General features: G+C 36.0%; 1 protein-coding gene and 3 pseudogenes across 3 annotated transcripts; 2 read left to right on the forward strand and 2 right to left on the reverse strand.

Annotated features, from left to right (window-relative positions):
- The first annotated feature begins 18,236 nt into the window (after window positions 1–18,236).
- Window positions 18,237–19,116, forward strand: LOC104677410 (annotated as a pseudogene). The gene has a single exon (XR_750043.2). The product of XR_750043.2 is annotated as a cleavage and polyadenylation specificity factor subunit 5 pseudogene (transcript).
- A 110,373-nt stretch (window positions 19,117–129,489) lies between these two features.
- On the forward strand, window positions 129,490–710,655 carry CNBD1 (cyclic nucleotide binding domain containing 1). 2 transcript variants are annotated; one of them, XM_030937986.1, is made up of 12 exons: window positions 129,532–129,619; window positions 152,018–152,087; window positions 167,235–167,348; window positions 199,473–199,631; window positions 469,638–469,783; window positions 493,359–493,552; window positions 547,668–547,805; window positions 549,503–549,635; window positions 623,131–623,240; window positions 625,112–625,262; window positions 683,603–683,670; window positions 710,464–710,655. In XM_030937986.1, the coding sequence occupies exons 1-12, from the start codon at window positions 129,532–129,534 to the stop codon at window positions 710,653–710,655; spliced, it is 1,563 nt and encodes a 520-aa protein (XP_030793846.1). The 2 variants fall into 2 exon arrangements, with proteins under 2 accessions (XP_030793847.1, XP_030793846.1); XM_030937987.1 differs by lacking the exons at window positions 683,603–683,670; window positions 710,464–710,655 and adding an exon at window positions 650,434–650,457 and having other exon boundaries at window positions 129,490–129,619.
- A 129,369-nt stretch (window positions 710,656–840,024) lies between these two features.
- LOC104668899 lies at window positions 840,025–840,863 on the reverse strand (annotated as a pseudogene).
- Window positions 840,864–1,065,475: 224,612 nt separating this feature from the next.
- Window positions 1,065,476–1,066,612, reverse strand: LOC104668897 (annotated as a pseudogene).
- Window positions 1,066,613–1,135,276: the final 68,664 nt, after the last annotated feature.

The raw sequence follows: 1,135,276 nt of genomic DNA on the forward strand, positions 1-1,135,276 counted from the left end.
TTCATAGCTGATTTGAATGATTTAACTGTGATCACACAACACATTGGTTTTTCTTTTTTTTTCCTCCTAATACCTATCTTTATCTATCTAACTTTATGCAAAGTAATATGGAAATGATTAAAAAAAACACCCATGAGGGCTTATGATATGAAGCAAATCATTCACTCCTCAAAATCTCCTTCTCTGGTCCTTCAATGTTAGGTCACTATTTTTAAGTTCTCTTTCTCTGTTCTTCTGGTGGTTGATTTCCACATGGCTAAACAACAAAAAAAATCTGCTTTTTCTACTCTCCCTCTGTGTGTGTGTGTGTGTGTGTAAATTTGACCCCAAACCCGTGTGAGGTATAGGTACAAGACTAAGAATTGTTAAAGAGAACTTTTCTTCCCCTCTACCCAGAGCCCAAACTTTGTTGATGTTCTATGCCGTTGGATGAGATTTTTAGTGTACCGAAGATGCACATTTTTCCAAAAGGGGTTCTGTTTTTGTTTTTGTTTTTAATGAGAGCACTTATCTTCTGCAGTTTCAAATTAAAACCAAAGCCTTTATGCAACAAGCCACATACCTACACCCAGGGCAGCCTAAGTCAACCCATCAAATACTTCTTGCCCTCTGTATTTTTGCAATCTGGAAATTTCCTTGAGATGCTAGTTACGTATTTTAAGATACGTTCATTACAATTAATACAGAAAAAAACTTTATGTATTTATGAAGAAAACATTTTAATTTAGATTTCATGTTACCAAAATTGCAGTTCCCTTATGGATTTTTAAAATAAATTAGAAGTTTTAATTTTAGATTCAACCATTTTATCAAAAATAAACTTACCTAATAAATAACGTAATTGAATACATGATTTGACTTATATGGCCTGGAAACACAAAGCTATTTTTGTTAAAAAATGGTGGGGGGTGTTTTGGTTCCATTATTGCTTCAGAAATAATTCTGAATAGATTAGCAAATATGTGTAGGGCCATTTCAGGAACTTTTCAGATAATCTTGTAATCCTATAATTGATTACATTTTGAACCTCGGATATAAGCATAGAAGCTGAGCCAAAAGAAGGGAAGGTATTAACAGCCAGCCTGTGACTATTTTTTTCCCTTCCTAAGACCCACAGAGGAAAAAATGACCTCACCAGACTTTCTTATAAAGCTCATAGTATTGATCAGTGGAAATATACCAGGGAGTCCCTATTTATGAAATTTTTTTTAGCAGGACATTTCTGGTCTGTCTAGATTGCTTATTGTAAATAAGCCTGGAATTTAGCAGGCTGGCTGGAGAATGGAGAGAGAGGTGCCATGTAAGCTCTGTAAGAGAAGGTGGAACGAAGATGTCCCCAAACCAAACTGCCTTCCTTTTGTGAGAAATGTTTTTGCAGACAATTCTCAAAAATAACTTGTAAAATGCAAAACCAAAATGTGCCGACTGCAGGAGAAAATGGTCTGTTTTGGATGCTGTGTCTGATGATTTGGGGTTTTTCCCAAAATGAATGTTTTGTTTATTCCTGATGGTGGCTTGTATTAACAAAGTTTGGTACTAGGTAAGATCTGTGATTCTGGGTAGTCTCTTTTGACAATTTAACCCTTTAGGTTTATCACAGGTCAGAATAAATGGAATAGAGATATTTTTAAATAATTCAAGCACCTTTAAAATGATTTAAAATGCCTCCAACAACCTGATTTTTGACAATAGAGTGGCATTAACATGGCCATTAAAATTGTAAATGACAACTTTCATTTTGTCTAGATCAGAGGTCTCGAATTTTGGAAAATGGACAACTAGAAAGAATTCTGGACTGAAGGACATGAATTTTGAATCATTCTTTTTCACTTTAGTAACTCTGTGGACTAAGGTAAATCTCTTGCCTTAATCTGGAAATAACTAGGTTGAGAAAAAATAATGTTTGTTTTCTTCTGATTTTAAAATCCGTGATTTGTGGTCTTCCACAGAAGAGCACTTCTAATCAGCAAGAAGACAAGGGAAGAAGGAGAGTTACTTATTCTGGGTGAAATGGCTTACTAGAATTTCACCAATAACAATTTAATTTTTTTTGTACCAAGTTGCCATATTGCTGAGGTAGTGTATGTCCAGCCATGTCCAGGTCTGTTTTCTCTATTGGAGCATAAGCTCCTGCAGGCAGACACTAAGCTTTGGCCACCTTCAGATTCCTATGCCCAGTTCAGTGCTTGACATAGTCTAGGTACTCCGTGAAAGTTTGTTGGAAAAAAACAAGAAGAAGATAGCATAGACTATCTCTTAGTTCTGGATTAATGGTAAAGAGATTCTCTGTGGTAGATACAGTAGGTAAGAAAGAAGTGGAAAAAATCTTTCTGGAAGAATGCAAATGTTATAACCTCGTTGTTTTTTATTAGTAGTCATTGCAGGCTGAGGTTGGGATAGGCTAAGAGAAGCATGCATAAAATAATGGTATGTTTTACAACAAATGGTGTCTTAGATACCATAGATGGTATACAAATGGCACATAGGAATATAACATATAAAATATAAATCAGATGGTAATAAAGTTATGCTAAAACAAGAAGATTATCATCATTAGCAAACAGTTCCATGTTCTTGTTGTGACTAGTAATTTTATTTTCAGCAGAGCATTAGCCATCATATAGACATTGTTTTAATGTTATTGATTTTTAAGTTTTATGTTAAAATTTCGAATAAGTTTTAGCTTTATGGTTCTATAAAAATTATAAGCAAATGAAGATTATATCTAGTTTCAGGTTTGAACATATTTAAGTATTATTCTTATGAATTATTCAGATAGGATCTGTAATAAAGTTTTCACTTACTAGGAGTCAGTTTTGGGAAATGCTATCTTTCTTTGAGGGAATCTTTAATGATGGAATTTCAGACATACCCACTGTGGGTAATTTTGAAGGAGGAGGACTTTTTTCTGGTAATTCTCAAATGACAGTCTCCTCTGCTTCTGGACAGGTTCATGGGTTGAAGACTTGTTTTTATCTGGCAAATTACTGGAAATAAATTAAGGTTAGAAAACCAACTAAGGTTATATTTTCCCCTATGCCTACTAGAAAGAAACATTGAGGCAATTTTCCAAGATCTTTCCGAATTAAGTTCAAATAGTCTGAATATTATTTCAATAAGGGAAGAGCAACCACTGAATATAAGGGGAATAGCTGGTTTACAGTAGATAACCTAAAACAGTAATTGAAGGGAAGCTCCCAGAAGTCTTCTCCCATCTCAGGTTCGGGGCTGTGTATTTTTAGGAGAAGATCATAACCTGGTAACAAACCTGAACACTGACCAAGTCCTGAAAAATTAACTACACTGAATATACTTAATAAGGAAGGAAACCGGTGAGTAAATTATGAGCTTTTTTTAAAAAAAATTATAAGACTTTAGAGAAAAAAGTTGCTAGCAATGTTTGGTTACCTGCGAACAAGGTTTAGGTGCTCATCAGCAAAATGGAAGCTAGAATAACAAGCTAGATTACACAAGCCAATGAATAAGATGACAGATAAAAATTACCTACTATAAGTTAAATTCTCAACAAATATTTGCCAATTAATTGAATAAAACAAATTGTGTTTTTGGAAGCACTAAAACTTAAAATACTTTGTATGTTAAAGCATGTAATTTTATTGAGTGGTGAACATTTGGGTTCTTAGTGTGTGTTAGGTGCTTGGCTAGCTGCTGTGGGGTATACAGAGATGACCAAAATATGGCACCTGCCTGCACACACTCACCTTTTGAGACGGAAAGATGGGAGGTTTATAGACAATCGCAAGACAACTTCCATAATGGCAGTGTATGAGCCATGCTACCTAAGCAGAGAAGAGCAGGTGATCAAGTCTGCCTTTGTGTGAATGGACTGTGAAATGGAGAGTAGCTCCGCGGAGGAGCTAATGCTCACGACAGGTTTCGAAAGATGAGAGCTATTCCAGGCAGATGTTGAAAGGTCCAGACATTAGAAACAACATCCAGTGAATTAAGGTATTATAATAGTTAGCAGTTTATGTGGCCAGCACAGTGCGCTTAATATAATAGATACATAACAAAGTGTTGTTAAACTACTGTTGAATATTAACAATAAACATGAAACATATACAATTTTCTTTATATATAGGATGTAGACCACATCAGTTTTGAAAGAGACTGATGGCACTGATTTCATGTTCTTTTAATTATTGTAGGATTAGCAAAACATTAACTTTGCATTCAAAAAATAAATATTCAAAGAACATTTCTGAATATATTTATTTTTCTTGAGTTGATGACATTGACTAATGATCTTACGAAGTGGAATTATAGCAACTGATACTTAGAGGAAGTTTTCCCTCATAAAATATGTATGACATTATTTAGAAATATTTACCAGTGTGATTTTATGTGATGACAAATTTAGAGTATTTAGGATTTTTTTCAGTCATCTGCAGGTGTAATATGACTAGATGATGCAACTTAAAAATTTCTGAAACCAAAGTGATTTTAAATATGGTATTGCAACAGGTAGAAATGTTGTTTCTTTGATTATAGTATTTGCATTGCTTTTAACTTATAATTAAAATTCACGAGCAGTGAATGTAACAGATATTAAGGGTAAAAATGCCTTCAGGAAATTGTTAATAACTAGTAGCATCTGTGACTAATGAATGCTGTATTGGTTTAGTCTGTGACTAATAGAATAAATGTTTTGAAAAAAATCCTTATGTTAGTATTTTATAAACAGTAATCAGGCCATGACGAATTTGTTCTGTGAATATGGATGGGGTAACTATGAAGTTTCCTTATTCTTTTACATTTTTTTTTTAACATGGTTGATTAGCCTGTTTCAGTACTTGGTTCCAATTATGGACTATCATTGCTTATTTATTTATTTTTTATTATTTAGTGAACTAACTGAAAGCACTTCAGCTAATTGAACATCATGATCTACTGTTATGTAAGGAGATTAATTGTGCCATTTGGAAAGAAGATTGTCTATATACAATTAGCTTTCTAGCTAAGCTGCTTTTAACTGCATTTTTTTTCTGTATTCTAAATTTATCAATGATCTGAATCTAATGTTGTGGGAATTTTTGAGCTATACCAGAATATTCTTAGTTCTAACAAAAAATACATCCATCTGTTATTGAAAGTGGTTGTTGGTTTATGAATAATAGCTGTTGGTTACTTCAGTAATAAAAGCCAATATATGTTTTAAATATGTTAATCCTTGACCCAACACAAAGATGTTATTCCTTTTTGACAATTTGAAATTTCAAATTTACCAATGGTAAAACTTTATTGGTGCCTTAAATTTGAGAGATGAATATATTTAGCAATTTAAAGATTTTGAGGGTGATTATTAGTTTTTTATTTAGAAGTCAGAATCTATTTTATCCTTGGGTTTCAGCCTTATGGTTCCTACTGGAAATTTAATTCAGAATGTCTTATAATCACTTTACAATCAACCTGTTTAAAAATAAATTTATCTTCCTTACTACCAATCTAGCAGCTTCTTCTGACTTTCTTTTTTGTTCATGACATGATCATTTGTTTAATTCTCTCCCTTACCTTTATTATATGAATTTGGTACTTGTTTCTTTGAGTCTTCCTTTACAAAACTTCAGCTCCTTATCCCTTCTTCTTTATACCCATTTTCACCACCATATTTAAACACCTAGAGAATGCTGCACTATTGTAATAACTTCTGGGTTGACCAGAGGAAGCCTGAGAAATGCATATGGAATCCAGATGGCTAGCCCATATGTGTGGGAAGAGGTAGAAGCCCACCCCTGAGAGGCATTGAGGAATCCAGCAGAGCACTTGTTTGAGCAATGTTGTCCATATTTTTCTGTAATGGGAGGAAGTCACTGGTTTCATTGAGTACAAGTTCTGAAATTGATGTATAAATGTCAGGTTGAACCTACTGATGCACTTGTTAGAAATTAAAAAAAAAAAAATGCAAGCATACCTCAGAGATACTTCAAGTTCAGTTCCAGACCACCACAATAAAGAAAACATGGCAAAAAAGTGAGTCACATGAATTTTTTAGTTCCAGTACATATCAAAGTTATGTTTACACTATACTATAGTCTAGTAAGTGTGCAATGGCATTATGTCTAAAAAAACCAATGTACCTATCTTAGTTAAAAAATACTTGGTTGACCCCGTCTCTACTAAAAATACAAAAAATTAGCTGAGTATGGTGGCATGCGCCTGCAGTCCCAGCTACTCGGGAGGCTGCGGCAGGAGAATCACTTGAACCTGGGAGGTGGAGGTTGTAGTGAGCAGAGATCGCGCCACCGCACTCCACCCTGGGGGACAGAACGAGACTCCTTCACAAAACAAAACAAAACAAAACAAAACAAAACAAAACAAAAAACAAAAACTGTTGATAAAAAATGGTACCATTCACTGAGCCTTCTGCAAGTCATAATCTTTTTGCTGGTAGAGAGCAGCCTTAGTGTTCATGGCTGGGGACTGACCAGGGCAGCTGTTGCTGAAGGTTGGGGGAATGTGGCAATTTCTTAAAATAAGATAACAATGGAGTTCTCCTCATCAACTGACTTTTCCTTCCACAAAAGATTTTTCTGTAGCATGCAATGCTGTTTGATGGCATTTTACTTCATATTAGAACTTCTTTCAAAATTGGAGACAATCCTTTCACACCCTGCTGCTGCTTTATCAACTAAATTTGTATCATATTCTTAACCTTTTGTTGTCATTTCAACAATATCCACAGCATCTTCACCAGGAGTAGTTTCCATCTCAATTAACCATTATTATTATTATTATTATTATTATTTTCTCATCTAGAAGAAGCAACTCCTTATCTGTTCAAATGTTATCATGAGATTGCAGCAATTCAGTCACATCTTCAGGATCCGCTTCTAATTCTAGTTCTTTTATTAATTCCACCCCATCTGCTGTTATTTCCTCCACTGAGTCTTGAATTTCTTAGTCATCTGTGAGGGCTGTGATCAACTTCTTTCAAATTCCTATTATGTTGATATTTTGACCTCTCATGTTCTGATTAGCATTCAGAATGGTGAATCCTTTCCAGAAGATTTCCAATTTACTTTGCTTAGATCCATCAGAGGAATCACTATCTATGGCAGCTATAGTCTTATAAATGTATTTCTTAAATAATGAGACTTGAATGTTGAAATTACGCCTTGATCTACGCGTGGACTGCAGAATGACTGCTGTGTTAGCAGATGTGAAAACAATATTCATCTCCTTGTATAGCTCTATCAGAGCTCTTAAGCGACCAGGTGCATTGTCAATGAGCAGTAATATTTTGAAAGAGATCTTTTTTTTTTTTTTTTTTTTTTTTTTTTTCTGATCAGTAGGTCTCAACGTAAGCTTCAAATATTCAGGAAACCATGCTGTAAATAGATGTGCTGTCATCCAGGCTTTGTTGTTCCATTTGTAGATCACAGGCATAGTAGATTTAACATCATTCTTAAGGGCCCTAGGAATTTTGGAGTGGTGAATGAGCACTGGTCTCAACATAAAGTTACCAGCAGCATTAGCCCTTAACAAGAGAGTCAGCCTGTTCTTTGAAACTTTGAAGCCAGGCATTGATTTCTGCTCTTTATCTATGAAAGTCCTAGATGACATCTTCTTCCAGTAGAAGACTGTTTTGTCGTCACTGAAAATCTGTTGTTTAGTGTGGCCAATTTAATCAGTGATCTCAGCTAGATCTTCTGGATAACATGACACAGCTTCTACATCAGCAGTTGCAGCTACACCTTGCATTTTTTGTGGTATGGAGATGGCTTTTTTCCCTTAAACCACATGAACCAAATTCTGTTAGCTTCAAACTTTTCTTCTGCAGCTTCCTCACCTCTCTCAGCCTTCATAGCATTGTGGAGAGTTAGGGCTTTAATCTGTATTAGACTTTGGTTTAAGGGAATACTGTGACTGGTTTGATATATTCAGACCACTGAAACTTTTTTCATATCAGGAGTAAGTCTGTTTTGCTTTCTTATCATTGTGTGTTCATTAGAGTGACACTTTTAATTTCCTTCCATAATTTTTCTTTTGCATTCAGAACTTGGCAAACTGATGCAAGACGCCTAGCTTTCCTCCTTTCTTGGCTTTTGATATGCCTTCCTTACAGAGCTTAATCATTTCTAGCTTTTGATTTTAAGTGAGAGACATGTGACTTTGCATTCACTTGAATATGTAGAGGCCATCACAGGGTTATTAATTCACCAATATTGTTGCATCTCAGGGAATAGGGAGGCGCAAGGAAAGGGAGAGAGATGGGAAATGGCAGTTTGGTGGAACAGTCAGAACACACACATTTAGCTATTAAGTTCGCCATCTTATATGGGCATAGTTTGTGGCAGCCTAAAATAATTAAATTAGGTTACATCAAAGATTGCTTATCATGATTACCATCACAAATATAACAATGAAAGTTTGAAATATTGAGAGAATTACCAAAATGTGACACAGAGACACAAAGTTAGCACATACTGTTGGAAAAACAGTGCCCATAGACTTGCTCAACACATCTTCAATTTATACATGATGTCTGCGAAGCACAATAAAATGAAGTATGCCTATCCTTTGAAGTAGTTTAATATTTATGAGAAAGTTGCAAGAACACTACAATCAGTATCTGCTTCATCAGGATTTTCTAGTTTGATAACATTTTACATTTTACTGTATTTGTGCACTCCCTCTCACTCTCTTTTTATATACCAATTATCATCAATCTTTTCCTGAACCATCTGAGAGCAGGTTGCAAACATGATGTCCCATCACTCTCAAGTATTCCAGTGTGATATAATCATCATTCAACCCCCAAATCAGGAAATCAACATTGATATAACACTACCATGCAATCCACAGACTTTGTTTAGATTTTGCCAACTGTCTCAAAAATGTTCCCTTTTCCTTTCTGATCTAGGATCCAATATAAGATCAGTTCTTCTGTTCCTTGGTATCCACAGGGGACTGGTTCCAGGACCCCTGCAGATACTAAAATCATGAATGCTCAAGCTTCTTATAAAACATGCTGTATTACTTGCGTATAACCTGTGTGCATTCTTCCACATACTTTAAATCATCTTTAGATTACTTATAATACCCGCTACAATGTAAATGCTGTGTAAGTAGTTGTTATACTGCATTTAAAAATGTATTACTTTTACTGTTGTATTGTTATTCTTTATTTTTATTTTTTTTAGAATATTTTCAATCCGTGGTTGGTTGAATCTGCAGATACAGAATGCATGGATATAGAAGTATTGTATTGCAAATGAAATGGAGTACTGACTCTATTTTATTTGGCTGCTATGCCTCTTTAGTGTCTTTCAATCTGGAATGGATCCTCTGTCTTTTCCTGTCTTTCATGACGGTTTTAAAAAGTACCAGCCTCTCTTTCTACAGGATGACATCATCTATTTTATATATTGTGTCAAAGTAATATTTCTAAAAAGGTGAATTACATTTTTGAAATAGGCTCAGGTAGGTCTCACACTGGCTCTCTAATACCTACAGTTTAATTTGGAGGCCAATAAGTTTCCAAACATTGCTTCTGTTACTCCTATGACATTTATTATGTATTGCTACATATTATTCTTGTGTTTATTTGTTGATTTATGGATGCATTTATTTAGTATTAAATGATTCAGTAAACATAATAATCAATTATGTTGAAGACCAGACACATTACATATGTTATTTCACTTAATACCTTCTCAGATTTTATTATTACCCTCAATATGCAGATATAAAAATTAAAACTTAAGGGAATTAAGTAATTTGCCCAAAGTTACACAATGAATAAACAGCAAAGCTGAAACTCTAATATCAAAGCTCTATTGCTTTTGAAAACCTATCTATTGAGCATCAGAGATATAAAAATTGAGACAACCTGATTTTCTTATTTTTAACTTTTAAAATATAATGGAATGTATAATAACTTTTCTCATGGGTTTTCTGTAAATACAGGGAGAAATCAGAATTATATAAAGAAATTTACAAATTCACTTTTTCTTTACTTCTCCAAATTGATTATGTTGGGTAATACTTTTATTTTCTTTTTCTTTTTTTTTTAATTTTACTTTAAGTTCCAGGATACATGTGCAGAACACGTGCAGGTTTGTTACATACATATACATGTGTCATGGTGGTTTGCTGCACCCATCGACCCTTCATCTAGGTTTTAAGCCTTGCATGCATTAGATATTTGTCCCGATACTCTCCCTCCCCTATTCCCCCACCTGCACAACAGGCCCTAGTGTGTGATGCTCCGCTCCCTGTGTCCATGTGTTCTCATTGTTCATCTCCCACTTACGAAAGAAAATATGTGGTGTTTGGTTTTCTGTTCCTACGTTAGTTTGCTTAGGATGATGGTTTCCAGCTTCATCCGTGTCCTTACAAAGGACATGAACTCATCTTTTTTTTATGGCTGCATAGTATTCCATGGAGACACCCTGTTTTTCAAGAGGTCACAGTTTAGCGGAGGATATAGGCATGCTGATGAACAATATAAGCATCAAGATGGAGGGAATATCATCCATCCATTTTCAGCCCTTGCAGTCAGTGCCTTTTAATATGTAGGCAAATGATATGTACTGTTAAATAAGTGTATTAATGAAAAGGAGTTTAAAAGCATTCTAATTAGTTACTTAATTATACCTAACATTTGCAAATGTGTTTTAATCTGAAGCATACTTTAATCTGAATATTCAGTGAAAATAGCCTCCACTTGAAACTATGTATAATTCTAAAATAATTGACATTTTTCCTATTGGTTGTAGACTGAACCTACCTAAGGAGATAAATGCAGAGAATTTTGATGGTTATAGTAAATCTTTATAACAAATTTTTAAGTTAATCTTCTTGTGGGGCCTATAATACCTGAGCTCAATTACTGCAATTAATTTATAATATATTTTTAAAATGTATTCACCTCATACTTTTCATAGGGTATAACCAATTATGTAATTCAATTTATGCAACGTTTCTGTTGTGTCTATTTGTGATTTTACAGGATACTGGTAACTAAAGGGTTTATGACTATCAACTCGTTCATCCCTTGGTCTCTAGGTAATGTCCCAGGAAGAAACTTGTGTATGTTATTATGGAAATCTATAACAACGAGCTCACTTTCTCTTCTTAGCATTTTAATACTTAATATATTTTTTATTTGGATTAAAGTTGAAACATAATATGAGTCACTAGAAGGAGAAACTTGACCTAGCAGTGAAAATAGAGGACTTCATATTAGAGAATGTTTCATAAAGAGCCAGTTTAAGCATTAATTAACTGTAAATTTTGGCAACTCACAACTTATATAAACTGTAGTCTTTTCCCTTACATAAAAGAGATAGGCATGTCTCCTTTATAGTATACTCCCTCTGTAATTAAATCTCTTGATACTTAATAAAATGCTATGTTTGTGATACTGATCTACAACTTTGAAAATGCTTGATAATAGAATTTTAATCATAATTATGAATAATAGGTTAAAAACAAAAATTAGCACATATTGAACACCTTATAGCAGGAACACTAAAAATAAATTATTCTGGTCCATTTGCATGTATATAACTAACTGATTAACAAGAAAGTTGTCTTGTTAAACTTTGTTATGATACATCAAGATATTATTTTAACATCATTTTCATCAAGCATTTGCTGAGTATTTATTATAGAGGAGCTCAAGCTTATTCTACAAGTACATATTGAAACCACGAGATATCACTAACTACCCACCAGAATTGCTATACAAATGGGAATGTAAATCTTACAGCCACTTTCAGAGACTGGCAGTTTCTAATACAGTAAAACACACGGCTATTCTGTTGCTTAGCAATTCCACTCCTAGAAACACACCCAAGGTAAATGAAAGCTTAGGTCCACATAAAGATGTATGTTCAGAGTAGATTTTATAAATGATTAGTTCCAAAATGGAAATAATACAAATGTTCATCGTCATGAAAATAGTTAAAATTGTGGTCTATTTATACAAAGAAGTATCTTGAAACAATCAAAAGCAACAGACAACAGATACATGCAACAACAGGAATACATCTTTAAGACATTTTATTGTGAGAAAGAAGCCAGACACAAAATAATATACTCTTAATGATTTCATTTATGTGAAGTAAAAGAATAGATAAAGCTCATCTTTGCTGATAAAAATGAGAATACAAGTTGCCTTTACATGATGGGATGGAGTTGAGGCTATGGGGGGAACACTGAGCAGAAGGAAGCAGGAATGAACTTTCTGGGGTGGTGGAAATGTTCTATATCTTGATTTGAGTGATAATAAAATGGGTGTATTATGTTTGTCAAAATTCAGTGAAGTCTACACTTAAGATTTATGCATTTTGTTGCATATTAATTTTAATTCAATAAAGTACTGTGAGCACTAAAGTATTTATTTTAATTGCTTTCTACTGCTAGACATTATTCTGTGTCTGGATTAATCAGATAGAGTCCTGGACTTGAGAAGATCACATCCCAGTGGAGGTGGGGAGTGAAAGAGTAAGTATAGATACATAATTATATTAAAACTATAAGAGAGATATGTATACTGCACATGGCTAGCACAAAATATGGCACAATTTATTTATTTGTTGCGTGGTGTTTCAGAAGGCTTCCAGAAGCTGATTCTTGAGTGCTGAGTAGAAACTTGGGTGGAAGTCTCATATTGACAAGGGAAGTAGAGAGAAACTCACTTGTATGGGTCTGTTGAGGGGAGCAGTGCAGGCAAGAAAAAGATGACTATAAATTGTAAGAGATTGAGTTGAATTTGCATAAATCTTAGTTTATCTTCCAGAATTTGTTTTTTTGTGGAGTAAATTTCGTTTGTTTTCTGTTTGGTCAAATTAAGGGAAACAACTTAAATCTCTGAGTTGCTTATTTATTTCTTTATTTTAAAAAATCACCTTAACACTTAGTACCTCAAAAGCACAATCATTTAATTTATCTAACAATTCTGTGGACCAGCTTGGCTAATCTCTGGGTTCTCTTGTGCATTCGTGGCCAGCAGGCAGGTCAGCTGGGACTGGCAGCTGGTTAGTTTAGGGCAACACTACTCACAGACGAGTAGTTGTCAGGCTTTGGACCTGGCTTCCTGATTCTCTTTCATGTGGCCTGGCACTCTCCAACTGGCTTGGGTTCTTTTACATGGTGGGCTCAGGGTATCACATGCAGCAAGAAATCAAGCCTCTATATCCAAGTTCTTTTCATGTCTTTTACAGCACGTTTGTTAATATTCCATTTTGCCAAAGCAAGTCATATCCTCAAACCATGTTCAAAATTAGAAAGGTAGACTCTGTCTTTGGAGGGAAGGGAAACATTTAATAGAATTTTTTTGGTAACCTATATAAAAATTTCCATTGAAGGATTTACTTTATGTATTTACTTTCCTAAAAGTGTTATTTTTTTTCTGAAAACACTTTTTAATAGGAACTTCTAGGCAAGGTAATTTGTAAAGAGGTAGCTAAGTAATAGCATCAAACTGTGCTATAGAATTTGTAACGGTTTCAGCTTAAAAAAAGAGAAGACTAGCTGGATTGAGTAACTTTTCAGAAAATTTTTGCAAACTGGAGATAAACCTATTTTGAGCATATTGGAAACTTTTTCCATTCTTATGTTAATTAAGGTTCTTTTTATTTCAGATAAGATAATCCCAGTTCAAACTAGATTAACCAAAAGGGGGAATGTATTAAAGGGATATAAGAGTGACTCATGGATCCCAGGGAGAGTGCTATCTTGCCGCTGGGTGACTTAAAGGCTTCTATCTTCTCTAATTCTCATCTGGTAAATTTTTCTTTCTTTTGCTTCTCAATCTACATGACAGAAATGGCTGCCAACAATACCTAGCAGATAGCATGCGTATAATTCAGATTCCTAGAGAGAGAAAAAATGTAACATGAAAACTATAAAATGATGTTACAAGATTATACCTGTAGCCCGTCAATTGGAGCTTTATTTTATTATGATTGAATCAATATTTGAAAAATTCTTTATACATAGTAAATAATACTGCATTTAATTTTAGCTATAAACCAAGAGCCAGAAATTTCTTTCTTTTTTTATCAGCATTTTATTATCATTACTATTATTATACTGTAAGTTCTAGGGTACATGTGCACAACGTGCAGGTTTGTTACATATGTATACATGTGCCATGTTGATGTGCTGCACCCATTAACTTGTCATTTACATTAGGTGTATCTCCTAATGCTATCCCTCCCCCCCACAATAGAAATTTCAAACAATATGGAAATATAGATTGTAGATATTGAAAAGTCTCCAGGTTCTATTCTCTTCCCATTTCAATCATTTGGCACATATTTTCTCAATTCACATATATATAGTTATATATGTTATACATGTTATACATATGTTATATATATGTAGTAGGAAGAGAAGGAAGAATAATGACAGCAATATTAAAAAGAAACATAAGAGCTATCATTGGACAAGGTTTGACAAATGTCTAGGAAATTTTTCTACATTAGCACTGATTCTTACAAAACAACAGTGAAGGCAGTTATTATTGTCTTTATTTTGCCTTTGAGGAAACAGACTAGGAGTGAGCGAATAACTTATTTAAAATCACAACAAAGGAAGAGAGCCAGGAACTGAAGTTAGGTCTGTCTGATTCAAAACTTCTGCCCTTTCCACAATGATAAGAGTAATAGTCATCACTAATGAACCCTTACTATGTATCCAAACTTTAAAAGTTTTTTTTTTTTTTTTTTTACAAAAACTCACTGAGGTAACAATAATCCTTCCTCTTTTAAAGAGGAGGTGAGGTTTGCTAATGACAGAGCCATGATTCATACCCAGGACTTTAAGTTTCCAAAGCTTCTGCTTTATTCTCTACATTCTTATACTGTAGTATTTTAGTAAAGTAGCATTCTGTATCTCAACACATTATTATGCATTGCATATTCTTTAAGAAATGGTTTGAATAGTCATTTAGTGGGTTTCCACTCCCGTGCTCACTCTGATAGATGGATGGTGGTTAAGAAGGATTCTTGGGACAGCTCTGGTTCAGAGCAATGAGATGTGATAGACCAGTGACATCTGTCCTGTGTATGGAAGGAGAGGAGTTGTGGCCTCAGTCTCCAGATTTGCCATCCGTGCATGATTACCTTAAGGTGACATAAGATTACTAATTATTAATTATACTTCTACAATGATTGTTTTTATTCAAATGACCTAATAAAAGAACATTTAAAACTCTAGTTATAATAAAAGAAAGAATCATCTACAAAGACAAAGGAAGAGAGCCAGGATTTGAATTTAACCATATGATAATTCTCAGACAGAATTCCGTATATAGCCATTTTTAATATTATATATACTAAAGACAAAAATTATTCAGTATAATTAGACCAACAGCTTTATTCACACAGCCTGCTTCATTTCATTGTAGTGTTATGCTTTATAGAAAGATAGAAAATTATCACCTTCTGCTCTATTAATTTTCTGCCCCTCAGTCTGATTTTTGTGCTGCCAGATTATCTTAACTGTTTGTATGTCTTTAAGTTAGGAATTAATTTATAGTTAAAAAACTAACTTTAATCAGTATTTCAATTGGGTAGAATATTTGATCTTGTTTTAATTTGGTTTGATCTTGTTTTATTTTCGGACTTGGGCCTTGTGAGTGTAGATAGGTCTGGGAAATAGAAGGAAGTTGGCATGAATACATGAGAGGGATGACAGTCCAGTATTAAAGACCAGGTAATTGCCTTCACACGGTCCTCTCCTTGGTGTCTAGAGGGAATTGCTTTAGTTGTACTAGGAATTTCAATAATTGCTTCAAGCAAAACAAGGGGAAGTTAACCATGTTTTCCACTTGACTACTTTGTGCAAAATAACTGACACGGATTGCTAGAAAAAGTTTGATTTTAGGGGGAACAATTTAACGATTTCACTTTAGGGAAAAGCACAGGAAAGAGTTTGGGAATTAGAATGCGTAGGTTATGGTCCTAGTTCAATAAGTTAATGCCATTGATCTTTGTAAGTCATTTATATTTTCTTAGCCTCAATCTTTCCTTGTCTTCTTTAATGTAAACTGTAATATATATGTGTGTAATATATTTAAATGCATAAAAGAAATTTTCAACCTGACAAATAAGTTTAAAGATCTGAAACTACTAACAAGGTCAACAAATAAATGTCAACAGCACCCCAGAAGAACTTGCTCTTATTTGTCCCTTCCAGACAACCATTTACTCCCCCACCATTTCACCAGGAGTGACCACTGTCCTAACTTTTATCATAATCCCTGTCTGACTTTTCTTGGTAGTTTTACCACTCATACATGCATTTATAAATAAGAATTTTGCTGTGTTCGAACATTATGTAAATGGAATCATATGCACTATGATATTTATTTGTTGAATACAATTATATATATATATATATATATATATATATATATATATATATATATATATGAGATCAATTTTGTTAATCATGTTGTTCAAGTCCCCAATATTCTTAGATTCGGTTATGCTGAGATTTGTTGGGTTTTGTAAATCTGTGACTTGGTGTCTGTGACAGACAGCCTCCAAATGGTTCCCAGTGATCCCTGCCTCTTGGAGTTCACACCTTTAGGCACTTGCCTCTGACATTTGCAAGGGCTGGTTGGGCAATCAATAGAATATGGCAGAATCACTTCTGAGATTAGGTCTTGGCTCCTCTGTTGATCTTACTCCTGCTCTCTTGGATCATTTTCTCTGGATAAGTTGGTTGCCATGTTGTGAGCAGCCCCCCTGAAAGGCCATGTGATGATGAATTGAAACCCCCTGTCAACAGCCATGCGAGTGACCTAGGAAGCAGATCCCGCAGCCCAGTCATGCTTCAGATGACTGCAGCCCCAGCCACTATCTTGCCTGAAACCTCATAACGGGCTCTGAGCTAAAACCACCCAGCTAAGTCACTTCTGGCTTCCTGATCTTATCTTTGTAAAATAGTAAATGTTCACTGTTTTAGTCACTATGTTTTGTTATGCAATAATGGATAACTCATACAGTATTTTTCATAATTTCTGGAAAATTTCCAACCATATCAATTCTAGTATTGCCCCTGCTCTGTTCTATTTTCTTTTTTGGTTCTTCTCATTAAAAAAAAAAACAAAAACAAAATCTCGGCTGGGCGCAGTGGCTCACGCCTGTAATCCCAGCACTTTGGGCGACTGAGGCGGAGGAATCGCGAGGTCAGGAGATTGAGACCATCCTGGCTAACACAGTGAAACACTGTCTCTACTAAACATACAAAAAAATTAGCCAGGCGTGGTGGCACATGCCTGTAGTCTCAGCTACTTGGGAGGCAGAGGCAGGAGAATCGCTTGAACCCAGGAGACAGAGGTTGCCATGAGCCGAGATCAAGCCACTGCACTCCAGCCTGGGTGACAGAGCAAGACTCCATTAAAAAAAATAAAATAAAATAAAATAAAATAAAATTATAGGTTAGTTACTTTCCTTCTTTATTTTTCATTTTGTTTTGTCCCTTTGTGCTCTAGTCTATTAGTTTGGTGCAAAAGTAATTGCGATTTTTGCCATTATGTTTAATAGATAATTTCTTCTGACTTACTGAACTTCATCAAATCTAAGACATCATTGAGTTTAAGAAAAATAAACTAAGACAAAATGTTTTCTTATCACATTGATGCAAAATAAAATGTATACAATTTTAAAGATATTGAGATAAAAATAGTTTTAAAATCAATTAGTCTGTCATTCAGTTCATAAATTTCATCTCAGCTGTGTCTTCTCTGTTTTTAAACCAAGTGCAATTTTAGTTTTTAATTTTGTTTATTAAAAATTAATTTTAAAATACTAACTTTTAAAATTTAATATTATTAAAAGTTAATATTATTCTTTTTTTCAACTATCATTGGTCGCTTTTTACATTTCCCTTTTTCCTGGAGAGTTCTTCAGTTTTATATTTTTTACATGTTATAATTATAAGTGTAGTTGTTTTATAGTCTGTGTTGGAGTGTCCCCAAGACCACCTCCAGGTTCAGTGATTTGCTAGGAGTCACAGCATTCATTATACAGTCATACTCATGATTAAGGCTTATTACAGTAAAAGAATACACCACAAAATCAGCAAAGGGGAAAAGGTACTTGAGTAGTCTGGAAGAAAACGAGAACAAGGTTCCAAGGGTTTTCTCCCAGTGGAGAAACATGGGACACATTTCTCATAGCAATGAGTCATGACCACACATATGAAGGTTGAATGTTACTAACAAAGGAAGTTCTTTAGAAACTCAGTGCTCTGTTAATGGCGGGCGGTAGCCGCTGAGGGGGTTGCAGATAACCGCTTTCCGCACTGGGAAAGTCTCCCCTGCCTCCCACTTTCTGCTCGCTGCCAGCGCCGGAGCTTGCCAGCATGTCTATGGTACCGCCCAATCGCTCGCAGACCGGCTGGCCACGGGGGGTCACTCAGTTGGGCAACAAGTACATCCAGCAGACCAAGCCCCTCACCCTGGAGCGCACCATCAATCTGTACCCTCTTACCAATTATACTTTTGGTACAAAAGAGCCCCTCTATGAGGACAGCTCTGTGGCAGCCAGATTTCAGCGCATGAGGGAAGAATTTGATAAAATTGGAATGAGGAGGACTGTAGAAGGGGTTCTGATTGTACATGAGCACCGGCTACCCCATGTGTTACTGCTACAGCTGGGAACAACTGTCTTCAAACTACCTGGTGGTGAACTTAACCCAGGAGAAGATGAAGTTGAAGGACTAAAACGCTTAATGACAGAGATACTGGGTCGTCAGGATGGAGTTTTGCAAGACTGGGTCATTGATGACTGCATTGGTAACTGGTGGAGACCAAATTTTGAACCTCCTCAGTATCCATATATTCCTGCACATATTACAAAGCCTAAGGAACATAAGAAGTTGTTTCTGGTTCAGCTTCAAGAAAAAGCCTTGTTTGCAGTCCCTAAAAATTACAAGCTGGTAGCTGCACCATTGTTTGAATTGTATGACAATGCACCAGGATATGGACCCATCATTTCTAGTCTCCCTCAGCTGTTGAGCAGGTTCAATTTTATGTACAACTGAATTCCTGAGCAGTGGAGAAGTAAAAGAAGCCGCTTGTCTCTGTGAGCACAGCTATATACAGTGTAGAATAAATGTGGTAGAAAAGTTTTTTTGGTTTTATCTCTTTTGCGATCCCTAAATTGCCACCTACTTTCTTTTGTTTGAATAGTAAAATTAATATGAAGAACTAGATGGTGGTGTAAACAAATGTGATAATGTTTATTTACTTTTGGTTCTACTCATACTTTTTGTACAACATTAAAGAAAATTGACTTCTTTTTTTATTTTAATTTCTCATTAAACTTCTAAAATTCTTGTAGGTGAGGATCATTTTTCCCTCCACTTTAGGATGGTGAATGTTACAACACAGTGACAGGTTTAGGTCAGTCAAGTTTATTGAACCCTTGCTTTGATACCATTCTTGGGCACATACTCCAAGACTGTATTAGATTTTTATGATGAAGAGCTTCCATTACTTTTGAAAACTGTGTTTGTCTGATTGAGTCCAAGGTGCAACTCCTAAATGAATTGTGTTGCAGAGAACTCCCAATATAATTCACTGACCAGTGCATTTTATAACCATCCAGGCCTTGGTTTGCAAGCAACAGACCTTAAACATACAGGAAACTATTAAAATTGGCTTGATCAGCAATCATAGGGATTGGTATAAGAAGAGACTCATTTAGAGCTCAGAGTTTTCTTCACATAATGGGGGTATTAATTATTTGTGCTGTTGCAAAATTATGTGTCTTATTCTTAAAGCCATGGTAAAAATAGTGATCTGTGAAGGAAATTTCTAAAACTGGACGTATTAGGTTTTGAACTCTGAGATTGCACAAATATTCAATTAACTTGAAGTTATATACATATAGAAGAAAATTTGGTTTTAGCAAATGACGGAGCCTTCGAAAATATTTTTGGAATAATGTGAATCAACCAAAAACTGGGGGCAAGGCAGAGGACAGGTTTTGTCAGGTTAAGAGAAAAATATGAAATTTTAAAAACTTTAAAAAGTACTGACAAATTCAGATCAAATTTGAGGGAATAAAAAATATCAGAGCAAAGAAAGAAAAAAAAAAGAAACTCAGTGCTTAAGATTTTAACTGGGTGTTATCATATGGGCAACCTCTGGCTGGCACATATATGACTCTCAGAAGGAGGACAGGAGTTCAGCATAAACCATACTGTTTGCACAAACAGTTTAGGTACAATGAGCTACTCTTACCAATGAGGGATGGTGGGAACCCTCCCAAAGTACAAGTTCCCATACACCAGCTAAGAGCTAGCCTTGTAAGTAGGCCTTTCAGAGAATAGCTGTAACTATAATAGGTTTATCACTCCATGCACACAGCAAGTCAATATGCTGAGATTCCAGGTTGGAGCAGAGAAGCAGGTTTAATTGTAGGGTCACCAAATGAGGAGATGGGAGGATACCATAAATCCATCTCCCCAAGGAATTTGAGGTTAGAGTTTTTAAGGACTTTGGAGTGAGTGGAAGTACAGAAACCACTGACTGATTAAAGAACGCAGGATGAAGACATGTGACAGGCGGGTGAAGAAGCTGTACTCTCATGCTGATCCTTCTGTGTAAGTTTTCTATCCTCCTGTGTAAGGTTTCAAACAGGATGCTGAAATTCAGGGTCTGAAAAACATCTTAAGCAATCCTTAAACAAAGGCCTTAATGATTCTAATATCAGAGGTCCTGTCTATAGGAACAATGGGAATGTAAACCAATTTTTAAATGTTCTTGTGACCCTAATGTCAGAAATTCTATATATAGGCACACACTGGGGATGCAATTGGTCAGAATCTAGTGTTAAGTGACTTTTAGCAGCAAAGAAGTCAGCCAAAGTGCAGCCTGATTAATGCTTAATCGTATCTATATTTCTGTCCAGAACCTGGCATACAATTCTTGTCAGTCTTGTGGGGATGGCTTCATAGCAGTCAGCCCTGTTATGTTAATTATTTTTGCACGTAGTCCATGTCTGAAGTCTGTGTAAGTCTGATTTTGTATGTTGTTTCTTAAATTTTATGCTAATCTTGTCCATACAATCTAGTTTTCTGGTTATCTGTGTGTTGCTCCTGGTTATCTGTATGCTGTTAATTGTATTTGAACAATAGTTTGAAGGAATAATTTTGAAGCTCAGAATAAAGTTATTTTCACTTAGAAGGAATTTGTTTTCACGTTACTTCTGTTTTGGATCATCTTAAACTAAGTTGAGAGCTTGAAAGTCTTTGGATAATTCTGGTGATTAGAAACTAAGCTGAAATCCTGGACAAGAGCAGCCTCACTTCTGGTTCATGCTTACACCCAGGGCAAATTCTTATTGTATCCCAGTTTATTGTGGCTCCTGCTTAACTAACGATCCTCTGTGGTCCCTGGGTTCATACCTTGAATCCCTACAGAAGTCATCCAAATGGAATTGCAAGTTTTCTTGGCTAGGTAAATGCCTCCAAGGCAAAAGGATCTTCTGAGCTTGTTTACTTCTCTGGATTCCCATTTTCTCTTCAGCTTTGGCCTGGCAATTTCCCACAGTTTGTCAGTTATTTTTCAACACTTCTAAGAAAGTACTTTTAATACTTTAATCAGCCAGATTTGGTAGGGTTTGCTTGCTTACCCTCATTGTTCTCTCCTACGAAATGGAAACAAGATTTTTTTTTTTGAGACGGAGTCTCGCTCTGCTGCCTAGGCTGGAGTGCAGTGGTGCACAGTCTCTGCTCACTGCAAGCTCCGCCTCCTGGGTTCACACCATTCTCCTGCCTCAGCCTCCCAAGTAGCTGGGACTACAGGAACCCGCCACCACACCCAGCTAATTTTTTGTATTTTTTTTTAGTAGAGACGGGGTTTCACCATGTTAGCCAGGATGGTCTCGATCTCCTGACCTCGTGATCCACCCGCCTCAGCCTCCCAAAGTGCTGGGATTACAGGCGTGAGCCACCGTGCCTAGCCGGAAACAATAATATTAATGGCACTTTTGCAATGATGTAATGATAATGAGTTAACGTGATAACAAAAGAAAATATTTTACAGGCTCTTAAGCTAATCTTACTAGTGTAGACAGCCTATCAACTCCTCCCCTAACTGCATCACAGGGTATTTATTAACTTGGCTTCTGTTCAGATGCATAAAAAGATGTATAAGAAGTTTTTTTTTTCAAATGCATAAGGAGAGACTAGAATTGTGTTTAAGAGAGAGCTCTTCTGACTCCTCTCCTCCATGATAATAGAAGGACAAGAAAAAAGTGGGAATGTGGGGGCAGATGTAGGAAAGTCTCCTGGTCTCGCCCTATGGAGTGAAAGTGATCATCTGTGGTTGACCAGGAGAAACAGAATCTGCTCTGTGCAAGAGGCTCTGTCTGACACTAGCACAAAAGCTATGCTGAAGCCCAGGGAACAGCATGCCTAACTCCATATGTGAATTTTCTTTCTTGAGAATCCAGAGTCCATTTGTATTGGAGGCATGGGCAGTGTAGTGGTTACCAATTGTAATGGTGGAAATTAGGTTTCTGTAAGCACTTTTTGTAGGCAATATTTTTTGTATGGACAAGGGAGACTCAGAGCACGGAGGGACTTACAAGAAGGAAGAAGGCAAATTACTTCTGCAGACAGTCTTGTGTATGATTTGGGGACAATCAGAGATCAATGAAAGACACCTCAAGAGGGGCCGAGATCCTACTATAATACTAGAGGGGCCTTTTGAGTTTCCAAAGTTGAGATGATGATAATAATACCAAGTGTTTCCTTGGCATTGGCCAGATACTGCTGGCTGTTTCACCCCATTGTATGAGACAGGTGCTATTATTATTTTCGTTTTACAGATGAGGCATATCTGAGGCACAGAAAGGTTGAGTTGGGGACTGAAATGTGGCTCCAGAGTCTAAGCTTCTAACTGCCATGCTATGGTAATTGAGATTAGTAAGTGCATATGAGGAACTCATGAGCCTCAAAGTCATTTTCAATGCAGCATTCCATGATGGCTTACATGCAGGTGTTGAGGTAGGCTCATCACTTTTACCCAAACTCAAAAATACTGAGTTTTTATTAAGAAAGAAGAAAGCATGAAAGATGGGCACCACCCTTCATAAATGGTCATTTAATTGGTTTGGGGTGCATCCCAGGAAATCTAATTTCAAAAGCTCCCTAGGTGATTCCAATGTGCAGTTAGTGTTAACAAACACTGTCGTAAGACTTTTTCTTTTTATATTAATTGAAATATCCCTTGAAAGATAAGAACAGTTGAAAACGCCTTTTAAAAATGATTACAGTAAGAAATCTGATATAGTTGGCTCCATCTTGCTTCTGACCTCCTTTGGTCATTCCTGGATGTAGTCCAAGCTAACTTTGGGAGGAATTTAGTTTATAGTTTAACTTTGAAGCAAGGATGATAATCGTCTCTCCCTAAAACTACTCCCCTCCTTATTCAGGGGCTGAAAATGCCTTTATAAAACTAATAAAAGGCCACAAGATTAGGATTATGGGAGGGGCCTGAGTTCTGCTAAAATGTGGGCATAGTTTTCATAATCCCTTTCTGCTCAGGAGTCATGTGGTCAGAGGTCACAATGTTTCTGACTTCCCCAATTGCTTCTGTAGATAACATCACATTGTGGAACCTAAGATTGTTCTTTTGAGATGTTTTTCAGACTGACCCCACTGGACTCATGACTCATGACTCAGCTGGTTCTGTGGCCCTACCCAGAGGTGGACTCAGCACACGAGGACCATTTTCCACACTCCTGTGATTTTATCCCCAACCATTCAGCAGTACCCTTTCCATAGCCCCTTGCCCAACAAGTTGTCCATAAAAACCCTAACCTCTGAGCCTTCGGGGAGATGGATTTGAGTAATAATTCCATCTCCTGCATGGCTGGCCTAGTATCAATTAAACTTTTTTCTTTACTGCAATAACATGGTCTCAGTGAACTGATTTTGTTCGTGCAGGAGGCAGGAAGAACCCCTTGGGTGATTACACAGTGGTTCTCAAAGTATGGACCTCCGACCAGCAGCATCAGCAGCATCTGGATACTTGCTAGAAATGCAAATTCTCTGGTCCTATCCCAGGCCTTCCAATTTGGAAACTTTGAGACGGGGCCCCGCACTCTGTGTTTTAACAAGCCCTCTAGATAATTCTGATGCATGTTAAGGTTTGAGAACCACTGATTTTAGACAATTACCACAACTCACTTGTATATAAGAAAGTTTTATTTTGATGTCATTTTGTTTAATATTAGATTGCTAGCACAATTTACAGTTGCAAAGACATGGACCCACCCAAGTGCCCATCAGCTGGAGAGTGGATAAAGAAAATGTGTTATATATGCAGCATGGAATACCACTCAGCTGTAAAAAATAGTTAAGTAATGTCTTTTGCAACAACTTGGATGGAGCTGGAGGCTATTATTCTAAGTGAGGTAACTCAGGAATGAAAAACCAAATACCATATGTTCTCACTTACAAGTGGGAGCTAAGCTACGAGTGCACAAAGGCATACAGAATGATAAAATGAACTTTGGAGACTCAGAAGTGGGGATGGTGGGAGACAGGTGAGGGATAAAAAACTACATATTGGGTACAACGTACACTACTTGGTTGATGGGTGCACTAAAATCTCAGAATTCACCACTATATAATTCATTCATGTCATCAAAACTACTTGTACTCCAAAAACAATTGAAATAAAAATTAGCAGGGAACAACACACTCTGGGGCCTACTGGAGGGTGGAGCGTGGGAGGAGGGAGAGCATCAGGAAAAATAACTAATGGATACTAGGTTTAATACCTGGGTGATGAAATAATCTGTACAACAACCCCCCATGATACAAGTTTATCTACATAACAAACCTTCACATGTACCTTTGAACTTAAATAAAAGTTAAAAAAAAAAGAAAAAAAGATTTAAAAATATATATATTAAAAAATAAAAAATGAAACAAAACAAAACATTATTAGATTGTCTAAATGGTTATTTTCCACCTTTGAAAACCAGTATTGGTGTGTTTATCTTTGGTATTTATTTCTTTATTTTACCCATCTAATTTGCCTCATTTTTAGTTAATTTCTCACTTTATCCCTGGTAAGTCCATACTGATGGATTCAGTCTAAATGAGATTGTGTAGTAAACTTTATGCTGCATTTTTGCTCTATGAGACTCAAATAGAAATTATGAATAATTTGTCATCTACCAATGGACTGATAATATTTTGGTTAATAAGCCAGAAATGCAGGAAAACAGAGTAGCTTTTAATTAAGAAACTACATATGCCTCTGAGGAATAAATCAAGAGTTGGAAAGTGGTATATAAAACCTAGTCTGTAACTTTTCTGAATTTTTTTTGTTATGTGAATTGTAGTAATTGTTGCAGTTAGGGAGGTACACACTTGGGAAGCCAGCTGGTGACTTAGACAAGGTCAGAATTATTATTTGATAAAGTTATCACATTCCTGGATCTGGTTCTCAGCTCTCTAGGCCCAGAAATTAATTTTTCAAGCTTGCCTTGGGGTGACATCCTCTGGGCATTCTTACCAAACCAAATCCCTAAGAGGCTGATGTATTGTCCAGAGTTCTAATTTATTAACTTATCATTTTAAATATTTAACTTTCAGGGAGAGTAGAATGTGTGTATTGTGATACATGAATTCTCTTCCTTCTCAGTAAAATTACATAAAAAGACAAATTATAATCAGACGTTTTCTTGGTGAGCATGGAGTCAATCCAGGGAGAATGAATTGGATGATCAAATGTCTATTACATCCATCTTCGCTTGGGGCACATTTGTAAGAGGGATTGGATACTTATTTCTGGGGTCGGGACATGTCCTTTCCTGGGCTGTCCTGGGTTCTTTCTTCTCAGAGACTCTTTACTCTCTTTCCTCTAGATCATTCCCTTTTCATTAATATATTCTTTCTTTACAATGAAGACAATGCAATTTATCTGATTATATGTTCTAATAGTCCTTGTCTGTTGAGGCTGTGTCTTAATAAATACAATCCAAATATTACCAAACTCCCCAGTCAACAATTTATAGGATTTTTTTAGGGTAGATGATTTCCTTATTTTTTATAGAAAACCATTCTAAGTTGCTTCCTATTGATTTCCTATACTTTTATTTACTTTCAAAGTATAATTTGAATGCTATGTGTGTGTATGTGTGTGTGTGTGTGTGTTGCCTGTAGGAGTGGAGGTAAGATGTTTGGCTGTCATTCTGATGTATTTTTTCAAATCTAGGACACCATTACTCATGAGAAAAAGTGTATTTTAGAACTAAGAAAAAAACCTCTTCTGGTTATGATACAATGCTTTAGTACTTGGACTCTTTATTTTACACTTATAGGAAGAGCAGTTTTAGACTCTCTTGCACATAGATTTTTAAAAAATCACATATCATTCCTCTTCATACTTAAAAAGGAAATAATAAGAAACATAAATTTATTGAAGTATTTCTTAAATGTCATTACGTACAGAATCCTATTCTTCTGAATCATTTCTCGACTTAGAGTTATTGACAGGCATGTTTTCAATACAATGTCACTATTAGTGCCCTTAAAAGCATTTATGAAGCTGTGTTTATTTAGAAGTGCTCTATCACTGATAACCGTTTTACAAATTTTGATGACAGTCCATTTTGATTTGACTACTCATTTTTTTTCCTCCATTGAAGCAAAGGTAGCTGAGCAGTAAGAACTTACCTTTAAAGTCATCAGGAAGTTTCTGACTAATGGTAGTCCTGTGTAAAATCTGAATTGATCACACCAGACAATCAGAGCTTTGAAATTTTTTTCCCATTTATTTTGAAAAAAATTGACAATTTATCTCACCCTTAGCTGCATTGCTTGATGTAGAGAAGTAATTCTTCAGTGCCTTAAAACATTGGCATGACCTGGGAGCCCATTAGAAATGCAGAGTCTTTGGTTCCTCCTCAAATTTACTGAATCAGAATCTGCAAATTTAGCATGATCCCCAGGTGATTCAAGTTACAAAAGCATTACTGTGCATCATAGTTGTATCCACTTGTGGGATTTTTCCTTTACTAATTGCTATAATGTTCCTGGTTGCTCCTTTGCAGGAAAATTTGGATTTGTTGTTATCTCTCCAATAATTACTATTTAATCATTTCCAGCACCCTTCTATTTCTGTGTCTTTCTGCATACATAATTACTTGATTTTGATGAATCACCGTCTATTTTTTAAGACATTGTAAAAGATCGTTACATTCCTTATGCCAACAAGTGCACATAATTCAATTGAAGTGATATAATATAAACAGTATGAACAATAGCAGTTAGGATCCCTGTTAATAGTGACTGTAAAATGACGTGACTCAATTTTAAAGCTATTAAAATATAAACAAAATATGTATGCTTTAGAATTGATGAAATATATGCCAATCGTTATGTTAAGTACTGGGCTGTTTCCTACTCTTTGCTTCAGCCCTTTTGTCCTGCAAGGAAGGAAATATCAGTAGGGTTGGGATTTTATTTCTAGCCTTAAGTTTAAGGAATGAGAGCTTTCAGGCTGCAGAGATGGAAATAGTGAACAGAGCTGGGAGAATCATGCAGGAGGGCAGACCAAGGCTGTGTCTGCAGAGTCAGTCATCCCCTTTTGTGAAAATATTTATTTCTTTGAGTGTTCATCCTCAACACAGCAATAACAGCTTTCCTGACTGTGTACAACAAATAGGTTTCCCTTCTCCAGAATCTACATGGCTCTCTGAGTGGCCTTCTTAAATTGGATATGTGCATTACTACAAATTTAATCAGGTATAGTCAGTTGCACGTCCCACAGAGTGGCTCAGGTGTAAGGACAGGGATAAAAATCTGGTCAAATTAACTTGGCTCGTGTAAAATAGGGATATATATTCACTTTAATCCAGAATTGCTGGATTGCTCACTCCATAATTTTTCCTTGGCATATTCTCAAATGGTTCAGGCCTGTTGTGTACTCAAAGCATTAAAAAGTTGGAATATTGAGCATAGAACAATCCAAGTTTATCCACAACAAAGCTTTCAGATCTTAAATGACTCCATATTTGATTTTCATAGAGTCATTTTTTTTTCTCTTTCTGTTACCAAACATCCTCTTCGGTGACTTACACTATTCAGAGCTTACACTATTTACTAGATTTAATTTTCCTAAATAGAATGTATGATCTTTATCAGAAGTACAAGTATATTCTTGGCTTTATGCCAGCATCATAGAATGGTCATTCAAATGAAAGATAATAAAATAAAATAAAGCTTTATTTTCCAAATCATTATTCTTTCATTTGAATGAAATCTTACTTACTTATTATGAGGACTCTATTTTGATATTATTTGCTTACTTTAATGAGTGTCTTCTTCTACTGTATTCACCTGGTTCTATTGAAAGATGTCTGTAAACTCTTTCTGTTGTACAATTACAAGGTTATAGGACACCAGACCATTCTACGATGCTGGCATAAAGCCAAGAATATACTAGTACTTCTGTTTCATCACTGTATTTTGAAACTAAATTAACATGTAAAAAACTTGATAGCTATTTACAAAATATAAAGTGGGTAGCTTTGCAATATGGCTTTTAAAATAAATATTTAAAGTGCATTCAAAAGCATGTTTAGTGCAGAAATATGTGAGAAGTATTAGAAATACAGGCAAGTAGAAAGGACTATAACTGATTCAAACTTCTACTGTTCAGAGAGAAGCACTGTGAAAACCAGTTTTCTTATCTTCTCGCTCTCTCTTCATATGGGTAGATATGAACATAAATATCTACTGATAAATACATATAATATTTAGAATTAACTGTACACACCGTACTGCTTTTTTATTTAATAATAACATATCATAAACCTGGTTTCATGTCAGTAAATATTATAACATTACTTCTAAGGTGGTATTCATGGGGTGGATTTAACATCGTTAATTAAGCAAATTCCTTAATGTTGGACAATGGAACATGAAGTGGACACTTACTAAAAGAGGTTCTGGTCACCTTGAACTTTGAGTATGAGGTTGTGCTTACATACACAAGTGATTAGAAAGTGCAAAGGAAAATAGGGTTCAGGAGTGAATTATATGTTGCATATATGCAAGATATGCAAGAAAATAAATTGTACTCAACTTTAAAGTTAAGGAGTGGGAACAATATGCATATAAAATATAATAAGATAGAATTTTCTTTGTCATTCTTATGGACTTAAGGAAAACAACTCTGAGGACTCTTGTCACAGACTTGAAATTCTCATCTGTGCTTGGACAAGACTCTGAAACATACCAACTGTGTATTTTCCTGCCTTTGGTAAATCTGGAGTTATTAACCAATTCTAAAGAACATTAGACTTAAAAAGACTATGTAAAGCCCAAAGAATAAAGGTAAAATTTTAAAAGTTGTTCAGCCTTGAAGCAGTATAATAATAGGTGATTGTCAACAAACAGTTCATACCATAGCAATTATGATGTGGCATAAGTAGATACTAAAATGCTTTTTGCTTCCTGGTGTCATAATAAAGTTTCATATTTACTAAAGGATAATATTTTTCTCTGAATAATTTCAACTTTTATTCAATATCCTACATATGCTATTTTAATAACACATTTTAAAATGATTGGATTTAAATATACTCTATAGTATTTCCTCACCTAAAGATGTACAGATGCTTCTTGAAAGCTCTTCATGATGCTTTCACACACACACATACACATACACACATATACATGCATGCTGTCTTATTTAATGTCATATACGACTACGCTTTTAGAAAGCTGTACTATTCCATTCAATTATTTCTCTTCCCCCCCACTTATGTACACATTCTTCAACTTGTTGCCCTACTATAATTATAAACAAGACATAATTGTTTTCTTTCAGGGCCTTATAATTTATGTCCTAGGGTTATACTCATGTAAACATAGAAAATACTAATAAAAAGGCAGTTTATATAAGGAAAAATTATTTAAAAGTACTCTGGGAATATTGGGGTGATAAGATAAATTTAGTTTCAATTAGCCAAAGTTTCTTGAAGAAATCAAGATTCAAACTATGTCTTAAAGGAAGAGCAGAACTTCAATAGGAAGAGAAGTATCAGGAGGAGAGGTCTTGTAAGTGCCCATGGCCACACTCCTGTGACACTATCTTCTGTCTCCCTGATGCACTTATGGCCTCACTGGCAGTTCCATATAATCAGTTGACAAGGAAGAGGAGATGACTTGTTTACAGATGATTCTCTGTACGATATGCAGACACCACCTGAAAGTGGACAGCTGCAGTACTATAGCCCTTCTCAGGGACAGCCCTGCAGGACAATGGTGAAGGGAAATCCTGTTACCTAGAGATTTTAGTTCCAGAAGAAGGAATACTTTCCCCCAGGAGTCACAATGATTCAGTTGAACTGGAAGTTAAGACTGGCACCCTGAGCTTTGGGCTTCTCATACCTCTGAATCAATAGACAAGGAAGGGAATTATGGTGTTTGCTGGGGTGCTAGATCCTGACCACCACAGTGGAGGTAAGGAAGAGTATGCCTGGCATACAGGATATCCTTTAGTGCATCTCTTAGTATTGCCTTAGTAACTAAAATTAAAGGAAAATTACAACAATCCAATCCAGGCAGGAGTGTGAATGGCCTTGTGGAATAAAGTTTTGTGTCACCCCACCAGGTAAAAAACCATGATCATCTGAGGTGCTTGCTAAAGGCCAAGGGAAATCAGAATTAGTAGTAGAACAAGGTAGTGATAAATACCAGCTATGATCAGTTACAGAAAGGAGTACTGTAATCATTATGTGTATTTCCACTTTATTAAGTTATGAATTCATTTCTGAGTATATAGACCTAGATCAAGCATATATCTTTGTATTCTTTCCTCTCTTATCCCCCATCATGTAATGTAAGATGTGTTGACTTTATATCAGTATTTAAATATTGCTAATTTTACATCATAGTGTCAAATTATGGGCTATCAGGAGGAAAGTAAATACCACTCAAAGCTTTTATCTCCTCTTCTGGGGAAGGGGTTAGTGTGTTTTTCGTTATATGCAGGATATTTGTATTATGGTAGGTAGATTGTTACTGTCTTCATCTGAACATCAAGTATGGCTTAAAGAGCTGCGTATGGGTGCCAAGTTGACAGGCATGGATTTGTAATGGTTAATTTTATGTGTCAATTTGACTGGATTTAGGGATGTGCAGACAGCTGGGAAAACATTATTCCTGAGTGTGTTTGTGAGTATGTTTCTGGAGGAGATTGGCATTTGAATTAATAGACTGAGTAAAGAAGATACACTTTCACAATTTGATTGAGCATTAATTGGTTGAGGGCCTGAATAAAACAAAAAGACAGAGGAACAGCAAATTTGCTCTCTCTGCTTGAGCTGGGTCATCCATCTTCCCCTTTTCTCAGACCTTAACATTACTGGTTCTCAGGCCTTTGAGCTGAGACCACGACACTACCTGCCCTCTTGGGTCTCAGGACTATGAGTTTGGACTAGAATGACATAACTGGCTTTCCTGGGCTTCCAGTTTGCAGACAGCAGATTGTGGGACTTCTCAGCCTATATAGCTGCATGAACCAATTCCTCATAAAAATCTCTTCTATGGGCCGGGCGCGGTGGCTCAAGCCTGTAATCCCAGCACTTTGGGAGGCCGAGACGGGCGGATCACCAGGTCAGGAGATCGAGACCATCCTGGCTAACACAGTGAAACCCCGTCTCTACTAAAAAACACAAAAAACTAGCCGGGCGAGGTGGCGGGCTCCTGTAGTCCCAGCTACTCGGGAGGCTGAGGCAGGAGAATGGCGTAAACCCGGGAGGCGGAGCTTGCAGTGAGCTGAGATTCCGGCCACTGCACTCCAGCCTGGGCGACAGAGCGAGACTCCGTCTCAAAATAAATAAATAAATAAATAAAAAATAATAATCTCTTCTATGTCTATAACCTATGGGATATATAATACCTATATCCCATTGGTTCTGTTTCTCTGAAAAACTCTGACTAATACAATAGGATTAAGCGTGAGGATTTTGGATTCAGACAAAACAGGCTCAAATTTAGCTTTTCTCTGTTCTGACAATGGCCTAAAATCATACGCTCTTTAAATCTGTTTCTTCACATAAAGAATAGAAAAATACAGTGGATACTATCTAACTCATAGCCTTTTTGAGAAGATTAGTGGGACAACATTTGTACCAAAATAAACATTCAATCAATTTCAATGGTGACTTATTGAATCCAAGCTCTAGCACCTGAGACACAGGGCTGACACATAATAGTGGCTCAACAAGTATTTCTTTTTTTTTTTTTTTGAGATGGAGTCTCGCTCTGTCACCCAGGCTGGAGTGCAGTGGCCAGATCTCAGCTCACTGCAAGCTCCGCCTCCCGGGTTTACGCCATTCTCCTGCCTCAGCCTCCCAAGTAGCTGGGACTACAGGCGCCCGCCTCCTCGCCCGGCTAGTTTTTTGTATTTTTAGTAGAGACAGGGTTTCACCGTGTTAGCCAGGATGGTCTCGATCTCCTGACCTCGTGATCCACCCGTCTCGGCCTCCCAAAGTGCTGGGATTACAGGCTTGAGCCACCGCGCCCGGCCACAAGTATTTCTTAAATGAATGAGTTATGCTAGAAAGATCAGCTGGAGCAAAAAAATAGAGTTATACATAGGGTAAGCTAGGGGAATGGTGACAAAATTTGTATGACTGACCATAGGGAGAGCAGTGATGATGTGGATCAGGTGAGTTTTGTTTGTATGAATAGGTGGCCTTGAGGGAGGTAATGAGGGAATGGGCCGGGTCAATGTCAGTGGAGTCAGAAGGAATCAGACATGAGACTATGAAAACTATTTAAAGAAATTTATGATTGTTTGGATATGGTGTGAGAGAGAGGTATAAAATGACTCTGATATTCATATGAGAAATTTTCCAAAGGGTAGAGTTGATCCATTCTGTTTAGATATCACACATTTGACATCTTTTGGGGCAGCTTATTTACCGTAGAATAAAGGCACAAATGCTGAGATTGGAGGCAGAAACCTTAATGCTTCTTATTTTGCTCTTCCACTTAATGTATGTGCTGCTTTAGGGAAGTTAATACACCTCTTTAAGCCTCATTTTCTCAATTTCTAAAATAGGAATGATTATTGTTATGAACTGAATATTTTCCTGTCTTAAAGTTTATATGTTGGAATCTAGCTCCCAATGTGATGGTATTTGAGGTGGGCCTTTGGGAGGTAACTAGGTAATGAGGATGGAGCCATACCACAAAAGGCATTAGTGCCCCTATAAGAAGGGGCCAAAGAGGTAGTAGCTCACTCTTTTTCTGACATGTGAGGTCATAACAAAAAGTCATTCGTCTGCAACTCAGAAAAGGACCTTCACCGTAACTTGACCATGCTGGCACCCTGATCTCAGACTTCTGTCCTCCAGAATTGTGAGAAATATATTTCTGTTGTTTATAAGCCACCCAGCCTATGGTACTTTGTTGTAGAAGCCCAAACTGACGGAAACAATAGTATTCATAGTTTTTGTTTGTAAAGAATGAAATGTTATACAGAATTAATTGCTCTTGCTTGATTTTGGTCCAGATATTTTGAAACAAGGTAAAATAAGAGGCAGACTTTAGAATATTAGAGATAATTGATTTGGCAATAGGAATTGTTAGGAAAAAAATTTAGGTAGTTACAGCTACATTTAAGTGAAGTTGTAAACCAAATGATTAGGAGAATGTAAGCTCTGCTAGTGCAGGGCCTTTATTTTCTTTGCTGTGTGTTTCTAGTACCCAAAAGAGTGTTAAACACATACAGTTTGAGTATACCTATTCAAAATCCAAAACATTTTTTCAACCAAATTTTTTGAATTTATTATAATCTTGCTTCTCTACAACTAATGATTCTCGTGGTTTGCAAACCATGTCTGCCTTTATTTACCTACACAAACACAGAATAGCATTTCCAATAGGGGAAGCTCACACAGAAAACAAAGTATAGAGTGTGTGACCTCAATAAGGCATTCGGGAAAGGTTTAAGCCTTCTTTCCCTCTGACTAGATTCCCTTAGGATGCTCTGATGTTGATGTTGCATTCTTCTAAAAGCAGAATCAAATCTCCAATCAGGCTGTGTTCTCTGCCATGTGTCACTCTCATAATATCAGAAGAGAGTCTTCGATTCTTTATTGCTTGGGGAAACATTCTTTGAGGTAACTGCAGTTTGCCAACTTGCCATCTAGAAGTGTTTTGGATTATTTTCAGATTTTGGAATACATGCATTACATTTACCAGTTGAGTATCCCTACTTCAAAAATCTCCAATGTGTGTTTTCTTTGAATGTCATGTCAGTGTTCAAAAATCTTAAGATTTTGGAGCATTTCAGATTCTAGACATTTAGATTGGGGTGCTCAACCTGTAGGAGGCTCTCAATAAAGATTCATTGTAAGAATAAACAAACAATAGCCATGGAGCTGCAGTTCTGAGGAAGCCAGGAAAGAATACTTAGTTTGGATACTAAATAGAAGCTGGAGAGTGTAGTCAATAGAATTGGAGATAAAAACATTGGTGATGCTTAGATATATAAATTTTTTCAGACTAAGGTGGAGGAGAGCACAAGAAAGAAAAACAGAATAAATAAGAACTGACTACTCATGAATCAGGTTTGTAGGAAAATAAAGGTTAGAACTAGAAATATAAAGGGGGGATGCAGTTAATGTTGGCCCCGTGCCCTTCTCATCTGTACACATTGGATAATATCATCTATTTCAGACCTTTAAAGCACATCTATTGGAGCATGACTCTTGAATCTCATTCTAAATCTGAAATCTCTTTTAAGGTCTCAACCTATATAACCAATGACCTGTTACTAAATACCACCACTTGGATTCCACAAAAAAAAAAAAAAAAAAAAAAAAAAAAAAACCCAGGCTCAAGTGTAAAAACCTGTACTTGTTTTCCTTCCCCAAATCACTCCTTATATATTTTCTATCCTTGTGACTGGCACCTCCGTCTATCTACTATTCATGTCAGAAAATTAGCATTTCCCGCCACATTAAAAAATCCAACCATTCACTCAGGTTATAAAGGACAGAATCCCACTCAATGAATGTAGCTCTAAAATATATGGGGCTTAAGGATATAAAGAGAGATTTTTTATCCACGCACAGAAAAATTAATGACAATTCAAATGTTTTCTTACAAATAAGATGTTTACGAAAGGCCAGGTGGTATGCTAGATGAGATATTATAGATTTAACACTTTGAGATAAAAAAACTCTGCTTATATTTGACATTATTATTTTCCCAGTGCTTAGCACAGTGCCTGGCATATAGGAAGGGCTCAATGAACTTAACTGGGACTCAGAAGATGCCTGGTGATCACAGAATGGGAGGAAAAGAAAATAGATAAGCTAATGAAACATGTACTAACAAGAGGAATTATCTTTAAAGAGCAAGGGGGCCCTATTGACCAAAATCTTAATATCCTGAAGACAGAGTTGGTATCTATATTAGTCTGTTCTCACACTGCTATAAAGAAGTATCTGACACTGGGTAATCCATAAAGAAAAGAGGCTTAATTGGTTCACGATTATGCAGGTTGTACAGGAAGCATGGCTTCTGAGGCCTCAGGAAACTTAAAATCATGGCAAAGGTAAAGGGGAAGCAGGCACGTCTTATATGGCTGGAGCAGGAAGAAGAGAGAGATATTAATATTACATTAATATTTGACTGTTCATGATAAGGTATGGGAGATATCTTGCATATTTTCAGACTCTGACTGGCGTATTCTCTGCCCAGAGGCAAGATCCACAGGAAGATACATTATACCATTTTTTTTTTTTTTTTTTTTTTTTTTGCCTTGTAAGAGGTAGTCACAGCAGTAGTACAAAGGAAGGTAGGTGATAGTGATTTATAGCTTTAAAAAATATTATCCGAAAATGAGAAAGATTAAAAACAAACTGGCTACACATTCAATTTACAAAGTTAGGAATAGAGAATTGAACAGACCCAAATAAGCAGGCAAGAAATAAATTATAAAGGGCACAGATCTGTGAAATACAATACAAAATAATAGGGACATGTAACTAAACTCCAGACATATTCTTGAGATGATTAATGATATAATGAGATTTCTGACAAGACTGACAAACAGAAAAAAAGAAAAATGACATGCAAATAGGCAAAACAGAATGTAAAAAGAAAAATTATCATTCACAACACATTAATAAATAATAGACTATTAAGATAATTATACTTTAATTAATTTAAAATTTAGTATGAAACATATGCCTACTTGAAAAAACATAAAAGACCATAAAATTAAAGGAAATAAAAAATTAAAGACTAATAAATGTGTGTAAATAATTTGAAATCATGTTCAAAGTCTCCCTTTCTGGAACTTCTGGGCCAAAATTCTAGCAAAGTTTGAAGCTGTTATTCCAAACATAAAAATTCTTCTAGAAAATGAAAACCTAGCAAAATGTGCCAATGTATTTTATGTTGTTAGATTAAGCCTGATTTCAAACTAGATGGAGAGAGCACAAGAGAAAATGTCTACTTGCAAACACAGATGTGAATCTCCTTAATAAAATATTAATCAACAGAATTAAAAAGTGTATCAAAAATAATACATCATGAGAAATAGTTTATCTATTACAGTAAATTGATACCAGTAGAATGGGGTGCTGCTGAAAAGATACCCGAAACTGTGGAAGCGACTTTGGAACTGGGTAACAGGCAGAGGTTGGAACAGTTTGGAGGGCTCAGAAAAAGACAGGAAAATGTGGAAAAGTTTGGAACTCCCTAGAGGCTTGTTGAATGGCTTTGACCAAAATGCTGATAATTATACCGACAATGAAATCCAGGCTGAGGCGGTCTCAAATGGAGATGAGGAACTTGTTGGGAACTGGAGCAAAGGTGACTCTTATTATGTTTTAGCAAAGAGACTGGCGACATTTTGCTCCTGCCCTAGAAATTTGTGGAACTTTGAACTTGAAAGAGATGATGTAGGGTATCTAGTGGATAAAATTTCTAAGCAGCAAAGCATTCAAGAAGTGACTTGGGTGCTGTTAAAGGCATTCAGTTTCAAAAGGGAAATAGCACAAAAGCTTGGAAAATTTGCAGCCTGACAATGCAATAGAAAAGAAAATCCCATTTTCTGAGGAGAAATTCAAGATGGCTGCAGAAATTTGCATTAAGTAATGAGCTGAATGTTAATCACAAGACCATGAGGAAAATATCACCAGGGCATGTCAGAGACCTTTGCTGCAGCCCCTCCCATCACAGTCTCAGAGGCCTAGGAGGAAAAAGTGGTTTTGTGGGCTGGGCCCAGGGTCCCTGTGCTGTGTGCAGCCTAGGAACTTGGTGCCCTGAGTCCCAGTCGCTCCAGCCATGGCTGAAAGGGGCCAATGTAGAACTCGGGCCGTGGCTTTAGAGGATGCAACTCCCAAGCCTTGGCAACTTCCACTTGGTATTGAGCCCGCAAGTGGGCAAACGTCAATAATTGAGGTTTGGGAACCTCTGCCTAGATTTCAAAGGATGGATGGAAATGCCTGGATGCCCAGGCAGAAGTTTGCTGTAGGGGGCAGGGCCCTCATGGAGAACCTCTGCTAGGACAGTGCGGAAAGGGAAATGTGGGGTCAGAGCCCCCACACTGGGCCACTGCTTCTCTAGTGGAGCCATGAGAAGAGGGCTACCATCCTCCAGACCCCAGAATGGTAGATCTACTGACAGCTTGTACTGTGCGCCTGGAAAAGCCACAGACACTCTGTGCCAACTGTGAAAGTAGCCAGGAGAGGGGCTATACCCTGCAAAGCCACAGGGGTGGAGCTTCCCAAGACTATGGGAACCTACCTCTTGCATCAGCATAACCTGGATGTGAGACATGGAGTCAAAGGAGATCATTTTGGAGCTTTAAGATTTGACTGGTCTACTGGGTTTCAGACTTGCATGGGGCCTGTAGCCCCTTTGTTTTGACCAATTTCTCCCATTTGGAAGGGCTGTATTTATTCAACGCCTATACCTGCATTGCATCTAGGAAGTAACTAATTTGCTTTTGATTTTATAGGCTCATAGGTGGAAGGGACTTGCCTTGTCTCAGATGAAACTTTGGACTGTGGACTTTTGAGTTTATGCTGAAATGAGTTGAGAGTTTGGGGGACTGTTGGGAAGGTATGATTCATTTTGAAATGTGAAGATATGAGATCTGGGAGGGGCCAGGGGTGGAATGATATGGTTTGGCTCTGTGTCCCCACCAAAACCTTGTCTTGTAGCTCCCATAATTCCCACATGTTGTGGTAGAGACTTGGTGGCAGATGACTGAATTATGGGGGTGGGCCTTTCTCATGCTGATCTCATGATAGTGAATGGGTCTCATGAGATCTGATGGTTTTAAAACTAGGAGTTGCCTTGCACAAGCTCTCTCTTTGCCTGCTGCCATCCGCGTAAAACATGACTTGCTACTTCTTGCCTTCCACCATGATTGTGAGGCCTCCCAGCCATGTGGAACTGTAAGTCCAGTACACCTCTTTATTTTTTAATTTGCCCAATCTCAGGTGTGTCTTTATCAGCAGTGTGAAAATGTACTAATACAACAGGTATACTTAATGTAAAAATGACATATTTTCTTCAAGATCAGAAATAAGACAAGAGTTTCCACTGTCAGTGTCCATGTTTTACACAATACTGGCTGTTTTGGCAAATACCGTAAGTAAAGCAAAGAATAAAAGAGGTATAAGAATTAGTAGGAGAGAGAAGTATCTGTTATTTGCAGATATTGTGAATATCTACTACAGGCTGAGTACCTCTCATCCAAAATGGTTGAGACTAGAAGTGTTTCAGATTTTACTTTATTTTGGAATATTTGCATATACCTAATAAGGTATCTTGGGGATGGGACCCCAAATCAAGACAAGAAATTTATTTCATGTACACTTCATACACATAGCCTGAAGTTTTATATTTTATATAATATTTTAAATAACTTTGTGCACAAAAAGTTTTGACTGTGACCTCTCACATGAGGTCAGGTGTGGAATTTTCCACTTGTTATGTCATATTTGTGCTCAAAAGGTTTTGGATTTGGGAGCATTTCAGATTTTGGATTTTTGGATTAGGGATTCTTTTTTTTCTTTTTTTTTTTTTTTTGAGACGGAGTCTCACTCTGTTGCCCAGGCTGGAGTGCAGTGGCCGGATCTCAGCTCACTGCAAGCTCTGCCTCCCGGGTTTACGCCATTCTCCTGCCTCAGCCTCCTGAGTAGCTGGGACTACAGGTGCCCCCCACCTCGCCCAGCTAGTTTTTTGTATTTTTTAGTAGAGACGGGGTTTCACTGTGTTAGTCAGGATGGTCTCGATCTCCTGACCTCGTGATCCGCCCGTCTCGGCCTCCCAAAGTGCTGGGATTACAGGCTTGAACCACCGCGCCCGGCCAGGATTAGGGATTCTTAACCTGTATGTCAGTTTCCTAGGAATGACATAACAAATTCCACAAATTGAGTGACTTGAAACAATAGAAATTAATTCTGTCATTATTTCATGAGACTGGAAGTCCAATGTCAAGGTGTCAGCAGGGTTCCTTCAGGAGGTTCTGAGGGGGAATCTATTCTGTGCCTCTTTCCTAGTTTTGGTGGTTTCTGGGAATTCTTGACATTCTTGGCTTGTTGACACAACACTCCAGTCACTGTCTTCATTACCACGCGGCTGAATTCTTCATCCGTGTGTCTTTACATGGCCTTCTTATAAGGACACCAGTCACCGGATTTAAGGCCCGTCTTAATCCACTATGACCTCATTTTCACTAATTACATTGGCAAAGACCCCATTTCAAAAAACAATGACTGTCTTAAGGACAGGGTGATTATAAATTTTAGGGGGACACTATTCAACCCAGTACACCTACGTAGGAAAAAATATCCAACAGAATCAAGAGAAAAATTCATAATACATATGCAAAATTGCCAGACACAACATCATCGTTTAACAATCAATAACATTTCTACATACTATAACCATCTAGAAAATACAACCAGAAATAAAGTATTTACAATAACAAAATTCATAGAGTTTATAGGAATAAACATATTAAAAATATATAAAATATCTATAAAGAAAATTGAAAGCTATATTGAAGTCTATTTTAAAATTTGAATAAAATGAAAGAATAATAAATAAATAATAAATAAATTTGGATAAAAAGAAAGAATAAGCCTCAATGGGATGGCTTAATATGATAAAGATTTATATGTACATTATCTTATTAATTATAAATTCTATGCAATTCCAATCAAAACTTATCTTTTATAAGGAGCATGATCAACTTATTCTAAAATTGATATGAAAGAATAGAGAGCAATAAATACGAAAGATAATTTTGAAGGAGAGTAGTAGGAGAGAAAAAGCTGAATTTTTAAAAGGATACATGTAAATAAAAAGATAAGCATCAAACATATTAGAACAGATGCCTATAGGAGGTGAGGGAAATGGGAATAGAGACCAAAGGTAATAAATCCACACAAAAAGGAAGGCCTTTGCTCTGACCAATGGTAGAGAGTATGAATGAACTGAAGCTTAAAATAAGTTGCTCCGTGAGCACAGAATCAGAAAAATGCCATTTCTTAAATGATTTCCATCTCAATAGATGGGATAGAACACTTAACAGCATTTCCAAATATTAGAGATCTGTGTGCCAGGTCTCCGTATCTCTACAATGTTATCTAACTATTGTCTATGTAGTTCAGTTTTCTAGTGCTGCCATTAACAAATGACCACAAACTTGGTGGCTTAAAACCACAATTTTTTTTTTCTCCCAGTCTGGAGACCAAAAGCCTGAAATGAAAGTGAGGTCAGGGTTGGTTCTTTCTTAAGGCTCTGAGGGCAAAACCATTTTACACCTCTCCTAGCTTCTGGTGGGTGCCAGGAATCCTTTGTGTTTCTTGAGTAATAGACACATCACTCCAATCTCTGTCTCTATCTTCAAATTACCTTCTTACCCATGTTTCATCTATTCTAAGGACACTTGTCACTGGACTGAAGGTATATTCTAATTTAGGACAATGTCTTGAGATCTTTATAACTTAATTACATTTGCAAAGACCCAATTTCCAAGTAACTGGAACATCCCTAAGTTCCAGTTAAACATGACTTTTGTGGGAAGCAACCATTCAATTCATGGAACCATCTTTATACCTTATTTAAGCACTACATCATCCTTACATGTGGGGTATTGTCTGCATTTTTTTTTTTTTTTTTTTTTTTTTTTTAATTGAGACGGAGTCTCGCTGTGTCACCCAGGCTGGAGTGCAGTGGCCGGATCTCAGCTCACTGCAAGCTCCGCCTCCCGGGTTTATGCCATTCTCCTGCCTCAGCCTCCCAAGTAGCTGGGACTACAAGCACCCGCCACCTCGCCTGACTAGTTTTTTGTATTTTTTAGTAGAGACGGGGTTTCACCGTGTTAGCCAGGATGGACTCGATCTCCTGACCTCGTGATCCGTCCGTCTCGGCCTCCCAAAGTGCTAGGATTACAGGCTTGAACCACTGCGCCCGCCCCCGCTCTGCATTTAATAGATAATTAATTCATGCCCAAGGAAATCTGTATCAGCTTGTTTGCTTTTCTTCCTCACTCCTCACTTAAATCTGATATGATTTCTGCTTCCTTTTTTTTACTGCAACTGTTAGTTATCTTGTCCAAGTAGACAAGATTAAAAGATTTTTTAAAGAATCTTAAAAAAAGATTTAAATCTTAAAGAAAAAGATTTAAATCTTAAGAAAAAAATCTCAAAAGATTCTTAAAGTATCTTTACATTTAAAATCGAACAAGCATTAATAAATGCCAAAAGGAAAACATATATCACTGTCACTGATTATAATTTAATATAATTAGAAATTAATTTTAAGAAATTTAAACAAAAAATGCCAAACCATTTTGAAATTTGTAAAAGGTATACTCCTAAAGTAATCTTAAATGGAAGAGCTATGTAACAGCTATTGAATACAACTCCAAAAAAAGTTAACTCCAATAATATACACTCAAAGCTATATTCTTAGTAACATTCCTAGTAGAAAATAATTATAATTTTGAATGGAACAACAGGGAATGGAAGCATATGGAGAATTCAGCATCAGAAGATAGACAAATAAGACAAATCTCAATGAAGCAGAAACAAAATATAACAGATAAAAGTAATGAATTATATTCATAAGTACTTTATTATTATCATGCTACTGATTTGTGTACATTGATTTTGTATCCTGAAACTTTATTGAATTTATTTATCAGATCTAGGTGCTTTTTAGGATCTTTATGGTTTTCTAGGTATATGATCATATCATTAGCAAACAGCAACAGTTTGACTTCCTCTTTTCCAATTTGGATGCCCTTTATTTCTTTCTCTTGCCTGATTGCTCTGGAAAGAGGAAAAAGATCTCTGTAAGAAAAACTACAAAACATTGCTGATTATAGATGACACAAACAAAGAGAAACAGCTACCATGCTCTGGATGGGTAGAATCAATATTGTGTAAATGACCATACTGCCAAAAGCAATCTACAGATTCAGTGCAATTCCAATCAAAATACTATCATCATTCTTCACAGAACTAAAAAAAAAAAAAAAAAAAAAATCCTGAAATTCATATGGAACCAAAAAAGAGCCTGCATAGCCAAAGCAAGACTAAGCAAAAAGAACAAATCTGGAAGCATCACATTACCTGGCTTTGAACTACAAACTACAAGGCTATAGTTATCAAAATAGCATGGCACTGGTATAAAAATAGGCATGTAGACCAATGGAATTGAATAGAGAACCCAGAAATAAAGCCAAATACTTACAGCCAAGTGATCTTTGATGAAGCAAACAAAAACATAAAATGGATAAAGGACACTCTATTCAACAAATGTTGCTGGGATAATTGCCAAGCTACATGTAGAAGAATGAAACTGGAGCCCCATCTCTCACCTTATGTAAGAATCAACTCAAGATGGATCAAAGATTTAAATCTAAGACCTGAAACCTAGAAGATAACGTCAGAAAAACTCTTCTAGACATAGGCTTAGGTAAAGATTTCATGACCAAGAACCCAAAAGAAATGCAACCAAACCAAAACTAAATAAATGGGACCTAATTAAACTAAAATGCTTCTGCTCAGCAAAAGAAATAATCAGCAGAATAAATAGGCAACCCACAGAGAAGGAGAAAATATGTGCAAACTATACATTAGACAAAGGACTAATATCCAGAATCCACAGGGAACACAAATCAGCAAGAAAAAAACAATCCCATCAAAAAGTGGGCAAAGGACATGAATAAACAATTCTAAAAAGAAGATAGACAAACAGGCAACAAACATATGAAAAAATGCTTAGCATAACTAATTATCATGGAAATGCAAATTAAAACCACAATGTGGTACCACGTTACTCATGCAAGAATGGCCATTATTAAAAAGTCAAAAAACAACAGATGTTGGTGTGAATGTGGTGAAAAGGGAACACTTTTACACTGCTGGTGGGAATGTAAACCAGTGTAACCACTATGGAAAACAGTATGGAAGTTCCTTAAATAACTAAAAGTAGAACTACTATTTGAGCTAGCAATCCCACTACTGGGTATCTACCCAAAGGAAAATAATTCATTATATGGGCCAGGCACGGTGGCTCACGCCTGTAATCCCAGCACTTTGGGAGGCTGAGGTGCGTAGATCATGAGGTCAGGAGTTCAAGACCAGCCTGGCCAACATTGTGAAACCCTGTCTCTACTGAAAAAAATACAAAAATTAGCTGGGCGTGATGGCAGGCACCTGTAATCCCCACTACTTGGAAGGCTGAGGCAGGAGAATCATTTGAACCTAGGTGGTAGAGGTTGCCGTGAGCCAAGATTGCTCCACTGCTCTCCAGCCTGGGTGACAGAGTGAGAATCCATATCAAAAAAAACAAAACAAACAAAAAAAAGAATTCATTGTATGAAAAATACACATGTGCACGCATGTTTATAGCAGCACAACTGTCAACTGCAAAAATATGGAACCCACCTAAATGCCCATCAACCAATAAGTAGATAAAGAAAATATGCTATATACACATCATGGAATACTACTCAGCAACAAAATGTAACAAAATAATGGCATTTGCAGCAACTTGGATGGAGTTGGAGATTATTTTTTTGAGTGAAGTAACTCAGGAATGGAAAACCAAGTATCATACATTCTCACTTATAAGTGGGAGCTAAGCTGTGAGGATGCAAAGGCATAAGTGTGATATAATGGACTTTGGAGACTTGCAGGGAAGGATGGGAGTGGGTGAAGGATAAAAGACTACATATTGGGTACATTGTACACTGATCATATGACAAGTGCACCAAAATCTCAGAAATCACCACTAAAGAACTTATCTATGTAACCAAAAGCCACCTGTTCCCCAAAAACTATTGAAATAAAAATTTTAAAAAATGAATTTAAAAATATTTGGCCAGGTGCAGAGGCTTATGCCTATAATCCCAGCACTTTGTGAGGCTGAGGCAGGCTCCCTTGAGCCCAGGCAACATAGTAAGACTCTGTCTCTATAAAATTTTTTTAAATGTTAAAAAGTCAATGACAATGGTAGTCTTTATAGACAAACCCAAGAGTGATTTCTTTCTTTATTTAAATTTTTTTTTTTTTTTTTTTTTGAAATAGGGTCTCACTCTGTCACACAGGCTAGAGTGCTGTGGCATGATCATTACTCACTGCAGCCTCAACCTCCTGGGTTCAACCTATCCTCCCATTTCAGTTTCCAAAGTAGCTGGGACTGTAGGCATGGGCCACCGTGCTTGGCTAATTTAATTTAATTTAATTTAATTAATTGTTATTTTTATTTTTATTTTATTTTATTTTTGGTAGAGACACAGCCTCACTATGTTACACAGGCTGGTCTCTGACTCCCAGCTTCCTGTCGTGGCCTCTCAAAGTGCTGAGATTACAGGTGTGAGCCACTGTGCCCAACCTGTTTATAAAACTTTATTCATGTCTTCTAACTTACCCTATTTGTTGGTGTACAACTGTTTATAGTAGTACCTTGTGATCCTTTTTTATTGCTGTGGCATCAGTCTAATCTCTCTTCTTTCATTTCGGATTTTTGTTATTTGAATCTTTTCTCTCTTTTTCTTGGTTAATCTAGTAGGTGGTTTGTTAATTTGTTGATCTTTTAAAAATACCAACACTCAGTTTCACTGACTTTTTCTATTCTCTATTTTATTTATTTCTGCTTTGATCATTGCTATTTCCTTCCTTCCTTTAACCTTTGATTTATCTTGTTCTATTTTTTTCTAGTTTCTTGAGGTGTAAATTAGGTTGTTTATTTGATATCATTTTTCTTTTTTAGTATAGGTATAATACTGCTATAAATTGTCTTTTTGTATTGCTTTTGCTGCATCCTACAAGTTTTAGTATGTTGTGTTTTCATTTTCATTTGTTTGAAATTATTTTCTAATTTTTCTTGTGACTTCTTTTTTGATTCATTGGTTGTTTAAAAGTGTGCTGACTTTCACATATTTTTGAATTTTCCAGTTTTCCTTTTGCTGTTGATTTATAATTTTATTCCATCGTACTTAGACAAGACACTTCATATGACTTTTAAAATTTGTTAAGACTTGTTTTGTGGCCCAACACATGAGCTATTCTGAAGAATTTTCCCTGTGTGCTTGAGAAGAATGTGTATTCTGCTGTTGTTGGGTGGAGTGTTCTGTATATTTTTGTTAGGTACATTTGGTGTATAATATTGTTCAAATCCTATGCTTCCTTATTGATCTCCTGTGTGGTTTATCTACCTATTGTTGAAAGTGAGGTTTTGAAACCTCTTACTATTATTGTGTTATTGCCTATTCCTTCCTTCACTTCTGTCAATGATACTTTATATCTTAGTGTGCTCTGTTATCACATGGACATATATTTATAATTATTGTATCTTCTTAGTGAATTGATTCTTTTGTCATTATATAATGTCCTTTTTTATGACAGTTTTGGACAGAAAGTCTATTTTGACTAATACAAATATGGCTGTTCTTGCTCTCTTTTGTTTACCATTTGCATGGAATATATATATTCATTCTTTTACTTTCGGCCTATGCATGTCCTTATAGCTGCAGTAAGTCTCTTGTAGACAACATATAGTTGGATCTTGTTTTTTTTTAAATACATTTAGCCACTGTTTTGATTGGGGAGTTTAATCTATTACCACTTAAAGTAATTACTTTAGGAAAGACTTACTGATGTCATTTTATATTTTATTTATTTCTTGGTGTTATTTCACCCATTTTCCTTTCTTACTGTCTTTCTTTGTGTTTTACTGATTGTAGTAAATTGCATTGATTGCTTTCTCACTTTCTTTGGTGCATCTTGTATAGGTTTTTTTTTTTTTGTGGTTAACACAAAGATTACATTAAAAAACTTAGTTATAACACTATAGTTTAAACTGATAAGTGAATTTCAACCATATATAAAACTCTACTCCTTTACATCTTCCCTTCCCATTTTATGTTATTGCTGTCACAATTACATTTTAAACTATTACATATCCATTAAAAACTTTATTGTTATACTCATTTTCATGCTTTGTCTTTTAAATTCTATACTAGAATTGAAAATGATTTATGCATCTATATTACAGTATTACAAGTTTCTGTATTTTTTTTATGTTTACCTTTACCAAAGTACATTTTTGTATTTTTATATTTATCTTGTTTTGAAATGGAGTCTTGCTCTGTCACCCAGGCTGGAATGCAGTGGCACAATCTCAGCTCACTGCAAGCTCTGCCTCCCAGGTTCATGCCATTCTCCTGCCTCAGTCTCCCGAGGAGATGGGACTGCAGGCGCCTACCATCACGCCTGGCTAATTTTTTGTATTTCTAGTAGAGATGGGGTTTCACCGTGTTAGCCAGGATGGTTTCGATCTCCTGACCTCATAATCTGCCCGCCTCGGCCTCCCAAAGTGCTTGGATTACAGGCATGAGCCACCATGCCCAGCCCAAAGTGTATTATATTTTTAAATGTTTTTGTGTTGCTGTCTAGCATACTTTCACTTCAACTTGAAGGATTCCCTTTAGTAATTCCTTTAAGGCAGGTCTAGTGGTGATGAACTTCCTCAGCTTTTATTTATCTAGGAATGTCTTTATTTCTTTTTCATTTTTAGAAGATAGTTTTGCCAAATATTTTGCTCTTGATAGGCCTTTTTTTTTTTTTTTTTTTTTTTTTTTTTTTTTTTTTTAGCACTTGAGTATATAACCTCACTGCCTTCTGGCACATAATGTTTCTGCTGAGAAGTCTCATAAGATTATGGGCATCCTTTGGTACAGAATAAACCTCTTTTTATTATTTCTGCTCTCAATATTCTTTTTCTTTGACTTGTGACAGTTTGATTATAATGTGCCCTGGTGTGGGTCCCTTTGAGTTCATCTTAGGTGGAATTTTTTAAGCATCTTGAATTTGAGTATCCATTTCCTTCTTCAGATTTGGGGACCTTTTGGCTATTACTTTTTCAAATATGCTTTCTGTTCTTTATTCTTCTTCCAGAACCCTCATAATGTGTATACCAGTCTGCTTGAGAGTGTCTCATAAGTTTCTTAGACTTTGTTCACTTTTTTCTTTCCTTTTTTCATGTTCTTCTGACTTGGTAATTTAAAATACACTGTCTTCAGTTTTCTTGATTCTTTCTTCTGCTTGATCAATTCTTCTATTAATCCCCTCTAGTGAATTTTTTAAATCAATTGTTGTTTTATTCATATCCAGAATTTTTGTTTGGTTCTTTTTCTTCTTTTCTTTGTAGTTTCCATCTCTTTGTTGATGCTCTTTGTTATTTATGCATTGCTCTAGTGATTTTTGTTTAGTTGCTTATCTGTATTTTCTTATAGTGCAATGATCTTTGAGACAATTATTTTAAATTTTTTGGTGGTTCGTAGATCTTTGTTTCTCTGGTGCTGGTTTCTTGAGATTTATTTTGTTCCCTGATTGGGCAATGGTTTCCTGTTTCTTTCTGAGCCTTGTTAATTTTTCATTGTGATATTTACATTTAAAAAATAGCCATGTCCGCCAGTCTTTATGAACTGGCTTTATACAGAGGAAGACCTTAGCCATTCAGCATGGCTAGAGATTCTGGGGGCCTCTCAATTACTTTCATGAAGATGCTTCCTCTCTGGACTTGGGAAATAGGTAATTTCCCTATTAGAGAAGTTTTCTCAGTTCTTTTTCCAGAACTTGAGTCTCTTGCTTCCTCTGTTTTCTGTCTATGGTACTGTAACAAGCTGATGAGCTCTCTTTTGTTTTCTGAGGTTCTAGGCATCTAAAATATGCCAGTTCTGTAAGTAATCTGAATCAGTCAAGACAGAAACCAGTTTGTTGAACAGCCCTTCAGAAAGCTGGAACATTGAATACTTGTTCCACGCTTCTCTTTTGTTCCCAAGGGAGAAGCTACTAGCTGGGTAATTTCTCCTGATCTCAGTGAGCTGTTCCATCTTCTATCTGTGGCATTACAATTTCTCTGGTAGTGCCATAAGCTGCTGATTTCTGTATTGTTTTCAGCAGCCCCAGGCATCCCAAGTTATAACAATTCCTTGTAATTGCTGAGTCAGGCAAGACAGAAACCCCGCACCTCAAGCACCCCCTTGAAAATTAATTTCTGCTCTTCCTTCCTCTCTCAAGGAGAAGTTTCAAATTGGGATTTTATTCCCATTGCCCTGTGCTACCTTGGGGAAGGGGCTGGCATGGCTGAAATAAAATGACTGTTCTTATCCACGTTAATGCAGCTATTCTTGGCTTTGGGCTTGTCTGGGGTACTGTGACTTCCTAACTCGTTTCTGCAGTTCTCATAGAGGATTTTTGGAGCATACATTGTTGTTAATTTAGTGTCTGTACGAAGGAATGAGGGCTTGGGTTTCTTATTCTTTCACGTTACTCACTTTGTTCTTATATTTTTTTCAACTCAAATCTTAGTAGATATATTTGGTTCTCTTTATGTTTCTTTTCTGAGATTCTCATTTCCTTTCTTGCTTGACACTACAAACTCCTAGGTGTCATACTTCTCTAAGAAATACTTGTTTCCCTTGTAGAATTCCCTTGATCTTTTAAAATCTTAACTGTTGGTATTGTCTAACTCTTTATACTCTCCTTCTTTTGGATTTGGACATTTATGCTTGAAATCTTAGTAGTTCAGCTAGATACAGAGATTTGGTGGTTATAATTCTTCTTATAGGCTTTGTTCTTTCTTGCCATCATGACACAGTTTATTCTATCTCAGCCTGAAATGCGATTTCCCTTCAAGTCTCTCTACTTAGTGTTCCCTCTCTTCCCCACCATATGCACTTTCCCTTTTGCCACTAGCCAAATTCTTGGCTCAAAGTAGCATTTTACAAATATGAGTCAAACGAAGAAAGGAAAGAAAAACAAGGAAAAGAAAAGAGAGAAGAAAGAAAAGCAGAGAGCACAGGTAGAAAATGGCAGAGTTCAAGTTTAAATCTAGATCTTCCAAATACAAATATTGCTCTTTCCAATATGCTATTCGTTTCCTAGCCCAAATATGCCTCCCTGGGGAGGGGTGTTACTTTTTATATTTCTAATATCATTCAAGGTATATAGTTCATTATTGACTTTAGTTTTGCAGGGAGACATTTTCTAACCTCATCCTGAAAGTCTGAGATTATATCTTACCTGAATTTTTAAAATCTTCTATCAACTAAATAAATTGAATGCCTCAACAAATTTTGTTGACTATACCCCTTAATTATAGTAAACATTTCTTAGTAATTCTAGGCAGATCAGTTACCATATTGTGCATCAGTATAGTCAGTTAGTTCTTCTTTCTTTCATCAATTAATTCGTTCAGCTGATACTGTGTACTTTCTAAGTGATAGGGAGATAATGAACACTGAGTGTCACAGGAAATGAAACAGATCCAATGTCAACATTTAAGGACTTAAGATTGGAGTTTGGTAGAAAGTCAGGCAAGCCATTTTTAAAAATATGATATATTACCAGAGGGTAGTATCTGCTATGGAGCAAAAAGACTAGAACTTGGAAATAGAGTGTGAGGTTGGAAACAGGAGGCTGCTAACTGAGATGGGAAAGTCCGAAGACCTATCTGAAGCTAATATTTGAACGAGGGTTTGCGTGAAGTGAGGGAGGGAACTCTGTGGATTTCATCATGCAGGAGAAATAGTGAATGCAGTTCATTAGTATGCTTGGTATGCCTGAAGATCTGGAAGAGACCAGGGTGTCTTGAATGCAGTAAATAAAGGACAGTGGAAGTTGAGGGATAACCAAGAGCTGGAGCAAGCAGTAAATGGTAAGCCTCTTAAGGGCTTTGGATATTTCCAGCATATCAATTTTCCCTCCCTATTGGATGATTTTTATTGGCATACAAATATCTTCCTCTTGAACAAAGAAGTGAAACAAACAAATGACTTTCCATTGACCTCACAGTTTTCTTTCTACTTTTTTCTCATATTTTAGTTACCATTTAGTACAACATTTGTTTAATATACTTGCCACCATCTCCATTAATACGCCACAGGTCAAGCCACCATATGTCTTACCTAGTTGGACTACTACAATAGTTTCAGTCTGGTCTTCCTGACTCCATTCTTCCCAAAACATTGGCCTGAACCATCACCTTCTCCTATTCTCTACAAAGCAGCCAGATTAATCGTATCAATTTTCTAGTCCTGCTGTAACAAATCAACACAAACTTAGTAGCTTGAGACAATACAAGCTTATTATCTTATAGTTCAATGTTTTAGAAGTCTAAAGTGGGTCTCACCAAGATGGTAAAAAGACTTTGTTCAATTTCTCTGCATTTTCCAGCTTCTAGAGCTCACCTGCATTCCTTGGGTCCTGGCCCCCTTTCTCCATCTTCAAGGCTACCAATGGTGAATGAAATCCTTCTCATGTCAAATTACTTTGACCTCCTTTTCTGCCTCCTTGCAGTTTCAGAGATCCTGTAATAACACTGGACATCCCTGGATAATCCAGGATAATCTCCCTATCTTGAAGTCATCTGATTAGCAGCTTTAATTCCTTTATACCATGTAAGATAACATATTCATAGGTTGTAGGAGTTAATGTGTGGACATCTTCAGAAGCCATATTCAGCCTACCACATTAATCATATTTATTTATTTTTTTGAGACAGGGTCTTGCTCTGTTGCCCAGGCTGGCATGCAGTGACATGATCTCAGTTTACTGCGGCCTCTACCTCCTGAGTTTAGGTTATCCTCCCACCTTTACCTCTCAAGTAGCTGGGAATACAGGTGCTACACCAGCATGCCCAGATAATTTTTGGGTTTTTTTTGTTGAGACAGGTTTCACCATGTTGCTCAGACTGGTGTCCAACTCCCGGACTCAAGTGATCCACCTGCCTTGTCCTCCTAAAGTGTTAGGATTACAGGCATGAGCCACGGCACCTGGCCCACATTTAATTCTTTGAAATGTAAGATACATCATAACACTTCCCTGCTCAAACCCCTGAGAACTTCGTATAAACTCACAAGTCTTACAATGGTTTAGAAGGTTCAACATGACCTGGCCTCCTTGGCTGCAGGGCGGGGACCAGGGTGAGGTGAAGGAGGTATGTAGGGCACAAATTTGCAGCCAGTTCCACAGATCACCTTATGTCAGACTGGACTTCTCACCTCATCTGCTGTGTCTTCCCTCGAGCTAACTCTACTCTATCCATAATGGCCAGTATGTTGCTCCTTGAGCAACTAAGCACACTCTTGCTTCAGTGCCTTTACATTGCTATTTCTTCAGCGCTCTGGGACATTCTGCTCCTAGGCATTGGGCATAGCTTAATTTCTCACTTCATTTAAATCTCTTGTCAAATGTCACCTTCTCCGAAAGGCCTTTTTTGACAATTCCATTTGAAGTACAGCCACATCACTTTCTAACCCCTTTCATTTTTTTTCCCTCTTAGTGCTTATCACTCTGGGTATCATATTATTCTTTATTTGTTTTTCATTTTTTCTACTAGAACAGAAGTGCCGGGAAGACAGTCTCTGCCCTACTTACTGTTTTAAAATTACCAGAGTCTGGGACGGTGTCTGGCATATAGAAGATGCTTACTAAATATTTGTTAAATGAAAACAAAGATATGGCAAATTTATTTCTGTGAATGACAATGGAAACATTCAAGTGCTTTCTGTGAGCCAGGCACTGTTCTAAAAACTCTAAGTATATTAACTGATTTTATCTTCTTAATATTTTCAGATGAGAAAACGGGTGTGGAAAGACCAAGTAACTTGACAAACTCACACAACTAGTAGTTACGGCCTTACCTGAATCTAGATAATGTGGCTCTAGCAGCCAACGCTTGTACATGTGTATGTTCTGATTGTATTTTTACTCTTTATGGTTACTGTAGGATGTTAAAAATGAATACGTACTGCAGTATACTATTACATTTTACAATTTGATGACTGCTCTAAACATGTTAACAACTTATTTACTTGAATAATCTTAAATATTATCGAAAGTTTTATTAGGAATTTCTGGGTAAAAGTATGGGAAAGGGAAAATTTACTAAGCATTTATTAATTTGTCTAGCTCAGGTTGTTAACACAGATTAAATATTGCTTTCATTCGGGTGCATTAATTGGAAACGTACTTTTAAACTGTCTATTCTTTTTTTCCTATAAGTTTAGAATTAGGGAATAGTAGGAACCACTCATGTAGATAAGCTGTGTAAGGTGGCACAGGTGGCAAAACAGGCAAGGGCTAATTTTATAAATCCTTAAAAATATGAAATAAAATTATTCTCAATAAGTAAGAGTGTTGAATTTAAAGAGATGTGTGCCAGATGGCCTGATGGAAATTCAACACCATTTTCCCTCTCCTGTATTTTCTTGTGAATTCTTGGTAATAACATTTTCCCAAATCTGTGCCAGTAGGGTTCTGGATTAGATTCCACCTAGGGGAAGCTCTTGAGCAAGATTTGGAAGGCAGAAGAGCACCAGAAGCCATGAATTCTCCTGCAGGCAGGTTCATGGGTCTCAGCAGATGGGATATGTGACGTTCTGCCAGCAGCTTCCCAGCATCCTCTGGTGCATCTCAAACTTGGAGGCTGCAGGCAGCTGAGCTCACTGGTGGTGGTGGTCTGTGAGCCTGTACCTCCTCATTTCCGGAAAATCAGTGGAGGCTTTTTCTGACTTTTGCTGTCCCAAACCTGTAATGGATTTTGTAAACCTCTAACTTACTTTATTAAATTTAATTCTGCATGAACTACCTACAGTGGCTTCCGTTTTCATGACCTGAATGCTGATTGCAACACACACATTTTCTTAGGAAAAATATTTTATTTGACATGTGTTTTATAATTTTTCTTCCATCAAATATTAATTTTTTTCAGAAAATGAGTGGAACCATTAGTGTCGATTATAGACTTAAAATATTCCACTGGGGCTGTCAAAACAGGTAAATCAAATCAGTTATTCAATAATTAATATTTATTATTAATATTTAAACTTGTTTAGTACTCTTAGCTTGTGAAATAAAGATGAGGGAGATTTCCTTAGCAGGTAAGCATTGGCAGATTTGCAACCCAAAGAAGTGGAAGGGCCTTTCAAGTACTCTTCAGAATTATTTGGATACAAATAATCTCTTCTTCAAACACAGATATCTGCTCTGTCTCCCAATTCTTCTGGCCACTCCTATTTTACCATGTTCTATGCTAGTCAACTAAGGATAGAACCATACAGACTCATCTTTGTATAGGGCTTCAGTTTACAAGGCGTGCTCACATTGCGTCATTGGATCCCCACAAATTTAAGCTCAATTCCTGTGGGTTTCCACGATTTCCTGTGCTTTCCCTTATTATAGCACTTATGCATTACATTTAACAATTTCATGTCTCTTCTACCACCCCTAGATTTCACATTCTTTGAGACCAGGAATTGTGTCCTTTAAATCAATTTTCAGTTTTTTGTTGTTGGTATAGATCATGTCCTAATGATCATTGTTAGCCCTATCTTAGGGCCAAGCTCCTAGCAGATGGTCAGAAAGGATATATTTAATGGATGAATGTAAGTGGCTGAGACTGAGTTGTTTGAAACATTTTGGATTCTGAAACCTATGACTTTTTAATGATGCCACTTTACTTCTCATTCAAAATACATTTATGATACCCAAAAGAATGGGTAAAATAATCGAAGAAAAAATAAACTCCATAACATATTTTATGTAAACTACTTGGCATAACCAATAAAAGCAGAGGGAGAAATCTGGTTTTATTATTGTTTAACATGTATTAACCCTAGTATACCTTTTCTGCCACATGTTCCTTACCTCCCCAAGTATTCCATGCTATCCAATCACTTAATTATAGGCAAATGAGTAACAAAAATAATTCATGTTCTATGCCTGGAAAACTTGACACAAGCTTTGTTTTAAACGGTTTGTCTGAAAAATTCAAGGAAGCATAGAAAAAGCGGTGGCAGATGGAGTGGTTTATTTTGAGCCGAATTTTAGGCAATCTTTGTGTTGATGAATAAGAGTTATTTATTCTGGAACACTACTATGTGAAAAGAGCCATACTAGTATTGAGGAGACGAATATGCATTAGATATGGTTTTTATCCTCAAGGAGTGCACCCCCTTGTGGAATAGTCTGTTATTCAACAGGTACGAGAAGTTGTGAAAAGTGTTGAAGAGCGAACAAAGTAAATGATGGATTTTGATATTTAAAAATGCTCTTTATAATAAGATTGTTCTGGGAGAAATATCCCCTGGATGTCAGGCCAACAGAGACAGAATCAAGGAATAGAAGGGAATGATGGTCCTTTTACCAATCACCTGCTTCTAGGTATAAAGTGCAGTTTACTGTGGAGGTCATTGCCTTCAGAGTTAGGCATCAATTCTGAAAATTGAAGACTCAGAGGTGAAACGGTGAAGTGATAAACAAAAAGTCAGATATAAGTAGCAGAAAAAAGATTAAAATCCCAGTTTCCAGAGTCTCAGTTTAATGTCATTTCTGATACTTTGCACTCTTTGGACTTTTTTAGACTTCAGCCGTTAAGAATTTCAATTCCCACATCTACGTTTCCCCCAAGCAAGATTAGCAAGATTATTCCATGTACAGAGAAATTCATTACTAAGTCATCTGCCCAACTTCTTTTTAAGGTGAAGATAAATTAATGTAAATCTTCCTGTCCTTCTTATTGCAGATAAGAATGAATGTATGTGAAAAGTATGTTTATTCATTTAAATGTTTAGTTTGTAGGGAGAGTGTCCAAGAACGGGTATTGGAGTGGGTGGGAAATGTGTTAAAATAAAGGTGACTTGGATTCAGGACTAAGATTCCTTCATGAATGCAAGGCAATTTGATATTTTTCTCTTATACTGAAATGAATTCATGCAGGTGTGTATGCTAATATTACATATTTTGGTTTATATATCTAAAGTATAGACATTTTAAAAATTAGACATCTTAATTATACCAGTCAAATTTTTTTGCCTAATTTAAGCCAGTATATTTTTTTTTTCCAAAGCAGAGTGACTTTTTATTTTGGTAGACGTTTCTTACCAGATAAATCACACATTCATCAAGAATTGTTGTGATTGCCTCACAGAGATGAAAAAAAGAAAAAACTTGTCCTAAATTAAAATAAAATCCATCTACTTTAATTATAAAATGGGAATGATTACTACTATTTACTGATTACTTAAATATTCATGAGAAAGAGTCTCCAAATTTAGATGGCTGTATATTTAAAGATAAGGGTGTGCTCATATTTCTTATAAGGAGATAGAGTTAATTCTTATCTCCATGGTGGAGCTCCCAGAGAGCATGGCAGATGCCTTTGTTGATTTCTGTACATTTAAAAGGTAGTGAGTAGCAGTGAGGGAGTTTCTCTCTGAGTCAAATGAGTGAATCAGGATGATTTGCCTTGGATGCACAGAAATAATTTATTCTGTTACTCCTTTTCATCAGACATGACACCTCAAATATTGAATGTATGAATTCTGAAAATTGATATATCTACTTGGGCTTTAAAAAATCTCCACATAGAGAAGAACTGAACACTGCCAGACACCTGGGGGAAATTCTGGTATTACTTGGAAAATATTGGAAGGAAGGGCAGAAAGATCTCCTTCTACCTGACACACTATGGATGGCTTGTTGTTTCGATGCCTGAGTGTCAGAGCTGGAGTGAAATCTAAGGATAATCAAATCCAAGCCATAATTTTACTGATAATGAATTGAAGACTCAGAGAGGTGAAGTGGTGAAGTGATAAGCAAAAAGTCAGGCATAATTAGCAGAAATAAGATCAAAATCCAGGTGTCCAGAGTCCCGTTTAATGTCATTTCGAATACTTTGCACTCTTTGGACCGTTTTCGACTTTAGGCATAATAACTTCAGCTTCCACATCTAGCTTTCCCCCAAGCAAGATGAGAAGATGTGTCTCTGCTCACAGAATCCCCTCCTATGACCTTTACCCCAGTCTACTCTCTGATCCTGTTGGCTTATTCCTCTTTCCCTTGGAAAAACAAAACAAAAATGCCCTGCCACCTCACTATCAATTTGCCTTAGAGATTGCCACTTAGTTTATTTATAAATAAGATGGGATGGGATGAGAGGGATGGAAAGCTGAAAAGGAGAGAAGGCCACTCATCCTCTTACTGACATGGATATTTTGTCATTTTTTAGTCAGTACTTTTTTTTTCTGCATATTGCTCTCACTTCTCCTAGGTTTTGTGCATTTGGAGGGCAATAGTGATGGCATTTTGTCTGTTTTCTGTTTATTTGGCAGAGCACCATGAATATACTAAGTTTCAATACATTTTGGGGTAGTTCCTGCAATTGAGGCAGCAGGCAGAAGATATAACACTGCTAAGACAAGCTCAGTATGATTCTGTGGTCTAACCAAGTCATAAAGCAAAGGACACATTTTCATTAGTCTACCTTCCAGCTGATAAAATCTGCTAATAAGATATGTGCCATCTCAGAAAATTATAGCATGTATGGTCCAAAATTTGATCAGGAGCACAAAAAGATCACTCAACATATATTAAACAGAAAAGGACTCAATACAGGTAACTAGATGCTTTCAAAACCATTGGCAGGGTTAGAGGCATGAAAGAGAATGTGACCACTTACTCTCAAGTGTTTTAGTTTCCAGAAAGTCTCTGGAATCATAAGAAGCTATTGATTATGTTCTGAGCTGCCTCCACAATTGAGCTAGGTGATTCTTGAAAAACCACCCAGAGACCGATGCAAAATATCCCATTTGCTGAAGCCCACAAGTTTGTGGTTGTCTTTTCTAACAGAGAAACAACAATACAGTTTCTGTTTCTTTTGGCTCTCAAACTTCATGCAAGCGCTTCTGGCTGGCACATTCTAACCTGGAACACTGATGATTAGAATTTTGAAAAATGCTGCTTCCAGGCTTCTAGTATCTAGAAATAGAGATGAGCATTGGGAAAGGTGGGTAGAAATGGTGTCATTTCTAAAGACAGTCCAATACATAAACATTTCTTCAGCTTTTAATTCTTTTGCTTTCACCAATTTTTTTATCTACTAATTAAAAAGAAAAACCTTCCATGTGTGTTACTTATTTATTCATCTGATGATTTCAGTATGTAACTGACATACACATGACATAGTTCTGTTTTTTTTTTCAAGAAGAGTAGTTTGAGAAATTATTTATCAGAATACTGTATAAGAGTGAACATGGTATTTGAGTAATAGAACAAATTCTTCAAATAAAAAAATGTTATGACTATACTCTGACAAAAACTTACCTCAGGGATATATTTTGACTTGAGAAAATTTTATTTTTAAAAGGAAAGTGTGAAGAATGCAAATCATTTTTTAAGCTATTGAATTTGCTTTGGGGAGAGACTGACTTTGGGCCAAAGTTTTGGAATAACTTAGTAGTATGCTTATAGGTATATGATCTTTCTTTGCCTATACCAATGATAATTATCTAAACATGATCCATACCTGAAACACTTAGTAATAAATAACTACTGATACTTGAGGAAAAGTAAAGGTTCTTTTTTGTAGAAATAATACTATTTTTCACTCACTGATCATTACCTTCCTTTGCAAATATTTAGAAATTTACATATTTCAGTATTATCAACATATGAAAGTTAAACATGTTTTATTTCCTAGAGAATATATCATTTTGGACAGAGATAGTGGCTCATGTTTGTAGTCCCAGAACTTTTGGGAGGCTGAAGCAGAAGGATTGCTTGAGCCCAAGAGTTTGAGACTGGCCTGGGCAATGTAGTGAGATCTTGTCTCTACAAAAAATAAAAAATTATCCAGATATGGTGGCACATGCCTGTGGTTTCAGCTACTCAGGAGGCTGAGGTGGGTGGATCACACGAGCCTACGAGGTCTAAGATGCAGTGAGCCGTGATCGCACCATGCACTCCAGCCTGGGTAACAAAGCAAGACTATGTCTCAAAAAAACAGAAAAAAAAAAAAAAAGAAGACAGAATATACCATTTCATAATGGATTTAGGAAGAGAATCACCAAGAAAGGTGAGACTACCTTTATGAATAACAATTATCTATAAATAGGGAGGGAAATAAAAAAATGATATCCTTCTATCATTTGTTATTCTTGGAAAAATTTTACATTTATAGGTGTGATAGGATAAAATTTATTGATATTTTACTGATCACAGTACGTCACATTGTCTGACCTCTAATTGTCAGTAACAGGTTAGGAAGATTGTATCTATAAATACTGCATAGAAGGTCTAGATACAAGTTCAATAAATGGTGCTGGGATAACAGGCTAGCTGTATGTAGAAGATTGAAGCTGGACCCCTTCTTTATACCACATATAAAAATAATCTCAAGATGAATTAAAGACTTAAATGTAAAGCCCAAAACTATAAAAACCCCAGAAGACGACCTAGACAACACCATCCTAGACTTAGGAACAGGCAAAGATTTCATGACAAAGACGCCAACAGCAATCACAACAAATGCAAAAATTGACAAGTGGGATCTAATTAAACTTAAAAGCTTCTGCGCAGCAAGGGGAACTATCAACAGAGTAAACAGACAACCTATAGAAAGGGAGAGAAAATTTTTGCAAACTATGCATCTGATAAGGAACTTACTAGAGAAAAACAAGGAACCTCATTAAAAAGTCGGAAAAGGACATGAAGAGAGGCTTCTCAAAAGAAGACATTACATGGCCGGGTGCAGTGGCTCGCGCCTGTAATCCCAGCACTTTGGGAGGCCAAGCTGGAAGGATCACAAGTCAAGAGTTGGAGACAATCCTGGCCAACATGGTGAAACCCCATCTCTGCTAAAAATACAAAAATTAGCTGGGCGTGGTGGTGCGCTCCTGTAGTCCCAGCCACTCAGGAGGCTGAGGCAAGAGAATCACTTGAACCCGGGAGGCGAAAGTTGCAGTGAGCTGAGATTGCAACACTGCACTGCAGCCTGGAAACAGAGCCAAACTCCGTCTTAATAATAATAATAATAATAATAATAATAATAATAATAAAACATACATGCGACCAACAAGCATATGACAAAAAGCTCAATATCACTATCATCGTCAGAGAGAAGCAAATCAAAATGACAATGAGATGTCATCTCATATCAGCCAGGTTTGCAATTATTAAAAAGTAAAAAAAAAAAAAAAAAGTGATGATAGCAAGGTTGCAGAGAAAAGGGAACACTTATGCACTGTGGTGGAAATGTAAATGAGTTCAGACATCGTGGAAAGCAGTATGGCGATTCCTCAAAGAGCTAAAAGCAGAACTATCATTGGACTCAGCAATCCCATTAGTGAGTACATACCCAGAGGAATACACATCATTCTACCATAAAGACACTTGCATGAAAATGTTCATTGCAGCACTGTTCACAATAGCAAAGACGTGGAATCAGCCTAAATGCTCATCAGTGACAGATTGGATAAAGAAATATACACCATGTAATACTATGCAGCCATAGATAAGAACAAGATTATATCTTTTGTGGGAGCATGGATGGAGCGGGAGGCTATTACCTTCAGCAAACTAACACAGGAACAGAAAAATAAATAATGCATGTTCTCACTTTTAAGTGTGAGATAAATGATAAGAACTTATGAACCCAAAGAAGGAAACAACAGACACTGGAGTCTACTTGAGGGAGGAGTGTGGGAAGAGAGAGAGGATCAAAAAAGATAACTATTTGGTACTGGGCTTGATAGCTGAGTGATGAAACAATCTGTACAACAAACCCCCATGACACGAGTTTGCCTATATAAGAAACCTGCACATGTACCCCGAACCTAAAATAAAAGTTAAAAATAAATAAAAAAAAAGTAAAAAGATAGCCTGTGATTATTTTAAAGATAGCAATAGTAAGTGGTACTATATAGAGGAAATATATTTAAAAGAGAATTTTCCTGGAAAGAGGCAAGAATTACCAAACTGGTTATTGAAATTGGTAGTTGCAATTAACATCGATTTCTTCATCAGATCAAAGTTTCAGTCAGTTTTCTTTTGTAAAAGGCAAAATCCCCAGTTTCATTATCTATACATTTGTAATAATAATAGCTCCACCTAACCTGTGGAGCTACTGTTAGGATTAAATGCATGTGAAGTAATGGCACATAGTGAATAAAAGCCATCATGACAGACACAGAGAAACAAGAAGAAAGGAAAAAGTCTTATGTTTTAGTACTTTTGCTGACACTTTTTTTTTTTCTGCTCTTTGAACAAGCAGCCCCAGATTTCCATTTTGCACTGAGACCCACCAGTCCCGCTTATACCCACTCTTTCTCTTCCATTGCCATTGCCACTCTCCCTACATCCAGGTCTTTGTAGCAGGTTTCCACCTGGCCTCTCTGCTACCATATTCTTCCCTATCTCCATGGTGTACGTCACTTGTCATTTGCCATTAATATAAGTGGATATTATTAATATAACTACTAATAGGACTTTCAATAATATAACAAAATAAGTAGCATTAATAGTGTGAGTTGCCACAAATAAGTATGACTTATGTGAATGACCACTATAGCAAAAATAAGTTAAATATTATGATGCTGATGTGTTAATGAAGGGTTTAGAATGAATTTCTGTGCGAATTTGTAAGTATATGTAATAATGTATGAGTGAGGAGTATTCTGAATAAAAGTACTGATATTAAAAACATGACATGTGCCCTCAAAGTGCTTTGGATGTTGCTTGGTTGTTAGGCCTCTTAAATCAACATACAAACCAAGAAGATAACTTGAGGTCCAAGGAGAGCCAGTGCAATATGGTAAGAAACAGAGTTCAGGATAGGAAAGGTTAGTGCTTAAATCCCCTGCTCCACCAGTACCACATGATAACTTTGGAGGAATTGCTTAATCTCTGAATGTCAATTCTTTCTTAAATTTTTTTTCCAAAAAAAAAAAAAAAAAAAAACTTCCTAAAAATTCCTACCATCTCCCTCATAGAGCTATTTTAAGTGCTGTGTTAGATAACACATGCAAATTTACAAATATGTTGCCTGGGAAAGAGAAAATGCAATAAACTGTAGTTTTTGCCACAGCAACAATGATGTAAAAAATAACTGGTAAAATTTTGACATTTTCCTGGACTTTGGGATATTAAACCATCCATATAAAATCATATTTTTAAAACAGCTAAGCAAAGAAAAGGTTTTTGCAAGATGATAGATCATCTTTACATGCAAGAAGGAATGTATGTCACATCTCTGGATTATGAACAAAGATCCTGGAAATGGAATTTGTTGAGAGCATGCTATTGAAACCATAAGTGGAATTTTCTTTCCTTTCCCTTTCTAAAATACCTAGTCATTTCAGTGAATCCACCAATCTGGACAACTTATGAATTGAATGTAGCAATGGGTATATATAAATGAGGAAGGGGTATATATAAGTTTACATGCGTGTTTGTGAGCAATAGTATTTCTCCAATTGGCCCTTCCACCTTCCCCTGATGATTCTTCACTCTTCTCTGTCCCATCGGGGATGCCTGAATTCAGCTCCAAGTACAATATGCCTGAGCTTCTTTCCCTCCAGTTTTCATTTGGTTCAGTCAATGGTCTCCTGTGGCAGGAGGTGGAAGAGTGGGAGAAGAGTGAGGTTGAAGTACTGATTTTCTCCCACCCTTCTCTTCCTAAAGACACTCTCTTTGGTCCGTTTGGCTGTGGCTACTTTCCTTTACTTATGGACACAACTCCCATTAGCCCCATTCCTACTCTAACAGATATCACCAAGTTCAAATAGCACAGATTCTCATTTTGCCCCTTCAGGAGTAAGGTGGTTAATGACTTTCTTCAGTTGCTGGTCCCTGGGTTCCCTATAATCTGCACTGGTAATTTGTCCCTTTGAAGACTATTTATACCCTAAATCTGTCATCTGTTTTCTACTAGGTCCCTAACTGTTAAAGTGTTTGTGTGTGTTTATTTGCCTGTATTTCAGAAGGAAAGAGAGGGGAACAGGATGATGATTAACTTATCTGTAACCAGTTGAAGCCTGTGGCCTTTTGAGACTTTCATTAATCACTTCTTACCAATATGTCACATTGCAAAGGCTATCAGTAAAGAACAGAGAAGAAAGAAACAGAAATATAGAAAAGAGAAATCAAACAGAAAAAGGAAGAGAGAATGTCTTAAATTTTAATTAAATTAAAAAAAAACCCACTCACTATTTGACTTTTTTTCTTGAGTTGCAGAAATTCTTTACATATGTTTCAGATATGTGCTGGATACAAAGTCTTGGTAAGATATATGTTATGTGAATATTTTCTCCAAGTGTATAGTTTGTCTAGTCATTTACTATTTTGTTTTATTTTATTCTATTCAAGGGGTACATGTGCAGGTTTGTGACATGGGTATATTTTGTGATGCTGAGGTTTGGTCTTCTGATGATCCTATTATCCATGTAGTGAACATAGTACCTGATAGGTAGTTTTTCAATCCTTACCCCTGCCTTCTTCCCCACTTTTGGAATCCCCAGTGTTTATTATTCCCATCTTTGTGACCATGTGTACCCAAAGTTTAGCTCCTACTTATAAATGAGAACATCTGATATTTAGTTGTCTGTTCCTGTGTTCACTTAGGATAATGGCCTCCAGCTGTATCTATGTTGTGCAAAGGACATGATTTCATATTTTTATGGCTGTGTAGCATTCCATGGCATATATGCACTACATTTCTTTTATCCAGTCCATTGTTGATGGTCACTTAGGTCCATATCTTTGCTATTGTGAATAGTGCTGTAATGAACATGGAGTACCTGTGTCTTTTTGGGAGAACAATTTATTTTCCTTTGGGTATATATCCAGTAATCGGATTGCTGGATCAAATGGTAATTCTATTTTTAGTTTTATGAGAACTCTCCGACGAACTGCTTTTCATAGGAGCTGAACTAATTTTTATTCCCACCAACAATGCGTAAGTGTTCCTTTTTCTCCATAACCTTGCTAACATCTGTTATTTTTTTGACAGATGTTAAAAAATAATAGCCATTCTGACTGATGTGAGATGATATCTCACTGCGGTTTTGATTTGCATCTCTCTGATGATTAATGATGCTGAGCATTTTTTCATGTTTGTTGACTGCTTGTATGCCTTCTTTTGAGAAGTGACATTTCATATTTTTTCCACAATTTTGATGGAGTTATTTGAAAAAAAAATTACAATTCTAATAGTGAGATCATTAATAGTTAAAGCAACAATATAAAGATGTTAGATTGGAAAAACACTAGGTCTGTTCATTGTTAGAGAAGTCTCAAGAAGAAGTTGTGAATTGCTATCTTTTTCAAGAGATTTTTCAGTAGCAAACAGCATCTTTAAAAAAAAGTTAATCTTTCCCATGCTTTCCAATCTTTCCATGATTGAAGAGTCGTGAATGAGAACAGTAGTAATCTTTAGTCATTTAACTTCTGGAAACAGCAGGAAAAATCTGGATATAACTCTTCAGGTCAAGGTGGTCTCTATTTGTTTTGAAATACATTAACTGACATAACTGAGCTCAGATTAATAAGTGATTTCTAAATAGTAGAGGCTCCGTTTGTTAGAGAATCATGGAAACAAAAATATCTTTAATACATTTCGCCTCTACCCTGCTGCCAGAGGCTGATTAGAAAAACCTAAATGATAATATAAATACAAATGAAGAAGTAAGCATACCTTGCCTATCCATATCACATCTCATGAGGGAAAATGTATATTCTGTGTAGGAATACTTTCTGAGAAGAACAGACTAGGAAAATTTATGTAAACAGAATCAGATTTTCCTTTCAGGACACTATAAAAGATGGTTGATTTACATAAAATATTTTTGGTCCAAAATAAAAAAGATATTTTAGAATACAGACTTCGAATATAGCAACAAATGCTATGCAGAGATTATTTTTCCTTAAGTCTAGATGTTTTGTATGGGTAAATGGGACTGTGGGTATGTAAGATCTTTCATTACCAAACTTCAAGTCTTTCTCTGCGCCAAGGAAATGATCCCTAGCCTTAAAATATTTCTGCTTGAAATGTTCATTTTAAGCGATATTTTCTAAGATGTGAACCCTACTTAGTCCTGGATAAGGCTATACAGTGACTACTGATTTGTTTTTGTTTCATCTTTGATAAAGACTGTTTTAGAAAAGCGGAAAATATACCATTAAAAGGAGAGATAACTTTGTTACAAAAGATGCTTTGTTGCATAGAATCAATCTCTCTCTCTCTCTCTCAAAATGAGTAGGAAGGTAAAATTTGGTTTCAAACACCTCTTTCTCTCCTTAATGGTCCACGACGATTTAGCCTCTAAATTTCTGTTGATCAAATTTTAGCTGTACCAAATTTTTTTGGAAATGGAGTCTTCAATATGGCACTTGATTAACTATTTTTCCCAAAACTTTGTCTTTCAGTCTTGGTAGAGTTTGGAGGAGGAGAGTTTACCAGTGTTGGAGTACCTTAGAATTTGGAAAGTCAACAGTCACCCTACCTACCTCCTTTATGATTTTATAGATTTCTACTACATTGCTTTTGGCTTTCATTTGTCTAAATTGAAAGCACTCATTTTTTAAAAAATATAAATTTTGCAGAGTAATTTTTATCATTCACCTGAATATTTTATTTGATCTTCTCTTTATTCAATTTATTAATACCCTACTTATACAGTATTATAGGGTGTTTTATGTTTCTTTCTGATTATTACAGTTTTTGAAGGCTTAGATTTCTGCTTGGTTGTCTTTTGCTGATTAGAAGAATATTTACATATGAGATATTTTTCATCATGCATTAATTGAACATTATGCGCTATGTATATTTTTAATATATTGAAAATTTCCATAATATAATAATATATACTTTGTATTATAATCCACTAAAAGTCAGAAAGAATTCTTATTTACCTCTAAATATACATTTTGTGCAAGTATATAGTTTTACCTACATGTTTAACAGATTTTTTTGGATGGTAATATTGTATTGTAATGTGGATATGAAAGTATATTTCTACAACTGAAAGGAACTAATTTGAAGACATTTTCTACAATGATTCAGTTAAAATTTACCTCTAGTTTGATTGTTTTAAAAAGTCTCTTGCATATTTCTTCAGTTTTGTCTGTGTAAACATAGCTTCAGTTTAAGAATTTGATTTTACTTTTCCTACACTTTTCATAATGTGTATAAAAGCAGCACTGCAAAGAAGTTACAAAAATATTTTCTTCTTACGAGCCTAATAAAAAAGTAGAAATAATCCCAAGAGTCTGATTTTCAGAGCCCGTGTTACAAGGTGTTTTTTCTTATTTGAACATAAATTAGATTGTATGTGTAAAATATTTTCTAAACCTCTATTTCATTCCCCCCCCCCCTTTTTTACCTTGAAAATGTTTGTTTTTACAGTTTCAGGTGCTTTTAGCCTAGTTACCAAACGATATGAGATTTTCCTAAAATTTATTATATTTACAAAGTGCATATCTTGAAGATGTAGAAAACAGACCTTACAGGCACTTTAAAAAAGAGTTGCTTTATCACATCCTTTAAAGAAGAAACTTCTCATTTTTAAAAGATTGAGAACATAGCAAACTCTTGAAATATTTCAGTTTAATTATCTTATTTTTCATTTAATTCACATAAAATTATAATTCTAAAATTATTTTAATTTGATGTTCAGTTATATTTAACCATCTGTAGTATGTTTTAATTCATATTGGATAAATCATGTAACCTTAATTTTATTTATCTTATAACATTTTCATTAAAAATAACACTCATTAATTGTAGAAAATTTGAAAATAAAGGATACTGGGAAAAATAGATAAAAGGTTGATAACATTTAAAAGTGATTAATAAAGTGAACATTTATTTTAAAGAAAAATCTTTATGCAATGGATGATAGATGGATGCAGATCTAGGCTTTTTAAGATAAATGGACATGACCGAGTTAAGAACACAGGTGACCTTTTTGATTTTGCATTTTTCTAATGTGTCTTATAATGGCAGTTACACAAACTAAAATGTTTTAGCCTTGGTTTGATGCAACTATAATTAAGTAAACTCGATTTAAGAAAGCTTATATAATTAAAGAAAAGATCTTTTAAAAACCTTTATTGTGTTGGCAAAGAAATCATGGGCTTTACTGGTTCAACACCTTTGATATTCTAACTCAAGGAAAACTCTAAATTATATCATTTATAGACCATTATGCAAATGAAAGTAAATATTTTGTAGTAGGTTCTTAGAAAGCAGATGAGGACACGTATTAAACAGAAAAATTAAAAAAAAAAAAACAAATCCATTCACTTATCTAATAAAGGAAAAAATAAGGCTTCTCTTATGTTGTAGATTTTGGTGGGCTTGTGCTGAAGTTTAAAGCTTCATTCAAAAACCAAAAAATGTCGAAGTCAATTCTGACATGATACATAAAAATAAGAATGGAACAGTGGAAGACTGCTAGGAAGACTCCCATCTATTAATATTATAAGTTCTAATTTCTGTATATAAAAATGTGTACATAGCTAACAAGATGACTAATAACTAATTATTTTTAATTTGCTTATGAGGATTTGCTAGAAAAAAATTAAACTCCAACATAAGTTCGACAAATTTTCTCCATAACAAAGACAATGAGCCAAAGAATAAAGCTGTGGTCAGTAACTTATTAATTAATGGAGTGATTGTTCAGTATGGTTGTAAATGTTCAATATGATACTAAAGACAAAATATGAAGGTACTATATTCTCTTAAAAACTCAAGAAAAGCTACATAGATAGAAAGTAGTTACATCGTTACTGGTGTTAATTTCCTCTTCAGTTGTCTTCACTAGAGAGGAAAGAAATAATTTCTTGAGGGACAAAAAATAACAAGTTAAAAGAATGTCTTTGGTGATTCATAATTATGGTTATCTATAAGGAATGAATATTAAATTATTTAAAAAATTAAAAATGAATCTTTAATAATTTCCAAATATATTTTGTTGGAACATTGGATGTTCCAACAATACTTTATGAATTTTCTGTACCAGTCTCATGACTACACTATGAAATGTCAAGCCAAAGAATTACACCCTAATTGTGAACATTTTCAGTAACAGCCCATCTAAGATAAGAAATCCTAATGATTTTCTTCTTTTACCCTCTTTGATTAGTTTGGAGTTGGGGGAGAAAGTGGCTCTTTCTCATTGCCAATTTTAAAAAGTAAAATTCCCTATTTTGCCAATGGAGAACATTAAGAATAATTGTGTGTTTTCTTATTTTTTCTTTCACATAGTGGCTGTGATTTTTTTGTTTGCTTGTTTTGATCTGTTGGTGTACTTTCAAAAGATTGATTTTGGTCATTTGTTCTCCAGAGATTCAGGAGAGGCAAAATAATTCTTTAAAAATCTTCATAGGAAATCATATATGCATAAACTTTTGAAGTTGGATAAAAACATATTACAAAGCTCGTCACTAAGTATTTAAGTCCTCTCCAAAAGTTTCCATTAATTCATATAGTTATTGAAAAATACTGATTAAGTATTTCAGATGACCTAGGTGCTGATGAGTCAGTTAGAATACCATCCCTATTCTAAATGAGGAGTTTCCAGTCCAGTGGAAGGACAGATAGTTACTGCAAATGTAAAAGTGTGCAAAAATGATTAGAATTAATTCCAGGGTATTATGATGGCATTAAGAAAATTACCTAATCCTGTTTGTCTGGTGATGGGAGGGCTTCTGCATTCAGTTTTCAATAGAAATATTTAAGGCTGTGAATCTTCCTCTCAGCATTACTTTAGCTTTATTACATAATTTCTAAAGCAAGTTATTTTCATTGTTATTTTCTAGATGGCTTGCAGTTTATTTTTTATGTACATTTTGACTCAACAGTTTTCAAGTGGCATGTTTTTCTTTTCTAGTTTTTTTTTATTAATTTCTAGTTTTATTGTTTTGTGATAAAGCGTATATTGCCTTTACTATTTCTACTTTTCAGAATTTGAGCTTTTGCCTAATAAATGAACAAATTTTATAGCTATTTCATAGCTATGTAATAAGTAGGCATTGTCTCTCTTCAATATATAAAGGTTGAACACACAGGGATTCCATACTACATTTTTAACCATGTTTTTTAGTATTCCTATTTCTTTTTTTTTATACTTTAAGTTCTAGGGTACATGTGCATAACGTGCAGGTTTGTTCCATATGTATACTTGTGCCATGTTGGTGTGCTGCACCCATCAACTCGTCAGCACCCATCAACTCGTCATTTACATCAGGTATAACTCCCAGTGCAATCCCTCCTCCCTCCGCCCTCCCCATGATAGGCCCCAGTGTGTGATGTTCCCCTTCCCGAGTCCAAGTGATCTCATTGTTCAGTTCCCACCTATGAGTGAGAACATGCGGTGTTTGGTTTTCTGTTCTTGTGATAGTTTGCTAAGAATGATGGTTTCCAGCTGCATCCATGTCCCTACAAAGGACACAAACTCATCCTTTTTTATGGCTGCATAGTATTCCATGGTGTATATGTGCCACATTTTCTTAATCCAGACTGTCACAGATGGACATTTGGGTTGATTCCAAGTCTTTGCTATTGTGAATAGTGCCGCAATAAACATACGTGTGCATGTGTCCTTATAGCAGCATGATTTATAATCCTTTGGGTATATACCCAGTAATGGGATGGCTGGGTCATATGGTACATCTAGTTCTAGATCCTTGAGGAATTGCCATACTGTTTTCCATAATGGTTGAACTAGTTTACAATCCTACCAACAGTGTAAAAGTGTTCCTATTTCTCCACATCCTCTCCAGCACCTGTTGTTTCCTGACTTTTTAATGATTACCATTCTAACTGGTGTGAGATGGTATCTCATTGTGGTTTTGATTTGCATTTCTCTGATGGCCAGTGATAATGAGCATTTTTTCATGTGTCTGTTGGCTGTATGAATGTCTTCTTTTGAGAAATGTCTGTTCATATCCCTTGCCCACTTTTTCATGGGGTTGTTTGTTTTTTTCTTGTAAATTTGTCTGAGTTCTTTGTAGGTTCTGGATATTAGCCCTTTGTCAGATGAGTAGATTGCAAAAATTTTCTCCCATTCTGTAGGTTGCCTGTTCACTCTGATGATAGTTTCTTTTGCTGTGCAGAAGCTCTTTAGTTTAATTAGATCCCATTTGTCAATTTTTGCTTTTGTTGCTGTTGCTTTAGGTGTTTTAGACATGAAGTCCTTGCCCATGCCTATGTCCTGAATGGTACTACCTAGGTTTTCTTCTAGGGTTTTTATGGTATTAGGTCTAACATTTGAGTCTCTAATCCATCTTGAATTACTTTTCATATAAGGAGTAAGGAAAGGATCAGTTTCAGCCTTCTACTTATGGCTAGCCAATTTTCCCAGCACCATTTATTAAATAGGGAATCCTTTCCCCATTTCTTGTTCCTCTCAGGTTTGTCAAAGATCAGATGGCTGTAGATGTGTGGTATTATTTCTGAGGACTCTGTTCTGTTCCATTGGTCTATATCTCTGTTTTGGTACCAGTACTATGCTGTTTTGGTTACTGTAGCCTTGTAGTATAGTTTGAAGTCAGGTAGCGTGATGCCTCCAGGCAGAGTTGTTTGTGTCTGCAGGTTTCTGCTGCTTTTTTTGTTGTTGTTGTTTAGCTGTGCCCTGTCCCCAGAGGTGGAGTCTACAGAGACAGGCAGGTTTCCTTGAGCTGCTGTGAGCTCCACCCAGTTGGGCTTTGTTTACCTACTTAAGCCTCAGCGATGGCGGGCGCCCCTCCCCCAGCCTCACTGCTGCTGCCTTGCAGTTAGATCGCAGACTGCTGTGCTAGCAATGAGGGATGCTCTGTGGGAGTGGGACCCTCCCGGCCAGGTGTGGGGTACAATCTCCTGGTGTGCCCGTTTGCTTAAAGCGCAGTATTGGGGTGGGAGTTACCCGATTTTCCAGGTGTTGTGTGTCTCAGTTCCCCTGGCTAGGAAAAGGGATTCCCTTCCCCCTTGCGCTTCCCAGGTGAGGTGATGCCTCGCCCTGCTTCAGCTCTTGCTGGTCGGGCTGCAGCAGCTAACCAGCACCGATTGTCCGGCACTCCCTAGTGAGATGACCCCAGTACCTCAGTTGAAAATGCAGAAATCACTGGTCTTCTGTGTTGCTCGCGCTGGGAGTTGGAGACTGGAGCTGTTCCTATTTGGCCATCTTGCTCCGCCATCCGAGGATTCCTATATTTTTACTTATTTTTGTCCACTTGATATATCAAGAATGAGAGAGGTAAATTCCTATTCCTTACTAATGAGGCATTTGGCTATTTCTCTTTATATATTTTATACTTATTGTGTGTATATTGTTGCTATGTTATTTAATCATAAATGTAATTCTGAGTTGTGGATTGCACACATTTTGTTATTGAACATACTTCTTTGTATAGTTTATGCTTTTTATGTTTGTGTTTCAAAAAAAAGATCATGATAACTTTTCTTTTTGTTTTCATTTGCCTTGTATGTATTTGTTCATCTTTTTAATTTTTACCTCTCTGATTCATCTTAGGAGTCTTTGTGAACCAAACTAATAAGTCGTCTTAGCCACTGGTGTAAAAGATATATTTGGTGCTATGTATTTCATCATATTATTGTAATTAAAAAATATTTTTGTCTTTTTATTTATTTTTGTAACTATTTTTATAATTCTTGCAGTATGGCTTGAATTTATTCTTTGCTGCTTTCTTGTTTTGTGTAATTTATAACTAATTTATAATAATTTATTTGTAATTATTGTAATTTTTCTCCTAATAGTTACATTTCTAGCTGTACACTTATATAATGCAATTAGTTTGCTATTTCTTAGTAGTGTCTATTGACTCCTTTCTGTGATCAATAATAACATAATAATAAAACAATAAAATTATATTTCAACATTTTCCCACCTTAGCTCTTTCCTTTCTACATTGATTTTCAGTAATAATATTACTTTTCTTTGTTTTTATATTAGTATTCTTAATTATTTTCAAACTTCAGGTATAAGTACTGGGTTTATCTGTTTTAAATGACTCTGTCTTTCCCCACCCTAGCTACAAAAGATATGAAGATCATCTTGATATTAGCTTGATTAGTTTAAGAAATGCCTAGGTGTTGGATGTATTGTCTTTATTTTATTTCCCCTGGGACACCTTGTGTTGTGTGACTTCATAGATTTAAACCTTTTTAAATTTTGGGGTAATTTTCTTAAATACATTTAATTTTTGTTGTTGTTATGTTGAATTTCTTCTTCAATATACATTTCTTTTCCACATCAATTTTGTGTGTATTGGGATAGCATTTCTCTTTCATGTGTTATGATTTTTCTGTCTAATCACTTAACTGTACTTACTTTCTCATTTCGCTTCCTTTTCCTGATCCTGTTTTCCACGTCCTTTAGTGTGTTTGTCGCAGCATTTACTGCTTTTGTCTGCTTCGCACGTGGACCTCATTTCTATGATAGAATTGCCTTTTTCCCTTGCTAAGTTTTACCTTTTAGTGTTTTTTTCACAATTTGTCCCCAGAGTTCATTTCTCTGTTTTGAGTTTTTGTTTATTTTTATTTATTTATTTATTTATTTATTTATTTTTGAGACAAAATCTTGCTCTGTCACCAGGCTAGAGTGCGGTGGCGCGATTTTGGCTCACTGCAGCCTCTGCCTCCCGGGTTTGAGTGATTCTCCTGCCTCAGCCTCCTGTGTAGCTGGGATTACAGGCACCTGCCACCACACCTGGCTAATTTTTGTATTTTTAGTAGAGACAGAGTTTCACCATGTTGGCCAGGATGGTCTCAATCTCTTGACCTCGTGATCCACCCGCCTTGGCCTCCCAAAGTGCTGGGATTAAAAAGCGTGAGTCACCGCACCTGACCATGTTTTGATTTTTTTGGAGCTATTTATTTATTGCATTAAGAAATTCATAGTGAAACTTAGAATTTTCATTTTGTTCTCATCCATATTTTCTGGTACATTACTCATTTTTCTTGTTCTTTCAGTTTTTAAATTTTCTTTTGGTATGTTAGTAAAGATCTTGTACAAAGTCCTTGCATATGACTACTCATTTATTTATAGAGGTAGGTTCTACTTGGGCTACATATTTTCCAAGGGTTCATATGAGAGAGACCAAGGTAATCTTGTAGGCTGGTAGAGCTTCTCATTATAACATCACATGTGTGTGAGCAAGGTATTTTATGGTCGACTTCTTCCCAGTTATCTAAGATTGGCAGCTTCAGAGTGACTTAAGATACAGTCTCTTTTCTTTCAACCTTTCTCAGCAGGTTTTTCAACCTTTCTTTTTCAGGCAGACTCTGCCTCCTGAAAATACAGTCTGCCTGTGCAATTCCTCACTCATCTCTGCTTCCAGCCTCTCTTCAATGACAAACCATTTTGGAGACACTCCCACAGTATTCTATGTGCTCTGTTTTTGTAGCCCCCAGATTTCTCTTGCTTTCAGACAGAAGGAGTTGTCTTTCAAGATTATTTTTCCTCTTTGTTTTTGAGTAATTTCTGAGAAGAGAGGGGGTCAGCACCATTTTAAAATCAGAAGTCCCATGTTCACTGTGGACCTTCCTTATCTAAACCTCCTGCTTTACTTTTCGCAAATCTGATGCCATGATTACTTGTCCACACTTATTGATCCATCAATGTATGCAGAGTGTTGTATTGTGAAGCAGTTATTAGGTTGATGCATAAGTAAACGCTGTTTTTGCCATCACTTTTAATGGCAAAGCGTAAACCTTTAGAGTGTTTACAACTGTGCCTGGAACATAGTAGATATTTGACAAATGTAGCTAGCATCATGATCATCGTCATCATCATTAACATCATCATTTCACTCTTGCTATGTGTGTTTGCTTCGTTAATAATGAGTATAAATACTAATAGGAACCTCTGTGCACTGGGAAAGCTTTTGAAGAGAGTTAAATCGGGGGTGATCAAATTATAAATTCATCAAATTCTAAAAGGTTAACATTTATGAATCTTTTTAACACTATTTAAAGGCCTTCACAACTCCTGAAATAACAAGATCTATGCAGTGGTCTTTGTGCTTCAGTCTTAGTCTAGTTCTACCTGGGGCTTATATCTAACTGTCAATGCTTCCTTATTGTTTTCTGTTTTTCATTTTCATTTTGAGAAAGCATAGGTACATGTGGAAATCTGAGGCCAATTGTGAGAGGTTACTGATTACTTTGATTACTTAATCAAAAGAGGAAAACAAATATGAAAGTGTGTTGCTTGGAAGAACTATTTTATAATTGCTACAGAAGTGAAGTCTAAAATTGTCATATTGCATTTTAAAATCTAATTCTTCCTCCTAATAACTTTAGTTTATTTAAAATAGCTAACTCATAGGAATGGTGCAAGATATAATTGAGAGGTAATTAAAATCAAGTTTTAATGTAAGGTTTTGAAGAAATGATATTTAATACTGATTTGTTATAGAATATTCTGAGCATTTAAAAGATGCTTAAGAAAGCCAAATGTTTCTAATTTACCCTTGATATTATAATGTTGAAATGGAATATATCAACAAAGAGGATTTTTAAGTAAGGAGTGACAGGGAAATTTCAAAAATAAAATGATTACTATAAAGACAATCATATTAGATGAATATCCAAGCATTTTAGAGTAGAAGTTATATTATGTATTATTTTTGAAATGATTTTATTACACATCTCCTTGTACAGGGATCATCAATGTTTATTGTGAGTTCAGTAATCACATTACTTATTGAAGAAAGTCATGGATTAACTGACTCTTAAAGTTATAAAGATCCTTAAAATCATCCAGTACAATAATTCTCCTTACAATACTCCTAGCAGGCAGTAATTTAGCCTTTGTTTAAATTTCCATCTGCAAAGCAGACCAGTCTAATTTAAGGCGTTTGTAATTGTTACAGAAATTCATTGGATTAAAGTTTGTGTCCCTATTACTTAAACCTTTGTAATCAATCTTTTCCTCTTCTGCCACATTAAGTACAGTCACTTTCCCACTGACACAAGAGACATTACTACGTAATGAACATGAATTCTGGGTCACTCAGTCCTGAATTAATACGTTCTATGTTCTGTTCGCTAGTGGCATAACGGTTCATTAATTTTTCTCAGTGTCATATGACTCTGTGGCTATCTTTGATTGGAGTATGTTGTTCTTATTATGCCACAGTGGAAACATGGCTATTTTTGCTCAGAGCTATGTGCAAAGTGGTGAGCATAGTACTTGGCAAAATGTAGGGTACTAATGTAATGTCTGTCCACAGTAGATGATCAATTGATTCATTATTAGTTCATGAGAATCATTTGAAGTTATTTTATGTACAACTTGACTTCAACCTGAAATCTTTATCTAGAAATATTTGCCATGATATGCAATACAGATGCATTATGAGACAACCTTATTTTTGCCACTTTCCTAACTTGTAATAACCATCTCCTTCTCTCTACCTTCTCAGATACTGTCTTTCTTCAAGGCCCAATTCAAATTCCATTATTTTCTCAGGCCTGTCTTTAGTGCTGTCATTCTTAGAGCTCTCCAAACTTTGATAGCACTTTTCTGGATTTGTTCTCTAATTCTTCATAAACTAGCTTTTTACATTTAATATTCTAAGTGTATTTGTTTTCTTTCATCTTTCAAGTGAGAGATTTTGTGTGATATAGCATCTTAATCTTCAACACTGGAAGGTCCTGAAGTATCATCTTATTTATTAAAGAATATTTCAAGAATATTCAATTTAGTTTTCATTTAACTATGAGTAAAGATAGCAACACTAACCACATCTCACCTTAGCAGGCTCAAGCTTGGGCAGCTGAGCCCCTTCTGATGCCTGTGTAGACTTGTCTAGGTTTACAGAACAGTTGCACCTTTGGGCTTAACAGTTTTTTAGGGCATTGTGGAGGCTGATCATATGGCATGATTAGACCAGGATCAAATGAAGTCTTGTCATATACAGTGCCACGCTGATGGGCAGCCAGTAACTGAGGTGCTGCCTGGAGATAGAGTGAAGTCTTCTCCAGCACTGATGGTTGGATCACCTGGTTTTGATCCTGAGGGTGCAGGTGGCAGGACGTTTTGGGTGAGTGAATTCCCAACAGGCAATATGTAAGAACTGAGCAATTGAAATAGGGACTGTTTCTTGGCCCACAAACCAGACTCTTTCCTAGTAGTAGGTACTTTTCCTTTTTAGGCATCTTCTCTGGAGTGAATTCTGTGGTTTACATGGCTCCTTGTGGTGAATCCCAATACTTGCACTCTCCCTCCATTCCCATTCCCTGTCATCTCAATTTTTCTCTTCTTTTATTATTTCCCCAGTAGATAATGAAGTCCCCAGTAATTATTAGCAAATGACAACTGGATATTAAGAAGGGCAAAATCTTCAACCTTATCAGGAGGTGAGGGGAAATAATTATGCTCTATTATTATAATGCAGTAGACAGAAGAACAACTAAAGCAATTAAGTTTTCATCTTACTGCAAATTGAATAAGATACCACCATATTTTTTATATGTTTATAAATTAAGAAAATAAATTCATGAGTGTTATATACTTGTTATCTAACTCTATGTATCTATGTATCTCTCTATCATCTACCTATGTATCTAAACTACTGTCTTTTAGTATCTATCCTCTGATCATGCATCATAAAAGTGTACCCTATGTATTTTTGGATTATAATTTTTAGATTATTTTCACTAGCATTATTAGCTTCTGCCTGTCAAGGAAACTGGGAATTTTGGCATAGAAAAATATCTTAGAAAGCACTTTATAACTGTTTTACATACATAATGCATATTAGTAACAACTGTTCCCAATGGCCATCCAGAATAATTTGGGTCGGTTATTTATAATTTTAATGAAACAGACATTATTTTTAAAGAATACAGTCTGTTTAGATATCCTTGAATCATCTTGATTTCCTAAGATTGTATATATGGGATTCAAACAATTTTTCGTTTGAGTTACTTATCTGGAGCATATCTTCAACTTGTAACTATCAGTTACTGAAGACAACACAAACCTTTGTGTTTTGACCTGGTTAATGTGGTGGCCCCAGACTCACATCTTAAGAACCTGAGAAGATAAACTTTCTGTGATCAGGCCACAGCTTTCACACTTTCTCTGGCTTCAATAAACTATTTCTCTATGAACTTCTGGACATAAAAGAAGATACTATATATGATATGCATATATAATATTATATATTACTTATATATATTATATATTACTTATATAATAATACTATTTATATAGTACTATTGTCTATATAATAGTACTAATATAGTATATAGTATACTAACTATATGCTAATGCTATTTATTATACAATTACATATTACATGATATATAATATTTTACATATTATATATTTACTTTGGAATTCAGTCATGGTTGATTAAAATTGTGTTATTTTATTTGGGATTTAGATTTCTATTTCTTTTTATATTTTCTTAAGGCTTTCATCAGTGAACATTTTAAAATAAAATTTGTATTCAAGCTTAAGCAAAGACTGATACATACTTAAAAAATTAAATATTGGATTTGAATGATCTAACCTAATGTTTCCTTTTCCAGAAAGAGTTTATGTAAAAATATACCACATAGAATAACTAAAAAAAAAAAAAAAACAAGTGATACCTTATCGGAGCTCAAAGAATCTGTTTCTTTGCAAATGGATAAAGGATTTATTATGTAAGTTTGGTGGGTTTGGGGGCACAGAACTCAAAAAGTGTTTTTTTTTTTTTTTTTTTTTTTTTTTTTTTTTTTTTAAATATCAGAAGGCAATACTGTTTCTGAAAACTGTAGGAAAAGGATTTATAATGCCTTGCCAGAAAGCCTTTTCCCTGAATGTGCACTTATGTGCTTTGTTGTACAGCAAATCTCCAAGAGTGTCTCTTAATGCTCATTGACCAGTTCTCAACAGCTCAGGCATATTTATCATGTTTTTTGAGTAAAACCTTGATTTTATATCTAAAACCAAATGTATGTCCTCATGATGACTTGCAGTGGCTTATCTGTAGTGATTGCATTTTTTTCTTGTAAAAAATATCATTTTGGGCTGGGCGTGGTGCCTCATGTCTGTAATCCCAGCACTTCGGGAGGCCAAGGTGGGCTGATCACCTGAGATCAGGAGTTCGAGACCAGCCTGGCCAACACAGCAATACCCTGTCTCTACTAAAAATACAAAAATTAGCTGGGTGTGGTGGTGGGTGCCTGTAATTTCAGCTACTCAGGAGGCTGAGGTAGGAGAATCGCCTGAAACCCGGGCAGCAGAGGTTGCAGTGAGCTGAGATAGCGCCAGTGCACTCCAGCCTGGGTGACAAAGCGAGACTCCATCTCAAAAAGAAAAAAAAAAAAAATTTGTGAATCTTTAATATATTTATGCTACGTGTTAGTTCTTGTTTTTGAAGTATAATGCACATTTGTGAGCAAATATATTTTAAAATGCCCTTAGAATGAATGGTAAGCTCATTCCCAAAATGCCTATTTGTAAGGTTTGATATAGTCTTTAAAATTTGTGTCTATAGAAATGTGAGGATAAAAATATATTTTAATACTCTTTTCTTTATTTTTGACCTTTAAAAATTCTCAATGAATAAGCTGATGAGACATAAATTAAAGGTTTTGTTGGCATATAGCAATGAATGAGCAGATGTGTAACCTAAAATAGGGAGTGACATTGTTGGGTCCATTTAGTCACCATGGAAAAACAGATTTACATATTTAACTTCCCCAAATAGAGCAAATTCCTTCTTCTCTTACTGTAACTTTTAATTATTAGATTCCAGCTCCATTTTCACTGACATTGGGCTCCGCTTAGGGCACTGTCCCTACAAATGCCTGAGAGGATTGGAAGCTTGGGAGTTATTATAGTCATTGATCAATGTAGTCAAGAGTTTTTCCATAAAAGAGCAGCTTTTGACCGGTTTCATTATTAAACTTCGTTTCTATGTAGGGGCAATGCCCTAATCCTTTTCTTTCATTGTCACTTTGAAACACTCACATTGACTGAAAAAAATTTTTTGGAGTCCCTCCATGTTATAGAATTTATCTATATGGATAAGGATCAAGGAAGGGAATGATGGTATGGGGAAACCCCAAGTTGAAAAGGGTGATTTTCCTCCTTTTTATGGATCTCACAGGATGCAGGGGAGACAAGGCTAAATGAATAGTTGCCATGCACTGCAACTGATAAGTGCTATAATAATAACTTGCTACAAGTGACCTCTGCCTGAGGGAGAGAAGAGAGGATCCATAGGGGGAGTTTTTCCTGGAAAAGTTTTGTATTAATAGTAATTTAAAAGTGAGTCAAAAGCAAATTGAGTCCACGAGAGAAGACACAGAATCTTCTACACAATTTAACAAGAAATGTATTGGCAACAGTTACTAATAATAGGTGAAAAATAATAGATTGGGATATGATCTATTTCTCTTTTTTAAACTTTACAGTGTTTTACCCATTTAATATGGTGCTTGCCTATCCCTGTGTCTTTTGATTTCTGTTTGTTTTCTTTCTCTTATACATTATAGCGCCTTGAAGACAGAGACTTTATGTTTCTAACTACCCATTCCAGCATCATCTAGTTCATTCCTATGCTGAACAGACCCTAATACATTGTCGCAATAAATACTAACATTGTATGTGTGCAATGAAGTATTCTGTTGCTTAAAGCAAAACTTTAATATGGTCTTACAATAAGCCACTTGTAAGACCAGTTTTAAGTAATCACTGATACAAATGCTGCCACTGCCCCCAAAGAAACCTGAATAAAATTAAGTTAGGCCGCACTAATTTCAGTGTCAAGCCATTTAACTCTGCTGATAATCATTTTTAAAAAAGTCTTTTGATCTTTAAATTGAGAGAGTTGAACTAAATAATCTTTTAGATATCTTCTACTTTAATATTCTATGATTCTAGTAAATATATTGTATTTGGCCGGGGGTGGTGGCTCATGCCTGTAATTCCAACATTTTTGGAGGCCGAGGTGGGCGGATCACTTGAGGTCAGGAGTTCAAGGCCAGCCTGGCCACCATGGTGAAACTCCGTCTCTACTAAAAATACAAAATTAGCTGGGCATGATTGTGGACGCTTGTAATCACAGCTACTAGGGAAAGTAAGGCAGGAGAATCACTTGAACTCTGGTGGCAGAGGTTGCAGTGAGCCGAGATTATGCCATTGCACTCCAGCCTGGGCGAGAGAGTGAAACTCCGTCTCAAAACAAAAAGCAAAAAAAAAAAAAAAAAAAAAGCCAAAACAAACAAACGAAAACAAAAAAACCTTCTATATCTATCTATCTATCTATCTATCTATCTATCTATCTATCTATCTATCTATCTATCTTTCTATTATCTATCTATCTCCATATATATATATGGATCCATACGGGGAGATTTTCCTGGAAAAGTTTTGTATTAATAGTAACTTAAAAGTGAGACAAAAGCAAATTGCAAAAAGTGAGTCAAAAGCAAAATACTATATATTATATGTAGTATTTGCTTTGTGAAATTTAAATTATAGCTTAAAATATAATGTGAAAATAACATACAGATTTGTATTTTCTGGTGTTTATAAGAGAAGTGTGATTGAATCATCTTAGAAACTAATATCTATAGTATTTTTATGAATTACTTTCACAAAAGTGACTTTATTTCTCATTGATGTAGACATTGTTATTAAGTGTGGCTTTATATGTTAAGTAACTCATACAAGCTTTCTCTGAGAAAGCAGACAGGTTTTTTTCTGTCAAACCAATGCTGGTGCCTCAGATGACTAAACCCTAAAGATACTGTAAGTCTGCCCTTACTGTCACTTGAAAACTCTTGTTTTCCCTTCGACTTCTTTTTTCTCTTATCCAAAGTGAATATTCTGTTGTGAAGAATGTTGTAGCTCCCATGGTGATTTCTAAATGCAGTGTCTGCTGCACTGATGTGGCTGGATGCACACAGGATAGAGGATGCTATCAAGAGCTGATAAAACCCTTTCTAGAAATAGAGAAGAAATATTTATAAGCTTCTGGGGATATCATCAGGATATTCTTCTAGGGCAGGGAATTAGGTCATTGGTGAAGAACAGATTTTGCCAAGAAACAGTTTACTGCAGGGTGGGGCACTGATAACAATATTCTGAAAAATTATAAATTCTTTTCCCTAGAAAAGAACTGTATAGTTTAACAGATTGTTGGAGCAGATGGAGATATGACATTCACTACTATAATTTACATTAACATGCTACAAGACAGATTTGCTTTAATCAAAAAAAGTCTAAACCACTTCAAAGATTCAGAAACAGCTTTTCATCAGTTCATTTCATCTCATTGAAACTTGATTTAATTTAGTCAATTTTGAAAAAAAAACACACTATAAATTTACACCAGGTACAATGATATACTGTAGCAAAATCCTTTGAAATGTTTCATCTTCTAAAAATTTAATTCATAAAAATGATGATGTCTTGTTGCCAAATGTGTCTGTTTATTTCATGATGATGTTGCCTGCTTACTGAAATAGAACAGTGAATGATGTATTGCATCTGCTTCAGGAAACAGTAACATTTAAACATCTGTCTAGTATTGTAACGTATGTTTACACTTGTACTATTTTTTTAATTTAATCCTGTGTCCTCATTTTAATGGAGTTAAAATGTTTGTTTTGTATATACTCCATCAATTAAACACAGAACTTTCTATACTTGACTTTGATTATGTATGTCTCACCTTGAAAACCCAATCTAATTCAAGCAAATTATTTGGCCAGCATTAGTAGCCTGTTTAGACCATAATTAGCTGTTCTATATAATTGTGTTTCTTATAATACATTCTCAATACATATTAGTTGATTTTAGTTTACTTCTTATTGATTAGACATATTACCTAAAGTTTAGCTAAATGAAGTTTCTTGGGCTTTAGAGTTCCTGATGGGCTAAGAATACATTTCTCAGTTTAAACTTAGAATATAGTACACACAATATTTGGGGGGTCTCAGAAATATGTAGCTGTTTCATAGTGTAGTTTTAATTGCTGTTTCACAATGACCTTAAATTAATTTGCACAATAATGAACTCTGGAATTTATTAAGTTGAAATATGAAAATCCATTTGCAGTAGTTTATTACTATCAAAAGAAAATGTATATCCAAAAATCACATGCACTTTTATTCTCTATTGCATACAAACTTATTTTTATTCAATCAGTTGAATCTTGTATATGCATTATCTTTTCTAAAACAAAGCAAGATTTGTGAACTTTGATGCAAACAATGACATGTGGTGAGTCAGAATAAGACTAAGTAAATTAGTGTGGCCAAGTCAATTTCACATATGGTCTGAGCTTTTATGAAGCTGTGTATAGCTCCAGGATAATATGTAAAAACTTCTAGCACTTTATGTAAGGAAGCTATTAATTATCACCAACCACAGGAAAATGTTTTCATGAAACAAAGAATTAACAAGATGACAAAACTCACAATTCTTTCAAGGAGTTGGATAGAAAATGAGGTATATTCTGGATAATCTTTAGGAGATAAAGAAACATGGTTTTTCTGCCTAGAGTCATGGAATATTTCTGCTTAAGAAGTCATATTTTAAATGAGTGAAAGAGAAAAATCCCTGAAATATCAATTAGGGTAGCAACATTACTTTTTATGGCATATGCTAATAAACTATTTTTAAGTGCATTTTTTTAAGTATAACCAGGACATCAAGGATTGGAGTCAAACAAAAATCTGTTTTCTAAGCAGTGGAACCTAGAATATGATCAAAGAAAATATGGAAGGGGATTATTTGGGGCTTTATAAGGAAATATGGACCAGTGTAAGGATGATTAAAGAAAGCTGGAAGGCAGAATCCCCAATTAAATCCTTTAATTTAAAGCAGAAAGGTCTGAGTTAATGTTATAATGTGATTGTGGTGAGACCCCGCCACACAGACAGTGAATTAAGAAAGTCTAGAGAAAGGAGCAAAAACAATTTAGTGAATTTAGTGGTACAACCTGGTGCTTCCATTGGCTAATCCTCTCCCATTGCATTTATTAAGCACAGTACAAATTGTAGCCATTATTATTGTTAAATAAAAATAAATAAAAATAACACTTCATATAGAGATTGTATGATGATTACAGATAAATGGGTAAAATTTTTGCACCATATGTAATGTGCGTCCATATGGGTGCATGGGGTGTATGTGGGAAACAGGTGGGTTGGAAAGAAAAAGGGGTGGAGGTTTGATATGGTTTGGCTGTGTCCCCACCCACATCTCATTAACAATTGTAATTGGACCTACGTGTGGAGGGAGGGGATTGGATTATGGGGCAGTTTCCTACATGCCGTTCTCGTAATATTAAGTTCTCACGAGATTTGATGGTTTCATAAGACGCCCTTTCTGTTTCGCTTCCTCCTCTCTCTCTTGCAACCTTCTGAAGAAGACGCTTGCTTCCCCTTCATCTCACACCATGATTGTAAGTTTCCTCAGGTCTCCCTAGCCATGTGAAACTGTGAGTCAATTAAACCTCTTAAACCTAATTTTGTAAACTACCCAGTCTCTGGTATTTCTTTGTAGCAGTGTGAGAAAGGACTAATACAAGTTAAAGGGTGAGCACCCTGGGGCTCTATCTGCTATAATATTTGGGGTAAATGAGAGCTATGGTGGATGTTATATGATAATCATTCTCTTCCCAATGCACAAGTCCTCTTTCTGTACAGAGCCAGAGACTGAAGATGCATTTATGCTGTTACCTCCTTATTGGCATCTCTGCAACTTCTCCATTTTTTCATTGACTGATGTCGGACATGATAAAAATTTTTTGTAAAATGCTTACCATTTCTTCTTCTATAGTCACTTTAATGTTTGGCTAAAGGTAGTTATTTGGTTATTCCCGGAAGAGTAATACATAACTCTAAACTGGGCATATGTCACTTAGCCAAGAATTGTTTCCAACTCACAACAAAATACAGACTGATTTAGGTATACTGTTTCTTTAAAGTGTTTGTCACAGCACATAGAATATCTAAATTGTTACTTATTTTATTGCATAAATATTCTGAATTTTTAGTTTTTGGTCTGAAATATTTGGTTTAGTCCTTCATTGTCGATTTCTCCTCCAAAGCCACTAATGCTAACATTACAATAGTAGGCTATCCAAATGGTGATGGTGATCTATTTATCTATCTACCTATCACCTACCTATCTAATACTTAATGTGAAGGAATCCACACAAATGTCACTATAAATTAATGCATGAGCTGTCCATGATAAAGAATATTAATATTGATTAATAAGAAAGCAACAGTCAAACATCCTGCATTTAACTAGTTTGTAGCTTTGTGTTCTTGGGAAAATTGCTAACCCTTTGTGGGCTTTGGTTTTAAGAATCTAAGAAGGTACAAGATAGTAGAATTATGATGGTGTGGAAATGGGAAAAAGATGACTTAAGGAAGGTTTGGTAAATCAGATTGACTATGATTTAAAGATGTTAGATAAGGAATAGTTCACGGGAGGTGTGTGTTTCTGTGTGTGTCTGTGTATTTCCATGTGAACATGGATAGGGTTGGGATGGAGAGAGGGCCCATGGGAATGGACATAACTCTCTTCAAATATTTGAAAAACTGGTACCTGGATGAGGGATTAGATTGTTCTGTGTAGCAGGAAAAAACAACACAACTTTTCCCAGTAGGTAGAATTTACAGAGATAACTCTTTTGTTTTGTTGTTGTTCAATATAAACACTGACAGACTTATTGTTATCCTAAGATGGAATGTTCAGATATAAGCTGGACAACCACTTGAATCATTGATAGTGGGGCACTTGTGAGTATGGACTTTCATTTAGACAGACATCAATTTGAATACTAGCTCTAACTACTCACTAGTTTTGTGACTTTTGGCAAATTCTTTAGTAAGCTCTCAGGTTTATTTTCCAATTTTATTACATGGGGGATAACATATATTAACCACTGGACTTTCAGTGAGATTTAAAAGAGGTAATTACTCAGCAAAGCAAGTACTCAATATGTTTTTATATTTAGGAATGAGCGACTTAAGGATGGCATGGGAGGGTGTTTGGATATCATGTAAATAAATAAGAATAAAACCCAAATATGGCCAATTTCATTACCCTAAGGACTCCTATCAATATGAAAAAAGTAATTTAATGCATATTGTTAGATAACTCAAACAATATGAAAAGACATAAAATAAAAAATAAGTTTCCCACCTCTTCGATTCTTTTGCCTATGGTACCCACTAACATGAATCCTCCCAGAAGACTTTTAGGTTTTGCATAGGAAGTTTAGGATGCTTTTGGATGCCTTTGGTTACAAGCAACAGAAAGCTCAGCTGAAACTGGCTTAAAGAATAAAGAAACCTTACCAATGTTTAAACTAAAATATTTAGAAGAAGGAGACGTTTAAGGCAAGGGTTTAAAATTAGGGCCCTGGGTCTGAGCTTTTGGGGTTCTCAACTCTCTTCTTCACATGTTGGCCCTGTTTTGGCTTTGACTTCCCTTATGGTTAAAAATTCAAACAACTGCAGCAGCTCAGAATTGTTCAGAGAAAACACCTTTCACAGAGAACTCTGAGCAAAGTTGTAATATTCACCCTGATTTCTAGAGTCTGTTTTAGTTCAGATATCCCTACATGAACTAGTCTCTGTGACCAGGGGATTGGCATTGCTCATTGGATGACACTAAATTATCTATTGTACCCATGAAGTTGGCAGACAACGCAGCTTTTCCAGAACAACATGAGCCCCACATGAACTGGGGACATTTGGAAGGTGGAAAGTAGGATATTGAAGATGGTAAGGTGTTCTAGTTATATATTACTGCATACAAAACCGCCCCAAATTTATGTGGTTTTAAACAACCACCACTTAATCAGCCTCACTGATTCTGTGTGTCAGGAATCTGGAAAAGACACAGTGAGAATAGCTTTTCTTTCTAATGTCTGTGGTGTCATCTGGGAATATTTAAAAGGCTGGAGGATGAAATCTTTCAAAGGTTTCTTCACTTAATGTTTCTGGAACCTGGGCTGGAGAGAAAGAATTACGAGGAACCAAGTAGACACTTCATGACCTTTTCTGACTGAGTCACACAAGTCACAGTCACTTCCATTGCATCATTGCAGTGACTTCTGTTGGTCACTAGCAAATCACTAAGGAGCTCAGATTTAAGGGGAAGGGGATTAGACTCCAATTCTTGATGAGAGATGGCAAGGTCACATGTCAGAAGAATAAGTAGGATGGAAGGTATTATGAAAACTTTAGAAAATAAATCTGCCACCAGAAACAACCAACTAATGAACATTACATGCATATGCTATTCTTTAAAAAGCTTACCAAAGCAACAATGCTGCACATTGTGCTTTTTTCCCTCTTAATGTTTAATCTTAGAAATTTCTCCCATATTTACTCTAGATCAACCTTATTCATTCTAATGACTTCGGGGCATTCTATTATATAAATCTATCTTTTTTTTTTTTTTTTGAGACAGAGTCTCATTCTGTCATCCAGGCTAGAGTGCAATGGTGCAGTCTCGGCTCACTTCAACCTCTGCCTCCCTGGTTCAAGCAATTCTTCAGCCTCAACCTCCCTAGTAGCTGGGATTACAGGCACATGTCACCCCTCCTGGCTAATTTTTGTAATTTTAGTAGAGACAGGGTTTTGCTATGTTGGCCAGGCTTGTTTTGAACTCCTGACCTCAGGTCATCCACCTGCCTCGGCCTCCCAAAATGCTGGGATTACAGACCTGAACCAAATCTATCTTTTTTTTAAAACTACTTTCACACTGATGAACATTTAGATTATTATAATATTTTGCTACTGGAAACAGTGCTGCGATGAAGATCCTTTCAGATATTTTTATACACTTCTGCAAAATTAACCTTAGGATAAATTCTTAGAAATGTAATTGTTGAGTCAAAACATATGTGCTTTTAAATTTGTGGTAGATATTGCCAAATTGCCTTTCCAAAGGCTGTGTTAATTTACATTTTCATCAACAGTGAATGAAAGTCCCTTGTCCACTTTGATCTATGTTTGGTATCATTCAACTTTAACATTTTTACCAATCATATAGATGGAAAATAGTATCTTATTGTTCTTTTGATTTAAATTTCTCTATAGTCGAGTGAGGCTGAGAATTGTTCCCTGAGTTTATTGGCCTTTAAAGTTTTCTTTTTGTTGGGCAGTGGGGAGATGATTATCTGTTCATATTATATTTTCTTCTTATTAATGTAAGAACCTTTTTCAAAATAAAAAGAATTTAATCTTTGGTCTGTTGTATATTTCACAGTTTCATCCATTTTGTCGTCTGCTTAAGGTATTTATTTGCCATAAAATTCTTTTAATATCCTATAATTTAAGTGATTAATTTTATACATTTTAATGTATGGGTTATGTTTTAGATGTTTCTCTTATTAAAATTATATATATATATATATATATATATATATATATACTCCCATTTCCTCTCTAGAGCATTAATGACTTCATTTCTATGTTTAAATTTTGATATATCTACAATTTGTTTCTACTACTAATTCATTGATGAGGAAAACATAGCCCAGTGAAGATAATTGACTACCTTCAGTTACACAGTTAGTGAGTGGCAGAGCCAGAAGAGGAACCACACATATCTAGAGTCTAACAGAAAAGACAGAGTCCATTTTGGACAGTTTAAGTGGCAAAGGAATATATTAATGAAGCTTTCATAGCTCACAGAATCTCTAGAAGAAACACTGAGGTGCCATGGAAAGCTGGTGGTCATGATTGCCCAACCGTACCTTGGGGCTTCTGTAATGATGACAACATTGCTATTGCTGCTCTTTGCAGGTGACAACCTGGGGCTGGACACCACAGGCTCTTTTACTAATGCTCCTAGGAACCAAATGCTTTTGCTACATCACCATCCAGAAGATCTGTTCCCTAGAGTGCAGCCTCTGTCTTCCCTTGCTTAATTGCAAATCTAACTCCATATGGTGCATTTGATTGGCAAAACCTAGGCCACATGGTAATACATTAGGTGCAAGAGAGCCTGAAAATGCAGAAAGTTGGACTTAAAATATGGGAAAATACCAAAATGCAACAAGGGTGTTAAAAGATTTTTGGCTGTTGCCTCTAGGATGCAGATGAGACAAATAGTCCTCATGATAGACTTTTTGAGCTGAATAACTTGTCTGAGGTTATGATTTTAGAATTCAACATAAGGAGAGTTAATTCACATGTGATTTAGTTGTTTTTACCCAAAGCTAAATATTTGAAACTTGGATCCAATTTAATACACCCTTGGTAAACATCTATTATGAAGCAAGTCCTGTGATGCTCTCCACATTCACTGGAGTTGAAAGAATTCTTTTAATCCTGTAACAAAATTTTCAAGTTATATAGTTTAGTATTCAGGGAGAAGATGAGAAAACACAATTATTCATATTAGAAGCATCTAATTTTGTCAATTTCCTAATGGTCCTTTGAACCAAAGTATATTTACTTGCTGCCATAAAATGATTGAAAACAGCCATAAAGAGCGAAATTACACATATAAAATGAAATAGAAATGATGAATCTCTAAAAGCACGCTACCTGTATATTGAATTATTGAATGAAAAAATTACTGACAGTATACATAACACCTTTAAACTATACTTTGTAGAGCTTTGTAGAACTACTGAACATGAAATATTTTTGAGAATTTTTAGCTCACAGGTCTTGCTTCAGCCATTCAGTTGGCATATGAGGTTTTTAACCTTATATTTATTACTTTGATTACTTTCATTTGTTACTTTGAGTACTTTTCTGTAAACATGAACAGTTTTTAAAGGGCGTCACATCCAGGTACATGGAAATAGAAATAGTCTTAATGCAACAAGAAGCTCTAGTCACCTTTGGCTTTCCTTAATCTTCATGAAAAGCTATTTCAGAATTGAATATCTTTTGATTAAAATGATTCTAATCAACTCTATTACCAACTCTAACATAGGAGTATTTCAAAGTAGGTGAAATAAAACAAAGTAAATCTTATCTCCTTAATTTCCAGTTGTATATATTTTTAAGGGGAAAGTATGCAGATGTGGATCTGTAATGATCAGATACACAGCTGGATATAGAGGAAGGGGAGGAGGAGAGGAAACAGAATTAAGTTACAACATGTGACTATAAAAATCACATTCTACTTTTAACATCAAATCATTATCTTAATAAGGATTCTGGCAGGGTTCAGCGACTCATGCCTACAATTCCAGGTCTTTGGGAGGCCAAAGTGGAAGGATTGCTTGAGGTCAGGAGTTTGAGACCAGCCTGGGCTACAAAGGGAGACCTTGTCTCTAAAAAATAATTTGAAAAATATTTTAAAGCTGTTAGAGTGTCCCAGGTAGGAAGTGGATGCCACACAAGCCAAGCAGGGCTGTGTATTCATCCAGCCTTGTGACTTACATTCCGGAGAGATGTGTCAGACAAAATGGTAACTAAGGGTCCAGAATTACTAGTAAGACTGCTGAAATGGTTTTGGACCTTGTCCATAGCACAATCATTGTGGTGGTATTCCCACATAATGGCCTGTGATGAAAGTATTCCAGACACTGAGAGCACCTATTTGAAATGACTAAGGTTGGGGAAAAGGGAAGAGTGAGTCTACATGCTCCAAATACATTAATCATTCAGAAGGATAGGCTAGAACTGGATAGTTCCAATTGCATTCCACTGCATAGCTCTCAGAAGAGTGATAACACATAGTTGTAGATAAAATGGACTGGTGCTTTTTGCATTCTAGATTCTGTGGCCCATTTTTAGATCCATCTACTCATTCAGTCCTCATAGTGACCTTATGAGAATGGTGCTTTTATTATTCTTGTTAAAGAGATGGGGAAACACATTATTCAAGAGTTTAAAAACACATGATCTTAGTTCGTTCCTTCTGCTGTGACAAAACACCACAGACTGGGTAATTTAGAAATACTAAATTTATTTCTCACAGTTCTGGATGCTGGGAAGTCCAAAATCAAGGTGCTGGCAGGTTGGGTGTCTGTTAAGGTCTAAGATGCTTATTATCTCTGCTTCCAAGATGGCACCTTAAATGCTGTGTCTTCATATGGCAGAAGGTCGAAAAGACCTTAGGGTGGCCAAGTGCGGTGGCTTACGCCTGTAATCCCAGGACTCTGGGAGGCCGAGGCGGGCGGACCACAAGGTCAAGAGATCGAGACCATCCTTGCTAACATGGTGAAACCCTGTCTCTACTAAAAATACAAAAATTAGCTGGGCGTAGTGGCATGCACCTGTAGTCCCAGCTACTTGGGAGGCTGAGGCAGGAGAATTGCTTGAACCCGGGAGGTGGAGGTTGCAGTGAGCTGAGATTGCACCACTGCACTCCAGCCTGGCAACAGAGGAGTGAGACTCTGTCTCAAAAAAAAAAAAAAAAAAAAAAAAAAAAAAGGCTCCTTCAACCTATTTTACAAGGTTGCTATCCCTTTCATTAGGGCTCTGCTGGGATTTAAATCCAGCTTTATAAAACTGCAGAACCCTAGCTTCAAGCTACTGAACTTCACTGCTCTTTCAAAAGCATCCTTTTATGTAATAAATATATCATTACTCTAAATCCCAAAAAGTAGGACAGAAAAAATAAATAAATAAATAAAGTATTTCCACTTGGAAAGCTAAAAACTCAGTCCCTGGAAAGAATAGACTACTCTAAATAAACTATCTTCGGTACTGAGTATTTATTTATTCATTCATTCATTTAATTAATATTTGCTAAACATATGCTATATGCCAGACCCTCTGCATAAATTTGATCATATTTTTTTATGGCTTAAAAATCACTAGTGGCTCTTTTTATTATAAATATTAAGATCTAAAAGTCTTGGTTTTCATTGCAGGTTTTTCTTTCTGTAACACTTTTCTGTTTTTTACCTTTTAAAACAACTAGTTCCTGGATATTACAGTTCCCATAACATTTACTGCTCTTCCATTCCTCCACACATTTTCAGATTCAACTTCCTCTGCCCAGTCCCTTTTCTCAAAGAGATTATAGTCTAATAGACATAAAAACAAATAACTATGATTGAATGTCATAGATAACATAATGCAGGTCTAATCAGAGAAAAATGAAACCAAAAGTAAAAAGTAGTCATAAGTATCAGAATATGAGTAATAAGGGCTGGGGATGAGGTTGGCATTTCCTGAAAAGAAAATCTTCATGAGATAGAAGCTTGAAATGAGTCTTCAAAGGCAAATAGATCCTTCTCAGGAAGACTGACAGTAGAGAATGTGCGGAGACACTAAGTAGTGCTTCTGTGGGATATGGACAGGGCGAGGGACAAGGTCCTGGGCAGAGGAAGCTGGATCTGAAAATGTGCAGAGGCATGGAAGATCACTCAGTGTTATGGGAACTGTGAAATCAAGGAACTGGTCATTTTAAAAGGTTAAAAAAACAAACCAAAAAAAAAAAAAAAAAAAAAAAAACAAGGAAAGACTGAAAGATAAACCTATAAAGGAAACGAAGAGTTTGGAGCTTAATCTGTATGATAAAAAGAGCCACTGCTGAGTTTTAAGCCATGAAAAAATATGATTAAATTTATCTTCCAGGAATATCACTGATATATGAAGGATGAATTTGAATTGTTGGAGAAGTAGTATGGAAATTTAGCCTAGAAAGGAGAGGACAGATGGGAGAAATATTCACTAAGCATAAAAATAAATGGACAAACTCACTCTCCCCATGCTCTTCCCTGCCAAACCAAACCAAACCAAAGCATGTGACTATTCCTTACCTAACTATAATTAATTAATGCAGCACGATGCCTGGCAAATAATATATGCTCAGTTTGGCTCAGAATTATGACCTTGGGGGTAATTTGAAGGAAAAAAATAATTGTTTGGTGGAATGAATTTTAAAATAATTTTGAGGCACAGTGAAAACCTTAACATATTATTCTGTACAATCTTTATTACTTATTCCTGAGAAGTATAGTATCAAGATGAAAGAGCACAAAATAACAAACAAATATATTATATTGGTTTTCCAAATGTCACTATAGGTGTCCAATAGGAAGAAATAGAAAGGAACTTAAAGTAATCAATTTGTGACTTTGTTTGCAAAAAACATCCCTTTGAAAATAGCTTTTGAGTAAATAACCTTTTATAGCTAACCACTTTGGGAAATATTGTTTTCTATTACAAAATCACTTTTGGACCCGAGAGAAATAAAAGATTTAACCTATCTTAGAATCATAGTTGTAAGTCTTCACATGGTACTAGTTGTGTTCTCGAAATGTATCCCCCAGCTATATCGAAAATTGTATTTGTTTTAGAAGTGAAAAATGCTTCTGAATTACAATGGAAAATCTAATTCCAATTCTCACTTGTAAATGCCTGCATATCTGTTATTGTATTGTTGTTTATCAGTGAGAATGATATTGCATTGTGGGAAAATAGGTCAGGGTTTTTAGTGAGTACGTAACAGCTACAAAAGAATAAAGTTTACTAATTGTTATCTACATTTAAGTTATGCTAGCAAATAATCATTGCTTGGAGTAAATACATGACTCCCTCTGGACTCAAAGGGTATAGCCTTTCAACAAGTAGGAACTTGAGCTCTTAGGTCTGCTTTCATATAATGCATAATGGAACCAAGAAGCAGCAGTATTCCTGCCTCAGTCCTTCCTGAAATCACCTCAAAATTCTAATAATTCATGATTTGAAAATAATGGTCGGTTCAGGGTGTGACCTTTTCCCTATGTTGCAAGCAGATAAAAAAGTTCATTGTAAGAAATTAGACATATTTCCATAACAAAAAAAACCACATATTTATATAGTCACCTGACCAGGCTAAAGACATTTTCTCAGTGCTTATCAAGGTTGGGATTTTCTCTTGCTTTTCCTTTAGGACTTTATGTTAACAGATTGCATTTTGAATTTTCATCTTTAATCATTCTTTCTTACCTGACCTACAGATATACTCATGTTTTACCTGTCTCAAATTTCCTTCCCCAAAGATTTTTCTTCTATTACCTCAGTTAATATTGCCCCCTCTCTCTTTTTTCCTTTATTGCCACAATTTTTCCCTCTGACTCCTTATTTCTGGGAGAAATAAGAGTTACCTGTCTTTGAAACATCAAAACAGAGTCATTTCAACTGCTTCACTTTCAAGATTTACTTCCAATGAGTCACATAGTTTATACATTTTTACGTATCAAATTTTTCATGCCTGTCCCCTTATTTTTAATCTTGCCATCCAAGAGGCAACATTCATAATGTCAGATCTGGATTATTGTAATTGTCTTCTAACTGGTTTCTTTTCAGAAACCTTTTCCTTTAATCCTTTCTAAACAGAGCTGCAGTAATAATCCTCCTAAAGGTCAGCTTTGAGAATGTAATCTCTATGTTAATAATACTGCTACTCAACAACAAAATCTAATCGATTCTTATTTACTAAGCATTCACAACCCTTCAAATTCTGACCCAAACTACATGCACTGCTGTTTCTCTGACTTTTCTCCTTTCTACTCCTATGTGCTAGTTTTTTCATGTTATTCACTCCATCCCACACCACAGGCTTTTCCATCTCTATGCTTTTCTGTATGTTCTTTTGTTTATCAGAAATCCCATCAACTCCAGTCTTTGCCAGTAGAAATCTCATCTATTATTTAAGGCTCAAACTAAATCCCATCTTCTCTATAATTCTTTCTTTAATTCCTTGATAAGTCACCTCTCTCCTATGAAGTGAGTTTTTAAAGTGTTTTTTTTTTTTTTGTTTGCTTTTTGTAAAGACAAGGGTATCTGAACAAAAAATATCTTCTGGTTCAGTTATTTTCTTATGTATAAGTTCATTAACTCTTAATGTTAATGCTCATTAAAGTTCATTGATATTTATTTGTAGAGACAGGCTGATTGCATTTGGTTGGACTAAAAAATTTAGTTGCAAATGACATTTTTTGGATATATTATAATCATTGATCTACATAAGGTCCTGACTTGTTTTCTTTATTAGCCTTCATCCCCATTTCCTTTTGCCATTTTCCTCTTCTCCTGTAATGAGTGCAAAGTATATCTTTACTAATGTCTTCTTAGAAGATATGTACTGCTGCTCATGTGCAAATATATTTAATTTTAATAGATTTCTGCTCTACTTCTTTTCTTATGTTTTCATCTATATTGCTCTGTGAACATATAGTTCATTTGTTCTAACTAATTATTAGTACCCCATGCAGGGTTGCTTTTCAGTTGCTATGCCTGCGTATGGTCATACAAGTTGCTCAACTGTATAACTGATTTCATATGGATTGGCAAATATCTCCGCTTAGGGTCTCCTAAAGCCTCCTCCAGGAGATCTCTGGATCTCTCCACAATCCAGCATCTACAGGGTTAACACTAAACCCTCCCCCACTTTTCTTTTTGGAAGGGAAGGTGAAAGGTGTCCAGGCCCTTGCTTCAGTGCCAAGGCTGGTATTCATTTCGATTGCTTTGAGCATCATCCCTGACTGCTGTGAATCCACCACATTTTGATGATTTGTTCTTCTAGTGGCAGACAGCTAGATTGCCTCCAGCTGTATGCCACCTCAACCTTCTGCCACCACCAACTTTCTGCCTGATGAACATCTTTGTGCATATCCCTCTGGACATGTGTGAGAATTTGGGATATATCATTAGATACGGAATTTCTGGGTCATATATTATACTTATCCTTAATTTGATCAAATAATGTCAAGTACTTTGGAGGTATAAGGATGTAGGAACCCTATGTACTACTGATGGGGATGGAGATTAAAAGTTTATTTCTCTCTCAGCTAGCAATCTTGTAGCTCGGCTCCCCAAGGCTCTTCAGGAATACATTTTTATTTCATTTCAGTGCTCAGTCACCAACTAGGGACAGCGTAGTTGAAACAGGGTTGCGGACCCATCTGCATTCTCATGAGAATAAGGAAACGAAGGCAGCCCAGGAAAAGCAGCGTTCTTTTCAGCAGTGCAGTGGAGTTTTTACATACATTCATGCATTGCTTAATGACAGGAATAGGTTCCGAGAAATGTGTTGTTAGGCAATTTTGTCATTGTGCAAACATCATAGAGAGGACTTTCGTAAACCTATATGGTATAGCCTACCACACATCTAGCCCATGGCTCCTAGGCTACAAACCTGCACAGCATGCTACTGTACCTAATAATGTGGGCAATTGTAACACAATGGTAAGTATTTGTGTATCTAAGGACATCGAAACATAGAAAAGATATGGTTACAATAAAAATACAGGATAAATAATAAGAAAAAGGTACACCTGTAGATGGCACTTACCATGAATGGAGCTTGCAGGACTGAAAGTTGCTCTGGTGAGTCAGTGAGTGAATGGTGAGTGAATGTGAAGCCCTAGAACATTACAGTATGCTACTGTAGACTATATAAATGCTGTACACTTAAGTTACACTTACTTATTAAATTTTTTCAATAATAAATTGACCTTCTCTTACTGTAACTTTACAAACTTTTGAATTTTTTTAACTTTTTCACTCTTTTGTAATAACCCCTAGCTTAAAAAACAAACACATCGTGTAGCTGTACAAAAGTATTTTTTCTTTCTATCCTTATTCTGTAAGCTTTTTTTCCTACTTAAACACTTTAAAATTTACCATTTGCTTTTTAAACTATTCATGAGAAACTAAGACACAAACACAGACATTAACCTAGGTCTCTGCAGGGCCAGGATCATCCGTGTCACTGTCTTCCAGCTCCATGTCTTATCCCACTGGAAGGTCTTCAGGGGCAATACCCATGGAGCTGTCATCTCCTATTATAACAATGCCTTCTTCTAGAATGCCTCTTGAAGGAACTGCTTGAGGCTGTTTTACGGTTAACTCTTCTTTTAATAAGCAGTTTTACAGTTAATTCTTCTTTTAATAAGTAGAAGGAGTACACTCTGAAATAATAATATAGTATAGTAAATACACAAACCAGTAACATAGTCACTTATTATCATAACTCCATTTATTATATACTATACATGATTGTATGTGCTATATTTTTATATGACTGGCAGCACTGTAGGTTTGTTAACACAAACATTACCATAAACATGAGAGTAATCCATTGCACTACAATATTATGATGGCTACACCACCACCAGGTGATAAAAATTCTTCACCTCCATTATAATCTTATGGGACCACCGTCATATGTGTGGTCCCTCATTGCTCCAATTGTTTTGCAGCTCATGACTGTGTATTCTAATGGAAAGAACTTAGTCACATTGTCACAATTAACTGCAAAAGAGGATAAGAAATGTAGTCTCTAATTGTCTTGCCATGTGCCCAGCTAAAACTATACTATATTTAAAAAGGAAGTAGACTTTATATATTAATTAGAAATCTGCATGCCAATTTAAAAATTGAAGTTTCTCTTTCTTGCTGATTTTCAGAAGTTATTTATATATTAAGTGGGTGGATACTTTATAAGACAATGCTGAATGAGCTTTAGTTGTAGAAAGTTGGTAAGTCTCTTATGAAGAAATATAGTGCAGGAAAGAGCTAACTCAGCAGGCCAGAGTGGCTCACACCTTGCACATTCCCAAGAAAAGCTGGTTTCTAGGAAAAACCTTTGGTTAGCTCTAAGGAGATGAGTTCAGAGCCCTTGGAATAAACTGCTGGATATGAGTGTTTTTGTATTCCTGAGGCCTTGGGCCATGAGATACTAGTTTGATCAGATAATTTATGCAAAAATATGATTTATGGTGAACATTTGTGGTCACTCTGTTGGGTACTACAGTCTGAGTAGCTGAGGTCAGTTATACAAGTATTGCGTGCCTGTGTTACTGACTCCCTCTAAAAATCCTGTATACTGGCTGGGTGTAGTGGCTCACGTCTGTAATCCCAGCACTTTGGGAGGCTGAGGCGGGTGGATCACCTGAGGTCGGGAGTTCGAGACCAGCCTGACCAACATGGAGAAACCCCATCTCTACTAAAAATACAAAATCAGCTGGGAGTGGTGGTGCATGCCTGTAATCCCAGCTACTCGGGAGGCTGAGGCAGTAGAATTGCTTGAACCCGGGAGGCAGAGGTTGTAGTGAGCCAAGATTGCACCATTGCACTCCAGCTTGGGTAACAAGAGTGAAACTCTGTCTCAAAAAAAAAAAAAAAAAAAAAAAAAAAAAAAAAAAAAAAAAAAAATTACTGTACACGAAGACTTGAGTGAGCTTCCCTGATTGGAAGCAGTGAATACATGTTGTCACACATTGCTGCCAGGAGAATTAAATGCATCTGTCAACTTTACTGAGAGAAGACACTTGTAAGCTTGTGTTTTATTTCTCCTAGAGTTTGCTTCATAAGCCTTTTTCTTTTGTTGATTTCAACTGATGTCCTTTTGCTCTAATAAAGAATAACTGAGTATGACATCCTTTCTGAGTCTAGTGATCTTCCTACTGAATCATCAAGCCTGAGGGCCATCTTGGGAACACCTGACACAGACCCAGATTTCATCCCCGAAATAAAAGAAGTTCAGTACTTTAAAATACTTACAACCAAATGCATAAATGTATATGTTTTCAGAAAAAAACTCCGCCCCCATCCTTTCAAAAAAGTTTCTGAGAATAAATTGGGTATCTGAGAAAGTTGCATTAAGTCTTTCAAGACACAAGAATACTCTGTAACTCAGTGAATCTGTCATTGAGTCACATTTAAAATATTTACAGCATTAAATATATCAATTGATCTTGTTTAGAGTCAAATTGGTCAAGATTCAGCAACTGAGGTTGTGGGAGTTGGGGGCGTACACTGTCAAGCACCACTTTGCCATACTTGATAAGGCCCACTGTTCCCTGCTTGAGAGAGCTGCCTCAAGGAAAGAATTGGAAAAATAACACCCTTTTACTATGACAAGTAGAGTTGGCATGGAAACATTGTTAAAATATGTTGGCATGGTAACCATCCTCTTCATGGTCCTGAAGGACCAGAGGAGTAGGGTTTGACATTTTGGCACATTGCTTAGGAGGTTGCCAATCCCTGATTCAATACTTTTATTTTGGATTCTTATTTATTTTTCTATTTATATTATCCTGAAAAAAATCTGCTTATGGATATTACTCTAACTTGATCATCTAGTATAATCATTTTTCCATGAAAATCGTCTTAGAAGCCATTGAATTTATATAGTGGTTGTAAAAAGTTTTTCTCTTGAAATAATTCCCATTGGCCAAATAGTCTACTTTCTATTATCCATGTTTATGTTTACTCCATTAAAATGTACTCATTTTAATGATATCAGATATAAAGCACACTGCACAATTATTTTGTTTTTAACTTCCAGGTACCATTGAAATTTTATTATTTAGGTAGCAGAAATAAAGCTGAATGCTTGGGTAAATAGAGGCCAGTACTGACAAACACTGCACACTCAGTTTATCATAACTATTATAAATTTGGGAGGAATGGAGGGAAATAAAAACAGAATATAAGCTGCCTATTAACCTTCAAGATGATAATTTAATGATTTGTTAGCTGTTTAGTCTATTTTAGATTGAGCCACATAAAATTGCCATTTTTATAAGTAAAAAATGAGTGATTATTAGCAATTACAAACAGTTCAACCCAATATTTTTCTGATCCTTTTTAAAGTATAGTGGTACAGTGTGATTCTTAAGCAATTAATTCATCTGAATGACAGAAATTATATCTGAGTAATCTTTGATACCTATACTATGTCTTGAATATGGTGTTGCATGTAATACATATTTGTAGAAAATATTTGTGATTTATCTGGCTGTCAAACATGAGTTTCCTTTTCTAATGGCACCCTGTCTTGTTTTGCAAAATCACCTCTCTCTCATCATGGTCAATCTTGATGGGAGGTAATACTGGTGATGACTGCACACAATGAAGCTGAAGTATTGAGAATCTCCTTCTCCTTGTTAGTTAATGGGCCCATGACATAAGCCAGGTCAAATGAATGCTTGGAAAACTAAAAATCTTGATAATAATGTAGCAGTTGGAAGAGTGGTCAGGTTAGCAACAAAGTAATCACCAGACTGTTTTTATGCTCTGACTGAACCTTTGGTTTCTGCCTCTTGTTCCTCTTTAGCTCCTTGGTACCTGCACACTTCTCGGCATGACCGTCTAGCAATTCTGTGAGCTTTCTAATATACTTCCTATGAGTTACTTTTACTTTATTTTTTTAATTTTTTTATGTTGTTAGGATAAATCTTGATTTTATTCTTTTTATTTTTTTTATTATACTTTAAGTTCTAGGGTACATGTGCATAACGTGCAGGTTTGTTACATATGTATATTTGTGCCATGTTGGTGTGCTGCACCCATCAACTCGTCAGCACCCATCAATTCATCATTTATATCATGTATAACTCCCCAATGCAATCCCTCCCCCCTCCCCCCTCCCCATGATAGGCCCCAGTGTGTGATGTTCCCCTTCCCGAGTCCAAGTGATCTCATTGTTCAGTTCCCACCTATGAGTGAGAACATGCGGTGTTTGGTTTTCTGTTCTTGTGATAGTTTGCTAAGAATGATGGTTTCCAGCTGCATCCATGTCCCTACAAAGGATGCAAACTCATCCTTTTTTATGGCTGCATAGTATTCCATGGTGTATATGTGCCACATTTTCTTAATCCAGTCTGTCACAGATGGACATTTGGGTTGATTCCAAGTCTTTGCTATTGTGAATAGTGCTGCAATAAACATACGTGTGCATGTGTCTTTGTAGTAGAATAATTTATAATCCTTTGGGTATATACCCAGTAGTGGGATTGCTGGGTCATATGGTACATCTAGTTCTAGATCCTTGAGGAATTGCCATACTGTTTTCCATAATGGTTGAACTAGTTTACAATCCCACCAACAGTGTAAAAGTGTTCCTATTTCTCCACATCCTCTCCAACAACTGTTGTTTCCTGATTTTTTAATGATTGCCATTCTAACTGGAGTGAGATGGTATCTCATTGTGGTTTTGATTTGCATTTCTCTGATGGCAAGTGATGATGAGCATTTTTTCATGTGTCTGTTGGCTGTATGAATGTCTTCTTTTGAGAAATGTCTGTTCATATCCTTTGCCCACTTTTTGATGGGGTTGTTTGTTTTTTTCTTGTATATTTGTTTGAGTTCTTTGTAGATTCTGGATATTAGCCCTTTGTCAGATGAGTAGATTGCAAAAATTTTCTCCCATTCTGTAGGTTGCCTGTTCACTCTGATGGTAGTTTCTTTTGCTGTGCAGAAGCTCTTTAGTTTAATTAGATCCCATTTGTCAATTTTGGCTTTTGCTGCCATTGCTTTTGGTGTTTTAGACATGAATTCCTTGCCCATGCCTATCTCCTGAATGGTACTACCTAGATTTTCTTCTAGGGTTTTTATGGTATTAGGTCTAACATTTAAGTCTCTAATCCATCTTGAATTAATCTTCGTATAAGGAGTAAGGAAAGGATCCAGTTTCAGCTTTCTACTTATGGCTAGCCAATTTTCCCAGCACCATTTATTAAATAGGGAATCCTTTCCCCATTTCTTGTTTCTCTCAGGTTTGTCAAAGATCAGATGGCTGTAGATGTGTGGCATTATTTCTGAGGACTCTGTCCTGTTCCATTGGTCCATAGCTCTGTTTTGGTACCAGTACCATGCTGTTTTGGTTACTGTAGCCTTGTAGTATAGTTTGAAGTCAGGTAGCGTGACGCCTCCAGGTTTGTCCTTTTGACTTAGGATTTTCTTGGCAATGCGGGCTCTTTTTTGGTTCCATATGAACTTTAAAGCAGTTTTTTCCAATTCTGTGAAGAAACTCATTGGTAGCTTGATGGGGATGGCATTGAATCTATAAATAACCTTGGGCAGTATGGCCATTTTCACGGTAATGATTCTTCCTATCCATGAGCATGGTATGTTCTTCCATTTGTTTGTGTCCTCTTTTATTTCACTGAGCAGTGGTTTGTAGTTCTCCTTGAAGAGGTCCTTTACATCCCTTGTAAGTTGGATTCCTAGGTATTTTATTCTCTTTGAAGCAATTGTGAATGGAAGTTCATTCCTGATTTGGCTCTCTGCTTGTCTGTTACTGGTGTATAAGAATGCTTGTGATTTTTGCACATTAATTTTGTATCCTGAGACTTTGCTGAAATTTCTTATCAGCTTAAGGAGATTTTGGGCTGAGATGATGGGGTTTTCTAATATACAATCATGTTAGAGTGTCCATTTTAGATCTTTCCAGCTTTCTCTTGTGGGCATTTAGTGCTATAAATTTCTCTCTACACACTGCTTTAAATGTGTCCCAGAGATTCTGGTATGTTGTATCTTTGTTCTCATTGGTTTCAAAGAACATCTTTATTTCTGCCTTCATTTCATTATGTACCCAGTAGTCATTCAGGAGCAGGTTGTTCAGTTTCCATGTAGTTGAGCGGTTTTGATTGAGTTTCTTAGTCCTGAGTTCTAGTTTGATTGCACTGTGGTTTGAGAGACAGTTTGTTATAATTTCTGTTCTTTTACATTTGCTGAGGAGTGCTTTACTTCCAATTATGTGGTCAATTTTGGAATAAGTGCAATGTGGTGCTGAGAAGAAAGTATATTCTGATTTGGGGTGGAGAATTCTATAGATGTCTATTAGGTCCGCTTGGTGCAGAGATGAGTTCAATTCCTGGATATCCTTGTTAACTTTCTGTCTCGTTGATCTGTCTAATGTTGACAGTGGAGTGTTGAAGTCTCCCATTATTATTGTATGGGAGTCTAAGTCTCTTTGTAAGTCTCTAAGGACTTGCTTTATGAATCTGGGTGCTCCTGTATTGGGTGCATATATATTTAGGAGGGTTAGCTCTTCCTGTTGAATTGATCCCTTTACCATTATGTAATGGCCTTCTTTGTCTCTTTTGATCTTTGATGGTATAAGTCTGTTTTATCAGAGACTAGGATTGCAACGCCTGCTTTTTTTTGTTCTCCATTTGCTTGGTAGATCTTCCTCCATCCCTTTATTTTGAGCCTATGTATGTCTCTGCATGTGAGATGGGTCTCCTGAATACAGCAGACTGATGGGTCTTGACTCTTTATCCAGTTTGCCAGTCTGTGTCTTTTAATTGGGGCATTTAGTCCATTTACATTTAAGGTTAATATTGTTATGTGTGAACTTGATCCTGCCATTATGATATTAACTGGTTATTTTGCTCGTTAGTTGATGCAGTTTCTTCCTAGCCTCGATGGTCTTTACATTTTGGCATGTTTTTGCAATGGCTGGTACCGGTTGTTCCTTTCCATGTTTAGGGCTTCCTTCAGGGTCTCTTGTAAGGCAGGCCTGGTGGTGACAAAATCGCTAAGCATTTGCTTATCTGTAAAGGATTTTATTTCTCCTTCACTTATGAAACTTAGTTTGGCTGGATATGAAATTCTGGGTTGAAAATTCTTTTCTTTAAGATTGTTGAATATTGGCCCCCACTCTCTTCTGGCTTGTAGAGTTTCTGCCGAGAGATCTGCTGTTAGTCTGATGGGTTTCCCTTTGTGGGTAACCCGACCTTTCTCTCTGGCTGCCCTTAAGATTTTTTCCTTCATTTCAACTTTGGTGAATCTGGCAATTATGTGTCTTGGAGTTGCTCTTCTCGAGGAGTATCTTTGTGGCATTCTCTGTATTTCCTGAATTTGAATGTTGGCCTGCCCTACTAGGTTGGGGAAGTTCTCCTGGATGATATCCTGAAAAGTGTTTTCCAACTTGGATCCATTTTCCCCCTCACTTTCAGGCACCCCAATCAGACGTAGATTTGGTCTTTTTACATAATCCCATACTTCTTGCAGGCTTTGTTCATTTCTTTTTCTTCTTTTTTCTTTTGGTTTCTCTTCTCACTTCATTTCATTCATTTGATCCTCAATCGCTGATACTCTTTCTTCCAGTTGATTGAGTCGGTTACTGAAGCTTGTGGATTTGTCACGTATTTCTCGTGTCATGGTTTTCATCTCTGTCATTTCGTTTATGATCTTCTCTGCATTAATTAGTCTAGCTGTCAGTTCTTCCACTCTTTTTTCAAGATTTTTAGTTTCTTTGCACTGGGTACGTAATTCCTCCTTTAGCTCTGAGAAGTTTGATGGACTGAAGCCTTCTTCTCTCATCTCGTCAAAGTCATTCTCTGACCAGCTTCGATCCGTTGCTGGCGATGGGCTGCGCTCCTTTGCAGGGGGAGATGCGCTCTTATTTTTTGAATTTCCAGCTTTTCTGCCCTGCTTTTTCCCCATCTTTGTGGTTTTATCTGTCTCTGGTCTTTGATGATGGTGACGTACTGATGGGGTTTTGGTATAGGTGTCCTTCCTGTTTGATAGTTTTCCTTCTGACAGTCAGGACCCTCAGCTATAGGTCTGTTGGAGATTGCTTGAGGTCCACTCCAGACCCTGTTTGCCTGGGTATCAGCAGCAGAGGTTGCAGAAGATAGAATATTGCTGAACAGCGAGTGTACCTGTCTGATTCTTACTTTGGAAGCTTCCTCTCAGGGGTGTACTCCACCCTGTGAGGTGTGGGGTGTCAGACTGCCCCTAGTGGGGGATGTCTCCCAGTTAGGCTACTCAGGGGTCAGTGACCCACTTGAGCAGGCAGTCTGTCCGTTCTCAAATCTCAACCTCCATGTTGGGAGATCCACTGCTCTCTTCAAAGCTGTCAGACAGAGTCGTTCGCGTCTGCTCAGGCCTTTGCTGCTTCCCCTGTTGTTTTTTTAGCTGAGCCATGCCCCCAGAGGTGGAGTCTACAGAGACAGGCAGGTTTCCTTGAGCTGCTGTGAGCTCCACCCAGTTCGAGCTTCCCAGCAGCTTTGTTTACCTACTTAAGCCTCAGCAATGGCGGGCGCCCCTCCCCCAGCCTCGCTGCTGCCTTGCGGTTAGATCGCGACAGACTGCTGTGTTAACAATGAGGGAGGCTCCGTGGGCGTGGGACCCTCCTGGCCAGGTGAGGGATATATTCTTCTGGTGTGCCCGTTTGCTTGAAGCGCGGTATTGGGGTGGGAGTTACCCGATGTTCCAGGTGTTGTGTGTCTCAGTTCCCCTGGCTAGGAAAAGGGATTCCCTTCCCCCTTGCACTTCCCAGGTGAGGCGATGCCTCGTCCTGCTTCAGCTCTCGCTGGTCAGGCTGCAGCAGCTGACCAGCACCGATTGTCCGGCACTTCCTAGTGAGATGACCCCAGTACCTCAGTTGAAAATGCAGAAATCACCGGTCTTCTGTGTCACTCATGCTGGGAGTTGGAGACTGGAGCTATTCCTATTCAGCCATCTTGCTCCGCCCCCTCTGATCCTCTTTAAAACACCTTTTCTCTTCGAATCTTTCAGCAAATGCTTATATTCATTTCACTTTCTGCTTTCTTTTGCTAGGCCATTCTTGTTTGTGCTTTGCATTATACTACATGTTGGAAGACATGGTCTCTGTTTGAGAAGAAGCTGCATCAGTTGAATGATGATTATAATTAACATTTACTTCAGAATGACTATGAAGATAGAATAGGTTAATGTTGGTGGAAGCACTTTGTAAATTGTCAGGTGTTATATACAGATGGTTCCCAGTTTATGATGGCTTGACTTTACATGGGTTTGTTTGATCATAACCCCATTATAAGTAAAGGAACATGTATGCATGTAAAACAGTACTGCTACATTATTGAATAAAGTCCTGTTGATATTAACAATGATTTTTTGGATATAATTTCAAAAGTATAGGCAAAAAAAGTAAAAGTGGACAAGTGGGATTACATTAAACTAAAAAGCTTCTAAGTAACATAGGAAACAATCAACAGGGCAAAAAGACAACCTATGAAGTGGGAGAGTATGTTTACAAACCATACATCTGATAAAGAGTTTATAGTCAAAATAAATAAGGAGCTCAGACATTTCAATAGTAAGAAACAAACAAACAAACAAACAAAAAAAAAAAACAATTAAAATATGGGCAGGATGGGCAGAGCAAGATAGCCAAATGGAAGACTCCACTGATCATCCCCCTTGAAGAAACACCAAATTTAACAACTATTTGCATGTAAAAAATTACCATCATAAGAACCAAACTCAGGTGAGCTGTCACAGTATCTGGTTTTAACTTCATATTGTTGAAAAAGGCACTGAAGAATGTAGGAAAGACAGTCTTGAATCACAAATGTCATCTCTCTCCCATTCCTTGGCAGTGGATGTGTGGCATGGAGAGAGAAACTGTGTTTCAGAGAAGGAGAGTGCGGCAATTGTGAGATGTTGCATTGAACTCAGTGCTGCCCAATCACAACAGAAAGTGAAACTGAGCTGAACTCAGTTGATGCATGTCCACAGAGGGCATATTTAAAACAGCCCTACCCAGAAGAGAATCCTCCATCCCAGTGGTCAGAATGTGAGTTCCAGCAAGCCTTGCCACTTCAAACTAAAGTACTCTGGGGCCATAAATAAACTTGAAAGGTAGTCTAGGACACAAGGCCTGCAACTCCTAGGTTAGTCCTAGTACTGAACTGGGCTCAGAGCCAGTGGACCTGGGAGTGTCACATGACCTACTGAGACACCAGCTAGGCTGGCTAAGGGAGTGCTTGCAACCCCCCTCTTCCAGCCTCAGGCTGCACAGCTTGTGGCTCCAAAAGAGATCCCTTCTTCCGCTGAGCAGAGGAGAGGGAGAGTAAAGAGGACTTTGTCTTGCATCTTGGATACTGGCTCCACTAGAGTAGGATACGGCACCAGTCAGAGTTGTGAGGTCCCCTTCCCAGGTTCTAGTTCCAAGATGACATTTCTAGATACTCCCTGAGCCAGAAGAGAACCTGCTGCCTTAAAGGGAAGGATCTGCTCCTAGCAGGACTCAACATCTGCTGACTAAAGAGCCCTTGGGCCCTCAATAACCAGCAGTGATACTGAAGTAGTACTCAGTGGACATTGTATGAGTCTCTGAGACTCACTGGCTTCAGGTGAGACTCAACTGTTGTGACTATGAGGAGAGACTTCTTCTGCTTGAGTAAAGTAGAAGGAAAAGTAAAAGGGGATTTTTGTCTTGTACCTTATGCACCAGCTTGGTCACAGAGGTGTACAGTATCAAGCAGGCTCTTGGGGTCCCTAATTCTAGGCCTTGGCTTGTAGATGGCATTTCTGGACCTGCCCTGGGCCAGAGGGGAGCCTACTTCCCTGAAGAGTGAGTCCCAGTCAAGGCACCATTCATGATAATCAGACTGAAAAGCCATTAGGCTTAAGTAAACTTTGACAGTAGCCTGGCAGTATGCCCTGTGGGCTTGTGGTGGTGGTGGCCATAGATGAGGCTCCTCTGCCTATCGAAAGGGAAGGGAAAGACTGCATGCATCTTGTGATTTGAATGCCAGCTCAGCTGCAGTTCAATATAGAACATGAGGTAGACTTTTAAGATTTTGACTCCAGTCTCTGGCTTCTTGAGGGCACATCTGGACCTACCCAGGGTGTGGGGGAACTTGGCTCCCTGAAAGGAAGGACACAAGCATGGCTGGCTTCACCATCTACTGATTATAGAGACATAGTACCCTGAGCAAACATAGGCAGTAGCCCAAGTGGTGTTCACAACAGGCCTTGGGTGAGACTTAGTGCCATGCTGGCTCAGGTCTCACACAGTAAAGTCCCAGTGTTGATGACCACAGAGATACTTCTGTATCTCTCCCCAAGCTCCAGGCAGCTCAGCACAGAAAGAGAGACTCCATACGTTTTGGAGAAAGTAAAACAAGAGAACAAGAGACTCTGACTGGTAATCCAGAGAATTCTTCCATATATTATCCAAGACCACAAAGGTGGTAACTCTATGAGTCTGCAAGAACCACAGCACTACTGGGCTTGGGGTGCCGCATAAGGCATATATGGCTTAGATCACAATACTCAAGTCCTTTTTGAATACGTGGAAATCCTTTTCAAGAAGGACAGGTATAAAGAAGCCTAGACTATGAAGACTACAATAAATACCTAATTCTTCAATGCCCAGACACAGATGAACATCCACAAGCATCAGGACCATCTGGGACTATATAACCTCACTCAATGAAGTAAATAAGCCACCAGAGGCCAATTCTAGAGAAAGAAATATGTGACACTTCCTATAAAGAATTCAAGTAGCTCTGTTGAGGAAACTCAAAGAAATTGAAGATAACACAGAGAAGGATTTCAGAATTCTATCAAATAAATGTAGCAAAGAGATTGAAATAATTAAAAAGACTTAAGTAGAAATTCTTGAGTTGAAAAATGCAGTTGACATAATAAAGAATGCATCAAGAACTTTTTAATAGCAGAATGAATATGCAGAAGAAATAATTTAGTGTGTTTGATGACAGACTATTTGAAAATACAGAGGAGACAAAAAAAAAAAAAAACAAAGAAGCACGCCTATAGAATCTAGAAATATTCTCAAAGGGTAAATCATTTTTTATTATTATACTTTAAGTTCTAGGGTACATGTGCACAATGTGCAGGTTTGATACATAGGTATACATGTGCCATGTTGGTTTGCTGCACCCATCAACTCATCATTTACATTAGGTATTTCTCCTAATGCTATCCCTCTCCCAGCCCCCCACCCCCTGACAGGCCCCTGTGTGTGATGTTCTCCGCCCTGTGTCCAAGTGTTCTCATTGTTCAATTCCCACCTATGAGTTGAGAACATGTGGTGTTTGGTTTTCTGTCCTTATGACAGTTTGCTGAGAATGATGGTTTCCAGCTTCATCCATGTCCCTGCAAAGGACATGAACTCATCCTCTTAAAGGATGAATCTAAGAGCTATTGGCCTTAAAGAGGAGATAGAGAAAGAGATAGGGGTAGGAACTTTATTCAAAGGTATAATAACAGATAGCTTCCTAAACTTAGGGAGATATATCAATATCCAAGTTCAAGAGGTTATAGAACACCAGCAGATTTAACCCAAAGAAGACTACCTCAAGGCATTAAATAATCAAACTCCCAAAGGTCAAGGTTAAAGAAAGGATCTTAAAAGTAGCAGAGAAAAATAGATAACACACAATGGGACCCCAATATGTCTGGCAGCTGAATTTTCAGTGGAAACCTTACAGGCTGGGAGAGTGTGGGATGACATATTGAAAGTGCTGAAGGGAGAAAAAAAAAAAAAAAACCTTCACCCTAGAGTAGTGTATCCAGTGAAAATATCCTTCAAATGTGAGAGAGAAATCAGACTTTCCCAGACAATGAAAAGCTGAGGGATTTCATCAATACCAGACCTATCCTACAAGAAATGCTAAAGGGAGCCATTCAGTCTGAAAGAAAAGGATGTTAACGAGTGATAAATCATCTGAAGGCACAAAACTCACTGGTGATAGTGAGCACACAGAAAAACACAAAAAAATAATTGTAACTGTAGTGTGTAAACTCTTCTTAAGTAGAAAGACAAAAAGGTGAAGCAATCAAAACTAACTGCAGCAACTCTTCAATATATGTACAGTACAGTAAGATATAAATAGAAACAACAAAATGTTAAAAAGCTGGGGGACAAAGTTCAGATGTAGAGTTTTAATTAGTTTTTCTTTTTGTTTGTTTATGCAAACAGTATTAAGCTGTTATCAACCTAAAATAATGGGTTATAAGATAATAGCAAGTCTCATGAGAACCTTAAATCAAAAAGTATATAATGGATACACGAAAAATAAAAAGCAAGAAATTAAATTATACCACCAGGAATAAAACACCTTCACTAAAAGGAAGACAGGAAGAAACAAAGGAAGAAAGAGAAAACCAGAAAACAAATAAGAAAATGGCAGGAGTAAGCTCTTACTTATCAATAATAATAATGTAGATTGACAAACTTCCCAATAAAAAGACATTGAGTAGCTGAACGAATTAGAAAACAAGGCCTGACAATCTGTTGCCTACAAGAAACACACTTCATCTCTAAAGTCACACACAGACTGAAAATAAAGGAATGGAAAGAGATATTCTAAGCAAATGAAAACCAAAAGGAGTAGCTATACTTATATCAGACGGAATAGATTTCAAAACAAAGAATTAGAAGAGATAAAGGCTGTTATATAATGATAAGCAGGTCAATTCAGCAAGAGAATATAATTGTCAATATACATGCACCCAACACTAGATGACCCAGATATATAAAGTAAATATTATTAGAGCTAAAGAGAAAGATAGGCTGTAATACAGTAACAGCTGGAGATTTCAACATCCCACTTTCAGCATTGGAAAGATCTTCCAGACAGAAAAATCAACAAAGAAACATCAGATTTAATTTACACTATAGATCAAATGGACCTAATAGATATTTACAGGACATTTCATTCAATGGCTGCAGAATACACAATCTTATCCTCAGCACATGGATTATTCTCAAGGACAGACTATATGTTACATTACAAACAAGCCTTAAAATATTCAAAACATTGAAATATTATCAAGTACCTTCTCTGTCCATAATGAAATACAACTGGAAATCAACAAGAGGAATTTAAATGAGAGGAATTTTGAAACAATAAAAACACATGGAAATTAAACAATATGCTCCAAGAATAACCAGTCAGTCAATGCAGAAATTAAGAAGGAAATTGAACAATTTCTTGAAATGAAAGATAATAGAAGCACAGCATACCAAATCCTGTGGGATACAGTGAAGGCAGTACTAAGAGGGAAGCTTATAGCTATAAGTGTCTACATCAAAAAAGAGGGAAAACTTCAAATAAACAACCTAATGATGCATCTTAAAGAACTAGAAAAGCAAGAGCAAACCAAACTCAAAATTAGAATAAAGATCAGAACAAAAATAAATGAATTTTAAATGAAGAAAACTATACCAAAGATCAATGAAACAAAAAGCTGGTTTTTTAGAAAGGTAAACAAAATTGATAAACCTTTAGCCAGACTAAGAAAGATAGAAGACCCAAATAAATAAAATCAGGGATGAAAAAGGAGACATTACAACTGATACTGCAGGCATTCAAAGGATCATTAGTAGCTACTGCGAGCAACTATATGCCAATAAATTGAAAAATCTAAAAGAAATGGACAAATTCCTAGACACATGCAACCTAAGATTGTTTCATGAAGAAACCAAAAACCTGAATAGAACAGTAACAAGTAAAGAGATGGAAGCTGTAATAAAAAGTCTCCCAGCAAAGAAAAGCCTGGGAACCGATGGCTTCACTGCTGAATTTTACCAAACATTTAAAGAAGAACCAATACAAATCCTACTCAAAGTATTATGAAAAATAGAGGAGGAGGAAATACCTTCGAACTCATTCTTGAGGCCAGTATTCTCCTGATACCAAAATGAGGCAAAGACACATAGGAAGGAAGGAAGGAAGGAAGGAAGGAAGGAAGGAAGGAAGGAAGGAAGGAAGGAAGGAAGGAAGGAAGGAAGGAAGGAAGGAAGGAAAAGTGAAAGCAAGCAAGCTTAGGCTAATAATATCTGAGAGAGAGAGAGAGAGAGAGAGAGAGAAGAAAGAAAGAAGGAAGGAAGGAAAGGAAAGAAGGAAGGGAAGAAGGAAGGAAAAAGGAAAGAAAAGGAAGAAAAAGGAAGAGGAATGAGGGGAGGGAGGGAGGGCTAATATCTCTGATGAATATTTATTCAAAGATCTGGCTGAGTGCGTTGGCTCACGCCTGTAATCCCAGCACTTTGGGAGGCTGAGGTGGGAGGATCACCTGAGGTCAAGAGTTCTAGATTAGTCTGGCCAACATAGCAAAACCCCATCTCTACTAAAAATACAAAAATTAGCTGGGCTTGATGGTGGACGCCTGTAATTCCAGCTACTCAGGAGGCTGAAGCAGGAAAATCGCTTGGCCCCAGGAAGTGGAGATTGCAGTGAGTTGAGATCACTGCCACTGTGCTCCAGCCTTGGTGACAAGAGCAAAACTCTGTCTCAAAAAAAAAAAAAAAAATTTGATGCACAGATCCCCAACAAAATACTATCAAATCACAATCAACTACAAGATAAAATCATGACCAAGTGAGATTTATCCCAAGGATACAAGAATGATTCCACATATGCAAATCAATCAATGTGATACATTATATCAAGAGAATAAAGGACAAAAACCACATGATCATTTCAATTGATGCTGTAAAAGCATTTGATAAAATTCAACATCCCTTCATAATAAAAACCCTGAAAAAACTGGGTCTACAAGGAATACACCTCAACATAATAAAAGGCATAAATGATAGAACTGCAGCTAATATACTGAATGGGGAAAAAAATGAAAGCCTTTCCTCTAAGATCTGGAACATGACAAGGATGCCCACTGTCAACGATGCTGTCATTCAAGGTAGTACTGGAGGTCCTAGCTAGAGCAATCAGACAAGACAAAAGTATAAAGGGCATCCAAATTGGAAAGGAAGAAGTCAGATTATCCATGTTTGCAGATTATATGATCTTGTACTTGGAAAAAACCTAAAGACTCCACCAAAAAACTACTAGAACTGATAAATAAATTCATTAAAGTTATAGGATAGAAAATCAAGATACAAAAATCAGTATCATTTCTATTTGCCGGCGGGGAACGATCTGAGTAGGTGGATTGGGGAGATGCTGATAAAAGGATTCAAAATTTTAGTTAGAAGAAATACATTCAAGAAATCTATTATATAGCATAACTAGAGTTAATAATTATCTGTATATTTGAAAATTCCTAAGAGAGTAGATTTTGTCTTCTCACCGCAAATAAATGTAAGGTAGTACATAGGTTAACTAGTTTGATTCAGCCATTCTACAATGTATGCATATTTCAAAACATTTTGTACACCATAAATATAGATAATTTTTATTTTTCAATTAAATGAATACATAATAACAAAAAGCCAATTTTGAATAAAATTTTACAGTTTTGAACCCTTGGGAGCAAAGTTATCTCTGGTCTGTAGATGCATTCTAGATGGGTTGAGAATTTTTTTTTTTTTTTTTTTCATTTTAGAGACAGGGTCTCACTCTGTTGCCCAGGCTGCAGTGAAGTGGTGCAATCATGGCTTACTGAAACCTCAAACTCCTGGGTTCAAGTGATACTCCTGCCTCAGCCTCCTAAAGTGCTGGGATTAAAGGCATGAGCCACCATGCCTGGCCAAGGGAAAATATTTTTAAAGTGTCCATTATGTGTCATGCTTTGTTTTATGGACTAGAGACATAATAAGAAATAAGAAATACCTTCAAATAGTTTTAGGCAAGATGATGTGGCCCTAACTGTCTATAACGTATTGGAAGTGATTCTCTTGTCCCATAGGAGTCCTCCACAGAGAGGGATCAGTTCAATTAGGGCCTCTGAAAATAGCGATCATAGTCTATTCTCATCATTTCAGAACAGATATTGTCCCAGAGACAAGCTAACATCCTACATTTTCCTGTGACCTTGTTTTGTACCTAACTTGGTTTTTGGGTAGCATTGAAATTGTTCTCCTGACTACAATACTAGCCCTTTCTCTATGCCTTATCTGCTTTTGATTCTCTCTCATGTCAGTTGCATACTTTTGTCTGCTAATTATTTGGCTGTAATTAACAACTAAGTTATTTTTTCTGATTTATGCCACAACTGACTTTCACCACATGCCCCACCCCCATCATCCCAGAGACCTAACCTTGTTCCCAATCTTACAATAATGAGTGGATTGCAAATTCACTATCATTTTTTCCTTGGTAGTGCTTAGGTCAGCAGTTCAGTTCTTGACCCAAAGCATCAGATCACCCAAAGAACAATTGTAACTGTGGGGATAACACATACTCATGTATTTAGGTAGTGATGGTTCCTGGAATAGTTGAGCACAATTTTATTTTCTTCACTTTACTGTGTCATAAGATTATAATTTAAATAGGTACAAATATTAACAGGTAGCCAGATTATATACAGAAAAGAGTGATATTACATCTTTTCTTTAATTACGTTATTCTGAAAGTTCAGATGCCTATTTGTGTTTTGTTATGTTTATATTCACTTATGAAAATAATCATATAGTAATTGGCATAAGAAATATATTTTTTAAGAAATACATTCTTTATCAAATTCTTTGAGGACATGCGTAACCAGCTCTGAATAATAGCATTTTTACCTGAAATTTATTCCAGCCTTCTACTCCTACAAGAAGAATGTTGCTTAGAATTGGAGGAAGGCTGATCTGTCTTCCAGGATAAGAATCATACATTGAAAACATAAAAGAAGAAAGAGACATATTTAAAGTGATGGGCATTGTTGATACACTTAGTTAATTAGAGCTATCATTCTTTTGGATACTTTCAGTCACTCCAACAGTAGTCATAGATGACATCATAAAATCAAATATTTTCAATAGTCCATTACACAAATGATAGGGAGTATGTCAGTGTGTGAGTCAGCCTCATTTGGGCTGGCGTGTAACTACTACACAGAGAGCAGTGTGAACTTGGCTATAAGAAGTTCCTTCAGAAGTCTTGGGTTCCATTGGTGGAAACTAGTGCTAGTAAATAAATCTATTTGACTTGTTTTGAGTCCTTGTGGTGCAAACTCTTGTCTGGATACCCATTCCCTTATAGCCTGCTCATCCTGCAAGTTTCCATGTCTTTCTACCTCAACCTGTGGAAAGAACTTGTGATGACTATTCTCCTCATTTAACAACTTGCCTGCTATAATGCTCCCTGGATTGTACTGAGAAAAATGAGACTTACTTATCGTATTTAATGTTTTTTTCCATCTGTATAATTTCAATTCAAAATTAAGTACTTCTTAGGTACATCTTTGTTATGAAGATATTCCAGGGCTGAAGAGCGCTGCAATGTCTGTTAAATCAGTTTGTCCATAAGCAGTAATTCTAAAACCATTAAGTCTTATAATATAATCTCTTTTAATCTAAAATTATACATTGGTTGGATTCTCATTTGCCTCAAATATTTGTTCTCATGCTTTCAACCCATTCTGAACCTTGCTGTTACTGTAGTGAGTATAATACTGACAATTCACTGAAACTGTAAATGCTCTTGGGAAAGAAAAAATATACAATGGCTTCTTTTTGATAAGAGCTCAAATTCAATGGCCTAAGTTTATTGGTAGATTTTTGTTTTTTAACTCTCCATGAATAGACAGATATGGCTGGAACCTAACAGCAATTCCAGACAGTTTTGACAATTTACCAGAAGACTGTAGAATGACTTTGATGCTTTTGAAAATATAGCTAAGAACAGGTATCTCAACTGGGGTCATCATCAGTCAACTATTCAGTTTGACAGTCTTTTTCAATGTTTAGTCAAGACAGTATTGAACTAGTTTTTTTCTTTGAAAAATTTTTATGATATTTTCCCAGAGCACCTGCTTTTAAAACTTAAAAATATATGTGGTATTCTAAATTTGGGGCTCAAAACATGTCTTAGATTTGATTTCAGTTCAATAAGTTTAATTTAATATGAAGTAAGTGAGTATAAAATTGAGAATCTGTTTAAGATTTTAAATGATTCATATAGTAATACATTCTTAGCAATGACTGGTGCTAATACAGGCTCACTTATTTTTTCTTTGCTATGTAGCTCTCTCAGAACACTTATAACCATCCTCATCATGATCATCATCATCATCATCATCATACCCAAGAAACTTTAAGATCTAATTACATGCCGCTGTATGTAAAACTTTTAGAAGCAAGTGAGGTTAGACACAGTGGCTCATGCATGTAGTCCCAGCACTTTGGGAGGCTGGGGCAGACGGATCACTTGAGGCAATTTCGAGACCAGCCTGGGCAACATGGTAAAACCCTATCTCTCCTAAAAACACAAAAATTAGCTGGGCATGGTGGTGTGTCCCTGTAGTCCCAGATACTCAGGAGGTTGAAGCACGAGAATCACTTGAACTCAGGAGGTGGAGGTTGCTGTGAGCCAAGATCACACTACTGCACTCCAGCCTGGGTGACAAGAGTGAGACTCTGTATCCAAAAATAAAAAATAAAAAAAAAATAACAAGTGATTTCTCGTTTTTTGAGCAGTTAACAATCTAAGGAAAACATTGGTGTAGGTTATTTTAATGCATCTGCATTGCAATAGGACAACAGTGATGGGTGCCAAGTGTCTTCCTCCATTTCATTATGAAGCCACAGCATGGCTAAGTGGAAGACAGCAAGTTTCAGTACACAATTCATTTTCGTTGTTCAAGAAAGAAGTGCATTCAAGTTTAAAGATAAATCTCATAACCTTAGTTACTCATTAAAAAGGCATAATAGAATATTACTTACATCCTTTGAATTTGCTAAGAAGCACATCACGCAAAAGCAAATTGTGATGAAAATACATACAAAAATCATAGTTACTATCTTTGAAAAGATAGATTTCATCAAGTATGATAAAATACAGCAAGAGTTCTGGTGAGATTTTGGGATCCTTAGGAAAGCTTTCTTCTTAAACAACTAACCAACCATTTGGAATGATGATATGTCATATCTCACACACATATATATGATTTACATACATACATGTATCCATATATAGTAGTCCCCCCTAATTCATGGAGTGTCGGGGGGGGACTACTGTGTATGGATTCCAAGATCCCCGGTGGATCAAACCACTGGTAGTAACCAGTATATACTAAGTTTTTTCCTATACATACTTACTTATGATAAAGTTAAATTTATAAACTAGGTATAGTAAGAGATTAACAACAATAAGTAATACTTAAAACAATTATGCTATAATGCAAAGTTATGTCAATGTGGTCTCTCTCTCAAAGTATCTTATTATATAGTACTTTACCCTTCTTCTTTTTGTGACTGTCTATCTGATAACCAAGATGGCTACTAAATGACCATTGGGTAGGTAGTTTATACAGCAGAGATATGTTGGGCAAAGGGATGCTTCATGTCCCAGATGGAACGGAGTGGGATGATGTGAGATTTCATCACTCTATGCAGAAATACATACAATTTAAAATATATAAATTGTTTATTTTAGAGTTCTGGAATTTTTCATTTAATATTTTCATACCACAGTTGCCCATGGATAAATGAAACCATGAAAAACGAAAGTACAGATAAGGGTGGACCACTCTGTGTGTGTATGTGTGTGTGTGTGTTTGTGTGTGTGTGTCATTGGACATAAGCTTCAGGAGGACAGTATGCCCTTGGGAAAGGCAGCATTTTTTGTCACTAGACTAAACCTGTTGCTGGAGCAACAGGTCTTCCCTTGAAGGAGGATTGCGTTTGTGCATCTTCATGTTCACAAATGTAATGCTAGTGAGACAATTTAGCTGATTATCTTTGGACAGTGCTGATTAGAAGAAACAAATGAGAAGGGAAGAGTTGCTGCATTAACAATGCCATATAATCACTGGCCAAAAGTTTTTTTAAATACTAAAATCAGACAGAATTATCTCAAATTAAAGAATTAGTCCATTTGATAAATTCTGACAGCTGTATACACCTTAAGAGCTTCCTAAGGTACTATTGTAGCCCTGTAGTATAATGTTCTTAATAATCCTGAATCAACAAGTCAAAAACATCTATTCAGCAGCAACTCCCCTCAACTAATTGATTAATTAGGTAATATTTTAGAAAGACTTCCATTTAAAATTGTGAAATATTTAGAAATGTTTTGGGGATTTTAAATGTAAGTTAAATTATCTAGATAAGTTTCATATTGGGGTCTTTCTGTCTCCTTATGATACTATTTTCTGGACTAGGTGTCCCAGATTTGTGGTACACGGAATCAGTGGACAAACACAAAGTAGCCTGTCCTTAAGAAGGGAGCAAGAATCCAGGGCTAGGGTAAGATTCCAGAGCTGAGCTACTTGTGAAAGTGTCAAATTCAGACTGAGAGTCTAGTAAGGGGAAAAAATAGAGAAGGAGAGAGACAGCGATCACACAGAACTGATGAAGAAAGGGATGGGTGCTCATAGGGGCCTTTGGTGCAGTTTGCATACCAAGCTTGCATAGAGTGCAGAATACATTAACAAGAGCTGGATTAAGAACATATTATAGGCCGGGCTCGGTGGCTCAAGCCTGTAATCCCAGCACTTTGGGAGGCCGAGACGGGCGGATCACGAGGTCAGGAGATCGAGACCATCCTGGCTAACACGGTGAAACCCCGTCTCTACTAAAAAATACAAAAAAACTAGCTGGGCGAGGTGGCGGGCGCCTGTAGTCCCAGCTACTCGGGAGGCTGAGGCAGGAGAATGGTGTGAACCTGGGAGGCGGAGCTTGCAGTGAGCTGAGATCCGGCCACTGCACCGCAGCTCGGGCGACACAGTGAGACTCCGTCTCAAAAAAAAAAAAAAAAAAAAAAAAAAAGAAAAAGAACATATTATAAATTATGCTATGAAATGAAGCAAAAGTAGTATATTAATGTTTTAGGGGTGCTATAACCAAGTACCAAAAGTCAGAGGGCTTAAAACAACAGATGTTGGCTGTTTTATAGTACTGGAGATTAGAAGTCTGAAATCAAGGTGTAGGCAGTGCCATGCTCTCTCTGAGAGAGAGTCTCTTTTTGCTTCTTCTGGCTTCTGGTGTTTGCTAGCAATCCTTGATGTATCTTGGCATATAGTTACATCACTCTAGCTGCATGGTTAATTTTCCCCATCTATCTTTTTTTTTTTTTTTGAGACAGGGTCTCACTCTGTCATTCAGGCTGGAGTGCAGTGGTGTGATCATAACTTACTGCAGCCTCACACTCCTGGGCTGAAGTGAGGACTGCAGGTGTGCATTACCTTGCCTGGCTAATTTTTAAAAAACTGTAGAGATGAGGTCTTGCCCATACTGATCTCAAACTCCTGGCCTCAGGCGATCCTGCCACGTTGGTCTCCCCAGGTGCTGGGATTATAGGCATGAGCCACCACACCTGGCCATACCTGTGTGTCTTCACATCATCTTTCTTCTGTGACTGTCTCTATATCTAAATTTCCCCTTTTTATAATGACACCAGTCATATTAGATTAGGGACCACATGACAGACCTCATTTTAACTTGAATATCTCGTTAAATGCCTTATTTACAAACAAGGAGGTCATATTCTGAAGTACCAGGGGTTAGGACTCAATAGGATTCTCATCAGTCCTATGCCATATGCTTTAAATTTTGCACAGAATACTCTCAGATTTTGCCATTATGTTGTCTATCACTCTCAATTTTTGATACTAAACATTTTGTCTTTTAAAATATTTTTATGACTCTTTTACTGAGAATTTGGAAGAAATATACAGGAGTTGGTATTCAGATACTATTTTGAATGGTGTTATTTTTCTATTTTCCTGAATGTGTCTTGGATGGTGATTTGGTAGTTTCCCCTAATATGTTTAGGGAGTCTATTTAGAAAAAAAGTGGAAATTGGATAAGTTAAAAGATCAGCAATGGGATGATGAGATGGATTTGTATTGTGTTACCGTATAAGCTCAAATCCCTATAATAAATCTCTTATTCCATGTATCTCCTAGTGGTTTTGCTTCTCTGATCAAACCCTGACTAATGTGGATAGAGGAAGCAGCAGTTCAAGCTTTGAAAAACAGATAGATTTCTTTTTCAGAATCATGCACAATTTTGAAGGCCAATTTGATATATCACAGAAAATAGATAAAGCATCGGAGTTGATGTGTTCCTAAGCTATGTTTCAGCCAGATTTCTCTGAGTAGCTCTTCCTCTATTTGACCTAATAAAGTCAGAGATTTGCTTCAACTAAGCCATTTGCCATTGCCTATAAATCTGTCCTATGTTTGTTGCAGATACTATCTAACAAAATGATTAACAAAAATATTCAGGCCGGGCGCGGTGGCTCACGCCTGTAATTCCAGCACTTTGGGAGTCCAAAGTGGGCGGATCACGAGGTCAGGAGATCGAGACCATCCTGGCTAACAAGGTGAAACCCCTGTCTCTTAAAGAATACCAAAAATTAGCCAGGCGTGGTGGCAGGTGCCTTTAGTCCCAGCTACTTGGGAGGCTGAGGCAGGAGAATGGCATGAACCCGGGAGATGGAGGTTGCAGTGAGACGAGATCGCGCTACTGCACTCCAGCCTGGGTGATAGAGCGAGACTCTGTCTCAAAAAAAAAAAAAAAAAAAAAAAAAAAAAAAAAAAAAAAAAAAAATTCAAATGATCATTAGTGATCTTTTACCACTGGTATGTGACCTATGGTTTACTAACACATAAACACACAGGCATGTTTTTTTGTTCAAAGATGTTGCATCTAACAAGTACTAAAATAGAGTTTCAAATAACAGCAGTAAACAACAACAAGAAACCTGGAAAAGTATAACGTAACAGGCTTTTCTTCTGAACCATAAAAATGTAACTAGTAGTTCTCTGGTGAAAAAATACACTACAATAGATATTTACCTAAGTAACATTTTATGCCAAAACAGCACAACGATTTATAACATTATAGGCCATCTCTGAAGTTGTCACAGGGCATCTCGTGCAGATAGTGTACCGTGTGGTACAAATTATAGTGATTTGTGGAAGTGTAGAGAAGAAGACTAGAGCAATAAAGAAAGAAGAATAGTGTTCTTCCTTGAATCATGGGGAAAAAGCACAGCTCAGCACTTGTCCCCAGGCAACTTTGAGTAACAGTACAGTGCACTGAAGTTCAAGACTCTGAAATGTCGCATCTAAATGACAATGGATTACATTAGAAAAAAAAATCAAGATGACAAATGACTCATTTAATGTTGTGAATGGTATCTTCATAAAAGTCACTTATGGTGTAAACTGGGAAGCACTGCAAGTGGTTGGGTGAAGAGGGAAATAATATTCACTCATGAAATAAGTGAGGAAAAGGATACTAATCAAGAGGCAGAAAAAGGATTTGTGATCAGGACTTCAATCATGACTCTTATACTAATTTACTATTTGACTTTCAGAAAATTGAACCTTGGTCGGATGAAGTAGTGAGTCCAATTCTGTTTGTTGCACAGGAGAAAATGAGAATTATATTCAGAAAACAGAAGGCACACAGTAGTTTCACCCGAAGAAGGAGAAAATGCCTTATGCCATTTCCAAGCTCTGCAAATGCTGCCACGTCTGTATCTTACTTCTCTGGCTACATGCTCCCACAAACTACAAAGTGAGGATCCACAAAGTGAAGATATGTAAGGAATGGGTAGGATTGTACAAAAAGATTACATGTCATGCACACCTGTGTGATACTTCTAAGACACATATTTAGGCAGTTGTGAATATAGTTAAGTGCATCTTTGAGAATGTCTATGTCATATTAAAGAAAATGCAAGAAAGGGAGAAATGAAAGAGAAAGGGACATTAATTTTTGTCCTTGTATGGTTCACATCTTCCCAGTTATAAAGCAGATATTGTGTTTTAAATTTAAATGAATTTTAAGCACTTGCAGAGCAAAATGTTGTGAATTCAAAGTAACGTATCTGTGGAAATGTTGAAGGAGAAAATAGATTGTGAATCTAAAGAACGCATGCTAGTCAGTATTCACAGCATAAAAGGGGCAATCAGCTAATGTACTTCTTTGTAAGAACACATACTTGCTTAAATAGGGGCTTCCTTCTAACAAGAGACAGTGACATTTAAAGTAGGTCTGAGAAAATAATTGTTGAACATGTTTTCCATTGCTTGAACTAATGCTGAACCAACAGGCTGTGGAGTCAGCCCAAGTTTGAATGCTGAAACTGCATTTCAATGCAGCTGGAAGATCTGAGAAATTATTTTAACATCACCAAGACTTTATTTCCAAATTTATAAAATGGGAATAGTATCAATTTCTGCCTCATAGACTTTTGTGAAGATTAAATTAAAAGATAATGCATGGAAATCACTTGGCTTGGCAATTAGGTTATAGTCTACAGATGTTATTGATCATTTGGTTATTACTCTTGTGAGAAGGAAAATTTGAAGAGAAATGCTATGAATGAGCTTTCTCTCAGCATATTCTTAAGGTTAATTTTGATCAAATATGCTCAAGGAACTTGGTTATAAGTAGAGCCCAAACGGGTTCGTGACTTTCTGAGTGAATTTTGAACACACATTAAAATACTAGGACACTTCAGAATCTAGTAAAATGCATGGCTTAATGTACCATCATGGTTAAAATTCTTGGTAATACAAACATTTGTACTCTTTATTTTGTTTAGGAAAAAGCTGATTTCAATAAGGAGACTCCATCTGTTTGTGAGTGTCTATAGAGGGAAAGAATTTTAAAAGTTGGGAAGAGAAGATATTTTAAAAGTTTTGTGATATATTGAATGGTTTCAAATAATTTTATCCAGAAACCAGCATGGGAACTGCTAATGCCATCAAATCTGACAAGAGTTTTTAATCTCAGTAGTTACCCCAACTACATAATTGTTATAATGTTTGATTATTTCCTTGAACAGTAGATTTCATTTGGATGTTGTTTTCGTTTACAAACATCTACAGTTGATAACATCCTGAACATTTTGAACAGCCATCCTCTGGTATTAATATACTCTTCCTTTCCTGCTGAATACATTTCTCATAGAAAGAGCTTATCAAAATATTATTTTGATTCCGTTGGTTAAGACTACTAAGAGTCACTTAAGAAAGATAGTTTATTTGCATGTTGTAAGAAAGCATTTGGTATTATCACATCTTTTGGGAACTACCCTCAGTTTTAAAAAATCACATTGCATCTGGCTACATTTTCATGGCACTTTTTATATTAAAATAACACTCTTACTTATAAATGAGACTTCAAAATTCTGGGTACTTCCTAAAGGATACACACAGGGAAACCAATTGTTGGGATTCATAGGTAAAACACAGCTTAAATTAATTTTGAGGAAGGAGAGATGAGCAGATATCCTATTTCTTGTCCTTTCCTAATCTATTTTCGTGAACTCCCAAGAATCCCTTTTCACATCCTCTTTTGGTCCATTTGTTACAGGTTAAAAGTAAGACCTTCTCTGCCCTTTATGATATTTTCAAGTTTTACCTCATTGTACCCCAATTTTCTTATCTATAAAATAGGAGTAATAAATTGTACCTGCTTTATAGGATTGTGAGGGCTAAATACGTGTGGAGTATCTGAATCAGAGCCTTGCAAAAATCTACCCAATAAATATTGGCTGAATTCTTATCATCATTATCATCATCATCATTAGGGTCTCTGTTTTGGTTAGTGTATCTGCAGCTATTCCAACACAGAAGGCAGCACCTAAGGAATCTTATAACTTGTTCTTCTCTCAGCCTCCACTGTTCATCAACTATTCCCTCTTGTTCTTTCCTATTACCCAGCCCTAGTTGAGACCGTCATCATAACACCCTTGAACTATTCTAACAGCCCCTGGAAGGGTCCACTTTCTTTCTTCAATTTATGCTTCACTTTGTACCAGAGTTCCAGCTCTGAAACACACTATATGATCCTTTCATAAGATCTGGGCAGGCACCACCTCACTGGTCACCTTCCTTTACATATGTATATAAATCTTTGCATAGTTTAGATAATTATTTCCCAATGGCTTAACCTGGAGTCTTTAAAACACAGACAAATGAATTAATGCAGCTCTGATCCTCCACATGTATTCATTACTGGGAAGACCAGATCTCACCATCTGAAAATGTTATTTTCATTCAGAGAATTTCTTTACTATAATGCAGGGCACATAGTGTCATTTTCAGCAACATGAGTGGAACATGAGGAACATCATCTCAGTGAAACAACTCAGAAAGACAAATACTGCATATTTTCACTTATAAATGGTAGCTAAATAATGTGTATACATGGACATAGAGTGCAAACTAATAGACACTGGATACTTGGAAGGGTGGAAGGGAAGTGGATGATGAGAAATTACTTAGTGAGTACGATGTTTATAATTCAGGTGATGGAAAATATATAATTAAGGTGATGGATATGCTAAAAGACCTGACTTCATACTATGCAAAACAATACATGTAACAATATTACACTAGTATTCCTTAAATTTGTACAAATAAAAATGAAGATGATTGCACATCTTTAAATCAAGGAATCAGTGTGACCAGGACAAACTTTGGTTCAAATTCTAGTTTTACTGCATTCCAACTCTATAGTTTTCATTTTCAGAGTCTCATTTTCCTCATCTGTAAAGTGGGATCATATTAGCTATCTTCTAAATTATTGTGAAAAGTATCTGAAAATTTGAAATTGCATAAGCCATTAGCAAATGCAAAAATGTATTGTTAAGCAGACAGTGTCTCAGAAAATATTGACAAAACTGCTAAACAAATTAGGAGAATTTGTAATGAGGATTTCTGTAATTTTGTAATAAGAACGAGGATTTGTCTAAGTATGCAATAGAAATCAGAAGGTATGAAAGGAAAAAGTTGATAAATGTAACTACAAAATAATTTTTTAAATAACCACAAATAAAAAAGCATAGATCCAGAGGTCAAAGGCAGGACTTGGAAAAACTGTTAGCAACCTACAAGGGGTTCATTTCTTTACTGTGTAAAGGCTTGACAATCAGTAAGAAAAAACTAACAATTCGAGAAAAAGTGGGCAAAAGTTATGCATGATAGTAAACAGACAAAATAGAAATGGCTCTTAAACATTTAAGGCATTCATTCTTACTCCTAACAAGATAAAATACAAATTAAAGTCACAAGTTGCTTGGTTGCAGTGGCTATAATCCCAACACTTTGGGAGGCTGAGGCTGGAGGATCACTTGAGCCTAGTTCGAGACAAGCCTGGCCAACATGGAAAAACCCTATTTTTATAAAAAATAGAAAAATTAGCCAGGTGTGGTGGCATGCACCTGTAGTCTCAGCTACTCAGGAGGCTGAGGTAGGAGGATTGCTTAAGTCCAGGAGGTCGAGGCAGCAGTGATTCGAAATCATGCCCCTGCACTCCAGCCTGGGCAACAGTTGGATCCTGCCTCCAAAAAAAAAAAAAAAAGGAATGTAAGTCACAAGTTGGATACCAAGGATTAATAAGGTGGCTATTGGTCTAGTGTTGAAGATGTAGATAAAAAGGCACTCTCACACAATTTAACCTTTGGGATAAATTGATACACCTTATAGAGAGAAATGTGGTAATATTGATCAAAATTTACAATGCACATTTACTTTGATCCAGCAATCTCACTGCTAGAAATATGACCTATAGATATATCTATACACATACAAAGTAAAATAAATACACAGATAAATATTAACTGTCACACTATTAACAATTTGTAAACAACTTGAATATCCATCACAATGGGATTGATACCTCATGATACAGATAAATGTAACTATTTTATAATAGCACTTAACTAAGAAGAGCACAATGATGAGCATAATAGCACTTAACTAAGATGAGCACTTAACTAAGATGAGCACAAATAAGTATAATAGGACTTAACTAAGATGAGGCAGGCCTATACATACTGCTGTGAAAAAACTGTTCAAGATATATTAACTATGTGTGTGTGTGTGTGTATATATATATATATATATATATATATCAATGTGTGGAATTTGTAAAAAGAGAAGTATGCAGGTTTATGGTTCAATATGCATAGATTATATCTGAGGAATGAATTTATATAGCAGAATAATAAGAATATAAAGACTTTTTACTATGTATAAATATCATTTTTAAACTCAGATTTGTATTATATGCATGTATTGCCTACTCAAAACATAAATAACAATAATTTAAAAGCAACTTAAATGTTACAAAAACTCGTCAACAGTCCATCTGAGGCCCGGGGGCGGTGGCTCAAGCCTGTAATCCCAGCACTTTGGGAGGCCGAGACAGGCGGATCACGAGGTCAGGAGATCGAGACCATCCTGGCTAACACGGTGACACCCCGTCTCTACTAAAAAAATACAAAAAATTAGCCGGGCGAGGTGGCGGGCGCCTGTAGTCCCAGCAACTCGGGAGGCTGAGGCAGAAGAATGGCGTAAACCTGGGAGGCGGAGCTTGCAGTGAGCTGAGATCCGGCCACAGCACTCCAGCCTGGGCAGCAGAGCGAGACTCCGTCTCAAAAAAACAAAACAAAACAAACAAATAAAAAAACAGTCCATCTGAGGAAATGTGTGTCCTGCTAGTACTTTTTGGTAAAGTTTGCTGATGTAATATGTCTGCTTGTGTCTTCTGGATACTTCATAGGATAATAACATACATGTCAAAATACTGTGGAGTCTGCTATGCTCAATTAATTGTATCACATCAGTTGTTGCTGAAACCCTTAGTCAAGAATATCTGACATATTTTCTATGTCCTGGCTATTATTTTTTTGTTCCTTTTTTCTAGTTTCTGAGTCATATGCTGAGCCACTTCAGTGTTCCAAGTGAGTACTCATCTCATTTTGGTGTACGCCAGTCCTCGTTGGACTGACTGCTTTCTTGTACCTTAGCTTGACATGCCATTGCAGAAAGAAAGGAAAGGAACTGTAATTCTTTTTGGAATGTATATTATATGTCAAGCACTATATTAAATGTTTTGCATGTTTAATATAATGTAACGTTTATAATCATCATCATAATTAAGTAGTCACTTTGCTTATTTACAATTCTCTCAATAATCCTATGAAGTTACTCTCAGTCTTATAATTTTACAAACAAACAAACAAACAAAAAAACCCAGGGCTTATTTAAATTAAATGACTTAACCAAGGGGTCACACCAAAGAGGTTTGGGTCAATATGGCTTCAAAGCCTGTCAGCTCTGTCCTGTACTGTGCTGTCTTAAGTACTGACATACTTGAAATTCCATTTTAAAAATACAGTGACTTTCTAGTATCATATTTCAGGCTTTTATCAAATATATTTTATATAGCTAATTCTATGTAAAATTTCATGGCTTTATGAAAAGCAAGGATATCAAAAAATGTAATTTTCCTTGGATGTGAATATACTCTGAAATTATTCTTTCAAAATGTCTTCTGTGTGTGAATATCTTCTCCATTAACCTCAAAGTGACCAAAACCCTCTTGCTTTTGCTAGGACTTTTTGAAGCCAGTCTTAAAATGTTCTTGTACTCTCCCCAAAACTTAAATTTAACTAACACATAATTTTTACTGAAAAAAGTCTGTATTTTTAGAGTGATGGAGAGTGATTTTTTATATTGCAAAAATTGCTAAAAATCCTCTCTAAATAATTTCTATTTCTTCCCCTAAAAGCCTATCTATGATTACTGCCCACTTTTCCTCTCACTGTCTTCTCCTACTCCTCTTATTCTCTAGGCTGACCTGTCTTTTATATTATTTCTAAAAAGTATCTCAATTTGTCTACCCTACTTCACAAACTAAAACTGTAGTGTGTACAACTTCAGCAAACTAAAAGCCTCCATTTTATACATTTTTTTCTCCTGCAGACCCCAGAATGATCTAAATTTACCTTACTCCATATGTATTGATTATATTGTGAGATTGTTTTCTATTAATAGATTTCCACAGTTTTAGGATTCTAAAATATCTTTTGGGATATGTGTCTTGAGAGCCTATCTGCCAGCGCTCAGGAGCAGTTTTGGACTTTTGCTTGTTGCCTCTTTGGACTTTGCCATTTAATCGTTACATGCATCAGCTACAGGGTTATAAAAGCACTGGAAATATGCTTAGTTAAAATTTATCCAATGAAATGACTTGGGTATAACATATGTTACACTTGCGTATCTTCAGTCCAACAGACATCGTTTTGGAAAATCTTTTGAGATCTCTTAATAAAATTATGCCAGTTATCTTAATTTGACTTATCTTTTCTAATAAATAGTGTTAAAATATAATAACAGAATTAAACACTCAAAATCAAAATAGAGCATATTTGATATATTAAATATGTTAATAGTGTCCAGAAATGTTAATAGACACTAGAATAGTATCTAGAAATAGTGTCATGGTAAATTTGATTATTATTATTGGTTTTTGCAACACAGAATGAATACTTAAGGTACATCCTGAAAAATGAACCTGTAATACACTACTGCTGACTGTGTAGCAGGAATAAATGGAACCCATATTAAATAATGTACTTTTATTTATTTATTTATTTTTTTGAGATGGAGTCTCGCTCTGTCACCCAGGCTGGAGTGCAGTGGCCGGATCTCAGCTCACTGCAAGCTCCGCCTCCCGGGTTCCTGCCATTCTCCTGCCTCAGCCTCCCGAGTAGCTGGGACTACAGGCGCCCGCCACCTCGCCCGGCTAGTTTTTTGTACTTTTTAGTAGAGACGGGGTGTCACCGTGTTAGCCAGGATGGTCTCGATCTCCTGACCTGGTGATCCGCCCGTCTCGGCCTCCAAAGTGCTGGGATTACAGGCTTGAGCCACCACGCCCGCAACTTTTAAAAAAGTATTTAAAGTATTAAAAATATTTATGTTCTGGTTTCTCTTCAGAATGACTATATCTTTTTGCCTTTTACTAAAGTATTAAAAATATTTAATCCTTATGAATTTTTCAAAGTTTACTTCAGCAATAGTAATATTATTACTAATAAAAATGGAGTTATTACTGTAGGTACTGTGCTAGGACCTTTTTTTCATTATTTTATTTAATATTCATAATATTTGTATGAGGTATTATCATATCATTTTCCCTGCATAGATCAGGATATTGAGGCCAAGGCAGATTAAGTGACTTGTCCAAGATAATTTTGTAAGTAAGTGGTTGGGAAACAATTAGACTTTACTGTCCAGGCATTGGTAAACAATGTAATACAGCTATCTCTCAAAGACAAATTGTGTGATTATGTTATTATTCTTTGAATGAATTTCAAAAGAATTCAGAATACATTGAAAAGACTAACAAGAAACATTTAGGGGAGCTGAATTTGTGATTTGATGGATTTTCTCTGGACATATATCAGCAGATACTAGCAGATGCTCACCCACAATTATGAATATTACAGAGACTTAGATAAAATTCAGTAAGCTATTTTAGTTGTTTATTTTGCTATTTACTCCATAATGTTCTTGTTTACTTGCATTGTCACTTCTCATATTTTCTTTCTTTAAAATTGTTTTCAAGCAACGTCCAGGTTGATGTGAACTATGATATTATATGACTTTCAGTGTGTAAGGTTTATCACATATGACATACAGAAAAGAGAAAGGGGAAATTATGGAAAGGAAGGAAAATAACTAGAAAATGAACAAAAATAAGAACTGCTCACTTGGAGTCAGAGAGGAAATTGGTCATCACAAATTTAGGACCTTAGAAAACTTCCTCTCCTACATTTGTTTGATTAGAACTGTGTGTCAGAGAAAACAGCATTTTATATAGCCCCATCTGCTTAACATCCATGAAAAATTCACGTCCTCAGCTCTTTGGGTTTTAAATGTGAGACTGGGAAGAGAATGGATCTAGAAAACCTGTGGAATGATGGCAGTAGGGATTACCAATGAGGGGACCGTTGGAATGGCAAGGAACCATTCTGAAGTGGGAGCTAGGCAGGTGGCTAGCGTGGAAAGAATGCAAGATCAAGAAGAGTGATGAGCCAGGGTGCGGTGGCTCATGCCTGTAATCCCAGCACTTTGGGATGCCGAGGCAGGCAGATCACCAGAGGTTGGGAGTTCGAGATCAGCCTGGCTAACATGGTGAAACCCCGTCTCCACTAAATATACAAAATTCACTGGGCGTGGCAGCACTTGCCTGTAATCCCAGCTAACTTGGGAGGCTGAGGCAGGATAATTGCTTGAACCTGGGAGATGGAGGTTGGAGTGAGCTGGGATTGAGCCACTGCACTCCAGCCTGGGTGACAGAGTGAGACTTGATCTCCAAAAAAAAAAAAAAAAAAAAAAGAATAGTGATGAGACTCAATGACAAAATTGAGTCTATGGTGAGTTTGGAGTTTGTAAAACTGGAAGTAGGAAAATATACTCAATTGAAAAGTTATACCAAAATAAATTTGTTGTGCAGATATAATTTAATAGAAACTATTGCAAAATGAATTTGTTACTTTTGTAACATAATTAATGTTTTCTATTCTAGTTATTAATGTTATCTAGATGAAGTTGCTCAAGAAATGGTTGGTTAACACTCTACTAGTCCAGCTTAGGTGTCAGAGAGTCACAGTCCTTTTGTATAGTACCTGATGAAATGGGAGAGTTCCCTGATTCCCCTCACAGGATGTGTGACAGGATTGTGGTTTGCCTGCTTGACTGATAGTCGCTGCTGCTCAAACCCTGCGGGGAAGGGGAGCACACAGACAGACAGGTGCAGGAGTCCAAGTGGGCATGTGTCACAGTGTGCCCTTGTAGCCCTGCCCTCCACGGATGGCTTGATGTTAACAAGCTCAACGGACCCTCTGCCTTTTCACAAGGGTAGAGGGCCAGTGTGACAGCTTTCTGTATCCTGAATTCTTGCCCAGCATCCCAGAAGTACTGGGTCACACATGGGCTTGAAGGAAGAACTCAGGGTTTTATTGAGTGGTGGAGGTGGCTCTCAGTAGGAGAGATGGGGAGCTGGAAAGGGGTTGGAGTGGGAAAATGATCTTCCCCTGGAGTTTGATCGTCCAGCGACTGAACTCCTCTCAGTGTTTGGATGTTCCTCCTCTTCTCACTTTCTCTGCCATGTCATTCTGCCGTTCATCTATTTGTCTCATCTCTTCATCTGCTTCTGGAGCCTGGGATTCAGGCTTTATACGGGTACAGGATAGGGTGTGTGGCGGGCAAAAGGCAACTTTTTAGGTGCAAAAACAGGAATGCCTGTCCCCATCTAAGGCTGCAGGTCTCCAGGCTTGAGGGTGGGGCCTTTACCAGGGAACTGCCCTCTTCTACCCAGTGTTTCCCTGTCTCCTGTCCATATCACTATAACAGTTATGAAACCAGGAACATATTTTTAAAGGCCTTGGAAGATAATACACAGCATCAAAAGATACATTAGTTAGGATTCTAAATCCTAGCCATTGTAACTATTCTTAATTATTGTGAAGTAGCAGAAAATAACAAAAAAATATACCACACTCTAGCAGAATATGGTTAAATGTAAGCAGGGGTGGGTTTATTGGTGTATGATAATTAGAAGGGATGGTTTACCCTATGTATGTAGCCATGAAGAACAGTATAAATATGCTATCCCTGTTACTGCTTGTTCAAAAAGGGCCTGTGATACCCAGTGTAAACATTTGGTAGGTAGGAAAAGGGCTCTGGACTATGGAAGACCAAGGAAGTGAACACTTTCATTTCACTTAGACTCATGAGTGCTGTTGCTTCTGCTGTATCGGCCTTGTCTGCTACAATTTCCTTCTTCATTACTGCTACTCTCTATAGCTCATAAAGTCCTACTCATGATTTCCACTGGACTAAAATATAGCATAGTTCTTCCTGGTCTAGATTCTACTCTTGGAAATGCACAAACAATGGATAAGAACTGTGAACAAGAACATTCCATAGGATTCAGCCTATCAGAGAGGACCTTGAAGTTCTGCTTTATGAGCCTGCAGGCAGAGTGATCATTTACCTCTCAAGCAGCCTCTGGTCCTCTGCCTTTGAGCCATCAAGATGCCTATGTCTTCTCTTCCAGCAGCAATTTTGTCTCATATGACAGCTATTAACAATGTGCCTCCTCCTCCACTTCACAGTATACCAAGTGAGTGGGAAATACTTTGGTGTTCTCATTCATCTACCATTGTTTTCAGTGGTTCTTACCCCAGATATGACAACTGGGGTTATTTCAGGGTTGATAGCGATATTGGCAATCTTATTGACAGTGCTGAGGAATGGAAAGAGCATAGATGTGTAAATCCTGCTTGGTCTACTTAAAGTCATTTCAGTACTCTAGGTCTTAAGTACTTTTTCTTTGTAAAATGAGGATCTTTATGAACTCTTAGAGCTTCAGATACATTGAAAGGTTTCTAAAGATGAAAGATAACAAAGGCTCAGAGAGGCCACATGTTCCACCAGCTATCACGTTCCTTTTTCTAGCAGATCTTCTACTCCCTACCAAGAGTTGGTCCTACTACCCTTAATGGGATAATTAATACTTAATATTCTCTAGGAGAATTCTCATTTCAATTTGACAAGGAAAAAAAGATAATTCCTACTATTCTGACTGTGAAATTTATTCCTATTTAACTTTTTAGTTTTCTAGTCTTTTACTTATAAGAATTAAGTATAGAACTAGATATTTCAAAGTTTATACAATTGACAGTATTTTCTCATTTTATGTAATTGGTCTAAACCTATAACATTTTCTTAAGATTGTAAACACTTCTTATGGCCATAGAATTTATAGATCTATTATTTGATCTGATAGTCGCTGGATTGCCCCTTACCATTCTGGATTGCCCCTTACCTCCTGCCCTGAATTTCTTTCCCATTTGGCTTCTTAGATGCTATTAATGTATGGGAGGCAACATGTCACACATCTTCAAACACTCCTTCACTGACTTATGAACACCATCATTCTGACTTATGTATGAGTCCCCAGTGTTAGTTAAGATTTTTTAAAAATATCTGGATAACAGAGGTAATGCTTGTGACCCTTTTCAACTTCAATAAAGCATTAACTCTTATTTTGTTATTCATCAGGCAGATTTATAGTATTGATTTGAAGAAGCTAAGCCATGCATCCTTTTCCCTTCCTGTGAGAGTTAATTTCTCCAAATACATTTTAAAAAATTAATGTTCATAGTCTCCAGGTTAAAAGGTATCACAGGTGGCAGTTGATACTCCTTGAACAGGTACACTGATGTCTTGAATCATGTTAGATAAAATCCTTATGGTAAACAAAATTAATTCCATTTGTACATTTGTATTATCATGAAAACATTCTTGCATCTGGTCAAAGTTTTCTAGTTCTACTTGAGTGGAAATAAGAATTAAGTGCAATTTTGCTGAAGAAACACAGCTTCTACTATTCAGGTTTCATTTGTGAAAAAGAAAATAAAAGTCACCATAAAATAATATTTTTTAAAAGCCCAGGAAACTCAGTAGCTGGGAGTTAAAAGATCAAATTAATTTAGAATCAATGAGATGAGATTTGTGCTACCCTCTGTAGTGCCTCCCAAGGACACTTAACTTCTGTGAAGTGATTAAAAGATGAAAAATCAGCAGCAATTTAGATCTCAGAACTGAATAGAGCATAATGGAAAGCGGTGGAGCTCCCAGTGTTCTCTTTAGAGGCTCCCACTTGATGTTTCTATGTCTGAGACTTCTCTTTGAGGATGTGCCCTGCTTGCCTTAATAACTGTGTCTTTTTGCTAACTGTAGCAAGGCAACAATTTCCCTTAGCAAACACTGATTGTCTTGCTGCTGAAACAATGATCTCATGGAAGCCAATGTGTGGTGAATGCTTTCAATTTATGAAATGACTGAACCTGCATTACAAAGGATATATAAATGAGTTTAAAAGGCAATGGGCATAAATAGGAATGCACATTTACATACCTAAAGAGAAAATTCAGCCATTATACACATCCTCGATACTTTGTATTTGTTGAGTTAGGTTGGATTTAGTGACTCATTCACCTTCTCTGTAAGTATTTATTTATTTATTTATTTAATTTTATTTATTTTTTGAGACGAAGTCTTGCTCTGTTGCCCAGGCTGGAGTGCACTGGTGCGATCTCCGTTTACCACAACGGAGGTTCAAGCAATTCTCCTGCCTCAACCTCCTGAGTAGTTGGGACTACAGGCGTGCCTGGCTAATTTTTATATTTTTAGTAGAGATCGGGTTTCACTATGTTGGCCAGGCTGGTCTCCATCTCCTGACTTCGCGATCTGCCTGCCTCAGCCTCCCAAAATGCTGGGATTTACAGACGTGAGCTACCGTGCCCCAGCTCTCTGTATTTATATGTGAATATTGTTAATTGACTGCTTTCTATAGTTAGTATGTAAACATTTAGCATGTTACGTTATTTCATGTATTTTTTACAATAACTCTGTGTCTTCGGTGGATAGAATAATGGTCCCAGTGATATCCATGCCTTAATTCACAAAACTTATGAATAGGTTATACTACATGTCAGGGGGAATTGAGGCTGCACATGCAATTAAAGCAGCTAATCGGCTCACCTTGAGATGGGAGAATATTCCGGATTGTCTAGGTGCCTGCCACAGTTGTAAGAGCCCTTATAAGCGAAAGAGGAAGGCAAGAGAGTCACTCAGAAAGATATGTGAGAAAGATGAGAAAGACTAGACTGGCCATTGCTGGCTTTGAAGATGGAGGGGGGACAAAAGCCAACGAATTCAGGCAGCCTCTAGAAGAGGGAAAAGCAAAGAAATGGATTCTTCCCTAGCGCCTCCAGAAGGATTGCAGTCCTGCTGATGTGATTTTAGCCCAGTGAAATCGGTTTCAGAGTTCTCACTTCCAGAACTGTTAGATAATACATTTTTATTGTTTTAAGCCACTAAGGCAGTGGCAATCTTTTGCAGCAGCAATAGAAAATTAATACGTGTTCCAGTTTACACTTAAGGATAATAAGGCTTAGGTTTCATACTAAGGTTCACACAGATATTAAGTAGCAGAGGCTCCTCATAGCATCCTCCGTGTAAACGAACTCTCTCTACTCACAACAGCAAAGCTAGCAGCATTCTGGATTGCCCCTTACCTCCTGCCCTGAATTTCTTTCCCATTTGGCTTCTTAGATGCTATTAATGTATGGGAGGCAACATGTCACACATCTTCAAACACTCCTTCACTGCTATCTTGTTGACTCTGAAATTCAGACTTAGACACTTCAAGTAGTTAAGCTTCTTGAGCTAGTTTACTGCTTATGGTTCTTTCTTCTTTGAAACTTTCAAGTCTTCTCCTTTTCTGGTCTCTTTGACTTCTGTCTCAGGATTCTTCACAGTTTGCTAACCTTAGGGGAAGAATGAATGCTCTCAAAAGCAAGAGTTGTTCCACTTTTCATTCTGGATGAGATTTATTTTAAAAACATTATAGCTAGCAAACTGTACAATTTTACCACATAAGTGAAATGGCATCTGGTTTAAGTATATATATGACCCATTATTATTATAAGTTGTTTTCCTGAAGAGGCAGAAAAAAAGGAAAAAAATAAGTCTTATAAGTCTTATATTAAAAAAGTTTTAATGGAAGGCAAGAAGCTGTTCTTCACTATTTGGTTTATGGTCCAGTTAACTTCCTTTGTTTGGGTAAATTTGCTGCTACTCTATTTTCTTCACACTAATTAGGCTTATTCTTCTGAGGAAGAATGGGTTTAAAAATATGCTTTCCATTTTGACTACTGGTTGACTTGAAAAAAAATTTTTGTGCTTTTCCAGTTCCAAAAGTGTTTTAAGTTCACCAGACGTTTCTAGATACCTTTCATTTGTTCCAACATATGAGTTGGAGGAAATAAAAAAAAAAAAGCATTCAAGATAAGACCAGAGACACATCAAGAAATTTGGAAACAAGATAGTACTCTTAAGCGAATGTTTTTCTTTGCTCTTTTTCATTTTATGGCTTTACATTTACTGCAAATCTGAAAAGATTGTGTCATCATTCCTAAGAGTTCAAAGGCATTTTCTATACTTTGAGAGTTTTTCAGTTCTTTGGTAGCCAAGGATTAAAGGTATATATTTGAAAAAGTGAATATTGTACCATTTAAAAGTTTTAAACCATTCAAATCTTAGGAATGCAGGTAAGAAAAAAAGGAGGCTTGTCAGTGAAGAAGAAAAACAGGGAAGTGGACTGTGTAATGTATAAAGAAACCAAGTTTAAGAAAAAGAAAGAACTAAAATAAATAAGAATGAAAATTCCAAGAAGAAATAAAAGGTGGGAAACAGGTTGAATGTGTCCATTTCTGTATCTGTATAATCAATGATAGTCGCAATGGGATGTGCCATCACAAAATTCAGAAGTATTGAAAAATTTTTTCCTTGCCTTAATTTTTTAGTATAAAAGCCAAATTTTTAATTCCAAGGAGAAAAGATGGATATTTTATTGTAAAGCAAACATTTAGTCTTTTTTTCCTACTACTGTTATAACTATTTTGATGTACTTTGTGTCAAAACATTTCAAGTGGTCTTTAGAAATTAAGCTGTGAGAACTTAAATGTGAGCTAGATGGTACCTGGGAGTTCAGGCAGGAAACAGGAAATGGGGAAGTCAATTGCAATGCCTTGCAAATCACATCTCTCCACTAGATGTCAGGCTAGGTCTCCCCTGCGTCTCAGGCTACTACTCTATCAGTCTATTTCAGAAATTAGTCCTGTTATTAGTTCCATGTTACCAATCCTTCAGCCAACTGAAGATGCTGGTTCTGCAGCATCTTTCACGGAACTGATCTCTTCCATTGATGTAACTCTCCTCTACAGCTAAAACACTTTAATTGTTATTCCTTAAGCTTATCTGCCAATACTGATTAGAGGTATAGGAAGATTTCAAAGGTTAAATTAAACATTCAGATGGACACACTTGGCACATATGTAGAGTAAAGTTACAGCCTTCCATAAGGACACTGTTAGGGTTTCCCCTTCTGTGGAAGAAGTCCCCAGATGCCTAGGCTGCAGCCCACACAGCCAGCCCTCTTTGGCTACTTACATAGTAGCTCAGGTTCAAGGCAGTGGGAGTCACATAGGGCAGATGCTGAATTGCCCTGGCTTAAAACTCTCATAAACCATCGTTTTTAATAAAAATTCCGAAGGCACTGCTTCCAACTTTCCTGTAAGAAAACTCTCAATTACAAGAGTTAAGGTACTCAAGGGTAGCTCATTTCAGTGACTGCTCATCAGGTATTCATACATCATCTGTAGTGCTTCCCAGTCCAAATGCAAGTCATCAATCCAAGATCATTGTTATCATAAGCAATGTTGCCTAGCAACACTGTTAACTGTACCTTAATCTGGCCTATAAGGAACAGAGCTGGAGAGTTCCCATGCTGATAGGAAAACCATTCCTTTAATTACACCATCATAATCTTCACCATACTGTCATGCCTTAGCTCATGTTTCCTGTGTTTGGGGTTCCCTTTGCTCTTCTTCTGTTTGTTCTTATTTCAGTTCTTCAGAGTTTTTGTAAATTACTTTAGTCTCCACAAAGACTCTCCTGGCTTTTCCAGTATGAAGAAACTATATATACTATTTTAATATAATTGTATTTATTAATCACATTTTATATAATCACATTTATATAATTTTTATGAGTCACTATAGAGCCAGAAGTAGGATTATTGGATCATATGGTAATTCCATTTTTAATATTTTTGAGGAACTTTCATACTGCTTTCCAAAATGACTATTAATTTACATTCTCACCAACAGTATATCAGGGTTCCCTTTCCTCCACTTTCTAACACTTATCTTTCGTTTTTTTGATAGTAGCCATGTTAACAGGTGTGAGGTAGTATCTTGATGTGGATTTAATTTGTATTTCCCTGATGATTAGAGATATTGACCATTTTTTTGTTGGCCAGTCATAGGTCTTATTTTGAAACATGTCTGTTCAGGCCCTTTGCCCATTTTTCAAGTTGGACTATGTGTTTTCTTGTTATTGAATTGTTTGAGTTGGATATTACCCCTTTATCATAGGTTAGTTTGCAAATATGTTCTCCATTCTGTGGGAAGAACTCTGTTAAATGTTTCCTTTTCTGTGCAGAAGCTTTGTAGAGTGACGTAATCTCATTTATCTACATTGACTTTTGTTGCCTGTGCGTTTGAGAAAGCTGAGGCAGGAGGAACGCTTGCGCCCAGGAATTTGAGGATTCAGTGGGCTATGATCATGCCACTGTACTCCAGCCTGAGCAACAGCACAAGACTGTTGTTTTTTTTTTTTTTTTTTTTTTTTTTTTTTTGAGATGGAGTTTCGCTCTTGTTGCCCAGACTGGAGTGCAGTGGCATGATCGTGATTCACTGTAACCTCTGCCTCCTAGGTTCAAGTGATTCACCTGTCTCAGCCTCCCAGGTAACTGGGATTACAGGTATATACCACCACGCCTGGCTAATTTTGTAATTTTAGTAGAGATGGAGTTTCTCCATGTTGATCAGGCTGGTCTCAAACTCCCAGTCTCAGGTGATCTGCCCACCTTGGCCTCCCAAATTGCTGGGATTACAGGTGTGAGCCACCACACCTGGCCAAGACCCTGTTTTTTTTCTTTTTAAAAAAGGATTAATTTGTGGAGAATTGACATTTATAATATTCAGTCTTCCTACTCAATAACTGGTATCTTTACAATGCTCAGTCTGCCTCCTTCTCAGGCTCAATGGCTCACACCTGTAATTCCAGCACTTTGGGAGGCTGAGATGGGAGGATCCCTGGAGGCCGGGAGTTTGAGACTAGCCTTGGCAACATAGTGAGATCCTGTGTCTACCAAACAATAAATCCATAAATAAATACATCTTCCTGCTTCAAACTTATGTAAGTGTTCTTGTATGTCACTAAATAAAATTTATTCCTGGGTATTTTATCTTTTTTCTATTATGAATGATATCTTTTTCTAATTGTAAAGTCGGTATGTGAGAAATATTAAATTTAAATTTTTAGAATCTTTAGAAATAATCTTACAGATGTTGGAAGTTCAGATTGAAGGAACTTATTTTTCTAGAGCAATTTGACATTCCATCATCCCCATATTTTAGTGTGTATTGTTAAAAAACATTGTTGCATAATTACAATACAACTATCAAGATCGGGAAAATTAACATTGATACATTACTGTAATCTAATCCTTGGACCCCATTCAAATTTGGTCAGTTGTTCTGATAATGGCCTTTCTAGTAAAACAATCCAATTCAAAATCTCATGTCTTTCTGATCAATGTGTCTGTTTTATGCCAGTACCATACTATTTTGATAGCTTTATATTTTGAAATCAGACAGTATGATACTTTTAGCTTTGTTCTTTTTGCTTGAGATTGCTTTGACTCTTCAGGATCTTGCTGTCTTATCTCTTCAATTTCTTTCAGTCTGGAATAGTTTCTCAGTTTTCCTTGACTTTCATGACCTTAATAGTAGGAGACTACAAAGTAGTTATTTTATAGAATGTCTTTCAATTTGGTTTGTTTGATATTTCCTCATGATTAGATTTGAGGTAGATATCTTTGTCAGAAATATCACGGGAGCGATTTCATGTTCTCCTTCCATCTTATCCGGGACCATATGATCTCAGTTTGTCCCACTCTTGATGATATTCACTTTAGTAATGATTAAGGTGATATATGGAGAACTTTCCAGCTGTAAATGTACTCTTTTCTCTTTTTAAATTAATATGTTTTGTGAAGGTGTATTTTAAGGTGTATAAATATTCCATTTCTCATGAAATATTAAATTAACATTAAATAGATACATTGACCATTTTTTATTTGGGTTAAAAAATAAAAATTAGATATATGAACTGTGGGGTTTCTGTTTTATTCAAAGAGTTTTAAGGAGTTACTTTAATTATATATTTGGATCACATTGTTCACAGTTTAGACAGTGGGAGCCACTTTAAGTTGGTTTGAGCATTTCTTTGCTTCTGACACAGTGAGATTTTTCAAGCTCTTTTCATACTTTATTTATCTGATCCCTGGAATCAGCCATTTTCCCTAAGATCCCTGTCTTATTTTAATGAAAATTTAAGATGTGGGTGCTCTGTGTGTCTTGATCTTAGGATGCCGTTGCTCCCAGGCCCTCTCAGTGGACAGATCTAGGGAATACAAAGTCACATTTATATTTGTTTGTATATCAGTATATATATATATATATTAAAAATTATGAGTTTACACTGATTTCTTTAATCCTAATGCAGCACCACAGGCTCATTCTTATCTTCTCTCTTTCTGTATTTCTAACTCCCATCTCTGAAGTGATAAAGCTTTCTCCTATTAGCTTTATCATAATACCTTTGAGCAGTTTCCTTGTTTGTAATCTGTCTTCCATATTCACTGCCATCCATTCTGACATTTAGCTCTGGGACACTCCCTCTGCCTCACACCTCACAACTGCCGTCCTCACCTGGTTGTTCTGAGATTCTGCACAGGCCCACCTTAACGTGGATGCCCTCCACACCCTGGTCTTGGATGCTGTGATACCTTACCTTTCACCTCACCTACTCCTGGCATAGATGTCTACCATCTGCTGCTGTCCCATTGGTCTTAGGACTCACTGTTCAAGGAAAAGGGCCAGCTGTTGAATTAGTTACTTCTGGAATAAGCCACTTCAGCAAGTACTCTAATGTGTTTCTGGTTTATGTATTTGTTTTTTATCTATATAATTATAATAATAGCAAAAACTGATTTGTATCTTTCTAATTTCTGTATCTTATGCATTTCTTTTATTAAATTGTGTCCTTTGGTACTTTCAGAAATTTGTAGCACTAGTGTATATCTTTATCTCGTTCCTGAATTTAATGCTATTGCTTCTGGTGTTTCAACATTAAACATGATTCTATCTTTTGGTTTGATCTACCTACCAACTTTAAAAAAATAAACTGTTTTCAACTTAAGCTGCTAAGAACTATGTTGAATTTTACTGAATACTTTTTCTGTATTTGGGGAGATTATAATTTTAAAAATTTCAACTTGTGGAAAATTATATTGCTATATTCACTAATTGAATTTTCTTTGATTACTTGCATAAATCTTACTTTGTTGTATGATCTTGGTTAATATGTTGCTGGGCACTATATCCTTATATATATTTTTGGAAAATATTCATGTGTATTTGTGAGATTAATCTCTGGTTTCCTTTTTCATGTTTTGTCATATTTGCATCTAATTGTTTTGCTTGCTTCATCAAATAAATTTGAAAACTTTTCTATGTTCTGAAATATTTAACAAGCAAAAGTATTGTCTCTTCCATGAAGATCTGATGGAATCCACTGTGATAATGCCTTGTTTGATGCCTCTGTATGTGTGTATGTGTGTGTGTGTCTGTTTGTGGTGGAGGAAAATTGCTTTGAGATTATTCCCAGCTTTTCAAGGCAATTAATTTACTTAGGCTTTTCTCTCTCTTCTAATGTCAAATATAAGATACATTTTCCTTAAAAAATCATTTTTGTTTAGTTTCAGTTTTTTTGACCTTATATCTTTGTGTAAAACATTATTTTTAAATTTCTTTTGTTTTTGTTTTTTTTTTTTTTTTTGAGACGGAGTCTCGCGCTGTCACCCAGGCTGGAGTGCAGTGGCCGGATCTCAGCTCACTGCAAGCTCCGCCTCCCGGGTTTACGCCATTCTCCTGTCTCAGCCTCCCGAGTAGCTGGGACTACAGGCGCAGCCACCTCGCCCGGCTAGTTTTTTGTAGTTTTTAGTAGAGACGGGGTTTCACCGTGTTAGCCAGGATGGTCTCGATCTCCTGACCTCGCGATCCGCCCGTCTCGGCCTCCCAAAGTGCTAGGATTACAGGCTTGAGCCACCGCGCCCGGCCTTAAATTTCTTTTTAATGATATATATACTGTTAGTTAGTTCCCAATTTTCTTATGTTGGGTACTTATGCCATTCTTTTTTAGATATGCCTGTGATTTACTTTTTTCTTTCCAAATAACCAGCTCTTGATTTTTATTTTCTGTATTTTTTGTTTTATAAATTTATTAATTGCTTTTGTTTTCTCCTTTCCATTTTTCTTATGTATTTTAATTTTCTTATATTAACTACTTGAGTTAAAAGCTAATTTTTTACTTTATTCTATCTTTCTTCTTATAATATCATTTTTTTCTTCAGAGAAATACTTTAACTATACTCTGTAGGTTCATGAAAGGATTCACTATTTTTACTTTATGTTTCATAGTTTTAGTTTTAATATCCTCTTTTGATTTAAGAATAAAATTTGGTACATGATTAATATATGTAAAATCTCCTACATCCTTAGCGATTCATTTTCTATTTGATTTTTGTTGGATGACTAACGGAAGTTATTGGGGTTTATTTTGCCTCCATTTATACCTTCAATTTTTGCTTTATGAATTTTGATGGTATATAATTTGGAACAAAAATGTTTAGTAGTTTGATTCTATACCTAAATCAAATCTCTGTTTCTTAATTTATCAACTTTAGACAATGCATATGTATAACCTAGTATGAAATGAGAAAAATTTCCCTCTTCACATATTGATTTTGTTACAACAAATATTTATGTCTTTGGTCGGTTATATTCATATCTTTAAATATTAAGCCTTTATTATTTTTAATATTTGTTAAACTGTAACTATTAATTATCTACTTTGTAAGGGAATATGTACAGATATATATTACATGTTCTCCTCTGCTGAAACTTCACAGTTGTTACTCATTATTTATACTAGCTCCATCATAACCTATGAATAATTTATTTATGTTAATGTTTACAAAATTTGCCTACACTTTATTAGTATAGTTTGCATCCTATTTAAGTCTTAGTTGAATGGGTATGTGATTTCTTCACCCAGTGCTTACTAGGCTAAATTTGATATCCAAATAATATCTCTGAGGTTTCATATTTATTAGTTGGGGAATAATATTCATGGGTCATATTTTTTTCTTCCCTGAGGTTGCCCTACTCTTTGCCAGGACACTGCTGTGGAGAAGTCTGTGACCAAAGTTTTTCACACTTGTAGAAGGCTTCCTCTTTTGGCTTGCTGCTAAAATAATTATTTCTTTATCTTTGAAATATAGTAACAATTAGTTGCTAATCGAGTAACACCTAGAACATCTAATCTTTTATGTAAATCATGTATCATGATTTCTCTTTGCCTTTCTGGGTCATGGTATTATATTTAATTCTCCAGATTCAAGTGTTTATATAAGTATTCTTGCATTATATCTTTGAGCATTTTTTGTCTACTCTTACTTCTGTTTTCTTATTCAGAAATCATTTTTACATATAGTATCTGCTCCCTATTTTCATTTGTTATTTTCTCCTTTGTTTATATTTTTCCTATTTATTTGAGTGTATTAGCCTCTGTGTCTATGACTATATTTTCTTAAATCTTTGTCATTTTTTCAGTTTCCAATGTGGATTTTATTTCTGCCATAATTTTATGTTATCTTCCTCTTATTTCCTGAATATTGCCTGCCTGTAATTTCTTTCTGTTTTCTTATTTATGGTTAATGCCTTATAATTTTGTTTTTCTTTCATCAAAGCTGTGTGTGTGTGTGTGTGTGTGTGTGTGTGTGTGTGAGAGAGAGAGAGAGAGAGATGGAAAAGCACGGATTTTTACTTACTTCCTGGCATAATTATTACTCTGGTGCGTACTATTTGATTTTTATTTGCTATTATAAATTAATCATTTTTACCTTATCCCTTAGAGCATATTGTGCTTAGGTTCCAGGATTATTAAATAGTGGTTATTTTTTGAAGGTAGATTACTTGTTGGAAAATAAACGGTGGTGGAGAGTGCACTGGTTCAGCAGACAGATTGAATTTTCTTGTATGTTAATGTTGAACACTTTTCATCAACTCTGTTCTGTTCTCTTCACTAAACAACATGCCCCTAATTCGTGCTGTCATCATTTATATTCCAAAGGTTCTGTGTAGTTATTTGGCCATAATCTATTTCTTTTCAGTGACTGAGATCAGCTGCTTCTATTTGGATTGCCACTTACATTGTCCTCTGTATTATCACAACAACTTTATTCTAAAAAAAAATGACTGTTATGTGGGACCTTTGTTTAACCCCGCCTTTCATGAATGTCATTGGTTCAAGGGTATCCCTTTAGTCTGTCCATGTCGGAACATCTTCCCATTTCCAGTAAGGTTTAATGACTGCATCCTTCAGAGCTGTATCAGCTTCCCCTGGAAAACTCTTCCCTTTTTCCTCAAACAAGAGAAGTATGCATTTTCTCTTGTATCTCTTTTACAGTTTATTGATGTTTCACTATTTGGTTGATATTCTTCAGAATTCATAGTTAGAAAATATGGTTAATCTTCAGTTTTACTGAAGACCAGGCTCCTTCCCCCTACTTCTATTTTTTACTCTTTATGTTATTTAGTGGGCTGTCTGTCATGATGAATAGATTTTTAATGCCAAAAAAAGAGATTGACTTGATGTTCAATCTCATGTAGATTGGAGATGAAATAATGAAATATGATCTTCTGCAAGAAACAGGGTGGTTCTAGAGTTTTGAAAGTATTCTTTTAATAACATTTTTATTTCCACTTACCTGCCTTTGTTATTTTTCCTTGGTTTGATTTTCATTGCACGGAACTGACTCTCACCTGACAAATTAGAGTCACATTATTATTATTTATTCATTATAATTTACTAAATGGTATTTAAATCCAATCATTATGATAAGTTCTAGTGTTTTAGTTCAAGATGAATAGAAAATGGACCCTGTCCTCAGGGGATCGTCATAAATCTGAAGAAATATAGATATAAATTAAAAAGTCGTAAAGAAAGATTTTCTATTCATAAACTGCAACTATTCTTGTGGTGCTACAAGAGCACAATGGAAAATACATTTACCTTTTTCTATGGAAGACGGGTTTCAAAAATTGTCACTGGTTAACTTCTGAGGTGGATCTGAAAGTATGGATGAGATTTTTAAGTTGAGTAATGATCCAAAGAGAATATAATATCAAAAGGACAAGATATGTTCATGGAGCACTCAGAACATGCGTTGTTGAAAGATAGCGAGAATGAGGCCGGGCGCGGTGACTCACGCCTGTAATCCCAGCACTTTGGAAGGCCAAGGTGGGCGGATCACGAGGTCAGGAAATTGAGACCATCCTGGCTAACACGGAGAAACCCCATCTCTACTAAAAATACAAAAAATTAGCCAGGCATGGTGGCGGGTACCTGTAGTCCCAGCTACTTGGGAGGCTGAGGCAGGAGAATGGCTTTAACCCAGGAGGCGGAGGTTGCAGTGAGCTGAGATTGTGCCACTGCACTCCAGCCTGGGTGACAGAGTGAGACTCCGGAAAAAAAAAAAAAAAAAAAACCTAAACGGAGAATTGGGGAGGAACTTAAAGGGTAGTCTTCAATGAGGTCACAGAAGTTAATTTAGGTACAATTATAAAAATCATGATTACATACAAAGGGATTTAAAGTAAGAAAGTTTAACAATCACATTAGAATTTTAGAAAGTACTGTGAGAGTAGCCTGGAGGATGTGTTGGGGAGGAAGAAGCTGAAGTCAGGGACATTAGTTAGGAGATTATTGCAGTATTACAGGTGAGATTCAAAGAGAACCTGAAATAAGATATTGAACTGTGGCAAGCATGTGAATAGTACTACTTCACAACGTACACATCACATGGCCCTACTTTGTGACTTCTGTTTAACGACAATCCTTATTGTCATTGGGATAAGACGAGACACACGGTCAGTCCTTTGTATCTGAGGTTTCCCTGTGCAGACTCAACTTGGGATCCAACATATTAGAAAAAAATAAAAAATAATACTACTACAATGAAAATAATATAAAATACAAAACAATGCAGTATAACACTATTTAAATAGGATTTATACTGTATTAGGCATGAAAAGTAATCTAGAGAAGATTTAAACTATATGGGAAGATGTGCATAGGTTATCTGAAAATATACCATTTTACATGAAAGACTTGAGCATTTATGGATTTTTGTGTTGGAGGGGTGAAAGAGGTGTCCTAGAACCAACACCCTATGGATATTGATGGACAATTGTATTTTGAAAATATTTAGGATATATTTAAAAAGAGGTAGAATTGACAGTCTTTGTAACACTTTGGTCCTGAAGAGGAAAGGGCAGAATAAGATCTCAAGATTGGTTATAGATACAACAACAACAAAAGAAAACCTCAGGTCAATAACCTTAATGAACGTCAATGAAAAAGTCCTCAACAAAATATCAGGAAACCAAATCCAGCAGCACATCAAAAGCTTATCCACCATGATCAAGTAGGCTACATCTCTGGGATGCAAGGTTGGTTCAACATATGCAAATCAAGAAATATGATTCATCACATAAACAGAACTAAAGACAAAAATCACATGATTATCTCAATAGATGCAGAAAAGGCTTTTGATAAAATTCAACATTCTCTCATGTTAAAAACTCTCAATAAACTAGATATTGAAGGAACGTACCTCAAAATAATAAGAACCATATATGAAAAACCCACAGCCAACATCATACTGAATGGGCAAAAGCTGGCAGCATTCTTCTTGAATGTCAGCACAAGACAAGGATGCCATCTCTCACCACTCCTATTCAACACAGTTTTGGAAGTTCTGGTCAGGGCAATCAGGCAAGAGAAGGAAATAAAGGGTATTCAAATAGTAACAGAGGAAGTAAAACTATCCCTGTTTGCGGATGACATGATTCTATATCTAGAAAATCCCATTTTCTCAGTTTCAAAGCTTCTCAAGATGATAAGCAACTTCAGCAAAGTCTCAGGATACAGAATCAATGTGCCAAAATCGCTAGCATTCCTATACGCCAACAACAGACAAGCGGAGAACCAAATCATGAGTGAATTCCCATTCATAATTGCCACAGAAAGAATAAAATAACTAGGAATACAGCTAACAAGGGAGGTGAAAAATCTCTACAATGAGAACTATAAATGACTGCTCAAATAAATCAGATATGACACAGACAAATGGAAAACCATTCCATGCTCATGGATAGGAAGGATCAATATGATTAAAATGGCCATCTGCCCAAAGCAATTTATAAATTCAATGCTATTGCCATTAAACTGTCATTCACATTCTTCACAGTATTAGAAAAAACTATTTTAAAATTCATATGGAATCAAAAAGAGCCTCAATAGCCAGGCAATCTTAAACAAAAAGAAAAAAGCTGGAGCCATCACGCTACATGACTTTAAACTACACTGCAGGGCTACAGTAACCAAAACAGCATGGTACCAGCATAAGAACAGACACATAGACCAATGCAACAGAGTAGTGAACCCCAAAATCAGTCCACATATCTACAATTATCTGATCTTCAACAAACCTGGCAAAAATAGGTAATGGAGAAAAGATTCCCTATTCAATAAATGGTACTGGGAAAACTGGCTAACCATAAGCAGAAAATTGAAACTGGACCCCTTTTTTACACCATATTCAAAACTTAAGATGGGTTAAAGATTTAAAAGTAAAACTCCAAACTATAAAAACCCTGGGGCCAGGCGTGGTGGCTCAAGCCTGTAATCCCAGCACTTTGGGAGGCCGAGACGGGCAGATTACGAGGTCAGGAGATCGAGACCATCCTGGCTAACACGGTGAAACCCTGTCTCTACTAAAAATACAAAAACTAGCCGGGCGAGGTGGCGGGCGCCTGTAGTCCCAGCTACTCGGGAGGCTGAGGCAGGAGAATGGCGTATACCCGGGAGGCGGAGCTTGCAGTGAGCTGAGATCTGGCCACTGCACTCCAGTCGGGGCGACAGAGCGAGACTCGGCCTCAAAAAAAAAAAAAAAAAAAAAAAAAAAAAAAAAAAACCCTGGAAGACAACCTAGGCAATACCATTCAGAGGCGTGGACAAAGATTTCATGATGAAGATGCCAAAAGCAATTGCAACAAAAGCAAAATTGACAAATGAGAGCCAATTAAACTAGAGTTTCTTCACAGCAAAAGAAACTATCAGCAGAATAGACACACAACCTACAGAATGGAAAAAAATTTTGCAAATTATGCATCTGACATAGGTCTAAGATCTAGCATCTATAAAGAACTTAAAACAAATTTACAAGAAAACCCCATTAAAAAGTGGGCAAAGGACATGAACAGGCATTTCTCAACAGAAGACATAAACATGGTCAACAATCATATGGAAAAAAGCTCAACATCCCTGATCATTAGAGAAATGCAAATCAAACCACTAAGACACCATCTCACACCAGTCAGAATAGCTGTTACCAAAAAGTCAAAAAATTACAGATGCTAGTGAGATTGTGGAGAAAAAAGAACACTTACACCCTGTTGTTGGGACTGTAAATCAGTTCAACCATTGTGGAAGACAGTGTGGCAATTCTTCAAAGACCTAAACACAGAAATACCACTGAACCCAGCAATCCCATTACTGGGTATATACCAAAATGAATATAAATCGTTCTATTATAAAGACACATGCACACTTATGTTCACTGCAGCACTATTCGCAATAGCAAAGACATGGACTCAACCTAAACACCCACCAATGATAGACTGGATAAAGAAAATGTGGTACATAAACACCATACAATACTATGCAGCCATAAAAAAGAATAAGATTATGTCCTTTGGAAGGACATGGATGGTGCTGGAGGCCATCTTCCTTAGCAAACAAACTCAAGAACAGAACACCAAATACCATATGTTCTCACTTGTAAGTGGGAGCTAAGAGATGAGAACACATGGACACATAGAGGGGAACAACATACACTGAGGCCTACTAGAGGGTGGAAGGTAGGAGGAAGGAGAGAATCAGAAAAAAATAACTAATGGATACTAGGCTTAATACCTGGGTGATGAAATAATGCATACAACAAACCACCATGACACCCGTTTACCTATATAACAAACCTGCACACCCTGCACATTCCCTGGAACTTAAAAGTTAACAAAAGATAGATTGGTGACAAAGTTATTATAAGTGGTAGGGATTTTCTTAATCCAGACAAAATTCAGGCGAGGATCATGTTTTATGTGGCAAAATAAACATGGGAGAAATTTTGAGTGAAGTTTTGGTTATCTTGAGTTTGATTTTCCTGGGCAACATTCACGTGAATATTAGTGGAGCACTGGTTAGAGATCTGGTCTAGAGAGTTTGATTTGAGTATCTTAAAATCAATGTGATCATTGAAGACATGAATGCAGATAAGATTATTCAAAAAGAGGATCTAAGCTGAGAAGAGAAGACAAGGGTAATGAGAATGGATTCTTGGCCAACATCAATGTTTGAGGGAAGAAGACAGCATTCAATGGAGCAGTCTAATAAGGGGAAAGCAAGAAAGGAGAGAATGGTGTTGTGTCTGGAATTTGTGGGTTCTTGGTCTCACTGACTTCAAGAATGAAGCCACGGACTCTCGCGGTGAGCGTTACAGTTCTTAAAGATGGTGTGTCCGGAGTTTGTTTCTTCAGACGTTCAGATGTGTCTGGAGCTTCTTCCTTCCGGTGGGTTCGTGGTCTCACTGTCAGGAGTGAAGCTGCAGACCTTCATGGTGAGTGTTACAGTTCTTAAAGGCAGCGTGTCTGGAGTTGTTCCTTCTTCCCAGTGGATTCGTGGTCTCACTGGCTTCAGGAATGAAGCCGCAGGCCTTAGCGGTGAGTGTTACAGCTCATAAAGGCAGCGTGGACCCAAAGAGTGAGCAGCAGCAAGATTTATTGCAAAGAGCAAAAGAACAAAGCTTCCACAGTGTGGAAGGGGACCAGAGCCGGTTGCTGCTGGCTGACTTGGGCAACCTGCTTTCATTCTCTTATCTCACCCCACCCACATCCTGCTGATTGGTTCATTTTACAGAGAACTGATTGGTCCACTTTACAGAGAGCTGATTGATCCGTTTTGACAGAGTGCTGATTGGTGCATTTTCAATCCTTGAGCCGGACACAGAGTGCTAGACAGAAAAGTTCTCCAAGTCCCCACTAGGTTAGCTAGATACAGAGTACCAATTGGTGTATTTACAAACCTTGAGCTGGACACAGAGTACTAATTGGTGTATTTACAAACCTTGAGCTAGACAGAGAGTGCTGATTGGTCCGTTTACAATCCTTGAGCTAGACACAGAGTGCTAGATAGAAAAGTTCTCCAAGTCCCCACTAGGTTAGCTAGACACAGAGTACTGACTGGTGTATTTACAAACCCTGAGCTGGACACAGAGTACTGATTGGTGTATTTAGGATCCTCTAGCTAGGCATAAAACTTCTCCTAGTCCCCACCAGATTAGCTAGATACAGAGTGCTGATTGGTGCACATACAATCTCGGGCTAGATATAAAAGTTCTCCAAGTCCCCATCCCGCTCAGGAGCCCAGCTGGCTTCACCTAGTGGATCCTGCACTGGGGCTGCAGGCGGAACTGCCATCGCCAGTCTAGAGTCGCGCCTGCACTCCTCAGCCCTTGGATGGTTGATGGGACCGGGCGCCACGGAGCAAGGGCGCCCCTGGGGGAGGCTGCCCCCTGCGGGGGCCCACCACAGTGGGGGAGCTCAGACATGGTGGGCTGCAGGTCCAGAGCCCTATCCCGCGGGGAGGCAGCTAAGACCCGGCCAGAATTTGAGTGCAGCACCAGTCGGCCGGCACTGCTGGGGGACCCGGCGCAACCTCCGCAGCTGCTGGCATGGGTGCTAAGCTCCCCACTAGGCTGGGCCTGCTGGGCCAGCCGGCCGCTCTGTGTGTAGGGCCCGCGGAGGCCGCGCTCGCCTGCACTCGGACTGGCCTGTGAGCGCCGCGCAGGCGCAGCCCGGCTTCCCGCCGGCACCTCTCCCTCCACACCTCCCGGCAAGCAGAGGGAGGCAGTTCCGGCCTCAGCCAGCCCAGAGAGGAATCCCACTGTGCCCTAGTGGGCTGAAGGGCTCCTCAAGCGCCGCCAGAGTGGACACCCAGGCCGAGGAGGCGCTGAGAATGAGGGCTGCTAGCACATTGTCACCTCTCAGTGTCACAAAAACCAATAAGAACTTTTAGTGTCAAACATCACACAGGGTAAGATGTAGACTGAAAAGAGGTTATTTGACTAGAATCTACAAGGTCTCTGATGATCTTAATGAAAGCAATTTCGAAAAATAATGAAGGCAGACGATTAATTATAGTAGATGGAGGAGTGAATTTGGGTTGGGGAAATAGAAAAGATAAATGTAGATTATTTTTTCCAAAAATGCTGGGTATAAAGAGAAGTTATTTTGATAATTTGTTGTAAAACATTGCCCCTTTCCCTTTTGTGTGTTCCCCACCACTCCCCTGCTGCCCCCATTTTCTCTTCTCGGGTAATGCAGTTCTATTTTAACATCTTAACCCACCCAATGAACAGGGATAATCTAGGCACACTTGGGAATTGTCCCTGTCAGTGTACCAGCGTTTATTAATAGAAGACTTTGATTCGGCATTATTCTTTGGCCGCTGAATGGTTTATTTATTAACCCTTTTTTGGGTGCCTCATTCGTATCTAATATTATGTTATTTTAAAAAAAGTTAGCTTTGAGATTTTTGAAAACAAAAACTAGTTGAAAAATGAGTAGATACACTATGAACCGTTAACATACGTATGTTTAGTGACCTCACTAGATAGGTTTAGACTTATTTTAAACATACTCCTTCCCGTAATTAAGTCACTAATCCAAGTATATATGAAGACTTAGTTATGCTTATTGTCTCTGAAGGATCCTTTTCTTTATTTTCTGCCATCCAGCTTCGTGTTCAGTACTTTGGTCCTATGCTAGAATTCACCTTCTGCTTATTATTGTGTAAGGGCTGCTATTCTTACTACAAAAAGTTTGTTGCCAGTATTTCTGTTGCTATGGCTGCTGAACTGCTGCTTGTGCTCTAAAAATCATATTAAGCAAGGTTCCATTTATCGTTGGATTAATTATTAGAGTATGTATTCTAACTACTTTGAAGGCATTTTACGCTGTTTTCCCACTAACTCTGCTCTGACATTTCCACAGGATCAATGTGATATTTTTTTCTATGGCTATACTGTCCATCTCTTTCTTGCCTCCTAGCCACTCAGATAAGCCTGGTCTCTGAGTAAATTGTGGCTATGTATTTACAGAATTTCTAAGGCTTCACTTATTCTATTGCTTCCTCTCAGCTTTTTGTAAAGGGTAGTTATATACCTCTTAAAGGAAAACTTGTTGGGGAAAAATAATTTAGTTACATTTAAAACAAAAACCATTTCTAACTTCCATCACATGCATACTTAATTTACTACATGCACACATATGAAGATATATCTACCTTAAATAATCATTAACACATATAAATGATCACCAATATAACACTCACATAAGACATTGCAATTTAGCTTTTCTATTCCAATAATATACAGTGGGCCTTATATCAATAAAGATAATTGGTTTTTTAATTGCACAGTGGGTTTCTAGTTAAAGATTAATATTCTAACCCTCTTTCAAATATACTCTGGTCTAAACCCTTGATTTTAACTCTGTTATAGGGTTAAGTCTTCTCTGCTTCTGTCAAAAGCCAGGCTAAGGCAAATTCATCAGGGAAAAACAAGACTGGAAAACAAATGTAAACTTTGTACTCTTTGAACCTCTTTAAACTTTATCCCTGTATTAAATTTGATCGCAAGAAAAGCTCAACATCTGCTCTTTACAAAGTTACAATTTCATGGTGAAGCCTTTGGCTTTTTTTCTTTTTAATGAAACTGCTTTCAAAGGCAACATCCATTATGTTGCTCAACACCCTCCGCAAAAAAAGCCTTGCGACAAATACCTCTCAGAACTGAGGATCAGCAAAGAGATGTTTTGATGAATTAAAGTGTTCTTCTACTAGGCTGTGAGTGCTATCCAGCCCATTCTATTTTTGAGTTTACTTCGCTGTTCCAAGCCTACTATGAAGCCTTGACCTGTACTGCTATAGCTTTTCTCAGGCAATGTTACTGTTAGATAAAAAGCAAAGTAGTAGTTCAATCTTTCTATTCTTTGCTAGCAGTTCTTAATCTTATTTTTTCCATTCTATAATTCTTATTTTTTTGGTCACCTGCTTTAAATGAAGAATAAAGAATATTTACCTTTTTAAAGCCTCCCATTTGTAGTTAGAATTTCTCAAACCCTGACTTTTTTCCGAATGTCTGTGGCATCATCTCCCTTTCCTGTCCTGACACTATTCTTGAACACCATTAGAAAAATAGGCTAAAAGAATATTTCATAAAAGTTCCTTCCTAATATGTATATATAAAAATCTATGATTAAGATTTTATGTATCAGAAATATTAGTAGACTAAAAGGTAGTTTAGATATATTTAAGCTGATAGCTTGGTTCATTTAAAATAAATTATTCCATATGATGCTAATACACAATTTGGTATTTTTTTTTGTTTTGTTTTTTAAGGCTTTACCTGAGTAATGTGGGTAAGAAAATGCCTAAATCATGTAATCAGTATTTCCAAGTTTATTAAATGATATGATTTATATGGATAGCAATCAGTTGTCTGCTTAAATTTCCCTTATTTCAATTTCTAATTTAGAAAAGCAGTGTTTGTTATTGGTGATTAATAACCAATTTGTTATTGGTGATTAATTTAAAGGATCACAACATTTTTAAGCGAAGTCAAGTTTTATGAGTCAGAAAACTAAAAGTTTTTAAAACAGATAAATGTGGATGTCAAATTCCAATTCTTCATAATTAGAATGCGGTCAATGAATGCATTTTTTAACGTTTGAGAAATGCATTAAACCACTGATTTTCTCAATAACTTTTCACTAAAGAAAGAAGTAATATGCCTAAGTGAGTATTTATTATTGCTTTTTTTTTTTTTTTAACAACAGTTCTAACAGCACTCATTCTTCTGCAGTAACCAGAAGGCCTGTAATGTGACTGCCCATCATTGTAAAGATGCTATAATACTAAATACTCTATCTTCCTTTCCATCTAATTTGAAGGATGTCAGCCCGTTCTGGCACTGAAGAAGAATGACAATTAGTTTGCTTTTTGACTATGATTACTATCTTTCTGCTCTTAAAGACTCCTTTATGATTTACTTACATTTGATCTTTAGAAGGAATTGCAAACAATCCAGACACTGGAAGGTGCTCTGAAGAGGGGGAACCAAAGATGGGGACCTGCATAGGACTGAATAGGCCGGCATATGTAGGACTGAATCAAAGGGCAAGAGTGAAAGTGAGAGACAAATTAAGAAAACTCTTACTCAAATTGTCATGTCTGAAGTTCTGGAACCAGTTCACCTTCTAACAGTATTGGATAGGGCTTCTGCATGGCTTGCTTTAAGAGAAGTGACATTATATGAACACAGACAAACTTCAGCATTTACTGGAAATAAAAAAAATGCCAGAACAGATTTGACATCAATAAAAAACATTAAATTCTTTCCTCACTTGAATCACCCTATTCAGTTCGACTTGTGTATCAAAGACTGTTAATACCTCACTTCCATAGTCACTGAATTCTTTCACTATGATGAATGTTTGCAGTTAAACTCTATTTATATACTTGCTTAATAAGATTATGGAAAATTACTCAATTTTTTAATTGATTTTTTTTTTTTCAGACTTGAAGAAGTCTAAGCACATTAATTATGGCCAGTTGAATGCATTATGCCACATTAGAGGACAACACAGGTAAGCTATTCATGCATTTCTTTTTCTGTCATTCAAATGAATATGAGTATTTTTGTTTTAGGGATAAAGTATAGTAATAAACCATTGCTAGTTCTCACAGGTACCTGATTTATCACACAGATAAAAACAGTTGAAAACCTGGAGGCTATTTCTTCAGATTGAAGGGGCAGAATATATATGTCACACCTTAAGGAAACAATTTAGTGTGAAACAAACATAACTCATCCCTAGCTGGCCCTTTCTAGTACTTAAAAAGCAGTCATAAGGGGAAAAGCCTTAAGTGGTTGAAAACACACATACTGAGTGAAATAAGTACCTGAGCAGTGAATAGGGAATGCCTCCTTGAAATATACTGGAACCAGAGAACTAGGAAATATCACTGTTCAAAGCTCAGGATTCCTAAGATGTGTGATACTTGAAGATTTAAAAGATCTATTTCCTTGACAACTCCTTTCTCCAAGTGGGGTTTTCGGAATTATAAAACTGGTTGTTTCCTTCCATATCCATCAGTGTCCACCCACCCTCTTATCTTCCTTCACTCATCCTTCATGGGACTGCTGAGGAATGCCTTAGGTTTGCAGAGTTTTCTCTCTCTACTTTAAAACATCTCCAAGTCACATCCTTGTACTTTGCAATCCATTTCAAATTATTTTTATATTGTTGTATGTCTTCTCATTTCTTCTTTCTCAGAGAGAGAGAGAAGAAGGCATTCAACTTTGATATTGCTTGGATTTCTGTCAAGAGGGATCATTTTCCCCTGTGCATTGCTGCCTCCTCCTCGCTCCCAGTGCCTTTCGACATGGAGTAAAGAATGAAGTCCACTCACTCCTGAGACCTATTGCCTGGTGTGAATCCTGTCTCAGCCTCTTACCCTCTGTGTGACTTTATACTGCTTACTACATTTCTCTGCCTTGGTTTTTTCATTTGTAAAATGGAGATAACAATAGTACTCACTTTAAAGGGTTACTAGGATGATTAATGAGCCTAATATATGTAAATAGTGTCTGGTACGTAGGGTTCCAAAAGTGTTAGTTTTTTTTTTATTATTGTTATTCAGAAAAGCTCATCCAATATTTTAAGTGTCTTGAAAAATGTTAACATCCAAGCTTTGAATCTATCTTATGTGTTGGTCCCTTTTCTAATGCATGAGAAGCTTTTGGAACTAAATGGCCTTTTTGCTTTCATTTTCCTTTTGCTTTCTGGCCCAGACTCATTTCACTTTCAAAATACTTCTAGATTTTTTTCTCTTGGGGGATCATAATAAGAGAGATTGAATCATCTAGATCTAGTTCTGTCAAAGTATCCCCTCTACATAAATGTGATCAGCCTTCCTCTTCCTGGATTGAATCATTCCTCTTGGGCAGTGTCCTCTCATGAGACAGTTATCTCATTCAGGTCTAGTCTGGCTGTACTGCCTGACTCCCTCTAGTAAGTCTTATGTTTACTGTGTCTTCTGTTAGAAACCCAAATCCTGAAATTGTTGGATGTGTTCTTTTGGAGCACTGGTACACACTAGGGGCCTGGGGGAACAGGTTTTAAGGTATGTGCATATAGGTTTTGCATCATTCTGTTAGAAATACAATATATAGTTACAAATACAAAATCAGATATGAAGATGAATATTTACTTGGAATGAGAATAAAATTACAACAAATTAATAAAAGCTTGGAAGTCCGGTCCTTTTCCTCCCTTGACATTTCTTTAGACAGTTTACCAGAAATACATTCACAGGATTTATTTAAAAACTTCAGAATTCAAGTGATTTCAACAAATTGAGAGGAAATTTAGGAAAAATGTATTTATCAATATTATTAGTTCTTTATGTATTATAGATGAAAAGTGACCAATAAACTACTCTTTTACCCTATAATAAAAATAGGAAGGCTGAGAATTAAATGATTCAAGGTTTTACATTTTTGTACATGAAACTCACAAAAGGCATTAATTTTGATTCTAAAAAAGTTTCTTTTATTAGAATAAGGGCAGTAGGTTGATATATTATCCTAGGATTTTTTAATTGAAGATAAAATAAAAAATTAATAACAAAGGGAGGATGATATCACTTCGGATTTTTTAATTTTTGAGTGCAAGATTTTTCATCCTAGTAGACTACAAGCTCCATGAAGGCAGATTTGTTTTATTTATATTAGTGTTTCCTACTCCTTGACATTTGGCATAGAGTTCAATGTTTTGCACTGGATTTTATTTTGATGTTCAGTAGAAATAAATATCTTCTGATGATTCAAAAAAAATGTACAAGACTTTTCTGTGTTGATTATAAATAAGTTAGGATAGATTTGGACTTACAGTTTTTCTTTTTAGTATTGTCTAGAGAGCAGATTATTTTTAAATATTACTTTCAATCAAGAAATCTTAATTATATGCATATCTGTGGAAAAATGTTTTCATATATGTACACAATATGAAATAATTAAATCAAGATGATTAACATATCCATCACTTCTCTTACTTTTTTTGTGATGAGACATTTGAAATTTGCTCTCCTGGCTATTATATAAACAATATATTATTATTTACTGTAGTCACCCTGTTGTGCAATACATCTTAAAAACCTTTTACTCCTGTCTAATTGAATCTTTATACCCTTTCATCAACATCTCCACATTCCTCCCCAGCAACCTAGCTCCTAGTAACCACCATTCTACTCTCTGCTTCCATGACTTTCATGTTTTCAGATTCCACCTCTATGTGAGATCATATGGTATATGTCTTTTGGTGCCTGCTTTATCTTACTTAGCATAATGTCCTTGATGTTATTCATGGTGTTGCAGAAGAATTTCCTTCTTTTAAAGACTGAACAGTATTCCACTGTGCATAAGTACTACATTTTTTTAAAGCCATTTGTTCATTGATGGACATTTAGGTTGATTTCACATTTTGGCTCTTGTGAAAAGTGCTGCAATAAACATGGGAATGTAGATATCTCTTCAACATATTGATTTCAGTTTCTTTGGATAGATACCCAGAAGTGAGGTTTCTGCATCATATGTTAATTCTATTTTTAGTCTTTCTGACGAAACTCCATACTGTTTTCCATAATGGCTGTACTAATTTACATTCCCACTAACAGTGTACCTGTATGAGGGTTCCTTTTTGTTCAGGTCCTCATTCTAACAGATATTAGGTAATATCTCACTGTGGCTTTAGTTTTCATTTCCCCATTGATTACTGCTATTGAGCATTTGTTATTTTTTTCATGAACACATTTGCTATACATATGTCTTCTTTGGCAAAGTAGGTGTTCAAAAAAACTGTCCATTTTTAATCATTTCTTTTTCCTTGCCACTGAGTGGTTTGAGTTCCTTGTATATTTGGATATTAATTCCTTATTAGATATATAGTTTGCAAATATTTTTCCCATTCTGTAGGTTGTTTCTTCACTTCGTTGATTGTTTCCTTGGTTGTGCAGAAGCTTTTAGTTTGATGTAATCTCATTTGATTGTTTTTGCTTTTGTTGCCTATGCTTTCAGATCATACTCAAGAAATCTTTGCTCAGACCAATGTCATGGAGATTTTCCTCTATGTTTTATCCTAGCAGTTCTATGTTTAAGTTTTAGATCTTTTGTATTTAATCCATTTTGAGTTTATTTTTGTATATGGTGAGAGGTAATTGTCTAATTTCATTCTCTGCTGTGGACATCCAGTGTTTTAAAGCACCACTTCTTAGAGAGACTGTCCTTTTTCCATTGTGTGTTCTTGGCAATTTTGTCAATAATCAATTTATTATAACTGTGTGTGTTTTTTTCTGGGTTTTCTATCCTGTTCAATTGATCAATATGTCTGTTTTTATGCCAGCACCATACTCTTTTGATTATACTAGCTTTATAATATATTTTGAATTCAGGGAGTGAGATGCCTTTGGCTTTGCTCTTTTTGCTCGAGACTCTTTTTGCTCAAGACTCTTTGGTTATTTGGGGTCTTTAGTGGTTCCATACAAATTTTAGAATTGTTTTTTCTATTTTTGTGAAGATGGCATTGGAACTGTGATACAGTTTGCCTTGAATCTGTACATCACTTTTGGTAGGATGGACATTTTAACCATATTAATTGTTCTAATCAGTGAACATGGATATCCTTCTATTTGTGTTTTCAATTTCTTTCATTAGTGTTTCAGTATACAGATCTTTAAACTTTTTTGGTTAAATTCACACTAAGTAGTCTACTTTGTTGTTGCTATCGTAAATAGAATTATTTTTCTAGGATTTGTTTGGGTGGTTTGTGTATAGAAGCATGACTAACTTTTGTACATTCATTTTGTATATCCTATAACTTTACTATATTTATTTATTCTAATAGCTTTTGGTGGAGTCTCTAGGCTTTCATACTTATAAGATCCATTTTGTCTGCAACTGGAGACAGTTTCCCTGCTTCCTTCCCCATTGGGCTGTATTTTTTTTTTTTTTCTTTCTTTTGCCTAATTGCTCTGGCTACGACTTTCAATACTATGTTGAAAAGAAGTAATGAAAGTGGGCATACTTGTCTTGTTCTTGATCTTAGATGAAAAAATGTCAACTTTTCACCTTTGAGTAAAGTGTTAGCTGTTGGTTTATCATATATGGCCTTTATTGTGTTTATGTACATTCCTTCTATTGAGAGTTTTTATTATAAAAAAGGTCGAATACTTATAAAAGCTGTAACCCATGAATACTTGAATACTTATAAAAACTATCACCCATGAACAGCTTTTAGTCCAAAGTTCATTTATAAATTAACTGTCAAGCATTCAGAATTTTCCAAAGACACAATATTATTGAATCACAGAATTGTAGAACAGGAAGTCAACTCAATCCTCTAGTGGAAACTCTTTAATCTAAATATGATTGTTAATCATTGTTCTTCAAAACAAAAAAGCTAACTGACAAAGTCATAGAGTACCCAATTTTCCCTAATTTGCTCAAAATATATCGAAATGTTATGCTTTTATAATAAAGAAGAAAATAACATTTTAAAATTTATAGTAATTAATGAAAAATTAAAAAATTGAGTAATTGTTTCTTTCTCACTGTTTCAGTACCTTTAATTAGAAAAGTATTAAGAGTTTGATACAGATAATTATGATAATTTTAAGGAGGTTCCTGGAAAACCATAAGGCCTTTAGAGTATATTCATTATTAATTTTTGTTTCAAAAATATCTTACTTTCCTCTTTCTTCTCTTTTTTCACTCACAGGATGTTGGTGAGAACCTTTCTTTTTCTTAATGAGAATGTTTTGATAATTCTGTTGGCTTTCCAGACATAATTAGACATGTATTTTTGTCTTCAAAAATAAAGAAATGAAGAAATAGGGGACTTTTGTTTTTATGGATATGAAGTTTGAAAGAGAAAGGAAAGGGAGGAGAGCTTTAAAAAGATGGTTTACGTACACATAAAAGAAATGATCTGAGCTTTGAGCCATTAAACATTGCTTTGTCTGGAATGAAGCCATTTTTTATTTTGAGGTTTCCTCTGATGACCACTAGCTGGCACTGTCAATCCAGAACAGCCCTGTCTTTTGGGATGGCTGAAAATGTGGGCAGATATTGGTGGGATCTTACATTTATTCAATAGGTTGTTAACATTTATTCAATAGGTTGTTAATTCAAGGCATGCCTATTAATAATGTTTTACCTAACGTGTACACTCTTATAGGCAATTGTTTAGGCAAGGTTTTCTACCTAGGGCGGTACCTTCACTAGGGGGCATTTGAAATGTACACATATTTATAGTTATTACCATGACTCAAAGGAAGTAGGGGATTTTAAACCTTTAGTAATGTGCAGTAAAATCTTGCACATTGTCCCAACCAAAATGTCGATAGTTCTCCTTCTCCCGTCTTCCCTTCCTCTTAAGGAACACTGGTCTAGATGATATTATCTTAAACTTTCTCAAATTAGAGGAGTTGCTATAGATAATTGCTAAGATTTCATTAACCTTCAGATTTCCCTAGATCTTGATTTCAGAAACAAACTCATTCTTTCCTGAAAACTCGCTTTCTTTCTCTATTTCTATACATATCACTACAGTTAGACTATAAATTCCTGGGGGAAAAAAGCAACACTATTTGTTTGGTGCACCTGAGAATTTTTACTGCTTATTTCAGTGCATGATACATAGTTGACATTCAAGAAATACTTGTGGAAGGCCTGCATTTACCCAGTAATTAAAGCATGAAAATCTTGCAGGCATGTTTTGTTACCTTTTCTCTTTATTTCTCCATGTGTTATAATTAGATTCTACTGTTCCATTGTATCTCTACTGTTTATCACTCATTTTTTAATGTACTACTCCACTCTAGCTTTTATTACCTGAATCCAGGACTACCAAACTTCTAAGTGGAATTACATTCTCAAATCTCTTCTCATCTTAATTCCACATAATGTACTACAACAAGTTAAATCTATTTTGTTCATATGTTTTAATATATTAATTTTTGAATACTTTTGGCTTTACAGAAAATTTGAGTAGAAGGTATAACTTCCACATATACCTTGACCCCTCCTTCCTAGTTTCGCATATTATCAATATCTTGCAGAAGCATCGTATGTGTGTTGCAATTTTTAGCCAGTGTTGATATATTACTATTAACTAAAACCCATTTACATTAGGGATTACTGCTGGTGTTGAACATTGTAGGGCTTTTGACAAGTATATAATGACTGTGGGTCAACCATTCCATGTAATGATGTGTGTTCAACATCACGGAATAGTTTTACTACTCAAAATCTTCTGCTCCATCTCCTCTCCCTCCCTTCTCCCTACCCTCAACCCCTGACAACCACTGATTTTTTCCTCTGTCTCCATAATTTTGCCTTTTTTAGAATGTCATATAGTTGGAATAATACTGTATATATTATTTTCAGATTGCCTTCTGTCTTAGTCTGTTTTCTGTTGCTGTAAAAGAATATCAGAGATTGGATAATTTATAAAGAAAATAAATGTATTTCTCACACCTCTGGGGGCTGCGAAGTCAAAGGGCATGAGACTGGCATCTGGCAAGAGTCATCTTATGGTATAAGGGTGGAAGGCAAAAGCAAGCTTTTGAAAGATAGAGAAGATAGAGAAAGACACCAAGGACTAGACTTGCTTTGTATCAACTCTCATGATAATTAACCTGCTAATGTGATAATGGCATTAATTCATGAGTCGTACCCTCATGATTCAGTCACCTTTATTAAGCCCCACCTTACAACACTGTGGCACTGGGGATTAAGTTTCAAAAGCGTGAATTTTGGGTGGCACATTTAAACCACAGCAGCTTCCTTCACTAAACAATATGTATTTAAGTTTTTTTCTCTGTGTGTGTGTGCGTGTGTGTATTTGGCTTGATAGCTCATTCCTTTTAATGCTGAATAATATTTATTGTATGGATATACTAATCTACATATATTTGTGTTTCATGCTTAATTTTTATTTCATGAATTTATTCTGTGGATCTACATATATATATATAGTGTGTGTGTGTATGTGTGTGTATTTGGCTTGATAGCTTATTCCTTTTATTGCTGAATAGTATTTATTGTATGCATATACCACTGAGTATACCACATATTGTATTCAAATACAATATGATATATCTTTTATATACAAAGACCACACACTTAAACATAAATCTATAAATTAAATATCTACTGGTTCACTGAAATGTATATAAAGACACGAAAAAGGCTAAAATGATATTCACTGATTTAATATGGGTTTTCTCTGAGGGTGGTGAAAAAGTTCAGTGTCAAGTGATGGTCAGAATAGTGGTCAAAATAAAATTCAAAATAACTTATGTTGTTTTCAATTTTACAAGAGATTTTTCTGTTGCATGTCTACTCTTTGAATTACTAATTTCAAAAGAAATGAATACACAGATTCAAGACTTACTATAAAGCTACAGCAATCAAGACAATGTGGTATTAGCAAAATAGACAAATGGATCAATGAAACAGAATACAGAGGTCATGAGTAGACCCACACAAATATGTCAACTGATCTTTAACAAAAGAGCAAGTCAATTCAATGGAGAAAGTATGGATTTTCAATAAATGATACTAAAACAACTGGATATCCATATCCCCCCCCCAAAAAATTTATGTGTCTAGACAGAGACCTTACATTATTCACAAAATTAACTCAAAATGGATCATAGACGTAAATTTAAAATGTAAAAGTATAAAACCATATAAGATAACAACGGAAAAAATCTAGGTAACGTTGGGTTTGGTGATGACTTCTTAGGTAATACACCAAAAGCATGACTGATGAAAAATGAAATGATTAAGCTAAACTTCCTTAAAATTCAAATCTTCTCCTCTGCTGAAGACACTGTTAGAATAAAAAAAAAGGCAATGCAATTTACTTATGTAACAAACCTGCATGTGTACCCCTGAAACTGAAATAAAAGTGAAAAATAAAAAATAAAATATCTGGTTTATATACCCAATGGACTACTATTCAGCCCTAAGGAAGAATGAGATCTTGCCATTTGCCACAACATAGATGAACCCAGAGGCCCTTACGTTAAGTTAAATAAGCCAGACACAGAAAGTAAAATACTTCTTGATCTCACTTATATGTGAAATTTAAAAAAAATGCAAATACAGAGATAGATAACAGTGGTTACTAGGGGCAAGGGTGAAGGGAGGAAATGGGGAGATGTAGATCAGAGGACACAAAGTAGAATATATGTAGGATGAACAAGTGAAGAGATCTAATACACAATATGAGGACTATAGGCAATAACATTGCACTGTATTTGGGATTCATGCTAAATGAGTAGATTTGAGCTGTTCTTGCCACACACAAAAAAATGGGTAACTATATGAAATGATGGATATGTTAATTTGCTTCCCTATAGAAATCTTTTTATTATCTGTGTGTATTCTATAACATCATATTGTACACTTAAATTATACAGTAAAAATAAAATTTAAAGATACTAAAAATATATGTAATTTTCAATTTGAGATTTTCCACTTTGTTCTTCAAGTTTGATTGGCTATTCCTGATAGTCTCTTGTTATTAATCATCATTGTGATTCCCTCCTTTATTTTCATAAAGATCTTATATATAACTCTTTTATATTTTATGTCTAACATAGGGTAATTTATAGACTTAGGGATATAAATCTGATACTGTTGCTGCTGGCTTGCACTTATGGCAGCTTGTCTTTCCAGGTGATCTTTCTGTGAAAGATTTGCTTATTAACATGTAGTAGTAACATGTGGCCTAAATTATGAAAAATTCTTCAACAGAAAATTTATATCTATCTCTTCCTAGACTCAGTGTTCACCATCAAGCTAAGCTACTCCATTCTCCTTCAAGAGTCCTTCCACAAAGATGGCTGGGCTCCCCTCCTTGTTCCTCAGTCATGGCTCAGTTCCTCCCACCCATGCTCCTTCGTATCAGTGACTGCCTTTAGAACACCGTACCACTCCTCTCTGCCCATTGCTCACATCTCAAGTATCAACTCACTTTCCCCCTTCTTTTCTTGCAATGTGGTAGGTCTTGGAGACCTAGGTCACCTTTCATAAGACCAGCAATGCACCAGAAATTTGTTATGCAGGATATGTGCAACAACAGGGCTCTTTAGAGAATCAAGACTGCCATGCTGCAAAAACCTTGAAGATTTTTTTTCTTCTTTTGCATTTTGGCATGTGTGAGTATAAGGTATGTTCTCAGGTGTGTTAGAAGGTGTGTTCTTCTAAGGTATAAGATAGGTTCTACCCTACCAGTATATGAGTGCCAGATATTTCCTTTTAAATAGTTCTGTTCTAATGATCAATGTTTTTCCTGAGTCTGTGTCTAGGTACTTTTTAATAAAGAAATCTTTCTCATAACTAGATTTTTATTTTTCTTTTCTTTTCTTTTTTTTTTTTTTTGAGACGGAGTCTCGCTCTGTCGCCCAGGCTGGAGTGCAGTGGCCGGATCTCAGCTCACTGCACGCTCCACCTCCGGGGTTTACGCCATTCTCCTGCCTCAGCCTCCTGAGTAGCTGGGACTACAGGCGCCCGCCAGCTCGCCCGGCTAGTTTTTTTGTATTTTTTTTTAGTAGAGACGGGGTTTCACCATGTTAGCCAGGATGGTCTCGATCTCCTGACCTTGTGATCCAGCCCGTCTCGGCCTCCCAAAGTGCTGGGATTACAGGCTTGAGCCACCGCGCCCGGCCATAACTAGATTTTTCTAGTCTTAATAGCATTTAACATGACAAGCACTGCATTTATATGTATTGCTCCAGGAAGATTTGATGGTGACTCACATTCTTGTCCTTTTTTCCATTAAAAGTGAGGTTTCTAGCCCTGTGATTTTAATAAAAATTTAAAAACTGATATCTAAATGCTGTACATTGTGTACCTGGATTTACATTAACAATTAACATTTTTATATGCCTAATATACTATAAACAGTGGATCTGAAGTTTTACTTTTATTATTTCTAGCTACTATAAAAATCCTAAAGATAGGAAGTCCCTTTCTAAAGATAAAAAAATAAATGAAAGGTTTAAATACTTCACATAAGCTTACAGGACTTCAATTTTATGTGCAAATCATATATTGATTCTCAAAATAGGGAGAACTTTAGTTAGTTATTTCAGGGGAAGTAAACTTTCATGACTGATCAATATCTCTCTAAGAGGTTTACATTCAATCTTACAGTTAATTTTGTCAAACAGATCTTTAAATTTTCTTTCAGTACTTTATGAAAATGAAAAGTTTGAGATTAATCTTAATGTTTAATTGCAATAGCATGTGGAACTTCTTTGAAAAAATATAATTTTGAAGGCATAAAGTCATTGGCTAATGAGCTTTGTCCATGAATAAGGCTAGAAACTCACATTTCCAAAAAAAATTTAAATAAGAAGAGAAGACATTGAATAGCGTGAAACTTTGTAGTGGCCTAATGTTAAATACCCTGACATTTTTATGGAATGTTAATTTTTCAACTCATATGGTAATAAAAGAATGACATGCATTATGAAAATGTGTTTATATATGCAGTATAGAATCAGCTTAATTCTTATCAAATGTACCTGCCTCCTTTATCAGGATATCACTTATATTGTTTTTAATTTTCATCAAATACGTGTGTAGATGCTATGATATTTGTAAGACAAATTCAGGAGGAAACAATCTATAAGTGATTGAATATATTCAACTTTTATGACTTGCCTTAGTTAACTTAAAATGAAAAATGTGAATTGCCTTAGGGCAAACACATAAATATAATTAATCAATAAGCATCTTATTAAAAGCTTATTATGTTTTCAGACCTGTGAGCAAAACTGAATGAGATGCAGAAGAAATATTGCATTAGGGCATTTCTGGCTGCTATAGATAAACACTAAATCTCAGTAGCTTTACATAATATAATTTTATTTCTTTCCCACATAATGCTGTAAAGGGGTGCTTTTCATTGACAGTTTGTTCTTTTAGTTTAGAAACTCAGGCCTCTACCAAACATTTGCTCTTCAGTCTTTATTGTGTGGCTTCCAAGGCCACCTTGTTCCTCTGCATCAAGCTGGAAGGGAAAAGGACCTTGAGAATCTTCTGTGGAAGAATCTTTTTTGGCGCATCCTTCTGCCTTCTCTTTTCTATTCCACTGGGTAGAACTCAGCCATGAGAACACCGAGTAGATTAGCCTAGAACAGGGGAAGGGTGATCACTTAAAGCCCTTGGTAGTATTCCCTGACAGTACGACGTGTTCCTTCCTTCCTTCTCTACTAGATTGTGCCTATGATGAGAAATGGAAGACCCTTAATCTTAGAGCAAGATGATTGGAATGTGTTCACTCATTTTGCTACTTTATATAAGCATAGGCAGGTAATTTAAACTTTATGTTCATCATTTCCTTATCTGTAAAATGACAAACACATTTCTAAATAATAATACATCCAAATCTAATATAGTCAGTGATTTTATATCTACTTTAAAGGCTTCCGTATGCTCCTCCAAACTTTATCTTCTTTTTGGGCACAGGGCTAGACTACATTTACCAATCTCCCTTGTAGTTAGGGAGACTGCGTTTATCTTCAAATATAGTCACACTGGGTGTTAGAGATTTAATATATGCCTTTTTGGGAGAGGGGGAACCATACAATCCATAGCAGTTATTAACATTTAAAAATAAGACATTTTTACATGAGAGTACAGATTTCTGACTTCTGTAGAAAACTACAGGATCTGAACACATTGAACTTCTATTAATACATGATAAAAATGGTCTTAAGGGCGAGGTCACAGGTCCCTCCATGAGGACATGGTCTTTTCAGGTTACCTGCAGTTCCCACCTTATGATACTTGCTTGGATACGATAAGCATTTAATTTTGTAATCCCTGTATATAGAGAATCCTGAGAGTGCTCTAGAGTTCTGCTGTGTAAACCTATATATTTTGAATGTATTTCCCTTTCATCTGCTTGAGGAAGTTGGAGTTATTTTCTTATTGATGAGTTCATTGCAGGTAAGCTTCAATGAAGTGGCAACTTCTTTGTCCATGGGTAGTATTTACTCATAGCCTGGTAAATCACGAAAAACATCTTCAGGACAGAATTGAAGGGTCAGATAGGTATTTAGGTCCATGATCTACTCTCCAACTCTACCATAATTCTAAACATTTCTTTGTCTCTGGCATGCTAATTATTTTATGTTTCCCCTCAGCTACTTCTGTATTCCATATTTAGATACATTTATTTACAGATTTCACATGGTTTTAGACAATAATACTTTTCTACTGAACACACAGACATATGTTGTTGTTTCAACAAGAGATTCAGAAGTAGGAATATGTTCTACATTACATTTTTGGGACATAGAATATACATTATAGCATTACAGGTCATTTAGGGGCTCAGTCTGAAAATCATGTCATCTCCAGCTCTAGCATTTGACTCTTCCGTTTCAACCTTCCACGTATTTCACTTTTTGGACATACTACTTTTGGAGACCCAGATCCTAGACACTGAATCCATGTACGTTACCAACCACATCTTGGAAATTCTCAAGAATTAGGTGAAGGAGGCAGCTAACTAAGGTTATATACATAAAGTATGTAAGTGTAACTAAGGTTATACACATAAAAAATGACTTGGGTAAAAGTCTTAGTATTTGGGAAGAAATTTTTTAGCCACTCCAAAGATGATATAACCAGATCACAGATTGGAATAGGATTCCAAGTTTTGTAGCATAGGCTGCATATGTCTACACTTTTTTTTTTTGAGGCGGAGTCTCGCTTTGTCGCCCGAGCTGGAGTGCAGTGGCCGGATCTCAGCTCCCTGCAAGCTCCGCCTCCTGGGTTTACGCCATTCTCCTGCCTCAGCCTCCTGAGTAGCTGGGACTACAGGCGCCCGCCAGCTCGCCCGGCTAGTTTTTTGTATTTTTTAGTAGAGACGGGGTTTCACCTTGTTAGCCAGGATGGTCTCGATCTGCTGACCTGGTGATCCGCCCGTCTCGGCCTCCCAAAGTGCTGGGATTACAGGCTTGAGCCACTGCGCCCGGCCCATATGTCTACACTTTTGTACTCTTTGAACCTCAGCATCTTTTTGGGAACAAAATGGATAGGAGTATCTAGTTAATATAGTCAAGTAAGATACATATACATTTCTTAGAAGAGTGCCTGGCACATAGCAAGAACTAACGTGTTTTATTAATTGGGGGGTAGAATATCCCAGAAGTTAAAACAATAGGTTTTGGAGTAAATTTAGTTTTCATTTGTATCCTGTATCCTCCACTTCTTAGTTATATGAATTAGGCAAACTATTAAGGTTGCAGTTTCTTTTTGTGCAGAAGGGTCAATAAAGTAACTCAAATAAAACATATTGTCAGGTTATATAAATGTGCAATAATACAAAACAATGTAAAAGATCTTAGTACAATGATTGAAATATAACAAGTATCCAGTGAAAAACAGGTAGATGTGTAAAATAGATGATTGTAGAATGTGAGTTCCAAACAAAAAAAAATTTTTTTCTGGGAAGCCTCCAATAAATCAGTGGTCAGATTTTAGAAAGGTTTAATGCTTGGTGAATGTATCTATACCCTGTGAGAAAATGAATAAAAATGCCTAATATAGAAAATCACATCATATTGTGTTGTTTGAATCAATTAAGTTACATTAAATAAGATTTTTAAAGTGTGTAGAATTTGTCTTGTGTAAAGCATCAATATGGTGTTTTAGGAACATATCCAGAGAAGAAAAAGCTGTTATAAATATTTTAGAATGTGTCATTATTATTTACAATAAAAATGAAAAAGACTTTTTAAAAAGCCTTCTCTTGAGGATTTTTATGTTCATTGTCATGCGGCAACTATTGGCTAAGATGTTTGTCAATGTTAAATTTGAAGTATGAGAATTTTTTATACTTATTGAAATAAGCTCTCAAGATGAATGTTTAGCATTTTTAAAAAAATTGACAAACTTTTCATGGTGTTGTCAATTTAAAATGGAATGTGGTGGATTTTCCAGAAACAAATATCATTACCTAACATTTAATGACAATTTGCTATTCTCTGGATCTTGCTTATTGGCATTTTTGGTATTTGCCATGGATCAAGCTGTAGCCGCATATAACAGTCATCCTGAGGAATATATTTAAAAAAGAGAAGCCCACCCAGGGCTCTACTGTTGGAGTTTATGATTATCAATAAATGGATCAGAAATTTTTACTTACAAAAAGCATCTTAGGTAATTTCAGTGATCTGAATTTGGAAAATGCTGATCTTTTGTTGTAACACATCTTTACTCTAGACCTAAAAAATACTGCATGAGATTTTACTACAAGATGGCAACGATTCAGATAAATATTCTCTCTAGTAATGTAGATGTAAACTATTTTAAATAATTTTAGGGGGATTTTAATTCTGTAGTACATTATATAAAACTTTAATCAATTATAGAAATATGAGTTTTAAGAAGACAACTTCAAAAATTAAATTTTTGACGTTGACATTATCATATATTATCATACATTTTGTATTTCTTAAAATGTTTCTCACTGAGATTTGGATATTTTTAAAGCACAAAATATTGATATTTTATAGTTTTGTTTGTTGCTTCTTAGACTAAATATTCAGTATAGAATTGATACGTATATATTGAGTTAAAAATCTTTCTCTTGGAAGCTGTTATCCTATGACACTTACAATTTAATTTCTCTCTTCTTTTTAAGCCGGAGTATAAGCAATACCTTATCACCTCACAATACATTTATGAAGCAATATCCTAAAGTATTCCTGCATCAAAAAACCAGACTTCCTAAACTTTTCAAACAGGAGGAACAAAGGTAATGATACCTTCTTTTGAAAGCAAGGTTGATGAGTGTGTATGAGTGTGCTTGTGCTCACATAAGTGGAACTCCAAACTGAAAATATTTGACCAGTTTCCAGCCCTCTACACTAGGGAGCAGCCAAGGAAATAGAAATTAGTTTGTAAGGGTAAAATCATTTTTTGTTCAGCAAAAATATGTGTCCACTGCTAAGGATCATATTTATTTAAACTTTTTGTCAAAGAATTGTTGCCTTTTACTAATGAATAGCAGTTTTTACGAAAGGGATTAAAATATTCTACAAGGTTTCATGAGAAACTTCCCAATGGAAAGGATTAGAGTGTTTGTGGGTGGAGGGTATTCGGAGGTGTGTCGTGTATCAAGGTATAAATGACAAAGTCGTGGGGCACTAAAAGGCATTTGTGAAGCCTTTTTTACTTGGCTTCTGCTTCTAGGTGGACCTGTATTTAGATGTGCTTTATGTATTTTTAAAGTCAAAGAATGAGATTACTTAAGGGTGTTGCAGAAGGTGTAACTGCCCTCTCAGTAAAGGATGAAGATAGATTTCCAGATCACATTGTGATGCAGCTCCTCTCAAATTGTCCCTGGGCCCAGTGGAACTGTAAGGTTCTTATATCAGTGCAGTACCAGATCTAGAAAGGCATTCTCACTTCTCTTTGTTGTTCCTTAAGTATCTTACAGCGGATATGGAAACCTCCTACCCCATACTATCCAAGTAGAGTTGACCTCTTCACATCCTTGGCTACTCCACTGCCATACTCCCTAATAACTTGTATTGCCATATCTGTAAGACTGTATTTTGCTTGTGTGTTTACTAGTCAATATTTTTATTTCTAATATTTAACAGAGGGACTGACCCATAATTGTGAGTAGTAGGTATGTGTTGCCCCATGGGCAAACTGCTTACTGGCTGTGTAAGGGAGTTGATCAAGAATATGTTTTCATTTATTTATATCAACAATACAAATGTAAAAATTCAAACAAAATTATTGTAACAAATATGTTTCCAGGGGTTGGAAGATATCATCATGAGAGACATAGATCTATTTCATTATCCCATACCTTTCTTTTCTTTATAGCCATAGGGCAGTATTATGTAAAACATATCATATTAGTTGACTGGGAAAAATCTCTGGGAGATGGAGTTACTCTGCCTTTTCAAGAACAATTCTGTTAAATTAATAAAATCTTATAAAAACAGAAATTCAAATGTAACTTTTTCAAACACTGTATCTGTCACATAGATTAAACTACATCCCTAGATAGTAAGCCTGCCTGGAATGATCACACAATGCTTATACTGTGATTTATCAAATTAACATCACTCTAGAAATAGCTAATAAAAATATTTTGTACTTTTTGATTCCAAGTATACTCAATTTCTATTCTATATTCTAATCTTGTTGATTAGAAAGAGACCTGTAAATGTAGCTCTGTCTATAGAATAAGGGACCAAGAGCTTTTATAGATAGCTGATATGTTCATCTTGCCCCCATATTTATTCATTAATCTACCAGCAGTGATCTGCTTCTTTAGTTAAAACATTAAACTTTGAGAGGACTACAGGGAGGCACCCAGTGGCTGTCAACATACTTGGTAATGAAATACCATCTTCATATTTTTAAGAAAAGAGACAGACCCCAAATGTGTTTTAACAGTGAAAGTGTGGTTTAAATGTGAAAATAAAGAGTGGACTGCCAAATACACAAGAACTAGGAAGATACAGTATACTAATTAAGATTTGTTTAAGTGTCTGAAAAGCCAATAAAATTAGCTTAAGAATCAAGGGGAATTTTAAGAATCACACTTTAGAAATGTTTTGCTGTAGAGCTAACTTCACCATTAAATGATGACATCGGGACTCAGTTTTCTCTGTATCTCTGCCTCCTCTTTGCTGGGTTGATTTCATCTTCACATATCATGTAATAGGTCTGAGAAGACCACATTCATTTATCCTATTATTCAGGTGAGAATGGAGGTGTTCTGAAACAGGCCCAGCAGGAGATTCATTGAAATCTCTAATTAAATTATATCATATCCCTGGATTGTCACTGTGCTGAATTTGCCAATCTTGAATTTCATGTCCACCTGAAGAGTGGGAAATATTGTTAACTCTATATGAAGCGCATGGGATAAGATTAGAAGAGAAAAAGTGGAAGCTCAGAAGAAAATTAGGGGCTGGGCGTGGTGGCTCACACTTGTAATCCCAGCACTTTGGTAGGCCAAGGCAGGCAGATCACCTGAGGTTGGGAGTTTGAGACCATCCTGGCCAACATGGTCAAACCCTGCCTCTATTAAAATACAAAAAATTAGCCAGGCATAGTGGTGCACACCTGTAATCCCAGTTACTTGGGAGGCTGAGGCAGGGGAATCGCTTGAACCTGGGGGGAGGAGGTTGTAGTGAGCCAAGATTGTACCACTGCACTCCAGCCTGGAGACAGAGCATGACTCTATAAAAAAAGCAAATAAAAAAACCCCAAAAAACAAAACAAAACGAAACAAAAACACAACTTAAATTGAATTAAATAGAATATCCTAAAATATATTAAGAAAATTGTGAATTTTCTTCTAAGCTTAGTATACATGGGTCCCTCATTCAGTGTGATATATCTATAGATGCCCTGATGATGGAAACTGAGCTTAGGTAAATCCAAGAATCTTTTAAAGGAATAAAACTGATGAGGAAACTTGCAAGTTAGCAGACACTAAATACCTACACTGTCAACATTTACACTATTACAATTATTCATCAATAATATTTACCTATTATCATTGTCATATTTAACACTATAATTCATTTAACACAAATATTATGTGATAGCTACAACAGCAAATAAGGCACCTGCCTGGCTGTGGGTAGCTGGTGATGCCAGGTCATTTAGTAAATATTGAAGGAAGACAGCCATGTTCAAGGAGATTAGGAGAAATGCTACATAGAAACATTAAGTCCATGTGGAGCAAGGCACACAAATGAAAATAAGCAGAAGACCTGGCTGAGACATTGAGAAACAATTCTATTTGAACAAAACTTGAAGAATAGGATAAGAAGAGGAAGTACTGCTATTTTATTCATGGATTTATAAGAAGGTAAATTTTTGGCATATTCACATATGTAGGAAATCAAATAGAGAGGAAGCTGTGTTGTTTTAAAAAGAACACTCAGTTTTGACCCAAAAGACTTGGTTTTGTGTCTTTGTTTCACTCAACAGCAGAAACATGACTTTGAAGAAAGAAGTCTGTTAACTCACACTCAGTTTTTACTCAGAAAAGGAGAACAGACAATATTGATCCCCTACTTCAGAGTTATGCATTGAAAACACTTTTAAATTGTACTCGTTTTCATTATTATCATGCACTATTGATGGCAATGATGTTTTATGTACATTATACCATCTGTCAAGAAATCTACCGTTTTTCAAATAGATTAAACAACAGCAACAAAAAGATGGAAACTTCACTTTATATAAAGTACCAGTATGTTTAAAGGGGGCTGTGAAATGAAATGATTTCCATATTCCAATGGCTAGATGAAATGAACAATGTTGCGATTATCATCCTAAGAATTCTATTTTTTTTTTTTTTTTTTTTTGAGAGGGAGTCTTGCCCTGTTGCCCAGGCAGGAGTGCAGTGGCCGGATCTCGGCTCACTGCAACTTCTGCCTCCCAGGTTCAAGTAATTCTCCAGCCTCAGTCTCCCAGGACTACAGGCTCCCACCACCACGCCCAGCTAATTTTTGTATTTTTAGTAGAGACGAGATTTCACCATGCTGGCCAGGACCATCTGGATCTCTTGACCTCGTGATCTGCCCACCTTGGCCTCTCAAAGTGCTGGGATTACAGGCGTGAGCCACAGCGCAGGGCCAATAATTCTTTTTGATGATACTGTACAATAATTGACTTACCTGTTCCCAATAAACATAATGGTCGTCTTTTTTAAACAATAACAACAACAAAATGTGAATTGCCATTTTGAGCCATCTTAACTCATTACAGAAAGATGGAGCATAATCTCAGATTTACATCTATATCTTATATTTAGAATACATAATTATAAATGTACTAATTTAAAAAAAATGCTAGGGAGTCCTTTTGCTTTCAACCTATTCTATGCTTATTTTAGAACTGTCTTTTTCACAAAAATTATAACTTTACTGTTTTGATATTTTCATTTACTTTTTAATGACAGTTTTGGAAGTATTGTAGAACTAGATGGTTTCCTGAGAATAGTGCCGTTAAAGTGAATTTAGTAAATAGTTTACATTTTTTAAATGTAATTGTAACTTTCTACACTTGAAAAATTCCTAAATAAATATTGCAGTGATTTTTACCCAGAATATGTAAACTACAGCTCAATCTGTTTGCCTTTGAACATTTACTCAAATTTATACTCTCCAAACTGTATTCTCAGTACTATGATGAGAAATATTTTTAAAATCTGAGAACCCTGGCTTAAGATAGAAAGTCATGATGTTTGTGATTTAAATACATAGAAGAGAAACATTCTGGCGTCAAGAAATCTTCCGATTTTGTGTTAAATTGGACAGTATAACCACCCTTTTCTATATTGACATTCAACTCTTTTATTAATTTATCCAATTATTTAGCAAGTAGCTATTATATAGCAGGCACTGTGCTAGTGTAGAGTAAGATGAATATGGTCCTTGCTCCTCTAGAGTTTATGAGTCAGATCTTCTCAAGGGAGATAGCCTTAAGCAATAATCCTGCTAATAATTATTTAAGCACAATTTATCTTCATGAATTCATCTTTCAGTTTTTAGATTAGATCATGAATTAGTCCAGACTTTTAATTGTAATAGAAATTTTAAAAAGTTGCCTATTGATTCACCTAACCTACTGAAGGATGGGAAAAGCCAGCCTTAGAGAAAAGGGTTACAAGATCTGGAGTGCTTGTCAGACTCTCTACTTCTCATCCCTGCTCATATTTGTAGATTATCCCAGTTCTCTCTTGGTGATTGTGACCTTTCTCTGTGTGGCGGGGAACATGGTTACCAGGAGCTTTGAACTTGTAACACCTCTAACACTGGAGAGAAAAAGGAATTTTTTTCAGCCAGAATAATCCTGAAAAAGGATTGAGATTGGCTGCCCAGTGGCATAGAACCTGTTAGCAAAAGAAATGGGGGAGGGGGAGCATCCTGCACAAAGAAGATAGCCACTGTAAACAATGACTGCTTTCCTAGGTGTAAGATACATTAATACGTAGAGTCACAGTGATTTAAAAAATTGCTACATTGTTTACTTCAATAAATTTAATATCTACCCTTTAAGCAATAAGAAAAGACCTAGATTTTTAATCAATGTGTGTTTAGGTCAGTTTATGTCAGGAGTGAAAAAGAAATGAAGTGGTCTCATTGTCTGGGATAATACCCAAGGTTTGTTGTTCCACGGCCACAGAAAACTAGGACGTGGACACAAGAGAGTGAGGTTAAGAGCAGAGGTTTAATAGACAAAAGAAAGGGAAAAGTTCTCTCCTGCAGAGAGAAGGGGTCTCAAGTGGGTCTTCTGGTCCCCAGTAATGTGCAGGAGGTTTTATAGATGAGCTTGAGGAGGTGGTGGTTGATTTACATAGGCCACAAAAAATTGGTCAGACCAGGTATGCCATTTGCATAGCTCAAAGAACTGGTTAGGATTAGGTGTGTTGTTTGCATAGCCCAGGAAGAAGCTGGCTACCTCACCCTAATCTTTTATTATGCAGAAGGGTTCTCTACCTCACCATGTTGCCTGCTTTTCTGCTGTACATGTGGTGACAAAGAAAAGGGAAGATGAAGCCTCCATGTTGAACATACTTGGTTTCCAGTAGCCCTTTTCTATTGGCACAGCTGTTGGCATTCACCCTGCAAGCTTTTAGCTTGCTTATCTATTTTTGCAGCTGGATTTTTCAGGCTGCTCTTTGTTAGAAAAGAAATTATTTGGGGACTGCTTTTTGTTAAAAGGCGAGCCTTGCCGAGGACTCCTTCACCCTCACTATCTGCCTTAATAATTTATTTTTAGCTCCTATATCAAAAGTTTAAGGAAACGTTTGTAATTGAGGAAACAAATAATAAGCATCCAAAGAATTATGGAAACCTTTGTTAAAAATATATTTATTCAAAATGTGACTTTTTATTGATACATAATAGATGTATGTATTTTTGGACATGTGATATTTTGATAAGTTTATATTATGTATAATCATCAAATCATGGTAGTTGAAATATTTATTATCTTAAACATTTATCTATGCTGGGAACGTTTGAATTATTCTCTACTAGCTATTTTGAAATATACAATAGATTATTGTTTACTGTAGTTGCAAAGAAAGAAGTGATATTATCCTTGTTCATAAATGACATGAGCTTGTATTTAGAAAACCTTAAAGATTCCACCAAAAACTTTTAGAAATGATAAAATAATTCAGTAAATTGCAGGATACAACAGCAACATAAAAAATCAGTAGCATTTATATATGCCAACAGCAAACAATCTGGAAAAGAAATCAAGAAAGCAATCCCATTTACAATATACACAAAAATTGTAAAATACTTACAAAAAAATTTAACCAAAGAACTTAAAGGTCTCTACAAGGAAAACTGTAAATTTTAATGCTGATGAAAAAATTAAAGAGGACACAAAAAAGTAAGAAGATATTCCATGCCCCGGACTGGAAGAATAATATTATTAAAATGTCAATATTATGCAAAACGTGACATTTTTACGGGGGTGGAAATTGAAGTATTTACAAAGAAGGCTGCTCACTTGTTATACTTTTATTTGACTTTTATAAAAATGTTACCAGATTTTGACCATTTTAGTTCCAGAAGGGGTTAGTCAGCACTAAAATATGAAAAAAATTTTAAAAATTCTGATTAACTTTAACAATGTATAGTATTTGTATTAGATTGATAGATATTAGGCAAAATGTTTATGAATGAGGGGTACATTTTTCTAGAAGGTGTAGAACAAAAATAATGTGGCAGAAGCTAAGGGGAAACCAATGATGTATTTGAATTATTAGCTATAATATTTCTTCCAATATGCAGTCATGCACTGCATGCATTTCAGTCAACAATGGATCACATATACCATGGTGGTCCCATAAAATTAAAATGAGACTGAAAAATTACCTATCACTCAGGGACTTCATAGCTGCCTGTAATGTCATACTTTAACATATTACTTATGTTTTTATGATGATGTTGATGTAAACAAATCTATTGTGCTACCAGTTATATAAAAACATAGCATATACAATTATGTATAGTACATAATACTTGATAATGATGATAAATGACTATGTTATTGATTATGTATTTACTATAACTTTTATTGTGATTTTAGAGTGTATTTATTCTATTTATATATAAAAAAAGGTTAATTGTAAAACAACCTCAGGCAGTCCCTTCAGGAGGGATTCCAGAAGAAGGCATTGTTATCATAGGAAATGACAGCTCCGTGTGTGTTATTGTCCCTGAAGACCTTCCAGGGGGACAAGACATGGGTGTGGAAGACAGTGATATCGATGATCCTGACCCTATATAGGCCTAGGCTAATGTTTGTAATTGTGTATTTGTAACCAAAAAAGAAGTTTAAAAAGTAAAAATAAAAATAAAAAATTGTAAAAATAGAAAAATGCTATAGGATAAAGATAGAAACAAAGAATGTATTTTTGTACAGCTGTACCATGTGTTTGTGTTTTAAGCTAACTGTTGTTGCAAGAGTAAAGACATTAAAAACAATGAAAAATCTTATAAAGTCAAAATGTTACCATAATCAAAGGGTAATTTATTATTGAAGAAAGAAAAATATTTTACAAGTAAATTCAGTATAGCCTAAGTACACAGTGTGTATAAAGTCTATATGTATGTACAATAATGTCCTACTCACTCACTGACTCACCCAAAGCAACTTCCAGTCCTGGAGGCTCCATTCAAGGGAAGTGCCCTCTACAGGTATACCATTTTACATCTTTAATCCTGTATTTTAATTTAACTCTACCTTTTTTGTGTTTGGATATGCTTACATACATAAATACTTACCATTGTATTACAATTTGCTTATAATATTTGGTACAGTAACATGTTGTACAGGTTTGTAGCCTGGAAGTCATAGGCTATACCATATTAGCTTTGGTGTGTAGCAGGATATACCATTTATGTTTGGTTATGCACACTCTATGATGTTTACCCAATGACAGAATTTCCAAATGATACATTTCTCAGAAAGTATCTCTATCATTAATCAACATATGACTGTATTCAGATTACTCAATTAATCAAAATGAAAGCTAATTTTGAAGAAAATGTTAAACTAAAAGTCAGATATATAATATTAAGTGAAGAAGTTTCTTCTTATAAAGAGTTCAAATGAATAAAAATGAAAAAAACTTGGATGATATCTAACTAATCTACACTTTCCTTAAGCTATATACGTCACAAAATCAATATTATTTTATCTAAAGTGCACTCTCAGAAAAAAGAGCAGAATAGTTGATTCATATGAATTGAATGCTTGAGCAAATGTATCAAATGGAATAGTAAAGAAGAAAGATGCTTAACTCAAAATGGCACATGTCTAGTATAGAAAAAAGATTATAATTATAGCCGTCCAATGGGTTCTACTTGCCTGTTGACCAGATAGAGCTGATTTATCAAGGCAGGGAAATTGCAGTAGAGAGTTTACTTCATGCAGAGCCACCTGAACAGGGAACTAGAGTTTTATTATTACTCAAATCAGTTTCTCAGAGAATTTGGGGGCTAGGGTTTCTCAAAGGTAGTTTGGGGGAAGGGTTATGGGTGGTTAGGAAATTAGTGCTTGCTACTTATTAATTGTGGGTGCAACCATAGGAATGTGGGAAATGGTCCTCCTGCGTGCTGAATGGCTTCTGGGTGGGGCCATAGGAGCAGTTGGTGGGTCCTGGTAGAGCCATAGTGTCATTAGACATGCAAAAAGCCTGAAAAGACATATCAAAAAGCCAATTTTAGATTCTACAATAATGATGTTAACCTTCAGGTATAATTGGAGAAGTTGCATGTCTTGTGATCTCCAGCATAATGGCTGGCAATTGTTTATGTCTACACCTTAGCTGAATTCAGGCTCCTCTATCCTCCTAGGCTTGTGGTCTTCCATTAGCTTTACAAATGCAGTTGAGTTTTGGGGGAGGGCTATTATCATTTAAACTATAAGCTAAATATCTCCCAAAGGTAGCTTGTCCCATGCCCAGGGACAATTAAGGGCAGCTTGAAAGTCAAAGGCAAGATGAGGGTTGGCCAGATCAAACCTCCTTCGTTGCCATAATTTTCTCATTGTTATAAATTTTGCAGTGGTGGTTTCATAATGATATATTCATATACAATTAACTTTCCAGACAAGATGTATAAGAACTCTTTGGAAATTCAGATGAGTACTAGAATCCAGCTAATAATTAAGAGTACATTAGAGTGAATGTGCATTGCCTTGACATATAGTGTCTATGTTGCCACTCAGTAACTGTATGACTTTGGAGAAGTCAGTCTATCTGGACATTAGTTACCTTATATCTAAAATAAAATGCTCAGGTAGATGACAGTCAGTTCTCCTTTTAGCTCTATTAATCTAAGGTTCCATTTTCTAGTTGATGTTACAGATACTGTAGGGAGATAAATATATGTTATGAAGATAATATTTTTGTATTAACTTTTGATATATATTCCCTTATGACTGTTTCCTTCCTTGTATCCCATCTGCCATCATGGTCTCAGAGAATAGAGCAGGAAAAATATTACTTTAAGTAAGAGGAAGATATAAAATGGAGGTGTTACTGGTGGCAAATTTGTCCGGGTCTGCAGCAACCTCAATGCTTGTCTCCTTAGGAGAGAGAATTTAACTAAGGGGCATAAGGCAGAAGGAGAGACTGAGGCAAGTTTTAGAGCGGGAGTGAAAGTTTATTAAAAAGTTTCAGAGCAGGAATGAAAAGACATAAAGTACACCTAGAAGAGGTCCAAGTGGGCAACAGGAGAGATCAAGTGTGCTGTTTGACCTTTGACTTGAGGTTTAATACGCTGGCATACTTCTGGGGTCTTGTATTCCTTCTCCCCTGGTTCCTCCCTTGGGGTGGGCTGTCTGCATCCACAGTGGCCTGCTGACACTTGAGAGGTGAGCATGAACAGTGTGTTTACTAGAGTTGTATGCATGCTCACTTGAGGTTTCCCTTACCAGTTGAATGTCCCTAGAAGGTCCTGTTAAACTCTGCCATTTTACCTCATAATGTGTATGTGTAAGTCCACTTCACCCAATTACTGGAATCTTATTAGAAAACTGCTGATTACTAGTTTCAGGTGTTTTCTGTCATTTGGGAGCCTGCCTTTCTCTGGTGCTGGGCTGCGACCATTATTATGTTATTTTTTTTTTTAAATGGAGTCTCACTCTGTCACCCAAGCTGGAGTGCCGTGGTGCAAACTTGGCTCACTGCAACCTCTGCTTCCTGGGTTCAAGCCATTCTCCTGCCTCATCCTCCTGAGTAGCTGGGATTACAGGCACCCACCACCATGCCCAGCTAACTTTATTTATTTATTTATTTGTTTAGAGACAAGGTCTCACTCTGTCACCCAGGCTGGAGTACAGTGGCACAATCTTGGCTCACTGCACCCTCCACCTCCTGGGTTGTAGCGATTCTCATGCCCCAGCCTCTCAAGTAGCTGGGACTACAGGCACGCACCACCATGCCCAGATGATTGTTTTTGTATTTTTAGTAGAGACAGGGTTTCACCATGTTGGCAAGACTGGTCTTGAACTCCTGACCTTAAGTGGTCCACCTGTCTTGGCCTCCGAAAATGCTGGAATTACAGGTGTGAGCTACCATGCCCAGCCCCAATAACAATTTTAGAGAGATAGTTAACAACTGCCTATCACCTGATAGTTACCTGGCATTCTTGGGTTGGGGAGGGTCTCCTGCCCTGTTCATGCCTTACTAGCTACCTACTGGAACAGAGGCATATAGGAAAGAAGAGAGCTATAGAGATAAAGTGAGATAAACTAAAGAATTGCTTATCTTTATCCACTCCCGTCCTTGGTATGAATCTTTACAGTCAGGAGTGTAGAATATCTAGATAGTTGGGCCAGAGGTGGTGGCTCATGCCTGTAATCCTAGCACTTTGGGAGGCCAAGTCAGGCAGATCACGAGGTCAAGAGACCACAACCAGCCTGGCCAACAGGGTGAAACCCCGTCTCTACTAAAAAAATATAAAAATTAGCTGGGCATGGTGGCACGCACCTGTAGTCCCAGCTACTCAGGAAGTTGATGCAGGAGGATCTCTTGAACCTGGGAGGTGGAGGTTGCAGTGAGCCAAGATCGTGCCACCGTACTTCAACCTGGTGACAGAGCGAGACTCTGTTTCAAAAAAGAAAAAAGAAAGACTATCTAGATAGTTATTGAGGAAGGTGTATCTTCTAGGACAATGATAATCAGCTTGAACTATACATTAGTATCACCTTAAGAGTTTTGAAAAATACTAATGCCAGATATGTCCACTGACATTATGTAAATTGGAGTCCCTGGCTTCAGGCTAGGACCTTAGTAATTAAAACATAACTTGTAGTTGATTTTTGAAAATTACTGCTGTACAGGAAGACCTAAATTGGGCTCAACAGAACATTCAACAGGAAGAGAGAATAGTACAGAACTGGTGGAGACAGATGTCTTGTGATCTACCTCAAGTTAGTGCCATTAGATCCCCATGGTCTGTGTCTAGCATGCAGGGAGGGGGTCCAGAATTTCCCATGAACACTGGTAAGAGTAGAATGACTTGCCAGTAGGACTGATGGGTGGTAGGACTCTGGGGAGGGGAAAACCAAGCTGCTGAGTCAGGAATCTGATGACATGAGGGGAAGATAGTTAAGAGTGGATGCAGAAGCAGAAAAAGCCAGTCATTCCTAAGTGAATACCAATCCAGAGCCAACCTGCTGGCCACTCTGCAACAGGAACATGATGATGATCAGCTGATAGCTTCCTCTCCCCAACCACAATCGTGTAAACAATCCAACCCACCCCCAACACACACCCAAATCAAGTCCAAAAAAAAATATGAAATTGACAGAAAATTGTTAAAATAACCTTATTTACCTGACAGAAACAAAGTTCTTCTAATTATACTTTTTCAAATTAATGAGACTGAGATACCATAAAATGGTATTGGAGGAAGAGGATTTGTCAGCTCATGAGAAAGGTTTAGATTCTTTATAGAAAATAAACTTTTTCTTTGTACATCTTAGCATTTAAGTAAATTTTCAATACCACTAATCTATTTAGCTATTAAAATATTTATTTAAACTATATTCATATAAAGGGGAATCATAATAAAATGCCTTTTAAATATGAGAAGTTGCAGAGGATCCTGTCTCTTTAAAACATGCAATCCTAATTACCCACCTCTCAGGATATATGACGGTTGTAGCATATTCAGCATGGATTCTGTCATGACTTAAAAAAAAATTATTTGTAAACATGCTTTCTTAAAGAGGCATCATACACTCTTCTTTTAGTGAATAGAAGTGTCTGATAGAAAAACACTTGTGTAAGTAAACCTTTAGAATATGTTATTAGAACATGTTTCTTTCCTCACTGGTTCATATTACACAGGTTTACATATGCTGCTACAAAAGGTAAGTATAAGCGTGCTGATATGATTTGGTTCTGTCCCCACCCAAATCTCATCTTGAATTGTAGCTCCCACAATTCCCATGTGTTGTGGGGAGGACCTGGTGGGAGATTATTGAATCATGGGAGCCATTTCCCCCATACTGTTCTCATGGTAATGAATAAGTCTCATGAGATCTGATGGTTTTATAAGGGGTTTCCCCTTTTGCTTGGCTCTAATTCTCTCGTGTGCTGCCACATAAGACAAGCCTTTTGCCTTCTGCCATGATTGTGAGGCCTTCCCAGTCACATGGAACTGTGAGTCCATCAAATCTCTTCTTATTTATAAATTACCCAGTCTTGGGTATATCTTTATCAGCAGTGTGAAAACGAACTATTAGACATGTTTTCTTTCTTTAAAAAAAAAAAAAAAAGATTTAGGGAGTAAAAGTGCAATTTTGTGCAGTCATAACCCAATTAGTGTACATTGTACCTATTAAGTAGTTTCTTTTTCCTAGCCCCAACGTTCTGAGTCTCCAGTGACTATTATTTCACTCTATGTTCATGTGAACGCATTATTTAGCTTCCACTTGCAGGAAATGTGGTATTTGATTTTCTGTTTCTGAAAATATCATTTTTTTTTTTTTAAAAAGAGAAAGGCAATTGGAACTTTAATTATGCCCCTATAAAATGAAATGTCATGAATCAACAAGACTGAAAAATAAACAATCCTCTCAGGCCCTCAGCAGTTAACTCTAACTGTAGAAGACAAAACAATGTAAACAAAGAAATACACACAGGATTCATTCACATTGGGATCCAGAAATATATATTGTGGATGATAGTGGCATACACACTCCTTATGGTGCTAAAAGGAAATCTTTAGACAAATTAAATATGTAACAGTTTATTTGAGCAAAGACTGATTCATGAATCAGGCAGTACTCAAAACTAGAAGAGGTTTGGAGAATTCCAACTAGCCATGTGAGCAGTGAGTTCATATAGGCCAAACAAGGGAGCAAAGTATAGAAATTACCTGACTGACCAGTAAGATATCTGCCTTATTTGCAAATGGTGTGATAAAACATCTGCTCTATTTGAGCAGGATTCAATCAGTTGACTACCTGTGATTGGCTGAAGCTTAGCTGTTTGTGATTGGCTAAAATCCAGCTATTTGTTACAAAACATATACTCCTGAGTTGGGTTTCTGTTTGTTTACATACTAAGTTAAGTTGTGGTTTGTTGATTAGGAACTCAAAGTACTGAGACAGCCTCAGGCTAGTGGCCTTCTGCTTGTTTAATTTAACAATGGGAATTTATTATTAAAAGGTAATTATTAACTGTTTACAGAGGTAGAATTACTAGGCAGTCAATGACAGAAAGCTGACTTTGCTGTCAAAGTGACTTTCAATAAACTTCAGATTAGTGTTCTTCAAACTTTAATATGTGCACAGATCTCTTGGGGAGGTTATTAAAATGCAGATTCCAATTCAGAGGGTCTTGAGTGTGGCCTGAGATTCTGTATTTCTAACAAGCTACCAGTTGATGCTAATGCTGCTAGTTCATGGACCACAATTTGAACAGCAAGCTTACTATTTCATGTGTTTCTTCTTCTTTGAGAAAGTGAAAAAAAGAATCCCTAAACTGTAACTTTTCTATTGGGAAAAGTTTCTACTGGGAGAATTTAGCCCACATTTTAAAGTATGAATTCATTCATCTAGGGGCTTATTTCAATTAGATAAACTACAACGCTGTGTATGGTCTTTGGTCATAATATACTTGATTTATTAAATTTAGCAACCAATCGCATGTTGCACTTAATGTGCACAGCATGCCTGTTTGGAATTTTTTGGGTATATTTTAATTTAGGATCTTTTAATGAAGTCCAACCAGTATCTATTATCTTAAAAAGTTCCATTTTAATTAGGTACTAAATCAGATAAGAAAAAGAGAGAAAGAGGTAGCTTGCTAAGTTTAGGAGTTGCCAGGCTTATAACTTATCCAGGTAATGGTAGTATTTTATAAAATCATTTTCTCTTAGTTTGTGTTATGTAACTTACAGTAATTTGGAAGGCAGCTATGGTCACCACTATACCACCAACACACAACTTAATAATTTGAACAGGGGAGAGCACAATAATTTTGGTTGGCACTAGCCCCAGGACTCCACTGGCTACTCTCTAATATGCCAAAGGCAGCCTGGCCCAAGGAGGTCTGTTGGGAATGTTTCTCATGGACTCAGAATGTTTCTCATGGTTGGTATACTCAGTCAGTCAAATTGCCAGTCACACCAAAAGCTGTCAAAGTATGTTTTATGCAAAGAATTGATACATAAGTTTGAATTTTAGATTCTAAAGAGGCTAGGATATACCAGCTGCTTGAATTAAAGAATTTTACTGAGAATTTTACTTCTAAATCTAAAAGCAGTAAACATGTAGCTTTAATCTGGGTTAAAATGATGAAGGGCTTCTCTGTAATACTCATTTTTTTTCCCAAACACATTTTAAGACAATCATTGGTATAGTGTATGCATAGTCTAGATGGATTATAAATTCTCTCTAAATGTGTGAGAGCAGAAAATGTTCAAAAGTAAAGATGAATATTTGGAGATGAAGCAACTGAAAACCTAGAGCAAATGGATTCTGATAGACTTAAAAAAAAGGTCTCTGCAAAATTGCATTTTGAACTTGTGAATTCCTTTTGAGTTTTTGAGTTTTTGGACTTAATTTCTTTCTCTAGCATAGCTGAAATTACCCATATGATACAGCTACGTCTAAGTGTACTTATTTCATGCTAGTGTGGATCTGGCCTCAGATTAAATAATAAATGTTTGAACCATAGGCTATTTGAAAGTACGTATTTAACATTAGAATAAATGAAATTATTCTTGTTATGACTATAAAACCCATATTTTCTCTGAGTTCCAAAATCTGTTGAATGAGGTACTCTTGTTTTCTTTTTAAGTCAGTCCTATAGTTATTCTAGTGTACCAATTTATTATAAAAATAAAAATAAAACTTATACTATCTGAAAATAAACCTCACAATAATACTGTATTAGCCTGTTCTCACATTGCTAATAAAGACACAACTGAGACTAGGTAATTTTTAAAGCAAAGAGTTTCCATTGACTCACAGTTCCACATGGCTGAGGAGGCCTCATGATCATGGCAGATCAAGGGATGTCTTACATGGCAGGAGGCAAGAGAGAATGAGAGCAAAGTAAAAGGGGAAATGTCTTATAAAACCATCAGATCTCCTGACACTTATTCACTACCACAAGAACAGTAGGGGGGAAACTACCCCCGTGATTCAATTATCTCCCACCAGGTCGCTCCTACAACACATGGGAATTATGGGAGCTACAATTCAAGATGAGATTTGGGTGAGGATTCAGCCAAACTATGTCAAATAACTTGTCATTTGTTTATTCAGTTAGACAATATATACTGAGCACCAACTGTGTGCTAAGTGCAAGTCAGAGAGGACTTCTGTGCTCAGAGCTTCGTGGTGCTGACAGGGTCTGAGTAAAAGGTGGTAAGTGCAGTGCAGGGGTGTCAGAGGAAGGCTTCAGGGCAGGGGAGGTTGCATTGAGAGTGCTTACATTGAGGACAGATGGTGTACTGGAAGATCAGAGAAGCAGAGGAGGCTTTCTTGAGGAAGAAATGTTTAAGTTGAAGGATAAGAGTTGTCCAGAAGAAGAGAAAGATTATCTGAGGCAAAGAGAACCACATCTGATAATTCTTCACATTATTGATTATCTAAATGCTGTCGAAGCCATCTTAGCTGATACTCTAATTGCCCAAGTTGGTAGTTGTCACCAGAAACTTGTTGAGAAAATTTTTTTCAAAACCTTAAATGATCTCCCCCATGGGTGTCAAGATGGGAGTGATGGCTTGAGGTGGGAAAGGAGACAGAAAGGAAGAAAGTAAGAGAAAGAGAAGAAAGAGAAATAAAAAAGGCAAGGCAAGGGAGAAGTGGACATGCCAGGTCATAGGAGCAATAGTTGGAACTTTTGGAAGTTTTATGAAGGAAGAAGAAAGTTTATATTAATGGAAATCTAACATTGTCTCTGCCATGCTTTGGTCTTGTCCTTTGTATCCCAAATCAACCCCTCTACCATGACATAAAAGGAAAGCCTGGATGGCTTGGGGAATTATTGTAGCCAAGTGATGACAATTTGTACAAATTGGCTACACGCATAAGATTTGCTTGCAGTAAAGTAGAAAGTTACAAGAAAGTTTCAAGTCTGCGTTAAAAAAAAAATCCACTTATGATGATAACTGCCACTGAGTAATGGCAGATTATGCTAAAAGGAAGGTCCTTTTGTTTTATGCTTCCTTCCTGATTGCTTTGGTTTGAAGCATCTGGGTATAGGTGCCGAGAAGGGGTGAATTGCTCTGCCTGGTAAAGATGTTCTAATTTAGAGTTATGGAGCAACCAGGAATGAAGAAATTCAGAGACAAAGGGGACAGGAAAGAAGCAAGAGGAGCCAGGAAATGATTGAAGGAAGGTGTGCACGAAATAAGGAGAAACTACAATGCTGGGGATGGAGGTGAGGACATTTAAGAAAAGAAATAACTATTAATGTATTTCAAGTAGATTGTCATATGTGATACTGTTACCAGAAGGAGGGCCTTGAGAGTGAGTTGTCCAGGTCCTTGGCGTTTTTAACAAAGAATTGGACAAAACACACAAATAAGGTAACAAAGGAACAAAACACAGGAACAAAGCAGGGATTTAATTAAGGAAAGAAAACACTCCACAGGGTGGGAGTGGGCCCGAGCAAGCGGCTTAAAGGCCCAGTTACAAAGTTTTCTAAGTTTTAAGTACTCCTTTTGAAGTCCCTATCAGTTACCCTTGTCTCAATGAAGGTCTTGGTCTGTGGCTAATTAAAGGCTGAGGTGAATTGGAGTCCTATGCAGATGAAGGGATGGTCCCCGCTTGGCCCACAGCCATTCCAGGGCACCTTCCCTTTCTATCTGAGACGTGGTGGAAGGGAGGGTTGTAGGGAAAGTAGCCTTTGATCCTTACTACTCGGCGAGATACGGTTTTTCCCTTTGGTTTAGCTTTTGGAAATTGGTGTTAATTGGTCTTAGGGGCCCTGCCCCTAGACCCAGGTGTTTTCCTTTTGACCCAGCTTTGGGAAATCAGCACAAATTGCATTCAGATTCCCTACCCCCAGCCTTTGGTGTTTTCTCTTTTAAGAAGTCAGCACAAATAGGCCGTAGATTCCCTGCCTCCAGACCCTGTTCTCCTGCCTCAATGCAACATCTCTTAAGATATCCTCAGTATTTGGTAAGTTCTAATTTCAAGTGCTCTGCATGGTTGCTTTCATTTAGTTCAGTTTTGTTGAGAAAATGTTAGGAAAAATTGGATTCATTTCTGAAAATAAGCCATAGAATAAAGAGAGCATTTAAAGAAGAATCATAGAAGGAGAGGTGACATCCGAACAGAATCTTCTGGGGAACTGCTGAAATCTTAGGGAGAGCTTTACACTTTCATGGATTTCCATGGGACCGTATGAAGACCCTAAGGGACCAATGGGTCCCAGCTGGCATGACCATATGCAACGTAGGGAGAAAAGCCCAACTTTGATTTAAAAGGGGTATGTTCCATTCAATTCAATTCAAAAGGATATAGTTGAAAGTTTGGGGCATTTTTCAGGTTGTGTTACTATTGGTAGCAGGAAATGTACCTCCCTATGTCCTTACATTGGAGTTTCTATTTTCACAATTAGATGCCCCATTCATTACTTAGCACTATGGGACTAAAATCTGCTTGAGAAGGTTACAATGAAAGGAAAAAGAAATTCTGAAAATTCACAGGCCACATTTTCCGTTAAGTCTTGCTTGAGTGACGGTATACCTGAATGACTAGAATGAAATTTTCTCATTATTTCTCAATGATTAGTAATAATTGTAGGTAGAGAGCGTTTGAACCAAGACAAGTTGTCTGCAGAATGTGAAAATGGGGTTGAAAAAGGAGCTAGATGAGAGTCATCAAGATGAGGGTGTAGGAACTTCACAAACAGCTAATTTAGGAATGCTAAACAAAATCAAAGATCCATTAAAATTAGATAATGTAGATTTGTAATTATCCAGGTGTGTGACTAGTTCAGCAGTGTTCTGTGGGTGGAAAAAGTAGAGTGGTTAAAGCAGAAAATGGAAATGATTCATACCTGGGAGCTGAGACAGTGAAGACAATATTGTTTTTGCCTGACTTAGGAGTTCAACAAATGTTTCTTGAATTGAATTATAAATAGAAGGAATTTAGGCTATGAGTGAAGATGGAACATGATATTTGATGATTATTTTATAAATGCATATTAATATATTGCTATATATTAAAGCTTATCTTAAGGTATCCCAACTTTTTAATTTGCTTCTTTAATTTGAATTTGTACTTAGGAAGTAAATCTGTATAATAATCTCTGAATAAATTGACTTTCTTATATGTTTCTGTAGCTTCTATATATTCTGGAAAATGTATTGCTACTTTAGCCTAAAGAATACGTGTAAGTCCAACTGTTGATTTTTAGCTGCATATTTTTCTATTGCATTTTTGGAAATGGAAAGAGAAGACCTTGAGTTTGGCACAGACATTACTTTAGTAGAAATCAGGGAAATATTGCTTACCTCTCTCTAACCTTAAAATATTCTTTCTTATATTATAAGAGATGACAGGATTCCAATATTGACTGTCAAGAGTTTATGATGGAACTTGCCTTGGACTCCTCAATTTTAACTTTGGATATGTTTGGCAACATGTGGAACGAAGTCAGCACTCTTGGTTAGCACAAGATAAAGCCTGGAATTTGCCAACTTATATCCTGGAGTGAGAATTTACCCATAGTTATTTCCCTCGTTTGGTACTAGTGATAATTAAGCTAAGCTTAACAGATGGAGTTAACTTAGTGTACTTGGTGTACTGAATTTAATTAGTATTTTTATGAGTGAGGCTGACTTCAGTTTTTATTTTAAAAAATGATGGAAGAATCTTATAGCAAACATCTTAAGAAACAGTCTGTATATTATTCTGGCTCTAATTACTACCTAGTAAAATATATATGGGCTCACCAAAAAGTAAGTGTGTGTGTGTGTGTGTGTGTGTGTGTGTGTGTCTGTGTGTGATGATAGGACTGGGGGTAAAGGCAGTAAAGAAAGATTTTGGGAACTGATAAAGGAAAAAAGTTTGTAAGAGCTATAATACAAGAATATATGCACTTTGGGAGGCCAAGGTGGGTGGATCACTTGAGGTCATGAGTTTGTGACCAGCCTTGCTAACATGGTGAAACACCATCTCTACTGAAAATATTAAAAAAAATAAAAATAAAAAAGAATTAGCCAGGTGTGGTAGAGGGTGCCTGTAATCCTGTGTCTAGAGTTGGTTCCTGCTGATAGGGTCGTATTCTTGCTGACTTCAAGAATGGAGCTGCGGACCTTCACGATGAGTGTTACAGCTCTTAAAGATGGCATGGTAGTAAGGTTTATTGTGAAGAGTGAAAGGACAAAGCTTCCACAGGGTGGAAGGGAACCCGAGTGGGTTGCCACTGCTGGCTGGGGTGGCCAACTTTTATTCCCTTATTGTCCCCTCCCATGTTCCATTTCTGTCTTATTAGAGTGCACTTTTTTCATTCTTCCCCGTGATTGGCTACTTTTAGAATCCTGCTGATTGGTGCGTTTCACTGTGCGCTCATTGGTGCATTTTACAATCCTTTTGTAAGACAGGAAAGTTAACCAAGTCGCCACTTGACCCAGGAAGTCCAGCTGGCCTCACCTCTCAATCTCCCCTCTAAACAGGATGCCAACTACTGTTGGGAACTGGGTGATGACTATTCTAGCTACTTCCTGCTGGATAGAGGTTAAGAAGGGGCCCTGCAGTTGTAGTGTCCTCCAAAGGAGAACTCTCTAGGCCAAAGGGCCAGTGGGTTGGTCCAAGTATCCTCAGTGGAAGTTGTGAGTTGAGCTCATTTGGGGATCCACTTGTAAGACCATCTGTAGCTTGATGGCCTTGACCTGGAGGAAACAAATTTGACAAGGAGGTTAAAAATACAGGGCCTAAAGGTGAGTAATAGCAAGATGGCTGTCACGGGAGCTAGAAAGGGGAGAAGCCATGTCGCCCAACTCCAGAGGTTGCTATAAGAGTTTGAAAGGCATTGTCTGATTTCAGAAGCCTTTTCCTGTAAACACCGGGTGGTGTCTCATACTATCCCTGACTGATTGGTGTAAAAACAACACTCTTTCCCTAAGAAGGTGCAGAGTACTCCCCTCTCAGCAGTGAGGAAGTCCAGGCCCCAGCAGTCTTGGAGAGTCACCGCTGGCAAAGAGTCCACCTGGGATTGCAGAGTAAGGACAGACCCTGTCATTTCCCACAAACTGTCCGAGAAATCCTTTGAGAGTGTGTGGGTAATAGGATAATGAAGTAGATAAACTGGCTATTCTGGCTCCTGTAGCAGTGGTCATTCATAACCCTATAAGAAGGGGTATTAGTTGTATGGCCCTTTGCTGATAGACTTGAGCTTTGAGCAGCACTGATAAGGTCTGATTTCCTGGGGCAATGTCAATGTTGGGACTTAGGAAGACTAAGGTTCAGGTGCCTGTCCAGTTGGTGGGGAGGAAGATATAGACCGGAGTTCTACATAAGAAGAATATGCCTTGGCTGGGTAGACAGAACTGGTTGTGTATGTTAAAAAGTTGTGTGAGTTTGTTGTTTTCATTTTCCCATACTCCTAGAGTACTTGCCAAGGTAGCTTTAGTGAGTGATTGGAAAGGGGTGTTGGGAGCAAACTGAGTGGCTCCCTGTGTTCTATTTTCCCATTGGAGAAAAAACTATTTTGTATCTACTAGGAACCATTCAAGAGAGTAACTGAAAGAGGGGATAAGAAGGCATTCATTAGTGTTGGGGACACTGCTGCAGTGGGTCCAGAGTTGAATGGTCATGCAGGGAGTATATTTGCCATTACAAAACCCAGACTGTTAAGCAGGGAGAAGGTGATGATTTTGGGGGGCCCTGAGAAGCAGACAAGTGGTTTGAATGGACCTGTTTAGGTGACTCAGAAGTTACTATGATCAGTTGGGGCTTGAAGTTGTAGGGTGTAATTACACTGATGGAATAGTAGGTGCCCCAGGGGCAGGCCTGATAACGGGTTGTGTTGGTTGCATAAAGGGGCTTGGAAAGTTAAGACAGTAAAAAAGGTTGATGTGATTAGGATTTTCATCCTGGCAGGAGCTACATTATATATTCCCACTGCAAAGAGTATGGTTAGTATACTGCTTAATAATGTGATGAAACAGTAAAAGGATTCCATTAAAGGGGCAAGGAGAGGTGTTAAAGATTAAATAGGTTTTCACTTATCTTTTTTAAGTAGGAAGGGGTTTTTCCTCAGGATCAGCCTTTTTAGTCTGGGATATTTCCTTCTGAAATAGGAGATGCAAGTCCTCCAATAATTCAAAGCTGGTATGGCTGATCTTGGGACTCCTGAGCTGACGGTCTCACAGGTTCCTCACGGGGTGTCCAAAGTTTAACTCTGGTATGGTGAATCCAAGATTCCACTCTTGCCACCTTAACTGCAGTGGGAGTAGAGAGGATTACTGAGTATGGTCCTTCCCACAAGTAATCCATAGATGGGGAAGTAGAGGGAACGGACTTGACCAACACTAGATCTCCTTGTTGGAACAACTCTGTCCCCTTGTCCCTGACATTCTTCAGGTAGGTTTTTAAGGTTTTGTTAATATCTTGCCAAAGAAGTTATATCCTTGACCAAGTTGGCCTTTTCCTGATCAAGTAGGAAGTATTTGTGAGAAAAGATAATCCATACAGCATTTCATTTGGACTGAGCCCCATTTTGTGAGGAGAATTTCGGATTCTCAACGAGGCCATGGGCAAGAGAGTAGGACATGGGAGATGAGTTTCTTGTCTTTTCGACCTTCCCTGAGGATTGTGGCCTCCAGGCACAGTGAAGGTTATATTGTATCCCTAGCACCCTGGAAATTCCCTGAGTTACCGTGGCTTTAAAAGCCAGACCATTGTCGCTTTGTAAGCTTTGAGGAAGCCTAAATCTAGGAATTATTTCATGAATTAGGACTTTAACCACTTCCTGAGCCTTCTCTGTTTGCAGGCTTCTATCCAATTTGTGAAGGTATCAACACAGACCAACAAGTATTGAAATCCCCTTGACTTAGGCATATGGGTGAAGTCTAACTGCCAGTCATCTCTAGGATAGTGCCTTATTTTTTGTTCCCTTAGAGGGGCTTTATGATGAACCAAGCAATTATTCTCTTGGCACACATCACAGGCTTTGACTACTTGTCAGATGGTCTGTAGGAGATTTGGTCCTGTAAATAGGGATTTGGCCATTTGATGAGTGTTCTCAATACCCATATGAAAAGTTTGGTGGAGGGTCTTAAGTATTTTCCACTGGCTGGCTTTGGGTATGAGTACCTTTTCCTCTTCTGTCGTTCACCACCCCGAGGGGAGAAAACTATGCTCCTGCGAAAGTCCCCATTCTGTTTCAGTCAGGGAATACGGGGACTTCATCTCTTGGAGAGGGTTGTTCCATACCAAGGGTCCTTTCATAGGCATTTCTAATGGGAGGTTCTGCCTGGCAGCAATTGTGGTCTCAGTGTCTGCCCAACAGTTTTCTTCTGCCTTTCTCCTTTACCTTTTTGATGGCTCCGGCAGTGTAAGACTGCCACCTCTTTGGGTTTTTGCATTGCATGCCAATAACTCCATGATTTCTTTGTGGTATTTAATAGGGGTTCCCCCAGAGGTTAGGAACTCCCTTTCCACATTGCAGCATGGACATGTAGGATTATATTAGCATATTTGCTATCTGTATACACATTTATTCTTTTTTCCCTTCCCAGTTCTAAGGCTCAGGTAAGCACCACTAGTTCTGCTAACTGGGCACTGGTCCCTGGGGGAAGAGGCTTACTTTCAAGTACTGTTACATCACTAACTATGGCATAACCTGCCCTTCATATCCCATTCTCCACAAATGAACTTCCATTGGTACATAGGTTAAGGTCAGGATTAGCTAAGGGGACTTCTAAGAGATTCTCTCAGGCAGCATAGGTCTTGGCAACAATTTGTTGGCAGTCATGCTCGATTGGTTCCCCATCCTCTGGGAGAAAAATAGCAGGGTTGAGGGCTGCACACATGTGAATTTGAAGCACCGGTCCCTCAAGGAGTAGTGCCTGGTATCTAAGCAGGCAGTTGTCTAATAGCCATAAGTTTCCTTTGGCAACTAGTATGCCATTTATATCATGAGTAATCTAAACGGTGAGATCCTTTCCTTGAATTATTTTGATAGCCTTTGATACTAAGATGGCCACCACTGCAACTATCAGTAAACAGTGAGGCCAGCGGTTTGCTACTTTATCAGTTTCCTTACTTAGGTATGCAACTGGTTGTGGGGTTGTCACATGAGTCTGAGTAAGGACTCCAAGAGCTATTCCTGCTCTCTCTGTGACATATAAAGGGAAATTTTGTCCTCTGGGAAGGCTTAAGGCTGGAGCTTATACTAGGGCCTGCTTTAAGGTTTTGAAGGCTGTTTCTACCTCTGGTTCCCATTCTGCTAGATGAGTATTTGCCCCCTGGGTCTCCTTGATTAGAGTATAGAGTGGCCTGGCCATCTTGCTGTATCCAGGGATCCATAGTCGGCAAAAACCGGTGATCCCAAGGAACCCCCGCAACTGTTTTAATGTCTTAGGGCAAGGACAAGCCAGTATAGGCTGTATTTGTTCTTTGCTGAGGGCCCTGCTTCCTCTGGCTAAGATTAGGCCTAGATATTTGACTTGTTGTAGGCAGAGCTGGGCCTTCGATTTAGATGCCTTGTACCTTTTGATTAGCTAGAAAGGTTAAGAGATCTAGAGTAGCCTGCTGGCAGGAGGCTTCCGAACTGGTAGCCAAAAGTAATTCATCCACATACTGAAGGACCAGAATGCCTGGACTTGAGAAATGGCCTAGATCTTGAGCCAGTGCATGACCAAGCAGATGAGGGCTATCCCTGAACCCCTGGGACAAGACCGTCCACGTAAGTTGGAACATGTGGTCTGTGGGATCCTCAAAGGCAAAGGGAAACTGGGGATCAGAGTGCATTCGCAGAAGAAAGCATCCTTGAGGTCCAGAACAGTGGACCGTTCTGCTTCCTCTGGTATTTGAGAGAGCAGGGTATAGGGGTTGGTTACATCTGGATATAGAGGAATTACTGCCTCGTTGATGAGTCTAAGATTTTGCACTAGTCTCCACTGACCGTTCAGTTTTTGTACTCCTAGAATTGGGGTGTTGCAGGGACTGCTGCATTTTCTTATTAACCTTAAACTTTTAAATGTCTAACAATATCCTGTAATCCTTTATGAGTTTCAGGCCTTAAGGGATATTGCCTTTGATAAGGAAAAGTGGTGGGGTCTTCTAGTCTGATTTGGACTGGGTGGGCATTTTTTGCCCTTCTGAATTGTCCTTCCAAGGCCTAGACTTCAGGATTCTTTCCTTCCTCAAGTAGGGGACAACAGATGGGTAACTTGCTCCCTACATTCATGTAGATAATAGCTCCAGCTTTGGCTAATATGTCCCTCCCTAATAAGGGTGTGGGACTTTCAGGCATAACAAGAAAGGCATGTGAAAAGAGCAAAGTCTCCTTACAACTGAGGAGGTGGGAGAAATACCTGGTTACAGGCTGTCCCAGGATTCCTCGGATGGTAACTGACCTTGAGGACAGCTGTGCAGGGCAAGAGATTAATGTTGAGAAGGCTATGCCAGTGTCCTGGAAGAAGTCAATTTCCTGGGCCTCAATGGTTAAACTTACCCAGAGCTCAGTGAGGGTAATGACGTGAGTTGGCGCTTGCCCTGGGGACCCTCAGTCCTGTTGTTGGATCATCTGGTTGGGGGCTTCTGGCCCAGAGAACTTTTGTCCTTTTGGGCTGTGCACCTTCCAGTGATTGCCTCAGCAAGGTGGACATGGGCGAGGGGGTGGCTTGTTTCTCATTGCACAATTTTTTTTTAAAGTGTCCTTGCAAACCACACTGACAACAAGCTCTCCTGGGTGATTGGCCTACTCCGTTTTCTGTCCTTTCTGAACCACCAAGGTTCGTTTGTCTGAGGGCCATGACCGAGGCTGTGGCCTTTCTCTTATCTCGCTTTTCCTTTTCAGCTTGTTTCTTCCTCTTGGTCCCTATCATAGAACACCAAGGCTGCCAGGTTTAATAATGCCTCCAAATTTTGTTCAGGGCCCAGGGCTAGCTTTTGGAGCTTTCTCCTGATATCTGCAGCTGATTGGGTAATAGACTTATCTTTTAGGATCAATTGACCCTCAAGGGAGTCGGGTGACATGGGAGTATATTTTCTGAAGGCCTCCCATAACTGCTTGAGGAAGGCAGTAGGATTTTCTTCCTTTCCCTGAGTTATGGTGGACATCATTGAATAATTCATGGGCTTTTTCCTAATTCTCCTTAGTCCTTCTGGAACACAGGTCAACAGATGTTTGAGACTCCAGTCCCCATGATCTGAGTCGAGGTCCCGGTGGGGATCCATACTGGGGACGGCTTGCTGACTGCTAGGGAATTTGTCCCTTTCTTCGGCTGTCATTCTATCATTTACTTGAGTAAAGATACCAGGTATCTCCAAACTCTTGGGTTGTGGCTAAAGCCGCATTCTTTTCATTAAAGGCCAGGGTTTGATCTGATAATAGCATGAGACTTCTCCAAGTGAGGTCGCAGGTTTGCCCTAGACCTTGTAGGACATCTATATACCTATCAGGATCATCTGAAAACTTCTCCAGGTCTACCTTGATCTGCTTTAAGTCAGAGAGGGAGAAGGGGACATGTGCCCAGGTTGGGCCAAATTCCCCTCCCCCTGCAGCTTGAAGGGGACATAACTGATAGCCCGGGAGGGTTTGTGGTCCCTTGTAGATTTCTTTGCTTGTTTCCTTCTGGGTGGGGAAATTAGAGGAGGCTTATCACTAATAGGAAGGGGAGCTGTAGGGAGGCTAGGATATGATGGTAAGCTGACAGGTTCTCCTGTGGGACATAGATTGCAAGTTGTGCATAGTTGTGGATTACCCTTCAATGAAAGGAAAGCTTGGACATAAGGTATTTCACTCCATTTGCCTTCCCTCTTACAGAAAAGGTCAAGCTGCAGGATAGTATTGTAATTTATACTTCCCTCATGTGGCCATTTTGTCCCATCAGAGAGAGAATATTGGGGCCAGGCCATAGTGCAGAAAAAAATAAGCAGCTTCTTTTTCAGGGTTTGAGGGTCAGATTGGTTCCAATGGCTTCATTTCAAGGGAGAGCTTGTTGAGGCCTGAGTGTTTCCCATCTGAAAGAAAAAAACCACCCACGGTTTTAGTCTGTTTTATTTTTCCCCCACCCAATAACCTGCAATGGTCCCTGGACTCTGCTGTTCGGAATAGTTGCGCTCACCGAAGCAGCAGCAGAAACACTTGTTTTCCTCTTAGACCACAAAGAGGATGGAGGAAGGTCGTATTGAGTGGCCCTTACTGACATTCTTGAAAACCTGCACCCTTGCCTTTCCTCTTAGACTACAAAGAGAACGGAGAGAGGTCAGAGTGGAGGGCCATACCCTGAGGGAAGGATGGGATCTCCAGCGTTGGAAGAGTGATGCCTTTTGTCCTCACTTCTCATCATATGAATAGGAAGAATATCCCCCCCAGTTTTGGAGTCTATAATTTCTGAGGCTCCTCATATCCTAGCTTCAGAAATAGCCTTTTACTCTTGGGCATATCTGTTGGAGAAGTCTTACTTATATAAGACTGGTAATAGTAGCCACGCTTGTATACAAAACAAAAAAAACCAAACAAACAACAAAAATCCAATTTCCTACAGACTAGAAAAATGGAAAAACAAAACACAGAAACTCCCCCCAAAGCCTTTGTGGTACATACCTATAATGAAATCTCATAAAGCGGTAAAATCAATGAATCAGTCATTGAATCTCATGTACACAATGTTGAATGCAACAAGAAAAGCAAGTTACAGAATCCATAAGAATAACTTCTTTTTATAAAGTTTAAAATATAAAAAATTAAAATGATTTTTTTAAATGAATACATATATCTTTGATAAATCTATAATGAAAACCAACAGAATACTAGAAACAAAATTCAGGATGGTGGTTACTTGTCTCCTTTTCCATTTCGGACATAATTTACATCTGCCTTTTCTGTTTTTGTTCTCAAAAATTTTTTTGCCAAGTTTATTAGACCTTATTTTTGCAAGTTTATTAGATTTCTAAATAACTAAGTTTTGGTTTTATTGCTCTAACAGTTTTTCTCCTTTATTGTATATTTCCTTATTTTGAGTATAACTTGCTCTTTCTTTTTCTCATTTTTTGAGATCAAACCTTAGCTCATGAATTATCAGTTTTTCTTTTTTAAAAAACATGCATTCGGGGTCTGAGCATAGTGACTCATGCCTGTAATCATAGCACTTTGGGAGGTTGAGGCAGGAGTGCATCACTTTGAGCTCAGGAGTTTGAGACCAGCCTGGCCAACATGGCAAAAACCATTTCTTAAAAAAAAGTAGCTGGGCACTGGTGGTTTGCACCTGTAGTACCAGCTACTTGGGAGGCTGAGATGGGAGGACTGCATGAGCTGGGAGGCAGAGGTTGCAGTAAGCCGAGATCATGCCATTGCACTCCAGCCTGGGTGACAAAGATCCCTTCTCAAAAAAAAAAAAAAAAAAAAAAAAAAAAAAAAAAAAAAATTCATTTAAAGCAATGTATTTCTTTCTAATTTATTTTATCTGTGCCTCTTTTTATTACTACCTGAAAAATCCTTAAGATAACCAACTGAAAAGGGAGAGCTCAGTAATGTAGCTGATTACTAAAGAAAAAGGGGGCCGGGCGCGGTGGCTCAAGCCTGTAATCCCAGCACTTTGGGAGGCCGAGACAGGCGGATCACGAGGTCAGGAGATCGAGACCATCCTGGCTAACATGGTGAAACCCCGTCTCTACTAAAAAATACAAAAAAAAAAAACTAGCCGGGCGACGTGGCGGGCGCCTGTAGTCCCAGCTACTCGGGAGGCTGAGGCAGGAGAATGGCGTAAACCCGGGAGGCAGAGCTTGCAGTGAGCTGAGATCCGGCCACTGCACTCCAGACTGGGTGGCAGAGTGAGACTCCGTCTCAAAAAAAAAAAAAAAAAAAAAAAAAAAAAAGAAAAAGGGAAAAACAGTTTTACTCTACAACCACAGTGATCATTCAAATTATAAAATTAAAAACTCCTAATTACATTAGATACGGAAATATCACACATATACAAGTAATATGATAATACAAATGTTATGTATTTTGTAAAAATCTTATGGAACATGTAGAATTTGTTTGGAAGAAAAATATGTAGGGATTGAGGCCAGGCATGGTGGCTCACACCTATAATCCCAGCACTTCGGGAGGCAGAGGCAGGTGGATCATGAGGTCAGGAGAACGAAACTATCCTGGCTAACACCATGAGTCCTTGTCTCTACATAAAAATACAAAAAAGTTAGCCAGGTGTGGTGGTGGGCTCCTGTAGTCCCAGCTACTCAGGAAGATGAGGCAGGAGAATCGTGTGAACCCAGGAAGTGGAGCTTGCAGTGAGCTGAGATTGCACCACCGCACTCCAGCCTGGGCAACAGGGCAAGACTCTGTCTCAGGAAAAAAAAAAAAAAAAAAGACTATAGGGATTGAGAATAATATAAAGAAGTAGGTTACCAAATTAGACTTCTAAGAATCAGATTTTACCCAGTATCAAGCTTTATTAAAAATTCAAAGGTACAGGTAATTGTGAAAAGCAGAAGGATGAAAAACGTCTTTCCAACTCTACTAGCTGTGAGAGTTTAGAAAATTTATATAAACTCTTTTAGTTACAGTTTCCTTATTTTATAAACTGAGGATAATATTGCCTACTCACATGGTGTATTGTGTATTCATCTGTTCTCACACTGCTAATAAAGACATACCTGAGACTGAATAATTTATAAAGGAAAGAGGTTTAGTTGACTAACAGTTCCACATGGCTGGGGTAGGCCTCACAATCGTGGTAGAAGGTGGAGGAGGGGCAAAGTCACATCTTACATGGCAGCAGGCAAAGAGAGAGCTTGTGTAGGGAAACTTTCCTTTATAAAACCATCAGATCTCATGAGACTTACTATTGTGAGAACAGCATGGGAAAGACCTACCCCCATGAGTCAATTACCTCCCACTGGGTCCCTCCCACAACATATGGGAATTAAGGAGCTACAATTCAAGATGGGATTTGGGTGGGGGACACAGCTAAACCATATCATTGTGACCCTGGCCCCTCCAAAATCTCATGTCCTCACATTTCAAAACTAATTGTGTCTTCCCAACAGTCCCCTAAAGTCTTAACTCATTTCAGCATTAACTCAAAAGTCCACGGTCCAAAGTGTTATCTGAGCCAAGGCAGGTCTCATCTGCCTATGAGACTCTGAAATCTAGGCAGAGGTTCCCAAACCTCAATTTTTGACTTCTGTGCACCTGCAGGCTCAACACCATGTGTAGACTTGTACCTTCTGAAGCAATGGCCTGACCTCTACGTTGGCCCCTTTTTAGCCATGGCTGGGACATGGGGCACCGAGTCCTGAGACTGTACAAAGCAGCAAGGCTCTGGGTGAGACCCATGAAACCATTTTTTCCTCCTAGGCCGTGTGGCTTGTGATGGTAGGGGCTGCCATGAAGGTCTCTGACATGGCCTGGAGACATTTTCCCCATTGTTTTGGAGATTACCATTTGGCTCCTTGTTACTTATGCAAATTTCTACAACCAGCTTGAATTTCTCCTCAGAAAATAGATTTTTATTTTCTGCTCCATCATCAGGCTGCAAATTTTCTGAACTTTTATGCTCTGCTTCCCTTTTAAACATAAGTTCCAATTCCAAACCATATCTTTCTGAATACATAAAGCTGAATGCATTTTATAGCACCCAAGTCACCTCTTGAACACTTTGCAGCTTGGAAATTTCTTCTGCTAGATACGCTAAATCATCTCCCTCAAGTTCAAAGTGCCACAGATCACTAGGGCAGGTGCAAAATGCTGCCAGTCTCTGCTAAAACATAGCAAGAGTCACCTTTATTTAAGTTTCCAACAAGTTCCTCATCTCCATCTGAGACCAACTCAGCCTGGACTTTTTTGCCGATATCTCTATAAGCATTTTGGTCAAAGCCATTCATCAGGTCTCTCGGAAGTTACAAAATTTCCCACATCTTCCTGTCTTCTTCTGAGCCTTCCAAACTGTTGCAATCTCTGCCTGTTGCCCAGTTCCAAAGTCACTTCCACACTTTACTGGTACCAATTTTCTGTATTCATCTGTTCTCACACGGCTAATAAAGACATACCCAACACTAGGTAATTTATCAAGGAAAGAGGTTTAATAGACTCACAGTGCCACTTGACTGGGGAGACCTCACAATCATGTCGGAAAGCAAATGAGGAGCAAAGTCATGTCTTACATGGGAGCAGGCAAATAGAGAGCTTGTGTAGTAGAACTCTCCTTTATAAAACCATCAGATCTTGTGAGACATTCTTGCTATCATAAGAACAGCCCAGGAAAGATCTTCCCCCATGATTCCATTATCTCCCACTGGGTCCCTCCAGTGAGACATGGGAATTATGGGAGCTACAATTCAAGATGAGATTTAGGTGGGGACACAGACAAATGGTATCACATGGTTAGTGTTAATGAGATGATGTGCACATAATGGTTAGCAGAGTAGCCAGCACATTTAAGAATGCAACAAGGTATATGTTAATGTGATAATTTACTATTGCTGTTATGATTCCACATAATATCTTATATTTAATTTTTAATCTTCCTATGTATATAATTAAAGGTCTGTTATCAAGATGTAATCCAGATTCATTTCTGCAACCTGCCTTACTATTTTTTTCTTAAAGATAGACAGCAGTGGCTGGATTTCTCACCCATAAGTTTTCAATGGCCTTTTAATAGAAATGCTTGATCCTAGAAATATGAATGGGAAACGGTCATTTATTTGTACATCTCTTAGGGACTTAGGTATTGAACATACCATAGCACAAGAGTAAGATATGGTGGCTATCTTCCAAGATGTTTATAGATTACCAGGGGTAAATAAAAGTTAAATAATAAAATTATATCCTTGGTGCTAAAACAACACTGAAAAACAAGTGTGTGGGTATAAAGGATGTTAGCCATTGGCTTGAAATATTTTCCTAAATTATGTAAGCCTAATATATTATTAAAGGTGTTTCATTTGCTCAGAACAGTTATAATACATGTAATCAAATTCTATACATTGAAAATATTTCATATATTCTAAGTTCTACATTTAACAGAATGACATACATAACTGTGCTATCATGATTGAAACATTCTAATGCATTTAAAAAGAATATGTTCTTAAATTGACAAATTTTCTCAAAACAGTGCATTTATACTCCTGGTAATATAGTAAAAGTCCCTGTAAATAATTTTTGTGCAGTATACAACAGCATAAAATACTTTATTTTCTTGTTCAGGGAACTCAGTGAAGGCAAAGAGGAAAGTCAACATCAACAACCTGATGATTCTCACAATGTAGCTGTCTATGTTGAGAGAGCACATGGTGGCCATAATTTATATAGACCAAAAAGAGCCATAGAGAACTTTGAAGAATTCCTAGCTATCTTAAAGAAATTGTAAGTATTTAAATTATACTCCTTCTTTTAGTTGAGTAATTCTTTGGAATATCTTTATTTTTTAAAGTTTATTATTGTTGGATAAGTGTACTTTAGTTATGATATAGCACTTGTGGTTGATTCAGAAGAGATGGACACACTGGAGATTTTGTTTCTATATAAATACAATCTTCATGAATTCAGTCTTCATGGTGTGTCATGGATATAATGCTAAACCTGTGACCCATTATTTTAAAATTAAGCTGCAAGCATAATACATATTATTTACTGATATTTCAAAATTATGTTAAAGATGTCCTTAGCTTATGGTTATCTGAAGGTTTTTCACAGAATTTAAGCTGTCTTCCTTATCCAGGAGTCTTTTAATAAACTTACCACACATTCCTTTTTTTTTTTTTTTTTTTGAGACTTAAGTCTTGCTCTTGTGCCCCAGGCTGGAGTGCAATGGCATGATCTCGGCTCACTGCAACCTCCGCCTCAATGGCATGATCTGGGCTTATTGCAACCTCCTGGGTTCAAGTGATTCTCCTGCCTCAGCTGGGATTACAGGCACTTGCCACCACACCTGGCTAATTTTTGTGTTTTTAGTAGAGATGGGGTTTCACCATGTTGGCCAGGCTGGTCTCGAACTCCTGACCTCAGGTGATCCTCGGCCTCCCGCGGCCTGGGATTATAGGTGTTAGCCACTGCACCTGTCCCCATTGCCTTTAATTTCCTAGAATACTTTGTGCTCTAATAGGGACACAACTGCCTGGAGAAGGAACGGTGGGTAGGAGAAGATTAAATCTGAGTGGAAGCTGATTACCAAAGATGGTATTGGATTTGTGAATAAAATTAAAGTTAAACGAGGACCATGAAAATTATAGAAGAAAATCTTTACCACCTGTCATAGGGGAGTAAAATTAAACTTGTAAGCTGGAAAAAAGAAATTCAACTAGAATATGTGATATTGGAGTTGAGATTGATAATAGGAACAAAATCAAAAGTGTCAAGACTAGAATTGTTTTCATAAAAAATTCAATAGCAGGGAATGAGTAATTAAAAATTTGACATTTATGTTCTGAAGAATGAACTTTTTCTTTGTTTAGATACACAAATACCATTATGGTATAACTGCCTACAGTATACAGTGCAGTAACATGCTGTACAGGTTTGTAGCCTAGGAGCAACAGGCTAGACCAGCTGGCCTAGGTGTGTAGTAGACTACACTATCTAGGTTTGTTTAAGTGTACTCTGTGATATTTACAGAATGACAAAATCGCATGACAAATTTCTCAGAATGTGTCCCCGTTGTTAAGTGACACATGACTATGATTGCAAATTTGAGGAAATATGATCAGAGCTTCCAGGAAAGTTGAGAATGGTCAGATTTTTGATGCTCTTAACTTATAATAACAAAAAGGAAACAATGAATACTAGTCACGTTTCAGTAAAGCAGGTACGAGGGAATTATAGAAGGAAATCTTAACCACCTGTCATAGAAGAATAAAATTAAACTTGTAAGCTGAAAAAATTAGAAAATTCAACTAGAATATGCACAGGAAATTTGTTAAAAATATTCTTTAACTGGTAGAAAATCACTAAAACACTGAAAGTGATTGAAGATATACTATGCTACAATCACTTTAATTCCATTAAACTCTAATGTTGATTAATATTGCATTATATTCCAAAATTTTAGTTTCCAGAAACCCATGAATCACTCTGCTGATTTCAGATTGTGCTGGGCTGTAAGAGTTTTAATGGCAGCGGTAATTCCTATCTTTTTTACTATAATGAGATAGCAGTTTCCAGATAACAAAGTTTCTGATCTGAGATGCAGGAGGTCAGTAACAGGGACTTCCAAGCAGCTATGATTCTGCACTGCAATGTCAAAATACCGGGAGGTAAATCCAGGTCAATGTCAGAATGGAAACTGCAAATGGGTAAGAAGCCTAGTACCTTCTTAACAGTGGAGTACCGTGAAAAGCAGGAACCACGGTAGAAGGCTATCCGAGTACAGTGAAGAATAGACAAGTTACTTTGCTGCATTCTTTTGTGGACCTCCATGGGTGCTATTTAATGGCCTGTTTCCAAATATCTAGGACAATAGATGTTGTATCAGTGTCAGTTTCCAGAACCCACTTCCTCACTCATGTGTGAGAAAATGGATAAGTAGAGAAGATCCTGAAGTATATACATCCCCATTTTCAGTGTCTCAGAATTGGGCAGCCAGGACTTTGACATGGCAAAACTCACTGCTGTGACAGCCACCAAATTACAGTGGGAGAGTAAATGAGAAGGAAACTCACTTTTATGAGATGTTTAATATTAACACAAAGCCTTAAACTCTATATATAACATTTCTGATTTAATCCTCACATTGATGCTTTGAAGTAGCTATGACAAGCTATTAATAGTAAGTAAAAGGGCAATGTATGCACTAAATCCACAATTTATGTTCTATAGTACATGCCTTTTCTCTCCTCTTCTTGGGACACTATGTATTAGCTTCGTATTGTTCTGTAATTAATTAACATAAACTTAGTGGCTTACAAAAACATACATTTATTATCTCTCAGGGTGAGGTTTAGCTGGTCCTCTGCTCAGTGTCTCACAAATCTTCATCAGAGTGTCCACTGGGCTGTGACCATTTCTGGAGCATGGAATCCTCTTCCAAGCTCGAGTGGTTGTTGGCAGGATTCAGCTCCTTGTGGTTGTAGGACTGACATTCCCACTTTCATGATGACATTCAGCAGGAGCCCCTCTTTGTACTAGATACTCCCTAGATCCTTGCCATGTGGCACTGTCTCAAGCTCTCTCACAACACAAAAGCTTAATTTTCAAAGCTAGCAAGGGAGAGTCTCTGTTTTTCTCTCTGTTATTCTGCCTAGGTGAAGTATGATATAACCTTATCAAGGGCCTATATATCCCATCGCTTTTGCAGTATTCCCAAACCACAGATTCTGCCCCCACCCCCAACATTTAAGGAAAGGGGATTGGGTGTTCCCTTAGTCACATTTAGTAACATCATCAATCTATTTGTGACTCTGTTAATCACATTCACAATGGGGTTGTATGCTTTATAAACACAACACTAAAGTAATTCAATTAAAATCTATTTATTGATGGATAAGTTGTCAGGTCTGTAGCCTTTGATTTATCTCTGACTAATTCAACCATGATCAGATTGATGGGCTGCTTAAGTGATGTTATCTAATGAAATATTGAAAATGTTACCTTCTATACTTTAAAACTTTTCACTTTGTCATCCTGACTAAAATTTAAAAAAAAAAAATTGAGTCACAGTAGCTTTTTAAATAAATGCAGGCTGGGTGCGGTGGCTCACACCTGTAATCCCAGCACTTTGGGAGGCCAAGGTGGGTGAATCATGAGGTTAAGAGATGGCCAACCTGGTGAAACTCCATCTCTATTAAAAATACAAAAATTACCTGGGTGTGGTGGCATGTGCCTGTAGTCCCAGCTACTTGGGAGGCTGAGGCAAGAGAATTGCTTGAACCTGGAAGGTGAGCCAAGATCGGGCCACTGCACTCCAGCCTGGTGACAGAGCAAGACTCCATCTCAAAAAAAAAAAAAAAAAAAAAAAAAGAAATGCAAATATGTCTGATAAGATTAAGATACTATTAATTATTAATAACTCAGTGTGGTATAGCTTAATCATGTTAATTACATCTTAACTTCCACTTCATGTCAGCAGCTCTGAGTAAATACTGATAGATGGGAAAAATAATAATTTTGAAACATTAAAGTCATGGTGGTGGTGCCACCATAAAGGAGAGATTTGAGCAACCAGAGGATTGTTGCAGTGAGAGGGAGAGAGGAGACAGAGTGAGAAAAAGAGAGTTGGGAGGCCCCTTTTTAAAATTTTGTATTTTAAGGCATATCAGATTGAATATAAGTTTATCATGTGTATTCATTAGGATTTTGGATCATAAGCAACAGAAACTGACTCTGATTCATTAAAACAATCACAACAAACAAAAAGGGAAGGGGGGATTGATGGAAGAATATCAGGTAGCTTTCAGAATGGAAGAACAACAATAAGATGCTGGAGATGATACAAACTCGAAGGCAACTCTGGAAGTCTCTTCAAGGTACAACACTGGAATCAATCAGCTATAACTACTTGCATTTGGGAGTCACTAGGCTCACAGCTTAATTTCAGGGATAGGGAGTCAGGTTGTTGTAGTTTATTTTTGTACCCACCCTTAAATAAATACTGAGGGAGAAGTACACTTTGACAAGCAGTTTTACTGAGTTTACATGCAATTGGCAAAGGGGCAGCATTTCAAAAGAGAAAGTATTTCAGAAGAAGGGGGAAATGATAATAAGTAAATAATATTAAAATCTAGGAGCTGAAACATAACTTAGAATTTTAGTTTCTAAATAATTTTGACTCATTTTAGTTTTCATCCATTAATTAATGAATCCAACATACACTTTTGAACTCTTCTATGTTTCTGTCAGTATTCCTGGTATTGGGACAATACCTTTGCCCTCATGGAGCTAACATTCTAATGTAAGAGATACTAAACACATATGTGTTCTGTCAGTTAGTGATAAGTGCCAGCAAGAAAAGCTAATGCGGAATAAGGGGTTAGAGAATGATGGAAATGATCAGAGAAGTCAGATTTTATGAAACAGGAGAAAGAGAAGAGAGAGAGAGAGAGACAATTAAATACCTTGAAAAAGTGCGTTCTAGGGAAAGAAAACACAAGTGCAAGAGCCCAGGTATTGCAACATGGTCGGCAAATAGAAAAACAAATTAACAAAAACCACAATAATTAGCAAGAAGGTCATTGTTGTGAAAGTGCATGAGTCAGATGGGAGACTTGGTGGAAATAGGGCTTCAGAAGTAGCCAGGGACCAGATTATCATTTAGTGTCTCATGGGCCATGAAGGGATTTTAACCTTGGTATGATTGGCACGTTATGATTTACGTGGCAAAAGGTCACGTGTGGATGGTTGACTGTGGATGCCAAAAGGAGATTCAGGGTGACCTGTTAGAATGCTGTAAAATTTGTCTAGGTGCAAGATGAAAGTGGCCCATATTCTGTGTTAGGGATTTAGATTTGACATGATTTGATTTTCTCTCTCTGTTTAAGACATGAGCAGGGTTGAATAGATAGTCCTTGAAGCAAATCAGGTTCATTGCTCAATTTAAGCACTAACATGATGGAGAATGCTGGGCGGATCATCTGATGCTCTCACATGTTGGTATTTGATTGCAGTGCCTATAACAACACTGGCTTTTAAAATGCAATTATAAAATACTATGGTAAAAATAATTAGTTTCTTTATAAATGACTAATTTCTGGGGAAAAAAGTTATGTTTGTGTGTATTTGTGGGAGTTGTGGAAAGGGTAGGAGAAGAGAGGGACTTATAAATGAGCTGTGAAATGCAGATTAAGATCCTCTGAGAAAACTTGGCCCGATTGTTTTTTCTTCTACTGTCTCCAGTTAATGATGTTTCCTTTGAGTGAGGGAATGAGGCAGCTGAAGATCATTATGTTTCAGTAGAGCAGTGATGCAAAGCCACTTCTCAGGAATGACTCAGAGGAATTACTCCCTGGAAGAACATCAGGATTTTTGCCTTTTAGATTCAGGCTGTTTAAAATCCAAATGCAATATGGTTCTTATGCTGTCGTCCTCTGGTGAAATGGCACATAAGATGAGGAATTGCAGTCTCAAACTATATTTAAGGGTTGCATGCTGATCAAAGAAAAACACTTTGTGGGGCTATTAATTGGTGAAAAATACAGTATTTTGGAGGAAAACTGCACTGCAATGGAGTGGAAGGGGGGTTCACATCTAGAAAAGAAAATTTCTCTTTGAAGTTAAAAGGTAACAGGTTTATAAAGAATAGTGTGGATACTGAAAGTAATTTAGATTTCTGACACAAATGGTGATCATTTATGACAGAAGAATGGGAAATAATGGAAGATAATTATTTGTGTTAAAATGAGTTAGCAAAGGACAGAAATTAAAAACTTATTGGCAGTAGATTGGTATTCTAAAAGCGTGTCACACTGAATCTTGTTTTGTCTGTGGCAGCTGGATTGAAAGTTACATTTGGGATGTACATGTTGCAAAATGCCCGGCCTGCAGGGTCAGAAAGAACTGTGTTCTCAACTGGACTCCTCTAATCATTAGTTGTATGATCTTGAGCAAATTTCTCCCTCTAAAAATTTAATGCACTAATCTATAAAATGGGCACTATTATTAATCTCATAGAGTCATCATTGTTGTGAAGCCTAAACACAGTTAGAATGTAAAGCCCCAAACATTACTTGGTCCGTTTTAGGCCCTGTGTGAATGTCAATCTCCCCCCTCCCAAAGAATGTTACATATTGTGATTGCTTTTTAACAAAAGACTTGGCTATGTTCTTGCCATAGTTGAATTTTAAAGGGGTTCCTTGTGTCTCTGAATAATAATGTATTTCATTTTTAATTTCTTCAAGAAAGAATATTCAAATTTCTCCCACAACTTATGAATAAATAACAGATATTACTTATTTATCATATATTTGCATTCGTTTACAAAGTTGCTAGGAAAATTTTCATACAGGAGTTTAAGAAACTACTGTTTGATCATATATTAACTAGTATTCAAAAACAATTGTATCTTGATACCTTTGTTCTATTGTTTGGACATAAGCAAACATCTATTATAATATTTCTTATAAAAAGTTATTTTTTCACTGTATAGATGTATTATTTCAGCATGGATGTGACTATTAAAGCTGAGGCTTCTTGTTTTGGGTGACATAGTTTTGCATTTTATTTTTCCGTAGAAATGTCTTAGTAAGTATTTAGTGTAAGTTCTTTCTTATTAATATTAGGTTTTTAAGTGTAACAGAAAGTGCTTGTCATGCACTGAGACATGAGAACCTTATGACTTTATTGGGAATTTTTATCATGTGTTGTATTATAGATTTAATAACACAATGGAACAGAAAGTCTTTTAAGAATATTTCTGGTAACAATTATCTGTTGAACTATCACAAAAATCCATGATTTCATTAAAAGATTTAATGTCTGACTATTCAAAAATATTACTTGCCTTCCTCATGCAGTTATTCTTATAGACTATTAAAATCATCTTGAATGTTAGTCCTACATTTATCAAAATGACTTAGTTTCACATACATGCCATTGTGCTTTATATGTATGAGTAGAATGCTTTTGTACTCGAGGAGTTACTTCATGGTATGAAGAACCATTTTAGAGAAACATAGATAATTAAGTTCAGGCTCAACTCATACAATATCTAGAAAATTTTGGGAAGATTTGGTTGTTTCTAGCAGAGTGTGGGTCTGCATGGTCGCTGTTGTCAGTCAAAACCTGGGTCTATCTGTGGAGAAGTAATAAACTACTTGGCAGTCTTTAAAAACCTGGAACATAATTCTTATTTGTCTCTCCTCTTTCATCCACTGAACATTTAGTCTAAGAAAATGGTGGTTTAGTTGGTTTAATATTCAAAGGTGATATTATAATAGGCTTGGTTTGGCTAAAGAGATGAAAAATGTGGTCAGATGTCCTTAGTATGTTTGCAGTATCCATTTGTGGTTTTAAGGAGGTGTGTGTGTGACTCTACCTATTGGATGGCTTACATAAAATTTGGTTTCCAAATGAGCCACTAAATTGGGCTTGTTGTACAGCAAGGTCCATCAGTGTATGGTTAAATGTTCTTTCTTCTTCATTAGATATTTGTCAACTAGACTGATGTGAAATCTACATTGGACAAAAATTCTTCCCTGGAGCATTCATGCTCAATTTCATTTTTTTTTGTAATCTGATAATTATGACCATATTCTTGTTAAAAATTTCCAAACACTACTTTTCACTTTTTATTTTTTTATTTTTGTGGGTACATACTAGATGTATATATGGGGCACACAAGATGTTTTGATACAGGCCATGCTATGAATAATAATGACATCGTGGAGAATGGGGTGTTCGTGCCCTCAGGCATTTATCCTTTGTGTTACAAACATTCCAATTATACTATTTTATGTATTTTAAAATGCACAATTAAATTATTGACTATAGTCATCCTGTTGTGCTATCAAATAGTGGGTCTTATTTATTCTATTTTTTTGTTATCCTTTAGCCATCCCTACCTCCTCCCAACCACCCTACTACCCTTCCCAGCCTCTGGCAACCATACTTCTACACTCTATGTTCATGAGTTCAATTGTTTTGATTTTTATATCCCACACATAAGTGAGACCATGTGATGTTTGTCTTTCTCTGCCTGATTTCATTTAATATAATGACCTCCAGTTCCATACATGTTGTTGCAAATGACAGGAGCTCATTATTATGTATGGCTGACTGGTACTCCATTGTGTATATGTACCACGTTTTCTTTATCCATTCCTCTGTTGATGGACACTTAGGCTGCTTCCAAATCTTGGCTACTGGGAACATTGCTACAATAAATGTGGGAGTAGAGATATCTCTTCAATATACTGATTTCTTTTCTTTTGGGTATATACACAGCAGTGTGATTGCTGGATAATATACCTCTAATTTTAGTTTTTGTGGAACCTTAATATTGTTATTTGTTATTTGTTATTGTATACTAATTTACATTCCCACCAACAGTGTACAGGTGTTCCCTTTTCTCTGCATCCTCACCAGCATTTGTTATTGCCTGTCTTTTGGATATAAACCACTTAAACTAGGGTGAGATGATACCTTATTGTAGTTTTGATTTGCATTTCTCTGATGATCAGTGATGTTGAGCATCTTTTCATATGCCTATTTGCCATTTGTATGTCATTTTTTTGAGAAACATCTATTCAGATCTTTCGCCTGATTTTAAATCAGATTATTAAATTCTTTCTTACAGTTTTTTGAGCTTCTTATCTATTCTGGTTATTAATCCTTTGTCAGAGGGGTAGTTTGCAAATATTTTATTCCATTCTGTTGATTGTCTCTTCATTTTGTTGATTGTTTCCTTCACTGTGCATAAACTTTACAACTTGATGTGATCTCATTTCTCCATTTTTGCTTTGGTTGCCTGTGCTTGCGGGTTATTACTCAATAATTTTTTGTCCAAACCAATGTCCTAGAGATGTTTTCCAATGTTTCATAGTAATTTCATAGTTTGTGTTCTTAGATTTAAGACTTTAATCTATTTTTATTTGTTTTTTTATATGGGGAGAAATAGGGGTCTAGTCGTTCTGCATGTGAATATCCAGTTTTCCCAGCACATTTTGTTGCAGAGATTGTCCTTTCAGCAATGTATTTCTTGGTTCCTTTGTCAAAAATGAGCTCACTGTATATATATGGATTTATATGTGGGTTCTCTATTCTGTTCCATTGGTCTATGTTTCTGTTTTTATGCCAGTAACATGCCATTTTGGTTACTATAGCTCTGTAGTATAATTTAAAGTCAAGTAATGTGATTCCTCTGGTTTTGTTCTTTTTGCTTAGGATAACTTTGGCTATGCTGGGTCTTTTGTGGTTCCATATACATTTTAGTATTATGTTTTCTATTTCTGTGAAGAATGCCATTGGAATTTTGATGGGATTGCATTGAATCTGTAGATTGCTTTGGGTATTAAGGACATCTTAACAATGTTGATTCTGCTAATACATGAACATGGAATATCTTTCCATTTTTGGTGTCCTCTTCAATTTCTTTCATCAGTGTTATATAGTTTTCTTTTTAGATATATTTCACATATTAGTTAATTCCTAGGCATTTAATTGTACTTATGGCTATTGTAAATGGTATTAGTTTTTTTATTTCTCTTTCAAATTGTGGATTTTTGTATTTGGTTTTGTATCCTGCATTTTGCTGAATTTGTTTATCAGTTCTAATCATTTTAGGGGGGAGTCTTCAGGTTTTTCCAAATATAAGATCATATTGTCTACAAATAAAAATAATTTGACTTTTTCATCTCCAAGTTCGATGCCCTTTATTTTTTTTCTTTTGTGTGATTGCTCTTGCTAGGACTTCCAGTACTATGTTGAGTAACAGTGGTGAAAGTGGAGATCTTTGTCATGTTTCAGATCTTAGAGAAAAAGCTTCAGTTTTTATCCCATTCAGTATGATTCCAGTGTGGGTCTTATATTATGTTGAGATATGTTTCTTTTACACCCAGTTTTTTGAAGGTTTTCATTACAAAGAGATGTTATATTTTATCAAATGCTTTTTTTTTTTGAGATGGAGTCTCACTCTGTCACCCAGGCTGGAGTGCAGTGGTGTGATCTCAGCTCACTGAAACCTCCTTCTCCTGGGTTTAAGCAGTTCTGTGCCTCAGCCTCCCGAGTAGCTGGGATGTCATTGTTTCCTTGCATGCCACCACGTCCTGCTAATTTTTGTATTTTTAGTAGAGACGTGTTTCACCATCTTGGCCAAGCTGGTCTTAATCTCCTGACCTCATGATTCACCTTCCTCAGCCTCCCAAAGTGCTGAGATTACAGGCATGAGTCACCGCACCCAGCCTATCAACTGCTTTTTAGGTATCAATTAAAACAATTATGTGGTTTTTGCCCTTCATTCTGTTGATATGGTGTATCACATTGATTGATTTGCATATGTTGAACTATCCTTGCATCCCTGAGATAAGTCTCACTTGGTCATGATGAATGATATTTTTAATGCATTGTTGTGTTTAGTTTGCTAGTGTTTTGTTGAGGATTTTTACAGCAATATTAATCAGTGACATTGGCTTGTAGTTTTCTTTCTTTTTTTTTTTTTTTTTTGAGATGGAGTCTCGCTTTGTCTCCCAGGCTAGAGTACAGTGGCTCAATCTCAGCTCACTGCAAGCTCCGCCCCCAGGTTCATGCCATTCTCCTGCCTCAGCCTCCCTGGTAGCTGGGACTACAGGCACTTGCCACCATGCCCGGCTAATTTTTTTTGTATTTTTTCAATAGAGACAGGGTTTCACTGTGTTAGCCAGGAGAGTCTCGATCTCCTGACCTCGTGATCCACCTGCTTCGGCCTCCCGAAGTGCTGGGATTACAGGCATGAGCCACCACACCCGGCCAGTTTTCTTTTTTTTAATGTGTCTTTGGTTTTGGTGTCAGAGTACTACTGGCTTTGAGAATGAGTTTGAAAGTGTGCCAGTGTCCCCTGTTTTTCAGAATAGTTTGAGTAGGATTGGTACTAGTGCTTCTTTAAATGTTTGATATAATTCAGCAGTGAAGTCTGTCCTGAGCTTTTCTTTCCTGGGTGACTTTTTATTACAGGTTCTATCTTTTTACTTATTATCGATCTGTTCAGTTTTTGGATTTCTTCCTGTTTCAATCTTGGTAAGTTTTATGTGTCTAGGAATGTGTTCATTTCTCCCAGATTTTCCGATGTATTTTATGTGTTAATTTATTCTGAGTTCATTTATTCTATATATTCCAAAGGATCATAGTAGCTACTAATAATCCTTTGAATTTCTGCATTATCAGATGCAATGTCCCCTATTTCATCTCTGATTAAACATTACTTTTCTACTGTTTGCTTTTTGATATCAGAAAGTTAATAACTTTACAGTAAATTCTTGCTTTTCAGTTTTCAGCACTTAGGATTCTTATTTGAAAGCAATAGAAGCTGATTCTTAAGCTAAAAGAAAAAATATTAAATTTCTTGTTATTTAGAATGATTTTCTTAAAACAGATTCAATATCAGGTAAAAGTACAGATAATGTAACTATTCCTGATCTTTTTAGCTACATTCACTTTTGTCAAGAATATAATAGATAGGCAGGGCATGGTGGCTCACGCCTGTAATCCCAGCACTTTGGGAGGCTGAGGCAGGAAGATCACCTGAGGTTAGGAGTTTAAGACCAGCCTGGCCGACATAGTGAAACCCCATCTCTACTAAAATTAGCTGGGTGTGGTTGTGGGCACCTGCAATCCCAGCTATTCGGGAGGCTGAGGCAGGAGAATCACTTGAACCTGGGAGGCGGAGGTTGCAGTGAGCCAAGATCGTGCCACTGCACTCCAGCTTGGGTGACTGAGCGAGACTTTGTCGCAAAAACAAAAAACAAAAAAACAGAAAACAAAAAACAAAACAAAACAAAATTGCCCCTAGCAGTAAATATTAGCTTTTAAATTATTTTTAATTTTATAGAATAACAAAAGACATTTTGTTAAACGTACAGTTATTTTAATTTGCCTTTCTTTGTTTCCTTGTTAAGCTAAATTTTCTTTAATCATTTACTAGCCATTTGTATTTATTCATGTTGGTGTTGTGAAAAAAAATAAATCTTGGAATTCCCAAATCACTAAGACAAAGGAAAAATCAAGCTAGGAACTGCATAGGGCAAACCTGCCCCATTGTATTCCTAAAAAAGATAGCTACTAAGATTAAAAAGCTGCATACCTCCCTCACAGTTGGTCCACAAAGAAATTCCTTGCAGACAAAGGACAAACAGAACTCAGGAGAAACCCTTTGCTCACTGAGATAAATGCGTATCTAATTGCTTCCTTTGGAAAGGAATCAGAAACTCAAAATATAACCGTTTGTCTTCTATCTACCTATGACCTGGAAGCCCCCCCTCCCCACTTTGAGTTGTTCCACTTTTCCGCACCAAACCAATGTACATTTTTACACATATTGATTGATGTCTCATATCTCCCTTTAGCATATAAAACCAAGCTGTTCCCTGACCACCTTGGGCACATGTTGTCAAGACTTCCTGAGACTGTGCCACAGGTGCATCCTTAACCTTGGCAAAATAAACTTTCTAAATTGACTGAGACCTGTCTCAGATATTTCAGGTTCACAGTGTGAATTATCTGATAATGGATTTTGCCCATATTTTCTACTGTGCTTTAATTATGTACTGCTGATATGAAGAGCTATCTATATTTTATATAGATATGACAGTATAGACATAATGCCATTTATGGAATGGAGAATAAAATTTTTTAGAAAAATATTGTACATAATATATTTATCCTATATATTTGCTGGTCATGTGAAAAATTTAACAAACATCAAATGAAAAAGAAGGAATATATGTATGTGTGTACATATATATCATATATAGCATATGCTATTAAATATATAAACATTTTTATTAAAGTATAATTTACATATAATAAAAATGTATATTTTAAACTGTGCAATGTGATAACTTTTGACAAATGTATAAAGCTGTGATATAAACCATCACCACAATTTAGATAATGAACATATTCATTGCTCCCAAGAGTTTCCTTGCAACTTTTGTCGTTCTTTCCTCTTGTGTGTCCTTGTGCCCACCCTCTGTTCCAAGCAACCACTTATCTGCTTTCTGTCAGTAAGTTTATTTTACATTTTGGCGGGGGGGAATTAAATAGCACTAACTAATACATGGAATTAAATAGTATTATTATTTTTTAGTCTAGCCTTTTTCACTCAGCATAATTATTTGGAACTTGATGCATGTTGTTTTTCATAACAATAGTTATTCCTTTTTATTTCTGAATAGCAATCCACTGTATGAATATACCATAGTTTATCTAAGTATATGTTGATGAACATTTGTGGCTACTATGAATGAGGCTGCCATGAACATTTATTTATAAGTCTTAGTGTGAGCATGTGCCTTCATTTCTCTTGAGTAAATACTTAGAATAAGAAACAACTTAATCATAGGGTAGGAACAATTTAATCATATGTTGAACTTCTTAAGTAACTGCCAAACTATTTTTCAAAATGGTCGTATCATTTGGTGTAGATAATAATTGTCTATGAATGTCAAAATGTCCTATGGTAGTCACAGTGAAAAACACAATTGACAAATTTGGTCACCTCTGTGATTTACAATAACCGAACACAATAACCCTAATTATGATTGATAACACAGTCTCAGACATCAGAACTCTGGAAATCCCATACAATTCTGGAACACATGTTAACATTTTTTGTTAAAATATGGCCTGAAGATCAAACACTACCTTATTCCAACAATCCTATGCAGGCCGGGCACAGTGACTCACGCCTGTAATCCCAGCACTTTGGGAGGCCGAGGTGGGCAGATCGCCTCAGGTCTGGAGTTCAAGACTAGCCTGGCCAACATAGTGAGACCCCTGTCTCTACAAAAATATAAAAATTATCCAGGCATGATGTCGGGTGCCTGTAATCCCAGCTACTTGGGAGGTTGAGGCGGAAGAATCACTTCAACCCAGGAGGTGGAGGTTACAGTGAATCGACATCCTGCTACTACACTCCATCCTAGGTGACAGAGTGATACTCTGTCTCAGAAAAAAAAAAGTCCTATGTAACTAAACATGTTAAATAATTCTGTTTATCACTCCTTTGGACACTCCAGGGGGTCTCTTTAGCATCAAAATGCTAGGGGTTAGGAAAGACAATTTTGAAGCTGTAAAGGCTCAACACACTTAATAGAATTTCAGGTTATTTTAAGTCATCCATTTAAATCATGACTCAAAGCGAAAAACTTTGTTCACTAAGAGGGAGGACCTAGTCTTCCAAACAATCTGTCTCTTGTCCTTCCCTTCTTTTGTCAGTATTTTATTCACAAAGCAAACAAAAATCTTTCATTGCATGAAAATCTTGTTAAAGAGAAAGCAAAATTTCACCCTTGCATTAGTCTATTAATGTCAACCCCAATTCTTTAAAAAATAAAACCTTACGGATAAATCTATTTAATCTTAATCAGTTTGGCCATGAACTGAGAGTCTTATAAATCTTTTACAACACTTCATAAATTTTTTTTAAAGAGCATATTAGTGCCTCAGGAAAACCTTGTTGTGTTTTTATTTTAATATTCAATTTACAGAAAAACCAAATAATACTCTTTTGAATTTAGTCAATATGTTCACAGATTTTCTCTTTAAAAGATTAATTTTTACAAACCTTCCATAACTTGTTTTAGCCATTAGCTTTATCTTATCTAATTTAAAATAATCCTTTAATCCTCTGAACTAGATGAAAATTTACATTCCCATGCATTCTTATATTCTTTTACTAAAGATACATTTTACTCTCCTTACACACTTTGTATTTAAATCTATTTTCAGTAGACTCCACTACATGTTATAATGGTAGCTCTTAGCAATTTTTAATTTTGAAATACCTGGTAAGTTATTTTAGTTACATACCTAGGTGCCGATAAGGCCTAACTATTTCCGGTATAGCTAGGAGCATGGTATCTGTCCCCAGGCCTTACCAAACTATAAAGCAGGAAAGTTGAACAATTTGCTTTTTTTCTTTTTTTTTCTTTAATTATACTTTAAGTTCTACGGTACATGTGCACAACGTGCATGTTTGTTACATATGTATACATGTGCCACGTTGGTGTGCTGCACCCATTAACTCATCATTTACAGTGGGTATATCTCCTAATGCTATCCCTCCCCACTCCCCCCAACCCACGACAGGCCCTGGTGTGTGATATTCCGCACTGTGTCCAAGTGTTCTCATTGTCCAGTTTCCACCTGTGAGTGAGAAAATGCGATATTTGGTTTTCTGTCCTTGCAATAGTTTGCTGAGAATGATGGTTTCCAGCTTCATCCATGTCCCTACAAAGGACATGAACTCATCCTTTTTTATGGCTGCGTAGCATTCCCTGGTGAATATGTGCCACATTTTCTTAATCCAGTCTATCATTGATGGACGTTTGGGTTGGTTCCAAGTCTTTGCTATTGTGAATATGGCTGCAATAAACATGTGTATGCGTGTCTTTATAGCAGCATGATTTATAATCCTTCAGGTATGTACCCAGTAAAGTAATGGGATGACTGGGTCAAATGGTATTTCTAGTTCTAGATCTTTGAGGAATCACCACACTGTCTTCCACAATGGTAGAACTAGTTTACAGTCCCACCAACGGTGTAAAAGATTTCCTATTTCTCCACATCCTCTCCAGCACCTGTTGTTTCCTGACTTTTTAATGATTGCCATTCTAACTGGTGTGAGATGGTGTCTCATTGTGGTTTTGATTTGCATTTCTCTGATGGCCAGTGATGATGAGCATTCTTTCATGTGTCTGTTGGCTGCATAAATGTCTTCTTTTGAGAAGGGTCTGTTCATATCTTTGCCCACTTTTTGATAGGGTTGTTTGATTTTTTTCTTGTACATTTGTTTAAATTCTATGTAGATTCTGGATATTAGCCCTTTGTCAGATGGGTAGATTGTAAAAATATTCTCCCATTCTGTAGGTTGCCTGTTCACACTGATGGTAGTTTCTTTTGCTGTGCAGAAGCTCTTTAGTTTAATTAGATTTCATTTGTCAATTTTGGCTTTTGTTGGCATTGCTATTGGCGTTTTAGTCATGAAGTCCTTTCTCGTGCCTATGTCCTGAATGATATTGCCTAGGTTTTCTTCTAGGGTTTTTATGGTTTTAGGTCTAACATTTAAGTCTTTAATCCATCTTGAGTTAATATTCATATAAGGTGTAAGGAAAGGATCCAGTTTCAGCTTTCTACATATGGCTAGCCAGTTTTCCCAGCACCATTTATTAAAAAGGGAATCCTTTCCCTATTTCTTGTTTTTGTCAGGTTTGTCAAAGATCAGATGGTTGTAGATGTGTGCTATTATTTCTGAGGGCTCTGTTCTGTTCCATTGGTCTATATCTCTGTTTTGGTACCAGTACCGTGCTGTTTTGGTTATGGTAGCCTTGTAGTACAGTTTGAAGTCAGGTAGCATGATGCCTCCAGATTTGTTCTTTTGGCTTAGGATTGTCTTGGCAATGCAGGCTCTTTTTTTGGTTCTATATGAACTTTAAAGTAGTTTTTTTTTCCAATTCTGTGAAGAAAGTCATTGGTAGCTTGATGGGCTGGCACTGAATCTATAAATTACCTTGGGCAGTATCGCCATTTTCACGATATTGATTCTTCCTCTTTTATTTCGTTGAGCAGTGGTTTGTAGTTCTCCTTGAAGAAGTCCTTCACATCCCTTGTAAGTTGTATTCCTAGGTATTTTATTCTCTTTGAAGCAATTGTGAATGCGAGTTCAGTCATGATTTGGCTGTTTGTCTGTTATTAGTGTATAGGAATGCTTGTGATTTTTGCACATTGATTTTGTATCCTGAGACTTTGCTGAAGTTGCTTATCAGCTTAAGGAGATTTTGAGCTGAGATGATGGGGTTTTCTAAATATACAATCATGTCATCTGCACACAGGGACAATTTGACTTCCTCTTTTCCTAATTGAATACGCTTTATTTCTTTCTCTTGCATGATTGCCCTGGCCAGAACTTCCAACACTTTGTTGAATAGGAGTGGTGAGAGAGGTCATCCCTGCCTTGTCCCAGTTTTCAAAGGGAATGCTTCCAGGTTTTGCCCATTCAGTATGATGTTGGCTGTGAGTTTGTCATAAATAACTCATTATTTTGAGATACATCCCATCAATACCTAGTTTATTGAGAGTTTTAGGATGAAGGGCTGTTGAATTTTGTCAAAGGCTTTTTCCGCATCTATTGAGATAATCATGTGGTTTTTGTCTTTGATTCTATTTATATGACGGATTATGTTTATTGATTTGTGTATGTTGAACTAGCCTTGCATCCCAGCGATGAAGCCCACTTGATCATGGTGGATCATGGTGGATCATGGTGGATCATGGTGGATCATGGTGGATCATGGTGGATAAGCTTGATCATGGTGGATAAGCTTTTTGATATTTTTGATATTTTGCTGGATTCTGTTTGCCACTATTTTATTGAAGATTTTTGCATCAATGTTCATCAGGGATATTGTTCTAAAATTCTCTTTTTTTGTTGTGTCTCTGCCAGACTTTGGTATCAGGATAATACTGTCCTCATAAAATGAGTTAGGGAGGGTTCCCTCTTTTTCTATTCATTGGGATAGTTTCAGAAGGAATGGGAACAGCTCCTCTTTGTACTTCTGGTAGAATTCGGCTGTGAATCTGTCTGGCCCTGGACTTTTTTTTGGTTGGTAGGCTATTAATTATTGCCTCAATTTCAGAGCCTGTTATTGGTCTATTCAGGGATTCAACTTCTTGCTGTTTTAGTCTTGGGAGAGTCTATGTGTCCAGGAATTTATCCATTTCTTCTAGATTTTCTAGTTTATTTGCATAGAGGTGTCTATAGCATTCTCTGATGGTAGTTGTGTTTCTGTGGGGTCAGTGGTGACATCCCCTTTATCATTTTTTATTGCATCTATTTGATTCTTCTCTCTTTTCTTCTTTATTAGTCTTGTTAGCGGTCTATCAATTTTGTTGATCTTTTCAAAAAAAACCAGCTCCTGGATTCACTGATTTTTTGAAGGGTTTTTTGTGTTTCTATCTCCTTCAGTTCTGCTCTGATTTTACCACAAATTTACATACAGATATCAAGACACACTTTTCTTTGTGCTACTCTTAACCTTATATCTTATACTTTCAAGAACAAGGGCTAGGAAAACATGCAGTTTCTATGGCCTAATAAGTAGGAATAGCTGGAAGACAAAAACAGATTTTGAGAGGGATACATCCACCTCTAATCCCTGGTGCTCCATGAGGAAAACAGAGATTTTTTCAAAAATGAGTCAGTAGTGCCTCCTTTGTTTTCCCAAGAAGTCGCAGGACTTCAGGGGTTATTTTGGGGCCCTTCATGTGTGCAATAGGATTGGTAAGACAAAAATGGAGACCAGTTCAGTCGACTGATAAAACCTTTTTCCAGAAAAACAAGATCCATGATAAGAAAAGACATAAAGGCCTTTTAAATATACCTATAGCTTGGATAACCATGGACATCTACTTTTAAATAAGCTAACTTTTAACTGTAGCACACCTTTTTAAAGTCATTTTAAATCTCTTATCTCTTAACTTTAGCCATGCCAAATGGCCATTTGAATTCTTGAAGGGGCAGAGAGTACAGTGATTTTTATCCTTCCTGCTACCAGTTTGCACGAAAAAAGAGAAGCCAGAGGCTTGGCGCAGTGGCTCACACCTGTAATCCCAGCACTTTGGGAGGCTGAGGCAGGCAGATCACGAAGTCAGGAGATGGAGACCATCCTGGCTAACACGGTATAACCCCGTCTCTACTAAAAATACAAAAAAAAAAAAAAAAAAAAAAAAAAAAAAAGCTGGGCGTGGTGGCAGGCGCCTGCAGTCCCAGCTACTCAGGAGGCTGAGGCAGGAGAATGACATGAACCCAGGAGGCAGAGCTTGCAGTGAACTGAGATTGCACCACCGCACTCCAGCCTGGGCAACAGAGCAAGATTCTATCTCAAAAAAACAAAAAACAAACAAACAAAAAACAGAGAAGCCAGAAATCTGAGTGGCAAGAACCTTTGCCCTTTTGCCAGCATGTCAGGCTTCTGGGTTCCCTTCCCCTGAGACATGGAGCCCTTTGACCCTGGAGTCTGTGAAGGGGAAAAAGCTATTTTCTTTCTTCAGACCCTGAGGGTCAAACGAGTCCAGCAATTTAGGATTCACTTGAGGAGTGCAGGCTGGAAATGATTTGTTGGTTACCCATCTGGAAAGAGGGATAAAAGGCTTCCCTTTGTTCCGCTGTCTTCCTAGCAAATACTTGGAGTACATGACAGAGAGAAGAAAAGGCATCCCTGTTAATTCTTTTGACCTTATATCCCCGAGTTCAGGTGATCTGCACAGGTGCTGACCATGGGTGCAAGTGCAACCTTCACCCATGAAGTTGGAGGCATAGCTGACAGGCACTCACCTGAGCAGAGCCTAAGCCTCCCACTTTCAGTCACATTTGAGTTCCCTAAACCCTATCCATGCCATGAAGGTGAGCATGATCTTCCCATCCATGAAGCAGGAGGGCCTCATTGGCAGGAATTAGTCATGCTCACCTGCACTGTGCCCTTTGACTCCCACTGTCATCTGCCTCAGGTCTATTATTCCATTTCAGGGCTTCAAACTGAAGCTTTGGACAAAAAGGTGCCTCGGGGGTGTATGAACCCATTAAATTAGTTCCAGATAGCCCTCACCAAATTGCGGCTAGTAAGTGGCAGGGGCTGCTCCACCATTGCCTCCCTATCACAAGCAGATGAAGCTGTGGGGCCAAGTACAAGGGAGAGAGAAAGGGAGTCCCAGTAAGTGGGGACCTGACCTAAGAAGGTGACAACTAAGAGGTTGGGTTTTTCCTGAGATGCCCTTCACGGTCATGCTAAGAGACAAGGCAGAGGTTGGAGAGGAAAACTTAAAGGCCCACTCAAGCCCAGGAGGAGATCCAACCTCCTTCCCTTGATCCCTAGAATCACCCGGGCTCCTGGATGGCAATGACAGTCTGAACCACCAGAGTCAGTGAAAGGAACCCTGGGACCAGTCAGTCTGGCTGCACCATTTGGGAGATAGCAAGCTAGACCTTGCAACCCATGTCTCAGGGACAGTCTGCCTTCCAATGATGCACATTTGCAGCAGTCGACAGGTATATCATATCATGAGGACTCTGGGGCTTGTGAGCCTGCAAGGTGGCTATTAGAGGTTCCGCCTTTTTCTTGTGTCTCCTTCCCTCTCTTGGGCCTCCTGATCCCTATTTTAAAAGGCCAAGGTGGCCATTTCAGGAGGTCCTCTAAAGTACTATCTGGTCCTATGGTCTGTTTCTGCAGCTTCCTCCTGCTATCAGGGGCAGCCTGAGTAATAAACTCATCCCCTAAAACCAGCTGTTCCTCTATTGAATCTGGAGATTGAGTGGTGTGTTTCACCAAGTCCCCTCTTAGATTTCCCAGGAAGGCAGTGGGACTCTCATCCAATCCCTGGTCTACCACTGCAATCAAGAGGTCTAGTCTCAGTCCCTTGCAAGCCATCCAATATGTAAGGCTTGCATCCAATATGTACATCCAATATGTAATAACCTGTAAGGGCTTCCTTTTCCATTCTCCCATTTCATCATTGGACTCTCATTTAGGGTCCTCCAATGGTACTGCTATTCTTCCAACTGGAAAAGGTTCCTCCCTTTCCCAGGTCCTATATAAGATGTAAAGCTCATTCTAAAAATTCTCTGCCACTTGCAGAGTGGCCTGCTTTTCAGCAGTGGTTTGGGTTTGATCCAAAAGTAACACAACACCCTTCCACGAGAGTTCAAATACTTAGGTTAAGTTCTGGAAGGCCCATATATGCCTGTCAGGGCCATCTGAAAACCTGCTAGGATCCCTGTTAATTTGCTGTAAGCCCTGAAGATAAAGGGGCACCTGAATCTAAATGGGACCATATTTACTACACGTCTGTTGTAGGAGCAGGAGGGAGACTGGGACCTTCCTAAAATGACTTCTAGGATGAGGCAAGCTTGGAGGAGAACCTGGATAGGGAGGAGTGGAGGGAGTTGATTCCCCTGCTGGAGGTACCACTGGGGTTTGTTTCCCCAGTTCCCTGGGATTGACCCTTGCAGCCTCTCCTGAGATGGCCACTAGGAAGGTTGAATTGCAATCCTACAATGTTGGCAAAGGTCTGGGTTACCCTAGAAGGCAAAGAAGGCCTTCACATAAGGGACCTTGGACTATTTGCCCTCATGTTTATGAGAAAGCTTTCTTCTTGAGGCAATGCTTCTTTTCTGTGCCTCATGGTGCTTGGCCCTAAGTTGGCAACCAAATAAATTACAAGAACATTTTTACCACAAATTTACATACAGATATCAAGACACACTTTTCTTTGTGCTACTCTTAACCTTATATCTTATACTTTCAGTGACTACGCCGAATGCTCATTCTACACAGTAGTATCTCTGTTTGGCAACATTCTTGACATTTTAATATTGTATATAAAAGAAGAACCATGACGGCATGAAAGAAACAATGATAGGAAAGACTAAGGTCCTAGCATGGGCACCCTAATGGGTAGTCAGGGACTGGAATTAGTCCAGGAAACTTTGGATAACAGCGAGGTGTAGCCTTAGTCAGATACCCTCAGTTGCTCCAGGACCTCTGTCCACTCCCATGTGACTGCAAGATCATGAAGTGAAACTGGGTTGGCACAAAACCAACATTCCCAACACCAGAGAATGATGGGGGATTGACAGTGTCCTCCCCAGCAAGCCTGTCCTCTTTGTCTTCAGTCTGGCAGCCATGTTAGTCATTTTTAACTGACTGAGAGTGTTTTTTCTTCATTTTGACTATTACGGAGTTTAGAGACTCCAAAAGAAAAGGACAGAAAGCAGATTCACTTTTACTCACCCTTCCTACAGATCCCAGATGAGCCCCCAACATGTTATGAGATCTTTGGGGAGTGGATTTTCTGGCCAGAAACCTCTGTGGCTGTGGGTGGTTTTACCTGAGTTCTTGTCCTGTATGCAGGAAAAATGAGGTATGCAGACAAGTGAAGAGTGAACAAGATGAAGATGAGCTTTATTGAGTGTTATAACAACTCAGAGGAGACCCACAGTCAGTAGCTCCTCTCGTAGGCAGGTCATCCATGGAGCCTTCAATTCTCAGCAGAGAGGAGGCCCTGGAGAGGGTGGCTCCTCTCTGCATCTGGTCATCCCATCATCTCCAGCTATCAGCAGAGAGGATACCTCCTCTACCTCCTCTCTGCTGCTGGTCCTCCTGTCCCCTCTCTGCCTTCCTTGTCCTCTGATTGTCCTCTGCCCTGCTCTAACTGAGCCCAGGGCTTTTATGGACCTCAGAGGGGAGGAAGTGCCTGTCAATTGGTCCATGGGTGGCTATGAGTGGGCCCAGAAGAGATATAATGAGTCCCCTCTCTGGTCAGTGGGATTGACAGCCTGGCCTCCAGCCTTTAGGACCTCCCTGGCTTGAAGGTGGGGATTTACTGGGAACCTGCCCCACTCTACCCAGGAATCAATCTGCCTCCCGGGGCCAGGCCATGAATTAATCAGCCTCCTGCTGTCAATCATGGCCTGGGGGCTCTTCCTCAACTCCCGCTCCAAGGTTGGAGCAGGTGCCAGGAGTGGAGAGAGGCCAGGCAGCCAGAGCAGACACCCTTGAGTCTGCAGAAAAAGTGTGTGTGGGGGGTCCTTCCTGGGTCTCTCGAGGTTATAGGCTGCAGAGACACCCTGGTCCTGTGCATGGGAGGGTGGCTGAAGCAGCACCCAGGAAGACAGATCCTGCCTGCTCCTGGCCCTACCCAAAGAGCACAGGAAGGCTCAGATACACAGCTGCAGTTTGGATGGCTGTAGCCCTGCCTGGGAGGGCCAGGCTCCTGCCTGCTTCATAGAGCAGGAGACTTGGGTCTGCAGCTGTGGTTTGGGTGCAACTGGGGAACTCCTGTCCCAACCCAGAAGGGGTGGGGCTCCCACCAGCTTCATGGAGTGTGCAGCTCCAGCTGAGCCTCCCTCTTGCAGCCAGTATGATGGCCTCTGCCATCAATATCTTCTATCTCAGAGATTCTTTCCTCAGCCGTCTACTAATGAGCCCATCAAAAGCATTCTTTATTTCTGTTAGTGTTTATTTCTAAAATTTTAAAATTCTTTCTCAGAATTTTTATCTCTTCTTGTATTTTCCATCTGTTCTTGCATGTTGTCTACTCTTTTTTATTGAAGCTATTAGCATGTTAATCATAGTTTAAAAAAATTCCTGGTCTGATAATTCCAACATTCCTGTTATATCTGACTCTGATTCTGTTGCTTGTTCAGTTTTTTTAACCTGCAGTTTGGTTGTTATTATTTTTGCCTGCTAGTAGCTCTGTAATTTTTTGTTGAAAGGTAGGTATTGATATACTGAGTAAAGGAAACTGCAGTAAATAGGCCTTTGGTAATAGTGGTTAGGTGTAGGGAGAAAGAAAGTGGTTTACAGCCCTATGATTAAGTCTCAGTCTTTGGTGAGCTTGTGGGCCTGGACTGTGAATGTTACATGTGCTTCTGAGTATTTTTTTCCCCTCCCCTTAGGTGGGACAGAATGACTGGAGTGGGTTGAAGTTGAGCATTTGCCTTCCTCCTGGCAGGTTTGGCTCTGACAAAACCCTAGTCTGTTAGGCTTTTGTAAAATAGTTTATTTTGAAGACACACCTTGTTAAGAAAATCATATTACTCTATCTTATTTCTTATTTCAAATCTTTTGTTTTGTTTTTTTACTGCTAACCCTGTTGGAAGCTTGAGACGATTATTCTCCTATCTTCATCATGAGGACCTCATAAGTTGCTGGGGAAAAATTCACAAAAGTGTGAATTGCCCCCACCCTTCCTCAAGCATGAGTGGGTCCTCTGGAGTTTCTAACACCTAAAGAAAGAGTAAACACAGAATAAAAATGTATTTTCTCTTTTAGAGACAAGACAATCAAAATCTGAATTTTACTTTGTAAATCAAAGAAAATGACTAAGGCAAGTCTCAATCATCGTAGGAGGTTTATTTGCCAAAGTTAAGGACATGCACCAGGGAGGCACGTCTATGCCTTTCTCCAAAGATGATTTTGACGGCTTCAATGTTTAAAGGAGAAGGGCAGATATTTGGGGAAGAGAAATATTTTTTACAAGATTCAGTAGATAAAAGGACAAAATGGTTGCATCGTTTTGAGTCTTTGATCAGCCTTTCACTTAATATACAGTTTTCCTGTGAGAGGGTGGTAGAGGAAATAGTCACTCATAATTTAATGTGGCTCAGCGAATCTGCATTTTTTGTAGGACAACATAGACAATAGGGCAGAGGAAGCAATCAGATATGCATTTATCTCAGGTGAGTGAAGGAATGACTTTGAGTTCTATCTTTTGTCCTGCACCTGTGAAGATAAGCTATCAATTTACATTGCTAAGGTGAAACTCAGCAGAACTCTTTGAGGGTGCAGATCTTGGCGCCCACAAGGAATTTTCTTGTGGGCAAATTGTGAGGGAAGTATGTAACTTTTCATTTTTTTAGCTATCTTATTTAGGAACAAAATGGGAGACAGGTTTGTGTGATCCAGTTCCCAGCTTGAATTTTCCCTTTGGTTTAAGTGAGTTTGGGGAAAATAAGATTTATTTTCCTTTCACAACTTACTGGTTTTTTTTTTCTCCGCATTTTCTCATTTGCTTTTAAATGTTATGTTTGCTTTATGTTAACTGAATCTATTGAGTCTTACTGTGTTTTTAAAAAATCTAATTATAAAGCTCATTTAAAAACAACTTTTCCACAGGTAAATAATATGTTAAACAAATAAGAGCACAGATATTTTAATTGAAGAGATGGAATCTGTAAACTTTTCTATTCTGTTTTTTCCCCATTATCTGCAGTGTCTTTATAAACACTCCGTCAGAACCTTCTTTGAAAACCACTGCCACTGGCAAATCCATCAATACTTTTCTTTGGAATTTTGTCCCATGTTTTAATGTTTAGGAACTTTTACTTAACAGTGAACTAATTGGTACTACTGATAAGCTTTTCCTTATACCTCTGAATGCTTGATACTTTGAGCCTATGAAATAAACTGAGAGTGGACAGATTACCAGTAGAAAAGGCATACATATTAATTATGAGCATACACATGGAGTCTCACAAACTATAAGGCTCAATATTATAGTATAATATTACATATTACAATCTGTATTTTTGAGTTATTGTCTAATACAAATTAATAATGTGGAGTACAGTCATCTAACATTTTTCTCCCATTCAACTAAGGACTAGTGTTTTTTATATATATATAGTTTTATATATACACACACACATATATAGTGTTATCTATGTACATGTAGTTATATATAGTTATATATGTATATATAGTTATATATATAGTGTTTTATATATATACTGTGTGTGCACGTACATGTGTATAAATCCTACAATCAATATCACTAGTACTTTAAACAATCATTTTTAACTTAGATTTACTCCCATTTTAAACTTGCATTTCTTTTCATTTTTTTCTGCCTGAAATATATTAATGTTTTCATTATTGTGGTCTACTGATGGCAAATTCTTTCAGGTTTTATTCAGAAAATGCCTATTTCCTTTTCATTCTTAAAGAATGTTTTTGCTGAATATAGAATTCTAGATTGGCAGTCATTTTTATTTACAACTATATGGCTTTGTTTCAACTACAAACTCAGTTATCAGTCTTACTGTTATTCCATTGAAAATAATAAGACTCTTTAACCTCGCTCATTTTTAACCCAGGTGTTTTGGAAAATTCTTAACCATTTACTTACTAAATATCCCTCTAATAAGCTATCTTAGCACTTCTAATTATGTCCTACATGTCTTACTATTTTTTCTGTTCTTATGATTTTGTCTCATCATTCTTCAGTTTGTGTTTTCTTTTGTTCTAATTTCTTGTTCACCAATTTTTCATTTAGCTGAGACTTATCTGGGGTGTTAATCTCCTTCACAGAGTTCTTTTTTTCAATTTTTATTTTAGATTCAGGGGTACATGTGCAGGTTTGTTACATGGGTATATTGTGTAGTGCTGAGGTTTGAGGTATGAATGATCTGTCACCCAGTTTTACTAAGCATAATAATCAACAGGTTTTCAACCCTTCCCTTCTTCTCTCCCTCCCACCTCTAGTAGTCCACAGTGTCTATTGTTGCCATCTTTAAATTCCTACGTATGCAGTGTTTAGCGTCCACTTACAATTGAGAACATGCAGCATTTCATTTTCTGTTCCTGCCTTAATTCACTTAGAATTTATGACCTCCATCTGCATCCATGTTGCTGCAAAGGACATGATTTCATTCTTTTTTATGGCTGTGTGGCATTTCATTGTTTACACATACCACCTTTTCTTTATCCAATCCACCACTGAAGGGCACCTAGGTTGATTCTATGTCTTGGCTCTTGTTGTGCACAGAATTATTAATTTCAGTTATACATTTATCATTTCTCAAGGCTTTCGATGGATTCTTTTTTACAGATTATAGTTCTTTGCCAAAAATCTTCATGTTATCTTTTATGTCCTTGGACATTTCAATTATAATTATCAATTTGTGATGCAATTTTATCACATTTTAAACTTATATATTTTATTCTGTGTATTAATTTGTTTTCACACTGCTATAAAGAACTATCTGAGACTGGGCAATTTATAAAGAAAATAGGTTTAATTGTCTCACACTTCCACATGGCTGGGGAGGCCTCGAAAAACTTATACTCATGGCAGAAGGCGAAGGGGAAGTAAGGCACATGTTACATGGCGGTGGGTAAGGGGCCAGGGAGTGGACTGCCAAACGTTTTTATGCCATCAGATCTTGTGAGAATTCACTCACTATTATGAGAAGAGTGTGGGGAAACCATGCTCATTATTCAATTGCCTCCCACCAGGTACCTCAACACGTGGGGATTACAATTTGAGATGAGATTTGGGTGGAGATGCAAAGCCAAATCATATCATTCTGTTTCATTGAACTTTGTTTAGTCTTATGCTGATTTCATATTGATCTAAAAATAGCTTTAGTTTTATGGTATGCTTTTTTTTTGAGACAGGGTCTCTCGTTCTGTTGCCCAGGCTGGAATGCAGTGGTGCAATCTCGGCTCACTGCAACCTCTGCCTCCTGGCTTCAAGCAATTCTTTGCCTCAGCCTTTCAAGTAACTGGGATTACAGGTGCCCACCACCATGCCTGGATAATTTTTGTATTTTTAGTAGAGATGGAGTTTCACCATCTTGGCCAGGCTGGTCTCGAACTCCTGACCTTGTGATCCACCCGCCTCGGCCTCCCAAAGTCTGGGATTACAGGCTTGAGCCACCGTGCCTGGCCCAAATAGAACATTTCTAAACATAATATTAAATATGACAAAAGTGAGCAGTTTTTAAATGTATTTTGTTTTAATAGTATGCTTCTAGTGATTTACCATATTGTGTGATGTAGGCTCTTGGTTTAAGGGAAGAAAAATGTAAGAGTAGAAGCATACTTGTCAAAAAGTCTTCAGTTGAAAATCTAACTTGCAACTTTGTAGATATAGCATCATGAATAATTTATCTAACCTAGATTTATTCATTTTTGAAAAGGTGAAACATTTAGCTAGTTCTTAGGATGCTTATGAAACTTCAGGAGATAGTGCATATGAAGTACATAAATGCACAAAATTATGCACGTAATAGGTAAGATACACACACACATACACACACACACACACACACACACACACACACACACACACACACACATCTTCACCATTTTTCACTCTGCTTTATGCCTCAACCAGGTGACTTTTATAAACAGCATTAGCTGTACTTTCTGACCATCTAGTTTCTGGTTGGATTTATTAATACAATGGAAGACACCAGAACATATTAAAGGGTGAAAGGAGGGTGAGGTCTGAGTTATTATTCCCGGGTTCCTTTCTTGCCAGTTACACAAGGTTGGCTGTTACCCAATTGCAAATGCCATAGTAATCCCTCTTCTACAACTGTAGCTCTCTCAGGACATTAAGGACCCATCTTTTCCCTTGTACCTTCAGGCTTACAGACAACTTCTTGCTGTCTCCTTATCGCCTGGTTGACTTCCCTCACCCCTGCCTATTTACTTTTTAAAATAAGTTCTTCATTAAAAATCCACTTAATTGTCCCTTCTGAGGGTGTAATCATCTTGTTTGATGAATCTATGAAAGCATATATAACATTTCCAAACAACCTAGAGTGCTAAACCAGATCCCTACTATTTGGCTCCTACCTACTCTAGAATTATATTCTAAACACCGGCTTTGACAAATCATCTGTAGTTTTCTGATTGGGCTGCTGTTTCGTGTGCCTGTGCTGATGCTCTTTCCTTTGCTTTGAATGTCTCTTCTATCCACTTTTCAATTTCTTCTCTGAAGCCTTTTCTGATACACTAGGTAAAAGTCTACAGTTATCTTTTAAACATCTATCTATACATGGAATTTTATATAGACTTCTATCATAGTAGTGCAGGAATTTATTTTGTTTTTGCATGATCAAAAGCTGTAATTTTGTTACTAAACTGGAATCTTTGTAAAGGATGGGGCCTTGTCTTTTTATCATTGTTTATACCATGGCTTACATATAATTCCTGGCACAATAGATACTGAAGAAATATTTACATAATAAATGAATCTAGCTATTATTATTAGGAGTTAGCTCATACAATTTATGTTAGAATTGAAATATCGTAAGAAAGGTTGTAAGGTTCATGATGCAGAAGTTGTGTTTAGTGTGAAAGTAGGCCTTGTGTATTTTCAATGTTTTGACATGTTTTTGTAGCAATTTGACACATTGCTTTTGAACTACCAGGTGAAATTCCATAGAGCTTAAACCAGACAGGGATTAACAACAGTTTGAGCAGTCTGAGAGAGCTATTGACTGCTTTTCCAGTAGCACTGAAACGAGAAAAGGAGGGGGTAGAAGAAAATTCAATTATTGCACTATTTTAAAAGCAGTCTTCTCCTGATTTCTGAAAGTGACTTGATACCATGAAATTTTTATTTTCTCCAGTGCTCACCTAGAAAAGAGTAAGGCATTAATAAATATTTATTGACTATTGTACCAATAAAAACTTAATTCTCTAGGAGGATTTTTTTACAACGTACAATGAAAATGTACCCCAAACAGTTACTAAGAGGATGGGGAATGTTTTGTCCTGTAATTATGATAAATGTTCAAAGATAAAATTACAGTTTTATTTTATGGAAGAGGAAATAATTATGACAAATGTACATATGAATAAATATTCAACTTCATAAGTAGTCAAGGAAATACAAATTAAAACTATCATGAAATATGATTATATGCCCACCAAGTTGAAAAAATTCAAAAGTTGGAAAATACCAATTTTTGTTAAGGATATGGTGCTATGTGTGTTCTTACATGCTAATTTTGGGAGTATAAATCCATACAATTACTTTGAAAAACAACATTACCTAATATAGACAAACATTCCCATAGTTATAGTTCACTCCTAGGCATGTAGTACTACAGAGCAACTATGTATGTAGTTGCATATATGTGCTATACAATACTTGTGCATATATGTACCAAGAGAGACAAGATTATTCACAATAGCATTGTTTATGATAAATGGCTACTCACAATAGAATGGTTATAAATTGTAGCCTATCCACACAATAGAATGCTCTTATTATGATGAATGTACTAAGACAACAATCCATGCCTATCATCATGGTTGAACCTCAGAATATTACATTTAAATGTTAAAGATGAGAAGCAAATTATGGTTAATAATATACAACATTCCATTTGTATCAAATTTGAAAATAAGTAATACCAAATATGATATTATTTAGGAATATAAATATACATGATAAAATATAAAGAAAATCAAATTTCTTGGAAATGTTCTATTCTTAAGCTGGATAATGAATGTTTATGTTCAGTTTCTTTTTAGTTTATTATTTAAAATTTACATGTGCATTATGTTTTGTCCATATCTTTTACATGTCATATAGGATTTTTAAAAATTATGTAAACCACCTTAAACTAAGTCTATTCCCATTTACAAATGCAAACACTAAAAATCCATTAAAGGCAGGGCTAATATGTTTGGAAAAAAATCTATTGGGAAAACTCCTGTAGGCACAGATAAAATGAAAATATTCTCTGTGTTCAACAAAATTACTTTAGTGTATACAGCAGATTTTCTTGTTTACATTTTTAAAAGTATTTTATTTTATTTTTAATTGGCAAATAATAGTTGTATTTTGTATGGCTTATGGCATGATGTTTTGAAGCATGTATACATTGTGGAATGATTGAATTAGGCAAATTAATATATCTGTCATCTCACATACTTATCATTTCTTTGTGATGAAACATTTAAAACCATTCTTTTTAGCAATTTTAAAATGTAAAATACATTATTATTAACTATAGTCAACATGCTATGCAATAGCCCACCAGAACTTACTCTTCCTGTCTAATAAAATTTTGTACGCTTTGATCAATATCTCTTCTTTTCCTGTCTACCACTGTTTTCATCCCCTCCTTCAGCTTCCAGTGACCATCATTCTACTATCTACTTATATGTTTGACTTTTTTAGATTTTGCATGTAAGTGAGATCATTGAGTATTTAACTTTTTGTGTCTGGTTTATTTCACTTAGAACAATGCACTCCAGATTCATCTATGTTGTTACAAACGATAGAATTTTCTTCTTTTTAAAGGCATAATAGTATTCCATTTTGTATATATACCACTTTAAAAATATTTGTTTATCCATTGATGAGCACTTTAGTTGTTTCTATATTTTGACTATCGTGAATAATGCTGCAACGAACATGGGAGTGCAGTTATCTCTTTGACGTGCTGTTTTCAATTCCTTTGGAGATATACTCAGAAGTGGGATTGCTGGATCAAATAATAATTCTATTTTTAGTTTTTTTGGAAAACCCTCATCTGTTTTATAAAATGACTGTCATAATATTACCACCAGCAGTGTAGAAGGAGTTCTCTTTTTTCCCCGTTCTTACTGACACTTGGCTATCATTTTTCTTTTTGATAATAACCATTCTAACAGGTGTGAGGTGATATTTCATTGTGGTTTTAATTTGCATTTTTCTGATGATTAGGGATGCTGAACATTTTTTTCATACCTGTTGACCATGCATATTTTTTTGAAAAATGTCTAGTCCACTCCTTTGTCTGTTGTTTAAATGGGGATACTTGTTTTCTTATTGAGTAGTTTACGTTTCTTATATATTTGCATATTAGCTCCTTATCTGATTTATGATTTGGAAATATTTTCTCTCAGTTTGTGGGTTGTCCATTGAGGTTTTTTTTTTTTTTTTTTTTTTTTTTTTTTTTTTTTTTTTGCTGTGGAGAAGCTTTTTAGTTTGACGCAAGCTCATTTGTCTATTTTTGCTTCTGTTGTCTAGACTTTTTGGGTCACATTAAGGAAATCACTATCCAGACCAATGTTATGGAGCTTTTCCCCTATATTTTTTTCTTATAATTTTATAGTCTTAGTTCTTACTTTTCAGTCTTTAATCCACTTTGAGTTCATTTTTGTATAAGGGATGAGATAAGGGTTCAATTTTATTATTCTACTATGAGGATATCCAGTTTTCTAAAGACCATTTATTAAAGAGACCTACGCTTCTCCAAGATTGCTTTGGCTGTTGGAGATCTTTTGTAATTCCATATAAATATTAGAATAGTTTTTTCTATCTCTGTGAAGAATGGCATTGGAATTTTGATAGGAATTGAATTTAATCACTAGATTGCTTTGGGTAGTAAGGATACTCTCACAATATTCTTTGCATTCATGAACATAGAATATCTTTCCATTTATTTGTGTTTTCTTCATTTTCTTTCACCAATGTTCTGTAGTTTTCAGTATATAGATCTTTCATATCCTTGGTTAAATTTACTTCCAAATATTTTGTTTTATTTTCTGATGCTTTTATAAATGCTATTGCTTTCTTAAGTTCTTTTATAAAGAGTTCGTTGTTAGCAAATAGAAATGATACTGATTGCTTTATGTTGGTTTTGTGACCTACTAATTTACTAAATTTGCTTATGAGTTTTAACAACTTTTTTGTTGGAATCCTTAGGATTATCCATAAGATCATTCCATCAGCAAACAGAAACAATTTTACTTTTTCCTTTCCTATTTCGATGTCTTTCATTTCTTTCTCTTGCAAAATTGTGCTGGCTGGAATTTCCATTACTACGTTAAACAGAAGTGGTGAGAGTGGATATCCTTGTTTTATTCCTAATCTTAGGGGAAAAGTCTTCAACTGTTCACCCTTGAGAATAGTATTAGCTGTTGACTTCTCACCTATGGCCTTTATTTTGTTGGGGAACATTTCTTTAAAAATCCAACAAGTTCTTTGGGCTTCCTGGATCTGAATTTCTATTTCCTTCCCCAGGCTAGTGAAGTTTTCTGCCATTATTTCTTTCAATATAATTTTTGTGTCATCCAATCTTTCTTCTCATTCTGATACACTAATTATGCATATGTCATTCCACTTGGTGGTTTCCCATAAGTTTCTTTCCCGTTTTCACTCTTTTTATTCTTTTTCTCTTCTTTGCTCCGCATATTGGAAGATTTCCAGTGCCCTATCTTTGAATTGACTGATTATTTCTTCTGCAACTGACAAACTTTTAACTAGGTTAGCTAAGAAGCAATGAGAGAAGACTCAAATAAGTAAAATCAGAAATCAAAGAGGAGACATTACAACTGATAACACAGAAGCAAAGAGAATTATGAGACTAGTATAAAATTATACAACAAAAAATTGGATAACCTAGAACAAAATTCACAAGATAAATTCCTGGAAAATATATAACCTATATAGACTGAATCATGAGTAAATCAGAAAACTGAACAGACCAGTAATGAGTAAGCACATTGAAACATGAATAAAAGGTCTCCTGTCAAAGAAAAACTTAGGACCAGATGGCTTCATGGCTGAATTCTATCAAACATTTGAAGACCTAATACCAATCATTCTCATACTCTTTCGAAAACTAAAAAGAAGTTAATACTTCCAAACCATTTTAAGAGATGAGTATTATCATGATACCAAATCCAGACAAAAACACAATAATAAAAGAAAGCTACAGGCAAATATCCCTGATGAATATAGATGCAAAAATACTCAACAATATACTAGTAAACTAAACTCAGCAGTACATTAAAGAGATAATTCACCATGGCCTCTTTATATTAAAGTAATCTGTACTGCTTATCAACAACATTTTAATGTCTATTTTCAAAAGATTGGAATGTACTGTATCATTCTCCTTATTTTCTTGCCATTTGACCTATGCTTATCACTTATGTGCTTTTTCTTATAATTCAGTAAATAATTTATAGGAAAAAATTCACTTTTCACTAAAATCTACTTCAAACCATTAATCTTGTTTACAGAAAGCCAATTTCTATGTTGACTTTTACGTGTCAATGTGGGTGAGCTTTCCATTGAGAAAACAACAACAATATTATTCAGAATAAGGAGCACTCTTTAATCTTACCCTCTAAACACAAAGATAAAATGAGATAGATAATTTAGGCAGTCTGTTTGAAAAAAAAATTTTCTCTAATTTAAAGTTAAGATTGACCACAGCTTTTATGTGAAATTTGATTTATAAAATATTATGGATTTGATACTCCTAGTTTTTTTTTACATTTGTAAAGGACATGCTATACATAAATATATATATTTATATATCTATATTTTGTTTGTTTGTTTGTTTTGAGGCAGAGTTTCACTCTTGTTGTCCAGGCTGGAGTGTAGTGGCATGATCTCAGCTCACTGCAACCTTCGCCTCCCGGGTTCAAGCAATTCTCCTCCCTCAGCCTCCTGAGTAGCTGGGATAACGGGCATGCGCCACCGCGCCCAGCTAATTTTTGTATTTTTAGTAGAGATGGGGTTTCTCAATGTTGGTCAGGCTGGTCTCGAACTGCTGACCTTAGGTGACCCACCTGCCTCAGCCTCCCAGAGTGCTGGGATTACAGGCATGAACCACTGTCTCCGGCTGTACATGCTTTATATTTTAATAACTGATTATAATACACAATGTAGCAAATTAATGATTTTTTTTCCTGGAAAATAGTATATGCCACAGTCTAGGCATATTTTGAAGTTGACTGTATACAGCTGAACATTCTAAGTAATGAGTTATGCAATGTAACTTTTCATTGTAGTAATGTTAAGATTATGTTGTAATGTTAAGATTATGACTTGTTAAGACTAGTAATGTTAAGATTATGGCTTCAAAAAATTTACATTTTGAGTCAATCAGGGAGTTAGTCACAAAATCAAATTTTTAAAAAAGGCTGTATTTTCCCTTTGTAGTCTCCATTTTCCTTATTAGTCACTGAAGAACAAGAGTATTTGTCTTCTTGTGTAGATTTATTATGGGCAATGTATTTTTCCTTCTTTTAAATTAGAAAAGTCAGAATAAAGACTATAATAAATAACACTGAGGGCTGGGTGTGGTGGCTCGTGCTTGTTATCCTAGCTGTTTGGGAGGCCCAAGTGGGCAGATCACTTGAGCCCAAGTGTTTGAGACCAGCCTGGGCAACATGGAGAGAAATCATCTCTACAAAAAAAATTTAGCCCGCCATGTTGGCACTCACCAGTAGTGCCAGCTAATTGAGAGGCTGAGGTGGGAGGATCACCTTAGCCTGGCAAAGTTGAGATTGTAGTGAGCTGTGATCTACTTCAGCCTAGGTGGCAGAGTAAGACCCCATCTCCAAAAAATAAAAAAATTAAAACTCACACTATGTAATTCCAAATGATTACTCCCCAAGAAATATTTCTGGATAAATAAATATTACAGACAAATTAGCTGTTCAGTATAAAAAACAGATTTTTATTTAGACATAATTTGTCCCCATATAAGAAGTCCCATAAAATATGTTCTTCTGCAAACATTATGTCAAAGGCTACCTGTGATCTCAAAACATCAGCTTGACCACTTGCCTTTTGTTTCTCAGGTTAAATGCTGTTTTATGGAGAAATGGTGATATAAGAGCAATATGATAACATCAGAGATCCTTTCAATGTTGTTGAAAAATGTGACAATTTATGGTGCTTGACAGAAAAAAAAATTTAGATTGAATTACTTTACTTATAATAAATAATTGAACTTCTACAAATGCATATTAATCAGTTTTTGCTAATTTAAGTGATTTTGTTACTTTTAAATTTTAAAAGGCAGATTTATCAACAGCTCTCAAATACTTGCTTTCTTCTGTTATGACTACTTTCTTTTGGTCATCTTCATGCATGCTTGAAGTTTTAGGATTCATAACATTTGGAAATGTATCACTTTAAAGAATGAGAGAAGTCACACCATGTACCATAATTCTTTTTGGTGCTTCAGTGACTAATATGGTGAGTGTTTCCCGGACCTCCAAGGTGCTCATTTCCTTGACTGGGAGAAGTATTGCTTGCTGCTGGCTTTCAGCTACCAGCTGTGAGCAAGAGTACTATCCAGCCAAGCTTATTCCCTCTCTGGCATCTAATGACTGGGTCACAAGGTGAGTGGTATTTTATGCCATATTTACCGTATACATTTCTCCAATTCCTTAGTGAATATCTGGCTCACTGCTCTATATTTACACCTCAATGTGGCTTTATTTCTAGATGTTAAACATATTTCGAGAAAGCATACAAATACACAGTTTGGTAGAATGTATTTTAGAGATAAAGTTTATTTTGATAGCTTTGAAAATGAGTTCACTAATATACTGTAGAATCATTAAGAGTCAAAGAGATTGCTTACATTTTTTTGGTTACACTTTGCTGTGTTTTAGGAAGCAAATTATTTGCTGTAGTGGTATTAAGGGATTTGCAAAAATCTCAGGATGTAGACTAATCATAAAAGCTGACATTTATTGAGCTTTACATTTATTGCATTTAATATTCATAATCATGTAATTAGGTAGACATTATTATTTTTCCCATTTTAACAGATGAGTAAACCAGAGTTTGCTAATATTTACTTGGGACTTAGATCTGGAGCACAAACTTAGGATATTCTGGTAGCAAACACTCTTCTCTCAACCACTGCTTCTTAAATAATAGTGATCTGCAGAACTTTAATACACATATGCCCATAACCTCCCACATACCCACACAAGGAGACAGACTTTCATAGTGTGTGTACAAGAGGGGTGTGGTTATAGCAATTTGGTTGGAAAATGGGGCAAGCTTTGGAAGCTTTACAGAAAGTTAAGAAACATCAACATTCTATTTAAAAGTAGAGAATATAATTTGGATATGACACAGACTCTGGAAAGACTCTGGCATTATTCTGTATGTGTGTGTGTGTGTGCATTGTGTACTCACACACATTCAAGAATGCCCAAATGATATGGCAGAGATTCCTAGTTACATGGGTTTTAGATACCACTGAACCTATAACACCGTTATATTTTTCTCAGGAAGCCCTCTGTGGCCTTCATTTGCTATATTTTCCCCAAATTTCTGGTTTTTCCCTCTCTCTAATTTCTAGAGTTTTAAGTTTCCTGTTTACCATGTTCTCTTGGTAACATCACAATTCTCTTATTACCCAGATTCTGTTTTTTAACCTAAGATTTACTCAGCTATAATTTCTATAAAGTGAAATCCCCCTTTAAAGTGTCCAGTTTGATGGATTTGGGCAATGTATACAATTATATAACCATCACCACACTCAAGAGACAGAGTTTTATGCCCCTTTGCAGTACATCTTCTTGAAACCTTGGCCCTTTTTGTCATCAGAGTTTGACCTTCACTAGAATTTCGTTTAAACAGAATCATATAGTCTGAAGTTTTATGTGCTTAACTTCATTTTAATTATAATATTTAAATTTATTCCTGTTGCATGCCTCAATATTTCATTCCTTTTTTTTTTTTTTTTGAGACGGACTCTGGCTCTGTCGCTCAGGCTGGAGTGCAGTGGCCAGATCTCAGCTCACTGAAAGCTCCGCCTCCCGGGTTTAGGCCATTCTCCTGCCTCAGCCTCCCGAGTAGCTGGGACTACAGGCACCCACCACTTCACCTGGCTAGTTTTTTGTATTTTTTTTTTTAGTGGAGACAGGGTTTCACCGTGTTAGCCAGGATGGTCTCGATCTCCTGACCTCGTGATCCGCCCGTCTCGGCCTCCCAAAGTGCTGGGATTACAGGCTTGAGCCACCGCGCCCGGCCTATTTCATTCCTTTTTATTGCTTAGTAGCATTCCATAGTATGGATATGCTGTAATTTGTTCATCCATTAGACAAGTTATGGTCATTTGAATTGTTTCTAGTTTCTGACTATTGTGAATAATGATTTTATGAACATTCTTGTTTAATTTTATGTGGATGTCTGCTGTCTGTTCACAGTTCAACTCTGGGTTAACACACAGAAGTGGGATTGCTGGGTAATGCTATGTTATGTTTTACTTAATAAGGAACTGACTTACCATTTTCTAAAGGAGGTGTACCAAGTTTCACTACTATTGGCAATGTATGAAAATTGCGGTTACTTCACATCCTCACCGAAACAGATTACCAGTCCATTAAATTTTACCCATTCCTGTGAATGGATATGTTATTTTACTACAGATTTAGTTTTCATTTCTTTAATAATTAATGATGTTGAACATGTTTTATGGGCTTATTTGCCACATATTTCTTTCGTGTGCATTAAAAACTTTTTTGTATATCTTATTATTGACCTTTATGAATTGTTTTACGTACTCTGGAAACAAGCAATCATGCATTTTCTGCAAATATTTTCTATCAGTTTGTGGCTTGTCTTTTTATTTTCTTGTGTCTTTCGAAAAGCAAAAGGTTTTAATATGTCACAAAATTTTCTCTTATATTTTATTCTAGAGATTTTAGGGTTTTAGCTCTTCATGTAAGCCTGTGATCCATTTTAATTTGCTATTTAATTTTTGTGCATGGTGTGGATAAATGTTGAGGTTCCTTTATTTCCATGCAAATAGGCAGTATGATTTGTTGGAAAGTCTGTTTTTCCCATTGAATTATCTTTGTAAGTTTGTCAAAAATCGATTCATAAAAGAACTATGAGTCTATTTCTGAATTTTATTTTATGTAGATCCAAATGTTGATTCCTATGCCAATGTAACATTTTGTTATGATTGCAGAGGCTTTTATTAAGCCTTAAAATTAGGGAGTGTGAGTTCTGCCACCTAACCTTCTTTTCAAAATTGTCTTGCCTTTTCTAAGTCCCTTCTGTCTATGTAAGTACTAGAATCATCTTGATGATTAGTACACAACAAGCCTGCTGAGGTTTTGATTGAGATTATGTAAAATTGGGATTAATTTTTGGAGAATTGACATTCTAACAAAACGAATCCATTGGCATATTATATTCCTCCATTTATTTAGATATTATTTAATTTTATGTTTTACAACTTTAAAAGTATGAGTTTCTTTAAAAAGTAATTTTGACATTTATTTTAGATTCAGGGAGCACATGTTCAGGTTTGTTACATGGGCATATTATATTGTGTGATGCTGAGTGATATGGTTTGGCTGTGTCTACACCCAAATCTCATCTTGAATTCCCACATGTTATGAGAGGGACTCCGTAGGGGGGTAATTGTATCATGGGGGCAGGCTTTTCCTGTACTGTTCTCATGATAGTGCATAAGTCTCGCAAGATCTGATGGTTTTAAAAAGGGGAGTTTTCCTGCACAAGCTCTCTTCTCTTGTCTGCTGCCATGTCAGATGTACCTTTCACCTTCTGCCATGATTGAGGCCATGTGGAAATTTAAGTCCATTAAACCTCTTTGTTTTGTAAATTGCCCAGTCTTAGATATGTCTTTATCAGCAGCATGATGCAGTAAATTGGTACCAGTAGAGTGGGGCACTACTGAAAAGATACCCAAAAAAGGGAAAGCAACTTTGAAACTGGGTAACAGGCAGAGGTTGAAACAGTTTGGAGGACTCAGAATAAGACAGAAAAATGTGAGAAAGTTTGGAACTTCCTAAAGACTTGTAGAATGGCTTTTCCCAAAATGCTGATAGTGATATGGACAATAAAGTCCAGGTTAAGGTGGTCTTAGACAGAAATGAGGAACTTTTTGGGAACTAGAGCAAAGACAACTCTTGTTATGTTTTAACAAAGAGACTGGTGACATTTTGCCCCTGCCCTAGAGATCTGTGGAACTTTGAAGTTGAGAGAGATGATTTTGGGTATCTGGCGGAAGAAATTTCTAAGCAGCAAAGCATTCAAGAGGTGAATTGGGTGCTGTTAAAAGCATTCAGTTTTATAAGGAAAGAAGAGCATAAAAGTTTGAAAAATTTGCAGCCTGACAATTTGATAGAAAAGAAAATCCCATTTTCTGAGGAGAAAATCAAGCCAGTTGCAGAAATGTGCATAGTAATGAGAGGTTTAACATTTGTTAATCACCAAAACAATGGGGAGAATGTTTCCAGGGCATGTCAGAGACTTGTGTGTCAGCCCCTCCCATCACAGGCCCAGAGGACTGAGAGAAAAACATGGTTTCATGGGCTGGGCCCAGGGTCCCTCTGCTGTGTTCAGTCTAGGGTCTTGGCTCCCTGCATCCCATCCTCTCCAGTCATGACTAAAAGTGGCAAACATAGAGCTTGGGCTGTAGCTTCAGAGGGTAAAAGCCCCAAGCCTTGGCAGCTTCCACGTGATGTTGAGCCTGTGAGTGCACAGAAGTCAAGAATCGAGGTTTGGAAACCTCTGCCTAGATTTCAGAGGATGTGTAGAAACATCTAGATGCCCAGACAGAAGTTTGCCACAGGGATGGGGCCCTTATGGAGAATCTGTGCTAGGGAAGTGGAAGGGAAATGTGGGGTTGTAGCCCCAACACAGAGTCCCTACTGGGGCACAAACTAGTGGAGCTGTGAGAAGAGGGCCACCATCCTGCAGGCCCCAGAATGGTAGATCCACCAACATCTTGCACTGTGTGTCTGGAAAAGCTGCAGACACTCAATGCCAGCCTGTGAAAGCATCTAGGAGGGGGATTATACCCTGCAAAGCCACAGAGATGGAGCTGCCCAAGGCTGTGGGAGCCCATCTCTTGCATCAGTGTGGCCTGTATGTGAGACATGGAGTCAAAGAAGATCATTTTAAAGCTTTAGGATTTGACTGCCCCACTGGACTTTGGACTTGCATGGGGCCTGCAGCACCTTTATTTTGGCCAATTTCTCCTATTTGGAATGGGTGTATTTACCCAAGGCCCATACCCCCATTGTATCTAGGAAGTAACTAACTAGATTTTGATTTTACAGGCTCATAGGCAGAAGGGACTTTCCTTGTCTCAGGTGAGACTTTGGACTGTGAACTTTTGAGTTAAAGGTGAAAGTAGTTAAGACTTTGGGGGACTGTTGGGAAGGCATGATTGATTTTGAAATCATTGGTGAGGACATGAGATTTGTTAGGGGTCAGGGGTGCAATGACATGGTTTCCCTGTGTCCCCATCCAAATCTCATATTGAATTCCCATATGTTTTGGGAGGGACCCATTGGGAAGTAATTGAATCATGGGGGCAGGTCTTTCCTGTGCTGTTCTTATGATAGTGAATAAGTCTCACAAGATCTGATAGTTTTACAAAGCGGATTTTCCCTTCCCAAGCTCTCTTGTCTGCTGCCAAGTGAGACATGGCTTTCACCTTGTGCCATGATTATGAGGCCTCCTCAGCCATGTGGAACTTTAAGTCCATTAAACCTTTCTTTTGTAAACTGCCCAGTCTTGGGTATGTCTTTGTCAGCAGTCTGAAAGCAGGCTAATACACTAAGGTTTGGGTTATTGATCTCATCACACAGGTAGTGAGCATATTACCCAATAGCCAGTTTTTCAACCTATGGTCCCTTCCCTTCCTCCTGCCTAGTAGTTGATAGTTGTTTTCATCTTTATGTCCATGTATACTCAGTGTGTAGTTTCCATTTATAAGTGAGAACATGCAGTATTTTATTTTCCGTTCTTGCATCAATTCACTTAGGATTATGGGCTCCAGCTACATCCACGTTGCTACAAATGACACGGTTTTATTGTTTCTTTATAGATGCATAGTATTCCATGGTGTGTGTGTGTACTACATTTCCTTTATCCAGTACACCATTGAATAACACTGCAATGAACGTGTAAGTGCATGTGTCTTTTTGGTAGAATAATTTGTTTTCTTTTGGGTATATACTCAGAAATAGGTTTGCTAGATTGAATGGTAGCTGTCTTTTAAGTTCTTTGAGATATCTCCAAACTGCATTCAACAGTGAGTGAACTGATTTGCATTCCCACCAACAATGGTTAAGCCTTCCCCTTTTTCCACAGCATCACCAGTATCTGTTATTTTGGTACTTTTATAATAGCCATTATGACTGGTGTAAGATATCACCTCATTGTTTTTTGTTTGTTTGTTTGTTTGTTTTTTCCTGAGATGGGAGTCTTGTTCTGTCGCCCAGGCTGGAGTGCTGTGGTGCAATATTGGCTCACTGCAACCTCTGCCCCTCTGCCTCCTGAGTTCAAGCAATTCTCCTGCCTCAGCCTCCCAAGTAGCTGGGATTACAGGTACACACCAACACGCTCAGCTAATTTTCCTATTTTTAGTAGAGACAGGGTTTCACCATGTTGGCTAGTCTGATCTCAAACTCCTGACTTAGTGATCTGCCTGCCTCGACCTTCCAAAGTGCTGGGATTACAGGCATGATCCACCACGCCCAGCCCTCACTGTGGTTTTGATTTGTATTTCTCTGATAATTTGTGATGACGAGCAGTTTTACATGTTTATTGGCCATTTGTATGTCTTCTTTTGAGAAGTATCTGTTCATGTCCTCTGCCCATTTTCTAATGGGGTTGTTTTTTTGCTTGTTGAATTGTTTAAGTTCCTTATAGATTCTGGATATTAGAACTTTGATGGATGCATAGTTTGCAAATATTTTTTCCCATTCTGTAGGTTCCGTTTACTCTTTCAGTAGTTTCTTATACTGTGCAGAAGCTTTTTAATTAGGTCCCAGTTGAGAATTTTTGTTTTTGTCATAATTGCTTTTGGGGGGCTTATTCAAAAACTCTTTGCCAAAGCTAGTATCAAAAAGGGTATTTCCTAAATTTTCTGCTAGGATTTTTATAGTTTGAGGTATTACATTTAAATCTTTAATCCATCTTGAGTTTATTTTTGTATGTGGTGATTGGTAAGGGTCCAACTTTGTTCTTCTTATGGATAGCGAGTTATTCCAGCACCATGTGTTGAATAGGATGTCCTTACCCATTGCTTGTTTTTGTCCACTCTGTTGAAGATCACATGGTTGTAGATGTACAACTATTTCTGAGTTCTCTATTCTGTTCCATTGGTTGATGTTTCTGTTTTTGTGTAGTACCATGCTGTTTTGATTATTTTAGCCTTATAGTATAGCTTGAAGTTGGGTAGTATGATACCTCCAGCTTTGTTCTTTTTGCTTAGGATTGCTTTGGCTATTCCACTTTATTTTTGGTTGCATATAAATTCTAGAATAGTGTTTTTCTATTTCTATGAAAAATGACGTAAGTAGTTTGATAGGAATAGCATTGAATCTGTAAATTACTCTGGGTAGTGTGGCCATTTTAATAACATTGATTCTTCTAATGCATGAACATGGAATGTTTTTCCATTTATTTGCTTCACCTCTGATTTCTTTCATCAGTGTTTAGTTTTCCTTGTAGAGATCTTTTACATCCTTGGTTAGCTGCATTCCCACATATTTCATTTTCTTTGTGGTAACTGTAAATGAGATTGTGTTTTTTATTTTGACTCTCAGCTTGAACCTTATTGGACATAGAAATGCTACTAATTTTTGCAGATTGATTTTGTATACTGAGACTACTGAAGTTGTTTATCAGTTCTAGGGGTCTTTTGGCAGCCTTTAGCATTTTCTAGGTATAGAATCATAATGTCAATAAAGAGAGACAGTTAGGCTTCCTTTCCTATTTAGGTGCATATTCTTTCTTTCTCTTGTCCAATTGCTTTGACTAGGACTTCCAGTACTATGTTGAATAGGAGTGGTGAGAGTGGGCTTCCTTGTCTTGTTCCAGTTCTCAAGAGAAATGGTTTCAGTTTTTGCCAGTTCTGTATGATGTTGGCTGTGGGTTTGTCATAGATGCCTCTTATTATTTTGAAGTATGTGCCTTCAATTTCTCATCTGTTGAGAGTTTGTATCATAATCGAGAATTGAGTTTTATCCAAAGATTTTCTGTGTCTATTGAGATAATTCTTGCTTTTAATTCTGTTTATATTGTGAGTCACATTTATTAATTTGTGTATGTTAAACCAGCACTGTATCCCAGAAATAAAGCCTACTTACTTGATCATGGTGTATTAACTTTCTCATTTACTGCTGGATTTGGTTTGCTAATATTTTGTTCAGAATTTTTGTGTCTATGTTCATCAGAGATATTGACCTGAAGTTTCCATTTGTGTTGTCAGTCTTCCCAGTTTTGGTATCAGGCTGATGCTGGCTTCATATAATGAGCTAGGAAGGAACCTCTCTTCCATTTTTTGTAATAGTCTCAAGAGGATTGGTACCAGTTCTTCTTTGTACATCTGGTAGAATTTGGCTGTGAATCAATCTAGCCCATGGCATTTTTGGTTGATTGTTTTTTTTTTTTTTTTATTATTACTGATTCAATTATGAAATTCACTATTGGTCTACTTAGGTTTTCACTTTCTTCCTGATTCAATCTCCAGAGGTTGTATGTTTCCAGGAACTTACCTATTTCCACTAGGTTTTCTAATTCGTGTGTATTAAATTGGTCATAATAGTCTCTGAGGATCTTTTGTGTTTTTTGGGATCAGTTCTAATGTCACTTTTGTCATTTCTATTAAAATTATTTTTATTTTTTGTGGGTACAGGGTGTATATATTTATGGGGTACATGAGATATTTTGATATAGGCACAAAATGCATAATAATCATATCAGAGGTATCCATGATGTGGGGAATGCATCACCTCAAGCATTTATTCTTTCTCTGTGTTACAGACAATCCATTCCAATTACACTGTTTTAATTATTTTAAAATGTACAATAAAATTTTGTTGACTGTGGCCACCCTGTTGCACTATGAAATACTAACTCTTATTCATTCCATCTAACTATATTTTCGTATCCTTTAATCATCCCACATCCCCTCCCTTCCCAGCCTCTGATACTCATCATTCTGCTCTCTAACTCCGTGGATGCAATTGTCTTAATTTTTAGCTTCCACAAATAAGTGAGAACATGTGACGTTTGTTTTTCTGTGCCTGGCTTATTTCACTGAATATAATGACTTCCAATTCCATCCAAGTTGCAAATGACAGGATCTCATCCTTTTTTATGGTTGAATAGTACTCCATTGTGTCCAGGTATCACATTTTCTTTATTCATTTTTCTGTTGATGTATAATTAGATTGCTTCAAAATCTTGACTATTGTGAACAGTGCTGCAATAAACATGAGATCACAGGGAATGATGGCTCATACCTGTAATCCCAGCACTTTGGGAGGCTGAGGTGGGTAGGATTGCTTGAACTAAGAATTTGAGACAAGCCCAGGCAACATAGTGAGATCGTGACTCTACTAAACATTAAAAAAATTAGCTAGGCATGGCGATGTGTGCCTGTAGTGCCAACTACTCAGGAAGCTGAAGTGAGATGATCACTTAAGACTGGGAGATCAAAGCTGCAGTGATCTCAGATCAAGGCTGCAGTGAACTGTGATCATGCCATTGCACTCCAGCCTGGGAGACAGAGCAAGACAGCATCTCAAAATAAATACATACATACATACATACATACATACATAGGTATGCAGATATCTCTTTGATAGACTGACTTCCTTTATTTTGGGTATATACCTAGGTGTGGGACTGCTAGAAATAGAATGGTGGTTTCTAGTTTTAGTTTTTATTTTATTTTATTTTTTAATTTTTTTCAGATGGAAGTCTTGCTCTGTTACCCAGGCTGGAGTGCAGTGGCATGATATCAGCTCACTGCAATCTTTGCCTCCCAGGTTCAAGTGATTCTCCTGTCTCAGCCTCCCAAGTAGCTGGGATTACAGGCACATGCCACCATGCCCGGCTAATTTTTGTATTTTAGTACAGATGGAGTTTCACTGTGTTGTCCAGGCTGATCTCTAACTCCTGAGCTCAGGCAATCCACCCACCTCGGCCTCCCAAAGTGTTGGGAATATAGGCATGAGCCACCATACCTGGCTAGTTTTCGTTTTTATACTGTTCTTTATAGTGCTTGTACTAATTTACAATTCCCATCAACAGTGTATGAGGGTTCCCTTTTCTCCACATCCTTGCCAGCATTCAGCATTTCTTATTGCCTGTCCTTTAGATAAAAGCCATTTTAGCTGGGATGATAGGATAGCTCATTGTAATTTTGATTTGCATTTCTCTGATGACCAATGATGTTGAGCATTTTTTCATACACCTGTTTGCCATTTGTATGTCTTCTTATGATAAATATCTAATCTGATCTTTTGCTAGTCTTAAAATCAGATTATTAGGTTCTTTCCTATAGAATTGTTTGAGCTTCTTATATATTTTGGTTATTAATCCCATGTCAGATGGATAGTTTGCAAATATTTTATTCCATTCTGTGGGTTGTCTTTTCACTTTGCTGATTGTTTCCTTTGCTGTGCAGAAGCTTTATAACTTGACATTATTTCATTTGTCCATTTTGCTTCAGTTGCCTGTGTTTGTGGAATATTACTTAAGAAATCTTTGCCTAGACCAGTGTCCTAGATAGTTTCTCCAATGCTTTCCTGTAGTAGTTCCATGGTTTATGTTCTTAGATTTAAGTCTTTAATTCATTTTGATTTGGTTTTTGTTTATAGTGAGAAGAGTCAGTTTCATTCTTTTGCATATGGACACCCAATTTTCCCAGTACCTTTTAATGAAGAGATTGTCCTTTCCCCAATGTATGTTTTTGGCATCTGTATCAAAAATGAGTTCAGTGTAGGTGTGTGGATTTGCTTCTCAGTTGTCTATTCTGTTCCATTGGTCTATGTGTCTGCTTTTATGCCAGTACCAGGCTGTTTTGGTTACTGTAGCTCTGTAGTATAATCTGAAGTCAGGTAATGTGATTCCTTCAGTTTTGTTCTTTTCACTCAGGATGTCTTTCACTATTCTGGGTCTCTTGTTGTTTCATATAAATTTTCTGATTGCTTCTTCTATTTTTGTGAATAATTCAATATGTGTTTTGATAGAAATCACATTGAATCTATAGATTGCTTTAGGTAGTATGACATTTGAACAATAATGGTTCTTCCAATCCATGAACATGGAATATCTTTTTCATTTTTGGTGTCCTCTTCAATTTCTTTTAACACTGTTTTATAGTTTTCATTTTAGAGATCTTTTACTTCTTTGGTTAATTTCTAAGTATTTAGTTTTATGTGTGGCTCTTGTACTTTGGATTACTTTTTTGATTTCTTTTTCGGATTGTTTACTGTTGTTATGTAGAAATGCTACAAAATTTTGTTCATTTTGCATCCTGCAACTTTAACGAATTTATTAGTTCTAATAATTTGGGTGGGGGTAGTCTTTAGGTTTTTCCAAATATAAGATTATATCATCTGCAAACAATGATAATTTGACTTCTTCCTTTGCAAATTGGATGCCCTTTATTTCTTTCTCTTGTGTAATTGCTCTATTTAGGATTCCTTGTATTATGTTGAATGACAATGGTGAAAGTGGGCATCCTTGCATATTCCAGATCTTAGAGGAAAGGATTTCAGTTTTTCCTGATTCAATATGATACCAGCTGTGTGTCTGTCATATATGGTTTTTATTTTTGTTATTTATGATTGTACTTATTCTGATATACTCTCTCTGACACACAGCTCTCTCTGCTTCTTTCTCTCTCTCTGTCTCTCTCTGTCTCTCTCGGTAATCTAGTTAGTGCTCTGCCAATCTTATTTATTCTGTTGAAGAACCACCCTTGGTTTCATTGATATTTGTGTGGAATTTTGTGTCTCAATATTGTTCAGTTCTTTTCCAATTTTAGTTATTTCTTTTCTTCTGCTAGCTTTGGAATTGTTCTGCTATTTTCCCACTCCAGTTCTTCTAGGTGCATAAAGTTAGATTGTTACTTTGAAATCTTTCTAACTTCTTGATTAAGGTGTTTAGTTCTGTAAACTTCTCTTAACACTGCTTGAGCTGCATCCCAAAGATTTGGTAAGTTGTGTCTCTACTTTCATTAGATTCAATGATTTTTTTTATTTCTGCCTTGGTTTTGTTGTTCAGCCAGAAGTTATTCAGGAGCAATTGTTCAAGTTCCATGCATTTGTGTAGTTTTGAGAGATCTTCTTCATATTGATTCTATTTTTATTGCACTGTTGTTCAAGAGTGTGCTTAGTATGATTTCAATTTTCTTGAATTTATTGAGACTTGCTTTATGACTGAGCATGGAGTTGATCTTAGAATATGTTCTGTGTGCAGATGAGAAGAATGTATATTATGTGATTGTTGGTGAATTATTCTGTAGATATCTATTTGGTCCAATTGATTGAGTGTAAATTTTAAGTTTAGATGTTCTTTGTTAGTTTTCTGCCTCTGTGTTCTGTGCAACAGTCAGTGGAGTGTTGAAGTCTCCCACTATTATTGTGTGGCTGCCTAAGTCTTTTCATAGGTCAAGTTATCCTTGTTTCATAAGCTTCATAAGCTCAAGCTATCCTTGACCTATGAAATTTATTTTATTACTCTGGGTGTTCCAGTGTTGGGTGCATATATGTTTAGTACGGTTAAGTCTTTTTTCTTTTTTTAATTATACCCCTTATCGTTATGTAATGTCCTTTTTTGTCCTTTTAATTTTTGTTGGTTTAAGATCTGTTTTATCTGACATAATAATACCAACTCCTGCTATTTTTTTGTTTTTGCCTGTGGGTATCATTAAATATAACATGGGCCTTTTGAAGATAGCAAACAGTTGGGTCTTGTCTTTTTATCCAGGTTGCCACTCTGTCTTAAACGAAGCATTTAGACCATTTTCATTCATAGTATTGATATATGAAATGTTGAGCCTATCATCATGTTGTTGGTTGTTTTGTAAATTTGATTGTGTAGATTTTTTAAAGTGTCTGTGGCCTGTGCTTAAGTGTGTCCTTGTGGTAGCAAGTGTCATTCTTCTGAATCCATGCTTAACATTCCCTTAAGAGCTTCTCATAAGGCTAATCTAGTTGTTAGGAATTCTCTTAGACTTTGCTTGTCTGAGAAGGATTATCTCACCTTCACTTATGAAACTTACTTTGGCAGGATATGAAATTCCCATTTGGAATTTCTTTTCTTTAAGGATGCCGAAAATAGGGTCACAATTTCTGGCCTGTAGGTCTGCTGCTAGTCTGATTGGGTCCCCTTTGTATGTGCCTTGACCCTTCTTTCTAGATGTGTTTAAGATTTTTATTTTCACATTTGCTTTGGTGAATCTGAAAGGCACTATATGCCTTGGTGATAGTCATCTTATATAGTACCTACCAGAGGTTCTTTGTGTTTCTTGAATTTGCATGCCAACCTCTTTAGTGAGATTATGGAGATTTTCATGGACCATGTCTTCAAATATATTTTCCAAGTAGCTTATTCTCTCTCCTTCTCTCTTTGGAATGCCAATGAGTTGTAGGTTTGGTTTCTTTATATAATCCAATATTTCTTGGATATTTTATTCATTTTTTAAAGTTCTTTTTTCTTTATTTTTGTCTGAATGCACTGATTTGAAGAACCAGTCTTCAAGCTCTCAGATTTTTTTTTCAGCTTAGTCTATTTTTCTGTTAATGCTTTTGAATATATTATGAACATTTTTATTGAATTTTTTCAGTTCCAGAAGAGCAATTTGGTTCTTCCTTAAAATGGCTTTCTTTCATCTCTTTCATCTTATGGATTGTTTTACTAGAGTCCTTGGATTGGGTTTCAGCTTTCTCTTGAATCTCAGTGGGCTTCCTTTTCTTCCTGATTCTGAATTCTATTTTTGTCATTTCAGTCATTTCAGTCTGGTTAAGAACAGTTGCTGGGGAGCTAGTGAGCTGATTGGGAGATAAGGGGGCATTATAACTGTTTAAATTGCCAGAGTTCTTGTGCTGCTTATTTCTCATCTGAGAAGGCTGGTGTTCTTTACTGTGGTGTAATTTGAGTAGGGTCAATTGGCTTCATTTCTGGATGCTTTCAGAGGGTCAAGGCTCCGTATAGAATCTTTATTTGTGGCTGGATTCTAGCCTTTGGTATCACAGGGGTGTGTATTAAAAGAATATTTTTGGTGTTGCAGCTTGGGCTATGATCCAGTGGATGCTGTTTTAGAGTAGTGACCAGCAGATAGGCTGTTACTCAGCCACACGGCTCTTGTGTATTTCCTTGCATTAACAGCCATGCTTTTTGGTGGAGGAAGAGAGAGAAGCCCTCATCACTATGTCTGCTCCTAGACCTTGAGGGATCCCTCTCTGATCACTGGTGCTGTACCTGTGCACTTCCTTTGTTAGGTGTCCTGGGCTACAGGACTCTATTGGGTAGAGGCCATGGAAGGGAGGTAGGCCACACCTTTTCCAGCCCAGCCCTGTAGAGGGAGGTCCATCCTGCTCCTGCACCAGTCCATGATCCTGCATGTTTCATCTCTCTCAGTACTCTGACAGTGGAGGCTCCTCCCCAACTCTGGTGCCAGCCACAGATCTTTGCTCAGCATTCCCAAGATGCCTGTCACAGCCCTGGGGCAATGGGATCAGGCCATAGCTCCATCCTTCAGACCCTTGGAGTTGAGCTGCAACTGTGTTGAGGAATCTGAAGTGCTCCTAGGTCGCTGGGCAACTACTTATAGAAAGCAAATCGCCCAGGCTAGGCAGCAAAGTCTGTGATATGCACAAAAGACCCTAGTAGGGACTGGTGGGCAGGAGGGCCTGCAGAACAGACGTGCCATGGTCCTTGGGTAAGCCAGTCCCACTGTCTCCTGGCTAGGTGGATAGCTGGGGCTAGAGGTAATTGGAGAGAGATGTGGAATCCTGGAGGACGGGGTGTCTATGGGCACAAAGGCCCCTGGCTCCGTCTGTCTCTGCCTACTCTCTGGGCAGATTAGCCTGCTATTTCAAATGTCCATGAGGGACATTGGTTGCCTTGTAGCTAGCATCCCAGCCATCCACAGCAAGAGTGGGTTCTTTCTCTGTCCCTTGACCCACTCTTTTCCCAGGATCCATTCAGGCTGGAAACTAGCTCTAACATTTGAGTACCCCAGCAGGGTCCCCAACTTCCTTTCTTTTCAGCCTCAATGTGTGTGTCGCTTCTCCATCAACTCTCAGTGTTTTCTGTCTGAAGATCTGCTCAAAATAGGTTGGTTTTGTTGATATTTTGGTCACTCTCAGTGGGCGTGGCACTTCCTGGCTTTTGTTAAGTGCCATGAATAAAATAAGCCACATGCTTTGATAGAGAATAATAATAGGAGTGGAAGATATGGGTTGTGTGCTACGTATGGGTCAAGGAAGAGGCCTTTTTGGGGCTGTGGTAATTAAGCTGAAATCTGAAGGGGGACAAAGAGCCCTCCTCATGAATAGAAAAATGAAGGAACAGCTTGTATCAGGATCTTTAGATGAGGATGCTTTTAGAGGCATCAAATAACTGAGAAGAGGCTTATAAAGCTTGGTGGGGATGCAGGTGGAACAAAATAAGTTTGAAGAACTAGGCAGGATTTAGGTCAAGTAGGGATTTGTGGACAATTGTAGGAAACACAATTTCTGGCTTAATGGATCAGATAAGAATACATAAATAAATATTTATGAAACAAATGGGAAGTTCTACAATGGAGGCAGAAACCATGAACCAGGGGCAGGCATGCTTTTAATTTAAATGTTGAGATAGTAAATGTCTGTTGCAACTACTCAACTCTGCATTATACTGCAGAAACCGCCATAGTAAATAAACAAATGAGAGCGACTGTGTTCCCAACAAACTAGTTACAAAAACAGTCAGCAGCTGGATTTGGCCTGTAGGCCATAGATTCCCAACCCCTGACATAAACCAAGAGTTCTTGCCTCTAATTCTGACTCAGCATAAAAATCACAGAGTTGGAAGTTCGGGTAGAGTTTTGAAGGGTAAGAAAGATTAAGGGGATTATATACCAGATAGAGCAAAGCACAAGGACATTAAAGGGAATATACTATTGCTGGGGTAGTAAAACGAGCATATTTGCACAGCATTGTGTGTATGGGTGATGTGTGTGTGTGAGACAGAGACAGACAGGGTCAAAAACACAATGGAATGATAAAAAATGAGACTGGCGAGGCTGGCATTCTGAGAAACATGCAAAGGCATTGGACTTAACTGAAAAGCAGATTCCTAAAGTATTTCATTACCATGCTTACATTTGCTTACATTTAAATGTTGAGTGATATTCATGTGAAAGATGAATTGAAATTGGACAAAAGTAGAAGTATTTTTCTTGTCAAAAATCCCCAATGGCTTTCTATTTCTTGCCATATTACTCTAAATCCCTATCAGTATTAACATCTGCTATAATTTCCACTTATACTCCCAGTCTAATTTTGTTTGCTCTCATTTTCCCAAGAGAGTAAGCCCCTTCCTGGCTGATTTCCACCTGGTAATTTGGCTTCTGTTATCTAAAGGATCACCTTCCCTGTTTTTTATCTTATTTTTTTAAATTAATTCAGAAAGCATTTCTGGATGTTTCCTATGGCTATTTTTTCCCACTCTGGATCTCTTTTGTTGACTGTGACTCATGTTTTGGGCACCTTGCTATGCAAGGTCTTATTTGTGCTTCTGTTGTATGTTTCATATGTCTCACCAGGATTGTAAACTTCTTGAGGAAAGAAATCATTGTTTCCTATAAAAAGGGCTTGTTTTAATGCTGAGAATGCTGAGAATTCTCAAAAACACATTAATTGATGTAAACATCAATAATGTTGAAAATTCTATCTGAGCACAAACTAACGCAAAACTAGTTTATAAACCTGATCAATGTTTTCATTAGGATTTCTAAAACATTCCTCACATTGCTATTTAATATTTATATATAAATTATTTGTACCTTACAACATTATAGCAGCAGACTGAATATTAAGTTTTACACTTTCTGTTTTCAGTTTTTGAAATTAACATTTTTTTACCTTTGGGCAGAAAGTGTTCTGTCTTAATAGTGATGAAGTTATAGTGGGAGAGGATATTAAACAGAATAGCAAGTGTCACAAAGTTGATACAATGAAAGCACAATGAGTTCAGAGTTTAAACAATTATGTATTTACTACTTTAGCCCATTTGGGCTGCTATAACAAAGTACTATAGATTGGGTTGCAGATAAACAATGAAAATGTATTTATTACTACAGTTCTGGAAGCTGGGAAGTCCAAGACTAAAGCACTTGCAGATTTGGTATCTGGTGAGGACCAGCTTTATAATTCATAGACGGTACCTTTTTGGTTGTGTCCTTACGTGATAGAAAGGGCAAGACAGTTCTTCTATAAGGACATTAATCCCATTTATAAAGACTCTGCCCTCTGACCTAATCATCTCTAGAAAGCCCTACCTTCTAATCCCATCACCTTGAAGATTAGGTTTCAGATTATTAATTTGGAGGGAGTCACAAACATTCAGACCATAGCAAAATTTACAGCTGAGATATTTGTTCTAGGACCCTAAATTACTTACTTGCTACCTTTAGAATGGAGTACATATTGTGTAATTAAGAGACATGAACAGTGTTGTTTCTTTTTACCTTTGTGGGGATTGCAATGCCATATTTAGAGAAGACAGATTTAAGCAGAAAATTATGAAGACTCCTTTCAGAACACTTAAAAAATTCCAGAAATACAAGTTGAACCTCTTGAGCATCATTGCTGTTTTCATCTTGCTCTTCAGTCCTCTAGGGTGTACACTAGGAGGAAGTTGTCTTCTATCATTGCCTTGGAAAGGTAATTAGATCACGATCAATTTGTCAGTATTCACAATCCTTTGGTTTGATATTTCAGACTTTTAGTCCTCCTTGAAAAGGATTAAGCCATTAGTCACCAATGGGTCCTCATTTATCTGAGAAATAGTGTTCACAGAAATATCACCTCTGAGACTGTTTACCTACTCGACATGAATTAGAGCCTGTAAAAGCGGGGAACATTCACTGACTTGATTACCTTTCCCAAGGCCCAATGTGGCAAGGCTTGCAAAAGCCACAGGAGACAGCAGATGTCTTCTGATACGGACTTTGTTGCAGTAGCCTTGAGGCTCCTAAGGAGTTACCACTAGGAGGATTAACAGTATTTTCCCAGCTTATTTGACTTCCTGAGTCACAAATTTCCTTCAGACCCAGGGGGGTGGCTGTTCTCTTAGTAGGGCCTAATATTTCTTGGTAGGAAGGTTATGCTTTCCTTACAGTATGAATTCTCCACTATAAGAAGCTCCCACTATGTGCAGCTCAGAGTAAACTGGGACAATATAGTTTAATGTTCCTTGTTAAACACATTTCTGTCCTTTAAGTGCTGAGGGCAAGCCCATAGTGTACTCGGGATTCCTTTCTTACATGCCCATGTTATAGCACAAAGGCAAATATATTTCATAAAATACTGGTCTGTTGCAGTTGATTCTTGTTACTTGCAACCATTCTGTTCTATAAAATCACTGGTGATACTAACCATTGCCCCTAAGGAAAATACAGGGTTAGGTCCCTTACAAACCTTTACTCACAATGTTCTCATAACTATATAACCAGTTTTGTGTGTATTTCTGTTTTATTTTATTTAACATATGTATGTGTATATATATATATATATATATATATATATATATATATATATGGCTGATGTATTAACATTGAACTCACAGCTGGCAACACCATAATTCATGCCTGAATTAAGTTTATGTAATGCACGTACTTTCTCCATAAGGCACATCACTGTCTTCTTGTGCTAGGGAACACTAGGTAGGACTTCAGCACTATGCTAGGGCCATTTTAACACAGTGAAATCACCAGCAAAAAGCACAAAAATGCAAAAAACATGTCAGCAAATAGACCATGAAAAAGACACTTGTTTATGATAAATGAAGAAGAAGTCACAATGTTTTATTTTCAGCCTCAGTTGGGGTCCTGTGCATTGGGCAATTCAAAGTTTTTCCCTTCTACCTATGTCCACAAATCACTGTGAAAATACATTGTGTATTGATTATGAGGCTACAAATAAATTTTAGAAAATAGGTGAATTCATGAATACAGAATCTGAAAATAATGAGGATCAACTGTATATCACTGGCCCCATGTTTGATTTTAAATTTATAGCACTCTAAACCTTTTGAATGATTTGTAAATATGTGTTTTTAGAATTGCTCAGCCCTGAAACAGATCAACCAGTGGGTCTGTCCCATCTGGTTTTTATGCCCTTCCATCCACATTTTACAGCCAGGCAGATTTACATCTACAAATGAGTCTTGCCTTATGCTGGACCCTCAAAGCATCCCACAATCCACCTCTGTGTAACTGTGTTTTATTGGAATCCGATTCAATGAATTCATTATAAAATGGGAAACAAATTCCTCATCCCAGTTTTGACCTTTATGCCCACTATCTATGTGGACTTTGGTCAATTTTAATCACAAGAGCCATCTGCTATCAATATTTAAATGTCCATGCCATTGATATCATCAACTTTCTGAACATTCTGAGTTAAAGTCAGCTTTTGGAAGAGTGACTGAAGGGCAGGGAAGGTTGACGTTCAGGACTTATTTTTGCTTTGATTTTCCAGCCCTTTTGCCTCTTCTCTCTCACCCAATAGCTAAGGTTCTTCCCCTCTTGGGGTCCAGGAGGAGAGTAGATTAAGAGAAAAGGCAGTCTTGGGCAGGTAGGATCTAGTGACCTGGACTTGTCCTCTGGTTATGGCAGCTTCCTATGTTACTTGTTTTCTTCTAGGGCCTCTCTGGGTCTCTCAGATATTTCCCTACTGGGAACCTCCATGCACAGTTACAATAATGTGAGCAATGCATCTACCAGCTGCTGTTGTTGCTTTTAAACTTCAGTCAAATTTTCCTACCTTGCCCATCCATTCCAGACAGTTCTCTTGGCTCCTGGCTGATTTTGTCCTGAAAGAACACCCACTCTGTGCGGGGGGGTGGGGGGGTGGGGGGGCATTATTTCAAAGGGCAGCTTACTTCCCAAAGCAGTTCAATCTCTTTCCTTCTGTCCTTCCCCTGGTTGAGAGCCCACCATTTTGCCTTTAGATTTCCTAAGCTTATAGCAGACACTAATCCCTTATTTCCTCAAACTTCAGAGGATACATACAAAACTCTAAAGTTTATCTTTTGAATTCCTTTTCACTTGGCTTGAGATAAAATTGGATATTTCTTTCCTTTTCCTGCAGGGAGGAGAAAGCTGAAAATACTTCAGTGATGCCTTCAAAGCATCAGTGTTATGCCTTTATTGATTACAGAGGGACATTGGCCCATGGGGCAAAACCAGGGGCCCAGTTGCTTAGCATGTTGTACCTGCATATTCTGCAACCTTGTTTTGCAATATGGCAACCATTATTTTGCTGGCCTTAGACTGAATTTTATCAATATTCTTTTTTATTTTTGTTTCCTGGGAAAAGGACATGGGTTCTGTATTTATCGGATATTCTTTAAGTTCTTAATTTTTGATTTTCCATAAGTAAAGTAGTAAGGCATTGATATGGTTTGGCTCTGTGTCCCCACCCAAATCTTGTCTTGAATTGTAATCTAATAACCACCATGTGCTGAAATCACCTCCCACCAATCGCCAGGTGGGAGGTGATTGGATCATGGGGGCATTTTTTCCCCATGATGTTCTCATAATACTGAGTTTTTATGAGATCTGATGGTTTTATAAGGCAATTTTCCCTGTTCTTGTACACTGTTTGTAGCCTGCCACCGTGTAAGATGTGCCTTTTCCCCTTCTGCTATGATTATGTTACTTGAGGCCTCCCAGCCATGTGGGACTGTGAATCAATTAAACCTATTTTCTTTATAAATTACCCAGTCTTGGGTATTACTTTATAGCAGTATGAGAACAGACTAATACAAGTATCGTCTCTGGAACCAGATAGCCTAGATGCAAATGAGACTTAGAGCAAATTATATAATCTCATTATACCTTAGTTTTCTCATATGTAAAGTTAAGTGAATAACAGAATCTCGCTTGTATTATTGTTGTGAAGATAACACTTAAAAAAATCACTTAGAATAGGTTTGGCCAATGATAGCATTAAATGTTAGATATTATGCCTGGGAATATATTCTGGTTGTTTGCATAATTGAATAGCATCTTAACTAGATCTGAGTTAATTCTTGGATCTCACTTTCATTCTTTTAGAACTTTTTAATATTGTTCCATCATCTTATGGCATTTATTGTTACATTATAGATTTGATGGCACCCTGACTATTTCTCTCCTTTGGGGGTAATTTGCTTTTGCTACCTATATACTTGAAGAATTTTTATCTTTGAAGTTTATCCATATAATAGGTCTTAATATTGAGCATTTTAAAATCAAAATTTCCTGTTATCTGGTGTTTTTTTAATCTATTGTTTTCAGTCTTCATAATTAACTCTTCACTTTAGAAACATTTTTCTACATCTTATCTTTGAATATGTTTCCTCTTCCATTTATTGAATTATCCCATTGTGAACAAATAATTATCATTATACTGAACAATCCTTGCCTTCTGTTATTCTCTATCTTATGTCTTCATTCTTTTTCTTTTTCTCAAGGCTTTCATGTGTCATTATTCAATTTTTACTTATGTCTGTTCTGTTATTGCTTTTATTTTATTTATAGAGATGCTGATTTGGTGATTAATTTGTTTTCTTAGGTCTGCAGTGTCTCCATCTCATTCTCTTTTTTATGGAATCTGGTGTCTTAGGTTGTATTAAAGTGTAAGTTAATAAGTAGGACTCTTCTCCAGTTCTTGGTGTTATATGTTCTTCCTGGTTGAATTATTCATATTTATTTAAGTTTTACTTATGCTTTATTTTTTGGAAGAGGATATGTGCCTCTCCACTCTCTAGAAAAGATAACTAGATAACTTACTGTTTCTTTTCCTTTTGACCATATATGTGCATATCAGATAAGGTAGTGTATTTGTGTTCTAATGGAGCCTCTGTGACTTTTTTTGGTCTTTTTACACTGTATTTGAGGCCAGTTGTTCTTTCTAATGAGCTAAAGTTGAATACATGGTTACTTAATTAATTCAATCATTCATTTATGTACTAATTCATTTTTTTACTTTTACAATAGCCCTGGGATCATGAATAATTAAGGATGAACTCAACTTAGGGAATGCTCAGTTTTTTTCTTTGAATATTTCAATGTGTTTTACCTTCTGAGATTCTTTATTAATATCTTTAACTGGGGTGCATTTCAATTCAGTTGGGAGGGTATTTCCCATTGTGACATATCACAGGTTTTTTCCCTCTCTGTATGTTTCAATCTAATGAGTATCAATGAAGTGTTCACTACTTTAGGAAGTCAGCTTGGTCTTTCATTTCTCTGTTTAAACTTATTGTTCTCAGTAGTGATTTCAAAATGTTCTTTCTTTAATTTTTTCATTTGTTGATACCACTCTTGGAGGCTGAAGTCAGAGGTAGGAACCTCCTATATGTGCCATTGTACTTTGCTATAGAAATGTTATTTACTTTAATGGAAATTCACGTACAAATTGTTTAGGACCCAAGTCCTTGACTCTTTTCTCTCATACCTTATATCTAACCTAATAGGAATCCAAGCTGGGAAGACCTTCAAAACAGTGTGCCCAGAATCTAATCCAGTCACTTCTATTTACCTCCACTGACAAAAATTTGGGCAGGGTCACCAGCATCTCTCTCATAGTTCATTTTCATAGGCTCCTAATTGGTCCTGGCTTTTATTCTTTATCCTCTATAGATTGTTCTTAGCATAGTGGCCAGGGTGGTTTTTTACAACAATTAATCAGATTATATCTGTCTTCTGTTCCAAAGCCTAGGAGAATAAAAGCCAGAGTCCTTTTGATATCCCACAATGTGGTACATGTTTTTCCCTCCTACATGACTTCACACCTAATACTCTAGCAATAACCCAGCCCTTCATTCTGTTCCAGGTATGTGGTCTTCTTGCTGTTTCTCAAAAATGCAAAATGTACCATCTCCTTTGCACTTATTCTTACTCATGCTGAAACCTTTTTTTTTTTTAATTCAGATATCCCATGCTAAGTCCTCAATAAAGGTTTTAATCAAACATCATCTTTTCAGTAAGGCCAATTAAACTTTCAACCTGTTCTTTCAACTCTGCCTTCTTCATCCCTCTTACCTTTATCATTTTTTTCTTTTTCCTTATCACTTATTAATAACATACTTATGTAATTTATTTATGTTTCTTGTTTATCTGTCTCCTTTATCTAAAATGTAAATTCTGTGAGCTCAAGTCTCTATGTCTTTCTTGTTGACTGTTATATTTCTGGTGACTAGAAAAGTTTCTGGCATGTATTATTTGTGTAAAAAAAAATTTATTGACTATTTTAAGTAATTAGTCATTTCTTCCCTAGGAAAGATAAGAAAATTATACTCAAACACCTTTTCCCTTGAAGCAGTGACTACCAGTTCATGCCCATGAAACTTGGCAGAGGGCACAATTCTCTTTTTCTGATTTTTATTTTGAAAGAAGTCCAGATCTGTTGGAATGCTTGAAAATAAAAGGAATACTTTTACAGCAGAGATCTGAAAAACAATATTAAAAATCTCATTGATTAATATTATCTTTTGTAGATATGAAGGGATATATTAAAAAATATTTTGTGATTGTTCCATATTTTATGGTTCTTGGTATTTTAAAATATTTGTCTCACAGGTTTTAAAAAAGAATGATAATACATTGATTAAAAGGACAGAATGATTCCTGATTTTGCAATATCCTAAAATACCTAGATTATTAGAATATGTGATTACTTGTTATTTCATCATTATGATAATAAAAGGGAGAGAGGGTAGCATGGAAAGAACAGTTTAGGACTTGGATAGGTCTTAGCAAAAAATGTCATCTGCTACTTAATCACTATGTGTGTTACCCTTGGCATGTTACTTAAATATTGTGAATTTTGTCAGTCCTTCTTTGTCAAGTAGGAGATAACAAAACTTTGTCAGTCAAATAGAAAAGGAGAAACCACTTTATGAAGAAAAGAGAAATCCCTTTTTTTTTTTTTTTTAAAAGACGGAGATTAACCTAGGGCATTGAGAACACAGGTACTAGAGGATATGAGAAGACAAATAACAAAAAGTTAGCTAACCCAGAAATTACAATAAGAAAGACAAAGGGAGAAGAGGAAATAGCAGAGTCTGTGAACTAGGGTCACCTGCTGGCAGTGGGCTGGATCACACCGGACTAACTAGAAGACCAACCACTGCAGGAGATGGTGCCCAAGGAAAAGTGTGGGCAGAAATACTCTGGATTCTCCTTTCTCTTGTATTCTAGTCTCCTTCCAGGACCTTTAAAAGTCCAATCCTAGTCAGAAGTCTGCTGACAGCGAGAACCACAGGGGAAGAACAAGGAATGAATCTATTAACACACAGGTCAAGAATCAGCAAAAAAAAAAAAAGTTAAGAATTAAATGTGACATACTATATATATGAAGTCTATTACTGTGCTTTTTACATAGTAAATGATCAATAAACTATTAGTGCAATGATTTATAAATTACTGGAGACCACATAATTTATAAACAAAAGAGGTTTATTTGGCTCACAGTTCTGTACAGAAAATAGTGCCAGCATCTGCTCAGCTTCTGGGGAGGCCTCAGGAAGCTTTTATTCATGGGGGATGCTGAAGTGGGAGCAGGCACTTCTCACGGTGAAGGCAGGAGTAATATGCACTCATAGTTATAGTTTGTTGATCACCTACTGTGTGAAAACCACAGTAATGTGCATTGTCTTTTCCTTTGTGTTTGCATGCATCAATTTTAAACACAATTTTAAACTTTAAAAAAGTGTAACTTATTTATAAAATTTCTCGTGTAAATATAAACATTTTATATTACTCATTATTGCTACTCACACCCTTACTTTGTCCTAGTCAATTCTGTTTTTGCAAATTAGTATTTATCTAAAAACAAAACCCTGTAATTTTACTTTAAAATCACAGAGCACGAAAATCTAAGTGCTTATTTTACCAAATATAATTAAAGACAATACCAAGAACCAATCCATATACTCTACCAACAAAAGCACAGGATAGATATGCTATCTAGGAGTTGTTTCTGGCAGAAAAATACCATGTGCTACATGAAGGGGTAAGAAGGAATCTAAAACTAAGACCATACCAGTTTTAATTCAAATAGTATAATGAATTGTCTTAAATGTTATTTAAACAAGGCTGCTCTTTGTAATTCATACCACTCTCAAGACTGAGCCTTTTGAAATTCAAACCATTCATTGTTGAACTTTGATACTTTAAAATACAACTGAAGTTAAAAAACAAAAAATGGGTGCTGATAAAATAAAAATCTGTTTTATTTGGGCAGGCATCACAAAAATTGTCTTGGATAATTCAAACCCAAGACATATTCCAAAATGCAATAGTTTGCTGCATGATTTAATTCATGTAATATGAGATACTTGTTGAAGATTTTTTTAAAAAATCGTTAAGTCTTAAATATTGAAAAAGAAAGCCTCAGGTCACCAAATCTATATTTTGTGATAAGGAGAAGCAAGATTTGAAATAATTTAACTTAATATTTCTCCTAGTTAAAACACAGTAGAAATCATGGTTGATAGTGTATTGACTGCTATCACTCACATCAGAAATGAAACATAATTTGTTTCCATGTTTTTGTACTTCTGCTTGCCTATTTATTAAGAAATATATATATTTCTTTTGACTGAGGAATTCAGTAGGATTACCATGCCAAAAATTGTGCCAGACATGTTAAACAAGCAAGGAAGACTTTATTCAAGATTATTGCAACAAGGGAAAGAAATTGAACTCAACTCTATTGAAACAGAAAGTGGGAGAGTTTTTAAGTTCTGGAGTGAGCTACTGGAAAAGGACTAAAGATCATTAGGGAGGAGGGCCCATATGATTACGTTATCTGTGTTTGCTAATTGGTACTTATGAAAGAGCCTGGGCGATGAGGGGGCTCTATCTTTCCTGATGAATATAATTCAAAGGGATCACTCCCAGGTGTTTGAAAAATACATTTCTGGGTTATAAAACTGAAAGAGACTGGGAGATGATTTGTATCTCAGGGGGCAGAGAAAGGATTTATGGTTGCAAGTTTTCTAGAGTAAATGCTGTAAGAAAAGGGAGGAAATCTGTCTAAAGTTCAGTCATGCTGAGGAACACTGAGGCCATCTTGGTCAACAGATTCTACAGGCGCCATTTTGGAGTTGAGATGTATGTTAAAGGCAAGATTGAGCAAGCATCTATTTTCCCTAAATTCTGTCTGGTTTCTGATTGATCATTTTTACTTTATCACTCTAAATCAGGGTGACAAATGTGTCTTCCTCTCCTAAGATCTCTCTCTTCTCTGTCCCTTCAGCCCTTACTTTAGTTCTAGGTGACCTTTATGGAGGGTGATAATATTTCCAAAACAGAAGGCATCACTTGTCCCATTTTCCTATAATTATAACAAGTATAAAATAAATTAACCGAGGGAAGGATGTGTTAGGACATTTTTGCATTGCTATAAAGAAATTCCTGAGACTGGGTAATTTATAAAGAAAAGAGGTTTAGTTGGCTTCTAGTTCTGCAGGCTATACAGGAAACATAGTGCCAGCATCTGCTCAGCTTCTGGGGTGGCCTCAGGAAGCTTTTATTTATGGGGGAAAGTGAAGTGGGTGCAGACACTCCTCATGGTTAAAGCAGGAGTAAGAGAGAGACTAGGGGGTAAGAGGTAGGTGCCACACATTTTTTAAAAAACAGGTATCACAAGAATTCAGCAGTTATCATGAAGACAGCACCATACCAGGCCTCACTTCCGTCAGTAGAGATTACAATTCAACATGAGATTTGGGCAGGGACAGGCATTCAAACTATATCAGATGACAACTCCTCCTCTTTAATCTCCTCCTCTTCTTGCCTAGAATGTTTCTCTCTATAATGTAAGTTAATGTTTATCTAAGGTAAGATAAAGCTATTTAAACATTATGACTTTCTTATGTCAGTACCTAATTAAACATTGTACAATATATCTTCTTATTGGCCGGTTGCTGCGGCTCATGATTGTAATCCCAGCACTTTGGGAGGCCGAGGCAGGTGGATCACCTGAGGTCAGGAGTTCAAGACCAGCCTGACCAATATGGCAAAACTCCATCCCTACTAAAAATACAAAAATTAGCTGGGTGTAGTAGTGGGCACTTGTAATCCTAGCTACTCGGGAGGCTGAGGCAGAAGAATCTCTTGAACCCAGGAGGCGGAGGTTGCAGTGAGCCAAGATCATGTCATTGCATTCCAGCCTGGGCGACAAGAGTGAAATTCCTTCTTGGGAAAAAAAGAATTAAAACTTATTACTGATTTTCCTAAATGTATTTTCCCCATTTATTTTCATCTTTTCATACTGTAGAGAATGCCAAAATATTAATCTCATTGGAGATTTGATCCGCAACAAACTGGAAGGTATTTACAGTACTTAAAAAATCCATAAGCTCAGGGCCAGGCGCGGTGGCTCAAGCCTGTAATCCCAGCACTTTGGGAGGCCGAGACGGGCAGATCACGAGGTCAGGAGATCAAGACCATCCTGGCTAACCTGGTGAAACCCTATCTCTACTGAAAAATACAAAAAAACTAGCTGGGCGGGGTGGCAGGCGCCTGTAGTCCCAGCTACTGGGGAGGCTGAGGCAGGAGAATGGCGTCAACCCGGGAGGCGGAGCTTGCAGTGAGCCAAGATCCGGCCACTGCACTCCAGCCTGGGTCACAGAGCGAGACTCCGTCTCAAAAAAAAAAAAAAAAAAAAAAAAAAAAATCCATAAGCTCTTATTTTTATATTTTTTAACTAGTCCATACTTTTGTATTATGTGATCCAATTTTCCATTGGTTTATATTTTATCTTTCAGATGTAAAAAGTATATTTTGAGCCTTCAGTGCTATGTTTTAGCAGTTGAAGTATGAACTTTGCCCTTTTTGAAATGGTAATTCTGTTTTTTTTCCACTAAGTAAGTTTTCTTTGTTTCTTTTCTATGTTACTGATGGTATTTCATCACCTGAATAAATGCTTCCCATCTTGATTTTAATTTTCTTTAAAATTAAAGTCAAGGTGAAATTAAGTCTCTTACTATACTTCAGTGGAATTAGGACGTGTTTATTACAGACAAATGTATTTTAGATAACATTCTTAAAGTTTTCCTTAAAAATTTACAAAAGAATGTTTAGATTTCTATTGAGACGTTTGTCATACATGTTTTTTTACTAAATTTACTGTGTATTTATTAAATTTTCAAACATCTAGATAAGATGTTGAGCAGATTTTTTTTCCTTTATAGGACATTGCTCACAAGATCATTAAATGACTCTAAAAACATAATTCATGTATGGGTAATTATAAATGATATTTGAGGTGAGGGATGAAAAAATAACTGGTCCTCACAAATTAATATTTTTATCTGCACACTCATTGTTTTCATACAGATTTTAAAATTACTCAGGTTTGACATTTTGCATTGAGGTTTTGGAATTTTATCTATACTGACTACTTCTATGAAATTGAGATATTTCTCTTACTAAATACTGGTTTGAAATCTATATCATTAATTTATTGTTTTTTCAAATGCCAATTCACGGCTAATATAATGAGTGGCTATTAAGTCCAATATGTGCTCTGAGGTTCTCCCAGTTGTTTTTAACGTAATCTTTATCTGAATCTATTTACAATAGTTTCTAAGCATATGCTTTAGTGTTCTCTAAGTTTGATGAGTTCCTTGTTATATGCTTAATTTAGGTTTAGAAACACTAAATATGGGAATCTGAAGGTGAACGTCACAGCACTGATTTTCTTAGATGTTTTACACGGTAATTACTGTTTTTAACTATAACCTTTGTGTTTTTTGGCCGAGGCAGGGGAGGGGTGGATGTTCTAATTCTACTGAAGTATAGTAAGTGACTTAGAAGTCTTTTCTGTAGAATTTATCCAGTAAAAGTTAGTTTTTGGATAGGCTGGGGTTTACTTTTAATGCATGTCTGAATGCTCAGTGTTGGTAAGTCAAATACATCCTTGCATCTAAGTCCCTGCTGAGTGAAAGGTTTTGCTACAGCTAAAAGTCTGAGAAGAAAAGCAGAAATCATCAGGGAGTTAGCTTTATGCATGAAAGACCCACAGGAAACAAAACTGAGTTGATGTTACCAACAGGAGCAATTAATAAATAATGGTTTTGTGCCAGAATGTTCCTGTAAGCTTATTTGAGGAATCTGTATTTCTTTGCTTTACCAAACAACCTTTATTCATCTTCCTTATAAATAAAACTTCCTATTCATATTGCTAAAAAAACGGTTTGCTTGGATACAAAAAAGGAGTTTTTGCTCACATTTTGAATACACTTAGATACTTTCTTATTCAGTCTGATAATCTTTGTCTTTTCATTGGGACATTTATTCAGTTTATTATTTAATATAATTTAAGTTGAAATTTTCCATATAACTATTGTTTTTCTATTTGAACTAGCCATTATTGTTCTTTTTTACTTTACCATTTTCTTGGTTTCTTTCCTGATCATTTTCTGGCTAGCTACATATTTTTTTTTATTTCCCCAGAAATTCCTACGTATCTCTTTAATTTACTAGAGTCTATGATAAATTAGTGCTTTTATATTTCTAGAAAATTATAATAAGCTTAAAATAATCTAATGTCATTCAGTTCTCTTTGCCTTCTGCTCTTTTTCTGTCATTTAATTTAATTCTACATATATTTTCATACTCCCAAAACATTGTTTTTTACTTTATTTTATTTTTATTTTTTTGAGACTGAATCTCATTCTGTCACTCAGGCCAGAGTACAGTAACGTGATCTCAGCTCACTGCAACCTCTGCCTCCTGGGTTCAAGGGATTCTGCTGCCTCAGCCTCCTGAGTAGCTGAGACTACAGGCATGTGCCACCACACCGGCTAATTTTTTGTATTTTTAGTAGAGACAGGGTTTCACCGTATTAGCCAGGATGGTCTTGATCTCCTGACCTCGTGATCCGCCCACCTTGGCCTCCCAAAGTGTGCTGGGATTACAGGCATGAGCCACCACACCTGGCCCCCCAAAACATTATTACTTTTATTTTATACAGTTGATATTCATTTAAATTCACCTATACATTTACCCTTTCTGGTACTCTCCATTTCCTCCTGCATTTCTATGACATAATATGGGGTCAATTTTCTTCTGCAGGAAGAACTTTCAGTATTTCTTTATAGCTTACATCTTCTGGTGACAAATTCTCTTGGCTTTTGTTTATCTTAAGCATCTTCATTTTATCTTTATTTCTGGAGTATATTAGAGAATTCTAAGATGCAATAATTTTGTTAAGTTCATTAAAGATGTCAGCCTACCATCTTCAGGTAGCCTTTGCTGCTGCTTCTCTTTCTTCTCTTCCTCCTATTCCTCATCCTTCTTTTGTCTTCTTTTTTTGAAATGTCACCTAATAGTTTTATTTGTGTATTTGAAAGGAATACCCTCTCCTATCTCTGTGTCTACTTTTAGGTTTTTCTCCTTATCTTTAATTTTTGGAATTATTTTTTCCTAAAATTTGTTGGTTTTTGATACTTCAGGTTAATAAAATTCAATGAAGTTGCAGCTTGTGGTCTTTCATTAGTTCTGAGGAAGAAAATGAGACGTAGGCTGCTCTAATATTCTTCCTACCTTTCCCCCCCACTTCTCTTAGTACTAGAAATGCATGAGTTAGATGTATAGACAATGGTTCATGCGTTCCTGACACAATTTTTTTTCTTATTGTTTCATCTCTCCAGCTTCAGTCTGACATTGATCTCTCTTCCAATTCTCTAATGCTCTGTTTTATATCTAATCTGTGGTTAAATCCATCTACTAGGTTCTTTTTTTCTGTGCTTGTATTTTTATTTCTAGAATTTACATTTTACTCTTTAAAAACGTGAACTCCAGGTCAGGCGCGGTGGCTCACGCCTGTAATGCCAGCACTTTGGGAGTTCCAGGTGGGTGGATCACCTGAATTCAGGAGTTTGAGACTAGACTAGCCAACATGGTGAAATCCTATCTCTACTAAAAATACAAAAATCCAGGAATAGTGGTGCATGCCTGTTATCCCAGCTGCTTGGGAGGCTGAGGCAGGAGAATTGCTTGAACCCGGGAGGTAGAGGTTACAGTGAGCCATGATCACACCACTGTACTGCAGCCTGGGCAACAGAGTGAGACTCTGCTCAAAAACAAAAAACAAAAAACTCCCATTCTGTGGTGAAATTCTCCATGTTTTCATTTGTTTTCTTGAACACTGAAAATATTATTTTTTTTTAATTGATGTCTGAAACTTCCAATGTCTGACTTCCTCATAGGTGTGTTTCCAGTCTGGGTTTTTTTCTTTATATTTGATGACTTGTTTTGTTCTCCTACTAGTATTTGTTTGTAAACTGGACATTGAGTGTGAAATGTTGTAGAGACTCTGGATGATGGTATCTTCTTTTGGAGAGGATTTAATTCTTTTCTGACAGAGAGAATAGAAATGTGTCATCTTGTTGCCATCATAGTTGGAGAATCTATGGCTCATTGAGTCTTTCTAGGGGCTTGCTCTGTTTGTTTTGTCTCTAAAGTAGTTTTGTAGGGTTTTCAGTTTAAAAACATGGATGTTTATTACAGTCTTTTTTTTTTTTTTGCAGTCCCTAAATTCCAATATTTACTCTTACAGCAGTGTGCAACTAAAGAATTCTCTGCTTAGATTGTATCCTCTTAGGTTTATTTTCTGCTTGACTCTTTGGCCTCTGCCCTTGTATATAGCTTATTAATCATCAAATGGGGCTTGAGGGGAAAAGTGGCAAAGATAATTGGGGTTGCCTCTGTCATTTTCCACTTGGCAGAATTTTGACCCATTTTCTATCTTGGTTGTGTTTGATACATTCAAAATATTGTCTTTTGTTTATTTGTTCTTGTTGCAAAATCATAAAACTTGGATAATTTTATTTTTTCTTCATTTGGAGATAGTGATGTGGGGCTGTTACCTGAGACAAGTTACTTTATCATAACCAGGAATGGAAGTACTTATTAAAATCTTCATCTAAACATTTTGTAAATAAAAATCTTTATAGATGAATTAAATCTTTATTTTATTCTCATTTCATTAATAAAAAAAGCATTTTAACTTAAGAAAAACATTATGTAGCAAGGACGCATTTTCTTCTTTTCTATTTTAGGAGTTTTAAGATTAGATATTGTCAGCTTGTTCCAGTACACTAATTTAAAAAACAAACATGAGACTCATTTTGTTTTTATGGAAGAATAATTGAAACTCTGGATAAGATAAACAAAAATATTAGAAAAATAGCTCAGATAATTGACACTAAGAATAATTTTAGATGGAATAATTTGTGCTTGAAGGGGAAAAACAGATTAATTTGGAATTCAAGAGCTAAGAACATCTGGGAACTTTGTTTTGTATTTATACAAAAGAATTTACATTATTCTACAGAACACAGAAATTCCTACTGTAAATAAAGTGATGAAGGTGAAATTCTCTAGGGGACATGTAGCTCTGTTGTAGGACAAGTTCATTGTGGTCTGAATTTACAAGAGAGAAAGGACTAGAAAGTCACTAAATTAACTTTGAAAAATGCCTTCTTTAAGAGCAGATAAATGAGTAGGAAATTTTTGTCCATTTGATAGTAGAGGTCATTGGTTGCAGAAATGTTGGCAATTTTGTTGGTTGTTCTTGTGGTTGTTGACTTTTGTGGGAGCAGGGTTGTGACTAATACATATAACATGTTGAAGACTAAGGTCTGATTTTTTATCTTACCCAAATTCCTGCCTAAGTGGTCTAGGGAGTCATGCCTACAAATCACAAATTCTCATCAGATGGGTTTTATTTAACCCTATATATTGTGACTTACTTTTCAACCTAACTCTGGCATAACATTATGAGACAAGGAAAAAAATATTTAACCCAAAATATATTGCCTTACCATACCTTAACATTGCCCTGCAAAGTCTCTGGTGGGAAGAATCCACATTCTATAGAGAATCCCCTACCCCTTTTGTTTTCCTTCCTTCCTTCGCAGATCTAGGAGATAACCAACTAAGTGCCAGGAACCCTTTTAAGTCCTACAAAGAAATAATTTACAACCTGCTCTTTCTAAAGTCTGCTATCTAAGAATTTCCTCTGAACAATAAAACTTGATCTCCATAGTCCTTTACCTTTAATCTGAACATTCCTTTCTATCAATCCCAGGTCTTCAGACAACTTCAACCAATTACCAACCAGAAAATGTTCAAATTTACCTATAGCCTAGAAGCCCCCGCTTTGAGTTGTCTTGCCTTTCCAAACCAAACCAGTGTATTTCTTAAATGTATTTGATTGATGTCTCATGCATCCTAAAATACATAAAACCAAGGTGTACCCCAATCACCTTGGGCACATGTTCTCAGGACCTTCTGAGGGCTATGTCATAGGCCATGGTCACTCATATTTGGCTCAGAATAAATTCCTTCAAGTATTTTACAGAGTTTGACTATTTTTGTCAACAATATAAAGAGAGACTGGCGCCCAATATGGGGCCTCAGAGAAGACTCAAGACCCCAAAGGAGTTGCCTGAAAGTGGAACTAAGGTACCAGCAGGGGCACATTGAAGCCTCACTGAATTCAATCTTCTCCTCCAGTAGAACTGGTAAGTCCTCCTGAGCCCAGGACCTCCCTTAGGTTAATCGTCCTTGATTTATTCTAAGCTGGTTTTTCCTAGGAAGTTGTTGTTAAAAGATCCTAATGCAAGTTTGGAGGTGCATTTCTAAAGGGTCTTCTCAATTGTTTTTCTCTCAGAATTAACTAAGAATAACGAGAAAACAAATAGAATGAGCCTCTTTTGAGCACTTCTCGAAAGGGGTTCTCAAAAGAGGTTTTATGGCACCTCTACTTGAACCTCTACTTTTTGTGCAGTTTACTTTAAGAATAAAAAGTCCTAGGGTTGACCTGCAAACGATAGAGTTTCTATTCTAAGTTCTCTTTCTCTTTTTTCTTTTCTGCTTGCTTTACATCTGCTGTTACTTTTCTATTGAGATTAAAAAAAAATAACTGCTGTTTGGATCTAACAGTTTTTTTTTTTTTTTTGCTAGAAAATTTATATTCATCTCATGGCTAAAGTACTAAAGTAAAGCTATAGGATCTTTGTGTTTGTATGTATATGCATGTGTATATTTAAAGGTTTTATAAATTCTATAACGTTATGTTTAATTGGCAGTTAAATGTTTTAATTTCCCTCTGGCACACCAAACTTTTCCTCCCTGTACCTTATAATGTAAATTTTGCTATCTAATCTTCACCTGAGTTATTTCCTTTAATATGCAAATTTAGGGCTATTTAGCTAACCACTGCCTAGGGTGATGCAACATATTACCAAAAATATAAAAGTCTAAAATAGAAAAAAAAAGGAAAACACAAGTCTTTTATAAATCTATAAAATACTTGTATCAGAATGCCTAAATACATCTACATATTAAGTGTGTGTATACAATATTTTCACTACTAAAAATATATAGAGAGCTCTAATCCATTGGCTTAAAAATAGCACTCAAAATACTAAAAAACAAAACAGAAGAGTAGTCAAATGCTTTTTCAAGTTCATGTGATTTAAGTAAAATCTTTACTAAATAAGCCAGCATTAAAATTATCAATATATAATATCAGCAATGTCTTTGGAATTGTTAGCAGTTTTTTTTTTTTTTTTTTGCATCTGTTGATCAAGTAGTTTCATGTTTATTCCTGTAGAATACTATAAGATTTGCCATAAGGGTTATAAACTATAAAACCCAGCCCAAGACAGAATGATCTTTGCTTGTATATGCTTATAAAATATTGTTGGCTTCAATGAAAACAGCTAAATACTGAGTTATTGGTATAAATAACTAAAAACTAACCATAAGCTTTAATACTAAAGTAAATATCTGAAATTGGTATAAATACCCTAAAAACTAACCATAAGCTTTATTACTAAAGTAAATATCTGAAATTCACTGCTATAAAAATGGTTTATAGAAAAATACCATAAATATTTGCTATCACAGTTTTTGTAAATAATCTAGATAAACTACAAGATTAATCGGGTAAGTGTAATGAAATAAATGCTTGTAAACAAACTTGTCATAATTTAGGATCTAAGGTTATTATTTGATATAAGTATCTGGGTAATTTATAATTTAAAAATTATAGGAAAACATTTTTTAACATTCTTATTACAGGTAAAATATCTTTGTTTAATCCAGACCTTATTTAAGTGTTAGGTTTAAAACAAGGTAAAAAAAAAATCAGGAAATAATAGATGTAAAGAAAGTTAAAGATGTAAAAAGCTATTTTTGGTAAAGAATGTAAAAAGAAAAATTATTTTATATAAAAAAGAATCTCATATGGTGAATTTTTGCCCTAAAATAAAATAACTGTGTTTTTCAAAGAAGAAAGATATTTAGGGTAAAATGAAAAGTCTAACCATTGTGAATGATCTATGTACGTCATAATAAGGTTAGTAAAATGAATTTATAAGGGGGCTGTATAATTCAGTTGGCTATAATTAAAAAGAAATCATAATCTTTCTAGAAATGGGTATCTAATACTAAAAAACATACACTAATACAAAACTAAATAATTGGTTAAAACAAGATTTTATTACAAATACTGACTTTTTTTTTTTTTTTTTTTGAGATAGAGTCTTGCTCTGTTGCCCAGGCTTAGAGGCTGGAGTGCAATGGCACGATCTTGGCTCACTGCAAGCTCCACCTCCCAGGTTCATACCATTCTCTTGCATCAGCCTCCCAAGTAGCTGGGACTACAGGCACCTGCCACCACACCCAGCTAATTTTTTTCTATTTTTAGTAGAGACAGGGTTTCATCATGTTAGCCAAGATGGTCTCCATCTCCTGACCTCATGATCCACCTGCCTCAGCCTCCCAAAGTGCTGGAATTACAGGCATGAGCCACCATGCCCAGCCAAATATTGACTTATTTTTAATGCAAAAAGTTTTTAAGTTTTTAAATTCTATAATTTGTTTATTTGACATTCTTCAAATTGGTATCTTTAAAATACCACTCTTTCTCTTTTAAAAAGACCTTAAATGATGACTTTCTCCTTCACCTTTTGTTGGCTCCTGTAACTTTTACTAATCTAAGTAAGGGAAAAAATTGTTTTTGAAAACAGACAAATATAGCATCTTTTAAACATGCTTTTTAGCTCACGCCTATAATCCCAGCACTTTGGGAGGCTGAGGCGGGTGGATCGCTTGAGGTCAGGAGTTTGAGACCAGCCTAACCAACATAGTGAAACCACATCTCTACTAAAAGTACAAAAATTAGCCTGATGTGGTGGCAGGCACCTATCATCCCAGCTACTTGGAAGGCTGAGGCAGGAGAATCGCTTGAACCCAGGAGGCAGAGGTTGCAGCAAGGTGAGATTGCACCACTGCACTTAGCCTGGGCAATAGAGTGAGACTCTGTCTCAAAAAAAAAAAAAAAAAATCTTTTATTCTGTATAGCTGTTATACCTCCATTCTATCTTTATATGTGATGTGTCATGTGGAAGTAATATTTCACTTTCAAACTACATAAAATAGCTCTAATCGAATAACTTAAAAATGTTAGTGATTATCAGATTGGTAAAAGCTAGCTCAGAAGCCTTATAATTTACATAACCTTAGTAGTCTTTAATAAAAATTAATTTGGTACATTTAATCTCAAAACTCTGACAATTTAAAATTCTTAAAGTCATGTTTAAACCCTCAGGATTTTTCCTACCACTGGAAATTTGGGTTACTAAAAAGTTAAAATAATAAAAGCATAAAACTAAGGTTTTGTTAAAATTTTATAAAATAACAAGGATATCAATTTTCAATAAATGTAAGGTTTTCAGTTAAGAAGCTGTTTAAAACTTGCTTTAAAATAAAGAAAATTATACAGATGAAATTAAAAAAAAATATCTAGGGCAACAAAACCCTAAGTCCTATGGTTACCAAGAAAATAGTCGATATAGGGAAAGGGCAAAACCAAGTAACTATTTAAAAACCAAAGGGTGTAATGTTAAGGAATTGTTTCATTTTGTAGATTAGTATCATTCAGCTTCTTAAAAAAAAGAAAAAAAAAAACCTTAGTGGGTTATAGAAATAACTACTTTAAAAATAAACTTCTTAATTTTAAATGGTACAAAATGTAAGCGCTTGTTTGAATTAATGCACGACCCACAGCTCATTACTGAACAATCACTGATGCACAGGGAGCTATTCCTAAAAAAGCAATCAGCCTAGTAGGCCAGATAATGCCATTATAAGGTCTGTTTGCCCTGAGAAGGGGACTGCCCAACTCTCCTTATAAAATACCAAGTAAAGTACCCCAGATGAAGCCATTAATATGTTCCATATGCAAGCCATGTTGGACTAGCTTTATGATAACTGGGATATCCTCCCACCTAATATGTCTATTACTCAGGTCATTGTAAATGTGGGGACTAAAGGGGCCCCTTTTACATAGGTACCCCTCCCACAGAATCATAGGTTTATTTAAGAAGCCTTATCAAATCTGCTATCCCTCATAGGTCATGCAGATGCAACCTCCTGCCGGGAATCCAGAACCTTTTCACCAGAAAAGGTAAAACGGTCTGGGGGTAAAACAGCTTTCTGGAACCAGAACACAAAAACATACAGGTTAATAGAATTATAAAATGTAAGATGTTTAAACAAGCTTTATGTAAGCTAGCCATAACCACTTTTACTTAAATGCCTAATAAAAATAGGTACTCTATCTAGCTGGGAATGTTTTCCCTTTCTAACACTATAAAACCGAAGACATGTAAATCTGCTCATATAAATTCTCCACTGCATAGCCTTTTGTGTGGAGCATTTATCGGGGCTAATGGCAAAAACTGTAAGTATTTTTCAGTAACAATGACTGAGCTAGAGAATTTCTACTTGATGGGGCATTTACTGCTTTGCTATGGAATATTAACTAAAGCTATCCCTATATTAATGGAAGTAATGTTTCTTAAAAAGTTCCATAATGAAATCAAAATGGTTTACATGAAATCTTGCTACCTAATAAGCAAAAAGCCTCTTTTCTAAAACTAATTGTAAGGAGTTGCTAAATTCCACAGTGCCTAATAGTTCTAGTGAGCTGTTTGGTCTGTAAATGGCATTTCCAAGGTAAACAAACATCTTGTTTCAAAAGCTGCTGCTCTGGTTAAAGAAGGATATATGTGTGTGTGTGTGTGTGTGTGTATGTGTGTGTGTATATATATATTTTTTTCTCTTTTACTTGGGGAAAGTATGTTTTTATAGGCAAATTTACCTAAGTCCTCCAGAATTCAGATTATGGTTTTATGGCAATATAGTTGTCTGCATAAGTTCAATAATACTTTTTTAAAAAACAAAGACACTGGTTATTTTACCAAGACTGAAACTAAAATAACTTATTTTTAGGTAAAGTTTGAGTAAAACCAACTTTAAAAAAATTCTGGCCGGGCACAGTGGCTCATGCCTATAATCTCAGCACTTTGGGAGACCGAGGCAGGCAGATCACCTGAGGTCAGGAGTTCGAGACCAGCCTGACCAACATGGAGAAACCCCATCTCTACTAAAAATACAAAATTAGCCCAGTGTGGTGGCACATGCCTGTAATCCCAGCTACTCAGGAGGCTGAGGCAGGAGAATCTCTTGAACCTGGGAAGCAGAGGTTGCAGTGAGCCAAGATAGCACCATTGCACTCTAGCCTGGGCACCAAGAGCAAAACTCTGTCTCAAAAAAAAAAAAAAAAAAAAAAAATTATATATTGCCAATCAATTTCTTACTCCATTTTCTGCAAATAATCAGGCAAACATAATAAGCCTAAAACTTACCTTGCACAAATTGGCCTTGCTATAATATTCTCTTTAATAAAAAAGGTGGCTAAAAAAAATTGTTTCAAAGGCAAAGCATAACATTTAGTACTCGATTTCAATTGTTTCAAAGGCAAAGCATAACATTTAATACTGGATTTCAGCCCTGACTTTTTAAGTACAAATTAAGTCATTATTTCTTGGCTATAATAATCCTCTAAAAAGTACTAAATTATAATTTTTTTTCATATTTTTATTTGGTACCCTAAAGGAGTAGCTTCCTTTTTCTGTTCTAACAAACAAATTACTATTATGTCAAACTATAAATGTTATTTATGTCTTTTTGTTTTACTTCCAAAAAAAACCAAAATCATGGTATTTTAAAGACCAGAGATATAAATCTCCCTCATTTGGCATCCCACTGGGCCCAGATCTGTTTCACTGCTAATGCTCTGCTGCTAAAACTATATAAGCTGCCTCCCTCTAGGCCCAGGGACTATTGTGGAAGAGGTAGGCATGTAAGATTGTAAGGGCCAGTTTTAAGGGATAAAATTAAAATAAAATCAAACCCTCTAAATCAAAAAGGGGGTAGAAAAAATGCCTAAACAGCTGGAAAACAATTTGGTTGCCTTCTAAACTATTATGTGTCACTTTTGCATCCACCCCAACCATAAAAATTTTCTGCTTACTATAAAATTAAAGGAAAATATTTACTAACAGGATAAAATACCTTGTAACAAAGTCTCCTGGGTATAGTACCCCCAATTATGAGTTGTAAAAACATATCTATACATATTTAATTTTTCAGAACAATGCTTATGTTTGTATGGCTAATTGCTATAAGTCTGTAACAAAAACCAAGCTCACAAAAGCTCAACACATAAAAGTTAAAGTAAGTCTGTCTCATAGCTTTTCCTTTTGGTTTTTCTATCTACCTCTTTACTTAAAACAATCATTTTAAAAAGTAACAGATGCCTGTCCACATCCGTTTTTATCTGGCCTAAAACAATTAATTGGCTGTAAGTCTTTTAACTCTTAAGGCCTCAGCTATAAGAAGTCCTTCCAAGAAAAAAATAACACTGTAGATTTATATAACTTTCCCTGTAACAAAACCTTTTCTCTCCCAAATACCAGTATATAGTGAATACAAATTTGGGGAGAAAAATAGATTTGTCTACTGTTAGTTAACACGTCTACAACAATTTAAACACCAAGAACCAGGCATTTCTTGCATTTAATTTATACCCTCCTCAGGATCCTATATCTATAAAGATAAATTAGCCAGAAAAAGATTAAATTTGGCTGGGTGCAGTGGCTCACACTTGTAATCCCAGCACTTTGGGAGGCCAAGGTGGGTGGGCCACCTAACATCGGGAGTTCGAGACCAGCCTGGCCAGCATGATGAAACCCTGTCTCTACTAAAAATACAAAATTAGCCAGACGTGGTGGCAGGTGCCTGTAATGCCAGCTACTCTGGAAGCTGAAGCAGGAGAATCGCTTGAACCCAGGAGGCAGAGGTTGCAGTGAGCCAAGATTGTGCCACTGCACTCCATTCTGGGCAATAGAGCGAGACTCCATCTCAAAAAAAACCAAAAGATTAAATTTATTAAATTCTAATTTAATGTTGGTCCTACAATTCTCAAGTAAGATTTATCACAAGGTTCAAATAACCCTTAATAAGGAAGGGAAACATATTGTAAGTCTAATCAAAAGTCTAATCAAAAATATAATAATGCATATGGGTTTTTTTCTGGCTAATTAGTTTGTTTACTGCCCTCTATTTCTACTTGTAACCTTGGATGCCCAAACCTTCACTATCTTTATCATATTATTATTATATTAACATGAAATATTTTCTTATAAAAGTTATGCCAAATATGCAGAAGAAAAGGCACAATTAAAGACTCGAATCATAATAGCTCAAAAAATCTGATCTAGGATTTTTTTTTTTAAACAAACCTGAGGCCTAACTCCATCTCACCCCTTAAACAATTGGCTATTATATCAGGTCAAACCATGTCCTCCCCCATTATCCAAATCACTAATATTTAAAACTATTGCCACCAATCAGACTACACTGGGAATAGGCATTCCTAGTGCTGTGAAACCTCGCTAAATGACCAAATCAGACACCCCTAGGAATAAGCCTCTTAGTGCTGTGGGAACTGATGCTGTTTTGTTGACCTGTAGGTGCATTCTGTGGAATGCTTTTTGGCCAAGAGTGGGGACTAAGGACTAAGCTCTGATTTTTTTATCTTACCCAAATTCCTACCTAAGGGGTCTAGGGAGTCATGTCCTACAAACCATAAATTGTCATCAGATAGGGTTTTATTTAACCCTATATATTGTGACTTACTTTTTAATCTAACTCTGGCATAACATGAGACAAGGAAAAAAAAAGGTTTAACCCCAAAATATATTTCCTTGCCATACCTTAAAATTGCCCTGCAAAGTCTCTTGTGGGAAGAATCCACATTCTATAGAGAATCCTCTTGCCCCTTTGTTTTTTTTCCTTCCTTCCCAGATCCAGGAGATAATCAACTAAGATCCAGACAGGCTTTTAAGTCCAACAAAAAATCATTACAACCTGCTCTCTCTAAAGTCTGCTCTCTAAAAAGCTTCCTCTGCACAGTAAAAACTGGCCTCCACAATCCTGTATCTTTAACCTGAACATTCCTCTCTGTCAATCACAGGTCTTCAGACAACCTCAACCAATTGTCAACCAGAAAATGTTCAAATTTTTCTATAGCCTGGAAGCTCTCGCTTTGAATTGTCCTGCCTTTCTAAACTTGTGTATTTCTTAAATGTATTTGATTGATGTCTCATGCATCCTAAAATACATAAAACCAAACTGTACCCCAATCACCTCAGGCACATGTCTCAGAACCTCCTGAGGGCTGTGTCACTGGCCATGGTCACTCATATTTGGTTCAGAATAAATCTCTTCAAATATTTTAGAGTTTCACTCTTTTCATCAACAATGTTATTATTATTATTTTTATTCTGTCCAAGTACTTGTATAAATGTTTGTTCAGTAAATTTTCTTATTGTCTGGGAATACTTTTGTATCAATTGTATTATTATCCTATTATATTTCAGTGCATTGTTCATATTATACAGATACAAGAAATGTGTATGAATAATAAGATGTTATTTGGGAGCAATCTTTCTTCCCAATTTGAACTAATTTGAATTACCGACATACCTTTTAGTTATTTAGTATTCTGTTGGCTACATTTGCTTATCAAAGGTTAAAATTTAGATTTGTTGATTTAAACCAGTAGTTCTCAGCTATTGACCCAGTGCCTCCAGGACACATTTCACAATAAGCGGAGACACTTTTCCTTGTTTGCACAAAGGAGAAGGTCCCATTGACACCTGTAGTGTAGAGGCCAGATGCTGTTTTGTACTTAAAAGCACACAGGGGAGCCCATTACAACAAAGCTTTATCCTGCTCAAAATATCAGTTATGTCAGGGTTGAGAAACTAATCTAAAGATAAAAAAATATGAATAAAAATGTAAAGAAAATACACATAAATCCATTGTTACTGAAATTAGTAAGCATTATGAGTATCTAATATTTACCAGATTTGTGCTTATTCAAAAGCAAATGTAGATCTATGTGAGAGATAAAACACACAAAAATACATTTTTAATAGATGAGAGTCAGTATTTTTTTATGAAGAATAATTTGTATCAGAAATGACAGTAACAGGCAAGGAATTTGTGCATGTAAATGGCATACCCATGTCTGAACTTACAGATTAAGCATAAAATGCATCTCACGGAATGTCATGGCTGGAGATGGATAGAGGCCTGCATCATGGTTAGTAAAAGAATTTACTTAAACAGCAGTGAGTTAAATAAAACAAGTTTATTAGAAAGTACTTTGCAAGGAAGCAACCAGCAACACAGCGGAGAAGGGGATGTCTGCAAAGAGGCAGGGGCTGGAGGAAAGTTTTACAGGGTCATGGTGCTAGGACTACTTGCATGAAGTGAGGCATTTGGGAACAGGATATTGTGCCTCTTGGTTTTTTGTGGTTAGCTGTCTCAGAATAATTGTTCTCCCCGACCTGGAGTCCCTTCCTCTTTGTTGTTAACTTATCAGGACTCCACATGAAATATTTAGCAGTCATTAGTAATATAATTTACTGTGGAGAGCTGTGAAATAGGAAAGTTATATTTTTCTGTTGGTGAAAAGAGAAATAGGAGATTGCTTCAAAATGAGGTAGCCTACCATAAAGAAATGAAAATACTGGAAGCTTTATGCTTTCAAGTGTGTGCTTGACACTTCAGATGACCTTGATTACATTTTGTTTACTCTGCCCTTAAATTTATTAAATCTACAAATTTCCAATTGAGTACGCATTTATACTCTAGCTTTTCTGTAACCACTAATTCTGAAACCATGGTAATGAAATCATCTTTGTTAGAATTCTGTAGATTGTCAAATAAACTTCAGAAAAAGTGAGTTTAATTGCAAGTTGATTCTCAAATATCACCTGACAATGGTTGCTGGAAGCCTTTTAATATTTTATTAGATGGAGACAGTTTGAAACGTAAAGACAACTTGAACTTGCTTGCTTGAAGTCACAAAATTTGCATTCCAAATTTGAAAGAACGGAGGTAAGGAAGGAGGCAGTTTAGGAAGAGAATACTATCATGAACCCAGGTGCTTTCCAATATTTATTTAAACCTTACTGTAACTATTTTAAGTGGATATTATTATCATTATGTAAAAGGAAATGAGACTAATTATTCTCAGTGTCCTTCAGCTCCTAATTAAGGAGGTAGCTTGAATTCAGTTCCTTTGAAATAAAAGGTACTGGTCTTTCCTCATATGCTCCTTCTTTTTGACAGAATTTATACTAATATTCCTGACTTCATTGAATCTATTTTGCATGAGCGATTTTGCTGAAGGTAACAGATGAAAAATACACACACATTGCTGATGAGGGGCTCCTAAAGCAAACTTGATGATTGCAGAAGATGGAACACAGTGACATGTTAAGAATAAACGTAGAATATTCCATTAAAATATACCTTTAAATTTGAAATATGTAAAATAATATCCTAGTGTAATTAGATAATTTAAAATCTTTATTTTTATTTTATTTACCTTGGTGAAGCTTTTGGAATCTGAAAAGTGTATCACATCCAAATAGTATTTTACATTTTGACTTTTTGCATTATTTCCTTATCTGTAGAGACCCTCAATACTATTTTTTCCAAATGTATAATTGTGTCATATATTTCTTTAGGTCAAATTTTAATTCAAGTATCAAATTATCACTTTAACCAACTCTTCCTTGTGTTCCTGGATACCCATCTGGCTTAATCACACTGAGTTAGAATCCCTAACCACTGTCTTAATGAGTGAACCTGCTTTGTTAGTGTGACTGGATGTCTTGGCTTGCCAGAAGACCTTGGCTTTTTCACTTTAAAAGTTTGTTCTGACTTCTTAGAAAGTGTTATTTGAGTTACGTGGTTTGATTGTTCATTAAAACAGTACTATAAATGCAGTTTAGCTTCAAATTATACATTTTCTTTGTGTTAAACACTAGAATACCTCTGACTCATTTCGTATAAAAAGTGAGCTGAGCTATCCGGCGCGGTGAGGTGGCTCACGCCTGTAATCCCAACACATTGGGAGGCCAAGGCGGGCGGATCACAAGGTCTGGAGATTGAGACCATCCTGACTAACACAGTGAAACCCCGTCTCTACTAAAAATAGAAAAATTAGTCGGCCGTGGTGGCAGGCGCCTGTAATCCCAGATACTCAGGAGGCTGAGGCAGGAGAATGGCATGAACCCAGGAGGCGGTGCTTGCAGTGGGCCTAGATTGTGTCACTGCACTCCACCTGGGTGACAGAGCAAGACTCTGTCTCCAAAAAAATAAATAAATAAATAAAAAACTATCCAGGAATCATTACAGTATACAAAATATAGGGATTTTAAAAATTTATTTTATTTATTTATGTTTTGAGAGGGAGTCTCACTCCGTCTCCCAGGCTGGAGTGCAGTGGCATGATCTTGGCTCACTGCAACCTTTGCCTCCCAGGTTCAAGCAATTCTCATGCCTCAGCCTCCTGAGTAGCTGGGATTACAGGTGTGTGCCACCATGCCCAAGTAATTTTTTATATTTTTGGTAGAGACTGGGTTTCACCATATTGGCCAGGGTGGTCTGGATGATGATTCACCCACCTTGGCCTCCCAAACTGCTAGGATTATAGTCATGAGCCACCATGCCCAGCCAGGAATAACTTTTTAGAGTAAAAAAAAGTAATTTATTATTTTTGGTTTTTGTAGAAGTAATAAGACATTTTGATACTTTAAAGTTCATGTATTTTCTGTGTTGTTTTAAAGACTTCTTCTCCTAGATAACAATGAGAGATAATTTTGTAACTTTGCTGATTCTGCATCAATTGCCATGGTTTTTGAATGGTGGCTTACTACCTAAGACTGTACAAATAAGAATAACCCCAAAAAACTGTTTTATGAGAATAAAGTTTTATGAAATCCAAGTTAAAGCATTTAAAAATGATAACTTTCCTGAGTGCATAGACAGTGACTGAGAAACACAAAGAGGCTAACATCTTTCTATGTATATTAAGCCAAATTGTTGGGTGAGATGAATGAAGTTCAGAATAAAGAAGATTGAGAGGTGAAGCCAGCTGGGCTTCTGGGTCGGTGGGGACTTGGAGAACTTTTGTGTCTAGCTAAAGGCTTGTAAATGCACCAATCAGCATTCTGTGTTGAGCTAAAGGATTGTAAATGCACCAATCAGCACTCTGTAAAAATGCACCAATCAGCACTCTGTAAAATGGACCAGTCAACACTCTGAAAAATGGACTAATCAGCACTCTGTAAACTGGACCAATCATCAGGATGTGGGTGGGGCCAAATAAGGAAATAAAAGCTGGCCACTCCCAGTCAGCAGTGGCAACCCACTTTGATCCCATTTCCTGCTGTGGGAGCTTTCTTGTTTTGCATTTTGCAGTAAGTCTTGCTGCTCACTCATTGGTTCTGCATGACTTTTTTGAGCTGTAACACTCACTGCGAAGGTCTGTGGCTTCACTCCTGAAGTCAGTGAGAACACAAACCCACCAGAAGGAACTCTGGACACCATCTTTAAGAACTGTAATACTCGCCACTGCACTCCAGCCTGGGTGACAGAGCAAGACTCCGTCTCAAAAAACAAACAAACAAAAAACTGTAATACTCATTGGAAGGGTCCATAGCTTCATTCTTGAAGTCAGCGAGACAAAGAACCCACCAGAAGGAACCAATTCCATACACCGGATGAATTCATGAGGATGGAGGAAAGAAAAATAGTTAAACTCTGTGACCTCAGGTTATAACTGGTATGTGTTATTCTACAGGAAACATTTTCTACATTCTCTAAGAGGAATGCCATTATGGTTTAAAATAGATTTATGGGATGTTAACTTTTTTCTTCCAAGTCGCCCTGTATTTAAGGTTAAATGTTTTGCTTGTCTTTTAAATTAGAAGAAATAAATGCCACAAAAGCATTCTTTTTAAAAGGGTCTTTTCAATAGCATACAAATCAAAGAGATCTACACATACTGTGTAATGGGAGGACCAAATTCTGTCTTTATACTGATGACTACCTTATAATCAATAGAGCTAAAATGGTTATAACTGAAGAGTTTTTTCTTTTCTTCTCTCTCCCTTTCTCCCCCTTTCCTCCCTGCTCCTTGCTTCCTTCCCTTGTTGCTTCCTTCCCTTCTCCCTTCCTCCTCCTCTCCCTCCCTCCTTTCTTCCCTTTCTTTCCTATTGCTAAGAATACAAAGAACCCCTACTTGTTAACAGTTACTTTGAGGGAAAAATGCGATATTTCTATTCTTAAAAAAAGTAGGTAAGCAAAATCTATTCTAAATTCTGTCTAATCTCCAGATTATTGGTTTATATTTCAAAATGAAATATGGGAATATTTCATGATTTTTTTCTTTTTAAAAAATAACCATTTTACTTTAGAATAAAAATTCAAACAAGATCCTTTCTCATAAAAATTTTCTTTTCTTTATAACCTTCATTATCAAAAAGACATTTTCATTTTCATAACTTCCTTTAAATCTCTCTCCCCTACTTACTGGTTCCTCACTATCTTGTTTCATGAATAACCTTTTCAAGCTGATAATCTGAATTATACATAGGTATTTTCCCAAATAACTCAGGAAATTCAGCAAACAACATTAAATTAGTCTCATTTGTCAAAGAAGACACACAAACCAGGATCATTTCATTTTGGCTGGGTTTCTATGCCAAACCTTGATACCTCAAAATATCCAGCAGAGACAAACATAAAACCCAGACAAAAAAAGTATGCTGACAGTTCTGAAGAAGTTTCTATTTTTATTGTATCAATAATTTTAAAGCCAGCTTGTTTGTTAAAAATTTCCTTAAGTCACGTGAACGTCACAAATACTTTGGGCTTAACTTATGAGTGCTTTTTTTTTTTAATAAGCCGATTTGGTAGACACAATATATAACCTAATCAATGTACATACATAAATACTTCTAGACGTGTACATACACTTAAACAAAAATCCGATAGTTTTACCCCAGAACTCTAGCCATGTGATAGTAATACAAACTCACCAGTTTAGAGGCTACATTCTGTTTGCTCAAATAGGTAATGCAATGAAGACTGTGAACCAACATTTTGGGTAAAAGAGTTCCCATGGCAGTTTGGTTTTTATTTTTATTTATTCCATTTTTTTGAGATGGAGTCTTGCTCTGTCACCAGGCTGGAGTGCAGTGGCGTGATCTTGGCTCACTGCAACCACTGCCTCCTGGCTTCAAGCGATTTTCCTGCCTCAGCCTCCTGAGTAGCTGGGACTACAGGCAGGCTCCACCACGTCCAGTTTATACATATATATATATATATATATATATATAGAGAGAGAGAGAGAGAGAGAGAGAGAGAGAGAGAGAGAGAGAGAGAGACAGAAGGAGGGAGGGAGAAGGGAAGGAAGCAACAAGGGAAGGAAGAGAGGAGCCAGAAGGAAAGGGGGAGAAAGGGAGAGAGAAGAAAAGAAAATCTATTACCAAAACACCAGGAGTTCAGTATAGGTCCTGCTGCTCACCGCACAGAAGGCCAATCACTGAGACAACGAGTATTGGCAAGGAGAAAGGCTTTAATCAGGTGCTGCAGCTGCAAAGATAGGAGAACAGTCTCAAATCCATCTCCCTAAGTGACTAAAAATAGGGGTTTATATAGCAAGTGAGAAATATAAATATAAGTATATATAAGTTAAATATATAAATATATGTGAATATATAAAAATATATAATCTATAGAAAATATAAGTACTATATATATATATAGAGAGAGAGATGGAGTCTCACTCTGTTGCCCAGGCTGGAGTGCTGTGGCCGGATCTCAGCTCACTGCAAGCTCCGCCTCCCAGGTTTACGCCATTCTCCTGCCTCAGCCTCCTGAGTAGCTGGGACTACAGGTGCCCGCCACCTTGCCCGGCTAATTTTTTGTATTTTTTTTTTTTTTTTTTTTTAGTAGAGATGGGGTTTCACCATATTCACCAGGTTGGTCTTGATCTCTTGACCTCATGATCCATCCACCTTGGCCTCCCAAAGTGCTGAGATTACAGACGTGGGCCACTGTGCCTGGCCTGGCAGTTTGATTTTTAAAGGCCAAACCTCCTCAGATTCCAAAGACCACTGGGTCCAAAAAGTACCACAGAAGAACATCACCTGGAATCTATTAACCAGGCCCAACCCTGTTTAGTATAGCAACATAAAAGCCTAAATACACAGGACTCCGTCCCACTTTCTCATTCAACAGCAATCTCCAGATTCCAAAGAATATTGGGACCAAACACTATTGCAAAGAACATCAGTTTACCAAATTCTAATTTCCCATGACTATGTCAAACATAAACAGTCATCAAAACATAATCCAACTGCTGCAGCAACAAACAAGCTCCAGGTGCATCCAAACTGAAACAGTCAGTATGCTTCCTCTGTCAGTTGGGCTTGATCAACAGCAAACAAAAATTCCTTAGGAATTTCTCAATTGAGAGGAGCCCATCCCAGTGTCTGGTACCCACAAAAGACATTCACTTCCCTGGACACACACACACAACACACAATTACAAGCATGTCCTCAAGTGTATCCATACTGAAACAGCCAGGGTGCTTTCCTCTCTCAGTTAGGCTTGTTCAACTTGCAAATGGGAATTCCTTTAAAAATTTCCCAAATTGAGAGGAGCAGATCCTGCTATCTGGGCCCACAAAGGACACACAGTTATCCAGATGCAGGTACCAAATTTTAAAGGCAGCTCTTCTGAGGCAATCAGGAATGTGGTTGGGGCCACATGCAATGGGGCCGGAGAGAGACAGAAACTTACCTCCAGCCAAAATTGGGCAGGCATCTAGTTAGGAGGTCTTCTGAGACTCCCAGTCCATGGCAGCTGAACCATGAGCAATGGTTTTCAAGTCAGGGAATGAAATTTATTACCAGGAGTTCAGTATAGGTCCTGCTGCTCACTGCACAGAAGGCCAATCACTGAGACAACGAGTATTGGCAAGGAGAAAGGCTTTAATTAGGTGCTGCAGCTGCAAAGATGGGAGAACAGTCTCAAATCCATCTCCCTAAGTGACTAAAAATATGGGTTTATATAGCAAGTGAGAGATGTAACAATGTGTAAGAAAAAAGGAACTAGGGAGGACTAAGAAAGTAATTATGATAAATGGGGGGCCTGGTATCTCATTGTCTGGATGTGGTGATCTGATGAGTTTCAATTATTTGATACTTTTTTTTTTTGAAAAGCCAAGGGTTATTTCCTAAGGAAGGAACTCAGGTAAAACGAATGTAAGTTTCAAGCTTTAAGACCAAAAGGGTCAATTTCTGTTCATCTACAAAAACTATTTATAGGACCATTGACTTGGTTTCACCAATGTATTTTCTCTGCAACAAGATGTACAAGGGTTCCCTTTTCTCTACATTCTTTCTAACACTTGTTACATTTGAGTTTGATATTAGCCATCCTAACAAATGTGAGGTGATATCTCATTGCTTTGGATTGACACACTTAAAAAGGCTTTTAGCATTATTTAGACTTATATTTATTCTAACTTCCTACATTAGCAAAACATTTAGTCTTCAACAGAAGGTGATTTGGGAGAAAAAAGGAATTCTTTGTCCCAAGATTGTTTTCTTAATAATGTGTTTCTACTCCAATTTCACAATCTTCCTCATTTTTTCTCTCCATTTGAAATCCGTGTATGTTCCAATTAAAAGTATTCTTTCAGACCGATATACATGAAAAGTGGAGCATAGTGCAGTATTATGTAGGAGAAGCCAAACAAGCAAACAAGTAAACAACAAAGGAATCACAGTCATGGTAATTTTCAACACTTAGTTGTAAGTAATATTTTTAAAGGCATGCTAATTTAGATACTGAATATAGAGTAAACCAAACTTATTCCAATTTTCATGTGGTTATCATTTTGTGTAGTTATGTCACATAGACACATTGGGAAATGGGGAGGTAAAGCAGTGTAGAAAAGACAAAATCCCTCATGTGCTCTCACAGAAAGGTAATAAAATCTAAAATTGATAAATTGCAAGATAATAAATTATGTATATAATTTAGATAATTTCTGGTAAGGCCAGAAACCAAAGCAGATAAAACAATAAAAAGTGGTTGCCCTATATGAGAGAGACCAGAGGAGTGAGAAAGGGCCTCACACTGTTTTGTTGAAATACTTTAATACTATTTGAGGAAAAAATATGGATCACTGGGAGAAAAGATATTTATGGGAAATAATTTTTATGCTATTGTTCTACATCTTTATTTGTTAATTTTTTGGTGCAATTATCAATATTTATAAGCTTCTGAGGTTTTGCTTTTAATATGTATTTTTATTTTGAGGGATTAATTTCCTAAAATGCAAAGTCTAGACCCACGTTTTAAAAGCCAAATAGTTATAATCTATTGAAATATAAAGATCTCATCTATGACATGTTCACTATTCTGTGTGCCTATGACAGGCACATATATGTGTGTTCAGCAGTTTATATAGTAATGAAGTCACAAATATAGTCAATGGAAAAAAAAATGAAATAAATTTAGATACGCTTTTTTAAAGTGAATTCTGTACTCTGTTCATTGAATTTAATACATCTGCTGAGTTTTCAAAATAATTGTAATCACACAACATAAATGATTAGTAAAGATAAACATTTCAAAAATTTTATTTTAAAATGCTTGATGGCACTAATTTTTTTTTTAAAGCAGCTTGGTAAAGGTTTTATGGCTGCTGGATTTAATAGTAGTCACCATGGAAACTGTCTCACAATGCTTTGCAGTTGAATGAGATATAAAATATCCATTTAAAAACATAAACACTTTGACAGCTGTAAGAATATTTACATTTTCTCAAATTATGATGTAATGGTATTGCTAGGGGAACTGGGAGAAATAAGCATTAAAACAGAAGATATTCTTGGAATTCTTATGAACTACTCAGGAACTTTGGTTTATCTTTATAGATTTTCCTTCTTTTTGAAAGATAGTGAAAGATTAGGAAAAATCATAAAATTCAAGACATCCTGTCCAAGTATATAGAAATCACTTGCTACTTTTCACTCCTTTATCTCCATACTACATATCCTTTTGCTCTTTTTAAATCTTTTCTTCCTAATCTACCTGACACTTTATATCTTCTAAAATTTTTTTAAATTAAAAATAGTGTATTTTAATGTTCTTCAGGATTTTTTCGGGGATGCACTATATTATTACTGTTCTTAATAAAAATTGACATGTTTGCTTCATTATCTGAAGCAGGATGTTGCAGTGATTCAGCTAGAACTCAGGATAAGATGGAGGGAAACACAGCTCCAGCCATAACATCTGTGTTCAAGGTAGAAAGGGAAAGGGTGATGACAGCCATGCCTCCTCCTCCCCTTCCCCCTCCCCTCCCCTCTCCCCCCTCCTCACCCCCTCCTCCCCCTTCTCCCCCTCTTCTTCTCCCCTCCTTTCTCCTTTTTTTGTAATCTGGAAAAAAAAACATAATTTTTCCAGATGCCCTCTTGACCAAACAGATTTCTGATTATGTTCCACAGTTGGGTTTTATAGATGCTCCCAAATTAAAGAAGTTAAAAAAATTAAACATCCCCTTTTCAGCACCAATATATAATAAAAAATGGCAAGGGAATAGGGAGTTAGAAATGGCATTTATATAGTCAATCTGAAGTGTCTTTCTCAGGGAATTAAGGATGGAAAAGTGGTGAAGGCAGTGTGTCTTAAGCACACATTGTAACATTTTCACAAAAAGCACTTAATTATTGCCTTAGAATATACCACATCATGGAAATGTTGCACATAACTGGTATATGCAACATTGCCTTCATAGTAAGGCAAGTAGAGCATCAGACTGAGCTGCAGAGATATCAGTGGAGTTGTTGCTACACTTCAGCCTGTTTATCATGCCTCCATATCAGTAGGGCTCATTTTGATTAGTGGCTAGAATTGAGAAAGCCTATGCAAGCATTTTCCACTATTTTTCAGAATTGTAATTTAATTCTGGATGATCTCATCCATTCCCATTGCTTTAAATTTAGCATCTGTATTCTGCAATTAAACCTGTTCCTTTTCTGGGGTTCTCTGTCTCAGTGAATGACAACATTCCTGCTTACTGGTCCCAGACAGAAAAGTTAATACACTCTTAAATCTCATTCCTCCATTAATATTGACATCCAGTTAGTCACTAAACCCTTCACGTTTTTATTATTTATTTATTTATTTATTTTTGAGATGCAGTCTCGCTCTATCACCCAGGCTGGAGTTCAGTGGCACCATCTTGGTTCACCGTAGCCTCCACCTCCCGGGTTCAAGCCATTCTCTAGACTTAGCCTCCTGAGTAGCTGGAATTACAGGCATGCACCACCACATCCAGCTAATTTTTGTATTTTTAATAGAGATAGAGTTTCATCATGTTGGCCAGACTGGTTTTGAACTCCTGAAGTAAGGTGATCCTCCCCCCTCAGCCTCCCGCAGTACTGGGATTATAGGCATAAGCCACAGTGCCCGGTCTAAATCCTTCCTTTAAATATCTCTAAACAAAATTTTTTTTCAACATTGCTTGAAGGCAACATCTTTCTCTTTGAAAGAAGGTTCTTAATAGCTGCATACATTTAATGGTATGGATCTTGCCTAATCTAATCAGTTTTTTAAAGTTTTGTTGGAATCCAAAATTATATGCCATTCACTCTTAAACAAAGTGGGGGGTAGGGGCATTGACCATCTGTGCACTTGAAAATCGGCATATAACTTTTAACTTTCCTCAAATTTAATTACTAAGAGCCTATTGTTGATCAGAAGCCTTACTAATTATATAAACAGTCAACAAACACATATTTTTATGTTACATGTGTTATATTCTAGATTCTTACCATAAAGTAAGCTAGAGAAAAGAAAATGCTATTAAGAAGATCATAAGGAAGAAAAAAATATATTTACTATTAAGTGGAAGTGGATTATCATAAAATGTCTTCATTCCTACTGTTTTCACACTGAGTGTACTGAGGAAGAGGAGAAAGAGGAGGGGTTACTTTTGCTGTCTCAGGGGTGGCACAGGCAGAAAAGGTGGAGGATGTGGAAGGGGAGGCAGAAGAGGCAGGAATGCTCTGTAACTTCACAGAAATACATTGTAAATTTTGTCTTCCTGTTTTCTCTAAAAATGTTTCTATATGGTACCAATTGTTCTTCCACCATTTGCTTTAGTTTCATTGCCCATATTGTAGAAAGATCAATGTCATAAAAGAGTAAAAATCAGTCTTGAGTAAATCAGAATCCTTCTGCCAGATTGTCTCATGTTAACTTGTTTTCTGGCACTGCTTCTTTTACATCTTCCTCATTGTCTGTCACTGATTTGGAAGCACTTATCTCCCTCTAGTCATCTTCCATTAATTCCTCTGGTGTGGTGTCTACTAGCTCTTGGTTTTCTTCAGGATTCATATCTTGAAACCCTTTATCCCACCCTCCTCTTTTCCATATCGACAATCTCTTTCACAATTTCCTTGATTGACTCTGTCATAAACCTGTGAACTCATGCACAACATCTGTACACAGTTTTTTCCAGCAGGAATTTATTGTTTCAGGCTTGATGGCCTTTGCAGCTTTTTATATAACAATGATGGCATCTTCAGTAGTGTAATTTCCCCAGACTTTCCAACATTCTTTACATCAGGGTTTTCTTTCACAGTATTGACAATTTCTTATGTAGAGTACCATGTGTAATAAGCCTTAAAGGTCCTGATGAACCCCTTGTTCTAAAGGCTGAATTAGAGACATTGTGTTTGGGGGAAGTAGACCACTTCAGTGCCTTTGGTATAGAACTCATGAAGTTCTGGGTCACCAAGGTCATTGTTCAATAAAAAAAGAGCTTTAAAAGGCAATTTCTTACTGACAAGGTAATTCTTGACAAGGTATTGATGAAATCAATCCAGAAAAAGTGTTCTTGTTGTCCAGGCCTTCTTTTTGTACAACCACAGCTGGTAGCTGGTGTTTATCTTTTCCCATCAGGGATCAGAGATTCGCAGGTTTATAGATAAAGGCAATACTGATTATAAACCCAAATGCATTTGCACAAAACTGTAGAGTTAGCCTGCCCCTTTCTGCCTTAAATCATGCTGCTTGTTTATCTTCCTTACTAATAAATATCCTTTGTGACATTTTCTCCCAACATAGGGCACTTTTGTCTTAAAATCTTTTTCGGGTATATATATCATTTCTCCTCAATGCTTTTTTAAATGACTTCTGGGAATTTGTCTGTTGTCTCTTGGTCAGCAGAAGCTGTTTCTCCTGTTATCTTGACTTTTTAAGCCAAACCTCTTTCTAAAATATCAAACCATCCTTTGCTGGCATTACATTTATTAGTTTTTTCCTTCACCTTTCTTTTGCTTTAGGTTGTCATATAGTGACTTAGCTTTTTATTGAAACATATTAGAGCCTATAGGTATACTTTTCTTATGGCTGTCCTGCATCCACAAAAAAAAAGCTGTGTTTTTAATATGTTATAAAAAGGTATTTTGTAAAAAGGGCAAGGTTTTCATGTTGTGTGGCTGCAGTGAGAGCTTCAGTAATTTTCTTTTTCCCATTTATTTATGTATTTATTTACAATGATCCTTATGTTGTATTCATTTATCTTGAAATGTCAGGCAACTGTAGTTATAGACTTCATTTTGATTACACATTGAGCAATCCTACTTTTTATTGTAATAATTTAACTTTTCTCTGCTTCTTGGGAGTGCTCCCAAAGTATCATAATATCATTCAAGGTTTACAGTATTGCACTAAACATGAAAAATGTGCAAGAACTATGAGAGACCACTTTTTACTGCGATAAGCAGCCTACTGCAGGGAACTGCCCATGAGGAGATGGTTAGCATCACCTGGTGTTTTAAGCTAATATTGGCAACTCTTGAGCTCATCTCAACAGCAACAGGTGGCAGCTACACAATTATTACAGTAGCATGGTGTGTACTACAGTTAATTTTATACAGTTAAAATTTAATACTGAATCTTTATATTTATTTACATGTCTATTAACTGTGATGGTGCCATGTAGGTATGGTCTGTTCATGTGTGTGAGTAAGTTTTGGTAAATTTCAGCATTTTATAATTTGTGTATATTTTGTGGTAGTAAATGACAACATAGACTAGTATCTAATATCTACATATATTGTTTGCATTCATGACATACTTAAACTTTCTTAAATTTTTTATGTTCCTAAGCTACATAGTTCAACTGCTTTTTGATTTATCACAAATCTCCAGATAAATTTAGTATATTTGTTTTTTAAAACTCATGTACAAGTGGATCTGCACAGTTTAAATTCATGTTGTTCAAGGATTAACTGCATACATATATACAGATTTGGATGTGACCTTTTAATTCAGATATGTACAATTCAAGTTCTTAGATGGTCAATGTACATCTCTGGATACTTTTTTTTTCCTGGAATTTATGTGGATGGTTTAGTTTTTATTTTTTTTTTTACTTTTTTTGCTGTTGTGTTTACATTTGAACAACTTGACTGGAATAGAATTTGGGAGGGGAGTTGTCACAGTTTTTAACCAAATGTTCATTTTTTTATAGATAGTATTTTATTGTCTTTTGGCAAGTTATGTTTGAAACCAGACTAATTTTTTTAAAGTTTGTGCCATCTTTATTTCCTTAATTAAGTGAATTATTTAATGTTTATGTTTTTATTTTAAATGCAGGGGGTGCACATGCATGTTTGTTACATGGGTATATTGTGTAATAATGGAGATTGGGCTTCTAGTGTAAATGTAACCCAAATATTAAACGTTGGATACAATGTTCATTTGGATAGTTTTACATTTCCTTTCTCATTGGATACAATGTTCAATATTAGATTGGATATTTTTGGAGTCCCCCATGATGTTAGCCTTATAAAATAAATTAGGAAGCTTTTAGTCATTTGTAATGCTTTAGAATAGTTTAAATAACAAACTTTCTCAAATTTTATTACATATACTTTAATTTTTATTAAAGTATTCTTGTGCATAGCTTAAAATGAAAATAGTAGTACATGGTTCAAAGCAGATACAATCTTTTGATCATATTCCCAAGGGCAACTTCTCAGATGCCAACTCTATTAATGCTGTCTTCTTTATATTCTGTGTTTCTACATAAAATACTTGAATGTGTTTGTGGCAGTTATGATGAGGTTTGGCTTTAATACAGATCACAAATGACAGTGGCTTATGTAAAACAGAACTTTGCTTCTCTCTCATATAAATGTCTGGAGGGTAGATAGTCCAGGTAATGTATAGCAGCCTGGATCCACGGAGTTCTCCCTGGATGTTTCTATATTGTGGCTCAGACAGAACATGTCCTTCATTGCTAATGTTACCTTATAGACCAAGTAGCTGCTTCAGCTCTAGATGTTGCATTCCAGCTAGCAGAAAGACGAATGAGATAATTCCCTGACTGCGTTTTAAGGAAGATGCTGGGAAACTAACACATGACATATCTACTGACCAGAACTCAGTCATGTGACTGTAAATACCTAGGAGCAAGAGAAGTAGGGAAACGCAACCATGCACCTCCATAGCCCATTGCTGTGGAGAAGGGGAGATAGCGATTAGAGGGGAGGGAGTGGTTTTTCCATTTTTATTTCTTGATTTTTCTATTCTAGACATTTTCTGTTAACATGTTATGAAAATGTAGGATTGGGATCTCTTACATCCATTAAATCCCAAGTCTTGATCCTTCTCCTCACCATTTATGTTTCTTCCTCGTATTTTTAAAAATTAAATTATTTATTGTTCACTATTATTTTTACAGAGTAAAGATTGGTCACAGGTGTTCCATATAGTTTTACATTTCCTTTCTCATACAATTTTTGTTTTTCCTGGAGATAATAAAATACTTTTCATTTATTCACTTGTTTCTATATCTATCATTGATTTGTTTTTCAATTGTTAAATAAATTACAACTCTAATAATAAAGTCCAGTATATCAGATAATATATCATTTTTTTTCCCTAGGAGCCACCTGGAGACCTCGGCCCTCTTGCTTTTACACTAGATGTTCTCTAGGCCTGTTACACAGCTGTCATCCTAAGATTTTATTTGCTTTCATCCTGTGAAGTCCCTTCCAGTTTTACTTGTGAAGGCAAACCTTTTCAGCAAATGCTGTTTCTTCTGGCTTCATTTACCTCTTAATATTGAGGGTAGCATTTCTCTATAAACTTCTAGGAATTTGTAAATTTTTTGAGACCTTGAATATAAAAATATGTCGTTATTTTACCTCTCACATTTAATTATTAGCTTGGCTGGTCATAGAATTCTAGAGTTCAAAATAATTTTATCTTGAAATTTTGTTTCCTTATTTTTTAGGTTTCAGTTTGCTTTTCTGGAGTTTGATGCCATTGTGATTGACAATTCTTTAAAAGTGACTATTTTTTTAAAAACAGTATTTATTCTGGAAGCTTTTAGGATTTATTTTCTAGAGTTCTGAAACTTTACAGTGATATACTTCTATATAAACTTTTCAATTCATTTTCTTGAACATTTGATTGTCTTCATCATTGTCTAAGACATATCCATGGGTATAAAAACATTATTATGTTATTTCAGTGATAATCACCTTGCTTTCCATTTTTCAGAAACTCATATTAATTACACGTTAGCACTCTTCTTCGGGAACACATAATAGTTAAACATTGGCTCTCCTTAATTATCTGATTTTTTTCTTATATTTTCCAGTTTATCCTTTTTTGGTTTTCCTTTTTAGGAAGATAATTTTTTCAGCTTTGTCTTCCAACTCCTCTATTGAATTTATACTTCTTTTACCAAAATTTTAAGTTCCAATAAATTTTTGTTATTAAAGTATTTATTAGTGTCCTTTTATTATTTTAAGAATTTAATATTTTGGTTTTTTGGGAGCTACTGATAATTAAAACTTTGTATCCTAACCCTTTATGTAACATTTCTGATTCTTCAAAAATTTTGTTTTGATGTTTGTGTTTTTGTTGCTTTCTTTCACAGTGGAAACTTTTCCAGACTGTATGCTGTCTTCATATTTAAGAGTGAGACAATAAAATGTTCATTCAAAATTGTGTTTTTAGGCCTCATATAGGATGAAATAAGTGGTTACTGAGGAATTTCAGTGTCTGTGTCATTTTCTAAAGCTTAGTATAAACTTTCGGTCTCCCATCTGATGGTGGAAGGGGTCAAAGTCTCATAGCCAGCGTTCGTGGGGACTCATGATAGAGAGGTGAATGACGATCTCACAATTTGAATTACACTTAAATCTCTGTCTTCAGTAACATGCCTCACTTTGTCTTCTGCCGTCCATAGCCTCCACAAATTGTAAATATCTTAGTGTCATTTACTATTGAAAAGGAGGTAGCCATGTTGATATGTGGGTTTGGAGAGGGACTTTAGAGATCTAATATTTAGGCTCAAGTTAATCAATATCTTTTTTATTCAGCAGGCTGTAACCGCCTGATGGCTTCTTCCTGCCCCGCACAGACAAAGCCAAATCACTGAGTTTAATTGATGCAAGACTGGCTACATTATATGGGAGACAGAGTTATTACACAAATCAATTTTTCCAAAAATTCAGAGGCTAGGGTTTTTCAAGGATACTTTGGTGAGCAAAGGGATGATGATGTGGAAAACTGGTCCTCTTCTGGGTGGGGCCACAGGACAGTTGGTGGGTCTGGGTGGAGCCATCTCTCCAGACATGCAAAAACCTGCAAAAGACAGCTCAAGAGACCAATTTTAGGTTCTGCAATAGTGTTGTTATCTGCAGGAGTAATTGTCGGAGATACAAATCTTGCAACCTCCAGAATCATGGCTGGTAATTGTATTCAGTCTCCTCACATCCTCCTAATGTATTGGCCATTCATTAGCTTTATAAAGGTAGTTTAGTTTTGAGGAAGGGCTATTATTATTTAAACTATAAACTAAATGTCTTCCCAAGTTAGCTTGGCCCAAGCCCTATAGTAATTAAGAAGAGTTTGGAGGTTAAAGGCAAGATGGGGGTTGGTCAGATCAGATCTCTTTCAGTATCATCATTTTCTCACTGTTGTAATGTTTTTAAAGGTGTTTTCAAGGCCACTCCACTTTCCATTGTTGCCTTCAGTGATACTCTCTGATTCTTAAGCTTCCCTGGCCCTTTGAGTTGCAAATCTTTTACTCTTGCAGGCTTCTTCCCCACTATAGGCCCTTAGGAGAACTGCGAAAGCTGAAGCATTCAATTATTATTATCCATCAAAAGATGGATAATGGATAATTACCCATTTTCCAAAACTATATTGACCTATTTTGTCTGCTATTAATGTCTCTTCTATTATCTCTGTGTGTTTGGCTTAATATATATTTAAAATTATTTGCCTTTTATTTTAGTAAATTTCGGGAGGAATGAAGATAACACATTTCTTTAACCTATGTTTAATTGGAAATTGATTATACCTTAAATATGCAAACTTTAATACTCTATGGTTTTTATGGGTATAAAATATTTTAGAATTTAGAAGTGTATTTTCTATTCAAGTTTACTACCTCTTCCTATATTTGCCTTCCTAATTTACTCAGTGGATCACATATTTATTCGATATGTTTCTACTCAAAAGTTTTGATCTTTTCCTTAGCTATCATTATAGCCTTTTTACATTACTGTTTCTGATGATATATTATTTCCCCATGGTTTTTTGGGGGGTTGGATTTACTAGAAATTTATCTATTTTTTTGTCCTTTTCTAAGAAACTGCTTTTTGGTTTTATTTCTCACTTCTAGTTTCTTTTGTTAGAAAAATGTACGTGTAGCCACCCAACAGTTCACCTTGCCAGCTGCTTAGATAGAGCCAATTTATTGAGATAGGGTAATTGCAATAGAGAATGAGTTATTCATGCTGGGCTGGCTGTGCTGGAGACCAGAGTTTTATGATTACTCAAATTAGTCTCCTGGAGAATTTGGGGACTGAGATTTTTAAGGACAATTTGGTGGATAGGGGCCAGTGAATTGGGAGTACTGACTGGTTGGGTTGGACATGACTCCCTATGGAGCTGGAGTCTCCATAGGATTGGAGATGATGGGTTGGGTTGGAGATAACTCCCTATGGATATCAATCCCTATGATTTCACAGGGAGTCAATGCTGTCTTCTTGCACTGAGTCAGTTCTTCGGTGGGGAGCCACAAGACCAGATGAGCCAGTTTACTGATCTGGGTGGTGACAGCTGATCCATCAAATGCATGGTCTGCAAAATATCTCAAACACTGATCTTTGGTTGCAAAATACTGATGTTATCTCCAGGAGCAATTTGGGGAAGGTCAAAATCTTGTAACCTCCAAATGCATGACTCCTAAACCATAATCTCTAATCTTGTGGGTAATTTGTTAGTTCTACAAAGGCAGTCTAGTCCCCAGGAAGAAGGGTATTTGTTTGAGATAGACTTTTATTGTCTTTGTTTCAAACTGTAAACTAAGTTCCTGCCATAGTTAATTTGGGCTATGCCCAGGCATGGACAAGGACAGCTTGGAGGTTAAAAGTAAGATGGAGTTGGTTAGGTCAGATTTCTTTCACTGTAATACTTTTTTCAGTTATAATTTTGCAACGGTGAATTAATATGTATTTACAAATGCATTTACTTTTTTTCTTTGTTGTAATGAATTCTTTTTTTGTTTTTTTTTTGAGATAGAGTCTTGCTCTGTTGCCCAGTCTGGAGTGCAGTGGCATGATCTTGGCTCACTGCAATCTCTGCCTCCCAGGTTAATGCCATTCTCCTGCCTCAGCCTCCCGAGCAGCTGGGATTACAGGCGCCTGCCACCATGCCTGGCTAATTTGTTTGTATTTTTAGTATAGATGAGGTTTCACCAGTGTTATCCAGGATGGTCTCAATCTCCTGACCTCGTGATCCACCCTCCTCGGCCTCCCAAAGTGCTGGGATTACAGGTGTGAGCCACCGCATCCGGCCTGTAATGAATTCTTAACATGAATTTTTCTTACGTTTATTTTGTGTGTTTTTTTTTTAATTATTGAGTTGAATATTTAATTTATTTTTAATATTTATTATTCAATAATAAATAATAAAACCTTTAAATTTTCTACTAGTATATGAATCAATAAGTGTTTCATTAGGAAGCATTCCTCCCATTATTAATTTATATATTGTATATCATTATACTTTCCAGTTAAAATAATTTATTGCCTCAGATTACAAAAGTAATGCAAACTTGTTTTTAAATACTTAGAGAAATGATTATATTAGTTTGGTACAATAGTAATTGCAGTTTTTGCCATTTAAAAGTAATAGCAATAACTGCAATTACTTTTCACCAGCCTAATATATTTTTAGGGAGATTCCAAGCAATAAAAGGTATATAAATAGAAAATAGTATAGCCTGAAGCTGTAAGAACTACTATGAAGCCAGATAAAGAAAGATAAAGGGTTAGGGAATGACAGGAGGGGTAGGGAAGATATATTTAGCTATGGTGTTCAGAAAAGACCCAGGTGTTTGAAAAGATAACTTATGGATATCCCTGAGCAATGTGAGCACTTGGGTGTAGGGGGTTGTGGGGCAGAACTAAGGGAATGGCCGGTGTCAAAGTCTCAGGCAGAAATTAGGTTATTTGCACAAAAGCAACCACATTGGTGTGAAATAAGTACAGTGAGGGAGGAGAAAAATGTTCTTAGATGAGCGATAAAAGATGATTGGGGGCAGATTATTTGACAATCCATAGAAAGCTGAACTTCAAAATCATCTATGGATATTGAGCAGGAGAGGGAATGCTCTGACCTAAGTATAGTAAGTGTTGTGTTTGTTACTAGAGATCATGCTGGAGGAATAAAGGAAGCAGGGACACCAGGTAGGAGAATATTCCAGTAATCTAGGAGAGTGACAATGGTGACTTTATCAAATTTGAACCTACACTAGAGATGGTGAGAAGTAGTCAGGTTTACCATCTGATTTGTAGGTAGAGAGGATTTGCTAATAAATTGAATTTGGGGCCTATGCGAAAGAGAGTTAAAGTTACTGCTCAACTTTTCGGCCTGTGCTATGGTGCTTTTGTTTACTAAGAGGAAGATGGGTTGGCCAAAGGCAGAGTTTTGAGTGTCAGATAAATCAATAAATCTGTCTTAGATACTAACTTTGAATTTGTCTGTTAAATATATCCCAGTGGAGAAATTGCTTTGACCGTGGAATATAAGCATCTGGAGCTCAGGTGAGGGCCTGAGGCAAAGATACAAATGAGCCATCAGCCCAGGGATAGTGTTTAAAACCACAGTCTTGAATAGAACTCCCTGCAGATATTTTGTAGTGGTGTCTGCCTTTCTGTAGGTAAAAAAGGCAGAACCGGGCTAAGTAATAAACTATATACAGTGATGATGTGAGTGTGAATTGATTGCCATTTGGGGATTGATAATTATATTTGGAAAGATGAAGTAGTTGGTTATTTCAACAAAAGTTAAATGATGGGGAAGAAATATTGACCAGAATAGATTAAAGAGAGACTGGACAATCATGAGTCAGCAAGACCACTTTTGGAGCGTTTTCGGTGAAATAATACTTATAAATATTTTATGGTCAACAGACTGTGTTGTATTCATCTGTTTTTAGAGCAAACAGTTGGAAGTAGATAATTGGTTGTATGTTTTCACTAACAATTATGTGTTATAAATAATTATACAATAAACATGTAAATATATAAATTCAATAATATATAAAATAGAGTAGATTGGATTATTAATTTGCTTGATATATTTTTATAAATTCCCCTAAATTTTATAGATATAATTTTAATCTTAGAAATTATATCTATATACAGAGATATAATACACATAAATATACCTATATACAGATGTGCATGTGTGCTGTGTGTGTTATTGTGGGTGGAACTAGCTGGGGCTGATGTTATGGGCAATAAAGGAATTTGCCAAGATAACTGTAGGTAAGGAAAGGCAGATTTATTAGAAAAAGTATGAAGATATGTTGCAATGTTGCAACAGGCAGCACAACAGAGAAAGGGCTGTCTACAGAAGCAGGGGCCGGTGGGAAATTGTACAGGGTCATGCTGGAGGGGGTTATGTATGGAACAGGTTATTGTGCCAGTGGAATGAGGTGGTTGTACCTGTAGGTTGTTTGCAATTAGCCTTCTCTCAGAGCAATTGTTCATTGTTTTCCCCAACCTAGGACCCTCCCTGACCTGGGCTTCCTTCCTCATAGTTGCTTACTCATCAGGACTCCATGTGTGTATAACACATATCTATAAAATCTGATATAATGAGAGAGATTAATTACAATTATTCACAATAATTTTGGTTATATTAATTTATCCTTATGTTTTGCTATATATATAGAATTCTCGATTCAACACATTTTGTCTGTAAACCATATACATGTTCCACTAATGTTTCCTAATTTTTGATATTTTAGTTCTGATATCAAATATCAGTCTCACTCCCTTTACTCAGTGACCTTTGGGCTCTGATATTAGGTCAGTCCCCTGGAACTCAGAGCTCCTTTGTTTCCCTCAGCAGGGTGGGAAACAGCTCTGCTACATGTTCATCACATAGGAGCTGTAGCTAACCAGCAGTATCCAAAGTCGGAAGACTCATCACTGTCTTTGCCCAATCATTCCTTAATCACCCAGGTAACCCAGTTGTCTGCATTCTTTCCTACTCTCTGCCAGTCCCCGGTTAATGTTCTCAGGCTCCCTCTTAGCTCTCTGATGTTTCTAAAAACTCCTTATCTCTTTTGCATAGCAGCAGCGAGAAATCTGGCATTTCAGTTCTTTGCTATTTCATCCCTGCCCTTGTCATATTTCCTCCCCATCCCACTGTCAGAAAGAAGTTGGTTTCAGACTTTCCCCTTCTACTCTGTGTTATTTTACTTGTACCTTGGACACAAAATTTATTGCTTCAATGTCTTTGGTAGAAAAAGCCACACATGGTGAAATAATCTCTATGATCTGAGTAACATTATTTGTGTCCTTTATATGTTAATGCAAGGTAGATAGCTTTAGAAAGGACTTTAGTTTTATTTTCAAGACTTAATATTTCTTCAAAATTTTATTTTGATTTTCTACAGAAGCATATTTACATTGAATATTGAGCTTCAGGGTCACTCACTTGAATGGACCTAGATGGAGCTCTAACAATCTGTTCACATGATCGTATGTTTTTGTGTTTTTTTTTTTTTTTCAAAAGTGCATTATTTTTGTATTATTTTTATTAAAGAGAGATAATGTCATGTAAGTGTCAGATTCAACAAAATCTGGATATATCCTTGAATAACTTAAATGGTTGTTTTTTCCCTCCCTCCCTCCTTCCCTCCCTCCTTTCCTTCCTTCCTTCCTCCCTTCCTTTTGAAACAGTTTAGCGTCATTGGTCATGTTGTCTGGGGTGTTATCTGAGTTCATGGTCTCATGACTGAGAATATGAAGGAGCATGGACACAGACACCAGAGTGAGGTTAGAGCAAAAGTTTAATAAGCGAAAGTAGAGAGCTCTCCACAGCAGGGGGTCCTGGACAAGTTGACATTTTACAGTGGAATGCAAACTTTTATAAGAAACTCCTCTCATCTCTGTAGCTGTTTGAGTAACTTTTCTTATGTGAAAAGCTGTCTGTACAACTCTCCTCATCTTTACAGCTGTGGGATGTCTCTAGGTAAGCACAAGCATAACTTTTCTTGTTTATGTAATTGTGGGTTTGTTTTAGGTCAGTCCCCCTCCCCTTCCTGTGCAAGTTACTACGAAGCCTGCCATATTCATGTCTGAAAAAGGGAGGAACCTTTTTCCTGGGAGCCCACTAATCACAAAAAGAACAACAGGCTTCTATGCTGGACCTTGCCTGCCTGGCCTACTTATCTGTACAGCTGCAGCCTGAGTTTCCTTCAGGCTGCTGTATTTTTGCCTGTAATTATGATTTTTCAGAGCTGCTTCTCCGACTAGCCTTAGTTGTCTGCCTATCTGATTTTTCCTTTTCTTCTCCCTCATTAACCTCCTTTAGGAGAAGAGACCCTAACTGCTGTTAGGAAGGTTAGACAGTGGTCTTTCTAGATTCTTCCTGATGGAGAGGGGTGTTGTGTCGAGAACACCAGCTAGGGTTTCTTCTGGGCTTAGTTCAAAGGTCCGTGGAAGAATGGCATGTCCATGTGGGTTCCATTTGCAACACCACTTGGAGTTTACTAGCCTCTAGGTGAGAGGAAACAATTCGGGTTATAGCATTGAGTATACAGGGTCCAAACTTAACAGAAGACATACAAGAAAAAGGGGTCCCAGTAAAGGAGCCAACCAGGTCCAAAAAGAAGACTGGAATCTTTCAAGAAGGGATTGTAGCCACCTGGGACTGAAGCCTGCTCTTTCTCTTAATGTGTCAATGATTCTAATTTGATTCTTAAGCACCTGTAAGTTTTCTTCCAATTGGCGAGAAGTGTTGATCCAAAAGGAACATGCTTCATTTAAGAGTGCACAGGTTCCGGCCAGGCATGGTGGCTCACGCGCGTCATGAGGTCAGGAGATTGAGACCATTCTGGCCAACATGGTGAAGCCCTGTCTCTACTGAAAATACAAAAAATTAGCCGGGTGTGGTGGTGCATGCCTGTAGTCCCAGCTATTCAGGAAGCTGAGGCAGGGGAATCACTTGAATCCGGGAGGCGGAGGTTGCAGCGAGCCGAGGTCATGCCACTGCACTTCAGCCCGGGTGACAGAACAAGATTCCCTCTCAAAAAAAAAAAATAAAATAAATAAATAAATAAATAAATAAAAATAAGTGCACAGATACCCTCTTACTTTAGGCTGTAAAAACATCTAGGACTCATCTATTTTGCCTTAGCATTGCCACTGAGGCTACAGAGTTTATGGATTGTTGTTGTGCCTCTTTGGCTCCTACTGTTGCCTTCTACCCTTGTTGTATCATAATAGATATATTAAGTACTGATCTATCAAAAAGAGAAATACCAGCAAATCAAAATAGGCCTTTGGCTATAGCATGTCCCATTCCTGTTTTTTCTAGTATAGTATATTTGTGTGCATGTCCTCCCCAGTCCTCTCTCAGTTAGAGCTCCATATGATGGCATGGACATAATCGACCTATGTGTTTAGTGTGCCTGATACAGGGCACTTTCTAGAAAGGAGCGCAGATTGTGAATTCCACCAGATTATGTTGCCATGTCAGTGGAGTTTGAAAATAATAGGTCGAGGACCACAGCCACTATAGTGCATGTTCCCCTCCAATGCCTAAGGAGAATTAAGTGTAACCAGGAACTACAGAGAAAATAAATCCCTGTCCCTTGAAGGGAGGATTCTAGGTTGTGATGTATGAGAGATGCAACTTGTCTTTGCCTCGGCTTCATAAAGAGGTTCCCCTTATATCTAATGGGAGCATCTTCGATATAGAGATAAAAATGCAAAGTATAGTCATTTTAGGTGCCATTTGGGACTATACACACTAGGTGGGAAGGATCCTGTTGACAGATGGAACTTTGGAAGATAATATGTCCTGACCAGTATCTCAGTTGATTCTTACTGCAGGGGCTCTCAGTCCAGACATCTTCTTTTCGCCCACAAATGTGTAGGTTATTCCTAGTATCAAATATCTTACAGGGGTCTGAGATTCCCTGAGATGGCATAGTTGGGAAGGACCATGTGTTATTTGTTATTCTGATGTAATACTGGTAGGAAGAGTTACCCAGGGGCCGCCACTCAAATTTAGAATTACAGTTAGGAGGTGGGGATGGGATTTTTAAGTTTTTCAACCTTTTATCTCACATGTTAGATTAGCTTTCTCCTTTTTTTACCCTCCATACCTCCTCACTTTTAGAGATTGTAAGTGTAATGTTGCAATATTTGAGATTTCCCAGGTATAGAACTTTTCCTCTGCTTTCAAAGCAGAGGGAGGCATTTGCTATTATTCTATCAACTCTACCTAGTCTGAAAACGTGTGTTACCCTAGGGGGATGTGTCTTCCTGGGTAGAATTAAAAGTGCTCCCATATCAAGTTCCATTTATACCTGACAAGTTCTTGATGATTAAGGGCAAAGCTATCAAAGGGAACCCCAGGACTATGAGTTAAGGATCATCAAGAAGCCTCCAAGTTTCAGTGTTATTAAACTGAGCAAATTGTTCAGGGAACACCCAGCAATTAGTCTTGCTGTATAGATGAGCAATGGCTGATACTGTTGGGGTCAAGGGCTAAGAAGCATTCCTGCCTCTAACAGTGAATGCTACTAAGCTTGACAGAAACAAATTTGTCTCTTATCTGTTACTGCCATCCCTGCAATGAGGATAATAACTAAGAAAAATATTACAGCAAGTGAGACTCTCTGTCTGGTATTCAACTCAGGAGGTGCCACAGTGTGTAACCCTGCTGCAAAAGCAAAGTAAGCAAGACAATTCCTACAAGTATGGTGTGGTTAATGATTCCATCTGAATTTCTACCTGCCAAAATATTGGATTTTCCTCTGTGGGGTCTATGGAGTTATGAATTTAGTCCCATGGATAATCAAAGTCCCCCTATAAATTTGCATTAAAAGAAGTTGCAATACCTGACAGCAGATCTCAAAAGGAAAAGGGGAAATAACTGAAAGAATCTGGTAGGTTAAAGGTGGGATTGAGTTAGATATGCAGTCCTCACTCATTTACTTATCTTTTGTAATCTTCACTTTAAGGTCCGTGACTTCTTCATGTTGGTACCTGGGATGCTCTTCTGGGATGTCAGAGGCTGCTTTCTCTGCTTTCCAGGCTTTGACTTGAGTGTGATAAATCCAAGAGTTGATACCTGCAACCTTAACCTTTGAGAGGGTAGAGAAGAGGACAGTGTAAGGTCTTTGCAAATTGGGGTCTAGAGAAGGGGAAAGAGAGGCAAGAGCCTTCACCAACACAAAATCTTCTGGGTTAAATAAGTGTGGTTGTATTTCTTGGGGTTTGGCTTCCAATGGTTGTTTTCATTCCTATTGGAAGTGGGCAAGGGAGGTTATATATTTAGCTAATTCAGAAGTTTCCTTGTCGAATAGAAAATCATTGGTAAGAAAAGGTCAACCACGCATTATTTCAAAAGGGCTTAAACCCAATTTGGAGGCAGTGTTTCTCACCCACTAGTAAAGTCATGGGAAGAAGAGTAACCTAAGGGAGGTGAGTTTCTTGAGATAGCTTCCTCAGGTACCTCTTAATGACATTTGTTTTTTCTACTTTTCATAAAGACTGTGGTCTCGTATTATATGCCCGGTGCTTTTGGGTAACAGACACATTAAATGAGGGGGCCATTGTCACTTTGGAGGTACTTGAGGAGTCCAAAGCAAGAAGTTATCTCATTAATTAGTACTCTTACCACCTGAGGGGACTTTTCTGTTTGACATGGAAATGCCTCCACCAGTTAGTCAAGGTATCTATCTATACTAAAAGATATGGAATGCCCCTTACTTTTGGCACATGGGTGAAGTCTATCCACTAGTCTTCTGCCAGATAACTTCCTATCCTTTGAATTTGGTGGGGAAGGAGCTGCCTGTTGAGGGGATTATTTTTAAGGCAAGTTTCATAAGCATTAACAAGCTGTTTGACCATTTTAGTAGGTTTCCCCCCCAAAACAATCTTTGGGTGCATAGATAAGTCTTATCCCTATGTAGGTGAAAGGTTTGGTGGAGGAGTTTAAGAACTTTTCACTGACTAGAGGCTTGCAAGTAGACTTTACTGTGCTCTGAGTGTAACCATCCCGGGGGCTGAAAAGTGTATCCTCGAGAGGTGGCTTATTCTATTTCTGCAGAAGAATACTGAGGTCTTACTTCTCTTATGGAGCCCTCCCAGATTAGAGGGGTCTCAAGTGTGTCAGATCTCTTGGGTATTTTTGCTGCTGATTTGGCTGCTTGATCTGAAGTCTATTTCCCTCAGTTATGTCATCCATACCCTTTTCATGTACTCTGGAATGCATTACTGCCACTTTCTACAGAATGAACTCTGAGGATAAAGTCTACCTATTTCCTGATGGTATTTAATGGAAGATCTATTAGCAGTGAGGAAATGTCTTTCCTTCCAGATAGCAGCATGGACATGGAGAACCGGGAAAGCATGTTTAGAGCCAGTATAAATATTAACTGCCTTTCCTTTGCTTTATCTGAGCATCCTTGTGAGAGCAACTAGCTCAACTAGTTGAGCAATGATGCCCAATGAGAGATGTGTGCTCTCAATAATGACATTCAGGGTGACTACTGAATACCCTGCCTTCTGAGTTTCTTGTTCTACAAAGGAACTTCCATCTGTAAAGAGAGTCCAGTCTGGATTTTCTAGGGGAGTTTCTCTGAGATCCTCTCTGGCTGCATAGGTTTGTACCACTATATGTTCACAATCATGTTCAGGTTCTCTGATTTCCTCTGAGAGGAAAGTGCAGGGTTTAGGCAAGGGCAGGTTTTTAACTGAACCTCAGAGCCCTCTAGCAGCAAGGCTTGATATTTGAGGAGGTGACTTTTTGTTAGCCAGAGACTCCCTTTAGAGGATAGCAGTCCTGCTGTATTATGTGGAGTGTAAAGAGTTAAATTATTCTCCATGGTTAACTTGGTGGCCTCTGTTACCAGCAAAGCCACTGTGGCAACTGCTCGAAGATAGGCTAGCCATCCTTTAGCCACCAAATCAAGCCCCTTGCTTAGGTAACTGACAGACTGCTGGGATAGACCTTGGGCCTGAGTTAAAACGCCCATTGCTATTTCTTTCTTTCTGAGACATAAAGATTGAATGTCTTTCCTACTGGAAGACTAAGGATCAGTGCTTTAAATAAGGCTTGCTTTAGCTGGTTAAAGGATTTTGGAGTCTCAGATTCCCAGAAAAGACAGTGAGTTTTAGCACTAGAGTGTCTTTCCTAAGCTGATATAAAGGGTGAACAATTTCACCATACCTGGGTATCCACAATCTACAGAGGCCTGTAGTACCCAAAAATATGCTTAGCTATTTGAGAATTTGGGAAAGAATTGGGAAGGATGTAATGGGCTTAATCTTCTCTTTGCCCAATGTTCTGGTTCCCTCTGACAGGACTAAACCTAGGTATTTCACTGAGGTTTGACAAAGCTGAGCCTTAGATTTTCAAACCTAGCTATCTACTCTGTTAGCTAGGAAATTAAGAAGAGCTTCAGTGCCTTCCTGAGAAGTCTTCTCCGATGAAGTACAGTGGAGAATGCCATCAGCATTGTAAAATGTTAATGTGAGGATGAGATAACTAAGAGAGATCTCTCAAAACTCCTTCCCAAACAAGTGAGGGCTGTCCCAGAATCCTTGAGGCAGCACTGTCCAGGTTAGCTGGGTAGTCTGGCCAGAGCGGTCTTTGAAGGCAAACAGGTATTGAGAGTCAGGGTGCAATTGAATGCAGAAGAAGGCATTCTTTAGGTCTAAAACCATGAACCATTTAGTTCCCTCAGATATTTGGGTTAGCAGAGTATAGAGATTAAGAACCACTCAATTAATTGGGACCACAGCCTCATTAATGAGATGGAGGTCCTGAACTAGCTTACATTCCTAATTGGGTTTCTGCACTCCTAATATTGGATGTTGCAGGGGCTGTTGCAGGGCCCAGGGAGGCCTTGTGCTTTTAAGTTATCAATAATGATGTTTGGTCCTTTTTTAGCTTATGACTGTAGGGGATATTGTTTCTGCTTCAGAAAAGAAGTGGCATCCTTAAGTTGAATCTAGACTGGTATAGTGATTGTTCAGCCAGTCTTTCCCTGAATTGCCCATACCTCTAAGTTAATGTTGGTTTCCACTAAGAGGAGATAAAGAGTTTGTTCTGAAGCCATTAGGATGGTGGCTCCCAGATGGGCTAGAATATCCCTGCCTAGCAAAAGAGTGAGACTTTCAAGCATAATTAAAAAGGCGTGGATAAAAGCAGTTTCCCCCAACTATAGCTGAGGGTCTGAGAAAAATTTCAAGTTAAGGGCTTTCCTGAGATGTCCATCACAGTCATGCTACGGGAGGAGAGAATGCCTGGATTGGAGAGGAGAACCAAAAGACTGGCTCCAGTGTCCAGAAGGAAGTCTACTTTCTTCCCTTCCACCTCCAGAACCACCTAGGATTCCTGGATAGTGAGGCCAATTTGAGCTTCTGGAGTCCAGGATATCTGCCAAGACCAGCTCAGTCAGGGAGACCCTAACCCAGTGGTGCTAGAGGAATTAAAGACACACACACAGAAATATAGAGGTGTGGAGTGGGAAATCAGGGGTCTCACAGCCTTCAGAGCTGAGAGCCTCGAACAGAGATTTACCCACGTACTTACTGACAGCAAGCCAGTGATAAGCATTGTTTGTATAGAACATAGATTAAAAGTATTCCTTACAGGAAACAAAGGGATGGGCCGAAATAAAGGGATGGGTTTGGCTAGTTATCTGCAGCAGGAGCATGTCCTTAAGGCACAGATCACTCATGCTATTGTTTGTGGTTTAAGAATGCCTTTAAGCAGTTTTCTGCCCTGGGTGGACCAGATGTTCCTTGCCCTCGTTCTGGTAAACACACAGCCTTCCAGTGTGGGCGTTATGGCCATCATGGACATGTCACAGTGCTGCAGAGATTTTGTTTATGACCAGTTTTGGGGCCAGTTTATAGCCAGATTTTGGAGGCCCTGTTCCCAACAGATCTGAGCCCCAGGATCCATCAGTCCTGCTGAACCATCTGTGAGACTGGCCTTGGACCTGGTGACTTGTGCCTTCAGGGACAGTCCAATCTCCAGCGGTCCCCACTACAAACTAGATAGGGTCAAGGTGGCTTCCTTTTGTTGCCCGTTTGAAATGTCCCAGCTTACCACACTGGTAATAATTTGCAGGCGTACCGTGGGGATCCTGGAGTTTATAGACCTGTAAAGTGACTGCTAGTGCCTCTGTCCCTCTCTTATACTTCCTGTCTTTTTCTTGGGCCTCCTCCTGGTCCTTGTTGTAAAAGACCAAGGTGGCCATGCTCAGGAGATTTTCTGAGGTACTACTCAGTCCTATGGCCTGCTTCTGTAGCTTCCTTCTAATATCAGGGGTTGTCTGAGTAATAAACTTGTCTTTTAAGATTAGCTGCCCCTCAATTGAATCAGGAGATGGAGAGGTCTGTTTCAGTAAAGTGTACCTCATCCTTTCCATAAAGGCCAAGGAATTTTCATCTGGTTTTTGATCTATCATAGATAGCTTAGAGTAATTAAGAGGTTTGTCCCTGATCCTTTATAAGCATTCCAATATGCACATTAGAAAGTGTTTTCTTTCCCACTCATGTATAGGATCACTAGGGTTCCAATTAGTATTCTCAAGGGGTACTGCCTTACTCCCTGTTGGAAATGGAGTTTCTTGTTCCTGTTCTTGTTCTCTAATCCCCTCTCCAGTTTCTTCCTTCTAAGTTATTTAGTTCCCCTTCTTGGATGAGGAGATTTTCTTTGGCTATAGGAGACATGTTTATCCCCAAACTTTTTTGCTGCCTGTAAGGTTACCTGTTTCTCCATAGCAGTCAGAGTTTGGGTTAGAAGAACATGACATCTCTCCATGTATGATCAAATACTTGGGTTACATTTTGGAAAGCCTCTATATATCTATCAGGGTCATCAGAGAACCTTCCCAGGTACCCTTTATTTGCCTCAGGTTTGTAGTAAAAGGGAACTTGAACCCTAGTGGCATCACATCCACCGGTCATTTCTTGAAGGCATAATACTGAAGTCAAGGGAGTTGGAGGCTTTGGAGTGGCTGGAGCTGGAGTGACTGATGGCGTGGCTGGAGGGGGCCCAAGATAAAGGGTTGGGGGTGAGAGGGGCTGAGGCACTCAGAAGTTTTCTTTGATGGTTTTCCAGAAATTTGTTTCTCTGATTTTGGAGAATCACCCTTTATGTGCCTGCCTGACATGACTGCTAAAAGAGCTGGATCAATTGTGCAATGCTTACAAAGATTTGGGTTGTGTCATAGGACAAAGAAAACTGGTACATAGGGAACCTCGAATCATTTGCCTTCCTGTCTGCAGACAAATCTAATTGTTTGATAGTATTAAAATTAACACTTCCCTTAAGAGGCCAGGCTTGTATGCTCCAGAGTTGGTAATAAGGCCACACTCTTGTACAAAAGAATATGTGTCACTTTTTCTTCAGGGTCTGCAGATCAAAGAAATCCCAGTGTCTCTGGCTGCACTTGAGAGGCATGTAGGCTGAGGATGGTTTTTACCTATCTAGAAAGAGAAAAGAGAAGGCATCCCTTAGCCTCTTTCCTTTCTTTTGGAATGACTCAGTGTGGAAAAACAGACAGAAGCGGTGTCACTCCTCTCCTCTTCTCTCCTTTGTTGTCTGGGTCCTGGTGACCTTTGTCGATGCTGCCCCTGAATGCAAGTGTGACCTTTACCCATGGATCATGAGGAGCTAGTCAGCATGAATGGTCATGCTTATCTGCTGAAGTCCCTAGCTCTCTGCTGGTGCTTCCTCATTAACTCCCTTGCGTGACTGGTATGGATCCCAGGTCTCCCAGGTATATGGATCCTGGGAAAAAACTGTGTAATAGTTGTACTTGGGCAAAGCCCCCTAATGGAGGAATTGTTCTAGCTCTAAATACCTATATTCAGGTATTTTGGCCCAGACTAAAGTATTCATTCCTAGACAATGGGTCCAATTGACTTCCAAACATAAAACCCCTCTTTCTTTTAGATGCCATTGCAATTGGATGCAGAATGGATGCCTTAAAAGAATGTAGGAATTGAATGGCTATCTTCCTTCAGGTGGAGACAGCATGGAGGCTAAAATCTGCCTTTCAAGGGCAATTTCCTCCACACTGTCAAAGACAGAGTTTCTCCATTCACAGATAAGACGTGGAGCCTGATGTCTGATAGAAAAGTGCAGAGGAGAGAAGAGTTGGGATATTGTAGATTTTGGACAAAGGACCAGTAAGTCTCCACAGGGAAAAATCCCATCCAACTAGTTGGTGTGACAGAGATTGGAACTCTGACTTCAATTACTCTCCAGACAAAGGTTAGAAAGGGAAGTCTGGGGCTGTCCCCACATCATGCCTCCCCATAAGAAAAAAATAGTCCATCTCATAGAGAGACTGTCTAGTTATGCTGCACAGTGCTGGCTTCTCACTTGGAAAAAGAGACAGCTTGATCAATAATCCCCCCCATCCAACCCCATTGAGTGCTATCATTGAGAGATAAATAGGACTTTAGATCCAAGTCTTGGAATCTCCCTGTTTCAAGAAAATCACAGAGACAGCAATTCCTTGAAATACATTCTTGATTACTAAGGCACCAGCTGACTTTACCCAACAGCATTATATGCCCAGATTGTAAAAACACTTGCAACATTGCATTCAAAGAAGGAATAGGAGACATGATAGCCACAAAACGAAAGGAAGAAAATGCAGCAGAAAAGTCTGGAAGTTCTGGTGCTGATACCAACAGGCTGCCAGGGACTGGAGTTAGTCCAAGAGTCTCCAGGTAACACCAAAGTATAGCGTTGGCCAAAAACCTTTCGTTGCCCCAGGACCTCCTTCCAACCTCATGAGATGGCTAGATCCTCCACAAAAGAGAACTAGATTGGAACACAGCTAACATTCCCAACAACTAAGGGTGAGCGGGATTGATAAAGTCCTCTCAAGAAAGCCTGTCCCCTGAGTTTTGTAAGGCTGAATGCTACCCTCTTGGCTTTTAACTGACTGTGGGCCCAGTGTGTTTTGTTCACTCTTGAGAGAACAAAACAGAATGAGAAACCTCAAAAATAAAAGTAAAGTGTTAAGAGTTTGCTCCTACTCACGCTTTTGATGGATCCCAGGCAAGCTGACACTAATAAAAAGTATAGGGTCACTGGTCACATTGTCTGGGATGTTATTCAAGCTCATGATCTCATGACTAAGAAAATTAAGAAGTGTAGACATGAACAACAGGGTGAGGTTAGAAGAAAAGTTTAATAAGTAAAAAAAGAAAGCTCTCCACAGCAGAGAGGGGTCCTGGATGGGTTGCCATTTTACAGTTGAATGCTAAAGTTTTTGTAAGAAACTTCTCTTATCTCTGTTGCTGTTTGAGTAACTTCTCTCATCTGAAAAGCTGTCTGTACAACTCTCCCTATCTGTGAAGCTGTGGGACATTCCTAGGTATGCACAAAGCATAGTTTCTCTTGTTTGTATAATTGTGAGTTTGCTTTAGGTAAGTCCCTCCCTTCCCTCCCTGTGCAAGTTCCCATGCAACTCATCGTGTTAATGTCTGAAAAGGGGAGGAAACATTTTCCTGGGAGCCCACTAATAACACAAAGAAAAAAAGGCTTCTATGCTGGGCCTTTGCTTGCCTGGGCTGCTTATCTGTACAGCTGCAGTCTGAGTTTTCCTTAGGCTGCTCTATTTTTGCCTGTAGCTGTGATTTTTCAGGCAAGCTGCTTCTCCGAGGACTAGCCTTAGTTGTCTGCCTAACTGTTTTTCTCTTTTCTCCTTCCTCACTTCCTTCCTTCCTTCTTCTTTCTTTTCTTCCTTCCTTTTCTCCTTCCTTCCTTCTATCCTACCTTTCTCTTTTACTCTCCACTTCCCTTTCTTTTCAGCCATCCATCCCTCCCTTCCTTCCTTCCCTCCCTTCCTTCCTTCCTTCCCTCCCTCGCTCCTTACCTCCCTCCCTTGCTCCTTCCTTCCTTCCTTCCTTCCCTCCCTCCCTCCCTCTCTTCCTTCCTTCCTTCCTTCCTTCCTTCCTTCCTTCCTTCCTTCCTTCCTTCCTTCCTTCCTTCCTTCCTTCCTTCCTTCCTTCCTTCCTTCCTTCCTTCCTTCCTTCCTCCTGAAAACGTCAGGATAATAAAACAATAATGACAATGAGAACAACTATAGCTAATATTTTTGGAGCACTTACTAGGAGCCAGGAACTGCTAGTTTGCAAAAATTAACAATGAATGTAGTAAGTCCTGCTATTATCCCCACTTTACAGATAAGGAGTCCTAGGCACAGAGAGGTCTAAGAGCTTGCCCAATAGGTCATAGATATAACAGAAGCATTGCTACCTATACAGAACCTTTGGGCAGTTTACGTAAAAGCATTTCTACCTCTAAGTGCAGGAATGACAAAAGGCACTCCTTTCCATGGTCACATGGCCCCACATCAGGGCACACTGCTGGGCTGGGAGATCAGGAATGGCTGCCAGGCTCCTACTACACTTTTGTTCTGGTTCCATGGGGGCAACACACAGCTGTACAGCCTTACAGTCCCTAGACTTAAGTACAAGGAATTTTGAAGGAAAATTAAGGTTAATGTTAATAGCATTGACACTCATATTAAAAATGTTATCTTAGAAATTCATTAGTTCACTAAAGCTATTAGAATAAAACATTTCAGGAAGGTGTAGATGATCAATATAAATACAGGTTATAAACCAACAGTATTTTAATATATGAGCAATAAATAATCACAAAATTTAATAAATACAAATCTATTTTTACTAGCCATTATCATCCAGAAATGGTCTTGACCAAAAAAGTCCCTCAACTAGAATATATGTGAACTATGTGAAGATAATTATAATATTTTAAAGAGGTAAAATTAGAATTTGATTATATTGACTGATTATATATTAATTCTAATTAGAAAGATTATATATTTTAGAGGTAGCATTTCTTTTTTCCAAATTAAAATATATAAAATTCAAACAGACTCACATCACAACTAGAAGACTTAATTTATAAAATAGCAAAAAAAAGTTTGCAAAAATATTTTAAAATTTTAAGACAAATATTTGGTAGGTGGAATTCTAAGATAGCCCTCATGATCTGTGCTTTGTGTTACATCTGTATATCTTCCTCCTTTTGTGTGTGGATGGAACCTGTGACTTGCTTCCAACCAAAAGAATATGGCAAAGGTGATGCAATGTTACTTCTATTATTATATTTTATAAGACTTAATCTTACCTGACGGGGGAGGAAGACCATCCACCTTGAAGTAGCAACCTGCCATGTTGTAGAAAGGGCTGTGTATTAGTTCCTTTGCATGCTTCTATGAAGAAATACCTGAGACTTAGTAATTTAAAAAGGAAAGAGGTTTAATTGACTCAGTTCTACAGGGCTGGGGAGGCCTCAGGAAACTTACAATCACAGTGGAAAAGAAAGCAAACACGTTTTTCACATGGCAGCAGGAAGAAGAAATGCAGAATGAAGGCAGGAAAAGTCCCTTCTATTAATAAAACCATCAGATCTTGTAAGAACTCCACCACTATCATAAGAACAGCATGGGGGTCACCACCCCTGTGATTCAATTACTTCCCACTGGACCCCTCTCATGATATATGGAATTATAGGAACTACGATTCAAGATATTTCAGTGGGGACACAGCCAAACCATACCATTCTGCCCCTGGCCCCTCACAAATGTCATGTCCTCACATTTCAAAACACAATCATGTTCGGGTATGGTGGCTCATCCCTGTAATCCCAACACTTTGGGAGGCCAAGGTGGGTGGATCACTTGAAGTCAGAAGTTTGAGTCCAGCATGGCCAACATGGTGAAACCCTATCTCTACTAATAATATAAAAATTAGCTGGGTGTGGTAGTACATACCTGTAATCCCAGCTACTCTGGAGGCTGACGCAGGAGATTCACTTAAACCTTGGAGGCAGAGGTTGCAGTGAGCCAAGATCATGTCACTTCACTCCAGCCTGGGCAACAGCATGAGACTCCATCTAAAAAACAAACAAACACACAAACACACACATAATCATGCTTTCCCAAAAGTACCCTTAATGTCTTAACTCATTCCAGCATTAACTCAAAAGTCCAAGTCCAAAGTCTCATTTAAGACAAAGCGAATCCCTTCTGCTTATGAGCCTGTAAAACCAAAATCAAATTAATTACTTCCTAGATACAAAGGGGATACAGGCATTGAGGAAATACACCCATTCCAAATGGGAGAAATTGACCAAAACAAAAAGGCTGCAGGCCCCATGCAAGTCCAGAATCCAATAGGACAGTTGTTAAACAATAAAGTTCCAAAATGATTTCCTTTGACTCCATGTGTCACAGCCAGGTCATGCTGAGGCAATAGGTGGGCTCCCACAGCCTTGGGCAGCTCCACCCCTGTTGCTTTGCAGGCTACAGTCCTTAGCCCCAGCTGCTTTCACAGCTTGTGTTGAGGCTCTTCAGCTGTTCCAGGCATACGGTGCAAGCTATCAGTGGATCTATCATTCTGCACTCTGGAGGACAGTGGCCCTCTTCTCACAGCTCCATTAGGCAGTGCTCCAGTTGGGACTCTGTGTGGGCATTCCAATTCCACATTTCCCTTCTGCACTGCCCCAGCAGAGGTTTTTCATGAGGGCTCCTCCCCTGCAGCAAACTTCTGCCTGTACCTCCAGGCATTTCCACACATCCTTTGAAATCTAGGAGGAGGTTCCCAAACCTCAATTCTTGTCTTCTGCACACCTACAGGACCAATACCACATGAATTCTTCCAAGACTGGGGACTTGCATTCTCTGAAGCAATATCCTGAACTGTACCTTGGTCCCTTTACCCATGACTAGAGTGGCTGATATGCACTCCCAAGGTTGCATACAGTAGGAGGGCCCTGGACCAGCCCATGAAACCATTTTTCCTTCCTGGGTCTGTGATGGAAAGGACTTTTCTGTGAAGGGAAGGTCTCTGACATGCCCTGCAAACATTTTCCCTATTGTTTTGGAGATTAACATTTGACTTCTTGTTACTTATGCACATTTCTGCAACAGGCTTGAATTTCTCCCCAGAAAATGGGGTTTTCTTTTCTATTGCATAATCAGGCTGCAAATTTTTTGATACTTTTACGTTCTATCACCTCTTGAACACTTTACTGCTTACAAATTTCTTCCACCAGATATCCCAAATCATCTCTCTCAAGCTCAGTGTCTCTAAGGCAGGGGCAAAAAGCTGCTAGTCTCTTTGCTAAGCACAGCAAGAATCACCTTTGCTGTAGCTCCCAACAAGTTTCTCATCTCCATCTGAGACCACCAAAGCCTTGACCTTATTGTCCATATCACTGTCAGCAGTTTGGTCAAAGTCATTCAATAAGTCTCTAGGACATTCCAGACTTCCCCACATCTTCCTGTCTTCTGAGCTTTCAAAGTCCCTAGGAAGTTGCAAACATTCCAACATTTTCCTGTTTTCTTCTGAGCCCTCTAAACTATTTCAATCTCTGCCTGTTACCTATTTCCAAAGTTTCTTCCACATTTTCAAGCTCCTTGTATCAGCACCCTACTTCTGGTACAAATTTACTGTATTAGTTTGTTCTCATGCTATTATGAAGAAATATCTGAAATGGGGTAATTTATAAAGTAAAGAGGATAACTGGACTCAGTTCTGCAGAGCTGGGGAGGCCTCAGGAAACTTACAATCATGGTGGAAGGGGAAGCAAACATCCTTCTTCACATGGTGGCAGCAAGGAGAAGTGCAGAGTGAAGGAGGTGGGGGAAGCACCTTAAAAAACCATCAGATCTTGTGATAACTCACTCATTTTCACAAGAATAGCATGGAGGTAGCCACTCCCACGATTCAGTTATCTTCCACTGGGTTCCTCCCATAATACGTGGCAATCATGGGAACTACAATTCAAAATTAGATTTTGGTGGGAGCATAGCCAGACCATATCAGGCCACATGGCAGTGCACTGTTGGTGACCTCTAGGTTCTGAGGACAGCCTTTACCTGAGAGCCAGTGGGAAACTGTCTCAGTCAAGGGAAGGTACCCCTTGTTCTGACCCCTATGGCCTCATTAGTTTGGCAGCTTATGCTAACAAAGCTGAAAGCTGCTAAGAGGTCAGGACAATTCCCAGGCCTTAGAAGCCTGCCTTAGGGGGACACAGCATCTGGACCCTCTGCCCTGGGGTGACTCCTCCCAAGAACAGTTCCTGGGAAGTTGCCCAGCCCTTCACTGGCCACACAGATGCAAGAAAACAAATTTTGCTGACAACTTGAATGAATCTGGAAGTGTAGTCCTCCCTAGTTAAGCCTCCAGATGAGAATGTAGCCCAGCTGACACCTTGATGTTAGCCTTGTGAAACCATGAGCAGAGGGTCCAGTTAAGCGATGCCTGGCCTCTTGATCTATAGGAACTGGGGCATAATAAATACGTTATTTTAAGCTGCTAAGTTTGTGGCAATTCATTATGCATCAATAGAAAAAGAATACAGAAATTATAGAAACATTACAGCAACTCTTATTGAAAATAAAAGTATTGGTGCATGGACAGATAGATCAATGGAAGAGATAATTTCAACTTTAATCTTATTATAGGTGAGAACCTAATATATTACAAAACATCACAAATTACATTTAAGAATCTATTCATGCCTGGTGTACTATTTACTCCTTTTCTCCATTTGGGAATCACGGATACATCACTGAAATAAATAACAGGCAGATTAGGTCCATTGTATTGTGAAAGATCAAATCACAGGAAAGCTAAAATAAAGCATTTTTCAAATCTTAGTCCATTCTAAGCTTGAGAATGATAAAAATAGGTCAGAGAGAAAAAGCGTACATGAACATTTAAAAACCGATCATCACAATTTTACAACTAAAAGTTTTTAAAATTAAGAGAATGTTTTCATTAAATATGAAAAAGTTTAGTATATCTATTATGTAGGGAGCAAATCCAATATGTAAATAAAAGTGGGTGCAGAGCATAACTTACAAATGATAAAATGCAACTAGTAATTGTTATTTTTTTTAGCATTTTTGCTTATGGAGGAAGAAGCTGGTCACCAATAGATATTCCTTATTTTGGTCAAAGCCTGAGGAGTATGAGTAGTGGGCAACTCAGGGCTGCTGACCCTGAGAAAGTTAGGGTCTCTCTATCTCTTGACCCTGGCTCATCATGACAGTCCAGATTTCAATGGTAGTGAAAGTCAAATTCTTCTTTTAATATGAAATTCCTTTTCAAAAAGCCAAGTGCATGATTGTCAAGCTGGTAATCAAACTTTCTGTGGCTGTTTGCAATGAGCAATGTCCTTGCTTCTCTTGTATGATTGGAAAAAATTATTCTGCTCAACACTCACCAGTCGGTGCTGGCTTGCTTTGAACTATGTGTCATGCAAGTGACAAGCAGGATTCTGTGAGATAAGAAGTAACTAAATAGGATTAGTGTCCTTAATCAGGGCTAATCAATCATTTCAAGTGGAAAGTTTATTTGGAATTGGCTGACCTGAAGGGCATTGACAGCAGATTCCATAATAATACTGCAAATGGTTACATTTTTACAATGCTTTATGATCCCCATAAGGAGCTAATTTATTTTTTTCCTTCTGAATTTTTCTAATCACAAAGATTCAATCCTCTGTCCCCACTGACTTCCCAGAATGGCTTTCATATTTATTTACATTCATGAAAAATGTGTGATTTGTTTTAATGGCACTTCTTTTACACCTTGAAATAATTACTTTGGTTGAGTTCACCATGCTTCATTATGTTGTGCTTGCCCCATTCTGAGATTTGTTTAAGAGTATAGGGTAAGTTGATGACATTTCAAATAACTTGATTTGTCTTTGTATACTGTGTGTTCCAATCAAGGATATTTCAAAGAATATGAAAATTCTGTCAGAAAATATGTTATCAATATTAAGTGTAGAGGCACATTTTTCCCCCAATATTAATAATTATTTAAAAAAAGGATCTCTGGCTGAGGGTCACATGATTCTCCTAATAGCTTTCTCTGCAGGCATCTCCGTAATTATTGCACCCTGTGGTATGCCCTGTCAGTACAGCTAAGTATGACAGAGCAAATGAAGTGGTCAGTACTGTTCAAGATCTATTTTCAACTGAGAAATGAATGACTGCTGAGTGCAGATAGTTGTCCATTGGTGAGTACTCTCATTAGTGACATTAAGGCTGTGACACCAGTGAATGAAAAGTGAACTGAGGTTGTTGCTAGTCAGCAAGTCAGCTCCTGGAAAGTGAAATATTCTTTCAAAATTATTAGCCAACTGCTGAGGTCTGCAATGACAACTAGGGTTACTTTCAATTTCTATGTAGGTTTATATTTTATTGTTCAAGGTAAAGTGAATTTCGATGAATAATTCTTGACAGTGGCAGCTTCTTTCAGTACTGTCATTTTAGGCTTGAAAAAACAAAAGGACAAATCATACCTGAGTGTGTATGTGAATTTGTTATATGTTTTTATGTAAGTGAGCTTTGTCATCTTCCTAGGAGGTACCTACATTATTAAGAAAAAAATGGACATTTTTTAACAGCTAATATTTTGATTGCTCACTGTAAACCATGCACTCTATTAAAATGCTTTGTATGGTCAGGTGTGATGGCTCACACCTGTAATTCCAGCACTTTGGGAGGCTGAGGCGGGTGGATCACCTGAGGTCAAGAGTTCGAGACCAGGCTGACCAACATGGAGAAACCCTGTCTCTACTGAAAATACAAAATTAGCTGGGCATGGTGGCTCATGTTATACCTGTAATCCCAGCTACTTAGGAAGGCTGAGGCAGGAGAATCGCTTGAACTCGGGAGGCAGAGGTTGCGATGAGCCAAGATCACATCATTGTACTCCAGCCTGGGCCACGAGAGCGAAACTCTGTCTCAAAAAAATAAAAAAAATGCTTTGTACATTGTACTTTATTTTCTCCTTAAATTTAATAGGATTTAATGTGAGCCATGGGGCTTAGGTTAAAAGTATATTGAAATTCCACAATTCAAACTGGAGAAGATAGGTCTTAATAGTAATACCTATTTAAAAAAAAAGTTAGGATTTTAGCTAAATATAATCATAGTACAAGCCATCTACTGGTGTGGTTGCCAAGAAAATTAACATATACCTGCATTATTAGTATAACAACTGAAAAATAGGAACTATAGTGCAGATCAGACCCCTTCAAAGCAAATATTCACTTTTGGTTGTGCATTTTTAATGGAAGACTGGTAAACTGGCCAACTATTGAGGTCTGCAGTGAAAACTACTATTGTAGCCCACTCGGATGAAAGTAACCATACAGTGAATACTCAAGAAACCCTATCATATGATGAACAGTTCAAGTAACTTTGGAACTTAGCTACAGAAAACATATATAATTCCCAGGATAGTTATCTTCAAACACATTCACACCTGTTCAACACAGGGACTGTGTTCCTGGAAAGAGGAGTGTGGATTTAATCAGCATTATAAGAATTGGAACAGTATGGTCCATATGGATATCTATGGATATCCAATTGCCCGAGCACCACTTATTGAAGAGCATGAATTTTTCAATGCTCTAAAGTACCAACTTTGCTCTAGATAAAGCAGCGATATATTCAAGTGTTTAGTTCTGGGCTCTATTTTCTTGCCTGGTCTAGTTGTGTAGTTTTATGCTGACATTGTATCACCTCAATTACTTAACTTTTTAATTAGGCTTGATAGCTGATAATACTGTGAAACCTTGTTCTTTGACTCCTGAGAGTCATAGCTGTTCTGGACCCTTGAATCACTGTATAAACGTTAGAATGAGATAATTTTTAGAGGGGAAAATTTGGGATTTTAATCAGGGTTCTATTATCTATATATTGATTTGAGGAAAATTGACGTATTTTCAGTACTTAGTCTTCCAATCCAAGTTTGTTCATCCATTTATTTAAAACTTCAAAAACTTCTCTCAATACATTTTATAATTTTCTGAAAGGGGGATGTACATATATCTTTTGTTGATTTATTTCTAGCAGTTTTATATTTTGATGCCATTATAAATGGTATCTTGACAAATTTTTATTTTTTATTTACTTATTGCTACTTTATAGAAATGCAATTGATTTTTGTATACTGACCTTATGTCTAACACTTTGCTAAACTCACTTGTTAAATAAAAATTTATCTGTCATTTTGTAGGTTTCTCTTACATACAATCATATTATCTGTGAAATGTTAAAAGCTGTATTCCTTCTTTCCAGTCTTCCTACCCCTTTTCCCCCAGCGTTGTTACTATACTGGCTTCTACCTTCAGTAAAATGTTACTCTTGGCAATCAGCATAGAGTTGCAGTTCTCCCCACAACCTAAATCAACTTTTATTACAGACATTAGTCCACTGACATTTACCAATATTGCTAACATATCTGATTTAAATAAATTACCTCACTTGCTTTCTTTTTATATTTTGTGTATTAGATTTTTCTTCCATCTTGTTATCTTTTGTATATTTTTATTATATGATTATCCAATTTTCAGCTTAAAAATTATAGATTATTTGACTATCATTTTGTTTGTTTCTGTAGAATTCTTCTCAATTTGTCAAAGTATAATGCTAACTGATACTTTTATTTTCTTTCTGAGTAAGGAAGGGCCTTGGAACACATTAAATCGATTGTCTTCTTTCTTGAATTACATGTTATTTTTCTATGTCTTTTAATTTTTTATATTTTAAAATTTAAAGGATGTTATTGTTTTATAAAGTCAGTATTACATTTTTTGTTGACCTTTGTGTCTATTCATCTCTTCAATTTTATTCGTCTGAAGGAGCACCTTTTTAATATTTCTCTTAACTCAGGTATTCTAGTAACAAACCTCTCTAGTTTTTGTTTGTCTGAAACGTTATTAGTTACTTTTACTTTTAAAGGATACTTTCTCTGGCTGTAGAATTCTACATTGTGTCCTAGTGGAGGTTTCACATTATTTATCTTATTTTGAATTTAATTGGCTTTTAAGATCTGTGACTTACTGTCTTTCATCACTTTAGTGCAACAGGCATTAATTTAAAATTTGCTTCTGTTCCATTCACTCTCTTTTCTTCTTTTGGAATAAAATTACATGTACGTTAGATCTTCTCAACTTATCCCCTGTGTCTCTTATCCTCTAGCTGTTTCAACAATTGTCTCTCCATATTGCAATATGGCAATATTTTTAAAAATAAGTTTTGGCTCAGAAATTTTCCATCTATGTTTATTCTGTTGTTACTTCAATCTGTTTGGTTCTTAATTTGGTGGTGTCTTTCAATCTTGTAATTTCATCTCTTCCATATGTTTCTTATAGATTTTCTAGTTCTCTGCAGAAGCTCTAATTTTGTCTTTTATATCCTTGAAACATGGTAGGTATAGTTTATTTTACAGCATATGTCTGTTTAATATTTAGAATTTGTTTTTTGTTTTTTTTTTTTTTTTTTTTGAGACGGAGTCGTGCTCTGTCGCCCAGGCTAGAGTGCAGTGGCCAGATCTCAGCTCACTGCAAGCTCCGCCTCCCGGGTTTACGCCATTCTCCTGCCTCAGCCTCCCGAGTAGCTGGGACTACAGGCACCCGCCACCTCACCCGGCTAGGTTTTTTTTTTGTATTTTTTTTAGTAGAGACGGGGTTTCACCGTGTTAGCCAGGATGGTCTCGATCTTCTGACCTCATGATCCGCCCGTCTCGGCCTCCCAAAGTGCTGGGATTACAGGCTTGAGCCACCGCGCCTGGCCTAATATTTAGAATTCTTACGAATTTGTTTCTATTGTCTGTTTTTCTGTTGTTCTGTTTATAGTGTCTTTCTTCTCTTGGGCCTGATTATGTATTTATGTGACAAGTCACTGTATTTGAAAAATTCTGGAAATATTTTGATGGCGGTGATGTTATCTTTCTCCAGAGAGGATTTTCATTGCTTCTGATGGATTTCAAATAGCACCAGGAATTTGGATTTCTTAATACAGTTTAAGGAATTGATATTATCTAATGTTGGATGTAGTCCCTCTGTGGCATTATTTCTAGTTCACCCTTATTAGGAGAATGCAGTTTTTGAGGAACCAAACCAATTTGTGGAAATATTTACTAGGCACACTCTTAGCAGGCATGATTTCCAATCCTTGTTCTCCATTTTCCATTTAAAAACTTCAGAAACTGACAGATTTATAAGGGAAAGACAACTCTGAATACTGGGTTTACTTTTCTTCATGGCATTGTTAGCCCTCTAATGCCTTTATGTAAACATTTTTATCTTTTTTCCAAGTCTTGAAGTTGTCCACCAAATTTTCTACCAGTCTTAGGAGAAAACTGGGACTTGCCCAAAGACACACTCCTATAAATAGAGTTGGTGCTCAAGACCCAATTCACTGTAACTCTAAAGTCCATATTCTTAACCTATATGTGATTCTTTCCCACTCCACCATTGTTGATAAGTTTCAAAGAACAATGCACAATAATTTCTAGATGTCACCAGAGAAGTACAGATGATTGGAGACTATGAACACCAATATTGTCTTGTAGCAACCTTTGACACTTAATAGTAGCCAGAGTTAGACTTCATTCTTTAATGTTTAGTGACCCAGTGTTGTCAGCATGACAGTGATTTAAATTCTCAGACATAGTCACAATACTAGGTTCATGAAAGGTAATGTGCAAATCAGAATGCCCGTGTATTAATGTATAATTTAAAAAATTAAGCTATCCTGAACATAGGAAGGTTTATGTCAGACAACTAGTGATTTCTATTACTGTTGATAAGTGATTGAAAAAAAGATGAACTGGAATCAGAAGGTTGTATGCAATCAGAATTGTGAAATCAGAATAAGAATTATTCAGATGTTACATAGTTACACTACCCCAGTCTCCAGTCATGAGTTATGAGTTCTTCAATCCATGGACCAGACATCCTCTCCTCCACATGAGTGAGTGCTACCACTTTATTAATTTTGAAGTTTCCCTTTTCAGTGTGCTAAGATAGCCAACCCCTTTTTAAATCAGTCTTGCCTCTATGAAGAAATATCCAGAACACTTTGGAGATTTGGATATTCTAAAACTTTTCAATTAAATAATCAATTACACTCTTGTTTTAGTTTTGGAATAGTCAATTATATTGATTGTGTGGGAAGACTTTTTTTTAAACAATTATTCAGTGTGCTTCTTTATATAATTCCAGATAGATGTTATACACATTGTTTTGTCTGATATACTGAGAAAATCAAATATTTAGAATTTTCCAAATTCTGTAAAAATTGCTTCAATTAGAATATAACTTAATATTTTGAAAACTAATAGTTTCAAAAATTGTGATTAAAGTCATATAGATGTATATCCTTGTGTAAGTTAAATTATTAAATATTTATTTTATTTTTACTTCCTATAATCTACTAATTATTACAATCACCAGTGTAATTACTTCTTTATATATTCAAGTTAGACATTTAGCCTTTCAGCATTTTGTTTGTAAAGAAGCAGCTTTGGAGTAGATGATATTGAAGATATGTTCCTGATCTAAAATTTCACAACTACTTCATTAATATAGATTAGGAAGAAAGTCATTCTACTGGCTGCATTTTAAATTTAGGTACAATGCGCATGTGTGCTGCCATCATTAGTTAGGGCTGGGTATAGAAGCATCACCTCTTCCATATCATGATGCACTTGAGAGTTAAGTTCAATTGTTTAGAGATAGAATGTTAAATATGTCTACATCTGGTGCTTATCGATTAACAAAGTCTTTAAATATTGACAATTTGACCGTATTTTTTTCCAGCAAATAAGCTTGGAAAAAAGTTGGAGAAAGAATACAAAGATAAAGAACACACATTTTTCTCATGCCTTAAAAATGCAATTCCACCCTTATAATTGTGCAGTTATTATTGTGGGATTACTTATTCTCATTGCAGCCTTTTGACTTTGCTCTTGAAATTTTAAATCCCCTGTTGCTACCGGGAAGCATTTATTATATGCAAGTATAACATTTTTCCTTTGATTTTTGAAGACGTTGTTTATAAAAATTTCATGAGATACAGTGTTTCTATACACATTTTAATATTTGAAAACTTTTTAATGAACCAAATAAGGAAGGTTTCAGGGCAAAAGCAAGTTATCTTGGTCATAAATATTTCAATCTTTTTTTCACCATTTTCCAGTGTAAGTATAGGCATTTCTTTTAGAGATTTTAGAACATTCTTTGTATTTTTCAGTCTTCACAAATTAAAATGACTGAACAATGGCGATCTGCTTTTACTCAGTACTTAATTTGTAATCTTGTATTTTTAAAACGTGCCTCTTTAAAGTGTGATTGATCTCCATTAATGTATTATTTCTCTGTGTATTTTTTTCATGTTTCATAATATACTTAGTGTTTTCACCTGAGAAGACCAAAGACTAGCCTTTGATTTGCATGTGCCTTTCCAACAGGTGAAACTAGTTTGACCTAACAGTAGTTAGCACTTCAGTTTTTCTTTAAAATAATTATCTAAAACACAATAGTCAAGTAACTTATATTCTAAAGAGGCACACTTAATCTCCTTTACAACTCTAGCAAATCAGATTTTGAAAATATGTTACTCATTCTGAGGTGTGGGCAAGTAATCATCTGTTCTTTCAGTATTTAATTGCTTTTTAAATTGCAACTGTGATTTTGACCTCCAATATAAAGCAAGCATGACTTATTGGGTTACTCAGACAGCAGCAGAAGCGCTTGTAAATGAATGCTATCTTACTCCTCAAATTCTGACAAAGTGCTTAGTTAATTTACAAACCACTTGCACACAGACACTTAAAAATGTGTTTTCAATGAATGGATCTAATAAAATTTTAGGTAATATATAATTACAGTGGTAAAAATACTATTTTGTTTTTTCATTTTGGAAGTTTTAAGGGGTAATGAAAGGAAATACCAATTGCTTTTCCACTTCAACCCAATTTAATCTTTACAACAAATCTTTGAGTTGGGTTTTATGTAAAGAAACAATACCAAAGCTCCAGGTGATTAAATAAATCACCAGTATGTCAATGTTTCTCAGTTTGTATGTGTTTAGGCCAAGATTTGAGCCTGGGCCTGTCTTGTTAATCTTGCTTGTGTTTTGGTAAGCTAATTTTAAATATTTTCTAGAAGCAAGGGATATATAATAAATAAGTACATCCATAAAATTAACAAATCAGAGGAAAGAGATAATTTGTCAGAATCTGTTTAGGATGTAACCTGTTCAGGTAAACATTATTAAAGTGCATTTGAAGAATCTACAGATAGAGTTGCTATTTTCTCTTTCCTTTCTCGACCAAGTCACCTGCTCTACATCATTCCTTTCTCCTAAAGCCTCTCTCAGCCAAGAGGGAAGGGCTCTGGAACTCTGTTGTGCCTTTGAAGGAGGTAAAGCCTCAGAGCTCTTAAGCTAATCCAAGACACTCACATACAGAAAGAAAAATAGCAAGTACCTTTTGGTACTTCAGTGCCTATGAATACAGCAAGTTCAGAAACTATCTTGAACAAAACTGCATGCTGCATGTGACACAGGAACTAATAGAGATATGGTTGAGGTGAGGAAAAGGGACAAGTCTTTGTTTCTATAAACTACACCTGCTAATTTGGTGCTACGACGAGGCCATTTTTTAGGATGAATAAACATTTCTGCTTTGTAAATGTACCCGTTTATACATTTTTTTGTATTACTTGATAGCTTTGGTGGTGTTCCATCATTTATCTGTTGTTGCTACCCTGGCTGCCTCTGCTGTTGTTACTGTTTTGAAAAGTAATCTTAGTAATTATGACCAGGAAATTTTGGCAATGCCTGTGTCGAGCAGTGACAGATATAGTCACAGCTATATAACTGCATTTTGATCAATGACAGGCTGCATATATGATAGTTGTCCCATAAGATTATAACACTGTATTTTTACTGCAAACTTTCCTATGTTTAGATATGTTTAGCTACACAAATACTAACCATTATATTACATTTGCCTACAGTATTTAGTACAGTAACATGATATACCGGTTTATAGCCCAGGAGCAATAGGCTATACCATATAGCCTAGGTGTATAGTAGGATATTCCATGTAGGTTGTGTAAGGATATTCTATGATGTTCACACAATGACAAAATTGCCTAACAAGGAATTTCTCAGAAGCTCTTTCCATCATTAAGCAATGCATAACTGTATAGTGAAGAGTGAAAATGTGGAATATAAAAATGTTAGGAATCTACTGGAGTTGCCATTCTTGCTCCACCTTGTCTTTTTCTTGTAAATCTTTAGTGCTTCTATAATTTAGCATTTTAGCTGTGGATAAATTTCATATGGGCATATAGTACATTTACCTTTCTATAGTTTAATTTTTGATTTAATTTTGTACACTGTGCTCAAATGTTCCAAATTCCTTTGTTCATTAATCCAGTTACTCATTCAGAATAGCGTGATACATACACAGCTATCCAAATCCTAGGAGAATTCCCATGTGGTTCTGTTCAGTTTTATTTTGGCTGAAGGCTGAGGTTTTCATCTGGTGTCTAAACGAATGAATAATGCTCCACTCTCATGTCAGAGAGTGTCAGATAGCTGGATAATCAAAGGTTTAATAAATGAGTGGGTATCCACATTTCTGGACATTTGGGCACAGTATCTCCTTTACTTAGTCCTGGTGAGGAAAGATCCATCTTCTGTTGTCACTTCATGGATCCTGCTCCGTTCACTTGTTCCTGTCTGGATGAATTGTCATTCTGTCACCTTCTCTTCCTTTTACAACTCTAGTCCTACCCTGCGTATATCTAAAATATTCTCTCTTGACTAGCATTAGTATTTTTTGAGTCTTATTTTTGTGTGGGATGGGGAAGAGGAACAACCACCTTTGAAATTGTTGAAGGAAAAGGTGGAAGTAAGAGAAATAAATATAAAATATACTGATTATTAATTGCAGATAAGATCCTACACATATTTGTTCAACAAATATTTATCAAATGACTGTTACTACTAAAAAATCTGTTTAAATGCTGAGAATGGCACACTTTTAAAAGAGACAAGCTCTCTGCTCTCTCAAAAATACTATATATGGCTTTGAGGGAAATTATGAGAAAAAGATACATTTTTTTCCCTAATTTTAATGGGACATTATTATAGATTTTTAAGCCACGGAATTATATGGCTTATAGTATGTCTTTGGAGGATTAGTTTATGCTATGAGGAGCAGAAGTGATAGCTGGATTAGATTGGGAGGCATGATTAAGGGAAATACAATGAAAGATAATTACTTTGCTTTTCGTATTTATTAACCCAAGCAGTAAATATTTATTAAGTAGCTACTATGTACCCCTAGGCACCAGCAGTAAATACTTACTTTAGTCGTGACCTCATTACCCAGAGCCTTGATGTTTTCACCATATTAATAATGAAGAGCACATCCCTATCTTTTATTATGATTCCAAGTTATTCGAGAATATTATATTAAATATGTGAAATGAGATAGGATAATGTTTACTGTTCTCATTTGAATATTGATTTTCTTCAATTGTTGATTAGTTAATTATTCTTTGGAAGACAAATTTAGGCTGATGATTAAAAAATGATTTTTTAAAAAAGGGAAAGAACTTCTGTGGAATGAAAGTGACTCTTTTCTGCAGTGGTTTTTGAACGAAAATACAGTAGTCTGAATGTTTTAGTGAATGTTTAACCTATTTTATGTATTTTTTCATATTTTCATGCTTATTCAATGTATACATTTCTCAAGGTTTATAAAATGAAAACTCAATTTTTGACCACTTTCTAAGATTTTTAAATATTTATAGTATTTTAATTCACACACTACTGCAGACTGTAGTTCTGAATGTGGCAATAGAGCCTCAACTTTGTTCATTGCTGTGATTCAGACATTTCTGAGAATCCTTAACACACTCTTGAAAAGGCTCCATTCACTAGCAGACTTTGTATGAGACACTGAGAAGTTTTCTGGTAAAAGTCAAACATACCCACACAAACACTAATTCTAAAAGTAGCGAGAATTAGGCAAGACAGCCTTAATATTGATTTCTGGTAATGGCAAAACACATATTGTTCATTTGTGTTTTCTCATTCAGACCTTTAAAAACTCATGTAACAGATTTCAATGGAGGTGATTAGAGGTAGGGTGGTGGTAGTGGAGTGAATATATTAATCTTGAGTTCTAATTTGATTGCACTGTGGTCTGAGAGACTTATTATTTCAGTTCTTTTGCATTTGCTGAGGAGTGTTTTACTTCTGATTATGTGATTAATTTTAGAGTAAGTGTCATGTGGCGATAAGAACATATATTCTGTTGTTTTGGGGTGGAGAGTTATGTAGATATGTATCAAGTCCACTTGAGCTAGAGCTGAGTTCAGGTCCTGAATATCTTTGTTAATTTTCTGTCTCAATGATCTGTCTAATATTGTCAGTGGGGTATTAAAATCTCCCATTATTATTGTGTAGGAGTCTATGTCTCTTTATAGGTCTCTAAGAACTTGCTTTATGAATCTGGGTGCTCCTGTATTGGGGGCATATATATTTAGGATACCTAGTTCTTACTGTTGAATTGAAACTTTTACCATTATGTAATGCCATTCTTTGTCTTTTTTGACCTTTACTGGTTTAAAATCTGTTTTGTCAGAAATTAGGATTGCAACCCCTGCTTTTTTGTTTTCTATTTGCTTGTTAAATTTTCCTCCATTCCTTTATTTTGAGCCCATGTATGTCTTTGCATGTAAGATGCATCTCTTGAAGACAAGCATACTGATGTGTCTTGGGTCTTCATCCAGCTTGCCATTATGTTTCTTTTAACCAGTTAGCTTATTTACATGTAAAGTTAGTGTTATTATGTGTGAATTTGACTGTGTCATCATGATGCTAGCTGTTTATTTTGCAGACTTGTTTATGTGGTTGCTTCATAGTGTCACTGGTTTGTCTATTTCAGTGTGTTTTGTAGTGACTGGTAACAGTTTTTCCTTTCCACTTTTAGTGCTTCCTTTAGGAGCTCTTGCAAGGCAGGCCTGGTGGTAAAGAATTTCCTTAGCATTTGCTTGACTGAAAAGTATCTTATTTCTCCTTCACTTATAAAGCTTAGTTTGGCCGGATGTGAATTTTGGATTGGAAATTCTTTTCTTTAAGAATGTTGAATATTGGCTCCCAATCTCTTCTGGCTTGTAGGGTTTCTGCTGAGAAGTCTTCCGTTAGTCTGATGGCGTTCTATTTGTAGGTGATCTGGCCTTTGTTTTTGGTTGCCCTTAACATTTTTTTTTCATTTGACCTTGGGGAACCTGATGATTATGTGTCTTGGGGTTGATTTTCTCGTGGAGGACCTTACTGGGATTCTCTGCATTTCCTGAATTTAAATGTTGGCCTGTCTTTCTAGGTTGAGAAGTTCTCCTGGATGATATCCTATAGTATGTTTTCCAACTTGGTTCCACTCTCCCTGTCTCTTTCAGGCACCCCAGTCACTCATAGGTTTGTTCTCTTTACATAATTCCATATTTATCAGAGGTTTTGTTCTTTGCTTTCCATTCTTTTTTTTTTTTCTTTTTCTGTTCTTGTCTGTGTGTCCTATTCCAGAAAGATAGTCTTCAAGTTCTGAGAGTCTTTTCTCTGCTTGTTCTATTCTGCTACTCATACTTGTGATTGAATTGTGAAGTTCTCAGGTCCATCAGGTCAGTTATCTTCCTCTCTAAACTGGCTATTCTGGCTGTCAGCTCCTGTATTTTTTTAATCATGATTCTTAGCTCCTTTGCATTGGGTTATAACATGCCACTTTAGCTCAACAAAATTTGTTATTACCCACCTTGTGAAGCCTACTTCTGTCAATTCAGCCATCTTAGCCTCAGTCCACTTCTGTGCCCTTGCTGGAGACGTATTGTAGTCATCTAGAGGAGAAGAGGCATTCTGGCTTTTTGAGTTTTTACATTTTTACATTGATTCTTTATCATCTTTGTGAGCTTATCCACTTTTCATCTTTGAGGTTGCTGACCTTTGAATAAGGTTTTCATGAGATCTTTGTTATTGATGTTGTGTTGTTGTAGTTTTCTGTTTGTTTTTCTTTTAACAGGCCATTGTTTCATAGGGCTGCTGTTCTTTGCTGCTGTTTCCACTCCAGTACCCTAGTTGCCTTAGTTTTTCTCCTACCTGGATGTATCACTAGAGAAGACTGCAAAGTAGGAAAGATAGCAGCCTGCTCCTTCCTCTGGAAGCTCTGTTCCAGTGGGGTACTGACATGTTGCCAGCCTGAACATGCCTATAGGAGGTGTCTGGAGGTCCCCATTGAGAGGGCTCACCTAGTCAAGAGGAACAGGATCAGGGACCTTCCTAAAGAAGCAGTCTGGCTGCTTTTTGGTAGAGTAGGTGTGCTGCACTGGGTGGGGGGATTATTTGCTGTTGATACATTTGGGCTCTCCAAAGCTGGCAGGCTAGAACAGCTGAGTTGACCAAACCATGGAGATGGTGGCTGCCCCTCCCCTCAGGAACTTCATCTCAGGGAGAGACCAGAGCTCTGTCTGTATAACCCTGAAGCCCCCACAGGGATGCCCCCTCCAGTGAGGAGGAATGAATCAGGGTCCCATTTAAAGAAGCAGTCTGGCTATGATCTAGCAAAGCAACAGTGCTGCATTGTAGGGTATCCTTCCTCATCTGGATCATTTGGATTCTCCAAAGCTGGCAGGCTGGAATGATTGAGTTGACCAAACCACACAGATGGTGGATACTCCTTCCCCCTGGGAACTTGGTCCTACCTCAGGCAGACCCCAGTCTATTGCCATTGACTGGCTGGAATTCCAAGCCAGTGGGTCTTAACTTGTGGGGTGCTGTGGAACTGGGGCCTGCAGAATGATGCTGCTTGGCTCTCTGGATTCATCCCCATTCCTAGGAATATGTACAGACAGATCTCCCACTGTTTTGGGGATCCTGGGGCTGGAGTATGTAAAACTCCTGGATCTCTGTGTGTGCCTGAACAACTGCTCTGCTGAGACTCCACACAGCTCTATGTATTGAATCCAAGGCCCTGGTGGCATGGGCTCATGAGGGGATCTCCTAATCTATGGGTTGCAAAGATCGGTGGGAGAAATGTGGTTTCCTGGGCGAGGTCACACAATCACCTGCTGCTTCCCTTGGTTGGGAGTCGGGGCTCTTTTGGCTCTGTTCCACTCCTGGGTGGACTATCACCCCACCCTGCTTTTCTTCAGTCTCTGTCGTTCAACTTGTTTGCCTAGTCAGTCCCAAGGTGAGAACCTGGTTATTTCAGGGCACTGAATTCAGTCACCTCTTTCATTCTTCTCCATGAGTGCCGCAGACTGAAGCTGCTTCTAATGAGTCATCTTGCAGAAACCACTGGTTTCATCTCTTTAGCATTAGGGATTGAACTTCAGTATAATTTAGTGGTTACAAGCAGGGATCTTGGCTCTTTCAATTATTTAATCTGTCTTTTTGGAAAAAGCACATAGCTTCTGTCTGTTTTAGTTTGCTCGTCCCTATATGGGGTTAATACTACTTATCTCTTAGGCATATTATGAATATCAAATAAGTTATTGTTTGTAAAACTCCTGGAGCACTATGGCACTTAGTGAGCATATATGAAGTTAATCACTCATTTAAAAATATTTTTTCTATGTAAAGAAAAGTCTTTTATTTATATATCCTCAGTTACTAGTGAGGTAAAACATATATGATGCCCGTGCAGTTCTTTCTTAATTGCATGTATGAAACCAACCCAATAGTCCCATAGATAGTTTTTTTCTAAACAAAGAAATTGATCCTTCTGGTCTTAAACCTTGAAACTTACATTTGTTTTATCTGAGTTCCTTCCTTAGGAAACAACTTCAGGTCTTTCACCAATAAAAGTATTAAGAATTGAAACTCTACTGATTACCATACCCAGACAGTGAGATGCTGGACTCCTCATTCATCATGATTGCTTCTTTGCCCCTCCCTAGTTCCTATCTTTTGTTTTTCCACACATTGTTAAATTTCTTTCCCACTATATAAACCCCTAGCTTTAGTTAGTCAGGGAAGTTGATTTGAAATTGAGCCTCTATCTCCTTGACTGTAGCACCTGGTTAAAGCCTTCTTCCTTGGCAATAATCATTGTGCCCCTGATTGGCTTTCCATGAGATGGGCAGCAGGACCTAGACTGAACCCCTGGTGTCTTGGTAAAATGTACATGGATATTTGGGGAATGTTTTCTTCTTTTTATTATTTTTTTTAAACAGCTCTCTGAGCTTTCTGTGAGGTGAGCAATGGGGCCTAGACTGAACCCCTGGGCTTTTGGTAAAATGTACATGGGAGTCTGGAAAATATTATTATCTTTTTATTTTTGTCTTTAATAGCTCTCTGAGGGACAGAGACTACTTTAGCCCTTGCATCTAACTTCTGTTTTCAAATTTCCATTGGCACAGTAAAGAAAAATATTATACATATACTAGTTGTGTAAATCAGGATACATTGCATATGAAGCAATTTCAATATGTTCCTGAAAGAGTACAGATGGGATAAGAGTGAGGAAGGCAGAGATTTACCACCTATGTAAGAAAAACTATAATATATCCAGCATGAAGTGGGTAAGAACTACAGAGGAGGTTGAGTGATAAGGCAGGAAGTAGATTTTATTAAACTTCAGAGGAATGGCCCTGATTTCTAGAGTCTACACAGGGTGGTGATACCGTAATGGTAATCACAACCTATATCTGAATGATATGGTAATAGGTCCTGATATAATATAATCCTAGGATATGGTCACTCTACAAATAGGACTTTTGACTGGTGCTATTGGTGGCCTATATTTTTTATTACTTAAGTTATTTAGGTCTCCTAATTGCAATAAAATATTATATAGTATAATGGAACTCTTAAAATTTTATTTATTTATTTATTTTTTTATTTCGAGACAGAGTCTTGCACTGTTACCCAGGCTGGAGTGCAGTGGCACAATCTTGGCTCACTGCAGCCTCTGCCTCCCAGGTTCAAGCGATTCTCCTGCCTCAGCCTCCTGGGTAGCTGGGACTACAGGTGCACACCACCACATCTGGCTATTTTTTTGTATTTTTAGTAGAGATGGGGTTTCACCGTGTTAGCCAGGATAGTCTCGATCTCCTGACCTTGTGATTCACCTGCCTTAGCCTCCCAAAGTGCTGGGATTACAGGTGTGAGCCACTGCAGCCAGCCAGAACTATTGCTTACATTAGTTAACCACTATCCTATTTAAACACAATAAAGCTCTTTGTGTCATATGTCAGGAAAATGTAACTGAGAGATTTGAGAAATTCAAAGGACAAGCATTCATGATAAATAATACAGAAATTATATGAATTGACTTATTTGAGACAGTCTTGAATCATTGTACATGATTTAAATGAGGAATTAAACATTCTGAAATTTTTGGCTTTGTTGACATCAAAAAGCCATTTAATATTTGCTTGTTGAAAATACCACCAAAATAATCTGTTGACAAAGCAAATTAGAGTTTATTGCTTACCATGGAAAGGGAAACATTTATTTTGATAGAGTTTTAGTAGTGTTTCAGAAGAGGGAGGGCAAAGGAAGGATATTTTTGAGGCCTTGAGGGACCTGGCTTAAAGAAGGTCTTTTCAATGTTGGAGCTTGCCTTAATCAGTTTGGGCTGCTATAACAAATTACCATAGAGGGAGTGACTTAAACAACAAACTTGTATTTCTCACTGTTCTGGAGATTTAAAGCCCTAGGTCGGGCTGTCAGCAGGGTGGGATTCTTAGTGAGGATTCTCTTCCTGGTTTATGAATGGCTCTCTTCTTGCTGTGTCCTCACATGCCAGAAAGACCGCTAACTAGCTCTTAGGCCTCTTCTTAAAAGGACCCATTCATAAGGGCTTCAATTTAATGACTTAATCACCTCCCAAAGATCTCACTTCCAATGTGTACATTTTGGGAGAACACAAATATCTAGTCTATTGTAAGGGTTTATTAGAATTGGGCAAGCTTCAGGATATAATATTTTAAAAGTGATAGACCCAGAGAGGCAATGATTTTGAGGCAAGAGTTCCTAAGTGAGCTTTGGCCAGTCCGTGAGACTAGTTGGGCTATCTAGTGTTTTTAGATGAGTACTTTCAAAAGGTTCCTGAAAGAACAAGTGAATATTTCTGCAATTTTAGTTTCCTGGGAAGTGGTTGCTGAAGTAATAAAATAATGTTAATGTCAGTGGAAAGCTGTATGGATGTTGCTAGTTTTATTTCTCAAAGCAGTACAGTTATAGAAAAAATATCTATTCCAAGCAGTGTAACAAGAACAAATGCCACAAATTTAACAGATCTAGGAGTCAATGCGGAGAACAGACTGGTTTTAATGTTTCCTCTACAGAAACAAATATGATTTGTTTGAGGGGAATCATTGCATTGGATCCATTACTTTCTTATCAAAGATACTCATATGCTTGAGTTTCTCCATTTATCAGGAGTTTGCTGTAGTTGGAAATAGAGGACGAAAAGGGATTGATAGAGTCTTGATGACTTTAGCTCTTTTGTTTAAGAGCATCGCAGGAAAAGAAAATTAGGGAGATCTTAGTATAAAAAAGAGCTGTAACTTTTTAAAAGCTATTCAGGCATGATTTAGAGTTAATACAGAATATAAATAAAGTGATATCCAACGACAGCCATCAAATAATATCATCTATAGGTATATATAGTGTTTGTTCTCAGTAATTTATTAAGGATTATTTTTAATATCAACTTTATGCATAATTTATTTATAATAATTCCATCCAATTAAAGTGAATAAATTGATACAACACCACCGTTAGACAAAACTCTGTTGCTCCCAGAAAGTTTCATTATGCCCATAGGCAGTCTATCCCCCCACTTTTTTCTAGACCCGGGAAACTACCAATTTTTTTTTTGTTGTTGTTAGTATGGTTAGTTTCCAATTTTAAGACATTTTGTATAAATTGAGTCATACACAAGAATTTCACAGTGTCTAGTTTTTTTCACTCAGCCTGCTGATTTTAAGATCATCCAAGTTTTGTCGTAATCTGTTACTTTTTAATAATGAGTAGTTTTTTATTGTTATGATAATACCACATTTTGTTCATTCATTGTGCATTTGGTTTGATTTCAATTTTGGATAGTGAATAAAGGTGCTATGAAGATTTATGTAAATGTTTTCGTAGATCCATAGGGCTAGAATGACTAGATTGTAGAGAAGGAGTAATTTTTATAAATATTTTAAGAAATAATCAAATTGTTTTCTAATGTGGCCATACCATTTTACATTTCCATTATCAGTATATGAGAGTCTCAGTTACCTTCATATTTTCACCAACACTTAGTATTGTCAGTCTTTTTTAATATAGTATTCTAATAAATGTGTGGTGGCATCACTTTAAAAATTTAATTTGCAGTTCCCTGATAATCCTTGATATTGAGAATCTTTTCATGGACATATTGACATTTTTTTTCGATTATTGATTTATCTTTTGTGTATCTGTACAAAACTTGGGCTCACTTTTTATATAGTTGTTTCTTATTGAGTTAGGAGGACTTCTTATTGAACATACATATTTTGTCTGACAAATGTATTGCAAATATTTTTCCAATTCTGTGGCTTGCATTTTAATTTTTAAAAAAGATCTTTTAAGCAGTGGGATACTTTTATTGTAATAAAGTTTATTTTTTCAGGGTTTTCTGTTATGCTTTGTGATATTTGTGTTGTAATTAAGAAATACTTGGCTAACAATAGATACAAAGATTTTTCTCATTTTTTCTTCAAGTTTTAAGTTTTAAATTTAGATTTCTGTTCCATTTTGGGTTAATTTTTGGATACAATATGAAGTCAATGTCAGTGTTCATTGTTTCCACATGGATATTCATTTGTTCCAAAAATATTTGTTAAAAACTATTTTCTTTTCCCTATTAACTTTTCTTGTGATCCTTGTCAAAAATCAATTGAGCCCACATTTCAAGGTCTACTTCATTTATATGTGTATCTGTTCTTTCATGAATACCACATTGTCTTGATTGCTGTAGTTTTATAATAAGCCTGGCAATCAGATATGGTAAGTCTTCCACTTTTGTTCTTTTTCAAAATTACTTTGGATTTTCTAGGTCAGTATAATTTTTAAAAGTTGAACTTTAGGTCTAGGTATGGTGTCTCACGCCTGTAATCCCAGCACTTTGGGAGGCTAAGGCCGGTGGATCACAAGGTCAGGAGTTTGAGACCAGCTTGGCTAACATGGTGAAACCCTGTCTCTACTAATAATACAAAAATTAGCTGAGTGTAGTGGCCCACACCTGTAATCCCAGCTGAGGGATAGAGAAGCACTTGAACCTGGGAGGTGAAGGTTGCAGTGAGCCGAGATTGTACTGTTGCACTCCAGCCTGGATGAAAGAGTGAAACTCCATCTCCAAAAAAAAAAAAAAAAAAAAAAAAAAAGTTGATGTTTTACTTCCCTTTTTACTTTCCGCAAATGATTATTTAGGATTTGAATCATTTTTTAGTTAACTATGTTGTAGACTTTGCCAGTGTTGTGAAATTGTTCTGTAGCCTTCTTTGTGGGAAGATTTTGAATTATAATTTATTTCTCTTAATAGATATTGGACTATATACTTCTCTGAGATAAGTTAGTTTGAGTCTTTCATTAAGTTTGTCCATTTCACTAAATCTTCAAAATGTTTGTTGGTCAATGTTAATAATATTCACTTAATATTATTGTTAATATCTGTAGGATCTGTGGTGACTAATTTTTTTCTGTCATTCTTGATATCAGTAATTTGCATCTTTTTTCCGCTTGTCATTGTGTCTAAAAGTTTGCCAATTTTTAAATCTTTCACTCATTTTTTTTTTTTGCTTTCATATATTTTCTCTTTTCAATTATATTTATTTTCTTCTTTCTTCTTGTTTTGTGTTTAATTTTCTCTTCATTATCTTATTTCTTAAGGTGGAGGTTTACATTATTGATTTGAAACTTTTATTGTTTTCTAAAATAAACATTTAGTGTTCTAAATGTTTCTCTAAATACTTATTTAGCTTCATCCTATTGTTTTTGATATGTTGTGTTACCATTTTCAATTTTTCCATAATATTTTCTAATCTTTTCTTATTGATTCTTCTTGGCAAATAGGTCATTTAGGAGGGTTTAATTTTTACATATATGAGAATTTTCTGGCTATCTTTCTCTTATGTATTTCTAGTTGAATATCCTTGAGATAAGAGAAAATACTTCAAATGATGTGTTGTTTCATGCATGTTGTTTCTGGCCTGTTTCATGCCTAAAATATAGATTATCTTAGTGAATGTACCATGTGCATTCGGAAAAAAAGTGCATTCTGCTGTTATTGGGTGGATTATTATTATTATTATTATTTTGAGATGGAGTCTTGCTCTGTCTCCAGGCTGGAGTGCAGTGGCACGACTTCGACTCACTTAGAACTTTGCCTCCCGGGTTCAAGCCATTCTCCTGCCTCAGCCTCCTGAGTAGCTGGGACTACAGGTGCATACCACCACATCCAGCTATTTTTTTTGTAGAGACGAGGTTTCACTATGTTGACCAGGATGGTCTCGATCTCTTGACCTGTGATCCACCCACCTCAGCCTTCTAAAGTGCTGGGATTACAAGCATGAGCCACCACGCCTGGCCTGGGTGAACTATTTTATAAATGAAAATTAATTCAAATAGGCTGATAATGTTGTTCAGGTGTCAATTTAGTCTCTAATTTTCTGTCTATGCATTACTTAGATTATTGATAGAGGATTAATGTAGTTTGTTTATTCCTCCTTATAGTTCTATCAGTTTTTGCTTCATGAATTTTAAAACTCTGCTTTTAGATGAATATACACTTAACATAGCAATGTCTTCTTGGTGAATTGATTGTCAGGGCTCTGAGCCCAAGCTAAGCCCTCATAACCCTTGTGACATGCACATATACATCCAGATGACCCGGAGCAACTGAAAAACCACAGAAGATGACATTCCACCATTATGTTTTGTTCCTGCCCCACCCCAACTAATCAGTCAACCTTGTGACATTCCTCCCGGACAATGAGTCACATGATCTCCCTACCCTGCACCTTGTGACCCACAACCCTGCCCACAAGAGATAATCATCTTTAACTATAATTTTCCATTACCTAACCAAATCCTATAAAACTGCTCCACCCCATCTCCCTTTGCTGGTTCTCTTTTCAGACTCAGCCCACTTGCACCCAAGTGAAATAAATAGCCTTGCTGCTCACATGAACGAAGCCTGTTGGTGGACCCTCTTCACATGGACGCACATGACATTGATCACTTTATAGTCATGTAATGTCCTTTATCTTGATAATATTCCTTGTTTTGTTGTCTACTTCACCTGCATTAACATCTACCCTAGCTTGCTTTTTATTAAGGTTTGAATGGTATAGTTTTCTTCTTTTCATTTTATTTTTAAGCTATTTGTGTCTTTATATTTAAGTGGGTTTCTCAGACACTGCATACAACTGAGCTGTGTGTGTATGTCTGTGTGTGTTTTAATTCAATCAGATAATCTCTGTACTTTAATTTAGGTGTTTAGACCATATACATTTAATATATCACCATGGTTGAATTTAAATCTACCATCTTTTTGGTTGTTTTCTAAATGTTCCATCTGTTTATTCTTTGGTTTTCTTTTTCTCAATTTAGGTCTTCTTTTGGACTGATTTTAAAATGATTCCATTTTAAATGATTCTATTGCCTCATTGGTTTATTAACTCTTCTAAAAAAATTTTTAGTGGCTACTTAGAATTGACCATATATGACTTTAATTTATTACACTCTACCTTCAAATAATATCACCTCACATGTTGTGTTTGAAAACTAAGCCCTGGCCGGGCGCGGTGGCTCAAACTTGTAATCCCAGCACTTTGGGAGGCCGAGACGGGTGGATCACGAGGTCAGGAGATCGAGACCATCCTGGCTAACACGGTGAAACCCCGTCTCTACTAAAAAAATACAAAAAACTAGCTGGGCGTGGTGGCGGGTGCCTGTAGTCGCAGCTACTTGGGGGACTGAGGCAGGAGAATGGCGTAAACCCGGGAGGAGGAGCTTGCAGTGAGTTGAGATCCGGCAACTGCACTCCAGCCTGGGCGAAAGAGCGAGACTCCGTCTCAAAAGAAAAAAAAAAAAGAAAGCTAAGCTCTGATTTTTTCTTATCTTGCCCAAATTCCTATCTGACCGGTCTGGGGAGTCATGCCCTATAAACCCATAAATTCTCATCAGATGAGTTTTAGTTAACCCTATGTATCATGACGTACTTTCCAGTCTCACCCTAGCATAACATTATGTGACAAAGAAGAAAATCAAAATATTTTATTCCCAAACATGTTTCCTTGCCATATTTTAAAATGGCCCTACAAAGCCGTCCTTCGTGGGAAAAAATTTGCATCTGTATATAATCTCTATTAACATAACTACATCTTTTTCTTCCAGGCCCTCCTAATCCTGAAGAGATTAACTGAGAGTCTAGCACCTTTTAAAGGTCTGAACAGGAAATATTTGTCATCTGTTATCTCTAAGGGCAGCCACTATAAGACTTCAAAAGAACCTTGGTCTCCACAATCTTTTATCTTAACAGGAATATTTCCTTTCTGTTGATCCCAGGTCTTTAGACAATCTCAACCAATTGTCAACCAAAAATTGTTTAAATTTAACTATAGCCTGGATGCCCCACCCCTTTCCCTTGCTTTGACTTCTGGACCAAACCAATGTATTTCTTGAATGTGTTTGATTGGTGTCTCATGACACCCTAAAATGTATAAAACTAATGTGCACCCTGACCACCTTGGGCACATGTTCTCAGAACCTCCTGAAGGCTATGTCATGGCCCATCGTCATTCATATTTCGCTCAGAATGGATCTCTTCAAATATTTTACAGAATTTGACTCTTTTCATTGACATGTTAAAGGATTACAACAGTATATTTCCACTTATCTATAATTTATACCACTGTTTTAATGTTTCATTTTATATATGTTGTAAAACCCAAAATACTTTAATATTATTTTTGCTTTAAATAGTAGTGTCATATAAAGACATTTTGAAAAAGTTTTAAAATCTGTATCTTTATTATTTTTATCATTTCCAGAACTCTTCATTTCTTTATTTAGATTCAGTTTCTGTCTGGTATTATAATCCTTCTACTGGAAAAAATTGAGTTAATATTTCTTGTAGCACAGGCATGCTGACAATGGATTCTCTCAGCCTTTATCTGAGATTATGTTTAACCTTTGTTTCTTCTTTGCTTTGAGAGATGTTCTCACTAATAAAGAAGTCTGGATCAACAGGTTTTTTTTCTTCTGCACTTGAAATATGTCATCCCATTGTGTTTTGATTTGCATAATTTTTGATGAAAAGATTACTGTATTATATGTAAAATATTCCTGTATTGTATGAAGTGGGTCATTTTTTTCTGTCTACTTTCAAGATTTTCACTTGTAAAACATTTTCTTTAGTCCTCATAGTCTTCATATGTTGTATTTAGTTTTCTTTTCTTTTCTTTTTTTTTTTTTAATGAGACAGAGTTTCACTCTTGTTGCCCAGGCTGGAGTGCAATGATGCAATCTCAGCTCACTGCAACCTCCACCTCCCAGGTTCAAGCAATTCTCCTACCTCATCCTCCTGAGTAGCTGGGGTTATAGGCATGCACCACCATGCCCAGCTAATTTTGTATTTTTAGTAGAGGCGGAGTTTCTTCATGTTAGTCAGGCTGGTCTCAAACTCCCAACCTCAGGTGATCCACCTGCCTCAGCCTCCCAAAGTGCTGGGATTATAGGTGTGAGTCACCGCGCTTGGCCATATTTAGGTTTCTTTTTAAACAATACTGACGTTGTTTGTTTTTTTCTAAGCCTTTTAAATTTGTACTTTGATTCCTTTATTTTTGAAGAATTCCAAGTCATTATCTTTTCAAGTATTTCTTCTGTCCCATTCTCTTTCTCTTCCCCTTTTCAGATTTCAATTACATGTATATTCGATGGGTTGCAATTCATCCACAGATCCTGCATGCTGTTGATCCCTTCAAAGGCATTCTTCTTATCTGTTACCATGCCTTTTATTTCTATCATCACTGCATTAATTATATGGATCCTATGTAGGCCTGGTTCTTCCTATTGCCTTGTTGCCTACTAGTGTGTTGTTTTTCCTTGCTTCTTTGTGTTTCTTAAATTTTGTACTTGATAAGCTGATGGTTATGTATAAGATAAGAGAGTAAATTATATTTGTGTCTAGAAGTGGGGCTAATTTCTCTCTTTGTTCAGCTTTTATCATGAGGAATTGAGCTATTATAGTCAGAAGTTGAGCTAGTTTGATTTATTTATTTTTATTCTTATGTTTACCCCAGTGCACTGCTGATTTTCAAATTCCTCTAGTGTTGTCTTTTACTTAGATTGGCAGCTGAGTAGCAGGTTTTTCTCAATATTGATCTTAAAACCTCAACGTTAGGGTTTCTCCATGAGTCTGTGCCTGTGAGAGGTTCTTTTCTTTTCCCATGTTCTTGTACTTCCCTCAGCAGGAGACTTCTGTTACTTGCTTCCTGTTGCTTGCTAGCCTTGTGTTGGTGGGTGCAGGGTCATTCTCTGCTACCTTGGTTCAGCCTCAGTCTTAGGCAGGTCCCTGGGCTTCAGAGATGGTACTTTCTCAGTGATTCTGGCCCTAATCCAACTAGGGTGAGGTTTTATTTGTCTCCTTACGTTAGTTTGCAGTTGTAATGTGTCCCCACCTACATGCCTTTACCCTTGGTTGCTTAAGCTTTTGTTTCATAGTAGGGATAGGGCAAAGGGATCATGCTTTCCCTCAGTGTCTGTTTTTTCCCTTTTTCAGGACTTCTAATGAGGGAGTTTTGTAAATTTTCTGCAACGGATCTCTTCTAGGTTCCTGGTGAGATCCCTAGAGGAGGGTTTGTGAACTGGTGTGAATTCTTGAATCTGAAACTCTAAAGGGTTTTGTAATCTCATTCTAGCCCACACTCATCCCCTTTTAGAAATTCAATCATACTTTTTAGCTAGGTTTTTCTTACTGGGTTATAAAGCACCCAGTGCCTCTTCCTCCCATGCTCAGCCTCAGCTTATGCTCCTCTCTCCTTGGAGACCCCTGACTTTTCTTAGATATCAGACAAGATTTTTGCTGAGTAACCCCAGTCCTCTGATTTATGCAAGAAGAGATATGCTTTTGAACACTAGCTTTTTCTGATTGTTAGAGGGTGGGAGAGGCATTCTTTCCAGATTTTTACTTGCTAAGCCAAATGCAAGTAAGATTTTGAGAAGTAGAAAAAGAAAGTATATTTGCAAAAGTCTACAGGCTCAGAAAAGACATTCTATTGTAATAAATATATGAAGATATTGCTAAAGTAATGATTACTGTGTTAAGATTTTCAGTTGTTTTCCGTAAAGCAATGTGAATGTTATAAACCTGCTTTTAAAGGTCAAAGTACTATTTATTTTCAAAATGATAATTTTGTGAAAAATGAAAACTTTAAATTATGAGATTATTTACTGAAAATACAAATGATAAAATTGATTGTAATCGATAAAACAAAACAAATATTACAGTGCTATATTTCTTATAGTAGGTATTTAATTTTTGAGTGATCCTTAAGGGATGGCTAGGTAGGTCCTTTACAAGTTCATTAATTATTGCCTTCATTTGAAAGCTTCAGTTGCACATAATGAAAAATCCAATTTAAACTACCTTAAATAGAAAAGTGAATGTGCTTTCTCATAAAGACAGAAACTAAAGACAGTAAGATTTTATGCAAAGATTGAACTAGAGGTTTATAATATTTAACAGGACTCCAGTGACATTCCTCTGAAACAGTCATTGTCCCCAAGAAGATGCAGTGTACTTCTTGGATTGATTTAAATTACAGGACTCTTTCTTGGAAGTGGCAGTTAATTCAACTTCCTGAGAATAAAACATATTGTAAATGATTATCAGGAATATGTGTGAGGCAAAAAAAAAAAATATATATATATATATATATCGATATATATCTATATCGATATATATATATATATATATATATAAAAGATGTTAGTGAGGCATTCCCCAATATCTATTCTATATATATATATATTTATTTATTTATTGCCCAATAGGTATAAAGCACCAAACTAGACATATAGACATTTTGGGTGTTTGGAAGGGATGAAGATAAATCACTGTTTACTTTTAAAAACTAGAGCAAAATATTGAGAACGCATTTTGTTGAAGAATGTTGTAAGAAAAAAGAATCAGAGATTCCTCTATTGGAGTACATTCTTGAGACTCTCAGGATTTTAGAGCTTGGAATTACCGGAGAGATCACTGAGTTTACCTTTCTCATTTTACAGATGAGGTAATGGAGACCACAGATGCTAAATGACTTGCAAAGGTCATGCAGTCAGCAGGTGGTGAATCCTAGGCAAGAACACATTTTTGGCTTTGAAACTGCAGCTCTTTCCATTACTCCATATTTATTTTGAAAGAGAGAAAAAAATTCTGATCACCTTATATGCACATAAAGTCATTTGTCACCATAGAATAGTCTTATTGCAGTAATACATTGATGGCAAAAGTTCTATCTTCCTTTACAAAGGCCTAGTTTGGATGTGTGTCTGCTTATGAATGTAACTTTAGATTAAAGGGCTTATTATTTCTTTTCCCCTTTGTTTCAAAGACATTTTTCAAATGTTTTACCTTTGACACTGCCACCTACCCACACTTATGAATAATAAATAATGTTAGAGGTTAATGCACTACCAATGATAGGTTGTTGTAACTCAATTGGTCCCTCTTGGCAAGAAATGCTTAATAAAATGCTCTTTGTATAGCAAAACTAAGTAGTCCTGGTTATAACCTGTGTGATTAAGGAAAATAGGATTTTATTTTGATATATCTGTATGGCATATCTGTCTTTCAGGATAATATAAAAAGAGAATGTATGACTTTTATAAATGATTTATGAGTTTACCACTTTTCATAGTTATTACTCTTTTAGTAGTGCTTGTTTTTAAATATCATGCCAAGTAATTTAACTTTTAATATTTTTAAATTGAACAATTTTAAAATCACAATGAAATTAGTTTATATGTTAATTATAGTAATAGCTATATTATGATAAAGATTATTAGGGAGAATCTAAATTTTGACAGTAGTTTTACTAGTTTTCTGTTACTAAAAGATTTCATTAATCCTTCTTTTCTTTATAATAAAGGTAAAAGTGTATTTTAAAAAGAATGGCCTAATAACTAAGTCTTCTTGAAAATATATCAAAATGCATAATGTAATATAACAATAGTAATTGAACACTATTATTGCTCTTGGAATTTTGGTGTGTGAAAGTACAATTGAAAGAGAATCTCTATCTTTAAAAAACTGACAATCTGTTAGAAGAAATATGGCATGAACATATAAGTAACTATATACAGACAAATGTGATACAGGCTGTGTGAGTAATACCCACTAACTTCGGAATACAAAGGAGAAGAGATGACTTTGACTAAGAAGATTTACGGGAAGCTTCATAAAGAATAAAATAGTTGTGCTATGCTTTACAAATGCTTACTTGATAAAAAAGAGAAACAAAAGATATAAAGGCAAGAAAGATCATAGCATTTCAGGGAAAGGCAGAAAATATCGTTTGGTGGAGAGATGGATCTATGAAGTGAAGTCAATGGAATAAGAGATTTAAAAAAAGGGTACTTTGACTAGGAATAGTGGAGCGCAGACATGATTCTGTAGCTAATGGTGGTTACTAAAGTGTGAGCTTGAGAGCTCATAGTCATATAATCTAAATATACTTAAAGAATATTATTTTGCAACTAGATATAGGATGGACTTGAATATGTGTGTTAGTATAGAAGGGCATAGAAAAAAGTCTCATGATGTTATCACATATTCCAAGCAAGAGATGATAAAATTAGTTCTGGCACTAGAAAATGGAAAAGAGGTTAAATATAATTAGCATTATAGAAATTGACTTGGCAAGACATAGTGACTAACTAATGGTTTGTCTGGATTTGTTGGGGATTAAGAGACATATTTGAGAAAAGGTGTCAGTTACTTTAACGTTGGAAGAAGGAGGACTAAAGAAGATGTTGAGTTAGTGATTTCAAGACCCTTCTTTCAATAAGGAAATTTTATCTCAATTGTATAGAGTCATAGGGGTGAGACTATATTATAAAGAATTGAGGGGTAACTGAAAGGTGAGAAAATGGCTTTGGAATTATACTTTACTTTTTTTTCTCAAAGAATTTAATTTTTTATTTCCGTCTATTTAGGTTTTTATGCTATTGGATTATTAGTATTGAAATACTACTTGTTCATACAAAATGTATTTTATTAGTAACATGTAGATATTTGATAATACAGCTAATAAATTCCTGAAAGATTAGACATTCAGATACCCAGCCTTAGCTTACATATGTGAATAGGGAATTCAGGTTGGACAATATTTCTATTTCTCCTATTTTATTGTATTTCCATGAATACAAAGGTAAAAAGAGTACACCTTTATACCATTTTTATTTTTACTTTTTATTTATTTATTTTTTTTTTCGGAGACAGAGTCTCGCTCAGTCTCCCAGGCTGGAGTGCAGTGGCACCATCTCGGCTCACTGCAAGCTCCGCCTCCCAGATTCATGCCATTCTCCTGCCCCAGCCTACCGAGTAGCTGGGACTACAGGCGCCTGCCACCATGCCCGGCTAATTTTTTGTATTTTTAGTAGAGATGGGGTTTACCATTTTTATTTTTAATCACATGGTTCTTCTGGCACACCCTTTCAAAGAATGTAATGTTTCTAAAAATTTTCACTTCATTGCTGTTTAATTAATATGCAGATCATAAGTGAGGATAAATATACTAATTCACAAAAGATAAGTAAGCCAAACACTGTTTGTTCATTCCTTCTGGGCTATGATTTGAGAATGTGCAGGACAATACACGTTTTATAAAGATTCAAATGAGATTATTTCCTTTGGTGATTCTCTAATATATCGTCTCTTAAGAATGCTAACTTGTTTTGAATTACTGTCTTATGTGGCAAAAATAACCTTCTAAATTAAGAATATATAATAATTGGTGACTTAATAGTACAGTGTTCACCAATATCCTATGAAGATGAGGAAGTGATTGGAAAGATATTAATCCATCTGGTTATAGTTATTTTCAATATCTTACCAAATTAACAGCTGATGCATTTTTAATGGAACACATTTATATTTGGATGTAGTGGATGTAAATGTCTACAGCAGCATTCTTAACTTTCTGATCTTCAAAATTAATTTTAATAGAAGACTTGGTTTTTCTAAAAGCTATCTTCATTTGTCTGTAAAATCTATAGTGAATGAACTCATGTAATAAATTTACTGATTGAATTTGATTAATTTATTTAATTTATCTCTTCAGAAATTTTCTTCTAAATCAGATAATTTAAACAATTAGATTGAGTTTATTACATATTTTTTAAAATAGTTAAATGGAAACATCATATATTATCAATTAGTTTAATATTTAAATGATAGCTTATGACACTTTAAACTTTTACTAGTACTGGAATTCTTTTTAAAAAGTTAGGCTGTGCACGGTGGCTCACACCTGTAATCCTAGCGCTTTGGGGCTTTGGGAGGCCAAGACAGGCGAATCACCTGAGGTCAAGAGTTCGAGACAAGCCTGGCCAACATGGTAAAACCTTATCTCTATGAAAAATATAAAAGTTAGCCAGACATGGTGCCAGTCACCTTTAATCCCAACTACTCAGGAGGCTGAAGCAGGAGAATCGCTTGAACCCAGGAGGCAGAGGTTGCAGTAAGCTGAAGTAGCACCATTGCACTCCAGCCTGGGTGACAGAGTGAGACTCCATCTCAAAAAAAAAAAAAAAAAAAAAAAAAAAAAAAAAAAAAAAAGTTAATCTAGCCTTATAGAGTCTTGTGAAACCTATCTGGCTTGTAATTACTTGGCAGATGTATTTTCTTTAAGCCAATATGCCCAGTCCTGTAGTTAATTTAGACATACACCTTATGGCCTAATTCTTACATAGGTTACAACAAATTCCTTTCCTTAGGACAATTCTATGAAGTCTTCTACCACTGTCATCTCCCTTTTAATATGGCATAACTGCACACATCATGTAGCATAGCTATGGAGGAATATACTCAGTATGGTGAGAATCAGTCATCTAGTTGCTTCCATCTCTAACATCAACTCCAGAATATATGCTAAGCTCTTCTTGTGAATCCTTGTCATTTAACAGCCTGTGCTCATTTTGTCTCAGGGAACTGGGCTTTTTAAGTTATCTTGACTCTTGAGTCTTTTTCTATAATCCATGTTCAATAGGTCAGCAAACAAATTCTCAGAATTCCATGGATCTTAAATGTCAACCAAGACAAAAAATAAAGGGAGTTCCATTTTCTCAGGGACTGGGTGACTAAATGTAAATGATCAGGAAATACAGTCTTGAGAGTTGTTTTACTGTTTACTCTCAGAATAGTTATGACTCCAGATCCTGTATCCTTCATGCATAAAGGAGGTAGAACAATTTTACATAAAATTCTTTTTTTTTCCCATTAAAGGTGGCATTTTCTGTAAAAGCACACACACACACGTTCAGCAAGTATGAAATATATAGGACATATGTGTGTCTATAAGTATACCTATAAATATGTGTAGAAAAAGTCCCCCAAAAATGATAATGCTGGTAGAGGATTTATAGTTCATAAAGTGCTTTTCTAAATGCTATGTTGTTATTATGCATTATATTAATTTAATTCTTACATATAACAAATGCAGATGGTTACGTTTATTTCATATTAATCTGAAGAAAAACCTATGACAAAGAAAATTTAAATATGCAGGAGCAAAGACATAGCAAGAGAAATAGTCAGGATAGTAATTTAGATCTACTGATTTCACCTCTAACTCTAGTCTGCCTTCTATCTGGGAAGAACAACTTGACTATCTATTCCCAGTAATAGGGAAGTTCTTTCTTGTCCCATGTCTAGTTCAGTTTTAATATTCATTTCTGTGATTACTTTATGGTTGCCGATTCCATTTACAGTAGGACATTGATGAACCCAGGGGATTCCATAATACAGGCTCAATGTGTGTGTGTGTGTATGTGTGTGTGTGTGTGTGTATGTATGTGTATATGTATATATATACACACACACACATATATATACACACATATGTATTTCCCCTCTCCTGTCTATTTTGCTGTTCATTTTTATCTTTGCTGCTGGCTCCTCTTCCTGTATCTGAGTGCTAAATATTGGTACTTTTCAAAGCTAATGATTTTGCTTTTTTTAAAAAAAAATTCTCTTCAGTTTTTGCTAGGCCACCAATGATTTAGATAAGAATCTACATGTCATCACCTCACAGATTTGTAACGCCAGCTGGTACTTCTCTTCTGAATTCCAAATCCATCTATTAATTCTGAAATTGGATGTCTCACAGCCTCCCACATTCAACATCTCCAAAACTTAGCTCATGAACTCTCCAAAACCCCTTTGAATTTGAAATTGCTTCTTCCACAGTTGCAAAAGCCAGAAACCTGGGCGTTACCACTATTTCCTCTCCTTTGATATCTGCTCCTTCCAATTTATCACTAAGTCTTTGGCTTTTTCCTCCTGGTTGTCTGTATCAGGGACTAAGGATTTTTAATGTATGAATAAACACAATATTTTCTTCTCTCTCTGACTTCTAGAATAGATGTATGCTTATTTCTTTTGTGAACTCTTGGCAACTTATTTGCTGTGTAGAATTTAGGAAAATGTCTAATTCTTGCAGGAAATGCATTAAAGGATCCCTGAGTCTTTCCATTCGTGGGAAACTTGGGTTGTTGTTGGGAGCTAATTTTTCGGCCACCTTTGAGCAGCAACGGGGCAAATGAGAATGGAAATGCTGATGAACATTTCTTGCTAGGAGGCGATGAATAAGTAGCATGGCGTTGTGTGGTGGTTAGGGAGTGGGCCGTATGACTGTGAGAGAGCTGTGGGTTGAGAGGAAAATCTGGCTGCCAAAGTTGAAAGTTGAGTTGTAAGGCAGTTTACTGGCAGAATTTGTTCCTACGCAGAGTACCTCAATCTTTCTTTTCACTTGAGGCCTTCAGCTGATTGGATGAGGCCTACTCACATTATAGAGTATGATCTACTTTTCTCAAAGTCTACTGATATAAAAGTTAATCATATCTAAGAAATACCTTCACAGTAACACTGAGACTGCCGTTTGACCCAATTACTGGTTACATAAAATTAACCATGACGGACGGGATCTATTCTATTTTCACCTGATTCAGTTCCAGTAATTCTTTTTTTGTATCTTATATCCTAGAGATCTCTCAGGAATTTTTCCCTCAGCCCCAAATTTTCTCCCATACTTGTAATAAGAAACTTTTTCCATTTCCTTTGTCTCAGTTTGAATGTAGCTTTATCAAGGGAGCCTCTACTTTTCCAAGGATTAATTAGGTCAATTCCTCTGTTAGATGCTTCCATAGAACCCTCTGCTAATCATTTGTTTAAAATCTCTGTTCCTTTCTTCTTTTTTCTTTTTTTGAGACGGAGTCTCAGCTGTGTCGCCCAGGCTGGAGTGCAGTGACGCGATCTCGGCTCACTGCAAGCTCTACCTCCAAGGTTCATGCCATTTTCCGGCCTCAGCCTCCCGAGTAGCTGGGACTGCAGGCGCCCGCCACCATGCCCGCTAATTTTTTTTGTATTTTTAGTAGAGACGGGATTTCACTGTGTTAGCCAGGATGGTCTCAATCTCCTGACCTTGTGATCAGCCTGCCTCGGCCTCCCAACGTGCTGGGATTACAGGTGTGAGCCACCGCGCCGGGCCAAATCTCGGGCCAAATCGAGAACACGACAGGCATGCAGTAACTATTAAAGTAATGGCTGGATGTACCTTAGAACACACTTAACCTGCACTGTTGGTTCCATAGCTTTCTGCTTTGCTGAGAGTGACATCTATGGCAGTTTTCTCTACCCTCCTCACCCCTTAATTACAATTTGAGAAGCTATGTTTGTGAATGGGGCAGGTCCACTGAATGACTATATTAGATGTTGAGATAAGCAAACAGACTAAAGGCTTAGGTTGCCCACAACGCTCACTATATCACTTTTTAGCTTTTTCTTCTCTCTTTCCCATAGCAGCCGGTACAGTTAGAAGGAAGAGAGGCTATGCCAGGTAGGAGGGGCCCAAGCTTGGCATAAATATTAGACATAAGCTCTTCCGTGAAGCTCTTCTCAGGCTTTAGAGCACGTGGTATTTTTTAATTTTTTTATTTTTGTGTGTTTTTTTTTTTTTTAACTCTTACTTTCTTCGATGTTTTTTTCTTTAATACTTTTTTTTTTTTTTTTTTTTTTCCTGTCCAGGTTCGTGTTGGTGTATGAGCTAAAAAATATCAAAAAGAAAGAAGGACTGCCGTATTGTCATGTTGGCAGATTTATTCATTTCATATTGACAATGCTAATTTGTTATACTTTTCAAACCCATCCTGTCCTCTGGGATGTTAGATGATCTGGTTCCATTGTTATCAGTATTAAATGCTTGCTCCTGTAAACTTTGTGGCATAGAGGCTGAGGGACCCCAATAATTTAATCCAGAAGTCAAATTATCAGGAGCCTTTGCCCAGTGGTGTTTCTGTTAAATTCACCAAAATAATTTATGGGCCAGGCGCAGTGGCTCACACCTGTAATCCCAGCACGTTGGGAGGCCGAGGCAGGAGGATCACCTGAGGTCAGGAGTTCAAGACCAGCCTGGCCAACATGGTGAAACCTCGTCTCTACTAAAAATACAAAAAATTAGCTTGGCGTGGTGGCAGGCTCCTGTAATCCCAGCTATTTGGGAGGCTGAGGCAGGAGAATACTTGAACTCGGGCGGCAGAGGTTGCAGTGAGCCGAGATTGCGCCATGGCACCCCAGCCTGAGCAACAAGAGTGAAACTGTTTCAAAAAAAAAAAGAAAAAGAAAAAGTAATAATTTATGCATTGTGAGGAGATGCCTATAACCTGCTAAACATCATATTCACAATAGCATGGCCTCTTCACCTAAACCGTGAAACCTTCAGATTAAACCAAGGTTAATTATGCTTTCCACAGTATCATGTTTCTACAAAGTATAAAATGCAAAGCAAAATAACCCAGAAGCTAGGAATGATAGTTATTTTTAATTCTCTTTTAGGACTAAGACATTGTTTAGTTTTGATTTGAATTCCTGGAAAACTTAGTGTTTCTTAAGATAATTCACTTGACAGCTTTTATTAAACTAACTAAATAGATTAGAAGATAAGTCTGTGCTTGTTTTAGACAGTTTCCTATTTGAGTATTGTCTTTTTTCTAATATTCCTTCACTCTGACTAGATTAGATGTCTCTCTTCTCTGCTATTATAACAATCAATAAATAGCTGGGTTTTTTTACTTATGATTTTTCCATCATATTTACTAGAGTATTTGTCTATGTCCTCTTTTAACTGCCTGTTGGCAATTGTCTGTTGCATCTTACTGAGTAACTAGGCCTATGGCAAACAATCAATTATTAGCATCTGAATGATTATATATATATATATATATATATATATATATATATATATGTTCATGTGTTTTTTTTTCTTTTTGAGACGGAGTCTCGCTCTGTCGCCCAGGCCGGAGTGCAGTGGCATGTTCTCGGCTCACTGCAAGTTCTGCCTCCCGAGTTCACACCATCTCCTGCCTCAGCTTCCTGAGGAGCTGGGACTACAAGCACGTGCCACTACGCCCAGCTAATTTTTTTTTCTTTTTTTGTATTTTTAGTAGAGACGGGATTTCACCATGTTAGCCAGGATGGTCTTGATCTCCTGACTTCCTGATCTGCCCACCTCAGCCTCCCAAAGTGTTGGGATTACAGGTGTGAGTCACTACACCCGGTCCTGTTCTTGTCTTTAAAATATCCTGTACTTCCTTCCTTAATTGAATGTAACCTCAGAGGATGTTAGGTAACAGATGTTAAGTAGTTGGGCATTCTCTGCTCCTGGAATCACCCTTATACTCTGAGGTAGTCAGGCCTTTCCATTTTCAGGGACTATTTTGTGGGAAATGAAACACAGGGGCTGTATTAGCTTGGGTTGCCACAAATACCATAGACTAGGCAACTTGCTAGAAGTTTATTTTTTTCACAATTCTGGAGACTGGAAGTTTAAGTTCAATGTGCCATCTGATTCGATGAAGGCCCTATTTGTGGCTTATAGCTGGCCTTCTCCCTATGTCATCACATAGGGGAGAGAGAAAGAAGAGTAGCTCTCTGGTGTCTTTTTTAATAATAATACTAATTTTATCAGATTAGCACTACCCCCAACCTTATGACCTAATTTAACCTTAATTACCACATTACTCCAAATACAGTCACATTGGTTGTTAAAAGTTTTGACCTGAATTTTAGGGTAAACAATTAGATCCATAGTGGGGGAATTGAAGAATTTTTGATATAATTTCAATTTTTAATGCTGGAAAGCATGATTACATATGAAGCAAACTCAGCAAAATGGCCAATGCACACCAGTCCACTTTCCTTCCACACATTGCCTGCCTTTTAGCTGAGAAGAGGATAAGAAAAGCAAAATGGGTGTTCCATCCAGTTCTACAAGTTAGATGTTGAGTTTCAGAATACAAACCAGAAAATAGGTTCAGGGTGGGAGAAAAGTTCACAGAATGGAGATGAAAGGCTTTGCTGCTTTGGACTCTGCTCATTTTTTTTTTTTTTCCTTTTTTACCGTTTCCTCTCCATACCTTTAGTCTGCAAAGCTCTACGTGGTAATATTAGCAGATTAAAAGGAAATTTGAGAGAAGACAAGTTTAAATGCCAGAAAACAGTAAAGCACTGGATGAAGTGGAAATCAAAGCAAGCAAGAAGAGGAGGCTCAGGGTATACTTGGAAGCAGACACAGCTTCCTTAACTACATAGCTTTCTCTTCGTTTGACATTTTTATTTCCAGAGTACTACTTGAACCTCAAAAGCTTGCTTTTTAGTGAGGAAAAAAAATTAAAAGCTTTATTCAACTTTTTAAGGTGGAGGAAAATGTTGCGTTCTCTGAGTATTTCCTTGTGCAATGAGCCTTGTGTATCTAACCACTTTGGTTTCCTGTTTTAATCTTGGCTTTGATATCACATGGTCCCTTTTACAAAATATATTTATATTGTTTAAAACTAATTTTTGAATTTTCATTTGGTTTCAAAAATGAATCGGAGTGGAAAATTTTCTGCAGTTTACAAAAGAAGAAACTGAGGTTCATAGTTTATGTAGTGTACATGAGATCACGTGTCTCCAAGTGGTTAAAGCCATGATTCATACCCAAGAGTGACTGACTCTAAGGACTGTGTTGTCTTTTCATACGAAATACTTCGATGTGTACCAAGAAAAACATTTATGTTTCTTCACTTGACAAGCACAAGCCCTGTCTTTATAAACCATTAGAAATAATTATAGCCTTCACAGTGGGGCAGAAAGCAGTTTTCTGCTTTGATGTATGTCTTGTAGGGAAGAATAACATTTTAACTATGATTTTGACTTTGTTCTTCATTAGTCTACCTCATGTTGAGCATTTTGTCATACTGATTCCCTCTGAAGATTTTTAATGCAATGCATGCTGCCACAAATTTGATTAGAGTAACTGGCATTTGATTGTGCCTTGGCTCAAACTTTCCTCCTTAGTGCCCCAGGTGCTAGTTTTTCAGATTCCTACAGTAATCAGGAACTCAGGAGATTTGCACTCTTGACATCCTAACAGGTAAATTAACTTCATGATCTGTCAGATTCCACTGGAGTCATCATAATTCTGACTGTTGTGACATACAATCCTTGTAATGTTTTTTAAGTGGTTTGAAGATGGATGGCACATAAATATGTATGTCTAAAGATGAGTATATCATTCTTATGCTTCCCTTTGCATATTGCAAAATGAAAAAACACTCATTTTGTCAAAAATTCTCAAGAATGATCAACAACTTATATTGAAAAAATAGTGTAATATTCTATATAAATGTTACTTAAGAATTTCTAAAACAAAGTTACATAACTCATGAATATTTTACGTGGAAGGTTGGAATTTTACGTGGGATGCTGGAAAGACTTGGGGGCAAATACTGGCTTTTCCACATATTGTCTCTCTAGGCACAAGTAAGTCTGAGTTTACTCACTTTTAGAAAGTTTAGGATAAAGTTTTAGGGTTTATTTTTAACAAATATTAATAGACTGCTAACTATACCTGGCACTGTGCCAAATATTTTAAATAAGATAGTGAACAAAATAGAGAGGTAGTCCCCACTATGATATGGCTTACAGTTGTAAGTTTTAGTTGAATAAACAAATAAATGTCACACACTGTGACAAGTTCTATGATGTGTAGTATGAGGTGTCCTGGACTCAAGTGAAATTAATCCCAGCTGGGGCTGAAACTTAAAACATGAGCATAAATTAGCTATGGAGGGAGAGAGAGTGTATTACCAAAGACATGAAGCTCTTTAGAGGTAGTAATAAGCAAGATTATGTGGAAATTAGAATACATATTAGGAATTTGCACTATATCCAAAGATCAAACAGAAGCCACATAGAGTTTGATTTATTCATTTATTAATTCAACAAATATTCATCAACAAATGTATTAGACACTATTTTTGTTTCTAGGAACATAGTAATAAAAAAACAAAACTCCTGGGTCAGGCACAGTGGCTCATGCTTGTAATCCCAGCATTTTGGGAAATTGAGGCAGGTGGATCATGAGGTCAGGAGTTTGAGACCAGACTGGCCAACATGGTGAAACCCCATCTCTGCTAAAAATACAAAAATTAGCTGGGCGTGGTGGCGGGTGCCTGTAGTCCCAGCTACTCAGGAGGCTGAGGCAGGAGAATAGCTTGAATCTGGGAGGCAGAGGTTGCAGTGAGCTAAGATCATGCCATTGCACTCCAGCCTGGGACGGAGCAAGACTCCATCTCAAAAAACAAAACAAAACAAAACAAAACCCTCCAAATTTTGAACCTTATGCTTATATGCCAGTGTGAAAAGACAACCTCAATATAAAAAATACATGATTATATTTGAAGGAAGAATATCAGTGCTATTGTAGAAAATGTTGTTTTAAAAATAGAGAAAGGCTAGGGGTTTGTCCAGTTTAGATTAAAAAAAAAAAAAAAAATCCAGAATGGCTGCAGCACAGTGAGCAGGTAGGAGAGTGATAGCAAAAGAGCCTGAGATGTCACCAGAGGCCTCTGTGGGACAGATCACTGTAAAGACTTATATTTTTACTGTAAGTGAAGTGGAAAGTCATTGAACAATTTTTGGCAGGTAAATAATAGTATCTGATTTATACTTCAAAGGAATCACTTGGCTATTGATTTAGGAACAGTAGTAGGGTGGCAATGGTAGATGTTGAAAATCAATTAGAGGGCCGTTGTCAATGCTGAGATGAATGATGATGACCAGGATGAATTTGACTGCCTTCAGAGCAAGTAGTGGAAATATTCTTGGATATATTTTTAGGTTAAATCATTTAATTATTTCCTAACGTGTTGAATGTGAGTGACAAAATAGAACATTCAAGGAAGATACTCCCAATTTTTATTTATCTGAACAATTGGAAGTTTGAAATTCCCAATAAGATAAGAAAGAAAACAATTTAAACATGTTTGTGTGATATAAGGTTAAGAGTTCAGATTTTGACATAATCATATTTGAGATGTGTAACAGACACTCAAGTGGAGAATTTAAATAGGCAGTTGGGTAAAGTTTTCGGAATTCAGAGAAAGTAGTTATAAATTTGGAAATTTTTAAAGCAACTAGATTAGATGGCATTGCCAAGGATCATTCTGTGTCTATATGCTTGTGGATAGAGAATAGAAGTGGCAAACCCTATTTGTGCCAAACTCTTAATGTTAAGAAGTCTGCAGGAAGAGGAAGAGCCAGAAAAACAGCCTAAAAAGAAGTGTCCATTTAGGTAAGAGAATACCAGGAGAGGATATTTTCTTGGAAGGCAAGGGTGATCTTAAGCAGAGTGAATATCAAATTCTTCTGAAAATCTGGGTGACTGGAAGACTGAAAATTAATCACAGCGTCTAGAAATCTGGGGCCGTTGGTGATGCTAACAAAAGAAGTTTCAGTGGAGTTAGGGAGATGGCTTCTGGTTCCAGAGCATTGTTGTCATGCTAGCTTATTTGTGGGTAACAAGAATAATATCTAGATAAAATATTTTACATATTCTAAAAGAAAATATTTGAAGAAACTGAATAATGACCAGAAATAGGCAAAAACTAAAGGGCAATTAACCCTTGAAAAATGAAATTATTTCAGATGAGGTGTGTGTGTTTGCTTGTGTGTGTATGTGTGTGTATTGTCTCATAATACTTCTCAATCTGAATGGGGATAACAGAAAGCCAAGGTTTTATTTGTTTGTTTGTTTTTGGAGATGGAGTCACACTCCATTGCCAGGGCTGGAGTGCAGTGGTGCAATCTTGGCTAACTGCAGCCTCCACCTCCCAAGTTCAAGCAATTCTCTCAGCCTTCTGAGTAGCTGGGATTACAGGCACTTGCTACCACACCTGGCTAATTTCTGTATTTTCAACAGAGACAGGGTTTCACCATGTTGGCCAGGCTGGTCTTGAATTCTTGACCTCAAATGATCTGCCTGCCTTGGCCTCCCAACGTGCTGGGATTACAGGTGTGAGCCACCATGCCTGGCCAGAAAGCCAAATTTTAAAGCCTTATTTTATTAGAGGACTAAGTTCAGAGCTGACAGAGTGGCTGGAAAATTTAAATGGGAAATTTACAGAGGGAACAGTCTCTAAAATCTGCACAAAAACAACCAAAATCCTTGTCTTCCTATTGAACCACCCATTTAGGGAAGATCCCAGTTTTAGTAAAACCAGCATCCAGAAAGAGAAATAAATGAAACAAAACAAAACAAAACAAAACAAAACAAAACAAAACAAAAAACTTCAGTTCCTGGCCACTGCGGGAGAAAGATTTTAGTTTGAATCTAACTGCCTGCTAGGCAAAATCTCAACACCTTTCAGATAAAAATTTACTAAATCCAGAGAATCTACAATATTTCTAACACAATTTCAAGGATAGAATAAAGTGTATTAGGTGTAAAATAGCTGAGAAAAGTTACTAAACAAAAAGATCAGTCAGTAGAAACTCTAAGATGATCCAGATGTTGTAAGTAGTAGACAAGACCTTTTTATCAGGTATTATTAATATCTTCAAAAACTAAAAGAAAAACATAATTATAGTGAATGAACAGGTGGGAAATCTTACTTGAGAAAGTATGGGAAAGAACCAAATGGAAATTCTAGAACTAAAAACAAATATTATAGAGTAAAAACAGGCATTTCACAAATATAAAAGAGCCAATATCTGAGGAGGATACAACTATAAATATATATCTAATAATTGTATACCTAATAACACAACTTGAAAATACATGAAGAAAAACTGACAGAACTAAAAGGGAGAAATAGACAAAACCGTAATTGGAGACTTTACACATTTCTCAGTAAATTATGGAACAACTTGACAAAATGTCAATAATAATGTTGAAGACATGAATGGTTTTATCTACCACATTTATCATATTAACATTTATAGAACATGACAATTGCAGAATTGACAGTCTTTTAAAGTATATATAGAATTTTATAGACATAGAATGTGTGCTAGAATATTAAGAAATCTCAATAAAAATTCATGTTCCTTGTCTGTAATGAAATTAAATAAGAAATCAAGGTAATAATAGAAGAAGTATAAGGTAGTGCATTGAGGGGACAATTTGCTGTTATGATGCAGCTGGAAGGTGAAGTGGGGTCAGTAGATAGAATTTTTTTTCTTGTCTTTTGAGACAGAGTCTTGCTCTGTCGCCCAGGCTGGAGTGCAGTAGTGTGATCTCGGCTCACTGCAACCTCCACCTCCTTGGTTCAAGTGATTCTCCTGCCTCAGCCTCCTGAGTAGCTGGAATTACAGGTGCCCGCCACCATACCCAGCTAATTTTTGTATTTTTAGTAGAGATGGGGTTTCACCATGTTAACCACGATGGTCTCAATCTCCTGACCTCGTGGTCTGCCCGCCTCGGCCTTCCAAAGTGCTGGGATTACAGGTGTGAGCCACTGCGCCCGGCCCAGAATTTTTTATGTTGATGGACATAATTGATTGGTGAGAGTAAACTTGGTGTAAGAAAGAGGAGACTTGGAGGTCTTTGAGTGGACATGAGTATAGGAGCAGACATAGTTTACTTACAGTAACATGAGAAGGAAGGCAGTTTACATGTGTAAAGAAACTGGAAGATAGATAGCATGGTGAGAATTTGTACACATTCACATTTTATGTCTGCCAGATAAGTGATCCAACCATATTTGTGGTTTTAGAAGGTCATTGTAATGATAGTTTGGAGCAAAATTATTGTGTGGGCAAGATTGCAGGTAGCCATACCCATTAGGAGATGGCTATAAGCCAAGTAAGACAGGATGATGGCATGAAATAGGTAACAGTGTGTAAACAACTCTTACATTTGAAAGACATTTGGAATGTGGAGGCAACAGGACTTGTTTTTTTTGTTTGTTTTTGAGACAGAGTCTCACTCTTTTGCCCAGGCTGGCGCACAGTGGCGTGATCTCGGCTCACTATGAGCTCTGCCTCCTGGGTTCATGCCATTCTCTTGCCTCAGCCTCCCGAGTAGCTGGGACTACAGGCACCTGCCACCGCGCCCGGCTAATTTTTTTGTATTTTTAGTAGAGACGAGGTTTCACCGTATTAGCTAGGATGGTCTCAGTCTCCTGACCTTGTGATCCGCCCGCCTCAGCCTCCCAAAGTGCTGGGATTACAGGCATGAGCCACAGCACTGGGCCACAGGACTTGTTAAATGATAAAAGAGACAATATAGGGAGAGAGGGATTCAGAGGAACTGAAGAAAATTCCCAGAAGTTTGATTCAGGCAATTAGTTTTAAGGTGGTAGCATTTGCTAAGATAGAATGCTTAAGAAAGAGCAAAGTTGGAAAGAAGATGATAGGTTTAGTCTTGGAAGTGACTGGGTAAATAGATTTAAAATTTCACCAATGGATCTGGGCTGAAGGTAGCATCTGCCAAACATCAGCATACAGATGATAATTGCCACCAGCTATGTGGTTGTTGAGACCTCCAAGAAAAGGTATTGTGCGTAGGATGGAAAGAAATGAAAAAAGAAGGGAATGGAAGGTCCACAAAAAGCCTTGATTTATTAAATAATTATTCTGGGCCATGCACTCTTTGAGAAATAGTTTTTGCATCTTAATAAACTTCATCCTCACAAAAATGCTATGTATCTTATTCCATTTTACAAATCAGTAAACAGAGAAAGATGATTGTATTAGTCTGTTCTCATGGTGCTAATAAAGACATACCTGGTACTTGGTAATTTATAAGGAAAGGTTTAATATGACTCACAGTTCTGCAGGGATGGAGAGGCCTCAGAAAACTTACAATCATGGCAGAAGGGGAAGCAAATATGTCCTTCCTCACATGGCAGCAGCAAGGAAAAGTGCAGCGTGAAGTTGGGGAAAAGCCCCTTATCAACCCATCAGCTCTTGTTAGAACTAACATACTATCATGAGAATAGCATGGAGGTAACCACCCCATGATTCAGTTACCTCCTGCTGGTTCCCACCCATAACACATGGGGATTATGGGAACTACAGTTCAAAATGAGTTTTGGGTGGGGACATGGCCAAACCGTAGCAATGATCTTTAAAAATGTAGACAAAATGGATCTGAAAGTAAAAGGAACATTACAAGAGTATGATGACCCTGAAGGTCACAGAGAGTCTGAAGAAGGAGACCAGGTCCTCTGCTGAGAGTAAGAGGAAATTGCTGTGATACAAGAGTCAAGGGAAATGAGATTTTAAATGTGCGCTTTAATTGCTATGGGTACTAGAAGTTGAGACAGATTGATGAGACATATTATAGGCCCTGTTTATTATAGAGACCATGATGGTCATGGTCAGCCATGATTGATGTTTTCCTAAGCATGTAACCAAATGAAAAAGACACAGTGGGAATATGGACTTTGGCAAAGAATTGGATGAGGTAATAAACTATGTTGAAAGGTAAAAACAGAAAAAGCTAATAAGAATATAAAAATGTTGTCGTGGACTGGAGGTCCTAGCGAGATTAAAAGGCAAGTTTAATGGCAGTTGTTGAACAAAAGAGTCAAAATATTTGGAAGTTGGTATCTGAAGCAGGGTCTTTGCATTTAATATTTTAAAACTGGAGCACTTCTGAATGATGGCAAATTCCAAGAATGGCTATGAGAATACATGGAGGTAAAAGCAACAGGAAATGGGGATGTCAAAGACATGCACAGATAGTCTGCTAAATTACTTGCCTCCAGGGATCAGAAATACCAGATTCTGGCAGGACTTGATATGGAGAGAAAACTGGGAGGAGGAGAAAAATATTCAGTGATTGAGGTGGAGGCAGAATAAGCTGGTTGATGAGACCATTGAGGTGGAATAAAGATCTGTGACCCATTTCCAAAAAAAAGAGGCTTTTACGGGAAAGTAAAGGACTGATGATCTAGAAGTGTTAGTGTGGAGAGTACTAAGCCCACCTCCACACCTTGGTATCTGGTCCATAGTAAGAACTGAAGAAAATGGAACTATTGTTTCAGTCTGGTCTTTTCTTTGTATATATTTGTATGACTTTTCATTTATCTTGTTATAAATACAAACACTATTATGTGCCATAGAGTGAAACAGAATTTTCTCCCAAGGGAACTAATATATGCTTGATTTACAAAATAGAAATCATTATGAATTGTATGCCTTACTAAATAATTCTGTAATTATATGTTATGAAACAACTTAAAGGTGTGAGGCAAAGGAAAGAACTATCATCCAATAAATGTAGTTTAATAATTTTTATTTCACTGTATGAAATTTTATATAGTTTTTTTGTTAAAGATAGGTGAATGTAGGTTTTATTTGATTTTAAGTATCTAAACAGTTTTAATTATACAACAGAATGTCTCAGAAAACATGGCCATTTTCAAATACTTTTGATGAGGAGATTTTGCTTTTAATTTAAAGGCAAATGCACAGGGTTTTGGCTATATCAAAATTGTGAAATACCAGTTAGCTTAGGATAACTTTATCTTCTTTGAAAATGATGAAAGTAATTAATACACTTCTTTTTAAAACCACATGTAATTTTTGAGAATAGATGACTATTTCAAATAGTCATGTGAAACTTCTCTTAAAACTAAAATAGATATTAGTGAAAGAGTCATAAATGCAGACTTTCACTTTATTGGACAAAAAATATAGAAGACATGGAAATGAATTGGGATAATGGTATGATCTTAGGGTAGGTAGCAATGTTATAAATATGAAATTATCCCATATCTTTGTCCAAGCTTTGTAGCACTTTCTTCCATACCCTGGATGTCATACTTTTCCACCAGGGTCTTCACAGCTTTTTTAGCCCTTGATAAACCCTTCTCTTTGAAAGCAGGTGGTTGCCTCTCTGTCACCTGGAAAAGACATGGGCTTTCTCAGTCTGAAGATGCTGTTCACTGGGAAAAAAGCATGGCCTCCCACCTGACAAAGAGTGTGGCTGCTGTGCCTTCATTCTACAGATTATGTATTTAGGCTAAACCTTTTTGGGGGATTGGATCTTGGACATTATAGATTAAGTTTCTTGGACTTATTTTAGGTGTCAGTTCTAACTCTAATGATGCTCAGGCCCAGTTTGCTTCCCATTTTTTCCTGACCCTGAGAGGAGGTCTCAGTATCTTCACGGCCGAGCAGTCATTGTCAGTGCACATTTTGTGATTTTTGTCATTTGGCGAATTTCTTTGCCACATAGTTACAGAATTTGATTTACCAGTTGGGACCACAGGCAAACCGTATCTTTGATAACGCTGACCCTTGACAACTCATCATCCTACAAAATCAATTACAGGGACAACAGTGCTTACTCCAGTGTTCCCTTATCAAACTCTACATCAGAGTTAGCTGTGAGTGATTTCTACTTTTAGTGTTGGAGATGAATATTAAATGTTTTTTGCTTTCTTTCCTTTCTTTTCCTCTTTCTTTTTTCTTTCTTCCTTTCCTTTCCTTTCCTTTTTTCTTTTCTTTTCTTTCTTTTCTTTCTTTGATAGTCTTCCTCTGTCACCCAGGCTGGAGTGCATTGGTGTCGTATCATCTCACTGCAACCTCTGCCTCCTGGGTTCAAGCGATTATCATGTCTCAGTCACTGGAATAGCTGGTTCCAGGTACCTGCCACCATGCCTGGCTAATTTTTGTATTTTTGTAGAGCTGGGATTTCGCCAAGTAGGCCAGGCTGGTCTGGAACTCCTGGCTTCAAGTGATCCACCTGCCTCAGCCTCCTCAAGTGCAGGAATTACAGGCATGAGCCACTGCACTCAGCCAATATTCGATGTTTCTATAGATAATTCAGTTACTTTATAATCAAATAATTTTTATTAATTTTTCTGATATTCTAGAGACATCTTGAACTTTTCACTATTTTAATTAAGTTCTGTATCCATGTGCTTCTCTACCCTTTTTTAGTTCCCTCCTTCCTATCTTTGAGCTTCCATGATAAGGATTCAAACCACACTTAACTGTGTTTTCCCCAACCTCACTGGATGTTCTCCTCGTTTTCATTGTTGGCTTTTATCCTAAACACAACTTTTAATATAGATGTTCTCCACTACTCCAACCTGGGCTGCTTCTGTTTGTTTGTTTCTTTGTTTGTTTATTTATTTATTTTGAGACCAGGTTTCTCTCTCTCGCCCAGGCTGGAGTGCAGTGGCGTGATCTCAGCTCACTGCAACTTCCGCCTTCTGAGTTCAAGCAATTCTCTGTCTCAGTCTCTGGAGTAGCTGGGATTACAAGCACCCACCACTGTGCCCGGCTAACTTTTTGTATTTTTAGTAGAGACAGGGTTTCAACATCTTGGCCAGGTTGATCTTGAACTCCTGACCTCATGATCCACCTGCCTCGGCCTCCCAGAGTGCTGGGATTACAGACGTGAGCCACTGTGCCTGGCCTGTTTTAATGTTTTTAAATACTTTTCACTGATGTCTTAGGAGTAGCATGTCCAGATATAAACTCTTGGTTTTATTCCCCAAATCTAGATTGTGATTGTGCTTAGAGAGTAACACCTGCCTACCAGAAGGCACATAATGTCTCTGCTGCCACCTCTCCTGTTTCCTTCCAACCTTTCACTTGCTCCGTAGGTTCTATTAACATTAACCTTTGCTCATTTCTTGAACATAGGAAGCACCTTAATGCTTCAGGACACTGTCCATCCTGAACTCTTTGCTCACCATGCTCTTTCTTTAGGCCACATCTTAAATAAGACATCCTCAGAGAGCGTAGTCCAACTACTCATCTACATTTATCAACTCACACACCCATTAGTCTCTATTTCAACACCCTGTGTTTGTTAACAGTACTAATGACTGTAGTTTGCAATTATTTTGTTTTATCTATGAGAATATAAGTTTCAGAAAGGTAGAATCACATTGCTCTAATATAACCTTGTATCCCTGTTACCTAATTTAGTGCCTAGTGAATATACAATAAATATTTGAATGACTGCATCTTAAGGATTTTGTTGAAATCAATTCCTTTTAGTTGTCTATGTATACTGTGGCATTAGCCTCAGTGAAGTATCTGACCAATGGCACTAGTCTAGATTTAGAGCTGATCTCCTGGGAAGGCCCAAAACTCTGCCTGGCAACAGCATATTTCAACCTATACCCTGTAGCATACCCATAGGGCCTGATCCATTTGAATCCCCTTAAAGTCCGCCTGTCATCAATTCATTTTAAACCTGCATGTGTATCTATCTCTTCAAATAGTATACTTACCTATCCCTCTATTTGTTTATTTGGAAATGAAATACAATCATAATCTTTATAATATTATGTAGTACTCATAAATAATTAGTTTCCTAATTGGCAGAGGGAATCTCCTTCTCTCCATTAATGACATGATAGTTTTGAAAATAGATAGTTCCTGACAGCTGCATATCAAGAGTTTATTTGTGGCCGGGCCCGGTGGCTCAAGCCTGTAATCCCAGCACTTTGGGAGGCCGAGACGGGCGGATCATGAGGTCAGGAGATCGAGACCATCCTGGCTAACACAGTGAAACCCCGTCTCTACTAAAAAATACAAAAATCTAGCCGGGTGAGGTGGCGGGCGCCTGTAGTTCCAGCTACTCCAGAGGCTGAGGCAGGAGAATGGCGGGAACACGGGAGGCAGAGCTTGCAGTGAGCTGAGATCCGGCCACTGCACTCCAGCCTGGGCGACAGAGCGAGACTCCATCTCAAAAAAAAAAAAAAAAAAAAACAGAGTTTATTTGTGGGTAAAGTGACATTACACTCATACTTTCCCATAAAAGTTATATAATATATGTGGTTATTAGGCTTTTCATCTAGTCCTCAAGCTTGTTCTTAAAGCCTATTGAATATTTTTAAAGTGAAATCCTAATGCTGCAATTTCAAACAAGATATTATTTATAATGTCTGGTATTCTATAAAAAATAGGGATCTGAAGTCAAATTTGGATGTACAACATATTACATTCGTTCCAGCAATCAGTAGATCTCAGACAGGTATATAACAGAATCATTCATGGAACTTTTAAAGTATACAAGTTACTAGGTCCAATGTGGGAGATTATAAATTAATGGGTCTGCATTATGACATGATATTTATGCATTGTTTAAAAGCTTCACAGGTGACTCTAATACACATATCTTAAGAACCAACATTCAGGGAATTTGCTCTTGAAATTTTCCAAATCCATGAATTAAAAGAAGGTGTGTTGGAGGAAGGGGTTAAGGCTTTTCACTATGTGAATGTCAAGGAAGCCCTAATTTAGGAAATGAGGTAGTTTTATTTTCCTGTCGTACATTACATATCTGAAATTTTCAGGTTACTTAACTTTTCTTTACCTGGAATCTATACCTATAGTCATGATAATAGTGGCTTTCTTGTTTGTAGGAGAATGCTTTATAACTCATCTTGGTTTATAATGAAGTGTTCTTCTTCTATTTCAGTCCCTTTAATCTCTTGGTCTATATTATGGCCAAAAAACTCTCATGGCCTCTAGTAGAACAAAATGTAGTCCTTTGTGAATAATAAAAACAGCATTTGGCAAAAGTTATTTATACAGCTGATAAAATGTTATTCTAATTTGCCCTTTACTTTGTTCTGCTTCGATACTATTGTTTTTAACTGACTGAGAAAATTAATATATTCAGTTTATCCAAATACATAATCAGAACTAGATTTAATTGCAGCAAAATTTGGAATATAGGAAAATATCAAAGAGGTTAACGTGAATTCTGTGACATCTCACCTCCTGGAAATAATTTTATATTGTTTCTTATTGAGGGGAAAAAATAAAGGCTGAGATTAAACCCTAAGTGTATCCAGCCGGTAGGGGGCAGTTCTTCTAACTCATAGGACTATTTTGTCTTTAAATTTAGCACATGGGGGGTCCTTTCCTTGACCTTTGACATCGGTATTTATGCACCAGATGGATAATATTTTTATGTGAGGCGGCTTTGGCACACTATATGGCTAAGACATAGAAATAATACATTATATTTATTAATACCTGATGGCATAAAAATAGTTACCATAATTCAACTCATATAACTATCATCATTATATAGAACTCTGTTAGTAACCTGGACTACTTGGAAAATTTAAAAGTCAGGGTTTTTTTTCTTCTTCTTCTTCTTCTTTCTTTCTTTCTTTTTTTAAATTTTTTAAATTTTTTATTTATTTATTTATTTTTGAGGCAGAGTCTTGCTCTGTCACCCAGGTTGGAGTGCAGTGGTGTGATCTCAGCTCACTGCAAGCTCTGCCTCCCGGGTTCACGTCATTCTCCTGCCTCAGCCTCCTGAGTAGCTGGGACCACAGGCATCCGCCACCACTCCTGGCTAATTTTTTGTATTTTTAGTAGAGACGGGGGTTTCACCGTGTTAGCCAGGATAGTCTTGATCTCCTGACCTTGTGATCCATTCACCTCAGCCTCCCAAAGTTCTGGGATTACAGGCGTGAGCCACCGCACCTGGCCAAGTCAGGGTTTTTTTTTCTACACAGAATCCTGAGTTACATAGGCTTGAAGATAATTGGTAATGGAAATAAACGAAAATATCACTGTCCTGCAATTTGTTTATAGTTTGCCTCTTCCCCAGGCCTTATTTTTCCCGATATTCCAATTATGCTTCCTTCAGGCATCTGAGCAAACAGTCAAACCATTTGCCACTGCCAGTGAGTCTGTGCATATTCATATCTTGGCCACTTTTCTTTCCACACACAGTGAATGACCTGATGGACTGAAGCTCAGCCCGTTGGGAGGATTATCCCTCACAATTGTCCTCAGGGGCACCATGAGTGAGGCTATGATGCAGGAACGGTGCTTTCAAAAGGTGTATCATTTCTGCTACAAATGGCATGCACTTGCTTTATAATGCTAGGCTTCCTCCCTTTGAGTGTCCTACTGGGGCTTGGAAAGATTCCACACTGAATTATACATAAGTGACCTCTACACATTGAATCTGCTGGTGTGTGGCCTAAGCATGTTGGCAGCCTGGGCCTGCTACCCTACCCTTTCTTGCTCTGGACACTACCCAAAAATGAGCTTCTGTATCACCTAATGAATGGGTCAGAGCAATAATATATGCTGCCTCCAACATCTGAAGAGGCCTACAAGATGCTGAGCTTCTTTGTGATGGGTGGCACGGGTGTAATAGCTTGTCCTTTACGTTGAAGGAGTTGTCTCAGCAAGCCCGAGGCCAGTGAACCTCTGAAAACTTTATGCATATGGCAAATATCCCCTGCCCTCTGGAGCATGTGACTGACCAAGGGCATCCAGAGTACATGCCACTTCTGTTCATCAAGTATAATTTACAAAATATCATCAACATAATGGACTTATTTGATGTTCTTTGGAGTATTAAGGTCCTTTTAGACTATCTTGTGATAGAAGGTTAAACTGAGCCCTGGGGCAAATCAACAAATGTATTTATTATCCACCACATGTGAATGTAAACTGTTTTCAATTCCCCTTCCTAATAGATATGGAAAAGGATACATTTGTCAGATCAATAGCTTCATGTAACATACCGGAGATGATGGGAATCCATTCTAGTAAAGATACCACATCTGGTAGCTTCATGTAACATACTGGAGATGATGGAAATCCATTATAGTCAAGATCTGGTATGTCAGCTGCATTAGGGCTACCATGTGGTTGGGTTTTCAATGGCCCATTTTCACTTGCCATGACCTACTTGTGTTTTATATATATTTTTGCAGGTGACAGACTGGTAAAATAAATTGAGATATAATGAGGACTATCACTTCTGCACCTCAGAGGCTAAAACTAATCTCTGCAATTAATCCTAGGATTGCATACTTTTTTGATTTACTAACTTGGTCTGTTTCAGGGACTTCCACTTGGCTTTTCTTGTAACAATAACCTTTATACCACTGGACAAAGAATCAATGTGAGGGTTCTGACAGCTGTTAAGTATGTCCATCCCATCTATACATTCAGGGACTGGGGAAATGACAACCGAGTAGGCCCATGTACCCGGCAGAAAATTTAGAAAACCTCAGAATGGAGAAAAACCTAATGGAAAACCATGGCCAGCACTCTGGTTATTATCTGATCTCATAATGTCATTATCTGCTCAAATCCTGTATTCTATCCACAACCTTTAAAATATGTAGGTATTCCCCTTTTCTCAGTGTGTACTTACCTTGTTGCACAGCCTCTTTGGAGATGGACTTGGGGGGTCACTTCTGTATATACCTACCAGGGAATTGCAGAGTTATTCCTCAAATAGATCTGACCTCTCTCAGTTGATGCAGCCTTGGTCTGAGAACTGGCTCAGGGTTGAGAACTGGGAAAGGGATTGACTTTCCATTGAGGAAGCTGGTCACCCTGTTGTTTATTTATTCGTGATCTCTTTGGATTATATAGTAAGCAGTACTCTCGTTCAGTGCTCACGTATCCTCTCTCTAGGAACACCAGAGAGAACAACATCTATGAGCATTTCCATGGATCCCTGTGGGTTAGGACCCCCAGCACGCTGCCATTAAGAACTTTGCGCTTGTTACAGTAATTACTCCCACCTTGCTGCTGACAGTTAAGTTCTGTCACATGTCTCTGATATTCGGGGAAGCCATTACCTCCATTACTACCAGGGAGCTCAGTTCTGCAACTTTATCTCCTACCTACAGAGCACATACAACTACAGAGTTTTCAAAAATGTTGGTACCTCCATCACTAAGACCTCCCTTATTGTTGTGGTAAACAGATTGTAAACATATTGTCTCTTGGACACTCCTGCAGAACTCAGTCAGGTGGAGGGTCTTTCATTCTCCTATAATGGATTGACTCTAGCATGTCCACTTCTATGCACTTTTGATTCTTTCTTCCATCACCTGCCTGCTCACTCTTGAATCTCTCCCATATTTAATGTGGGCCATTGTCTTCTCAGCTTCTTATGGAGCATCATTTTTAGTGCATCTCTAAGCATCATTACTAGGGCATTCAATTTTGAGTCATGGGATAGTGCCCTGTTTTTGCCAACCTTTCACCTATCCAGTTCCCCTATATAATAAGGCCTTGATTTTGTCATGTGAGCATTGTCTAGGCTGTGAATCCTGCCTTCTCTAACGTTCTGTAACTTTCACAATTAAGTCCTAATCTTGGTCTTCAGCTTGATTAGCCCTTCAAGTGTGGTAGATGAGGGTTTCTCTAAACCCTGAAAGAGAGGCCCTCTGATTTCCACACTTTGCTTCAAATGGTTGATTAGTGATTGATTGGAGCCTGTCGTTTCTCTCTCTAAAGTGTAAGTTGTTCTGAGGAATAGTCACTCAATTGTACACTAATTTTGCAGTTCCTATTTTTTTCCCCTTATCTTTCAAACACCAATGATAACACATACACTGGTGCATCTGTAACCTGTATCTTGCATCATCCATCACAAGTGAACATTTCAGCAATTGTCCTGCTGCATCATGCCAGGGACTATCACATGACACCTGTGTATAGTGGTAGGGACTTTATTGCATCTGGCTACTGAGAAATTCAGTTTTAGAATCCCATCCTTAAAGAGTCTACTTCCTAAGGTACTCCGGGCACTAGCTGTCTTATGTCAGGTTTCCTAGCACTGGGGCTTGATGAAGGGATTCCTTTGTGAGGCAGGGTTCTCAGAAAACAACCTGTAAAGAAGTAAGGGAAGATCAGGATGGGGGAAGAAGCTAGGAAATGATATGGCCTCAAGAGAAGTACAGTTCAACCTGATCCCACAGGGAGTTCTGAAGTATAAATTGCATTATAGAGACTGTCGTCTCCAGAAGCAAAAGGTCTGTGCATCAGTCAGTCATCAGTCAAGGGTAGCCCCCAGGTAGAGGGTGGATGCAGGATCACCTGGGCATCGCTGGGCAAGGGGCTAATGCCAGTCCAGGACAATTCTTCAGAGAAGAGTTCCAGTGTGAGCCAGTAGGTAGGGGATGCATAAGCAGCCGTTAAGGAGAATTGGATGGGGATACCTATAGCATCTGCTACACGTCACCTCATGTTAGAATACTGAAAAATAAAGTACTATTAATAGCTCAGCTTTTGGAGTTTTACAGACCTGCATTGATTTGGGTAAGATAATTAAACTTTCTGTTTCCTCTACTGTAAAATGGAAATTATAACAGTTTAAATTTAAAAGGGTTTAAGCGAGGATGAATTTGTGAAGTCTCCAGTAGAGTACTTGTTTTATAATAGGTGCTAAATTAATGTTATTATGTTGACAAAGAAAGTAGAACTTGGCTATGTACCAAGAAAATAATATGTATGTTTATCTAATTCTACTTAACACAGAAAGCTAATTGATATATTTTACTTACCTCAAAAAGAAATGATGGGCTGGATGCAGCAGCTCACGCCTGTAATCCCAGCACTTTGGGAGGCCGAGGCGGGCGGATCACGAGGACAGGAGATTGAGACCATCCTGCTAACACGGTGAAATCACATCTCTACTAAAAATACAAAAAAATTAGCCGGGCGTGGTGGCGGGCGCCTGTAGTGCCAGCTGCTCAGGAGGCTGAGGCAGGAGAAGGGCCTGAACCTGGGAGGTGGAGCTTGCAGTGAGCTGAGATTGCACCACTGTACTCCAACCCGGCAGACAGCGAGACTCTGCATCAAAAAAAAAAAAAAAAAAAAAAAAAAAAAAAAAAAAAAGAAATAGAAATGATGGCACTATGCCTCTTAGTTCATTTGCAAAATAAGTTAATAAGTCATAATAATGCAGTATTAATCTCACATGTAAGAATAAAAGAGTATAATATTTAAGATAAAGAAGTATTATATATACATTAATCAATATGATTAATATTCAGAGAAAGTGAGCTTCTATTAGAATTTCCTTTCAACATACTACTCAGTAATTTTTGAAAAGGCTATATGTGCATTAAGTGAAATTGCTCACACACAAATTCTCTATACATTCCAGTGATTCTCCTGCTCAGCTTTCCAGGTAGCTGGGTTTATAGGCATGTGCCACCACAACCGGCTAATTTTTGTATTTTTAGTAGAGATGGGGTTTTACCATGTTGGCCAGGTTGGTCTTGAACTCCTGACCTCAGGTGATCCATCCTCCTTGGCCTCCCAAATTGCTGGGATTACAAGCATGAGCCACTGCTCCCAGCCACCAATGATTGACATTTTTCTGTTGATTCTTATTTATCTAGTTCCTTTTAGTAGATAAAACTTTGCAAGTACTGTATCTGCTGTACTTGGGCTTCTTCATTTAATTCTGAGGGCGTTTGCATTTAGTGAATGACACTGAGTTACTCAAGAGCTTTGGTATACCCTTTATAGCTACTACTTGTGTCTCTTCAACACAGGAACATGCATGTTCACATTCACCAGGGGAATGATTCCTATTGTTAACCACTTCCCTTTAGGAGGAGGTTGCCTTCTAGGTAAGCATATTGCTTTTATGCTTGTCAAATATGAAATAAATATACAACCAACTCAATAGAATGTCCATAGGCTAATATGGTACCACAGAACAAAGCAGTTATAAAGTTCAGCTGCAAAATGAGATTACTTTTGGAGAATATTGGTTCTTAATAGTAATTTAATCAACTTAATCTGCTTTACCAGCGATGATATGCGACAGCTAATATATTGAGCCATCAACAAACTGAATCTGTAAACATTTGCTTTGCAAAACCACATTCATCTCAGGCAAATAACCTTTTTGTACTTAATTACTTTAGACAATAGCAACAATTTAAAAACTGAGATACATGCAGTACTTATCACAACAAAATCAGTATCTCTGTTTTTAAAACCATTTGGAATAGTGTGAATTTTTTGGGAATATATGTCTAAGCTTGTCTCCATTTGCTGTGTAGATTAAGGTATTTACCATATTTTATGTTAATATTAATCATTTTGCAATCATTTTCATCATGTTTGCCCTATAATTACATAAATAAGAATGAAAATGGGCAGATTTTCAAATTGCTCACTATTTATATTTTCATCCAAAAGAATAGTGCAATGCAGAGTCCATACCTGGTAGAGATGTGTAAATGTAGCTGACACATTTATGGAGTGGCGATCAATGACAAGGCACAAGTGGAAAATAGTTCTTAAGGTTGAAGTTCCCACTAGAGAGTTTATGTTGTAGACACTCAGAATGTAGAGTCTAATAAAGACGGTATGATAAGAGCAGGTTTCACCTACTGAGTACTATCTTTTCTCACGTTTTTTGTACCTCGTATCTCTCATATCTCTAAACGGTCAAAGATACTGCAAAAGCCCTCTGGAAGCTGCCTCTTCCTAAGTCTCCATATTCACACTGCTTTTGATTAATTGATCCCTTTACCTTCTCACTGTGCATCAGGCCTTCTGTCATTGTTTCCCTTTATATCCAGCTCATCATGACAAATACCTTCAATGCCAGTACAATCCTTAGATCATCCTAACCTATGAAACTCAAACTCTGAGTGAATCCACCATCTCTTCTCTTGGAACCCTCTCTTCACTTGCTTCTGTGCATTTTCCTAACTCACTGGCCATTTCTTAAATTTTAGCCTCTTAATGGCTCTGTTTTTCCTCTATTAAACCCACAGATTTTGTCCTGGTCTCCTTCTCTTCTCTGTCTATCTGTCTATATTCCTTTGCTATTTTATTCTATTCTCATGTTTTTTTGTTTGTTTGTTGTTGTTGTTTAGAGACAGTCTTCCTTTGTCACCTAGGCTGGCGTGCAGGGGCATAAACATGGCTCACTGCAGCTTGACATCCTCAGTTCAAGTGATCTTTTCCGCTCATGCTCTCGACTAGCTGGGACTATAGTCATGCGCCACCACACCTGGCTAATTTTTTTTTTTTAATCTTTTTGGTAGAGATGGAGTCTTGCTGTGTTGCCCAGGCTGGTCTTGAACTCCTGGGCTCAAGTGATTCTCCTGCCTCAGCCTCCCATAGTGTTGGGATTACAGGCATAAGCCACTGTACCTGGCGCTCATGTCTTATATAATCTTTTTTTTTAGGTTACCAGGGTTATGTATTTAATTGCTTTTTATTGTCACGTTGATTTGGATATCACCCATATTTCAGAATTAGCAGGTTCAATTTTATCCTCTGCCACCCAAATCTGTGTTCCTCATTTCCTCCCCACTTAGTCTTCCAGTTTCAGTAAATGACATTAATCTGAAGGCTTGAAATAGAAAACAAAGGATCATATTTGAGATTTACTTTTCTTCATGTCTAAGCTGGTTCGGCCTGAGGTCAACTGCATATGCCAGGAGAGTTCTACATTAACACTACTCAAAATAAGACCCTTTCAACATCTCCCACCTCAGAACAATACACACACATTCCCGTTTACCTCTTCAGGGTCCCTATTTTCTTAACAGTTCTTATTAAGTCTATTATTATATTTCTTATTTACTTACTCTTTCTGTCTTTCTTACCAGAACTTTTGAGGGCAGTCAATCTCTCTTTTGGCTGTCTTCATCCCCTACCACAGTGTGTGGCACATAGAAATCACTGAATAAATAGCTTTGAATAAATGGCGAATTAACCATCTTATATCTACTTGGACATCATTTATAAGAACCAGTGGGGCTGGGCGTGGTGGCTCATGCCTGTAATCCCAGCACTTTGGGAAGCCAAGGCGGGTGGATCATGAGGTCAGGAGTTTGAGACCAGCCTGGCCAACACGGGGAAACCCCCGTCTCTACTAAAAAATACAAAAAATTTGCTGGGTGTGGTGACAGGTGCCTGTAGTCCCAGCTACTCAGGAAGCTGAGGCAGGAGAATTGCTTGAACCCAGGAGGCAGAGACTGCAGTGAGCCAAGACTGCGCCACTGTACTCCAGCCTGGGCAACAGAGCAAGACTCCGTCTCAAAAAAAAAAAAAAAAAAAAAGATAAAAAGAACCAGTAGAATAACTGAGAACACATCAGATATGGATAATGAACCTAGGATAGTTGGACATGATGAGAGACACATAATTATTAGTTATTGACTACAAAAGAGTAGCCAAGAGAAACTGAGAACAGCATCAGTCTACAGACATCTTATTTCCAAAAAGACAAGCATGACTGATCAGTTTCCTCTTTTTATTTATGGCTGGTCTTTCATTATGTGCTTCACAAAGTACAGAGAAGAACATTGTTTTACTGGCAGAGTTAGAAAACAAGATAAGGAGTGAGAACTAAGATAAATTGCAAAGACTCAACTATTAGTGTAGACCTTGGACAGCTAGCTAAAAGAATACAGCCTGGTGAATTGGAGACAAAAGGTACTCCATATATTTGGCTAAAATTTTTGCAAATATATTTGAGTTACTTAATTCATTTGAAGTATTTAAGTAAAATTATAAATCACATTCTATTTATTTAAAAATATTTATTGAGGACCTACCATATCATAGGAACTTAGGATATGTCATCAATGAACAAAACAAAGATTTCTGCCCTAGTGGTATTTATATTCTGGGGTAAAGGCAATAATAAACCATAAAATGTGTTAGAATATGTTAAGCATAATTTAAAAAATAGAGCAGTACATCTGGGCACAGTGGCTCACACTTGTAATCCCAGCACTTTGGGAGGCTGAAGTGGGCAGATCATGAGGTCAGGAGATTGAGACCAGCCTGGGCAACATGGTGAAACCCCATCTCTACTAAAAATGCAAAAAATTAGCCAGGCATGGTGGCACGCACCTGTTGTCCCAGCTACTCAGGAGGCTGAGACAGGAGAATTGTTTGAACTCAGGAGGCAGAGGTTGCAGTGAGCCAAAATCACACAACTGCCCTCCAGCCTGGGTGACAGGGCGAGACTCTGTCTCAAAAAAAAAAATAATAAAATAAAATAAAAAAAATAAAAAATAGAGCAGTACAATGGTGTATGAGAATTCCACTGGTATTGCAGGTGGAGGTGCATGATTCATGTATGTAAATAGGAGGGTCCGGGTGAGTTTCACTGAGAAAATATTATTTGAGAAAATTTGAAGGAGTGAACTGTGCTGATACCTGAGAAATTAATCCACCTGCCAGAAGGCACCATCAGTACAGAAGTTCAAAGGCAAGAGCAGGTTTAGTCAGTTTCTAGCAAGAGCAAAGAGGGTACTAGGTAGCTAGAATAGAGTAAACAGCACATGGGATCATAGAGATCAGGTATAAGTACCTTGTTTTTTTATGCTGAGTGAAAGTACCTTGACATGATTTGGGATCAAATGAACATTCGTTATATATTCTCCTCTTAGTGGTTCCACTGGCTAATATTGGAAAGATCTCCTGTCACTTTTGCCTTCACATTTACACTTTATAATTTAACACACCTGGGAAAGGCACAATTACATGCTTCATTAATTTCCTGACCTTCAGTTTGGCAGAAGGCCCTACATATTTTTCTTTATACTTTCTTTTCATCGAAATGTCTTTGAAACTTTATTCAGAGAAATAGATAAAAACCTCATGTATAGACTTATACACAGTTTCACTTTTATCTTTTACATCTGTACTTACACAATTATCCTTAAGCTCTATTATGTACTTTCATTTAACATGTATTCGGCACCTCCTGTGTGCCAAGTACTGTTAAATAGATGTGTGAGAACACAGGCATTTTTTGGTTCCACATGAATTTTAAGATGTTTTTTCTAATTTCATGAAAAATGACATTGGTATTTTGATAGAGATTGAATCAAATCTGTAGATTTCTTTGAGAAATATGGTCATATTAATTCTTCTGATCCATGAGCATGGTATGTTTTTTCATTTCTTTGTGTCATCTTCAATTTCTTTCATTGCTTTTCTGTAGTTTTTCTTGTAGAGATTTTTTACTCTTTGGGTTAAATTCATTCTTAGGGTTTGTTGTTGTTGTTGTTGTTGTTTTTGTTGTAGCTATTGTAAGTGAGATAGCTTCCTTCATTTTTTCTTGTCTAGATAATTATTGGTGTGTAGAAATGGTACTGATTTTTGTACATTGATTTTGTATACTCCAACTTTACTCAATTCACTTATCAAATCTAAGAGTTTTTTTGGTGGAGTCTTTGGATTTTGATAGATATAAGGTCATATCATCAGGAAAGTGGGACAATTTGATGTCCTCTTCTCCAAATTGGATGCCTTTTATTTTTTTCTCTTGCCTGATTGCTCTTGCTAGGACTCCCAGAACTACGTCGAATAGGAATGGTGAAGGTGGATGTTGTTGTCTTGTTCCAGTTCTTAGAGGAAATAATTTCAGCCCTTCTCCATTAAGCTATAGGTTTGTCATATATGACCTTTATTATTTCAAGGTATGTTCCTTCTATGTCTAGTTTGTTGAGAATTTTTATAGTGAAGGGATGTTGAAATTTTTCAAATGCTTTTTCTGTGTCTATTGAGATCATCATATGGTTTTTGTCCATTTTGTTGATGTGATATATTTATTTATTTGAATATGTTGAACTATCCTTGCATCGCTGGCATAAATACCACCTGATCATGGTGTGTTATATATTTGATGTGCTGTTAGTGGTTTGCTGGTATTTTGTTGAGAATGTTTGTGTTTAAGTTAATCAGGAATATTGGCCCATAATTTTCTTTTTTGTTGTTGTGTTCTCATCTGAATTTGGTATCAGGATAATTCTGGCCTCATAGAATGAGTTAGGGAAAATTACCTCCTTTTTGATAATTTTATAATAGTTTCAGGAGAATTAGTATTAGTTCTTTGTATATTTGTTAGAATTTGTCTGTGATTACATCTGGTTCTGGGCTTTTCTTTTTTGAGAGGCTATTACTGATTCAATCTTCTTACTCGTTATTGGTCTGTTCAGGTTTTCTATTACTTCCTGATTCATTCATGGTAGGCTGTGTGTTTCAAGGAATCTATGCATTTCCTTAAGGTTTTCCATTTTGTCAGTGTGTAGTTGTTCATGACAATCTCTGATGATCTTCTGTATTTCTGTGGTATCAGTTGAAATGCCTCCTTTTTCCTTTCTGATATTGTTTATTTGCATCATCTCTCTTCAATCTTTGTTAGTCTAGCTAGTATTAATCAATGTGGTACATCTTGTTGAAGAAATACATTTTATTTTCTTGAGTATTGACTTGTAGTCTATTTTGTTCAGTTTTGCTCTGATTTCTATTATTTCTTTCCTTCTGCTAATTTTGGGTTTGGTTTGTTCTTGCTTTTCTAGTTCCTTGTGGTGCAGTGTTAGATTGTTCGTTTGCCCCAATCTTTCTGCTTTTTGATATAGGTAATTATTTTTATAAACTTCCCGCTTAGCACTGTTTTTCCGTATCTTACAGGTTTTGTTGTGTTGTTTTCATTTCCATTGGTTTAAAGTAATTTCTTATGTTGAATAACATTTGATGATTATTAGGAATTTGTCTGTCTATGTTAATGAGAGCTATTAGTCTCTATTTTTGTTTTTGTTTTGTAGATATTTTGTAAGGTTTTAGCATCAGATTTGTGCTGGGCACACAAATGAGTTGGCAAGTGTTTCCTCTAATTTTCTGAAAGTGCTTGTATAAGATTTCTGTTCATTATTTCCCTTAAGTGATGATAATATTTTACTATCTGGGCATGTACTTTCATTGTGGGGAGGTTTTTACATATAGAGTTATTCAGATTTTTTATTTTATTTATTTATGTATTTTTTTATATTGTAAATATTCTTTCTATATTATAATTGTTCCAAATGTTCAACAGTCATTCAAAGTCTATTTCCAGGAGCATAAAAAGACAAATTGCATTTGTTTTAAAATGCACTAATTAAAATATTTCCGTTTTTCCTTAAAATGTTTTTTTGTAATTATTACTATTATTATTATACTTTAAGTTCTAGGGTACATGTGCATAACGTGCAGGTTCTTAACATATGTATACTTGTGCCATGTTGGTGTGCTGCACCCATCAACTCGTCAGCACCCATCAACTCGTCATTTACATCAGGTATAACTCCCAATGCAATCCCTCCTCCCTCCGCCCTCCCCATGATAGGCCCCAGTGTGTGATGTTCCCCTTCCCAAGTCCAAGTGATCTCATTGTTCAGTTCCCACTTATGAGTGAGAATGTGTGGCGTTTGGTTTTCTGTTCTTGCGATAGTTTGCTGAGAATGATGGTTTCCAGCTGCATCCATGTCCCTACAAAGGACACAAACTCATCCTTTTTTATGGCTGCATAGTATTCCATGGTGTATATGTACCACATTTTCTTAATCCAGTCTGTCACTGATGGACATTTGGGTTGATTCCAAGTCTTTGCTATTGTGAATAGTGCCGCAATAAACATATGTGTGCATGTGTCTTTATAGCAGGATGATTTATAATCCTTTGGGTATATACCCAGTAATGGGATGGCTGGGTCATATGGTACTTCTAGTTCTAGATCCTTGAGGAATCGCCATACTGTTTTCCATAATGGTTGAACTAGTTTACAGTCCCACCAACAGTGTAAAAGTGTTCCTATTTCTCCACATCCTCTCCAGCACCTGTTGTTTCCTGCCTTTTTAATGATTGCCATTCTAACTGGTGTGAGATGGTATCTCATTGTGGTTTTGATTTGCATTTCTCTGATGGCCAGGGATGATGAGCATTTTTTCATGTGTCTGTTGGCTGTATGAATGTCTTCTTTTGAGAAATGTCTGTTCATATCCTTTGCCCACTTTTTGATGGGGTTGTTTGTTTTTATCCTGTAAATTTGTTTGAGTTCTTTGTAGATTCTGGATATTAGCCCTTTGTCAGATGAGTAGATTGCAAAAATTTTCTCCCATTCTGTAGGTTGCCTGTTCACTCTGATGGTAGTTTCTTTTGCTGTGCAGAAGCTCTTTAGTTTAATTAGATCCCATTTGTCAATTTTGGCTTTTGTTGCCGTTGCCTTTGGTGTTTTAGACATGAAGTCCTTGCCCATGCCTATGTCCTGAATGGTATTCCCTAGGTTTTCTTCTAGGGTTTTTATGGTATTAGGTCTAACATTTAAGTCTCTAATCCATCTTGAATTAATTTTCGTATAAGAAGTAAGGAAAGGATCCAGTTTCAGCTTTCTACTTATGGCTAGCCAATTTTTCCAGCACCATTTATTAAATAGGGAATCCTTTCCCATTTCTTGTTCTTGTCAGGTTTGTCAAAGATCAGATGGGTGTAGATGTGTGGTATTATTTCTGAGGACTCTGTTCTGTTCCATTGGTCTATATCTCTGTTTTGGTACCAGTACCATGCTGTTTTGGTTACTGTAGCCTTGTAGTATAGTTTGATGTCAGGTAGTGTGATGCCTCCAGGTTTGTTCTTTTGACTTAGGATTGTCTTGGCATTGCGGGCTCTTTTTTGGTTCCATATGAACTTTAAAGCAGTTTTTTCTAATTCTGTGAAGAAACTCATTGGTAGCTTGATGGGGATGACATTGAATCTATAAATTACGTTGAGAAGTATGGCCATTTTCACGATATTGATTCTTCCTATCCATGAGCATGGTATGTTCTTCCATTTGTTTGTGTCCTCTTTGATTTCACTGAGCAGTGGTTTGTAATTCTCCTTGAAGAGGTCCTTTACATCCCTTGTAAGTTGGATTCCTAGGTATTTTATTCTCTTTGAAGCAATTGTGAATGGAAGTTCATTCCTGATTTGGCTCTCTGCTTGTCTGTTACTGGTGTATAAGAATGCTTGTGATTTTTGCACATTAATTTTGTATCCTGAGACTTTGCTGAAGTTGCTTATCAGCTTAAGGAGATTTTGGGCTGAGACAATGGGGTTTTCTAAATATACAATCATGTCATCTGCAAACAGGGACAATTTGACTTCTTCTTTTCCTGACTGAATACCCTTGATTTCTTTCTCTTGCCTGATTGCCCTAGCCAGAACTTCCAACACTATGTTGAATAGGAGTGGTGAGAGAGGGCATCCCTGTCTTGTGCCAGTTTTCAACGGGAATTTTTCCAGTTTTTGCCCATTCAGTATGATATTGGCTGTGGGTTTGTCATAAATAGCTCTTATTATTTTGAGATACGTTCCATCAATACCGAATTTATTGAGCGTTTTTAGCATGAAGGGCTGTTGAATTTTGTCAAAGGCCTTTTCTGCATCTATTGAGATAATCAGGTGGTTTTTGTCTTTGGTTCTGTTTATATGCTGGATTACTTTTATTGATTTGGGTATGTTGAACCAGCCTTGCATCCCAGCGATGAAGCCCACTTGAGCATGGTGGATAAGCTTTTGATGCGCTGCTGGATCTGGTTTGCCAGTATTTTATTGAGGATTTTTCCATCGATGTTCATCAGGGATATTTGTCTAAAATTCTCTTTTTTTCTTGTTGTGTCTCTGCCAGGCTTTGGTATCTGGATGAAGTTGTCCTCATAAAATGAGTTAAGGAGGATTCCCTCCTTTTCTATTGATTGGAATAGTTTCAGAAGGAATGGTACCAGCTCCTCCTTGTACCTCTGGTAGAATTCAGCTGTGAATCCATCTGGTCCTGGACTTTTTTTTGGTTGGTAGGCTATTAATTATTGCCTCAATTTCTGAGCCTGCTCTTAGTCTATTCAGGGATTCAGCTTCTTCCTGGTTTAGTCTTAGGAGAGTGTAAGTGTTCAGGAAATTATCCATTTCTTCTAGATTTTCAAGTTGATTTGCGTAGAGATGTTTATAATATTCTCTGATGGTAGTTTGTATTTCTGTGGGGTCAGTGGTGATATCCCCTTTATCATTTTTTTATTGTGCCTATTTGATTCTTCTTTCTTTTCTTCTTTATTAGTCTTGCTAGCTGTCTATCAATTTTGTTGATCTTTTCAAAAAATCAACTCCTGGATTCACTGATTTTTTGGAGGGCTTTTTGTGTCTCTATCTCCTTCAGTTCTGCTCTGATCTTAGTTATTTCCTGCCTTCTGCTAGCTTTTGAATGTGTTTGCTCTTGCTTCTCTAGTTCTTTTAATTGTGATGTTAGAGTGTCCATTTTAGATCTTTCCAGCTTTCTCTTGTGGGCATTTAGTGCTATAAATTTCCCTCTACACACTGCTTTAAATGTGTCCCAGAGATTCTGGTATGTTGTATCTTTGTTGTCATTGGTTTCAAAGAACATCTTTATTTCTGCCTTCATTTCGTTATGTACCCAGTAGTCATTCAGGAGCAGGTTGTTCAGTTTCCATGTAGTTGAGCAGTTTTGATTGAGTTTCTTAGTCCTGAATTCTAGTTTAATTGCACTGTGGTCTGAGAGACAGCTTGTTATAATTTCTGTTCTTGTACATTTGCTGAGGAGTGCTTTACTTCCAATTATGTGGTCAATTTTGGAATAAATGTGATGTGGTGCTGAGAAGAATGTATATTCTGTTGATTTGGGGTGGAGAGTTCTGTAGATATCTATTAGGTCTGCTTGCTGCAGAGATGAGTTCAATTCCTGGATATCCTTGTTGACTTTCTCTCTCGTTGATCTGTCTAATGTTGACAGTGCGGTGTTAAAGTCTCCCATTATTATTCTATGGTAGTCTAAGCCTCTTTGTAAGTTTCTAAGGACTTGCTTTATGAATCTGGGTGCTCCTGTATTGGGTGCATATATATTTAGGATAGTTAGCTCTTCCTGTTGAATTGATCCCTTTACCTTTATGTAATGCCTTCTTTGTCTCTTTTGATTTTTCATGGTTTAAAGTCTGTTTTTTCAGAGACTAGTATTGTAACCCCTGCCTTTTTTTGTTCTCCATTTGCTTGGTAGATCTTCCTCCATCCCTTTATTTTGAGCCTATGTATGTCTCTGCATATGAGATGGGTCTCCTGAATACAGCAAACTGATGGGTCTTGACTCTTTATCCAGTTTGCCAGTCTGTGTCTTTTAATTGGACCATTTAGTCCATTTACATTTAAGGTTAATATTGTTGTGTTTGAACTTGGTCCTGCCATTATGATATTAACTGGTTATTTTGCTCGTTAGATGATGCAGTTTCTTCCTAGCCTCGATGGTGTTTACATTTTGCAATGACTGGTACCGATTGTTCCTTTCCATGTTTAGTGCTTCCTTCAGGGCCTCTTGTAAGGCAGGCCTGGTGGTGACAAAATCTGTAAGCATTTGCTTATCTGTAAAGGATTTTATTTCTCCTTCACTTATGAAACTTAGTTTCGGCTGGATATGAAATTCTGGGTTGAAAATTCTTTTCTTTAAGATTGTTGAGTATTGTCCCCCAGTCTCTTCTGGCTTGTAGAGTTTCTGCCGAGAGATCTGCTGTTAGTCTGATGGGCTTCCCTTTGTGGGTAACCCAATCTTTCTCTCTGGCTGCCCTTAAGGTATTTTCCTTCATTTCAACTTTCATGAATCTGGCAATTATGTGTCTTTGTGGCGTTCTCTGTATTTCCTGAATTTGAATGTTGGCCTGCCCTACTAGGTTGGGGAAGTTCTCCTGGATGATATCCTGAAGAGTGTTTTCCAACTTGGTTCCATTTTGTCCCTCACTTTCAGGCACCCCAATCAGATGTAGATTTGGTCTTTTTACATAATCCTATACTTCTTAAGGGCTTTGTTCATTTCTTTTTCTTCTTTTTTCTTTAGATTTCTCTTCTTACTTCATTCATTTGATACTCAATCACTGATACTCTTTCTTCTAGTTGATCGAGTCGGTTACGGAAGCTTGTGCATTTGTCACGTATTTCTCATGTCATGGTTTTTCATCTCTGTCAGTTCGTTTATGGCCTTCTCTGCATTAATTATTCTAGTTATCAATTCTTCCACTCTTTTTTCAAGATTTTTAGTTTCTTTGTGCTGGTTACATAATTCCTCCTTTAGCTCTGAGAAGTTTGATGGACTGAAGCCTTGTTCTCTTGTCTTGTCAAAGTCATTCTCTGTCCAGCTTTGATCCATTGCTGGCGATGAGCTGTGTTCCTTTGCAAGGGGAGATGCCCTCTTATTTTTTGAATTTCCAGCTTTTCTTCCCTGCTTTTTCCCCATCTTTGTGGTTTTATCTGCCTTGCGTCTTTGATGATGGTGATGTACTGATGGGGTTTTGGCGTGGGTGTCCTTCCTGTTTGTTAGTTTTCCTTCTAACAGTCAGGACCCTCAGCTGTAGGTCTGTTGGAGATTGCTTGAGGTCCACTCCAGACCCTGTTTGCCTGGGTATCAGCAGCAGAGGCTGCAGAAGATAGAATATTGCTGAACAGTGAGTGCACCTGTCTGATTCTTGCTTTGGAAGCTTCCTCTCAGGGGTGTACTCCACTGTGTGAGGTGTGGGGTGTCCGTCTGCCCCTAGTGTGGGATGTCTCCCAGTTAGGCTACTCAGGGGTCAGGGACCCACTTGAGCAGGCAGTCTGTCCATTCTCAGATCTCAGCCTCCGTGTTGGGAGATCCACTGCTCTCTTCAAAGCTGTCAGACAGAGTCGTTTGCGTCTGCAGAGTTTTCTGCTGCTTTGTTGTTGTTGTTGTTGTTTAGCTGTGCCCTGTCCCCAGAGGTGGAGTCTACAGAGACTGGCAGGCCTCCTTGAGCTGCTGTGAGCTCCACCCAGTTGGAGCGTCCCAGCAGCTTTGTTTACCTACTTAATCCTTAGCACTGGCAGGCGCCCCTCCCCCAGCCTCACTGCTGCCTTGTGGTTAGATCACAGACTGCTGTGCTAGCAATGAGGGAGGCTCCGTTGGCGTGGGACCCTCCCGGCCATGTGTGGGATATAATCTCCTGGTGTGCCTGGTTGCTAAGACCCTTGGTTAAGCACAGTATTGGGGTGGGAGTTACCCGATTTTCCAGGTGTTGTTTGTCTCAGTTCCCCTGGCTAGGAAATGGGATTACCTTCCCCCTTGCGCTTCCCAGGTGAGGCAATGCCTCGCCCTGCCTCAGCTCTGGCTGGTCGGGCTGCAGCAACTGACCTGCTCCGATTGTCCGGCACTCCCTAGTGAGATGAACCCAGTACCTCAGTTGTCAATGCAGAAATCACCTGTCTTCTGTGTTGCTCGCGCTGGGAGCTGGAGACTGGAAGTGTTCCTATTTGGCCATCTTGCTCTGTCCACCAAAATCAGATTTTTTATTTAATTTAGTTTCAGGTTTTATTTTCTTTCAAATATTATAGTAATCTAACCGGTTGTAAAAGGCTTAACAGTTAAAAGACCAAACTTGATAGGCTAAATATTAAAAACCCAAACTATAAATTATTTCCATGAAATCAGTCAAATCATGAAATAAATTTTGTGTAAATACTAAGGAAATATATACCTCTATATAAATATTAGAAAAAATAAAATTAGACTACAAAATTGTATTAGGAATTAAGAGTGTATGGCATAAAATATATATTTATCATTAAAAATACTTTTATTATCATGTCATAATTTTATACATTTATGAAGTACAATGTGATGTTTTGATATATGTATGCAGTATAGGATAATTAGTTCAAGCCAATTTACATATTGATCAACTTGCAGACCTATCATTTTTTATGGGGCAATTAAATTTGAAATTTACTCTCTTAGTTATCTTGAAATATACATTATTATTGACTATTGTCACCCTGCTCTGCAGTATATCACAACCCCCCTGTACATATAAAACTTTGTGCTCTTTGATCAGCAATTCCCCATTTGTTCCCTCCCTGTACCCTCAATCAGCCCTTGGTAACTACCATTCTATTCTCTACCTCTATGAGTTCAACTTTCTTACATTTCACATATATGTAAGATAATGTGGTATTTGTCTTTCTGTGCCTGGCATATTTCATTTATAATAATGTCTTCCAGATTAATTCATATTGTCACAAATAACAGGGGCCCCCCACCCTTTTTAAGGCTATACAGTATTTGTGTGTGTGTGTGTATATATATGACATATACTTTTTTGTCATATGTATATGACAGATACTTTATCCTTTCATCTGCTGATGAATGCTTAGGTTCTTCCTGTATCTTGGCTATTGTGAATCACTTTGCAATGAATATGGGAATGCAGGTATCTCTTTAATGTATTGATTTTGGTTCCTTTGGGTATATACTCAGAAGTAGAATTACTGGGTCATATGGTAGCCCTGTTTTTAGTTTTTTGGGGAAACTCCATACCATTTTTCATAACATTTCTACTAATTTACATTCCCACCAACAATGTTCAAGAGTTGCCTTTTCTCTGTATTCTCATGAAACTTTATCTTTCATCTTATTGATAAAAGCCATTCTAAAGGTGTGAGATAATATTTCATTGCTTTTAATTTACATTTTTCTATAGTGATGATGAACATTTTTCCATGCATCTGGTGGACATTTGTATGTCTTCTTTGAGAAGTTTCTGTATTCAGGAACTTTGCCCATTTTAAAATTGGCTTGTTTATTGATATTAAGTTGAGGTTATTACATACTTTGGATATTAACTTACAAGGTATATGGTTTATAAATATTTTCTCTAATTCTGTGAGTTGTCTCTTCAGCCTGTTATTTTTATTTTGTGCAGAATCTTTTTAGTTTGATGCCATCACTTTTGTCTATTTGTGCTTTCATTGCCTGTGTTTTCAGTCATATCCAGAAAAATTGTTGCCCAGACCAGTGTCGTTTAGCATTCCAGACTGATGTTGTTTAGCATTCCCCCATTTTATTCTAGTAGTTTTACAATTTCAGGACCTGTATTTAAGTCATTAATCTATTTTGAGTTGATTTTTGTATAAGAGGTGAGATAAAGGTCCAATTTTATTCCTTTGCTTGTGGATATCCAGCTTTCCCAAGAGCATATACTGAAGACACTGTTTTTCCCCATTTTGTATTCTTGGCACCTTTGTTGAAAATCAATTAACCATAGATGTGTGGGCTTATTTCTAGGCTCACTGTCCTATTTGATTGATGATGTATCTGTGTTATGCTGTTTTGATTACTATAGCTTTGTAATTTGTTTTCAAATCTAGTAATGTGATGTTTCTAGCTTTGTTCTTTTGGGTCAAGATTGCTTTGACTTCAGGATCTTTTGTGATTCCATACAAACTTTAGGATTGTATTTTCTATTTCTGTGAAGAAATACATTGGAATTTTCACAGAGAATGCAGTGAATTTGTAGATCACTTTGGGCAGTATGAACTTGAATTACACTTTAAACCAAATACAGCTAACACACATATAAGGAATATTCCACTCAACAGTAGCATATTATACTTTCTTCTCAAGTGCACACAGAACATTCTCCAGGCATATATATGTTAGATCACAAGACAAATTTTAACAAATTTAAGAAGATTTAAATTATGTCAAGTATCCGTGTGTGTGGCAATGGTATGAAACTAGAAATCAATGACAATAAACATCTTGGAAAATACACAAATACTGTGGTGCTCCTAAACAACCTGTATGTCATGCTCCTAAACAACCTGATGTCACAGAAGTGATCAAAAAGGAAATAAATATCTTGAGACAAATGGAAACATAAACATAGCACACCCCAATATTATGGAATGCAGCAAAAGCAGTCCTAATAAGGACATTTATAGCATTAAATGCTTATATCAAAAAAAGAAGTATCTCAAATAAATAATGTTAAGCCTCAGGAAACTAGAAAAAGATGAAAAAACTAAGCCCATAATTAGCAAAAACAATTAAATACAAAAAAGGAAACAGTAAAAAACCAGAACAGATTTAAATGAAATAGAGACTAGGAAACAATAGAAAAATCAACAAGATGAAGAGTTGGTTTTTTGAAAAGATAAACAATACGGACTAATTGTTAGATTAAGTAGGGAAGAAAGATGACTCAAATAAATAAAATTAGAAATATAAGAGCACACATTATAACTGATACTACAGAAACATTTATGAACAATCATATAATAACCAGTTGGATAATCTAGAAGAAAATGATAAATTTCTAGACACATGGAACCTACCAAGACTGAATCCTGAAGAAATGGAAAATCTAAGAACAATATAAAATAAGATTGAATCAATAATAAGAAGTCTTCAATAAAAAAACAAACAAACAAAAAACAAACAAAAAAAACCTTGACTGGATGGCTTCACTGCTAAATTCACTCAAACATTCAAAGAAGATCTGATGCCAATTGTTGAACTTTTCCAAAAAAATGAAATGGAGGGAATACTTCTAAACTCTTTTTATAAGGCTGGAATTATGCTGACAACAAAGTCAGACAAGGACACTGCAAGAAAAATATTTACAGGTAATTATTTCTGATGAACACAGATGCAGATTTCTTCAAGAAAATATTAGCAAACTGAACTGAAACACATTACTTCAAAGACTCATTTTCAAGTGCATGCAGCACATTCTCCAGGCATATGTTAGGTCACAAATCTTAATACATTTAACAAGATTTAAATTATATCAAGTATCTCTATGTGTGGCAGTGGTATGAAACTAGAAATTGATAACAAGAAAAATCTTGGAAAATACATAAATATGTGGAAATTAATAATTACCACCATAAAGTGGTCTTTGTCATTGGAATACAAAGATGGCTCAACATATGCAAATCAGTCAATGTGATACACAGCATTAATAAAATGAAAGATGAAAATTGTATGACCATTTAATCGTCATCGAAAAACCATTTGACAAAATTCAACATCATTTTATGGAGAAAGTTTTCAACAGCTTAGATACAGAGGGAATGTACCTCAACATAATAAAGACCATATATGACAAACTTGTAGCTAGCATCATTCTCAATGGTGAGAAATTAAAAGCTTTTCCTTCAATGTCAGAAATAAGATAAGGATGCCCACTCTCACCACCTGTATTCATTATAGTACTGGAAGTCCTAGCCAGAGCAATTAGGAAATAGAAATACAGGCATTCTAGTAGGGAAGAAAGAAGTAAAATTGTCTGTATTTGTTGATGACATGATCTTATATATAGAAAATCCTAAAGATGCCACTAAAGAATCTGTTAGAATTAAAATTGAATTAAGTAAAGTTACAGGATACAATATTAATATACAAATTAATAGTATTTGTATGTATAATAACAAATTATCTGAAAAGGAAGTTAGGAAAACAGTTCCATTTACAATAGCAACAAAGATTACTTAGTTCTAAATTCAGCAAAGGAAGTAAAAGTCCTGTACACCAAAAACGCTGATGAAAAAGTTAAAGAAGACACAAATAAATGGAAAGATATCCTGTGTTCATGATATATAAAAATTAATATTGTGTAAATGTCTATACTACCCAAAGTGATTTATACATTTGATGCAATATCTATCAAAATGCCAATATCATTTTTCACAGTAATAAAAACAAATCAATCTTACATTTGTATGGAATCACAAAAGACCACAAATACCCAAAACAATCTTGAGTAAAAAGAACAAAGTGGAGGCATCACACTTCTTGATTTCAAACCATATTACAAATAACTTATAATCAAAATATCATGGCGCCTGCATATAAACAGGCATATCGACCAGTAAAACAGTATCTAAAACCCATAAATATGCCCATGCATTTATAGTCAAAATATTTTTGTGTCAGTTTTGATGGCTACATTTTTCATTAATGTATCCATTCCATCTGAATAGTCAAACTCACTGCAAAAATGCTATTCATAAATTTCTTTTTTTAATTACTGAAGTCCCTCTTTTCTGATTATTAAAATTTGTGTCGTCTCTCATTCTTTCTTTTTAAAATAGCCTGTTGAGGTATAATAAGCAAACAATAGACTGTTCATATTAAAAATATATAGTTTAACAAGTGTCGAGATGTATGATAAATGAACACTACAATTCAGGTAATGAACATTCCCATCACTTCCTAATTTCCTCATATCTCTTTTTAATCCCTCTGTCCTAACTGTCCCAATACCACTCCTTTTTCTGGACAAAGCCTAATCTCATTTCTGTTGCTATAGATCAGTTTCCATTTTCTAAAATTTATATAAAGGAATTATATATTATTATCTTTTGTTTGATTTCTTTTACTCAGCAAAATTATTATGAGATTTATATATATTGTTGAATGTTCAATTGTTCCTTCTTTTTTATTTCTGAGTAGTATTCTATTGTATGAATACACCATCATTTGTCTATCTAACGTATTGTGGGTGGGCATTTCAATAGTTTGTGGTTTCTAGCTATTACACATAATGTGTTCTGAACATTCATGAACAAATCTATTTAAAGACATGTGCTTTCATTTCGCTAGAGTTAATACCTAGTAGTGGAATAGTTTCTCATATGACAAGTGTATGTTTAACTGTTTAAGAATTTGCCAAAGGGCTTTCCAAAGTGGTTGTACCACTTTGCATTCCCGAAGGCAGTATATAAAAGCTCTGGTTTCTTCACATCCTTAGTCTTTTTAAATATAGCCATTCTTGTGATATCCCTTTGTGGTTTGAATTTGTGTTTTCCTAGTGATTACTGGTGTTGAGCATCTTTCAATGTATTCATTTCCCATCTGAACCTTTCACTTGTACAGATCTTTGTCGGTTCAAATCTTATATTCATTTGTTTTCTAAACTGTTTTTTTTTTATTACTGAGTTCTGAGAAATTTTTATGTATTATGGCTATATCTCCTTTATCAAATATGTGATTTGCAAATATTTTCTCCCAGTACGGCCTATATGTTCATTCTCTAAATACAATCATCTTTGAAGAATAGAAGTTTTACATTTTGATGAAGTTTAACAGTTTTTTCTATGGATTGTACATTTGCATTTTATCATAGCAATTTTTGCCTAACTCAAAGACACAAGGAATTTCTCCAATGTATTATTCTAGAAATTTTATAGTTTTAGGCATTCCAGTTAGGTTTAGAATCTATTTTGAGTTAATTTTTATATTGTGTGAGCTGTGGGTTAAAGTTTATTATTTTGTGTATGGATATCCAATGGTTCCAGCACTATTTGTTGAAAAACTATTCTTTTCTCTACTGAATTGCCTTTGCATCTTGTAGAAAATTTGTTGTTCATAAATGATTGAGTCAATTTTGCAGGTCTTGTTGTGAAGACAGGGTAATAGATGAGTGAACCATCTAGTGAAGCAAACTCATCTATTCCCCTGTCTTTACAACAAGACTGCACTGGCTTGCTTACCATAGCTTTATAATAAATAAGTAATGTTTGTCCTCCAAAATTGCTCTTATTTTTCAAAATCATTTTAGATATTCTAGGTCCTTTGAATTTCCATATGTATGTTAGAATTAGGTTGTCAATTGCTAGAAATCCTGCTGGGATTTTGATTGGAGGTGCATTCAATTTGTAGATCAATTTTGGGAGAATTGAAATATTAATACTGTGGAGGTTTCCAACATATGAACACAATATAGCCCTCTATTTATTTTAGGTCCTCTCTAATTTCTGTCAGCAATGTTTTTAGTTTTTAATATTTAAGTCTTGTACATCTTTTGTCAGATTTATCCATAAGTATTTTATAAATTTTATACTACTTTAAATTGTATTAAAAGATTTCAGGGCCAGGCGCGGTGGCTCAAGCCTGTAATCCCAGCACTTTGGGAGGCCTGAGACGGGTGGATCACGAGGTCAGGAGATCAAGACCATCCTGGCTAACACAGTGAAACCCCATCTCTACTAAAAATACAAAAAGCTAGCCGGGCGAGGTGGCGGGCGCCTGTAGTCCCAGCTACTCGGGAGGCTGAGGCAGGAGAATGGCGTAAACCCGGGAGGCGGAGCTTGCAGTGAGCTGAGATCCGGGCACTGCACTCCAGCCCGGGCGACAGAGCAAGACTCTGTCTCAAAAAAAAAAAAAAAAAAAAAAAAAAAAAAAAAAAAAAAAAAAAAAATATTTCATTATCTGGATGTTTGTTGTTAGAGTATAGAAATTGATTTATGTGTATTAATCTTGAATTCTGCAACCTTACCAAAATCACATATTAATTCCAGTGAATTTTTTTTGTAGGTTTCTTTGGATTTTCTCCATGGACAATTGTGTTGTCTATGAATAAAGACAATTGTATTTCTTCATTACCATCTCTTTATCACTTTTTCTTGACTTTATGTCTTAGCTAGAACCTCCATTGCAATGTTTAATAAGAGTGATGAGAACACACATTTTTTCCTATTTCCTGATATTAAGGGAAAAGCATACAATCTTTTATCATTAAGTATTTCAGCTGTAGGTGATACAGACAGGAGGCAGAGAAATCCCACCCTGAATCCTGGAAACCCACGGCCCTAAATGGGAACAGACATTTGTCTTTTCATGCCCCAAAGTTGCCTTTTGGCCTGCCATGTCCCCCTATCCTGTACCCATATAAACCCCAAACCCCTGGCCCCAGGAGGAGACAAAGAGAAGAGCAGAAGAATGGCAGAATGGCACGATAGAGAGAAGAGAAGGACCGTCCGAATGTCGAGAGGAGTTTGGCTGGGGATAGTCAGGGGAAGATAATGTTCCCACTCCATTAAATTTCCAGCTCCCTATCCATCCCGCTGAGAGCCACCTCCACCACTCAATAAAACCCATGCGTTCATCCCTCAAGTACGTGTGCGACCTGATTCTTTCTGGAAGCCGAACAAGTACCTGGGTACCAAGAAGGCACTGAGCTGGTTAACACTTAAGCCATCCCGGATGGCAAGACTAAAACAGCGCACTGTAACACAGGCCCACTTGGGTTCTGGGAGTTGCAGACACCCAACCCTGGATGCTGCCATGGGGCCGGAGCTCAGGGGCACTCACCTTGGCTCCGGCGCCTGTCTGATTACATGCTCCCTCTCCTGTAGAGGGTTTGAGCAGGGCATGGTGGCTGAGCAGATGAACCACACCCCTGTTGCAAGTTCTGTGAGGGACGTCAGGGAACGCTCCTATTTCACAGGTTTTTCACATATCCCCTTTATCAAGTTAAGGTAGAATTTTCTTTTTTTGCTAGTTTGTTGAGAGTTTTGAACAGTAATGGATAATGGATTTGACAAATACCTTTTCTGTTTCTATGAAGATAATCATATAGTCTCTGTTCTTTAGTTTGTTAATATGGTGAATTACACAGATTGATTTTCAAATATTAAACCACTTTGTATCTTTGGGAAAAACCCCACTTGGTCACAGTATATTGTCATGTTATATATTGTTGGATTTGCTTTCCTAATATGGTGTTAAGAATTTTGCTATGTTCAGCCAGGTGCGGTGGCTCATTCCTATAATCTTAACACTTTGGGAGGCTAAGGTGGGTGGATCATGAGGTCAGGAGACCAAGACCATCCTGGCCAAGATGGTGAAACCCCGTCTCTACTAAAAAAAACAAAAAACAAAAAATCAAAAGTTAACCAGACTTGGTGGCATGCACCTGTAGTCCCAGCTACTCAGGAGGCTGAAGCAGGAGAATTGCTTGAGCCTGGGATGCAGAGGTTGCAGTGAACCGAGATCACACCACCGCACTCCAGCCTGGGCCACAGAGCAAGACTCCGCCTCAAAAAAAAAAAAAAAAAAAAAAAAAAAAGGAATTTTGCTATCTTCAGAAGGATATGAATCTGTAATTTTCCTTTTTGGTAATATCTTTGTGGATGGTAACAGATTAATTCTGGCTTCATAGAATGTGTTGAAAATATTGGCCGGGCGCGGTGGCTCAAGCCTGTAATCCCAGCACTTTGGGAGGCCGAGACGGGCGGATCACAAGGTCAGGAGATCAAGACCATCCTGGCTAACACGGTGAAACCCCGTCTCTACTAAAAAGTACAAAAAACTAGACCGGCGAGGTGGCGGGCGCCTGTAGTCCCAGCTAATGTAGTCCCAGCTACTCGGGAGGCTGAGGCAGGAGAACGGCGTAAACCCGGGAGGCGGAACTTGCAGTGAGCTGAGAACCCGCCACTGCACTCCAGCCTGGGCAACAGAGCGAGACTCCGTCTCAAAAAAAAAAAAAAAAAGAAAAGAAAAGAAAAGAAAATATTCCCTCCTTTTCAATTTCCTGAAATAATTTTAGTAAAATTAATACTACTTCTTACTAAAATGTTGGTAGTGTTTACCAGAAAGCCATGTGGGCCAAAAGTCGTCTTTGTGGGAAGATTTTTAACTACAAGTTACATTTCATCTGTGTATCTATGTGTAGCTATCTACCTATTTATCTATGTATATGTTATCAATCATTATGCAGGTTATTGATTTTTTCTGGATTGAATTTTGGTACTTTGTGTCTTTTAAGAAGTTGTCTTTTTTGCTCAGTTGTCTCATTTGTTCTTGATCAGTCTGCTGAGAGGTTTATTTGTTGGTCTAAGACTCAACTTCTGATTTTCTTAATTTTCTTTACAGGTTATCTATTTTCTATTCTATTCGTTTTTCCTCTGATCATTTTTTTTTCCTTTTTGTTTTTCAAGATGGAACTTTAGGTCATTGGATTTATACTTTACTCTTTTAATGTAAGCATTTAAAGATATCTGTTTCTTTCTAAGCACTGTTTTAGCTCTATCCATAATTTGGGTTATGTTGTTATTTTTATTCAGTCTCACATATTTAACATTTCTCTCTCTCTTTTTCTTATTTATTTATTTATTTTTTTTGACCCATGGATATTTTGTGAAGGTGTGATTGTATTAGTCCATTCTCATGCTGCTGATAAAGACATACCCAAGACTGGGGACATTTAGAAAAGAAAGAGGTTAATTGGCCTACAGTTTCATGTGGTTGGGGAAGCCTCACACTCATGGTGGAAGGCAAGGAGGAGCAAGTCACGTCGTAAATGGATGGTAGCAGGCAAAGACAGAGCTTGTGCAGGGGAGCTCCCCCTTATATAATCATCAGATCTCATGAGACCTATTTACTATCATGAGAACAGCAAAGGAAAGGCCTGCCCCCATGATTCAATTACCTCCCACCAGTTCCCTACCGCAACACATGGGAATTCAAGATGAGATTTGGTGGGGACACAGCCAACCCATATCAGTGTTTTTTTAAAAATTGCTAAATATTTGATTTTTACCTTAGCTACATTATTATTCTTGATTTCTCAATAATACCATTATGGGTAGAGTACATGTTTTGTGCAATTCCAGTATTTCAAAATATACTGAGACTTATTTTATAGTTCATTATACAGTGCATCTTGACAAATTTTCCATCTGCTCTTGAAAAGAATGTGTACTCTGAAGGATTTGAGTATAGTGTTGTATAATTTTCAGCCAAGTCATAGTGGATAATAATGTTATTTGGCTGTTCTTTGTTCTTTCTCATTTTTTTCTGGTTGTCTTTTAAAAAATTCCTGAGAGGCGGGTGTGGTGGTTCAGACCTATAATTCTAGCACTTTGGGAGGCCAAGGTAGGTGTACTGATTGAGCCCAGGAGGTCAAGACCAACTTGGGCAACATGGTCAGACACCATCTTTACAAAAAATGCAACAGTAAAATGGCTGGGTATGGTGATACGCACCTGTGGTCCCAGCTACTTGGGAGGCTGAGGTGGGAGGATTGCTTGAGCCTGGGAGGCAGAGGTTGAAATGAGCCAGGATTGCCTTACTGCACTGTAGCCCAAGCTACAGAGCAAGACCTGTCTCAAAAAAAAAAAAAAAAAAAAAATTCCTGAGAAAGGATAATTCAACTATCCAAATATGATTGTAAATTTGTCTAACTCTCTTTTTACTAATTTTCTCAATTTCTTGTTTATGTATTTTGGGGCTCTGTGCGTGTCTATGATTTTATGTCTTGTGAAATCACTATTTTATCATTATGAAATGTTCTTCCTTGCCTTGAAGTGGCTATATATTATTAATATAACCACTCCAACCTTCTTAGCTGGTTTACATAATATATATCTGTCCATTCTTTTCCTTTTAATCTATCTGTATTTTAAAATTTAAAGTGTATCTCTTGCAGAATACTTATGTCTTGCTTTTCCAACTATTAAAAAAAAACCCTGCATTCCTAATTGGAATCCTTAGTTCATTTGCATTCAATGAAATTTTCATATGCTTGGATTTTTGTCTACCACTTCACTACTTGTTTTATACTTTTACTATTTTTTTAATTTCTCTGATATTTTGTTTTCTGACTTTTTGGGTTAATTGCATTTTTAAAAAATATTTTACTCTGATTTATCTATTCATTTAAAAATTATACTACTTTGGAACATTTAAAATGGTTGCTCCAAGGCATAAAATACACATTTCGAACTTTTCACACTCCACTGGGAAATATAACACCCTTGCAATCATATAGGTCTTTTTTTCTCACTCTGCTTTGGCTATCATTGTCATATATAGTACATCTATGTATGATATAATTGTATCTGTCAGATTTACATGTTTTTACTCTTCTCATTAAGCATTTAAAGCTATTTTCTTATAAACATTGCTGTAGCTGCGTCTCATTATTTATAATATGCTTTTTTTATAATTCAATATAAAACATTTTACATCTCTCTTGAGAGTTTCTTTGATTTGTACATCTTTTTGATCCATAGCTTTTTGTTTTTGTTTTAAAACATTGGAACACACACACACACACACACACACATACACACACACACTATAATTTTTGTTGTAAATAGTGATGTGATATCAACTTATCGAAAAAAATAGTTGTGTTTAACCACCTCAACTCAACTTCTGATGCTCTTATTTTCTCTATAAGACCTGAGATTTCATTTGGTATCCCCTCTCTTCATTGAAAAAGACTTTCTTCATGATTTCTTATAGTGTTAGTCTGCTGAGGATGAATATTCTTAGTGGTAGTTTGTTTCAAGACTGACTTTGTTTCCCTTCATTCTTGTAGGATATTTTCACTGGATTTATAATTCTTAGTTCTCAGTTTTACGTTGTAGCACTTTAAATATTTGCTACAGTTTCTTCTGACCTCTATTTTTTGTTTGCCTTGTTTTTATATGTAGGTAATGTGTCTTGGCGCACTGCTTTTAGGATTTTTATGCCATTTTGGAAGTTCCGTGGTTTAACTCTGATATGCTTGGACATAATTTTTTTTTATTTACCCTGTGTGGGGCTTGCTGAGATTCTTAAAACTGTGAATTATGTCTTCCACAAAATTGTGGAAGTTTCTCACCAATATTTCTTATGTATCAAGATATATATTTATGTATAATATATATTGTAACATATAAGATATATATCTAATAAATGATATATAGTTTAATTTATATATATTTTCATATTATGGAATTATATATAGATCAATTTGCATATATATATCCATAGAGAGAGAGAGAGAGAGAGAGTTCCATTTCCTTTCTTCTCTCATTTTGGGACTCAAATTACATGCAAGATATGGTTTTGATAAAGTCCTACAAGTCACTCAGGTTCTATGAAATCATTCTCAATCTTTTTTCTGTTTTCTCTAAATTGAACAATATTTATTGAGCTCTCTTCAAGCCCACTGTTATTTTCTTCTGTAAATCTAATTGACTTCTAATCCCTAAAGGAAGTATATTTTAAAAAATGGTCTTATGCTTTTTAGTTCTATAATTTATATTTGATTTTTATATTTTCCATTTTTCTGCTGAGATTCCTTTTTTCTTCATTAATTGTAAACATGTTTTTAAATAGTTTTTGACAATTGTCATACTCGCTACTTTAAAATTCCTTTCTGCCAGTTCCATCTTCTGTGACATCTTAGTATCAATGTACATTGTCTTTTCTCTTCTGTATGAGTAATTTTTTTCTGTCCCTCACATATCTAATAACTTTGATTTGTATCCTCAACATTGTGGCGTCTCTGAAGTCATTTGTCTTTCTTTTTAAAACATTAAGCTTTGTTTTAAGCCGTCTGGACTCAAACTCTAAACTCCATCTTTCCTGCAGTAGCAGAAACTGAAAGCTTTGATTGGTGTTTTAGCCTTAGCTATGTGTATCGGTCAGTTTGAGCTGCTACAATAAATTACCATGAGGTAAGTGTAATTATCCTCAATCATGGAAAAGTCAAAGCATGGACCACTCTCCCTGGGTTGTTCCTTTCACTCAAGTTTTCTCTTCCCTTCAGTCCCTTCTGTGGGTTCATGTTCATTTTCTACTAGATGGGGTGCTTGCACTGATTAATAGCCTGAAATATTTGCCTTCTTACTGATTGTTATAGAACCTCTTTTAAAGTTAAAAAAAGTGCATATTCCACAGAGGAGTGGATTTAATTTTTTTTTTTTTTATGAATGAGCTATATAATTATGTTGATTCAGGCAATCAAAACTCATTGGACTTCAATTCTGATAATCAGGAAATGTTTGGTCTTGTATATTGAGAGAATGGGGAAGCTATTTGTTGTGTGTAATATAACCTTTTGACTTATATTTTCCCTGGAGGCTTTAATGGTAGAGCATTCAGAAGTATTTGGTTTAGTTCTTATCTCAAATATTCTATCTAATAAAATACTTCAGTTTCTGCTTTATAATTCCATTGGTTGGTGTTAAAATTGGCTTAGGAATACCAAACATTAGAGTGTTTGAATTTGAAATATATATAAACATGTTATTGGAAAGAGTATATTTACTTTTAAATGTTTTCATAAAATGTATTAGAAAAGGGCTACTAACTGTGTAATTTAGTGTGAACTGTGTGACTAATTTGTTTAAAATGTAAATGCAAAGTATTTGAATGTAATTATTGACTGTCAAATTGATGATTACTGATTAATATTATTCATCAATGCTGCGATGGTTAACATGGATGCCAAATTAGTAATAAAATCAGGAAGCTGTGACTTTGGAAAGGGGATGAAATCAGTATAGATTGATGTTTTAGAAAAAAAATTTCCAATTTCATAAAATGCCATTAGCATCACAAAAGAGTAAATAGTGTACACCAATATATGTTCTTTCAGCTGCTTTGTTTCTTAATATAACTTTTATTGTTAAGTTCTGCATTTCTAATCTGACAGTATTTTTCAGGGAAAGAATTGAAAGGAAATTCTAAAAGAATTTCAGAAAACTTTTTTAATTATTCAGAACTTATTGTAAATGCCTTTTAAAATTCAGATTCACCTTTGTTAATTAGATTCCGTGTGTGTGTGTGTGTGTGTGTGTGTGTGTGTGTGTGTGTGTGTGATGGAATCTCGCTCTGTCGCCCAGTTGCCCAGGCTGGAGTGCAGTGGCGCTATCTTGGCTCACTGCAAGCTCTGCCTCCTGGGTTCATGCCATTCTCCTGCCTCAGATTCCCGAGTAGCTGGGACTACAGGCACCTACCACCACGCCCCGCTAACTTTTTTTGTATTTTGTTTTAGTAGAGACAGGGTTTCACCATGCTAGCCAGGATGATCTCCATCTCCTGACTTCGGTCTCCCAAAGTGCTGGGATTACAGGCGTGAGTCACCACGCCCGACCAGATTCTATTTTTAATCTTGAAAACAAACTTAAAAAATTCTGCGCTATTGTTAACAGGAAATTTTGAGGCTTATAGTGTTTATTAATGTTCACACTTAGAGTTACATCATTAAAAATACTTGATTTATACCTTCCTAAATAATTTATTTTGATGTTTATTCCAATATGTAAATTTCCTATTTATAAAGAGAAACACAAAATTGAGTCTGATTTTCGGATCATTTTGGTTATTAAAACTACTCTTATACCACATGTAAATGGAAGTTACAGTATAAGTTACATAGTGAATACGGCAATCACAAATATATTACTATCTATTAGAACATTTGATAAAGATGGCAATGTATATATATATATATATATGAGATATATAAAATCAAATATACTAAGATGGAAAAGCAAATGTATTTAACAAATCAAATATATACCACTGATGTTCTATAAAATGTCTCTCTAGTGAAAATCTTCAAAAAGAAATCTCAAAATAATCTTTTCCTTACTTTAGCAAATTTCATGTAGATATTGCGTTAGCAAATTTCATGGTAGATATACTAAATAAGTATTAAACATGTGTTGCTAGTGTGTATTTTGATGATGCTCATCTTTGCCTAAAAGCAATACATTTAAGGAGAAAAATATTTGTCATCCTAGATCCAAGGCATCTAATATATATAATATATATATGCCATATATAACACATATATTGTATATAAAACATATATATGCAATATATATTATATATCCTATATATAATATGCATATAATATATATGCAATTTAAAATGATTAGCATCCTAAAACTATGATCCAGATCTGAACCAACATATATATATAATATAATGCATATAATATATATGCAATTTAAAATGATTAGCATCCTAAAACTATTTATGATCCAGATCTGATCCAACCTTTCAGTTAAAAGTTACATAATCTTACACCTCCTATTTAGTACTAATGCATTGTATAGCTACATGTTAGTGGGTTAAGACAAGGAACACATAGCAAAGCAATTAACTAACAATCAATTAAAGTCAGTGGTATGTATGGATAAAGTTGGGAAGTACCTGGATGGTTAGTTGTTCAAAACCTATAATAGAGTATAGACTGTTAGCTTCCAACATCTTGATGGCATAGGTTTTATCTCTCACTTAAAATCTAACTTTTTTGCTTGGAGAGGATAAAATAGTTGAGAAGGTAACAATTATTACCCAAAAATAAAATCTGAAGAAGCAACTCAAAAGCAATGGAAATATTCATAAGGGGGATATTTGATTCTTACTGAGTTATTGGTTCTCTGCTTTCCATGTCTGTCTAGGCCAGTACTTATTTTCATGGTTAATTTACATCTCAGTGACTTCATATTTTTAGAAGTAATGATAATTTAATTCCAAAGGTAAAATACTAGTATGAAATGTGGTATGATTACTTGAATAACACATGCAATTACTTTCAACATCTCAATTAATGTGGAAGATGCAGCTAGTTTTTTATGGGAAATTTGTAGGCTTAGAAAACTTATAATTCATTATATTAATAGAATATGTGAGCAAGAAGCATATATTTTTATTATTGATTTTTTTACTTCCTTATTTAACAAGAAATATCAAATTAAAGCTTTATAGTGAATTGGAATGGGAAAGCATATGAATGGGAAAAGTTTGATTCAAAACAGTTATAAGGATGGGATATAGAAGGATCTCTGCTCCAGATAGAAGCTATGAAATAGTAAGAGGGAAAACTGCCTAGGGCCTGTGTGTCTTCCATGAGGGAGTGGAATAAGAACTTTTCAGAGGTTCTGCCATAATTATGGTTCTACGCTAATGAACTGATTCTTCATTTTGTTCTTGAAGCCCTTGGGGGGGAAAAAAAAAGGAGAAACATCTCTATTATATTTCAAATTTAACCTCATTACAGAAAACCCCAAAATATCTAATTCAGATTATTTCCTAAAATATCAATTCTTTTCCCCTGTAGTCACCAGATTGGTTAGTTGACCCAGAGAATGAGGAAAGGCACAAAAGGCCCTGTTTTTCTTGGTCTCTCACCAATCCAAGAACATAGAAGGAGCAGTTGTTTTTTCTTCCTATTTGTTCAATTTTTGAATCAACAACTTTCATTTAGAACTGGAGTTTCTACTATTATACTGAATATAGTGAAGGAGGTTACCAATCGAGTGCAGTACAATTTGAGAATTTTGATGCACAAGAATTCAGGAATGTGGCAGTCTAGTTGTGATCTAAGCCCTCTCCCCAGATGCCTCATTCAGTGGGCAGTGGTGACCATTCGCTCTCCTCCTGCTGAATGCCTGTCAAAGACCCTCGTCAGCAACCCAGAAGAAACAGCAAATTCATTTATGGGTAACTGTGCTGTTTTCAAGCATCACTTCTTACCATCCCTGTGGTGCAGATAAACTTACTGCACAAATGCAATGGTCTTTATCTGCTCCTGCTGTTTAGTGGAAATAGCGTTTTCTCAATCTCTTCTGAGTTAACCACTGCTCCTCCTTTAACATTTAGCAAGATGGCACATCTTTCAGGAAATCTTCCCTGACTCCTTGATTTTGGTTAGGTGCTCCTGTCGGGTGTTCCCATGGAAACACTAACATAATATGTTTATAACTATCTGTTTTGGAGACTGTTCTCCAGTGAATTATAAATTGCATAAGGTCAGGGAATATTCTTCACTTTTGGATTTCCATCGTCCAGGATTGATCCTGGGCAACAAAGGATTCACGATAAACCCTGGTGAATAAATCAACAAATGAATTCCAATAAATGATTTACTTAAGAGGCAAATTAGTGATGATATATTTTAGGAGGTTTTACTGAGTAAAAGAGATTGAGCTTTCCCATGAATGCATCATTTGAATAACAATTTTTAAATTAACAGGTTAGAGAAGAGGAGATAATTTAGCAGCTATTGATTGGCACAGTGTCCTCTTTTATCATAATTTTTCATTCAAATTCTTGTTCTTTTTGTGAAAGGATGATATTGTGAAGGTGTACACCCTTTATTTTTATAATCCCTGCAATTCCTTTATTTCTTAGTTCTTTTCAAACTAGGCCTTGGCTTTAAAGCCCTGCCATGGGAAAGGAAGGTGATAGCAGAAATTCAAAGTAAAACAGAAAAAGTCATAGGTTTTATTATTCTTATTACATCACAAAGATAGATAAACTCTCTCATAGGACTGGTTGAAGAAAAGATAACAACTAACTAGAGTAGGTGTTGTGAAAGAATCGTGTCTCAGGAAGGAATCTGTTTCTATTTCTATTACATTGAGTTCTAACCACACAAACAAATCTTCAGACTTATTTAGGGATCTGAGAGCAGGAAGAGAACCCAGGAAGCCAATGCAGTCCTCGTTTCATGTTTCCCTGTGCCATGTGAGCAAGGTTTGATAGCAGAGGAATACTGACTAATTGGCATGTATGGGCATAGAGAAGTTGGGAACAGCCACCTAGATTGCTGCTGCTTAGAGTGGTGTCAGGGAGCAGGTGAGGTTTTTAGCTGAGTTGGAGGGCTTGGCTTGAAGGTGTCTGGTAGTAGATAGAAGAGGCAGCCACAAATGATAGCACAACCAAGCTGAAGGACCGGAAGAAATGGGAAGAAAAGTTAATGCCGGCCAAGACTAGGGGTCAAAGGCCTCCTCCACAAGTTGCTGATGTTGTAAGACAGCCTCTCCTCTGTAGACAGTAAATGTCAAAGCTTCGCTTGAGAAAAGATCAAGGGAACTGTGCAGCTTTAACTTGTACCTCAACTGACTGTGATGAACAGAAATACTTGATGCTATCTACCTTTATTTAGAATGGGGGCTTGAATTACAGAATAATTTTCAGAGAGATCAAAAGTTACATTTGCAGTTCTGAGTTCTTGGTGTGACATTATCTTACTCATTATATTAGTTTCACCAAGATCCAGTTCTCTAAAATGAAAAGGAAAAAAAATTGTAATAACTTCAAGATTGAGATCCATTAGTCTCACACAGAATAGTCCGTTAATGCTGACAAACATATTTTCCCATTTATTGCCAACAACATGTTATTTCAGCACTTTCTCTATACTGTCTATATTAAATTTCTCTGTCTGCCTCTCTTTCTCTCTCTCTCTCCCTTTTCCCCCCTCTCTCTCATACTCACACACCCTATGCAATATAGCTCACCTTACTGAAATAACAAATAATCTGAAGATGTTATGTATTCTATCAAATCCACAAAATAAGTTGCAGAGATAGGATATAGATTGAGGTCTGTCTCTCTTCAGAGATTTTGTACTTTTCATTTATTATTGTGACCTGCAAGAATTGATACTTCCTCAAACATAACCTTGTAACTCTTTTCTTACTAATTGTTGGCAAATGATAAAACCTTGAGCTTGCAGATGACTATTCTACAAAATGTTGAATGGAAAAGCGCCTTGATGGCTTAAGTAATCTGTTAACAGAAAAAGATTGATTTATTGTAATATTGTTATTTATTGAAGTTATGAGATGGCAGGAGAGAGTACAATAGGGTATTGAATTTTTATCTAGAGAAATAAGGCATTGTGTTTTAAATTTTTTAAGTTCAATTTTTAAAATTACAGTAACATATCAAGATTCATGTTAGAAGTATTAAAAATTCAAAGATTCAGCCATTTTAGTTGTCAAGATACCATAACATGTAGAATCACAAATTTTAAAAAGAAAAAGAGTTTGTCAAAAGATGAAATGGCAAGAAGCCCTAGAGTAGGTGTAACAGTATGACAGTATGTGTGGTGGTCATTATCACATTCCTCTGCAGGATGCCACACATCCCTGTGCCTTGTCTTCCTGTCATTAAATAATACAAAGTGACTTTTTTGGGTCTCCTAAATCTTTGTTTTCTTTTTCTTTTACAACTGAATAGCAAATATTCAGTTGTAAAAAAAGACCATAAAAGGAACATGTTTCCTAAAGCTTTTACTTCTGAACATTAATAAAATATTCTGTCAACATTGTTAATTATTTTTATTTTTAAACATCTAAAGGTTGTGTAGTTCACACATGGTATTTACTATTGGATTTTGTAGAATCAATTTATTTAGTAGAAATACCCTTAGTTTGTAAACAACTCATCTAATTTTCATTTAACTATGTAACTATCACATAAAAATTGATTATTCTATTATAAAATCCTACTGTGACTGATCTCAACATTCTATATTTCCAGTGATATATAAATGATGGAGAAATCAATGCTGTTGTAACTAACTTAATGGAAGTATAAGAGTCGCATTTGATGTTGATTTCTGTGTTCCATGAAGAGGAAGAGACTGTGTAAATATATATGTTCTTACACTGTCAATACAGATGTTGACAGAATATTATAAAATGTTAGTTCAATAACTGTGCAGACCTATATTCTAAATTATCAGCAAATCATAGCACATAGCCAGTTCTCCTAACTATAGTCCATGTCCATTTAAGACAGCTGGTTTTCCAGCCATTTTTTTTAAATTTATTTTTTTATTTTTATTATACTTTAAGTTCTAGGGTACATGTGCATAACATGCAGGTTTGTTACATATGTATACTTGTGCCATGTTGGTGTGCTGCACCCATCAACTCGTCAGCACCCATCAAGTCATCATTTATATCATGTATAACTCCCCAATGCAATTCCTCCCCCCTCCCCCCTCCCCATGATAGGCCCCAGTGTGTGATGTTCCCCTTCCCGAGTCCAAGTTTCCTCATTGTTCAGTTCCCACCTATGAGTGAGAACATGCGGTGTTTGGTTTTCTCTTCTTGTGATAGTTTGCTAAGAATGATGGTTTCCAGCTGCATCCATGTCCCTACAAAGGACGCAAACTCATCCTTTTTTATGGCTGCATAGTATTCCATGGTATATCTGTGCCACATTTTCTTAATCCAGTCTGTCACAGATGGACATTTGGGTTGATTCCAAGTCTTTGCTACTGTGAAGAGAGCCAAATCAGGAATGAACTTCCATTCACAATTGCTTCAAAGAGAATAAAATACCTAGGAATCCAACTTACAAGGGATGTAAAGGACCTCTTCAAGGAGAACTACAAACCACTGCTCAGTGAAATAAAAGAGGACACAAACAAATGGAAGAACATACCATGCTCATGGATAGGAAGTATCAATATCGTGAAAATGGCCATACTGCCCAAGGTTATTTATAGATTCAATGCCATCCCCATCAAGCTACCAATGAGTTTCTTCACAGAATTGGAAAAAGCTGCTTTAAAGTTCATATGGAACCAAAAAAGAGCCCGCATTGCCAAGACAATCCTAAGTCAAAAGGACAAAGCTGGAGGCGTCATGCTACCTGACTTCAAACTATACTACAAGGCTACAGTAACCAAAACAGCATGGTACTGGTACCAAAACAGAGATATAGACCAATGGAACAGAACAGAGTCCTCGGAAATAATACCACACATCTACAGCCATCTGATCTTTGACAAACCTGAGAGAAACAAGAAATGGGGAAAGGATTCCCTATTTAATAAATGGTGCTGGGAAAATTGGCTAGCCATAAGTAGAAAGCTGAAACTGGATCCTTTCCTTACTCCTTATACAAAGATTAATTCAAGATGGATTAGAGACTTAAATGTTAGACCTAATACCATAAAAACCCTAGAAGAAAATCTAGGTATACCATTCAGGACATAGGCATGGGCAAGGACTTCATGTCTAAAACACCAAAAGCAACGGCAGCAAAAGCCAAAATTGACAAATGGGATCTCATTAAACTAAAGAGCTTCTGCACAGCAAAAGAAACTACCATCAGAGTGAACAGGCCACCTACAGAATGGGAGAAAATTTTTGCTCATCTGACAAAGGGCTAATATCCAGAATCTACAAAGAACTCAAACAAATATACAAGAAAAAACAAAGAACGCCATCAAAAAGTGGGCAAAGGATATGAACAGACATTTCTCAAAAGAAGACATTCATAGAGCCAACAGACACATGAAAAAATGCTCATCATCTCTCACCATCAGAGAAATGCAAATCAAAACCACAATGAGATACCATCTCACACCAGTTAGAATGGCAATCATTAAAAAATCAGGAAATAACAGGTGTTGGAGAGGATGTGGAGAAATAGGGACACTTTTACACTGTTGGTGGGATTGTAAACTAGTTCAACCATTATGGAAAACAGTATGGCAATTCCTCAAGGATCTAGAACTAGATGTACCATATGACCCAGCCATCCCACTACTGGGTATATACCCAAAGGATTATAAGTTATTCTACTCCAGCCATTTTTAATATTTTCTGGTTTTAGAAGTTTTCCGAGTCCTCATAAGTACAGCTTATTTCAGTGGTTGATTTTTTATTGGTCTCTATGTATAATATTTTTAAATAACAATAACTCCAAAAGGTGAAGATATAAAAGATTTGTAATGATATTAAGCAAATGAAGAGCAGCAGATGTATTATTAACATAACATAGAAAATGGACAGGATCGATTAGAAAATGTCCTATAGGGAGCACTCATAAAAGTTTTCATCTGACCTTTTGTCCAATTATATGCTATATTCTGAAAGAATGGAAACAATCTCTTTTAAAATTTTATAGCACTCAGGGCCTACACTAAATCTTTCATATGTTTTCATATTATTCATGTGCATAAATTAAATTTATACTGTAATTATTTCTTTAAAATTGGGTAGACTCCTCCAGTGGCAGTGGTTTTAAAAAGACTCCTTAACTGTGAAACAGAATTCATTGCATAAAATACACTGGAACATTCACATTCAGCTGTTACACCACTAGTCTTTCACTTGAATGTGTCTATTTATTAATTTGTCAAGGAATTTTTGAAATCTATTTGGTGAAAGTAGAGAAGAGAGAAAAAGGATAACAAATGAGGTTATCAGGGAATGTTATGAAAAGAAGGTTGTGTTTGAGCGAGGTGTGAAAATTTGGAAGAGTGATTATGGCAAATAAGAAAGAATGCTGCTTAGAGATGAGCAAAATTCTGTGAAGAAAAGTGAGGTTGGGAATAATCAGTAATGAAGTCCTTTGCCACAGTTTTATGCATTTTTCCAAAAGCTTCAAGTACGATCAGATAACATGAACTGCAGGTTTTCCCGCAGATAACCTGTGAACAGGAGGATTGGGGACCGTTTGGTTGAAATATTTAGTTATGAGATTTAAGGTGGGTATAGAATTACATGAAGACAGACTTGTTTTAACATTACAATATATAACTAAACTGTAGTGTAATTAGGCTAAATACATTTAGCTCTTCATAAGTTTATGAAAATGTTTAGAAATAAAACATAAAACTTAAAAATTACATTAAATTTGTACTAAATCTTACATAGTGCCAATTTATCTACATGTGCAAAAATGTACATTGTGTCTCTCTCCTACATTCATAATTATACAGAATTAATCAGTTTGTGATATCTTACTTTTTGCTTCAGATCAATCATTAATTTTGAAGAACTCTAGATTAAAAATGAATAGGCTTCTGTAGATACACTAAAATGTCGGATTCTGGTGAACATTTTCACAGTCTTGGCTGTTTGGTCAATCAGGTTTTAACAAACCTGGAGTTTTTTTGTTGTGTTTATTGTTCATGAAATTTTCGTGTGTCTGTATATGCATTCATTCAACAAATGTTTATTGAGCTTCTGTTAGCAGGCGTGGTTCTAGACATCCTGAATATACTTGTGAACAAAACAAACCTAATATCTGTTCTCAATCTTAGAAGCTGATTCTAAATTAGGGGCTCTGTAATTAATTAATCACTTACAAGTCAAACCTTTTTAATTATTTGGGTATCTTGTTTATTATAGTTAATAGCTGTTACTTGGCCTTTGCATCTGGGGTCATCCTAGCTCCACTAGAAACAGGCAACTTGATTGAATTACAGCATGTTCACCTGCTTTTGTAGCTATGGTATAGCTAACCTTTAATTCCTAACATCAAGTCTTCGTATTCTTTTCTCTACAATATGCCAACGGATGTCTGGAACCTCAATTCTTTGAAGTGGGCATGGCATTGGTTCTAAGTTTGGGGTAACTAACCCAGCATACCATTATGAATGTAGTGAGCTTTTCAAGCCTGCAGATTGTCTGCTAAGGGCACCTACATCAACATTTAGCTCACTCAAGTCCCCTCAAACTCAATATGTACAAATATGCTCTAGTGTTTGTTACTAAATGTGCACACATTTCCATTTATATCAGTCTGATCGAAATAATTATATGTGGTTATTTTAAACATTATTTAAAGAATATAAGGTAATCCTGAAAATGTCAAATGAGTATTACAATAACTTCAGAAGGCTATTGATTCTTTTTGATAAACATACTTATTTATCTTATAAAATTTATATTTATTATCAAGGAATCAGAGTGCATTTAAGAAATAGATTTTTAATTATTGTACAAAGCAATTAAATATCCAAACCTGTGTTGAATCAGGACTATGAGTGATCTTAGTATGTGAAATAGTAATGTTTTCTGATGGCCAGAACTACATCATCTCTATTGCGAGTTCACTATCTTGTTTGTTACATGGAGAATAAAGTATTTTATATGTAATTTTTTAAAAAAAATATTTTAAGACAAAACTTTATTTTTTGCAGTGCTGCAGAATCAATTCTCCTGATAAAATAACTGTTATAGGGTCCCTGTGATGAAATAACATGCATCCTGGGTAAATTATGACAAATATAAAGTTTATTGCACTTCAAGAATTGCTAAAATAAGTTAAATCTTAAAGGTGCCTAAAATAAAATGAAATGATAAAATAAAGCAGTTTGCCCTGAAGGAAAGTGTGTACTTCAGTGGCATGATGGAAAGATAAATCCGTGGGAGTCCAGCAATATAGAGAAGCTGACATTGAAATTCCTACATTAAGCTTGGAACCTTGAAGGGACAAGAGTATTCTCCAGTTGATAAAACCTTCTAAAACCAGAAAAGGCAAATGCAAATTCAAATTCAAGAGAAAGCATCTTTCATTTAACTCCAAATCAATCTCACAGATTATATTTTAAAATTAGTTTACTTTAGGAAACAAAATTACTAAGCATGGCAGAGAATAAGTCACCATGGTTGAGATACAGGGAAATAACAATAGATTTATTTTCCCCAATGACTTCAGATATTAAAATGATCAAATTTAAGATATAAATTACTTTGACTGAAGCATATAAAGGGATAAAAATAAAATGGAACTGATATAATTACAGGAAACAGTCAATAATGTCTTGGTAGATTTAAAAACCATCCCAATAGAAATTTTAGATACAAAAAAAAGTAATTGTAGAATCCCAGCACTTTGGGAGGCCGAGGCAGGCAGATCACCTGAGATCGGGAGTTCAAGACCAGTCTGACTAACATGGAGAATCACCATCTCTACTAAAAATACAAAATTAGCTGGGCATGATGGCACGCACCTGTAATCCCAGCTACTTGGGAGGCTGAGGAAGGAGAATCGCTTGAACCCAGGAGGCAGGGTTTGCAGTGAGCTGAGATTGTGCCATTACACTCTGGCCTGGGCAAGGAGAGCGAAATTCCATCTCAAAAAAAAAAAAAAAAAAAAGTGAAAAAGATAGAAAAAGTTTAGTAGAGCGATAGGAAACTGGAGGGATAGAGTTTTGGGAGCTAACCAGAATGTAATACAAAATATAAAAGGATGTAGAATATAAAAGAGTAGTTAAGAAATATATATGCTAAAAGAACAGTATAAATATCTAACTGGAATTCTGGAGGACAGAATAAAGAAAATGGTAGAATGGCAATATTTAAAAATATAATGGGTGATGATATTCCAGAAGTAACAAAAAAATTATAGCATATGCTATTAAGGTGTTGAAAGAAATTTTTATTTAGGCCCTTTTTAGTGAGTCTGAAGAACAAACACAGAATGAAAATTGTCAAAGCAGCCAGTGAGAAAATACACATCAATTACAAAAAAATGACAAATAGATTGGGAGTGGATAGCTCAAGAGTAAAATGAAAACTAAAGAACAATAGATTAATGATCTTTCAAATGTGAAGAAAAATTAATGTCAACTTTAGAATTTGTATCTGTCAAAAATATCTTCCATGGGTGAAGGCAAAATAAATATATTTTTAGATATGCAATATTTAACACATGTTCACCAAAGAAACTTTTATTATTATTTTTTTCTCTTGAATAATTAATTTTTTTTCTTTTTTCTTTTATTATACTTTAAGTTCTAGGGTACATGTGCATAACGTGCAGGTTCTTAACATATGTGTACTTGTGCCATGTTGGTGTGCTGCACCCATCAACTCGTCAGCACCCATCAACTCGTCATTTACATCAGGTATAACTCCCAATGCAATCCCTCCCCCCTCCCCCCTCCCCATGATAGGCCCCAGTGTGTGATGTTCCCCTTCCCGAGTCCAAGTGATCTCATTGTTCAGTTCCCACTTATGAGTGAGAACATGCGGTGTTTGGTTTTCTGTTCTTGCGATAGTTTGCTGAGAATGATGGTTTCCAGCTGCATCCATGTCCCTACAAAGGACACACACTCATCCTTTTTTTGGCTGCATAGTATTCCATGGTGTATATGTGCCACATTTTCTTAATCCAGTCTGTCACTGATGGACATTTGGGTTGATTCCAAGTCTTTGCTATTGTGAATAGTGCTGCAATAAACATACGTGTGCATGTATCTTTATAGCAGCATGATTTATAATCCCTTGGGTATATACCCAGTAATGGGATGGCTGGGTCATATGATACTTCTAGTTCTAGATCTTTGAGGAATCGCCATACTGTTTTCCATTATGGTTGAACTAGTTTACAATCCCACCAACAGTGTAAAAGTGTTCCTATTTCTCCACATCCTCTCCAGCACCTGTTGTTTCCTGCCTTTTTAATGATTGCCATTCTAACTGGTGTGAGATGGTATCTCATTGTGGTTTTGATTTGCACTTCTCTGATGACCAGTGATGATGAGCATTTTTTCATGTGTCTGTTGGCTGTATGAATGCCTTCTTTTGAGAAATGTCTGTTCATATCCTTTGCCCACTTTTTGATGGGTTTGTTTTTTTCTTGTAAATTTGTTTGAGTTCTTTGTAGATTCTGGATATTAGCCCTTTGTCTGATGAGTAGATTACAAAAATTTTCTCCCATTCTGTAGGTTGCCTGTTCACTCTGATGGTAGTTTATTTTTCTGTGCAGAAGCCCTTTAGTTTAATTAAATCCCATTTGTCAATTTTGGCTTTTGTTGCCATTGCTTTTGGTGTTTTAGACATGAAGTCCTTGCCCATGCCTATGTCCTGAATAGTATTCCCTAGGTTTTCTTCTAGGGTTTTTATGGTATTAGGTCTAACATTTAAGTCTCTAATCCATCTTGAATTAATTTTCGTATAAGGAGTAAGGAAAGGATCCGGTTTCTACTTATGGCTAGCCGATTTTCCCAGCACCATTTATTAAATAGGGAATCCTTTCCCCATTTCTTGTTTTTCTCATATTTGTCAAAGATCAGATGGCTGTAGATGTGTGGTATTATTTCTGAGGACTCTGTTCTGTTCCATTGGTCTATATCTCTGTTTTGGTACCAGTACCATGCTGTTTTGGTTACTGTAGCCTTGTAGTATAGTTTGAAGTCAGGTATGGTGATGCCTCCAGCTTTGTTCTTTTGACTTAGGATTTTCTTGGAAATGTGGGCTCTTTTTTGGTTCCATATGAACTTTAAAGTAGTTTTTTCCAATTCTGTGAAGAAACTCATTGGCAGCTTGATGGGGATGACATTGAATCTATAAATTACCTTGGGCAGTATGGCCATTTTCACGATATTGATTCTTCCTATCCATGAGCATGGTATGTTCTTCCATTTGTTTGTGTCCTCTTTTATTTCGCTGAGCAGTGGTTTTTAGTTCTCCTTAAAGAGGTCCTTTACATCCCTTGTAAGTTGGATTCCTAGGTATTTTATTCTCTTTGAAGCAATTGTGAATGGAAGTTCATTCATGATTTGGCTCTCTCTTTCTCTGTTACTGGTGTATAAGAATGCTTGTGATTTTTGCACATTAATTTTGTATCCTGAGACTTTGCTGAAATTTCTTATCAGCTTAAGGAGATTTTGGGCTGAGATGATGGGGTTTTCTAATATACAATCATGTCATCTGCAAACAGGGACAATTTGACTTCTTCTTTTCCTGACTGAATACCCTTTATTTCTTTCTCTTGCCTGATTGCCCTAGCCAGAACTTCCAACACTATGTTGAATAGGAGTGGTGAGAGAGGGCATCCCTGTCTTGTGCCAGTTTTCAACGGGAATTTTTCCAGTTTTTTCTCATTCAGTATGATATTGGCTGTGGTTTTGTCATAAATAGCTCTTATTATTTTGAGATACATTCCATCAATACCGAATGTATTGAGCGTTTTCAGCATGAAGGGCTGTTGAATTTTGTCAAAGGCCTTTTCTGCATCTATTGAGATAATCATGTGATTTTTGTCTTTGGTTCTGTTTATATGCTGGATTACGTTTATTGATTTGGGTATGTTGAACCAGCCTTGCATCCCAGGGATGAAGCCCACTTGATCATGGTGGATAAGCTTTTTGAAGTGCTGCTGAATCCGGTTTGCCAGTATTTTATTGAGGATTTTTGCATTGATGTTCTTCAGGGATATTGGTCTAAAATTCTCTTTTTTTGTTGTGTCTCTGCCAGGCTTTGGTATTAGGATGATGTTGGCCTCATAAAATGAGTTAGGGAGGATTCCCTCTTTTTCTATTGATTGGAATAGTTTCAGAAGGAATGGTACCTCCTTGTACCTCTGGTAGAATTCAGCTGTGAATCCATCTGGTCCTGGACTTTTTTTGGTTGGTAGGCTATTAATTGTTGCCTCAATTTCAGAGCCTGCTATTGGTCTATTCAGGGATTCAGCTTCTTCCTGGTTTAGTCTTGGGAGAGTGTAAGTGTCCAGGAAATTATCCATTTCGTCTAGATTTTCTAGTTGATTTGCGTAGAGGTGTTTATAGTATTCTCTGATGGTAGTTTGTATATCCGTGGGGTTGGTGGTGATATCCCCTTTATCATTTTTTATTACGTCTGTTTGATTCTTCTCTCTTTTCTTCTTTATTAGTCTTGCTAGCGGTCTATCAATTTTATTGATCTTTTCAAAAAACCAACTCCTGGATTCATTGATTTTTTGGAGGGTCTTTTTGTGTCTCTATCCCCTTCAGTTCTGCTCTGATCTTAGTCATTTCTTGCCTTCTGCTAGCTTTTGAATGTGTTTGCTCTTGCCTCTCTAGTTCTTTTAATTGTGATGTTAGAGTGTCCATTTTAGATCTTTCCACCATTCTCTTGTGGGCATTTAGTGCTATAAATTTCCCTCTGCACACTGCTTTAAATGTGTCCCAGAGATTCTGGTATGTTGTATCTTTGTTGTCATTGGTTTCAAAGAACATCTTTATTTCTGCCTTCATTTCGTTATGTACCCAGTAGTCATTCAGGAGCAGGTTATTCAGTTTCCGTGTATTTGAGTGGTTTTGATTGAGTTTCTTAGTCCTGAGTTCTAGTTTGATTGCACTGTGGTCTGAGAGACAGTTTGTTATAATTTCTGTTCTTTTACATTTGCTGAGGAGTGCTTTACTTCCAATTATGTGGTCAGTTTTGGAATAAGTGTGATGTGGTTCTGAGAAGAATGTATATTTTGTTGATTTGGGGTGGAGAGTTCTGTAGATGTCTATTAGTTCTGCTTGCTGCAGAGATGAGTTCAATTCCTGGATATCCTTGTTAACTTTCTTTCTCCTTGATCTGTCTAATGTTGACAGTGGGGTATTGAAGTCTCCCATTATAATTGTATGGGAGTCTAAGTCTCTTTGTAAGTCTGTAAGGACTTGCTTTATGATTCTGGGTGCTCCTGTATTGGGTGCATATATATTTAGGATCGTTAGCTCTTCCCGTTGAATTGATCCCTTTACCCTTATATAATGGCCTTCTTTGTCTCTTTTGATCTTTGATGGTTTAAAGTCTGTTTTATCAGAGACTAGTATTGCAACCCCTGCTTTTTTTTGTTCTCAATTTGCTTGGTAGATCTTCCTCCATCCCTTTATTTTGAGCCTATGTATGTCTCTGCATGTGAGATGGGTCTCCTGAATAGAGCAGACTGATGAGTCTTGACTCTTTATCCAGTTTGCCAGTCTGTGTCTTTTAATTGGACCATTTAGTCCATTTACATTTAAGGTTAATATTGTTATGTGTGAACTTGGTCCTGCCATTATTTTAACTGGTTATTTTGCTCATCAGATGATGCAGTTTCTTCCTAGCCTCGATGGTCTTTACATTTTGGCATGTTTTTGCAATGGCTGGTACCGGTTGTTCCTTTCCATGTTTAGGGCTTCCTTCAGGGTCTCTTGTAAGGCAGGCCTGGTGGTGTCAAAATCTGTAAGCATTTGCTTATCTGTAAAGGATTTTATTTCTCCTTCACTTATGAAACTTAGTTTGGCTGGATATGAAATTCTGGGTTTAAAATTCTTTTCTTTAAGAATGTTGAATATTGGCCCCCAGTCTCTTCTGGCTTGTAGAGTTTCTGCCGAGAGATCTGCTGTTAGTCTGATGGGCTTCCCTTTGTGGATAACCCGACCTGTCTCTCTGGCTGCCCTTAAGATTTTTTCCTTCATTTCAACTTTGATGAATCTGGCAATTATGTGTCTTGCAGTTGTTCTTCTCGAGGAGTATCTTTGTGGCGTTCTGTGTATTTCCTGAATTTGTATGTTGGCCTGCCCTACTAGATTGGGGAAGTTCTCCTGGATGATATACTGAAGAGTGTTTTCCAACTTGGTTCCATTTTGTCCCTCACTTTCAGGCACCCCAATCAGGCGTAGATTGGGTCTTTTTACATAATCCCATACTTCTTGCAGGCTTTGTTCATTTATTTTTCTTCTTTTTTCTTTAGACTTCTCTTCTCGCTTCATTTCATTCATTTGATCCTCAATCGCTGATACTCTTTCTTCCAGTTGATCGAGTCGGTTATGGAAGCTTGTGCATTTGTCACGTATTTCTCGTGTCATGGTTTTCATCTCTGTGAGTTCGTTTATGACCTACTCTGCCTTAATTATTCTGGTTATCAATTCTTCCACTCTTTTCAAGATTTTTAGTTTCTTTGCGCTGTGTATGTAATTCCTCCTTTAGCTCTGAGAAGTTTGATAGTCTGAAGCCTTCTTCTCTCATCTCGTCAAAGTCATTCTCTGTCCAGCTTTGATCCGTTGCTGGTGATGAGCTGCGTTCCTTTGGAGGGGGAGATGCGCTCTTATTTTTTGAATTTCCAGCTTTTCTGCCCTGCTTTTTCCCCATTTTTGTGGTTTTATCTGTCTCTGTTCATTGATGATGGTGACATACTCATGGGGTTTTGGTGTGGGTGTCCTTCCTGTTTGTTAGTTTTCCTTCTAACAGTCAGGACCCTCAGCTGTAGGTCTGTTGGAGATTGCTTGAGGTCCACTCCAGACCCTGTTTGCCTGGGTGTCAGCAGCAGAGGCTGCAGAAGATAGAATACTGCTGAACAGTGAGTGTACCTGTCTGATTATTGCTTTGGAAGCTTCCTCTCAGGGGTGTACCCCACTGTGTGAGGTGTGAGGTGTGAGGTGTCGGTCTGCCCCTGGTGGAGGATGTCTCCCAGTTAGGCTACTCAGGGGTCAGGGACCCACTTGAGCAGGCAGTCTGTCAGTTCTCAGATCTCAGCATTCATGTTGGGAGATCCACTGCTCTCTTCAAAGCTGTCAGACAGAGTCGTTTGTGTCTGCAGAGGTTTCTGCTGCTTTCTTTTTTGTTGTTGTTGTTGTTTAGCTGTGCCCTGTCCCCAGAGGTGGAGTCTACAGAGACTGGCAGGCCTCCTTGAGCTGCTGTGAGCTCCACCCAGTTTGATCTTCCCAGGGCTTTGTTTACCTACTTAATCCTCAGCAATGGCAGGCGCCCCTCCCCCAGCCTCGTTGCTGCCTTGCAGTTAGATCGCAGACTGCTGTGCTAGCAATGAGGAAGGCTCTGTGGGAGTGGGACCCTCCCGGCCAGGTGTGGGTTATAATCTCCTGGTCTGCCCGTTTGCTTAAAGCGCAGTATTGGGGTGGGAGTTACCCAATTTTCCAGGTGTTGTGTGTCTCGGTTCCCCTGGGTAGGAAAAGGGATTCCCTTCCCCCTTGCACTTCCGAAGTGAGGCGATGCCTCGCCCTGCTTCAGCTCTTGCTGGTCGGGCTGCAACAGCTGACCAGCACCGATAGTCCGGCACTCCCTAGTGAGATAAACCCAGTACCTCAGTTGAAAATGCAGAAATCACCGGTCTTCTGTGTCGCTTGCGCTGGGAGCTGGAGACTGGAGCTGTTCCTATTCAAGAAACTTTTAAAATACATATTTTGGGAAGAAATGAAATGACCCCAGATCCCAGGTTTGAGATACGAAACAAAAATCATAGGCAAATAACCTAGATAAAGTAATGTAAATAAAATGCTGTTTGTACAAAGTAATAATGATAAGCATGAGAACAATTATTTTTAATTAAATACAAAAGGAAAGAGAATAATGTAAAACCATAGTATATAAGATGGAGTGGATTAGATTTCAAGTGTTGGAAAATCCTTTTACTATTTGTGAGAGGGTTTATAATACTTCTTTACTTTAAACGTGATAAACCAAAATATTAACATATCTGCAACAAGAAAGAACAGAACACTATAGAGAAGGGTTGAGGATTTCTGGGTTGTCGACCTTTGGGGATCCTTTTATCCCCATTTCAGTTCTTGGTGTACCAGACTTTCCCATGTAACAGTCCCAATTTATACTTAACTGGTGAGTTCAACAGAAGTTAACAATCTTCAGGATCATATTTTACTTTTTACCTTTGGCTACCTCAGCTATATTATCATTAGTATAGAAAAATATTTGGTTGTATTTTATATCTCGGGATAAAAATTTAGAGATTTGGACTTATTTTCATTCCTTTTTTGCCTCTGCATTGGAAGGTGAAGTCCTGTCTCCAAATATTTTTGAATTCTTTTTCAAAATAAATGGTGTTTAGATTCTACATTGCTAAAACTTAATAGTGCCCAGTGTCCTCTGTTCATTTTAGAATTATATATTTTACAATTATAATTATATACTTTTCTTTCTTCCAAGTGAGATAAAATGTCTTGCTAGTGCTTACTCTCCTAAAATTCTAATATATTTGCATACAAATAAAATTGTTTTAACCTTTGGAATTATTTTAAAAATATTAATCAAATTATCTATACTAGAACGGGTAACCCAGTTACATATTTATGTCTATACCTTTACTTTTTCAACTGCATAGTATGTGTTATGAACTTGCCTTGAGGACATGAATGAAATGGATATTTCTAAGTCGTTTCTCCAAAGTCTTTAGTCCTAAGTGTCAAATTATGCTCTCAACTTAATTTATTTTGTTTAGTAGTTCATTGAGCCCTATGGCTTTAAATATCATCTTTAAACTGGTAAACATAAAAGGCTTAAACATGAATTCTCCTCCCCTACCCATCCTGTAATCCTGACCTTTCCATTTGGTGAGCAGTGCTGAGCCATTATCCTACTTATTCCAGCCACAGCATAAGAGTTTTCCATGGTTCCTCTTTTTCTCTTACTCCTTTCCACATTAGCAAGTCCTATTAAGTATGCATTCAAACAATGTCCTGAATGTTTTACATTTTCCATCTTATTATGACTACCTTAGTGCAAAACACTATCATCTGTCACCTAGCTTACTGTAATAACCTCCTGCTGATTTCTCCACTTCTACTCAGGCTTTCCTCAATCATTTATTTTTTAACCAGGGTAGCGCTCTCTCTCTCTATATATATATGATTTAAAAATACATTAAAAACACAAATCAAATTATGTTTATTATCTGCTTTAAATATGCTAGTGGCTTTCTATGATACTTAAAATAAAATTGGAATCAGTTGCTTGTCTGCAAAATCCTCCCTTCCATACCATTTCCTCCATCAACACCATGCCATCAGTGCTGGCTGTTCCTTCTTGAAATTCTCTCCCTCATCTTTTTAAGACTGACCTTCTTGTCATTAAGATCTCAGACTAACGTAATTTATTAGAGGTTTTTCTGACTACTAAAGTTACCTAGTTACTCTATACTAAATGCCTTATTTTTTCTCTATGTGATATGTTATTAGTTATTTTTATCTCTGTATATCTCTCTATCATCTATGTAATACCCCCTAATTCCCAGAACATAACATCCATGAGAGCAGCAGCAACCTCATCACTACTTTTCACACAGGCCATTAGAATACTACCTGGGCCTTTGATGGTACTTATTAGATATCTGTTGTATACATGAAGGAGATACTTTTCTGCTGTTTTGAATTAATACTTTTTTTTTATTTGTGTGGCAAATTTTGTTAATGCGATTGCTTATTGATAATGGCTAGTGATCTTATCATCCAAGAATTTAAAACATATATTTCTGACTACATTTGTAAATGTCTTATTCAATATTTAAATTAACTTAAACCTCCTTGAAATAATGCTCAGAGTAATTTCTACTAAATTGGTTGAACTTTGAGAGCTTCTAAAACCTACACATGAATAGTGATTTATTTCTGTCTAGTCCAAAACTGTTTGAATATGACATGATTTAGCCTATTTTTTAGTACATCGGATGCTTCATAACTTCAAGAATAATAAATGTTAATTTTGAGCACCCTAGCCGAAAAAAGGAAACTGTCAGCACTGATGTAATTTTTAGTGAATTCCCCTGCAATGAAGGACTGATTGGGTTGTGGTTTTAAAGTTATATTAATTCTGAGTTTCTAACTCTTTTACTTTCTATTTTTTGTGGAGTATTTCTTACAGGTTTTCATATCTTTAGTATAAATTTTCTTTCTTTATGAAGAATACCTTTCTGAAAAGGGTCTCTTTAAAATTTCTAGGCAATGTATTTTTCTTTTAGCATGTTAAATTAGGATTTTTTAAAAAAGTTTATGTGTTGAAGAAAATACCCTGTCAAATAGGAGATATTCATATATGTATTCCAATAGCAATCAGTTGAACTTTTGAATAAGTACTGTAGAAAAATATTTTATTAATCTGAATGATGCTTTTACAAATTAAATTCATATAAATGATTCAGATTTTTTACCTTCAACCTTGTCAGGATTTAAAGTATTCTCTTTTTCTGTTTCCTTTTGGTCTTACTTTAGGTAGTAGTCTTTATAAAGGCATTTACATTTTTCAAAAACTTTCTTGCCTTAGAGATGGTGTGATTTGTCATTAAATTAATTGGAACTGCTGTATGTTGAACTTGATCGTAAACATGTATACAAAACTATACTTTTAAATTTGGGAATTTTCCATGGCAAATCCTATGAAGTAGATTTATTAATATTGTTGTCATTATTTATTTTACAGAACAGAGATTCAAATGGGTTAATGACTTTTCTAACAAGATATAACTATGAAGAGGCAGAATTAGATTTGAATTCAGGCTGTTCTGTGGCAGAGAAAGGGAATACTAATCTAGAAACAAGCATAGACTAACATGCTGTGATGTTTAATTTAACTATGCAACACAGAGCTCCTGTGGAGAGCATTGACAGGCAACCCACCAAGCTTTTGTGAGTCATGTGCTGCCAAAATTCCCCAGCCCTGAAGAAGAGGGATCTGGATCTGACTCAAAATAATATGGTAGAAGCCTTAGTCACATAGGCAATATTCAGACCTGAGGATAAAGGATTAAAAACAAATAAATTTGAGCCTATATTTTCAGAAGTCTCTGCAAGCTAGGTGATCCCACCCTGAAGTGGACTGTTAGGATATTACAGCTGCTACTACTCATAGGGGATTTGTTGCCAAGGGGAAAAAACAAAAAACTCAGGCAATCTCACTATCTGATGAATCTATTCATTTCACTGCAAAAGGAATGAGGTCCCAGTGTTCTCACCATTCTCACCACAGTCATGAAAATTCATACCACAGAGGTGGTGGTCTTCAGATTTTCTTACATGCTTTGAATCAATAGGGCACACAGCCAGAATACCTATGGTGAGAAATCTAGAGGTTGAAATTTCTTTTTGTTCTTTCTATACTTAGGTAAGATATGTTATTTCTTTGTTATTACTACTAAATATATAGTGCATGTTGATGGTGATCACGTTTAACATTGAGTCTACTGATTTCAGAAAGGAGAAAAAGAATACCTGGGTGGTCTGTCACTGTACGAGAGGAGAGATGGGCCTCCCCTGGATTGAGGATTATAGTAGGACTATTGGCAAGATTTTTTTGAAATGGCATTATGACATTTTTTTCGAGATGAAGGGTTGCATAGTTTTGTGTTGTCACTTGATTGGAAGTGGTGAAGATGCATTTATAGTGAATCCAAACAGGAGGGTGATGTCAAATAAGGGGCATCCTTGGCACTCTGTGCACAGGAAGAAATGTATATGTGTTGGAAATCCAAGGTAGAATATCCATCACAATGTCTGCCATTTTCACATGCTGCCCCCTATCCTGATTCAGTTGGTGGCTACAGATAAACAGGTTTAAATTTCATGTATCTTGACTCCCTTGAGCATATGTAATTGGACTTGGGGATAAAACCCTGCTCTAAGGTAAGCAGTTCATAGACTGACCTACGGAGCATGATGTGGACTCTTGTAAAGGAATATGATGTGTCTTTCTCTTAGCAACTCAAACTAGAAAAAAAAAAAAAAAAACAGTTTAAATCAGGCTGTAATGGGAATAGAAGGTGAAATAATGGAGCAGATTTATGGAATAAGGATCATTGGCCATTGGTCATCCCAAATCATGAGGAAATAGAAGATAATTAATAAGGAAAAATAATCAGGTAGAGGCCGGGCGTGGTGGCTCACGCCTGTAGTCCTAGCACTTTGGGAGGCCAAGGAGGGCAGATCACAAGGTCAGGAGATCAAGACCATCCTGGCTAACACAGTGAAACCCCGTCTCTACTAAAAATATACAAAAAATTAGCCGGGCGTGGTGGCCGTTGCCTGTAGTCCCAGCTACTTGGGAGACTGAGGCAGGAGAATGGCATGAACCGGGGAGGTGGAGCTTGCAGTGAGCCGAGATGGCTCCACTGCACTCCAGCCTGGGTGACAGAGTGAGACCCCATCTCAAAAAAAAAAAAAAAAAAAAAAAAAAAAAAACCACAAAAATAACCACAACAACAAAAATCAGGTAAAACAGGTAAAAACAGTTATGTCAAATGGAAAAGAACAAGGCAGGTATTTGGTTTACAAAGCCCATATGAATAGGAATAGAGAAACATTTAGTTACAAAAAATTACCATGGCTTTTCACTGCTGTTGAAGTCTATATGCTGTTGAAGTCTATAGAAGTCTATAGAGTTCATTGAATCCTAAATAGTGTTTCAGTACCACTTCCTGTGAAGCTAAACCATATTAGATTAATATTCTTTGTTTCTCTCTTTTTTTTTTTTTTTTTGAGACAGAGTCTTGCTGTGTTGCCCAGGCTGGAGTGCAGTGGCGCGATCTCAGCTCACTGCAAGCTCCGCCTGCCGGGTTCACGCCGTTCTCCCGCCTCAGCCTCCCGAGTACCCGGGACTACAGGCGCCCACCACCACGCCTGGCTAATTTTTTGTATTTTTAGTAGAGACGGGGTTTCACCATGTTAGCCAGTATGGTCTCAGTCTCCTGACCTTGTGATCCGCCCGTCTTGGCCTCCCAAAGTGCTGGAATTACAGGTGTGAGCCACCACGCCCATTCTCTTTGTTTCTTTTTGAATGAGTTAATATTCCTTTCCTCTCAAGAAAGAGAACTCAATCTGAATTGCTTAATTTAAACCCACAATTTATTTAAATATTTTGTCAAAGGAAAAGTGCATTGGATAGAATGAAACAGGCAAGGAAGGTTTTATTCAATTGTAGTAGAGGTCAAAATTATTGCAGCAAGGAAGATTGAACTCAACTCCCTTGAAACAAAAGGCAGGTGAGTTTTTAAGCTCTGGGCTGAGCTGATGGAAAAGTACAAGAGAATGTTGTGGGAAGGTTGTCAATGTGATTAGCCCATTGGTGTTTGCTAATTGATACTTTTTAAAATTAGGCCCCTACTCTGAAACAGAGACTAGCAGATAGGGGCTCTATCTTTCTTGATGATTATATTTCAAAGAGATAGCTCTTGGGTGCTTGAGAAGGACATTTCTGGGTTGTAAAATAGCAAAGAGATTGGGGAAATATTGCATCTCTAGAAGCAGAGAAAGAATTTACAGTTGTAAGTATTCTAAAGTAAATGCTTTAGGAAAAAGAAGGTCGGGGCCTATCTTCAGGAAGAAGCCTATGCAAAGTTTGGCTAAGCCGAAGTAACTTTAAGGTTAATGCTGTCTTGTTCAATTACCAGAGTAATTCACAGATCTAAAAGGTGTTGCCAACCAAACTTCAGAATGGCAGGAAGCAGAAAAACTGTAGGTACCTTGGCAGCCAGAGGTGTATATCTTCTCCCCAATACACAGTCATTAAGATGTTATAGTTTTCTGTCCTTTGAAAATTACCAGTAGCATCCTTTGACCCAGTTTAGATGGGGTGCACACATATTCATTCATTCATTTGACAGGTATCAAGTATCTACAATCTACCAGATACTGTTTTAAGCACTAGGGATATGTTTGTCAATGAACGAAATATTCAACATTCTCCTCACTAATGAAACTCACATTTTAGTGGGAAAGCAACAAATAGTAACCAAAATAAGTAATACAAGTATGTAGTATGTAGATGGTGTTAAGTTTTGCAAGTAATACAAGTATATAGTATGTAGATGGTCTTAAGTTTTGCAAAGAAAATTAAAGCAAGGAAGGGGAATATACCATACCTACAACAGTTACAGTCCAATGTATGGAGCCCTAGCCACTCTGGGGCTATTCCACGCACATTCTCTGGGCAATTACCAGGTATGAGACAACACTTATGACATGGGGAAATAACCAAATTGGTGTATGTTACACCCTTTTGATGTCTATTTCTATACTATACAGTCTCATTATTTACCATAAATTTGCAAATTTACTGTCTTAATTTAGGATATTTAAATGTATATTAAAATATTTTGAAAGGCTATATTACAACCTATTAGTATTGCTTTACTAATTTAGTATTAATTGGAAGGTTATGGGTCATATTTTGGTCTATACTTTTTCATATTTTGTACATTTTGATCAATGGGCATATTATTTTTACCTTGATAATTAGAAAATTTTTTATGCTTTAAAATTGTAGCTTCTTATAAAACTTATCATCATATTATGATAATAATCTTTTTTAGTACTAAGCACTTTCTTTTTTATCATCTTATTTAAACCCTCAAAAATGAGTCTAGGGAAGTTGAGGCTAGAATATAAAAGAATATACTATAATATATTCTTATAATTCTTATAATATATTCTATAATATAATAGAAATAAAATACTGTGCACATTAAAGTTTTGACAATAAGAGAAAACTGAGAGTATTTAATGTGAAAATTGGCATCATAATATTTATTTAAAAAAAAGAAAAGAAAAAGAGCCTGTAAGTTACACCCAGGGTGAAATGATTTGGGGAGGACCTGGAGTTCACCACGGTGTTGATGGAGGGAGACATAAGTATAATTACAGAGGGAAGGAATATTAGGACTTTGCTAAAGAGAAAGGCTAAGGAGACATTTTGGAAAGAGTGATAACCAATATTTCATTTAACTCACACTTTTGTAACAGGGGTGTCCAATCTTCTGGCTTCCATGGGCCACATTGGAAGAATAAATGGCTTGGGCCACACATAAAATACATTAACAATAACGATAGTTGATGAACTAAAAAAAAAAAAAAAAAAAAAAAACTCGTAACATTTTAAGAAAGTTTACAGATTTGTGTTGGGCCATAGTCAAAGTCATCCTGGGCTGCATGTGGCCCACAGGCTGTGGGCTGGACAAGCTTGGTATAGAGCCAAACTTATATTCCTGAGTGATAAGGCTCCAGATTGAAAGCTCCCAAGCCCTCTTGATACTGAGCTGTCTATCATTCCCAAATTCCAAATGCCTATATGGATGAACTCCATCATGCGTTTCACATTTTTACAGTGAGATTTCTATTATTTTTATATATTTATTTTGCAAATTATAGTAAAAATTTATGAGTTTTAAAAACAAAAGAAATGATTGAAAAACCAAGGTCTGCAAGTTGATTGAAATAGTATACTTTTTTCTGTAGGGGAGCCATTGTAGTTTTAGGAAGTTGTGTTCTATTAGTTTCACCTCCATTAAGGCTTTTAACCCAGAAATATTCCTCTTTTTAAATAATATTGAAACAATTTCCAGTAAATAAACATTAGGTGCAAGGAAAATAATTAGTACGATTTCCTTCAAATTTGTTGAGAAAGGAGGCTCCATAGCCCTCCTTCTACAAATGATCAACTTTGAAAAACAGTGGTAATGTGGCTGCATGCTCGCATATGTCTTTTAATTGACTAGTTAGCTATTTACTTTTCTGTTTGTTGATGACTTTCCTAATTGAATAGAAAAGCTATAGTTATCCACCACAATATAAAATATCGAAAGGTGATGGAGAAAAAGCACTTTACTAGTCTCTTGGGAAAGAAAATTGCATATTGTATCTGTAATTGTTTTGCTCTCTGAAGAAATATATCAGACTGCCATTTCTACATTAATTTTCTGGATATCGTGTGACCCATTATTTTAATGTCAACAGAAACAAGCTCTTGTAGAGTTTCTCTGCCTTTTCTATGCTCTAGTTAACCTGAAGGACCTTTAAGCTATAATTTGTAGAGAAAGACAACAGCATGACACAAATGAGTTAGAGATTGATTTGTAAGTCATGTAAGGCATGCAGAGTAACAAATTGTGGACCAGGGCAATGCAGATCAGAAAAGAAAAGAATAAAATCCACACTCATCACACTACCTCAAAATGGACATGTAATGGGACATTGATTTAATAAATGTCATGAAATTTCAAATAGACCAAAACTTAAAGCCTGGATGAGAAACATAACGAATTGTTTATCCATTCAATGGCTACTTATTGCTCAACTATAATGGGGTCAGACACTGTGCTGTACAGTGGAGATACATGAGTGAGCAGAGTAGATGTGGCTTCTGCACTTACCTAGGATGGAAAATGAAATAATCAATGGTGATAACATTTGTAGACTATTCTTTGAGCTGTGCAAGAGCATCTAATTTCCTTTTGGGAGACCCTAGAACAAACTGCATGAAAAATATGTAAGGTGGTTAAGTAAACAGAAGGTTTAGGGCGCATTAGAAAGAGGTAAAATTATATAGGAAGGCCAGAGAGACAAGTAGTAGCACGGAACCGAAGGAAGTTCAGGATGGCTAGAATATGGCAAGTGTTGAGACAAGAGTGGAGAGCCAGGCAGGTGGCAGGTGGCAGGCGGCAGGCTTTGTACGACCTGTTAAATTACAACTGACACCCAAATGAGTCCAAGTGCATTCTTCTTTCTATGGTTATTTATCAAATACCTACATTTTTTCAAGCTGTTTAAGATATAAAGATAAAAAAGAACGATTTTTTAACCTATAGCAACTCCAATTTGGTATAATAGAAAGTGAAATAAAAGGATGACAGTAATACAGAGTGAAAAGTGATATGAATGTACAAGCCAGAAGCTGCTAAAGAAACAGAAGAAGGAAAGTCAGGAGGAAGGTCTAGAGCCTGAGAAAGACTTCAGGGTGAATCTTGGGTTGAGTCTTAAAGGCCATCGGAAGCTGGTGAAGCCGAAGAGGGAAGGACAGTTAAGGCAGTAGTACCGACATGTCCAGTGGCTTAGAAGCACGCGGAAGATTTGTTCAGAACTGCAAGGGGAATGCTTTTACTACAGTAGCATTTTTCAAAGCATGCCTCAGTAAACAGTCTGCAATAGGATCTGGAGACTCTACGTACTTCTTGGAAAATTACAATGCCTATTAGCGCTGTAAGGGATTTGAAAATACCCACAGTGAGGAGTGATGTTTAACTTTATTTCATATGGTGTTTTTCAGAACAATTTGACCACAGAATTTCCTCTACTGTCTTCTTTTAGTTTAAAACCTGTTAATATCCGTTAAACACACTTTGAAATTGCTATTAGAACCTAGAGTGGGTAGTGGAGGAGGTCAGAGGATGGGGCTACAGAAGGTCAAATCATGAAGACCTTGGTCTGCCAGGCAGATCGTTAGAGTAGAACGCACCCGTTTCCTTCCAGGTGAAAGATACTCCATTGATGTGACACATCCAGCCTTACTCACTCCACACTAATGGGGTTGTGGGGGGTGACTCATATGAAAGGTAAATTTAGGAGAAGTTAAATGAGAGTATCATAGCTGCACCATTTCTCCTCTTGGAGTGTGCTACCAGCTGGGAGCACCTGCTCCAGGTGGAAAGATTTGCTCTAGTTCAACACCACCTGGGTCTGGGAGGGCAATTTTCCTCTTTTGGGATTCAATATTAAGAGGTGCACTTGACTGCAAGAATAAACAATATTTCCAGCATAGCTTCATTGTCAATAAGGGAGATGTCTTAGTTATCCATTCCTCATTCATTGTTTTATTTCTCTGTCTCTTCAAAATTTTTTATAGGCAAGGAGGTGATATGTGTTGACCTTCGTGAGATCCAGATATTGAGGATTTTGTCTTTATCCTATAGATAATTGGGAACCACTAAAGTATTTTAACAGAAGAGTGACATTGCCAGATTTGCATTTGACAGCTTAGGTAGAAGTGTAGAAGATATATTGAAGGAGGAATAAACAGAGTCTGAGAAACCAATCTAAAAGGACAGCAGTAATCCAGAAAAGAATTAATCAGATCTTGAGCTACACCAATGGCAGTAATTCACTGGAGAAGGGGATGAATATGGAATACATATTAGAGGTTGAATGAACAGAATTAGGAGACTGATTAGTTGTATGATATTTGAAAGAGACAGTCTAGGACAACTCTCAGATTTCTGAATAGAGCTGGTTTGCATTAATTTTGGTGGAAATGAAAAACTGCAGTTCTAGCAGACTGAGTGGGCATGCCTTAGGAATTCAACTGGTGATGTCTAGGTTTTCATTGTATATATTTGTCTGCATTCCAGAGACATTTATAGTCTAGAAATACAGACATGGCAGTTGTTCATTAATTCGTGGTACTTGAGGAACCTGATTGCGTGTGGAACACTAATACTACCCAGTATCAACACTGAATACTTATTACATGCCCACTATGTGCCAGCATTACATTAAACACTTTACTCACAAGGCGTCATTTAATTCTCATGAAAACTCTTTAAGGTGAGCACTATTACACTATTATCATCACTTTACAAATGAAACTTGGGAAAACAGAAGGACTAGAAATGACATCCTAGAAAAAGTAACATTTAAGGGCCAGTTGGAGGGAAGAAGTAAACAATGAGAAAAGAAAAAGTGGTTGAAGAGAAAAGAACTTTTAACACAAAGCATGGTGCTGAAATAAAAGAAAAACTGGCCAACAATTTCAAATACTTCCTAGAAGTGAAATAGGAGCTGAATAATTTCCACTTGATTTGGCAACTAGGAATCATATTTATTGTGTTCACAAACCTTCCCATTATATATATATGTGTATATACATATATATGCATATGTATATATAGTATATACGTGTATATGTGTACAGGTACATATATATCATACATATATGTATATACGTGTATATATATTTTTATTATTATTATTATTTTTGAGACAGAGTTTCACTCTGTCACCCAGGCTGGAGTGCGGTGCTGTGATCTCCACTCACTGCAACCTCTGCCTCCTGAGTTCAAATGATTCTTGTGCCTCGCCTTCCATGTAGCTGGAATTACAGTCACGTACCACCACACCAGGCTAAATTTTTTTATTTTTAGTAGAGACGGGTTTTGCCATGTTAGCCAGGCTGGTCTCAATCCCTGACCTCAAGTGATTCACCTTGGCCTCCCAAAGTGATGAATTTACAGGCATAAGCCACTGCACTTGGCCTCCCATGATATTTTAAAAATACTTGATAAAATACACTTGTATTCAGTAACATACACAGACGGTCTTTGTGATTTGCAATTTTAATTATTTTTTACAGGGGATGTATATTCAGAGAGTTTTGCTATGCAATGCTCCTTGACAAATTTAACTTTATTCAGGGTTGGGGGTTAAGCCTGCTATGGGAATAAAGAACAGAAAACCACAGGACTCTCATTCTTATTGTTTCTTCTATTAAGGGTCAAATTCAGGAGCATAGTGCACAATAGAAGTTATTCATCAGAAACTCAGTTCCCTGTTAGAATTCTACTCAGAAAGTAAATAGAAAAAAGGAGAATTCTATGTGCGTTTGGGGGAAGAGACATAGTCGATGACCTAGAATTTGATGAAAATCACCTACCTTAAAGTCAGATTGATTATTAAAGAAATTAACACCAATCAAAACTTCTAAGGCACAGAGCTAAATGAGCTTATGACCCTGTGTATAGGGGGAGTTATTAGGATGCTAAATCTTAGAACAAGTCTCTACATGCATGAGTTTTAATGAAGCAGATGTACAAGCAGATGAGCATTATTTTAAGAAGCAATCCTCTCCAAAAAACAAGATAATATTGTAGTTTCATCAGCAATTGTTTACATACCATTTGATTTCTAGATTTAAAGTTGATTAACAATGAACTGTCTTTTATAATCCACTTTTTTATCATTGGTCTGGCTGACTGAATAATTTATGCTACAAAGATTTTTATGTCTACTTCTGAAAATAGTAGAAAAATGATATTGTAACACAAATATGGAGCTTACGCAATGGGAAACAAGGAAGAGAAATCTTGAGTTAATGTAGAATTGCAGAATGTAGGCCAAAAGTAATAGGGATAAGGTGACCATCTTGATCAGGTTAAGACATATATAGTACCTTGCATTATGACTGTCCTGTTACTTGGAGTCATTGACAACTGACTATACATAGGGACACATTTGGTATTCTTTTGCATTCAGCAGAATGCAGCAGAGTAAGCTTGGCAGATATAAAAATCATTTATGTTCCTCCCTCTGGCCTTCTCCATCCCCTTTTGAAGTGCCTATACACAGGGGCTTTGCCTGGAGATTTCCCAGGGCTCCTCCTGCCAAACAAGCTCAGGCAGGAACGAGGGGTCTCAAAATCCTGAGGACTTGGTTGTGAATTTGGAGTCTGAATAATTTATCTGTTTTCATTCCTAGTACATTTGCCTTTTTTTCTTTTATTGTTCAAAACAGTCTATTTAATTTCTGAAATGCAAAAGAATGTTTGGCATGAATAAATAGCTGTGATTTCTCTCTCTGATATATCTTACAATGTTAGGGTATAGCAAAAATAACTCATATATTCTTGTCAGTAGCATGGGCTTTGGAGTCATGCTTACTAATTCTGGATCTACTGCTTATGGCTCATATAAGAGCAAGTTACTGTACTACTGATTCTTTTTTTACTTTCTAAAATTAAGTTAATAATGTTTAGTATATTTTCATGAAAAATATAAGGAGTTATTGTGTACAAAGTGCATAAGACAGTGTCTAATCCTCAGAAGACACTCAATAGAGGGAGTCTGCTTTAGAGTTGAGCTGTCTTGAGTCCAACTACCTGGAATAAAGTCTGGACTCCATACCTAGCAGCTGTGACTTTTGCTAAGTTATATAATATCTCTCTGCCTCCATTTCCTTGTTTGCTAAGAAGGATTCATAATAGGGTCTACTGTGTAAGTTCATAAGAAGATTAGTGAGTTAATACATAAAGCTCTTAGAACAGTGCTAGACATAGTAAAATCTTCGATGGTTTTGGTGAAATTGATTATATAAAAATTACTATCAGTATGTAGTGCTGTCAAAGATATAATGGAAAACTATAATGAAAACTTGATTTCTATCCAAGGAAGCTTGTGCTAAACAGCAAATGTGTTCATTATTAAGAGTTCACTTTCCTTTCCTCATTACTTTTGAACTCTGTTCATTACATTCGAACTTTGTCTAGTGCTTTGAAACGTGAAGATCAACATAATTTTAATGATCTCATCAACTTTATGCAGTAGATCCCCCTCTGAGCCTGGGGGAGATGGGGGCTTAAATCCAGAGGCAGACATGTCTATGGTCTTACAGCAAAGAAATGGATGCTCTGATACTGTGTTTATGGACTTTTTATACTGAGACCACTGCTTAGTTTAATTAGTTCACAGTCCTACATAAAGAATGTGAGCATGCTATCCGTCCAAGGGTTTATATAAACTACAAAGAGAGTGAGCAAGAACTAAAACAGAACCATTTTTAATGCACACTTTTTATTGTTATGCAAGTGACATCATGCAGAAAATAACATATCTCATTTTCCATGCAATTTAATGGTCTTCCAGTTATCATTTGGCAGATCAAGCTATAAATCTGTTTTTATACAATTTGAGGAAGGCTTATGGAATCCATTATTTATTTCACTTTTTGTAAGATCGAAGTAATATTTTTTGTAGTTAATGAGCTGCCAAACATTTAATTTTCTTAGTAAAATCTGAGTGTATCATTTTACTTGTTGAATTTTGATGGGTGCTTATTTGCATTAGATTATAAAAGGTTAATATTGAATTTCAAATCAGTGCAGAGTCAGTTTCTATTAGTACCTGCCATAATCCTTGCTAGTACATAATCCTTCAGGCTATATCTTATAAACACCAGTGGCCTTTCTTGATTTAAATGAAGTAGAGAAACATTGTTTTAGTTCAGCCCTAAAACTGAATCCCTCATATAATTTCTAGGAGTTTTCATGGGATATAAAAAGAGAATGGGGCTGATTCAGAGGTTCTTCTTCTAGCTCTTATGAAAAGTAGAATTAAAACAATGAAGTTATAATTATGAAATACAACATTGTGCAGTGGTGAGTAGAGCTCTTGCAATAGCTCCTTTGTCTTGGAGGGCTCTCCGTGCCTGGGCTGGGATAGGATGGGAGGGGAAGGCTCTTCCACTTGGATCTTTCTTCACCTTTGGGGCATGATAAATCCGTGTCCCACCTTTTAAGGTAGTGATGCTGGATGACCAGTATCTCATCTGCTATAGTTGGACTGCTGGTGTGGAAACTGCTCTTTTGGACTCAGTTTCTGATGTAATCTGAGTATCACCTCTGCAGCCAACCTAAGGCAAAAGGTCTACCCCTGGAAAGCCTCCTGGCTGTGTCAGGGCTGCCAGTTCTTGGGTCTGCATTTCTACTTCCAAAATTACTTGTGCACTTATTCCTAGTTGTTGGTAGCTGCTTCTCATCAGACCACTACACTAGGTGTCATTTCAGCTAATGATGTAATAGCATTTATATTTAAAGGCGGTGGATATATTTTTAATATTTTGATAGATACATAGCTTTTTTTTTTTTTTTTTTTTAGGTCAAAAACAACTATACACACCAACCAATACAAACAATGGCAACAAGAGAGTGGTGTGGCTCTCCATTAGGATGAAGCCCCATATCTGATGTTTAAGTCCAGAAAATGTCATTCCTAGACATATCTATACACACACACACACACACACACACAGAGATGTGTTTTTGTATGAGTAAATTATCAAGTAAGCTATAATTTTTAAATATTTGGAAGATGATTATCATATTTTGAAGTGCTTTTCACTGTAAGTTACTTTTATGGAAGTAATATTGTGAAAAAACTTACTTCTAAGTGCAACTTGTAAAAACAAATTCTTATGTATTTTAATTTTATTTAAAAAAACTACGTTTTTCTGAAATATGTTATAAAATATGTTAAAATATTATGTCTGTCACAGGTATAGATTATTAAAAAATGGAAAAAGCACAGAGCTTTTATCTGCTTTTTACAATACAGTTTTCTTTGGCTGTAGCCAAAGAATATCGTTTTATCATAAAACAAAGCCCGTCAACACTGTGTAAAACTAGTACTGAAAAAGAAAAACCAGTATACAGATATCCTCTATGACTTCTTTTGTTTCAGAGTAGCACTTGACATAAAGGTCAACATTGACTAAGCCCTTGCATTATCAATATATTCTTCCAGAAGAATGTTGGCAACAACATAAAACAATAGGATGTTTTAAAATTATTAATAATTTTATGCTCTGTTTTAAAGATAGTCTTTGAGGAAGACTTTCTCTAAGGAAGTACCTTTTAAAGTCAAAATAAAAATCTGTGATGCTATCTGCATGGTACAATCAAAAGACACTGAGCCTGAACAAATAAGGGGTAGGGGGAGGATTCTTGAAGTAAATGAAACTTCATTTATACTATATATATCTTCTACCATATCTGAAATAAAACTCTTGGTTTCCTCTGCCAATCTGTCCCATTCATAAAGACTCTTAAACTGTTCCTTTTCCATTCCTCTCTCTCAATAAATGAGACTAGGAACTATCCAGGTAAGTGACAAACCTAAGCATCATACTTGATGCTCATACATTCTGTCCCTTTTACACCACTGTGTCAGTAACTCTTTCCAGCTCCATCTCCAGTACATATCTTGGATCTGTCTGCTTGGTTCCATCTTACTGATGTCGCTTGTCTCCAGGTCACCATAGCTTCTCACCTTGATACTTCAATAGCCTCCTTGGCAGGGTTGTATCTTCCACTACTACTGCATGCCAGCCTAGTATTTACAAAGCTGCTGAAATGCTCTTTTCAAAACACAAGCTGATTTCATTTGTTGCCCCGTTAATCTGTTTATTGACTTAGCATTGCTCTTCAAATAGAATCTAAACTCCTTAGCAATGTTACATATGGCCTGAAGGATCTGGCCCAGCTTAGTTTCTCAGTGTTCATTATTTCCGAAGTCCAGCCCTTCTCACAGTTCTCTGGCTATTTCACTTTCTTGTCAGTTCCTCTTTGTTCCTTGGGTTTTCTGATATTTGCACATGTTTGTTTCTATTTGAACAGTTCTTTCCTAACTAGGCTTGTTACAAAATTTTATGACAGCCTCCTTTGCATACTTTTGTTTACCCTTGCATTTCTCTGAGAGAAGCCTGCTATGAACACTCTGTGTCAGGCATTCTGCAACCCCACCACAAACTCATCATTGTTCCATTTTCCAATATAGTACGTAACTATATATTTAATTTTTTTTCATTACAAAGGGAATTATATCCTATATACATTCTGTCATTTTGAACAGAGTTCTCAAAGTTATTGCTGAAGCTTAACCAACATGAATGTAGATAGCAATGTGACCATATAAAATATTTTACATTTTTGATTGTAGAAATAATATGCTTATTGCAAAAGGAAATCAAAAATACATGGAAATATTAGGATAAAGTAATATTTACCTTAAATCCCACAACTTTGATATTATAACCATTAACACTTTTGTGCCTACCCTTTCAATTTTTTTTTTTTTTTTTTTTGAGACGGAGTCTTGCTCTGTCGCCGGGGCTGGAGTGCAGTGGCCGGATCTCAGCTCACTGCAAGCTCCGCCTCCCGGGTTTACGCCATTCTCCTGCCTCAGCCTCCCGAGTAGCTGGGACTACAGGAGCCCGCCAACTCGCCCGGCTAGTTTTTTTGTATTTTTAGTAGAGACGGGGTTTCACCGTGTTAGCCAGGATGATCTCGATCTCCTGACCTCGTGATCTGCCCGTCTCGGCCTCCCAAAGTCAAATTTTTATTTTTATATTCAATCAAGTACATTTATACTTACATAATTGAGGTTATAACAAACATTCTTTGTTTCTATAGACATTTCTTTGACACATGTATATAATGTGCAATGATCAAATCAGGGTAGTTAGTGTATTGACCACCTCAAGCATTCATCATTTTTTGTGTCAGAAACATTCAAAATCTGCTTTCTAGCTATTTGAAATTACACAATAAATTGTTGTTATGATCATCCTTCAGTGCTATAGAACACTAGAACTTCTTTTTTTTTTTTCCTGAGCTGGAGTCTCGCTCTGTCACCCAGGCTGGAGTGCACCAAATATCAAAATTTTAAATAGACAGAATTTTTATGACCTTGCATTTTTTTCAGTGGGTATTATTTCCTAGCATCCCATGCTTTCTGAACCACCTGGTGGTCTGGTTCTCATGAGGTGGATTTATAAGAGTTGACAATGGTATGTGAACCAATTGGACAATGCAGGGCTTTATACATACTCATGTTTTTTTATTGTATAATTTTTATTAAAATGTTTTATTTTCCACTTGCATCAAAATATGGGAGGATATTTGGTAAGTAAGTATAGTCATGTGTCACTTAACAGGAATAATTCTGAGAAATGCATTATTAGGTGCCATTTTTATTGTACCATTTTATCGGCATTGTTATTGTACCAGTGTCGCAGGGTATACCTTACACAAACCTGATAATATAGCCTAATACATACCTAGGCTATATAACATAGCTATTGCTCCTAGATTTCAAATCTCTCCAGTATGTTACTATAGGTTATTGTAACACAATGGTAAGTATTTATGTATCTAAACATAGAAAAGATACAGTAAAATATGGTATTGTAAACTCATGGGGCCACTGCTATATGTATATCCCATCATTGACCAAAATATTGTTATGCAGTGCTTGTGCATGACTCTATATGTATGCACAGTTTTATTTTTGTTTCAGGTTGCCGTATGGGTCCACACTGGCACTGCTATGGATCCACATGGCACTGCTGTGTGAATAAATACATGAATGCATTTAAACATCCAGAAAGTATGATTGCATATCTATTTAAATTAGTTTTTTATTCTTATTTTATTGGTACATAGTAAAAATATGTATTTATGGGTTAAATGAGATATTTTGACACAGGCATGCAACACATAATAATCACATCAGGGTAAATAACGTATCTATCACCTCAAGCATTTATCCTTTGTGTTACGAACAATCCAACATACTCTTTTAGTTATTTTTAAATGTACCATTAAATTATTTTTGACTATAGTCAGCCTGTTGTGTTATCAAATACTATGTCTTATTTATCCTTTCTATTTTTTTATACCCATTAACCATCCATACTTCCCCACCCCCGACTCCCTCTACTCCCCTTCCCAGCCTTTGGTAACCATCCTTCTATTCTCTATCTCCATAAGTTCAATTGTTTTCATTTTTAGCTCCCACAAATAAGTGATAACATGAAGCTTGTCTTTCTGTGCCTCCCTTATTTCACTTAACATAATGACCTCTAGTTCCATCCATGTTGTTGAAAATGACAGGATCTCATTCTTTTTTTATGGATAAATAGTACTCCACTGTGTGTATGTGCCACATTTTTAAAATTCATCTGTTGATGGACACTTCGGTTGCTCCCTAATCTTGGCTATTGTAAATAATACTGCAGTAAACATGGTCATGCAGATATCTCTTCAATATACTGATTTTCTTTCTTTTACGTATACACCCAGGAGTAGGGTTGCTGGATTGTGTAGTAGCACCCTTTTTAGCTTTTTGAAAAACCTCCAAACCGCTCTCCATGGTGGTTGTACTACTTTAAATTCCCATTAACAGCATACCAGGGTTCCCTTTTCTCCATGTCCTCACCAGCATTTCTTATTGCTTTTGGATGAAAGCCATTTTAACTGGGGTGAGGTGATATATCATTGTAGTTTTGATTTGCATTTCTCTGATGATCACTGATGTTGAAAGCTTTTTCATACACATTTTCCATTTGTATGTGTTCAGACGTTGAGAAATATCTATTCAGATCTTTTGCCCATTTTTAATCAGATTATTAGGTTTTTACTTAAAGAGTTGTTTGAGCTTATATATTCTGGTTATTAATCCTCTGCAGATATTTTCTCCCATTCTTTGGGTGGATACTTCTTTTTGTTGGTTGTTTCCTTTGCTTTGCAAAAGCTTTTTAACTTGACATGATCCCATTTGTCCACTTCTGCTTTGGTTGACTGTCCTTGTGGGGTATTACTCAATAAATCTTTGTCCACCCTAACCTCCTTGAGATTTTTCATCAATGTTTTCTTGTAGTAGTTTCATACCTTGAGGTCTTAGAGTTAAGTCTTCAATCTATTTTGATTTTATTTTTGTATACAGTGAGATTTAGGAATCTAGTTTCTTTCTTCTGCGTATGGATATCCACTTTTCCCAGCACCATTTATTGAAGAGACTGTCCTTTCCCTAATGTGTGTTCTTGACACCTTTGTCAAATATGAGTTTACTGTAGATGCGTGGATTTCTTTTTGGGTTCTCTACTCTGTTACATTGGTCTCTGTGTCTGATTTTATGCCAGTACCATGCCATTTTGGTTACTATAACTCTGTAGTATAATTTGAAATCAGGTAATGTGATTTTTCCAGTTTTGTTCTTTTTGCTTAGGATAGCTTTGGCTATTGTAGGTTTTTTGTGGTTCCATATAAATTTTAGAATTGTTTTTCCTGTTTCTGTGAATAATGCCGTTAGTATTTTGATAGGGAATGTATTGAGGTTGTAGATATAGATTGCTTTGTGTATTTATGGATGTTTTAACAATTTTGATTCTTCTAATCCAACATGGAATATATTTCATGTTTTTGGTCTTCTTAAATTTATTTTATCAATGTTTTATAGTTTTTATTGTAGAGAACTTTCACTTCTTTAGTTAATTCCTACATATATTTTAACTTTATTTTTAGCTATTGTAAATATGATTACTTACTGGATTTCTTTTTCAGATTGTTCTCTGTTAGCATATAGAAATGCTACTGATTTGTATGTGTAGATTTTATAACCTGCAACTTTATTAAATTTGTTTATCAGTTCTAATAGTTTCTTGGCAGAGTCTTTATATAAGATTATATGTTCTAAATATAAGATTATATCATCTGCAAACAAAGATAATTTGACTTCTTCCTTTTCAATTTGGATACCCTTAATAAACTTTCTCTGATCTGATTGCTCTAGCTAGGACTTCCACTACTATATTGAAAAACAGTGGTAAAAGTGGGGATTCTTGTTGTGTTCCCAATCTTGAAGGAAAGGCTTTCAGTTTTTCCCCATTCAGTATGATACTATCTGTGGGTCCGTCATACATGGCTTTCGTTATGTTGAGGCATGTTCCTTCTATACCTAGTTATTTTGTTTTTGTTATGTTGAGGCATGTTCTTTCTATACCCAGTTTCCTTGTATGCCCAGTTTTTTCAGTATACCTATCTTGAAGGGATGTTGAATTTTTTCAAATGCTTTTTCAGCATCAATTGAAATGATCATATGTTTTTTTCCCATCATTCTGTTGATACGATATATCACATTGATTTATTTGCATATGTTCAACCATCCTTGCATCCCTGGATTAATACCACTCAGTCGTGATGAATGATCTTCTTAAGGTGTTGTTGAATTTGGTTTGCTAGTATGTACTTGAGAATTTTGCACCAATATTCATCAGAGATATTGGTCTGTAGGTTTTTATGTGTATGTGATGTGTCTTTGTCTGGTTTTGGTATCTGGGTGATCCTGGTTTCACAGAATGAGTTTAGAAGTGTTCCATCCTCCTCTATTTTTTGTAATAGTTTGAGTAGGATTGGTATTAGTGCTTCTTTAATTGTTTAGTTTTATTAGAATTCAGCAGTGAAGATATCAGGTCTCAGGCTTTTCTTTTCTGGGAGACATTTTAACATGGCTTTGATTTCATTACTTGTTGTTTTGCACAGCTTTTGGATTTCTTCCTGGTTCAATCTTGGTAGCTCATGTGTCTCTAGCAATTTTTCCATATCTTCTGATTTTGCAATATGCTGGTGGCATATAGTTCCTCAGAGTAGCCACTACTGATGCTTTGAATTTCTGTGGTGTTGGTTGTAATATCTCCTTTTTCATCTTTGATTTTATTTGGGTCTTCTCTCTTTCTTCTTAGTCTGACCATTTTATCTTTTCAAAAAAAAAACAACCTTTTGTTTATCTTTTGTATTGGTTAAATTTTATTTATCTCTGCTCCAATTTTTATTATTTTTTTTATTAATTTTGGGTTTTGTTTGTTCTTGCTTTTCTAGTTTTTTAAGATACATCATTAGGTTATTTATTTGAAGTTTTTTTTTTTTTTTGAGACAGAGTCTTGCTCTGTCACCCAGGCTGGAGTGCAGTGGCATAATCTCAGCTCACTGCAACCTTCGCCTCCTGGGTTCAAGCAATTCTCTGCCTCAGCCTCCCAAGTAGCTGGGATTACAGGTGCCCGCCACCACGCCTGGCTAATTTTTGTATTTTTAGTAGAAACGGGGTTTCACCATCTTGGCCAGGCTGATCTTGAATTCCTGACCTCGTGATCCACCTGTTTTGGCCTCCCAAAGTGCTGGGATTACAGGCATGAGCCACTGTGCCCGGCCTGAAGATTTTCTTCATTTTTGACTTAACAGCTGTACACTTCCCTCTTGGTACTACTTTCAATGTATCCCAATGGTTTTGTATGTTGTGTTTCCATTATCATTTGTTTCATGAAACTCTTCAATTTTCTTCTTAATTTCTTCAGTGATTCAATGCACATTAAGGAACATGTTGTTTAATTTCCATGTGTTTGTATAGTTTCCAAAATTCTTCTTGTTATTAATGTCTAGCTTTCTTTCATTGCGGTCAAAGAAGATGCTTGAAATTATTTCAATTTCTCTGAATGTTTTAAGACTGGTTTTGTGACCTACATGTGGTGACACATCAAGAATGATCCATGTCTTGAGGTAAAGAATGTTTATTCTATAGCTATTGGATGAAATGCTCTGTAAATATCTACTGGGTCTATTTGGTCTATAAAGCAGATTAAATCCGATCTTTCTTTGTTGATTTTCTGTCTGGAAGATCAGTTCAGTGCTGAAAGTGGGGTGTTGAAGTCTCCAAGTATTGTTGTTTGAGGTCTCTCTCTTTAGCGCTAATAATATTTGCTTTATATATCTTGGTGCTCCAGTGTTAGGTGTATATATATTTACAATTATTATATAATCTTGCTGAACTCATCTGTTTATCATTATGTAATGATCTTCTTTTTCTCTTGTATTTTTTGTCTTGAAATTTATTTTGTCTCATATAAGTATAACTACTCCTGTTTTTTTTTACATTTCCATTGGCATGGAATATCTTTTTCCATTCCTTTATTTTCAGTCTGTGTATGTCTCTATAATTGAAGTGTGTTTCTTGTAGGCAACAGATTGGGCTTTTCTTTTTATTATCCATTCATACATTCTATGTATTTTTATTGCAGTGTATAGTTCATTTACATTCAGTGTTATTATTGATAAGGAAGAATTTAATTCCTGCCATTTTATTATTTGTTTTCTGGTTATTTTGTGGACTTTCTCTTCCTTCTTTCTTTTCTCCCTTTTAGTGAAGGTGATTTTTCTCTGGTCATATGATTTAATTTTTTGCCTTATATTTTTGTGTATTTGTTGTCTATTTTTTACTTGAGGTTACCATCAGGATTGTAAATACTGCCTTATAACCATTATTTTAAAGTGATAACTTAACATTGCTTGGATAAACATACAAATTAACTATGAAGCAAAACAAAAACTAAAAAAACACTACACTTATCTTTGTCTTCCCACTTTTTAAATTTTTGTTGTTTCTATTTCTATCTCATTGAACTATCTATTTCTTGAGAAGTTGTTGTAGTTGTTTTTGATTGGTTCATCATTTGGTCTTACTACTTAAGATAAGAGGAGTTTACACCCCACAATTACCATGTTATAATATTCTGTGTTTTTCTGTGTACTTACTATTGTCAGTGAGTTTTGTACCTTCAAAACTCATATTTCTCATTGTTCATTAACATTCTTTTCTTTCTGATTGAAGTACTCCCTTTAGTATTTCTTGTAGCATAGGTCTAGTGTTGATGAAATCTCTCAGCTTTTGTTTGCATGAGAAAGTCTTTATTTCTCTGTCATGTTTGAAGGATATTTTCGCTGAATATACTATACTAGGGTAAAAAGTTTTTTCCTTTGGTAGTTTCAATATGTCATAGCTGTTAGGTTTCCTCTGAAATGTCTGCTGCCAGACCTATTGGAACTCTGTGATATGTTACTTTGTTTTCTCTTGTTGATTTTAGTATCCTTACTTTATCTTTGGGAGTTTGATTATTAAATGCCTTGAATTAATCTTTGGGTAAAATCTGCTTGGTGTTCTATAACCTTCTTGTACCTGGATATTGATAACTTTCTCGAGGTTTGGAAAGTTTCTGTTATTATTTCTTTGAGTAAGCTTTCTATCATTATCTCTCTCTACCTTCTCTTCAAGGCCAGTAACTGTTAGATTTGTTCTTTTGATTCTACCTTATAAATCTTGTAGGCGTGCTTCTTTCATTTTATTTATATTATTATTATTATTATTATTATTATTATTGACAGAGTCTCACTCTGTCACCAGGCTGGAGTGCAGTGGCATGATCTTGGCTCACTGCAACCTCTGCCTCCCAGGTTCAAGAAATTTTCCTACCTCAGCCTCCCGAGTAGCTGGGACTACAAGGTGCGCACCACCAGGCCCAGCTAATTTTTGTATTATTATTTAGTAGAGACAGGGTTTCACCATGCTGGCCTGGATGATCTTGATCTCTTGACCTTGTGATCTGCGTGCCTCAGCCTCCCAAAGTGTTGGGATTACAGGCATGAGCCACCGTGCCTGGCCTCTTTTTTATTCTTTTTTCTTTTGTCTCCTCTGTGTATTTTCAAATAGCCTATGCTCAAGCTCACTTTCTTTCTTTGGCTTGATCAATTCTGTTATTAATAGATTCTGATGAATTCTTCAGTATGCCAGTTGTATTGTTTAACTCTAAAATTTCTTTTTGATTCTCTTTAATTATTTCAATCTCCTTTAAATTTATCTGATAGAATTCTGAATTCCTTCTCTGTGTTATCTTTAATTTCTTTAAGTTTCCTCAAATCAGCTATTTTGAATTCTTTGTCTAAAAGGTCACATATCTCTGTATTTCTGAGATTGGTCCCTGTTGCCTTTTTTAGTTCTGTCAGGTCATGTTACCCTGGATGGTCTTGATGCCTGTTGATGTTTGTTGGTGTCTGGGCATTGAAAAGTTGGGTATTTATTGTAGTCTTTGCAATCTGGGCTTTTTTTTTTTTAACTTGTCCTTATTGGGAAGCCTTTTCAGGTATTCAAAAGGACTTGGGTGTTGTGATCTAAACCATGTCTGCATTAGGGGGAACCCCAAGCCCAGTAATGCTGTGGTTCTTGCAGACTCATAAAGGTACTGCCTTGGTGGTCGTGGATAAGTTCTGGAAGAATTCTCTGGATTCCCAGGCAGAGACTCCTGTTCTCTTCCCTAATTTCTCCCAAATCAGTGAAGTCTTCCTCTCTGTGCTGAGCTGCCTGGTGCTGAGACTTGAGTGACACAAACAACCCTGTGGCCACTAACACTAGGATTGCACTGGGTCAGGCCTGAAGCCAGCACAGTACTAGGTCTCACTCAAGACCCTCTGTAAACACACCCTGGTTACTGCCTATGTTTGCTCAAGGCCCCATGTCTCTATAATCTCAGGTGGTGAAACCAACCAGGCTTGTTTCCTTCCCTTCAGAGTGTTGAGTTTCCCCAGGCCTTTGGCAGGTCCAGAGATGCCATCTAGGAGCTAGGTACTGGAGTTAAAAACCTTAAAAAACTACCTAGTGTTTGATTCTATGGTGGCTGAGCTTGCCTTCAAACTATAAGACACAATCCTTCCAACTTTTCCCTCTCCTTGCACACGCAGAAGAGCCTCACCCCCTAATCACCAGGACCACAGGTCCATGGGGAGTACATCTAGGCTACCACCAGTTCTCACATAGGGCCCAAGTGCTCTTTAATCAGCTTATGGTGAATGCTGCCAGGTCTGTGGCTCACCCTTCCGGGCAGTGGGCTTCCCTCTGTCTCAGGGCAGGTCAGGAAATGCTGTCTAAAAGCCAAGGCCTCGAATTGAGGCCCACAAGTGCCTGCTTGGTGCTCTATCTCACTGTGGCCAAGCTGGTATCTAAGGTGCAAGCAAAGTCTCCTTTACTTTATCTTCTGCTTTTCTTAAGCAGAAAGAATCTGTCTTCAGAGTCACCACAGCTGGGAATATGCTGGGTCTCATCTGAAGCCAGCACATCTCAGAGTCTCACCTAAGACCCATGGTGTACTGCCCGGGTATTATTGCTGCAGTTATTAAGGGCCTAAGCTCTCTTCAGTCAGCACGTGATGAATCCTGCCAGGACTAGGTCATTCCCTTCAAGGCCAGAAGTTCCCTTCTGGCCCAGGGTTTGTCTAGAAATGTCATCCAAGAGCTAAGGCCTTGAATGGGAGCTTTGTAGCTCTGCCCCTGAGTGGCCATCAAGAATCAAGACAATAGTCTTTATTCTTCCTTCTCCTCCTCTCAGGCTGAAGGAAGGGGTCTCTTTTGGAGCCGTTAGTTGTATTGCCTGGGGTTGGCCATTTCTGTGGTACAAGCACTCCTTTAGCGGCCTTCTGGGTGTCTCAGTTATTTCTTGCTCCCCCAAGACCACTGACTCCAAGCCAAGGTCAGTACTTGGAATTGCAGTCCTTGTGGCCTAGACTGTGTTTCAAGTTTATTTAGAGCCCCAGAGCATTTCAGTCTATGGTGGCCAGGCTTGCTGGAACTCAACTTCTGACTGCTGGGATGGGTGATTCTTCTCTGGCTAGGTCTGGTCTGACTGCTGCCCCCTCCACTCCATAGGTGGGGGTCAGCTGAGTTCAGCCTGGTTTTGTTTTCTGTGGTGATATGGCAGCACTGAGTTTAATGCAAGATCTCACAATCCCTGCACTGTACCTCTCCCAAGTGCAGTGATTTCTCCATGCCACGTGACTACTGCAGGGGCAGGGTGGGTGATGGGAGGGGGTGGCATTGGCAATTCAAGACTGTCTTTTCTACCCTCTTCTGTGCTTCTTTGAACAGTATGAAGTTCAAACCAGGTACTGTGAGTGCTCACCTGATTTTGGTTCTCTTGAAGGTGCTTTTTTGTGTAGATCGTTGTTGAGTTTGGTGCTCCTGCAGTGGGGATGATTGGTGGGGCCATCTTGCTCTGCTCCATCTGTACATCTTTATTATAATGTTCTTTAGTATTTAATTATTCAAATAACCCAGTAAAAGCCTTAATTAAATCATATTTGCATTGAATGTCATCTGCCAAGGAATATGTCAGTTGTTAACTCAGAATGAAACTGATTTTTCATCATTCTTACTAGGGATATTTCCTCACTTTTCAGTTTTAAGTTGGTATTTTTTTTTTTTTTTTTTTTTTTTGAGATGGAGTTTCACTCTTGTTGCCCAGGCTGGAGTGCAATGGCATGATCTCAGCTCACTGCAACCTCTGCCTCCTGGGTTCAAGTGATTCTCCTGCCTCAGCCTCCCAAGTAGCTGGGATTATAGGCATGCCCCGCCACGCCCGGCTAATTTTGTTTTTCTTTCTTTTCTTTTCTTTTTTTTTTTTTCTTCCATAGAGATGGGGTTTCTTCATGTTGGCCAGGCTGGTCTCAAACTCCCAACCTCAGGTGATCCGCCTGCCTCAGTCTCTCAAAGCGCTGGGATTACAGGCGTGGGCCACCTTGCCTGGCCTTGTTAGTATTTTTAACACAAAGAATACTTTTTGTTTATTCTTATTCTTTCTGGCTTCATATTTTATGAAAGTAAATCAAGATAACTATAAACAATAGTCATTTAAATAGAATATTTAAAAAATATATTACCTTTTGTAATCTTCCTTAGAGAGAATGACAGGATTAAGAAGAAAATGGTATCTAGAACCAGGTTTAACCCATGTCTGACACTCTCAGTACTATCTTGAAATCTGAGGCCCATGTTCTTTAACTAAATAATAAGAAAATACCAACTATATAGATTTACAGAGTTGTTACTAAGGTTAAATGAGGCAATATAAGTAAACTTGCACTGAAACATTTAAAGGTTATTCAAATGTTAATTATTTTTATTGTTTTATATATTCATTTTTTTCCCTTGGAGCAAATAGAGAAAATTAAAGGGAGATAAAGTGGAAGAAAAATGTAAAAGGCAATATTTAGGGACCAATTGCAATTATGTAGCTAGTTTTGCCACTTCCCAAGAATGGACTCTTGCTATATCAATGATTTTATTCCTAAGAAATCTCACAATGTTGAAAACTAATTTATAAAATAATTGTTTCAATATGGAAAAAAAATTGAGAGATGGAGAATTTCATCCTCTAAGTAATGAAAGTATTTCTCTTCAGGAATTTTAATACTGAAGATTTTTTTTTATTAGCACAATTGCATAGTTCTGAATTCTACACATTACTGAACAAATCCAGCATTGATAATGCGTATCAGCATCTTCTCAAAAATGTATTTTATTTTCCTAAAACCACTGACACAGAGATTAGAACAGTGCTGCTTATGAATTCTTATCTTTTTCACACATTTTTATGATAAATAAAACACAGAGCACTCAAGATAAATTTTTATTTTTACCCAGAAGTTCTAACTTTTGTTTTAATTGCATTTTTATCAGTACTTATGAGATAAATGCAATTAATAGTTCTTATTAATTGATAATGTTATATTAAATATTTGTTTTATTTTTTTTAAATGTAGAAGATTGCATCAATTATAAAATAATCATAGTTTTCTAACATATTAGAAAGAAGAAAGCTATGAGGAGAATTTTAACAAATAGTAGGTTTGGCTTTGCCTGGCATGAGTGTGGGTAGTTGTGGAAAGGTACATAGAGAAGATATATAATGTAATATTGTATGAATAGACATTAAAGTACAATTTACTTGCTTTGAGCAAATTGTCATGAAGCTTAAAAGCAATGCGGAGGAACTTACTAGCAAGTGGAACTATCTTAAGAAAAAAGGTGAAATAATAATTCCTTCAATAAAAATTTATTGAGCACATTCTAAATGCCAGACACTCTTCATAGTACAGAACTTAATACAGACCATCTTCATTCTGCATATATTCTAGTGGGAGGTAACTGACAATAACAAAGAGGAAAATACATAATGTATTGGAATGTGATTAGTGTTATGAATGAGTTCAGGTATGAGTCTTGGTAAGAGTAGAGGTAGATAATTCAGTTGTATTTAGAAGTACTCTGAGAAAGTCTCAATGAGAAGTTGACATTTGAGCAGAAACATGAAGGAAGAGACGGGGCATGCAATGCAGATATCTGGAGAAGCAACATTTGAAGATGAAATTGGAAATATGACAATCCCAAGATGAGAGTTTGCTTGGTATATGTGAGGCACGGAAAGAAGGCCAACATGATGATTAAATGGAAATGGAAAAGTGAGAAAGCTTTAGTGAAGTCAGAGAAAGAGTTTGGCCCATTGTAAAACCTTGGGCATTTTTATTTGGAGTCAATGGAATCTAGCGACAAGCCTGAGTTACATTGCCTGGCATAGTACAGTATTGAGCAAAGGTGTAAACAGGGGGAATATTTAAGAGAGTACTACATTAATACAGGTAAGCAGTGAGGATTGAACTAGGCTTGTAATAGTAGTAGGATGAAAAGTAGTCGTATTCCTTTGATGCTACCTTCAAAATATGTCCAGAATACACAGGGCTTTCACGGAACCCAAAGGCAGAGTTTCACCTTGATGGCAATAGATGAACATTTGTTCTACAGAAAAGTAACTGAATCCCTGAATAGTTTTTGTTCGTTTGTTGTTTGAGACGGCATCTCGCTTTTGTTGCCCAGGCTGGAGTGCAATGGCATGATCTTGGCTCACCACAACCTCTGCCTCCTGGGTTCGAGCAATTCTCCTGCCTCAGCCTCCCAAGTGGCAGCTGGGACTACAGGCGCACACCACAATGCCTAGCTAATTTTTGTATTTTTAGTACAGACAGGGTTTCACCATGTTGGCCAGGATAGTCTCGATCTCTTGACCTTGTGATCTACCTGCCTTGGCCTCCCCAAATAGTTTTTATAAAACAGAAGGATTTAAAGACTTCAATTGAACAATTGAGTAAAAATATGCAGGAAACTGAAGAAACATTTTTTATCACATTTGGAGTTAATTGGAGATATAAGGTATTCATAAAATAATGTACAGAATTTGCCTTAAAAACTGCAGTTTTAAAACATTAGATATTAGTATAAGTACTGTTTAAATATGATTATGACTTTAAAGAGAGAATTCTTTTGAAAACATTATTTAAAATGGCTTTTTCTCTCTTAAAGAAGAGTCTAAATGTAGATCTTTTACTCAATATAAATAAAAGGAAAACATGGTTATATGCCCTCTAAAAGAAGGAATTCAGAGTATTGACTGAAATTAAGGCTGTTGAAGCAGAAATAACTTGATAAAGATTTATTGGAAGCCAAATGTAAGGATTGATCCAGGAAGGCATGGCAACAAATTTTGGCACAGCCCAGAGTTGGCTATAAGTTGGAAGGGTTTTATTAAAGTTTAAGAGAAGGAGCAGGACTCCTTATATCGGAGTTGTCCTTTTACATTGAGGGTTCATAGAGTTTATGATCATTTGCTAAATAGAGGCTAAAATGTCTACATACAAGACAATCAGTAAAACTTCATGATGCAAAAAATCAAATCAGCATCCTTTTTAATGTCAGTATTTCATACATTAATCAGTATGTCAAAAACCTGAGGAACTCAGATAAGATTACTTACTAAGAAACAGGATGTCACCATGAATCACAAGACATTTCCCAGGAGGGCTAATTTGGAAGCTTGCCAGATATGATCGGTAGGTTGTCAGCAGTTAATATAAAGGATTTATTTTTTTGTGTGAAGAGTGAGACATGTAAATAGAAAACTGTATAAAAGAGTTCAAAGAAAGAAGTATGAAGTGAAAACTTCAATTTCTGAATTGCTTGTCTGCAAATAAAAGTCAAGATACACATGAGACTGCCCCGGAAATGCATGTAGAAAAAAAGTACCCAAGCCATGATTACTATATTTCTTGCAAATATTAGAAAAGTTAGTGTGGAGAAAAACTGAAATTATTCATTGTATTTTAAGCGTGAATTGGTTGTTTGCAGAAATCATGAATAAATATATTCTATAAACACATTTTCCATGTATTTTGGAAAATACATATTGTACATTTTTATCACCTTTTACTCAATTATGACTTTGTATCATTTCTGAAAGTAGTTCCACCAAAATAAGCCTAATATTTTTTTTTTTTTTTTTTGAGACGGAGCCTAGCTCTGTCACCCAGGCTGGAGTGCAGTGGCCAGATCTCAGCTCACTGCAAGCTCCGCCTCCTGGGTTCACGCCATTCTCCTGCCTCAGCCTTACGAGTAGCTGGGACTACAGGTGCCCGCCACCTCACCTGGCTAGTTTTTTGTATTTTTAGTAGAGACGGGGTTTCACCGTGTTAGCCAGGATGGTCTCGATCTCCTGACCTCGTGATCCGCCCGTCTCGGCCTCCCAAAGTGCTGGGATTACAGGCTTGAGCCACCGTGCCCGGCCATAAGCCTAATATGTTAATGTGAGTTGCCTTGTATTATTTTCTTACCTATTATTTGCATACTCCAGTTTTAACTTTAGGTAAAAGAATATATCATGGCATTTCATGCTTTCACCTGTACAATGATTAAGATAAATATTTGGATGTGTCAAAAAGTAACTCCAGAGGTGATATGAACCTGGAATTTACATAGTTTTATTATATATTAAAGAATATATAATTTAAAACAATACCTATAATTTAGCCACATATTTGATAATGTAAAGATGAACCTGTACCAACTAAAACTTAGCATTGTTTAAGCAAAGAAACTTACCCCTTATTTCACCTGGACTGAAAAAAAGAAGGAAGGAATGGGAATGAGGGACCAGTGTGAGTTTGACTCTCAGGCAGTCCATATTTTATGTACTAGAGAATGGGGAAGGAAGTTAGGACGTAATTTTGCAGAATAGTGCACTTCAACTAGCAATATTGTTTGCAGCTCCACTCCTATTTTTTATTCATTTTATTTGCTATAAACAAGTGTCGAGGCTCTTTGGGGTTCCACAAAGCAGATGGGCCACCACCTCTGCTGCAGCTGCCTCTCCTAATCTTGCTCTGGGCTTTGAATTTCTCCACTCTGCAATCTGTCTGCAATCTGTCTATTCACTGTCATCTCCCAGAAATGTGATGCACATTCACCAACTGATAACGTCCTCCCTTATCTCTTTGATGTTTCATCATTATTTTTATATTTCTGTCATCATTTTAAAGAGTCGTTTTGAGAGGAGAGTGATTAACAGATCTATGTCTGCAGGTTGACTCAAAAGCATCTATTCCTTTTTAAAAATATATTTTCTTAAGTTATCATGAATCTATAATAACTGCACATATATACAGTATACAACTTGATACATTTGACATGTGTACACATCTGTGAAACCGTAGTTAAAATTGAGATAGTATATAATATGCAAATAATACCTCCATCTCCTCACAAGGATTCCTTGTGCATCTCTACAATTTCAAAATTAATTTCTTTATTAGAAATATAGCCCTGCAAATTATCTGTCTTCATGGGTGAGACTCAGAAGTTTGTCAATAATTACGTCCATTTCATCCAAGTTATTGAATTTATTGGTATAAAGTTGTTCACAATATTCACTGGTTAATATTTTAATATCCAAATAGTCTATAAAGCTGTCACCTCTCTCACTCCTAATGTTAGTAATTCTGTGTTTACTACTATATTTCTTCTCGGTGTGGCTACAGGTTTTTCAAAATTATTGATCTTCAAAAAACCACCTTACGCTTTCATTATAATCTGTTGATTTTCTGAGGTTTTTTCCTTGATTTCCACTCTGATACTTAACATTCTGTTTATTCTGCCTAATTTAGATTTAATGTTTCTTCTTTTTCTAGGGTTACAGGTGAAAACTGAGGTCCTTGATTCTTAGAACTTTCTTCTTTCTAATATAGGCATTTTGTGGTATATTTTTCCTTTTCATATGTAAATTGGCTTACATGGTATTTATTTTTTCTCAACGTTTATTTCAGATTCAGGGGGTACATGTGCAGGTTTTTTCCATGGGTACATTGTGTGTTACTAGAGTTTGTTGTACACATGATTTTGTCACCCAGGTAGTGAGCATAGTATGCGCTAGGTAGTTTTTTGACCCTCACCCTGCTCCTAACATCTCACTTGAAGTACGCCCCAGTGTCTATTTTTCCCATCTTTGTGTTCATGAGTACTCAATGTTTCATTCCCATTTATAAGTGAGAATATGTGATATTTGGTTTTCTGATCCTATGTTAGTTCACTTAGGATAATGGCCTTTATCTATATCCATGTTGCTGCAAAGGACATGATCTCATTCTTTTTTGTGGCTGCATGGTATTCCATGGTGTATATATACCACATTTTCTTTATCCAGTTTACCATTGATGGATATTTAGGTTGATTCCACATCTTTGCTACTGTAAATAGCACTGTGATAGATAGATGTGTGCATGTCTTTATAGTAGAACTATTTATATTCCTTTGGGTATATATCTAATAATGGAATTACTGGATTGAATGATAATTCTGTTTTAGTTTCTTTGAGATATTGCCAAACCGTTTTACACAATAGCTGAAATAATTATATTCCCACCAACAGTGTGCAAGAATTCCCTTTTCTCCACAACCTTGCTAGCATCTGTTATTTTTTGACTTTTTAATGATAGCCATACTGACTGATATGAGATGGTATCTCATGGTGGTTTTGATTTGTATTTCTCTAATGACTAGTGATGTTGAGCATTTTTTCATATGTTTGCTGCCTGCTGTGTGCCTTCTTTTGAGAAGTGTCTGTTCATGTCCTTTGCCCATTTTTAAATGACGTTGTTTGCTTTTGCTTGTTGAATTGTTTAAGTACCTAATAGTTTCTGGGTATTAGACCTTTGTCTGAAGTATAGGTTGCAAATATTTTCTCCCATTTAATAGGTTTTCTGCCTATTCAGCTGATAATTTCATTCTTTCTTTGTCCCGTGCAGAACCTCCTTAGTTTGATTAGGTCACGCTTGTGTATTTTTGTTTTGTTACAATTGCTTTTGGAGACTTTGTCATGAAATTTTTGCTAAGTCCTATGTTCAGAATGTCATTTCCTAGTTTTTTCTAGGGTTCTTATAATTTGGGGTCTTATATTTGAGTCTTTAATTCATTTTGAGTTGATTTTTGAATATGGTGAAAGGACAGGGTCCAGTTTTAGTCTAACCTATATGGCTAGACTATTATCCCAGCACCATTTGTTGAATAGTGAGTCTTTTCCCTACTGCTTATTTTTGTTGACTTTGTCAAAGAGCAGATGGTTGTAGGTATATAGCTTTATGTCTGGGCTTTCTAGTCTCTTTTATAGGTATATGTATCTGTTTTTGTATCAGTAACGTGCTATTTTGGTTGCTGTAGCCTTGTAGTACAGTTTGAAATCAGGTAGTGTGATACCTTCAGCTTTGTTTGTTTTTCTGTTGTTTTTTTTATTTTTTATTTTTTTACTAATGATGACTATATTATTTTTCCACTTTTGTATTGTTTTACTGCTTTCCTTGGATTGAGTTTCAGCCTCCTCTTGTATCTTGATGGATTTTTCTGCCATCCAGATTCTGAATTCTATGTCTGTTGTTCCAGCCATTTCAGTCTGATTTAGGATCATTTCTGGAGAGCTAATGTGGTCATCTAGAGGTAAGAAGACACTGGCTTTTAGAGTTGCTAGAATTCTTGCACTAGCTCTTTTTCATCTGTGTGGACTGATAGTCCTTTAATCTTTGAAGTTGCTGTGCTTAGGTAGGACTTTTTGCTTTTGTATTCCATGATACCCTTGAGGGTTTGATTGTGGTATATGTTGGGTTTAGTTGATTGGTTTCATTTCTGGATGCTTTCAGGGGGCCAAAGCTCAGTTCAGCATTGCTGGGCTGTGTGCTCTAACCCTGGGAGCACTGGGACCAGGCCTATCACTTTGTTCTCTGGCCCAGGTGTTTGGGGTCAAACACCTGCTACACTAGAGAGCCTGGGGCGTTCCCATTTCACTGGCAACAACACTCCAATAAGGGCTGCCAGCAAAACGCTGCAGTAGAATGGCAGGGAGAGCCATACATGTGTGCACAGCAGCAGAGGGAATGGGTCTGTGCTCACCACTGTGGTGACGGGGGGCCACAGATGAGTGTGGCCAGTGGGGTGGCAGACAGGGCTGCACACATGTGCTCACAGGCTGGCTGTTGGGGGTAGTGTGCACCAGTGGGAGAATGCTGCAGGAAGGTTTGTGCCAGCAGGGGTTCATCTGCAAAAGTGCTCTGATAGGAGTATAATAGTCTGTGAGCAAAAGAGCTAGCACCATGGCTGACGGCAATCTTTTCAGTGGGGCAGCTGAGGCTGCGTGGCAAATGGGTTTGGCCAGGCAGGACCTTGGGAGACACCAGCAGACAGAGGAACATTCAGATCAGACTGACCCCTTGGGAAGGACAGCCCTGCTCTCTCCAGGCCCAGCTGCTAATAAAGGCTAAAGCCACCTAGAGGAGGAGTATGACAAGCCTTAGAGGTGGACACCCATGACAGTGCTCCCCTGCAGCCTTTCCCATGCCAAACCCTCTGGGCTTCATGCAGACTGGAGTTCTATCTCTTCCATCTCTCCTGGCATTTCTCTCTTCCAACTCAAATGTCCATGGGGGGGTCATGGGGTCACCTGCAGCTAGGATCCTGGAGATCTACAGCTAGAGTGGATTGCTCCATGCTTATTTCACTCACCCCTTCCCTAGAAACCACTGGGGGCCAGGGATGAGTCTGGTGCTTGGCAACCTAACTTTCTCCCCTTTCAGCTTCTGGGTCTACATCCTCCCTATATCCACTCCCAACACCTTCTTTCTGAAGATCTGTTCAGAGTCTGCTGGTGTACTTAATGGTATGGTCTCTCTCAGTGGTAGAAGCTCTTCCCAGCTGCATCTATCAGCCATCTTGGCTATTTCCTTGTATATTTTCTTATAGCTACTATTTTAGTTGCATCTCCAAGTTTTAATATGTTGCATTTTCATTTTAATTTATTTTAAAGTATTTTACAATTATATTTTGAGTTTTTTATTTGACTTTTGGATTTTCTTAAATATGTTTTTTTTAATATATTTGGGAATTTTTCAGAGAACTTTCTGTTATTGATTTCTAAATTAATTATATTGTGGTCTAAGGATATACTTCGTATGATTTTTACAAATATACTGAGATTTGTTTTATGGTATATAATACAGTCTTGATAAATGTTCCACATACAATTGAAAATAATGTATATTCTGCTCTTTTTTGAGGTAATTGTTTTATAAACATCAATGAGGTTAAATTCAAGATTTCTATAACTTTACTGTTTTTCTATTTTTCTTTCAATTCTTGAAATATGATGTTGAAATTTGACTACACTTGCATATTTTTTCTATTTCTCTCTGCAGTTCTATTAGTATTTACTTCTTTGTATGCCTAGTATTTTTTATTTGGTGCCAGTTATTTTAATTTTACCTTGGTGGCTGCTGAACATGTTTATATCATCATACATAGTTTGAACTTTGTTCCAAAATTAGTTAAGTTTATTGGAAACACATTGATACTTTAGAATCTTGCTTTTAGATATTGTTAGGCAGGATCAACACAGCATTTTGTCTATGGCACATTTTTTCCTAATGCGTAGGCAAAACTCTCTTATGTGGTCTATCCTATTTCCTGTGAATTACAAGGTTTCTACTCTGCTTTTTAGAAACAAGAACTATTCCCAGGCCTATGTAAGCTCCAGACATTGTTCCCTCTAATCTTTTTAGGTGCTTCATTTTCCGGTCCATGATAGTTTTTTCACATGTGAGCAGTGATAAATACTCATTAATAATTCAACAGATTCTTTTTGAAAATCTCTGGTGCTCTCTCTCCCTCTCTGCATTTTTCTCCTCTACAATAATTTTCTCTGGGAACTCTGACCCACGTAACTTCCTTTGACTGTCTCCTCAGATATGTCTCCTCAATTAAGGAAACTGTCTGGATTCCCTCATCTCATTCTCTATCATAGAAATTTTCTCTCTTCTGTATACTAGATAAATCATAAACTTTACCTTTATTTGTTCCTTGTTTCCAAGGTTTACTGTTTCTCTTTGCCTGATGTTCAATATCTGCAAAACAATTATTTTGCATATGTTGTCTCTTTTTTAGATGTTTCCAGCAGGTGTTTAAATTAGTACTTGTTTATCCATATTTAACAGAAACCTACGTCAAAATGTATTCATTCTGATTTTAAGTTTTTTCTGTAGTAATTTGGATTTACTTATAATTAAATACCTATTTCATATTCTTACGTGGTATGTCTCACTTTCCATATCTAAAACTGAAGTAAAGTTTTTCTTCTGCAGCCTTCCTCATCTCAATAAATTCTACATGACATCTATAACTTCATAAACCATAAACTGGCAGTCTTCAAAGATTTCTTCTCTCTTTAGCCAATCTAATCAAGCACCAAAAATATTTCTTGACCATCTCCTAAATTTACAACCATCATTCCAGTTTCATTTTCTGCCCTATTCCTAGTTATTATCCTTTTCCATATCTACTTCAGACTTCTCCAAAGTTAAAAGAAACAATAAACAAACAACAAAAATAAATGAGAGAATTCTTCTAAAGACAGTTGTATACACTGCTGAGAGAAACTAAATATAGGCAGTTCTTTACATCTTATTTTAATCAGTGAACCACAATCTAATGTGCCTACTTCTAATTTATTAAAAATTTAATTCCTATTTTAAATTTATTTTTGAATTTTTATTTTAACTTATTTATTTAAATAAAAATTCTCATTTTACATTTATTATTAAAATATATAGTGTAAGTAATTTTTAAAAAATAGTTTGAGTGACTTCTACCAACGTATGCATATGGCAAGGTTGTTAAAATGGAAACAAGGAAACAAAAGTTATGGAGAAGAGGAAGGGAGATATACTAACCACCTTAGCTGACCTAGCTGATCTGTCTTAGCATTAAATTTAGCTTAGAGATTTTGGGGCATCCCAAAAGCAACAGAAATGGATTAATTATCATTGATTTGATAAATCTGTGCTTCAAGTGTCAATTTTTCCTGCCAAGAAGAAAATATTCAACTACATAATTGACAATATTATGCAACATATTTGTTTTTCTCTTTTACTCAATATCTAAGGAATTTACCCTATATTGCCATTTTAAAAATCAATCTTCAAAAAGGCAACATTTTTATATTAAAAAATAAAAGATTTATATAGAGATATCTCAATATATATCTGTACATATCTATCTATATACCAAATATTAAAACATCGCTATATAAATATTTAACTTATGTATATATTTATTCCTATAACTACCTACATATCTATCTGATCCATGTGATTTTTTTTTGTCTTTGCTATGCAGATATTATCCCATAAATGATGGAAGAGTAAGAGTTATTGAAGTTTATCTTTGTAAATTACCATGGTTCTAACTTTATATGAGGATAGAGCATATCTTAAAAGATATGCTAAAGAGGGAATAATATATTTCTTATATCCTTCTCTTTTTTTTTTTGGCTAGCATTTTGACAGTAACTAAATATAGGCACCAGTTTAAGACACCAAACATAACAGATTATTTTGGACTGGAAAAATTTCAAACCAGCATTACCAGTCAGCAATCCTGACAAAGCCCCTCAACTCATCATTGTTGGCAATAGCAATGACACCAGTGTTAACTCCTATGGAAGGACAAATTGCTTGCCTGAACTTGAATTGCACCGTCCTTGTCTTGACCCTTAATTTCACTAAATATATTGCAAACTAATGTGAATAACTTGATCTGGAATTGCTAATTACATAATTCATTGTAATATCTCTCTAACTGATCCCAGAACATTAGTTTTACAATACCCTAATCCACCCTTCTCTCCATAGCCAGTCTGAACTTTCAAAATGTAAATCTTCCCAGTTATTCCTCTTAATAAAGTCCTTAGATGACTTTACTTTTCCTAATGACAATGTCTAAAATTCTTAACAAAGGTTATAATGCTTTCTGGGATTTCACCCTGCCTATCATTTTAGCTTCAATTTATGCCCAGTTTCCTCATTACTCTCTCTGCTCCAACCACACTGAACTTTCTTTTCCAAGTGTTTCTTGAATACTTGACTCTGCATGTTTGTACAAGGAATTTTTTATTCCTGAAACACTGATATATCCTCTCTTTCTCCACTGCCAACTTATTCTTCACATGTCGGTTTATACACCATGATCTCTGGGAAACATTTGCAAATGTCCCTGCTCCCCTAGACTAGGTTATGTCTCTCCACTACTTTCCGTGACACACAGTACTCTGCCTTTTATATCACTTTCACATGCATAAGTTGTGTTTAATGTCTGACTTCCCTTTTGTATTTTAAGTTGTATGAGGCAAGAACAAGATCTGTCTTTACTTTTGTTATATGCCAGTGTTTGGATTATTACCTGAAAATTAACCATTGCACAAAACTATTGGCTGAATAAATAAATGAAGGAGGCTGGGTGCAATGGCTCACACCAGTAATCCCAGCACTTTTGGAGGCCGAGGTGGGCGGATCACTTGAGGTCAGGAATTCGAGACCAGCCTGGCCAACATGGTGAAACCCCATCTCTACTAAAAATACAAAAATTAGATAGGCATGATGGCATGCGCCTGTAATCCCAGCTATTTTGGAGGCCGAGGTAAGAGAATCACTTAAACTCGGGAGGTGGAGGTTGCAGTGAGCTGAGATCATGCCACTGCACTCCAGCCTGGGCAACAGAGAGAATCCATCTCAAAAAAATAATAATGAATACAAATAAACAAACAAACAAACAAACAGTAAATGGTCTTTTTTGGTTGACTTAAAAAGTCTAACATGTAGGTAGAAGCTATTGCTTGACTTCTGAACCTGACATGTAGTTATTGTATACTTTTGAACACAAGAAAAAGAGAAATAGTGTGATTATACGAAGAATATTAAGATTTCCAACAGAATGGTGTTCATTTTTTTTTCACAGAGAAATCCATCTCATCAATTTTTTGTGTGTGGTAGAAGCAATTTCTTCAAATGTCTAAGCACAAAAGATGTAGAAAACCTTCAACAACATTAGTTCAAAGCATCTGTGTATTTCAGTAATCTGTGATTATTGTGTTTATGGCTGCTACGTGTGTTCAGGAAGTGAGATTACAGGCAACGTTTGAAGTGTTCTGAGAACTTATGCTCTCTTTTGTGTGACTATTGTTAGCCACTCAGATCGTCTGAACTGAGTTTGTGATGGATGCTAAGGAAGTGCTCTTTGATGAGGTACCTTGCCTGAGGATTTTCATAATTTTCAAGCTTGGCATTGGAACTATAAACATGTAGATAAAGTAAGCGTGTTTTATGACCCATCTCTCCTTTAAAAAATGTGCAATTGGCAGACAAGCTTATTATTTACTTCAATTTTCTCCTGGTGAAATGAAAGGAAATATGCTACTGTAGTATTCTGGAAGGTATACCATGTCCCTTAATTCCTCTTTCTCTACAAGAAAAAGCCCAGCCATCCTCCCCAAACAAGAAAAGGAAGCATGTAAAAAAAAATTAGTAATCTATTTTTTAATTATAAGAGTTTTTTTAAGCTTGAAAAGAAGAGTTAAATTTGTTGGCATTAATCTTTCAATTTTCAATGGTGTATGGGAATAGCAGAGAGAACCAAAAGCGTGCTGTGCCTCTGATGTGTGCACTCCGCAAATGACCAAACCCAATTTCTGGAAAAACTGTTAATGATCAGCATTTGTCATATGAATTTGGATGATCAAGTAAAATCAATTGTTATTCTGTTAATTCATCCTTGACTGATTAGGGAATTCAAATGGAAAGTCAGACAGAAGGTGATGTGCATATTAATCATTAATGATTCAAGAAATACTTCAAGTACACCCTATATTCTAGGAAAAGAATTTTACAGTAGTTTGCTTGAAAACATGCAGGAAAAAGGGATATATAGAAAAAATGACATTTGAGGAGAAAGTCACATTTTTACAGTTTTAAATAATTTTATAACAGCCACGGTGCTACTTCTAAAACTATTAAGAAGGTCCAAGAGCTTGCCTGTGTGCATCCTTTAATTAAAATGAACATTTTTGGTGGATTTTTCTATTCCATTAATCTGTGGCTCATAGAATATTTGGTCAAATGTTACATACTTGCTAAGGCCCAGGGATTTTAGCTGTACAATTTCTGAATATGTTCATGTACCCCCAAACATATGCCATCAAATTTCAGCAAGATTTTTGGATCCTTGAGGAACTCACGTGGCTGGGTGTGCAGGATACATTTTCTAGGGACATATATATCCAAATGTAGGAGACTCCCAGGTATTCTGTTTCCAGCTGATGACCTAAGTTTTCATTTCTACCATTATTTTTCCAGGCTGTAAATCTGAGCTGATTCCTCCATGCCCTCTGATTCAAGCTCATAATTTTATTGTTCTCTGTGTGCCTTATTCCATGTTCTTTTTTTTCCATTACTACCCTCTTTCACTCCAGGTTCAAAGTCTTGTATGTTTTTAATCCAGCTTCATTAATGGGTCTATTTTCTTACTGTTTCTTTTGTGTAATAATTTGATCTTAACTCAGAGGTAGATTTACCCTTTCCCTAAAGGTAATAAAGCTTAAGCTTTAGGCTTATCACTTAATTTTCATGGGTCACTTCAAAGACCCTTAAAGAGGCTCTAGAAATATATTCACATGCTCATAAGTTTCTGTAATATTTGTAAAAGTAAGACATTTTCAATGTAATCATGTGTTTTTCCTTTGCCTGCTGTATTAGTCAGCATTCTCCAGAAGGACAGAACCAATAGGAGATATATATTTAGATATAGCTACATATATCTATATCTATTTAGATATAGCTATAGATACATGTAGATACACATATCTATATCTATAGATATAATAGAGTTTATTAAAGAGAATTAGCTTTCGTGATTATACAGCAAAGCCCTACCATATGCCATCTGTAAGCTGGGGAAAGAAAAAGCCAGTAGTGGCTCAGTCCAAGTCTGAAAGCCTCAAAACCAGGAAAGCCGACAGCGTAGACTTCAGTCTATAGCAGAAGGCCCAAGTGTCCCCAGGAAGACGCTGGTGCAAGTCCCAGAGTCCAAAGGCCAAAGACAAGGAATCTGAGGTTCAAGGGCAGAAGAAGTGGAAGGAAGCGTCAGGCATGGGAAGACAGAGAGAACTAGGGGAATCAGCAAGCAAACTTATCCCCATTCTTCCACCAGCTTTGTTCTAGCTGCACTGGCAGCAGATAGGATGGTGCCCACCCAAATTGAGGGTGGGTCTTCCTCTCCCATTCCACCAACTCAAATGTCAGTCTTCTCTGGTAACACCTTCACAGACACACCCAGAAACAATACGTTGCCAGCCATCTATATATCCCTCGATGCAGTCAAGTTGACACCTAATATTAACCATCACACCTGCTAACTTTTTTCTTACAGTCAATTTTCATGGCACCTGGTGTTGGAGTTGGCTTGAGCATTTTAAGAATCCAGTTTAGCGAAAGTTAAGTTAGAGATACATTTCATTTGAGTCTAGTGGGATATAATTTTTGGTTCTTAGTCATTGATGTGTTTGCAATTATTGCTAGCTGTGCTAGTGTAGAAATGCCTGTCAAGAAACACCCTGACTGCCCACTGTGTGGACCCAGCAGCATCTTGACATGAAGCAACTGGGTTTATAAGCTACCTGGCACCAAAAGCATGTGGGCACAGAAGTGGCATATACTTTTAAAAGTGGAGAGAGAATCAAAATCTGTGGAAAACCTTTCTAAATCTCCTAGCCCATATATGAAAGAAATTCAGATAGAGATTTTCCTAAATTTTAAATTTTCCTATATAAAATTTAAAAATTTTATATAATATCATGATAATTGGTTGTGAAGCTAAAGGAAATATTTCTATGTTATTGAGAATAATTTTTAAAATTATATCAACCAAGCTAGAAGGAAGAGTCTATTCTATCAAAATGATAAAAAATTGTTGTCATACAAAAGTGTGAAAATATTTTTAAGTGTAATTTAAGAAGTAAGAAAAATAAGTAAAATGGAGTGACATAGACAACTAATTAATAAAATTCTATATTTTTTCTAGATTTGATGATGTTTTAAAATTATTCAGCTTTTCAAACTTTGTGATTTGTTGTACTTTCTTCCTTTTCTAAATAATTATTCACATTTGCACCAAATTTTTAACTTATAAATTTGTATTCTTTTTAATTTATTGCATGTCAGATGCGATAAACCTGGAACATCTCCTGCCCTGATTCATTTAGCCCCAATAACTCAAAATAAGTGAAAATCACTATAATAGAAATTTGACTTAATGTAGAGGCTAAAGTGGATGGAAATCTAGGCTCTGGAATGAGACTCCCTGAGATAAAAATCCTTGCTTCCACAAGTTATTATTCATGTGACTTTGGGCAAGTTACTTAGCATATCTAAACCTCAGCTTTCTCATTTAAAAAGCGGGAGATTGGATTAGAAAGCGTAATTCCTTGATGCTCTTTATAACTATGTGATAGTAACATGAAACATAGTGAGCAACCAACTAATTAAAATTAGTATGCATGTTGAAAACCTTGGATCCCCTATAATTTCACATCAGACCTATGAATTCCTAATTGTTCTTTCAGGTATGTGTAGGGTAAGAAGAGGTCTGGTGTGGCAACTGACCTACCTGTCCATTCTTTTAACTAGCATAGTGCCGCTTTTATTAACTTCATTTACACTCTAAGCTTTAGTTTGAACAAGGTGCTCTGTGTCTGTATATGTGTGTTCACGTGTGTAATTGAATACAACTGCTCTTGCCCAATCCTTCTATCACAGGAATCATGTGATAACATTAATAAAAATATTACAAATGGAAAATAAGTGGTAATCTCTTATCTATTTGACTTCAATCTTATATGTAGGAAGGATATGTTTTTATTTAAAATAAAACGAAATAAACTAACCACAGAAAATTCTGCCTTCTAGATCAGAGATTAAGCATTCAATGAAAATAGAAAATTAACAAGAATTGATTGAGAGAAATATAAGCTTCCCCCAAATTCTCGGGGATATTAAAGGATTATCAAGTTTCCCATAGCATATGGGACTGAGCCTCATGTTCATATTTGGTTATTTATATTTGACCAATATTAAAAAAATGTATAAACTCAAAACAGCAGGAGGACTTGGATAAAGAGCTAACACTGACATTTTATGTATAGCTCCCCAAAGACTTGCTTTGTTGATTTAGTATTTTTAATTGTACTTTTTAATTGGAAAAAAATCACATTTTAATAATTTCTACTCATAATTGCCAGACAGAATAATCTTAATCCCTCTTTAATTTGACAGCTTTTCAAATACATGAATCAGTTCTATCCCCAAATAAATTCACTTCCATTTAAAAGTTGATTGTTTTATGACAGGACATAGGGATATTTTCTTTGATTCTTTCATATCATTGAGACGTAACAATAATCAGCATCTCTGAAATTTCCTTTCACTTTTAGAGATCACAAGCCTGGCAATTCTCCATGAATGAAGTCTTTTTTATAATCAGAATATTGCTGTTTTATTAACTTTTTTCTTTTATATTTGTCTACAAAAGAACAGGGAAGTGTCTTAACAGAATTTCTAATACCTAGGTAGTCAGATATTCCTTCAAATTAAACAAATTTGATGTCTTAAAAGTAAGTGTAAGTAAATAAATAATAAAGAGAATGTTCAACTCCTTTGCTAAGCTATACCAGTAATTTAGAATAAGAGTTTAACGGATAAAATAAAATAAGCAAAGTTACTATTTCATGTATATACTAGTAAAGGGGTCCCTAACCCTGGGCCATTGACTGATATGGTGTCTCCTAAGGAACAGGGCCACACAGCAGGAGGTGAGTACCAGCAAGGGAGGGAAGTTGAGCTCCACCTCCTGTCAGATCAGTGCATTAGATTTTCATAGGAGCATGAACCTTATTGTGAACTGTTTACATAAGGGATCTAGGTTGTGCACTCCTTATGAGAATCTAATGATAAATGTAATGTGCTTGAATCATCCCAAAAAATGGTCTCCACTAAACCAGTCGCTGGTACCAAAAAGGTTGTGGAACCATGGCCTAGTGTACAGTTCTCTTGTTTTGAAAGAAAAAGAAACCAGGCAATAGAAATAAGTGGTACGATAAATTGACACTTGAAAAGCACATACTTAAGGGGAACAAATGTTTAAGAAGGTAGTGAGTTTTGAATCATTAATACTCTTAAAACTAGTGTCTAAAGTGAACATTTTAATTATGGCGTTTTTCAATTGTAAAAATAGATCATTAAGAATTGCTTATAATCTTGCCCCTAGGATAGGTATTTTGGATATATTCTTAATTATGTAACCCAATGCCTAATAATGTGTCACCAATATTGTAAATTTCTGTTGCCACCTAAAATTCTGCATTATATGCCTGATTCTACAATAAGCTAACTAATATCCCCTTTGGAAAATGTAAGGCTTTAACCATTTCTTTATTACTGAATACTTATTTTTAATGTTTAATATTTTGACTTAATGTTAATACGTGTGTCTTTCTACATAGAATATTTTGATTTCATTTTAAATGAGTAAATTTTATGTTTCCCCTCCTTATTCCATAGTTTATTAATTTATCCTGAGAGACTGGAGTTATTTTATTTACATTCAGGTTTTGTGTATGTGTGTTTTGTGTGTATATGTATGTGTGTTCATTTGTAACATGGTTTGTTCTTCATGTAGTTTTTTGTTTGTTTGTTTGTTTGTTTGTTTTTTGAGACAGAGTCTCACCCTATCATCCAGGCTGGAGTGCAATAGCATGATCTCGACTCACTGCAACCTCTGCCTCCTGGGTTCAAGCAATTCTTTTGTCTCAGCCTCCTGAGTAGCTGGGATTACAGGCGCCCACCACCCAGCCCAGCTAACTTTTTATATCTTTAGTAGAGACGGGGGTTTCAACATGTTGGCTGGGTTGGTTTCGAACTCCTGACCTCATGATCCATCCACCTCAGCATCCCAAAGTGCTGGGATTACAGGCGTGAGCCACCATGCCCAGCCCATTTAGTAATTTTTTAGTGTTTTAATTTCTTTGAGAAAATTGACTTTTTTTTTTTTTTTTTCCTGAGGTGGAGTCTCGCTCTGTCACACAGGCTGGAAGGCAGTGGCACAATCTTGGCTCTCTGCAACCTCTACCTCCCAGGTTCGAGTGATTCTTCTGCCTCAGCCTCCCAAATAATGGATTACAGGTACATGCCATCACATCCGGTTAATTATAGTAGAGACACGGTTTCACCATGTTGGCCAGGCTGGTCTTGAACTCCTGACTTCAAGTGATCCACCCACCTTGGCCTCCCAAAGTGCTGGGATTACAGGTGTTAGTCACCATGACCGGCCGAAAATGGACTTTTTGATCCTCAGTTTATATATTGCTTCTTTTTAAAAAATTTTTATTTTTGAGACAGAATCTTGCTCTGCTGCCCAGGCTAGAGCGCAATGGTGCCATCTTGGCTCACTGCGACCTCCGCCTCCTGGGTTCCAGCAATTCTCCTCTCTTAGCCTCCTGAGTAGCTGGGACTACAGGTATGCACCACCACACCTGCTAATTTTTGTATTTTTAGTAGTGACGGGGTTTCACCATGTTGGCCACACGGGTCTCGAACTCCTGACCTCAGGTGATCTGCCTACTTCAGCCTCCCAAAATGCTGGGATTATAGGCACGAACTACCATGCCTGATTTAAATATTGCTTCTTATAGCATACTTCTTCACTGATTTCTTCCCTTGCTTGTATCTGAGTGTTCTGATTTACTATTTTGTTTTTGTTTTTTGTTTTTTTTTGGCAAGCATCCTATCCAAGTTAATGGCTTTTTTTATGTGTTCAGTAATATAAGTTGATTATGTTACTTCAGAATTTTGAGCATATTCAAATCAGTTATTCCTCTACCCACAGCCACAGGACAGAATCAATGCTTTTGAACACTTATACTCCCTCACAGGTAGAAAAATTTGGGGTGGAGTAACTCTGGAAGACTAAGAATCTTTACTAAGAGTCTAAGCCCTCTAAGAAAGGCCGTGTAAATCAGCTAGGAGGGGGACCTAAACTTTGTGTTAGTCTCAACATTTAAATTGAACAGAAATTGTTTATATCAGAAGATGTGGTATTTTTAAGAGACAAGTGCAAGGCTTTTTTGTTTTTGTTTTGGGTTACTCTTCAACTGAGCAGATTAGAGATTTTTAGAAAGATTAGATAAGTTGCAGACAAATGCAAAAGCTCCCTTTCCTTTGTATATCTGAGTAAATGTAATTAGTATTAGGGGTATAGAAACCTTAAGAGAGACCTAAGCAATTTTTCATGGCCTCACAGATGTTCACAAAAGTAGTAAAAGTCTCTTCTTATCAGCAAGAAGTGTGAAGAATTGCCTGAGAGTGAAAAGTCAACAGCTTTGCAAGAGCTTTAGAACACCAAGGTCATAAGTACCTACAACTGGCAACACTGAGCAATTCAGTGGATGTCAGCACGGATGCCGAAGGCTATACATGATAATTACAGCTCAGCAGATGCCACCCCACATGGATACTAATGATCAGAAACCAGATACCTACTTGGTATGACTATAAGCCCCTAGGTTTGAGGTGATCACTGAGAGAGGAAGGAGAAGAAACAACAACCTGAAATTATTTTGTTTCCCGCTGAAATGCCTGAAATCTCTGAAATACAGTAAAATTTTGCTTTTGGCCCTCAGCTGGAATTGGATCTAGAAGTAGATAGAAAGGTGAATTATTGAAAAAATAAGGGAATCGTATTTTTTATACACCACTGTATGTGGTCTGATAACTAATAATGATAATTTTAATAACAACACAATTAAAGAGCTACTACTAATAATACTTTGGGGATTTCAGTTTATGAAACACCTCTCAATGTATGACTTTTTGTTAATCTAGTTTTATTCACTGAAGTATTTCCTATTAAGAGTATGCCAGGAAGCACTGGCAAGAAAGGAATGGGTACAATGTGTGTAAAAGGTGTTCCTGACAATTTAGAAGCCTAGAGGTTAAGAGAGACGTGAAGGCCAAATTTAGAGAAGTGAAAGCCAAATTTCATACCTGAATGTCTTTATTTATCCTCCCAAGGATGATACACACAGGGGTGTATGTTAGATTCAAGAGGTTTAATTTCAGAGTTGCAGAGTATGCTGCTGATCATTTGCCAGAGTGTAGCCTGGGAAAGCCTTAGGACCAGTGCTTGGCCGGGCGCAGTGGCTCAAGCCTGTAATCCCAGCACTTTGGGAGGCCCAGACGCGCGGATCACGAGGTCAGGAGATCGAGACCATCCTGGCTAACACGGTGAAACCCCGTCTCTACTAAAAAATACAAAAAACTAGCCAGGCGTGGTGGCGGGCGCCTGTAGTCCCAGCTACTCTGGAGGCTGAGGCAGGAGAATGGCGTAAACCCGGGAGGCGGAGCTTGCAGTGAGCTGAGATCCGGCCGCTGCACTCCAGCCTGGGTGACAGAGGGAGACTCCGTCTCAAAAAAAAAAAAAAAAAAAAAAAAAAAAAAAAGACCAGTGCAAAAATAGGTTAATACAAACAAGGAAGAAAGGTGGTAACAGGAGGTGAAATGGGTGTTTCTAGCACTTCTGTTTCTCCACGGCCCAAATCAAGTATTCTAAATACATTCTTGGATACTCATGTAGAAGGTCAGAAGGAAGGTGAAAAATAGAAATTGATCAGGAATGATATTTCCAGAAAAAGATTATAGTAGTTATATAAAATCATATTTTTTTATTTTTGAGTTAGAATATGTAAATTACAAGGACATTCATTCATCAAAATGATAAAGAGCTGTAACTTTTGAGTGACTTTAATCTTTTCTGTTAGTCAACAGTGTTTATCAAATATTTTTATTGTCCCTCCCCCAGGTTTCATGTGCACTCCCCTAACCCTTGTCATTAGGTGCTTGAGATACAGGTCGGCCTTCATCTGTGGGAGGAAATTGTAGGTATTGCTGTAGATTAGAGAGATTCAAGAGTCAATATTGAGTGTAGGACTTTGAGAATGGTGGAGGGAAAACCTCTGTGAAACTGTTCCTTTATGAAAGCAATGAAATGCTAGAAAAAACTGTCAAAATAAGCTTTTCAAAAACCTGGAAATTAGTCAAATGTTTGCAACAATATACATTTATTCAACAAAAATAGTAGAGCCTAGGTAAGAGAAGCAGAGTTTGTAGCATTTTTATATTGACTTGTTTTAATCTTCCTTTTTCCAATTATGTGATAGCCTTGAATCACAGCAGCTATGAAAACCAGCAGGCTTACAGCCACTGGAGGAGACAGCTGGTGAGGAACTCCTCACAAAGCTCTGCTCCCAGAAGATACCACAATGTGACTTGTCTACCAACTCCATGGAAAAACCCCATTCACAGGGCATTGTTGTTATTTGACCCTGGGAAGGAGGGAAGAGCTTATTTCCAGAGTTCCCATATTATATTATTCAAAATGTTTAGTTTTCAAAAAAATTGTGAGACATGCAAAGAAACAGCAAAGGTATCCCATATACAGGAATGAAAAATGCAGTTAACAGCAAATGATATCCTGAAGGCATTCAAATGCTAAACTTAGCAGACAAAGATTTTAAATCAACTATTATGATTAGAATCAAGTAAATAAAGGAAACCAAGTCCAAAGAGTTCAGGAAAATCATGACAACATACAACTTTTGCCTATCAGCAAAAGATTTTATAGAAATATTTGAAGCATTTACATAAATAGTTGAACAATTATTAGATGACAAGTGAGATAAATTAGTAGATATTTCTGTGGGGATACACAGCAGGGAATATAGACTTTACAGAATCAGAGGAAACTATGACTGTATTAGGCCATTCTTGCGTTGCCATAAATAAATACCTGAGACTGGATAATTTATAAAGAAAAGGGGTTTAATTGGCTCACAGTTCTGCAGGCTTTACAGGAAGCCTGATGCTGGCATCTGCTCAGCTGCTAAGGAAGCCTCAGAAAGGTTACAATCATCGTGGAAGATGAAAGGTCAATAGGCATGTCACAGGGTGAAAGCAGGAGCAAATGAAAATGTAGTAGGGGGAGGTGCCACACACTCTTAAATGACCAGATCTCATGTGAACTCAGAAGGAAAGCTCACTTATCACTGAGAGCATGGCCCAAGCCATTTGTGAGGAATCCACTCCCAGGATCCAAACACCTCATGGGGATGTCATTTCAACATGAGATTGGGGCAGGGACAAATATCCAAACTACATCAATGGCAATGGAGTCTCAACACATACAGAATGAGAGAAAGTGCCACAAAATTAAAAAGCGACAAACAGAGATTCTGGAATTGAAAAGTAAGTAACTAAAACTTAAACAAACAAATAAAAATCTACTAGTGGAGTTCAACAACAGATTTGAGCTGCCAAAAGGAAGGTTCAGTAAGCTCGAAGATACATCTTCACTGATTATCTAGTCAGAGGAATAGAAAGAAAAATAATACAAAATGTGAATACAGCCTCAGAGACCTGTGGGCTACCATCCACTGTACCAGCACAAAGATAATGGGAATCCCAGAAGAATAGGAGAGAAAAAGAGCAGAGAATATTTAAAGAAAGAACGGCTCAAAACCTCCCAACCTGAGGGAAAATGTTAATCTACTCACAGAAGAAGTCAATGAACTCTGAGTAGGAGAAACACAAAAAGCTCCACACCTAAAAACATCACAGTCAGTGTTCAAATGAGAAGAAACAGAATACTGAAAGCAGTGAGAGAAAATAACTTACGCTGTGAAATGAATGCTCACAAAAATGGAATGAATTTTCATAACGTATTTGAAGTGCTAAAATAAATAAATGAAATAGAGAATAAAAAATGAATACGAAAAAACAATTAGTTCTTTAGAAAGATCAACAAAATAGAAAATTTTACCTAGGCTAACTAAGAAAAAAACAGAAGACTCAAATGACTAAAATTACTAATGAAAGAGAAGACATCTCTACTGATACTGCAGAAATAAAAAAGATGATACAGGAATCCTGTAATAAACTGTATGCTAACAATGATGTAACTTAGAATTAAAGGAAACATTTCCAGAAATAAACAAATCGCCAAAATTGATTCAAGAATAAAAATGAACTCCAAAGTCACCTATAACAAAGACTAAATTGCTAAGTAAAGAACACTTCTCACAAAGCAAATGCCAGTCCTAGATGGTTTCACTGGTAATTTCTGCCAAACTCTTAAGGAACTAAAAACAGTTCTTCATAAAATCTTTCAAAAAATAGAAAAGGGAGAAACACATCCCAACTTGTTCTGTGAAGCTAGCCTGATACCAAAACCAAATAAAGGAATCACAAGAAAACAAAACTACAAACCAATGTCCCTTATAAATGTTGATGCAAATATTCTCAACAAAAGAGTAGCAAACTAAATCCAGCAACATATAAAAAACATTCCATCAGGACCAAATTGCATTTATTCCAGTAATGCAAGGTCACTCTAACATCTAATAATCAATAAATGTAATATACCATATTATTAGAATTAAAAAAAAACATGATTTTCTTTATTAACATGAAAAAATTGACAAAAGCCAACACCCATTCATGATGAAAAAAGTACTCAACATAATAAGAACAGAAGAGAACTTCCTTAATCTAATAAACAGCATCAGTGGAAAACTCAAAGCCAACCTGAAGAAAGACTGAATGATTTCTCTCGAATATCAGGAAAAGACAAATATATCTACTCTGGCCACTTTTATATAACATTATAGTGAACATTCTAGTTAAGATAGTCATTCATGAGAAAGAAAGAAAAGTCATCAGATTGGAAAAGAAAACTAAAACTATCTCTGTTTGCAAATGATATGATCTTGCATATAGAAAATCCAAAGGAATCTAGTGGACTCAATTTAAATAATAAACACATTCAGCAATGTTTCAGGATACAAGATCAATATACAAACACCAAATCTACACACCATCAATGAAAAATCCAAAAGTGAAATGTAGAAAACAAAACCATTTAGAATACCCTCAAAGACCCAAAATACTTAGAAACGAATTTAAGAAAGAACATGCAAGACTTGTACACTAATAAAACATTGTTGAAGGTAAAGATGGTCTAAGTAAATGAAAAGATATGTTCAGAGATTGAAAAACTTAATTTAAAAAAAAATTATTTATTTATTTTTTGAGATGGAGTCTCATTCTGTCGCCCAGGCTGGAGTGCAGTGACGCAATCTCGACTCAAAGCAACTTCTGTCTCCGGGATTCAAGCCATTCTCCTGCCTCAGCCTCCTAAGTAGCTGGGTTTACAGGAGCCTGCCACCACACCTAGCTAGTTTTTGTATTTTTAATAAAGCAGGGGAAAAAACTTAATATTGGTAACAGATATCCAACATAGTTTGTTTGATAGAAGTTCAGCGTTTAAAATACAAAATATACATCATCTTGAAAATGAAATAACAAATATATGTAGGCAAATGTATAGGCCAAGAGAAGCTGGAATATGCAAACCCAGTAGCTGACAAGATAAAATTGATGGAAAAATTTCAAAAGGAATAAAGACAGACTTTATGTACTGGTAAAAGCAATGATTGTTTTCATCAAATAACATCAATTTAAAATATGTTAACACAGTGACTGAATTCTGGGGAGCAACAGATAAATCCATAATTGCAGTATTGACCCAAATACCTCAGAAATATATAGACCAAATTGGTAGAAAACATACAATACAAGGAAAGATACAGAAAATTAGAATAATAACCAGTAATAAGTTATAACGTAGATCGTGGTTAAAAACATTTTCAGGAACTCAGAAGAGCTGGAGAGAGAGAATGTGGAACAGCAAGTATCAGAATAGCTGATAAAACAACAAGCCCAAATGCAAGTAATAGTCAAGTGTTTAATCACTAACTGTGAAGGAATAAGCAAGAATCTCAAACTGGAGGTAGCACTGACCTCATGTTAAATCCACTGTGCCCTGTGAGCGTATGCACCAATTACGGGTCAGGTAGATTATTACTAACATAATGACTATCTCACTGTTGAGGGAGCTCTGAGCAAAGACTTTTGCAGTTTTATAGACCTGGGGGTTGGGGTGAGGTCTGGGGAAAGGTTAGAAGTGGAAAATGCCTGAGTGCTGAATGAGTCCGAATGCAGAAAAGTGTCTTCAAGATCCTCCAACAAGGAGAATTCCAAATGGAGGGCCTGGACTAGGAATGCAGATGAGCATGAGAGCATGGCTGGCCAGGGAGCCGAGTTCTTGAATGCAACTCCCTTCAGAGATTGCAGTGCACTGGCCCTGTAGCCAGTCTGGTGTGGGGAGGGCAGCTTTCCCTCAGGAGGCCTGCCAGCTAAAGTCTTTATAATGGCTTGTGGTTGTACCTGAAAAATCACAAAAAATTTTTGACCATGGGCTGAAACTCTCGAACATACAATTCAAGGCCAAACTGAACCCTGCTACTTAGTTTTGTCACTGACTAGATATGAGATCTTGAGCAAGTTATTTAACAATTCTATGCATGAGTTTTTCTATTTGTTGAATGGGAATATGCTTGGTAAAGGAAGTATACTGATATAATATATTTTATCTACAGAAAGAATATCAGACACATAGTGTTATACATTTGTTAGCACTTGTTTAGATGTATACATAGGCACAAATACACATGTATCCATGCATATATATATTATGAATATATCTGATGTACATATATACTATTATACATTTTTATTGTATATGTGTTTATATATATACACTCTTAAACAAATGATTTCTGTACCCAACAAATGCACATACACATTCTTTCAGATTTAAATGAAATATTTACAAAATTTGGCCATTTGATACGCTGCACTTCATCTCTGTGTCAGTTCACTTCCCATTGGCTAGAATTCAGTCACATGGTGACAACAGAATGATTTTGAAGTGCATTCTTGCTGTGTAACTGGAGATAGAAGGAACCCATTTTTGAACAGCTAGCATCTCTTCTGTAGTCTGCCTCTTTCTAGTTACCAACTACTATGCATACCCTTTTTCAACACATATATTAACTCTTTCACCAACAGAAAAAATAGAAAGTTTCACTAGTTACGCATTTCAAAGTCCAGAATTTTAGAGCACATACCCTCCTCCCCATCAAGAATGAGTATGTATATTTCTGGTCTGCTAACATAAACACCAGAAATATGGTTATTTGTTGCTATCCTCTTACACGATACACAATAGCAGAGCCAGGAATAGGCTATTACAATGAAAACTCACACTAAGAAAAAAGGAAGAAATGGAAACATTATAGCCATTGATTCAGAGCAACATTGCTGTTTTGCTGGGCTAGTATTATAAAAACCTCCACCCTAGCAGTACTGGAAGTTTTAAAAATTAGATCTTAGATCTGCTTTTTGGGAGGAACACCTGGCTCCACTATCTGGGAGGTTTTCTCTTATCTTTTGAGCTGGTGGACAAATATAACAACACTGGAGATTATGTTCCCTTTGAAGGGTGAGGAGTGTGGCACAATTTCTTGTGGCTTGAGAGTTCAATAAGCCAAAACTGTTTTTAGAGCATAATATTAGGTATTTCAGTGGTATAGATGCTTCAAAAACGTAATAGAATTTTTATCTATTTGTTTTCAGTATCTTCAATGAGGCAGCAACCAAAGCTAAGGTTTTGTTGTAGACACTGTTTTTAAGTCGTTTATTATTTCTGTGCTTATTCCTTGTGCCCATCTCTCTCTTAATGGAGGCTACTTTAAGGCCTTCTAAGAAAGTAGGCTTGGATGGGGAGGCCAAACTTTTCATCAGACCTTTGCCATAGGGTTAAGCGCCTTTATTTACTGAGAAGACTTTCAAGTCCTTTCTTGCTACATGGGATGAGGAAGTACTGGGCTTTTTATAACCATGTCCCACTTTTCTAGAGCCTCTCTATTCCCTTTCTTTTATACTTGAAAACTTATCAACTTGAATCAGTTAATAATATATTGCTACAAACAAGCAGCACTAAGCAAACAAAACACAATAACGTTCTGGCTCTTTCCAGCTACTTTCTATGAAGTAGCAAGTTTTCTAGGCACTTGATCTGCTTTATAAATTATTGTAGGCAACTGATAAATGTATTACCACTAAAATAAACAAAAAAAGAAAACCTTCTATCTTTACAGCCTGTGATAGTATTTCCTTGCCACCTCCTGTTTGGCTGCTAAGTCAATGGCACATATTTTAGGTTTTGGTTATGATATCATGCCATTTCTAATATGAATTATTTGTTATTGCATCTGAAGAACAAATTTGTAAATGACGTTATGTAGGGAGCCAGTTTTCTCAAAACTATTTCTCAAGACTGTATACTAAGCTAGTATCTTTAAACTTTGTTTGCTACAACCCAAAACAAAAAACACAATTTATATCATTCAATAAACAGACACAGATATAAACCTGTATGCATACACATGGATACCAGATGGGCCAACACTATGTCATATCTAAACTGGGACTATCACTGTCAAACCCATATGTGTGGTATGGGTATCTGAAATTCCCTTTATGATGTTAAATTGATTTTTCACATGAATTTTTAAAAATTTGCTTGAAAACTGCTGAGTATTTTGTATTTTGGTATTTTTATTAGAGACAGGGCTTCACCATGTTGGCCAGGATGGTCTTGATCTCCTGACCTCTTGATCCACCTGCCTTGGCCTCCCAAAGTGCTGGGATTACAGGCGTGAGCCACTGCGCCCAACTAACTGCTGAGTATTTTGAAATGGTATTTATGACAGCTGGGTTAGTCCTTTGAGACATTAGATTGATAGGAATTTTATATCCTGAGTTAGTGTTACATTTATTAAAGAGTTTTAATGATTAAAAATATATAATAAATACCATGTATTATATGATAATCATATTTCATTTAAAAGTACATATGTATCTTTTCACTTACAATTTATCCCCTGTAGTGTTAAAGTATATTTCCATTTGATCTATAACAAATCAAATGGAATTAACAATAAACAGTGGAAACAACATTAATCTTTTTAATATCTGAAAGAGGTCTTTATTATTATTATAATAACTACTGATAAGAGATGCAACTTTACAATCAGAGTACTGAGTTTTCTTTTTAAAAATGATAAAGGCATTGTGTAATTTCCTAAAGTTTAAAGTATTGTGAAAGTGCATCTTAATGTTGGAAGGGTAACAAATCCTAAAGTTGATTAGTAAAACAAAATATAATAGCATCACAGTTCTTTTTAAAAAAAACCCTAACTACAAAGAAAATACAAATTTGGAAACTTAAAAATTAAGGATCTGTTTGTTTCTTTGCATTTATGCCATACTCTCTGAATTTACAATTTTTTTTTTTTTTTTTTTGAGGCCCATTCACAGGACGCCATATGAACATAAAACTGTGTGGAAGTTCCTAAAAAGAATTCCAAATTTAACCTCTCAACTAAATGATAAGCATCTGAAAACACTTAGTAAGACCGTCTTTTCTGAAACCTGGTTGAAAGGCAGCACAGGTAATAGACTAATGTGGGAAAAATTTGGCGAGCTAAAATGCAGGCCACTAGTTTGAGTTCTTTATCATTATTATGCTTAAAATTTCACTTGACAATTTCAGTTGATGTGGTAAAAATATACTATTTGGATGTATTTCATTTGTAAGTTTATAAGTAGTGAAATGAATAACATCTCACATTTTAGTACTTAGAGTTTAAGATATACACTAGTGTTTCTCTGCCTGGAGCATGACTCAGAATTACTCAGTGATCACATTGAGACCCATATTGTTAGGTTTAAACATCAGAATTTCTGGTTCAGTAGGTATAGGATGAGGCCTCAATTTCATTTATAATACCTCAGGTAATGCCACCAGTGCAGGGACCACACTTTTGGAACCAATATCTGAGATACACATTTAGTAACAATATAGTGTTGATTTTCATAGGTGAGACAGCAGATGGTCAACATGATTATTTGACTGAGTCAGGTACTAATCCAGATATAGGGAAAAAAGCCTCTCTGGATAGATTTTCATTTCCCAATTTTAGTTTTTGGTCCCTTCACAAAGGACTTAGTGGATATATTAATAGACTTGTTATATTTTCATTATGGGGGTAGGCATATAATTTGATACATTCTTTGTGTCAGAAGCATCCCTTTTTGTTACTCAGAAAAACAAATGAAGGAAGATATTGCTATTATTATTCTCCACAGATGAGGACCCCTGAGGCACAACACAAATATCACACAGAATATTCTTGCTTAGAATCGAGTTTCAACACACTTCAACCAATTCTAAACTTGTTCTCTGTGTATTATGTCACTGTTAGTACAAACTGGTTTATCAAGATCATGACATTTAAAACCTAACTGGAATTTTAAAGAATATATGTCTATTGAAATAATTTACATATTTCCAGCATTTTCCCTCAATGATCTTCTCTCATAATTAGTTCTATTTAATCTGTGATCAAGCATTGAAAAATAAATCAAAGGAATTTTAAAGGGGATAAAATAATTTTGAAAGGGAATAAAGGACAAACATTCAACATCACTTTGCCATTAGATTGAGGATAGTAATTAAAAATTAGGCCGGGCATGGTGGCTCAAGCCTGTAATCCCAGCATTTTGGAAGGCCGAGACGGGCAGATCACGAGGTCAGGAGATCGAGACCATCCTGGCTAACACGGTGAAACCCCGTCTCTACTAAAAAATACAAAAAACTAGCCGGGTGAGGTGGCGGGCGCCTGTAGTCCCAGCTACTCGGAGGCTGAGGCAGGAGAATGGCATAAACCCGGGAGGCGGAGCTTGCAGTGAGCTGAGAACCGGCCACTGCACTCCAGCCCGGGCGACAGAGCGAGACTCCGTCTCAAAAAAAAAAAAAAAAAATTAATTTGTTTTATAAATCGCTGAAAACATATTTATAATGGTAAAAAATATGGGAACAACCTAAATGTCCTTGAATAGAAGATTGGCTACACATATTTTGATATATCTATTCTATAGAATTCTAAACAGTGATTTAAAAGAATGAGCTAGATTTATATGTATTGTTATAGAAACATTAAAGACAGTAAATAGAGCAATTGCAAATTATATTAATAACACATTTATGAAAAAGTCTAAATTTATACACACACACACACACACACACACACATACATACATGTATCTTTTTAAACTATACAAGTGGGTCCAGAAGGACATTCCAAAAATACATATTTTTAAAAATTGTTGCCTTAGTAGAGGGGAGTGAAACTGAGGGGTGATAAAGGGCTAAAATTAACTTTATCCTACATATATTTGAGTTCGTTTTATTCTCTCACAGTAAATGTTCATTTGTTAATATTTGTAATTATACTTTTTTTTCAAACATTTTCAAAAATTAAAATTAGAAACAAACATTTAATTCTGATGGCACCTTAACTCAGGTGATTGATGATTAAAATATGAATTTTCAATCTTTCACAAGTGTCAGGCATTCCAACTTGCATTTCAATAGGGTGTACTTTCAACACTTAAAAATTAGGAGTCTCTGTGTTTACACCTACCTGTGTCAAAATCCCTCTCAAGTTTTTAAAGCATTTAGTTCCGACAGCTCAGATCTGTTTCACTACCAAAGAAGTCAACTCATTAAATATCTGACCTTTGTAGATTTCTTTGTTCATCCAATTTAATAAAAAGGCCCAACTAGGTGTCTGTCTCTCTCCTTTTTCTTTATTCATGTATGCGTTTCCCTCCCTCTGCTGTTATTTAAACTATTCCCTCTAGTAGCCCCTCATCACCAGGCTGCTGACTTTCAATCTGCTACTGGGGCTTCCATTTCTCTGGTGCAATTCCACACAGCTGTTTGTACCTTCTGGTCTCTTTTCTGGCCACTAGTTCTTAAAGCCTCATTAAGAAAGCTTCCTAAACTTACCATTATTCACTAAACCTCTTGCTCATTCAGTTTTTATAAACAATCAAACAGTAACAGGAAAATAATATTATACTTCTAAGTAGTGAATAAAACACCTTATGTGTCTCTAAGTTAAAATGCTACAAAAATATGATTACTATATTATTATTTACTGACTATATTAATATTACTATATATGAGTACATATATTAAAATTACTGTATGTAATATATTTTACATTTAGTCATCTCTTCATATACATGTGTAGGTAGATATAGTTTACTGAAGTCAAATGGAAGAATTTTTCATTAGATTACATTTTTATGGCCTGAACTAGGGACATTTTTATGATTAATAACCTAAAGCTCATGAAAACTAAAAGAACTGCCTGTTTAGTTACAACCTGTAACAATATCCCAGATCAAATTTTTATTATCTAGCTTTATGTTAATATTAAAACCCATTTCTGTAAAATATGTTTTTCTCTTTTATATCTATGTCACCTTTACTGTTTTCTTTGTGTAGTCCTTTGTCTTACAGTATTATTTCTCTTCTATTTCTTTCATTTTATTTCATTCTGAACCCACTTTTGTGAGGTTGTATCTCAAAAACTCCATAAGTCCTCATTTTCATTAAATTTTATATTTATTTTTAATGCTGAAAATATTTTTATGTTACTAAACTTCTAACATTTCTTTAACCTGCATATGTTTTGTTTTCTGTTGTGGTTTATATTTTATTTAACAACTAAAAATATGGTAGCTAAATCTCATGAAATATGTAGTGGGCGTCTTTTCTAGACATAAATTAACCATAATTCAAATAATTTATTCTTATAATAAAAGAAATAAAATCTTTAGCTGAGATTTAGTATAAATCTAGTCTTTATGTAGACTGATCAAGAGGAAAAGGAGATCCAAGAGAAACCCAGGAAAGGAAGGCTTCACTGCTGAATTTTACCAAACATTTTAAAAAGAATTATTTTTACATTCTTTTACATTTTACAATCAATTATTCTTACATTCTTCCAAAAATTGAATAGGAGGGTATACTCCCAGACTAATTTTATGAGGCCAGCATTACCCTGACACTAAAGGCAGACAAGATAAATGAATTCAGTAAAATTGCAGGATACAAAACCAACATACAAAAATAAGTAGTGTTTCTCTACTAATAAAATATTCAAAGAGGAAAATAAGCAAACAATTCCATTTACCAATAACAACAAAAAATCTAACCAAGGAAGTGAAAGACCTGCAAACTGTAAAGTAGAAAATATTGATAAAAGAAACTGAGAAAAATAGTAATAAATAGAAAGCTGTGCTTTCTATGCTCATGGGTTGAAAAAATTAATATTATTAAAATGCTCATACTAGTCAAAGCGATCTATAGATTCAATGCATTCCCTATCAAAATTCCATGACATTTTTCACAGAAATAGAAAAACAATTCTTAAATTCATATGGAACCACAAAAGAACCCAAATGGCCAAAGCAATTTTGAGCAAAAAGAACAAAGCTAGAGGCATCACACTCTCTGATTTCAAAATACATTGAAAAGTGATTATAATAAAAACACAAGGCAATGGCATAAAAACAAATATGTTGATATGGTAAGGCTTTTTGTATCCCCATCCAAATCTTATCTTGAATTGTATTGCCCATAATCCCCCCAAACCCACATGCTCAGGGAGAAACCAGGTGGAGGTAGCTGAATCATGAAGGTAGTCACCCCCATGCAGTTCTCATGATACTGAGTGAGTTCTCATAGGATCTGATGGTTTTATAAGGCGCTGTTCCCACTTTGCTTGATTTTTGACAAAGGTGCTAAAAACACTCAGTGGAGAAAGGACAGTCTCTTTAATAAATGGTGTTGGAGATAAATGGTGTTTGAATTTATAAGTGATGACTTACAGTATCTGTAGAAGAAATTTCTAAGCAACAAAGTGATCAAGATATGGCCTGGCTATTTCTAACAACCTTGCTAGACTTCAGATTTGCTTGAGGCCTGTAGCCCCTTTCTTTTGGTCAATTTCTCCCTTTTGGAATGGGAATGTTTTTCCAATGCGTTTTTCCCATGCCTTTTCCCCCATTGTATCTTGGAAGTAAATAGTATGTTTTGATTTTATAGGCTCATAGGTGGGAGGAATATGGATTCAAACTCAGATAAGACCTTGGACTTGGGACTTTTGAGTTAATGCTGGAGCAAGTTAATACTTTTGGGAATTATTGAGATGGGATAATTGTATTTTGGAGTGTGAGATTTGGGGGCCAGGGGCAGAATGATATAATTTGGACATCCCCTCCAAATCTCATGTTGAGATATAATTCCTAGTGTTGGAGATGTGGCCTGGTGCAAGGTTTCTGTTTCTTGGGGGTGGATCCCTTGTAACTTGGTACTGTCCTCATGATAGTGAGTGAATTCTCACAAGAACTGGTTGTTTAAATGTGTATGACACCCTCCCTTATTCTCTCTCCTGCTCCTTCTCTCTCCATGTGATGCGTCTGCCTCCATTTTACTTTCTACTATGAGTAAAAGCTCCTTGAGGCTTCCCCTGAAGCTGAGAAGATGCCAGCACCCACCATGCTCATACAGCCTGCAGAGTCATGGCCAATTAAACATCTTTTCTTTACAAATGACCCAGTATCATGTGTTTCTTTATAGCAATGCGTAAATGACCTAACACATGCTGTATTATAGAAACTCATAACTTAGATATAATGAACAAGTTCAGATACAAACTATCATAGTTGACTCAAAAGAAGGATAACTTGAAGGATAACTAAAATAATGTATTAAATTGGTAATTTAAAATATTCTCACAAAGAAAATCCCTGACCCACATGGATTCATAATGAAGTCTGTCAAGTATTTAAAGGAGAATTTATAGCACAAGTATTGAACAGTTAAGAATAAAAGTTAATTTATAAAAATGAAATTAAGAAATTCAATTCAATTTGCCAATAACATCAAAAATATAACTTGCTTAGGAATAAATTTTACAAATGAAGTGCAAGACTTGTACATTGGAAACTATAAAACATTGTTGAAATAAATTAGTAAATAAATAGAAAGTAATTCAATGTTCATAGATCTACATAATTAATATTGATAAGATAACAATACTATTTATATTGATCTATAGATTCAACACAATCCCTAACAAAATACCAATTGCCTCTATTTGCAGAAATTAATAAACTGATCTTAAAATTCATATAGAAATTTAGGGGATGCAAAACAGTCAAAACTTTTTTGAAAACAAATGATAAAGTTGAAGGTCTCACACTTCTCTATTTCAAAACTACTACAAACCTATAGTAACATAACAGTGTGATATTGGCATAGATATATATATAGAGAGATAGATCAATGGAACAGACTGAGTCCAGAAATAATGTTTTAACGTGATAGTCTATTGGTTTTAGACAAAGTTGCCAAGACAATTCAGTGGTGGAAGGAAAACTCTTTTCAACAAATTATGCTTGGAGAACTAAGATGCTAGATAATGAAGGTAGACCATACACACTTATTTATTTACACCATACACAAATATTTACCAAATGTGAATTGAGGATATAAATGTAATAATTAAAACTATAAAACTTTTAGAAGAAAACTTAAGAATCTTCATAATCACAGGTTAAGCCATGCATTTTTACACATAACACTGACAGTACAAGACACAAAGAAAAAATTGAATAACTTGGACCTTATAAAAATTAAAATATTTTGAACTTCAAAGAATAGAATCAATAAGGTAAAAATGCAGCCCTTGAAATGGAACACAGTACTTGCAAATCATATATCTAGTAAGAATCTCATGTCCAGAATGTGAAGAACTTGTAAACCTCAATAACAAGAAGACAATTAACCGAATTTAAAAATGAGTATATTAGCTGAATAGATACATTTTCAGAGAAGATATAGCCAATAAGCACATGAAAATGTCCAATGTTATTGTCATTAAGCAATTCCAAATAAAAACCACAATGGCATACTACTCCATCCCCACTATCATGATTAAAATATAAAAGAAAGTATTAGGTGTTGATATGGATGTAGAGAAGTTGGAACTCATACATTTCTCTTGGGATTGTAAGATGAAGCCACTTTGTAAAACAGTTTGGCAGTTCCTCAAATATTAACCATAATGTTACATTTGCCCAGTGTATTAGTTTGTTCTCACATTGCTAATAAGGACATACCTGAGACTGGATAATTTATAAAAGAAAGAAGTTCAATGGACTCACAGTTCCACATGGTCAGGGAAGCCTCAAAATCATGGCGGCGGGTGAAGGGGAAGCAAGACACGTCTTACATGGTGGCAGACAAGAGAGAATGAGAGCCAAGTGAAAGGGGAAACCCCTTATGAAACCATCAGATCTCATGAGACTTATTCACTATCATGACAACAGTATGGAGGAAACTGCCCCATGATTCAATTATCTCACACTGAGTCCCTCCTACAACACGTGGAAATTATGGGAGCTACAATTCAAGATGTGATTTAGGTGGGGACTCAGCCAAACCATTTCACTTCTGGCCCCTCCCAAATCTCATGTCCTCATTTTTCAAAACCAACTATGTCTTCTCAACTATCTCCCAAAGTCTTAATTCATTTTAGCATTAACTCAAAAGTCCACAGTCCAAAGTCTAATCTGAGACAAGGCAAGTCCCATCCACCTGTGAGCATGTAAAATCAAAAGCAAATTCCTTACTTACTAGATACAATTAGGATACAGGCATTGGGTAAATACAGCTGTTCCAAGTGGGAGAAATTGGCCAAAACCAAGGGGCTAAAGCCCCATGCAAGTCCAAAATGCAGCTGGGCAGTCAAATCTTAAAGCTTCAAAATGATCTCCTTTAACTCCACGTCTCACATCCAGGTCACACTGATACCAGAGGTAGGTTCCCATGTCTTGGGTGGCTCCACCCCTGTGGCTTTGCAGGATACAGCCTCACTCCCAGCTACTTCATGGGCTAGTGCTGAGTGTCTGCAGTTGTTCTTTTCCATCACATCATCAGGCTGCAAATTTTTTGAATTGTTATGCTGTTTTCCTTTTAAAACTGAATGCTTTTAACAGTACCCAAGTCACCTCTTGAATGCCTTGCTGATACCCTAAATCATCTTCCTCAAGTTCAAAGTTCCACAGTCCTCTAGGGCAGGGGCAAAATGCTACCAGTCTCTTTGCTAAAATATAGCAACAGTCACCTTTTCTCCAGTTCCCAACAAGTTCTTTATCTCCATCTGAGACCACCTTAGCCTGGATTTTACTGTCCATATCACTCTCAGCATTTTGGTCAAAGCCATTCAACTAGTCTCTAGGAAGTTCCAAACTCTTCCACATTTTCCTATCTTCTTCTGAGCCCTCCAAACTGTTCCAACCTCTGCCTGTTACCCAGTTTCAAAATAGTTTGCATATTTTTGGGTATCTTTACAGCAGCACCTCACTCTACCGGTATCGATTTACCTTATTAGTCTGTTTTCAAGCTGCTAATAAAGACATGACTGAGACTCTGTAATTTATAAAAGAAAGAGATTTAATAAACTTACAGTTCCATGTGACTAGGGAGGCCTCACAATCATGGCAGAGGGCAAAGGGGAAGCAAGACACATCATACATGGCAGCGGGCAAGAGAGAATGAGAGCCAAGAGAAAGTGGAAACCCCTTCTAAAACCATCAGCTCTTGAGAGACTTACTACCCCAAGAACAGTATGGGGGAAACTGCCCCCATGATTCAGTTATCTCCCACCAGGTCCCTCCCACAACATGTGGGAATTATGGGAGCTACAATTTAAGATGAGATTTGGGTGATGACACAGTGAAACCATATTACCCCAGAATTCCACTCCTAAATACACACCTAAGAAATGAAAATATACATTAATGCAAAACTTATATACAAATGTTTATAGCAGTATTATTCACAGTTGCCATAATGTGGAAAAAGACCAAATTTCCATCAATGAGTGAAGGAACTTTTAAAAAGTATGTACATATCATTATAATAGAAAATTTTTGGTGAAAAAGTGATGAAGTACTGATATATGCAACAATTTGTGTAAACCTTGAAGCCATTATGATAAATAAAAGAAGCCAGTCACAAAAGGCCACATGTTTATGATTGCTTTTATATGAAATCTTCAGAATAGGCCAATTCATCTGGACATCAAGTAACATAATGGTTGCCACCTTTGGGACATGGGGTAAGGGACATTATTGCTGATGCATAAGAGTTTCTTTTGGGAATGATAAAAATATTCTAACAATAGATTGTGATGAGATTCAACATATCTTTACATATGCTAAAAATCAACAGAATTGTGCATTTTAAAAGGGTGAATTTCATTGAATTGCATCTTAATAAGCCTTTTTAATAATTGAGGTAAAATTCATATAATGTTAATCTTTTAGAGTGTACAATTCATTGACATTTAACGCATTCAAAGTATTTTGGAACCATCACAGCATCCAGTTCCCCCAAATTTCTACCATCCCAAAACGGAACCCATTGCCCATTAAGCAATCACTCACCATTCCCCTAGACCCTGGTAGCCACTAGCCTGTTCTTTGTTTCTATGGTTTTATTTATTCTGAACATTTTGTATGAATGGAATCATACCATATGTGACCTTTTGTGTTGAGTTCTTTCACTTAACACAGTGTTTTCATGGTTTATCTGCATTGCATTATGTACTTCATTGTACCTCATGAGCTGTTAATTGTTCCTGCAATAGCTGAAAATATTCTCTTATGTAAGCTATTTTTAAAAATGCTTTCAAAAACTCAATTGGAGACCAATGGACACCACCAATGCAAGCCAGCTCCTAGAGATCTCTCTGACTGAAGTCAATTTCTTTTAATACATTTATTTAGTATGAAAAGAGAAATACAAAAGATATTTTAAAAATCCACTAGCAATGGGTTAGCTGAGACAAACCTTTTCATGAAATGATTTAAACAAAGTTAAATAAAATGAAAAATTAGCATATCAGAGACATCAGTATGCCACCGTTGAATATATCATGCATGTACACTAAACAACTTCAGAAATAAGATTTACCTGTGTTTTCCCACTCCCTTCAGAAAGCAGCTTTGCATAATATACTGTGTGGAATTCTGTCATATGAGAAAGAAATTTATTTCTTATAGATTTTCTATAATCTCTTATATTAGAGTAACAGTATTTTATGATGTGTACATTTCTTTTACTACCATTAATCCTTTGATAGACAGTCCTCTCAGCTGTGCAGGACAGAGCTCACTGTCCCTTCTTATGTTTGAGGTCTCTGAGTTTCAAAATCTTACTAGCTGTACACTAGTGAAGGGTAGAACCAAGCCTTTTGAGTCTGGGTCTTCTGAAGCCAACCTTTAGCTTTATTTTACCCTTTTCCATGAATTACATTTTTCAATGAATAAAATTAAACTACAATGTCAAGGAACCACGTCTATTAACATGCATCATCAAACAGCCTTCACTAGAATAATATGTGACGTTAATTGATACAGGTTTTGATGGGTAATCTAAAATATCTTTGCTGAAATGCTGGCTTATGGCTATTGCTTTTATGATCTTTTCTACTGTGAGAACAGTCTTGCATGGTGATGCTAATTCTCTCCCTGTTATCTGTTATCAGTAGAATGGCTCTTGATGTAATATGTCCTTTTTATGGCACTGGCCTGAATTTAATGTTCAATGTAAATTTTAATCTTTTAAATATCTGCAAAATAGACTCTTTTTATAAAAGTGGCACAATAAGAGAGTTAAGATGATTTTTTAATGACAAAGGAAAATAATATGTGTTTATTTTAAAACTTAAAATAGAGCATTGAAAAATGTGATTATATGGCACATTATAAATAGACCAAAAGTCAAAAGAAGATGTAAAATAAACTTCTAATAAGATGTATTGGCTAAAAATCTTGTATTTTATGGGAAAATGAATCAAATTGTCACTCAGTTTTGTACCCATAAGGTGATACAGTTTTATCCCCATGAAATTGGAGATTTAGTAAAATTGATACATTTAGGATTAAAATGTGATATGACTTAATATTAGAATCACAGCGAAGATTTCAGAAAAATATTTTGAGTTATTATGTACTTCAATCAAAATCTAAGCTAGACAACAAACATGGAAGAAATAAGATTGCATAAAATTTGTTGGTGTATTTTAAGGTAGGTATTTTTTAACAAGTTTTTTTTTTTAAGTAGCCACAGGGACCGTTAAATGTTAGTGTCTGAAGTAAGTTAAAATAACCTTTTCGGCCGGGCGCGGTGGCTCAAGCCTGTAATCCCAGCACTTTGGGAGGCCGAGGCGGGCGGATTACGAGGTCAGGAGATCGAGACCATCCTGGCTAACACGGTGAAACCCCGTCTCTACTAAAAAATACAAAAAACTAGCCGGGCGAGGTGGCGGGCGCCTGTATTCCCAGCTACTCGGGAGGCTGAGGCAGGAGAATGGCCTAAACCCGGGAGGCGGAGCTTGCAGTGAGCTGAGATCCGGCCACTGCACTCCAGCTTGGGCGACAGAGCGAGACTCCGTCTCAAAAAAATAAATAAATAAATAAATAACCTTTTCACTGGAGAGAACCAAAGGTTTGACTTTAATAGTCAACAATTCACATTTATTATCAGAAAGAATGACTGAAGAAACCAACAATTTGAAGCCTCATATTATTGTTTATGTAGATTAGTATCAAGATTAACTGGCTTATACTAGAAATCTTGAAAAGCCAATTCATCTGGTTATCCAGGTATGTATTTTAAAATCAGTAAAATGTGGAGAAACCACCTGGACTTTATATGTCTTAAGAATTGATATTTAAAAAAAAAAAAAATTAAAAGACCTCTCTGAGATTTTTGTTTGTTTTAGTAGAAGGGCTTTTCATAGCAAATTTTAAAAGCTTAATGGTATACAACTTGGAGTCAGAAAAAAACACCTTCTTGTGGTGTTGTAGGTGCTTCAATTTATTTTCAGAGGTAAAAAATTCTTAGCTCTTCCACCTGAATACCTATGGCTGTAAGAACCATAATACTTTTTTAGGCATATGGGGACCTCTTCAACATCCCAAAGCTATTTGTTCCTCCCCGCTCCTAGCAGGGCTAACGCTAACACAAACATGCTCTTGATCTGAAACATAACTTAATCTGCAGTGGTCAGACATAATAGTTACTCAAAAAATAGTTGATACGTGAATCTATGCATTAACTAGTATTGGAAGTAATTTCCAACAATGTAACCTTTAATACACAGTACTGATCTAAAGTTCATTCAGGAACAATATATCTATTGCTAGTTGATAATCTGAAATAGATGTAGTTCATGCATTCTTCCAGATAAACTAATGATTATCATTCAATTATAATGCTGAATTCTAAGGCCACATATCAAGGTGCCATTCTTTTGATCTTCCCATGTAAAAGTGATTTTTAAATTCTTAGAAATAGTCTATTATGCTTGGTAAAGTGTATTCTATTAATTAGTTTTGTGAAAATCTTAGTTATTTTTATATTAAATTGTAGACTTTTGGGAGAAATATATTCAATGTTATTGAGCCTTTTTGTAGTTACTAAATCCTGTGACTGATCATATTTCCTCCCTTTAAAAACTATTTGATTTAAAATATATATGACATTGTTTTGATATAAATTTTAAAACATTGAAATGTTTTAAAAGTAAGGAAAATGGAGCTGAAATTGTCCCCGTATCCAGTATTACCTCCTTGCAAATATATAGAATTTCACACAATATATTTTGTAATTTAATGTTATTTTTGTCTTCATCAGTTTTTCCTATAATATTTATCTTCATTATATTTCATTAACTTTTTAAACAATATTGTCTGTATTTTTGTATGCTCACAAAATAAATCCTTTTAGATAACAAATGAAATCCTTTACTGAAAAAATTCAAAGGCTTTGATTTTAATATGTATTATTATGCATAATAAGAAACTGTTTTCCTTCTCTGGAAATTTTTAATGTAAATGTAAAATATTTGAAGAAATTATAAAAAATAAATTAATCTGTATATATTTTTGAATCTGACTTCAAAATGATACACGAGGCTTAGACATACATGTGTCATTTGATAACTGTCTTAAGTAAATATAAATCAAAAAGCATTTTCATTATTACTTCAACTATAAAAGCACAAATTCAGTAAGTACTTCAAATCTTGGAAGAATAACTTGAAAACTACAATAAGTATTGTAAAAAGTGAGGATGAATGTGACTGAACTTGAAGAAACTGTGGGACATAAATGAAAACAGACTGTTATCAGCACATAGGTCCTCTGCATGTGCATGTGATTGCACAGAGATGTGTAAAGTCTTAGTGATATCAGTATGGTCTTGAAATACTTAAATACCCTTCAAGACAAATTATACCTTCAACTTAACCACAAGTCAATGAATATATCCTATGATAGGATGTCTAAAGACCATGTATATGTATATATAGCCAGAATATATATGCATATATATAGCCAGAATACTCCTATAGTAACTCTTAAGTACACAGTGATGGTCAGCAAGTGATACAATACTAAATACTGACTTGGAGCTTAGCCAAACAGTTGGATGGACAAGTCATGAACAACTGAAATTCATAATTACATTAAATAAGAAACACAGTTTCTAAACTGTCCAATATTTATTATTCATGCTTACTGTTTGGAATCAGGCATAACTACATTAGTTTTGAACCAAACAATGTTAAAATAGTCACATGCTTATACAATTACTTACAGGAATAACAAGAGTTAACTATATTTTAGGTACCTTCACATACTTCTTTAATATTTTGACTAACTAGTGTCTTAATAGATGTCCATTCACTAGGTCATATATTTTACAAGTCTAAAAAATTCATATTATTGTCCTAAAAAACAACAGGCAATAAAAAGGTTTAATTATCATAAATTCCTATAAACTTTGGGAATAAACTTTTGAAGTTAAGCTCAACATTCACCTAATTGAACTGCTAATATTTCTGTAAACACCACTTTTTTTTTGGTCATATAGATATGTTATACTTGATCAATCTTTTTAAAAAGGTAGTACATATTTTCCTATCATGAATACTGTGGTCCTGAATATATATTTACAGTAACTTTTACTTGTATTTTGGATTATTTATTTGTGACAGATTTCTAAAGTTAAAAGTAATGAATAAAAATGTGGGAATATTTTAATATCTCTTGATACTTGTCTACGAATGATAGGAAATGTATCATCCCACTGTTGCATGAGAATGCCATTATTGCTGCATTATAAAGTTTAAGGCTTTGGTAATTCAAATGTTGAAAATCACCCTCTCCCCATATTTGAGAGTCACTGCTGGCTCTGACTGTCCCTGCCAAGCAGGCTGCCCCTTTTCTTTCTCTGTCCTTATTTTTGGTGTTTCCTGCCACTTTTCTGTTGAACTCCAGTGTTCTCTCTTGGGTAATGTATTTGAGGTATGATTTTCTCATACATTATTTTTCTTCTTATAAGTGGATAAGGTGTCTATGAGATGCCTCTAGTCAGTCATTTTGAAGCAGTCATACCTCATTTTAAAAATTAGTATTCCTTTTATTCTAATCGAACACTCTGTAATTGGTTATTTAAAAGATAATTCCAATTTTAAGTGCTCTTCTAAGTATGTCCTAGCCTGCTTTCAAGTGAATTCTTTAAAATACTTTTTCCTGTACTCTGCTTCTGACAAACTGCGTAATTCACTGTTCTTTATCAACCTTCCCAGCTTGACTGAAGACCATGCAGTACTCCATGTTACCTGCTTCTGTGTCTTGTTCATTTGATTTCCTATTATACAAATATTTTTCCTTCCATTATCTGTCAATCAAAATTGTATCTACATTTCAGGATCCATCATAAATGCTTCTTTTTCATGAAGTCATTCCATATCTTTCCCATCAGGCACAATTTATTTCTTCTTCAGACCTTCATATCATTTTAGGTACTCATTTAGGGATGTTTGCCTTGGGATGCTTCTTATAATTATATACTTTGTAATTTCCACAGTACCAGAGGAGTATTTGTTTTTATTTTGGAACAAAGAGTATCAATATTTGAAGGCAGTTTCAATAGAAGCTCTGAGCTCAAAATAGAATGAAATAAATTTCTTTACATCCCTTCCAGTTAGCTGTATAGTATTTACATATTTGCTTTCTTATTCTCAAAATAAATATTCACTTTTATTTGCATATTGTCTTCTACAAGTTATTGCATTATTCTAAGCAAGTTTATTAGACTTGTGTCTTCAAATAACTACTCCTGGTACCTTAGAAGAGGAAAAATTAGACCTATGTGAAATAATCCCATTTCCAGAGGTTCTTTAATATAATAAAAGCTATGAAGAGGCCATTTATTTCTTTGTTATCTTATCTCTGCAACCATTTAGATCTTATAAAGAGATTCCATAAATTAATCCATCTGGCTTAAAATTTATATAACTTTCCTATATTTTTCCTAGGCTTCCGTATAAGGGCCTGAGAAGAACATTGACCATCAAAGAGTTTTATCTTATTCCTCAATAGACAGAATTCTAAGAAAAAAAAAAAAAAAGAGTTGATCTTCAAATATTTTATAAAATTCTTTGGAGAGAAATACTATAGGGGATCATTAATTAAGCTTTCATTTATTCGACGAGTGTTTTTGCTAAATGTCTAAAATTATCCAGGCTGTGTGATATGAGCTGGAGATACAGAGAGCAGTCAGAGTTTCTTCTCTCAAGAGGTTACAGTCTATTGACAAAGACTAAAAACAAAGAGTGCCATGGCAAAAATTCTGTGAAGAAAGATAGCAGAGGAGGCCTGTTAATTAGGTTGGATGAGGGCAGGGCTGAGGTCAGAAAAGTCTTCCCTGGTAGATAGATAACACTTAAACTCAATTTTATAGGGCAAGGAGGGATTTGCCGCTGACAATATGACCTTATTCATCCAATTAGAGCTCCTTGAAACTTTTAAGTCCTTCTAGAACGGCTGATTTTAGCTGAAAGTCTTTGTACCAGAGAGTGGGGAATCTTTAGCAAGATTCACAATCATGCTTGCTTTAATCAAACTTTGTAATTGACCTTTAACTTTTCAAAAAGTCATCATCAAAATGATTAAACTTTCCCTAGTATTTTTAATTCTTTTGTAATGCCTTTTGTTCATTAATAAAAGTATACTTAAGAGCTATTTTCAAATATGGGGTCCTGCACTAGGAGATTTCTCAAGTCCTTATGAGAACAGTTCTTTGACTTTTCATGTAATAGAAGCTAGGTATATAAATACTTTCCTGAAACTTATTCCTAACCAACTTGATTTTGATAAATTCCTTTACTTTTGCAGAGTCTGGGAATCATTATTTAATGGGCTGGAAATCAGTATTATTTCCTTATTGTCTGATTTTTCTTAAATGCTTGTATTTTTCTTAAAAAATACATGATATCATTTTATGTATTTTGAATATTTGAATAAGGAATCCATGCTTTGTTTCTTCTCACTGGTTAAAAATTTCGAATGCTTATATTTATCTTGCATTATTAACAAATGTCTTTTTTCTCACAGTTCCTACATTTAACACCACTTTGTGCTCTGTTAGTAATATTTTAATTGTTCTTTGAGAGCTTAACTAGATAGTAATCTTTTTTAGACAGTTTTTATAGTATTTAAATAATTTGTCTATAAATTTTTGGATTTATGTCAAATATTCTTTGAATTTTATTTTGAGAAACTTGTAAATTCAGTTTCTGCTAAATTTTATACTTTTCTCTGAACTCTTCATTTTAACTCCATTTATATTGTTAAAATTTTGTTTGAATAAGGATCCTTTACCTTTTTTATTCTGCTCTAGTACATCTATACAGAAGTCACCCAAAATTTCATCTCACTCTGCATATATGTCTGAAATTAAAAAAAAAAAAGTTTATTTTCAAATTTCTTCTAAAATAATTTTGATAGATTTATGAATACACCAACTATGTTAATTTAAGGAAATAATTGAGGGTCAATTTCTGAACTCTGTTACAAATAATGTATTACTCCATTTTCACACTGCTATAAAGGAATACCTGAGACTAGGTAATTATTTATAAAGAAAAGAGGTTTAATTGGCTCATGGTACCACAGTCTGTATAGGAGCCATGATGCTGGCATCTGCTCAACTTCCGGGGAGGCCTCAGGAAACTAACAATCATGGCAGAAGGTGAAATGGGAGCCAGCACTTCATATAGCTGAGAGCAGGAGGAACAGAGAGGGGAGGGAGATGCCACAGAGTTTTAAACAACGGGATTTCATGAGAACTCTATCACTAGAACCGCATCGAGAGGATAGTGCTAAACCATTCATGAACGATTCACCCCCATGATCCAGTCACTTTCCACCAAGGCCCCATCTCCAACATCGGGGATTACAATTCAACACGAGATTTGGGCAGGGACACAGATCCAAACCATATTGAATGGTAAGAATTCTTTTAATTCTGATTGAGGTTGTTTATAAGATTTACAAACTAACATACATTTGTACATATATATTTATATATACGTTTTATATATACACTTAACTACATAAATATGCACACGCAAATTACAAGCACAGAGCACTCCTATGTGTGTATGTTTGTATGTATGTGTGTATCCTTCAGATGTTAGAATACATTTGAAAACTTCCAGAAATTAACGTACTTTGTAACTTTTGATAAGTTACTTTATCATTCTGAGCCTTGGTTTCTTCATCTGTAATATGCACTAACAATGTATGATTTTCTGGGTTAGTGGAAGAATTAGTGTTAGAACATGTAGCACAGTGCATGACAAACGTTTAATGCTTGGTATGTGATATTTACTCTTCATGGCGTGTTTGGTACATATGAATAACAGGAATAGCTGTTTCTAGATTTAAGAAATCTAGATTAAAACGTTGCTTCTTAATGAGTCATTTATTTAGGAATAGCCCATCAACCCATTTGTCATTAAGATCTGAAAACATTAACCTCTATTTTGTGGAGAACATCTAGTGAAAGGTATACTTACAGTTCTAAGCAAGCACTGTTATTTTGCTTGATAATTAAGAATGTCTTTTTTACAAGTCTATTTTAAAAGAGACTTATTTTTAACATCTCAGGAAACTTACAATCATGGCAGAAGGCAAAATGGGAGCCAGTACTTCATATGGTTGAGAGCTGAAGGAAGAGAGAGTATGGGAGGGTGCCACATAAGTCATTCTCTTAGGAACAAGTAACTAATACTACCAAATCTCTTTCTAGACTTGTTTTTGCATTATAATGTTTATATCTTAAACATGCATTCATAAGCAGACATATATTTACTTTTATTTTAAACTTTTTAAATGAACATATATTACTTTATAATATATTTTTTAACTGAAAATGACACATGCTAAATAACACATTGTAGTCTTATTTTATCATAATTGAAACAATATCCCTAAGCAATATATTTCAAGAATGAGACAGAGAGGGGAGGGGAGGGAAAGAGAGAGAGAATTCTATGTCAAATTACAAAGACTAGTATCATCATGTGGAACTGCCATTGGCTGTCTTCAAATACTGGCTTAACCACTACCGGCTCATCAAGCCTGGGAAGGATGTTTAATTTTTCACTGCTTTCAGTTTCCGCAGTTGTAAAGTTGAAGCAATTATAGTGCCTGATTCATAGGGTTATAATATGTTTAGTATAGTGTCTGGCATATAATAAAATGTTCAAAACCAAGAAAGAGTCAAACAATATTTGCTCTCCTCTTGTGAACACTAATTTTTTTTCTCTAGTTTTTTTCTCCATTATATTTGCATAAGCTTCCATTTAATTGATATATCATAGCATCAGGACATTTAACCCCTAAACACTTCAGAGTGTATCTAGGATTTAATATTTGTTTCTGATACTTAATTTTTTAAGGCAAAATTTATATACAGTGATGTGCACATATATATATATATATATATATATATATATACCTTAAATGTATCACTTGATGAGTTTAGACAAATACTGTATCCCAGATCCATAGCAAGCTATAGAACTTTACCATCACCCCAAAAGTTTTGTTTATACTTCTTCCCAGTCAGTCTCTTGTCTCTTGTCTATCCCATAGGGGCAATGGCTCTCTCTTGTTTTTTTTTTTTTTTTTTTTTAAACTCTCACTATGACTTAGATTCACATGAATAATTTAAAACTTTATAATGAAATCAGACAGCATGTACCGTTTTGTGAAAACTTTATTCCAATTAACATAATGCTTCTGAGATTTATCAATGTTGTATGAATCAATAGTTCATTCCTTTTCATGGCTGAATGGTATTCCATTGCAGGGACATACCAGAGCTTCTTTACATATTTTCTTCCAGATGGACAGCTGAGCTTTTTATAGCATTCAACTATTATGATAAAGCTGCTAGTGACATCCTTGTACAAGTCCTTTTTGGATATCTACTTTTATTCCCCCTGAGCAAATACCTAAGAGCTGAATTACTGGGACATAGTTTAGAAGTATGTTTCATTTAAAAAAAAAAAAAAAAAACTGCCAGATATTTTTGCAGAGTAATTGTATAATTTATACTCCCACCAATGTGTGAGAATTCTAGATGTCTCACATCCATGCCAATATCTGATTCTTTCAGTTTTTAAACTTTTGGTTATTGCAGTCTCCCTCTTCTGTTTCCAAATAAATGCACTTATTCAAAAATTCTGATTTGTATAAGTATGGGTGATTCTTATTTTTTATTGTGCCTTTTCAGTAAGTTTAATTTTGTAAAAGCATTTTTAGCAATAAATTCAGCATTTTACAAAATTAAAAAATCAATTTAGCTAAAAACAGTTATGTATGTACTTGTTGTGCAAATCATTACAGTACTTGTAGCTTGCAATACAATTTCAGGGACTTCTTTACATTGAAATGCAAATATACTGTATCCCAAACCAACTGGAGTAAAGATAATGGTTTCAGAGAAATGTGTTGGATGATGAAATAAATAATCTGAATTATGATGAAGAAACTACAAAAGAGATTCATGTGAGACATTTGAATATTTATGCTTTTCATATTAAACACAGTTTTATTCTGAAGTGATATTATGTAATATGAGGTTTTTAACATTATTGTTAACTAATTTAATTATTATTATTAGTCTTTTCATCTACATCTTTAACATTTCACTAATTTAAATTGGCCAAAACTTTTAAGATAATCATGCATTAGTAAAATTTGGTTATGTATATTAGTTTTAAAATTCATTTAAACCCTTTAGTAGTAACTACAACAACATAAAATTATTACATTCAGTGAATAATTGACAAAATAACACATTTAAAATACATGTAGATAACTTAGCATGACAATCTTTGATCCGGACATTGATCCTAGGAATATATTACACAATGAATGCAACACTGGGACTAAAAATCAGTCCTCCTCCTGCCTCCTAGACTAGCACTTGATCCATTTATTATACAGGCGTTCCTCAGAGAAATTTCAGGTTTAGTTCCAAAGCACTGCAACACAATGAATATTATGATAACGTGAGTCACACACATTTTTTGGTTTCCCAGTGCATATAAAAGTTATGTTTGCATTATCATGTAGTCTCTTTAGCATGTGATTGCATTGTGTTTAAAAATATATATACCTTAATTTATAATACTTAATTGCTTAAAAAAATATTAATGACCATGTGAACCTTCAGTGAGTCCTAATCTTTTTCTGGTGGAGGGTCTTGCCTCAATGTTGATAGCTACTGGCTATTCAGGCTGGAGGTTGCTGAAGATTGGGGTAGCTGCAGCAATTTCTCTCTCTCTCTCTCTCTCTCTCTCTCTCTCTCTCTCCCTCCCTCGATAGAGTCTTGTTGTTTTTGCCAAGGTTGAACTTGAACTCCTGGGCTCAAGTGATTCACCCACCTCAGTCTCCCAAGTAGCTGGGACTTCAGGCATGCAACACCATGCCCAGTTTGACTGTGGCAATATCCTAAGAATATGGCAATGAAGTTTTCTGCATCAATTAACTCTTCCTTTTACAGAAGATTTATCTGTAGCATGTAATGCTGTTTGATAGCATTTTACCCACAAAATACTTCAAAATTTGAGTCAATTCTCTCAAACCCTGCCCAACTGCTTTATCAACTAAGTTTATGTTACATTCTAAATCTTTTGAAATTCAGTATTTTAAAATTAGAAATCAGAAGTAGATTTCATCTAAAGAAACTGCTTTCTTTGTTCACCCATAAGAAGTAACTCCTTGTTTGGTTTAAGTTTTATCATGAGATTGCAGCAATTCAGTCACATCCGTAAGTAAGCTCCACTTTTAATTCTAGTCATCTTGCTGTTTCCACCATATCTGCAGTTTCCTCCTCCTACCAAAGCCTTGGACCCGTCAAAGTCATCCTTGAGGGTTTGAATCAACTTTTCCAAACTCCTGTTAGTGTTGATATTTTGACCCCTTCTCATGAATCACAAATGTTCTTAATGGCATCTAGAATAATGAATCTTTTTCAGAAGGTTTTCAGTTTACTTTGCCCAGATCCACCAGAATAATTATGTCTATGGTAGCTATAGACTTATGAAATGTATTTCTTAAATAATAAAACTTAGAAGTTGAAATTACCTCTTGATTGATAGGTTGCAGAATGAATGTTGTGTTAGCAGGCAGGAAAACAATATTCAACTACTTACACAATTCCGTCAGAGTTCTTGGGTAACCAGATGCACTGTCAATGATTCTGAAAGGAGTCTTTTTCTGAGTAGTTGATCTCAACAGTGGGCTTCAAATATTTATTATAGAATGCTATAAAAAGATATGCTGTCATCCAGGCTTGGTTGTTCCATTTATAGAACACAGGCAGAGTAGATTTAGCGTAATTGTTAAGGGCCCTAGAATTTTTGGAATGGTAAATGAGTAGTGCCTTCAGCTTAATGTCACCAGCTGCATGTCACAGTCAGCTGACCTATGTGTCACCATCACCAGCTGTATGTCATCATCAACCTCTCCTTTGAAACTTTGAAGCCAGGAATTGACTTCTTCTCTCTTTTAGCTATAAAGTACTAGATAGCATCTTCTTACAATAGAAGGCCTGTTTCATCTACATTGAAAATCTGTTTAGTGTAGCCATCTTTATCAATGACCTCAGCTCGTCTTCTGGATAACTTGATTCAAGTTCTGCATCAGCACTTGCTGTTTCACCTTGCACTTCTGTGTTATACATATGGCTTCTGTCTTTAAACCTCATGAACCAAACTCTACCAGCTCTCAGCTTTCTGTCTGGAGCTTCCTCACCCTCTCTTAGCTTTCCTGAAATTGAATGGAAATAGGGCCTTGCTCTGGATTAGGTTTGGTTTAAGAGAATGCTGTGGGTGGTTTCATCTATCCAGATCCCTTAAACTTTCTCAGTATTGCAGTGAGGCTGTTTTTTCTTCCTTATCATTCGTGTGTTCACTGTCATAGCACTTTTAAATTTCTACAAGAACTGTTCCTTTGCATTCACAGCTTGGCTTACTATGTAGTGTAAAAGGCCTAGTATTCAGCATATCTCATTTTCCAACAAGCCTCCCTTACTGAGGTTAATAATTTCTAGCTGTTGATTCAAAGTAAGAGACATATGACTCTTCCTTTCACTTGAACACTTAGAGGCCATTTTAGAGCTATTAATTGGCCTAATTTTAACATTGTTGTGTTTCAGGGAGTAGAAAGGCCTGAGGAGAGGGAGAGAGATGGGGAAACAGCCATTGAATAGGGCAGTCCAAACATGCACAACATTTACCAATTAAGTTAATTGTCTTATATGTGTATAAGTTTGCCGTGCCCAAAACAGTTACATCAATGGTAACTTTAATGATCACTGATCACAGATCACCACAACAGATACAGTAACAATGAAAAAGTTTGAAATATTGTGAGAATTACCAAAATGTGACACGGAAACACAAAGTGATCACATGCTATTGGAAAAATGGTGCTGATAAACTTGCTAGATGCAAGGTTACACAAATCTTTGATATGTAAAAAAATGCCGTATCTGTGAAGCACTGAAAAGCAAAGCACAGTAAAACGAGATATGCTTGTATTGTGTTGCCTGGAAGGAGGTCTAGTTTAAGCTCAGACATCCAAGCAAGAATAACCTTTGCTTTAAAGAAGCATGTGAATCACTCTCCCATGGTCCCTGTGTATGAATTGTGACTAAGAAAGTCACACTAATTAGCACTCAGGTTAGAAAAAAAGCAGACATGGCAAGCATTTGATGACTTTTAAGACATTTTAAAAAAACGATTGTCCCCGAAAATGAAATTTGTAAAGTTTCTGTTTCTAGCAAGTTCATAAGCAAAGTATACGAAAATGTCTCCTGACAGCACTTGAGTAATTTGCTTCAATCTTAGGAAGTAATGTAAATAAGAAATGGAGAAAGACACCATCCTATTCTTACCCCCTTCCAGGCTTCAGAAGAACTGGAATTAATTTAAGGTACATTAGAAATATTCACAAATGAGTGTGTCTTTCAGACCTACAGGCACACAGTTTAACTTTAGGAATTGGGGTTAGATGACAGATTTTAGAGATTTATGTTATGGAGTAGGACATCTTTGGGAAAAACTCTTCTTTCTAGTAATAATCAGCCACCTTCTCCAGACTCTCTCCATTATTAAGTTCTATAAGTGATTGTCATCATGTCCAGAGCAAAGATAAATGAATATTAAGGGTAGATATATATTGTTATTTATATAAAATAGGAAAAATGGCATTTTGTGTATTGGAGGGTCATAAACATTAAAAAACATTCAACGGCTTTTCTGGTCCCATTTTTCTCACAATGTCTCAAATATTAATATGTATATGTTATGTTTTCTTCCCCTAGAACCTATCAGGCTTTTCTGGACCCATTTTTCTCACAGTGTCTCACCTCTATTAATAATTATATGTAATCATGTTTTATTCCCCTAGAACCCATCAGTTCTATGAGAGGATAGCAACTATATGTAATTGTCTGAAAAGAATAATCCAAATGTATAAACATGCTTTTGTTATTCTTGTTATTTGAGTAAACTATTTGAAAATGCCTATTACATTAAATTCATTGTTATATAATACACTGAAAGAAATATGTTGAAAGTACCATAAGTGCAATATATGTGTTAGTCATATCGATATCAAGGAGCCTGAGCAATGGTATATATTTTTTGGCTTTGTTTTTTTCAGTGATTGCAAATGATGGATTTTATGTAATACTGAAAGGGCTAGCTCGACCTCAAACAAATGTGTATAAAAATCTGATTGAAGGAAGTGATTCACCAGTCTCATTCATACCTCAGAGTTTCCACAGCTTCATTTTGAGTGAAAAATTCAAAAACTCTACACTTGCTGAGATGTACCTACCTTCATATGACTCAATGGTAAGAGATGAGTATTTGCTTTTTCCACAAGTAACAAGATAACGTGCTTTTGCAAAACTTTATCTCTTCCAGACATTAAGATCCAGTATCTTTAGAGTCCTGAAATATTTAAGGTAATATAGCCTTTAAAATATAAATGATATTATTAATATTGACATTTGACTAAACATTTTTGATAAAGGATGCCTTCAACAGCATCCTGACCACTGGCAAGGTTTGTATGGTGTATTTGATAACAGACAAGGTTGATGTGGCTGGATCCCTGAAAGAGGGATAATAGTAGTTTCAGATAAGGGAGAGAGAATAGGTGATTTGAGGAGAGAGAGACAGGAAGACTAATTGATTATGAAGGACCTTTAAATTATCAAGTCAAGAATGTGTGTTTATTATGTTTGTCACAAGAGCAATGCTACGATAGTCAAGTAGTTAATTTCATTACAATCAGAAATTCTTAATTGAGGAAAATCTTTTGCATCTATATAATATTTCAAGACTATCAGCTGGTCAAAAATGAAAAGTTCCATATCTTTGTAAATCTCTGGATACTCCACATACGATAGAGGTCTGAATTGACTAGAATTGTGGCTGATTGTCAGTTCTCAATTTAGGGTGATCAAGATGTCCACAGTAGAAAAGAGTCAAATAACCAATTAAAACCAAATTATTTAGCATTATGGGGTACAATCAGAAAAATCCAGAACTAATATCACATTCAAGAGAAATAAAGCATGGATCATACCCAGAAAGAAAGACAAGGATAAAAATAAACAAGCCTATAAAAGTATATTATTCATTTCACATGAATGAATGATGTTTCTTCTTGTTAGGGATGGAAAAAAATGCATTTGCCATGTCAGTGGCCACATATAATGGACCTAATGCTATTTTAATCTGCTCTAGCAAATATGCCACGTTTAGCACAACAGCTATAATTAGGCTGTTTCCTGATTGAATTTCTAGTAGTTGAATTCAGTCTTCAAAGATCTTTTTTTTTGAATGTTCAAACTCATATATTAAATGGGGATATGATGGGAATCACCAGATCTGCATTCTGCTTTAGGTCTTTAAGAGCAGTACTAATTTCTGGCATTCCACCTGAGATGTGATATTGTTTTCAATTTCCTATCTTGACCAGAGTGGGGAAAAGGGTAGAGAGAAGTTTCAGAGGCTTCCACTTAATCTTTACTGTGATAGCTCTTACTGCACAGACCAAGAAACCAATGTGGAAACTCTACCCACTACCACATATCTATTTAAATTATGCTTTTAGGGACCATGGATATTGCCCGTGGGGTAGGCTTATGGACCCAGTGAAGCCACTGGGAGCCAGACCTGAACCAAAACTCTACTTTTTAGAAATTCTGCCTATTTATTCTCTGTAACAAGTGACCATGATGACATTTTATGTATCAAGGCTTTAATGTCACTATCTCAAATTTTAGAGCTCCACTTCTCCATCTGGGCCCCAGCTTTAGAATAAAATAATAATAAAAAAAAATACTTGCCAAGGTTGAGACTGCTGTAGCAGAGCTCCAGAGAGCATAGATATGAATATATTTCCATCTATATGCATATCTATCTATCTATCTATCTATCTATCTATCTATCTATCTCTCTATCATCTATGTATCTGTCTACCTACTCACCTACCAATTATCTATCTACCTACCTGTCTATTTATATTCCAAGTCAGATTCTCAGATTTTTCTGCCCTCTAACTGTTGAAAATGAGATTTTCTTTATATGCAGTCAAAGAACCCTTGCATTAGATAATTCATCTTAAATGGGTGATTAATTTTCCTCTTCCTTTTATTGTATTCCTTTAGTGCACTGAGAGCTCCAGGCAGCAATCATCCTATGCCATGGTCCTTATCAATACTCATTCTACAATATCTCAAACATCTGAGATTGTACCTTCCAATGCATTCCCTTCTACTAGTACTTAATGCCTGCTTAACATCATTAAAATTTTATCAGTGGTACTGATATAGCGTGTCAGAGACTAACAGTGCTCCAGTGATAGATTTGTATTGCTCCCTGCCTGGCAGGCAGTTAAGCTCTACAACATTTTTTCTACTTTAGTAAAATATTTTGAAACAAATTAAAAGATAGAAATCAAGGCAGACAATTTTAACTTGCATCAACTCTGTGGTTTTTCTTGTTAAGTTTGCAGAGGGACAAGTGTATGATTATTGATAAATTTATTTCACATTGCTAAAATTTAAAATATCCTTACTAACCCTGTCCCCTGTAGAAATTATGAGTTTAGCTGGTGTTATGAAACATGCTGATCTTTCCCTATTTTAAAAATTTCCCTTGTTGTGTATTTACTTAGCGGGCCTTTTTCAAATAAAAATATTACTATTTCCAAAGATTTGTGTCTAGGAGAGTTTTATAGTTTTGCACACGTAAAGGGCTATATTTTTCTTTCTCCCTTTTTTTGACTTTTTTTTTTTTTAAACCATTATTTGCTTTTTTATTGCATTGTAACAGAGAACCGAACAACTAAGAAGAAGAAAAAAGTTGTAAAATGTTCATGCTTCAATTTCACCCTCCAACAGTTTGGTATACAAATGGGGATCATTTGAGTATAACAAACATAAGGTGAAAAACATCTAATCCAAGGATCAGATTTATTTCTGATGAGATAATGTATAGTTCTGAATAAAAATTGTTAAAGCTCCAAGCATCTGCTGTTCTTCCTCTTTACTACACACTGGACGAAAAATGAGTGTGGTATAAATGTACAGTGAAACAATTTTTTTGCTTTTCTCAACATAGATTTACACATTGAAGCTGAAAACTTTTTCATTAGAGTTAATTATGTAAGGAAAGAGATAAAAAATTACACATTTATTTACAAGATCACCAACTTAATGCTTCTAAGTAGCTTTAAAATCTTTCATTAATTTTATTTTTTCTAATTAGTCTTACAACTTTTAAAATTTTAGTAATAAATACATTCACATTTCTTAGAGACATCTCAGCATAGATATAGTATGGTCTATGCCAAAACACACACACACATACACACACACATGCACTTCTATATTTTATATTTATAGAATTCTATATTTAACATATATTGCTATCTGCAATAAAACATATTTTACTAAAATCTATTTTTGCTGTGATTAAATTCGGCAAAATTATAAAAGCAAATTATTAAGTTGAAGGTTCTCAATAATTATTAAAATAACTTTCTAGTTTGTTAGTAGTAGTTTTCTTTGAAATACATTTGGAACTATGTGGAAAAAACTGATAAAAATATTTAATATATTCAGCAAGCAGGGCCCAGTAAGAGTAAAAGTATAAAATAGTAATTTGTTTTTTTTTTTTTACACCAAAGGTTTCAAACAAGTGGTGTAGTATTACTCTTCCATGATACCTGGATCCTAGCACCTCAATCAGATCCTAGGTATTAATGAATAACCTCACTCTTTTTGGTCTTACAAATTCCAATCCTGTTTTTATATCAAATTTTCAAACTTTCATGTTTGATACTCAGCTTATGCCTTATTGTGCCATAGAATCCAGCAGCGGGAAGCATAATTTAAATTGGTCTATCCCCGCTTCTTACTTTGCATGCTGTTTACGCACTAGCTTGGTTTTCTGGTTCTTTCCAGTGAGGAAAGGAAGGAGGCTGGGAATTAAACGCAAAATGGTAACGGGACCTTCTGTGATTGCATGTCCAAATGTAGGCTGGTTTTCTCAGGGTGTTGCTCCTCCTGCAGTCCCCTGGAGTGGGTGTTGCCTCCCAGAGGGCTTTTTAATACCGCACCCTTGATCCTTGGCTTCAGGCAGTGACCCCTTGAATCTCTTTTTAGGGTCAATTCATCCCTCCAGGAGATTCTCCAGGGTTCTTCCCTTTTCATACAGTTTAGCTGGATACTTTTTGTGTGTCCCCCCAGTTAATGGGCTAGGGAAAGTTTCAAGTTTACTCCACTACATTTCTGTGTCCTCATTCTGAGCCCAGAGGTCACTGGGAATAGAGGAGAAAGAAAACTTCAGTACTCTAAAAATTGTCATGAAGCAGGTATCTTTCGATCTTTGCTGTCAACTTCCTGATCTCATTTCTCAAGAGGATCTGGATTTTACAGTTGAAGGAGTTTGTGCTCATTTGAGACACTACTTGAAATTATGGACTTTGAATCTTATACTTACAATAGCATTCAGCACAAAAATCTGTACATGGAATTTTTTTTTTATTTTTTATTTTTATTTACTTATTTATTTATTTTTTTGAGACGGACTCGCGCTCTGTTGCTCACGCTGGAGTGCAGTGGCACGGATCTCAGCTCACTGCAAGCTCCGCCTCCCGGGTTCACGCCATTCTCCTGCCTCAGTCTCCCGAGTAGCGGGACTACAGGTCCGCCACTACGCCTGGCTAATTTTTTTGTATTTCTAGTAGAGACGGGGTTTCGCCCTGTTAACCAGGATGGTCTTGATCTCCTAACCTCGTGATCCGCCCCCCGCGGCCTCCCAAAGTGCTGGGATTACAGGCGTGAGCCACCGCGCCCGGCCCATGGAAGATTTTTGAATGGATAGCAATGAAAGTGTCTAGCAGGGTGTCTCATACTAACCCTGGAAAAATAATTACAGGCTCTCTACTTTGGTCTAGGAATGAGATTGCAAGGGCGTGGAATACACAGTGATTCAATTCTTAGTTTTTGCCTATGTAAAAAAATAGTTTAAGTAATAGCGTATCAATACCAGTGCATTAAAAAAACAAAATGATATTTATTTGTGATCATTTTGGAAGCTATAATAATACCATTTATTTTCTTGGTAAGATAGGAAAAGGCAATGGTTCTACCTCTCTTTGCAATTGTGTAAGTTGGGGAACCAGAGATAATAAGCATGTGTAGAGAATGTAAGTCAAAAATAAAATAAAATTCTAAGCCCCCAGCCAACTGAATAGACCCCTCATCTCAGCCAAGAACATTACAAAGTTAACCTGAAAAACTAGTTGAGGACATAATTGCCAGGGGGGTCAGACATTCTTCATTATACCCTCTTGCTTTTGGTATTCAGGCACAACTGACCAGCATTAATGTTAAAACAGAGACCTTAAGACTGACAAAACACTCTTGTAGCTGTAAAATACCACCATGACAGATGGCAGGCCCTGGAAGATATTGAAGTATTTTACCCCAGAATACATTTCTCTGACATATTGTGAAATGGCCCTGCAAAGCTGTCTCCTGTGGGGAAAATCTACATTCTGTAGAAAATTGCCTTCCCTTTCCAGGTCTTTTTCCTGATACAAGAGAAAATTAGCTAAGAATCTGGCCCCTTTTTAAGTCTGATAAGAAACATTTACAATCTATTATGTCTGAAGCCTGCTACCTGGAGGCTTCACCTGCATAATAAGAACCTTGGTAGCTACAACCCTTTATATTAATGCAGATGCTTTATATTAACCCTTTATATTAATTAACCCTCTTCTATTGATTCAAGGTCTTTAAATAATAGCTTAACTCTTTCAACTGATTGCCACTCAGAATGCCTTTGAATCCACCTGTAACCTAGAAGGCCCCTCTTGGAGTTGTCCCACCTTTTCAGATAGAACCAATGTACATCTTACATGTACTGATTGAGGTTTTATGTCTCCTTAAAATGTGTAAAACCAAGCTGTAGTTCAACCACCTTGGGCACGTGTTCTTAAGACCTCTTGAGACTTTGCCTTGTGCCACAGTCACTTATATTTGGCTCAGAATAAATCTCTTCAAATATCTCATGGTTTAACTTTTTTCATAGACAATAATTTAATTGCTCATGGCATAAACTTAATTGTTGATATTTATATTAATTCTTAATGGGAATAAATCCCAACTCAAAAGTATTCTTTATTTTCTTGTATCAATTACTAGCTAGTGAGTCAATAACAAAAAAATCTGAAAAAGGACAGGGTGGAGGGAGGAAATGTGGTGAAATCAACCTTCTGCCAGTATGTATATTTCCTTAATTTACAGTAAAGATATTTTGAGCAAATTAATCACTAAACCATCAAATCCTAACTTTTCCATTTCCCAAATACAAAATATTTCTAACCTGTGTTATCAGCACAACCTGTATTATTCAAGCTGAGGATAATGGAGCCATGAGTATTTTATGCATACTGCCCAGTACATCTGAAGTTTTATCAGGTATCTAGAGAAAATTCAGAAGGCATTGATAAATGGTGCATCCAACTAAAAAAAGAATATCTCATTTCATAAAGCAGTTGAATAGCAATTCCATCTTCAGATCCTGGATAAAACTCAACTAATTATTTTCAAACAAGAACATATTCCAATTAATTTTAAGTTCTGTGTCAAGCAGACTATTGGGATATCTTGGAAGAGTAAAGGCAGAGTCATGTTGGATAAGGACAAGGAATTTAAGATATTTAATTCTGCTGCCTCCAGATTTCTGATAATGGGTGCTGCCTGACCTTCTGTGTACACCATTCCCTATGGTCAGTGCTCCATATTCTTTTACTTGCCTCTTCGTTATCCAGCATTCTTCACAGATTCATTCCCAGTGTGGTCTTACCTTGGTTCCCTACATCTTTTACCTCATTTATTCGTGGGCATTTTTTAAAATGGTGTTTTATAGAGCATATTTTTAATATGCAACACAACGCCATTAAAAACCAAAATGAAAGGCAATTAGAAAAAGAAACTAAAGTTTTCAATTTAAGAAACACATATAAATTATTCATGATGCAAAACAGGAGTCACAATAAAGAATCAAAACTATTTCAATTAGCAAAAACATATAAATATCACATATCAAAACAAAAATACCATGAATCAAAACTTGTAACATATATATGCAGTGAAAAAAGATACAGAATGTGATTTGCTATTTAATATTGATCTACATGTGATCGGAGTATAAAGTTTATGTTTTGTTTTTTAATTTAAAAAAAAATTTGTACAAATTTATGGGGAATATGAAACCCAAACATTTGAGACAAGTCTCAGTTAATTTAGCAAGTTTATTTTGCCAAGGTTAAACATGTATGCCCATGACACAGCCTCAGAAGGTCCTGATGACATCTGCCCAAGGTGTTCAGGGTATAGATTGGTTTCATACATTTTAGGGAGAGATGAGACATCAATCAATATATGTAAGAAGTACATTGGTTCCATCCAGAAAGGTGGGGACAACCTGAAGTAGGGAGGGGGCTTCCAGGTCAGGGGTAGGTGAGGGACAAATGGTTGCATCCTTTCAAGTTTCTGATAAACCTTTCCAAAGGAGGCAATCAGATATGCATCTATCTCAGTGAGCAGAAGGATGACTTTGAATACAATGGGAGGCAGGTTGGCCCTGACAAGTTGCCTGCTTGACTTTTTCCTTTAGCTTAGTAATTCTGGGGTCCCAAGACTTTCCTTTCACAGTCCCATGTGCAATTTTGTTATAAGTATATAACTGATAGTGATCAAGTCAGGGTATTTAGGGTGCCTAGCTCCTGAATGTAATACATTTTTGTTTAACAATATCACCCTCCTTGCTTATCAGACGTTGAATTTATTCCTTTTAACTGTGTTTTTATACCCTTTAACCCAATTCTCTTCATCTGCCCCTCCTCGACTTACTCATAGACATTTAAATGGTTCTTTGCTGCTTCTGGATGTCCCCGACTCATATCCCAGCCCCTAGTGTTAAGATGACTTCCTTTAAGTCAGGGATCTTATTTTTCTCTAATGCGTAGTATAGTACGCTAGGAGCTTTTAAGGTGTTCCATAAGAATAAATTAAATTAAATCCAGTTAAATTTAATTAGACAGAGCCTTCAAAATGTCAAAGATGATCTGTGAAATGAGCTTTGATTCAACTAAATTGCAACTGATAGAGGATTTAATCTATATTGATTAAAGTTCAGTTATATTACATTTATTTTATTTAAATTGATGTTTAAAAATATGTGATTATTTTATTCTTAAAATGTAAATGTTAGAATATTCAGATGTTCAAAACTAAAATGTCAATCAGGAAATATTTTTACTATAATAATGGCATTGGAACTTAACATCTAATTATCTCTCTGATCATTAAAATATTTAATACAGATAGCTTATAATATATTTATAACATGAAGATATTTCTTCATCATCCCAACATATAGTTGCCATAGTTGCCTTTGGTTTTCATCAAGAGTTAAAATGTGTGGTGTAACTAAAAATAAACATTAGATCATAGTAAATTTACTACTGTTTAAAAATAAATAAGAGAAAAAGTAAAAAGTATACTTTGTATAAGATTTTTACAACTCTTCTATTATAAAAGCAATAAAAGGGTTATGTTTATTGGTACATATTAAGTCTGTTTACCAATGCTTTTTTAATAACATCATAAAATAAGAAGACTTCACATATAAACATTAACTCAGATATTTCATTTCAAATACATACACTTAAATAAAATTAAAGCTTTCATTTCTTTAATCTTCCCCCCATTTTTTTAATACAACTGTTTCTTATTTGACTACATTTATGAAGACATCAAAATGTAATCAAGCTTGCTGTTATCTCATTATATTAAGTATTGTATTCAAAGATTAAATAATTTCAACTTTATGTAAATTAAAAATAAGTGTTAAATTTGAAGGTAGGAAAATAAGTATAATTTCTGGTTTATGGATGTCTGCATGCCTTCTGTGAAATGCCTGATATTGTGTACTCATTTTACTTTTGTTTTCTTTGTCTTTTTACCTATTAATTTATAAGACTTTTGAGTATAGTAGTGATATAATTTTTTAATATGCATGTGTTACAAATATGATTTTAAAAATATATTGTTGATATTCTCACTTTATCATTCTTTTATTATTATGGATATATTAATTTTTTGTTGTTGTTATTAATGTTTGCTTTCCCATTATTGGCAGTATTTATGATAAGAAAGCTAATAATAATTGAGTACTTACTATATGCCCATTTCATTTAAAGTACCACAGGTTCTTGGACTAATATCTCACATCCATTGGTTTATTTTGCTTTAGTGCCTATTTTATCTTCATAAAATTTTCCAGAACTACTGCTTTAAGCCCATTGTTTTCAGTTTTGTGTTTTGTTGTTTTTTTGTAATTGCCTTGGGATTCTTTGCTCCTCTAATTTTTAAATTTTTCTGACAAACACAAAATGATGAAAAGATGAGGCAAGCTTGGTCTATAATTTTTACTCTGGCAAACCTGTTCTGTAATTTTTCCATTACTTCTGGAAAAAACTTATTTATATTCATTTCCCATGTCATAATTTCCATTATCTCTTTCTGTCATTAATTAGACTGGGAATGAGAAGCTTTTGGGTTTGCAAAACTCAAAATGGATGATACCAGTAACTATCAGAATTGTTGACAGCAACATAAGCTTTGAGTATAGTCTGTAACTTTTAAATATAGATTTTATTTCTTTTTGAGACTGAAAATCATTTTATGAAAGTTGTTTGAGAATTTGGTCTTAATCTCTGTATCAGTTAAGAGAGGTTTGGTTTATGTTATCTAAATTATTACTAATGACTTAAACAATAAGAGTATTTTTTATCTCATAGAAAGTCTTCGAGATAGATGACTTTAGGGGTTAGTTAATTTAGAACCACAACAAAGTCACCTGGACAGAGAGGCTCCCCTATCTTTCCATCCTGTCATTTTTAGAATGCTGAATTTCTTTCTCAGATTTGCACCTCAATTGTTAGCACTCTTCCAGGCATGGGAGAGCAGCACTCCCCAATCTTTTTGGTACCAGGGATCAGTTTTATAGAAGACAATTTTTCCACGGACTAGGGGTGGGGGATGGTTTCAGGATGATTCAAGAGCATTACACTTATCATGAACCTTGTTTCTATTATTATTATATTGTAATATATAAATAAATAATTATACAACTTCTCATAATGTAGAATCTGTGGGAGCCCTGAGCTTGTTTTCCTGGAAGTAGACGGTCCTATCTGGGGGTAATTGGAGACAGTGACACCCGAATTATATTGCTTATGTCCATTCTACTCCATAATCTTGTTTTGGTTACTGTCACTACAAAGAAAACCCTGCATCACAAAGATAAGATATTGGAAACAGGAGCAGGCTTTTCAGTGCTTTTGTGGCAATCTCAGGATAATCTCCACCTTGACTTTAATCCAGAACATATGGAGATTTGAAGTTGTCTCAAACATACTTTTAAGGCCACCATCATTTGTGATCTCAAGCAGTTGATTCTCTTCTAGGACGGACAAAGTCCATTCATCTGACTGATTCTCAAATGAGTTGCAGATCCATTCCTTCCCAGTTCAGTGCTCTTTTCTAGTTTGGAAGTAATGGTGAAACTCTTTTGAAAGTTGAGAGAGGTGATCATGGACCAGCTCGGAGTAAGAAGGCCCTGACTGAGTCTCTTTCAAAATCTCTACTAATGTTTGAAACATGTCAGAAATCCCAGTCTTCCCTCATTGCCCCATAATTCCAGTTTGGCTTTGAATGCAACTACTTTATCTGATAGCTTGAACACAGTTGTCAGTCTTCCCTGAAGTGACAGATTGAGTTCCTTGACCAGGTTGAATGTGTCACACAAGTAAGCAAGTTTTGTGATCCATTCTGCCTCACTGAAGTATGCTGCCAGGGGTGACTTTTTCTATAAGAAGTCTCTGGAGTGGCTCTCATAACTCAAAAACTCTAGCTAGTGATCTACGTTTAGACAGCCCTCTCATTTCTGAGTATAAGAGAAGACGTGTTTGCTCTGCATCCATCTCCTCATAGAGTTGCGCAAACAGATGTGAGTTAAGGGCATTTAATGTGGTTGATAATTTTAATCACATCCTGCAAAATGTTGTTAAGTTCAGGTGACATTTTCACTTGTTAAGTTCAGGTGACATGGCATTTTTCAGCTAGCCATCATTTCTCTATGGGTGATATGGTGCATAGACTCATATTCAGAAGTGACCTCATTGACCAGAGTGGTGAAACCAGAAAACTGTACAGTCATGGCAGCCACTTCATCCATGCATACTTACACAAAATGAACAATTTTCCTGATATGTAGTCATTCAAAGACTTGAATAGTTCTGCAGCTGTGGTGTTGCTGGTTGGCCAAAAAATTGCTCATAACATATTCTCATGTACATCCTCCTGAAAAATATATCACACAAAACCAAGAATTGTAGCCCTGTTGTCAACATTGGTAGACTCATCAATCTGGGTTGTGTACCATGGTGACTCATTAATCCTCTCTAACAATTGTGCTTCAATATCTTCTGCTATTTCATCAATTCATCTAGTTATAGTGCTAACTGAAAAGGGAACACATGTCACCTTTTAAACTGCAGCCTCTCCTAAATGTTCACAATGAATGTTTTCAGTAGCAGGTAGGATCAACCTTCACCAGTAGTAAAAGACTTCTTAGCATTAGCAATGCAGTTAGCCACTAAGAGTGATGCTGTCAGTGCAGACACATTTGTTAAAGTGGTGTCCTTCAATAATTGCTTCTATTCTTTGTGTTCACATTTTTTTCTTTTGAAAAGCTGCATAGCTTGTCTTTTAATACAGGGTGCTTGATCCCATGTGGAGAAGCAGCTTTGAAGATTTCATGGCTTCATTGAATAGCCTGTTGCCATGTATTATATAAAGAAGGACTGGAGTATGTGAATCGCCTGTTGCAGTGAATCTGCAATTTAAATCGGACTCTTGGTATTTTCTTTTAAATACAACTTTCTTTTGTTGGCAGTCATAGAGTCTTCTGTTGGCCCCTCATTGGATCTTTACCTCTTTTCAAAGAAATATTCCAGTGAAATTTGGCTTTTACTCATTTTGGCTAGGGTTAGCTTGTGGACTTACCAAAACTGTGACTGAGACAAGTATACAGTGCAGGAAAGAGGGGTAAACAGAAGTGATAAATAAAATAATGAGTGGGCCTCGTGTGGACTAAAATAAGTGTCAGATTCTGACTTAAAGCCTGCCACCAGAAGCAACTATACAGTTGAAATATATCAACTCACTTACTACTATAATACCTGCCACCAGGTGCAGCTTAATTGTCACTTGCCACTCACTGGTAGGGTTTTGTTATGAGTCTGCAAGCAATTGATTTATTATGGTCTCTGTGCAGTCAAGCCTCTCTGCTAATGTTAATCTGTATTTGCAGCTGCTCCCCAGTACTAGCATCACTGCCTCAGCTCCAAGTCAGATCATCAAGCATTAGATTCTCATGAGGAGCACACAACCTAGATCCCTCCCATGCCCAGTTCACAATAGGGTTCATGCTCCTATGAGAATCTAATGACACTACTGATCTGACAGGAGGCAGACCTCGGAAGGTAACACAAGTGATGGGGAATGACTGTAAACATAAATGAAGCTTTTCCTGCTTGCCAATTACTGTGTGGCCTGATTCTTAACAGGCTACAGACCAGTATAAATCTGTGGCCCAGGAGTCATGGACCTCTAGGGTAGAGGATGTTTCTTCATTGTGTTTGTACCCCTTTATCTGTGAAGAAAACATTTCGACAAAATGCACAGAAGGCACAGACTCACATTTCCATCCCATTGGCCAGACTAGGTTATAGGTCTACCTTTCAATCCCAAATTGATAAAAGTGAATATATATATAACCACCATTATCAGCTTAGAGCAGTTAATTAAGATTCAGTCCCAATAACTAGGTTCTTGATCTATGTGCACTTTGCAGCCTAATGCCTAACCAAATCAGACTTCTGTTAGCAAGCAAAACAGGAGTGAAGTGCTATTGACTAGATGAATATGTTTCTGATGCAAAATTCTCAGGAGTTAGTTTGACAGTATGCAAGATAACTTAATCATCCAGTAGATTAGAAAGGCTCATAAAAACAGGACCGTTGAACTTAATTATAAAACCTCAAACTATTAGAAGAAATCATTGGAGAAACTCTTTGGGACGTTGATCTGAGCAAAGATTTCTTGAGTAATACCCCAAAAGCATAGGCAACCAAAGCATAAATAGAGAAACAGGATCACATCTAGCTGAAAAGTTTCTGCCCAGCAAATGAAACAATCAACAAAGTGGATAGAAAACCCACCAAATGAGAGAAAATATTTGCAAACCACCCATTTTAAAAGGGATTAATAACTAGAATTTATAAGGAGCTCAAACAACTCAATAGCAAAAAATGAAATAATCTAATTACAAAATGGACAAAAGATCTGAATAGCCATTTCTCAAAACAAGGTATACTAATGGCCAACAGATATATGAAAGAATGCTCAACATAATTAATCTTCAAAGAAATGCAAATCAAAGCTACAATGAGATATTATCTCATTCCAATTAAAATGGCTGTTATCCAAAACAGGTAATCACAAATGTTGGCCAGGATATGGAAAAAGGGGAACCCTTCTACACTGTTGGTTGGAATGCAAATTAGTATAGGCACTATGGAGAACAGTATGGGGATTCCTTAAAAATCTAAAAACAAAACTACCATATGATCCAGAAATCTCACTGCAGAGTATATATCCAAAAGGAAGGAAATCAATATATCAAAGATATATCTGCACTCCCATGTTTATCACAGCACCATTCACAATAGCCAAGATATGGAAACAATATAAGTGTCCATAAACCAGTGAATGAATAAAGAAATGTGGTATATGTACATAGTGGGATATTATTTAGCCTTAAAAAGAATAAAATCCTATCATTTGCAACAACATAGATTGAACTGGAAGACATTATGTTGAGTGAAATAAGCCAGGCACAGAAAGAGAAATACTGCATGTTAGCACTCAAATGTGGTAGCTTAAGGACAAAACTGAACTCATGGACATGGAGAGTGAAATGATGTTTGTCAGAGGCAGAGTGTTGCAGAAGTCAGGGACCCCAAATAGAGGGACCAGCTGGAGCCATGGCAGAGGAACATAAATTTTGAAGATTTCATGGATATTTATCAGTTCCCAAATAATACTTTTATAATTTCTTATGCCTATCTTTAATCTCTTAATCCTGTTATCTTCATAAGCTGAGGATGTACTTCACCTCATGACCACTGTGATAATTGTGTTAACTATACAAATTGATTGTAAAACATGTGTGTTTGAATAATATGAAATCAGTGCACCTTGAAAAAGAACTGAATAACAGCAATTTTTAGGGTCCAAGGGAAGACAACCATAAGGTCTGACTGCCTGCAGGGTTGGGCAAAAAGAGCCATATTTTTCTTCTTGCAGAGAACCTATAAATGGACGTGTAAGTAGGAGAGAGATTGCTAAATTCTTTTCCTAGCAAGGAATATTAATATTAATACCTTGGGAAAGGAATGCATTACCGGGGAGAGGTCTATAAATGGTCACTCTGGGAATGTCTGTCTTATGTGGTTGAGATAAGGACTGAAATATGCCCCTGGTCTCCTGCAGTATGCTCAGGCTTACTAGGGTGGGGAAAATACTCCACCCTAGTAAATTTGTGATCAGACCTTGTATAAATTTGTGGTTCTCTGCTCTTGAACCCTGTTTTCTGTTGTTTAAGATGTTATCAAGACAATACATGCACCACTGAACACAGACCCTTATCAGTAGTTCTGCTTTTGCCCTTTGCCTTGTGATCTTTGTTGGACCTTTATCAGTAGTTCTGCTTTTGCCCTTTGTCCTGTTCCCTCAGAAGCATGTGATCTTTGCTCTGCTTTTTGCCCTTTGAAACATGTGATCTTTGTACCTACTCTCTGTTATTACACCCCCTCTCCTTTTGAAACCTTTAATAAAAAACTTTCTGGTTTGAGGTTCAGGTGGGCATCACAGTCCTACCGATATGTGATGCCACCCCCGGCAGCCCAACTGTAAAATTCCTCTCTTTGTACTCTTTCTCTTTATTTCTCAGTTGTCCAGCACTTATGGAAAATAGAAACAGCCTACACTGAAATATTGGGAGTGGGTTTCCCTGATAGAAGAGAAAGGTAGCAGGGACTGGGGGATAAAGTAGGATGGCTAATGGGTACGAAATTACAATTGGATAGAGGAAGTAAGGTGTTGTATTTGGTAGCACAATAGGGTGACTATAATCAGTAATAGTTTATTGCATATTTTCAGATAACCAAAATGATGGAATTGCAATGTTCTTAACACAAAGAAATGATAAAAGCTTGAGGTGATAGATACCCCAAATACCCTTATTTGATCTCTGTACATTGTATTCCCCTATCGAAACATCACATGCACCCATAAATATATGTTACTGTTATGTACTCTTAATAATTAAAATATTAAAATTAGAAAAATAAAAATTATAAATTATAAATACATATAGAACCCTTGAGATCATTAGTAAAATTTCAGGGCCCTAGTTCTTGTGATGTTTTAGGGCCCTAGTTCTTCCTAATGTTCTGAATGTTGGGCATGACTGATATGTTAGTAATACAACAGTCTTTCTTAGAAATTGGATTGAGGCCTGGGTGCATTGACTCATGTCGGTAATATCAACACTTTGGGAGGCCAAGACAAGTGGATTGCCTCAGGTCAGGAGCTTGAGACCAGTCTGGTCAACAAAGTGAAACTCCGCCTCTACTAAAAATACAAAAAATTAGCTGGGCCTGGTGGCAGGCACCTGTAATCTTAGCTACTGGAGAGGTTGAGGCAGGAGAATCGCTTGAACCCAGGAGGCGGAGTTTGCAGTGAGCCAAGATTGCGCCATTGCACTCCAGCCAGGGCAACAAGAACAAAACTCTGTCTCAAAAAAGAAAAAATAATTGGATTGACTACTTTTGTCCAGGTACCATTTAGGATTTATTCCTTCCAAATGTTGTGGTACCATTCAGAGTCACATGACCATAAATATATTTCATCACACTATTTTTCTAATTGTATTCTTTATTCATTTTAGGGCCATAATGGGCAATAGGCAGTTTAGGTAGAACATTTCATTCTTCTTACACTGGCTGGGTCTCAGACACTCATCTCTTATATGAAGAATTCTTCTGTATTTATCTTTTTTTTAAAAAAAATACATATATACTTCCAAGCAAACTTTCTTTGAAGAAAGTATTTTTTTTTCTGACATGATGGATATAGGTAGATTTGAAACCCATCATTGTGGAATCCATCTTGATTACTGTATCTGATGGGCAGACTCATGTATTCCCACATAAATTGATAAGAATTTGAGTGTTTTTGAAGAAACAACAAACACATAAAAACATTTAAATTAGATTTAGTCTCTGGTGACCTTTCTGACATTCATTTTTATTCTTCCATTCTGTTATAATCAGAATTATATTCATTATTATGATAAATATGGTTTGACAGTGGTCCAAGATATACTAAATCTTTTCCATTTTTAGGTTACTTAAATGAGAAGCAAAGTGCACTTTCCCTTCATATCTAAGTATATAAAATTTGTTGACTATTGAGTATCAAACAATGATAATTGACCTTCAATATTTTCTTATTGCAGTGAGAGTTTTAACATTCAAAATAAATTATGTTTTTATTTCAATAATTATTTTTGCATGAAGAAAGACAATTTCATATCTACACTCTGTAAACTTCTGTATAATCAGAGGAGCAATTAGTTATTTTACTTAGGGAATAAATTAATTAAAAGACATAATTTATTTTTCCACTGGTATTTTAGTATGGTTAACTTAACCTTAAGTAAGCACTTGAGCTTACTTAATTGGCTTCTGAGTACTGGAAAAGCAAAAATGAATGCAACCTTTTTCCTGTTTTCAAATTTAAAATCTACTATGCATTGTTAGTAAAGCTCTGATAGATGTCATGGGGAATCCAAAACTCAGAGGGATTTTTTTCTTTACAGTCTAGTTGGGGGCTTAAAACATGAAAACATACACAGTAAGTAGCAAGATGAGTTAGTCTCAATTGAGGGATAGATGCTACAGGATGTCAGGTGTGGGATGAGCTGCGTGGCCAAATAATGCCTACTGAGAATGGGGAGCTTGTGATGCACTGTAAAGGAAAAGTAGGACTTGGCTAAGTAGAAAGGAGAAAGGGCACATACGTTTACTGCAAAGAATCACATTTTAAACAATGATTTAGAAATGAGCAAATGCCTGGTATGTGAAAAGTTTGGACAATTCAGTGGACAATGAATAATAGGCAGGTCCAGAGAGGAAGGAGAGAAGAGAAAGCAGAGGTCAGCCTAGGCCAGATTCCCAAGGGTAGTTTAAAAAATAAGCTAAACAGCTAAGCCAATGTAAAGTTTGAATATCTTCTCTTTTTCCCTTTACTCACTTATCAGGGCCACTCCCCACCATTCTCTGCCTTGCCCTTTACCCCAAGACTGGCCTGCAGGATTACATCTAAGGGCTCTTCTGCCTTCTGGCTTGCAGTTAGAGTCAGCCTTGGGAGAGAAGCAGCAGGAGACCAGAAAGAAGTAGCAGAGTGGAGATCATAGTGTTTCTTCCCTGGAATCCTCTGCAGAATTTCTGGCTGAATCTAAGGCTGAAGGTTGTAGCTCCTGTCAGATGGCCCTCTCCACACAGTCCTCTAAGTTGTCAGGTTCTAGAAAATACATCCACCTCTCATTATTTAGGCCTACAGGAGGTGCCTGTGCCCTGCCCTTAGCCCCAGGATATTCCATCTGATTTGCCTACATCCTTAATAGGTAGTTTCTTCATTTCATTCTCATAGTAAACAAGTGCCATGTGGTATCTCTTTTCTGGTAGGTTCCTGACTGGTAGAGAGGGAAATAATGAAGGAATTGTTTTAAGAATGTTAATATTGTGGCAGAAATAGACAGATTGACAAATTAGAACTAGGGAGAAAATTAACAAACAGAAATGAGCATTTAAGGGCCAAATCAAGGTAAAGAAGGTACAATTGCCATTGAGAGATTAGTGACCAAAAGTGATGAACAACAAAAACAGCAACAAAACATTAAACATAAACTAAATAGTCATGAGGATATCAAGAATATGAGAATTGGATGGGAATTGGAATTTAGTTACATAAAAATATCAACAAGTAAAGGACGAAGTTTGAGTCACTAGTAAAATTCTAGTATCATACACAAAATAGAGGATAAAGATCTCTAAATTAGAGGAGAGAAACAGAATTTTAGATTACAAGTTTCAGATTACATTCCTATGTTCATGGAGGAATGTCCAGTAGAACTTTGAGATGTGACTGGCATTATAGAAATAGGTCAGAAATGGAGAACAGTTTAGGAATATTCCTAATAGTAGTGACACCATGTCATCAGAGTTGATGAGTTCTCAGGCAACGCAGCCAACTACAGTGAAGAACAGAGACCTGAGGATGAAATCCTTGGAAGAGACTCCCACTAAGCAAGCCTGAGAAGAAAAAAAGGGCAGTAAGAGAAATTGAGAAAAAATTCCAGAGAGATAGTTGAAAAAGGACTCATAGGGTAACGATTAATGAAGAGCCTATTTCAGTGCTGTGTAGCTTATCATGTGGTTCAATTGAAGCATTTCTGTTTGATTAATAGTCAATAATTTGTGATATAATTTTTGTCATGATAAATATTACAACATGATTAAAATAGGAAAAGGAATATTATTTCTTTGGATGTCCCAATACATCCAAATGGTGTCAACTGCTCTTCCCTCTCTGGGTTTTGGTTTCAATGTAGAGGATTCACATCAACTAAATATTTTTCTCAGTATAGATGTGCATGTAGAGGGATGATGCTAATGACTTCACTGTAACAAAGATATAGATAATTTGGAACCCTCATTCTTTATTGTTTTTCAGGTTCTTCTGGGGAAATTAAGTCAGGTGGGTTTCCAAGCATCACCTGTTCAAGCAATATGTGAAATGCAATAGCACCCAGATCCCCGCCCCATCCTTAACTGACACTGGACCTTTTAAAAGTATTTTTGAGCACTCCCTTTATTTAGCGTCAGGTCAGTTCCTTGCTTTTATTCTGTTTTGAGGCTACTGTAATAGAAAATGGGGCAAGAAGAATGTCATTGAAATATTTAGCTTGCTAAATTAAAAAGAAAGTAAAAGCAAAATGCTTTTTTTTCTGGTTGTATTTCAGTGACTAGTTTTAAAGAAAAACTCTATTGCATTTATTTTTTATTTTTTATTATTATTTTTTTTATTTTACTACCTGATCTTTAATGCATTCAGTATGTCCTATGTGCCAAAGAAGGGGTTTGATTACAGAATAAAATGATGTAATGATATTCTGTAGAGGACAAATCTGTCTACATGCAAAATTACTTAATGAAAAGTTACTTAAGACCCTTTGCATTTCACTTGGATTATGTTATCTACCTCATGGATTTGCAAAAAAGTCGATAGAGACAACTTGTGGAAACTTGTGGAATCAAGGGACAATTGGTGCTCAGGGAAGGGAGTGGCATGGAAGATTGAGAAAGAACCACAGGAAACAAGATGTAGACGGTCAGTAAATAAATTCTCTGCATGTAAAAGATGTACTGAGTAGTTATAATTTATACTTACTGTTAATAGCCTGATAAAATAATACCTGTGCAAGAAAGTAGAGCTACGGTATCAAAGGAGAAGAAAAGATTATAGTTTTCTGAGAAAAGAGATCAGAGAAATAACAATATAACAATTTAAATTAACCTATACCTGCCATTTAATATACAGATTTGATCATCTTAAATATTTGAAAAGTCTATATAAATATGTTTTTAAAAAATAATACTAAAAATAAATATCTGTTGTTATAGTTTTTTAGCATTTAATAGTTATCTTTTCCTCAGTGATTCTGTATGTGACTCTAAGCACACACAGTTAGCAAAGGGCAGGAATTAAGTCGGCTGACAAATTAGAGCCAAACTGCCTGACTTCCAACATTGACCCTGCCACTTACCATCTGTGTGGCATTAAGAACGTGCCTTAGCCTTCTGGGTCTCGTTTTTCTCATTTTCTAAAATGACTATTTTAACAAACGACTTCATAGGGTAATTATGAGAATTCAGTGAGTCTTGAGCATGGCGCCTAATACATAGGAAGCATTTTATGCCTTAAATAAATAAAATAAGACAAAAAAGACTGATGTTGCAAGATTCATGTATATATAAAATACTCATATGATTTTTAGCTACAAATATATATATATATATATATATATATATATATATATATATTTTTTTTTTTTTTTTTTTTTGAGACAGGGTCTCACTCTGTCAGCCAGGCTGGAGTGCAGTGGTGTGACCTCAGCTCACAGCAACCTCCACCTCCTGGGTTCAAGGGATTCTCCTGCCTCAGCCTCCCCAGTAGCTGGGATTACAGGCACACACCACCGTGCCCAGCAAAATTTTGTATTTTTATTAGAGACGGGGTTTCACCATGTTGGCCAGGCTGGTCTTGAGCTCCTGGCCTCAGTGATCCACCTGCCTCAGCCTCCCAGAGTGCTGGTATTACAGGCGCAAGCCATTGTGCCCAGCCCAAAAATATACATTTAAATTAAGAGAACTGTACTCATATCAAGATGAAAAAAATAAACAATTATTTGAACAGTTACATTATTTTTTAGAATGTATGTAAGTATTGAATCCAGGTGTCCTGGTTGGCTCTCCTATTGCCTAGCTATGGGAACCCGAGCAGTGAAGAGCTTCACTCAGTCCCAGGTTGCTGTGAAGACTGTTACAGATGAAGTGCTTGGCTGCAGAAGGTTTTCTGCAATTGCCAGTAGTTTATTTCTTCTTCAACAAATCCATCCCTCTCTGCCCTCTTGGGCCATGGGTTCTGAGTACCAAAATTCTCTCTTCCCATATCTAAAGATCAGTGATTCGGGGGAATTTTTTTTTTTTTTAATTTGATTCTATACAGCTTTTTTTCTTTGCTAGTGCCATAAATATTTAAAGATTTCTTCTGAAATTCTTTACAGCTTCTGAAAACACACGATAATGAATGCTTTGAAGGTAGCTTAATCTTTACTAGTGGTTCCTCTATCAACATGCCTTTCACATTGTGTTGTTTTCCTTTGGAGTTGTTTGGTTTGTTCTACTTGTTCAGGCAACAACCAACCTCAATATTTTATTCGAATGCACTCTGACATTTCAATTTGTCCCCAAGTTCTGTGTAGTAATGCTTTCTGACCATACCATTTCTTACTTTAGAAGCATTTGGAATTACACTACCAATTATTTGAGATATCTACTGATATACTATGTGAATATCTGTGTACAGATTCACTATATTTAGACACAGTATCTCTCTGAGTATAGATATTCTATGAATAGGTCTGTAGTCTGTATAGATATTCAACAAAGACCAAATGCCTAGGTTTGACTATGAAAAAAGTTTCCTGGATTACTGAAGTGTTCCTTATGGATTAATTACTGCTAGTGAAGTGTTCCTTATGGATTAGTTACTGCTACAGGTTTGGAGTTAATCACAGGGGCCTATGCTTCTTCCTGACTTGTTGATGGCAGAAAATCTAAGTACATTTAGCAATAGTTCAAGAACTATGGTTTGTTCTGATAAAAGAAAAACTTCAGCTGAATTAAATTTAAAAGAGTTAAACTGAGTGATGAACCATTGATGAATCAGGCAGCCCCCAGAATCACAGCAGATTCACAGAGACTCCAGCGTAGCCACATGGTGACAGAAGATTTATAGACCATAAAAGGGAAGTGATGTACAGAAATCAGCAGTGAGGTACAGAAACAGCTGGATTGGTTACAGATTGGCATTTGCCTTATTTGAACACAGTTTGAACACTTAGCAGTCTATGAGTGGTTAAAGTATGACTGCTGGGATTGGCCAAGACTCAGTTATCATTATAAGCGCATACTACTATGTTAGGTTTTCAGTCCAGTCTGACCATTAAGCTAGGTTAAAGTTCATTCACAGGACCCAAATATAGAAGTACAGAGTCCTTCTCAGGCCATATTTAGTCTGCTTTAACAATTCCCCTCTTTGGTCATTTTCTCAATTTTGAGAGCTTGACCCAAACTTTAGTCATTGACATCACTATCACCATCGTAAACATACTTATATGGTCTTGAAACCCACTGACAAACAGTAAAACAGTGGGTTTTGCAAGCAGGGAACAAGGACTGAGTAGAGGGTATCTCTTTATGCTAGATCATTCTGTTTACAGGAGAAAAAACCTGGCCTATTCTAGGATCTATGTGTTTCCTTAAAGTCTTAGTTTGATTATGTCACATTTAGTATGAGTGACTCCATTTTAATTTGGTTTGGTCTGTTGAGGCCTAGTGCATGAGCTCAGTCCAAAATGATGGCCTCCCATCATTTTGTTTAAAAAAAAAAAAATCCCCCTTTTGGCCAGGTTCTCACTTAGTTGAGAGTGTGACCAAAACTTAGGGCCTTAGCACCGCTCTCAGTTACCATCATTTTGGGTTTCCTTTTTCAGCACATTATCCATTGGTTATGGTGTCCTCATGGTTGCACATTTCTTTCAGCTTTTGTGATTCCAATTGAAGAGAGACCATTTGACTTTCTAGAGATGGCTGCATGCAAACATTTAAAACCTATGAGAGAATACAGTGCACCAGGGAGACCATTATTATGACTCTTGGGAGGATAATACCAAGAGTGTGGAGTGTGCTCCTTATACAGGATTCCCATAAACCAAACCACCTAAAATTAAATAGATTAAAGAATGAGCTACATGAAGAGTCTAGTTGCTTGACTAAGTGGTCTTTTCATTAATCCCCTACAACTAAAATTTTATAATCTACATTTGATGTATTTCTCCATAGACCACAAGTGTCAGCACCTGCACATATATTATGTATATTTGTGTTTAGACAATTGTATTATTTAGCATGACTTTCACAAATTTAAAGTCCGTTATGTAACCATAGCCTTTACCATAGAATCTGCCATGGAGCCTATCATGAAGGATACATTTCTAATTATTGCCTCTTTTCTTCTAAACAATGGAAACAAACCTAACAAAGATGTCCTTCTAGAAGAGTTAAGGCCTTCTGGCAATGTTCTCTTTAACCCATAATTTGGGTTAAGAGGAGTTTTGACCGATTATGAGGCAATGTATGTACCATTAAAATTTCTCACTTACATTGGGCCTTCATGTTTTATCTATCAAAGTATAAGGCAATTAATGTATGAGATTGGCTGCAAAATCCTTCACAAATAAAAGTATTCCCTATAAGTGCACATTTTCAACTCCTATTGTTCATAGAAGATAAACAAGAAAAAAAATATTCAAAGATAAGGGTCTCATGATAATAGAAGTCTTGATCCATGATCTTGGGAAAAGCTGTTCACATCAAGGATGCCATCTTTTCTTGGGAGAAACCTTCCTGGTTAGTTTAACCTTAAGGGTTCCAGTGGGTGTATAGTTCCAAGACTGTAAAGAGACCCTTGTCAGTTGTGAGATTGTAAACCCAAGGTTCAAGGTTCTAAAGTTTTGCTGTAGTGTGAATAGCAAGGACAGTCTTTCTATGATGTCCTCGTAAGATCCAATCTTTGGGTTCTAGATTGTGAAGGGGTTGTCCTCAGTGAACCATATAAAGCTTTCTTTACCTGGTGAAAATATATTGCAGCATAATAAGCTACTGTTATAACATCAACCCTCTTGCATGGGAAAATTTTTATACAATCAGAAAACATTCACTGAAAATGACAATTGGGCTGGGCATCGTGGCTCATGCCTGTAATCCCAGCACTTTGGGAGACTGAGGTGGATGGATCATCTGAGGTTAGGAGTTTGAGACCAGCCTGGCCAACATGGTGAAACCCGTCTCTACTGAAAATACAAATTAGCCAGTTGGTGGCGGGCACCTGTAATCCCAGCCACAGGGGAGGCTGATACAGGAGAATTTCATGAACCTTGGAGGCGGAGGTTTCAGGGAGCTGAGACTGTGAGATTGTGCCATTGCACTCCAACATGGGCAACAAGCACAAAACTCTATCTCAAAAAAAAAAAGGAAATGACAGTTGAACGAAATTTCTTTGTAAATGTTTAAGTGGCCCATCAGGTAGCCAAATGTACCTGAAGTATGGAATCAAACATTAGTTTTAAACTATTTCTGCAATTTATAAGTCACCTCATCAATATATTCAAATTGGATCATTTTATATTTTCCATGATAAGTCATGGAATACAGAACCTTTAATAGCAGAAGCTTTAAGGACTCAGGAAGGACAAGGCAGCCATCCTGGTTCTCCATGAGTCCATGCTTAACATTGGACTTATATCTTCTTGAATACCAGTTGATTCTCCAATTTAGGTGTACAGCACTGATAACTAAAGGGTTATCACAAGTAATTTGACTTAGACTGTGGAGTTCAAATTGTGTACCTAAACAATTTCAGTATCAGCTGGTTTAACATGAATGACTGGAAAAGCATTTTTTCTATATTAAATTATTTTTTGTTCTACTTGGGTTAGCAGTTTTATACAAAGAAATTTGGTTACTTCTGTGGTATACAATAACTTAACATAATAACCTTAATTATGATTGACAACATATACTCAGACATATTCAAATTTTAGAAATCTCATACAATTTTGAAACACGTATTAATATCATTTGCTAAAATATAACCTGAAGTTTAAACATTATTTTCATTTTGACAGTGCTTCCCATGTAACTTAACATGTTAAAGAATTCTGTTTACCTGTCTTTTGGATGCTTTAAACGCCCTCTATAGCCTCCCAAAGTTAGAGATCAGAACAGATCGTTTTGAAGCTTAAATTTGATTTTGGGAAGCCTATTAAATATATTAAATGTTTAAAACACTTGATATTATAAACTAGAATTCCAGGTCACCATAAGTCATTCATTTGGCCAAAATGATGACTCAAAAATTTTTTAAAAGGCAAAAACCTTTACTCATTGATAAAGGGAAAACTTAGGTTTCCAAAGAATCTGTCTTTTGTCTTCCCCAAATAAATTGCGTATGTAGTATATTTAAAAGGCAAACAAAATTTTTTCTTTTATTTATGTATTTATTTATTTATTTTTAGATGGAGTCTTGCTCTCTTGCCCAGGCTGGAGTGCAGGAGCATGATCTCGACTCACCACAACCACTGCAACTCCTAATCTCAAGTGATATGCCCTCCTCAGCCTCCCAAAGTGCTGGGATTACAGGCATGAACCACCATGCCAGGCCAACATTTTTCATTATCTTTTAATATTACATGAAAATTTTGTTCAAGAGAGAAAGCCAAATTTCACCCTTGCACTAGTGGACTATTAAGGTCAACCCCAATTTTCAATAAAACCTTATATACAAATCTATCCAATCATAAATCAGTTTGACCATAAGGCAAGATTTTTATAAACCTTTTATAACCCTTTACAAATTTTTGTTAAAGAGAAAATTAGTGCTTTAAGAAAACCTTGTTGTGCTTTTATTTTGATGTTCAATTTACCAAAAAACAAATAATATCCCTTTAAATGTAGTGAATATTTTCACACATAGAGTTTTTTTATGAGGTTGATTTTTATATACCTTCCACAACTTGTGTAAACATTTAGCTTTATTTAATTTAAAACAATCCTTTAACCTTCTAAACTAGGCTAAAATTTAAATTCCCATACCTTCTTATAATGTCTTACCAAAAACACATTTCATTCTCCTTACATCCCTTGTATGTAAATGTATTTTTTCAGTAGTCTCAATTACATGTTATAGTGGTAATTTTTAACAATTTCACTTTTGGTACATAAATTTTCTTTTATAAAGCCTGTCACAACCTATGTAGGCTATCTATGACATCCTTGGACTTTCTGACTTGTCCTAAACATCCTTGATTTTAAACAACCAGTCACTTTACTTTAGGACAAGAATTTACCATGAATTATACAAATTATCTTTTCTTTATAACTTTCTTTGCATAGCAAGGAAGCATGGCTAATTCCACATATCCCTAGGCCTTATTTAGAATTTAATGTTTCCAAAATAAGTTGAAGAATTTTCAAAAGTCAAAGCAGTTTATGATCTTAAAGCACTTAGCAAACCTAATATCTGACCTGCATAAGTTAGATGAAATGTTTTTATTTTGCTAATACTCTTTAAAGCTGTTCTTATTTCCGAAAGATTACTAAAGTTATATGAACTAAAAGACATTACTGTTTTTATTTCACTTTCAAAATATTTAAGTGCTTATGATTGTTTAAGCCAATTAGCACTTTTTTATATAAACATTACACACACAACACATATATAACTACACAGACAGAAAGAGAAGATTACTACAGTAGTTGTAAGATTTTTCATTTGCCTTTTTTTAGGTTTCTTAATTGGTTCTTGGCTTTGGGGTGGAGTCCTTGGAAGAACAGAGGCAGGAAAGGCTCTCTGGTGCCTCCTGTTTTTCCTAAGGAGTCCAGACTGTTAGAGTTTGAATAACTGCTTTTAATTAAGCTGAGTTTTAACTATAGGACTCTTTAATAAAGTCATTTTAAAATTTAATATTGCCTGACTTTAGATAGGCCAAATGGCTGATATTTCTCACTTTTGAACTTTACCAAAGGTAACCTTCCAGGTGCTCAGAGAAAGGAAAATTTAAGACAGTCCATGGAGAAGAAGAGAATTGACAAGGTTACACATACATCAAACCAGAAAAGACTCATTTCTTAAGCTGAGAATCAAACCTGGACTGCCACTGTGAAAGGGCAAAAATCTTAGCTACTGAGCTACAGCAGAGGCTGGCCTCCATTGCCATTGCCAGTAGGAGTCTATAGTAGTTAATTTTGAGATTGCAAAGGCTTTTAACTTCTCAAAATAATTTTTAGAGCTAATTATGACCTGAACCCTAAAATTCCTATACCCTGGAAGGCAGAGACCAAGAGAAAGCACCCCAATGTGGTTACAAGGTTAAGCTCTCAAATACATAAAACAAGATAGAGATCTCATCCAGTTTTTTTGTTTATTTCAGGGACCTGCAGCAAAGTTTGTTACTGACCATCTTGCTGGGTCATCTTGAGCCCCAAGCTTATGGGGGCCTAAGCCCATGTTTTATCCTAAGGAACTTTTCGACACAGAAAAACAAATTCATAGCACAAAATGCACCAGATTTACTATAGCTTAAGACTAGCCTCAGAATTCTTTTTTTGCATTAATCAAAACTTTACAGGGGAGATAAAGTGATTTTTACCATTCATTCAACTGGTTTGCACAGAGAGAGAAAAGCCAGAAATCTGACTGGTAAGAAACTCTTACCCTTCTGCCAGCACGCCAGGTTTCTGGGTTTTCTTTCCTTGAGCAACCCTAGTGACAAAGCTTATCATACCATAGCCATGGAGGCCAACCCCAACACAGAAGAAAATCTTTTTCTTTTTTTTTCACTGTGTAGTTATTCATTTGGAACGTTCTACTGTAAGTTATCTTTAGTAAGATTTTGCCATTTCTGTAAGACTTTACTGCCTCCCAGGCCTAATGTATAAGTCAGAAGGAACTCAGTTTTCCAAAATTAAAGATCCAATTTTTTACCTAGAATTGGCTTTACTCTCAGGTTCTCTTGATTAACTTAGCCAATTAATTTTCCTACCTAAGCGTGTAAGAAAAATGACACAAAGGGATAGAACACGAAAATCCCTGTGAATTTTTTAAAGCCAAATTTTATAACCCCTGCAATGTTACTGCTTACTACCAGTCCCTTTCTGACCCAGTCAGATGTAAGAGGCCTCGAACTAAATTCAAGACAGTTAATTCCCAGATACAGTTTGTTCCCGAACCCATTCCTGTTTCTATCATGACTTGCACACCCAGTTTGTATCAGAAATTTGCTCAAAGAATCTCAGAGAGCTCAAAACACAAATCTGTGGAGCTCCAAAATCTGAAAGGGAGCTTACCCACGATCCCCCTAGCTGCTCTGAGAGATCAATGGACACAAACGGGTCCTGCAGGTACCTTCCGGTTCTGTGCTCCTGGGGATTGCTAGAAGCTCTACTTTGGATCTCACTTCCGACAACATCTGATAAAAGAAAAACTTCAGCTGAATTAAATTTAAAACAGTTTAATTGAGCAATGAACCATTCACGAATCAGGCAGCCCCAGAATCACAGTAGATTCACAGAGACTCCAGCACAGCCACATGGTGGAAAAAGTTTTATTTATACAAAAAAAAAAAAAAACAAAAAAACAAAAAAAAAAAAAGGGAAATGACATACATAAATCGGCAGTGAGGTACAGAAACAGCTGGTTGGTTACAGGTTGGCATTTGCCTTATTTAAACAAAATTTGAACACTTAGCAGTCTATGGGTGATTAAAGTATGGTCGTTGGGATTGGCCAAGACTCAGTTATTATTACAGGCATCTACTTCTAAGTTAGGTTTTCAGTCTTGTCTGACTATTAAGCTAGGTTACAGTTCATCCACAGGGACTCAAATTTAGGAGTACAGAGTCCTTCTCGGGTCATATTTAGTTTGCTTTAACAGTTTCTAGTAAGTTCCTTATTAAAATGCAACATAGGCCAGGTACAGTGGTTCACACCTGTAATCCTAGCACTTTGGGAGGCTGAGGCAGGGAGATAGCTTGAGCTCAGAAGTTCAAGACTAGTCTTGCCAACATGGCAGAACTCTGTCTTTACACACACACACAAAAATACAAAAATTAGCCCGACGTCATGGTGCATGCCTGTAGTCCCAGCTACTTTGAGGGCTGAGGCAGGAGGATCACTTGAACCCAGGAAGTTGGGGCTGCAGTGAGCCTGGATTATGCCACTACACTCCAGCCTTGGTGACAGACTGAGACCCTGTCTCAAACACACAAACAAAACAAAACAAAAAACACAATATAAGTAATGGCTGAACATTATGTTTTTATTAGATGTCATAATATAAAAACTAGAAGCAGAATGTCAAAAACATAAGATTAAGTTTCAGGATAAGCTTTCCTCCTTTGGTAGAATTACTTTTTAATTACAGGTTTGTTTTTCTTTTCTGATGTGATGGTTAATTTTACCTATCAGTTTGACTGAACTAAGGGATGCAGAGATAGCTGGTGAATTGTTCTTTCTAGGTGTGTCTGTGAGGGTGATTTCAGAAGAGATTAGCATTTAAATAAATAGACTGAATAAAGAAGATGGCCTTCACCAATGTGGGCAGCCAACATCCAATCTACTGATAATCTGAATAAAACAAAAAGACAGAGAAAGAAAAGGTAAATTTGCTCTCCCTGTTTGAGCTAAGACATACATCTCCCACACTTCAGACATCAGTGCTCCTGGTTCTGTTTCTCTGGGGGAACCCTGACTAATATACCTGCTTTGAAGAATTCCTAGTCTAAGGTAGGAATTATAAACTTTTAGCTTGGTTCTGCTACTTGAGATAAATTATTATGAAAATTTACCACTTAGGCATCCAGAAAATGTAAACACTTTAAAAGATCCTTATCTGTTCTATTAAGTGATTGTATTCTGGTATCTTCCTTATGATCAGTTCACTTTTATAGACAATTTGAACATCTAATATGTGTTCATTCTTTGATTAATACAAAATAGTCTTGGAGATAATGATGATGGAGTTGGAATGGGTGAAAATGCATGTGATAGCTTCAGTTTAATGCTGTGCATAGAGTGACAAAAGTAAGCACAGTTCATTGTGGGAGCAAGAAGTTGGAGTAGCAGACCCAGATTAGAGAGCTGGGGAGAGACTTCGTAGGGTTAGTGGAGCTCCTTTTGTATGTGTTCCTTGGAAGATGTCACCTGGAAAGACTGATCAAAATCATGATGATATTACATATAGCAGTTTCCACCCTGATGATCATTCTTCCAATTAAAAGTAATATTTATATTTACTTTCGTGTCCTTGTCAACTATGATGACTACAATTTATTTCTCCTTATAAGCTTGTCATTTGTGTGAAAACCATGCATGTTTGTGTATAATAACACTGGCAATTGAAACATTTTTTCAATTTTTAAGCTTTTTTTCAGATAATTTTTAAAGGAATTGTTTTTGCCCATCTTTAGAAGTCACTATGCATAATTTGAACTGGGCAACATGTACAGCTAGTTGAATACATTATTCAAAATCAGTACATGCTGGCTGACTTTGGTTCTTTTTTAAATTTTTTTTCATGTTTTAATCAGATTGTTTTATTTTTATTGTTTGAGTTTCTCATATATTTTGGATATTAACCCCTCCCTCATTAGATGTATTAGTGTAAATTGCAAATGTTTTCTCCCAATCTGTAGGTTGTCTCTCCCCCCCCCCCCCCCCCGCCCCACTGGTCCAGTATCTACGTTTTATTCATAGTACAAACCCTCAAAAACACCACTGCAGGTGTAATAGGCCAAATAACAAAGACAAAGACAATGTGTGACAAGGCTCAGGACTCGCATATCTACAAAAATGGATTTAACATTCAGAGACCATTTCAGCCCTGTCTAACTTTCTAGCTCACAAGAGAAAATGCAGACTTCACTCTGCATGGACAAAAAAGGTATCTTCAGGCAGAATGTGGAATTTAGGACTTCAGTCTTCTCTTCATGCTAAACCAATTGTAGAAACACACATCCGAAAATAAGTTAAAGTGATGATTACTGTCTTTCTTTTTTCCATTAAAAATCACTTTAAGATTTTCTTATCAACTTAATTATTTACACGCACATTGACTAAATCTCAACAAGCTGTTAAATGCTAGTTACCCTTCGCCCTCTCAGCACTAGCCTTCCCAGTGCCACGCATATGCCATTTGGCTTTGTGCTCTGTGACACCGCCATCTGGGTGTCTGGTCCAACAAGCGCCTTCTTGAAATCCTTACATAACTGCCTTATTCCTGTGCCATGGGCTTCACCTCACCATATCTAATGGGAACTCTGGCCTGGACTCTAGGAGTGTCATTCCAGATAGGCCTGGCGGGTCTCACTGCCCACTAACATGAGCTCCCCCTTCCTTGCTGGAAAGCCAGAATGCCGTGTCTTCCTGGCACATCCACATCCTGACAGCTCAGGAAACAAAACTCTTAGTCTAGCATGAGAAATCTGGTTTTCTCTCCATGGCCAGAAAACCTTTAGTTCAGTATCAGTAAAGCCTACCCTTCTAAAACATGCTTACACTGAACATCAATAAACTCTTTGATAAAGAAGTCTTGTTATAACATGCAAAGCTGTAGGTAAAAAGAAATGAAAGTCCCCTCTCACCTTAGACCATATCAAGCCCTATCAGAAGGCCAAGAATTTAAAATATGTTGAATACATTTAAGCTTTATAGCAAATACCCTGTACAAGAACCTAAATTGAAGCTTTCAAAAATCTAGAAGGACAAATCTAAAAGGACAATCCATTTCATAATTTTTAGATATGACATGACATAAAACTACAATTATAAGAAATATACCTGAGATGCTTTCTGTTCAAAAAATTCAAAGATTCTTCATAACTGGGTAACTAACTGGGCCCTTTTCTGTTTTCAGACTCTCTCTGGATGGGCCACTGTTTCCTATGGTGTCAATTGCTTCACATATGGTGATGACTAACAAATCCTTGTCTCCAGCCCAGGTCTCGTTCCTGAGATCTAAGCCTATATGGCTGCACTTTGTGTCCATGTGGGATCATCCTTCCCACTCCCATTCTGCCCCTCCTTTTCTATCTTATCTCATTAAATGTCCACACCACCCACCTGGCAGCACCTTCCTGACCTCTCCCTCTCCTCAGCTCTTACATCTTTACCTTTTTTTTTTTTTTTCACTGTTGTTCTTATTTATTAATTTATTATTATTATTATACTTTAAGTTCTAGGGTACATGTGCATAACGTGCAAGTTTGTTACATATGTCTACTTGTGCCATGCTAGTGTGCTACACCCATCAACTTGTCAGCACCTATCAACTCGTTATTTACATCAAGTATAACTCCCAATGCAATCCCTCCCCCCTCCCCCCTCCCCAGGATAGGCTCCGGTGTGTGATGTTCCCCTTTCCGAGTCCAAGTGATCCCATTGTTCAGTTTCCACCTATGAGTGAGAACATGCGGTGTTTAGTTTTCTGTTCTTGCAATAGTTTGCTGACAATGATGGTTTCCACCTGCATCCATGTCCCTACAAAGGACGCAAACTCATCCTTTTTTATGGCTGCATAGTATTCCATGGCGTGTATGTGCCACATTTTCTTAATGCAGTCTGTCACTGATGGACATTTGGGTTGATTCCAAGTCTTTGCTATTGTGAATAGTGCCACAATAAACATACGTGTGCATGTGTCTTTATAGCAGCATGATTTATAATCTTTTGGGTATATACCCAGTAATGGGATGGCTGGGTCATATGGTACTTCTATTTCTAGATCCTTGAGGAATTGCCATACTGTTTTCCGTAATGGTTGAACTAGTTTACAATCCCACCAACAGTGTAAAAGTGTCCCTATTTCTCCACATCCTCTCCAACACCTGTTGTTTCCTGACTTTTGAATGATTGCCATTCTAACTGGTGTGAGATGGTATCTCATTGTGGTTTTGATTTGCATTTCTCTGATGGCCAGGGATGGTGAGCATTTTTTCATGTGTCTGTTGGCTGTATGAATGTCTTCTTTTGAGAAATGTCTGTTCATATCCTTTGCCCACTTTTTGATGGAGTTGTTTGTTTTTTTTCTTGTCAATTTGTTTGACTTCTTTGTAGGTTCTGGATATTAGCGCTTTGTCAGATGAGTAGATTGCAAAAATTTTCTCCCATTCTGTAGGTTGCCTGTTCGCTCTGATGGTAGTTTCTTTTGCTGTGCAGAAGCTCTTTAGTTTAATTAGATCCCATTTGTCAATTTTGGCTTTTGCTGCCATTGCTTTTGGTGTTTTAGACATGAAGTCTTTGCCCATGCCTATGTCCTGAATGGTACTACCTAGGTTTTCTTCTAGGGTTTTTATGGTATTAGGTCTAACATTTAAGTCTCTAAACCATCTTGAATTAATTTTCGTATAAGAAGTAAGGAAAGGATCCAGTTTCTACGTATGGCTAGCCAATTTTCCCAGCACCATTTATTAAATAGGGAATCCTTTCCCCATTTCTTGTTTTTCCCATATTTGTCAAAGATCAGATGGCTGTAGATGTGTGGTATTATTTCTGAGGACTCTGTTCTGTTCCATTGGTCTATATCTCTGTTTTGGTACCAGTACCATGCTGTTTTGGTTACTGTAGCCTTGTAGTATAGTTTGAAGTCAGGTATGGTGATGCCTCCAGCTTTGTTCTTTTGACTTAGGATTTTCTTGGAAATGCAGGCTCTTTTTTGGTTCCATATGAACTTTAAAGTAGTTTTTTCCAATTCTGTGAAGAAATTCATTGGTAGCTTGATGGGGATGGCATTGAATCTATAAATTATCTTGGGCAGTATGGCCATTTTCACGATATTGATTCTTCCTATCCATGAGCATGGTATGCTGTTCCATTTGTTTGTGTCCTCTTTGATTTCACTGAGCAGTGGTTTTTGGTTCTCCTTGAAGAGGTCCTTTACATCCCTTGTAAGTTGTATTCCTAGGTATTTTATTCTCTTTGAAGCAATTGTAAATGGAAGTTCATTCATGATTTGGCTTTCAGTTTGTCTGTTACTGGTGTATAAGAATGCTTGTGATTTTTGCACATTAATTTTGTATCCTGAGACTTTGCTGAAGTTGCTTATCAGCCTGAGGAGATTTTGGGCTGAGACAATGGGGTTTTCTAAATATACAATCATGTCATCTGCAAACAGGGACAATTTGACTTCTTCTTTTTCTAACTGAATACCCTTTATTTCTTTATCTTGCCTGATTGACCTGGTCGGAACTTCCGACACTATGTTGAATAGGAGTGGTGAGAGAGGGCATCGCTGTCTTGCGCCAGTTTTCAAAGGGAATGCTTCCAGTTTTTGCCCATTCAGTATGATATTGGCTGTGGGTTTGTCGTAAATAGCTCTTATTATTTTGAAATATGTTCCATCAATACCGAATTTATTGAGCGTTTTTAGCATGAAGGGCTGTTGAATTTTGTCAAAGGCCTTTTCTGCATCTATTGAGATAATCATGTGGTTTTTGTCTTTGGTTCTGTTTATATGCTGGATTACGTTTATTGATTTGCGAATGTTGAACCAGCCTTGCATCCCAGGGATGAAGCCCACTTGATCATGGTGGATAAGCTTTTTGATGTGCTGCTGGATCTGGTTTGCCAGTATTTTATTGATGATTTTTGCATCGATGTTCGTCAGGGATATTGGTCTAAAATTCTCTTTTTTTTGTTGTGTCCCTGCCAGGCTTTGGTATCAAGATGATGTTGGCCTCATAAAATGAGTTAGGGAGGATTCCTTCTTTTTCTATTGATTGGAATAGTTTCAGAAGGAATGGTACCAGCTCCTCCTTGTACCTCTGGTAGAATTCAGCTGTGAATCCATCTGGTCTTGGACTTTTTTTGGTTGGTATGCTATTAATTGTTGCCTCAATTTCAGAGCCTGCTATTGGTCTATTCAGGGATTCAGCTTCTTCCTGGTTTAGTCTTGGGAGAGTGTAAGTGTCCAGGAAATTATCCATTTCTTCTAGATTTTTTAGTTTATTTGCTTAGAGGTGTTTATAGTATTCTCTGATGGTAGTTTGTATTTCTGTGGGGTCGGTGGTGATATCTCCTTTATCATTTTTTATTGTGTCTATGTGATTCTTCTCTCTTTTCTTCTTTATTAGTCTTGCTAGCAGTCTATCAATTTTTTTGATCTTTTCAAAAACCCAACTCCTGGATTCATTGATTTTTTGGAGGCTTTTTTGTGTCTCTATCTCCTTCAGTTCTGCTCTGATCTTAGTTATTTCTTGCCTTCTGCTAGCTTTTGAATGTGTTTGCTCTTGCTTCTCTAGTTCCTTTAATTGTGATGTTAGAGTGTCAATTTTAGATCTTTTCTGCTTTCTCTTGTGGGCAATTAGTGCTATAAATTTCCCTCTACACACTGCTTTAAATGTGTCCCAGAGATTCTGGTATGTTGTATCTTTGTTCTCATTGGTTTCAAAGAACATCTTTATTTCTGCCTTCATTTTGTTATGTACCCAGTAGTCATTCAGGAGCAAGTTATTCAGTTTCCATGTAGTTGAGAGGTTTTGAATTAGTTTCTTAGTCCTGAGTTCTAGTTTGATTGCACTGTGGTCTGAGAGACAGTTTGTTATAATTTCTGTTCTTGTACATTTGCTGAGGAGTGCTTTAATTCCAATTATGTGGTCAATTTTGGAATAAGTGTGATGTGGTGCTGAGAAGAATGTATATTCTGTTGATTTGTGGTGGAGAGTTCCGTAGATGTCTATTAGGTCTGCTTGCTGCAGAGATGAGTTCAATTCCTGGATATCCTTGTTAACTTTCTGTCTCGTTGATCTGTCTAATGTTGACAGTGGGGTTTTGAAGTCTCTCATTATTATTGTATGGGAGTCTAAGTCTCTTTGTAAGTCTCTAAGGACTTGCTTTATGAATCTGGGTGCTCCTGTATTGGGTGCATATACATTTAGAATAGTTAGCTTTTCTTGTTGAATTGATCCCTTTACCATTATGTAATGGCCTTCTTTGTCTCTTTTGATCTTTGATGGTTTAAAGTCTGTTTTATCAGAGACTAGTATTTTAACCCCTGCTTTTTTTTTTTGTTCTCCATTTGCTTGGTAGATCTTCCTCCATCCCTTTATTTTGCGTCTATGTATGTCTCTGCATGTGAGATGAGTCTCCTGAATACAGTAAACTGATGGTTCCTGACTCTTTATCCAGTTTGCCAGTCTGTGTGAGGTGACTAAGATGTTACTCAGCCAACACAGAAATAAATACACACAATCACAAGCAAAATTGTTTTCAGTAAACTTAGGTAAGTAGTAATTTTTTTAAAGCATTTATATGATATTCACTTAGAGTAATGTGTCATCCAACAAACAAAGATCTGTTATTCTTCTATTATTAGTAGAGCAATAAACGAAAAATTATTTAGAGCAGGACCATGAAATTTTACCAAGGCAAACAAAATTCCTTACCTTTTGTACTTTACTCCTAAAAGAGCTTAATGGATAATATATTTTACTCATACTCAACATATAAATATAACAATCCTGGAAATGGAATTTCAAAGGCCAAAGAAAATTAAGTGTAACACATTAGCAGGAAACAGAGACAATACAACAAGAGGAAATTAATCACATTTTAAAAATCTAATACTATAATTTTTAAGGTACTTTACACTTCGTAAATATGAAACCTTAGTGTACTCCTTTATACCATATATTACATAAAATATCACTGTTATTTTATGATAAGTGTTAAAAGGTATTTTTCACACAAGATAATGACATAATAATTTTATGCTTTTTAAAAATTAAAGTAAATAAAAGGAATAATCTGGAGACTGGATCAAATGAATGAAGCTCTAGATTCAAGGGTTGCAGTTCTCATCTTTGAGCTAAATTTAGGCTACAGTCTCTTTTTCTTAATAAAGTTTTTATGGAACACAGCCACCCCCGTTTATTATACATCATTTATGACTGCTTTCTGCTAAAACTACAGAGTAGAGTAATTGTGACAGAAACTATATGGTCTGCAAAATTGAAAATATGTACTATATTGTCTAAAACAATAAAAGTTTACCAATAACCTCTCTAAATGGAAACAACTGAGGAAATGTGTAAAATATTAGAAAACACACTTGTAAACACGTTGATTTGGCAATAAAACAAAAAATTCACAGAAACATAGGTAATAATCAGTTGGATAATATCAATAATTAAAAGAGTCTATTTAAATAGCTATAGAAAAGATTGAGCACTTAAGAAAAATACAGTAAACCGTATGCCAATACTTTTGGAATAACATTATACATTTTCTTTGAAAGATATTACAGAAGGCTTAAATTTAGGTAAATTACATTCATGGACAGAAACATTCAATATCATAAAAATCAGTGTTCCCTAATTATTTAAGCTTCATGCAATTACAGTGAAAAAAAAAAAAATCCAAACAGACTCCTTGTGGAACTTGAAAAGGTAATTTTAAAAACTATACCAAAGAGTAAAAGGCTAAAAATCCACTAGATTTTCCTAAAGAAGATACTTTGGGAAGAGGAACTTTTCCTATTAGGTGTGAAAACATAACATAAAGCTACAATAATTAATATAGGGCACTAGCGACTGACAGGTGAGCAGACTGACATCTAAGCAATTCCAAAAATGAGGTCCACATACAAAAAACTCTTTTTTTTTTTTTTTTTTTTTTTTTTTGAGATGGAGTTTCCCTCTTGTTACCCAATTTGGAGTGCAATGACACAATCTCAGCTCACTGCAACCTCCACCTCCCGAGTTCAAGTCATTCTCCTGCCTCAGCCTCCTGAGTAGCTGGGATTTCAGGCATGCACCACCATACCAGCTAATTTGTATTTTTAGTAGAGACAGGGTTTCTCCATGTTGGTCAGGCTGTTCTTGCCTCAGATGATCCACCCGCCTTGGCCTCCCAAAGTGCTGGGATTATAGGTGTGAGCCACCATGCCCGACCACAAAAGAACTCTTGATGTAAAACAATGAGGTGAAGAGCAGTGAGGAATGTGGCTTCATTCATTTGAGTAAGGGCAGTTGGTTATTTACGTAGACAGAAAAGATAAAACTGCATGCCTATTTTACACCGTTCATAAAACTTAATTTGGTATCACAAGCCTAATGGCAAAAGGAAAGAATTCGAATATAATAGGTGCTCTTTTCTTCATGGTATAACAGAAAAACACCTTTTAAATAAGAGACTTATAGAAGGAAAAGAAACTATGTTTGATACTTGTTTAAAATCAGCAGCCATTTGTTCATCCAGAGATATTCCAAGTAAATGAAAAGTCAAGGCACACACTGGGTGAAGATATTTGTAACATACAGAAATGGCAAAGGATTAATACCTGGAATGTGTAATGATCAACAAATCAAAAAGAACAATATGATGAAAATTACAAAATATATTAATACATCAAAGAAATGTCTATACTCCTATGCTTATTGCATCTTGGCTACTATTCACAGTAGCCAAAATATAAACGCAACCTAAGTGTGCATCAATGGATGAATGAATAAAGAAAATGTGGTACATATACACAATGGAATGTTAATCAGCCATAAAAAAATGAAATCGTGTCAACTACAACATTATGGTTGGAAATGGAGGTGATTGTGTAACGTAAAGTAATCCAAGAACAGAAACACAAGTATCACATGTTCTTATTCACATGTGGGAGCTGAAAGAGTGAATCTCACAAAGATAAAATGTAGGCTGGTGGTTACCAGAGGCCAAGAAGGGTGGAGGTGATGTGTGGTGAAGAGAGGTTGATTAATGGGTACAAATACACACTTAGAAGAAATAAGACCTGGTGTTTGATCAGTAAGAAGATTATAGTTAACATTAAGAGATTGCACATTTCAAAATAGTTAGCAGGGAATAATTAGAATGATTCTAGACAAAAAATAAATATTTAAACTGATGGATATCCCAATTACTCTGATTTGATCATATAAATGTATGAAATCATCACATGTATCTGAAAAATATGTACATCTAATATGTATCAATAAATAAATAAATGTCACATTGAAAAATTTTAAATTATTTTCACATTGAAGTTAGGTTGACACAGTTATTTCAATTTATATCTCAGCTTACTCAACTGAATCTTCTTTATAAGACTATATTAAATTCAGAGTAAATGAAAATATGAGCAATTGAATTTACTGTTACGTGGGAGAAATGTTTTCTTTTGAATAAGACAGGAGCAATGTTTCTAGTTTATTATTATAAGAAAAAGTCTGTGATATTAAGTTCCCAAAATGTATCCTCTTTTATATAAAATTCAGATCATATCAGAGCAGTCAATTTATACATGGATAAAGCACATAACAAATGAATGATGGTAATCCATTAAGCCAAAGGGTTTTATAGCTGCAATAGCTAGTGAACATGTGGTGAGCACTTGTGTATGAACACATATAAAGTATGTATTTAAATGTGCACTCCATTAATTTTTTAATAAACCTTATGTGCTAACTTTAAAAAATTTATGATTATTTAAATTAGACACTAACAACTTCTTTAATTAACACTAAATTTCACATTATAACACAGGAATATTTTTAGCTCTTAGTGCTTGCTCTTCCAAAAATTGTTAATATGCTTATAGTTATATTTTGTACAGTGCAACATCCAAGTATGGAGGGACAATTCTACTAAATGGTATGCTGAAATAATTCTTTCTAGTGACTGAATGATGTTACTCATATATCAGACAGATCAATTTCCCCTAATAATAGGAAAATTTTAAAATGTCAAATAACAGTAGTACTAAAAATCAGTTTCCTCATATATAACTAGTCAGCAATACTGAGAACCAATAATGTTTAGAAAATTAGGAAATACAGCTCAAATTGTTTTATTATTAATTGGTTTAATTTTTAAAATATGTATCTGGTTGAATTAAGTATTCAATAATTCCTACTTACATTCATGAAAGTACTGAATCATGGTGGGTGACTCTGTTGGAGTTTAGTTAATAACTAACTGGGCACATAGGAAAAAGAAAGATTGTGCCTCTTTAGAATAAAGTAAGAAGAAGCCCAAATCTACCTGAACAGAAAAGGGAGACTGTTGTTCCAGTCAATGCTGAAGATTTTGTTTCTCTGAAACAAATTCAAAATAACAACAAACCAATGCAAATGGGAGTATATGAGATCCACTTGAGGTTCAGTTCATGGTTATCATCCAAGCTGTGCTCATGGACTAATAGGATGCAGTCTGGGCTGTTCAGGAGACTTTATGTTGTAAGTAATGTGACACTCATTCCAGTAACTTGTTTTCTATAAGTTCTCCAGTTACTTTACCATGAATATTGTTATTCTTTGCTGATTCACTCCTTTTCTTGTACTCTCATATTTTTATAAAGTAGTAAGTGTGTGTCTCTTTTAAAAATTTTGAAATAATTTAATTGACAAATAAATTTTAAAAATGACACACACATATGACAAATAAAACCTACAAAGCAGGAATCAATGGTAAATACATTACTCTCATTGCTATCTAATATGTGTAAATAATATAGGCATTGGAAAGTCTGTTACTAATACATTGATATTAGTTGGCTTACTTATCACCTACAATTAATGTCTACATATCTATATGTAGAAATTCTTTTTCCTAGGATGTTACTAATGCCTTCCTTCTATTAAGATGCTGTAATCTTGATCCTTCTTTCAGGTTTTATTTTTTTTTAAGGAGAAAATATCAAAATGAGAATCAGGCTCTTCAGAACATTGTTTCCTATTCAAGCAGTAATTTATGTAAAAATTTTTGGTTTACTTTACCAGAATTTCCACCTTTATAAGAAAAGACTTGGATGTCATGGTCTGATTTCTTGTTCTGAATAATTTTGTTACTCACTTCATAATGGGTTGATAAGGGCAAGCGAGAAAAAAAAAGAGTCCAAACAACAGAAATGGAGAAACGGAAGTAGATCTTGTTTAAAAGAAGCTCAGTTGCTTCAATCTACCGAATGTCAGTCTGCTTTATACCATGGTGAAGTAGCTTGCATCAGACCGATCCCCTTGCTGAGAACAACTAAAAAAGCTGAATAACACCAAATTAATAACAGTTTGAAGGTTTTGGAGAGCAATCAAGGGAACCAAGATTAGAATGGCTATAATTCAAGAAAGAAGGGAAATATGTTATTCTGAGTCAGACATTTCCTGCTGCTTTTCCTTAGAGACATCCAACAACTTGCAGAGATCATAAGGATGAACAAATGAGCAGAAAATTGTGAATAGAACTTACAGGAACCTTAGAATGCCAGAGCACCATGAATCTGAGTTTAGTCTACCCAGGCAGTCAGGCCTTGAGGGGTCAGGATACTGAGAAAAGGGAACCAGAGAAAAGGGAGCTTGAATAATATTAATTTTTTTTGGAAATACACATCTGGTTGAATTAACTATTCAATAATTCCTTCTTACATTTATGAAAATGCTGAATCATGATGAGTCATTTATATGTATACACATATGTATATTTATATGTATAGATGTATTATAAGGAATTAGCTCATGTAATTATGGAGGTTGGCAAGTCCAAAATCTGCAGAGGTGATGTCCAAGTTTCAGTATAATGGCTGAAAACTGCTATAGAGTCAAAAAGAGCTAATGTCCCTGTTCTCAAGTTGTCAAGCAGGATAATTCTGTCTTATTTAGGGGAAGATCAGCCTTTTATTCTATACAGGCCTTTAATTTTTTGGATAAGACCCACCCACATTATGGAGGGCAATCTGATTTACTCAGTCTAGTATCTAAATGTTAATCTTTACCAATTTAAATCAGAACTCATCCAAAGACATCTCCAGAGAAACACCCGGAAATATGTTTGACCAAATATCTGGACACCCCATGATCCAGTCAAATTGAAACATAAAATGAGCCATCACAGAAATTGAGTAATATGTACCTACAAATTTAAGAAGTAGAACTTTCATCAGTCTCATGTATTTTATAGACAGAAATTAGGAGTCCTGGGTCTGTCAAGTATAAGAGGTTCTGAAAAATTTATCAGTCTATCAGTTGAAACCCAGAACCAAAACACTGTCCTAAAGACTGAAAACCAGTCTCAAAAGACCTCAATTATTGATTGGGGCCATTTAGTCTGCCCTATACTAATTGACTGTGAGGAAAATAAAGCACCTCAGAGAAAGACGACATATCTAGAACAACCATGTGTTGTCATACACAATGTCCAACATTGACTAAAAAGTTACCAGGAATGTCAAAATACAAGAAAACATTTTTAACAAACAATAAAAAAATCAGTAGAAACACACACACAGGTAATTTAGATATTGGAGTTATTAGTTCATGATAACAATAATAATATTTTCAAAATCATATCTGACAATGAAATAAACTAGAATTGTGAGCAATAAATTAAAAAATGGAAGCTTCATAACAAAAATATGAAATGAAATTAATAACTCAATAAATGTAGTTATTAGCAGATTAGACACTGCAGAAGAGAGTTACTGAAATGGAAAATTGATTAATAGAACATATCATAACTATGAAGAAGAAAAAAGATGAATGATAGAAAAGAATATAAGTTAGATATGAGAAATGAAAAATTCTGATAAGTATTCAATTAAAAGCCCAACAAAAGGATACATAAGAAATAGAGTAGAAACAATATTTAGTCCTGCCTGAAGCAATACTGTTTGAAATTTTTTTCTAACTATGGAAAGACATCTAATAACAGATTTAAGTTGCTGTATGAATTACAAGTGAGACAACCACAACTAGACTAATGTAAACCAAATATAGTTTAAAGTCATAGTAGAAAAAAAAGAAACACACTCCAAGGTAAGTTTTAATGAACTCTTAACAAATAATGAATGCCAGAGAACAATAACATATATTTTGAAAGCATTCAGGAAAAAAATACCTTCCAACCTAGACTTTTATAACCAGTAAAACCATCTTTTTAAATGTAGGCAAGATAACGTTGTATTCAGACAAACAGTAAACAGAGATGTCATTGCAAGCAAAGTTACAGTAAAAGGAATGGCAAGGGGACAAACTTTGGCAAAAACAAAGTTATCCAAAATTGAAGTACAGAAATGTAGAAAGAACTGAAGAACAAAGAAACTTCTTGGTGAATATGTGGATCAATCTAAATATTAGCTGACTGTATAAATCAATATTATTCCTTGTGAAGTTTCTACACGTATATAGAAATAAAATACATCAGAAGTAGCAATAACAGTAAGAGAATAGTGTAAAAGAATTTTTTCAATCCTTGTCTTTCTGAAAAGTGGAAAAGGTAATATAGCACTTCCTTCTTCTCTGTGGTTTCACTTTCCAGTTTCAGTATCCCAAGATCAACTTTGCTCTGAAAATTCAATTATTATGTTAATTTTTTTTCTAAATTTATAATTTTTCTATTTAATTAATAGTTGTTTTTGTTAATATCTTATCGTGCCTAATTTCTAAAGTAAACTTTATCATATACACATATGTAAAGAAAAAAACACATAGGATTTGGTATTATCTGCAATTTTTGTATGCAATAACTGTCTGGAATGTATCTTCCATGCATAATGGGGGACACTGTTATTTAGGGTACACTTTAATAAGATAAGGATGCATTAGTAATAACTAGACTAATCAACAAAATGATAATAAAAGAATATATAAGTTAAAAGAGAACATAAAATATAGAAAAAATATTTGATTAGTTCAAAATTTAGCAATAAGTAAGAAATGACACAAAAAATAGAAAAATAGCAAATATTGAGATGACAGATTTAAAAGCAAATGTACATTAAATGTAAACAAACTAAATACTTTCATTAAAAAACAAAGATTGTCATATTGCATAAAGCAATACCCTGTATGATTACCGACCTTATTGGAAGGATACAGAAAGTCGCAAAGTAAAATAACAGATAAAACAGATTATACTAACCAAAAGAAGGCCAAAGTAACTGTACTATAGTAGGCAAAGTAGATTTTATTGCAAGAGCATCATTAAAAATAAAGATATTTCATAATGAGTATGAAATGTATATGCACTAAAAATTATTACCTCAAAATATATAAGTAAATATGCTTACATTTTATATATATTTTATATATATTTATATATAAACATATTTATATACACTATATAATGTATAAATACACATTTATAAATATATAATATGTAACTAATTTGTAAATATATAACTATATCTGTGTAGTGAAACCACAGATAAAGAGGAAATGCTTTATATTACCTTTTCCACTTTTCAGAAAGGCAAGGATTGAAAAATAATATATATATGTATAAATATATGTATGAGGGACATAATAGGAAGCCATGATTAGCCAACTTTTAAAGAGAAATGTATTGGCTCCATTTGCAAACATTTGATTTGTAAGTTTTACTTAGAAAGTGCATATTCATATTATCCTAAATTTTTTTTTCTATAATTGAAAAAGTATTCCTCTTTGATTCAGCATACAGGTTTGGAATAAATTTATTCAGAAAATTTCTTTTTAAGCATACAAATCCATCCCTCAGCCAATAGAATGCATGAGGTCCCAATCAGGTTGTCCTCACATCCAGTTAGTTCCTACTTTACCTTCCAAATATCAATATATAGTCCTATTATGGCCCACATTCTCCCTAAGTATGTGAAACATTATAAAATGCAATGTCTTTCTATTCTTATCATTCTTTGGTTTGGAGAATGCACTTTTTATAAAGGCCATTAGACTCTAAATCTTTGGAGAAAAATAATTTTTTTCAATCTGGAGCAGTGCTTATTACTCTTCTTTGGAGACTTAGACAACTTGGAGAATATAATTAAAGCTATAGAAACTCATTCAAGAAAAATTGATGTACAAATAATCACAAACTGTGGGATAATATATTAGAAGTTCAAGAAGAAGTTCATTTATCAACTAGATTATGAATGCCTGATCTTTGTGGGTTTTTTTTTTTTTATCTGTTTCTTCAGCCCCTTAGGAAAGAAAAAACATGTTATGCAAAGTTTAGAGCAAGACCTTTCCTTGGTTTAAAAATAATAGCTCTAATTTTACTTACAGATCTTATTTAATGTGTAAATGCCTGGAAGCTAAAAGCAATGGAAAAAAATAAGAACAAGAATTATACGTATGAAATACTTCTGTTTTTCAGGAAATTTTATTTTTATAAAATGCAGTTTAGAACAAATCTCAACATTATGACTTTATTCAAAAGAAAAATTAATAAATTTACCAATTCTTATTCAGAGGAAGATTGTACAGGTTATGTGTTATTATAGAAGTTAAAAAAAAATCATGAGAATACACAATTTCTCAATAAAATTATCAATTTATTTTTCAGTAAAATAACACGAGCATTTACAAGTACAAGAAACTGTTCCTTCTGTGCAACTCGGCCAACTATCCCCATCAGAATAGGATTATCTATGTAGCCTTAAAAAATGATATTTTCAAAAAAGTTGAGAGAGACTGAGCTATAAAGTAAATAGCTTTACAGTGTTGTCTGATTTAAAAAATGCTATATTTATTAAAAATTCAGAAATACAGAATTAAAGTAGACCATGATTATTATCTGCAGTTTTCAGATATAACAACTATAATCATCTGTTGTATATCATTTAGATATTTTATGTATATTTTTAAAGATATCAAAACAACACATGTATGGAAGATAGCTCAGCATTCCGTTTCAAAGTCACATTTTAAATTTCTTTAATAAGTGTCTAAAATTTACAAATGTACTACATAGTTTTTATGGCCACTGAAACAAATACAAGGAAGTTGGAGGAAATTTTAATAAATATTCTGCCATTTCAGCTCCATCACTATCCCCTGGACATACGAATAATATCAGCCTGACAGGTACACTTGCACATCTTCCTCTGAATTGATGCTGGCATTTAAACAATTACATACACATATGGATTACTGTTTTTGTAACTGTTCATTTTGTAAAAACGATTTTTAATATACTATCTATTATTTGTTTTTTTCATCAGAATTCTTCCAGGCTAAGATATATAGACGTAACTAATTTTTACCAGTATATTAAAACTTAGACTTGGTTGAATTCCTTAAAATGTATTTATTTCTACAAGGTAGATTCTTAGGAGATGGGTTTCTGGGTAAGACATTGCATACATTTTTTGGTTTATTGTAATAGATATTGCCAGATAATTTCTCATTTTTAAAGGTTTTTACAGTTTTCAGAGTTATAAATGAAAGTTACCTTCCTAAACCCATAGGTTAGAGAACTTTAATTTTTTCAATCTGGTGGATAAAAACCATGTGGCATTATGACATTAATTACAATTTTCTGTCTCCTACTGAGATTGAGCAGGTTTCTTTTGTGTGTGAGTCATTTGGTTCATCTCTTCTGGAAAATAGTTTTTCTTCTAAAAATATTGTTGCTATTTTTCAATAACTTTGTTTTGGTTATTTTCTCTTCTTTAAGTCAAATTATAGATGTATATTAGATATTTGAGATATTATTCTTTATATTTGCCATTGTTATAGGAAATATCCCACACTTCATCACTTTATTTTTTTGTCATTGTACTTTTTTAAACTTGTATATAATTCAATTTGTAATTTGAAGGAAACCTATACAATAAGTTTTCTTTCCTAGCCCAAGAATATAAAGATTCTCAAATATTTTAATACTAACTTTCTGCTTGTCTCTTCTGAGTTAGTATTTGAAAGCAGTTTAAATCTCTCTTATTTTAAAAGCATACCATATTAGTCATTTTAAAACTATTATATATCAATAATGCTATTTACATTTACCAATGTTTTTAGCTAATTATTTGCCCTCCATTTTGGATTCAGTATTGTTCTAGCTGAAATTCGTCTTGTAGTCATTTGTTTCATATAATGTCTAAAATTATTATCTTGTTTCTTTATTCTTACTCTAAATTGCTATTTCAAGTAAATAAAGAATTCTAGGTTGAAAGTTATTTTTTCCTGAGCACTTTAAGATAACCATATTTACAGAACAAAATTGAAAATTATAAATATTAATTCTTTTAATATTTGAAATTTTAAAATTTAATCTTTGAAGAAAGTAGTGATTCTCCCAGTGAGGAGTTTGAGATCTGAGAACGGACAGACTGCCTGCTCAAGTTGGTCCCTGACTCCCGAGTAGCCTAACTGGGAGACAGCCCCTACTAGGGGCAGACTGATACCACACACCTCACATGGCTGGGTGCACCTCTGAAATGAAGCTTCCAGAGGAACGATCAGACAGCAACATTTGCTGTTCAGCAATATTCACTCTTCTGCAGCCCCCACTGCTGATACCCAGGCAAACAGGGTCTGGAGTGGACCTCAAGCAAATTCCAACAGACCTGCAGCTGAGGGTCCTGACTGTTAGAAGGAAAACTAACAAACAGAAAGGACATCCACACCAAAACCCCATCTGTACATCACCATCATCAAAGACCAAAGGTAGATAAAATCACAAAGATGGGGAAAAAGCAGTGCAAAAATTTGGAAATTCTAAAAATCAGAGTGCCTCTCCCCCTCCAAAGGAACGCAAATCCTTGCCAGCAAAGGAACAAAGCTGGATGGAGAATGACTATGATGAGTCGAGAGAAGAAGGCTTCAGACAATCAAACTTTTCCAAGCTAGAGGAGGAAGTACGAACCCAACACAAAGAAGATAAAAACCTTGAAAAAAGATTTGACGAATGGCTAACTAGAATAACCAATGTAGAGAAATCCTTATAATGAGCTGATAGAGATTAAAACCATGACACGAGAACAATGTGAGAAATGCACAAGCTTCAGTAAGTGACTCAATCAACTGGAAGAAAGGGTATCAGTGATTGAAGATCCAATGAATGAAATGAAGCAAGAAGAGAAGCTTAGAGAACAAACAGTAAAAAGAAATGAACAAAGCCTCCAAGAAATATGGGGCTATATGAAAAGAGCAAATCTACATCTGATTGGTGTGCCTGAAAGTGACGGGGAGAATGGAACCAAGTTGGAAAACACTCTTCAGGATATTATCCAGGAGAACTTCCCCAACCTAGCAAGGCAGGCCAACATTCAAATTCAGGAAATACAGAGAATGCCACAAAGATACTCCTTGAGAAGAGCAACTCCAAGACGCATAATGGTCAGATTCACCAAAGCTGAAATGAAGGAAAAAATGTTATGGGTAGCCAGAGAGAAAGGTCCGGTTGCCCACAAAGGGAAGCCCATCAGACTAACAGTGAATCTCTCAGCAGAAACTCTACAAACCAGAAGAGAGTGGAGGCCAATATTCAACATTTTTAAAGAAAAGAATTTTCAACCCAGAATTTTATATCCAGCCAAACTAAGTTTCATAAGTGAAGGAGAAATAAAATAATTTACAGACAAGCAAAAGTTGAGAGATTTTGTCACCACCAGGCCTTCCCTACAAGAGCTGCTGAAGGAATCGCTAAACATGGAAAGGAACAACCAGTACCAGCCACTGCAAAAACATTCCAAAATGTAAAGACCATCAATGCTAGGAAGTAACTGCATCGACTAACCAGCAAAATAACCAGCTAACCTCATAATGACAGGATCATATTCACACATAACAATATTAACCTTAAATGTAAATGTAAATGGGCTAAATGCTCCAATTAAAAGCCACAGACTGGCAAATTGGATAAAGAGTCAAGACCTATCAGTTTGCTGTATTCAGGAGACCCATCTCACGTGCAGAGGCACACATAGGCCCAAAATAAAGGGATGGAGGAAAACCTACCGAGTAAATGGAAAACAAAAAAGGCAGGGGTTGCAATCCTAGTCTCTAATAAAACAGACTTTAAACCAACAAAGATCAAAAGAGACAAAGAAGGCCATTACTTAATGGTAAATGGATCAATTCAACAAGAAAAGCTAACTATTCTAAATGTATATGCACCCAATACAGGAGCATCCAGATTCATAAAGCAAGTCCTTAGAGACTTACAAAGAGACTTAGACTCCCATACAATAATAATGGGAGACTCTAACACTGATCTGTCTAATGTTGACAGTTGGGAATTGAACTCAACTCTACACCAAGTGGACCTAATAGACATCTACAGAATTCTCCACCCCAAATCAACAGAATATACATTCTTCTCAGCACCACATCGCACTTATTCCAAAATTGATCACATAGTTGGAAGTAAAGCACTCCTCAGCAAATGTAAAACAACAGAAATTATAACAAACTGTCTCTCAGACCACAGTGCAATCACATTAGAACTCAGGATTAAGAAACTCAATCAAAACCACTCAACTACATGGAAACTGAACAACGTGCTCCTGAATGATGACTGGGTACATAACGAAATGAAGGCCAGAAATAAAGATGTTCTTTGAAACAATGAGAACAAAGATACAACATACCAGAATCCCTGGGACACATTTAAAGCAGTGTGTAGAGGGAAATTTATAGCACTAAATGCCCACAAGAGAAAGCAGGAAAGATCTAAAAGTGACACCCTAACATCACAATTAAAGGAACTAGAGAAGCAACAGCAAACACATCCAAAAGCTAGCAGAAGGCAAGGAATAACAAAAATCATAGTAGAACAGAAGGAGATACAGACACACAAACCCTTCAAAAAATCACTGAATCCAGGAGTTGGTTTTTTGAAAAGATCAACAAAATTGCTAGACCACTAGCAAGAATAACAAAAAAGAAAAGATGGAAGAATCAAATAGATGCAATAAAAAATTGTAAAGGGGATATCACCACTGACCCCACAAAATACAAACTACCATCAGAGAATACTATAAACATCTCTACGCAAATAAACTAGAAAACTTAGAAGAAATGGGTAAATTCCTAGACACATACACTCTCCCAAGACTAAAACAGGAAGAAGTTGAATCCCTGAATAGACCAATAACAGGCTCTGAAATTGAGGCAATAATTAATAGCTTACCAACTAAAAAACTCCAGGATCAGACGAATTCACAGCCAAATTCTTCCAGAGGTACAAATAGGAACTGGTACCATACCTTCTGAAATTATTCCATTCAATAGAAAAAGAGGGAATCCTCCCTAACTCATTTTATGAGGCCAACATCATCCTGATACCAAAACCTGGCAGAAACACAACAATAAGAGAATTTTAGACCAATATCCCTGATGAACATTGATGCAAAAATTCTCAATAAAATATTGGCAAACCGAACCCAGCAGCACATCAAAAAGCTTATCCATCATGATCAAATGGGCTTCATCCCTGGGATTCAAGGCTGGTTCAACATACGCAAATCAATAAACGTAATCCAGCATATAAACAGAACCAAAGACAAAAACCACATGATTATCTCAATAGATGCAGAAAAGACCTTTGGCAAAATTCGACAGCCTTCATGGTAAAAATGCTCTATAAATTCGGTATTGATGGAACATATCTCAAAATAATAAGAGCTATTTATGACAAACCCACAGCCAATATCATACTTAATGGGCAAAAACTGGAAGCATTCCCCTTGAAAACTGGCACAAGAGAGGGATGCCCTCTCTCACCATTCCAATTCAACATAGTGTTGGAAGTTCTGGCTAGGGCAATCAGGCAAGAGAAAGAAATAAAGGATATTCAATTAGGAAAAGAGGAAGTCAAATTGTCCCTGTTTATAGATGACATGGTTGTATGTATATTTAGAAAACCCCATTATCTCAGCCCAAAATATGCTTAAGCTGATAAGCAACTTCAGCAAATCTCAAGATACAAAATCAATGTGCAAAAATCACAAGCATTCTTATATACCAATAACAGACAAACAGAGAGCCAAATCATGAGTGAAATCCCATTCACAATAGCTTCGAAGAGAATAAAATACCTAGGAATACAACTTACAAGGGATGTGAAGGACCTCTTCAAGGAGAACTGCAAACTACTCCTCAGTGAAATAAGAGGACAAAAACAAATGAAAGAACATTCCATGCTCATGGATATGCTACAAGGCTACGGTAACCAAAACAGCATGGTACTGGCACCAAAACAGAGACATAGACCAATGGAACAGAAGAGAGCCCTCAGAAATAATACCACACATCTACAGCCATCTGATCTTTGACAACCCTGACAAAAACAAGAAATGGGGAAAGGATTCCCTATTTAATAGATGGTGCTGGGAAAACTGAGTAGCCCATATGTAGTAAGCTGAAACTGGATCCCTTCCTTACACCTTATACGAAAATTAATTCAAGATGGATTAGAGACTAAATGTTAGACCTAAAACCATAAAAGCCCTAGAGGAAAACCTAGGCAATACCATTCAGGTCATAGGCATGGGCAAGGGCGTCATGACTAAACACCAAAAGCAATGGCAACAAAAGCCAAAATTGACAAATGGGATCTAATTAAACTGAAGAGCTTCTGCACAGCAACAGAAACTACCATCAGAGTGAACAGGCAGTCTACAAAATGGGAGAAAATTTTTGCAATCTACTCATCTTACAAAGGGCTAATATCCAGAATCTACAAAGAACTTAAACAAATTTACAAGAAAAAGACAACCCCATCAAAAAGTGGGCAAAGGATATGAACAGACACTTCTCAAAAGAAGACATTTATGCAGTCAACAGACACATGAAAAATTGCTCATCATCACTGGCCATCAGAGAAATGCACATCAAAACCACAATGAGATACCATCTCACACCAGTTAGAATGGCAATCATTCAAAAGTCAGGAAACAACAGGTGCTGGAGAGGATGTGGAGAAATCGTAACACTTTCCCACTGTTGGTGGGACTGTAAAGTAGTTCAACCATTGTGGAAGTCTGTGTGGCGATTCCTCAAGGATCTAGAACTAGAAATACCATTTGACCCAGCCATCCCATTACTGGGTATATACCCAAAGGATTATAAATCATGCTGCTATAAAGACACATGCACATGTATGTTTATTTTGGCACTATTTACAATAGCAAAGACTTGGAACCAACCCAAATATCCATCAATGACAGACTGGATTAAGAAAATGTGGCACATATACACCATGGAATACAATGCAGCCTTAAAAAATGATAAGTTCATGTCCTTTGCAGGGACATGGATGCAGCTGAAAACCATCATTCTCAGCAAACTATCACAAGAACAGAAAACTGAACACCACATGTTGTCACTCATAGGTGGGAATTGAACAATGAGAACACTTGGACACAGAAAGGGGAACATCACACACTGGGGCCTGTTGTGGGGTTGGAGGAGTGGGGAGGGATAGCATTAGGAGATATACCTAATGTAATTGACGTGTTTATGGGTGCAGCACACCAACATGGCACAGGTATACCTATGTAACAAATCTGCACGTTATTCACATGTACCCTAGAACTTAAAGTATAATAAAAAATAAAATAAAATATTGAAATCATAAAAAAATTATAAGTATTAATACTTTAAAAAAACAATTTGACTAAAATAAGTGGGTGTGTAAGGGGCATTGGAAGTTTTATAATTTCCTAATTATTAATATTAGGGACTTTGATGATATTTTTTAATTAATTGAGAAAGAAATCCTTAAGAATATTATTCAAAGTCATGGAATATTTTTGCTTTTTTAATGACTTATTAGATAATTCCAACCAATGCCCTAAAACAATAGATAAATTGAAAAATATATAAGTGGACAATATCTGCTTGAGATTATTGAGAGCTAATGTGATTGTAACTAGGAGATCTAGCAGAGGAGAAAGATTAGGAGAATATGCCAAATCCTGAGCAGGAATACAAAAGCAAATTCATCTTTCAGTTTTGTGTGTTGCTTGCTTTGGATGACTCACTCATTCACTCAGCTCTGGAAAACTTTCAACCATTATCACTTATGCATCACCGTTTTCCCATTCTTTTCAGTTTCTTCTAGAATTTCTATTAGGTATATGCTAAATGGTCTCCATCTATCTTCTATAGCTATTGCAACCCTCTTCTTATTTCCATTTCTTCTATATTTTATTCCAGATTATTTTCTTATATATTATCCAGGTAATGAATTCTTTTGAAAATTATCTTTAATCTACAAATTTTTGTGACCATTATTTACAGAAGTTTTATTTTGTTCTTTTCCAAAATACCTCTTTTTGCTTCCATCATGTCATGTTCTGATTTTGATAGTTTACATAGTTTTAAATGTTTGTAGTTTCTTTTAGGTTGTTCAACTTTTTTCTCCTTCATGGACTTCCCTTTGTAGGGGTCTACTTATTTGTGTGGCTTGTAATTATTTTTATTATGATTTTGTCATCAGCAAGTGTTGCTCTCTGTGGGGGTTCCTTTCTTTTTTTTTTTTTTTTTTTTTCTTTTGAGACGGAGTCTTGCTCTGTCGCCCAGGCTGGAGTGCAGTGGCCCCATCTCAGCTCACTGCAAGCTCCGCCTCCTGGGTTCATGCCATTCTCCTGCCTCAGCCTCCCGAGTAGCTGGGACCACAGGCGCCCGCCACCTCGCCCGGCTAATTTTTTGTATTTTTAGTAGAGACGGGGTTTCACCGTGTTAGCCAGGATGGTCTCGATCTCCTGACCTCGTGATCCGCCCGTCTCGGCCTCCCAAAGTGCTGGGATTACAGGCTTGAGCCACCGCGCCCGGCCATGGGGGTTCCTTTCTCTTTGAATTTATACATAAGGCTAAGTTTGTATAATACCTTCCTGGATCCTAGGAGTTTTACTAGTTGTGTACCAGGCTTTTAATTCATTTTTCAGCTTTGGGTCTTCTATTGTGCATAAGTGTATGCTCTGTACTCATTAAAGTTGCAAACCTAGGTTCTTGATTTTCTAACGATTCTGTCCAGTTTCATGGCTAGATAGCTAGCTTTTATCTGGCTTTCATAAAGTACTGGATGTAGTTCTTCCTGTCCCCACTTCACAACTGGGGTAATCCTCCAAGTTCCTAGACTTTAGGCAAGGAGGCACAATTCCAGTCTCTCGCCTTTCATGGCTCTGAGTCCCATCTCCTGTTCCTACATGTACAACAAGCCTCAGAATTCAGTTCTTTGGGAACTTATTCTGGTTTGATAGAACTGTGGCCCACTTTGGCCTCAGCTGTGACTGTTTGACATTTAAAATTTCCTCTATGTGTTTGGACTTGCAGATTCAAGCTCAGATATGCATTTAGTTAAAAAGAAAAATAGTCTATGGTTTTGAAGTAGAAAAATGGAAGTTTTCCCATATCATCTTAGATAGGCATATTGACATGATGTTTTCCCTAAGAAGCTCCTCAGCCTCTCATAAAAATATGCTCCTTATCCTTCACATGCCCTCCACTTTTCCCGGGTAAATATAAATATAGGTTCTCTATGTAACTATATGTAATATCATTATAACCTAATAACTCATGACATGTATTCTAGTAGTAACATTTTTCCATGCCTAGTATTTATCATTTACATATTAAATTAAGCAATTATCCATAAATATATATTAATGGTTTATATACTGTTTAACATTTTATTCATTTTTGTATATACCGGATACTACCAACATGTGATAATAAAACAAACAGAAGATCATATATATAAGTGTACAATATTTCTTCATTCTTTCAACTACTATGTATTGAATAGCTGCTATATTCCAAGCGCGTAATAGGCACTTTAAATCACTGAATAAAACAGAAGATTTTTAATGTTATTTTATTCATGTCGGTGAAAAGAATGACCAGTTCTCTTGCCTTGGGAAGTGACATTGAGCAGAAGTAGTAGGAGCCATCCATGCAAAGGCAGTTTAGAACCCCCTCTTTCATAGAATGAAAGCTTGACCTACAATCCAATCCTTCACTGGCATTTTTATGTTGGTGAGTGGTAAGAAACATTAAATTGTCTCTGGTATTTTTACAGCTTAGCAAATGGAGTACCTTTGGAACTCTGGAAGTTATACCTCAGATTGAATTGGGAACACAGATGTTCTCGGTGGTGACAGAAGACGATTGTGAAATTCTTAAAATCCCAGCAAAGGGATATGCAAAGATAAAGGAGGTATGATAGTATCTAATATTATATATAAACAGAAATTGGGCATAAACTTAAGCTGTATTTTGCTTCTGTAGACAAAGATATCCATATCTGTTTTATTTTTAACTTTAACTTAAGCTAGAGACATTAAAAAAGTGGTTTATTTGACGAAAATCACTTGAGTGCTGGTGATAGGTAAGGTGTAAACAAAGGTCTCAATGAATATATTTTAGGTAATTTTAGAATACCCTTTGGCTTTTCATTAATTTTAAACTCATTCTTTCATTCAACAAATATGTGTTTTGCATGTTCACAACATGTCATATGCTAAGAATAAAGAATACTAGAATAATAAGACAGGTAATAGTACTGCTGCTTTCCCAGTCTCTATAGTCTGCTTAAGGAGGAAAAATACTTGAATGTGATTGGCATGATATTTCATAATTACAACAAACATCAAACTCAGAGCTGGATGAGTAAGTGATAACAACTTATTCTGATTCCTTAATTCTGCAGCTTTAAGATACTCATTTACTTAAAGTTTAATAATTTATTATCTTCTAATCAAATCCAAATTTTTTCTTGACTCCTATTTCTCCTCCTTTGGATAGCAGAGGAAGTTTGTATAAATAATGGGATTGAGGCTGGGGGCGGTGGCTCACGCCTGTAATCCCAGTACTTTGGGAGGCCAAGGCGGGTGGATCACCTGAGGTAAAGAGCTCGAGAGCAGCCTGACCAACATGGAGAAACCCCATCTCTACTAAAGAGACAAAATTAGCTGGGTGTGGTGGCACATCCCTATAATCCCAGCACTTTAGGAGACTGAGGCAGGCAGATCACCTGAGGTAGGGAGTTGGAGACCAGCCCGACCAACATGGGGAAACCCTATCTCTACTAAAAATACAAAATTAGCCGGATGTGGTGGTGCATGCCTGTAATACCAGCAACTGGGAAGGCTGAAGCAGGAGAAATGCTTGAATCCGGGAAGTGGAGTTTGCGGTGAGGCGAGATCGCACCATTGCACTCCAGCCTGGGCAACAAGAGTGAAACACCATCTCAAAAATAAATAAACAAAAAATAATGGGATTGAAAGGTTTCCATGATCCTGCTGTTTTATCTGTTTTTAAATGAGCTTAAGCCAGATGCAGGTCCTGCAGAAAGCTAGTATAAACCATGGTTCAGTGCTCATGTGGAGTGGAGTTGAGAAGACACCTATCTTCTTGGGTCTCCAATGGTGGGGATTTCTTGTGATTTAGTGGTCACAGTGTCAGTAGTGCAAGTAATTCTCTCAGAATTCAACATTATTCCAAATCCCTGATGTTCATTTGTTTTGATTTTCAGAGTGGCTGGCTTTAACAAAACATTCTGTATGTTTTGTTTTTATTTCCCAAATATCAGTACCAGTTACTTGATTTTATCAAACACAACTTTTCAGTTTAATCTTGACTGTGACAGAGTTTTAAAAAACTCCTAAAACATTTATAGAAGTATAATATATAATGAAAGGCGAGCAAATATAATTTTAGTAAGTAGATCTGAAGATTAACATTTTAATATGTCTATGTGGCCACAGAGTAATGCTCTGATAAAATTCAGAGTATCCTATACTAACTTTTATTCATATGGCCTTTATTTTACTTCTCTCACTATTTATCTATTTGCTATTTCTTTGATTTTAAATGGCCTATTATTAAAAATTTGATAATGACATTCTATTTCAGGAAAAAATAAAAATTGAAAATATGCAAAAGTTGAAATTAATCCATATGTGTCCTTATTATGAGGAATGGCCTACTTTATCCATATATGAACTAATTGCACTCCTTAAATGGAAAAAATTTCCTCCAGGTCATGGTGAGTTTAATGTGATTCTGGATCATTTTGTTTGCATTCTGTTATATTATTGGAATTGAAATTCTTCATAGTTGTAACATTTTATACAATATTTCTTCATATAAATATTATCTAATTTATTTGAGGATAACATTTTAATTGGACCTTTAGATTATTTCCTGCTTTTTATTAAAAGTGATACTGTTCTGGCTTGAAGAGTGGCCTCAGGACTAACCTTACTTTAACATCTCTCTCTACTCCCTATAACTGTTCCCCTCTTGCCCCACCCTGATGGTTACTATAAGGGCCAAACTGAAAAGGAGAAATACTAGAAGGTATAGCCACTAGAGAAAAGGGAAAAAACCATTTTTTTCTTTTCCTTTTTCCTGGGTGGATAATTATTTAAGCAGCAAGTTTGCTAATCTGTACTTGTGCTACACATATTAGCCATGGAAAAAAATAATTATGGAGAATGAGTGAGGCCTAGATAAGAGAAAGTAGCAGTGAAGCACCTACATTTTCAATATTCAGCATAGCAAAAAGACACGGATTTCTTGGATTATGTGTACACAAAAAGTGTAGGTGGTATTGAGCCATTTTGCATGATTTGTTCATCTATGAAAGCCAATTTAACAAGGGTTGCCAACCCAAGAGGAAGGATGGGCCAGAACTTTAGGTCTCTTTTGGTAAGGAAACACAATTGCTTCATGGGAGACAGCCACAGATAACAGAGAGAGGATGGCAACCTCACCTCTCTTTCCTCACAGCCAGTGAAGGAGCCAGAACTTACATTATAATAGAAGAGGAAGTGTTTGAAAGAAATACTTCTACCCCAACTCTGCAAAGCCACAATTATAGTGAGGGACATTTTTAATTTAAGTTTGAGATTAAAGTTCTAAAACAAATGAATCTAATTGGTAAATTCTGGACAGCAACTATTTTAATAATAAAAACATGGCAGAGTATTTATGAAATCTGGCTAAGGTATCCTTTGAAGGAAACACTGTAACATAGGAAAATGAGGTTCAGCATACCAGGAGTTCTTTTATTGAAAAAAAGTAGAGGGGCGGAGCAAGATGGCCGAATAGGAACAGCTCCAGTCTCCAACTCCCAGCGCGAGCGACACAGAAGACCGGTGATTTCTGCATTTTCAACTGAGGTACTGGGGTCATCTCACTAGCGAGTGCCGGACAATCGGTGCTGGTCAGCTGCTGCAGCCTGACCAGCGAGAGCTGAAGCAGGGCGAGGCATCGCCTCACCTGGAAGCCAAGGGGGAAGGGAATCCGTTTTCCTAGCCAGGGGAACTGAGACACACAACACCTGGAAAATCGGGTAACTCCCACCCCAATACTGCGCTTTAAGCAGACAGGCACACCAGGAGAATATATCCCACACCTGGCCGGGAGGGTCCCACGCCCACGGAGCCTCCCTCACTGCTAACACAGCAGTCTGCGGCGATCTATCTGCAAGGAAGCAGCGAGGCTGGGGGAGGGGCGCCCGCCATTGCTGAGGCTTAAGTAGGTAAACAAAGCCTCTGGGAAGCTCGAACTGGGTGGAGCTCACAGCAGCTCAAGGAAGCCTGCCTGTCTCTATAGTCTCCACCTCTGGGGACAGCGCACAGCTGAAGACCAACAGGGGAAGCAGCGGGGGCCGGTGCAGACGCGAATGACTCTGTCTGACAGCTTTGGGGAGAGCCGTGGATCTCCCAACGCGGAGGTTGAGATCTGAGACCCATCTCACATGCAGAGACATACATAGGCTCAAAATAAAGGGATGGAGGAAGATCTACCAAGCAAATGGAGAACAAAAAAAAGCAGGGGTTGCAATCCTAGTCTCTGATAAAACAGACTTTAAACCATCAAAGATCAAAAGAGACAAAGAAGGCCATTACATAATGGTAAAGGGATCAATTCAACAGGAAGAGCTAACCCTCCTAAATATATATGCACCCAATACAGGAGCACCCAGATACATAAAGCAAGTCCTTAGAGACTTACAAAGAGACTTAGACTCCCATACAATAATAATGGGAGACTTCAACACTCCACTGTCAACATTAGACAGATCAACGAGACAGAAAGTTAACAAGGATATCCAGGAATTGAACTTATCTCTGCACCAAGCGGACCTAATAGACATCTACGGAACTCTCCACCCCAAATCAACAGAATATACATTCTTCTCAGCACCACATCGCACTTATTCCAAAATTGACCACATAATTGGAAGTAAAGCACTCCTCAGCAAATGTACAAGAACAGAAATTATAACAAACTGTCTCTCAGACCACAGTGCAATCAAACTAGAACTCAGGACTAAGAAACTCAATCAAAACCGCTCAACTACATGGAAACTGAACAACCTGCTCCTGAAGGACTACTGGGTACATAACGAAATGAAGGCAGAAATAAAGATGTTCTTTGAAACCAATGACAACAAAGATACAACATACCAGAATCTCTGGGACACATTTAAAGCAGTGTGTAGAGGGAAATTTATAGCATTAAATGCCCACAAGAGAAAGCTGGAAAGATCTAAAATGGACACTCTAACATCACAATTAAAAGAACTAGAGAGGCAAGAGCAAACACATTCAAAAGCTAGCAGAAGGCAAGAAATAACTAAGATCAGAGCAGAACTGAAGGAGATAGAGACACAAAAAAGCCTCCAAAAAATCAATGAATCCAGGAGTTGGTTTTTTGAAAAAATCAACAAAATTGACAGACCGCTAGCAAGGCTAATAAAGAAGAAAAGAGAGAGGAATCAAATAGATGCAATAAAAAATGATAAAGGGTATATCACCACTGACCCCACAGAAATACAAACAACCATCAGAGAATACTATAAACGCCTTTACGCAAATCAACTAGAAAATCTAGAAGAAATGGATAATTTCCTGGACACTTACACTCTCCCAAGACTAAACCAGGAAGAAGTGGAATCCCTGAATAGACCAATAGCAGGCTATGAAATTGAGGCAACAATTAATAGCCTACCCACCAAAAAAAGTCCAGGACCAGATGGATTCACAGCTGAATTCTACCAGAGGTACAAGGAGGAGCTGGTACCATTCCTTCTGAAACTATTCCAATCAATAGAAAAAGAGGGAATCCTCCCTAACTCATTTTATGAGGCCAACATCATCCTGATACCAAAGCCTGGCAGAGACACAACAAAAAAAGAGAATTTTAGACCAATATCCCTGATGAACATCGATGCAAAAATCCTCAATAAAATACTGGCAAACCGGATTCAGCAGCATATCAAAAAGCTTATCCACCATGATCAAGTGGGCTTCATCCCTGGGATGCAAGGCTGGTTCAACATTCGCAAATCAATAAACATAATCCAGCATATAAACAGAACCAAAGACAAAAACCACATGATTATCTCAATAGATGCAGAAAAGGCTTTTGACAAAATTCAACAGCCCTTCATGCTAAAAACGCTCAATAAATTCGGTATTGATGGAACGTACCTCAAAATAATAAGAGCTATTGATGACAAACCCACAGCTAATATCATACTGAATGGGCAAAAACTGGAAAAATTCCCTTTGAAAACTGGCACAAGACAGGGATGCCCTCTCTCACCACTCCTATTCAACATAGTGTTGGAAGTTCTGGCTAGGGCAATCAGGCAAGAGAAAGAAATCAAGGGTATTCAGTTAGGAAAAGAAGAAGTCAAATTGTCCCTGTTTGCAGATGACATGATTGTATATTTAGAAAACCCCATTGTCTCAGCTCAAAATCTCCTTAAGCTGATAAGCAACTTCAGCAAAGTCTCAGGATACAAAATTAATGTGCAAAAATCACAAGCATTCTTATACACCAGTAACAGACAAGCAGAGAGCCAAATCATGAATGTACTTCCATTCACAATTGCTTCAAAGAGAATAAAATACCTAGGAATACAACTTATAAGGGATGTAAAGGACCTCTTCAAGGAGAACTACAAACCACTGCTCAGTGAAATCAAAGAGGACACAAACAAATGGAAGAACATACCATGCTCATGGATAGGAAGAATCAATATCGTGAAAATGGCCATACTGCCCAAGGTTATTTATAGATTCAATGCCATCCCCATCAAGCTACCAATGAGTTTCTTCACAGAATTGGAAAAAACTGCTTTAAAGTTCATATGGAACCAAAAAGAGCCCGCCTTGCCAAGACAATCCTAAGTCAAAAGGACAAAGCTGGAGGCGTCATGCTACCTGACTTCAAACTATACTACAAGGCTACAGTAACCAAAACAGCATGGTACTGGTACCAAAACAGAGCTATAGACCAATGGAACAGAACAGAGTCCTCAGAAATAATACCACACATCTACAACCATCTGATCTTTGACAAACCTGAGAGAAACAAGAAATGGGGAAAGGATTCCCTATTTAATAAATGGTGCTGGGAAAATTGGCTAGCCATAAGTAGAAAGCTGAAACTGGATCCTTTCCTTACCCCTTATACGAAGATTAATTCAAGATGGATTAGAGACTTAAATGTTAGACCTAATACCATAAAAACCCTAGAAGAAAATCTAGGTAGTACCATTCAGGACATAGGCATGGGCAAGGACTTCATGTCTAAAACACCAAAAGCAACGGCAGCAAAAGCCAAAATTGACAAATGGGATCTAATTAAACTAAAGAGCTTCTGCACAGCAAAAGAAACTACCATCAGAGTGAACAGGCAACCTACAGAATGGGAGAAAATTTTTGCAACCTACTCATCTGACAAAGGGCTAATATCCAGAATCTACAAAGAACTCAAACAAATATACAAGAAAAAAACAAACAACCCCATCAAAAAGTGGGGAAAAGATATGAACAGACATTTCTCAAAAGAAGACATTCATACAGCCAACAGACACATGAAAAAATGCTCATCATCACTCGCCATCAGAGAAATGCAAATCAAAACCACAATGAGATACCATCTCACACCAGTTAGAATGGCAATCATTAAGAAGTCAGGAAACAACAGTTGTTGGAGAGGATGTGGAGAAATAGGAACACTTTTACACTGTTGGTGGGATTGTAAACTAGTTCAACCATTATGGAAAACAGTATGGCAATTCCTCAAGGATCTAGAACTAGATGTACCATATGACCCAGCCATCCCACTACTGGGTATATACCCAAAGGATTATAAATTAGTCTACTACAAAGACACATGCACACGTATGTTTATTGCAGCACTATTCACAATAGTAAAGACTTGGAATCAACCCAAATGTCCATCTGTGACAGACTGGATTAAGAAAATGTGGCACATATACACCATGGAATACTATGCAGCCATAAAAAAGGATGAGTTTGCGTCCTTTGTAGGGACATGGATGCAGCTGGAAACCATCATTCTTAGCAAACTATCACAAGAACAGAAAACCAAACACCGCATGTTCTCACTCATAGGTGGGAACTGAACAATGAGATCACTTGGACTCGGGAAGGGGAACATCACACACTGGGGCCTATCATGGGGAGGGGGGAGGAGGAGGGATTGCACTGGGGAGTTATACATGATATAAATGATGAATTGATGGGTGCTGATGAGTTGATGGGTGCAGCACACCAACATGGCATAAGTATACATATGTAACAAACCTGCACGTTATGCACATGTACCCTAGAACTTAAAGTATAATTAAAAAAAAAAAAAAAAAAAAGAAAAGAAAAAAAGTAAATATCATTAGAGGAAGTTTATGCTTCAAAAAGCAGGGATACTCTAATAAACCACTTAAATTTGGTGAGAATCTAAAACTTTTCTCGTATTTGTTCCAAATTTCCTTCTACTGCTTGCATTTATATTTTATTTATCATGTTTTTGAGATGTAGCATTTAATCCATGTTCAGTCAAATAACTATTTTTGCTCATAAATTTGAATATTTGTAATATGATGTTTTTGTTTATATTTTTCCTGATTAGTTAGAAATGGCATTTTTTAAACCAAAAGTACAAATGGAAGGCAAGTAGTAAACTGACTTGTAAAAAATCAGGAATTGAATATTTCTAAATTCCCCATGTTTATTACATGGAAACAGATGAGCATCTCAGAACCAGTTTGATACCTCGAGGTGCCAGTGATTCAAGTACCTGTGATGGTGATGCCTTTTGTTCCTTCATTCATCCTTCACTGCTGTCTTTTATTTTGGACAGTATTTTCTAATGTAGCATATTAATTCTTTTAATATTTTTTTCACCATATTTGTTATTTTTCATGGTTGCTTTATTTTTTACGGTTGTTTTGGATTTGTCACGGTTTTGTCACAGGTTTTCCACTTTGAATCAGAATTATCAAATTTTGATCCTTGCCTCTCTTCCAGGCTTTTAATAAAAATATAATATCCAATCCTTGCCAATCTATCATTATATTAATATTTTTGAGTTGATTAAAAAGGAAGAAAGAGACCATCATAAAGATATTTTAAATTAGGTGATCCAAAAGAATATGAAATTTGGAAAGGGGAGAATGATTATGTGTTTTAATATATTTGATTACTAATGATAATAATCTCTCTTTTGATCTAAAATATCAATCAAAAATACTAAAATTTTGCATCAAAGAGCTAAAAAGATACTGAGAAAGTTAACATACTGTTTCCTAGACTAATATTGAATTCAAGTTCTTTTTGGTAAGTATCTTGAAAAATAAATGGTGGTGTTTGTTAAACTACCGATTGCGTTGGACAATCTGTGAGTCTATTGAATAAGTCAAAATAACATTGTTTTCTCACCTATTCCCAAACATATAAATGTGTGGTACTTTCATAGTTTTAGAAAGTATTTATCTTCCTTAGAGAAGAATGACAGTTTCATCTGATAATCATCAAAGCCCTATGGGTTCTGAAAGACTGTAGTTTTTATAAATAAATATACCTATGTGAAGAATAAGTCCTGTCAAATTCATCTAATTTTCTTTTATGGTAGTGACAAACTTGATATATCAAAGAGAAGAATTGGATTATAATACTTCCTGACTGTTTACTCAAGGTTTAGTTTGAATTTTTATCAGAGAATGTAGAGAATGTAGCTCAAATTACACTTTTATTATCTGGGTTGAAAATTAGCAGTAGTATGATTTCCAAAGCATAATTATGTGTGTTTTGATCTTATTTTAAATATGTATAGTGGATAGAGTTTCAGAGGGATTTAGTTAATTATTCAAAAGCTTGATAGAGTTTAGGATTAATCCTTGGCAATCAATGAAATAAGTAAAGCTTGTATCGGACTCTATTTGCTTTGTTAACTTCTTAAGTCTTCCTACTTTTGCTTCATATGCTAGGGGAACCTTATTATAGTGAATATGTATAGTGTTGCTTATCATTTGGGTGTGTCCAATTTATATCACATCAACTAAAGTCTTCCCAGTTGTTATTCTTTCAAGATGTGGCTGACTTGAAAGTGACAACCAGCTTAGGTCACTAATCAGCTCATTCCCATGTGTATCATGAATATGATAAAAAATGGTAAACTGACTTGGTAAACATTTAACTATTTATGCATATTTTGTTGTTTTCTTGCTAATGTCAGTATGCCCCCATCTTTCTCCAGGTAGGATTTGATATAGCAAACGTGATAATTGGAAAAACTAAAAAAATTACATCAGCAAATTTAGTGCAGAAAGATAAAATATGTGAAAATCATAATAGTAACAATAATAATAGTCAAAATTATATCTAGTTATCTCAAACCAAAAGTGGAGTATTTCAGTCACAAAATACATAGGCTCTACATCCCATCAACCTTTTGACATCAGTCTCTTCCAATTCAATTTACTCTGCAGGGAATCAAAAGTCTTAGTGCCATGAGACTCTTGAGCATCCCAGAACCAGTTTGATACCTCGAGGTGCCAGTGATTCAAGTACCTGTGATGGTGATGCCTTTTGTTCCTTCATTCATCCTTCACTGGTCTCTTTTGTCTTGGATAATATTTTCTAGTGTAGCATTCTTTTAATAATTTTTCACCATATTTGTTATTTTTTATGGTTGCTTTAGGGCTTACCATATACATTTCAATTTAACAGAATCTACTTCAGATTTTTGCTGACTGTATTCCAGTTTTAAATATGACTCTTATATAGCTCTATTTCCATTTCCTCCCTTATATGTTATTGTTATTATACAGATTGCAGCTACGTATGTTACAAATTCAACAATACATTATTATTTTAGATAAAGTTATGTCTCAAAAACAGAAAAAAGAGATCAAATATATATTTATAGTGTTCATTATATTAGACATCTTATTTACCATTTCTAGTCCTTCTTATTTGTTCCTGTGGACTCAAGTTGCCATCTGATATGCTTTCCTTAGTTCAGTATCAGTTTTCTCCCACCTGCTTTCTTATGCTGCTATTGGCAAATATATTATATTTCTATCTGTTATATATCCAACAACATTATACACATATTATTTCACACAGTCACTCTTTATGAGTAAGAGAAGAATGGATAAGAAATATGTATTTCTCTTACCTTTTATAATTACACATTTACCTTTAGTGATACTTTTTGATTTTTCATGTGGATTCAAATTTTATTTGGGGATGCTTGTTTGCAGCCTGAAGAACTTTTTTTAGTATTTCTCTGAGGGAGTATATGCTAGTAACAAATACTGCCAGGTTTTCTTTTACTGAGAATTTCTTCATTTCTCCTTTACTTTTGAAAGACAGCTTTGCGGGGTATAGGATTTGAAGTTGAAATTGGGTTATTTTGTATATTTTAAAAATGCAATCACATTTTCTTCTGGCTTCTATTATTGTTTCTGATGAGAGGACAGCTGTTAATCTTTCTGGGATTCACTTATAAGTGACAAGACTTTTGCTTGCTGGTTTCAATATTTTTTCCTTGTCTTTCACTTAAAGAAGTTTTCCTATAATGTGTCTGTTTGCTTATTTTCTTACCTAATACTAGAATTTTCTGTCACATACCTTAAAGCCCTATTTGTTACTAATCTCTTCTGTTTCTGACTCCCTTTCTCCGATATTGTTAGCTATGATAATCAGTTTTAAAGTTTTTCTTGTTATTCACCCACTTAGAAATAGTTTATGTCCTCTCATTGTTATTCAGGTAAAATGCAAAATCCTTAATATAGTTTGAAAGGCCGTTTGTATCTAGGTCATACCTATATCTCAAAGTTTTAATTTTAATACTTCTTCTCCTTTTTTGTTCGTGTTTCTGCCAACCTGGACTTTTATTGGTTCTTCTATGTCACTATTGCCATTGAGGCCTTTTACATATGTTGTTCCTTCTTCCTGGAGAAGTTACTTACCCCTCATTTCAGTACATTTACTATTGTTAAGATAATGTTTTCTGGACCAGTTGAGATTCTATTGCTCTTTCTTTGCTTGCAGAGATGCCTGTTTGTCTCTCTGAGGGTCAACAAACTTTTTCTGCTAAAGAGCAGATACTAAATATTAGCTTTATAGGTCGTATAGTGCCTCTGTTACATATCCGCCCCCTTCTTTTTTTTTTTTTTTTTTTTTTTTTTTTTTTTTTTTTTTTTTTTTTTGAGGCGGAGTCTCCCTCTGCCTTCCAGGCTGGAGTGCAGTGGCCGATCTCGGCTCACTGCAAGCTCCGCCTCCCGGGTTTACGCCATTCTCCTGCCTCAGCCTCCCGAGTAGCTGGGACTACAGGCGCCCGCCACCTCGCCCGGCGAGTTTTTTGTGTTTTTTAGTAGAGACGGGGTTTCACTGTGTTAGCCAGGATGGTCACGATCTCCTGACCTCGTGATCCACCCTCCTCGGCCTCCCTCCCAAAGTGCTGGGATTACAGGCTTGAGCCACCGCGCCCGGCCAGCCCCTTCTTCTTTTTAAAGCCTATAACAATGTAAGAATCATCCTTAGTTGTAGTGTTATTTTAAAAAAATTAAATTAAAAAAAAAAAGGGCCTTGGGTCAGATTTGGTCCATGGTGTAAAGTTTTCTAACTCCTGTCCTATCTTATTTTGTTAATCACCTTTTTTTTTTTTTTTTTTTTTTTTTTGGTGGGGGACAGGGATGGGGGACAAGGTCTTATTATATTGCCCAGGCTGGACTCAAACTCCTGGGCTCAAGTGATCATTCCACCTCAGCCGTTCGAGTAGCTGAGACTAAAGGCACATGCCACCATGCCTGGCTTTCCTTGTACTATCTTAACACTCATTATGCTATGTCATAATTAATAGTTTAAGGGTCAGTTTTTCCACTAGACTTAAAATTTCTTTGGAATGGGACCATCTTATTTTTTAGTATCCAGCAAGTATCTAGAATTTGCAAGCCCTTGAAAATATTGTTGATGAGTGAACGAATATTTTGATGTCAGTGTTTACCCTTAGACCAAAGTTATGACTTTTTTTTTCCAAAAGAAAATTTGACTCTTTGCTGGTCAGTACATCTGAGTTGTATTAGCACTTAGCATTAATTTTCTCTGTTTGAGGAAAATGCTATCATTAATTCAAACTTAAAATATTTTAATACATTTATTGATAAATCTGATTAAAACACAATGTGTTGCTTTGCTTTGCTATCTTTGAGTAGACATTTTACAGAATTGTATCATTGCCATAAATCAACCATTAATAATGCTGAAAGGCTATACTGTCTTAAACTCACAATCCAGGAAGAATAAAGGCAATTTGGATTTAAGGTAAGGTTAAATAAGGAAAATATTAGCACGACATTAAGGACAACAATAGTTAAAGGAAGGCTTTCCTCTTCAGTGAATCACCAGGAGTAAAAGATTTGTAGAATCTATCAACTAATTTTCATTTTTGGTCATCATGTTTAATTCTCACTATGCTTGCAGCAAGCTTTCTACTACATGGGGTATGAGAAATGGAATGATCACTGATAAATGTAATTGAAGTATAATCTCCCTCCTTCTTCTTAAGTTTGTCATCATACATACTGTTCTTATTAATACAACCGTAAGAAAAAATTTTGGCGAATGATGAATACTGCAGATTATATGGTTCAATGCCCCTTCCAAACACTTCTAACCAACCTGTGAAAGCTAAAAACAACTAAAGACTACATGTTCTAGAATCCTTTGTGAAAGTTTTAATTTTGATTATGGCCTCCATTCTGCCCAGTGTGTATTTCTCTACAGTATTTGGAAGAAGTCAGGAGCCGCTCTCCTTGCAAGCGTGGTGATGAGCATGGTGGTTCTAAAGTTCGTCCCCTGTATCACACGTGATGAGTGTCACACAGCAGCAGGAGTGAGGTTTCCTTTAAAAGGGCTCTGTGTTGTGAGTGGGCATTTATTTTCTTGCTCTATAGTATTGAATTCCAGTTTTATGGCCCTACTAGAGCTTCCTAACACCCTCTGATAAACCATTTTTTAATTGAGATTAGATAGCAAGAGTCTGCTGTCTGTACCTAGGAACAAAGGGCTGTGCACTGGGTGTTCATTCTACCAATGATCTTCTTTGTGAATAACTACTTTTTTCAAAAATTTTTCATTTGAAAAAATAATTTTTTTCATAAGAAATATGAAGTTTGTCTCTTCATATTCTTAACATCTGTGTACAGAACACCTTGCTAATTGCTTTTGTCATGGCAATGAAAAGAAATACATTTTAAAATCACTTAAAGTCGTGCCGGGCACAGTGACTCACACCCATAATCCCAGCACTTTGGGAGACCAAGGCGGGTGGACCACCTGAGGTCAGGAGCTTGAGACCAGCCTGGACAACCTGGCGAAACCCCGTCTCTACTAAAAGTACAAAAATTAGCCTGGCCCCGTGGCAGGCGCCTGTAATCCCAGCTACTTAGGAGGCTGAGGCAGGAGAATCTCTTGAACCAGGAGGCAGAGATTGCAGTGAGCCGAGATCATGCTGCAGCACTCCAGCCTGGGTGACAGAGCAAGACTCCGTCTCAAAAATAAAATAAAATCACTTAAAGTTAAATGCTTGAGTAGCTACACTGTACTCCTTACTATGTAGGACAGTTTGAGCTTTCCTTTTTGATCTCAAAGATTTAATAATTAGAAAAATACAAAAAGTATGATTGTTAAACAAGTGAGATAGATCAAAATATCATGTCTTAAAATGATTTTCACTATCTCATGGACATATATATTATATAACATAGTAAATATCACAGACACAGTGGAAGCTGAATGGGAGAGAGGATATTTTGGATATGGTTGAACTGAAAGTAGGAGTGATAATGCTAGGCAGGAAAAATAGCATAAGCCAATATATGGTTTTTGCAGATCTTGCTTTAGAAAAGTTGATCAAACAGTCCAATTTAATCAGATGAATATTCATGAGCATTGGGAGATCAATAAGACTTTCTGTAGTCTCAGGCATTTTAAATACCATATTCATATTCTTGGGCTTTAACTTACAGATAATTTGACATCATTAAAGGTTTTGAATAACAGAAGAGACCCGAAAAAGTCAAAAGTTTTAGGGGAATAGCAGAGCAATATGAGTGATAGTTGAAAGGAGAGAGGTACTAGAAAACCAGAACAATTAGGAGTCAATTTTGGTAGTACCAGAGGCAAAGAGATGAGAGGCAATGGGGATAAGAGACAGTAGTGACAGTAATAATGGAAATAAATTAATATGAGGAATATTTTCATTATTCAGGAGTATTGTACAGAATAGATCTTTTCAAATACATTTCCTCTTCTTTGCAATGCTGACAGTCTATGCATGTTGAGGATGTTTTGTTTTTTCAGATCTCTACCAGAGTACTCTGTTGCTGCACAGATGCATATGTCTGTGGGTATCGGTTTAAACACACATCTGACACTGAGAAGGGATTCTCAAGCATGGGTTTAAATGAACCTGTGCTCTCACCCACCACCTACAGCATTAGAATACACATTTCCTGGTATTTCTCACTGTCTCCAAAGTCTTTTGTGAGTACAGGCCACTATTTATGAATGTTCAGAGGATAGTTGCTTTTATTTTCCTACTCAAAGCCCAAGGATAAAGATAGTTTCCTGAATGACTCACTTCATGTGTGGAAAGATATTTTTATTCATGTTTTCATTGACAGTCTTAATTAACTTTATTTTCCCTTTACTCTTACTTTTATCATTAAAACTCAAGCACTTTGGCTATTGCCATTTTGCAAATGCTCCCAAGGCTTCTTATGAGCCTGTTTACCACTTCTTTCAGCTTTATCTGTAATATATATATTTTTTACTATGAAAGGATTTATGGTGATATTGATCATCTAAAGGTACAAATTCAGCATATATGGATTTTTTTGTTTTCTAAATAATATTTATCAAGATTACTTAAATATAATCCAGTACCTCAACATTGACTTTTCTGTTAGATTTTTTTTTTTTAATTCAAGAACCTTCAATTTATTTTCCATGAAGCTTCTTTTTTAAATAACTGTTTTCTTATGATTTCATAGTATACCTTTTTGGTAGAGTAATAATTGGTAATAGAAATGTGTAATGACTATATAAAATGTAATAATTTCATTAACATTCTCTGGAAAGAGCTTCTACTATTATTACCATAGAAGCTTTAATAATTTACCTCAGAAGTATTATGTCTAGAAATATCATTAAAATATAATGTTATAGTACAACAATGCACTACAGAATCACTGATTTTGTTTTCAATCAGTTTTGAATTTGGCAAAGATATTTATATCTATAGAATACTTCAAACATACTTTGTAGAAAGTATATAGTTTAATTTCTTACTCAGAATTTAGCCTTCTGATTTTATTAATAATACAATAAAGGTGAACAGTATATTAGTTATGTAAAGTTAAAAAAGTACTGCTTATTTAAATAATTATCCAGCTGCTAGATAATAATTAAATTAAAATAAATTAAAAATTTATTTAATTAATTCAAATCCCTCAGAAGTAGATAAGATAAAATTAAACATATTTTAATAATGGAACACTCATCTATTCAAATTCCCCATGAGCAGATAGAGCTTTTCATCTGTAACCCAGGCAACTACTGAAGCTCTTTATAGAGCTCTTTTCTCTACCTCTTTCTACTTCTGGCAATTGACCATTGCTTCTTTATTTTGTCATGACATAAACTATATTTCCTACTATTGCAATTAACTTTTAGTACTGTATCTTCTGACATTTAGAAGGAAAGCTGCATTTCTCTTTACCTAAAAAATAAAACTGCATAATTTCATTTTCTCACATTTGAAGTAAACTATTTAAAAACAAATTTGAAACTTTTTTCTCTAAGCAAAACAAATATGTGAACATTTAAATCTAGAGAAATACTAAATTACAAATACCATTCATTTTAATAAAAGTAGTTTCTACTAAAATTTCCAAAATGGAACTTTTTAAAATGTGAACTCTTATGTTTCACTATGAATATTATTTATAAGCAAACTGTTAACAATGATTATTGCTGCTTGGTGCTATTGATTTCCTTTTTTCCTGCTTTCCTGTATATTCTAGACATTCTATAATAAGTATATATGTTTATAATGAAATAAATAAATACGTACAATTATAATACAATTTGATTTCTAAAAACCTAAAACAATCTTTTTAATAAAGAAGCAATTCATATTGGATGTTGTGATCCACCATTCCTGTCTTCTGCCCATTGGAGTGCATTAGCATAAGTCCTTGCCATCTTAGATTTGACCGTTTTTATGAACTTTGGCAATACAAGCATTTGGGAATGCCTTCTGCATGGACAATTTCTTAAAATTTGGAGGGATAAAAATGAATAAAGGTAGAGCCCCAAATAATAGAAGTAGTCAGTTAGGTACGTAGAGGAGGGAGAAAGGGGGAAGAAGTGAAAATAGAAAAGAGGTTCTTATTTGCTTCCAAATTCTAAGGACAGGTCATTAGGGTGTAAAAGTAAATAAAGCTAAAAGGTTTCTTTGTGAATGGTGACATCCTGAGTATGTCTAACAAGAGGACATAAAGAAGCAGGATTGACTGTTGCAAAAGTAATTAGTGTCTATATATATGTCTATATAATTTGGTGTATATATATGTCTATATAATTTGGTAATGCTGTCATGACCAATGATCACTGAATTCATTTCCTTTGTATATCTGATGTCTATAAAAAGCAAAATAAGGCTTTAAATCATAAAACAGGCTACAATTCATAAAGTATCATAATGTAATAATATATGGTTTGAGGAAGTATCTTAGGCCGATAAGTACAGAAATATAATGCAAGCCACATATTTCATTTTAAATTTTCTAGCAGCTACATTTAAAAAGTAAAAAAGTAGGCTGGCGCAGTGGCTCACGCCTGTAATCCCAGCACTTTGGGAGGCCAAGGTGGGCGGATCAGGAAGTCAGGAGTTCGAGACCATCCTGGCTAACATGGTGAAACCCTGTCTCTACTAAAAATACAAAAAAAAAAAAAAAAAAAAAAAAAAATTAGCCAGGAGTGGTGGCGGCCACCTGTAGTCCCAACTACTTGGGAGGCTGAGGCAGGAGAATGGCCTGAACCCAGGAGGCAGAGCTTGCAGTGAGCTGAGATCATGCCACTGCATTCCAGCCCAGGTGACTGAGGGAGACTCTGTCTCAAAAAAAAAAAAAAAAGTAAAAAATTAAATAATATATTTTATGTAACACATACACATATCTAATTTAATATGTGACCAACATAAAAATTACTAATTAGACACTTTATACCTTTTTCATATTTTGTTTTCATATTAAGTCTTCAAAACCCAGTGTTATTTTACACTTATAGTGTATCTCTATTTGACCTTGCCACATTTTAAATGCTCAATAGCTACATGTGGCTAGCAGCTACCATATGGATAGCACAGTCTTAGAATATACAATACTCTTTCTGAAACTGTAAAACAGAAAAAAAGGCAAAAATATTGGCATAACAGATATATAGATATGAATTTTTAAATCTATCGTAAAGATTAACTATGATTTCTTTTTAAAAATCTTATAAATCATTTTAATAATAACTTCCTATAAAGTAACTAGATCTAAGAGAGTGAACCATGTCAATATAGGTTTTTTTCTTACTCTGATATTTGAATGTCCCTAATTTGTTTGTAATCACACATTTACGGATGCATTTGTGAGAATGTGGGGTGTGTGTGTGTGAAAATTATCTCAAGAAAATGAAAACATATTTACCTATAATATTTTAATTTTCATTTTAAAATAAACTATGTTGTACTAATAAATCTGTCAAGATACCAGGATTATGAATTAAATATCTTAGATCTTTATAGATGCTAATGGCTTCTTCAAGTGATGTTTATATCTCTATATTCTATCTAGAATTCTATATTTTATCTAGAATTATATATTCTATATATTCTGTCTACATTATCTATATTAATAAGAGCCTTATTAATATAGACATTATTAACATATTAATAAGAGCTTTATTATTAATATAAATTTGAGCTGAACTGTATTTTAAATACATCGGGAAACAATATTTTCAGGCATCTTATAACAATTATTTGAGAAAGTAATTTTCAAATATTTTGTAAATCTGATTTTATTATTGTTATTGTAACTACATTGCTATATTTTTTATTATAAAGGTAATTTTATATTCCACAAAATTTTACCCCACTTGCAAATAGACTATGCATGTTTATAGTTTAAAAATTATATAGATTCATGGTGTCATAAATTTGAAATCTACAGTATTCCCTTCCTCTCAAGAAAATAGTATTAACTGCTTAGGTTCCCAGGACAAGGCACAAGACCTTGTTAAATCATGGTACCTGTAAGCACAATGGAGGACTTAAAGTATCCTTTTCTGCTTCTGAAAATGAGGGGCTACTCCTCACCCCATGACCACTACACCTTGATCCATTGAACAACATAAATGGATATTCCTTTAGCTTCAAATGTGCCTTGGTTTCTTTTCTCTTCTTCTTTTCTTTTCTTTTTTTTTTTTTTTTTTTGAGACAGAACCTCTCATTGTCGCCCGGACTGGAGTACAGTGACACAATCTTGGCTCACTGCAACTTTCCTCTCCAGGATTCAAGTGATTTTCCTGCTTCAGCCTCCTAAGTAGCCGGGATTATAGGTGCCTGCCATGAGGCCCAGCTAACTTTTTGTAGTTTTAGTAGACATGGGGTTTCACCATGTTGGCCAGGCTGGTCTCGAACTCCTGACCTTGTGATTCACCCGCCTCGGCCTCCCAAAGTTCTGGGATTACAGATGTGAGCCATCATGCCTGGCCCAAATGTGCCTTGGTTTCTTTGCTTTGTCCAAAAGATTGGGTACAGGAAAAATCAGCCATTTATTGAACATCTACTCTGTGTCAGCTACTTTCTAGTTACTTTCACACACATTGTCTCATTTACTTCTCAAAACCGCTATCAGAAAAGTATATTTGCTTTATTAATAGAGAAACTCAATCTCAAACGTTTACCATTCAAAGGTTAGACTTTTGGTAAATGTCATGTTTGAAATCCAGAACTGATAAATGTGAAAATAAATCTTCTTTCTGTTACATTATGTGATTTCTTCAAGAGGTTTTCTAGTGTTTGGAAAAGTCTGAAGCAACTGCCTATGGGTTTGCAGAGGTAAGAGTATCACAACTCCAGTCAGTACAAAAATATGGGGTTTATTTATGCATTTGTAAACTCAAGCCAGTTCTCTATTCCACTTTTTCCAAATATTTGCTTTTGTGAGTCTCAGGATTAACCTTTCTTCCTCTCCTTCAACATTTTCTCCCCTGTCCTTTCTCCTGGCCATGTTTCTCTAGTCCCGATGGTCATGTTTGATCACAATACAGTTTGTAGATTTTCCTTCACTCTCTCTTTCAGAAAGAAATGCCAAAGTGGTGTTTTAAGAAGCTTTTATTGCTATAATAAACAGAAAGAAATAGCCATATGGTTTAAAAGCGCCTCACAGCATTCCATCTTCTCCTACTGTTCACATAGACTTTCCTTAGTTTTCATGTAAATGAAATACGTCTTTGGGAACTTGCAGTCCTGAATTAGATCCAAATGCATTTCCCAGAAAATCATAGATTAAATGGATTTTGGATTGTTAATTTGATAAGTTAATTGGGTTCCTCGTTTGTTGGAGAAGACCAGAATGAGGGCTGAAAACTCAGTCCAAATATGAGACAGAGTAAGCAATAGCTATGAAAATTGTCCCAGATCATTTGTCACCTGGGTGTATGTTAGAAAAAGGTACTACTTTCTTGTGGCAGATGTGATCCTATGCTAGGGAACACATAGTGGTAGGATCATCAGCTGGATTTCAGCCACACCACACCCTGCAGCCAGGTGTCCTTGTGCAGTGAACAACCAGCAAAACTATGTATATGCAGTGATCGTCCATCTCTCTGTTCCTTTCTCCTTCCACATATAACATTCTGAAATCATATACTCGAGCTTGGATTATAAATAGGGCCAATGGCCTAGAAATATGGAGAAAAAAAAGAAAAATATAGTGAAAGGGAAACATGAAGAGTTTTCTTAGCCCATGGGACACTTGGTTTAACCAGGCAAATGTTAATATGTGGAGAACATATGCAAATCAATTATCCATGAGTCAGCATTACCTGCAGTTTAAAAAATGTAAATATGATATCAAAAATCAATATTATAGTTGTATGAATTATAAAGTATTTTAAAATATTTTCAAATTGATTTTATTAAAGTTATTCTCAGAAATGGAAACTATTTTAACAAAATATTTATTTTGTATACATATATATAGCCACAGAGATTAGACATGGACACAGCATGTTATAATGACAATGAATTATATCTCCATCAATGAGTATTTACAATATATAAAACCCCAAAACTCTAGAGAGTCACCGGAATGACTACCTGTTATTACTGAGTTTAAAATGCATATTGAAAAACTTAAAAAAATATATATAAAGTTATGGAAACTAGACACATTAACTTCTAAGAAGCTAAAATTTTGTAGCTATACTGGTATGTTAGGGCCACTAGTTGGTGACTTAATTGATGGCATTAGAAAATCATATGACATATATAGCTTAAGCATTTTATTTTAATTAAAAGTGTTTATCATGAAGTCAAACACAATGGATAGTGATCATAGTCCCAGCTGCTCAAGAGGCCAAGGTGGGAAGATTGTTAGATGTATGTGTGTGTGTGTGTGTGTGTGTGTGTGTGTGTGTGTATTATGTATTTACATGTTCATATTTCCATATATATATGTACACACACACACACACACACACACATTCTATTTCCAATGTTTGGAGTGTGAAGTCCTCTTATTTTAGTATGGTTCCACTAATTGGAGATCTGAATTTTTTTGTGTCCTTATAATTTTAGCATCAATTCATTTAAAGAGGGTCAACAAATAAAATCTTTTGTGAAGACTAAAAATTTCTTTTGTACAATGCAAAAGATGAAACAAAATGTTGGTTCTTTGAAAAAATAAATAAAATTGATAGACCATTGGCATGATTAACCAAGAGAAGAAGAGAGAACATCCAAATAACCTTACTAAGAAACAAAACAGGAGATATTACAACTGACACCAGTGAAATACAGAAGATCACTCAAGGCTACTGTGAGGACCTTTACATACATAAACTAGAAGACCTAGAAGAGATGGATAAATTCCTGGAAAAAATACAACCCTCCTAGCTTAAATCAGGAAGACTTAGATACTCTGAACAGCCTAATAACAAGCAGCAAGATTGAAATGGTAATTTAAAAATTACCAACAAAAAAAGTCCAGGACCAGATGGATTCACAGCAGAATTCTACCAAACATTCAAAGAATTGGTACTAATCCTTTTGAAACTATTCCTCAAGATAGAGAAAGAAAGAACCCTCCTTAATTTATTTTATGAAGCCAGCATCCCCCTAAACCAAAACCAGGAAAGAACATAACCAAAAAAGAAAACTACAGACCAATACCTTGATGAACACAGATGCTAAAATCCTTAATAAAATACTTGCTAACTAAATCCAACAACTTATCAAAAATATAATCCACCATGATCACGTGGGTTTCATACCAGGGATGCAGGGATAGTTTAACATATGTAAGTCAATAAATGTGATACATCACATAAACAGAATTAAAAACAAAAATCATATAATCATTTCAATAGATGCAGAAAAAGCATTCAACAAAATCCAGCATTGCTTTATGATTAAAACTCTCAGCAATATCGGCCTACAAGGGACAGATCTTAATGTAATAAAAGCCATGTATGACAAACCCACAGCCAACATAATACTGAATGGGAAAAAGTTGAAAACATTCCTTCTGAGAACTGGAACAAGACAAGGATGCCCACTCTCACCACTCCTCTTCAACATAGTACTGGAAATCCTAACCAGAGCAATCAAACAAGAGAAAGAAATAAAAGGTATCCAAATTGGTAAAGAGGAAGTCAAACTGCCACTGTTTGCTGACGAGATAATTGTTTACCTTGCAAACCCTAAGGATTCCTCCAGAAAGCTCCTAGAACTGATATAGGAATTCATCAAAGTTTCTGGATACAAGATTGATGTGCACAAATCAGTAGCTCTTCTATACACCAACAATGAATAAGTGAAGAATCAAATCAAGAACTCAACCCCTTTTACAACAGCTGCAAAAAGAATACTTAGGAATATACCTAACCAAGGAGTTGAAAGACCTCTACAAGGAAAACTACAAAACACTGCTGAAAGAAATAATAGATGACATGAACAAATGGAAACAAATCCCATGCTCATGGATGGGTAGAAACAATATTGTGAAAATGACCATATTGCCAAAAACAATCTACAAATACAATGCATTTCCCATCAAAATACTACCATCATTCTTCAGATAATTAGGAAAAAAACCCGTTCTAAAATTGATATGGAACCAAAAAAGAGCCCACATAGCCAAAGCAAGACTAAGCAAAAAGAACAAATCTGAGGCAGCACACTACCTGATTTCAAACTATATTATAAGGCCATAGTCACCAAAACAGCATGGTACTGGTATAAAAATAGGCACATAGACCAATGGAACAGAATAGATAACACAGAAATAAATCCAAGTACTTACAGCCAACTGATCTTCAAGAAAGCAAACCAAAACATAAAGTGGGGAAAGGAAACCCTCTTCAGCAAATGGTGCTGGGATAATTGGCAAGCCACATGTAGGAGAATGAAACTGGATCCTCATCTCTCACCTTATACACAAATCAACTCAAAATGAATTAAGGACTTAAACCAAAGACTTGAAACTATAAATATTCTAGATGATAACATCGGAAAGACCCTTTTAGACATTGACTTAAACAAGGATTTCTTGACTGAGAATCCAAAAGCAAATGCAATAAAAACAAAGATAAATAGCTGGGACCTAACTAAACTAAAGAGCGTTTGCACAGAAAAAAGGTACAGTCAGCAGAGTTAACAAACAACCCAGAGAGTGGGAGAAAAATCTTCACAATCTACCCATCTGACAAAGGACTAATATCCATAATCTACAACAAACTCAAATACAACAGTAAGAAAAAAACAATCTCATCAAAAAGTGGTCTAAGGGCATGAATAGACAATTCCCAAAAGAAGATATACAAATGTCCAACAAACATGTAAAAAAATGCTCAACATCACTAATGATAAGGGAAATGCAAATCAAACCCTCAATGCAATACCACCTCACTCCTACAAGAATAGTCATAATCAAAAAATCAAAAAAACAGTAGATGGTGGTGTGGCTGCAGGGAACACTTCTATACTGCTGGTGGGAGTATAAACTAGTATAGCCGCCATGGAAAACAATGTAAAGTTTCCTTTAAGAACTAAATGTAGAACTACCATTTGATCCAGCAATACCACTACTGGGTATCTACTCAGAGAAAAGAAGTCATTATTCGAAAAAGATAGTTGCACACGCATATTTGTAGCAGCATGATTCACAATTGCAAAATCGTGGAACCAACCCAAATGCCCATCAATCAATGAGTTGATAAAGTAACTGAGATAGATAGATAGATAGATAGATAGATAGATAGATAGATAGATAGATAGATAGATCAATCCTCATCTCTCACCTTATACACAAATCAACTCAAAATGGATTAAAGACTTAAACCTAAGACTTGAAACTATAAAAATTCTAGATGATAACATCAGAAATACCCTTCTAGACATTGGCTTAAACAAGGATTTCATGACTGAGAACCCAAAAGCAAATGCAATGAAAACAAAGATAAATAGCTGCTACCTAATCGAACTAAAGAGCTTTGGACAGCAAAAGGAACAGTCAGCAGAATAAACAGACAACCCACAGAGTGGAAGAAAAATCTTCATAATCTATGCATCTGACAATCTATGCATATATATATATATGATGGAATACTACACAACCATTAAAAGGAATGAGTTAACAGCATTTGTAGTGACCTGGATGAGATTGAAGACTGTTATTCTAAGTGAGGTAACTCAGGATGGAAAACCAAACATCATATGTTCTCACTGATATGTTCTCACTGAAGGCTTCATGGATTCTAAACTAATATCTTTCCATTTTAAGTGATGGCAGTCAAACTCAATTAAGCAAGAGAAAATAACAATAAAAAAATGATGTTTCATCCAGCTGGGAGTCAGACATTTCATAATCTTTAAAATATTCCTGCAGTTGTCAGAATTAGTTAATAGGACTGTCTCCTTTTGAGCTTGGATATGCTTTGTCTTTTTTTGTGATTCTATTTCTTCTTTCTTGTTGATATATAATAATTGTACATATTTATGGGGCAAATGTGATATTTTGACTAAGCTATGAGGACACAAAGGCATTAAGAATGATGCAATGAACTTTGGGGTCATGGGAGAAGAGTGGGAGTGGGGTGAGGGATAGAAGACTACAAATATGGTTCAGTGTTTACTGCTTGGATCATGAGTGTACCAAAATCTCACAAATCACCACTAAAGAACTTAATCATATAACCAAATACCAACTGTACCCAAATAACTTACGGAAAATAAGATAAAAGTCAATTTACCCCAGGATATGGGGGAACAGAAAAAAAATGTACTCAATAACTGTATCTGGAATATATAAATAACCTAACCTCAAAAATAAATAAAATGATAGGGAAAAATAAAATAAGATAAACATCAAAATTTGTTTTGTTTTTCCCAGACTCTTATCTACATCTAAATAGAAGATATTATTTTGCAACTCAGTGTTTAGGTCTTTCTAACAGATTCACCCTAGATTTCATAAAAACATGAGCTCTCTTGAACATAAAATAATTGTTGGTTTAACAGTTGGTTAAATATATACTTATAATGCAAATGAAAATTGTATAAACAGAATTTGGAACAAACACAACTACTGTGAATAATACAATTTAACTGGCATTAATTGAAGTACATGAGGATATTAAAGTGTAGTACACTAGCTGCAGGTATTTAATGGGACATAGGTATGGGTCATGCTTTGTAGAGTCAGGTTATTTGGTAGATTTGTAAAATGGAATCTGGTTAGGAAATTTTTGCTGAAAACTTAAGTGATCAGAACTTAGCAAGGGCCAGGTGCGGTGACTCATGCCTGTAATCCCAGCATGTAATCCCAGGAGGCTGAGGCAGGTGGATCAGCTGAGCCCAGGACTTCAAGACCAGTCTGGCCAACATGGCCAAGTCTCATCTGTACTAAAAATACAACAATTAGCTGGGCATGGGGGCACATGCCTGTAATCCCAGCTACTTGGGAGGTTGAGGCAGGAGAATTGCTTGAACCTGGGAGGCGGAGGTTGCAGTGAGCCAAGATTGTGCCATTGCATTCCGGCCTGGACAAAAGAATGAAACTCCATCTCGAAAAAAAAAAAAAAAAAGAAAAGGAACTTAGCAAGGATATTGCAAGAAGGCTTCATGGATTCTAAACTAATATCTTTCCATTTTAAGTGATGGCAGTCAAACTCAATGAAGCAAGAGAAAATAACAATAAACAAAATAATTTATTGATTTATACAACTAGGAAGTTCAGGCATTTATCTGTCACTAATGCCTGTATTCACAAGTTAAACTAATTTCAGTAGGATTGTATTTTCCAATCCTTTGTTCTTTTTTCACTTTGCATTATCTTCCTTCTCCAGGAAGTTTCCCCATGTTATGGTAAAAGTAGCTACATTGTCTTTACAACCAACAAGTGACATTGTCTTTATAGCCCTGTGAAAAAGTCCCTTTTCCTGATTGTTCTAGGAAAAATCTGTTATGACTTACTGGCTGGAATTGGGTCACATGCACACAATAAACAATTTACTTGGGCCAGGGGATGGAATTTGTTGTTCAGTTATTGCTTGGTAACAGACCGCCCCTAGGAATTGGTGAAGTCCTTCTTGAAACCCTAGATTACCAAGGGGATGGGTGTGTCTCTTGCAATTTTTACAAAAAAAAAAAAAAAAAATATCATGTTTCATCCAGCTGGGAGTCAGACATTTCATAATCTTTAAAATATTCCTGCAGTTGTCAGAATTAGTTAATAGGACTGTCTCCTTTTGAGCTTGGATATGCTTTGTCTTTTTTTGTGATTCTATTTCTTCTTTCTTGTTGATATATAATAATTGTACATATTTATGGGGCAAATGTGATATTTTGACAATGCATAATGTGTCATGATCAAATCAGGGTATTTAAATATCCATAACCTCAAACATTTGTTATTTCTTTGTGTTAGAAACATTTCAAATCTTCTCTTACAGCTATTTTGAAATATCCAGTATATTGTTGTTAATTATAGTCACCCTACTGTGATTTGGAACACTAGAATTTGTTCCTTTTATGTGATTATAATTTCGTACCCATTAACCAATCTCTCTTCAACCTCTCCCCAACCTTTCCTAGCCTCTCATATTGATCATTCTACTCTGTACCTCCATGAGATCCACCTTTTTAGCTCCCACAAATGAGTGAGAACATGCAATATTTGTCTTTATGTGCCTGACTTATTTCATTTAATATAATGATCTCTAATTTTATCCACATTGCTGCATATGACAGCATTTAGTTAATTTTTTATAGCTCAATAGTATTCTATTATGTATGCATACCACATTTTCTTTATCCATTCATTTCTTGATGGGCACTTACATTGATTCCAGAACTTGGCTATTGTGAATAGTGCTATCTTAAGCACTAGGGTGTAGGTATCCCTTCGAAATGCTGATTTTCTTTCTTTTGGGTAAATAGTAGTGGGATTGCTGGATCATGTGATAGTTCCAATTTCAGTTTTGAGGAACCTCCATATATTTTTAAATAATGGCTTTATTTATATTCCTACCAACAATGTATAAGACTTCCCCTTTTTCTGCATTCTCATCAATATTTGTTAATTATTGTCTTTTTGTAATAGCCATTAAAACTGGGATAATATAATCGATTTTCTCTTATTACCAAATCATCTCTGCTTCTCTATGCCACTGTATCCCCAATTATACCTGTCATTTCTTGCATTTCTTGGTACCTAACATTTTAGCTGTCTTCTATTAGGGTCAGCATTTAAATTACAGATTTTCCTCCAAATTTCTCAGAGGCAGTAATGTTTCTAGTGCTATTGCTTTGTGTATTTCTATTTATAACTGCCTTCATATGATTTCAGGAAATATAATTCCCTGTGTGAATTTTCTAGAATTCCTAAATTGACTCCTGCTGAAGACTGTCATGATGAGAAAAGCTTTGTAGACTTCCATAAACAAAACTCATATCTGCATAATTATATCTGTATCTGTGTGTCTGTATCTATATCTTTATCACTTATACCTATGAATAACTATATCTACATATAAATCTGTATTTATGTCTACATATAATCAATCATCTCCTGGATAGAGTGATACCTGTAAGTCATCTCCATTTTTCAAAAGCAAGTCATGATTATGTTACCCTCTTTCTTCTAAAAGTACCATATTGGAAGTCCTAGTCAGGGCAATCAGGCAAGAAATAAATAAATAAATAAATAAAAGGTGTCCAAATAGGAAAGAAATCGTCAAACTGTTTCTCTTCATCGATGAAATAATTCTGTACCTAGAAACCCTTAACAACTTTGCCACAAGCCCCTGATAAACAACTTCAGTAGAGTTTCAAGATACAAAATCAGTGTACAAAAATCAGTAGCATTTCCATATGCCAATAATGTTCAAGCTGAGAACCAAATCAAGAATGCAATCCCAGATAGATATGGTGACTCATGCCTATAATTCCAGCATTTTGGGAGGCCAAAGTGGGAGGATCACTTGAGCCCAGGAGTTTATGACAAGTCCTGGCAACATAGTGAGATTTCATCTCTACAAAAAAGTTTAAAAAGTTGGCTTGGTGTGATGGCACATGCTATAGTCCCAGCACTCAGGAAACTGAGGTGGGAAGCTCATTTGACCCCAGGAGGTAGAGGGCGCAGTGAGTTGTGATCATGCCACTGCACTCCAGCCTAGGTGATAGAGTACAACACTGTCAATAAAAAATGCAATCCCATTTACAATATCCACACCAAAAAATAAATATGTAGGAAGACATCTAGCCAAGGAGGTGAAAGAAAGATATCTATACAGAAAACTAGAAAACACTACTTCAGAAAATCACAGATGACACAAACAAATGGAAAAACACTCCATCCTCATAGATTGGAAGAATCAATATTGTTAAAAATGGTCATATTGCCCAAAACAATCTTCAGTTTCAACATTATTTCTATCAAATGACCAATGTCATTTTCCCAGAATTTGAAATAAGCGATTCTAAAATTTATAGGGAGCAAAAAAAGGGGCCAAATAGCCAATGCAATTTTAAGCAAAAAGAACAAGGCTGGAGGCATCACACTACCAGACTTCAAACTGTACTATAAGGCTATAGAAACCAAAACAGCATGGAACTGTACAAAAACAGACACATGGACCAATGCAACAGAATAGAGAACCTAGAAAATAAGATGCACATCTGCAACTGTCAGTCTTTGACAAAGTTGACAAAAATAAGCAATGGTACTGAGACAGCTGGCTAGTCATAAGCAGACAAAACTGGACCCCTTCTTTTCACCATATATAAAAATTAAGTTGAGATGGAGAGAAGACTTAAGCCTAAGACCTCAAACTATAAGAACTCTAGGAGAAAACGTAGGAAACAACGTTCTGGATATTGGTCTTGGGAAAGAATTGATGGGTAAGTCCTCAAAAGCAATTGCAACAAAAACAAAAATTGACAAGTGGGACCTAATTAAACTAAAAAGCTTCTGCACAACAAAAGAAACTATCAACAGAATAAGCAGACAACCTACAGAATGGGAGAAAATGTTCACAAACGATATATCCAACAAAGGTCTGATATCTAGAATCGATAAGAAAATTCAACAAGCAAAAAACAAAAAACTCACCTAAAAAGTAGACAAAAAACATAAACAGATGCTTCTTAAAGAAGGCATAAATGAAGCCAACAAACATGTAAAAATGCTTAACATCACTAATTATCAGAGAAATGCAAATCAAAACAACTATGAGATACCATCTCCCACCAGTCAGAATGGCTGTTACTAAAAAGTCAAAAAACAACAGATGCTGGTGAGGCTTCAGAGAAAAGGAAATGCCTGTCCACATTGGTGGGGATGTAAATTAGTTCAGCCACTGTGGAAAGCAGTTTGCAGAATTTTCAAAGAAAAAATGGAACTACTAATAAATCCAACAATCCCATTCTTGAGTATATATCTAAAGTAAAATAAATCTTTCTACCAAAAAGACTCATGCATTTGTATGTTCATTGCGGTACTATTCACAATAGCAAAGACATGAAACCAACGTAGTTACCCATCAACAATGTATTCGATAAAGAAAATGTGACACATATATACCATGAAATAGTATGCAGCTATATAAAAGGACAAAATCATGTCCTTTGCAGCAATATGAATGCAGCAGGAGGCCATTACCCTATGCAAATTAACACAGGAACTGAAAACCAAATACTGCATGTACTTACTTATAAATGGAAGCTAAACATTGGATACTCATGGACATAAAGGTGCCAACAGTAGACACTGGGGACTACCAGAGTGGGGAGGGAGAGAAGGGAACAAGGATTGAAAAACTAACTATTGGATAGTATGCTCATTACCTAGCTGACAGGATCAATTGTACCCCAAACCACAGCTTCATGCGATATACCTATGTAACAAACCTGCATATGTACCTCTGAATCTAAAATGAGAGTTGAAATTATGAAAAAGAAAATCTCTAATTTAGGCATTTTTCCTCTGAAAGGTGCAAATTGTAATTTTCCCAATAAAACATATATTCCCCTCCCCCCCAAAATAAAACTACTATATCAGTATTTTGACATAAACTATTTTTAACAAAATGATTCCTTATTGCAAGGTTGCAATGCTTTCATTTTAACCATTTCTAACTAGTGTGTGTGAGTTACACATGCACACATTCTCTGTTCTCTTGGGGCAACAGCTGCATGATTAGTTTGATCACTGAATATTGCCACTCTTGAATTTATGTCAGTGGCATTTCTATACATTTTGGATCCCAAACACATGTTAATTCAAGGCTTCCCAGGCTATGAGTTAATGATAAAAATGAGCAGATCTTCAGATCCTGTGAAATATAGTGGGATTTGACATTGCTTTTATAAAGAGAGAGCACTAAGACTCTGCTAGAGACAATCTATCTTTTCTGACTACAGCATTCTTATTTCCTATTTTAACTTTTTTGTAAGTAAGAAACATATGAGTAATTAATTTTCCATAATGTCATATATTGATTTTTTTAGCTTTAATGAAAGTAGTATTTGGGGGTGTTTTGTTGAAAAACAAATCTAGCATTTTGGAAGACTCAGAAATTTCAGCTAGGAATATTTCATAGAAGTTTTTTTCTAAAAACAAGACAAATATTGGGTCAGTAGAGGGCAGCCATGTCAAAGACCTGCATTTCTCTTTTGGTCTTCTTAGATTGCCAAACTTTACAGGAGTTTTTAGGAAGATAGAGCTATGAGGTTTGTATTTGCTCCCAGAAAAGTTGGGCATTTACATGCAGTTAGTATTCAATGATATATTGTTCTGCCTAAAATTTCTCAAACGACATACTTTAAGTGTTTTGAATTATTTTCATTATGTAATTTTGGCTGCTTTGTGAGGGTAGTAACGTTTTCTGATGTTATTTAACATTAATCCACTCTTCACTCAGAAAGATGGGCAAGGCTTTTTACTAAAATACCATATCCCCAACTTCTACTTTAGAAAGGACAAAGTGATAATGAACTTGAAAAGGTTTGATGCTTTTTGCACATACTACATTAATATTTATCCATTTGTGTTTGTTAGACAAATGTTGTTTTAGAAAATATTGCGGGGACTTATTTGGAGAAAATATTTGTCATAGAATGTAAAATGTAAATCAAATTTGAATTACTATCCAAGAAGAAATGACATGTGTCTGAATAATGTAATGAGAGTTATTCAAGTATTTTACACAGAACAATTTTATGTGCTTAAGCAGTTATACTGAAGAAGTACTGTGGTCTAATATTTATTCATGCCATTTCTCAAATATTTAAGATAGTTTCAAAGAGAAGAAATATAACGTATGTTGCTTGAACAAATTCTTCAATAATGAAGGAGCTATCAGTAGTTTTTAATGCATGGAACTATAGAATATCACTTAGCAAACTGTCTCAGCCACTCATTCAGTGTCCTGCATAACAAGGGAAGTCTCTGAGAAGAAAGTGATGTTTTTTCTTCTTCTCAGGAAGATCAGCTATGTTACACTGTGTTCTTATGTTCACTTTACTAGATAGAAAAGTAACATGCAGCCTTTTACAATTACTTGTTCTTAAATAGAAAGATACAGAAAATAAGATTAAATGGTTATATATATTTAATATTTTTAACATTTTACCTACTCTTTTTACATAATGACAGTAGGGAAAACATGTCAGCAACAAAAATAATTTGAATAATAGTATACCAAGGCAAAAAATTGTGTTTACCCCCATTTTGTACCTTTCATTTTCTAGTCTAAACTGTTTTTACTTTGTGTGTTCATCTTAGAAGACTGATCATAGCAGCCTCTTCTGGAATATTAGAGAGATCCTTCCTGAGTACCAAAGCACATGTAATAATAGCATGAATGTTTTAATATGCATAAGTTAGTTGATTTGATTACATTTTCAAGAAGTAGATGATACCAATGCATTTTTTTCTAATTCAGTATAATATGGGAGCTAAAACTGACAAAGATAATATTTAAAAAGATTATTTATGGATCTAAAATGTAAATATCAATATAAAAATCTTAAAAATTCTATTTGGAAATATAATCTAGCAGCACTTTAAAGAATAACACACCCAAAGTTCATTTATTCTAGGAATTCACTAAAACATCTTATTTTTTTTAAAAAAAAGATATTACTATATTTCACTTAAATATAAGTCAAGGGAGGAAAATCATATCCTTATCTTTACAATAGCTAAAAAGGATTTGAGGACAATTTCATCAATTTTTTGACACACATTCCTAATAATATAAGAATAGATGAAAACTTTCATGATATGATAAAATGATCTAAGAAGTCAGCTGCATTCTTATAGTAAACACCAGAACCATTGCCATCAAAGTGATAAGCATGCTAACATTTTTAACTAAAATAATAAGTATGAAATTGTTAAAGGGGGAGGCAGTATTACTATTTTTTCTCATGATATTATCAGATTTGAATATCTATGGAAAGCCAATGAGAAAATTTTTAAGAAATATAAAATTAAGTGAGGTACAGTCTTGCAAGATGAATATGTACACATTTATTTTATAATAGCTGTTTGTCAAATTTAAAGGAAGAAGAGGTTACATATATGCTAGTACCCCAAATACTAAATATCTAGAAAAAAGTTACCAAGAAATGTAAAGGTGCTATATGAAACAAACAAGCAAAAAACTCTCAAATGATGTAAAATAAGCCAACAATTCAGACAGAACTTGTTCTTGGATAGGAATATGCTTTGATGCAAAGATGTCTTTTATCAGTAAATTCGTTAGCCCAATGTAAACGTTAAAAAACAGTAGTAGGATTTTTTGGTTGTTATATTGATTCTAAAGTCTACACGGAAAATTTAACAAGCAAAAGTACTTAGAGAATGCCTTTAAAGTACTGAAAGAATGGAACATAAATTAAATATTTTAGTGGACAGATTAATTGAAGGACTGAAGAAGAAAGAAAAAACATGAGAATTTGGCATAAAATAAAAGTATTATTTAAAGAGAGTAGGGAAAAATAGTTTAACAAATATTTTGTTTTGGACAAATAGTGAATAGAGGTGAATACATTCCAGCTGGATCACAAAGCTCTATACAAGCTATGATAACATAGCTATAAAAAATTGATAGATTTATTTTCTTACCTCGGGTATCTTAGTTTGTTTGTGTTGCTAAAAAGGAATAATTTAGCTAGGTAATTTATTTTAAAAATAGAGATGTTTTTGGCTCAGGGTTCTGCAGGCCATACAAGAAGCATGGTGCGGGCATCTACTTGGCTTCTGGTGAGGACCTCAGGTTGTTTCCACTTATGACTGAAGGCAAAAGGGAACCAGAGATCACATGGTGAGAGACAAAACCAAAGAGTAGGGAGGTGCCAGGCTCATGTGGAAAGTAACAGAGTGAGAACTCACGCCTTACCCCCAGGGATGGCATTAATCCATTCATGAGAGATCAGCCCTCATGACCCAAAAACTTCCCATTAGGCTCAACCTTCAACATTGGAGATCAAATTTCAACATGAGTTTTGGAGGGGTAAAATATCCACAGCATCTGGGAAGTGTACGTTGGTTAATGGTTTCAAAATATAGTTAGATGGAAGGAATATCTTAGCGTTTGATAGCACAGTAGCGTGATAATAATTTATAATTTACTGTATATTTTAAAGTAGGTAGAAGAGAAGATTTGGAATGTTCCAGTCACACACACAAAAATTAAATGTTTGAGGTGATGGATTTCCTAATTACCTCGATTTGATCATTACACAATTTATGCATGTATCATATCACATGATGTGCCCCATAAATATATACAATTATGTATTCATAAAAAATTTAAAAACCATAAAATAGATAAAAAACATAAATTGAAATATTTATCTCAGAGTAATATACTTGGTCTTAGCCAAAAGGCTGAGAAGTGATTCATCTCAGAATAATAAAAAATTAGTATTCTACATGGCAAAAGGTTTAATAAAGTCATAACCTACAATAGCAAGCTGATAATATTGTTGCATACATAAGAAAGAAACTTTTTCTTTATATACAAATGACTCTTACTAACAAATAATACAATCTCAAGGAGGTGAAGAGAAATAGAGAATTAAGAGAATGAAAAGATGGTTTCTAAAAGGAGCAAAAATTCCTGCCTAAGTCAATTTAACTTATAATTTTGAAAATATTTAGTTACCATTTTTCACTTATCAAAATGGCAAATTTTTTTGTAATTTTATTAATGTATGAAATTTTCCTACAAGTTGGAAAACAAGAATCTTATGTAATTTAGGTAGCTGTGTCAATTGATGCAACATGTTTCAGGACTGAGTTAACCAAACCTATAAAAAGTAAAAATCTGAATACTAAAAAGTGTGTGTCTAAAAGTTTATACTACCAACATAACCACACTTGTTTTTCAAAGGTTCAAAGATAGAGGTACAATAATTTTTATTACACTTTTTTTTGTAGTAGGAAATAAGAGGCCATCAAGGCACAGGTTAAATAACTTATGAAACATTCACACAGTGGGAGATTGTAGTCAATAAAGAAGAATGAGGAAGATCATATGCAAATGTATAAGGATTTCCAATATATACTGAAAAATAAAAAAGTGCCAGAATATGTGTAAAGATTGATTTTAGTTGTGTTATCTACTGTGTATCTATTTATAACTCCTATTTATATATAAGTATTAATCTATATGAATTTATTATATAAATGTTCGTTATATGATGGAATGCATTTTAGAATGTGACTTAAGAAGTCACAAGTACTTAAGTTTGAAATCTAGTTGTATTATGTCCTATTTGTGAGGCCTTAGATGAATTACATAACTTCTCTAGGCCTCATTTTTCTTCTTTGTAAAATGGGGATAATAATGGTACTTACCTCAGAGGGTTATTACAAGAAATTGGGGGGGGGGGGGAGTGAACTGTCTAGCTTGTAAATATCAATTTTATTTATCTTCTCAAAGAAATAGCCTTGGTTTCATTAATTTTCTCCATTGATTTCTCTTTTCTCTTTCATTGATTTCTCCTGTTTTTTTTATTATTTAAATTCCTCTGTTTGGGGTTTAATTCACTCTTATAGTAGCTTAAGGAAGTAGCTCAAGTTGTTAATTTGAGACTTTTTAAAATTTTTTAATCTAGCCATTTAATGCTGTTCTCTCTAAGTACTGCTTTTGATGTATACACACATTTTGATATATTATCTTTTTGTTTTCATCTCACTCAAAATGCCTTCTAATTTTCCTGTAGATTTCTCCTTGGCCCATGGTTTACTTGACAATGTTAATTTTCAAGTAAATTTTTAAATTTTATTGTTATTTGAAAATATTTAGTTATTATTTTTTTGCTATGTTGTAAATTTTGTAAGTATTTTGTATTTTTACACATATTTTTTCATTTAATGGCTTTGAACTTAATGCCATTTTGGTGGAAGATCATGTTTTGTATTATTTGAATTGCCTTATTTAGACTTGTTTTATGGCTCAGAGTAGGGTTTATGTTGATAAGTGTTCCATTACACTTATAAAAATGTGTATTCTGGTATTATTGGATGAGGTATTAGTTTTTGTCAAATACTGGGTGGAAAAATTTTGGAAATTACATCTTCAAATGCCTACTTCCTCTTTTCTGTGTATACTCTAAATACGTAAGATTAGGCCCACTGAATTTGTCCCATGTTTCACTATTTCTCTTTTCTAATATGTATATGTGCATGTGTATATGCTTGATTTTTTTATTCTCTGTGTCTTATTTTAGGTGAATTTGTACTGGTATGTCTTAAAGGTCACCAATATTTTCTTCTGCAGTATCTACTATACATCAGAGCCATTATATTTTTTAATCAGACATTTTAGTTTCCATCTCTAGAAATTTAATTTGAATCTTTTTTATATTATGTTTTTACTTAAAATGCTATTTTTTCACTAACTTCATAAACATTATGGTCTATGTGTTTGGTAATGATTTTAATGCAATTGTCTTCTGATTCTAACATCTCTCTTATTTCTGGTTTTGTTTCAGTTAATTAATTTTTCTCTTTATTATGGGTTATATACCCATGTTTCTTTGCATGCTTTGTAATTTTGCATTGGATTCCAAACATTTAAATTTTACTTTGTTGGGTGCTGGATTAAATATGTGTAAGTTTTCTTGAGCTTTGTTCTGGGACACTGTTAAATACTCAGCAACGATTTTATATGTTCTTGTCTTGCTTTTAACCTTTCTCAGGCAGGATCAGAACAGTGTTTAGTTTAGGTCTAATTTTCCCCACTACTGAGGAAAAACTGTTCTCCTAACTCTGTCCAATACACCATACGTTTTGAAGGAGCCCTGTGTGCACATCAGAGGTTGTTCCCTCTAATAATGCTGGATGACTATTCTCAGTTTTGGGTGCTTTCCTCACATGCAAGCATGCTCACTCAGTACAACTTCCCAGAAACGCTGGAGGCAGTCAGTAAAGGAATTAGATAGAATTAAAGAGAATGATACTGAAATAAAACCTGGAAGACTCTCAGAGGAAGGAAGGAGATGGGGAGAGGGGACATTGGAAAATTGCAATAAATAAATAAATTGACACGATTTCAAAAATATATATTGTACCAGGCTGACGAGGCAGACCCCCAGTCAACTTTCAGAGAGAAGGATATTCATGGTAAGTGATTTGAATCACACCTTAGTATACTCTTTCTTTGGAAGTAACACCTTAACACTACATTTCATGTAAGACTGACAGCCAAACTTGTACGAGTTTTGGGAGAGCTAAGGCTCATCAGAGAAAAGAATGAGCATAATGAAATAAACTTGGAGCAAGAAATTTTTAAGCAACTAAAAGAACAGTAAATAAAATCATGGGTTCATTAAAATGAGATCCACATAATAGTGTGTGTTTAATGCAATACTAGTATAAATTAAAGAAGAAGAGGATATTAGGAGAGAGGTGGCCCCTCAATGCTGAGAGAAAATGGAGGATATTGATTGATAATGTAGCACTTGATTTCCCATTTAGAATGAAGCTAGTTACCTTCACCAGAGAAGTTTCAGGAGGATAGTATTAGAGCAGGAAGCAAGGCAGGGGTAATAATTCAATGCTTGATGTGGAAATAGAGCTGGCCAATATGGACGATAAAACTGGGGCCCAATAAAAGGCAATGAGCCTGATGTTCCCATAGGTATTTTTACATTGTTCTAAATGCCTTGCCTATAGCAGTAATAAAACCAACAGGTAATGAATACAGTTCTCTTCTCCTTTGACAATACTTGCAGAAATTTTACCTCACATAAGGGGAGTTTAGATGAGTACTCCTAGAATAACCTATATGAACTTTATTTGAAGAATAAAAAATGAGCAAGCAAAAAGTAATTTTACCTCATTGGAAAATTGCTACTATACAAAAAGGTTACAGGATAAAAGAACAAAACTATTACTAGAATTGTGTAGCGACAGGGGAAATATACTTTCTTTCAGTAACTAAATGCAATGTTACAGAAAAGTAACATATTTTTACCTCAATTTAATTTTTTCCTCTCTAACATATGTTGATTGAAAAATAATAATGCTCTATGAGAATAAAATTAACAGTGAAAGTAGTAGGGTTGAGTTAACCATTCAAAGAAAGAGTTTCCATATAGCTCATAAATGTTCATTTTATGCTTAGATAAGTGATAAAAGTAATGTGTATGAGCCTACATAATTTATTTGATACCCTTGCATTGGATTTTGTCTTAAGGTCTTGATCTCTTAACAACAAAATTGTATCTTTTCCCTTCTCTTTTTGAGAATGGCACTATTTTAAAATGATCTGAATTTCAAAAAGTATGTCCCCTAGCTTGGAAACTTCTCAGAATAATGAATTCCAAAATCAAGTCCAGACTTCACACCATCTGAACAAAAATATATTGAGTGTCTGCTGTTTGCATTGCATGGTATTGTGATAGATGTTCTTTTAACTCCAAAAGAGAAAAAATTAAAAACTGACTTGAAATGAGTACCTTTTAACTCTCTTATACTAGCTTAACTTTTGATTGTTTGTCTTGTCAAGTTCACTATATTTCAGGCTTTGTTAAGGACGTGATAGGAGGTGCAGCCTAGTCACTTAATTACATTAAGTGATTTACTTTTGTTTCCACAGTTTAGTTAAAAAGAACAATAAGATACAGTCTTTAAGCTTGAAAAACAACTTATATTTTCAATACCTTTATAAAAATTGGCTGAAAACTTTACTGAGACTATCTTCAATGGTTTCTGGAAACACATTGTATGTGATCATAATTCTGGAGTTTCTGACAGAGGGAAATTATTTTGCCAAGAGTTAAAATTATGTGCCACTTCCCTTAGGTCAGTCATTGATTAACAGGATTTCTTGTAATTCAGTGGTCTTATTTTTCAAAAGAGAGAGAGAGAGTGTGTGTGTGTGTGTGTGTGTGTGTGACTGAGGGTACATTTAGATGAAGAAGACATTAAAAATATAGTAACTGAAAGGTTACACCTTAAAACCTATGTGTTTATTTATTTTTCACCATGATAAAAAAAACTTGAGATTTATCCTAACAAATTTTATGTGCACATTACAGTATTATTAACTGCAATCACAATGTTGTTCAGCATATCTCTCTAATACTTTCACCTTGCATAACTGAAACTTTATATTCATTGCACAGCAATTTCCCATTTCACCTTCCCCACAGCCCCTGGCAAACACCATTCTATTTTCTGCTATCAGTATGGTTACTTTAGGGACCTCATAGTAGTGAAATCATGCAGTATTTGTCCTTCTGTGACTGACTTATTTCATTTAGAATAATGTTCTCCAACTTCATCCATGTTGTAGAATATGAGAGTAATTCCTTCTTATTTATAGATGAATTACCACGTTTTATTTAGTTAGTTTTCAACACCTGGCCATTGTCAATAATGCTACAACAGACAGAGTAGTGCAAATATATATTTTTTGAGATCCTGATTTCAATTCTTTTGAATAAATATCCAGAAGTAAGATTGCTGAATCACATGATAGTTCTATTTTTATTTTTTTGAAGAATCTTCATACTATTTTCCATAATAGCTGCAACATTTCGCATTATCACCAACAGTATACAAGAGTTTCAGTTTCAACATGTCCTTACCGATTTGTAGTTTTCTGGTTTGCGTTTGTTTGCTGCTCTGTTTGTTTGGGGCCATCCCAACACCTGTAGTGCAGTATCTCTTTGTGATTTTGATTTGTGTTTCTGTAATAATTAGTGATATTGAACATCTTTTCTTATACCTGTTCTACATTTGGATGTCTTTGGAGAAATAAATTCAAATATCTTGCCCATTTTTTTAAAGGATTGTTTGATTTTTGCTATTGAGTTATAGATGTTCCTTATATATTTTGGATATTAACCCTTTATCAGGTATAAAGTTTGTAAATATTTTCTCTCATTCCATAGGCTGCCTTTTTCTCTATTGATTATTTCCTTTACTATACAAAAACTTTTTAATTTGATATAATCTCATTTGTCTATTTTTGCTTTTTTGTTACCTGTGCTTTTGGTGTCATATCCAGGAAATCATTGCCAAGACCAATGTCATCGGGCTTTCTTCTTGTATTTTCTTCTAGGAGTTTTACAGTTTAAAGTTTTATGTTACTATCTTTAATCCATTTTTGAGTTGATTTTTGCGTATTTTATAAGATAAGAGTCCATGTGATATTTTTGCATGTTGATATCCTGTTTTTCTTTTCTATTTTTTAAATTTTACTTTAATTTATGGGATACAGGTGCAGAAAATGCAGGTTTGTTCCATAGGTATGTATATACCATAGTGGTTTGCTGTACCTATCAACCCGTCATCTAGGTTTTAAGCCCTGCATGCATTAGGTGTTTGACCTGATGCTCTCCCTCCCCTTGCTTCCAAACCCCCGACAGGCCCTGGTGTGTGATGCTCTCTCCCTGTGTCCATGTGTTCTCATTGTTTGATATCCAGTTTTTCTAAAACCATTTACTGAAGAGGCTATCTTTCCCTCATTGTTTATTTTTGGCACCCTTGTCAAAATCAGTTGACAACATATGTGTGAATTTTTTCTGGGCTTTTTATTATGTTTAATATTTTAAATATAATTATTATGTTTAATATTTTAACTAATTATTTAATATTTAATACTTTATGTTTAATTTTTTAAATTATGTTTATTTTTTCATAATTTACTATGTTTATTTTTTATTCTTCATTTTTTTTTCTGGATTTTTCATTATATTTAATTGGCCTTTGTGCTAGTAACATACTGCTTTGATTACTGTAGTTCTGCAATATGTTTTGAATCAGAAACTGTGAGGCCTTGTTCTTCTTTATCAAGATTGTTTTGACTACTTGGAGTCCTTTGTGATTCCATGTCAATTTTAGGATTATTTTGTCTATTTATCTATAAAATGCCATTGGGTTTTAAATACAAATTGCATCAAATCTTTAGATCACTTTGGGTATTGTGGACATTTTAACAAGACTAAATCTTCTATTTCATAAACATAGTTTATCTTTTTATTTATTTATGCCCTCTTTAATTTTTTTTAACAATGTATTATATTTTTCAGCATGCAAGCCTTTCACTTTCATGGTAACTTTATTCATAAATATTTTATTCTTTTTGATGCTACTGTAAGAATGTTTTCTTAATTCCCTTTATTAATTAATTAAAATCTTATCAATTATTTCTTGCATGGATCATGCTTTTGTTTTTGTATAGTCATTACCAAACCCAAGGCCATCTAGATTTTCTATCTTCTAGGAGTTATTCCTTCCTAGGAGTTTTGTAGTTTCCTCCTAAGAGTTTTATATATTTTTTATTTTAAATTTAGGTCTGTTATCTATTTTGATTTAATTTTTTTGAAAAGTATATGGTCTTTGTCTAGATTTGTTCTTTTGCATGTGGATGTGCAGTTGCTCAGCACTCTTCTTTGGAAAGACTATCTACTGTATTGCCTTTGTTCCTTTTTCAAGGATCAGTTGACTATTTTTATGTGAGTTCATTTCTGGGCTCACATTGATCTATTTGTCTATACCTTTTTGTTACTATCACATTGTCTTGATTACTGCAGCTCTATCGTAACTCTTAAAGTTGGCTGTGTCAGTCCTTCAACTTTGTTCTTCAATATTATGTTGGCTATTCTAGGTATTTTACCTCTCCATGTACAGTTTTGAATTAGTTTTTCTATGTCTACAACGTAGCTTATGGGAATTTTAATTGATATTGCATATCATCTGTATATTATTTGGGGAGTCTAACATCTTAAAATATTGAAGCTTTGTATTCATGAAATGTAATATCTCTCCAGTTATTTAGTACTTCTTTGATATATTTTATCAGAACTTTGTAGTTTTATTCATACAGAAATATATTTTGTTAGATTTGTAACTATTTCATTGGTGGGAAGTGCTAATTTATAATTAAATAATATGTTTTTAATTTGAAATTCCATTTGTTTGTTGCTAGTATATAGGAAAGAATTGACTTGTGTGTATTAACCTTGTATCTGCAACCCTATGTATTATCCCTTATTAGTTCCAGGAATTTTTTCTCTATGATTTTAGATTTTCTATGTAGATGATTATGTCATCAGCAAAGACAGTTTTATTTATTACTTCCAAATCCATATATATTTTTCTCCTCTCTTGTTTTGCTGTATTAGCTAGGACTTCCAGTATAATGTTAAAAAAGAGTACTGAGAGGAGATATCCTTACCTTGTTCTTTATTTTAGTAGAAATACTCCTAGTTTCTTACCATTAAATATTATTTTAACTGTTGGGTTTTTGTAGCTATTCTGTATCAAGTTGAAGAAGACCTACTGAGAGTTTTTAATGTAGGCTTTTAATCTAGTTTTTAATTTAGGTTGTCAAATTTGTGGGCATAATTATTCACAGTATCCCATTATTTATTTTTTTAATGTTCATAAGATCTGTAGTGATGTCCCCTATTTTATTTCCCATACTGGTAATTTGTGTTCCCTCTCTCTTTTTTTAGTTAGCCTGGCTAGAGGTTTATCAATTGTATTGATCTTTTTGGAAACCAGATTTTGGTTTTGTAGATTTTCCCTATTGATTTTCTGGTTTCAATTTTATTAATTTTGGCTCTGATTTTTACTAGTTCTTTTTTTTTTTTTTTTTTCTGAGATGGAGCTCACCTCCCGGGTTCACACCATTCTCCTGCCTCAGTCTCTTGAGTAGCTAGGACTACAGGCACCCACCACCATGCCCGGCTAATTTTTTTGTATTTTTAGTAAAGACAGCGTTTCACCATGTTAGCCAGGATGGTCTTGATCTCCTGACCTCGTGATCCACCTGCCTCAGCCTCCCAAAGTGCTGGGATCACAGGCATGAGCCACCATGCCCAGTCTACTAGTTCCATTTTTTTTTTTATGTTTACTTGGATTAATTTCTTCTTCCTTTCCTGATTTCTTAATGTGATTCCCCTCTAAGCATGGATTTTGCTGCATCTCATAAATTTTGATAAGCTGTTTTCCTTTCAATTAGTTCAACATATTTGAAAATTTCTCTTGAGATTTTATCTTTGACCCATGTGTTGTTTAGCAGTGTGTTGTTTAAATGTCAAGATATTTTCAGTCATTCTGGCTATCTCTTAGCTACAGAAGTCTAGATTAATTCCATTCTATTCGGAGAGAAGAAATTATATGATTTCTTTTCTTTCACATTTTTAAGCTTCGTTTTATGGACCAAATGTGGTGTATCTTTGTGAATGTTCTATGTTTGCATAAGAATATATATGCTGCTGTTAATGGATTAAGTCGTTCATAAATGTCAATTGTACCAAATAATTGATGGTGTTGTTGACTTAAAATATGAATTAGAATTTAACTATGAAATACATATATATAAAATGTACATAATAGATTTATATTAAACATAAATTAGGTTTCTCATAGACAACATATAGTTGGGTCTTGATTCTTTGATTCAGTCTGACAATGTCTGTCTTTTAATTGGTGCATTTAGATCATTGATATTCAGAGTGATTATTGATATAGTTGGGCTAATATTTACCATATTTGTTAGCTTTTTTTTTATTCTTTATTTTTTTACTTTAAGTTTGAGGATACATGTGCAGAACATGCAGGTTTGTTACATAGGTATACATGTGTCACTGTGGTTTGCTGCACCTATCAACCCCTCATTTAGGTTTTAAGTCCTGCATGCATTAGCTGTCTGTCCTGAGACTTTCCCACCCCTTGCACCCCACTGACAGGCCCAGGTGTGTGTTGTTCCCCTACCTATGTCCATGTGTTCTAATTGTTCAACTCCCACTTATGAGTGAGAATATGCAGTGTTTGGTTTTCTGTACTTGTGTGAATTTGCTGAGGATGATGTCTTCCAGTTTCATTGAAGTCCCTGCAAAGGACATGATCTCATTCCTTTCTGTAGCTGCATAGTATTCCATGGTGTATACATACCACATTTTCTTTATTCAGTCCATCATTGGTGACCATTTGGGTTGGTTCCATGTGTTTGCTATTGTGAATAGTGCTACATTAAACATGCATATGTGTGTATCTTTATAATAGAATGATTTATGTTCCTCTGGTTATATACCCAATAATGGGATTGCTGGGTCAAATGGTGTTTCTAGTTCTATATCCTTGAGGAATCACCACACTGTCTTCCACAATTGTTGAATTACTTTACATTCCTACCAACAATGTAAAAGCATTTCTCTTTCTCCACAGCCTCGCCAGTATCTGTTGTTTCTTGACTTTTTAATAATCACCATTCTGACTGGCATGAAATGGTATCTCATTGTAGTTTTGATTTGCATTTCTCTAATGATCAGTGATGTCGAACTTTTTTTCATATGTCTGTTGGTAGCATAAATGTCTTCTTTCGAGAAGTGTCTGTTCATATCATTTACCCACTTTTTGATGGGATTGCTTTATTCTTGTAAATTTGTTTAAATTCCCTGTAAATTCTGGATATTAGACATTTGTCAGATGGGTAGATTGCAAAAATGTTCTCCTATTCTGAAGGTTGCATGTTCACTCTGATTATAGTTTCTTTTGCTCTACAGAAGCTCTTTAGTTTAAGGCCAGGCATTGTGGCTCATCCTGTAATCCCAGTACTTTGGAAGTCTGAGGCAGGTGGATTGCTTGAAGTCAGGAGTTCAAGTTCAGCCCGGCCAATATGGTGAAACCCTGTCTGTACTAAAAATACAAAAATTAGCTGGGCATGGTTGTGGGCACCTGTCATCCACTTATTCGGGAGGCTGAGGCAGGATAATTCCTTGAACCCAGGAGGCAGAGGTTGCACCAAGATGAGATTGTGCCACTGCCCTCCAGCTGGGAGGACAAGGGAAACTCTGTCTAAAGAAAAAAAAAAAAAAAGGAAACTCTTTAGTTTAATTAGATCTCATTTGTCAGTTTTAGCTTTTGTTGTAATTGCTTTTGGTAATTTCATAATAAAATATTTACCCTGCCTATTTCCTGAATGGTATTGCCTAGGTTTTCTTCTAGGGTTTTTATGGTTTGAAGTTTTACATTTTAAGTCTTTAATCCATCTTGAGTTAATTTTTGTATAAGGTGTAAGGAAGGGATCCAGTTTCAGTTTTCTGCATATGCCTAACCAGTTTTTGCAGCACTGTTTATTATAGGGAATCCTTTCTGCTTTGCTTGGTTTTATTAGGTTTGTTGAAGATCAGATGGTTGTAGATGTGTGGTCTTATTTCTGAGGTCTCTATTCTGTTTCATTGGTCTATATGTCTGTTTTGGTACATGCACCATGCTGTTTTGTTTACTGTAGATTTGTGGTGTAGTTCGACATCAGGGGATGCCTTCAGCTTTGTTCTTTTTGCTTAGGATTGTCTTTGCGATGAGGGCCCTTTTTTGGTTCCACTTGAATTTTAAAGTATTTTTTTCTAATTATTGAAGAATGTAAATGGTAGTTTGATGGGAATAATATTGAATGTATAAATTACTTTGGGCAGTATGGCCATTTTCATGATCTTGATTCTTCCTGTCCATGAGGATGGAATGCTTTTTCCATTTGTTTGTGTCCTCTCTTATTTACCTGAGCAGTGGTTTGTGGTTCTCCTTGAAGAGGTCCTTTACATCCCTTGTTAGCTGTATTTCTAGATATTTTATTCTCTTCATAGCAATTGTGAATGGAGTTCATTCATGATTTGGCTCTCTGCTTGTCGATTGTTGATGTATAGGAATGCTTGTCATTTTTGCACATCAATTTTTTTATCCTGAGACTTTGCTGAAGTTGCTTATCAACTTAAGGAGTTTTTGGGATGAGACGATTTAGATATTTTTCTAAATATACTATAATGTCATCTGCAAATACAGATGATTTTACTTCATCTCTTTCTATTTGAATACCCTTTATTTCTTCCTCTTGCCTGATTACCGTGGCCAGAACTACCAATACTATGTTGAATAAGAGTGGTGAGAGAGGGCATCCTTGTCTTGTGCCAGTTTTCAGTGGAAATACTACAAACTTTTGTCCATTCAGTATGATATTGGCTGTGGGTTTGTCATAAATAGCTCTTATTATTTTAGGATATGTTCCATCAATAAATAGTTTATTGAGAGTTTTTAACTTGAAGGATGTTGAATTTTATTGAAGGATTTTTCTGCACCTATTGAGATAATCAAGTGGTTTTTGTCATTATTTATGTTTATGTGATGGATTTTGTTTATTGATTTGTTGAATTTTATCAAAGACCTTTTCTGCACCTATTGAGATAATCATGTAGTTTTTATCATTGGTTATGTTTATGTGATGGATTATGTTTATTGATGTTAAAGAAGCCTTGCATCTCAGGGATGAAGCCAACTTGATCATGGTGGATAAGCTTTTGATGTGCTTCTGAATTTTGTTTGCCAGCATTTTATTGAGGACTTTTGCATTGATGTTCATCAGGGATGTTGGTCTGAAGTTTTCTTTTTTTTGTTGTGTTCCTGCCAGGTTTTGGTATCAGGATGATCCTGGCCTCATAAAATGTGTTAGGGAGGAGTCCCTCCTTTTCAATTGTTTGGAATAGTTACTGAAAGAATGGTACCAGCTCCTCTTTCTACCTCTGGTTGAATTTGGCGGTGAATCTATCTGGTCCTTGGCTTTTTTATTTTTTTATTTTTTTTTGGTTGGTGATCTATTTATTACTGCCTCAAATTCAGTAATAAATTGGGAAGGTATATGTGTCCAGGAATATATTAATTTCTTCTAGATTTTCTAGATTATTTGCATAGAGGTGTTTATACTATTCTCTGATGGTAGCTTGTATTTCTGTGGGGTCAGTGTTGATATCCCCTTTATCAGTTTTTATTGTGTCTGTTTGATTCTTCTTTCTTTTCTTCTTTATTAGTCTAGCTAGCAGTCTATTTTCTAATTTTTTCAAAAAACCAGCTCCTGGATTCATTGATTTCTTTGAAGATTTTTCATGTCTCTATCTCCTCCAGTTCCACTCTGATCTCAGTGATTTCTTGTCTCCTGCTAGCTTTTGGATATGTTTGCTCTTGCTTCTCTAGTTCTTTTCATTATGATGTTAGGGTGTTGATTTGAAATATTTCCAGTTTTCCAATGTGGGCATTTAGTGCTATAAATTTTCCCCTTAATAGTACATTAGCTACATCTCAGAGATTCTGGTATGTTTTTCTTTCTTTTCATTGGTTTCGAAGAACTTCTTGATTTCTGCCTTAATTTTATTATTTACCCAGTAGTCATTCAGGAGCAGGTTGTTTAATTTCCATGTAGTTGTATGGTTTTGAGTGAGTTTCTTTTTTTTTTTTTTTTTTTTTTTTTGAGATGGAGTCTTTTTCTGTTGCCAGGCTGAAGTGCAGTGCAGTGGCACAATATTGGATCACTGCAACCTCTGCCTCCTGGGTTCAAGTGATTCTTCTGCCTCAGAATCTCGAGTAGCTGGGACTACAGGTGCCCACCACCATGCCCAGCTATTGTTTTTGTATTTTTAGTAGAGAGGGGGTTTCACCATTTTGGCCAGGATGATCTTGGTCTCTTGACCTCGTGATCCACCCACCTTGGCCTCCCAAAGTGCTGGGATTACAGGCGTGAGCCACTGCACCTGGCCAAGTTTCTTGATCCTGAGTTCTAATTTGATTGCACTATGGTATGAGAGACTGTTATTATTTCAGTTTAGCATTTGCTGAGGAGTGTTTTACTTCCAATTATGTGGTAGTTTTGAGATTAAGTGCCATGTGGCACTGAGAAGAATGTATATTCTGTTGTTTTGAGATGGAGAATTCTGTTAGGTTCACTTGATACAGAGCTGAGTTTGAATCCTGATTATCCTTGTTAATTTTCTGTCTTGTTGATCTGTCTAATATTGACAGTGGGGTGTTAAAGTCTCCCACTATTATTGCATGGGAGACTAAGTCTCTTTGTAGTTCTCTAAGAACTTGTTTTATGAATCTGGGTGCTCCTGTATTGGGTGTATATATATTTAGAATACTTAGCTCTTCTTGTTGAATTGATCCCTTTACCATTGTGTAATGTCCTTCTTTGTCTTTTTTTATCTTTATTGATTAAAAGTCTGTTTTATCAGAGACTAGGATTGACACCTTTGCTTTTTTCTGCTTTCCATTTGTTTGGTAAATTTTCCTCCATCCCTTTATTTTTAGCCTATGTGTGTCTTTGCACGTAAGAGGGGTCTCTTGAATACAGCACACCAATGGGTCTTAACTCTTTATCCAATTTGTCAGTCTGTGTCTTTTAATTGGGGCATTTAGCTTATTTACATTTAAGGTTAGTATTGTTATGTGTCAATTTGATCCTGTCATCATGATGCTGGCTGATTATATTGCACACTAGTTGATGCAGTTTGTTCATAGTGTCATTGATCTTTATATTTTTGTGTGTTTCGTAGTGACTAGTACTGGTTTTTCCTTTCCATATTTAGTGCTTCCTTCAGGATCTCTTGCAAGGCAGGTCTGGTGGTGATGAATTCCCTCAGCATTTGCTTGTTTGAAAAGGATTTCATTTCTCTTTTGCTTCTGAAGTTTAGTTTGATTGGATACGAAATTCTGGGTTGAAAATTCTTTTCTTTAAGAATGTTGAATATTAGCCCCACTCTCTTCTGACTTATAGGGTTTTTGCTGATAAATCCACTATTAGTCTGATGGCTTTCCCTTTGTAGGTGACCTGACCTTTCTCTCTGGCTACCCTTAACATTTTTTCATTCATTTCAACCTTGGAGAATCTGATGATTATGTGTCTTGGGGTTGATCTTCTCATGGAGTATCTTAGTGGGATTCTGTTTATTTCCTGAATTTGAATGTTGGCTTGTCTTCCTGGATTGGGGAAGTTCTCCTGGATAACATCCCAAAGTGTACTTTACAACTTGGTTCCATTCTCCCTGTCCCTTTCAGGTACTCCAATCAGTTATAGGTGTTCAGTCTTTTGACATAGTCTCATGTTTCTCAGAGGTGTTGTTCATTTCTTTTTCCCATTTTTTCTCTAATCTTGTCTGCCTGCCTTATTTCAGCAAGATGGTCTTCCGTCTCTGATATTCTTTCTTCCGATTGATTGATTTGGCTATTGATCCTTGTGTATGCTTCACGAAGTTCTTGTGCTGTGGTTTTCAGCTCCATCAGGTCATTTATGTTTCTCTCTCAACTGGTAATTCCAGTTAGCAGCTCCTCTAACGTTTTCTCAAGGTTCTCAGCTTTTTTGCATCGGGTTAGAACATGCTCCTTTACCTCAGTGAAGTTTGTTTTTACCCACCTTCTGAAACCTACTTCTATCAATTCAACCATCTCATCCTCTGTCCAGTTCTGCACCCTTGCTTGAGAGGTGTTATGATCATTTAAAGGAGAAGAACCACTCTGGTCTTTTGGATTTTCAGCATTTTTCATTGATTCTTTCTCATCTTTATGAGTTTGTCTAGTTTTAATTTTTGAAGCTACTGACCCTTGGATGAGGTGTTTTTGGTGACTTTTTTGTTGATGCTATTGTCATTGCTTTCTGATTGATTGTTTTTCTTTCAATAGTCAGGTCCCTATTCTGTAGGGCTGCTGCAGTTTGCTGAGGGTTCACTTCAGGCCCTATTCATCTGGTTTACTCCCACACCTGGAGATGTCACTCAGGGAGGCTGGAGAACAGCAAAGATGGGTGCCTGCTCCTTCCTCTGGAATCTCTGACCTTGAAGGGCACCGACCTGATGCTAGTAGGAATGCTTCTACTTAGGATGTCTGACAATCCCTGTTGTGCGATCTCACCCAGCTTGGTGGCATGGGAAGCAAGACCCATTTAACGAGGCACTTTGACTGTCACTTGGTGGAGGGCGTTTGCTGTGCTAGGGGGAAACACAGTCATCTGGGCTCCCTGGAATTATCAGAGCTAGAAGGAGGAAAGATTAAGTCTGCTGGTTTGTGGGGACTTCTGCTACCCCTCCAACTAGGGCCTCAGGCCCAGGGACATCAGAGGTCTGTCCCTGAGCTTCTGGCTGGAGTTGGAGTTCCTGCGGGGAGGCCCTGCAGCCACAGTGTTGGCTGCCACCCCTCCCCAAAGGAACTCAGATGGCTTAGACGGCAGGCAGCTTCAGCAGTAGTGATGGCCGTTCCCTCTCCCTGGCTTAGGTTGATTCTAGCTGAGTGGCTTTTGAGAATATATGTGGCTCCGTGTTTGTGACTCAAGGCCCCAGGAGCATTGGCTCCTGAATGTGATCTTCCAATCTGTGGGTTGCACACTTTTGTGGAAAAACCACAGTTTTCCAGGTTGGGCAGCACACTCACTCACTGCCTCCCTTGGCTGGGGGTGGGGGCTCCCCTGCCCCGTGTGGCTTTCAGGTGGGCCGCTGCACCACAGTGCTCTTTCTTCCTCTTCCTGGGTCATGCCAGCCACTTAGTCAGTTCTAATGCCAGAACCTGCGTTAGGTGCAGGATTTGCGTGCTGCTTTGTATCTTTCTGATGGGAGTCTTTGATTGTTGCTGCTTCTAGTCAGTCATCTTGGCCCCAACCCCCAAATATTAGTTAGTTTTCTATCTGTCACCCTTGTTTTTCCATTTTTGTCTTCCACACTGTCTTTGACTTTCCTAATTTTATTATTTTATATGATTTTATTTTTTATGTCCTCACTGAACCTATCAGGTGTACTTAAAAGAAATTGGAGATTGCCTTAAAGTTTGCAATATACACTTAAACCTAATCTGATTCTAATTTTAAATAACACTACCACTTGACAGGAAGTGGGAGTACCTTCCAGTAACCTTATAAGAACAAAATAATCTATTTATTCCCTCTCTTCCTTTACATCATTGCCATAGCTAATTTTGCTTATACATAAGCATAAATATCTGTTTTCTGATGCTCTTCCTTTCATTATGTAGATATGAGTTTCTGTTTTATATCTTTTCTCTAAACATTTCTTTTAATATTTCTTGCAAGGCAGGTCTTCTGGCAACAAATTCTCTCATTTGTTGAAAAATTAGTTGTTTCTTCTTTACTTTTTTTTTTTTTAATTATACTTTAAGTTCTAGGGTACATGTGCGTAATGTGCAGGTTTGTTACATATGTATATTTGTGCCATGTTGGTGTGCTGCACCCATCAACTCGTCAGCACCCATCAATTCATCATTTATATCATGTATAACTCCCCAATGCAATCCCTCCCCCCTCCCCCCTCCCCATGATAGGCCCCAGTGTGTGATGTTCCCCTTCCCGAGTCCAAGTGATCTCATTGTTCAGTTCCCACCTATGAGTGAGAACATGCGGTGTTTGGTTTTCTGTTCTTGTGATAGTTTGCTAAGAATGATGGTTTCCAGCTGCATCCATGTCCCTACAAAGGACACAAACTCATCCTTTTTTATGGCTGCATAGTATTCCATGGTGTATATGTGCCACATTTTCTTAATCCAGTCTGTCACAGATGGACATTTGGGTTGATTCCAAGTCTTTGCTATTGTGAATAGTGCCGCAATAAACATACGTGTGCATGTGTCTTTGCAGTAGACTAATTTATAATCCTTTGGGTATATACCCAGTAGTGGGATGGCTGGGTCATATGGTACATCTAGTTCTAGATCCTTGAGGAATTGCCATACTGTTTTCCATAATGGTTGAACTAGTTTACAATCCCACCAACAGTGTAAAAGTGTTCCTATTTCTCCACATCCTCTCCAACAACTGTTGTTTCCTGATTTTTTAATGATTGCCATTCTAACTGGTGTGAGATGGTATCTCATTGTGGTTTTTATTTGCATTTCTCTGATGGCGAGTGATGATGAGCATTTTTTCATGTGTCTGTTGGCTATATGAATGTCTTCTTTTGAGAAATGTCTGTTCATAACCTTTGCCCACTTGTTGATGAGGTTGTTTGTTTTTTTTCTTGTATATTTGTTTGAGTTCTTTGTAGATTCTGGATATTAGCCCTTGTCAGATGAGTAGATTGCAAAAATTTTCTCCCATTCTGTAGGTTGCCTGTTCACTCTGATGGTAGTTTCTTTTGCTGTGCAGAAGCTCTTTAGTTTAATTAGATACCATTTGTCCATTTTTGCTTTTGCTGCCGTTGCTTTTGGTGTTTTAGACATGAAGTCCTTGCCCATGCCTATGTCCTGAATGGTACTATCTAGATTTTCTTCTAGGGTTTTTATGGTATTAGGTCTAACATTTAAGTCTCTAATCCATCTTGAATTAATCTTCGTATAAGGAGTAAGGAAAGGATCCAGTTTCAGCTTTCTACTTATGGCTAGCCAATTTTCCCAACACCATTTATTAAATAGGGAATCCTTTCCCCATTTCTTGTTTCTCTCAGGTTTGTCAAAGATCAGATGGCTGTAGATGTGTGGTATTATTTCTGAGGACTCTGTTCTGTTCCATTGGTCTATAGCTCTGTTTTGGTACCAGTACCATGCTGTTTTGGTTACTGTAGCCTTGTAGTATAGTTTGAAGTCAGGTAGCATGATGCCTCCAGCTTTGTCCTTTTGAGTTAGGATTGTCTTGGCAATGCGGGCTCTTTTTTGGTTCCGTATGAACTTTAAAGCAGTTTGTTCCAATTCTGTGAAGAAACTCATTGGTAGCTTGATGGGGATGGCATTGAATCTATAAATAACCTTGGGCAGTATGGCCATTTTCACGATATTGATTCTTCCTATCCATGAGCATGGTATGTTCTTCCATTTGTTTGTGTCCTCTTTGATTTCACTGAGCAGTGGTTTGTAGTTCTCCTTGAAGAGGTCCTTTACATCCCTTGTAAGTTGGATTCCTAGGTATTTTATTCTCTTTGAAGCAATTGTGAATGGAAGTTCATTCCTGATTTGTCTCTCTGCTTGTGTGTTACTGGTATATAAGAATGCTTGTGATTTTTGCACATTAATTTTGTATCCTGAGACTTTGCTGAAGTTGCTTATCAGCTTAAGGAGATTTTGGGCCGAGACGATGGGGTTTTCTAAATATACAATCATGTCATCTGCAAACAGGGACAATTTGACTTCTTCTTTTCCTAACTGAATACCCTTGATTTCTTTCTCTTGCCTGATTGCCCTAGCCAGAACTTCCAACACTATGTTGAATAGGAGTGGTGAGAGAGGGCATCCCTGTCTTGTACCAGTTTTCAAAGGGAATTTTTCCAGTTTTTGCCCATTCAGTATGATATTAGCTGTGGGTTTGTCATCAATAGCTCTTATTATTTTGAGGTACGTTCCATCAATACCGAATTTATTGAGCGTTTTTAGCATGAAGGGCTGTTGAATTTTGTCAAAAGCCTTTTCTGCATCTATTCAGATAATCATGTGGTTCTTGACTTTGGTTCTGTTTATATGCTGGATTATGTTTATTGATTTGCGAATGTTGAACCAGCCTTGCATCCCAGGGATGAAGCGCACTTGATCATGGTGGATAAGCTTTTTGATGTGCTACTGAATCCGGATTGCCAGTATTTTATTGAGGATTTTTGCATCGATGTTCATCAGGGATATTGGTCTAAAATTCTCTTTTTTTGTTGTGTCTCTGCCAGGCTTTGGTATCAGGATGATGTTGGCCTCATAAAAAGAGTTAGGGAGGATTCCCTCTTTTTCTATTGATTGGAATAGTTTCAGAAGGAATGGTACCAGCTCCTCCTTGTACCTCTGGTAGAATTCGGCTGTGAATCCATCTGGTCCTGGACTTTTTTTGGTGGGTAGGCTATTAATAGTTGCCTCAATTTCAGAGCCTGTTATTGGTCTATTCAGGGATTCAACTTCTTCCTGGTTTAGCCTTGGGAGAGTGTAAGTGTCCAGGAAATTATCCATTTCTTCTAGATTTTCTAGTTGATTTGCGTAGAGGTGTTTATAGTATTCTCTGATGGTAGTTTGTATTTCTGTGGGGTCGGTGGTGATATCCCCTTTATCATTTTTTATTGCATCTATTTGATTCCTCTCTCTTTTCTTCTTTATTAGTCTTGCTAGTGGTCTGTCAATTTTGTTGATCTTTTCAAAAACCCAACTCCTGGATTCATTGATTTTTTGGAGGGTTTTTTGTGTCTCTATCTCCTTCAGTTCTGCTCTGATCTTAGTTATTTCTTGCCTTCTGCTAGCTTTTGAATGTGTTTGCTCTTGCCTCTCTAGTTCTTTTAAATGTGATGTTAGAGTGTCCATTTTAGATCTTTCCAGCTTTCTCTTGTGGGCATTTAGTGCTATAAATTTCCCTCTACACACTGCTTTAAATGTGTCCCAGAGATTCTGGTATGTTGTATCTTTGTTCTCATTGGTTTCAAAGAACATCTTTATTTCTGCTTTCATTTCGTTATGTACCCAGTAGTCATTCAGGAGCAGGTTGTTCAGTTTCCATGTAGTTGAGCGGTTTTGATTGAGTTTCTTAGTCCTGAGTTCTAGTTTGATTGCACTGTGGTCTGAGAGACAGTTTGTTATAATTTCTGTTCTTGTACATTTGCTGAGGAGTGCTTTACTTCCAATTATGTGGTCAATTTTGGAATAAGTGCGATGTGGTGCTGAGAAGAATGTATATTCTGTTGATTTGGGGTGGAGAGTTCTATAGATGTCTATGAGGTCCGCTTGGTGCAGAGATAAGTTCAATTCCTGGATATCCTTGTTAACTTTCTGTCTCGTTGATCTGTCTAATGTTGACAGTGGAGTGTTGAAGTCTCCCATTATTATTGTATGGGAGTCTAAGTCTCTTTGTAAGTCTGTAAGGACTTGCTTTATGAATCTGGGTGCTCCTGTATTGGGTGCATATATATTTAGGAGAGTTAGCTCTTCCTGTTGAATTGATCCCTTTACCATTATGTAATGGCCTTCTTTGTCTCTTTTGATCTTTGATGGTTTAAAGTCTGTTTTATCAGAGACAAGGATTGCAACCCCTGCTTTTTTTTGTTCTCCATTTGCTTGGTAGATCTTCCTCCATCCCTTTATTTTGAGCCTATGTATGTCTCTGCATGTGAGATGGGTCTCCTGAATACAGCAGACTGACGGGTCTTGACTCTTTATCCAGTTTGCCAGTCTGTGTCTTTTAATTGGAGCATTTAGTCCATTAACATTTAAGGTTAATATTGTTATGTGTGAACTTGATCCTGCCATTATAATATTAACTGGTTATCTTGCTCGTTAGTTGATGCAGTTTCTTCCTAGCCTCGATGGTCTTTACATTTTGGCATGTTTTTGCAATGGCTGGTACCGGTTGTTCCTTTCCATGTTTAGGGCTTCCTTCAGGGTCTCTTGTAAGGTAGGCCTGGTGGTGACAAAATCTCTAAGCATTTGCTTATCTGTAAAGGATTTTATTTCTCCTTCACTGATGAAACTTAGTTTGGCGGGATATGAAATTCTGGGTTTAAAATTCTTTTCTTTAAGAACGTTGAATATTGGCCCCCACTCTCTTCTGGCTTGTAGAGTTTCTGCTGAGAGATCTGCTGTTAGTCTGATGGGTTTCCCTTTGTGGGTAACCCGACCTTTCTCTCTGGCTGCCCTTAAGATTTTTTCCTTCATTTCAACTTTGGTGAGTCTGGCAATTATGTGTCTTGGAGTTGCTCTTCTCAAGGAGTATCTTTGTGGTGTTCTCTGTATTTCCTGAATTTGAATGTTGGCCTGCCCTACTAGGTTGGGGAAGTTCTCCTGGATGATATCCTGAAGAGTGTTTTCCAACTTGGTTCCATTTTCCCCCTCACTTTCAGGCACCCCAATCAGACGTAGATTTGGTCTTTTTACATAATCCCATACTTCTTGTAGGCTTTGTTCATTTCTTTTTCTTCTTTTTTCTTTTGGTTTCTCTTCTCGCTTCATTTCATCCTCAATCGCTGATACTCTTTCTTCCAGTTGATCGAGTCGGTTACTGAAGCTTGTGCATTTGTCACGTATTTCTTGTGTCATGGTTTTCATCTCTGTCATTTCGTTTATGACCTTCTCTGCATTAATTAGTCTAGCTGTCAATTCTTCCACTCTTTTTTCAAGATTTTTAGTTTCTTTGCACTGGGTACGTAATTCCTCCTTCAGCTCTGAGAAGTTTGATGGACTGAAGCCTTCTTCTCTCATCTCGTCAAAGTCATTCTCTGACCAGCTTCGATCCGTTGCTGGCGATGGGCTGCGCTCCTTTGCAGGGGAGATGCGCTCTTCTTTTTTGAATTTCCAGCTTTTCTGCCCTGCTTTTTCCCCATCTTTGTGGTTTTATCTGTCTCTGGTCTTTGATGATGGTGACGTACTGATGGGGTTTTGGTATAGGTGTCCTTCCTGTTTGATAGTTTTCCTTCTAATAGTCAGGACCCTCAGCTGTAGGTCTGTTGGAGATTGCTTGAGGTGCACTCCAGACCCTGTTTGCCTGGGTATCAGCAGCAGAGGTTGCAGAAGATAGAATATTGCTGTACAGCGAGTGTACCTGTCTGATTCTTACTTTGGAAGCTTCCTCTCAGGGGTGTACTCCACCCTGTGAGGTGTGGGGTGTCAGACTGCCCCTAGTGGGGGATGTCTCCCAGTTAGGCTACTCAGTGGTCAGTGACTCACTTGAGCAGGCAGTCTGTCCGTTCTCAGATCTCAACCTCCGTGTTGGGAGATCCACTGCTCTCTTCAAAGCTGTCAGACAGAGTCGTTGGCATCTGCTCAGGCCTCTCCTGTTTCCTCTGTTGTTTTTTAGCTGAGCCCTTCCCCCAGAGGTGGAGTCTATAGAGATAGGCAGGTTTCCTTGAGCTGCTGTGAGCTCCACCCAGTTCGAGCTTCCCAGCGGCTTTGTTTACCTACTTAAGCCTCAGCAATGGCGGGCGCCCCTCCCCCAGCCTCGCTGCTGCCTTGGGGTTAGATTGCCGCAGACTGCTGTGTTAACAATGAGGGAGGCTCCGTGGGCGTGGGACCCTCCCGGCCAGGTGAGGGATATATTCTTCTGGTGTGCCTGTTGCTTAAAGCGCGGTATTGGGGTGGGAGTTACCCGATTTTCCAGGTGATGTGTGTCTCAGTTCCCCTGGCTAGGAAAAGGGATTCCCTTCCCCCTTGCACTTCCCAGGTGAGGCGATGCCTCGCCCTGCTTCAGCTCTCGCTGGTCAGGCTGCAGCAGCTGACCAGCACTGATTGTCCGGCACTCCCTAGTGAGATGTCCCCAGTACCTCAGTTGAAAATGCAGAAATCACCGGTCTTCTGTGTCGCTCGCGCTGGGAGTTGGAGACTGGAGCTGTTCCTATTCGGCCATCTTGCTCCGCCCCCTCTTCTTTACTTTTGAACGATAATTTTTCAGGTTACAGAATTCAAGGTTGGTGGGTTTCTTGTTGTTGTTTTGTTTTGTTTTACAACATGTTAAATATTTTACTCCAACCTCTTCTTGTTTGCGTGATTTCTGAGAAATCAGGTGTAATTCTCCTCTGTAGATGTGGTATTTTTTATTCTCTGCTCTCTTTTATATTTTTCTTTGATTTTTTTTCTAGTTTAAAAAGTATATAGCTAGATATGTTTTGTTGTGGTTTGGTGGGTTGGGTTTTCATTTTTGTAGCTATCTTGTTTGGTGTTTTCTGAGCTTCCTGGATCTGTGGTTTGATCTTTGACATTCATTTGGAGAAATTTTCAGTCATGTTAATATGTCTTGTAATTTTTCTTCATAGCCTGACATGATGTACTGGATAGGAGACACTAGTATGAATAGACCTTTAGTAATGTGGTGATAAGGTGTGTGGGTGAGGGAAAGTGCTCTTAATCCTATACTTAGACCTCAGTGTTTTAATAATCCCATGTCTCTGAACTGTGAACTTCACATATGCTTCACAGTTTTCTCTTCCTTTAGGTGGGACCAGATGCCTAAAATGGGCTATAGTTTGGTATTTCCTTTCCTCCAAGTGAGAAGCTAGAGTTAGAGTTGAATATTTTTCTTCCCTCAGGTCAAGCAGATTAGACTTCGATTAAACCATTTCTCTTGAGAGAAGATCTTGCTAAGGAGAATTAAATGCTCTGAAGTATTTCCAATTGTTCTTCCCCTCCCCTCATGGAAGAACCAAATGATTACTATCTGATATTTACTATAAGTACATGGTAAAACTCCCGGATGTACAACCTCATAAAAATGTGAGCATCATAGTGACGGGGTGTCCCTGTAGCTTTTATGTCTCAGACTGGCCCACACCAAGCTCCAATAATTTGTCAGTTACAATTCAGATTTCCCTATCCTCACATAGTTTCCCATGGAAATTTCAGCTTATGGGTTTCTGCTCTGTTAATTTTTGATTCTCCATTTTGTCTATCAATCTCTCCAATTTCTCGGGCAATGGTTTGCTCTATGACCTCACTTCTTTAAAGGATGTATGGAGAGTTGCCAATATTTCAGTTTGTCCAGCATTTTGCTTGCTATTAAGATAAAGTGTTGATTTCCAAGCTTCTTATATACTGGGTCAGAAACCATCAATCTCATTTTGTTAATTTTTTTAAAGTGATGTGCTTTGATTTCTTTCTAGTTCTCTTTTCTGTATTTTTAATATATATTTCTTTTTTCCCTTTGGTTACTGTCTGTTTAAAACTGACAACAAATTAAGTGCCATTACATAAAATGAGTCTATACTTTTACTCCTCTCCCTTCTCACATTTTATGTTACTGATACTGTTTATTTATTAACATGTTTATATAATTATAATTTTTATTCATTTTGCTTTTAACTTCTCTATCAAAATTAATAGTGATATATGCATCAGTGTTATAGTATTATAGTATTCTATTTTTGTCTTTATATTAATCTTGTGACTTTTATAATTTCATATGCTTTCATGTTGTGGTTTAGCATCTTTTCAATTTAACTTGAAGGACTCCCTTTAGCATTTTTTTGCCTAAGGCAGGTCTAGTTGTAATGAACTCACTCAGCTTTGTCTGGAAACATCCCTCTCTGTTTCATTTTTGAAGGATAGTTTTGCTGCATGTAATAATCTTTGTTGACAGCACTTTTCTTTCAACACTGAATATATTATATCTTCTTCTGACCTTCAATGTTTCTGCTGAGAAATCTGCTGATGGTCGTATGGAGGTTTCCTAGTATGTGATAATTCACATTTCTCTTGCTACTTTCAAAATTAACTCTATCTTTGACTTTTGACAATTTACCTATCAAAACCAAATTGTCTTTGATTCTGTATCTGTCTGGGTGTGGACTTCTTTTGATTTATTTTATTTGGGAGGCATTGGGCTTCCTGAATCTAGATGTCCACTTCTTTCCTCATGTTCAGAAAGTTTTCAACCTTTATGTCTTTAGATAAACTTTCTGTTTCTTTCTCTCTCTTCTCCTTCCAGAACTCTCATAATGCAAATATTGATCACCTTGATGACATCCATAAATCATTTTATTTTTCTTTACTCTTTTACTCTTTTTCTGTGTTTTTTTGTTTTGTTTTGTTTTGTTTTCTATTGCTTTTTTTTCCCTTTTGCTTATTATTAAGCTATTCTGTCAGGACAATTTCCAATTAACTATCTTCAAGTTCACTGATTACTTTGCTTGATAAAGTCTGCAGTTAATCCCCTCTAGTGAATTTTTAATTCAGTTATTCTATTCCTGGGTTATAACATTTGATTATTTTTTATGTTTTCTCTTTATCAAAATTTTTATTTTGTTCACATATTGTTTTTCTTAAGTTTCTTATGTTTATTTTGAATTTTTTGTTGGGTAATTCCTATACCTCCATTTCTTTAGCCTCAGTTTCTGAAGTTTTATTTATTAATTTATATTTTGATTCATTGGTTTTCCCATTTTTTTCATGTTTCTTATAAATATATGTTAGTGTCTGCATATTTGAAAATATAATTATCTCTCTCTTTAATTTTTCATACATATGTTCATACAGGAAAGGACTTTTTATCACTTAGCCTGGCAAGAGATTCTTTGGGCTTCTCAAGCCTTTTCTGTAGATGTGTCTTCTTGGACTTGTGCTTGTAAATTTCTAATTCGAGATATTTTCTATTTTTGGTTTTTCCTCTTAGGCACTCATAACCTCTTGCTCTCCCTAGTGTCTGCTTGTTGTCTCACTGGTCCTCTGGAGAAACAGAATGCTTCTCAGCTCTTTTTTTCTCAGTGACACCCAGATATCTAGAGTATGCTGGATCTCAACAGTGCTCTGAGAGAGATGAGACCATGTCTGTTCTTCTGGCAGCTCCTATTTTCTTTAAAGGTGTGAACATTGAATGTATGTTCCAGTCTTTTTTTCCATCCCTAGGGAGAAATTGGTTGCTGGGAGTTTTCTCTTAATTACATAGGGCTGTGCTTGGTGTAGAAACACTATGGCAAGAAGGTAGGGTAAACTCTTCTAACAGTCTTCTGCTATGGTTTGAATCTTTGCATTCTACAAAACTCATTTTAAAATTCTATTGCCATTGTAATAGTATTAAGAGGTGGAACCTTTAAGAAGTAATTGAATCAAGGGGGCTCCAACCTCTTGGATGCGATTGGTGCAATTATAAAAGGGCAAGTTCAATCCCTCTTATTCTCTTCCTTTTGCTCTAATCTCTTGTGAAGAAAAGTGTTTCCTGTCCTCTGGAGGATGTAGCAACAAGACATAATCTTGGAAGTAGAGAGCAAGCCCTTACCAGACAAAATATCTTCTGGTGCATTGATATTGGTCTTATCAGCTTCCAGAATTGTGAAAAAAATATGTATCTGCTCTTTGTCAATTAGCCAGTCTTAGATATTCTATTATAGCAGCATGAAACAGACTAAGACAGAATCCGTGTGGTGGTTTCATGCTCACTCAGGTACAGAAGCTTCTTAATTGGTTTATGGGTTTCTTACAAAGAAAACTCATCTGGGCTGGGTGTGGTGACTCACGCCTCTAATCTCAGCATTTTGGGAGACCGAGGCAGGCAGATCACAAAGTCAGGAGATCCAGACCATCCTGGCTAACGCAGTGAAACCCCGTCTCTTCTAAAAATACAAAAAATTAGCCTGGAGTGGTGGTGGGTGCCTGTAGTCCTAGCTACTCAGGAGGCTGAGGCAGGAGAATGTCCAGAACCCAGGAGGCAGAGCTTGCAGTGAGCTGAGATCACACCACTGCACTCCAGCCTAGGCAACAGAGTGAGACTCTATCTAAAAAAAAAAAAAAAGAAAGAAAGAAAAAAAGAAAGAAAAAAGAAAGCTTATCTGTGTACTCTTGTTGAATTAGTGTCTCCATGGGAAGAGTAAAAGTCTGGGGCTTCCTATTCCACTGTCTTGTTCACAACCAATTTATTTGTATTCTTTAATTTGAATATATTTCTCTCAGATACTACATTATGAATCAGTTATTTTAAAATTATTTTAGGGCCGGGCGCGGTGGCTCAAGCCTGTAATCCCAGCACTTTGGGAGGCCGAGACGGGCGGATCACGAGGTCAGGAGATCAAGACCATCCTGGCTAACATGGTGAAACCCCGTCTCTACTAAAAATACAAAAAAACTAGCCGGGCGACTTGGCGGGCGCCTGTAGTCCCAGCTACTCAGGAGGCTGAGGCAGGAGAATGGCGTGAACCCGGGAGGCGGAGCTTGCAGTGAGCTGAGATCCGGCCACTGCACTCCAGCCTGGGCGACAGAGCGAGACTCCGTCTCAAAAAAAAAAAAAAAAAAAAAAAAAAAAAAAAAAAAAAAAATTATTTTAGAAAATGTAATTATGTTATCCAATTATGAAAATAATGTAAATTTTATGTGTACATTTGAGAAAAACAGAAGATTATAAAACATATGTAACTTATACTCTTGTCAACATCTCCTGTCAACCTTTCCTATGTGTTGTTTAGGTTTTCAATTAAGAAGCAGAGAGCTTTTGTACATTTTAACAAAACTGAATACTATAAAGTTACTGGAACACGTTTTCATTGCACATTGAAAAGTGAGCATATTTCTATCAGTAATTGTTTTAAAAATTATTAATTTATTGGCAGTATAATATATTCTATGGGCTTTCATAATTTAATAATTTACATTTTGATTACCATTTACATTTCCTATAATGTCTGAAATACAGTTTTGCATACTTAATATATGAATATGTAGATATTTACCTGATTTTTTTCTTAAGAAAATTTTGTAGAATTAATGGTATTTCCTCAATGTGTATAAATATATCATTCTTGACACATATTATAAATTATACTTCCGGGATGGTTCCAAGATGGCCAAATAGGAACAGCTCCAGTCTACAGCTCCCAGCATGAGTGACACAGAAGACAGGTGATTTCTGCGTTTACAACTGAGGTACCAGGTTCATCTCACTGGGGCTTGTCTGACTGTGTGCAGGATAGTGGGTGCAGCGTGCTAAGCATGAACTGAAGCATGGCGAAGCATCACCGCACCCGGGAAGCAAAAGGGGTCAGGGAATTCCCTTTCCTAGCCAAGGGAAGCTGTGACAGATGGCACCTGGAAAATCAGATCACTCCGACCCTAATACTGTGCTTTTCCAAGGATCTTAGTAAACGGCATACCAGGAGATTATATCTCGTGCCTGTCTTGGAGGGTCCCACGCCTGTGGAGCCTCAATCATTGCTAGCACAGCAATCTGAGATCGAACTGCAAGGCAGCAGCAAGGCTGAGGAAGGGGTGCCCACCATTACTGAGGCTTGAGTAGGTAAACAAAGCAGCTGGGAAGCTCAAACTGGGTGGAGCCCACTGCAGCTCAAGGAGGCCTGACTGCCTCTGTAGACTCCACCTCTGGGGGCAGGGCATAGCCAAACAAAAGGCAGCAGAAACCTCTGCAGACTTAAATGTACCTGTCTGACAGCTTTGAAGAGTAGTGGTTCTCCCAGGACGGAGTTTGAGATCTGAGAACAAACAGAATGCCTCCTCAAATGGGCCCCTGACCACCGAGTAGCCTAATTAGGAGACACCCTCCAGTAGGGGCAGACTGACACCTCATGTGGCCGGGTACCCCTCTGAGATGAAACTTCCAGAGGAACGATCAGGCAGCAACATTTGCTGTTCAGCAATATTCATTGTTCTGCAGCCTCCACTGCTGATATCCGGGCAAACAGGGTCTGGAGTGGACCTCCAGCAAACTCCAACCGTCCTGTAGCTGAGGGTCCTGACTATTAGAGGGAAAACTAACAAACAGAAAAGACATCCACACCAAAACCCCATCTGTATGTGACCATCATCAAAGATTGAAGGTAGATAAAACCACAAAGATGGGGAAAAAACAGCAGAAAAGCTGAAAATTCTAATAATCAGAGTGCCTCTCCCCCTCCAAAGGAATGCAGCTCCTCGCCAGCAATGGGACAAAGCTGGACAGAGAATGACTTTGGCGAATTGAGAGCAGAAGTCTTCAAATGATCAAACTATGCCAAGCTAAAGGAAGAAGTTCGAACCCATCACAAAGAAGCTAAAAACCTTGAAAAAAGATTAAACAAATGACTAACTAGAATGATCAGGATAGAGAAGTACTTAAATGACCTGATGGAGCTGAAAACCATGGTACAAGAACTACGTGACAAAAGCACAAGCTTCAGTAGCTGATTAGAATAACTGGAAGAAAGAGTATCAGTGATTGAAGATCAAATGAATGAAATGAAGCAAGAAGAGAAGTTTAGAGAAAAAAGTGTAAAAAGAAAAAACAAAGCGAACAGGAAACATGGGACTATGTGAAAAGACCAAATCTACATCTAATTGGTGTCCCTGAAAGTGACAGGGAGAATGGAACCAAGTTGGAAAACACTCTGCAGGATACTGTCCAGGAGAAGTTCCCCAACCTAGCAAGGCAGGCCAACATTCAAATTCAGGAAATATAGAGAACGCCACAAAGATTCTCCTCGAGAAGAACAACTCCAAGACACATAATTGTCAGATTCACCAAAGTTGAAATGAAGGAAAAAATGTTAAGGGCAACCAGAGAGAAAGGTTGGGTTGCCCACAAAGGGAAGTGCATCAGACTAACAGCGGATCTCTTGGCAGAAACTTACAAGCCAGAAGAGAGTGGGGACCAATATTCAACATTCTTAAAGAAAAGAATTTTCAACCCAGAATTTTATATCCAGCCAAACTAAGCTTCATAAGTGAAGGAGAAATAAAATCCTTTACAGACAAGTAAATGCTGAGAGATTTTGTCACCACCAGGCCTGACGTACAAGAGCTCCTGAAGGAAGCACCAAACATGGAAAGGAACAACCAGTACCAGCCACTGCAAAAACATGTTAAATTGTAAAGATCATTGATGCTAGGAAGAAACTGCACTAACTAATGAGCAAAATAACCAATTAATATCATAATGACAGGATCAAAATCACACATAACAATATAAACCTTAAATGTAAATGGGCTAAATGCTCCAATTAAAAGACACAGACTGGCAAATTGGATAAAGAGTCAAGACCCATCACTCTATTGTATACAGCACACCCATCTCAAGTGCAGAGACACACATAAGCTCAAAATAAAGGGACAGAAGAAGATCTGCCAAGCAAATGGAAAACAAAAAAAGCAGGGATTGCAATCCTAGTCTCCGATAAAACAGACTTTAAACCAACAAATATCAAAAGAGACAAAGAAGGCCATTACATAATGGTAAAGGGATCAATTCAACAGGAAGAGCTAACTATCCTAAATATATATGCACCCAATACAGGAGCACCCAGATTCATAAAGCAAGTCCTTAGAGACTTACAAAGAGACTTAGACTCCCATACAATAATAATGGGAGACTTCAACACTCCACTGTCAACATAAGTTGGATCAATGAGACAGAGAGTTAACAAGGATATCCAGGAATTGAAATCAGCTCTGCACCAAGCAGACCTAATAGACATCTACAGAACTCTCCACCCCAAATCAACAGAATATACATTCTTCTCAGCACCACATCACACTTATTCCAAAACTGACCACATAGTTGGAAGTAAAGCACTCCTCAGCAAATGTAAAAGAATAGAAATTATAACAAACTGTCTCTCAGACCAAAATGCAATCAAACTAGAACTCAGGATTAAGAAACTCACTCAAAACCGCTCAACTACATGGAGACTGAACAACCTGCTCCTGAAGGACTACTGGGTACATAACAAAATGAAGGCAGAAATAAAGATGTTCTTTGAAACCAATGAGAACAAAGACACAACATACCAGAATCTCCAGGACATATTTAAAGCAGTGCATAGAGGGAAATTTATAGCACTGAATACCCACAAGAGAAAGCAGGAAAGATCTAAAATTGACACGCCAACATCACAATTGAAAGAACTAGAAAGCAAGAGTAAACACATTCAAAAGCTAGCAGAAGGCAAGAAATAACTAAGATCAGAGCAGAACTGAAGGAGATAGAGACACCAAACGCCCTTCAAAAACTCAGTGAATCCAGGAGCTGGTTTTTTGAAATGATCAACAAAATTGATAGACTGCTAGCAAGACTAATAAAGAAATAAAGAGAGAAGAATCAAATAGATGCAATAAAAAAAGATAAAGATATCACCATTGGTCCCACAGAAATGGAAACTACCATCGAAAAATACTATAAACAGCTCTACGCAAATAAACTCGAAAATCTAGAAGAAATGGAAAAATTCCTGGACACATACAGCCTCCCAAGACTAAACCAGGAAGAAGTTGAATCTCTGAATAGAACAATAACAGGCTCTGAAATTGAGGCAATAATTAATAGCTTACAACCAAAAAAAGTCCAGGATCAGATGGATTCACAGCCAAATTCCACCAGAGGTACAAGGAGGATCTGGTTCCATTCCTTCTGAAACTATTCCAATCAGTAGAAAAAGAGTGAATCCTTCCTAACTCATTTTATGAGCATCATCGTGATACCAAAGCCTGGAAGAGACACAACAAAAAAAGAGAATTTTAGACCAATATCCCTGATGAACATCGATGCAAAAATCCTCAATAAAATACTGACAAACGGAATCTAGCAGCACATCAAAAAGCTTATCTTCCATGATCAAGTGGGCTTCATCCCTGGGATGCAAGGCTGTTTCAACATATGGAAATGAATAAATGTAATCCAGCATATAAACAGAACCAAAGACAAAAACCACATGATTATCTCAATAGATGCAGAAAAGGCCTTTGACAAAATTCAACAGCCCTTCATGCTAACAACTCTTAAAAGTTAGGTATTGATGGGACGTATCTCAAAATAATAAGTGCTATTGATAACAAACCCGCAGCCAATATCATGCTGAATGGAAAAGCTGGAAGCATTCCCCTTGAAAACTGGCACAAGGCAGGGATGCCCTCTCTCACCACTCCTATTCAACATAGTGTTGGAAGTTCCGACCAGGGTAATCAGGCAGGAGAAAGAAATGAAGGTATTCAGTTAGGAAAAGAGTAAGTCAAATCGTCCCTGTTTGCACATGACATGATTGTACATTTAGAAAACCCTATTGTCTCAGCGCCAAATCTCCTTAAGCTGATAAGCAACTTCAGCAAAGTCCCAGGATACAAAATCAATGTGCAAAAATCACAAGCATTCTTACACACTAAAACAGACAAACAGAGAGCCAAATCATGATTGAACTCCCATTCACAATTGCTTCAAAGAGAATAAAATACCTAGGAATACAACTTACAAGGGATGTGAAGGACATCTTCAAGGAGAACTACAAACCACTGCTCAATGAAATAAAAGAGGACACAAACAAATGGAATAACATTCCATGCTCATGGATAGGAAGAATCAATATCGTGAAAATGGCCATACTGCTCAAGGTAATTTACAGATTCAATGCCATCCCCATCAAGCAACCAATGACTTTCTTCACAGAATTGGAAAAAACTACTTTAAAGTTCATATAGAACCAAAAGAGAGCCTACATTGCTAAGTCAATCCTAAGCCAGAAGAACAAATCTGCAGGCATCACCCTACCTGATTTCAAACTATACTACAAGGCTATAGTAACCAAAATAGCATGGTACTGGTACCAAAACAGAGATATAGACCAGTGGAACAGAACAGAGCCCTCAGAAATAATACCACACATCTACAACCATCTGATCTTTGACAAACCTGACAAAAACAAGAAATGGGGCAAGGATTCCCTTTTTAATAAATGGTGCTGGGAAAACTGGCTAGCCATATGTAGAAAGCTGAAACTGGATCCCTTCCTTACACCTTATACAAAAATTATTTCAAGATGGATTAAAGACTTAAATGTTAGACCTAAAAGCATAAAAACCCTAGAAGAAAACCTAGGCAACACCCTTCAGGACATAGGCATGGTCAAGGTCTTCATGTCTAAAGCACCAAATCAATGGCAACCAAAACCAAAATTGACAAATGAGATCTAATTAAACTGAAGAGCTTCTGCACAGCAAAAGAAACTACCATCAGAGTGAACAGGCAACCTACAGAATGGGAGAAAATTTTTGCAATCTACTCATCTGACAAAGGGCTAATATCCAGAATCTACAAAGAACTCAAACAAATTTACAAGATAAAAACAACCCCGTCAAAAAGTGGGCAAAGGATATGAACAGACACTTCTCAAAAGAAGACATTTATGCAGCCAACAGACACATGAAAAAATGCTCATCATCACTGGCCATCAGAGAAATGCAAATCAAAACCACAATGAGATACCATCTCACACCAGTCAGAATGGCAACCATTAAAAAGTCAGGAAACAACAGGTGCTGGAGAGGATGTGGAGAAATCGTAACACTTTTCCACTGTTGGTGGGACTGTAAACTAGTTCAACCATTGTGGAAGACTGTGTGGCGATTCTTCAAGGATCTAGAACTAGAAATACCATATGACCCAGTCATCCCATTACTGGGTATATACCCAAAGGATTATAAATCATGCTGCTATAAAGACACATGCACACGTATGTTTATTGCAGCACTATTCACAATAGCAAAGACTTGGAACCAACCCAAATGTCCATCAGTGACAGACTGGGTTAAGAAAATGTGGCACATATACACTATGGAATACTATACAGTCATAAAAAAGGATGAGTTCATGTCCTTTGTAGGGACATGGATGAAGGTGGAAACCATCATTCTCAGCAAACTACTGCAAGGGCAAAAAACCAAACATTGCATGTTGTCACTCATAGGTGGGAATTGAACAATGAGAACACTTGGACACAGGAAGGGGAACATCACACACCAGGGCCTGTTGTGGGGTGCGGAGAGGGGAGGGGGATAGCATTAGGAGATATACCTAATGTAAATGACGAGTTAATGGGTGCAGCACACCAGCATGGCACATGTATACGTATGTAACAAACCTGCACTTTGTCCACATGTAGCCTAGAACTTTAAGTATAATAAAAATAATACAATCAACAAAATAAGTAAATAAATTACTTCCTATAAAGACTCTAACAACTTTTTCATGCTCTTTGTTTAGGTTTTGATTTGAGTGCTAGATATTCAATATTCTAATGTATAGAGTAGTATGCAGTTTGTAACAGAAGAAGTGTCACAAATAAGTGGGAAAAGGCTAGTAATTTTTAAAATAAAATGTGTTAGAAAATTATCTATAGAAACAGGGAAAATAATCAAGCTATTTAACCCAACATAATGTTGTCAAAAATTATTTCAAATGAACTAGTTATTAATGAAATATCAAAAAGAAGAAAATATGGGTAAGAAATTTTTACTGAGTTGTTCTATGTACAAAATAATGAGATTAAGGGGAAAATAATAGTTTCAGAATAATCAAAAATACTATTACAAGAGAGATGTATTAAGAAGTTTACAAAGCCTAATAAGAAAAAACATGAACATTTCAATTTTAAAATAGAAATGGGTTTTATCATTTCATTTTGAGATTTTGAAAAATAGTTTTTTAAAAATTTCACTTGTTTTTACTGTCACTATTGTATACAAAAATGAAGGTTGGATCACGCGTATCTGTATGAAATATGATTTTACATATAGTGATGGAATTCATTTGAGTTTAACCAAGGTGTAATAAAATAAATCTCTTTACTACAAATGGTTTCCCTGCCCCTGTATAGACTACTTTAATATATACCAAGCAAAATATGTCTTGAATCTAAATTAATTATTGTGAAATTAATTAGGTAAGTCATTATTTCACATAACGAAAAAATAATCATGTTGTATGCTTGGTACAAATGAGTAAATATATTGTATAGTACCATCCATGTACTTCCTTTGACCAGTTCAATTAATAGTGGTTATTCATTTCTGAAACAATGCTGCTTAAATAATTAAACTGAAATTACTATAGATAGGCAGTGTTAGGATGAGGTAACTAATCAGTGTATAATATTTAAATGGATAGTTACCCTGATTAACTAGAATGTATGACCAAATATGATTACCAAAACTGAAAACTTAGAAACTTCTTTTTTTGACACAAATATGAAAATATTTTCCTTCTCTTGATTTTGCACTAGTTATAATGCACTGGGCCTTACACATTAAGTTAGATTATCTCTTTTGATACTCTAACAAACCCTGTGACACAAAGTCATTTAACTACTTCAGCTAAAATAGGATTTTGATTCAGAATGTCAGGCTGAACATACTCACTTTCCCTAACACACAATATCTTATTGAAATGAAGTATATACACTTATCTATTTAAGTACATCATTCCGTGGGTATTTAGATTCAACATAGTGCTAGAAAAACTGAAGGGTTATATTAGTGAATCAGGCATGTTTTTGGAACTTGGTAATCATACAATTCTTACGTTATTTGAAACATTTCCCTTTTAACGTTTCTATTTGCTTAGCATCTAATCAGTCATTTGGTACTGCCATCTAAATTCTTTTTTAATGCTCTACCCCTTCTGCATAGCCAGAAGTCCCGCACGTATCTGTCACTTGACTTCATTTATTTTGACTGTGGTACCCAATGTAAATGACTTTGGGTCAAATGTCAGTCTTTTCCTCAAAACCTTCCCTCTGACTACATCAACAAGAATCAGTTTTCATTTCAGGTAATCAATAAGTCATAATTTATATAATCAACAGTAATTGTTCAAAATAATGAGAAATATCATTTAAATAGTATCAGAATTTTAGAGATTCGAAACTGAACTAAGCAAGAAAAGTAATGAAAGTACAAGCCCGTTATGAAGCAAACATAAAAAAGACTTACAAATAAAAATTAAATTGGAATATCAAAAACATAAAATTCCACCAAAACTAGTTGTGATTTCAACAGAGTATCAATAAAAATCTTGATGAGTATACCCAGAGTAATTAAGTCTCTGGACTACTGAAAATAAAAAGTGGTTAAGGAATATTTATTTCTACCTTGCATAAAGAGGTGACTATTTAATTTCTAAATTTTGATTAAAATAAACTGATATTCAAAGGCATAGTGCTTTGAAATGGAAATGTATTGGTTGTGTTACAGTTTCATGGCCCCGATTATAATATAAAAAGTCATGTTATGCTTAATTTTCTTTTTTTTTTTTTTTTTTCCTTCTTTTATTTGTGGGGGGATGGAGTTTCACTCTTGTTGCCCAGGCTGGAGTGCAATGGTGAGATCTCGGCTCACCGCAACCTCTGCATCCTGGTTTAAGTGATTCTCCTGACTGAGCCTCTCAAGTAGCTAGGATTACAGGTGTGAGCCACCAGGCATGGAAAATTTTGTATTTTTAGTAGAGATGGTGTTTCTCCATATTGGCTAGTCTTGAACTCCCGACCTCCAGGTGATCCGTCCGCCCAGCCTCCCAAAGTGCTGAGATTACAGGTGTGAGTCACCGCGTCCGCCGTTATGCTTGATTTTCTTCGTAAAATTTGAGAATCTAGGTTTGATATTTCTGTTTAATATTTAATTCACTTAATAATATTTTTATTAATTATATTTTTTCTAAAATTTCTATACGGTTATTTTTTGTAATCCAGTTGGCCAATTATGAGTCTCTTTTTCTTCCATAAGTATAGTCTTATATTTGCTGTTTGATCATTGTGATGTCTTTATATATGTGTATATTCGCTACACATAGAAAGTATACATATATACACACACAAACATGTATAATAGTATGTCTGCATATATGTGTGTGTATATATATGTAGACATGTTTTTAAGAGTATAGTGACTATTTGTTGATGTACTAGTATATTTGCTATACAGCATCTATTTCATTGAGAGTTTATATTCCCTAAAATATCATCTTATATAGAGAGATTCTTTGAAGCTTGGGATAAGGTTAATTCATTCAGAAAGAATTTATTTTCCTTTATTCCAAGCATTTAGAGTCACTAAAACCCAGTATGGTTTGAAAATAAGTGTTTAATTGAAGGATTTTATTGCCTCACAGGTGGTGTGGATTCTAGCCCCAATATCATGAGTGAGAATTACAGAGACTTGTTACCTTTTTCTTCTTTCATTTAATTCAGAGCCAGGACCAAGAGAGGAAAATATCTCCAGGAGCTCTTTTTCTGAGGTGGGCTTTTTCTAGTTCACCCACTGAGAGTATTGCTCTTTGGGAGTTTACGTAGGAGGATTTCCACATTTAATCTTTCACACATACTTTGCCATTGCCTCCAGGGCTTTCTTACCCACCCCCAGACAGATCTAACTGTACACTTTCTTTTTATTCATGTTTTTTGATAAATTCTATTGCTGTTCTGCCACCTCATATAGTTATAATATATTATTCAGAAGTTTTAGTAGGGCTACTTGAGGAAGGATTTCAGAAATATCTAAACCATCATATTCTGAGCTTTCTCTTATGCTCAAGAAAACCTTTGTTTAATATTGATATTCTTGAGAATATGCATTCATCCAACAAATATTTGTTGAGTGACTATATGTAGATACATGAGTGAACAAAAGATAAATATTCTTGCCTTGATGGAGCTTGCATCCCAATGGATAGAAAATATAATATACAATAAGTGCAATAAACAAATCAATAACTTAGATGGCAACACAAACCTTGGAGATAGCTACAGAGAAGGATGAAAAAGCTAAAAGGAGCAGATTAAACCATAGCATAGAGTAGTCACGGTGATCTCATTAGGATTGTGAGATTTGGGCAAAGATTTAAAGTTGGTAAGAAAGATGAGATAAATGTATGGTTTCCTTGGTTATTGGGCTGGACATCAAATCTGGATAATCTCTTCTTCCTTGATCTGTGGATGGCTCCATAGCCCTAGCATTTGTCCTATGTTGCCTGCTGAGAAGGGGAGGATGGGGTAAATGTGGGAGCAATAGATAGTAAGAGGGGATCTCTAACACCAAATATTGCCCTTCTTCATCTTCCCTGTTTTTCAGTGAGTAACCATATTCTGATAATTTCCATGACTAATTCTATAAATATATTATTTTAGTAAGTTCTTTGGAAGTCTCTGAGGCATATTCAAAATTTAATTTTTTAATTCATATTTCTCTAGATTTCCTCAGATTTGTCTATAACTATTTTCCAAATCACACATTTGTAACATTAGATAAATGTACATTTATTTTTTTCTTATGCCAAGTGACAAGTACTTAATATACAAAGGATATTTTATGTATAGTATTCGTTCTTTAGGGGAACAACCTCTTTAAATGTGCAATAGAATTCAGAAGGCATTGTATAATTGGAAATTAATCAAACTTTATTCTTCTCAGATGCCCTTATATTTAAGAATTTGCTTTACAGGGCTATAAATGCTATCTATATTTATCTGCGAATAAATATACATTTTTACTAATAAAGAGATGGTGTTTAATATTGGGTAAAGTATTGATGTTTACACAGTATTCGCACTGGTATGAACCATTACAGAGATAGTGAATGTAAAGCCCTTTCTAACCAAGTTCTTTCTTAACATTTTTAAAGCAAACTATATATATTTGGAAGGAGAATATATTCAGATAAAATTCTGAAAAGGGAAAATAAAATTCAAAGATAAAATTAATTGGTACTATTATTTTATATTTTTCTTCCTCTAGTAGTCTATCTTTACAAGGAGAAGCATCCACTCAGCTAATGGATGTCATGCTCAAAGCTGCCTCACCTTTGTCCATCCTGAGATATATTCCTGTTCCAAACCTGTTTTGGTATGTTAGGCTAGTAGACTGAGGTTTATCTTAAAATAAGAGACCGTCCTTTAATAACCTCTCTAATCGTTAGTTTCTATTTAAACTGAGACCTTCACTATCTCAGTGCTGATGCTAATAGCCAGTAGGGAATTATTCTTCTTTTCATAACTTCTTCTGGCTGACTTTAGAATTAGAATAAAATGGTTTTATTAGACTTGGGACTATTTCTGGGCATATGATAAACAACAGAAAGAAAAGGAACAATGCCTGATGTTTAATTTCTGTGAATCCTTCTGATGTTCTTCTTTTCATTTGCCTTAAGATAAAATCAAGTTTATTCTTTTCATAATGATCTAATGCTTTCAGGTCTTTCGTGTCTGAGTCTTGATAAGGGTCTTCAAAATATTACTTTTAACTACAAATTCCACTACATTTTGTAAACATAAATGAATATGACCTTGAGATAATAGTAAATAAAATTTGGTCTGTGTAGTTCATGATTAAATCTTTTCATTTACAAATGTGTTATAATTCTGCAGATCATCGTATGTTATTTGTCATTTTCTATATAAGGGAGGAGGAAAGGGTATGCAAACAACATTTATCTTGACAACATAAGTTCTTCAAAATGGAAAACATGATCAGAGGCTGAATGAGTAAAATTAGGAACAACAATGAAGGTGGCGAGTAATTGCATTATTCTGTTTCTAGTCCAAAATAGTAATATTAATATTTAAATGTTCTTATTTAAGTGTGAAGATACAATTTTTTTTTTTTTTTTTTTTTGGAGGCAGAGTCTCACTGTGTCGCTCAGGTGGGAGTGCAGTGGCGCGAGCTCAGCTCACTGCAACCTCTGCCTCCTGGGTTCAAGCTATTCTGCCCCAGCCTTCCGATTAGCTGGGATTGCAGGTGCCCACCATCAAGTCCAACTAGTTTTTGTATTTTTAGTAGAGACGGGGTTTCGCCATGTTGGCCAGGTGGTCTCAAACTCCTGACCTCAGGTGATCCGCCCGCCTCGGCCTCCCAAAGTGCTGGGATTACAGGTGTGAACCACCACGCCTGACCAGAAGATACAATTTTTATATGTATTTAAATTCAAACTCTTTACCTAGGTCAGAAAGGTTTGCTTTATTGTCTTCATTGAGATGAACATTTGCTTTGATTATCATAAAGACCACAGACAATGATTTAAGTAGCCAATTCCCCCTCTAGGGAATGAGACTGCGTCATAGATTTTGCAACAATGGTTTGGCTTTTCCAATTTTGGCTTGACTTCAACACAAAGAAAAAGTCCTGGGGCCTTCTTCCTCTTTGTTGTTATATATACGTCTCTGTGATCTATAAAGGGTTTGACTTTCAAGAATTAGAGTAGTACAGGTCTGATAGTTAAAAATAATGGATTTCTTTAGTACATGTTTAAGTGCATTATTTCCTTATCTATAACAATTACTAGGAGCTTCTATGCCTTTCTTTATATCCTTGAGGATTGACTAAAAGAAGTTACATAGTTTCTGCTATCATATGTTTTGATAGAGGAGTTCCTCTTACTTTTAAGAGAAAAATCTGTGAGAAAATGTTTCACATAATTCTACACATATGTTATACTTTTACATTGTAAGATAATTTTAATATCATTTTCTGCTGTAAAAAAAGAAGAGTTACCATAACTTTTTATTTAAACAAAATGAATGATTGACAACAGTAGAATAACCTTTAAATTTTTCACTATAAACTTTGAAGTAGCTATGACATGAGGAGAAAAAGATAGGCTATCCTCATAATTATGCCAGCAAAATTATTGAATCCCACTTCCTTTATCTTGAAGTACTTTTTACATTGTATGTTGATGTTTATTTTTTGCTAGTGGTAAATTATATTTAACAATTGTTACTGTGTTCTTACTTTCGCCGTAATTTTTAAAGAATTATGCTATGCTCTAGTTTCTTTATTATTTTGGTAACATCAGTAATTTTTATTATGTTGATATATGCTCTTTTATGCTAGAAAACAAACAGGAATGCCTTCAAGTGATCAAAAAACTTGTTTTTAATAGTTTATATACTTTATAAAATTATGAGAAAGTTATATATGTGTCTTTATATTTAGGTTACTACTGCTGTGTTTAAAGTTTTCAGAATTAAACATTGATATGTTTCAGAATTCATAAAATAGAAAATAATTTGAAATACTAATTTTAATTTATATATTGCCAATTGATTTAACTATTTACATCATGTTGATAATTTAAAATGTTATGTAGATCAAGGGATTTTTATTTTAATACATTGATAGTTACAAATTTATAATAGAGTTCACCTTCAAATGTATCTTGGCCTTAGAATGACTTTACAAGTTTGAAAGACTAATGATAGTAACATTGATTTATTGTAAAAACATGATATTGTGTTGTACTATGTACCAGGCAACATGCTAAACACTTTATATGCCCCATGTGGTTTATATAAGGCTTAAAGTAAGGACTCTTAATTAGTTTTTCCATTTTAAAGATGAAAAATTTGAAGCTCAGAGGGATTATGCCATTTATCTAGTGACATAGAAAGTAGTGGACTAGGTTCAAAGTGGGCCAATGTGTCCTCAAAGCCCTTGCTTTTAACTCCTACTGTAATCAGTAGAGTGTTGGTACAGCCCAAGATACAGGTTCTGGAGAACCAATTTTCAAATATTTATCAATATTGTGAGTTTGTTATTAAACTGTCAGAAATTTGAAATGACCCATGGTGGAAATATTTAAACCTTGGAACTCAGCAAATGCTACAGATCAAGGTTTCTTCCATATTCCCCTTTCCTTCCTGCCTCATACAGTATGCTAGTATATCAGTGCCTTTACTGCCAAAGTCTTGTCAGTGTTTGCAATGTTACATGTATTATGTTAAAGATATAAATAATGGGTGTAATTTTTAAAATATTGTGTTAAGTACTGTCTATAAACTGGAATCTATTATGAAACTTACCATTAATAGTTATTGAATTAAATTACATTAACTTTTGTTGATAAAATATCTAAAACAATTTATTGAAGACAAGAATGTGTGAAATGAACTATCTCTCTTCTTTTCAGTGATAGTGGAAAGTGGAAATATAATTTCTTTTGTGGGTTATATTAATTCTGGATGTTGTAACATTTATAGAAGTATTATAGGATTTGTGAAACTACAATCAAATAAAGTGGTAAGTTTTCAACTTATTTATTCTTTTTAATCAGTTAATCTACTCTAAAGAATAAAGAGTGTTGGACACATTTTCATGTACTTATTAGACATTTATTTGTATTAGTTTGTGAAATTTCTATTCAATTTTTTGAAATTGTTTACTTTTGGTTTATTTAGTCTTCAGATGTAAGAATATAAGTTGTAAGATATATTGATTTGTAAGATATACAAATGATCAATGAACACAGTAAAATATGCTTTACATTCTTATTCATCAGAGAAATGCAAATTAAAACCACAGCCAAGTACTAGAACAAACATATCAGATTAGCTAAGATGCACTTAATCATTTGACCTAATTCCACTCTAGATAGTTGCTCCAGAAAAGTGAAAACATATGTCTACACAAAGACTTACATGAATTCTAGGGCTGGGCATAGTGGTTCACACCTGTAATCCCAGCACTTCGGGAGGCCGAGGTGGGTGGATCAAGAGGTCAAGACATTGAGATCATCCTGGCCAACATGGTAAAACCCCATCTTTACTAAAAAATGCAAAAATTATCTGGGCATGGTGATGCATGTCTGTAGTCCCAGCTACTCGGAAGGCTGAGGCAGGAGAATCACTTGAACCTGGGAGGCGGAGGTTGCAGTGAGCTGAGATTGTGCCACTACACTCCAGCCTGGCAACAGAGCAAGACTGTGTCTCAAAACAACAACAACAACAACAATAACAACAACAAATGTATGAATTCTTACAAACTAAAAACTGGAAGTAATCCACATGTCTACTGACAGCTGAATGAATAGAGGTGTTACAGTATATTTATACTATAAAATGCCACGTAGCAGTAAAAATAATCATGGAGACTTGTAAGAAACTCAAAGATATTACGTTGGGCCAAAATGCCAAACTTGAATGAGCACATTCTGTATAATTTCATTTTTATGAAGTTCTAGAAGAGGCACAGATATGTGATGTGTGATAGAAAAGTTAGAACTAATCATTAGTTGGTCAGGGAGTCTTCAGTGGAATTCAATTATGCTATGTAAACTAACTTGAATTCTGCTGCACTAGTCATATTCAGTGTAAAGATTTGCCATGTATATAGGTGCAAATATTCAAGTTATATTGGATTTGATTCCAGGACACTTAGTAAAGGCTTTTGCCTCTTCCAAGTTCTTGTCACTCTTCTACCTGAGGACTACATTCTCTTTTATACATCTTAGTGGTCATCAACTCCTAGCAAATCTCCCGGCAAAGGAAATTTGAGGTCTCAACATTTTCTCCAGAACCATTCATATTGAACATCCTGTAGGCCCTTCTCCACAAGGTCTCTTATTTGAATCAAAATTCTAGTTTCCTGAGTCAAACTCATTTTCCATGTTTCTTTTGTACTTAAACAGAAAATACAGGGAATAATCCCTCCTTTTTCACTTAATGCCATCAGTTCTGGCCCTGGCATTTTCTGCTTATTTTACTTCTCCCCTGTGGGTTCAACAAGAGTGCCTTGTGACTAGGGCTGATGTAACAAATGGTAGTTAACAAAACATCTTAAATTAAACTATGAAACATCTTAAATGAAACTATCACAAAATGATATCCTAGATCCTTGAAAAGTTGAATTAGTTCATTATTTCATAAACATCTTTGTGGATTCTAAATGACAATGCTTTCAATTACCTTAGATATGCCTATGTTATCTATGAATTTACTATTTCTCTAATATAATTGAAACACCTATGTAAGTCAATTTTTCTATAATTTGAATACAGTTGCTAATTTATTTTAAATATCATATCGTTAAATGGTTTATGAGTGAGTTTCTGATAAAAAACAATACTGATTCATTGTATGATTAAACATCAATAATATATATTTTTTTAACAGAAAAGAACTCAAAAACTTGTTTATATGGGTCAACTTAAGGAGAAGGAGTCCTTTGGTGAGATTAGCGTCCTTCTACAAGTTCCTTTCACATGCACAGTCATTACTGAAAAAGAGGTTGAGATGGCAATCATTGAAGATAAGGACCTATTTGGTAAATGCATAAATTTCTTTTAACTGTTATACCATTTTATTGGATGAGTTTTTTAAAAGAGTAGAGATATTTCACAGACAAATTGGGATACTCAAGTCAGTGTGTGTTTGTATGTTATGTATAAAGACAACATACAATAGCTATACTATAATATATTCTGAATTAATTGTGCTGGTGTTAGAATATATTAGCAATATTTCAAAAGACTTTGTTTTGAAATTACTAAAATCTCTCTGCCAATTAGCAGGTTATCATTAATAGCAACGCTCCCTTTTCTGGGACATCTTCTGGCTTTCATCTCTAAGGTTATTGCTTTTATGCTTTTGGCTCAGGTCAAGTCTGTAACATCCTCAATGTTTAATTAAGATCAAGCATATATGAAAATCTAAGACTGTTAGTGTATAAGACTTTATCTAAAATTTTAGAGCTCTAGTAATAATAACAATAATAATGAAGCCACCTGTGTTCGGCCCTCCAAATACTATAAATACTCAAATTGGAAATGCAATTGAGTATGAAGGAGAAATGAATAGAAGCTAATAAGTTATAACATAATAGGATATTAAAGAAAATTATAGGTATGTACAATAAAACTGGGAATAAAGGATGAAGAAGAGAAATTTGTAGACATTACCATGGGTGGGAGATATGCTTCAACAAGCTAAATTGAAAGATGTTCATGATAAATGATATAAGATTTGACTGAATACTGTTATCCCGAATTTCAATTATTTTTTATGTCTCTGATATGATTTGGATGTTTGTCCTTTCCAAATTTCATGTTGAAACGTCATCCTCAATGTTGGAGCTGCAGCCTGATGGGAAGTTTTTGTGTCACGGGGATGGATCCCTTATGAATGGTTTAATGTCCTCCCTGGGTAATGAGTGAGTTCTCACTCTATTAGTTCATGAAAGAGCTGCCTCTTTAAAAGAATCTGGCATCTTTCTCTTGCTCATTCTCTCACCGTGTGACACACCTGCTCCTCTTCCATCTTCCACCATGAATAAAACCTTCCTGAGTCCTCACCAGAAGCCAAGCAGATGTTGCTGCCATGCTTGTAGACCCTGTCAAATTGTAAGCCAAATAAACTTATTTTCTTTATAAATTACCAGACTCAGGTGTTCATTAACGACGACACAAAACTGACTAATGCACACATGGGACACTGCTATAAAGATACATGAAAATGGGAAGCAGCTTTGGAACTTGGTAGCAAGCAGAGATTAGAAGAGTTTGAAAGTCTCAGAAGAAGACAGCAGATGAACGAAAGTTTAAAACTTCTTAGGACTTGCTAAATGGTTGTGAACAAAATGCTGATAGAAATATGGATGGTGAAGGCCAGGCTTATGAGGCCTTAGATGGAAATGAGGAATCTATTGGAATATGGAATAAAGTGTATCCTTGTTATGCCCTAGCAAAAATCTTGGCTACATTGTGTCCATGCCCTAAAGATTTGTGGAAGGTTAAACTTAAGAGTGGTGACCTAGGGTATCTGGTGGAAGAAATATCTAAGCAGCAAAACATTCAAGAAGTAGTGTGGCTGCATCCAACAACCTGCAATCATATACAAGCATAAAAGATGACTTAACATTGGAACTTATAATTAAAAAGGAAGCAGAGCCTAAAAATTGAAAAATTCACACCCTAGCTACGTGGAAGAGAAGGAAAGTGCATTTTCTAGAGAGGAATTTAAATGCACTGTGGAGCAGCAACTTGCTAGAGAGATTAGCTTGACTAAAATGGAGACAAGTGCTAATAGTCAAGATAATGGGAGAAAGTCCTCAAAGGCATTTCAGAAATCTTGAAGACAGCTCCTCCCATCACAGGCCCAGATGCCTAGTAGGAAAGAATGGTTTGGGAAGCCAGGCCGAGGATACTGCTGCCCTATGCTACCTCAGGATGCTGCTCTCAGAAGTCAAGCAGATCCAGCCTGGGCTCAAAGAGCCCTAGATACAGCATGGGCTACTGCTCCAGAGAGTGTAAGCTGTAATCCTTTTGTGGCTTCCACATGGAGTTGGGTCTGCAGGTATACAAAATGCAAGAGTGACGGACGCTTGCTATATTCTACCTAGATTACAGAGAATGTATCAGAAAGCATAGGTACCCAGAGAGAACGTCCCTCCTGGGGCAGAGGCCTCACTGAGAGCCTCTAGAAGAGAAGTGCCAAAAGGAAATTTGGGATTGGAGCTACCACACAAAGTTCCCTAGTGAGCTGTAAGCAGTGGGCTGCCACCCTCCAGACCTGAGAATGGTAGAGCCATGGGCAGCTTGCACTGTGAGCCTGGAAAAGCTACAGGCATTTAACTCCAACCCATGAAAGAAGCCACGTGGGCTGCATCCAGCAAAGCTGCAGGGGTGGAACTGCCCAAGGCCTTGGGAACCCACCCCTTGCACCAGTGTACCCAGAATTAGAGTCAACAGAGACGATTTTGGGGCTTTAAAATTTTAATACCTGCTTTTCTGGGTTTCAGACATGATGGGGAATGTTCCCTCTATCTTTTGTCTTATTTCTGTCTTGGAATAGGAATGTTTACCTGATTCCTTTAGCACCATTGTATCTTGGAAATCAGTAACTTGTTTTTGGTCTTATAGGCTAATAGGTGGAAAGAATGTGTCTTGAGTCTCACTTGGAATTTTGGACTTTAGACTTTTGAGCTGATGCTAGAATGAGTTAAGACCAGGGGACTGTTGGGAAGGGGTGATTTTATATTGCAATGTGAGAAGAACATGAGATATGGGAGGGCAGAAACAGAATGATATAGTTTAGATGTCTGTCCCCTCCAAATCTCAGGTTGAAGGGTGATCCTCAGTGTTAGAGGTGGGGACTGGTGAGGGGTGTTTGTGTTATTGGAGCAGACCCCTAATAAAGGGCTTGGCATCATCTTCATGGTAAAGAGTGAATTGTTGCTCTGTGAGTTCACATGAGAGCTGGTTGTTTAAAGAGGCCTAGCAGCTCCTTTTCTCACTCTTGCTCCCTCTCTTGCTATGTGACATGCCTGCTCCTTCTCTGCCTTCCACCCCGAACAAGATTCCTGAGGCCTCATCAGTAGCCAAGAAGATACTGGTGCCATGCTTATATAACTTGCAGAACTATCAGCCAAATAAACCTCTTTCCTTGGGTATTCCATTATAGCAATGCAAATGGAATACCTTGGGTATTCCTTTATAGCAATATAAAACTTACTAATACAGTCTCTTACAGAATGTGTTACCAATACTTGCATGACACTAACTCAAAATGAAAAAAAAAAAATAATTCAAATTCATATATCTAATTTTAAAAGTTGTAAATCTGAAATGGCATTTGTTAATTTTATTTTCTTCTGTGGCATTCAAATACAACCTCCCTCAAGATAAACATTGCCTAAAAATAATTACTAACCATCAATTAAAATTATAATATTCTCACTTAATATAAGCTGTTTTTCTTTTTCTATATTAATGATGTTAACTGCAAGGCAAATACACTGTGGACTCTTATGTAAATCAATATTTCACATATTGTATTATTCAAGTTTCTTCAGAAAAACAGAACCAATGGAATATATATAAATATACAAGCGGAGATCTATTATGGGGATTGGGTAATATGATTGTAGAGGACATAAAGTCCCATGATATGCTTTCAGCAAGCTGGAGAATCAGGAAAGCCAGTGGTATAATTTGGATTGTGTCTGAAAGTCTGAGAACCAGGGGAACTGAGGGTGTAACTCCCAGTGTGAGGCTAAAGGCTTGAAAACTGGAGAGGGCAGACAGGAGGCAGTTGTATTAAGTCCTGGAGTCTGAAGGCCAGAGAACCAGGAATGCTAGTATTCAAGAACTGGAGAAGATGGCCATCTTAGCTCAAGAAAAGATAGACAGAATTCCTCTGCCTTTTTAAACTCTTCAGGCCCGCAATGGATTAGGTGTTGTCTGTCTGCACTGGTATTGGTGGATTTTCCTTACTTCGTCTCTACTTATTCAAATGTTAATCTCTCTAAAAAACACCCTCAAAGACACATTTGGAAATGTTTTGCCAGCTATCTGGGCATCCCTTAGCCCAGTCAAGGTGGCACATAAAATTAATTGTCACATACAAAAGTGTTTCAGTCACTTAATGGAATCTCCTTTGTCATCTGGCAGACTAACATTCAAATACTTGGCACTGTATGGAATTTAGTAATGTTTGTGTGTGTACTATTTATATTTTAAATTCATTCCATAGTCTGTTCATTTGAGAGTGATGTTCTAAAGCTGCTGACATGGTGTGTGCCTAATTAAACATTCTCTAAATAGAAATGTGCTTGAGGGCCGGGCACGGTGGCTCACGCCTGTAATCCCAGCACTTTGGGAGGCCGAGGCAGGCGGATCACCAGGTCAGGAGATCGAGACCACGGTGAAACCCCGTCTCTACTAAAAATACAAAAAATTAGCCGGGCACGGTGGCGGGCGCCTGTAGTCCCAGCTACTCAGGAGGCTGAGGCAGGAGAATGGCGTGAACCCGGGAGGCGGAGCTTGCAGTGAGCTGAGATCCGGCCACTGCACTCCAGCCTGGGCAACAGAGCGAGACTCTGTCTCAAAAAAAAAAAAAAAAAAAAAAAGAAATGTGCTTGAGGACTAGATTTTGGTTGTCTTTTCAAAATTTACAAGGCAATAAAATACTGTGTTTATTTCAAAAAGCATTTTATTTCTACATTCTAATATTTCATATTCTATTTCAAGATAGTTAAAAGGTGTGCTTTAAAGGCTGGATAATTCTAATGAAAAATTAATGGTTGATTTTGCTGAAATAATTTTCACACATGAAGAACAATGATATTAATATGCATTTAATCTGCTTAATCCTGTCTGCATCTGCTTTGTTTATTTTTTTGACATATAGATCCACCTCTATGAAATAGCATAGGATAGGACTCAAGAGAAAGTAAAATGAGTCTTAAAAATATCAAGTTGAAGACAAATGAAAATGCTGTTCTAGAAAACTCAGCGTGAGCAAACTCCATGTTATGTCATCTTGCTATCAAATGTTATTATTAGCTGTTATATTACGTAGGTGTTAGGAATAATCTAAATTTGAGAAGGTTCACTAAAAATAAAAAATAAATAGAATCATTATGTTCCAATAGAATCCTCCATTATAAGTTGGTTGTGTTGCCTTCGCTTTCTAATTTTTCAAGAATTATTAATTATAGCAATGTGTTTAGAACTATAAAGGTATTGCTGTCCATTGGGTTTCCGTACTGAAAAAATAAAGTAATGCTTATCTTTCTCTAGGTATATGAGTCATACTGTCTATTTGATCTCATATAAATCATGTAAAGATCCAGTTCCCCTAAAATGAATCAACAATATTTGGTAAATACCTGAAGGGAACAATTCGCTCACTGTACCTGTACTTCAGGATAGGTAGAATAGAATCTAGAGAGAATATTAAAGACTTCATAAATGTCAAATGCTCTACCAAGGAGTTACATATGCAACTGTCTATATATAAAATACAGTAAGATGTATGCAGTGGTTAGTTTTGTAATATTTACAAGGACTTGTGGAGTGATTTATTTGTTCATTTTGGTGGTTAACTTTTGGAAGTTAGGAAATATCTTTTTTTAATCTATATGCATACTTCTCAGACATTGCCTTGAACATCTAAATAAGAATGAGAATAGCATTATTAAGCTTAAGAAAATATAAATTTCCTCTGTTTTTCACATGCTACTGAGAATGTAGTTTTTATTTGATTGTTATTTTTATAAAGTTAATATATCTTTGTCCAGATGCAGAGCTTATTACTCAGTCATTCAAGGTAAAGATAATTGCAAGGCAATATAACTATTTTAATTTTACTGATGTCTGAAATTCTCGTTCCACCATTAAAACAAATGTACTACTTTTGTAACGAGAAAGAATTGCTTTTTATCTATAAAATGAATTACTGCTTTTTTTTATTATATCTCATTCAACAACTTATGATTGAAAAATACGGGATAGCTAGTGTACTTAACTTGCCGTACCCAAAAGGAAAATTTCAATTCCAAGGTGTTATTGGTATAAACTATCTGAAAGTTTCTGCTTGTTTTTAAAAAAGAAGAATGCCCAAAGACTATCTCTCATAATGGTTAATACAAAGCATAGGAGGTCAGATTTTTTACTGCAGATATATCTGTTAAGCATTTCAGGGGCAATAAATATATTCATATTCAAAAACTTCTTCCCAACACATCAGTATTTCACCTTAATGACGAGAAAAGTTATAGCCAAGATTCTCCTTGTTAAATTAACAAAGCTACTCAAAAGGATTTAAGCTCTTGAACATTTTGCCACAGGGAATATGCTACTCTTTCCCCTTTTGCGTTTTTGCATTGTGATTTAAAATTTTGATATATGCAATTCCAAGTTCAAAATAAGATGGGACACTTATTTTTAAATCAGATAAAAATACTTAAAAGTATCTATTCCTCTTATACTTTTATTAATTACTAATACATGTTAAATTTTAAAAATGCAAGTTACAAATTTGAGAGAAATGTTTTTTAGGAAAAAAATATTTTATTTGCAAAGCAGGACAAAATGTTAATATCTTTAATGATACTTGAGGTCTTAGAAATCAGTAACAAGGAGACTAACGTTACAAGGGAAGTGAAAATAAAATCAGAGGAAAATGAAATAATGCAAATGACTTACAAGGCTATGTGAAGATAATATAGCTTACCATTAATAGATGAAAAAGCAATTTCACTATATATTATATTATCAATGCTTACAAATATTGATATCTAATGTTTGTATAGTTTTAGGAAGTGGGAAATCCTCAAATACTGGGAAAATTTACTCCAAATGCTCCAAAATTCTCATTCACTACATAGGAAATCTTTAGCTAATATGTCATCCCCCAAGAAACTACTTATGTATCAACTGATTTATAAAGTAATAGATGGCAGGGTGGTAGAATTAGAAAGAAAAAAAAGGTACTTAAGTAAAAATACAAGATTTCACAAAATTTTGTGTTCCTTGAATTCTTGAAAAAGAACATTCTTTAAATGAATCAGTTTTATATTTACCCTGTGATAAGTGAACATTATAAATGTATGCACTTCATACTTGTGGAAGCACTGAGATGAAACCCTTTTAATTCCACTATCCTGGCTTCTTTGTTTAAGAATCAGGCAAGAGAAAGAAATCAAGGGTATCCAGTTAGGAAAAGAAGAAGTCAAATTGTCCCTGTTTGCAGATGACATGATTGTATATTTAGAAAACCCCATCGTCTCAGCCCAAAATCTCCTTAAGCTGATAAGCAACTTCAGCAAAGTCTCAGGATACAAAATTAATGTGCAAAAATCACAAGCATTCTTATACACCAGCAACAGACAAGCAGAGAGCCAAATCAGGAATGAACTTCCATTCACAATTGCTTCAAAGAGAATAAAATACCTAGGAATCCAGCTTACAAGGGATGTAAAGGACCTCTTCAAGGAGAACTACAAACCACTGCTCAGTGAAATCAAAGAGGACACAAACAAATGGAAGAACATACCATGCTCATGGATAGGAAGAATCAATATCGTGAAAATGGCCATACTCCCCAAGGTTATTTATAGATTCAATGCCATCCCCATCAAGCTACCAATGACTTTCTTCACAGAATTGGAAAAAACTGCTTTAAAGTTCATATGGAACCAAAAAAGAGCCCGCATTGCCAAGACAATCCTAAGTCAAAAGGACAAAGCTGGAGGCGTCACGCTACCTGACTTCAAACTATACTACAAGGCTACAGTAACCAAAACAGCATGGTACTGGTACCAAAACAGAGATATAGACCAATGGAACAGAACAGAGTCCTCAGAAATAATACCGCACATCTACAGCCATCTGATCTTTGACAAACCTGAGAGAAACAAGAAATGGGGAAAGGATTCCCTATTTAATAAATGGTGCTGGGAAAATTGGCTAGCCATAAGTAGAAAGCTGAAACTGGATCCTTTCCTTACCCCTTATACGAAGATTAATTCAAGATGGATTAGAGACTTAAATGTTAGACCTAATACCATAAAAACCCTAGAAGAAAATCTAGGTAGTACCATTCAGGACATAGGCATGGGCAAGGACTTCATGTCTAAAACACCAAAAGCAACGGCAGCAAAAGCCATAATTGACAAATGGGATCTAATTAAACTAAAGAGCTTTTGCACAGCAAAAGAAACTACCATCAGAGTGAACAGGCAACCTACAGAATGGGAGAAAATTTTTGCAACCTACTCATCTGACAAAGGGCTAATATCCAGAATCTACAAAGAACTCAAACAAATATACGAGAAAAAAACAAACAACCCCATCAAAAAGTGGGGAAAGGATATGAACAGACATTTCTCAAAAGAAGATATTCATACAGCCAACAGACACATGAAAAAATGCTCATCATCACTGGCCATCAGAGAAATGCAAATCAAAACCACAATGAGATACCATCTCACACCAGTTAGAATGGCAACCATTAAGAAGTCAGGAAACAACAGGTGTTGGAGAGGATGTGGAGAAATAGGAACACTTTTACACTGTTGGTGGGATTGTAAACTAGTTCAACCATTATGGAAAACAGTATGGCAATTCCTCAAGGATCTAGAACTAGATGTACCATATGACCCAGCCATCCCACTACTGGGTATATACCCAAAGGATTATAAATTAGTCTACTACAAAGACACATGTACACGTATGTTTATTGCGGCACTATTCACAATAGCAAAGACTTGGAATCAACCCAAATGTCCATCTGTGACAGACTGGATTAAGAAAATGTGGCACATATACACCATGGAATACTATGCAGCCATAAAAAAGGATGAGTTTGCGTCCTTTGTAGGGACATGGATGCAGCTGGAAACCATCATTCTTAGCAAACTATCACAAGAAGAGAAAACCAAACACCGCATGTTCTCACTCATAGGTGGGAACTGAACAATGAGATCACTTGGACTCGGGAAGGGGAACATCACACACTGGGGTCTATCATGGGGAGGGGGGAGGGGGGAGGAGGGAGGGATTGCATTGGGGAGTTATACATGATATAAATGATGAATTGATGGGTGCTGACGAGTTGATGGGTGCAGCACACCAACATGGCATAAGTATACATATGTAACAAACCTGCACGTTATGCACATGTACCCTAGAACTTAAAGTATAATAAAAAAAAAAAAAAAAAAAAAAAAAAAAAAAAAAAAAAAAAAAAAAAAAAAAGAATGTCTGTCATGGCCGGGCGCGGTGGCTCAAGCCTGTAATCCCAGCACTGATCCGCCCAGCCGAGACGGGCGGATCACGAGGTCAGGAGAGCGAGACCATCCTGGCTAACACAGTGAAACCCCGTCTCTACTAAAAAATACAAAAAAAAACTAGCCGGGCGTGGTGGCGGGCGCCTGTAGTCCCAGCTACTCGGGAGGCTGAGGCAGGAGAATGGCGTAAACCCGGGAGGTGGAGCTTGCAGTGAGCTGAGATCCGGCCACTGCACTCCAGCCTGGGCAACAGAGCGAGACTCCGTCTCAAAAAAAAAAAAAAAAAAAAAAAAGAATGTCTGTCATTCCATCTCCTGAGGTTGATTCCAGTGACAACCATGAAAACAATTACATGCTTACTTAAAATCCACTTCAATGACACTCTTTAGGTTACTTTTCAAAAATGAGCTTTCTCAGTCAAGTTTTTCTGATCTGCAAGGGATGTTCACTGCAATGCATGTGAGGAGTCTCCACACATCGTGAAGACCATATTTTGGTTTTGGTGAAGATGATGGTAGAAACAGTGGCACAGGCTCACTCTTTCAGTCATTACAATCATATTGCCAAGGGAGTGAAGAATGCTTGAATGAGAATACTGCAAGAGGTCATTCAGTGATAATGAGGTTTTGCAATACCAGATGTGTTTATCCAAGTTCAGGAGGAAGTGTTAGCTATTGTACACACTGCCCCTTGTTCATCCGACAGACAGTCCAAGGCAACTTGATTATCTACAAAATAATTTTAGCAAGGGAGTTTAGAAAAGTTTGTTGGGCACCTATAGCCTTTCCAGTAAACTTAGCTATAGTAGCTAATGCTTGAGATAGAGTTTTAATCATAACCTTATTTCCATTTGTGCCAAACCAATAAAGTTACATTCTACCAAAGATGCCCATTTAGAGGAATTTACACCATTTTGTCTACTCCATGGTAAGTCATGGACTGCAGTTTTTAGTAATGGAATCTTTAAGGACTCAGAAAAGACCAGGCAGCCATCCAAACCCTCTGTGAGTCCATGCCTAACATTAAATTTATATCCTTTTAGATTCCAATTTTGTTTTTCCAAGTCAGATACACATAACATTGCTTATTAAATAGGTTATTATAGGTGATTTGACTTGCATCAATCTTATGGAGTTCATTCAAATTGCATGTTCTAACATTTTCTTTTTTTATTATACTTTAAGTTCTGGGGTACATATATAGAACATGCACATTTGTTACATACATAGACACGTCCATGGTGGTGTGCTGCACCCATCAACCCATCATCTATATTAGGTATTTCTCCTAATGCTATCCCTCCTCTATCTCCCAACCCCCCAACAGGCCCTGGTGTGTGATGTGCCCCTCCCTGTGTCTATGTGTTCTCATTGTTCAACTCCCACTTCTGAGTGAGAACATGCAGTGTCTGGTTTTCTGTTCTTGTGTTAGTTTGCTGAGGATGATGGTTTCCAGCGTCATCCATGTCCCTGCAAAGGACATGAACTCATCATTTTTATGGCCACATAGTATTCCATGGTGTATATGTGCCACATTTTCTTTATCAAGTCTGTCAGTTGGGTTGGTTCCCAGTCTTTGCTATTGTGAACAGTGCCACAATAAACATACACATGCATGTGTCTTTATAGTAGAATGATTTATCATCCTTTGGGTATATACCCAGTAATGGGATTGCTGGGTCAAATGGTATTTCTGGTTATAGATCCTTGAGGAATTGCCACACTGTCTTCCATAATGGTTGAACTAATTTACACTCCCACCTACAGTGTAAAAGTGTTCGTATTTCTCCAGATCCTCTCCAGCATCTGTTACTTCCTAACTTTTTAATGATCGCCATTCTAACTGGTTTAGAATTGTGGTTTTGATTTGCATTTCTCTAATGACAAGTGATGATGAAATTTTTTTCATATGTTTGTTGGCTGCATAAATGTCTTCTTTTGTGAAGTGTCTGTTCATACTTTTCATCCACTTTTTGATGGTTTTTTTTTTTCTTGTGAATTTATTTAAGTTCCTTGTGGATTCTGTATATTAGCCCTTTGTCAGATGGATAGATTGCAAAAATTTTCTCCCATTCTGTAGGTTGCCTGTTCACTCTGATGATAGTTTGTTTTGCTGTTCAGAATCTCTTTAGTTTAATTAGATCCCATTTGTCAATTTTGGCTTTTGTTGCCATTGCTTTTCATGTTTTATTCATGAAGTCTTTGCCCATGCCTATGTCCTGAATGGTATTGCCTAGGAAATTTGGGGTTTGTGGTTTTTTTTTTTTTTTTAACAAAGGAAAAGTTTTAGACAAATCTTTGACAACCATTTGCTGGCTCAAATGTTTTTGTTGTTTTCTAAGCTGTTTCTCAACATATTGTTTTATTCCATTAGTTATTTTATAGATGTATTAGACTCTTTTGTTACTGAGAAAACTAGCTAAACATTTTGAATGTCTTACTGACATTTAAAATTAATTTTTACTTGGAGAGATTATCTCATAAAATATTGTATATCACATATATTTATAAGTATCTATATGTGTGTGTTATATAAATGTATATACACACACACCTAATGTGTGGAAAAGATAACATTACTCAGAATGTAATGTTGACCTTGATATTTTAGCCTGATAGTATGTATTTGACCACTCATAAACTTTGTAAAGTTTTTGTTTGTTTTGTAAGAAGAAGTTAATGTTTTTGCTGGAGTTAGGCTTTTAGATAATTTTTTTCTCTAACAAAGGTATTAAACTGTTTTACTTTTTAATTCTTTTAAATCAAATTGGTCTTTTTATTTTCATTTTTTAAATATTTTAGCTTTTATGTTCAGGGGTACATATGCAAGTTTGTTTTATAGGTAAACAAATGACTCAGGTGTTTGGTGTACAGATTATTTTGTCACCTGGGTATCAAGCCCAGTTCCCATTAGTTATTTTTCCTGATCCCCTCTCCCTTCTCACCCTCCTCCTCTCTGATGGGTCCCAGTGTGTGTTGTTCTCCCTTATGTGTTAATGTGTTCTCATCATTTAGCTCCCACTTACAAGTGAAAACATGCTGTATTTGGTTTTCTGTTCCTGCATTAGTTTGTAAGGATAATGTCCTCCAGTTCCATCCACATTCCTGCAAAGGACATGATCTCATTCTTTTTTTATGGCTGCATAGTATTCCATAGTGTACATGCATCACATTTTCTTTATCCAGTCTATTGTTGATGGGCATTTAGGTTGATTCCATGCCTTTGCTACTATGAACAGTGCTACAATGAACATCGTTGTACATGTGTCTGTATAATAGAACTACTTATATTCTTCTTGGTATATACCCAGTGGTGAGATTACTGGATCAAATGGTAGTTCTTGTTTTAGGTCTTTGAGGTATTGCCACACTGCTTTCTATAATGGTTGAAACTAATTTATAGTCACACCAACAGTGTGTAAGTGTTCCTTTTTCTCCACAACCTCACCAGCATATTATTTTTTTTACTTTTTAGTAATTCAGTCAAAATGGCTATTCTGACTGGTGTGAGATGACATCTTATTGAGGTTTTGATTTTCTTTTCTCTAATTATTAGTGATATTGTGCTTTTTATCATATGCTTGTTGACTGTGTGTATGTTAAAGTGTCTGTTCATGTCTTTTGCTCGGTTTTTAATGGTGTTGTTTGTTTTTTGCTTGTACATTTGTTTAAGTTACTTATAGATTCTAGGTATTAGACCTTTGTCAGATGTGTAGTTAAACCATTTTAACTTGTAGATGGCAGAGTTGATTTTAGCCCATAAAAAAATCAGTAAAATGTTGAATATCATGTTTTCATTTTCAGATTTGCTATAGTTGAAACCACTTGTTCCACTGTCAAATGTGATCCTTTGTGAATTTTATATTCATTGATTCAAAGGTTCTATGTTTACATTGCCATGCCATGTCTAACAATAAGGTCCACTTGTAAGTAGGTTTATTTGTTATTGGTAACAATAATCTCACACAATTTTGATGTATTTAGGTTAAAAATTTCAATATAGTAACTTTGTTTTCCTGTTGTAGACTTTTAAATTAACATTAATATGGGTTTGTGCATGCCTCTATTAAAATATAACCAGAAGCAATTATTAGATTTCCAATAAATAACTGGTTTACTGAACAATTACAACTCACAGGAAGCATTTACAAAGGAATTTTATAATGTCTCCCACATTCTTTATTATTTGTTCAGTTGGAGAAGTTCTTTTCCTGCCCTTTGAAAACTCAATGTAATGATTTTATGATCACTCTTAAGTCATAGAATGCCCTATAAATCATTGTTAGTTGCCAAATATTCTCAGTTGGGATAATAATAAATCTAGCCTGGTAAGAAGCCAGTATCCAGACTTCATTGTAGGTTGATAGGCCAGCTATATGTGTGTATTAATTTCCTTTTGCTACATAACAAATTACCATAAATTTAGCAGCTTTAAACAATACTCATTTATCATCTCACAGTTTTGTAGGTCAGATGTCTGGGCTGGTTCAACTGGGTTCTATTCTTAGAGTTTCACATGGCTAAAATCAAAGTGTTGGCCAAGCTGTGATCTAATTTTAGGGCTGTGGAGAAGAGTTCACCTCCAAGTCCATTCAAATTGGTAGATTTCATTTCCTTGCAGCTGCAGAACTGAAACCCCTGTTTTCTTGCTGGTTGTTACTTGAGGATCACTCTCAGCCATCAGAGGCTGCTCCATCCATCTGGCCCTCTCCATCTCAGCAATGAAGAATTCCTTCTGTTGACCCTCTCTCTCATTTTGAATCTTTCTCTTCCCTGCCAGCTGAAGAAAACGCTTTGTGTTTAAAGAATTCATATGATTGGGCTAGGCCCACCCAGGTAACCTGCCCATGGTAAGGTTAACTGGTTAGAATCCTTAATTGCATCTGCAAAATCCCTGTACTGTATAATATAACATAATCACAGGAATAACACCATGGGCTGAAGGTCATGGGGGCCACTTTAGAACTCTGCTACCATAGTGCTGGATGTCAGCATTATGGGTAAGGAGAGCATGACAGGTATCTCTGCTTTCCACTGCCATCCCTAAGCTTTCTATTTATGGTTCTGATTTCTCTGCTATGAGGCAGCATGGGATACTGGGGAGAAGAGGATGGCAAACAAATAAGAAAGGAAGGGAAAATGTTCTTAATCGTTACTGTTATAAACTGTTTTTCACTGTGTTTGACAGTTGTTTCAAGCTAAGCTTTTTTAGTGAGCACCTTCAAAGAGTTTTGGATATCCCTTAATGTTGGGGAATATTTGCCTGTAATTCCTTAATAAGGTAGTACATTTTCCTCCCTGGGAATCCAGAGATAATTTCAGATTTCCTCTGCTGAGGGTACTTTACTCTCAGCCTCCTCTCTCACTAATAGAATACCAGTGGGACTTTATCCTGGCTGTCTTTTACACATGAGATTATTTGCGGCCTACATTGGAAAGTCTACATAGGAAGACACTCCTGTATTCTTTGTCCTGACAAACTTTGAGAGGACAGTCCAATTTCTGGGCAGCCACTTATGTAGCTTGTTTGTCAACTGTCAACTAGCTTGTCTCTTACCTTTACAAGGTCTAGTCAGACAACAGTGTACTCTACCGTGGTTTTTAACTTCTCAGAATGTATATAAAGCTCTTCAGGTGGGCTTTTTGAAGATCTCCTCTTTCAGTTGAGGTGATGAACAGATATTTCTCATTATATCCCCTTGCAGATGGTGGGGCTTAGAACAGAACTCTTCAGAGAAATCTGCTTCAAAAATCTTCTATTAATCTCTATTCTCAATATTTTTATACCTTCAATGTGCATTTCTGCTTCTCCACATCTATTAAAAAATATTGGTACCTTGTTATGAGATGTACTGCCTTGGATTCTGAGCTGATTCTCCCACTTTTTAATTGCCTTGGAGTATTCACTGTGTTCCACACATTATTCTACATACTTTATATGTTTTATCTAATCAAATGTTCACAACAACCCATTGAGAAATGTGCATTTAATGGCCCTACTTTGTAGATCAGGAGAATAAAATATAGAAAGGTTAAGTGATATCAATGCTGTCTCTCCAAAGGTCATGAGGGATACTTCTATGGTTGACTGAATTGGGTTTGTTACTCACTGGGATGAGAGAGAACATACACTATGGGGAACCATAGATTGTCTCAGCAAAAGGACATTAAAAGAATATGTTGGCTGGACGTGGTGGCTCACACCTATAATCCCAGCACTTTGGAAGGCAGAGGCAGGCAGATCACGAGGTCAGGAGTTTGATTGCCAACATGGTGAAACCCCATCTCAACTAAAAAGACAAAAATTAGCTGGGCATGGTGGCATGCACGTGTAGTCCCAGCTACTCAGGAGGCTGAGGCAGGAGAATCACTTGAACCCAGGAGGCGGAGGTTGCAGTGAGCCTAGATTACACCATTGCACTCCAGCCTGGGTGACAAAGTGAGACTCCATCTAAAAAAAAAAAAAAAAAAAAAAGAACGTGTTATAGAATTTGGGTTTTAGTTGGGTGACTTGGGTAGTAGTCTAAGAAAGTAGAAATTTGTTCTCGATTGAATGCTGTCAAAAAGCAATATATCTTAATAAATCTTAAGTTTTAGAAGGGCAGACTAGAGTGAAGATAAGTATGTAGTTAATAAAGAAGTAGATTGGGCATGGCAGCTCATACCTGTAATTCCAGCATTTTAGGAGGCCTAGGTGAGAGGATTGTTTGAGACCAGGAGATGGAGAACAGACTAGGCACATAGTGAGACCCTGTCTCTACTAAAAATAGTAAAAAGTTAGCTGGGCATGTTGCCTCACACCTGCAGTCCTAGCTACTTGGTGGACTAAGGCAGGAGGATCCCTTGAGCCAGGAGTTTGAGGCTGCACTGAGCTATGATTCAGCCACTTCACTCCAGCTTGGGTGACAGAACATAAACCTATCTCAAAAAGAGAGGGAGACAGAGACAGAGACAGAGAGAGAGAGAGCAAGAGAGAGAGATAGCACCTCCTTATATTAGCCAAAAGATGGATATTTGGTATTTTTGTAGGTGTCAAGCTGACCTTACTTTTGTCTATGCTTAGACAAAATTATTAAATGACTTGCTTGTCTCATTTTATGCTTATGGACAACATATTGGAGGGTTACATTCTGTGCAAATCTGCCATAGGAGAATTATGTGGCCAACTGAACATGCCAGGCCAGCTTCCAAATGACAGATTTGGCTTCCCTCCCCTCCCTCTTTTCCTTCTCATGACTTGCTTAATATTACAGAGCTATTAAGAGTTGCAACCAGGAATCAAACCCTAACACTCTGTCTCCAGGATCCATATTACAATGACTATACTTTACTAACAGTTTAGCTGATAACTCAATCATCTTTCTAATCCATTATCCTTAGGTAGTTATTTTATTCCATATATTTTAGCCATAATTGTATAAATTTTGGCTAGATTTTTGGCTAAATAATATTTAATAATGGCTTTCAATGTTCACATGTATTTAGGAAGGAATCATATTTTTCTTTGACTAGGATTCATTACATTGATAGCTAAGAATCCTTGAACTCAAGTGTAAGATTTGGTTTCCTAGGTCAATTCTACCATTCCCCACTTGCTGTTTGAGTCACCTATGTTCTTTCTTGTGATTGAAAAGAGTTACAATATATAGTTATACTGTGTTTTTTACTTGCCTATGTAATTACCTCTGCTCATGCTCTTTATTTTTCATGTGGAACTGAATTACCACATACTGTCCTTCCTTTTCAGTCTGAAGATCTTATTTCTCGTACAGCAACTCTGCAGGTGACAAGTTCTCTCAGTCTTTCTTTATCTGGAAATTTCTTTATTTCTTTTTCATGTTTGAAGATTAGTTTTGTTAGATTTAGAATTCTTGGCTGATAGTCTTTTTCTTTCAGCACTTTGAGCATGTTATTCCTCCTCCTTCTGGCCACTACAGTTTCTAACGAGAAATTGCTGTTAATACCATTGACTATCATTTGTGGATGATTTGTCACTTTTCTTTATTATTATTATTATTATTATTATTATTATTATTATACTTTAAGTTCTAGGGTACATGTGCATAACATGCAGGTTTGTTACATATGATTTGTCACTTTTCTAGTGCTGCTTTCAAGATTTTGTTTTTGTTTCTTGACAATTTGTGATGGGTCCTGTTGTAGATATCTTTTAGTTTATCCTACTTGTAGTTTTTCTGAGGTTCTTAAATGTATACGCTGATGTTTCCCATTAAATGCTAGTTTTCTATCATTATTTCTGGTTCCTCACTGGATAAATAGTAAATACTTTATAACTTTATAGTATTTGTTCACAATCCACTGATTTCCAAATTTCTTCAGAAACTCTGGGTTGATTTTCTGTTTTAGAGTCACCATAAACACTGTCTTCAAGATTGAGTTCTTAGAAGATTATGATAGGTAGAAAAGAGTCTATGCTGTTATAAACAATGATGACATTGAAAATCAGTCAATCTAGTCATAGCTTTTTTGTTACATAGTACTTTATTTGTCCACAGATAAGTGGCCTTTTTTCTGATGCTCTTACCTATCAATAATTATTAAAATTCTCAAACTTTTATGTGGCAAAGTTGTTAATAATTTAGGTTCAATCACCTCATATATGGCAAATTTTCACTAGATATCTAGAACAAATTTATTTCTGTATGTAAACTATGCTTCCTTTTTATAGATGGTATAAGCCATGGTATTTTCCACTTTTTTTGGGTCCCAGGATGAGCAATGTCAACTTTGCGTATAACTGTGGTAGTAGCTTCCTTTACCTGAGTAAACTCATGTGATTATTTTCTCCCTTTTTCTGCCTACCTTACATTTCTGTTACTTTCATTAGTTTTAATTAATACTTAAGTGATATTGTTTATTACAGTAGTTAGATTATAACTTTTTATTCTACATACTTTGTATGTACTTTTAAAAATTACGACTGTATCAAGTATTTGGTTGGATGAATTCTTCCAGTAATAAATAAAGGCTGAGCTTACATATTTTTAAATTGGAAGTTGTGGGTTTAATTATTGGCTCATATTTTTCTCTCAAGAAAAAAAGCAAATGTTATTGAAAAGTGGACTTTTCTGAAAATGATGGTTAATGACCAACGATACTTCAACTGACCCAGAATTATAGAGGTATTAGTTTAGTGGTGATGCCACTGATCACTTAGGTAATATTGAAATGTATTGTTGACCCTAACTGCAAGTAACATGTTTTGGAGTGCTGCTAGGCAGAATTTTTTTAAGGCATTATCACAAGCCCTTGATGCATCTCTCACTTACCTAAACATGAAACATTTTGAGACCAATAATTAGTTCAGTTTTAATTCTTAACATTCACAGATTTTGATTTTACACTCTTGTAATTACAATGCCTTAAATGTAATTGGTTTTCCAGCAAGGACTTTAGATGACAGCTATATAAAGTTATAGGTTGTGTATCTTCACTTAGCAAATACTTTGTATGCTCCAAAATTCTAATTATCTGTAGATGAAAGAAAATTACAATAAATGATAGCTTATAGGAAATTGCCAATTCAGGCCAGAAAGCCTAACTGGTTTAGCAAACAATATTAGTCAGATATCAAGTTCAAAACAACCAAATGTTATATGAAAAAAAAAATGTGTATTTTTAGGATAAGTTTATATAAAATGTCAGGCCAACTTTCTGTGTAAACCTTAAACTTCAATATTTTTAGATAGAACCCAAGTCTATGCCTGTACAAATATAATTTTATAAACTTGTTGTCACATATTTCCTGGTGAATTTTAATATTTGTATTGCAAAACGTTGCTTAATTGTTAGAAGCTACAACAGTTTGCATCTGATGAATTCCGTGTTACAGCTACTGGTAATTCCAACTAGGCTTTTATAGTATATATATTTCTCTCTTTTGGTTGATTATATTATTTGGCAAAACTAATCCCCTAAAAAATTCCTTACAAAATAATTTATAAAAAAAGAAAATCAGAATGTAGGCAATAATGTGCCCCATCAACATATACATGACAGCTACTTCCAATATGAAGCATAACCACTGGAATATAATCATAATGGTGAATATTTACTGTGCACTTCATCTGTCTGTTACGGTGCAATAGTGTTTTTCTTGGGTATTTCTGATATCAAATTCTGGTGGATTGCTAAATTTTGATTTTTACTCAATTTTTAGGATGGCTGTAATAAAATAAAATGTGTTTCCTAAGAAATTTGATAAAATTTACAGAGTTAGGCACAAATGATAAAAAATACCACATTTAAGATACAATTCCTTAAACCAAGATCCTAATAAAGACAACTTTAGTATAACAAACTGTTACTGAAGATTTTCATTTTCATTGCCACTCTTTACATACCCAAAAGGGTTCTAGACTGGTACACCTTGTATGGAAGAGATTAGAGACTGAACAACTCCCACTTTTGACTTCATCAGTTCTGTACTGGCACATAAAACTTCCCAGCCTCTCTTGCAGTTAGGTTGGAGCCATGTAACTGGCTCTGGTTAACAGCATAGAGGGAACATATTATTGCCTGGCCATGAAATATATGATTTTTCTATGATCTCACTCACTGTCTGGAAGTGAAGTACTCCAAAATAGCAGAATCATATGATGATGACAACCTAGACCTTGGAATTCTTTTCTTGGATTGAATTGCTCAGAAAAATAGCTTAGCTGGAAACATCTGTATTGGACTTTGTGTAAGTGACAAATAAACATTTGTTGAATTAAGCAACCAAGATTTTAGTTTGTTATAGCAACTACCAAGTGCTACACTGAGTCATACAACTGGCACAAATGCAAGGTTTTCTGAGGAGTTCTCAAAAAAAAAGTAATGATTTCTGGATTAGAACATAAAATAAATATGCTTTTTGTGATTATTCTTTTGTCCTTAACATTTAGAAACCTTCCACTCAAAAATAATTATGCAGTACATTTAGAAATGAAAATATATGTGTATAAAGAAGGTATACACTATTGCGTCTAAGTTTTAATATGGTTTTTGAATAGTATTATAAGGACATATGTACATGAATTCAGCTCTTAGTTTTTTAATTAATGCACTTTCACAATCCTCTGACAACATTGTTTTTAAAAACAGCTGATAGTTTAGTTACAAATTTCCAGGAACTTAACAAATGTCATAGGGTAAGCTGTGTGCTGTCTGTTAACACAGAGGGAGGTAAGTAGAATTTAGCACATTTCAAAGATAAAGCAAAAAGTTAGACAAACCGGTAATCAAAATTAACTTTTGTAAACTATATTAGATAAATGCCCACCAAGAGTTAATAGAACAAGGCTTAGAAACATCTGTAGATAAACGTATCAGTGAATTTACTGAGAAAGTTTACAATGACCATCTTTTCCGAAAGCATAGCATTCCTTGTAAGTTTATATATATAGTTTAAGTATCACACAGATTCTATTTTCTTAGGCTATCATAGGAACTGAATCAAGGTTATTAGATTGGAATATTGGTATAGAAACCATTCCAAAGCTTCAAAGAAATGAATGAAATTCATTATGTCTTGCAAGACAAAACTTTCATCTATTATTTTTAAAATGTCTGCATAAATGAAATCCTCAAAAATTACTTATAGTTACCTTATATGAGAAGTTAAATTTGAGTTGAAGTTTTCAATTTCTCTTGCAAAGGAACACTGAATTCTGTTGCTAAATACTTTCCTGATATGCTTTTGGAAAATATATTCAAGATCCTATGTCTGTATTTTTTCAGGCCTTGGATTTACTCAGACTATGTTGATAAAAGAGAAATAGATTTCTTGCAGGAAGAATTGTACTTTCTGTGATAAAAATTTAATAGGCTAATATTTAATTATATTGATTAGCAAATTTAAAAATTATGCAATATGAAGGATTATAACATCAAATAAAAGCAGAGATGAACTTTTCAGTTCAAAGATTCAGCAGTGTGTTCTATCACTTACTGTAGATTGTGACTATAAAGGAAATATAGTTTAGATGAGCTCTCAGTTCACATTGCTTCAGTGCATTACCATGGGCTGGGTGGCCTAAACAACAAACGTTTATTTTCCCATAGTTTTGGAGGGTAAGAAGTCCAAGATCAAGTCCTTGTCTGATCTGGTGTCTAGTGAGGGTACATCCCTGGTTTGCAAAAATAGCTGTCTTCTCCTTGTATTCTCACATGGCTGAGAATAGAGAGCAAGCTCTTATAAGGGTACTAATTTGTGAGAGCTCGACCCTCAGCACCTAATTACTTGCCAAAAGAAACCTACTAATACCGTCACATTGGAGGTTAGGATTTCAACTTATGAATTTTTGAGGGACACAGTCATTCAGCCCATGACACATACTAACTTTTTGGACAGCAAAAACTGGCCTAAAAATAATTATCTTCAAAAAATATCCTGACAGATGTGAAACCACATAGTAACATGCTTGGAACACATTTGGACATATGTATTCATAGAGTTCTATATTTGGGTACTTTCATAGAAATCTTTACCTTAATTTAATAGCTAAAGTAGTGATTATTTACTATATGAAAGTGTTTTTCTGCATCATTTCATTTCATCTTAATGAAAATTTTAGTTGTTTATTAAACCCATTTAATAGAGAAGGCAACAAAAGCTTATAAAGCATAAGTAACTTGCACAAATACACAGAAATTTGTAAGTGTTGGAGCCAGAATTCAGACCCAATTCTGTCCAAATCCCATGATCTTACTCAAGCTTCTTATTTTGTAGATTAAAAATCAGAACCTTAGAAAGAAGAAATAATTTACTTGAGGACACATGTCTAACCACTATTAGAGCACATCTTGGAACCCAACTATTCTGCAATACTAAGTGTTGATATTTGTATGTTTAATTTACGTAAAAATATCCATGAGAAATAGATCTTGATGACTAGAGAATTGCATTCATTTTTGATGAAAAAATAAAAGGGAAACATTAGTAAATAATATAATGGTCATAAAAGTGCAAATTAAATTAATAATGAAACATTATTGCACTGCCAGAATACCAGCAATTTTTTTTTAAAAAAAGCACATTTATAATATTTGTAAAATTACATTGATTGAATCTGTTTTATGTATGAACAATGAAATAATTTTCTAAAAAACAAAATAAGGAAGGTGAAGTAGAATTATAGAAACACAGGTGTAATACATTATCTAGAGCTTAGTAGCAAATCCTCAGAAAAATTCTGAGTAAAAGGAAAATACACAAAAAGTACTTAAGTGTGACCAAATGATTTACCAGAAACAAATAGAAACATCTACTAAGTGGTAAAATCTAGATTAGGACAAAAATGTGTGACCTCATCCACTGGTACCACTTAGGAGATTTTAGATAATGCAAGACAATAATATAAACTATTAAGGATAAACTTAGAAAAAGGAACCAAATATCTATGTTTGCTTATTATAATTACATACACAAACAAGAATATTTATATAATTACTAGCTAAATGATTAATATAATTTAATAACTTGTACTAATATTTTAATATTAAAATGTCAAATGTCAAGATAGAAATGCAAAATGTAATAGCTTCTCTAGTTAAATAGTATTACAGTTAGAAAAGTGTATCTAAATACAGTTAGAAATGTATATAGAAATAGTATATACAGTTAGAAATGGAAATGATAATAGTTGAAAATAAGAGTGTTCATGGCACCTTTGTTGAATATCAGTTGGTCATATATACATGGATTTATTTCTGTATTTTGTATTGTGTTCTATTACTCTATATGATTGCCTTTATGCAATACCATACTGTTTTGATTACTGTAACTTTGTAAGGTATTTTGAAAGCAGATGGTATGATGTTTCCAACTTCATCCTTCTTTCTCCAGATTGATTTGGTTATTTGTAATCTTTTATGGTTCCATATGAAATATAAAATTGTTTTGTCTATTTCTGAAAAAAAAAAACCTTTAGGATTTTAATATAAATTTTATTGAATCTATAGGTCTCATTGGGAAATAGGGACATTTTTATAATATTGTCTTCCAATCTGTGAATATGAGATGTCTTTTCATTTGTTTGTGTTCTTTAATTTCTTTATTTGGTGTTTTGTAGTTTTCAGTAAACAAGTCTTTTACCTTCTTAGCTATGTTTATTCTAAGTATTTTTTTTTTAGTGCTGTTGTAAATGGAGTTGTTTTACTAATTTAATCTCTACAAAAATAGCATTGAAAAATTGGATATCCACATTCAAGAATAAAATTGGACCCTTGTCTTGCACTGTACTTAATAATCAACTAAAAATGGACTAAAGACATAAATGCAAGAATTGTAATGTAAAACTCTTAGAAGAATACATACAGGAAAATATTTTCACATTTGTCTTGGCAATGACTTCATGGATGTGACACCAAAAGCACAGGCAACAAAAACAAAAATAAACCAGTGGGACTACATCAAACTAGAAAACGTTTGCACAGCAAAGGAACCAATCACCAGTGCAAAGGCAACCTATAGAATGGGAGAAAATATTGGAAACCGTGCATCTGATAAAGGGTTAATCTCCAAAATATATAAGACAATATTCCAATTCAATAGCTAAAAATAATAACCCAATTTAAAACACGTGCATTTGTAAAATGTCCAATGCCACTAATCATCAGGAAAATGCAAATCAAAACCACAATGAAATATTACCTCATACCTATTAGCATTGCTTATATTTAAAAAACACCAAAGAAAAGTGTTGACAAGGATGTGGAGAAACTGGACTTTTTGCAGCCTGTTGTTGGGAGCACAAATTGGTGTAGCCACTATGGAAAACAGTATGGATGTCCCTTAAACAATTAACAGTAGACCATTTGATCTAGCGTCCCACTTCTAGATATTTTCTAAAGGAATTTAAATTGGGATCTCAAAGAGATATTAGCAGTACCATGTTAATTGCAGCATTATGTATAATAGCTAATATCTGGGAAATTATTTACAGATAAATGAATTAAAATATGTACATAAAATGGAATGCTGTTCAGCCTTAAAAAGGAAATTCTGCAATGTGTAATAGGATAGATGAGCCTTAGAACATTATGCTACATGAAATAAGCCTGTCACAGAATACCCAAACCTGACCACTCATACGAGGTATCTAAAATGGTCAAATTTATAGAATTCAAAAGTGGAATGGTGGTTACAAGGGGTTGAGGCATGGGAAAAGGGAACCTACTAATCCATAGGCATAAAGTTTCAGTTATACAAGATGAATAAGTTCTATAGATCTGCTGTACAACATTCTACCTATAGTCATCAATATTGTATACTTAAAAATTTGTGTTGAGGGTACATCTCATGTTACGTGTTCTTACCATGATAATATACTATTTTAAAAAATAAGTAGAAGAGTCACTCAACCACAGTCAGTCTATATTAAAACAACTATAAAAATTGTATTAAATAATATAAAACAAATAAATATAGACATATAATTTATCCTTTGATTAACAAAATGTCACCTTTTCCAAAATGTTCGTGGAATTTAATACAGCTCTATTCAGCATTTTGGCACTTCCTATGGACTTCCAGCTAACTGGTTAGATACAAAATAGGTAAGATGATTTTGCATTCATATGAAACAATGAATACCAACAATTTAGAAAAAATAATTACCAATTTAAAATATCAGCAAGAAACATACTATTACTACAAAAAACATAATTTGATTAGAAGAAAGGATCAAATCAATCCATATAATTATAGGATTTTTCATGTGGACAAATGATCACTCTTAAATGTCATTAGAGGGGGTGTAAAGTGTTACATTCTTTCTAGAATAAGCTCTGACAATGTTATTTTTTATTTTAAAGCATAACCCCTCTGACTCAGCAATGTAATTTTAGAGTTCTATTCTGTAGGAAAATAATTACCAAAAAATGAGTATTTCATAACTTCTCTTCCTTGCCTTTTGAAGTGGCCTAGATCTAGAAACAACCTCTTTCTACTAGCATTGAAAGCTTTCCCCCACAGGAATTGTTTTCATTGGAGTGGCAATTCTCAAGTAAAAAATGAACCTGTGTTTAGAATTATGTCACCTTTCTCAACACTGCCAAATGCACAAGAAACTATACATAGCACCAAGTTGTATTAGCTTTGTTTTAAGGAAACACAACCTAATGTTAGAAAAGATAAATGACTTGTCCAGCGGCACGTTCCACATCACACAGAGTTAAAAATAGAATTGTGAACAAGTTAAATCCTTTTTGGCTTTTTAGTTTAAAATGCTATTTATAAGATGTCAGTGATTATCTGATTTTAGATCATGGCTATCTAAATTTTATTGCTTGCCAGGACTGGTAATGATTACAAGACATTAGTATTTTTGACTTGTTGAAAATAAGATTTTAAAAAGGGTCATTCAATTAAGAATGAGTTATGTTAGTCTGCCTCCAAAATCATTTGGCATGTCCTTTATAGTACACATACTGATTGAATAATATGAAATATTGAACATAAAAGGACAAGAAAAGTTTTAATTATGTGTTATTTGCATGTACCATTATCTAATGGATAATTTGGCTAAATTTGGCCATTTTATCTGTAGCCATTAGATATTTTAAGATATATACTTAATCTTTTAACAGACATTTATTGAATATTTCATATGTGACAGGCACTCTTCTAAGAACCGAGAATAAAATACTGAACATAACCAAATTCTTGTTTTCATGAAACTTACATTATATTGGGAGAAGATTATACTTAGAAAATATATATAATATTATATGGTATATGTGATACATTAGGCAGTGGTAAGTGCTCTGAAGAAAAAGATCAGAAACTAAAGTTGATGGAGAAATGATCTTTTAAATTAGGGGATCAAGGCAGATCTCAGTTTGAATGTTCACTTTATATTTCCTCCATGTAGGAATGATAGAAAAATTAAACTGTATAAAGCCTTAATTATTTATCTCTGAAGGATTAACAAACACTTTTAGAGTACTTAACATTGTATCAGACACATGGTAGGTATTAAGTAAATGTATGTTTTTTTCCACTTACTAAGGACTATCAAATGGGCATGCCTCTAGGTATAAGATCATGGGTCCAATAATATGACATTATACCTGAGACCTGAAGGAAGTGAAAGGTCTATAGATAGAACAATATAGGTAGAGTGAATAAAGAGAGTATAACATTATCTGAAGTGGATCATGCATGGGATGATTGATGATAAGTTAGGTGTAGTTGAAATGAGTGAGTGAAAGGGGCCATTGTAAAAGATGGAATCAGAGTAATAGCAGGGGAAAAGTAAATGTGAGACCATAGAACCTTGGTAAGGACTTTAGATTTAATTCTGAATGAAACAGAAAGACATTGGAGATTTGTAAGCAGAGGAGTGAGATGATGAGATGATCTGACTTAAGTTTTCAAATAATCACTTGGGTTCTATATGCAAAAGAGATTTGGGGGACAAGGACTGAAGTGAGATCATTTGGGAGGGCATTAAAAAGTCCATGTAAAAGATAATGATGGCAGATCCCAAATTGACCCACAGATTCAATGCAGTCCCTATAAAAACCCCAGCTTGGTTATTTTCAGAAAGCCACAGGCTAATCCTAAAATTCGTATGGAAACACAGGAGTTTCAAAGTTGCCAGAATAATCTTGAAAGAAAACAAAGCAGACAGACCTACATTTCCCAATTTTAAAACTTACTACAAAGGTGTATGGTATTGGCAAAAAAAGGGTAGACATATGTAACAATGGAATATAATTGAATGTCCAGCAATAAAACCTTATTTTTATGGCTAGTTGATTTTTTTTGACATGTTGCTGAGATAATTCAATGGGGGAAAGAATAATCTTTTCAACAAATGATGCTGGGATAATGGGATAATGGAAGACTGAAGTTGGATCCACACTTTGCACAAAAATTAACTCTAAATGGGTCATAGAGATTATAGACTTAACTGTAAGAACTAAAACTTTACAACTCTTAGAAGAAAATTTAGAAGTAAATCTTCGTGACCTTGGGTGAAGCAAACCCTTTTCAAAAAGCCCAACCAAAAAATGAAATGAAATAAAATAATTTGGCCTCCATAAAGATCAAAAACTTTTGTGCTGCAAATGGCGCTGTCAAGAAAGTGATGTGAATCCACAGAATGTAAGAAAATTGCAGATAATTTCTTTGACAACGACTTTATACCCAGCATGTAAAAGGAACAACAACTGTGTAATTAAAAATTAATGAAGGGCTGCAATAGGCCTTTCTCCAAAGAAGCATGGCTGATAAGCACAGAAAAAGGTACTCACTATCACTAGTTATTAGGAAGATGAAAATCAGAACAGCAGTGAGATAAGATTTCATACCTGCTATGGTGAAAAAATATAAAATATAGACAATAATAAGTGTTATCAAAGATGTGAAAAAAATGGTGCTCTCATACAAAGCTTATGGAAATGTGAAGTGGTACAGCCACTTTGAAAACAACGTGACAGTTGCCCAATAAGTTCAACATGTATTTACTATATTACGGAGAATTTCTACTCCTAGGTCTATATCCAAGAGAAATGAAAATATATGTACATGCAAAATCTTGTACATGAATTAAAGTTTGTACGAGCATTATTCATAATAGCCAAAAGGCAGAAACAACTAAAAAGTTCATTAACCAATGAAGGGATAAATTAAAGTGGTATATACATATTCTTGAATATTCAGCAATAAAAAGGAATGAAATTCTGATGCATGAAATAACCTAGATAACCTTGAAAACTTTTTGCTAAGTGAAAGAAGCTAGAAACAAAAGATGATTTCACTGATATGAAATGCACAGAATAGGCAAATCTGTAGCAGAAAGTAGATTAGTGGTTGCTAGGCATGAGGAAGAGGGAGGAGAGGAATGAAGAGTGACCAGTAAATTGTATGTGTTTCTTTTGGGGGTGACAAAAACATTCCAAATTAGATTCCAGTGATGATTGCCCAACTCTGTGAATATAATGAAAAACAATAAATTGTTCACTTCCAAATGGGTAAACAGTGTTGTACGTGAATTATATCCCAATAAAGCAGTTAATATTTTTTTCTAAGAGATGATGATGTCTGGGACTAGCTTGGGAATATTGAAGGTGATGGGAAGTCTGATTCTAGATGCATCAGGGTAAACCATGACATGGCTAGCATTTAACTATTTTTTATTTATAAAAAGAGAATTTCAAGTGGTTCTACTTAACATTTTGAAGATTTATTTAGAGGTTTTTGATGTTAGGACTGTGTGATGACTCCTAAGGCTTAGGACAGAGGAATTATAAATATGAGCATGTCATTTACTGGAATCTAAAAGATTGAAAGTGGAGTAATTTGTGACTGGGATCAAGAGATTGTTTTTAGGCATGTTAGCTCTACAGAGAGTAGAATATTACTAAGTGGATGTTCCAGTAAGCAGAGACACAACAGTCCCCTATTTAGGAGAAAGCGAGAGAAATAGTTTGCTCTGACTGGACTCAAACATAGGTCATACTGTGACTAGGTAATGTTTCTTGCTCTTTTGGTAATATTCTTCCTCCAGAAACAGTCCATCTGTGCTGCCAATTAGATAAGATGTGATCAAGTCATCTTAATTCCTTACTAGAGAAATAAAGATCAGGATTTGAAAGTAGACATACGCCCTAAATTATTATTAGTCATTGTATTTTATTCAACATGAGTATACTTTTTTTATAAGGCACCTAGTCTGTAATCAGGAGTAGGCTTTGGGAGTTGCAAAACAACTATAAACCATGGTTGGTTTCCCCAAAGAAATTGTGGTTTGGGCAGAATAATAGTCTGGCTTACACAAAAAAAGTCAGTGACAACCAAATGACAGAAATATAAAAGTACTAAGGGACCAATATAGGATGTGCAACAGACTAGTGAAAGTTAAATGCCAAGATGAGTGGTTAAAATCTTAAGAACTATGCCTGAGAAGAGAGAGAGAAAACCACCCTGAACAGTCACAGTCAGAGAATGTTCATGAAATGAGACTTCTTCTAGGCTTCAAAACAGAGCAGATTTGAATATACAAATGGAAGAGAGACAGATAATCAAAATTGGAGAAAACAAATGTGAATATTAGTGAAAAGACTGAATTGCACATTGGCTATTTAGAAAATAGTGAATTAAAAAAACACTATCCAAAGGCCAGTATCCAGGGAGCACAATATGTAATACACTTACTTGAGTAAATGACCAGTCTGAATGGAGAAGAGAGTCCAATCAACTTCTAGTTTAAAAATAAAATAATAGTAACAATAATTTATAAGGTACATGCTTATTTTTATGGAAATTTTTTGATAGGGCATAACAATCATCCACATTGAATATTTTATGAGCATGCTACACTACGGACTATTTAAAATCAGAATTGCCTTAAAGCATTACAAACTGCTTAGTGAAATAAAATAAGAAGATTCCTGACAATACAAAGCATTGCTAAATATCAAGTAATTGGCTTCAGTTCTTATCATAATACATGTATAGATGAGGGGACTGGGGAATAAAAAGAGGCAGGATAGTTCAACTTGACATATATTCAGGTCTATCTGCAATTTAAATTCAGAAATTTGAATCCCAAACATGAACCATCTTATCCTGACACTTTTCTATTTTTATCTTGTTTGTCACGATTTGGTTTGTCACGATTTGCATTCTCCCCTTATTCTCTTCTCTGCCTTCCTCAAATATACCACACACAACCCTGCCCCCACATAAAAGAATAAGTGGTGAGAAAGGTTAGCACAATTATTGCTGTTCTTTTATCTGCTTTTAACTGTACAGTCAATGCCTTGATGATAAACATCTACCTTCTTCATAGATGTGTGTTTTGTTTTCAGAATAGTTGAGATTGTAAAATACCCGTGTTTTATTTTTCTAGTTAGAGGGCAATTATCCATACATAAAAAGAAAACATAAATTCTTATTTTTTAACAAATCGTTTTAAGTTTAAGATAATTAAACTCATCCATTTGGTCAAGTTTTAGAAATTTTTAAATTTTATGGCTCTTTTTCTGCTGGTTTTTAAAAGAAAATGGGTATTTTACACTATCTTTCACTCTGGACAAAGAAAAGTCTCTGTTATTTTTATTACTACCAAAATGAAGCAAAGCAAGGTGAGACATTATTTCCATTTAAGTAAAGTCTCTAAAGCACCAAATTAAGTAATTGAATTAAAGTAAAATGATATTGTTTTAACATTGTGTCCCCACTTTGCCTGCTAAGCATAGATTGACAGCTCAAAAGCACTTTGCTTAATGTTTTTTTACTCAAAATACAATAACATAAAATTAAATATATGCTTTGAACTAGGCAAATATGACTATAGAGTCCTTTTAACATGATAATAAGTAATCTTAGGTGAGCACCATTCTGCTCTCTACTTCCATTAGTACAGCTTTTGCATTATATATTTTAAAGTTGCAAAAGCAAGTAATCATAGATGAATTGAAATGTTAGGCAGATACATAGCTGCTTGTATGCTTGTGATATTGGCACAGTATATATTTTTTGCCAGTAGTGAAAATAATAGTCTTGCTGCTACTCTGGAGAAGAGGAAAGGGAACAATATTTGAGGAATATGCCATATGTAATATAATGTATTGAGATGTTCATTTAAGAAATATGTATTCAGGCCGGGCGCGGTGGCTCAAGCCTGTAATCCCAGCACTTTGGGAGGCCAAGACGGGCGGATCACGAGGTCAGGAGTTCGAGACCATCCTGGCTAACACGGTGAAACCCCGTCTCTACTAAAAAATACAAAAAGCTAGCCGGGCGAGGTGGCTGGTGCCTGTAGTCCCAGCTACTCGGGAGGCTGAGGCAGGAGAATGGCGTAAACCCGGGAGGCGGAGCTTGCAGTGAGCCGAGATCGGCCACTGCACTCCAGCCTGGGCGACAGGGCGAGACTCTGTCTCAAAAAAAAAAAAAAAAAAGAAATATGTATTCATTTTCTAATATGTGCCAAGTAATGTGAAAATGCTATAATAAAGGTTTTATAAAGTATTTCTGAGTATAATAGAAGTATAAAAATATTAAAACTATTACTATCTTTAAAACAGTGGTACTTTGTGTTAACTCTTCTGAGAATATTAGGGAGGCTAATGATCATTCTCTCTAAAAGCAGTAGAGGGGGTGGTATCATAGGCCTAAGAACACAGTATTTCCCATGCATTTTAGAAGTTCATAGAGGTTAATGCAACACAGAAGATATGGTTTGGTTGTATCCCCACCCAAATCTCATCTTGAATTATAGTTCCCCTAATCCCCACGTGTCATGAGAGGGACCGGGTGAGAGATAATTGAATCATGGGGTGTTTACCTTCATACTGACCTCATTACAGTGAGTGAGTTCTCACAGGATCTGATGGTTTTATAAGGGACTTTCCACCTCCTTCGCTCAGCACCTCTCCTTACTGCCACCATGTGAAGAAGGACATGTTTACTTCCCCTTCTGCCATAATTGTAAGTTTCCTGAGGTCTCCCCAGCCCTGAAGAACTGTGAGTCAATTAAGCCTCATTCTTTTATAAATTACTCAGGCTCGGGTATGTCTTTATGAGCAGAATGAGAAATGACTAATACAACAGATAAAGATACCACTGTCTAATGAATGACTATGTATAGAAGAGGAAATATTTGAGGGGCTTTGAATATAGCCCTTTAATGTGTTTTCCTCAATCTCATTCCTTCCTTAGGACCATTTTGACATATGAGATACAACAGTCTTCTTCAGTTCTTTGTGGGTGTTTGTCTATAGTTTCATATAACAATCTATGCAGTTACAGCAATTAACTTTTTCCCAAACACCTTATCATTTGTTATTTAGGACTATAGAATTGCCCTCAAATCATTCTCACTTAAAATGTTACCTCTTTTCACTGCAATATACATGCCTAACTTAGAATCAGCTGCTTTTGCTGATGGTTCCTTAAACATGTGTTATTTATAATACCATGTATGCCTGTGTTCCTTACTTCATTGTTAAGTCTTCCATGGCATAGATATTTACCAGGAATAAGAGGAATTGACTTTTATATTTGTGTTTATATATCATTTTAATTTACATTTTCTTATTATTGTTGAATATCTCATATATTTATTTGATATTTTCATTTCCAGTTCTACTATGACCTATTATAGCTCTTATCTATTTGTTTTCATTTATTTGTCCATTTTTAATCAATTCATATTAATTTTATCATGTCAGTTGTATTAAAAGTTTTCCTTTTATATATATTGGAAATAATTTCTTCAGCCCATCTATTGTCTGTTTTGTAATATTTTCAAATACCACCCCCTCGTTTAAAGTATTTAGAGCTATCATTCCCCTTCCCTCTTTATGACTTCTTGGTTTTCTTTATAATGTGTTATAGTTTGTTTTCTTTTTTTTCAAGTAGTTATTTAAATCATCTGAAACTTCTCTTCATATAATTCATGGATTAATCCCTCCCTCAACAAATCATATATAACTAATTTCCCAAATATTATGTATTTTAAAATCTATTATTTAACCTTTGGTTTTAGATGCAAGCTTTTAAAATATAATTTTTGGTCTGTCTCTAGACTCTTGATTATTTGAGTGTTGCTCATTTTACAGTGCCAGCTTTGTATTTGTTAGAGCCACTCTTGCCTTATTTTTTATTTTCCATATATTTTGGGTTATTTTATGCCCTATTTCTTTCAGAGCTGCAAAGTTTATTTACACTGGAATTAGGCAAGTGATCATATTATTTATACTATTAGGAGAAACGAACAGCCTCCCATGACTGGAAATGTTTGCATCACTTGTTCAGAATACCCACTTTCCTAGTTAGTGTGCTTCATCCATCATCTTGAGCCAGTCCTCTAATAAGGCAATATTGATAAAACAAATTATCATTTGTTTTGTAAGAGTGAAATCAGTGCAAGACATGGTATTCAAGCATGTTTTGCCTAAGTGCTGGGAAATATTGATGAAATATAACTTTGCCACAAAACTAAATTTACCTCTACTAATGCCAGATAGTTCATGACAAGAAACAGATATTATATCTTTCTTGGAGAGTGCTAGAAATACAGCAAAATATATATATTTTTAATTTACAGTATTTAGAATTCAGATAGATTATCTTCCTTTTAGTGCAGGATAAAATAACCACATATATGCAATTGTGGTCATGACTTTAATTTTGCTGTTATCACAAATTGATTATTAAGTTATTATCATCTGATATAGTCTGGCTCTTGTTCCCACCCAAATCTCATTTTTTAGCTCCCATAATTCCCTTGTGTTGTGGGAGGGACCCAGTGGGAGATGACTGAATCATGGGGGTGGGTTTTTCCCATGCTGTTCTCATGATAGTGAATGGGTCTCACAAGATCTGACGCTTTCAAAAACAAGAGTTTCTCTGAACAGACTCTCTCTTTGCCTGCTGCTATCCACGTAAGATGTGACTTGCTCCTCCTTGCCTTCTGCCGTGATTATGAGGCCTACCCAGCCATGTGGAACCATAAGTCCAATTACGGTTCTTGGAAAGAAAAGAAAGAAAACTTCTTTCTTTTGTAAATTGCTGAGTCTCTGGTATATCTTTGTCAGTGAAAATGGACTAATACATCATCACTTTTCTGTAAATATTTAGATATCAGCATATTTAAAATATGGGCTGGTTTATACCGGTGTTATCAGCAAACACTACATTTTTGCAAGGATTCTCATGTTATATTAATGGATTTGAAATATTTTCTTATTTTCTTATAAATCTATTTTCTGGAGATATTTAAGCATTCATGTGTAGATTTTGGTAAGCTTTAAAAATTAGACATTTTTCCATTTCTGGGACCATCCAATTTTATTCCTATTTGTTGCCAAATACAGGGCCCTCTTTTTCAGAGAAAATGGACTTCCAGAGAAAATAGAAATTCTGTAGTTCTACATGAGCCTATTTGTGGACCAGTTTGTTGATATGTACTAAAAAATATAATAAACATTTTCAGTATGTGCCTGTTTGAGTGGCATATGTTTAACCTGCATAAAAATATACATTCTGACGATCCCTCTCAATTTTTCCAAATGCTTTTCAGCGTATTTTCACTCTCAGTTGCCTCCATTTCCACAAAACCTTGGATTGCTTTACATAATCCTTCTTTGAAAAACCTGATTCATCCTCCTTTTATTATATTCCGTGCATGCCTTTCATCACCCCAAGTCTCAGGGAGGCCTATATGGTTGGATATAATTCCTCTGTCTTAGAAGTTTACATTCACCATGTCTCCTATGCTCAGTACATTAGGAAGTAAACATATTTTGCCTTAAGGCTTCTACATGCCATTTTTAAAGTTTCTCCTATAACTTAATGGGCTTTAACTCTATTGCTAATATTCTTTTCAGACCAAGGAAGGCAGTAAATCTAAAACAACTATCAGACCCACCTATTCTCCTGTGAAGAAAATTATCCCGTTAGTGGGATACTTTTCCTACTTGTCAGAGAGATTGTTATTCTTCACTGCTTAATTCTTTGTTTGAATCAAGGAGATCCCCTCCCTACCCTACCCAACTTCTAGAAATTAAAGATACAAAAAGAAAACTATTTATTTCATTTATTGATTTCATTATAATGGAATAGTATATTTCTGTTTTATTTTCATGTCTTAATTTCAGGTACTCCACTAGTTTAAACTGAGATGATTCAATAGCTGATGGTTATTTTTGTTACTATTGATTTGTTTCTTTTATGTTTAAATATGAAGCATGGAACTCAATAAGTAAGAATTTTAAAACAGCTGCCAAATGTGTGCTTGTCCTGAGGATACCCAGTCATGGCAGGGTCAGCCTTGGACACTGTGCATGTGCACAATAGGACTGATTTAGAGTCACTAGGATCCTTCCTGAGTCCTTTCTCTGTTCTCCCCAACACCACCCACCTCTTCATTTGTGAACATTATGAAGGAAATCACTTAATTGGTGGTAAACTTGTCTGAAATAAATCAAAACAATTTTAAGGGCTTTGCCTCTGGAATGAGACTGCTAGATTTCAAATCCTGGGCCAGCACTCACAGTCTGAGTTATCCTGGATAATTTATGAACCTAATATAAAGCCCCTAATGCCAAAAGTTAAATCAAATGAGAGCAGGAGTGTTATTCAAAATATTTTTCCCTTGGTAAAGCCTAAGCTCTGATCCATTCAAGGGAATGCTTTTCAGAACAGGATCCTAAGGATCCCTGACCAGTGAACCATCATGTATTTAGCAGTGGGGCGTTATGGGATCTGGAGCAGCTTAGGCGCTGGTAGGATAGTTATGGTGCTTGGACAGTGATTATTTAACTCAACTGGTGAAAAAGTATTTCAATGTTTTAACTGGTACAGCTGAAGTAGAGTAACCCAGAACCATCACTGCAATTAATTATTTACAGCAGATCTTTCCCAGACACATTTTTTTTTTTTCCTAAGGAAAAAGAAGAGCAATGACATCAGAAAATGTTAAAGGCAGGACATAACCAGGACCACTGGAAAGGGAAACAAGAATTGAAATCCCCCAAATACATGTTGCCGAATTCACAGATAATCAGTGGTCATGGCACCAGCAATATCACATTCCATAGGTTGTTCCAGGGGCAAGATCCTTCTTGAAGCTTGCCTTCTTTTGTGCCTGTCTGACAGCGACTCCCCAGGATTCTCATAGATTTTGTGAACTACCAATTATCCATCTACTAAAAACCTTTTCTACTTAAGTTAACCAGATTTATGGTTGGTGCAAAGGTAATTGCATTTTTTCCATTACTTTTAATGGCAATAACTTTTGCACCAAACTAATAATTTTTCTGATTTACAACTGAGAGGATTGTTTAAAAATCTTGTACCAGGACTGGATTTCTGGTGTTGATACACCTTAATGTGTAGAGTTGAATTCCTGAAAGACTACCATTCTTGGGTAGAAAACTGAAAAGAAAAAAACAGTATTTGGTTAAATTATGACATTCTACATTTGAAATAAGAGCAGTATCTTAAAGAACTTGTTAGAAAAATATCAGCATGTGGCAGTGTGTTGATTAATTCTAATGGCCGTCAATAAAATTTTTCAAGATAGGCTCAAGTTCAGGACACAAGGAACCAACAAAAGGATGGTTTTAATAATAGATGACATTTCTCCCTGTCACTGCTATCCAAATCGACTACAAGATTGATAATTTGATTGTTTGCATTGTGGAAAATAGTCTGTAATACACATTTAAGATCTGATATTCTGGGGTGGAAACATAGAAGAATTCTCAAAGGAAAAATTACTTATCCTCTGAGATAAGTAAAAGATAAATCTAAACTCTTAAACCACTTGCAATACCTCTTGTTAACACAGTGATTTCAACTTCGGTTGCTTATTGCTTTTTAAAGACTAATTATGCTTTGTTGCCAGCCCCTGAAATTCTTATTTAATTAATTTATTTCAGAAAGTGGATTAGACATTGTTTCTTAAAAACATCTCTAAGTAATTTTTGAGAAATGATTTCTACTGAGGAAGTCTCTGGGATTCAGGCTAAAGGACAGAATCATATTCCAGGTTTTAATTTATCTCAGTTTAAAGCCATCGCTTTGTAAACTAGAGAGTGATTAGTGTACAAAAGCTTGCTGTGAGGCAACAGAAATTCCTACACTTCAAAGCTACATATAAATATAATCTTTGGATGGATTTCTAGCCAACCAAATAAACCCAAAGCAAATATATTGGAAGCCTATTGAAGTTTTTAAGATAACCACATTGAAATGAATAAATCTAAATCTCACAGACTAGAACCTGAGATATTTAATTCCTAAGGCAATCTCCAATTCCCTAAATTTACCTCAAAATCAAAGAGATTGCTAACACTTTGATTCGTTTGGGAGGGGAAAGTATCATAATGCCCCTCCCAGATATGGCCACAAAGGAAAATGGACCAAAGTTAGCCACAGATGCTAGAAGCTTGGACTGTTCTATTGGGTGACCAAGGAACCCCCTTCAGTGCTGAGAGAGACTTTTCACTGTGCCTTTGGATCCAACAGGATATGTGTTCTGTACTACTGAACATTATGCATTGTTTCTCATTCTTGTTTTTTATTTACGTTGCTTTTTGTTGTTGTTGACCCTTTTACCAATGATGCATATTTCGGTCAGAGGTTGCTGGGCCATGAGGATCTGCATCCATGCTTAACAGAATGTGAAAACAATATCTACCTAACCTTTGAGGTAGATGCAAATCTCAATTAGTTTTATTTGTTAAAATGTTAATGATTTTCGTAGAGGAATGGATTAAAAAAAATTTTAAACAAGTAAAGCTATGCATAAATATTGAGTTCCTGATACCAATTATGCTTTTCCACATTAAGGAACACCAATATCATTTGATAATTAAACACAGAGTAACAGGTAGTCCTGAATGATGTAAGGGCCCTGTCTTCCTAGTGAACAATTGACTTAGAAGAGGACATGTGACCTAATTCTGACTAAATAATTTCAAGGAAAGTGTATTAGTTCATTTTCATACTGTTATGAAGAAATATCCAAGACCTGGTAATTGATAAAGAAAAAGAGATATAAAGTACTTACAGTTCCACATGGCTAGGGAGACTTCACAATCATGATGGAAGGTGAAGGAGGAACAAAAGCACATCTTACATGGTGGCAGGCAAGAGAGCATGTGCAGGGAACTGCCCTTTATAAAACCATCAGATCTCATGAGATATTTCCACTATCATGAGAATAACACAGGAAAAACCCACCTCCGTGATTCAATTACCTCTCACTGGGTCCCTGCTAGAACATGTGGGGATTATGGGATCTAAAATTCAAGATGAGATTTGGGTGGGTACACAGTCAAACCATATCAGAAGGTTTGCATGAGCCTTTCAGGAAGCATTCTTTTTCACTCTCACAAAAGAGCAGTCATGAGCAATCAACTTAAGAAAGTGCTCTGCCTCTGGATTAATGTACATAAATTAATTTCCTATTATTTAAGGCATAAATATTAATAATTTAGGTTAGACAATTTGGGCTTGGCGTTTTTGAATAGGTTTTCTTTTAACTGTAGCTGAGATGGACATAAGGACCGAGCATGAGCAAAGGAACAGAAGCAAAATATCAATTGTGTGGGAGTCCAAACTTTTTTCATTGTTTCTTCTTATAGTCTCTGATATGTATTATATCATGGTGCATTAAACTGGAAAAGCTGGCCAGGGCCTAATCTCAGGGGATTTTTTATGCCATGTAAGGAGTTGTAATCATCCAGTTGGAAATCCAGTGCCATTAAAGTGTTTTAGGGAAGTGAAATAGAAAGACTGGTACTCAGATATATGTGGAGTAGAACAAAAGGTGAAAATGAGAGCAGAAAATGGGATGGAAGCAAAGCCGTCTAATGAAGCCTATTGCAATAGTTAAATGTAGTTTGGGGAATAAATACTGAAGAATGGAGCTATTGCTGTACAAGCACACAAGCATACTTGGTGATATAATGTTTATATCATGCAATTGTGTTGTCTCTCCAAGGAAAGTATTTATTTATACATTTTATCAAATTCAATTAAGGAGGAATTCACATTGACTAGTTAAATTGAATTTACTGCTTTCTTAATAAATGACTTTTCAGGTTTCCTCATAAAGATGCTTAAAAATGATAGAATTAGAAGCACTAACATAGAAAATAAAAAAAAATTGATTTAACTTTTTAAAACATCACTACAGCTGATGTTTTGTCAATGTGCCCTTCAAAAATATAGTTTGAGACCCATTATTAAAAACTTCTGCTGGTGAGCAAGGGGTTAGGCTGTACATCTTGTTTGCATCAGCAGTTAGTTTCATCTATTTTGGGGCACAGCATCAAGCACTACAGGGAATGGCAAGAGCATTCTCCTGAAATATATGGCACTTGCTGTAGATAGACCGAAAATGGAATATGGTCAATAGAGAGAAGAGTTACCTCCACTTATTACTTAGTTACCCTGGTTTCAATTACCCTAGTTTCAGTTTCCACGCACTACTGCATCCCTTAACTATTTGTTCATTATCATCATAGAAGAATTAAGACAGTTGATGAACCAGATACATTTAGGTTTTCTTTGAGATTTTCTGAATGTAGCTTTACTTCTCTCACGCTGGGTTTTCTCATATACAAAATGTGGCTTAATTATCTGTATTCTTATTCTTGCACAAGGTAGGCACTCATTAAAGGGAAGTAGCTTTTAAAAAAAATACCATTATTATTATATTTATATTTACATCAACAATTACTACTACTACCAAGAGCTAGAGATCAGGCATTTTCTAAGCAAATCAGTAAACGACCAAAATTTCAAGATTGTTTCTTATATGCTTCAACACAAATAATTTGAGTTTTAGCAAATCTTTTGGATTCCTGGATGCATTTCACATAAGGAAAAATTATGATCAGGGTACCAGACTCAATCTATGAAAGCCACTCTCCCCCGTGATGTGATTTACTTACAAATGGTGCTATCTGAGCAGTAAATAACCATGATTTATTGGTAAGATGTTTCTTTTAATTTACACGCGGGCACTATTAGAGAGAGGTTTGCTGCATGCATCCTGGTGAGGAATCCAGCGGAGAACTATCTGACAAAAGGCCAGATTCAGGAAAGGTATTAGATCAAGAGGGAAGAAGGAGACAGCAGGGGAGCAACTCAGATGGGAGGTTTTATGTCAGCAAGTATAAGAGATCCAATATGGGCAGTGGCAGGGGTAGGGAAGCAGGGGTTTGTTCAAAAGTTGGAACAGCTTGTTTATGGCTCATACAATATTGAATTAGTAGTTTTGTGATATCTAACAAACTAACAATTCCAAAAGTAATTGGTCATCACTTTTCATCATTGCCATGTTACCTCAGTTGGTGAAATTGTTATGTACATTTAAGTGGCAATATCCTGCCCTTTTTCTTATTCTTGACAAGATTTGATACTGAGTTTCGTTTTCCGAACTTTCCCTCTAATTTTCACAGAACAAGATTTATGGTGTTGAAATCATTTGCAAGGATTGGTTATTTTCTTGCTGCAAATTCCTTGAATTAATTAATACAACTAATACTGATCCAATTAGTGCTAAATTTCTTGCATATAGAAGTGGTTCTTCTTGTTGGTTTATGTCCTGTTTGGAAAAATGGATCTGTAGTACCCACAATATATACATCTGTGTTTAAATTTGGGTTTAGCTGCTCGTATATTTGATTGAAAGTGGAAATCCTCATGTCCTCTTCCCAGTATGTAAGAATATTAGCAAATAACTATCATTTAATTTGCTATCCAGATCCTCTGTTACTAGTCTAGTCAGTCATCCTTCTTATTTAATGTTTTTTCTGTAGGCAACAATGTATCTGCAAAACTTTCTGAAAAGTGATGGAGCTACATTTTAAAATGGCATCTTTGCTTCTGTATATGTATTTCTCTATATGTACGTACCTAGGCCTCCACCAACTCACTTTTGGCAATTGCTTTGATTATAACCGGATTGAGTTTTAACTGGGAAGCAGCAAGAAATATTTTTGAGTCATAAAACTGCTGTCTTACATATCAGTACTGAGTTGAAGAAAAAATAAATCATTTTCATTCATTTGGAAAGAAAATAAATGATTCTGTTGAAAGTTGTACTTGCAGGACTTAATATACTCAACCATTGTTACAAAAAGGTGAGGGAATAGATGTAATGAAATAAATTTAGGCTTTGGACTGAGAGATTTGAATGTAATTCCAATCTCAAGCACTTAGAAGTTATATAATTTTTTAAGGCCAGTACTTAATTTATATACTTTTTAAAATCAATGATATGGTAAACTTTAATATTTCATCCTGTGGATTAGAAATAATGCATGTAAAGTGTTTGGCAAATAGTGGCATTATTATAGTAAGTATTGTTTACAAACAGATAATTAAGAAAATAATGCTCCTTAGAGAGTAATATTCCTTTTTTTTTTTTTTTTTTTTTTTTTTTTTGAGACGGAGTCTCGCTCTGTCTCCCGGGCTGAGTGCAGTGGCCGGATCTCAGCTCACTGCAAGCTCCGCCTCCCGGGTTTACGCCATTCTCCTGCCTCAGCCTCCCGAGTAGCTGGGACTACAGGCGCCCGCCACCTCGCCCGGCTAGTTTTTTGTATTTTTTTAGTAGAGACGGGGTTTCACCGGGTTAGCCAGGATGGTCTTGATCTCCTGACCTCGTGATCCGCCCGTCTCGGCCTCCCAAAGTGCTGGGATTACAGGCTTGAGCCACCGCGCCCGGCCGAGAGTAATATTCCTAAGAGAAACACTACTATAAGATTATGTAATGCAAGCATATTCTTTGATTTTGTTACAAAATCACACGTTTACAGCATATACTTAGCAATAATTCGCAAGTGGTTTATTATTGCCTAAGACAAGGTTACCACTTTTCTTAATCTTTGAGTTTTTGAAGTATTCAGATGAGTAAAAGACTACAAGTGTGATGGTCTGCAAGAGTAACACATGGAAGGAATAAAGTATGCTATAGGCATTATCATATTATGTGCTCTTGAAAATTCCTTCCGTAGGATATGAGCATTTCTTTGACATGAAATGTGACTAACAATGCCAATAGCACAAGGAAAGCCTATATTCAGTATTCTGTGGCTAATATACCCTGGTCACTATTTTAGAGATACTGAAACCAGCACAGATTCTATTGTGAGCCACATAAGAAATATTAGAATTATTGATATCTATTTCACCAGTTAAAAATTTAGCTCTGTCAAACAGTAAACATCTGTTATCTGATAACACTTAAATAGTATTCAGGGAGATTGATCATCCAGTGACAAGTTGAAATCCCTGCACTTTTGCATCTTATTCTCAATATATTTCTCTGGATATTGAAGCAGAGCCTGTTTTTAAAGATTTATCAACCTAAAACATTATGTTGATTGCTTATATCATTTGAAATATGTATTTTCTTAATTAGATAATCATACAAACAAAAGGAAAATTAAAAGATCATTAGTTTAGTGATCTATATCCAAATACATCATCTAAGCCATTGATTCCAATCTTTGTTCATGTATGGGGAAACTTTTTTAAAGTGAAAATCGTTCATAAACATCTGTCGTATGATATTATTTTTGGTAACTATTGATTGACAAAATACATAATAGAGAAAAGCTACTATAAATTTAAACATTTTAAGTAAGTTTACATTAATCACAGTAAATTCTCAATGCATTAAAAAATAACATGAATTAAATATATTCATTCACTAGAGGTAATACTCAGTTTACATTTTTTTTTTTTTTTTTTTTTTTTTTTTGAGGTGGAATCTGGCTCTGTCACCTAGGCTGGAGTGCAGTGGCGCGATCTCAGCTTACTGCAACTTTTGCCTCCCGGGTTCAAGTGATTCTCCCGCCTCAGCCTCCCAAGTAGCTGGGACTATAGGCACACGCCACCACGCCCAGCTAATTTTCGTATTTTTAGTAGAGATGGGGTTTCACCATGTTAGTCAGGCTGGTCTCAAACTGCTGACCTCGTGATCCGCCCGCCTCAGCCTCCCAAAGTGCTGGGATTACAGGGGTGAGCCACCGTGCCCTCAGTTTACATATCAATTCACATGCCACAGGTAATAATATCTCCATGACTGCCCATAGCCCACAGCCCCAGATTGAGAACTAGGGTATAAACCAGACTTTTAAAATGAGTATCAGTAGAGTTTGAATAATCTTGTCATTTCAAAGTATTTTGTAATTTACTCTGGAGGAAGTTATCCTTTATAGTTCTAATTACAAAATCAATGAATAACATTTTTTTCTCATAATAAACTTTGTTTTTACCTGAAGGCTATCATACATACATACATACAAAAGTACACAGCTCATAAATAAATTTTAATAAAATGAACCCATCTGTTAATCACCATACTGATCACAAATTAGCAACACCCTAGAAGCCCTTCCTTAACCTCTTTCAGTTACTTAATTACTGCACCTATCTGTATCTTCAAAGTTAATCACCTTTCTCACTGGTAATATTATGAGTAAGTTTTACTTGTTTCAAAATTAATATAAGAAACACAGTATATCATTTAGTATATGACCTCCTTTGTCCACTTTTGTGTTTTCAAGATTCATCCATGTTGCTATGTCAGTAGTCAGTACTTAGTTTATTATTGTATAATACACTTTTGTATGAATATACTATACTTCATGATATTATTGATGGATATTGGTTGTTTCTAGTTTGTGTCTATTATGAATAAATACTGTGATGAACATTCTTGCATTCTAGTTAATGCTTTTTTTGCATATATTTCAAGTAGGTCTGTATCTCAGAATGGAATTTCTAGATTATAGTTATTATATATGTTCAGCTTTAGTATATACTGAGAAACAATTTTTCAAATTGATTTGTATGGACTTTCACTTCAACCAACTGTCTATAAAAATTCCTGTTGCTTTCAATCCTTGTCAACTATTGTTTTTTTCCTTTTTCTTTTATTTTAGTAATTTGGATAAGTAGATAACACTATCTCACAGTTTCAATTTGTATTACCTTGCAGAATAATAAGGCTAAACAATTTTAAAATACATGTATTTGTAATATGGATATCCTCTTGAATAAGGGCCTACTTAAGTTATTTGCTCATTTGAATAATGACTGCTTTCTATTTTTTGTTGATTTGTAGATCTTTAATTATTTATACACATGAGTTAGATTGAGCAAATGTTCTCTCCCTTTTGAATTGGCTTTTCAGTTGTCTTCATGTTGTCATTAGGTGAGATATTTTTAATTTTAATACAGTCCAACTTACAATTCTTTTTGTTTTATGAATAACATCTGTTTTGTCCCTTTAGAAATTTCTGTTCACTCCATCATTTTCAAGATAACTTTCTGTATTATCTTCTAGATATTTCTTCTTCATTGATTATCTTTCCCCTTTAGTTCCATAATCTGCCTTAACATTACTTTCTATGGTTTGAATTCTTGGTAATTACCTCCTCAAACATTGCTCCTGCTTCATTATCTCCTTTCTTCATGGGACTCTGCTTCTATGTTTGTCAGACCTTTTCTTACATTGTTTTCTCAGTGTTTTGCAACCTATTTTCTTCCTATGCTTCAAACTGAGCATTTTCTCATGTGCTATCTCCATTTCACCTTCTTGTTAATCCCACCTATCAAGTTCTTCATTTCTGTTGCTTTATTTTTAGATACATGTATGTGTGTGTGTGTGAGGATAGATAGATAGATAATATTTAATTTTTTAAACTAACAACTGAAATAACAGAATTCCAACTCACATTACTTAAACTTGATATTCTATTTAATTGAGTCATCTTTATGAATTATTTTCAAGGACTTTGGGCTGTTTTCTCTTTGCATCTCTCAGTATTAATGATAGTGTAGGCATACCTGTACTCATTCCTCCTTTTATTGTGCTTCACCATATCATGTTTCACAGATGTTACATTTTTAAAACAGATTAGAGGTTGGTGACAGCCCTGCATCAAGGAAGTCTATCAGTGCAAGTTTTCCAAAGTATGTGCTAATTTTGTGTGTCTGTGTCACATTTTAGTAATTCTCTCAATAGCACAAACTTCTCATTATTATTACATCTTTTATTGTGATCTGGGATTAGAGATCTTTGATGTTACTATTGTAATTGTTTTGGGGTGCAATGACTTGCATCCATATAAGACTGCAAACCTGATCAATAAATGTATGTGTTTTGACTCCTTCACAATTTGTCATTCCCCCATCTCCATCTCTCTCTCCTCAGACTTACCTGTACCCTAAGGCCCAAGAAAATTCAAATTAGGCCAATTAATAACCATACAGTGGCCTCTAAGTGTTCAAGTGAAAGGAAGGGTTGCATTTCTTTTACTTTAAATCAAAATGTAGAAATGATTAAGCTTAATGAGGAAGGCATGTCGAAAGCTGAGAAAGGCTGGAAGTTTTTAGCTAAATAGTAGCCATGTTTTGAACGCAAAGGAAAAGTTCTTGAAGAAAATTAAAAAGTTTTACTCTGGTAAACATGCAAATGATAAGAAAGCAACAGTCTTACTGCTGATACAGAGAAAGCTTTAATGGTCTGAATAGAAGATCAAATCAGCCACAACATTCCCTTAAGTCACAGCATCTAGAGCAAGGTCCTAACTGTTCAATTCTATAAAGGCTGAAAGAGGTGAGGAAGCTGCAGAAATTTGAAAGCCAACAGAGGTTTGTTCATGAGGTTTAAGGAAAGAAGTCATCTTCATAACATAAAAGTGTAAGGTGAAGCAGCAAGAGCTGATGTAGAAACTCCTGCAAATTATCCAGGAGATACAACTAAGATCTTTGATTAAAATGGTCACAGTAAACAATAGACAAAACAGTCCAATTTTGGAAGCATATGCCATCTTCAGCTTTCATAGCAGGTGAAGAGAAGTCAATGCCTGGTTTCAAAACTTCAAATAATAGGCTGACTCTCCTGTTAGGGCCTAATAAAGCTAATGACTTCAAGTTGAAGCCAATCCTCATTTGCCATTCTGAAAACCTAGGGGCTTAAGAATTAGGCTAAGGAATTAAGTTGTCTGGGTGTGGTGGCTCACACCTGTAATCCTAGTACTTAGGGAGACTGAAGCAGGAGGATTGCCAGAGCTCAGGAGTTTGAGACCAGCCTGTGCAACACAGTGAAACCCCATCTCTACTAAAATAAAAAAACTTAGCTGGGTGTGGTGGTATGCACCTGTAGTCCCAGCTACTCAGGAGGCTGAGGTAGGAGAATCATTTGAACCCAGGAGAGGGAGGTTGCAGTGAGCTGATATCATGCCACCACACTCCAGCCTGGGTGACAGAGTGAGACACTGTCTCAAAATAAATAAATAAATAAATAAATAAATAAATAAATAAATAAATAAGTTAAATTTACTCTTCTTGTACTACATAAATGGAACATAAAAGTCTGGATGACAGCCCATCTGTTTACAGCATGGTTCACTGAATATTTTAAGCCCAGAATTGAGACCTACTGCTCAGAAGAAAAGATTCATTTAAAATGCACATAGTCAACCAAGAGCGCTGATGGAGATCTACATGCCTGCTACCACAACATTTATTCTACAGCCCAAGGATCAAAAAGTAATTTTGACTTTCAAGTCATATTATTTAAAAAATACATTTCATTGTGCTATAGCTTCCATAGATAGTGATTTCTCTGATGGTTCTGGGCAAAGCAAATGAAAATCTTCTGTAAAGAATTTACTATTCTAGATGCTGTTAAGAATGTGGTGATTCATGGGAGGAGGCCGATATGTCAACATTAACAGGAGTAACTAAATTGCTGCAATCTCATAATAAAATTTGAATACATGAGGTAATGCTTATAAATAAGCAAAGAAAGTGGTTTCTTGAGATAGAGCAACTCCTAGTGAAGATGATGTGAACATTGTTGAAATCACAATGAAAAATTTAGAATATTACATAAACTTAGTTAGTGAAGCGATGACAGGATTTGAGAGGATTGACTGCAGTTTTGAAAGAAGTTCTACTGTGGGTAAAATGCCAGGAAAGAGCATTGCTGCTACTGAGGAATCTTTTGTGAAAGGAAGAGTCAACCGATGAGCAAATTTCATTGTTTCATTGTTGTGTTGTGAGAAACTGCCACAGCCACCCCAACTATTAGCAACTACCACCCTGATCAATCTGCAGCTGTCCACATCAAGAAGAGACCCTCCATCTGCAAAAAGATTATGACTCACTGAAATCTCAGATGATTGTTAAGCTTTTTTTTAAGCAAGAAAGTATTTTTAAATTGGTGCATGTACATTTTTTAGACATACTACTATTGCACTTAATAGACTATACACTACAATATGGTTTAAACATAACTTTTATATGCTCTGGGAAACCAAAATTTGTGTGGCTCATTTTATTATGATAGTTGGTGGTCTGGAACAAAACCTGCAATAACTCTGGAAATACAGGTATGCTTGCATTTTTCATATTTTATTTCGTTATTGCTTTACTTACTTGTCTCTACCAATAGAGTGTATAGCCATCCAAGGTCAGAGGCTATGTTTTATTTATCCTCATTTCTGGCATATAGTTGAGGCTAAACACATTTACAGAGTGAATAAACAAGAGAATTTCTTACAACCCTATGTTTAACTTGTGATTCAATACAAAATTCCACTTTTTTCCTTTCTATAGCTTTGTCCAAGCATTTCACAGGCAGGAATAGCCTAGCTGTATCATACACACACACACACACACACACACACACACACACACACACACAGAGAGAGTTAATATGTTAATATATAGTTAATATATAGTTTATAGATATACAGTTAATAATGTCACTTATTAAAATTAAATGTACTGAAGTTTTATGTATATCCATTTATTGACAGTTTTTTAGCCTTTCCTGACATAAGACATGCGTTGAGATTTTTTAGATTTTTTTTACATCCATTACTATAATAATTGTATTACACCCATTGATGTTTTCTAAATTTTCACCACCAAGTTATGTACTGAAAGGGTTCCTGTAAGTTAGTTGTGTTTTTTCATTAGGGCAACAATAATAGCGATATGATAAATGCCATCTTAGTGACATTCTAATATCATTTTTCAATAATAACATAATGAGTGACCATGAAGGGCATAGAAACCTAAACAATATTATTGTTTAAACCTGAGCAATTTTTTAAAAATAGTTTTGCTTGTATAGGAGAAGTGTTTGACATAACTTTTTTTATTGTTCTTATAGTTACAACTGAATGAAATTTTCTGGGGATTCCCTTGTCATTCATTAGTGCTTCTGGGGCACAAATACCCTTTTATGATAATCTGGAATTACTTAGTATCTTAGATTTATAATGCTAAAATGTTTTAAAAAAATTAAGGAACCTGAGTTTTTTTCATTTTTGACTTCAAATTAAAATGCTGTTCTCCTTCATTTTGTCTACTTAAGGCAAACTTGGAAAATGCTGTTCGTTTATATATAATCTCCATCATCATCTAACATCCAAATCCTTGATATATCATGTGTTTTTGTATGTGTGTTCCTTCTAAATATTGAAACTAAGATGAAATGACATCTGTATTCAAAGCAAAATATAAAATTAACAAAAACAGATCAGTAATACTATGTCAATATATCACTTCTGGTTACTCAATATGGCCAGGATTTGCTTCTCAAATGTCAGAATAAAAGAAATGTGCCTATCATGCGCAAATGATTTTATTAAAACATGCCTATGTGTTCATGCTTTGAAAGACACTCACCCACATGGTCCCTGTTCAAATAATTACTTCCCGAGTGCACATGAGGCTAGACTTCACAAAGAAAAATCACCAAGAGAAATAGGAACTTCAGTATGCTAATAGACACCATGTTTTCACATTTGTGTTTCTTGTGTTAAGCAAAGAGTGACTGAGACAGTTGTCTGAATTGATAGACATTTATTTAGCCAAAGTTTGAGGACTCATCCAGGAAAAACACAGTCACAGGAGCATCTGTGACATGTGCTTTTCCGAAGAAGATTTAGGGGAACTTCAGTATTTAAAAGGGAAACAAGAAGAAGAAGAAGAGAAAAGAGGGAGGTAGGTTAGGCAGTGACGCAAATTGTTACATTTTTGTGAGGTTCTTAGATAAGGTAAAAATGCAAAAAGAAGGAATAGAGAAAAAGTCAATTATGAATTTGTTTCAGGTAGGTGGAGGGATGATTTCTGGTCCTGTCCTTGCCCTGTACCTGTGAAGATAAGCTAGTAATGGTGAGATACAACAGAACTCGGGTTTATGTCTAGTTTATAGGCGGGGTATGTATTCTAAAAGATTTAGGGGCTCACAAGGGGTTCTCAATTATTCCTAGTGAATGATTTGTGAGAGAGACTATGTGGGGAGATATGTGGCCTTACATCCTTGTGGGAACCTGGCTTGTGGATGAGGCTATGACACAGGGTTGTGAAATTACAGCTATCTGGGAACAAAAGGAAGGCAGTATTGTGTGACTCATTTTCCAAGCTTAACTTTCCCTTTTATATGGTGAGTTTTGAGGCCCCAAGGTTCTATTTTTTTACACTCACTTATAAATTTCTATAGCTGTGTTTTAAAATGATTCAAGTCTTCATCCACTTAAAAGATTGTTTAACTTTTAACACCTAGTGTCATTTTGTTTCGGGTATTTACCTTGGTAGATTTTATACTATGATTCAATTAAAACCCTTCAATTATTGGTGAGCCCAAACAGCTTAGCCACTGAAAGCACAAACGCTTAAGATATTATTATATTTGCCAAGTGGTCAGAATTCTTCTTTTTTGTTTATTTGGTTTTGTTTTTGCTGTTCTATCTTAATGCATCTACAATGTACACACTTAGAAATTAATATGTACTGTGGTGGAAGGTTAAGAAAGTAGGGGTTGGTTGGTATGTGCTAATACTACAACTTATATAATGTAACTTACATAATAATAATATATCTTCTTGTACTATTACCACAACTGTTCATTAATTAAACATACTCATTATCATTGTTATGCATTTTTTCTTTATAATTTTAGCTTGTTTCAAAATTACTAGTGTGACTTGAAAACTAAAGTAAAAAATGTGTTATTTAAAAAGTATTTTTTTACAATTTAGTACACATTATTTTTATCTTATTTTGCAAGCTGCTTGAGGTATGTTTTTTGAATGGAGAATCCATCATATGGTAAACACAGAGCTTCACAGGCAGAATTTCCTTAAATGACTTATAGGTCTGACCTGGAACTGTTAGTCCCCTTCGCCCTCAGAGAAATGGGTGGCTGGATGCTGCAGATATGTTTCTTCTGGCAGCAAGATAGACAAAATGAAGAGGGACCTGCTCAGTGCCATTTCTGCAGACGGCGAGAAATGTGAACAATAGCTGGAACTCATTGCTATATTACAAGGATCTGAGTGTAGCCTCAAAGGTGCTCTCCCACATGGACATTGATTTCCACAGTCTGCACCTGCTTTGGTGTATGTGGCATTAGTTTTCCCTGTAGTCGTTGTTCTCTCCAGGAGCACTAAAGGAATTCTGCGAGAATATCAATTACTGGTACCCATACTCAGACTGTCTAATTCAGTAAGTCTAGGTTGAGTTCCAAGGATTTGTATTATTAACAGAGTCCTTCGGGAAGGGGAACATCCCGCACTGGGGCCTATCATGGGGAGGGGGGAGGGGGGAGGAGGGAGGGATTGCATTGGGGAGTTATACATGATATAAATGATGAATTGATGGGTGCTGACGAGTTGATGGGTGCAGCACACCAACATGGCATAAGTATACATATGTAACAAACCTGCACGTTATGCACATGTACCCTAGAACTTAAAGTATAATAAAAAAAAAAAAAAAAAAAAAAAAAAAAAAAAAAAAAAAAAAACAGAGTCCTAAGGTACTGCTGCTGCTGTTCTGAGCACTTTAAAACCACTGTCTCACAGAATGTTTTGAGGTCATAGGTTATTTCTGAAGATTGTCATAAATTGCTCTGTGTTAGGCTCCTGAAATTTTATGTACTGATGAAATTTCAAGTGTCCCTCTCAAAGGAGCACTCTCACAACACATATATGCATCCTTGCAATACTTTGAGCCTCACCATGACACTACAGTATTGTTTACTCTTCTCTGTGTTTAATGACTAGTTGTGATTCCTGAAACTTTCCCTAGAAATCTAACTACACACTGGCTAAGCTTTCTTCTTGTCTTTCTGTTTACTTCTTTTCAAGACAGCATTAATGAGCACTCTAGATTCCTGTCCAGACTTCAAGAAATGAGAATTGTTTCCTTTCATAAAGAACTATATTATTTAGATAAACCTCCATTAAAAAGCTGTAAAAAACTATATAAATTACAGAACGGAATAATAAAAAGATAAAAGATAAGACAAATAGGGAAAATAGAAGTATATAACCTAAAGTGGAAAAATTGAAACCAAATAAGAATCAAAACAAATTTCAACTATATATCATATGAACAGTGACAAAAAAAATTACGTCCACACACACATACAAACCCAAAAATAGATTTCAAGGGGGAAAAAAGCTTTACTATAAATAAGTTGGAACACTTTCTCAATATAACAATGTTCTCAGAATTACATAACAATTTCATATTTGTATATTTTAAACAATATGTCTTCAAACCACATAAAGGGAAATTTGACCAAAAAAACCCACAATTCTAATCAGGAATGTAATAAACCTCTTGCAATATATAATAGAATAAGAAGATAAAAATAAGTAGGAAGCTACCATCCCCAAAAGTGACAAAAAACCTTCAAACATTCTATTTTCTATGAAAGTGTGGTAAGAACCAATGTTTTCAGTTATTTGTGAATTAACCAAGGCTTGCAGCAATCTGGAGAGCATTTATCAAGAAAAATGGATGAATATCAGTGAGACCAATGAACTTTGTGGCGTTTTAGCTTGTCCTATAACCACATTCCCTATCCAGCTCTGGGGAAGCCTTGAAAAGCAACAGCCCCCAGTAATGGAGAAAACTAGAAGTATGACAGTCACTGGAGAGATGAGAATAGGGTTGGGGACCCTTCAATGCCTCACTCCAAAACAAGCATCCTTCTCTGACATGTCTGGTCATTCTCTGGAAGACTCAACTTGAAAGGTTGTTGTTATATGACTCAGTCCACCCGGTACAAAGCCTTTTTCCCAGGGGTGTTTGTTGAAAACAGTAAGAGGCAATTGTTTACACTGGGAGCTCCTGAAGGCTGTGGATACAAATTGAGGTAGATAATAGGCTAACCAAAAAAGTGAACATTTTCCAATGCATTCTGAGTATTACCAAAAACAGATGAAGATGTCACAAGATAAGAAAACTACAGATCAACATTTTATAAATACAGATGTAAAAATTCTCAACAAACTTAATTCTGCACCATGTAAAAAGGATTATAAACCATGTTCATATAGAATTTAAGCCAGAAATGCAGTCTGTATCTGAAATTCAACATAATACATGAATGTAATATCAACTATTATTTCATTGTTATATGAATCATTGTAATACACTATACTCATGGGATATAGAACAAAACCCACTGTATTAGTTCTCATGCTTCTAATAAAGATGTATCCAAGACATAATTTATAAAGAAAAAGAGGTTTAATGGACTCACAGTTCCACATGGCTAGGGAGGTCTCATAATCATGGTGGAAGGTGAAGGAAGAGCAAAGGCACCTCTTACATAGCTGCAGGCAAGAGTGAATGTGGAGGGTAACTCCCCTTCAGAAAACCATCAGATCTCATGAGGCGCATTCAGTATCACAAGAACAGCATGAGAAAAGCCATCACTAGGTCCCTCTCATGACATGTAGGGATTATGGGAGCTACAATTCAAGATGTGATTTGGGTGGGGACACAGCCAAACCATATTACCCACATGATCTCTTTGATGATAGAAAGTGCTGAACTGGCAATAAAAGGGAATTTCCTCAACCTGGTAAAAATCACCTCCTGGGAAATTCAGCAAGTAAATGGAAGAAAAGATATCCAGATTGGAATAGAAGTAACATTACCTCTCACCTCTCTTTGCTGATGATATAATTGTGTTTATAGAAAAATCCTAAAAAATTTACACACACACACAAAGCCAGCTAATAAGTTTGGCAATATTGCAGTATTCATGATCAATATATAATAATTGTATTTCTATACACTAGCAAAGAACAGTCTAAAAATGAAATTAATAAAATTAATTTCATTTATGATAGTATCAAAATGACAATATACTTAGAAATATATTAAAAAATAAACGTTTAACTTGGATATGGAAAACTACAGAATATTATTGAAATAAATTAGAGAAAACCTAAATAAATAGAAAGACATTGTGTGTTTATGGATTGGAAGATTTACTATTGTTAAGATGGCAATATTCCCTAACTTGATCTACAGATTTGCCATAATTCCTATTAAAATTCCTGCTCTCCTTTTTTGCAGAAATTGATAAACTGATCTTAAAATCAATATGGAAATACTAAGGACCCAGAACAGTCAACCATCTTGCAAAAGAATATGAAACTAAGAGCACGCACATTTTCAGGGTGTGAGTTTGCATTAGTCAAATTTGTGTGGTGCTGGTATAAGGATAGACATATACACTAATAGAATATAACTGAGAATCCAGAAATAATCCCACACATTTATGGTCAATTGATTTTCAACAAGAACACCAAGACAATTTCAACAAATGGTGCTGAGACAACCGAATATTTACATGCAAAAAATGAATTAGGACCCCAATCTTATACCATGGAAAAAATTAAATGCATCAAAACTCTAAATTTAACAAGTCTATAAAACTCTTAGAAGGAAGCATAGATGTAAATGTTTATAACCTTGCACTAGGCAATGGTTTCCAGGATATAAGACTTAAAGCACAAGCAACCAAAGAAATATTAGGTAAACTGGACTTTATGCAAATTAAAAACTTTTATGTTTCAAAGGACACTATCAAGAAAGTGAAAAGACAACCTACAAAATAGGAAAAAATACTCACAATTCACATATATGATTAGGATCTAGTTTCTAGAATATACTCAAAACTATTATACTTCAACAATAAAACAAAAATACCTTATTTAAAAATAGACAAATGATTTAAATACAAAGTTCTTCAAATTGGGAGAAAAGCAAATCATAAAACATTGTGATATGACTTTACATCCAATAGGATATCAAAATATAAAATACAGACAGTAATAAAAGTTGTGCATATGTGAAGAAATTGAAACCCTTATACATAGCTGATGAAAATGTAAAATGATACAGCTGTTTTGGAAAACACTTTGGCAGTCCTCAAAAAGCAAACCATTGACTTTTTATATGACCCAGCAATTCCACTTCTATGTATACACCAAAGAGAATTGAAAACATATGTTTGCACAAAAACTTTTACATGAATATTCATAGCAGCATTATTCATAACAGTGCCAAAGTATAAACAACCTGAATGTTCACCAACTGATGAATGAATAAAGAAAATATGACATGTCCATATTATATGTATATATATAATTATTCATTCATAAAAATTAATGAAGTACTGATTTATGCTACAAACCATAGATGAATCTTAAAATAACAAAGTCAGACACAAAAAGCTACATATTATATGACTGCATTTATATAACATGTCTAGAATAAGCAAATCATAGACACACAAAGATTAGTGTTTGCTAGGATCTAAAGAGAAATAGGGATGGAAAGTGAATGATAATAGATACAGTATTTATCTTCAGTATGAAAATGGTCTGGAATTAGATATGGTTTCACAGTTGTATGAATACACTGAAAACCACTAAATTGTGCTTTTTAAAGGGGTGAATTTTATTGTGTGTATAACTTTTTTTTTTTTTTTTTTTTTTTTTTGAGACAGGAGTCTCGCTCTGTCGCCCAGGCTGGAGTGCAGTGGCCGGATCTTAGCTCACTGCAAGCTCCGCCTCCCGGGTTCACGCCATTCTCCTGCCTCAGCCTCCCGAGTAGCTGGGACTACAGGCGCCCGCACCTCGCCCGGCTAGTTTTTTGTATTTTTTAGTAGAGACGGGGTTTCACCGTGTTAGCCAGGATGGTCTCGATCTCCTGACCTCGTGATCCGCCCATCTCGGCCTCCCATATTGTGTGTATATCTTAATAAACAATAAGAATGCATAAGATTTGGACATGTCCATGTTGTTACATATTTACAGAAATTGATCCTATGCCATACAACTCATTTCAAAAAATTTCAAAGGATGTAGTCATTCAGAATGTGTTGTATAGACCAACAGTGGAGATCATCAGCAAAATCACAAGATAGCTCTGAAAAGAGTAGTGAAATTGGTACAGTAATCCCAGGAAATCTTCACAATATGAAATAGACTATGCGACTAAGTTTGTCTGTTGAATAGACTGAATATGTAATTTAAAATATTCCCACAAATGCCCATTCACTTTGAAAGTATGAATTCCTGTGTATTCTATGAAAAATTTAAGGAAGACATGTCAACCCTACACAAACACTTCTAAAGGACAAGGGAGAAAATGGTCCTAAATTATTTAATTCACCCATGATAAACTTTATATTGAAACCTGATAAGGGCTTTACAAAATAAGAAATTATTGGCCAACTTCATTAATAAAAATATATATTATATATTTTATTATATGTAATATAGCAATATGTAAGTATATTGAATCCAGAAATATATAGAAAACTCTATACATCATGACCAAGTTTGATTTATTACAAAACGTAAGATTCATTTAACAATAACAAAGTGTTACTATATTTTACCATGTTTACAGAATAAATGATAGACATCATTTGGTCATCACTTTTCAGACTCTTAGTTTTAAATTTTTTTGCTCAATGAACTCAGATACAGTGTTATTTCTATCACTATCATTGAGGTTTCACAGATTTCTGTAAGTACTGTAATGAAAATATGTCAACTCTAGGGCATTCTTCTTTAGGAAAACCTGATAACAGCAGGATCTTTTAAATTACATCCTGTAGATCAATTTGACATTAGTTTTTCAGCTGTCCCTCCTGAGGTCTCTCTGAAGGTACAAAGAAAAGGAAACAATCATTCTTTTATGGCTATCATAATTGCTGAAATGGAATCACATGGTATTTCTGCAACCTCTTTGCGAAAGTATGCCTCTTTATTTGTTGAAATGTTGTGAGAAAAAAAGAGAAAAGTTTTATTATGTGTCAAAGTTTGCTGATAATCGGAGATGACATCTTCCCACTTTGGATTCCTGTTTCTTACAGTTATTTGAGATAGAGAGAGACAACCCCATTTCAAATAAAATCTACCTACTTAATGACCACTCTCTTTCATGCTGCTATTATGCTTTTGCTATTTAAATACAATGTTATAATAATGCTTTAGGCACAACTGATTCCTAATTTTGTTTTACCTACATATTACTTTCCCTGCTATAAATTGTTTGCTTGATTTTCTAAATTATTAAATGCAACATCATGATCTGAGTAAGGTAAGGTGGGTATAAAAACTTAAATAATAATGCTAACATTTATTATGAAGAAATGATGTTCCTGTAGTTTCACATCCATAAAATTGAGAGAAATTTTGCACAATTCTGGGTTGTGCCCTATGTCAATTAAAAACAATACCAGAAACTTATAATGAGGTAATTATCCGCTTTTACTTTTTTATCAAGCTAGGCAGAACTTAGCTAAAATCCTAGCAATGCCAATTGCTTAATTTTCCGGAGACATCAATTTCTCGTTTGTAAAATTGTGGCAAGGCTACCTATCTGGTAGCAATTTCTGTGAGGACTGCATGAAATAATGGCAATTGCAGATTCTGTGATCTGGCACCTAGCACTTAGTATGGATAATCAAATTTGAGTTTCCTTGGCTCACTTCTTGTACCAAAAAAATTCATTTATGTATCCCATTGACAGACCCAAAGGGTACAGTTCCTTAATTGATTTAATTTGACCAGGGATATACCCTTAATCTTATATAAACAAATTTATAGATGTGGATAAACCAATCATCCTTTCTCAATAAATAATATAAACTTTGTCAACTAATGGAGCCAACTGTTAGCTTCTTGAATAAAATCATGTAAACTTGGGCTTAGGGCTCCCATGTTTACTAGGTGTTATACAAGATGAGATTATGGAAGCATTGAGCAGATAATGAAAGGGAAAACAAAGTCAACAGCATGACAAGGACTTCACAGTTCCCCCTGTAAAGAGCGAACACCCTTCGTTCCTGATATATGTGGTTTCAGACTCAATTCCCATTACGCCATACCCTGAGAGTCTACTACCTTATTTTGTATGTCCTTTGGAACATACATCTTTTGTATGTTAGTTGGCTTGAATGTATTCTACTCATTACAATCAAATGAGTTTGGACTATAAAATTGTTCCACTGCTTTTAAAGTTATGTCATTTAGAGCAGCATATATTAGTTTTCAAAATATTAATTTGCACCATGGCTTTTTATGAATATTGATTATTCAGTAGACTGTATAAGATTGGCTAATAGGTTTACCTATATGTAGTCTGGCTTAAAACTACATCTTTACCTTAAAAGTGTTAATGCTTTCATCTATGTCTTGAATATTGAAGAAAAAAATGTAAAATGAAGATTACATAAGCCTAGGGAAGAAAAATGACCAAAACAGTTTGCCCAACTGTTTGAATGAGTTGTGCACAAAACACTATGGTCCTAAATTGTGTTACGTGTTAATATTTATGTTTATATATATAATTTAAAATGTTTTCATCACAAGTAAAATGTGAAGTAAAGAATAAGGTTATTTTTGATTTCATGTAAGAATAAACAAACTCTTCATTATGTCAGCAAAGATTTTGGCTCTTTCTGTATTTTCGCTCGTCTGTCTTCAGTGTGTTGGCTGTAGTCCTTGGTCCTGTTTTTCATGCTTTCAAGATGCTGCTGCATGCTTTAAAATTTAACACAACCTTGTCCAAAACATAAAGGGCAGTTGGTCATCCTAGGTTGTTTTTGTCTCCTGGATCACTGACATTCCCCAAAGCACCCCCCCAGCATACTTCCTCCTAAATCCTATTGGTTTGATTTGGGTAGGGTAGCCAGATATACTCTATTGTGCAAGCAGAATTATGAATGCTTCCTTTTTATTCTCAAACATGCCCATACTTCAATAAGAAATTATCCACCTGCTCTTGGTTTGGGTAACATGCCTATATCTTAGGAGCATAAGATCCCCCTGCAAAAAAAGCCCCCCCCCCCAAAAAAAAAACCCTCAAAAAAACAAAAACAAAAAACCTCAGATATCTAGTGTTTCAGCCTCTGTCATGGAAAGTGAATCTGCCAGCGGATAAATGAATGGCTTTGAGGTAGACAACCACTAATGTCTGCCACATGTTAGGTACTAAACAATTTCCAATTTCTGAATATAAAGTGGGACATTGTGTAAATTAGTCTAAATTATTGATGCTAAAATTTTATGGGATGATCTGGTTGTCTGTGAATGTGAACTTAGAAAGAAGTACTAATGAATAAATTTAATTATTAGGGGAAATTTAATTTTGTCTACTATTTTGAAATATTGATAAAAATAGGATTAGCAGTTGCTCTTTTTATTTATAAAAATTATCTTTTGATGGTATTCTAAGTGTTTTCTTTTGTTTTCATCTAGAATTAGACCCAGTGACCAAGCAACTTATGCTCCAAACAGCGAAACCAACTTTTGGCCATCTGACAGATGTAAGTAAAATGTTCAAGTTATAATAAATGTAATTCATAGTAATTAAATGCAAACATTTATTGTTTTTTCATATCTAGTAGCCTTCCTATTAAGATAAGTGTAATGTTATCTGCTCTAGAGAATAATGACATAAGACATTTGTAAAAGTTCTTATAATGAACCATCCACCTACTTATGTGTTTTAATTTTACTCTAAGGTACTATTTTTGGTAAAATATTTATAACATCCTTAAAAAACTTTCAGTCTGTCTCAACAAAATTATTCTTGTAATAATCCTTACCTCAAAGAGTTTTACATTTTTAGAGTGGAATATAAACATTAAAATAGATATTTCAAAGGTCAGGGGTCACCTTTTTTTTTTTTTTTTTTTTTAGTTTTGTGTCCATTTTATATGAATAAAATATTACTTGTAGTTTGAACAAATACATCTCATGCCAATCTCTATAAAATTAATATTATAATATGCCCATAGAATGCATAAAGAACCACTATGCATTAGTTCATTCTAGAATATTTAATAACCTATATAAGAAATGTGATTAAAACTTCGAACCAGTTGTTAGTATAATGAATATGAACAACATTCAAGACAATAGCTTCTGTAAGAGTCTGGAGAAGTCCAGATGGCCTTCGTGAAGAGACTGCAAAACCCAAATGACCTCAGCTCTCACGGCCACATATATAGAGTGGGTGTCTGTAAAAGGTGGCAGACTGTGATGTGTGATATAAGGATGTTGAAAGAAGCCAAAGGGAGAAGGAAATGGATTGGCAGTTTACCCAAGTAGGATCTGGGAGGAACAGAAATACCTAAAGGAGTTTTTAAAAGATTAAATTGTTTATAGTGTGGTGCTAAATGTCTCTGTCTCCTAACAAAATCCTTAGTGAAATCCATCTGACTCATTCTGATGTTTTCAGTGTTTCCTTATGGTTGAATTTGAACACATGCTGTGTCTTCCTTTTTGACTAAAGTGTAATGAGAACAGTAGTTCCCCCAAAGAGGGCAATATTGGGGTTAAAATTTGAGAGCTCATCTGCTATTTGTGAATTAGGGTGCAACTTTCAGTTGTCTATGGATTAAATCATCTTGATGAAAGTGCAATGAGTGTTTCCTTGCCATGGTTACCAAATGACTCAAATGATGGTAGTTGGTGTGTGACCTCAAGGAGAAGGACGTTATGAGGTGAGCATTTGCTAGTTTGTACCAACAAAAATTGCATATTCCCTGAATTTAAGTTCTAACTACTGACTCTGCTGATACAAGTGGAGCTTTGCCTGAATCAGCTGAGCGGGACAAGTTTGGAGTTGAGGGAAGATACTTTCTTTATAGCTAAGCCATCAGACTGGGATAGGAAACAATAGTCCAAAAAGTATGTAGAAAAGAGTCTCCTCAATTCCTTAGTTGGGACAGGAGCTTAAATCTTTGTAAATCTTGGATGTTGTCTTCCCCTTAAGATTTTTTTTTGTTTTTTTTTTTTTTGTTTGTTTGTTTTTGTTTTTCCTCTGGTGGGGAGGAAAGGAGAGGAAAACATCTTTTTCTGTAGGAAATACAGCAGTGATAGATGTTACTCAGCAGGATTAGTGGGGATAGGAAATGCTGGAAAGGACTGACTAACTGGCCAGAACTGCCACCCTCCTAAGAAACCTCGATTATGCCTTCCAGGGATCCAGGCATAGTGAGGAGTGTGATGTATCAGGATAGCAGATATTTGAAAGGCAGTAGAAAAAGCAAAATGAAGCAAGGAGAAACTCCTAGGTTGGAAGTGTGTCTAGAGATATGTAGAAGAAAATAGACATTTCTAATTAAATTCTTTTAAGCAGTTTGAAGTGTCAGTTTTGCAGTAAACCTTCTGTCTTCCTTCGAAGTCTTCAATTGCTCACTAATGATTTTGATGTAAATAGATTTATTTTTAAATTCTGAGTAGAAAAATGTGCCAACTGAAGTTTTCAGTTTCGTGGAGGCAAGAACAGATGCCACATATTAAGCCAGCCACATCTGTTAAACCATGTAGCACAAGAAAAATAAAAGGAAACTTACTTTATTCTGGCAATATGTTAGTGATTGTTCAAGTGTTCCATTTTAATTGTGCATTTGTCACTATGTTGTTTTGTGACAGTTCTCAGGCTACTTTGAACTTTGCTTTTTTTCACAGCAGGAGCATCTATTTCAGTACTTTACACAAGCTAGCATTATTTTAACTAATTCCAGCAGGGTCAAAATTAAATGAGTAGGTTATTTATCTCTATAAAACACCCACCTGCATATGTTATGCACTTGCTTCATACTGATCAGCATTTTTCCATAGACACGACGATATGGTTTGGCTGTGTCCCCACCCAAATTTCATCCTCAATTCCCACATGTTGTGGGAGGGACTTGGTGGGAGGTAATTATTCAATTACCATGGAGGCAGATCTTTCTCTTGCTGTTCTTGTGATAGCTAATAAGTCTCAGAAGATCTGATGGTTTTAAAAAAGGGAGTTTTCCTGCACAAGCTCTCTTCTCTTGTCTGCTGCCATGTGAAACATGCCTTTCACCTTCTGCCATGATTGTGAGGCCTCCCCACCCACATGGAACTGTGAGTCTAATAAACCTCTTTCTTTTGTATATTGCCCAGTCTTGGGTATATCTTTGTCAGCAGCATGAAAACAGACTAATATACGTGGAATTATTTTGACTAGTTTATTAAATGGGGAGTTTCAGACATAGCTCAGTTTTGCCTGAATAATGATTGGATGATTAAACAAAGTCAAATTTTTATGTATGGTGCCACAAAGAGAACCTTTACCAATAGGACCTCACTCCTGCCCACTTGTTCAAATAATATTTAATTCTCCTGTGTTTACTTCTAAAAACATCATTATGTAAATTACAATTAACTTACAATTAATCTGGAATTGACAATTGTCTATAGAGTGAATTTAAGTTGAAGGGTTTTATTATCCATATGAATATTCAGTTTTCTCAGTCACATGTGTAAAAAAGACCATTATCTACTCACTAAACTACATTGTCACCATTGTTATAAATTAGGTGACTATGTATATATGTTATTATATTCTATATTTTACAAAATAGTTGCATTTGTCTATCCCTATCTCGATGCCACAGTTATTTAATTTGGGGTTTTTTATATAAATTTTGATATATTTAGTGGAGTAAATCCTCCTACTTTGTTCTTTCTCATGGCTGTCTTATCAATTCCCCTCTCTTTTGGATTTACATTTAAGTTTTGGAAACAAATTGGCTTGTCAATATCCACAAAAATAACCTACGGTAATTTTAAGGTTTTATTTCTATCTTTGCTTTTCACTGGTTTTACTTTGGTGTGCTTACATATGGTTTTGATTTTATTCCTACTTCTTCTGTTTAGGTTTTACAGGTTTTACAGCTTTTTTGAATGTATGCATTTGTCTTTCATTAGCTTGAGAAAATTTTCAGCCAGAATTTTATCAAATAATTTTCTGCTTCATTCTTTTTTCTCTCCTTTTGGGGCTCCATTTAAACATACATGAGAAATTTTGCCTGTATGTGTCTTTCCTCCTACATATTTTTTGGATATTTCTTAATCTTTTAATCTCTATTTCAGTTCTCATATTTTAATTGCTCTTCCTTCCTGTTTATTAATTCTATTGTCTGCTCTTTTTAATTTGGGGTTGATTTATCTATTAAATTCTTCATTTCCAATTATATAGATCCCAATTATCAGGTGATATTCTATTTTTTTATCCTTTTAGTCCAACTTTTCTACTATTTCTTGAACATATCAAAGTTATTTTAAACTTCTTGTCTACTAATGTTAATATCTGAATCTTTGGTGCATCAAGATATCTAATTGTATTTTTTTCCTGGTTCTCTGTCACATAGTCTTGCTCTTAAAACTCGGTAATTTTCAGTTGAATGCTGCATGTTTTGTACAAAAATTTTATAGACTTCAAATAATAACTTCTTCATGATAGGATTATTAATTTCTTTGTAGGCAATTGGAATGGGGGATTGATCACTTTAAGCAATCAGAGAAAACTGAGCCCACATCCCAAGAGTGGCAAGCCTCAGTCTACTTCTTCATCCCTGTTACTCTTCAGGGTTTTCAATGGGATTGGAAAATATCACTTGGGCCTCACCCCTGTCAAGTCCTAAACTCTAATTTTGTTTCTTTGATGATGAAATCTCAGCATTTTTCCAACAGCTTTTGGCTTAGCTTTTGAGCCTCTTGACCTGCACAGACATCTTGATGGAATAATCATGTGTTTGAGTCCCTTAAAGTCCCTTAAAGTCTCTAATTTTGTCACTGTAGACACGCGAGACTACCCAAAGTTCAGCTGGTGTCTCTGTTCTCTAGCAATGTACCTCCTCTGCCGAGACAAATTCCTTGAGCAGCATCAGTAAGAGACCCCAAAATAGTAGTCAGTTCCACGTTGATACTTCAACTTCTGTAGATTACCATACCTTTATGACTTCATGAAATTAGCACATCTCTGAAGACTTTAAGGACATAATTTTTCCCCCAGCTCAGCAGGAGCATAATTGTGCTCAGCAGGAACAATGGTCTATCACAAACTAACCTACTCTGTACAGAAGCAGAAATTCTGAATATATTTTACTGAAAAAGATCAAGTGAAACCTGATCTCTAGGTTAGTTTTAATATTCTCTTTGGTCCTACCACTTCATTATGGATTTTTGTCTGAAGGATGTGCCTAATTCAAAGTACATTTTGAAGAAAATGGTTGACATTGTTTTTCCCCAAAAATGATCCGAGACTACCTATTAGCTCACCAGTATCTGAAACATTGAAATAGAATCTCCTCTGCACTCACATGTCTTTCACCACAGGAATAATTTTATGTAAGACAATTAGTTTAACTATCCTGTCTTTTAAACTTGTATATTCTAAGATTTTGCCAGGGGCAAGAAGTGGCAAAACTGTTTTCTCTCAATTGATACTTTGTAGAATAAATTGAGTTATTTCAAGGAAGGTAATTGGTGCCCATGATTTGGTAAATAAATGAGGTTCAGGGAAAGCAACAGAAATAACATAGATGTAAGAGTAATTATTGACAGAATGTGGAAAAAAAAAGTTATAGAGAGATTAAAGACCACACGTTGAATTAGGGATGACTCACTAAGTTGAAAAAAGGAGCAGAGTGAATAAGAAAAAAGCATTTAAAACATAGTAAGTCAAGTTTAATATAATTGTCTACCAAAATAATAATGAATTTTACCCTAGGCATAGAATAAAACTTATTGGAAGAATAGTAATTTTAAAAGTGTGAAAAGATAGTTGGGACACTTTGTAGCTGGTGAAAAGTCATTCTGTGATTACTCTTGAACTAAATCAGATTTGTAATAGAGCAGAACAATTTGATTTAGTTTTTAAAGATAAATGTCAAAAAGTTTACCCTAGTTATTTAAGAGATATGTAGTAAATCGGAAGGCAGATGGAAAATTAAGAAGTTTCTTCTTATTCGGGCCTTTCCTAGTCCTGAGGTTCATCTGCCAGTGAATATGTTGCTTGCTGAAATTTTCTGAAAAGTCTCCATTAAAACATATGTGTTGCATACAAAAAAAGGAATGATTAAATTCTCTCTGAAAAAGTCTGTTTATGATAACTGTTCCAATGTCTCCCATTTCACTTGACAGAAGTCAGGAGCACAGCAATAGTGAAGAGGGCAACACACAGCTAGGAGAACACATGCAGCCTGGAGACTGTGCTCTTGGCATTTCCTGCTTACTTGAGTTGTTGACATTTAAAGACAGAAAAGAACATGGGATAGCAAAACGGAAGAAGCTTGTAGGCGTTATGTTTCTTCACCCCACAATGCCTGTGGTATGTGTATTTTTTCCAGCTTCTTTTTTGGCACACGATGGGTGACAAGTTACAGAGCAGACTGAACTTTCAAAATAAAGAAAGGGATTATTTTTGTTTTCTCATATTTTTTTCCTATTTAGCTTATTCAAAACAAATACATGAGTCTCAACATGTAATACATGACAGGCTCCCCTCTGGGGCTTTCTGAGGTTATGTTTTTTTCTCCCATGACCTCTGCAGTTTCTAACCCAGGATATTTCAAATGGATGTCAGACACTTACATTTTTAAAAATTTCGTAAGAGATTAAGCAAAAACTCCTTTCAAACTTGGGAACATTTTCCTGGCATAAATTCTAAACTTAAATAAATAAATAAACTCTTGTTGTTTGATCCTGAAATAAAAGCCAAACTAATTTTTAAGACCCTTAGACAAATCCAAGTTGCCTGTTTAAGTCTGTATACTTTTCTTATCATAGCCCTTATCTTTCAAAAGATGAAGATAATCCTATTTTAGTTCCACTAGCTCTTAAAACAGTTGGTTTTGTACTGGATAAGAAAAAATAAAAGAGTAATGTTAGAAAAAGTCAGGAAGGATAACCCAGAAATAACTGTCACTTATTTTCACTCGGTTAAGAATCGGTGGTTGAAAAGTTTTGAAAACATGCCATTTAGCCCTTTGCTTAGATGTAAAACTTTTAAAACTCTCCTTTAAAAACCCCTTTTAAAATGTACATATTATGGAAAATATACAAAAATAAAGATGAATATAATAAATGACTAAATTTTTGTTGAAAGTGATATTGTATCTCCTTTTATCGAGGTATCCATATCAACACATGAGCACACATGCATGCAGACACAACAGCCTCTAAGACAAGGTGAAAATATGCACACCACAGTGTATTGCTTGGTGAAGCCATGTTATCTGATGGCTCCGTCTATCCATATTAGATTGCTTTGGCTTTTGCTGAATTTGTTCTATGTGATAGCACAGCCTAATGTGAGGACATTATTACCAGAAATGTCAGAGCCCTTCTGACAGTACTATAAGCATGTAGGTACAGATGAAATTTCCAATATTCTTTTTATTAAGAAATATGGGACATGTTTTTCTGGTTATAGTGCCAGGAATAGGTCTTCTCTTGAATGACTACTTTGTTTTTATTTCAAGGATACTATGACCCATTAAATGAATCACTGATCCTTCTAGATCAATCCTACTAGAAAGCTTTGGCCTAAATTTGTGACCCATCTCCATCAGATGTACAGGAACACTTGTAATGTGCTCAGTGTACTCATCTCACTTCTGACATCAGCTCATTTTCCTATTCTCATTCTCCTTCTGTCCCAATTTTTTTCAGTCAGCATATATTTTATTTTGAAATTATATATATATGTAATGTGTTGCTATATATATACACACATATATGTATATATACAATAAGAAGCTCTTTAAAGATACATCTTTTAACACAAACAATAAATAAACTGAATCCAGATTTATTACCTAGTGCCAACTATCTAATTTAAATCATTTTAATTTTAATCAATATAACCAAAATGATATAATTTTGTGATAATATTCTTTTGATTACTAGTGTGTTATTTAATTTATGGTTTCTATAATAAATAAAGAAATATAAAAATAAGATTATTACCAGATAATTTTAGAAACAGTATTTTTTTTTGTTCATTTGCTTAATAATAATGTATAATAAAGGAGAATGGACTGAAAAAATAATCATACTATTAATATAATTCAGAAAATATTTTAATTAAGTAGATAAAATAGACTGTTATTTTTAGATATCTTTTAAATAATCTCAATAGACCAGCACTTAATTTTTTAATATAGTCAATTTATTCTATTACATTTCCAGTCATAAACATTATAATTACAGTAGATTGTTCAAACTGTATGATACATGATTTTTAAATTGCAAACTGAAATTTTCTTCAAGAGAAATGTAGATAAAAGCTAGAAACACAGAGGAATTTTCTAAAACTCTAGCATGACTGTGTTACTTTATATTTCTACCATATCAATTATAAAGTTTAAGTGAAAAACAAATACTAAGTTCCATTTGAAAAGTACTCTGATTCTAATTTGAACAAATCTCTTTTAAAAGTATTCTTGATTTAATATTCTTTTCATGCATAATTATTGTGAGAAATTCTTTTAATTACAGTTTTCCAGAAGACAAAACAATCTAAAGCAAATTTCCAGAATGTGGCAATGATTTGTGCTTTTAAAAACAGGTTTTCAAGACATGTCCCTTATTGGAACAATTATTTTTGCATAAATAATTTGAAAACAATAAAGAGATTCTCTATTGTTTTAATAGAAGTTGTAGTTTTGAAAAAAAACAAGGCAGCTATGCTTTTGAATTTAAAATGAAATTATCATTTTTGCCATTTACTTGTGTATGTAGGATACAATATATTATTACTCATGAAATGCACAAAGTACAGATAGTGAACACAAATTGGTGAATTTATGCCTGTTATTCGATATATAATTAATGTTGTTAGGCTTTTCTTATTGTAAATTTATAAGAAATACTGATAAATGTATTTATCCATAAATAAATCATGTACATATGATAAAATCTGTATTTAACAAAATGACAGAGGAGTTTACCAAAGCTATACTACTTACCTGTGTTGACAACTCCCAAGAGCTAATGACCCAAAAGTTTCCATCGTAATTGTCTAAACTCTATTTAGTAAGAAATTCAAGTCACCATATGAAATATTTATGTTTTATTCCATAGACAAAAATTGACAGTCTAATATAGGACAGGGTCTATTGTTAGTCACACTGACTTAATTCAGTGCTTATCACTTCCACATATGTAGTGACTTTCTAATGGCCATGAATTTATTCTCAGGACCAAAGGCTGCAATTCTAAGGAAAAATATAATTTCCTACTTTAGAATTGGATTTTTTTTCATATCTTAGAAAATTAATGTTCTTCACATTTAAAAATCCAAAGTCACTTATTCATGTTTTTTTCCACATACTTTCACATAGTGATAAATATTTAGCTGTGTTTAGATCCGTCTTTAAACTAAAATGATTCAGGATTTAATTGCATAAGAACTCTACGTATAGGTATATGAGAGAGAAAAAGGGTGGGAATGGAAAAGACAGGAAGTAAAGAGAGTTTGAGCGATGGGCTGGTAGACATAGAAATTTGCAAAATTGAACTTATAACAATGATATACATTAACTGAATAGCAATTACAGTAATCCTGGAAATTTGTAACATAAAAATCAAAATACCAATGTGATATGACCAGTGTTTGTGGCAGTCCATTCTTAAAATATACTTGTAAACTTTTAGATTAAATTATCATATGCATATAATAAAATCATACAGTTCTTAAGTGTACTGGACAATGAATTTGTATTAAGTGGCAGCACTCACGTAACCACTTCAAAGTTCCTAATATAGAATACAACTAGCACTCAAAGAAACCTCCTTCATTTCCACTCCCAATCATTGATCTTCCCCAAAGGTAACAATTTGTCTAATTTTCTGATAAGATTAGTTTTACCTGTTCTTGAACTTTATATAAATGGAACTACATACTGTGCATTATTGTGCCACTGGCTTTGCCTTGCTAGTGCTATGTCTATGTAATCTATCAGTCAACACTGATGTGTATAGCAGCTGTTAGTTCTTTTACACTGACAAGTTATAATTCATGATGTAAACATGCTACTATTTCATGGTACAATTATATACAATTGATTCCACCATTTATAAGCAGTTTTTTTTTTTTTTAAGTTTTTTTTTTCAGTTTTTTTTTTTTTTTTTTTTTTATTATACTTTAAGTTCTAGGGTACATGTGCATAACGTGCAGGTTTGTTACATATGTATACTTATGCCATGTTGGTGTGCTGCACCCATCAACTCGTCAGCACCCATCAATTCATCATTTATATCATGTATATCTCCCCAATGCAATCCCTCCCTCCTCCCCCCTCCCCCCTCCCCATGATAGACCCCAGTGCGTGATGTTCCCCTTCCCGAGTCCATGTGATCTCATTGTTCAGTTCCCACCTATGAGTGAGAACATGCGGTGTTTGGTATTCTGTTCTTGTGATAGTTTGCTAAGAATGATGGTTTCCAGCTGCATCCATGTCCCTACAAAGGACGCAAACTCATCCTTTTTTATGGCTGCATAGTATTCCATGGTGTATATGTGCCACATTTTCTTAATCCAGTCTGTCACAGATGGACATTTGGGTTGATTCCAAGTCTTTGCTATTGTGAATAGTGCCGCAATAAACATACGTGTACATGTGTTTTTGTAGTAGAATAATTTATAATCCTTTGGGTATATACCCAGTAGTGGGATGGCTGGGTCATATGGTACATCTAGTTCTAGATCCTTGAGGAATTGCCATACTGTTTTTCATAATGGTTGAACTAGTTTACAATCCCACCAACAGTGTAAAAGTGTTCCTATTTCTCCACATCCTCTCCAACACCTGTTGTTTCCTGACTTCTTAATGATTGCCATTCTAACTGGTGTGAGATGGTATCTCATTGTGGTTTTGATTTGCATTTCTCTGATGGCGAGTGATGATGAGCATTTTTTCTTTTTTTTTTTTTTTTTTTTTTTTTTTTGGCAGTTTATTTTTATTTTTATTTATTTTTATTTTTTTAGCAAAGCTAAACGTAGCCTTACCATACAACACATGTGCTCCTTTGTATTTAATTGAATGGGTTGAAAATGTATGTTCACACAAGAACTTGCACAGCTGCACATAAATGTTTGTAGTAACCTTATTTGTAATTGCCAGAACTTGGAAGAAACCAAGGTGTCCTTCAGTAGGTGAATGGATAAACTGTGGTGCATCCATACAATAAAACATTACCCATTACTAAAAAGAAATGAGCTCTCAAGTCATGAATAGACATAGATAAACTTAAACACATATTGCTAAGTGAAAGACGCCAGTCTGGAAATGCTATGTGCTCTCTAATTCCGTTATATGACGTTCTGGAAAAGGCAAAACAAAAAACAAACAAACAAAACACAAAATATCAGCAATGGTAAAAAGATCATGGTTACCAGGTGAAGCACCAGGGTTTCTCACAATGGTGAAACTATTCTGTATGATACTATAGTGGTGGATACATAACATTATGCATTTGTCAAAAACTATAGAACTTTACAGCACAGTGAACCCTAATGTATGTAAATTTTTTTTTTTTTCTCTTTTTTTTTTTTTTTTTTTTATTATACTTTAAGTTCTAGGGTACATGTGCATAACGTGCAGGTTTGTTACATATGTAAACTTATGCCATGTTGGTGTGCTGCACCCATCAACTCGTCAGCACCCATCAATTCATCATTTATATCATGTATAACTCCCCAATGCAATCCCTCCCTCCTCCCCCCTCCCCCCTCCCCATGATAGACCCCAGTGTGTGATGTTCCCCTTCCCGAGTCCAAGTGATCTCATTGTTCAGTTCCCACCTATGAGTGAGAACATGCGGTGTTTGGTTTTCTCTTCTTGTGATAGTTTGCTAAGAATGATGGTTTCCAGCTGCATCCATGTCCCTACAAAGGACGCAAACTCATCCTTTTTTATGGCTGCAGAGTATTCCATGGTGTATATGTGCCACATTTTCTTAATCCAGTCTGTCACAGATGGACATTTGGGTTGATTCCAAGTCTTTGCTATTGTGAATAGTGCCGCAATAAACATACGTGTACATGTGTCTTTGTAGTAGACTAATTTATAATCCTTTGGGTATATACCCAGTAGTGGGATGGCTGGGTCATATGGTACATCTAGTTCTAGATCCTTGAGGAATTGCCATACTGTTTTCCATAATGGTTGAACTAGTTTACAATCTCACCAACAGTGTAAAAGTGTTCCTATTTCTCCACATCCTCTCCAACACCTGTTGTTTCCTGACTTCTTAATGATTGCCATTCTAACTGGTGTGAGATGGTATCTCATTGTGGTTTTGATTTGCATTTCTCTGATGGCCAGTGATGATGAGCATTTTTTCATGTGTCTGTTGGCTGTATGAATATCTTCTTTTGAGAAATGTCTGTTCATATCCTTTCCCCACTTTTTGATGGGGTTGTTTGTTTTTTTCTCGTATATTTGTTTGAGTTCTTTGTAGATTCTGGATATTAGCCCTTTGTCAGATGAGTAGGTTGCAAAAATTTTCTCCCATTCTGTAGGTTGCCTGTTCACTCTGATGGTAGTTTCTTTTGCTGTGCAAAAGCTCTTTAGTTTAATTAGATCCCATTTGTCAATTTTGGCTTTTGCTGCCGTTGCTTTTGGTGTTTTAGACATGAAGTCCTTGCCCATGCCTATGTCCTGAATGGTACTACCTAGATTTTCTTCTAGGGTTTTTATGGTATTAGGTCTAACATTTAAGTCTCTAATCCATCTTGAATTAATCTTCGTATAAGGGGTAAGGAAAGGATCCAGTTTCAGCTTTCTACTTATGGCTAGCCAATTTTCCCAGCACCATTTATTAAATAGGGAATCCTTTCCCCATTTCTTGTTTCTCTCAGGTTTGTCAAAGATCAGATGGCTGTAGATGTGCGGTATTATTTCTGAGGACTCTGTTCTGTTCCATTGGTCTATATCACTGTTTTGGTACCAGTACCATGCTGTTTTGGTTACTGTAGCCTTGTAGTATAGTTTGAAGTCAGGTAGCGTGACGCCTCCAGCTTTGTCCTTTTGACTTAGGATTGTCTTGGCAATGCGGGCTCTTTTTTGGTTCCATATGAACTTTAAAGCAGTTTTTTCCAATTCTGTGAAGAAACTCATTGGTAGCTTGATGGGGATGGCATTGAATCTATAAATAACCTTGGGGAGTATGGCCATTTTCACGATATTGATTCTTCCTATCCATGAGCATGGTATGTTCTTCCATTTGTTTGTGTCCTCTTTGATTTCACTGAGCAGTGGTTTGTAGTTCTCCTTGAAGAGGTCCTTGACATCCCTTGTAAGTTGGATTCCTAGGTATTTTATTCTCTTTGAAGCAATTGTGAATGGAAGTTCATTCCTGATTTGGCTCTCTGCTTGTCTGTTACTGGTGTATAAGAATGCTTGTGATTTTTGCACATTAATTTTGTATCCTGAGACTTTGCTGAAGTTGCTTATCAGCTTAAGGAGATTTTGGGCTGAGACGATGGGGTTTTCTAAATATACAATCATGTCATCTGCAAACAGGGACAATTTGACTTCTTCTTTTCCTAACTGAATACCCTTGATTTCTTTCTCTTGCCTGATTGCCCTAGCCAGAACTTCCAACACTATGTTGAATAGGAATGGTGAGAGAGGGCATCCCTGTCTTGTGCCAGTTTTCAAAGGGAATTTTTCCAGTTTTTGCCCATTCAGTATGATATTAGCTGTGGGTTTGTCATAAATAGCTCTTATTATTTTGAGGTACGTTCCATCAATACCGAATTTACTGAGCGTTTTTAGCATGAAGGGCTGTTGAATTTTGTCAAAAGCCTTTTCTGCATCTATTGAGACAATCATGTGGTTCTTGTCTTTGGTTCTGTTTATATGCTGGATTACGTTTATTGATTTGCGAATGTTGAACCAGCCTTGCATCCCAGGGATGAAGCCCACTTGATCATGGTGGATAAGCTTTTTGATGTGCTGCTGAATCCGGTTTGCCAGTATTTTATTGAGAATTTTTGCATCAATGTTTATCAGGGATATTGGTCTAAAATTCTCTTTTTTTGTTGTGTCTCTGCCAGGCTTTGGTATCAGGATGATGTTGGCCTCATAAAATGAGTTAGGGAGGATTCCCTCTTTTTCTATTGATTGGAATAGTTTCAGAAGGAATGGTACCAGCTCCTCCTTGTACCTCTGGTAGAATTCAGCTGTGAATCCATCTGGTTCTGGACTTTTTTTTGGTGGGTAGGCTATTAATTGTTGCCTCAATTTCAGAGCCTGCTATTGGTCTATTCAGGGATTCAACTTCTTCCTGGTTTAGCCTTGGGAGAGTGTAAGTGTCCAGGAAATTATCCATTTCTTCTAGATTTTCTAGTTGATTTGCGTAGAGGCGTTTATAGTATTCTCTGATGGTAGTTTGTATTTCTGTGGGGTCAGTGGTGATATCCCCTTTATCATTTTTTATTGCATCTATTTGATTCCTCTCTCTTTTCTTCTTTATTAGCCTTGCTAGCGGTCTGTCAATTTTGTTGATTTTTTCAAAAAACCAACTCCTGGATTCATTGATTTTTTGGAGGGTTTTTTGTGTCTCTATCTCCTTCAGTTCTGCTCTGATCTTAGTTATTTCTTGTCTTCTGCTAGCTTTTGAATGTGTTTGCTCTTGCCTCTCTAGTTCTTTTAATTGTGATGTTAGAGTGTCAATTTTAGATCTTTCCTGCTTTCTCTTGTGGGCATTTAGTGCTATAAATTTCCCTCTACACACTGCTTTAAATGTGTCCCAGAGATTCTGGTATGTTGTATCTTTGTTCTCATTGGTTTCAAAGAACATCTTTATTTCCGCTTTCATTTCGTTATGTACCCAGTAGTCATTCAGGAGCAGGTTGTTCAGTTTCCATGTAGTTGAGCGGTTTTGATTGAGTTTCTTAGTCCTGAGTTCTAGTTTGATTGCACTGTGGTCTGAGAGACAGTTTGTTATAATTTCTGTTCTTTTACATTTGCTGAGGAGTGCTTAACTTCCAATTATGTGGTCAATTTTGGAATAAGTGCGATGTGGTGCTGAGAAGAATGTATATTCTGTTGATTTGGGGTGGAGAGTTCTATAGATGTCTATTAGGTCCGCTTGGTGCAGAGATGAGTTCAATTCCTGGATATCCTTGTTAACTTTCTGTCTCGTTGATCTGTCTAATGTTGACAGTGGAGTGTTGAAGTCTCCCATTATTATTGTATGGGAGTCTAAGTCTCTTTGTAAGTCTCTAAGGACTTGCTTTATGAATCTGGGTGCTCCTGTATTGGGTGCATATATATTTAGGAGAGTTAGCTCTTCCTGTTGAATTGATCCCTTTACCATTATGTAATGGCCTTCTTTGTCTCTTTTGATCTTTGATGGTTTAAAGTCTGTTTTATCAGAGACAAGGATTGCAACCCCTGCTTTTTTTTGTTCTCCATTTGCTTGGTAGATCTTCCTCCATCCCTTTATTTTGAGCCTATGTATGTCTCTGCATGTGAGATGGGTCTCCTGAATACAGCAGACTGATGGGTCTTGACTCTTTATCCAGTTTGCCAGTCTGTGTCTTTTAATTGGAGCATTTAGTCCATTAACATTTAAGGTTAATATTGTTATGTGTGAACTTGATCCTGCCATTATGATATTAACTGGTTATTTTGCTCGTTAGTTGATGCAGTTTCTTCCTAGCCTCGATGGTCTTTACATTTTGGCATGTTTTTGCGATGGCTGGAACCGGTTGTTCCTTTCCATGTTTAGGGCTTCCTTCAGGGTCTCTTGTAAGGCAGGCCTGGTGGTGACAAAATCTCTAAGCATTTGCTTATCTGTAAAGGATTTTATTTCTCCTTCACTTATGAAACTTAGTTTGGCTGGATATGAAATTCTGGGTTTAAAATTCTTTTCTTTAAGAACGTTGAATATTGGCCCCCACTCTCTTCTGGCTTGTAGAGTTTCTGCCAAGAGATCTGCTGTTAGTCTGATGGGCTTCCCTTTGTGGGTAACCCGACCTTTCTCTCTGGCTGCCCTTAAGATTTTTTCCTTCATTTCAACTTTGGTGAATCTGGCAATTATGTGTCTTGGAGTTGCTCTTCTGGAGGAGTATCTTTGTGGCGTTCTCTGTATTTCCTGAATTTGAATGTTGTCCTGCCCTACTAGGTTGGGGAAGTTCTCCTGGATGATATCCTGAAGAGTGTTTTCCAACTTGGTTCCATTTTCCCCCTCACTTTCAGGCACCCCAATCAGATGTAGATTTGGTCTTTTTACATAATCCCATACTTCTTGCAGGCTTTGCTCATTTCTTTTTCTTCTTTTTTCTTTTGGTTTCTCTTCTCGCTTCATTTCATTCATTTGATCTTCAATCGCTGATACTCTTTCTTCCAGTTGATCGAGTCGGTTACTGAAGCTTGTGCATTTGTCACGTATTTCTCGTGTCATGGTTTTCATCTCTGTCATTTCGTTTATGATCTTCTCTGCATTAATTAGTCTAGCTGTCAATTCTTCCACTCTTTTTTCAAGATTTTTAGTTTCTTTGCGCTGGGTACGTAATTCCTCCTTTAGCTCTGATAAGTTTGATGGACTGAAGCCTTCTTCTCTCCTCTCGTCCAAGTCATTCTCTGACCAGCTTTGACCCGTTGCTGGCGATGGGCTGCGCTCCTTTGCAGGGGGAGATGCGCTCTTATTTTTTGAATTTCCAGCTTTTCTGCCCTGCTTCTTCCCCATCTTTGTGGTTTTATCTGTCTCTGGTCTTTGATGCTGGTGACGTACTGATGGGGTTTTGGTATAGGTGGCCTTCCTGTTTGATAGTTTTCCTTCTGACAGTCAGAAGGACTGTCTGTTGGTCTGTTGGAGATTGCTTGAGGTCCACTCCAGACCCTGTTTGCCTGGGTATCAGCAGCAGAGTTTGCCGAAGATAGAATATTGCTGAACAGCGAGTGTACCTGTCTGATTCTTCCTTTGGAAGTTTCCTCTCAGGGGTGTACTCCACCCTGTGAGGTGTGGGGTGTCAGACTGCCCCTAGTGGGGGATTTCTCCCAGCTAGGCTACTCAGGGGTCAGGGACACACCTGAGCAGGCAGTCTGTCCGTTCTCAGATCTCAACCTCCGCGTTGGGAGATCCACGGCTCTCCCCAAAGCTGTCAGACAGAGTCGTTCGCGTCTGCACCGGCTCCCGCTACTTCCCCTGTTGGTCTTCAGCTGTGCGCTGTCCCCAGAGGTGGAGACTACAGAGACAGGCAGGCTTCCTTGAGCTGCTGTGAGCTCCACCCAGTTCGAGCTTCCCAGCGGCTTTGTTTACCTACTTAAGCCTCAGCAATGGCGGGCGCCCCTCCCCCAGCCTCGCTGCTGCCTTGCGGATAGATCGCTGCAGACTGCTGTGTTAGCAGTGAGGGAGGCTTCGTGGGCGTGGGACCCTCCCGGCCAGGTGTGGGATATATTCTCCTGGTGTGCCTGTATGCTTACAGCGCAGTATTGGGGTGGGAGTTACCTGATTTTCCAGGTGTTGTGTGTCTCAGTTCCCCTGGCTAGGAAAACGGATCCCCTTCCTCCTTGCGCTTCCAGGTGAGGCGATGCCTCGCCCTGCTTCAGCTCTCGCTGGTCAGGCTGCAGCAGCTGACCAGCACCGATTGTCCGGCACTCCCTAGTGAGATGACCGCAGTACCTCAGTTGAAAATGCAGAAATCACCGGTCTTCTGTGTCACTCGCGCTGGGAGTTGGAGACTGGAGCTGTTCCTATTCGGCCATCTTGCTCCGCCCCCATAAGTTTTTAGTTATTAAGAATACTGCTGTGAATCCTAGTTCCAGGAAAGAACTACCTGTACTCTTCCCTAACTCTCTTTCTAAATGCAGCTATAGAGTCTGAACAGAAAGCATATGACAACTATTGACCATTCTGAAAAGTAAACAATGACGTTTAAATTGGGGAAGAAGATCAGAATTCAAAATTATAGGGCCAGGCGCGGTGTCTCAAGCCTGTAATCCCAGCACTTTGGAAGGCCGAGACGGGCGGATCACGAGGTCAGGAGATCGAGACCATCCTGGCTAACACGGTGAAACCCCAACTCTACAAAAAAAGTACAAAAATCTAGCCGGGCGAGGTGGCGGGCGCCTGTAGTTCCAGCTACTCAGGAGGCTGAGGCAGGAGAATGGCGTAAACCCGGGAGGCGGAGGTTGCAGTGAGCTGAGATCCGGCCACTGCACTCCAGCCTGGGCGATAGAGCGAGACTCCATCTCAAAAAAAAAAAAAAAAAAAAAAGAATTCAAAATTATACCAAACTGGCATGAGTTTACCATTTTTCTCCTTTGTTATTCATGTTGCTTGGCCCAGTAGGTGGGCACAGCCTCAGAATTACAAAGCAGAGTGAGGTAACTAATGCCTAAGCTTTCTGGCCAAAGACATGGGAAGAAGAACCACAGGGAAATGGAAAATAACAGAGAGATAAATGAAAGCACTCACAAAAGTGACCCCATAAATTTGAGAATTCCTAAGCGCACACTAGAGCCACACATGCAAAGATTTGTTCTTCATAGGCATTAAAAAAGACTGAAGCTGAGTCAGCAGATAGACCACCACTCTTGCTGGCCGCTGGATTGCTACACATCAAGGAGCACTTCAAAGACTGAAAACTGAACAGACTATGAACCATAGCCCACACAGGGCGTGTTGGAACTTGCAACCTAAATCTAACCAGGCTATTGCCTGTTTAAACACAATGTCATCATTCTCAAAGGGATTGAAATAAGACCTATATATTACAATTATATAAAATACAGAATAAATTTTACTATAAAATATAAAATTAACTACACATATCCAAAATAAAATATATGTATATGGGTATATATGTGTATGTGTTTATATAAATGTGTGTGTATTTGTGTTGGTGAATATAATCATGCCTTATTTGGATATGGAAAATGACATATTTATTCATTCTTTTTATCCCTTATGTTTTAGAATATATTTTTCTGACTCACTACACTGGTTTGTACATCCAAACAAACCAGTGATAAATGAATGAAGCGATGACAAAAGAGTTTCAATATTTCACTATGTTTGCTGCATGTTTGTATGTATGTACCCTGTCAGATCAAGAGAATTCTCTAAATTTTTGGTTTGCTGAGGGCTTTTATTAAATGAATGTTAAATTATACAAACTGTTCTGCATTTATTATTCTGAAAGAATAATAAAATTTATCTTTGTTATTTTAAAATAAGATTCTGATGCCTTTTCACATGTTAAAGTAACATTAGCTTATGTAATAAAATCAATTTGGTATTGTTTTATTATAAATCTGAGTTGGATATAGTAATTCCTTATTTAAAATTTTGGGATCTAAATAAGTGTGATGGCCATGTAATTTTTCTTTCCTTAAATTTTTTCAAATTTGTATTTTTAGAGATAGGGTCTCACTGTCACCCAGGCTAAAGTACAGTGGTATAATCACAGCTCACTACAGACTCAAACTTCTGTACTCAAGCAATCCTTCTCCCTCAGCATCCTGAGCAGCTAGGACTACTAGTGTGTACCACTATGACTGGCTAATTTTATTTTTGTTGAGACGAGGGTCTTGCTATATTGCCCAGGCTAGCCTCTGACTCCTGGACTCAAGCAGTTATCCTTTCTTGGCTTCCTAAAGTGCTGGTATTTCAGGTAGGAGCCAGCATGCCCAGCCTCTTTCTTTTAACATATTTGTCCATTTTGTACAAATGTTATGCTGGGTTTTTAAAATATTTTCAGAAGCTTTTAAACAATTCTATGAAAGAGTTTATTCTAAAATGACATTATTTCTTTTTTAGATTTTTTTTTTTTTTAATTATACTTTAAGTTCTAGGGTACATGTGCATAACGTGCAGGTTTGTTACATATGTATACTTATGCCATGTTGGTGTGCTGCACCCATCAACTCGTCAGCACCCATCAATTCATCATTTATATCATGTATAACTCCCCAATGCAATCCCTCCCTCCTCCCCCCTCCCCCCTCCCCATGATAGACCCCAGTGTGTGATGTTCCCCTTCCCAAGTCCAAGTGATCTCATTGTTCAGTTCCCACCTATGAGTGAGAACATGCGGTGTTTGGTTTTCTCTTCTTGTGATAGTTTGCTAAGAATGATGGTTTCCAGCTGCATCCATGTCCCTACAAAGGACGCATCTTTTTTAGATTTTTATAAAATTTAATTGAGTAGCCAAGTGGGCCCTGGGTCATAGATTAAATCCTTTAATATAAAGTTATTTATATTTTAAAATGTCTTTTAATGTTGCTTCTAGTAAATTGTATTTTTCAAGAAATCTGTCCATTTACTTTCATTATTTTGTGCCTTCTATACTGTAGTTGAGAAGACAGTGTAAGTCTTGTTCCTTTATGAAGAGAATGTTTATTCTTTGACTATTTGTAAATATTTTATTTATTTTTATTGATTTATTATACTTGTACATATTTTGGGAGTACATATGATATTTTGGTACCTGTTTACAATGAGTAATGATAAAATCAGGTAATTTGGAGTATTCATTACCCTAAATGTTTATCTTTTCTTTGTGTTGGCAATATTGCAATTTTTCTCTTCTAGTTATTTTGAAACCCACAATCTATTAGTCACTATTATTTCTCTACCCTACTACCAAATACTAGAACTCACAGCTTCTATTTATCTGTATTTTTCTACCCATTAACCAACTTCTGTTTATCCCTTTCTTTTCACTTCCCTTCCCAGCCTCGGTTAGTCACCTTTCTACTCTCTACCACCATGAGATCCACTGTTTTAGCTCCCACACATGAGAGAAAACATATCATATTTGTCTTTCTGTTTCTGGCTTATTTTATTTAACATAAAGGAACCTCCCCTTCCATCCAGGTTGCTGCAAATGACAGGATTTAATTTTGTATGATGGAATAATATTCCATTGGGTGAATATAGCACATTTTTTTTATCCATTCATCTGCTGATGGACACAAGTTGCTTGCATATGTTGTATTATAAATATGGTGCAGGAAACATGGGAGTTCAGATAGTTCTTCAAAAAATATATTTTTTTCTTTTGGATATATACTCGTCAGTGGAATGGCTGGATTACATGGTAGATACACTTTTAGATTTTTTAGGAACTTCCATAATATTTTCCCGTAGTGTCTGTACTAATTTACATTTCTACCGACAGTGTACTCGCATTCTCCTCTCTCTCCATCCTCTTCAACACTTGTTATCTTCACTGATAAATGTCATTCTACCAAATGTGAGGTGATATCACATTGTTGTTTTGATTTGCATTTCCCTGATTACTGATGTTAAGTGTTTTTTTTTTTTTTTCATATATTTGTTGGCTGTTTGTATGTCTTTGCTTGATAAATATCTATTAATTTCCTTTTACCATTTTAAAACGTGATTATTTATTTATTTATTTATTTATTTGCTGTTGGGTTGTTTGAGTTCCTTGTATATTCTGGATATTAGTCCCTTATTGGATGAATGGTTTACAAATATTTTCTCCCATTCTGTAAGCTGTCTCTTCACTGTATTGACCATTTTCTTTGTTAGGCAGAGGATTTTTAGCTTGATATAATCAAATTTCTCTATTTCTGCTTCTGTTGCCTATACTTTTGAAGTCTTACCCAAAAAAGTTTTGCCCAGATCAATGTCCTGTACTGTTTCCCCAGTGTTTTCTTTTCATATTTCAGGCCATACATTTAAGTCTTCAATCCATTTTTTAGTTGGTTTTTATACATGATGAAAGATTGGGCACTAGTTTTATTCTTGTGCATATGAATATTCAGTTTTCCAAGCACTATTATTAGAGTCTGTCATTTCCCCAATGTATGCTCTTGGTGTCTTTGTCAACAACGAATTGGCTGTTAGTACATGGGTGTGTTTCTGAGTTCTTTATTCTGTTCCATTGATCTATGTGTCTGTTTTTAATGACAGTATCATGCTGTTTTGGTTATAAAAGCTTTGTAGTATAATTTGTAGTATAATCAGGTAATGTGATACCTCTAGCTTTGCTCTATTTGTTCAAGGTTGCTTTAGCAATTTGGGGTTGTCTGTGCTTCCATATGAATTTAAGGATTGTTTTTTCTGTCTCTGTGAAGAATGGTTCTTGGTATTTTGATAGGAATTGCATTGAATATCACTTTAGGTAGTATAGACATTTTTACAATATTCTTACAATCTATAAGCATGGGATATCTTTCATTTCTTTGTGTCCTCTTTAATTGCTTTCATCAGTGTTTTATTGTTTTCCTTGTAGAGATCTTTTACTTCTTTGGTTAAATCTATTTCTAGGTAGGGCTTTTTGTAGTTATGGTAAATGGTGTTTTTTTCTGATAAATTTTTCAGATTGATTGCTGTTAATGTATATAAACACTACTGATTTTTGCATGTTTATTTTGTATTCTGTAAATTTACTTAATTTGTTTATTCCTTCTAACAGTTTTCTGTGGAGTAATTAGGTTTTTCTAAATATAAAATTATGACACCTCCAAACAAGGATAATTTGACTTCTTCCTTTACAATATGGATGCCCTTTTTTTCTCATGCCTAATTGCTCTGGCTAGGGTTCCAGTACTAGGTTGAATAGAAGTGGTGAAAATGGATGTTCTTGTCTTGTTCCAGAGTTTAGTGGAAAGGCTTTCATTTTTTCCCCATTCAGTGTGATATTAGCTGTGAGTTTGTCATATATGGCCTTTATTGTGTTGAGGTATGTTCTTCTATACTTAATTTGTTAAGAGTTTTTGTCATAAAGGAATGTTGAATTTTTTTTCATTTCTTTTTCAGCATCTATTAAAATGATCACATGGTTATAGTTCTTGATTCCTTTGATGTGATATATCTTGTTTATTAATTTGCATATGTTAAATCATTTTGCATCTCTGGATGAATCCACTTGATCATGGTGAATGACGTTTTTAATATGTGTTCAATTCAGTCTTCTAGTATTTTGTTGAGGATTTTTGCATCTATGTTCATCAAGGATATTGGCCAGCAGTATTCTGTTTTTAAATGTCCTTATCTGGTTTTGGTATCAGTGTAATGCTATGTTAGTAGTATACATTAGGAAGAATTTCCTCCTTTTAAATTTTTTGATATAGTTTGTATAGAATTGGTGTTATTTCTTCTTTAAATGCTTGGTAGAATTCAGCAGTGAAGCCATCAAGTCCTCAGCTTTTCTTTGATGGGAGACTTATTACTACTCTAATTTGGGTTCTCATCATTTTTCTGTTCAGATTTTCTATTTCTTTATGGTTCAATTTTGGTAGATTTTAGTCTTAGGTTTTCAAACTATTATGTATCCAGATGTGAATTTCTTTAGATATCTATCTATCTATCTATCTATCTATCTCTCTATCTATCTATCATCAGTCTTTGTTTATCCATAGATGTATCTATCTAGAGATAGATCTTTATTAAGGTTAAGAGAGATTTTTGAACCCATAACTTAATATTGTTGTTAGTTTTGGGAAATCTCTACCAATAATTCTTCAAATACTTCTTCGGCTTTAGTATTTTTCTTTTCTATTCCTGGGACTTTGATGTCAAGTACATTAGGCCTATTTAATATGTTTCTATAATGTATATCCTCTTTTGTGTATTTTTTATGCTAGTTTTTCTATCTGTGGTAACTTAGATGTTTTCTGTTGATACATCTTCCAGTTTACTAATCTATATTTTTTCTAATTTTCTTTTAAATTTATATATTTATTTCTATGATATTTATTTTTATAATTCCAGTTTTCTGGTGTATTCATTATACTTTTATCTATTAATATCATAGTTCTTTAAAAATTCATTTTAATACCATTATCTGGACCTTCCAGTGGGCCCTATGTATGCAATGTATACTTTTAAGGGGATAAAGAGAGATTTGAAGACAGAAGAGGAAATAAAAGATGATGATGTGGTGATGCAAGCAGAGGGAGAAAAGGCAACATGATGTGGGGCCACAAACTAAGGAAATGGTAGAGCTTCCAGAATCTGGAAAAAGTAAGTACATGGATGCGCTCCTAGAGCCTCTGGAGAGAGTACATCCCTACTGACAACATGATTTCAGTCCAATGAAACTTATTTTAAGAGAATAATTTACCAGTAAGTTGGTGGTTATTTGTTACAGCAATAATAGGAAATTAATATGGATACATTTAGATGAATGTTGGACTTTGTATATAAAATACTTACAAAACCTCTGAATAATGTTATTTTGTTTCAGAGAGAGTATCATCTTTTTTTTCTAGTTGGCAGAAAAGTGAAGGGAAGATTACCTTGATTTAATCAAGACTAGTCTGTTTTCAGATTCCCCTCTTCTAGTATGTAGCCCTCTAGTGTCTCATTAAAAGCCAGGGGTTTTAACAAGGACATCTTCTTCTTCTTGGCACTATCAATTTATGAAACAGAGTTTGAAAATGCTCTTGACATCAGGGATGAAATTATTAAAGTAATGGTCCTTTTCTTCAAGGGACTCGAAATTAGACAGACTCTAACACACCTGTGATCCAATAGCAAAACTGTTCAATTTTATGGCAGTTTGGGAGATAGTTTGAAGTCCCTCACATCCCCATGTTTTCAGTCTTTTCTCCAGATTCTGAAATTTAAAAATATTTATATTCTCAGACTCTTTTGCTGGTAGCGACGATCGTGTGGCCTAGTTCCAACCAATGAAGTATTTAAAGGTATTCTCTGTAGAGGGCTTGACTTTTACAGAAATAGACAATATCTCGGTAGAAAAAGGTTTTTGGCTCTTCCCATTCTTTCTGCTAGAACACAGGCTGTAACCATATTGTCACCATGTAGCACAAAAAGAGATGTTGTACCATAAAGACAGCAAGAGCCCATTTCTTAACTACATTGATGAATTGGACCAGTTACCTACAGACTTTATATACATATATTGAATGAACCTTGAATTTCTTTAAGCCATGAACGTATAAGGCTTCAATGCATTCTTTCCCAGAACAGGGGGCTAAGAGGAAGGAACAACTAGTTTTAGTGGTGGAAATTATAAGGAAGTGTAGAGGGAGTGAATCTACATGAAAAATGTAGTATATTATCTAAGTATAGAAGAATAAGCAGGCCTTTTTATATGGTGATGGTAGGAAGTGGGGTGGTAATCTAAATTTGGAGCACCACATTGAAGCATTAACTTAGTAACGAAAACACAAGGTTGAAATGGAGAAAATGTGATAGATTTATATGAGACAGGAGGCTGGGAAGTTATCTGGTGTCACATTTTGCAAGAGGCTTGATTTTTATTCATCAGAATCTCCTCCTAGCATCACTAGAATGCCATAGGGATTTTTCAGTAGGAATTTATATAGTCCATGTTTCACCCAAATAACTTGTGAAAATAGATTGGTGGTGCGAGTATAGGAAGGGTTTGATGCTGGTGACTTATGCCAGGTATGCTTAGTTCAGTGGCTTCAGAACTTGTATATTGAAATGATGTAACATAAATGTAACTCTTCAGTAATATAATTCTAATATATTCTATAAACCTCCATATGGCATGAGCCTTTGATATTTTTAGAGGGATATCTATATCTATGTACAAGCACAGAGGGTAAAATCAACAAGAGTCCTCCTGTTTAGAGTCTCAAGGCCTTTGGTCAGTTACACTATTTTATTTTTCTCTTGACCTTATAGACCTCCAGTTCATTGAACTTCTGGGTACAAAACTAGAGACATCTGTTCTGTTGAACTTTTCACAATTGATATGTTAATTAAAAATGACTTCTGGCTTTTAACATTGTTTATTTTTCATAATATATATACCCTATGGCATTTCACAATGGGTGTTGTCTTATAAATATCAAATATAAATAGACAAAGCAAGCAATTCATTATTACTTCCTGACTAAAATTTGTACATGATGTAACTCTAAGCTTTTTCTTTCACCTCTATCTGGCCAGAATATTCTGGGATTTCCTCCAGAATAAAGATCAGCTCAGTGGGATTCATGCATCTGTCACATCTGGACTATCTCAATACAGCCTAGTCAGTGTGCACAGAGGCCATGTGAAGGTTGTAGATTGCATAAAGTGTGACAGCCTGCCTATATTTTGCAGCCAAAAGCACAAGCATATTATCCAATTTCCTACTTTCGAATGCTGGATTCTTTTTATTACACCAACACCAACCACAAAACAATCAGGACAAATTTAGGCCAAGCTAGAAACCATTCAACAACCCTGCGGAAGGCAGGAGAAAGTAGACACCTAGTCCTTCCTTTGGAATCATGGCTTTTAAACAAAGATGATACATAGCTTGTGAGAAAAAATAGTAGCGCTGTACATAATAATAGAATAACATTGCAGAACAACAAAAACTACAATGAACTTGCCTGAGGATGTGGATGACCTGCTCGGAGGTTTTCCTCTATTTTTTTTCATATCTAGACTCTGAAAGAGGCTATCCCGTTCTAAAAGTACTGAAGTTGGAGGAAGGGAGATCTGAGAAATAGTTGCTGTATATATAATAGAATATTGGAAAAATGAGGGTTGGTTATATTTTATGGACATAGATAGATATAGATGTAGATACAGATACATAGCGTGTTCCTAAAGAGCCACTTTTCAGACCTCAAGATTAAACATGATGCTTTATATTTCAAGATAGACACATATATACTACAGACTGTCTGATGATATGTATTTATAGATAACATTGTATATCAAGCAAAAATAATAAAATTTAACATTATTAGAGGAACCAAAATGATGTTTTATGCATAATTCTGTCATAATTCTAACAATAAAAGAAAGCAAATCTGAATTTACTGAATCATTTAATTCTCACCATAATAGCAAAACTACTGAATTACAAAAATAACTTGTTACAAAATAAATGATACTTATGAGATTTAATTATTCTAAATTTAATAAAACATAATAAAAGGATATTTGTAAAAAGGTTAGAGTTTAGAAAAGATGAATATCAAGCAGATCTGACAAGTTACTTTTTCACAAATGTTAGATTAAAATGTCAAAAGTAGCCATTTATGTGTCTAAGATTTTATCTGTAGTCTTTAACAGACTTTTATAGAACACTTACATTTAGAAAAGCTTTTTTTAAATTCTTAGGAATACGAGAATTAAAAATAAATAAGAAAATCCCATTGCTTTAGCGGATTTCATAATCTATTTGAGGATAAAGTTATGTAATACCTTAATGGAGATAAAATTTGGGCCACACTGATGTATACTTTAGTTGTTTTCTTACATGTGGGAGTAATGTTCTTTATCATCCACAAAAGTGCTAGAAAGTGTACTACCCGGTTTACATCTATTTTTTTTTTAACTCCATGACAATCCTATGAAATAAACAGAGAATTATGATTCCCATTTTGAAGATGATGAAACTGAGACTCAGAAAGATGAAGGATTTATCCAAAGCTGCACAGCTGACAGGGCTGGAAATGACACTTAAAGCCATGCTTGTCTGTCTGATTTTAGACACAATGCTTTTAACCTCTACTAATTATTCTCTGTACTGTTTCCAGAGAAAACTGTCTAAATAAACACCTCTGATTATGACACATTATATGTTTTACATTTTTTCCAGTGACTGCTCTTTGCTTATAGAACCAAAACTAAATTTCGTAACATGGTATAAAAACAGATAAGCTCCTGCCCATTTATCTTGCCCCTTATCTCTCTTTACTGAGCACTTTGAAACTCTTTTATCCTACCACACTGAATTCCTTTTAGTTGTAAGTGTGCTGACTTGTGTATTTGTGTCTGTACTTATGCTGCTTGCTCTGCCTTCAATATCCTTTTTTTCTTTTTCTGTTTTTTTTTTTTTTTTTCTTTTTGAAAAAAAAAATCTTGCTCTTTCATCCAGACTGGAGTGCAGTGGCATGATCTTGGCTCACTCCAGCCTCCACTCCTCAGGCTCAAGTGATTTTTCCCACCTCGGCCTCCCAACTAGTTAGGATGAAAGTTGTGCACCCCCATGCCCTGCTAAATATTTTTTTGTATTTTTTATAAAGATGGGGTTTCATCACCTTGCCCAGGCTGGTTTCAAATTCTTGGGCTCAAGCAATTCACCCACCTCATCCTCCCAAAGTGCTGGGACCATCAGCCACTGCCCTTGGCCATGAATATTCTTTTTTAATTTCATAACTTGTGAGACAGACTTATCCTTCAGAATAAGCTCCAGTGTCACTTGCATTCGTGAGACTTTGCTGATCCTTGAAGTTACTGACCACTGATAACCTTCCCCATTTGCTTCTACATCATCTACATCATATGATGCAAATATTTATTGGGATGTTTTAATTTGTATATTTTCCCCTACAATCACCAGACTTTAAACTCTCTGAGAGGATGGTTTTACATGTTTAGTTATGTTACTCTTGTATATGGCACATAATAAAATACATAGTAAACGTTTCTAAATGAATAAATTAATGATTTACTTTATAGATGAAAAAATTATTACCTATGGGTCTGGGTTACATATAGTGAGATATATAAGAGAAGCTCATATTGCTTACACAGTACATTCAATACATGATTATAGATGATTTAGAAAGTCTTATATAGACTTGCCTATTATTAAATGCCTATCACGTCTAAAACACATTCATTCATATCCATCGCTCATATGTGAAAGTCCAAGTGACTTAGTTACTAAAAGTCCCTGCCGATTTCTCCAGCATTTTCTCCTGCTATTTATTCTTTATGTTTGTATTAGTCTGTTTTCACACTGATATAAAGAAATGCCCAAGACTGGATAATCTTTAAAGGAAAGAGATTTAATTGACTCACAGTTCCACATGGCTGGTTAGGCCTCAGGAAACTTACAGTCGTGGCGGAAAGTGAAGCAAATATGTTCTTCACAAAGCAGCAGGAGAGAGAAGTGCAGAGAAAAGGGGAAAGAGCCCTTTATAAAACCATCAGAGCTCATGAGAACTCACTCACTATCATGAGAGCAGCATGGGAGAACTGCCCCATGATCCAATTACCTCCTACAAGGTCCCTCCCCTAATACATGGGACTTACCATTCGGATTACAATTCAAGATGAGATTTAGGTGGGGACACAGAGCCAGACCATATCAATGCTCTGCTCATGCTAAATTGCTTGAAATTTCCTAAATACACCATCTTATTTCATACGTCTGTGCCTTGCGTATGTTGCATTCTCTCATCAGCCTAAGTTCACCTTTGAAATCCTGCTTATGTGAAACTTTCTCTCTGAAGTCTTTCTTTTCCAATGTCCTCAGCACCCTTTGCTCCACGACAGCCACTTGCTGTGAAGGTTTTGCTGTCTCTTACCTGTTATATTCTGCTTTTGTCCCTGACATATAATTTAAATTTATGTATAACTTGTATGTAACCATTTCTTTCTACTAAAATATAAGCTGCTTGGAGAAATGTCTTAAGACATTGGTCTGGGCAATGGATTTTCGGGCAAGACCTCAAAAGCACAGGCAACAAAAGCAAAAATAGACCAATAGGTTGACTTCAAACTAAAAAGCTTCTGGACAGCAAAGAAAATACTCAATAGAGTGAAGAGACAACCTATAGTATGGGAGAAATTATTAGCAAGCTACTCAACGGGGAATTAATAATCAGAATATATAAGGAACTCAAATAACCCCATGGCAAAAAAACAAAACAAAACAAAACAAATAATTAAAAAACCGCAGATGATCTGAATGGATATTTCATGAAAGAACACATACGAATGGCTAACAAGTACATGAAAAAATTCTCACCATCACTAATAATCAGGGAAATGCAAATAAAAATCACAATGAGGCATCGTCTTCTATTTGGTAGGTTAGCCTTTATCAAAAAGTCAAAGGAGACTGAGCACAGTGACACACAACTGTAGCCTCATGACTTGGGAGACTGAGGCAGGAGGATGATGTGAGCCCAGGAGTTCGAGTCCAGCCGGGCTAACATGAGACACCATTTCTTAATTTAAAAATGTCAGACGATAACAAGTAGTGTTGGAGAGGATGCAGAGAAAGGGGAATGCTAATATACTGTTAATGGAAATATAAATTAGTGCAACCACTATGGAAAACAGTGGTTTCATCACTGTTTAGTAGTGGTTGTACTACTTAAAAAAAAATAAAATAAAATAAAAATAGATCCACTATGTAATCCAGCAATCTCACTACTGGATGTATAATCAAAGGAAAGGGACTCAGTATGTCAAACATATGCCTGGGCTGCCATGTTTATAGCAGCAATATTCATAATAGCTATGATATGGAAGCAAACTAAGTGTGTATTAGTGGATGAATGGATAAACTATTATATATAAAATGTTATTTTATTCCTTTTTATGTCTGAATAATATTCTATTGTATATTATTCAGACATAAAAAGGAATACAATCCTGTCATTTGCAGCAACATAGATGGAACTGGAGGTCATTATGTTAAGTGAAATAAACCTGGCATAAAAAGACAAATATTCACTATTTTCATTCATGTGTGGGAGCTAAAATAGTTGCACTCATGGAGCTGGAAAGTAGAATAGTGGTTACCGAAGGGTGGGAAGAAGGGTGGAGGGAGAATGAACAGAGGTTGGTTAATGGTATAAAAATACACTTAGATAGAAGGAATAAGTTCTAGTGTTTCATAGCACAGTAGGGTGACAACAGTTAAGAATAGTTTATTGTATATTTCAAAATACCTAGGAGAGAAGATTTAGAATGTTCCCAACACAAAGAAATTATAAGTATAATCATTGAAATTGTGGCTTTGAAATATTTAAATTAAGAAATTATTGGCCGGGCGCGGTGGCTCAAGCCTGTAATCCCTAGCACTTTGGGAGGCCGAGACGGGCGGATCACGAGGTCAGGAGATCGAGACCATCCTGGCTAACACGGTGAAACCCCGTCTCTACTAAAAATACAAAAAACTAGCCGGGCGAGGTGGCGGCGCCTGTAGTCCCAGCTACCCGGGAGGCGGAGCTTGCAGTGAGCTGAGATCTGGCCACTGCACTCCAGCCTGGGTGACAGAGCGAGACTCCGTCTCAAAAAAAAAAAAAAAAAAAAAAAAAAAAAAAAAAAAAAAAAAAGAAATTATTGATAAAAGGGAGTCAAGATTGAATAAATTACTAGTAGGTAATGGATGTCCCAATTGCCCTGATTGGATCATTACACATTGTATGCATGTATTAAAATACTACATGTACCCCATAAATATGAACAATTCTTACACATCAATAAAATTTTTTAAAAATGAAAAAACATAAGCTGCTAAAGTACAGGAAAAGTATCTTCCTCTTTATATCTCTAACTTCTACTAATGTGTTATCATGAGGTAAATGTAAAAGTCAACCTGGTACACCTGTCGTATTTTGTAAGTAGGGATAATTACTATAAATTTAAGACTGTTATTTTAACATAAAAACTAAGTTGATTTCATTTAGAATTATCAAAGTACAAACCAGCAATATTTCTTCTAGTAATGCATTTATGTATCAGTTATGCGTTAAACAATTAAACCTCATCGCTACTAAAAATACAAAAATTAGCTGTGCATGGTGGCACATGCCTGTAGTCTCAGCCACTTGGGAGGCTGAGGCAGGAGAGGTTGCAGTGAGAGGAGAGGTTGCAGTGAGCCAAGATTGTGCCACTGCACTCCGGCCTGGAGACAGAGCAAAATTCTGTCTCAAATAAAAATAAAATAAAATAAAAAGTGCACAATCTGAGGATACATATTCTCAGAACAATTAGCATTGAGTTGGTTTGGTTTCTTGTCTTTTACAAGAAAATCACATAATTCGCTCAAGAAATCTTTTTGGTGTCCTTATGAGCAATTTATTTGACAGTATGTCTTTAGGAAACTATATTTTCATTATTAAACTTTCAAGTTGCATGTTCCTAGAACTTGTCAATGTCTGTCAACTGGTCCTTATAAAGTGGAAGTGGGACTGGAAGGTGTTAGAAGGTAGGAATTTTTATTTTAATTTCATATATTTTTATATTTTTGAAACCATTATAATAATACATACTTTTATTATTTTAGTAAATATAGAAAATAAATAGTATATCTGACTGAACATGGTTCAATAGCTGTTTTCAAAGTGAATCCCTTAAAAACTATTTTGTTATAAAAAATATGTTTTGACATAATTTGGTGTTGAAAAAAGTTTTCTTTATAGATTGTCCTTAATACTCTTGTCTATCGAGGTACAGTAACCTTTTCCAAAATCATGACTTTTATGTTTCAATGATAAAATACACAGACACAACTTAATTAAAATCTAGGGCCCTCCTGGCTCCCTAATATTTCCCCTCCAACGCAAAATAAAGTAAAATATTTCTACTAGAAACATCTGTGTACAGAAATCACAATAAGCATATTGTTCAATGGTTCAGACATATATTTCTTTTTCCACATTCACAATGAATTTGGAAATATTAACAGATATTATCTGAATAAAATACATTACTGTTTTGCCTACCATTTCATGTATGGTTCTTATTTAAGTTATGTGGAAAATTAGTACAGGAATACTAGTAATTTCTTCAATCCTGACTCTCTTTTATCAGTAATTTCTTAATTTAAATGTTTCAAAGCCACATTTCCAATGATTGATAATTATTTATTTATTTATTATTAATAAATAATATTTATTTTTAGCCTTGAATTTCTTTCTTATACCTCTATTTTTTAGTTCTTTCAACGTTCTATTTTCTCACTGATTTTTTTAATGATTTTCTTTTTTTACAGTTTTTATGTGCCTAAATTTTTTATTTTCAATTTATAATGCCGTTAAGTTGGGTAAATAGCCTTCAATATTATATTAATGCGTCATTGCTCATTGTTACAGATAAATGATCTGAAGCCAGACTGATTTTATTTCTTGTATTTTATTTGTCTATTTTCTGTTTTTTTCTGTCCTTTATTCTTGAGGTAATTGGTTTAACAAAATAAATATATATATTTGAGATGGAGTTTTGCTCTTGTTGCCCAGACTGGAGCAGAATGGAACGATCTTGGCTCACTGCAACCTCCACCTCCCGGGTTCAAGCAACTCTCCTGCCTCAGCCTCCCGAGTAGCTAGGATTACACCATGCCCAACTAATTGTTTGTATTTTTAGTAGAGATGGGTTTTCTCCATGTTGATCAGGCATTGTGGGTTCTTTGATGATAAAAGTTGAACTGTTTTTTCTCATCACTAAGATGTGTTCCAAATCCATAGTTCCACAGTTCCATCCTAAGTTTCAAAGCTTAGGAACATTTCTTTGGTGCCTGTCATTAATTCATTTATTTAACAAGTAAGTTCCTACTGTGTTCCAGTCAATGCTCTGATTACAGAGAACACAGTAGGTAGCAAAACAGAGGAAGTGCCTGCAGTCTGGTGAAGGAAACTGACAATAAACACTTAACTAAATGGTTTGGTTATTTATGCATTTACCATTGTGGTGATAAATATAGTGCAGACCCAGGATGGAGTGCCCAGCACTGGAGGTTGTTAGTTTATAAAATGTAGGTGGGGAAGGCCTTATGTATATGCTGACATTGAACAGAATCCTGAAGGAATTGAGTGAATGAGCCAAACATTTTAGGGAAAAGTGTTTCAGAAAGAGGAAACAGCCACATGCAAAGATTCACCTTTTATGTGACTTGAGAACATGGTAAACAAGTTTAAAGAAGAGAATAAGCCAGTGTGGCTGGCATAGAATGAGCGTAGATTAAAACGGAAGGAGATTAATTCAGAAAGGTAGTGGTGGCATGTGAAAACTTAGTCGTCATACTTTAACGGCTCTAATCTCTCTGTTATCTCTGGCACATGTGAAATGAATCTTGAAAATCCTTGATTTACTCTTCACATTTCTAACTTTTACTCTCATTCTTTTCATTTTGTTTTCTTTGCACTTTTCAATGTGTTGAGGTAAAACTTCAGTTCAATCTTACAGTTTACCAGGGTGAATCATCAATAATATCAATTTTACTAATCATCCAGTGTATAACATTGAAAATTTACCTAGTTGTGTTTTTAATATCTAAGAATAATATGTCTTGAAGTATTATCTATCATGCTCATGAATTTTTTATTTTTTTATTTTTTGGTTCCTGAATTTATATCCATGATTGTAGATAAGACTCTAGCTTGGTAGCTGAAGTGCTTATTTTCAACTCAATGTTAACTTTGTAGAAAATCAAGAAATGCCAATTCTGCTTATGGGAGCCTTAGCCCTGCTTCCATGTATAAAAAGTGGGTGGCAGGGGGATTTTGCAGAGTTTGCCCTTGTCATATAGCCTGGTTCTTGAGATTTCTGGGAGACATTTATGCAGAGTGGTGGTGACATAGTGGTTTAAGTTCTGATATGCTACACTGTGTCTCTGACACAAAACCTATTCTGGGCTTATTCTGAATTAAAACTCATTTATCATTCCAATTGTGAAATGATTTAACTTTATTCTGAAGATTCATACTGAAGTCAGCACTTGGAGCATGAAGAAATATTTGCAGATGCCACCTAATATATTCATTAACTAGCTGATCTCCCAAGCAAATATTTCTTCTCTAGGAAAAGTATTATTTTTCCTGTCTAAAATTACAAAATGAAATTATCATTATCTTTATCAGATTTCATGTGTTTTCTGTCTTACACAACATCTTACTGGTCCGTTCTCCCCTCCTTACCAACATGCTATCATTTTGATCTTATATTAGTAAGGTTTCTTCCATTTCAATGAAATATGGTCATTGTATTCTGCTAGCCATGTCAAATTGGAGGTATCTGAATGAATGTTTTCCCTACCTAAGAATTATGAACCCTCTCCAGCTTGGGGTTCATGAACAATAGATGTCAAGGACTAATTAAGCAGGAACACTTACATACTTGAGGAAGCTTTCCTCTGGATATGGTTCTGAGTGGAAATGTACAGTTGGCATTTCTTTAAGAGTAAGTAGGTGTATCAATTTAAATAGCAAAGGTTGACATCTAACTTTTTCTTTGTTGTTCACAGGTACTCACTTTTCCCATTTTCATTCAGAGTTTCTAATATTAAATAAGCAAATCAATTTATTACTTTTTTCACAGCAACAAAACATTGGTTAAACATGTTAGTCTGAATACTGATGGAATTTAATACTAGGTTTTGCAAATACATACAATGATTTACTTAAAATGGTATTTTTTTGAAACTACAAGAATATTTTCCAAAGTTTATTCCACATCATCAAATGATAAGTAGGTACAGTTTTCAGAGAAGCAAAGTTCTTGGATCATAGAACTTAGAGAATTTTATCTATTACTTTCACTATCTTTACTGTAAAAAATAAGTTTAAAATAATTTACTGCACATAAAATGCCTAGTAATCCAAATCCTAATAACTCTATGTCATATATATATGTGTGCATGTATATATTACTGAGAAATTGAGGTTGCCAAATTCCATGAGATAACAATGTCATCATTCTTTCAAAAAATATATATAAGGCCGGGCGCGGTGGCTCAAGCCTGTAATCCCAGCACTTTGGGAGGCCGAGACGGGCGGATCACGAGGTCAGGAGTTCGAGACCATCCTGGCTAACACGGTGAAACCCCGTCTCTACTAAAAAATACAAAAAACTAGCCAGGCGAGGTGGCGGGCGCCTGTAGTCCCAGCTATTCGGGAGGCTGAGGCAGGAGAATGGCGTAAACCCGGGAGGCGGAGCTTGCAGTGAGCTGAGATCCGGCCACTGCACTCCAGCCCGGGCGACAGAGGGAGACTCCGTCTCAAAAAAAAAAATATATATATAATAATATATATATATAGAATATATATAATATATATATAAATATATATAAAATAATAATATATATATAAAATAGATATAAAATATATACTATATATATAAAATATATATAATATATATAAAATATATATAAAATATATATAATATATATAATATATAATATATATATATATATATATATATATATATATATAATATATATATATATAATAATATATATAATATATATAATATATATATAATGAATATGAACAAAAGATATGTTTATTCAGAATTCTATGAGAGGGCTGAGGTTCACAGATTTCAGTATTGTTGTATGTTATTTTTACTGCATTATTTCTATGTTAAACATGATATCATAAATGCCAAGTAGGTAGTTTCTCATTCCACATGTATTTTTCTGGTTAGAAATAGCACAGGCATTTTAGAGGGATGAACCAGTAATTTAATTGGAAATATCAGAGTATTGATTGAAACATAGAAGAATGCTCAGAATAGAGAAAATAAGATGGATTACATTATATCCAACATTCATATTTTAAAATCTCTCATGCAGAATGTATCAATGTATTCATTTTCCTAGATCACAGAATAAGGACTAATGGTTAAAAGTTCTGTGATGTTTGATTTCAAGTAACTATAGACAGCATTTTATAGAACCTATCTATCCAGGACTGGCCCATGCTCACCTGTGAAGTAGTAATACCTTATCCTTTGGAAGTGTTCAAGCAGGCACTGGAATGCCATATGTCAGGACTATTATCGAGGGAATTCAAATACTGTAGTGCTACAGTAAGTTGTATCTAAGATTTGGTTTCAAATATTCTATTTTCCTACATTTTTCTTCTGTACAAATACTGGGGTCAAAAGTCATGTTTCTTTGTTTCAGATTAGAGTAATTATTTTAAAAGCTACTTGATGTTTTGCTTTTGCTGAACAAAAGATTCTACTGTATTTTTTTTAAGTAACTTCTCTCTTTTTTGTCTCTGTGTCTCTGCCTTTTTGTCTTTTTCATTAATTATACTCTAAATGAGATTCTTTATAAAATCAAAGAAATAGTATAATACAATTTTATTATTATTTATGACTTTTTAATCTGTCAGATAATGCAACAGCTTTGTTGGAACATGAATGCTGTGTTTAGATGATCAGAATCTATCCTTTTGTTATTATATTTCACTCAACAATTACTGTATATTTTTAAAAGTGTATATGCAATTACTGTTTTATTTATTTTCCTCCAGGTGCCTCATGTTTTTCAGAGACCATATTTTGTGATAGACTTGGAATCATAGGTGATGATTGGACTACTTTAAATAGGAATAAAATTATTTAACTAACATTTGCTACCTAAGAGTAGAATCAATACTTCAGTTCTAGATTATTTTATAGGTCCTCTATTTATAACTGTAGTAAAATTAGATGATTTTAGTACAGTTATAAATTAAGGCTATTTAAATAAGAATTGGAGAAAAAGCATTTTGTATGAAAATGCCTTATGTAAAGAACTTCATATAACAAAATTTGAACAAAGCTTTTACAACATGTCATCTGCCAAAAAAAGACATTTGTTACTTTAAAATATCAATGTTGATTAGAATTTCTCCATTTTTTAATGCCTTTTTGTTTTTGTTTTGTAAAAACAACCCATTGTTTAACATGAACTTGGCAAAAATTTATTTATCTCTACTTTTATATGATCAACCGTAAACTATTATTGCAGTTAACAGAGACATGGAAACAACACTGTGATACAAACTAGCTACTTGCTCATCTAAATCTTTTTCCTTTTCTTCTGAACAAACTGCTTATTTCATTTTCTGGATTTCCTTGTGGTTTTCACATTCCTTACTTATGATCATTCATTCTGCTTCTTCCTTTGTTTAAGACTGGAGGCAGAAGATCTGGAAGAGGCCTCTGAAATAAAGGAGATATTAGACAAAAAGAGCCTGGATCCATGAATGGCAATTTAAAAAAGAGGTCCTTAAATAACTGTTCAAAGCAGGAATATCCCTGCCAACCTACAATGGTCTGACATTAGCAAGAAATAAACATTACTGGAGTTTGTTTTGTTACTGATCTTAGCCCATTATTTCTAATAGAAGTCATATATTTTTATTGAACTGCATGGGAAAACATCATCAGTATTCAACATTAAAACATGAAATACCTACTTTTAGTGTAATTGATCTGGTTTTAAACAAGATATTTGTCTTTAGCTCACCTGAGAATTTCTCATAGATAAAGAAACACATTTATCCTTTTTTGGTATCTGACATATAATGGGATATAAATAATTCCTTTAATTAAATTATTAAGTACGGCTACTGAAGCCCAAGAATCAATCAAATGACAATTAAAATTAGCAGACAGATGCAAAAAGGCAGTGGATTATCAACCTCAGAAACTCCTCTGGCTCAACTACATTTGAAATAGGCAACAAGGAAATGATGGTAAAATAATAATCACAACAATGTATCTCATTGTATCAGTTATAAAAGGTAACATGCTCTGTAGTCTGGAGAGATGGCAACAGGAATCACACCTGATGACTCTACTAGTGGGTAACGTGCACAAACTAGACAGGTAATACTTAATAATTTCCGTATTATACTAACTGTTAAGAAAGATTTGCTTCTTAAATTTGAATTCCTATTATAGTTGTTGCAAATAATTTGACACTAGGCTTTATGTATTTTCTTGATGTATAAATTAAGAAAAGAATAGAAGAGAAAGGAATTGTGAGCAGAGTGAAAGAGGGAGAGAGGGTAATGAACACAGGAGGAATTTAAAAAGAAGAAACACTGTAATCCCAGCACTTTGGGAGGCCGAGGTGGGTGTATCACGAGGTCAGGAGATTGAGACCATCCTGGCCAACATGGTGAAACTGCACCTCCACTAAAAAAACAAAAAATAGCGGGGCTTGGTGGCATGTGCCTGTAGTCCCAGCTACTCAGGAGGCTGAGGCAGGAGAATTGCTTGAACCCCAGAGGCAGAGGTTGCAGTGAGCCGAGATCACACCTCTGCACTCCAGCCTGGGTGACAGAGCAAGACTCTGTCTCAAAAAAAGAAGAAGAAGGAGGAAGAGAAGGAGGAGCAGGAGAGGAAAAAGATGAAGAGAGAAATAGAGAAATTTAGGAATTCTAGTTTAAAAAACTTTCTAAATTAATGCTTATTATATTTATTATAATAATTATTATGAAATACATATAATGTTTAATTTCAAATGTGGAGAAAAATGAAAAACAATTATGTTTTATCCCAAATAGGTTCTCAGCAGAACAGATTGTCGTGTTGAGCAGATATGACATAATTCCTTCTAAATTGTGTAAGATTGCTGTAGATGGAAAATAGACCTTTTCTTCAAGTTTTCAGGGATAAAATGTGCTTTATCATTGAGCTGGCAAACAACTAATTTACTTGTGTCCAAGCTTTTCTAATGATTCAGTATATATCTTTACATCTATCAAAATTTGCCTCGTTTTATATTTATAAAACAAAAATATTTTCTCCACTGGAAATAAAATGTAAGAAATGACAAAATAAGCGAGTCATCAAAACAATATAGAGCCATCGCAAATATACATAAAAATTATTTCTCTAAGTCAATCCCATTTAAATTGTTTGCATGTATTAACAAAGGGATTGGAATTATTAGATAAGTGCCATAATGTAAGACCTGAAACGTAAATAGCTCTCTTATAAAGTCTGTTGATTTTATATATATATATATATATATATATGAATAAAACAACAGCAACAAAAAAAGTGTAGGAGTGCTTCCCCTTTGGTTTCCTACCTTATCTTCCTTCGCTGTGTGATTCAGTCTTAAGGTCATGAGGGGAGAGGGTTTGCAAGCAAGGAAGGGTGCCTTGGTGGACTTCAGGGCAGGATGTGGAGGCCCATGCACGACGAGGTGGCATCACCTGGGAAGGCTGCTTGGCACAAGTGTTGGCAGAGTGGCAGCCAGAGACCAGGAGTATCCGAGCATGCGCAGAGTAAGGGAGCTGGGTCTCCCGGGCAGGGAGCAGGATTGGGCAGGGAAGTGGAGGGGCTGGTACTGGGTGTTCAAGCCCAGCAGTTTGAGGTGATTGCAGCGCAAAAAAGGCAGAAAACTTGTCCATGCACGAGCGTGCAGAAGTTCTGCGCAGTTATGGAGTCTGAGTAGTGTTAAGCAGGGCGTCTGCATAGCTACAGGGTGGGGAAGTGCAACTCCTGGGAATGGGGCTTATGCAGGATATCAAACCTGATGGAGTAAGAAGGTTGTCTGAAGGGGATCGCCAGGAGTGGGTTGTAAATATTCAAACTTGGTAGGGACGGTGACTCCATAGTGTGGTTTAAGCACAATGTGGATGTCCAAGCTTGAGTTTGTTTAGGAGGGACTCTGCATAGGGAAGGAGCAGTAACAGTGATAGCAAATTGGTTACATACAGGAAGATTAATCAAATAACTGAATATATTAGAAATAACTTGAGCCAGGCCACTCATTATTAGAGAAATGAGTTATATAGAAAAGAATAAAAGTAAGGCAGAAAAAAAAAAAAAAAAAAAAAAAAGCCAGAATGAACCCTGTAGTAATGCATTGGAGTTATCAATATTACTGGACATGTGTGGACATGCTGTATACTCTTTCAACCCACTGAGAGGACTTCGGGGTCAGTGGCCCCCCACAGCAGTGAGCACACCTAGTAAGCCACCTCTTGGATTCTGAATAACATTCTCTACTGTGAAGAACTGGGGCTTCCCGAAGTAATGGTTGATTCAAGTTCTGGGGCAGGGAAAATAAAACATGAAGTATTTTCATGTTGGAAAAAGTAAGGAAATGCTCAGCAAACGATAGAAATATATCAACAGGACACAGAAACAAGCTGGAAGGTTTTACTCTAGCCACCTCTAGTTGAGCACCAAAATAAATAATAATTTTGAATTATAATCCTTTGGATAAAATTAAAACTCATCATTCCAAACTCATAAATAAATGAATGAATAAATGGAACATTTGAAGATAAATGGGATATTTACGTAATTTCAAAGTAACTCCCCATGAACTATGTGTTCATTTCAAGGAGATGAAAGCAACATTACGGTGGAGAAGCCTGGCAGAAACCTTCTTAACCAATTTATCAAAGCTAACATCACTAAGAATGGGATAAATCAAAATTCCATAACTCTTGATACTATGCAATGAGAACTCAGAATCAAAGCATTTCAGTTATATTTCTGTCAAAGATGTGTAACCCAAATCTGATGATCAGGAAATATCTAACCATCCTAAATTAAAGAATATTCTACAAAATAACCGCGCTATAATTCTCAAAAACATCAAACTCATGAAAGTCAAGGAAGGACTGTATAGAATAGTTCCAGATTAAAGGAATTATAGAGACATGAGAGCAAGATGCAGCACTTGATTCTGAATTGGATCCTTTACTTATAAATGACAATACTGGGACAACTGGCAAAATTCAGTTGGGATCTAAGAATTAAATGATATCAGTTAATTTTCTGATTTTGACAGTTGTGCTCGGTGTATGTAGGAGAATGTCACTTATTGGAAATACTAAAGCATTTGGGAATGATGAGGTATCATGTGAGAAACTTACTCTCAAATGTTTCAAAAAAAATGTTCTGTTAGCACATCTTTTCAGTGAATTTGAGATAATTGGAAAGAAAAAATACCTAGAAGTTTCAGTAGATATATAATAGAAAGTTAAGAAATTAACCAATAGAATAATTAATGTTAATAATATGACAAAAAATTGTGAGGTGGGTAGAAAAGGAGAAGTGGGGAGTATGTAAATGTCTTCAATTCTAATCTATTGTAGGGTGAGTCAGTAGAAATATGTATAAATTTGATATTTCAAGACACAGATTCTTAATCCCTATGGAAGGCATTATGGTAATATCTATGAACACTAAACAGGAGCATATCTGTTGGCACATCTCCAAATTCTGGAATTTTCATTTTTGGGAATTCACCCCCACACTGGAACACATATGAAATGGTGTGTGTTATACGTTTCTCATTGCAGCAGGATTTGTATGAGTAGCGGATTTTTAACTGTCCAAATGTCCATCAACAAAGTCTGATTAAATAAACTATAATATCTCCATTCAAGGATTGATATGAAGAGATTACCTAGATATTACTGTTAAGTGAAAAGTCAAGAAGCAAAGCAGTACACATAATATGCAATTGTTAGTGGAATGGCACTGATGAGAATGAGAATGTATATTTGTATTTGTCTATGCATGCATAAAGAAATTTGGAAAATAAATTCTATAAATTCAACAAGAAATAAGAATAGCAATTAACTTGGAGATATAGAAATGAACTAAAATAGGGTTGAAAGACCAAAGAGAAGAGATTTTTACTGATTACCTCATAATACATTTCAGTTTTTAAACCATGTGGACAGGTAATCCATGAAAAAATAAATTGAAAAATGGAACAGAAAAATATAGCCTAACAGAATAAGTAAAGTCTAAAAGATATATATGGTCAGGAGACTAATGATCCCCAAAAATGTTTTTGCCTTGATCCCCAGAACCTGTGAATTTGTTATCTAATATGGTAAAGGGGATTTTGCAGATGTGATTTGGGTTATGGACTTTGATATGGGGAGGTATCCAGGTGGGCCCATATGGGTCCCTAAAAGTAGAGAACATTTTCTGTCTGTGGTCAGAAAGAGATGGATCTATGGAATAAACATCAGGCTTTGAAGATGGAGAAAGGGAGCCACAGCTAATGAATGTGAGTGACCCCTAGAAAATGAAAAAATCAGGGAAAAAAATTCTTCCTTCTAGCCTCCAGTAAGGAATGCAGCCTTGCCCACACCTTGATTTTAGCTCAGTGAGACTTGTGTTGAACTTCTAACCTACAGAACAACAGGGTAATATATTTGTAAGGAAGGAGTTCGATCTCACTTTTCTGCATATGGCTAGCCAGTTTTCCCACCACCATTTATTAAATAGGGAATCATTTCCCCATTGCTTGTTTTCGTCAGGTTTGTCAAAGATCAGGTGGCATTATTTCTGAGGCCTCTGTTCTATTCCATTGGTCTAAACATCTGTTTTGGTACCAGTATCATGCTGTTTTGGTTACTATAGCCTTGTATTATAGTTTGAGGTCAGGTAGTGTGATGCATCCACCTTTGTTCTTTTTGCTTGGGATTGTCTTGGCTATATGGACTCTTTCATGGTTCCATATGAAATTTAAAGTAATTTTTTTTCTAATTCTGTGAAGAAAGTCAATGTTAACTTGATGGGGATAGCATTTAACCTATAAATTACTGGTCATTTTTACGATATTGATTCTTCCTGTCCGTGAGCATGGAGTGATTTTCCATTTGTTTGTGTCCTGGGTCCTCTCTTATTTCCTTGAGCAGTAGTTTGTAGTTCTCCTTGAAGAGATCCTTCACATCCCTTGTAAGTTGGATTCCTAGGTATTTTATTCTCTTTGAAGCAATTGTGAATAGGAGTTCACTCATGATTTGACTCTCTGTTTGGCCATTATTTGTGTGTAGGAATGTTTGTGATTTTTGCACATTGATTTTGTATCCTAATACTTTGCTGAAGCTGCTTATTAGCTTAAGGAGATTTTGGGCTGAGATGATGGGGTTTTCTAAATACAGAATCATGTCATCTAAAAACAGAGACAATTTGACTTCCTCTCTTCCTATTTGAATACACTTTATTTCTTTCTCTTGCCTGATTGCCCTGGCCAGAATTTTCAATACTATGTTGAATAGGAGAGGTGAGAAAGGACATCCTTGTCTTGTGGCGGTTGTCAAAGGGAATGCTTCCAGCTTTTGTCTATTCAGTATGATATTGGCTGTGGGTTTGTCATAAATAGCTCTTATTATTTTGAGATACATTCCATCAATACCGAGTTTATTAAGAGTTTTTAGCACGAAGGGGTGTTGAATTTTATCCAAGGTCTCTTCTGCATCTTTTGAGATCATCATGTGGTTTTTGTCATTGGTTCTGTTTATGTGATGGATTCCATTTATTGATTTGCATATGTTGAACCAGCATTGCATCCCAGGGATGAAGTCGACTTGGTTGTGATGGATAAGCTTTTTGATGTTCTGCTGGATTTGGTTTGCCAGTATTTTATTGAGGATTTTTGCATCGATGTTCATCAGGGATATTGGCTTGAAATTTTCTTTTTTTGTTGTGTCTCTGCCAGGTTTTGGTATCAGGATGATGCTGACCTCATAAAATGAGTTAGGGAGGATCCCCTCTTTTTCTGTTGTTTGGAATAGTTTTAGAAGGAATAGTACCTGCTCCTCTTTGTACTTTGGAAGTATTCAGCTATGAATCCATCTGATTCTGGGCTTTTTATGGATGGTAGGCTATTAATTACTGCCTCAATATCAGAACTTGTTATTAGTCTATTCAGGGTTTCGACTTCTTCCTGATTTAGTCTTGGGAGGGTGTATGTTTCCAGGAATTTATCCATTTCTTCTAGATTTTTTAGTTTATTTCCTTAGAGGTGTTTATAGTATTCTCTGATGGTAGTTTGTATTTCTTGGGATCAGTGGTGATATCCGCTTTATCACTTTCATTGTGACTATTTGATTCTACTCTCTTTTCTTCTTTGTTAGTCTGGCTAGCAGTCTATCTATTTTGTTAATCTTTACAAAAACCAACTCCTAGATTCATTGATTTTTTTGAAGGGTTTTTCATGTCTGTCTCTCCTTCAGTTCTGCCCTGATCTTAGTTACTTCTTGCCTTCTGCTAGCTTTTGAATTTGTTTGCTCTTGTTTCTCTAGTTCTTTTAATAGTGATGTTAGTGTATCAATTTTAGATCTTTCCCACTTTCTCATGTGGGTATTTTAGTGCTATAAATTTGCCTCTAAACACTGCTTTAGTTATTTCCCAGAGATTCTGGTACATTGTGTCTTTGTTCTCATGGTTTCAATTTTAGTATATGTGCTGCTGAAGCGAGCACGTTCTCATTGGGGTCAAAGAACTTATTTATTTCTGCCTTAATGTCATTATTTACCCAGTAGTCATTCAGAAGCAGGTTGTTCAGTTTCTATGTAGCTGTGCAGTTTTGAGTGAATTTCTTAATCCTGCGTTCTCATTTGATTGCACTGTGGTCTGAGAGACTGTTTGTTATGATTTCGGTTATTTTGCATTTTCTGAGAAGTGTTTTACTTCCAATTATGTGGTCAATTTTAGAATAAATGCAATGTGGTTCTGAGAAGAATGTATATTCTGTTGATTTGAGGTGGAGAGTTCTATAGAGGTCAGTTAGTTCTGCTGTATTGGTTGCATAGTTAGCTCTTCTGTTGCATTGATCGCTTTATTATTATGTAATGTCCTTCTTTCTTTTTTGATCTTTGCTTGTTTAAAGTCTGTTTTATCAGAGACTAGGATTGCAACCCCTGCTTTCTTTTTTTCTTTCTTTTCTTTTCTTTTTCTTCTTCTTTTTTTTTTTTTTTTTTGCTTTCCATTTGCTTGGTAAATATTCCTCCATCCCTTTATTTTGAGCCTATGTGTGTCTTTGCATGTGAGATGGGTCTCCTGAATACAGCACACCACATCCAAGAAACATATGAAAAAATCTCATCATCGTTGGTCAATAGAGAAATGCAAATCAAAACTACAATGAGATACCATCTCACACCGGTTAGAATGATGATCATTAAAAAGTCAAGAAGCAACAGATGCTGGAGAGGATGTGGAGAAATAGGAATGCCTTTACACTGTTGGTGGGAGTGTAAATTAGTTCAACCATTGTGGAAGACAGTGTGGCAATTCTTCAAGGATATAGAATCAGAAATACCATTTGACCCAGCAATCCCATTACTGGGTATATGCCTAAAGGATTATAAATCATTCTACCATAAAGACATATGCACACATATGTTTATTACAGCACTGTTCACAATACCAAAGACTTGGAACCAATCCAAACGCTCATCAATGATAAACTGGACAAAGAAAATGTGGCATATATACACCACGGAATACTATGCAGACATAAAAAGGATGAGTTAATATCTTTTCCAGGGACGTGGATGAAGCTGGAAACCATCATTCTCAGCAAAATAACACAGGAACAAAAAACCAAACACCGCATATTCTCACTCATAAGTGGGAGTTGAACAATGAGAACACATGGACACAGGGAGGGGCACATCACACACCAGGGCCTGTCTGGGGTTGGAGGGCTAGGGGAGGGATAGCATTAGGAGAAATACTTAATGTAGATGACGGGTTGATGGGTGCAGCAAACCACTATGGCATGTGTATACCTATGTAACAAACCTGCACATTCTGCACATGTATCCCAGAATTTAAAGTATAATGAAAAAACGTTATATTTAAAAAAGAGCTAATTACACCCAAAACCAGACGAATACAAAATCCTAAGTGATACTACATCTATTATAGAAATTAAACTTGTAATAATAATAATAATAAACTTTGCCACATTGTAAACTACAGGCCCAGATGTCTTCAATAATGAATTTCATTTCAAAGAAGACATAATATCAGTAATGTACACTCTTTCAGAAAATATAGTGTATGGGGATATATCACATACTTTATGAAGTTAGCATTACCCTTATTCATGCCTAACAATAGCATTACAAGAAAAGAAAATTAGAAATGTCCCTCTTGAAGACACATGAAAACATTGAACAAGATATTAGCAAGTCAAATCTAGCCATGTATAAAAAGGATGATATATAATTAACATGTGTCATTTTATCAGAGGTACAAGATTGTTGTAACATTTAAAACAATCAATATAATTCACTACACTAAAAGAATACAAGAGAAAAACATATGAACATCTCAGTAGATGCAAGAAAAAATAAGCAATCTTTAGACAAAAAACTCTCAGGAAACTCAGAAGTGAAAGGAACTTTTCAATCCAATAAATGTTAGTAGAAACTTTAACCTAACATTACACTTAATGTTGAAACTCATTTCACCTAAGAGAAGGCAAGACTGTTACCATTTCTATTCAACATTGCACTGGAAGCCAATACAGCACAAAAAGACAAGAAAAATATAAATTTGAAACATAAAGTTGGGAAAGGAAGAAGTAAAACTGCCTGTTTCCAGACAACACAATTGTATATGTAGAATACCCTACTCAAATGATACAATGACATCCATATACAAAAAGCAGTTGTATTTTGATGTAATAACAAAGAACAATTGGGAAAAAATAAGATAACATTTAGAGTAGTATGAGAAAACATAAAACATTTAGGATTAAATCTAAAACAATATGTGCAAAACTTCACAATAAATATAAAGAAAAGATATATAATTGCTACACTGACAACTAGAAAACATTACTACATGAACTTAAAGGCACTGAAGTAAATGAAAAATATACCATGTTCATGGATTAACAGACTTAATATGTTTAAGATGTTCATTCTCCCAAGTTTATTTATAAACACAAAGGAATCGCTCTCTATGTTTATTTTGAAGAAACCATCAAGCTTTTCTAAAATTCAAAGGAAAAGACAAAGGATGTATAATAATCAAATAAATATTGAAAAAGAACAAAACTGGAGGAATCGCCCTTTATTTCAAGACTTACAATAAAGTTGCAATGATCAACAAAATTTCATATTGACATACACAGAGACAAGTAAAATAATGGAACAAATATAGCACAACACTAGACTCACTTGTATTCTTTTATTTATTTATTTATTTATTTTCATTATACTTTAAGTTCTAGGGTACATGTGCATAACGTGCAGGGTAGTTACGTATGTATACTTGTGCCATGTTGGTGTGCTGCACCCATCAACTCGTCAGCACCCATCAATTCATCATTTATATCATGTATAACTCCTAGTGTAATCCCTCCCCCCTCTCCCCTCCCCATGATACTCCCCAGTGTGTGATGTTCCCCTTCCCAAGTCCAAGTGATCTCATTGTTCAGTTCCCACCTATGAGTGAGAAGATGCGGTGTTTGGTTTTCTCTTCTTGTGATAGTTTGCTAAGAATGATGGTTTCCAGCTGCATCCATGTCCCTACAAAGGACACAAACTCATCCTTTTTTATGGCTGCATAGTATTCCATGGTGTATATGTGCCACATTTTCTTAATCCAGTCTGTCACAGATGGACATTTGGGTTGATTCCAAGTCTTTGCTATTGCGAATAGTGCCGCAATAAACATACGTGTGCATGTGTCTTTGTAGTAGACTAATTTATAATCCTTTGGGTATATACCCAGTAGTGGGATGGCTGGGTCATATGGTACATCTAGTTCTAGATCCTTGAGGAATTGCCATACTGTTTTCCATAATGGTTGAACTAGTTTACAATCCCACCAACAGTGTAAAAGTGTTCCTATTTCTCCACATCCTCTCCAACAACTGTTGTTTCCTGATTTTTTGATGATTGCCATTCTAACTGGTGTGAGATGGTATCTCATTGTGGTTTTGATTTGCATTTCTCTGATGGCGAGTGATGATGAGCATTGTTTCATGTGTCTGTTGGCTGTATGAATGTCTTCTTTTGAGAAATGTCTGTTCATATCTTTTCCCCACTTTTTGATGGGGTTGTTTGTTTTTTTCTTGTATATTTGTTTGAGTTCTTTGTAGATTCTGGATATTAGCCCTTTGTCAGATGAGTAGATTGCAAAGATTTTCTCCCATTCTGTAGGTTGCCTGTTCACTCTGATGGTAGTTTCTTTTGCTGTGCAGAAGCTCTTTAGTTTAATTAGATCCCATTTGTCAATTTTGGCTTTTGCTGCCGTTGCTTTTGGTGTTTTAGACATGAAGTCTTTGCCCATGCCTATGTCCTGAATGGTACCACCTAGATTTTCTTCTAGGGTTTTTATGGTATTAGGTCTAACATTTAAGTCCCTAATCCATCTTCAATTAATCTTCGTATAAGGAGTAAGGAAAGGATCCAGTTTCAGATTTCTACTTCTGGCTAGCCAATTTTCCCAGCACAATTTATTACATAGGAAATCCTTTTCCCATTTCTTGTTTCTCTCAGGTTTGTCAAAGATCAGATGGCTGTAGATGTGTGGTATTATTTCCGAGGACTCTGTTCTGTTCCATTAGTCTATGTCTCTGTTTTGGTACCAGTACCATGCTGTTTTGGTTACTGTAGCCTTGTAGTATAGTTTGAAGTCAGGTAGCATGACGCCTCCAGCTTTGTCCTTTGGACTTAGGATTGTCTTGGCAATGCGGGCTCTTTTTTGGTTCCATATGAACTTTAAAGCAGTTTTTTCCAATTCTGTGAAGAAACTCATTGGTAGCTTGATGGGGATGGCATTGAATCTATAAATAACCTTGGGCAGTATGGCCATTTTCACGATATTGATTCTTCCTATCCATGAGCATGGTATGTTCTTCCATTTGTTTGTGTCCTCTTTGATTTCACTGAGCAGTGGTTTGTAGTTCTCCTTGAAGAGGTCCTTGACATCCCTTGTAAGTTGGATTCCTAGGTATTTTATTCTCTTTGAAGCAATTGTGAATGGAAGTTCATTCCTGATTTGGCTCTCTGTTTGTCTATTACTGGTATATAAGAATGCTTGTGATTTTTGCACATTAATTTTGTATCCTGAGACTTTGCTGAAGTTGCTTGTCAGCTTGAGGAGATTTTGAGCTGAGACAATGGGGTTTTCTAAATATACAATAATGTCATCTGCAAACAGGGACAATTTGACTTCTTCTTTTCCTAACTGAATACCCTTGATTTCTTTCTCTTGCCTGATTGCCCTAGCCAGAACTTCCAAGACTATGTTGAATAGGAGTGGTGAGAGAGGGCATCCCTGTCTTGTGCCAGTTTTCAAAGGGAATTTTTCCAGTTTTTGCCCATTCAGTATGATATTAGCTGTGGGTTTGTCATAAATAGCTCTTATTATTTTGAGGTACGTTCCATCAATACCGAATTTATTGAGCGTTTTTAGCATGAAGGGCTGTTGAATTTTGTCAAAAGCCTTTTCTGCATCTATTGAGATAATCATGTGGTTCTTGTCTTTGGTTCTGTTTATATGCTGGATTATGTTTATTGATTTGCGAATGTTGAACCAGCCTTGCATCCCAGGGATGAAGCCCACTTGATCATGGTGGATAAGCTTTTTGATGTGCTGCTGAATCCGGTTTGCCAGTATTTTATTGAGGATTTTTGCATCGATGTTCATCAGGGATATTGGTCTAAAATTTTCTTTTTTTGTTGTGTCTCTGCCAGGCTTTGGTATCAGGATGATGTTGGCCTCATAAAAAGAGTTAGGGAGGATTCCCTCTTTTTCTATTGATTGGAATAGTTTCAGAAGGAATGGTACCAGCTCCTCCTTGTACGTCTGGTAGAATTTGGCTGTGAATCCATCTGGTCCTGGACTTTTTTTGGTGGGTAGGCTATTAATTGTTGCCTCAATTTCAGAGCCTGCTATTGGTCTATTCAGGGATTCAACTTCTTCCTGGTTTAGTCTTAGGAGAGTGTAAGTGTCCAGGAAATTATCCATTTCTTCTAGATTTTCTAGTTGATTTGCATACAGGTGTTTATAGTATTCTCTGATGGTAGTTTGTATTTCTGTGGGGTCGGTGATGATATCCCCTTTATCATTTTTTTTTTGCATCTATGTGATTCCTCTCTCTTTTCTTCTTTATTAGCCTTGCTAGCGGTCTGTCAATTATGTTGATCTTTTCAAAAAACCAACTCCTGGATTCATTGATTTTTTGGAGGGTTTTTTGTGTCTCTATCTCCTTCACTTCTGCTCTGATCTTAGTTATTTCTTGCCTTCTGCTTGCTTTTGAATGTGTTTGCTCTTGCCTCTCTAGTTCTTTTAAATGTGATGTTAGAGTGTCAATTTTAGATCTTTCCTGCTTTCTCTTCTGGGCTTTTAGTGCTATACTTTTCCCTCTACACACTGCTTTAAATGTGTCCCAGAGATTCTGGTATGTTGTATCTTTGTTCTCATTGGTTTCAAAGAACATCTTTATTTCTGCTTTCATTTCGTTATGTACCCAGTAGTCATTCAGGAGCAGGTTGTTCAGTTTCCATGTATTTGAGTGGTTTTGATTGAGTTTCTTAGTCCTGAGTTCTAGTTTGATTGCACTGTGGTCTGAGAGACTGTTATAATTTCTATTCTTTTACATTTGCTGAGGAGTGCTTTACTTCCAATTATGTGGCCAATTTTGGAGTAAGTGTGATGTGGTGCTGAGAAGAATGTATATTCTGTTGATTTGGGGTGGAGAGTTCTATAGATGTCTATTAGGTCCGCTTGGTGCAGAGATGAGTTCAATTCCTGGATATTCTTGTTAACTTTCTGTCTCGTTGATCTGTCTAATGTTGACAGTGGAGTGTTGAAGTCTCCCATTATTATTGTATGGGAGTCTAAGTCTCTTTGTAAGTCTCTAAGTACTTGCTTTATGAATCTGGGTGCTCCTGTATTGGGTGCATATATATTTAGGAGAGTTAGCTCTTCCTGTTGAATTGATCCCTTTACCATTATGTAATGGCCTTCTTTGTCTCTTTTGATCTTTGATGGTTTAAAGTCTGTTTTATCAGAGACTAGGATTGCAACCCCTGCTTTTTTTTTGTTCTCCCCTTGCTTGGTAGATCTTCCTCCATCCCTTTATTTTGAGCCTATGTATGTCTCTGCATGTGAGATGGGTCTCCTGAATACAGCAAACTGATGGGTCTTGACCCTTTATCCAGTTTGCCAGTCTGTGTCTTTTAATTGGAGCATTTAGTCCATTAACATTTAAGGTTAATATTGTTATGTGTGCACTTGATCCTGCCATTATGATGTTAACTGGTTGTTTTGCTCGTTAGTTGATGCAGTTTCTTCCTAGCCTCGATGGTCTTTACATTTTGGCATGCTTTTGCGATGGCTGGTACCGGTTGTTCCTTTCCATGTTTAGGGCTTCCTTCAGGGTCTCTTGTAAGGCAGGCCTGGTGGTGACAAAATCTCTAAGCATTTGCTTATCTGTAAAGGATTTTATTTCTCCTTCACTTATGAAACTTAGTTTGGCTGGATATGAAATTCTGGGTTTAAAATTCTTTTCTTTAAGAACGTTGAATATTGGCCTCCACTCTCTTCTGGCTTGTAGAGTTTCTGCCGAGAGATCTGCTGTTAGTCTGATGGGCTTCCCTTTGTGGGTAACCCGACCTTTCTCTCTGGCTGCCCTTAAGATTTTTTCCTTCATTTCAACTTTGGTGAATCTGGCAATTATGTGTCTTGGAGTTGCTCTTCTGGAGGAGTATCTTTGTGGCGTTCTCTGTATTTCCTGAATTTGGATGTTGTCCTGCCCTACTAGGTTGGGGAAGTTCTCCTGGATGATATCCTGAAGAGTATTTTCCAACTTGGTTCCATATTCCCCCTCACTTTCCGGCACCCCAATCAGATGTAGATTTGGTCTTTTTACATAATCCCATACTTCTTGCAGGCTTTGTTCATTTCTTTTTCTTCTTTTTTCTTTTGGTTTCTCTTCTCGCTTCATTTCATTCATTTGATCCTCAATCGCTGATACTCTTTCTTCCAGTTGATCGAGTCGGTTACTGAAGCTTGTGCATTTGTCACGTATTTCTCGTGTCATGGTTTTCATCTCTGTCATTTCGTTTATGACCTTCTCTGCATTAATTAGTCTAGCTGTCAATTCTTCCACTCTTTTTTCAAGATTTTTAGTTTCTTTGCGCTGGGTACGTAATTCCTCCTTTAGCTCTGAGAAGTCTGGTGGCCTGAAGCCTTCTTCTCTCATCTCGTCAAAGTCATTCTCTGACCAGCTTTGATCCATTGCTGGTGATGTGCTGCGCTCCTTTGCAGGGGGAGATGCGCTCTTGTTTTTTGAATTTCCAGCTTTTCTGCCCTGCTTTTTCCCCATCTTTGTGGTTTTATCTGCCTCTGGTCTTTGATGATGGTGACGTACTGATGGGGTTTTGGTATAGGTGTCCTTCCTGTTTGATAGTTTTCCTTCTGACCGTCAGGATCCTCAGCTGTAGGTCTGTTGGAGATTGCTTGAGGTCCACTCCAGACCCTGTTTGCCTGGGTATCAGCAGCAGAGGTTGCAGAAGATAGAATATTGCTGAACAGTGAGTGTACCTGTCTGATTCTTACTTTGGAAGCTTCCTCTCAGGGGTGTACTCCACCCTGTGAGGTGTGGGGTGTCAGACTGCCCCTAGTGGGGGATGTCTTCCAGTTAGGCTACTCAGGGGTCAGGGAGCCACTTGAGCAGGCAGTCTGTCCGTTCTCAGATCTCAACGTCCGTGTTGGGAGATCCACTGCTCTCTGCAAAGCTGTCAGACAGAGTCGTTTGCATCTGCAGAGGTTCTGCTGCTTTTTTGTTGTTGTTATTTATCTGTGTCCTGTCCCCAGAGGTGGAGTCTACAGAGACAGGCAGGTTTCCTTGAGCTGCTGTGAGCTCCACCCAGTTCGAGTTTCCCAGAGGCTTTGTTTACCTACTTAAGCCTCAGCAATGGCGGGCGCCCCTCCCCCATCCTCACTGCTGCCTTGCGGTTAGATCGCAGACTGCTGTGTTAGCAATGAGGGAGGCTCCGTGGGCGTGGGACCCTCCCGGCCAGGTGTGGGATATGTTCTCTTGGTGTGCCCGTTTGCTTAAAGTGCAGTATTGGGGTGGGAGTTACCCGATTTTCCAGGTGTTGTGTGTCTCAGTTCCCCTGGCTAGGAAAAGGGATTCCCTTCCCCCTTGCGCTTCCCAGGTGAGGCAATGCCTTGCCCTGCTTCAGCTCTCACTGGTCATGCTGCAGTAGCTGACTAGCACCGATTGTCCAGCACTCCCCAGTGAGATGACCCCAGTACCTCAGTTGAAAACGCAGAAATCACCGGTCTTCTGTGTCACTCACGCTGGGAGTTGGAGACTGGAGCTGTTCCTATTCAGCCATCTTGCTCCGCCCTCACTTGTGTTCTTAATAGATTTTTTACAAAACTCCAGTCAATTCAAAGAGAAAAGGATAATCTTTATAACAAAATATTTCTATGGGAAATAAATGGACTTAAACCTCTATCTTTATAAAAAGGAAGAAAAATTCAAGACAGATCAAACATTTAAGCATAAATCCCAGAAACTTAAAGATTCTAGAACAAAACATAGGAGAATATATTTATGAATTTGGTGTGGGGAAATATGTCTTTGGCAGGGCAAAAAAAGTCACTGATATAAAATGTTCTTAAGTTATTAATGTGGGCTTCATCAATATCTACTCATAAGAAGATAGGATTAATATAAACAACAGAAAGGTCTTAGACTTAGAAAATATTCACAGTACATAAATATGAATAAGGATGTGTATGCAGAATGTATAAAGTACTACTATGCACCAACAGTATTAGGAAAAATACCCAATTATAAAATGGGCAAAACACCTGACTGACACTTTGCAGAAGATATGGAAATGTCCAGTAAACACATAAAGTAGTGTTCAACAACACTAATTATTAGGGAAATTTGATTTAAAATCATAGGTAGATATTATTTCATATTTTCCAGTATGGCTAAAATTTAAATATGATAGAAGTAAGATACAAATAAATATTTTTGCATGGGAAAAAATGAACAATAATCATTAGCTTCACTTTATGAAAAAAAGAATAATATAATAGTAATTCAAGACCGATCAAACACATTACATGTAAAGTGCAGACCCATAAAGATTCCAGAACTAAACATAGACAATTATAACTTTGGTGTCATAAGTTGGCATGTGACAGGGTGAGGTGATGAGCAATTGGAACTACTCTACATTGCTGATGTTAGTGTAAAATTACACACCTTTGGAGAAATCTTTGACTATTTCCTTTAAAGTTAGACTTACATCTACTCTATGGCTCAGCATCTCCATTCCTAAGTATTTAACAGAAGTGTCAAAAAGAAACACAAAAGATTTTTACAAGAATGTTCATAACAGTCTAAGTCTTAATAATAGAACAATTGAAAAACAGAAATATTCATCAACAGAAAAATGAATCAACAAAGTGAAGTTTATGGGGATACTGGAATACTACTCATTTGTAAAAAGTAACAAACTGTTACATGTAAGAACATGGAAAAATCTTAGAGACATTATTCAAAGTACTGTGGCACTGATTGGTAAGGAATGACCTCCCATGAACTCCCAAAATAAAGTAATAGAAAAAGGGAGGAGCAAATAATGACTGTTTATATCTTCTTCCAATTAACCAACAAGTAATTTGTTGAGTATCTACCACCTCCTCTATTCTAGGCACTGGAAATAGAATCATAAATCAGATGACTCATTGCCTTCACAAAGCTTCTAGTGGAGAGAAAAATAGATAGTTCAATTCAGAGATTCTGCCTGAATTGAACAAGAGAAGTCTACACTGAGAAGATGGCATTTGATTAGGTTCAAAGTGAATAATGGTGGAAGCCACTTGGAATTTAAGGAAAATAGATAAATTTAATAATTTATTTTGATAGTGCAGAAAAATTATTTTTGTATATTATAGTTCTTTGCTTATTTTGTTCTTTTATGTAGACATAATACAAAAATAAGAAAACTGTGGTCTAAAATTTCTAGTAGATCATTACACTTTGGTGAAAAAAATAGATTTGGCACATGAAAGACATTGGAATGTGGGAGGATCTCATTATCTAATACATGAATGAAATTCTGTTCTTACAAAACCAAGTGATGGTGCTTGGAAATCCTCCATGCACTGGTCAGCATTTCTCACACATGTGAGTGGAGCTAGGATTTCCACTCCCTGCATATGTTTAGTGTGTCACCCTGGACATCTGCTAATGTTGAACATCTGTTTTTTGTTTTCATTGAAAGATGTTTAATTTGGAGTGCCAAAGAGAGATGGGGTCATTAGTTATTCTACAATGTGAAGCTATCCAGTAAATTGTCCTTGTTTGAGGAATAATAATGTCAAAAAAGCTAATTAATCCTAAAGTTTCCTTCACATTGAGAATTATTGCAGACATAATTTTAAAAGAAAATGCCAACCTATGATGAGTCTCTGAGAAAAAACAAAAGTGATTTCATTCAGTATGTATCATACAGGAATTACTGTAAACTGGTATTTTTCAAACCCTAAAAAACATGTAAGTTGTGAACATAGGCAGATACTTATGTGTCTGTAGAATTAGCTAATATTTAAATTATGGTTAGTGTTGCTTGAATTCATTCATATTTTCTTGAAATGAATAGTCCATGTTGCTTACCCTCTATTAATTTGTTTATTTGATTTTTTAAAAATTAACTGTGACAAGTTATTGTCATGTTGAGCTGAAAACTTACCATGTTAAGTGACAGACCATATTCCAGAAGAGAAATAAGCTGTTGTACATTGTATGCCTTTTATATTTGTATTATATGTGACAGTGTATGAAACCAGATTCACTATCATTTGACTTATTTTGATCATCAATAGGCCATAAGTTACTATTGCAGGTTTTTATATGAATAGTTGGAATGTTAAGTAGTGTACTCCTTTTTCTGCTTAAGAAATCTGTTTTTATATTTATATATTTAATTGAGTCCTTCTAAAATATGTAAAATGTAGTAGAAGCATAATCACATCCTTCTAAAATGTAAAAATGTCCTTTTTCGTTTGAGAACTAAAGCTCTGTGTTAGATCATTGGTAAGAAAATTGTGGGTTTGAAATTTTTGCATGCATAGTATATAAACATTTATTCAACTTATGTGTAGATTTATATTCACTCATGTTTGCAATTTGAATTTTAAAACAGCAAAACAAAAAGGATGATATACACATAAGAAATGGAATAATGATCTTAGTGTCACATAGCAGTATAGAGACCATGTTGGTCAAATCTTTAATTTTAAACTGGGGAACAAATCTTAAAAAATCTCACCCCTCTGTTTTTTACTTGTTTCCATTTTATAAAATGTTAGTGTTACTAAGATGCAAGAATGCCTGGGAAGACTTGTATGTACTTGGAGTGGGGAGGGTATGGGTGTGTCTTGCTTTACATAAACATAGCTAAATTCTTTATATATGATGATTTGTCATTATAAGTACCAATACAACTATTTTTTTGTCCTGTTTTTCTGAAAGTCTCACTTTATTCTTTACATTTTTGGATTGTTCCAATAAGTTATCCTATTTCTTTTTACCATGTGCCTATTCAGTGCCTCTGCTGTTATTTTCCAGCTGTCCACAATTAAACATGTCAAGGTTTGCTTTGATTATAAATTTAGTGGAAGAAACCATGGTATAGAATACTAAATAATTGGAAAAAGGGCTCATTTATTCAATCTAATCTTGTGTTCCTTTGTAGGAGGATGTCAAGAATGAATATTTGAAAAAGGAACAACAAAAAGAATGGAAAGATTTCAAGGTATGATAATATATACCAACAAAATAAATAGGATCATTAATTATTCTTATAACAGAATATATTAAATTAGTGATAAATATAAATATTAAGGGAAATTAAACTTTTATAATGAATGAATGTTAAAGAAAATATTTCTACTGAAAACATATTATTTAGTCCTTTGTATCTGAAAAGAGCATGTAAAATAAATTTGTAGTAAGTCTACATTTTTTTCCTCCAAATTTAGAGGGAAGAAAATGCATTAAGTACCTACAATATGCTAAGCGGTTTATGTATGTTGTCTCATTCAGCGCCTCTAACTATAGTTGCTGCTTTTCTTATTTTATGAAAGAGGACGCTAAGGACTGGAGAAATTAAGGAACTTGTCTGAGTAACACTAGTAGTTACTAAAACTGCCAGTAATCTGACTCAAGTTTGCCCAATTGAAAGTATGAGTTCTTCACAATTTTATAGTGCTTACTGCTATAGAATGCAGTTGGCAAGAGAAAATAATAAACTGTTTTGTAATGTGCATGTCAAGGGAAAAAAATAGTGACTATGGTGATTTTAATACTGATATGGGATTAATCCCATTTTTTGCACTTTGAAAATTTGACTACCAGAATCATCATCACCACTGTCATTATGTCTCATGTCTTCATTGCTTATCCAACACCTTCTGTAAGATACACACGGTGGGTGGAACTCTTTAAAGATCTCAGTTAAGTACATCTTTGAATATATTGAGAAACAAAATAAAGATAACTTGGAGACTTTTCGGCAGCTGAGAAATACAGTCTCTCATGTAGTAGAAAATACAAAAGGAATACAACATAAAGAGCTAAGATAATATATTGTCTTTTAAAGAAGCAGCTTCTCTTTTATTTGTTTGGCTAACACAGTAGCTTGATATGCTATGAGATACCACACTATCAACAGAAATTAAAAATGGCAGGCAGAAATTTTAAGTAGGGCATTCTTTTAAACAAATATACTGCAGTGGACTCCTCAGATAAATAGAAGGGTAATCGTTTTTCAAACAGCTCCACCTTGGGCTCTGAGCCTGAAACACCATAGGTAAGTGCTGCACATCTTCAATGTGGCTTTAAGCTTCTTCCTCTCTTTGTGTCATGGGCGTGCAGAAAAGTGTAGGGACACTCACCAACTTAGTAAGAAAAAGTGGGGCAGGAAAACTTTCCAAATATTTGTTTCTGCTAAGAGGCAGACAATGAAGCAAAAAGTGGGATGAATTCCCACGTTAAAACACCGCCTTACATAACCATCTGCAATGACGCAATCTTTGGCAGAAGGGCAGTTTGCTCTTGCCTTGACAAATTTCTAATTTTCTGTTCCTGGTAAGCTAATTCTTATGAGTTTGCACATATTATTGTCAGTCTAGAGGACCTATTTAGTTCCCATCAGGGATCTGCATTTTTCCAAATATATTAATTTACTAAAATACGAAGCCTAAGCCTATTGTTGAAATATACACATATTGTTCCTTTTACATTGTAGTTCCTTCTAAAATAAAATGTCATTTCTTTACCCCTGTATGTCATATTAAATAAAGAAAACTTTTTATACTTTCCTATTTTTCTTAAGAAAACATACCAATTTCCTTTTTTGAGTTACATGCAGTTTGGTAATTAATTTTGCCCCTAACAACATCTCCTGCCCTACTGAATTTCTTTCAGTTCCCTAAAAGGACATTCTCTCTCTTGTCTGAAACACCTTTCTTGAACTGATTTGTAACTGCTAATTGTCGTTTTCACTAATAGACTGTAATTTCAGTAGGTGACAGATAGTGACAGGCGCATTCCCTGCCACATAATAAGAACTTAATTTTTATGCTGAGTAAATGAATGAATGACATGCCTATCATCTGTAGATGCTATTACTTCCGAAGTGGCACACAAAAAAATGGGCAATAACTCTGTTGCTGTCACCACCAATCTATATGGAAGTAAGTTCCCTAGCAAGTCTGGGAGCTCAAGGTTCTTCCTTTATTCAAGCAGTTGTTTCTTTATTGATACCCTGCTGTCAGTCACAGTGTCACCATATATTTAGAAAGGGATTCAGTGATCTCCTAGCTGGATATATCAGGATCTCAGATTTATTAAAGTTATTGTGAAAGCAATTTATGAAGAGTGATTTGCAGAGATTTGTCTGAAGATTGTTGCTCTTATCCCAAGTCCTAAAATCTGGATGATTTACCCACTGTGTAAATTCACCTGAAACAGGAATTCTTGTTAAAGATGTCTTGTTACCTGGTATTTGATGATTGCGTCTTGTGGGATATCCGTTCTAGCACAGGGATTTATCATGGAAGTCAACCTTGATTTTTTTTCTTCTTATAGTGTATCCATCAGGGAGTATTGGAAAACCTAGGCATTTAGAAAAACATTTTTATGAGAGTAACTCCATCAGATTTCATAGTCTGTGGACATTACATTCCACTAACAAGAATAGATTATGAGCTTTCATGTTCATGTTTTCTAGTCTACTAGCCTTAAGCAGTATAAATATTCTATAACCATTTTTCTTATTGGTTCATAAAAACTGAGAAGCTGAGAACCAAAATTGTAACTAAGAAAAAATTGAAAAGAATACGGTAAAATACATAGTTGTGCACAGTGGTGTGTTAATCAATGTTTACAAAACTGTTTCCCTTTATTCCCCCAAAACTCTTGATTTGTAGCATTTTCCAGTTTTCATGTTGTAAATAATCCCGTTATAGGCACTTACATGCAGGTGGGAAGAGATGCAAGGAGTCAGCCCTAACGGTACTGTGAGCCCACTCCAACCCACCAGGGCTTCCTGTGAGATTGTGCACCTGTGGTGGGGGTGGAGTTAGGAGAGGTAGGGTAACCACTTAGACCTACTGTGGAAGATTAAGTAAAAGGTAGAAATTTGGAGAAAAAATAGCATTAATGAAATTAGCATTACTAACAACAATATCTTCTGTATTGCTAACAGCAACACAAACATATCTTGGATTTGCCAATATAATCTTTCTATATTTTCTTGCTGGTTCTCCTAAATTAACTTTTCCAGTGAACAGTATTTGATGCCTATGCTTCTTGTTTATTTTTTCATTTAGACAATATATACCGTGCAGTCTTGCCACCCGATGTCCCTGCATTCGTGTCTGTAATCAACTCTTTGGCTCTTCTGAGCAAGTTTGAGCTCTTCAATGAACCATTCAGGTTTTTGCACCTAATTTTCCCAAAGTTTTGCCTTTATGACCATCCTATTATGTTTAGTTTTCTCTTTTTTTGAGATGGAGTCTCGCTCTGTCACCAGGCTGGAGTACAGTGGCGCGATCTCAGCTCATTGCATCCTCCGCCTCCCAGCTTCAAATGATTCACCTGCCTCACCCTCCCAAGTAGAGTAGGTGGGATTACAGGCACGCGCCACCACACCCAGCTAATTTTAGTACTTTTAGTAGAGACAAGTTTCACCATGTTGGCCAGGCTAGTCTCGAACTCCTGACCTCGTAATCCACCCGCCTTGACCCTCCCAAAGTGCTGGGATTACAGGCGTGAGCCACCCACACCCAGCCTTGAGTTTAGTTTTCTTACTCTTCCAGCACAAATTCTATTTTGAGTCTGTTATTTGTAGTTTCCTTGACTTCTCTGAACCAATTTCAGTCTTTCTTCAGCCAATTCCAGTCTTCTTTCAAGCTACAACATCCTCCATATTTTATAAAACGTTCCCTGATTGCCCCTCACTAACACTAATAGTCCTCTCTTAGTGAACAAATATAGTCTATAATATACAATTAGGCACTTGGTTATGTATTGAACTAATATTGCCTAATGTTTTATATAGATGCCTCCCATTATCTTTTAAAATATATTTTAAGGTACTTATGAACAGAGACCATAGAATATCAAATAACCATGAACACACAGGGAAACCTAATAACGACTCAATGTTAACTTAACTATAGAACTGGAAAACAATTACTTTGAAGAATAAATTGTTTAATGCTTTTATCACGTTTTGGTTTCATAACCTTAAAATAGTTGAGTCATTTTAGCAGGTTGAACTACAATTGATAGGATGATAACAGTAACGTCTATCTATTTTACTCATTTGTATTCAGAATAAGTTTTTTTTTTGTTTTTTTGTTAATCTAATCATCTTTGAATGAAATATTAAAGTAGTATGAATCAGAGTAGAATTGTGAGTCAGAGAATAAATCATTTTAGCATTAAGAAACTAAAGCATATAAAACCACTAGAAAAAAATGAGCATGAAATTACTTTTCAAAACATCTGAAGTAATCACTCTGCGTTAGCTTACAAACTGTATTCAGAAATTTTTAATGTAAATATTCAATAGGTTGCACAAATAAAAGTACAAATCACGGACTCAGCTCTGGTACTTAGCTATGAATTTCTCATGCACTAAAAGGTTTTGTGAATTTAGGAAAAGGAGTCCAGTGAGAAAAATTGGTAGTCTAATTTTTAGTGGGCATACTAAATGGTTAATCGTGTCTGTTGCAGTTTATTAGGCTTATTTTAACCAATATTGATACTTCTTTTCAAGAAGAGACAGCATGGTCACAATTTATTACACATCTCCAATCTGTGCTACAAAAGCACAACTCAAGTAACCTCACAAAAATACCCTCAGAACCAGGTGGTGGAGCACCCCAGAGTCCAAGCTCCTTGGGAGGCTGAGACAGGAGGATCACATGACCAGGATTCAAGACTAATGAGCTGTGAGCATGCCACTGCACTCCAGCCTAGGTGACAGAGTAGACTCCATCTCTGTAAAATAAATAAATAACTAAATAATAATCACAGAGATAACAAAACACTTTCTATTCATTTATGTTATAGCCTATGGTTAATTATTTCTTGTCCATAACTCCAGAGCAAAAATCACATAATATTATGGAAAAAATGTTAATAAATATAAAATACCCAAATTCCCTAGTTGCACATTTTTTATTAGCACATTTGTATTAACATTCATACCAGTTCTTTGGCCCTAATATCATACCTCTTCTATATTCTTTCAAGTGTTAGAAAAAAATGAAATTAAACATCTTTTAGCCTTCCTTTTCTGGGCTATATTGCAGTAGTTCCTTCAGTTAACCTCATAAATTCTATTTTCCTTTTCTTTAATTATGTTGTTGCTGTCTTCTGAACCCTTGATGATTAGCATGAGACCACTAAATTAAATTTTACTTGTTATGGCTAAGTCTCTATGTGCCAAGTTATTACATTAATTGACCTGATGCCTCAGGCTAGTCTTCATGACTGAAATGAAATATATTACTGTACAGTGAAAATTTTGTTTTGCTTATTGTACCAACTATTGGTTGATCTTTTTATCATAAAACTTACATTTGCTTATTCTTCCCATTGAGAATATTATGAAAAGAAATATTCATCATTAATTCCTTGAGCTATATCTATAGCTTTTAAATGAAGAATTGATGCTTTTTTTTTCATTCCTCTCATCTTTTTGTGAACGTTGTCTCAGGGCCAAACTTGTCCTTCAGTTTGTCTCTTCCTCTGAACATTAGGAATTTAGGCTCCTTGAAGAGAAGGTATCTTGTTTATAGAGGCATGTACAATATAAAAAACAGAAATGATACATAGGCAGGCCTTTAGTAAACATGAGTTAAATGATGAAAATGAATAAATCCTCGGATAATTCAAAATACGTAGAAAATAGAAAAGTCCATGGGTGGGGCTAGGGGTGTAGCAAACAGAGATTTGGCCAAGGACACAAAGTAGCAGATATGTAGAATGAACAAGTCTAGAAAGCTAATGTATAAACAGGAGGACTATAGGCAATAAAAATTGGGAGATACTTGAGATTTTTGTTAAATAGTGGACTTTAGCTGCTCTTGTCACAAAAATAAAAGTAACTATGTGATATGACAGATATTTTAATTTGCTTCTGTATAGTAACCATTTTATTGTCTATATGTATTTTATAACATCATGTTGTTAAACCTTAAATATACATAACAACATTTGTTAAAAAACAGCTGAGTCATTATTTCCTGAAATATAAAAAGAAGAAAAACTTTCATACAATTTACTGGTATTTTTTGAGCACTACTGTGTGTCTGGCTAAGTAATCAGCAGTAAATAAAAATGAAACAGTTCCTGTTTATATAGATTTTCAGGATCTATCTAATGGGGAATATAAAAATTACAAAAATTATATATCCCCAAATAAGTGTATATATAGCATTGTGAGATGTGCTCTAAAGGGTGCTGTAAAGGAAAAGAACTAGGAATATGAGGCAAAATAATGGGTTCATCTGACAGGTTTTCCTTTGAATTATCTGAGTTTCCTTCACTATCTTAAGAATAAACCTATAATCAATGACTATTTTAAAATAACTTATTTTTTTGATTCCATTTGCTTAACACTTCTGATAATCCTTTTTCCCCTCTTTTCTTTCATATGTGTGAATGGACATATATATCAGACCCACTAAATTATTTGTAGAGATATTTGGGCATATAAGCTCTATACAGACACAGATAATTCTAAATTCTCACATTCACCACTTTTCTATCAGACTAAAATGTCTTTCAATTCAATACTCTATTTAAGATATGCCTACTAAGAGCAAACTATATATGAGGTGTTTTATTTTTGTAACTTTATTGCTTCTTGTTTTATACCGCAACACTTCTTAAATGTGGATGTTTCTATTGTGCAGCTTTCTCTTTCAGAGCTTAGAATTTTTTAGATTTTAATATATGATGTGGAAGTTGTAGAGTGGTAACATTATATAATCAAGGAACTGCATTCTACGGAGAGCATTTGTAATTCCCTTATTTTTCTGTTTGTGAAAGAAACTTTAATGTTGATGTTGTGCATTATGAATAGTACTGTCTTATCTTGAATATATATAGTTCTGTGATTCTACCTGCAATGTAAAACCCCAAACAACTTCCATGATTCCTAATATAAGGATGTAAGTATTTCCTCAGTTCAACTGTAATTCAAGAGTTATTTAACACAGTGTTTAATGATATAATACATCTGTCTGCATTGTACATAGGCCAATTCATTATATGCAAAGGGCTTGTTTCGGTTTATCACTGGTAGGAGGATGAAAAATTCAGGGATATAAATCAGGGCACTGAGGAACAGCTTAATCAGTGATAGTTAGAAAGTCACTTCATATGAAATGGAGAGTGCATTATTACCACAAATATTGAGGAGAGAAGCCAGGATATTAAGCCCCAGTGGAAGAAAAGGCTTAAAGGCCTTGTAAGGAGACAATGCTCTAGGGTTTATTGTTTGTCTGGTTGAATATTTTGAACTTAGAAAACCAAGTCTGACATATATATGAAGGAAAAATGACAAATGGTTTTATATAGCATGATTCAGCATGGAAAAGGCTAAGCCAGGCCACAAATGAAATATTTTGACAGGCACAAATTGCAATTTAGAAGTCACCACGTACACCCCAAGCAAAGGGTGGCAACGCTGTTTGGCCCCTGAGACTCAGTGTAATTTCTTAAGTATCAAAACAGGCAGGTGGGTTTACAAAACAGCAATCACAGAGTAGGCTCACCAACAAGAAAAAGGCTTCCTGATCTCATCCTCATGGTGGGACGAGATACCTATGTAGCCAATAAAAGTCACGAAGTTGACAAGTGCTGCTTTCCAGAGTTAGGGCTGCTTGGGCTGGTCATTGCAGCAGGGGGCTACGTCTGCTGGGTAATCTTTAAATTTCCAATGAGTTTATCTGTATATGCAAGAAAGTTATAAGAAGGATTCACAAATACCTATTGAAATATATATTGTCATGGGCATATAGGTAGAGACACATCTATAGCTATAACAATATTATGCACACATTTAGAGTACTTTATTTTTGTCCTGAGTACTATGCATTTATTGATACATTTGCCTTATATATTTTAAAGACAAAAAACATAAACTGAGATTGCAAATACGCTGTTTATTTCCAGAATAAGAAAATCATTTGCAATCTTATGAGCACTGCCTTTTACCATCTTTGAGCAGCCAAACCCAACAACTGCCTTGCTCTGTAGCCCTTACCATTACTGGCCTGCAGGTGAAACTCGTCCTCAGGGCTGGACTACTTTTCTGATGCTGAGCTTTCCTGTTCTTCAACTTCTGCTTTTGATAAAAGCCATAATCATCTGGGAAATATGAATGCAGTTTCTGGAGAGAGCTGAGCCCTTCTGAGGATGAACTGCCTGGTGGGCCAAGTTTTGTCATAAGAAACTCACAGGCAATTCACACTGGAATAAGTGTCTAAGGGTGTGGGAACATGTGGACAGATTTTTCACCGTTTGTGTTTAACTTGGCAGTCTTTGTCCTCACCACTCACTATATTGTTTTATAACAATGACATCTTCTTATAGGATTCACATGACTAGGTTTTTAATAGAAAAACCTGCTGGTTTTCACAAGATTTGGAAAAGAGAAGATGGATAGGGAGGCTGTTATAAAGCTTTTGTCCATTTTCAAACCAAGCAATAAATCTAAAAAGCTCTGTGTCCAATGTAAACCACAAATGAAGAAGTGCGGAAAAGTGTTCAAATTAATTTTCCAGTGCAATGGAAAAAAATACAAGTGCTATCATATCAGCTTCTGCAGTTTCCCTGTCTGCTCCCCAGGCCATTTCTCTTTCTCTCCCTCTCTGTCTCTCTCAAAAGATATGCTTTAATTTGCTGTTCACTAAGCTCATTAATTCTAATTCCTTTCTTAACTTTGTTGGCAAACAAACATAGTCATATTGTCTAGCTAAAGAAAGAAACTGAGTACAACTGAGAGTGAATGAGGTCCTGATACACGCTCTAACATGGATCAACCATCAAGACATTATGCTAAGTGAGATAAGTCAGAAACAAAAGGACAAATACGTACGATTCCACTTATATGAAGTATTTGGAAGAGTCAAATCTTTCTCAGATTCACAGAGACAGGAGGAAAAATGGTGGTTACCTGTGATTGAGGGGAGAGCAGAACGAGGACGTATTATTTAGTGGATAGAGAGTTTCAGATTGGAACTATGACAAGTTTGGAGGTAGACTGTGGTGACAGTTACCCCACAATGTTGATACCACTGAACTCCACACTTAAAAACAATGAAAATGGTAAATTTTATGTTATGTATATTTTACCACATTGAGAGAAAGAAAGAGAATGGATGGTGGTATAAGACAAGTTAATATGTTTCGGACCATTTTCTAGCACCTTATTTTTGGGAGAAGAATAATTTTCTTTTAATTTTTCCATTTTCTCTGTCTTCAATAATTAAAATTTACTGGTGTAAACAGAATAAGTAGTAAAATGCTATAATTCCAAGTCTGACATAACACCAGCAACAAATCAGTAAAACTTAACTGTGACTATCCTTAAGACTTAATCTTTTTTTTAAAAAAGTGTATCTGACAAAATAAATTAGTAAGCATAAAAAGAATAAACTGAATACCACATCCAATTTTCCAACTCCCAAACGCATTGTCTTTATAATGGGACTTTAGTGGGAGAATATTTATAATCAATTCAGGGAAGGAGAGGATATAGGAAAGCATGTATGTAGTTGGTGGAAGATGAAGAAAAAGAAGGTTATCTCAAGAGCTTCTCACAAAATTTCAAGAGGAATTGAGATCTCATATGTTCCACAAGAGAGAGGCCCTGTGCCAGCTCCCTCATAGTACCCACTGAGGTAGCACACTTCTGAGAAAATTACTTGACCATGCAGAGAAACCAGGCATGCCTTCTCAAAGGCTTAAATTGCATCAGGCTCATAACATTGACACTATTGTGAATAGAATGTTAGTGATATTTAAGAGTGACTAAATTCAATTTCCTGTAAGTCCAGAGAGTGAATTTTTGGAGTAGATTAAATTTAATTGAGGAAAATAAAAGTAATGTTACCTTTTTGTATCCAATAGTAGGGTAAATTCTGGAACCACTGAATAAGTTTACTTTCCCTGAAGCACTGTTATTATGCTATCTATATCTTATCAATGGTGTCTAACTTTAAAAAATAGGTTAATTTTATTAAGAAATGGGAGGTATAAAATTTATAGAATATCATTTCAATTTGACTATGAAGTCAGAATTATGTTTTGTGCTGAAGTACAGTAACGTCTATCAAACTAGTGTTCTTATTTTATTGTTATTTTTCTTCTGTCCTTTTACCTGGCTTTACTGGTCTTCCTTATTTTTATTGTTTCTTTTACTGTATGTTATTGCCAATCATTTTTGCAAGTATAGCAATATAAATAAAAGATATAGAAATATAAATGAGTTTGACATTAATTCTCCAAAAAACCTGTTACTTCTATTGATATCTGCTTCTGAATCTGTGATTTATATTCTCCATATTGATATATTTGTCTGACATTTTGCTATCCTTTTGGTCAACACAGTTCTTCCTGTTTTCAGTCATTATTATTAGATTATAAGTTTTGTGGACTTTTTGAGCTATTTACTTAAACAGGATCATGCTATAGTTAGAGCTTCTGATTTTATGGGAACATGAAAAGAAGACTCAATCGGATTCAAATCTGGGCTTCACAACACTGTTGAGCTGTATGACTCAACAGGCTACTTAACACTGTTTTCATAGGTTCCGTATGTTCAGGTTTCAAGAAACCACTATATCTGTATGATATCATATATCTCTTTATTGTAAATCTATATATTAAGACTGCTTGTCACTTTCAATGTTTATAGAAAAGTAATGTAAATGTATCCTAAACTATTTGGATTACCACTTTTAAGTATCCACTTACTGCAGAGAGTCATTGTCTCTGTTTTTAAATAGTACTGTTTTAATTACTTAAGTTTTATGGGGAAAAAGTTAAGAAATTTCATATGTAACTTTCTCCTTTGGACCAATTGGATGGAAAAACACTCCAATGGTAGGATGTTAAGTCCAAAAAATAGTGTATCAATCCTTCAAAAGGAGAAATGTGGTATAATAAGTAAATTAACATACTGCGTACAACAGTGTAAGCTTACTGAACTAGAAGCAATAATAAACACAAAACTGTGCTCTAATAATAGGTACCATATTCATTATGAGGCTGGATACAATTTCAGCTTAACTATATTATCCCTTAATTAAATTCATATTAACATGAATATAATTGATTTCATAGTTGTTGATGGGGCATTCGTTGCAAAACATTTCTGTTCCAAAAATTAAAATCTAATTTTATATATGTTACATATTACATATGTATTAATTATATATACATATATTTGACATTGTAATTATTATTATCCCAGGAGTCAGCTAGAGTTTTTTTTTTTTTTTAAATTAAAAACTGCCTTAGCGTTCTCATCTAAAAATCAGTCAGACACTCCCCATATTTCAGGATGGTTATGAGGGTTAAATGAGACAGTAGGCAATCAACACAATTTCATTTCTTCTGCTTATTTATAAATGTGTTTTGCTCCCTATGGCTTTTATTTTATTATCTGTTTTTACAAATAAAGTAAATATGAACAAAATCAAGTATAGAACAAGATATGTTTTAAAAATATTAATGTAATTCTTCAGATTAAGCTAAATTTTGCAATAGTACAAATGATTGCCAAAATCTCAGTTACTTTCAACAACAAAGATTCACTTCTCATTCACTTGTCACTTGCACGATGGTTGACTGCATCGTGCTTGGATGCAGAGTATTACATTAATGGGGAAAAAAGACAGACAGTGCAGGAAAGACTTGATGGCTGCTTCATATAAATGGCACATCACATGTCTCCTCTCATTGTATCGACCAAAGCAAGTTACACAGCTACCCTTGGCATCAGTGTTGCAGAGAAGTCCAAGCCTCTTCTATGCAGGGGCACCATAGAGATGTACCCATATGGCAGTCCCAAAGAGAAGGCATCAAACATTAAATTGATTATGCCAGCTAGTCCAGTAATTGAAAAAATTTATTATCTTGGCAAAATGTAAAAATAAGGCAAATAATTTCTTGTTATCTGTTCAGTATCAATAACAGGAAGATAAACCAAATACCACATGTAGAGTTTAAGGATCTCAGAAAAAAAGCATGTTTATTAACATAAAATTATATTCATATTTCCCCATATATTTGTTTTTAAAACTTAAAAATTAGCCTTATACAGAAATAATTTATAGATATAAACATTGAAATAGTTTCTTAAATAAAAAATTATATAAAAATTATATTTTCTATATATTTTGCTAAGGTGAAAATTCTATCCTTAGAAGTTCTGTGAATTTTTGTCTTTTTTTTCTATTTCTTTATATATAGATTTCAAGCTAATAATGCTATTATAAGCCTTAAAGTTTTAGGATGATAGGATTAATTATTTTTAACAATCTTTTTTTCCTAGGATAAGACTGTGAAAAACTCCTTGTATTATAATGGAATTATTCCAGGCTTTGGAAAGTGGGACCATTACTGGACCAGCATTCCTAGGAACCTCAAGGACACCTTAGTCAATTATTAAAAATACCAGCTCTTAAAAAGCTGGGGATTTCAGCATGCATTATTGAATCTTTTTAGTTTTTTATTTGAAATTACTATAACCGTCTACCAAATTGCCTTAACCTTTGTTTTTTCCTGTATATTAACTTCTTACTAATTTATTTATATAGATTAATTTTACGTATATTTTAGACAACTAAATTTTTCTTCTATTCATTTTTCAAGTTCCTTTATTAAGGCCTTGTATCATAAAAGGAGATAAAAATATCTTCAATAACAACAAGTTTTAAAGGGCCAAAGATTTTTAAGTAAAATGATTTCTGATGCGTAAATCCTAACTAGAGATATTAAAATAAAATAACATTCTTTGGCTTATTAGAGGAAGTATAAAATTGAAACATTTTTGTTTCAATTTTTGTTTCAAACTATTTTTAGTTTGTTTTTGCTTTTCAAAACTATGAAACAAAACAGGTTTTCTTATGTTAGACTTGTTCACAAAGCAAAATTTATTTGCCATGCACTTCACACTATCTATAAGCAGGGAGAATGTCTACCTATTATACTACCCCAAAAAAGTGTTATTTCACGAATTCAAACTTACTCATGATTCTAAATTAGACTATTTTAAAATTAATGCTACTATAACTCTTCAATCATTATCATCACCATTTTGATACATTTTCTTTGATGTCATGAGTCCTTCCAATTCCTATAACATGTCCTTCTATTAAAGGGCCTATAATATCTCATATTGTTTAACGATTTGATGTACAAAATTATTATTTCTGGTTATACTTGATTTCATGCTTCACAGTGATAACTTATCCATACACTCCCTGAAAAACTTCTAATATAAGAATAAATAATGATCGAGATGGTAGAGATGAAAACATCAATAGAAACATAAAAATCTAATTTGGTTCATCATCCCTTGCTAGAGGCAGGAAATTTTTCTAATTTCTCAATTTAATTAGGGTGGGTTTCAAACTGAGTTTCAGGCTACATGCTTTCTATATAATAAAACATTTTAATAACACCATTTGACCATTTCAACTATCTTCAAATACAAAGTTGTTTCAATTCTTTTAACATTTGTAACCCAAACAAATATAATTTGATCTAAAAATCATACTAAGTTAGGCCACATAGAACTTTCATAAGCAGTATAAACGTGTATGAAAGTGACACATGATTGTCAGCAATTGCTACACCAGAGGCTACTTGTCAGGAAATTTTAAAAGATTATGTGGTAAGTAGTGAGATCAAGACCAGCTTCATGGTTATGATACCATGTTCAATAGCACAGGGTTTTGTGCTTGGAAAACTTCATGCTAGGTTGAATGATTTTCTGTCACCCACCTTGAAATTCTGAATTTATTAGTAATGTCACCCCCCACATTTTCTTTTCTTTTCTTTTTTTTTTTTTTTTTTGGCTTTTGAGATGGAGTTTCACTCTGTCGCCCAGGCTGGAGGGCAGTGGCACAATGTTGGCTCACTGCAACCTCCGCCTCAGCCTCCTGAGTAGCTGGGACTACAGGCACCCGCCACCATGCCCGGCTAATTTTCTCTATTTTTTGGTGGAGACAGGGTTTCACCATGTTAGCCAGGATGGTATCGATCTCCTGACCTCGTGATCCACCTGCCTCGGCCTCCCAAAGTGCTGGGATTACAGGCATGAGCCACCGCGCCTGGTCCACATTTTCATATATAATTTTCATTGCTCTGGGAAAATTATATAGCTTGTCCTGAGTGAGACATACATCATGGTTAGCCATATATGCCATATTGGGGTCTTGGGTTTTGTCCTGTGAGGCCTACATGTCACAGAGTCACAGAATGGTTTTGGACAGGCAAATGATGCCATTATATTTATGTTTTCAGAAGATCACAAGAGTGGAGACACTAGAAGCAAGAACACAGTAAGAAAACCATACAAATCACCCAAGTGAGATAAAATGAGAGCTTGAACTAAGCCATGCTAGTGCAGTTAGATAAGTAAATGCAGATTTGGAGATATTTAGAAGAAAACCTTGAAAGGGCTTGGGCCAGTCATAGGTAGAGAGGAAGCAAGAGGATTCAATTGTTTCTACTGAGTTGCTTTCACATATATTGACCATTTAACCACTTATGATGAGAAAATCTGATTAGTTCAAATATCCTTAGCTCTTCTGATAATATGTGTCAAACCTCTCTCTAACTCTGTTCATCCATATGTAATTCTGACAAAGGACACTCCAAAATGTGGAGAACTATGGAAACCAGATCTATTTGGAATCTTGCAGGAGTTCAAATTTCATCCAGTTGCAGATTTTAATTGTTTTCAAATAAGTTAGAGCTGGAGCTCCAGATGGAACTGGAGATAGAAACCAAAACTTGTGTTATTTATAAATGACATGTGTGTGTGTATAGATAGAGAGGCAGATAGATAGATTTCTGGGAATTTTGTTTTTACATTTCTTGTTAAAGCAAAGAGTATCCTTCTTCTATCAAAGTCAAATACACAATCCACTTTTGTTCTGCAACCCAATCACACTAACTTAGCCAAATATTTTCTTTCCTTGGTTATTCTCTCTTCTCTGTTATTAATGTCTTCCTCCATACTAGATAATCTACATCAGCATACAAACTTTCAGCACTCTGAGTCTTCTGATCTACAGCCGTAAAAACCCCCAAATCCCTCTTTGCCAATCATAAACCCTCAGCTAACTTCACTGTTCATAGGATCCTCTCCTTTAGCACTGTCTCCATTCCCCTGTCTCCCATTCACACATACATATTATGAAATATTCAAATACATGAATGCAGGAGAAAATAATGATATAAAGGAAATTCACATGCTTATACTCCAATTTAAGAAAGAAAACTTTGTAAGCCCTCTTTCAAACAGAATTGAAATCAGTAATTAATTAGCTAATGCAAAATGTTAGCTAAATTAAAAATTAAAAATTATGGAAAATTATATGTACATATACCTTAAACATGATAATCTTAAAACATATAATGCATGTTAATTTGCCAGATGTTAATGTGTCAGATGAGTCCCACAATTGGGAAAATTGACATTCTGTGTCTTCTTTCTGGAGTGAACTACAATCAGAAGCACTGTGCACAATGTCCAAGGCTTTTTTAAAAACTCAAGTAGAATAAGAACTTAAAGAAATTTTCAATGTGATCTAAAAGCAGAAAGCATCTTTATTTTTAAAGATTTTTTTCATCTAAATCATCTAAATGTATTATCTGGTTTAAGCAACAATATTTTAGAATATCACAATTCTTTTTTGTAAAAATATCAAAGGTATTCAGCAAAATTTCCAAGTAAATAGCCTTCTCTTTATTGATAATATTAATTTATTTATTAAGTATTCAAATTACTTATTTGCGAATGTATTACATGCATTACAAAGTTTGCTCTTTTGTTTTGCAACCTAATCACACTAACTTAGCCGAATATTTTCTTTCCTTGGTTATTCTCTGCTTTCTTTGTTATTAATATCTTCCTCTATACTAGATAATGTACATCAGCATACAATCAGCTAATGCAAAAAGTTAAATTAAAAAATTATGGGAAATTATATATACATGTATCTTAAACATTATAGTCTTAAAACATATAATGCATATTAATTTGTCAGATGTTAATGTATCAGATTGGGAACTTGACATTGTGTGTCTTCTTCTGGCATGAACTGCAATCAAAAGCACTGTGTACAACATTTAAGGTTTTTTCAAAATCAAATAAAAAAAGTCTACTTGATTTTTCTAATGAGTGTAATGGGAGCCTTCTATCTACATACACTTTAGTTTGCCTTGGTTTATTAAATTGATTTAATCTAGTCATAGTATTAATTACTATGTTTTACATAGGATGTGGAGAACATTGGTTAATTTAGGTTAATATATTATCAGTGATTGGTTAAGAAAGTCTTTGCTATAGTAACAATTAACATAAATAAGCACTTACGAGCCTTCAAATGGATCAGCTCATTTCATTCTCTCAACAACCTCATACAGTAAGTTCCATTATTATTCCCTACTTTACAGATAAGGAAATGGAGACACACATAAGTTAGTATTTTAGTAAATGTTAAAATTCTTTTTTGTTGCTCAATTTGTTTCTCAATTTGTTGTTAACAGGAAGCATAAGGAAAAGGCTAGGCCATAGTAAACCAACCAATTGATGTTTACTTTGCCAAGGCCTCAGTATGTCCCTACGTGAAAATAAAGCAAAGTTTTTGGGTATATTATGTGATCTTATTCATTATGGTAACAAAGGAATTTTCTTAGTGGTTGCTGGAAGTTCATATGATCCTTCATCACCATCTCCAAGCTTAGATTTGTTTTTCGTCTGAAAATACAGTAAAAATGGAGACTTTTACTAGCATTCTACTGCTTTTCTGTTTTAATTTCTTTTATGACATGCTGTTTCGTACCTTCCTTTTATAAATAATGCAGCCCTTGGTACAGTTCTTTTAAATCTTTCATGCTTACAAAACCATAAAAATATATCAGATCATGTACAAATTGCTGCTGAAGGTGCTTTTCAAGCTCTTGTATTATAAATGAAATAAGATACAGGAGTTGATGCCTGTTCACATAAATAGAGAATATTGACAGTATAAAGTGGTTTGAATTACCATGAAATTATAGAATTATAAGATAAAAGATATATAAGGACCTTGAGAAATTTTCTGTTCAAGCTGCCTGCCTTTAGGCAGGTAAACATCTGAAATACTTTGTGAAAATATTTTCTTAGTTTCTTTATGAATATCTTCAAGCAGAAAAACTCCAGAACCCACCAGAGTGCCCCATTTGAATGATTTTTGGCTTAAAAATGGGGGAAAAACCCTTTACTTATGTACAACCTCCATTGCTCTTCATTTCTTATTTATTATTGTTACACTTTAACTTCTGGGATACATGTGCAGAACATGCAGGTTTGTTACATAGGTACACATAAGCCATGGTGGTTTCCTGCACCCGTCAACCTGTCACCTACATTAGGTATTTCTACTAATGCTATCCCTGCTCTAGCCTCCCACCCCCTAAGAGGCGCCATTGTGTGATGTTCCCCTCCCTGTGTCCACGTGTTCTCATTTTCAGCTCCCACTTATGAGTGAGATTGCTTTTCATTTCTATTAAACTACTATTCCTTCTTTTTTCCTGTCCTCTTTTCATCTTTCTTTTTAGGAACTCATTGGTTTTTCTCTTTATACTTTTTTAGGATATCATTTTTTAAAACTTATTTCTTGTGTCTGTCTATAAGTTTTTAGATAGTTTTAAAAATAGAATAATCAAAATAGAAAATTTTACAAATCAGTTATTATAGAATAATGTCACACAGTAATGTTGAGCTTAATCATTGTGGATTCTGGTGATTTTTAACAAAATATAATTGAATTTCACTTTCTTTCATGTATTCTCTCCCATTTTCTTCTGAACTTAGTTACCTATAATTTTAGGATCTCTTATTCAGAGATCAGGGAGGCATTTTGTTTCTTTGGCCTGGCTTTAATTAATGTTTTCCTTTCATAAAGGTCAACAATAATAGAAATAATTTCGTTATTTTTTTTCAACAATTCAGTTTTAGTTTGTACTCATGGTAACACTGATTGTAATAGCAGGGCTTCCCCCGAGAGCTTCAGTCCTTAGAGGAGTGTATCCAAGAGGTTTGCCATGGTAAATCCTTGCTCTTATTTTTTCTTTCTCTCTTGTATTATTCACTCTGGAGAGCTAGATGTTATGTTGTAAGCAGCCCTATGGAGAGTCCTGGGGCCTCTGGGCAACAGCCACCAAGGAACTAAAAGCCTAGCAACAACCAAGTGAGTGATCTGCCAAGTGCACTTTCCAGCCTCCATTGAGCCTTGAGACAGTGGCAGCCCTGGCAGACAACTTGACAGCAACCTCATGAGAGACCTTGAGCTAGAACCAACTAAGCCACTCCCAATTTCTTACCCTAGGAAGTGTTGAAACAGTATATGTTTGTTGTTTTGAGACACTAATTGTGGGGGGTAATTTGTTACAAGGCAAATATACCTAATACAGAGGTAGTTAATTCTATTTGTTTTTATATAAGCCTTTTGTTTTTTGTTTCTTTTTAAAAATATCATAAACATGTGAAAGTATCCATAGCTAATAGTATAAGCACTTTATAATATACTTCTATTACCTGAAAATGAACCCCCATTTTTCTCTACAGGATTTGTGACTGAAAAAAAAAAAAAAAAAAAAAAAAAAACAGTACTTTCATATGTTCAATTTCCATTCTTGTTTCCAGGAACACCGTATGTATAAATTCAAAAACCACATGCAGCCCAGATGAATTAGGGCAGTGTCAAAGAGTTGCATAGAAGCAAGGAAAATAATTTACAGAACAATAATTATGGAAGATATTTAATCAGTAGGTTAACTGAGATACAGGTAGTCACTTCTAGAAATGCTGACAAAATAAGATTCCAATAGAAGAGCTATAAAACAGAATTCTTTTTTTTCAATATTCTTAATTCAACAAATATTTGCTTAATGCCTATAAAGATGCCAGATAGTTATCTAGGATGTAGAAATAGAAGACCAAAAAACAAATTTCCTCTCTGAAATTTATATTATACTACCTCTGAAAGAAAATATATAAGATGGTAAAAATGATGGACTGTAGGCTTGGAGTACATGAATTTGGGATTTACTGTTAGTATGGTAGGAAATCACTAGAAGGCTTTGAATAAGAGGTTTTCATCAACATTATTTATATGTATGTATTTATATTTATTGATACATTGTTTTATATAATTTCTAAAAGCTCAATATTTTTACTTACTTTTTAAATACTCTTTTTTTAGAGAAGTTTTGGGTTCACAGCAAAATTGACAGGAAGGTATGAAATGTTTCCATCTATCTCTTGCTCCTACACATGAATAGCCTCCCACTTATGAACATCCTCCATCAGAGTGGTGCATTTGATACAAGTGAACAACTACATTGACAAATCATTTTCACTCAAAGCCTATAGTTTAGCATTAAGGTTTATTCTTGGTGGTGTAGCTTCTACGGGTTTGGACAAATGTATAATGGCATGAATCCACCATTATAATGTCATATAGACTATTTCCACTACCCTGAAAACCTACTGTGATTTGCCTTTTCATACCGCCTTTTCCCATAACCCCTGGCAATCATTGACCTTTTACTATCTCTATAGCTTTGCCTTTGCTAGAATGTCACATAGTTAAAATCATACCATATTTATCTTTTCTTCACTTAGTGAAAGACATTTAAATTTCCTTTATTCCTTTTCCTGACTTGATAAATTCTTTTTTTTTTTTTTAGTATTCCATTGTTTAGATATAACAGTTTACATATCCATTTACCTTGAGAAGGACATTTTGATGGCTTCCAAGATTTAGTAATTAGAAATAAAGCTGCTATAAATATCTGTGTGCAAGTTTTTATATGGATATAAGTTTACAAGTCTTTTGGGTAAATACCAAATCACAACTACTGGATCATATGGCAAGAATGTTTAATTGTATAAGAAAACGCCAAACAATCTTTCAAAGAAGTGATTTTACCATTTTGTACTTCTACCAGCAATGAATGAGGGTTTCTGCTGCTCCACATCCTTGCCAGCATTTGGTCTTTTCAGTATTCGGAATTTTCAGCATTCTAAGTGTTATATAATAATATTTCAGTGTTGTTTTAGTTTGCAATTATCTGATGAACTATGATGTGGAGCAGGTTTTATATGCTTCCTTTCCATCTATATATCTTTTGTGGCAAGGCATTAGTGAAGGACTTTAGCCCATTTTTTAAATTAGGTTGTTTATTTTCTTACTGTTGAGCTTTGAGCTTTAAGGCTTATTTGTAGATTTTGGATACTAGTCCTTTATCAGATACATCTTTTTCAAATTTTCTCCAGTCTGTTATGTCTTGACAATGTCTTTCACAGAGCAGAACTTTTTCATTTTAAAGAAGTACAACTTATTCTTTCTTTCATGGATCATGCCTTTTAACTGATAATTAGAAAGTCGTCACCAAACTCAAGGTCATCTAGATTTCTTTCTGTGTTGCATTCTAAGAGTATTATAGTTTTTATTTTATATTTTTGTTTGTAGTACATTTTGAGTTAATACTTGTTAATAAATTTGAAAGATATGTCAATTTTTTTTTTGGTATGTGGGTGTCCAATTTTCCCAGCACAATTTGTTGAAAAGATTACCTTTTCTCAATTGCATTTTCTTTGCTCTTTTGTCAAAGATCAGTTGACTGTATTTATGTGAGTCTATTTCTGGGCTCTTTCTTCTGTCCCGTTGATATATCATCTTTCTTTATTTCTTTTCTTTTTTTTTTTTTTTTTTTTTTTTTTTTTTTTGAGATGCAGTTTCACTCTTGTTGCCCAGGCTGGAGTGCAGTGGCACAATCTTGACTCACTGCAACCTCCACCTCCCAAGTTCAAACAATTCTCCTGCGTCAGCCTCCCAAGTAGCTGGGATTACAGGTGCATGCCACCACCCCCAGCTAATTTTTGTATTTTTAGTAGAGACGGAGTTTTGCCATGTTGACCAGGCTGGTCTCAAACTCCTGACCTCAGGCAAACTGCCTGCCTCAGCTTCCCAAAGTGCTGGAATTAGAGGCGTGAGCCGCCACTCCCTGCCATGTCGTCTATTCTTTTGCCAGTACCACACTGTCTTGATTACCGTAGCTTTATAGTAAGTCTTGAAGTCAATAGATTCAGTCCTCCAACTCTTTTCTTCTCCAACTTTGTGTTGGCTGTTGTACATTTAGACTCTATATAAACTTCAGAATCAGTTTGTCAATATCCATAAAACAACTTGCTGGGATATTCATTGTGATTGCATTGAATCCATAATTCAATTTGCAAAGAATGAATAGTTTGATACCATTGAGTCTTTCTATCCATAAACATAGAATATCTCTTCATTTATTTAATTCAACTTTGATTTTTTAAATCAGAGTTTTGTAGTTTTCCTCAAATAGATTATATACATATATATGTGTGTGTGTATATATATGTGTGTGTATGTGTGTGTGTGTATATATATATATAGAGAGAGAGAGAGAGAGAGAGACAGAGACAGAGACAGAGAGCGAGAGAGAAAGACAGAGAAAGACAGAGAGAGAGAGTTAGATTTATACCTAGGAATTTGTTTTGTGGGAGATGCTAATATAGATGGTATTGAGTTTTTAATTTCAAATTCCTCTTGTTCATTGTTGGCATGTACAAAATTGATTGTGTATTATTATCCTTGTATCCTGCAACCTTGTTATAGTAGCTTATTAGTTTTAGGATGTTCTTGTTGATTCTTTCAGATTTTCTTCACGGACTATCACATCACTGTGAACAAAGGCAGTTTTATTTCTTCCTTCAAATAAGTATGCTTTTTTCTTGCTCAGTAAAATGTGGGGAAAAAGTGGTGAGAGAGGGCACTCTTGCCTTGTTCACAATCTTCGTGCAAAATATTCTAGCTTCTCCCTATTATGTTAGCTATAAGTTTTTAAAATATGTTCTTTATCAAGTTGAGGAAGATTCTCTCTATTCCTAGTTTCCTGAGCATTTTTATGATAAATTGATATTGTATTTTGTCAGACACTGTTTCTGCATCTATTGATATGATCATATGATTTTTCTTCTTTATTCCATTGATGAGATGGGTTGCATCAATTGATTTCTGAATGCTGACTCGTCATTGCACACCTGGTCATGCAATGATAATAAATACCACTCAGTCATGGTGTATAATTCTTTTTATACATTGTTGGATTTGATGTGTTAGCATTTTGTTCAGAACTATTGCATGTAATCAATTTATATTTTTAAGGTATTTTTGGAGAAAAGCTATAGAAAGAATTAAAGCAAGGCAGTCAGAAAGTCACCTTCAATGATCAAGGTGAGATGATATTGACCTAACTAGGGTTTTTTTTTTTTTTTTCGTTTTTGTTTTTGTTTTTGTTTTTGTTTGAGACGGAGTCTGGCTCTGTCACCCAGGCTGGAGTGCAGTGGCGGGATCTCAGCTCACTGCAAGCTCTGCCTCCCGGGTTTATGCCATTCTCCTGCCTCAGCCTCCCGAGTAGCTGGGACTACAGGCGCCCGCCACCTCGCCCGGCTAGTTTTTTGTATTTTTTTAGTAGAGATGGGGTTTCACCGTGTTAGCCAGGATGGTCTCGATCTCCTGACCTCGTGATCCGCCCGTCTCGGCTTCCCAAAGTGCTGGGATTACAGGCTTGAGCCACCGCGCCCGGCCTCTAGGGTTTTTGGGTGGAGCTGGTGATAATTAATTAGATTAAGGATGCATTTTGATGATAGAGCTGATAGAATTTGAGGGTGGATAGATTGTGAAGTTTGAGGGAATTAAAGAAGACAAGAAGGACTCCCTAGCAAAGATTGCTCAGGATTTGGTGAGATTCAAAGCTTAAATAGTTTCAATGGCCCTCTTAATTAATTAATACAACATTACAAATTAAACTAGACCCTTATTATTGGAATGAGATTTTGCAAACATAAGACCTTGAAACTTAGATTTCATTGGTTTCACAGTAAAACTGTTTCTTTTAAGGTTTGGAATGAATAAGAGTGAATGGGGATGTAGTTTTCTGATGTATGAAAAGCTGAGGGAATAAGGAGATGTGGGTGGGAAATCAACAGTTCCGATTATGATATATTGAATTCAAGATGCCTATCTTGAGGTAGGTATCAGTTTTACTGTTGGAAATAGATATAAGATGGGGAGAGACATTTGAAGGTCATTAGTTTGCAACTGCTTTTTAAATGCATGCAACTTGTGATTACTTAAGAAGAATGGAGACAGAGAGAAGATTAGGACTGTGAATGGAGCCCTGTGGAATCTGAATAGAAATAGGTAATCGGAGGAGGAGCCATCCAGTGGACTGGAAAGGAAGATTCATTGAAGAAAGAGGAAAAGAGGACAGTGAACCGTCTACTCTGGTAGCCAAATGAAAATAAATTGGGCAGGGAAGGATTTTCTTTCACTTATGTCAAACACTACTATTAACAAACTAACAAAAAAATAAAATTCATTTAAATTATTTTTCCTTGTTTTTTTTTTTTTTTTTTTTCCGCTTGAAAAAAAATGCAGGTGTGTACTGGAAGACTCAACACATTGTACATAAACTTATGTTTTTTAAGGAGTTTTACATTCAGTACTGACACTTCTCTCCTGTCTTCTTGTCCCACTTCTTTCATCTCTAAATCTAGTTTGTTTTCTTATCACAATGAATGGCCTCTATTCTGTCACTCGAGTATACAAAAATATTCTATTTGTGAAGATTTTCAGGAAGAGTTATTTTCATTTCATTCACCTTTGTATTTCTATTTTTATGACATCAAACACCAGAGTTTGAAAAGCCTATGTAATTCTTTTCCCTCTTTGACATCCTTTTAGCATTCTTATTTTTCAGAGTTTCTCATGATTCAAAACTTGTTCTCTCTGTTTCTTAATCCCATAAAATTCTTTCTTGGTACTTTTCCTATATCCATTAAATTTATTTATTTAAAAATCTTACTCTTCCTGAAAATTTCCCAAATAGAATAATTTTGCATACTCAACTGACAGAATATAGTCCACTCATTGAGAAAAGAAAACAAACTAAATTTAGAGATGAAATGGGTAAAATTCTTTTATTTCCTCAAATATATGATTATAGAAACAAATGAAGAGCTTAATTTATACTTATTTTGGATTTTTAACTATTCTGTAGTTTTGTGCCTATTTTTTAACTATTTGTGGTAAGTGGCTTTTCTGATTATGAAATATTTACACAGATGAAGTATAGTAGTATTCTTTGAACTTAGAAGAGTGAAGTAACTTCATAGGAAACCTTTGAAGTACATTATCAAATCTTTAACCCAGCAAGGAAGTAAATTGATAGTCAATTTTCAGCAACATATTGAAGTAGGCAATCAAAATTTGAGGGCCTTAAAGTTGTTCTTTGAAGTCTAAGTAGATTACAGGAAGCAAATAAAGATCAGAAGATCTCTGTCCATCTTAAAACAGCCTACAAATAGGCTCAACTTCAGAAGTGCTACTCTGAATACCTGCCTCTTAAGTTCTAGTTCAGTTTCTTAAATATTCCCTCTATTTTCAGCTATATGATCCTTTACATTTTGCCATTTTTCAATATCTGTATTTACCCTAATATGGTATTTTAGCTTCAACGTTCCTGGCTTGGCAGAGTGAAAGCATGAGCTTCTATTTCCTTGCCCTCTCCTCAGACAGCTGCAAGAGGTCATTGTTCTCAGGAATTAAGTGACATTCAGGGGCTTCTAAAAGTTCCTGCCAATGAAGGGCTGTAGATAAATGTACTGCATAAGATGTGTTACATGGGAAACAGCATATGCAGTCTATGTTTCCAAATATTAAGAAGCAGCATCTTGTTCAACAAATATGAGCCACCCATTAGGCTAAGCTGAAACACTCTCTCGGGAAAAGTAGACCTAAGTTACAATAAAAGTTATTTTTATCAAAACACAAAGTTATTTGTCTAATTATCTTTATGTACCTTGAATTTTAACTGTTCTTAGGATGCCCATCTATGAATTTACTGGAGCATCACATTGAAAAGATTAAAATCTGCACTTGGTAAACTAATTAAAAGGAAGCTGTTACCGAAAGTGATATTGCTCAATTAGACATCACTCTAACTCCTGCCAGTGAATTAAATACCATTCTTACTTCTGTTTTACATTTTTTGTTGTTTGCGCCTCCTTCCTGATAAATATTTTCTTGTTGTTTGCCCCCCCCCCGCCATAAATATTTCCTCATAGTTTTTACACAAATGCCTAAACACAATGAATTCAAAGCTAATTTCAAAATTTTCTTCTGGAAATTTTTTCTTCATCAGCCATTCAAATGGACTATCTTAGAAGAACTGCCTCATTTTGTTGATGTGGTTCCCATGTTAAAAATTCCAGAAAAAAGAAAACCACTATGTCAAATTTAAATCAGACTTACCTGGGCCCAACGAAATGTGACCAAAACATGGACTATGAAAACATGATACCTCCTACAAATGTGGAATAGGAAGAATAGTAACAAATGCTCTTCCTGGAAATGGAGAGTAGTATCAGGATGATAAGTCAGTTCACGCTGTCTACTACTAGAGTCCTGATAAAGGTAATTCCGCAAAGATGAGGAAGAAAGGAAGAGAAGCGAGTTTAAGACCCAATGGGAGAATGGCAGGAATACAACTGTGCTTCATGAGCAACCAGCATCCAAAACACAAATGCAATAGGGCTCTCCATATCCCTATTTCATCTCTTTTTCTCTTTGTATTGAAATCATTCTGTGAAAGCTTTCTGTGGCAGTTTGTATTTTTCAAAGGTAACCATATTGATATAACTTTCAACCCACATGGTCTTATAATGTGAAGTTGAGACTCCTCCATCAAAAGGTCCTTTGCAGCTGCTTTGACCAATAGAATGCAGCAAATGTGACACTCCGTTATTACAGAGGGTAGGTCATAAGTGATCATAAGACTTTCATGTGCTATTCTCTCTTTCTCTTTCTTTTGCTTTTTCTCTTTCTCTTTCTTTCTCATCATGTACCTTAGGAACTCTGAGCCAACATGTAAAAAGTCTTGCTACCCTGAAACTGCAATGCTTGAAACATTTGGCATGCTAGAGAGAGATCCAAGGATATCCAGCTGTTCAAATCTTCACAGACCAGGCCCCAGATATGTACATGATAAATCTTAAAAATGCACCTAGCCAGGGTGAAAATTGTACTCCACCTCATGAAAGATCCTGAGGCATCACTTTGTTTTTTCACTTACTTGGAAGTGAAGCAGGTTCCAATCATTGCCAGTTGCTGCTTCTTGTGAAGCACCTCATTGCCTCCCTCTTATATATCATCTATTAAGGTGCCAAGCGATATTCATTATTCTCCTATTGAGGCAGGTATACAGGGTAGTGAGAATGCCTTAGAAGTTGAGCAATACAAAATTCTTCTTTAACAAGCGTGGCGATTATCTGGAAATGCAACTCTATTGAAAGCTTACTAGGTTGTTGAATTAATTTTCTTTGGATAATTCTATTGGATAATTAAAATCAGAAATTACATTCATATATAAATTTGGATTCTGTTCCTCTTCTGGCATTGAGCAAGAAGGATGGAAGTTCTATTTATTTTTTAATACTCTAGATTAAAATTAGTTTATTTTATCTTGGAATATTGGAAAATTAGATACTTCAATATAAAATAGAGCTGATTTTTCATGGAAGTCTGCCCATGACTATAACCAGGTAGGAGTGCAAAGTTGAGGTGCTTAGTTGGAATATGAAAAACAGAAGACATCCTCAATTCCTCTGACTTTTCCAAGACAGTCACATTGCATTTTCTAATGTGGCATAGTTCAACAAACTTACCTTTCATAACTCAGCAAACATTATTTCTTTCGACCTTCCACAGTCATGGATTCCCAGCCATAGACAGGTCTCTCAACAAAGGTATATGCCTCTGAAGCTGCACTTTTCTGTCTTCTTTCATATGGGTTAGCTTATGTCATTTTTTATTATTTTGTTGAACTCCATTAAAAGTCACACAAAGTAGCCATTTGGCATATAGCTTCAATCTCAGTGTGTGTGATATATATCAAAAATGCCCAGTTTACCAACTGTTTTACTTGCACAACATGAAATACTATGTTCTACCCACGAAAATAAGGGTAAATATTTATAATGATAACTTAGCTAACATTTAGACTGCCAGTCTTGATACTGAATTATATATTTATATACATATGAACATATATTTAAAGCACTCAGCTGTATATATTAAGTATACATAACATTGTTTCAAGTAATTTAGTTTCTCTTATATCTATGCTACATAGGAACTATTACTATGCCAATTTACAAGGAAGGGAACTTAGGCTTATCCAAAACTAGTGTGGCCAACCATCTTGGTTTGTGCAGGACTGAGGAGTTTCCCTGTACAGGAGACTTTCAGTGCTAGAACTGAGACCTTCCTGGGCAACCTGGGATGATTTGTTGCTATATTTTCAGTAAAACAGAGTTAAGCCCAGATTTACTGAATGCAAAGGCCAAGAATAAGACTACTACCCTATCTCTTATGGGATAGAAGGTATTCACTCCTTTCCACTTATACTGACTTAATCATTTACATAATCTTGAGCCTCTCACTTGAAATGTTCTAATTCTAGAAATCAATTTCTTTTTCAGTCAGGATTTGCTTTTGCCTGTAATCAAAACTCAACATTAGCTAGTGTAATTCAAAGAGAAAGTTTTAAGAAAGCAATAAACAGCACTAAAGGCTAAAAAAGGATAATATCTAAGATTAATTTTTAAGTAGTTTTAGCAAACAGTTTTATAACCTTCTTGATTCAATACTTTTTCTAAAGTAAAAAGTTCAAATCTCCACATTAGTAATGACTAAATCTGCAACCCCCTTGCTTAACATTTTTAAATTTCTCTAAGAAGTACTTTAAATCTCCCAGTTATTTTTCATCCAAGCTCAGAATCCTATTCTGAGATTTTCTACTTTGCCTTGAAATGTCGCAGTTGCCTCTATGTTTCTGTAGAGAACAGATGGGGGTGGGGCTAGGTACTACTAGATACTCCAATTCAAGCCTTAACAGATTGATAACTGAAGCTTGGAGAGAAGTTGGAAAGGGGAATTATAAAACAAGACAATTAGATCTCAGACATAATTTCTCTTAAAATCTATAGGACAAGTCTAGTTCAACAGAGTTCCCAACTATCTATCAAACTTTGCCTTCGGATACTGAGCCCTGCTCCCTCTCAGTTCAGAACCTCTCCCTCACCTTCCCCCTTCCCTGAGACCAGGTTGCCAAATACCAGGTAAAGCTAGGAATCAGTTATCACCTTAACAGTGACACACCCAGGAGAAATACCCCTTTATTGTTATGATTACTTGATGGTTACTATGTTACTTATGGTTATATAGTTATATAGTTACTTATGGTTACTAGAATTATCAGCTTGACCTTCACATATACAAAAAAGTTCAATGATGTATTTTTCAAATTAGGATCAATCGTCACTCAGAGTTAAACTCTGCTTCTCACCATTAGGAAAAACTGCTACAAGGAGCATGTATATATAATTTACATGTTGTATGTACATATATACATATGAAACATTTATATTTCATATATTAAATATAAATTAATATATATTTTACTATGTACATCTATAATATACATATACAATATATTCCTATATATTATATATTTTATATATATATATATATATTTTAATTCCTGTAACAGGAAGAAGATACATTGCTGTGATTTCAGTGAAAGCATCTGGAGAAATTAAAAAAAAAAAAAAAACTAATTGCATTATATTTCCAGGAAGTTTGACTTAGAAAATACATAGATTTAGCATCAGTTCTTAGGGAAAGGTTTTTATTCAAGGCTATTTTGTTGTTTTTGTTGTTGTTGTTGTTGCTGCTGCTGCTGCTGCTTTGCTTTGAGGATATGAGAAACTGGAAAATATTACTTAGATTAAAGGAAGACAGTAGTATTAGACAGTAAAAGAAAGAAAGAAGGGCTTTTTGAGAGACAGGACTCACTATTTCTATTTGGAAGTCACTAGTTAGCTTTCTCTTAAATGTAACAGTTCCAGGATAGGCGCAGAGAAAAGAAAATTTGATTATTTAGACTACAGAATTTGCAGAGTACATTCAGCACAATTATATAGGAATTAAGGGGATTTGGAAGTGAATAAATAATTATAGGCTTACCTAAAAGGTACAAGTAGAATAAAAAAGAAAGCAAGGCCAACTAAGGAACTCCTAAGCTGAAAGAAAATGAAGAATAGTGAGAACTGAAATTTTGATGTAGTCAAAGAGTATATCTAATGAGAATAAGAAAAATCAAAAGACCTTGAAGAAGAATAGACAATCAACAGATAATGTAATATCCAAGTTTAAGATTCAGAAGTTAGGACCTCTAAGAATCAAAGATTAAATTTTATTTATGTATTATATTTTATTCACATGTCTATAAGTGCTAGAAGAGTGATGTGATCAATGCATGTTTATTGAATGAAAGTAATTCAATTTATTAGATTATGAAAGTATAGTAAGAATTCATTTTTGGTCATAGAATAAAATTTTGGAATGCTGCTTTGGGGACCTTTTAATATCAAGAAACTCTAAAATTACATTAATCCTACTCTAATCAAATGTTTTCCACAGATGGTATAGTTTTACAAATTAAAAAATAAAATAAAATAACAACTGCACAAGGTAAAATTTACTGTGACAGAAAATAATGACCCTGGGTTTGATATCACTCTGGAGTAAGAACCCCATCAAAATTCATGTCTACCTTCTCAATATAGAGTATGTAGGCCATAAATTTCAGCAGTTTATAAAGTTTATTTTCAGGAATGAATGTCAGTTTTAAATCAATTGTTTTTTTACTTTTAATAATCACTGGACTGACTAAAAATATTCTCCCTTGAGATTATGGATTTTAATGTAATAATTTGAATAGGCAAATACAATTAAGTATTTTATTAGGATGTTTTGACCTGCAAGTAAGAAAAACCTCCTACTAAACTGTTTATTAATAATGATATTTATTTTCTCACATAGCAGTAAATTCTTGGGTAGAAAAGCTCCCAGAGTTTATAAATTCAATGGCCCCAAAACATACTATCTGTCCTTTCTACCGTTCTCAGCAGATCAACTCTGTCTTCAAAGGCTAAATTCCTTTAACATATTTTTCCTCCTGTTAGGCCTGCCAGGTTTTGTCCCCTGGATGAGGAAATGTGACCAGCCCCTCATAAAATGTAAGTTCATATGGAAAAAGGTATTCACTTTGTGTTCGTGTCTTTCCCTCATCTTACAGTTTGGATTGAATAAATTATATATATATATATATTATATATATATATAATTATAAAATTTGCAATTAAATTATAATTATAGTTAAAATCAATTATTTTATATAATTATATTTATAGATCTCTTTTTTCTCAGGTTCTTATGAAATAATTAAATCACACTAATTTAGTTGATCCATTTTTTCCTAAATATTCTCAGCCAAGAACATATATTTTATTCTCAAATAAATTTGGAAAACAAACACTGCACAGAGCACCTCATTTTTAGATGTTTTTAATTTCTTAGAGAAATTGAGGACTCTGTGGAGCTGTGGTTAACATCATCTGTTGCAAAAATTCCCTATTAACTAATATTAAAAAAAGCATATTCCTTGGAACACACCGTGGCTAGTTTAGCTCATTCCTAATATTCATTCACTGAACTTTTATATATTTGTTTAATTTCCTTCATTATGTCTTTGTAACTGAAACAGTATTCAGTTAGAAAAATTGGTCAAGTGATCTCAATTTTGCACCAAAAGTATTGATTAATTACTTCTAACTTCAGAAATAAAGGGCATTTTTAGGCAAACTACAATAATTTATTGGAAAATGATAGGTTTTTAAACTTACATAACTGGTTTGTAATAGTTACCAGACAAAGAAATAACAATGTGGAGCAATCTTTTTTTTTTTATTATTAAACTTAAAACATATGCTGAAAACAGCCGGGATTTGCTTTCTAGTGCTCTCTCAAAACAAATCTGCTTTCTCTTGGATATATAAGCCAACAGAATGAAATGCTTTTCTTGGTCGAAAGCCTTATGTAATATTTCAAATTTATCCTCTGTTATACACTAAGCCATGTTACAACACAACTGCCCTCTTTTATTCAAAGTCTAGATCCTAGAGTTCTTACTCAGGGAACAAGCCTTAAAACAACCTCCGACAGCTCCAACAGGCCTTTGATTGCAGATGAATTTAGACTTCTTTGACTTTTTAAGACTGAACTTGATGTTGCATTGTATAAAAGTTGTGAATACCAGCTTATTTCTCTGCTTCCTGTCTGCACTAATTACGCACAAAATGAAACAGCTAAACAAACTTCCTTATGAGTGTTACTTGTGGAATGACCCAGGACAGAAAGAGAGAGAGAGTGAGTGTGTGTGTGTGTGTGTGTGTGTGTGTATGTGTCTTTACACATAGCCTCCAATCTAGGTCCTATTCCTTGGTCTTTCTCCATAATTAAAATAGAAAAGGGTAGGAAAAAATGATAGAAAATCAGTCTGTTGCAATGACTGGTTGGTCAATCCATTGACATCTATCTTCCATTCTCATCCAGGTCATCTCTATCCTTCTGACAACCAGCAATATACTGTAAGGTTGTGCCTACTAACTTCCCAATTTTTACAAAGCAATATGCATTTTTAATTTCTCTGATTTAGACCTTTCATATTTCGGCATAGTATCAGGTAGGGTTCCTTCACAATTGAACATAATTCATTTTTATTAATTTTAAAGGAGCTAAAACGCTCCTAAATAATTAGATATAGTGTTTGTGCGAAGTATATGTTAGTTTTAGAAAACAACTAATTAGTGTACTCATGTGCACAATGTAGCTTTTTACATTTAGTTTTTATAAATTGGAATATGTGTTGGAATTATGACATCAATAATTTTCTTTTTTTGAGGAAAAATCCACTAAGAATTAACATAGTTATAGAGCTACTGGGGAAGGCATACAGCATACATACTTTAAGAAACGGAGGAAATTTGAAAAGTTTTCATAAACAATCCTAATAATTCAGAGACCTCAAACTGTATCAAGCTTTTAAATATTAGAGAGTGGATGGCTAATTTTACTATATACTTGCCAACATTCTAGTTTGTATAGGCTTAGTATAATTTAAATATGGTTTTTTCCTACTGTTTATTTACTATTTCTAGAGCAACATAAAACTAAGTTTTGTTCCAGAGGAATTTACTGGTTTTCTTACCCTACAAAATGGATAACTGAATAATCTGCCAAACTCTTTCGTTTCAAAGCAGCTTGTTCTGCTGCAAAACACTTCAGTGCCTCCTCCCCGTCCATGTCGTCATTTTAAAAATTTATTTTATATATACTATGTGTATTTCCCACAGTCATCTTAATAATTATATCAGTGACTATATATATATTGTTTTACATAATTTTACCTGCTAAAAGATAAAGGCTTTAATTTGGTCCTAGATATTTAATAGTCCTTTTATATGCTGCATTTATTCTTCTGACTAGAAGGAAAGCAAATACCAAAGGCATGTATTTCTGCTGACCAGAGGTTGGGATGTGGTGAAGATAGCTTGTTAGTGGTAAGGATTTTCATTATTTTTTCGTTCAGACTTTGGCTCATCCAGGTACTGGAAGTGCTAACACACACACACACACACACACACACACACACACACACACACACACGTACAGCCTAATTCCTGATGTTTTTTGTTCATATGTGAATGCTATTTCTGTTAGACAGTGGTTCTCAAAGTGCAGCACTATAAACATCAATATAATATGGAATTTGCTAAAATACAAAGTCTGAGGTAGCACCTCAAACCTACTAAATCAGTGAACTGGGAGTGGGGCCCAAATATATATATATTTTAGAGAGCCCTTTAGGTGATCCTGATGCACAATCAAGATTGAGAAACACAATTGTAATAGATTTTTTTTTTAATTCTGGGTTTAAAAATATTTATTGTAAATCTTACTGCAAAAGATGTTCCAAGGGGATACAGTGTCACAAAACTAAATTGATAGGTGGCTTTGTCATAGAAAATACTCTATTACCACCACTGAAATTCCCCAGAAGACAGGAGGAGTATCTATTATTTCAGATATTTTATTTATAGTTCTGAATTGATTCATTGAAATAGACATTTTGAGGTTTTGGGTCCATTATAAGTAAAAGAATTATGATGATAAATGATTAACTTGTAATTTTTAGATATTTCAAAATGCAGATTGCACTTTTCGTGCATTCTGCTCATCAATTTTCCCCAAAGTGATAGAGAGATTAAAAAAGCATTACTAGTTTCAGGCATCCTTATACATTTTCACATTAGAATTTATTAGCTACAAAATGTTTTGGTTCTAAAATATATTTCATATCAAAAAGAACATGGGAGCTAAATTCTCTACACAGATTTTTCAAAAACTTGTTTCTTTCCTTCTATATATATATCATGTATACACCACAATCTACATAAGCAAATAGTCTTTTGCTCTTAAACCATTTGTGTCCTTTTTGGGGAAATCAGCTGTTGAAAAAATGGATTTTCAATATATTAAGATTATTCCATGTGGATTTTTAATCTTATTAGGCAATGAACTGCCAGATTGAGCTGTACCTTTCTCTAGCTATCTCATTTAATTCTCCAGGAACAGATATAGGAAATCATTTATGTAAATCTGTATCTAAAAATTAACATCACAGGGTAGTAATGTTTTTACTAATATACCACTACAAGTTTTTAGTGATCAGTGATTAATGTAAATTAATTTAATGCATATTCTTGCCCCAAACATTAAACAAATGTTCAAATAATATTTCATGTTTGATAAAAAGAGCTACAAATCTTGAACCTAAAGTTGACATAACATATACTGCCAGGATTGTTGTGAAGGTTGGTTGAGAACACAGCATTCAGTCAATATGGCTTATATAAGTATATTAAAAAAGCTTGAGTAGATCACATAATTTTTATATAATAAAATATTGATAAGTAGAAGTATGCAAATGAAAAAATAATGGGATAATCTGGTAAATGTGTCAAAAACATACCCATCAATAAATAATATATCTGAGAAGGGCAAAAGATACAAGGCTGAATGTGTAGAATTAGAGAAGGAAGTCAATTAAGTTTGGAGGGGAAAATCCAAAAATAAATATGAAAAATATAAATTAAAGGAATAAAATATAGGTTTGAATAACTATACATTAATCAATATAAATTTATATTAGTAAGTGCTTTAAAAGCATTTGATGAATGATGCATGGTTAACAAGATACAAGATTCTATTGATGTTACGTCTCAATGGAAAAAGGAAACCACTAAAGGCAACTCAAAGTATTTACTATTTGAGGATGAAAGGCTCTCCCAGCCCTCTGTTGTTTGTAGGTCTCTATTTTTAAGCCTCTCCCTTATGTTCTTAAAATTTTCAGGTTGATGTATTTCCTTCTTTTTCCTCCTTTTGGATTTTTTTAAAGTAAATGAAACAATCCCACAGGGCCAACTTTAAAAACAAGAGACTTATTAGGATGATCAAAATAGAATATCACAGTATCAAATATACAGTGTACTAGTTAAAATCATAGTATTCTAGTTATTCCCATTTTTCTGAATATCTATTTTTCATTACTTTTGAATACTAAGGTCTGCATTTGTCTCATTATCCCTGTTGTGGTCAATCAATTGAAAATGAGACATCATGTGTCTTTTGGTTGAAGAACAACTGGATTTCAGTTCTCTTCATAGTTGATTCAGAAAGTATTTTTATGAATTCTACATTTCAGCAGCATTGCTTTGAGCAAAATTCGGCCTACCATTCATGCACTAGGTGATTTGAGCATGTCATAAAGATGTTCTTCTGATGACTAACAAATAACGTATGATGGTTAATTGTATGTGTCAACTTGACTGGATCATAGGGTACCCAGTTATCTAACTTAAACATTATTTCTGGGTCTGTCTGTGAGAGTGTTTCCAGAAGAGATTCATGCTTGAACTGAAGGACTGAGTAAAGAGGATTGCCCTTCTCAATGTGGGTAGGCATTATTCAAATTCGTTGAGAACCTGAATAGAACAGAAAGGTGGAAGAAGGAAGGATTTGCTGTTACTCCACCTGACTGCCTGACCAAAGACATCAATCTTCTTCTGGCCTTGGTGTTCTTGGTTCTCAAGCATTCAGACTCAGAATGGAAAGTACATCATCAGTCTTCCAGCTCTTAGGCCTTCAAACTACACCATAAGCTTTCTGAAGTCTCCAGTTTGCAGATGGTAAAATGTGGGACTTCTCCACCAACAAAACTGCTTGAGCCAATACCTTATAAAAACATCTAGACACACACGCAAACACACACACACCCTGTGGGTTCTGTTTCTCTCAAGAATCCTGACTAATATACAAGGAGTAGAAAGTAAAGTCATCTTTCCTGACTACAAAACAGGCATCAACTAATATTATTGGCTGCCTGATCTTAATCTATAACACGTAGTCCTGGGAATGTCCAGTGAGCAGAGAAACTATGGGAAAATGGTTGCTTGTATTGAATCTTAGGTCTGCCCCTTTGCCTTTTGTAGATAGCATAAGAGCAATGTTTGTTCTGGGGCATCTAAATATTTTCTTATTAGAATGGCCTACGTATTAAGTAAGGGAAAGGCCATTGCTGACAAGATCTCCAAGACAAAGTCCAAAGGGGAGGCAAGGGTGGTATGAGGAAGCTGAAGTGAAGAAGAGGGAAAATGAGCAGAAGTAAGCTTGGAAGTAATACTTTTTTACCATTAAAGAAGACCTTGGATTAATTAATTTTTTGTTTAATTTTATCCGTTTTAATTTTATGAAGGAGAAGAATAGAAACAATTGTAAAAAAGGCTTTAAATCCTTCATAGCTTTAAAATGGGTGGGGAAACAATGCATAACTGAGGAAAAATGCCTTCTGTAACTTATGTACAGTGCTGTGCAAGTTATTTAATTTCTCTAATCCTTCATTTATTCTATTATAAAATAGAGAAAACAATGTATTTGGCTTTATAGGATTGTTGTGGGATCAAATAATATACAAAGAACTTAAATACAGTCTAATGTTAGCTAATTAATTTACTCACATATTCACTTTTTATTCAACACATATAATGGCATGCTCTACTGATACACCAAGTCCTGTTAGGCCTAGGACAGGTTTTCCAGAAAACAGACTTAGATAAAAATTTGCATGCAGGAAGTTTAATGGGAAGTGTACTTAAGTATTAAGCTACATGGGAGTGAAGAAGTAGAATTGGACAGTGGGAGCCTAATATATTGCCTGCCTAAATATTACATGTATGTAACAGGATCATGTAATTGATTTGATAATTATAGTTAATTTCCTCATCAAGATAGTGACTCCGTTTCTTTCCTGCTGGTCTCTTAACACAAGGACGCTGAAGTGAGCAGTAGCAGCCATAGCTTGAAGTTTAGTAAGATTCTTGCTGTGCTCCCTAATGGAAGTGTTCTGCTTCTAAGGATCAGGAACTCTACACCAAAATAGCTCTGAGGTGCAGGAAAGGAAGGTGTAGGAAAGGAAACCCAAGTTTCCTAATTGGGTCACTGTGAGTCATTAAGTGGTGCCATTCCTAATTCTTTTTTTTTTTTTTTTTTTTTTTTTTTTTTTTTTTTTTTTTTTTTGAGACGGAGTCTCGCTCTGTCGCCCAGGCTGGAGTGCAGTGGCCGGATCTCAGCTCACTGCAAGCTCCGCCTCCCAGGTTTACGCCATTCTCCTGCCTCAGCCTCCCGAGTAGCTGGGACTACAGGCGCCCGCCACCTCGCCCGGCTAGTTTTTTTTTTTGTATTTTTTAGTAGAGACGGGGTTTCACCATGTTAGCCAGGATGGTCTCGATCTCCTGACCTCGTGATCCGCCCGTCTCGGCCTCCCAAAGTGCTGGGATTACAGGCTTGAGCCACCGCGCCCGGCCGCCATTCCTAATTCTAACCCTTAGTTGCCAGCAATATGTATTCCACCCACAGGAACAATACACAAAATAATACCTATCAATTTACAATTCATATTATTTCCTAGAGAATGGTGTCCCATCCGTATAGGATGTCATCTCCAAGCTGAAGTCCAAGCTGAGCCTGCAAATGACTGTTCCATTTATCTATCAGGCAGGCAGTTTCTGAACTGAAGGGTCGCAATGGAATTAGAGATTCTTTTGGCCATATGTCCACGGTAGCATCTCTGTTGTTTTAAAGTGAGGCTCCTGGTCTCTTCTGATATTGGATGACACATTTTGTCAGATCAAGGAAGCTGAGATATTGCATGCAGAAAAAGCAAAAAGTTATTTGAAAAATATATTTGATTCCACTCAAGATGCACTTCTGCCTCTTCCAGGGAGAAAGGGACCCAGTGTAAGGAACCAAATACTGTCTTACAGGGATAGGGCCAAATTAGGGACTCAGCACAGAGATTTTTTTAACTGACAGTTGAACTTTAAGCTTTGGGAGGCTTGGGAAGCAGGAACTTATAAAAATGTCCCCCAAAATAGCTTCCATCCTTGCCACTTTAGCTACTCTATTAATCGGACTGTTTGCCACACTACAGCTAGCTCATGTCAACTAGCAAAGTCATTCTCTCTACTTGGTTTTTCAGTGCCTCTCCATGGAGTAATCTCACACTTCATAACCAAACCCATACATTCATCTAGACATTCCTACTCTGGTCTTTGACTCTAATCTCACAAGATTTTTCCTTCCAGGCCAGTGAACAACCAGTCAAGCCATTTGCTCTTGTTCATGAAATTATACATTCTTATTTCAAGCCAATTATCTTTCATACCAAATAACTGATGTGATGTGCTTTATGAAGCTCTGCCCATTGAGAAGATTTCCCTTCTATCTTTAAGCTCTTCCTGTGGAGAGCTTAAAGATAGTGGGTATCTTTAAGCTCTCCCTGTGGAGCTCAAGTGAAACAGCAGTTGGTTTTTGGCCTGAAGACGTATACCATATTGAACCTTTGTGAACCAAGATTTGTATTTGTATTTTCTGTTGGCTGATCATAAAAAATCCCCCATGCAACTATAGGTATAAGTTGAGTGAAAGATGCTGGTACGATAGTAGTAGATGACATTAGAATCCAGTCCACCTCTTCATGTAATTTACTTGTGCTATGACCCTGCTCATGTCAAGTAATATATGTACCAATTCAATTTTAAATATGTTGCTGCATGGCTTGCCTAACCTCATGACTTAATGGTTCTGACAGAACCTAGCATGTGATTGGCACATGATGGCCTGAGGTTACAAGAGCTCTTTCTATGACATCCAGTAGCATTCTAGAACCAGTTCCTCATTGCCTTCCTGATTTAAACTCAGATTGGTTGTCCTTATTGTGTATCACTGAATTTTGTATTTGGATTTGTGAAAATTGGCCGGCAATTTTGTTTTCTATTTTAATTGCTACGTGGTGATATCTAACTTTAATTCTAAAAGAATTCTAAAGACATCCTTAGAATTTAATTCTAAAAGAATTCTAAAGACATCCTTAGAATTTAATTCTAAAAGAATTCTAAAGACATCCTTAGAATTTAATTCTAAAATAATTCTAAAGAAATCTTTAGAATTTAATTCTGAAAGAATTAAAGTTAGATATCACCATGTAAGCCGTTAAAATGTCCAATTTATATTTCCCAATTTTTGCAGTCCTTGAAACTAGTTTTCAAAATCATGGTCAATGTTCTGAAGTGATTCAAAATCAACCATTGAACTATTTGCTTGTAAAGCACTATAATATATAAATACAAGCTATTTTTAATTTGTCTAATTAAAATTATGGTGCTCATCTCTCCCATTTAATTACCAATTTGTTTATTATTCATGTAAATTAATTTCAAATAGTTAACTGTTGTTAATAGGCAACATACTTCTCTTTGCTAGTCACATTAATTGTAATTTGTCTTGAGTTGTAATTCATTTACCACTCATATTACAAGTTTTATATCTATAGTCTTTCTGAGTATGTTTTCAGTGCTTCAAAAGACTTCTCTTATTTGTTCTATCAAACTTTAGTAACTGAATACATAGACGTTTAAGGGATACTTTTAGGTCCAGGTTTGCTTTTATAAATCAGAGCTCTCCCTATACTATTATTGTTGTATGTCACTGAGCTTTCAAAAATATGAATAGGACATAACATAACTTCATCTCTTTAATAGCCTTTGTTAAGCCTTTGCAAGACATTCTGACCAATATGTACACATAAAAGGAAATGGATATATTGAGTAATTCTACTAGTAAATTTGCTGTACAATAAACAGAAACCCAGTGGAAGTTTTCTTACTTACTTTTCCTGAGTAAACCACCCACTAGTTGTATGTTGTACATGGGGAAGACATTTTTGAATAAATGACTTCTTAACTTCAGTAAGTCAAAATTCATTTATAAACTTTTATTTTGAAAAAAAAAGTTCTTATTTTATACTTTTCTGTATATGTGTTATACTTTGATAAAAATTTTGTTTAACTCAAATAGAGTAAGGGTAATTCTAGAAAAAATATTTAATTCTGACTTGAAAATATAACTCTGCTTTGGAAAATTTGAGTTCTAGTCACAAAATAGCTGATGGAAGAGGGAGCTTGTGATATGGTTTGGCTCTGTGCCCCCACCCAAATCTCATCTGGAATTTTAATTCTCACATGTCAAGGGAGGGAAGTGATTAGATTATAGATGTTGTTTCCCCCATGCTGTTCTCATGAGAGTGAGTGAATTCTCACAAGACTTGATGGTTTTATAAATAGTTTTTCTAGCGCTCTCTCACACACTCTCTCCGGCCTGCCACTATGTAATACATGCCTGCTTCCCTTTCTATCATGATTATAAGTTTGCTAAGGCCTTCTAGCCATATGGAACTGTGAGTCAATTAAACCACCTTTATTTGTAAATTACCCAGTCAATGATAGCGTCTTTATAGCAGTGTAAGAACACACTAATACAGTAAATTGGTACTGCAGAGAGTGTAGTACTGCTATAAAGATATCCAAAAATGTGGAAGCAACTTTAGAACTGGGTAACAAGCAGAGGTTGGAAGAATTTGTCAGGCTTAGAATAAGGCAGGAAGATGTGGGAAAGTTTGGACCTTACTAGAGACTTGCTGAATGGTTTTGACCAAAATGCTGATAATGATGTGGACAATGAAGTCCAGGCTGAGGTGGTCTCAGATGGAGATGAGGAACTTCTTGGGAAATGGAGCAAAAGTGACTCTTGCTATGCTTTAGCAAAGTGACTAGCAGCATTTTGCCCCTACCATAGAGATCTGTGGAACTTTGAACTTGAGAGAGATGATCTGAAATTGGAACTTATGTTTAAAAGGGGAGCAGAACATAAAAGTTTGGAAAATTTGCAGCCTGATGATGCAATAGAAAAGAAGCATCAATTTTCTGGGGTGAAATTCAAGCCAGCTGCGAAAATTTGCATAAGTAATGAGGAGCCAAATGTTAATTACTGTGACAATGGGAAAAATGTCTCCAGGGCATGTCAGAGGTCTTCATGGCAGCCCCTCTCATCACAGGCCCTAGGGCCTAGGAGGGAAAAATGATTTAATGTGCCAGGCCCAGGGCCCCCCTGCTCTGTGCAGCCTTGAGACTTGATGCTCTGTGTCCCAGCTGCTTCAGTTCCAACCTTGACTTAAAGGGGCCAAGGTACAGCTCTGGCTGTTGCTTCAGAGGGTGCAAGCCCCAAGCCTTGGTGGCTTCCACATGCTGTTGGCCCTGCAGGTGCACAGAAGTCAATAACTGAAGTTTGGGAACCTCTGCCTAGATTTCAGAGGATGTATGGAAATACATGGATATCCAGGCAGAATTCTGCTTCAGGGATGGAGTCCTCCTGGAGAATCTATGCTAGGGCAGTGTGGAAGGGAAATGTGGAGTTGGAGTGCCCACACAGAGTCCCCACTGGAGCACAGCCTAGTGGAGCTGTGACAAGAGAGTCACAGTCCTCTAGACCCCAGAATGGTAGATCCACCAGCAGCTTACACCATGCACCTGGAAAAGCCACAGGCACTTGATGACAGACCGCAAAGGAGCTGTCCAAGGCCATGAAGCCCACTCCTTGTGTTAGCATGCCCTGGATGTGAGACATGGAGTTAAAGGAGATCATTTTGGAGCTTTAAGATTTAATGACTGCCCTGTTGTATTTTGGACTTACATGGGGCCTGTAGCCTCTTTGTTTTGGCCAGTTTCTCCCACTTGAAATGGGAACATTGACCCCAATGCCTGTACCCCATTGTATCTTGGAAGTAACTAACTTGCTTTTTGGTTTTATAGGCTCGTAGGCAGAAGGAACTTGACTTATCTCAGAAGAGACTTTGGACTTTGACTTTTAAGTTAATTCTGGAATGAGTTAGGAGTTTGGTGGATTGTTGGGAAGCCATAATTGGTTATAAAATGGTTATAAATTGGTTATAAAATGTATAAAGGACATGAGATTTGGGAGAGGTTAGGGCAGATGATATGGTTTGGCTCTGTGTCCCCACCCAAATCTCATTGCAAATTGTAATCTCCACATGTCAAGAGAGGGAACTGTAATCCCCACATGTCTAGGGAGGGAAGTGATTGGATTATGGGGACAGTCCCACCATGCTGTTCTCATGATACTGAGTGAATTCTCAGGGGGTCTAATGGTTTTATAAAAGGTAGCTTTTCTGCACTCTCACATATGATCCATCTGGCCTGTTGCTTTTATTGGTGGAAGAGATTCAAGTTACATCAAGGTACAGGTGGAAAATTCATATATATCTGCAGCAACTTTAGTTCTTGCCTTCTCAGAAGAAAGTATTCAACCAAGGGACATAAAGCAGAAAAAGAGACTGAGGCACGTTTCAGAGCAGGAGTGGAAGTTTATTTAAAAGAGTTTATAACAGGAAAGAAATGAATGAACCCTTGGAAGAGATCCAAGTGGGCACCTGAAGGTCAAAGAGAGAAAAAGCAGGACCTTTAACCTTGAACCTGGGACGTTACAGGCTTGCCTCATTCCCATGATTCTTCCTTTACGGTGTGCTTTCAGCATGCCTGGTGCCCTTCTTATCCTTGGAAATTGAGCATATGCAGTGTGCTTAGGGAGTTGTATGCATGCCTGTCTGAGGCTTTCTTCCTTTTCTGGTGGAGTGTACCCAGAAGATCATACTTTGCCATTTTTGTCTCTTCAAGTTCATGCACAGGAAGTTGCTTCTCCTTGGGGCCTGCCTTCAATTAACATCTTGATGTTAACATTTGTAGATCATCAGGAAATGACTTCTCCCTGGCACTGGCTGCCAATTTTTCACTTTTAGAGAGGCAATGCGATAATTGCCAAACCATCACCTGACATTTCTAGTGAGTGGTGAGCAGAGCCCTCTCCTGTACTGTTCATACCTAACTACCTGAATAACTGGCATGTAAGGTGTGCCTGCTTCCCCCTTCTGCCATGATTGTAAGTTTGCTGAGGCCTCCCAGCATGTGGAACTGTGAGACAATTAAACCTGCTTTGTTTATAAATTCCCCAGTATCAAGCATTATCTTTATAGCAGAGTGAGAATGGACTAATACAGCTTGTTTTCCAAATACAGATGTGTTGGTTTAGCACAAATCTTGTATTGTCTAAAATATTACCATTAAACAATATTGTTTCACAAAACCAAATTTCACCAAAGCATTCTAATCAGGTAAAAATTGTATGATTAAAAACTTAGATATTGCCTGTTACTTGATATTTTCCAGTGAATTTTAGCCCTTTTTTAAAAAAAGAAAATTCATTTAAGAAGTCAAATTCTTGCCGGGCACGGTGGCTCAAGCCCGTAATCCCAGCACTTTGGGAGGCCGAGACGGGCGGATCACGAGGTCAGGAGATCGAGACCATCCTGGCTAACACGGTGAAACCCCGTTTCTACTAAAAATACAAAAACTAGCCGGGCGAGGTGGCGGGCACCTGTAGTCCCAGCTACTCGGGAGGCTGAGACAGGAGAATGGCGGGAACCTGGGAGGCGGAGCTTGCAGTGAGCTGAGATCCGGCCACTGCACTCCAGCCTGGGCAACAGAGCAAGACTCCGTCTCAAAAAAAAAAAAAAATAAAAAATAAAAAAAGAAGTCAAGTTCTATCCATTTAGAAGTTTGAATGTTTCCATTTGTGCTTCTGAATTCTGTAGGATTCAGTAGTTTCTATAGAATTCTTCTTTCTCCTTTATCCCCATTGCTATCGCATTAGCTCATTTCTCTCCAGTGTCTCTAGTAATTGTTCGTAAGATTCTTACCTTCACTTTATGTCTCTTGCAATCCAGCCTTCAGTTTTGTTTTAGGTCTTCTAGTTGTCTGTTTTTTGGACACAAGTCTGATTTTATGATGTAAATAAGTCTTCCATTTATTTACCACATAAGATAAAGCCAAAATTCATTTATGGGTTTACATGTTCTTTGCAATGTAATCCCAATTTTTATCTTTCCCGTAACTCCCCTTCTCTTCCTGAACTATCTACACCATAGACTTAGACTACAATCAAGGAAAACTTATAGTATTAATTTGAATACCAAATAAAGTATTCATTTTGAATACCTTGTGCTCATTTACACCTACACACATACATAAAAAACTCGGTATTTCACCTTGAATTCGTTTTTTCTTTTTTCTGATGTATAAGATACTATAAAACCTATCTCAAATGTGATCTCTTTGTTTAATTTTTCTCTGGCTAAACCAAGCAAAAATGAATACTTTCTCTTGCTTTATTCCCGTTGTATCCTGCTCATGTCTATTATATTCCATCAACATGTTTTCACTGTTTCTGCATCATTTTTTTTCTCTTCTATCATATGACCTTTCAAGGACTATAACCAGAAATATTTTATCTCTACATGTGCAGTGATCAACTCATGGTAAACCCTAAAACAAGGGATTGTGCAACTGTTGTATCATTCTTGTCAGTTTCCGGTAAGCAGTTCAGCAATGTAAAATTCAAGATTTCAAATATATATATATATATATATTTGTTTTCTTTGTATTCAGCTGAAAAGACATTTCTCTACCCAGAGCTTACACAATACAGATTTCTGATATTAGCCCTCTGTATTGCTACTAGGTGACAAACAATACATATCCTAAAATTGCTCCTAAATCAAGATCTGACTCTGATTTCTGAGTAAACATATTCTTCCTGTCAAATACTATGTGGTTAGTTACTCTAAAAATGAGCTTTGCTTTACTTTTCTTATTGATGAAATTGTCTTTCATTCAGGTTAAATATTTTGAATAGGAATAGCAGTTTTTGGTATATTTTTCACAGCACTGTGATACATATTCCTACAACAATAAACACTCACTTCTTACCTCTGTCTTCCCACTCATTATCACAGCAAATCATAACACTTTAAATGATTAGCTACCTTATATTTTTGCTAAGACAATTTTCATAAATATTATGATTTTAAACTTCTTTCATTAAGAGTGAAAGTTTAAAATCCCAAACTTCAGATGTCTAATTCTTCACAGAATGTTTACATCAAAATTATGTCATAACACCTCTTGACTGTATCAAAATTAACACAAACCATCAGTGAATTTAGACTCACAAATGGCTTTGAGTGGAAGATATTTCTACTTTAAGCTTTCTTTCAATAAATGTATCTATTTCTTGCCATGCTTCTTTGTTATTAAAATTGCACTTCTTTTTTTTTTTTTTTTTTTTAACACTGTGGAAGAGTTTTTATTCTTTGCACATTGACATTTCAAAAAAATTAAACAAAATTTGGAGCAATTAAATATGGATATATAGCTTTCCTTTTTATTTTTATTTATTATTATTATTATTTTTTATACTTTAAGTTCTAGGATACATGTGCATAATGTGAAGGTTTGTTACATATGTATACTTGTGCCATGTTGGTGTGCTGCACCCATCAACTCGTCAGCACCGATCAATTCGTCATTTATATCAGGTATAACTCCCAATGCAATCCCTCCCCCCTCCCCGCCCCCCTCCCCATGATAGGCCCCAATGTGTGATGTTCCCCTTCCTGAGTCCAAGTGATCTCATTGTTCAGTTCCCACCTATAAGTGAGAACATGCGGTGTTTGGTTTTCTGTTCTTGTGATACTTTGCTAAGAATGATGGTTTCCAGCTGCATCCGTGTCCCTACAAAGGACGCAAACTCATCCTTTTTTATGGCTGCATAATATTCCATGGTGTATATGTGCCACATTTTCTTAATCCAGTCTGTCACAGATGGACATTTGGGTTGATTCCAAGTCTTTGCTATTGTGAATAGTGCCGCAATAAACATACGTGTGCATGTGTCTTTATAGCAGCATGATTTATAATCCTTTGGGTATATACCCAGTAGTGGGATGGCTGGGTCATATGGTACATCTAGTTCTATATCCTTGAGGAATTGCCATACTGTTTTCCATAATGGTTGAATTAGTTTACAATCCCACCAACAGTGTAAAAGTGTTCCTATTTCTCCACATCCTCTCCAGCACCTGTTGTTTCCTGACTTTTGAATGATTACCATTCTAACTGGTGTGAGATGGTATCTCATTGTGGTTTTGATTTGCATTTCTCTGATGGCCAGTGATGATGAGCATTTTTTCATGTGTCTGTTGGCTGTATGAATGTCTTCTTTTGAGAAATGTCTGTTCATATCCTTTGCCCACTTTTTGATGGGGTTGTTTGTTTTTTTCTTGTAAATTTGTTTGAGTTCTTTGTAGGTTCTGGATATTAGCCCTTTGTCAGATGAGTAGATTGCAAAAATTTTCTCCCATTCTGTAGGTTGCCTGTTCACTCTGATGGTAGTTTCTTTTGCTGTGCAGAAGCTCTTTAGTTTAATTGGATCCCATTTGTTAATTTTGGCTTTTGCTGCCGTTGCTTTTGGTGTTTTAGACATGAAGTCCTTGCCCGTGCCTATGTCCTGAATGGTACTACCTAGGTTTTCTTCTAGGGTTTTTATGGTATTAGGTCTAACATTTAAGTCTCTAATCCATCTTGAATTAATTTTCATATAAGGAGTAAGGAAAGGATCCAATTTCAGCTTTCTACTTATGGCTAGCCAATTTTCCCAGCACCATTTATTAAATAGGGAGTCCTTTCCCCATTTCTTGTTTCTCTCAGGTTTGTCAAAGATCAGATGGCTGTAGATGTGTGGTATAAAATTGCACTTCTAATCCAAGCACATGATGTTTGATGACATTTTGATGGTATCTGAACAAACCATGTAAATTCATGCTATGAATCAAATCAATTTAATCATAACTTTCAGTTATTGTGACATCTATTTTTAGTTTGAAAAGGATTCATGTCTTTTGTAACAGAAGGTTTAAAAAATTCCCAGTGCTTTTAGACGTTTAAGACTCGCTGAAAGCCTTTCAAGGCCGAATATGCATTTAGTTACTTAATGGACCTTTTACTTTTATTTATTCTCTCAACATAGATTTAGTAGCAACTATGTGTTAGGAACTTAGTATGATGAGGCCAGCAAAGCATATGCGGTACCTGACCCAGTCTAAAAGGTAGCTGTAGACATTACACGAGAAAATATATAATTACAAATTTTAATTTGGCATCAATAGCCAACATGGAACACCTTGGAAAACACTAGAGATGGTTTCCACATTCAAAATTAATTTTACAGCAATAGTAAATTTTGAAGACATTCTACCATGTGAGGATTTTGTTTTGAAATTACATCAGATTATGAACATAGGTAAATTTTCCATGTATCCTGCGTAATATCAAACTGATTTTTTTTTTTTTTTTTTTTTTTTTTTTTGAGATGGTGTCTCGCTCTGTTGCCCGGGTTGGAGTGCTGTGGCTGGATCTCAGCTCACTGCAAGCTCTGCCTCCCGGGTTTATGCCATTCTCCTGCCTCAGCCTCTCGAGTAGCTGGGACTACAGGCGCCCGCCACCTCGCCCAGCTAGTTTTTTGTATTTTTTAGTTGAGACGGGGTTTCACCATGTTAGCCAGGATGGTCTTGATCTCCTGACCTCGTGATCCGCCCGTCTCGGCCTCCCAAAGTGCTGGGATTACAGGCTTGAGCCACCGCGCCCGGCCCAAACTGATTATTATATAATATAAAATCAAGTTATTTTTATAATTCAAGAAACTTTCCAGATGTCATTATCTGAATTTATTTAATTTTAAGGAATTTATTATTTTACAGAGTTTTAGGTTCACAGCAAAATTAGAAGATACAGAGATTTCCAATATGCCCCTGTGACCACACATGCATAGCCTCCCCCCATTATCAATATTTCCCACCAGAGTCGCATATTTGTTACAACTGATGAACATGCATTGGCAGATTATTATCACCCAAAGTCCACAGTTTATATTAGACTTCACTCTTAGTGTTGCACATTCCATGGGTTTGGACAAATGTATAATGACATGTATTCACCACTGTAGTATTACACAGAGTATTTCACTGCACTAAAAGTCTCTCCCTCTCCTTAACCCCTGGCAACCACTGATTCCTTTCCTACAGTTTTGTCTTTTCCAAAATTTCGTATAACTGGAATCATACAGTATGATCAATGTAACGGTAACATCATACTGTATGATTCCAATTATATAAAATTCTAGAAAAGACAAAATTATACAGTATGGCATATAATTATATAGTATGATATATGATGTATGATGTAGTCTTTTCAGATTGTCTTATTGAACTTAGTAAAATGCATTGAAATTTCCTCCATATCTTTTACATGGCTTGATAGTTGCTTTTTTTTAAGCACTGGATAATAATCTATTATATACCAGTTTATTTATCAGTTTACCTACTGAAGGACATCTTGGTTTCTTGCAAGTTTTGTCAATCATGAATAAAGCTGTTATAAACATCCATGTGCAGATTTTTGTGCGAACAAAACTTTTCAACTCCTTTGGGTAGATACCAAGGAACTCAACTGCTGGAATGTACAGTAAGAGTATGTTTAGTTCTGTAAAAATCAAATGATCTTCCAAAGTGGCTATGCCATTTGCATTCTCACCAGCAATAAATTAGAGTCTTGATTGCTCCAAACTGTTGAAAGCATTTGGTATTGTCAGTATTCTGAATTGAACCATTTGAATTGAAGTGTAGTGATATGTCACTGTTGTAACTTAGGCATAGGCCCAAGAACATTTTGCATTTCCCTTATGACATATAATGCAGAGCATCTTTTCATATGTTTATTTGTCATCAGTATCTCTTCTGTATATCTGAAGTGCCTGTTAAGGTCTTCACCCCATTTTTTATCAGGTTGTTTTCTTTTTCTCATTATTGTTGAGCTTTGAGAGTTCTCTACAGACTTTGGGTACAAGTCGCTTATTACATTATGTCTTTTGCAAATATGTTCTCCTAGTCTGTAGCTCATTTTCCTATTCCCTTGACAATGTCTTTCACAAAGTAGAAAATTTTAACTCTAACAAAGTGTAGCTTATCAATTCTTTCTTTTATGAATCATCATTTTGTTGTCATACCTAAAAAGTCATCACCAAATCCAAGTCATCTAAATTTTCTCCTATGTTTTCCTCTACGAGTTTTATAGTTTTACATTTTACATCTAGGTGTGTGATCCATTTTGAGTTAATCTTTGTGAAGTGTGTGTGGTCTGGGTCTACCTTCATTTTTTTTTTTTTTTTCTGGCATGTGAAGTCCAATGGTTCCAGCAACATCTGTTGAAGAGACTATCTTTTCCACATTGTATTTCCTTTGCTCCTTTGTTGAAGATCAGTTGACTACATTTACATGGGTCCATTTGTGTGCTCTCTGTAGTTTTTCCATTGAACTATTTGTCTACTCTTTCATTAATACACTGTGTTGATTACTATATACATAGTAAAAACTAAATAAATGATAGATATTTCTTGTTCATGTATAGGAAAGCTCAGTATTTTCAAGGTACTAGTTCCTTCCATCGATGCTTGCAATCCTAATCAAAATCCCAGCAATTTACTTTGTAGAAATCAACAAACTGAGTCCAAAGTTTATACGGAGAAGCAAAAGACCCAGAATAGTAAACTCAACATTGAGTGGTAAGAACAAAGTTGGAGGACTGATACTTCTTGACTTCAAGACTTACTATGTTTTTCTTAATAATTTCTTTCAAATTTTTTTACTACTTAGTTGCCATGGACCTGAGCTATAGGGAATGACTTTAATACTGTTCCTTCAAAAGAGCCACTAATAATGGTCTACTCTAGAGATCAGGTTCATTCAATTAATGCACACATACTGAGTGGTTACTATGTGCTAAGCAGTGGAAAGCATCTCTGGAAAACTTTTAACAATTTCTGGAATTTTATAACTGCATAGGCATAAGAACATTTTAAGTGGTATTTATGAGGACATTAGGGAATCCCCTAATGATTCTCAGAATTAAATAGAGTACAGCACAAGAGGGTTTGTGTGATCTAAAACTCTAGGTGAGTGCCAGAATAATATTCATTGTAATTATACTGGTGAGATGTTGATCTAGAATCAGTATTTATGAAAACAAAAAAGAAAGGATAGAATGAGAAGAACACTTTGATGTAAGAAATTATTAGAAATCATTAAGACTAATTATAGCAAGAATATAAATAAATAATAATGTTGTGAATTCAAGGAGAAACAATGAAAACCACAATGAGAAAACACAGTGGAAACCATGAGATATACAATGGCCCCACATTTCGATTGCATTTTATTTTATTTAACATATAATCCTCTTGAAGACATAGTTCAGATTTTCTTTGTTCTGTGTCAAATTGTGAGTTGAAATTCTAACACATTTTTAAAAGGAAGAGAACACTTCCGTTATATACATTCATGTATATAGAAATGATTCTCAGAAACAATGCATTTCCAGACAATGCTCAGTGCCAAGAAGAGAAAAGGCTTAGTGGTTTGAAAACAGCTGGTTATATTTATCAAGCCTGGAGTTCCTCTTGTGTGGTGACTTTGCCTGAATTTTCAGTTATGTAGTTAGCTAATAATATTAAAACACAATATAATGGAAAAGCCAAAAAATGTTCAATTCTATAGCCAACAAATGCTATATTTGTGCCAAAAGATACGGATTTTTTTCACATCATACATTATAAAACTATGATATCATTTAAAATAAATAGTGTGAAATAAAATGAAACAACTATTAGCATATCTTGCTGACACAAGAAATTATTGTTATTAAAGGCAGCTTGTACTTAAAAAAAGAATAAATCACCCATTATTTTTAATCACTAATATTAAGTCACAGAGAAAAACAAATTGGTTTTCTCTCTACACATGCATTTCCCATTACAATCATGGAGCATACATTTTATTCACTGGCAATTTGATTGCATTCAGTGCTCACAAAGTGGCTTAGAATAATTTTTGAGCTATTTCTAACAAAACGAATGTGTTTCAAAGTGAATGCATGTGATGAATAGTCATCTTGGAGTAAATAAGCAGGAGAGACAAGAAGAGGTCGATTATGCAATGCTAGTCTTTATTTTAATCAATAAATTTGATTTCATAAAAGTTACACTCTAAGAAGTCAAATGTTAATGCAGAATTGATGACTCACACCCACTTTTTATCTTCTAACATTCAAACGTTGTGCAAGGGTGTCCTGGACATTCTTTGTTGGCACTTACAACCTTTACAACCCATCAGTGATTTCCTCAGTATTAGGGGCTGAATGTCTGTAACACCAGTGTTGCACATGCAGTTTTGGTCACACCGATGAGATACATTCACAGGAGTTTGTGGAAGGCTGAAAAAATAGTCTTTTAAGGCAATAGGCTGACTGTGGAAAATCTTTGAAGCATCAAATCTCTGATTCTTTTGCAGTCAACCTGAAGCTGGTGGCAGACCTAACTTTTATAATGTGGATTTCTCCAGCCTTTACATGCATTTTGTAAATGTCTAATTCCTTGCATTGTATTCTCTTCCTGTGGAAAAATCGGAGATAATTTCTGTAACACATATCAAAGCCTGAGTCATAATATGATATTGTGTGGAGCCGATATTTTACACAAAATTTATAAGAAGTCATTGTAATGTTGAAAGTAACAAATCCTTTGATCTGGAGTATGAGATACATTTATGAAGTAAGGTTCAGTTGAAAGTTGAAAATCCACAAATAATTTCTAACATATTAAAAATGTTTAAATAATTTTGACAAATTTTGACTTGAAATTGTAATATATTTTTAAATGTATCTATTTTCATATGGAAAAATCACCGTTACTGTAGATAATATGTTCTCAATTGGGAGACATATCTTAAGCTGCTTATTATAAATTATTTTTTATTTTTTAATAAATTAAAACTAAAATATATGTTATTATTAAAGCATCTTATGCTTTCTTAATTTTATCTGTTTTGTTCTTAATTAGGTGACTGAAAGCAAACAATTGTTGTATATTCAGTAATAGTGAATTCACTAATGTATTGAGCACATTGATATCTTTACTATTTTGTGTTATTCATCTGTATTCCTATGAAGCATTTGCCGTAAAGGCTATTTTCTCTTATATTAAGATAGCTGTGCAGCTTTTTCTTTTTATTAACAGGTGATTGATAAATATCATTGAAATATGATTTTATACTCCAGGTTAAAACAAGAAATATTGGGCAGTTTAGCTCCATTTATTCCCATCCTAACTTGTGTTATTGTTCTGTATTATTTTAATTCTATTTTTCCACCACATTATTAGTTTTACGTGGTAAGTGTTCTTTAAATTGTGCCTACATATTTACACTTTTATTCCTAGTAATTCCTACTTGCAGCCCAGGCATTCTGTTCTGAATCACTTTCCTTTTTCCTAAAGGCATTCCTCAGAATTACTTTTAATGAGGTTCTCCTGGTAACAAAATGTATGTTTTTGTTTGACTGAAAACATTTTTATTTTGCCTCACCTTTTGAGGGACAATTTTGTTGAGTATAAAACTCTAAATTGGTAGGGTTTTTTTTTTTTTTTTTTTTTTTTTTTTTTTTTTTTTTTTAGCATATTGAACTCTAAACTGTAAACTATTGAACTCCGATTTCCTGTATTCCTCCTCAGTCCTCCCTCACTGTGAGAAAATCAGTTACCACTTTTACTACCACGTATTTGAAAGGAAGGTATCTTTTTCCTCAGAGTTCTTTTGAGATTTTTCTGTTTGTATTTTTCTTTCTGGGGTTCTTACATAGAATGTTTGGTTTTGATTTCTTCTTCTATATCTGGTCTTGAATGTATGGAATGGTATCTTTCATCAATTCAGGAAAATTCTCAGCCACTATCTTGTCAAATATTTCCTCTGCACCACTAATCTCTTTCCTTCATCTGGAACATCAGCTAAGCATATATTAAATCATTTTGTTCTATTTTGTCTAAAATGCTTACTGTTTTTCATTTTTTCTTATTCTAAATCCTGGATTATTTTATTTTCTTTTTCCATAATTTATTAATTTAATTCTGTATATTAAAGTTACATCTCATTCTTTCTAAAGTTTGCTGTGCCCCTTTTTAAGTTTCTATATCCTGTTGATATTTGAGAATGTGAATGTATCAACTAATTCTTCAAACATATTAAACAAAATTATTTGATAGTCTGTGACTGATGATCCCCATACATAAAGCCTTTGCTGCTCTGTTTATGCTGTCTGTGGTTTCCACTAGTTATAACCTATTCTATGTTTCTTTGTTGTTCCGATTACCTTCACCAGGCATTGTCATGCAAGATTGGCTTTAAAATTAATTTGACACCTGAGATAAAATCCTTTCTCAGGAAAGGATTTGTATTACCTTCTTCCAGAACAACTTTAAAACATGGAAGACCTAGGGGTTTCAGACCATGTGAAAACTGATCCATTTCTCATTCATCCTTATCCTCAGGGTGTAGGATTTTGGATATAGCTTTTATGGAAGGACCTCCTGCTATACTCCTTAGCTTTTGTGAACATTTCGTTTTGATTTCTTGATCCCTCTCACTTCAGGACATTATAAAAATAAAAATTCGAGTTTTCCAGACTAGCAAATAGGTTATAAGAAGAGTGAATTTTTTACCTCATTTATATCTTTAGATTCCCATTTCTACCTCAGGATTGGTTTGGTACTTTCTTATAACAGTCTTGTCAGCATTTAGAGGCTTTTAAGGACTCAGAAAGAGAAATCATCCGTACTTTTGTTTTTCTCCTGATTGTTGATTAATCTCCAATTTTAAGATACAGAAATCCCCCAATTAATTATTTTTAATTAACAGTTTAATTCTGAGGTAGGATCTATGGAAATTGTTACAATAAAAATAACACTCTTTGTGTAGGAATTATGAATGTATGCATGTGCTTTGTAATAGTTATCTATATTTAGACTGTCTATCTGATGACTGATTTTACAGTGGAGAAAATTCTTTGTCTTATGTATTTTATACTTATCTTTTTAATGATACTCTTCATTCACTAATTTAAGTAATTACTTGCATGAAATACAAAGCACTATAGCCCTGTTGGCAGGACTTAAGTCTTATTCTTATACATAATATAGCATAGTGGCTAAGTGCACAACCCTGGAACTAGAACCCTTGAATTCCGACTCTTCCGCTAGCTGCAATGTGACCATTACAACTGTCTGGGACACTGTTTTCTCAGTTGTAAAATGAGGATAGTATTTATCCTATAGTTTGAAGACTAATTGAGCTAACATAAATGAAGCAATGAAAAATTGCCTGTCACATAATAAATATTAATCATTATTTTAAATACCTGCCCCAGTTACAAGTACTGTACTTTTGGCAAAGTCGTCAATAAGTACTTGATTGGTGATATAACAGCCATAGTTATCCTCAGACTGACAAATAATTGTGCAATGGTACCCCATATGTACTTTCTGAGTAATACAAATTCATCCCTGCAAATTATAACAGTTCCCAAAGGCTAGTGTTAAAAGCCATGAATTTCATTTTTAAAGTTAACAAGCGAGTAAACAAGTTAGAATTTGAGTCACAGTTTAAGAACATAGTAAAGCCAGTGACACAGCTATAAGTTTTCTTTAAATTACTGATGCATATAATAGATGTCATGCTTTTGGACTGCATTTAAAAAAGCTCATTATAATGTCTCTCACCTGCCTTTTGTGTGTTATGGAAAAAATTCACACAGTGCCAGAAAATCTGTTATATTTAGGACTGTGCAGAAAGTATGACTTCACACAGCTAAAGTCCACATCTGATAAGTAAAATTAATTTCAGGCAACATCATCCAAAAACGTTTAAGTGGTCATTTTGTAATGTCCTTAACCTAGTATGGATACGTCTCAGAGAACACAAAGAGAAGGCCTTTATCAGCACAGTTTGTCAGTACTCACCCATAGTCATCTGTTTCATCCCAAGCCCAAGCTGTTGTTTTCTCAAGTAATATATAGTTTTTCAAATATGAAAGTTTAAATAAAAGTACATAAGAGAAAATAATCATCATTCATGAACAAGGTCCCAGATAGAAATCTCATCATTGTTTACTTTTTTGCAGAGAGAGACACCATAAGGAGGCAAAGAAAGATATTTTGGTCCATTTTCTTTCTGTTATATAATAATATTCTAAACTGATAACACATTTTAACTTTGGATGCAGTTTTTAATTCCACTTAATATTACATTCCTAAGGAAGGAATGCATAAATTACATTTCTCAAAAATATTTTAATGTGGAACTTCTTCGTCCCAATATAATCTTGCTTAAACACTTATTAGGAAACTCCCGTATAGAGGTTCACTGTTATTTGTTTAAAACAGACATTCACTTTTATGGTAAAGTTACATTCTCATTCCCATTTTTTCTGAGGTTTTCTAAAGGTTTGGTCATACGGTATGATTATTATATGGATTGCCTTATTTGACCTGCTGCCGTTATACATTTGGCTAATAGATTACTTATTTTGCATCTTCATTGGGTTGGTTTTGGGTCAATTTGTCTTTTGTCATGGTAAATTATCTTAATATTCTGATAAATTTAATGTAATGTATATTCTTAAGGAAAAATGGTCAATATATTTAATTGGGGACTGATTTTAATATTTTGATATCAAGAGACTTATTAGAAAATGTATATGGATATTTAAAAATTGTATCTGCGGCTGGGCACGGTGGCTCACACCTGTAATCACAGCACTTTGGGAGGCCGACGCGGGCGGATCACGAGGTCAGGAGATCGAGACCATCCTGGCTAATAAGGTGAAACCCGTCTCTACTAAAAATACAAAAAATTAGCCGGGCGTGGTGGCGGGCACCTGTAGTCCCAGCTACTTGGGAGGCTGAGGCAGGAGAATGGCGTGAACCCGGGAGGCACAGCTTGCAGTGAGCCCAGATCGTGCCACTGCGCTCCAACCTGGGCAACAGAGCAAGACTCTGTCTCAATAAAAATAAATAAATAAATAAATAATAAAAATTGTATCTGCATTCTGAATTGTATCCAAGGTTTTTAGTAGTTTCTTACAAAAGTGATTTTCAAGCTATCAGATCTGCTCTATATGAATGGAGGCAGAATAATTTTTATTTTTCTGTGACAAGTGAGAAAATCTGAAATCAACTATTGAGTATTCACTGTGGAAATTATGACTCATCAGTTTCTACATGTTCTCATTTTATATTAGTAGTTTTAAGTAAAATAGGTATTGTTGAGAACTGTGAAAGGTCTGAGGTTTTGCCCTGTTCATAAGCTAAAAAGTTAATGTCTGAAAGAGTTAGTAAGCTTAAAAGGTAAGTTTCATGGAAGCTGGAAGAAGACATAAGACACCTGGGTCAGAGACACAGAATTATGCTACTCATGACATAGCAGGCAGCATGAGCTCATGTTTTCATTTGTTTCCCCTTGCTCTTAAAATCCCATAGGAAGAACATAGAATAGCCCGGGTAGGTGTACACATTCAGTGGGTTAATGTCATGGCTGATTAAACCTAGAGCTTAGAAAACATCAGGCTATTAAATAGCTTCTTACAAATCTGCCCCATCTTTGCCTCAGAGGGGGACATTATCTTTACTTTTCTGGACAGCAAACAAATCTACCTTCTACCTCAGAGGGAGACACTGTCTTTATCTTCATATTGTTCACTATTTAAAATATCCTTGAAAAGCTGTCAGTTCTGTGACTCAGAGCATCTCAAAAGATGCTCAGAGGATGGACAGAAACACCTGGGGCAAATTGTCTCTCAACAGTTGAGGGATCACCTTTTTACCCTAATATATTTGAAAACGGTTTCTGCAGTATGTAATCTACCCTTTATTTGTATTGTATCCCATTTTTATAATTAAAATGTTTTCCTTATTCCTTTCTATTTTTGTGATTACATCCAATTTAATTTTGCTTATTTGTACAAAGAGCATAATCCTGGATGTAAATGCTCTTCATGCTACTGTCATATGTGTGTGTATTCTCTGTGCATGAAACAGTTCTTCCTGCTTTTTAAAAAATACAGTTTTACCTCTAAAATATTTTGGTTTTTTCTTAAGACATCTACAATTAATGACAATTAATGATGATTGAGTTTTCCTGTATTATTAACTGATAGAAAAATTTGTGACCCACTGAGAATGAAATGGAGGCCTTTGAATGGTGCTTTTTTAGATGTATATACAACTTTACTTCAGCCTTAACTTTGATGTCCTTTTCCTTTCTCCCCAACATGGTTGAATATAAATAAATTAATAGACACTGATATCTTGTGCACTACGGCCAGATAGTGTACTACAATAGAAATACTCCAAGCACGGAGCTAAGCAGTGAGGATAGAATGATAAACCAGAAAATCAGGTTATTTGCCCTTGAAAAGTGTGTACAATGGTACATTGCCTCCATAACATTTTCTACAATTGTAATTTTGCAATATTCTGTGTGAACATTATTTATTACTTATTTTTTAGTATCTTTCTTCCTCACTGGACTGTAAGCTCCATGATAGCTTTAACTATACTGTTCGTTAATAATATTTGTCTACCCACACTTTGCCACACTGTCATTCTCCAACCCTATACAAGCATACTTTGGAGATATTGCAGGTTTGGTTCTAAACTACTGCACTAAAGTGAGTCACACAATGTTTTTGGTTACCCCATGCATATAAAAATTATGTTTACACTGTACCGTAGTCTATGAAGTGTGTAATAGCATTATGTCTAAAAAATGCTCATGGTTTAATTAAAAGTATTTTATTGCAAAAAAATGCTGACACAGAGACACAAAGTGAACATGTTATTGAAAAATTTGTACTGATAGATGCTAGATACAGTGTTACTCACAAACCTTCAATTACTAAAAACTGCAATACCTACCAAGTGCAATAAAGCAAAGCTCAATAAACTGAGATATCCTTGTAACTCATCAGAAAGTAGATATCTTTCTCACTGTTTTAAAATGTTTAATTATCTTACATATTTTAAATATTTAAAATGAGATGGCCTTGTTGCCTTAGTTTTGTACCATAAATTTAATGTTGCATCTAATTTATCTGGCAAGATTTTTCCATTTTTCCAAAAAGGAAGTCTTGAAGGACTTCTATCAGATTTCTCTGAGGCTGAATCAGATGTCAAAACAAATTATTACAAATATAAATATACAGCTAATCAACATTCAGTAGTTTTCCAAGACTAAGTTAAGTGCCTTTTCTTTTTCTTCATCTCAACACACTTGGATTATTTCTAAGAGATCTCTATTTAGCATTTATTACATGTTAACCAGAATTATGTTTTTCTAAAAAGTTATATCACTTGCGTGTTTTAAAAACCTTGACTCCCTTTTCACTATAATCTATTAAATTACAAGCATGGAGTTCAAGGCTTTTCATATTAAACATCGTAAAATGTCCTGGACTTGAGACAAACTACCACAACAATTAAACATGTGTCCTATACCCTAGCCAACAAAGGTCACCTTGACTTTTTTAACCTTATTTAATGCTTCCATATCTTTAGCTAGCCCTATATATCAGCCTTAATAAAATATTTAAAAGTTAAAATAGATGACTGATGGGGAATGGAAAGGAACAAAAATAGTATAATTACAAATTGAAGAGAACAGATAGATTGAGTATAAAGAAGAATTAAAGGAATATACATCTATAGTCTTTGTAAATAAGTTGGGATAAAATAAATAAAGTAGAGAATTGAATTCATAGGAACAGGAAATTCCCCGAAATACTGAGCTTCCAGAACTGTTCCAAAACAAAAGAACAAAAACAATAACAAGAAAGAAGGGCTAAAACCATCTAAGTAACAATTACAGAGTTTTAAAAGATGTTATTCCCAAGAACAATTATGAAAACAGTAATTTGAAATTGGGCACAAAGCCATGAGTCTACAAGCAAGAGTCCCTTAGGTCATTAGAAGAAATCACTATCAATTTACAGGATTGCTACTGTATAAGTTATAATTTTTGGAAAATGCTATAGTAATATTTTTGCCTTAAAAGGAGAAAAAAGTTGGTGCCCGGTTGTGGTTGTCTACATATAGTTAATAACTCTAAGCAATTTAACTCAGCAAATGCTAGTTCAAATCAAAAGAATATGATTATAATGTGATCAAAATATACTCGTTTGAAATGCTTTCAGCCACAGTATATTTTTTGAATAATTATAACATTAAAGAATTAAAGTAGGGACAATGAACCTTACATTATCTTCAGTTCATTTACCTTGGATAATATCCCAAATGTGTTTTGTTTAATTTGTTTAATTTTAGTAATTATAGCTATCTTTTTTAAAAGATAAATAAGGTGTGATGGCAAGGATATAAAGGGTATTTACTGCGTGAAGCAATGAGTTTGCTAAGGATTGGCTAAAATGTTAATTTTAATGATGATCTTCATTAAATATTTGGAAAGGAAAATAATTGATTGAAAGATGGATATGTTACAAATTTAGAGTATGTTTCAAAAAGCAGTCAGATTAAAATAGGATCATATCTCATTAAGTTTTCTGTAGCTAGACGCTAGAGCCTAAACACAGATTCTGTCAATTAATAAGTGATTAGTAACACCCAGATGAATGATGACTGAGTATATAGAACTCAGATTCATACTCAAGATGTATAAGCTATTTGTTGGAGTTTGTTCATTGAGTGTTATCTTTGTGTAATAAATTAGTTAATGGCTGGTAATAACTGTTGTTGTTTATGTGCATATTTTGGCAATTAACTAGAAATAGGATTTACAATGATTTGCAAAAGAGAAAACAGGGAGTTTTGCAGAAGTAGATAGTCACAGAGATTTCTGCTGTAAACCTTCATTACTACATACCGTAATATAACATCCACCCCACCCTATGATGTTACACTGTATGTAATTACCTAAGGCTTTATGTCATTTACAAACCAGGAGTAAAATTAACATTCAGAATTTTAGTAACCTGTGCCTGCACACATTAATATGTATTATATATTTAAATATTATGTATATTTAAATAATCTTTTGTTATCAAGTTTGTAAAATATTGCCTGATTTTGATTAAAAAGACAGAGCATTGTCTTCAATTTCATCTTTGTAGAAACACTGAATTAGAGATTTTCAATAAATTGGGATATTAAATTCCTTTGATAGAGCAAACATTGCACAAAAAATTTTACATTTTACTGGAGTCTTATTCTTTGCAGACCCTCCAATAGTTCTGTTTAAACAGATGTACCACAGATGTGGAAACATCTGGCAGGTCAACACTACTCTACCATGACTGTACTCAGGTTAGGATGTGCATTTTTTGACATCTAATTGTTAAGCAAGGATCCATGCATGGAAGAAGGCATTGCTTCAAATGACATATTTCTACTTACTTCTCCTTTCTAAAAAATATTTTCACATGTGCTCACTGGAAATATATTTTGTGTCCACAGTTACTTTGTGTGTGTTTTAGAAATGGCTATATGATTTTTTAAGTGTTTGGTTTTTTGTTTTGTTTTGTTTTGTTTTGTTTTGTTTTAAGTAATCACCTACTCAAGTGTAAGGAACAGGTTGAATTAAAATCAATAATGTATAGGTTTCAGTCACTTTCATTTTTTTTCTTATCCTAAGAGTTTTGCAGGTCCATTCAAATTACAAGAAAATTATTTCAGTTGTACACGTTAAATATACCAAGTCATCAAGTTCTTGGATCTTATTTCTTCACTTAAGTTTCATATGTCTCAGAGAAGAATGAAGCTTTTTTCAACATTATATATAACCATAGAAGAGCCTTCAACTGGCTTCTTTCTGTCATTAGCATAAATGTATAGGACAAGATATACATATAATATATGCTGTGAATGAGTATATTTGTGGTGTTTGTAATTTTAGTTAATGTTTTTGTAAAGGAAGGGATAGAATACTGGAAAATTAAAAAATTATAGATTTTGTAATTATATTTTACCTTATACATTTATAAACCTAACATTAGAAATGCACAATTTTACTTTAAAGCAGCTCTCCCACTTTTTATGAAGCAAGAAACATTAATGAGACAAAGGAAATATTTTACAAAGCTCAGTCTGAATATCTATAACATTTACCCAAATCAGAGCAAATTAGTAAGATTTATAGCACTGTACAGAGAGTGTTAGAAAGCCCTGAGGGAAAAAGCAGATTGTACCATTTCACTCAGTGCTGAGAATTTGGGTGATATGTAGTGACAATAAGAGACTTCTCACTCCTAAAGAGACTGAGGCTGTGTGACCCCAGGGATCACTGTGCACTGTGGGAAGCTGTAAAGCCCATCTAATATTTATCAAGATGTGCATTGTAATGAAAACAGTCTGAAATCATACACCGCACACACAACCTCAGCCTGGATAGAATAGCAAGCCGAGGAAATGTAATGATAAGCTAGGTTCTTTGCTACATTTCTCAGCCCCATTTCTTCAGTTTCATCAGCTATTTGTTTATGTTTTCTAGCCACTTTAGCATTAATCGCTGAATTAGATTGATTTTCAAATGTATCATGAAATACCCACGTTTTCGAGTTTCTGTTTGTTTGTTTGCTTGCTCTCCTTTAAAACATGCAGTTTTCCTGAAAAGTCGACTTTTGTTTGTGTTTAAAATAATCCACACATCTAAATTTTAATCAGGTTTCAGTAATAGTAAATATTAACTCTGGCTCAGAAATGTATGGCTACTCCCCCAACTTCTGCTCGGAATCAACAAATGTGAACTGTGGGTTTCCACTATATTACCGCAGGACAAAAGCACCCCAAATTTTCCATTACAACTGTTAGTTGAAAAGAGTTTTTTTTCACAAAAAGATTTTTACAATGTTGCACTAAAGAGGTCTAGAAACTCACAAAATGGTCTGCATGGCAATCAGCCCACAATGGGCTTCTAATTCCGTCACCGTAGAGGCCAAGGCTACTTCCAAGTTTCCAGCAAGGATCTTTGCAATGTGCTTTTTCCTGTGACAGCTGTTAATTGCCATAATGTCTACAATAGCAGATGCTGGGAGTACTCCAGATGTCTTAACACAGTGGTAGGTCCATTTCTATCAATATCCATGGAGAGAGCTAAAGGCTGACCGAATATCTATAGGAATGTCTTAATCTCTAGTGTGTTGTCGATGTTTATGGTTCTAGGTGGGGCATCTGGCTGCTACCAAATGTGTATTTTTCACCTCTGGGTTTAAGTATCAGGCTCTATTTAAATTTTTCTATTCTCATTAATTCTGTCTTTATATCTCTGTCTCAGGTCTTACTCAAATTCTCTCCTCTCTCTCTCTTTCTCTCTCCCCACAAAATTTACTGAGCATTTTTTTCTCCAGGTGCACTTAACTCATTCCTGTTTATCTCAGAAAATAAAAGAGTTTCCATCCTGTGTCCCTGTCTATATGCCAAAAATGCTCTGGACTGATGCAATCCAACATGGGCATGTTTAAAAAAATATATTAGGCCATATGGAAAGATGTCTTGTTGAAATACTGAAGCAATTTACTGTTTAAAGAGTAGTTTTCCTTTGGACCGATTTGATTTTGACTGTAAGTTTTGTGCGCAGAAATGTTCCTTTGGTCATTCTTTCCTCAAAAGTTATGAGAGAGGGATGAAGAAAAGACCACATTAACCGGATTGTTGAATTCGAAAACAGCCAAGGAAGATAATTAGTAAAAGATGCTGCAGAAAACATCATAAATTGTGATATTGGGCTGGTTACAAACTTTTTTGAGGGTGTGGGGAGTGGAGGTCTCCCGTTTTTATGAAAGAAAGGAGATTCTTAAATGTTCTGTTTGTACTTTCTTCCCATCCTAATATTTACTAATATACGGTCCTTTTTTTTTTTTTTTTTTTTTTTTTTGAGACGGAGTCTTGCTCTGCCGCCCAGGCTGGAGTGCAGTGGCCGGATCTCAGCTCACTGCAAGCTCCGCCTCCAGGGTTTACGCCATTCTCCTGCCTCAGCCTCCCGAGTAGCTGGGACTACAGGCGCCCGCCACCTCGCCCGGCTAGTTTTTTTTTTGTATTTTTTTAGTAGAGACGGGGTTTCACCGTATTAGCCAGGATGGTCTCGATCTCCTGACCTCGTGATCCGCCCGTCTCGGCCTCCCAAAGTGCTTTTGAGCTCTCTGGATTTCTACAACTCTCATGTACATGCCTGCCTTGACACTTGATGTCACATTTCATTGATGTTTAGAAGTCATTCTTAATTTATCGAACTCCCTTGCCTTCAACCATATCAGAAGATGAAAGAAAAAAAAACATGGTAAAAAGAGAAGTGTTGACTCATTATTCTCCTTTCCAAAGTGAAAATAATGAAGAACAAGGAGTATACCTTTTGATTTGTGTGTGTGTGTGTGTGTGTGTGTGTGTGTGTGTGTGTGTGTGGACCTGCAATATTGTCTTAATTTCTTGAGGGCAGAAAAACAACTATATGGAAATAATCAAATTGATTTTGGCAACCAAATCTAATTAAAACAACTGTAGAAAAGAAAACCTTTAATAGACTAAAAGTAAGATCAATAACAATAGATTCTACTAATTTATGTTTATTTTGTTTAATATTAACATGCAAATTAGTGAATGGGTAACATCATTTACTTAATGAAACCTATTTTATTTTGAATTTGGAGATACAGTTCAGATTCTTCCCTGCTGTGCTCATTTGTACACTACTAATCCAGATTTCTCAATTCAGAATAGCTCTAGAATGACGTCTCAGCCACTATTTAATCATTAAGATTTTTAAAAATTTGTATTCTAAGCAAATCATCAATAAAAGGTTTTACTTCCTAAATATTCTTTTTCTACCACTTATTTTGATACTAGCATTGGCCTTATGAATAGTATATCTGTCTATAGGTAACCTAGGAATATAATTAAACTGTCAGGTTATGACATTTGAGATAAATGTGTATTCAAATAAAAACCACAATTATTATTTAAAGACATTTAAGATGGGAGTTGGACTAGTTGACCAGACATTGGAGAAATGTTTTATATCAGAATTATCAGGACTCCCGTTTTTTTTGTTGTTTGCTTTTTTGAAAAGACACCTGCGCCAACCCTAGGACTCCTATTCAGAATAAAATAAGGAACTTCGAATTTAAACAAGCTTTCCAAATGGTTCTTTGGCACTGCTCATGCAGTGAGCAGCCAGTGATCTAACTGGCCTACCCTTTTTTGGGTCCAGGATAGGAATGCTCAAATTGCCAAAAGGTATCCAGTGGGTCCCATAATGAAAGCTTCTGGCTTCCCTGCCATTGTCAGCTACCTTTGCCTTCCCTCCTCTTCAAATAAGAAAATAGTCCAAAGAAGGTGGTGAACTCACCCCAGCCTTCCCTTCCCTAATTGTAGTAATAATCTGAGACACTACTTGAATATTCAGCAAGAGCTGTCTCACATGGTGAATGTACTACTAACAACTTCCAAGGTGCCAGCTAACATGGAAATTCAGAAAGGAAAATCAGAACGAACTTCCAGCCTCCCACAGCAGGCATAAAATTGTAGACCTGATTTTCTACCACTATAATTTATTAAAGTTTTACATAGTTTAGCTAATATAAGGGGTACACTCTAGTAATGTGGATCCTTAATACTTAAGGTTTATCAACTGAGTAACATAAATTAAGGTTTGGACTTATTTAAGTGCAAGGTCTGAGATCCTAATTTTTAAATAAATATGACTTACAACTTACATTCCTAACACATTTCATAGTGAAGGTTCTATTACTTTAATTAGATCTTGAGAGAACAAACACAAGAGTCATAAAGATAAATAACTGGTATTAATTTTAAGTTGAAGTTCCTTTGCATTAACTGAGTGAATATTTCTTGACCATTATAATACTCCATTAAAATTCTAGGCCCTTCAGTTCTGTTGGTTGTCAATTTTTGAGTAAGGTTTATGTTTTCTGATTATTCTTGCTCCTGATGTATGACAAGATTTGATTTAATGTTTAACTTTTTTAGTTTGGAAGGCCAGTAGAATTATATGAAAGTGCTCTCTCTGTCTTTAATGTATAATTATTTGTATATCTGCTTATCTTGTGACTTTTTTATTGTGTGATTTTTTTACGATTTTTAAAAACTTTTATTATACAAACATAAAAAGTAGTGAGAATCATTACCTGTATCTATATCTATATTTTGAGACAGGATCTTGCTGTCACCAAGGCTGGGGTGCAGTGGCACTATCATAGCTCACTGCAAACTTGACCTCCAGGGCTCAAGTAATTCTCTCACCTCAGCCTCTGAAAAAGCTGGAACTACAGGTGTGCACCACTACGCCCAGCTAATTTTTGTATTTCTAAAGAGATGGGGTCTCACTGTGTTGCCCAGGCTGGTATATTTTCTAATCTAATGAGGAGTTCAACCTTTTACCTGCTTTCTACCACATTCCTTTCTCCACTTTCTAAGAGCAGGAATTCTAACACAGGTTAAGGACAAGATGAAATACTGGAAACTGGAATGAGATCATGGCTCAAACAAAGATGGAGAATTAGTGGGAAGAGAGAGAGGTTAAAAGTCATTTTCCATATGGATCCTTTTGTTGGATCTCTTTCAAACTGATTTTTTTTTCTCTCCTTTGGGTCATATGCTACTATGGACACTACATGACATGACATGTATATATTCAACAATATCTCTTCAAAGAAAGATGGGCTTTGATATTTATCTATATTATCTGAATTAGTTTTTTACAAAACCCTATTTGGAATGGGGTTTATTCCATATTTCAATTAATTTATCATAATTTGTATTTAATAATCCAAAATGAGTTGTATTATAGCTGTTGCTTTGCAGATCCTGTTGATACCCACCCCTGCAATACAACAGGAAAAAAGTTAATTGAAAGAGGGGGATTTAGTGTAGCAGGCACCAGTAGGAACAACAGTTGGAGATTTCTCTTCAATGTTAAAATAGCTGGTCAATGGAAGGACTAGACATTTAACGTGGAATATAGGAGCTGAAAAAGACTTTAGAAATTATCTGGTTCAGCGTTTTGACTTTATAAAGTATTATCTGCAAATAGTAGGTAATTTTCTTTAAACCTAGATCAGATAATTGCTTTCTGCAAACAATTTCATTTCTAATGCTGAAGTTCATTGAATAGAATGGATGGTCTGGTTTAGCATTAACATTTCATCTGCTAAGTTAACAAGTTCTTTATCTGAGGAAATGCAAGTTTCTTCATTTCTAAAATAGGGACTAAAACAATTCTTACTTTGTAGATTTGACCTTAAGATTATTTAAGATAAGATGTGTAAAGAATTAGAAAGTGCAGTACATGATAAAACTCAATATGGGTTGATTGTAATTATTAATGGTATTAGAATGTTTATCCTAATTATTGTACTTTGAAATAATTGTTTTTAATTTAATTTAGGTTTAGTTTACATACTAATATTACATAAACAATAATGTAATGTTTATAAATGTCAATGTTATTGTAGTTTAATTAACAAAATTCTCTAGCGCTTACACTGGCAGAAGATCTAAGGTAGATATGCACAATAGTGAAGAGATGGAGAATTATTTTCATTCTGTTTATTTCAAAGAAAGAACCCTCTTTATTTGTTATATTTTAAAAATGTATATTTATTTTAAATGAGAAATTTTGTTTCTATATTTGATTTTAATAAAAATCGAATCACTGTCAAACTGCATTGATCATTACAAGCTATCATCTTTGCAGTGAATTTTTCATAAATTGCTTTATTTTAATGAAGCTTTTTCAGCTCTTCAATGTACTTTCAAGTTTTGGAGTGTTGTTTTAAACAATTTGGTAATATGCTTGCTAATTATATTTAAGCCATTTTTCAAATTAAAAACAAAACAAGAAAAACCTTGTTTTCCAAATCTGTACTCTTTTTCCATTTCTGTATTAAACACAGATAATACTAGTACTCTAAATGTAATTTAATATACATTATTCAGTAGCTTGTTTATGAGGATCTACATTTTTACCTTTAAAGTACATTTACTTTGTTTTTAAATCATTTTTATGTAGAAATAGTTGAGTTACTTTGATCCTAACACTGTCATAAAATTGACCCTGTAATAAATACACTGTCTGAAATATCTAATATGTTTCCACATTTTAGATAATTTCAATTTTAAAAATTTGGAGGAAGTTTTCATAGTATGTTAATGAGCCTATATATCATTTTCAATTCATTTTATCTCATTCATTCTGCTGCACACAGATAATAAACCTCCCTGTCTTTCTACCAGGCTGTTTTCTGCTATTTCCACCTCTTTGGAGATTATGATACTGAGTACAATGAAATAAATTATGTTACTAGTATGTTAAATACTTCATTACACCTTAACTGTTTTATATCAATTGACATTTTGGTGAATTTCATAAGATATACTTCCTTAGAAATTATATTTTATTGATGTCCAAAATAATTCAAATTTAATGGTTTCTGTTAATTCAATAAAGATTCACTTTCTTGGCACACAGTTTTCTCTATATAGTGTTTATAAAGAATTAAAGAATTCTGACTAAAAGGCATCTTCAAATGAATAGTTTTGGTAAATGAAGAAACGTTTTTGAGTCACTAAATTTTATAATAAAAAATAGGTTAAAACTAAAATATGGTCTACATTAAAACTAAACCTTAGTTTTGTTTTCTGAATTCAGGCAGGTTTTACAAGGATAGACTTAAGGGACTCATTAATACTTAAGGATTGAACAGCATTCTCAATGATCCACTTTGGTTCAAGTCATTATTTCAGAACTAACCTTCTGTGGCCTAAGAGGCCAAGGACCATGTGAATATGAGTGGAGTTGCAGTTCACTGAATAGGGGTGGTGATGTTTCCAAAGAAGGGGTCAGTGTTAAACAAAAATAAATTGGGATCTATTGCAGTTCTTGGTTGACTGCCCAGCCAGCACATGCATTCACACCATCCCCACCACACACATACATACAAAGTATCCATAACATTGACAAAAAATTATTGCATGACATGATACAATGTGCATCATTTCCCTGAAAAGAGACAATTCAAATTCAGTTCAGACTTGAATATCCACAGGCCAGTGATCTGATAGCTCACACATTCTGACATTTATTTTGCTTTATTTTGTTTTGTTGTTGGCTGTTAAATCTTGAGCCCTGCTTGTGTTATAGCTCTTTCAGTCCCACCATTTGATCCTGAGTTCTTGTCCCATGTCCAGGAAGTATGCAGACAATTGGAGGGTGAGCAAGATAGACACTAGCTTCATTGAGCAACAGAACAGCTCTCTGGAGACCCAAAGTGGGTAGCTCCTTTCTGCAGCCAGGTCATCCCAATGAGTATCCAGCTCTCAGCAGAGAAGAGACCTGCAGTGGGTAACTCCTTCCGCAGGCAGATCATCCTGACAAGTCGAAGAGAATGGAAGTGGATTACTCCTTCCCACAGTTGGTAGTCCTACTATCCAAGTCTGGCTGAGTTGGGGATTTTATGGGCTCAGAAGGAAGGAAATGCATGATGATTGTTTCATGGGCGGCCATGGTCAGGCCCAGAAAAGCACCATAAGTTCCCAGTGGGTCACACCCAGAACTGGCAGCCCAATCCCCAGGCTTCAGGCCATCCCTGGCTTAAAGGTAAGGCTTCACCGGGGACTGGCCCCTTTCTACCTAGGACCCTGTTGACCTCCTGCCACCGACAACATATGATCCATGACATCCAGGCTGTTCCTGCCAAGGGGTACCTGCAGGCCCACACAAAGTCACCCTCAGCCCCACCCTGGTCTCCCTCCTTGTCAGTGCCCAAAGTCTGAAGGGGGCCAAGGCAGCAGAGAGCTGGTGTGTCACTGCTGCCCTGAATGCAAATGCACTTACACTTGGCTGGGTCATGACAAGCCTGGAACTGACTACAACTTTGCTCCCAGGTGCCAGGAGTGGAGAGTGGCCAGGGAGCAAGAGCAGGCACTTCTGAGCCTTCGGGGGCAGAGGGGGCTTCCCAGGTACCTGAGAGAGCCGGGATGCTTGGGTCCAGAGCCAGGGCTAGGTTGCTGCAGCGGCACTTGGGAGCATGGGGCTCCCACCCCGTTAACTTGGTAGGGGGCAGGGTTCCTGACTGTTCTTGGCACCTACCAGCTCTGTGGAAGGCACAGCCCCAGCCATGTCTCCCCATCTGCAGCTGGCATCCCTGCAGTGGCTGCTCCAGACAGGCCACCTCCGCTATCAATAACACCATAACAATGGCTCTTTTCATACCACAAGTGATTATTTAATTTCATTTTTTTAACCACTTTTTGAGTTCTATTTTGGCATGTGAGGCTATTTAGAGTGCGTGAGAAAAGTTAACTCCCTTTAACTAAAATGAATACAGCACTTGATCCATGTATGAATTCCATCTGTAATCATAACTGCAAAGAAAATTAGAGTACAGATAATTACTTGAATAATCTAAAATTACATTTTTATATTCAGTGTCTAGATAATTGATTAAAAAATTTTGAACTTCAACTACATCAAAAACTAACTCCTTATTTGGAGTTTTTAAATATGACCTTTGCATCTGAGACACTTTATATTTTTATTCTTTTTTTGAATGTCATCTTTTATAAGCTTTCTGTCTTTTGTGCTTTGAAATTTTAAAATGAATATATAAAAATAAGTCTATTTGTTTTAAGGAACTTCAGATTTTTAAAGGCATTTACTTTTTCTTTTCTTAGACTTTCTGCAATCATTTTTAGTCCCTACTCTGACTTTTTTTGAAGTTTCTCTTTTTCAAGTATCTCATATTTACCCTGATGAGGCAGAAGAATAGTCAAAGAAAATTACCCATAAAGGAGCTTTAACAAAAAGAGAAAGAAACCAAAACCCAAGGAGAAAATAAGGCTTACATCAAGACTCAATCTCTATGGATCGGTCAACAAAGATGAGAAATCCGAAAGACTATGAATATTTGTTTTTTTGGCATATTTTAAAATCTCATTTTAAGTACTCATTAGTACCAAATGATGAAAGGGAAATGACTTTGAAATATATTCCTTTCAACAAAAGGAAAGGTGGGGAACATACATTTCTTTGAGGACAAGAGGATTCCATTTTGCAGGGGTGTAAGTAACTTCCATTTCAGCTTCTGGGTCTGACACCAACTTCCCTCCACTGACACTAAATAGTGAAGGTGATAGCAACAGGCAATACTGAAAATATATCTGCTTCAAAATGCTCTTTTCTTCAAATAAATGGCACAAAGAGGCAATGGAAACTGGTGAGTGTTTGAATCACCTCTGCACTTCTCAGAGGACCATTTTGTTACAGTGGCAGGACTACTGCTAATGCCTCAAAGCTCTCAGGAAATAAGTCTTCATATTGGCTAAGCATGCAAAATTCCAAGGGTAGTTTTATTAACTCACATGAGTAGGTGTAAGGCATCATTTTTTCCTCTAGCTCTTTACTTAGTAAAAACAGTTAAAACCATTGTTTGAGTAATGAACAAAATCTCTCCTTAGCAACAGTATAGTTTTCATTTATTTTTTCTTAATAGAAATCAAATGGTGTCCTACTTTTAATAATATGAGTTTTTTTTTCTTCTTCTTCTGTTTTCTTTTTAGTCTGGCTAGACTAGAAAATGTTGGTTCACTATTGAGATTTATAAGAAACTAATTGTCTTTTTTCCTGCATTAGCATATCAAGAATTACAATATAACTGTAATAGGATTCCAAATATTGTTACCCCAGTAAATTGGGTAATGCCTTATATAAATACTTCAATTTCCCATGACAAAAATTCCAGAACCTAAACTAAATAAGAAAACATTACTACTAGTATTAATGACCCCTAAATTACAGCTTTATATTTTTATTTATCCCTTTTGTTTTTTGTTTTGACTGTGTTTCAGTGTTCTTTTAGGGAGCAGATTTCTATCAATAAAGCACTGATGATATTTGCTTTAGTTGTATGGTTCTCTAATGGGCTGTTATCCATTTATTGCTTTTAGTGAGAAACTATAAAAGGTGGATAAACTGCAATAACATAAACTTGAAATATGTAAGTATCCCATAAAATTACAAACATAAACACACTGATTATGAAAAATGTAAGCTATCACATGAGGCATAATCTATTATTTCTGAGGTCATTCAATCAGTTTGCATTATATCAGACATCAAGATTTTTATTAATGGAAAAGTTCTTAAAATTGATAGCTTTCTACTTGCTTCATAAAAATTTTAGAAAACAAACTTGCATTTAATTTTAATAATGAAACACCTTTATTCAGTTAATATAATATCAATCTTCTACAAGTTTATAGGGTGAGGCCACTATCAATGTTTTAGGTAGCATTAAAAGGAGTAATAAAAGTATTTGACAAGAGATGAAATTTCAAGATTTAGATTGGGCCAAAGTGAATCAAGATAAATGCTAATGTTTAACCATATTTTGAACAGCCTGCAAGATGACAAAATATCACAAAATCTGTAACTGCAATAGAAGATCTGTAAATTTCAGATGGAAGTTACTATTATTTACAATTAAGTTTTCCAAAGCCTATTTCTTGTAGGATGTAGATGTAGGAATATATAAATCTAAGTAAATAGATGAATTAGAAAACCTTTTTAAATACATTTAAGAAGTATTATTTTATCAACATCACAATTTGCCTATCAGTCATTTCCCATTTCAACTCCCTCTTGTCATGCAGGCCAAGTTTCATGGGAATTGGCAGATTCCAAATCCAGAGGATAGATCTAATCCTTCTAGGCCATTCACGGAAATTCCATTTCCTCACATGTGTCTGATTTAGGGTTAAACATGAACTCCAACTGTGGTCAGTGAGATGAGATGAGAATTCGCCTTGGAGTCTTTGAAGACATGTTTCTTTTTTCTTTTTTTTCCAAGAGACTAAAAGAAGTCAAACTCTCTTTCTCCTTTGGAGGTTGCTGTCCTGGGAAATGATACCTTGAAGTACTGCAGCTATTTTGTAACTCTTAGAAGAATAAATATCCAAGGCAGATATTTGACAATAAGGATGGAAGGGTAGACAGAGGGGGAAAAAATTGGGATTCTTGATGGGATCAATAAACTTCAGATAACACCAGGAATAGAGCCTCCCTTACTTCTGACGTTTTTCATTAGTGACGAAAATAATGGTGATGGTAGTGATGATGTTCTCATTTTTCCAAGACAGTTTTAATTAAGTTTTCTGTTTTTTAATGTCAAAATATTCCTAAAAGACAATATTTTATATGCACCAACAAACTTATTTTCATTAACATGAAACCAAATTAAACAGGCTAAGAGCTCACAAAGTAAAACAAAAATAAAAGATACTCAAACATTCACTCATGATTGTTTGTTGACACTATAAATAACCCAACATTCAAACATACTCCCATCTCATACACACAACCCCGAAAGAAAAGAAGTCTAATTTTAGAATCTTCCCAAAAGCATTTAGTAATGCCAAATAATCAGTTACTTGGATGGCTTTGACATAGCAGCATTTGTATTAATGTTTTGGTATTATGTAGACAAAACAATCAGCTGATTGATTTTACTTTTTCACCAAGTGTTTTGGCATAATGAGGAATTATCTATGATAATTATGAAGTTGGTGTTGGGACCAGAATTTCAGTCTCAGTACCCAGTAGAAAACATTGATTGGGCTTATGTACTATATCTCATGTACTCCGTTAAGTGCTAAAATCAGAGAAGTGATTAAAACACAGCCCCAACCCTAACAACCTAATGCACAATTAAAAGTGTCAACACCAAGAAATTATCAAGTCTTTCTCCAAGATATGAAAAAAAGGACATGAAGTAAATATCATGCACCTACTTCAAATATAACCTGTGTTTAAGAAAAACAATCAAAGTGGAAGAAGATTGTTTAATACAAGCAAATTATTGAATTAGATTTTCATGGCTATTATATTAGATTAAAAAGATCTATGAAGCAAAATTATATAATTCGCTATGAAGTACATTTAGAACACAAATTATTTGAGGACGTAGTAGAAATCAATCAACAGTGTTCTACTGTGAATGATCTGGTTCATAGTGAATTATATAATTTTGCTTCATAGATCTTTTTAATCTAATATAATAGCCATGAAAATCTAATTCAATAATTTGCTTGTATTAAAAAGCACACTGTCAAAAAAGCTTATATTTTAACATTATCCTATAACATATGAGGATCCATTCTGGCTCACATGCTTTTAGTTAAAAAAGCATGAAATGTGTTTTCAAATGATGTGTCTATAGTGTGTTGGAGTTAGAAGTGTTAGGCTATTTATTGTTGTGCTGTGCTGGAATTTGAAAGGGACAGCTGATAGAGATGTAATTAAATCTGGCCTGTTAAGTAATCTTATGAATTATTAAAATCCAGATCCTATTATTCCTTCTTAAATTGTTCTTTTAAACTTCTTGTTGCCACATGTGCCATCCCGCTCAAATGTTATGCAATTACCCTTTATATGGTCAAAGAAGCACCTAAAAGGTCCATCTGGAAAGCTGAGATAAGGCCCTATGGTTCAGCTTAAATAGTTGTTGAACTGAGACATGAAGATCGGGTTGGGGAGGAAGCCATTACCTTGGGGCTTTCTGAGTAGCTAAAAGAGATTTATTCTAATACACTCTACATCAATTCTTGGACGCCTTTCTGTATTTTTATAAAGGTGAAGCTTTTATAAAGCTTCATTTTCATGTAACTTCAAAGTATTTACTTGTCTTAATATGAAATACTGGATTGAAAATTGAATACAATTTTGGAGAAGGAAATATATATATGTTTATATATATTATATGTGTTTATATATATATAAAATACATACACACAACTATCTATCATCTATCTGTCATTTATCTATACTTCTTGAAAAATGACTTAACAACCTGTGAATTTCATTAAAATAGGATGAGTAGAAATGATTTTTTTAATTCAAGCAGTCTCATACTTGAGGGTTATTCTGAAGTAAAGTTTATTTTATATATTTATTTGTTCTGAATTTTCTGGGAAAATCTCTGTATCTCCAGAGGAGAGAAAAATTTGTTTAATCAATGCTGATTTTAAAAATAATCATACAAATATTGCATGCTTTTACTCATACATAGGAGCTGGAATATTTGAACAGGCCTAGTGCAGTATTGCATACCTGTAGTTCCAGATACTCAGGAGGTTGAGTGGGAGGATTGCTTGCGCCCAGGAGTTTGAGGATACAATGAGCTATTATTGTGTCACTGCACTTAAACTGGTGTGAAGGCACGACACCATGTCTCAAAACAATTATTTTCCTTTGAACACATGGAGGTAGAGAATGGAAAAATAGAAAACAGATTGGGAAAAGTAAGTGGAGGAGAGATGGGGGAATGAACAGAAGTGGGTTAAAGGGTACACACATACAGTAAAATAGAAGAAATAAATTCAATTGGATAGCAGAGTGGAATGACCATACTTTAACAAATGTATTATACTTGAGTGATGGACAACCTAAGTATCCTGACTTGATCTACACATTACATACATGTAAAAAAATTCTTATGTAACTCAGACATTTGCACAAATAAAAAGTCATAAATATTTCATCAAAGGAATTTGCTAGGTGAATGTTATGATTGGGCTTTCATAGAACCACTGGCCCATTATTTATTTCATAATTTTGACCTATCCTTATATCTATGACATTGAATGTTTTCAAAGATAAGTTAAACATTGGCTTGTGACCTGCTTACACAGAGACAGTTATGCAAACACCTTCACTAATGCTGGATTCTTAGATGCTGACAATAGATCCTCCGCCAAGGATGAGGTGGGAGATTGACAGTGCCACTGTATGAATATAGCAGCAGTTTATGAAAGTAAATTTGCTCTGAAAACAGTCTCCCATCAAAACAATTATCAATACATTAATTAAAAGCAATTTTCATTTTATTTAAGTATGGATAGTAGCAGAAACATTTCTAGGTATTCCAGAGTATATGCAGATATAGGCTAATACTCATCACTATGCCTGCAGCTGGATCTAAGCACTAAAAGATCATCGATGGTTTATATGATCAGTGAAAGCAGGAAATACATTTACACTGTCACCTAGGCACAGATCTCACAAACAAATATAAATATAACAGAGTTGATTAATTTTTAAAGTAAAAAACTGAATTTACACAGGTATTTATACTACTAGGCTAGAAGTCTTCAGGAATATACTACTAAATTTTCATCAATGCGTCCTTTTTTTTTTTCTTTTTTTTTATTGAGGTGGACTCTGACTCTGTCACCCAAGCTGCAGTGCAGTGGCACAATCTTGGCTCACTGCCAGCTCCGCCTCCTGGGTTCGTGCCATTCTCCTGCCTCAGTCTCCTGAGTAGCTGGGACTACAGGCACGCACCACCACGCCTGGCTACTTTTTTTGTATTTTGTTTATTAGAGATGGGTTTTCACAGTGTTAGCCAGGATGGTCTCGATCTCCTGACCTCGTGATCCACCCACCTCAGCCTCCCAAAGTGCTGCAATTACAGTCGTGAGCCACCGCACCCGGCCAATGTGTAGCATTTTTTTATGACAACATCTGTCACATGGAACATTCTTTTAGTGAGTTATGCACTGCAATGGAAAGCAAGATTAAAATTTTCCACTATGTGTACATACATATGTGTGTGTGTATATATATGTTATATATACATTATATATATATAAACACACTAACACACACATATATTAAACATTTGCTATATGGTGCAAGACACTGAGCTAACCATTGTCATGTATTATCCAATTTAATATTAACAAAAATATCTAGGATATATATTATTACTATTTTTTAAATTTTTGTATTTCAAAAACTTTAGGGATACAAGTGGTTTTTGGTTACATAGATGAATTGTGTAGTAGTAAAGTCTTGGATTTTAGTGTACCTTTCACACAAGTAGTGTAACTGTACCCCAATAGGTAATTTTTTATTTCTCATTCCTCTCCTTCCCATCCCCCTTCTGAGTCTCTATCATCCATTATTCCACTCTGTATGCCTTTACACACCAACAGCTTATGCCTCCACTTGTAAGTGCAAACATGTGATGTTTAGTTTTCCATTCCAGAGTGATTTCACGTAGAATAACAGCCTCCAGTTGCATCCAAGTTGCTGTAAAATATATGATATAATTCCTTTTTATGGCTGAGTAAAATATATTATTTCATTCTTTTTTATGGCTGAGTAGTATTTTATGGTATACATATACCACATTTTCTTTATGCACTCCTCAGTTAATGGTCAGTTAGTGTGGTTCCGTATCTTTGCAATTATGAATTGTGCTGCAATAAACATAGGCATAAAGGTGTGTTTTTGACATGATATATTTTTTTTTTCCTTTGGGTTGATACCAGTAGGATTGCTGGACCAAATGGTAGATCTATTTTTAGTTCTTTGAGAAATCTCTATACTGTTTTCCACAGAGGTTGTACTAATTTACATTCCCACCAGCAGTGTATAAACATTCCCTTTTCACCACATCCATGCCAACATCTATTGGTTTTTGACTTTTTAAAAATGGCCAGTCTGGGCTGGGCACAGTGGCTCACAGCTGTAATCCCAGCACTTTGGGTGGCCGAGGCAGGCAGATCACCTGAGGTCAGGAGTTTGAGACCAGACTGGCCAACATGGTGAAACCCCCGTCTCTACTAAAAATACAGAAATTAACTGGGCGTGGTGACACTCACCTGTAATCCCAGCTACTAGGGAGGCTGAAGCTGAAGGATTACTTGAACCCAGGAGGCAGAGGTTGCACAGAGCCAAGATTGTGCCACTTCACTCCAGTCTGGGCAACAGTGTGAGAATCCATCTCAAAAAAAAAAAAAAAAAAGGCCATTCTGACTTGGATAAGGTGGTATCTCATTATGGTTTTAATTTGCATTTCTCTAATGATGAGTGGTGTTGAGCATTTTTTCATGTATTTGCTGACCTATATGTCTATTCATGTCATTTGCCCACCTTTTAGTGAGATTATTTGTTTTTTCTTGCTGATATGTTTGAGGTCCTCGTGGATTTTGGATATCAGTCCTTCGTCAGATGCATGGTTTGTAAATATTCTCTCATTCTGTAGCTTGTCTGTGTGCTGTCATGATTATTTCTTTTCCTGTTCAGAAGCATTTGGTTTAATTAGGTCTTATTTATTTATTTTTATTTTTCTTACATTTGTTTTGGGGATCTTTATCATAAATACTTCACTCAGGCCAATGCGCGAAAGAATTTTTTTCTAAATTATCTCCTAGAATTCTTATGATTTAAGGTTTTAGACTTAAGTCTTTATTGCATTTTGAGTTAATTTTTGTGTATGGTGAGAGAGATGTATCCAGTTTCATTTCTCTGCATGTGGCTATCCAATTTTCCCAACACGATTTATTGAATAGGGTGTCCCTTCCCCAATTTATGTTTTTGTTTGCTTTGTCAAAGATCAGTTGGTTGTAAGTATATGGCTTTATTTCTGGGTGCTCTATTATATTCCATTGGTCTATGTGTCTACTTTTATGCCAGTAACATGCTGTTTTGTTTACTGTAGTCTCATAGTATAAGCAAAATTGGGTAAAGTAATGCCTCCAGGTTTGTTTTTTTTGCTTAGGATTGCTTTGGTTATTCAGGCTCTTTTGGAGTTCCATGTGAATTTTAGGAATGTTTTGGCTAATTCCATGGAGAATAGCATTGGTATTTTCATAGGAATTGCATTTAATCTGTAGATTGCTTTGGGCTATATGGTCATTTTCACAATATTGATTCTTCCAATCAATGAACATAGGATGTATCTCCATTTGTCTGTGTCATCTACAATTTATTTCAGGAGTATTTTGTAGTTTCCTTGTAGGGATCTTTCACCTCCTTGGTTAAGTATATTTCTAAGTACTTTATTATTATTATTATTTTTGTAGCTGTTTAAAAAAAGATATCGAGTTCTTGATTGGATTCTTAGATGGGTCATTGTTGGTGCATAGCAGTGCTACTGATTTCTGTACCTTAATTTTGTAACCTAAGACTACTAAATGCATGAATCAAATCTAGAAGCCTTTTGGAAGAAACTTTGGGGTTTTCTAGGTATAAGATTATATCAAAGACAAACAGAGATAGTTTCACTTCCTCTTTTCCAATTTGGATGCTCTGGATTTCTTTCTCTTGCCTGATTGCTCTGGCTAGGATTTCCTGATATTATCATTTTTTCAGATGAGAAATCTGGAGTCTAGATAGTTTTAAGTAGTTTTTTTTTCTGTTTTTTGTTGTTTTTTTGAGACAGAGTCTCACTGTGTTGCCTAGGCTGGAGTGCAGCTCACTGCAACCTCCACCTCCTGGGTTCAAACAATTCTCCTGCCTCAGCCTCCTAAGTAGCTGGGACTACAGGCACACACACCCAGCTAATTTTTGTATTTTTAGTAGAGACAGGGTTTCACCATATTGGCCAGACTTGTCTTGAACTCCTGACCTCATGAACCACCCACCTTGGCCTCCCAAAGTGTTGGGATTACACGGGTAAGCCACCGCATCAAGCCTTAAGTAGTTTTTACCTTACACAGCTAGCAAGTTATGAGATTATAACTCCAGGCCTACCATTAGAGAATGTTGTGTGTTTGCTGGAATATGTGAAAATTTTATTTTCTGAGTACATGTGAGGTCAATGATAAAAGACAATCATGTGATTATGTGATAATTGTTAATAAAGCTGTAGACATTTGATAACAAAGTATTTGTGATTATAATTATTATTTACTTATTTTTTTCAGTATTTTAATTTTTTTAATTGTGCTGCCACAATTTCAAAACTAAGGTGGTCTCTTTTAGTTCTACTATCTTATATCACTACTTAGAAGATCCATACTTACTTATTTTAAATTCCTGTGTGTAACTAGTCCTCAATAACATAGTATTCTCCTCACTTGTCATTCAAGTAGAAAGTCAAGCAACCTTGGTCAGGGAAAGCAAACGCTTGTTAAGTCCAACTGTCTTTATGTAGTTGAAATCATGCTGGAATAGGTCAAGTTTGAAATTGAAATTCTCAGCGTCGTATTCACTACCCAAACTGTCTCTTTTTCACCCTCATATACCATCTTTTTTTGAGAGGAAACAGAAGATTTGTGACTCAAAGACTGATGAAAGTATAATGGCCACAAAATTTGGTCTTTAAGATACAGACAGAAAGAAAGGAAGGAAGAAAATGAGGAAGAACAAAGGAAGAAAGGAAAGAAGAGAGGAAAGAAGAAGGAAGGAAGAGACGAGACTTCACACAGTATTATTTTGAGTGAGTTTTCTAATGGTAAATAAGATGTGCCTTTTGAATGAACAGACTTAGATTTTGTGGGGCCTGAAAGTCATAAAGTGTGGGTCATTTAAAAGAAAGCATGTAGAGAAGATTTATATGGGGACAGCAAAGAAATGAAAAAATCATATGACCAAATCATGACCTAAGAATGAGGACCTCTTTTTGGTTGGAGAATGAATTGGTGTCCCGAACTGGAGAATCAAGGTATCAGCTGTTGCCTGGCTATGATGGAAAGGAGCCTTATAAAAGAAGAGAGAAAAGGAAAAGGATACCTGGGGTGCCTGGAATCAATGAAAATCACAACTCCTGGAGTTGGAAAGCAGGGTGTACTCCTTCTACTTATTAAAAAAAATTAACTGTGAACAGCCTCAGGCAGGCCCTTCAGGAGGTATCTAGAAGAAGGCATTGTGATCATAGGGGATGACAGCTCTGTGTGTGGCACTGCCCCTGAAGACCTTCCAGAGGGACAAGATACAGGAGAACTTGAAGAGAGTGATACGGATGATCCTGACCCTGTGTAGACCTAGGCTAATGCATGTGTCTGTGTCTTAGTTTTTAACAAAAAAAAAGCTGAAAAAGTAAAAAATAAAATGTTTTAAAAATAGAAAAAGGTTTATAGAAAGATACAAAGAAAAAATATTTTGTGTAACTGTACAATGTGTTTGTGTTTTACATCTTATTACAAAAGAATCAAAAAGTTAAAATAAATTGAAAAGTTATAAAGTAAAAAAGTTATAGTAATCTATGGTTAATTTATTATTGAGAAAGTAATTTTTTAAATAAATTTAGTGTAACCTAAAAAAAAAAAAAAAAAAAAAAAAAAAAAAAAAAAAAGAAAGCATGTACGGATTAAAGAATAGCTTTCCCACTGCCGCTTGAGCACAACTTGGCATGAGAGATTACTAATACAAAATGGCCTGTCACTAGGAGTTGGGCACTTCTGAGTAAAGCGCCCTGACATTTAAGTTCCTAAAGCTTCAGCTGAGTCTGTCTCTGACTGAGGGTTAAATCCTGCCTTGAGTTTATTTAATCTCTTCTTCAAGCAAAGGAGAGAGGAAATTGAGGCCTGGAAAAGTCGAATAATTTGCCCAAATGTATACAGTTATAAAGGGATGGAGCTAAGATGCCAACTTGTGTCCTTTAGACTCTAGCACCAAGGTGTTCAGCTCCTCTAGGTTCTGTCTGAAGATTTCATTACTGTTTGCAAAGGAATGTTACACACTCAGCAAGGAAAGAAAAATTACACCTGGTTAACACTGGAACTTTTAAGAAATCTTAAAAATTGATGGACCAGAAATGGTCCAGATGATAATAACATAATATGATGAATGAAGAAAATTTCTTGTTGAGGAGAAACTAAAATCTCAGTATATTTATAATTATATTCATCATTCAATGTGAAAGGATAAGAAGAACTCATAAATAGCTTGAGCTTTTAAATGAAAGGATTTGGTAAATAGGGAACTATTCACACAACTGTAGATAAGTAGAACAAAGGGGAAAGTCTTGATGCTTTGAAGAGATGAGTCCAGAACAAGGAAAATAAGTGCCCCTTTACTCTTTGAAGTAGTGGGAGGTAAAATAATGCAATATGTTATCCTTAGAAAGAGGTTTTTAAAATGTTTTCATTGGAGGTTTAGGAATTTCAAGACATTCCTGGACACTGCCTCCCCACCTTAGACACATCTCCACCTATATCATATATTCTAGACAGAAAATTTTAAAAGGAAATATAGAAGTAAAAGCAGATTATGTTTATAGAGCAGCCCCAGGAATTGTGTCCTACAGGTACAAGTAAGGAAAAATAATAACAATCTGGTGCTAGGGATTTATTGATACATGTGGAACTAACTAAAATCAAATCAACAAAGGTTTTTCTTACACAAATAAATCCCCTGCCTGGGTACATATGTAATGGACTCATGGTGCTCTTAGAAAATCTATCTTCAAATCAATCAGAATCAACAATAGTTCATGAGTCAGAAACTCTATGATGAGACACATGTTTTGAGTTTAGAATTTAGATGATTGGAAAAATTTTAGAAATTGTTATTTTTCTAATACCTTATCAAGTTTGAAAGACATGTTCCAACACTCGGTGTTTTGGATCAACTGCAATAATTCAAATGAATGTCATTATTTCATTCTTTCAAACAAATCTGGAAGTTATATTTTGTGAGTAAAGAATAAGACAATTTTTGTTTGTCCTTCAGTTTGCTCTGGGCTAACATTAGAGAAAGAGACATTAAGTTGTCACTGGTCATAATAAAAACAGAAATGCTAGTACAGAGGATGGATGTAATGCAAGCTCAAAAAATGTTAACCAAACAAGTAAGTGAATGGGTGAATTGAATAAATCCTACAAAGAGAAAAAAAGTATGGATCCTGCCTTGAAATTATCTGTGAACTTTTAGCAACTGTGCAATGTATCGCTTCATCAACCCTAATTCTCGACCTATGAACTTTCTATTATGAGACGTGGAGTGGTTTTTAGGCTGCTTTGAAGAAGCCTAGGGCTCCTGAGAAAATTTTTAAGGGATTTCACATACAATTATTCTGAATGAAGATTTAAACTTTCCAAGGAATTCATAATTGTTTTTTAATGTTTCATATATTTGTTATTCTAAATAAAATTTCAACATAAAATATTTCTAATGTTTTTAAAAATGACAATCACCACAAGATCCTTGAATACATGAAACTGCTTGAGTGTCTTTTTAAGGGGTCACAGAAGGAGTTTGCAAGGAGAATAAAAGTAAGATGTTAACAAGTAGGAGCTTAACTAGTTTAACCAACACAAGTGCTAAGGAGATCTCATTTATCTTCATTTTTATTGAACTTTTATTTTAAATTCAAGGGTACACAGGACTGAAGCATGTTGGAACTGCAAGGATTTACAATGATAATATAGGTTACCTCCGATTAAATGTATTCAACAGTTTGATCATGATGCAGCTCAGTTTTCTGTGAACACCCTGTAAGCATGGCAACACAGAATGCTGACAATACCTTCTTAACAATTGTAAATTGAAGAAGATTATGAAGGAAAATAGTACTTTGAGAACTCTAAACGCTCCATTATCTCCCAAAATATCCTGGTCATTGAGTTAAACTGCATGTTTTTATCTCTTGCAATCATTTGTTTGATAATTGCCATGGTCCTTAATATTCTCAAAAATTATTCATCCATAACCCAATTTCCTGAGCCTTTGACTATAAAAGATCCTGACACAGAATTAGGCACAGGACAACTGCTATACCAGAACCAAAACATTGTATTTACTTAACGCCAAATACTGATTCCAAAATCAGAACGTTTTCCTGAGAAATTGAAAGCTAAAATCAGGAAATTGCATAACTTTGATGACTCTGTAAGCTTGTTAATACTCTGATTTTTTTATGTTATGAAAAAAATTAAAAATATGAATTTTCATTACATTGGGAGGAAGGGGAAAGAAATCTTCCCTTTCTTTGTTCTTTAACTTTTGTTTTAATTTCAGAGATACATGTGCAGTTTTGTTACACAGGTAAACTTGTGTCATGGGAGTTTGTTGTACAGATTATTTCATCACCCAGGTGTTAAGCCTAATACCCATTAGTTATTTTTCCTGATCCTCTTTCTCCTCTGACACTCTACCCTCAAGTAGGCCTCAGTGTGTGTTGTTCCCCTCTATGTGTCCATGTGTTCTCATAATTTAGCTCCCACTTATCAGTGAGAACATGAGGTATTTGATTTTCTGTGCCTGTGTTAATTTGCTAAGAATAATGGCCTCCAGCTTCATCCATGTCCCTGCAAAGGACATGATCTTGTTCTTTTTTATGTTTGCATAGTATTCTGTGGTGTAAATATACCACATTTTCTTTATACAGTCTATCATTGATGAGCATTTAGGTTGATTCCATGTCTTTGCTATTTTGAATAGTGTTGTAATGAATGTAAACATGTATGTGTCTTTACAAGAGAATGATTTACATTCCTTTGGGTATATACCCAGTAATGGGATTTCTGGGTCAAATGGTATTTCTATCTTTAGGTCTTTGAGGAATCACCATACAGTCTTTCACAATGGCTGAACTAATTTACACTCCCACAAACAGTGTATAAGTGTTGCTTTTTCTCCTCAATCTGGCCAGCATCTGTTATTTTGTGACTTTTTATAATAGGCAGTCTGACTGGTGTGAGATGGTATCTCATTGTGGTTTTGATTTGCATTTCTCTAATGATCAGTGACGTTGAGCTTTTTTTCATATGATTGTTGTTTGCCTGCATGTCTTCTTTTGAGAAGTGTCTGTTCATGTCCTTTGCCCACTTTTTAAGGGTTTTTTTTTTCTTGTACATTTCTTTAAATTCCCTATGGATGCTGAATATTAGACCTTTGTCATATGCATAATTTGAAAAAATTTTCTCCCATTCTGTCAGTTATCTGTTCACACATTTGTTATTTCCTATACTGTGAAGAAGTTCTTTAACTTGATTAGATCCCATTTGTCAATTTTTGCTTTTGTTGCAGTTGCTTTTGGTGTCTTTGTCATAAAATCTTCACCAATTCCTATGTCCAGAATGGTATTGCCTGGGTAGAAGACCCTATTTTTATGCAAGATTGGAAGGCCTGAAGACTTTAGATTGGCAAAAAAAAAAAAAAAAAAAAAAAAAAAAAAAAAAAGAAAGAAAAAAAAATCATTTCGTTGTTTTTTTTTTTTTTTTGAGACGGACTCTGGCTCTGCCGCCCAGGCTGGATTGCGGTGGCCGGATCTCAGCTCACTGCAAGCTCCGCCTCCCAGGTTCATGCCATTCTCCTGCCTCAGCCTCCCAAGTAGCTGGGACTACAGGCGCCCGCCTCGTCGCCCGGCTAGTTTTTTGTATTCTTTAGTAGAGACGGGGTTTCACCGTATTAGCCAGGGTGGTCTCGATCTCCTGACCTTGTGATCCGCCCGTCTCGGCCTCCCAAAGTGCTAGGATTACAGGCTTGAGCCACCGCGCCCGGCCCATTTCATTTTATCTTCCAAATTCATGGATTTTGAGTGCTATACAATGATGTTCTGAAGCCTGAAGTAGTAACTAAAGATTATTGGGATGGGTTTGAGTATGATGTGTCCGATCAAACTAGAATAACTATTTCTGAAGAGAGAGAGAAAGGGAGACAGAGACAGTCACAGAGACACAGAGAGAAAGAAAGAAAGAAAGAGATAAAGATACTAAAGGTTTCATATTATGACTCTATTATCGTAACCGTGTGTGAACATAAATTGCCTTTTGAATAGTGAGGGGCCTGCCGAGAATTAGGTTGAGGAGTGAGAGGCATTTTTCCCCCACACATGCCGTGGTTCTGATAACATTCAGCTTTTAGTAAAGCAAGACAAATTAATTCACATTATGAGTAAATCCTCTGTAGAATTTTTGTTTCAAAAAATGTAATCATATTTTCATTTTTATAGAAAACAATGCTAGTTAATGCCTTGTGGATTCCATGAGACTATAGGCAGAATACCGTGAAGAACACTATAATAACTTGTAATTTAAGATTTATTGGGCACAGAAAATATGTTTCACACTGCCAACTGGCAGAATTAGATGAACCTTTTGCTTAGAGGAGTTACAAAATAAGAGCAGTGCACATTGTTAGAGAAAGGACCTAAATGTTCATAGCTTAGTACATTAATTGTCCAAGTGGAAAATAGCTCACATTATTCCTTGAGTTCTGTGTTTTAAATTTAAAAAAATCTATTATGAATGTTATGTTAATCTTAGCAACAGCACATGTTAGATAATTATGAAGTAAGACTTACATTAGTTAAGAATTGACAAACTGCCTCAGATAGTAGTAACTATTCAGTAAACACTGATTAAATACATGTTTAAATTAAATAATACAATTTTGATTACTTATTTTTGCTTAGCATTCTACTTAGTTAATCTACCACACAAAATTTCAAAATTAAAAATGACCCAATTTACATAATTGTCTTATTGACTGCCCCCTAGTGATTGTAAAACAAAACTTAATTATCTTATTAAGAGAAAGATGACCCCACCTTTTAACTAAAGTTATCGTTTTTTTCATCGGGGTTATTTTGTAACCCTTCTAAGCACATTTTGCTGAAATGTACAAAAGTTTTCTGGCCAATACTTCTATGTGGAGAATATACTGCATACAATATGAATGTGTACAGAAAGTGAAGGTAGAGAATATGTGAGCAATTAATGAAAGTGAATGGCTGTTTAAATTCCATTTTAAATACAAAGTTTATTAAGAAAATACTATAAACTGAGAATCATATTACACACTGAGGATCCAAGCTGTCGTGAAATACAAATCAATGGCAGTAAAACAGTGAGCAAACTAAGTCGCTCTGGAAAGAGGATACTTAAGCTCTCCAAAAATTATGGTTTTGAGGTTAGAGGATGTGAGAAAGAGATAAGGTTACTCACCTCCCCCGATACTGGTATAAAAATTAATAATTTTTCAAAAAGATTTACTTTATAATTATGTATACTTTCACTAATCTGTATGAAGGCTTCTAGCTTCATTGTTTGTTTATTGGCAGAATTCTTTCCAACATTGTAAAATATTTAAAACAAAAAGAAAAATGGAAAGAACTTTATAAATACCTTATACCCACCACCTGGATTCTATGTGACTTACTTTATCTTATACCAATCAAAGTATTCATTTTTCTATATATTTACTCATCAGCTTTTAAAAATGCAGTTGAAAGTAAATTGAAAACAACACTACATTTTCTCATAAATACTTAACATTTATGTCATTAAATAGACACTTCATTTGTTCGTAGTATTTTTATTCAAAGCAAAATAGATTGAAATGCATAGGTACGTATTTTCTGAGTTTAGCCAATCTTTCTGAAGATAGAGAACATCAAGATCACCTCCAAAACTGTTCCCTTCCTTTCCCAATAAATTCCTACACTCATACTCAGAGAAAATGGATGGTTCTGATTTTTTTCCAGCATAGATTAGTATTGCCTGTTTTAGCTTATCATTAAAACTGAATTACAGATATAAATTTTTTGGATGTATGGCATGATTCCCTAAAGGTAATACTGTCAAGACTCATTAATGTCATTGCTCGTATCAGCAGGTACTACCTTTTCTTATTGCTAAGAAACTTTTCCAGCCAGCGCGGTGGCTCAAGCTTGTAATCCCAGCACTTTGGGAGGCCGAGTCAGGTGGATGATGAGGTCAGGAGATCAGGACCATCCTGGCCAACATGGCAAAACCCCGTTTTTACTAAAATACAAAAAATTAGCTGGGTGTGGTGGTATGTGCCTGTAGTCCCAGCTACTGGGAAAGTGAGGCAGGGGAATCACTTGAACCAGGAGGCAGAGATCGCAGTAAGCTGAGATCACACCACTGCACTCCAACCCCGCGACAGAGCGAGACTCCGTCTCAAACAAAACAAAACAAAAGTTTCCATTTTATGAGTATACCAAAGCTAGTTGTGATGTTGACAGACAAATGTCTGTGGGTCTCTTGGATTTCTGCACAAATACAGCAAGTGAGGCATTAACTGCTCTTTGATCTAGGCTATTTTTACAAGATGTTTGTATAGCACACAGCCTTGGAACATAGAGATAATATTTTTCTCCAGAGCAAAGAGCAAGCTTACTGTCAATTATAAAAGATCCAAGTTCCCTAAGCTCAAGGTTCCTATCCCATATGCAACTCATTGTCTGTGCACGTATCATTTAGTCCTGTTCACATCACCTTCTGAGAAGCCATGGGAAAATGTTGCCACTCCAGCTACTGCGATTGCTGTGAGTAAAAACACATTATTGTTCTATGACCCAGAGTCTACTATCTCCTACCAGCATCCATGAACTACTTTGTTATTTCTAAGTAAAGTAAGATCTCAGACCTTTCAAAGATTTTGACAAGCGGTAGACTTTGATATTCCCACCAGCAATATATGAGAGCTCTAGTTATGCCACAAGCTGGCCAATATTCAATGTTTTCAGTTTTTAGATTTTATCTATCCTAGTAAGTATTTGGTGGTATTTGACTTTGATTTCCATTTGTATTTATTCAATAAATGATGAGGATAAAGACTCTTAGGTATTTTTTGGGCATTCATAAATTTTAATAAAGCTTCTGTCCGGGTATTTCGCCCATCTTTTATTGTTTTATTTTTATTTATGAAAAACAAAAAATGAAGTATAGGTATAGACATAGATTGTGGATGTATGTTTTGTTCAATATATGTTTTGTTGATTTGTTTTCTACAAATTGTGCCTTGCCTATTCACTTTCTTAAGGGTATATTTTGATCAACAAAGGTATTAATTTTGATATTTAGTGTATCTTTTTCCTTTATAAACTATATTAAGAAAAAAGAAACTTCTGCCTGCCACCAGTACACAAAATAACCTCCGATTCTTGCATTTAAAAGATGCTATCTATTTAATTGAAACTTTTACTTTGAGATAATTGAAAATTCACATGCCCTTGTAAGAAATAAAACAGTGTGACCCCCTGTACCCTTTACCTAGTTTTCCTCAATGATAACATTTTGCAATACTATAGTAAAATATCACAACCGGGACATTGATAATGGCACAGTCAAGATACAAAACGTTTCCATCATCACAAGGATTCCTTATGTTGCTCTTTTATAGACGCCCTCACCTCTCTCCCACCTCCATTCCTTCCGAAACCCCAGACAACCAGTAATCTATTTTCCATTTTTATAACTTTGCATTTTAAAGAGTATCATATAAATGAAATCATAGAGTAAGCAACCTTTTGGGATTGGCTTTTTCAACTTATGTAATTCTCTGGAGATTCCTGGGTGTATTGTTTGTTCTTTCTTATTGCAGAGTAGTATTTCGTGATATGGTAGGACCATATTTGTTTAACCATTCACTCTGAAAAACATCTGGGTTGTTGCCAGTTTTAGACATGACTAGTAAATCTACAAGTTTTTGTGAGGATATAAGTTTTTATTTCCCTGGGTTACATACCCTAGAGTATAATTGTTGAGTCATATAGTAGTTGCATGTTGAGTTTTCTCTAAGAAACAAGCAAACTACTTTTCCAGAATGGCTGGACCATTTCGCATTCCCACCAACAATGCATGAGTGGTCCAGTTTCTCTACATCTTCTCCGGCATTTGCGTTGTTGCTATTAAAAAAAAAAAAAAAAAAAAAAAAAAAAAAAAAATTACTCATTCTGAATGCTGTGCAAGTGTTCTTTCTAAAAGGTAATTTGATTTTTTACACTACTCAATTCTGTTGACATGTGCTGTTTTTAATTGTATCATCTATACTTGGGGTATATAACATGAGGTTTTGATATATATAGTGAAATAATTGCTACAGTCAAGCAAATTAACATTTATTTACCATAGTTACCTATTTTATGGTAAAAGCCCCTAAAATCTACTTTCTTGGCAAATTTTCGTTAAGCAATATTGTTAACTACAGTCCTCAGAGTCCACAAATTGCATGTTTGTACCCTTTGACCTTTATCACCCCATTTCCTTCCCCTCCTTGTGCCTAGTAACCAAAATTCTACTCTCTGTTTCTATGTATTTGACTTTTTAAATATACTTTCAGCCATGAGCTTGAGTATGTGTCAGTTTTGTCATATTAACATGATATGTGGGAGAATTCAAAAAAAGAGAAAGTTATATGAAAAATTAAAATCCATCAGAAAACTTAAACTTCCCAAGTGTTCTCCATTTTTCCTCTGTAGCATTTTCAGTTTGTAATTATATATTTATTACATGACTGTGTGAAATTAGGTCATTTATTTTCTTCCCTTTTATACTGAACTTCCCCAGTAGAGAGCAAGAATCCTGGTTCCTGCCTTGTGCCCTGATGTATGGCTTGTGTCTAGTATATAAGAACACCTGATAGAAATTAATAAACAATTACTGAATGTTAATATGCTTCCTAAATATGTTCATTTCTTGAATATAAAATTATTCCATAGATTATCTTAAGTAGTCGTTATGTAAATAATTGTTTAAAAACTGTGTCAGTGAGCATTATATAATGTTTAAACTTTGCAAAGTGCATTAGCTTAATTCATTTTTATTACATATACAACAATTGGAAAGGCCTGAGTTAACTCCTACTAGTTTTTACCTATCAGAGAAAATTCTATTCTTATTCAAAGTGGGGCTTTTTCCTTTAAAACATTTCTAAATTTTAAAACTTAAAAAATCTGACCTCCAATACAAATAAAAAGTTCTTTTCATAATTATATGCAATAGCTCTGATAGAAACATATAGGACTTGTTCAATATTCTTTGCTTCAGACACATTACACATGAAGCTTCCCAAGAGAGAACTTAAATTTATTCTTAAAATTCCCCAATAGAAAAGATGGAGCTATCTTTGTTTTACTCTCCCGTCTTAATATATGATCCGTGGTACATACTTGATTTTGTCAGTTCCCTGTTTACATTTTCTTGCCCTATTGCACTGCAGCTCTTGCCAGCATGCATATATTTTGCCTGAGAGCTATCCTGGCCGGCAATGTCTTCTTGCCATCTATATTGCAGTCTAGAAGTGCCAGAGAATGAATGCCTCTCCAAGTGTAGATCTCTAACAAAGACTAACAGCAGTTGATTTAGGAACATCACAGTTCCCTTATGTCTTCATTGGGATAACTCTGAAGCATGTGCCCTATCCTGACTTCCAGAGTTCTTCCAGTGGTGTTGAGCTCTACTAACCAACCATACCACTTGCTTTAAAGTGAGTGCTTTGTTAGTTGCCTTCATTCCGCAATCCTCTGCTGCTGTTTTTGAGAATCACACCCAAAATAAATTGCATCTTAATCTTTGTCTCAGCCTGTTTTGGAGGAACACAAACTAACATACAAATTCACATTTGAAGAAATAAAACTGAATTGGAGTTATTACTTTCACTCCAAATATCCCTAATTCTGAGGAGTGTAATGCAGTGACTTTAATAAGGGAGCCAGTACAAATAGAAAACAGTTGTTTCCATCCCCTTCCCTGCTATCCTATTAAAACCACTTTGTCAATTCATCCCTCTCTCTGCATTAAAGCTTATGAGAGTCCCATATCTTTTATCTTCACCTTGACGTTTAATAAATAGTTTCATATTCAACTATTAAAGGCTACAATTTTTGTAGCCCCACATAGAGGCTGATCAGTCTCAGAAATCTGCACTGGAGAAAGAGGTAGGGTTTCTTTCTTTCCTATTTATCTACTTTACTCATCTTCTGTTCCCCCACTCTTCCACTCTCTCTGCTGTCTCCAGCTCTTCAAGGTTGAAACAGGGAAAGAGAAAAAAGAATCAAATGGGATGTTAGACTGGAATGTTATAATCTGAAATGGTGTAACTGACGCCACAGGACCAATTCTTCCGCTCCTTGGAGTACGATGGGCTCCTCAGAAATCCAACTGCACCTCCTGCTTCAGACCTTACTCAGCACTCTTGCCTATGGTGATAATACAGTCTCCCACTGCCAGTTTAAAAGTTTTGCTCATTCCATCCTTTGCCTTTCCTTCTGCATCCGACAGTACAGACCAGCCTCTTTCAACCAGGTTCATCTTTCCTCACCAGGAAGCCCTTTGGGGTGTGATCATTTTCCAAACAATCGAAGGCCAGATAGCTTCTAGAGTTCCAAGAGACCTCTGGAAATAGTACCCTTGGTTTGGGATGAGCAGAAATAGAATTCACTTTCATCAAAAGCCTCTTGGCTCTTCTTTCTATAAGGTCCACTACAGGCAGCTCAGTCTATTGGCATGGGACTTTTTTTTTTTTTTTTTTTTTTTTTTTTTTTTTTTGGACAGAGTCTCGCTCTGTCGCCCAGGTTGGAGTGCAGTGGAGCAATCTCGGATCACTGCAAGCTCCGCCTCCCGGGTTCACGCCATTCTCCTGCCTCAGCTTTCCAAGTAGCTGGGACTACAGGCACCGCCATCAAGCCTGGCTAATTTTTCGGATTTTTTTTTTAGTAGAGACGGGGTTTCACGGTGTTAGCCAGGATGGTCTCTGTCTCCTGACCTCGTGACCCTCCTGCCTCGACCTCCCAAAGTGCTGGGATTACAGGCATGAGCCACCGCGCCCCACTGGCATCGGACTTCTACAAATGCAAGTCAACACAAAATCCTATGCCCCTGACTGTAGGGAGGGCAAATTCTCTGAAGTTCTCTGCCCACCGGCTTGCTCCAGGTTAGTCTTCTTGTTGGCAGGAAGCACACCCACACTCTGTCAGAAAATTTTTATAGCCTCCTAACTTGGCTCAAGGTATGGAGAAGAAAGGAGAAATCTACAGCTTTTCTCACAGAAACCTATCCTCATGGTCTTTCCATTATTGCTCTTCTTTTTTCTCCTAGTATTGGCTTGAGGCAGGTCATAGACAAATGCTTATCTGTCTTTTGGGGCAATCCCTTAGCATGTTCTGCACAGCTGGCCTGGCAACTCGCTTTCAAATTAATGGGTATTTAACATCTTCTCTTTGATCTCTGTAGCTCCAGGTGAAATTCCGAGACAGCAGGAAGAGTTCTACTTTGACATTCTGCAACAATTCGAATTCACATACTAAATTTAAAAAAAAAAAATTATTTATTAGGTTTTACTACATTCCAAACTTTGGGCCATATCTTGACCGACCATACGTTATCAAGTTAGAATTGTCTTTTAAAATACATCATCGGATAGCTTTTTATCATTGACACAAGTTAGGAACTCAGTTTACATGTATTTTCCATGAAACTATTATTTTTTTAAGCATTGGGACCAACCTATAAGAATATACTGGTAAAGTATGTCTAAGAAAATGCCTGGGCATTTTCTGATTTTTTTTTTTTTAAAGTTAGAAATGTCTTATTATAAAATATATTGTGAGTCCTAAAATGACAAAAAGAAATATTCATGTCATATTCTGAAACTCACATTACTCACATTAGATTTATAAATTCAACACTAAATATCATTTTAAGTCTTCCACTACTTTTTATATATTTTCTACTTTTAATTATGAATAAATATTAAAGGCATACACAATTTATTTTTAGATATAAAATTAGCTAGATCAGAATATGGCAGCTGTGTTTTAAGAAATCTTCAAAGGGCTAATATTCTTGGAGCTAATTTTGCATTAGACCGATTAGTAACACCTGTTAATTGATTTGGCAACTATTTAATAATTACTCCAAAAACTGGATAAAAACTGTGGGCTAGCTCACTACTAGTTTACTTTGTGGTTTCCAGTATCAATAATACATTTTCAAAAATGTTCACATTTTGTTTAAAGCTGAAAGATTGATCTGACTTGTGGTTGCAAAGATACTGAATCCAGAGGTATAGTGTTTATGTGCTGATATTAAGAATAATGATTTTTATAGAAACTCATAAGTAAAGATACATGCATTGTCTCTTTTTCTCTTATCTCAAGTTGTGAAGCAAAGCCCTTCTTAAATCAGAAGGCTATTTAGGACATTCATCTTACTGAAAGTCAAAATGATTATTTGCCCATGTGGGATATTGCTTTCTGATAAATAAACATGGGCTTCAGAGATTTATAGAATTAGATATGGCTCTTGATAGTGTAATTTTCCCCCATTTCTCTTTAAATTTATAATTCCTTGAGATGTTAAAAAATCATCAATTAATTTTAACTAGTCATTTGCAGTAATATGGGAATTTATGGCATTTTTCTATAGTAAAGGCTAAAATTGGCCTTTCAATTGTAGATGTTAAATAGTCCTTTAAAATTTCATATTTATGTATTATTATTTTAGTGAGTAAAAATGGTTAAATGAATTTGCTTGAAAATAAATTTTATGTATTCTCTGTCAATGGCTTTTCTGTGTTTATAAATAGAAAGTTGCCTTTTCTCAAAGTCAGGTGGTATACTGAACCTGAATTCTAAGAGTCACGCTGTGTTCTTTCTCACTTCTATCATCAGCAGTAAGGATCTGCAATTAGAACTTATCTGACCATCTGGGTAGCGGATGAGGCACACAAACACTTCTGATTGCTCTTAACTACATTATCAACTTTGCATGATATCAGCAACATTATTTTGTTTCTAGCAAAACCTTACAAAAATAAGTGAAATAGCTTACATTATTATTGTCTCACATTTAAGGTGTTCTAGCATTCTCAGGCCAATACATAATGAGCAAGAAGAGAAAATGAAAAATCAGTGGTATGGTTTGCTGTGTACCCATCCAAATTTCATCTTGAACTGTAGTTCCCATAGTCCGCACGTGTTGTCAGAGGGACCCAGTGGGAGATAATTGAATCATGGGGGCAGTTACCCCCATGGTGTTCTCATGATAGTGAGTTCTCAGAACATCTGATGGTTTCATAAGGGGTTTTTGCCACTTTGCTCGGTACTTCTTCCTGTCGGACGTGAAGAAGGTGCCTTGCTTCCTCTTTGCCTTCTGCCATGATTGTAAGTTTCCTGAGGCCTCCCCAGGCCTGGGGAACTGTGAGTCAATTAAATATCTTTCCTTTATAATTTACCCATTCTCAGGTATGTATTTATTAGGAGGGTGAGAACAGACTAATACAGTAAATTGGCACTGGGTAGTACAGTGCTGCTTTAAAGATACCCAAAAATGTGGAAGTAACTTTAGAACTGGGTAACAGGCAGAGAGGCTGGAACAGTTTGGAGGGCTTAGAGGAAGACAGGAAGATGTGGGGACATTTGGAACTTCCTAAACTTGTTTAACAGCTTTGACCAAAATGCTGATAGTGATGTGGACAATGAAGTCCAGGCTGAGGTGGTCTAAGATGTACATGAAGAACTTCTTGGAAGCGAGCAAAGATGACTTTTGTTATGCTTTACCAAAGAGACTGGTGGCATTTTACCTTGCCCTAGAGATCTGTGGAATTTTGAACTTGAGAGAGGCAATTTAGTGTATCTGGCAGAAGAAATTTCTAAGTGGCAAATCATTCAAGAGGAAACAGAGCATAAAAGTTGGGAAAATTTGCAGCCTGATGATGCAATAGAAAAGAAAAACCTATTATCTGGGGAGAAATTCAAGCCCACTGCAGAAACTTGCATAAGTAATGAGGATTCAAATGTTAATCACCAAGATAATGGAAAAAATGTCTCTGGACATGTCTGAGACCTCTGCGGCAGCCCCTCCCCTTATAGGCCTAGAGACCTAGGAGGAAAAAATGGTTTTGTGCATCAAGTGCAGGGCCTTGCTGTTTTGTGCCCTGCATCTCAGCTGTGGCTAAAAAGGGCCAACATACAGCTCAGGCTGTTGCTTCAGAGGGTGCAAGTCCCAAACCTTGGTGGCTTGCATGTGGTGTTGGGCCCGAGGGTACACAGAGGTCAAGAATTGAGATTTGGGAACCTCTGTCTAGATTTCAGAGGATGTATGGAAATGCATGGATGTCCAGGCAGAAGTGTGCGCTGAAGTGGAGCCCTCATGGAGAATCTCTGCTAGATCAATACAGAAAGGAAATGTGGGATCAGAACCCCCACACTGGGTCTCCACTGAGGTACTGAATAATGAAGCTGTGAGGAGAGGGCCACCATGCTCCAGGCCTCAGAATGGTAGATCCACCAACAGTTTGCACCATGCACCTGTAAAAGCCAAAGACTCAATGCCAGTCTGTGACACCAGCCAGGAGAGGGTATGTACCCTGCAAAAGCACAGGGGTGGAGCTGCTCAAAACCATAGGAATACCTCTTGCATCAGCCTCATCTGGATGTGAGACATGGAGTCAAAGGGGATCATTCTGGAACTTTAAGGTTTAATGACTGCACTGTTGGATTTTAGATTTGCATGGTACCTGTAGCCCCTTTGTTTTGGCCAATTACTCCCATTTGGAATGGGTATCTTTGCCCAGTGCCTGTACCCCCATTGTATGTAGGAAGTAACTAACTTGCTTTTCATTTTATAGGCTCATAGGTGGAAGGGACTTGTCTTGTCTCAGATGTATCTTTGGACTTGGACTTTTGGGTTAATGCTGGAATGAGTTAAGGCTTTGAGGGACTGCTAGAAGGGCATGATTGTGTTTTGAAATGTGAGGACATGAGATTTGGGAGGGGCTGGGGAAGAATGATTTGGTTTTCCTGTGTCCCCACCCAAATCTCATCTTGAATGGTAGTTCACATAATCCGTATGTGTTGGGGTGAGGGCTGGTGAGAGGTAATTGAATCATGGGGCAGTTATCCTCATGCTGTTCTTGTGACAGTGAGTTCTCACAAGATCTGATGGTTTCATAAGGGGCTTTCCCCCTTTGCTCAGCAATTCTCTTTCTTGCCTCCTTGTGAAGAAGGTGCTTTGCATCCCCTTTGCCTCCTGCCATGATTGTAAGCTTCCTGAGGACTCCCTACCCATGCTGAAATGTGAGTCAATTAAACCTCTTTTCTTTATATGTTACTCAGTCTCAGATATGTCTTTATTAGCAGCATGAGAACAGACTAATACAATCAGTAAGCGAAAATGGAAAATCAACAAGGTTTCTCTGCAGGGACTGAAAAAGGAGGATCAATTTAGCCTTTGGTAGCCTGGGTCTGAGCAGCATGGCAAGAGAAGGAGGAGGAGTATGAAGTGTAGCATATGATGTTAGGCATCTACTTCACTGTCTTTTTAAAAAATTAGGTAAAAATTTAAAAGAAGTCTTCAGTAAGGCTTATATTAATTTTTTAAGACTTTTGTCATTAAAAAAAATTTTTTTATGAGGCAAGGTCTTACTATGTTGCCTAGACTAGTCTCAAACTCCTGGGCTCAAGCAATCCTTCTGTCTCAGCCTTCCAAAGTGCTGGGATTACAGACATGATCTACCATGCCCAGTGAAGATTTTTGTAATATAATTGATATTTTATTTGGATGTGTCAGGCATTAGTGACAGTCAAACCATGTGCAGGATACATATTAAATTCTAACAGAATTAAAGTTTCTGCTCTTATTATCTAGTATACAGCTTAAAGAACTATCAGAAGGGACCAAGCCCATTTTTGTCTTACCTATAATTAACATTTTGTTGACGTTTGTAAAGGTGCCATTCAAGGAAAGTTGCTTGCCTACTTGGCTTCTTCATATTTGGGGTTCATGTTTACAGTTATTTCTCATCACACACTCACACTGGATTTTGTGCTATTTTGTTTAGTAACATATATTTACTTTCTATTTGGCAATACAGAGTACCATAAATTTACTGGCTTAACCTTGCCATCCCCCACAATCCACACACAAATTTATTATCTTACAGTATTAGAGGTCAGAAGTTCAACAGAGATCTTGCCAGGCTAAAATCAAGTTATTTGCTGGGCAGAGTTCCTTTCAGGAGGCTCTAAGGGAAAGTTTTTTTCTTTCCTTTTCCGGCTTCTACAGAGCCCTTATTTCTTGGCTCATGGCCTTTCCTTATGCAAAGCCAGCAATGTTTGGCTAAGTCATTATGTCACATCTCTCTGAACTACTCTTCTGCCCTCCACTTTTTCCACTTTTAAATTTATGTGATCATATTGGACCCACCTGGTAATTCAGTGTAATCTGCCCATCTCAAGTTGAGCCCATTAGAAATGTTTATTGCATGTGCAATCTTAATTTTCTTTTGCCATGTAGGGTAACATAATTCACAGGTTCTGGGGATTAGAGTGTGGATACCTTTGGAAGGTCATTATTCTGCCTACCAACTCCTATACCTGCCAACCGATTAGGTTTCGCTGTGAATAATAAAGACTAAAAATAATAATGACTTAAATAAAACAAGTTTATTTTTCTATCACATAAATGTCCTAATACAATGATTAGCATGTTTGTATTATAGATGTTGAAACTAACACTAATAACTTCAATGAATCATATGAATTATGGATATTATTAAAATATGAGTTTATTTTCATTTTAGCAAAAGTGCAAAATTCTAAAATAGGTTTATTTTATGTATATATGAAGTTATTACAACCAGTCATTTTTATTAAGTTTGTAAAAAAAAAAAAAAAAAACAACCCAGTAACAACAAAAAACTGAGTTCCAAAGGGAGACAGGAAGAGCAAAAGCAAAGATCACTTTTCAATCATTTGCATGAACATCACATAGCAACTTGCAGTGATACCAATGACAAAAACGTGTTTATTAGGAGGTTTAAAAAAGGTAATGAGATTTCTTGGCTATTTAAAATGTTTATGAGAAACTGAAGCCCTGAAAATACCCTAGTGGACAGGAACAATAAACTAATTATTGGAAGGTGACATTTAATAGGGATAATGTGATTTTAAAAATATGAAGGGACAGTATAAGGACATAGTATTTTAATAGAAACATCTGTTTAATTTTCTTAAGCTGGTAGGAAACACAGGATGTGATAGTAATGTAATAGCCAGATGCTAATTACAACCTAATTTTAATGAATAGCATCATATAGAGAATATTCCTTAAAAAATGTGGGGAGTGTGGCACTCTGGGCTGTTCCTTCTATACCTGAATATAAAGTACAATTCTGGACGCAGTTACAAGAAGGGCACATTTAAGCTGAAACATTTCCAGAAGAGAATAAACCTGAGAATGAAAAGCCTGACACTGTGCCAGTTCTGAAATCAGAACTGTGTGTCTTGTGGAGATAAACATATAGGGAATGTGATAGCCGTCTTAAAATATCTACAGAATATCAGATAAAGAACATTTAGACCTGATCCATGTAGTCTCAAGGGACAGTTCTCAGACCAAAGTGAAAATTTTTGGTTCAATTTAAACTCAATACTTTTCTAATAACTAGAGATTTGAGGAAGTAGAATAGACTACATCAATGGGAAGTGGATGATCCATCACAAGATTGTCCCTGCACAAACTAAGAATTTATTTCCAGAAACACTTTCAGAGAAGACTTAGGGCTAATCCTCAGATGTCCTCTAAGCTTCCTTGACCAATCCCTCCTATATTAGTACTGAGTAAAGCACGAATGCTACACTAATATATGGCATTCTTATTCTTTCTTTTTCTTTTTGATATTCTATTTCTTAGAGTTTGTTACATTATTTTAACTAGTATACTAGAAATAGAATTTTGCACATTTTATTTAGCCAATAAAACTGAAGTATATTTTGTTTATTACCGGTGTTAGGGCGTATGGTAAAGAACATATAGCATTGAACTCAGGACTTCAAATACAATTCTGTAAGCATGATAACAAGAATTATCTTCACAGTTATCTGAAGGATTTCCTTCTTTATCTGATATGAGAGTAACTAAGACTGACAATTTGGATAACCCATGGACACCCCCAAAATTATGGGAAAAATGAAGCCCTAAAACTTAGGAATACATTTTGGGACCAGTAGGATAGGGGTTTTATCTATTTTGTTTGAGTAGGTACAGCTATAAAACACTAGCTTATATTAGGTCAATGCTTCCACCAAGAAAAAAATTTGAAATCTAGAAAACATACATACAACCCTCACAACATCACAACCAACAACAACAAACAACATATAAGCTGTTTTAAGGCAGTGAAAAGAAACAATGATATTTAAGTGGCCAGGACCCCAGGAAGAAGGGAAATACATCATGGCAAGTCCCAAATTGTCTGACACTTTCCCATCCAAGCATTTTCAACCAAGCAGAAAAACAGTGGCTCAGTGATTTCTGCAGTCTCATAAGGCTGAGTAGGCAAAAATTGAAGTTTAGGGTTACCAAGGCAGCCATCACATTAAAAGTCAAGATCCAACAGAAAGTAATCTGTAGAAGTATAAGTCTGATATTTTGTGCATTTTGTTTTCCCTCAAAGCATTCTACTGATCCCTAAAGTGTGCACCAGATGTTAAGAAGTTAAGCAGAAATTGATGTATAAAAGTCTAAAAAATAAATCAGGGACTTCAGTAGTCCCAAATGGATGAAGAGACAAAAATTGGAGCTTACTGCCTTTCAAAGAAAATAGGCACTGGTAATCAAACCTAGACTTTCAATTGATTGGTACTCTAAGGACCACACTCTGTAAGTAAGAAAAAACAAAAATAGAGAAGCCTTAAAAAATAAACGACAACCAAACTGAAGCATAGTCTTTAATCAACTCAATCTCTGACTGAATTAAGGTGATTTTTTTAAATCAATGTAACTGTTTTCCAAAGAAACCTAAATCTCCTCTAAATAAGATTGGCATCATTCAAAGGCTAAATTGCTTTTTTTTAATGCACGATGTCTGAAATTTTATTTTAAAACACACAAGCTGTGCTAAGAGAGAAGACCAAATAGATGAAAATCAAGATGAAAAAACCAAAAAACGTAAAACCAAAATCGATCTACAGGCTATTCAGATACTAGGATATTAGACACTATGCAAATGTGATATCAATATATTAATGGCTAAAATGATAAAGGTATGGTGAAAAGTATGATTCAAGCATTATAAAAATAGAAGACAAGGTGGAAAGTTATACCTGAAATGTATAATCCACAAAGAAGAATTAAATAGGAATATTAGAACTGAAAAACATCATAAATGAAGTTAAGAAATCAATAAAATGTTTAACAGCATTCTAATTAGATAGCAGTTGGAAAAATACAAACTAAATCAGGGGGAGTTAAAAAGGGTACAAATACAGAACTGTGCATCAGAACCAAGTAAAACAAAATTATTTTTACCATGTGTGTAATTTGTATTCAGAAAAATCAAAACAATATTTGAAAATATAGTGACCACAACTTTTCCAAGCTAAAAAACATTAAGCCACAGATGAAAGAAGCTCTATGTCCTGCATAAAAAGATAAATAAAATTAAAATCACACATAATAATATCATTCAAAAGCTTCTAAAAGATAAACAATTGGAAGGAAGAAAGAAAATAAAGATAAGAAAGGAAAGGGTCACATTCTATAAGTAAGAACAAACAAAAATATAGAAGCCTTATAAAATAAACAACAACAGAACTGAAGCACAGTCTTTAATCAACTCAATCTCTGACTGGATTAAGGTGATTTTACCTTCAAAGGAGAAACAACACTGACAGTGGACTTTTAAACAAAAATGACTGTGGCCAGAAGAAAATGGAATGATATATCTAAAGAGGTGAAGACAAATAAAATAACCCAGAAAAAAATACTTGTCATAAGAAAAGCTAAATAAAGACATTTTCAAGTGAATAAAAACTGTGCTAATTCATTATTTGCAATATGCCATGTGAAACTTGTGAGGTTCAGGTAAAATAATGTCTACAGGAAATTTTATACCTTAAATGCATATGTTAGAAAGTAAGAACACTTTTTTAAATCTCATTTTTATACTTGTTTATGTATTTCCAGAAGTTTTTATTCACAGAACAAATGACACCTTCATATGACAAGGCACTGCCAGCCTAATTGCTGTATTTCTGATCACTGACAAAGTCCTCTCGTGTTAGATGGATATCCCTTTGGGAAACTACTAAAAATGTGGGCTCAATTGCTGAATTGTCTTTGGAGTAGATTAGATTTGTTACAACTGTATTGTGATGTGCTTCTACTGATGTATTAGCTGGAGTGTGTGCACTGGGAGGAATCTGTATTCTAATATAGCTTCTTTGTGGCATGTGGCTTGAGTCATAAGTTGAAGATGGTGGCTGACATGGCTCGGTGGACAGATAGGTTGCTTCAGCATCTTCATTTTCTGCAATATTGTTGTCTTCTTCAATTCCAACAGATACTAGTTGAGGCAGCTCCCTATTCTTTAAACCAATATGAGTATATTTTGCCTTTTACCTTACATACTTTCTGTGTTTCACATTTTCATCAATGAGTTGTCCAAATATTATTATGACATCTATTTAAAACTGTGGAGTATAAACAGGGCTTGATCATCTTGTGAAATCACCCAGCATGATCTTCATTGTCTGAATATAAAAACATTTTCTAAGTACAATTCTCCAAATGGGCAGGACCAAGTATTTTCTTGCTTAATAGCTTCATTATCACCCAGCTGTTTCATAAGCATTTCTAACTGATCCTTTAGCTTTGATAAAAATGTACAACACTCAGGAGTTTTACTATCAGTCTTCATTTTGGTTTGCATTGCATAGAAACAACAGCAAGAGAGCACCACAGGGTCCTGTTTGTCATGCTCCTGAGCTGTTCTCATATGATGCTGTATGCTCTTAAACTGGGGAGGAAGTGGGGAAAGTAGAGCAATCATGAAGATCTCTATTCCAGAAGTTACCATTTCCTCTGCAGATCACATTTTTATGAATAAAAATAAAAATAAGTTATTGGAATGAATAAGTGATATAGCAAAGATTCTGAATTCAGCCAATATAAAGATCCATTTTACTTTTATATACTGACAGTTAGAAAATGTGATTAAGAAAAGATAACTTTACTATGACATGATACATGAAATTTAAGATATGTAGTCCAAAAATTACAAAATGTTTTGGAAACATTAGAAATAAATGTAAGACCTCAAACTATATTATCAACATGGATGGAAAATAATATATTAAAGGCATTACTTTTCCTCAAATTGTTCTATTGATCAATTTGATAGGTTGATCCTACAATGTATATGGAAGTGAATGCTCTAAGAGTAGCCAAGATGATTTGAAGACAAAGAATCAGATTAGAAACACTGCACATCTAAACATCAAGAAATGCCAGTGACTGATACAAGTTGATATTATGAAAAGATAGACAAATACACGAATGGAGGTGACTAGAGCAATAGCTGGCAAACCATGACCTGTGATCTGGATTCTGCTTTTGTAAATAAAGTTTTATTGGAATGGAACTATAACCATTCATTGACATATTGTCTGTGGTTGCTTTTTCATTACAATGGATAAGTTAAGTAATTGTGACAGAGAACATATGATGCACACTGCTTGAAATATTTAATATATGTTCCTTCAGAAAGTTTGCCTGCCATGGGCTAGAGAGTTTAAAAACATACTTGAGTGCATGTTACCACTTGGCCTATGACAAACGTAACACTGCCTGTGAGGAAAGTAAGATCTTTTCAATAAATTGTACCAGGTCATACAGAAATGCTTAGAGAAAATGTAACTCTTGACTCACTCTTCACATCACATCCAAAAACTAATTCCAAGATTAGTTCAGATACAAATGTAAAAGGTCAAATTTATGTAATAAATTTATAAATTAATGAGATCAGAATATATTTACAACCTTGTGGTAAACAAAGAGTTCTTAAAAAAGGAAACACTGAGAAGGAGCTATGAGTTTCTCTAAAGCAATAGTAGGCATCATTTTCAGACAAAAAAGACACTAGATTGTCTTTCAAACAACCTTGAGCCTGATCTGCCTGAAAACTGATAGCATTTAGAACAACTTTTAAATGTGAATGAATAAGATATCCTCTTCCCTTCCATATCCCCTCCCCTTCCATTGTACTCAAAAGGTATAAGTTCAGGAAGGATGAAAAGGGCTCCTAATCACTATTATCAGTGATAAAAAATTTGTTCAATAATATGCCTGAGTTATACTATCTTGGGTGTTCTTTATTATAGACTATATATTCTGAGCGAAGAAAAGACTGGAAATAATTTTGGCAAATCACTTGAAAGAATACATATTTCATTTCACTCCAAACAAGAGAACCCATTTGGGGTATTTAATGGAACTGTTTACAGCCTACCTGAAAATCTTAAATTTGATTTTCAGCATCCCCATTTAGTTTTATCACACCATTTGCACTGCCTACTAATTCTAAGCTGTGTGGAAGATTGTGTAAAATCCCAGTTTGTCCCTCCCTGTTGGTAACACCTTTATTCAACTATTTTAAAGCTGAGTAGCAAGTGCTGGTATTTTTTACATCACATAGAGCCAGTCTTTTCTGAAGGCAGGTGGAAAACCATTTAAATGATATGAATATAGGGATTATTAGAAGGCTACCTAAAACAAATCTTTAAACTTCTATCAGGTGTCAGCAAACTGTTTTCTGTAAACAGCCAGATAGTAAATATTTTAGGCTTTGCAGGCCGTATAATATTTGTAGCAGCCATTCAACAATGCTGTGTTCATGTAAAAGCAGCCATAGTAGTCATAAGTAAACAAATGGGCATTACCATGTTCCTTTTTTTTTTTTTTTTTTTTAATTTTATGGCTTTCTTTCTTTTTTTTTTTTTTATTATACTTTAAGTTCTAGGGTACATGTGCATAACATGCAGGTTTGTTACATATGTATACTTATGCCATGTTGGTGTGCTGCACCCATCAACTCGTCAGCACCCATCAATTCATCATTTATATCATGTATAACTCCCCAATGCAATCCCTCCCTCCTCCCCCCTCCCCATGATAGGCCCCAGTGTGTGATGTTCCCCTTCCCGAGTCCAAGTGATCTCATTGTTCAGTTCCCACCTATGAGTGAGAACATGCGGTGTTTGGTTTTCTGTTCTTGTGATAGTTTGCTAAGAATGATGGTTTCCAGCTGCATCCATGTCCCTACAAAGGACGCAAACTCATCCTTTTTTATGGCTGCATAGTATTCCATGGTGTATATGTGCCACATTTTCTTAATCCAGTCTGTCACAGATGGACATTTGGGTTGATTCCAAGTCTTTGCTATTGTGAATAGTGCCGCAATAAACATACGTGTGCATGTGTCTTTGTAGTAGAATAATTTATAACCCTTTGGGTATATACCCAGTAGTGGGATGGCTGGGTCATATGGTACATTTAGTTCTAGATCCTTGAGGAATCGCCATACTGTTTTCCATAATGGTTGAACTAGTTTACAATCCCACCAACAGTGTAAAAGTGTTCCTATTTCTCCACATCCTCTCCAACAACTGTTGTTTCCTGACTTCTTAATGATTGCCATTCTAACTGGTGTGAGATGGTATCTCATTGTGGTTTTGATTTGCATTTCTCTGATGGCGAGTGATGATGAGCATTTTTTCATGTGTCTGTTGGCTGTATGAATGTCTTCTTTTACAGAGCTATAGACTACCATGTTCCTTTATTCACAAAGGTGGGTGTCTGGCATATTTTGGGCAGTGGTCCATATTTGCCCAATGCCTTTACTAGGTCAATCCTGAAATTCTATCCTTCCCTTATTTTAAGATAGTGACCCTTCTTATAATATAAGGGCAACTCTATATACTACCAACTAACATGTATAATTTTGTAGAAATTATCTTTCAAATACAAAATGGGTTTCAAAAAGAACAAAAGTAAAAAGCACTGAGAGACCTAGGCATAAATGAAGCCAATGCCAATATTTAGCACAAATTATTAGGAAAATGTATTTTTACAAATATTGACCAGGAACAGAAGGCAAACCTTAGTGAAGTAAGAGTTTTTCTGGCGTCCATGTCAACTCATTCATTAAGTCACTTACTATCCAACAAAACATTATTGACCACTTACTATGTCAAGGGACACTTTATGCTAGGCGCTAAGGATAGGGCACTAAATACATGTCAGCCATGATCCAGGCCTTAACAAAGTTTTCAGTCTAGTAGGAAATACAGACACCAGGTAGCTAATTAAAAGTGTAATTAAAGCTGCCCAAGAGAAGTAGAAATACTGTAAAAGCATATGATAGAAAATCTTATGTAGAAGGCAGGAATAGGATGGGGTGGAGGTGCTGAGAAAATATTTCTGAGTGAGTAATGCTTAAGCCATAATATTAAGTCAGATTTGGCCAGGAGTGGACTGAGGTTGAGAGGGGTAAGAGTTTTCAGGGCTTCAGGCTTGGATTTGCTGTCCATACTCTAAGGTCATACCTTTCACATTTGTATTTAATTATGACACTGAGGATAACCTTATTTCACTTAGTAAAACAGAACAAGTACTTTCCGACTGTGGCTACTAGGTGAGCATCTCAGATGCCTTAGAACAGAAATAAGGATTTATCCAACCTCCTTGGATGAGTTCTCCTGCGCTCTTGGCCAAAATTTAACCTTGCTTCATCTTTGACCTGCATCTATTTATCAAATATAATTATTTCACTGATATTAAATCAAAGAGCATGAAAAAATTTTAGCCAGGAAAAATTTTATATTTAGAGATGAACACCCATTTGACGAAAGAGAGAGAGAGAGAGAGAGAGCAGAGCGGAGGGAGGGTGGGAGGAAGAAAAGAAGGAAGAAATAAGAAAACAAATGGTCTTGGTATAGAGAGATCCTGACAAGTGACTAATAGCAGAAAAATATCTTCAAGTTTATTTCTAAAGAGGTTTAAACTGAAAATGCCACCCAAAAGGCATTTGGAGAATTGTTTTGTGAGTAAATGTCATATCTGTAAGAAAAAAAAAAAAAGACTAATAGACTCTCTGAACTGTAACAGCTTGATGCAGTAAAATATACAGTCAATTTTTATAAGACTTATTCATAGTGCAATGGGTAAAGCTTTTGTCACTAAACCAAAGTGTCCCTGATAAAAATTGTACTTGTTTTTTATGTTACAATATTTAATACTCTGTACATTGTGGGTGATACACTACAGGTTTACAAGACTTGGGTCAAGAGAACCGGTACAACCCTGAGGCTTACTTTATGATCCTATCTGACATTTTCATTCAAGAGCTATGTCTGCAACTTCAGCAAACTGTGTAACATAAAAGAACAGATACATTCATACAATTGTCATCTCTTTAATCCCACATCTTTATGACTGTGAGGGTCACAGAGGACCAGTGGTCCTAAGGTACCAGATATGATATCAAACCTCTTGGAAAACAGTCTCCTGGAGGAATTCCACCTTTCCGATCCAGTAGACTGGACCCTAATACATCAGGGCAATTATTTTCTAAATAGAATATTAGTGCATCACTCGTAGGGGAAAATCATTGATGAGATAATTAATGTAGTTTTGATATCATAAGTAAGAAATGTACATTGAAGAACTGTTTATTTGTAGAAGCCAAGACACTGAGGTGAGTATTTCAAATTAAGTTATTTTTGTGCATGGACCACATAAAGGGCAATAAGCACTCAGAGAGATGGTTGACTCCTATTTCTTGGATGTCAGCTCAGTGGTCACTTACGTAGAGGAGCATTTTCTCACCTTTCAAACAAATGTGAATCTCCCACTTAAAACTTATCAAGCTTAAGGTCCTTCTCCATTCTGTAGTATTTATTATGTCAGGATCTTACTAGTATTTGAATGGTTATTTGGTGAATATCAGTGTTCCACAAAATAACATCAGTGATATAAGCATGGGCATAATATGTAGTTTTGTCCACCTTTGTGTTCAAAAACATTGTCTACAATAGTACGTGATGGATATAGGAAACTATTTTTATTGAATGAATGAGTCAATGAATGGGAGATAATAATATAATAGCTGATAGATTTATAGAGGGCAAAACATATATGATTTAATTTGTTTTAATTTGGGAAGCGGAGTCAAAATAATCATGTTAATAAAATTATATCCACAATCAGCTTGACTAAATTCAGTTAATTCAAAATACTGGAAACTAAATCTTTGCTTAGGAATTTTCTGGTAAAATGCAATACTCCATAAGCAAAGATACTACATTAAGTAATTAATCCTACAACTGAGTTTGCTAGATTCAGTCCCTTTCTGGATCTGTCAATGAGTGGAAAAAGTTTCACAGATCCTCTTTATCAGATTAGTCCTTAGGGCCCAGTAAATAAAGAGAGTGAGTAAATAAGGCACGGAGGTAGGGACAGACGAAGGAAGATAATTTAGAGCTATAACGGTGTGGTGGTTTAGAGCTTGAGTTCTAGCATCAGATTGTCTGGATTCATAAACCTCTCTGCAATGAACATCAGCTGTATGTCTTATGCAACTTATTTAATCTCATTGGGGCTTCACTTTCCCCATCTCTAAAGTGGGCATGTTAATGTGCTTTGCACCATTAGGCAATTTAGAGTATTAATTACGGTAACGTCTGTAACGTACTTAGAAGGCTTAGAAGAGTGTCAGTCACATTGTGTATGCACTATGCAAGGGTTAACCCTTAATATTCTCCCCTCTTTGAAAATTTGGTATACTTCAGGCCTATAGTCATGCTGTCACTGCCCTTTTCGGAACAAAAGCCCTTTAGAACTTGACAATCTTAGAAAGAATTAAAAGTTGTGGTTCAACATTTAGAAAATACTGCAATAAGCTAGTTTTTTCACATAGATCCTGTTGAGTTTTAAGCATCTGCATTTTTTTGTGGTAAACACTACAAATTGTTAAGATGAATAGCAAAAGAAAGAAAGTTCTTATAATTAAAATATTTCTTGGCACACCATCTATTTCTACATTCCAAGTTCTCTATGTCTATATTTGTAATTTACAGATGATGAGAAAACAATGAGCATTACTTTTTAAAATATACATACTATACATATATATGTGTATGTGTGTATATATATGTGTGTGTGTATATATATATGTATATATATTTATATGAAGATGGGGTCCTCTTAGGAGGCCTTATCTGTCTCATCACTCCTCAGGGGGTCAGGATGACCACTAGGTGGCACTCAGATTTCAAATTGCAATGCAAATTAGATAAGGTATCTAATTTCCACAAATGTTTATTGTCCCCAAAACTTTGCTATACTGCAGAATAGCTCTTTCTGCCCCTTTAGCTGTCTAAATGTATGGAGGTTCCACAAGATAAAGTTGAATCTTCACTGTGCAATCGAATTAATGCTCTCCATTTCAATTACAGGTTCAATAATATATACATATAGATTCTATTGCAACACAAATACACATAATTATTTCATTCTTATTCTATAGCCAAAATGCTTTAAGTTAAGAAAGCCCCTTCAAGATATTTCAAAGATATAAGCCTTAATATTAGTGCTTCAGTACTGAAACTGTAGGAAAATGTCAATTAGATTATGCATTGAAAAGTCATTTTTAAAACTTTCTGCATTTGTGTCCTGTTTTCCACATACATGGATTTGTAACATTAATGGAAGTGTTTTAAACATCGAACAATGCTTACTATAATTTTGTAAAATATATGTTACCTCTCTAAAACTGTCTTATTGAAAAACTAAGCCTGATATAAAAGAAATATGGATCCATGAATAAGAAAGAGATTGTGGAATCATAAAGCAAATACATTGGATTTTCTGTCTAAGGATTGAACTAATTTGAAGAAATTGAAAAGGAATTTTCAAATGTCAGAAAATGCCAGTATATTAAAAATTTTAAGCAAGCCATAAGCATTAAAATGGATGCTTCAATCTCAATAAATCCTCCATACCAAACCACAATGCATATAAGATTCAAGGTTTCAACTTCTTGAAATCGAGGTGCATTTGAAATGAGATAACTGTATTTGTAGTTTATTTATTGTCTTCAAACTTTATTAAGAACTTACTCTGTGGTAATCCCTGTTCTGTACACTGGAGATACAAAGGTTAAAATAAGGTCACAGAACACAGGTAACTTAGCTTATTTTGGGTTCCATGGACACTTGTCAAGTAAAGACTTAAAATAATTTTTAAAAATAATAAGTGATATAAGAAAACCAACAAACTGGTCACAGGACAGACTTTGAAAGGCTTATTTTAGGTTAAAGTATGCATGTCAAAGAGGAAAAGATCATATCAAGTTTTGTAGGGAATAGTCACCCAACAGAAAAAAAACCATCCAGTGCAAAGGCCTTGGTGAAGTGTATCAGGGTAAAATTTATTAAGGAAACTCTGGAAGAAAAGTACACTTGAGGGAAAATCAAGACACTGATTTTGGTCATGTTACATTTCAAATCCCTATTAGACCTCCAAATGGAGTTGTCAAATAGTTGGGTATGAAGCTGTAGGGAAAAATTGAAAGTAGAGATTTGCAAAAGTTTAGAATGGAGATTTGTAAAGGGAAATTACCAGTTGAAAGAAAAAAAGATAAAACTTTAGGAGCAATCTTGTGATCATGCCAACATTTGCTGCTTGGACAGATGATAAGAACTCCGTAAAAGGAATTTGTGAATATATATCGGATTGAAATGTATATGGGATTTGTTTTAATCATATAAGACACATAGACACAGAAACGACTGTCATGAAGAAAGAGGTTTTTGTACTCACAGATCCCTAGAAACATGAGGCATAGCCTGTGATGCTGGGCCACACACCAGGGTTGGTCAGAAGGCAAAAGGAGTAGAAGAAAACATAGGCAAACATCTTTGTACGGTTTTAACAGGAAGAAATGGGCAAAGCAGGGTAAACAGGTATAAAATTGGTAAGTCTGAAAATTTTTTGTGAGCACAGGATTGTCCCTAGTTGTCTGGTACTTGACCCTAAGTGATTAGGGAAGGGGAATATAAATCTGAAATGTTAGAGCCCCGTGGGAACCCAATAAAGGAGGTGGTTGTGGTTTGGGGCTTTGGATTCTAAGAATTTGCTAATCCTGGTAGGGGCAGTCTCTCCCAGATCAGCAAAGGTCAACAATGTCAAAGTATCAGGAAAAACAAAAAACAAAAAAACGGACAGTAGAAAACATGATTAATACATATCGGTTATAAAGTTAGAAGAAAATAAATAAAGTATGATTTTACAGCAAACAAGATAAGAAAGTTATAAAAAAGAAGAAATGGTTCCCCATGTCAAAAATGGCTTTGAGTAGTGAAAGTTGAGAGGAGGAGAGGGGCCACTGACATTGACAACACAAATGTCCCAGTGACCTTCGAGAAAATTTTAAAGGAGTTGTGAGACTGAAGCCTATCAAAATGAGTTGAGAACCCAGGGGGCTAGGGAGTGGTGGCGAATAATTTGAGACAGAATTTTGGTAAGTGGAGAACAAAGAAATGGTGTATAAGATCACTGAGTTTTACTTTACTGTTTAGGCTTCAAATTTTGCCTGGTGACTTCCATTTCAGAGACCCTTGGTTTTGCCAAAAGAATGCTGAACGCTAAACCCACACCCAGCCCTCTTTGCTCTCTCAGCTCCCAGAACACTGAGAGTCAGAGTCGTACGTACAGTTGAGGTAATATATTACAGTCTTCTAGCCCAATAAAGATATTGGCATTTGGGGTTTCCAACAAATGACCCTCTCAGATGATGTTCCAGTAAAGGGTAAGTTGACAAGTCACACTGCACATCCACAGCTTCCAAACAGGATTTGGTTCTCCACCTTTATGAGTACACGGCCAAGTACTACCTGTCATCAAAGAAGCAATATTATCATAGTTAAGATGGTAGATTTTAGATCTAGACTGCCTGGATTGAAATCACAGCTTTAGGCTGGGTGCTGTGGCTGATGCCTATAATCCCAGCACTTTGGGAGGCCAAGGCAGGCGGATCACGAGGTCAGGAAATAGAGACCATCCTGGCTAACACAGTAACCCCATCTCTATTTAAAAAAAAAAAAAAAAAAAATCACCTGGGTGTGGTAGCGGGCACCTGTAGTCTCAGCTACTCGGGAGGCTGAGGCAGGAGAATGGCATGAACCTGGGAGAAAGAGCTTGCAGTGAGCCGAGATTTGCCACTGCACTCCAGTCTGGGCGACAGAGCGAGACTCCGTCTCATAAAAGAAAAAAGAAGAAGAAGAAAAAAAAGAAGAAGAAGAAAAAAAAGAAATCACAGCTTTACAACTTACTATATGGGTACCTTAGGCAAGTTAATCTGTTTACACCTAATTGTTCTCATCTCTAAAATAAAGACAATAAAACTTCCTACCTCATAAAGTTGTGTGAAGTTATTGAACAAATAGAAAAGAAGTTCTTGGTAAGCCTTAGGTCAACATCAACAATTAATATTGTTACTGTTTTATTAGTAAGATAGGAAGGAAACAGAAAGAAATAGAAGAAATTTAGAAAAAAAAATGAGATAAAATAAAAGACATGCTGAAGGAGAAAATTTTGAAAACCAGGAGGGAAGGAAATCATCAATGAAAACTATGACAGTTGTCAGAATCAAAATGGAGTCACTAGTGTTAAAACAACAACAACAAAATCTTGACAAATAGAGCCAGGGAAAGCTATGAAGAGAAGATTATTATGCTAGCTTGCCTGATAAGAAAAACGATCACAAACTGCATGGCAAATACTACAACCTTGCACAAAGGCCATCACAATGTTACACAAATATACTTCTGCAAGGACATTTATCTACCCAGCAACTGCCTGTCCAAACTCAGACTGCCATCACCTTTATTATTGATTTTTGAAAATTGAATAACTGAGACCTGGAGCAAGATGGAGGAATAGAAGACTCCACCAATTATCACCCGACAAGGACACCAATTTATCAACTATCTACACACTAAAAAGGATCTTCCAATGAAGCTCCAGGTGGCTCAGAGCAAAGAGAGAGAGAGAGACTTTGTTTGGGAGAAAGTAAGGAAAGAGAACAACAGTCTCTGCCTGGTAATCCAGATAACTTTTCCAAGGCTTGTTCAAGACCATCAAAGCAGTACCTCTATGAGTCTGCAAGAACCACAACGATACTAGGCTTGTGGTTCCCCCTAAAGCAGATACAGCTTATCTCACAACACCCAAGTCCTTTAGAATACTGGAAAGCCTTCCCATGAAGGATGGGTACAAACAAGCACCTTTGTTATTGATTTTTGTAACCAAGGATAATTACTGCAAAACTATTATCCTCATTTTTTTCTTTAAAAATTTTTTGTCTTCATTTCTCTGGATGAGTACTTGCATAGTTTGCTATGGCATATATATTTCAATTGCAATGCTCTATTCCCAAATAAGTATCTTTTTCTTTCAGACAACCTCTTTGTGTTATTTAGGTTGACAGAACATACCAAATAATTTCCTAGATACAGAGGGCTTGAATTTCCAGAAGAAAAAATATCTGAGTTCCCAGCACAAACGACAAAATAGACTCACACATTATAGAATTTTAGCAGAAGAATTTTCATATACACATGAAAAACTAAATTTTAAAGTGTACATTTTATAAAGGAAACTTCACAAATGAGAGAGGACTTTAAGCAAAAGAAGCAGTAGCTTCATACCAAGGCTGTAGTGAGTACCAATAGTTAGTAGGGAGCAAATGAAGGTGGACCCCAGATTTTTACACTTATTGTTTATTCCAGAAGGAGGGGGCTCACGTTGAATTCTTGCTTTTACAGGCAAGATAGTGATGACCAGGATGCAAGTTTACAGGTGAAGAAGTATGTGCAAAAAGTACAAAAGGGAGGGCACTGATAAAATTTAACCGTGAGAAAAATCTGCAGATGGACAAGCAACTTTTTATGTACACTTACCATAAACAGATATTTTTGTCGAGCAGAGTGCTACTAAGGGTTCTCCAGAGTGGTGGGGACAAGGAGCAGTAGCCACTTTCCAGGCACATCACATGTGCTCCACAACCCTTCCCACTCCTTTGCACTCATTTACAGGTGACTCACTTTTTCTTCATGGGCATCTGAGATTGTGATTCCTGCTAAACACATACATGTGCTGTGAAACACAAAGGGTTGTCTTTTAGAACCTAGTCTCATACTCAAGTTCCATGAGCCCAGGGAGTATGAGAAACTTTGGAGTGACTCCTAGATTTCATTCTGAGACTCCTGGTCTTTCTTTTCCCTCTTCTTATAGACCACAGTGGAAAAATCATTAGATAAGAAAACTAACATTTTTTATTATCCTCCTAGAAACGAGAAACTAAATTATTTATATGTACAGTCACAAAATTTCGGTTGACTTGAATTAGACTAAAATTGCATTTGCAACTAAAGTAGCAAAGATTTAGTTGAAAGTTGAGCAGAGTGTTAGTTGCAAAGACTGAGAAGGTACCAGTATCAAAGAAATGGGAAATCTTTTGAGACATAAGCCTACCTAGTCAACTGAGAACTCATATAAACAAATTCTTTGTGGGCAATGACTAGACATGATTTTTGCAGCTAGTATGGAGCTGGATGCAGTTTATGTTCAAAGAATGCTTGTTTAATGAGTAACATTTTGAAACATCTCTTTAAATAATTTGTAGGGTTTTGTTTGTTTGTTTGTTTTGTTCCATCTTGTTTGCTTAAATTGTTTATCTGTTTGTATTACAGAGACAAAAAAAGAGCCTTTTTGTGATCCACTGAATCCCTGAGAGGAAAAATTATCCATATTCAGACACTTAAGAGAAAAGAGGAGAATAAATACTAGCTTGTTATATATGACCCTATCCAGGAAGCATGCTAACACTCTAAGTTTCACACTTAATTTTGCTGCAGATCAGACAGCCACATAATTCTCCCAATCTAAGATATTTCCAAATCAGACAGTACAATGTACATGTTCTTTTCCAATACCATTATGCACCGCAGGGACAGAAGAATACATTGCGGGGCCATTAAACTTAAATTAAAATTACACCTCAGAGTAAAATTTTGCACTAATGTACATTACGCTACTTCAGGCTGGCTTCCTTTCTTCATTGAGCTAAACATGCACTTGGTTTCATGCTGAAATCTTCTGAGGGGAAAAACACAAATCACAGCATTCCCATTTTCATCTACTTTGTACAGGATAATAGCCTTGGGATAGAAACATTTTGTGAAGGTACCCCCTGGATCTCCTGACCCTGCCCCAACTGTTCAGGCTCTAAGAGGCAAGAAAAGGATTTATAATCTTCCGTTTAGTCCTTCCTATAAAGGAAAAATTATAATGTGATATATTTGAAAAATGTTTTCTCCCATGATGCCTAATTACAAAGAGGGCTACATTGCTGTAAACTTTAAAAAGTTTTATGGAAGTATGTGGATTATTTAAAGTTTCTAAACATATGTTCTAGATTTTCTTTCTGTGTGATTCAAACTGGAAGCTAGTATGCTTAGTTTCTTTTGAGCCATATTTTATAATGAGATTTAAAATGGTGGCTGCAATGTATGTAGAACTGCCATATATATATTTACCTGCATAAATAGTATGAATAATTAATATTCCACATGTTTTGGAGGATTCAGTGCTTACCTACAGTTATCTAGCATTTCTTCCTCATTTGTCTTTTGTCTACATACGTACATGGAATTAATAATTTTGCCAGCACAATTTAATGTGACTTCATTTCACAGGAAGTAGACTGTCCATTTGCATGTAGCTTCTTTTTTTTTTTTTTTTTGAGACGGAGTCTCGCTGTGTCGCCCAGGCTGGAGTGCAGTGGCCGGATCTCAGCTCACTGCAAGCTCCGCCTCCCGGGTTTACGCCATTCTCCTGTCTCAGCCTCCCGAGTAGCTGGGACTACAGGCGCCCGCCACCTCGCCCGGCTAGTTTCTTTTTTTTTTGTATTTTTTTTTTTTAGTAGAGATGGAGTTTCACTGTGTTAGCCAGGATGGTCTGGATCTCCTGACCTCGTGATCCGCCCGTCTCAGCCTCCCAAAGTGCTGGGATTACAGGCTTGAGCCACCGCGCCCGGCCACATGTAGCTTCTTATTTGCAAATAAATGTTCTATTGTTCTAGACAAAAATGATCTGAAATAATTTTAGAATTTAACTAAACTTTTCTATAAAAATGATTAAAATCGGACTTTGTCAGTTCCTCAGCTAAAATCATCACTGAAAAATTTACTTGTATTAAGAGAACTGAAATGATGACTGCTTTCTTACAAAAATTTTTTCATGTTTTTCTCTCCTCAGTTAGCTTCTATAAAATTAACTCTATGTGATGAACTGAAAGTGAGAAATAATCAGAATCAATGTTCTTTTGTCTAATAGAAGTATCCAAAATCACAATGCTATATTCAAAAAAAAAAAAGTGTTCAACACATGTATAACTTTTTGTGAGATAGTAATTTTAAAAAGCGAGCATCCAACCATGACTTTCTCCTTACTGCAATTGGTTTTCCACGCTGCCTGCAGAACTAATTTTTAAAAGATGAATATAATATGTCATCCCTCTGCTTTATGACATCAGTGTATCCTCAGATTTTACATTGTGGTAAGACAACATTATGGCAAGCCTCAGGGTTTATCAGAAAAGTTTTTGTGCCTCACTTCCTGTGACTAGATAGGCTTGAAATCATGGACAAGATATTATCCAATGAGGACACTTTCGAGAGAAAAAGGGGAAATAGTTAATTCCCATACTGGAACAACAGGCATAAAGTGGAAATGTTTGTTGAAAGTTTACTAGTCCATTAAATAAAAAATTATGAAAAGCAGAAGCTTCTTATTACTTATTTAGTTTTCAACTAATTGTATATACATATGCTCAAAATGAATTTGTGACTATTTACTCTCTTTGAACCACTCCGCTAGGAGGTGAGACTACAAAGATAAATCGTTTTCAATCCCTGCCTTTGAAAGGCAAGGACAAGTACTTGTATACTTGCTGCATTAATGCAATGGGCCACTCACTTTCTTGATACAACTCTCTCAGGAAGCACCATCACTTTTCCACTCTGTCTAGCTGCTTTCCTCCTTCTCTGGTCTTGCTAAATGATTAGCCTATGTCTGCAGTTTATTTTAAGAATACTCTCACATAGTAGGTGTTAAAAATAAGTTTCATTTTAGACATGGAATAAAATTAAGAAAACACATTCAATTATATTTTGTAAGACAATAGGTAAAATGAAATCACATATGAATATTCCCTGAGGCACAGGGAATTAGAAAATATTAAAAGAAGTATTTTCTCTTATTTAAACTTGATGCAAGAAATGGGCATCTTATCAAAACTCATCATATGTGGAATGCTTATAATTCATTTTCAATAATTTTAAAGGAATTTATATAAAAGTAATGTGGTGTTACAGTTGTAAGAAAAACATTATATTATGTACACAAAGAGTATTAGAACTTTTTGCCTTACTTCCACCCAACGTGTTTTTACATATTTATTTTTACCTAATTACAGTTATAATTTTATAAAGCATTTATTGTGTAATTTTTTTAAAAATCTTTCCTTATATCATAACAGACATTTATTTTTCTACATACTGGTTTATTATCACAGTGCTTTCATTTTATCCCAGACAGTCAATATGCTTTATGTTATGTTTTATATAGTTATTTCTCTCTTTTAGGTCACCTAAATCATTTCTATTTTGCTTTCATGTTATAAACATCAATATGGTGAACTTCTCAGTCACGATTTTATATTAACATTTTGGATGAGTTCCTTATGACAGCATAAGTTATTATTAACCTTTAGAGTTCTAAACTTTTTTCCCAAAATGATGACACTAAGTTTCATAGTGGTAAGCAATGCATAGAACACCAGTTTCAATAGCTCAAGTCATAGACATATTATTTTATAATTTTTCTAGTATCATGGGGATAATGGCACTATATTACTTTACCTTCATTTAATGTTTTCTGTAATGAAATATTTTTCCATACTTTTGGTCCTTTGAATTTTCTCTTTTGAGATTCCTTAATAAATGTTCTTGATTTAAAATAAGTCAAGTATAATTTCCCTGTTACCTTTTTCATTTACTGGACAGGGAGATATCACTAAAGTTGATCAGGGAATATAAAACATTTTTAAGATGATTATTAATTTATTACAATGTGAAAGTATATATATATTTTTCACTAATAGTGTGAAAACATTCAATATTTCCCTGAAGATTTTTTTATGAGTAAGTTGATTTTTTTCCCACTTCCCAGTAGTAAGATAATATCACTTGTGAGAAAGTTGATTTTTAAATAATTAATTTTGCATTTAACTGTTTATTGGGTCTTTTAAAGAAGTTAACTAAAAAGATGTTATTTCATATAGGTGGGTCTTACTGAAAAGGTAAATGACCAGGAGGCCTCTTCCAATACAGAACTTGGAAAAATTCTGGTTTGGTTGAAGTGGTAGTAACACAGGTCTATGGGACACACTGCTAAAAGCTCTCCTATGGTAGGAAAATGAGTACTAATAGTGGGAGAGAAATAAAAAAAGGCCTACTAAATTTCTGTGTAACAGGCTGCACTAGCGTTTTGATTTTAAATATTACAAAACCATGACTTCATATTATAAAGCTAACGTGTGCCATTCCGACCTGTCTTTGCCTATCTGGCCTACAGTCATCTAAATTCAGATAATTAACAGCAGCTACCTTAAGGAACACACTGCTATCAGTTTTCTCACCCATTAAACAAGCAGTCTAGTAGTGGAGTAAGCATTGTTACCAATGTGATAAATGACTTTGTTAAGTTCTGCAGTGGTGCTGGTGAGTTTGTCTTGCCATATAATGCTCAGGGAGACTGACAGGAAGTGAAGTGACATAGCTCTCAGATGGTGAGTGTAAGAGTTTCCTCATGGCCATACAGAAGGTTCAGTTACTTACTTTTTTTCTATTTTAGAACAGATATAAAATAATATTTATGAAATATTTGTTTAATTTGTATAAAACAGCATCACTTATCACCTGTGTGCCAACCATCCAGTTTAAAACACTGAGCAATGTCATTATTATTTTTAAAGACTATTTTTTATTGCAGTTTTAGGTTCACATCAAAATTGAAAGGAAGATACACAGATTTATCATTTATACTCTGCCCCCACATATGAATACCTCTCCCATTATAAACATCGTCCACCAGTGTGGCACATTTGTAACAACTGATGTACCTACATGTACACAAAAATATCACACAAAGCCTGTATTTTACGTTATGGTTCATTCTTGGTGTTGTGTGTTCTGTGGGCTTGAATGAATGTATAATGACACATATCTACCATTTAAGTATCATATGGACTATTATCACTACTCTATAAATCTTCTGTTCTTTGCCTATTCATCCCTCCCTTCCACTCTGACCCCCAGCAACCACTGATCGTTTTTCTACCACTATAGTTTTATCTTTTCCAGAATATCATATAGTTGTAATCACACAGCTTTTTCAGACTGACTTCTTTCATTTTATAACATGCATTTAAGTTTCCTCCTCTTTTCATGGTTTCATAGCTTATTTCTTTTTAGCACTGAATAATACAAGGGAATTTCTAAAAGTTTGTGGCAAAATTAAATTATAAGTTTTTTGAAAAGTAAAAACTTTAATTCTCACCATAAGCTCCATCATGTTAATCTCTAAAGAACTGAGAGTCCTAGCAGTTAACCATGTTAATGGAGTCCTTTTTACATTATTAAAGGAAGAAATATGAGGGCACTTTAAAGATTTTTGTTTAAGATTAGGAAACAAAAAGAAGTCAGAAGGAGTCAAATAAGGACTGCAAGGTAAATTCCTAATGATTTCCCATAGAAACTCTTGTAAAATTGTCCTTGCTTGATGGGAATAATGAGTGGGAAGGTTGTAGTGAAGAAGAACTTTCTGCTGAAGCTTTTCAGGGTTTTTTCTGCTAAAGCTTTGGCTGTCTCAAAACACTCTCATAATAACAAGATGTTACCATTCTTTGGCATCCTAGAAAGTCATCAAGCAAAACTCCTTGAACATCCCCAAATACTGTTGCCATGACCTTTGCTCTTTACTGGTCAGCTTTTGCTTTGACTGGACCACTTCCACCTCTTGGTAGCCATTGCTTTGATTACATTATGCCTTCAAGATTGCACAAGTAAAGCCGTGTTTCATCTCCTATTACAACTCTTTGAAGAAATACTTCAGGATCTTGATCCCACTAGTTTAACATTTCCATTGAAATCTCTGCTCTTGTTTGCAACTGATCTGCATACAATGGTTTTGGCACCTATCAAGTGAAATTTGATCAACTTTTTCAGTCACAATTGGGTAAGCTGGACCAATTGAGATGTCTATGGTGTTGGCTATTGTTTCTGCTATTAGTCATTGGTCCTCTTTAATTATAGCATAAACAGGATGAATTTTTTTCCTTACAAATTGATGTGGATGGTCTGCTGCAGGCTTCATTCTTAACATTACCTTGTCCCTTCTTAGAGCAAGTTATCCATTTGTAAACCATTGATTTCTTTGGGGTATTTTCTCAACTTTTTGTAAAGCATCAATGATTTCAACATTCTTCCACCCAAGCTTCATCATAAACTTGATGTTCATTCTTGCTTCAATTTTAGCAGAATTCATGTTGCTATGGTATGAGCTCTTTTCAAACTGTATTAACGTTCTTAGTGCCTCAAACTAAATCCTATTCGGACATATTATAACAAATCACTATAAGTTTATTTAGGTGTAAAAAATTAAAAATCCATTCAAAGTTTTTTGTAACATTCATTTTCCTTAAACTTTTTGAATTCTCCAGATGTGCCAAATTTATTTATTCATTCACTTACTGAAGGACATCTTTGTTGCTTCTAAGTTTTGGAAATTAAGAATAAAGCTGCTATAAGCATCTATGTGCAGGTGTATGTGTACACGTAAGTTTTAAACTCCTTTGGGCTGAAGGAGTATGATTGCTAGATCATGATGAGAATATATTTAGTTTTGTAAGAATCGGCCAAAGTGTCTTCCAAAGTGTCTGCACCATTCTGCATTCTCACCAGCAATAAATGAGAGTTCCTGTTGCTCCACAGCCTCACCAGCATTTGGTGTTGTCAGTGTTCTGGATTTTGGCCCTTCTAATAGGTGTATAGTGGTATCTCATTTGTTGTTTATACTATTATTTTTGAAGTTCTCATTTGGCCTTTCCTGTTCTAACTCTTCCTCTCCCTGCCTTTTTCAAGATAAGCAAAATTCTGCAATCAAATGCTCTATCACTGAACTGTATCCCCACACCAAACTTCCATATTTTACATTTATCATACTTGTGTTTTTCTTAAAAGTTTTATCATGTATGTTTCTATTACTAAGCAATACATTGTTAGTTTTGCTTGGTGTTTTCAAACTTTCAACATGAAATATTTGATACAGGAAAAACCATATTTATTCATTTACACATTATACATGCATTTTCCATTACAGTGGAAAAACACCAGTGAACCTACCACTTAACAGCAGAATTAGAATATCTTCAAAATCCTTGCCTTTCTACCTGTATGCTCTTTATGCCACCCTCCTAATTTTCCTTTATCAAGATAACAACTAGCCTAAATTTTGCACTCATTAGATTTGTTCTTTAGTTTCTATTTCTTTGTTTGTTTTGGAGACAGACTTGCTCTGTTGCCCAGGTTGAAATGCAATGGCACAATCATGGCTCACTGCAACCTCTGCCTCCCAGGTTCAAGTGTTTCTGGGGCCTCAGCCTCCCGAGTAGCTGGGATTACAGGCGTGTGCCACCACATCAGCTAATTTTTGTATTTTTAATAGAGAGGGGGTTTTACCATGTTGGTCAGGCTGGTCTCAAACTCCTGACCTCAGGTGATCCGTCTGCCTTGGCCTCCCAAAGTGCTGGAATTACAGGCATCAACCACTGTGCCCAGCTAGGTTTGTCTTTTAGTTTTATGACATATAAATGTGTATGTATATCAGTATGTGCCTTATTGTGTCCAGGACATTGTGTAGTTTTGCTTACTAGTGGTATGAAATAATGTTTGATTGTTTGTAATCTTATGCAACTTGCTTTTTCCATTCCCTATTATTGTTCTAAGATTCATCCATGTTATTTACAAGGGAAGTTAATCATTTTCACTAGTTTAATATCCTACTGGGTAATTATACTATAAACAAATATATATTTATAATATAGAAATATGTGACATATAATATATAAAATATTATATTATAAATTATTTTATAGTATGTAGTAACTGTCCCAGGAATATGACACAAAGGATATCACAAATAGCAGACACACTTTATTTCTGGGTAAAACTTGCTGTATACCACTAACTGAACACTTCCCTAGCTGAGAGGGACTGGGCAGTATGGAAACATATACTCTACTTTTCTTAGACTAGCACTGGACTAAATGATCTTTCCTGGTACACCATTTGTGGGCTCTACTGTCTTTCTATTTAACTTCATTTTTAACCTTTTATTTTTCAATTGTGTTGAAAAAATACATATCTATATACAGCTTATTATTTACAGTGAAAATCTATGTAATCATCACCCAGGTCAATCAATAGAATAATGTCTCCATCTTATAATCCCTCTTTGTTTCTTAGCAATCATACTTCCAATTGTACTAATATACAAAATTAATCACTATTCTAGCTTTCATGATAGTCACTTCCTTGATTTTGTTTAACATGTAACCACTTAAACATGCATAGCAAACATTTTGGGTAGGTTTGCTGTAAATGTGCTCATAGTTTATGTCTGGATTTTTCACTCAAAACTACTTTTGCAAGTTTCACCCACATTGCTGCATGTAGCTATAATTTATATACGTGCATTGCTTAATAGTATTCCCAAAGGTCAGGAAGATATTATTTAATATTATCTTCTTATCACTTTATAATTTTACTTTTTGCACTTGGATTCTGAAACGTACTTGTAATGAATATTTGTGCATGTTGTGAGATAAGAGTCAAAATCATTTTCTTTTTTTTTCATGTTTTATACCATATAGGTATTCCCATTGTATATTCAATATGGCAACACCATTTATTGAAAGGATTTTTGTTTTCTTTTGGGACAGGGTCTCACTCTGTCACCCAGACTGGAGTGCAGTGGCAAAATTTCGGCTCACTACAGCCCCAACCTGCCAGGTTCAAGCAATCTGCCCACATCAGCCTCCAGAATAGCTGGGTCTACAGGCCCACACCACCACACTTGGCTAATTTTTGTATTGTTTTGTAGAGACGTGGTTTCACCATGTTGCCCAGGCTGGTCTAAAACTTCTGAGCTCAAGTGATCCACCTACCTCGGCCTCCCAAACTCCTGGGATTACAGGCATGAGCCACTTCACCATCCCTAAAAAGATTTTTCTTTCCTCATTGTTCTGGAGAGCTACTTTTGTCATAAATCAAGTGCTCCTATATGCTTGGTTAGGTAGGAATCTCTACTGTGTTCCATTTACTTATTTATTCATCCTTGCACACATGCTACACAACTGCTTACAGATTTTTGTTGTATATACATCTAAATGCATGTGTATATATGTAGGTGTATATTGTTTTTCCAGTTCAGGAAATACTTTTGTTCTTCTTTTCTTACTTCTTTTGTTAATAGGATTTGACCTTTATCCTCCACCATTTTCTCTTCCACCTAAATCTTGGATTTCTTTCCAATGCTATGAATAATCTATTTAAAAGGCCAGTCAGTATTGTCAGGGGAATTCTTTCTCAGAGAGGCATTAACACCAGAGTGAAGTACTACTTTTGACCAGCAACTTCTGGATAAGGTGTTTTGGAAGACTAAGCTGTACATTTATAATAAGGGCAGTTTTCTTTGGTAGCTGGAATGACAATTAATTTATATTGACACTATTCAAAAATATTGCCACCTCCTAAATTAATTAGGAATGTCCCTTTAAGGTCAGTTACATCTGCAGATACCTCTTATGGTTCTTGGAGGGGTAAAGTTGTCCAGGAAGCCGTCATTAATTCATTCACCTGAGAGGTACTGGATGTCTCTTCACTTTGTAGCATTTCTTTGGTTCTTTAACTATTTTTTTGTTTCTAAATATAAAGTATGTGCTGGAATACATATTTAGCTATGTGAGGAAGAACAAAAGCAAAAGAATGAAGTATTGCCTCCAAAATTTTGGTTAATGAAGTCTGATAAGAGTCATTTGAGATCATTTTCATTTTCACAATGAAATCTATCTTTAATTATAATGAAATAAAAGTTAGAGTATTCTGTGCTATAAAATGTTCATAATAGCTAACAACTCTTCCATGATCATATTGTTTTCCTGACTCAGTGTTTGCAAAATCCTACAGTTGTGTTTAGTATATACTGATCTATGATATACCTAGCCTCTATCCTTAGCAGGGAGGAAATCTCCTTCTGGATTAGAACCCTGCCCCAACAACAACAACTGAAAAAAAGCAGGGTGTATTCCTAAATTTGCTCTTGCAAATCTCATCTCTGGCAGCATATAATTGAACCAACATTCACTTCAGTTGACATTGGACTCAGCTGCCTACCTGCAAAGGACATCAACACTATGGAGATGTTCTTTGCTTTGATCTTGTTCTCTGCTGATGACATCAGGCTTAGCAACATTCCCGTGTGTCTAGAATATCTATTCTCCCTTTGCTCCAAGGGTAAGTCCACGAACAACCACTGTCTCACAAAGTGAGGTTTTTCTTGTTGCTATATTTGTTAGTCAAAGAAGACTAAAACCACCCCTTAAGTAGGTCTTTTTTCTTCCAAGTACAAATCTACTGTTTGGGCAGTATTCAGAAGAAAATGAAGGCATAAAAATCTACCATCAAACCAGATGCCCAAAATATTATTTTTTTGGTTTGGTTTATTTCATTTTATTTATTTATTTTTTTATGAAGGGATCTCATGTCTGTTACCCAGGTTGGAGTGCAATGGTGCGATCTCCGCTCACTGCAACCTCTGCCTCTGGGGCTCAAGCAATCCTCCCACCTCAGCCTCCCAAGTGACTGGGACCACAGGTGTGTGCCACCATGCCCAAAAGATTTTTTGCATTTCTTGTAAAGATGGGATTTCACCATGTTTCCCAGGCTGGTCTCAAACTCCTGATCTCAAGTGATCTACCCACTTTGGCCTCCCAAAGTGCTGGGATGACAGGTGTGAGCCACCGTACCCAGTCCAAAATATCTCATATTTCAAGGCATCAGGGTCCATTAATCTGAGCTAAGACTTATTTTTGGAAGATATTGCTCCAGGGGTAGAATATACCAGATATCATTGCCTTGTTGTTCCACCAGTTTAACAATATGCTCGATGGTTTGACTCTTGGTCAAGGATTCATATTTTGTGTTATAGTGAAATAAAATAATCGAAGCACTCCAAACTCTTTGCATTTTTGTACAACAATATATTTGTCCATAATTTTGACCTTGACATTCAGTGCTGATACAGGAGTAAATTTTACCTTTTTAGACAATTTTTTGACTGTGGTTTTAGTATCCATCATGTTTATAAGCCACTACTGACTGGTACAAATAATCTCTCTTCTTAGCCCTCCCATCATAGGGATAGTTATGTACTGATTTTTTCTGCTTCAACAAATTCTCTGCAGCTGAAAGCATCTTTAAAACCACAACAGTTCCCTCTTCAAATTTGGTCTTAAAGCTCATAACCTGAAACATTCGTGAAAATTCTGTCTTCATCCACTAAGCCATCAATTGACAGGTTGTTTGAGAAGCCACACTGTTATCTTCCACAACATGAGCTGGGACTGTGTGAATCAATTCTTTCCCTTTTGTCATGGTTATACAATTTGCAGGTAAAAGAGGGGAGATTTTATCAGGAATCATAGGATGAGTACAAGTACCATTTTCAAAACTACACCTGAAAATGCTGAAATAATTTCAAATGTTTCCAAATTAGAGGTGACAGATTTTACTTTATCTGCAGCAAGTACTATATGTAGATGTCTCCAAAATTGAAATACTTCACAACAGCATACTTTGATTCTGGAATACAGTAAACAGCATGATAAATGGAGTTGTCCAGGGCTGTGTGGTAAAGACTAAAAATACTAACAGAAGAAGAATTGTCTTTAAGAGGTATCCACGCAGAAGAAATCATCGAGAGAGATAAATTTACATATATAGAATGACTGACTGATTTTAAATTCAAATCCTGCTTTAGCCAATGCAGTCCTTGATGAGGGCAATCAAAACACAGGTTTGTATGATCAATAAGGCAAGTCATTATAACATTTGATGGGAAATTATCAATATTTGGCTTCACATTTTCCATCATAGTATAGGAGCAATTATTCCATTCCTCCATTATTCTCCAATGAATAAAGGTTGATTCTGCTTCTCAATGGCTGTTTTAACAAATGAACTGACTTTTCTCCCTAACTTCCACAGCTGAAAGATTCTGAGCTTTTTCATAAAGTTCTGATAATACTTTTTGTTTGTTTTGTTTTTTATTTTTCAATGAATAACTCCATAACAACCCCAGCCTGGCATAAAATGTATTTTAGAACTTTTCATCACCTGCTGTTTGTTGGTTATATCTTTCAAAATGTTATATTAGGCATATTTAATAGGAGGCCTATCGCTTATAGAATATCTATCATGAAGATTAAACTCTGTCTTTCCTTTCTCTTCGTCATTACTAAGGTTCTGCAGAGCCACGTTTTTAGAGGGTCCTTCAATTATATTTTCAGCCAATAAACCCCACTGGATCTTTATCTCCATGTGGGGCTGCTGGTGGCCCAAAAACTTCTTGAAGAAGCTAGTCTGTGGCTCCGTGTCCGCATATTTGTCGCTATTCAGGTTCAGCAGCTGGTTCCTAGCCCTGGTGACTGAACTCAGCAGAAGCCTCACCATCATCCCTTGCCATCCTGGGTGACCGGGAAGGTGAGGCGGCTCTCACAGATTGCAGGCAGCAGCTGGTCATCGATGGGACAGCTCCAAGGCATGGCTGAGTGCCCTCAATCTCAACTCAATCACTTGGTCCTCAGCTCTTGCCCTGTCCCTGGGGAGCTGGGACCCCAGAGGATCTCCACAAGCCCTGCCTAGAGTGCATACACTCACACAAGGGATAGAAGGAACTTCCAGTGAATTTTCCATTTCAGATATTTTATTTTTCCTCACTAAAAAATCTTATAGATTATGTTTATAGCTTTCTTTTTAAGAACTATTTTGTTAATTTTTTTCTAGGGTTTTATGTATACTTCTAATAGCTATTTTAAATGTTTGCTCTTAACATCATCTCTTTTATTGTGGTGTTTCCATCAATTACTGGTTGCTTCAATATAGATGGAAATGAAAATGCATGTGTTATGCATTTAAATTTTAGTTTCAACAATTACACTTTTCATACCATTAAATTCTATTTATTTCTTTTAAATATGTGTCTTTCCTATTATTGTTTCCTGTCATGTTTTATGTCTTTTAAAAATGATTATTTTATACAATGTAAATAACTAAATAACTCTACTTATTAGTTTTACTTTTTTTGTTTCTGCTATTGTGCTCACATTGGCTTGTTTCTCCTATGCTTTTTTTTTTTTTTAAATGAATCAACTCAGTACCAAAAATGGTAAGTTGAGCTTAGCTAAAGTAATTCATACAATACTCTAAGTCAATCTGATATTTCCAAAATGGGTTTAGTAACTTATTAATTCAAACTCATGTTTAAATATTACATAACTAATTTGCTTGTTTAATATTAGGATAAGGAATATTATTTTTCAGAGGTAGAAGGAGGTAGAAGAAAGCTTTAAAAAATCTTCTTTTGAGAGTTAATTTGGTCAAATGCAGACATGGTACCTTTTAAAAATAGATTATCTTTGGTATCTTCTCTTTCTTTCTCCCCTCATCTACTTTCTCCTCACCACTTACATAATATTACCATATCTACAATGTAGCTCTTAGTAGACTATCATCCCAATGTTATAGTATGATTTTCATCCATAACAAAGGTATAGTGCTTTGCAATTTTAAATATGCATTCATTACATTATCTTTTAAAAAATCTCATTATAACTTATTAAAACAAAAATTATTAATTCAGTATTGAAAATGATAAAACTCAGTTTAAGAGAAGTAAAATGACTTATTCATGGTCACACTCTGAGGAACCCTTAGGACTTAGGACTTAAATTAACGTTCTCTAACCTCCAGTTCCATGTACAATAATTTGATATTTCATGTTGGAAAACTTACCTATCATTTATACATCAGATATCATCTAGTTTCAATTCTAAGACCAGTCATAAATATTTTAATCTTTGATAGTATTAATGAGAGATTAAAGTAAAATAGATCATACAAATAATAATCTTAAATGAACCTTTACTTAATAAATATTATGTCCCTACTATGTGTAAGACACTGTACTGGATGATACAAAATATATGTAATAAAGACATACATGTCAAATCAGCAAGAATTAATTTCTTAACTCTAGTCCATATAACTAGTGAATAATTCCTTCTCTTTTGAGCAATATCTGATGGAATCCTATACTATAATCAAACTCAGAGAAAACAAACTCTGGATTACAATGGCAGTCAGTTGACTGTGAAGTACTCTTCTAGTTAGTAAACTCACCGTAAGCCTTACTCACCATATGCTTTACTGTGGTCCAGAAACCATACTTACCATAATTAGTATCTATATTAAAAACCAAGTCAATATTGTATAGTTCTTGAGCACAGAGTAACAAAAGACTGGATAACTTTGTGTAACTATATAAGGACATGCAAGTTAATAATTTACTAGCTTAGCTAAATAATTTTATGCCAAATTGTATTTTAGTTACATCTACAAAGCACAGTTTTCAGAGATTAGACTCGAGGATAAACAATGAAACAACACTTCTAAATATTAAATATTTTCATGTTCCAAATACTGTGGAACAATTAGTATTGTTTTCCCTCATTTCCTGTATACAAAATTTTCAAATTTATTTATTGTTGATACAACTACAACTTTGTGTATATCTCTCTCACTGGATTTATCACATTATATTATGCTTGTTTATGTGCCTTCTTTCCCCACTACAAAGACTGTCATATTAATCTTTGTATTTATAGTGGTTATCACAGGCCCAAGCACACAGCTGACATTCAATATTCTTGAATAAATGATAACTAAATGAGTAAAGAAAAGAAAGCCATAAATGTTTCCCAAATATTATAGAATACAAAAATGAAGCAAACTAAATTTGTAATTAAGGTGATATATATTTTGGGGGGTTCTCTATCTCTTTTATTCCTAAATTATTAAACTGTTCCCTAAATCCCTCTCCACACACACACACACACACACACACACACACGCATACACAGGCAAGTACATACATATACTCAGTAAAATCAAGATTAGAAACAGCAGAAACATTGATTTTAAAACTATCTCTAAATTATCTTAAAAATAAAAAAGAAAACATTTTTAAAATAAAATTTATTGATCTCTTCTAATTAGAAATGCAGTATATACAGGTTGTAGGAATCTCATATGTCTCAGAGACATAATAATGGTAGACATTTTGGTATATTTTCTCTTTTTTTCTATCTGTAGGACATTTTAAGAGAAATTATTAAGAGAGGCTAGCAATGGGTTCATCATATGATTGAACATGTTCTTGAATGAGCTTGAAGTGGATATCATTAAGCTAATATTCTTGCAACAGAAAATTATATTTCATGATACATGAAAATCAGTACAGTGATGCCATTTATAAAGTTATAATGAATTAATATTAACCTCACCTGTGTCCTGCACATCAATTATCAATAATCATACCAGCAATGATCTTGTGTGTAGCTTGTAACATACTAGTGAAATTGGCAAAAGCAGGTTTTTATATTGAGTGCCTCCGCACCAACCTTTCTGTATGGTGGTACCCTGACAATGATGTAGCCATGTCTATAAACTGCCATTATATAATGATGAAAGCACATCCTTACTTATTGATTGATTGATTGATTGATTGAGATGGAGTCTCGCTGTCTCGCCAGGCTGGAATGCAGTGGTGGAATCTCAGCTTACTGCAACCTCTGCCTCCCGGGTTCAAGCGATTCTCCTGCTTCAGCCTCCCCAGTAGCTGGGACTACAGGCATACGCCACCATGCTCAGCTAATTTTTGTATTTTTAGTAGAGACGGGGTTTCACCATGTTGGCTAAGATGGTCTCTATCTCCTGACTTTGTGATCCACCCACCTTGGCCTCCCAGAGTGCTGGGATTACAGGCCTGAGCCACCGCACCGGCCTAAGAGCACATCCTTATAAACAGAAAAAGTTTCAAGACTTTTCAATGGCTCTTTTGGCACACAGCAGTCAATAAATTAAGTTGAACTCAATCCTTATAAATAGCATTTACAGTAGCCAATAATGACACAGTGAAAGTTGGCATGATCCCATGTGCCTAGAGTTCAAATCAGTGATTGGTGGGGCTTCAGGAAAGATGACAGCATGAGTTAACTTTTATGAATTTCCTTTTCACTCTACCTGAAAATGAATTGTGATATGATACTTCGACTTTAAAGAATATCAGCAAAATATGTACAGTTTTGCTAAGGTGAGAGGAGGTTTTATCAGCTAACAAAGAATTGCCCACATCATCAGTCTTATGAGTTGTAAGTATACAATATTGTATTTCCTCTGACATCCCCTGAGCTGCTGAGATGACACCTGGTGAGCATAAACAGCCTAAAGCAGGAGTGGGGAGCATATCTCCGGGGGTGGTGGTTGAGGGTGCCGGGCATATATTCTTAAAACAACAACAACAAAATCCAATAATGCTATTTAGTAAAACAAATAAACAAAAAATAAGAGCTATACTACAAAACTTGCCTAGTTGAATGATTAATTTCTCATTTTTAATTGCTGTGGATTTGATTTGTGAGTTTCTCAGTAGAGCTGTTATAAGAATCATAGGCTGTAGTATTTGACTTTAGTTTTATTCTTCTTTTACTATAACGTTTTCCATCCCAAAGCAGTAAAAACGGTATGCCCTTGTTTACTTCTGTCACAGACAGGAAGAAGAGAATGGAAACACAAAGAAGAGTCTTAGTTCCTCTTTGTAGCTATGGAATAATGTGATTATTTAAAAAGCCACATCATAGATTTTTAACCTCATTTTATCCACATTTAAAATTTTTATTGATTTCAAAAAATAATCTGAAAAATTTTAAACCAATTAACTGGAGCAGAGCTCTCCGATAACAATAGGGTGTCTTTATTACTCCTTTGTCTTTCATGGTCAATTGTAGGAAATCCAACTATAAATCACCTTTGCTATTCCTCTCTTTTATAGTTGGCAACCCTCATGACTTCCATTGATATTATATGGCGTTTTCCAAATTTGTTTCCTGAGAAAAACAGTTCCTTGAAATGTCAATAAATACTTGTTTCCTGTTTTTTTTTCTTTCAGTTCTATGATTAAGTTTAGAAAACATTAAGCTATACAAAATGAATGATGCTTCTTCACTGAAAGACTTTTTATAGCCTTTAGATGCTTTGCAAGCCTCCAGGAGGTTGATAGAGCATGCACTATTTCCTAAAATAGTGTGATTAAGAACTCATTTTTTTGTTTGGACAGAAGTCTGGGTGATTAGGTAAGGGAGAGTATCTCAGGGGACAATGGTATCATGGAATTTTACTTTGGAAAAAAAAACTTATCTGGGAATCAAATAATATACCTAGAAGAATCATATTATGAATAGTTACATTTTTACTTGGATTTAATGGTCAAAATATTTAAAAGTATCTCAAAAACAAAGAACATTTTTTGGATAAATATGACTGTGGAATGTTCCCTTGATTATTTTGCGATATTTTGGAAATGTTTAAAAGGTTCTTATATTTCTTAATGTTGGAAAATGGCTTCCAGTATTTCTAATAATCACAAAGTCATGTAGTCTATATATCCTTTCCTTTGAAATTACAAAAGTCTTCAATTGCAGGTAAAGTCAGTAAACACATCAATCTATATCAGTGCATTTAAATGTTTTATTTTAATTTTTTGGCAAGTGAAAGTGCATATATCCATGCAGGGTTTAATGGTATATACCTAGTAAATAAGAACACATTATAAAATTTTAAATATACATATCTAGGACAGTTATTCTGCATGACAGCAGAGAAATGTCAAAGTAGTAAGAGTGCTAGAATTCAATCAGCTGTAATAAAAGCTCAAGAACAGGAAATAGTTGTATTTAATAATTGCACTAATTTTACTTAATTTACCTTTCAAACTAGTCAAATCTGTGTCATTGCAAATGTCCATGAATAGACAGTTTATTTTGATTTTCTTCTTTTATTTTATTCTGATAGGAGAAAAGTGGTGGTATAAGTTAAAAAATATATGACAAGATAATATATGTAACAAACTATTGAACAGTTAACTTCAGTAAAATGACAGAGACATATGACTGTGACACAAAGTTATTGTTTTACACACTCAAAATATATAATTGTACAATTTCTAAAAAATTAACTGAGGCCTAATTACTATGCTACTTTATCTTCTTTCTACATTTAATTCATGTTCCTTTGCAGATCCATGGTATTGTAGGAAATGTCTTTGTTCAGATTGGTCTAAAGATAATGACAATTATACTACCCACACCGTAAAACTATAATTTCTAAGCTATCATTTCCTGGCAAGAAGACCCTTTTTAGGAACGAGGTTTTTTTTTTTTTTTTTTTTTTTTTTTTTTTTCATTTTTCTTTTTTAAAATCAGCCACGTACTGTATTTATTGTGAAAGCAAGTCTCTTCTTTTTGATTAGTTAACATTTTGGAATTCTAATTAAGTGCTCAAGGTAAATAAAGGGACAAGTTCTTCTAGAAAATAATAATAAAAAAACAAAAATCATAAGAAAATATCTGTATCACTTAAAAGAGAGAAGGGGAGAAATGTAGTGTTGAATCCACTTCAAAAATCATTCTGACAAAATGACCTTTAAATAATCTACCAGTTTACAATTGATCTCTTTTGTTCAGGAGGCCCCAGGGGCTCTCCTTGATAAGATTCCACTTCAAAGCATGCAGCTTAAATTGCAAACAAAGGAAACTTGTACTTCTTTAGCTTACTGTGCAAGCTGGTTTTAAAATGTCCTGATCTGCATTGAACTTTACTAAAGTTCTGCTCTGGTTACATCCAGCACAGCAGTCAACACATCAAGATTCATAAAAGAATGAACTACTAAAAACTTAATATCAAAAACATTGCAGGCAGTCAAAGTATAACAGTAATTAATTACATGTCTTGCCCATCAAATAGGTATAAATAGTATATCAAAGCTTACATTGTTTGAATACAAGTGAAATTTGGGTTGCACTGGGGAAAGATCCTGGGTGTCTGTCAGAGAACATGCAATTACAAAAAAAAAAAAAAATCAAAGTTTTCCCAAACTTATATGTAGAATCATTTAAGAGTCACCCAAAATACTTACCCACTCTGATCTTGAATGAAGGTGATTTATTTTTCACTGCTCTTAATTTTTGCTAAATTATATTGATTGCTCTCAACAATGCACCTAGGATGTTGTACTTTGGGGAAAAAAATGACATTTTCTTGATTTAATCTCAGAAACAAGGGCATTTGGATTTTAACAAAATGTCCTCGTTTCAACAGTATTTGCCAACCCCAAAGTCAACCATGCTAAAACAGCAAGCTGTTACAAATAATCGCAATGGCACAGAATACATTTATTTCTCTTTCAGTACAATTCTCTTTCAGTAAACAACTCTAACAAACAAACAACTATCTTTGAGAGTAACATAAAACTTATATAACTTAGCTTAGGCAAATTGTATATCTTCTACAGTTTCTATAAAAGGTGTAAGTAAAGATTTACAGTCATTCTTATTGAGTTGCTAAGTTGCCAAGATCTGACATGTATTTTCATAAAAGTTTCTTTTTTTGTTGTCAAGAAGTTAGTCAAACCATTAGCTTCCAAAATTCTGAAAAGAAATAAAAGCTATAATATGTACAAGTGTTAAAACATATTTTCAACATGTGAGCAATAAAGTGAGTATGAAAACACCAGCTGGTCCTGTGTTCAGTGGCACTTCAATATATCATTTCACCCTGAATTCGTTAGGTAATAAGGAAGTTATGATTTTTTTTTTCCAGAATAGAGTCAAGTTATTGCTATTAGACTTTAACTCTAGACCCTGAATTTCTAAAAATAAAATCGAATATTCAAACTATTGGTACATTTAAATATTATTTCTACAAATACTATACAGATTTCACAGAAAACAAATATAATGTTTTTATACATTTTTTTAGTTTATTTTTGCAGAGACACAGTCTCACTATGTTGCCCAGGCTAGTTTCAAACTCCTGGCCTCAAGTGATCCTCCTGACTCAGCCTCCAAAAGTGCCGGGATTACAGGCAAGAGTCACCATCCCTGGCCTTATGCCTTTTATTAGTCTATATACTTGCATAAAAAACTTATAACTCATGAAGTCTTTATTCTTAAAGATTTCTTTTTCAGAAATTTTAAAAATCTAATATTTCTGCAGTTAGTTTGGCTTTAAGGATAGTGAGTGTACATAAATACAAAGATTGTTAGAAATAGGAATGAACTATTATTATAACCCTCTGGTACCTTAGTTTTCCTTTAGGTGAGGCCCCTGTATTGCAAGGTTAGACATGTAACCCTAGCCTGGCCAATCAACTTTAACTATTCTTGTTGCAACATAGATGGTCAAAAACTGGATATATGGCACACATTAGTTTAAAACACACAATCCCTACACTTTTTCTACAACTGTTGGGAAAGAGACTCTCTCCTCTAGGGTCACAAAGGAGGCTAGCTGATTATAAATCCATTTTTGCAGCACTATAAAGGAATACTTGAGGCTGGGTAGTTTATAAAGAAAACAGGTTTAATTGGCCTACTGTTCTGAAGGCTGTACAGAAGCACAGCACTAGCATCTGATTGGCTTCTAGCGAGGCCTCAGGGAGCTTTTACTCAGGCAGAAGGTGAAGCTGGAGCAGGTACATCACATGGCAAGAGCAGGGGTGAGAGACAGAGGGGAGAGATGCCACACTCCTTAAACAACCAGATCTCCTGTGAACTCTGAGCAAGAATTCACTCATTATCAGGAGGATAGCACAAAGCCATTCATCAGGAACCCACCCCCCATGACCCAAACACCTCCCACCAGGTGCCACCTTTAACATTGGGGATTACATTTCAGCGTGAGATTTGGAGGGAACAGACATCCAAACTATATCACTGATGTAATAATAGATGACAACAAGAGAGAAAAAGTTGGTCTACTTTATATAGAGTTTCCAGCAGTTTCTTCTCAAGACTATGATGTTATAGTGAAGACCAGAATAGAAAAACTAGCCAGGAAATTTCTGAGAAAATAAAAAAGTAAGTGAAATATTTTAAATTCAATTACAATGGAAAGATGTACTATTTGGCATGAATAAGAAAATAACTTTGAGGAATTATCTAGTATGTGTCAATCAGCAAATCATCTCTAAATTTCAATCAATATTAAATTCTGATTTTGGTTGTAATAATTGCAAAACAAATTGGAGATTTCATAATTTACTTTGTCTATTCCATTCTTGGAATATTAGGATATTCTAAGATTAGGTTGAAGGGAGAAGAATTTATTACCTTTGCCATCAAATCAATGCAGTTACTTTTGGCAAGTTGTGTATCATTGATGCCAGCAAGAAAAGAATTTTAAATTTTCCTGACCAATAACCCTTAAAGAAATTTAAGGTATTTGTCAGTTTCTCCCTGCAGGAAAATTAACCAGACTTTATAATTCTCATCATTTTCGTGAAGAGATATTGTCTTCAGCACTGAAAATTCTAATGTATCTCCTCTTCATTCTTTAAGATTACAGCATGGACAAAAAGAAATAACAGATTTCATTTGTCTCTATGATGAGTATAGACATTTGTTTGTAAGTACACCTCACTTTTTCAGCTGAAAGTGATGAGTAAATCAAATAATGAGTGATGACTTCCCTCTTACTACTTTTTTTTCCTTAATAAAAACAACAAGAAACAAGACAGGGTTACGGGAAAGTAGGGGATTTTCATTGTTCACTCAGAACACTTAAAAGAATTACCCTTGGGGAAATCAGTTTAATTTCTGTCTAAAGAGAGGACATCAAGTTCTGTTTTCTTTTCTGTAATTGTAGAACTGAGGTAAAAATGGCAATTCAAGGCCCTCATAATCATGAAGTCTCTTTCAGTAATAAGCGAAGTCTTTGTATAAGTGCCTATAGAAAAACGAATGAGTCACTATGGCATACTAGAATGAATGTTTTTACCAAATGCAGTATTAAGCATCTCAAATTCTACCTCTATGTACAGAGTAGAAATTAGTAGATTTTTGTTCTAGCTAAAATTTTGTTTGGCAAGAAAAGAGTTCCAACATTTCATGAATTTCGGAAGCCTTTGAAATTTTACAGCTTAGGAATTATACCTTGATGACATTGGCATGCATATAATGAAAAAAAATTGAAGAACTTTCTGCATTGAAAGACGTTACTAATTTCATCCAACCGCATGATGAAAGTAAATGAATTAACTGCCAATCCTCATTGCCTTTTTTCACAATTCTAGAAAAACATCAAGATAATTTTACCTTACCAAAAATTGTACAGTATCATATTTTCCTCAATATTTTCTCAAAATATAATAATAGTTAACAATACAGTTTTCAAAAAAATATTTTTCACAAATTAAATTTCAGAGTAATGGAAATAGAAATTAAATAGTTCCCCTAAGACATTTGTATACAGTTGTAAGATTATACCACATTATATTGCATTTCTTTCCAAAATTATATTCTATAGATTATATATATAGCCTTTGTATTAACTATACAAATAACACTATATAACAAATTCTCACTGAGTGCCTTTCAAATGACTGGCACTAAGGTAAGTATTAGAGCACAAAATACATAAAAATTTTAGTTAGGGAGGTAGAGGAAAGTGAAATTGTAGATGACTAGCATTGCATACATGGGATAAAATAACACTCAAACAGAAGAACTCGCAATATCTAAAACTCATACATTCATTTTCTAAGGTAGGAAATCATGGCTCAAATTCCACAAGTCATAGCACGTTTTGATTCTATTTTCTAATTTCTTTTTAACCTCATCACTTAAAAGGGAAAAAATAATAGAAATTGTTCAAAGAAATTTCCTTGAGTCTTTTCTTTCTATTTGGAGACTTTTCATCTGCACTGAAAATGTTAATGTGTTTCATTTAGAGATCATCTCTCACTCCATTGAAAACTAGTATGTTTCCAGCAATGCAGAGAAGAAAACTCAGCGTTGAGTTTCATAGTCCTTCCCTATGTCACTATTCACAGGAAGGGTGAAAAGAGCAGTTGTATTGTACTGAGGAGAGAATGATCACATTTTGTTGCATATTCAAATAGACTTGCTATATTTGTTCCAAAGGCTCAAATATTACCCTGAAATGGAATTCAAGGTCCCTGCTGATTTTTCAAAATGTGTGTTTCAAAAATTCACTTTAAAGTACACAAAAAATTAATACCACTTTCAAATATAGCTTTCTCTAGGGAAGAGCTGTAACCATGACTCCTACGGAATAAATACCCTCAACTTAACTGGTCATTAGATGTCACTCCTCTTTCAAATGGATAGAGCTGAAAGAGGGTTTCTGTTTTTCTTGGCAGCAAAACCAAAATCCATCCAACAAGAAATAAAAAGACATTCAAATGGGAACTACAGATGTGTGAACCATTTGGAAGAATAACTTGCACTGAGTTAAGTGAAAATTATGAAAGTCTTTTGAACTAGACTCGGAACCATTTTTAAAATTTATATCATATTGGAAGTATCTTATATTTATATTTTACCAAATAGTTGTATATTGCCCTTAGTGGTAGCTTTTTGGTTTTCATGAATAAATTTAGCTCCTGTGAAACTGCCAGAAAGTCACTCCTGGAGATGAAAGTCTACTTAAACTATTCAAAACACAAACAATAACATGAAAAAACTTCCTCATTCTGTCCTGCTCTTATTTTTTTTAATTCTCAGTTTAGAGAGAATCACCAAAAAAATTAAGAATAGCAGCATCCTTACTCACTTGGAATGAGCAAGAAAATTCACTGGTCTAGTAAAAAAAGATACTGATACCTTTGCTAGGCATGTCAGTATTCCAAATTCTTTCTAATGACTCTATTTCTCTCTCTCTCTCTCTTTTTTTTTTTTTTTTTTTTAACTCCCAGTGTGAGTCCTAATTTGGCCTTTGGACACAATTGAACAGTTACCATTCAAAACAGTCAATCAAATAAGCAAGTTAGGGAAACCTATGAAGTCAACATGCTTTCTCCATATGTGTTTTGCGGTAATTATATGTTGTAAAAATTAGTAGAACAGGTACAGGTCAGCACTATAATACAGTAATGACTGCTTTGTTAAGACAAATCAGTGACATAAGGAAAGAAAAAAGATTAATTTTTTGTTTGTTTTAGATGTGGTATAACACACTGGTTAATAAGTAAATAAAACTGCCACTGTTTCTTTTGTTCTTGATGCTTATAATCTTTTTAGGTTTATTGTGTTATGGGTTATGCTTCACTCTGAGTATTCTCTTCATTGACTAGATCCGATATATTTCAGTTTACATAAGTTAAAAAAAATAAAACAAGTCATGTTATTAATTTGAAAAATCTAGGCTTTCCTCAAATAAAAATATATTTGCCATAGTATAATATAAATATTGTCTTATACTCCTAAAAATGAGTAAATGGCAGTGAAAAGTTTCTAGCTCAAATATATTACAACTATTTTTAAAAGATTGCTTTATGTGCAGATTGAAAGATCATCAGAAACTGAACAGTGGCATTCTAATAGACAAGCATAACATTTTCAAACAGGTCTTAAATTATATGTTTGTTTTGTATGTGCTTTCATCTTTAATCCAGGAAAATCGTTCTGTGTTTCTAATTTATATTGCTTAGCAGTAGGAAACTTAAAAAAAATCATAGGTTCGGTAGGCAAAGAGCAAAAAGTACCCTAGCTTAAAATGAGGATCATTCAGTCACTATAGGTTTGAATATGTTTTTGAAGCTCATACACTTTTTTACAACCCAGTATGTATGGCATTAAATTTGGGGCTTCATGCATTTTAAAATACTTATGTTAAGATTAATGTCACAATAGTAATTTTAAGAAAAAATTACCAATAAAATCTCCCAGTGGGGAAAATATAATCTGTCATCTCATTCTTTCTTATAATGAGGATTCAATATAAAACAGAGTGGAAGGGATTTTAGTCTCCCAGAGTTTTCAGTCACTTATTTACCTGGTGTTTATCATAGCTGCATAGGTGCTTACTTCTCTTTTATATGGGGTAAAGAGGCATTTTTCACCTTCCTTGGGAAAGTAGAAAAAGGGTTTGGAGATTCACAGTGACTATTTCTTAAAGGCCACCAAGTGTTAGGTGCACTTTGCTGCACTCTGCATGATTTGTTAGGTTTCGTTTCACCTACTACTTTGCTGTTTCATTTGCCAGGCAAAAGGAAGAAATTCCTTTTGGAATTTCTGCCTTAATTCTTGGTGCTCAATTTTCATTTATTTGAGAATTTATCAAGTTTTTTTTTTTTTTTTGAAACATTTTAACTCAAGCAAAACCAGAAGACCATTGATTTATTAGTCATATGAAAAAAAGAAGGTAAAAACTCTAAAGGTAGGGCTTTTGATAAAAATCTACCAATAGAAGCAATGATAACAATAGATATACTGACGGTAGCTAACATTTAATTAAAATGTATTATATACTTGGCAATTTATGAATGCTCTGTTTAATTTTCCCAACCAAATTATGAGAACAATTTCCTTCAGAAAACTGGGGCATTGAAAGGCTAAATGGGTCCAGTTGCAGTGGCTCATGCTTGTCATCCCAACACTTTGGGAGGTTGAGGCAGGGGGATCACTTGACCTCAGCAGTTTGAGACCAACCTGGCCATCATAGTGGGACCCATCTCTACAAAAAATTTAGATTTTCTAAAATTGACCAGGCATGGTGGCACACAACTGTAATCCCAGTTATTCAAGAGGCTGTGACAGGAGGATTGCTTAGGCCAGAGAGGTCAGAGCTTCATTGAGCCGTGATCATGCCACTGCACTCTAACCTGGTCTCAAAAAACAACACGCAAAAAAACAAATTAAAAAAAAAACGCTGAACAGTTTATCCACAGTCACCATTAAATACTTTTTATATACAAAAAAATGGCCTTAGATGCAAAGAATATTAAGGTGGAATTTTTATATCTGTAGTTCAATATTAGACAGATATGATACGTACAGCACTGTTTTAGACACAGGAACTTATAGAAATTCCTTATATTACAAAAAATGCACAATCAGGTAGTGAGAGTACATATATAATGAGATAGAGTCCAATGGGCAAAAATGCAGGGATATATACAGCAAGTAAACATGGTCAGGTAGAACTTATATATGAACAACATTAAGAATATTGGCTCTAATAATTAAAGAGAACATTCTAGGTATCATTATTGTATGTGGGAGAGAGTAAAAAGGAGCAATCAGTGTTTGTGAGAAAGATAGTGAGGTCCACGTTTATTTGCTGGCGGTTGGTCAGAGTTGATCTCAGCTCTAAGTGGCTACTATCAAGTCTTTGCCACGAGGCTTCCTCCATCTTCAATGCTAGCAATGGAGAGTATCTCTCACATCGGATCACTCTCAGGATTCAAGTATATCTGACTTCAGGAAGAGCCCAGATCTTTTCTAAAGCTGGCCTGATTAGGTCAAGTCCTTTAAGAAGGAGGATCATCAACTGTGCCTTATAAGATAAACCAATCATGGAGTAAAATCCATTATATTCACAGTCCTCAGGTTACATAGAGTGTGTATATCCCCAGGGGCTGGGGATCTTGGACATTGTTGTGGAGTGTATGTTTGCAGCCCCCAAAATTCATATGTTGAAACCCTAATCCCCAGTGGGATGGTATTAGGAGGTGGACCCTTTGGGAAGTAATTACGTCATAAAGGTGGAGCCCTCATGATGGGATTTGTGCTCTTATAAGAAGAGACAAAAAATAGTTTCCTCTCTCTTTACCCTTCACCATCAGAGGATACAGCAAGAAGACAAAATTCTACCAGCTAAGAAGACAGCCCTAACCAGAACCTGACCATGCTGGCAACTTGATTTCAGACTTCCCAGCCTCCAGAACTGTGAGGAAAAAAAAAAAAAAAATCTGTTGTTTAGGCCATCCACTTTATGGTCATTTGTTATAGCAGCTGAAAACAGGGATCATTTTAAAACTCTGCCTACCACAAAGACCACTCTATAAATAATGGGTGTTGACCTTTACGTACCTGTATATCTATGTGAACTTTCAGTAAATAGACATGTCTCATTAGCTAATTTTTTTTTTTTTTTTTTTTGAGATGGAGTTTCGCTCTTGTTGCCCAGGCTGGAGTGCAATGGCACGGTCTTGGCTCACTGCAACCTCCACCACTTCCCGGGCTCAAGCAATTCTCCTGCCCCAGTTTCTCGAGTAGCTGGGATTACAGGCATGCACCACCATGCCCGGCTAATTTTTGTATTTTTAGTAAAGACGGAGTTTCACCATGTTGGTCAGGCTGGTCTTAAACTCCTGACCTCAGGTGATCCACCCACCTCAGCTTCCCAAAGTTCTGGGATTACAGGCGTGAGCCACTTCACCTGGCCGCTACATTTTAGAAAATATACCACCTTACTTTTTAAAAGCTGTAGACATAGTTGCTAGTTCAATATTAATGCCAATGTAGTATATTCAGTTTTTAAGTTAGTGTTTCTCATAAGGAATTCTCAGTTCTATGGCATGGCCATTCCCTGAGGATTATTCTTTAAAAAATAGATAAAATAAAATGGATGCAGGTATAGACATTTATTCAACCTAGGAGCAGGCCTAATGGACACGTGGTCCTTCTGTCCATAACCAGCTATAAAAAGGATTCTAGGAAGCTTTCATCCTCCAAATACTCTTTACTATTTGACCAAATATACCCTGCATTGCTGTCCACTGTCAATATCAGTTACATTATTGTTTAAAAAGGAATTTGCAATGGAAACTTTAAGTCAAATAATAACCAGATTATAATAATAACAGAATGTTACCTGACAGGTAAATATGTGTAAAGTCTGGTCTTGTCCTGGGTAAATAACATTAAAGTAAAAAGTTCTTTGTAAAGACAGTGCATGAGAGGAAATAAGTAACATCCCAAAATTCCAGTGAACACATATTTTTAAAAAGGTGGTATGTGTTGGATAACCATTAAAAACAAATAGATCAAATGATAAGGAATCATGGAATAACCAGTCAGTTTAATGCGGATTCCTCATCTCTCTCAACCCAAATGAGCAACTGATCGTCTCCTGACTCTTCTTCACCTATGTTGTCAAAAGTGTAATATCCTGAGATGATTTTGTTCCAAATCGCACATGGAGAACAGCAGCAGAGGAAATCACTGATCAAGCCGGTGGCCTCTGACTGAAGGTCAATACTGCCATGACGGCTAGGTTATGACCATCCGCCCAAGGACTCTTGTCAATGCAACTTTGCTTCTGGTGATTAAGAAAATCACTCTCCCCATTCACCTACCCTAATTAGTTTACTTTGGAAACTAATACAAATAGTAACGCACAAACATAGGCATTCTACTGATGCTTTGATTTTTTATTGATTTTTATTTTGACCTATGTGAGTTGATTCACATTTTATTTCCAGCAAAATTTTCCATGTGATATACAAAGCAGAACTTTGGAGGTTTAAGAGCTTTAAAAAAAAAAAAAAAAATAGAAACAGGGTCTCTCTCTCTGTCACCTAAGCTGAGCTCACTGTAGCCCCCAACTTCTGGCCTCAAGCAATCCTCCTGCCTCAGCCCACCCATAATAGCCTTTTGTATAAATAAGTTGATTTCTAAATGTTCCTACAATGAGAATTTTGAGTCTGCACATAAGTGCAAAGTCAGCTTACCTCTTTCCAACTACCTATATTTGTTTGGTATGTTTTCATAACAAATTAAACTTTACACACAGTTAAGTGACACAATTTATTTCCCATTACATTTTGTAAGTGTAGCTGATGCAGAGCTATAAGACTGATTTTTGAACATTAATTTGATGTCTAGCTATATTGCTATGTAATTATGTTGATTCTATTAATTAGAGGATTCTTCAGGTTTTCTATGTACAATCTGTAATAATTGCATTTTTCTTCTTTACAAATTAATATTTTAATTTTAATTTTATTATTTATTATTATTTGGTGTGACATGGTGACTTGGGGTTTCATTTCAACGTACAATGGAAGTGATGATAATGAGAATTTTGTGTTATTTCCTAATATTAAAGAAACGCATTTAAAATTGTTTGCCAAAAATTATGTTTTACAAGAATTTAATATACATTCATTATTAAGATAAGAATATCTCCCTCCTTTTCTTTTTTTTTTTTTTTTTTTGAGACGGGGTCTCGCTCTGTCACCCAGGCTGGAGTGCTGTGGCCGGATCTCAGCTCACTGCAAGCTCCGCCTCCCGGGTTCACGCCATTCTCCTGCCTCAGCCTCCCAGGTAGCTGGGACTACAGGCGCCGCCACCTCGCCCGGCTAGTTTTTTGTAGTTTTTAGTAGAGACAGGATTTCACCGTGTTAGTCTGGATGGTCTCGATCTCCTGACCTTGCGATCCGCCCGTCTCGGCCTCCCAAAGTGCTAGGATTACAGGCTTGAGCCACCGTGCCCGGCCATCTCCCTCCTTTTCTAACTTGCTAAGAATTATATTATAAAGGTTGCTGCATTTTATATTTAAAAAATTCTGCATCTACAAAGAAGAGTGCACGTGTTTCCCCTTTTAATATGTTCCTATGATGTAGTACACTTACTTTTTCTCTAATATTAACCTTCTGAGATATATCCAAGTTGGACATAATGTCTTTTTTCTTTCTTTTGGTAATCTTAATAATTCTGGTTTGACTCTTTTTTGTTTGTTTGTTTTTCCTTTCCTCTATTGACTTTGATATCAGCTTTGGTAAAATTCTACCGCTCTCACAGACGTGTTGAGGAACAGTCACCATTTTTGTATTCTCTGAAAAGGAGTTTGTAGAAGATTGGAGTATGTTTTCCCGTAAAACATTAGTAGAATTCATTTATAAAACCAGCTGGACCTGTCACTTTCTTTGTGGGGAGATTTTTACCTACACAACTACTTTCATGGTCATAGAATGTTTAAACAATTTCTCTATTTCTTTTTTAACCTGTTTTGTTAAAATGCATTGTAATAGGGGTTTAGCAGTTCTATTAATTTTTAAAATCTATTGCAAATATTTTATTGCATTATTCTGTCTTTAATATTTCAGTGTCATTTATACATATAAATAATCCCAGTTTTCATTTATAGTGTTTACTTTTGCCTTTTATCTTTTTATGATCACTGTTTGCCTACTTTAAAGATCTTTTCAAACTATAAACAAATTCTTTCTAGTGTGTCTTTGTTTTCTGCAATGTTCATTTTTGTATTCATTTTATTATCTTTATACTTCTTATTTAATTCATTTTTATTTTTAAATTTCTGGATATAGATTTGTGGCTCATTAATTTTTTCCTGCCATTTTTTCTGATATATATGTATGTAAGCTATGATTTCTTTCTGATGTATTCTTCCTGATCACTCCTTTATACAGTTCTCACTCGGTCCTCGGTGCTATCATCATATGTAATCAGTGCCCTTAGAAAATTTATATGAACTTGTATTTTCTTGATATGTCTGCCCTTTTATTGAACTATGAATTTTTTAATAAGAGTCATACCTAGTTCAACTATGTACTCCTTATGCCTATGCAATTCTTGGAATATGCGAATTTTCACTGACTATTTGTTTAATAAATTAATTAACAAAATGAGTATTTATAAGTCAAGGAATTTAAGCTGTTTGGACATTGCAGTATTAACACTGAAATTAAAAGTGGATTAATAAGATATAGAAAAAATACCTTAAAATTAAGCCTTTGATGTAGCAACTTGATACATGGCAAATCAGGTAGTACAGAGCAATGAGGAAGGAAGAACTTGTATGTACAGTAGTGTTGGAAAATCTGGATAATAAAAGTAGGAAGACACTTACATTACACTCTAGCAGACACAAATCTTTCAGTAGATTTCAGACCTAACTATAAAGGTAAGAGAAAACATATGAGAGAATGCCTTAATGAAAGAAAATATAGGAAAATACCTTCATGGTAGATAAATCATCAAAATTTCGGAAACAAAAACCATGAGGTGAAAATGTGGTGGATTAAGTTATGTCAAATTTAAGACTTCTTTGACAGAGATAAGGATTGCTAGCCTACAGAACTATAAAAAAATGTTTAGCCTCTCGTGTAGCTAGATTGGGAAACTATGTTATTCTGGCCAGTGAACTACAAGCAAAAATAATAGAGTTACTTCTCATCAAAGATACTTAGGTAAGATTCTAAAGTCAAACCATGCCCTTTATTTTCCCTTCCTCTGAAACAGTAAAAGCCATATTTAGATGGTAGATTCAACAGAAGGAAGACTTTCAGATCCTTAAGTCCCCATTCTGAAGAGATTGTTCTGGAGACCGACCAGAATTGCAAAAAACATGGGTCACTTGTTACTGCAGCATAACTTGTTCCATCCTGACTATTACACATATCAATAAAAGATACTCATATGTAACCAAAGGCTAGAAAAAGATGACCTCATGTCTAAAACCAAAATAACTAAATAAACAATAACTGAAAAAAAAAATGAACTCCTACAAGTCAATAAGAAAAATAAGGGAAAACTAATAAAAACTATGGGCAAATGACAGGAATGTGTAATTCAAAACAGAGGATCACCAAATGATTAATATTTGGTACTCTAATCCTATAGGAAGTTTGTCAGTGTAAATTTTGGAAACAAGAATGCTAAAAATAGAAAAATACCATATGTTGGTAAGAATTTGAAAATATTGAATGTCAAATATACTTGTATTGAGTTAAAGTTATTATTGCCCTTCTAAAAAGTGCTCTTGCAGAACTCAGTAAAACTATGTATATAACTTTGGACTCAGAAATTCCACTGCTAGGGATATATGCACACTCAATTCCATACGATAATTGCTTCTCATTTATTTATAGTGGATATCCACTCTAATTGAAACATAATTAAAATATAGTGGACTAAATTATAGAATATTGTGCAGCAATTAGATGCTATACATATGTATGTAGATGTATATATATAAATATACACACACACTAACATAGATTATAAAAACAGTATTGTGTGACAAAAGAGAAAAAATGATTTATGTGTACAAAGATGAATAACATTTATGGAAATAAAAAATATATACACACAATACAAAACAATGTTTTATACCAAAGCACCTGAGAATTTAAAGACATAGCAGACACAATAGAGTGATACCCATGAGACAGCGAGCAAAGGAAGTATGACATCACATGGGAATGAAGGAGAAGAAAATGAAAAAAAGAGGAACTTCTACATATAGGTAACTATGATAATGTAGTATTAATTGGAATGTATGGTTAACTCAACAGGCTACATGTGAGGTCAAAGAAGAAACTAAATAAAATGATAAAATATTGAGAAAACAAGAGTACTAAGAGGCTGCTGGGTGCGGTGGTTCATGCCTGTAATCCCAGCTTCGAGAGGCTGAGGTGGGCAGATCATGAGGTCAGGAGTTCGAGACAGGCCTGGCCAACATGGTGAAACCCTGTCACTATTAAAAACGTAAAAATTAGCTAGTCATGGTGGCAGGCACCTGTGATCCCAGCTACTTGGGAGGCTGAGGCAGGAGAATGGCTTGAACCTGGGAGGTGGAGGTTGCAGTGAGCCACGATTGTACCACTGTACTCCAGCCTGGGTGACAGAGTGAGACTCCATCTCAAAAAAAAAAAAAAAAAAAAAAGTCAAGAAATTCCCAACTGTGGTCTTCATTTGCTTCTGATTTTTAGGCTTATGGAAATAATATAAAAAAGGAGCTCCTTAAAACAAAAGGGAAGATGATAAACAAACAAAAAACTTTATTTGACCCGAATTTTTATTTTAATATTGGAAGCAACAAAGAAAGTCACTTTTTATGCTCTGCAATTCTATGTTCAATATCTTTATTGAATTACACTCCTACATTATTAAAAGTCATAAACAAATATTTCCGTATCTTAAAATTTTTCTCTTTATTCTTGTATAATCAAAAAGTAATGGGAGGTAAAAATGTTTTTTTATTGCACTACAAGGTAGGTGTATTAAATACAGCTTTGTTTGGTGGGGCTCATTTGTAGTAGATTTTCCCTTCCTAAATATGTTTATTAAAATGAAAGTGAAATAATAAGCAAATTCTAGTGTGTCATCTAGGCAAAATAAATTAGCTTGCCTGGTGACACAAAGAAATACTAGGCAGTATGTGGTTATAATTTTGCACCAATATTCAGATAAATAATCACTGCAGGAAGCACAGCTGGGGTTGGCATTCAAATTCATAAATCTTCAGGTTTTCTAATGGTATCTAATAATTCAAATTCTTAAATAGATTGTGTACTAAGTGAAAATAATGGGACAAGGCCATATTTTCTAACTTCTTGTGGATATAAGTTCGTTTGTCTGTTGCAGTAAATTTATGCCAATTTTTTGGACAATACACTGTGTGATTTGTGACAATGGCCACTAACAAAAACTTTTATTCTAAAGAGTTTTCTAATTTTCAAAAGGGCTTTTTGAACATGAAACTCTATACCACTATTTCTTTTCAGCTTTGTGTCAAGAAAAGGTCACTTTATGGGGGTTATTGTTGATGATATGTTAACATTCACAGGAAAGAGACTATGGTTATTTTAGGATCAAGATGACAGTTATATGAAATGATAATGTAGCTATATTGGGAAATGTAATTAAACTGCCTCTGTGTGTTGAATGATAATTGCAATGAGACTGCTCAGTGAAAATTTGATGATGAGACATGAAGAAATTCAAAGCCCTACTGACTCCTATCTTATTTAGAAATACAAAATTCCACCCAGATTGGTGAAAAGCATTTGGTTCTATGTAAGTGTTAAGGGAACAACCAGCTAAAAATGGTTCTTTTCTCTTAAGTCAGCAAACTGTACTTTTGACAATTGCCTTTCCCCAAACTACGGAAGTCATTCTCCTTGTACAGTTTTGAGCAAACAACACTTCAACCTTTTGCCCATATATCTCTCAATTGTTAGGCACAATACAGGAAACAAGAACCTTGCTGGTAAGTGCTGCTCCAAGAGGGGCTTAGCCTGATTCCAGCAGACTCTCAAGGCCATTTATAAAGTCCAGGTGGCCCTGCAATCAGAAGAGCCTCAAAAAGTACTGCTCTTGCCATGAGATTTGTTTCCATTGACTTAGAGATACTACAATTTACTTCAGTGGGTTTTCTAGAGTTGAGCTACCCTTGCATTCCTGGAAGAAACCAACTTGTAAACTGCATATTATCCAGTTGGTTACGTACATTTTAAAATAATGTGTTACTTTTAATTGAATGCATACCACATGTAATAGGACTATGGTTTATTTTCAAGCTTACTTTCTTGAAGAACTATTTTTATTCTCATAAACCAGAAATTTTAGCAAGTAGCTTTAAAAAATTGTCATTGCATCAAAGTGGGTGGTTTTGCTATGAAGTTTTGGGTGTTATCAGTTTATTCTACATGTTTGTTTATTGCTTTGGCAGTTTGGTTCTGGTTCTTTCTCAATTCTCATAATCTATAAATTGGATCATCTCTCTTCTCTCCACAGTTACCATCTTCTTTCTGATCATTTTGTCCTGTGTGTTTTTTCTCTTTTACTCTTAAAGAGATTCTCTATTCCCCAATATCACTGATATAATTGTATACGGTATAATGATATGCTTTCTCTTCTTGGTACCTCTAAAGAACATTTTAATTTGCTGTTGTTGGCTGGTGGCTCACGCCTGTAATCCCAGCACTTTGGGACGCTGAGGCGGCAGATCACCTGATGTTGGGAGTTTGAGACCAGCCTGGCCAACATGATGAAACCCTTCCTCTGTTAAAAATACAAAAATTAGCTGGGTGTAGTGGCATACACCAGTAATCCCAACTACTCGGGAGGATGAGGCAAGAGAATTGCTTGAACACGGGAGTCAGAAGTGCCCTGAGTGAGGATCATGCCACTGCACTCCAGACTGGGCAACAGATTGACACTTCATCTCAAAAAAAAAAAAATTAAAAAAATTTGCTATTGTGCTTTTTAGTTACTGTTACTCTTACTATCTCTGTTAACTTTTTAAAATTTTATTCTGTATCTCAAAAAGACAGCTCTATTTTCATATTGTTTTTCTTTATTATGTAATATTTATTGAAGACATGTGCATATGTATTTAAAACATTGTTTTGTTTTTGTAGAAAGCCTTTTACATACTTACAATTTATTCTGCACCTATATTAAAGTCAGTCACTTACACTTTGTTGTGGTTGCCACCTAAATAGTTTTACTCCATTTTATTCATCCTTGAAAGAATGACGACCTATACATGTCCAATTTTTGTCAATGAGTGTGAATCATCTCTGATCTACATCACAATCAAACTGGATGCTGCCCTGAGATACCCTCACACATACTTTTGTTCTATAATACATCTGTTAATGTGGCTCTCCTGGTCTGGACAGATATTTCCTTCTGCTGCCATTTCTAAGTCTTCAGAGTTTAAATATGTTTCTCCATAGTTAATGTGGAGTTAAGTTATAGCTCCTCTCTAGAAATAGTGCATTACATAATGTAATTCCCATATTATACAACTACTGCAACTCTTTCTGTAAGTCTCTGCTTGGTCTCACATCCTGGATATTCCAGCTACATTTATTTTTACCCATGGACATATTCCTGAATTTTTAGGAAGGGACTTCAGAGTTTTTTTCTTTTAATTTAATATTTTATCAGTGGAGATTTTTAATAGAATGAAATATTTAATTTTTAAAATGATGCCGGTTCCTTCACAGTCTCTGAAACTAAAGACAGAGGCCACTTTATCAACTGAGGCCTGGTATCATAAAATGTGACAGACAAATTTCTATAAGCTAAAATTGGAATTCATTCATCCTTGAAGTTTCTCAAAGTCATTCTTTGATTTTTAAACAATGAATAGTTCTTTGTCTAAGCAAAACAGCATTATTAAATTACCTTCAGTAATTGAAAAGGAAGAATATTTGAGTTACAGGAAGTCCAAAGTAAAATAAAATCATATGAAGTAAACCAAACTTATCTTATAAATACCATATGTGTGGACTCTTTAGACAATGACTTTTGCTGGTTTTATATGAAAGTGACAGAACAGCAGTTTGTATCATTGTCTTAAGCAGAAAAAGTCTGTAACAATTTGCAGAATTAGACAATACTTTTATTTCAATAAGGTACTCCCCATTTTTTTATTTTAGTAACAACACAGTTTGAATAATAAGGGAGCTGGCTAAGGTTTTTGTTGTTGTTATGTTGTTTGAAAGCCGTTGAAGATCCTGTCAGCCGAACTTGGAATTTGGTCCTTGGTATACCACAGAGCCAACCAACAGCAGCAAGCAGCAGTGAATGTGAGACACAGTAACAAGTTCTCTTTTTTTCTTCCCTGTGTAAGTTAACAAATCATTGTTGTCTCCAGTATACAAAACCTCATCATGGACAGTCTAGAGGTAAAATGTATTTCACATTTTGAAAAGGACCAACCCTAAGGCAGTTGGTAAAGTTAAAAAAACTGTCTCTAAAGTCCTTCATTGACTTTCTGAGTTCTTATTTTACTTCAGCCATAGTCCAGAGACTCAGTGCTTTAAGATGGACACTTCTCCAATTCTTTCTGCCAGATGAGAATATATAAAAATTAAGTCAAAATTGATGTTAGAGTGAATTGATTCAATGATAATTTTCCACATTCCCCACAGTCATTCTCTAGGAATCTTGGTAAAACTTACACATGTCATACAAGAGGGACCAGGGAATACAAGAGATGTGAGTTAAGATTTTACCTTTCATTTTTATTGGGGAAGATTTACAAATTACTTAAATTTATTCATATTCTCAATATCTTAATTGAAGAATTTCTGTCTTTATTATGAAAATTAAGCAATAAAACAACATAGGGGAAAGTATTTGCCAGTTAATAGGCACTAAAATCATTTATTTATTTTAAAATGATTTGTGATTTTAGAACTAGAAATCCTGGATAAGAGAATATTTGAGGTAAGTAGGTAATTATATAATCTGCTTATGTACAGAGGCATCCACACTTTTAAAGATTAGGAATCTTAAGCAATTATTTTAGGGAAAAGCTTTTCTCTACTCTCTTGCTAGTACCAAAAAAAAAAAAAAAAAAAAATCTATCATCTTAGGAAGCATTTGGGAAGCAGATTCTTCTCTCTTTACTTCATTCACTCTTCCTCATGGAAATAAGTGACATGTATTTGCAGAAATTGAAAGAATGCAATTCTTTCAATATGTACACATAGCTCAGCCTCTTCTGCATTTCTTTCTGGCCTAGCCTGCCTGTAATCCAGGTTTAACTGCTGTTTCCATGTGGAAATATTCCTGGGTCAGCGTTCAGCGCCTGATTGCTAAGAAGCTGACCTAACAGCCATCTCTCTTTATTTCTTCTCTTGAAGCTTAATAAATGTGCGAGGGTCATTCCTCTTGGAGGTGACTAGGGATGCATCTGTCCGTCAAATGCAGTCTCTTCATGGAAACATCTCACTGGCTAGTCTCAAGGAGAAGTATTTCATCATAGGACTACATTTTAACTTAACTTACTCCTTTTTTTTTTTCTTTTTTTTAAGACAGGGTCCCCACTCTGTTGCCCAGGCTGGAGTTCAGTGAGGAGATCTTAGCTCACTGCAACCTCCGCCTTCCCAGCTCAAGCAATTCTCCTACTTCAGCCTCCTGAGTAGCTGGGACTGCAGGAGCAACACCATGCTGGGCTATTTGTGTGTGTGTGTGTGTGTGTGTGTGTGTGTGTGTGTGTACATACACACATATATATTTATATATGTATGTATATATGTATATGTACACACACATGCATATGTACACAGAAATATATATATATTTCCTTTTTCTTTTATTTTCTTTCATTTTTTGGGGGGAGGACGAAGTCTAGCTCTGTCATCCAGGCTGAAGTGCAGTGGCCCGATCTCGGTTCACTGCAAGCTCCACCTCCAAGGTTCTCCAAGTAATTCTCCTGCCTCAGTCCTCTGAGTAGCTGGGACTACAGGCACACACTACCACCATGACCAGCTAATTTTTGTATTTTTAGTAGAGACAGGGTTTCACCATGTTGGCCAGGCTGGTCTCGAACTCCTGACCTCTAGTGATCAGCCTGCCTCGGCCTTCCAAAGTGCTGGGATTACAGGTGTGAGCCACTGCGCCCCGCCTACTTTTCCATATTTCATAGAGATGGGGTTTCACCACGTTGCGCAGGCTGGTCTCCAACTCCTGGGCTCAAAGGATTCCTCCTCCTCGGCATCCCAAAGTGCTGAGATTACAGGTGTGAGCTACCCGCCAGGCCCATTTTAACTTTACTGTTGAATCGCCATCTGACTAGTTTCTATAATCTGAATAGGTTTTGAGCACATAGAGAGAAAGGGAGGCTATGATTGGTAAATGAAAACACGTTGTTCATGTCGGGAAAGAAACAATTTTTTCTAAGGGTAACTCATCCAACTGGTACTATTTTATGGGCTTTTTACATCCAAGATGGATATTAAAAGGTCAAGCAATTCTTTTGGAGTCATGTTTCATCAATCCATGATTATAGAGAAGATATATCCAAGCCCAGATATCACATAGCTTTGTGGTTTTCTCACTTTCTATGTCCTCTGAATGCATTCCAAAGAGCCAAGTGATTGTGATGGAGATATCTAGAGCTCACAAGCACATGGGCAAATGAGTGCATTCCAATTTTCTGAGTTTGAGAATGTATTTTGATCAAATGAGTTACAAATGGCATCATTATATTGGAAAGATAAGAATTTCTTGGCCGGGCACTGTGGCTCACGTCTGTAATCCCAGCACTTTGAGAGGCCGAGGCGAGTGGATCACAAGGTCAGGAGTTCGAGACCAGCCTGACCAACATGGTGAAACCCCGTCTCTACTAAAACTACAAAAAATTAGCCTGGCATGGTGGTGCATGCCTGTAATCCCAGGTACTCAGGAGGCTGAGGCAGGAGAATCTATTGAACCTAAGACGTGGAGATTGCAGTGAGCAGAAATTATGCCACTGCACTCCAGCCTGGGTGACAGAGTGAGATTCTGTCTTAAAAAAAAACAAAAAATAGGCCGGGCGCGGTGGCTCAAGCCTGTAATCCTAGCACTTTGGGAGGCCGAGACGGGCGGATCGCGAGGTCAGGAGATCGAGACCATCCTGGCTAACACGGTGAAACCCCGTCTCTACTAAAAACTACAAAAAACTAGCCGGGCGAGGTGGCGGCGCCTGTAGTCCCAGCTACCTGGGAGGCTGAGGCAGGAGAATGGCGTGAACCCGGGAGGCGGAGCTTGCAGTGAGCTGAGATCCGGCCACAGCACTCCAGCCTGGGTGACAGCGCGAGACTCCGTCTCAAAAATAAATAAATAAATAAATAAATAAATAAATAAATAAATAAATAAATAAAAATAAAAATAAAAAATAAAAAATAAAAAATAAAAAAAGAATTTCTTGGGAATAGTTTTAATTTAAAAAATGTAAAACATGAAGACACAAAAATTTAATAAAGAAAACAAAATTTATCAGTTTAGTAGGTATGATGTCATTTTTTCTTAATCAATTAGATATTTATAGTAAAACTTGACATTGCAAGTTCTTCAGGAGTAGATGCTGGATTTGACTACATGAGTAGTTTTAAAATATTTTAGCTGCAAAGTGTTTTTTAAAAAAATATATTACATGTCATGGATAATCTATACAAACCAATGAGAAAGTGGCTAACTAAGGCTAGGTAGTTTGTGGTGTTATGCTACTAGATCACCTTAGGGCCCATGAGTTCCTTCTATGAAACATACTTCCAACATTCCATATAGCATAGTAGAAAATGGCAGTCGTGGATGGTACAGCAGGAAAAAACACACATAATTATACATTCTACCTATTTTGGATCTTATTTTCTCAGATCATCATTTTCCTCTTCAAACGTCAGGACAATTATAAACAATTAAAAACAACAAGACCCATAATGTACCAAGCACTAGACCTTATACACTTTATACTTCTGATACAAAATCTGTAAAGTAATAATGTAACCTTCATTAATGATTATTATTAATGGGAAAATGAGTTCACTGCAAATTTTATACAAGCCTGAATTCACAAATCATTACCATAAGTGTACGTTTTTTGATCTATATTACATTTTATGTAGTGGGATAATTTTAAAATTATAAATATTTTTAAAAGTCAAATAATTCTTCAGCATATCCTCCCTAAACATAACATCAATAATGCTTATATTGCTACATTACTACATTTTAATTTTTCAATGCTGAGCATTTTATACCCCAAGTGTCCTCAAACATTTTCATCTCAGGACCCCTTTGCATTTTAAAAATTAAGAAGGACCTCCAAATAACTTTTCTTTAAATGGGTTATATATATTCATTTTTTTCTAGATACCAGATGCTATTGTTTATTAAGTATCTGCAATGTGCTGGACATACTATGTCCATATGTTTACATGTATCATATTTACATTAGATATTATCTCTAAACCTCACAACAACCCTTCAAGACAGATAATATCAAGTCTATATTTCAAATGGGAAATGAGCTCAGAGAGGACAAATAACTTGCTCAGGTTTCTCAGTTTCCATGGAAGTGGCACAGCTAGAATCTGAACACTGCTTGTGACTACTTGGTCAATGGAAGGGAGGAGTATATGTATATGTATATATTCACCATACTACAAATTAAAACTTAAAAATTTTACAAGTTATTTATTAAATTTTAGTGTAATAATAATGTATGCAAATTACACAAATAACATCTTTCTATGAAAAATAACAGCATTTTCTGAAACAAAATTCTTTAGTAAGTCCTGGCTAACACGGTGAAACCCCATCTCTACTAAAAAAATACAAAAAGCTAGGCGGGCGCCTGTAGTCCCAGCTACTCGGGAGGCTGAAGCAGCATAAACCTGGGAGGCGGAGCTTGCAGTGAGCTGAGATCCGGCCACTGCACTCCAGCCCGGGCGACGGGGCGAGTCTCCGTTTCAAAAAAAAAAAATAAATAAATACATAAAATTAAAAAAAATAATAATAATAATAAATAAAAATAAAAATCTTTAGTAAGAAGAGTGGCTTGCTTTATATTTTTGCAAATATCTTTAATGTCCACTTAATAGAGAATAACTGGACTCTCACATCTACTTCTGTATTGTCTGTCACAAAACATTGTTTTGGTTGAAGTATATGCAGAAAATCCAGCTTCACATCGCATAGACTTGAGAAAGAGAAATTCTGTCAAACAATTGTGGATATTTTTATTTGATATTAAATAAAAAGTAGACAAGACCACTTTCTTAACATTTAGCTGCAATGTAAAATCTGAAACTACGTTAATAAACTCTTACATTAAAATCCGCTGGTCTCTCTTGTACCTTGAGGATCTTTTACCCAAGTATAGATGAGTTGAAAACATGCATACATTGAACATTTGGAAAACATTGGCTATGATGCAGGTCATCCAGTGTTGACACACTCCATTTTTAATGTCAAAAATTCATGTTCATTAGAACCACCAGGGACCACATGTGAAAAGTCTTTAAGTATTTGGAGGCTGTCAAGTCATCAAAAAATGTTGCAAAAATTCTCATCTTTATTTGAAAATTCAAATTTTATCACTGACAATAAATACTGTCTATTGAAGTAACAGGCTCACTTTATTTTTGAGAAAATATGTATCAAATGTCCAAATATGAATACTCATATTTCTACAGCAGTTTTTCTCTTTAATGAAAACAGCATTCCATGTAAAATCTTTAGATCACAACTCAATTACATAAGTACACTTTTTCAAAACAACCATTGCATTCAGTGTCTGGGGGAAGTGTTGTATGTGGACTTACCATTTCATCACACAGAATATTTTAAAAATGTGTACCCAATGGTTACAAGGTATTAAAATTAATATTTTTACCTCATCAAGTAAATTCTTCAGTAATACTCTAAAAAATTCTTCGAAGTATACAACGACAAGGACATCTTGGAGTCGTCTGCTTTCTTTTTGTTGATGCACTGTTGATCAGTAGTTTTAACACCGCTGTGTAATGAAACAGGCAAATAACACTAAGCATTATTCTAAAAATAGTTTTGAGTCCATAGACCACCTAAGAATGTGTTTAGGATTCCCCAGGGGTCTGTGGACCAAACTCAGAGAATTATCACTCTATTCTTCTATTAAGGAGAAACACCTAGATCTGTTTTATATGCCGATATATGCACAACTCTGCCTGTAACTTTCACTTTTCATTTCCCCTATCCTCCAGAAACAAAGTATGAATATTAAAATTGTTGCTTTCACAGGAATTAAAACTTATTTAGTTTTCTTGCACTTTTTGTACAGTTTTCATGAACTATTAGCTGTACACTTTGTGTCAAATATGTAGATCTTGCTATATTCGAACATAATAGGAATTGTATCAGGTTCATCTTTCAGGAAGTCTCCGTAGAACTTCCTGGCCTGCTCTAAATTTTATTTGTTAAATCCTAGACTTCGCATAGAATTTGTTACCCTCTAATTGCCATTTATCATAATCTTGAGACTAACCTTCCCCATTCTCTTCTTGGTCTTTCTATTTTCTATATCCTACAGCTCTTTCTTAGATCGCTCCTTTATTTTAATGGAGTCACCTGTTCCAATCACTTCCAAAGAATAGAATCATGTGCTATAAATGTCTTAGACCTTGCTAGTCTACAAATTCTGAGGTACATTCACAGTCAAATGTTAGTTTTCCTGGATATGGAATACTAGATTGAAAATATCTGCCCTCAGGATCTAGAAAGCATTTCTCTGCCACCACCTACTTCTCAGACTTGGGTTGACAAACTCTGCTGCCATTTTCATTCTTGGTTCTTTTCTCTCTGAACCATGTTTAAATTTTTATTTCATTTGCTCCAACAATGAGAAGTATTATGATAATGTGTCTTGGTGAAAGTCTTCTATTTTCTATTTTGTTGAGAACTCAGTAGGTGTTTGGTCCTGTTAGATATGAGTTCTAAATTTCTCTTCAAAGAATCAATATGTCAGTATGTTCAATTCTTTGCCTTCTACTTTTAAACTTAATTGTAAAGCAACCCTTTTCGATCACCTGCTCCACCCTGATTCATTCTAATTTCCTGCTCTGCTCTAACCATTTTTGCTGCCAAACCATTCACCCCATCAATCTCTTTAAATTAGCCAATCGGAATTAATTTAGCCTGTGAAGTCTAACCCTAGCAAACAGGGAAATGACACAGCAGCAGGGGCCACGGGCGTCAGGAATAAGAACCACTTCCCCTCCCTTGTCCAGGGTTACACTCACCATTACTCAATCTGTGAAGGTGCACCCTTCTGCAGAAGTAACTTGCCTTGCTGAGAAGAAAAAAAGAAAATTTGATATTTAAAAGTTATTTCTTTTGTGGCACCAAAACTTTATAACAGTCCCAGGAAATATTCTTGAATCACATTGTCACTAATGTGTTCGACTCCATTTTCTCCATTTGATCGTCTTGAAACTAGTAGGATTTTGATACTGAACAACATGGACTAGTCCTGTAATGTTGCTATATTTTTCTTTCTGATCTATTCATATTTTTCTTTTTCATTTTGTTCTCCTTTTGCTTAATTTTGCTCAAATTTGACTTCAACACTTCTATTAGTATTTTTGTGTCTAGTAGCATGATTTTCATATCCAAGTGCTCTTCTGAATTCTTTATAAATTCTCATTTTAAATACAATGGTCTATTTAAAAGTATCCTCCTCTTATCATATGAAAACAAATTCTGCCTTACTGCTCAGGATATTCTTTAATTTTATAAATTATCCTTTCATATTACTTCCTCCAAGTAGCTGGGTTTTTGTTTTTGTTTTAGCTTTCTGTCTTTGTATTTTATTAGATATTATCTATAGTCACTTTCTTATTATATCAGGGGCTACAAAATTATTAGTAGCTCTTTGTGTGTGAGAGGGCCTCATTGGCTATGACCTTTAGAGTAAGATAACTTAGTTAAGTCATTTTTTAAAATTTGGAACTGATATTGTGAGTATCTTTAGTTCCCATGTTTTGGGCTTGTCAGATATCCCAGAGATGTCTTCTCCAATTTTCTGACTGCAGGGTGAAATTTTGGCTGATAGTAATCTTTGAACCAGATGCAGTAAGAAAGATAAAGATTTCAGTGGTTAGTGTGTAAACAGTCACTTAATGTCACTATTTTCAACATAATACATCCAGCCTCAACTGTACTTGTTATCCTTCAATGAATAGATTTTTCTTTTTGACGATGTCCTGAGAATTACCTGCATGCTGCATTCCTGGAGAGGTTGAAATAGGCCACCCATCCAGATGTACAGAATGTAAGGGAACACAGGAAATACAACTGCTGCCAGGTTGGTGGGCCTTTGGTATCAACTTGCTTTTTAGTTTACTACAACTGTTTTTGGTTTATAGCTTTGAAAATCTGATGAGTTACTCATCCTTCATCGATCTGTTTTCCATCTTCTAAAAGTGGATTGCTACTATCAGACTTTTCTCTTCATCATTAAGGTTTTATATATTTTGTAAAAAATTATCTTATAAGGGCTTCTTGTGGGATTGGAGGTCAATGTTTGCATTAAAACTGCCATTTTATACAGTAGCCAGCTAATACAGCCTTACGTGCAAATGATTTTTGAACATACGTATAGATAAGTGCATAAAACATAAGTATAGCCCCTAAGATAGAAGAAATACCTGCCAGGTGGAGTGAGAAAATAGTTAGATCTACAGAGGCTCCTGGATGAGAGAAGTTTCCTGCTAAAGGCGGGTAAACTGTTCAACCTGTTCCGGCACCAGCCTCTACTATGGCTGATGCAAGAAGAAGTAGGAAAGATGGTGGAAGAAGTCAGAAGCTTATATTATTTAGACGAGGAAATGCTATGTCAGGGGTGCCAATTATTAGGGGTACTAATATACATGACTATAACCAGAAAAAGAGCCTGACCGTTATTCAGTTACCAGTAGCCTCCTTCACATCCTGAGCCCAAAGGTAAGTGTTATTTTGATATCTATCACCACAAATTATTTATTTAGTTATATTGACTATTTTTGAACTTTATATAAATGGATTAAAACAGTGTGTACTCTACGCCGCCCTTTTTATTCAAATTTATTTTTGTGGAAATCTTTCATACTGTAGGATATAACAATATTTGCACACTTTCATTGCTGTATATAGTTTTCCATTTGTAAACCTAATAATGGGATTTTTACTTGTTTCCAGTTGTGGAGTAATATACATAATGCTGCTATTAAAATTCTTGCCCATGACTTTTGTCATACATGAAATTAAATTTCTTTGGCTATATATCCAGAAGTGAAATATCTTCCTTATAGGTGATGTGCATTTTAAACACAACCCTACAATCTCAAACATTTGGAACTTTTAAAATTATTGAAATATTAAGTAAAGAATTCCAAAAGTCCTCATGGAGTAATTCATCATTTCTTACACAAGGAAAATAGAGTACTTTTTTTGATTTTATATAGAGAAATTTTTAATACACAAGGTTTCCAAATAAAGTTACAGTGGGATGGGTAGGAGTTAAGAAATAAAAAGTAGCATTCATATGTCACTAATATGAAATGCAAATAAATTAGCATAGGAAAGTTCCTCTGAAAGATGAACAAATACTAATCATATTCCAGGATATTGACTGGAATATATTTAGCATCAGGAAACACAAGCAGTTCAAATGTTTCATAAGCTCAGGGTCTATTCCTAATAAACCAAATTCAAAGTGTAAGGAGCATAGATTCTCTTTCCAATCTTGCTCATATGCAGTCTTTTGATGCATGGTAACTTCTGGAATTTAGGGTCACAGCCTACCACTCTAATTTTGCTTCCTTTGCCATTGTTCCTTCTGCTTATATTCTGCACCCCCCAAAAAAGTTACTATCACAGTATCATCAAAACTTTCACTCTCATGTTTTACAAGTTTTATTACTCAATATCTAGGAGGAGGATATTGTATTCCAGAATACTATATCTAAATTGATAATTAAAGAAAAGAATTTAAATTTCCACATTGTCCATAAATTTTTATCACTTTGATTTGTGTTAAAAGTATGCCTCCTCTAATTTGCCCCATTCTCTTATTAGCTAAAATTTACATTTCTCATGCATCTTGTTTTTCTCTTACAAGAAGGCCACTCATTTCCTCAATTTTTCCATCATCATAATGTTCAGAAGGTTCTAACATTTCTCAGGTTCCACACCATCTTCCAACTATCACTCCTCCCATGAAACTCCAAGCACACCACCTTCTTATCCTTGTCACAATTACCCATTAATTTTAGAGTCATAAGATGCTATTTTGAAAAGACTATTGCACCTGACTCACTTTCTTCTCACCTTCATATTCTACCATCATGAGTATACTAATATGCATCATTATCACCAACATACATCATCTAAAGTTAAGTTCCTGTAATGTAATGTTTGTTTTAATTCAACTACCTTTCTACTTTGGTATAATTTTTATATGACCACAAACTAAACTTGATGCCTTTTCCCCCATGATATCTCCCACATATTGATATGTGAAATTTCTCTTTTCACATCCTTCTTTTACCACTATTTCAATCATTCCACTGAATTCACACTTCAACTACAGGAAATCTATCCATTTGTTAAATCTTCATAAGTATCATGGTCTTCCAGTTCCTTCAGAGCTTTTTCAGTTCCTTTATTTTTTTCAGATAGTTCAGCTCTACTTTCACTCAAACCTCATATCCCCACAACCTTCCCCTATACTTGATCTTGATTCCCAACCATGGTTCAAACAAATGGTCTATTTGTATTATCTGAATAAAACCATATAATCTGGAAAAACCAATAATTCCCAACTTCAAATAGACCCTCAACTGTTGCTTGATGGTTTTTGCACAAATTTCTAGTTGTTTAACTTTTCTGTTTTCTTTTGTGGCTAGTCTTAACCACTTCCTTTCACTCAGCCAAACCAAACTAAACTAAACAAACAACATAAACTATCCCGTTAAAAAAATGAATACTTGAAATATGCTCAAATATAACCACAAGGCCACATTTCCTGGCATCTTTCCTGTAGTCTCCATCTCAAGCCAAGGTAATCTTGCCCACTTGTGTCACTGCCAAGAAACCCTTCCATTCTTCTCTGAACTTGCAACCTTATTTATCTTCTCCCTTATTCACCTTCATCATTTTTTTCCTGTCAATCATCCTAGAAATATGTTAAGCATCCCCCATTCAAAATAAAATATTAATATTTAAAATTCTCCCTTAAAGAGGGAGTAACTTTACAACTGAGAAACGTATAAACCTTACTTCAGTTAGGTGACCAAGGTCAGCACCAACAGCCATAAATCATGCTGATGGTATGTAACTTTGATATGATAGAGTGAAATACCACTTTACTTCTTTAGTCTTCCTTCCCCAAGCCCATGCCTTTTTGAACTATGAGGAATGGTGCTCTCCTAAACTGGCAAGGTAAACCAAAACAAAGAAAGTCTGAAAAGTTGTCACAGTCAAGAGCAGCTAAAGAGACATAATGACTAAATATAAATTGGTGTTCTGGATGGAATCTTGGACCAGAAAGGGGGCATTAGGCAAAAATTAAGATAATCTGAATAAACTATGGTCTTTAGTTAATAATAATGTCTCAGTATAGGTAACACATATACCATAAAAAGTAAGATCTTAATAATAGGTTAAACTGTGTGTATGGGGGGAGCAAGACATGGGAACTCTCTTTACTATCTGCTCAATTTTTTTGTAAATCCAAAATTATTCTAAAAATTAAACTCTTTTAAGAAAATTAAAACAATAAAGGTAGGTCAAGAGTTAGACAGATGGACAGGAAACAATTACCTGTATTAATAAAGCTTATATTTATATTAACAATTGAAGCTTAAGTCTATGACTATAATCTATTTTCTGATTCTAAACTCCAGAATTTGTCAGAATAATGAACAAAGTACAGCTTAAAATGGAAAAAGCTAGGCTTCTCCTTGTTAAGATATTTCTTTAAAACTTACAAGTGTGGGGGACAATGCTGAGCAGACCAGAGCTGCATATTCTGGGCAGTCAGTTCTCAAGAGATAGGAAAAAGGAAACAGATCTTATCTGCAAATGCTAATTTGTAGCCCCCAAAATGCCATTGGAATTTTTTGGGAGAGGATAGTGTGTGTGTATAGCTAATCAAGGCCTCTTGACACAGAAAAAAACAGCAGAATGGGATTTTCCTGCGAGAGAGAAGACTAATTCCAAGAAAAATTCTCATAACATTTCCCAGTTAAAAAAAGAAAGAAAGAAAGAAAGAAAGAAAGAAAGAAAGAAAGAAAGAAAGAAAGAAAGAAAGAAAGAAAGAAAGAAAGAAAGAAAGAAAGAAAGAAAGAAAAAAAGAAAGAAAAAGAAAAATCCCCCCTGAGGTTTCTTGATGTGAGTTCAGCTGATAGAATCTGAACAAGTCTAGGAGAGCATCTCCCTGGAGGGGGAACCAGCGTGAGGTATCAGAACCCAAGTGTGATGAGGAGAGTATTCACACAGACAAAGGGGTAGCAGTAGCAATGGAAAACTGGTAACATGTTAGGGGTATTTGACTTTAAAAAGTAACTATATAAAAGATAATAAGAGCCATATATCTTACTGTCTTACTGCAAAAGAAGAGTATCACAAAGTAGGACCATCAAACTGTAGTGGATAGTTGACAATGGAAATATCTATGTGAAGTGAAATTATAGTTTTCATCATGTTTACAGACAACACATAAATACATATATTGAGCATAACTAGGTACCAAATTTTAGCTTATAAATACAATTTTGCATTAAAAGCAACTGAGACTCTTTGAAGAGATGACTACTTTGAGGTCAGCAGGAGGCAAAGTACAACAAGTCTGCAATATCTCGCACCACTAAGTGGAGACATTATCAAGAATGATGAGGAGATGGGAAAAGGGTACAGGTGCCAGAATGAAGAGGATCTCACTCCCCATTTCTGGAACTAGTTGAGCGTCAAAATAAACAATAAAAGTAGTAAATTATAACTCATCAAAGAAGAGGAATTTGTAGAGATATAAATCAATTAATTAATTGCAAGTTTAATGATGAATACAGTTTTATATAGATTCAAAATATCTTCCTACAAAAATGTTATGCATATGAAGAAAAAATACCTCCATATCATAGATGTAGACAATACCACTTGAATCTAGTCATCAAAGTGGACATCATAAATAATGGGAAAAATTACAAGCATGCCCACCTAATAGAATGAGAATACGGCATAACGTCTGTTCTACCAAAGATGTAGCACTTGACCCTAACCATGGGAAAACTGAGAGACATACTACAGAATATTTTAACTGTAATCCTCAATAAAGAAAAGATAATAAAATCAAGGAACGACTGAGAAACCGTTTCAGAGTGAATGAAAGCAAAGATTTCTGAAAACTAAAAGGAATGCATGATTTCAAACTGAATATTTTTGCTATATTGAAGGTTATTGTGACATTTCATAAAAGTTAAGTGAGATTAGAGTTAAATGGCAATCGCGTCAATATGAATTATGTGGTTTGATGGTTAAATTGTTACCATAAAGGAGAATGTTCTTGTTTGTAAGAAAAACCTACTAAGAAATTCAGAGGTGATGTGGCATCAGGTTGACAATCTACTTTCAATCAGTTCAGAAAAATAAGTGTTTTGCATTGTACTCACAAGTTTCCTTTAAGTCTGAGATTGTCTAGAAAATTTACCCCCGAAGAATCTGCCTCATTCTCAGGTAAATAGTTCATTTTAATCTTATGGTTGTTAAACTTCTTAGAAGATGTGTCTCTTCCACATCCCCATTTTTATCAACTGTAGCTTGAAATTCTTCCAACACTAATCTAACAAATTACTGTTATCTTAGAAGTAACTGGTGGCATTCCTTTTTATTTTTTAAACAATTTATTTTCCTAAATCTAAAATAATATATATTCATTAAAGATAATTTGCCATTTATAGGAAAAAATAAAAGTGAAAAAAAAACTGTATTCTGATCACCAAGGGATGACTATAACTAAAATTTGGGCCTTTTACCTTCTGATCATTTTATTTTGCAGAAATATATTTGCCCTCCAATCATCCTTTCCAATCATAGATATATTTCTGAAGTGGGTTTATGAGCATGGTCTCCAATTGCACTCTTTTCATTAATTCATGGCCTTAATTTATCTTGTTTTATTATCTATCATTTTGTCAAAACTGCCTTTATCAACGTCCTCAACAATATTTACATAACCAAATTCATTGAATAGTTGTCATGTCTTCTAATATTTTAATTTGACCAATATTTACACAGTTGAAAATTAACCCTTCCTTGAAATAACTTGAAATTACACCTTGCTTGGAGTGAAGTCACTCCTGTTTTTCTTTTTTGTTAACTGGCTGCTCCTTAGTTGCCCTTTCCCAGGTGCTTTGTTGGTTAATCAGCTTATTAAATTTACAAAAGAGCCCACTATCATTTGAAATTTAATTTTATTGAAATTGTAAACCAATTTGGAGAAAATTAATGTTTTAACAATATTAGATTTTCTGATCAAAGACAACATGTAATGTCATTTATTAAGGTCTTTAACTGCAACGTTTTGCAGATTTCAGTTTTGAATTTTCTAGTATTACACAGTTTGGGATGATATTATAAATGTTATTAGTTTATTAATTTCAATATTCAGTCATTTGGTTTTAGTGTTTTGGAAATGCCAAACATCTTTATTGTCCTTGTATTGAATGAACTTAGTAACACCCTTACCCTATTTAGTAGCTATTTGTGTATTTGTTTATTTTTTATGTTTACAATCATGTCATCTGTGAATAGTGTTTTTCTTTTTTCTTTCTAATCCACATGATTTTCTTTATTTTTCTTCTTATAGATTAGTGTCTAGGTTCTGCTGTATAATGAAAATGTTTAGAGTATGTATTTTTTTTTTTGTAGTGGCAACTCATGTTTATTCATATAACTGATAATTCCTAAAATATCAGAAGGGAATAGTAAACAGAAAATATATCAATCCATGAAGAATCAAAAGAAGAAAGGAAAAAAATGATGACAGAAATAAGCCTAACTGTATCTGTAATCCCAACTAAAGTGAATAAAATTTTCCATTATAAGATATATCATCAGACTGAATTTTAAAAATCCAGTTACTATATTATATATATATTTTTATTATACTTTTATTATACTTTATGTTCTAGGGTACATGTGCACAATGTGCAGGTTTGTTACATATGTACACATGTGCCATGTCAGTGTGCTGCACCCATTCACTTGTCATTTACATTACATATATCTCCTAATGCTATCCCTCCCCCCACCCCACAACAAGCCCCGTTGTGTGATGTTCCCCTTCCTGTGTACAAGTGTTCTCATGGTTCAATTCCCACCTATGAGTGAGAACATGTGGTGTTTGTTTTTTTGTGCTTGCAATAGTTTGCTGAGAATGATGGTTTCCAGCTGCATTCATGTCCCTACAAAGGACATGAACTCATCATTTTTGATGGCTACATAGTATTCCATGGTGTATATGTGCCACATTTTCTTAATCCAGTCTATCATTGATGGACATTTTCGTTGGTTCCAAGTCTTTGCTATTGCGGATAGTGCTGCAATAAACATACGTGTGCATGTGTCTTTATACCAGCATGATTTATAATCCTTTGGATATACACCCAGTAATGGCATGGCTGGGTCAAATGGTATTTCTAGTTCTAGATCCTTGAGGAATCGCCCCGCTGTCTTGCACAATGGTTGAACTAGTTTACACTCCCACCAACAGTGTAAAATTGTTCCTATTTCTCCACATCCTCTCCAGCACCTGTTGTTTCCTGACTTTTTAATGATTGCCATTCTAACTGGTGTGAGATGGTACCTCATTGTGGTTTTGATTTGCATTTCTCTGATGGGTAGTGATGATGAGCATTTTTTCATGTGTCTGTTGGCTGCATAAATGTCTTCTTTTGAGAAGTGTCTGTTCATATCCTTTGCCCACTTTTTGATGGGGTTGTTTGTTTTTTTCTTGTAAATTTGTTTGAGTTCTTTGTAGGTTCTGTATATTAGCCCTTTGCCAGATGAGTAGATAGCAAAATTTTCTCCCACTCTGTAGATTGCCTGTTCACTCTGATGGTAGTTTCTTTTGCTGTGCAGAAGCTCTTTGGTGTTATTAGATCCTATTTGTCAATTTTGGCTTCTGTTGCCATTGCTTTTGGTGTTTTAGACATGAAGTCCTTGTCTATGCCTATGTCCTGAATGGTATTGCCTAGGTTTTCTTCTAGGGTTTCAATGGTTTTAGGTCTAACATTTAAGTCTCTAATCCATCTTGAATTAATTTTTGTATAAGGTGTAATGAAGGGATCTAGTTTCAGCTTTCTACTTATGGCTAGCCAATTTTCCCAGCACCATTTATTAAATAGGGAATCCTTTCCCTGTTTCTTGTTTTTGTCAGTTTTGTCAAAGATCAGATGACTGTAGATGTGTGGTATTATTTCTGAGGGCTCTGTTCTGTTCCATTGGTCTATATCTCTGTTTTGGTACCAGTACCATGCTGTTTTGGTAACTGTAGCCTTGCAGTATAGTTTGAGGTCAGGTAGCTTGATGCCTCCAGCTTTGTCCTTTTGACTTAGGATTGTCTTGGCAATGCGGGCCCTTTTTTGGTTCCATATGAATTTTAAAGTAGTTTTTTCCAATTCTGTGAAGAAAGTCATTGGTAGCTTAATGGGTATGGCATTGACTCTATAAATTACCTTGGGCAGTAAGGTCATTTTCACAATATTGATTCTTCCTATCCATGAGAATGGAATGTTCTTCCATTTTTTTGTGTCCTCTTTTATTTCACTGAGCAGTGGTTTTTAGTTCTCCTTGAAGAGGTCCTTCACATCCCTTGTAAGTTGGATTCCTAGGTATTTTATTCTCTTTGAAGCAATTGTGAGTGGAAGTTCACTCATGATTTGGCTCTCTGTTGGTTTGTTATTGGTGTATAAGAATGCTTGTGATTTTTGCACACTGACTTTGTATCTTGAGACTTTGCTGAAGTTGCTTATCAGCTTAAGGAGATTTGGGGCTGAGACAATGGGGTTTTCTAAACATACAATCATGTCATGTGCAAACAGGGACAATATGACTTCCTCTTTTCCTAATTGAATATCATTTATTTCTTTCTCCTGCCTGATTGCCCTGGCCAGAACTTCCAACACTGTGTTGAATAGGAGTGGTGAGAGAGGGCATCCCTGTCTTGTGCCAGTTTTCAAAGGGAATGCTTCCAGTTTTTTCCCGTTCAGTAAGATATTGGCTGTGGGTTTGTCATTAATAGTTGTTATTATTTGGAGATATGTTCCATCAATAACGAATTTGTTGAGTTTTTAGCATGAAGCGCTGTTGAATTTTGTCAAACGCCTTTTCTGCATCTATTGAGATAATCATGTGGTTTTTGTCTTTGGTTCTGTTTATATGCTGGATTGTGTTTATTGATTTGCATATATTGAACCAGCCTTGCATCCCAAGGATGAAGCCCACTTGATCATGGTGGATAAGCTTTTTGATGTGCTGCTGGATTCAGTTTGCCTGTATTTTATTGAGGATTTTTGCATCTATGTTCATCAGGGATTTTAGTCTAAAATTCTTTTTCTTTTTGTTGTGTCTCTGCCTCAGCAAATGTAAAAGAACAGAAATTATAACAAACTGTCTCTCAGACCACAGTGCAATCAAACTAGAACTCAGGATTAAGAAACTCACTCAAAACTGCTCAACTACATGGAAATCGAACAACATGCTCCTGAATGACTACTGGGTACATAACGAATTGAAGGCAGAAATAAAGATGTTCTTTGAAACCAATGAGAACAAAGATACACCATACTAGAATCTCTGGGACACATTTAAAGTAGTGTGTAGAGGGAAATTTATAGCACTAAATGCCCACAAGAGAAAGCAGGAAAGATCTAAAATTAACACCCTAACATCACAATTAACAGAATTAGAGAATCAAGAGCAAACACATTCAAAAGCTAGCAGAAGACAAGAAATAACTAGGATCAGAGCAGAATTGAAGGAGATCCAGACACAAAAAACCCTTCAAATAATCAATGAATCCAGGAACTAGTTTTTTCAACAAAACTGATAGACCACTGGCAAGATTAATAAAGAAGAAAAGAGAGAAGAATCAAATAGATGCAATAAAAAAAATGACAAAGGGGATATTACCGCTGACCCCACAGAAATACAAACTACTATCAGAGAATGTTATAAACACCTCTACGCAAATAAACTAGAAAACCTAGAAGAAATGGATAAATTCCTGGACACATACACTCTCTCAAGACTAAACCAGGAAGAAATTGAATCCCTGAATAGACCAATAACAGGCTCTGAAATTGAGGCAATAATTAATAGCCTATCAACCAAAAAAAGTCCAGGACCAGATACATTCACAGCTGAATTCTACCAGAGGGACAAGGAGGAGCTGGTACCATTCTTTCTGCAACTATTCCAATCAACAGAAAAAGAGGGAATCCTCCCTAACTCATTTTACGAGGCCAACATCATTCCGATAGAGTATGTATTCTTGTCTTGTTTGCAATCTTAGGGGAAAAGATCTCAGTCTTTTAGCATTAAGTATGACTTCAATATAAGCCTTACTTACTTGATGGTTAAAAGAATTGGTAACTTTCCTTCCATTCCTACTTGGCTGAGTGATTTTATCATAAGTGTCGAATTTTTGACACTCTTTAGACCGTAAGATTTTGTTCTCTTTTATTTTGACTAAATGGTAAAGTATAATGATTTACTCCTAAATATTAATCCAATATTTCATTCCATGGGGTTGAGGTGGTAGTGTGGGGGCAGGGGAGTGAAGACATTTGTTCATGATATCTTATATATTGCTATATTTGATTTATGATTATTTTAATGATTTTTACAGCTATGTTCATGAGGGATACTGTTTCTGTCTGGTTTAAAGTTCAAGATTATTCTTGTTTCATACACTGAGTAATGGGGTATTTTAATCTTTTCTATTTTTTTGAAAGATTTTATGTTAATTTTGCTATTATTTTTTATTGACTATTTTATAGCATTCACCAGTGGAGACCAGTTGGCCTGAGATTTTCTTTAATAATAGGCTTTTAATTAAGTTTATATATATTTTTTTCATTTTTTTATTATACTTTAAGTTCTAGGGTACATGTGCATAACGTGCAGGTTTGTTACATATGTATATTTGTGCCATGTTGGTGTGCTGCACCCATCAACTCGTCAGCACCCATCAATTCATCATTTATATCATGTATAACTCCCCAATGCAAACCCTCCCCCCTCCCCCCTCCCCATGATAGGCCCCAGTGTGTGATGTTCCCCTTCCCGAGTCCAAGTGATCTCATTGTTCAGTTCCCACCTATGAGTGAGAACATGCGGTGTTTGGTTTTCTCTTCTTGTGATAGTTTGCTAAGAATGATGGTTTCCAGCTGCATCCATGTCCCTACAAAGGACACAAACTCATCCTTTTTTATGGCTGCATAGTATTCCATGGTGTATATGTGCCACATTTTCTTAATCCAGTCTGTCACAGATGGACATTTGGGTTGATTCCAAGTCTTTGCTATTGTGAATAGTGCCGCAATAAACATACGTGTGCATGTGTCTTTGTAGTAGAATAATTTATAATCCTTTGGTTATATACCCAGTAGTGGGATGGCTGGGTCATATGGTACATCTAGTTCTAGATCCTTGAGGAATTGCCATACTGTTTTCCATAATGGTTGAACTAGTTTACAATCCCACCAACAGTGTAAAAGTGTTCCTATTTCTCCACATCCTCTCCAACAACTGTTGTTTCCTGATTTTCTGATGATTGCCATTCTAACTGGTGTGAGATGGTATCTCATTGTGGTTTTGATTTGCATTTCTCTGATGGCGAGTGATGATAAGCATTTTTTCATGTGTCTGTTGGCTGTATGAATGTCTTCTTTTGAGAAATGTCTGTTCATATCTTTTCCCCACTTTTTGATGGGGTTGTTTGTTTTTTTCCTGTATATTTGTTTGAGTTCTTTGTAGATTCTGGATATTAGCCCTTTGTCAGATGAGTAGATTGCAAAAATTTTCTCCCATTCTGTAGGTTGCCTGCTCACTCTGATGGTAGTTTCTTTTGCTGTGCAGAAGCTCTTTAGTTTAATGAGATCCCATTTGTCAATTTTGGCTTTTGCTGCCGTTGCTTTTGGTGTTTTAGACATGAAGTCCTTGCCCATGCCTATGTCCTGAATGGTACTACCTAGATTTTCTTCTAGGGTTTTTATGGTATTAGGTCTAATAATACCTAATCCATCTTGAATTAATCTTCGTATAAGGGGTAAGGAAAGGATCCAGTTTCAGCTTTCTACTTATGGCTAGCCAATTTTCCCAGCACCATTTATTAAATAGGGAATCCTTTCCCCATTTCTTGTTCCTCTCAGGTTTGTCAAAGATCAGATGGCTGTAGATGTGTGGTATTATTTCTGAGGACTCTGTTCTGTTCCATTGGTCTATATCTCTGTTTTGGTACCAGTACCATGCTGTTTTGGTTACTGTAGGCTTGTAGTATAGTTTGAAGTCAGGTAGCATGATGCCTCCAGCTTTGTCCTTTTGACTTAGGATTGTCTTGGCAAGGCGGGCTCTTTTTTGGTTCCATATGAACTTTAAAGTAGTTTTTTCCAATTCTGTGAAGAAACTCATTGGTAGCTTGATGGGGATGGCATTGAATCTATAAATAACCTTGGGCAGTATGGCCATTTTCACCATATTGATTCTTCCTATCCATGAGCATGGTATGTTCTTCCACTTGTTTGTGTCCTCTTTTATTTCACTGAGCAGTGGTTTGTAGTTCTCCTTGAAGAGGTCCTTTACATCCCTTGTAAGTTGGATTCCTAGGTATTTTATTCTCTTTGAAGCAATTGTGAATGGAAGTTCATTCCTGATTTGGCTCTCTGCTTGTCTGTTACCAGTGTATAAGAATGCTTGTGATTCTTGCACATTAATTTTGTATCCTGAGACTTTGCTGAAGTTGCTTATCAGCTTGAGGAGATTTTGGGCTGAGACAATGGGGTTTTCTAAATATACAATCATGTCATCTGCAAACAGGGACAATTTGACTTCTTCTTTTCCTAACTGAATACCCTTGATTTCTTTCTCTTGCCTGATTGCCCTAGCCAGAACTTCCAACACTGTGTTGAATAGCAGTGGTGAGAGAGGGCATCCCTGTCTTGTACCAGTTTTCAAAGGGAATTTTTCCAGTTTTTGCCCATTCAGTATGATATTAGCTGTGGGTTTGTCATAAATAGCTCTTATTATTGTGAGGTACGTTCCATCAATACCGAATTTATTGAGCGTTTTTAGCATGAAGGGCTGTTGAATTTTGTCAAAAGCCTTTTCTGCATCTATTGAGATAATCATGTGGTTCTTGACTTTGGTTCTGTTTATATGCTGGATTATGTTTATTGATTTGCGAATGTTGAACCATCCTTGCATCCCAGGGATGAAGCCCACTTAATCATGGTGGATAAGCTTTTTGATGTGCTGCTGAATCCGGTTTGCCAGTATTTTATTGAGGATTTTTGCATCGATGTTCATCAGGGATATTGGTCTAAAATTCTCTTTTTTTGTTGTGTCTCTGCGAGGCTTTGGTATCAGGATGATGTTGGCCTCATAAAATGAGTTAGGGAGGATTCCCTCTTTTTCTATTGATTGGAATAGTTTCAGAAGGAATGGTACCAGCTCCTCCTTGTACCTCTGGTAGAATTCAGCTGTGAATCCATCTGGTCCTGGACTTTTTTTGGTGGGTAGGCTATTAATAGTTGTCTCACTTTCAGAGCCTGTTATTGGTCTATTCAGGAATTCAACTTCTTCCTGGTTTAGTCTTGGGAGAGTGTAAGTGTCCAGGAAATTATCCATTTCTTCTAGATTTTCTAGTTGATTTGCGTAGAGGTGTTTATAGTATTCTCTGATGGTAGTTTGTATTTCTGTGGGGTCGGTGGTGATATCCCCTTTATCATTTTTTATTGCATCTATTTGATTCCTCTCTCTTTTCTTCTTTATTAGTCTTGCTAGCAGTCTGTCAATTTTGTTGATCTTTTCAAAAAACCAACTCCTGGATTCATTGATTTTTTGGAGGGTTTTTTGTGTCTCTATCTCCTTCAGTTCGGCTCTGATCTTAGTTATTTCTTGCCTTCTGCTAGCTTTTGAATGTGTTTGCTCTTGCCTCTCTAGTTCTTTTAATTGTGATGTTAGAGTGTCAATTTTAGATCTTTCCTGCTTTCTCTTGTGGGCATTTAGTGCTATAAATTTCCCTCTACACACTGCTTTAAATGTGTCCCAGAGATTCTGGTATGTTGTATCTTTGTTCTCATTGGTTTCAAAGAACATCTTTATTTCTGCCTTCATTTCGTTATGTACCCAGTAGTCATTCAGGAGCAGGTTGTTCAGTTTCCATGTAGTTGAGCGGTTTTGATTGAGTTTCTTAGTCCTGAGTTCTAGTTTGATTGCACTGTGGTCTGAGAGACAGCTTGTTATAATTTCTGTTCTTTGACATTTGCTGAGGAGTGCTTTACTTCCAATTATGTGGTCAATTTTGGAATAAGTGCGATGTGGTGCTGAGAGGAATGTATATTCTGTTGATTTGGGGTGGAGAGTTCTATAGATGTCTATTAGGTCTGCTTGGTGCAGAGATGAGTTCAATTCCTGGATATCCTTGTTAACTTTCTGTCTCGTTGATCTGTCTAATGTTGACAGTGGAGTGTTGAAGTCTCCCAGTATTATTGTATGGGAGTCTAAGTCTCTTTGTAAGTCTCTAAGGACTTGCTTTATGAATCTGGGTGCTCCTGTATTGGGTGCATATATATTTAGGAGAGTTAGCTCTTCCTGTTGAATTGATCCCTTTACCATTATGTAATGGCCTTCTTTGTCTCTTTTGATCTTTGATGGTTTAAAGTCTGTTTTATCAGAGACTAGGATTGCAACCCCTGCTTTTTTTTGTTCTCCATTTGCTTGGTAGATCTTTCTCCATCCCTTTATTTTGAGCCTATGTATGTCTCTGCATGTGAGATGGGTCTCCTGAATACAGCAGACTGATGGGTCTTGACTCTTTATCCAGTTTGCCAGTCTGTGTCTTTTAATTGGAGCATTTAGTCCCTTAACATTTAAGGTTAATATTGTTATGTGTGAACTTGATCCTGCCATTATGATATTAACTGGTTATTTTGCTCGTTAGTTGATGCAGTTTCTTCCTAGCCTCGATGTTCTTTACATTTTGGCATGTTTTTGCAATGGCTGGTATTGGTTGTTCCTTTCCATGTTTAGGGCTTCCTTCAGGGTCTCTTGTAAGGCAGGCCTGGTGGTGACAAAATCTCTAAGCATGTGCTTATCTGTAAAGGATTTTATTTCTCCCTCACTTATGAAACTTAGTTTGGCTGGATATGAAATTCTGGGTTTAAAATTCTTTTCTTTAAGAACGTTGAATATTGGCCCCCACTCTCTTCTGGCTTGTAGAGTTTCTGCCGAGAGATCTGCTGTTAGTCTGATGGGCTTCCCTTTGTGGGTAACCCGACCTTTCTCTCTGGCTGCCCTTAAGATTTTTTCCTTCATTTCAACTTTGGTGAATCTGGCAATTATGTGTCTTGGAGTTGCTCTTCTGGAGGAGTATCTTTGTGGCGTTCTCTGTATTTCCTGAATTTGAATGTTGGCCTGCCCTACTAGGTTGGGGAAGTTCTCGTGGATGATATCCTGAAGAGTGTTTTCCAACTTGGTTCCATTTTCCCCCTCACTTTCAGGCACCCCAATCAGACGTAGATTTGGTCTTTTTACATAATCCCATACTTCTTGCAGGCTTTGTTCATTTCTTTTTCTTCTTTTTTCTTTTGGTTTCTCTTCTCACTTCATTTCATTCATTTGATCCTCAATCGCTGATACTCTTTCTTCCAGTTGATCGAGTCGGTTACTGAAGCTTGTGCATTTGTCACGTATTTCTCGTGTCATGGTTTTCATCTCTGTCATTTCGTTTATGATCTTCTCTGCATTAATTAGTCTAGCTGTCAATTCTTCCACTCTTTTTTCAAGATTTTTAGTTTCTTTGTGCTGGGTACGTAATTCCTCCTTCAGCTCTGAGAAGGTTGATGGACTGAAGCCTTCTTCTCTCATCTTGTCAGAGTCATTCTCTGACCAGCTTCGATCCGTTGCTGGTGATGGGCTGCCCTCCTTTGCAGGGGAGATGCGCTCTTATTTTTTGAATTTCCAGCTTTTCTGCCCTGCTTTTTCCCCATCTTTGTGGTTTTATCTGTCTCTGGTCTTTGATGATGGTGACGTACTGATGGGGATTTGGTATAGGTGTCCTTCCTGTTTGATAGTTTTCCTTCTGACAGTCAGGACCCTCAGCTGTAGGTCTGTTTGAGATTGCTTGAGGTCCACTCCAGACCCTGTTTGCCTGGGTATCAGCAGCAGAGGTTGCAGATGATAGAATATTGCTGAACAGCGAGTGTACCTGTCTGATTCTTACTTTGGAAGCTTCCTCTCAGGGGTGTACTCCACCCTGTGAGGTGTGGGGTGTCAGACTGCCCCTAGTGGGGGATGTCTCCCAGTTAGGCTACTCAGTGGTCAGTGACCCACTTGAGCAGGCAGTCTGTCCGTTCTCAGATCTCAACCTCCGTGTTGGGAGATCCACTGCTCTCTTCAAAGCTGTCAGACAGAGTCGTTCGCGTCTGCTCAGGCCTCTGCTGTTTCCCCTATTGTTTTTTAGCTGAGCCCTGCCCCCAGAGGTGGAGTCTATAGAGACAGGCAGGTTTCCTTGAGCTGCTGTGAGCTCCACCCAGTTCGAGCTTCCCAGCGGCTTTGTTTACCTACTTAAGCCTCAGCAATGGTGGGCGACCCTTCCCCAGCCTCGCTGCTGCCTTGCGGTTAGATCGCGGCAGACTGCTGTGTTAACAATGAGGGAGGCTCCGTGGGCGTGGGACCCTCCCGGCCGGGTGAGGGATATATTCTTCTGGTGTGCCCGTTGCTTAAAGCGCGGTATTGGGGTGGGAGTTACCCGATTTTCCAGGTGTTGTGTGTCTCAGTTCCCCCGGCTAGGAAAAGGGATTCCCTTCCCCCTTGCGCTTCCCAGGTGAGGCGATGCCTCGCCCTGCTTCAGCTCTCGCTGGTCAGGCTGCAGCAGCTGATTAGCACCGATTGTCCGGCACTCCCTAGTGAGATGTCCCCAGTACCTCAGTTGAAAATGCAGAAATCACTGGTCTTCTGTGTCGCTCGGGCTGGGAGTTGGAGACTGGAGCTGTTCCTATTCGGCCATCTTGCTCCACCCCTCTCAAGTTTATATTTTTAAAACAGATATAAGGATTTTTAAATTTTACTTCTTGATTCAATTTTGGTAAATTGTATCTTTCAAAAAAAGCTCTATTTTATCTTGGTGTTAGACTTATTGATGTAAAGTCATTGAATGATTCCTTACTGTCATTAACATCTATAGAATTTATAACATCATCTCCCTTTCATCCTGATATTGGTCATTTGTCTCTTCTGTTTTACTTAATCGGTCAGATGGAGATATTTACAAATAACTAGGTTTTGCCTTCAAAGATTTTTTAAAATTATTTGTTTTTCTTGCACTGCTTTCTGTCTGTTATTATAATTTCCTTCTTTCTACTTATTTTGGGCTTAATTTAGTCTTCATTAATTAGCTTCTTGTGGTGTAAATTTAAGTCATTTGCTTTTGACATTTCCTGATTTTTAAAATAAGCAATAAATTATAAATTTATTTCTAACTGCTGTTTAAGTTGCACTACACATTTTTCATGTGTGGTTGTTTCATTTTTCACTAGTTTCAGAATACTTTGAAATGCTTGTGTTGTTTTTTTCTCTCCATGGATTATTTTGAATTGTACTGTTTAATTTCCAAAAATTTGTGATTTTTTTCAGTTAACCCTGTTATTGATTTGTAGTTATAGTAAAAGAACATACTCTATATGATTTTAACTCTATTACATTATTAACTGCATATCCCAGTTTGCATTGGCCAGAATTCTAGATCACTTTAAAAAATGACATACTCTGCTGTTGTTGAGTGGGTATATTATATTCTGATTACTTATTTATCAATAACTGAGAGATGAGTATCTAAATCTCCAATTATAATTGTAAACTGATCAGTTTCTCCTGTTAGTTCTGTCCATTTTACTTAACATATTTTAAGCTCTATTGTTAGTTGCATCCTCATTTATAGCTTCTTAATAAATGCAACCCAGCTCTTTGAATTATCCCTATATATGCTGGTAATATTTCTTTTCATCTTATATTTATGTGGTCATTACAGCTTTGTTATTCTTAGTGTTTGCATAGTACACTTTTTATTCATCTTTTATTGTGAATCCATCTGTGCATTTATATATAGGTAGGTTTATTGTGACACCATATAGCTGGATCTCACTTTTAAAGATTTAGTCTGCCAAGATTAGCCTTCAGATTGGTGTTTTTAGACCACTGACATTTAATGAAAATTTGACAAGATTTAGTTAAAATATACCTGTAATTTATTTTTTCCATATATTATTTCTGTATTTTTTTCTTTTTTCTTTCCTTCTTTTAGAAGGAAATTTGAATCGCTTTTTTTTTTGTTTTTATTATAAGTGCTTCATTTAATGCCACTATTGGTTTATTAACTATACTTCTTTAATTATCTTAGTAGTCATTCTATGGTTTAAAATATGTATGCTTAGAACAAAAATGAAAATGTTACAGAACACTGATAGATTCTGGATATATTTTGAAAGTAAAGAGATGATGATCTCCTAATGAATTGGATATTGTGTGTTAAAGCAATGGAGAAGACAAAGCTGATTCCAAAGTTCTTTGTGTGAGGATAGAGTTTTCAAATGAATGAAAAGGATAAACATATAGTAGGTTTGGGTTTGGATGTAGAAACCAGGAATTCTCTCAGTTTTTGATATATTGTTTAAAAGAGACATCCAAGTGAAGAAATTAAGTGCTCAAATATTAACTTAAAAGTTTGGGAAACATATCTAATCTGAATTGGGGTATTATAACATAAGAGTGTTATTTAAAGTCAGAAGACTAAATGAAGTTATCAAGATTGTGAGTGTAGGTAGACAAGAAAAGAGGAAGAAGGACTAAGCTGAAGGACTCAAGTATGCATTAAACTTAAGAGAGGTAAGAAGAAACTAGTAAAGAAGACTGAGAAGAAAGAAGAAAGTAACAGTGAGAAAAAGGAAAAGAGAATATGTTGCCCTAGAAAGTATTATCTCCTTTCATTGCAGGTTTCTCCTACATGCAATGAAACTCTGCATTTATGTCCCACATTAATCAGATAGAAAGTTATATCTGATCTACCAGTAAATATTTCTGAATGATACCTCATTTCCACTGCCTTGCTTAAAATTTCCTTTGCGTGTCACTTGCAGCTCCTGAGGAGTTCCCCCTTGGCCTACATGTTCCCAGTCTCTTATGTTATCTGTCATCCATACTGTAGCCACAGTAGCAAGCAGTTTAAAGAAAAAAATGCAATCAACTGTTTACAAGTCTTTGGAGTGTCTTATTATCCAAAAGATAAATTTCTAAGTCCTTAGTATGATTTTCAAGTTCCCTCACAATCTACCTCCTAGTTATCTCAAAAATCTCAACCCCCTCACTTCATCTATATCCCAACAGTATAGCCATACCATGTATTTATCATATTTATCAATACTTCTGCCTGGAGCAATTGTTTTCACACAGTCAATCTGCATTTATTCTCTCTAGTCCAATCCAACTGATATGTCTACTAGAAAGTTTTTCTTATTATCCCTAGGAAAAGATTCCCAAGAATTTTATTCATAACTCCATTACAAGATAGTTATGTGTTAAATTGTGTCCTCCTTCATAAAAAAAAAAAGTACATTGAAATCCTAACTTTCGTTACATCAGGTTTTGAACTCATTTGAACTTTTTGAACTTATTTGGAGGCAAAGTCAGCAAAGAGGTCATCAAGTCAAAATGAGGTCATTAGGATGGGCCCTAATACAATATAATTTGGAGATAGACACACACAGGTAGATACCATGTGAAATGAAGATGGAGATTGGAATGATGCCTCTGCGTGGAACATTAAAGATTGCCAGCAAACTACCAGAAACCAGGCAAGAGGCTTAGAGTATCTTTTCTCTCATAGCCCTCAAAAGGGACTAACTCTGCCAACACCTTGATTTTAAACTTCTAACCTCTAGAATGTGAGACAATATATTCTGGTGTTTAAGCCATACAGTTTGTGGTGTTTTGTTACAGTAACCCTAGCAAATTAATACAAGAATATAAATCCACTTTTAGTTGTTTTTGTACCTATTTCAATGTATACTAACAGAATAATTTTTTCATCACTGATCCACCAGCATTTGGTGAATATAGTAGTTTTTAAAGCGGGTATCTATCTACCTTAATAATACAAAAGTATTTGTGTGTATAAACACAGAGTCCTAAAGATATTTCTATTGGTCTTCGATGAAATGAAATACATTCTTAGAAAAATACAATTAATTATACTTGTGTGTATTATATGATTCTGTTATGTTTTAAATATTAAAACTTCATTTTGCAGTTAGTTTAACCATTTCCTGCAGAGACTTCATCTTTAATAGCAATGTTCTCCTCCGATTCAGGTACCATGCATATCTAAATTAGCCTTTCAGCTACTTAACAAAGGAAAAGACTACAAGCTCTTCTGAAAACATTACGTAAGAAAACTATAAAGTAACCTAACAAAGGGACTAGGAAGTAGAGTTAAAAAAAAATCAACTAGCAAAACAGTGTACTTTAAATATCAAGAAGACTACAACAAATAAACACGGTTAACATAAAATCCCAAGGCCTCAATGCTTCAGTTTTATTAACCAGCAAGTAGAGAGGTGAGATATAGACAAGGGAAGGCAGAGCCTGATCTGAATCCTACTCAGTTCTGTTCTTCCGACATACAGACCTCCTAGACAGAAATAAAGTTAAAAGGCCCCGTTTTTGACTGGAAGAAGTTGAAAGAAATCTCCAGTATGTGACGATTTCCCTATTTCATTGTCAACCAAATACTTTCAGAAAAAATTCCAGTATCTAATATGTACCAAACACTTTCTAGACACTAGGAAAGTACCCAAGCCTCATGTAGCTTTTATTCTCACGGGGGAAATGTACAAACAAGTTCAGTAAGTTAAAGACATAGTAAATTTTCTCCTTTGCTACATGCAATGGAGAAAAATAAAACTGGGTTGTCAGATACAGAATACGCTGGGAATGAATGATTGAATTTGTAGGTAAGGTAGCCAGAGAGAAGACTTCAGTAAGATTATATTTGTGTAGAGACATAAAAGAGTTGAAAAACAGAGCCGTGTCTAATCCCTCTAGGAGAAGAACATTCCAGCTACAAGGGAAAATAAGTGTAACAGTGAGAGAAGGCTTCACCTTGCATGACTAAGGAAGGATAGGAGACCATGAGAGAATGGGTAAGGTCAGAGAGGCAATGGGAGAAAAATAAATTACGTAGACCTTGAAGCCATTGACTTCTTGCTGTTGGTATTGAAAATAAATTGAAATAGGTCAAGGATGGATATAGGCAGGTAAGTTTAGAGTACTGCAATAATGCAGGTAAAAGACAATGATGATAAATATTTTCCAGTTCTTTTCCTGCAAGAACAATGAAGTGTGACGCATGGATTGAGTTTAAACTGTATCTGGGAGCAGGCAAGAACTCACTTGAGGCCAATGCTGGTAATTTTTATCCTATTTGCAAGGTCAAGAACAAAAGTACAAGTTGATCACAATAATTTTTAGCTGCTGTTTTCAAGGATAATTCACTTGAGATTTGAGAGCCACTTGGAGCTGAATATGGTGCTCCACACAGACTTATAAACTGATAAGACCACACGGGTCCTTAGAATACATTTTGGCCTAGGCTTCATAGGCAATTCTCTACTCAAGGAGTTTAGACAATTTATTTTCCTCTTTGTGTTTTGTGGTTCCATTTTGTATTTTCCTTAGCAAAAAGACTATTTATAAAATATGGAACTGAATAGATTATATTAAAGAATTATCATTGATAGAAGAAACTTCTGAGTGACTTCTTATATTGTTTCATTTGGCCGGTAGCAATTTTTTATAAAACCTGTAACATCTTTCTTAATTAATAAATTTTCTGAACATTACTATGAAAAATAAGTAAGAAAATACTATGCACTTATAATCTTTTCAAAATTCCAATTAGTCATGTAAAGATAGTGTCTTTTTTTATTTGACCTACATTTATCTCTTATTTGACCTTAGAAATTTAAGAATGTTCTATTATCTTTTGAATTTTTTTCCTGAAATGTCATGTCTTCCTATCCTATCACATTCTATAATGTCTACCTTTATATAGGCTCAAACACTATTCCTGCCACATTTCTGTTTTCAAAAAGAGAAAGTTAATATAGTTTTATGACTGCACCTTTAAATTCTGAGGTCTGCTTTTCTATAGGAAATATTTCACTAATTTATACTAACCCTAAATTTATGCAAAAATATAAACCTGTTGTATTTTTACCCTTCCTATTCCCATTCATCAGTCACCTCAAAAGCCTTTTTTATATATAAATCTCATTACCACTTGAGTAGATTCTTATTTTCCACAAAAGAAAATAAACTCAAGGTACAAGCAAAGAAGAGCCTAGGATAGTGGTTCATGACAGAACAAAGCTGCTAATAACACCCTCAGTGTTACTGCTGAAGCAGCATTCTTTGAATGTTGGAGATGTCTGGGAATGCAGGATTACATACCGTGAAGGTTCTTTGGTCAGCATAGTGAATGCAGTGGTTCTGCACTGATTAATGCATTATTTGCCATGTCATACTCCATTGCTTATCACAAAATGTGCACTTCTTGGTGCTGGTAAACATGTTGCATGTCTTATAGAAATTTTTGCTACATGGAAATGGATAAAAATACTAGCTAACATTTATTGAGAAATAAATATGTGCTAACACAAACCTGATTTTGCCATTCCTCTGCTTCAGGTACTGCATCATTTTGAGATTGTCAAAAATGCTACAAAGTTCTGCCTAATTTGACCCTTACTATATTCTCCAACATTAATTCTCTTTCCAATTCCCTTGTTCTCTATGCACCAAGGCCACCTTTCAGTTGTTTAGCCATCTCATTCCATCTGGTCTGACAAGACTTGCCTATGCTGTTCCCAGCACTACAGTTTATAGCAGTGCCTTGTTTTCCCCCAAATCATACAGTTAGTAATGAAATATTTGACCCCAGGTCTGTGTGATTCCAAATATCCACCTTTCAAACACACACAAAAGTAGATAAGTAGTGAAAGCCATAGAAATGAGTATGTGATAAAATATACATGAACTCGGTCTTCTAGAATCCTTAGAAAAAAGATGCCTGACCTCTTCTTTACATATTGATGCTATTGCTTCGAGTACTGATACAACTAACCCACAAGTCAACAACGTGAAAATTATCATCAAGACATTATCAACTTTAGACTAAAAAGAACTAGGATGAATAAAATAATAAATTTCCTTAAATGGACTCTTAAACAATTTCTCATTATACCTAATTAACTTTTAGAAGCTATTAATTGACTGATCAATGAAAACCAATTGTTCTCACTTACCAGTGAAAATTCTTTGACAGATTACTTAATTTAATTCTTTAATGAAATAGTTTTGTTATATGCCTAACAGTATTGACAAGTCATCTTTTCTTCCAGGAATTCCTTTGGCTCTCCATTGTCATTAAAATCTAACTTAAACTACTTTTCATTCAGTATACTTCAGTGATTTCTACATTTTTAACTAATTCTTATTGGCTGTTTTTTTACCTTTTTTGTTGCCAGAGTCTATGTCTATAGGATATGAAAAAATCAGTCCCAATAAATGTGTTATTTATCATCATTCAGGCAGAAAATAATAGTACCCCTGAATACATTTTTTTTCTACTGATCTTAGTGTATTTGTGATAAAACAACCTAAAGCTCATCCTGTTCATTTATAGGTCGCCCACTTTATGTCAAGCTCTTTATCCAACCAGACTTCTTCTTCTCAGTGTCTAGTCTTCAGAACCTAAATATGGTGTCCCACATGTCGAATGAGTTATTTTTCTCGTTAATACTGTGACCTACATTATCCATAGTCCTGTTACTAAAGTTCCACTTCTTTTACCAGATCGCCTGTCAATTATAGGGTTGAAATATTTTCCACATCAAATACATCACTTAAAGTAAGATAAAGTAAATAAATGCAGAACTTCTTAAAAATATATCAGTGTACCTAATATTCTGTAACTGTTGATTCCTAGGGAATTACTTTCTCAGTAAAACTAAATGAATTAAATCCAGACTTGTACTCTGTGTCTATACCTTGAGGTTACAAATATCTTTGAAATATCTAAGCAGAATATAATTAGAAAGGCAGACTTCTTCTCTCCCCAAAATGTTCCAGCTTCAATACAAGCATCTCTGACTAATTTCTCAATGTCTACCTCTGCTACCCTTCACCTTCCAAATTAGAGTAATCATTTTGAAACACAAATGTGAACAACTTCTGATCTCTTCACTCTTCTCACCTTCAAAATATTAGAATAGTTTATCATTGTTTTTAGCTGAAACCCAGTGTATTTCACATCTCACACCATACTCTCTCATGCACTCTCTGGCGTCTATCACACAGGCCTTTACTTTCTGAACATCAGTAACTCCCTGCCAGGGGGACATTGTACATGATGTGTCCCCCTCCTGGGAAGTTTTTCTCTTACCACTGACTCTTTTGAAAGAGCACCTTATTCTTTTAGATCTAGTTCAAACTTCAGGGTTATATTTTTAAATATATTTATTTGAACTAGGTATTCAAATACCTAAATTTGAAAATATAAGTTTTTTACCCCATTACATGCTCTTACATGATCTCAAAGCACTGTGTCTATTTTCTCCCACAGAGATAAGCATCCATAATTAATTCTCTAAAATCAAGAAATGTATGTGGCTAATGAATAAATGGATGAATTAATTAATGGATAAATTTGGTTGTAATGACATTTCTATCAAGAGAAAGTGAACCACTGATCAGTGGTAGTCACAATAGATAACAGATATGAGAAAAAGAAAAAGATAGGACGTGGAAACTCCATATAATACTCCATTTTTTCCACTTTGGATACTTACCTATCTCTTTTTGGTAACTAAGATATGCTCTCAACAGCCAGAGCATAACAAAGAGAATCCATTTCGCTCCAATGCTTATGATTATGACTAAGATTATAAATTATATGCTTTTAAGATTGCCTTCATTCATGCAGTGTATAGTGAGAATTTAATTTGTAGCAAATATCTGACAGTGGATGGGAAGAAAACTGGCTTTACGCACAAGAAGCTGCATGCTATAATAAAAAGAATTATAGAGTATGAAGCAAGGCCAACCTAAATTTGAATCTCTGACTTCCAGGTTGGAAATACATAAAGTCTTAGTTGAGAAACCTTTAATGAGTCATGTCACCTGTTTTATTTCTATTAAATAAGGATAATATCTATCTGCCAAAGTTTTTGTAAAATAGCAACAAAAAAAAAAAAATAACTTTTGAGGCAATTAAAGACCTTCCAGTCATGCAAGATACTTGCAGCTGTTTCTGTTGTGGGCTATAGATGTTAATTATGGTATGATTTTGATAATGATGATCATATTAGAGCAGAGCTGGGTGAAACAGAATCATCTTATCTATAGAATAAGAATATTTCAAGTTTTTATGTTACAAAAAATAAACAAGGAGTCATAATTTTTTAAACAAATTATTGTTTTAAAATTTTCTCCTTGGATTTACTTCTTTATAACCATCATGGTTGATTAGTATAACAGATAAAGATTTCCATTTCTTTTATCCTACAAAGACATTTTTTCTAGATTATGCAATTATTGCAATCTCATCAGTTTTCTGATTATCCAGGAAAAACAAGTGATCAATACTGAGTAGCCTGAAGAAAACCAATTGAGGTAATTTAAATCAATATGTTTAACTTGCAATCATTTACACTACACATTTGCAAAAACACAAAGCTTTGTTCACTGAAGCTTCATTTAGAGTCAGCAGAAATTTTGTCTAGGGATTCTATACTCGTATTTCATTTTAAATTGGTAAAACAGAAGCTTAAATGATTTTTTGTATCTACAATGAATAATTTGTTCCACTTTCAGTTGCAAATGCATTAAAATACTTCTTTGAACATGATGGCAAATATTCATATATTAAAAGAATTCTAAACTTGTGAACATTAGGATTAGATGACATTGTCCTTGAAGATAATAGAGCAACTGGGTATTTTTTATATTTATATTTTTAATTTGAAGTTGGGTAAATATTATTTTTCACTTCAGTAATTCTTTTCTGAAAATCTGATAACCCCTTATTGATGAAAAAGATTAGTGGTTAACAGTGTCAAAACCAATATAATAATATAGAAAAATGTAGGTGAAAATAATCTTTATAAACTCTAATTCAGCAAAGATTTCCCAATTAAAGAGAATGCGAGGGGATCTTTTGAAAATTTTCCCCAAATCAGCTCTGAGGCCAAAAAGAAATTCTCTTATTTCTTATATGTCATAATACTCTCATATATTTATACAGCACATTAGATATAGAATGCTTTTACATATGTTACATAATTTGATCTCTATGATGACCCTGTGAGGCAATTAAAAGAGGCTATTTTTACCTCAAAGTGGTCAGGTACAATTTTAACATTGCTCACCTGGTAAGTGGCAGAAACTCTTCTCACTTTTTTTTTTCTTTTTTTTTTTTTTTACAGTTAATTCAGTGATCTTTCTACAATACTACAAGTCATTTTTTTCCTCCATTGGCATTTTTATATATATGCAAATTGAAGAAGAAAGATAAGCACAGCATTTTTATGTGAGAAAAAATACTGTGAAAAGTGACTTCAAAATGATCATTAAGGAGATACAGGGAAATATGCTAAGAAATGCAAATGTAATTTAAGCATATGGCCCCAAAACAAATGCAAACCTGTAATATATGCAGTCTGATGATACTACCAAAATATTACACAAAGTGCTTCAGAAAACCAGCATGCCAATCATAAATCTCATAATTAATAATAAATCCCTTAATTCAAGTTTCTCATCATCACTGTTAAGCAAGAAAAAAACTGCAGTGGATATAAATAGCCAATCTTGGGGCACAGTAGACCCAGTATTGGTGACAGGGTGGCATTCAATTATTTTTCACAACCTGCATATTTCAGTGGCTGACATCAAGTAATCATTTGAGTTGATTAAGAAGCCGGCAATGAGTTAGCGTGAGACACCATTTTGCTTATCTGATTGTGCCCATTCTGGTCGTAAGATGCCTATGCATGGCAATAAATGGAGGGGCCCTTTAATTCTCATCTGTAGAAAGATAACAAGCCGATTTGCTGAAAATGACTAAATCTAACTTCTTCGGTAAAAAAAAAAAAAAAAAAAAAAAAAAAAAAAAACTTGATCAACACTATATACAACTCAAATATATTTTTCAATGTTTCTAATTTTCAATTCCCTTTCTCTCTGTATTGAAGATAACCATCGATTATTATGATTAATGGAATTATTCCTGTAGAAATTTGAGTTGGGACTTCTTATGCCCTAGATTGTTCTACACTAGTTGTTAATCTTCATTGTGTCCCACAAACTTTTATGACAGTCTTCGATGGAACGTTGCTTCTTCGTTTTAGGGTTCTTATTTTTATTTACAGATGATAACCTTTCAATGCTCAGTTTGTCTTAACAGTGACCTAATTAAAAGTTTAATTCCTGGAAATTCGTGCATCAAAATGGTGGCAACCAGCCTTATTACTTAATCTGGTGACAACTTTATTAGTTGACTTAGGCGCGCACACCCATTCTTCTGTTCCTCAGCATATTGCCCTGCTGATAGTATCTCTAACCATTCTTACTTAGCAGTAATAATAGGAAGCTGGTGGAGTATTTCTTTGGTTTCCAGAGGAGGCTGGTGTGTGTATGAGTCCCTGAACTGAGAGAGGAAGGTACACACTCAATGTAGGTGGGCTCCATCCAATCAGATGAGGACCAAAATGGAACAAAAAGGCAAACAAAAAGTGAATTAGTGTGCTCTCTCTCGATCGCTCTCTCTATTCTCTCTCTCTCTCTCTTTCGTCTCCTGCCAGAACAGAGACATCCTGTTTTTTCAGTCACCAGTCTCCCAAATTCTCCAGTTTATAGATGGCCTGTCATGGAGCTCCTCAGCCTCCATAATTGTATGAGCCAATTCCCCTAATAAATTCTGTCTCTCGGCTGGGCACAGTGACTCATGCCTGTAATGCCACCACTTTGAGAGGCTGAGGTGGGCGGATCACCTGAAGTCAGGAGTTCAAGACCAGCCTGAAAACATGGAGAAACCCCATCTCCACTAAAAATACAAAACTAAGTGGGCATGGTAGCCCATGCCTGTAATCCCTGCTACTCAGGAGGCTGAGGCAAGAGAATCTCTTGAACTTGGGCGGCAGAGGTTGTGGTGAGCCAAGATCATGCCATTTCACTCCAGCCTAGGCAATAAGAGCAAAACTCTATCACAGAAAAAAAAAAAAAAAAAAAAAATTCTCTCTCTCTCTCTCGATATATGTGATATATTCTGATATATGGGTGCTAACAAAAGACACAAGGTTCTTGAGCCATTGACAAAAATGGTTAGCTCAAGGAGCAATGGAAGTAGCAAGAGTATCAGTATCTTCTCATGCCAGTTTCTCAAGCCACGATTTCTACATGGTCACCTGCAAGGTGACACATGTTAAAGGAGAAAAACCCTTATCTTAGAGTATCCCAACATTTTATAGCAGGTAGTAAGCAAGTCATTCTTGGTTCCAGAGGGGAATTATCTGTACCTTCTAAGGCTGTCAACAAATCAGCTCTTTGCTCCAGAGGGAAGCACTATCTTATCTTCCAATGCTGTTCACTATGAAAACATCCTTAGAAAGAGAGTCAGGAATAACAGGTGTCAGTGCCTCTGCTCACAACAGAAGCAAAAATGTTAAAGATTTGTGTAAAATATCCATTTCCCAATAATATCCACCTCTCATTTTTACATCATCTTCTATATACCATCCTAGCTTCCTATTCCATCAGGCACTCGATTAATATGACTGATAGAGTTTAAGATCAAATTTGTGCATTTTTTTCATGTAACTTTTAATTAAAGATGTGATCAATAGGACTCCAAGCAACAGGATGAGGTCAACCTGCAGCAGTGGCATGAAGTATGCCCCTAGCATTCCATACTCAACCAGGTGAACAAATTTCATAAACCGTCAGGGCCTATTTAGGAAGCCAGATTGCTTTCTCCTAAAGTTGCTATATTTAGTTTTTCACTTTTCCTGAGGCATTAATCCAAGGACAGCAGTTTATATTAGTAATTACACTGACTCTGCTTGGGCATGCAAGAATACCTAGGGAAATTTTATCATCCATAAAACATTCTAGGACACTAAGTTGACACTGACTTGAATGTCTTTCATGGCCAAGGTGGTATCACTTCAACTAAAGTCAGAGACAAATTTTATATCATCATTTCTAATTGGATGACTGCCATTATTGGCATGACTTCTCTAATAGATATCAAGTTAGTTATCTGTCTGAAAGCTTCTGTGGGTAATCAAGTGTAGCTTCATTTTGGAGAGACCTCTGTCGTCATCTGAAGGTTCCATAATCTACTGATATTTCTTTAACATATTAAAGTCTTTTGTAACCTCACTAATGTATACATCACCATGATTTGAGAAGGAAGTCAAGTCAATGTCTGAATTCTGCATAAGAAGTGCAGTATTAGGGCTATACATGATGTCCTTAGAAATAAAGGTACTTTTACAATTATTAGAACCCCAAGTGTGACCTATGTCAATAGGGGACTCACGTTGACAGTACCTTTATTATGGTCTCCCAGTCAGCTGGTAGATCTTAGAGTTCCATTTATGTTCAAGTAATTCCAACTAAATCTTGTTTTGGATGGAACTTCCTAGGCAGAACCAGTCTACCTTTTTTGTTGTTGTCCATGCCACCATCCAGGAAACATTTGCTCACCCAAGGAATGAATAAGCAACCATTATGGGAATGGGGTTTGGAAAGCTATCTGAAGATACTGACAATTGTTATTACAAGGAAGACAGAAGAGGCCATACTCTTCAGTGTCTGATAGCCCTTTAGGTAAGATTAGAGAGAGTGATAAATTACTATCAGAGCTGTCTGACAGAAGATGAGAGCAGTCATCTAAATTATGGTACTTGATTCAGCAGTTTAGGGGAGCCACATCAGAGTGTTTTCCTTAATGAGAAAGTCTTCAGGGGTGTTTCTGAGAGACAAGGATCATTAATGTCCCTCCCATCATCGTACCTTCTGGGGTCTAAGGTTCTTCCTCCTCAAGTACCATCATGATGTTTTTCTCCTCTGTCTCCCCCTAAAATTGTTATGACTCATTCCAACATCTATAACTTAATGTTTTCTTCAAAATTCTCTTACTTGAACTCAGAATTTTGTTCAGAAATGTCATGTAGAAAAAGGACAAAGTTTATATAAAACTTACAGAGACACATTATGCCCACCACTTTGGCCCCCACAAATCACTATTGGGAGACTTGGTGTGCAGTATACTCAACCAACAGATCATTATCATGATCTAGAACCATGTCAGTTTAAAAAGAGAATCCAGGTGGTTGAACCAGAATTACTATGAATACCCTAGGTTTGTTTTGGCTGTACTCAGTCTAGTAATCAGACTGGCCTAGAGCTGCCATTAGGGGAAAAACTATTACTCCCAGAAATTTGATCTAGAATCTCCAAAATTTTAAATAGGCCTATGAAACACTTCACCTGCTTCTGAGGACAGTTGTATTCAATGAAAAATTAAAAGTACCTTACTAAAGTATGTGGACCAGAAAGAGGTAAGGAAAATAGATTTAAATTTTATCTTTTATCATCTTTTATTTTTGAATAAAGTTTTTCAACACTAGATGAATCCCAATGCCTATGGATGGTAGGAGTCATGAAAGGTCAATCAAATACTTTGACTATCAACTTATTGTTGAATATCTTTTGCAATAAATAGCACATGACTGTCAGAATACAAATAATTTAGAAAGCCAAAAACATGACATAGGTTAGTTTCAAAGGTCACAAGGTAGTTTAGGAGTTGGCTTGTATGACTGGAACAGTAAATTATAACCTGAAAGTTGACAGTGGAAAGGTATCATCAGCATTGAGAGGGTGTCAAAGATCTCAAGCGGTCAATACGCCAGGAGTGGGCAGAGACCATGAGCCATGCAATGTGACTTCCCTCACAGTGAGAACGAATGCTCAGTTTCTGTTAGGAGATACAAGTCTGGCATACAGTGGTCTCCTCTACCTCAAAAACGTTGAGTCTTTTATTGAAGAAGGTCTTTCCAGCCTATGATGGAGCATGTGTTGCCAAGTGCAAGATGATGACGAATTCAGGAAGCAATGGTGGCAATCTTAGTGAGGCAGGCTCATTGAACAATTTAACTTTAGTCAGGCTCATCAGAGAATGAGCCATTACTGTGGGCATCTAGATGAATGATTCAAATGGTTTGATTAGTTTCCACTATTTGTTCCCACAGTTTGCAGACCAAAGAAAAGTATCTTTAATCTGCTAGTCTTTCATTATCCAAGTGGCAGACCAAACAGTGAGGCCATTGGCAAGAGTTCAAAGGTCATTACAAATGTAATAAGGTTCTCCAAGAAGGGTGCTGGCCAGAGCTGTAAGAACAGTTGAGGTCCACCCACTGAGTGGAACAACCATGTTCAATTTTGGTTCAGCCTAGCTGGCACTAAGGATGACAGGGTACACCAAGCCAGTTTATACTCCAGTTTCAACGTAGCCAAACTATCAGTGAAATAAGCCCAAGTATTCATGAAATCTCTGTGAATCAAAAAATGAACTTACAAGTATGCTTGTTCAAACCCTTATGTTGTTCATGGACTACCAATGAATAACAAAACGCTGTTTTGAAAGTACTAATATAAAATATGCCTTCTCTTCAGAGTCTTATTTCAACAACACTAAAATTCTACCATGTTTTTTCTCTTTGTTTAATCTGAAAATAATTCTACGTGAATGTAAATATAAAAACTGGTTCTAAAATGTAAAATGCTACACAAACTAAACATCGATGGAAGGCACATTATTGAGGGAGGCATTTTAATGAAGTAGAAAAAACATAGACTTCACAACTTAAAGTTCAAGTTAAATCTCTACAAGTTAGAAAATAGAGGTCTTGGGAATATTATGCAACTTAAATTTCTTACCTTAAAAAATTAGTTTAACAACTATTTAACTAATTACAATTGACAAGTGTACTGAATCAACATATGTAACACACCCAGAAGAGAATCTTGAAGACAGTAGTAACATATTAATTTCTTCTTCATTCTATGTTGATATCGTGCCAACAGAATACCTCATCCATCATCATAGATAGAATAACATTTTTCTTCTCCAAATAATTATCTGAGAAGCCCATGTAGGTTCCTGGGGTTTTACCATCTCCCCAGGAAGTGTTGGCCTCAAAATATTTCCTAGAACAACAATCAAAGCTTTCAAACTCCACTATCAAAAGAAAGAAAGGGTCTTTCCTGGAGATGAACCTAGGTTCAACTATGACAGCAAATAATTACAACGCATTATGATATCTTACATTTTTACAAATTTTCATAAATCATTTCTCATACTCAAAAAACACAGAATTCCTTGGAGAATAGAATATGGCAGAGAACATACATTTGAAGTGGAAGAAGTGTTTTAAAGTAAGTCATATTTATTTATTTTCTGAATTTACAAATTACACTGTCTATGTGTCCACACCAAAAAGGAAATAAAACATGCCCTCTTCTTAAAATAAGAGCCTTATTGAAAATGTAGTCTTCTCGAATATCTCAGAATAACCCAGGCCTCTTTGAGAGAGCTTTCTGTGAAGGGGTCAAGGAGAGATTCTATTGGCCAATAGGATGCAATTATAAAAAACAAGGGCATCATGTACTGAGAACTAAATTAAGTGATTAATTTAACATGTACTAACCAAAGTAGCATTTTATATCTGTTTTAGATATAATTCTGTATATGTTTATTTTGAAAATAATTTCACAGAATACTTGCTCAGTTTGGCTAGATTTGGGAGTTGCATTCTTGCTTAAGTGGCCCAATGAATCCATTCAATTTATCCCAAAAGCTGGTTTAACCCCATTTTATATTCTCTCGTATTGACTGGTTCATTTGTCTGGCTATAAATCTCAGTTCAAAAATATTTCTGCTGAATCAGCATCACCACTTCCTGCATCTAGCCATGACGCCAATTTCAGCAGAGGTTTGAAATTAGGCAAGGTAATGAAATGGACTGACAATGTGGCCCAGACCCTAATTTATAGTCTTGTTTAAAATTAAGGCTAACTTTGTCCTTGGCCCTGAGACCAGAGAAACATGGCATGTTTAGCCCTATCATTAGGCCAACCAAAATAATGTAGCAACTATATTTGTCCTTGGTATCATTTATTTTCTTTCCTTCTCCTTACTGTCTCTGCTTTGAAAAATCCTAGTTATGGTCTCCCTGTCCACGTGTCAAATCCACGTGGGGTGCACGTCCCCATGCTGCCACTCGAACACTGCCTCTGCCCTGAGCTTGTCTTCTCCTCCCACCTCTCACAAAGATATATTTTTCCAAAGAAAATTGCTTTAATGCATTTTTAAAAATTTCTGCTTTCCATCTATTATGGCTCTCAATAAACAGATGCTGGGATGTAGCCTGATGTGCAAGATGTGGGATTAGCCCTTAAGAAAAGAAGGGGCAGGAAGTAGGATTAGGCAGAAAAAGAAGTTGAATTGCAAAAAAAAACAAACAAACAAAGAAAAAAAAAGGCCTGAAACACCCTTGGCCAATCCAGCAGGAAACTCTGAAGCAAATCCTGTTCATCAGAGCTGTACTACATTGGACTTAAATGACCAGATCCTTATATCCCCTGTTGCTCAGTTGCCACATGATGGTTCCCCTCGGTGTTGTGAACTCTGGGACAGCTACTCTCAGAACTGTCAGCTGGAAGCAATGTGCTGACTGCATTTTCCACAGCTGGGCAGAAATTCTTCTTTGAGGGTGGATCTAGACGGAGCATCTCTGCGTCATTCTGACTCATATGATCAAGTACATCATATCACAGTCCTGAGTGTTAATAATCTAATTCAATGCTTTCTCAAATATATTCCCTTGAATAGATGTTAGGAGGCATTCTGAGGAAAAAATATTTTGTGCCCAAGGAATTTTATGAAACACTGTCTGACACGAAGTTAACGGGGTTCCTTTGCTGCAGGAGTTATCCTTGTTAATTTTAACATATTAGCTACTATATAGTGAGACACCAAGAGAAAAGCTACAGTGGACATTCCCCAAATATATTTATATGCAGAAGCCTTAATTTTCTCCTAAAATAAATTTAATATCTTTTAAAACACTAATAACCTACACTGCACAACTTTAGGAAATTTTCTTATGGGACACAGGTTACAAAAAATATAAAATTCGTGTTTCTCAGGAGACTTCTGAAAATAGAAGTCTTCCTTTTATCGAGACATGGTCTCACTCTGTTGCCCAGGCTAGAGTGAAATAGCACTTCAAGTGATCCTCCCGCCTGGGCCTCCCAAAGGGCTGGAATTGCAGGCATAAACCACTGTACCCAGCCTGAAAACAGAAAGTCTTAACACAGGAAGATTATTTGCGTAAATACTGTGAATGTAAGTGCCACAAAGGCAAGTGTTAAAAGTGATCCTTAAGGATATAGTCTTTTTGAAGCCATTGAAAGAAGGCTACTGTCTGCTCTATTTACAGAAAAACAAACAAGGATGAAATGAGATTCTTGCTCCAGGAAAACAGAGTAAAGTTAATACATCAGGAAAATCTAATCAATGTCTTTTGTGCTTTAGCCTTTTCCTTCAAAGAAAGTGGTCATTATACCAAAAAGTTTAGCAGAAACACCACAAATAGAAAATTGGAATACCAGGACAGGTGATAATATATTTACTAAATCTACTAATTATTGTTAGCACAGTTAAAATTGCTGATAAATCAAAATTTTGTCAGTAAATGTTGAAGAAGAGAGGAACATTTCATTTTAGAAATCACAAATTTGTAAGCAATCTGTTGAGAGAAAAATCTGTAATACCATATCAAATAGATGGTTTGTAAGCATTAAAAACATTAAAATTCTGCCACTTATTGGCCATGACAAAATAACTTGATTTTATTTTTAAATTATTATTTTATTGGCAGATTAATATAATATAAGCATTGCTAAAGTTCTGTTGAACACAAGCTATTCTAGACGGTTTATGATTTTCTAGTGAATTATATGATAAAATATTGACTGGTATTAATGTTATTTTATGGATTCCTCTCTGGTAAAATAGTTTCCTAAAGAATATTGATAATTTGTTGATATTTACTTAAAGGAAATGCTATATTTATATGCCACTGAACTCTGCCATGATTTTGTTTTTATCAACTTTATCTTTCCTGTTTGGTATTTCTATCAGCAACATAAATGAAAATATAGATAGCAGGCTTATCATATTCTCAAGCAACACAAAATTACATGTAAGATCTTATGCACTGGTATTCAAAATCCAAATTAGAAAAGATTACTGTAGCTAAAAGTATAGCCTCAAACTGAGTTCAATTTCACAGGAACATATGTTAATCTATTTATTGGTCCAATAAATCCCTGGCACAAGCATATGCTAGATATGGTCAGACACTGATAAAATTTATAGGACAAAGATTTAGAAATTTTAGTAGGTTATAATTGTAATATGTTTTAATGCTGTAAAGATGCTGTTTAAAAGCATAATGTTAGATAGAAATAATATACTTTTTCTGTTCAGTGATTAAAATCAGACTTATTTTACTTTGCCTTAGAAGTCCCACATCTATAGTATATTCAGTCTTGGATGTGATATTTTAATAAGGGGTTGACAAACTACAAATCTTTGAGGTATAGAAACCAGGGTGTAATGGTACGACATCAAAAAATGTTTGAAGGAACTGTTTATTTTAGCTTGGGAAGGCCAGACTAAAACATTAATATTGGTATTGGATAGGCTGTCATAAGTAAAAGAGAATAAACTTGTACTGTGATGCTTCTGAGTAAAAGATAAAGAAGGTGTTTGTATGCTTGTATATTAGTCTCCCAGGGCTGCCATAACAAATTATTGCAAGCTGAATGACTTAAAGCAGCAGAAATGTATTCTCTTACTGTTCTGGAGGTTGGAAGTTCAAAACTGAGGTGTGAGCAAGCCATGCTCCCTCTGAAGGCTCTGGAGAAGAATGCTTCCTTGACTCTTCCTAGTTTTTGTAGTTGCCAGAAATCTTTGGTGTTCATTGTCTTGCAGTTGCATCTCTCTGATCTCTGCCTCTGTTGTCACATGGCATTCCCCTCTCTGTGTCTTCACATGGCCTTCTTATAAGGACGTGAATCACTGGATTTAGGACCCATCCTAATCCAGTATGACCTCATTTTAACTAGTTACATTTGCAACCCTAGTAAACACAACTCTTGTTGTCTACAGTGATGATGGAGCACCTCATGCAACAGTGAGCTTCCAGTCATGGAGTCAATTCAAACATAAGATGAAATTCCTAAAAGCGTCTCTAGCATGTAGGGCTGAATAACTGAACTTGACATTATGGGAGAAGTAGAACTATATTAGGTCTTTTATGGGGCTAGAGAAGTAGATTTCACCTTTCAAATATTCAGCTGAGATTCTATGATATGTAAAGATGGTAAGATGGGCAAGTGAAATATAAAAAGTAAAAGTTTAGTTATTTGGTTCTTTGTAAGAAAATTTACTGTAAAAATCATATAGACTTCTTGGGGATACTGTGACAGACAGCCTCTAGGGTCATCACTATTTTCTCCACCCATGCATTTATGGTTTATGTAATTTCCTCCTTTTAAGCATGGGTAGAAATGGTGACTTGCACCTAACCCATAAAAGGTGACAGAGGTGAAGGGATTTTTCAGGTTAATACTCCATTATTACTCCATTTCAGGTGATTTTCACTTAATCCCGAATGAGTGTGAGTTAATCAGATGAATGGCTGTAAAAGGAATTGGGCCTTTGGACACCTTGGTTTCAGACTTCTAGCCTCCAGAATTGTAAGAAAATACATTTCTGTTGTTTTAAGATACCCGGTTTATGGTAACTTATTACAGCAATCACAAGAAACACACAAGATGGATTTTGCCAACCACTCAATGAGTTTGGAATAAGGTTTTTCCTTAGTGGAGTATCCAGGAGAAAACCCCAGCCTGGCTCACATTTTGAGTGTAGCCTGTGGGATCCTGAGCAGAGGACCCAACTGAGCTATACCCAGACTTCTGACTATGAAAATTGTGAGGAAATAAATGTTTGTTTTAAGCCTCTGTTTGTGATAATTTTCTAAAGAGCCGTTGGAAAATAATTCAAATGTGATTTGTAGTTTTGTCACATATCTATGTTGATTTCTTGGAATCCAGTGGTAATAAAACAGTTAATTGAGGCTTCCACCTCTGCCAGCTCCCAATACTATGAAAAGCACATATCTTGTCCTTTGCAGGGACGTGAATAGAGGTGGAAGCCATTATCCTCAGTGAACTAAAACAGGAACAGAAAACCAAACGCCTCATGTTCTCACTTATAAGCAGGAGCTGAACAATGAGAACACATAGACAGAGGGAGGGGAACAACACACACTGGTGCCTGTCAGTGGGTTGTGGGGAGAGAGAGCATCAGCATAAATAGCTAATGCATGCAGTGCTTAATTCCTATGTGATGGGCTAATGGGTGTAGCAAACCACCATGGCACATGTTTACTTATGTAACAAACCTACACATCCTGCACATGTATCCCCAAACTTAAAATTAAATTAAATTACATTTTAATAAAAAGAAAGGCATATATCTAGCAACTGTTTTAAGGCTAATTGACCAATCATAATATATAGAATAGAGTCACATATACGACCTTTTGTCTAATTAGTGCGAAGCTCTAACAAGGTACAAAATGTATGGTCAACTTCCCTTATTCACAGTGGATGTGTTCCAAGATCCCAATTGGATGCCTAAAATAATGGATAATACTAAATCCTACATATACTGTTTTTTCCTATACATACATACCTATGTTAAAATTTAATTTATAAACAAGCCACAGTAAAAGATTAATAACAAATAAAATAAAACAATGATAACAATATGTTGTAATAAAAGTTACATGAGTATGAATATCCTCCATCTCTGCCTCAAAATATCTTATTGTACTATACCACAGGTAACTAAAACCAAAGAAAGCAAAACCATAGATAAGGGGAACCACCGTAATTAAATTACTATGGCTTTACTATGTATTAAATGGAGAAGTATGGTTTCTTATACTCTGCTCTCCTAACAGAAAGATGACTTTAATAAAGTTGCCACAGTTGACTTTTAAATTTTTTGAAATATACCATAATTGACCATGTTTTTCTAATACATCTCAAAAATATTGAAGGACCCCCAAAATTTATTGGGAATGACCAAAGACTCATCAGTAAGGGACACTTTATTTTTAGTACATGTTACTTTTTAAAGATTCTTATCCAAATCACTAAGCAGAGAGAGAAAATCATAGAAGACGAAATGATAGTAGTAAGTAAGGTTTACAACCATTTTCTCTTCTCTTTGTTTGTGTTTTTGTTTTTCAATTTAATATTGACAGTTTCCAGATTTGCTGGTGGTGGCTGTTATCTTATTTTCAAAATTATTTCACTCAGATATTTGTGAATTTTTGACAATGAAATTGCAAGCTGCTAGAATATGGCTTAGTGTCACTTAACTGCATTTTCCTGAACTCTGAATTACTATTAAGATTAGGGAAAAAAGGTTGACAGCACTTTTAATGAAGTCCACCTCAGTGCAGTCAGTATTCACTGAGGGCCCAGCAAGAGCAGTGAACTGTCATTAACATAATTTAGTCACAGAGTCTTTGTGGAGAATTGATAATTCCAAAAGCAAAGAAATGAAAAAATTAAATCTTCACAATGCCTTTTTATACTTTTAAAAAATGCTTTGATCTCAGACTTTCATTAAACCCTTAATCAAACGTGTTTCCGTATTTCTGACCAGAAGTCCAACTTATTTCACTAGTTGTCATTTCAAGGTGACTTCAGTCTGTGTAGTTGCTGCATACCTACACCTCTCACATTTCAATACAGCCCTCTGCAGGGCTCAGGTTAAGTTTAGATAAGCAGTGACTTCAGAAGAAAATGAAGTCATTGGCAGAAAAATGTTCCCAACACAATTGAGTGTATGTATTCCTCAAAGATATTGACTCCCTTTCATCAAATATCAAGACTACCCACAAATATATTTGAAGAAATTCACTAAGACTTGATAGGACTTTTACCTAATACAGCTGAGTAATTCTGGGGGATATAACTTATAGGCAGAAGGATAAGGAGAGTGGAAAGTAATTATGAATAAATTCCACCCAGCCAGGAATATATTAATAAAATAAATTAATTAATAAAAGAAACATGTCCTAGCTAGGGAATTCTTTGGGATCCAAGAAACCACCAAAGTCATCAATGCTTAAAAGCTGACTTATTTGTCTAAGAAGTCATCTGAAACCCAAACAGTTCACTTTGATTACAGATTTTTCTGGATTAAGCATATCAATATTCTATCTTACTTTGCCATTCTGATACAGCCCTTTTGTGCTACTTTGAGGAATATTTAGTTTCCAGAGGGTGTTAAACACTGTAGCAAGGTTTTAAAATACATTTCACAAATATTCCTTTAACTAACAGAGAACACTTGTCTTAGGGGAAAAAAAAGACCAAAGATGTACTTAAAACATATCTTTTAACATCTGAAAGATGAACAAGACAAAAAGAATGTAAATATATTAATTACAGTCTAATTTAGTAAAAAGTAAAGGATCTCACAAATTCTGGGATCTTTGTTTTGATCACTGACTTATCCTCAGTACCTAAAGCAGTGATGGGCATTTTGTAAACAATAAGTATTTGTTTCATAAATGAATAAAGCCATCAGGTGACATTTTATTTTAACATTAAGATTTTTTATGCATGTTCAAAGTTAGAGGTAAGCTATCTGCTGTAGTAAGATTTAAATATTAGAATAGCTGACCATTTGACTAACAAATGTTTAAGTATTAAATGAGTAGTTCACCAAAATATTATTTAAGGTAGTTTTAGACAATTGTCGGAGGCTTCAACTTTTAAATGCTATGCCTCCAGTATTGACTTAGATGCTGACAGTTGTTATTATACAGGAGAGGTAGAGAATCGTGACTTCCCTGTGTGGACAACATGTTAAGGGAAAGAAACAGATAGTTTAAGCCCTCTGAGTAAGACAGCATTGAATCTAAAACTTTAGGCACAAGAAAGAGAAAAAGACAGGGGACAGGGGATGTGGGGTAGGGGAGAGCTGCTGAGACAACATGGTATAAGGAAAAGTATGCAGTTTCTGATCCATACAGGTTTAAGTTCATTCTGACATATTCAATTATTTTCTGTAGCCTAGAGGAAACTACATTTTTCCCAGTTTACTTACCTGTATGATGGGAATCATAATTAGTAATATCTTAGAAGGTACTAACATGCATTAAATGGGATAATCTACATAAAGCACTTCAAAGAGTCCCAGCTACAGAGTATAATCTGTAAATATTAGCATTCGATATCAGCATTGTAATATGCTTGATTAGAGTAATGGTATATGCATACTGCTTTCAGTTTTCATACCAAAATAGCAGAAGGTTGAGTGGTTTCCATGACCATCTTGGAAAATTCTTTTCTCTCTTGGTTTTGGGAAAGCCTTCTCTTGATGAACTGATGGAATAAACCTCTCTTAAATATTACATATTATGATTTTAATATATTGACCATAATTATGGGTCAATGTTTCAGTAACTTGTTTTGTTGAGTTGAAATAATAATGGAATTTATAGAAATTACAGACTACACAGGATGGAACTTTTGGTCAAAGTCAAAACTTTAAATGGATAACTTCATTCTCTTCTTCCCCACTATACCCATTTAATGTTTTTTATTTTCCTTTGTGCTACTGTGAATATTGAGAGATGAGCCTTTTCGTGTGTTGCATCATCCAAGCATATAAAATTGGTTTTCCCCAAATATTTGACGTTCTACAAAATTCACATTAGCATTTTATATAGTACTTTCCTTTTAATTAAACACCCAAGCATATGCTGTGGAAAATTTATTTCACATGTAAATGACTCATTTGTACTCAACTAAATTGTCATTTAGCACAATTTTGATATTCAAAAACTTTCTTTAATTTTATGGTGACTTTTATTTTTAAATAAGTTGTTTCTTTTGTTAGCCAGAAATTAATCTGAATTCTCAAGGTTCAATTTCAGATGTAAATGTCAAATCCCAATGTTTGACATCAACCTTTCAAATTTCTTCCCTCAGTCTCTACCTGCTTAAAACATTTATACTACATAATATCAGATTCCATACCAATCAAGATTATTGGACCCAAATTATTAAAGAATATGCTCAACAAAGGTTGCTTGTGATGCTAGCATATTATGTTATAATAACAGCCATGGTACTCCATTGCTTTTTACCTTGACCAGTCTGAAACACATCTTGTATATCTTATGTCTCCATCAAATACACACACACACACACACACACACACACACACACACACACACACACACACATATACAACACACTGACAAATAACCAAAATATATTTATAAGGAAATGATTCCTAAAGTTATCATAGGCAAATGTTCCCTGATTTTTTTTTCTTTTCTGTTTTATCTATTTTATTTTACTTCTTTCCCTTCTGTTTTACGTAAAATATAATGCTTGTTGAGAATCACCAAATTGGGTGCAAGATCTACTCATTGGTCACAATAGGCATTTTAAAGTGAATGAAAAGAGAGACCAATACCAGACCCTTGCTTAACACATATTGCTAAGCAGCAAGCAATCCAGTTCTTTCCATGCAGACAGCTGCTGTTCCAGAAACAGGAAAGCCTCCTTCAGAACAATGGCACTCAACAGCATGTTAGAATGTCTGTGGCTACCAGTGGCATATTTCTGTCCTAAAGACCAGACTGTCTTAGAACTCTGCACTCTTCCAGCTGGAAGTAATGATAGTTCTAGTTTATGCCTGCTGTCCCAAGGTTCTATCCAGTTTAGCCCTTGTTCCATATTTTTCATTTCAAATATTTATAATTAGTAGGCATTTTATGTTATTATTAATAGTTGCAATAGAGTGGTCTGTGATGAATAATACAAAGAATAAGATTCTCCAATAAGACTCACATCAATCTGAGATTTTTATATAGCATACAGATATTCACAATTTTAAGGATACAAGCAATTGCAAATCACTGGCACAGCAGGAATGGTCCAGGTCCTCCAAGGCAACTTCCCAGGTCCTTTCTTGCTATATAGCAGAATGCACTCTGGGGTCAAATATGCAGTCAGTCTCTAAGTGATATGGAAGGTCATATCATGCAGAAGGAGCCATTTTGGTCAGGAAACACCTTCCATTCGTCCTTATATAATTACATATCTTCTGTAACATTTCTCAGGAAGTCATATCCCATAAATCAATAGTTTCCAGGTTTGCTTACCATAAGCAATTCTAGATAGATAAGACACATCCTGCTAAAAGCATTCCAAAGATAAGGACTTTCCAGCAAAAAACATTATTTTGTTTGCCAGTAGGACTACATTACCATGTTTACAGGGAAATGGTTCAGGGTCAACCTCTTTCTCTCTTGGGAATGCCTGCTCCTGCTTAAGAGAAAATATAGATTGTAGACCAAAATATTAACCATTTACTTCCCAGATGTCCCTGTTGGGCTTCCATTTTTTATATCCAGGTTCCTCCAGAGTCTTGTCTAATGACCTGTGAGATGTGTACGTGGTAACAGAGCTCTCAGTTTAAGACTATGTTAAATAGGAAAGCCTGCAAAAGAAATAAGTGGGCTCTCTTTTCTTGATGTTTTCTAGGTTTAGCATTACTAATACTTCTCTTTCAAGAATGGCTGATAAAGTGCTCTGCAACCAAAAAGGCTAGGAAAAGCTGAAACCTTCTGGTCTTCAGTAGGGGTGGAAAAGTGTTCAATACTGCTACACCTTCTAGCTATTTGGTGTACTTGTGCTATGGCCCATGCCAACTCTGTGATATGCACAAAACTGCCATATGTCTTGTTTGTTGTGTCAGCGGGAAATGTGTCACATTATAAGGAATAAATGCTGAGCAGACCTGCTTTAGATTGTATACAACACAAACTGTACATCTTGCTGCAGATGGTTGGTCATGTATTCCATGGTCACAATCTAAAATTTATTTCATTTTTCACTAACATTTATTTTAGAATTAATTTTTGATGCCACTAGGCTAGCCACTTTTCCCAGCACCATTTATTAAACAGAGAATCCTTTCCCCATGTCTTGTTTTTTCAGGTTTATCAAAGATCAGATGGTTGTAGATGTGTGCTATTATTTCTGAGGGCTCTGTTCTGTTCCATTGTTCTATATCTCTGTTTTGGTACCAGTACCATGATGTTTTGGTTACTGTAGCCTTGTAGTGTAGTTTGAAGTCAGCTAGCGTGATGTCCAGCTTTGTTCTTTTGGCTTAGGATTGTCTTGGCAATGTGGGCTCTCTTTTTGTTCCATATGAACTTTAAAGTAGTTTTTTCCAATTCTGTGAAGAAAGTCATTGGTAGCTTGATGGGGATGGCATTGAATCTATAAATAACCTTGGGCAGTATGGCCATTTTCATGATATTGATTCTTCCTATCCATGAGCATGGAATGTTCTTCAATTTGTTTGTGTCCTCTTTTATTTCGTTGAGCAGTGGTTTGTAGTTCTCCTTGAAAAGGTCCTTCACATCCCTTGTAAGTTGGATTCCTAGGTATTTTGTTCTCTTTGAAGCAATTGTGAATGGGATTTCACTTATGATTTAGCACTGTTTGTCTGTTATTGGAGTATAGGAATGCTTGTGATTTTGGCACATTGATTTTGTATCCTGAAACTTTGCTGAAGTTGCTTATCAGCTTAAGGAAATTTGGGGCTGAGACAATGGGGTTTTCTAAATATACCAATCATGTCATTTGCAAACAGGGACAATTTGACTTCCTCTTTTCCTAATTGAATACCCTTTATTTCTTTCTCCTGCCTGATTGCCCTGGCCAGAACTTCCAACACTATGTTGAATAGGAGTGGTGAGAGAGGGTATCCCTGTCTTCTGCCAGTTTTCAAAGGGAATGCTTCCAGTTTTTGCCCATTCAATATGATATTGGCTGTGGGTTTGTCATAAATAGTTCTTACTATTTTGAGATATGTCCCATCAGTACCTAATTCATTGAGAGTTTTTAGCATGAAGCGCTGTTGAATTGTGTCAAAGGCCTTTTCTGTATCTATTGAGATAATCATGTGGTTTTTGTCTTTGGTTCTATTTATATGCTGGATTACATTCATTGATTTGTGTATGTTGAACCAGTCTTGCATCCCAGGGTTGAAGCCCACTTGATCACGGTGGATAAGCTTTTTGATGTGCTGCTGGATTCGGGTTGTCAGTATTTTTTTGAGGATTTTTGCATCGATGTTCATCAGGGATATTGGTCTAAAATTCTCTCTTTTTTTTGTGTCTCTGCAGGCTTTGGTATCAGGATGATGCTGGCCTCCTAAAATGAGTTAGGGAGGATTCCCTCTTTTTCTATTGATTGGAATAGTTTCAGAAGGAATGGTACTAACTCCTCCCTGTACCTCTGGTAGAATTCGGCTGTGAATCCATCTGGTCCTGGACTATTTTTGGTTGGTAGGCTATTAACTATTGCCTCAATTTCAGAGCCTGTTATTGGTCTATTCAGGGATTCAACTTCTTGTTGGTTTAGTCTTGGGAAGGTGTATGTGTCCAATAATTTATCCATTTCTTCTAGATTTTCTAGTTCATCTGCATAGAGATGTTTATAGTATTCTTTGATGATAGTTTGTATTTCTGTGGGATCAGTGGTGGTATCCCCTTTATCACTTTTCATTGAGTCAATTTGATTCTTCTCTCTTTTCTTCTGTATTAGTCTTGCTGGCAGTCTATCAATTTTGTTGATCTTTTCAAAAAACCAGCTCCTAGACTCATTGATTTTTTGAAGGGATTTTTGTGTCTCTATCTCCTTCAGTTCTGCTCTGATCCTAGTTATTTCTTGCCTTCTGCTAGCTTTTGAATGTTTGCTCTTGCTTCTCTAGTTCTTTTAATTGTGATGTTAGGGTGTCACTTTTAGATCTTTTCTGCTTTCTCTTGTGGGCATTTAGTGCTATAAATTTCCCTCTACACACTGCTTTAAGTTTGTCCTAGAGATTCTGGTATGTTGTGTCTTTGTTCTTACTGGTTTCAAAGAACATCTTTGTTTCTGCCTTCATTTCGTTATGAACCCAGTAGTCATTCAGGAGCATGTTGTTCAGTTTCCATGTAGTTGAGCAGTTTTGAGTGAGTTTCTTAATCCTGAGTTCTAGTTTGATTGCACTATGGTCTGAGAGACAGTTTGTTATAATATCTGTTCTTTTACATTTGCTGAGGAGTGGTTTACTTCAAACTATGTGGTCAATTTTGGAATAAGTACAATGTGGTGCTAAGAAGAATGTATATTCTGTTGATTTGGGGTGGAGAGTTCTGTAGATGTCTATTAGGTCCTCTTGGTGCAGAGCTGAGTTCAATTCATGGGTATCCTTTTTAACTTTGTGTCTCGTTGATCTGTCTAATGTTGACAGTGGGGTGTTAAACTCTCCCATTATTATTGTGTGGGAGTGTAAGTCTCTTTGTAGGTCTCTAAGGACTTGCTTTATGAATCTGGGTGCTCCTGTATTGGGTGCATATATATTTAGGATAGTTAGCTCTTCTCGTTGAATCGATCCCTTTACCATTATGTAATGGCCTTCTTTGTCTCTTTTGATCTTTGTTGGTTTCAAGTCTGTTTCATCAGAGACTAGGATTGCAACCCCTGACTTTTTTTGGTTTCTATTTGCTTGGTATTATTTTGAGCCTATGTGTGTCTCTGCACCTGATATGGGTCTCCTGAATACAGCACACTGATTGGTCTCAACTCTTTATCCAACTTGCCCAACTGTGTCTTTTAATTGGAGTATTTAGCCCATTTATATTTAAGGTTAATATTGTTATGTGTGAATTTGATCCTGTCATTATGACGTTCGCTGGTTATTTTGTTCATTAGTTGAGGCAATTTCTTCCTAGCATCGACGGTCTCTACGATTTGGCATGTTTTTTCAGTGGCTGGTACTGCTTGTTCCTTTCCATTAGTTTAGTGCTTTCCATTCCTTTAGTGCTTCCTTCAGGAGCGCTTGCAGGGCAGGCCTGGTGGTGACAAAATCTTGTCTGCAAAGGGTTTTATTTCTTGTCTGTAAAGGATTTTATTTCTCCTTCACTTACGAAGCTTAGTTTGGCTTGATATGAAATTCTGGGTTGAAAATTCTTTCCTTTAAGAATGTTGAATATTGGCCCCCACTCTCTTCTGGCTTGTAGAGTTTCTGTCAAGAGATCTGCTGTTAGTCTGATGGGCTTCCCTTTGTGGGTAACCCAACCTTTCTCTCTGGCAGCCCTTAATGTTTCTCCTTCATTTCAACTTTGGTGAATCTGATAATAATGTGTCTTGGAGTTGCTCTTCTCGAGGAGTATCTTTGTGGCGTTCTCTGTATTTCCTGAATTTGAATGTTGGCCTGCCTTGCTAGGTTGGGGAAGTTCTCCTGGATAATATCCTGCAGAGTGTTTTCCAACTTGGTTCCATTCTCCCCATCACTTTCAGGTACACCAATAAGACGTAGATTTGATCTTTTCACATAGTCCCATATTTCTTGGAGGCTTCGTTTGTTTCTTTTTAGTCTTTTTTCTCTAAACTTCTCTTCTTGCTTCATTTCATTCATTTGATCTTCAATTACTGATACACTTTCTTACAGTTGATCGAATTGGCTACTGAAGCTTGTGCATTCATCATGTAGTTCACATGCCATGGTTTTCGGCTCCATCAGGTCATTCAAGGACTTCTTTACACTGGTTATTCTAGTTAGCCATTCGTCTAATCTTTTTTCAAGGTTTTTTGCTTCTTTGCGATGGGTTCAAACTTTCTCCTTTAGCTCGGAGAAGTTTGATCGTCTGAAGCCTTCTTCTCTCAACTAGTCAAAGTCATTCTCCATCCAGCTTTGTTCCATTGCTGGCGAGGAACTGCGTTCCTTTGGAGGGGGAGAGACACTCTGATTTTAGAATTTTCAGCTTTTCTGCTCTGTTTTTTCCCCATCTTTGTGGATTTGTCTATCTTTGATCTTTGATGATGGTAATGTACAGATGGGGTTTTGGTGTGGATGTCCTTTCTGTTTATTAGTTTTCCTTCTAACAGTCAGGACCCTCAGCTGCAGGACTGTTGGAGTTTGCTGGAGGTCTACTCCAGACCCTGTTTTCCTGGGTATCAGCAGCAAAGGCTGCAGAACAGCGAATATTGCTGAACAGCAAATGTTGCTGCCAGAGGATTCCTCTGGAAGGTTCGTCTTAGAGGGGTACCCGGCTGTGTGCGGTGTCAGTCTGCCCCTACTAGGGGATACTTCCCAGTTTGTCTACTCAGGGGTCAGGGACCCACTTGAGGAGGCAGTCTGTCCGTTCTCAGATCTCCACCTCCGTCCTGGGAGAACCACTACTCTCTTCAAAGCTGTCAGACAGGGACATTTGAGTCTGCAAAGGTTTCTGCTGCTTTTTGTTTGGCTATGCCATGCCCCCAGAGGTGGAGTCTACAGAGGCAGGCAGGCCTCCTTGAGCTGTGGTAGGCTCCATCCAGTTCAAGCTTCCTGGTGGCTTTGTTTACCAATCAAGCCTCAGCAATGGCAGGTGCCCCTCCCCCACCCTGGCTGCCGCCTTGCAGCTGGATCTCAGACTGCTGTGCTAGCAATTAAAGAGGCTCCATGGATGTAGGACCCTCTGAACCAGGCATGGGATATAATCTCCTGGTATGCCGTTTGGTAAGACCATTATAAAAGCACAGTATTAAACTCGGAGTGACCAGATTTCCAGGTGCAGTCTGTCACAGCTTCTCTTGGCTAGGAAAGGGAATTCCCTGACCCCTTGAGCTTCCCAGGTGAGGCAATGCTTCACCCTGCTTCAGCTCACACTCGGTGGGCTGCACTCTCTGTCCTGCACCCACTGTCCAACAAGTCCCAGTGAGATGAACCCGGTACCTAATTTGGAAATGCAGAAATCACCCGTTTTCTGTGTCACTTACGCTGGGAGCTGTAGATTGGAGCTGTTCCTATTCAGCCATCTTGGAACCACCCCTACTTGTGTTAATTTTTAAAGTTCAAAAATCTGTAAAGAGGAAGGGTTTGGGCTGTAATGTATGTGAATATGAAATCTTTTAAATCTTTATTAAGAACTATATTTTTAAAAATCAATGTAAATAGAATGATTTCATAGGCCTAACAATAAGGAACAATTTGTTGGTTAGGTAATATTTCAAAACAGTAGTATTTTGTGTGTGTGTGTGTGTGTGTGTGTGTGTGTGTGTGTATACACACACACACACACACACACATATTTGAGACAGAGTCTTGCTCTGTCGCCCAGGCTGGAGTGCAGGGGCACGATCTCAGCTCACTGCAAGCTCCTCCTCCCGGGTTCATGCCATTCTACTGCCTCAGCCTTCTGAGTAGCTGGGATTACAGGTTCCCGCCACCACGCCCGGCTAATTTTTTTTTGTATTTTTAGTAGAGATGGTGTTTCACCATGTTAGCCAGGATGGTCTCGATCTCCTGACCTCATGATCTGCCCGCCTTAGTCTCCCAGAGTGCTGGGGTTACAGATGTGAGCCACTGCGCCCGGCCAGTATTTAATATTTTTAAAGCCCTTGTTCATTCTCAAAATTTACCAGTTGGAATATATATAGAATGTTCTTAAATGTGTTCCTGCAGACTATTCTGAGAAAAACATGTTTCATTGTCATAAAACACAATTGTAGAGCTACCTTCTATATACTTTTTCTTGACAATTCACAATGCAGAGGAGTACAGCCATTGATCTGAAAAGTCCTGTAGCAATGTGTTAAATTTGATATAATCAATACACTCCCAAATATATTTGACCACAGATATACTTACATCTATCTAATACCTTTTAAACATTTCTAAAATCTGTGTTCTACAGAACAAATTTTGGAAAATGTAAGAATAGCATGATCTTTATCCACTCTGACTGATTATCTCACTGTCATATTTCATTTGCATTTTGTACATTCCCGAGAAACCCAGTTATTACATTCATGTACTGAAAATTGCTCTACAAAAAAACGTTCCCAGAGAATAAAGATCTGTTAGTGTTGAGTTATGTGGGAGATGTAGAAGGATATATCCATGCTATAAATAACAACATAGAATCAAAGAGGTGGGATAAAATGATCAAATCTTTAAACCAAATCATCTTTTAAATCAGATAAACAAAACAAAAATGAACTCCTCAAGCTCTCAGCAAGGCATGTCATGTTATTCTGTTGTAATTTTTTGTTTGTTTGTTTCGAGACAGGATCTCACTTTATTACTCAGGCTGGAGTACAGTGGTGCAATCACAGCTCAGTGCAGGCTCTGGTGATCCTCCCACCTCAGCCTCCTAAGTAGCTGGGACTACAGGTGCACATCCACCATGCCCAGCTAATTTTTAAATGTTTTTGTAGAGTCAATGTCTGCCTATGTTGCCCAAGTTTTTTATAGTTTAAGCATTAATTTTCTTTTCTTTTTTTTTTTTATTATTATACTTTAAGTTCTAGGGTACATGTGCATAACGTGCAGGTTTGTTACATATGTATACTTATGCCATGTTGGTGTGCTGCACCCATCAACTCGTCAGCACCCATCAATTCATCATTTATATCATGTATAACTCCCCAATGCAATCCCTCCCTCCTCCCCCCTCCCCCCTCCCCATGATAGGCCCCAGTGCGTCATGTTCCCCTTCCCGAGTCCAAGTGATCTCATTGTTCAGTTCCCACCTATGAGTGAGAACATGCGGTGTTTGGTTTTCTCTTCTTGTGATAGTTTGCTAAGAATGATGGTTTCCAGCTGCATCCATGTCCCTACAAAGGACGCAAACTCATCCTTTTTTATGGCTGCATAGTATTCCATGGTGTATATGTGCCACATTTTCTTAATCCAGTCTGTCACAGATGGACATTTGGGTTGATTCCAAGTCTTTGCTATTGCGAATAGTGCCGCAATAAACATACGTGTGCATGTGTCTTTGTAGTAGAATAATTTATAATCCTTTGGGTATATACCCAGTAGTGGGATGGCTGGGTCATATGGTACATCTAGTTCTAGATCCTTGAGGAATTGCCATACTGTTTTCCATAATGGTTGAACTAGTTTACAATCGCACCAACAGTGTAAAAGTGTTCCTATTTCTCCACATCCTCTCCAACACCTGTTGTTTCCTGACTTCTTAATGATTGCCATTCTAACTGGTGTGAGATGGTATCTCATTGTGGTTTTGATTTGCATTTCTCTGATGGCGAGTGACGATGAGCATTTTTTCATGTGTCTGTTGGCTGTATGAATATCTTCTTTTGAGAAATGTCTGTTCATATCCTTTGCCCACTTTTTGATGGGGTTGTTTGTTTTTTTCTTGTAAATTTGTTTGAGTTCTTTGTAGATTCTGGATATTAGCCCTTTGTCAGATGAGTAGGTTGCAAAAATTTTCTCCCATTCTGTAGGTTGCCTGTTCACTCTGATGGTAGTTTCTTTTGCTGTGCAAAAGCTCTTTAGTTTAATTAGATCCCATTTGTCAATTTTTGCTTTTGCTGCCGTTGCTTTTGGTGTTTTAGACATGAAGTCCTTGCCCATGCCTATGTCCTGAATGGTACTACCTAGATTTTCTTCTAGGGTTTTTATGGTATTAGGTCTAACATTTAAGTCTCTAATCCATCTTGAATTAATCTTCGTATAAGGGGTAAGGAAAGGATCCAGTTTCAGCTTTCTACTTATGGCTAGCCAATTTTCCCAGCACCATTTATTAAATAGGGAATCCTTTCCCCATTTCTTGTTTCTCTCAGGTTTGTCAAAGATCAGATGGCTGTAGATGTGCGGTATTATTTCTGAGGACTCTGTTCTGTTCCATTGGTCTATAGCTCTGTTTTGGTACCAGTACCATGCTGTTTTGGTTACTGTAGCCTTGTAGTATAGTTTGAAGTCAGGTAGCGTGACGCCTCCAGCTTTGTCCTTTTGACTTAGGATTGTCTTGGCAATGCGGGCTCTTTTTTGGTTCCATATGAACTTTAAAGCAGTTTTTTCCAATTCTGTGAAGAAACTCATTGGTAGCTTGATGGGGATGGCATTGAATCTATAAATAACCTTGGGCAGTATGGCCATTTTCACCATATTGATTCTTCCTATCCATGAGCATGGTATGTTCTTCCATTTGTTTGTGTCCTCTTTGATTTCACTGAGCAGTGGTTTGTAGTTCTCCTTGAAGAGGTCCTTTACATCCCTTGTAAGCTGGATTCCTAGGTATTTTATTCTCTTTGAAGCAATTGTGAATGGAAGTTCATTCCTGATTTGGCTCTCTGCTTGTCTGTTACTGGTGTATAAGAATGCTTGTGATTTTTGCACATTAATTTTGTATCCTGAGACTTTGCTGAAGTTGCTTATCAGCTTAAGGAGATTTTGGGCTGAGACGATGGGGTTTTCTAAATATACAATCATGTCATCTGCAAACAGGGACAATTTGACTTCTTCTTTTCCTAACTGGATACCCTTGATTTCTTTCTCTTGCCTGATTGCCCTAGCCAGAACTTCCAACACTATGTTGAATAGGAGTGGTGAGAGAGGGCATCCCTGTCTTGTGCCAGTTTTCAAAGGGAATTTTTCCAGTTTTTGCCCATTCAGTATGATATTAGCTGTGGGTTTGTCATAAATGGCTCTTATTATTTTGAGATACGTTCCATCAATACCGAATTTATTGAGCGTTTTTAGCATGAAGGGCTGTTGAATTTTGTCAAAAGCCTTTTCTGCATCTATTGAGACAATCATGTGGTTCTTGTCTTTGGTTCTGTTTATATGCTGGATTACGTTTATTGATTTGCGAATGTTGAACCAGCCTTGCATCCCAGGGATGAAGCCCACTTGATCATGGTGGATAAGCTTTTTGATGTGCTGCTGAATCCGGTTTGCCAGTATTTTATTGAGAATTTTTGCATCAATGTTCATCAGGGATATTGGTCTAAAATTCTCTTTTTTTGTTGTGTCTCTGCCAGGCTTTGGTATCAGGATGATGTTGGCCTCATAAAATGAGTTAGGGAGGATTCCCTCTTTTTCTATTGATTGGAATAGTTTCAGAAGGAATGGTACCAGCTCCTCCTTGTACCTCTGGTAGAATTCAGCTGTGAATCCATCTGGTCCTGGACTTTTTTTGGTTGGTAGGCTATTAATTGTTGCCTCAATTTCAGAGCCTGCTATTGGTCTATTCAGGGATTCAACTTCTACCTGGTTTAGCCTTGGGAGAGTATAAGTGTCCAGGAAATTATCCATTTCTTCTAGATTTTCTAGTTGATTTGCGTAGAGGCGTTTATAGTATTCTCTGATGGTAGTTTGTATTTCTGTGGGGTCAGTGGTGATATCCCCTTTATCATTTTTTATTGCATCTATTTGATTCTTCTCTCTTTTCTTCTTTATTAGCCTTGCTAGCGGTCTGTCAATTTTGTTGATCTTTTCAAAAAACCAACTCCTGGATTCATTGATTTTTTGGAGGGTTTTTTGTGTCTCTATCTCCTTCAGTTCGGCTCTGATCTTAGTTATTTCTTGCCTTCTGCTAGCTTTTGAATGTGTTTGCTCTTGCCTCTCTAGTTCTTTTAATTGTGATGTTAGAGTGTCAATTTTAGATCTTTCCTGCTTTCTCTTGTGGGCATTTAGTGCTATAAATTTCCCTCTACACACTGCTTTAAATGTGTCCCAGAGATTCTGGTATGTTGTATCTTTGTTCTCATTGGTTTCAAAGAACATCTTTATTTCCGCTTTCATTTCGTTATGTACCCAGTAGTCATTCAGGAGCAGGTTGTTCAGTTTCCATGTAGTTGAGCGGTTTTGATTGAGTTTCTTAGTCCTGAGTTCTAGTTTGATTGCACTGTGGTCTGAGAGACAGTTTGTTATAATTTCTGTTCTTTGACTTTTGCTGAGGAGTGCTTTACTTCCAATTATGTGGTCAATTTTGGAATAAGTGCGATGTGGTGCTGAGAAGAATGTATATTCTGTTGATTTGGGGTGGAGAGTTCTATAGATGTCTATTAGGTCCGCTTGGTGCAGAGATGAGTTCAATTCCTGGATATCCTTGTTAACTTTCTGTCTCGTTGATCTGTCTAATGTTGACAACGGAGTGTTGAAGTCTCCCATTATTATTGTATGGGAGTCTAAGTCTCTTTGTAAGTCCCTAAGGACTTGCTTTATGAATCTGGGTGCTCCTGTATTGGGTGCATATATATTTAGGAGAGTTAGCTCTTCCTGTTGAATTGATCCCTTTACCATTATGTAATGGCCTTCTTTGTCTCTTTTGATCTTTGATGGTTTAAAGTCTGTTTTATCAGAGACAAGGATTGCAACCCCTGCTTTTTTTTGTTCTCCATTTGCTTGGTAGATCTTCCTCCATCCCTTTATTTTGAGCCTATGTATGTCTCTGCATGTGAGATGGGTCTCCTGAATACAGCAGACTGATGGGTCTTGACTCTTTATCCAGTTTGCCAGTCTGTGTCTTTTAATTGGAGCATTTAGTCCATTAACATTTAAGGTTAATATTGTTATGTGTGAACTTGATCCTGCCATTAGATATTAACTGGTTATTTTGCTCGTTATTTGATGCAGTTTCTTCCTAGCCTCGATGGTCTTTACATTTTGGCATGTTTTTGCGATGGCTGGTACCGGTTGTTCCTTTCCATGTTTAGGGCTTCCTTCAGGGTCTCTTGTAAGGCAGGCCTGGTGGTGACAAAATCTCTAAGCATTTGCTTATCTGTAAAGGATTTTATTTCTCCTTCACTTATGAAACTTAGTTTGGCTGGATATGAAATTCTGGGTTGAAAATTCTTTTCTTTAAGAATGTTGAATATTGGCCCCCACTCTCTTCTGGCTTGTAGAGTTTCTGCCGAGAGATCTGCTGTTAGTCTGATGGGCTTCCCTTTGTGGGTAACCCGACCTTTCTCTCTGGCTGCCCTTAAGATTTTTTCCTTCATTTCAACTTTGGTGAATCTGGCAATTATGTGTCTTGGAGTTGCTCTTCTGGAGGAGTATCTTTGTGGCGTTCTCTGTATTTCCTGAATTTGAATGTTGGCCTGCCCTACTAGGTTGGGGAAGTTCTCCTGGATGATTTCCTGAAGAGTGTTTTCCAACTTGGTTCCATTTTCCCCCTCACTTTCAGGCACCCCAATCAGGCGTAGATTTGGTCTTTTTACGTAATCCCATACTTCTTGCAGGCTTTGCTCATTTCTTTTTCTTCTTTTTTCTTTTGGTTTCTCTTCTCGCTTCATTTCATTCATTTGATCTTCAATCGCTGATACTCTTTCTTCCAGTTGATCGAGTCGGTTACTGAAGCTTGTGCATTTGTCACGTATTTCTCGTGTCATGGTTTTCATCTCTGTCATTTCGTTTATGATCTTCTCTGCATTAATTAGTCTAGCTGTCAATTCTTCCACTCTTTTTTCAAGATTTTTAGTTTCTTTGCGCTGGGTACGTAATTCCTCCTTTAGCTCTGAGAAGTTTGATGGACTGAAGCCTTCTTCTCTCCTCTCGTCCAAGTCATTCTCTGACCAGCTTTGATCCGTTGCTGGCGATGGGCTGCGCTCCTTTGCAGGGGGAGATGCGCTCTTATTTTTTGAATTTCCAGCTTTTCTGCCCTGCTTCTTCCCCATCTTTGTGGTTTTTTCTGTCTCTGGTCTTTGATGGTGGTGACGTACTGATGCGGTTTTGGTATAGGTGTCCTTCCTGTTTGATAGTTTTCCTTCTGACAGTCAGAAGGACTGTCTGTTGGTCTGTTGGAGATTGCTTGAGGTCCACTCCAGACCCTGTTTGCCTGGGTATCAGCAGCAGAGGTTGCCGAAGATAGAATATTGCTGAACAGCGAGTGTACCTGTCTGATTCTTCCTTTGGAAGTTTCCTCTCAGGGGTGTACTCCACCCTGTGAGGTGTGGGGTGTCAGACTGCCCCTAGTGGGGCATTTCTCCCAGCTAGGCTACTCAGGGGTCAGGGACACACCTGAGCAGGCAGTCTGTCCGTTCTCAGATCTCAACCTCCGCGTTGGGAGATCCACGGCTCTCCCCAAAGCTGTCAGACAGAGTCGTTCGCGTCTGCACCGGCTCCTGCTACTTCCCCTGTTGGTCTTCAGCTGTGCGCTGTCCCCAGAGGTGGAGACTACAGAGATAGGCAGGCTTCCTTGAGCTGCTGTGAGCTCCACCCAGTTCGAGCTTCCCAGCGGCTTTGTTTACCTACTTAAGCCTCAGCAATGGCGGGCGCCCCTCCCCAGCCTCGCTGCTGCCTTGCAGATAGATCGCGGCAGACTGCTGTGTTAGCAGTGAGGGAGGCTTCGTGGGCGTGGGACCCTCCCGGCCAGGTGTGGGATATATTCTGGTGTGCCTGTATGCTTATAGCGCAGTATTGGGGTGGGAGTTACCCGATTTTCCAGGTGTTGTGTGTCTCAGTTCCCCTGGCTAGGAAAACGGATCCCCTTCCCCCTTGCGCTTCCAGGTGAGGCGATGCCTCGCCCTGCTTCAGCTCTAGCTGGTCAGGCTGCAGCAGCTGACCAGCACCGATTGTCCGGCACTCCCTAGTGAGATGACCCCAGTACCTCAGTTGAAAATGCAGAAATCACCGGTCTTCTGTGTCGCTCGCGCTGGGAGTTGGAGACTGGAGCTGTTCCTATTCGGCCATCTTGCTCCGCCCAAGCATTAATTTTTCAAAAAAAAAAAAAAAAATTTGCCAGGCGCGGTGGCTCAAGCCTGTAATCCCAGCACTTTGGGAGGCCGAGACGGGCAGATCACAAGGTCAGGAGATCGAGACCATCCTGGCTAACACGGTGAAACCCCGTCTCTACTAAAAAATACAAAAAACTAGCCGGGCGAGGTGGTGGGCGCCTGTAGTCCCAGCTACTTGGAGGCTGAGGCAGGAGAATGGCGGGAACCCGGGAGGCGGAGCTTGCAGTGAGCTGAGATCCGGCCACTGCACTCCAGCCTGGGCGACAGAGCGAGACTCCGTCTCAAAAAAAAAAAAAAAAAAAAAAAAAAAAAAATTGAACAAAACACTTACATTTTCATACTAGGATTTCCAGAGCAAAGAGGACCTGTTGCACTATTATTCAAAAATTTGTTTACACATTTTCTCTACTCTTACTTCTTTGGTTTATTTTAGCTAAGTTCTCTGCTGGTAATAAGAGTCATCCTGAAGAAAGATACAAAGTCTAAAAGAGAACTAAATTTTCACAAAGTTTATAAAAGGTAGCCACATGTGCAGCAGGTTAATATTATAGTGTAAATTCCTTTGAAGATATTGATAGGAAAAATGTGATCTCTTACACATTATTTGGATAGAGTATTTAATACTAACACACTATAAGCTTTCTCCTAATAACAGAAAAAAGTATAAGAGAGTAAAATTCAATTTCTGAATTTGACCAACTTGTAAAAATTATGTAATGTTTCCTGTATGTTCATATCTAATGCTCTAAAGCCACTTCAACTTTATAAAATATAATTTCCCTATTAATAATAATTCCATTTCTTCCTATGTGTATTGGATTATCATCCTGGTTTCTCTTTTCAAATGTAAATGCTTCAAAAGTCATAAAATATTAATTTTATTTATTATTCATTTATTCATTCATTCACTTTGCAGATAAAGCAATACAGATACAAAGGAAACAATGAAGTTTTAGATTGCTATATGATGAGGGAGATAGACACTTTCTTTTTTTTTTTTTTTTTTTTTTTTTTTTTTTGAGGCGGAGTCTCGCTCTGTCGCCCGGGCTGGAGTGCAGTGGCCGGATCTCAGCTCACTGCAAGCTCCGCCTCCCGGGTTTACGCCATTCTCCTGCCTCAGCCTCCCGAGTAGCTGGGACTACAGGCGCCCGCCACCTCGCCCGGCTAGTTTTTTTGTATTTTTAGTAGAGACGGGGTTTCACCGTGTTCGCCAGGATGGTCTCGATCTCCTGACCTCGTGATCCGCCCGTCTCGGCCTCCCAAAGTGCTGGGATTACAGGCTTGAGCCACCGCGCCCGGCCGATAGACACTTTCTTAAATTCAATATTATCTGTTGTATGTGAGATAGGTCACAAGTACCTTGGGATGACAGCAGAAGGAGCACATTCTTCCTTTATAAGTTAGTGCTAATTAAATATGTGGGTTTTAGTGAAAGACCACAGTCCAAAAAAGAAAACAAAATTATGAAAATGGTTGGCTGGTGTATCTGAGAAAACTATGCCTTCAGTACTTCTACCAGTGAATCAATTGAGAGAAATGATAGACAGTTCCAAACTTTTGCATCTCAGAACTCTTCATACTTTTAAACATATTGACCCCAAAGAGATTTTGTTGCTTGGATTGTTTCCAGTGACGCACTGGCTCCAGCTCACACTGGCACTCAAGAGTTGATTTTCTGAAACTTTTTCAAACTCTGTTCACTGGCATCATATAGGCTACTTGAAATTGACCATTGTGGGAGTATTTAGGGAAAATCAGTGCACATTACAGATCAGGTTTGTTTAAAAATTATTTTTTGGTCTGGATATTCTGTTTTTAGGCAATTAAAACACAACAGTAGTTATATTTATTGATATTTAATGTATTAGAAATTAATACAAAAAATTTTAAACACAGGAATACAAAGACACCTATTCCATTAGCCATCAGGAAAAAGGTATCATTATGTGTAATGTAACCTCTAAAAACTTCACTATACACTCCCACATATGATAGTACAAAAGGCCAATAACAAGTTAATATTATAGACTATAGACTCTCTTTTGTCAACAGCTACTTTTGCCTTTGCCCGCTGAAGTTCCCAGAATTTGTTCTAATTTTATAAGCATGGCTTGGGCATTATTTATTCCTCTGCCCCTCTCATTGGTCTGAGGTCTCTACACTTTAATCTTCTTAAAGACTTCTTCTTCCATGCATGTCAACTAATATAAATAAAATTTGTGGAGTACTGTCCTCCAGTGTCATCAGATGGGTACAGACATTTCCAAATTTATTTCATGATAATCTAGTATTTCTATAACATTATTTACAGTTTCTTCAAAATAAAATTAATTATGAAAATTAGATGAGACAATACATGTGGGGAGACTAAAACCTCTAATAATGCCTGAAAGAGAATAGGTTTCTAGCAAGTTAATTCTTTCAGTACTCAAATAACCAAATGCAATTTGCCAAGCTTAAAGCTAGGATCTGGGGCTACACAAATAAAGTATACAGAGTCCCATGGGTGCGGTGGCTCACACCTGTAATCCCAGCAATTTGGGAGGCTGAGGCGGGTGGAACACGAGGTCAGGAGTTTGAGACCAGCCTGGCCAACATGGTGAAACGCCATCTCAACCAAAAATATAAAATATTAGTTGGATGTGGTGGTACACACCTTAATCCCAGCTACTCGGGAGGCTGAGGCAGGAGAATTACTTGAATCTGGAAGGCAGAGGGTACAGTGAGCCGAGATCACATCACTGTACTCCAGCCTGGGCAACACAGCCAGACTCCATCTCAAAAAATAATAATAATAATAATAAATAATAAAAAAAAGCATACAGAGTCCCTGTCTTCAAGAAAATAGAAAGGGAAGGCAGGTGTCTGATTAAGTAATACAGAAAATTGTTGCAGATCATTTCAGTTCGGTTTTCCTGGTTTCTTGCATTCTCAAATATCCAAATTCAAACTGCCTTAACAATAATATATAATGTTAGTTCACATAATTAAAAGTCTAGAGGCACAGTAGCATTCAGGATTTCTGTCCCAAATTGAACTTCTGTCCAATTTCTTTGTTATTCTCTTACTTCTGACTTCTCTTGTGTGGCTGCTTTGTCTTCAGATCATTGCCATCAGCAATCCTTTTTCACATTCAGTGAGAAAGGGAACCCAGGTCTTCATGCTTCTTCCTTGAAAATAAGACAATTTATTTCTAAGCAGTCCCCAGGGAAATCTTTACTCAGTTTCAAAAGTCCCAAAATTCTTAGGCCAGTCTTTCCCTGGAAAAAAGAGAAAGACTTTTATTTGGTGGCTTAGACCAGTCAGGAGCCTCTCATTAATCTGTATCAATTCCCTTAATCACATTACTGCTGCACAAAGAGGAGAATTTGGAGGTCCACTCACAGGTGCTATAATGGAACCTTCCACTGGGTATAAGAGGAGCACAAAAAAGGGAATGCTAGTAGTGGTGTCCCTTGTCAATGAAAATAACTAATCCTTTAAGGAGAAGTTTGAAGTGGATTAGGAAGGCGTGGGGATGTAAGTATGTGCCAGTCAGACAAGGTAGGAAAAGGGACTTCAAGGATTATGGCAAGTAATGCAGGCAAACTTCACACTGTGTTTGTAGATTTGCAAGTGGTCTGCAATATAGTACATGGTGGCATTTTTCACAGGCATCATAGCAATTGAGGAGCCAGGAGTTTGACTGGATTAAATCATGAAGAGCCAGAGTTTGACTCTGGTCTGCAGAGTCATGGAGGATTTTCAGAGGAATAGTAAGCACATTCATATTTTATATTCATTTCTGGTGGCTCCATGGAGAACGCATTAGAAGTTGCTATGGGTATGGATGTTTGTGTGTCCCTTCAAATTGATATGTTGAAACCTAATCACTAATGAGATGGCATTAGGAGGTGGGGCCTTTAGGAAGTGATTAGGTCATAAGAGTAGCACCCTCATTAATGGAATCGATACCCTTATATAAGAGATCCCAGGGACCTTATTTGCCCTTCCCACTATGTATGGACACAATGCAAGGTGCTACCTGTGAATCAGAGAGTAGGTCCTCACCAGACACCAAATCTGCTGGCACCTTGATTTTGAACTTCCTAGCCTCCAAACTGTGAAAAGTAAATTTTGTATCAAGTGCAATAAAATAAGTAAGAGTTAATAAAGTTCTGAACCAAGGCAACAGGTGCAGGGATAAAGATGCTCATAGGGCAGAACGTCAGGACATGACAGCCTATATGATGTAGGAGGTAAGAGAAGAAAAGATCAAAGAAACCTGGAGATAAGGAGTGACATTATTCAATAGCATTTTGGGATCTGGAGACAAAAAGAGATTTAAGAGACCCTTAAATTTAAGATTTAAGAGTATCTTAAAAAAGAGCAGGTGGAGTTTGGAGTGGCTGCTGCACATTTGGTAAAGCTAACCAGAAAGCCACTGAATTTAAGCATTTGAAAGTGAGAGGAAGGGGTCTGGGATGTACCTGAGCCATTTGTCTATAGGTATTAGTTAATGGTATTAAGGACAGATTGTTTAAAAATGCTGACAAGTAAAGAGTGGAGAAAGGGAGAAGGGTCTACTAAGAAAACTGGGAAGTGTTTTCAGAGATATAAATACAAGTAATAAAAGTAAAAGTGACCAACATTAATTTGGTTGTTAATGAAATTTTCATTGATATTTTCTTAATTGTATACGTCAGATAATTCAAGCTCAGAGGAAGATTATGCAAGCTCTCCCACTGTTAAACAATTCACTAGGGTAGTTTAGCATTTTTAAAAAATAAGTTAAATGTGTTATGTCTGTTTTAGAAGGTTATATGAATCAATGTAACTAGTTTTTGTATTGTATCCTACACAATGAAGAGCACAAAACTAATTATTGTTTCATTTACTTTGCAGTCCTTTAAGTACGCAAGGCAAGAGATGGGTAAAACCATCAGAATGGCGGGGTGTGGTGGCTCATGCCTGTAATCCCAGTACTTTAGGAGGCCTAGACAGGCAGATTATGAGGTCAAGAGATCAAGACCATCCTGGCCAACATGTTGAAACCCCATCTCTACTAAAGTACAAAAAATTAGCCAGGTGTGGTGGCACACGCCTATAGACCCAGCTACTCGGGGAGCTGAGGGAGGAGAATTGCTTGAACCTGGGAGGTGGAGGTTGCAGTGAGCCAAGATTGCGCCACTGCACTCCAGCCTGGCAACAGAATGAGACTCTGTCTCAAAAAAAAAAAAAAAAAAAAAAAAAAAAATCAGAACTCAGAAAACCTAGATACTTTAGTTCTTATAAAATTGTCAGAAGGTACTCTTTGAACTCACTTGTTGGACAATACACTCTAACTTCTAGGGGAAAATTGAATCTTTCTTTCTAGTTCCACTATTCCTCTACCTTTAAGGAGAAGATTTTTTTTTTTTACTACAGGACTATGCTGATTGGAAAAAGAATTTTAACGGCAATTTAAAAAGGGGACTACAAATGGAATGCGTCTTTGACAATTGTCTCCTCTGTGGTGGTGTGTTCTCTTTGTTCTTCATGAATCTTTCTTTGCAGTGTGTTCTTTTTCTGCCATTGTGTCTGGTGAAGTTAGAGCAAGTTATATCACAAGTAGAACTAGTTGTGTCGTGTAGAGGAAGGGAGGTTGGGTGTGAGATATTTTAACTATTTTTCTTTAAGCTTTCTTATCCTGTGCTATCTTTGTTTTGTTCACTTTATTTTATCTTATTATATTTTGTAGTATTAACTGAAGTTTCTCACATATTACCTTTGACGTTCTGCAGCATGACGAAGACATTCAGTGCTTACCACTTCAAGTAACATACAATGCAAAGGAGAAATGAATCAATAATTGTCATGTTGAGTTTCAAAAAGCTATACTTCAAAACAGCGGGCAGAATTTGGGGATGAAGAGCAGAAAAACTCCTGCTTCCTTCTGAAGGATCTTTGATAAGAAGCCCTGTGCTCTGTCTTCTTCAAAGAATGAAATCCTGGGGGTAAGGAGCAGACAAAAATAAAACCCTAAAAACCTTAGGAAGAGTGAGGCAAACTTGTGCACACATCTCTTACCTGTTCAGGGCCTGAAGGAAGAATATAAAGGAGAAGTGATTCATCATGACATCTACCTAGATAAGGACAGAGACACAGCTCTGTCCCGTGGGCTCCTCTGCCCCATGGGGCCCCTCTTCCCCGTGTGTCCTGTGTTGTAGAAACAATAGAAGGACACACATGAGGGGCATGGAAGAGGTGAGAGGTTTTGGACATTAGCACCCAGCTTCCTTCATGCAAGTGCTGCAGTAGAACAAGAGCGGGATACCCCCCATGTACACTAAAGTGGCATGAAGTGGCAACTGAGAATAAATCCATGGATCTAAAAGTCCTACGCAGTTAGCCATGACCAGAGAGAATCAGCCAGACACTAGGCTCAATCTATAAAGGTATATTATGATCTTAAGGATAAATTACCTCATTCCATGACTGGCATTACATAAGTTCATTGGAAATTTATTTTTTTTCCTTTGAACAAATTTCATTATTTATTTTATTTTATTTTCCATAGGTTATTGGGGAACAGGTGAAGTTTGGTAACTTACATGAGTAAATTCTTCTGTGGTGACTTGTGAGATTTTGGTGCACCCATCACCTGAGCAGTATTTACTGTACCCTACTTGTAGTCTTTTATCCCTTACCCCCTTTGCACCCTTTCCCCTGCATTCACAAAGTCCATTGTGTCATTCTTATGCCTTTGCATCCTCATAGCTTAGCTCCCACTTATGAGTGAGAACATACAATGTTTGGTTTTCCATTCCTGAGTTACTTCACTTAGAATAATAGTCTCCAATCTCATCCAGGTGCCATTAATTCATTCCTTTTTATGACTGTTTTATATATAAAACAATTTCTTTACTCATTCATTGATTGATGGGCATTTGGGTTGGTTCCACGTTTTTGCATTTGCGAATTGTGCTGCTATAAACATGCATGTGCAAGTATCTTGTTCATATAATGACTTCTTTTTTTCTTGGTAGATACCCAGTAGTGGGACTGCTGGATCAAATGGTAGTTCTACTTCTAGTTAGCAGAGGGGGAAGGGGGAGGATGAGTGTATTTATCAGATTCTTTGGACCTTTAGATGCCACCTAGGTGATACAACACTGTCAGTAAGATTGGGTTTTCAACATCCAGGAAAATAGGGGCACAAGATCAAATGTAAGTTCAGGTATAGTAAAATACATTTATGATTTCTTCATGATTGAGTTTATAAACTGAATTTCACACCAGCTGCTGCTTTTGCCTTTCACAATTAGAGGATTAAAGTCCTGAAGGCAACACTAAATTAGGAGACAAGAAGCATTAGGTTGAGTCCTCCCTCTAATTTCAGTCAGACATGGAAGAGACAAAAGGTATCTTCACTGCACACACAGAGACCAGCTTGTCTCATCAGGCAGAAGTCCTTGCAGAAACATGCTGCCGAAACTCTATTTTTAACAAACAGTGTACAATTTTCCTGGAGGGTTGTTCATGTGTCATCCTCAGAACCCAGTTGGGAATAGATGGCTTGTGGGACATTAGGAATTCCTGACTCTGAGTATGGCTCATCACCAGGGAGGGAACTGATATTACACACTGAAATGGAATACAATCTACTTGGTCCAACAGTCACTTTGTATCTTATAAAGGGTAAATAAAAAATTCTTTTTAAAAGCAATAGGTAAATACCATCCTAGGTGCCAGTGTCAGCAATGTCTGTACTCCTGTTAACACCAAAACACTTGCCAAAAACCGAAAGATAGATAAGGTTGTCAAAAATTTATTTACATGTCTATATTGGCACCAGCTTCTTATGAGGTGTGTTTCTATGTATAAGTTTATTGCAAATATGTGTGTGAACATGTCAATATGTGTGATCTTAATGTAGAAAAATATAATACATAATGCAAATTTTGAGTGTGAAATTGTCATTCAGTATATAAAATTATTGATAATTTAGGATCATGTTGCAAAAAGATGAAAGATTTCAAGTCAAAATCCACTAATTATAATTTAACTCACTGAGAATGTAGTGCATTAAAGATAACTTCTGAATTATAGTAATTTTAGTGACAAATGCTGGCCCAAAACTATTTTTTACATATACTTTTGCCACAGACAAAGATTAAATATCCTATGATATTTCTCTTGAACTATCAAAATGTTTCTAACTATATTCACCTGAGGATTTGAAATTGTATTCTTGATTTGAGGTTTTCCATATCCTCTTGTCCCTTACAAATGTAGCTCAGGATGAAGAGCAGTAAAAAGGGAAACAGAATGCAATATGAAACTAAGAAAGCATCCCAAATAACAGGGCCAACAGTAATCTAGTACAGCTTGGTGGAGTCCTGACCATATACGGCCCTTTCAATTTAGTTCAAATAATATTTGACTAATACATTCGGGGGACATGGTTTAGCAGAGGCAAAAAGATAAATAGATATTATCTCTACCTAAAAACAATTTATAGGTAGTAGTGGTAACAAGTGCACAAACTCCCACATACTAGAGCAAGGGCCAATATTGAGATGTGCTTAAAACTCTATAGGAGCCCTGTAGAATATACTATATCTTCTCCTAAATCAGCAATCCCTAACCTTTTCCACAGATGGGGGTTGAGGGATGGTCTGGGGATGAAACTGTTCCACCTCAGAATATTAAGCATCAGTTAGATTCTCATAAGGAGCATGCAACCTAGATCCCTCACGTGCATAGTTCACAATAGGGTTCATGCTCCTTTGAGAATCTAGTGCCTCAGGTGAACTGACAGGAGGCAGAGCTCAGGCTATAATGTTCACTCACCCATTGCTCACCTCCTGTTGTGCAGCCCAGTTCCTAACTGGCCACAGATCAGTACCAGTCCATGGCCCAGGGGTTGAGGACCCCTGTCTTAAATCATGTCCTGAAACTCTCCAGGCAAGTGTGCCTCAGCATGGGTGTCCTCCCGGATTGGTTCCATCACCCTATGCCCCACTGCCCTTCCCTGTTCCTACTCTCATGATCCAGCTAGTCATCTGTTATAGATAAATGCTTATGTCTTCCCAAAATTCATATGTTGAAGCCCTAACCCTAAGGTAATGGTATTTGGAGGTGGAAACTTGTGAGGTAATTAGAGTTTGATGACATCATGAGGATGGGGCACTCATGATGGGATTAGTACCTTTATAAGACTGGAATACTTGAATACTCTCTCTTTCCCTTTCTCTCCCTCTCTCTCTGTCTGTCTGTCTCTGTCTTGCTCTCTCCATGCTTGCAGAAAGAAGAGGTCATGTGAGTATAGCAAGAACGTGGCCATCTGCAACCCAAGGAGAGAACTCTCTTTAGAAACCAACTTTCAGACTTAGAACAGACTTCCAGTTGAGATTAGGGTGTCAGCACCCTGGTTGTTTAAGTCACCCAATCTGTAGTATTTTGTAATGGCAGCTCAAGCTAACACATGATCCAGGCACATTTGGGTACCTCACCTTGTCCTCTTTCTCTCAGATTTCCAAGCATCCTTAAAATTTATGAATGCTTCAAACAGTTGACATTTCAAACTTTCTCTCAACATTCAACTTTTCTCAAACTGATATTTGCATCATATTAGCTGTATAACCTAGTTGTGGTTCAAAAGCCTTTTACCTGATGCCAGGGAAGTACTTAATGTTAATTCTGGTATAGGATACATACTTGCCCTGTGGGTATGCCCTAGATGCAGAACTAATTTTTCCAAGAGAAAATCCTAGTCCTGAGGACCACTCTCCAGAAGACATTGAACAGCCACCCTTCCCTTCCATGAAAAATGTAAAGTAAGCCAAGCCCGGGAGTTCTCTGTCAAGTTATCAGGACATTTTGGGAAAAATTTAAATCTATGGAAAGGAGTGTTAGGTTGTAGCTTACTTTCCATGATCCTCCTCTTTGAGAAATCCTATTTGGGTCAATTCCTTGGCTGACTTACATAGACTGTGTGTGAGTCAGTCTGCTGTTGGCAGGTATTTCTCCCACCCACACCACATGGAATGGCTCAATCTCTATTGACTCAACAGTATTTTGTTCCTTTGTTTGTTTTCTAGAAATTTATTGGCAATATTGAATGGTACTAACTTGTAAAGAAATATTCCTGACTCCAGTATGGAGGGGTTACTATGTCAAATAATGGTGCCTAGGTTGCACTAACATTTACAAGTTAATAGCATTCTGGACAAGCATCCATGTATTACAGAGGTAAGCGTGTATCGTCTCCTAAGGGAGATTTAGTGTTTGTTTTATTTGGCTCCCCACCAAATGCAAGTGCCATAGATGGTCTTTACCACCCTTCTCTACCACCACCACCAGCCCACTTGTTATTCAGAGCCCACCCTCTTGTCTTTGTAAAAGACATTGTGTATATGAAGTAAGAAAAGCAGGGACTGATGAAAGTCTCAGGTTAGTCAAGGGACAAAGCACTCATTTATGACCAAATGAAATAGTGACTGCCACCCAAGCCTTCCCATAAAAGTCCCACTAATCTCTATGCTTATATGATCACCCATTTTCTCATCTCCCCTCCCAATTCTGCTCAGAGGAATGTTTTCTAGGCTGGTGGGTTTCTTTCATTTCTGCCCATTCCTATTATTCCCCTTCACCACGAAATTCGGAATAGCCTGGTTTCTTAAATGGGGTGTGTATATGGAGGGAAGAAGCAAAGCAAGCAAGAGAGGTAAAAGTGTACCACCTGGACAAAAATGTACACATGATTTTATATTTTTATGTCATTATGCTAGACTTAAGAAAAGGAAGAAATGATGCTCCAGAGAAACAAGACAATGGGATAAAAGGCATCTTGGAACAGAAGGCCTGTTCCATTCAGAGTTCTATAATATATATCACTTTGAGTATTTTAGGTTAGGGCAAAATATTTGGATTTTATTCTATGAATATCAGGATACTAGTAAGGTGTTTCAAGTAGACAGGCGATTTATATTCTAGAAATATCACTCTGGCTGCTGAATTGAGAAGAGATTTTAGAAATTAAGGGTGGAGGCAGGGTAGGAGGCTATTGCAATAGCCTGCGTCACAGATGATGGTGCTTGTCTTTGCACTGTAACAATGGATATTAAGATATACAGTCACATTTGAGCTGCATATTGATAACAGAATCTAAAAGGGCTTGCCTGATGAACTGGATATGAGCTATAAGGAAAAGTCAGGAAGGTAGACGAATTCCTAAATATATACGTCTTTTTCTGAGGAACAGGATGGAATATGGAAACGAGGTTACATGGGAGAAAGCAGATTGGGTGTTGGAAATCATGTGTTCCATTTTGGAAATATAATATTTGAGATTCACTTCAACATCCAAACCAAGACGTTGAGATAAAAAGGCCAATATTCAAGCATAAGATACAAATATGAGGTACATTGGCAGATAGATACTATTTGATGTCATAAAACTCAGTGAATCACCTAACGAGAAAATATAAATATAGAAAATAAGAGGACTAAGAACAAAGCCCTGGGAAATGCCAAATTTAAAGTTCAGATAGAAAAGTAGCCAGTGAAAGCATAGCAAAGTGGAAAGCAGACCAGGTGAGCCTAGAAATGAAATTAAACATTTCAAGAAGTAAAGGATGGTCAAACTGTCAAAACTGCAGAAAGGCCAGGTAGGAAGAGGACAAGTGATTGGCAATTCCTTTTGGCAAGATGTGGGCCATTTGTGAGAACTTTCAGTGGGAGCAGAGGGAAGAACAGCCTGATTTAAATAGGTCCAGAAAAAAACGAGATGTGAAGAAATGTGGAAAGGCAATTCCTTTAAGGAGTTTCTCTGAAGGGGAACAGAGTAATGGAGCAGTAATTATAATAAAATGTGAGGTCAAGGGAAGGTTTAGTGTTTTGAAATTTTAAAGATGAACAATATTAAGGAAGAATTTTATGGTGATGAGAATGATCTGATATACGGAGAAATTGCTGTGGCAAGAGAGTAAAATGTGTTACTCTTTTCAGTTTCTAAACAGTAGACTTCTGAAACAAATTAATTCAGGCATTTGAAATAAAATATTTTGGAGAATAAAATTTTTAGATGTCCCTTAGTGAATGTTCTTGGTGTTTAACAAGAGTCTTCATTACATTCTGGCTAAGTATTAATTCATATGATATTTTACAACATTTTATAACTGAAGAGATGTGATGGAAGGAGAAGACCTAAGGGTACACTTGGTACTCTAAATATTGCTTGATCAATTCTTTAAAAATCAAATCTTATAAAGAGCCTCTAAGCTAATAAAAGATTACAACCATTTCAGAAAGGTGAGGTTAATTTAATGTCTATTGCCTTAAAAGAAATGTAGATGATGAGAGTATTTGAAAATTCACAAAAATGAATGCCACAAAATCGGATAGTGAAATATGAAAATCTTACTACTGACTAAGGTAAGACTAAGACCTTGGGAAGTAAGAAAAACTTTCCTCAGATGGCAGACTATTAGTGTGTGGAACAGGCTACTGAAGAAACCAATAAAATCCTTAACTATGAACACAATGAAAATGATTTAAGCTTTTTGACTATAGAGTTTACAGCTTTTAAACATTGGCTGTGTAAGTGGAGAGACCATTAACCACCATATGGGCTCTTTCTTTGACAAAGCATCATTTTAGCAGAGTGCAGGGTGAAAGGGTATCAAGATTTTTATTTTAAATCCAAATTGCTTTACATTTTCAAATATGTAATTAAAATATTAAACAAGTAAAATCTATCATTGTAATAATCAAGATAATAGTAGAAGCAAGTTAGCCTGGAGAACTTTTATAGTATCTTGGATTAGTAAAACAATACTTGTCTATGGTTATCAAGGCCAAGGAAGAAAAAAAATAGTCAGAGTTATTCCTGAGACTGAAGCATTGTGGAGCTGCAAGGATTTACAATCATAATATAGATTAGCTCCAATTAAGTGTATTCAACAATTTGATCATGATGCAGCCCTGTTTTCTACGAACACCTGTAAGCATGACAACACAGAATGCTGACAATACCTTCTTCTGCATTTGCAAATTGAAGAAGCTCATGAAGGAAAATATTTCAGTACTTCAAAAACCCCAAACACTCCATTATCTCCAAAAATATTTAAGTCATTGAGTTAAACTACATTTCTTTACCTCTTGCAATCATTTGGTGGATAAATGTCATGGTCCTTAATACACTCCAGAATTATTCCTCCATAACTCCATTTCCTGACCCTTTGAATATAAAAGTTTCTGACACAATATTAGGCACAGGACCATGGGTATACCAGAACCAAAACATATTGTGTTTACTTAACGGCAAATATTGATTCCAAAATCAGAAATTTTTCCTCATGAATTGAAAGCTAAAATCAAGAGACTGCATAATTTTGATGACTCTGTAGGCTTGTTAATACTCTGATTGTTTTTATGCTATGAAAAATGTTAAACATACTAATTTTCATTACATGGGGAGGAAGGGGAAAGAAATCTCCCCTTGCTTTTCTTTCTTTTATTTTTGACTTCTATTAAGTTCAGAAGTACAAGTGTAGGTTTGTTACATAGGTTAACTTGTGTCATGGAAGTTTGTTGTACAGATCATTTCATCACCCAGTTATTAAGCCTAGTACCCATTAGTTATCTTTCCTGATTCTCTTCCTCCTCCTACACTCCACCCTCAGGTAGGTACCAGTGTGTGTTGTTCCCTTCTATGTGTCCATGTGTTCTCATCATTTAGCTCCCACTTTTAAGTGAGAATATATACTGTATTTGCTTTTCTGTTTCTACGTTAGTTTGCTACAGATAATGACCTCCAGCTCCACCCATGTTCCCGCAAAGGACATGATCTTGTTCTTTTTTATGACTGCATAGTATTCCATGGTCTATATGTACCATATTTGCTCCATCCAGTCTGTTATTGATGGGCATTTAGGTTGATGCCATGTCTTTGCTATGTGAATGCTATAATGAAAATATGTATGCATGTGTCTTTATGATAGAATGATTTATATTCCTTTGGGTATATACCCAGTCATGGGATTGTTGGGTGAAATGGTATCTCTGCCTTTAGGTCTTTAAGTAATTTTCACACCATCTTTCACAATCGCTGAACTAATTTACATTCCCACCAACAGTGAATAATTGTTCCTTTTTCTCCATAACCTCACCAGCATCTTTCATTTTTTGACTTAAGTGAAATAGAATTACCAGCCTTAAGAAAGGGCTTATAACCCAGTTTCTAAAGAGTTCATCTGATTTAAACACAGACCACAATCTCACTTACAATGGTCAATATCTCCAAAAAGGAAGTGGACAAGAAGTGGGCAGGATCAGATTGCTAGGAAATATTCAAGATCTATCAAGGCCTGTAAAAAGCAAAGTGAAAAGGGTCTGTGTAACTTAAATGTCCACACAAGAGAAATAGTGCAATAGTAAACTTTCCAGTACAACAGTTTTTTATTGCAAATCAGCTCACATGCCCTGATATACCTGAGATGAGCAGTTTAATTAATTAAGGCTGAAGTTGCATTGGTTCAAATGTATTATTTTTCCACTTAGGGTTTTGTCCCATAAATAATGACAATTGAACAGAAAATATTCAAATCGAAGTGAACATAACAAGTCATGAATGTGCAATATGTCCCTAGATGCCCATTCACCTCCAATCTTCTGGGTTCAATTCAGTCAGGTGCTCTGTCCAGGGAATTTTTATTATATGGTGTTCTGCAATTTGGAAGATTTTTTTTTTCTCTGTTTCTATAACTCAGCAGCTTCAACTCTTCCTTACCCTTCTTTCCAATGAGCTACTGTCACTTTTTTTTCAAGACACAGTCCTGCCTTTATTGTTATAATTATCTACTTTTAAGAAATTAAAAATGTCTTCTTAACTGTGCCAGTATTTTTATTGGGGTTAGTATTATGTTCATTGGGGCTCTGGTTACAACACTCCATAGGTTCTGAGTTGTCTGTTCTTAACTATTTTTTTCCCTCAAGTTTTATCATTTTTAGTATGCAATTTTGTAGCATACAAGGTTTTAACGAAAGTATATATTGCAACAAAGTGAAAATGCCTATATAATTGAAGCTCATAAGCTGAAACATGGTAGAGCCCAAAAAGTGAAAATGCCAGAGAGAGAGAAAAAAAGGTACTGTTTTCCTTTAACACTCCCTCCTCTCTGAGTTTATTTCTCCTGTCTAGAACACAGGACAATGTTCTGGAACTCCTAGATTTCCATGACCCTCTGATAGGTCTTTGATTTTTTTTTTTTTTTTTTTCTGATGTGTGTGTGTGTGTGTGTGTGAGAGAGAGAGAGAGAGAGAGAGAGAGAGAAGAGAGAGAGAGAGAGAGAGAGAGAGAGAGAGAGAGAGAGAGAGAGAGAGAGAGAGAGAGAGAGAGAGAGAGAGAATGGTGTTTGAAAGAACCAGGGGATAAAATAGAAGATGGCATTAGATAGCCCTTGCTATTTTACCCAACCACACTCTGTTTGGTCAACATTTAAAGGCTGCAAATATTCACAAAGGAACTAAGGCTGTGAAAACTGGGAAATAAGACCACATTTAGACATTAAAATGTAGTCTCATATTCAACACACTTTTTCACCAGACGTAAGTGAATCATGACAATTTATTTTTATAAATATGTTTGTATATACTTTTTAACAACATAAACATGCTGTTCAATGACACAAGAACCAAGAAAGGTGCTTTGTCTCATATGGTTACAACCGTTAACTGTTCTTTTCCCCACCTTTCTCGTCTAATTATGTGACTGCCATTAACATTGACATCATATAATAGTCATCTTCATACTGTCTGCGTCACACAGAAAACTTTGAACTATTTCAGAGTAGAACGTCTTATATATCTCTGTAACAATCTTGATATCTCTAATACAATGCTGACACAAATGTTTGTTAAATGAATCAATAATATGAATAAATAAACATGCAAATATTTTTGATGCAATTACTGATCATTTTCCAATCTGTCAAGAGCTAGTCTCTTACATATTGGGATCTAATATACTGCCCTCGAAGGACATACACATCCCATAGTACTTCATGATGACCTGTATTCCAGTGCTTACTATGGTTTGTATTACATTGCCTGTTTCTCTGCGTATGTCCATTATCACGACTAGATGGGGAGCTTCCAAACGTACTCTTACGTGCCTTCTAGAAATCATCATAATGTTTTATACTTAGTAGATGTTCAATAAATATTCTCTGAACTTAGTGTCTTAATGGTATTAGAGGCAATAATTTATTTTAAAATTTATCAGAAATGAAAATGTCATTAACTTTAAATCTAGAAATCATTTTTGAATATTTGTAATGATTTCTAGATAAATGATTATTCTGGTAAGGAATTTTAATAGGCAAAATAAACTTTAAAGAATTTTTAAATGCTTTAAATCATAAAGTACTCATTAATTTATATTATTAGTCATCATTTATAAAACTAATGCCTAATTTTAATTTTTCATAATTAAGAAACGCAGCAATACTTTTCTTAAGACAGCCTTTTAAGGTCTTCTTAAAATATGAGAAATAAGATGTCAGACACGTCATTTTTATACTATCTAAATTCTCAGAGATTATAATTAGTTAATCTTGCTTGGGAAAAAGGTAGCTAATGGAAATATAGAGATGCGGAGCAATTTCTGCACAGAATAATAATGTTTATTCCATGCATTCTGAGATGCTGTGATTCAACATGATGCATTGTTTGTGTTGGTTTTCCCGTTGTGCTCCTGTCTTTTCTTCTCTCTTCATTCCTGTAATTACGTGCTTCAGTGATTTATGATGGCAGTATCAAATCATAGATTCTGAAGCAATAAAAGTACCGCATTAGAAAGTTCTACTAATCTCCAACATCCTCTGGCAATGGATAAGTGACATTGTTGAAAAAAAGAGAAAGCTTTTCAACAGCTCTCTCAAAGCAAATGACTAAGCAACTGACACATTCTATGTCCTGGAAAAAAATAGACCCTAACATTAAAATGACGTTTTGCAGCATATTGACAAATTTGAAGCCAGTCTTTCCGTTTCCTGTGAGATTCATTTGCTAAAATGCTTTCACTCTGTTGAAGCAAACCAAATAGAAGACTCCACAAAGAAATATGTAGAGCTTCTGGCCATCTGTGGGATGCAAACAAATGTGATCATCCATTTTGTTACCACGTAAGCGTCAATTTCATTTAAGACTGTTACTGATGGCATTAGTCAACTTAGAGATTGGCCAGTTTAGAGAGTCAAATATAAAAAATAGAAACACCATTCAGGTGAGATATTGGTCTTATACTGAAGAGACAATCTGGTGTGAAAAGTGAATAATACATAGGTCTCAATCACCACCATGCATTAGAATCAACTGGGGAAATTTTTAAGAAAATATATATTCCTGAACTACACTCCTATGATTCCATTTCAATTGGTTGAACCTGCGACACAGGCATGCATACCTTCTAAAATGTGTCGCAGGGTTTTGGAAGTATAGCCAGAACTGAGAATCAGTCCAACAGTGTAATTGAAAGAAATGTGTACAGGGACCTGAGTCACAAAAACTGAGTTCAGTAGCCATTTCAGATTTTCACTAGTTAGAACTTTGAGAAAAGTTGTATAATTAATATATTTTAATAAAGTTTTTAATAAAAGACTTTTAAGATTTCTAACAACAGTAATGACCCTATTTCTGTACTGTAACATTAAACAAACTACCTTAACACTGCAAAGATGCTTATGAGTCAATACAATTTGCTGTTATGAATGGCCCATCCATGTATTTGCAACTTCAAATGTAAATGCTATCTATATCTTTAACAGAGCAAACTGCTTCTGAGATTATTTAAGAAAGCACCATAAAGACCTATGCCACAATATTTAAATGTCAACTCAGAGGGGGTAAATGTTGAGGAAATCCTTGTTGGATAGCCGTCATTAGGTTTTTAGTGATTAAACAATCTTATTTAGTGTGTATTCTGAAAAATACTATGTCACTTTTCTGCAGAAGCTAACTAGGAATAAATTAACTCTTAATACTAAATACAACTGAATGCTTGTGGGAAAAAATAAATTTCTGAACCTGATCACCACATTAATCATATACAATGATATTTTAACTTTTGTTTAACATAAAAACTATAGGAGAATGCAATGAAACACTGCTTCTCAAATGTGTTACAGATACTTTATTAGCTGTAATAATTATACTCCACCAGGAATCTGCAACTCTGATAAATAAGGGATTGTAGAAAATATAAGAGAAGTAACTCCAGCAGCAGCCATTATCCAGAACCAAAGTCAGCCAGGGTTATCGGGAGGAAAAGTGTGTTAAAACTTAATTTTGGCCAATAATACCAATATATGGCCATCATCGATGCTCTTAGTCAATCAATTACTATTGGAGGATCCAGAAATCAACACCATTGATTGAACTGTTGGTTCATAATATCTTTACAACTGGAATTTTCTACAGCATTACTACCCTACTTTAAAATGCTAATATCACCTACTGTGTACCCACAAACATTAATTTTTTTAAGATGTCATTATCAAATGAAAATGAATACTCAAAAAGCCTTCAGAAAAACTCTGCATAGATTCTGTATATCAAGAGTGAGCTTTTAAAAAAGAAAATGAACTTTTTAAGTTTTATACGGGTTATTGCATCAATTTCATAGGGATCCAATTCTATAGGTATGTTGAGGCACACACTAACTCTAAAATATAAATAAGCTTCAAGCCACCTAGGGTTGCACAATTTGTATCCATTGCTTTTTCAACAACAAAAAAGGCAATCATTTGCAAAGCAATTTTGTCACCTACTAGATACAAATGTTCCATAAATTTAGATTTACCAGGGTGACTATGTACTGGGAAAAACCAAGCCATTATTGGAAGTTTATGTTACTTCCAATTCTGTACTGATGCACTTCAATGAATATAAGCCACTTTTTATTATTCAAATAGTTTATTTAAGTTATTGGATCTATTTAAAAATATAATTCTGAGAGACATTGAAAATCCAGTCATTTTTTACTACAGAAAGACATAAAGAACTATCCACAAAGAGGCTATAAACAGAATAGAATGGAAGAAATGCTATTAAAGAAAAAAACAGAAATTTCTAGACCTACCAAACACTGGTTTGTGCTTTCATGGATTATACTTATTTCTGGTCTTCTTTCCTTAAAGTAGACCTTCTAATTTTAATTACATGTTAGAATTATCTGGAAATTGTTTGAAATTAAAATTTCCTTCTAATTTTAATTACATGTTAGAATTATCTGGGAATTTTTTTAAGTAACAATTTCTAAGCCTTATCCTCAGAGATTCAGACTTAATTAGTCTAGGGTGGGTATTGGCATACATAAAAAGTGTCCCAGGAGATTGTACTGTGAGGTTAAGGTTAGAGACTATTGACTTACAGTACTGTGTATCATTTACAGTATTTTCTACAAATCTGAAAGAGCAATATTAACCCAATAACCCAAGTGACCTGCAATAAAAATATTAAACAGGCCGTCAAATGCTGTAAGATGTTTTGGTATAAGAGCTCCTTGATCTATTTTGTTAAGACTCATTAAATCCTACAATTATCCACATGGCAAGGTAGGTTGCTGATTTAATGCCACATCTGTGGTCTCCATAAGGTCTCATCTAATCAAGAGACTTTCAGACGATACATATGTAGCAGGGAGGAAGGAAATTTAATTGTAAGAAGATACCACCTGACTTATACATGACACATCAAGCCTTTTCCTCTAGAAAAAAAACAAGGAATCTGAGGAACTCAAATCATGTCCATCTTATGTAACAGGATATGACTAAAGAGTATTCAAATTTTTCAATCAAAGTTTTGTGAAAATGTCACAGATTTGTACTATTCTCTATTACTGGCCTAAGATTAAGTCTCATTAGATAACAAGAAAGCTCTACGTAATATCTTGAAAGTGCTATTGTTCAATATCACTGGGATGTTTTGAGTTCTGTTTCTTCCTTTTGCTTCTTCACTTTATCTTACTTGTAGGTACATGATGCCTACAAAATGATGAAGGAGGAAGGGAGGATGAGAAGAAGGATGGGAAAGATAAGGCAAAGGACCACACTGTTGTTCCAAAATAGTTTCAGAGCAACCACAAAGCTGAAGGATTTCTTTTCTGTTTCTGTTTTTGTTTGTTTGGGGCTAAAAACAAAATAACAACATCACAGGGGAAGGTAGTTTCCTACATGGTAAGTTTGGTCAACATGAAATTCTAAAGTACTTTGCAAATGTAAATAAGGAAGTTTCTTTAGTGGTATTTGAGATGTATAAAGCACCCCTATCAATCATTGCCCAAATTATTTTTTTCAATCATGTTAAGAATTACATCAACTTATCACTTCCCCTCTCCTTTTCAAATCCCCTTCTCTCCAGCTAGAATCCTGATCTTGTGCCAAGAAAGAGAGCTAGTTTTTTTTTTTTTTTTTTTTTTTTTTTTGAGATGGAGTCTTGCTCTGTTGCCCAGGCTGGAGTGCAGTGGCGCGATCTCGGCTCACTGCAACCTGCGCCCTTCCAGGTTTAAGCCATTCTCTGCCTCAGCCTCCAGAGTAGCTGGGATTACAGGAGCGTGCCACCACACCCGGCTAATTGTTTTTTTGTATTTTTAGTAGAGACGAGGTTTCACCATCTTGGCCAGGCTGGTCTTGAACTCCTGACCTCGTGATCCACCCGCCTCAGCCTCCCAAAGTGCTAGGATTACAGGCATGAGTCACCGCGCCCAGCCGAGCTAGTTTTAATTAACACTACCTATCCACTCCCCTTTTCCACCCACCAACATGTTTATAAATGGAGGATCAATCACAATGTCAAGATAGCATTTACTCTTGGTTATTCCTTGAGTTTCTGCTTGACATAGACTAGGTAGATCCTCTCCAAGGGTCCACAACTTGCTTAAAATTCTGAAATGCAAGACTTCTTCCAATTACTAATCTGTGAAGCCACAAAAACTACTATTCTCAGGCCTTTAAATGTGTTATTGTTATTGTCATTGTAAGAAAGAATGGTTAAAATATAATTTGATCCAAATGTAGGGTTAAATTTTTAACTTATTTAACCTAAGATTTGTTGTAGGGGTTCAGTCAGGATGGTGGGGAAAATTATAAAATAAAACACAAACCTTCTTGGAAGGCCAAAAGGTTTTTGCAAAAACCTCAAGATAGAGTTATGGATGAAGGCAGTCTAATCCTCTTTGAGCTATAGCAAGGGTAATTAACATAGGAACGTAGCGGAGTCTATCTAAACAGCTTGTTTATTCCTGTGGTCCTAAGACTAACCTTTGCCTATCTGCGGGTGCATGATGGCTCTCTTGGAGGGGAGGAGGGAGAGTGGAGGAAGGTGACCAGGTTGATTACCCTCTAATGGTGTTGACTCAAAGCCTTTGCCATTTAATGTGTGCCAAATAAATGCCAGGAGAGCCAGCGAGTGGAGGCTCCTTACAGCACTCTCCTAGGAGTCTGTAAGCGTCCGGACTCTCAGCTGGACTGACAAGCATAGTATCTGTGTCAGTGTACATTACTCATCCATCGTTGGGTCAGGGTCTGCAGGATGGAACCCCACAATTTGTGTTAGTAGGACTTATAAAGTAACTTCAAATAATCTAGGCTAGTCAAATTTTCATGCTAAATATCTCTGTATTATTTTTAAATATTGGCTAAAAATTAAACAGATAGGGTTTCAGAACACTGAAAATATTCCAGTTTCTCAAACCCACCAAAACAAACAATGTCCAGGATGATTCTTTCTGGATTTAGTTTTCCAGAATTATATATTTATAATTTTACAATGAGCAGATCTTCTAAAGACGGTGGTTGTGACACAGTAGAAACTTGATGGATTAAATACAGAGAAGTAAGAATAAATTTACATTCACGTGATGTTCAGACAGGGGAACTGTGGATGTCAATAAACTAACATTTGGTTTTAACACTGGTAAATGAAGGGGAAAAAACCAAGCAGTTAATATGCCTTTTTATTTTTATTTTTATTTTTATTTTTTTTTTGAGACGGACTCTCGCTCTGTCGTCCAGGCTGGAGTGCAGTGGCCGGATCTCAGTTCACTGCAAGCTCCGCCTCCCGGGTTTACGCCATTCTCCTGCCTCAGCCTCCTGAGTAGCTGGGACTACAGGCGCCCGCCACGTAGCCACGTCGCCCGGCTAGTTTTTTTTTGTAATTTTTTTTAGTAGAGACGGGTTTTCACCTGATTAGCCAGGATGGTCTCGATCTCTTGACCTCGTGATCCTCCCGTCTCGGCCTCCCAAAGTGCTGGGATTACAGGCTTGAGCCACCGCGCCTGGCCGCCTTTTTATCTTAACTGCACTATTGAGCCAAAAAAAAAAAAAAAAAAAAGGAAAGTTTCACAGAAGTATGATAGTTAACAAATGAAAAGCTGATCAAATATAATCATTTTGCTATAATGGATGTAAGCAAATGATTACAAGCAGTGAACTAATGGATTTAAACATTGAATATCACTAAAAGAGAAGCAGCCAGACACTTACAGTCCTCTGGTTGGAAGAATATATCATCTGTAATGCAGTCTTACCAAAACGTCAAACCTAAAGTGAGAATTTCAGTACTCAATATAGGAAATACAGAACAATAAAGCTATGTTAAATGGTGATAAAATCAGCAATCCCAAACTAGGAGGAAATTTACAGAATAAATGTTTTATTTAACAAATATATTAGGAGAAAAGTGAAAGTCAGTAAATACATAGGATAAAAAACATAGGCAGGGCGCGGTGCCTCACAGCTGTAATGCCAGCATTTTGGAAGGCTGAGGCAGGAGAATCACTTGAAGCCAAGAGTTCAAGACCAGCCTGGCCAACATGGCGAAAACCCAACTCTACTAAAAATATAAAAAATTAGCTGGGCATGATGGTGCATGCCGGTAGTCCCAGCTACTTGAGAGGCTGAGGTGGGAGAATCACTTGAATCTGTGAGGCAGAGGTTGCAGTGAGCTGAGATCATCATGCCACTGCACCCAGCCTGAGCAACAGAGCAAGACCCTGTCTCGAAAAACAAAACAATACAATACAAAAAGACACAGTTACAAGTTGTAATGTGTAGCTCTCATTTGGATTTTGATTCAAACTGCAATAAATTAATTTAATTAAGTACAATTATAAGGCATTTAGAAATTTCAAGACTGACTTGATAGTTGAGAATATTAAGGAAATATTGCTAATTTTTAAAGATGTGATAATTTCGCAGTGTTTATTTGTAAAAGAAAAAGAGGCCTTATTTTTAGAAATATATATTGACAAAAGAGATGCAATGATCACATGTCTGAAATTCACTTCAAATTAATATGAGTTAGGTAAGTAGGTAGAATGCAAATTAAAAATGATTAGTCTTCTTTGTCTTTAACCTATTGCTAGACACTTACGGTGATTCCATGTCTTGTCTATTATGAATAGTACCGGAATGAACATGGGGTTGCAGACATCTTTTCAATATACTGATTTGCTTTCTTTTGGATAAATATCTAGCAGTGAAATTGCTAGCTCATATGGTAGTTCTATTTTTAGTTTTTTGAAGAACCTGCATGGTTTTTGTTTTCCATAGTGGATGTACTAATTCACATTCCCACCAACAGTGTACAAACATTCCTTTTTCTCTACATTCTCATCAGCGTGTATTCCTTTTTGTCTTTTTGATAAAAACCATTTTAGCCGGGCGCGGTGGCTCAAGCCTGTAATCCCAGCACTTTGGGAGGCCGAGTCGGGCGGATCACGAGGTCAGGAGATCGAGACCATCCTGGCTAACACGGTGAAACCCCGTCTCTACTAAAAACTACAAAAAACTAGCCGGGCGACGTGGCGGCGCCTGTAGTCCCAGCTACCCGGGAGGCTGAGACAGGAGAATGGCGTGAACCCGGGAGGCGGAGCTTGCAGTGAGCTGAGATCCGGCCACAGCACTCCAGCCTGGGTGACAGAGCGAGACTCCGTCTCAAAAAAAAAAAAAAAAAAAAAAAAAAAAAAAAAAAAAAAAAAAAAAAAAACCATTTTAATTAGGGTGAGATGATATCTCACTGTGGTTTTGATTTGCAGTTTCTTATCATTAATGATCTTGAGCATATAAACGATAGAATATTATTCAGCCATAAAAAATGAGATTCTGTCATTGGCAACAACATGAACAAAAAGCAGAAGTGACTATGTTAAGTGAAGTAAGCCATGCATAGAAAGATGTCATCTGTTCTCACACATATGTGGGAACTAAAAATATTGATCTCATGAAGATAGAGTAAAATTATGGTTACCAGAAGCAGGGAAAGGTAGTAAGGAAGGTTTGGTTAGCGGGTACAATTATACAGTTAGATAGAAAGAATACAATCTGGTGTTTGATAGCACAATAGGGTGACTATAGTTAACAATAATTTGGGAGACAGAGCAAGATGATTGAAAAGAAGCCTCCACTGATTGTCCTCTCTGCAGGAACACAATAATGAACAACTATCCACACACAAAAAGCACCACATAAAACAAAAATATCAGATGAATGATTACAATACCTGGTTTAACTTCATATCTTGGAAAGAGACCCTGAAGAGCATAGGAAAGATAGCCTTGAATCACTAATGCCATCCAATGCCCATCCTCTGGGCAGTGCCTTTGTGGCAGGAAGAAAGAATCTTTGCCCTTGGGGATGGGAGAGTGCAGAAATTGTGGAACTTTGTGTTGGAACTCAGTGCTATCCTGTCACAGCAGAAAGCAACACAAGGCAGAACTCAGCCAGCACCCACAGAAGGAGCATTTAGACAAGCCCTAGTCAGAAGGGAATCACCCATCCAACTGGTTGGAACCTGAGTTCTGGCAAGCATTGTCACTGTGGGCTAAAGTGCTCTGGTGTTCTGAATAAATCTGAAAGGCAGTCTAGGCCACAAGTACTGCAGTTTCTTGGCAGGTCCTGGTGCAGTGCTGAGCTCAGAACCAGGGACTTGGTGGCCATATGACCCAGTGAGATGCCAGCCAGGGAAACCAAGGAAGTGTGTGCATCACCTTTCCCCAAACCAAGGCAGGAAATGTTGCAGCTTTGAAAGAGACTCCTTCCTGGCCAGGTGCGGTGGCTCACGCCTCTAATCCCAGCACTTTGGAAGGCCGAGGCAGGCAGATCACGAGATCAGGAGATCGAGACCATCCTGGCTAAAACGATGAAACTCCGTCTCTACTGAAAATACTAAAAAAAAAAAAAAAAAAAAAAAAAAAAAAAAAAAGATTTAGCCAGGTATGGTGGTGTGCACTTGTAGTCCCAGCTACTTGGGAGGCTGAGGTAGGAGAATTGCTTGAACCCGGGAGGTGAAGGTTGCAGTGAGCTGAGATCCTGCCACTGCACTCCAGCCTGGGCGACAGAGAAATATTTCATCTCAAAAAAGAAAAAGAAATAGACTCCTTCCTTCCACTTGAGAAGAAGGCAAAAAGAGTAAAGAGGACTTTGTCTTGCAACTTGGATACAGCTCAGTCACAGTAGTATAGTGTACTGGGTAGAGTACTGAGGTCCCATTCCTGGTCCTAGCTCCCAAATGGCACATCCTGGGCCAGAAGGGAACTTGCTGCCTTGAAGGAAAAGACCAAGTCTGCAGGATTCATCATCTGCTGACTAAAGGGCCCTTGGGCCTTGAATAGTCAGCAGTGATAGCCAGGCAGTACTCTCTGTGGGCCTTGGGGGAAACTCCGAGATGTGCTGGCTTCAGGTGCAACCCAGCACATTCCCAGCTGTGCTGGCTATTGAGAGAGAATACTTCTATTCGAGAAAAGGAGATGGAAGAGTAAGGGAACTTTGTCTTGCAGCTTAGGTACCAGCTCGGCCACAGTTGAGTAGAGCACCAAGCAGGCTCTTAGGGTCTCCAGTGTTATGCTTTGGTTCTTGCATGGCATTTCTGGACCTGTTTTTGGCCAGAGAGAAGCCCAGTGCCCTGCAGGGAGAGTATCCGGCCAGGCAACATTTACCACAAGCTGACTGAAGAGCCCTTGGACCTCGAGCGAACATCAATGGTAGCCTGATAGTACTCACCATGGTTCCCGTTCAGTAGTGGCCATGGAAAAAGACTACTCAGCTTGTGGAAAGATGAGGGAAGAGTGGGAAGGGCTTTGTCTTGTGGCTTGGGTGCCAGCCAGCTCCAGGCCTGTGATGGGAGGGACTGCTGTGAAGACTTCTGACATGCCCTGGAGAATAAATGTATTCATTATTCATATTTAAACCAGGTTGTGTTTTTTGTTCAAAGCATGGGAGAAGAGTAAAGTAAACATAACTTGGAAAAGGAGAGGTTTAAAAAGAGGCATTCAGTGAAAGTTTGTTTTTAAAAAAACCCAGATAGATACAAAAATAAGCTAAAGCATAAAGAGATGGCTTCTTTGAAAATAGTTGGGAAACAAACAAGTGTAAATGGTTTAAATTATTCTTTAAAGAAATATTTTTGGAGGTTAAAAGCAATTATCTAAATATTTATTGCTTTGAGGAACACAATTAATATAACTAATACATAACATTTTCATTTATTTGTTTTGCTTTCATATTTTGTGTTAAACACTAGAAAAAAGATAGCATTGAATATATTAATGTCAGTAAAAAGAGTGCAATAGAAAAATAATACTAAACTGGGTCAAGAAATCATTTTATAGTTTTATTAGCTGGATGACATACTCAAATGGGCCTATCTGAAGAAAAATAACGAAAAAAAAACTTATTTAAAAGGCAGTGAGCAGGAATAAGGGAACCAAACAACAAAGCTGGTGAAGCCTCCAGGGACTAGCCAATGAAGGAAATTACCACCACTCTTAGTCCTAAAGAACAGTTGGTATTACAGAACCTTCTCAAGCCAGAAAGAATTTCAGCCATTGCCTTCATCTGAGCTAGGCAGGAAGGTAGCAGGAGGAATAAATATTTGCATTCACTCTCCTCCTACCTCGGACTCTTTGTAAGTGCCTTTCATTGGCCAAAACCAAAGGTCAGAGGCAAGATTGTAGAGAAGAATCTCTGAAGCGCTCAGAACACAGCGAGGGGAGAAAAATATAAAGCGACAGATGCAGGGGCTGGGGAATAGAGAGGTGGAACTTTCATTGCTTTATGTCATTCAACATCCCATCTAGCACTGTATGTGTGTGTTTGTGTGTGTGTGTGTATGCACTTGTGCATGTATGTATATACAACCTCCTTTCCTAACTTTTGGAAAACATAAGGAACCATCAGATAATGTATTGTGGCAGTGAGATTTCTGTCCCCAACTCAGGGAAAATGTGAAGTGCTGTCAGACAATGTATCATGGCATTGTAATCTCAATTCAGCCATGTTCTTGCTGGAACAGAAACTGTAATGTTAGCTATTATCAGTAGATTTCTACTATGTAATTAACACAGTGAAATAACATAAAACAGAGTTGCTACAGTTTTGACATCTGTAGATGATCATGAGGGATAACTGAAATCACAGTATGTTTTTACTACCATAGATTCCATATTTTCCTTCTTCCAGCAAGCATCTCAGCTAGGTGTTTTTTCATTGTTGTTTAAACTGATAGGTGAATCAAATCTTTATTCCCCCATAGAATCATCCAAGACTTGTTGTCCATTCTTTATCATATTGCTGTAGATTCCAATTAACTATTACTACTGAAAGTGGAACTAGTAAGAAACAATCCAGTAAAATCTTTGTGTTCCCCACTGAGAAACAGCAATCTGATTTCTTCAAGCAAGTTGGAATCAATCACTTTCTGGTATAGTTCCTTATATTTTCCTGCTGGCTCTTTGGTAGGAAGAATCCAATGGGGTCAAAAGTAAGCTCAATTTCTAATTAAATGAAAATCTTATTCTGTTCACTAGCAGAAGTGTACTTTTCTCGACACCATGGCATCCAAATGTATATGGCTTTTGGCCAAGGAGATGGGAAGTAAAAATTGTGCTAATGAGTTGTTTTATATAATAATGGAGGTTCACTCACACCTCCTCCCCTTGATTTTCAGAACCTCATATTTTGGTCTTTAGAAAAACAACACTGTATATTGGTTTAAATATAATATTTTGAAGCATGGGTCATATTTGTCAGGAAAACAAATAACCACATAGGATGTATTTCCTCTACAGTGAGAACAGACAGGGCAAGCCCATAAATGGTCATGCTGATAGAAGCAATGCAGGCAGAGATGGAAGCTTTATTTTGAAATATGCATCTATTCTTATAAGGACAATTTTCTGCCTCTCATCAATCTGCCATTAGGTGACTCATTGGTCCCTGCCTGGAGAGTGATGATTGGATGCCCCATTGACATTTTCAATTGGCAGGTTTAACACTCAGCGGTAACAGCCATGTTTATATAGAAAGGGCATAACAAGGAAGTCAGGAGTGCTCAGGGGCAGAAGATAAATATCCTGCCCTCTGATCTCCTGTTATTGGCCAAAGTCAACTAGAATCTAGAGAATACAGGAGCTTAAATTATATAGTCAGCAATGGTCAACGCTCCAGGGCAAAGGAAGGGCCTGGAGATAGGAAGACAAATAGAAAACATTTTACAATATTCAAATAACATTATAATTGTTTCCATATCAACTGTATGATTGCCATAAGCTTTTATATTATGAATCAGAACATATAAGCATAAGCATTAAAATATGAAAACATAGGATAGATTCTTTCAGGCCTCTTCTCTATTCTCCATATATGCATAATAAATCCAATAGAAAATATTGCAAATATTCATTCTTGCTACCTTTGGATGGTGTGATTATGAGTGACATTTTTCTAGGACATTGATTTATTTCTATTAGTTTTGCTGATTTTATATGATTACTCATGCTCAGGAAGTCTTGATGTTGCTTTGTTTTGTTTTAAATAATTTTAGATCATGTCATGACATTGCTTCCATTCCAAGTTCAGATTTCTCACTTGAGAAAAAATATGTTTTTAGGTTGAGCATATATAATCTGTACTGCATATATTTCATAATCTCTCTCACCATTTCAATGCCAGTTTGAAAGCTGTAGTGAAAATATGGGGCTCTTTTCACTGATGATGCCACGAAGTTCAACTTCCTCTACTTGATCTACACTGTGGTGGTAACATGGTTTGGCTCAGTGTCCCCACTCAAATCTCATATTGAATTGTAATCCCCATAATCCCCACAGAGGATGGCAGGACCTAGTGGGAGGTGACTGGATCATGAGCATGGTTCCCCCATGCTGCTCTTGTCATAGTGAGTTCTCTAGAGATCTGATGGCTTTATAAGTGGTTCTTCCCCCTTCGCCTGGTGCCATGTAAGATGTGCCTTTGCTCCTCTCTTGCCTTCTGCCATGATTGTAAGAGATAAATCTCTTTGGAAGTCTTCCAAACAATCCCAATATTTCTCACTTTACAGATAAGGAAACAAGTTCAGGAAACCTTGATAATGTGTCAAAAGTTTCCCATCTAGTAAGTGACAAATATACCTGACTCCCAAGCTTACAATGTTTCTTATGACCCATGTGACCTTTGGACATACAAAATTTATCTCTTCCTTTTTTTAACAAAGAAGGGAAGACACAAATAATATATAAACTGCCGCATAATATGAATACCATATAAATGCATAAAGTTTGAAAATATAAACTGAATATTTTCTTTCTCTGTATCCTCATGGATTTTTTGAAAATCTTCTCAGAAACAAAGCTATTTACTCATCAATGTATTGGTCCACAAATATTCTATCTTAAAATCAAATCCTAACAAGGATTTCTTTTCATCATTGATATTTGTTTATACTTAGCAGTCAACAAAGTAACTCATGAGTGAAAATCAGTTTACAAATCTTCACTTTAAAATGACCATTTTATGAATTATCATTGGTTTTGTAAAAGTTACTGACTTTAAGAGGATAATGCTGTGACAATGATGGAAAAACTATTTTTGACTCATGTTGTATTTTAGCAGTTTAGATAAAAATAAAATAAATCATTTTTAGATGCAGTCCTCCTATACTTGGAAAAGCATAAATTTGAATAAGTATATAAAACTGAAGGCATAAGTGTTTCAGTTTGGGTTTCCCAGAAAGCAAATTCTAAGCTAAAAAAATAATATATAAGAAGTATTCTAGTCTTCTTTGGATCAAAACCTGTTGTAGGAATAAAAGGAAAAGGATTGGCTAGAGGGAGAAATGAACCTCTGCTGACCCCATGGGGAGCTCTGAAGTTAGGATGGCTGTTTAGAGTCACACCCTTTTGCTGTGATGGGGCTGGGCTTTTATACTCCCAGGGCAAACATTCATCAGGTGAGACTCATTCAGAAGACAGTCTTGTCTTTGGAAAAGGTCGCTCTTTTTAGCTGAAACAATTCCCAAAGAGGAGTGAATACTAAAGAGCTGGAAGCATAAATCCTTCAGTCTTGACGGATGAATCTGAGCAGCATGGCACAGCAGTCACAGCAGTCCCCCAGGTGTGCTATCTAGATCCACCTGCTTCCAATGAATTCTGGGAAAAGCACCATATAATGTCATAGACTTAGAGTGCAAACTGCATTCTGGGAGATGGTGCCTCATACTTTAAAATATCATCCTTAAGATACAGACAGGTGGGCCGGGTGCAGTGGCTCATGCCTGTAATCCAGCACTTTGGGAGGCTGAGGCAGGCGGATCATGAGGTCAAGAGATCGAGACCATCCTGGTCAACATGGTGAAACCCCATCTCTACTAAAAATACAAAAATTAGCTGGGCATGGTAGTACACACCTGTAGTCCCAGCTACTCAGGAGGCTGAGGCAGGAAAATCACTTGAACCTGGGAGGCTGAGGTTGCAGTGAGCCCGAATTACACCACTGCACTCCACCCTTGTGACAGAGTGAGACTCTGTCTCAAAAAAACAAAAGAAGATATAGACAGGTGGCCCTTCAGCAAAAATCCTACAATTCTATCAGACTCTCGGCTTCTATTAAGTGTTATACAAGATAATGGATCCCATGGTCTTGTGTCCACGACTGTATTTTTTTTTTTTTTTTTTTTTTTTTTTTGCTGTAAAGTAGGTCTTTCAGTTCAAGGTCATTTTATGTAGGATGCCATGTCAGTGACTCAAAACTTCTACAAGATCTTGGATAGTGGTGTTATTTGATACCCCGTGACCAAGGAGGGCAAGCCTGTAGTGAGAAGTATCAATTTCCAACAAAATGAATCACTGCACCCCCAGTATGAAAAGAGTCTAAGGTAGTCAACTTGCACCAAGTAGTTTATTGTTCTCCTTCAGGGATGAGCCTACATCAGGGACTCTGGCATTTGTTTCTGATGTTAACAAGTATAATATGAAGCACCAGCAGTAGCTAAATCAGTCTTAATGAGTGAGAGTCTGTGTTGCTGGTCCCGTATAGAGTGTCCATCCCAACCACTATGACTACTCTACTGAAGAGCTGTATCAATAACACAAAGAAGAGAACAATAAACATTGGGGCCTTCTAGAGGGTGGACGGTGGAAGGAGAGTGAGGATCAGAAAACCATCTATCAGGTACTATGCTTATTACCTGGATGACTAAATTGTCTGTACACCAAACTTCCATGACACACAATGTACCCATGTAACAAACCTGCACATGTATCCCCTGAACCTAAAATAAGAATTGGAAAGGAAAAAAAAAAAGTGTTGCACCAATACTTAAGTGACTTTTAAGGAAGACTATTGATATCAATTGTTTGACTCATTCTAATATTGATACTCACTAAAAACAATTAGGGCTACCTGGCTTATAATATTTGAGACCCATCACATGGCCTCCTGTTTTGTGATCCTATAATCCTCATTGCTGTTAGTTAAGTCCAGATCTTTAGTAGGATCACCTAGAACAAATCCTAGGCAAAAGAAATCCAACAAAAGAAAGTAGTACTGCTTTCATTGTATTGTTTTGGTAAATGTAATGTCCCATGTAATGTCCTATGCAATGTCTCATGAAGCATAGTCATGTGGTAGGTTTTCTCACCTTGTCTGTAATAGAAATCCAATGAATTCTGGGAAAAGTACCATATAATGTCATAGACTTAGAGTGCAAACTGCATCCTGAGAGATGGTGCCTCATACTTTAAGGCACTACATTAATCCTGTTGTTTTCTTCTTTGGAAACTCACAGTTCATGCATTTCAGTTCCATATAGCCTAGGCCATCCCTTTCTCCAAGTGAAATATAGTGGGATTGGGAGAATACAAAACTCAAAGTATATAAAAGAATCTTTTTTTTTTTATTATACTTTAAGTTGTGGGATACATGTGCAAAGTGTGCAGGTTTGTTACATAGGTATACATGTGCCATGGTGGATTGCTGCATCCATCAACCCATCATCTACATTAGGTATTTCTCCTAATGCTATCCCCTCTCAGGCCCCCACCCCTGCAACAGGCCCTGGTGAGTGATGTTCCCCTCCCTGTGTCCATGTGTTCTCATTGTTCAGCTACCACTTAGGATTGAGAACATGTGGTGTTTCGTTTTCTGTTCCTGTGTTAGTTTGCTGAGAAAGGTGGTTTCCAGCTTCATCCATGTCCCTGCAAAGGACATGAACTCATCCTTTTTTATGGCTGCTTAGTATTCCATGGTGTGTATGTACCACATTTTCTTTATCCAGTCTATCATTGATGGCATTTGGGTTGGTTCCAAGTCTTTGCTATTGTGAACAGTGCTGCAATAAACATATGTATACACGTGTCTTTAAAGTAGAATGATTTATAATCATTTGAGTATAAATCCCATAATGTGATTGCTTGGTCAAATGGAATTTCTGGTTCTAGATCCTTGAGGAAACACCACACTGTCTTCCACAAAGGTTGAACTAATTTACACTCCCACCACCAGCGTAAAAGCGTTTCTATTTCTCCACATCCTCTCCAGCATCTGTTGTTTCCTGAATTTTTAATGATTGCCATTCTAACTGGCATGAGATGGTATATCATTGTGATTTTGATTTGCATTTCTCTAATGACCAATGATGATGAGCTTTTTTTCATATGTTTTTTGGATGTATAAATGTCTTCTTTTGAGAAGAACAGCAAAGATTGCTGCCTGTTCCTTCCTCTGGAAGCTTTGGTGCTGGGGGCACCTGCCAGATGCCTACTGGAGCTCTCCTGTATGAGATGCCTGTCAACCCCTGCTGGGAAGTATTTCCCCATCAGGAGGCACGGGGATTAGGGACCTACTTGAGGAGGCAGTCTGTCCCTTAGCAGAGCTCGAGCACTGTGCTAGGAGATCTTCTGCTCTCTTCAGAGCTGGCAGGCAGGAATGTCTAAGTCTGCTGAAGCTGCCCCTGAAGCTTTGCCCACAGTCCCCCAGGTGTTCTGTCCCAGGAAGATGGGAGTTTTATCTATAAGTCCCTGACTGAGGCTGCTGCCTTTCTTTCAGAGATGCCCTGGCTACAGCCTCTTTGCCATGCTGCAGTGGGTTTTGCACCCAGTCTGAACTTCCCAGCAGCCTTGTTTATGCTGTGAGGTGAAAACTGCCTACTTAAGCCTGAGTAATGGAGGACAACCCTCCCCGTCACCAAGCTCAAGCATCCCAGGTCAACTTCAGACTGCTGTTCTGGCAGCGAGAATTTTAAGCCAGTGGATCTTAGCCCGTTGGGCTCCATGGGGGAGGGATCTGCTGAGCTAGACCACTTGGCTCCCTGGCTTCAGCACCCTTTCCATGGGAGTGAACGATTCTGTCTTGCTGGTGTTCCAGGCACCACTGGGGTATGAAAAAGAACTCCTGCAGCTAGCTCAGTGTGTGCCAAAATGGCCACCCAGTTTTGTGGTTGAAACCCAGGGCCCTGGTGGTGTAGACACCCAAGGGAATCTCCTGGTCTGTGGGTTGTGAAGACCATGGGAAAAGCACAGTATCTGGGCCAGATAGCACTGTCCCTTGTGGCACTGTCCCTTGTGGCACAGTCCCTCAAGGCTTCCCTTGGCTAGGGGAGGGAGTTCCCCAACCCCTTAGGTGTCCTGGGTGGGGCAACACCCCACCTTGCTTTAGCTCACTCTCCATGGGCTGCACCCACTGTCTAACCAGTCACAATGAGATGAACCAGGTAGCTCAGTTGGGGATGCAGAAATCACCTGCCTTCTGGGTTCGTCTCACTGGAAGCTGTATATCAGAGCTGTTCCTATTTGGCCATCTTGCCCAGGAATCTTGGAATCATAATTGTTAAATCATAGACTACAAATATAATTTGGACACAGGGGCTCCAATATCTAAGCCAAAACAAAAAAGATTGAAGGATTTTGACTAGGATTCTTGGAAAGTGCAATGCTGTTATAAACAAAATTTTAAAAAGTCAAATGAGAAAAAATTATAAATTACATGACAGATAAAGTGCCAATATTTTTACATCTTAATAGCTATTTTAAATTAATTATACAAAGCCAAATAATGCAGTGAAAATATAAAACAAAGGAACAAGCAGTTAATGCATAAAATAAAAAAAAGACTAATGATATAAAAATATTTAATAGTGAGAAATAAATCATTCAAATAATGGCAACAGTTTATATTAACCATGTTACCTTAAACAATATCCATTAACTTTCTAAGCTTCATTTTGCCAATCTATGAGATTAGAAGTACTAGTTAATTTACAAAGTTTTGGTAAATAGTATATATGATTAATATGTAAAGGACGTACAAAAAGTATTCAATAAACATTGACTATAATTAACGATAATTTTGCAAGGTTTGCTCTTCAAATATACACACTCTTTTAAAAAATCCATTTATTATAAGGATATACAAAAAAGGGCATTTATATATTGCTTTTCAGTATACAAATTCAAATACATTTCCTAGAGTAAGTTAGAAATTACACATTAGAATGTTTCAGATAGTATCATTTACAACACTGTAATTGTGGAAGTAACTGAGTCTAAGAAGGTTATTAGCTGAAAAAATGTTTATTCATATAATGATATTTTTTCAGTCATCAAAATGATATTTTAAAATATTATATAACAACATTTTAAGACACTTGTGTTATGTTCCTATTTGATAATGTAGGCTCTAAGAGAGTGGGTACAGATATAGATATATATTAGCATATATAATATATAGTGAAAAACTGAAAGGTATATATTTAAATTTTGACAGTGTTGTCCTCAGAGTGATGATATGGGTGAATTTAGTTTCTTATTTTAATTGAAATACCTGTTTAAAACACAGTTTTAAACAGCAATTTTTTAAAAGTTGGCAGGGACAAGCATTTAGGAATCAAGGCAATTCAGATCAATGAAAGCCTGCTTATACACGTTTTCAGCTACACCGCGAAGCTGTAAAAATGACTGCTTGAGGGGCTGTGTATGACAACATATTGTGTCTGGAATTGGTTCCTTCCAGCAGGTTCTTGGTCTCGCTGACTTCAAGAATGAAGCCACAGACTCTTGCGGTGAGTGTTACAGTTTTTAAAGATGGTGTGTCCAGAGTTTGTTCCTTCAGATGTTCAGATGTGTCCAGAGTTTCTTCCTTCCGGTGGGTTTGTGGTCTTGCTGACTTCAGGAGTGAAGCCACTGACCTTCACAGTGAGTGTTACAGCTCTTAAAGGCGGTGCATCTGGAGTTGTTTGTTCCTCTTGGTGGGTTCGTGGTCTCACTGACTTCAGGAGTGAAGCCACAGACCTTCACAGTGAGTGTTACAGCTCTTAAAGGCGGTGCATCTGGAGTTGTTTGTTCCTCCTGGTGGGTTCGTGGTCTCACTGACTTCAGGAGTGAAACTGCAGACTTTTGCAGTGAGTGTAACAGTTCTGACAGGTGGCATGTCCAGAGTTGTTTGTTCCTCCCGGTGGGTTCGTGGTCTCGCTGACTTCGGGAGTGAGAAGCCGCAGACCTTCGCAGTGAGAGTTATAGCTCTTAAAGGTAGTGCAGACCCAAAGACTGAGCAGCAGCAAGATTTATTATGAAGAGCAAAAGAACAAACTTTCCACAGTGTGGAAGAGGACCTAAGCAGGTTGCTGCTGCTGGCTGGGGTGGCCAACTTCTATTCCCATATTTGGCCCCACCCACATCCTGTTGATTGGTCCATTTTGCAGACCACTGATTGGTCGATTTTACAGAGTGTTGATTGGTGCATTTACAATCCTTTAACTAGACACAGAGTGCTGATTGGTGCATTTACAATCCTTTAGCTAGACACAGAGCACTGATTGGTGCATTTTTGGAGTGGTGATTGGTGCATTTACAATCCTTTAGGTAGACATAGAGTGCTGATTGGTGCATTTTTGCAGAGTGCTGATTGGTGCATTTACAATCCTTTAGTTAGACACAGAGTACTGATTGGTGGGTTTACAATCCTCTAGCTAGACAGAAAATTCTCCAACTTGACCCAGGAAGTCCAGCTGGCTTCACCTCTCAATTCCCCCTCCAAACAGGACACCCCAACTGCTGTTGGGAATTGGGTGATGACCGCTTTAGCTACTTCCTGCTGGATAGGGGTGAAGAAAGGGCCCTTCAGTTGCAGTGTCCTTCAGAGGGGAACTCTTTATGCCAGTGAAAGGGTCAGTGGGTCAGTCCAGGGGTCTGACCCACTGAGTGCTGATTGGTGTGTTTTTACAGAGTGCTGATTAGTGCATTTGCAATCCTTTACAATCCTTTAGCTAGACACAGAGCGCTAATTGATGCATTTTTACAGAGTGCTGATTGGTGCATTTACAATCCTTTAGCTAGACACAGAGCACTGATTGGTGCGTTTTTACAGAGTGCTGATTGGTGCATTTACAACCCTTCAGCTAGACACAGAGCACTGATTGGTGCATTTTTACAGAGTGCTGATTGGTGCATTTACAATCCTTTAGCTAGACACAGAGCACTGATTGGTGGGTTTATAATCCTCTAGTTAGACAGAAAAGTTCTCCAAGTCCCCACTTGACCCAGGAAGTCCAGCTGGCTTCACCTCTCAATATTAATAATGTCAAATGTTACAAATAGTAAAAAGAAATAAGGATATTTTAGTCCCTTAAAATTCATTGGTCATTTTTGCAGAGCAATTTTCATGCCATAGCAGAAGATTTCAGGTTGCAGTGAGGAAACAGTTGGATTCATGATGAAGAGGGAGAAAGTGTACCTAACATTCAAGCATACCAATTCAAGAAACTGAATTGTGAAGAAAAGGAGAGAAACAGGATAACTAGTGAGAGACACTGGATCAAACGAGTGTTGCTTATTTTCATTTTTGTTTAAATGTTGGATTCAGTGGCTACACAGGCAGGTTTGTTACATGGGCATATTGTGTGATGCTGAGGTTTGGAGTTATGAATGATCCCATCACAAGGTAGTGCGTATAATACCCATTTTTTTTTTTTCCAGATTTTACAGATTTATTTTCAAAAAACAAAAACAAAGGTTAAAAAAGTCTTTCATTTCCAACCCCACCATGGCATGTGGGTGGAGAACAGAAAGGTGCCTACCCCCTTCCTGCAAAGGACACCCCCAGGAGCCTGTGAAGGACACAGCAGGTTAGAGGCAGGCCCTCACCCTTCCTGCCTCCTCCTCAGGTAGCTCAAATTGGTGCTAGGAAGTTTTATCGGCAAAGAAGTGTGAGGGTGGGAGGCCAAGAGCTTACTCCTTTACATCAACAGAAACTCCAGCTGTTCTCTTCCCTTAGCGGGCTCCACCACTGGGACTCCCAAGGTGGGTGGACAAGCAGGCCAGGAAGCTCAGCCCTCTGGGCTATGTGGCCCACCCCACCACAGCTTTCTATAATGCTCTTTGTGAACCAGGAGGTCAGTCAGGGGAACTTCACAGCACAGGGAGGGGTAATGGAAAGGCAACTCCGAAGCACTGCCTCTTTCTGACCTTGCCTCTGCACTGAGGCTGCCAGTCTTGATATTCCCCATCCTGAGGCTGAGTGGAGTCCAGGACAATGGGCTGTTTAGCCAATGCTCCACTCCCTCCTCGCTTTAGTAGTTCCCAGAGTCTATTGGTCCCATCTTTATATCCATGCGTATTCTGTAAGGTTAGCCAAGAGAAAGGACGAGACAGCGAGAGACCCAAGATCAGGTGAGTAAGTTGATTAAACTGCTGAGCTGCTCCACCACAGTCAGAGGAGGCAGCCCTGAGCTTACAAAATGAGGGATTTATATGGGGGAGAGAGACCCTGGGGTTGTTTGTTGGTTAACTTTACCACATATCATCTCGTGACCGGAGGCATTTACAAGAGGGTATAACTTAGGTTTATCCACGTTTCTTGTGACCTCCCCCATGCCGCCCGGGGGGCTGTAATCAGGGTTTTGCTCAGCAAGTCTGGTGACCTTGCCATGGTGCCTAGATAAGGGTTCAGGAATGCAGCTGCAGAGTATTCAGGATAAGGGTCAGCTGCATTGGGGGAGGGGGTCCTAGGGCAGCTTGTTCCTAACATATTCAATGTTTAGCTTCCACTTATAAGTGAGACGTGTTTGGTTTTCTGTTCCTGCATTAATTTGTTTAGCATAATAGCCTCCAGCTGCAACCATATTGCTGCAAAGGACATGATTTCACTCTTTCTAAGGCTGCATGGTATTCCATGATGTATATGGACCCATGTTTTCTTTATCCAGCACATTGTTGAGGGACATCTAAATTGATTCCAGGTCTTTGCTAGTGTTTTTTGTTTTTAATATACAAAAGAATTTAATGTGTTTGGGAAGGGAATCAGAGGAGAAAGGGAAGTTGAAGAAATTGATAGCTTCAGTGGGGCAGGCGATGAATGAGAGACCCAGAAGAGAAGGAAATGAGAGAGATCTAGAGTAAACTCTTTGAATTGTAAATTAGATGAAAATAGCTGTAGTCTTGTTGAAATGTATCCCATAGGTCTGGAATGCAACCTGAGGTGCCACGTTTCTCACAAACTCCTAAGTGGTGCTGATGCTGCTATTTCACAGATCACAGATGAGCAAGACACTAGACCACTGGTTCTCAAACATAGCTGTAAAAGTCCCTGGGTTCTTCCCACAGAAATTATTATTATTATCATCATTATTACTATTATTGAGACAAGGTCTCACTCTGTCACTGAGGCTGGAGTGCAATGGCACAATCTTGGCTCACTGCAACCTCTTCCCCCCAGGCTCAAGTGATTCTCCTGTGTCAGCTTCCCGAGCAGCGGAACTACAGGCACACACTACTGCGCCTGGCTAATTTTTGTATTTTTAGTAGAGATGGGCTTTCACCATATTTCACAGCCTGGTCTCGAACTCCTGACCTCAGGTGATCCACTCCTCTCAGCCTCCCAAAGTGCTGGGATTACAGACATAAGCCACTGCACCCAGCCTTCCACAGAAATTCTGATTTCATTACTGTGGGTGATTTTTACAATCCACCCTGATGAGTATAATGTGCAGCCGTGTTTGAGAACCACTAATCACTTTCTCTGTGCGGAACAAAAGAAAAAGACTGGTCTAGATGTGAATGCCGGTGGGCAGGTGAAGGAAGAGGAGGAGGAAGTACAAATTTTCATCAAAGTAATAGTATATGTATGTCTTTTGAGACAAGGTCTCTGTTGCCCAGGCTGGAGTGCAGTGGCACAATCACAGCTCACTGCAGCCTTGGTCTCCCAGGCTCAAGCGATCCTCCTACCTCAGCCTCTCAAATAGCTGGGACTGTAGGCGTGTACCACCATGCCTGGCTAACTTTTTTATTTTTATTTTTGTAGAGGTGAGGTCTTACTATGTACCTCAGGCTGGCCTTGAACTTGTGGCCTCAAGCAATCCTCCTGCCTAGGCCTCCCAAAGTGTTGGGATTACAGGTGTAAGCCACGGCACCTGGCCATATATACAATTTTTAGTAGTCCATTTTCACACTGCTATAAAGAACTACCTGAGACTAAGTGATTTAAGAAGAAAAAAGTTTTAATTGACTCACAGTTCCACAGGTTTAACAGGAAGCATGACTGAGAGGCTTCAGGAAACTTACAATCATGGTGGAAGGTGAAGAGGAAGCAAGGACCTTCTTCACATGGTGGCAGGAGAGAGAGGGAGTGTGAAAGGGGTGGTGCTACACACGTTTAAACCATCAGGTCTCATGAGAACTCCCTCACTATCAGGAGAACAGCAAGGTGAAAATCTGCCCCCATGATCCAATCACCTCCCACCAGGCCCTCCTCTAATTTGACATGAGATTTAAGCAGGGACACAAAAACCAAACCATATCCTATTCTATGTTCTATATAATAAGAAACAGCAGTGCAGGGTCCTGACACTCCATTCTCCAACCCTAAATCTTTCTCCTCAGAAGCATCAATTTTCAAATCTTTTTGATGTTACTTCTGATTATTATCTTTATATATCTAAAGAAGTCTTTGTCTTACTATTTATTGATATTTTTTAACTTATCTATATTTTCCATATTATCTGGTGATTTTTCTCAAATGTCTGGTGATCACTGGATGTTCTTGCATATTAATGCAGAAGCACCGCAAAATACATTAGAAGCTTGTTGTGTGGAGGTATGGATGATAAATTGGTGGGCCTTACTAGCAGGATTCCTGATCAAATGCTTGGCCCTTTTCTTGGGAGATACCAAATATCAGTATCTGTAAATGCTGTCTTTCAGATGATCAGTTTCCCCAGAAAGCTGTTTCTGCAATTTCTATCCCTACTCCCTAGTCAGTATAGATAGTGCTGGTTGTCAGCATTCTGGGACCCAACTGGGTAGAGAAGTCTCAGGGTGGGGGAAAGGATCATTGGTATTGTGTGAGAGGGAGACAATTATTCTGATTTCATTATGGTCATAACATTCCGTGAGTCTGGTGACCACAGGTTCAGTCTCCTTCTCATTCTACCTTTCCAGAATGTAAACGTCCACTTCCTGCCAGAGTAAGGGAAGTGAGGGTGGTTACCTAGTTATGTGGAGGAATGGTGTGTATGAGTTCAACTGCACCTTGCACAGACTGTCATCTACCCTTCCTATTTCAGCCATGCTCAAATCCCTCCTTTGTGATTCTGCTTCTGAATACTGGGTTTCTGCTGTGTGAATTTGCTTGTAAACAATTGCTTTTGTGTTTACTCTTGGTTCCCCTTCTTTCTTCTTCCATTTGTCACACAGCTGTTGCCAGTTGGCTAAGTCAATGACTACTCTCACTTCTACATTCTACCTTACAACTTTTTGATGTCGTATTTCATTCATCGTCACCTCCTCTGCTCTTTGTTTCTGTGTGGTTATGTCATGTTTATACTTTCACTCAAATTTTAGAGAGGCTACTGAGGTAGCAGAGATGAATGCTTTGTTTAATTAAAAGTCTTCTAGACATTTAAATTAAATAAATTAATTAATAAACATCTATTGGGTTAGGAACATAAACAAGGTAGAGGCGTGGCATACCTGCTGCAAGGAATTGGATATAAATTATGCCAGTAAGCTTATAAAAGATCATTTTTTAAAAACAAAAGCACTAAATTACAAATTAAAGTTCCGATATAGAATTAAGCAATTTTTTCTTTGTCAGCATTCAAGAGCAGTGAGGTTCTAGAAAGCAGCATTTTCATGGAGTGGAAGGAGCAGTTTTGGAAAGAAACAATCCTGGGTTTGGATTTCTGACTCATTTGCAGCTATGTTCCAAAAAGCAAATGATTTGAATTCTTAAAGGCCTAATTTCCTCCTCTGTAAAATTATATAAACAAAATCTATTTTATAAAACAATAGTACAGATTAGAAAAATCCTTACTATAGTGTCTAGCACATAACTTTTCAACAAATATGTTGACATGGTTTGGCTGTGTGTCCCCACCCAAATCTCATCTGGAATTATCATCCCATGTGTTGAGGGAGGGAGGTGACTGGATCAAGGGGGTAGTTTTCCCCATGTTGCTCTTATGACAGTAAATGAGTTCTCATGAGATCTGATGGTTTTGTAAGTGTTTGGAAGTTCCTCCTTCATTCTTCCTCTCTCTCCGGCCACCTTGTGAAGAAGGTGTCTGCTTCCCCTTCTGCCATTATTGTAAGTTTCTTGAGGCCTCACCTGCTATGTGGAACTGTGAGTCAATTATACTTATTTCATTTGTAAATTACCCAGTCTCAGGGAAGTTCTTTCTAACAGTGTGAAAATAAACTGAGTTGGTGCAAAAGTAATTGCTGTTTTGTCATTGAAAGTAATGGCAGAAACAGGTCAGACATGGTGGCTCACACCTGTAATCCCCACACTTTGGAAGGCCAAGGCAGGCGGATCACCTGAGGTCGGGAGTTTGAAATCAGCCTGACCAACGAGGAGAAACCCTGGGTCTACTAAAAATACAAAATTAGCTGGGCGTGGTGACGCATACCTGTAATCACAATTACTTGGGAGCCTGAAGTAGGAAACTTGCTTGAACCCGGGAGGCGGAGGTTGTGGTGAGCTGAGATCATGCCATTGGACTCCAGCCTGGGCAACAACAGCGAAACTCCGTCTCAAAAACAAAAAACAAAAACAAAACAAAAAACAAAACAACAACAACAACAAAATAAAGTAATGGCAAAAACAGTAATTACTTTTGCACGAATCTAAAATAATACATATGTTAAGAGGCAATTAATAGCATTTTGGACTGTCCAGGATTAGGAGTGTTCTAATCAAATGAGGTGCAAATTTAAGGGAAAAAAAGGGAATTGTAGAGGTGGAAAAGCAGAACAACTTAAGTTATGTACTGTGGGCTTCTGTGGCTAGAGAAAGGGATAAAGCCACACAGGGCTTAAGGAGTAGAAGAAAACAAGCAATGGGCTAAGCTGTAAAGGAGCTTGAGAAGCAGATGTGGTATGAAGACGACAATATGACTATTAGGTACAAGCTGCTGTAGTGAGGAATTAGTGTCTTGAAGTCAGGGTATGATGTTTAGAGAAGGTTCCAAAAATGTAATGACAGTTACTTTGAATACAAGGGAAAAGTAATTATGGGGCTGGTATGCTAAACAGCTAGAATCTGTGTATACACTAAACCCTCCCATCATGGAGACTGGAGTTAGGGATCCAGTAGACCTAAAGCATGTGTTTACAATATATAAATACATATGGCTACAGTAAACCTTTTTTATCTTTTAACATTATTGATTGCGTTAACTTATATTGTGCTTAGGGTGTTTTTCTACTTTTCTTAAGGGTATCTAATTTTACTGTCCACTAAACCCAGGGAACCTCTTAATCAATTCAAATTATCTGTACCAGTCCCAGAGATTCTATTTCGGTAGGTCTGGAATAGGGCAGAGGAGTCTGTATTTTTAATATGAATCACAATAACCCAGTGACTTTGACAAGGGGTTACATGTACCAGACGTTGAGAAACATTTTGATCAGGTGTGACCAGGTGAAGATTTAGCTATTCATTCTCATCTCTGTAATAAAGGAAAATACAATCTGTGCACCTCGGGGTGCTTCTGGAGATGACTAATCTCTGAGCCTCAACTAATATATGACTGAAATGAATGTGTTTCTGGATACAATAAATCAAGCAATAGTTATGAATTTGGACTTTATCATCTGTTGAGTAACTAGATCTGCAGCTATAAGAACTAAATATAAATAACATGTTTGTTCAAAATGTTGCATTTTTAATTCCACAGTGAATTTTATATAAATTTGAAGGAAAGTATGGTGGTTTGAAGAATATCAAAAACAAATATCTCTTAATTAGGAAAAAGTGATTACATCACTTTTTTTTACAACAGTCCATTTATGGTTTATAATTACCCTCTAATTTATTTTATTTATTTTTATTTTTTATTTTTATTTTTGAGACAGGGACTTACTCTGTTCCCCAGGCTGGAGTGCAGTGGCACGATCTCAGCTCATTGCAACCTCTGCCTTCCGGGTTCAAGCGATTCTCCTGCCTCAGCCTCCCTAGTAGCTGGGACTACAGGCGCCCACCACTGCACCTAGCTTATTTTTGCATTTTTAATAGAGATGGGGTTTCACCATGGTGGCCAGACTGGTCTCAAACTCCTGAACTCAGGTGATACGCCCACCTTGGCCTCCCAAAGTGCTGGGATTACAGGCTTGAGCCATCGCACCCAGCCTTCTTTTCTTTTAGATGAAGAATACAGACTAAATGATTTGCCTTCAGGTAGTCTATAATAGAACCCTAGATCCAAATTCTGGCCTGTCTGATTCTAAATTAAAGATCATGCCTTTGTAACAGCCTGTTCCATATAAAGACACACTTTCCTGAACCATTTAGCTCTGGGAAATAAATTTCTTTTATATTGTTTTGGGTTATGGCCCAGAATTATCGTAACTACTATAGCTTTAATTCTGCATTTTAACATTTGTGTATATTTTGCAGAACTTAGATATAAAAACTGTCCAGATTGTGGAAGGACACTGAACCGGGTTTCTCTATGTGTTTGTGTTTTTTTTAAAAGACTTAATACAAGTCCCAGGGCTTGATTTAAAAACTGCCTCCAATAACTTCAATTGCTTTAATGTGAATATGATCAGTTATTTGAACATTTTTCACACTCACATTCAATCCATTTAGTCAGCATTAATGAGTACTTTAATCCTAAGCATATACAATATGCTAATACATTGGCTTTGCTACACAGACAGAAACCTACATGGTTTTTCAAAAGTTCAGCAGTGAATTATTGGGTCCAGCATAAGTCTATACTTCTAATCAAAGATTTATGTTCAGGTAAATTGCTGGTTATTTATTATGAAAAGAAAAATAGCTAGGGGTATTTCAGAAGATTAAGTAACAGTAATTAACAACTTGGGAATTCAGTAAAAAGATTCTGATGGGTTTCCAGATAAAGTGCAACAGCTTAAAGTTCAGAAACAAAATAATCAATTCTTTAGAATGTTCTGTAAGGAAAGAAAAGTGATCAGTATCATTTTTCATTTGGAAAGGATAAAGTGAGCTTCAGGGAACTGAACTGCGTGTTTTGTGTTTCATTTTGTGGAGAAGAGACATTTATGTGATAAAAGAAGGAAAGAGAAAGGCAATTAATTTAGATCCAGTTCTAATCGAAAGTTTTTAAATCCTAATGGCAGTTTTTCTTCCTAAATATCTACCCACATTTTGAATATTTTCTGATTTTGCCAATATGACATCAAATATGAAATAAGCATCCAGTTGAAAAATGAAAACTTCTGACAAATTTATGTATATTTAGCTCTAATGTAGACAATATAGCTAAATATTTACCTAAGGTTTTTTTTTTTTTTTTTACAATCAAACTCACCTCAGGAATACATAACTTCCAAATACATCACATATAATTACATTTGGAAAGGGATGTGAGGCAAAGAGCCGCTTTTTAAGATGGGAGATACACTGTGGGATGATGAAATAATTCTGTAGGCAAAGAAACTGATGATACAGAAGAGTCTGAAATACTCACATTGATGAGAGAAGATAAGACAGTATAAAAATGGGAGATTTGTTTTTCATAGGAACAGGGTGCAGACCACTCATTTTAGTAGAAGGGAAAGAAGTGTGTATTGTGGATGTGCAATTAGGTGAATTTAACAATAGGGCAAAATTTCTTCATTTCTTTGACTTTTCCAGTCCAATGAGATAAAAATCATTTACTAAGATATGAGAAGGGAAGTGTCAGCTGAAGTTTTATTTGAGATGAAAAGACACAAATAAAAACTTTAGAGAGTAGAAAAATGAATGAAATAAGGAAATGTAATAGAATAACCAGGAGTTTGAGAGTCTCATTGGAACACACAAGCATGCATGCTTTTGTGTATATAGCCACTTTCCTCTGTGGCTGCACAGGCCTATATCAAATGGAAAAGTAATTTTACCAAGGTTGTAGTGTTTTAGGATAAGTCAATGGCGAGAAACAAGAAAAGATTATTAAAGTTGTATTAATGAGCATAATTTTAAGGATGAACTATGGAACTGAAGCCCAGAAAGGAGAGTAGTAAAACCCAGGGGTGTGCTGGAAAGGTCTGGAACAGTCAATGGGATTCAATGGGATGGAGATTACAGGGTTTATCATCGTTAGAGGGGAAAAGAACTGGAAATATAGATGGTGATGAGAAGAGAGTGAGAATTTGAAACTGAGATACTGAGAATATGTTCAAAAGTAACAGCCAGTTTTAGGTTATGGGCATGTGAATGGGTAATGAGTCAAGAAACTGAAGGGATAAAGTATTAAATGGATCAATTATATGGATACTGAAATAATCAAGGATGGGGATAAGAGTAAAATATAGTGGACCAGGCTCTATAAAGTTACTAACAAAGAAGAGAATAGATGAGGCCTGTTTGATTGAAGTTCGTCGATCACTATGACCAAGAGAGATGCTTCATATATTACTTCATTCATCAGTTCATTCAACAAATATTTATTGTATACCCTCTATGTACTAAGGTCTCACCGTAGATATAAAAATAAGTAAGAAAACTTTAGGTGTTATCTTAAAACATCCAGGAAAACTTCTCTAACACACACTCTGGGTTAGGAGCTCTTGTTCTTTATAGTATGTTGTCCATACTTCTATAATAGTGCTTATTATGTTATCATAATAATCTAATCACATATTTCTTCCTCTAACCTGTAAGCTGCTTGAGTATAAGGGCCAGCCATATTGCCTGAAGCATAGAAATACTTAATAAATGCTTACTGAAAGAAATGTTTGATACTGAAGGCCAATAATTTACCACATAATTTATCCTAGGGCCTCTCCAGCCACTTAGAAGTATAGCAAATAAACTAGTTGCTACAATAGAAGATAACATTTCAATGAGATATAGGGCAAGATGAAAATCTGATAAAAAATAAAATGGACAGCAACAAATTGCAGGTTTCTATCAAGACTTACAATTTGCATCATAAAAATGAGATTGAGCTGGACATGAGATTAGAATATGAAAAATTCTTTTAGTTGGTTTCTATAAATTCTGTGATATATTAAACCTGGGAGTCATGTGGCATTTTAAATCTAGCCTATATTGAAATATATTAAATATTTTAATGAAGATATATAGTTCACGATCAGCTTAATCTTTCCCTTCTTGAATAATTTTCATTATTTCTCCCCAAGAATCACTGGATATCATAGAAGCCATTTCCTAAAAGAAATTTTCCCTTGGACAATCCTGGAAAGAGTAATCACATCTGAAGCTATGGTCTGTGTATCTCCCTATCCCTTATTTCAGTCCTATCTTTTTCTATAGCTACACCTAACTCAAGACCCAAATCATGCTGTCTTTGGAAGCTACATTGTTTACAAAATGCAAAAGAATCTTACACATAGGAAGAACAACTCTTATGTGAAAAGAAAACATTTTCTCTCCACAACATAAAATATTTATTCACACTACCAGTGTCTCTTTGTTCTTTTCCTACTGAGAACAAAACCCAAAATGATACTGACATTTTAGTCACACAAATGCAACTTTAAAAACAGTTACCATGCGGATTAACAATTTATTTTAAAAATGATACATGTATACCAAAATTGAATAATTAAGTGGAATGTAGATGATGGAAGTCAGGTTTCTCACTGCTAGAGTGGAAGTTTGCAGATAAGCCTTGGGAATAGGCTAGAATAATCTGTGTGATAATGGATTTCAGTTGGAAATGTGAATAGGTACAAATGGTTATCAACAGAAGTATTTATTGATATGTACATATATTCATATGCATTAGTATACATATATGTTTTTCCTTGCTCCTTCTGCTGAGAGTTCTTACAAGCAAGGGCATCCCAGTAGCAACAAGCACATTTCAGGCTCAAATTTTGGTTTATATTACTCCAATGAAAAGAACTAGGGATTTTGGAGAAATGCTGATTCTATGGTTATGGCAGAAATTATAACAAGGTGATACTGGAGTATCTTCCTTACTTCTTAAAAGTAAGGTGGTGGTTAGATCACACAAATACCCGCACGCATGCACACACACAAACACACACACACACATGATAAAGAGGCTTATGAAAAGGACACAGAAGCCAACTGGCAAAGTTTCCACTGGCCAACACTGGAATTATTGGAGGGAAAGAAAAGGCAGCATTGGATTATAACCTAAAAATATAATTAAAAGATTATTAAGCTCATATTGATACAAATAAATGGTTTGATAAATAAGTGGAGTAGAACAGACAACTCCCCTCTGTGCAGAAAAATCAGATACTCCAGCCTCAAGGAAGTGGGCCATAACTGCACACAGTGACTTTCTTTCAAAGAGTATAATATAGAAAGGAAGGAAAAAGTACTTTATAGTGGAGAAACCTGATCAACACCACGTTAGCTGGGTGATTCAGGCTGACATCTGCAAAGATAAGTCATGTTGATAGTAGTCACCATTGATAGGATATGACGAGAATGACACTGCTAAAACCCCATAACCCCAATCTGATCAGAGAAAAACCAGGCAAGTACAAATGGAAAGACCTTCTACAAAATAACTGACAAGAAGGTCTCAAAATGCTGGCGGTCATTAAGAACAAGGAAAGTATAAAATACTGTCATAGTCAAGAAGAGCTTAAGAAGACATGAAAAGTTGACTTAAGGTAGTATCCAGGGTGGGGTCCTAGAACAGAAAAAGGACACCAACTAAAAACTAGGCAAATGTGAATAAACTATGAATAAAACAAAACAAAAAAAAACACACTTTTTTTGTTAATGGTAACAAATGTACCATATGAATATAAAATGTTAATAACAGGGGAAACAAGTATGAAGTATATGAGAACTCTGTACTATCTTTGATTTTTCCTGAAAATCTAAAACAATTCTATAATTAAAGTTCATTAAAAAATAAAGATACCTTTGAAATCATAACTCAGTAGATGTTTACAGGGTGCAGTGAGAGGCAATAAAGGGCAGGAAGCTTGAATTCAACATACGATTGTTACTAATCTTATGTTGTTGAACTTTTCTGTTTGTTGAAAGTGTTTAGAGCTATAATTGGTTTCTGCATATTGATTTGATATCCAGGAATCTTGCTTAACTGTGTTGTTAACTCCAGAATTTTTTTTTTTTTTAATTTTCTACCCACATAATCAAACCATCTGCAGAGTATTTCTTCTTTTATTCTTTATACCACTAAAAAAAAATGTCCCGTCTCATTGGCTGGGCCCTTTCCTAAATTGCCCAGATGAATATAAGTGGTAAAAATAAGCACTTTTGTCTTGTTCCTGGCCTCAAATAAATGTTCTCAATATGGTGCTCTATTAAATATAATGATATATTAATATATTACATTCCCTTAGTCAAGGAAATATATTTTTATTTCATTCCTCTTTGGGTATCAAGGTATTTTATTTAATAGTTAATATAATAAATGGATAGTGACTTTTTATTAACTATCTTAACTGCCTCTATTTAGGTTATCGTCTTTGATTTTTCTAACAAAATACTTCCCCTACTTCTCAAGATGTGTTCCCAAGAGCAGCAGTATCAACATCATCTGATAACTTATTAGAAACGTGAATTACTGTTCCTCACCCAACTTACTGAATCAGAAAGTGTGGGTTGGAGGCAAGTAATCCATATTTTAACAAGCCCACCAGGTGACTGTGATATAAGTTCAATGTATCCTTTTCAGGATACGGTGCTATATTTTATTAATGAATTTTATAATGTAAATAATTCTGGGAATACATTGAAATTGGTCATTACACTTTATCTGTTTTACATCATGTGGACTTGAAATTCAAATTCTTATCTGGAACTTTTGTAGCTATGTACAGGAAAGAAATTTCTTTGTAGCTTCCCTGTTCTTGCCAGGTTTAGTAATCAAGTTATATAAGCCACCTACAATAAGGTGGAGAATATTGATTCTTTTGCTTCTTTCAGGAAGATTTAGTATAAGACTATATTATTTTTCCTCGAATATCTGAAATATTTTACTGGTGAAGCCATCAGAACCTGGAGTTTTCTCCATGGAAAAATTTTAAATCATAGTCTTTATTTGTGTGTTCTGTTTTTGTGTCAGTTTTCATAAAGTCATTTATTTTCTAGGAACTGGTTCATCTCATATACATTTTCAAACTAACAATTCATTATGCCATCCAATTACTTCTTACAGTATGTAGATTCTATAATTTCTTGAGTTTTTTCTGACATTTGAGTTCTATTTCATTAATTTCAACTCTTTACTATTTTCTTTCCTTTCCTTTCTTTGAGATTCTTTTTGTTGCTAAATAATTGCTTAGCTCATTTATTTTCAACATTTTCCCCCAATATATACATTTTGAACAATTAATTTGTCTCTGAATCACATACCTGTGTCCCACAAGTTTTACTATGTTGTATTTTCTTTTCTTATTTATTCAGTGCTCATTAATTTCTAAATCTATGACTTCTAATAGTTTTCTTCTATCATTTCTTTAGAGGTTAATGATATTGTTGTCAGAGATGTAGGCATCTGTATTTATGGACCAATTTAAGATCAATTTTAAAAAATATTATGAGTGTGTTTAGAAAAAAATACGTGTTTTGGAGAATTTGCATAATGTGTTCCACATGTGTTCATTAGGACAAATTTATTAATCATGCTATTCAAGCTCAGGGAGGTGTGCCAAATTTTTCCAATATGATTATTGCTTGATATATTGTTTCTTGTAGTTCTCTCTTTCCCACCCCCCGTCCCTTTGGGCATTTGAGGCCATTGAGGCCATGTTAGAAAATGCATTCAAACTGTTATGTCATTTTGATGAATTGTATAGTTTATCATTATAAAGATACTGTTCAGGTCTAGTAGTGCTTTACACCTTAAAGGCAATCTTAACCAAGATTAGTATAGTTCCTCTAGCTTGCTTTGCTTAGCATTTACATGGTATGTGTGTTCATTTGTTTCCTTTCAACCTTTACTTTTTTCATAAGTTTATAAGTTTTCTCTTATAAAAATCATGTGGCAGACTTATCTTTAATACACTATGACTGTTTTTTAAACACATCATTTAGTCCATTTATCTGTATTGTAAATACTTATGTTTGCATTTACATATATCACCATAGTTTGTGCTTTCAATTTGTCCTACATTTTTGTGATTCCTTGAGTCTTCTTTTTTGCTTTTTTTGATTTTTTTAATCATTTCACTTTTTTCTCTGTTGTGTTTGTTATACTACCAGAAACAAATATCAACAGATGGCTATTCATTTATATATATCTAGTTCTCGATGTAGACTGTATGCAGAAAATACATTTATTAATGAATAAATTAATGAGTATAACAATTTATCTTAGACTACACAATTAGTAAAAGGATAATTATTTTTAAGAAAAATACTCACTAAAATTTCAACTCGAGTTTCAAATGTATCAATAAAAAGTACATTCTTGAATCCCCAAGGAGCAGTGTTTTATTATAATTTATCAAAATACCTTATTGAATCTAGCAAAAACTGAAAGAAGTTTCAACAGAATTATTCTATTTTATACAAAATGATGATCATTATAATTATTTTCAATCTTTTCCAATACATTGTTAAGATAAATGCTTTTAGTATATAAACAATGTTTTCAAGTGAAGTTAAGTTTTTCATATTTCATGTCACCCAATACAGATGCTAAATATATAGGCTTAGAATATAAGATGCAAAAAGGCATAAATGCTGTATATTCATTCAAGCATGAACAGAGTCAATATACTGAGACTATCACCAACCATGCCTTTAGATATATGCCAAAAATGTATTAAACCCATTGCCCCAGGCAGTCCATAAAACTAATTGCTATTGAGAATGACTAAGATTTCTGATGAAGTAGATGCCAGAGAAATAATTTTATAGAATCATTTTAGCATATTCATATTTTAAAACACCTGCAGGAAACATTATTAATGACAATGAGAGACTTTCAGATATTACTCAAATAAATCATAACATCCCTAATTGGCCTTTGGCTGTTCTCATCAATTTGGGAAAAAAACATGTTTAAACCATCCCTAAATTATAAGATGTTTTACAGTCAAAGAATTTATCTGCTGATTATTTAAATGAGGAGTCATACTTACTATGCCCATGTATATTACACTGCACCTTTATCCCTTGCAAAATAATATATTTTACATGACAAGTCCAGATGTCAAAGTATTAATTTAAGTGATTGACTTACCAAAAGAATACTTTGTGGAGGAAGAGGGAGAGATTTTGAGTGTCTTTTCAAAATATAAATAAAGTGTATCTTTTTTTTAAAAAATTATTATTATTATACTTTAAGTTCTAGGGTACATGTGCATAACGTGCAGGTTTGTTACATATGTATACTTATGCTATGTTGGTGTGCTGCACCCATCAACTCGTCAGCACCCATCAATTCATCATTTATATCATGTATAACTCCCCAATGCAATCCCTCCCTCCTCCCCCTTCCCCATGACAGGCCCCAGTGTGTGATGTTCCCCTTCCCGAGTCCAGGTGATCTCATTGTTCAGTTCCCACCTATGAGTGAGAACATGCGGTGTTTGGTTTTCTCTTCTTGTGATAGTTTGCTAAGAATGATGGTTTCCAGCTACATACATGTCCCTACAAAGGACGCAAACTCATCCTTTTTTATGGCTGCATAGTATTCCATGGTGTATATGTGCCACATTTTCTTAATCCAGTCTGTCACAGATGGACATTTGGGTTGATTCCAAGTCTTTGCTATTGTGAATAGTGCCGCAATAAACATACGTGTGCATGTGTCTTTGTAGTAGAATAATTTATAATCCTTTGGGTATATACCCAGTAGTGGGATGGCTGGGTCATATGGTACATCTAGTTCTAGATCCTTGAGGAATTGCCATACTGTTTTCCATAATGGTTGAAATAGTTTACAATCCCACAACAGTGTAAAAGTGTTCCTATTTCTCCACATCCTCTCCAACACCTGTTGTTTCCTGACTTCTTAATGATTGCCACTCTAACTGGTGTGAGATGGTATCTCATTGTGGTTTTGATTTGCATTTCTCTGATGGCGAGTGATGATGAGCATTTTTTCATGTGTCTGTTGGCTGTATGAATGTCTTCTTTTGAGAAATGTCTGTTCATATCCTTTGCCCACTTTTTGATGGGGTTGTTTGTTTTTTTCTTGTATATTTGTTTGAGTTCTTTGTAGATTCTGGATATTAGCCCTTTGTCAGATGAGTAGGTTGCAAAAATTTTCTCCCATTCTGTAGGTTGCCTGTTCACTCTGATGGTAGTTTCTTTTGCTGTGCAAAAGCTCTTTAGTTTAATTAGATCCCATTTGTCAATTTTGGCTTTTGCTGCCGTTGCTTTTGGTGTTTTAGACATGAAGTCCTTGCCCATGCCTATGTCCTGAATGGTACTACCTAGATTTTCTTCTAGGGTTTTTATGGTATTAGGTCTAACATTTAAGTCTCTAATCCATCTTGAATTAATCTTCGTATAAGGGGTAAGGAAAGGATCCAGTTTCAGCTTTCTACTTATGGCTAGCCAATTTTCCCAGCACCATTTATTAAATAGGGAATCCTTTCCCCATTTCTTGTTCCTCTCAGGTTTGTCAAAGATCAGATGGCTGTAGATGTGTGGTATTATTTCCGAGGACTCTGTTCTGTTCCATTGGTCTATATCTCTGTTTTGGTACCAGTACCATGCTGTTTTGGTTACTGTAGCCTTGTAGTATAGTTTGAAGTCAGGTAGCGTGACGCCTCCAGCTTTGTCCTTTTGACTTAGGATTGTCTTGGCAATGCGGGCTCTTTTTTGGTTCCATATGAACTTTAAAGCAGTTTTTTCCAGTTCTGTGAAGAAACTCATTGGTAGCTTGATGGGGATGGCATTGAATCTATAAATAACCTTGGGCAGTATGGCCATTTTCACGGTATTGATTCTTCCTATCCATGAGCATGGTATGTTCTTCCATTTGTTTGTGTCCTCTTTGATTTCACTGAGCAGTGGTTTGTAGTTCTCCTTGAAGAGGTCCTTTACATCCCTTGTAAGCTGGATTCCTAGGTATTTTATTCTCTTTGAAGCAATTGTGAATGGAAGTTCATTCCTGATTTGGCTCTCTGCTTGTCTGTTACTGGTGTATAAGAATGCCTGTGATTTTTGCACATTAATTTTGTATCCTGAGACTTTGCTGAAGTTGCTTATCAGCTTAAGGAGATTTTGGGCTGAGACGATGGGGTTTTCTAAATATACAATCATGTCATCTGCAAACAGGGACAATTTGAATTCTTCTTTTCCTAACTGGATACCCTTGATTTCTTTCTCTTGCCTGATTGCCCTAGCCAGAACTTCCAACACTATGTTGAATAGGACTGGTGAGAGAGGGCATCCCTGTCTTGTGCCAGTTTTCAAAGGGAATTTTTCCAGTTTTTGCCCATTCAGTATGATATTAGCTGTGGGTTTGTCATAAATAGCTCTTATTATTTTGAGGTACATTGCATCAATACCAAATTTCTTGAGCGTTTTTAGCATGAGGGGCTGTTGAATTTTATCAAAAGCCTTTTCTGCATCTATTGAGATAATCATGTGGTTCTTGTCTTTGGTTCTGTTTATATGCTGGATTACGTTTATTGATTTGTGAATGTTGAACCAGCCTTGCATCCCAGGGATGAAGCCCACTTGATCATGGTGGATAAGCTTTTTCATGTGCTGCTGAATCCGGTTTGCCAGTATTTTATTGAGAATTTTTGCATCGATGTTCATCGATGGGATATTGGTCTAAAATTCTCTTTTTTTGTTGTGTCTCTGCCAGGCTTTGGTATCAGGATGATGTTGGCCTCATAAAATGAGTTAGGGAGGATTCCCTCTTTTTCTATTGATTGGAATAGTTTCAGAAGGAATGGTACCAGCTCCTCCTTGTACCTCTGGTAGAATTCAGCTGTGAATCCATCTGGTCCTGGACTTTTTTTGGTGGGTAGGCTATTAATTGTTGCCTCAATTTCAGAGCCTGCTATTGGTCTATTCAGGGATTCAACTTCTTCCTGGTTTAGTCTTGGGAGAGTGTAAGTGTCCAGGAAATTATCCATTTCTTCTAGATTTTCTAGTTGATTTGCATAGAGGTGTTTATAGTATTCTCTGATGGTTGTTTGTATTTCTGTGGGGTCAGTGGTGATATCCCCTTTATCATTTTTTATTGCGTCTATTTGATTCCTCTGTCTTTTCTTCTTTATTAGTCTTGCTAGCGGTCTGTCAATTTTATTGATGTTTTCAAAAAACCAACTCCTGGATTCATTGATTTTTTGGAGGGCTTTTTTGTCTCTATCTCCTTCAGTTCTGCTCTGATCTTAGTTATTTCTTGCCTTCTGCTAGCTTTTGAATGTGTTTGCTCTTGCCTCTCTAGTTCTTTTAATTGTGATGTTAGAGTGTCAATTTTAGATCTTTCCTGCTTTCTCTTGTGGGCATTTCGTGCTATACATTTCCCTCTACACACTGCTTTAAATGTGTCCTAGAGATTCTGGTATGTTGTATCTTTGTTCTCATTGGTTTCAAAGAACATCTTTATTTCTGCTTTCATTTCGTTATGTACCCAGTAGTCATTCAGGAGCAGGTTGTTCAGTTTCCATGTAGTTGAGCGGTTTTGATTGAGTTTCTTAGTCCTGAGTTCTAGTTTGATTGCACTGTGGTCTGACAGAGAGTTTGTTATAATTTCTGTTCTTGTACATTTGCTGAGGAGTGCTTTACTTCCAATTATGTGGTCAATTTTGGAATAAGTGCGATGTGGTGCTGAGAAGAATGTATATTCTGTTGATTTGGGGTGGAGAGTTCTATAGATGTCTATTAGGTCCGCTTGGTGCAGAGATGAGTTCAATTCCTGGATATCCTTGTAAACTTTCTGTCTCGTTGATCTGTCTAATGTTGACAGTGGAGTGTTGAAGTCTCCCAGTATTATTGTATGGGAGTCTAAGTCTCTTTGTAAGTCTCTAAGGACTTGCTTTATGAATCTGGGTGCTCCTGTATTGGGTGCATATATATTTAGGAGAGTTAGCTCTTCCTGTTGAATTGATCCCTTTACCATTATGTAATGGCCTTCTTTGTCTCTTTTGATCTTTGATGGTTTAAAGTCTGTTTTATCAGAGACTAGGATTGCAACCCCTGCTTTTTTTTGTTCTCCATTTGCTTGGTAGATCTTTCTCCATCCCTTTATTTTGAGCCTATGTATGTCTCTGCATGGGAGATGGGTCTCCTGAATACAGCAGACTGATGGGTCTTGACTCTTTATCCAGTTTGCCAGTCTGTGTCTTTTAATTGGAGCATTTAGTCCATTTACATTTAAGGTTAATATTGTTATGTGTGAACTTGATCCTGCCATTATGATATTAACTGGTTATTTTGCTCGTTAGTTGATGCAGTTTCTTCCTAGCCTCGATGGTCTTTACATTTTGGCATGTTTTTGCAATGGCTGGTACCGGTTGTTCCTTTCCATGTTTAGGGCTTCCTTCAGGGTCTCTTGTAAGGCAGGCCTGGTGGTGACAAAATCTCTAAGCATTTGCTTATCTGTAAAGGATTTTATTTCTCCTTCACTTATGAAACTTAGTTTGGCTGGATATGAAATTCTGGGTTTAAAATTCTTTTCTTTAAGAACATTGAATATTGGCCCCCACTCTCTTCTGGCTTGTAAAGTTTCTGCCGAGAGATCTGCTGTTAGTCTGATGGGCTTCCCTTTGTGGGTAACCCAACCTTTCTCTCTGGCTGCCCTTAAGATTTTTTCCTTCATTTCAACTTTGGTGAATCTGGCAATTATGTGTCTTGGAGTTGCTCTTCTTCAGGAGTATCTTTGTGGCGTTCTCTGTATTTCCTGAATTTGAATGTTGGCCTGCCCTACTAGGTTGGGGAAGTTCTCCTGGATGATATCCTGAAGAGTGTTTTCTAACTTGGTTCCATTTTCCCCCTCACTTTCAGGCACCCCAATCAGACGTAGATTTGGTCTTTTTACATAATCCCATACTTCTTGCAGGCTTTGTTCATTTCTTTTTCTTCTTTTTTCTTTTGGTTTCTCTTCTCGCTTCATTTCATTCATTTGATCCTCAATCGCTGATACTCTTTCTTCCAGTTGATGGAGTCGGTTACTGAAGCTTGTGCATTTGTCACGTATTTCTCATGTCATGGTTTTCATCTCTGTCATTTCGTTTATGATCTTCTCTGCATTAATTAGTCTAGCTGTCAATTCTTCCACTCTTTTTTCAAGATTTTTAGTTTCTTTGTGCTGGGTACGTAATTCCTCTTTTAGCTCTGAGAAGTTTGATGGACTGAAGCCTTCTTCTCTCATCTCGTCAAAGTCATTCTCTGACCAGCTTTGATCCATTGCTGGCGATGGGCTGCGCTCCTTTGCAGGGGGAGATGCGCTCTTATTTTTTGAATTTCCAGCTTTTCTGCCCTGCTTCTTCCCCATCTTTGTGGTTTTATCTGCCTCTGGTCTTTGATGATGGTGACGTACTGATGGGGTTTTGGTATAGGTGTCCTTCCTGTTTGATAGTTTTCCTTCTGACAGTCAGAAGGACTGTCTGTTGGTCTGTTGGAGATTGCTTGAGGTCCACTCCAGACCCTGTTTGCCTGGGTATCAGCAGCAGAGGTTGCCGAAGATAGAATATTGCTGAACAGCGAGTGTACCTGTCTGATTCTTCCTTTGGAAGCTTCCTCTCAGGGGTGTACTCCACCCTGTGAGGTGTGGGGTGTCAGACTGCCCCTAGTGGGGGATGTCTCCCAGCTAGGCTACTCAGGGGTCAGGGACCCACCTGAGCAGGCAGTCTGTCCGTTCTCAGATCTCAACCTCCACGTTGGGAGATCCACGGCTCTCCCCAAAGCTGTCAGACAGAGTCCTTTGCGTCTGCACCGGCCCCCGCTGCTTCCACTGTTGGTCTTCCGCTGTGCCCTGTCCCCAGAGGTGGAGACTACAGAGACAGGCAGGCTTCCTTGAGCTGCTGTGAGCTCCACCCAGTTCGAGCTTCCCAGAGGCTTTGTTTACCTACTTAAGCCTCAGCAATGGCGGGCGCCCCTCCCCCAGCCTCGCTGCTGCCTTGCGGATAGATCGCTGCAGACTGCTGTGTTAGCAGTGAGGGAGGCTCCGTGGGTGTGGGACCCTCCCGGCCAGGTGTGGGATATTTTCTCCCGGTGTGCCTGTTTCCTTAAAGCGCAGTATTGGGGTGGGAGTTACCCGATTTTCCAGGTGTTGTGTGTCTCAGTTCCCCTGGCTAGGAAAAGGGATTCCCTTCCCCCTTGTGCTTCCAGGTGAGGCGATGCCTCGCCCTGCTTCAGCTCTCGCTGGTCAGGCTGCAGCAGCTGACCAGCACCGATTGTCCGGCACTCCCTAGTGAGATGACCCCAGTACCTCAGTTGAAAATGCAGAAATCACCGGTCTTCTGTGTCGCTCGTGCTGGGAGTTGGAGACTGGAGCTGTTCCTATTCGGCCATCTTGCTCCCGGGTCCTCAAAGTGTATCTTATAATCTCTTTTACGTTGCATCATAACAACAAGCTCTGAAACACTCGTGAAGCTAGACAGTATGTGTAAGCTGCATATTAGCAAATTTAATAATCTAGGAAAAGTCAACTCACTGAAATTTCACTCTCCTATTCTGGGTTCAATAATTACTTAAGTTTTATACTATCCCATGGTAAACATTATACATTTCATTTTCTTTTGTAGTGGAACACTATTTTTCTCTACAAAAGAAAACACCAAAAACATTGATTTAAATATAATAAATGCATGTTGTATGTGCATTGAAAGAAGGTCTAAATTTGTATTACAGTAACAAGCAAATGGAAAAATGAGCATATTTCTATAGGACTATAGGAATGCAATGACCATATGTATATAAATCCCATTTTTTCATGGCAGGTATATATTGTATAACATATTGACACATAAAATGTGAACCATCCAAAAAACAAAGTATTAGGTGACACTTGATTATTTCTTATTAAATTTTGAATTTATAAATGAAAACCATCCTTTTTTCTCATCTGTCGATTTTTATAGCTACAATTGAAAATATTTTAGCAGAGCTATGGTCAAATGGAAATAAACTCTGCAATAGGAAGTGTTGTAAAATTATTACAGGATATATGTACCAGTTTAGTGTTTACATTTATGTTTGCTGTTGTTCCTTTTTTATTCCTTTTTTGTTGTTGTTGAGAGACAGAGTTTTGCTTTGTTACCCAGGCTGGAGTGCAGTGGTCTCAGCCTCAAGACTAGCTAAAACTATAGGCATTTGCCATGACACCCAGCAAATATTTATTTATGTATGTATTTATTTATTTATTATTTATTTACTTAGAGGCGGGGTCTTTTTCTATTGCCTAGGCTGGTCTTGAACTTCTGAGCTAAAGCAATCCTCCAGCATCAGCCTCCCAAAGTGCTGAGATTACAAGAATGAGTCATTGCACCTTCGTTTTATTCACGCACTTCCTTTTATTCATGCACATTCTTTGATTAAGCAAACTGCTGGATCAAATCTGCATATTCAAGAGCAGGTATCACTGAGGGATCTCTATGTAAGTAATGAGAGGCAACTAGGAAGGCTTGTAGTTGCTTCCTCACCCTTTCCCCAGAAGCTGCTCAATGATTTTTGCTTCCTATGAAGGAAAAATCTAGGAAGTGAGCAAGGTTTCATGGGTGTACAACACCAAAGGGTACTCTCACTAGCATACTCCTTTTCCTAAATCTTTCTAGTGAGCAGGCCATGGGGGCAGAAAGCCATTGTGCCTACAGTTCCTGTCACACTAATCCATAATTCATATTTTAATTTTCTTCATCTGTTTTGGCCTCTATAACAAAATAGCCCAGATTGAGTAATTTATAATAAACAGAAATTTATTTGACTTACAGTTGGGGAGGCTGGGAACCCCAAGATTGAAAAGCCTCTTCTGATGAGGGCATTCTTGCTGAATCATCCATGGCAGAAGGACAAGAAGGGTGAGAGAGAACAAGAGATTGAACTTGCAGCCTCAAGCTCTGTTATGATCAGCATTAATCCATTCAGGAGGGTGGAGCCCTCATGATCTGAACACCTCTCATTTGGCTCCATGTCCCAACACTGTTGCATTGGGAATTATATTTCCAACACACGCTTTTGTGGGGACACATTCAAACCATAGCAATAATTTATGAAAATGTCATTTCTTTTATTCTCATCTGCTTTTATGGCTGCTCCTCAGAGATGGTTGTTACTCTTTGGAATTAACTTCATGTGAGATCTACTCTCTCTAATAGATTGAAAAAAAAATGATGATTTGATGATTTTGTAGATTATCTGGACTTTTTCACTGTTGGGGCATAGTAGTGTACTCATGAAGCTATGTATAATCTAAGTGGAAACCAAACCAACATATATCTAGTAATCTTTGTTTGTAAACTGGACATGCAGATGATAGATAGCAGGAATTCTGGTTTCTGTGTTTACTTATTTGCTGGCACATAGTTAAATTACTACATGATTACCTTGAGTAGGGCTTTGTTTCATGCTTTCTTTTTTTTTTTTTTTTTTTTTTTTTTTTTGAGACAGGGTTGCACTCCTGTTACCCAGGCTGGAGTACAGTGGTACAATCTCAGCTCGCTGTAACCTCTGCCTCCCGGGTTCGAACAATTCTTGCACCTCAGCTTCCCACTCCCAAATAGCTAGGACTACAGATGCATGCCACCATGCCTGGCTTTTTTTTTTTTTTTTTTTTTTTGTAGAGTCTGGGTTTTGCCATGTTGCCCAGGCTGGTCTTAAACTCCTGAGCTCAGATGATTTTCCCACCTCAGCCTCCCAAAGTGCTGGGATTACAGGCATGAGCCACCACACCTAGCCTGTCTCATGCTTTCTTGAATATTTGTTAGAGCTTGAAGTACTTACCAACCCCTTCTGACTTAGCAGGTCTTGTAAATCAAAATACTGTCTCTCCTTGGGGACAGCAAACTGAAAATGTCCCTTAGTTCTTTTTTCAAGCTATTGCTTTCCATTAGGATCCTTAGAGTCTGTTCATGTGTTTTTTAGAAGTTAGGCAAGAATTTGGAAGGAGTTTAAGCAGATGATAGGATATTTCTCCAGTGGCTCCTTTTATTTATTTATTTCTTCAATTTCTATTCACTGCCAGTCCTAAACTCCATCCTCTTATATTTGAAGGGAAGGAGGATGCAGTTCTCTACTTCAGTACCAGCTACCCCACATGGTATAAACTGCAGAGTGCCCTCAGGCCAAAATCTTGATGAACATGAATCTCATCCATTAATATTCAAATTCCTCCCTTCAAGAGTCAAACTTCCTTTAGTTTTTGGGTAGTTAGGAAATAGGAACTCTTCAGTAGTTCTTTTCAAATTTTGTTCATAATTTAACACTGCTATCTACAGGACGGATATAGACATAAGTAATTCTGTCATTACTGTACTGAAACTCCACTTTACTTTTATTTACAAAATGGAGATTATAAATAATGTTCAACTCATAATACTATCATAAATATTAAATCAGATCATACATGTATATACACGTTTTTACAAGAATGCCTAGCACATAGTAAAAGCTTAATGCATGCTAATTATTTTTATTATAATAATATCTAATGTAAGCTCTTTCACTGAGACAGCTTTGCAAATGCCTCAACTTTGAGTGACTGCTTTGTTTTTTACTTGATTGCATTTAGTTCCTCCCATGACATGAAAATATGTTCTTAGGCAAATATTCAAGTAAACCAAAAAGGAACACATGTTTTACTTCAATTATCAGGACACTGACCATTTAACAAAAATTAATTGAAATCCTAGTATGTGCTATAACTACACTTGATTCTAAAAGTAAAAAGGTAGACAAAATAATAAAAAATATTTATATAATATTTTCTAATTCATTTTTACATGGAAACATAATCTTGGTAATAAGCTGTTCATAAGCAAATGCTGGAAATTAACCAAAGTAGTGTAGAATTTCTATTGAATCATTTTGTTGATGGAATTAATACATACAGTTAATCAGACACTATAAAGTAAAAGTTTTAACCATGCACATCACATCTAGTGATACTGACTTATTTTGTATAACTTTAACAAGGTATTGTTATACCCTTCTACAATATAAATCAAGAAACCTAAATAATACCATTTGACATAGCAAGATTTCCTTCTCACATACAGGAAGATTTATCTTTTTAAAAAACTTTTTATAACATAGTGTAACAAATTAAGACCATAAAGCAAGAAACAAAATACTGTCAAATTTCATTGACTCTTAGATAAAAATAATTAACATCAATATTACTACTTGTTCTTTAAACTTTAAAATATATGTTACACATATCACAAGGTAACAGTAGAAAAAAATGTTTATTTTTCATATTAACATTGTGTAATATTTGGACTGGAATTTTCTGAGTGAATTCAGCCTTTCATGAGAGTTATTATATTAGAGTTACCTAATACAATATGAAATATTTAATACCAATATTTAATCATTGTCCATATCTTTTTCATGAAGAAATACTAAGTTGTAAACTTATTAATGAGAGCACCAAAAACAAGTGCACAAAAGATGCGAAAGTAAAGAAGTTGCTTTTGTTATATTGATTTACATATTCTCCAGAATTGAATTTAATGAGTGGAAAATATTAATGAAGGTTTCAAAATATTAGTTGAATATTAGTAACAAAAAAAGTATTTATCCTCGTGGGTAACTAGGACAAAAACAACTATTGTCAGTTTGTTTACTTTTAAATATAAATGTTTAAAATTTTAAATAAAACTGGCCGGTCGCAGTGGCTCAGGCCTGTAATCCCAGCACTTTGGGAGACGGAGGTGGGCAGATCACAAAGTCAGGAGATCAAGACCATCCTGGCTAACATGGTGAAACCCCATATCTACGAAAAATACAAAAAAATTAGCCGGGCATAGTGGTGGGTGCCTGCAGTAACAGCTACTCTGGAGGCTGAGACAGGAGAATGGCTTGAACCCAGGAGGCGGAGTTTGCAGTGAACCGAGATGGGGCCACTGCACTCCAGCCTGGGCAACACAGCGAGACTCTGTCTCAAAAAAAAAAAAAAAAAAAAAAATTAAATTAAACTGTCACAATTAATGACTAAGAACCTTAAAAACTATTTTTGAGTTTTTCCCATTCCACTGCCATAACATTCATCTATTCATAAAATCAGCCTAAACATAATTTGATTTCAGTATCTAATAGTTCAATTAACTTCAATGTATATGATCCATTTATTTTTTGAGATATACGACATGGCTGTAAACTGTAATATGAACTTTGTAATAGGAAGCATAGTGCAATAATATCCCAAAGATAATCACATCTGTAAGCAACATGGCACATACAGCAGAGTTAGTGGTAGCCTTCTTTTTTTTACTTTGTTTGCTATTGTTTTCACTGGAAGTAGGGATATGACATCAAAACTTGACACATTCTTTCATACAATGATTATTTCTAATTACAAAGACTGAGAGGTGAATGTTAGATATGCTTTCTTCCTCTGCAAACTTTTCCACAGGAGGTGAAAGTAACTAAGAAGTGAAGCTCCCATTGCCTTCTGACTTAACTGAAAGGAACACTGAACTCAAAAATCAAAGTGTGCAAACTTTTCCCAGCCTGTAAGTAATGTCATACGTCCTGACCCAGGCAAGATCAGCATCCCTGTTTTTGACCTTGAGGTTAGCAATTTTACCCCTGCTCTTCTCTAACAGAATTTTGTATTTTCTATTGTAACTCGCTTCTCTGATCCTTAAAAGTAGATAGATCCTACTACTGTGGGTATGTGCCCACAGCTCTTGCTCTTACTTTATCTTTTATATAGTTGCAATTATTTACTTATTCATCATCATTTGCCTAAAATGTGCTTTTCCCATTGAACTTGAACTCTGTGATAGCAGAGGCCAACAATCAATTAATACTGATTAATGACTGGCTAGCATTTTAAATTTCTGCTTTCCTGTTGAGTTATTAAAGGTGAACTTGGAGAGGCTCTGTCTGTATGCTTAGAACAAGTAAATATTTAGTATTTAGTATCACTAATATTATTATCAGTAATACTAATATTAGTAGTAGTAATACTAATAGTACTTACTAAATATTTAGTAAATTCTGTTGAATGTTCTCCCAGAATGTCTAAATGGGAAATCATATCACGGATTAATTTTTAAAATTTAACATCCACTTCTGCCATTAAAAATGTCTCATCATCTGCACTGTCATTATGGGATCCTATGCCCCACAGGAGTTAAATATTAAAATCAAATGATTTAAATGTAAAATACTTGCAACAAAAATATTGTCAAGTAATCTTTTATTTTAAAAAACTGAGAGGAAATAATCATGTACTGAACACTTCGTGTGTGCCAGGAACATTCATTCTTTGACTCACTACAATTTGATTTCTACTCTGAACAATCCCCTAAGCTTTTTTTTTTTTTTTTTTTGAGACGGAGTCTCGCTCTGTGGCCCAGGCTGGAGTGCAGTGGCCGGATCTCAGCTCACTGCAAGCTCCGCCTCCCGGGTTTACGCCATTCTCCTGGCTCAGCCTCCTGAGTAGCTGGGACTACAGGCGCCCGCCACCTCGCCCGGCTAGTTTTTTGTATTTTTTAGTAGAGACGGGGTTTCACCGTGTTAGCCAGGATGGTCTCGATCTCCTGACCTCGTGATCCGCCCGTCTCGGCCTCCCGAAGTGCTGGGACTACAGGCTTGAGCCACCGCGCCCGGCCATCCCTGAGCTTTTTAATGACTTTTATTTTCAATCCAATGGAAAGGTTTCAATCTTACTTAACATCTCAGCATTCAACATAGATAACGAGTCCTTCCTTCTTGAGAGATCTTCTTCCTTTTCATTCTTTTTCCCTTTATAACCTGATTTTCTTTCTGCCTCTGGTCATTTTTACTACCACTGTATTTTCTGCAGGTTCATACTCTTCTAAGAAGAAACCAATTGCTGCAATTTCACTGGCTTCAATGAAAGGCTTTCTTCTCACCAAGTACATTTTTGCTTGTCTATGCATGCTGAGACTTACCTCCATGCAAATGATACAGAATTTGACATTTCTAGTGCAGATTCTTCTCTGAGCTCCAAACACATATGCAAAATTGCTACTTTGACATCTCTTCTTTTCCATTTCAAACTCAACCTATCCACATCTAGAAGCATCAAAAGATAACTTTATATGTACTACCACCCAGAGTAGTCTTTTTGTGAATCCAAGTGAATAGATCAACCATCCATCTCATATCTCAAGACCTGTACTTTGAGTCCTCCCCAACATCAGCTTCTCTCTCAGCTCTTTTTCCAATTCATCCCAAGATCATGGTGACTTTACTTTTACTCCCTAAGTATTTCTCAATTTACCTCCATGTCCAGACTGCATTCAGAAATGGCATTTTCAAAATACAGCTCTATTTTTTCTTCTATGCACGTGCACACGTACACACATGCCTTGCCCATTTTATGGCAAAAGGAGTGTGTTAATGGGATCATAAACATGAAATCCACTTGTATTACCATGTTCTATAACCCAGAAGTAGTTGGCCAATTCTACCAACTGAATAGTGGAATGACATATTGAAGGGTCAACTAAGATGTCAACTCAGGGACAAACTTTAAGGAGCTGGAGCATCCTGTCAGAATGTGGTCACTGTTGTGAACCAAAGGCTTGTATATGGTCATGTGTCTCCAATAGCTGAAATACCAGAACTGTCACCAAGGCTAAAAGCAGAATTGGCCCCTCTCACCATCACTCTTAGAGACTCATTTGCAGAATTTATTCTTCCAATCCATTCATCCTTAGCATCTTCTAGATTAGAGACTCTGATACACCTAGCATTGAGGTGACACAATAAGTGCTTCACTGAACTGAACATTTGACTCCCACCTGGCCATGTTGGATTCACATTCCAGTGTTCCCACAAGAAAACAATAGAATGACTAGACTATGTAACTAGAGTGATGAGAATAAATGTCCTTGTTAGCATGGAACTGCTATAGGGAGAAGTGTGTCTAGCATAATGAGGGCTCGATTGGCATCACTTGCTGTTTCCATGCCTATTAATAACTGTGATTGGATAACCAAAGTAACCATAACCTGATAAGGACAAGGCACTTATGGGCCCAAAGCCTTAAGCATAGTTTCAGGGCATCTTACCAGACAGCCTGAAGTGCAGGCCAACTGTGAATAAAAAGAAGTTCCAAGACCAGATGCAGCAGTGGGGATTGCATCTGTGTTCATTTGCCAACTAACTTCTTTAAAGTCTTTTTCAGGTCATTTAAATGGCTGTCATTCTGAAGAATTGGACTTGTATTGCCCTTCTTAGAGACGAAAGATTCAGTTTTCACTTGTGATAGTTATCGTAGGAGGATATAAGCTTATCTGAAAGGTTCAGGGTGTACACTGTACCAAATCCAGTGTCCAAGGATCACCAGATCCACTCAGGGCAACTTGCTCCCTGGATCTTGGCTTTCCCTTCAGACCTATCCAACGGAGAGATGTAATGTCAAGTCATAATCCCTGGCCACCACTGCTTTCACCTCATCTTTTTTTTTTTAAATTATACTTTAAGTCCTGGGATACATTTCACCTCATCTTTTAACATGAATTATCTTAGCCTTTCCCAGGGACATAGACTAACCCTTCAGCAATACCTCCATCAAAACCACTGCAGCTCCAGTATACAGGTCTTCAGACAGAGTTATGATAGCTCTACCATCTCCTGAGACTCCCTAAAAGAAACAAAGTAACAGAATCTGGAAGTGGTGGAAGTTAACAGTCTATAGGGAAAATTTTGACTAGGGAGAAATGAGACAGGCAGGAATCTACATCCCAGCTGCTCATTCTTCCCCATCCTGACAGAGGGATTCCATTTATTTGCCCTGAACTTGAATCATGTGACCAATTAACTACCTGGGTGTTTTGCGAGAATGTGCCCTGTTCAGAACTACATAACTCTACATTGGCTTTCTCTTTTTTCTCACTTATTCTTTCCCACCTCTCTTACCTGCCAGAATTATAACTCACAATAAAGTATTAATAAGTAAGCATTGTCTCAATCTGTTATTTAGGGAACCTGGGCTCAAAAACCTTATGAAACACGCCCAAGTCCTCTAACTTATCCCACAATCCCTGTTGCCAGCAGAGGTAGCTGCTGAAACTCAAATTATTTATAAACATAATTTATCCTGTGTTTGTTTCTTACACAAAATGAATATCCACCTAAGGATAGGAATCATGGGGAGCCTCCAAATCCCTTTTAAAAGTCTAAAGGAACTTGTTTACTCAGCAAAGAAATAAACATTTCCAAATGTTATAAAATAATGTGCAGACACACAAGTGTTTGGCACATGTTTATCAAGGATTAAAGCATTAGTAAGTGAAAAGAGAAAGAAAATTAGGTTGGTTTAACATTATACCATGGTAAACATTATTTTATTAAGACTCATGGTTATGAGAAAACAAGGATTTTCACTATGAAATATTTAAACATGTGAGTAAAATGAAATTGAAAGGGAACACATTACGTACTTCTGAAAAGTTTTGACAGAACCTTGTCAGATGCAGAAAGTGAGAAAGATAGAGAAGGAAAAATACAGCCTAATGATGTACATCAAAAAAATTAGAACAGATTTTTATAAATCATATAAAATCTGCTTAACAATTCATTAGCTAGTTCTTTATCTAACACCTACTTTTCTAGGTCCTTCCATTTTTCTCACAGAGCTGATATGCTTGGGTATTTTGAGTACGGAACCTGTCCTGCCAAGCAAAGGACTCGCCTTATAGTCACTATTGTTAATATTAATATTTCTTGCATTTATTCTTTTTAAAACTTAAGAAGAATCTGCCAATCATTTGTGATTAACATTTATTAAGACCTTAGCCCTTTGACAAGTATGTTATTTTACTAGCCTTCATGGTGGCAAAGCAGAAACATGAAACAAAGAGCTTATCTTACTGGCTTAAAAATGCACAACCACATATTAGATCATGGATCCAATGTTCCTATTTGACAGATTAAGCCTCTGTTCTACATTCCACATGCCTTATTTTCCAAGGTTGGTCACTCAACCCAAAGGCTGTTAGTTATTTTCAATTCCAAATATAAAGATACTGAATTCTTCTTCCCAAGATCAACATACTGTATCACAGGAGTGATACAAACCAGTCTTGGTATCAGTCCCCGTGCCCTGCATGCCTGTTAATAGCAGGGAATTGGATTAAAAAGAACAAGTGCTCTTAGCCCAAGGATAAAAGCATTGAGAAGTAATATCTTCAGTATAATAGTTTTTGTAGGAATAATAAAAACATACTCTTTTTAAATTAAAATACTGTTATACTTTTTAAATATATAACATTATTAGTGAAAGTATTATGTAAAATATTTATTGACTTTCAATCAGCATTAACTATATACGTTAAGATTTTTAAATGTGGCTTTTTTTCTAATTGCTTCTTCATTAGTTCCTCAGATAAATTTAAGTATCTACTATGTGCTAGGAACTATGCTTAGTGCTAAGACAACAGTGGCAAGCCAAGCAGCCTTGTTGCTTCCACTCATGGAAATTATAGTCTAAGGATTACATCAGGCATAATCCATTACAGAAGACCCAGTAGCAGCAGCAGGATTTCATAACTATTGTAAACTTGGGACTGTGATTTAACACTTTTTTTGAGAAAAGATAAACATGTTTAGAATGTTTCTAAGAAGAATTTGGATACCTTTACTTAGTAGTCACAACAAGCCAGTCAACTAGCTGAAATTTTAAGAGGTAGGCAGTTTCCAATGCACGAGAAAAATACTATGCAATGAAAAACTGTATAATATAACTGGGGCTCAGAGTCTCAATGGACAAAACAGGGGGCTCACTAATGGACTGCTGAGCATTTGTCCTATGGCCTGCTGACTGCTCCCAGCATGATTTAACATGCTGCAGATGTAATATTAACAGAAATATTAGGGAAGTTAATTCATGGCCTCCTAAATAGTTGGAGATCATGAAGGAAAAATATCATGATCTATTAATCTAAATAAACATTTTTGCTCTAGAAATCCTAAACACTTTTTGTAGTGATTTAGCAGAAAAAGAAACAATAGATTTGACTCATAGAATTTATACCTACTAAAATGTATCTATTCTTTTTGCCTTTGATTGTCTAGGGTTGAGATTGAAAAACTTGACAGTTTACTCTGACATAATTTGTTTGACCTCATCTATAAACATTGGAAGTATTCCTGCCACACACTCAGATGAAAAATTCAGCCCTCTTACCAGCCCAGCTTCTTGATGACCCTGCTAACCGCAAATTCAACTCTGAGCATTAACTCTTGGCATTGTTAAGCGGTTTTAGCTCATGCATATACAAGCTTCCCTTATTCTTAATTTTGGAGACCATTTGACTGTTTCATTAATTAGATTTACTTTCATTCTTAGTTTTATATTGCTTTTATAGGTTTATGAATATCTTTCGGTAGTTATGAGTGTATTGCTTTACTAGCTTTAGTATTCATCTTTGGAGTTAATAATTTATAATTTACCAGTTTAAGGAATTGTATTGGCTTTTGCTATTTTTCTTTGTGGTAATAAAATTATATTAAGTCATTAACACTAGGCTCCTCAGTTGTTTTATCTCATTTTTAGCTTTTGTTTTTACAATCTTTATTATTCTATTTACTTTTGATGCTTTATGATTTCTGACTTTGGTTGTAACATGTTTTTTAAAATTATTTTTTCTATATTAACTAGTAACTTCTTCTGATACTAAATAAGAATGAAACAGTAGGCAAAGGGTAGGAGAAAAAAGTGAACAGGCAAAATATAACCATAAGCATTTTAAGATTACAATAACCTTTGATTTTTTAATACTCTGTAAAAAGGAAACACTGTTAAGAATATGTGCATGTGCGTGTGAGTATACATATGTGTGTGTATATGTTATCTATATATGTATCCATCTATATATATACATGTGTGTATATACAAATACATAACACACATATACACACACACACACACAAATATATGACTACTCAGATATAGACGATCACAACTCTGAAGGCAGGAAAGTAACCTATTGTCAACCCACTTTCTATTTGCACTGCTGCCTCCCTGACTGAGTCTTGTATCACATTTATTTGCCAGAATCTTGAAATTGCTTTCCAACTTTTCTTCCTTATTCTAGGGAGCATTCTGGCTGTTAATTGTTTAGGAAAAACTTGAACTCTGCTTAATTAGGGTTCATGTTCATGAAAGCATAATCAAAACTTAAAGAAAATTGAAGCTTCTCATCTGTCAAAACTATACTAGGTCTAGTTGTAGAAATATGGTTGGTTTAAAAAACTGTATTGGCAATTTTGTTTTAAAACTATTCCATTCCTTCAGAATCAGACATAATTGTTAAGTTAGTAACACTTTTGTTACTTTGGTTATATTTTCAAATCCATATTATGTCTGGAACAATGAGTATTTTGAGGTACACTTTTGGTGGTTTAAGATAATCAAAAGTGCAACAATGGGTTATCTACCTAGCTAATCCTACATATTCTAAATTCAGTGAAGAATTTTTTTCCCTAGAAATTTATGTCTGAATAATATTCATACAAAACTGAGTGCAGTGACTCACACCTATAGTTCTAGCTATTTGTAGGTGATTGAGCCCATGAGTTCAAGACTGCAGTGAGCTATGATTGCTCCACTACACTCCAGCCTGGGTGACAGAGGAAGACTCTGTCTACATACATATTTAAATCAAAGAGGTGTAATTTAACTGCTTTGGCTCATTTAAATGTCACCAGTTGACTCACAAGTGAAAAGAATTTCTACATCATTGTGTATAAGGCCGTTACCAAAATTTCTTAAATTGATTTTGCTAGCAACTGGACTCAAGAACAAGGGAAGAAAAAGGATTTCTTCTATTAAACTCAGAGAACACATATATATTCATCCAACATTAATTGAGTTTTGAAAATGAATGAAAAACATTTTTTATCAATGATACTGAACTTGTTCAATGAAGAGCAATAGAAGTGCTATGGTAGAGTAATTCAAAACCCAGTCTTTGAGTAAAAAACTTTCCTTGCATATATGTTCTCAAATATGTGTGTTTATTTTCTCAAAATCAAAATGTGGCTAAAATACACTAACTCTTTATAAATAAACTCATTAAGAAAGCTAATTTTCCTGGATTGCTTTCAGTGTTTTAACTTTTGATATGTTAATGATTAACACTGAGCTTTCTCCAACTACATATTAAGTAACCAGAGATTGCACTGAAACACAATCTGCCACAGACAACATTTGCCTTTGAACTCAAGTAACTTGTTAAGAGACAATAATTACCACAGCCACAACAGCAACAACACTTTACAATAACAAAACAGAGTAAGCAGTCTCCACATTGCGATAATGCAAAATTATCTGATATATGAAGAAACAAAAATACATGTTCAATTCTCAAGAGAAGAGACAATAAATGAGGATCAATCTCATGATAACCCAGACATTGAAATGAGCATATAGGGATTTAAAGCAGCTATTACAAATATATTCAAAGAGATAAAATAAATAAAAATATAAAAATCAGAGCAGAGAGGTAGAAATTTTTAAAACCTAATGAAAATCTTATAACTAACATATATAACATTTAAGACAAAAACATTCACTGGAGAAGCTCAATAGCAGAATGGATACGACTGAGAAAAGAGACAGTGAAAATGAAGATAGATCCATATGAATGATCGAATCTGAAAACCAGGAAGAACAAACAATTTTTGTAAATCAGCCTATCAAAATATCTACAATATATATAATTGATCTTCCAGAAGGAGAAGAGTGAGAATATAGTAGAACAATACTTTTTTAAATGTATAAGAACTTATCAAATTTGGTGACTGACATAAATTCACAGAATTTACAGAAAGATGTGATGAAGAATCCCATGTTCAGGCACATTGCAGTCAAACTGCTTAAAATGCAAGTTAAAGAGAAATTATTGAAAGTGGCCGGAGAAAAATGTTACATATGAGGAATAACTATTATAGTCACTATTGTTAACACTCACATTTCTTGCATTATTCTTCTAAAAACTTAAAAACAATCTGTGAATCATTTAAAATTTACATTTATTTAAGACCTTAGCACTTTGACAAGTATACTATTTTACCAGCCTTCATGTTGGCAAAGGAGAAACATGAAACCAAGGAGCTTATTTTACTGGCTCAAAAACACACAACCACATACTAACTTTGTTTCAGAAACTATGGAGGCTAAAGACAGTGGAATATCATCTTTAAACTGCTTAAAGAGAAAAAAAAACTATCAATTCAGGATTCTGATTTATCTTTTTGTCCATGAACTCAATTTGTGAATTAATATGAGGCTTCCCAGAGATATGTGCATTTATATATACATGTGTGTGTCTCTGTGTGTGTATATATGCACACGTGTGTCTATGCATACATATGTGTACACATATACATTTATGTACACACATATACATACATACCTAATTCTATATCAGAGCACTAGGGTGATTTATGAAAAACAATTCATGTCCTCAAAAACCTTACAGTTTAGATGAGGAGACTTCGTTCATGTTGTAACATAAACAATTGATGATCCAAAACAGAGCTATCTCTACTAGAACCAAACCATGAAAAAGTGGGATTACAAATCTGGTGAATCTCTTTTTAGCTATTATTTTCTTCATAAAAATTGTAATATTTTCCACATGCTATTTTATTTTGTACAAGTACCTTATTTCCCCGCTCTATATTCCTTCTTGGGGTTCATACAATATCTGTCCTCCCACTGCTTCTTCCTGTTTCTTCATTTCTCTATTTTTCTTTTCCTTACATTTGCCAAACAATAGTTTGATAGGATGAGTTTTATTTTACACTCACATCCTCAAGCTCTCAATGTTTCCTGAGAAACATCTGGTGCCAACTCAGTTCACCCCAGTTTTCATCTTTATGTTAGAAAACAGAGTATAGATTTTGTACCTCCCAGAGAGCCCTTTGTTTTCCACATGCTTTCTTTGTGCTAGTACTGCTTCTGGGATGCACTGTTTCTGGTCCCTCTCAATGCTGTGATTTCTCTCCATGGCTTCTCAGCTCCATTTCCTACTGCACAGCTTCTGACTAATTCGAGCTCTGTTGGCAGCCTTTACTTCTAATACAAAACCTGGGGATTATAGTGTCTCCTCATTTTGCTGACTATAGAGTTGTGATAGTTTTTGGTTTTGAATAACTTCCAAGAGGAGGAAGAGAGACTGTTGCTGATTTACTCAGTCACATTCCTACTAGAAGTCTACTCTTATATTTTAAAATAACTCATTTTGACTGCTGTTTATTTGTATTTCATTCTTTATCACTAAGCCCAAACAAAGTCAAACATACTCCCTTCCTTCTCTCCTCCCAATAGAACTATATTACAATTTTGAGTTGAATCAGTAATCAGCATCCACATGGGTATTAACCAGTTATAATTTTTAAAATAAACCAAATGACTATATTTTATTTTTTACTTTTTTTTACTGGAGTTTATTGTCTAACTATTTTTGTTTGCTAACTAAATTTACTATGTAGCTATCACTAATTTACTCCCAAATTCTGATCTTCACTCTCAATTCAGATCTTCAGAGTTTCTTCTGAACTTTAGTTTCTGAAGTTTAGAGTGAATCTACAGAGGTGAATTTACATGCCCATTAGTGTTTTGCATTTAGCTTTCCTCTCTCTCCATAGGAGAGAATCTCCTCTAATTCAGATGCCATTTGGCAATAAGCTTTATTGCAAAAACAAAGAACTCATTAATTTTAATTGACAAATACAAATTGTATATATTTCCTCTGTATAGCATGATGTAATGTATGAACATGGGAGTGAAGATATTTCTTCAACATAGTGATTTCATTGTCTTTGGGTATACCCAATAATAGAATCACTTTATAAACATTTTGGCTTGCAGAATTTGTAGACACCTGTCAACAACTTCCACCTCCAAGCCTATTCTCATTATCTTTGTTGAAATTATGATATGTTTTAATAACTATACTATCACTTTTAAAGGTTCAAATTCTTTCTACATCCATTTTATTTTATTCAGAGTGTTAATTTCCATTATATAGTCTTTTACTTAATGTAAAATAAAAAATAAATTCTGAATTTTCTAACAAATATTTCATCTAAAATATAGTCAAAGAAGATATATTTCAGTCAAAATAATTTCAAGGGCTTGTGCCACTACCTTCTTGATGAAATTAAATAAGTTGAAATAGAAAACTCATGAATTGTCCTAGAAAAATAAGGATTTAGGCCAATATTAACATGAACATTTAATTAAATTAGAATAAGTCAGTCTTTCTGTAATTTTGTTTTGTCTTACAATAAAGAGACATACGGTTTCTTTGTTATTACAAGTCTAATTATTTGGAGAGATCAAGTGTTTTAAAATGTTAAAATTTCACTGATAAAAGCACATTCCTTTTTTGACATAGACAAGACTGAAATTCTACTTTGACTCCTGGATTTTCATTAAAAAAAAAAAATAAAGATTATATGTGTCTGATTCTTGGACACCTCCATAGCCAAGTATGTTTGCATTATCCAAACTTGAGACAAAGATGCCTTTGGCAAGTATTTCCCATCCTTCAAACAATTTCACCGTTAGTACTGTATACCTGCTTGAGATCATAGAAGATGTAGGTTTTCTGTTTGTTGAATGAATAATTGAATAAACATATGTGGATTAAAGATTTAGACTTCTATCACTGAATACTCCATAAAGATTCTGATATTACAAAGGTACTTTCAATCCTTTGGGGAACATTTTTATACTCATGAGTTAATTTTTCTCTAATTTGTGTATTAAACATATGTTCTATTTAATTAACATACTCTGAATACATAAACAAATGTTTACATAAACAAAAGTTGCTGGGGGGTTGGAATAAGGAGAGAGGGATTATTAACAGATGGGACTATTGATAACTAAAACTATTATTTATTGGAAGACTAATATTTTTCAAGTGGAATCTTACATATTTTAAACATATTAAAACTGGAAGTTGACAAGATGAGCAATCAGCACTTGCTGCTATCAGAAATAAACTTAATGATGAAAAGTTATAGGCATGTTTGAGAAATAAAAGTGGAAATGATAGTTAAGAAATAAGTGTTGAAAACTTCAAATGCAGCAAGATATGAACATGGGTTTTGTTATTTTTCTTTTTTTAATTCAATTGTGATTTCTGTGATAGTGTTAGAAGAAAAAACCCTTTTATAAAACTACTAAGATAATTCTTCTTTCTCTATTTTTAGCTGCAACAAACAGAAAATGTCATTTTGCAGGAAAGTCTCTTGTCCAAGGAGTGTGGATTTTTTTTTTTTTTTTTTTTTTACCAATTTTGTATATATAGGGAATTTGGAGGGTCTGGTCATTCCATTTTTGTGATTATACCAATGGCCAATGTTGCAATGACAAAATTCAAGCATACTCATGATGATTACATTTACCCGCCATTAGAAACTGTATTCTTGAAGATTAAACTTTGATTCTGAAAATTTTATATAAGATGGATCATTAATTTCCTTCTCAAAATAACTCTATCCAAGTAAAGATTTTAAACTTTTTTGCTTATAGAAAATTGAGGCTTAGCAAAGTGAATTACTTCTAGAATTAAAAAAACAAGAATTAAAAAATATGTCTAATTTTGCCAGACAGAAATTGATAAAATTTACTTAACATTAGGAATCCAATGTTAATATTGCATATGTATTATGTATATATATAATATTGCATATGTATTATATATAATATATATACATATACAAAATATATATATGAGGTGGCAGGCACATATATAATATGTATAATATATGCAATATATTTATCTTTTGAATAACATTAATTTTTATAATATTTTCACAATAATAAAATTTTGAATGTCATTTGCAACATTAATTTTTCTATGAGCTCTATTAAAAAGAATTGGAGTTTTGAACTTCTGAGTCTTAAGAACATATTTGCTGTCACAGCAACTTCCAACCAATTCTGCTAAAAAACACAACATACTTTAATTTTGCTGGTTGTGTCTATACCTGACCAGCTTAAAATTGAATCCGGAAAAAAATGATGTGGTTTAAAATAACTTAGGATTATGAAACTAACAATCTATTTTGTTATTTAGTCACACAGTAATTATACCTTTTTCTTAGATAATGTGGGGTTAATAGATGTAATGGCACTTTCACTGAGAATAGGTACTGGAGAATGTAATAATCTAAGTGATTTAGATGAAAGTGATCTTTTGGTTTTTATTGAGAAATAAAAAGAAAATTCTAAGTGCCCCCAGCTGACTTGAGCAGACAGTCTCTTGGCCAAGAGAACCCCAGAGAAATCTTGGAAGCTGAGCTGCTGGACTTGACAGGATGGGAGGTCAAACACACCTGATTATACTCTCTCACTAGTCACCATTAGGTCTTCTTCCCTAAGGGCTAAACAGAAACCAGCCCTTTCAAAAGACTCTGCCACTGATTTCAACCAACCTCCTGATTGCCTCTTCCTTTTGTGGTTTCAGTACAACAACCATCCAGCATTCCTTCCTGGTAAGAGACTACCTATCACGGAGTGGTTCTGGCCAGTCTATAGAGGATACACTGAGGATTTTCATGTCCTCTATTTCACCTTTTGACATCAGAGAGCCAAACACTCCACCCTGGGATCATGCTAATGACTTCATTTTATGTACATGCAACACACAAAGAAACACGTAGCTACCTGTGCATGTGCAATTTCTCCTTTCATAAACATTCATGACTTCTCTTGTATCAGCCCCCAATATTTCATTGTAGGTTCTTTCTATTTTCTGTAAGTGTCAGCCGGTCTGAGAAATAAAGAGAAAGAGTACAAAGAGAGAAATTTTACAGCTGGGCCTCTGGGGGTGTCATCCCATTGGTAGGAACATGATGACGACCCCGAGCTGCAAAACCAGCAAGTTTTTATTATGGATTTTAAAACAGGAGGGGGTGTACGAACAGGGAGTAGGTCACAAGGATCACACGCTTCAAAGGGCAATAAAGATCACAAGGTGAAGGCAAAATTAGAATTACCTATGAGGGTCTATGTCCTGCTGTGCACACATGGTCTTGATAAACATCTTAATAAGAAACAGGGTTCAAGAGCAGACAACTGGTCTGACTAGAATTTACCAGGCTGGAATTTCCCAATCCTAGTAATCCTGAGGGTACTGCAGGAGACCAGGGCATATTTCAGTCCTTATCTCAACCACATAAGACAGACACTCTCACAGCAGCCATCTATAGACCTACCCACAGGAATGCATTCCTTCCCCAGGGTCATTCCTTGCTGGGAAAAGAATTCAGCAATATTTCTCCTACTCGCACATCCATCTATAGGCTTTCTGCGAGAAGAAAAATATGGCTCTAGTCTGCCCAACCCTGCAGGCAGTTAGACCTTATGATTATCTTCCCTTGTTCCCTGAAAATCAATGTTATTCTGTTCTTTTGCAGGGTACACTGATTTCATATTGTTCAAACACACGTTTTACAATCCATTTGTACAATAGTCACCCTAAGGTGATGTACATTTTCAGCTTACAAAGATAACGTGATTAAGAGATTAAAGTAAAGACAGGCATTAGAAATTATAAGAGTATTGATTGGGGAAGTGATAAATGTCCATTAAATCTTCACAATTTATGTTCAGAGATTGCAGTAAAGACAGGCATAATAAATTATAAAAGTATTAATTTTGAAAACTGATAAATGTCCATGAAATCTTCACAATTTATGCTCTTCTGCCTTGGCTCCAGCCAGTCCCTCCATTCCGAGTCCTTGGCTTCCCGCAACACTCTTGTGGCTTATTAAATATGCATATTTGCCTACCCCACTCAGCATAAATTCCTGTTCCCTCAAAGTATATGTTTTCATCTTCTGGCCAGAGGCTATGCTATTCCCAACCTGGTCTGAATGGCCACACAGCAGGCTGCAACACTTTATGAGAACTGAAGCTCTCCTTTCCAAATGTGTAAACCTTGTCATTCTCCAGTTAACAATATTTTGATAGCATGAGTCGCCTAACTGGCTGCAAATTAACACTGTCATCTTGTTTTCACTTAAATGGGAATAAGTGCTTCTCTTCTTGGGATGCACTAGATTGCTATAATATGGATATATATCCTTTATGTCATCAGGTCTAATTGTTTCTTTATATTACTAGATTTTTTGATTGAAATAAGAAAAAAAATAAGGATGTTTTTATCTTCTTCTACTCATCTTGACACATTCATCAGAAATCTTTTTGATTAACACTTTATTCTTTCTTGCATGACTCAACAACAGATTCCCCAGGCCTAAAGTTATTTCAAATTTTGTACCCTAGTATCAAAGGGTAAATTCATAGGTATAAGATTTAAATAACAGATGCATTCTAATTGTCTTCTTGCAGCTCTCATCCTCATCAACTTTTCTGTAGATTTAGGTGGTGGCTCTCTATTAAGTTTTTCATTATTCTTTTGTCTGTTCTTACTTCTCTGGCTCTCTAAAATGTTGGTGTTCTCTTATGTTTCTTCATACCCTTCTGTCCTTCTATTCTTATTCTATAAGTTCTTAGTGATTTTATTTTTATATAACCCCTCAGTTGCTGCCTATACATTGGTGACTTCTAAATATGTGTTCTTAATCTAGATCTCTAAGGGCTAATTCCTTCTAGAAACTTCTAGCCAGATATTCCATAGATATTTAAAATTTAATACGATATTTACATCCAGACCAGAAAAGTATTTTTCCTGGGCCTTGTACTTTCAAACATCCCACATCTCTCCTACTCTCTTTTCTCTCTTTTTCTCTCTCTCTCTCACACATACACATGCACACACACACACACACACACACACACACACAGAGTACCAAAAAACACAAGAGTGCCTCTGTCATTTGGGATTGGCTGCTTAGTGCTGTATAGCACAACCTATAACCTTAAACATCTGTACTCCTAACATTGTAAAGTTCCCAGGTAATTTCATCTCCCCTCATCCTGTCCTGTATCTTCAAAACAAAAGGCAACTGTGTAGGAACATTCTTCTATTAGAGTGAGAGCCAGATGCTGTTTCAGACAAAAAGGATTTGAGCTGTAAAAGCAGTTAGATAACAGAAAAAAACAGATGTAATTTTCTTGTAAAATCCTACCTCAGAATATCTAAAAGAGTAGCATATCCCAGTATTACCAAGTATCTTTTTTCTTTTTTTAAATATCTTTCTGAAGGTTCTAAGGAATTAGCATAGTATTTGCAACACTTAAGGAATTATCAATATGTAGATAAAAATAATTTGCATGAAACATGATAGCAATTTTTACTGACAATTAGATGAATATAGTGTCATATAAATGCAGAAGTTTGGTTTTTGTAAAAATGTCTAATAATATCTAATTACATTTCTTAAAACTTTATTTTGTAATTTTATTTCAAAATTGTATATTTATTTAATGTACTTTATATTTCATTTTAATTATTTTGATTGTTTTAGAAAATTAACTTTAAAAATACGTATTTTTAATATTTTTTCCATTCATTCATGTTAATTTACATTTTTTATGTAGGTACATTCACATTGCACACACTTTGAAGAGAATTATATTTTATTTTCAATCATTTACATAATTCAGCTAGTACCATTCAACATTGTGACAGTAACCAACAAGTACAAAAGTATAGCCCAGAAAAGGAAAAAGATTAAAAAGACATGAAATAGAAATTTTCTCTCAAGAAGACATAATTTTTATGATAGCATTATAGGACTTTTTAAGCAGGTTTTTTTTTTTAGCTTAACATTTGACTTTTAGATATTTAGAAATGTGGCATGTGAGTTTCCATCTATACTCTTGCCACAGTCTTGGCAAATGTTAGGTATAGGACTTTTCAAATTCTGTGTCCACAACCCAACTCAATATCTTCTTCTTTTAAATCTACTTTGCTTCATAAATTTTCTAATATATTACTCAACCCTCTACTCAATTACTCAAATAGCCAGAAATCTACGTGTCACTCTAATTCTTCTTCACTCCTAAAATGTAGTCATCGAAAATATCTTTTTTAATTTTGAAGTCTTTCTGTGGGGGGCAAGGCCCTTAGCCATCTGAAGTTTTGCTGAAATATCAGCTCACAATGAGGCAGATTAATAAGAAAGATGTACAAATGTATTTAACTGTGTGCACAAGGAGAATCACAGTGATTGCTCCATATCCCAATAGTGGCCAAAAGTTTATACACCATATTGAGGTCACAGAAAGATTGAGGGCTTGGATCCTGGCAAATAGGTTTTAGGACCAGGAGAAGAGGAATTCTATTGGGGGGGTGGGGTCAATAAATGATTACTAGGGAGAATGATTGCATTGGGGAACAGAAATTAACTTATAAATAGTTCTCTTTGGAATTTAAATGATCCTTGGAGACAGTCCACATTTTGTCAAAAAAAAAAAAAAAAAAGGGCCCTGTAGTAGTCTGTTTTCATACTGCTAACAAAGACATACTGGAGATTGGGTAATTTATAAGGAAAAAGAGGTTTAATGGACTCACAGTTCCATGTGGCTAGGGAGGCCTCACAATCATGGTGGAAGGCAAGGAGGAGCAAGTCACATCTTACATGGCAGCAGGAAGAGCAAGCTTGTGCAGAGGAACTCCTCTTTATAAAACCATCAGATCTTGTGAGACTTATTCACTATCACGAGAACAGCATGGGAAAGACCCACGTCCAAGATTCAATTACCTCCTACTGGGTCCCTCCCATGACATGTGGGAATTGTAGGGGCTACAATTCAAGATGAGATTTGGGTGGCTACACAGTCAAACTGTATCAGGCCCATTCTGGTGTGATTACATACTTGGTCTTCCTTCCAGTAAAGGGTAATAAGATAACAGGGAGGGGAACAAGGATAATTGATCTCCGTGGTAGGTCAGTCCTACCTTTATGTAGGCAGATGAAGAGTCTCTTCCAGCTCATGCTGATCTCTAAGGATTTTTAATTCAAAGTTCTCATTATATCAGAGAGCCACATTTTGTGGTAAAATCTCCTGTGTCCATTCAATTTTTAAAATATCTTTAGAATTCATCATCTCCTTAGAAATCTTTCTGGGCCAACCCATAGAAAGCAGCCTCTTCCACCCTTCCATTCAGCAACACCCTATCTCTATTGTAAACTAAAAACAGCATCTGAAAGAGGTCTCAATAAACTTAGAGGTTTTTGTTTTTGCTTTTGTTGTTTTGTTTTGCTTTTTGTCAAGGTTGAGAATATACCTGGAAAAGGAGACACAAGTCTTAGTAGGGTTGTAACCAAGTATTTTAGCTTGAAAATGCATTTTAACCCTTTTTCTAGTCTTAGAATATAATCTTGAAATGTACTTTGAGATATTCTGTTTCCTTCACTTTCCTACCAGACACTTTCTTACACCAGGCATGCTTATCTAACTATATGCTTAAAATTTTCAGAGGCTAAGAGCCAGGCGCGGTGACTCACACCTGTAATCCCAGCATTTTGGGAGGCTGAGGCAGGTGGATCACCAGGTCAGGAGATTAAGACCATCCTGGCCAATACGGTGAAACCCTGTCTCTATTAAAAATACAAAAAATTAGCTGGGCATAGTGGCACATGCCTGTAGTGCCAGCTACTTGGAAGGCTGAGGCAGGAGAATTGCCTGAACCCGGGAGGTGGAGATTGCAGTGAGTGGAGATCATGCCATTGCACTCCAGTCTGGGCAACAGAGCAAGACTGTGTCTCAAAAAAAAAAAAAAAAAGTCGGAGGCTAATCTTGAGATTAAATCAGCCATGGATACCAAGCTGCAGAACTCTCCACAACTGGGAGATTACCTCAAAATCATTAATCTACAACCTGGCCACAACCAAGATGGCACCAGCCTGCACTCCAGGTGGACAATAACTCTAGATAGCCCTCAAAACAAAACATGCAGACCTGCACCCTGCAGCACTGCTGCATGTTCCCTATACCAAGTTTCCCTTTTTAAATCCCCTCAGTCATTTGAGATGGTTTTTGGATGCATGAGCCTAACCATCTCCTCAACTGCTGGCATTTGAACAAAACTGCTTTCCTTCTAGCATACCTCATCTCTTGTGTATTCAGTTTTTCGATCAGTGAGCAGCTGGACCTGAGTTCAGGTACAGGATCTGTGTCCCATAGTTTTTCCAGAAAGGATTTTGAAGGCTTCAGTATTTAAAGGGGGAAAAAAGCAGGCCAGGAGGGGAAAGTGGTAAAAAAGGAGGAAGGTAGTGAGATAACTGATCACATTCCTGTCATGGTTTCATTAGCAATCATTCAATCCATGTTACATGTGAAAGTAGGTGGTAGGAGAACAGTCAATTATGCATTCATCTCTTACCCAATCTGCATTTGTCTCGGGGTGGGCAAAAGGATAATTTCCAGTCTGGTTTTTGTCCTGTACTTGTGAAGATAAACTGTTAGTTTTCCTTGTTAGGGTAAGGGAGGCCCCCGAAAGACATGGGCCCGTCTATCTTGCAGCTGACTGTTTAGTAACAAAAGGAAAGGCAGTTTCTTGCATAACTCAGTTTCCAGGCTTAACTTTTCCCTTCTGCATAGTGAGTTTGGGGTCCTGAGATTTTTTTATTTTCCTTCCACATTATCTAATTTATTCCTCCTATTTATTAATTTGGAATGCATTACATTTATATACTTATTTTTCAGAGATTAATCTCTACCCTTACATGATAGTACAGGCTCCAGGTAGGTTTATCTAGCTCATCACTGTATCTGTGAGGCCTAGAACACTGCCTGGCACATAAGAGCAACTGAATAAATAACTTGTTAAATTAATGAATGAATTTTCTGTGTCCACACAGATGCTTAGTGACAAGAGAATGTCTTATTTTAGGCAACTTTTTTTTGAAGAGCAAAACATTCAGTGTGTCTGTGCAGCCCTTTCTGATGCATGAAGAATTTTGTTATTGGTCTTACAGCTGCATTTAGAATCTTCTTTCACTGAATGGAGAAGCATTCTCTTAAATAACTGGACTTTCTTAGCTGTAGTACTGATTAATGGCTCTTTGTGCAAGCAAACTCAGGGTGATGAAAGATGTCTGAGTCTTCTAAGAAGTCTCTGTTTCTCTGACAATCTTTTGGACTTTATTCTTGAAAGCCACCCATTCTTCTAATAACATATGATCATTATTTTTCTTGAAGGTTTTCATTGTTTCAGGCCTATTTTATTATTCTAAAAGGTAATTTCTTATTACCAATATGAAAATAATTAAATTATAAAGTTTTCAAATAAAGGTGTCCTTTAACCTTACATTTGGTTTTCAAAATTATTTGACCCACGTGATAAAAGTTTGTGTTAACCAGTGTATTTTAAACTCAATGTTTCTTGACATTGGTGAAATAAACATATTAGGTCAAAGAGAGTGCAAGTTACTTCTTATATTAAACACAACCTGGAAATGATACATTGATTAATGTCTGTGGTTGCAGACATGTGCATTATAAGTGTCTCTCCAGTTGGATTCTTTGTCATAAGTAAGGGTTTTCAACATTTCCAGTAGAATTCCACTTTTTCATTTTTCTCTTCTCTATGGGGAGAATACCAGTTTTTTTTCTCAATTCCTTGCTTTGACTGTATTATTTTAGTCTATAGAACAGATGGCTTTCAAATTATTGAGCTTGCTCTTGAGAAATGTCTTGAGAAATGCAAACTTAGTCAAGAAAACCTTTAAGCAATTTTTCATGTGTTTCTTTTTTTATAAAATTAGTCCATGAAACCTAGTTTTGAAAATGGATAACATGATTCATAATTAAGATAGTATAGATTCAACTTCATCTATACTTTCCTTAATGAGTAAAATACTTTATAGACAGCTGGAAAGATTTAACTGTACTAATGGTATATCAGTGATTATAAGCAAAACTTTAAAATGAATTTAAATTACTTCAGAGAAGCAGAAGAAAGAGACATTTTAATTCTCATCAGCAAGTCATTCATTTTCTCTTAGTTTCTTTACACACTACTTTATGTTTTTGGAAATGAGTTCATCATGCCCACATCTGAACACAGAAGTAGTGTTACCGTGTCTGCCCTTAACTGTCTCCCGTCTGTTCTCCACAATGCACACCAGTTATCTTTCTAAAACATACTTTTTGTATCACTCCCCTGATTAAAAATCTCAGAGACCCCAGATTCCAATGATAGCCTTCAGGATTTGAGCTCAACTTAAGGAGTTAAACTTCTGGAAAATGTTTTATTTTTCAGTCCTAACCATATATTATTAAAAAATCATTACCTGGCAGGCCTCATGTGGAAAAGGTATCCTCCCCACATCAGATACGGTCACAGTTTCCAAGGAAAGTTGCAGTCAAGGACTCAGGCCCCTCTGGCCCATCTTGCTCTGCATATGTGCATTCCTGGCCCATGTGTTTCATTTCTAGATGTCTTTATCTGAGGCCTTGGCAGAGGTCATCTTCAGGTACCTCTGCCAAGGCCTCCTTATGGGATAGGTGGGAAAAAGAGACCTTGAAGACATTTTTCCCCAGTGGGGCCCATAACACCTCTGGCCCTTTTGCCCTGGGCTCCCTCAACAATGAGACAACTGCTATGATACCTGAGCCCCTGCCCATGTGCAACACCTTGGGGGAAAGTGGAACAGGAGGAGTCGGGACTTCCTCCAATATCCACTCTTGCTTGTACCATGGCAGTAAGTCATCAAAAGCTTCCCCATTTCTTTCCTTTTTGGCTTCAATCAGCTAATCTGAGATCTGGCAACCCAGCTCTTTCTCCCAGCTCAGCTGAGCCCCTGACACTGCTCAACACTGCCTCAGGTACCACAGCCGACTCCACCCTGGGCACCTGCAACTCCAGTGTTGGCATTTCCCCTCTTGTTTCTCTCTTTTCTTTTCATGTTCTTTCCATGATTGAATAACTCACTCAGAGGCTTATTTTCAATCTGATTTTTTTTCTGGCAGAATTAATTGCTTCCTCCTCTCTCTTCTTCCTCACATGGGCAGGTGACTGAGAAGTAATTCTTATTAAAATAATTTACATTATAAAATTACAAAAGCAACATGGCCATGTTATGGTACATTTGAAAAAAAAAAGAGAGTAAATAAATGGTTTTTAATTATCCTATCACCTTGAGGTAATTTTCATTATCATATGGAGATTTATCTTTAAGTCATTTTTCTTATATCCACTACGTTTAAATAGTTAAATAGTAGTTACAGTGTAACTCCAACCACTTGTTCTTAGCCCCACCTCACTAACAACATGTATGCAATGAACATGTCTTACTATTGATAAAACAGTCTTCAAAACCAGTGTTTCAATGACATTATAATAATTTATAGGGAACTGACATTATTTGCTAAGCTATATTGCTAATCATTTGTTTGAACTGTTGCTATCTGAGTTACATGAATGTACTAGCATAGGTGAGAGGTAGCAGTGGTGAGGATACACTGTATGAGGCAAGACCAGAGCTCAGAATACTAATTTGAAAAACCAAGAACCTCATATACTGCCATATAATATGAATGTTAAAAAAAATGAAAATGTCAAGGCATTCCAAATTATATAGCAGTATAGGCTACTATGATGTATCTGTCATATTCTTGGGTATACATTTAGACTGTGAGAGTTTTCAAGTATTTCCTTCTCCTTCTGGAGATTGACAGTCAGTCTTCAAGCTTTGCTCTTCTCTAAGGATGTATCTGATTTTGTTAAGAAAGTCCCTGAGAATTGCTTCTGAACATTACAAAATTGACTACCTATCAGTCTTCTTATTCATCTTTACCTGCTAATGCTGGTTTCCCACATAAGTACTCAGGGATGGCTCAGAAATAAACAATAAACAGCTGTTGGTAAAAGTCCCCTTATAAACTTCTCCTTGTGCTAGGACCAGAGTTACTATGAGAGAATAAGCTTGTCTCACATACCCTGTAAAGTCAAAGAATAAGAAAAAAATGTTTCGTTGTAAAGAATATGATATAGTACCTGCAAAATGAAACTGTTTTAGGAGATGCAGAAAGAAATAGAAAATAGTTTAACAATAGTTCAAAAAATATCTATTTCTCCTGTATCACTGAAGCCTATGCACACTGGCATTTTTCCTGGCCTGTGAGCTTTTAACTATACTAAAAGATAACCCATAATATATTACAGTAAAGGTCACCTGTCTAAGTAGGTGAAAGTTATTACATCAAAATAATGACCAGGAGAACATGAAAGAAGTGAACCTAAGTTATAGGGAGAGATTTAGACAGGCTATAATAATTTCTTCTCACTGCCTCCTTGAGAAGTCCTGTTAATATAGGAAGGCTATAAAATGCAATTCCTTATAGTCAATACATCTAGGATACATTTCCAAGTATCTAGGAGGGTGTAGGTGTGGTCCTACCTAAAAGCATAACAAACAGCTAAACAAATGACTTCTTATCACCCCAGTCAGTCAAAATGTCATTTTTTCTTTAACGTAGTAGCTGTTAATTTAGGCTCCCCTTCAAAACAAAACAAACAAACAAAAAAACCACAGTTTTGTTACGAAACCCAACTGGTGAAGCATTATGCAGAAGTGAGGGCAATGCTTTATTCTATTTATTCCATGACTTGATAAAATATCCAGGTTCACTATTTAGGTGACTTTTTTATAGCAGTCGAACGAATTATACAAATGTCAAGCAAAAAATGAGATTGTGTTGTGTCTATGGCAAATACTCTATAGAGAAGCAGGTTTTACTGTGGCTGCCTTAAATGTTAGATATTTTTCAATTTAATATGTAACATGTTCTTTCCCATCTTCTCATTATGGTCTACTAGTTCTCCTATTTGTTATTTATAAACACAGATTTTCCTCAAATGCTCTGTATTCCACATTTCTAATTGCTTCACTAAACCTTTCTTAAAGAGCAGGGTGAGTTAGCAAGTAATTCAGAGAGGTAATCCAGATGATGGATGATTGACGTGTGTATTACAGACAAAAGTAGGATTGATTCAGCTTTCTTTTAGACTCAACTGCTTGTCAGAGTTTTGAGGTGTTCACACTTTAACCCAAGTATTATTTAAGATCTATGGAATAAAAAAAGCAAATATGCACAAAGCATCATGCAAAAAAAAAAAAAAAAAAAAAAAAGACAATGATATTGAGGCAAACTAGTGCATGAGACCAACTCCTCAATATAAGCTAACAAGCATCTTAGAATTTAGAAGTAAATGAAAATTGAAGGGATCTTGATTAATTTTCAACGCTGTAGAATATGCTACATATGCCCCTTAACCATACTCTTCAAATAGTGACGACGAACTGAGAACATAGGCCAGGGTGTGCACAAGGTGGTGGTGAGGAGCCCAGTGGGGGAAAGCAGAGGACAGAGCCTTATACCAGCTGAGCTATATGTTTTCTGCTGGTGAGTATTACAGTGGGTTGGTGAGGGAGAATGTCAGCTGTTGCCTTTCCATCCCAATAACTTTTTCCTGCTTTATTTCTATTATTGACTTTATTACCGTCACTTCCCAACATTGGGAAGTCGCTATTGCTTCTGAAGACAAGTTAATGTAACAATAGGTGGCTCATATATTCTAGCAACAGAAGGTCAGGGTTTAAATCTTACTCAAGCACTTTCTACCTGTATGGCCTTGGCCTTGGGCAAGTCAATTAAGCTTTCTAATGCTTTCTTGTCTAAAAAATGAGGAAACAGTGTATACCTCATTTTTGGAATATTTCAGTGTCTTAAAGCGTCCAAAATGTCTAATTTATAGTGAGCAACTATTGGGGGTACGGTAATGCTAGTTCTCCTCTCCCTGAAGGATACCAGTGCCCATTCTTCTGATAAAGAAGTGTCATTCATCTCCCTTGCAGAATCCTTTTCATTTTATCAATCTAGTCACCTGGGATGCCTTCTATCCTCTATGTGCAGATCCTTTTAATTTCATGCCTGAACTATTTCAATAGTCTCTTAACTTGTCTCTGATCTCCAGGTTCTTCCCCCTCCCATCTCTCTTGTTCACTGATGCCAAACTAATCTTTCTAAAGTGTCCTTCTGACCCTGTCATTCTGCTGCTTAGAAATATTTAAAAGATTTCTAACAAATACAAGAAACTTCAAAACTGCTTGCTGACACAGCAGACCAGGCCTCACCCTAATATGAATCACATAGGATTTATTTCTTGAATCTGTTAAATTCCTGGTGCTTTGCATGTATTTGCTCTAATCCTTAGGACAATATGGCAGGACAAGCACCAATTTTACAAGTAGGAAATGGAGAATCAAACAGGTTTGAGGACTGGACAAAATTCAAAAGCTAGAAGGTAGGGAAGTTTGAACTCCCATTTGGTTTTGTTCCCTATCAAGTCTGTATTCTTCATCACCACACACTAACTCCCAAACAATTGTACCCTCACATTATACTGCCTATATATCTATATTTCATGTGTTTCCAATTATTTGGTTACATGGTAGTATCCACTATCAGACTATGGGTTCCTAGCATGGAAGGATTACAATATCTTTTTCTTCTCCACATCTGTTGGCACTTGCCTATAACAAATAGGACACTCAGAAAAGTAAATAATAAATTAATGGATCAATTAATAATTAAAGACCCCTACAAAAAAGGCATTAGGAGCAATGTAAGATGGGCTTTGAGGGCCCACTTCAACCTGAGTGCAGTGTGGGTAACTGTATTTTGATGATGCAGAAGACATTAAAAGGTGTGAGAATTGTTTGTGAAAATCTAAATGAAAGATTGAGCACTCAAATCTGTCCCCACATTGTAACTATATTTGTTTCCCTTCTTTCATAGTAACAACTTCTTATACTATAGTAGTTTAGCCTTTTTTTCCTGTATAAAACTGGAGGTCATACATTTTAAAATTACATTATGAGTTTTGCTTCTCCTCATGTTATATTCTGTCCTTAATAATAGTTGTGAAATGTAGTAGAGTTCAATTCCCTGTGGACTTTATATAACCTTGTGACTTCACAGCTTAAGGATGGGTCCTAATTATAGCTTTGCTTTAGAAAGAAATAATGTCCTCTGCCTGTGGAAACACAAATAACTTTTTATTACCCGACTGTGTCACTCAAAGTCTAATCCTGACCATACAGAATAAAGTCCAATCCAAGGTCTGATATTTAACTTTCAGTGTGTTGGGGGGGTAGATGGATGTGGGTGTGTGGGTATGATATCAATTTTATTTAGGTAACTGAGAAATGATGAGGGCATTAATTTCTGCAATTAGGATTTACAGGCATGTTTACAAATAATAATTCCATATCATAAGTCAATAAAAAAGTTCAACCAAATACATTTAAGTAGTCCAGTGACTCTCAAATTTAAAAACAATAGCTAACCCCAATGGATTTTCAACTTACCCTCTAATATTAAAAAGTAGGCTTGGTTGATGCTTCAAAAATATATAACTAAATTCCCTCCACCACACACACACACACACACACACACACACACACACACACACACACACACACAACGGGATTGCTGTAGTTGAGCAATTTCTTTGCAGAGGTCTATATTTTTACATTTTTAAGTATATTAATTTCTCTAGTAGAAGAGAATTGGCAATACATCTTCTCACTATTCTTTGCCTTTTCAGCAGTACAATGATTAGTGGAAAAAGTTAGGCAAAACTGCCCTTGCAAAACTAATTAATACCAGTTAAGCAGAGAAATGTTGACATTCACCTTAACTCAAAAGCAGTTCCCAGACTTTGTTAACTTATTTGATGATAAATAAAGGACAAACAGAGACAAATGTAAACAATAATCACGTAGTGACAGAAATAACAATACTAGAAGTAAAAAATAGATTCAGTGCTTATTGGGACTTAGTAATTCAATTTCAGTCACTGGAGTTTAGATTATTGATTATTTTCAGTCATAAACAGTGAATAACTAAAAGAAAAAAACACCATGAAGCAGTAATGGTTATTTATCATGGTTGTAAAAATTATTTTATTTATTATATTAGGCACTTTTCCATTCTCTTTATGAGAGGTAGTATATGTCTGCATTGCTACATAATTGGTTCCAGCTGCTAGCCATCTGACAAAGTTAATTATATGTTGCCTGTGTTGTGGTCCTAGGAGAGGTTCCAATACCTGCCAGAATCTAATTTGAAGCAGCTCTATCATGTAGTGAGAGGGAGAATGCCTCCTTTATGCAAGAAATATGATTGATTTGCCCTATACACATAGTAAAATTTATCTTTACATTTAAGATATTTCCATTTGAACCCTATGGAAAGATAATAATTAAAAATTATTTATAAACCACAAATCTTTTAAATACATCAATTAAAAATATTTTCTTGTTACTGGTCTTAAAACTCATATTTTACGGGGGAATAATTTGTCTCATTCTTATTACCTACTCTCAATACAATTCTGTATGTATATGTTTCAGCAAGGAAAACGTTTCTAAATATACTAATTAAAGTCACCAATTAAAAAGAAATAAGGAAAATTATTACCAGACATCCTAGGAAAAACGATAATACCACAGCTATTTTATTAAGGTAACTATATATACATGTAACTTTTTATCAAACTCAGACGCTCAAGAGCAAAAGGAGATACTATTAATATTAGATTAAACTACTTAAAAATTGCTGTATTTATAGGCTAAAATGATCAAATACTGTTGATGTCATATGTTTAACCTAACTAGGGGACAAAGGGAGAAAATAAAGAATGCCCCAAACAAATTGGGATATGTATGTACCTTACTTTTCCTTCTGGAACTGTTTTAATTCGTGAAGCACGGTATGGCTTCTTTAAGGTACCAATCATATGAGGCTTGGTGTTGTGAATTAACTGCCCACTCTGTTCCCACATGAGAGATGTCTATTCCATATTCAGCACTTCTCCATGTTTACTTTTGATTTATAAAAGGTGAACTTACCCACACTTCCTGTCATACTTTTATGTCGTGTCAGTTCCAGCTTAAAGCAAATAAGCTTTGGCCTGTATCTCCCTTTGCCTACCTATTTCTTTTTTTAATATTCCTCTTCCTTCTGTCCGTACCTTACCACAGTATGCTGTGCCTAGCTCAGCCTTCATCTATTCTTTATTAAAATACACATGTTCAGAAGTGGAATTGCTGGATCACACGGTCATTCCATTTTAGCTATCTAGGAAACCTCCTTCCTGCTTTTTTTTTTTAATTTAAATAATGGCTGTATTATTTGACATCCCCACCAAGAGTGTACAAGTGTTCCCTTTTCTCCACACTCTCACCAACAGTTGTGAACTTTCATCTTTTTTATAATAGCCATTCTAATAGTTGAGAAGTGATATCTCGTGGTTTTAACTTGTAATTCCCTGATGATTAGAGATAGTGACTGGTTTTTCATATACCTGTTGGCCTTTTGTATATCTTCTTTGAAATCAGTATGTGGAAGAAATATCTGCAGTCCCAGGTTTATTGCAACATTATTCACAATATCCAAGATTTGGAAACAAACTTAAGTGTCCATCAAAAGATGAGTGAATTTTTTAAAATGTGTTTTAAATATACATGATTGAATACTACTTAGCCTTTTGAAAGAATAAAATTCTGTCATTTCTGACAATATGGATGAATCTAGAGGATATTATGATAAGTGAAATAAACTTATCATTTTATGATAAGTGAAAGTGAAATAAATGATAAGTGAAAGAGAAAGATAAATTTCACATAATCTCACATATATGTGGAATCTAAAAATTTGAACTCATAAAAGTAGAGAGAGTAGAATGGTGGTTGTGAGGGGTGGGCAGGGTAAGGGAAATGCTGGTCAAAGGGTATAAAGTTTCAGTTAGAGAGTAGGAATGCATTCTGGTGATCAGTTGCACAGCACAGTGACTAGAGTTAATTATAATAAATTATATATTTCAAAATTGCTGAAAGAGGGGATTTTAAATGTTCTCACTACAAAGAAATGGTAAATATGTGAGGTGATTAATATACTAGTTAAAATAATTTACAGAGTCCATGATGTATACATATATTACAGTATTATATTGTACCTCATAAATATATATAATTATTACTTATCAATAAAAATAAAATTAAAAAAATACATGTCCACTGGCTGCAAGGACAGGCTAAGTAATTGGCTATATCATCTATTAAACTAATTTGTATAACAATATTAATGAATAATTCAAACCTAATTTGTTGCTTTACTTAGATGAAAAATTTGCATATTAACAAAACTCTTTAGTAGTCTGTAGCAAAGAAGTGATAAGCTTAGTGATGTTAAACATGTTGGTGGACCAGGTGGTGAGGTATCTTAGATTGAAAGCATTTTTTTCACTATCTTCAAATACAATCTTATAGATATTTGATAAACAATAGTCAAATAATATCAGGCTTACTAATTATTACTTTATGCTGTTAACAACATAGTACAGGGCCAAGTGCAGTGGCTCATGCCTATAATCCCAGCATTTTGGGAGGGTGAGGCAGGCAGATCACAAGGTCATGAGTTCCAGACCAGCCTGGCCAATATGGTGAAACCCTGTCTCTACTAAAAATACAAAAATTAGCCGGGCATGGTGGCACACACCTGTAGTCTCAGCTACTCAGGAAGCTGAGGCAGAAGAATCACTTAAACTCAGGAGACAGAGGTTGCAGTGAGCCCAGACTGTGCCACTGCACTTCAGACTGGGCAACAGAGTGAGATTCCATCTCAAAAACAACAACAACAACAACATAGTACACAGATTTGTTATCATCCATGCAACCTAATGATAGAGAGACCCTAAATATTCATATCACATTCAGGGTGTTTATTTAATACCCCATTACAAATACAACTACTTATAATAATGTAATATGTTGGGTGACTAATTACATTTCTCTTTCCACATCTTAATATGGATGATTTCTAAATCTTATAAATGTTTTCCAATCAGAACTACTTGAAAATGTGAGCCAGGAAATCTCAGTTCCTACAGTATCAAATAAAATGGTATATTAATTTGGTAGGCCTCCCCTAATAAAGATAACAAAGTACCACAGACAGTGTGGCTTAAATGATAGAAATTTATTTTCTTAAAATTCTGGAGGCTAGATGTCAGAAACCAAGGAATTGGCAGGGTAGGTTTCTTCTGAGTCTCTCTCCTTGACTTCCAAATGGCACCTTTCCCACTGTGTCTTCACATGGTCTTCCCTCTAAATGTTTCTCTGTCCTAATGTTTTCTTCTCATAAGGACACCAGTCATATTGGATTTGGGCTCACCTTAATGACCTTATTTTAACTTAATTACCTCTTTAAAGACTCTACATCCAAATACAGTCATTCTGAAGTATGGGATATAATAGATGGTATGGGTTCATTGGAAAGGTACTACCCTACCTATTACCAAAGGGTAGGTAGTGTAGTACCTTTGGTAGTAGGTAGGGTAGTACCTTTCCAATGAAAAACATTATTTGATTTGAAAATCGATCAGATTTTACTCCTAAACCTAGTTTACAGAAAGAGACAAACCCACTCTGCAATATTAATAGACATGATTATTTAAAGGCAGAAAGTACCACCAGCCAAATCTCTGTGATTGCAACTAGACAATGTAATTAAGTCATTTAAAATCTGCTATGATATGTAGCCTCAGAAGTTGTTTTTCTTTGAAAAAAAAAAAAATTCCAGTAAGCAAGGAGAAATTCTAGATAGCCAATGCATTTTCCAATTGATATTTAATTCAGGGCAAGAGATATAACATGACAGGGTACTGGATTTGAATGGTATCTCCATGGCAGTGTTAGTTATAGTCTGACCTATAGATGACTTAATTTTTAATTTACCTTACCAATAAAATGAGGATAATTATTTCTACTTCAAAAAATTGTTTATAGTTCAAGACCAGCTTGAAGAGCATAGCAAGACCTCACCTCAAAACTATTAAATAACTAAACACATAAAATTTTTAAAAAGTTGTCTTGAGAATTGAACTAATGAACTAATAATAGCAGATAGTCAAATAATGCTTGTCCCCTTCTCCTCTTTTTTACATTTAATTTGGGCAATATTCAATTGATCTTTCATACTGAAAATCAGAACAGCTATAAGGTACCTCTCTAAAACAAGGCGTTGAGAGAATAAAGATACCCACCTATTGATAACATAGACCTTGAGATAATCTGGCTCAGCATATACCAAAATAATATCCTGCAATGTGGAGAATATAAATGTACTTTATTGTGTCTCTTCTGAAAAACAAAATTCATTGCCCATTTGTATGTTTAAAATCTGAGAGGGAAAATCCCATGGTCAAGATAGGACATACTTTAATACAGATCACCAATAGGGAAATTAAGTAGAATAGGATTATAATTTGACAAGGTTCCCCCAGAAACCACAAGTAAAGGCAATGCTAACACAATCATAAATTATCCTGGAAGTGGTCTGACCAATAAGAAAAGGGTGTTTATTACATATTGGTAATAAATAAATTATTAATGAATGAACAAGTGAGCTCTTATCATTGTGCTCTATGCTTAACACATTCAGTTTCTGAGGAGCTGAGGAAAAGGCCCTAAGATGAATTGATTAGCGCCCACATCTACCGCTGAGGGTCGATATAAAACTCTGTGCCAAGTAAATGTAGCAGGAAGCCCTTTAACTTCATCTCTGCTTTTTGTTTTTACTCTGGACGATCTACTCTGTAATTGCTACAGGCTGTAAGGGATGTTAGCCAGAAATAAAAATGCAATTTAAGTTAGAATCTAAAATCTGAGTACATGACATTGTCAAGAAAAAGTATTTCCAAAGCAAAGATCATGGTTTCCTTACTTTTCTATTTATTCATTATCATCCCACATAGTAATTTTTACTTATAAACATTTGAGATATGCCTATTACAGTTATGTAATGTTTCAAATTATACATAATATGACCTGAGCTATGTCTAAATAATCTACTGTAATAAGTTCTCTCTTTTCACAATGCTGCATAATAGTTTCCTGTAAGGCTTCTTTTTTTATTCTTTTGTTTAGTTGTTTTATTTTTTTTTTGTTTAGTTTCAGTAAAGAACAGCTTATAAAAGAACATGAGGATTTTGAAACAAACAAATATTTTGAGATAAAAAAAGTGCTACTTATTTCAACATAGCAAACAGAACTTCTATAAGTTGATTTAAAAAATCATTCATCCCTTTTCAGTGTGTTTTCAAAACAAGCTTTTGCCCTTTGGTCCCCACAAAACCAAACAAATATAATTCAAGTTTATTTTAACATAGTTTTTTTAAATCTAGCAAAATATTTAACTCACTTGTGTGAATGTTCCTGAAGCACAGTCCTTTTCTCTCTGAATTCCTAGATTCTAGCAGGGGTGTCTGTAATATAGAGAATGTTCAATGTTTGTTAATTTTTCTTCAATGCTGTGTTAAAAAATTAATTTTAAGATCATTCATTTAGATTTCCCTTTTAATTTACATAATCTAATACACACAGTAAAAAATATTAATAATTGCTGATTTGGTGTTTAAAAACATTTTTTTAGAGATGGGAGTCTCACTGTGTTAACCAGGCTGTATTCAAACTCCTGGGCTCAAGCAATCCTCCCACTTCAGCCTCTCAAGTAACTGGGACTACAAGTGCATGCCACCATACGCCACCTACTAATTGTTGATCTTTAAACCATCTCCCAAAGTAGAAAATCATGAAGTAATTCACGCATTGAAATTAACATTGTATTAGAGTACTTCAGTTATAAATCAACGAGTAAATGACATAATCTTGCAAGCTAAAAAATTTTTACAGGAAAAGATCCTTAATGTTTCACTATTTAAATTTAAGACATAATAGTATATTCATTACAAAAATGATCGAAAGGCCATTTAGCTACTTACGGATAACAACACTTTATTGAAAATATCTCGTCATTCACTCTTCGACTAATCCTAAATCTGGAGAGAAGCAATTACAAATGCCTTCATAATTAAGAGGTAACCCAAATAGGGAAAGTATTTTAACATTTAAGTACTAAAAAATCTTTGATTCCTACTGTGCTTCAGCCACTAGCATGGTAAGATAATTGACTAAAAAACAGTGACACATACACAAGATTGATAAAACATATTCTCAAAACCTAGAAAACAAGAAAAATGTTTAGAGATGAATTAACATGTTGTATCCTTTTGCATTATCCTCATGCTCGTTGATTCTGGGGACAGTAACAGCAAATCTTTTTGATCCATTGCTTTACACTTTGGGATTCTTCTTTGTTTTTAATTATGTTTTGGTATTTTAAGAGAATAACTTATAACACATGGATTATGAATTCATGCTTTTATCACACAAATATTTGTTAAAAGTCTACCATGTGGCAAGTGCTACTGTATGCACCTCCATACTTAGTACACACACACACACATGTACACACATTTAATTTATTGTCTCACATTTGTTTATAAGTGTCTCAGTCTCTTTATTTTTCTTTCTATTTTTTTTAAGACAGGGTCTCACTCTTGTGTCTTGTGGAGTGCAGTGCCATGATCTTAAGCTCACTGCATCCCTGACCTCCTGGCTCAAGCAATCCTCCCACCTCAGCCTCCCAAGGAGCTTAGGACCACAGGAGCAAGCCATCACACATGGCTTTTTTTCTTATTACTTGTAGAGACTAGTCTTGCTATATTGCCCAGGCTGGTCTCAAACTCCTGGCCTCAAGCATTCCTCCCACCTTGGTCTCCCAAAGCACTGGGATTACAGGTGTGAGCTACTGTACCCAGCCTGTTTATTTATTTAGTAACCCAACTAAGCTACACATTTCTGTAGAGGAAGGAAATAAGTTTTTACTTCTAGTAATTACTCTTGAGCATATGGCGTTACAATTAAAGGGTGATAATTGTTTAAGATAAAATTACGCCAAGGAAACAGAAACATCTGAATCCCTTTCTCAAGTGATTCCCCACCTCAGTGTGTCAGAGATTATATACTAACTAGTAATAAGGCAAAATACTGTTTATTAACTATTAAGGGTGTTGGTTTCAAAAAGTTAAATCTCATGTAGAACCTTTTTCCTTCTAGGTAGGCCTGAAAGGTCAAGACTGAAGGCAGAGCAAATGACTCTATCTTTGTTTTTACACCAAATCCTAAATGTGAAACCAAAGTCTTAGATCTCGGTGGACATCTAAGAACAGCCACCTGAGGGAAAGGACTAAAGCAAACGGAAGCACAAAATACAGGACTAATATTTCCCCAGTGCCTAGAAAGGAGTTCCTCCAGGCTGCCTGACCTCAACTTCCCAAAGGCCACTAAGACAAAGACAAACGAATGGACAGTTCTCTTTCAGCAGAATTTACTTAGGAAAAATGAGAAACCCCATAAGGACCATTTATAATGTTGAAACTCCCTCAGCAACCTGCAATCATTAGCAGAGTAGCCAATAATGACTTTAAGTCTTACCAAACCACAGTTATTCTTTGGGAGTGGAGAAGAATAGGGAAATAGCAAGGGATAAAGAGCAACTTTGAGGTTCTCCTCTGCTAAGTTTCAGTAATTACAAAATTCATAGTCATATGGAGAAGAGATGGCATAAAGTCAGTAAGTAATTTAATCTTTCTTAAAGATTCCTTATATATCCATGATTCTTGGAAATGTATATCACAAGGCTATATCCAAAATATATCAAGGTATGCGTGTCTCTAAAATATTTTAGCCAATCCATACATTTTGACTACCCAATTTCATTCGTAAGAGCCCATCAGTAAGAATGCATCATCGTCATTACCAAATGTGAAGTGTTTATGAAGTTATCATTAATAAATCCCTGTTAGTAATTGCATCTACAGTTGGTCTTTCTGCCTTTCTGACAATTCCTGGAGTGTAATTTTTCAGTTTCATCAACTAACTGCCCCTAGAGTTGAGACTGGGACAAGCACATACATAGATAATATCACCCTTTTTCAGATTCCCATTTTTTGAGATTCCCACTTTTTAAGATTACAGATATTATAACAACTACATAACATTATATTTTACATTTATTCTCTCTTGTTTAGTTATTTTTAAAGTAGAACGAGTTTCTACTTTAAAAGAAACTCTTTAAGAGAGCAGCGTCTAGCATATAGTGAGTATATAATTTTTTGAAAGAGTAAATGAATCAATAAATGAAATAGACAAGTAAATATGTAGAATTCAGCTTAGATTTAACTACATTTAATAAACTCATTTTACAAATACTTCTTGAGTAAATTTGGAAAGTTATCGATCACAACTTAGGAAAACCTCAATGCTGTGTTTACAACATTTTTTTTCTTTAATTGGCTGTAGATTCGGGAATTAAAGTAGTCACTTGAATAGCTTCTTGTATTTATATTTTATTTGTTTAAAGACAATTATAATGCTTGTCACTTTCCTAATTGAAACACTCTCTAATCTCTACTTAATTTTATGAGTATTTATCTCCAATATTTAAAGTTCAGAAAAGAATTTCCTTTTTTAATATAATTAGTTTTGTTTATAAGGTTCTGCATAAACTATGTCATTGAGGAAGGATGCTTAGAAATCACACTGCATTAACAATATCTCATCTCTTGATGGGATATTTATAGGATCAGTAAAATGCTATCACAGTAAACATTCACCCACCACAACTCTCTTCCACCACTCCAACTTCATGCTTCCAATCTGTAAAAATTTATTTAAGACTGACATGGATTTTAATAATTAGTTTCTATTACAAAATGTGACTATGCTCAAAATCTGTGTAAGTTACCTAAAGGAAATTAGTTTTCCTCTCCATCTCTAATTTGAAACACTGTCAATACAATTTGCACCTAGCAAAAGCAGTACAAATACGGATATACCCCAATTTCTCCACACCATTATTTAGGATTTACTAACTTTATTGTAACTTTAGGATTTTCCTCTTTCAGCATTATCACAAAAGAAAAATAATGCTTTGTATTTAATAATTAGGCAATCTGAATTTCTATAATGAAATTGATATTCATATTTTTCTTAGTGTTTTATGACTTCTGCCTTGCGAAAACAACTTTATTCCATTTTGATAATGTCATAAAAATCATATGCAACTTACCATTTTATATACTAACACTACTTCCAATACCATCGATAATTACTGCCAAACACTATTTATTAGATTTGGGTGGGATTTGGTCTCTAAGAAGTATTCTCACATTCTTTTAAGCAAATTTCCATCATTTTCTATTCTATGGCCCAATAGAGCCTACAGTGACAAAGAATATTGTTCAATCAGTTTTATTTATATGAGCTATCAAATTCCAGTGGATCTGGAGATAGTAAGAACTACTATTTCTGAGCATTTAAGTGCTTTGATGACCTTTAAACTATTAGCATTGAGAAATTTTAGTGCCTTCTTGAGGACTTGGTAAGCTTTTCATCAATTTGGTACAGAGCTTACCATTTTGCTCAGTTGCAGTAAGAGTGATTCTTTTCCTGGCCTTGGGACACCAAAACTCATGCAAGTTTGTAATGGGTCTCAAAGCTGTCCAGGATATGAAACTCAAAACTGTTCCAGATTAAATTACAGATTTAATTCTCAAAACTGTCCAGGAGATTAAATCTACTTAATATTGTTAGTTAAAAGCTGAAATAAAATAATTGGTGAAGGATTCGCTTAAGTGATGACTATCTCACATATAAGAATTCCTAAAAAACAAAGAGAAATTTGATATATATAAAAAAGCTTAATATATTCAAAGTACAAAAACAGGTAAACAGAGTCCTTTTTAAATATTAATGAACCCATTATTATTAATAGTAGTAGTATTTTATTTTCAAGACAATCTGACATCTCAACTCTTTACTTATCTCTTTTTATTTTTTAACTGATCACTTTATAAAATGCGAGGAAAGAGAGGCTCCTACTTTTTACTGCAATTCAGTTCTAAAATGGATAAGGCATAATTTTCAGGAAGTTAATGAAGCTAAAAAGACAATGCAAACTTATACATATCAAAACATGCATGAATCTCACAAACAGCATTAAGCAAAAGAAGTGAGATGCAAAAGCATATATACTACATGATTTCATTTATCTCAAATTCATATACATGCAAAACTAATCTATGATGCTAGAATCATTATTAACAGTTAACCTTGGGAAAGCGGGTAGTGATTTGAAAGGCATATAAGAGAGGTTTCCAAGGTACTGTTAATGCTCTATTTCTTGACCTGAATGCAAGTTACAAAGGTATGTTCATTTTCTGAAAATTCACTGAACTCTTCATTTGTGATTTGTGCACATTTTTCAGTACCTGTTATGATTAAATACTAATTTTGGATATTTTGGTGACATTTTAACTGAGAATTTGAAGAAAGATAGGAATACATTTATGGTGTTACTAATTATTTAAAAATGCACAGAAGATACTTAAGAAGTAATTATAGACTTACAGACCATAATATCTTTCCAATACAAGAATTTAGGAAAATCAAGGGAATGTTTTTAACAATAGCTCCCTACCCTTCTCCTTCAGTCTTCCTAGTTTTGCCACTGTTTTTGTTTACACTGATATATCTTTAATAATTGACTTATACCTACAGTCATCTTTGGTTTTCTCCATTACAGTGTACAAAGAAGTGGCTCTGGTTGACAAAATTCTGTCTCCCTGTATCTGATCTGATCTTTGTGTCTTCAATTTCTGAGTTCCAATTTTCCTAGGAGATCCTGATTTTCTCTATGATCTGAAAAAAAGAAAATTAAATTCTTAAGCCTAATATTAGAAAGCTTTTCTTCTAATATAAAGTGAATTTTTCCCTCTTCCCCTGCGACACTGCCATATTTTCAGGAGAACATTAACATTTTCTCTATTACCCTCATTTCCCATATTGTCCATCAAATTAATGGCAGGTGGCTCAAATAATTGGTTGAACACGTGATGCCTGAACTATTTGCTCAATAAATCTCATTTTTAGTACATTCAGAGTTTCTATTAAAATAAATTATTTCTACATTTACTAAGTACATATCTCAAATAGAAATAGGAGAAGGCACATGACAGAAACAGTGTAACATCACTAACTTGTCTATCATTATATTTAAAGCAGAATTGAGATGATGAAAAAATTCTTCATCTGTGTTCGAACACAGGGAAACCTGAAACTAGTTAAAACACTGAAAAGAGTCTGATCAACTGGAAGTCTTCATTGCACACACCCATAAACCCTCTTCCTTTACCTTCTGTAAGAGATTTTATTCAAGTTCACTGCTCAGGGAGTCAATTGTGCTGTCTGTACTAGTAAAATGACAAGAGAAAATCCAAAGGACACCTTTAGTTTGAAAATAAATCTAAAGGACTAGAACGCACCTCACTAAATGCACATCTGGAAAATGTGTATTATTTCAGTCTCAGCTTCAGTTTCTACTTCTCTGTGCAGCTCTTTTCAATTATCCAGGGGCAGATGGAGTAACTGCTTCCTGGGCTCAGTTAGTTTCATGCTACGCATATGTTCTCTGGAACTGTTCATACTATTTCATAATTATTTGTTTCTATGTTTGTCTGAATTTGTGGCGTCTAGATTCAAATAAAATCGTGACAATGGATGATTGATCTGTGTATAATCAGTCCAAATAAAGTGATTTTTTAAAAAGTTGTTGAATGAATTAATAAATGTGAACCAATGTTAGTTTTCAAAAAAATCTATCACAGAGATCAAGATTTAATGGTATCCAACAGATTATTTAACATAAAGAATTGAAAGAAAACAAAAAAGATTTAAAATCATCTTTTTCTCTGATCCATTTAGACAATGAATATATTTCCATTTCAGTTAATAAAGAAGTTTATATTTTCAACATTCTCAAAAAAGTGATTGATTAAGTTATTTCCATTTGAAAATCATGTAGACTTGCAGGAAGAGGTTGTCAGCAACGATTGTTCTAGATTTACATGCTCATGACTGCAGGACTGATCTATCCCAGAGACAGTAACACACTGAAGAGATTACCAGTGCAATGGGACATATATTTTCTAAATATGGTTTCACATCAGGGAAGTAAAACAATTAAATAAAAAATATAAATAATTCAATTTTTAAAAAATGAGTACATCATTGTCTAAAGTCTTCATTAATTTTTATCAAAATGTATTTCCTCTTGTAAATAACTCCATCTTTTGGACTCTAGAATTGAACGAAGAGCAACCAAAGGTCATATTATTCTGTCGAATATGACACAATTGTCCACTTCCTGGCAGCATCTTTTCCTGTTCTTTTCATTTCACTTCCTCCATGCAACTAGCCAACTGTTCTATACTTTCTTAGCTATATTACTTAATGCACATTCCTTTTTAATTCCTTTATAAAGTAACTATTATATTCTCCATAATTCCTTTTGTATATAATATTTGTTATGTGGTCCTCAAAAAGGATACGTATGTATTAGATATTAACTACTGAATATTAGACATTATTTAGATGTTGTCCTAAAACACAAGAAATAATAGAAAAGCCTTACATAAAATAACTTTTCTAAAATTAAATAAGCAAAGATCATCCTAAATATGAAATGTGAAGTATTGCACCCCAACTGAATCTAAAATCAGAGAATTGGAGAGGCTTCAAGATGGCTGACTAGAAGAATCTGGTACCTCCGCCACAAAGACAAACAAAAATAGCAAGTAAATAATCACATTTTGAAAAGATCAACTAAGAGAAAACATTGGCATTCAACAGAGAAGTGACAGGAAACACCTAAAGCAAGTTGGGGGAAGAAAGGGAGCCTGCTGGCCTGGATCCACTAGGAACACGGAGAGGCTCCCCAATGCAGAAAAAGAATAAGTAAGAGACCCCCAGCAGTCCACATTCCCACAATGAACTCCTTCAATCCTAGCCAACCCTCACGGACCCTGAGACTAACATAAGAAGCTGCCAGGAGACCACACAATAGAATTGCTTTAGAAAGAAAGCTCGGGCTGCGTTCCATATGCCCCGCAAGTCCTAAGCAGCTACAGCATGGTGCCATTATGAGAACCAAACCTCCACCAAACTGCATTCTAATCCGGGGCCAAACAGCCCTTGCATCTTCACATTTCTGGAGCCCCACTGCTGCCAGGGCCAAAGTATGAGCACTGGTGGCAACCCCACTGGCCCCAGCCGAGCAGTCACACGTTTTCACAAACCCTAAGAAAAGACTTACTAGTTCACAGTCACTAGCATTGATGACTGCCACCACCAGGGCCAAAGTGCAAACCGCTGGCAGTGACCTTGCTGCCCCAAGTATCAGAACCACTTAACAGCTATAAGCACTCTGAGGATAGGTTATATTGCCAACAGCTGCCACCTCAGGCCAAAGTACATGCTCTCCAGCCACCTACTTATGGCTGCTGCCATTAAATATAACCCTGCCCTCCCCAGTGACAAGTCTGCAGTGCAGCTGCTACTGTACCAACTCAAGTATTCCACCTGAATCCTGGGATCACCCTGCCCCTGACTACCATAGCCAATGCCTGCACACACCACCAGTGACCCTGAAGACAGATCTGCCCAGTCCAGCCCTGCCCCTCCCAGTGTCCAAGCATGCCATCAGGGACGTGGCTATCACCCAGCCCCAGCCACTACCATTGGCACCTAAGAACTCCTCCTGGATACCTGAGGTCAGGCCCACCCAACCTGCCACTACCACCACAACTGGTACTAAGCAGCACACACCATCTGCTGGCCTAGTGACTGGGCTGACCAGCCCATTGCAACTACTAACAACACCAGTGCATACCACTTGGGAGCCAGAAGGTTGCCTTGCCACTGCTATTGCCATTGCCCAAGCCACACCTGCTTGCCAGGGACTCAAGAACACACTCTCTTAACTGGCTCACTGCTACCATTAATGGTACCTGAGAAAGAATCCTAGAAGCCCAAGAATAGGCTTTCCTGGATTCACTAACACTGATGCCAGTATACACCACTCTGGGGCCCAAGGACAGTCAGGGTCAGCTTACACTCACACCTGTGGAGCGTGAGGACTAGGGCACCTGGCATCTTCATTGCCAGCAAAATCTCACCACAACCTCCATTAACCAACACACCCTAAGCCCCTGAGGAAATCACAGATACGACCGACACTGTTTATAGCCAAAGAAATTGTACACAGACTACACTACTGTACATAATCAGACTCAGAGCCAAAGTGCCCTACCCAGCCAACACCACAAATACATCTTCAAGAAAAAGTCCTCTCCTATTAAAGCAATTAAAAAAAAAAAAAATAGAAGAAGCGACTCTTATACCAGATGCAGATATCAATATAAGGACACAAGAAATGAAAAAAACAAGAAAATATTACACTTCCAAAGGAACACAATAATTCTCCAGCAACAGATTCCAGCGAAATAGAACTTTATAAAATCTCAGAAAAATAATTCAAAATAATGAGTTTTTTAAAAGCTCAGTGGGATGCAAAAGCACAAAAACAAACAATGCAAAGAAGTCAGAACAGCAATTCAGGATATGAATGAGAAGTTCATCAGATAGATAGACATCATGAAAAAGATCCAAACAGAAATTCCGTAACTGAAGAATTTATGGAATGAAATAAAAAATGTACTCAAAAGATTCCATAATATATTAAGTCAAGCAAAATAATTTCATAAATGCAAATAGGTATCTTGACATAATTTAGTCAAACAAAAGTTTAAAAAAAAATAAGAATGAACAAAGTCTACATGGCATATGGGACACAATAAAGTGACCAAATATTTTAATTTTCCATGTCCCAGAAGGCAAAGTGAAAACCAAAGGTATAGAAAACATATTTAGTGAAATAATAGCCAAAAACTTTACCAGTCTAGTATCTGGATACAGGAAGTTCAGAGATCCCCAAAAATATTCAATTCAAAAGGTCTTCTTCAAGGGATATTATAGTCAAGCTGTTAAAAGTTAAAGACAAAGAGAGAATTCTATAAACAGCAAGAGAAAAGCATCTAGACATTTATGAGGGAATCTTCATCAGACTAACAGTGGATTTCTCAGCAGAAACCTAACAAGTCAGGGAGGAATTGAAAGATATATTCAAAGTGCAAAAAAGGGGAAAACCAAAAACACAACAACAACAACAAAAACCACCCTTCAAGGATACTACACCCAGCAAAGTTATCCTCCATAAATTAAGGAGAAATAAAGTATTTCTCAGACAAGCACAAGCCGAGGGAATTCATTATCTCTAGACTGGCCATACAAGAAATGCTTAAGAGAGTCCTAAACCTGGAAGTGGAAAAACAAAAATCTACCACCAAGAAAATGCATCGAGTATGATACTCATTGGTAGAACAAACACACAAATAAGGAAAAGAAAGAACTCAAATGTTACCACCACAGAGAACCACGAAACTACAATTATAAACAAAAACGGAGAAAGAAAGGAACAAAGGATATATAAAACATACAAAAATCAATTAACAAAACAACAGGAATAAGCTCTCATATATCAATAATAAACTTAAATGTAAATGGATTAAATTTTACACTTAAAAGATATGGACTGGCTGAATGGATTGAACAAAAATGAACAACTATATGCTACCCACAAGACATTCATCTCATCAGTACAGATGTATAAACTGGAAGTCAAGGTGTGAAAAAAGATATTCCATGAGCAGAAAACAAAAGCAAGCAGAAGTAGCTATACTTGTAACAGATAAAACAGACTTTAAGTCAGAAACAGTAAAAAGAGAAAAGACAATTATTATATAATGATAAAGAGATCAGTACAGGAGGAAGATACAATATTTCTAAACATATATTCACCCAACAATGAAACAACCACATATAGAAAGCAAATGTTATTAGATCTAAAGGAAGAGATGGACTCCAATACAAAAATAGTTGGGAGGTTCAACAAGCCAAATGTCAGCATTAGACAGATCATTTAGACATAAAATTAACACATAAACATGGGCTTTAAACTGCACTTTATATCAAATGGACTTAACAGACAATTAGACAATTAGAAAGCATTTCCTCTAACGGCTACAGAATATACATTTTTCTAATCAGCACATGGAACATTCTCCAGCATAGACTACATTAGGACACCAAACAACTCTTGACATTTTAAAATATTGAAATCTATCAAGTATCATCTCAGACCAAAATGGAATAAAACTAGAAAACAATAACAAAAGAAACTTGGGAAACTGTACAAATAAATGGAAATTAAACAACATGCTTCTGAATGACCGTTGGGTCAAGGAAGAAATGAAGGAGGAACTTAAAAATCTGGAAATACTTGAAAATCAAAATAGGACACAGCAAAACCTATGGGATACATCAAAAGCAGTACTAAGAGGAAAGTTTACAGCAGTAAACAACTACATCCAAAAAGTAGAAAGATTTCAAATAAATGATCTAATCATATACCTCAAGAAACTAGAAAAGCAAGAAAGAAACAAGCTCAAAATTACCAGAAGGAAAGAAATAATAAAAATCAGAGCAGAATTAAATGCAACAGAGACTTTTAAAAACACAAAGATTAGTGAAATAAAACATCGATTTTTTTTTTTTTTTTGAAAAAAATAAAAGCAATACACCACTAGCAGGACTCACCAAGAAGACAGAAGACCCTATTTAATAAAATCTGAAATGAAAGAGACATTAACACCGATACCACAGAAATACAAAATATCACCAGAGACAATTATGAACAACTATACACTGACAAACTGGAAAACCTAGAGGAAATAATAAATTCCTGGACACATACAACCTACCAAGATTAAATAAGAACTAAACAGAAAACCTGAGCACATACCATTGAACGCATAATAAGTCTCCAAAAAAGCAAAGCCCAGAACCAGATGGCCTCACTGCTAAATTCTACCAAACTTACAATGTAGAACTAATATCAATTCTTCTCAAACTATTCTAAAAAAATTTAAAAGGAATTCTCCCTAACTCATTTTATCTGGCTAGAATTACCGTGATACCAAAACCAGACAAAGATGCAACAAAAACAGAAAATTGCAGGCCAATATCCCTGATAAATATAGACACAAAAATTCTTGATAAAATACTACCAAATCAAATCCAACAACAAATCAAAAAGATAATATACCATGATCTTCTGGGATTTATCCCAGGGATGCAAAGACAGTTCAACATATGATAATAAATCACATCAACAGAATGAAAGACAAAATATGATCATCTCAATAAATTGCAGAAAAAGCATTTAATAAAATTCAGTATCAGTTTATGATAAAAACTTTCAACAATGTAAATATAGAAAGAACATATTTCAACATAGTTAAGGCTGTGTATAACAACCCAACAAATTGAATGGGGGAAAAGCTGAGAGCCTTCCCTCTAAGAACTGGAATAAAACAAGGATGCCCATTTTTACCACTCCTATTCAACATAGTATTACATGTCATAGCTAGAGCAATCAGGCAAGAGAAATAAATAAAAGGCACCCAAATCAGAAAAAAAAAGGAAATCAGATTGTTCCTTTTGCAGATGCCAGGATCTTATAACTAGAAAAACCTAAAGACTCCACCAAAAACTCCCAGACCTGATGAATAAATTTGGTAGGGTTGCAGGATACAAAATCAACATAGAAATATCCATAGTGTTTTTTGTTTTTTGTTTTTGAGACGGAGTCTTGCTCTGTTGCCCAGGCTGGAGTACTGTGGCGCAATCTCAGCTCACTGCAAGCTCTGCCTCCTGGGTTCACGCCATTCTCCTGCCTCAACCTCCTGAAGAGCTGGGACTACAGGCGCCCACCACCATGCCCGGCTAATTTTTTGTAGTTTTTTTTTTTTAAGTAGAGATGGGTTTTCACCCTGTTAGCCAGGATGGTCTCGATCTCCTGACCTCATGATCACCTGCCTTGGCCTCCAAAAGTGCTAGACTACAGGCATGAGGCACCATGCCCAGCCAGAAATATCCATAGTGTTTATATGCACCAATAATGAACTAGCTGAGAAAGAAATCAAGAAGGCAATCTCATTTGCAATAGCTACAAAAAAAGAGACATAGGAGTAAATTCAACCACAAAAGTGAACGTTCTCAACAAGGAAAATTAGAAAACACTGATGAAATAAATTAAAAAAACACAAACCAATGGAAGGACATCCTATGCTCATAAATCAGAAGAATTAATATCATTAACATGACCATACTGCCCAAAGCAATCTACATATTCAATGCAATCCCTGTCAAAATATCAATGATATTCATCACAGAATTAGAAGAACCAAAACAGAGCTTGAATAGCCAAAGAAATCCTTAGTAAAAGGAACAAAGCTGGAGACATCACACTTTCTGACTTCAAAATATGTTCCAAGGATATAGTAACCAAAACAGTGTGATACTGGTATGAAACCACATACACCAACAAAACAGAATGGAGAACTCAGAAATGAGTCAATGTCTTTACAGCCAACTGATTTGTCTTTATTATAGACATTTCTGATAGATTTTCCAAAATTTTTAATTAGAATAAAACATATACAATACATTAAATAATTCACTGAAAAGCCATTTTAATAAAATAAAGCTATTACCAATGAGGAAATACATCTCTCCAATGTTATGTAAAAATAAATAAAGTATAACATATTTTTCCACTGCTATCATGGTTTAGGTACAGAATTGCTGTATGGATTGCTTCCAAGATGTTACAGCAAAAGATATGAGAAAATTTTAACCAAGGAAACAGTTTATTCATAGCATTTTCTATATGCTTTAATATTACAATTAAGTCATTATATAAAGTAATAGGAATCTCTGAAGATTGAGTGTCAATTTTAAACTTAAAAATAGGAAAAGATAGTAATTGGCAGTGTAATGAAAGATCATACATGGTCAGTCAATGTGATTTGCAACTTCAGAAATACAGCTTTGAAGTTAATTCAACAGTTAGAGGAAGAAAGAGGTTTAGATTACAAGTATAGCAGATAAACTTTTCCATATTATATACCATGCTTCATTGAACTGAATATACAATTCAAGCAGAAAATATTGTAAACAAAATTTTGATGAACATCTTAAGTCAGAATATTAAATCTTCATCTCTTAGTCATATAAGTGTGCATTACTCCGTTTTCATGCTGCTGATAAAGACATACCCAAGACGGGGCAATTTACAAAAGAAAGAAGTTTAATGGACTTAACATTCCACATGGCTGGGGAAGCCTCACAATTATGGTGGAAGGTAAGGAGGAGTAAGTCACATCTTACATGGATAGCAGCAGGCAAAAAGAGAGCTTCTGCAGAGAAACTCCCATTTTTAATACCATTAGATTTCATGAGACTTATTTACTATCACGAGAACAGCAGAGGAAAGACCTGCCCCCATGATTCAATTACCTCACACCAGGTCCCTCCCATGACACATGGGAATTCAAGATAAGCTTTGGAATCAGACACAGCCAAACCATACCATTCCGCCCCCGGCCCCTCCCAAATCTCATGTCCTCACATTTCAAACCCAATTGTGTCTTCCCAACAGTATCCCAAAGTCTTAACTCATTACAGCATTAACTCAAAAGTCCACAGTCCAAAGTCTCATCCAAGACAAGGCAAGTCCCTTCAGCCTATGAGCCTGTAAAATCAAAAGCAAGTTAGTTACTTCCTAGATACAATGTGGGTAGAGACATTGGGTAAATACAGCCATTCCAAATCAGAGAAATTGGCCAAAACAAAGGGAATACAGGGCCTCAAGCAAGTCCGAAACTCAGCAGTGCAGTCAAATCTTAAAGCTCCAAAATGATCCCCTTTGACTCCATGTGTCACATCTAGGTCATGCTGATTCAAGAGGTGGGTTCCCATGGTCTTGGACAGATCTGCCTCTGTGGCTTTGCAGGATACAGCCTCCCTCCTAGCTGCTTTCATGGGCCAGTATTGAATATTTGTGGCTTTTCTTGGCACATGGTGCAAGCTGTCAGTGGATCCACCATTCTGGGTTCTGAAGGATGGTATTCCTCTTCTCACAGATCCACTAGGCAGTGCCCCATTAGGGACTCTATGTGGGGGCTCCAATCCCACCTTTCCCTTTCACACTGCCCTAACAGAGGTTCTCCATGAGGGCCCCTGCAGCAAACTTCTGCCTGGACATCCATGCATTTCCACACATCCTCTGACATTTAGGTAAAGATTCCCAAACCTCAGTTCTTGACTTCTGTGCACCTGCAGGCTCAACATCACATAAACGCTGCCAAGGCTTGGGGCTTGCCCTATTTGAAGCCATGGGCCCCCATATCTGGGCCCCTTTTAGTCACAGCTGGAGTGACTGGGACACAAGGCACCAAGTCCTTAGACTGCACATAGCATGGGGACCCTGGGCCCAGCCAACAAAACCATTATTTCCTCGTAGGCCTCCAGGCCTGTGATTAGAGGGGTGCCATGAAGACCTCTGACGTGCCCTGGAGACATTTTTTTCATTGTCTTAGGGATTAACATTTGGCTCCTGGTTACTTATGCAAGTTTCTGCAGTCAGTTTGAATTTATCCTCAGAAAACAGGATTTTCTTTTCTATTGCATTGTCAGGCTGCAAGTTTTTTGAACTTTTATGCTGTTTCCCTTTTAAAACCAAATGCCTTTAACAGTACCCACCTATTGAATGCTTTGCTGGTTAGATATTTCTTCTGCCAGATACCCTAAATCATCTCTCTCTATTTCAAAGTTCCACAATCTCTACTGAAGTGGCAAAATGCCACCAATCTCTTTGCTAAAACATAACAAGAGTCGCCTTTGCTCCAGTTCTAAAGAAGTTCCTCATCTCCATCTGAGACCACCTCAGCTTGAACCTTATTGTTCATATCATTATCAGCATTTTTTGTCAAAGCCATTCAACAAGTCTCTGGAAGTTTCAAACTTTCCCACATTTTCCTGTCTTCTTCTGAGCCCTCCAAACTGTTCCAACCTTTGCCTATTACCCAGTTCCAAAGTTGCTTCCACATTTTTGGGCATCTTTTCAGCAAAACCCCACTCCTGGTACTGATTTACTGTATTAGTCCATTTTCATGCAGCTGATAAAGAGATACCTGAGACTGGGCAATTGACAAAAGAAAGAAGTTTAATGGACTTACAGTTCCACATGGTGGGGGAAGCCTCAAAATTGTGGTGGAAGGCAAGGAGGAGCAAGTCACGTCTTACATGGATGACAGCAGGCTAAAAGGGAGCTTGTGCAGGTAAACTCCAGCTTTTAAAACCATCAGATCTCATGAGAGTTATTCAGTATCACAAGACAGCCCAGGAAAGACCAGTCCCCATGTTTCAATTACCTCCCACCAGGTTCCTCCCACAACACATGGGAATTCAAGATGAGATTTGAGCGGGAACACAGTCAAACCATGTCAAAGTGCATACGTGTTAGAAGAGATTTTCTTTAAAAATAAAAATAATCATTTTTTAAAATCTTAGAATTACAGAACTCTACTAAGGTGTAGACTTAATGTGCTTCTCATAGAATGCATGTACCTTTAGTTCTTGTGATACATGAGTTTAAGCAAATTAAAGTAACCATCTATGTTGTTAATACGCCATGTTAAACTTTGGTTGAGAATGCATGGGATGAAATAAACAAGGAGAAAGGGATGAAAATGACAGAGAAACAGACACTTTTTGCCTATTTTTTAAAATTTAAATTAAATAATTTTGAATTTGAAGGACAAATGTATTAAACACAGGGCAAATATACCTTTTTGTAAGAGAGCATGGCTCCAAAAGAGTGTTGCCAACTTATTTTTGGTTGGTATGTTTTCCTCTAGAAAAACAACATTTAATTCTTTGTGTATTTTAATTTTATTTGGAATGGATGGAATTGTGGGGTAGGAGAAAAGATGTTACCCATTTTAATGTTAGCAAAAGCAGCCTCAGCTTCTACTCAGTCTCTTTCTCTCATGTCCTCACAACCCGAGGTCTAACCTTTAAAATTCTTTTTCTCCACCTCTGTCTCAACCTCAAGGTGGTTTATATATATAGACAAACACACACAAACCCTTACACTTATTTCTTCCTCAGCAGTATTCCATTTTTAAAAGATATAAACATAGATCTTTTATAAAAAGAATTTGAACTTTTTAAAGAATAAGTAAAACTTCAATCCTGAAAATGATTGAACATTTTTGAAAATACTGATATCCTTTAGAGAATATTTTTAATAATCAAAAGTAATCTTGATTGACTTATTTTTCATCTAGAAAATGGAAATATACATCCAATCTTAGACTGAAGCAACCAAATGTAGTCACTTTGGTGCCTGCCCTTGTAACTTTATATTCACGTATTGTTATGTGATAATATAATCCACAGGCATGTGAACCAGGATATATAACCATTTTTCTTATAAATGTAAGAGAATACTAAGAAAAACCACACAATGAAGACAAAAGGAAAGAATAAGGGATCCCCCCCCCCCCCACTAGATCCAGTGGAAAAAAAAATGTAGTATAGGACTTTGCTTCTATTTCCTTAAACAAACAAAATTGAGACTATCAATAAGACATAATGGGGCAGACTGGTTGATACTAAATTGATCATTTTTTTGGAAGCTCTTTCATATCATAAACTACCTATCTAGTCTGAAAGCAACATACCTCTGAGATATAAAATCAAACTTAATTCATGCCCTGTCATCTGTTTTGTAGAACCTCAATTTAGAATATCCCTTCTCAGTGTGAATAATACTAGAGAGTGTTGGAAATTATAGCCATAATACAACACAAAATTTCTATTACCTCATACAAACAGGTACTAGGCATGAGATGGGAGGTACTAATCACAAGATGGGGACATGGAAAACACTTCTGAAGACAGAAATACATTATGCTCCCTAGTTCTTTAATAAATTTTGAAACATGGAAATCTCATAAATCTGTTTTAGCCTGGGATTGCCTACCATTTATCCATTTGTTTACTAAAATCTGGCTGAATGTAAGGCATTATCACAACTCATTCCTTAACCTGTTTCTCAAATCTATTATGCCCTTAACTCTTCTCAAAATTGCTTTGCAAATATTTTACTCCTATACTGTGCCATTTTGCTTTCATTGTTAACACAGTTTGCCCAGTCATGCTGGATAAAATCTAAACTATAAAGTCACCTTTTATTTGACCTTCAAATTGAGCCCCACATAAGTTTTTTGATGACTTTCTCTCCTTTTTTTTTTTTTTTTTTAAGAACAAACAGCCATGAAGTTTATCTTAAAAAAAAAAAAAAAAAGTTGACGGGTAAGACTTCAGTGCTTGGATGTAGCAGCTGACTCACTGGCATTATTTTACCCATAGCTTATTTCAATCTCTTGTTGGTATTGTTGTTTGCTCGTTGTATTTTTTTTTTCTTTCCAAGCCTTTTGAGGCCGAGGTCTATTAGTCAGCTGAGGTCTCAACTATTTAAGACTAACAGTTAAAGTAACAGTCAGAGTATGAGAAAGTTACCATTGGTAAGGATGAACCAGTTAGGGCTTCTTTAAGTCCTAAGGTCACAGCAATCTTTTGACCTTAGTTGGCTTTTCTTGCAATATGGTTTTCATTGTCACTCCCATAATCTACATCTGGATCATCGTCTTCCTCGTCATATTCATCATAAATTTCTCCATTGACTTCCTCAGCCTGTATCTCTTCCTTGATATGTGGCTCCTCTCCTATTGCATAAGTGCTCTGGATAACAGGCATCCCAGGCTCTGGGCATCTGGACACACTTGAGTGCTCCGAGGGCAGGTGAGGGGAGGGCAGGTGAGGGGAGGGCATTCCAGCCATGGTGATGGCTCCACAGTATACAACACCAGTAGTGACAATTAGGATCTGTGCTTATTGCCCAACACTGAAGTACTGCCACATCTCCTGCCTACTGTTGCGCATGACTGCCTTGTATTCACCAACGTGCAGCTTCTTGCCACCCATTAGGCAGGTGCACTTTGGTCTAGGCTTGTACTTATAGTCAGGGTACTTCTCTAGGTGCTGCTTGCTGAGACGGGCTTGTTCCTCATATATGACTGTTTTCTAGGTTTGTCATAGCTTTCCAGCGAGATCCCAATATGTTGCTGATGTTGGAGTCGTTCATGTCAGGAAAGGCTTGAAGGATCTTTCTCCGCTCATCTTTAGTCCACATCATGAAGGCATTCATTGGATGCTTTATGTGGAGTTCATTGCTACCATGCCCCTTGGATTCCCTATAAATCCTTGACTCTGAGACTCCAGCACTTCCATCAGAATCTCCACTCAGATTGAAATTCTTCATTGCATGGCTAAATTATCCTTCTTCATTCTGTTTAACTGCCAGTTGCTGAGTCAGACTCTCCAGTGTTGTTTTTTCCTTTTCTGTCCAGCAGTTGTTGAGACCCAGACTATTCACAACAGCCACCTTCCCATAAAGCACCTGTTGTTCCCATCAAAGTTGCTCCTTCATTTGCTGAGCTTCTTGGATTGCCTTGGTGACAGCATCATGGTCATTTAAGTAAACTATTGTGCTAACTCTGGCTGAAGGACTAGCTAACACTGCTGCAACACAGGCTTTGAGGGGGCCTGCCCCACTGTTCTTCTCAGAGCCGGCATATGGGGAGAGGTGGGTGATGTGGGTGGTTTGCCATCAGAAGTCTTGAGTCTAGCTGATAGGTTCAGTGGCTGTGCCACTTCATCCTGTATGCACAGCTCCTATGGCACAAATCTGAGTTTCTCTTTATTCAAATGGGTAGGTGACTGAAGAACAGGACAACAAATATATAACAGATGGGAAGCCCATGATAAGAAGTCAAATACTGAGGAAATTAAGAGAAAGAATTGAATTTGGAGGAGTTTTGAACCAGGAAGAAAGGGAAGAGCTAGAGACATTTCCTACTGGAATATCAGGTATATGTTATAGCGTTTCATAGAGTCTCTGGTATTTGAGTTCAATAATATGCCTGGAGGAAGTAATGGAACCAACCAATGGAATATTCTATTTATAAAATATTTCTCAAACAATCTGTGATTTGGTCAAATTTATTTATTTACTGTTTTGACACTGGAGAGGATGTGGAGAAATAGGAATGCTTTTACATTGTTGGTAGGAGTGTAAATTAGTTCAACATTGTGGAAGACAGTCTGGTGATTCCTCAAGGATCTAGAACCAGAAACACCACTTGACCCAGCAATCCCATTACTGGGGATATACCCAAAGAATTATAAATCATGTACTAAAAAGAAACATGCACACGTATGTTTATTGCAGCACTGTTCACAACAGCAAAGACTTGGAGCCAACCCAAATGCCCATCAATGATAGACTTGATAAAGAAAATGTGGCACATATATACCATGGAATACTATGTAGCCATACAAAAGGATGAGTTCATGTTCTTTGCAGGGTCATGGATGAAACTAGAAACCATCATTCTCAGGAAATGAACACAAGAACAGAATATCAAACACCGCACGTTCTTACTCATAGGCAGGAGTTGAACAATGAGAACACATTGACACTGGGAGGGGAACATCACACACCAGGGCCTGTCAGAGGGTGGGGGGCTAGGGGAGAGATAACATTAGGAGAAATACCTAGTGTAGATGACAGGTCGATGGGTGCAGGAAACCACCATGGCACATGTATACCTATGTAACAAACCTGCAGGTTCTGCACATGTATCCCAGAACTTCAAGTATAGTAAGTAAGTAAGTAAATAAATAAATAAATAGAATTATTTACTGTTTCTTATATAGCTCTTGAACTTTTCAACTTGTGACTTGGCATTCCCTATTTACTGCAATCTCTTAATATTTAAACCCTACAATTTAAAAAAAGCTTCAATGCAAATATTTAAAGTCTACCTTTTTTTCTGAAGATAATCAGGTTGCCCTAATTTGGAAATAACTTATTTTGGCTTTGAACACACATAAAACTTCTTTCTAACTATTGTTATACTTGTGAGATAGATATATTCCATCTGGTTAAAACATATGACCACTGTATTATATACATATGTGGGGTAGGTGCTTATGTGTTCATGGATCTGTAATAGTTCCCCTTCTACTTTGGTAAGTATTTTGAAGCCTCTTTTATCTTTATAAGTTCTCATTATCATTGTATTTCTCACAATAGGTGCCTAGTAGAAATGTGTTAATGAATAAAGGAAGAAGTTAGGAATGAAAAAAAGAAGAAAGGAATTCAATGGCTAGGTAAACAGTGCATCTTTAAGAACAACTAACCTACCTCTACCATGTGAAACTTCCTTTACATTCTCCTTTCCCTTCTTCTGTTGACAATAAATATTAGGTTTAAAAGATAAGATAACTGAGGAGAAGATTCTGAGAAGATGGTGGAGTAGGAATCACCAGAAACCTGTCTCTCCACCTGTACAACAACTGAGCTGGCAGGATCTGCCTGATTTAACATTTTTGGAACTCTAGATTCATTGCACATGCTCAGGGGAAGGTCCAGGCTCAGAAAAAAATCCTGAGATCTCCATTTCATACCCTCAGGCTAATTCTCACCACAGAGACAAATTTTTACAACAACTAATAAATCAAAAACTTTTACAAAATCAAATCAAAATAAAAGAGCAAATCCTGGGAACAGGAGAGAATTTGATCTCCAGAGTTACCACATTTTTAGATTCAAATTTTCAGTTTGAAATGACAAAAATCACCAGACGTACAAAGAAAAAGGAAAATATAACCTATTCAAAGAGAAAATAAAATAAACAAACAGAAACGTTTCCTTTAAAAAAGACCTAATGGCAGATCTACTAGACAAAGGTTTTAAAACAACTGTATTAAATGTATTAATGATGCTCAAAGAACTTAATGATGATGTGAAGAAAGTTAAGAAAAATATATATAAACAAATTAGATTATCAATAAAGAGACAGAAAACATAAAGAGAAACCAAAAAGAAATCCCCAAACTGAAAAGTACAACTGAAGTGAAAACTTCACTAGAGAAATTCAAATGTAGATTTGAGTAGAAAGGTGAAAGAATCACCAAACTTGAGGGTAGGATAATGGAAATTATTAAGTTTGAGGAACACACACACACAAATATTGAAGAAAAGTAAACAGAGCCTAAGAAACTTGTGGGACAAGATAAAACAGACCAACATCTACATTGAGGGAATTCCAGAAGAAGAGAAAAAGATAAGGATAGAGAGACTGTTTGAAGAAATAATGACTAAAAACTTCCTAAATACAACGAAAGAGATAAATATATAAGAAGCTCAAAAAACTCAAGTATGATGACCTCAAGGAGACCCACACTGAGATACATTATAATCAAATTATTGAATGACAGACAGAATTTTGAAAGCAACAAAAGAGAAGTGACTCATCACATACAACTTTTCCTCAATCTGATTACTGGCATGTTTCTCATTATAAATTTTGGAAGCCATGCTATAGACTGAATGTTTGTGTCCTTCCAAAACACATGTGTTGAAGCCCTAATCCCCAAGATGGAATTTGAAGGTTCTTTGGGAGGTAATTAAATCATGAAGGTAGAGTCCTATTGAATGGGATTAATGCCTTTACAAGAAGATACATAAATGAGACTATCTCTCTCTGCATGTGAAGACCAAGAAGGCAATTATCTTCAGACAAGGAAGAGGTCCATCACCAGAACACAACCATGCTAAAACCCTGATGTCAGATTAGTGGGAAATAAACGACTATTTTTTAAGCTATATAGCTCATGGTATTTTGATATGGCAGGCCAAGCTAACTAAGACAGGGCAGAAGACAATGGGCTGACATATTCGAAGTGTCAGAAGAAAAAAAGTTTGAACCAAAAATCCTGTGTCTGGCAAAACTGCCCTTAAAAATATAAAAAGAAATGAAGGCACTCCTAGATAAACAAAAGCTGAGAAAGTTCATTACCACTAGACCTGCCCTGCAAAATGCTAAAAGGAGTCCTGAAAGTTGAAATAAAAAGACACTAGAGGGTAACTTTAAGACATGTAAAGAAATAAAGATCTCCAGAAATGTGTAAGTAATTAAAAATAGCTATAATTGGGGCATTGCAAGATGGCCGAATAGGAACAGCTCTGGTCTGAAACTCCCAGCATGATTGACGCAGAAGATGGGTGATTTCTGCATTTCCAACTGAGATACCTGGTTCATCTCATTGGGACTGGTTGGACAGTGGGTGAAGCCCACGGAGGGTGAGCTGAAGCAGGGTGGGGTGTCACCTCACCTGGAAAGTGCAAGGAGCCAGGGGATTTCCCTTTCCTAGCCAAGGGAAGCCATGACAGACTCTACCTGGAAAATCGGGACAATCCCACAGAAATACCGTGCTTTTCCAACAGTCTTAGCAATGGCCAGACTAGGTGATTCTCTCTCGTGCCTGGCTTGGCAGCTCCCATGCCCATGGAGCCTTGCTCGCTGCTAGCACAGCAGTCTGAGATCCATCTGTGAGATAGCAGCCTGGCTGGGGGAGGGGCATCCGCCATTGCTGAGGCTTCAGTAGGTAAACAAAGTGGCCAGGAAGCAGGAACTGGGCAGAGCCCACGGCAGCTCAACAAGGCCTACTGCCTCTAGACTCCACCTCTGTGGGCAGGGCATAGATGAACAAAAGGCAGCAGACAACTTCTGCACACTTAAACATCCCTGTCTGACACTTCTGAAGAGAGCACCAGTTCTCCCAGCATGGTGTTTGAGCACAGAGAATGGGCAGACTGCCTCCTCAAGTGGGTCCCTGACCCCCATGTAGCCTAACTGGGAGACACCTCCCAGTAGGGACAGACAGACACCTCATATAGGTGGCTACCCCTCTGGGACAAAGTTTCCAGAGGAAGGATCAGGCTGCAATATTTTCTTTTCTGCAATATTCACTGTTCTGCAGCCTCCACTGGTGATAACCACGTCTGCAACAAGCAGACCTAATAGACATCTACAGAACTCTCCACCCCAAATCAACAGAACATACGCATTGCACTTATTCTAAAATTGACCACATAATTGGAAGTAAAGCACTCCTAAATGAACAGAAATCACATCAAATTGTCTCTCAGACCACAGTGCAATCAAATTAGAACTCAGGATTAAGAAACTCACTCAAAACCTCACAACTACATGGAAACTGAACAACCTGCTCCTGAATGACTACTGAGTAAATAATGAAATGAAGGGAGAAATAAAGATGTTCTTTGAAACCAATGAGAACAAAGACACAATGTACCAGAATCTCTGGGACACATTTAAAGTGGTGTGTAGAGGGAAATTTATAGCACTAAATGCCCACAAAAGAAAGCAGGAAAGATCTAAAATCGACACCCTAACATCACAATCAAAAGAACTAGGGAAGCAAGAGCAAACAAATTCAAAAGCTAGCAGAAGGCAGGAAATAACTAAGATGAGAGCAGAACTGAAAGAGATAGAGACACAAAAAACCCTTCAAAAAATCAATGAATCTGGCCGGGCGACGTGGCTCACACCTGAAATCCCAGCACTTTGAGAGGCCAAGGTGGGTGGATCACAAGGTCAGGAGATCGAGACCATCCTGGCTAACATGGTGAAAGCCCATTTCTATTAAAAATAGAAAAAAATTAGACAGGCGTGGTGGCGGGCGCCTGTAGTCCCAGCTACTCAGGAGGCTGAGGCAGGAGAATGGCGTGAACACAGGAAGTGGAGCTTGCAGTGAGCCAAGATCATGCCACTGTACTCCAGCATGGGTGACAGAGCCAGACTCCGTCTCAGAAGAAAAAAAAAAAAAACAACAACAACAACAAAAAATCAAAAAAATCAATGAATCCAGGAGCTGGTTTTTTGAAAAGATCAACAAAAGTGATAGACTGCTAGCAAGATTCATAAAGAAGAATAGAGAGAAAACTCAAACAGATGCAATAAAAACTGATAAACGGGATATCACCACCGATTCCACAGAAATACAAACTACCATCAGAGAATACTATAAACACCTCTACATTAATACACTAGAAAATCTAGAAGAAATGGATAAATTCCTGGACACATACACCCTCCAAAGGCTAAACCTGGAAGAAGTTGAATCTCCGAATAGACCAATAACAGGCTCTGAAATTGACACAATAATTAATAGCCTACCAACCAAAAAACTTCAGGACCAGATGGATTGACAGTCAAATTCTACCAGAGGTACAAAGGGAAGCTGGTGCCATTCCTTCTGAAACTATTCCAATCCATAGAAAAAGAGGGAATCCTCCCTAACTCATTTTATGAGGCCAGCATCATCCTGATACAAAGCCTGGCAGAGACACAACAAAAAGAAAGAATTTTAGACCAATATCCCTGATGGACATCGATGCAAAAATCCTCAATAAAATACTGGCAAACCAAATCCAGCAGCATATCAAAAAGCTTATCCACCATGATCAAGTCAGCTTCATCCCTGGGATGCAAGACTGATTCAACATATGCAAATCCATAAACATAATCCATCACATAAACAGAACCATCAACAAAAAACACATGATTATCTCAATAGATGCAGAAAAGGCCTTAGACAATATTCAACAGCGCTTCATGCTAAAATCTCTCAATAAAGTAGGTATTGATGGAACATATCTCAAAATAATAAAAGCTGGTTTTGACAAACCCACAGCCAATATCACACTGAATGGGTAAAAACTGGAAGCATTCCCTTTGAAAAGTGGCACAAGACAAGGATGTCCTCTCTTACCACTCCTATTCAACATAGTGTTGAAAGTTCTGGCCAGGGCAATCAGGCAAGAGAAAGAAATGAAGAGTATTCAATTAGGAAATGAAGAAGTCAAACTGTCCTTGTTTGCAGATGACATGATTGTATATTTAGAAAACCCCATTGTCTCAGTCCAAAACCTGCTTAAGCTGATAAGTAACTTCAGCAAAGTCTCAGGATACAAAATCAATGTGCAAAATCACTAGCATTCCTATACACCATTAACAGACAAACAGAGAGCCAAATCATGAGTGAACTCCCATTCACAATTGCTACAAAGAGAATAAAATAACTAGGAATCCAACTTAAAAGGGATGAGAAGGACCTCTTCAAGGAGAACTACAAACCACTGCTCAAGGAAATAAAAGAGGACACAAACAAATGGACGAATATTCCATGCTCATGGATAGGAAGAATCAGTATCATGAAAATGGCCACACTGCCCAAAGTAATTTATAGATTCAATGCCATCCTCATCAAGCTACCAATGACTTTTCTTCACAGAATTGGAAAAAACTACTTTAAAGTTCATATGGAATCAAAAAAGAGCCCGTGTTGCCAAGACAATCCTAAGCAAAAAGAACAAAACTGGAGGCATCACACTACCTGACTTCAAACTATACTACAAGGCTACAGTAACCAAAACAGCATGGTACTGGTACCAAAACAGATATATAGAACAAGGGAACAGAATAGACGCCTCAGAAATAACATGACACATCTACAACCATCTGATCTTGACAAACCTGATAAAAACAAGAAATAGGGAAAGGATTCCCTATTTAATAAATGGTGCTGGGAAAACTGGCTACCCTTATGTAGAATGCTGAAACTGGATCCCTTCCTTACACCTTATACAAAAATTAATTCTAGATGGATTCAAGACTTAAATGTTAGACCTAAAACCATAAAAACCTTAGAAGAAAACATAGGCAATACCATTCAGGACATTGGCATGGGCAAGGACTTCATGACTAAAACACCAAAAGCAATGGCAGCAAAAGTCAAAATAGATAAATTGGATCCATTTAAACTAAAGAGCTTCTGTACGACAAAAGAAACTATCATCAGAGTGAATAGGCAACCTACAGAATGGGAGAATATTTTTGCAATCTACCCATCTGACAAAGGGCTAATATCCAGAATCTACAAAGAACTCAAACAAATTTACAAGAAAAAAAGAAACAACCCCATCAAAAAGTGGGCAAAGGATATGAACAGATGCTTCTCAAAGGAACACATCTATGCAGCCAACAGACACATGAAAAAATGCTCATCATCACTGGTCATCAGAGAAATGCAAATCAAAACAACAATGAGATACCATCTCATGCCAGTTAGAATGGCAATCATTAAAAAATCAGGAAACAACAGATGCTGGAGAAGATGTGGAGAAATAGGAATGCTTTTACCCTGTTGGTGGGAGTGTAAATTAGTTCAACCATTGTAGAAGACAGTTTGGTGATTACTCAAGGATCGAGAACTAGAATCACCATTTGACCCAGTGATCCCATTACTGGGTATATACCCAAAGGATTATAAAGCATGCTACTATAAGGACACATGCAAATGTATGTTTATTACAGCACTGTTCACAATAGCAAAGAGGTGGAAACAACCCAAATGTCCATCAATGGACATTTAACTGGGTTAAGAAAATGTGGCACATATACGCCATAGAATACTATGCAGCCATAAAAAAGGATGAGTTCATGTTCTCTGCAGGGACATGGATGAAGGTGCAAATCATCATTCTCGGCAAACTATCACAAGGACAGAAAACCAAACACTGCATGTTCTCACTCATAGGTGGGAATTGAATAATGAGATCACTTGGATACAGGGTGGGGAACATCACACACAGGGGCCTGTTGGGGGGTGGGGGGGCTAGGGGAGGAATAGCATTAGGAGAAATACGTAATGTAAATGATGAGTTGATGGGTGCAGCAAACCAACATGGCACATGTATAGCTAAGTATCAAACCTGCATGTTGTGCACATGTACTGTAGACCTTAAAGTATAATTTTAAAAAATTTAAAAATTAAAAATAGCTATAATTACTGTAAAAATGACGTGTAACTCACTTTTTGTTTTCTACATGATTTAACAAACTAAGATATTTCAGAAATTATTAGTCTAAATGCTAGTATTATTGTACCTTTGGTTTATAACTCTGCATTTTATTTTCTATATAAGAGACTAACACGTTTTTTAAATGAGTTTATGTTTGTAGACACACAATAAATAAAGATGTAATTTTGTGACATCACCAACTGAAAGTAGTAAGGGTGGGACTGTTAATGGAGCAAAATTTTTGTATGTTATTGATGTTAAGCTGGTTTACATTTAACTCAGACTTAAGACTTTAGAATGTTAAATGCAATCCCCAAGAAAACCATAAAAAAATAGCTAAATAATAGGAAATGAGAAAGGAATTTAAAATTTTCACTATAAAAATCAACTGAACATAAAATAAGATAGTATTGCAGGAAATGAGGTGGGGGAGCACATATTAGGCATGTGGCAAACAAATAGCAAAATGACAGAAGTAAGTCACTCCATAACAGTAATACTTTAAATGTTAATGGATCAAACTGTCCTGCCCCATCAAAAAATAAAGATTGTAAGAATAAATTTTTTTAAATATTCAACTACATAGTGTCTACAAGACACTTACTTTAGATCCAAAGACACAAACAGGTTAAAAGTGAACAAATGCAAAAGAATATTTCATGCTAATAGTAACCAGAAGTGTGCAAGGGTGGCTACACTAATATCATGCAAAATAGACTTTAAATAAAAAAGTTTGCAAGAGACACAGAAAGACATCATATATTAATAAAAGGTTCAATACAGCAAGAAGGTATAATAATTATAAACATTTACATGCTTAATAAGGCCATCAAAATATATGAAGCAAAAAGTAAATAGTTCTATAATAATATTTAGAGACATCAGTACTTTACTCTCAGAAATGGGTAGAAAAAGTAGACAGAAATTAAGGATATAGAGGGCTGGAACAACACAATAAAATAACTAGATCTAACAGCCACAGAATACACATCTTTTGAAGTGCACATGAGAGATTTTCCAGGATAGACCATACGTTAGGTCACAAATTAGTTCTCAATCAATAAAGTAGTAGATATCATACAATGTATCTTCTTCACCACAATGGCATGAAGTTATAAATCAACAATAGAAGGAAAAATGAAAAAATTACAAATTTGTGTAAATTAAACAACATACTCTTAAACAACCTAGGATAAAAGGAGAAATCACAAGTGAAATTAGAAAACACTTGGAGAAATTAAAATGAAAACACAATATATTAAAATTTATGATACACAGCAAAAACAGTGATAATGAAATTATTTATAAATATGAATGATCGCATTGAAACACAAGGAAAAATATCAAGTCAACAACCTAACTTTTATCTTAAGTAGAAAAAAAAAAAACTAAACTCAAAACTAGCAGAAGAAAGTAAATAATAAAGATTAGAGCAGAGATAAATAATTAAGTGTAACATATATAAATCTAGGAAAACAAAAGCTTGTTCTTTGAAAAGATCAATAAAATGGACAAACCTTTAGCTAGACTAAGAAAAATGAGAGAAGACTAAAATTACTAATATCAGAAACTGGTAACATTATTACTGATTCTACAGAAATAAAAAGGATTGTATGAGAGAACTATGAACAACTATATGCCAACAGATCAGATAACCTAGATGAAATGAACAAATTCTTAGAAACACATACCAATATTTAACCATGACAAAATAGAGAATCTGAAGAACAGATAACTGATAAGGAGATTGAATCCATATTCAAAAATCTCCTAAGAAAGAAAAGCCTTAGAAGTGACTCTTCACCAATGAATTTTAGCAAACATTTAGAGAACTAATACCAATTCATCTAAAACATTTCCAAAAATATTGAACAGAAAGAAACACTTCTTAACTCATTCTATAAGACCAGCATTACCTTGGTACCAATGACAGATAGCCTTTATGAACACTGACACAAAAATTGTCAAAAAAAAAAAAAACTTGCAAACTAAATTTAAGAGCACATAAAAGGATTATACATCTCATGAGCAAGAGATTTATTTTTGGAATGTAAGGATGGTTCATGGATTAATATAAAAATGTATCAGTGTTATATACTACATCAATATAATGAAGGGAAAAAACACAAACAAGTCGTCTCAATTGATGCATAAAAAGCCTTTGACAAATTCAATACTTTTACATAATAAAAACACTCACCAAACCAGGAAAGTAAAGACATATATGTAAAACTTACAGCAAACACCATACTCCATGGGGAAAAACTTAAAACTCTTCTTCCAAGATCAAGAACAAGGCAAGGGTGCCTAGTTTCACCACTTCTATTCAACATAGGACTGGAAATCCTAGCCAGATAAATTAGTCAAGAAAAATAAATAACAGAATTACCTTTTTTCAAAAATAAAATGATGTTACATGTAGAAAACCCTAAAGACAACATACACACACACACACACACACACACATACACACATACCCCTGCACCCCTGAAGAAGCAGTGTGCTCCTTTATTTATGAGAGATACATTCCAATGCCCCCAGTGGATGGCTGAAAATGTAGATAGTACCTAATTCTACATATATTATATTGTTCCCAATGCAGACATATCTATGATAAAATTTAATTTATAAATTAAGCACAGTAAGTGATTACCAGCAATAAGAAATAATAACAAGAACAATTATAACAATTTAACAATAAAACAATATGCCAACATCACTACTCTTTCACTAGGGGACCTTTGTTTTATTTTATTTTATTTTATTTTTTTGAAGCAGAGTCTTGCTTTGTCACCCAGGCTGGAGTGCAGTGGTGCGATCTCGGCTCACTGCAACCTCTGCCTCTCGGGTTCAAGCAATTCTCTTGCCTCAGCCTCCCAAGTAACTGGAACTACAGGTGCCTGCCACCACACCTGGCTAATTTTTGTATTTTTAGTAGAGATGGGGTTTCACCATGTTGGCCAGATTGGTCTTGAACTCCTGGCCTCAAGTGATCCACCTGTCTCAGGGACCATCATTAAATATAATAAAGACTACTGGAACACAAGCACTGCAATACTGTGACTGTTGGTCTGATAACTGTAATGCTACTAAGTGAATAACGAGTGGGTAACACTCACAGTGTAAATATGCTGGACAAAAGCATTCTTGTCCCAGGTAGGATGGAGTAGGATGGCAAAAGATTTCATCAGGCTACTCAGATAGGTGTGCAATTTAAAATTTGTGAATTTTTTATTTCTAGAATTTTCCATTTAATATTTTTGGACTATGGTTGACCCTAAGTAACTAAAATAATAGAAAGAAAACCATAAATAAGTGGGGGTTACTGTAATTAAAAAAATTCAGCAAAGTACAATAGCGGAATATAAAGTCAGCACACAAAAATCAGCTGCATTTCTACAGACTAACAATGAACCATCCAAAAAGGAAATTGAAAGAACAATTCAATTTATAATAGCACCACAAAGAACCAAATGCAGTCATGCACCACATAATCTTTTGGTCAGTGACAGACCTCATAAATAATAGTGGTCTTGTAAGATTTTAATATCACATTTTACTCTACTATTTACATGTTTCCATATGTTTAGAATCACAAACATTTACCATTGTGGTACAATTGTCTACAGTATTCAGTACAGTAAAACATGCTCTACAGATTTGTAGCCTAGGAGCAATAAGCTATAGTGTAGGTATGTAATAAGCTATACCATCTTGCTTCTTGTGAGTACACTCTGATGTTCACACAACAAAATCACCTAACAATGCATTTATCAGAACATGTCCCTGTCATTAAGCAATACATGACTGCATTTAGGAATAAACTTAACCAAAGAGGTGAATGACTTATACAATGAAAACTATGAAACATTGATGAAGAAATTAAAGATGCAAATAAATGATAAAACATCCACATTTGCGAATGAGAAGACTTAATATTGTTAAGCTGTAAATTGAAAGCAGTCTATAACTCAATGCCATCCTTGTCAAAATCCCAATGTAAAACCTATCCTAAAATGTACATAAAATCTCAAAAGACCTCACATAACCAAAACAATCCTGAAGAAGAACCAAGTTGGAGGACTCACCCTGCTTCATTTCAAAACTCACTACAAAGCTAAAGTCATCAAAACAATGTACTATCGACATAAGGACAGACATATAAGACCAATGAAAGGGAACAGACAGTCCAGAAATAAACCTTCCCATATATAGTTAAGGATTTATTCAATATGGCACTAAAGGCACAGGCAAAAAAAGGAAAAAGGAAAAAATAGACAATTCAGACTTCTTGAAAATTTTTAAAATGTGTGCATCAAAAGACTATCAACAGAGTAAAAGGCAACTCACAGATTAGAGGAAGATATTTGTGAATGATATAAATGATAAGGGATTAATACCTAGAACACATAGAGAACTCTTAAAACTCAAAAACAAAGAAAACTTATTTCAAATACGGGTAGAGGATTCGAACAGACATTTCTCCAAAGAAGATGTACAAATGGCCAGTAGGCACATGAAAAGATGCTCGATTTCACTAATCTTTAGGAAAATGCAAACTCAAATTACAAAGAGGTACCATCTCACACCTACTAGGATGGTTACTATAACAAAACATAGGAAATAACAAATACTGGTGAGGATATGGATAAATTAGAATGCTTGTACACCAGTGTTGGGAATGCTAAAACAGCTTCTATATAACCCATCGATTTTACTTCTGGCTATACACTCCAGTGAATTGAAATAAGAGTCTCAAAGAGATGATATTTTTATACCCATGGTCATAAGTAGCATTATACACAATTGCTAAAACATGAGAGCAATTTGAGTATTCATCAAGAGATAAATGAATAAGCAAAATATGATAGATACACACAATGGAATACTATATATCTTTAAAAAGGAAGCAAGTTCTCATGAAAAGCATGGCCAACATGCTGAAACCCTGTCTGTACTAAAAATATAAAAAATTAGCCAGGTGTGGTGGTGGGCGCCTGTAATCCCAGCTACTCAGAAGGCTGAAGCGGAAGAGTCGCTGGAACCTGGGAGACGGAGGTTGCAGCGAACTGAGATCGTGCCATTGCACTACAGCCTAGGCAACAAGAGCAAAACTCTATCTCGGGAAAAAAAAAAGGAAGCAAATTCTGACATATGCTACATATGGATGAACCTTGAGGACATTATACTAAATGAAATGTCTGTCACTAAAAGACAAATACTATGAGATTCCTCTTATATGAGGCACTTGGAGTAGTCAGAATCATAGAGACAGAGCAAACAGTTGTGTTGTCAGAGGGTGGAGGCAGGAGTGAATGGGGATTTATTGTTTAATAGATACGGTGTTTCAGTTTCACATGAGAAAAAGAGTTCTGTAGATGGACAGTGGTGATTGGTTGCTCAACAATATGAATGTGCTTAATGCTACTGAGTACTAACTAGTACTGAGTACTAAGTATATCCTACTGTGTAATACTACTTAAGTACTATTTAAATACTGTATTCTTAAAAATAATGAAGACAGTAAATTTTGTGTTCTGTATATTTTACCACAATAAAAAATTTGGAAAAAGAAAAGGATAACTTAATTACATAAGCAAGTTTCAATGATTTTCCTATGATTGCCCTTTATTACTATTAAAGTTTTTAGAATGACTTTCAGGAAAAGAACACGACGAAGAGGTTGTGAAGTTACAAAGCCTTACAACAAAAGGTGATTGCAATTAAAAGTGATAACTGAGGACGAAAATGAAAGTCCACAAGTCAATGGAGGCCTATGCATAGATTTTACCCTCTTGCCATGAAGGCAAACTAAGAAACAGAGAGTCCTAAAACTCATTGCAGGACAGGTCAATGGGTCGCTTTCCCTTCCACAAATTAGAAACCTAGATTTTCCACTTAGAAACAAACGAAGATACTGACACAATACTGCCACTGCATTATAGGAATCTTTTAGTCATCTGATCTAGGCACTTCATCACCAGGCATAATGATATTCCTAATGAAAACATCTTATAAGCATTAAATAATCAACTTATATATTAACATGTTTAACTGGCAGACTATCCTAGGCTGCTTCTCTATGTATAGGTAACACTCAGGATATGATATTACTGCCCTGTAATGGGTGGAATGTAATAGAATTAGCTCAAATTACAATGTGTAAGAAATGATGCAGGATAATGGGAATAACAGCAATACTTCGTTACATTTATATAAATATTTTCAATTTATAAAATATGTGTTTTGTGCCCCTGTAAGGCAACTAGAAGAAGTATTATTAAATTCAATTTTTAATAAATATTCTGAAATTTAAGGAAAGGAATGTCCCCATTCACAAAGTTAATGAAATCAGAAGCTCAAAATATCTGTAGATGGGTTTCTGGCAAATATGATTTTGATGTCATAGCACAGATACAATTCGAATCAAAATCCAAGCAAATTATTTAGTGGAATTTGACAAACTGATTGTAAAGTTTATATGGAAAGGAAAAAGGATCACAATATCTTTATTGTAGACTTTAAGATCTACTATAAAGCTACAATAATCAAGGCAGTGCAGTATCGATAAAAGAACAGACAAATATATCAATGGAACAAAATAGCCCAGAGAGACCCATAAAATATAGTCAACTGATCTTTGACAAGATCCTCTGACAAAGGAACAAGGTCAATACAATGGGGCAAAGATGGTCTTTTCAACATATGGTGCTGAAACAATTGGACACCCAGCTACAAAAGAAAAACCAAATCCAGTCACAGACCTTACACCCTTCACAAGAATTAACTCAAAGTGGAACACAGATCTAAATGGAAAACGTAAGACTATAAAAACTCCTAGAAGACAACATATGAGAAAACCTGTATGACCTTGGGTATTGCAATGACTCATTAGATACAATATTAAAGACACATCCATGAAATATGTGATTGGTAATCTGAACTTCAAAAACATTAAAAACTTTTGCTCTGCAAAAGATAATGTTAAGAGACTGAGAAGATAAGCCACAGAGTGGGAGAAAATATTTGCAAAAGACACATCTGATAACAGACTCTCTCTCTCTCTCTCTCTCTCTCTCTCTCTCTATATATATATATATATATATATGCCCTCTATAACTATATATTTATATATATAGTTCAAACTCAACAACTATATATTTGCTATATTACTACAACAATTACTATACGATACTTACTATAGTTTAAACTATATATATAGTTGTTGAGTTTAAACTATAGTAAGTATAGTTTAGTAATAGTTGTTTTATTAATATAGTAAACAAATAACTTGATTTAAAAATGGGCCATTTTGAGTTGATTTTTGTATAAAGTGAGAGATGAGGATCCAGTTGCATTCTTCTACATGTGGCTTGCCAGTTATCCCAGCAACATTTGTTGAATAGGGTATCCTTTTCCCATTTTATGTTTTTGTATACTTTGTTGAAGATCAGTTGGCTGTTGAGTATTTGGCTTTATTTCTGGGTTCTCTATTCTGTTCCATTGGTCTATGTGTCCATTGTTATAGCAGTATCATGCTGTTTTGGCAACAATAGCCTTGTAAGTATAGTTTGAAGCTGGGTAATGTGATGCTTCCTGATTTGTTATTTTTGTTTAGTATTGCTTGGTTATGTGGGCTCTTTTTTTGGTTTCATATAAATTTTAGGATTTTTTTCTAGTTCTGTGAATAATGTTGCCAGTATTTTGATGGGAATTGCATTGAATCTGTAGATTGCTTTTGGCAGTATGGTCATTTTCACAATATTGATTCTACCCATCCATGAGCTAAAGATGGATCAAAGACTTAAATCCAGGACCTGAAACCACAAAAATTCTGGAAGATAGCATCAGAAAAACTCTTCTAGACATTGGTTTGGCAAAGAATTCATGTCCAGGAACCCAAAAGAAAATGAAACACAAACAGCAATAAATAAATAGGACCTAATTTAACTAAAAAGCTTCTGCATAGCAAAGGAAATAACCAGTAGAATAAACAGACAGCCTACAGAGTAGGAGAAAATATTCACAAACTATGCATCCAACAAAGGACTAATATCCAGAATCTAAAAGGGACTCAAACAAATCAGCAAGAAAGAACCAAATAATCCCATGATAAGGTGGGCAAATGACATGAATAAACAATTATCAAAAGAAGATACATGAATAGCCAACAGACATATGAAAAAAAATAAATCACTAATTATCAGGGAGATGCAAGTTAAAGCCACAATGGGATATCACCTTACTCCTACAATAATGACCATAATTTAAAAACAAAACAAAACAAAAATGATGGCATGGATGTGGTGAAAAGGGAACATTTCTACACTGCTGGTAGGAATGTAAACTAGTATAACCGCTATGGAAAACAGCATGGAGATTCCATACAGAACTAAAAGTAGAACTACCATTCAATTCGGCAATCCCACTACTGGATATCTACACAAAGGAAAATAAGTCATTATATGAAAAAGACACATGCACATGCATGTTTATAACAGCACAATTCTCAAATGCAAAAACATGGAAGTAACCTAAATGCCTATCAATCAATGAGTGGATAAAGAAAATGTGATATACATACACCATGGAATACTACTCAGTTGTAAAACAGAACGAAATAATGGCATGTGCAGCAACTTGGATGGAGATGGAGACCATTATTCCAAATGAAGTAACTCAACAATTGAAAACCAAGTATCATATATACTCACTTTAAAGTAGGAGCTAAGCTATGAGAATGAAAAGGCATAAGAATGATACAATGGACTTTGAGGACTTGGGGTAAAGGCTGGGAGGGGGGTGAAGGATAAAAGACTACATACTGGGTACCGTGTACACTGCTGGGGTGACAAGTGCACCAGCATCTCATTTAAAAAACTTATCCATGTAAGCAAAAATCACCTATTCCCCAAAAACTATTGAAATAAAATAAAAAATAAATGCGCCAAAGACCTTAATAGATATCACAGCAAAGAAGTACAGATGGCAAATACGCACATAAAAAAATTAAAAAACCTACACACTCACTACAATGGCCAAAATCCAAAACAACACCAAATTTGTTGACAATAACAAGTTCTGGTGAGGATGTAAAGCAATCAGAACTCTAATTCATTGCTGATAGGAATGCAGAATGGTACAGTCTCTTCGGAAGATTCTTTTGTGGTTCCTAACAAAACTCAACACTCTTACCATAAAATCTAGCAATTGCACTTCTTAATATTTACCCAAAGGAGTAAAAAACTATGTCCACACAAAAGTCTGTACAGGAATTTTTATAGCAGCTTTATTTATAATTGCCAAATCTTGGAAGCAACCAAGATATCCTTCAGAGGGTGAATGAATAAATAAACTCTGGCACATTCAAACAATTAAATTTTACTCTACACTATAAAGAAATAACCTATCAACCTATGAAAACACATGGAATAACTTAAATGCAGGTTACTAAGTGAAAGATGCCAGTCAGAAAAGGCTACATATTGTATGATCCAAACACTATGACATTCTGGAAAAAGCAAAACTATCAGAACAGTTAAAAAAAAAATCAGAGTTTGGCATGCGTTAGAGGGAGCACAGAGGATTTTAGGGCATTGAAATTATTCTGTATAATACCATAATGGTGAATGAAAGACATCTTACGTTTGTCCAAACTCATACAATGTACAACCCTAAAGTGAACTCTAGTATAAGCTACAGACACCGGGTATCAATACAGATTTCTGAATTGTGACAAAAATACCACTCTGGTGAGGGATGCTGATAATGAGGGGAGCTATGCATGAGAGGTGGCAGGTGATATATGGGAAATCTCTATACCTTCTATTCAAATTTGCTGTGAACCTAAATGCTCTAAAAGATAAAGTCATCTATTAAAAAAATACACACATTGGAAAAGCAAGTGGAGAGTGGAACAGAGGCAGAAAAAGCAACTAGGGAAGAATTGCTTTGCAAAAGGATTTAAAATTGCACTGTAAAAATATGTTGTTGCCTATCACAATAGACTGAGAAAATGAAAGACTGTAAACATATTAGGAAAAACTGAAACCACAAATACTTTACCTGATTATGTCCTTCATTTTGGATTCCTCATTGGTTTAACAGCATTCTCATTAATATTATCAATATGTGATAACAATGCATTGCAGCATGAAATGAAATACAATTAACTTAGAGAAGCGTAGTATCTACTCTCTAGGATCCTTGCATGTAAACAAAACACAGTTGGCAGGGCATGCAAACACATGAGCATTTTAATTCCAGATCAAATATGTGTTAACAATAAGAAAAACTCAACAGGACCTGAGAGTTAAGGCTTTCTTATAATTTACATGGGATTCACATGGAATATGCAGTTGCATAATATGGAAGAATTATTCTCTCCCTTATTTCACTCATTTGGTTAATGGCACCATACTGGGGTAATTTTTCTATTTTAAATGTCATTTCTGCTCTTCTTTACCATTTTCTGCCTCAATGTTGCTAGCCTCTTAACCCTCTCACACATACACTTAGTTGTCTGGGCTGTCCTACACCCACTAGTGTTATGGACACAAATAGCCTTAGCTCACAAAGATTTCCAACCAACAAAAAACTTTCTTTTAAGTTCTTTCCCCTGCTTGCTTCCTGATAAAAAATGAAATGAAATGGAGATTTACTTTGTCAAGATGTGAAAACCTATTCACTCATTCACTGAAAGATATACCTTTAAAAATTGCTCAAGTCAGGGTATTGATTTAGAAAACTAATTTTATAGTTTCAAATCTCAGCAAGTCTATCTTGAGCCAATTTTTACTTCCTTAACATCTAGGGAAAAAATTTTATATTTTTATGTTTATACAAAATATGTATATATATGTTTTATTTATATATATATATAATTTGAAGATTGCTCTTTTATTTTACATTTAGTGTTCTACCTATATTTTAAAACAGAATAGTTCAATTTTAGAACTTTTTTAACCTTTAAATTAACAATCATAAGCTGATTCCTAAATACGTTTTGCTAATAATTATTTTCTGAATACATATTTTTAAAACACACAAGGAGAAAAAAATAGCCCAAATTTAAATTTCACCTGTAAGCTATTGGTTGGTAATGTAACATCAAGAATGCAAATAAATTTACTTTAGTCAGTGACCAATGCTTATTCATACCTGACTCAGAAGCATTTGCGTATGGAACACCAACTCTAGGCAAATTAACAAACTACACAGAGATAATTTTATAAGTTCCCTCTTTGTTTTCTTACCTCATATTCTGAACTTACTTTACTCTTAGTAATGCACAACTATTTCTTAGAGTATGAGAGAGTCAATTTAAGATACAGTAGGTTCCCCTTATCCAAGGAGGATACATTCCAAGACTCCCAATGGATGCCTGAAATCACAGATAATACCCAATATTTTATATAGAGTTTTCCTTATACCGACATACCTTTGATAAAGTTAAATTTACAAAAATTAGGCACAGTAAGAAAGTAGCAAGTATTCCTGGTAAAAAACAGAACAATTATAATAAACACTACAATAAAAGTTTTATGAACGTGGTCTCTCTCTCTAAATAGCTTATTGTATGATGCTTATTTTTCAGACATCAGTTGACTGAGAGTAACTAAAACTAGAGAAAGTGAAATTATAGATAAGGGAGGATTAGTTTCAAAAAAATTTTTTTTGAGATGGAGTCTCACTCTGTTGCCCAGGCTGGAGTGCAGTGGTGCAATCTCGGCTCACTGCAACCTCTACCTGCCAGGTTCAAGCAATTCTCCTTCCTCAGCCTCCTGAGTAGCTGGGATCACAGGTGCATGCCACTGAGCCCAGCTAATTTTAGTACTTTTAGTAAAGGCAGGGTTTCACCATGTTGGCCATGGTTGGCCAGGCTGGTCTTGAACTCCTGACCTCAAGCAATCTGCCCGTCTTAGCCTCCCAAAGTGCTGGGATTACAGAAATAAGCCACTGCACCAACCCCTTTTCAACATTTTTTATGTGCCACTTAAAAACAAAACAAAAACACCTATTGCCAATTAAACAATGATACTCCGTCAATTGGAAGATGTAGCCTTGTATTAGTCTGTTTTCACACAACTATAAAGAACTGCCCAAGACTAGGTAATTTATAAAGGAAAGAGGTTTAATTGACTCACCATTCCACATGGCTGGGGAGGCCTCAGGAAATGTACAATCACAGTAGAAGGGGAAGTAGGCACATCTTAGGTGACGGCAAGTGAAAGAGAGAAGTGCAAGCAGGGGAAAAGCCAGACACTTATAAAACCATCAGATCTCATGAGAACTCACTCACTATTATGAGAACTGCATGGGGGAAACCGCCCTCATGATTCAATCACCTCCCACCAGGACTCTCCTTCAACACCTGCAGATTACAATTCAAGATGAGATTTGGGTGGGGACACAAAGCCTAACTGTATCATACCTCATTTCACAGATTTTAAAATGTGGGAAATGATGGATATCTTAGAAAATAAGAAATACTCTATTTGATAAGGCTTTTATTAGCCCTGAAATAAAGCCACAGCAATAGCAGAATTTCTGGTATCTTTATATTTGTTATAATGGCTCAGTAGTGATCAAAGTACTTTTGTGACAGAATTGCCTACATTCATGTAAAAATTCCCATATATAATATGGTTATTTACTTTTATTTGAAGTCTAAGCATCCATTGTAAAGGCTATTATAGATATTGTAGTAAATTCAGAAAGTCGATATTGATAAAGCTAAAAAGTCTATTTAGGTGAAACTAATAATCTTTGCTAGAGACTTCAAGTTTGCGTTTTGTAGCCAAATTTCTGGTCAGTTAGACATCTTTGTTATTAGAGAGATATTTGCAAGCAATCTACTTTAAAAAGTTAATAAAAACTTAATGGAATATATGAAAAATGTTAGAATTATATAAACAATTATGTATATATACACACATATACACACAGTATATATAGTATGTTGTATGTATATATGTGTGTATGTATATATGTGTATATATATGAATATATATGTGTATATATATATTCATACACACACACATTCGTGGTTAAAATTGAAAACTCTGGGAGGCTAAGGCAAGAAATCGCTTGAGCACAGGAGTTCAAGACCAGCTTGAGAAAATGGAGAGAACCTGTCTCTACAAAAAATTTAAAAAACTAACCAGGCATGATGTCCTATGTCTATAGTACCGACTACTCAGGAGGCTGAGGTGGGAGGACTGCTTCAGCCTGGCAAGTTGAGGCTGTAGTGAGCAGTGATCACACCACTGCACTCGAGTCTGGGTGACAGAATGAGACTCTGTCTCAAAAAATAAAAAATAAATAAAACATTAGTGAATATAGTGAGTATTTGCATCTGTAAATATTAAAGTAAATTTCCATGGCTAATATTTATGAAATTGTCATATAACTCAAAATAGTTACAGAGAAACTGTGTGTATCAGAGGTAAACTGCTTTCATCTTATTTAATATTCAAGTTCTCAATTTTTTGGAAAGATCATAGGTCATAATTTAAACAGATGGTGGTACGATCATTGGAAAAGCATTCAGCCATGTTGCTGTTTAATGAGTTTGACAGGCTTGAAATTAGAGAAGCTATCAATGACTGTCAGGTTTGGCAGCAAGGAAAAATCATGGTCGATAAAATTTAAGGATTTCTTCAATACTCTTTGTCTGGAGGCCATGCAGATTATAGTTTTGAAAATCAGTCAATAGCTTCAAAGGAAAATGTTCTCAGTATATACGAAGATTATGGAAGTGATTATTATTTTAGTGGCAAATTGATTCCTCACTAACAAACTTGCTATAATAACCAATATTTCAGCTTTTCAATATTTCCTATTTTTAGGTATTGTCTTTAGTTTGTTTCACATTTTAGTCTCGTCAATTAAAGAGTAAGGTACATATCTGTTCAAAATGATGGGTCAGGTGCTTCTCCATGTTTTGGAGGGAATCCAGAAAGGAGATGTGAATTGAGGCATTTTATAACTCGGGTCATTCACATCTAGTTCAAGAATCAGTTTTTATCCTAATTACCTGTCATTTCACATAAAACATATATTTTACTAGAGTAAGATGGTTAAGTAAGCCACTAAAAGTACATTCCTTTTTTTTTTTTACTTTCCTTCCACTTCAGCTAACATATTTTAAATGGATTAGATGCATGTGTTTCACTATACCACATCAGAACCAAATGAGGCCATGGGGAGGCTATTACATGCATCTGAGTTCACCTAACTTTAATGTCTTTATGATCAACCAGTAACTGAATACCCCTTGGCACCTTATGAAATTAACAGGCTGCCATTTACATGCAGTTCTAGGATAACATCAGTGGTATATTTGTCTAATTAGTGAAGTTTCCAGTTCCCTCATGAACAAAGCAGGAATAATGAACCATTTTAAATAATGTAGCAGTAATGTTATAATATCCCAGTGCTTCACAGAGAACCACTTTCTCCAAATAGGAAATATAGTCTTAGCACGTATGAGACATGAGGAATCACAGATGTTTGTCACACTTTGTAGATGTGTTGGATGACATTTCATAATGCTGAGAAACGTTCCAAACTATTTTAAGAAGAAAGTAAAAAACACGCATACAGGCATGGCATTAAAACAGTGCAGCTATGACTGTTTGAACATCTTGCTAGAACCTCCAATATATCCAAAGGGGAAAGAATGAAAAAATATTACTGCACTTTTGCTGTTGTGTGGTCTTCTGCTTAATTGATCAATTCAATAAACAGCTGAGTATAGCCACATAATCACTGCTATATTGCCATTTATTTTCATACATATTAAACGCTGAATCCTACATGCATGTTATTTTGGTCTTGAAACAAGATGTTTAATAAATATTCCATTGTGACTTGAAATCTTGACTAATGATTCAGCTGCATTATTAAAGTATTGCACTAAATATTTTAGATTTTATTAGTTACCTTCATCGAGTTGTTTAATGATGTGTTTGTTTTAAGATGTAGTCTTCATAGAAATCCAGACGATGAAAAGTAGGGGAAAACAAGCTAAGATCACAAGAGGAAGCTAAAAAAATAACAGAAAATAAATTTTACAATCATTGTTATTTATAGTATTACCTAAAAGCATTACTAGAAGAAAATAAGCATAGTCTAAGAAATGACCATGACATGAACTAAAACAAACAAGATTGAAACATATGCAGTGAAAGACAATATATGGATAACTATTAATCTGAAAGAATCTTGCCTAACGATGCACACTCTTGGAAACTTTAGTTAAATTAATTTTAAAATTTAAGTCATTTTCTCTTGTTACGCATCTTTATTGCCTAAAACTACAAAAATACCTATAAAACCTTATTTTTTCTTAAGAAAAACATGAAAAGTTCAGTTTTTTCTATACTCTTAAACTTTATTCTTCTGAAGGTCATTACTTTACACTGTTTCTTATGCTTTCCAAAATGTATGATGTTTTACTTTCTTCTGAAACTTCTCTAGGTTTATTATACATTATTTAAAGGGCTAAAGCCACTGCATGCTTTCTAATAACAATCTTACCTGTTCTGAGTTTAGCTATCTTTTTTTGGCTATTGTAATGAGATATGTTTCAATTTCCTTGCTCGTTTTGCTAAACAATAGAGTTATGTTTCTGATTTCTTGCTCGTTTTGCTAAACAATAGAGTTATGTTTCTGATTTCTATTCAGCTAATTAGAAAGTAGCTTCCACTTTGTCTGTTCAAAAATTTATATTGGCCGGCAAAGTGGCTCACACCTGTAATCCAGCACTTTGGGAGGCCAAGGCAGGCAGATTGCTTAAGCCTGGAGTTCAAGCCCAGCTCAGGCAACACGGCGAAACCCTACCTCTACAAAAAATACCAGTCAGGCATAGTGACACGAGCCTGTGGTCCCAGCTACTGGGGAGGCTGAGGTGGGAGGATCACTTGAGCCAAGGAGGTCGAGGCTGCAGTGAGCTGTGATCATGGCACTGCACTCCAGCCTGGGCAACGAAGTGAGACCCTGTCTCAAAAACAAACAAAAATGTATATTAAACTTTCAGTGGAATTAGTTGAGGAGGACAGATGGCAATGGCAAAAGAATTTTTTTTTTTTAATAGTCTCAAAAGAAATTAACAGGAAAAAAAAAAAGTCATTACTGCCGTTAAGAGTCTCAGGGTTTATTTATATGTAAATGCTGAATCAGGAAATTGCCACATGAGTGAACTGCTATTAGTAGAAATCATTGCCAAAGGGAACAGAGATTTATTTTATTATTCCAATTTTAAGTGATCATCGTTTTATGATGTGTTCCCAGTGGATCCATAAATAGGTTTATGTGTATTGCATTTATCACACACATTGAGCGTTGCCATGGAATTTGTTTTGGTCCTATGTCACTAATTCTGAAATGCAGGATACTCAGGGGCTTCTGCTATTCTTTCTTCCCCCTCATATTCAATTAACTATTTAATTTCAGGAACCTCTGCCTTATCTAATAACTTAATTATGTGATTTTTAAATTCAAATTAGAATGAATACATCTAGAAAACTCATGGTAAACCTTTGAATCTCAAGAGAACAACAACAACAACAATAATATTAAAAAAATTTCATCTAATTTTAAAACATTTTGGTAATATCTGAAAAAAACAATTTCTGAAATTTATATAATGTGATAGTTTTACTGACTCATGACAATTAAAAGTTATGGGAAAATCCCACTTACTATTTTTAGGAGGCAATTTCTCCACTGATAGAGGAACCATTGGAGAGTAGTTTCCAATACAGGATTTAATTACAGATATATCCTAATTAATATACAGCAGGATTCTATATCTCATTATTTGAAATGATGTATGCAACCCCAAACCCTCAACTAAAACTATTTATAAATAACAAGCTCATGTTAAGACATAAAGAAAATGTTCAAAACATATTTTGTTCTACAAAGTTTAATTCTTAAAAACCAAGAGCCATTCTATTGGTCAAACTTTGATCAGTAGAGTTTCTATAACATGTGTCTGTTATGCCTATTGAGCTATAAAATATTAAAGGGTAATAACTTCATCTACTCATTTAATCATAGTATAATATGTAAAAAAAGTTATTTGAAACTTAATGATTACTTTTGCCTATAAACTAGCCACTTGGCCTTTCAAGTGCCATGGAATAAGTCATGTCAGTGAGATTCTAAATGTTTATGTCTGCTAATTACAGTGATTTTAAAAAGGAAGGAAAAGAGTAAGAATTAAATTATTATTTCTATGGTCATTCTTAAGAAAAATAAAAATTTAACCATTTTATCCTATTAAGACTCTGGAATAGATGAAGCGTTTTTTAGTTTATCACATCACAATATACCTTTGGTGTGAAAAGCAAGCCAAGATATCAATAGAAAATGATAACCTAAAATAATCTGCATATATAAGTTTAGTAGGATTATAGAACAATGATCTCCCTAACTACTTACATAAAAATTAGCCCAATCCCAAGGTGTCTTTGTTTACTTTTAAGCTCTAGCTTATAATTTTATTGACCTAGAGTGAAGTTAAGGCATATCTGCTTATTGCTGCAAGTGGGTAAAAATGGCCTTATCTTTTACTTCTGTATTAGAATATGACAAAATATACTCATTATTCTGCTTGTTTCTCTATTCCATTAATAGATACATATTTTACAACTATTTTAAGTACATAACACTCTATTGGGAAGAAAATGCCCTTACTTTGTTGACAGTATTATAGTCCATATAGTAGTTAATGTAACCACTATGCTCTCTTAAATCCCATAGTTTACCACCCACTGTCAGTATTATTGGGAAAAAAAGTGTTAAAATATAATTTTTAGAAAGAATGGTAAAATCATGACTCAAAAATGCATATGAAAATAAACACTTGTTAAAGAATTTATTTTACTAATATCATATGAGGGACAAAGGCAGATATTATGATTGGTTTAAGGAAACAATCAAAACAGCACAAATTTGTATGAAGTAAGGGAATATTGAGATGAATTGCAAATGGGGACAAAATTGTCTTTCCACACAGGAAGGAAATCCATTGAAATCATTAACTTACAGGAGAAAATTTACATATCATTAGTCATTTACAACTTAAAAAGAGTTGCAAAATAGCTCAAAGACAACAGGACTAGAAAATGATAAATCTGGAAGGACATGCTGTAGAAAATGCATAGTTTTCTGTTGAAAGAAATTTTCCACAATATTCCCCCATTGATTAAAAATAATCTCAAAGAAAGACTACTCTTGATCACAAAATACAAATTGTTCTCATTAGATTTGGTCTGATTATTTACATAGGTGCAGCAACAGTGTTAATTTGCTACGTGGGCCTTCCTAAGTTTGCTTTGCTAAAAATTTTTCTAAAGAATCTCAAATTGGACCTTTAAAAGCCCCTTGAGGCTTGGCAGCCAAGCTAATAATGCAGCACAAGATTTTGTCTATAGTACATATTTATTTGGGTGAATTTCTTTCTTCTCAAGGTACCTAAAATATCCTAATGTTCCTGGGACGGACAGGAAGTGACCTTCATTACTCACTTGTGAGGCTGGGAACCCTGTAAGCTACCTGCCATACCAGTTTTCCTAAGAGAGCTTTGTAAACGTTGCTTTCACGAAGTCAATCTTTGTTCCTTAAAAGTGTCTAGTCACACCCGATTAAATGAGCACCAGTCTCAAATAAGTCTTTAGTTGCATAACCAAAGTTTCCAATTACGTCTTACTTAGTATAAAGAATAACACTGTTATCGGATTCATGCAAATAGCTATATTGCTACAAAAATAAGAATATTCAATAAGAGTTTCTAAATTCTTGGCCAGGTGGGGTGGCTCACACCTGTAATACCAGTACTCTGGGAGGCTGAGGTGGGAGGATCACAAGGTCAGGAGTTCGAAACCAGACTGGCCATCATGGTGAAACCCCATCTCTACTAAAAATACAAAAATTAGCCAGGCATGGTGGTGCACGTCTGTAGTCCCAGCTGCTCGGGAGGCTGAGGCAGGAGAATCTCTTGAACCTGGGAGGTGGAGGCTGCAGTGAGCTGAGATCATGCCACTGTACTTCAGCCTGGGTGACAGAGCTAGACTTCATGTCAAATAAATAAATAAATAAATAAATAAATAAATAAATATAAATAAATAAAAGAGTTTCCAAATTCTGGAGGACTCGAGTAGAAAGAATAAGATAATTTACAAATGTTTTATTTTAGTTTACAAAAATGGAGTCTACCAAATTGCTATGAGTTACAGACAGCTTAAAGAGATAGAAAAAGGCCTTTCTTATATATGAGTACATAGAACATTAAAACAATATCAATAGTTCAAATAAAACGTAATCATCACTCATTAGTTCATTCAATTCTATGTAATTTTTGTTCCACTGGATCTCTTGTTAGGACTTTCATAAACTCATCTCTAAAATTACTACAATTCTGGAATTCCTGACTCAGTTCCAGTGTTATAGTCTAAAAAGCTTATTTCAGTGATGTCATCAGAAGCTCATACCCAAAAGTACCTGGCAATGCCCTTTTCCATAGAGCTCTCAAGCAGTTCTTTGTTGAGGAAAAAGTATCTGATCTATAATTTATTTCAGAGCTTTCAGGAAAGCATCAGAGCAAAACAATAACAACAAAATTGCCAACAGAAAACAAAAGACTTAATATGACTGTTGTTAACTTATTGGTGATAATTTTTAGCAGCAAAAGATCTATTAAAAATTCATAACAATAATAATACAATTGACAGGAAAATTTGGTTATTTCTATGGCATGAAAACAAGATAATATAATCAATTGCAAAAAAATAGATGATCATAATATTTACAGAGAAAAAATTTTGATATAAAAAATAAGCCTTATCATAGAACACATTATAGGAATCTTAAAAAAAAAGCCTGACATATCATGAATAAACTAAGTACATAATAAGATATAATAAGAATATACCAAGGATATCAGTAAGAGGTTTACTAAATCTGTAGTAGTTCTTAAACATCTGTGTATTAATAAAACTCCATATTAAATTATTGTGAATCTCCAGTTGAAAACTACTGACATAGAAGATCCAAATGAAAGAATTAATGATGCAACCACATTAACACTTTAAAATACAACTGAAATTATGACTGCTAAAATGCACCCTTTTCAACTAACATCAGGTACAGCAGACTGATACGTATAAACAACCCTTGTACAGCAAGGACACTGAAAAATCTCTAGGAACTTCCCATATTTCATTCCACTTCTGAAACACTTATACCAATAACATTTACCTAAGCCAATTTGGGCATCTCTTCTCATTTTATAACTCTTCCCTCACAATTCATCAATTGTAATGTATCAAGCCTTATTATTTCTACTTCTTTTTTTATAAGATAAATGAACAGAAAACTTTTTTTTCAATTCTTTATTTTCAATTTTTGTGGGTACTAGTAAGTGCATATGTTTGTGGGGTACACGAGATATTCTAATAAAAAAATGCAGTGACTAATAATCACAGCAGGGTAAATGGGCTATCCATCACCTCAAGCATTTCTCCTTAGAAGAGCAGAACACTTTGATCTTCCAGACGCCCTCTCATAAATCTCAAAGATAATTTTAGATTTAAAACAAGCTAAAAATTATTTTATTTTATATTTATAATTTGCTTTCAGAAAAAAAGCAAAAATCAAAAGTTGTGAAGAGTTTCTAATACTTAAGATAAAAATCTGATCAGGGAGCCTGAGAAACAGTATTGTCATTCCTTTCTTTTTTTATATTTTTGTTTTTTTGAGACAGTGTCTTACTCTGTCGCTCAGGCCAGAGTGCAGTGGCATGATCACAGCTAATTGCAGCCTCCCCCTGCTGGGCTTAAACAATCCTCCCACTTTAGCCTCCTGAGTAGCTGGGACTACAGGCACACTCCATCACTCCTGGTTAATTATTTTTATTTTTTTTTTTTTGAGAGGTGTGATCTCACTATGTTGCCCAGGCTGGTTTTGAACTCCCGAGCTCAAGCAATCCTCCTACCTTGTCCTCACAAAGTGCTGGGACTACAGGCCTAAATCACCACACCCAGACTATCATTCATTTTAAAGTAACAGTAAAACATTTAAAAATTAAACATAAGTTATCGTGAATGTAAAAAATCTAAATGAGAAACTTATTTTCTTTAATAAGGACATCAGAAAATTGATACAAATATCAAAGGTTATTCCAGCAAAACACAATATCTTTATTATCTAGGCATATTTCACAGGAAAATATAAGAATAATTATTTTTATTATGGCAATAAAAAGTAAGCCAAGGAAACAAGGCCATGAAAAATGAGCACATTTTGCTAAGAGTTTAAAATATTTCATAGTTTTTCAAACTCAGATATTATAAATGTAGACAAAATTAATTTCCAAATATTGTCTTCTATTATGCAGTTTTATATTCTGGAACCAACTGACAGTTTAGGACCAATCTCAGGGGATCCACGAGGTCAGAATTAGTTTTATGATATTACCAGAGTGTTATTAACATCAATGTAGTCATCGTTGCTATCTTCAAAAGAATACAAGTAAGCATTCAAATTTGTCGTTTCAAATTTTTACACAGTAAATAACAATAATTATCACCCACAAAACTCTTTTTGGAATCCTCAATAAGCCTAAAGAGTGCAAAGGGACTCAGAGACCAAAAAGCCACTCCTTAAGAGAAAACTACTCCACGCCGGGCGCAGTGGCTCACGCCCGTAATCCCAGCACTTTGTCAGGCCGTGGTGGGTGGATCATGAGGTCAGGAGATTGAGACCATCCTCGCTAACACAGTGAAACCACGTCTCTACTAAAAATACAAAAACAAAATTAGCTGGGCGTGGTGGGGGGCGCCTGTAGTCCCAGCTACTCGGGAGGCTAAGGCAGGAGAATGGTGTGAACCCGGGAGGCAGAGCTTGCAGTGAGCTGAGATCGCGCCACTGCACTGAAGCCTGGGTGACAGAGCGAGACTCCATCTCAAAAACAAATTAAAAAATAAATAAATAAATAAATAAAAGAGAAAACTACTCTTATTCTTGAAAAATAGATGTACATAGTTGTTTTTCTCTGAAACTATTGTTTATAAGCATTCTCATTCCAATATATCAATTATGTCTTTTAACCAAAGTAAGCTCTATTTCAGAGAAAATTGGGGGGTGGACCTCCATGAATGTTACACACCTGCATCCTTGCAGTCCAGCATAGCTCATGAACACAGCCACTCTTTATACTAACCTCCTCAAAGGCGCAAAATGAACACATTCATTAACAGACCCAAAGATACAGCCTCTCTGTAGCATATAAATATAAAATAAGAAATAAGGCATATAAACCTAAAATTATGCTTAGTAATCAGTATTTATCTAGTGGTATAATGAATGAATGTACATACATTAGTTAATTTAGTTTAACATCTGTCCAAAGTTTTAAACCATCTGAAGAACTTAGAAATTATCTTCAAATTGACATCCTACAAAACATAATTACTGCTGAAATAACACTGTCAGGATAATGAATTTGGTTAAACACAAATTTATATTTTTCACAACCTTAAACTTGAACTAGAAGTAATGTCAGCTTGGTTGATCAGTAGACCTCTATAAGTTTAAGAAGAACATACTCAAATAGAATTAAGATATACCCTTGTATTTAACATTAATAAATCAGGATTGATGTAGCTATTTTTATTTAAACAAAATTACTAAAATAGTCTCATTTGCCATGATCTACCTAAATTATATAAACTAGAATTCTTAAAAACATTTCCCAGTTTCAATAAGAGTACCTTTTTTTTTTTTTTCTTGAGACGGAGTCTTGCTCTGTTACCCAGGCTGGAGTGCAGTGACACGATCTTGGCTCACTGCAACCTCTGCCTCCCAGGTTCAAGCAATTCTCTGCCTCAGCCTCCCAAGTAGATGGGATTACAGGCACCTGCCACCACGCCCAGCTAATTTTTGTATTTTTATAGAGATGGAGTTTCATCATCTTGGCCAAGCTGGTCTTAAACTCCTGACCTCCTGATCCACTCACCTCGGCCCTACAAAGTGCTGGGATTACAGGCGTGAGCCACCACACCCGGCCAAGAGTACCTTTTAAGCATAGCATATAGGAAATATTAGAAGCTCAATTTTCCTATTTTCTGGAAATGTTACGCATATTATCTTTATATAAGCACTTATTTGTTAATTTAAGCCAATCAGAATAGAGTTTTTTTGTTTAAGAGGCTTTATAATCAAATTTATTAACACCACTGGATTTAGGAAAATACTATGACCTTATACAATAAGACATAAGGGCCTTTCTAAATTCCAGACATATAGCCAGAGACAAGGACACATCGAATTTATAACTTCAATTTTCCAATTGTAGCCATGGGTCAAGATTAAACACAGAATTACAGAATTCAATGGTTAGTACCAAATAATTATTCCCTTTTCATATTCATGGCTCATGTTTTTTTTCTTTTATTTTACTTTTATTTTTTATAGACAGTTCTCATTCAGGCTGGAGTACAGTGGCATGATCATAGCTCACTGCAACCTGAAACTCCTGGACTCAAATGAGCCTCCTGCCTCAACCTCCTGAGTAGCTAGGACTACACATGTGCACTGCCATGCCCAGCTGATTTTTATGTATTTATGTATTTTTTGTGGAGACAGGTTTTGCTATGTTGCCCAGGCTTGTCTCTAACTCCTGTCCTTAAGGATTCCTATGGCCTCAGTTCCCCAAAACGCTGGGATTACAAGCATGAACCACTGCACCTGGCCAGTTCAACAACTGCTTTGGACCCACTTCCAGCAAATTAAACTATCCATGAAGTGCACTTGTCTAGCAGCGAAGTTTGCCAGACTCTGGAGGGTGAACTCATTGGGCATCTTAGTGAAAATCCTCTAAAGCTGTTCAAAGGTACTTTTTATAAAAGTTAAGTTTCTGAGATCTATTGCACAGCAGGTTGACAATAGTTAATAATAATGTATTGTATATTTCAAAATAGCTAAGAGATTTCAAAATTTCAAATGTCTCACCACCAAAAAAAATGGTGATATGCTAGTTAGCTTGATGTAATCATTCCACATTGTATACATTTATCCAAACATCACATTGTACCCCATAAATGTATACAATTTGTCAGTGGAAAGTAATAATAAAATGTTAAAATCATTTCTTGCACTCAAATATGAACATGGACTTGTGTTAAATAATTTATTCAAGTCATATAAGGGAACAGGCAGATATGATAGCCACTTCAAAGAATAAATCAAATAGCACAGATTTATATGGAGTAAAAAAATGTTGAGGTTAATTGCAAATGTGAAAGAGAATTTTTTATCATGGGGGGAAGGAAGTCAATTAAAATCACTACTAGACAGGACAGAACTTACCTAAAACTTTAAAAATACCTCAAAAGCAATGGCCAGAGATAGAATCTGACAAATCTAGAAGGGCACATTATGAATAATATGCAGTTTTCCATTGAAACAAAAATTATTTCTACAAAAGTAATTCTGTATTTTACACTTATTACCAAACTAGCCTAATAAACATTGACTTGCAGAAGTATATACGGTGTCTATGTAAAACATAAGACTCTTTTGTTACTTCGACATTGGCTTATACTCACTAAGTGTAGAGAAGGTGCCCCAGGAAAGAGAGATTCACAGTTACATAAGCCACTTTCAATTCTGTATGATATACGGGTAGGCATTAGATTAGACAAGGTACGATATCTGAATTTTTTTCCCATACCTTACAAACATCTAGTGGAGAGATCTGAAAAGATTCTTGTATAAAGAATACTTATCAAACTGTTTCTTCCTCCACAATAATGCAAACCTAGACACAATATTAAGCTGGGAAGCTCTACCTTAGTGCCTGCAGGGTGTAGAAATTCCTTTCATTGTCTCTCTCTCTTTGGTTGAATGTGCCAACAACCAGAAATCATCTTCTGACCTCCATGATTCAAATGGACAAATCTTATCCCTGTAGTAAGTGCAATTCTCATCAGAATTGGTCTTTTCTGGCCCATTACTTAAAGACCCTTCTCTTCTCACTGGCCTAAGTCTCCCTTGCGAAGGTGACTATATCGTATAATGAGTTCTTGCAATATACCTCCAGTTAATGTGTCTGCACCTCTCTAGGATTTTTGGAGAACACATGGGTGAACTGGGTGGGTATTCCAGAAAGCATGGTTGGCAGAACCGGCAACCATCTGTGGACAATCATGTTGAAATCCCTCCTTGTAGCTGCTGACCATACCTAAGAAAACATCGTCATGATGAGTAAGTTACTTTGTGGAAGTAGATCTGAATCCATTAGCTGAGTTTGGATCCTTAGTGACTGAGAAGGTTGTGCTATTTAGTCCTGGGGCTAGCAGCACTGTTACTGACTCTTGTGTGTACCCGTCTAGCAATTGGAGCTTCTATTTTCCAGTAGGAACTCTTATCTTCCAATTTTTGACAGGAATAATGAAGGAGAGCACATATTTTATTATTGATGAGATTTATATTTTAAAGATGAGAAAGCACCATTTAGTTTATCTCTGCCTGTCTCAGGCTGCTTCATGACAACTTATCAGGAAGCAGCCTGTTACCGAGGTCACATGCAGCTCTTCCCCATCCTGAACACAGGTTTTAAAATATGGACAGAATCGCCAGATGTACATGCCCTGCAAATTAGGAATAAAGCACCATCTGCCCATGCACAGGCTTCTTCTGTTTTTCATAAAGAGAGCAGTGATTTTGCTATCATTTTCCCCTTTTTTTTTCATTCACATGCATGACTGGTGAGAAGCTTACACAGACTAATTCCAGGACACACAGTGAAGCTGGTAAACAAAAGAAAGCATTTGAAAAAAAAAAAAGGGTGGACATTACATTTTCACCCCAGGGAGCTTTTTTTTTTTTCTATTCTCTATTATATTTGTTAAATGGCTAACAAAATCAGCGACATTTAAAAAATTAAACTGTTTCTTAATTTCTCATAAAATTAACATATGTCTGTTGTAATAAACAAAAGTAAACGAAAGGAAAATAAAAAGACTAACGTATTTATATGCTCAAAAATAAAATATTGTATATTTTCCTTTCAGGATAGATTAAGATACGTAAGTAGATAATCAAATAGTTATAAAATTATAAAATAAGGCCATGCTATATTTGTATACTTTTAAAATGTAATAAATATATTGTATCAGTCACTCTTCTAAGTGTATTACACAATACGTTACACAATGCAATTATCCAGTAGATATTATTTTGCTCATTTTATAAAAGATAATTGAGGCACATGTTCGCACTGCTGCTTAGTGGTGGAGCTGTGATCTGACTACATTCTTAAGTAATTTGCTAGGCCACATATACTTATCAAATTCACTGGCAGATTACTTAAATGAGTGAATGCAGCATTACCTGGTATAGATATTTGAACCATTCCTTCATTATAAGGTATGTTAAGCAATAGTTTTCAAAATAAAGTAAAATCATGACTCAAACAGTTTTAAAAATAAACTTGTAATAAAGATTTTCTTTAATACATTATGGAAGAAACTGGTGAGGTGTTTAAAGAATCAAAACCACAGAGAGAACAAGAGAGGGAGAGATTTAGAAACCAATAATAATAAAATAAATGTGCAAATAGGAACAAAACTAGTCTTTTCAATGGTATAGGAGGGGAGTCAATTGAACCTCCAGAAGAAAAAATTGACATGTCTATAGACAATAATTATTTTGCATCACTATGAATTATCTACAATTTACAGAGTTGAAAATAATTCTGGAATAAGATAATGCCAGAAGCTAAGCAAAAATACAAAGTTTTCTACTGACCACAGATTATCCCCTACAGATCTTTAAATTGTTTCCAGTTTTTATTATTGTAAATAATCTCCAGTAAATCATTTATATATACATTTTGTGCACATATTTATTAATTAGAAAATACAAATGCCTGTATATATAAATTCCTTTTCTCAAATTACTAATACATACTACCAAATAGCCCCCAACAAGCTTATAAAATCAACTCCCAAAAATGAGGCTTGAAGTGCCTATTTTTACACACACATAAAGACAGTAGATATTAGATTCTCTGACTTTTTAATCTCCAAATTCTCATTTCACTACCACAATGATGAAAGATGCATTTTATGCATCCGAGCAAAATTAAAGTTGCAACATTTTGCAAGTTGAAAGGGTGAAAAACATTGTCTTGGGTAAAAGGACCTCTAACTCTTTGAAGTCATTAAATGAATTTCTCATAGAACCATGTTCTTAGAGGAGATATTAAAGGGCACTTGGTCCATTTTATTATCTCTTTGACAAGAAAGATTCCATGTAGATTTCCCATACACATCCACACATGCTTTCCTTCATTATTCCTGCCAATGTACACACATACAAATATACATGGAAGATTGGGGAAGTAACCAAGAGGAAAGAAAAAGATTGTTATATGAATGAATTCAGATGAATACTGACCGCATAAATAAGAATGTCTTATGGGGCTTAAAATACACATTGAGTATTATAGTACACAGTAAAAATCATAATTTGAGGGGTTAAAAAAGTTAAAATGCTCTAAGGTCTTTGCATAACCAAAAATCTCCAAAAGAATATTCCAAACATTCTTGAAATACTATGTGTATTTGGTGGAATTGCATCCTCCAAAAAGATATGTTCAAGTCCCTAACGGCTGGTACCTATGATTGTGACCTCATTTGGAAACAGGGTCTTTACAAATGTAACCAAGTTAAGAAGAAGTCATATTAGTTTAGGGTAGGACCCAATCCAGTGACCAGCATCCTTAAAAGAAAAGAGAAATTTGGACTCAGAGACACATAAGAATGCTACATGATGATCGAGGCACAGATTGGAGTGACACATCTATGAGCAAAGGAATATGAAGGATTGCTGGCAACCACCCATATCTTGGAGAAGGGCATGGAGCATTCTCTCTCAGAGCACCAAGAAGGAACCAAACATGCTGACACTTTAATCTTGGATTTCTAACCTCCAGAATTGTGGGAAAATAATGTTTTACTGTTTAATATCTATTTTGTTATGGCAGCCCAGGCTATCTTGCCAAAAAGTCTCTTGATATCTAATCTCAATATTTCATATTTAATTTTCGGCAAAATTGTACTAACCAATTGTTATACACTTTAAAACTGAGCAAATTCATTGTTTTGTACAAAAAAAATACTCTTGTGACTTTTCATAGATACTCTTAAAGAATTTTTATTATTAAGAATTATTATTATTAAAAGAATTTGTTTTATCTTAGCTCCTTTAAGTTTTTATCATTCATATATATCAGAGAATCTAATTTTTAGAGTATGTTTTTTGTCTATTTTTTATGTATGTTAAGTCTAGTTTAATCAGTAACGTCAATCACAAGCTACATTCTTCTAATTTTCCCTTTAATTTTGTTACCCCATTTCTTGCCTTCAAATCCCATTAATACGTTTTCTTAAGATATAGACTCCATAGTTCACAAAGGAAAATAATTGTCATAAATCAGGAAGAATCCATAGCGTTGAGGTTTCATTTATGTCAACATAACCTCTACTCTTGATCCCAATTCATTTCTTATCAGCCAAACTTCTCAGATTTTAGACATCAGCATTAAGTTCAGAGTACAGGTGCAAAGGGTCTTCCACGATCAATCATACATTTTGAAATAATTTCCTAGTTTGCTCTGACTGAATATACTGCTGACCTTCAGATCCATAAGGAAAGAACCATTTGTTTAACCAAGATTTTGTCAGACAAGATGAAGGAATTAGCTGGAAGTCAAGAACATGACGTCTTTACTTATTAAGATTAGCAATACAAATATACAGAAGCCTAGCCATTCCACATATCACTTACAAGACTTTGTTAAGAAAATCTACAGAAAACCAAGAAAGAATACAGGATACATATAACAATATATTTTATTTGTTCCGTTATATGACATTTGTGCTGCATCATGTTTAAAATTTTCTATAAAAACACATTTTAATCTCCTTGCAGGAGAAATAAAGAAACATCATGACACCATTTGAAAAAATAAATTGACACTTAGATTTGGCATATTTAGTCAGTTTTTAACTTCAGTGCTTAGAAAGAATGGTGTTAATCTCTCTTTTCTTGTCACTGCATGCTATATAAGGAACAGCAAATTGCTTGTATAAAGTTCAAACTAAATATAAAATCGTTTTGTTCAGAACATGCCTTTACTCAGTGGTTAGGTGGCATTTTCTAAATGAGCCCTCTAAACAGTATTGAAGAAATTTTCTCTAAAAGAACATTTTCTACCACTTGAAAGGTCATTTTATCTTGAGAATTTTTCTGTCATGCTTGTGAGTGCACTATCTACCTGCTGTAGGGCTTTTTGACCTCTACCAAAAAGAAATGGGCAAATTTAATTTCTTGATCATAACTCACACGTGCTACTCTTCCTAAGAGTCACTGTTAATGTAAGGTCATTTTATGTGGAAAATGAGTTAAAAATTTGGATATTAAATTGCTGGAAGAGCACTTTTGATCTCTACTTTCCATTCAATAGTCTTCTATTATAAGCAGGAATAATAAAGCAATGATTAAGAGGGCATGAAAAGCACAAGAAACCAAAATGGCAGTACGCCCCTTGAACGGTGGTTCTCAACTCTAACTGCACATCAAAATCACCTGGGACATGCTGAAAAATACCAATGCCTGTGTCTCACTCCTAGAAATTTTGATTTAATCAGTCTGGGCTGGGGCCCAGGCAGTGGTATATTTAAAAGCTCTATAGTAATTCTAAAATGCAACCAGGTTTGGTGCTCACTTTCTAGACTAAAAAATTATCCTCCATTTTTTTCCTTGATCACTGAGATCTTTGAGAATTTGTTGAAAGCTATGGTGATCTCCTCCCAAGTCATACCTTAAAGCCAGGGAGATTATGGACATCCCCCTCTTAATCCTTATCCAATGATGCTTTTAAAAGAACTGGGCATATGCCCAAGTCTCCCAGTGAGAATCTATAGTTTAGGGGAAAAATAAAATGGTAACAAAATATTATAGCAGTCTGGATCCAATCAGCTCTAGAACCATTCAGTGATTTAATTAGGGGAAGGCTAATATGAATAATAACTAAAGTGATAAAAGAGTAACCACAGCCAGGCATGGTGGCTCACACCTATAATCCCAGCAATTTGGGAGGCCGAGGCGGGTAGATCACCTGAGGTCAGGAGTTCGAGATCAGCCTGGCCAACATGGTGAAACCCCATCTCTACTAAAAGCACAAAAATTAGCCAGGCATGGTGGCAGGCGCCTGTAATCCCAGCTACTCGGGAGGCTGCGGCAGGAGAATCGCTTGAACCCAGGAGGTAGAGGTTGCAGTGAGCTGAGATCGCGACAGCCTGGGGGACAAGAGCAAGATTCTGTTAAAAAAAAAAAAAAAAAAATAGTAGCTGGAGATATAATGAAACTCTGTATGGTATCCTAGGGCTGAGGGTGAGCACATAAGGAATGATGAACATGGAAATAGGATCCCTCCCTAAGACTAGGGTACAGAATAAGGTTGAACCCACTGGATAGCAGCAGTTTGCTAGTTTGCCAGATGATATGCTTTGGATTTGTGTCTCGACCCAAATCTCTTGTTGAATTTTAATTCCCAGTGTTGAAGGAGAGGTCTGGTAGGAGGTGACCAGATCATGGGGGTATAGGTGAACTTCCCCCTTGCTGTTCTCATGATAGTGAGTTCTCACAACATCTGGTTGTTTAAAAGTGTGTAACACTTTCCCCTTCTCACTTTCCACCTTCTCCAGACATAAGATGTGCCTGCTTCCCCTTTGCTTTCCACCATAATTGTAAGTTTCCTGAGGCCTCCTCAGTCATGTTTCCTGTACAGCCTGCAGAACTATGTATCAATTAAACCTCTTTTCTGTATAAATTACCCAGTTTCAGGTAGTTCTTTATAGCAATGTGAGAACAGACTAATACACCAGACTATAGCTGATCTGTTGTTATGGTACAGAAAGCAAGCAACACCAGGAAGCAGGAAAGATGGACAAGTCACAGTTGGTGATTGAAGTGTCGTGGAGTGGAGGCTCCAACATGGCTGGAAACCTAGAGCACAGGATGTTCATATGGGGAGTACTGAAAAGGGAGATCCCTAGGATACTCTGGGGCTGCAAGGTCAATGTGTATTCTGGCCATATGGCTGTGGCAGAACTCCACTAGATGTCCCCGCATCCATACCACCAGCCAAACATATTGCATCAAGACACCACAGGTAAAGCCTTTTTTCATGCAATGTCCCTCCAGCACCTTCTTCTAAGAAAGTTTACCACTCTGTTTAGTTTTAAGAAATGCATAAAGGAATTACACAATCTATTATGACCAAGAAGGCCTTGACATTCCCCGCAGCTTGACTAAACTTTCAATAGATTTCTTCTGGACTCTAGATATCTAACTTCCCTCTTTTTAGAGCATTTCCTTTAGAAAACTTGCAATTTTAAATTCTTTCTCTGTTCCTTTGAGATGTAAATCTTCTCTGGGCTCTTGCCAGTTTCACAACACAGGACTTTCTTTCTCAGGGACCTGGGCACCATTCCTTTGATATGTACTCATCAGGAGAAATAGCACAGCACCCATAATTCTCAGTCCTTATGGGAAGGAAAGATCCTAACTTCTCTAAGTGTAAATTAGCATATATGTGTGGCGTAATCACATTGACAATCTTCCCCTAACTTTTCCTCCAGTACTTTTCCACCGGCTCATTCCAGCACTTAAACTCTCCCAGTTTTTGTATCTACAGAGTTGAGCTCAACGTCTGTATCCTATTGCAATATTCTTGAATAAAGTCCTCCTTGCCTGTTTAACATGTCCTATTTAAATTTTTTTGAGAACTATTGCAGAGCATATATTAAAACACAAATTTGAACCTCAGAGGCAATAAACTGAAAACTGACACAAATGCTTTCCTTGTGTTTATTTAAAACTCATGACGCAAAACTGACCATTTTTATCATTGATTAAAATGTTCTGAGTTGTAGTGTTTGAAAAAATATTTCCAAAGAGGCCTTGATCATTTGAAAGCATAGAAGAAAAAGAGAATTTGACATCAATACAATAAACACTAAGGAAAATTATGAATGATACAAGGTTTGGCAGTTTTTTCCCTTGTCCATTTTGACATTTCTCCTGTTATGATCTGAATGTTTGTGCCCTCCAAATTCACATGTTAAAATCCTAATCCTCAAGATGATGATATTAGGAAGTAGAGCCTTTGAGGAGGTAGTTATGTCTTACAGCAAAGCCCTCATGAATGGGATCACTACCCTGTAAAAGAGGTCTCGGACACAGCTGCCTTGGCTTTTCCACCATGTGAGTACCCAGTGAGAAGGTGTCATTTATGAGGAAGTGGGCTTTCACCAGACACTAAATCTGTTGGCACCTTGATCTTTGACTTTCCAGGCTCCAGAACTGTGATAAATAAATTTCTGTTGTTTATAAGCCGCCCAGTCTATGGTATTTGTTATAGCAGCCTGAATGGACTAAGATGTTTCCTCACCAAAAGTTTTTTCTTTCTTTTTTTCTTACTGCAAAAAAAAATTATTTCTGTCAGTTTTTGTAGTTTCCCTCTTGATTTTTCTTTCACTTTTTTTCCTTTCTTTGCTCTCAGTCAAATCCTATCTGCTCCATGTGCCATTCTATCAGGACCTCACTAATTGGATATGCTATTTTTACCCAGGTGTTAATAGCTAAAATAATTATTTTCCTATTGGCACAAAAATTTTAATTTGGTGCATTGCCTTAATGCAAAAAAGAGACTATGATGGACATTTCAGACACTAATGAATGAAGTATTTGGGGGCAAGGAAACATATTCAGCAGTTTTAGTAAAATCATTAACTATATGCTTTCTTAAGGGGATCCCAAGCATTACGTTCTAAACCAAGCTTAAAGATGAAAAGAGAAATAATCAAGTGTCACTTCCTACATTGCTATAAAATTCTTAACAAATGTTTCTTCTGGATTCCCTGGAGTTGTCAAAACAATTATGGGGGACCTTACATTACATAAAACATAATATTTTATTTGTAAGATATTAAAAAATGTATTTTATTTATAATATTTATATATAATATTTTTATATAATAGTTATGTGGGACCTTCACACTATATAAAAAAATCATCAGCCTACAACCTTACGGAGCCACCTACACTGAAGCAATGCATGTTTGTTTTAAAGCTAAGTGTGAGTAAATAATGGAACAGTCAAGTTGTGCCTGTGTGCAGGTGAGCTAATTGGAGCCAATTTGAAATTTGACCAACAGTGAAAATGTTCTCAGAATGTACTGCAGCAGGCCTTTCAAGTGTGATATAGAGGTTATTAAGCCTCTATAACATCAAGAGCAAAATCCATACCAGAGTAAAGAGTTATCCATAAGAACTGCCCCTATTTCACCCCAGCAAACTGCTACCTAAAGCTGCTCCAGGTGAAGAGGTATGTGTTCCTCTGTTAATTCTAAGAAAAATGACTATACAGATTCCAATACATCAGCACATATAATTTTTATTATTTCTTTTTTGTATTGCATTCAGACCTGATACAAGTAAGGAGTAATCCTTGATGATAATCCCTGCAATAAGGCCTCTAAGTAAATGAATGAATGGATGAGACATTTTATTTTAGCAAAGCCTTACTGAAGAGTCATTTAAGAAGATCCTTCTGCATATCTTCAATATACTTTTACTTTAGGTTTAAGCAACCCCATATAATTTAGGGAGATAGGTTTCTGGAAGTAACTTCTTTGTTTTGTGGCAGTTGATATCATGTTTTGATTACCCCAACTCTCTCATTTTCTTCAACATTCGCAACCTCCGTAAGAAGCAAAAACTATCTTTATTAGAGATGTCTATTGTTGTGAAAAATTACAAAATACTTTGGAATGGGAAAAAGTACTACTGAATGTCCTGTATAGTTCACTCTTTCAGATCATCTCAAAATGTCATTGTTTTTGAGCTAATTTTCAACTCAGTCATAGAAAACATAATGTAAATAATTATCATCTTTAGAAATGCAAAAGAATGTTTGAGGGAGTGCAATTGATGACTGCCTGTAGATAGGCTAGATTTGCATCTGAATGTAAATTCATATCAATATTCATTATTGTCTAAATATGCATGGTCTTTAAATTCTACCTTTGAACAGTTGTATCTTCTTATTAGCTCTTTCATTAAGCTAAATAAGACTTTTGATATATGTTAATTCTATATTTATATTAGATTATGATTTTACCTTTGAATAAATTTATCTTTTAATATCCTCTTGCATTTTTTTCCAGTCCACTCTCAAGCACTTTGGTGCTATTAATCCTTTAGATGATTCACTCCACTGCACCGCCACCTTCCCAAAGTACCAAAAAGGAGTGCCGCAAGATTTCACCTTGGGAAGGGGGATGTGTGGTCACAAGCGTTAAGATGTCAGGTCAAATCCCTATGTGTCAAAAAAATGATAGTTTGATCCCTCAGGGTAGATTATCGAAAAGGAAATCAAGACTTCTCTGCCTTTAATTATTTTACCAATTAGTCTTTTTATTACCTTTATTTCATTTTTACCCTCTAAGAAGTAGAGAAAGAGGGGATATTCAGGTATATAAATATGGCAAATAAGCTGACAGGGTTGGTCCATGTCAATTAAGAGTCGTAAGACATTTGTGATAGAGACAATCAGTTCTAAATCCCAGTTTGTGAGCTTTCATTTAAAACTTTATATAGGTGAAATTCAAGCTAATTTTCTAGAATAGCTCTTTGTTTCTAAGTTTGGGGTTCTATTATGCCTTCTTAAATTTATTTTTATGAAAGGAAAATAAATATTTGTACCCTATAATATTTAAATTAAGTGTTTTAAAAATGTTTTGAAAATCAAATAAAAATATTTAAGATTTAAAAGTAAAATTTATTATTTGCATTCAATATTTTACAACTGTATTGTAACAGAATTTATATTTCATAAAATTCACTCATGTAAACTACATAATTCAGTGATTTTTCTTTTTTTTTTTATTTTTCTTTATTTTTTTGAGACAGCGTCTCGCTCTGTCACCAAAGCTGGAGTGCAAAGGCACAATCTCAACTCACTGCAACCTCCGCCTACCAGGTTCAAGCAATTCTTCTGCCTCAGCCTCCTGAGTACTTGGGATTACAGGCGCCCGACACCATGCCCGGCTATTTTTATTTTGTTTTATTTTTTAGTAGAGACAGGGTTTTGCCATGTTGACCAGGCTGGTCTCAAACTTCTGGCCTCAAGCAATCCACCCACCTCAGCCTCCCAAAGTGCTGGGATTTAAAAAATCACTGAGCCATGGAGCCCAGCCTCAGTGATTTTTTAAATATGTCTACAGAGTATGTTCCAAACATCACTATAACCTAATTTTACAATATCTTCATCACTCTAAAAATATAAGCAGTTATATCTCATTTCCACCCACATGTCAACCCCAGGCAACCACTATCTACTATCTCTAAAGGAAGGCTTATCTATTCTGGACATTTGTATAAATTAAGTTATAAAATATGTAGTCTTTTATGATTGGCTTCTTTCACTTAGCATGCTGTTTTCCAAGTCCATCCGTGTTATAGCATGTATCCAAATTTCATTCATTTTTTATGGCTAAATAATATTCCCTTGTATGGATGTACTATGTTTTATCTGTTTATCATTTAATAGAAATGTAAGCTCTTTCTACTTTTTAGTTATTATATATGACACTGCTTTGAGTTTTCTTGTAAAAGTTTTTGTACAAACATGTATTTTCCTCTGTCTTAGCTCTATATAACTAGAAGTGGGATTTCTTGGTCATATGGTAATTCCGTTTAACATTTTGAGGAACTACAACAGTTTGCCAAAGTGACTAACAATTTTACACTCCCACCAGCAATGTATGAGGATTCTGCGTTCTCATCAAAACATATTATTGTGTTTTTTAATTATTATGGTGATTCTACTGGATATGTAGTGCTATCGTATTAAAGTTTTTATTTTTATTTTTCTAATAACTAAGGATGGTGAGTATCTTTACCAGTGGTGAGCATCAGTAAGCATCTCTGCTTACTGGTCTTTGAGGCTCTTATAAGAAGATGGCCATACAAAGACACAGACACTCAGGTAGGTTGCATGATGACAAAGGGGGTGATTGGAAGTATGCAGCTGCAAGCCAAGGAATTCCAAATATTGACAGAAAACCACAAAAAGCTGAGAAGAATCAAAGAAGGATTCCTCTATCATTTTCAGAAAAAGTATGGCCCTGCTGACACCTCGATTTAGGACTTCTAACTTCCAGAATTGTGAGAGAATAAATTTCTGTTGATTTAAGCTGCTTTCAAGTTTGTGTTACTTTACTACAGCAGTGCTAGGAGACTTACACAGATTTTGGTACCTGAAGGTGAGGTGATATGAAAAAGATACCTACAAATGTAAGTTTATTTCCATAATGTTGCAGTGGAATTAGATAATAGGAAGAGGTTAGAAGAATTTTAAGTCACATGGTAGGATAAAGCTTATATTGCTTTGTAAGAGACTATTGGCAAAAATATGGATATTAAATGTGATTCTAGTGGGTGCTCAGGAAAAAAAGGGAACTGTAGATGTAGTAGATACCATTTTAAAGAACACATATGTCAAGAAGAGAATATTGCTACAAATATGAAAGTTGCAGGTGCTTTTGATGAGGCTGCAAATGAAAATGAGGGACATGCTATTGGAAAATGGAGGAAAGAAAATGCTTGTTACAAAATGACAGAGAACTTGGCTCAATTATCTTCTATTGCTGGAAGTGATAAACTAGAATATTTAGTTGAGATTTTTAAGCAAAGTGGAAGATGCTGCTAGGTTGTTCTTTGCTGCTTACAGAAAAATGATAGAAAAACTAGAAAAACAAGATTAATTAAATAATGATTTGTTAAGCAAAAGGAACCAGAATATGAATATTTGAAAAATTCTCAGGTCATTCATATTGCAAAAAATAAGAAAGTATGCTATGGAGAGCTGGACAGCCATTTGCTAAAGAGATTAGGCATTTGACCTATGTATCCAATCAACCAAATTAGCAGAAATGTTACTTGTTGAACTACAACAACCGAGATGGAACAAATAAGACTATCTGACAAAACCCAACTGTGTACTGTCTACAAGAAACTTATTTATTTCACCTGTGAAGGCACACATAGACTGAAAGTGAAGGAATAAAAGAAGATATTCCACACAAATGGAAACCAAAAGTGTGCAAGAGTTGCTGTACTTATATCAGACAAAATAGACTTTAAGTCAAAAAACATAAAAACAGACAAAGAAAGTCATTATATAATAAGTTGATGATCAATTCAGTAAGAGGATATAACAATTGTAAATATATATGCACCCAACCCTGTAGCACCCAAATACATAGAGCAAATATTATTAGGGCTAATGAGAAAGGTAGACTCCAATGCAATAATAGTTGGTGACTTCAATGCCTCATGTTCAGCATTGGACAGATTATCTAGACAGACAATAGACAAAGAAACATCAGATTTCAACTACACTACAAACCAAATGTATCTAACAGATATTTGCAGAACATTTCATCCAACAGCCGCAGCATACACATTCTTATTATCAGCACATGGAACATTCACCAGGATAGACAATACATGAAACCATAAAACAAGTGCTAAAAACTATTTTTAAAAATCAACACTATGTAAAGACCATAGCACAAAAATAATAAATTAGAAGTCAATAACAAAAGGAACTTTGGAAACTGTTCAAATATGTCAAAATTAAATAACATTTTTCTGAATGACCATTGAGTCAATGAAAAAATTAAGAAAATAAAAAAAATTTAGAAACAAATAAAAATGGAAAGACAACATACCTATGGGCCCAGCAAAACCTATGGGCCCAGCAAAAGCAGTACTAAAAGATAAGTATATAGCAATAGTTGCCTGGGCTAGAGGGAATAGGGGAAAAAATGGGACGAAGAGAGGTTAGTTAATGGGCACAGAAATATGATAGGATAGAAGGAATATGTTCTAGTGTTTGATAGCACATTAGGATAAATGTAACTATTAATAGTTTATTGTATATTGCAAAATAGCTAGAAATGAAGATTTTGGATATTCTTAACATAAAGAAATGATAAACGATAGAGGTGATGAATATCCCAGTATCCCTGATACATATTATATGCATGTATCAAAAATCACCCATAAATATGCACAATTATTACATATCAATTAAAAGGAAAAAATATACATAGAATTACCATAATGATCCAGCAATTCCACTTCTGCATATATGCCTAGGAGAACTGAAAGCAGGATCTCAAAGAGATATTTGTATATCTCTATTCAGAGCAGCATTATTCACAATAGCTAAAATGTGAAAGCAACTGAAGTGTGCATCAGATGAATGGGTAAGCAAAACGTGGTATATACATAAAATGGAATATCATTCAACCTTTAAAAGTAAAGAAATTTTCACACATGCTACAACATGGATAAATCTTGAGGACATTATGTTAAGTGAAATAAGCCTGTCAGAAAAACACAAATACTATACTATTCCACTTAAATGAGGTACCTAGAATGGTCAAAACCATAGAGACAGTAGGATGGTGGTTGTCAGGGGTTGAGAGAAGGGAGGATTGGAGATTTAGTGCTTAAGTGTAGAGCTTCAGTTTGCAAGATGAAAAGCATTATAGAGATGGATGGTGTCAATGGTTGTACAATATGAAGATACTTCACACCACTGAACTCTACATTTAGAAATGGTTAAGATGATAAATTTATGTTATGTGTATTTTACCATAATAAAAAATAGAAAACAATTTTTAAAAGAAAGGAGGAAGAGAAAGAGGAAGAATGAGGAGGAGGAGGAGAAGGAAACCGACTTCTGTGTCATCTGGGATTCTACAGGCAAGGAATGGACCAATAGAACTATTTAGCTCCAAACAAGTGTTATCCTTCAAGAAAAAGGACGAATGTGCCAGGAGGATTATTGCTTTCACCACAGGCCCAGAAAGCACAAGCTCAGGGATCAGGGCTACCATGCTCTTAGTCCCAGAGGCTGGGCCCACTTCCTCCAACCAGAGGTCAGGTTTACTGTCCAGGGCTAAGTGTGGGGGCTGCCTCCCAGTGCACTCAGAGGATACAGTATCAGTCACAGATTATTCTCAAACCTTGAAATCTGCTGGAATTTGCCCTGTGACATTTGAGACTTGCTTGAGACTCATCACTCCTCTTTTCCTTGCAATTTCAAATGGGAATGTCTATCCTACACCTGTTCCACCATTATATTTTGGAGGCAGATAATTTGTCAGGCTTCACAGGTTCACAGAGTAGAGAGAAATTTTGCCCCGGAACAAATCATACCCCAAGTCTAACTTATACTTGACTTAGGTAACAGATGAGATTTTGAACTTAGAGTTAATGATAGCATGAAGCTCATAATACAAAACTAAAACACAAAATGAGAAAGGCAACAATTAGAGAGAGTCGTAGAAATTCCATTATTTCGCAAAGTAATAAAGAATGTAAAATCAATTTGTTTAAAATGAGAAAAATAAACGGTGACATAAAGAGGTAATAAGGCAATCATAAAAACAAAAATATCTTATGTGACTACAATAAAATAAAATTAATGACTAAATTCTTAAAACAAAGAAAACACACCTTTCAAGCTTTAGAAAGTACATTCCTATATTTGTATGAGTGATAGAAGAATTTATAATAAAATTTGATAAAAAATATTTATATAAACAATAATTAAAATACCACATAGCAAAATTCATGGAATAAAACAAAAGCAGCATTTGGAGGGAAATGCTTATTTTGGAGAAGAAATAACCAAATAATAAAGTGTTAGGCCTTCTAACTTACAACTTAGAGAAATAATAATAACAATAATTATCTGTATATGTGAGACATGCCTCTCAATCAGTATGGCAAAAAATATAAATACAAAAGTAAAATGATTGGAAAGGTAAAAGAGATACTACTCACAACATTATTACTGTGTATTTGCACACCCCCGACTCTAAAACATCTTATTATTATTTTAGAAAGCTCAATATTTAATGAATAATTGTGCTTACATGTATCTAGGTATTAGCAATGGACATTTTTATAACATATCCATTAAAAATATACTGTTGATAATACATCAAAATTTAAAAGCACATCATACTTAGTTTCCTAAAAAGAAGGTGTCTAAGGCTTTAAATCAAAATGTAAAATTTATTTGAAAAACACTAAAGGTCTACATAAGCCATATTCAGAATAAAATGACAAAATAAGCTAATTTTTCCAAATGAATTTATGAATTTAATGAAATTCTAATCATCTCAAAAGGATGGTGGTTTTTAGTGAATCAATATTTGATAAGTGATGCTGATGCAACTTTATCTAAATGGAAAATATATAAATAAGGAATCATAGATCGTGAGGTACTAAAAAATGAGACACATATTAAAGACAAATATGAAAAAGAGGAGTTATACAAACTTAAAAGAAAATATGAGAAAATAACTATGTTTTTTGCATTGGAAAAGATTTCTTAAACAAAACATTTAAAAACACAATTCCATAGGAATGAGCTGATAAAACACACAGTACTAAAATTAAAATTCTCTGTACAGCAACAGACATCCATAAAAAGAAGAAACAAGCTACATAATGGGAGATGATATCTGTCATGAGTATACTAACATGGGATTAATAGCCACAATATATTTTAAGAAGAAACTTTCACAGAGGACAAAAATAAATAACTAAGAAAGATCAACAATGGAAAAACAAAACAGGTAAGGGAAATGGGAAAGTGTCATAGGAAGAGAAACATTATCTCCTATGAAAAAGATGCTTGGCCCAATATTTTGGGAAATGCAGTCACAAGATGCAGTGAAATGTCATTTCTCACACACAGATTGGCCAATGATACAAAAATTCTGATGATACCAAAAAAAGTATTCCCAACATTAATGGTAATAGCAAAATGCTGAAACAAATAGATAAATAAATATTGGTATATTTGAGACAATTGCATCCTATAGGGTAATAAAAAATATATGAACTAGGGCTATATGTGACCACATAAATAATCTCACAAATTTATCTTTGAGAAATATTAGCAACTTATAAAATGGATACAGACAGTATGTCACTTTATATAAGATGAATGCACATGAAAAGTCTGTCTCTATAGCATACATTAATACAATTATATGTAGCAAAAGTGTAAAGAATGCAAGAGGATAATAATCATAAGTTCACTGTAATAATGACCTGTACAGGGGAGAAGGAAGAAAACAAAAGTTAAGACATAAAATGAGGGATAGAGGGGCTTCAGTTCTTTCTCTGGTTTCCAAGTGCCTATAATATTAAATGTTTTGAGGACTGCTGCTTTCCACAAAATTCCAATATCCACTTCTTCCATAGAGTAAAATTTAAGCTAGTCATATGACTAGACTACATTAGTCAATTTCTTGCAGTAAGGTGTAGACCTGTAACTTAGGCATAGTCAATAGAATGATGTATATCAGTTTCTGTCCTAAGTATTAAGAATGCAGATATGTTCCCACATTCCTCATGTCCTTTCTTTTTCCAGTGGGATTTAATCAACATGTGATATTAACCCAACTTCAATACCAATTTTAGATGGAGATAGTGGAGACGCAAAATTAGGGAATTTGAGGACCTTCTGAATGATTGCAGGGAGAGGTCTATTATTTTACAATAGCTGCTTTGCAACAGTAATATTAGTAGTAACACAAGATGATGAAACAAACTTCTACCTTGTTTATATCATTAATTTTTGTGTCTATTTATTACAACTATTTACTTTTAGCTAATATTAATTATGAATTTTATGTCTAAAATACTCTATAATATAAAATGAGAAAGAGCTTAGTACATCTGCTATTCTATTCTCAATGTCTTAAGTAATTTAATGCATTAAACTTTAAAAATCCAAAATGTATAAAAAGAACATATAACAAAATAATTTTGTTTGGGATATGTACAGAATTTCTATAAAGTATATAAATGATTAAATTTTTTTATTAATTAGCCATGAAGGTGAAAACAAATTTTAAAGCCTACCAGAGATAAGAAACATAACTGATTTCTAATTTATCTGATATTTCTCTCCATTAATCTCTCAGTGAAATAAGAGATATAATTTTGTAAATTAAACTGAACATAATTGCTCTTTATTAAAAATAAATGCTGACAGACTTTAGAAATTACTGCTTCCAATTAGCAGCATGTATTTTCATTGAACAATGCAATTTATTCTACCTTTTATAAAACTGTAAAAAGAATACTTAATAACATTGTTTTCCCATGTTAGTCCAAAAAAAGTGATGTAGATGTCTTGTTCCTCTAATATTACTTCTATATCTTTCTTTTGGAAATGTCCATGTTTCCATTATTTGTGACTGTTGTCTATCAAGAGGTCCCACCACCAATGCTGTAAACGTGGGGAACTGTCTAAGGCTGCGCCTAAACATAGTGATTTTTTTTCAGATGTGGGCAAATAATCTATGAAAAATTGATGTTTATTTCAGGAACTTTATATGAACACTGAAAGAAGGTGCTTTACTAATTAGTTGAGAACAGCTATAAGGAATGTATTGTATATGTTGTATCCATCAGTATCCTTTCAGGAGAACAGAAGCTATCCTCGTCTTTTTAAGCAGAACTGGCTGTAGGACAGGTTATTAGAGGTTTACACAGCCTTTGGAATAGCCCAAATGAAAGGTTAAAGATGCTATTGCTAGGTCTCAGTAAAATTAGAAGTGCAGGATTTACAAGCAAGCATTCCAGTGATTTCAAATGCTGGCAGCAACAATATGGATGATTCTAACAGAATTCCAGGAAGTTAAAACTCATGTCTTAGACTGTTTCTCCTCACACACCTGGCCACTGATGTGTGTTTTCTTTCTCTTAGTCTTTCCAACCTTTCTGAAAATGTGCTACTAACTGCAACCTAACAGGAAAATTTGCTGAGGAGTTAAGGAAAGTGTAGTTCCCAGACATCATCCTTATGATGTGGTAGAGAGTATGGAAGGCAACAGGAATGATGCTGCTGTAGCAACAGGAAATCTGTTACACAGAATTGGCCTATACCCATCTAGCTTCCATGTAGAGGAAACCTGCCTGCAAGTATATGTCACTGGAGTCATAAAGAGCTGAGACACAGAATTCTAATAATGTTTTTCAGCCCTGTGCCTCAGCCGTCTCTTAGATTACCAACTTATATATACCAATTGGTCTTTTTATTTCATTAGTTGTTGTGTATGTGTTGAGTTTCTGTCTGTAAAAACGAAGGGAGTCCCACATAATGCAAACAGAAATAGAATAGTGTAGTGGACTATGAATTTAATATCTTCTTCCTTTGAGTATGGGAGGATAGTGTCTAACAAATGAATGGTGTCTTTGTTAGCCAGAGCCACCAAAACAAAAAACCAGAGACTTGGTGGCTAAAACAACAGAAATTTATTTTTACACGTTCTGAAGTTCTAGAAGTTTGAGATCAGGATGTCAGCAAGGTTGAATTTTGATGAGGGCCATCTTCCTGACTTATAGACAGCTGACATCTCACTGTGTGTACACATGCCTTTCTTCTGTGTATGTGTGTGGGAAGAAAGAGAGACAGCAAGCTCTGCTATGCATCTTCTTATAAGGGCATTAATTCTATTATAATGGTGCCACCCTCATGAATTAATCTAAAACTAATTATCTCTCAAAGGTCCAGAGATGGTTAATTTTGTGTTTCAACTTGTCTTGGCCATGTGGTGCCCACATAGTTGGTTAAACATTATTTCTGGTTGTGTTTCTTACAGTGTTTCCAGAAGAGATTAGCATTTGAATTGGCAGACTGAGTAAAGCAGATTGCCTTCCCCAATGTGGGTTGACATCATCAAATCTGTTGAGGGCCTGAAAAGAAGAAAAAGGTTGGGCAAGGTGGAATTTTCTCTCTCTGTCTGACTCCTGGAAGCTGAACATCAATCTTCTCTTGCACTTAGGTTGAACTTACATGATTGGCTTTCCTGGATCTCAGACCTTCAGACTCGGAGCGGAGTTCACCTAGAACTAACTACACTACCAGCTCTTGGGTCTCCAGCTTGCAGACAGTAGCTTGTGGGGCTTCTCAGCCTTCATAATCACATGAGCCAATTTCTTATTCTCTATACATATATACTCCTATTGGTTCTGTTTTTCTGGAGAACTTTGACTAATGCAAGCCCTATCTCCAAATGTCATCATATTGGGTATTAGGGCTTCCACATATGAATTTTAGGGGACACAATTTCATTCACACCATTCCACCAATAGCTCTGCAAAATTTATGTTCTTCTCACACGCACAATACATTCATTTCATCCCCAAAGCCCTAAAAGTCTTAACTCATTTCAGGATCAACTCTCAAATCTAAAGTCTAAGGTCTTATCTAAATAGCTCCACATCAGTTGAGTGAGACATGAAGTACAATTCATCCTGAGGAAAAAACTGCTTCCCCAGCTGTGAATCTGTGAAACCAGAACCTGTGAATTCCAAAATACCATGCTGGACAAGCAAAGAATAGACATTTCCATTCCAAAAGGGATAAATGGAAATAGGAAGAGGTGATGGCAGCCCAAGTAAGTCAAAACATAGTGAGAAAAATTCTTTTTGATTTTTTTCTTTTTCTGTTCCTTTTCTATTTTATTTTATTTTTTTTTTTTGGAAACAGAGTCTCACTCTGTCGCCCAGGCTGGAGTGCAATGGCACGATCTCAGCTCACTGCCACTTCCGCCTTCTGGGTTCAAGCAATTCTCCTGCCTCAGCCTCCCGAGTAGCTGGGATTACAGGTGCCCACTACCGTGTCCAGCTAATTTTTGTGTTTTTAGGGGAGATGGAGTTTCACCATATTGGCCCAGCTGGTCTCGAACTCCTGACCTCAAGTAATCCACCCACCTCGGCCTCCCAAAGTGCTGGGATTACAGGTGTGAGCCACCGCGCCCAGCCAAAATTATTTTAGATGTTTAAGGCTCAGGAATAATGCTTTTGGTCTGATGGTCTGCCTCCAGGCCAGCTGGAGTGGTAGCATCACCCCCAGAGCTCTGTGGGACTGCCCTGACCCTTCAGGTTGGTGGGGCACAGGTCTTATTGCTACCTCTGAGGGCCACACCCTCTAAAACTGAGAAGGAAACAGCCTTTTCCCCTAGTCCTATGTTTAGCATGGCAGACCTCGTGATGTGTAAATTACCTTTGGGCCATTCTTCTCTTGAAGAATAACACGTGTTAATGGCAGAATAGCTCTATGGTGCTGTCCTGTAAAATCCAAGAAGGTTAACAGCCCCACTTCATTTCATCCCATCTCCATTTCCTTCAGTTCAAACAAGCATTGTTTCTGCTGATATAATGCCATCTCTATTCCTGGCTTCTGCAGAGACTGATAATTAAATACAAAGTTCATACCCATGACCTCTTTTTCAAATGGTTGTTCAGCCACACGCAGTATTCTCTCAAGAACAAACTTTCTCAGTTTTTGCAAGATAGATAGGCTAAAACTTTTTCAAATATCCACGTTCCGGTTCCTTTTTGCTTAATAATTATTTATTCAATTCATCTCTTTCCTATTGCATTGACTACTATAAGCAGTCAGGAAAAGCTAAACCACTCCTTTAACACTTTGCTTAGAAATATCCTCAACTAATATCAAAGTTTAATCACTTACAATTTCTGCATTCCATAATATACTAGAACAAGCCAAGTTCTTTGCCACGTTATTACAAGACCACCTTCCTCCAGTTTCCAATAGCATATTTCTCACTTCCACCTGAAATATAACCAGAATGGCCTTTAACACCAACATTTCTACCAATATTCTGTCATAACTATTGATGTATTCCCTAAGAGACGGAAGCTTTCTCTCCAGCTCTCCTCTTCGTTCTGAGTCCACACTAGAATTGCATTTAATGTCCATATTTCTAGTGTGCACCAGAAAACTCTTTCAGCCTCTAGCCATCACTCAGTTCCAAAACTGTTTCCACATTTTTGGGTATTTGTTGCTGCAGCAACCCACTCTCAATACCAAAATTTGACTTTGTTTGCTTGGGCTGCCATAACAAAATTGTGTACACTGGTACTTAAACGACGGAAATTTATTTTTACACTGTTCTGAAGACTAAAACGCTGAGATCAGGGTGCCAACATGATTGGTTTCTGGTGAAAGCTGTCTTCCTTGCTTATAGATGGCCAGTGTCTCACTGTGACCTCACATGGCCTTCCCTCAATGTGTGTACACAAAAAGAGAGAAAGGGAGAGAGAGAGCATGCTCTGTGGTGTCTCTACTTATAAGGGCACTAATTCTATTATGAAGGTCCCATTCTCATGACCTTATCCAAACTTAATTATCTCAGAAAGGCCCCATCTCCAAATATCAACACATTAAAGGTTAGGACTTCAACATATGTATTTTAAGGGATACAATTCAGTGCATAGCAGATGGCCTTTTCAGAGATGGCTACTCATGTCAAAAATAGCCAGAAATGTTTATTTGCATATTACAAGATTATGTAGAAACTCTGATGAAACATACAAAAAGCAGGCTTAGAATAAATAAGTAATTTTATCAGGACTACAGGCTGTAAGATCAATACATAAAACAATTATGTTTCCATATAAAAGCAAATAAAATAAATAAGTAAAACGTTAAAACAATACAGTTTCTAATAACATTATGGTAAGGATAACTTTGGAATAAATCTGACAAATGATACTCAAGCTCTGTAAGCTGAAAGTGGTAAAAGATTGATGTGAATAATTAAAGAAGACAAAAATAAAGAGATATTACTTGTATATGCATTAGAAGATACAAAATTCTTAGTATGTCAATTTTCCCTAAATAAATCTATAGATTCAGGCAAACCCTGTAAAAATCTCAGAAGGCAAAATAACAAGATTTCACTTCCCACCAACTAAAATGGCTATTAAGAAAAAAGGATAATAATAAATAATGCTAGTAATGTGAATTATACACTATTGATGAGAATATAAATGGTACAGTCAGTTTGGACAACAAGTTAGCATTTTTTGAAAAATTTAAACAAAAAGACCACATTCTGGGGAAATAACTACACCTCAACAAATAAAAAAGAATAGAAATCATGCCATATATGCTGTCAGACTGGAGTGGAATTAAACTAGAAATCAGTGACACAAAGATAGCTGAAAAATTCCAAAATACATGGAGATTAAACAACATACTTTGAAATAACACATGTTATTATACTGCATAATGATATATATGACATTTTGGGAAAGACAAAACTATGGAGACAGTAAAAGATCAGTTGTTGCCATGGTTTATGGGGAAAAGAGGGATGAACATATGGAAAACTGGATTTATAAAGCAGTGGAACTAATCAGTGTATCAGTATACTAGTGGAAACACATCATTACACATTTGCCAAATTAATAAACAACACCAACAGTGAACCTTAATGTTAGCTATGGGCTTTGGGTGATAATGGTAAGTCAATGTAGGTTCATAGGTCGTAACCAATATACCACTGCAGTGAGAGATTCTGATAGTGGGAGAGGTTATATATGTATGGGAAGGGGCATATATGGGAATGTTCTATACTTCCTGCTTAATTTTACTGTGGACCTAAAATTGCTATAAAAAAATAAAATCTATTTTGTTAAAAACGTTAAACACATACTTAGCAATTCTACCCAACAATTCTACTCACAGGAATGTACTTAAGAGAGATGGAAATATATGTCCACACAAAGATTTACATGCACATGTTCATAGCAGCATCAATCATTGATGTCAAAAATTGGAAACAAATCAAATATTTATCAACAAGCTAATGGATAAACTAAACATGTGTATCATAGAATGGAACACTATTCAATAACAAAAGGAAGTGAAATGCTGCTTCATGCTACAACATGTGAGAACCTGAAAAACACCATGCTAAGTAAAAGAATTTAGGTGCAATACCACACATTATATGATTCCATTGATATGAAATGTTCAGAAAAGGAAAATCTAGAGAAAAAGAAAAATGATTAGTGGTTGCCTGGGACTGGGGTTGAAAAAGAAAATTGCCCACAAATATGAGGAATATTTTGGAGGGATAACACGTTCTAAAATTGAAATTTAATGGTTGCACAACTCTATAAATTTAAATTGAATTTTGTGTTATGTAAATTATACCTCAATTATTCTATTAAAAAATGCCAGCAATTTTTTTTAGTAGATTACAAGCTGATTCTAAAATCCATAATGAAGTGCAAAGGACCTAGAACACCCAAACAACTTTGAAGAATATATTCAGAAGGCTAACATTACCTAACTTCAAAACTATGAAACTATAGCAATTGATACAACATGATATTTGCATCGAGATAGATAAGTAGATCAACAAAATTAAACAAAGAGTCCAGACTATGCCCACATATATAGAAAAAGGATCCTTGACACAATAAAAAGGCAAACCAGAGGAGAAAGGGTAGTCTTTTTAACAAATGATCCTGAAACAATTGAATATCCTTATGCAAAAAGCAACCTCTGATTAATACCCTGCACAAGCACATAGTCAAAATTGATCATAGACCTAAATATAAAACCTAAAACTAAAAAACTTGCAGAAGAAAGCATAGGAGAAAATCTTTGTGACCTTATGTTAGGCAAGAATTTTTTAAATATATGATATATATAAAACAAAATCCTTCAGGAGGAATACATTCCACTGTTCTATTATACTGTAGGATGACTATAGTTTTGAATAATATATATTTTCTAATAACTAGAAAGAGAAGATTAAATGTTCCCAAACGGAAAGCAAATGATAAATGTTTGAGATAATGCATATGATAATAATCCTGATCTGATTACTATTCATTATACGTATTTATACGTATTGCAATATCACTATGTACCCCATAAATAAGTATGATTATTCTGTGTCCATTTAAAAAATGTTTTAAGAAGAAAACATACAAAACAACTAGGCCATGAACAAATTTCTGATGGATATTAAGCAATTTAAACACATAAAATCCATAAAAGAAAATAAACTGGGCTTTGTTAAATTTAAAAAACATCTGCTTTCTGAAAGACACTGGTAGGAGAATTAAAAGTTTAGCCACAAACTCACAAACTGGAACAAAAGTATTTGCAAAGCATAGATAGGCTTAAGAGTTCATACCCAGAATATAGATAGAACATTCAAAAACACACAACGAACACACATACCCCTAAAAATAAGTCCAACACTTTGAAAAGACACTTCATCAAAAAAGATATGTTGAATTTCAAATAAACGCATGAAAAGATACTCCACATCATTAGTGACTAAAGCAAATTTAAACTACAGTGACATACCGTTCGTTACACATCTAACTTTAAAACACTGACTATACGAAGTGTTGGTTAGGATATAAAGGAAATAGAGCTTCTTTACCAGCTGGTAGAAATGTGAAGTACTATAACCACTATGAAAACAATTTGGCAGATTCTTAAAATGTTAAGCATACAACTACCAGATTATCTTGCCATGTTCCTCCTAAGTATTCTCCCAAGAAGAAAGTGATGTCTACATAAAAACTTGTGCACAAATATTCATGGAAACTTTATTTGAAATAGTCAAACGCTGAACACAACAAAAATGTCATCAGCAGGTGAATGGATAAACAAATTGTGGCATATTCATACAATGGACTGCTACTCAACAATGAGAAATCAACTATTTACATACTTAACATAGATGGATCACAAAAATTATTATGCTACCAAAGTTAGATGAGAAAGAAAAGTACAAACTTTTTTATTCCATATTTATAAAATTCCACAAGGTACAAACTAAACCAGAGTGACAGGAGACTGATCACTGGTTGCCCAGGGAAGGGAAAGAAGAAGGTTGGGAGGGAGGAATTACAACAAAAAATTAGGAAGCTCTAGAGAGTGAGGTAGAAGTGTATTATCTTGATGGTGATGATAGTCTCACAGCTGTATACTTTTGTGAAAACTTATCACATTGTAAGATTTAAATATGTATATTTATTATATGCCAATTATACTGCAATAAAATGATGAGGAAATGAGGACTACAAGATAAATTTAAACAAGAGGTCAAGAGCTAGTTCAAGCAGGCCTATAAGAGTTTTTAAGGATTTTAAAAATGTGTCAAAAGGGAAATCATTAAAATCTTGACTCACTGCAAGCTCCGCCTCCAGAGTTCACGAAATTCTGCTGCCTCAGCCTCCGGAGTAGCTGGGACTACAGGTGCCCGCCACCACGCCCGGCTAATTTTTTGTGTGTTTTTAGTAGAAACGGATTTTCACCGTGTTAGCCAAATGGTCTCGATCTCCTGACCTTGTGATCCGCCCACCTCAGCCTCCCAAATGCTGGGTTTACAAGAGTGAGCCACTGTGTCCGGCCTTTTCTTTCTTTCTTTCTTTCTTTCTTTTTTTTTTTTTTTTTTTTTGAGAGGGAGTCTGGCTCTGTTCACGCTGGAGTGCAGTGGCATAATCTCACCTCACTGCAACCTCCACCTCCCGGGTTCAAGTGATTCTCCTTCCTCAGCCTCCCAAGTAGCTGGTACTATAGGCACGTGCCACCACACTAGGCTAATTTTTGTACTTTTAGTAGAGATGGGGTTTCACCATGTTGGCCAAGATGGTCTCCATCTCCTGACCTCGTGATTCACCCACCTTGGCCTCCCAAAGTGCTGGGATTACAGGCGTGAGCCACTGCGACCAGCCTCAACAGCCCTATTTCTTAATAGCAATCCTTTACTCCTCTGTACTGTATGCGATGCTGCCTTGAGAATATGTGAATAAGTGATTTTCTTTCCTCTATTAAGAATGTCTGTTACTGGTGTATAAAAATGCTTGTGATTTTTCCACATTGATTTTGTATCCTGACACTTTGCTGAAGTTGCTTATCAGCCTAAGGAGATTTGGGGCTGAGACAATGGGGTTTTCTAAACATACAATCATGTCATCTGCAAACAGGGACAATTTGACTTCTTCTTTCCCTAACTGAATACCCTTTATTTATTTCTCTTGCCTGATTGCCCTAGCCAGAACTTCCAACACTATGTTAAATAGGAGTGGTGAGAAGGGGCATCCCTGTCTTGTGCCAGTTTTCAAAGGGAATGCTTCCAGTTTTTGCCCATTCAGTATGATATTGGCTGTGGGTTTGTCATAAATAGCTCTCATTATTTTGAGATACGTTCCATCAATACCGAATTTATTGAGAGTTTTTAGAATGAAGGGCTGTTGAATTTTGTCAAACGCCTTTTCTGCATCTATTGAGATAATCATGTGGTTTTTGTCTTTGGTTCTGTTTATATGCGAATTACGTTTATTGATTTGCGAATGTTGAACCAGCCTTGCATCCCAGGGATGAAGCCCACTTGATCACAGTGGATAAGCTTTTTGATGTGCTGTTGGATTCGGACTGCCAGTATTTTACTGAGGATTTTTGCAGCAATATTCATCCTAAGCACAAAGCTGGAGGCATCACATTACCTGACTTCAAACTATACCACAAGGCTACAGTAACCAAAACAGCACGGTACTGGTACCAAAACACAGCTATAGACCAATGGAACAGAACAGAGTCCTCAGAAATAATACCACACATCTACAGCCATCTGATCTTTGACAAACCTGACAAAAACAAGAAATGGGGAAAGGATTCCCTATTTAATAAACGGTGCTGGGAAAATTGGCTAACCATAAGTAGAAAGCTGAAACTAGATCCTTTCCTTACTCCTTATACGAAAACTAATTAAAGATGGATTAGAGACTTAAATGTTAGACCTAAAACCATAAAAACCCTAGAAGAAAACCTAGGCAATACCATTCAGGACATACGCATAGGCAAGGACTTCATGTCTAAACCACCAAAAGCAAAGTAACAAAAGCCAAAATTGACAAATGGGATCTCATTAAACTAAAGAGCTTCTGCACAGCAAAAGAAACTACCATCAGAGTGAACAGGCAACCTACAGAATGGGAGAAAATTTTTGCAATCTACTCATCTGACAAAGGGCTAATATCCAGAACTTATAAAGAACTCAATCAAATTTACAAGAAAAAAACAACCCCATCAAAAAGTGGACAAAGGATATGAACAGACACTTCTCAAAAGAAGACATTCATACAGCCAACAGACACATGAAAAAATGCTCATCATCACTGGTCATCAGAGAAATGCAAATCAAAACCACAATGAGATACCATCTCACACCAGTTAGAATGGCAATCATTAAAAAATCAGGAAACAGCAGGTGCTGGAGAGGATGTGGAGAAATAGGAACACTTTTACACTGTTGGTGGGACTGTAAACTAGTTCAACCATTGTGGAAAACAGTGTGGCGATTCCTCAAGGATCCAGAACTAGAAATACCACTTGACCCAACCATTCCATTACTGGGGATATACCCAAAGGATTGTAAGTCATGCTGCTATAAAGACACATGCACACGTATGTGTATTGCGGCACTATTCACAATAGCAAAGACTTGGAATCAACCCAAATGTCCATCAGTGACAGACTGGATTAAGAAAATGTGGCACATATACACCATGGAATACTATGCAGCCATAAAGAAGGATGAGTTCGTGTCCTTTGTAGGGACATGGATGCAGCTGGAAACCATCATTCTCAGCAAACTATCGCAAGAACAGAAAACCAAACACTGCATATTCTCACTCATAGGTGGGAACTGAACAATGAGAACACTTGGACACAGGAAGGGGAACATCACACACCGGGGCCTATTGTGGGGAGGGGGGAGGGGAGAAGGATAGCATTAGGAGATATACCTAATGTAAACGATGAGTTAATGGGTGCAGCACACCAACATGGCACATGCATACATATGTAACAAACCTGCACGTTGTGCACATGTACCCTAGAACTTAAAGTATAATTAAAAAAAAAAGTTAAAGGTGTAAATACCATAGTTTACCTATTGTTAAATTGGACTTTATCATGGATAAAAATAGTGAATCATATCATTATTCCATGGATGACTTCTGACAAACCAATTTAAATAAAATAGTGATCTTGTAAAAAAAAAAAAAAAAAAAAAAAAGAATGTATAACAAGTTTAAATTAGCAATAAGCCAGAAGGAAAAATACACTGGAATGCAGTAATTATGAACTATCATAAACAGCTGTGCTAAAGTAGAATTTGTGTAATTAATGATAACCTAAACAGAGTATTAAAGGTTCTTGCACTGTTTTGAATTATTAATGTAAATCAAATATATAAAGCCAAGGTCTTGACTCACTCACCAATACAACAGTTTTCCATATTCTCTTTCCTGCCAATTTACTCAGAATAGCCTGTTTTCACCAAGAACAGAGGTAAAAAGGACACATCTCCTAATGAAATCCATTTGTAACAAGAAACAATCTTTACTTAAGGAAGTAAAAAGTTCAATAAAGTAATTAGGAAGCTAAAAATGCTCTTTAAATTACACCTTTTGAAGCCTTCACTTGATGTGTTTTGCATCCAAAGTTGGTCGTTTATATCCTAGGCATGTGGAATTGATTTTTATCCTCAGGATACACATGCAAGGTTCTACTTACTCAAAAGATCCAGGAATTTGCAGGATTTGACTGACAAAATAAAAGCTAAAATGTTAATCCCATTGCTGACCTTTGTACTGCTGCAAAAATTTGCCTTTCCTGGCATTTTAAGCTAGATAATGTTATTTAGTAATAACGTGTGCAAGAAAATAGGTTCGTGTGACAATTAGCAAACAGGACTCTACCAAGTGTAGATAAAATCTTAATTCTCAAGTTAAAACAGAAAAGGGTCCACTACATTGTTTAATGATATCTCAGAGCTGCCCTTTTGGGGTAAGGAGTGTCATTACACTATATTTAAAATAAATAAATAACTTTTTAAAAATTTTGTGTTAAAATGTGTTCCACTGGGTAACTTTTATCACTGTTTTAACCTTATTAAAATCCTCATAAAAACTAATTTTGAGGAATGCTCATTCTCCAAAATGTTACCAAAAAATATGTTGATAATACAAGGCTGTTTATTTATACCACAATTAGGAAGAACACTACCTTAGCACAGTGTGATAACATCTCAGTGGGGAAAAGTCAAAATTGGGGTATTTATTAAAGATGTGAATTCTTGTTTAAGGTACATTATTGTAGTGGGAATAGGACTGATCACAATTCTCTTTTCATATATTTGTTAAATACTGTGGTAGCATCAACTTTCAATTCAATTTATATTTCAGTGTTTTAAATTTCCCTTTTTGGGGGTGAGATAAGGATTTATTCTCCAATAATTTTTGAATACCTTACCACACTTAGCATAACAGCCTTGTTCACAGTATATAATCAATAAAGACATGTTTTAAATTACATATGAATTAAAAATAAAAGATTTTTATTTTCCTTTTTTATTAACTTAAAATGTCACCATCAAAAAACGTTATCCTTAATAATGTCTAAAATAACTTTGATGCATGTTGAATTTCTCTTCAGAATTCATCAACTGGATTGAAACATTAATCTTGACTTAATCATTGTGTTTATAATCTCTATTAAATTCTAGTCGGAACAATTCAACAATGGCCTACATAACAAATCATAAAGCTCCTCTATCCAAAACCTTTGAAACCATCATAAGGAGATGTTCTTCAATCAATATAGTGATATGTTACTTGATGGAACTAACCAAATGCTTAATATTAAAATACTGATATGTTATTAAGCAGTTATAAGTGATATCTGAAATCAAAGGAAACACTTATAAAAGCAAATGAGAATTTTCTTTTATGAAAATTTCCACGAGACTAATTTAGTTACACTTAAAGTCTAAGCTCACATTTTAATCTTTGCTCCCTGGGTACCAGACTTCAGGAACAAGAGTTCTTATTTATTGAACCCATAGAAGGAATAGGAGCCATTTGTGAATACCTGATATTATTATACATTCTGGGTAACTCTTAAACATCAAGTTCTTTCTATATTTAAGATTACAAATAGATAACAATTGCTTTTCTTTTTTCTTTGTTTGTTTGTTTTGTTTTCTGAGATGGAGTCTCACTCTGTCGCCCAGGCTGGAGTGCACAATCTTGGCTCACTGCAACCTCCACCTCCCGGGTTCAAGCAATTCTCCTGCCTCAGCCTCCTGAGTAGCTGGGACTACAGGCATGCACCACCATGCCTGGCTAATTTGTTTTTGTATCTTTAGTAGAGACGGGGTTTCACTGTGTTGGTCAGGGCGGTCTCAAACTCCTGACCTCAAATGATCTGCCTGCCTCGCCCTCCCAAAGTACTGGGATTACAGGCATGAGCCATTGCGCCTGGCCTAACAATTGCTTTTCAAAACTGCTTTCCACATAGGATTATTTTTCATCCTTTCTTTTTAAGACTATGAGGAGTTTCACAGAGGAAGTGGATCTTCAAATATGATGCATGTTTATCTCCGTTCTTCTGTTTTCAGAAGAATTTGTCTAGGCTTTCATGATGGTAATGGGGAATCAGTAGGCATAGGTTCTAATTTTTCTTAGCTGCCACTTCTTGATTTTTTTTTAACTATTTTAAGCCTCTGTTTATTCTCCCAAAAGGGAAGATATCAGACAAGATCTGAGTTTTCCAAACTGTTATCCAGCATGGTATATGTAACAAATAATATTTCCTTCCTTAGTATAATTGCTTGAATATAATTTATACAAGTTTTTTTTTAATTCCTGAAATGCTGTCATTGCATTTTTTTCTTTTCTATTCAAAGACAGCATAATGAGTGATAATATCACTATTTCAAAGATAACTTTGAATTTACTCTAGTACATAAGAAAGTAAATTGTTCCAGAAGTACTAATTTATTGTGACAACCAGTATTACTGTCCATGACACATGAGGATGTCATATCATGGTTAAGAATCAAAGGCTTGGCTGGGTGCGGTGGCTCACACCTGTAATCCCAGCACTTTGGGAGGCCAAAGCAGGTGGATCACCTGAGGTCGGGAGTTTGAGACCAGCCTAACCAACATGGAGAAACTCTCTCTCTACTAAAAATACAAAATTAGCCAGGCGTGGTAGTACATGCCTGTAATCCCAGCTACTAGGGAGGCTGAGGCAGGAGAATAACTTGAACCTGGGAGGCAGAGGTTGTGGTGAGCCGAGATCGCGCCATTGCACTCCAGCATGGGCAACAAGAGTGAAACTCTGTCTCAAAAAAAAAAAAAAAAAAAAAAAAAAAAGAATCAAAGGCTTAAATTATTTCTTAAAAATTATTTCTAATGCCTATGAAATCCATAGGGACTCTGGATTTATATATTAAAACATATATAACATAACATGTCAAATGCAATATATGACTCACAGAAACACTAAGTAGCATGCAAAGATGTGGGTCCTGTAGTTAGCAGGGCACATGACAAGTTATTGAGAGGTAAGGCAAAAGAGATTTACAACAGCAAGCTGATTTTGCTATACCTTCCTGCAGCATCACAAAACTACTTTGGCTTCAAATGATAACGGTCTTCTATCGCAGGAGGTTTTACTATTGCTGCAGCTAATCTGCACTTGAGTCCATTATTAGCATCTTAGCCTTCTTGCATTACTAAGAACTGTGCAGGGCCATTATGACCCGGGGTGAGATTTCCTACAATCATGGCTTCTGTATTCTAAGAGTTTATACTTTGTACTAGTCCACTCCAGCACAGACAAATAAGGAAAGAACACATATTAGCATATGACTAAAAAAACCTAAAAATTCATTTTTGCATCAAAATTAAGTTTTCCAAAACGTGTGATTGCAGTGAAGTGTAAATAACTAACATTTTAAATATAATAGGTAGGCAGAACAAATAAATGTTATCTGAATAAATAGATATAATATAAATCACTAGGGAAACTGTGCCTATATCAACAACGTCAAGAGAACTTTTTGTGTTCAGCTATATTATCTAAGAAGAATTTCAAAGAAAGTCTACTCTTTTCTGACCGGGCGTAGTGGCTCACGCCTGTAATCCTAGAAACTCTGGGAGGCCGAGGTGGGTGGATCACTTGAGGTCAGGAGTTCGAGACCAGCCTGGCCAACATGGTAAAATCCCATCTCCACTAAAAATACCAAAATTAGCCAGGGATGGTGGCAGGTGCCTGTAATGCCAGCTACTTGGGTGGCTTAAGCAGGACAATCACTTGAACCAGGGAGACAGAGGTTGCAGTGAGCCGACATTGCACCACTGCACTCCAGCCTGGCGACACAGCAAGACTCTCTGTCTTAAAAATAAAAAAGAAAAGAAAAGAAGAAAGCAAGCCTACTCATTTCTTTTTTCAATGGCTTCCTTCTCCATTATAGGATTAAGAGCCAGTGTTGGCAATTTTCTTTTCAACTTGACCTATCCCAGAGACTCTATTGCCTAAGGAGGCTGGAGAAAAAAAGAAAAAGAGGTAACATGAAAGGATTAAAGGACGTACAGAAAATTATTTCTTTTCCTTTTTATTTATTTATTATTTATTTATTTATTTATTTTGAGACACAGTTTCATTGCGTCACCCAGGCTGGAGCACAGTGGCGTTAGCTCACTGCATCCTCTACCTCACAGGCTCAGGTGATCCTCCCACCTTAACCTCTCAAGTAGCTAGGACTACAGGGGCACACCACCTTGCTCAGCTAATGCTTTTGATGTTTCCCAGGCTGGTCTGGAGAAGCTGGGCTCAATCAATCCACCCGCCTGAACCTTCCAAAGAGCTGGCATTACAGGAATGAGCCACTGTTCCTAGTAGAAAATTCTTGTTCAGAATGATTGCTGTTCCATGTGAGGAATTTGCCAATGTGAAGAAGAGCATCAAGTTGTTAGGACTGAGTGTTGTTCAAAAGCATGAAGACTGTACTCCAAGAGCAATCAGAGAAGATTTTACCTGAAGGTAATATAATCAAGTGGAGGGACAGCATAAAAATTTATTAGTTGATCAAATAGCTAAAATCCCATGTTAGTACAACTAAATAAAAGCTTATATAGGCCTTAAAGATGATAGTAAAGCTTGTGATGAGGCTCATCATTATAAAGTGCCTAAGGTTGTCATTCTTCCTGAGAGGAGAACCATATAGTTTCCTTTTATTATGTCATATTTTTGTAACCCTGAGAATGGCCATAAAATGACCTTACTAGATTTCAGAGTTCTTCCATGAAACAGTGTACACACCCTACCAAGGCTAATTTCTCCATAATATAACTGATGGGAAGTGAGTTGGTGGGAATAAGAGTTTCCCAGGCTTTAATCTGTTCCTGATTTTTAACAACTCTTTTGAGGGAAAAGCAGCACATCATTTTAGAATGGATAAAAAATGGAACAGATTATGGAAACAGTCTAATAATAACCTGCACCATTTGGAATCATTAGCTAACTTATACTGCTTTCTATTAAGAGAAGGCAATATAATTTTTATCCCCGTTTTAACAAAGAGAGAAATATTCTTCAGAAGGCCAGCAGCAACTCAAAGAACATCACATCATACTTGATTTATTACTGAAAATCATGGGAACAAGTCTAGTTTCTGGTCTACATGAAAATACTACTTCAACTTAAAAATCAGTTGATACTTGGTATGCTTGTTTTTCTGCAGATACTGATATTTCATTCATTTCTACAACATTGTTTTCTTCTACTTTAAGACATTTTGGCAAATACATTCATATTTTAATAATATAATGTTTACTGACCTTTTAAAATTAGAAATTAGTGTGTGCACATTTTTTTAAAACTCTAGAAAACAAAAAAAAATGAAAACTTTTTAAAAAAATACATAGAATCCTATCTCTTACCACCAAGTGACAAATACTGTAATGAGTTAATTTTAAATATCAATTTGGCTAGTCTACGGGTGCCCAGTTGTTTGGTTACCAACATTTCTTAGATGTTGCTGGAAGGTATTTTATATTTATAATCACTAGACTTTAATAAGGCAGATTACCCTGCATAATATGGATGTGCCTTATCCAGTCAGTTGAAGACCTTAATAGGAAAAACTGTTTTTTCACAGGAGGAACTTGGCCTCAAGACTATAACACAGAAATTCTGCCTGTTTTCAGCCTGCTGGCCTGACCTATAAAATTCAAACTCAAGACTGACTGCAAGTTTAAATTTTGCCTGAGTTTTCAGCTTGCTGTTTTATCCTATGGAGCTCAGATTTGCCAGCCCCCAAAATCATATAAGCCAATTCTTTAGAATATCATACATCACTCTCTATATATACATATATAAAAATATATATGAATAAATAGCATTATATTATATGTATGTATAGATAATTTAGATGATGCATATATGTTTGTATATATGTATAGTAATATGTATGTATATGTGTATATATACATATATAGATATATATGTGTGTATGTGTATACTGCTATTTGCTGCTGGCAAGTCACAGCTAAGTCCCTCTCTGGTCATTGTAGTAAGCCAAAAGGTATTAACATGCAGTGCCCAAGTTTACTCCAGGCATCTTGTTCCCAATGATGAGTTAAAGTGAGGGTAATGCCACAAGCCAAAGAATGTAAGAAACCACCAGAAGCTGAGTCAAGGAAGAATCCTCTTCTGCCTTCAGATGGAGAGTGACCCAGCTGACATGTGATTTCAGATGTCCAGCCTCCAGAATTGTGATAGAATAAATTTCTGTTGCTTTAAGCCAATAACTTGTTATCACAGCCTTAAGAAACTAGTATCACTCCCCAAGAAAAATCTTGCATGTAACTCTATCTGAGTCTTATGCTGAGACACAGGACCCAAAACAGTGGATGCCAGGAGTGGTCCTAGAAAATAAAAACAATAACATCCCCAAACATGCCATAACTGTAAAACTGTTACATTTTCACCCATGGTGAATGAGAATGGGATACACTAAAGACAGATGATGAGCAAAAAAAACAAAAAACATAATATTTTTAAAAGTTCACAAATTTGTGTTAGGCTGCATTCAAAGCCATCCTGGGTCACATGCAGCCCATAGGTCACAGATTGGACAAGCTTGGCCTACAACCTGTCTAATGTTTAACAGCTTAGGGGAACATTCTAACAAATAAACTGACGGCAAGATAGATCAATGGAATGACCTTTAAGACTGGCTTAGAGATACAACACTGCAAGAATAAAGAATCATCTTCCAGAATGCAATATACATCCTAAATCAGTAAATATCATATGGTATGTATGTGTCAATAAATATCATATAGTTTTCTACCCAATAGGTATAATATCTAGGCCCAGGAATCAAAGGATGGCAGTAGGAGACACTCAGCTTACCATCACTCCCTGTGACTCATTTGGAGAATTCGTGATTCTTATCCTTGCAAACTTAATTCTGTGGGGAATCATGATTTAGTGATTATGATTATCCAAAAGAAAATACACCTACAATGGGGCACAGCCATTTTCCCATTCAATGTTAAGGTCTAGCACTGCTCTGTCACTTCAGGCTTCTCATGCCAAGAGACAGTTTATTACTGGCTGCAGAGCCAACGATGTACATCTCATCTCAACATGTAGCATCACAATAGCTTGAAATTGTCCAAAGTGGGAATAC

This window comes from Rhinopithecus roxellana, chromosome 9 (genome assembly GCF_007565055.1).
Source record: "Rhinopithecus roxellana isolate Shanxi Qingling chromosome 9, ASM756505v1, whole genome shotgun sequence".
NCBI lineage: Eukaryota > Metazoa > Chordata > Mammalia > Primates > Cercopithecidae > Rhinopithecus > Rhinopithecus roxellana.

Excerpts from the sequence above, each read along its gene's own strand:
- CNBD1 (XM_030937986.1), top strand. The coding sequence starts at position 129,532 with ATGCCTATGTCTTCTCTTCCAGCAGCAATTTTGTCTCATATGACAGCT. Across the intron at positions 469,784-493,358 it reads CTGGTTGAAAGGCAGCACAG|TGATTGCAAATGATGGATTT; the intron begins GTAATAGACTAA and ends TGTTTTTTTCAG. Across the intron at positions 623,241-625,111 it reads AACTACAATCAAATAAAGTG|AAAAGAACTCAAAAACTTGT; the intron begins GTAAGTTTTCAA and ends TTTTTTTAACAG.